The following is a 1,059,624-nucleotide window of genomic DNA, read 5'->3' as shown; positions in this document are numbered from 1 at the left end:
ACCTGTTCTGGCGTTGGCCATATAACCACCAAAATGGGTGATTTTGAGACAGAATCTACCTGTGTTAGTGCAACTTGACTTCTAGCTGTCAGTTCAGTCTCTATCTCATATATGGATAAATCCAGACATCTAGGAGTACAGTCATCTCAGATTGTATTTATTTATTTATTTTAACTGTTAGCTTGAGGCATGTACGGTCCTTGTGCCTGAGGCTGTGGCTGGTATCAATCATTGTTCTCCGTGAAAACTAAAGTTTGGGTGTTGCATGTTGCACACTCAAAACTGATGGCCACAGCTGACTGTTTTGGCCAGAGTACTGTGAAAAATAAGGAATATAGTTGTCCGTGGATACCTCTGTATATTTTTATCTATCAATGAGATGTTTCGATGGCTGGCCTGAAAACAACCCAAGTCCTACCAGCTTGAAAAGCTTATCCTTTTACTGAAGTGGCAGAAATGTTTGGGCAACAATTGCATTTCCCGAGCATGGTTCGGATGCCTGCAGCACATACTGAGTGTTATGCTGCTGCTGTGTGGCCGTGATAAGGCATTTAAAGTGCTTTTTCTTGGGAGTTCTTTTCAAAAATTAATTTCTTCAGTCAAATGTTCTCTTTATTTGCCTTCAGCTTCCCCCCCTTTCCTCCAGTAAGAAAACAGAAGTTGTCAGTAGACATTAGAATACAGCAAGGTTTAAATCAATCCAGGTTGATGTTGATTGTTTGCATGATGTTAGTTCTTAGAAGCCCTTCAGAGCTCAGTGGTGTTCTAGCACAGAGCAAAAATAGGTCCTAGCTAGCACTAACGGTTTTATCATCTAATTATAAAAAGAAACCAAGCTTCTTCTCATTTTCAGAAGTCCAAAGATATTTTTGTATTTCTATTCTGACTCCTTTATTTGTCAAAGCATGGATACCAGACTTGGAGACAGTATTCCAGTAACTGTCCTTCAAGCATCTTGCTGCTTCTTGAGACTATTCCCCGTGTACTTACATATGGGTATATATGGAGATATATATCCTCGTGTCCTGACGAATGGCTTTTCAGTACTTGTGGAGCAGTGAGCTGTGCTTATGATTGTGCATCGCACTTTCACCCTGTGTTTAGCTGACCTCTCAGCTTTGGCTGAATCACTGCTTTTCAGAATACAACCCCCCTCCTTATAAACGTGGCCAGCATTGCTGGTCCTTGGGTGTCTGATCTGAAGCTGAGATGTACTAAAACACATGTTGGTCAAATGAGTCCAGCTACCCAGCAGATCCAGGTGGCTTTGGATAACTGACATGCTAATCTTTATCATGCTCTCACAGAGCTGCCTCATCTGTGAACATTACTGGCTCTATTTCTCTGGGGTTTTTGTTAGATCTTTTGATAAGATATTAAATGATCTGGGTCAAAACCAGATCTGCATGGGGTCTTGCTAGAAACACTGCAGCTGGATGATGTCCTGTTTGCAGTCCCTACTGGAAACTCTCTGGTACATAAGTGGGCTCTGATCCTTTTAATACATGAGCATTGATTTTTCTGTTTTCTTCCAAGAGGGGGAAAGCGATAACAGTATCAATAGGATACCATTTTACACTGGCAGTATCTGCTGGAAAGGAAGTTTTTAAGATTAAGCTGGTGTGATGCAACTTGTGCAGGATACTTCAGTTGCTCTTAGGAGACAACTTTATGTAACAGATGAAAGGCAAAGGACTTCTTGGGTTTGGTATAGACTCAGTTATAAAAGAAAACTTAAGGTCTTAAGGAATGGTTTTGAAGATAACATCGCTAGCCAGTTCATTCAGCTTCACATGCAATTGCTGATATGTGAGTGACCTCTGGCTCTCCCATCCTGCCAAATTCAGATGATTGCAATACTGCCCACGTACTTAATTCCCTTGTATATATTTCTTGGTTGCTGAGACTACTTTGAGACCCAGGATGTTAACAGGGAGACCTTTGCTGTTATTTCAGGCTGCTCTGTGCACATGTAAGCTAGGCTGAATAAACCACGGATGACCTCTGATACAGTTTTATCCTTAGTCGTTTGCCCTCATTCCGCTACCAAGCTTACACACCACCAGAATCCCTAACCTGAAGTTTCTTTTTAGGGAAAAATGGTGGTGGAATAAGCCAAATGGTGATTTTATAGCACAACAGTTCTCCCACTGCTGCTCTCTCAGGGTACCCTCTAATTTGTCATCCTCAGAGCCTTTGCACCACTTGGCTCATCCTGTTCCGCACTGGACCAAAAGGAGGGTTTAGTGCAAGGCACCATGCATCTATCTCGAGAGGTATTTAGTCAGGGGTATTCCACAACAGCTATTTTGGGCTATTTCCCCACATAGAGAAGCTCTAGTGCTTATCTCGATGGAACGAAAACCAGGCCTGTTGTTCTAGATAAAATGCTTTCCCCTCCAACTGCCTGATGGCTTATCTCTGGTCTTGCAGCATCACTCGTAACCCTTCTCCTGACCCACTTAACTTTCTGCTTTTAGCAGAGCTCAGGTGGGGGCAGGGAGACTTGATTAATGAATAATATTCACTTTCTTTTAATGTGAAAAACTCTTCAATTGCTTCATGCTCACATAATTAGGAGAGAAATCTCTATTCTTAATCAGCTGATAAATTATCTATGGGCAGAGCTTTAAGAATGTTTCTGGTGCATTAGGTTCATAGAAATTATTGGGTTTCAAGCATTTTCAGGAATCTGCTAACAAAGAAAAGAATTCTAATAATATCATTTGACACTTGTCACCTTGTTTTCTTTGCCTGTTTAAAAACAAACCAAATCTGTGTTATCTCTTTTCCATATCCAAAGCAATTTCTATGAAATCAATATTTTAACAAGCATAGCAATCTACTAGTGCTTGCCTTTTGAGCTTTGAAATATAGATAAAGACTGAATATAGGTAGTCAATGCAGTGAGTGCATTGTCTCTTAAATTTCAGTTTCAGCCCAGTGACAGGTACAGCCAATGCAAGCTTGTTTGTTAATTTATTTGTAATTAAGCTGGTACTTTTAAGCCATTTCCTAGTGAATGATTGTCTATCAAAAAGTTTTTATCAGCTGGAGGTGACTGATGATAATTCAGGCAGTTTCTTGGAGAGCCACCACATGTGTAGTTAAACAGAATTCAGCCAGGTCTCCTTTTGGAATGTTAATTTTTGCGAATGCCTCCGTTCTACACAGCGTGGCAGGGACTGCTCAGAAAATGCTCCTCTCCCTGGATCTGTGTGCAAACAAATCCAGCAGTGTGATAGAGACAATCCTGTTCATCTGTTGCCACTGGATGGTCTGGCGAAACAAGGAAGCCTAAAAAATTCTGTTAGTTGTGAGTAAGATTATGAAACGTTGGGACTCCGGACCCTCGAGGGTAGACTGCTGGAGAGGAGGCCATGGACACTGCAGCTGAAGTCATGGTTATGAAGTGGGACTAACAGAAGGGTTTTCCCCTTCCTCCCCAAACCAGTTTAAGGAACTGGTTAGAGGGCTGCCAAGGTGCTGGTGACAAGATGCTTGGCTGACTTTAGTTTCAGCTCCAAGGAGAGGAAAGAAGGGGTGTAATCATGTGCACAGCCAACTTGTAAGGGTTGTCACCAGGTTCTGGTTTTGGGAAATGGCAAAACAAGCAAGCAAATACAGTTAATGAGTATCTTCACGTGGCGCACAGCTTTTCGCATTCTTGCATTTGTCGTCATTGCTTCCAGTGATCGTATGAAATGTCACCGTTACACCCACTGCTTCCCAAGGACAATTTCACCACGTCACCTTTGACTTTATTTTTTTTTTTCCATGCATTCATTCATAGGTGGAGAGGAAGAACGAAACTTGCTTTACTTAGCCAGTGTGGAGCTCTGATTTCACTGTGCTGGCATATTGAGTTGCAGTCATGTGTCACAGATCTTTTGCTTGTCACCTCCCGTGTTCTTACTATTCCCTGTCGCTGTAATTCATTGCTAATCACTCCACCCAGATGATACCCATAGTCTTCTACCCACAAGACACCACCTGATGCTTCATTCGGGGAGGATGAAGGGAGGGAAAAACAAAACCTGACAGTTGCGCTGTGAACCAGTATAATTAATATATCCCATATGTGACATTTAATTTAAACAGTATTAAAAATGAAGCTAGCTCTTTGGTCAGAGCGTTGCTTTTTCGGATATTGCAGTGTAATTTTGTGTATACAAGGGAGCAGAGAGAGGAAAGGAGTCAGATCCTCCTTTCTCGGTTTGTACGGGATCTAGCACTCCCAACTCTTGGTGGATGACGGGGCCAATTTGGCAGTGACACCATGCGAATCGTAGTTATATTAAAGTGTAACCATTTTCTCTGTTTCGTCTCCAAAGTCACTTTCGGTAGCTGCGCTCTGAGCCAGGCTGGAGTTTTCTGAATCACAGAACGGTTGAGGTTGGCAGGGACCTCCAAAGATCACCTGGTCCAACCCCTTCCTAGAACGGGTTCCCCAGGGCTGTGCCCAAGCTGGATTTTGAGTATCTCCAAGCATGGAGTCGCCGCAACCTCTCTGAGCAATCCGTGCCCCTGTTTGACCACCCTCACAGTTACAAATGTGTTTTTCTCGTGTGAAGCTCACGGCGGTGTTGGGAAACAGGATGCCCGCGTGGAGCAAGGCGGGGTGTTGCACGCGCCGGACGGATAAGATCAGGGCAGAGCTCCTTTTTCGGTTGGCACCAGTTGCTGGGCTCCGCTCCCTGCTCGCAGCACGCGTAGCGACAGGGAGCCGCCTTATCTACCAGCCCTGAGCAAGGAAGCCTCAAACCACGGCTGGGAACATTTTGAAACAGATTTTTGTCACCCCAGAGGAAGCACCATAAGGGGGAATAACATGCCCTTGTAGCTGTAAACCAGTGATGACAAGATAAAGGCACCCAACTCGTCCTTTGTACGTATCTAATAGTGCAACAGCAACGAATATTAATCCCTTTATTTCAGGGTGGGAGGAGACAGGGACATCTCTCTCTCTCAGCATTTCTCACTATTTTGTTTCCTAATGTATGTACGTGTACACCTATTTTTTAATGTGTATATAGATATATAGGAGGCGTGGGGGGTCTATATATGCATACAGAGAAGTGGGACGTGCTAAAATGGTGATCATTAGTATGGAGTTTGAGGAAACACAACTATGAAAAGTAAAAGAAAGATTCCTGTTGTGTTGTGTGGAGCATCTCAGGTACCACTCTGAGCCCAGAGGCACGGCACCGAAGGCTTTGCTGGACTTGTCTGACATGTGACCTCAAGCCAAATTCACAGAATTAAATTTTGACCAGAGCCAGTACTTTTCTCTGCTCGAAGGATGCCTTATGCTTGGAGTTCTAGAAAAATGCAGACAGTGGAAACTGCCCAGAGAAGGAAAAGTGTGGTTCAGGAAGGGCTCTTCAGAAGACAAGTTGGGTTGATCTGGCGATTGTCATCAGGTAATTGATAGCTGTCACTGCTGTCCTCGTTAAAATAATGGATCAAGTATCAAATCTCTGTGGAGAATTCAGGAAAGGGAAACCAGAAAATCAACCACAGGTGGAATGGGATCTTATAAAAAGCTGCAGTATTACAGATAAAAATGATTCATTTTATTTACTCCTAAATAAGCACCTGAATCGGTACGAATCAATACTAATGGAATCAATAAATGTATCTCAATTTAGTCTAGTTTAAACTGTTTCAAAAGGGAAACAAAGGTAAGCTCTCTGAAAGCATTTTAATACACCACTGTGTGAAATAATGCTGGCAGATAAATTCAGATTACCCTGGGTAAGGGTATTATAACATAGAATATAAACAGGCAGCAGAGATGTAAAAGCAAAGAAACTGTTAGTGCTGATTTCTTGGGAAGTGTTAAAAAAGGGTGACGTGAAAAGTGGTGGTGTTCCAGTCCTGGAAACAGCTAGTATTTGTATTGCTGCTGTTTGCCCAACGCTTCTGCAGCAATAAGGGAGAGCTCAGCCTCCAGCAATGCCAAATAATAATATTTTATTTAACCTTTTGAATTTTATCAATAAATTAGAAGTTTTTCTTCAAAACTTAGTCATCTCTGACACACCTGGCACCACTTCTGTTTTGAAAAAGGTGATATCATTTCCCAAATTGTAATGACTCCTGAATTCTTTGAAACCTCATTGCAGAGTACGTTAATCTGTTTTTTACAGTGATTTCTAATGTGAATTGGTGTCAGTGCATGTTTCTGCCCAGTTTGCAATGTGTGCCACCCAAAAAAAAGATGAAGTTAATGTGAAAGGCAACCAAAAGCTGGACTAATAAAAAGGTCAAATATGTTATTAAGCATTATAATTCTGAGAAGTCCCTGTTGTGCCGGAGATCGTAACAAGAAGAGGAAACAGCACAGCATGAGTGATCTCTCACGATAAAGATCTGGTGAGCAGAGAAGAGCGGAGGAAGTGGAGCACGTGTGATGATTCCTGTTACAGGACATGGCCCTCCTCCTCCTCCCTGTCAGGTGGTATGCTCAGGGCTTTGGCTGAAATACGGTGGAATTTGGTTAAACTCAGAAATAATTTTACCTTTTTGCTTAGTTCATCGAGCAGAATGGGAACCTTTGTTTGTGTAGCTACAGAAAGGCATCTGAGGCTGAAGTTGTCCGATCCCAGTAAAACATCCTCTTTTCCTCTGGCTCCCAGTGCACCTCGGACCTGACGTGGAAGGAGTCGGTGCCACATCTCTCCAGGATCGCTGTCACTGTACCATGACTCCTGTGTAACTCAGACACCTATTTTCTGAGACCTGGGATGGGACTACTAACACTGTCCCATTTTCTCACCAAACAGGTTGGTACCCAACTCTCAGGGCTGGTGACAAGTAGGGGTACAAACAACGATTCCATTTAAGCTCTTCTTGTGAAATACTTCTAAATTTTTAAAGCCTCTGTTTGTTATTGCAAGGCTTGAGCGGATTTGAGATATTTAGATGCATAATCTAAGGGATGAGCAGAAATTGGTTACATTACCTCAAATGTAAGGAAACAAATTATTCTTCCTCTCGCTCAGTATGATCTGCTGTGTACCTCCAGCATGGAGGCTTGTTTTTTGTGTCACTTCATGATTAGCCTCTGCTTTTACTCGCAGGCAAACCAGATGAACAAGGCGAGGGTGATAGAGGTCCACCGATGTCCATCTGTACCGTAGCTGTAGTTCATCCAGGGACATACAGATGCTGGGTCTCAGAGAATGGAGTGAGACAGTATGATCTCTGTGGGTACCATCCTCTTCAGATGCCCTGCCCCAGACTGGACCAGGGCTCGGCTCTGCAGGTGAGTGGATAGCTGAGTTTCCTCCTCCGGTGAGGACACCAACCAGATGAGAAGCAGGATGGCTTTCCCCGCGCCACCAGGCGTTGGGTTTGCCAGTGGGGTTTTGCAGCCCTGCTGAATTGCAAAGCAGCAGTGGGGGCACTGGTGTTACTGGGTTTTTTTTAGCCCAGATGTAGGCACAAGGACACAAGAAAGCAAATTGAGAGGAGGGAAACAGTCAGATGTGGCAAAGCTCACCAAACAGCCATGGGTGATTGATAGCTGAGAGTTGCTCAGGGCAGGCTGGGTGGGGTTTGCTAATTCACCCATGCATGCAATTTCACTGGGGGGTGAGAAGAGGCGATGCCATTGCCGTATGTCATCAAAGGCACTGGGGGAAGCAAGGAGCAGGGGGGAGGCGCCTGTTCTGTGCCCAGATTGGAGAGGAATGGCCTCATCTATTGCATTTGGAAAATGCTGGTATATGCACAGAGATGCAGGCACCAGCCAGGAACCTCTGTTGGTTTAGGGCAGTTTTTGACATGAATAAGGACATGCTAAAACTTGATTGACAAAAAAAAAAGGTGAAAAGAAGTTACTCCACCACCTTCCCTCCCCGCACAAGTTTTTATCTCTCTCCAATAAAAAGTTGGGAGCACAGAAATGTAGAGCTGCAATGGACTGTAGCAGACCAAAGCAGTCTAACACCACCACACAGAGACAAGAACAAGTTTAACTCTCATGGTAAAAAAAAAAAAAAAAAAAAAAATAAATCAGGATAGTGTTTATTCAAGCCTTTGTGCAGTCTGTCTGCAGGAGAGATTTACTGTGCAAAGGGGGACAAGGCACATCTTCATCTTCGCAGGTGGAGACAGTAAATCCTGGCAGTGTGTGGCTGATTTCCCCAGTGCTCTGAAGGGCGCAATGGTCCCGTGGCTTGTGTTTCCCCATTGCACCCCAGCAAATATTGCTGCTGCAGGGCAGGAGGGGTGAAGTCACCTGCCTGGCCCCTGGGAGAGGTTTGTATTAGGACCTGGATGCAAAGGCTTGGGATAACAGAAACGGGTACTTCCAGGAGCTGTCTTCCTAATTATTCAGCACTCATCAAAATAACTAGACAAATAATTTTGCAGATTGTATCAAAATTGTTTGTGCTTGGCTTGAACTGGTGCTTCACTCTGGAGGGACTGAAACATGCAGCGTTTTTAAAGGCCTAGACTTTTGAAAATGTTGACATAAGGGCTTTTTTTCATTTCTTCCTTCCCATTCACCACAGAAAGAAGAAAAAAATCTGAACAAAAGCCTAATTGATGCCTGTTGTTTTGCTTCCTTCCATGCTTTTATTTCTCCTTGTTGCTTGCTTACCTGGTGTTCTCTCTGCCTTTGGAGATGCCAGCAAAGAAACAAAAGGGGATAAAACTGGCGATGCAATATTTTCCAGATACATCTACCTTTCGCTGTGTGGAGATGACAAGGGAAAACTCAAATGCAACCCTGAGATGTTTCAGTTTCAGGCCTCCAAATACTATCCTAGCCCTAGAACAAAGCACAACACCCTCTCGCAAGCACTTCAGGACAGAAACTGTTCTGTTGTGTGTGTGGACAGCAAAGGAACGATCCTTTTCTGCTCATACTATGGGAACACCTTACATTACGCTGTCCTACCTGTCATGCAGCTGTTTTGAAGATCTATGTGATTTATCTTCTCAAAAAAAAAAAAAAAAAAGAAAAACAAACAAAACTTTCCAAAAACAAAGAGCTTTGTTTCACCTCCTTCAGAAACCTTTCTAGTGAGGGCTGGTTTTAGGTCAAGAACCTGCCTCTGGTTTCAGGTAGCAGCTTGTCAGGCAGGATTTTATTGTTTTGGGTTTTTGTTTTGTTTTTTTTTTCTTTTTTCTTTTTTTTTTCTTTTTTTTTGCCCCATGGATGAATGATTGGCCTAATTCAGGAATTCTAAAATGATTATTATTCTCTCTGGGCATGAGAAACACACCTGTAATTTCTCATGGAATATGCTTTGTGGCAGAAAAATCGCATTCCCTCCCGCGCTGATGCGTGAAATGTATCCTTATGTAAAGAGCAGCTTAGCTCATCTGTTTATTGCTCCATCAGACTCCAGCGGCCGTATGTAAATGCTTGGCGTGTTTGTTTGTGTGCCGGTGGTTAATGCTCATTAAGCGGAGCGACTAATAGCACTGCCTGGAGCCAAGCAAAGTGGAAGGCAGTTGCCGTATGAATTTCCCCAGCTTGATTTGGCAAGCACGGGCGGTGCTTCACCTGCAGCACCCCTGCTGCTCCTCTTGCCAGCGTTGGCTGGGCGAGCTTGTTCTAAAGCCCTGGATGGCTTTATAAAGGGCATCTCCCCGCCCAAAAGGCTCTGATGACCGGGGTGAGGGAGTGGTGTTGTGCGAGGGATAGTGATGGAGCCATCCCGACAGACCTGCTCTGCCTGGGTTTCCTCTGTTTTTCCATGCTGTGATTCCCTCTGCTGTCTGCTGCTCCTCCCAGGCATCCTCTGCTCCATTTTCTTTGAGCTTTGCTGGCTAATTTCTCCCCCAGCTGCTTCTTTTGCACTCAGGGGATTATCTGTGTGTGACAGCAAATGGGAAACTGAGGCATCTGGCTGTAGAGTGTGATGTGAAATATGTCAGCAGTGGTGTAGTGCTAAACTATGAGAAAATATCACCAGGCTGACAGGTCAGAGGAAGATCAGGGTGCTGATAACTCTCTGCTCTCTGCAGGCAGGAAAGATGGGCCAAGGCTGAAAATCTGGCATGGCATTGGGGGCAATATGGGTTTCCCCAACCTGCTTGCATCCCATACACTTAGAGAAAAGTTTCAATTAGGGAGAAAGATGGTTTTGTTCTAAAGTTTGATTCACAGGGATAAACAAGCCTTAGATACCCAGAACAGGTTTTTTCTCCCCCCAAAATTGTACCTTTGAAGTTGGGGTGTCCACTGAGCTGCCCCATATCTATCAATAGGCATGAGGATGGCTGCGATGAGGGGTGTCTGCAGAGGCAGTGCCCAGGGGAGGTGCCTTGTCGAAGGCTTCGGGTCCCAGCTCAGACAGCTATGAAATCACCTTGTCAGCTGCACTGGGGGGATGAAAGGCAGAGCAGACCCTGCAAGGGAGCTAACGTGTTAGGTGGTTATCTGGGAGCCGGGCTCCCGTGGGAGTCACTCATTTCAAATGTTAGCATCTTATTAGAGTCGTCTTGTTAAGACTTGGCAAGACGTGAAGAAGTCTCGTCTTGTGACAGGAGTGATTGCAGGTGTGTGTGGCGAAGGCTGGGGTCTGACTTCAGTCAGGCGTTTGAAGGTAAAAGGCGACGTGATGCTCCCTGCCGTGGCTGGAGGCTTCCCTAGGGATGCTGGGGGACACGACTGCTGAAAAGCCTGAGCAAGGGCTGGCAATAGGGTACTCTGTGTGTGTGGAGAGAGGGCTTGTGGCACTGTGCTTCGCTTTGAACCAAGGGAGAGCTTTTCTCCAAGATGCCTTGGGAGGAGAAGAGCTGAGGGGGTCTTCACTGAGGCTTTGGATGCTGAGCACAGGTAGATGTGGCAGGGAAGCTGGCAGTGCCCACTTCTGCCAGCCCGGGGGCTCTGGCCATGGCCATGCCGAAGAGGCCAGGCTTTGGTCCAGATGTGCCCAAAACCACGCCTCAGTAAATGTCACACTGTTTAAAAAAAAAAAAAAAAAAAAAAAAAAAAAGCACCAGTTGAAGAAAAGCTAATCAGTCTTGGTGAGTGTGATTGAAGATTCTGCCATATGTGGAGCATCTGGCTTCACATCTCTTGGGATAAAACCCATCACATTTTTCTCTTGTAGAAAGGGGAAGATCTCAAGTCCATCGAGAAGGACACTACTGGATGGTCAAAGAACGCACAAATAAGATCTGAAGGGAATTGTCCTCGATGCTTATGGTTAAGCAGGTGGTTGAAATGAAGAGTGTTAATACTAGGAAAAAACAGTGTCCTGATTTCAACTGGGATAGAGCTAATTTTTATTTTTCTTCCTTCTTAGTAGCTAGAATAGTGCTGTGTTTTGGATTCAGCATGGGATTTGATATGAGAAGAATGTTGATAATGTACTAATGTTTTTAGCTCTTGATAAAAAATCAAGGACTTTTGAACTTCCCATGCCCTGCTCGTGCTCAGGTGCACAAGAAGCTGGGGGGGAGCACAGCCAAAACAACAGACCCAAATTGGCCAGTGGGATATTCCGTATCATCTCACGTCATGCTCAGTGTACAGATAAGGGTGGAGTGAGAAGCTCGCTCCAGCTTCCAGGATTGTGGTTTCAAGATTCTCTTTTCTCAGGGATCACTAGCCAGGAAATGGGCTGAGATCGGTCAGCGGGTGGTGAGCAATCGCATTGCGTGTTACTTGTTTGTATTTTTTACTGTTAGTATATTGTTACTTTAATTTTATTTTATTTCAATAATTAAGGTGTTTTTATCTCAACCTATGAGTGTCCTTACCCTGACCCCTCCAACTCTCTCCCCTGTTCCCTGAGGCAGCGGAGGGTGCATGAGCGTCTGTGTGGTGTTTGGCTGCTGGCTGGGTTTAAACCACAACACCTAGGGAGTACTTAAAGCATCCATAGGGTATTTCTCTGACAAGCTGTGACTGGGATGTACAAAAGTGTCGAGGGAACTTGGGCACTAGAGTCTCATTCATTTTGTCTTACAGTTTTGGGCTTCTCAGCCTTCTGCAAACATTAACATAATTTGTTCGGATGGTGAGTCCTTATGTTCAGATTGTTATAGTCAGATAACTTTAAGTCTCACTGAGTGATGGTGGCTCCATAGTAGAAGTTACCTTTTCTCTTGGAATAGTTAATCTTGAGTGACAATTCCACTCTTTTCACTCTGCAGAAAAGATTCATCTGATCTTCAGACAGAGGTTGTAATTAGGTCTGATGTGTTTCATGAAAATACTTTAACCAGTGAGATACTGAATGAAAGCTTTTGCTTTTTGCTTTTTCCTTCTCCTTTTTCCTTTTTTGAAGGAGAATTGTCCTGTTCAAATTCTTAATCTGAAAGTTTGAAGTGCCACATTGAGGAGCGAATCTCGAGCATGATGAAATGCCAGGAATGCAATTATGGGAAGGTAAGATGAAAAGGTACCTCCATCCTCATCATTCCCTCACTGAAGATTTCCTAGTCCTCTTGTTAACCTGGGGCAACTGCCCCTTGGTGTGATAATCAAAATGATCTTGTCTTGAGACATGTGGCTCTTCCTACCCATTCATGACCCAGGGAACATCTCCATCTGCTCCATGCTCAGGTTTCTGCTAGGGGGACCAGCCTCTTTGGAGCTCTGGTAAGCCTCAGGGCTGCAGCCCTTCAGCCCCTGTCTCAAGATCTTGACCCAGTAAAGTCAGTGAAAGTGTAACTATGGCCTCTGAGAGCCTTTGGACTCACATTTATCTAGAAGCACATCCATAAGGATTGATGTGCTGAATGCAAACTATAATAGCACTCATTCTGGAATAAGAGTTGATTTATTTTAGCTTGACTTAATACATTTTCTTATTCTAGCTTAAGAGCATCCAGAAAAGCTCTTCTAGTCAGTTTTCAAGTGTCAACAAGCTGTTTTTCTTGGTCTCACAAACTCATCTTTGAAATGGGAATAACTTAGTCTCCCATATGGTGTTGAAAGCTACTTCATAGTGGAAATCTCCTGTATATTCATACAAAATTTTAGAGGAGCAGGTGGAAATTATCTGGCAATTAAAGTTAGTGCTATGGAGCTAGGATTTGGAATGACATAGTCAATCTATTCAAAGTTCACATCTCCCACTGTCAGCAGTTGGTTATGCGACTGTTCATCGTGCTGCTCCTGGGGGGGGGGCGGGGCGGGGCAGAGAAAATGCCCTTGAAGAGATGGCAAAAGATTTCAGCCGATTTCCGATAACTGTGTTTGAGCAGATAATTACATTTATCAGAAAGGAAATGGTTAAAAGCAGTTCTTTAGCGGTTCTGGCTCTGACATCGTTTTGCAGACTTATTGGGGTATTAACAAAGAAAAGTAGCTTTCTGTGAATGCAGGAAGTGGCGTCCAATAAAGTTTACAAAATTTCACAGAAAAACAGGCATTAAAAGGTCAAGATTCTCCTCAGCCATTCATGTCTAATTTTATTTTGAGCAATAGATTTCTCTACTCACTTAAAATACTCAGTTCTGAGCAATAATATAGGATGGTTGCCATCGTCCTGAAGGGGAAGTGTTCATCATCTTCTTGCAGCAGCAGCTAGAGGTGTATCAGCCACCATTTTTCAGAATTGCACGGTATTTTCGTGACTATTTGTAACCGATATTAAATCACCAGTGAAACCTTTTTTTCCATTGCAGAAATGGCAAACTTCAGGATTTATTTTTGTTTCTCTGGCTTTTTTCAGTTTATACTGAACTAATTATTCTCATAACTCCCTGAAAGGGTTTGCTCAGATTTTCCGAACTAATTTGACTGGAAGCCCCGATGAACTAGTTTGGCTCCACAATGCATGACTTGTAGGGAGGAATAAGCATGTATAGACACCTGGTTTGACTGGAAACTGGTTTACAATATTGTTTCAAATATATAAAAAAAATGAAGCACAGTGGTCTAGTGAGGGCCCATCAAGGGGCAGGAAGGTTTGCTACCTGTGTCTTGTAGGCACTGCTCCTGTTTAAATCTCTCTCTGATGATATGGTGAGGAGCATTGTGGCGTTGCCGTGAACACGCTGACATGCCATGCAGTGAGGATCCCAGAGAGCATCCCTCGGCAGTGTGGGTGCTCATCCACTCCTGACAAAACAGAAGAAAAGCTGTGTGGCTGGTGGGAATGCAGGAGGTCCCATGGGGTGACAGCATGTGCAGATGCAAACTGCACTGATGGAGAGAAGTGCTTCATGGTCACTGTGAGAGTTTTAAGAATCAGCTGGGGGATGTAATTTTAAATACATAAAACTGCAGAGTTGCTTCACCATGTGACTAGTAAAAATGGGTATGAGCGACCCGGGTGAGAGCAGTACCTTGGGCAGAAGATGCTCAGTTGGGATCCTGGACCTATTTGGGGCCTTGATGCTCAGAGGGAGCCGAGGGCCCTCTCCACCCCACTGCGGCCAGAAGGTGATTGGGGAATTCAGCCCTTGGTGTGAGTGGTCTTGGAAGAAGTGAGAGTTTAGCTGGCTTAAAATGAACCAATGAAGATTAAAAGGGAGCACGATCGATCTCAGCTGGAAGTTGGTATGTTTTAAATGTGGGATGGTTTTTTATTGCAACCTGTGTAAGAGTTTGCTAATGCCCCTGATTTATTATACAAGCTGAAAGAACTAGCTTTGCAGAGTGGGATAAGCTTGCATTTGACTTGGTTCCAGGTATGACAATTGCTAAGAGCCATCAAAACTGGGAAGAAAATAGCTGCCAACAGTCCTGTCTAACTTGGATGATCCTGAATTTCTACTTGCTCTGTCAAACCCTGCTCCCTTGTTCCTTTCTGATGGAGCTGAGGACAGAATTTCCCTTTGAGAGCAGCTTTTGTTCTTATCAGCATTAACTGTGCTTTCTCTGTAGGATATGAAGAACATTGGAAAGAAAACTTCCCTGACTTCCTCTGCTTCACCGGCAAGGGCAAGAAATGCTGGGCATTGGTCATAGAGGACACATTGGGTGGAAAGAGGTTTGACCTCTAAGGTTCAGAATATACCAGCAGCCAGCAGCAACACGTCTAAGATGATATTCAGGAAGGCATTTTCGGAGAGAAAGATTTGCCATTAGAAGTTGCTGAAGGAATTTTGTCTCCTGCTTCTGGCTACAGCAGCTGGAAATACCAGACCAACGCTTTTGTCTCCTTCTCCCTGAAAGGTACCACGGGAGGCCAGGTAAGACTTCACCAGTCCTTGGCAAGAAAATATTCTGTGCTGGGGAAATCGGTACATGTGGACTGGGTAGATGCTAGATGATGTGCAATATTATGCTATGGGCTTCTGGTCTGAAATAAAGGCAGAGCCTGAATGTTGGAGGTTTGCTGACAGTGAAAATGAATGTATTTTTGCAACTGTTTACGATGAGGATTATGTGCATGTTGTGCAGTCGCAATGTTTTGCTTTGCATGCTCACGTAGCACTGCAACTGGATTTTTATGGCATTTTTCCTCTTGCTCTGGGAGGAACACCTTCCCTGCCAGGTAAAGGACACTGTGTGTTCAGTTGACCAACTAGGTAAGGTGATATATAAAACGAGGATGAAAAATATGACATTATAACTGGAAAAATACAACCCTCAGGCATTTGGGCACTTCCACAGTCCTTTAACATACCTTGGAAACAAATGGTTAAAAGTTGGCTAAGAATATTTACCCCTAGCCACAGATTAATCAAAATGTCTTTTTTTATGCCTTTTTCCCCCATCAGACTGTTTAAACCTGCTAAGAAATTAGTTTAGACTATGAGTTTTCATGCATAATTTGAGCTGTAGACTTTTTTTTTTCTTCTAATAGGTAAAATAATTGTATTTTCAACAATGTCATAGATTCGAAGCTAGTCAGATGTGTAACTAGTGGTTATGAAATACGGAGGGATTTTCAGGTCATTCTTTGAGGGTAAAGATGCTGAAGAAAGCCACAATTTGGAGCACTTCAGTTCAAATACTTTCTCGGCTGCTCCTTTCGCTCTGTCCTGTGAATTTACATTCTTTGCCAGGATGCTGGGAATAAAGGCTGTCCTGAAGAAAAATAACTTTTAAGTAGTAAATAATACTGCGGTAAGAGCATGGGAGGGTGTGTGGCACATGTAAGCTGGAGCCCAACTTTATGGAAAGGCTTATTTTGAAACTCTGAACATGCAGTCCCTGGTTTTGAAGGAGAAGATGAAGGGGTTTTGCCTTGTTTGAGGGATTTGATTTTGAACTGAATAAGTTCATAAATAAGAATTTAATGGCCCATAGTGGTGGTGTCTGTCTTTCAGAAATCTATGCAGGTGTGTAACTCAGTACTTGTGTACCCAAAGACATTTCTCCATGTGTTTCTTCATGGACTAAGACTCCAAAATGCCATACTGAAGTGTAGTAATATTGCTTGGAGAAACTGAAGATAGCCTTGCCTTGAAATCCTATCTCCTCATTGCTAGATGTGTCTGAAGGCACGTGTAATAGCTGCTCTTATAGTCATAAACTATATAATTATATGCTATATATAGTTGCAAGACATAAGTAGATATAAGCTACTTGGATACCCTAAAAACTGTGGAGGTGGGAAGGATTAAATGTTTCAGGAGTGCTTGGGCAGAAATAGGAGCCCATGCTTAGGGACATGTCTCACCTGTTACACACAGATGTGCAGGAGGGGAAAAGTGGACTTGGAGAGACTCAAACCACGACACCCTCACCGGGTTTAAGGCAGGGAGCCTTGGGGAGCTACTGCTGTAGCTCTGGCCATAATGTCTAGCTCTGATTGTTGTCCACCCTTTTGCTGTTATTTGAAGTTTTGGGTCTGCTTTGGAGTGAATTTTTAACATTGGTGTAAGGGCTGCTCGTTTGTGTTTGTAAGGAGAGCAGCAGAGTGTTTGTTCATCAGCTGATGTCAAGTGGATCTCAGGGTGAAGAGGGAGAAGGACAAGATGTGTGAGCTTGGATGATGAACCCCTTTCAAGACAATTCTGCCTTGGCCAGCAGTTTCTGTTGCTTTACAGCCAGTGCTTAGTGTATGGATGAGGGGGATTTCTTCCCTTCTCACCCAGAAAAGAAATCTGTCATATCCACAGAAAAATCCATCAGTCCCAAGCTCCTTCCTCCTCCAAAAATCGTTGTGTTCCACTCTACCTGCCCCACAACAGGCACACAGCTCTGGTACTTCCCAGCCCCTTGCTCCTTTTTTCTCCATACCTTTCCAAGGAGCTTCAGATTTGGGATGCAGGTCTCTTTTCCTCTCCCCTCCTTTCCTTTGGTGGATTCATCCCAATCCAACCCTGGAGGCTGGGGTGGCACACCAAAGACGTCAGAGGGACGGTGAGCTCATGCCCCTGTAGCAAGGTGAGCCCAGACAGCATGGATCAAATGCAGCTGTCTGGCAAATCTGAGTTCTCCCCGGAGCGCCCCACTTTGCTGGCTTGCAGGGCGAAGGGGAGGGAGAGATGATAAATGAGTCACAAAAATGCTGTTCTCGGTGCACAGTAAGTGCCACAGGGCTCCAGAATACCTCTGAAAATGTAACTCCTTGGTACGTGCAAGCCATCTCTCCCAAGGCTGGGAGTAGCTCCCTTGCTCTCTGACAGTCCAAAAGCCGCCAGGGAAGACAGCGTAGTTGTAGTCACTATTTTATGACATGTCAGAAAAATGCTCGTGGGAAGAGACACACGGACTGTCCAGTCCTCTGTTCCAGCTTTTTGCCTGTTTACATCCTTAGAAACAGTCCAGACAGGGGTAGAATCCTCTTCTGAGCCTGTGGCAACAGGTTCACAAGCTTAGGTCCTTTGTGGAGCCTCTCAGATGCTTGTCATTGATCTTGAAGATGCAATTTGGCAGTAACTGAAAAGATTTTGGTTTTCCTGAGGTTAAAAGTCATGTTTTGTCAGCAGTGGCTTCAACCCTAAATTAAGGTGAGTTTGGTCTCGGTGGTGTCTGACACACAGCTTGACACTTACTGGATCTGAAACTAAGATGCCACCTTTGATCAAAACAAAATCCCCTTATATTAAGATATTATAGCTATGTTTTCTCCTGTAGGATGCTGAACAGAAGCTGCTATTTAAAGGTGTTTCAGTGGGAAACGTCTATGGATGCTGATGGAAGCTCTCTCTATTATCTGCCTATAGGATGCAGACATTCTTGTTCAGTTTCTAGACATTACATCTGTATCTTTAATTTAGAGACCGAGGTTTCTCTCAGGCTTTTTAGGCCTGTGACTCACATTGCTTGGAGATCATGGTGCAAATGCTATTTCTTTTTTTGCAAGATCAGCACAATCAGGCCATATGATCTGGCTGTGCTCTGGACTGAGTGGGCATAGTGTTCATCCCTGAATACTGCTCTCTCATGGCAGAAATTAAATAAGCTTATTTGCAGGTGACAGTCCATGTTACCTAAAGACCACAAGGTATGTGCAGCAGTGTGTGTCTGATATGGATCTAACGACGCTTTTAAGGAGAATTCCCCTGGGGGTTGCAGTTCACACTTGACATTACTTACTAATATTTATTTTCAATTGCAACGTGTCAGCTCAAAGAGGAGACTCATAATACGGAAAAAGTAAAATTCCTGTGAAGATGACACTGGATCTGACCCAGATTTCTGGCCAGAAACTGATCACTGTGAGGCAGCTACTCTGAAGTTCTTGCTCTCCAATTAGGGAGATGTCAGCAAGTGCACAGCTAAACAGCAGTTTGGTAAACATAGGGATGTTTTCATTAAACAGCATTGGGATACAAAATTATTTATACTGACCTTGTTTTCCAACTGTTCAGAGGCCCAAGGAGAAAGCTTGAGAATCCGTAAGAAGTAAGGCTCCTTCATTATACTGCTTCCCATCTGTTGGGTTAGTTTTTAGGATCTGTATTTATTCATGTCTCGGGGAGCAATGGGTATTTCGCAGGCGGGAAAACATATGAATGAAGCTTCATCAATGAAGGGTGTAAGAGCTCTTTCATGTATCATATGGACACGAACTTAATGACAGGTGAGTGGGTTGCTGGGATGCGAGCAAGCTTGCGTTAGTTCCGTGCTATATTGCAGAGCTTGTAACCTGTAACTGCTGTACCCAGAAGCACGGATGGATTTGGAGGGGTGTGAAGTGGGGCCTCGGGTTCACGTGCAAAGGAATCAAACCCTCTGGGTTACAAGAGGAAAGAGAGGTGAGCTAACCTCTCCCCTTGGTGGCTGCGATGATAATTTCCTAAAGACATCATATAAGGCTGCGATTCTCCAGAGTGGTTGAAACAGGCAGTGAGTAGTCTGATGGTATAGCAGTGAGACCAAAGCCCTAAGCCTGGAAAAAGGGTGTGATTTTCCCAAGACCTTAAGAAACTCATCATTTCCCCTTCAAGGGGATATGTTGCCCTTTTTTTTTTTTTTTTTTTCCAGTGCCCGGTGAAGCTTTCAGTGTGTTGAAGGAGCCAAGTCCCCACGAGCATCGGCAGGGCAAGAGGCCGTGAGGGGCAACCTAGGCTCCCCAGGTCTGGCACAGCGCTAAGCAGGGCTTCTTGTGAGGGGTGATGTGACTCCAGGCTTGACGAGCGAGTGCCTGGCTGTTCGTGTTTGCTTTAATGGAACTATTTATTACCTTCTGGAAAATGTAATTAAAAGTGAAATCACCCATTTGACATACGGTTTATTGGCCCCATCTCATTAAAGTCTGCCTGGGAGAGAAGTGCTGCAGCAAGCGCAGGTGGGATCCTGGTGAAATCCTACACCTGGAATGCCTTCCCAGGGCATGTGCAGACCGCGGGAAAGAAAGATGGAATAAAAATAAATAATACTTGCTGCAGGAAACAGGTGAAATGATTTCCTGTTACACCTAACATGCTTCTCCATTGCTGTCCCCAGTGAATAGAGGCAGGAGTGGGGCAGTGCTTCACACATGAGGTAATCCCCAAGCTGTACTCAGAGCTGGCAAACAAAAAATTAGTTTTTACCTTCCTTCTGCACTGCAGAGGCCCCACGTAGCTGTTTGCCTCTTGCCCTGCCGTTGATAGTCTTTTAGGCATAGTCTTGTGATTTCAGAAAGCTCGGTCAGTCCTTCGTAAATTGAAGGCAACGTCCCCGACACTTTTGCTCGGCGTTGGTGTTCGGCAGGTTAAAACCTGCCCAGAAGTCAGATGTGTCGATGCTGATTTTTCCCCGTGCAGGGACGGGGAGGCACGTCCCTCTGTGCATGGCTGGGGCGTGCGTAGGAATTGCAAAACCAGGCACCTTCCTCAGGAGAGGAGGCAGCTCTGGCAGTGGTTTAGGACCAGCTCTGAACATTGCAACAGCCATAGGTGCATGCTGTCTTTGCATCCTGAGTAAGCTGCCAGGCACTGAGTAGCACCAGGTCGTGTCCACTGAAATCTGGTTGCTGGAGGCTATGCTGCCATCACTGCCTGTGCTAGCTGGCTTAGAGTAAGGTAGCCTGTCTCCTCAAGATGCAGTGACCTCTATGTGCTGCAGTGTTGAGGATCTTGACCTCTTTTATTGAAGGGCCTTGAAATGAAGGTAATTCCTGAGTCCTTTAGAAATAGACTCATGTAAGTAAGGAAATGGCATCTTAAAAAAAAAACAAAACAAAACAAAACAAAAACAAAAAACCAAACCAAACAAAAAAACCTACAAACCCACATGCATCCCGTTCTGTAGCTTTTACTACTCAACCTGGACCACATTATATGAGTTTAAATGAGCACATGGTGTGGAGCCATGCCGAGGGATGTGGAGCCCATCTCCATCAGCCTTTTCCTCAACACCCTGTACATGGTGAGCCCAAACGCCGTGGTGTTTCTCTGGCAGTAGGGAAGCTGGTTGTAACATGTATCACTTGAACAAACTCATTTTTATTGCATTATTGCTCTCATGGGGTTTTTTTTGCTGCTCTGTTGCTTGATGTTTCACCTAACACCTGGCTTCAGGTAACTGATGGGGCACAGAGGATTTCTGCTCCTGTTGGGAAGCACGGGCCTTGCTCTGGTGGCTGCAGCTGCAGCTCCCAGCCCAGGCCCTGGCTCTGCTCCTCCCCAGCCCCTGTGCTGGCCCTCCCAGTGCCTCCCGAGGTGCACCTGGATCTCTTCTGGGCATGTAGGTGCAATCAAGGCATGTCCCTAAATCACTGTGCATGAGTGAAAACCTTGAGACAAGTAACCTTCCTTCGCCAGTTCATGAGTTTTGAGGCAGTGTTGGGATTCACTGAGGAGCAAGCGGTTTGTCAGCTCTTAAAAGCTAAGGGAGTTATTCCATTTGGTGTGTGTGCCCACCTCCTTAGAGGCAAAGCAGTTGTGACGTCTCATCCTCCAGTACCAAGCCTTTCCCATGGCTCCTTCCAGTTCTCAGTGGCCAGGTTGCTCTAGGCTAAAGCAAACCTTGGAAGGAGGTGCCTTCCCCAAGCCGACGAACGAAGGAGAGCTCTGCAAAGCTGCCGTGGCGAAGCGGGGAGAGCTTTCCTTCTGCTTGCCACAGAGCTGGGCTCGTTGGCACCCCCCGTTTATTAACCCTTGCTCTCACACCTGTTCTCGCTCTCGCACCTCCAGAGCTCCAGAGCCACTTCTTGCACCTCCCACAAGTGCACATGCTTTTGCTCCAAGAGCCTCCCTGGATTTCGGACCTGTGTGTGATCAGAATGAATTAGACTTGGCTGAGGCATGGGATTATTGCAGACCTGTCACTTCACAGTATGTTCCTGTTACAGCCCACACTCGTGTCTGCTAGTATTTTAAAGTAAACTTTAATTAGCATCTTCCGAAGAGTGTGAATAAATTGTTTTGTTGTTGTTTTAGGTTTGGTTTTGTTTTAAGGAAAAGAGTGTTTACTCACCAAGGACATGTTTCCAAACTCTTCATCCACTCTAGTCCTGGTTTTCTGATACCTTACAGTGCGTGTTACTGTGAAGCTCTGCATGGTGCTGTTGGCGGGAGCAAGGTTGCTCAGCAGTGGGGTAGGACGTACCGTGGAGGCACATGCAAGCGCTGCAGTATTTTTGGGCCGTGTTGGAGCAGTGCTGTCAGACTCTGGGTGGCCACGTGTCACCCATTTACTAGCAAACTATTTCAAGAGAGTCGCTCCAGGCTAAGTAGATCCGTGTCTGCCTCGGTTCACTGTAGCAGTTCCTTTGCCAATAGTCCGATGGGCATGGCTTGGGCTCAGTGCCCTCAAAGGTCTTAAATAGCTTCTGTCTAACAGTGCTGCCATCCAGCAACACTGGAGAGATCTCCTTTCTTGCAAATAACGTGTCAGAGATGCTCTTTGCAAGGGGTGTTGAGCATGTTTTCCAGCCTTCACTCAAGAAAGGGTGAATCAGGTGTCTGATGTGGTCTGGAGATCTGCTCACAGACAGCAAAGGGATGCAGAGGACGTTTTATACACGGCTGAAGAATTACTTTACTGCTGAAATTAAGTGTATGAATACTGTTTGAAGGTTTCTACCTGCCCAAACCATATACTAGACTGAATTTGTGAAAGTGGTGGAATAATGGATTGGAAAAGGATGAGCTACCTGTTCGCCCTCTTTAGGGGAAAGTGTTAAGGAAGGGCTGAGAAATCAGGTTGGGGCTGGGGTGTTACCTGCTAGCGCTGGCACAGAGTAGTGATCCCCACCCCATACCGTCTGTTTTAAAAGGTGGTGTGTGATGGGAGGAAGGTAAACCCACTGCCTGGAATACTGGAGGCAGGAAGAAGTAAACTAGCAGCTGGGGGAAAAGGCTAAATTTAAAGGCCTGGGTGGTAAGCAAAATTTTTCAGGGGAGAGAAGGTGTTGACTTGGATGAGCTGTGAGGACTCCATTGGCTTTTGCATTGCAAGGAAATGTACTTGAGCAAATGTGCTGGTATGAAGTATTCAGGCACATAGATTGATTCCTTTTAGTTTCACCCATGCATGGCTTCAGTTCCACCCATCTTGTTTAAACAAACATAGTTGGTGGGGATAAGGCAAGGAAAATCCTGTTCTCTGCTTGTGTTTGTTCTTCCCTCTGCTCCTCCAGCAGGGACACTTGAAACACAGATGGAGCTCAAGGCGTTAGGTTTTAACAGATCCAAATCAATTTGATGTGCCCTTAAAAAATCCCACAGTCATTTCCAGCGGCATCCGCAGAGCTGCTAACAGCCGAGCATGTGCCCAGTCACTTGCTGCTGCAGGTATTGGTTTTCTCATACTGAAAACCTTTCTTTTCCTGTCATGTGAAGGCTTCAAGTGTGGCTTTTTGGTGGCATCAACACAAGAGCATCTTCAGAAGCTACAAAGTGGTGTTATCCAGATTATCACCATGGGAGCAGCAGGACGGCGGAGACCAGGCTGTCATCTTGTGCTTATAAACCAGTTGTTCCCAGTTTCCTGGTGAGACCTTTGTCAGTGAGTGCCACATAAAAAGGCACAGAAAAAAAGGATAACATCTGGGAATCGAAACACCCAATTCTCTGACCCACCTGTAGTGGAAACGGGCTATCTGCACAGCTCAGCCCTCAGTCCCTTTCAGCAGTTCCCCAGAAGACACAACCCACTGCTCAAAGGATGGACCCTCTGCCTACTGGGAAACAGTGGAGAAGAGTTGGCCCGCATTGCTTCCTAATATGAGATGGGGGGGGATGCAAGAGAACTGGCAACCCGCTGGTGTGTGGCATTGAATTAATTTGCGTGAAAATACGTATCAGATGACTTGCAAAAATAACAGGAGGCTTCAAAATAGCTTGTGCTTTATTCCTCCCCCCAAGGTCTCATATGAGTGTTGGTGGAAATGGACTTCAGGAGGTCTGTAATCCAACCTCCCATCTGGAGCAGGACTGTCTCCAGCACCAGATCAGGTCAGATATGGCTTTGACTCCCCAAAGCTTGATCACTGCTGTGGATGGAGATGGTCACCCACCTTTCTGGGTGACTTGTTCCAGGTCTGTGCTTCCCTTCTAGTGCTTTTTTTTTTTTTTTTTCCCTTAATTTCCAATCTGAACCTTGTAAGACACAATATGTGGCCATTGCTCCTACATGCCATTATCAAGAAGAGTGACCCTGTCACAACTCCCCTTCAGATCCCGTGGGCAGGAGCTTGACTGTACAGGGTGACACCAATTTCCCTTTTTTATTGGTTTTGTGTTTGGGAATGACTCTTCATACTCCTTGATGTTGCTACTGGAGGATAAAGTGCTTTTCTGCAGCCATGACTTCCCCAGCGGGGGAAGAGCCGCACCAGATCCAAGCCCTATGAGAAGGGCTGGGAAAGTCCAACCCTTGGAAGTCCATAAGGCAAACTGTTTCTTTGAAGAAGAGTTCACTTTCATTCTTCCATGTCTTACTCTACTGAAATCAAAAAGAGATATAGAATCCAGTAGCTATTAGCATCGATTATCAGTATAAAGGATTATAAGGGACTGAGATCTGATCGGGAAGCTCCGATACAAGTTTCCAGTCTTCCCTATTATCTTCCCCTTCTTCTGACTCACCCAGTCTGGCTACCATGTGTTGCTCCATCCCGAGGGAAGCAGAGCTCTCAACACGCCACTCACCTCTCATGTGACCTCTCCAGTGCCACACCTTTGTTGGATGACAACAATAAAAACAGCACAGAGAATTCCCAAAAGGGTGAGGACTCCTTAATCCCTTCAGAAAACCAACCTGATACTTCGTGGGTGGGTCCCTGCTAGACTCAGAGTAAATTAACATCTCCTTCCTCATCCACAGCTCTCTGTCTTTCTGATCGCACTAAATGCAAGTGCCAATCCCATGCACCCATGGCCAGTCTGCCTCCTAGTTTGCAAAGGTAGTGCTTCACAGGGACAAGAGTCTTACTGTCTTAAAATCCCAGCCGTTTTCCCTTTCCGTAGTTCCACATATGGCTATCTATTAATGGGTCAAGTTGGCTGCCTAGCAGCCGGTGAGGCAGTCTCCTCATCACCACTGGCTTAGAGCGGTTGACAGTTTTGCTGCTTCTTCAGCGACCTCCCTCAGTGTTTCCCATAATTGTGTTTCTCTTTGGACTGAATCCTTCATCTGTTTATTTAGCATCTTTCTTCCATCCTGTATTTTGTACAGTCACATCACCATGGTATTGAGACTCCATGTGGTCAGCATTAGACCTAGTATTAGATTAGTATTATTATTAACCATTGAGATGCTGGAGAATTTGCCTCCATTTTCAGAGAAGAAGGCTTGAAGACATCAATCACCCAGGTTATGTGATAGATTGCCGATGAGACCAGACTCATGGACCCCATTCCTGCCTAGTCAGACCATCCTTTCTATTTGGTGCTTCAAGAAAGACGTTCTGTAGGGCAGACCCCAGCTCACAGTCCCTGTGTTAAGAAATCTTGAAGTTTTCCTGCCTTTCTGTGGATTTGTAAGTCTGATTTATCAAGCAAGAACTTAGCAAACCAACATCTTGTTCTGCAGCTTCACTGCAGGGATGATTCATATGGACTACTGATGGCATCTGGCACCAGGTTTTGGCTGCTTTTCTGGTAATAGTGAGCCCTTTGTGGATATCTGGTCATTAAATGATGAATTTTTGTTTGCTCTCACCTGAACTTAATTCAGACTCAGGTGCCACACATCTTCATTAATCCTCTTAGCCGTGATTTGGTTGCACCCTCTTACCTGAAAGAAAGGAATTTGATAATGCACCGATGAAATGAGCTGCAGCGATCTGACATTCAAACCCAGGCAAACAAAACTCTCTCGACTCGCTTGGAGACAAACCACATCAATTACACTGTCAGTTGTATTTACCTTGCACAGTCCTGAACCATCCCAAGGCTGAAACATGTGCTGTCAACGTCTGGGGCAGTGCCTCTGTGGTTAAGGATGTGCCCTGGTTGCTGGGATGGACCGGGGGCCACAGCACGCAGAGGTGCTGCCTCCGTGGGTTGAACGAGGCTGCAGAAACACTGAGGAGCAAAGTCTCCGACACACAAATGCCACAAAATCTGATTGGGTTCAGCAAAGTACATTTTGTAAGGTTGGGCTTCTTTAAACAAAACAAACATACAAGCGAAAAAAAAGAAAGAAGGAACCTGCTGGAAAGGAGGGGTTTCCTGAGTTCCTGCAACATTAGGCACTGCCTGCATTCCTGTGCCATGAGGACAGTGCAGTCCAGAAATGCTCACTTTGGTTTTCCCCTGGCCTTTCCTTCTTGCCTTATGTCCAGCAATTTGCACTGTACGGCAATGCTCTCCTCTCCAGCTCCTGGGGTTAGAATGGAAACTTTGCTCCTTACCGTAAACTGGGAATATCTTGCTGTATGTCCGTTCAGGGGAGCAGAGGGGAAGCACCCCACTCGAGCCCTGGCCTTGCAACACCCGTCGCTCTTGTCTCGTTTCCCAGCACTGCTGGTGCATCACTTCCCTGGGCTCGGGAACCTGCCATCGCAGCTCTCAAGAGCAGCTCTCCTCCCGAGGCCGATGAGCAGTGAATAAGGAGAGTATTGTTTTGCTGTCGTCTACCTCTGCACGTTCGGTGGGGAAAATTAAAACAGACACATGAGCGGATTAGGTGTCAGAAAACGTCTAATTATGGCTTATAAAATTACCGGCTCAGTGGCTTATGAATGGAAATGTGCAGGGGAACTGTGTATCAGTGTAGTCTCCAGCTTATCCCTGAAAGCCTCATCTCCAGGGAAAATGGAAAGGAGCAAACGCACCAGAGCAGTCCTTTATGGCTGTGGAAGATGGAGACAGTCCAAATCCCATCGTGTCTGGTTCCTTGGGAGCGGTGTGTGCCCTGTGTTTCAAAACAGCCTGTCTCTGGGAGGACAGCAAAAGCCATGCTGCTATTCATTTCGTGGATCCTCTCTGCCCACTCTCAGCTCCTCGGAGTGCTAACATGGTTTCTGTCGTGCTTTTTGCGGAACGGTGGGGATGGGTGCTGTTCTTCGCACCGCCGCAGTGCTTCGAGTCTGTGCCTACGTGCGCAGTGCTTCAGGAAATTCAGGCGGACGCCTTTACCCCTCCAAGTTTATGATTTGATGGCTTAATGGTTATGCTTTGGTTGCGGTTTAGTGACACATAATGATTCAGTATTTCTCAGTTTTAACAGTTTTCCATCAATTGCAGGGATGACAGCAAATAACATTTTGCTCTCAGTTTTGAGCATAGTAAGTTTTAATGTCTGTAGGCTGTATGACAAAGACTGTACCCGGAACTGTCTGCCAAGGCATGGCAAGGCAGAGGTGTGACTCCCCAGTACGCAATTACTTGCTTATCAAAAGTTATTGGGAGTTTTTGACGGACTTTGTGTGCATGCGAAATGCCTGTGCACAAATAGGAATTCACCAAGGCTTTTTCCAGCCGTCTCCTTAAACCTTTCAGAATAAGTGTTTCACTGAAACTCTGGTGCAGCAGGAAAAGTATGACAACTTTTTTTTTATACTTTTTTCAAGGTAACCAAAATCTGTCCTTTCATAGCATACAAGCTGCATTCTTAACGGTTGGAGAGCCTGTATCCCTCCCTCTCAGTAACTAATATCCCATCCCTGGTATGTTGTATCCATCTTCCTGACTGCTCAGAGCCAAGTGCTTCTTCAGACACTGAGGACCAAATCTTGGGTCAGCTCAGCTTGCTATCATATTGGTCATACGTGCAATAGATGTTCCTCTTAGTGACTCATGAAAATAGGTACGCCCTCAACTTCTTTCGGAGCATTTAAGTGGAATAACTCAAATGGAAAGGGAATACCTTATACCTTGCCTTGTGTGCTCATACTGGTCTTGCCAAAGCACTGGGGAAGACCCAGAGTTTTAGCCCTGCCTTAGAGATATCCTGGGCACAAGGTTGCATGGGGAGTTGTTCAAACTAGGTTATGTTTTACAGGAAACAGTATTTGGTCACTTTGTATTTTGAAATGGATTGCAAGGGATGCGTATGCCTGGACTACAAATCTCTATCCGTTTGCATATCTACCTGTGCAAACCTGATGAGTGTTTTACTCAGCTTTTTTCTATGCAATTTCCAATAATGCCTTAATTTTGTAACCAAGATTAAGTTCTTGAGAAAATCCCTGAGCTACTACAGTAGGTGCACAACCTGGACCTCTACCAACCCTTGCAGTAACGAGTCAGAAAATCTTAGTAACTTTGAGAGCAAAATTTTGTGCGAGTGGATGTATACAAGGCTCTCCAACAGAGCTGGTTGCCTGAACAGGTCACCACAATACCTGAGATGGCTGGGAATGCATGTACACAAGTAGCTCATAGGCTTGGACATGTCTGTCTTCTACTTTGTCTCCATGTTCATACAAATCTGTAGGTTTTCAGAAAGTTAATATGAAAGATTTGGCTGAATCTGTTGGAATCAGGACCTTTCCCTCAAGGAAAGGAAAGGTGCTCCTCCAGGGCAGGTGGGCAGGTGGGCAGGTGTTATATGCCGGCAAAGTGAAAAGCTATACTGCACCTGCCCAGGCTTTGCAGGCAGAACTGCACTGACCTGGCCACCCCGCCTTTAGGTGAGGGCATTGGAGCAAGTTGGGAACCCAGAGCTGGGGGGAGGCCTTTGGCAGGCGATGTTCTCAGCTCTGCTCAGCGTATTTGCTCAAGCTCAGCGCCTTCAGGTTGCACATGTCCCACCGAGGCACAAGCCGGCAGGTGGCTGCAGCTGTCATACCCACAGCTATACCCGCCCGTAGAAACGTGGTCTGAATACTGGGCGCCAGTCTGGGGGCGTGGAGGCCGTTTTTTGGACCAGTGACCCTAACCCAAGCAAATGTGCTGGTCCTAGCTGTAGCGACACTTCATGCGATGGTTTTGATGGAATGTCTCTGCCGTTCAACGTGCAGAGCGTGACCCGGAGAGCCCGTTTGCACACGTGGCCGTCAGTGCTACTTACGGTCAACACTGTGCAGCGCTTCACATCCTAAAGGAGGAGTCCTGACCACAACGTGGTGAACAGCAAAGTTCTCGTGGGGCTGAGATTTCACAGGACTCTCCCAGAAATACAGCTTGTCAGATTTATGGTGTAGCTTCCTCTTTTCCTTTGGTGCAAAGTTAGGGTTTTTTTTTTACTAAAAATTACCTTTTTCATATGCACATCTGCTTTCCACTCCAAATCTTGGTATTTATATATCATACTACTGACAACCAAGCTGTTCTGGCTGAAAACCAAAATATTTTTGTGCAAAATGGCATTAGCATGTCTCATGGGAATTTGGTTTTCAGTACCTTCTGCTTCCATTCTCCTTCCCGGGCCAAGTTTTGTTGCAACCTGCAGATCCCAGGATGTGTACAGACAGAGAGGACGTGTGTGCTAAACTAGGAGAGTCTTTAGCTTTCAAGGTCTTACAAATTTCAGTGGAAAAGCTTAGGCTACAAAACACAATGTGGAGTAAAAAAAAAAAAAAAAAAAAAAATCCTTAAGGGACAAAACTTGAAACACAGTGGCAGATTTTCAAGTCATGATATTTTACTGAAAAATATTTTTCTCCTGTGGAAAATTCTGATAAAACCAAAATTACCTATCAGCACTTCCTAGAGGAAAATGCTTTTTCCTCCAGTTTTCAATCTAGTCTACTCCTATAACAAGAAAAAAGTTTTGACTATATTTGGCTTATGTGGGATTTTAACAACCCAGCTGAATGTATCAAAAGCCTTCAGGATATTTCATAGAAAAATTCTCTTGAGTTTCATAATGTTTGTCCAGTGACCTGACATTCGGGAAAGTATTTTGATACCTGAAAAGTTTATTTGCAGAATTACCGAGTCAGATGTGTAGCTGGCTGAAATCAATCTAACTCCATTGACTTTAGTGCTACAGTGATTTACAGCACCAGTGAGTGCCGCTCGGTGATTTGAGCTTGCAGTTTGCCATGCGTACAGCCATCAAAACTGGGGGCTGCTCGATACGCCCAGCTTGTGCTGCTTTCATTTATTGATATGGGAAAAGTGGTAGAATGTGGCTGCAACTGTTTATACAAATGTGCTTGTTTCCATGAAGGGATAGGCTTTAAAAATTTTTTGTGTATTTTCTTTTCTTTTTTTTTTTTTTTTTTTTTTTTTTTTAATTTAATTATGCCCAAGGTAGTGGTTTTCTGGTATTAACTGTGTTTTGTAAATTATGGCACCTCTGCTGAAGTACTGAGAGCTGGGTGTATGCTAATCCCATCTGAGAAAAAATGATCTTTTTTCAGTTAAAAAGTTCCTCTTGGAGTCAGAAAGCAACGCATTCATCTACGCCAATCCATGGAAATCACTGGTTGTGTTTATACAGCAATTAAAGGGGGATTACAGCCGCAGTGGAGCTCGGCACCGGGAGCCTCAAAGCCACATTGTTCCTGGTAGCCGTCAACGCCAGCCTGGGGACAAGGCGGATCGTGAAAATGGGACAGGGTAGTTTCTGCCAGGGAGTGAGATTTAAAAAAAAAAAAAAAAAAGAAAATAACAAAAGCAAAGAAAAAAGGGTGGGGGAAGGAATGATAGTTATGTTTTCTTCCTCCAAAGGTGTTTACCATGGCCATCCTTGGTGCCGGGCAGTGAGGAAGGGAAATGCCTTTTCCACGTGCACCCTGGAAATCACCCTCTGGGGGACGTGTTGTGCAAGGTGCTGTGTGAGCACAGGGGCAGAGGCTGCCCTTGCCCTGACAGCACTGACTTGGGGTGAGGGACTGGGTTTGGAGGTGCCATCCTGAGGGCCAGTGCTCTTGCTCTGCTCAAAGGTCTCGTCAACCCTCGTGCCGGGGATGGGGTGGATCACGGGGGCGAACGCGGGTCTCCGTTTCAGCAGGATCCCTCGGGCTCAAGTGCAGTGGGACGGCCACCAGCAGAGCCGGATTCCTGCTCCCCATGGAAACAGCCTCCCGTAGCGCCCATCCCTGCCCAGACAGCCCTAATCCTCCCTCCGCGGTCACCCTGAGAATCCTCCCGGCTCTCTTATCGGCGAGGATCTCCCTTTGGCAAATATTTACGAGAGGCTGCTTTGCAGGGGGTGGCGGTGAGCCAAGGCGGGTGGCGGGGGCCCATGCCATGGAGGAGGTGCTGGCGGGGACAAGGTGGGGAGCACGGCGTGGCCGTGGGGTCCCTGCAGCATGTGGGGCCACCGCAACCCCCCGTCACCCTCCTGTGTAGGGGAGACCCGGCAGCGCTCCCTCGGGTTGCAGCATCCCAACCTTTGGTGCCAACAGGAAACCTTTAAAACAAGTGTCAGGGTGAGTCCCCCAGGAGAAGAAAATCTCTTGGTGACAGGGAGTGTGGTTGGAGGTGGGGAGATGTGTTTTTTGCCCAGAAAACAGCAAAAAGCTTTTCTTGTGGGTAGGGGAGGTTTCGGGAGGATGGGGAGAACTGCTCCATGCCAGGTACAAGTCCAAGTGCTGAGGAGCCACAGACTATTTCTGAGAGACAGCAGCTTTGGAGTTAAGCGTTCAGATACCTCTGTTCTCAGCACTCAATTTTTTTTTTCTTTTTTTTTTAAGACCCATCAGAAAACAAAATTCAGCATTTATCCTGCCTCACAGGCGATGGATGGAGGTTTGTCCAGAAAACATATCCTCTGGACATAGCAAGCAGCAGAAGAGACATCAGTCCCTCCCCCAAGGTAGGGTAAGAATTCAGGCCTGTGCATGGGTCACCCTGATGGTGGGTGTTTATTTCCACAAATAAATGTATTTTGACTTGGCAGTGGGGCAGGAGCGGTTTTGGCTGTGCTGCTGTGGAGGTTGCGAGCTGAAGTCCCCAGAGCGGAGCCAGCGTGTGGGCTGGACGAGCAGTGCCTGGTGGGGTTGTACAGCCCTGGTGTGAGAAGGACTCAGGTTGGTACAAAGGAGGGAAAGGGAAGGCTATCATGGAAACAGAGGAAGAGGATGCCTGGGTGCTAGGGATGAGGAGACGATGCACACACGGTGCCACCGAGTTTTGACACAGCACCTCAAAGGGCGGGACTGATAAGAGATGATCCCGGCAGCAGTGACTTGGAGAGACCAGTGAGAGTCAAAATGAGTCGCGAGGCGCTTCCTGCCCAGCCTCTCCGTCCACGGGAGGTGCGTGGTGGTGCAGATCAGGCCGCAGGTCCAACCCCCCCGCCCGGCCTCCATTTCTCGGAGTGCTCAGAAGTGCATAGCCAAGTTTGTAGCTGAAACTCGTAGCGAAACTGGTGCTCGTCCCACCCGTGGGGGCACGCGAGGCTTGGGCAATCTCTGCAAGGAACGTGGACATCTTTAAGGGAATTGAAAGAGAAAACACCACCACCACCACCAAAAAACCCACCCAAAACCAAACCAACCACCCAATCCCAAAAAACGGGCTTCGGGAAAGTAACAGCTCCTGGACCAAATTTTGGTCTGATCTTGGTCGTGGCCACGGATGCACCAAACCTGAGTGCCTCACTCCTAAAGATGACAGTACCTGACAGTCCATAAATACCCGTGCATATAGGTGTAAGCTCACTTTTACTTTCTCCTTCCTCTGCAGCATGCAGTCAGTTGTGCCTTACGAAGGAAAGGTGAATGTGAAAGCTGGAGAGGCTCTGTTACCCTGTTAACGGTATGTAAAATAAAATGAGGGCCTGCGCTGGAAGCAATAATCAGCCTGTGGGATAACATCCTTCTCCCTGGACGGGCAGCATCAAGAGCATCCATGGAAATGAGTTGACACTACATAGTACAGCACAGTAAGTAAATGATAATCTGGAGCCTTTTGCAGCATTTGTTGGCTTTTTACATCTCTCCGTATTGCCTTTTCTCACCATGTAAACTGACTGGTGGAAAAGCAGACGTGCCTTCACTTGTGCAACAACACAAGGGAAGGTCAAGGGCCACTGAGGTTTTGGGTTGGTTCTGAAGTCCCCTTGCACAGACATCCCATGTCCCTTGCTATAACAGAGCCATGCTGGTAAAAGAGGTAACGCTCACTGCCATAAACCCTGGCAAAGCAAAAAAATACATCTTCTACTTGAGTTGAGGCTCGAGGTTTGTGTCTTCTGCTGGAGGAGACACAGGCGGTGCCCAGCAGACTGCATGGCTTGCAGGGGCATCTAGTGGTGATCAAGGGATTGGGGCCTTGCAATGGGTTTCGTACCCTCCTCTGGTACCCCCTTGGATCAGCCCTCTCATCCTCAACAGGTCAGCCTCCCTCATTACATGAATACAGTCAACACCTGGAGGTCAGACATGTCGACAAAAACCTGATTTAGAAGATATCCCTCCCACCACTCCTTCCCAAAATACCCAGTTTGGGTAAGAAACAAAACTTTGCAGATGGCTTCAGTCCTCCTCCTGATGAATGTATGGAAATAGTGGTTAGTGGCCGTGGCACCCCTTCGTACATCACCGTGGCTTCCCCAAGCACACCAAGGAGCTGCAGTGAGGAAGCCTTGGGTCCAAACCTGCTACTACTCCAAAATTTTTGGTTGCATGATTTATTTAGCTCAGGCATGTCTCAGCTTACAAAGACCACAGAAATCACAGAATTGGGTGAGAGGAAGAAAAATGATCACGTGCCATTTTGCAAAGCCAAAATTTTTTAGCGTACTAGAGGTGTTCAGGACCAAACCTGCCACTGCCAGCAGGGAGATGCCCGGGGAGAGCGTGGCACAGCAGTGCCCGTGGCCATCCCCAGCTCCAGGGATGGGAAGGGGACAGGGAGGAGCTGGGGACACCATGGTGACACCGAGCACTGCATTTTCTTTAAATTTTCAGAGGACAATACCTGTGGCAAACACTCCCTGAAAGTAAGAGTGCAATATAGCGTGTTCAAGGCTGATAAACAAGGCTCTTTTGTAAGGACCCGTGACTCATGTATCCTGGATTTTATAGGAAAATGCACATAAAAGCAATTACTGGGGTGTGAATTATTTAATTTCTTAATGGCCTGACAGTTTTGACAGCTCTTAACTTGTTATCTATCACAAACTCTCTTGATCTCCCAACTTTAACATGACTTAATTATACTTTCATGTGAGTAAAAGGACAGACAATCTATAGTCTGGTTTCCATTCAGTCTAACGTATTTAAACAATAAGGGAAACTTTTCCTCCTAGCAGGGTAAAAAGGGTGATTTGGATGTCTAATGTGGTACATATATGTTAAAAAAAAAAAAAACGAAACAAAAACAACAAACAAAACAAAACACAAATAGTTGAGATTGTTCTTTGTAGGAACGGAGGGTGGATCGGTGCTGTTCCCCCCTGCCCTCCGGAGCTGCTGGGAAAGCCTTGTGCCCCTGGCCGTGACCCTGGCTGGGCTCTGCTCCGCCTGTTTGCTGGTGGAGGTTTGAGTTTGGAGTGCAGCTGCGGGAGCGATGGCCAGGCAGGGTCCCGTCAGGAAGGGGACTCCTGGGAAGGCGATGGGGACACAAGGGGGGTCCCTGAGGGGCTCAGCTCCCTGCTGGCCATGGCAGAGGTACAGGGGTCCCCACGTGTCCCAGGCTATAGGGAAGCTTCAGAGCTCACAGTAGTGACTCCAGTTCAGGGCAAATTTATTTTCACAGTGGGAGAAAAATGTCTTCTGGTGAGCCTGGTAGAGCTTTTGGCTTCTTACCTAATCCCAAACATGTGCAGGGTTCCTCAGTGTAACAGCAGTTGCTTCCCAACGTTATCACAAATCTAGCTAATTGCTCTCCATAGTTGAAAAATAAAAGAAAAAAAAATTTAATTCAGAATTCAAAAAAATAAGAAGTCATTTGATCACCACAGGCCTGCGTTATCGATGCCTTTGAGATGTGCCTCGCTGGGAGGGCAGTAAGCTGCACCAGAAGACGCTTTTCCTTTCCAAAACATGGGCTTGCCTTCCCGGTCCTGCCAATGCTCGGCAGCATCGTGCACCTCGGCCCCCACGGCCTGAGTTCCTCCTACCCAGCCCCTGCCCCGAGAGCAATGGCATTACAGGCCAGTTATGTTAAGGATTACAAAGAACTTGGAAGCTATAGTGATGGACATCATGTACACTGGAAGAGGTAAGATGTGAGCTGGGAATAAAGTGTAAATCAAAGTTAGGAAGGTTACACTAAAATTACAACAAAAGCCACAATGAACAACGTTATAAAATAAGTTTACTGTGTTCTTTCAGATCAATCATTTAAAAGTGAGGAGGGACCAGGGTTAGGGATGCTTGTACAACACATTTTTCTTCTCCTTGTGTATGTGTATGAAAACACATTCTTTAATGCCATCATCATATATTAATTTTTCCATATGACCTGATATGAACATCTCTTATAGTGTTGGAAAAGAACAGCATACATGACCAGAAGGCCTCTGGAGTTGCAGAGATATTAAATAGATCCCATACATCAGTTGTTTGTTGTTCTGTCTAGTGACAGGCTGCTGTTTATCTTATGATAAAATAGCATGTTAGGGAAATGCCTCTCTCAACTGCATTTCTATAGAAAATGTTTTTGTAGAGAGAAAATATAAGGAAAAGGTAAGATGAGAAAAGTAAAAAAAAAAAAAAAAGTAACTTGAGAAATTCAGGGGCAATAAATCACCACACCAGATGGTATTCATCTGTGAACGCTGTGCAGAGCTATCAATTTAAAAAATTGCACAGGAGCGTGCCATTAAAATGCAGACATAATATCTGCCCATTTTCACTGCCCATCTTTGCAGTGTCTGGGCAGGTAAGAGGTGACTTGGTTCCACCTGCTGACATCTCTAGGCCCCTTCAGAGCCCACCCAGCATCCCCACCGCAGCCTTGGAAAATTTGTCTCAGTGGATTATATGTCTATTTACTTACTAATTCTCTTAATTACAGTGAGGAAGTGCGACTAAATAAGTGTATTCTGAATAATATTTTAAAAATCCATGAGATATTGATTTACAATGATCCTTCTGCCAATTTATACTCCTGCAGAGAAAAACGCTTTGTGTTGAGCTCACATGCCTTTCATCCTAGGTTTTAGAGGGCTTTTGGAGGTGTTGGCCCCCTGTTTGAGAAGACAGCCTGCGATACACCTACACGTGGTGCTGAAGATCAGGAATGAAGTCCCATGTTGCCATCAATGTGTAATGCAGCGGAGGCTGCTCTTGTTGTCAAGAACACGCTACAGACCCATCCTGGTCACTCTGACTGGGGATTTTCAGGTAATTCCCATGGCTGGGGTACAACGGGTGAGAAGTAATATGTCTTAATCCAGTCTTGGGTGTGCAGTGCAGAGTATCATAAATGGGAAAGCATCCCTAGCTGGACGGTGGGAGTTGCCTGCTCTCCCAGAGAAAAATGTTACATAGGGACCAAGCTGTAAAACACTGGGAGGTTGCAATCAGCGTGTCAGCTGTAAGGAAGAAATCCCAGTTTTATCTAATTTGGGATTTTCAGCAATGCTTTGAAAGTGTCGGCAAAAGAATGGACGTAAGGGAATCCAGGAGAAGGTGCAGAAGAAGGTAACACACGGGTCATGAAGCTCGCATTGAGAGCTTGGGAAATTGCAGTCTGCAGAAACTGGGACTTCAGTGTTGTTAACTAAACCCCTTCATCTCTTGATTCCTATTTTCTCTCTTCCTTACCTTGCAGATCGCCGTGTGAGGAAAATTCGGTAAAAGACTGTGAAGTTATGGCAGGTACACAGTGGCATAAAACAAGGGAGTCTTTGCACTCGGCAACCGGTGATGTGGTTCTGCTGTCGTTTAAGATTTGGTAAAGAAAGGGAAAATAAAGGCTGGTTAGGAAGCCGCGGTTGCGGCAGCGTGCGGACGTTTCTGCTCCTTGCAATCGGAGCTCCCTGCCGAGCCGGCGACACAGCTTAATAAGTGGACCAAGAAATGGGGCCTTGGGGACCAGCTTTTGCCTGGCGGGGAGGAAGGAAGGAGCGGTGTGCGTGTGCAGGGGTGCAAGCTGAATTGGGTAGAGTCTCCTCATTGGCTTGTAATGGGGAAAATATTTCCCCTCTTTTAGATTAAAGTGGGAGATGCTGGCTTCCTGCCCTTTGAGTCCTGTTTAGAATATATTCAAAGTGTGGGTACTTTGTTTTTAAAAAAAAATACTTAATAAAGGAAAAAAAGTGTTGTTTCGTTTGCCTGTCCTAAAATGATGATTGATAAAGAAAAGAAAATTGATTTAAAGGCCACAGGAACAAATTGAGGGGTCAATTTTGACTTTAATTCCAACAATTAATTAAGGAACTCTTCTGGAGAGGTTTGTAAAATGAATATTGATCTCAAATCTCGGGCACTCTGCAGTCATGTCTCCGTCCTGGTTTATATCCTCCCATTTTGATTTATGGATTAGGTTTAGCAATAGTGGAGCTACGTAACAGGGCTGCTGAGCTGCCCAGTGTGAGCACTCATCCCGAGAGCAAAAGCTCATTGCTGTCATCTGTATGGCAGAGCTGGAATATTTTAACAGCGTGAACGGTGGATGTGTCACGTTTCGTGTGTACTTTGATGACCAGCAGTCACCTACTGCTGTCCTGCCCCAGCTCACCCTCCTGGCTTCCAGTAAATGTTCATCTGAGAAATATTTTTATCCCTAAAGCTGTGTAAAATGAACTAAATTCTGCATTATTGGGAGGGCAAGAATGCATTTGAGCCTGGGAGAAACAGAAATAGTTGATAGCTTTTATTTTAAAGAAAACTTGTCTGTGGAAGGACTGCCAAGGTTGCATCCATTTTTTTGAGTTGTTTTGGTCAGATGGGTTGGGATTTCTTCACGGTAGGGCTGGGGTCTGTCGCTACCAGGTATCTCTGATGGCTGAAGAAGTGGTGCTTGGGCTAGGCATGGGCATGGGCGGGCAGGAAGGCTCCTCCTAGTACCTGTTCCAGATGGGTTGGCTCCGTTTGGATGTCCTGTCCCATAGCATGGGCACTGCAAGTCTGGGCAGAAGTACAGCCTTCACTCCCTGAAGAGTGTGCCTTTTCTCCTCCCACCTCTATCTCATCCCATCCTGTGGTAACAAAAAGAAAAATCCTGAAATACTTACAGAAAACAAACAAAAAAAACCCCACACCTATTTCATAGGTGACATTTTCTCTTTTATTATCTTGTCTTTATTCCCTCTCTTATTCCTACTCCCTGTGAACACTTGTTTTAAGCCAACAGATTTCAGAGACATGGATTTGGGGTGAGGGACATAGGTCTGTTTTCTGTCAACCTCTGCTGGGCCATAAACAGAAAATTTTAGGAAAGGTTAATCTGAACAACTGTCCTTTGCACTTTACCAATTTCCCTTCTCCTTGCAGATGCCCTTTGTACTGACTACAAAGCCCAGACTTCTCCAGATGAGTGAGATGAGTTTGCCAGGAATATTACCTCTGCCTGGGAAAAGTTTGTTGATACAAAAACTGCCCCAACATTTGCAATCCTACGGCGAGTGATAACATCGCATGAATTTCTAGTGTCACCTGGACCTAAACCAAGTAGCATCAGACTTAACAGTTTTGCTGCATGTAGAAGCCTGGGAAGCAAATTACCAGCTTCAGAAAATATTCCTACCTGCTCAGTATAAATCACGTTCACTCTTCATGGGAGGATTAACAGGTGAGAGATATTTAGCATAACTTTAAAAGATTAGGTGTGAATTCTAGTCACAGCGTAGCATAAAAAGTGAAAATCAAGGTTTTAACATTGGGAATTACTGCATGGCTGAAGAAGTACTCCTGACTATGAAGTTCAGCTGATATTTAGTCTTATTGTTTTATTTACTACTGCATTTACAGCACACCCAGCTAGTTAGCCAACTACTTATAAAGCGTTTTTAATGTTTGGAGGCACTCAGTACAGCTATAAAATTATTTTTAAGGGCATGCAAACATAGTGTGTTAACAGCATTACACTCACTCTAGTTCCCTCTGGGAAAAAAAAAAAAACAAACAAACTAACCCCCATTTTCCGAGTACTCAATCGTCTCATCCTGAGTTTTGTAGATGGGCTATACAGCTCAAACTGGTTGACTTCCCGGCACTTGATGGGAACCACTTAAAAGGATAAACTCGAAGAGATCAATACCCCTTACATACTGTAAGTGATGTAGCACCAAGTACTCCAGGGCTGTTAAAAATTCTGCAATAAAGGACTGCTCGGAGATTAAACAAGAGGGGAAAAAACCCCACATGGTGGTTGTAGGGACTGAGTCCCATTTACATTGCACGGGGGATTTATCTGCATAGCTGGGGGCTGATGACAATCTTTCAGGCAGGTTTTGCTCTGGTTTTATTCCTGATTTATACGGGTAGCAACGAAAACAATATCAGACGGAGAGTCTGGGAGCAGGCAGAGATGAGAAGAGGTACTGGAGAGAGAGGCACCCGTGTGTGTGTTTATCCATTTATGAAAATGGGGAATCCAGAGGCAAACATGCTCAGCAGTCCCTCAGTGCAGATAATTGAAAGTGAGCGCTGAAAGCACGTGCTCCTGTTTCATGCTCCAAGGGTTAATAGTCTTCTGGGGCACTTAAGATGAAACTCCTTCGAGAGTCCACATGCTATCTCCTGCCTATCCCTCAACCATTACTTTGCTTTTCCTTTCAGTAAATTGTTATTTAGGATAGAGTGGTGTTTTTTTTCCCTGGCAAAACTAATGCTGGCTCACCCTTTGCATATTATATTCATCAAGAGGCTCTACAGCTTTCCCTAAGGATCTTTGCTGCTATTTTTCCTGGTAGTGTGGGGAGAGACTGGGAGTCCTGGGAGAACCATTAGTTCCTTTAGAAAGGATTGATATGGACCTGGCCTTCTTCCAGTCCCTCCACTGTAGAAATTGTAATTTATCATTAAAAAGCATACATTATTTTTATTAGCAGTTCAGCTACTTCATTCTCGGTTCCTTCAACTTTTCTGGACGGCTGCCATGGAAACCCAACTGATTTAGTATAATTTAGTGGTTGGGACTGAACAGGCACCTCTTTATCGCTATCTGTACATCTCCATCAGCTCTGGGCATGGCACAGAGCAACCCAGCCCCGACACCCGGTGCAGGAGGGACGGTAGAATCCGGCCAGGGAATAGAGAGCACATTCAGCGTCGGCTGCCGAAGTTGCTGGGCTGTGCAGCAATGGCAGCAAGCTGAGCTTGAACTGGAGGCAGATCCCAGCTTGACCTCTGCTTCAGGCCTTCCTTAGGTGCGTCGGGTTCCTGAACTGAAAGGAGTAAAGGCAAGAGACACCTCTCCTTCCACGGGCTGCAGTGCAAACATATTCATATATTCAGGCACGCATCAGGGCTGCTGAAAAATGTTACTCTGCATTAGTCATTTTGCTGTCACACCGAGGTGCATTCAGTGTCCCATGTCTAGCTGGCTCCCAGCCTTTCCTGTAAAGCTGACGTATAAGGCCAGGTCTTAAACTTGCTTCCCATTATCTAATCAACCCTTGCTTCTTTCCTCTGGGGCACTACTTGCTGTTCTATTAGCGTGGGAGTAGAAATAAGAACAGAGAGACTGAAGACTCATCAGCACCTTCTCTGTGAATCCTTCCTCTTCACTGACGTTAACAGATTTTTTTTCCCAGTTGCCCCAGACATTTTCCTCAACTCAGTAGAAGAATCTCCGCGGAAATATTGCAATAAAAGTAATGACTCTGTGCTGCCCTTGTTGCCTGTAGGAATGCTACATGTGCTATGCTAACAAATTTATAAGCCAGAGTAATGCAACAAGCCTGCTGCTACCTCACATCTGCATGCACCTATGGACAGGTAATATATAGCACACATAATGCTGCCTTACGTTAACAGCAGGATGGCCAAATAATACAAGACAGCAAACTTTCTCTCCTGAGATTATTTTGCTGGTGCAGACACCAAGACTGAGACATTTAAACGAGAAGATGCAGATCCCTGAGGCTGAACATAAAATATTTATATGAAGAGACCGTGGACCAATAAATTTCAGTTATAAATGTTTACAGCTGAAGGTAGTAATAAATAACCTTCCAAAAGCAATATTTCAATTTGCACTTATTGTACTTGTACTACACATTATATTTTCAGGAAACAATAATAATTATAGCAGGACATAGAATTAGCTCATGTTTAATGAATGATTACCCAGTTTAGTTGTGATCGTTATAACATCAGGACACAATTAAAACTGTGAAATGCTGCTTATTCTGGAGAGAGGGGGGACTGTTTCTCCATGGCTACCATTTATATGTCCAACCCATGCATAATCTGTTCATTAAATTGTGACAGAGGTTGGTACACTTTAATAAATTTGTCAGATGACTCCTAGTTCTTGAATTTCCAGTCATCTAACTTCGGCTGTGCCCGCTTCACATGATCTTTGGCAACAGAGAGTTAAAACCAGGAGAAAACTTACTCTTCAGTGAGCTTAATGGCCATCTCCTACTGATCTGCAAGAACCCAAGGTCACATCATCACCCATCATTGTCTTCCTTCCCTTCCTACACGTTCACTGTACCCAGCATGGCTGCTTTCTCCTCATTACTTAGGGCACTGCTGCTGCATTGTTCTTTATCTTGCGTATCTCTTGTAGGGCAAGGCATAGCTTTGGTTTGAGTTGTCATCTTGCAATTAAACTCTTGGGATGGGTTTGAAAGAGAAATACCTTATCTGGTGACACGGGTGTAAATGCTGTGTCAACGTCCGTGTCGGGTTGATCCAGCCTTGTCTGCTGCAAGTGGAACGGTTTATGCTGCATAAAAATGAGTCACTCTTGGCGCCAGGCAAGCACCTGCTAGTAAATTTGGTTGTCTATCTCACCTTCTGGTGACTACAGATGTCCTGCGGCAGGGACCAGGAAGCTCTTTCCAGAAGGGGAGAACTCTTGTGTTGTCTGTCTGGCACATCAACCTCAGCTAGGGAGGGAGATGGGAGATAATAGTTACAAATAAATCTATATTGACTTTACATGCAAGTTGGAGAACTCTTACGTGACCTGAACCTCTCACAGATGGGCTTCACCTTTCATTACGAACGGCAACTGTAGAAAACTGTTAAGCACAGTCCTTAGGCTCCTGAGGGCAATGCAGAGAGAGGGAGAGGCATCTACTAAGGACGATTTACTCCACCTTGTTGTAGGATGCCATGAGTCTTCTGCTAGGGAGGCTTATTGCTTGTTCTTGGCTGTAGACGGCTCTCTACAGCGGTCTCTGACTGATCAGCTTTCAGTAGCCAGACAGCTCTTCAGTGGCTAAATATGATGAGATGACATCCATCCTCTCTAATGTTTTTGATATCCTCTGAGTAAGTGTCTCCCGCCTAGTTGCACACTGTCATCATTTTTCCCTTCTTTTTTTTCTCAGTGTCTTTGTCTTTCCCCAGTACTCTGCGTCTGGCTGCCTTTACCTAGCCCACATGTCTCTGTGGAGAAAAGACTGACTTTGGCAGGAAATATGTTCTTAGCCTTTCCCAGAGAGGACGCGACTTACTGCAAGGATAGATGGGAGCTTAGACACACTGAAATACAGTGCATGGTGCCTCCGAAGCCCCACGTGTCTTGGCCAACCTGGTATTCAAGAGAACCCTGGGTAATGAAGATGCCTGTGGGCTGATGCTTTAGAAGTGAGGCACCTCTATAACTTCAAGGCATGAGTCTTTATAATAGCTCTGTGACTGTGTCGATTTAAAGATACAGGTGAAACAAGATCTGCAAGCACCAAGTAATGCACTGAACAAACTATCGTAGCTATCAGGGGAAAACAGAGAAGCCTCGGGTCACGCAAGCATGGAGTAGAAACAGCTTGCTAATAAAACCAGCAAATTTCAGTGCTAAATGCAAGCTAAGCATAGTTCCTCCAAGTCTAGGTAAGTATGCAGCAGGTTAGCAGTAAGCAAGTGTAGTGGGCACAAGCAGACGAGAGGAGTTATTGGTAGTGTGGCAGAGGGAATGACTTGGCATTCTTGGCTAACTTTTTACTGTTTTTTTCAGTTAATAAATGTTACATGTATTTCCCAGGCAACGTCTGGAGCCACTTGGTGGGTGTTGGACTGCTGCACTTGCTTCTGATGAAGTTTAGCATCGATGGGAAGCTGTTTGGAGGCTGGGAAGGAGCAGCACAGGAAACATGGTGAGGCAGTTAACTTTTCTTATGCTCTCCCTGGTCTAATACACTTGGTGAGTTGCCTTCTCTCTTTCTTTTCTTTTGTAGGACAGTACAAGAAGGCTGTCAATTTCTCCCTCATAGTCTGCATCTCCTCTAATAACTACCTGAGATAAATTTAGCCAGGAAGCCAAACCGGTTGTGTTGCTGTTTGGGGGGAAAGCAACCAATCTGCAAGCTTTGATCTTCTCTATGACGTTTGGAATGTGCAAGGGAACACAGAAAGGAGAAACAGGCAAATATGTGAATGCAGCTCTCCGTGACAGCTCCCCTTAGCAAGTGCTCCACCCAGGAGCCCCTCAGAGAGCTTTCAGCCGTATCTCAGGATTGGCCCTTAAATGGGCAGACGAAGACAGCAAAGGCAAGACTAAAAGTAAGGACAAGTCTTAAGGATGCACAGGGTTTCCCCGCTCCCCTCCACACTTTTGAAAAAGCTGCTGTAGAAGGTTGTGGCCCTCGTACCCAAAAAGGGTATTTCAGTCAAATAATTCCTGTTAATGAAAGCAGACAATGTATTTCCAAAAGCAGAAGGGTAGCTCTGCTGCAATCGGTGAACCGCTCTTGCTCTTAAAGCCAAGAGTGTGGTTGAATGCTTCAGTGCGTTGGGTCCTTGGTGTAGTTACGAGATGATGCACTCTGCACTTGCCCTCCCAAAATGCATCACTTTGGGCTCTCATTCAGCTGCTTTTTGGTAGCTTTGTGCAGGACAGCTAGAGAGATGGAAAAGTGGGCAAGAATTATGAACATATTAATACATATTAAGGTTCCCATTAATTATTGAATTACTAATGCAATTATTGAAGAATAATTATTAATATCTATAGCATCCAGATTGGTGATGATAGATTAACCATGATGACATAATTGAACAAATATTTTAGAAATAAAACATTTAACAAACAACATTTCCACCATTTTTCCATCTTCAGAAAAAAAATGTGAAGGGTTCATGAATATATGCAATCTTTTCTGATTTTAAAGCACGATTTTGTATATTTTATTTTTATTATGGATGGCTTTATTGTAGATTTTATCCTCAGGTTGTTTTCCAATGAATGTCTACACTCTAAGGCAGAAAGAAACCTACGGCAAAGTAAGATCATAGTAACAACACTATAAATCCGTGGTATAAGTACAGTAGTAAGTAAATGCATAATATGGCTCTATTTGTTTCTACTGATTTTTGTTTCTGAAGTCTCTAGCACAGTGATTGATGTATATGAAAACCATTTAGCACATATTAAACAGGGGAGTCAAAATATTATTTTAAAGTTTTCCAAGATATGTTGATCCAAATTTGTGTCAGAATCTCCTGAAAGGTTACGTTAGCCCATGTTTTGCAATATTCATTTTTCATTGCAAAAGTTCCTACATGACATTGCAGTAGACTCTAACATATATATGCGTACCAAAATGCAAAATTCCACAAGCAAAATTTCTGAAACAAAACAACAAGTGAAGTTTGAAGTTTTTGAGAAATGTCAGATTTGTAAAGGCTTGTTTGAGCTTCTTTGTCAAAAATGATTTGCTAATATTTTTATCCCCAAAAGGTTTATTCTATTGGAAAAAAAAATAAAAAGATTTTGAGGGAGATCCCTCCATCTGATCTTATGATAAGCCTATGCCTGCCAAATTTTTAAGGCTCATCTGTAGGAACTCTTTCAACAGATGTTTGCTGTGTGTGATATATTTTCTCTAAAGTATTTAACTGTGCTTCATAGGGAAAAAGGATTCTTTGACTTCATTCACAATAACATCATGTCAAAAATAGTCTCGAGATCTCATTATTTATATTACTGAAGTACTGAATGGCCTTGCCTGAGAACAGGCTGTTCGAGCATCAAATAGAGTACCAAATTATGGTGGGAGATGGTCTTTGCTCTGAAGAACTAACACTCGAGGTCAGCAAGACAGACAAGGCGAAGATGACGAATGGAGCAACCTAAAACTGCCGCACAGAAATGGTGGAACACAAGTGGCAAACCTAAGCCCTTTTCCAGATTATCCCCTCATTCTCTGCTTATTCATCTCTCCTCCCCATCATTCCTCTCTGACAGCCAGAATGGGCCTGGGACATGCTGCTGCTGACAAGGGGTAGAAAATTCCTGCTTTGGTGTTTATACTGAGAAATGAGCTTACTAGGGAAGCAGATCTAGAAATGCCCCAGGTTGTACCTTGTAACTCAGCTGAAGATGAGCTGATAGGGAGTGAGAATGACTAAATTTATTAATTCAGTGGGTGGACATTCCTGTCTTGCAAGCCACAATGACTGATCCATCATAAAAAGTTGGGCTATTAAATTGCTATTTAGCAATTATAAACTGAAACACCTCCTATGTTTCACCTCCTGAAACACATCTGAAATTATGTGTCTTTGCAAGGTGTGGGGGGGTCAAGCTGGCCCACCTGCTGGTATGATTGCTTTAGTTACTTCTTCGTAGGCATGGCTAGGGAGGTTGGTCCTTTAGGAGCCTTTAGGACCTTTCTGAAGCTCAGAAAGGAAGCTGGTTTACAGGTTAGTTTTATCTGAAGGTGTCTATTACAATTTATTTATTCTGGGGGAAAAAATTAACTGAAAATGTGCAGTTTTTCCAGAACATCAAAGTTTCTAATTTCTTCATTAGTGTCCTTTTCAGGGCACACTCCACGTGAGCGCTCTGGACTTCACTTTCTTCTGCTCTGAGTCACATCTCAGCTGTAATCTCTCTGCCATGAATTTGCTGCAGAATATGTAGAATTTGCAAACAATATTTCCTTGCCTAAAAGGCAAGGTGATGCTTCTTTAGCAGCTGCTGTTCTTTGAACTTATCCGAGGGCTTTGTTGGCAAGCGAGCTCTCTTCAGGGTTCTGCTTCCTCTGATATATCGGATGCTATTTCTTGGCATGAAGTCATTAGAGACAAGGCAATTTTACAGCGGAAGGCATGGGGGTGCTTGCTAATCACGGCCTTCTCCTTGCTTGAGTGCTGCACTTGCTGATTAACTCCTCCTTGCTGGAGGCAATTGTGTTTTCTGGGGTAAATCAGGTCACCGAGATCCGCATGCTTCCCGGCAGCTAATGCAATAAGCTGGAGCTACAGGAGACATCTCTCCAGGATGGCACTTGCTATGGGTAAATGTGGGTGCCCTGCGAGGTGGAGGCCGTCATTAACTGTCCACCTGGCAGAGTTAAGGGACGGGAGCTGGCCTGGCGGGGTGTTCATTTGCAAATAGGTGCTTATGCTCATCCAAGCCTGGAAAGGTAATGGCTGATATCTTCTCCGGAACGGGAGGCTTTGCCAGCAGAGTTTGTGCTCCACTTGAAGGGAGGTGATCTTTCACAACATCCCAACCACCCCCAGAGGGAAAGCAGAACCATGCAAGGCTGTCGCACGTCCCGCAGACAATGCCGGTGGTCCCCAAAACACTTGATGGTTTTAGAAACACCTCTGAATGAGCAGGATGGTGGCCTGAAGTCTTTTTACTGATGACTGCAGAGGTAAATGGAGAGTTTCATTGTGCGGAATATAAGGGAAGCCCAGATGTGACACACTAAGTGTCTGAAAAGCCTGACCTATTTAGCTCCCTCTGCAATTCAGGTCATTATGATCTTCCAAAATTGAAGCTTTTCTCACTTTGACATGCAGAGTTTGAAACTGCTGCTTGTCTATAGCCACAGGACCAGGACAGGTCTCTGCCATGGAAAGAGCTTGTTTTCTGTTAAGTATTTGTGTAGGGAGATGAGTTTCTCCAAAGAGACAGCGCCTCCCTTCCTCACCTTTGTCACCATAGCTGGAAGCCAAAATGGATTATTTCACTTTTTTCAAGTCTTAGGTTCCTGCAAAGAAGATTCAAGAAGAACTTCGCTTGGTGGGACTCCTCCAAAAGGCCTCACTTCAGGTTTTCCATGGAGAAGCTGCTGGTTTTATCCTGCTTCCCTGCTCTCCCAAAGGGCATCAATTCACACTGGGGTGTGGCAGATTGATGGAGCTGTCTTTTGAGATGTGCAGCTCCTCAAGGGCTGGTGCTCAAGCAGAGATGTGTGGTGAAACAGCAGTTTTCTCTGCCAGGAGGTATGGGGACAGAGGAAAAGGGTGGCAGTTACACAGGAGGTTTTCCTGCTTGTCCCTGTCCTTTTCCCAAAGTTAAAATCTAGCGTCCTCGCAGGAGGAGCAACGCAGGATGCGAGCAGTGCGTTAGCCCTTACTGGTGAAGTCACATCTGGAGAGGAGAGGAATCAGAGAGAAAACTGTTTTCCTGGAGAAAAAATGTCTTCCCGGCAAATGGCTTGGCCAGCCAGTGAGGATTACAAACCTCTTTGGGAATCCTTTCTTTATGGCTAGTGAGAAGGTGATATTGCTAGTGACAGCACAGAAAGATTGGCTGAAATAAAATAAAGAGGTTTCCATGGTGATCCCTTCATATTGCAGTAAATTTCATCTTGCAGTCAGCTGGGTTGTGTTTCTTCCCCCGGAGGAAGAGTCCTCGGCTCCCCCCGCGTTATTAGTTACTACTGGTGCTAACGAAATGCTGGCAGACCCCGAGCAAAGCCCGTGACATGGACATCTCTGCGATGGCCTCGTTAATTATCCCAAAGAGGTCAGACTGCCCAGACAGCCTGCAGGTGCTGTAGAAATAATCCTGCTTTCTGTTTTAAACTGTAAATAGATAAAGATTAGATATAAAGAGATAGCTGTGGCTAAAGATAACAGAGGAAAGAAGTAGGTTTCTTCCCATTTTACAGGTGGGGAAAGAACCATAGTCAAATAGAGTAACTGTCCCAAAACCAGAGCCCAGCTGCTGTTAGAGATGGGAATTGAACGTGTAATTTCCAAACTCCAGCACAGAAGATGCCTTTTCTCCCGAGGTTAATGCCGGAGAAGGCAACAACCTGCAGAGAGGCTGCTGGTGGGGAGGGGAAGCTCTTTGCCCCTGGGTGACCGATGAGATATCACCTACGGGAGCAGAGCAGAGGGAAGAGGCGAGGGGTCCTCCAAGGCTGTGTGCTGACGGGGGGTGAAAACTGTCCGATGAAAGAATGACCCTTCATTCTGGAAGACAAGGAAACCCCTCCAGCTGTCGAATGCAATTGCTCACGGGTTCCACGTAAGCGTGATCTCTCCTACGGTGCTGAAGAAACGAGCAGCCGCAAGACGTGTCTCGCTGTGGGTAGGCTCAGCGACGAGCTTCCCGGCTCCTTCCTGGGACAACGGCAACTTTCCATCTGCATCTGAATTCGAGAGTCACGAACGCAGTGCCAGTCAAGCTTTGCCGCCCAAAACATGCTTAATATGAAAAGCATTTCCCTAAGGTGTGTCATTGAATGCAAATTAATGCTGCCTTAAGATCATGGTAATTTATGCTAGCGAGCAAATCTCTTCTGCTTAATGCACTACACAACCAAAAAACTATTGACATACCCATGGCCACACTCAAACCTCTGTGTCTGTGGGACCGTTTATTTTATATTATATATGATTCAAATAATATGCTGGAGACTTGAGAAGCAAAGAGGGATGTGCAGGAGGAATGCTTTGATTACTGCTAACTGTAATGGCTCAGGTTATGCAGGGACTCTTGGGAGAGCAGAAGATACATGAGAGTGAACTGCTCCTAAATATCAAAATTGCTCAGGTCGGCTACCAGCTCCAGCTGGGAAGTCATCATGGAGAAGGATAAAATGAAGCCTCTGAAGGCCTTTTTCTTTTCCTCGTTTCCCCTAAAGTTAGTCTTTCTTCCAGAATTTGGGAAGGATGAGATTTGTTTCTCTCGAAGCCGTTGTGTTTAGCTTTAGCAAAATGCTGGATCGCACCCTCTGCTTTCCCAGTTGTAAATCTGCTACTACTGCACTGTCGGGAAGCTGGGAGCTGTGATTGCAGCCCCCAGGCTTGGAAAGCACCAGCCCAGCCAGCCAGGCAAACAGCCCGGTCCTCGTACTGTCTGCTAGCCGGGCTCAGCACGGCAGCTGCGGTGGCCACTGACAGTGGGGGTCCACTGGCCAACAAACCAGCTGGCTAGTCAGGCTGATGCAATTGGAGGTAATTGCGTGGTCTGTGCTGGGAGACGTTACACCCGGAGTCTTGGGATTAATGTGCTCAGGTTTGTTGAGCCCCAGCCACTCTTCAAGACAACCTTTCATCAAGCAGGGCATGTTTTGAGAGAACCTTTGACAGATGGAGCTGAGAGGGAGGGAGGGAGAGGGCATCAGAAACTGCTTGAACAATCAGAGCTTTTTGTTGGATTTTTTTCTTATTTTGCTATTTGGAGGAAAACTTTTGAGTCCACTGGCTGGAGGGCTGGATCCGTGCTCCACAAAGATGTCTTTTGGGAGGACCCAGGACAAATGGGAGCTTTGGTAGGGAAAGGAACTGGGATGAAGTTGACACTCTGAGCAGGAAAGTGATCCCGAGTGCTAATTTCCTGCCACTGTTGGTGTGAATTGGGGCTCAAGCCTCTAGTTTGCAGTAGAGCAGCTACAAAATCACGTTTGGCAGCGAACTTTTAACGTGCAGCCAGTGATGTTCAAATTATTATGTTAGGGGAAAGCTGTGATTCTTTCTGCAAAGAAAAGAGCTGTTAAAAAGAAAACAAACCACAGAAAACAGTGAGAGATCAAGACACATGCTGACTGACTCTGCAAGGAGAGCTTGAGAAAGTCTTGTGAGGCAAAAGAGAAAGACACAGGTTGGAGGCTGTGATTGTTATCCCAGTTCAGTGTTGTTCAGCTGCCGTGCCTCAGTGCCAGCCAGGCAATCTGCTTGGGGTGATTGCTGGCTTCTCCCCAGAAGTGGCACGTCTGTATTACCCGGGTAAATTTGCTTTGCAAATCTACCTTTGTGTCTTCAGATTAGCTTTATTTGCTCAAGGATTTTGGAGGTGATGTGGGAGAATATTCATGTTTCTATTAGTTAAAATTTCAGCTTCTTGTTAACATCATACCAGCATGTCATTCAAGGCAAGCACCTAAAGTGGGTATTTTGGGGATTTTAGAGATGCATTTTTTTTTTGCTTTGCTTTTAAATAGTTTCTCTTGAAGTTACTGGCTCCATCGTGGGTAAGTCTCGGTTGCACTCTCCGCTGTGAGTACAGCTCAGGTTGACCATTGCCTCCTGATTTTGCTAGGTGGGAGTGCTGCTTAGCAGCACAGCTGAAAAACCGCTGAGCCCGGTGCATACAGTAAAGTCGTCCAAGGACACACGTAAACATTAACTCTCAGCACCACCTGTGTAGGTGTGCTTTTGCTGTCTGGTGCTCTCTGCTCTGCTAGCACTGCTGATAGTGCACCTTTCATCTTCATGCGAGCACATCTCAGATGTGCATCCTTCTGCTCAGGACCCCACGATGAGATAAGAGTGCGGTATGTGATCTTCTGGCTGCGAAGGCCAAACAATCATGTCTTGCCACTTGCTATTCTGCGTAGCGCAACGTTAGTTTTGAGGGTGATGTGAGAAACAGAACCTGAACACTCATGCTCTCAAAGCTGGAGGGGAGGAAGTAGAGGTCCTGGGTCATCTTATTTAGTCACCTGCTTGTGCCAGGGGAGCCTTGTGATGCTCTCCTACCAGCCAGTTTTCTTCCTAGCAGAATGGTTTATCATAGGCTTCTTTATTTAAAGCAGTGAGGAAATCCTTTCAGCAGGAATTTTTGCCCCAGACCAGCCCTGCTCCACATCTGCTGCACATCCAAATTACTCAGGAAATCCTAATGACCTCAGCATTTTGCATCTTGTAAACAGGGGATTTTCAGGCAAAGACCACAGGCGCATTCAATGAAGAGTCAAAGGGTCTTCAAGGCATAGGAGACGGGGAAGGGAACCATTCATAGTAGGGTAAAATACAATGAAATTGTACAAAATTATGAGCTCTGATCTCAGAATTATCTTTTGCTACCTAGCAAAAAATCTTCAGCATTTCCACCAGCAATACTTCCTGGAGATAGGCTAGAGGAGTAGAGTTGAAGAACAAGAGATGAAAAGGAGTCAGCTATCGCCACAGAGGCAATACTGGACACCACGTAAATCTTCTTGGTACGCTTAGGTGAGGCCAGGAGGGTATCTCGTTGCCCTTCCTCAAGCTGCAAAGCAAGAGAGCTTTGCTTGATCTAACACCAGGCTGGCTGCCCGGCATCCCGGCGGACGTGGTGGCAGGGAAATGGGAGAGCTGCAGGAGAAGAGCATTAGCCAAAATGTGCTGCCCAGATGGCTCAGACCTCAAGATTACACTGAGTTTGGAAGCAACAGGGGCCTAAACAAGGTAAGCAAAGTAGCCTTGCCTGAACCTCTGCTGAGGTTCAAAGAATCCCAGAAGTATTTTCTGATGTCTCAGTCTTTGCCCTCACAGGCTCTGAAACCAGAGAGGGGCTGTATTACCCGCTCAGCTCTGCTGCAGGACTCTCTGCAGTTCACGGACACACAACTGCACACAGCCGGTGTAGGCATCCAGTCCCCAGACAGCATTAGCAGCATGCTCAGAAATTGCATTGAGGCAGGCAGCCTCCAACTCCAACAATGTGCCATCTGCAGGAATTTGTTACTCTTTATTAAAAAAAAAAAAAAAAAAAAAAAGGGGGGGGAATTTTTTTTACAATTCCCATTTGCTAAAAAAACATGCAAGCACCTCATTAACTCTGATGGTACAGTATTTTTGGCTAGCTGCATTGCTAAACATGTGTTAAGCTCTGATGAAGTGCAAGAAATTACCTTTGTAACAGCAGTGGTGCCTTCTGAATGCAGTTAGCGCCTCCCCAGTGCTGATAAGGTGCGAAAAATGATCTTCCCCATCTACAGTTGTGTCAACTGAATGCAATTAGCACCTCTACATGTGTTTAAAATCATGACCACAGGTTATACATTTCAGCAGCCTGCAATACATTAGCACTTAATCCCATCTTCCTGAATCGAGGAAAAAAATCGCTGCAAAACCAGTGCAATGAATACAGTTAAGTGCTATTAACATTCCATTAACTATTTTTAATGAAGTAAATCCAATCCCAGATTGGTGAACAATGGACTAGGGACTTTCTGTAGCTCACAGACAGTAGTTGCTTGTTATATAGACATGCATCAGAGGAAGATCTCTTTACTCCTGCTAGACCTTGTTTAAACAGCTCTGTTAAACTGAGGTGGCAAAGCCAGGCTTTTCCCTTCATTCTTAAGGCATAGGCATCTGGGATACTGCAGAGAATGTGGGATGCTCCTCCTAAAAATCCTGCCTTCTCTGAAAGGAAAAAAAAAGACAGAGAAAGAGGGAGAAAAAAGGCACAGTATGTATTCTTTTCCTTCAGTGCAAGTAGGTAAGTTCCAGTGTATTGATCATTTATTCCTCTCAGGCTGTTAATCTCTTCTCCAACTGCACTAAAAGAGATCCTGTCTATGTCTCTGTATGGAAGACTCTCCATGCCCAGATAATTATTGTCAGCAGTCTTCAAATTCCTCCTTTTCCTGCTGTTTTCCTTCCAAGTTTCACTGCCTAAAATTTACTAGATGGAGGACTAACATGACTCACACAAGAGCTTCAGTAATTTTTTTCATGCAAACAGTGTGCATACAGAATGGTCATTTTCAAATGTCAAATACTTACATTTTTCTTAAGAATGGTTGAAAGCTGTAAATAAGAAAGTAATGCGGACACACATCTCAATGGGATAGGAAAATACTTTCATCCCAAACACACCTTTACAATATATGTTGAACGAATTATGAGTCCAAGCCATCTTCTGTGCTGGGACTCATATGGCCCTCTTTGCACAGTTATACTTTTCAAAAAGTTTTGCTGAAATCACAAGCAGCACCCCACCAGAGCGTGCATCCTCACTCTGGGGCTTGAGCTGGAAGCTGGACACGACAGCAGCAGCTTCTGTATCTCACCTCTACTCATTTTTTAAATGCCAGCTATTGATTTCTCACTTTCAAGAGGTATCTGCAACAGCTGTGACTTTATTTTAATTTCCATTTTTTTCACTAAATTCGTAATTGAAAGGGACAGATCTCCCTCTGAGACAGTTGGCAGTGGAGAGGTTCTGCTGCTGGCAGCAGCCCCGTGCCAGGACAAGGCACTACGGAGACTAGATCTTGTTAGGGCAGAAGGAAACATTGTGCCCAACCCCTATATAACACAGGACATAAAGCTTGACTCAGTGATTCCTGCACAGAGCCAAATAACTTGTGGCCAAACTAGGGCATATCTTTGAGAAAGACACACTCAATCTTGCTGTAATTTATTCTTGACCATCCTTTATTTTCTCTGTATTTCCACAATGCACAGCACTCTGCACAGGACTAACTGCTCTGAGAAAGATTAACACCCGCAAAGAGCTCTCTCAGAGTGATATTGTCCTGATTCTGAACCTAAATCCAAACCCTATCCCAGATAATAGAAATGTCTACTGTGAATTTAGGTGTTCATGTTCTTTTCTTCTCAATGAAGCAAAGGTTGCTGCTGCAAGTGGGGGGGGGGGGGGGGGGGGGGCGCTCCTTCCTTTCCCCTTTCTCCCCTGAACATACGAGATTAAGTTATCATACAAGATTAACGTCCATCAAAAAAAGTCCTTCTCTCCCCGAGAAGCCTCCGAGGCAGCCGGGATGCGAATACCTGATGGTGCGTTCCTGGGATGCTGCTGTTGGCTTTCGCCTTGGCACAGCAGTGCAAAATGACCTCCACCTCTGTGTTCTTTTGAAAACTGCCCACAAAATTCCTTGTGCCAGCTGTAAAGGTTGCATTTTCACAAAGCGGTGGGCATGCACATTCTGCATATTGCCGTGAACACAATCTGTGTCCCTGGGGGCATCCAGGGCTGAACTTCTTGTACCATGATCCACTGACTTTCTGGTGCCCTTGGGGAAGGGTCACCATCTTTTTCCAGGTACAAAATATTGAGGTATTGTGATGTACAAGGCTTGAAGTGCTCCTTTTTGTAGTCTGGGCAAAACAAACCAAGCCAAACCAAAATGTTTTAAAGGTTAGTCTTCTACACCCACATCTTAAAGCACCATGAGAGTGTGGGATCTAACTCAGTCTTCTGGATCAGCAGTGTTAATCGAACAGGCCCTGAAGGTCGCTGAAGGCGGTAGGGTCGGTGGTTAGGTCTGGCTGGTGTCGGCTTTGCTCGCTGTGTGTCTCACCTTTTAGTGGGGCTTGTATGAGACCTTCGGGTCCCGGTGTGGAAATCAGACGTTGAGGAATCACACTTGTGCTTCTTTTATTAAATCGTGTTTTTTAGTGGTTCCCTTACTGCGTTGGGATAAATGCCTCTCCTCTATGTATATCCATATGTAGCGATACCCCACAGTGTCTCAACCCTATTTTTGACTGGCCTGGCATTGCTGAGAGCCGCGACATTAACCTGATGGGGCTTCTTTTCTCAGGGCAATTCCGTCTGGCTCCGGGCTCTGGGAGTCACACTGGCTGCCGCAGCGAGAGCTGCCGGGGAGGGGGGAAGCAGCATCCAAGCAAGATGAGCTTGCACCTTGTAGGCAACACGGTGCAAGGGTCACTGCTGGCTGAGGGTGAATCTGGGGGACAAAGTGGCTGTGCCACCCCCCCGGCTCTCTGAAGCCTCCCCGCCTCTCTGAAGGGCGATGGCAACGTTGCTCTCGACAAAGCAGCTCATGAAGAAATGAATCTGTTTTAAAGAGAAGTCCTAAAGCTGGAGGTGAGAAGAGGCAATTCAGAGTTATTAAGAATAAGTGGATTTGGGGCTGCGTGCCCAGCTGGGGCTAGCCGGCGCTGCGGCAGCCTCCCGCCTGGAGCCAGAGCCTTCGCGGCCCCGCACGGACGCAGCCGGGAGGATGCGGTGCTGACAGCCATCCATTCTGTAAATTAAATTTCACTCCCCTCGCTCAGTCCTCGGCTCGCAGCACTGCTCGCTTGCCAGAGGATTGCTGATCGTGCAGATTATTATGGGCCAGGTCCAAAAGCTGTGTGGTCAGCGAGAAAGGCTTCGGCAGCCCGGGGAGAGGTGAGCTCGGTGCTCCAGGAGTGGGATCCAGCTCACACGTTGTCTCCAGCTGTGGGCATGAGGGGTGGGATGGGACTGGGCACCTCCTTTGCTGCTGGTGGGCTGCAGGTCAGCACATCAACCATTGGATATTGTGAGATGCAGGAGCTGACCGTGGGCCTCCCGCTGCTGTGAGCGGGACAGGAGAGGCAGGATTTCCCCGGAGCCTGCCTTGCTTCCCCTTTTCTCCATCCCAGCCTGAAACCTCTCAACGAGGACTGAACTAACGGACCAAAGAGCCCAAACCATCTTGTTCAAAGCAGTGAGAGAGGACTGAAGTCAACTGCAGGGTTAAGCATCTCTCCTTGAGCCAGGGTGCAGATTGCTGTTACAATATCCTACCTCTGTGGGCTAAAGTCCCTGCATCTGGGAAGGGGAGAGGAAAATGTGAGCAGTTAACTGGAGCTGGGAGGTTACTGCTCTGTTGTCACGGTCTGAGGGGACCTTCTGGCCTCAGAAGCAGAAAATCCTCAAAAACAAAATCATGATCCTTGCTTGTGACTCCTGCTGAACTTTCCAATGATACACTGGGGAGAAACAGTCTGTCTGTTTAGGTTATTGCACAATGCAGATATTTATAAAACTGTATCTGTTTAAACAGAGGAATGTGCTTTTTCCCGATGAGGTCTCTGAAAAAAACAGCAGTATGTCACTTGACCTAGGCCTTTAACTGGAACTGTCTTGGCAATTTAATGAAATTAAATGGCTGGGCTATGGGGAGTTCATTAGTAAGTAATCCAAAGGCTAAAGCTCTGTGAGCTAGTTCAGCTCTCAAACGCCTATTTGTGTTTGCCAGATTCAGTAAAGCGAAACCCCTTAATAGGCGCTGGCAGTATTTGTAAAGTGTTCTCCTCTGATCTGGAGATGGTAACATACGTACTGGGGTGACTTCATGTTGCTACATGAGATTTTTTAAAAAGTACCCTGCACCTCCAGGATGGTCACAGGGTCCCCTGCGTTTCACTGGGCAGGCTCGGGCGGATTTGCAGAGGCGCTTCTGCCACTCCATGTCTCAAACCTCTTGCTTCTGGCAGAGCGAGTGAGGGAATCTCATTTCCTTTCAAAAAAGCTTTCAGAGATGGCTGCTGCTGCCAGCAGTGCAACACTGAGCCTGAGAGGGACTCTGGCTTTCTTGTCACGCTGGGCCATGGATGGGATTATGAGCTGTTTTATTTCGTGCCATTTGCCCAAGCAGAGGGACCAAGGATGTAAAGCGCCTCTAGAATTTTGGTGGGTTGTAAAAAAGGATGCTGAATTGCTGCTTATTTCCTTTGAGTGGGGATTTAGAGGAGTGAGAAGGGTAAGGATCTTCCTCCTGCTGCGTAAAGGATTTTCTGGAAACCCAGAAACCGAGGGAACATGGTAAAGTTTCACACTCTTTAATACACCAAGTATAAACAAGATTTACAAATAAGTGAGCTGCAGAACCACTAAAGGTTTGGCAAGGACTTCACTAAATGTTGCCTGAGATAGTCAAATGACTCCAATATACCTGAACCTTATTTTTTAAGGTAGCATGTAAAGACCAACCAAACCCTGTGCTGTCCCTTAGGTGTTGTCCACCATGAAAGCCTTTAGGGAAGACTCTGTATGCCACATCCTAGAAGTAGCATTTCATTTTTTAAAACCTCTTAGTGTGAATTTGGTAGAAGTCCAACGCTATCGTGTGGTCAGCCCTTGGGCTAGAGTTAAAGGGCTGTGGATTAGATCCACACAGGAAAATTTGCCTGGCCTGAGTTAAAGCCGGTGACATCCTAAGAGGAAATGGGGTTTTCTGTAAGTGAAATCCATTTGGTGGAAAAAATTCTTGCCGGGCTTTAGTGAAGCTTCTGCACAATTTCTTCCAAAAGTAAATAATACCATCTGCCAGGTGCTTCTTGCAAAGAAATTGAATATTGAAAAGTATGACTATTACAGAGGGAAAAACATTGATCTGAGTAATCGGATATCCCAAATATTGTCATATCTGCAGAGGTTTCAGCAGTGTAATTTTTGTTCTGGAGTGTGCAAAATGCCTCAGGAACCAAGTGGATTTTGAAAGGATGGTGATTGCCAAACGCGCAAGGGACCTGCAACTTTTTACTGGGGGTGCCTGAACCTGTCTCAATTTACCACACGGCACTGCATCCCCAAAAGAGCTTGCTCTAAATTGGGCATTGCCAAATGGAACTTCCGTGTCTTAAATTGACAGTATGGAAAAAGACTGAAGATTTTATCCAGAGGTGGGATGTGAAAAGTCTTGTGGCAGCTACAGCAGATTTAAGTTCTGCGGAAGCCCATGCAGCAATCCTGTCTTCTCTTTTACGAGCTCGGGCCAGCTGCTAACCTTTGCAGGCACCTCTTCTTCTCCTTCCAGGCTTTTGCTAGACTGGCTTGATGAAGTCCAGGGGCTGACAAAGAGCCAGAATTAGCCCCAGCTCTAAAAATCTCCATTCCCAGCATGGTGTTGGGAAGAGTGGTCATATGTCCCTCTCCATGGGTGCTGTACAAGTATGGGCTTCCATGCTGCAGCAATGAGGGGTGTGTATTTACTCCTAAACCCTTCTTTCCATATAAAACAGGATCCTGGCAGTCCTGTCCGAGCAGTCTTTCTGCACTTGCTATGCCTATCCAAGGCAGCCCTGCACTTGAGGACAAAGTCCAAACCCTGCCAGGACAAATTTCATGTGTGAGCCAGCCCATGTCTTAAGGCGCTGCTGCAAATCCTGCATGTCCGTGTCACGGGAGGAGACCCACGGGTACTTGCTCACACACTGGGATGAGTGGCTAAAGCAAAATGTGGGTACCTTTCTCCACGGCTGGTATTTTAGCAAGAGACCAGCATGGGTCAGGTCTGTAGCTTCGGCAATGTAGAGCGCGTTTTTTTTTGCTGGGTGCTGTGAGAAGCCTGCCCACAACTGTCACTGGAGGTGTGTGGTGCTGCCGAGGAAATGGCCTGGAGCACGCGAGTTTGGGTATGGATGGGGAAAGAGGTGTGTGTCGCTGTGAGGGAAGCGGGGATGGGCAGGAGGGACAAAAGCGGCACAGCAACGACATCTTGTGCTGCACAGCGACGGCTGCATGTGCTTGCTGGGGGAGCCGGGCGCTGCCGGCTGGGAAGCCCCTTGTCCCCCTGGAGCACTTGGCAGTGTCCTTGCTGGGAGGGCAAGAGCTCTGGGGCAGGGAAGGGAGAGCCAACAGGCAGGGAGGGGTGTTGTCCCCAGCATTTCGTGATGAGCTGAAGCCAAAGCAAGCCTTTGGCAACAGCAGAGAGGGGGTCGGAGCAAAAAGGTTACGAAGGAGTCCTGCTTACTGCATTCTCTTTCTTCTTTTAGTATGGCATTGCTGCAAAGCACTGAAATCTGTATTGAGTGCTCTGTGTAAACCTGCACTCATCTCATCTGCAGATATCTGCTGAAATAGGTACATCAGTAACATTGCATTTTCTTTTTGCAGGAAGCATGCAAGTGGAAATATTCTGGTTTGTACCTGAGAATCATTGTGGCTGAAGACCCACTTCTCAAGGTGCAGACCAGCGTTTCATCCCCAACAAGGGCAGTAGTACCCATCCCTTCCCACTTCGCTTGCCCCGTAGAGGAGCAGTGGCAAAAGTTGATCCAGACTTGCACCTCGGGACTCAAAAATCAAGTTTTCTAGTGAAAGAGAAGCAGCAAAGTCTGAGAGCAGGTTGAGTTGGTGCCTCACCATTGAAGAAGAACAGCCTCTTCTGCTGAAGAACAGCCTCTTCAAAGTGCCAGCCCAACCCACCAAGTGGACAATTCTGCTTCAGGCCCTTTAGTGGTAACCTGGGTTGAATTATGAACACCTTTATACTGAACTCATGCAACATCAGCAAGGTTTGGAACCGCGGTGGCTGATTTTCTTTTTGAGACTTTGTTCACGCCAGTGCTTCCTTACAGAGCTTGCAAGATGGAGGTCATGCTCTGAGGTGCCTCAGAAATGAAGGAAAGCCTTTGCAGGAAGCTCTGCAGCATCCAACTGCTGCACTTAAGGTAATCATAAGCAGAAACCAAAAGGCTGAGCTGAGCGCTCCTGCCTGACCTGCGTTGTTTTACGTCTCTGGGTAGGAATTTCAGAGGCACCTACAGCACGTAGCAGCAGAAGCGCTACTGAAAGTCAATGAGACTTTGTTCAGAACAGCCTAAGGTGCTTTTGAAAGACATGTCCTTTTGTGTGTTGCTTTAAAGACTTGTAAATTATAGTTAATTCCTTCGGCTTATGTGTATTAGTTGATAGAGCCCAGGATTACATTCCTGTCCTTAGGATTGTGCTGCTGTGGCCTCCTCCTAGACAGCCTGGATTGAAAGGTTGGCAGAGCTCGGGAGTGGCAGCTCCTGCCTTCAGCTGCATCAGAGAGCACAAATGTTGCTCTTGTCCCAGTGTCCCATTCCCCAGCCCGAAGGGACAGGTCTGCATAGCGCAGCTGGGACAGTGCTCTCCCACCACGAGAACTCAAACTCATCCACCACAAGTTGCTGGGGACAAAATAAAGCCAAATAAGCTGTGGTCATGCTCCAGGCCACCTCCAACTGAGAAACTGTGCCACTTGCAGGGCACCTCTGCAGGGAAAATGAGAGTGGCTGCAGTTTTGCATGGCTTGTAATGCTGACTTCTCTCTTTCATGTGGAAACAGAGGTCCCTGTTGCACTCCAACTGGAATTAATGCCAGCAAGGATTGTAACTAGGCCACCTGCCTGCAGATCATCATGCCATTACATGCGTGTGAGGGTTTTCTCATTGACTTTGATTTGGGATTTTTTTAGAGAGTATCAGTCCTTCCCAAGTTCTTCACAGATAATTGGGAAGGAGTACCTCCCAAAAATGAGATAAAAATCTGACAGGTTCCTACCTGACCTGTTATTCATTTTGGAGAAACATCTGAAATTGGCTGCAGGTGGTTAACCAGCTGCAAGGTTTTGTCTGCTTCATCATGGGGTTTTCCAACCTATTCTGATCAGAAACAGCTTGTTGCCACCAGTGAGCCTGGCCGAGGCTGTTGGCTTCAGACAGATTAAATAATCTTGTCCTACAGGTCAGACAGATAAAACGGTCTGCAGGAAATATTAGAAGACTGAGGGTAGGAGGTGTGGGGGTGATAACAGTCTTTTGCAGAAAAGTAATTGGTTTTGTCCGGAAACCAGTGTCACAGCTCAGAACATCGTAGGCAAGGTTTGATGTTTTCGTCTGGATGCTTGTGCAGCACCTGGACTGCGGGGCCACCAGATTCTTCAGTTTTCATTGTGGTGTTGGGCTTTGGTGCTGGACGACATCAGAAAGGAGGCACAGCTGTGTGTGTCCTCTCGGTCTGATGGGAAATTTAAGCTCTCAAAGGCAATTTGCAGTATTGTGACAGTGTGTCTCAGTTCTGCTGAAATTTCACAGAAAATCAGCCTAGCTAGCTCCGCAGACAGGTTCAAAATGAAGACCAAGGTTGTCCTCCCCGTGCGTACTGCTGTAAAATATAAATTCCAGGTTGTTTGCTGCTCTAAGTCTTCCTCCGCTGGACTGGAAAAGGTCTGTATAATTTAATTCATAATATCTAAGGGGGACCTCAGAGTAAATGGTGCTGAGCAAAAGACAAGGCCACGGCTGCAGACAGGGGCTCCTGTCTGCGCCTCACATTGCAGATCAGCTCTTCGAGATGACTATTGGGTTTTGCGGGACTTTCCCAGCGCAGTTGTCACAGCCCTGAAGGTGACATTGTGTAATGGAGCTGTATGTCACCACTGGCATCAGGCTGTGGTTTGGAAACTTTTTTGGAGGCTGCCTGACCTACTGCCTCGGCCGAAGCAGAGGGAGAGCAAAGGCCATGGCTGCTCCCTCCTCTCTTGGTTTTCAAAGAGGATGCTCACCTCAGAAGGTGGGCTGGGTAAAATCATACCGGGGACACGCAGTACGTCGGAGGTTAGCCGTGTCACCTTCTCTTTCTTAATCCCTGCAGACAGAAAGCCCAGCTGCTGCTGAATCAGGAAACGGTGATTCATAGTGGAAATGGCTCTTGCACCGAGAAGAAGCTGATACTGTGTCTTCATGGTGCCCACACTGAAGACTAAAACCTTTTCATTGAAATTGGGAAGGACAGTTGGATTGTTCTTAGTCATCTGCAATGCCTGTGTGGATGAGGGTGGAGGTGGGTGGCAGGTGTGATATATTTTTTTTTTTCAATTGTTTTTCTTTTTCCCTTGCGCCTACAAATCAAATTGTCCGCGGTGTTGTTGCTTGCAGCAGCTCAAGGACCACCAGCTCCTCTGAACAGCTCTCAGAGGTCCACAAGTGCTCAGGCTTGCTCTCAGGACTACAGGGGCAGCAGAAATAAATTAATGGAGACAGGAGAGCAACAAGTAAAGCTGTGAATCGGTCTCAGTGCACAGGGCGTTGTGGAACAAAACGGGGCTCAGCCGACCCTGGCACGCTTGTCAAGGAGGTGCCTGTCTGGGTGCAGTGGAAAAAACTTGCTGAGTGAAGTGCTCATGAACTATTTTAAGGCTGTGGCATTGTTCGTCTTACAAAGATAACTTAAGTGTGAAATCCCTTGTGGATTTTTAATCTCTTAAAATAGATCTGTAGGTGCTAGGTTTTCTGCTAATCAATGTACAAAATGGTGTCATAGTAACATATAACACGTCAGCTAATATCAGAGAGATTGTCCGTTAAGCTATGTCATTTGTGCAACATCTGGTGCTATGATTATTGTGAAACAGAGAGAAATCCTGTGTCCTTATGAAACCACTCAGTCATTCCCTGGGAAGACTTGAACACTTTGGCTGATTTCTGTCACATCTCTTGGTTTCTCCAGGCCTTATGAGAAGAGGTTGGGTGGAGCAGCGCTCCCCATGGCAGCTCCCCAGGAAGGGACGGGCTCCTGGTGCAGGTTCACCTTTTATTAGTTTCCAACAAATTCAGCAGCACACAAAAACAGAGAAGACTTCAGTCATTTTGCTGCTTGCGGAACTGACTCCTCATCTTGACTAGCAAACTATTTGTATAACTGTACAAGAAGAAAAACCCGCTGGAAAACTCTCTGTGCTGACTGCCGTCTATAAAAAGATCTTGACAACCTCTCCTGTGAAAAGCTCTCACACCTCCACTCTGCAGCACGCCTTTGATGCTTTAGCAAGTGGGTAGTCCTCAGGCTACTGAAGTGCCTTTCCTTTGTCTTCCTCACTGCTCAGCTCCTGCCCCACCCCCCCCCCCCCATGTCCCTCCCACATTGGGAGCCCTCACCTTTGGTGGTGCAGAAGCGAGGAGGTGCTTGGAGAGGCCCTTATTTTGCTCAGGTACCACAGGTTTGTCAGCTGCAATGACTATAGCCTGTAGATCATCAGATTTCTGGGGGAGGAAATAAGATATTTAGCACTGAAACTAAGCTTGGGCCAGATTCTTCATCCTTCTCTAGTCAAGGGTTCAAGAGCAATCCTTTCTCTGCTCCTCGGCTCCTATTTCATATTTGTCTGATGTAAGGGAAGCATCATCCTTTGGTGTAATGGGATCACAGAAAAACAATGAGGCATGAAATTATTTTCCTTCTTTCCCAGATCCCTTGTGGTAAATTAAGTAGTTTATCCATTTAAGTACAGGTGAATCACTGATGCCTGTGTAAGTCTACTCTTAATAAGGAGGGAGATTATCCAGGACAAACTTTCAGACCTCTTGTGTCTCTCTTGCTAATGGTGAAGTAATGTTCTTCACAAGTTATGTTATCGCTGAGATAATGGGGAAGCTGAGGAAGGAGCACAGCATCAGCTGCTCTCAGTGTGTGGGAACTGGATGGGGTGATATCCCCATGATTTAAGTATTACCCAGTTCTCTGTGCACAAAAGGAAGTTCCCGTTGAAAAGAAACTTGGGATTAGCATTGGATCAAGTTTTCTATGCAGGCAAACCTTGGAGCAGGTAGGCAGACAGCTTTCCCAGAGCTGGTAGGAATATCCAGGCAGCGGCAGAGCTGGAGCCCAGGGCAGGGTGTCCCTTCGGCTGGCTGTGCTCAGCAACCCTGCAGGGTGAGCTTCGCATCCATTAACCTCCCTGGTAAAATCTGAAACTACATGCACACCATAGCAAATGCAATCAAGTATAACTAATCCCGCGGAAGTTCAGGGCTCATCCTATTTTCCACTGAATTGTCTTTCAAAATGAGTTGGAAATACTGTTTGTTTGTTTGTTTTAGGCAGTGGATGTCAATTCTTTTTCAAAGGGTTTGAAGCGCGGTTAGAATTTTATTCCCATGGTTTGGGGATCAAGCCCTGAGAAGGCTGGACTGTGTGATAGGAAGAGTTAGTGATGGGAAACTTATTAGCAAGAAGAGCAAGGGTTGAGCCCCTCAGGCTGCCAAATGCAAGGTTGTCTAGTGCCAGCTGTAGGTGTGACTGATGTTTCTGACTGGTCAAGTATTAATGGGGTCCTAACAAAGATAACAGAAAATGACTGCGAGCAGTAGGCTGTCATGGAAGTAACGGTTCATGTTTTATTTCTGCAGCCAGAGCTCTCCTGGACCTCCATGGCTCAAATTGACTGTCCTGATGGCGCAGAAACGCTGCTGAAGGTAACGCTTCCCACCACAATGAAACAGGGCTTTAACCTCTAGAAACTAGATTTAGAGCTGATGTTATATATTCTCTCAAAGCCGCATGATTTGGGGGCCTCATGCTGGTAAATAAAGTTACTTATAAGTCACTGAGGCACCAGTGCATACGCACTTTACAGTGTCATCACCCAGTGCCGAAACCTCCCTCCTCCCCAGACCAAATTCAGAAGCTGCTATTAGTATTATGGCAAAGAAACCTTTCCAACACAACACCTATGTGTGTCCGCAGAGCTGGGGAAAGCCAGTTCTCGATGCCCACGTAGGATGCCAGCTCGGGGCTCCTGTGTGGGAAGGCTCAGGGCCTCCATGGGAAGCCTGCAGGTGAGTGGGTTCCCACAGTAGGGGAAAAAAGCCGAAATATGGTATTTCCATGGCTTATATCTGCTTCTGGCAAACCCACATTTCTCTGGGGAGAAGAGGTTGTATGGCACCCACCAAGCTCTGGTTGATGTGTGAAGCCTTGCACCACTCATAGCTCATGGAAGCTGGAGCTGTTTCCCTCCTCTTCCCCATCTCGGTGCTGTCTGCAGCATCGCTGCTCCTAAAGCAGATTCCATGGCTGCCGCGTGCACTTGGACCTCTAATCCTGGTAGCATTGCTTCTTCTTAGCAATTCATTTGCATTAAGATAATATTTGTTCAGGTTCCTGGGGCATGTTGGTCAAAATTGGTGTGTTCCTTTAGATGTGGCCTTTATAAAGCGCCTGTCTCCTAGCCTGGCTGGGGTTTGTGGGTGTCTCCAGGAAGATATTTGGACTAAAATGTTTCCAAAATCCCTTTAGTGGCTCTTAGGTTATCAAGACTACAAGCAAGGTTGGAGATGTAAGAGGTGTTGTGCAGGTACTGCTTTTGGCGGGTTTAAGGCAGTTTACCCTCCCTGTGGGAAGTTCACTTGGGCTCTGACCCAGTGTTTGGCAATGACCTCTGCAGGATTTGCAAATGTGAGGAAAGCCCTGACATCCCACAAGATCTTGTCTCATTTGTACGTGTCTCAGGGCACAGTCTTAGGAGATCTTTAGTTGCCTAATGCAGAATAGCTGCTGAAAGTTCAATGCTGGATTTCAGTGTTTCTTATCTTCCAGTTGATTCAACAAAGAGGTTTGTTTGCTAATTACTGTGGGTGAGGTGTGTTTCACAGCAGTGTGAACCTCCATTGTGCATCCTGCTGAATCCTGCTGCCCCACACACATCCAGCCTTAGAATAGTACAACTAATCTAAGGTGTGGCCAGCACGTGGGAGGGCAGGGATGGCATCCAGAGGGACCTTGAAAAGTTGGAGAGGTGGGCCTGTGGAATCTTCATGGAGTTCAACAAGGCCAAGGGCAAGGTCCTGCCCGTGGGCCGGGGCAATCCCCAGCACAAACCCAGGCTGGGCCCTCGAGGAGTGGCTGGAGAGCAGCCCCAAGGAGAGGGACTGGGGGGGCTGGTGGGGGGAAAACTGCCCGTGAGGCAGCCCCGTGCGCTCGCAGCCCAGAACCCACCCGTGCCCTGGGCTGCAGCCAGAGCAGGGGGGGCAGCAGGGCCAGGGAGGGGATTCTCCCCCTCTGCTCCGCTCTGGGGAGACCCCCCTGCAGTGCTGGGGCCAGCTCGGGGGTCCCCAACAGCAGAAGGACACGGAGCTGCTCGAGCGGGGCCAGAGGAGGCCACGAAGATGCTGGGGGGGCTGGAGCAGCTCCCCTGGGGGGCCGGGCTGAGAGAGTTGGGGGGGTTCAGCCTGGGGAAGAGAAGGCTCCGGGGAGCCCTTCGAGCGGCCTCCCAGGGCTTAAAGGGGATGACAAGAAGGATGGGGAGGGACTCTTTATTAGGGGGTGTGGTAATAGAGTGAAGGGTAGCAGTTTTAAATTGAAAGAGGGTGGATTTAGATTAGATATAAAGAAGAAATTCTTCCCTGTGCGGGTGGTGAGGCGCTGGCCCAGGGTGCCCAGAGCAGCTGTGGCTGCCCCCTCCCTGGAAGGGTTCAAGGCCAGGTTGGACGGGGCTGGGAGCCCCCTGGGCGGGGGGAAGGGGGCCCTGCCCGGGGCAGGGGGTTGAAACTGGATGATCTTTAAGGTCCCTTCCAACCCAAACCATTCTATATTTCTATGATAACTAAACCAGACTCCTTGCCTTTCCCACATATTGAGCAAAGCCGTAGTGCGCTCCATGCACTGAGCCAGGCAGAAATCCTCCCTTCTGTCAATACAGAAGTTACTCACATTTTTTGTCTTGCAAAAGGTTTCAAAGGTGGGAAGATAAAAATACTGCCCTACTTTATGAGAGAGCAAAAGGGACAAGGGGCACAAAAGGACTGTCAGATTTAGGAACTGAGTCTGAACCCACTGAATGCTCTTCAGTATTAACAGCATGTCCTGCTTCTGAGAGGTGATATCAATGAACACTCAGTTTAGAAAATTAGTTACAAAGCTATTGTCAACATGCTTGTTCAGGCAAATAAGTGGTGAGCCTATTTCTTAATCCTGTTTTCAGAAGCACTAATACAATATGAAAAAGCATCAGCTTCATGAAAACTTCAGCTTGAAATGTGATGTTAGTTTTCCTATGCCTTTCTGTTACCTTTCCTTTTTGGAAGCAAAATGGTTAAATACCGAGGTGAAGACATAAGTAAGGACTAGTATTCCAGTTTAGAGGAATAAGGCTGAACCAAAACTTTGTCAGAGTTAGAGCTTAATGCTGATATTAACATTTCTCCCCTTTGGTGACATGGATGCTGCTATAACAGCCTCATCTGCAGCTGAAATGCCCTCCAAGAGTATCATGCTCACAAGAAATAGAATGCTGAAATCACAGCCTTCTCAGGGGTCACCCGCTCCCTCTCTGCTAAAGTAAAATCAGTCAGATCAAACATCTACCAGAAATGGATCTGATGAAGGTTTCTCACCATCCCCAGCCACCTGGTATTTCTCACTTCTCATGGTCAGAAACATTCTTAATGTAAACTTAAACTTCTTGATACATCCCCCATTCACAAGCACCTTGGAGAAATAATTTCCTTCCTGTTGATAGCAGTCATGGAAGGGTTTTTATATTGCCTCCTCTTCAGACATAATCTTCCTTCTCCTGGGTCATGTTTTCTGGATGTCCACTCTTGCCTGTGCTCTTCTGAAGTCCATGCCTTTGCCTTAAAGTCAGTGCAGCGCTTACCCAAGGACTGCTTTGTTTCTTACTGATATTTAAGCTGCAATAATCCTGCAAGGGCTTTTTCTACCTGATATCAAAGACAAATTGTTCAAATTTTGATCCCGTTGTAAGGACCAGCCTACCAGCCTCTTTCACAAAAGCTGAAGTCAGCATGAGAGATTTAAGTTAAGCAGCATTTTTCCTGTTACCTAAGACATTTTTGCTTTGGACTTGGAGCAGAATTAGTTCCAGTTATCACTAAAATAATGTCATATTTCTGCCTAAGTTAGCACAAAATGTCTGATTAGTCCCCTAAAAACTCCAAAGTGTCTATAACTCATGGTCATAACTGACAGAGGATTCGGATCCAGCTCCGTAACAAACTGCGGTGGAAATCCTACCCCACTGCCTCTGACTGCTTTCAGATCATTCCCTGCATCTCTGATTTAATTTGATCTAACTATAGCTCTCTGGCAAATGACAATTCATAGTTAGGTGATTTTCAAAGTCTAATTGCTCCAGAGTTTTCTCAGTACTTCAGAATTTCTTAATTGTATTAGCCAAGGTGAGGATAATTGCTGCTTTCATATCCTTGAAACTTCTCATACAAAAGAGGCTTATGCAAGAAACTGCTCATTCTCTCCAGTAAATGATCTCTCTGTTATTAAGGAGTGTGTATTGGGGGACTGCTGGGAAGCATTCCACTGCACCATTATGTACTTGAACAAAACCTGAAACTTGCAGATACAAGACTAAATTATAGTCTGGGGCAATCATCAGAACACACTACTTTTTTTTTTTTTTCTTTTTTTCCTGGAGGTTGCTCTTTCAGAAGAAGAATAAGCCCCAACTCTACAAATAGCCTGGTATTTTGCATTTTGTGGATCTTCTGGATGGGGAAAATCTCTTATTTATAGGTCACTGGTGCTCTGACATTGCTCCTGGTCACAGATACTGATGTTGTCGTGTTTAAAACTACTTAGTCTGTGCCAGCCAGTGGCCTTATTCTTTGCTTTGTTCATGAAATCCTTGAGCAGGGACCATTTGTTCCCCTGGTTTGTATAGCTTTGGTATCTTGAGCAATATGGGGGGCTTCTAGACATCTGGGTATTGTAGCTGTGTGCTTGTGCATAAGGTGCAATAAAGCCACTCCAGCAGAGGATTAGATATAATGTTCTTCCTTAAGCTCCAGCAATTAAACATATGCATGCACAATAAAATGCCATGTATCACTTCTGAGGCTAGAACTACCATCTGAACAAAAAAAAAAAAAAAAAAGGATGGGAAGATGAACTATGTATTTTCTAACATGCCAATTCGATAGGCTGAATGTGGGAAGGAAGAATTCAGTGAGTCAAGTACTTAATCCAAGAAGCAAGTTCTACACAAATTGCTGATAAGGTAGACAGATTTCACAGCCTGTTCTGAGTAAAATACTACATTTCATGGTGCTTTACAGATGATGAGAAATCCTATTAAAATCCTGAAAAAATACGTATACAAGTTAAACATGGATATTTAAAATTATCTGTGTTTTTGGATGCAGGGTAAGAAGCAAAATGGGCATCTCTTAGGGATAACAGCAAGTGTCAGAGGTTTTACACAGGGTCCTTGGTAAGAAGTAATCTTATTATAGTTACAGGACCAGTTTCTCTTGCACCACATGAAATAATGCTCAGAAATAGTCTAAGTATTTATTTCAATTGCTAGACAAACTCAGAGGATAAATAAGATGGATACTTTAATGGTGTTTGAAGGACTGCACTTGGGTCACAACCACCCCATGCAACGCTACAGGCCTGGGGAGGAGTGGCTGGAAAGCTGCCCTGTGGAAAAGGACCTGGGGGGTGTTGATCAGCAGCCGGCTGAATATGAGCCGTCAGTGTGTCCAGGTGGCCAAGGCCAGTGGCATCCTGGCTGGTGTCAGCAATAGTGTGACCAGTAGGACTAGGGAAGTGATCGTCCCCCTGTACTTGGCACTGGTGAGGCCGCACCTCAAATACTGGGTTCAGTTTTGGGCCCCTCACTATGAGAAGGACGTTGAGGGGCTGGAGCGTGTCCAAAGGAGGGCAACGAAGCTGGTGAAGGGTTTGGAGAACAAGTCTTGTGAGGAGGAAATGCGTTGTTTATCCTGGAGAAAAGGAGGCTGAGAGAAAACCTCATTGCTCTCTACAACTACCTGAAAAGAGGTTGTAGTGAGGTGGGGGTCGGTCTCTTCTCCCAAGTAACAAGTGACAGGACAAGAGGACATAGCCTCAAGTTGCATCAAGGGAGGTTTAGATTAGATGTTAGGAAAAATTGAATTCACTGAAAGGGTTGTCAAGGATTGGAACAGGCTGCCCAGCAAAGTGGTGGAGTCACCATCCCTGGAGGTATTTAAAAGATGTGCAGACGTGGCACTTAGGGACATGGTTTAGTGGTGGACTTGGCAGTGCTAGGTTAATGGTTGGACTCGATCTTAAAGTTCTTTTCCAACCTAAACGATCCTATGTTTCTAAGAGTATCAAACTTTCAGGTAAGCTCTTTCCTGACTCCAGGGCTTTAAATCAAGGTGGGGTATGCCATCGTTTTGAGGCAGCTGAGCTCTAATTTAGGAGCTTTTTCCAGTTACTGTGACTGGCTGAAGTATGATGGTATGAGCTTTGCAGAGGTTTAAATGATTGCTTTTTAAAATCAGATGCTGTTGCTCTGACTGCCGAGCTACGCCGATGCAGCAGAGCAGGATGTGCTACCCACTGTATTCTCTGTCTGTCTGGGTGTGAAGCTGTTCCACACCCATTGGTACCTGCCTCGGCAGCCATACCTTTTGTGTCACACATTTTTGTTACAGGTACTTTTAAATCCTCCATCTGGATTCTGTCTCTTCAGGACTAGACGGGTCTCAAAGTAGCTTGAAAACTCGTGGTAGCAATGCAAAATTTCTCCAGATTAGGAACGAACTCACCCCAAGTGAACCTTGCTCTAAGAAAACGTCAGTGTAATTCCCCCCACTGTGTTGCTTGATTATGTTAGCTTTTAAAAGCACCTCCAGTGTTAGGGTTGCAATAGGATCTGGTTTCTGTGGACGAGAAGGATAGGTTCTGTACCAGAGTCCTCCTGGAGACACCCAGACCTCTGGTGACCAGGTGCTTTACTAACATCGTGCTCCAGGGGACTCCGCACTTTACCTCTCACAACATTAACCCGTATAATTGCAAACCTCCTGAATTTGTGGAGTACCAAATCTCCCCTGAGAGGAGCTCCTCGTGGTCACCACGAGACTTGGTGTTTGGAGAAACCCTTATATTCCTGGGAGTTAGTGGCACATAATGACCCCATGGATGATCTCTGCTCCTGAGGGACAGATGTTTATAGAGGCTACGGAAAACATTTTTGGTAATCTTCCTAGAGCTTTTTTTGATCACTGAGTGATGTCATGCAAGAAACTCTCCTCTAAGAGTGTGGCACGCTTTGGATGAGAGGACAAACATGGACCCAACCCAGCCGTGCTCCATTTCCTTGCTATAAACCAGTTACTGCTGAATTCCTGCATTAGTCTGTTTTAATTAGCTGTCAGTACTTACAGAAATGAGAAAATATTTCGAGGCATGAATCCTAGTGGTGTGACAAAGACCCTAGCAGATGAACTAGATGGCCCACTCTACCATCTAATTCATCTGGTTTCCCGCAGGCTCGTCCTGCACCTTGGTACCTCGGCATGCTTCAAAGTCCATCCAGGAGCTGTTGCTTTCCTGTGGCCTAATACGAAACCAATAGTCCGGAATAATTGGTCTTGGAGACTTAATGCCGACTTATTTACTGAACTTCAATAAGAGCCATCACTTCTTCATGACAGTTAAATACTGGGAGGTGCTAAAATGGTCATAAGTGACCTTCTCTAGTGAAGGATGACAAATGATTCGCTTGTGGGGGCTGTGTCAGTTATCAAACACCCAGAAATATTTGAGGGGAAAAATTGCCTCCAAACACAGATTAGTTTACTAAAAATAGCACCAGGAATGACTCTTATGTCAGATGGTGTGAAATGATGTAAAAAACAAAGCCTTTTTGAGAGCCTCTATTACAAGGGATGTATGGGATGCTGCTATAATAGTCATTTGTATGGTTGCCTGCCAGCAGGTCCATGTATTTGTTACCAGCAATGAATGTCCATGCTCTTGGAGGAAAAAATGTTTGTCCTCAGACTCTGACAAGATAGGTTATCCACTTCGGATGGAGGGAGAGCCTCTCAAAGGAAAATTATATTCCCCATTGCTCTCCCTGCTTCTGGAAGCTCTTCCCAGAGCATTGCATGACTGTGTTCCAAGTCAGCTAGGCTCCTGTGAGGTCTCACGGGGGCACATTGACTTTGGGAGCGGAAAGAGGACGTGAGGTTTTCAAATTGACTGTCAGGGTTGAGATGTGAAATTCTGGCTGAAACATAAAGAGGCAGGTAAGCTTACACGCATATCTTCTCAGAGGGAGGGAAATATAACCTGGAAGGACAAAGCGAAGCTTTCTGACAAGAACTAGAGCTGCTCAGGCATGGTGGTGGGGTGTGGAGGGGAGATGAAGGTGGCTTATCCCCAGCGTGTTGTGGTACTGGAGGAGCAGGAGAAGGGCAGTGGCCAGAGGGAGCCTTGGATACCAAAGGGTCAGTGCTTCCTCGCTGCTCTGCCGGCATGACTGCTCATCTGACCCATCTATGAGACCAGGAGTAATTTTTAATTAAAAAGACTTTTAAGAAGGGAGATCTTCCTCATTTTCTTTTCATAATTCTAAAGAACTAGAAAATCACCTTTGAAAATTAAAAGGAGTCTTGAAACAACTTTCAGGCATGAAACTGCTTGCCGTTCAGGTGTGAAACTATATGGCTACAGTGAGGAAGCATTTTTTGATTAATATTTTCAACTAAAAACTAGCTCAATGATGAGTGACAGGACAAAACACCATTATGAGGTTCCCAACTCTATAAATAAGCACTTAATAACATACCCATCAACATGGGGGGGGGGGGGGGAAGATGATAAAGGTTGGCATGAAGTAGCAGTAAACTGGCATGTGCCTTTTGGTATGGGAGCTGTTGCCATCATTATTTAATAGGAAACCTTAGGAACTGTTTTTGCTCTCAAGGCATGTGATGTGTGTCCTTATAAACATGCTCAAAAACATGTTTTAAGCTGTCTGTATGAAGTGAAAGAGGCAACTGTGGGAGAAACTGTAAATGCATTTTAGAAATCTTACTCTCATTTTCCAAGGGAGCTGAGTGCAAAGCAGGACTGGAGAAGATTCATGGCTGAGTCTAGGTCCCTGCGTGTGCTCAGGAGCAAAGGCTGGTAATGTTTGCTGACTCAGTAGCAATGCACAGTATTTATGGGGAACCCCCTTTATTGTGTATGGTTCTGGCAAACAAAACGGATGGGTTAATTTTCCTGGGACCAAGACCCTAAATTTTCTGTGACACTTCCCTGCAAGTTTTGAGAAATTTCTCAGGTGCAGTTACCTGTTGTAAAGATACTCCTGGCACCTCGCCAAGGGTGCTGAGAGCTGCTTATGTGGTTTAAGTAGGTTGCAGCTGCCTTCTCTTTCAGGCATTCAGTAAAGCCACGTGCACTCCTGCCAAAAGTGCTCCTGAGCCCTTTGCAGAACTGCTGGAGAGTTTCTGGAAGGCCAAAGCTGGGCTGACAGCCTTCCCACTGAAACTTTTTAGGCTGAAGAAACTGAGTTTGCAGCTAATCAACTGCCATTTCAGTGAATTATGTTCTCATGAGTTTCTTCTCTTTGCCTTTTCTTCTGAATAGCATTTTTCTTACTCTCCCAGAGGTACATTCTCTGCCCCATTAAATCTCCTGGAGTGCCATTCTCCCCAAGGTGAGGCAAGGAGACCACAGAAGCCCTGGTGGCATGTGTCCCTGGCTTCAGGAGACTTCACATGGTCCTTATTGCCCTGCCATGTAACAAGACGTGTAGCTGTGGCTCTTAGGGACATATTTTAGTGGTGGACTTGGTAGTGTTAGTTTAACGGTTGGACTCAATGGTGTTAAGGGTCTTTTCCAACCTAAATGATTCTGTGATTCTATGATGGAAGACCTTCTCTGGGTAAGAGAAGGAGAGCCCAGGACTCCTGACTGGGAACTGGTTGTAGGTGAAAGCGGTTTGGAAACGATCTAATGGGAAAGGTCATGTGTGGCTAAAAGGAGAAGGTGGGGTTCTTTGTTGTCTGTGTGAGTTGTAAGCTGGGGGACTTGGCTGTGCATCTTTTTTTGTTTGTGATCTAAGGCTTTCTGTCTCTTTGTATGTGATCCTTGAAACTAAGAAGAGTTACTTTCTGAAATGTGGGTCCTTCACCTTGTAAAACATTTCTGGGCTCCCATAGGGGTGCCTCCAGCGGAGGAGGATGAGCTGATATGGATCTGGATTTTCCTGGCAGCCTGCTCAGAAGGAAGAGGAAACATCTCCTTACCTGTTACAACGTCTTTCTTATGCTATGGGGATACAGGTTTCTCCTTTGTTTCTTGTGAGCCTCAAAGGTGGGCAGAAATAGTGTGTTGTGGCTTGATGCTGTTGGGGGGAGCAAGCCCATATCAGATCTTATAAAGACACGGTGGTGGGGCTTCCAGCAGGGCTGGGAGCTTGTGGCTAAGAGCACCTTGAGTGCCTCTTCGTAATGCTGTGATTTGTGGTGCGTTGCAATGCTTTCTGGAAGTGTTTAGATCACTTAATGGGCCCCTTATGGCATCGGAGGAGACAAGATTTGACATTCCTTAGTCAGTGCTTTGACGAGGAGAACATTTCTATTTAATTAATACTGCTCTACGATAATGGGTATGGGACTGTGGAAAGCTGAGTGGGGATGAGAACAATGTTGCCCAAGTCCAGCAATGCAGAAGGAAATTATTAGTTTAATGGGGCATGAAATTATGCATTCTGCTTTCTTCAAAGTTAATTGTAGTTCACAGTATAGTCTGCCATGGCTGACTAAACCCTGTCAGGGTTGCCCATGTAAGAAACCCAAAAACCATTTGCTTTCACTGTAGGACTCTGATGTGTAGCTCTGAGGACTGTTAGCAGATTAGAAAACACCAAAAGGGACCAAAGACCGCTCTCTGGAAAAGTTCACCTGGTTATTCTTTTATAATTTCTTTTCCTTCTTTATTGCTCTGGGTGGCAGGGCATTTGGAGGATTGTCAAGAATAGAGTGTTTTTATCAAAGCACATGGGTTTTCTGCAAGGGGCAGTCGCCACAGAATGGGTTTGTTGCACGTGCCTTGTGGTAGCTGTGTGGCAAGTGGGAGGAAATGCTCCCTGTTCAGCAGAAGAGTTACAGGTCCAGGTGGTAAATCCAGAAAATGTTGCAGTTGGTATCTGAAATTGCTAATACCTAAGACATGGGAAATTAGAAACCTCATGGCTTGCTCAGAGTTGATGGATGATAGTTGGTAGTAAATTGATGGATGACAATACGGTGCTCTAAGGAGTTGTTTTTAATTCTTTCGAGGGAGGAAAGCTAGGTGGCTGGGTTCCTGGGCTGCTTTGGGCACACAGAGGTGAGAATAGGACAAGGATATTGCTGGAAAAAATGAAAGACTTCTGTGACTACATCCTCATTTTGTCCCATTCAAATGATTGAAAATTTGTCCAGACCCAGAACTGCTTCAGAGTGAAACTGTCTATACCCAAGAAGTCTTAAAATGCAGGTGATTTCATTAATAATTGAAGGTCCAATAGTGGATGAGTGATTAAACAGTGAACAGAAATTCCCCCAGCTCACCCAGTCCAATCAATAGCAAAATCTTAGACACTTGCAGTAAATTTGTGACTGAATACAAAGCGAAAACAACTTTCCAAATACTGGCTTTTAGCTCAGCCTTGAAAGTTGTCCCATTCCCACCCCGTTTTAAGCCCATACCAGCCATTTCTGACTCGGTATCATTTACCTCTCAGTGGTGTCAGAGGAGGCCTCTTCAGCAGAAATGCGTAATGATGAGAATTTATTTCTCTTGCTATTGTGCAGATGGAAAATTGGCTGCTCATCCACTGTTAATTAGATGTGGCTATGTGGCAAGTGGCCCTTTTCTGAAGTGCCGCCATAAAGAGAGATGCTGTTGAATGTGATAGAGAGGGGGAGAACCCTTAAAGTTAAAATATAAACATAAAACTCTTGCAAATATGTGGCAGTTGGCTGAAATTACAGCTGTTAATGGTCTTATATGAAATGAATGAGAATCCATTGCTTAACCATCCCGTCAAGTCTCACAGTAATTGTTCTGGCATTGAAATCGATGACAAAACTGTCCCTGATTTCCCGGGGACCAGGCAAGAAGGCAAATACTTTCTATTTGTCAGAGACTTTTAACTGAATCGTGAGCAACACTTTAAAAGGTGGGAATAAAACCTGGGACCGACCTACATATGTTTTTACACAAGCATAACTTGAGTTGCGCAAAACAACACTGATTTCTACTTGCCTCTGATACGGAAGACTTACCAGCTTGTATTTCTTCTATGCCTTAGCAGTCTTCAAACTAGGAGACCTTTTTATGAACTATGTCTTTAGATGGTATTGGGATGGCTGAGGACTCCTTGATCAATGTTATCCAGTCCGAACTAGCCTGACTATAAGAAAAAGCTTATGATGGGTGAGCAGCCTGCAGTACGTGGATTAGTTCTGCATTGCCTGGTGGCAGTGGCTGCAAAAGCAAAGGTGCATGGCTGATGGCTTATTCATAAGACTTCAGAGGTTTGGGTGCTTTGCTTTAAAAAGTGAAAGGTTGACACAGTCACAGTTTTCCTTCAGCAGCACTTTATTCTGATCGTGCATTTTTTTGATGTTGGTGGGAGTTGCGGCCGTAGCAAGCCACACACTAGGTGCTGACAGGTGATTCCTGACACTGTTTAAAAATAAGCTCTCTGTGGATTGTTAAACTCTTGCAGTATCTGTCTGCTGGCTTTCCTTTCTCTCCCAGTAAGCTGACTTGACTTTTCAATGGAGACTGGATTTCACCAAAACAAATTGATGTTTTGTCCTGTGATATAATGTTATTTTATGGTCATTTGTTTGATTTATTGTTTCCAGCCAATACAACAGTAGAAATGTCAATTTATATCATCTTCCCTTCAGACCTATATTAATGGTGACCCTCTGAGCCATTGTTAAAGCGGCAGAACAAAAGGTGGCTGGGAGGGATCTCCAGTCACCTGCTGTGAGACTGGGGACATTGGGCATCGAAAGCCCCAATCCAGCATGCCTTCCCTCTATTACTTTGGAGAAACCACTTCATTGTGTCAAAAGCTTTTTAAGTCAAAAGCCGTGCTCCATGTTAAAAAGAAAGCAATTACTCTTTCCTTGCTTACACCCTATCCTGCTGGTCCTGGGTCTGCCAGGCGTATGCTTTCCTCCCTGAAAACCCCCTTCACTGAGCGTGAGTAATGGGTACCAATCTTCCTCAGCATGTGTAGGGATATAATGTAGCCTGGAGCAGTTAGATTTGCTTTGACTTATTCCTACCACACTTATTCAATGCCCGGATTCATCAAGCTGGAGGAACGCTAATGACTTTTCAGCATTTGAGATAGGATGCATCAGTAGTTGGTCACTGACAATTTCATTTTGGTTTTGCTTTTTTTCATATTCTTTAGGAAGTAGACCAGCAAATTGGAATTTTACACTTTTTTTTTTTCCCCTTTTGCCCATGCCTTGACTAAAAACATAGCACTGTACGTAAATGTAGCATTGTATTTGGCTGTATCTGAAGTGCAAAGGTCCTTGATAGATTCTTCTAGAGGGCAGCTTAGCCTTAGGCTTAATTTCAAATATGAGTATATCCCTGTCCTTTCAGTAAAGTTTTACAATTTTCCATACTTGCTTGGAATCTGTACAATCTTCGCAATGCTTCGTTTCTGAGTAGTAACATAACAAGATTAATATTGATCTTTCTGCAGCAAGGGTACTCCCCTGCCTTTCCCCCAAGGCCCGTAGGCTACTGTTGAGTGCAACTAGCACCACATACTTGAAATTCCATAGTAAGCTTAATCCATAGGTAGCCCAAAAAAAAAAAAAGGGGGGAGGTGTGTTGATTTGCTTATTTTGTCATCTTTACTCGATGGCACAAAATTTCTCATTCAGTCAACATATGCAAAGTGAGATAGAGAATACACATACTGATGGACAAAAGCTAACACAAAGCCTACCTTTAAAATATGCAGATGGTGTTCATCATCTTGTCGGTGTTTTTTTGTTTGCTAGTTGTTAGAGCTGCTTCATTTTTTTCTCACATATGAGTACTTGGAATGGTAAATGACAATCTGTTGTGGTCGTCTAGCACAGAGCACCTTTGATGGTCAAAGACGGAGTTGAGAGGTCACTTTCCTTCAGCCTTGTGTTGAGGGGAGTGGGAACAAAAAGGATTTAGGGAGCGGAACAGAAAGGTGATACAGCAGAGACAGGACCACCTGGAAGTCAAGGAGATCTGCTAGTTCCTGCAGTTATTGGTATCTCAGGAGGTTGCATGGGTTAATTTAAGCTGTATTTGTGCTGAAGTCCAGCCCCAGTCAAACCAATAGTCTGCATAGCAATTTGCTACAACCTTTGTTTCAGAAACACTTCTCTTCGAGGACTGAAAAATTTTATTTCAGGAGGACATAATTTTAACTGGTGTAGGTCAACCATGCATGGGACGTTCTGCAAGGAAACTGTAATTAAGTAGTAACCTCACAGTGAGTGTACATCAGTAGCCAACAGCTTCATTTTAATAAGATTTTTCAACTTTGGACTTAAAAAACATAATCCAAATATATATGGAGACGTCCTGCTTTTGGGAACCCGGGTACCATCTCTGATGCTGGCTAACCACAACGTGCTTAGCGGAAAATACGTGGCCATGAAAGTCCCCCTTGGGCCCTCACCATAAGGGAAGACCTTTTGGTAGATCCACATGCCGGCTCTGTGTGGCTCGTGGTTGCATGGGCTCCTGTTTTGGCTGTGAACAGGAGCTTACCACCAGCCTCAGATTCCTGCCTGAACTTCCAGAAAACTAGAGGTGGTGTTTCCTTTCACCAGGTTTGTATGCAGGCTGAGTCAGTAGCTGCGGGCAGCAGGGTTAATGCAGTCCCTCTCCTGCCTGTCACCACTATAAATCCTTGCCAACACCTTAGCCAGGTGAAGGTGGGACATGTGGGAGTCAGGGTATCAGGTGTGCTGATACATTAATTGAAAAGTAGAAGGAGTCATTAAATTCTGAGTTAACAGTGCGAGTTTGGTAATGCAGGAGTATTTTCTTTTGTGCCGAGCTAGAAGCAAAAGGCTTATTTAAGAGCTGTTTTCCTCCCCTACTTCCCCCAGATTTTTAAAATCCAAGTTCCTCTAAAAGTGCATTGCACAAACACTGTGTGTGCAAAGAGAAGGGGTGGGACTGTATTTTAAACCATGTAATGTATTGCTAATCTGATATTGAGATGATGATGGGATACGATATACCTGGGTTAAATTTTTCTTAATCACTTGATTTGAGAAATTTTTGGTTTTCTAATTCAGACCTAAATGAAAGGTGGCTGTCCTAGTTGCATAACCAAATGTTGAAAATACTAGCTTCTCTTAATGTTGTCGATGTGTTTGTGACCTGAGCTTAAACCATTTAAGATCTTAGTAAAATTACTTCTGACAAAATTATGAAACTAATCGGATAGCTTTTTAGCTATATAGAGTTATTTTTCCAGGTCAAACTTTGACAAATGTTATACAATGTAGAAAAAAGGTTTCAGAGAAATGGGTATGTTTTACCTTCCTTATATTAAAAGTACTTGGCTGAGTCTGTCAAGCAACTCTTACCAAATACAGATGTATTTTTTACTCCAGATAATATGGGCAGGTACCTTTTGGTGTCACGCATCTGTTTGACCCGTCTCCTTTTCTTTAAACTACTATTTCCATGCAGAGACAAACTGGGGAGAGGGGAAAGTATGACTTTCTTTTGGCAACCTTTTGACCACCTGTGAGGAGGAGAGGTTTGCTGCTGTTTGGCTGGGGCCTCAGTACTGAAGATGCTTTAGACTTTTATTTATTTATTTATTAGTAACTCTTCATTCACCATGACTGGAAATTTCTGTAAGTGTAAGTAAAACACTGACATCTAGTGCCTAAACCATAGCAGCCAAACATGCACCCAGACTCCAGCCTTGTGTCTTCTGTGCTGGACATGGACTGTCCAATAATATTATGAACTGGACAATATTATGGATATTATATAAATATTACGGCTTGCCTCTGAATCAGTGAAAAGAAGTTATTGGTTTGTGCACTTGATGTCACAATATGCAGCTGGAGGGTGGCTGGTGAGACTGGGTGGGAGATGAAGGTCTCTGTCTACTGGGATGCTGGAGTGGGGGGTGGTCAAACAGGAAAACTCAGCTTATGTGTTCTTTCCTACTGGTTTGAAAATATATCACCTTTGAAATTCCCCATGTTAAAATATAGCATTTTTAAACACAGGATAAAAAGGGGGAAAAAAAAAAAAGTTTGAGTGCCTTCCTTACTGATCCAGATGGAAGGGACTTGCAGGGTCGGGTTGTTCACTGGACCTGCTGAGGCAAAGCTGTGAACTGAAAAATGGCTGTAGTTCAGAAAATGGCCATTGAGAGCCAGGTCTGAGAGCTGGAAAACTGTCCTCTTACCTGGGGAGTGCCACTGAAGGGTCAGAAGTACTCTTCTCCCAGCACCTTGGGCAAGTCCTTACCATTACTGACCTGGTGTCTGTCATTGCCCATTGTGACAGTAAACAAAATACTGAGAGAAGTTGAAATTTTCGGAACAGCAGCAACTGATAATGCTCCATTTCTTACTCATTTCAATAGGTTGTTTCTTTTTTTTTTTTTTTAAAAAAAGCTGCACAGACGTCTCACTTCTGTTTCAGCTGAGTGTTTGCTGACCCCCAGGAGAGGATGCCTCGCAGTGTGCTGGTGACCCCCTGTGTCAGAGGCTTTTTCTGCAACACCACAAAATTCAAATTAGAATCCCCATGGAGGCCAGCACAGGGGAGGGATGTGAACCTGGAGTGCAGCATCGTAAGGCAGCATGTCTGTAAGGACGTGCAGTCTCGGGCCTCAAGAGTTGATCTTTTGACCTGGGTTATTGCATTGTGTCAGCTCAAAAGTTGGAACTGGTTGGAGTCAACTAGCTGGAAATAGCTGATGTCCGACAGAAAGACAAACTTGTTCCACTTTTGCAGTATTGTTCCTATATGCCAGTTGGTCAACACAGGACATGAAATTGGTCTGGTCTTGCCAACCAGCTCTCCCAGCCATCTCACCTATGGCTGAACACACCAGCCAAGAGAAGGCTTAGCTCTTTTCCCATGTGAATGCAAAAAAAGAGAAGAAACCTGCTTTGTTTTGCCCCTGGTATGTTACTAACTTGGCTCAAGCAGCTAGGAAAATAAGAGTCCTTTTGGAAACCAAAGGTACAACAGGGCTGGCAGGTGCTTCTCCCATAATAGCGCCCAACTGATTAAAAATCTGTTTTGGAAGTGTAGTCCAGAGTAGTTATTTTTTCATTATTGTCACCCCAGACATAGGAATGTTGCGATGCTGGTCCAGGTTTGCTGGTGGTCCTCAGGGTGACGGCAATGTAACAATGTTGGTATTTGTAGGTGCATATAAGCAGGGCCCGGTCCTGAGGCAGTTGAAGCATTTAGTATGTGGGAAAATGTTTGGAAGGTTTGCAAAATCTGGGGATTTCCTTAGTTGGTCTCATATCTGAGTGTCAGGTGAAGATGCGCAGAACACAGTCACAAAAGATTTAAGCCTTATCTTAAATTTGGAATTTGTTAATTTATATTTATTATTTCCAAGTGTAAAGATTAATACATCCATAATCATCTTGCTAGTTTCTAAACAAACAAATGATGTGTGCCGCTGGCCAGCCTGGGAAGACAGCACTCTTCCTTGGAGCTGAGGACCTTGCAGTCAGTCTCCATCCACTCCTTGCACAACTGTGTCAAGCCCCTCACAAGAAGCAGCTATCTCTTCTGGCCTGTATTATTCCTCTTGGAGGGCTGCTTCACAAAGAGATGTTTTTAATGGTTCTCTAACAAGTTTCAAAGTCCAAACTTAAACATATTCGTGGCTGTCTAGACTGACATGCTCTTGTGCTATTGCTAATCTTTCTTTTCTACAGGAGAAAGAATGAGAGGCTGAGCTAAATACCAGGTGATAGAAGTAACTCCTTAAAGTGATCTGTCTCACAAGGACATTCAGTTCCTTCCCATCTCCTCCAAAAACGGGTCTCCTGATCCCTTTCAGAGTAGCTTTTGCCTTTTCCATAGCAGCCTCGTGCTGATGGTCCAGAGGCAGCCTGTGGATCTCTGAGCTGGGGGTTTCCCCTCTTACTTGTTCCCAGCTGATGGACTTTGCTAGCAGCAGAGCCATTATTCACTGCAAAATGTTACTTAACATTTTATGCCTTTATTATTATACTGGTCCTTAGAAATTTTTATTTCCTTCTGTTTATGATGATCTGTATTACTGATGATTTCCAGCAAATGTTTCCAAAGAATCTCAAAGACCCACAGTGCTGGGGGTGAAAACTTTCAGGAATTAACAATCCTGGCAACAGGACTCCTCTCCCCAGCTTCGTTCCTGAAGCTGCCCTTCCCAAAAAACCCAAACACAATGCAACAAAACAAAAACAAACAAAGCTAAACAAACCAAGGCCCTTAAACTATAGTTATGCCCCTAGATTTGATCATTTTTTTCCCACTACAAATAAAGAAGCCTTTGCAAAGTCTGCTTATAATGCCTTTCTTGTCGAGCGGATCATTAAAATGCCTCGCTTTCCTGTTTCTTATGCTTTCTTATTTCTTTTTCTTTACCTTCATCATTTTATTGTTCTGAATGAGAGAGTCCTGTTGAGACAATTAATAGCAAGAGGGAGCTCACGGGCAGGGTCTCAGGTACTCTCTTAGAAATGGGTACAAGTTTGCCTTTTCCTTGAGAACCAGTTCCTCCTCCCACATGCTCTTTCCCTTGCAATAATCAGTAGTACATGCAATTGCATCCAAGGCTTAGGCACCGTGACCTTTTTCTGGCAGCCTGTGTGCAGATGTTTTAATAAACCAGGGCTGCCTACTGATTTTTAACTGCCATTTTTTATTTTTTTGTTAGAGTAATTTCAAGGCCATTGTGAAAACGGCAGAAGAAAACTCTGGTTTACTTTGGTAGCCCAGTCCTCTCATGCCCTTACACCGTTCCCCATTTTTCATGGTTAATGAGATTGGGGTTTTTTTAGTCATTCTACAAGGCAAATAGTGCAGACATGCACAGCTAAGTGCACCGTGGGAGAGCAAAAATGCAGTGGGGTTTGCAAGGTTATTTTTTGTAGGTCAGGCTTTAGTGGCTAGGCCACATGAAAACACAAGTTCTTCTGCCCCTTCAGGATCCCAGATTGTGAAAGAGTATTTGAAATTCCCATTCAGGTTGATAATATACCCACTTAAATGTCTTTAAAAACAAACAAAAAAACCCCAAACAAACAAAAAAATATTTGTCATGTATGTCCACATGCAGAAACCAGCAACGTGAATATTAATTCGTGTGTAATTTCTACGGGTGATACTGGTGTTTCCAGGTATGATAATGAACAAAGCCAGATTGCTTTTGTGTGGATACTTTCCTAAAAAATGTTTATCAGACTTCCCAGACACAACATGACGGAAGGCCCTCGCCTTGCTCGTGCTGTATGGTGCTGATGAGCTGGCAGAAGCAGAAAGGCAAGTCTATAGCATGGGCTAGGAGCCACATTGAGTGGGCTAATAAAAAAAGTGTATGTATACCAATAGTTGCTTAGGCTTATTTCCCCAGAGGAGGTAGCTAAGTCTTTAAAATCAGCTAGGAAACCAGCTCAACAGCCTGGAATAATTATAGGGCATTTCTTGCTCTTTTTATATAATCCGTTACGTATATCCTAGATTTGTCTTCCTATTTCTGCTGTTATATGTCATCTGCAGTTTCTAGTCTAAATAACTATATTTATGGCATTAGGCAACAGACAGGCTGTGCATCAGATGTGATTTGGTATCTGGGACCTAAGCTCAGGAGCAAGGATTTCTTTTGGTCTGCTATGAAAACCCCATTTTGTATTTATTTTGCATCTCTTGTTGTCTATATGAAATAGTGAATATGTTCTAGATACTTTTGTGTCATTCTGGCCACTAAAATATAGGAATTCTAGAACCTTTCTATGCCAGCCTGTCTTTTAGGAAACCTGAAATCACATCCGAGTTATTAAAATTTAATAACTAATTGGGGGAGGAGTAGTAATTACTTCCCATAACATCTTTCTCTATCAAGAATTTTGTGGTAACCCTTGATGTAAAATTATTCCACTGGCGTTATAAACTGCCATGTAATGTCTTATAATGTCACCTCGTACAACCACGGAGAAACCTTTATGTTATGACTTTGATTATATCTTCATAACCTACACCAAAAATTAAGATTAATATGATGAAAGTAGATAGCTAACTAGCATGTCGAGATGTCTTTTGAGCTGAGAAATATATATATATATTTTTAAATATATGTGTGAGAACATGAAATAAATTATCTAGCTTTTGTCTTGCCAGAAAAGGAGCCAAACTGAATTGTCTTCAACAGTGTTTTGCCAATTTTCTATCAATAGAAATGATGTCAGCAAATCTGAGATTCGCTTTAGGCTTCACTGTTGGTTCTTCAGTGGAGTTTTTTTGGTATGGTTGCTGGTGATTTTTTGTTGTTGTTGTTTCTTTAGATAGAAGAAGAAAATCCTGAAGTTGGGTTTGTCCTTCAGCTATCAGACGGATTGCCCCTAATTTAAAGTCTCCCTTCACCCTCCCTCCTTCCCCACCAAAATCCCCACAAGGACTGGAGAGGATGCAGAGGAGAAGAGCACCATGTGCTACAACCTCTCCAGGAGCTCCTCAGCATCTGATGTGTCTTGGATCTATGTCACACTACGACGGGACCGTTATTTATGTTTTATAGTAGCTAGTGCACTGACCTATGTGAATAAGACCTTTACAGGCCCCCATACAAACTTGTATAACACCAACACCTCTCCATTTCAGCCTGATTCCAGCAGGATGGGTTAACAGCTTTCCTCTGTGCTTGGTTCCACTTATCAGGCATGGTGGGACTTGCTAGAAGAGCCATCAAACCTCTGAAAGACTCGGAGTTTCCAGTTGATCCTAACTTTACAGAGCGCCAGCTCCCTTGCACCAGGGCATGGAGGTTTTTGTGAATGTTGTGGGCCTATAAGCAGATGTCTGAGCTTCTCCGAACAGTAGGTTTATTAAAAACTATCAGGAAGTCCTTGCAGGTCTCTTTCCCATGAGATCCCACCCCATGGGAAGTCATACTATCAGAAACAATGTTGGGAGTAAACAGTGCTTGTGGGCATCTGGGTCATCCGCCTCCAAAAGCAGATCGAGTTTTGATCTGGTGACTCTTCTTGTATGAAGGAGATGGAGGTACAGCAACGGTGAGCAAGTAGGCATCTGTGAATAGTGAATAGTATAGTCTCCTGGCACGTTTTCAGTGATCTGCAAAAGATCCTGCTCCCCAGCTGACCTTCAGCTGGCGAGGATCAGGCCCATCATTAATTTATTTTGGATGCATGAGAAGTGCAACTCCTTATCTAACTTCCTCAACTTCAGAGACTTAGGGCAAACAGAGCTAAAGTTGGAGCAAGGCTGGGCATCTTGTTTAACCCTGAAATACATTCCTGGGCTGATCCAGGGAAAGGCTTATCCTGTCAAATTCTTGTTTCTTCCCATGAAATATGTTGCTGTTGGAAAAGATGGGGTTTGTTGAAAAACACAGTGCAGGAATGTGTCAGATGTAATCAGCAGTGGAGAGAAGAATTTCAAACATGAAATCTTTATTCTTTATCTGTTCATTTTGATGATGAAATGCTTCGCTTGAACTTTCTTTAATTTAGCTTTGACTTCGTGTTTCTTTTTGTTTTAAACTTAAGTACAGGATGTTGCACTGAAGAATTCTTAAGGTGGGGAAATAGGATTGTCTGTATAAAATTTCAGCTTTATGAGAAAGAAATTACTTGATATTTTTGAATTAGACTATTTTGTGGACTTTTTTTTCCCCTTTGGGTCTTTGATTTATCCTTAGATGCTATATTCCTGGCATGGATAGTTAATTTCTGACTACTTCTGGACAACCACACCTGTATGGGTGCTGAATTGTTTTAAGGGCATCAATTCAAGTTCTTCAGATTCAAAGCAACTTCTTCTATCTCTAACTGTCAGCTACAGCCTGAATTTCCTTTTCTTTCTTTTTTTCTTTCTTTTTTTTTTTTTTTTTTTTTTTTAATAGCAGCAGTCATATTATCACAGCAAGGTGGTTTGCCTCACTGAAAAATCTCCTAGTGCCCATCAGCAGAGACAGGTTTCTGACACATGCGGTGGTTCTGCTGGTCATATTTCAAGTGACCCTTGTAATTGGTGAGCATCAACTGGCAGTGAAGTTTCAGCATTAAACTTTAACTTCTCTCATTTGGGGTCTTAACTGTGCTTTGAAATGTTTGATGGCTTGACTGACCTTTTTCTGGGTTAGCTGAAGACTGAGATTTGTCTGCCAGGAGAGAAGCTGCTGAGGAAACCTTGGAGCATAGCACTTTATTGGTTTCAATTAGACAGCGTGGTCTGCTGTCTCTCGGTTTAGAAAGGCCTCTGAGCTTTTTATGGGTTTTGAATGGAGCTGTAGGAAAAAGAAGACACTGGGAATGCCAAGGATTTTACAAAGAGTGGGCAATGAGTGTATGTTGAAGAGCTACTTACATTAAATGCAGGGACTGGATGCTGTAATCCCTTTTTTTGTACATCTAAAGCATTTTTAAAACTTCCTTTCCCTGTGGGAAATCTCCCAGGGGCGCAGTGATTTTGCCCTGCTAGTGGGAAATATCCAGCACTGCCACCTACCCCAGACCTCTTCCCTGCGGCCACGGGGATGGGTGCCCTGGCTCCCAGTGCTAGGCGAGGGCACCCCAGGTGGGGCTGGGTTAAGACCTTGGACAAAAAGCTTTACATTTTGCAAAAAAAGCCTTTCTTGTCCTAAAGCTGTTTCAGAGACCTGCAGTTTTCTCCTGAAGTAGCAAATTATTTTTTCTTTCTTTAGGTCTGATTCAGTGCTACGTAGAGGGACATATGATACATACGATGAATACAGATATTGCATGTGTAGACTTTTTCCTGACCCTACGAACGCTCTTGATTTCCACGCTGGCCTTATGGCTCTGTGCTGATGTTTGTTCTGCTGGTCACCGTGGAGCTCAGCACCAGCCCTGTGTCCCAAACCACCCGGTGGGGATGCGGCCCCTCTTCATTCTGTAATTAGTGTGAGAGCAGCGAGATGTCAGAAACCTTGCCTGGCCGTGTTTGTGCAGGAGGTGAAGGGCAGTATCAAACACTGAAGGGAAGCAGCGGGGGCAGGCAGCTAAACTCAACCTGAGGGATGATTTGAGGCAGCGTGACTAATGAGGGGGGCTCATTTGAGGGGGCTGCAGTGCCTGCATGTCACCCGGGGCCAGGAGACAAAAACGTCCCTTGGGATGTTGCTCTTCAAACCTCCGTTCTTCATGGCAGAAGGGAATTTGGTGCCCGAAAACAAATCCTCTGAAGTCCTGCAGTAAGGAGACCAGCTGCATCCCAGCCTGCAGGCAGTGCCCATGTTCCCACCGGACTTGAGAGCTCTCTCTCGTAAGCAGGACCCGCAGGCTCTGGATCAGACCCCAGGGCAGGAGGATAGCGTGAAGAGGAGGAGAAGGGCTGACTTCTTTCCATCCCTCAGGAGAAGGGGAAACCCCGGGGTGCTGGGGATGATGTTGGCAGCCAGGGATCTGGCACATTTTGGGAGAGATGATGAAATCACCTATTAACCTTGATGTGCATAATGCTGGCATCTTACCTGGGGCTCCCCAACAGTCTTACTCTGGGCGTAGCATCCCCATGCATTTAGAGGTCCCTTCCCTTTGGCTGATTCTTTATTAATTATTGGCCTCCTGCGATATTATTTGATCTTGTATTTATAATCCCGGAGCACTGCAAAAGAAATACTAAAATGAATACAGTCGATTACCGTACTTTCATCCTTCAGCGCATGGGGTTAACCCCAGCCACCGAATAATTGCACCTGCAAAATAGGTTTTATTGGAAGAAACAAGAGTGGGAGGACTCTGTAGCTGGCAGAGGTCAATATTGGTTGCCTCTGTAAAATTGTTTCAAGCCTCTTGGCTTGAGACTACATCATTAGCTTACGTTGGTGACTCATTTGTGAAATATGTATTCAGTAATGGACTTTATATTGTACATAGTTTAGTCTGTAATCTATTTACTTTCCATTGCCAGTGCATTTCACAGTAGTGCGTTGCAGCTGATACAGAACAAAACTCTGACCTGTGCGGAAACACCTTTTGACTTCTTCACTTGCCATTTATTTATTACTGGGAATAAGTCTGGGAGAGCTCTGTCTCTCAGCAAAACCCTGCCAGTTATTTCTCCTGCTCTGGCAGGCCTTGATCCTCAGCTCACTGGTGATGCTCCTTTGAGATCGTGGTTTAATCACTGTCCAGCCAGAGCCACGGCAGAGAAGGACAGCGATGGTGGCTGATGAGCGTGGAGCTGGAGACCACAAATCTGCAAGCAGAAGGCAAAAGTTGAGGCTCACAGCTTTTCAGTGAGTCTTGCAGATTGGGGAAAAAACTGGAGAGACTGAAACATTATTGTGGATGGCTTACTCTTAGGCTGTCAGCATCCAAGTACAGCTCGCACTGTAAAACCTGCCTGTTTTATTTCCAGCTCAGGAGTCTGAGCTGTGCAACAGAGATGGCTGTATGGTCAATTTTTAATAGCATCTTGCACCTTTTTTGGGGGGAGGGGGGATGGGGGTGGGGTGGAGGGGAAAAGGGGGGTGGCAAAAGTGCCTGAGGTGCCCAGGGAATTACTTGCTTGCGAAGTGAAGCCAGGAATTGCTTATACAGAGGAGAGCTGCAGGACTGGAGCTCAGGGGGGCACAGCTACCTGCTGGGGATGCAAGCTTTTGATTTCCAGCACATATAAACCGAAACCCCACCCCTTGGTATGGGCAGGATTGATATGCTTGGGCCAAAGCAATGTGCATGAGCTGGTGGGAATGAAACTGAGCAGAAGAGCAACCTCCCAGCCCTCCATGGCACAGCGTAATTAGGGTTTAGACCATGTGGTCACTGTGGAAGAGAGGCTGTATGGGGGGAGAAGAATGGGCAATGCCACGGGGGAGTCTTACCCCTTCCTGGTGCCAGGGTGAAGGGGTAGGGAGACCATACTGCATTTTTTTTCCCTCTATCCCATATGTGTCTGCTGCCCACACACCCTGAGCCATCCTTCAAGGGCCTGGGGCAGCACCCAGCTCGGCTTTCTAGGCATCCTCAGTGGCAAATCCTGCTGCCTGGTCACCCAGCGAGGACACCTGCTCCGGGCAAACATGTCCTTTACCTGGGCTTAGCGCCAGCTTGATGGCACCAAGGGAAGGTTTTCCACGTTAAGAAGGAAAACTGCCTCTTTTCAGTTTGCACAGCAAGGTCAAAGCAAGGAGAACGCGCGGCAGCAGCAGTCGACGCAGTGATGTGCGCTTTGGTGTTTCTGTTTTTTGGGGGGGGGGTGTAAGCCCGGGGCGAAGGCGGCACCGCTGGGTTCAGGGTGGAAGCAGGGTGTTGCACCACGCCAGGCACTGGCGGCTCGGTTCTCCCCTTGCTTTCACTGCCCCCCAGTTTCAGCCGTGGAGCTGGAATCCAAACCCACCCATCCCACCCCGGGGAGCAGAGGACGGACGCGGGTGGCTGGATCCCTGCAGCGCTCTGACCCCATATAAGACAGGGGTGCACCCCTCAGAGCTCCTAGGGCGATAGGGGGATAGGACCCCAGGATTTGGGGCTGGGGGTGCCTGTGTGCCCCCGCGTGTGTTGCCTTTCGGCAGCAGCGGGGCCGTGAGAGGGCAGTGTTGTATTGCGGGAGGAGGATGCTGCGGGAGCCGGGCGTGGGGGGGGCACTGCTTGCGGCATCCCCGACGGTCCCCAGGAGCATTTCCACTGTATTTTTGCCACGTCAAGCTGAAGTACTTTGCAACAGGGAGTAGTTCCAACAGAATCCCTGTTGCAAAATTAAATTTTCCGTTTAAAGGAATTTAAAGATGTAATTTTTTTTATTTTTTTTTTTTTTTCCCTTTTTGAACACTCCCGGAATCAGTGGCTCACAGGTGAGGAGGTGCCCCAGCCAAGATGCCCACGATGCCCCACCACATCCCAAGTGTTCCTGAGCTGACCGTCAGCCAAACCTCAGCATTGCAGCCACCTCCGCTGGGGTGACCCTCCGGCCATCAAGCCCTGGAGAAGTGGTTATGCCACAGATTTTCCTTGGTTTAAAAAGAATAAAAAGCCTCATCAGTGACAGCAATTAAAAAAAGGTGAGAGCGTGCCATGTCATTTTGCCTTGTGCAGTGCAAAGCTACCTGTTTCCCTAAGCTGATTTGTTTCATCTCATTTTTCAAATGCTAAGTGATTGCCAATTATCTTCTCTTGTTTGCTTTCCTTTCTTTTCCAGGAACCAAAAACTTTCGATAGGTGCAAACTATTGCACCTGAGCATGTGTGGTAATGAGCTGCCTTTACCTTTATCTGATACTGTAGGACAGATGAATCTATGCTACAGCAGAGCACTCGTAGATTATTACCTTTCTTTTGTGAAAATTTACTTATCAGAATCAATGGCATCTCAAGATAGGAAAAGGGGAGTTCAGGTACTTCACCTTTCTTTCACAAGGTCAAACAATGAGATGGTGATGATTTATCTTGTGCTATGGTAGTAGTGTCACCAGCTCATTTCTGATTCCCACTCTGTGTGACAGAGCGGGAAAGAAGAGCCACTCTGCACCTTGCAGTTGATGAAGGGATGTCTACCAAGGGGGGTGGAAGGACAGGTCTTGCCGAGGCAGACAGTATCATCATCTCTCTGTGATCCCACCGTGGGTGCTTAATGTTCAAGCCAACCACTTATTTCACTGCAGCTGTCTGCATTGTGGAGGCTTTCCTTAACATGTCAAAAACCTGAAGGACTAAACAGCCCCAGCAATGACTGAAACAGGAGTTATTCTTTATCTAAAACATACTCTGCTGTAGGCTACCCTTTCTGCAATGTTTGTCAGGCTAAGCAAAGTGGATGACCAACACAAGATGATTTTTTTTTTTTTTCCCCCTTGGGCTCCCTTAGGTTAAAGTTTTGAGAGGAGAGAGGATAAGGATTATCTCTGGGACTCAATCTTGCTTTTGGGTTGACTGATGCACTGCAGGCTCCCTTCGCACCCCCAGCTCCCCACAACCACAGGAGACGTATGCAAACCAGAAAACTAACCAGCAGCAGCCCCATGGTGTTTAAGATAATTCATCTACAAAGGCAGTGACATCTGTAACATCACCTTTCAGCGAGATGGCTCTCGTGCCCTGGAAAGCTAGAGGCATGGCCAGCCCTTGATGGCTCCCCAGGCCTTGCACCTGCAAGGGAGTTCAGCGCTGAGAGGTCATCAGGAAAAATGAGGTGAAGCCTCGTGAAGATCACGAAGCTGCTCAGAAAGAAGCCCCTTCCAGCACTGTTTTACAGCGGTCCACCTGGCTGGCAGGTGTGGCTTCTTTTACCTGGTCTCCAATGCAGAGAGGAGAGGAAGGCTTGGCCATTTTGATCTTTAATAAGTCTAGTAAATACTTAAGAAGGAAGCAGTCCACCTGTTCTGCATAGTCAAAAAAATATCCACCTCAAAACATGATGGAGGGAATATCTGTCTGTTTGTCTATACCAGTGATGCTAAACTGGCATTTCAGTGAGAGGAGCTTGACTCCAGACAGTTCTTCCAGGGTAGTTAGAAGAAACATGGTGGTATTAGAAACGATAGTTGCTTATGGCTTTGTGAAGCATGGAGATCAACAGAAGTGAATATATAACATTTCTCTTTATGCTTGAGCCTGCGAAGAGAGGATGGGTTAGTTTAATGACTTCATTTTTATTGAAATCCATCTTTGTTAGATACCTTGTGGTTTACAGTGACTAACACCCTTCCATAACACATCTCTCTATCAATAGAGACAACTGAGTTCACAGGGCAACGTTTTTCACCCACTTGTCAGCATGTCAAGCACCAACAAAACACAATCTCCTTCTGAATCCCACAGCTAATCAGTCACTTACTTAAACATCATGTGGTGTCAATAAGGGTATCAGAGATGGGTTGACATAGCCATGCTTCTCCAAGGGTCTCCATCTGTGGAGAGATGGAGATCTTCAGAGCATATACCAGAGAGGTGCCACCAGTTAAGAGGGAAACCCTTCTTGGCATTGGGATTTTTTTTTTTTCTTTCTGTTAACTATAGATATATTTTTTTAAAGTTTTTTTTTTGTTTGTTTGTTTGTTTTTTAAAAAAAAGCTAGCTGGCTATTAACAAGTTCGTATAATGTTGACAGCGGTGCTTTTCAGCATAGCGGGGGGCATAATCCACCTGATGTCCCACAGCAGAACAACCTTTCAATTCACCTCTCTTTTATACACGGCGGCAGCAAAGGTTCCCCCAGATGTTGCAAGTCTCGTGTTTGATTTCTGAGGGAGGTTTATTCATAATGAGGGAGGAAAAATTGATCAGCCAATCCACAGAAGGGAGAAAGCATGCTAGAGGTGAGTCACGAGAATTAAGATGGGTAGACAGATTTCTGCAACTCATATTTGTAAAAATCTGTGCCTGGTGACTGTGTTAAAGGTCTCATCATTTTAGCTGTGTTTCTCCAACCCACATAAATATTTCTGTCCATTGGAAAAGAAGGAAATTTCATTTTTCATAAAAGCTCTACAGTGGTCCCGTTATTAAAAACAGAGGGAAAAGATATATCGGCAAGTCAAAGCAGTTGCAGCCACATAGTTGTTTTCAATAATCCAGTGAGTCACTACATCCGAACAGCCTTTCATTTCTCCCTGTGGTTCAGACTAAATTGTTTATTAGAATTTTTGTGCATTATTTAAGATAAAAATAAAAAAAGAGGAAATGGTAGCACTTTAAAATAAAGACTACTTCAATAGAAATTCAGATTATTCAAATTTATTAAGTGTGTTGTATAAGGCAGTAACTACAGCTATTTTTTCTTAATACCACAAGATACTCACTGGCTTTTCCATCTCATTCATAGTCATAAATAAGCAGGCTGTTTACAAGACATTGCTACAGGGAGAAAAAATATTACAAAAAATATTACAAAAATGAAAACCTGATCCAGCCAATGGCTGGAATTGTAATGAAAGACCTAAGTGGAAGGTAAACACCATCTTAACGTAATTCTTTAAATGTAATTCTTGAAAAGTGATGCATAATAGCTGCAAAGGGGATCTGTATTTCAGATCTTCACCCATGTAGAGGCATGGAATAGAAGCACAGCTATACACATGTATGGCTATACACGTAGTTATAACACACATGAGAGCTGCCAGAACAGAGAAGCACAAATATTTGAGATATTTCACTATTTTTAAATCACAAAGATAGTGAACTTGCCTTTTTTTTTTTTTTTTTCCTTCAGGAAATTGGACAATTTTAAAAGAAAAGGAGGCTGACTGAAAGAGAGCTAGAGCTCTATGGGGATTTCTTGTGCCATTTCAAGGGAGGATTTGCTATGCTCTTCAACATATAAATATTGTTTGGGGCTTGTTTTGGTTTGTTTGTTTGTTTTTGGTTTGGTTTTTTTTTTTTAACTCAGATGCTTGCCAAGCAAATTGAACCTTACAAACATAATTATCCAGGGACTGTACATTTAATCTTAAGATCTGAGTCTTCATTAATTTAAACCTTAGGAGGGAAGCATGAAACCATTCCCTGCTCGTAGGGATGGATGCAATTTGCGGCAGGTTTTTACGGCAGAAGAGGGGAAAGTACTCAGATGAGGACAGCTCAGAAATACAGCACTGAAGCCAATAAGTGGTCAGGCATTTGTATCATGGACAGCGGGACAAGATCTGGACTCAAATCACCTCTTGCATGCTCAAAGCAGGCTGATTAGGAAATTAAGAAGGTGGTATGGGAGGGCTGGAAGGCTTGGTGGGTTGGAACAAGGGTTTTCCCTTTCTGTGAGGGTTACTCCAAATCAGTATGGGGTGTTTTGGGGTTGGGCTTCCCCCCCCCCCCGCCCCCATGGGTGACCTTCCAATAATGGCATTGTTAGTTTTGTCTGAAAAAAAAAAAGAAAATTTCTGAATTTGAATCATTTTTAGTTTATTGAGATAAAATAAACTGCTATTATTGAACTTGAAATAAATTTCTAAACTTGAGATTGGGGGGGTGGAGGGGAACCAGAGGGAGAAAAATTATTTCAACCAGGACCTTATATTTCCTTCTGCAAATGCTTCTACAAGCTGGGAAGTTGTGGACAATCAGGAAGGGTCTGTGATTTCTCCTATAACTTCCTTTTTGCTTTTTCAGTCATAAGAGGCATCAAGCAACATCTCTCTGAGGAACGTGCCAGACCCTCTGCACGCTGAATAAGGCTCAAAAAGCAGCAGAATTAATCCCCATGATTGTCCATGCCAAACCTGTTCTCCTGTTTGGTGTTGTCAGCATGATGGGACCTTTGTCATAAGTTGCAGTAGCATTTTTTTTTTTTCTCCTCACTGCCAAATATCCAGAGAATCAGTAACAGAGGTTAAAAGTAAATATTAAAATAAATTTTAAAATTAAATAACAAGATTTATGTAGTACTTAGTACTTGCTGAAAGCTTATTTTTCTAGTGCATGCTCTTGAAAAAAAAAAGGAGGAAACCGAGAAAAAGCAGTGCAAGAAGAGAGCATTCACCTCGCAAATGGCTGGATTCCAGGGGGGGGAAAAAAAAAAAAAAAGAGAATTAAAAAAGGGAAAATTTGGGCGGAGATTTGCACGGTTGCCTGCAGACAAGGCGACCCACTGGCCTGCTGCCTGCTCCCGGCCTGCCAGCGGAAGTTTTGCCCTTGCCTTGGCAGCGGCGCCCTGGAATCCTGCTCGGCTTTGTGCTGCGGTTCCCGGGGGCTCCGGCCGCGGGAGGGGGAAGCACCCGCGCGTGAGCCGCCTGCCGAGCGGCGCCCCGAGCCCCAGGTACCACCTCAGCAGCCATCGGCACAGCCCCACCGCCTCTGCCTTTGCCACTTGGACGGGGACAAGCGATTTCAGTCGTCAAATTTGTAACGGACCGGGTGTTCGATCCTCTTTTGGCGCAGCGCGCTAAGTTACCGGGTGCCTCCGCTCGCATCGGCAGCCTCGCGACTCCTACAGCTACATGGAAAATTAAGAACACCTAGAACTGTTTAACACAGGAACGACAATCTGAAAGGATGTGCCTGGTCATGCCTACAACTGAGCTTGGTGCCAGCCAGCGCTCAGCCGCTTTTAAGCAAACGGGCTGGTCCCCTGGAAGCCTCCGAACGCCTCGTCCCGCACACGTTAACAACCAAGCTTGAAAGAACGGTGACTTTTGGAAGCCGATTTTGATAACAAGGCTCTACTTGTAAGGTATTTGGAGCTAATAAAGCTGTCGCGGTCCTGGGAGCGCCCTTCTCCTCGAGCACAATGGGAAACTCTTCTTGGCGGGATTGCTATAGAAACAATGAATTATCGGGCAAATGGGACCATCCGGCAAATTGTGCCAGACCGGGGATGTGTGCAGATAACGCGGCGGCGTTAATTTTCTCTATTTCGCTTGAAGTAGAGCTCGCATTGCCTATAGAAATGTAAAGAGGCAGGTGAGCTGGAGTGTCTATTATTTATAGACACATTCTGTGCTGTATAAATGAATTTTTCAGAGGAAAACTTTGTACAAGAAAAGGCGTCAGAAACCGCTTCATAAATAATCGTGACTGGGAGCTTCAAACGTGCTTCAGGGAACGGGTGGATATCCTTTAGTCCCTCCCCCTTAAAAATTTCCAGGCGCAGCCCTGAACGTGGTGAAAACAGTGGGGTGCTTTGACCCTGGAGGAGAAATCTCAGCCCCATTACTGTCCGTCTGCAGCACCCGGTTTGCAAAATGCTGAACCGTAGCTCATACTGCCTTCAGTCGTCTTGCAAAATTCAGTCCCCCATGAGCAAATGCAGACGCTACTAGTATATTGATATGCTTGCATCGTATGGCTTGAGAAGTGATGTGTCGGGACCAGACTGAAGTACCACCCACCAACTACAAGAAGAAACTCATTTGGTGTCAAGTGGGTGACCTCTATATTGTCCTTGCTGCACTCTGTTCTACACCAGTGGGGAAGAGGCTCTTTTTTATTTTTAAAAAGAGGGAAGACATGAAACATGGCAGGAAATAATTGAAGACACGAAATATGGCAGGAAACGATTGAGCTGTGAGGAGTTGGTGGCAGATGTGAGACCCACCACCAGGATCATGAAGTAGGTAGGGGAGGGGTGGGGAAGCAGGATGAGTGAGAAATGTCTAGGCAAGAGGATGCTGTGCTTGGATGCCATAGATTGACTCTGGTAGGAGGGAAACACAAACACACCCAGCTTTTTGCATGCAGATGAGGGGAAAAAAAGGCCGCATCTTTTACTGGGGTGAGAAGCAGAGGGCTTTAGGAGAAGGAGCTGTGAAATTTAAGTGAGGCCCTTGAAAAGCCAAATTACCAAGGAAATTCATATATACAGGAGGATCACAAAAAAATAAAAACCAAAACAAAGAAAAAAAAAAACCCAATATGATGCCCTAATTCAGAGAGGACCTTGTAGAACTCTTTTCGGTCTCCTTAAATTGAGAATGTACTTAAATACTTTTGCTATGAATGAGACATAAATGCCACTAAAAACCAAGTGTGGTCTAAAATGCTTTCTTGAGATCCGTCCTTAGTTCCAGAAAATACAGTTACGAAGTCTGTGGTGCATTGGCTACCTATTACTTCTGAAATTTAATGCTTATAACATAGTTTTTCTATGATCTAATTGGCTGGTGTCCTTCAGGTTCCCAGAATACACTTCTTTGTGCTCCAGGGGAATTTTTATTACTCCCCAAACAATAATTCTGCACAAAAAAAAAAAAAAAATAAATACAAACTAGTGCATTGCACCACCCTACAATGGGCCCACTGTTGGTGCTGGATTAACTGGCCCCGGCGAATGGCTGAGCTCACATCTCGCAGCCTGCTTGGAGCTCCGCTCTGCTCTGCCTCTGGGGGGGTTACGATACCATCTCTGAAGCCCTGCAAACACAGCTGAGCTCCACACTGCTCCCATTGTAGGTCCCACTTCTCTGAACGTGGAGCTGGGGATCTCAGCCAAGCGGCAGAGCATCTTCTCTGCAGGAGGCGGGGATGCCCCCGTGCCACTCTTTTTGTCCCCGCAGACATTCACCGCCGGTATCCGCCAAGGCAAGGCACTTCCAAAGCGCCGCTCACGTGCGCGTGTAGATCCTGTATTTATTGTCCTGCTTGTCCGTGCACAAGGGGAAAGCCTGCACCTGTAAAAAACCCTCCACAATTAACTGTCTCGACATTGGTTTGAGGTGATCTAGTAGACAAGGGGGGGTACCCGAGTGAATATTTTTCTCACGCAACGTGTTTATATTTTCTTCAGGGCCGCTGGCAACTCTTTGCTGACCTGCTCGGGACGGAGATGCTCGCTTCCAGCTTCGTGGGCTCCGGCACGTGTTGCCTAATGACCAGGGCTTCTTGTTCAGCGTGGCTGACAAGGAGCGCCTCTGTCACCACGGCTGGCACACGCTTGCTTTGTTAAATGACAGAAGATGCTGCTGTGCAAGGCACAAGTTCTCCCACGCTTTCAGCTAAACAATTCACTACTGTGACATATATATTCTTCTCCAGCCCAGCGAACGGGAGGAACCTGGAGTTTGTTATACACGTGCCAGCTTGGCCAGCTCTGTCCCACTTGAGATGGCACGAAGCGGTGAAAACAAAGCGACGCATTGACCTCATGCCTGACCTGTACGATTCAGACCTACCCTGCGTGGCGTTTCGGGAGGTGATTCCCACTCTCAAACTGCCTGCTGAGGTTTAGCCTAGTGTGATAGTTTTTGCTCTGTTACATTCCAGCTTCTGCAACCCACCTGCCTCTGCACCATCCCAGGCGTAAGCAGATCCAGGGGTTTGGAAAGCACGCTCGTCCCTGCAAAATTCAGTATCTTTTGCAACTGAAATGCTCATCAGCGACTGGGAACATAACCAAAGAGTTGAGGGAGGAGAGGAGGAAACCACACTTGATCCCACGGAAACCACAAACCTGATTTCACACAGAAGGCAATTAGCCAGGCTCTCATTTGGTTAGGGTGGCTGCTCTGCTTTGTAAAATGCGACCTTTTAATGAGCTCGGGTTTACATCTGGGGCTTGGAGCCGAGTTTCTCCTAGTCTTCTGCACTGGCAAAGAGAAAGCACCGGTGATAAATTATCATCGGGATAGGGGAGCAGGGGTGAAGCAGCCATCGAAACCGGCTCCGCGCATGCCCAAGTCCCGCTCCCCCCGACGGGACGGCAGGCCCAGCCCCAGGCCATCGCGCTCAGCCGCCCTCCCCGAGCTGCCGGGACGCGGTGGCATCCTCGGACCCGCAACGCTGACTCAGGCAAACGGTCCCGTGCCCGCTCCCTGGCGCTGCTCTCTTCCAGATATTTCACAGTGAGATATAAAAATCCCTGAGTTAGGCGTTTGCGGCTGTACTCCCTGCAAGGGGAAGCAGTAAAAGGCTGATTTATGCTCTGAACTGCAAAAAGACTTTTATTGCTTCTATTTTTTTTTTAATGCAACTGTCTTGCCCTTCAATGTCTAATCCCTTTCTAACAGCCCCATGGAAGGGGCAGGGCTCTCCACGGGTTAAATGTGCTGTTTTTCAAGAGGATCAAGACGTTCGCCAGCTCCCCAAATCCCCGCTTGCCCTGACACGGGCACTCCTCCTCCTCTCAGAGAGGGAAGGAGGGCAGCAGCAAGCTGCCTGCTGCCGGCGTTGTCCAGCACGTTCTCCCAGCCCTCAGCTTTTGGGGGGTTTTGGAGGGTTATTCCGTCACGCGGAGTATCCTCTGTCCTTCTGGTTGTGTCTTACCCTGCTGAGAGAGTCATGGGAACTGCTGCTCCTTTGAGGGAGAAAAAAAAAAAACAACCCAGGCTGTTCTAACTGAAATGGGGATTTAGGAGTTTGACTCCAGGCATACACATTTAAAGATATTGCCCAATTATTTCTTCATTTTTATTAATTACCATTAGTCATTTATGGCCTCTTTTTAATTCAATCTCTCAAAAAAATATTACTTTAGAAGGAAAAAAAAAAAAGAGTCATTTCATGAACAATTAGTAAAAGCTACAGCTGCGCCGTAAAAGAGAAATACTTGGGGGGGGAAAGAAATGTTTCAAATCAACTGGGGCATGTGAGTTGTCAGATGGATGGAAAGCCAGCCGAGAGCCTAACGAAAGGGTGATGCTGGAAAGGGGTAATTCGGGCAGGGGCAGGTGTGCAGCGTGGCATCGCTGGGTTCATCGTCAGGCCTGCTGTTCATTACTGGCTTTATTAATGATTTGGAAGCAATGGGAAATGCCGTGTTAATTACCTCTGAAAACAACACTACATTAGGAAGACCTGAAACTGGCAGCGAGAGCAGAGGAGCGAGCAGCGAGAGAGGCAGGGAGGCTGTGGATGGGAGCAGGGGGCTGGGGGCTGCGGCAGCGGGATTTGATTTGATTCAGGCTCCCGGGGGCTTTTCTACGGTTTCCCCCCCGATAAAAGAGCACCGATAGCGTTTGCGGATGTGGAGGGGGCCCATGAGAGGTCAGATAGGAGGGGCTGGTTCGAGGCAGGTACCCACGGGGGGTCTTCCCGCCGCCCTCGGTGCAGGGATGGAGCCTTGCCTGCAGTATTGGCCATGCAGGGTCCAGGCAGAACAAAATCGATCGGCTCGGAGGGGCGGCTGATTCCTGAAGTCCTGCCTGCCTGGAGATTATACAGCAGAGTGTAATCTAGCGCGTTTAAAAGAGAACTGTAGTTCTGCAAAAGTTGACACATGGCTCTGCCTGCTGTGCACCCAAACTGAAGAAAGGGGGAGAAACAAGAATCCTAAATCCAGATAAATTTAGAAACTGTGTTTAATGATAATCTAGAGAAACCATACGGCAAAACCGAGGGAGCGAGCTGCCGCGAGCTGTCAGGAAGGAAACCCTCTGCCCACCGGATGCCACTGTTGCTCAACATTAAATCACACGGAGAAAACTCCTGTGGCAAGAAAATATTTGGTGCTTAAAGACACCCAGCGCTCCAGCCACCCAAACGCCGCCCCTTTCAGCAATGCACTTGCAACTTATTTGGTCACGGAGTTAAATCTTTTTGTGACTCGTCGTCCCGGAGGTAGGCGAAGGTGGCAAAGCCAAGGACAAAGGAATGCGTAAAATTTCACTTTTGCTGAGCGGGCCCTAAAAAGCCCAACCGGAGTTTTATTGTGCAGCTCCCTGGGCTGACAGTCGCCATTAACCATCGGCTAATACTGCAGAGTCAGAACAAACGCGGTGTCGCGGCCCTGCCTGTGCTATTAGAAGGCGTCCTTCGTCCCAGCAAAGACCTCGGGGTGAGAATATTTTGCATGAAAAGCCACCGGCATAAGAGCCAAGCCTCTCGGCTCTGCATTGCAGTCGGCGTGGCGCACGCCGTCCCTCCGCGCCACAAATAAACCTACAATTTCTCAGCTGGGTGCCTTTGGAAGCCACGCGCTAATACGCTTATATGGGAAGAGAGACCAGACAGGGTTCAAATAAAGAGCTCATGTAATAAATAAACATGAGGTCAGTACGGGAACAGCAATAATTGCTTTGTATGACAAGATTTGCATAGCAAACATTTGTGATTAATGTACAGCCAACGTTAGGTGAGGCGCCTTCGCTATCGTTGCTCCATCTGCACCTTCCAATCTTGAAGCTACGGCAGCTCCAGCCAGAGCAATTAGTCACTGTTTACTGAAAGGCAGATAGAGCAAAATTTTTCTAGTTCAATATTTGAGCGAGTTTCATCCCACAGCCTCCGCGTCGGATCCATTTCTGCAGCAGAAAGGGACGACGCTTTTTTTTTTTTTTTTTTTCTTCCCTGGGGGTGGCGAGGAGGGAACGATTTGTGTTGCTGCTAATCCCTCGGTGAGGGCAGGGGGTGGCTCCCCGCCTCTCCCGGGCAATGCTCTCACGGAAAAACCCCAGCGAGGGGCTGAAGACCCCCGCACCTCTCCGCTGATGTGCGCCGAGCTGTCGCGGGGCGCGAGGTGCAGCGCCGAGGGCAATAAAACCTCCTTCCTCAATGCCTCTTTCCTGCAGAGCCCAGCTAATTCTTTTCAGCCAAAACTTTTGGCTCTTTGGAGAAAGAGCTGTAGTCCGACGTGAAATACTGTCTTGATTTTTTTTTTTTTTATTTTTTAAAAATGAGTGAGCCTCTGGCTTTGCTGGAAGAGAGGTAGTTTGGCAGGAGGGTCTGGGGTTGATCCTCTGAAGTTGAGCTAATTCCTATGGGATCCTACAAGGTTGAGCTAATTCTTAGAGCTCCACCGGAGCCGGCTGGAGGGGAGACGCTCGCCGCTGCGCTCTTCCACTAAATTTGCTCAGGGGTGCCGGGGAAAGCCATCGGGTCGCTGGGCAGAGGAGCGCTCCGAGGGGCGATACATAACCCGGGGCTGAAAGGGGCGAGGAGAGCTCCTTCACAGGGGCCGGGCTTGTGGCGAGGGGGCAGCGAAAACTCCTGCCAGAGCCCACATTTCTGGGCAATAAAATGAAGAATTGAAGATGCTTCGACGTTCCGCTCCCACGCGCTCGCGGCGCAGGGCTGGGGCTGAGGCTTGGAGGATGCCGACCAAGCCTTCCAGAGCTATGAATGGCAGCTGCTGCCTCAAACCCGTGGCGAGGCATCAAGTTTGTCGGCCGCTGGCTCGTGGGGTGGCCAACGTTGGCTACTCCGTGGCCACTTCGGCGCCAAGCCCGCCCGCCGCGCTGAAGAGCGAGGCCCGAGGTGCCACCACCCGCGGCCCTGCCGCCTCCTCCGCCCCGGGGCCTTCCCGTCGCCCCACCTGAGCGCCGGGTTGCCCGCAGCCCCCCAAGTTTACCCAGGGGCGCGCTGCTGGCTGTCGCGCGTGGGGGCCCGGCGTGGCGCTTCGCTTTTTGCGCGGGGAGGCGCGGGGCTGCCAGCACCCACGGAGCATCCAGGGAGGGGTGGGGGCGTGCCGTGCCCCGTCCCCGTCTGGAGCAGGCGTGGAGCGGGGGGGAAGCCCCACGGCAGAGAGGGGCCCGAGCGTGACCCACGCAAGCGCCGGCTCTGCCTCTGCCATTTGCCGGGCGGGAGGGGGTGTTTGGGGGGGTGTCCCCTCCCCTCGGCCCCTGCGGGACGTGTCCCTGTGCCCCACGGGCCCTCCCCTCCCCGCCCGTGCACGGGGGGAGCGGGGAAGGGGGGGGGCGTGCGGGGTGTGGAAGTTCCCCGTGCGCGCTTCGCAGCCGCGCACCCGCTCGTGGTTCGTGGGAGCTCGCACACGCACACCTACCCCTAATTATTTTTTTTTTTTTGCACGACGAGGCGAGCGTGCACGCACCCCCCCCCACACACACTCTCCCCCCACCACGATTTTTCGGCGGGGAAAGCGAAAGCGCGCCCTAGCGCGCTCGCGGAGGCGCGCGGCAATACCCGGCTTTTTTTTTTTGTTTGTTTGGTTTTGGTTTTCCGTTTTTTTTTTTTTTTTTTGTGTGTTTTTTTGTTTTCTGTTTGCGCCGAAAAAAGTGGCACCGCGCGCGCACCTGCCCCCTCAGTTTTGCAAGAGGGGTGGGAGGGGGGAGGAGGAGGAGAGGGAGCGCGCGCGCGCGCTCGCGCCGGGTAGCCGCGCGGCCCCCGCCGCCTCGCGCGGCTCCGCAGGTGCGGAGTGAGGGGAGGGGGGCGGGGCGGCCCCGCGCGGCGCCGTCCCCCGCCCGCCGCCCGCCCCCTCGCTCCGTCCCGCCGCTCCTCCTCCCTCCTCTTCCTCCTCCTCCTCCTCCTCCTCCTCCTCCCGCTCCCTCAGCTCCGCGCCGCTCCGCGCCGCTCCGCTCCGCGCGGTGCTGGCGGCGCAGCGCCCCGCGGCCGGCAAGCGGCGGGCCGCCCCGTCGGCGCCGCGGCGCGCCCGCGGAGGGGCGGCGCTGGGGGCGGCGGCTCGGCGGCGGCAACTTTTGGGAGCCGGCGGCGGCGGCGGCGGCGGCGGCAGCGCGGAGGCTGCGCGGGGGATGGCGGCGGCGAGGCGGAGGCGCTGAGGCAGCGGCGGCGCGATGCCGGCGGCGGCCGGGGGGCTGCTGTGGTGGAGCTGCTGCGTGCTGGCGGCGGCGGCCGGGGCCCCGCGGGCCGCCGCGGCGGCGCAGGCAGGTGGGTGAGCGGCCCGGTCCGCGGTGAGGGGCGGAGGGTGGCGGAGCGGCAGCGCCCTCCCCGCCAACTTCTCCTCCGTCAGGCCGGGGGGGGGGGGGGGGGGGGGCTGCGGGTGTCGTGCGTGTATGTGTCCCCCAGCCCCTGCGCGGGGGGGGGGGGGCGGGAGTTAAGCGCGGGTCCCGCGGAGCCGGCGGCCGCGCACCTTCGGCGCGGCGACGCCCGCTGACTTCTTATTTATTCGTATTTATTTATGTGTTAGTGACGGGTAGAGGTGAGAGAGCGCGTTGCGGGCTGCGGCCCCTCGCGGAGAGCCGCCGCGGCCGCGCAGGTGCCGCTGCCGCCCCGACGGGGCTGCGCGCTCCGCAACTTCGCGCCGGGGCAGCTTTTGTTTCCCCCCTCGCGCCTATACATCGTATCTATAAGGTGTGTCTGAACGCCGCAACAGAAGCGCGGGGTCCGAGTGTGTTTGCGTGCGGGGCGGGGGGGCGTGTGTGTGTAAAGCGAGCAAGCGGCTTGGAAGTTAAAGCCAGCAAAGGAGCGCTTTCCTCCCGCAGGGTCTGCCCCGATTTTTTTTTAACTTTCTGGAGGGAAACTTGCAGCGTTGCTTGATTTTTTTTTTTTTTTTTTTTTTAATTTTTTTTTTTCCTTTGGCATCGGAGCAGCGATCTCTGCCGCTGTCGTACGGGGCAGTGCCGGTGTACTCGGCTGGGGCAGGCACCGGGATCGCCTCCTGCTGCATCACGCTTCTCGGGAGCCTTTGCTGTGAATAAAACATTAAAAGGAAATCTCTTCAATCTTTGTAACTTTTTTTTTTTTTTTATTCCCTCCCCGGTGATGCAAAATTTATGATGCTTGGGCGGTATTGATGCAACAGCTCCTCATTCTCACAATTCAGTTTATATTTTGGAGCTTTATGTAACTGAGATGATGATATGTTTGATGAGAAGTGCAAGAAGCGTGTCCCGGCTTTGCTTGCCTGGTTAGGCGTCTCAGGCAGTTTTCATCTTGGTGCACGGTTTACTTTTTCTGCGTGTGATTGTTTCCTAATCCTTGAAATCAGGAGGGGTGAAACGCTGGGCTGCTGCTGCCGCCTTGCTTTACGTTTTCTTTTCCTGCAGTTTGAGTTGGTAAATCCCAGCTGAAGGAGCATTGCATTCCTTGCTCCCCAGCCTCTGCTTTGCTGTACCTTTTTGCCTGCCTCCTGGTTTACACGCAGCCTCTCTCTTCCCCTGACTTGGTACTTTTCTCTCTCAGACTTTGCCTGTAGCCTGCCCCGATTTGGGGCAGCAGCCGTCCCCGCTGGTCTGCTCCCGCGCTCTCCAGCCCTCCTTCCCCACCGCTCGGACGTGGCTGTTGGAGTGGATGATCACAAAGATGCTCCCTTGCTGGATTTATAGCCCAGTGAAAATAAAAGGCATCGGTCCAGGGTCGCTTGCCTGCCTGCCTGCTGCCTCTGGGGAAGCCTCCTGGACCTGTGCTGCAGGAAAGCCTCTATGCTCTGCGCTGTGCAAAAAAGAAAATCTGTTTATTAAAATAACAGGGTTGGAGTGACGTTTCCTATTTGGAGGGGTTTGGGTGCTGCTGTGGGGAATAGCAGCTATTAATGATTGACTCTCGCTGCTTGGCACTTGCTGAAGTAGTGAGGGGGGCTGGACAGGTGAGCCTTGATTTGCAGGTATTTAGGACCCCTCAGAATTTGGTCTCTCTTGGATTTTTGGGCACCTTAGGATGAGGCTCTGGCTACCGCCTTCATTTCCAGTGCATCAAGGGAGATGACGATGCCTTCGCTCGTGCAAGCGAGCTGTTGGCCAAACTTTTGATTCCATTATCCCGTGTCTGTTGGTTAAAATGCAAATATGTGAATATGTTGGGGTTTTTTGATTTCTTCTGTCTCCATGCTCGGGCATATAATGTTTGCTGTGCACAGCTCAGCCAGGGTCACGTGAGCCAAACAGCCTGGGCTGTTACCTGGAAGCTGGCAAGTCTTTGTTCTGCTTGGAAATAGCTGATAAATTAACTCCTTTTTCTGATATATGGGGCTGTTGAGTTGTTAAATAATTACAGCCAAATTAACTTCGCGCTGTTTGGAGTATTCAACTGCTCTGAGAAATTAATTGTACCTCAAATATTTTTGCAGCTTTTTTTTTTTTTGTGTGTTTTGTTTTGTCAGTGAGGAACATGTTGGGGCTGATGTACGGGCAGGCTTTAGTTTCGTGTCGCTGCTCCTCTCTGGGCCATGTCAGATGGGACATGCCACATGCTTTTGGAGGGCTGCTGCAATGGAGAGGAGCTGCATCTCTCCTTGGCACCTCTCCCGTTTATTCCGCCGCGATGTCTATTTGATGGTTAAAATTAGGCTGAGCTCTGAGTGCCTTTGCAAAGGCACGATAAATATTGACTGGGAGTTTCAGCCTGTAGCTGCCATCAGATGACTCAGTCCCTGCAAAGGGGACGTCCCGCCTCAGCCCCTTTTACCGAAGGGGAGCGGGTGCTGTTACGGACCCTGCATCCCTCCTGGGAGGTCCCGCTCCCCCCACGTGTGTCTGGCTGCAGGGCTGTGGTGTGGGGAGGTCTCGGCGTGATAGCTGGGGCAAGCTGCCACTGTCCCTGCGTGTCCCCTGAGGGCACTGCAGGCCAGCGCTGCTGCAGGGCAGGGGGGGGCCTGGATCTGGCCTTGCTGTTTGGGGTGTCCCCAGGGAGCCTGGGGCAGCTTTGGCACCGGGCTGCACCGTGTGTGCACCCGCCGTGCCCGTTCTGGCACTGCAAAGTGCCCCAGTGACTTAGTTGTGACCTTTTTCTTTTTCTTTTTTTTTTTTTAAGATGGTAATTGATGTATATGTATATGGATTCTGGCACCAAGAGCTGCGCTTGTAATTAATGTGAAAACAGTAATAATAAGGACCTGCAATACATGCCTATGAGTAAACCAAATGAGACTTGGCATTAGCAGCTTGTGAAGGGAGAAGCCCTTCCCCTGAACCCGCACGGTGGCGAAGCGGGACGAGCGGCGGGGGCAGCCGCAGTGGTTCCCCCGCGAGCACGGCAGCGGAGGGCCCAGCACCCTGCGGGAGCGCCGGGCTGAGCGGCGGGGGCTGCTTGGCACTCCTGACCTTAATTTGTAATGCTGAGTTGTTCTGAAATGTGCCCTCGGATTTCTAGCAGGGAATTAGCCACAGCCCTTAATTTAACTAAACGTTTTCTTCTAGTTTTCGGGAGATATTAGAGTTATTTTTACTTAATTAAAAGAAAACAAAAAAAAAAAAATAAATTTAAGCTAACCACAGCAAGTTCGCTCGTGCTGAATGTGAAAGCGCAGGCTGTCACTGAGAGCGTGCACATGGTCAAAGGCTTTACAGAAAAAGATCTTTATGCATGTCGCTGCCAGAGCTGGTGAGCTGCTGGGGTGGGTGGGGAGCCTTTGCTATGGGGTGCGATGGGGTGCGTGGGGCGGCGTGCCCGCAGCCTTGCTGTGTGAGCATCTCTAGGTGGCAGCAGCCCCCAGGAGCTCCCAGGCAGCAGGACACGCAGCCGGGAGTTGGAGTTGTGGTTTCTCAGCCTCTGATCCCGCTGCTCAGCATCCCTCTGCACCCTTCACCTGGGCCGGGGAGCAGCTTTTTGGGTGCCTAGGGGGGAAAGCAGGGTCCCAGGACCCCTGTCCCCACCGCCCACGCCTTCGCTTGCAGGATAGGGGAGGTGTAAAAATGCGCTGGGAGAGTAACTCAGACACTGTGAAGTGCTTCAGATGAGCAGCTAAAGTAGCTCAGGTGACTTCAAGGAGGAGTTAAGGATAAATTAGTAATATTCAGAGGTGCTTAAAAGCAAGAGCAATTTTCTAGGTTTATATTCTAGAGGACTTGTTAAGCTAACTAGTAAGTCAGGACCAGACTGATGACTGGGTGCTAAAAGGTGACCAAGTTCCAAGTAGGAATGAAGTGTGCGCTCTTCATAGTTTAGGAACTGTTGTGACAAGCTAGGAAAGAGAAAAGAAGATACGCTGTCACTCGGCACCATCAACTCGGATCAGACGGTACTTCTAAAATACATACACTTGCTCAAAAGGATGGTGTAGCCCATAGGTTTCTTTTTTTTTTTTTTTTTTCTTTTCCTTTTTTTAAAATGTGCTTTCTGGTCCTCTCGAAATGCAGGTGCTTTGGCATCGTAACAAACGCTCTCCCGATTTCTTGAGGACAGTAAGGGTGAGCCGGTGCGCGGTGGTTGGTATAGGGCAATATGATGGCCCCCTGGAAGCTTCTGAACTTGCTTTGTGTCCTGCCTGTGCAGATGAGGGTTTGTTTAATGCTGTGACCATCCGTTTATGCTCTCCAGACTGCTTTCTGGTAGGCGATGGCAGCTCTGTAGGAACAGCTAAGCCGCGTCTGCCCCCGTGGACTCTGCCGCTCTCGGTGCGCCGAGGCAGCTGTGCTGGGAAAGGAGTGAGGGCTTGTTCCTGGGATTGAGTGTTTGCGGTGGCATGGGCGAAGGCAGGAGGGGGTGACTGTGGCTGGGCTGTTTCCCGTGTGTCCCACGTGTGCTGACAAGTCCTCAAGGTGGGCGACGGGCTCTTGTTTTCACTGACTTAAAGGTTTTCCTTTTGCAAACAAGCGCAGGCTGCTGGTGAATTTTATGTATGCCCACGTAGCGGAAGCTGAATTACCCCATGGGAATAGTGGAGCCTGCCAGAAAGATTCATCATTTCAGCAACTTTAGTTAATGTTTGTTTAGTGACTTCTCGCTGTAGACGAACAGTTTAAGCCATGCTCGGTGGCAGCTTCCTCATGATGAGCCATGCATCTGTGTGAAAAATGGTCTCATTTCTGCCCTGCCCGCTACCTCTGCTGGGCACACGGGCACATGCCAAGCCTCCTGAGGTCTTTGAGCAGCTGCTGCTATATATATACATCTCCTTTTATTTTTATTTTTTTTCCTTAGCCTGCCAGGAAAACTCATCCTTCTTCCTACTTTGCATGAAGGAGGATGCAAAGTCCAGGACAGATGAATGTTTGCTTGTGCATCAGTGATACCCGGGGGTCTGACACTGGCAGGTGTTTGGACAGCAAAGTCTGTAATTCAAACTAGGGGAGCACATACTAGCCACTCTGTAAACTTGTACTGTAAGAATACCAAGAATATAAATATGTACAAGGAATAGAAATTCATACTGTAAATGTATTGAGAAGAATTTGTTTTCCAGTGGTAGCTGTTTTTTGTTTTCATGCCTTAAGCCTGTGAAGTCTAGCTCCTGACAGAGGAGAGGTGGGAAAATAAAGGAAATAAATGGGAAAGTGAGCCCCAAACTGTTAGTGGATGCAGTTATTTTTCATATGTATAAAAAGTGATCAGTCATCATATACTGTTTCTGTAAAGTCCTTTTCAGGGATTCCTAAGACATCCTAATCTTGTGTTTGATTCCTCTTTCTCGTGATGTCTGTGCAGCTAGGCATACAGTAACTGAACGGGCATTTATAATTTGATCTTCCTTAATCTTTTCCTAACAAATCAGCATTGCGATGTGGGCTCTTGTCACATTGTGACATGACTCCTGTATCTCGTCACCAGCTGGTGTAGAGCTTACAGAAATACAGAGCTTTCAGAAGTCTTCCAAAAATCCGTTTGGGGGGGGCACTGGTGTGGGGGTCCCACCTGTAGCTGATGCCAGAGAGGGGTGAACCCTTCCTGCCCCGTGGTCATGGCTGGTTTCCAGCCCTGCCAGAGTGATGCTGATGCACCCTCGCCTCCAGCAGCAGTGACCCACTCCACCGAGTGCAGGGAGCCTGTTGTCTCCCTGCTGGTACGTGGGGTGGCACCTACCTGCCATAAACCTGGTGCCTTGGGTTTTGTGGTGTTTTGTTTTGTTTGTTTGTTTGTTTTGGTTTTTTTTTTGGTTGTGTTTTTTTTTTTTTTTGGTGGTTGTTTTTTTGTTTGGTTGGTTTTGTTTTGTTTTTTTTTTTTTTTTTTTTTCCCCCTGGAGGGTGCACCAAACCATCAGTGCAACCAGGAGAGTAAGAAAGCCAAGGCAATGGGGCCGGGCAGGACTTGGGGAGACACGGGCCCCGAGGCAGAGCTCAGCCCTGTGCTGGCTGTGGGGGCTGAGCTGCCCCATCCGAGGCCCTGCCCCCAGCATGACTGGGGAGGCTGCTGAGCTGTGGGACGTGCTGCTGACAGGTTTTAAATTCATCTGGGGAGGCTACTGTGGCACTGTGGGACATTATCTGACCCTTCGCCCACAGCTGCTTGACTAAACTGCCTAATAAATGTCTTAAGAGTTGTGATACTTCACATATCTTTTTTTTTTTTTCACCGCTCCCCTGAGTTTTGTGGCGCGACCCATGAAGGAGATGGGTCAAGTCAGAGGGAAGCTGGATTAAAAAAGCTTGCGTGCTGTAAAAATTAAACCCCTTCTGAACGAACTTGTGCTATAAGTTGGAAAAGCCCAAAGCTGCATGAAATGGTGACGCAGCCTTGGCTGCAGCAAGAGAGCACGCTCCTCATGTCTGGGGTTGGTGACAATACACTGGCTACAGCTCTGAAACCTGTCCCTGTCCTACTGATTTTTGGCACTGCTTGGTTCCCGCTGCTCCTCCGGGCCCCTCCAAATGGTGTGTCTGCACCTTCCTCATCTGTTTTCCCAAAAAAGCATCTCCCACGGGGCAGGCACCTCTTGCTTGTGCTTGCAGCGTGGTGAGGTGCCTGAGCAGATGCTGCAGGCCTGCTCGCACGCTTTATGTTTAAGCACGTGCTGAAATACCTCGGGGTGCAGAGCTGAATGTGCTGGGAAGAGATTTGTGGGGACATTTTGCTCACTTGAACCCCAGTGAGCTGCTGACGACCTTATCCCGTGGATGTAGCTGTGGCAGCGGGAGCTGGCACTGGCAGGATGGAGCCGTTTTGGTGCACGGACAGGAAGAAAAATCATCACACTTAACTTGATACACATCCTAATGTTCAAATTCCATTAATTGAAATTATGTTGAAATATTGAACATTTAAGCATAAAAGTTTATGTACCATGGTTAGTATGCTAATGGAATATTTTAGTAATCTTTTAAGGTTAGCATTGCTGCTAGATGCAGCGATAAGCATTTGTTCATAAGAGTTATTTTGCTTTAACCCCTTTTCCAAGAGTGTTCATATACTGATGATTGTTCATTGGCTGCACTGTGGCTGCCATCCAGCTATAATTTTAAGATTTTTTTTTTTTTTTTGATCCAGTCCACTATGAGAAGTTGAATTGTGGATATTTTTGCTCATTATCTTTGGCAGTAAAAATGTATATATCTAAATTTAAATTGCTGTTTGCTGAGGATATGTGATAGTATTTAGAATTCAGTATTATTTTATTATCTCTGAAAGGATAAAAAAAAGCTCACTTATTGCAAGAGATATTTCTGTAGCATTTAAAAATACCAGTGAAGTAGCTAACGTTTTCCAGTTGTTGTTGACTTCAAATTTAGCAACCATTGTCCCTGTTGATATATTTGATGCTCTAAAAATGTACTTGCCATTAAGTAGGAAGCTGAAGTGATTGGTAGGCGGATAATATTCTTTAGTAGATATTAATAATGCTCAGAGGACATACACACTGGAGCGTATGGAAAAAGCCATGGAATTGTGTAGGAAGGAGGTGAAAATAATGTAAATGTCTGCTTTATTTGAAAGCACCCTTTATTATTCTCTCTGTACGTACCGCAGCGATTGCTGCCCGAATTAGCACATCGTGAGCGGGAGAAACCGATACGCAAACAGAATGGTGTGCAGCTAATTTTGTTTAGCAAACTGAGATCTGATCCCTGCTATTTCACACCCTCTGCGAGCTGACTCAGTCGCTCGTCGCAGCGTCCCGGTGAAACGCCTGCGGACCCCATCCTGCCGGGGTGAGGCGGGAGTCGTTGCCCCCCTCCAGAGCCAGCGGAGCTCACGGGAGCACGGGAATTCATATCTCCTCAAGAGAAAACGGAGATTTTTCAAAACAAACGTAAAGCCATCGCAGCTTTTCCCTCGCCTTTTGTCTGATCCTTGAGCCGGAGGAGGGCTTTTGTGCCGGCGTTGATGTGACCCCAGTTGCTGCGAGTTTCTCCCCGGATTTCTCCATGGGGAGGATTTTCTCTTTGTCTCCCAGAGTTTTGAGCTGCTCTTAAAACCACGCGCGTTTGGGTCCTCTCGTACAACACATTTAAAACCGCTGCCAGCTCGCACAGCCGTGCAGCCCCGGTGTCACCCAGGGCTGTACTTCGTGCTGGGAAGATCACATTAGAAAAATCTAAAATTATTAGAGCCTATAAATAGCGGTGATAACTTTTACAGTATTTACATCGCCCTCGTGCTGCATAACGCAGTGAAGCCACAGGCTAGCTTTGCTTCTAGTGTTGCTTCACGTGTGGCTGTGAAACCTCATTATATCACGATATAAGAGGCAGCTGCTGCATTGATAGCACGGTGCCTGCAGCACGGGCAGGGGGGGATCTGGCTGGAGTCGCTAACAACTGTAGCGATGCTTTACATTTTCTGTGGCTCCGTCCAACTTCTCAGAAAGGAAGCAGTCAGGTCTGTGCTGATTCTTTCTGGCTGCCCAAGGGTTTCGGTGTGCAGCTTGAACCTTTAATAAAATAGCTTCTTGAAAAGCCTTTTATTAGCATTTACTTTCTCGTAGTAACTAAAGATTGGGGACAGAAAGAGAACAAGAGAACGCCCCCTTTTTTTTTTTTCTTCTTTTTTGGAAGATGTACAAATAGATTCACACAGTGTTATTGGCGGCAAATTTCTTCTTGATAATTTTATCCCAAGATCTTGGAGTCGTGAGAATCTCAGTCTTTGCATAAAGAATAAAAAGCATCTTTATCTGCTCAGCGTGCAGGGAAAAGTTAAAACTCCTGTAGTTTAAGAAGTGGGCGGGGGGGTGGGAAGTACAAGAATTGTTTTTATAAGCCATGGGTTTTAACTCATTTGTAAGATTTTATGCAGGGGTTGGTTGACTTCTGGTTTTGCAATGTCTGGCATATATTGCTGGTGACTTTGGAGATGGAAACATGGGTTTATTAAGACTCTTAATAGCTTTAGTCCAATTGCTGCCGTGACATGTGGGTAAGGCATTAAAATATATGAGTTATGCCTCATGCTACAATAGAGTAATTACTAGGTAGGTGTCCTTTGATACTGGAAAGTGATCTTGCCAAACTTTTGCTGTCAACTTGAATAATCACAGTCTTGCTGAAATAGAAATCTTGCTCCCATAGAAATGGGGAAGAAAAAAAGCATTGTGAATAGTGTCTTTCTCCAAGTAAAGGCCATACGAGGCTGTGTGATTTCTGTAGGTCCTGCCTGTTCCGGATGGATCCTGTCCAGTTGGGCAGAAAGCTTCTGTTCCAGACACTATCTACCCCAGGCTTTTCCTAGGTTAAAAGTGTCTGAATTGTTCTAGGTTATACAAGAATTGCTGTGATACTTGTTTCTATTTGGGTTTTGGGGTCTAGCAGACCCAGTTTTTTGCAGTGATGTGATAGAATGACATCAACTACATCAGTGTTTGCAAGAGCATCCTTTTTTGGCTCACTGATGACTGGTCCCTTCTTCCAAGGAGGGAGCTTTGGCTTTGGGTAGCCCCTGTCAGGTTTAGATTTGTTTGTGTTGCCTTCTGGGGCCAATTTAAGGTTTTTATTGTTTGTCCAGAGCCTTAATGATGCCAGTGTCTCCCCAGGGGCACAGATGATGTTTAAACACTTTACTGAGGCAGTGTTGCCTCAGGCTATTGGAGGTTGAGTGCTGGAGCAATGCCAGGCGAGGAGGAGGAGGGGTGTGCTGCTACCTGGATTGCTGTTCTTGGATTTGGATAGTGCTGATGTGAGCCAAAGCGCCAGGGTTTTTGGGGGATTCCAGCTAACTCTTGCATAACATGTCTGAGATCACTGAAGCTCATGTTAGTTATATTTCTTAAACCAGTTGTTCATTAAATGCTCTGAGAATTCATATGAATTGGAGCATGCACGTGTTTCTAGGAATTTCTGGAATAAAACCCCTGTTTATTTGGTGGCACAGGCTCAGAGGCTTATTTTGCCAGGTAAAATAAAGCTTTTCTTGGGAGTCAACGGTATGAAGTGCTGGAACAGCATAGCTTCTCAGATCACACAAGCCTGATTTAGTAATATTGAAAAGGGTGTACCTGGGTGCCAAGTGACCTAGGGCCGTAGTGGCATGGGGAGGTGTGATGGGAATAAACATAAGCAGCAGGTACCAAAGTACCAGGGGAGGCCGGAGAGAGGAGCAAGCACTACCTCAGATCCTCTCTGTGGTCTGAATATAGGTGTGATGGATGAAATACAGGCTTTGAGGGCATTGGAATTGCTTTCCCGCGGGTCTCTGCAAATGTATGCCTGGCTCAGGGACTGTGATACCAGGTCTTTCCTCTGACATGCATCCCGAGGGAGCTGGCAGTTACTACCTCAGCACTAGTCGTTTTTAACACTCCATTTCTTTCCCACCAACTTCGGGTTTCCAACAATATGATTACTTATGGATTTGTAAGTCAGAAATAGCTTGGTAATTGCTGTATTGCCTTGCCTGCAATAGCAACAAGCGTCTTAAATTTAATGCATCTTCCACACAGAAAATTGGTATTTGGCCAAAACTCGAGGACTCTGACAGTTAATCTTAAAGAGCTTTTGGTTGACGTATAAAATAGAGACTTGTGGATGACATTCGCAGGAAAATTGACAGTCTTCAGGGTTATTCCATAAAAGAAAAAGTACTCCTCACAATTGGCTGAAAATACTTGAGGATGATTAAGTTTACATGGAAACCTCTACTTAGAGGTCAGCAGTGCGAAGACCTGAGGCATTAACTGCTTGAGTTGCATGCGAAAAAAATGGCACCCCTTCATAATTCGAAGCTTGGATTTTGCCTGATGTTCAGGGTTTGTCTGATGAAACCACACTCATGAGCTGGTGACAAGCTTGCTGATAGTAGGTTTCTTTTAACGTGCTTTTTACTTTTATTTTCCTCTCTAGAATAGAACGTAAGCAGCAAGAATGCCCCAGAATAAATCCTCTTCCGAAAAAAATTACAATAAGGAACTTGCCAGTGTTCCTGATTAAGAGATCTGGCATGTTTGTACAGATATGTGTGCCTACATTTATTACGTATTTTGCTGTCAATTGCGATTTAAAGGCCTGGAAGTTTCAGCAAGGAATCTTCTGCCCCAGTTTGGCGGGCACGTGCTGCTTTACGCGAGGGTTACATGATACTGTTTTTTGGGTAAATACACATTTCATGTTTTGTCAGTATTTGTTTTTGAGTCAATATTTATTAAATACAGCACTTGTGTTCAACAGAAAATGTAGGACCGAATTTCAGAATTAGGCCCATGCAATTATGCAGTCAGGTAATCGCGCGTGTAATTACTTGTACAAATGGTCAGTTAGATGTGTAACTGTCCATTTGCATGCAAAATTAACCAGTTTTGCAAATTGAGCTTTGAATATTCATGGTAGAAAACACGGCTTCTTAGAGATGGCTGCCTTGTGTTGCGCCTTCCCCTTCCACTGGTGTCTTCCCTTTGTGAGCTTTGTGTGTTTTGTCTTTGCTGAAATGTCAGTAACAAGCTGCTGGAACGGAAGGAGAAAATTTCTTTTCCCCCTGAAACTTGATAAGTATAGGTACACTTTCAGTGGGTAAAAAATGATGAGTGTCTGATGAGAAATGCTTCCGAAATCCAGGTTGTGGCACAGTGGTTCCTGCTAGGGATAGTCCTGTCCCACACGGTCGCGGAACGCGATTCTTACATTACTCACATGATGGATTTCAATAAAGCTGCAGCCGAGGTTGGCGATGCTGTTGGTGTTACACATGAAGGCAAAGCCGTGAGGAGGAGTACGGTGGGTTGCCCATGTGCCAGAGGCTTACTCACTGAAAGCCAAAGGAGGAAAGAAAAAGATGTGATGCCGAGGAGCCATGTGACATACCCACCCTTGTACATGTCGGGGGCTAAGCCAGAAGCAGTGTTGGGCTCTCCTGTGTCAGCCTGGAGCGTTTGGGTTTTGCTTTTGCTGTGGCTTTGTGCTCTGGCTCCGTGACAGCTGTTGAAAGGACTGTGAAGGGTATGTCTCTGATACACCTGTGTGCATGTGTTAAATTTACAACCTACTAAAACGCACGCAACCTCATTGCTCTGGAATTTACTATTTTGAAAACATGTAATTGTTTGATTTCTGTATTTATATATATTTTTACACATGTGTATGCAGACACTTCAGAGTTTTGGTGTTTTTTTGTTTTGTTTTCATCTAGTGTTGCCAAAATATCTCTTTTCAATGAAAGGATTCAAAGCCATAGCTGAAGAATCTGTAGAAATACTTGCAATCACCACTGCAGTTAGTACAAGCTCTCCTTCGTCTGGCGTGGTCCCTGGGGGCTCATGCGAATAAGGTTTTTTGTCTCTCTGGCCCTTGCCACTCCATGTTTTAGGACAAGGAGAATTAATGTCATCTCCAAAAAAAAAAAAACCCCAACCAAAAAACCACACACAACCCTCCCCCCCCCAAAAAAAAAAACAACAACAACAACAAAAACAACCAAAAACCAACCAAACAAAAAAAAAACACCAAAAAAACCCCCACCAGAATAATGGTATGACTGGTTCGCGTGTGTAGGCTCTAACCCCCAGAGATCGATGGAGATCTGTTAAGAAAATTTGGCACTGCTACCAAAGAGGGAGTGCTTGTTTGTGCCTTTCTCTAAAGGCATGCGCTTACGCATCTCTCCAGGCTGGGATGAAGGAAATACTGTTATCCAAATCTTTCCCACCGAGCTGGAGACGTGTTCCCATCCAGGGCATCATCCGACTGCACCGTGCTTTGCTGCACAAATCTCCAGTGCATGTGCCTATTTTAGGGCTCAGCGTGGCAGTTTCTCATGCATGAGAAGGCAGATTTGTCAGAAACCTTTAGGACTGGTTTACTGGGACCCCAGAGTTTTGAATCTGTAAACGGGAGAGCAAAGCCTTTGGGCCTGACCTGGGGCAGTGAGGTGAGCACAGGTGAGGATCATACATTAAATACATTATATATATATATCTTTTTAATAAGTACTTCGGGTGGAGTTTTTCCTTGCAGTTTCAACATCATCTGTGGCAGGATGGGTGCTCCTGTGCAAAATGCCCATTGCCCCTGCGTAGGTGGGTTGGGAAGCAAAAGCAATTTCTCACGTGTACCTTCTCATTAAAACCCGTCCCTTTGAGCCCAAACCCCCTGACTTTCCCAGTGAACCAGCTCTCTTGAGTAGCTACCTGCACATCAGATCCGTGCTCTGTGCTTTCCAGTGTCGTGCTGTCCAGGTGTGGATGGAGCTGCCCTGTTGGTGCGCTTCCCGCCGTGGTGCGGCAGAGGGGCTGGCTGGCACTCGTGCGTGGTACCCCTGCTCCTGCCACTGCGGTGCTCCCTCCCAGCGAGGGATTTTCCACGGGGAGTCCACCCAGGGCGCCTGTGGGATGGATGCTTTCACTGGAGGGCGAAGCGGCACCCTGGTTTCACGCTGGGTTGTCTTCCCAAAGCGGTGGTACGCTGAGCCTGGGAGGGATTCAGCAGGAGCATAGTAAGGTCACTTTTTATTCCTGAGTGAGAGGTTTATGTCCTCTGCATATTGATTTCCCAGCTTGGGACACAGCAGAAAGGAGAGCAAATAAGAGTCCAAGTGTGTCGGGTGGCCTTGGCAATTGTACTGGAAGAGGGAGCTGAGGCTAACAAGCTGCCTTTCCCTCGCACGCTGCATTACCGCAGCTGCTATAGATAAGGTGGAAAGATCCAAGCCTAAAACTCCGAAATGACCAATGTTGTATTTTCATTTTGTTTATACCTGTGTGACATTTAATTAATTTTGGCTAGTGTTCATGGGAGGTTAAGGGGAGGAAGAACAGGGAGTTGCAGGTTTCTGTATGTAAAATCTGCGTCTTTCATGTCTTCTAGGCGTATGAGCCAGAGCTCGCAAAACTCTTCCTGACACCTTCCCAGTAGCTTTGATGAGGATTACACATCCATAGAGGGTGAAGGAGGTGGTGTCAGAAAAGCACAGTTTGTAGTTGAGCTGCAGCCAAAAACACAGGTGAAGGGTTGCCCCTGAAATGATATTTTAACGAGGCAGCTGGGAGCAATGTCGGAGCATGTGAGGCTTCTTGAGCTCTGTCTTGGCACACTTTGATAAACTAAAATTGCTTTGACTTTTTGAGGGATGCACAGGCAGTCCTTCCAAATTCTGGCACAGGTGACTGCATTTTCTTTATTCCTCTGTGTGGAGACCCATCAGCCTCCTGCCATTGGGGAGGATGAGACCTTGGTAGGGGGTTTGTGGGCAGGATCTGGTGGCCCCTTGGCAGTAGCTGTGGGGTTGGTGTATCTGGACTGCTCGGAGCATTGAGACGTTTCTGGAAATGCTTTTGTGGCTGGTCACCACCAGCTCACCTTTCAGCTGTTGGCCCCTTGAGGACTGGGAGACAGTTTTGAAGACTTGAAAGCTCTCCAAAGGCACGAATTTCTGGTCCATGTTCTCAGTTCAGGCTCATGCGATGGACAGCCTTTTGAGTAAAGGTATAAATCCATAAAGCATTTTGGGATAGGAAAGGATTAAAAAATGCGCTGCGTGAATTATAATACTAATTCTGTTCTCAGCAGAAGAGCTAATAGCTATCCTTGCTCCATAGCAACTGCTGTGCTCTGTTACAGATACTGCTGCGAGCAAACAGATGAAAGGGTTAAAGTGTGTTATCCATTGATAACTGATGTACAGGAGGAGCCAGGACCGCTCTGGTCCGAGTCATGTTTTGGTCCGGTGGGTGAGAGTTGGCTGCGTGACTTTGAAGCGCTGTGGGGTCTGTGGGTTGTCAGGCTCAACCCCACGGGGAGCTTGCAAAAGCCTTTTTGCATTCATGTTTGGGTCTCTCTGCCGCCTCCTGAGTTAGCGCTGCAACTTCCACAGCCTTCAGTACAGAATTGCTTATCTCTTAATCTGGCTGTGAAATAAAATATTAGAGGTGAATTAAAAGGTCTTTTTATTAAGGCAGTTCTGACTTACTGTTAGCGGCCTAAAAATAGGCTGTGGATATTCTTGATTTTTAGAGGCATTAGCCTACCTTTAAAAAACAAGTAAGGAATGTGGTATTTTATACACAGCTCTTGGCGCTGTATGAAAAAAAAAGACTACAAAGCACAGTGCGGGAAAATTGATTTATCATCAATTTATTGCTTGGAGCTCTAGGCAAACTCATCTCAAGACAGAACAGAGATCTATAAAATCTTTTCATCTGAAACTATGAATTAAATTGGGAGGAACTACTGATGAGAGATCAGAACCAACCCTTAAACCAGACAGTCTTTTGGGAATGGGTCTCCTGCTGCAGCAAGGGGAGTTGGAGGGATGATGCTGATTTACGCCAGCTGAGGAAGTGGAGCTTAATTTCTTATTATCCTATTTCTTTCCTCACTGGAAATCTGGTTTATGCAGGAGCAAGCCCTACAATACTCCCACTGCTTCCTCCCTGCCCCACCCCCCTCTTAATTTCAGTATAAATTTTCCTTTCTTCATCTGGGCACCTTGTTAATTTTTCAGTTTCTTTTCCCAACATGTACTCTTTTCTTTTGTGTGTGTGTATTCTTAAACCTCCCAATAACAGGGTAACTTGCCTGTTTCAGCAGGAAGCCTCTGAAAACAAGCTGATGTATCTCTGTTGTCAGATTGCTATATAAATAAATAAAAGGTGTTCATATATTCCCTTCAAAGAAGTCAGTGACACAGTGCTAAAGAACTCTCCCCCACTTTTTTTTTTTTTGCACTGGGCGCGGGGAAAGCTGTATTATGTCAGCGACCTGTAATAAATAGCACTGCAATGAGAAGTGACAGCCTCATTCACCTTGCATCCATGCAGAAATAAATAAGCTCTCTTCCCATGCCTTGGAAAAAAAAAAAAAAAAACAAAACAAAAAAAAAAAAAAAAAAAAAACAAACAAACCAACAAACCCAACCAAAAAAAAACCCGAAGGAGTAAGAAGGGAATTAAAGAAAAGAATTGACCTTGGCTTGCAGTCACTGCCATACTATCAGGGAACAGTCTACCAGCAAGAGACTGAAGTTTCTCTGGCTCTTCTTGCAGGCGGTGTATTGCCTGTGTTACTGCAAGCTATTCAGCCCTGAGCGCGTGAAGTATGGTCTGCGTCTTTCTCTTGCTGCCTGAAAGTGTAGTTAGCTGAACTCTTAATTGGTAAAAGGCAGGGGTTTAGAAGGCTTAAATATTTTAATGGAAAAAAAGGAAAGAATGAATGTTTTACACAATAATGAGGTGCAGTATAGTCAGACCGCTTCTCTGCAATCTGGTTTCTTTAATATGTCCTTGCTTTGTTACAATTTATTATGAAGTTAAGGTAATTTGGAGGTTTTCTTGCAAATTGAAATAGATACCAAGTTAAAGGGGAAAAAATGTAAAAAGCCTTTACGAGAGCTTGTGGAAGACAGTGATGGAAATGTACTTTTGTACACCTTCCTCTTTGTAACACTTTCTGTTAAGTCTGTGGATGGTTTTCTTTATTGCTTTCTTATCGAGGTATTTGATTTTTGAAGTTTGTAAGAGGCATTGGAAAAAAAGAAAATGTTACTTTGTTAGGATTATTCTGAGATGGTTTTGTATGAGCAGGTTCCTCCCCTTTCCCTGTGTGGACTCTCCATCTCTTTTTCTCTCTGCTGGGATAGCAAGAAAGTTTCTAGGCATTGGGAATGGGGAGACAGAAGGAGAAAAAACACTGGCACCATTGCTTTCACGTCTCCCCTTGGCTGCACAAGCTCTGCTGGCTTTGGGATCCTGCGGGTCTGGATCCAGCCCCGTGCTGACCCCCCTGCCCCTCTCCGTGGGGTGTCACGGGCACCCCACGCCCCCCCTTTTGGTAATTGGTAGTGGGAGCTGCTAAGCCCCCCATAACAGCCCAGCACTTGCTGTGGTATCCAGCAGGTCGGGATGACTAAACTCCTCCTTTGGTTTGCCTGGGAAAGGCGAATGGCAGCTGTCATATTGTTTTAGCATCAGGTTACTTCTGAGTGCAGTGCCGGTGTTATTTTTAGTGTGTGTGTGTGTGTATGTGTGTCTGCCTGTCTGTCGTCTATATATGACTGCACGGGTGTGTGCTGGAGACAGGGGAGAACAGCTCTTGCCTGCCAAAATAGGGTTTCCCCTGGCAAGGTGGAAGGATGCAACAGGAGGAGAGCAACAGGGGAGTGAAAACACGCAAACTAGTGGTTTTGGTTTGGTGTTTTTTTTTTTTTTTGTTTTGTTTTGTTTTTTTTTTTTTTTTATGAGCCTTTCAGGCAAGCTCCACTGGCTGATCATCATCATCAGCTGGGGTCATCCTGAAGTGAATACAGTTATTGGCCCTGCCCCTTGCTGAGCAGAGGAGGTGTCTGTGAAATTGCACTTGGTTATCTCCCCTAGCAGTGTGCCTGGTCCAGGCTCCTGGAGGCAAGAAAATGCTGGTTTTACAGTAGGAAAGCCTGGCTTCCCACTGCTGGGAAGGGCTCTGGTCCCCCACCAGCTTGTAAGAAGTGGTAGATATGTTCATCCCGTCAGCGGCTGCATCCCTCTGAAGTGCATCATTTTCACTTGGCGGTGACACCTCCCCAAAAACCGCCCAAAAACCTCTTTTGGGTTTTAGTGTGTGCTGCCCAGGCTTGTCTCTTCCCACCGGCGGGGAGCAGAGATGCTCCTCGGGGAGCAGTCGGCACCTTCCCAAATTTCAGCTGCACAAGGCGGCCTGGAGAAAAGCCAGGGAGTGGGGTGTGAGGCATGCTGGTGACACAGCCCAAGGGGTGCTTCGGGGCAGAAATGCAGGGGGGAAAACCCTGGGGGTTTTAATTAAGTCTCAATATGAGAAGAGTAGGACACTTAACCCTTTCCTCTTGTGCTCTCCCAGATCCAGGGGATGGGAAGATGTGCAGTAAAAGCAGTTTTCACCCTGCTTCTATTTCTTGGTGGAGTAAAATTTTCTTGCAGCAGTTTCTTCATTATGAATTTGTTTGATATTCAGTCTATAAGCAGTAAAAATAATGAAGCCATTTAGTATTCCTGGGGATGCCATGTGTACTTCTGAAAGTATTTTATTGTGCTTCAGTATTATTTAATGGATACTTACAATAAACCATTATCACTTAGGTTGCATCTCTTTTTTTCTTTCCACTGAGTGTTTTTCTTCTTGAACGCAGAGTACCATGCTGTTTTAGTTCATATGACACTTAAAACATCATGTGGGGGCAATTTCCAGAGAAAGAAGGATAAACACACGTATGTGCTGCTGGAGTGATGCTGTCCCATCTCCACAACGGGTTTGGGTGAGGAGATGCTTGTTGCTCTGTCCTGCCTTGGGGCCCGGGGGGAGGATGTTGCCCGTGTTGTGCTGGACGTACAGATGGGTGTTTGTCTGTCCTTGGCTTCGTAGATGGGTGTGGTGGGCAGCCTCTGGGCTAGATCTTCTCTTCTGCCTAGTTAGACCCACAGTACCTTTGGCATCGGTGGGGTTGGGGCAGAAGCACAAAGATTTGCAGCACTTGAGCAGATGCAATGCGCTTTGTAACCATCCAAAATCTACTTTCTAAAGGAACCTGGCTAAAAATGAGTAGAGGAGGTTCTTTACGTCTGCCCATTATTATTTTCTTCTATCCAGTCTTTTTGGCAGGTCAAACCACTTTTTGTTATCTAACCACGCTTTCCAGTGTTTCGTTGTTGAGCGTTTGTTAATTAGTACTTAATGACTGGGTTATGATGGAACTATGGAAGCCTTATCTGAAGGCAAAGCAATTGGCAAATGGTTTCATTATGATCAGAGCAACTCTAATGAATGTTAAATTAATTCATAATAATGTGACACTTAAAATCAAATGTTAAGCATATTGTGAATAATTACAGGTGCACTTTTGCCTTATCTGCTTTTAATATTACTACTTTTTACTAGGTATACTAGGGGGCCAGCTTTCCCATACCTATCTTTTTACTCTGATAATTCCAGACTTCTATAGCTGCAAATAGCTTAATTACCTATTTGTCTCTTTCACATTAATTAAATACATGAGCATGAAAGCTAGGAAGTTGATGTAAATATATATAATTTATTATGGAGATTCTGTAACTGCGGGTTGTTACATAAAAGTGACAGTGTAATTAATGAGGATGGTCTGTTGCTTACCATCTTTCATGGGAGAAAGAGGAGGGGAAAAATGTCAAACATGCCCACACTTACGATTAATACAATATCTGTGTGATAGTTATTACAGTTATTTGGGAACACAAAGTGATTTATTTTAAATAAAATTATATATCTGAATACTTAGATTTCATAAAAATTGCCTGAAATTAGTTGTGCATGCTAAACCCAGCTCTGAGTTGTCTTGCTTGTGTTTGTGGCTTTGCAACCATCTTTGTTGTATTGAACTATTTTTCTTGCTTACCTGGCACTTAAAATGGGAACTCTTTAAAAAAATTAAAATCACTGTCCTAACATCTGTGAGATGCAGTAGTGGCAGGTGGGAGGGTAGCAGGCACATCCTGATAAGGTGAGACAGGACAGTGTGTCCCCTCAGATGCTTTTCCTGTTTAAAAACACCCATTGCATCATGCTTCAGGATTCAAAGGTGTTTATTAATACTCACTCCAGAGCATCCAAAGCTCTTCAGTATTGTCCTTCCTCTGGTCCCAAAGTACTGACGATGAGGCTATTTGCCATGTAAAATATTTGATGGAGGTGTTGTGTCTGTGTTTCCCAGCATTGCTGCCTGGGACAGGGAGCCTGGAAGATGTTGCCGGAGACAGGGAGGGGGCAGGAAATTAAAAAATAAGTGGAATTTCAACATGAGTGGAATGAGCAAAGAGTTACCTAGGGCCTTAATAGGCGTTTGGTACAGTGCTTAGGTTTCAGTGCATTGTCATGGATCTCACACTTTGCTTTATTTACAGTTTGTGCCGGTATGCACTTTACGATTGAATTGGCCAGGGTGCTGGGGCACGCTGTCAGCTGTCGGAGCCTGTTGAAGGAGAGGTGTCCCGGTGTGATTTTGTCTGGCCCAGGAAAGTGATTTTGGGGCAGAAGGCACAGCCCTTGGGTTGTGCTGCTGTGTCACAGCTGTGCTCTGCCGAGAGCAGCGGGGTTGGGTTCTGCTCAGCCTGGCCTGTGCTTTTAAATCCCACCAAGAGCAAAAGGGTGTATTATTTTTTTCACTTTATTTTTAGAAATAAATAAATAAATAAATAAATAAAAGAATGTTAATTCTGTTGGTGGAAAACAGTGTTCAATAGTATTTAACTTGCACCATCTGATTTCTTTCTCCTCTGTGAGGTGTGCATTACTGTTGTTTTTGCAGAGGTGCAGTGGTGCTGCCTCCTGCTCCCATGGCTCTTCCCTTTGTGGGCTTTGGCAGCAAAACTTCGGCCAGGAAGGTGGTGGTGAAATCCCTTGAGTTACAGCTGCTGTGAGGCAGTGCCTTGGGGGGCTGTTTCTATTTTATCTTCTTTTTTCCCCCTCCTGCAAACAGTGGCATGGAAGCGAGAAGAAAGGCTTCCGTGGGCTGTGCCTCCAAAGGTCATATAACACTTTGTTTTCCCCGATGTGACACAGCGTGACAGAACAAAGTATTTATCTTGTGTACTTGTCAGCTTCGTTCTGCCGGCTCCGAAATGATGAAATACTACCGAATATGCTGCTGCTTGTTTCCTTTAGGGACTTGCACTGATTTGTTTAAAGTGTTGTCTGCACCCAGTAAATGCTTCATTTATTACATCTGACACCTGAAAATGTCTGAGGGAAATGTATCAAGGCATCGCACAAATATTACTTTATTTGCTGTTGTTTACCTATGTCCTATATAAATGCAGTACGTAATGATAAATTGTGTTTCCTGAGGGTACCATGTGTGTGTTTTGAACCACCACGGTGAGATTCCTGGAGATGTGCTCCATTTCCATCAGAAAAATGCATTTTGACTCTTGATGGGGTCAGCTTATCTGTTAATTATCGCGGTGAGTCACTAATGAGCTCTTGCCTCGGGAACTTCATATGGCCTCTCCTCAAACTTTTCCCCATTACTTGTTCTGATGCTTAAGCAAAAATATAAATAGATCTCTTGCAAAAGGGTTGTGGGGGAAAGTGAATGTTTGAGATGGTGATGTGACCCTCGTAATTATAATATTTGATGCAAAGGCTTTCAGATTTAACTCTCAGTACTGTGTTAGGCTTCGTGGGTGATTTTTTTTTTAATGTTTTTTTACATTAAGCACTTCTCCCGTTCTCCCTGAAGGATAATGGAGAATACATATTCCTCTCTCAGCAAAACAATCGCTGCAAAAATAATGAACATCAAAGAGATGGAGGGAAGCAGTTTGCCCACAGTACTAATTGCTAACGTTATCATGTGTCAAAGTAAAGAATTAAAATGTGACTCCAAGTTCCTAAAAGTGCCCTTGCTGTGAGTTTGATGGTCGTGTGTGGTTCAGGGAAGCAGCTTTGCTGCCTTTGGTCTTCTAATCCCCGACGGCTCTGTGGGCTAGCAGAGGCACAGGCAGTATTGGCACCTCCTGCAATTCACTGCTGAGGGCAAAAAGTACCTTTGGGCACTTTGAGGAGCCCCTCTGACTGCTTCTCCAGTGCCACAGCTTGACTTGGGCTTACAACACATGACACAGTGTGTCTGTGTTTTCCTGCATCCTGCTATATATTCATCTATACAGCACGCAAGACATGTATGTATCTGTGCAACACGCTGATGCTGTGTATCTGTATGGGAAGTGATCAGGTCTGTAATTTTGATGCTTTATGGTACTGTGAGAGCCCTGGCTCTGCAGCCGTATTACAGAGGTGGTGCATTCACTGAAAAAATACAAATCTAGAAGACAAATAAGTGTATCTGTAGGTTTTCCTTCCCCTGGGTAAATAAGCAGTGCTGGGGAAGGAAGGCCTTCGCTATATGATAGGAACTTGTAAATGGCAAATATATTGTGTGCTTTAATGTTGTTTTGTTTTACAGCTGTTGTTACAATTTTAATTAGTGAAATTAGTTTCCTTGCTTGAATAGCATCCTTGTTTTAATTTACTGTGGCATGTCTTCCACTTGGTGTGTGCAAGTTGGAGAGGAAGAAGGGCCCTGCTCCTCATCAGGTGCAGATTCTCACTGCGGCTCCAAACAGGGCGGCTGAACAGGGCATTGCAACGATGCTTGGGAGCTGGTCCAGGGGCCTGTGGTCCCAGGACTCCGGGTTTCCTGGCATCCCCCTGCGCCAGCTGCTTCTCCCCTGCTTTGGTTCCTACTCCTTTCTCTGTTTTCTTCTTATGGTAAGGCTTTTTGGATGCAAGGACAGTTTTTTGCAGGTGACTCTGCACAGTAACACCTGGATTTGGGCTTGTGGTGGGAGCATTAGGGAGACTATTACCATGATGGTAATATAAAGATAAATCTCATGCAGTTTTGAGGAGCTCAACTACTGTGTTGCCCGTATGCTGTGGTGAACAGTTTTTTGCTGCTGTTTACTGCTGGGCATTGAGATGTGTGTGTCCAAAGTGTTCCTGACTTGAGGTGCTCCTTGTCTGCACTTGCTTCTAGAGGCAGGATGTGAAAACCGGGGGTTTGACTGCTGGTTGCTGAAGTGGTCATGTTTCTACCCCAGATGGGGAGAATTTGACTTGAGTGGGAATTGTGAAGAGAAGCAGGTGATCGTCCTTGATCCAGGCTTGTGATCTGAGATAAAGCAGGGGTGGTATTTCTGTCCTGTTTTATATGAGCCAGCCAGCCAGAGCTTGTAAGAGCTCCTTAAATCACCTAAAGTTTGGTTAAGCACAGTGAATTAAGAAGTGACCCCAGGTGTGGGCCTCATTGTGTACAGGGCTGTACATCTCCTCCCTGGACAGGGCAGCCTGTGTCCCTGTGGGAGAGGTGAACACTTGCTGGAGTCAGTGAGAGTCATGGATGCTGCTCCCCTTAAATTGATAGTACTGGACAGGTTCATAACTGGTAAGCTACTGGCTTTATGCTCAAGAAATTTTGGCTGCATATGTATCTTAGTCCCTTGGAAGAGAATTCCTTTCCTCTCACAGGGAGAGCTTCAGCGAGGTGATGGAATGTCCCCTGCGTTAAGGCAAACTCCTTAAAATAAGTGGTGCCAGTCATTTCTATGTTAATATTTCACCGCAGCTAATTTAGCAAACAGATGGTGGTCCATATTATAGCATATGAGTGGGGCTTTTCCCTGGGCCAAATGATTACCTCCCCAGTTTTCAATTAGCAAAGCCTGCCAATTACCTGGAGTGGTTTTCCTTTTAATTATGCAGCTATTAGGGCAGGTAGGTAGCCAGCCTGAGGGGAGGAGGAGAGAGCTCAGTGGGGTGGGTGAATCCATATTAGGAAAACTCATAAAACCAAACCAAAAAGGAAAAGCCATATGAAGGGAAAGAGGAGGAGATGCACAACGGGGCAGTGCAATGCATGAGCCCTCTTTCTGCTGGTGTGAGCACTGATAAATAGCTTTAAAATGCCTGTTTGGCAGGTTGTGCCATGTAGGTGGCTGTAGTACAGAGGAAGGAAGGTGAGGTCTGGAAGCCGCTCTGGTTTGGCGGTCTGCTGCCTGTACGCTTATTTTTAGCTCAGCGGAGTTCAGGAGTTGAAGGAGACAGGCCAGGGAGGAAAGCTAGCCCCCAAGGAAATGGTGGGGTCCTGCTGACTCCCTGTGCCTGGGCAGATGTTAGCGGCAACACGCAGCCTTGGCTGATTTATGAAGTCTCTGGCTGTCATCTTGTTTCCAATCCCAGCTAATAACAGTCCAGGCAGTGGGAAAATATTTATTTCGTAATTATAGACATCTCATTTTCCCTTTGAACCCCACATTGAAATAATCAGATGTCCTCTTCATCTGAATTGTTTCTTCTAGCTTATCTTCCTTTGTGGATCAGTCTTCTATTGTTACTTTATTTTGACAAGACAGTTCATTTTCCCTCAGCTCTGCTGCTACCAAAACTTGTTCCCCTGTTGTCCTCGAGGTGGGGGGAAGGAGATGGAAGAGGCTTTGGGCTTGAATTAGCCAGTGATGAGGTTGGGTCTCCTTTGGGATGGAGAAATTAATGCAGCATCATGAAATATGAGGTCTGTCTTCACTTTGGGTGACTCTGATAATGAAAGAACGTAATTAATCATATTTGGCTCCGCAGAGGATGTGTAATCTGGGAAAAACACCTGCCCTAAAGGTGTCAGGAGTACGTGAGAGGAGCAACAAAATGGAAAGAGGAGCCGCAACAGCCCAGGCTACTTCTGTAGGAGTCTTCAGCAGTGCTTGGGGGACCCTTTAAAGACAGGATTTTGTTGCAAATGTCCCAAATCCTCAGCTTGTTCTTGTGCGCAGCCCTTCTGTGTGCATCCTCCTCAGTCTCCCTCAGCGGAGCAAAAACTGTTGCTTGGTGCAGTTTATGGCATATTAAAATCTAGAACTTTGTTGCTGAAGTGCAGGCTTGGGTTTGTGCTTTTGTTGGCTGCTGCGGCATGCACCATAGTGTTGCAAAATACAGGAGTCCCTCTAACTCTCCGCTGAGTCAAAAGCAGCTATTTTGCTTACTCAAGTAGCTGATTTAGCCCCCAAATAATTATCTCTTATTTATTAGCACGCTAAAATGCCTTTAATTAGGTTTTGGTGCAGTATCTTGAATCTTTTGACTTGAAAGTTTTCTCACTCATAATTTACAAGTGAGCTCTTTGGTGTGGTGTTACAGCTCCACAGATTATGTGTGGAGCTAATTAAGCAATAACGATTGAGGTGCAGGGTATTTCCTTGGGATTAATGACTGTCTGGGAGGAGTTGATGGCCCAAGGTGTAGCCAAGGGCCATTAACACCAGCCAACTATTAATTCTAAGAAAATGCCATGTGCCAAGGTCATTACTGCTATTAGAAGCTGAGGGCAATGAGGAGGTAGGTGTGGGGGGAGATGAAGTAACATGAGAAGTATATGGATTTCAAGAAAATGTAATATAGTTTTAATGGGTATCTGCATGACGTACCTGTTGATTAGCCAGTCTGCTTCTTCCTTCTATTCCTCACTGTTCTGTCCAAAGCTTAATGGCCAGGATCATGGCAAGCAGAGATGATGCTTTTCTCGTCTGGTGCCCTTTTTCTTAATGATGCCTCATATTTTGTCCACCTTAGAGGACACTTTATGCATATTACCGATGCCTTTTTGTTCCTTTTAGGAGAAGTCTTAAAATCCCAATCTAGTAGCAACCGAGAGCATTGGGGATATGATATCATGGCTCAGTGGGATGAGATGCAAAGTTGCCTGTATGAACAGGAGGGAGAAGAGTGGTGCTGTGGAAAACCCCACAGATTGGGCAAATGCTAATTCAGGATTAACCACAAATGGGGTGTCAAAGCACCTGTTTCTGTAGCAAAAGGACCATATTTCAAAGCTGAACTGTAGTTGCAATGTGGCACACCACATTTTGGGATTTTGGTGGATGGCTAACTTAACTGTTCCCCAAAGGCTGTAGGATAAAGATAAATCATCAGATAGTTGCTGCGTATATATATAAGTTAAAAGTTTAAGACACTTGTATTCTCACAGCTTGCACTGTCACAGTTGTTGCTAGACTTCAGTTACGCTCTTAGGATTTCTGGCAGAGAAAGAAACCTATATTGCATGGTTTTTTTCTTTAACTTAATATTCCCAATGTCAAAGCAGTAGAGCTTGTGGCTCTGTGAGGCTGTGGTCTGCCTGTGAGTCTTTTGTGCACTCTTCCCTTCCAGGTGAGACTCAGATATGAGTACTTGCCTTTTTCTCCCAGTCCCAATATATCACTGATCTCCAGCTGCTGACATATGGATTTATACTTTTGAAGGTTCAGAGTTGGAGGATTGGAATTTCCAAACCTGGTGATGTTGGAGGCAGTTTGGAGGAGCCTCTCCTTGAGCAGCGGATATCTCATGGGTGGAAGCATTTGACCATCTCAGCATGATGGTTTGTCTGAGTGGGTGATTGAAAAAATACATATATTGAAGATGAGGGCTGTAGGAAAGAAAACCCATCAGAGGAGTTACCTCAGCTGCTGAAGGAGGGAGATAGATATATTGGTATTGATGGTGTAAACAACTGATCACTCCCCTGGGCAAGCCGTGGACTTTGCTGGAGCAATGTACTTGCCACTGCTTTAAAATTAGGTCTGGGATGCCTTTCCCAATTGATTTTTCTCTTATTAGTCCTTGTGAAACCTGCCTTTTCCTATGTTTTCTTGTTTGGCTGGAGCTCAGGAGGAATGAATCTTTTAGAGGCAGGACTTTAAGGTGCCCTTTTTGAAGGGGGCCTAGTTGAGTTTATGGTGGGGTTCAGGAGGTCTTGGAGGGGTTGCAGATGTTGAGCATCCATCCTATAGCTGCGAGAGGCTCCCAGCAGCTCAGGTGGGCAGCGGTGCAAAAGCTGCCTTGGGAAACTCCCTGTTGCTGGCATCTTTCTGTAGTCTCTGCTCGTGTCCCTAGATCAGTGTGTCTGGTTGGTGAAATGGGTTTCTTTTTATTTTTTTTTTAATTTTTTTTTTAACTCATTTGTTCAGACGTTTAAGAAAAGTTTTGAAGAGTGAGGACAGACGCAATTGAAAAATGATGTTTTTCATAATTTTGTAATTTTCTTGCCCATCATTGTAGTCTTAATAATGATAAATAATCTGTTAAAAGCAATTATGGCCTGAATAATAATCCTATCTAATAAACAGAATGTACTGTGTAATTTTGGTTGTTTCCAGCCATCTGGCTCCAGTCTCCCTAATTGACTTAAAGTATAGTGACAATGTCAGCAACATACAGTGTTCAGCTCGGCTGAAATTCCTGAGCAGGCATTCCTTACAGAAATCCAGATTTATTTTTTTTTTTTAAGAAAAAATAAATCAATACATCAAAATTATTACTAGCTCTATTACAGCAGCACAGATCATGAATCCATCAGTGTTGTCTTCCACTGAGCTCAAAAAACCTTTATTTATAATGATTTGATTGTGTATGGTTTCATTATTTTTCTAGTGAAACTGCAACTGGAAGACTTTGAATGTATCCAAGTATCTAAATTCATGCTGGCACTTACTTCTGAAGCTGCCAGAATTCAAATGCTTTCAGTGTTGGCTGGGCTTAAGGCGTCTCTTAACACTCAAGCGCTCTCTTTGGTTGGTTGCTATTTGTGGTTTGGTTTTTTGATTTACGCACATCATTGCTAAAATTTTCGAGGTTTGCACTCAGTCTTTTAGACCCCTTGGTTTCGTTTGCCAAACTGGTGTGTCCATCTCCAGTTTGTCAGATGCAGTGGTTTGTCAGGTTGAAACTGGATATTTCTTTATACTTTCTGCAGAGGTGACTTTCTAATTTTCTAGCCAAAACCACAGTGTAGCGACTTTGTGGCTAGCCCCACTCAGTCTAGGTGCTTGCAGCCTGTTGTAATTACGGTGATGAAGCTGAAGTGCCAAACCCCAGTTTAACCTCCCTTCAAGAAGTGTTACTGGGAAAAGGGTTGTCTGCGTCTTTGCAGTGGGTGGGATTTTATTTTTTTGGATTTAATGTGGAAGGATTGAGTGGTGGGGAGGGATCAGCCTGTGCAGATGCAGAGCATAAAGCAAGGTGTAATGGTCCACATGAGAACTTACGACTTGGCTGCATCATATCATGGTCCTACTCATCCAGTAACCTGGCAGTGAGAGTGGACACTGCTTATTCTTTAGAAGATGTAAGAACATGACCTGCGTATAAAATTCTCCCCAGAAGACTCTACTATGCTCCCATAAATTTCTGGCTCAGACCCCTGAGCAGGAGGTGGAGCCCTGTGTTAAATTGTGCTCAATGGAGTTTTTTCAGCTGAGAATTTGTTTGCTTTTTTTCAACCCATGCAAACTTTGGTATCCACAGCACCTTTCAAGCAGGCATTTCGCATGCATGTGCTTTGTGTACGATTTGCCTGTGCTCCCCCTTGCTCTGATAGTTTAAGACCTTTTTGGGGGTCGGGTTGGAGACTTGTTGCAGTTTAGCTCATTGCTGCTAAAGCCTTGGTGTTTACATTGGCCATAAACTTGCCAGCATATAGTTGTCACTGTAGCTTGCATACTACACAAAATTTAGATTTTTCTACAACTCATACTGTGGTGGGTTGGTTTTGTTTGGTGTTTTTTTGGTTGTTTTTTTTTTTTTTTTGCAAAACGGTGACAAAGCTTTGGTGAATCCCTGTTGCTCACGAGCCAGACATTTTCATTGCCCTGTGCTCCTCTTTCATCTGACTCACGGCCGCCCTGTCAAGTGTTTGCTCGTGGGGAGGACACAGTTTATTGCGTGGATTTGCTTAAGGAAGCAAATAGCCTGGTTTGCCATTCCAGCCACTGATGTTTTCTACATAGTCTCTTAAACTTGATGATGCTATTTGGACAAGTTTTGATATTTATACACTGTTAGAAGGAACAATTTAAATGGCTTTAAGACATGGAAAGGTACAAATCGTACTTTCTGCTCGTAATTTTGTGGGATACTGGTGTGATAAAGCAGTGGTTAAAGGAATTTAGGTACTCCTACTGAATACATGGCGTACTGACTTATTTTCACCTGTGCTACTGTATATAATCATAGCTGCTCTCCAGTACTGGCCCCTGTCTCATGATGTGTATTATCACATAAGTCACCTCTTTGAGGGGTTGGATGTGTTGCAGGCTGTGAAGAGTTGGTAAGGAAGAAATGCAATTTCTGTGAGATCTGCTGAGGGTGCAAGGGTGAAGACTTGAAGTTCAGAGGGAGCTCTGCAGCCTGATCCACGTTTCTGGATGGTTATTTATGGATCTAGATTAATCGGTGACTCATCCCAAACTTAGCAGCCCTCAGAATGGGAGCGAAGAGCTGCTTCGGTTTAAGCAAAGCCATTGAGTCAAGGCCCCAAGTGTGGGATGTGTACCCAAATTTGGAATGAAAGTTACCTCATTTTGGGCTGAAGCATTAAGATGTTCCCTGGTAGATTTTTAAATACCCTGTGAGTGAACCTGTCTGTCCTGGTGTGCAAAGAAGGGTGGTCTCCATTAAAAGTATCTTCTGGGTTTTGTGGCTTTTCATTTATTTTTTTTTAATTTTTTTTTTTTTTTTAGCAAGCCCTACAAAAACAGTTCCCTGCTTGAGGAGCAGGCTTTATTGATATGTTTCTGATGAGTGTAAAACCAGAGATCTGCTGGGAATAAGCTATTAAAATAAATAAATTAAAAAAAAAAAAACAACCCAAAACTAAAACTATTTGCAGTATCGAGCACTCAGTCTGTGTCTTGTGGTGGCTGACAGGGAGATGTGAAAGCCCTTGGTTGGGTTGATTGCCTTCATGATATGCTCAATGTGAGTTAACTTGTTTTCTGTACCTTATACAATTTCATTTTGTAGTAGCAAATAAAGCTTAGATGTAGTAAATGTAATGTCTACTGCTGCTTGATTTTACAGGCCAGTGAATAAATGAACTTCCTCTGATATTCCATATCTTCTCCTAATCAACAGAAATGCCGCAGTGGGATTGCGTGCAAGTGACTGGGAATTACTTATCTCTAGCTCATCTCCCTAAAGTTGTTTTTCTCATGCACTTGCATGTTTGCAGTTTACCAAGAAAATAATTTTTGACATCAGATTTAGGATCAGTGATTTAAAGCTGAATCAGGGCACTCACCCACATGATTGTTGCATCGGGGTCTGTGATTCTGCAGTGCTGCAAAGTCAGAGGTGTTTGATATTTTAATCTAATGAAACTAAAAATGATCAAAAAATAATTAGGAATTTTCAATGTTGGAGGGTGAAAGAAGTAGCAACAACAGCTTTTTAGATGAGTCCTGATCATACACTACTTCTTACAAGTTTCAATTGTTTTCAAAACACATATTTAAAAAAAATAATGGTGTGGGAGGCATTTGAGAGGCAGAGATTACGAACATTTTGATGCATTACAAAACCAGTCATCCTCCAGGTGAGTGCTTTCTCCTTTGCTGTGTGAGGAGGTCTTGGAGCAGGGAGAGCCCCACACTTGCTTCCACCAAGTCCGCTGCAAAGTGGAGCGATGCCTAAAGTCAATAGAAGAGGGAATTGGAATGACTTAATTAGCACTGCCCATTTAATTTGGAAATAGATGCCCCATGGCAGTGCAGCAGCTTGGCCGGGGTTGCCCCTTGCCCACCTGGGTGAGTAGTGTGCCCAGCCTCGGCGAGTGGCTCAAATAGAAACCTTGGCATGTGGCTCCTCGCTGGAGCACAGAGCAGACACCATGCTGGGCACATCAGCGATGACAGGACTTGGGGAGGAACCTTTTGGGATTAGTGCTAAAAATAGTCAGGTAACTGAGTGCTTGAAGTCTCCTTTTTTTTTTTTTTTGTTTGTTTTTTTTTGTTTTTCCTCTGTGAGGCATGGCATGGAAAGAGACGAAGATGCCTCATCTGTTTGCTGTCCTCACAGCACAACCTGCCTGCTGAATAGCTGAGTGACAGGCAATCTGGCCTATCCATATGACCATATTGTTTTCCTCCCCTAATTAGCCTGGTCCTTACTGTGCTGATGAGGAAACAGATGCACTGAGCAGCAAATTACCTTCATCTTGCCTCTGAACAAAAAAGACATGGCACTTAATTGACTCATTTGATCTCCTGCAATTCAAAGCAAGTAAAGTGGAAATATTTAAAAGTGGCACTTCATTTTTGAAAAGGGGGAAGTATGTTGGGAGTCTACATACATGCATTTGTGTATGCCTATGGATTTAAAGTGTCCAATGTGAGGGTGATTGTGAGGCTTGCAGTGTTGCGATGTAATGCTTTTAAAGAGAGGCACAGAGCACAAGGAAAAATGAAGTAGTACCCTATTACTTCCTTTGTCAACAACAAAATATTTGCATATTTAACTGCACCAATGTTTCTTTACCATTCCTTGGCAGAAAATGTTCCTTTTCTGGCATGCTGCATGTACTGGCAGCTGAAATGGCTCACTCCTGCCTGGGCACTGGCTGTGCTGCAGGGCTTCTCTGCTGCCTGTGTTTCCTCTAGTTTATTTTTTCTCTGTTTATGTAAATAGATATATATATATTTCCCTGATAGTTTTTGTTTTGTTTTCTTTTGTTTCTAATACATCTGTGTGTATGTGTGTGTGTGTGTGTGTATATATATACACACATAAAATGTATATAGGTATGTTTTGGAAGGTGCTACTCAAGGGATTGAGGAGAGGTCCTAATAGCTGTGCATAGCTGCTGCCTGATGTGCACCTCAGCATTGGTGTGGGTGCTGTATCCTGCCACCTCCTTGCAGCTCTTGGGGTCACTGGGAAGCTCATGGCAAAGATGCACATTGCACCTTCCCGAAATTCTCATGTGGACAAAGAAGATGTATTTGGCACAATGCAGTCTAGCCTTAAAGGCTGAGAAGAAATTTGGCTTTTATTTTATAGCCTCTGTGTGTTTGTCTGCAGCTGCTTCTTGGGTCCCCAGGGTGCACGTCATCTGGTTGGGGTGCATGGTCACTCTCTGAATTCACCAGCTCATCATGGCCAGACTTCTTTCACTGTGTCTTAATCCTTCAAGAGGTGGTTTCTCCTGCAACTTTCTGCAGTGGATTCTCTGCAAAAAGAAAATTGTTTTCATACAGCCATCACGATAGCCATCCCCATCATTGGGACACTGCATCTTAGCAGGTCCTAGGGGATGCTTAAGGTGCAGATATTTCTTCTCCTGTTCCTCTGACCTAACTCGGCCTTCCCCACATATGATGTTCTGTCACATTGATTTGTTCCTCTGCTGTGCTTCAGTTAAAGCTGTCATCAGGTCTGCTTCCACTTCCATTTAACTTCTTTGGCATGTTTAAAAGTTAGCGTAAGTGCACGTACAGGGGCTGCTCAGAGATTTATGTGGTATTAGTACCCTGTTGCGTACTATCAGGACATAAATGAGGATTATTCATGCCAGCCTGCATTTGTCAGAGGATGAATATCTTTATTTTTGACACCTAACAATTTAGAGATACTAAACTTTCTCAATATATGACTAAAATTCCATATTTATGACTATAAGATGATCACTGAAATGTTTTCAGGCAGTACCAACTTCACAAAGCAGACTTTGCCCTACCTTGCATCTCTTTAGCTTTTTCCCCTTTTCCTAAGCATTCCACCTTCTGCATTTGTTATAATTACCTATTCAATAGATTGCTATGGCTGTTGGGGTGTTTTTTAAAGACCTTTTCCTGCTTGTTTCCCTGTTTCATTTTATTGTTTTCCTCTGGTTTATAAAGCGTAAGCCTGGAAGAAAGCTTTTGGACTGAAGTGGGGCCAGTTCAATCAGGAAAGCTCCTGAGCATGCACCAGCCCAAATGTGCTCTTCTAATTCACTAATCAAAGTTAAACCATGTTGTAAAGAAAGACGAGGACTGACATAATTAAAAGGGCTATTTTGGGTGCAATGTCTATTGCACACGCTAGATTTGGCATGATAAGAATCCCAACATGCCTGCTATCTTTGTTATTTTTTTTTTTATTTGTGAGGTAATGCGTACTTTTTCTAATAAAAATTAGGTATGCTTATTCCATTTTACATTCCAGGGGTAAAGAAGTGGGCTTGACTAGTAGAGTCAGAGTGTCTGTAATCATCATTCTTGCAGGTATGTTTTCCAAGCTATTTTTTCCTCTCATTGTACTATGCTGAATGTGTTATACCGGAACAAAGAAAGCAGAAACAAACAGTTGTTAAGTTACAGAAGGCAGAAACTACAAGGGCAAAGATGATACTTGTAAAAGAAAAATAATGGGAATATCACTAGTTACCGATACAGTAAGTGGCACCTTTTTACCTAGCACCATATTACTCTCGTCTATTTAATTATCTGTTGCTTTTAACATTGCATGTGCTGGAACAGAGATGAATAAATGAAAAATGCATCTGCCATTGAGTCAAACTGTTAGGCTTGTTATGGATTTTAAATGATTTGTTAGGTCAGTACTCTTGCAGTTTATAGTAGTAGCTATATATTCTTAATCAGAGACTGTTTGAAATGCGGTTGGTAGACTATATACCTGTGTGCTCGCCATGCTTCTTGTGAGAAAATCAAGATAACAGTCAATGAAAGTAAAACTCACCTTCTCTAGTATAGCTTATTTTAGATTTTTTTTTTTTTTTTTTAAAGTGGCTGTGCTGTGTAGAGCAGCTGAGGCTCAAGACCCCTGTTCTGGGGTGATGTATGTAGCAGCGGGGAGGCTGTGCATGCTCACCCTGCGGGGTGATGTGATGATGTCATGCCTGTATGATGGAATAGCTTCAACAGCAGGGTTGACCAACAAGTTCCTCAGTCCACTTGGTGTTGCGTGGTCTCAGGGCCATCCCACAGCCATGAGTATTTATGGATAAACATATGGCAAGTTGAAAATGCAGATGTTCCCTTCTAAAGCGGATGGGTTGGATTGTTTAGGTTTTCGGTGGATAGTTTGTGTGGTTGGTCTTCAGGTGTGATGGCAATGCTAACTTGAAAACCAGTGGCACAGTGTGGGCTGTGGGGCATGGGCAAGTCAATAACACACAAAAGTCACTGGAAGTGAAAAGGAGCTTCCTTGCCAATCCTGCATAAAGAAACGTATAAAGCTCCTACCAAATTTCATCTGAGATGATGTGCTCTTCTCAGCTGACATGGGACCCCAGCTGCCCTCTAAGTCAGAGCACGACTTTGAGTATTGCTCTGGGGCTGGTGCTGTTGGCAGTCAGGGCTCTTGTGCCCGGGAGGTGTTTTGCAGCGGGTCTGAATGAGGCTGCAGGTCTGGATTTTGTTGGTCAGAGAAAGTCTGGAAGGTGCTAGGGAGGTACAGAGGAAACCTGTGGCTCTGGGCATTGAGTGTTACCTGGAGGGTTTCATGAAGCCTGGGAGACTTGGAAACTTTATTTGTTCCTGTCTTTTTTAAGATTATAGTCACAATTTTTTTTTTGTTGCTTGTTTTCTTTTTTTTTTTTTTTTTTGCATGCTTTTGCAGCTTTGGCTGTCATTGCAACCAGAAATCCATCTTGCCAGTCCTGTCCAAGGTGGTACTTTGGAAATCTGCAAGGTCAGGGATGCGATTTTCAGACCAAAGGAGCCCTTGAACCTGTCTGGATCCTCAGTTCTTGGAAATCTGTTCTAATGCAAGCAAAACATCAGAGACCCTGGGGTGTTGCTGGAAGCAGGTGCTGGTGCACCTTGTCTGGCTGGGTCTGGAGCTGTGTGAGCAGGCAGGGCAAGCCTCCTGCGAGGCCTTGACAAAAAGACTGGGATCATCATGCTTGAGGTCGTCTTACATTTCTCTTTGCTGTACTTCTGCTCCTCAGCCCAGGATGGAGGAGTGCCCTGAGCGTTGAAGTGACTTTTTTGTTGAAAAGCACCCAGATGTGCATGTTCCCTCCATCAGGATGGATGACCAAAGGAAGGAGGTTAAGTAGTTGCTTAATAACATACCAAAATCATGAAAAAAAAGCATTAAGGGCAGGAAAAAAGCCATTAGTCTGAAAAAAAAGAATAGTAATATTGAAATGTGGCTGAAAGGATCAGCTTTTGGGCACAGTGGCAACCATCCTGGGACATCCAGGCATTACTTGAGGGTACATCATTGAGGAGATGTTTTGGTGCTCTCCTGCCTTAGGTTTTGAGTGCTGATAGACAAGTATTTTAATGTGTGCGTTACACCGCTGTGTTGGTCATCGCAGAGTGGGAAATTAATTGTTCCACTGCAGACAAGATCTGAATGCCGAGCGCCTTCCTCCTTCCCCCGCCTCTCCACTTTTCTGCTTTTAATATTTAGCCAAGGCAGCTGAGTTTAAATCTAAGTTTTCCCCATGTCTCTGCATACTTCATTGGGGGACTGTAATTCCATAAACCAGAATAGGCCTCAATTAATCACCTTCTGAACTCAGCAGTGCAGCTAATTGAGTGAAACTTGCTGGGAAAGACACAAAATAATTAGTTTGTGTCTGTTAAGTTGTCAATGTGTGGCTATTGTAACAGGGTTTCTCTCCCTCCCCCCCTTTTTTTCTTTCCATGACTACAGTTTACATATTATTTTTTTTTTTTAAGTATAACTAACAGGGAGAGCTCTAAAATATGTTTTCTTTTTGTGCTGAAAATGGCTAGTTGTCAACATAACAGGATTTCAGGAATTGAGAGATAAATACTGCACGTTTCATGGAGAACTTCCCAAATGCATTTCCAAAGTGATCTGAAGGTGTGTGGTTTCTCAAGCACTTACGGAGGTGATGGGGGGGATCTGGGTTACACTTTTGTCTTTCTTCTTGCCTGTTGGTGTGGGATTTTCCCTCTTCAAAAGGAAATCTGTTTTGTGTTTTCCCTCCTTTTTTTCTGCCAAACAGGAAAGTGATAAAGATGAGGTTTCATCCTGTTTGCAAAGTATTTTGAGACTTGTGGGTGAAAATCATCCTAACCCAAGTAGTATTTGTTACAAAATGTGATTTGAGGTATAAGCCTTGTGGTCTTTACTTGAGTAAAATGCCCTTGATTTGCTGGGAGCTGGACCCAGGCAAAAAATACGTGATGCTGTTTATGGCTCACGTTCCCTAATGTTTTATCCAATAGAAAAAAAAAATGTGGAAAACCTCTAAAATGTGTTTTTTTTTTTTTTTTTCTTGACTGAGTGGGAGCAGCAGGTACATACAGATCCTGTCCTGGTACTCAGTGCTGCAGGGGAAGATTTCAGTGGGCAAAGCACCCTAGCACATGCTAACTTTTGCACGTGAAATGTGTTCATCTGTATGAGTGGGGCTGTAAACACAATTTCAGAGGACTTCTCTTTGGAAAAGAAGGATTGAGGAGAGAGAGAGAGAGAGTTTTTTACTGGCTGGTAATTTATCCCATGCAAAGGGGATACCCTGTAGTTATTATCAATGCCTATAGTAGATTGCAGTGTTTGGAGTTTGCAATTTCGCAAGACTATGGCAAGAGATGGGTTTCTACCTGTGAGGTAGCAATGGGGTAAATCATCTCTCTTTGCAAGCCCGTGGGGTGCTCAGCTGGAGCTGGCTGCAGCCAGGGCCGCGCTGATGACTTTGGGCTCGCCTGGCATTTCTGCCTGTCCAACTTAAGTGCGTTCACTCATCATTAAATTTCTCTCCTCCTCTTTTTATGGAAAAGTAGATCTAGTTTAGGTGTCTATCGTAAACCTTTTGTGTGCACACCGGAAAGGTGAACGCATGATCCATCTTGTGGCTTGCAGTATGTGTTTGTGCTGTGCCGGATGCTCAGAGGTGGTGTGCCCCTGCAGGTTGTTAGCAGCATAATAGAGCAAATCTGTCAAGAAAGTAGTTATTTCATTAATTTTAAAATAGGTGCCTATCATATCATCTGGCTTCCTGCACGATTTCAGCGTTCACGGGTGATGCTGGTGCTGCTGAAGTGTCCCAGGCCCCACGCAGCCGGCACTGCAGCATGTTTGCTCGTTTGCCTCCCAGCATTTTGATCCCCTCCACCTTCTCTCAATAGCACTTTTCTTTGCAGCATGAAAGCTTTGCATAGTAAGGACCTCACAACACAAGAATGAGTGCTACTTCCTTTTCTTTCTTCCTTTTTTTCCCCCTCTCCCCGTTTTGCTCTCTGCATCCACAGTTCTTGCTCTCTGCTGCCAGGCCAGAAGCTCCTTTGTTCTGTCAATAGGGCTGGCCAAGCTGGGGGGCTGTAGCCCTCTTTTACCCATGACGGCTCACTAGGAATATGTGTGTGTTTGTGTGTATCTCTTTTTTTTTTTTTTTTTTTTTTTTTTCCCCTCCCATTAGCCTTTCAAAGTAATTAGCGTGGCTTTATGGCTGAAGTCGGTGAAGAGAGAAGTAGTGAAATCTGTCTGCACTGAAGTGCAGCAGAGGCTTTTATTAAGCTTATAATCGAGGAAAAAAAATCAAAATGAAAAAGGTAATGAATTGCAAACAGTGTCACAATTTACTACCTATTTCATTTATGCAGGACAGCGGGCTGCAGAGAGGTTGAACCCTGTCTCTTGTCATGCATCTTTAATCCTCAGCAATTTGGGGCTGCAAGGGAGGGGGGCTGCAGTTTGTGATCCCTTTGGACCCCCTCAACCTCCTCCAAACTTCTACTTCCTTTCCCAAACATTTATTTGCAAAACTTTCAGTTCAAACTGTTGTACAGAGAACTGTTTTCAAATTCTGTATGGAAAGCCCTGTGTTGTATTAAAATGTATGTTTAGGGAGAAAAATAAGGGCAGTGTGGTGAGACTGGACTTCTGGAAGAATTTCGGTAATTTTCTCCACGGCTGAGAACTTGTTCCTGTGCAAATGGCAGCATTTCCCATGTTGGTGCCCCTGGATTTGAAAATCAGTGTGATATCTAGTTGACTTTATGCTTAGGTAACTTTCTTGTAAAATACTTAATTTTTATTAGCTTTCTTATTAGACTCTTTTTTTTTTTTTTTCATGTAGAGTTTCGTGTAATAATAATTGGACATTAGTTGAATAAGTGTAAGTCAGCAGTTTTCAAAACTAAAGCACTTTTTTTTCTTTCCTTTTGACAGATGAGATGTTTTTTGGTAGAGGGACTTAGGTAATTTCTCCTGATCTGCTTTCAGTTGTCGTACCCCCAGAAAAGGACTCTCGGCAGGTACCCACTGCTCCCAGTAAATGCCCAAATTGCGTATGAGTGTCTGCCCTGTGGGGCTGGGCCTCATGTGGTGGGATGGGAGATGTGGTGCTGTGAGAAATGAGGCGCAGGGCTCCCTGGTGTGTCTCAGAAGGATTGTTTGCTGCTGAGGGAACATAGGGAACTGGGATGAGAGGTAGTGGATTGGATTCTAAAGGTGATGAGCACTCAGCTTGTGTGTTTTCATGGCCTTGAATAAATGAATGCTCACAAATCTGAAGTTAAACACCAGCTGTCACCTTCGTTCCCTGTAGTGTCCTGTTATGATCTCAGTTATTTCTTGAGCTGGTAAAATTTTTTTAATATTAATAACTTTCCCACTAAAAATATCTTGATTGGTTTAAGTCAAAGTTTTCTAAAAGAAAAGTACTCGTGTGTGTTTTTTTTTTTTTCCCCCTAACAGTTGAGTTTTCAGACTGCCTTAGCTCAATAACTGGAAACTGTTAATTTCCCCCCTTCTCAGTCAACTTCTTTGTATCTTTCTTTTTAAATGAAACTGAAATCAAATATCTTAGCATCCTGCAATGGACATCCAAATGTTTTCCAAAATTGGAAAGCAAGTGGAACTTGAAAGTAATCTGGAACTGGGAAGACACCTTTTCAAAAGTGAGAGGAAAGAAAAAAAAAAATGTGGACTTTCAAAAGGAAATTTTTTGTGAAAACCAAACTTTGGGAAAGGATCCTTTCTTCTTTCTCTGCTTTTTGTGCATGGTAATATTTGGCAAAAAATCCAAAATACGCTCTGGCTGGTTTGTGTTTGTCATTAAGGGAATAAATGAGCAGGATTGCATCCATGGCACCGCTGAAAAGTGTGGAGACTATTCTGCTGCTTGTGCCTCCCCAAGCACAAAAGGTGAGGTGGTGACTGTGCTTCTTCCTTCAAGGTAAATTGAGGCAATTTTGTTTTGGGGAGCAAAGTCTTGTCTTAAGTGGCTTTCCAGCAGACACAGCTATGGGAATACTGCTGGTGGCTCTCCTGGCCACATCCCGTCTGTGGTCTGCCTGAACCTGGTGCTGGTCCCGTGAAATCTGGGGTAAAAAGGTGAATATAGCTACATCAGAGCCTGCGATGAGTGAGGATAGCTAATGTAGTTTGTGGTTCAGATTATATATTTAATATATTATTTGGAGCTTAAATTTAATTGCTTCATAAATTGGATCAAACAACTGCAATTCTAACCCAGAATGACTTGTTGTGAGGTGTGTATTTAATAAGATTATTGAAATGCCACAACAGTAAAAATCCAGATTTCGTCAAGTGTGGACTTTCAGTATTTTTCTGTTTACCTTTTGCTTTAAAATCTCCTTGTTTGTTTATTATCCAGGGGCATGTCTCCATACAGACTGTATAGAGTTCTATATGATTTTCAGTGCCCCTCTTTTAAATTATAAATTTTACAAAATGACAGAAGTTATTACAGCACTAACTCCCTGCATAGTTAGAAAGTAAGTAAATAAATAAAAAGAAGTCTAACAACCCTCATCAGTCTGTAGGAGTTGGGATGAAAAGAGCTAACGATTGCTATCTAAGTGATAAATGGGTGAGCTTCTGAAAGGGCTTTGGCAACAGGAGAAGACAGATGAAGGCAAAATGGTTGCTGTCTGCCTGCCTTTCATTCTTTGAAGAATATTATGATTAAAGCATATTTAGCAATCTAGCTTCTAACTTGGGTCTAAATGATGTTTTGAATGAGATGGTGCAACAGTAATAAATTAGAGCAATTAGTGACTATGTATGGCTTTTTCATATACAAGCAGTGTGCCACAACCTCAGGTGAAGAGGGAGAACCTGAATTTGGAGTGTGAGATGAGCATGTATGTGATGGAAACCCATTTTGGAGTCTTTTCAGTTGATTGCTCCGTGGTCCTGCCCTCTGCAGTGGATGGACTTTGCATCATTGTTCCAGGGATTGGGATGCACAAGGTTAGGAGTAGCCCGTGTGGAGCACTGTTAAGGTAATGCTAGAAGGTGATTGAGAGAATTGGGATGGGGTTTAGGGAGTTGATTTTGGTAAAAATTTTATTCAGATCTGAGTGCATTGGATTTGCTGTGTTTATCCTGTTTTTGATAGTTCAGTTTGTGGCAATCCTTCTGGGGGTGAACACAACCCTCTTTAATGCCAAACCAACCCAGTTCAGTGAGCAATCAAAGACCAGGTTCTCCAAAGGCACCTTGTGAAGCTTTTCTGTGGTATGTAAGATGGTGCTTAGAGTTCATCATAAGCACTTTAATGTGGAAGGACGAGCTTAGATGTGTGTGAAAAGCTTTATAGGATTGGGCTGCAAGCAGGAGAGGGACATGCTTTTTCCTCTGTGCTTCTGGAAAGGTCGCTGACTTCATGGGGTCCTGCCCTTGCAGAAACTATAGCTCTTTCCTTTTTCAAATATAGCAGGAGCAGCATCTCTGGAAGAAGGAGGTCAGATAAGACGCCTTGGTGGTGTGTGGCATTTGGGTGGCACGCTGCCTGGTCCTGTCAGTACCAGTAAGGGGCATGGGGCTGTGCTTATCCTGGGGGTGAGTTGTACGCGGTCTCACCCACTTTGTCACCACTTTGGAAATGGCTTCTTACAGAGCGTGTTGCTGTTGCCTCCAGTTTGAGGTGTCACTAGTGCGTGGCCTTTACGGAGCTCATTTCCCAGCCTCTCCACTGCTGAAGATGTAAATGCCTGCAGTCTCACCATCATCCTTCAGCTTGTAAACTGTGCCCGTGCTTTTCTTTTCCCTTGCTCCCAGAGCCTATAAACGTTAACTCCTGGTAGAGACACAGGTGTGAAGTTTTTAAAGTGGTGAGAGTGTAACTCATTCACTTAAATATTTGCGGAAGGGTATGCAGAGGAGAGACCCGTGTGAATTCGTGCATCCATAGGAGCGAGAACTTGGAGCAGATTTTGTCTGGCTGTTTTTACCCAGATGTTGCAGTTTCTGAACATAGTACTTCTAAGCTTACTGACTGTGCTGCTTTTCTGAGCTGTGAGACTTGGAGCTGTAGGGGAGAAACTGCTGTACTCCTCTCCTTGTAATGTTGGGGTTGAAAAGAGCAAAACGAATTTGTCATATGGGGACAGCCAGGTCTCCTTCCCACTTTTGAACATATGGGGAGAGCGTATGCTAAATATGCCTTTTTTGTGCTACTGCTTAGCAGCTGCAGCAGAGAGAGAGACTTGGACCACATTGGTGTCAGAAAGAAGGATGTGAAGAAAAAGTAAGGGTGGTGTCATTGGAACAATAAATCTTACTGGAGAGGTACCTCCTGCTATCAGGAAGATAAAAGGCGTATATAAATAAGGTAGCCAATAAAGTTTTAACTAAGAAATGGAATACTAAATTAAAAATGCAAGTGCCAGCTCGATATAGTGTCAGCCTTCTGATAATGTCCCAGTCCCTTGAACTTTTAGTTGATTAATCAGTCTGCTGTGCTTTTCCTAAACAAGCAGTTACATACTGAAAGAATGAAGTATAGCGGGGTTTGATTCTGTACATCAGTTATTTAACTTTATGTTTATATAGTGATATGTAGGTTACAGTTCTATAAAAACACGGATAAGAGCGACCATAAGGGTTAATTAGTTGATAGCAGTTTCTTCAATTAGAGAAGCAGCTATGGAATTTAACAGAAGTGACTCATTTCCTTAGCTAAGCTGTAATGCTGCACTACTCTCCCGTCACAGTTCCCAATTTAGAAGTAGCTCGGTCTCACCAGATTGGCAATGATCTGCCGTCATGCTCAAAGTAGATATTTTGACGACTTTCAGAGGAAACAAAATAAACCAGAAAAAGTGCTGTATGGGGAGTTTTTAGTGTTACTGGTTGTTACTGTATAATTTGATACCCACTGTAACCTTGGATGATTCTCCTCTTGTTTCCTTAAATTTTGTCATGTACATTCATCAGACTTCTCTCAAAGCTGTTCACTGGCTTCTTGCCACTTGTGTGACCTGAGAGTAAAAAGGATGTGCCACCCCCCCGCCGAGGTTTGGATGCCTCTGCATTCACAAAAATTCAAAGTAGTAGAGAATGAAGTTTGTTATGTTGTTTGGAATTGTAAATCAGGAGCAAAAGGGCTTGTTTTTACCTTCTTTCAGATTTAACAGGGACTCAGCATTTTCTCCAGAACCCAGCCTGAGCCTTGTGCTTTTCTTGATGGTCTTCAAGCCCAGTTCTTAAGAAATAATGGAGAGGAAGCAAGTGTCTGTGTTCTTCACTAACTTCAGTGATAAAAGTGGTTGGCAGATGTGATCTCTGAACTGCTCACAAATTCATGCTGTGCTTTGAGGGGCTCAGCCTGCTTTGTCTGGTGTCACATCCCTGACTTACACGCAGGATGCACTGTCATATCTTTGTGATTTTGGGGGGGATTCATTAATAACAAAAATACATTAATTTTGTTATCAAAATGAACTCCTGCGAGTATGCAGTTGATCATCACATCAACTGAGTGCATTTACTAGCTAATCATAATTTTAGAGTTTAAGGAGTAAATTCCTGTTGTGGTTTGGGCCTGGTTGGCAGCCAACCACAATGCAGCAGCTCTCTCTCCCTTCCCCTCTGGCAATGAGAAGGGACAGAGAGCCAGGCTTGGGGTCCGAGGTAGGACTGCGGTGGGGAGAAAATTCCCCTTTATGGTCACAAGCAAAAGGCAGACTCGTTAGGGGAAGAAAAAAAGAACATACATTTATTACAGACACTAACAACACATAACAGAGTAGGACAGTGAGAAGCATTGCCACATCTTGAGAACACCTTCCCCCCACCCCTCCCTTCTTCCCGGGCTCAGCTCTGCTCCCGATATCTCTACCTCCTCCCCCAGCAGCACAGGGGCAGGGAATGGGGGGTGCAGTCAGCGCTGCCACTTCCCTTCATCTTCGGTGAGGGGAGTGTCTGGAACTTGTTCCTCCTGCTCCATCGTGGTCCCCCTCTCACAGGAGACAGTCCTCCACAAACTTTCTCTGACATGAGTCCCTCCCACAGGCCGCAGCGTTCCCCACACTGCTCCATCATGGGTCACAAACTTTCTCCGACTGGATTCCCTCCCACAGCTGCAGCCCTTCCCAAGCTGCTCCGGCGTGGGACTCCCCCGCATGCTGCAATCCTCCCAGCACTGAATTACAGCAGCGGGGCTACCTTTTCCCATGAGACCCCGGCCTTCTTCGGGCACAGAACCTTGATCAGCTGAGCAGGAGCAACAGGCCACAAATCAATGTCTGCTCCACCGTAGATCTTCGTGGGTGGCGGGGGGGGCCACCCTGCCATCTCACCACAGGATACAGGGGGGTCTCTGCTCCGGCACACCTCCCCCCTCCTTTCTTTCTCCGTTCTTCCACTGACCTTGGTGTTCACGCAGCTGTAGCAACTCCTCCTCACCAGTCCCACTGCTCCTCACCACGTCCCTTCTTAAATACGTTATCGCAGAGGCACAGCCGATTGGCTCAATTTCCCAAACAGAGGTGGAGCTGAAGTGGAGCTGGGGGAGCTTTGAGAAGCTTCTCCCAGGGGGCCGCCCCGATAGCCCCCTCCCCTGCCACCAAAAAACTCCACCACTCACTCAACCCAGAACAATTCCCTTTCTCCCCAGCTTTCTTGGAGAAAGGCCCAAGTCTGTCAGGACCTACATCTTTTGCATTAATATTCTGTAATGGATTGGCTCCTCTGTTTTCTTAACATTTCTCGCTACCCTATTTGAAATCACTGCAGACTGTGAAGACATTACATAGAAAAGGCATGAAACCTTCTGTTGGCATTTATTACACTGCGGTGTCCTAGAGTACGGGTGAGTTCTTCACCCTTCAACCAAGAAGATGAGTTCCCTGCCTGAAACTTGTTGTCTTTTAAACAAATTCATGTCTGAGAGGGATCACAAGGAGAGCGCAGGAAAGGGATAGTCAGTCTGATCAATAATGCAAGTAAAGCTCTGGGGAGAATCCCTGAGGCTGAAGACCATGAGATCTTGGCTGTTTTTTTGAGGGGCAGGTTGATGGGGACTAGCTGGAGAAGTGAGTGGGGGCAAGTGTGTAGATCTGAACATTGGTTAGGGGATGAAGAGGACTGTGCAACGAAAGGCTTTGATACTTGATTAGGTCTGGACAGCAAGAGGGGTAAGGTGATACTGGATGGAAGGAACTATAAGCATTGTTCAAAACCTATGGGTGGTTCAAAAAGTGTTGTTCAGATTAGGTCAAAGTTGTTGAAAATTCTTGAATAACCTGGTGCGTGTTTCTGGGTCAGAACCCACATTACCTTTCTGGTCCAACTGGTTGTATCTATGGATGAGTTTGCAATCCCATACTGTTTTTCTCCATAGCCAGTGATGTCCTCCTTGGCACTTCAGGCAGAGGCAGTGTCTCTGACCTCCCTGCCAGTGGTAGGAGCTTTGTTCTCTGTAGCCTTTTCAGGATCGAGGCCTTCAATGTGAGCAATTATCTACTTAAGGGGGATGTTGTGAGACTCTTAAATTAGAGGCATCTTATTAGCCACGCTTTGTATGCCAAGCGTTAGTCATAAAAAGATGCACCTTGCTGCTAAGACAGTGATTAATTTGCAAGCCAGTGAGTTGTTAGACTGTGCTAACAATTACCATATTTGATAAAGTCCACACTAGGATATCTGTTGCCTTAGGAGTTTATTTACAGTTCTTGATCTGTGGCAGGCAAAGAATTAATTGTATGACAACTAGTATATAATGTCTTGATGATCCTGTCACATTTAAAAAATAGGGTCCAAGCAGGAAACTTTGCCCATCTGTTTCTTATGCAGGGACCCAGCCCCGCTAACCCTTCCTGTTGAGAAGCTTAGCTTCCTACAGGATGTCATCAGCCAGATGTAAGTCTCTGCAGAAAACTTCCCTTTGGTGAAAATAAAATTAAGAAACCACAAAACTAGTGTTCTGCCCGGAAATGAAATGAAAATGTGACCTTTTAGTCTATAACTACATATATATACACATACTGTAACTGTATTTATATATGTAACTTCTAGTGTGTACAAGGAGCTTCAGTTTCTCCTGTTGGAGTTATTCCAGTTTGGCACCAAAGATGCTTGATTACATATGCAGAGAAAGAGCACAATTGACTTGATGGTCCAGTGGTCTGAGAGTTTTATGTTCCTCAAAACACAGGTTAAAAGGATTGTAGGTGATAGTGACAAAAGCGAAGGAGAAATAAGTCACTGCTTCAGCTCTCTTTCTGATCAGAAATACTGTCCTATAAAGTGACAATGAAATTCCCATTGCTATCTTTTTTGCAAACCAATATCCAGCAGGCCAAGAGCTGTTGCCCTTGCTGGGTCTTGGCATGAGCATTACAACTGATGTTAGCAGCTGTTCTTTGCAGCAGTGTTGCCCATGAAGATAAAAATAGATGTGCCCCCAAAACTCCATCCCTTCAGGAGACTTCTGACCTGAATCCTTGCTTATGTAAAGTTTTCATACCTTTACTTCCCTCCTTTCCAAACAGCTTTATTCATTCTGACTGGTGGTCAGGCCGTGTTTTAATAACTCACGAGCCGCTGTTGTCCCCGCAAAGTGGCAACGAGGACTTTGCACGTCAGGAACTTTTAGCATGGGCAGCGCACGAAAGGTCATTGTCCAACCGGTGTGATTTATGGGCCCTAGGCAGCTGGGCTGCTTCCCTCCTCCTCATTCCCTGCATACCTTTGTGCCCATGTCATCATTGGGCACACTGGCCCTCGTTCCCTCTGTTGTATTGCTACTATTTTTTTTTTTTCATGTCGAAATGAATGATGGTAACTGCCTCTGATAAACAAGTTTTGGGGAAAAAAAAGCGATGTGAACTCCGGTGACCCGGGAGAAGCATGGGGAATAATGCCACCCTTGTCCTGCTCTCCCTCTCGGGCATCCGCAGCTCGCCCGACCCCAGAAACCCGGCCCCGTCCCGGGGACGCGGGGCAGGCAGGAGGGCACGGCATGCCATGCCGGCCGGGGGCTTGCAAAGCCTGGCATGTCCTTTGGCATCCCAGCTGTGTGGCACTGGGGACAGCACGGCGTCCTCTGCACAGGTTTAGTAGCCACAGGGCTCAGAGGAGTCACTTTGGGGGTGTTTGGTTGGTTGGTTCCTGTTTTTGGGACAGTCCTGCAGACCAGCTGGTCTTAACGGGATGATTCATAGCCACTTAGTCTCTGTTGCCCTATCGATTCTGCAGTCATCATTAAGAGATCTCTATTATTTTTCCCTTTGGCTTTTGGTAAATTTTCTGCCTTCTGCCCCTTATAAAGCCAGTAGCAGATGACAAGAATGCTTTGAAATTTTATTGCAAGGACCACAGCTGGTATAAATAGATTTTACTTTGATGAAGTTGCTCTAATTTACATTACCTGAAGATCAAGCCTTCAATGTTTAACTCTGGTACTTCTGTTAAAAAGTAGCTCTCAGTGATAAATTCCCATTGATTAGAAGAGAGAAGAAAGGAAGTGAAAGAGACAACATCTTTCCACCTTTGACATTTTGTGGACAGAAAGGGTTTCTTTTTCCTGGTTTGAAGCTGCATCATTCCTTACTTCTTTAACGGGGTTACAATTTTTCTCTTCAACTCTATCTTAAATGTGAGAAGAAACAGAAAAGGAGCTGTGCTCGCCCTTGCAGGTAGCACCCTGAGAAAGCTTTCTGTCCTGTCCTCACCTGTAAAGACTGAGTTTTGATATATATATATATATATATATTGATATATATATATATATATTTTTTTTTTTTTTTTTTTTTTCCCCAGTGTATGGCTTTGGGAGTGTTGGCAGACCCATTCAGATGAGTGAGACTTTGTATGAGGCAGCTTCTCGGGAGGCATATCAAAATCAGCTCCTTAGTTTATAGTGGATAAGATGATAAATAGGATGGATTTTTAGTAGGTTAGTTGTAATTGAACAAGAAATACGTTTAACAAATGCAGATGATGGAAGAGAAAGGAATTAATGCATGAACACAGGTGGAAAGTGTTGTTATTGCAGAAATTCAAAGTGGTGTATCCTGTTGTGTGATGAGTCACACACAGAACAGTCTCCAACGGATGCTCCTCTGGCTTTAAGGTTAGCGCAAAAACACAACCACCAGACACTGCTATCTCGAGGTCCAAGGTACGCGGTTGGTACTATGGCACAAAGGATTGCTCAGATCACAGTGCTTTGGGGCTAACCATGAAAATGGTACAAACATATTTGCAAAGACGTCAGAGCACTTAGTTTTGCTTTAAATGCTACCGACTGAGTTCCTGATGAAACTCAGCATTTCACTTTGAAAGATTGATTTGCTAGGAAACTTTCCTAGTCAAAATGTTTTGAACACATCACCCTCTGGTCCTTCTTTCTGTGAAGACCTTGTTTTTCTCCAAGGAGGGCTGTATGGTCTGTGAGAAAACCAGGTGCCTGACACACCACTAAGACCTGTCACGAACTATTTGTGGAGGAACCAACAGTAAAATTGCCTGGAACAGGAAAGGAAAATGGAAAATTGGGTGGGAATTTTTTGTTGGTGACAAGATACAGAGAGGAGGTGAAAGAAGAGAAGACTGCTGTTACTACTAAGGCTTAGCAATAGTTAATTATTAGCAGTTAACAATTAGGGCTAATGTTATTGCTAATGAATGGCTGTTAAGTAACAAATAAAAATCTGAGCGTGAGCACTAATTTCTTCTTGCATCTCAACCCTCTGGAGGTGGTACAGGCTTTACACTGGTACACTGTGGACACCCAGAGTAGTTAAGGGAAAAAAGTTGGAGATAAAATTGGAGTTCAGACAGAAGAGACACCTTCAGAGAGAAGTGTCATATAGATTTTGGTATTAAAAAAAATTTAAGGTAATAAAGCTAGACACAGAAGTGAAAGAGAGGCTATAACCTCAGTGGCCATATGCTACAAAAAAAAACAAGCAGGAGGACGGTCAGTGTAGCGCAATATAAACTGCAAACCCTCTCCACTGGGCTTAGCAGGATTTAAAATAAATGGAAAGATAATAAACGGTGCAGCATATACAACAGAAAAGAAAAATACTCCAGTGTTGCTGAAGAGGTCAGCCAGTGTCTGCTTTAAAAGCTGTGATGAACAATCCCTCGTTTTCTGAAATGGTGATTCGGGGTCCTTGGTTCGTCCCAGGATGCAGTATAGAGTGTGTATGAACTGCAGGACTGAGGTGAGGGAGGAGGAGAGATGTAACATCCCTTAGCAATGACAGAAGGAGATGTTGATATTTTCCACGAGAGGGAAGCATTTTAAAGAAGAAAAGCCCATGGCTTGGGATCTGGGGTTTTACTGTTGCAAGCGGGAGTGCCTCAGTTTCCCCATCTGTAAAATTATACAGACTTCATGAAATGTCTTTTGAGATCCCCTCTATAAAAAGATGCAGTGAGTACTGAGGAGATACCTGACTGCACCTTGGAAATATTCAGGAGTTGAGCTAATGTCTGCTTGAAAGCATAACCCAAATTTCTCTACTGCTGCTGTGCCCGCAGAGAGGTTGTACCTTTCTGTTGGTTTTCCACAAGGGACATGACAGTGTTTGCAGCTTTAATGGGATTGTCCATTTGAGTAGGAAACGTAGGACTCTTACTCATGGGCCCTTTTTTCTCCTGTTTTTGCTTCGGTCCTCGATTGTTACATTGATATTTAATATTTGTCATAAGTTTATTTTAGCTCTGTCTCATTTCATGTACTTGTTACTTGCTCTGTTGCTGATTTGAAAAGCACTCCCAAAGTCATGGGGATTTTTCTGGCTTTGTACTGTTCTTTGAATTATGTGTTCTAGGAGATTTTCATGCATCACAGACTCTTTTTTTGGCTGTAAGTCAGAAAAATGTTCCTGGGGATGATGAGAGTTCACTTTTTCACCAATTTGCTTGTCTCCCAAGTGCAGCATAAAGTGTTTCTGTCGAGTAGTTGATTCCATCCTCCCACTTTCTTCTGGCTTAAAAAACCTGGCAAATTACCCAAAATTCACACCTACCTTGTCACATGTAGACAAGTTCTCTCCGGTGCCTGGTGCGAGCTGCCCTGTACTGTGTGACAGGCTGGTCTGCACTGAATCTGGGCGGGGGAATTGCCCAGGCTGGGAAGGACCCTGTGCATGGACCGGGCTCCAACATACTGGCATGATGCCACACTTGTGTGTGTGTGTATACAAGCAGTGGTTGTGTAGGGGTGTGTATGTACAAAGTAAGTGGCTGTGTGCATGTGCAGGTTTGTGGGATCCTGTGTAAAAGTCTGTCTAGAAACCTCTGTGATAGATACCTCCTAGACTTGATAGCACTGAAGATTCCTATCACCCTGACAGCCAGAGTGCTACTTTGGGATTTAGGGATTGCAGTATATTAAATAACAAATAATACTTAAGGGGTTTCCAGGTGTGCCAGGACAGGTCTGACATTGCAGTCTGTGGTCCATCTCTGGCCAGGGGCCTCCTGAAGGCACTTTTGGTTTCATTTGCTGCAGTTTTGGTTCATCTCTTCCCAGCTGCTCTTAACTAGAGGTTGGCGCACGCCCTGAAGCACAAGCATTTGTATTTCTTCCCAAGCTCTTAATCATCATTGGTCCCCTTTTAATTTGTGGATTATTCACATGTAGCAGAAAAGGCAAAATGTGTTGTATAAATTTTTCATGATTAATGGTTTTGTCCCAAGTTACTGCTGGTGAAGATGTGGACATAATGGCAGGGTGTTTTGTTTTCTTTTTTTTTTTTTTTTTTGGCTGACACATAAAAAAAGCAAGGGAAAGCCAAAACTTTTTTATTTAATAGAGAGTTCAAAATGTCTGTCTTTTTACTGCTGTTATTTTTAGGGATATAGAAGGAGCAGGTTGTAAATTGTCAGTAATTTAATTTTAATTAGTTCTAGTAAAAACTTTATTACTCTTTCCTATTCTCTTTCCATGAAAGCAATAGCAAGGCAAAAGCAAATGTTTGTGATCCTGAGTGCTGTAAGAAAATGCTGTTTTTTAGACCTCTTGATACAGCTTGTCAGCATCTACAAAATTCTGTGTGATCCCAAAAGCCTGCACTTTTGAAGTTCTCAGCTCTGCCCAGAAAAGCAGTGGCAAACGGTATCTGTGCCAGACAGTGGAGGAAGTGGGTTAAGGTTATTAAAGAATTTGTTGTTACGGTTATTTCAGTATGTGGGTTTTTATTTTGTTTCTTTTTTTGCCCCCCTCAAGAACCTTGTTACATGGAGATCAGCAATATCTGTTATCTGTAGGGCTTTGATGTTGTTCTTGTCAAAAAACGAAGGAAATGAAAAACCAAATCAACAAAACCCACAAAAAGAAAACCAAAAAAAAACCAACCCCAAAAAAACCCCAGCCCAAAGTAAGAGTAACCTCTGCCAGTCCCTTGCACACACACAGTTTTTTGGTGCTCTCCCACCTGCTGTAAGCTCCGTTGATGTAGGTGGGTGGGTGATTGCAAAGGCTTTGGGCAGTAGCTCAGCCACTTGCTTCTTTCTGTCTACTTCCACAAGGTCAGAATTGAAAATTATCCTTCATGGAACATGCTGCTTAAACCTTCCGCTGCTGTTTTATGCAGAAACTTATTTGGATATACTAAAAAACTAGGGTGCAAAGTCAGAAAGCAAATGATTTTTTTTAAGTTGCAGGATGCGGTGATCCATGTTGTTCAATGGACTGCCTCTGGGGAGCTCAGCTAGGCTGAGCTGGCCTTTCAAAACCCTCTCTGGTAAGGCCCTTCCAAGTGCTTGCCCCTTTTCTTGGAGTTTTGTGGCACTTACTGGATGCTGAAAATAGCTACTATTCCTGCCACCGCTGCCGAACCTCAGGGCAGAAACCAGGACCGTGCCCGGAAAGTTGATGGCAGGCAGCGTGGGTGCTGTTCCCAGGGGGAAGAGATAAACATGCAGTTTTAAATGACTTTTCTGAGCCTTCTGGTGGCCCTCAGCATTCCCTGCTCCATAGCCAGGATTTCCAGCTTGAGGTTTTTTGGGTTAGCCGGCGGATGCTGTCTGATGTTCTTGTGTAGCCGCCGGAAAGCTGCCAGGCTCGGTGGAAAAGTTGCTGCAAGGTCAGGATTTACCTCATTTGTCCCTGCTGTCCTTCATGGTGATGAAGTGTGCTGGTTAGCCAGCCCCGCTCAGTCCCCTTGCCCAGCCCCGGTGATGGGACGGACCCTCCCAAGGCCCCGAGGTGCTGCAAGTACTGGTGAGAAGGTGGTCTTGGCTGGTCATCCCAAAAGGGGTTCTGGAGTATGTCCCCGCTTGTCTTAATGATGCATGCTGGCACTCCTTCACTCATCTTGCATTAGTCTGACTCTCACTGAGTCTTTCTCGCTGAAGAGTTTGGCCAGGGCAGGTTTTGGTGCTGAAATAACGCGTAGTTCATGCCATTATTTGGATCCCTGTGATTGCTGGGGGCTCGGCATTGGAAGGATGGATGCTTTGCTTTTATTGTTCCTGCTGTTATTTACTTGTAGTGGTGATGCAGCAGGTCTCTCTCTCTTTCTCTCTGTCGTTGTTTGTCCCAGAAACTAATTTTTCATACAGCTCTTTTGGGGAAAACCTTTGAAGCTTTCTTGTCTGGCCCGATTTGCGGTGCCGCTGCCGCCAGCCTCCTGGGGCTCAGCCTTTACAAATGGCACCAAAAAACCCACACCCCCAGCAGACCGCTTGTGTTTAATGAACTTGGTTGCACAGCGTGAAAATGCAGCTCAGCGAGTGCAGTGATGGCTTTAGGAAAACAACAGGGGTAAAAAAAAAAAAAAAGTCCCTAATTGGTTTCTATCAGGTAATCTCTCAGTGAGACAACACAAGTGCTAATTACTGCTATTGGTGACAGGTAGAGTTATTGAAGCATAATGCTGCTTTCTGGTAAAAAAAAAAAAAAAAGACTATATTTACAAAAAATAAGTTATTTAACACTCAACAGGGTGCATCTCAGATAGGGTTGCAACGCACCTATTAAATTTTTAGTGCCAGATTATGATTCACAGCCAGAGTACAGAAGTTGCCGAGCAGCATAACCCAAGCAACAATTATTAATTAATCAGGTGCTAAAAGTGCCTAAAGAGAGCAGTAGGGAAATAAGAGCCTCCCTGGGATACAATATACTTTTTTCTTTTTTTTTTTTTTATTGCATATTAGTTGAAATGTGTATTATAATGTGACATCCCCTTAGCAGATATTGCATCCATTTTTCTTTCTACCCATATTAATAAACCCCTTGATGAATACACTCATTCTCCAGACTGCTCCCCAAAATGTTTTGCAATTGTAAGACCGTTTAACTTGGCAACTGTACATACAGAAAGGAAACTCTGGGAGATACTGTAAATTATTTTGACAGATTTGAAAATTCTGTTTATATCAATTAGTTGCTACAAATGCCAGGATGTTGTGATTTGTTGCCTCATTCTTCCTTACCGAAAGAGAATGTGTTAGATAATTTTTGAAGTTGGTAAAGAATGAAGAAAAACTTCTTGTAGGAAAAAACCATCGAGTATGTAGGTAGTTCTAGTTTTCTCCCAGGGTTATCCATTAAGTTTCCCTCTGGGGAGGGACTGGTGGGTCTCGGGGCATCCCGCAGAGCCCGGTGCTGTGTGTGCATCCCCTGGGAGGGGAGGGATGCCATTTCCCCCAGGGGCGATGGAGGTGTGGGGGAGCCACGCCAAGCCAGACCTGCCAGAGCTTCACAGACACATCGTGTTTTCAATGCCATCACTGACAGGGTTCCTCTCGCAAAAAGAAACCTGATTTGTAAAGGTTTCTAGTCTTACTTTGAGTGAGAAGTAAGGTAAGTGTTGGAGCTTATTAGCACATCTTGAATGGTCATTTTTAGTGTCACGCTGGTTCTGTTTAGCTCATCATTTTCAGCATAATTAGTTTGCTTTCTGGGAGCTCTAATGCATATGCATTGAAGAGTGGCTTGACCTCCTCTCAACTTAGTTTTCCTTTTTTTTTTAACAACTGAATCAAGAGTATATGTAGGAGGACAGGGGAAAACCAGGACACTGAGGGAAAAAGTCCTGTTCTTGAACAAAGCAGTATCTTTTCAAAGATAAATTAAATATAAACACCGCTAATAGCACCAGCGCTACTGAGGTGGAACACAGTGCTATTATCACTCTTGCTGGACATCTCTTGGGGAGTTTGTCTGTCCTGTCATCCCGGTTGCATGCACTGCCATTTCTCCTTGCTGGAAGGGATGTGCCTTGGGCAAACCGCCTTGCTGCAGTGCTAGCAGGGGACGGCCTCCCGGTCTTAGTTGGTGTTTGTGTTGGAGGAAGGCAGAAAATACTGAACTCACACTCCACGCAGTATCAGAAGATACTGTTTTCTGTTTTAGGGTTGACTTTTCGGTTTGGTTGCATTTTGGGTCTTCAGTTATCACTTGCATGTCCCTTGTCATTGTGTCCGTGCAGCTCTTTATGGGGCTGCTCCAGGAGCTTGGTGGGTGAACTAATACAGCTTAAAAATAATCCTTTTTTCCACGCCTTTTTTTGTCCACAGTTGTTGTAAGCAAGCAGCTCAGGGTAGGGAGGAATAACTCCTTAATTCAGCTTTGCCTTTAAATGTCTCCTGTCACGGAGCTGGAGACTTTTTTGCCCACCTTACCTCTTAAGACTGAATTTAGTGATTAATTCTTGCTTAAGCAAGGACTCCATGGTGTTTTTTCCTGGTACAAAGTCAGCATATGTAGTTGCTGCCCCCAGTGCTTCTTTCAGCCCATCAGCTGTACTCATCTGGTCTTCCAAAGGTATCATGTAGCTCATGGGTAGGGATTGGGACTGAACTGGAGATGGAGCAGAGCTGGGCACATCTGATGTGTAGTTGATGGTTTGTATGAGCCCCTCCTGATGCACAGGGCTTGTTGTGCTGCCGCCCTAAAGCTTCGTTGGGAAACTTTGGTCCATTGGTATATAAGACAACTTGGGAAGGCAAATGTGTAGCTTTTGTAGTGTAGTTTCTCGCATACTTTCTTGTGATAGGTGAAACTTAGTCGGGAAACCTCTCATCTTGAGCTGGAGGTGGGCTGGGTGGCACACTTGCTGTATTGTAATTTTTGGAGTCTTGACATGAAGTGGATGGCATTCAAAGCTGAGAAACTTTTGTGGCTCTTTGATACCTGGCTTTTCTGCGTGGGGGTCCTGGGGAATGGCAATGTGATCAATGGTCATATCTTTACTATCCAGCTGTCATTCTTGCTTTTCATTTGCAAATGAAGATGCAAGTAACCTGCTTTTCAACATATGGCCCATTAGCTACCTCCTCCTATTCAGATGGTAATGTCGTGGACCATTGGTGATTTAGTGCTCTGACTTGTATGGAAAATAACAGATTGTTTACGATGGTAATTACACTCATTTCCATATCAATTGGTCCGGCTAGGCCAGTGCTTTAAAATAAAAAAATTATGGCAGGACAGTACTTATCCAAACCGGTTAATGGAAAAGCATTGTGTTTATCTTGGGTACTACTTTGAATTGTTGGGGAACCAGACAAAGGGAGAAAAGGCAGTTACAGATGAATCATGTGTATAAGGAGTGAAGACTTAGGGTGAGTTACAGAGTCCCAGGAGGCACAATGGCTGTGAGGAATTTGATGAGGCTGAAAAAAAGAATGACTTTGAAGGCTTAGTCAGAAAATACTGTTCTAGATCACTAGCAGATAAAAGTCAGTAGGGGACTCTGGGGATCTATATATTTTTAATATGAACAGGGGTTCTGGCCTCTTGACTTCCCTAGAGTGGCAATGATTCATACCAGCCGAGTATCTAAACAACTTGCATGAATTATTTGTATTGTAGCTATACCAGGAGCAGCTGAGATTCTCCTGCTGTGTTTGGTAGTAAGCAAGAGTGTGTCATCAAAACAGAAATAGCTTTTTTTTTTTTTTTTTTTTAAAGGGTGAATGATAGATGGTTTATGCCAACTGCAGGAGTTCTGGACCTGAAGTGGCCAGTGGTTAGGTGGCTTGCGAAGATCGCACTTGATGCTGCTATCTGAGCTGATGTTGTGAGCACAGAGGTTGTCAGAGTAGATGCTTCAGAGAGGTCAATATCAGCTGTCAGTTGACAGCATTAGTCCATCCGACCCTTTCCCTTGATCTCCTTGACATGTGGAATTAGTAAAGGTGTTGAGCCCGTGAGTTAGATGTGTATCAGAATGGCAGCGACTGCAGGGCATAGTCTGCACCAAGACTGCTGTTGAATATAAATGGTTGGACTGCACACTGCCATATAATGTACTGCTCATGAGACTGGTTGGTTTGTTGGTTGGTTTTTGCGGGTTTTCTCTTCTGACCGAGTTAAACGCATGGCAGGTTTCAGCCCAAGCACTGCTCTCAGGTGGACATTGAGTGTCCCAGTAGGAAAGGGCAACTGGAAAGAGTGTGAATGGGAACAGCAAGAATGATGGGGAGCCTGGGTGAAGGCTTGCAGAGAAGATAGAAGGTGGACCTGGTGACAGCTTTGAGATGGCAGGTTGCTGCAGGGAGGAGGAGATATCCACATCAAGCAGGATAAAGAGATGCGGCCTGAAGCAGTATCAAGGGACCATCAAGTTAGATGTTAGGAAATATATTCTATTGGAAGGAGTAGTGATATGTGGGAGATCTTATGTTACTTAGGTTCTTCAGGTATTTTACATTAAACTTTTAGGCACTACTGGTCCTCCTTTGTAGCGTGGGGTGGTTGAAGTAGACATTGTCTTGGTGTCCCTTCCAGGTCTATTTTAAATTATTCTATGTGTTGTTGTTATTTTGGGCTTAGAAAGGAATAACACCCAGAAATGTGAAGGTTTATCTTTAGAGAAAGTTGTGGGAACAGAGAGGTTTTCAGGATGTTGGTGTTGCAATTGCACTGTATTATACAGAAATCCAAATGCTTCTGGCAGATAAGAAGAGGTGAAGCATCAGACTGGAGGCGTGAGCTGGTAACACAAAGAAAGGGATCCCAACATTAGCAGTAATGAAAGAGGAGTAGAGTGAGGGAGTGACACGTGTCCTGGGTTTTCTCTGAGCAAACAGCCCTGCGGAGCTTTGCAGCACTTTGTTCATGGGACACCATGTGCTTGCTTGTGCAAGAGCTGCTGAGCAGGAAACTACTCACGTCTCAGTCAGTGAAGCTGGTAGTGGTGCAGGAGAATTCACGATTATTTAAAAGCGATCAGTTGCAAATGAAATAAAGAAGCAAACGGTGGCAAAATGGGCACTCCCCAAGCCAAACGTGCAACTCAAAGCATTCGACCAGAGGTAATGGGCAGACCTACTGCTTGGCAGAAAATGGAGATTGGTAAGTTACAAGAGAGACAGGTTGGTGCTGCGACGTTCTAGTACATTTAGTTTCCCAAAGATCCCAGGACCGTCTTTATTACGGCTTAATATTTGTTCAATACTTTTTATGCAAAATGTAGAAATTGCATATGTATATTCCAGATGTGATGGGCGCATTATATTTTGAAATTAAAATGATCTAGAAGAGAAATAACACAGAACAAATAGGTATTACAGGACAACTATAACACTTATTGTAACATGCTGTGCAGAGATTTCTCCTTTTCTTCCCCATTTGGCTTCACAGCCGCTTTTGGGAATGGAAGACAAAGGCTCAGACTGAATATTACTGTGAATGGAATGAAGACACTTTGTTATTAAAAAACCCAGTAGAGTACGACTCAAATATCAATAAACATTTGTCCTGTGGTATAACGACACAGGGGGTTTACTTTTGAAGACCTGTGTAGAAATGCTGCTTGGCATTGCAAACGCAGGAGCAGGTTTTACTTTGTTAAGCTCTCCAAGATGAGCAGCATCCATCAGCAGTTTTTCTGTAGTAGAACATCTTGTCATTTGTGGAGGTCAGCAGAGACATAGCTCAAGGTACAAAAGTGCATAACACACTTTTTTGGGACATTAACGCATTTCACTTTTGGACAATACCTCTTGAGGAGCTGTCATCTCTGACCTGAAAGGTGTTAGACTGAGGGAGTTGTGTAAAACTGATCTTTGTAGCCAGCCTAGTTTGTGGTAAAGGTTGAGGTGGTCAGGGCAGCAGGGTTACTCCAAAGGTGATGTGATGCATTGTAGCTTCTCTGTCTCTTTTATCTCCTCTCAGACAGCTGAATTTGAAGGATGTTGTTAGGGAAGTAGGAGAATTGGGAAAGGGCTTCATATGTAAAAGGTTCCATTAACTACAGCTAATTAGGTAAACATCCAACCTGCACATGCTGCTACTGCCTTATGCCATAAATTTGAGGTCTCAAACAGAGGGGGGGGAAGGAAATGCATTCCTTAAAATGAGTTGCTGAACAAATACAATACTTACTAATCAGAAAGAGCTGGGATAGATGATTAATTATTCTAAGAAATATTTTTTCCACCCATTAGTATACTGGCTTTAGTAGAAAAAAGGCAGACAAAGATTTGGTTCTAGGAACATTTGGATGGCACTCTCTGTTGTAGGCAGCATGGTGGAGAGAGATTAATTACCTATTGCACCAAAAAACAAAAGGCAAATTGCACCATTTATTGAAAATTAAGATAAGTGATGAAAAAGACCAAAATGAAAGCATGAACAGCTACAGACTGCTGTACAAAGCTGGTCATAACTTACAGCATGAAGATGCACTAAGGTGTCTCACCTAGGATTTGCTCTGACAGCTTTCACTTTACCCTTATCCCTGTCTCAACTCTGCTACTAAAAGCTTTTGGGTAGTTACTGCTAAACTTATCTTGCCTTTCTAGGAAAAGCCTTTAGCTGCAGCTCCTTGTAAAATGCAGCCCATTATAAATAACTGAAGGATATGACATTTCAAGCAACCTGTTGCCCTGAATGTCTGTGTTCTTGAGACACGCAGGTTATATGGTCGAAAATGTGCAATAACAGAGTGGAAAACATCTGCATCTTAATGGGAAAACACAGTCCATGTATATAAAACCTATGTATTCTATTCTCTTCTCTCACCTCATTCACACAGGAGCAGCCTGGCAGTAAGGACTCAATCTTTTACGTGCATTTTCCCTGCCGTCTTCTGCAGTAGCCAAAGGCAATGGTCTGCAAAGACACCTCAGTTTCAGCGTAGGTGATCAGGGATCAGGCACACAAGAGAGGAACCCCATGGAGCTTGTTACGGGCTGACTTGCCTGTTTCTGTGCATGTTTAGTAGGATTTTGTTAGGAAGACCTTCAAAAAGTGTCTTTAATATAAATTATTAACTTTTGCTTTTGTAACCCTTCTGCAGACAGTAGGAATGCCGCTGTTGTGTGTTCAGTCCCGTCAGATACTCAAGAAGAGATTGACTCAGGTTTAATGATCGTTAAGTTGTCATCGTGTTGGATGTGTCTTTGTGCTTGCAGGGGTTAGTGTCCTGGGGGGAGGCTGGACGCGTGCCGTCGGGCATATGTGGGCAGGTTCCTGGACTCGGAGGCATGACAGTGAGCAGGGCCATTCACAATTTGTGCATCCGCCTTTCCAGAGCGATAAAAGAAAGAAGGCAGGGAGGTACACTTGGAGTTACTTTGAGTCTAGATAACCTTTAAGCCACAAATGCAGAGCTCCCAACGCAGTCGGCAGCTCTTTGTGTCTCTGAGTAAGTCCCTTCGGCATTATCGTGTGAGAATTACAACTTTTTAAAATTTTCTTGTTAGGGCAAGCAATGTTATGTTTTTCTCCTTCAGCCTTCCTTTCCCTGCAGGAAAAAATAATCTGCAATACAATCTTATCGTGACTATTCCAAGCACTGTGTGGACCAAAGGAACCTGAAACAAATCCAGCTTATCATTTGTGGTTCAAAGTCAGAAAAGTGCAGAATGCCAATACGCCGATTTTTATCTTGTCCATTAACGAAACTGGGAAATGCTCCTAGAAAGCGATGGCTGGAGAAAACTGCTTAGGAGTTGCATTTATCCAGACTTTGCAATTTCAGTTCAGGTGCTAATACTAGGGTGAGTTGTTGGGCCCTTTGCCTTTGGACACAAGTTTGTGCTTGCCCAGAGATGGAAAACAGTGTGGTAATAAGTTTAGCAGGATATTTTTAAGCCCATTGCACACTGCATTCTACAGGTGTTTTCCTAGCATTACATGGGTTTGTATCTGTCAACATAACAGCTAATATTAAGGTTGCTGACCACATCTGAGAGGCAGTAAATTGGAAAAAACAAATATTCAACAGAAAATATTCCCTTCTCTTCTATTGAAACCCCTCCCCAACACATACTTTCCTATTTTTTGGGTTTTCCATGTCAGACCTTTTAGTGCCTTTGGTTTAGGACTTGTTATGTTCTCTTTCTAGGAACCAAGCATTTTCAACAATTCTTTTTTTTCTCTATTTTGTTATGAGACTTCTTTTCCAGGATGAAAGGCTTGATGGAAATTTTCTTTTCAATGAAGTAGCTATATTTTATGGTAAATTAATACCTGCTGAACATTCCTTGTAGGTATTTATATAATCTCTATCAACAAAGGATTTTGGCTATTTTTTGTGCGTTGAGTTTTGTGCACGTAGATATTTCTGCTCTGGGATTAAAGTAGGTATGTGAAACTTCCTGTGAGGTTAAGTTTTAAGAGGGATGTTACTTTGGCAGAAGGTCCATCAGGAGTCTGACCCTCATCAGATGGTTTTGCTCAGAAAGGTTGTCTGTGTTCAGGCAGAGACAGGGGTCACTCTCAGCTTGCAGAGCCTCCTTCATGCCATAGCTTCTTGCCTTTTTTTTTTTTTTTTTTCCTCCCCCCCCCCCTTTTAAACTTATTTTTTCTAAAATGGAACAAAACAGGCGTGTGGCAGAATTGGCTGAGCATTGGGAAGGTTTGCCTGCATAGGGTGGCCACATGGACAGAAAAACCTGCTTTGTAGCCGTTTGCAGTGGCATCACAGCATCCCTGGGCATCAGCGTAGACCCATTCAATATGCTTCTTGCTTCTCAGCCTTATAAAGTCATTCGAAAAAAAAGTGAAAAATGCTGTACTGATTTCTAGTGACTTTACTCTGCGGGAACCAATTTGGAAGCATTTGAGTGCACATTTGCAGGAGGATCCGAGTACAAGTGCCGCAAGGTCTCCAGCAGTACATTTCCTTTTAAATAATGTAATTGGAGCCCTGAAATTTCTTTAAGCACTTTATTTTAGAAATAGCTGAGGTTTTGGAATGAAGTCATATAAAGTTATGGCGGCATTTCACAATTTTAGGAGACTTTTAGCCTGCCAAATTGGAGCCGTGGTATCGGTATGCACGGAGCCTCTTCCTCCGTGAGGCAGCAATCATGCCGCCAAACTGTGGGCTCTAAATCACAGCTATTGGCTAGAGCTGCAGAAAATGAGAATACAGGTTTTTATGACCTTTTGCGAACAGTACTATGAACCTGTCACTTGTAAAGTTTTACAAAACATCCCCTTAAGGAAGGGAGTTGTGTTGGTGACATTTTATGTGAGCAGATATCATTAGCGAACTTGGCTGCTGGTGGCTCGGGGAAAGCTCTCACCATGTTTGACGTGGAACTGAATTTCACAGATACTGTTGGCATTTTCCTCCTCATATCTTCCTCTCCTTATTACGTATGTAGGAGCGCAGGAAAGCAGGGTATGAGGAGCTGGATGCTTGTTCTTATCCCACCCTGGAAGTTACCACTTTGATTGTTTTATGGGTATTACCTTTTTTTTGATGGAAAACTATTACTTGCTAATCACTCCTCCTGACTTGGGCATGTCACCCAGTGCTGCAGGCTGAAACTCATGCTTGGGACTAGAACTGACATCAGCTCCCTGGGAATACCAGCACCAAAGAATGTCTTCATGTCATTGGGTAAACACAAAGCAAAAACTTCATATTCAGCTGTCGTTTATGTTTCTTGGAATAATTTAAGGTCTTCATAAATTGTCAGACCTCCCGTGAAACCAAGGTTTTGTTGGCAGAAAACAAATGAATCAAATGCATCAGTCATATCCTTTCGGTTGGGCTTCATGGGGAGAGGAACAGCAAGTAAATGCAGTGAAGACCCAGGCTCACGCGTGAGCTCCCTCCTGCAGGTGTATTTGTATCCAGAGGGAATTTCTTTTTCTCTAGGATGGGAAAGCCAAAAATCAAATCTGAGAAAGAATCAGCAGCTGAAATATGTTTTTAATAAAGCAAAAAAGCAAAGATACCCGCTCAACTCAAAGGATCATTTTGACTCTATCTTTTTGTTTTGTAAATGCATTTAGGTCTCTAATGACTTTACAATCCTGTGTGCTGCTATAAATCTGTCTCCTCAATGTACTCTACTAGCAGGCTTTGTTTTCCTGCTGTGCTATAACATTTGGCAAACATTTTGCTGTTATGCATTCCCCAGAGTTCCTATTCCAGTAACAAGTAGGGGAGCATTTTGTTTCAGAGCAGTATTGTGGTTTTAGGTCAGATCCTTCTAGCACCCTCGCTAATGGCATGCCGGTTTGGATCACCTTCGAGCAGATGTCCTAAATTTCCTTTGCAGGAAACATAGTCTGGTGCTCCACTTGAGGTGTGCAAATGCACTCCTTGAGAGGCCAAAGAGTTTGAACCAGTCCTGCAGGCACCTCTGGTCCACACGTGGAGTCAGGCTGATGGACTCATGGACCACCCTGAACACTCCCCTTAAAATTTTAAACAGTTGTGGACCAACTGCTCCTCCTGTTGCATCAGATTACTTGCATATGTGGGCATAACATCTGCTGTCCAGGTTAGTCTTCCCAATTTCTGATTGCTGTGCTTGCCTGCCGCACTGTATGTATGGCACAGTAAAAAGAAGGGGGGTGGGGGGTGGGAAAAAAAAAAAAGCCCAGCATGTGTCATGCCTCATCTCCATTTTACAAGGTAAAAGCAACTCCCCGTATGGGCTGTTCACATTTCTAGGTATTATTATGAAGATAAATATAGCAAAGAATTGGGCAAGATTTTAGCTGGAAGATCCTCCTCTCTCTTACACATGGCATCGGGCCAACGAGCTGTCAAAGGGCAATGAAACATATCAACATTTCATAACCAAAACTCTTCAGAACTTTTGTTCCAGGAAAATAATTAGAGTAATTTGACATTGCTGTCTTCATCTAGGATATACGCCCTGTGTCTGGCTGGCTGGCCGGCTGCAGCACTGGAATTTGAGAGCACTAGATTTATGATCCAGTTTATACATCCTCGTAGTGTTTATATATGGGGAGATTTAAGCCATGTGGTTTAATTTTTTTTATTGGTAAAAATTTCTGGTGGCACGATGGAGGCAGTGGAGTTTGAATTACACTTGATGTCTTTAAGAGTAGCTAGGAAGGTGCCTCACCACATGATAATATTTCTGAAGCATTTTATTTCATGTCAGTGTTGTGGTTGATACTGTGTGGATTTCCTTTCCTTTGTACACAGCATTTGCTTTGGTGGCCAAAGAAAAATGATAGGAATATATTTCTATAGTACAAATGACTTCAGGAACTTGTAAAGCCTTTTCAAAACGAAGAAAAATGTACTTGACTCTGACCCTCCATCTCTTCAAGAAAAATACCAAACCTTTTTCTGTATATGTCAGAGTTTGAATGCTAAGATACTTGTCCCTCGAGGGTCAGAAGCCTCTCAACTTGTAATCAGAATGATGTTTTTCTGGCTTTGTAAAGGCTAAAAAGTCCCCCTTTCTAGTTTTTGGTGAGTTCCAGCATGCATCTTCTGTGTTTTCCAAACTGAGGGCAGGTTCCCTGGGAAAATGTTGTTTAAAATGAGCAAACCAGCTAGCAAAATTTTGGTGATGTGTGGAGGATCATGTCAAGGTGTTGGTGGAAATGTCAGAAGGGTATGTTAAGTACAGTCTATGTTCTTCACTTGTGTGGTATGACTGTGAGCTCCCATGGTACAGTCTGGTAGGATTAACTTGGATGACTTGTCTCAAATGAGATATATTTTACTTCATAGTCTAAAACTCTGACTCTGAAACCCATCAGAAAGGCTCCCTCTGCGGGCAAGATCAACTCTCCTGAGGCCAAGCCAACCTTGTGCTTTAAGATACCTATTTTGGCATGGGATCAGGCACCCCCATAAGGTGCTGATACGGAGGAGCCCACCTGATTCGTTTAGAACAGACGCACAAGTTCTGGATGCTGGGTGTTGGGTGAGGAAGGGTCCTGTTACCTGGGGATGTTTGGGAGTGGGAGTGACCCAACACTTTTCAGAGACTTTTCTGAGTCGGATTTACTTTTTTTTTTTTTTTTTTTTTTTTTTGTTTGTTTTGTTTTGTTCTTTTTTTTTTTAAATCTAGGAGCTCCCAATGTTGGCCCAAGCCCTCTCCTACACCTCTATTTATTTCATCAGAATTTAGCCCCCATCAAGTTTTATTCTCTAGTGCCCTTGCTTAAGTCATTCATGCATTAACTTGACTTCTCCTTCAACATAAATTTCATGTCCAGCTGTCGAGGCCGGGAGGGGAAGGAGTACAGTGCACTCATTTAAAATGACCAAATGCCCTTGGGCTGGGGTTTTTTGATCCTGGCCTGGTGCTGGGCAGCATTGCAGGAAGGAATCGTCTGTCCTTTCGCATGAGGCTGCAGTCTCATTGCTGGTTTGGGGAACCCGTTGGGATGTGCCTTCAGATACCTGGTCTGGCTGCCCACGGCCCAAAGTACATCTGGTGCAGGACACTACCTGGAGAGCGTTGCACTGTTTCACTCTGTTTAGACTCTTAAAAAGCTCTTTAGATCCTTTGTTTTCCCTTACTTATTTCTTCCTTCTAGTAGCCTATATTTTCAGTGCTTGTTGAATACAGAACACTGCTAGTTTTCCTGACTCAAACCACTAGTCGGTTATGTTTATTCCAAAAATAAGTAGTGTATAAAGTTTAGGATCTAGGACTGGCAAAGGAATGTTGTTTCTGCTCTGCGAGATATCTTTAGATGTTAAACAAGGCTTCACAGTTGGAAAGGAAATGCAGTATTTTAAAATGTACAGAATAGCTAGGATTTGAAAAAAAAAATTGAAATAACGATTGGGTATGTATAAACAGAATTCTGTTGAGTAGAATAAATAGAAATATAATTCAATTAATATATGTCTAAATAAAATGACGAAGTTGAAACAAAGCTACTCTGCTCTTGCTTGAACAGACATGTTTTGACAGTATTGAAATGAACAAGCAGAAACCATTATCTTGGAATTTTACCCATTACGGTTTTTGCTGAAAATCAGATATTCCACTGAAATGCTCCTATTTTGGTGAAGGTAGATTTTGTAGTGTATACAATACTTGTTGAAAAAAAAAATCAGAAACACTAGTGGAATTTTAACCATTTTTGGCATGTTAAAGTTCTGCCATAGGTATAATAAAACGGTGCTGGATAACTGGTGAGTCTCTGCTGTTGTAAAACATGATACACAATTATCATTATACCATTAGTATCTTCTCAGGTAGCAACAACTGTTGGACCTAAATTAAGATTTGGCCAAATCTTTGTGTTTTGGAGACATCTGGATAAGGATCAAGATTCTCACCTGTCTAATAATGCCCTTAACTGCAGAAGAAGTTTAAGTGTGTTGTTAAGTCCAACCTTTTCTCAGTAAAGAACCTAACGAGATGTATAAAGTCTGCCTTAGTTACCTCAAGATGCGGTAGTTTCTTTGTGAGGTTTGGCTTAGCTCCCTAAAGATGAGATAGTTGGCAGGGTTCTCAGGAGCACTTGCTCTAGGTGTGGCTGCATCTCTGGATACGTGGTTGTTTTTAAAACCTAGTCCTTGTAAATGGAAGAAGAGACACTATTGACTCTCACTGCTATTAGACATATTTTACTTTAGATCTGAACTTTGTTTGATCCAAAGGTCATACTTGATTCTGAAAACAATTTTTTGAACTGAAAAAAGCAGATTGTATTTTAAATTTCCCAGCCCAGCCGATACTGGCGCATCCTTGCCCAGGAGAGTTTGGTACTGGGTGAGTTTTGGGAAGGGGCAGTAGTTAGTGACGTGTTTCAGCTCGCCTTTCCCATCAGTTCTGGAAACAAAAGGGTTTCTGAGCTCTGGTGGCTAAGCCTGGAAATAATCCGACTGACAGTTCCTCCGTGAGCTGCCAGTGGGAAACCTTGCTATGCAAATACGATGGGTTTTTTCTCTTCCTTTTAAGCTTGACTTTCATGGGATCAATTAATGATAGTGAATTAGAAAACTGGTTGTTTTACAAAGTCAATAAAGGGTGCCAGCATTGAATGATTTTTTTACAAACCTCTCATTACTGGGCTGAGCAAACAACACAGCTTCCAGTCCTGATGTTCATTGGCAGCAGGGACCCATGGATAACCCAGTATCTTTTCACCTAATGTGAAAGAGGTGTAAATAAAACATTGGGAACGTACAAAATAATGCAGGTAGAGAGAGTTTGATTAACCCAGCTCAAGGCAGCTTTTGAATGGAATATAATAAAATAAAGCTCTGATTGCATTCAATGCTATTTGCCTTTCATGGCCACTCTTTTAGGGAAAGAGCAGTTGGAGGACTGTACTCATGCTCCGTTCACGCTGCTGATTTCCATGGGATCACCACCTATGCATGTTAATTGTGTATGCCAATTCATACAGGTTCTGCTTTACTCATTAGCAGCAAATACTAGTAATAAGTGCATGCTGGTGGTGCAGTCCAGGAGATGACACATCCATTGCCTCTTGCAAATCGTTGCAAGGTAGGGTGCCAGTGTCTGACATAGAGTGAATCTATCCAGGGAAAGGTGTGACTCTCCTGGGAGAAAAGCTCTTTATCATCTCAGAAATTTATTGCCTGCTAGTGCTTTCTCTGCTGTGTGATTTGAGGTCTGGAGGGGGAGCAGTTGGTGGTCAAGCTGTGCTTGGTCAAGGCCCTCCACTGATCTTGCGGGGCTTTTCTCTTGTAAAAACAGTGAGGCCGTAGTAAGTGGGAGACTGATACCCTTTATCTTGGAGAGGGTGGGTGTGCGCCGGCGTAAAGTGTCCTTAAGGGGATCTTACCTGTGCATTTTCATACTGCAACCTTTAAATTATGCTCCTGCAATTGTATTAAATATACCCATCTCTAAAGCCCTTTATTAGCTTTCCTTGAGCGTGCTGCTATGGAGCCGGGTGATACAGACCTGCTTTCTGTCAGCACAAAGGCATCTGTAACTGTGAGGTGAGTGTGGCATTAATACCTGCAATACATCTTCAGAGCAGTGCTCTCTTCCCTCATTCAGGAGATTTGCTGATGTTGGAGTTGAGATTTATCCCGATTAGTAGAAGAAAAGGTCCTGGTGGCTGTTTTACATGAAAAGCAGTGTTTCAAGGCTACTTTTGAAATCTTTAGGTCTTGATAGTCTTACCTCTTCCTAAATAGTACCAATAGTGCTACATATTTGAAACTGCAGCATAAAAAAACTACAGTTGTAACATCAACTTGATCAGTAGAGAAAACCCACCATGCAAGCAGTCAGAGAACTGAAGGTTTTTTTGCAGTCCCAATCATTATGCCTTCCAGTTGGCATCCCTCCACAGCCCTCTGGGGATTGAATTCCTATTTTGTTTAGTTTAATAGATACATAATCCTGTGCACCTTGTCACTTACTCTTTGCATGCTGGATAGTGATGTGCTTTTGATATATATGAAAATGCTTAAGTAAAAAGAAAAAAGGTCTCTATATATAGGCATTAATTTCTATCAGATCCTCACAGTTTGAACCAATTTGTTCCTGAAGAGGCACGCATTTGTTTGCTTTGCTTAGGCACTGGCGAGATGCTTTGGTATTTGTCATTAATAGCAAAGGAAAGTACTTGGTTTAACTGTTTGGGGAAAAAAGGCAGAGTGGAGGATGAAGGTCCAAGAGCACTTGCCAAATTTCTTTCAACCAAATCAGCTGCTAGTGTGTACTGTGAATGAAGAAAATTGAGAACGGCAGCTAAGGCTTCACTAATGCAATCCTATTTGGGGCTGCAAACAAAGGCTTTGGCCTCTGTTCACACTGTCCAGCCTTCCCATTGTGGATTGAAAGCTAAAATGATTGCAGGATTCTGTTTGACCAAGAAAGTACCAAGGGAGTGAGACAGAAGCAGAAACGCTGGCCAGGTGTTGCTGAAAGGACATTTTGTTTGATGATGGAAAAAAGAAAAGCTCTGTCTTCAGCCACAAGTGTAATTTATAAGAAGACTGAACAAAATCCTTCAGGATTTCAGTAGGTGATGGTGTCCATCCAATGCCACAGGCATGCTGGGCTGTTAAATAATCCCCAGCCTTGATGGCCTCGGGAGTTATTAGCCATTGTCAAAACTTGCCTCCAGCCCTGTCTCCCAGGGGCATCTTTTTCCCATTAGCAGTTACTCATATGAAGAGCTCTTGGGTCTTGGCCAGTATTAGCCCTTCGTTTTCTCTTTTGTTGGATGCCCAAGGAAAGGCTCTCCAAGAGGGGTCTTTCGTTGCTGTATTCACAAGCCACTTTTGGCTGATTTGCTTGGAAGTACGCACACAAAGTAAGCAAGCCCATCTGTTCCCTTAAAGGAAGTGGTAGTAAAATCAGCTGCTGCAGCAAAGATGAGATAAAATGAACTGGCGGTCTGCGGCATGCAGGTATGAGCACATACCTGCAAACATGCCCGTGCAGCCTCCCAGTGATGGTCATACCATCCCCAAATCTGCTGAGATAGTAGGTCAGGCTTTAACCCCTTGGGGAAAGAAGTAGAAATAATTTCCTGGGCATACCCCGAAGCCAGACAGGCTGTACCATGTGTGTCCAAGACGGGGTACTCACATGTTCATTAACATTAGAAGTGCTCTGGCAACAGGGCTGGACTCAGTTCTGGTGTTGGGTCTCAAACAGCAGTGTGGCTGACCTGAAACAATGGAGGAGTTGGTTTTAGTGAAACGTACAGTTTTTAAGTGCTTTCCTACCCTCGCTTTTTTTTTTTTAACAAGGGTAAGGAAGTCAGAAAAATCTGGAAACGTTTTAGAATATTGCTCATGAAAACTGTTTTAAGAGGCTTATGATGGTAAATGCAAAAGCAATTAATAGGAGGAATGTGTGTTGGGTCCTCCTTCTAGCCAAAGCCTAAAATTGTCAAATGTAGCGGCACTTAAAATATTAAAGCCAGCTTTCTCTTTTTTTCTTTAACCTTTCAACAAGTTTTACATAGTCCACTATGGTCATATTTGCTGGGTGTCTTTTAATTCTGTGTATATGAGGTACTGGGGAGGTACAGGTGGTCTATACTTTGCTGTTCCATTATTAATGTTGAGAAAGTGGTTTTCTTATCTAATGACAACAAACTGCTACTTGAGCAGCATTTAAGTGACAGGGTCATCCCCGCTTGCAGAGGAGGTGAGCAGTCAGCCTGTCTGCAGTTGTCTCCTTACTTCAGGAGATCCTTCTCCTGGAGATGCTTCAGGAGATCAGCCCCAACACAGGTTGGGATCCTGTGTTGGGGCTGATGTTCCTGGGCTGTGTGATGAACTCTGTGGCATGGCTGGGTATTAGCTAGCATGGTGTCTCCTTCAACAGGAAGAGTTGGGAAAGAATAATTTCCCTCTAGGCTGTGAGGGAGTTCCTAGTAGTAAGTACAAGTTATTAATAGAAGATACCCTGGCTGCAAGCGAGTAGTGAAAATCCATCTGCATATTTAACGATACAGCATTATGTTCATAAAAGATGAAACATCTTCTCTTTCTGGCTTTTTGCCGTAAAACACACCGTTTGCGTGGGCTTTCCACAGTGCTGTGCTCCAGCTTCACAACTGCTGCGGATGCCTCCAGCACGTTGGAGGGACCCCTATTGCATTTCTGCAAAAACATCAAGGGAAACAGTTTCGGTTTTGTGGGAGAACTGACTGTCAGCTCAAGTGGTCAGACAAAATACTTGAAAATAGAACACTTTTTAGCTCAAAAGTATCAGTGCGGGTGTCCCAAGCTCATCCAGGCCGCTCGTCCACTGTGGTCTATCTCTAGAAGACACCAATGAGGCATTGCAGCCCTGTGTCAGAATCTCAACAGCTGGGTTTTGGGGTGTTTTCATTCTTTTTTTTTTTTTTTTTTTTTTTTTAAGAAAACTGGCATTTTCCAGTGGGAAAGCATACTTTTTTTTTTTTTTTCCCCCTCCAGAATGTTTTCCTTTTAAAATCAAAACAGAAGCAAAATGAAATCTGTTTTGACAGGAGGGGAGGGGGGAGGGTGGGAAGTATTGGCTGACTGTATGCATGCTATTTTTGGTGTAATTCGTGGAAGATGAGTTTCTGGGAGTCTCCTTAGAATCCTTGTGCCTCACAGGAGACTCTCTGGAAGAAGAGGAAGTGGGTGGCAGACCCTGCACACCCTTTCAGGGTGAAGGCAGTGGATAGAGAGATGAAACCAAGAACGAACGCTCTTGGGTCTTTGCTCGAGAAGGAGGGAGGAGCAGTGGTGAAGGCCTTTTCAAGACCTATCTGAACACTTTCTGAGGAAAAGAGGCAAGACTTTACTTCAAATTGAGTAGTCAGGGGGTGCTTTTTTAGCAATTGTTGGGTTTTTTTTTAAATTTCTTGGAATTTTTAAGAACTAAAAATGTAAAAAGTTTCAAACTTATATTGTCTTGTTCTTTTTCTTCAACTTTTCCCATTCTTCGTTTTCCCAGACATAAGATGAAGAAAGAAATGTTAATTTTGAGAAGCATTTGAAAACCCCAAAATAAAGCAGTATTTGATTTTTCCATGTAGAAAACCGCAGAAGATTCTCTTTAACTGCCCCTTTATTTTCCAAGATATGATTGCAAAAAACTACTCAGTATTTCTTAGCGTGCCTTCCCTCCCCTCCTCTCCCCCCCTCCAAAAAAAAAGTCATACTTCTCACAATATTACTGTGTTTAGGAATAGAACAGATCTTCTCATTGCATTAAATGTTTCCTGATGGGTCTTGGAAATGAGATGTTTGCTTAACTATACCACACTTACTTCATTTGCTAATTGCTTGTGTTTTTTCCTGTATGACTGAAGATCTAGGTTTTAAATAGTTGGTAAATAAACACACGCACGCGCACACGCACATAGACACTAGCATGCCAATCTGCTTTCTACACACTTGCCTTTTTAATGCTTTTTTTTTGTTGTTTGAAAAATCATGTAAGCATAATAGGGATAATTAGCTTTGACTGTGAGCAAATCTGGCAGTAAAACACATTAGCTACAGCTTTAAATCAACATCTCAGCCTGCAGCCTTGACTTAACTCATAGTCCTGGTAAAATCTAATTAAAACTGAAATGATCATCTAGGCATTTGATTTTAATTGCATGTGTGTGTGTATGTGTGTTTGGATATTTGGCCTGTATAGCTGATTTTGTTGAAGTAGCTGGATTTGAGTGCTGCTTTGAACCTTATTCTATAATCACAGTGAAATGGCACAAAAACTTAACAGAGACATGGCTATTAAGTTCAAAGCCTACTAATGGTGTTTTGAAAAAATACTCCTATAGGTAGCATGTCTGAGTTGCATTATTAGATGCCTAAAGAATATTAGTTATGCATTGGCTTAGACTTGCAGAAATCAGGAGTATTATTTTTAAGTCCACATTCCTAGAGCAAGAAAAATATGCCAGAAACTGGAGCTGAAATGTACAATAACAGAGCCTCAGCTTTCCCCTACCCTTGAAAGAAGAGCTCTGGGTTGACTTCAGCCATGAAAAGACATTTGTGATGCAGATTAAATCTGTTCACATGGGGAATTTGCAGGGAATTACAAATGCGTGTTGAATTCATGCTCTGACTTACTCGGCACTAATTTCACCTTGTAGGCCAGCCCTCCATCTCGGTAAAAGCCGATGGGGGCCAGGTGCCAGATCTGCTTGTGCCATTTGGAAAACCTTGCTGGGCATCTGCTGGCACCCCCCTGTATTTGATGCCTTTGGAAACACAACCTTAGGTGCTCGCCTCCTGTAAATGTGTGTGCTGCCACTGATTTATTCTGACTGGGAATGTGACCTCAAGTCTCTAATAATAAACACCAAGAGAACAAATAAAACCAATGTAAGATGTCTTGTGTATTTTCAGAAGAACAGAGTTGAACGCTTCTCACGCAAGCCGAGAACCTTGGAGATATCCTGGGGTGTTTCTGGACACCCTGAAAACAGTGTAGGCTTATACAGCCCCTATGGTTGGGATTTATGCAAAATGCAGCTTAAAACTGAAGGCAAGGACATAGCTACTTTGGACCAACATCACTGGATTTAAGTGAGGCTAATGTTGTCATGTGTTATTCCCACTTTATTTCCGAGTGCCACCCAAAATGAGCAGAAAAGCTAGGAAGTTTCCATGTGCTTGGAAAACGCAGTGATGTGGAATTTTAATATGTGGTACCTACAACTGGGTGGGTGCACCCAGCTGTACAAGGTGACAGAGTCGAGGCAGTGCTGCAAAATGCAAAAAACCCCTTGACTTAAATGGCCATGATGATAGAAGAAGAGTTTAAGCTCAGACCAATGGAAGGGTACACATCTGACTTGTTTGCAAATTCTGGATGATAGTAGTTTATAGGCGTGTTGCAGCCTCTCTGGCGCAGGCAGTGGTTTCAGATGCAACTGTGGTCAGGGTGGGCAGAGCATTTGGAAAAGGCAAGAGCCCTGGGCTCTGCTCCCTGCTGTGCAGGGGTTGTGCTGTGGTAGCAAACCTAACACTGAATGCAGGGTGGCTTTTCTGTGGTGTGTTGTGGTTTTTGTGGGTTTTTGTTTGTTATTTTATTCAATTTGTTGTTCATCTGGAGTAATTGCTACCAGCCAGAGTTTATTTTGCATTCAGGGCTGCTGTGCCCTCTGCCTCATGCTCGTTCAGCAGTGCTGATCCCTGTCCTGGTCCCCTTGCTGCCAGTGTTAGTGGCCTTGTTGAGCTCGTAGCGTTGTTTTAGAAGTTTATCAGACATGAGTAGCGCATTGCCCTTCTTAGCTGAGAGTGTCTGGGCTTTTGCGTCTCACTGACTTCAGGGTGGGCTCCAACCAAGATGATCCAGCTTCAGGTCTGGTGGGTGCAGGACCATGCCATTGACCTATTTGGCCAAGCCAAATGGGTTTGGCCTCTTGCTCCGAGATGTAGTGTTGAGCTTGGACCGTGGGCCTCCCCTCCCTTGACCGGAGGGAGGGAAGCTCGGCCTAAATTAAGTACTGAGTTGCAACAGGGTATGGGGTATGACAGTCTCAGCTGTGGAGTCAGTTTGCCCTGCTGCAGAACAGGCGTTTCAAGAGGGGCGTTGACAGTCATGGGGAGAGTGTTTGCTTTTAGAGTTAATTTACCAGAGCAAACTGTTTTGAAGCGTTTCAGCTGATGGTGCAGGGCATTCCCCAAAGAAACAGTAACTCCTTGCCTAAAGCCAGCTTCAGCATGAATGCTGATGATTAATGCCTGGAGATCCCAGTGGTCTTGGAAGCAATATAGTTAAGTAAAAGGCAATGGGTTGGATAAAAGGTCTTAAATCAGACTAATGTTGGCAAATGTCACTTGAAAGAGAGGGATTTTGGAAGGAAAAAAAAAAGAAAAAAATGGAGAGTAATTTAAGAATAAATTCAAAGGAGGGAAAGCAGACATTCCCACAAACTAATAAAATCTCTGCAAATGAGAAAATGAGATGGCTCAGATTGAAATTTAATCACAGAAAGGATTTTATTGTAAGAATGAGAATTATAATTACCACTCAAAAAAGGAGAGGTTTTTCTGCCTCTCAGCCAGCACATGGCCGCTGGAGCCCGGTGCTGAGCAGGAGGGATGGCATCAAGGAGGGAGGAAGGGCCACAGCAGTTGTCCTACCAGTAGTTAATATAGACTCTACCAAAAACTAAACCAGATTCATTTAGAGAGGCAGTTGTGAACATTTCCTGTTCAAGTACCATGAAAGCATTGCTCCAGCAGTGAGAATTTATCTTCCACAGCAGCGCAGCGCTGCCCGGGGATGCTCCCTGTGGGGTCTTCACGGTGCTCCTCTACCTGAGCTTGTACTGGGGCATGGCTTGGGGGGCACTTTGGGGAGTTGAAAACCCTTGTGGGGTTGTGCCACAACTGTAGTTACACTTCATGTTCCTTTAAGGCCACCCAAAAGGTCAATAAAAGCAGAAGTGAAGTAAAATAGAAACACAGAAGTATTTCAGTGGCCAGTATAAGCATACCAGCATGTGCACCTTCTATTGCCTTTTGAAAATTGGCAGGTATTGGTGTTTTTGCTTCAAGAAAAAAATCAGAAGAGGAATGATGATAAAAATCCCACCAGTTGTTTGTAGTTCAGCAGTATGAATCCTTTCAGGAGCAGGCTGACCATGCAGTTGGAGTTTTAGCTTTATTTAGAAACAATTACAGCCACTTTGGAGCTCAAAATATGTCTGTACCTTCTCTTTAACAAGTCAATATTTTTCTCTGCTATTCCCCTGCTGAACAGGTTTTTGTTTCCTTATTTTTGTTACAGATGCAATTCAGGCTGGGTTGGTCTGATTGATATGTTCTGTTTCTTTTCTCTTTTTATGGTATTGAGTTCCTGGAGTCTCCACTGACTTAATTAGAGTACTTTGGAAAATAAGTATCCTCAGCATTATTTTTCCTCCCTGTCCTAGTGAAAAGGGGAAAAAAAAAATACAATAGAAAAGCATATTTAAGCATACTTTAAAGGAAAAAAAAATCCAGGTAGTTTGTGTGTACAGTAGGGTGGGGAATGATACTGACAACGTTTAACAACTTCCCTTTTTAGTATTCTACCAACTGCAAGGATTTTAAAAGAAATTAAGATTAACGTAATATTTGTCAGCTTTTACCACATTTAAAATTGCTTCTGAAGTGCTCGGTTGGCAAAACTCACATTCTGCTTCCTTAATTTGGTTTCTTAATCATTATTTTACATCCACCTCTCCCCTGCTGAATTTTAGAAACGTTGGCTGCATCTCGAATGCTCTCGTGGCTGATCACACCAGGAGGAGGGCATGCATTTCAAGTGGCAGGAAGCGAGCGTTAGCATGTGGCCACACCAGCCACTGGACACTGTGTGAGATGGAAGGTGAATTATGATCGTTGCTGTCAAAATATACGTGGTCCCATGTCAGTGGGTGCTCAAAGTCTTTCCCTGAATGCAGTGGATCACTAGCGCATTGTTTGAAGAAGGTCCCATTAACCTTTAAAAAGGGAAGTTTAATGGGAATATATGTCTTTGTGTCAGCACTGGAGGAGTTAATGAGATTAGGTTAAAAAAATAAAAAATAAATAAAAAATTAAACCTCTTTATTTAGCCAGAATGTGCAGTGTAGACACAGCCTGTGCTATGTCTCGAGCTCTCCGTGCTGGCAGAGGCGTTTGGCTAGTGGGAATTAAGCAAAGAACTGTGCAAACATTGGGGAGCATCACTGAAGTTATTCAGCAATCATTTTTTTGCTACTTTAGGATTAATTTGTAAATTTGCTCTTTGATAATCATTTGTAAAATAACTATAACCCTGAAATATTTCAGGTCGTGGCAAGATAGTGGTTTAAACACGTTGAGCCTGATAAAATGAAAAGTCAATCAGAATAGAAATATGACTTCTGTGGTATTTTATATTCCTTTGAAAAGAATGGTTTCAGAGAATTAAAAAAGAGAATTGAGTCTGTGGCCTTTTACATTTTTGTCTAGTGCTGTTGCAGTCAGTGAACTGTACTTCTGTGAACTCTCTGAGAACATAAATACTTGATATTTTGTGGTTTTCTACAATATTTGGAAATACTGTTTTTTTTTTTAATTATCTCAACTGTTAAACAAAGAGCAGTGAAACATGCCTTTATGCTGTGTATTTTTACAGCAAAGTATTTAAACTGGCCCATTGAATAATTTCATGCTGCATTAAGTTCAGCAAGATCTTTTCATATGCATCATTTTTAGTGCTTCCTATATCTTTGGCCATAAGCTTTTTAATTACCATGTGAAGAAAAGTGAAATGAAATTTAATAAGAAATAATTTTTTTGGTTGTTGGTCTTCATCTGATGCAGTGTTTTTCAGATGATGGAGTCAACATCAGGTGGATATTTTGTTGGAAATCACTAGATCACCTTTAGAGTAACTCGGCCCTTTTCCTTCTAAAGTCTTCAAAAGCAGCTGCTGCGTGGAGAGGAGAGGTTTTATTAGGGCAGAAAGCTCACCCCCCGGAACCAGAAGAGCGCTTGTAATTCCTGGGGTTGTAGCAATTCGTTAAATCTCTAGGATTTGGGAATGAGCACCCCAACGGCACAGGGTTTGTCTCGCCTGCCTCGTCCTCGGTCTGGGGCTTGCACCCATAGCCCGGGCTGGGTTCCCTCTGCAGCAAGCAGTGCTTGTCTTATCCCACCATGTTTTTTGGCTTTCAAAGGCCTTTTCATCTTCGCTTTGTTTTTGACCAGACATTACGGTATCGAAATTATGGGCTTTGTCTAACAATTTTCCTCAAACCCAGCATGTCTGGGTTTTGAGGAATCGGCATTTTCAGCAAAGGAAAAAGAAAATGTTTTATCAAAAAAGATTCCTGGCTTGGTGTAATTTAGAGCTGCAGGCTAAAGCTGGGCAGTCCTGGGACACTTTCCTTGTAGGCTGTTTTTTAGACTAGACATTTACATAAATATTTAGAATTATATTTCTAATGCTGATGTTCCTGCAGCCTTTATGAATACAAATAACCTTATCATAAATTCAACAAAAGGGAAACAAAAATATGGAAGCTGATGAGCCTGCTGTATGTTTTAGAGAGAAAAAGGAGAATAAAAGGTCGACTGAAGACTCTGTTTTCCTCTAGCACTGAGCTGCACATCTCTTTATGCCCATTTTCATGGCTCTCCCAGTGCCTGCAGGTGAAAGCCCCTTCCCTGGGAGCTGCTGCCTAATGGGCAAAGGAGAGATCCCCTGAGGTTTACGTACACATGTTTTAATGTAGGATTAGTGCTCTGGCTTTGTACTTTGCCATCAAATAGCTTCCACCCCTTTGTAAAGATCTCTAACTTGATAGTGATCCACTTTTAAATTATTTTTTTTTAATGTATCCACTTTTAAATAGTAGTAATTTGAATGATTATCTGTTTTTATTAGTTTATCCAGTGTTTTAAATCGGCCCTGCAGTACTGAGATTTACGTCTGTATCACTGATAAACACTACCTGTTTGTTAAGCCAAGCAAGTGTTATATCTGGAAAGCCTTTTGTTTTTGTGAATTTTGGTGTTACAGATCAGATGTACTTTTGAGATCCAAATTTAACTTTGATCTTGAATTTGCAAAGACTTATTGTGGCCCTTGATCCTGCACAGCGTCTGACGTGTCCTAGGAACACATCTGTGAGGATGGGTCCTTTTCAAAGCCAAAAGTATGGTGTAGGTGAGGAGACCTCACCGGGTCTATCAGTGTTCCGTAGGAATGGACCTAAGCTTTTGCAGAATGTCACAGTTGAAGATGCACGCAGATGGCTCCTCTGTTGCCTAATGGTATTTTTAATTGGATGATAGCAAAGGGCTCTCATTTTAGCAGTGGATTTGCTAACTGCTGAGGGTTGTGGTGAAGCTGATGAAGAAATTGGATCAGAAAAAGCCAAATCCTCCCCAGGCTGAAATTGATGCTGGTTTGGTGTTAAATCCAGATGCGAGTTGCTGAGCCTAGAAAGATTAATTGAAAACTATGAATTGAAAACTAGGATCTTTGCATTGCTTTACATTTTCTTTGGGTTCTGTGAAAGCATTTTGTCAGGCACCCTGACCAAAAGGCTTGTGGGCTCTGAGGGGTACATGCATTCGTTTTGGCCCTCACTGTGCTCTGGGGCTTCACCCAATCCTAGAGGTCTGTAGGTGCTGCTCCAATACTGTCCCCTTCTTACCCTCCAATGCATATTATAGAGGAACTTTTGGCACCAATCATGGTTTGTTTTCCATGCTGAACATGAAAAATGCAGGGGAAAAAAGCCCAGCTGGGTGCAACTTGGAAGTTTGAGCTTGGAGGTCATCCCCTGCAATGTGGGAAAGGAAAACTGAACTGTGACTGCAGCTGTGGGATTGGAGACAGGTTATCCAGAGTGTTCACTTTGGGTTTCGGAGGTTCCCTTTTGCATGGCTCAAAGGTCCACGGGCTCTGTATGTGCCCCAGGAATGTAAATCTTCACTGCTGGCTTTGCCTCCAGATACTTAATGCAGTGTCTGGTTATAGACTTGTTCGGGATGGACAGACATTGTTTTCTTCTATTTTAGTGGGGTGTTTTGTTGGTTTTGTTGTTGTTTGTTTGTTTGGGTGTGTTTTTTTTTTTTTATTCCAGGTCAAGTAGGTGGAATATTCCTCATTTTCTTTTATTATAAGGTAAACACATTTACCATGATATATCTTCTCCAATTTCTGTTAGGACTGCACTTCAAAACTATAGCCTATTTTTAGCTGAAAATCCTTAGAGAAGGTCTAAGAAGCCAGAAAATGCTTTAGTGAGAAAGTGATATGTTCAAATAAACCTTACAGAGATAGTGCTCACCCAGCAGATGAAAATATTAAGTCTGAGGATTGTTAGGCAGAAGAGTATCTCCGAATCTCTCGTTTCTTTCTACCTAAGGTAACCTGATTATCACTGTAATATCTTTTGCTCTGTCAGTTTGAAAAGACAGTATCATGTGTCATTCTGTAGGAAAAACCAAAACCTCCAAATATTCATAGACAAAAGCAAATATTCCTTATTTGAGCTTTAGCTTAAAAATGAGAATAATATTCATATAGCCAGAAGCATATTTTATATATATTTTTAAGGTACATACACATATATATAAATATATAACAGAAGGCACTGCTTCTTTGGAGAAAATACATCGTGCAAGGTTTAAGCTCTGTGTGGTTTTCTGTGGGAGATATCTGTGCTGTTGGGCCATTGCCTATGAAATGCTTTATCTTCTTAGTAGAGATCTTCTGCAAAGGGGCGCTGACGCCGCCTGAGCGCGTCTAAGCACGTGTGTGCCGACACATATATTTATCTTCCAGAAGTGGACTTTGACCCATGCGTAGGACTGAACCGTTGAAAGGCACTCGGGAAAGATGAGATATTTTGCTCCACCAGCTAAGATGCTTATGCAAATAACGTTTAGTCGGGTTAGGTAATAAATGAGAGGAATCCAATTACTTTTGGATTGTTGGTTCTGCCTGAGAAAACTACCCATAAGTCAGCAGTAGCCTATATGATGTGATAACTTATTTAGCAGAGAGAACCCACTGAACGGGTTGGGCTAACTTAAGTATTTCTATCCTCAAGATGACAGAGATCAGCACTGAGTGCCTCTCCCGTAACCACGCGGTGCGTTAGCTGGATGGCAGATGCATGCATACGCACAGGTTATTGTCCTCTGTGAGCATCCCTGAGTGCTGGATACTGTTTTTGGGGTCTGTCGAGGCGTTGGGTTCTGGCTGTGCTGAGCAGCCCCGGCGGGGACGAGGATGCCCAATTCGGGACGGCGGGTTTTTGGCCGACGTCGGTACAGCTGCCGCCCTCGCTGGCGGGGAGGGAGGACACCTGCGTGCCCCTCTGAATGAAGGCAGCCTTCGCTCGGGGAGGGAGGCCGCCGAGGTTACCACAACAGCGCGGCCCCGCGCGGAAGCGCGAAGAAAAGGCCGCTGCTTTCTGCCACGCACGCTCGGTCGCATACTAAGGAAGCAGAGAGCGGGGAATAATAAAAGGCACTGGCTCGGTGGCCGGCTTCGCTGCTATTCAGAGCTTGCCCGAATTAGCAAGGCTGGTGTAATCCATTCTGCACACCACAGTAATACGGGAATGTTTGAAACACAGGGGGGGAAATCCTGGCCCCTTTACGTTCGTGGGAGCTTTTTCCAGTGAGATCGGTGGAGCTTTCAGCTCTTACATTTAGCGTTTAGTAGAAGAGTATTTCCTCAGCATCTGAAAGTGATTTTGCTGAATCAAGAGAATAGCGTTTTGTTTGTTTGTTTAACTATGCGTGGTAAAATAAATAGTGATTCTTTTTTTTTTTTTTACAGTCAGGAGCAAAATTGGGATGGTTTCTTCTTGGTCTGTCACAGCAGTTACAGCTGGTATAAGCTTCTCTGAACGATGTCTGTCAGAGGGAGCTGGAGCATTGGGGAAAGGCTTCGAAAATCAGCAAGGGCTCCCCTCTGCTGTCTCCTGCCACCACTTTCCACCGGCCTGAGGAGCCTCCTCCCGTCAGCAAAGTTTCAGTGGCAGAACTCTGCTGATGTCCAGAAGCGATTTGAACGGCAGCTCCCATGGCCATGTTCAGCCCGGGTGGTTGCAGCTCTCCACTCTTCTGCGTTGGCCACAAATTCATGCTTGCAGTCTCAGGACACACAAGTGAAGTCTGCTAGCTGTGGCCATCTCTCGCTAATGCTGGCTGAACCTGCTTTAGCAGGCTGATGCAGGGACACTTCCCATTAGATGTTTAGAAGTAAGAATTCAGCGTGAGTGATGTCTAGTGATTTCCTAGTAATTTCTTCAAATGCTTAATAGACGTGTCCCTAAATGTCATCTTTGTCTCAGCCATAAGACTTTCAAGCTATGACAACAGGTTCAGGATAAAAGAGTGATGTATATAGAAGTTTTTATTTCTTTTTGTAAGAAAAAATTTATATGTGTTTGCCTTCTGCTTTGTTCCATGCATTTCCCCCCCAGAGCAACTGGACCTGCAAGTAAACCACTAGACCTCCAAGACAGACCTTTTTAAGTGTTACCTTTTTTTCAAGTCATGCCTATTTTTTCTTAGCATTGACTCAACAGAGCAAAAGCATAGAGAGACCGATAATAATCATAATTAAACAAAACCTAACTTACAGGAGCTTAAAAACCAAAGGATACTGTTCCCCAGGGGACAAGGGATTATAACTAGTTCTGTTTTGGCTTGGTATCTGGTGTCTCTGGAGGTCTCTGTAGGCTGCAGATAATAATGTCACAAATTTTGCTGGCAGGTGTTGATCTCTCAAGACAGAAAGCAAGCTCTCTCAGCCCACCTTTGAGCCTCTGTACTCCAGAAAATGGCTTTCAGCAACACTCTGGCCAAGCTTTCCCTCTTCATTCAAGCCTGAGCTTCACAGTAAACAGCCTGCCTAGATTTCTGGATGACTTACTTGAGGGAATCAAATGGGGGGGGGGAAAATTTTAAAAATAAAATTAAAAAAAAAAAAATACATTTTTCTTTGACCTGGCTGTGTTTTTTACCTTGCTTAGCTGTATAGCACTTTCACAGGACATTCCAATGAATTAATTCTTCTGTTCTAATGGCATGCATGAATGTGTAAAGGTGTTCGCCAATTTGTCATGACATGCACCAGAGTCACATGTGTTTTCTGAAGGAATCCTCCCTGCTTGGGAGAGTTTCTTTCTCTCTAGTTCTTACCTCTAGTCCACAGGATTTGGGAGTTGGCTGTCCTTTGTGTCTGCCCCAAGGCGTACTCATTCCTGGAGTAAATGTGATGTGTTACTTCTGGTCTCAGTTTGCTTAAAGGGAAAAAAAAAAAAAAAAAGTTTTTTTGCTCAATATGGTGGCACTTCAGCCAAATATGTGCAATGCAATCTGTAATGAATTATAAATGAATCAATAATGTGCTATAAATTTAATATTCAAAAATATCCTATCACATCACACTACCTTCATTTTCTCCTTTATTTCCTAGGCCTAGGCGGACTGGTAAGACTGGCAGATGCAGTGTGTGAAAGAGGTAGTTTTCGATTTGAATGGGTACAGCTTGAATTCCTTCGTGAAGAACTATCTTCCTCATTTTAAGCTGTCAAAACAGCAGTAGTTTGGGGCTGCAGTTAGCTCAAGCACTCTGTGATGCAGAGAGTAGCCTTGTTATTGAAGTCATGGCCATTTGGGCTGTGTGTTCTCCCTGGACTGCCCGTGGGTCTCCAGCTGGGGATCACCTCCATCCTCCCTCCCCTCTAGTCTTGCACCAGTGAGTCGGTCAGCTTAGGTTGGATGGGACCACAGGATGTTACCTGGTTCAACCCTGGCCCGAAGTGGGGCTGACATGGACTTTGCATCAAGTTGCTCAGGGCTCTGCTGATCACTGGGTTACTCTGTGATGAAGGCAGACCTGGGGGTGTGTCCAGGTCAAAATAACTCATCAGTAAACCATAATATGACCATTATCACTGTGTTGTTGTGCTGGATAGTTTCCTGATAAAAATCAGTCTGCTTTCTATGCTCCCTAATAACTGATTGATGGATTTAGGGTTGTTGGCCAAGCTGTGCAGTGGGGACCATTGGGGTTGGTCCCAGACCATGCATTGGTGGTGTTACTAAGCAAAGACACATCACCAGCTCCAATGTAGCTCACCAAGGGCATGCTCAGGTAGTGAAACGTTTACAGTGTCTATTTGTGCAGATAAAAACTATCTGAAGACAGAAATCCAGTACTGCTAGCTCTAGTCTCTGATGTAATATTGCAGCGATCAGTATTGGGCTTTCCTAACAGTCTGAGCTGAACTGCTGATCGTGTCCTTTCTAAATTCTCCATAGTTAGGTCTTGTGTTTACCTAAACAATTCGGCTTCTTTTTAGTGTATTGTAAGCACTATCATTAGCTCCTGTGCTTTGCTAAGGAAAATGGAGTAAAGCACTGTGTTATCTTTTCTACTTTGTTTTTTTAATATAATTAAGTCCAGCTTGGGTGAAAGGCTGAGTCTGAGGTTCAGGCTTTTCCCAAGGAAATGGGAAGGTCAGAAACGGAATATTGGTGTTTTGTTTTTTTTTTTTTTTTTTTTTTTTTGTCATGCAAGTTCATAGCTGCCATAATTTTCAAGATGTGGAAGTTTTCAGGACTTGTGCCATGTAATTCGGGAGCAGGATAAGGAAGCTCTTTTTAAGGGATGTCAGGCTAACATTGATTTTGCTTGCAAGACTGCATTGTAAGAGCCTGTTGTGGAGTGGAGCTGTCCTGGTAATGCTCCAGATCAGACTATACCTCTGTTTCCATGACCGTTTTCTTCCCATGAACAACACTGGATTGATTAAATCATTGTCATAATTAATTAAAACCATGCTTTTTTGGTGTAGTTGCTGAATTCCAGTCTGACGTTTCCACAGATCCTACTCAGTTACCTCGTAAGGATTAAACCTCATGTAATTACCCATTTTGTTACTGCTGCAAGTGTCTTAATCTTACCATCATGCGTCATCCACAAGATTTGCTTTCTGTTCTTGAGAATCCCAGAAGTTCACGTTTTTTATGTTATGTTAGGTGCAGTCATTCTCGACCTTAAATTTCCATGTCTGTATGAACCCTGTGCCTCAGTGGTTTTTAATGCAGGGAAGGTAATTTAGAACAATCCTACTGTCAGAAGGCTTTGAGGTGATACTCCAGATCAAGATCAGGAAACAGCTGGGTGTAACAGGTATTGATGATTCAAAGGAATCTGCCAACAAAGACATTTTGGTGCTGTTAATGCCAGAGGAGCTCTGTATGGGACTTTGTGGGATTCTTGGTGACTTCAAGGCAATTTACATTCTGGAGTAAATAGGTTTTGCTGCTTGAAATGAGTGGCAGGTGCTCAACGTTCTGTTTTGTAAGGAAGCAAACTTAGGTACATGGAAACTGTTAGATACGTGGGGAGGGTGCTGTAGGGATGTTCAGGATGGTGAAGAAAATGGAGGAGGAGCGGGGAAGGAAAAGATAAACTGATGCAGACTTAAAATTTTTTGTATTATTTTCTTCATACAGTTTTTAGAGTTCTTGACAGACGTGTGTGCAGCCATGAAATCGGCAGACCGGCAGCTTTGAACTGTGCAGTGGACGCACAAAGAATATTGATTCATCCAGGCTTTCACTAACCTTGGTAATAAAATACTATAGAGTCCAGAATTTCAAATGGACAAACTGTTCTTCAACCTTTTCTGCAGTGTACTAATCACAAACTGGCTTTTCTTCAACAAAAGGCATCAGGACTTCTTTTTCCAGCAACCTTTTTTATTAAAGAGCTATGAATGTAGTAGAAATCTTCTTTTGTTGTGGCCAGGCTTGAGGTCCTTTCTATGCCCTTATTCTGTCTAGTGCTGTTTATTTGGTTACTGGGGTCCTAGGAGGGTGATTCTAAGAAAAGAAAGAAGAAAAGTCTGGAACACTAATGTAGCTTGTTACCTTTCTTCTCCATAATAGTAGCTATTATGTGACTTTGCTATCATTTAGATTAGATTTTCTTATATATAGAAGAAAGAGTTGTTTTCATTAATTTCCTCCAAGAAGAGACGAGCATCGTCACAGGACATTTTTGCGAGGTTTATTTATGCTCTGACACTGCACCTCACAGATGCAGTGATATTGCGAGAAAGCAGTTTTTTCCTGAAGTGGTGTAGGAATTCCCCTCTTCAAGGTTTTAGGCTGGTAGCCCATGCTTTCTCATGCAAGGCGTGCTCTCTGCTTTGGATCAAGTGGTGCAAAAAGAGGTAACTGAATAGACTTGTTTAGGTCAAAAATGTTCTACAGTTCCACACAGCTTTTCATTATCAACTGAAGGAATTGTGTTTTTTACAGCAGAAGCACACATAAACTGTGATTTGTTCTGTTTCTCTGCTTCAAATGAGTATTTGGTAAATACATTGGGTAAACTTTTAGTTGGTTGCCAGCTTTGTGGTCGGAGGTTTTATCCAGGGCAGCAGGATGTACGTCAGTGTCAGAAAGGGATTGGGAAGAGGAAGTGAATGCAGTGGTGGTGGGTAACGTTTGCAAAATGTCTTGCAGGAAGGTCGTTTCACCTGCCGCTGCCGCCAGCGATGCTTACCAAGTCATGCATTTCTCTCAGAGAACTTGTTTTGGGGTGGTCGGTGTGCCATGTCTGCAACGCTTTGTTGAGTTTCTCTCCTCCTTGGGTTGAATTTGGATAGGGGAAACAAGCCTTGTATTCTGGACAGCCTACACGCAGCAGGGTGGCTGCGTGGTGACGGTGTGTGCCTTCGCCTCTGCAGCAGAATTGGCCAAGCCTCTTCGCAGGCATCGTGTTTTCGGAGCGCTGAGCCCCTCTCCTTGGATTTGCATGCCAGATGTTTCCCATTCAAGCCGTATTGGTTTCCGTTACCACCGTGAAAATTGACTTGAGGTGGAAATGAATATTGAAGTTATATTGTTTACTTTTGCATAGATTAGTGTCATTTTCTCTTAAATACCCTGACATTTTGGACAAGTGTAGTTTAATAAAAAAATAACAGTAGCAGTTCTAAGTTATCGTTTCTGAGCTTGGGGAAGAGCTTTTTGGGTGGCTTTCACACGTGTGGCTCCAGGAGTGGCGTGCTGCCATCGAGTCAGAAATCCGAATGTCCTCAGAGGGTCGGGCAGGGGCTGGCAGGAGCGAGCAGGGCGAGCTGTGGGCATCCCGGGGTGCCTTTCTCCTCCCTGCTCCCGTGGCCGCCCCAGGCAGGGAAGGCAAGTGGAGAGTGTGGAGAGCAAGCAGAGGGCACAGCTTTGCGGGGAGTCGTCATTCATGGGAGCCTAGTGCTGGTACACAAGAGTTAAATCGAACTATGTAAAATCCTTAATATAGTACTAGATGTTCTCTTTAGGAATCATGAAGCATGTAACGTCCTTATGTTCTCCAAAGGGTTTATTTGGCAGCCTGTTAGCATTTCACTGTGACATGACTGAAGGGGGAATAACCAAAATAACAAGGAGGGGCAAAGAAGGCAGCCCTCACCAAATTAGAATAACAGCTTTGTAGCATAGTACCTTTGAACCTGTGACTTCTCTTTCATTTCCCTGGATGGGTAGCAGGGCTTAATGCCCTTGAAGACAACATTATGCCGGTCAGATTGTGATTGGGACTCTGCTAATTTTGCTTAAGGCTGCCAGTCGCTGCTGGATCTCTGTCTGTGGATCAGCCAGTCCATGTAATCCAAGGCAGTGTTTGCTCATTCACTTTGGTTTTCTGCAATTTTCCAGATTTTAGGCTGAGAAGCATCTTTGCAGCTAACCATGGGCAGCATGAAGTTGCAAGGTAAATATTTCAGACAGCGAGAAGGAGATGTATGCTGTAGGTAAAAATTGCTGCTTACAAGCAAGAAAATAAAAGAAAGAGGGTGAACTAAGCAAAGGACTAGGGTATTCAAATAGCTGGTGGATTAATAGGGCACAGTGCATGCCTTTGGGTCTTCACTCTCTTGATTTAAAAAACAGAAGAGCTTCCAGCTCATCTGTGATATTAGTTTTTATACAGATACCTTTAATCCTATAGTTTCCATTTTCAGAGCAAACAAAGACGTATTTATTTTTCTTATAAGCCTTTTTCCTATCCTCCATGCAGTATTTTTGAAGCTAATGACCTAGATAGACGGAAACCAGAGGAAAGCAGGAGTAGGCTTGTTGAAGGCAGCTCTGAGCCGTGGGCTGGGTATACCCCCCTCCCACCACCAGCAGGGGAGCATTCCTGCCCGGCCCCTGTGGAGGGGTGCTGAGCACCAGTGTAGTCCCCACATCTCTGGACCAGGAGTCACTGGCATGTGGGCTACCCGGGACTGTGGGTACTTGGGGACATTTATTTATCTATTTATTTTCCTAAAGAAGTGACTGTTTTGCTATCGCTGTTGCAGATTTCCATGTGCTTAATGGAAACAGCAAACCCGCGGCCGTTCCCAGCAGGTGAGCATCTCACCAGTTTGGAGTTGTCCCTCCCAGCGCGTTGGGCCTTTTTCTCATTAGCTGCTAGGTGGTAAATGTCCTGGAGTGCCTGTGGGGTCCCCTCTGTTTGGGAAAGGGTTTGGTTTACACAAAACCAGGATAGGATGCAATGCCGTGAAAGTGATGCTAATGTTATGAAAAGATGGTACGTGTTTTCTAGAGGAAATCCAGAAAGAAGAGTGGCTGTAGGAAGCTGTGGGAACCATGGCAAACTTTTCAGTGTTTCCCACCCCTCAATCCTCCTGCTGTTCTCTTTTTATATTAATTGTTTTTTCTTGCTCTCAGTTCATCATGTTTTGTACTGGGACAACTTTTTTCTCTTCCCTAGTTCCTACCTTTTCCTCTCCCTTGCCAGAAGCAGCACCGTTAGATAAGGGATTGCAGAACTGGCAGTTTCATGCAAAACATGGGGAAGGATGCCACCCCTTTCTTGTAAGCCTTTTCCATGTCATCTTTGATTTTCAAAGTCTGCATCCTTTTATGTTTGCTTTTTCTTAACATCCTTAAAATTAATGCAATGATTCAGTGTCTGTGTGCCTAAATATATATATATTTAAGTGTGTGTGCATTTCTTTACGTATAAATATAAGCGTACATTTAATCTGCCCAGTCAAAATGGTTTTCCAACACATTTGTTGCTGAAGAGATGCTCTCAGTATCGGTCGGTTTGGCTGTTACTGGCTTTCTGTGGATGATGTTAACATGAATATTTAAAGAGTAATGAAGATCTGATTGCTCTGGTGTAATCGAATGTAACGCAGCAGAATCCCAAAGCTTTGACTTGCCTGGGGAGTGCCACCTACCACTAAAACCACGTGCAGTTGAGTTCACTCCTTTAAATGAAGGAATCTGCTATGTGACTTTGCTGGCAGATGGCGAAGGATCTTGGGCTGTTTCAAGGGGGACGTGTACTCAGATTAACCTCTGTCATTTGAAATGCTGCCTAGCAATGGAGCGTAGGCAGTATTTATAATAAAAGATTAAAGCAGTACTGTAAAATATTAAAAAAAGTGAAAGGTAATACAAGAGATGAGTTGTAAGAGTCTGAACTTTGCAATATTTAGGAACTCGATACATATTAAGCATTTACTTGTGTGACTCCAGAATGTCTACTTTTAAAACCTTTAGAAAATATATTTATACAAATAATGCAATTACCCCCTGTGCTTGCATTTATAATGCAGAGATACTCCAACTGTTGTTAATCAAAACTGATGATGTGGGTGGAGGAAGGAATATCAGTGGCCCTGCAGGTGCTGGTGACTCAGGTGTGGTTCCTTATTCATGAATCTCCAGGAGCTTCACCAGGAAGAAGAAATATCATTGTCCTCAGCCCATGGCTCCTCTCCGCAGGGAGGAGTCAGAGAAGGGGAGCTATTCCATGCTGCTCCCCGGTGTGGGCCGTGCTCTGTGTACTGGGGCATTGCATCCATGCAGCAAGAGTTTGTTTTCTCTAAGTATTGCATCTGTCTTCAACGGTAATAACTGCTGGGAGGCATTAGCCTTGGGTTTGGGTTTGCCTCTTTTTTTAATTCCTGCATGTTATGTACCGTACGTGTGTGTATATATATTATATACACCTGTTGTTCCAGACAGAGATCTCACTGATTCATCACTGGAAAAAAACACATGCGACTGTAATCTCTGCAAATACTTAGGTTTGCAATAATAATGTTTATAGCATAATAATTAACCAGCCCCTTCCCCCCAACCCAATTATTTTATACAGTGCCTCAGGTGATTTAATCAGTGGCCTTTCTAGCAGGTCTGTCCTTTTTTAAATTAATGGATTTCCAGCAGGATCAGATTTTCTTTCCGACTCTTTATTGCTGGTTTCTGTAGAGATGATTTAATCGCTGTAAAACTGGTCTTCATACTTGCCATTCTTGATTATATTGCTACTTAACAAGCTGTATTAAATGCGTGAAAAAATCAAATCAGAAAATTGAGCACTAGACAGTAACAAGAGAAACCTTTTTTTTCTTCAGTACTGTTGCCTCTGATAGGAAGTGTGTGTAATCAAGTTATTTTTGAATTATCTTCAAGCTGGGAGAAAAAGAAAATTTAGGATAATAGATGAATTGAAAGTAACTACACATCAATGGCACTAAAAATGATGGTCCATAACTTTATCTTGTATAGCTCAGTCCGTGCCTTCTCAGCTTTTTGCTATGGATGCAACAGGACCTTATTCGTCTGCTACAGCGTGAAGGTTTAAAGGTAGTTTGAATGAAGTTAACACTGTGGAAGGGGACTGTCCTTCTTGCTCTGACCTCAACAAATCTTCCCCAGAAAGAGCAATTTTGGGCGCTGCACAGCAGATCTGACCCATGATGGGCATGTGGGCTGATGGGCAGCTGCTGGTGCAAGTTTTGGGTGGTTTCATGGCCCTAAAAAATTACTATAACACAGAACAACTCTGGCATGTAGCTACAGTAGTGTTCTCCAGGGAGGGGAGCCCTCCCAAATCACAGCATATCCCTGAGAATGTAAATCAGGTGCCCCCGAGGGCCAGAAACATACGTGGAGCTTCAGCCTGATGTGTCTGAAGGCACCACTGAAGCTCTTGGGGCTTGTGCAGTACATGGTCAGGGCTGGAGAACTACAGCTTCTTTGGGCAGCGGGGTCTGAGCTGCTAAATACAAATAGTCCTCTCCTCTACTGTGGTCCTTCTTGTCATCCCCGCTTGCTTTTCTGCAAGGGAAGAGGCATTGCATGGGGGTCGGGTGCTTGGGATGTGTCCTGACCTGGAAGGGACAGTGCAGAAAGACCAAGGCTTACGTGGCAGGTAGGATGCAGGTGTATGGGAGAAGATGGACAGTGCGGTGCAGAAGTGTCTTTTTCTGAGCAGGAATGCAAGTGGCACCACTGGGACATAATAACTTGCTCTCAAGGAAAGTTTCTTTCTAATGTCCATCATTTAATGGTTGGCTTACGCCCTTGAAGTGAGATGTCTTATATCTGTAATACAGCCACGGTAATTTCATTCTAAAAGTACCCTATTTTATTAAGAACGAGCCATGAAGGCAAATATCAAATCTCCAGGTGGAAACTTGTGCTGGCAGGAGAGGATGAGAAGTTGACATTAAGCGAGGCCGGGCCGGGGTGTCTCCTCCGTCCAGGGGCACAGTGTGGCACGGACCATTTGTCACAGCAGGAATATAAATTTGTTTTCTATTACTGACATGTATTTGTCCTTTCCTTTATTGCAGCAATAATTTCTTCAAAATACCCTTAAAAAAAGAAAAAAGGAGGTGTTGAGAACATGAAAGTTTGATCTTAATTTTGTCCTAACCTTTACGAAATCGTTTAAATTACTTCTGCAAGTAACACCAGCAGCCTTGTCACCCTGAACAGCAATGGCCTGTCAAGCAGCTTGTGAAAGGGGTGGGCTCTCCACCTTGTCACAGTCCTTAAAGCAGGAAATGTTGGGTGCATTTAAACGACAAGAAAAGGTGATGCAGTGTGGTAGAGAAGCACAGAAACATTAAACCAGTCTTGCTAAACTGGAGGTTGGTCTCTGCCACCACGTTGGTTTTGTTTGTTTGTTTGTTTTTCCCCACTCATAAATTTTTATGCTGCTGTATAAAACACTGAGATGCTTCTGTGTGATGATGTGGCATCAAATTATCAGAGAAAGTGGAGGAAGGAAGGTGTTTTACATCAGAGATAAATAAATGTTTTTCTGAGAGGTTTATGGCAAAGCTGTGTGCCTGGCAGCATGCTGGCACCCAGGACAGAGCTGTAGGTAGGAGGCTGGGATTTAGGCCGCTTGTGATGGCCGTTTTATGAAGCCCATGAAACTATCCCCCTGGAGTGGTTGGGCATGTTTTAAGCAAAGTGAGAGCAACTACAGAAGGTACGGAAATTGCCCAGCTGCTCACAGGGTCTCGCTGAAGGGAAGAGGAAAATGCCTTTTTGTTTCTGATCCCTTCTGAAGGAGGTGGAAGTGTTTTTCATGGGCCAGGTCACCACTGAGATGATTTTATCCCAGCGCACCCAGAGGATGTTTTTTCTTTTGCCAACTAATCAGAGATTATTAAATTGGCGGTGGTGGAAGGGCACAAGAATAAGGTTGTTATTTTTTTGGAGTCAACTCCCTTCAGTAAAACCATGCCTTTTAAAATAAGGTAAAATATTTACATACTCTCTTGCACCCAATTGGTAGGTCCTATACATCTGCCACAGTGATCCACTGGGGAGCCTCCTGCAGTGTTTGTTTGGCGTTGCATCTGTTATACATGGTGGGGAAGGTGAGGGAGGAGGTGGGGTGCTGTCTTGTGTTGGCAAATTAGGTGTCTTATTTATGTTTTCTGAAGCTATATTGGTGTGAGGCTGATAGTTGCTGAACTGCCCCAGGAGGACTGACCTCTCCCTGCCTTCCTAGTGATGTGTCCTGGCTGTATAGTCTGCTCCCAGCCTTGCATTTGTGGTCTTGGCTCTGCTTCCACCATGGAAAAAGCCACAGAATGCTTCTGCCCCCTGTTAAATGGCTACACCATATTTTGCTGTAATAAATTGGGGTGATGCACTGGTGCTGGAGGAGCTGATTCAGCTGGCTTTGCAGAAAAAAAAAAAAAATTGGTTTTGTTGGTTGTTTTATTTTCTTATTTTTTGAAGGGAAAAACAAAATAGAAATCTCAAGGGAGAATGTGCATTTGTTCATCAGTCTCTTTAGTTCCTCCCTGCAGTGTTTCTTTCCCCCCACCTCCACAAAAGCGGGCTGTCCCAGCCTGCGAGGATGCTGAGGGAGGCTGCTTTAGTAGCAGGAGAGGCTTGAGACAGAAATGTGTGGCTTTGTTTTTAATAGGTAAAAGTAAGAGCTCTACTTCGGAACACCTGGGAAAGAGCATTTTGTGCATTAGTTAAAAATGTTGGGCAAAATGCCTTGTACCAGGGAATAGGGCAGAGGGAGTGGTGCCGAGAATGGATTTGCTGGGGATACGGCAGCTCCAGCTCAGGCATGGGTTTCTCAGACCTCCTTCAAGATGCTCCGTGGTATTTCTTTGACTCCTTTGCTTTAGAGTCTGGCTGCATGGCTTAACTGCTTTAAGTGTTTTCTGTATAAAGAGCCAAGCTCTGCGTGGTGCTCTTGTCATTAAAAGCAAGTCACCAGCAATTCTGGCAGCAGCATGAACCGGTGGCTTCCCCTTTTTTGTTTGTCATCGTTCATCTTCACCTGCTTGCCTTCAAAATAAAGGGCTCAGAGTTACCTTCTGAGCTGTTACTGCTGGTTGACTGAAAGGTGTTGTGTATGGGCATGCAGACACAGGCCACCATGCTGAAGGAGGGGTGAAAATACGTATATGCTCACACGGCTTCAGGATTCATCAGCATAGAAATTGCAGCGATATTGTTGGTAGATGGACAATATTTGGAAGCTTTTAAGCACTGTGGTGTTCACCAAGTAAAAAGCTGCATCATGATTGGCACATAGAAACTGGCAGGCTGTAGGCTGTGATTAAAAATACATTTATTTCTGCATAAAATGTCCCTGGTGTTGATGCTTGACTATTTCTCTTGCTTAACTTTTTAACCAGGGAAGGTCATAAATAAGTTATTCAAACTGAGGTGCAAAGTGAAGGGAGTGGGCAGAGTAGAGATTTAGAGGTGGACTTCTTCAGCCTGGTGACTTGCTCTTGAGTTTTCTGCTGTGGTCCTCATGTTGTACTGAAGTGTATAAAGGTGGGACTCAGTGGTATGTGCCAAGTGGTGTTTAGTCGTTTTTCCCTGTCTTGTAATTGAATGTTTGTTTGCATCAGCCACCTATAAAGGTGTGGGGATGAACCCGTGCAGGTGTCTCCAAGAAAATGGCTGCTCAGGAGAGTGTCTGCAGTGGGCGCAGGGGACAGGGCTCCTTCCCCATCTCACCTGGGAGAGCCATCTCCCCAGGGCTTTCCTGGGGTCAAGAGCTGTGAGGGGGGAGCAGGAGGAGGTTGGGCTCCGCCATGGTGCTTTTGCCAAAAGCCAGAATTGGCCCCAAATGTGGGAAGATGCAAAGTCCAGCCACCTCTTCCAGGAAAGCCGGCTCATCTGTCTGCAGGGAATGGCGGGGGCCAAATTAATCTCTAACAGGAGTAGGCACAACTCATTGCTGGTATCAATCACTTATTTATGGCGGTGACAGCTTTAAGCCTGAGTTCCTGAGTTCATTTAAACACCACTCAAGTCGATGACATGTTTTGAAATACAGCGAGGAACACATTCATAGAAGAAGAAATCCATAGAGGGTTATTAAATGCGGAGAAACAACCTGTGGCTCAGGAGGTCCCTCACCATGAGCTGCTGGGGACCAGGGGAAGATTCTGAGAAATAGAGAGATGAATGTTGGTACCTGTTCCAAACGCATCCCTGGTGGACCTTCATCATCTTGAGAATCAAAGCCAGCCGAGGTTTTTCACGTGCCCTTTCGCTGCCTTTCGTGCTGGTTTTGGAGCTGCCTGTTCCCCAGACTCACCCCTACGCCCCTGAGGTTTCCCAACACAAATCAAGGGAGTGTTTACAGCAGCTGAAGCTCTTAAGTGCCTTGTCTCAGAGACTGATGAGGATAATTAAAGCAGAGCTTTCCACCCCTCTGCTCTTCTTCCCTGAATTGCTGGGAAGTGGGGAACAGGGTTTTGCCAGCCAACAGGAACCTGGAAATCCATGTTCAGCGATTTGGTGTGTATTATTTCTTTGGCTTGTTAGCACATCCTCACTGCTGGGTGCAGGTACCTAGCTTGTGAAAACCTCCAGGTAGGGGAGAGAATTGCCTGACAATTGTAGGTTGTATTTTTTTCCTTCTGTGCTGAAAAAAAAGTGCATCATTATGTGATGTAATTTAATCAACATAAACTCCCTGTGTGTTGAATTATGAAATGATGGGGAAGGGTAGTAGGACATTATCTTTTAGGGTAATAAATAAATAAACAATGAGCCAACTGGTTTCTCCTGTGCTACAATTATGGATGAAATAGCACAAAACAGCATCCAGCTAAAAAGACAGACGCAGAGATCATGGCTGGTAATCACAGTGACACCAGGATGAGTTTTTCTAAAAGTGCTGTGAAATTGTGCAGTAAATTACGTTACACGAGCTGTATTATTCCCTGGTTTAGTAAATACGCCTCCTGACAGGAGGCCCCAGCGAGGCAGTTGCAGATAGCTTCACCGCTGTGCCGGAGCCGGGGCTCGATGCGGCTCCGGCAGTTTGGGAGCGAAGTGATCTGGGAGATGCTGCCGAGGGCTCGTGCGCTCCCACAGCTCCTGTTGTCCTCTTTTCTGTCTTTTCCTTTTGTCATCTCTTCCGTTGGGCTCCACTCTTCTCTCTTCACAGCTTGTTCAAAGTCTGGTTCTGTTCTCTGGTCCTGTGTCACCTGTTTCTGCGGGTCCATCAGCAACTGTTTCGTGGCCCATGCATGGAGGATGTCCACTCTCTGATCCCTTCATCTGCCCGTGGCATAGGCTGATCCCTGCTCAAAACCCTATGGTACTAGTGGTGCTTGGTGCAGGCAACATGTTTTTACCATGACTGTTCTGGGCAGGAGACTGGAGACACTGCTTCTGGCTGTGGCTGAAGCTAGATCCTAGGACTTGGCTTCATTTTTTAACTTGGGAAGTGTGGAATAACTATTGAAGAAACTGAACTAAGGCCATCAGGGTCTGACCTTTGGATAAAAATAAGACAATTTGTTCTGAAAGCAATAATGCAATAAGAGCATCCAAAAAATCAGCTCATGCGTGAAGCCACAGAGTACATCAGGTGGAAGCGGCTTCCTTAGCCTCCAGTACCTGTATCCATTACTCAAGTTAGCACTTAGTGGAAGAGGGGCTCTTCCCCCCGCTGTGCTCAGCAGCTCCTTGCTCCTACTGGGAGGGGATAAGCGAACAATCATCTGTCTGAACTCGTTATATGCTGTCGTGTGGGTAATCACAGCTGCACATCGCCTCCCTGGCAGTAGGTGCTCTCCAGGAGCTGAGGGATGGTATTACAATATCTTCAAGTGGTTTAATGATAGCATAAAGAATGTGATCAATATTCAGTTGACTTAAAATTTCAGTATTCAGTTGTAGTGTTGATTACAGGTAGCAGCTTTCTTCCCTGCAGTAGCTGTTAGCATCATTGACCATGGCATCATCTTGGTAGAGCACTGAAATCTTGGGCTGAGGTTTGCTGTCCAAATCCCGTTTTTGCTGAGACACCCCCATAAGCAATGAAAATAAATGTACTGATATGTTGACTTGGAAATTTCTTTAGTAAAGAGGTATTTAATAAGCACCTACCAGTGTAAACAAATTGAATTCCTTGAGTCACAGCTGGAGTTGCAAATTCTTCTCCCTTGATTATCAAGGAATATATTCTGCATGGAAGAGTTCACAGCTTACAAAGACATCTGGTTGCTGAATAATATAATTAAAGTAAATACAGCGTAACAGGGACCTACTCCCATGTTCCTAATGAGCAGAAAGTAGGTTTTGGGTGAGGGAAATGCATTAATTGGTCAAAGGAAGGAAGAAGGAAAGAGCGAAGAAAAGCTATGGGGGAAAATGAGCAGAGGAGAGTGCAAGAGAGAGGAGATGAGGTGAGTCTGTGACACGATGCCCAGAGGCTGTTTGCTGCCAGAAGCAGGTGGTGGTGGTGGTGGGACTGTGATAATAGCAGTAGATCCAGGTGGTCCCTCAAAACTGTTACAGCACTGTCGAGTGTGGCACCTAGGTGTGTTGCTCAAAGTTTATGGGCTCTTTTTCCTCCCTAAGTGATTGTACAAAGGGTGTTTTTCTTCCTAAGTGATTGGCTTTTACCTTGTACTGTTTTAATAATTGTTGTCTAATGCCAGGGGAAGAAGGTGCCCTCTTTGCTCCATAACAAAACCAATGTGACATTCAGGAGGGTGTTCCTGTAGGGTCTCATCCACGGGGCTTGGCTCTGTGAGGATCCCTGCCCTGCTGCGTGATGGGTGTTGATTTTGCCCTCTGAGCTTTGCTCTGTCGGCAGCTGCAGTGTTTACAGCGGGATCCTTTTCCTTCTGTAAGTCCATCTCATCTGAGCAATCATTTTGAAGATGTACTTAGAGGTGGCTACTTTTTGACGTTGTTAAAGTTGCACACTGTTCAACCATAAGGGTAAATCTGTACTTTTCCAGAAAGTTTTGGGGGAATCGTCAGGCCAAGGATATTCTCCCTGGTCCATTGTAGAGCTGGGTTATTTTGGCAGAAATATGTATTTGAGAGATCCTGTCAGGGCAGATTAACCTTAGGATAATTTTTCAGGCATGGTTTGGAGAACCTCTGCTGAGATAATAAACCCCACGTCTGCATTTGTTAGCCTTGTGCTGCCCCTTCAGTCTTCATTGTCTCTAATGTTGTACCCAGTAGGAATTAAAGACAGGGGTAACTTACCTTGCTCAGGCATTGGCATGTCTCTTAAGGTTCTGCTGTGGTTTGAGCTCAGAGGGCAACTGAGCACCACACAGCTGCTTGTTCCTCCCTTCCCTCACAGCGAGGAGAAGGGAAAAATAAGCCAGGCTTGGGGTTCGAGATAGAACAGGGAGGGATATATCACCCATTACAGTCAGAGGCAAAAGGCAGACTCTACAGGGGAAGAAAAGAACATAAATTTGTTACAGGCACTAACAACAACACTTAACAGACAGAGTAGGACAGTGAGAAGCATTGCCACATCTTGAGAACGCCTTCCTCCCACCCCTTCCTTCTTCCTGGGTTCAGTTTTGCTCTCGATATCTCTACCTCCTCCCCCAGTGGTGCAGGGGCAGGGAATGGGGGGTGCAGTCAGTGCTGCTGCTTCTTCAATAGTTGGTGGGGGGAGCTTCTGGGACTTTCTCCCCCTGCTCCAGTGTGGTCCCCCTCTCACAGGAGACAGTCTTCCACAAATTTTCTCCAACCTGAGTCGATCCCATGGGCTGCAGCCCTTTCCGAGCTGCTCTGGCATGGGACACCCCCCCATGTTGCAATCCTCCCAGCTCTGAACTACAACAGCGAGGGCTGTTTCTTCCCATGGGGTACCGGCTGTGTTTGGGCACAGCCACCTGAATGGGTCATGTGGGGCTCCTCACAGGCCATAAATCAGTGTCTGCTCCACCACAGACTTTCATGGGTGATGGGGGGGGGCCGCCCTGCCGTCTCACCACAGGATACAGGGGAGTGTCTGCTCTGCCACACCTTCCCCCTCCTTTCTTCCTCGGTTCCTCCGCTGACCTTGGTGTTCACACAGATGTCACAGTTCTTCCTCACAAGTCCAACTCCTCCTCCCAGATCCCTTCTTAAATACATTATTGCAGAGGCACAGCTGATCAGCTTGGCCTTGGTGCAGATGTAGGGCTGACTTAGTGCCGGAGGAGCTTTGAGAAGCTTCTCACAGGGGCCACTGTCTACCACTCCCCTGCTACCCAAAACACCCACCACTCACTCAAACCCAGGGCAGGTTCCCGGAACAGACAGCACTTGCTGTTTGTGTGAGCTCGCTGCTGAAGGATGATGCATCACGTTGGTTTGGAGAGGTGGACCACGGAGAGGCTGCCACTCAGGGTGCCAGGGGAGGTGTAGCACAGGGAGGAATCACTTGTCCATTTCTTCTACCATCCACAAACAGTTTACAGTGGATGCGGATTGGTCCTATTCCTTTCCTAGCTGCATCTCCCACAAAGCGTTCTGCAACTGTGTTATTACTGACCTCTTCGTGAGAAACCATCGTGGGGTTTAAGTGATCTACCAACTGGGAGGAGAAGTTGGGCAAGACAATACTGCCAGAACAAGGACTCTGGTTTAATGGAAACCAGGCAATAACTACCTTTACCTTTTATACATTACTACATGAACCTTTCATCTACTCTGCTCTAAGGACGATTTTTCCCATCTAATACCCTGCTACTAAATGAATTTTCAATGCAACCTAAGATAATATATTTCTTTACTTACCTTGTTTTATGATATTATAATTTTTGTATGTCTGGTTGCATGCAGTGATCTGCTGGTGCACAGGCATTGCATTGACATATGGGTTCCCCACAGCAGCAGTGTGCAGGAGTGCAATATCACATACAGAAATCTTTATAGTAAAACTCTCCTGCAAACTTCTAATATGAAAGGCAAAATGACCCAGAACAAAAACCCCAAACATCCAACTAACTATTATCCAAAACATTTCATAGAGGATGATGTTTTGAGTTTTGTCTGCTGTTCTTGAGTTGGTATGAGATGGAAAAATTCATCAAGTGATGCATTTTTCTCCTATACATATGTGGTTTTGTACACAAGAGCAAGCTGCTCAGACAGATGCAGGAGGACCAGGCAGAGTGGGGCAGGAGCAGGCAGAGGTATCGGTGTTTACCTTACGAACACAATAACCACAGTGCCCAGTATCATCCTTGTATTCTCGGGTGCCTTGGGCCTTGCTGCTGTGTAGCACTGGTTCCTGAGAGGAGCAAACCCAAGAAATTGAAGCTTTTCTTACATATCTTTGACTGCACAGACCGCATACTGAGTAAATTCTCTATTAGTGTGCTCCTCCATTGCAACCTTTGTGCGAGGAACTGATTTATTTGCTGGTTAAACATGCAGAGCAGTAGCATATGTGAAAGCATATGCAAGAAATGTAAAGTGTATGTTTTCCATTGTTTTTTTTTTTTTGTTTTTTTTTTTGTTTTTTTGTTTGTTTGTTTGTTTTGGTTTTGCTTCTTTTTTTTAATGGGGTTAGTTGCCCTCGGAGAACACTTGTTTACATGGTAGAGCAGCATGGGGAAAACAATTTGCCTTTGCTAAAGATGAATTTGTTTTTTTGTGGTGTTCATACCTGAGTCATAGAGGGGTGGATATTCAGTACACTGCCCCCAAAAACTACCTGTGTGAAGTCAACTGTCTGCTGCAGAGGAGGATTTGGATGGTGCCTCCAGGCTCCCTATGCCTTTTGAACAAAACTCAGAGTAAAGGGCAATACAACAGAGAAGAAATGTCAAGCAGTGGTGCGTTTTGAGCCTGAGGATGGCACGTGGAGGGAATTTCCAGCTGCAGCGGTGCTGGGAGGGGCAGAAGAGACACTTTGCAAATCCCCAAGCAAGGAGCTCTCTGAGCCCCCCGGCTCTACACAAGCCCCACTTTATTAAGCAGGCAGCCTTGAAAGCCATCTACACTTACTGTAGGTATTGGGTTTGTGGTATTAGATGGCCTTTTTTTGGTTTAGTTACTTTTTCTTTCTGTGTGTGTGTTACAGAAATGGTGGAGATGGTTCAGAGTGGTGCAGGCAAGGTGGGTGCCTAACAGGGAGAGAAGCCAGCAGTGGTGGCTGTGTGTGTCCAGGCAGTGTTAGCAATGCTTTCTCTCATCTCCGCAGGATTTTCCAGGGCTCTTCAAAAGGCGAAATTTGGGAAAAAGTGACACAGCAGCAGTTTAAGGACCGCTGGAGGTTTTTAGTGGCGTAGAGCTTTGCTGTGAAGTGACGTATAGAGACAAACACTGGCCCTGGAGCCAGTCTAAATTTATCACTGTGTCACAATAGATAGTTAAATTTAAATGTGTGTCCAGTACTTGCCATTTCAGTAGGTTGCAATCAGCTTGAATTGATATTACCTGAATAAATCAGAGAACTGAATAGCACATCCATTTCCTATACAACAGAGCAGTGCACATTATCCGAGCGTGAAAGGAGTTGATGCAGAGGCTCTGCCTGGTGTTATTGTAACCACAGCTCAAACTGCAGTATAAAAGAACAAATTTTGGTATATTGTGGACTCCTCCAAAATGAAAAGTTCTAGTCACTGAAGTGTCCAAGCTGGTAAATTACTGTGATTGCTTGTATAGAGATCACATAATCTGTTGGATGGCTACTGAGCAGCTGTATGTACCATCATCTGCCCAGGCTGGCCCCATTTACATGACTATGGACAGGGCATTCTTCATAGTAATTAAAAATGTCAACCAATTTGATGCGGCTGCATTTGGTCTTGGGACAGGTCAGCCTTGGGCAACACCCAGCGGTTATGCCTCCCTGTGGTACATATGTATTTTTTCCTAGGGAAGTTTTTTCTTCTTGCTATTCCAGGTCTTATCTGGAGTGTGTTTTTGAAGTGGATTTCCTGACGGTCCCCACCTACTATCCTTGGGTTCATGCTGTGGAACTGCCTTGGGGTGTCTGTGCTGAACTTCTTTGGGGTGAAACTCCACTGGATGATGTGCTCCAAATCTCTGTTAAGGCTCTCTGGTTGCTCACAAGCGTTTAGTCCATGGGACCAGGTTGGACGTAGTCTGCATTAAAATTCCCCAAATGGGTGTGCTATGGGTGTTGGCTCCTGGGTGCTGCTTTGTTTCATTCTGCAGGTGCACTGGCATTGCTGAGCTGCGTTAACTAGCATAGGCTCTGGGGGAGGTGCCTGGAGCTGGATGGTGTATGTGCACCCCAGGACATGTCATGTGTCCAGTGTGGGGAAAGGAGTGACTCTGGTTGTCTCTGCTTTTTCTGCACCAGGATATTTCCATCCATTGTGGTGTAAGAGTGTCAGATGAGGGAGGAGGTCTCCTTCCATGTTGTCTCTTCACTCTGGACAGCCTTTAATTGCATACTGTCCTCTCTGCTCATTGCTACTTTCCTACAAGATACTGAGAAAAACTCTGGACTATATCCACCTGATTTGATTTTGTTTGGGGAAAACAAACTGCTTCCCATCTTACAGCTCCATCAGCTTTGTGAAGTCCTTTTTGCTTGAGTTTGTGGGTTTTCTTAGACATGTAGGTAGATAATCTTATCTCTGCTTTCCTCTTCTCTTTCAACCCACCATGAATCTTCTGTTGCTGTTGTGCCTCATTTGTTTCTTCCTCTGATTCTCCTCATTAAATAAATTGAGGCCAGAATATTCTGTCATATGAACGCTAAATTAATATATTGCAGCCCAAACTTCAAAAAAGGAGAAAGAATTTAATTACAGCGATCCACATCCTCATTCCACTATGGTCAGTGATAAAATGGCTATTGACTTAATTGGGAACAAGGCACTGCTCCCCCTAATTTCATGTTGCTTCTTTGTTATCATTAATAAATTGACTTTCCCAATTTGTATGGTGAGCAGTTGTTCTGGTTGGCCAAAAGCTTCCCTCTTTGTTGGTATAATGGTTAGGGAGTTTTCATGGCTGTAGGCCAGCAACCTCCTTGATTGAGCTAGTACAGGGAAGTACCACCTCCATCGGGGGAAATCAAAAGAAGCTCTGCAATATGAGATAGGAAATAACATACCAAGTGGGTATAAAATGCATTCATTTGGCTCTGACATTTTTTTGTTTAAGTTCTGAAGAGAAAGCCATATGGAGATTATCTTTCTGTTTTATATATTGAAATACAGGAGCTTGGGGGCAGAATTGTAAATGATGCAGTTATGAGTTTACTCTGCACTCATAGGTATGTTCCCTTATCTTGTTATATGGCTGCTTCTAGGAATCAAATATTTAAGTTTACATTGCGCTACTTTTGATGGCTGGAAGCCTTCGTTTTTTCAGATGACGCTATACATCAGGTTTACACTTCTCCTGGTAGTTTAAAGGAAAGGGAGAACATGCTCTCATGACTCTCAACAAGACCTTAAAACTCTCTGGCACTCTCTTTTCCTGGAGGACAAGATATATTCTGATTATCTACAAGTGTATGTTTTTCAGTGACTGCAATTTCTGGTGCTGTCTGGAAAGCAAGGCTACTTATTTTGATAGAGAGAGGGTTTCCTTCGTTCTTGACTTCAGTAGAAAAAAAGAAAAGAGGGCTTCAGTTCTGTTTTCCTCTTCAGCATATACAGTGTCATTATACAGTAAACATGTTATTCCCTTTTTCTCCTGAAACACCCTTTCCTTTCAGTCACTGGATGTTGTGGAAGCGTTTCTGGCAAGATAGTATCTTTGTTCTGCAAACAACAATGAACTAGAGGCAACGCTGAGGCCAGATTTGAAACATTTCATTGAAAAAAGGAAAGGGCAAACTTTATACTTGTTATATCAGTTCAGGAGTCATGATCAAAGCACATCACAGACTGGATTTTTGTTTGTTTTTCTATCATGCATCCTGGCTTTGCTATGTTCCCGTGATCTGATGGAGTAGGAACGAAGAGCGAGTTGTGTATCTGCCAGGCTTTTGCTGGAACAGTATCTTGCCGGGGGAAATGCTGTGTCCCCACAGAAAGCGGTGCCCACTGAACTGCTGCAGAAGAGGGGATTTGCCGACTGAGAGGGGGTTATTTTGTGGAGGAAGAGCAACGAGCTGCAGCCGCAGGTGCCTGTGTTGCCCCACTGCTTCAGGTGATGTGGCAGCCCTGCCCGAGTCCGGCCCCCGCCCCACCGTCCACTGCATTTACTCCCGGGGTGCGTGGATGCGGAATCAGGGCCATGTTGCACACGCTGATCTGAACCTGCTGTAGTTTCCCCAAGGCTGCGTCCCACCCTGAGCTAAGACGTATGGCATCCTTCAGTCAGGGGCCACAGAAAGTCACCTCTGTCCTGGCAGAACTGCCCTGCAAAACACGCGTGTCTGTGGTACCGGCAGAAGACGGGCGCTTGTGTGCACCTCCTGGGCTTCCTCTGCGGCGTCACGAGCTGGCTGATGTCTTCGTGGCCTATTTGTCACCCTGAGACTAAACCAAAGGAGCGAGAGGAAATTAATAAATGTTAATATATGCTAGTTTAATTGAGAAGCGCTGTTTTCATCAACTGCTGTTTGAAGAACAGACTTAAGTATGTTTGTAAGCTCAAACAAATGTTGGCTTTTTAAAGCTGTTGCACAAATACAGGAATCTTGCTGCCTTTAAAGAGGTTTAGAGTTGTGAACTGTTCAGAACCCAAAATCTAAGGGTGAGTAATGTAGCTGGGATTCAGTAAAGCCTATTAAAGATAATTATTTTCTACTTGGCAGCTTAAGCCAAGTCAGCCTTCAAATCCTGACTCATGCACCTTATTTTGTGGGTAGCTCGAGCACCCAGCCTTCTATGTTACTTGGAACAAGCAGAAGTGATCTTGATCCCATTGCTGTGAATATGTTTTTCCTGCAGATCTTGAAAAGGCTTCACCTCTGGTTTGAGGAGCAGGAAGAGCTTGTTCTGCGTGCTGCTGAGGGAGTCTGGCTGTTCCTGCTGCTCTCCTCACCATCCCCAACACAGAGCAGTGCTGGGGCAATGATCATCGCATGGAGGAATGTGATCTCTGAAAGCAAAACTGAGAGATACGTTTACAAATATTTGAGAAAAGTACTGCTTTCCCAGGGAAGCAGGCTGAGATGTCCTTGCGTCCTGAAGCTCAAGTGACAACATCCGCATTAGAAACGTTTTAAGAATTATTTTTAGGTGAAATCAAGGTTGTTTCTTTAAATTAATTACATTTGAAAGGTAAAGTGCAACACAATGTAAAAGTTGTAAACCGGAGCAGCTTTTCAAGAAAGTCTGAAGGCTGTGCACCTGCTTTTAAATGTAGTCATGGTTACTTGGCTCCTGTCTTACTGAAAAGTTTATGCCTAATCCACCAGGTAGGTAGGAAAGACAAGACCTATTTAGTACAACGAGCAGCTGGAAAACCTTGAACAAGCGTGCTTTCGGAAGGGATGCATATTAATAAATAACCATGACTTCAGCAGGTGAGCTCACGCACAGCAATATGTATGCCGAGCATCGCTGCCTCTTTCTCTGCATGCAAACCCCAAATAGGGTTGTTTTTCAGAGACGTGGTGCTCGAGGTATGGGAATTAGAGCGTCCTTGAGTTCAAAGTGAAATCCCCGCTTGAAAGCGGGATATGAGGGTCCTTGTGTTCTGGTTAATTAATTCTTGTGATTTCCTATGGAAATGGCCCTTTCATAATTTCATCGGTAGCAAAATTGAAACGTGGTCCCTACTCGATAGCAAGAACAATAAGCTCATTGTGATATGCCATATCACACTAACTTTTCTTAAATATAACCCCAGATTCAGATCTGTAATATTAGGCATAGCATGCCGATTATGCTCTCTGAGACCTTTGCAAACCATTTTTCTCCAGTTGAGGCAAAACCTGGAAAAACAGACCGTCCTGTATCTCTGATCTCCCAGGGAGAGGGGACAAGCATCCCTTGTCCTAGCGCAAGGATGCTCGGGGCAATGCATATATTTGTATAGCGCTTTCCACCCTCCTCCCTGCCTTAACCAGGGTTTATTTTAACCTACTCGGGGTTCAATAGCAAGCAAAAACCTTTTGCGACTGAAGCGCAGCATTGAGCCGCCGGCGCCGGCTCTGTGTTTGGACTGACACGGGCTCTGTCTGCGCACAGACCGCTATTGATTTGGCCGGTACAGATGCCGATTCACGGGGAAGGGGCTGGCTAACAGCGCCCGTGGCTGTGGATTGTGCGGCAGTGCCCGGGGTTGATATCCTTCCCCTTGGGAAAAATGGGCCACTTCAAAGGCGTTTGTGTATCAAACCCCAGCTGAGGGGCAGGGAAACAGAAACCTGCGTTATGGGGGCTTTTCTGTTTTAAAAAGTGTGCAAGAAGGGGGGTTTGTGACTCTGGGCGGATTAATTTCAAGTTGTGGTTTTTTCCCCCCCCCCCTTCATACTAGTGCATTTAGCAAAGTTAAACAAAAAAGGCAAGAAGCTGCTGGATGTGGTCCCGCTGTGTGAGATATTTCAGGCAGCCCTGGTTGTGTCCAAGAGTAGCTGCGAAAATCTAAACTGGGCAAAGCATCCACTGTATGCAGAGTCTAAGGACATCTCCTGAGGGTAGTAATTTTCAAGTAAATAATCTGATGTAGTTTTTTATTTTAATCACAAACAGCATTGGGAAACTTTAGAAGATATATCACCCTCATTTCTTGAGGTGCTTTTACAGAAAAACTAGGAGGTGGAGAAGCAATCAGACGTGCATGAAATCATAACTTTTCTTTCTTTGGTTGCATATTTATGTTAAGTAAATATTCTTTATGCATAAGGCTCTTACGACCAAAAGAAAATCTTTATGAAAGAAGATGGCAGAAATATTTCAGATGGTCTTCTAAAGTTTGTAGATAACTCAAAGCCGCAGTGCTCTGGTATTAATTCTGGTGTAAGAAGAGGTAAATCAGAGTTTGGGAACAGTTTCTCTAAATGCATGGGGAGGGTCTCATTTCACTGCCTGAGGGTCATGGGAAATGGAGAGGAGCCGCTATCTTAGGAAGATTTTGACCAGGATTCTATCAGTAGGAAAGATGCAGAGGACCAGCTCTGGAAGGCAGGGGAGGTGGGATTTACGTTGATCACTGCACACAGCATTCAAGGCCAGAGGATAAGAGAGTAAGCGCTGGTATAAATTAAGCAAACAGGGTGGTGTGGAGCCTTGAACAAAGCAGTGATTAAAATTAGGAGGCGTTGTTCCCATCTAGAGCAGCCCAGAGAGCCTGCGTGGTCTCCTGGGCAGGGGTGGTGGTTAGAGGGGACATTTGGGAGGAAGAGTGAGGAGGGAGGCAGCACTCTGGGGAGGGCTTTCAGGAAAGCAGAGCAATGTGCGGTATTGGGGGGGCTGGGGACAAGAGAAGTGAGCTTTAGGACTATAAAGCTTGATGACTACTAACAGCTGCCTGCTACAAGTGCTCTGCAGAGAGCTGTGGTGGTTATTTTCCCACTCTGTTTTTTATTTGTCTTTCCAGAAACAGGAAGGCAATGCCCAAAGTCTAATGCAAAATAAAACAGAGCAGTTCTTGATCATGCCACACCGTCAAGTGGAAAAATGTGGTAACTGGGACTCCAGTTTAAAGCACATCCTGAGCCAAACCAAAGAGGAGCCTGGCTCCAGGTCGTGTGGCGGAGCCCTCAGGGTTGCCTTCAGGAGGGGACCTGAGTGAGATCTGCTCAGCAAGGACAGTTGATCAGAAAAAGTGATTTTTTTTTTGTAGACTTTAGAGTGGCTGTGCTGTATTGAATGTGTCTTAAGTGTTTGAAGTTCAGCTGCTTGTTAGGGCGATGGGCAGGGTCCTGTGTCCTTTCCTTACCAGAATTGCTGGGGCTCATATAAGATTAACTATGCTGGTGTCACACCTAGGTGAAGAAAAACTGGCTGATCCAAATACTAGATTCTTTTAGAAATGTTGGTAGGAAAAAATTCCTGTATTTTTTTTCCTTCTTCCAGCACCGAATTAGTCAGGGTGCCTGGGAAATAAAACTGAGTCACAGTGTTTACTCCCCGTGAAAAGCAATGCTCGTGTTTTCCCTTCCCTGAGGTTAGGCTTTTGCAAAGGCCAACGCGTTACCGTTACTCGCTCCTTCCGCAGCTCCCGGCCCCCGAGTGCACCGGCGGCAACGGCCGGGGGGAGGTGGGGGCTGGCCACCCATCGCCCCACGGCTGAGCCCACCGGCAGCGGAGTGGGGAAATAATGATGGGAAGAGAAACTACTGGCTGTGAAGGCTGTGGTTCGGCTTTGAGATGCATGCTTTATTTACCGATTTTGGTATATAAGTAGTCAGAAACAGCAGGAGAAGCAATACTCTCTTCTGAAAAGATCGAGGCACCTGGGGCTGGGGATCCAGCTGTGCTCCGGGAGAGGCTTCCCAGCAGTCAAGCCCAGCCCAGTGCAGCGTGGTCACCCACTGCGTGGGCTTCTCTGAAGAGCAGCGACACGTCCCCCTTGGCACCGCAATACTGCTCTGAAGTCCAAGACCTTGCTCAGACATGAAGAATTGGTTTGTAAGTTGGTAGGTGCCAGCAACATCTGGCGCGTTGTGCTACATTGATGCTCAGAGTGAGGGGTGGCATCAGAACCGGGCCAAAAATAGGAATTTGTTTTTTTGAAGGCCTTCTCTGAAAGGCAAGTGGTGCAGTTACCAAAAGCAAAGTTGGAATAAGGGCTCAGTGCCCCAACAGGGTCTTGGATGGCTTGTGGAGCTGTGATTTCACAAAAAGTTCTGCACTCACCGGTTCCTGGAGAGGAACAGGGTGCTGTGCATGGGCAGGCTTCCTGCCACCATGGGTATTTGTACTCAAGGCATGCGCTTTTCTCTCAGCCATCTTCCTTTGTTCCCCACGTTAAATTAGGACCATCCTGTCTGCAGCACATCTTGCCCTCTCATGTTGTGCAGTGTTACTTTAGTCTCTGGAGAAATTCAAGGGAACAAAATGCTGTATTTTTCATGGATTATCCCTTTTTTTTTTTTTGGCAAGCTACCTTGCGTGGATGCTGAATCCTAAGCAGTGTTGGTGGGTGAGGTGGGTATTCCCTAGAAGCTGACGTTTTTAGTGTTGCTCCTATTCTGAGCACCCAAATGCACAGAAGAACAATGAAGCCCAAACACATTATGCAACCGCTGACCTTGATCAGGTTCAAAATGATCTTAAACGTTAAACAGTAGCAAGCGTTACTTTTATTGTGGGAAGTATTTTACGCTGCATTCAAGCATGATTGCTGTAGTCTGGGGTCCGGGTTTGACTTTATTATGCTTCAAGTCTTTTAAGTTAATTTATCAAAATGACATACAGCTCTGGGGGCAGCTCCATGGTATATGATTGACTAAATAATACTCTGGATTTCTGAAAGGCTTTTAGAGTTCACTGCTTTCACACCAGGTGTATTTGTTGTTCTAATGCAGGTCACTTCCTCTCATAGTCGCGCCATCCTCCAAGCAGAGCCTAGTACGAACAGTTCCTAATGACATAAATTGGATTGCAGGGTCAAGCAGTGATGTCTGAAAGGCTTTTTTTCTTATCCAAATGCTGTTGAGACAGTTGTTTTGTTTCCTTTTGACACACACATCCATTTTCAGATGCGATTAACAGATTAAATGACAAATTTTGGTAAGAGGTTTGGAGGTAGCTGTCGTTTTGCAGAGTGGCTGCAGGCACAGTAATATCGTTCTCACTTGAGAAAATTCACCTGTTGCTTTCAGTAGAAAATGAAATAACTTTTTAGACCTCTTAAGTATTACCCATGGCACAGAAATTTTAATTGTTGTCAGTTTCTGTCTACTAATGAAAGAGCATGAAATTTGAGTGTCCCGTTATAAATGTATTTGTGTTTCAGAACAGCGCTGAAGAGGAAAGGTTGAAGGGGAGTAGCAGCCTGGGCAGTGCTGTTTGGGACAGCGAAGTGAGGGCACTAACATCGTTGCAGGATGGGGCTTGCTGTTGTTTCTTCCCAGGGAATGTTGGCATCTCTAGTTCATTAAGTTCCAAAATAGGATTTTAGGCAGAAATTCCAGTTTCTGACAAGTTATTTGTCTTTATACCTAAGACAAGACGTATTGTGTTATGGAATCTGACAGGAATTTATTCTCCTTCCCCAGTGGTCTGTGGTTGTTACTGTACTTTGCTAAGTGATGATATGCTTGTATGCAGGGATTTCTTTCTTCCAAAACCTCTTTTCTAATACTTTTTTCTAGCAGCCCGCCTCAAAAGAGAATAGTTCCATTGTGAATGTGCCAAGGGCTAGGTAAGGAACAAAGGGATTAGAAACTCAGAGAAGAGGCATCTCAGGAACAGAGTAGATTAGATTGGGGGAAAAAAAGGTGGAGAACAGGCTCAGAGGTGCGAAGGAGAAGTGGAGTTGCCTGAGCCACAGTTTCCTTTTTTCTCTGAAGTAAAATTCACAGCCCTGCTTAGATCCCGTCACGTGTTACGTGCTCTACCAGCAGACAGTGCGCTGCAAGCGTTGGCCACGTACCGTCGGAGGTCGACACAACTTGATGACGGGGCGAACAGCTGTATTGCTGTAACAATTTCTATTTCAGAGAAGATAATGAAGCGTTTGTGAAGGCTCGAGAACAAGGTTGAGAGGAGAAGCTGTTCACACCAGGCGATATGCTGAACAATAAAGGAGCTTGGGCTATAGTAACATGCTGCTTTCAAACCTTACCCAGAGCTGAAATGAGGTGCTGAGAGTGCTTGGCACTAGGACATGATCGTTTCAGTCTGGAGGTCTCTGATCATATGCAAGGTAACTTGGAAGTGGGACAAGGTGATGAGATATCATCCCTGCCTGAGTGAGTACGTCCTGTGTTTTGTAACCTCAGCACGCATACAAAGCCAGAATTGCTATCACTTGTGAACAAATACACATCCTATAAGCAACAGAAAAATATAAGCTCAGTAGGAATTGTGGGAGTAGCTCCTGAAGATCGTGCATGAAGATTAAGCTGGCTCCAGCTGACATTGATAGGAGTGGTATAGTAATTCTTTTCATCCCTTCTCATAATTGCAGATGCTTTTTGAGATATCTTGATGAATATTTTTGCAAACCTCCTGAGGGTGACATCTGCTCCTAGTAGGAGGCTCTGAAATTGTAGGTTTCCTTTACTGCCACTGTGCAGTCTGTAAGGTCTGCTAAATCTTCCTTGCTTAGTTGAAAATGGAAAGTTGATTAGCTCAGCGAGTACAGAGAGTGTGGGACTGGTGATGTAATCGAAGAAGCCATACATTGTGTCAATCACAAATGCCTCCGACCGCTTTTCAGGTCAACTTTTCAATGTCCGTGCCTGCCATAAGTCTGAAAAATCAGTGCCCTGTGACATGCTCCACTCAGGCTCCTTTGGCATTTGCACTGCCTGCAACTGCTGTAGTAGATTAGAGCGTATGGTACTCAACCGGGGAGCGGGGCTAATCTGACAATAAATGTGTATTTTAAGCGTAGCTGCTGCATTGCATTAATGTTGTTTATCTTGCGATGGTAGCTCTACAGTGGCACATGACATGACCGATATTAATGATGTGGGAAAGACAGGGCTTTTTAAGGGGCCATGCTGGTGCAAAGTCGTGTGTGGTATAATTAGAGCGGTGTCTGGTCTGCTGATAAAATAAAGGCAGCTAATTGCCAACATTTTCATTTTCTTAGTCTCTCTTGCTCATCAAAGACTCGGCTCAGCTTGGTGAACATATTCCTTTCAGGATAAGGTAACTTGTGTGAAAGCATTTGCAAGATTAATTTCCACTTACTCTCAAGGGAGTTGGGGAAGTTAAAACAACCATGTACGCTTCCATTATTTTTTTCGAGCATACTTGCCCACTGGGGCTGTTTCTAAGATGCAGAAGCAGTAGGTAATGTAACTGTGTAAACAGAAAAATTTTCAAACTGTCAAAATATAGATGCAGAAGTTGCATCACGGAGGGAGGAGGGCAAGCCGAGCGGTGGCTGTGGGGCCTCCGGGGGATCGGTGCCGTGCGTTGCTGACACGGCGCCGGCACGCGGAGCGGGACAGGCGGCGGCTCTTGCACCGTGGGGGCCGGGAGATGCGGTGCCAGATCAGGGGAGTGATGCTGAGATGCAGCGACGGCCACCTCGCATTGACACCCCCTAGGCAGGCTTGACCTCTGGTTTTCCAGAGAAAATAACGTACGGCGCACCACCGCCGAAAAGCTGCCAAGCTGCAGCGACGGCAGGTGCAGATAAGGAGTCTGGGTGAATGAAGCCTCTGTTTTTTATGAAAAAACCATGCAGCGTGTCGAATAAAGCCAGCCTCTTCCCACATACAAGGCCCATTCGGAACTTTTCAGCTATCATTTATTTAGACAGGAAGTATATTCTCCTTTTACAGTAATTTATTGACCTATTTATAAAGGTCGCTACTTAAATTTGTTGGAGTGGGAAGACTGAGAAATGGAGACAAACAAGTAGCTAGCTGAAAAGCCAGCCCTTCTGGCATGAACCATGGTCCGTACCGTTTTCTAAACAGCAACGTTAGTGACGAGTCGGTTATTTCTGTTTTTCTTTCAGCTTATTGGAAGCCACGTGGTTCCTGTGCCACTACACGTACTCTGAGATTCCTGAATCCTCTGCTACTTAATAAAAATTTTGAAGTCAGTTAATGTTTTAATAGGGAGGAATTTTAAGCTTGGATTTAAAATCTGTTTAGAAGCATAAATTTAGTAGGCTAAGAAATAATGATTATATATAGAAGAGTACCATGATATGGAACTTCCTGAGTTTGTAAAGTCAATCCATTTCTGTGGAAATAACCTGGCATTGTTAGTGTCTTCCTCAAAGACTGATGCCAAGGTTCTGTTATTCAGTAGATATTTTTCTGTGATTAAAAAAAAAAAAAATTAGAATATAGGATTTTTGCCAGTCTGTATCACATTTAAGTCTCTTAAATCCCCTGTGTACCCTGTATCTCTCTTAGGCAGAATACCAGAGGCTTGGGGGAAAGTGCTAAACCCATGAAGCTGACGCATAAGGTAATATGGCCATAGGCTTCACCCTGATCTCTAATAGCAAGAGACTGCCTTTGCTACCAAGGTTTACAGTTTAATATCGCTTCCGAGATGTGCTGTCATTAAGCATGACTTTGGAACTAAATCCTGTGTCTTGTTTTATCTTCAGGACACTTTGAGGGCTTACAGTGTTTATAGGCTGGAAACCAGAAGTTTCATGGCATCACAGAGATTGCAGTTACTACAGTGCATTAATTCTCATGCTCTCTCAGCTGTAGTGAGATGAGACAGACCTCTTTCACTTCTACCGCACTACTACTGTATACTAGAAACACCAGAAAAACTGAATAGAGCCTACTCAGGATTAGTAAACATGGGGAAAATTATACTGCTTTTAGTTGATGCTGCTTAATTTGTTTCTGGGGGATGTGGAGTTCCTCCCAGCTTTCTATGTTATGTAATGGTGCCATGTAAATTGATGTTGTTGGCTTTTTGGGTTATCTTTCAGACCTTGTTCTTCAATCTTGGGAGACAATTTTCTTCATAAGGTCCTATGTTTTACCTATTGTAGGCTCTGCTGACACACTGGATATGTCAAAGAAAATAAGAAGGGTCGTAAGAGTATTATGGAGCAGTGTTTTCTGTCTCTGTGGAGCGCACATTATAAATCTCTCATCCTGTTCTATCTCTTTGATTGCAAGAAGAGTAATTGTAAGGATCAAGTCATTTAGGAGGGAAAACCAGGTTTGAAATTGTGAAGACAACTTGCTAGGAGGTGAAAGAGGGACAAAAGTTTAACTGCCTTTAAGGTGGAGCTTAGCCTTCAGCCCACTGTGGATTGAGGACTTTCTTCATGGGGGGCAGCAGCTGCAGCTAATGGCACCCCTCACCCTTCCTCTGCCCTGGAGAAGCTGTGCTTCTCCATCCAGGGTGGGCTCTGTACTCCTGGGTCTAAGTAAAAATTAAAGTGCAGTCTGCCCTTACAATCCCAACATAACTGAATAGGAGCACAGGGGCTAGAAATGTCCACTTCAGCAGATATCTGCTTGAAGAGACTTAACACACAGAGGGTATAAATTACATAAAAAGTGTTTGTTGCTAAACTGTGATAAACTTAGCTATAGGGAAGCAGCTGGTCCTTTACTGTCTGTGAATTTATTTGTGTTTCTCTAAAGCTCTAGCCAGACAGTGGCACATTTATAATTTTTTAAAATTAGATGAAGGGTAGAAAGAGCCATGTTAGATTTGAGATGTGAGGTTTTCCAGTGGGATTGCTTCAAAGTCATACAGCTAAGGTTACCCATCTACAGAAAGCCCTTCTCCTTCCTTTCATTCTGTGTTTGGATGCCTCAATTTCCGTGGGAAAGGGCAGTGTAAACGAGTGAGCCATGCAGAGCAGCTCTGCAACTTCCAGAAAAATGGTTAAGCCTGGAAGTGGAGATGCCAATTTAAAAACTATTGCTGATTCCCTTTCATGGACCAGTGGTGGCCATGGCCACCGGCACTCAGTAATTGCTAGGCTTAACCATAGCTGCAAGCCTTCTGCCAAGTCTCCCATCAGACCGCTCATATAAGTATGCAGAAACATTCTTCACTCCAGAAACAGACATTTTGGTTCAACAGAACCTAATTCCATTCAGTTTGATACTGAACTCATGATGTTTTATTAGAATTTGTATATTTAAAGTCAGTGTATTTTCTCTTCACATGTTCTGTAAGCCACAGATTTTTTCAGTGTTCACACGTGACGACCTGGTAGAGGCCTTTGGTTGTGGCTGTTAGAAAGAAAACATACTTTCAGAGGCATCTAAATATCTTCCAATAATTAAAATGTGAGCTGAGAAGTCTAGTGTTGTTACAGGCAGAGGAGCAAGGTGCAAGCCAAGTGGTTGCCCAGATGGTGAAGGCAGCAGCGGGTGAGCTGGGAACTGTTCCTGCCTGCCTTGAGACACGAGCTGTTGCTGTGGCCATGCTTAAATTTCTTCCTTCCCTGACAACTGTGGGACAATAGTATGAGCTGGATATTTTCCACTAAGATAATCAGAAGTGAAATGGTTTATAAGATTATAATTTAAAATACTATCAGTAGGTTGGATTTGATGTGCCTGTGTATGCACTGTGTCGTCTTAAGCTGCCTGTAGATCTGAGAAAGATGCCATACTCCTATGTGATAACTGTCTCACCTCTGGCTTTTCATCCTTTTTCTATTTCTGCTATAATGATAATATACTATAGACAGTTAGTGTCCACTTTGTTACTATGATTTTTCCCTTTATTGTTAGGTGGAGAGCTGACTAGCACAAATACATATTTGATGCAAACCTCCTGGAGTAGGACTGAAGAAACTGCAGAATGTTCATGAAGAGATACAAGGCTAATGTGAGGAAGAGGCAGCATGTTGGCTATTGGAGTCATGTGTGTCTGAAACCCACTCTGAGTATTTAAGGGCACATCTTCAGTATGCTGCTAGCGAGGTCTTGAAAATTCTCTGTTTATTCTGAATCCAAGATCTGTGTTCACGCATCCCATAGACCTGCTAATGCCTCTCTGAAGGCAAATAAGAGGCCAGCATTGGTGTCTATAAAGTGCTGTGTGTGGGTGGGGTTTGGCTGGTATTTCTGAAGTGGGTGGCTGTTGTGGGGCTAGAAATTCAAGCAAGAGCAGGGCTAAGCAAACAGACTGCTCTGACTTATCCTGAGTAGTCAATGGGATGCATTCTCTATGCCCAGCTCCCTTTTGCAGCCAGTTCAGCTTCCTTGTGTAAGGGAAAAGGCTGGAGAAGCAGTGTGTTTGTCACAGTGGTGATGGGCCCTTTAGGAGGGTTGGTAATCAAATACACCTGCAGCAGGGCAAAGCCCTGGTCTCATCTCAGCTGGGGGCAATTTTTTAATTTGTTTGTGGGGCTGGAGAGCACGTAAGTCAGCCCAGTTGTACCTGGAGGTCTTAGTTCTCAGGTTGGGGACAGGCCAGAAGGTGCTCCCTAAAAGCATGGGAAGACTTCACTAACTTGTGTTCTTTGAAGCAAAGGAAAAATTGTCCTGGAAAACAGGGAAGGGTGAAATGGGAATCAGACTTGCTTGGATTGGAGGTAAGTCCCAGTAGCTGTGGAGTAGAGAGCTCTATGGGCAATTTAGGAGATAGTTGCAAACCTGAGAAAGAGTTGGTTTGTTTTTTAACTTGCATGGTCTTGGACTATATGTGTTTCATGGTATGGTTACAGAAAACTTGCCTGTGATCTGGAGTATAATTCATGAGTGGTGAAACTGGGGGCAGTGGTAGAAATGAAAGCAGGGATTAGGGAATCCTGTTGTTGGTCTCTAGCTTTGCTATCTATCAGCAATTAAATAGAAAGCAAAATGCAGCAGATGAAAACAACTTGCCTTAAAGTACGCAATTGGTGTACACAACTTCATGAACAGGTTTTTTTCTCTTTCTGAACTGGCCCCTGCATTAAACTTTTCTGAGATCCCTCATTGGCACTCGGTTTGAAGTCTCAAGGCTCAAGTAATTTTTTTCTGCAGTAAGAAATGGCAGGTGATGCAGTAACCTTCAAAACATATGAGTAACACCAGTTCTTTGTCAGAAAGCCATATAGCTGAAACGGCTTGGCTAAACTACCTGAAGTCAGAGTGCAGACAAAATGCAGTTGGTCACAACTCAAGTTTTATAGGTGTGTAAAAAGAATGGAGCGCTCTCTGATGGGTTTTAAAGGCTGGTGAAATGAGTTACTGACAACTTGTCTTGGACTACAAAGCCAAGTCTGGAAAATATCTCTGGAAAGGGTGAGTCTGTATTGGAATTCATTTGCGTTTTGACCAGCTGTGAATGAACATGTACTCAGCTGTGTATGGGGAAGTGTGATATAGAAAAGGTCATCCTGAAGGCGTTGTAAAGGAGAATGAGCTAGGTTTTGACTTGAAAATTGAAGGTTTCCATTTTATGAGTCAGTGTTTGCCTTTTTCTTTGAAGAAAATTTGGGCTGTAGTGGTAAAAGTGTGTTTATAGTTGGAAAAATCTGAGATGTCACCTGATTGGGAGCAAAAGGATGTCTGGTTTAGTTCTCAGTTCTTGCAAACCATTGTATCATATAATTCCTTCTGTAAAACGTGTCATGCCCTGCCTTAGAGTGCTAGGTTGTAATTTTTTCTTTTGCTCTTGCTCTGGGAGGACAGTTCTGGGATTCGTGGGATGTTACAAAACCTTTATTGTCAACCTGAGTCTACTCTGCCCATGTTACTCTGTTTTGGTGCCAGCATTGTATTAAACAAGTTCTGTTTTTTTTTTGTTTGGGTTTTTTTTGTTTGTTTTGTGGAAATATATTCTATCTCCTTGGTAATGTATGTGTAGTAAACAACTAAATGCCCTGTTAACCTTTATTTTCTGAGTCTAAATAAGTTCAGTTTCTGAGTCTGCCCTCTGAAGGTGGGCTCCCTGGTTACTGTGTGTGCCTGCCTCTCAGCCTCTTTCTGTTTGAAATCATCTGTACAGAGGAAGTTCCTGTGGCTTTCTCATCAGGCACTAATGCAGATCTTTCTCCGTTTCTGGAGAGACCCTGCTTGTGATACCGCCTGGCTGTCGTGTAGTGTTTTCATGAAAAAACCCAACTGCTGCTTCTTTACTTCTCCCTGGTTTGGTCTTTGGTTTTTCAGTGTGCTCTCCTGTGCTGCAAACTTATTCCTCAATTCAGTTTCTCATTTCCCGGGTAGTTTTTTTTACTACATTTTGGTGCCAGATATATTTTTCTGGTGTAAAATCTGCACATAAGTACCTGCAAGTCTCAAACTGTCCATATTGCCCCTCTGCTATTATATCCTTACTCCTGCTGTCTGAGCTTCAGCATTGTTCCCAACAACTTCTCTAGTCTTTGTACCATTTTATGACAATCCGCAAGGTATACTTCATGCATCATTTCTGCCAGACATTTACTGGGTGTGCATCCTGTAGATCCTGTGTACTTCTATGTTTGTTGTAATTCACAAATGTTTTCTCAAAACTATAGTATTTTTTTTTCCCTGTAGTGCTTGCTTATCTTCAGAGAGAAATTGAACAAAATCCTCAAATCTCCTTCCCTAATGAAGTGTCCTGTTGTTTTGCACTCTGAAAAATCCCAAACTTCTTGGGTTTAAACTCTTTTCTTCTTGCTCTCCTGTTCCACCACTTTAGCTCATCTCTGTAGTATAGCAGAGCTCAGAGGCAGGAGGATACCTTTGTTCTTTAGAGCTGTGCTACTCTTGGTGTATAGCCATCTCCTGAACACATCAGCAATCTACAACCAGACAGCACAGTCTTCAAGCAGAAAAAACCCGACCATACAGCAACATGGTAGTGTTCATCTGCACCAAAGGAATACGAAATGGGGAAGGGACAAGTCCCAAGCAAACTCTCTTGGTGATTTTGTTGTTCTCTGCTTCTTAACTTCTCAGCACGGATAATTGTCTTTTTGCGTTCCTGTCTGAAAGCCAACAAAACCACATTGATAGCTTCAGTTTTCTGTTTGAGAGCGAGCCCCTCCATGCCTAAGAGGAGCCTTAAAAATCTTAGCAGGTACCATCCTCAAGACGTATATGGCTATATGTCTGAGTTAATTTCAAAGTGTCTTCCATAATCCAGATAATAATCTACTATTCACAATTAGATGTAGTTCCAATTTGTTGAATGCTCAAGCAATTATTTTCTTTGGTAATTGAGTTCCCCATAGAATTCCAGTGTTCTGATCTCCTGCTCTGAAAACTAAGCATATTAATTTGAAAAGCTACATGAATGCCTGGCCAGGATAATGGCAGCAGAATAATTGCAAGGAAATCTCTTACAGCAGGCTTATTTTCATCTAATAAAGCTTTCCCTGATGGTTATGCTGCATGCCGTGAATATGATACAAGCTCTACAGTGTGCATGTGTGTGCTTGCATGTGCTGCTCAGTTGAATTTTAACATTGAGGTATCTTCCTTATATTTTTTAATAAGTTTTTAAAGATCTGTTTCTCAAACATTTACCATTCTAATCTTTTCATGATGAATGATGGGTGAGAAAGGGAAAGGAGCTGAGAAGTGACACCTTCTGCCTGCAGGATTTAAGCCTGTATAGTATGCATTTACACACATTGTAATAAAAGTTGCATTTCAGTCTCCAAATGAAGTTGAGATTGTCTTCTACTAGATGTAGGGTAAATGCTTAGTAAGGGATCAGAAGCCTTTACAAAGAGTTTATAGCTCAGCAGAGCAACAAAGGAGAGGAGAAAACAGATGTAGGGAGGCATGAAGCTACCCCCAGTGTCACACAGCAGGCTGCTGGCAGAGCCTCAGCTGTCTGAGTCTGTGCTGTTGGCGTTTGATAACTGTGAGTATAAGCCTTGATCCATCATGGCAGTGATCATACTGTCTGGTTTACAGTAAGTGTCTGGTTTGACTAGGTAATTCCATTTTAGTTCACCAGTTTAAGTTGATATCAGAAACCTTTTTTTCTCCTAGAGGGTTGCCTGCGAGGAGTATCTGTGTATGTTCAGACCAAGCAGCAGATGCCATTGTCATGTGAGATATGTCTAGAGAATGGTCTTCGAACCTTGAGCGCTACCTTATTAATTAGCACTGTTGAGTTCTGGGCCTGCAGTTGGTGAATGATTGGCTTGCTGCATTTCACACTGCTGGAATTACTCTCTATTTTCATTTTTTTGGGGTTATTGTTCCTTGGTTGTTTCACCTACTGTAGTCTTCTGTGAATTGGATGTTTAAATAACAAGTTACAGAAGATGTGAAGTGAGGTAATTAGCAGGGGTCCCTGGGAGGGAGATGGAGTTGGTGCTTGTCTTGCATTTCTAGCTAGGATCTTTTTTCTATCGTAACAGGGTCAAGGGGCATAGTCTTCTGCTTTCGGAAGAGCTGGGTGGCCAACTCCCATTGAAGTTGATTGCATTACATGACTCTCTATCTCTTGAGATCCCAAATGCATTTTGGGCCCATTTTCCTTTTATGTATGTTTTGTTAGTGTGACGGACTTAATGAGACCCAAGGATGCAATAGAAGTCAAATGACTTGAATCAACACAAGAGAAAAGGCGTCAGAAATATGGCCCACAGTGGAGCTGAAGTACTGTAGGGGATACACAGCTAGTTCTGAATGAAAGATCTGTCTTTTTCAGACTTGCTGCACCTCCCACTTTCCACAAAAAAAAAGCACAATCTATAGATGAATGCCTCCATAAATATTCTGTGTATGTCAACAGTTATGTAGCACTGTGATGTTAGATTTTTGTTATTTACAAGTAGCTGCTGTAGAGGTTTTGCACAGTAATCTAGTAGCTGGAGCGTTTCGTACAGAACTTTTACTTCCTGGCAATCGGATGACTGATGCTTCAGGTGTCAGATTTTCAAAGGAAAACTGGACATGCAAAACCCTGTTCAGGACCTCTGCTTTGCTCTGCCACTGACATTGATCAACTGAAACTATTTCAGAAAAGAGTCTTATTTTCAGAGTAAAAATTATAAGCAGCATCAGAGAAAGATCTTCCTTACCACTCTCCCCAGCACCTAGAGCATGGGCAGGCAGATCCCTGGACTGACCAGAAGTCTATACAATCGAGTATTTTGGTTGGAAAGGACCTACAGTTATCATCTAGTCAAACTGCCTGACCGCTTCAGGGCTAACCAAAAGTTAAAGCATGTTATTAAGGGCATTGCCATTTTTCTGTGGAAAATGCTGTCTGTAGTTCCTAGGATAGAGGAGGCTGGATTTGGCTCCCCATTTCTCGAGTCTTTGCATAAAGCATAACAGTGCTTTGCCCTGTCACACAAAACAGCTTTCTTCAAATGCCGTTATGTTTGCCTTTGTTCTGCTATGGTACTTTACTCATGCAGTGATGCGTGTTCACCTTGAGCTATGTTTGTAGTGACATAGAGACTGGTCATGTGTGTTTGCTGTGCAAAATCCCACTTTATCAACATTAAAACAAATGGGGATGTCAGGCTGTGCAGCTGAAAGGGGTCAATTTCCCCCCAGGATATGCTGGAATAGAGGGTGTCTCTGTCACTAATTCAGGTACAAATTTGACTGTATGCGATGACAAAGATATGCCTTTATACCTAATGCTGTTGCCTGATGCTCCCATCTAGATATCATGGTGTACTGTCATGCGGCAGGACCAGAGGCTGAAATCAAAGGACAAATAATCTTTGTCAGATATGAATAAATAAACCCAAGGAAAATACAGTGTACGTACCTAGCCACAACTTTGTGATTACATTTCCACTTGCTGGGTTGCCTTAATGTGATGTAATGATGAGAGGCTGGATATTGAGGCAGTTTTCTTCTGCAGTGAAGTCACTTTCAGTTTCTGCATCACCTCCCTTCCACCAATCATAAATGTCCTTGACAAAATCACATTTATTATATATACAAAAAACAACCCATCCCTGGCTTGCTTATTTTCTGTTTCCTGCCTCACTTTCTTGGATGGTAGAACAAACTCCCCATGTCTGATTGTCTGCGCAGGTATGTGTATAGAGGTGGAATCATAAATATTTACCTAATATTGAAGGTAGCATTTTATGTAAAGCAGAGGGTGAGCTGCAAAAGCTAAGCTGCTGGTTTTGCCAGTGGATTTTCCCTGGGTCTTTCTATTAGCAATGCTGCTGTTTTTCTTGGTAAGTTCCACATCTTTTCCCTGTAGGTATATTTGATGCATTGCTACCAATATTTGCAAAATGGTTTTGTGGGGGGATTTACAGGTTTTTTTTTTAGTGGAATCTTTATTTTGATGGACAGTAGCATCACTTGCTTTACAGAAGGCTTTGAAGATGATGGTGATCTTGAGGTCTCTTCAGTTTCCTTGTGCCCTCTCCCTCTTGCCGGCCCAGCTTGGGAAGGGTATATTTTGCTGAAACCCCCAGGGACCTTCCCCTCCAACAGCGGGAGGCATCTGAGGCAGCTGGCTCTGCTCCTTCCCCGCAGCCACCTTCCTCGTCCTACAGCAGGAGACATCTGGGCTGCTTGGCTGCTCTCCTCCACGCTGGCTGCTGACCTGACCCTGGGCCACCAACCCATTGCCCACGGTAGCACCCCACAGCTTCCCTACCCTTCCCACTCCTCGGTCACTGCTTCTTTGAGGATTAACCTTTTGGATGGTTTAATTCTGTTTCTGCGTGGACTGCAGTAACATGCATGTGTGTGCAACGTGTCTACCTGTACATGTGTTTTTTGACTCAGGCTGGTGGTTTTAAGTTTGGTGGTACTGGTCTCAAAGCCCATGTGTGGAGCTGTTCTCTGAGTGTAGCCCTCGTGTTGAAATGGGAGTTGGCATCCTATTTGGAGGAACTGGCTTTGATTTTTATGTGGTGGACTCCTGTGACTCTGTCCCCAAATTAATGGAGGAATGAAAGGTTTGCACATTCTGGATTTGTAGACTCAGAGGTCATGGTAGGTTAAGAAGAATTTACATTCTTTCAATTCTATCTCTAATGCGTTGGTCCCCAGGGAGTAGATGAACTGTGTCCTTAGGGCTGTCAGCAGCATTCTTGAAGAGAAAAAAATCCTTTGTCTTGTTCTTAGAAGCTAGATAAAGCTTGTCATGTAGGAAGGGGCATGACTGAGGCAGGGATGGAAAAGAACAAATTGCATGTGCTGAAATAAAGGGACTAACAAGATGAATCAGGCCAGCCAAGGATTCCTTGATGTTGTCCATGGTTGTGTCATACCTCTGCATAAAACACTTGAACCTAGTGAGGGACTGTGGAGTTCAGCTGGGTGTTTGGCTTCTTTGTTTGTTCGTTTTCTTGTGGTGTTTTTTGGGGGGTTGGCGGGGGAGTTGGGTGGCTTTTTTTTTTTGTACGCTAGTGTGATTTTTACAGCAAACACCAGAAACTGAATTTGTACCCTACACCAACAGAATATATTTGTTAATATATTTTGGCATTCAGAAGTAATCTGTGTCAAGTATTGAATATTTGCTTTCCACTCCACTGGCAAGTCCAAGGAAACGGCAGGATATTGGAGAAGCATTGATTTCTATGTATGCCATTAGAAGTGCATTATAAAGCTTGGCACATGGTTTGTCTTAATCCATCTTTTCATATCGTTTAGAGAAGAGAGATGAGTGGTGTCAAATCACCAAGTGCCTCTTCTGTTCACAGCTCCCGCATCTGAATGCAGGAGTGTCCGGGCATAACTGTTCTTCCAAACTCAGATTGGTGATCAAAAGCAAAATGAGCCACCGTCTTTCCAGCCATCTGCCAACTTTGGCAACTGCTGAGGTGAGGGATGGCCATCGAGACGTATCTTCCCTTACTTCTTGTATGACAGGATTGTCATCTAGCTTCTTAATGATGGGTAGATGTTGATTTAGCTGACTGTTCATGTTCTATATTCTAACAGTAAGCACTATAAGCGTGAGAGAAAGAAATATGGCAGTGAGACTGAAGGACAGAGAGGAGTGGGGTTTGGGAAGGGATGTTCATTACTCCTAAAAATTCACTTGTTTTGCTTTGGCTAAATAAGGTTTAGTGGGATAAATGTTACAGGATTTAAGGAGATAAATCCTGGGAGCTGCACTGTTCCTTATGGTGCTGCCTAGAGTAAGGTGCACAAACTTAACCCTGCTCAGTTTTCTGAGGTAACTCAGGTGGTTTTAAAATCAGGTTAATTTCAGATTTGTTGTTTTTGCTTGTATTAAAAGTTTTTCCGCTTCCTGCTTTGTGTTTTACAACCTGTTCCTTAGAGGTCTGATGCTTTCAGTCATGTCTGTCTTGTATTAATTTCTTGTGTATTATTTTTTTCTAGCTGGAAGAGGTATCACATGTCATTTCTGCCAGAGTTCATTTGCATCATCTAAGACAACTAGCATTCACACTGGAGTTGCCTTCTCACTGTGCCAAGTACCTAAATCAGTGAGATCCTGTATTGACAACACTCTTAGCTGTGATGTGTACTGACAATAAAAAGATGACCTTTGCATATAAGTGTGTGTAGAAGCACACACTTAATGTATGTATATGTGTGTATATATATATCTAGGATAAATTAAATGATGATTTTAAAAAACAAAACAAAACACAAAACCCCCCTAAAATTTGTCATGAGCCTTGCAAGAGATCTAGGCAGCTCTAATTATAAAGAGATGATAAGCTGTCCCTAATTAGTCTTGTGGCCAGATGACATGGTAACCTTAATTTTTAACACTCCTTGACTCTGGAGATCCACAGCAGTTGTAATTCAGAGTAAATGCAAAGACACAGGGCTTTTGTCTCAGTATATAAGGTTAGAGATAGGAATTTCTAGAATGCCACAGTTAAAGAAAAGGCATATTCAAACTGTTAGTAGGTTGAAAAATAAAAAAGCCTGGAGCTATATAACCTGCTAAACATCAACAGCTGCTTTCAAGCCAAAAAGAACAATATCCTGCTCTTCAGAAAGAAGCCAAGCTGGAATGCTAAATGAAAAATGAATTTTGAGGGGTAATTTTTAGAAATAAAACACGTGGGCCTGAATTCTTTCCTGATACTTAAAAATTATCCTATCTTTGTAAGGATAAGCTAGTTGCTTAGTTCCTGTCCATCAGCTGACACTACATACTCCAAGCAGGCAATTTCTTTCAGTGCTTTATTGACAAACCAGTTTTATCCAAATGCCGGGGGCAGTGTGGGTGCAATTCTGAGAGAGTGATGGGGAACTTGCTCACAATCACTGGGGACTTGAGGATAAATTCACCTGAAATCTTCTTTCAGCATGAGGGAGAGTTACCATGCAGTTTGTGTACACAGAGTAGGAAAAATCTAATGATAAAAGAAAGCATGAAGTAGGAATTGGAATAAGTATTTGCTTGATGCAAATATGCAAGCATTGAATCTGGTGAAAGGGCAACTTTGGAGAGCCTGAATGTTTGTCATAGCAAAAGGCCAGCCAGCTGATTTCCATCAAGAGAGGTGGTGGTGGTGGTGGTGTCTGAGTCATGTTTTCCTCAAAAGTTGAGGTGTGGTGAAAGTTATTTAAGTGCAGTAGTTTGCTGAGCAAGGCTGTGAGCGTAGTGTTAGTCAACAACTTCTGCTTATTTAAAAAATTGTCATAACAGTAAAAATAGGAATTCAAGATCTGAACTAGAGAAGTTGAATAATAAAATATATATAGAAGTCTCAGGGGACCTTGCATCTCTTGTGGAAGCTGAGACCGGCTGGTCTGTGCATGTTCAGAGTTGATTTTGTTGCTGACTGGTGGTACATTAACAGGGTTAATGCTACGTCCCAGTGCTGGGTCTGAGTACAGACCTGAGCTCAGTTTAGCTCCAGGACCTGTGATTGACTTAGTCAGGGGCTCCCTTCATGGAGAAAATGGCATTTGCGTTGGTCTTATGCCCCAGTATCTATTTAAATGTTCTTGACTGAGTAATAATTATAGCTCCAGTGATGGCGATGGATCACAGTCTTTTCTGTGTTATACCTGATCAGCTTTACAATGTATAGAGTCATATATTTGCACTGCATTGTTTTATGTATGTGTGTGTCTTGCTTTTCTATAGGGCTTGGGCAGCTGTTTTTGTGAATGTGTGCAAAAATACAGCAGGAGGCATTTAAAAAAAAAAAAAAAAGGTAGTGAATTTGGGCTCTAGAAACTGGAAGTTCAGAGATGACACAGCCTTTTTCAGAAAAGTGTGTTTCTCTGAAGCCACCCAAAATAACTAGACACTGTAAATCTTGTTATTAATCTTGAAAGCTGTGAAACATAAACATCTCATGGAGAATTACTGCCTCTTAACTCCCTCTAAGACTGCATTATTAGCTGAATAGTCTCATTTTGCTAGACTTTCAACCTTGTCTACATATAATTCATGATGGATTAATTTAACAAGTTTTAAAATGTCCAGAGTAGAACAGGAGTTGCGATCCTGACTGTGAACAAGCTTTATTCATATTTGCTCTGCTTCCCTTTGTGGCAGTTTACAGTACCTCCAGCAAGTGGCCACCTGTAAAAGCCAGCAGTGTGCTTGTATAGATTAGCTAGGTGTTATGTGACTGTCTCCCTGTTGGCAAAGTGTATAATTTGTGCTATATACTCATCTCGCGCAGGCCCAGGGCATCAGATCTAGAGCTCATCTCTCCCAGTTAGCAGCTCACTTACACAGTTGCCTGAAGACAGGGGTGGCCTTGATAGTTTCTTTTGTCCTTGAAATATTCTGTGTTTTTGTGCACGTGTGATTTGTTCTGTCGTTCTCCTTGGTGGAAAGCAGCTGTCTTTTCATGTGCAGAAAGCAATCAGATAGGTGAACAGAGAAGGAAAAACAGGGTGTGGTGGCATGGAGATGAAGAAACACTCAAATGGAATCATTCTACAGTGCTCCCATCAGGGAAATTTAATTTCTGGCAGTTCTTTTTTTGCATTGACTCCAGCTACTATCTGAGGCCTGTTTCCACTAAGAAGGTAGTTTTTGTGACAGTGGGTCCTTCAATATCAGGCCTATTCTTTTTCTCAAATGCTTGTTTTCTCATTGGCATGCATGGCTGGGTCCTGTGACAGAGCTGGAAGCCTGCAAGAACACCTCCAGCCATAAGTACCCCCTCAAAAACCTGCAAGAAATTAACTCAGATTTTCTGTCTAACTTCGATCATTAATTAATTGTATCTCTGCCCCCATTACACAATTAGAAATATTGCCAGTGTCCAAATGTGCGATTGCTACATCTGTTAGGAAAGTGAAGAAACAAAAGAATTAATGTTGATGATAATTTATACTGACACACCAAGGATGGGCAAAACACTCAGGGCACTGAAGACCAGGCTGGAGATTTCAGCTGAACATTTGGAACAATCTAATGATGTGGGCAGATTTGGACATAGTTTCTTCCCTCTTCTCCTTTTGTTTTTCCTTTACCTCCTGCCACCCAGTGACCCAAAAGTCTTTTAAAGTACACTAGTGTACTGTTCACACATCAACACTGGAAAATACTCCAGGGCTTTGCAGGGAAGTTTTTCAAATAGAAATTTATTGTTTTCTTTAGAATTTTGAAGGACCTTACGAGGTCTTTCTGTATACAGTACTGTGCCTTTTGGGTTAGACCAGTGGTTCCGCCAGCCCAGTCTTCTGCCTTTCTGTATGGCAAACTGATCACCTCACATGACTCCAGGTTATTGAGGCGAGATTGCCCTTTGTAGGAGTGATGCTCATTCTTTCCCAACAAGCTCTTACTGATCTGTGTGACCAGGGGTTTTATTCTTCATAGTAAACTCTACCATCTTAGCAGGGTTGGAAATTGGACTTGATGATCTCCAGCTCCCTTTACCCCTGCTGGGGCCATTTTGAGGCCTTCTCCTCAGGAAGCATTTTCGGCTCAATGTTGAGGGAGAGGGTTGAATCCTCTAGCAGTGCCTGGCTCGCAGGTGACAGTTGTGTTTTCTGGTGTACACCTGGGCAGTCCCTGCAGCTGCTCACTGCTGCCTCAGTGATAACCACCAAAAGATCTGTATACAATCAAGGCAGGCCAGGACCCTCCACTGGTGTTGGGAGCATTTGTGGAGATTTCCGTATCTCCTTCAGGTATGTCCTTTTTCTTCTGTTTTTTCCTTTGAAATGGCAGCTTGGGAAACTGGGATCCCAGGGAGGAAATGGCGGCCATGCTCCGGCCGAGTCCCCTGGTGCCTCAGGGATGGGCTTCTCTGAAGGGCTCAGCAGGGACATGGGCTGCACAAAATGTCACCCTGCAGCCCTCTCCTGCTGGGGAGACCATCACTGTGGCTGTGTGCTGGTGTCCCCCAAAGGGTCCTGGAAGATTTGGGGCTTTTTTGAGGCATTTTTGCCCCAAGGGCATGACACTGAGGAAAACAGGGAGGCCGTGGGCGGCCTCTGGGCTGGGGCAGCTCTTGGGGGCCTGGGTTTACAGCAGATAAAGCTGGAGCCCTGTAACAAAACCATGCGTATTTATCTACTGGGGGAAGAAACTGTTTGAATCCAGCCTGGAGAGCATGTATGGGGCAAATTTAAAAAGTACATACATAAAAAAGCCAAAACGTTTGGTGAAAAGATACTGTGTTTCCATGTAACTCTTCCTATTGCTGCAGGAAACATGAGGGGCATGCAGAGCAGAAGTCACAGTGTCTCTGAAATTTCAGGGAAGCTCTAATGAAGCATCGCCAGCTCTTTAGTGCAATGATTGTCAGAAAAAAATTCAAATGTGGCAGGTCTCGCATGTCAGTAGCTCAACAAATGCTACTGTAAACATGTCCCAGACAAAACTGCGTAATTAATGCTGCTTAACACGGTAGTGTTTGGATAAATGCAAATGCAAGTTGAAAAAAGTATTAAAATAATGTCGTTATTAATGCATTTGGTTAATAGCAGGGCGTGGTAATTCCTGAGATTTCTACTGAGTTATGTTCATACGCAGTTGATGTGAAAAGGGATGGTGTGGGTTGTTTTGCTGTGCTGCCCCCTTGCATTCTTTTAAAATATTTGGTAACCCGAGGAAGGATTTGTTTAGACTGTAGAGAGCAGGTGCCTGGTTTTTCACCACAGGCAGAGCATTTTGCTACCCTCCCACCGACAGTGGCTTGTGGCGTTGTGCCGGGCTGTGTGTGTGTTGTCCCTAATGCCACCATCTCTGCCGTGTCTGTGGAGTTTGCCGGGCGCCGGCGGGGGAACCAGCCTGTGGCGCTGCCTGTGCCCCGTTGCCTTTGTCTTAATGAGGTGCTTTCTGTTTTCAACCTGGGAGAGGGGGGAAATCTTGATGATTAAAGACGCTGTGCTTTCATTTTGATTTCTCATTTCTCCTTATCAATAACTTCTCACAATGCTGAGGCGATATGTACTCCCTATGAAAAATTAATAGCTACAGGCTTCTTGTTACTGAGACAGCCTTCTGATGCCCTGACAAGGGAACAACATACCAGCTAGCAGGCAGTGGAGCTGCAAGTCAAGATCAAGGTATTCCTCTTGATATAGATGATGATGGCTGGCTGTCTCACCCTCTTTTTACTTTAATTAGCACATCAGTGCCACACGTGCTTTTAAAACTAGAATACAACTTTATATCCAATAGCAGTGTCATGGATCCTTTGTGAGTTAGTTTGTGCATCAAATCCTTTTCTTGCTCCTTTAGTGGGTTTAATTAGGTTGGACCTTCTAAGGAGCCGGTCTAATATCAGGAGATGAGGGAGGTTTTGTCAGCATGCTGGCCTCTGCAGAATGTGCTGGGCTGTAATTCAGGACATGCTGAAGACTGTCGCAAGCTTTCTGTTGATTTCAGTAGGTCCAGGGTGTTTTCTAACCTGTCAGTATAAACTAGTATGCGAACTCGTTGCTGTTAAAATGGACACATGGTTTTTGATCATGTCATGTTCTTTGCCACGGTATATACCAATATACATACTAAGTCAACCATGTCATATCTTGTAAATCAGTGATACAGCACTGTCTGCTCTAACCATGAATTAGTGCTACATTGACTTGGCTATAGTATTTGCTGTATAGGTGAATTTGTTACATGCATAGCTGAAATTAAGCTCGTTGGAGTAGACTGAGTTGTGATAGCTTTCTTGTTTCCTTCCTTTTCTCAGTTTTTCCTGAAAAATCTGTAGTTATATGCTGAAATAAATGGGAATACTGACATTAAAGAATACTTGTTTTCTCAAGGTCTACTAGATCAAAGCTTATGGGGCCCTCTTTTTCCTTTGAAACTGAGTCTGAGATTGATCCATAACGTATGTTGCCTATCATTGGAACAAAGATGGGTATTTTTAGTCAGAAAAATCGTGGTCCTTAAAAATGTTCATAATTTTACATGGAATACCTCTGATTTTGGTGTTGCAAAGTTCAGTTGCTTCATCAGTAAGTTGATGGCTGAAATGCAACTGGGGGAAGGTAGGCACATCTCTCTAGGTTTTAAAGGATTAAGAAAATATTTTTCCTTTCATTGATGCTTGTTTCCTTGTTCCCATGGTGATGGCTATTAGTTGGATGGACCAGCTTTGAAGTTGTAAGTAACATTAGTCAAGTTGTGTGCTATATGCTGCAAGATAGCGTAGTTTAGCTAGAGGTTTTCAAATGTATCTGCAGTTTTTGGGTGATCAGCTGGAGCCATTGTAAAGAGATTTTATTTGCAGGGTCCTAGATACTGTGCAGATTTCCTAAAAGGAAGTGCTTTTAAAGCTTCTTTAAAATCAGATCTTTCAAATTTGCCTATTTTAGGTTTTATACGTGATGTCAGCTTGCAAGCAGACATATTTGAAGTGCGATGTTTCGGTTGTTTTGGCAGTGTTTTATTTAGTTATTTAATTTTTTTATCCTCTTGTAAAAAGGCAGTTTTTCAGGGAAGTTAGTCAAAAGGAGGAATTATTTAGGGTGTTTTGCACATCTATCACTGTATGTGCTGCCAGACAAAGCAGCTGTTTTAGAAAGGGAGCATTTTATTAACTTCGAACAGATCTATAATCTGTCAAACACAAATGACTTAACTTTGTTGCTGGAGAGTCTGTCAGGAACAGCAACTCGGTGACTGAGACGGACTAGCTAGATCTGTTCAGAGCAGTACTTGCTATTGAAAGGGTAAGGAAATATTTAGGTATTGCTTAACTACATAAATAGTGATACTTATCTTGAAATACTGGCGTACATATGTTCAAATTTAGAATGGCAGCAGTCTTCACGTTCTGGTGTATCTGCGCCCCTCCTGCTCTAAAACTGCCTGGAAGGTGGAAGAGCCACAAAATATTTTTCCTAGTTTTTAGAGTCTGATACAAGAGTCCTGCTTTCCTAAGGGGAAAAGTAATGGCATAGCTTTTTAGTTTGTCTGGACTCAGATGAAATGTTGACTTGCTTAACGTATGTTTGTTTATTTTTTTATTTATTTTGTACATAAAGCAAGCAGTTAACTATAAACCTGTTACCCCATAACTGCAGCTGGCATTTTCAGTGCAGCAGAAGCAGGGATAAGCCAGCCGTTTAGGAAATATTCTTTGCATACTGGAAAGAAACCCCCCCTGCAGTGTTACACGCAGGCAGGTACACACACATCCCCACAAACACTGTCTTAGCTCTGCACTGGCAGGAGGCAAGGCTGTGATGGATGGTTGCCTTGCTAAAGAAGTCAGTCGTGGATGCCCCTCATCCATTTCATTATTTAATTATACATTGGTCTGAATGCCGGGCAGTAAAACTGCATTTTCACCCATAGCTGATTTCCATTTAGTCTGTCATGTTAATAGTGAAATAAATTGCTCTAATTGCCTGCAAACTTCATCAAATTCATATTTCTTCCTTTTTCTTTTTTATTGAATATTTATTAAACTTCATGTCATGTCTTGCTTGGCTGGTAAAAGCTGTCCAGTCTCTGCATAACATTATGCTTTAAAATACAGGGTGTCACATTTTCCCTCTTCCTCTTGAATTTTAATTTAGATTGTGAAGTTTTGCATTTGTGTTCCTATTAATCATGCCACTTGAAGAAAGAAGAACGAGTTTGCAAAGCATCCTTGTCTCTATGTAGGCTACAGTTCTGATTGAGCCTCTTGTTTAAAGGAAGACGACCTGTCAGGGCTAAGTCTGAGGCTGATGTGAGTGGTGCTGGCAGAGGGGTCTGTTCTTGGTGTGCATGCACTGGGAGCAAGAGGCTGTTTTCAGAAGACCAGAGTCAGTTTGAATTTATGAAATGCTTATCCCTTTTGAGCTGTGTGTGTGTTCATGTACTTTTCAACTGCAGACAAGTGCATGCATGGCTCAAGTGACGCCTGGGGAAGAAAGGAGCAATGGAGTTTGCTGTCCTCCAGGAACTTCAAAGAGAAGTGATGCAAGCCTGAATCCATTCTGGATATACTGTTTAATACTTGGGATTGGGCAAAAAGGAGATTGCCATTTAACTGTCCTTGACAAAATCAGAGTGATGCTACCATTGCTACAAGTAAATACTAGTCATAGGTATTGTTGTTAGTGTTTGCCATTCTGCTTTTCCTATATCTTATAATATTTAGGTTTTTTTGAGAATCTTTGCTCTTGGATTTGTTTATCTACATGGCAATCTCTGCTGCCACCTTCTTTTCTTTTTGTTTTTTTGAAAGTAATTTCTGGACTTCGCTTTCATGGGAAAAATGTAATAGAAGTGGAAATGAAAGGCTCTAAAACCATATGGCAAAGAAATTTATGAAAGGACTAAACTAATATTTTCAGCAGCTTTTTTTTTTCTTTCCCCCTCTAATATCATCATTTTAGGATCAATTTGATGTTTTATTTATTGTTGAACAGCTTGACTCTTTGTGTAGTAAGTGTATTTGTAAGACTGTGACTTTAGATAGTACCATAATTATCGCGTGATACCAAGCAATGTGCACACTTGTTCCAAAGATTTAGGAATTCAGACAGGGCCAGATATTGAGGGGCAATTTTAGGTACCGTAATTCCAATTAAATATTTGCTTGAGGGGGAAGGTAAAGCATCTAAGCTCTCATGAGAGTGAAGAAGAGGATGTTGGAGTGGTTAGAGCATCATTTGACTGCTTTGTTAAACTACTTTTGGTTTTTAGCAACTCCACAATTTTTCCTTCTTCTGTTCTGGAAAGGTGCCTCTCTCTCTTGAGGATGAGAGCACTTCTCTGCTTCATAGGTCTTTGACAGTGAGTGTTCACCAGCTCCTCTTTCATGCACTGATCTTCTTGTGGCAGCCGGGGTTGGGGTCCAGTGCCCCAGATGGCATCTGTCAGCTTTGTTAGCACTTCTGGCCAGGTGGGTATCCACATGGGGAGATCTTGCTTCCTCTGCTTGCCCTCATAGAAGGTCTTGGAGCAGTTGTAAGCACAGTTGCGTTTTTATGCTCTATTCATTAGATAAATTTTTGTGTCCAAATAGGTGTTTAGATTGCTATATTTTGCTTCCTTTGTCAGCTCTTTCACTTCTAAAACTCACAGGAGGTAAAATTCAGCCTGCTCAGACTCAGAAGGAGGCAGATTCATGCCAAGTGCTGACTCTTCCAACTGCTTGCAATTTTAAGATGCCGTATGCCCTCTTCCTTTTTCCTCCTCTGCCATTTAACCATTGAAACCACGTCCTTAAAAATTGGAATTAACTACGTCTTTCTTTATTTTTTCTGTTTGTTGACTGGTTGGTTTTCCTCTCCCCAAGTTTCTAACCACACAGATGTATTATTCTTCATGGATATAATCAAAATATGGTATTTGTACATAAACAAGATGCTGAGTTGAGAATACATCTTAAATTAAAAAAATAAAACATAAAGAAATTAACCAGACAATTGATCAACCCAAGTAGCAAATGTGCTGAAGAGGGTTTATCTCTGTGTGAAAGGCTTTTGTCAAAACACCAGTGGAATTGTATATAATAATTTTGTGCGTCATTCATAGTCAGTGGTGGTGTTACAATGACATAGACTTGCTGAAAGAGTCCTAACCCATTTAATTAAAAAAAAAAAAAAAATAGTAAAGTTAAAAGTGTGATTTGTATTCCAACCGAAGAGATGAATGTGTAAGTACTTATCAACAGGCACAGCTTTCATGTTTATTCATCCAAGAACTACAAGCACATATTTTAGCATCTGAATGATTATAAATATGTTTACTAGCTATCAAAATCAGAGCTATTTAATTTGAGAATACCAATTCATATTCAGATGTCTTTTTGCTTTTCACTACTAGTGTTAGTTATCCTGTTCAGCATTCATAGTTCTGGCATACATAGCTTTTTGCTCACAACATACTGAGATGTAACTGAGAACCGGTGTCAGAGAGGTTAAGGGACATGGTTATATGTTTTGATTACTCTTGCGTCAATGTGTCTTGTCAGAAAAATTGGATGGAGACATTATGAATATATGCAGTGTTACCCACCATATGAGAAAGGCAGCATTTTTCAATTTTTCTTGTTTCAAGTACTGTACTTGTCCAATAAAAATATGAAGTACAAAGTCAAATAAATAAGCCTGACTCATTTAAAAGTTATTGACTTCTGCCTTGAAATAGCAGTCTCCAAAACATACCTGTTGTAGCTGGAACAAAGCTGCTGCTGACTGTGATGTAAGAACCCACTGGGGCACACTTGCACAATGCTACATTCATTTCCTATGTTGTCTTGCCCAACATCACAAAATGTTCATTTTCTGCATCTCCTTTTTTTTTTTTTTTTTTTTTTAAATATCTGATAAGATGTCTTTCCCAAAAGCTCATCCAACTGGAATTTATCTCAGCAAAATCAGCAGTCCACCAAGGTTTGCTGGAGTCAATGAAAAGGAAGGAGCAGACAGGGAGGTCAGACCAGCACTCCTGGGCTCTGGGTCAGGTCGTTACAGGCTTTGAGCGTAGCCTGTGCTGTGGTAGCCAGCCTGCTGAAAACAGGGTAGGAAACCCCTTCCTCATTGCATGAATGGGTTTTGCTGTAAGACTTGGTAATTACCTAAACTCTCTTTTCAGAAGTTAGATTCTAAACTGTGTATGTGGAAAGGTCTGTTTGGAGTATAATTCCATCCTTCCCTCCTGTCTCAGTCTTGTCTGATTTCTCTTTCCTAAGACCTGTAACAGATTATTCTGAATTGTACATGAGTGTAATAATACTGTTTAGCATCTCACTTTCTCCCAAGCCTTGGGCTTGCTTCTCAAACCAAAGAACAAATCGCACTCTGATGATTGCACACTGATTTGAACATCACTTTTCATTTCAGCAGTTCTGTGCTGGCATCTGAGCCAGAAGGTCTTGTCAGTTCCTGCCTCTTCGGTGCTGATTTTTCGAGTTTTTGGGGCCTGGTGAAGTTTTTAAGAATTTGTGCAAGTGTTTTTGATGTCTACCATGGGCTACCCTTTCTCTATTGAAGGATAGCTGGAAAACAAGCTCTTCCTGAGATTTCATCAGACTGAAGGGTCACTCAAAATGGTTTACTAGCCTGCAGCTTCAGTTTAAAAAAAAAAGAAAGAAAAAAAAACCAAAACAAAAACAAAACCAACAAACTGAAACAAAACAAAACAAAAAAAAAAACCCAAACAAACAACAAAGCAACTATGAAGACCTGCTGATGTTTTACCGATGTCCTTGATGACTTAAAAAATAATTTATACGCAGCGCTTTTTGTTCAGACTTTTCTGCCTGTTCTGAAGTTTTACTTTGTCCTTGTTTATTTACGTGGGAGCATTTTGGTGCCGGGTGGTGCGTTCATTATTTTCTGTATGCTTCCTCTGGTAGCGTTCTACTAGCGAAATATGGCAAAGCAGTTTTTCTGCATTTCTACCTGCTTTTTGCTGTTCTTCCTTTCCTTTACTGGTTGTCTTTTCCAAATCTTTGAGTTTTTTTTTTTTGTTTGTTTGTTTTTTGTTGTTTGTTTGTTTGTTTTTTTTTGTTTGTTTGTTTGTTTTCTTTTTCTCCCCAATGACTGATTCTCCTCTTGAAATCTTCCTTTGCCAGTAATGCAGACAGTTAACTCTGCTGTGGGCTGCAGATGGGGGCAGAGTTCTCCATACTAGTGTTGGGTCTCACTTGAATCCTCAAAGCAGGGATTCAGATGAAATTAAAGTTTTCCTGCATTGATGTTCAAGCTGGAATTACCTTTAATTTTTCCAAACTCATTTCTGTTTCTTGCAGGTCTTAGAGATTTCTGTAGTGCCACATGGTTTCCCACTGTACAGCCACTCAAAAGGACAGTTGGGGGTGGAGTAGAATAATGGGAGTATTTTCCTATCATATAGTGAAAATCCTGTAGTTCGGTATTTTTTTCTTCCTCACAAGTTTGTTTTTTCCTGCCGAGGTCCTGCGTTAATAATTTTTTCAGTGTGTAATATCTTTTCTCATAAGATTTTTCCCTCCCCCCCATCCCTGGCTTGCATAGACTCTGTTTTTGTATTTTGTGTGATGCCAGCAGTGGCTGCAGGCAAATACTATTAATTTGAAATCAAGGCATACTGTGCAAAGGCGAGGGGAAGGGATTTTTCCAATATGTTTGTTTTAGGAAAAAAAATAGGGTTGTCTCAGGAAGTGTTATTATCACGCATTTGTTTTACAGACTTGTTGGGGTTCACATTTTGAAGTGCTGTGTGGTTAACAGATGGCTGTTAGGGCTGAACGTCCAAAAGCACTTGACGTCCCGCAGCTCCTGTCGGGAACAACTGTGGTCATGGGGGGTGACCCCTGCTGTGCTAGGCAGGAAGATCACCAGGGCTTTCTGTTGTTACCTTGGGTATGGGGTATGTAAACCTCCTGGTGTAACATCTGTCTAGTGATGTTTGGGGAGGTGGTTGATTTGGTGTAAAACTCCACATGGGTAAATCATTTAAATAGCTGCAACTGCAGTGATGGTGTACATCTACTGGAGTTTAAAGAAATGAGATTTGTCCGTTATAATTCTCACTAACTGCTATAATTTTGATACACCGAGTAGTATCCAAATCCAGTAATTACTGAAGAAGCCTCCAGGTGAGAGGAGGGCTTACTGTGGGGAGGGAAACCTTCAATGTGGTGATGAATTTAATTCCCAGTAATTGTTGTTTTGCCAACAAAACTTTCAGCATGTTTTGCAAGTTCCAACTGTCCTTTAAAATCATCTTCAAACTATAATAGTACAGTGTTTCAGTGGTGATTTCCCAGAAAGGTATCTGTTTTCATGGTCCTGGCTGCCAGTTAACAGGAAAATTGCCCATAATGTTGGGGTTTAACTTCTTCCTCAGGTGAGCCTGGTAGTTTGAGCTAGTTAGTAGTTCTGAACTGTGCAAATACTCCCAAATACTACAACACCCAAATATGGAGACATCTTCAAAGTATCTTCTTTATTTGTTTTTTAGGCAGAGGATTCTCGGCACTTTCTGAAGATTGTTTCTTTTTCTCTCTGTGGGTTAAAGTACCAAAACTGGTTTCTACTATAGGAAAAAATAATTTTCTTTGATATTGCCACTTGAAAGGAAAGTTACAGTATTGAGCTTTATTTATTCCCCACTTCATTTACTTTTTTAAGATGCAAAATATGGGAGGAAAGTATCCAGCATTTGTAGAGAGATACTTGTGTTCTTCTGCCAGATACAGAGGCGTGAAAGAGAGCATTATGCATAACAAGATATTCTCAGGAGATCTGTTTAGCGGAAGGGCACAGTGTTAGATGTAATTTGTTTACTGACAGTGTTTCCAACAATGGTGCAATGGACCAGGAAACATCACTAGCGTAATGAGTCCTTTCCTTTTTTAAAGTGATTATGTTTGAACAGTGCAAATTAACCTGCTTTTTGAGGCTGCAGCTTAGGTGAAACAATTTGCTGATGTAAAGGCATCCCCCGGCTTGCTCCAGCAGCTGATGTAGAAGATGCAGAGTCCATGCATGCTTAGGAGAAAAGCTGTTATCTGTAAATCAAATGTGAGTAGCAACCAGGCTGATCTAATCTAGCAGCTACTGTAGTTAAATTGTGAGGCTAAAAACAAACGCGTTATACTGTGTATAAGGAAACTACTGTAAATAAAGTTAGCTCAACTGGAAGAGCAGCATACTTCCTGGGGGAAGAAAAAGAATTACTGCAAATACTGTGTGATCTCTTCATGCAACAGAAATGTCTGTCAGCTATCCCTGCTCATTTGTACCTGGAGTCCGGGGTTTCTACAGCCTGCTGTTCATCCTTGTGGCTTACCACAGTGATCAGGCACAGATATTATTGGGGATGTTATCTCTGAATAGTGCAATGTTGTTACTGCTGCGTCTCAAACACCGTTTCACATAGCCGGCAATAATGAGAGGTGATTTGAGCTTCCCAGAGAAATCGCTCAGTGTCTTGCAGAGGGCATGCAGTAAGTGAACGTGCAGCATGTTTTAGGCAGATGCTAATGTTTATTTGTGCTTGACAAAAACAGAGGTGCACATTATGGCATTTCTAGCCAACTCTGATTGTGAACTGTCTGTAAAAGGCCTCTTTCTTTTTACGTGGTAGGTTTTTTGTTGGCAGCGAATGCAAGAACCATGTGCTCATCTGAAAATTAACTCGAAAGCAGTATTTGGCAGTCCAGCATAAGAAGTTGTATGGGAGATTTCCATATGCCCTGCTGAGAGTTAAGCTCAAGTATCAGTGGGAACTCGGTGTCCAGCTACCATTTGTCTCTTCTTTTAAAAGAAGTCTTTCCCTAGAAACAGTGCTTAATAATATATGAATCTAACTTTCTTTTATCTGGTCCACTAAAGATTCCTCTGAAGGAGCTGTCCAGTTTGTCCTCTTAACGAATCCTTACAAAATGATTTGGGTGTATAGTTTTGATTTCCTTAAATATTGGACTTGGGCTTGAATGATTAAAACCACTTGAGTCTCCTGATGGAGCTGTGTAACTCAGCCTTTCAGCACAGTGTTTTGTTAGAAACTACTGTACCTGCTGGTTATAAAGCCAAGAAGTACCATTCAGAGTAATGCAAACACCTCTCTGGGATTATTGACTATCCTCCAGTGAGACTTGCTAACCTGAAATGATCATCTGTTTCAGAAAAACACACCTGCTTTAATGACTTTCAGTATCTCCTGCTTAGCTCTTTTGGTGACTGTTTCCATTTCAGTGACTAACACCATCGATAACTGTAATCAGAATTCTTTCTAATGCCATCCTCTGATATAACTAGTAATGCTAGTATTTTTGTTTTCTGTTGTTAAATGTATTTTCTATATAAAAATTATATGTGTATATATTTCTTTCCAAAGTAGAACAAAGCTACCCAGGGTTAAGCACTACAGCTTCTGCGTAGGTATTAGAAAAGCCAAATATTAACACACCTTTTTTTCTTCCTCTTAACTGAGTTACCCAGGAAAAACTGGGAAGCACACGTTAACCTCACTTGAGTGAGCCTTTGAAAAGTTTTCAGCTTCAGGCTGAACCCAGTTTCTTTCATCCCCTGGCATACAGAAGATGGCAACCTTTGGAGTATTCCATGACACTTAATTCTCAATTAAGAACTTCGTGGTTTTCCTGTTTGCCAGAAGATGACGTTACCACAGATTTCCCTGTGTTTAGCCTAGGGGCTAGCTAGGTAATACCAAACAGCATCATAATGTTAGTTCTGTGGAGTGAATTTTGGCAGTAGTTGTTGTAAACTCATCCCTCATCCTGTTCTTCTGATTTTCTTCTTTTTTGCAACTTCAATATTAGCTGACAGAGAACTAGGAATTAAACCTGTGAGAAAGACACAGGAAGCTGGCAGAATAAGCACACGGGAAAATAGAAAGATGGAATAAAAGTGCATGTTTAGCAGTTTGCTACTAAGTCCAGCAACCTATTGTGATTCTGATGTGAATAGATCAAGCACAGGCATAAAGAATAAAATTAAAGAAAAATACTATGATGTTTCCATCAGTAGTTAACAGATCTTTATTTTTTTGTGTTCATGTCTCTTACTATGAATTTCCCTCGGTCTTACCTTTTGATAAGAAAATCTTCTAACAGCTAGATGTTTAATGAATTTCCTACCCTTACTCTCAAGTCTGTGACATACAGCTTCCCCTCTCCCGCCCCACTCCATGGCACTGCAGTGTAGAAATGACTATTAAAAAATCCTCAGGAAAAGCTAGCTCACTTAGAAATAACTTATTTATTCTGGGGAAGAGAGTTTCACAGAGGCTTTCAAGTGCTGTTTTGTTCACACATAGACAGGGGAGGTCAACAGTGAATTACAAATGCAGTGGATATCTGGAAAATTACCTTTGCTTCTTTTCCTAGTGGTGATGATTTAGTGGCTTTTGAAAAGCACCAGTTAAGTGTAATAATGATTTTGTCTTCGTGTCTTGCAATACAAGTACTCCAAAATGTTCCCTGATGTTGGTGTAATAATTCCCAGGGAAAAAAATCTCTGTTCAGACTTGTCCGTTTAATACACAGGTGAATGCAGATGCAGTTGAGCTGGAAAGGGGCTTTGAAGGAATCTTCCGTTTCATGTTTTTTCTTCTCACTGAAATGATAAAAAGTAAATGTATGGATTTGTAGTAAAAAATTGAGATTTCCGTATGAAAGTTGTCCCTCCAGAGGTTTTCTCCCCCCCAACTCCACCCTCTTGCTTCATGAAACCCTGACACTCAGCAGCTGTTTGAATGTGCTTGTGCAGTTTCTCTGCCTGTGAGTGGCAGAGCACCTCCCTGATGGTTCCGAATCTTCTTTGTTATAAATGTGAGGGGCTTTTCCCTCTGCTCAGGCAATAGAGGCTCTGGTCTGTGGCCATATAGTTCCTAGAAACAACATGATTGGAATCATCAGATGTATACTGTACCTGAAGGTTTGATTTTTTAATTTTTTTTTTAAGGCACTTGCATGTTATATTTATTTTGATGTATGCTAAATTGCTTCTCTCAAGAGATATTGAAGCTTCTACCAATTACTGATGCCAGTTCTCTTTAGCAGTACTTCATGACATAGAACATAAATGTGGTATCTTGTAGTAATCTGCAGTAGAGTTGTTTAGTTTCCAGGGGTCTAAAGAAAGTGTGTTTCTTTGAGTTTGATCACTTCCACTTCTGTGTGCATCGAGACAAGGAGGATTAGGGAACCATTACAAATTATGTGAAACACTTTCTTGCTATTAAAAGCAAGACTTTAAGCAGTACTGCATACTTACTTTTGAACTACTTTGTGTTGTTTCTTTATGGAAGAGATGACATTGTACTGTCTATCAGCAAATAAAAAAAAGAAAAAAAGAACTAAAAAAAAGAAAGAACAAATTAACTAACCAGTCGGATATTCAGTACTTCCAAGTTGAGGATGGGTGATTTTGGTCCTATATTCTATGGCATTGTCCGTTGCAAGGACAGTGCTGTAAGACGTGGTTCATTCCAGATGTAAATGTCATTTGGTTGTACCTGGCATTTGAAAAGGTAGCAATATCTTGTTTATCTGCCCCAGTCAGTAGCTGTTTATTAGGAGGCTGTCTCATAGAAACAGAATTTAGTTTTTGGTCTTCCCTTCTTTTTGTTTGCATTGACAACTTGAAGTGAATCCAGAGGTACAGCATTTATCTGTTCTAAAGGATCTGTGCATCCTATTACAGATTACACCAATTACATACTAAGAGTTGAGTGGAAGATGGTGATCACACACCATAACATGGCAATGACAGATGTGTGCAAACCCACATCTGATTTCAGAGACTGGGTTTTGTTGGGAGGCTGCTGTGAAGGGAGAGCTGTTTCTGCTTGCTGTGCTCTTAGTCCTCCATAGGCATCTGCTTCAGCTGTGGTCAGAGTCCAGGCAAAGGCCAGCAGGCCCTTTCTTCTGACTTAGTACAGAGGCTGCTGTGCAATGACAATTTCAGTAAGTGGTGATGTTGCTTGACCTCTGCTGTCACTGCTTTCTCAGCTGTACCGCAGGGTTTTCTAATATGCACGTTGACCTTCACAGGTTAAGGACTGGTAAGGCTTTGGCAGAAGAATGTGGTGGAATATGTGAAACTCTGCTTACCTGAGTTTTACAGTCATCCAGGAGCTGAGTCCGGCCAACCCAGGCTCAAGGCCCTGATTATAGGACTGACAGCTGTTCCACCAAAATATCAGTTGTGAAAAGATGAGATGGGTGTCTTTGCCTCTGATTCTAACTAGAAAGATGGAAAAATACTCAACCCAGTCTCCCAGGATAAGGAAAGTATAATAATGAAATCTACAATAATTTGTACTGTCATGGATGCTTCTTTCTTCCTTTGTCCCAAGTAGTTAAAATGGGACTGTTGAATGCTTTCCTGGATGGCAGTAAGCCATGGACCTGTCACTTGGGGAGCTGTTCAGGCTGCTTTGGTGCTTTAAGTTTGTAGCTAATGACCTCCGTAGTGGTCACACCACCAAATGTCACACCCAAAAGGCTGGAAGTCAATGAAGCATCCGGACCGCTCAGTGTATCAGCATTTAATTGACAGTGTGCAAGACCTGCTTGTGATTTATAGCCCGATAAAGGGACACACTTTTTATGTTCTGCCAACACAATTGGCAGAATATTTTAGGCACAGATGGCACATTAGCCTTGGACAGCTGGTTCCCTCTCTGCTGTCACATCCTGGGACCATCTAACCAATACTGTCACACACGACCCAGTTCACTGGGTAACTGAGAGGGGTTCTCACGCGTGGCTTTGTGTCAGCCTGAAGGCACATGAAAATCAATCTACTAAAAGATTGCCTCTAAGAGGCTTCCAAGACTTAGCACCCTACTATGCCCTTCTGGCTGTTCAGTTGCTGACCGCTCTCTTTTAGCTGCATGAGTGTAGCCAAAGAGTTTCTTCCTAGTTGTGCCATGTGCACATGTGCAGCCTGCAGAGTGTGGTTCTCTCCTTGTACTGTCCTTTACTTTGCATCTGTACCAATGTGGACTTAAGAAGAAAAGGCAAGAGGCAAAACACACCTACATAGCATGAATTTCTTTAAAGCTAGAGAATGAGTAGGGATCATTGGAAAGTGTCTATTTTAAAAGGTTTATCTTTAATACTTAGCAGAAAAAACCTCAAGAATACATGTTAGAGAGACAGTATATAGTGACAGTATAAATTATATGTAGATGATAGCAAGGATAAAAGAACAGAACATGAACTAGAACTTCAAATGCTTTTGGAAAGCAAAAAAACCCCAAACGTTTTCTGGAAAGGTCTGAGGTGGAAAACTGAAAACTATGTTTGGTGGATTAAGCACATTTTTCACATCAGAAACTTAGTATTTCAAGGTATGATCCCAATAAAAATACAACAGTTTTATTTTTCCAAAGCACAGGAAATATGAGGTCCATAATTTCTTACAGTTGTATCAGAGCTTCACTGACTTTGCAGCAAACAAACTGCTGTGCAGAAAGTCTTTGCGATGTGTTTTGGGTTACAACATCAGATACAGAGTCTAAGAAGTGGTGATGGGATTAGGACCAGCTTTCATTGATGCCAGGCAACTAGACCAGAAAGACTGGAGTTTTGTGTTTGTATTTAAGGTCATAATTTAAATAAGTTAGAATACAGTTTGTCATAAAATAATGGTCTCTGGTTGTGGAGAAGTAACCAACCCAGGGGGGATATGTTGGCACTGAGAGGGGGGAAGAACCCACTTGTCTTATCTCCAGTCTCTTCGGTGAGCAAAGCTTCACTATCTGCTTCTGGAGAGCAGCTTGCTTGGTCTTGGAGCCAAGAACATGTGGGTGTCTGTATGCCACACAACGCTCACCATATTCAAGGGATGACAGAGGAGGGTGTCCTGTTCCCAATCCCATGTAGCAGGATTTCAGTTAACTGAAGCTCCAAACTATTTAGGTGTTACTTCTAAAGTTTTTGTGCTATTTTTTGAGGTTAATGATAACAAAAGGTAGACTGAAGAGCCATTCCAGTTCAGTTATTTTCCAAACTGGGACTTCAGAGAAGGGCTTTGATTTGGATGTTTCCTACAATATTATCTGCTGTTTTCATGAGGGTTTACTCCCAAAGGTGAGAATCAACTTGGGATGGATAGTGGTTTAGTGGAGAAAACTCCTGCCTGAATATACTGAACGTGAGTTCTTCATTTAACATGATATGGAAGCATGTAGCAGTAGTTCAACTCTGTTTTAAGTGAAATCAGCATTAAAATTCCTATCTACAGCAGGGGGGAGCAGATTCAGGACATCTCTCTGAGCTGTATTGCATGTTATGTGCCTCTGTAGAACTGCTATAGAAGTTGCAGATTTTAATTGTTATGGAGTCTTGAGTATTTCCATGTGGGATGTATAGAGATGGGTTTGACCATGGCATCGTATTTCATTTGCACTCGAATCACCTGCACAGAGCTGCAGGTAAGATATAAAAACAGTTTTTAAATATGCTTTTAGAGGCATTGAAATATATTTCTTTGTAAGATTTCCAGTATACAACTTACTTGTCTGACCAGCTGTCTCTTAAGAATAACATTTTTTTAAAGCTGTGTCAGGGTTAGGTAGCCTTTTCAAAACTTTGTGCTGTTCTAGCATAATGAAGTACATCATGCTGATTTAGTATCCCAAAGGATTTGGTAATCTGTAGCTAACAAATTAATGCTAATCAACAGTCTGTTTGGACATTAACGATTGATTAGCATTGGGATTGACATTGATGTACTTCTGAGTCCTGGTATTTCATTTAACAGATGATGACCTTTGTGCAGCAGAGTATGAGAAGATTCTGTAGTGTCAGTAAAGTGGGGAGAGTTGTCAGCCCCAGGTAGGAGTTAGTAAATACTCGGTTGTTCCCAAGCTGAGCATAGGGGCTGGGGGGGTGGTAGGTGTGTGTTTGAGTCTCCTGGGAATCCTGAAAGTGAAATGACCTTCCCTCCCATTTGTGTTTGTGTGTTTGGTTTTGTTTTGTTTTGTTTTTTTTTTTTGTTTTTTTTTTTTTTTTTTTTTTTTTTTTTTATTTCACTCTTGCCTGCTTCCCACAGTATAAACAGTAGGGAAATGCTGATCAGCTAGATCCATCAAATGTGAGCTGTAATTTCAAGTCTCAGGCCATTATCCAAAATTAAAGCATATGTGGCAAAGAAATTAGCAGTCTGCCACAGAAATGCAGGTTTGTACCGTACACCTGGAGGTGTTATCTGCCTTTTGTGTTCTCTGATTCAAAATTAGGCAATGGATACCCTGTAATAAATGTGGACATGGATGCAAAACATCCTTTGGAGATTGCTTACTTATTTCTAACACTGAAATGAAATATTTTATCTATATTGGAAACTGTATGTTCCATTCAGTTTAATTACGTAATGGTACTTTTCATTGCATGCAAGCCATAGACAAAATCATTAGCAAATGGGTACACTTCTCCTGTATACTTACTGGTATGGTAGTTACTGTGTCATCTCATATTATCATCCTTTCAGGTCATTTAAGTGGTGGCAGAGATCATGATGTCTCTTGGCTGAAGCTTTTATTCAGAAAGGAGTTGTGCTTCTTAATGAAGGTTGACAAGAAACATGTATCTAAGTGATGTATGTGAAAATACCAAAGTCTTAAATACTTGCCTTTGTGGCTTTTTGAGCACACGTGGATGAGTAATAGAATTTCCATTAAATGTCCAAGGAAAATTTTACCGAATTTTAAGAGTGGGTTTTTTTCTGAGGCCATTCCATTCTGAAGTTAATTAATCCTTTTATCTTACCTTTTCCTTAAATATAGCAGCTTCAAAATGAAAACCAAAAATACTAAAAAAACCAACAAACCAACAATTAGTAGGAAAAAATACTGTAAAGCTTCAGTATCTAGAAACTTAAAAATCATTTACATGAAACATATTGACAATTTTATAGTTCCTTCTTTTTTTTTTCCCTCAGAGAAGCTGTTCAATTAATTCAACTTGAAATTGTGCTTTTCAGCTTATTTATGGTGCAGCTAATTGGAACTTTTTTGTTTATTTCAGTGGACAGAGTAAAATTGTTTTTATTATACTTTGTAATTTTAATTGACTTGCATTGGACAGGTTTTGTTGTTGTTTGATTTTTTTTTTTAAATGGGACAGAATTGCAAAGGAAAATCCCCTGTGCTTTCTTTGGGACCAAACTGAATTTCTTAGTACCTTGAACTTGTTAGTTATATATGCGAGTATTTTTATCTCTAGCTGCTTCTGAGTTTTGATTTAGAGGTTTTGCTACAGTGTGAGTGTCAGCTGATGAAACCAGTTCTCCCAGGTTACTCTGGAAGGAATACCATTGCTGCTTGGGCTTTGCAGTTGCTAGGCAAGACTTTATATGAAATTGGTGTAGTTCTGTTAAATTAACTGACCTGTCCCTGCAGAGGATTTTATTAAACCTAATACTATAGAAAAATAATTTTCTGTGCTTTCTGCTCTCTATCTGTGGAGTAGCAGCTTCGTAGCATGTGCTCCTCACCTCAGCCAAGGTTCTGCTCTATTCGGTATGCTGTGCAGTATACAGTGCCTTACTGTTGACCAAGGAGTGCTTGAGACTTGAGGTTGCTGCTGACATCCAGCACTGATCACCTGTATGATACTAAAAAGCAGCACTCGTTTACTTACTGTGTTGGGTTTGTGTGTGGTGGGCTTTTTGTTAATGGGGGAGGGGGCTACAGCGGTGGTCCCTGTGAGAAGCTTCTTGAAACTCCCCCATCTCCAAGTCAGACCTGCCTCTGGGCAGAGCCAAGCCAATCAGCAATGGCGGCTGTGCCTCTGTGAGAATGGATTTAAGAAGGGGAACCTGGGAGGAGTTGTTGGAGTTGTGAGGAAGACACCTGTCTGAACACTGAGGTCAGTGGGAGAAAGGAGGATGAGGAGTGAGGGGAAGGTGCACTGGTGCAGAGACCCCCCTGCCTCCCGTGGCGAGAGGGCCGGGCTGTCCCCCTGCAGCCATGGAGGTCACTGGTGGAGCAGATGCCGACCTGCCGCCCACGGAGGAGCCCGTGCTGGAGCAGGTGGCTGTGCCCGAAGAAGGCCGGGACTCTGTGGGAAGCCCGTGCTTGGAGCAGTTTGGCGCTGGGAGGACTGCAGCACGGGGGAGGGACCCACTCTGGAGCAGACTGGGAAGAGCTGCAGCCCGTGGGAAGGTCTCGTGTCAGAGAAAGTTCATGGAGGACGGTGTCCCGTGAGAGGGACACCACTCTGGAGCAGGGGAAGAGTGTGAGGAGTCCTCCCCTGAGGAGGAAGGAGCGGTGGGACTGACCGACACCGGCCCGTCTTCTGCTCCCTGTGCCACTGTGGGGGGAGGAGGGAGAGAAATCGAGAGCAGAGCTGAGCCCAGGAAGAAGGGAGGGGTGAGGGGAAAGTGTTTTTAAGATGTGGTAATGCTTCTCACTGTCCTACTCTGTTTAATTGTTGGTGGTGTTTTAATTAAATTGATGTTCTTTTTCCTCCCTTAAGGAGTCTGGTTTTTGCCTGTGACCGTTAAGAGTGTGTCATCCCTCCCTGTCATTATCTCAATTCCTGAGCCTTTTGCTTTATTTTCTCTTTCCATTCCTGAGGGGAAAGCCGGAGAGTGAGTGGCTGCATGGAGCTCAGTTGCCCCCTGGGCTCCAACCACAACACTTCCTCAGTGCAGTTTTAGGCTGCCGACACCATGTGCATGTTGATACAGCAGCCAAGCTCAGGGCTTTGCCAGGAAGAACCTTTGCACTGTCCAGAAAAGGACTCCATGTCACCTTTCTGCCCAAGGCCAACATGGTGAGGACTGACACGATGGCTGGAGGCTGTGCAGGTTGTGGACTCTGGCACACTGCAAAATATTGCTGCTGTTTTGGCCTCTAACAGAGGAAATGGGCATGACCAGGTTAGGCCTAGCATTTTGGGAATGTTCTGGGTTGCCTTCTTAATAGAGTGGGGAACACTTCCCTTCCTGAGGAAGAAGTTGACAAGAGTTGGCTCCAGCTGAGCTCTTAAGATTTTTGGCAGAACAGAAATTGTTTTGAATGAAAGTTTGCTCCAGGTGAAACTTCAAAACCATATTGATCACCTCCATGAGTTTCATGCAGACTTTCTTTCCTTGTGCTATGGTAGTTAGCTTAGGAAAGAAAGTGATGTGTCAGGGTTTGTTTTGTTACAGTTGGGCAGGTTACCCAAGTATTTTTTGGAAAAAAAAAAAGTAGTAAAATCCAGAGTAGATACAGAACAACTTGTAATGACAACTTTAAATCACTGCTCTAATTAGTGAGCACTCCCTGGGGACTCATTAGAATTATGAAAGCATTATTGTCGGTTATGCAGCAATTGGAACATGCTGAGTTTGGGGCAGTTCAACAATACTACCTTGGAGAGAAGAGTTTTGCGGACTTTAAGAAATTTCGGTAGTTTGGGGGAATGCACAAATTGCACTGTACTAGAAATCCTTTATGAATTGGGCCTTATGTTTGCTCTTGTAAGTAAGGAGGGTTTTTGAGTTTATATGCCACAGTCTAATAGGTACATAGTGACTGCTTAATGGGATTTACATTCATTCAAACAAAATTAGGTTTGTAAAAGACAGTGTAACATGCTGTAATGTAAATGGGACTGACGGCAGAATTAAATGTTTGTGGAAACAGGGCAGCAGATCTATCAAGAGCTAATTAGAGAGTTCAGAGACAGACTTGGGAGTAAACAGTACCAACAGAGAAGGAGGGCAAGAAAGAGAGAAAATGGAGTCTTTGTGCTGTGATGAAAAGAAGTTATACACAAGGTTATTTAAATTGGAAGGTCTGATGGAGCCTATCCCGTGAGAAGGACTTAGTCTTATCCGAACCTGTTGATTAACACAAGTTGAATAGCAACTTTGATAACCCCTTTTTATGTGTGCATAGTTCCTCTTTGTTGCAGTTTGCTATTCATGGTATCTTCCTCTGATAGACTTTTTCATCACAATATAACGTTTCCATTTGCTGTTCAGCCCTTCTCTCAGACACCAGTTTAAAACCAGACTTTGGCCATAGTATTTCCAGCAGTGGGAGGAAGCCTAGAGAGCAGCAGCAAGGAAGACAGAAAGGTTTAGGTCTTTCCTGTTCCCCGCAGGCCTGTGTACATAGGAGGAAGGCACCCCTGCGGTGAGCGATCAGGTGAAAATGATGCCTTTGGCACAAGGGCAGAGTAAAAGATCCTGTTTGCCTGTCGTGCAATCAGCTATGGTATCTTTGGCATTAATGCTACATTTGGCACAACTGCTGCCTTTTGTAGGCTCCTGTTGTCACATGAAAGAAGCAATATCTGTTTGAATAAAAAGCTGCATATGTTTAGTTGATAAAGGGTCAGTCTCTAGATTCAGTGGGAATGGGGTTTGATTAAAAATAGTTTATTATAAAGAAGCATGCAACATCATTAACAGATTAATTGCTGAGGTATTTAATTTTTGTTTAGTCTTGCTAACTTCTTCAAACCTAGTTTAAGAAATTATCTGGAATTAAGAAATTCTGGATAAGAAATAACGTGGTAACTTTGTTGTGATTTTACATTTATAGAAGGCCACTTCAGGGCAGGCCACGGCATTTCAGTTGTTACCATCTTTGGCAAATCCCGATTTGTGATTTTGTTGCTTTGCTTTCTTTGTGCTGGAAATAGATAGGCCTTGCTGAATTTTGCTGGTGGCTATTGCACAATGAATGTTTATACATGGAGAGGATCAGCAAAACCCTTCTGCTTTTTGGGTTTTATTTAAAATGGGAGAATTGTCTTCTCTCTTGATAGCAGAGCTAGGATTGTAAGCACGTAAGCGTTGGGACCAGAAGCTGTGCTGGTTTATCTGACAAACTGTCACCGTTCAGAGGGAGCCATAAAGACCTGTTATGAGGGGTTGGTGAAGCAGGAAGAAGGGAGTGCTGTGTCTCAGGGCTTTTCCCTGAAATCTGAGCACAGATTTCTCTCTGAAACCAAATCCACTGACTCTGAAAGCCAGATCAGATAGGATCAGGGTTCTCTGAGCGTGTGAAACATCTGACAATGTAACTATAGTTTCAACAGAAATACACTGTAGAGTTGTCTCTTGTTTGCTCGGAGCTGCTGATTCTAGTAGGTAGTATTATTTTTTTCCCCTCAGGGAGTGTTATTTGATGAAAAACATCAGGGTTTGTGCCAGGAAGATGGAGCCCATGCTGGGTCCTGGAGCTGTGGGATAGGGAAAATGCCCCTCTGACTGCAGCCGTGGCTCAGGCTGGGGCTCCCAGGTTCTGCTGAGGGTGAGCTCAGTGCAGGTCATCCCTACAGGAATACTCCCAACAAATCCTCCTGCATTTCTTCCCTTTACCCTTTAAAGAGGTGGGAAGAAATCAGAGGACAACACACTTCGGTCCCAGAGGAGCCAGGCTTTCACCCAGCTACCAAACTGTACTGATTTGAAGTAGGCACTTCAGCGTCTTTTAGATGTCAGCTAGACCCCTCAGCTGTCAGGTTTCCTGGCAAGGATGACTATGTGTACTGCTCTCTTCCCCTCTGAAGATTTCAAAACATTTCTGTTTTGATGGAGAATAAAACTAAAGGGTGGAGGACAGTGGGAAGAAGAGAGAAACTAGGGGCCAATCCCAACCACCATAAGCTGATGTGCCTCATCTCCCTCTGTAGTCACTGGGAATGACAGGTTCCCCAAAAGACGATCTGGAGCAGAGCCCTAGCTTTGTAGAGTCTTGGTAGTGGATTTTTCTTCTCCCCCCTACTCCCAACATCTCAATACCACTTTTGCATTGGTAAGAATACAGACTGGGATATGACATGCCCCATAATGAACTGGTCCGTAGGAGGTGATTTTTTTTTGTTATTGTTGTTTGGGTATTTTGTTGTTGTTGTTTTTTTTTTTTTTTTTTTGGGGGGGGGTGTGTGTTTAAGTAACTTAGTGGTTTTGTTGTGATGCTGAAAATCCATGCTACTTAGAGTTTCAAGTTACACAAAATCTTACTACCTCTCCTTTCCCTGGAGTAATACTGCTGCAAGGCTCAAAATTCTGTGTTTATTTCATCTGTGCTAAAGGCATTCCCCAGAAAAAGTAACTTGGCTTGGGTGTGGTAGTTACCCATCAGAACTGGATTAAGTTGTTCTTTTTTCTGGCTTAATGTTCTGACAAGTATGGGTCCAAGGTAGTTTCTTTGACTTTACTGCATCAGCGCAGCATCCTTGCGTTTGAAAAGATCTGTGGGCAAGTATTGACTTCCATGTTCATTTGATTACAGTTTAAAAATGAAAGGTCTGCATTTCAGCACTAGACAAAAGCACAGGGATATTTCTGATCCCCTCTCCTTGGTGTCTGATGGAAAGAGAAAGGTGAGTTTGTGCGTTTCAGAGAAGCTTTGATGGGCCTACGTTTTTATTATGAAGCAGCTGGGATGCGGACTCTGGTGACTGAGGGGAAGATACTAGTGGAGAGAGGAGGTCTCTGGGGTGTGGTGGCTGCGTGCTCACTTTTCCCAAGTCCTCAGACAGTATCCTCTGAAGAAACACTATTTGGGGAAGGATGCCCATGCTCCAATGGGCATGAAGAAAGAATCTGCTGGTAAGAAGCAGTAACTGTGGTGAATCTGACAGATCTCTTACTGTAATAATAATAGATTATAAAAGTGGACAACATTAGTCGTGCAGCGTAAATTTCTCAGAAGCCCTAGCATATCGTATTACTTTGCTAGTAACTATCATCAAGCTTGTGATTGCAGGATAAAAATCACACACCTTTTAACCTTGTTTTAGTCCTAGTGTAGAGCCTTTGATAAATTTTCTTGTTTCTTGAGTTTCAGCTGAAGAATGCAGAGCAGCAACTCAAAATGTCTGACGTTATTTTGCTACAATTACATTTTCTACAACAACAAATAGATCTCCTATTGTTTGCTGGAAAAATGTGGGTAAAAATATTAGTGCTTAAGAAATATGGCTTGGTGGTTTTCATTTCTGTTTTATAGGAAGAGTCAGAGTTGTCCAATGACAGTTTCTTAGAAGAAATGACTGTCTCTGTATTTGGTGCAATGAATACTTTGGCTTGCTTGCCCTCTGCTAGCATTGCAATGTTGACGTAGGATCGGTTGCTCCATGCTGTGACCAAACAAAAGCATGCATGTTGCAGACCTCACGAATGCTTCAGACCAGACATGAAGAGCAACTCCTGCTCTTTATACTTAAGCTTTTTAACATGTGTTGTTATTTATGAATGCCTTGTCTGAAAGGCTTTACTTAAACAGTCCTCTCTGACATCTGAAAATGCACTAGCCAAAATGGAGAACGGTGTTTTTGCAGACTTCTGGCTTTCAGAACCCAACTTTAAAGTTCTGTTTTACTTGGTAAGAAAAAAGTTTGGCCTAGATCCCTTCGGATGTTTTACAGATTGTTTTCTCTAAAAACATAATGTCTACTCTTTGTCTTGCTCTGGATGGACACCCTTCAGGACTGAAGTAACCTCTGGTTTAGTTCACTCTGTGAAATGGAAAGATAGGTACTGTTTTGGCAGGGATGTGCTTTGAGATCTTGGGTCTAGCTTTGCATATAGTTGGGGTCTGCAGTCACAGTCACTGGCTATTGCACTCTCCCTGGGACTCTCAAGTTGTTTTATTACAATGCTTTGAGGTTTTATATGGATTTTTTTCTGTAGGAAGTAAATATTTGTTCTAAAGTTACATCCTCTTCAGGTTTTTGTACTTTTAGAACATCATTAAAGACATGAAATCATCATACATTTTTTATTAATTTTGTGCGGTTACATACACTATATAATTTTAATGCAGAGACATTTTTCTAACATGAGGTCACTATTTTATGGACAAATTTAATTGTATTTCATCATAGGAGAATTTTAAAAAGTGGGAGTGAACTCCTGCATGTAAAAATCTGCCGGTTTGAAAAATCTGCCCGCTTTGAGTTTCGATTTCACAAGGTTGCGCTGTGCCGAATGCTTGGGTTGCTCCACTGTCATATTCTGTGGTGTTCTAGTAATACAAAATTGTACTGATTGATTATAGTTGCCAGATGTGACTACTGCACAGGCGTAGTCTTGTTTAAAATTGCAGGTGTAAGCAGATTTTAGTCCATGGCTTCTCATCTCCCTCCTAGCTTGTTTCTTGTCCGCCCCCTCCCACCTAGCATCCTTGCCTTCTCCCTCACGTGATAAATAACACTGTCTTATCAAGGTCAGTCAGAAAGGCCCTTTTTACATATCTCATAAATTTTAGCCAGGTGCCACCGATGTGAGATTAATGTAATGGCACTACAGCAAGCACTCAGGCTTGTCTTAATTATGCTAAGGTTGCCGGTTCACCGTTTCTCTTCATCTGTCTCCCGCTTTAGGGAACACTAAACACTATGTCATTAGATTGTCTGTTCCACAACATTGGCCCTTTGCATTTACAAAGTCATCAGATGGCTTATGACCTAGCTTTTCTAAGAAATTAAATTAAATAAATAGTGAAAACAAAAAATTAAGCAGAAAAGGAGCCAGCCCGGGGACAAGGGCAGAACGGAAGAGCTGAGAGGGCTGGGGAAAGAAAGGGTTGGGGTAGCTCTTCAGTGCTGTAGGCTTTGAGGGAGCAGGGTTTGCTGGCAGAACTGTAATTTTGGGGATGCTCCGCAGGGCATGGCTGTCAGGTGCTTCCTTTTAATGGTATAAATGCACATGCCTTCGTATGTGTCATAGGGTCTGCAAGGGAAGGGCTGCAAGCTTGGGGTTTTTCTCCCCTGTTTTTTGAAATTTATTTATTTATTTTATTTTGCAATTGGAAGTTAAAAACTCCCTACTGCAGAGTCAGTGTTTGGGGGATCTGTTGACAAGGGGCTTCTGTGAGTTCCCTGAGGCTCAAACCAGCCTTGAGTGTTTCTTCCTTTGGCTCTGGGAAGGGCAGAGAGGATAACAGAGTCCCGTGGCAGTGTGCCAGTGATAGCTTTATGCCCTGCCAAGGTAAAGCTCCTATTGGAGCAGGGAACGGTTCCTTCCTACATCTAGGAGATTATGAGAAGTGTTTCTTGGACATTTGTTTCTTTCCATCTGCAGACTCGGTTTAGCAGCCTGGTAAAGGCTGACCTTGATTTTTATTTTATTTATTTTGTGCTTTATGGCCCCATTGAAAGAGACTTTTGTTTCTTGTCAGAGCATCCTCTGCTGGCTTTCCAGGGAGGAGAATTTCAACATAATCATATACGACTAACTGATGCAGCATTTTTAATTTCTATCTAGTGATAAAAATAAGTGCCTCCAAAGGGACTGAACAAGGCTTGTGTCAGAGCAGTTGGCCTTGTTGACTGTACTGAGAGTGGGGGGGGAGTCTCAAACTTTACTGTGAGCAAGGAGAAACTGGGTATCTTGTAGAGTTTGGTAGCAGCCACCTGAAATGTGCTAAGGTGGTTCACTCTTACTTTCTCCAGCAGTACATGAAAATTAATGTGGGTACTGCAGATGAGACAAGTTTATCTGTTGGTTGCGTGCTCTGACTACCAGTCAGGTCTTAACAATTTCTGCAACCAGGGCTAAATTGGAGGATTGTGCTCCCTCCCTCTACTTCTTAGTATTTTTTATAAGAAGGTTTTAAAAATAAAAGAACAAGTATTCTTCATAGAGGAGGGCATTATGTGAGGCACAGAAAGCCAGCCAGAACAAAGCAGTCATGCTCTGAGTAACACACAGGGCCCACTCTCTTCCAAGCCCACTAAGCAAAAGACAAAGGGCCCGATGAAGAGGTAGTAAGAGTAATTGAATTTTTTCCAGTGTCATACATAGAGCTGCTGACTTAGGGCACCCATGTGCTTGTGGTGCTGGCCAAAATGCTCCGCAGTGAAGAGAGAGTCTGTGGCTGAGGCTGAAATGGGAGAGAGCGTGGAAACATGGTGTACTAGTGGGGGCTTCTCCCCTGTTGATGCTACTGCTGTGAGAAGGTGGTCCTGTCCCAACATCATCTCTTCTGGCAGGGTTTCCTGAGCTACCCCTGCTACCATCATACCACAGGCATCATGGGGCTTGCTGGGGTCTGGGCATCCCTGCCTTGATTTCCCTGCTGCTGGTAATTAATGCGACTGCCATGCATAGCGTGGGGTGTTTTCCTACTAGGAGGGAAAGCGGAGGTGGTGCATGTATGACCTCTTAAAAATCAAGTGCAAAACTTCAGTTTTTCAAAAGGTAGCAAAGCTAATCTATTTAGTCTGAAACTAAAATTGCTAAAGGCTTTCCCATATAGACTGTGAATTGCTTACTGGTTACTCTGTCAACTCTTGGTGGCTCCAAGGCACAGATCAGGTATTGGTCACTGGCATTTGAGCTTTGGGTCAAGAAGGTAGGCATGGATGTTATCAGTTATCAGTAACATGGGAACTACTGCTGTCATTTTATTGACATAAAACAAAGATAAATTTTTTTAAGTTCTGCTTAGCCAATAGACTTCCTATAGTAGACTGCCCAAGGAACACTTATTTTTTAACCCATAAATATTATTTTTAATTCAACTGGAGTGTGCATGTAGGCAAATTAATTGAAAGTGTTTTGAAAATAGTATCATCTTTGTTCAGGTTCAGTCTCCTGCCAGTGTAATTCCAGTGAAGCCTCATGTGTGCAGTAGAGTTGACTAGTTGCTCCCAGACATGATAACGGGAAATGCAGTATCTAGTAATGATCAGTGCTGTCATATTATCACAGCATTATAGTGAAAATGGCTCCTGTCACCACAGTGGGAATCACATCTGTGACTTCCTCTAAAATGTCGATGAGATAAACATGGCTATGACAAATCCAGCCCTAATGGCACATTTCAGAGCATGGAAAGTCTTGTGATATCATCTGGTCTTAGCAGGAAAAGATTTATTTTAAGAAGTGATTTATTAAGGTGAAATTAATAGCACCTAAATAGCTTGAATTTCAGCTTTGTTTCGTTTGTCTGCTAGATGAGAAATGCTACTTTCCTGTTTCTGTGAGTTTTTTCATTGCAAAAACATTTAGAGACGGGTTTAGATGACTGTATTCTGGTAAGTGTTCTCACAGACCCCTGTGCCTGACTACCAGAAATTTGGACTGGGTATATTGTTCTTGTCATAACTCCTGACTACTGCAAGGACTGTTGTTAAGCACGTGAACATCTGTCCTGATGGCCCTTGGAGGAAGACTGAAGTAAAACCATCTACTTCATTGTCTGACCTGGCGATAGTTCTCAGAAGTAAAAGGATGGGGGGGAGGGGGGGAGGAAAAAAGCTAGGAAAAGCAGTTGTAAAATGAAAGGGAAATAGTGCAGTGCCTTGTTTTGGTAAAAGCGGAAATGTTTAAAAATCAGTGTAAACGCAGTGTGGACAGATGTGCTTTATTTTCACTGAAAATTTTCTGTCTTGTGGGGGTTCTGTGTTTACCCAACTAATTTACTGCTTTGATTGAGTGCGGTAATTGCGTGCTTTAAAGAAGAAAATTGCTTAATTTAAACTAAAATTTTATCTCAGTGTCAAAAAGCTTGTGAGCAAACGGAGAGAGTGTGGCTCTTTTCTGCCTACCACCTAGTTCCTGTGTTGACTGGGTCTTTCAGAGCTCCTTACCATTACAAACGGGAACTTCTCTCCTTGCTACCCAAAACCCCCAGTGATAAAGTCAACCTCTTTTCTGGTGCCACATCTTTGTTTCAAAAGAGAGACTGGGAGAAGATGTTGAAGAAGCTGCTTGCATGCCAGCTGCAGTCCACGGTGCCTTTTTTGGCTCTTGGAGTGAAAGACATGCCAAGCTTAAGTGTTTCAAGGAAAAGGGGTGGGGGGGAAGGAGGGAAGTTGATAGGCCACCAGCTCTGAGTCTTTTGAGCCACGAGATGATTTTGAAAATGCTTTGTTCACTTGGAGGGTGTTAGAGTTAAAAAATGAAAATTGCTTTTGCAGCAAAGTGCACCATAAGGTCTGCAGGGACTGATTAGCACAGTGGCTCTGCATGTCCTATATAGTAAATGCTGCTTCAGTGGTTACTGTAAGATAGGATATGAAGGTGAGAGAAGTTAAGAGTTGCTCGAGCCCCTGTGGTTCGCAGTTATCATTATATTAAAAGATAGTGGAGTTCTGGTTTTACTTAATTGTCAAAGACAGCGATCGATCAATTGGACAGTTTAATGCAGAGGGTTTTTTTGAAGAGCTTGTAACTTTGTGACGCATTTTTGTGCAGCTATGAAATACGAAGCTTTATTTTCCCTTGATAAAAAGTATTTAGTCAAAACTGTCTGGATGATGGCCTGCTTTGATCCTTGCTGTACATGGGTGTAGAAGGAAGGACAGTGGGTAATTTTGAGCAGGCTGAAGATGAGCAGAAGCAGCAGGGTTCTAGATGTGGATGGAAGATGCTGCATCAGTTAGGGCTTGGAATGGCACTGCATAGTCTTCAGAGGCTGGTTTAATTCACCCTGATACTAAGAGCGAGCCCTCAGCCCCTTCTCTCCACCACCCCCCCCACCCCCCCCCCCCCGGGTGCCTTTTTTTTTAGAGTGTTGATTGGTTTAAAGCTGCCTCAAGCACACCTTTGACTTGGATGGCAATTTTGCACTCAGCCAGAAGCTTAGTTTATGTATTTTCTGTGAACAGTTTGTCATCTTTTTTGGTAACACAAATCTGATTTCACTTGTGATTGTAAAGGAAGAGCTATATAAGATATACCTATAAGAAGAAAAATCTGCTTTGAAGTACTTGGTATTTGGTTGAGGCTGGGAAATACAGGAGAACCTTTAATTGGCTAGAGAGCAAAGTGCTGGAATGGTTTCCTGTTAGTGCTGGGAAAAGGAGTCATGGCAGGTTTCTGTGTGAGGCAGATTGTGTAGTCTGATGAGCTGCCACGACAGGGACTTGCCCAGAGGACTCGGGGGCCTTCAGTCCTATTTGAACCACCTATTCACAGCTAGGAAGGTCGCTTTTGATTTTGTGTGAGTTATGTAAATGCAAATTATTTTTTGGTGCAAGGTACCCAAGGCTCAGATGTTTCAGATGGCCTCACAAGCTTCTTCAACATCGTCTTCTCACATCCCTGAGCTGAGGTGCAAGCACAGAAGGCTTGAGCAGGCACAGTGAGGAACAGGAACCAAATCTTGGACGTAACATGCAGTCTATGGCCCGCAGAGCCTCTGAGAGATGTCACTTCAGGAGAAGTGCTTGGTTAGGCACTCTGGATGCCAGAGACATTTGTGTCCATCCGCTTTTGACTGCAGGCTGGCAGATGAAAAGTGGACTTCTGTGCGTGCATCGAGGTCGCGTACATCTGAGAAAACTGAGCAGCTGTGGATCATTTCCCTGAGCAGCCCTGGGTTAGGACAAAGCCTGTTTGTGGAAGAGGAAAATGAATCCTATAAATGTGTTTGATATTATTATCAGAGAGGGCATCAGAACTTCCATGCAGAAGAGGAAGAGATCGTGGCTGGGTGTGCTATCTTAATTGTAGCGCTTCCTGGCTTGACTTTAGTAAAATGTCTTTTTCAGTAGGGGTTGTCTATTAATGCATGCATAGAAACAAAGACATGAATAATATTAAGCAAATATATCTGTTTATGCATCTGAAAAATTGCTTATTTACACTCAGTGTATGTGTGGTGGGCGGTGTTTATGGGCTGTTTCTTGCAGATTTTACTGGTATAGAGGCAAACAGTCTCCGCTCAGGAATACATTTTCTTGAATTTTCCAGGTCACAAAACAGTGACCCCATATATGTTAAAAATAACAAAAATCTGTACAGGGTAAAATGATGGTATAACTAAAATGATGTCTGGAGCATGCTGAAGTTGGTAAATTGCCAGCAAAAGAGGCTCATCCCCTTTCAATTTTCTTCCTCTTGTGTTTTAGTGGGCTTACATAGTGGGTGCCTATTCCACCAAGCTAATGAGTCCAGTTGCTGCTTCCTTGGCAAAGTCCCTGGTTTGTGCTTACTTGGCCATATGTGTGTCAAAAGTAAAGCTTGGCATTAAATGCTTAAGGTTTTGCTATCATGGACTTGGTGTGGAGGATTTATAAGGTGACTATCTTCTTGGAAAGACAGATGTTTGTTTCCTTTTGATTTTAGTAAGACTGAATGAAAAGCTGCAGAAAAGTTCTTGTCTGGGACTGGAGTTAGTAAAAGCAGCTGATCTTGGTACTGAGTTCTTGCTGATTTATCTGGGCTAAATAATTGCATCTTATTTTCAAGAGTTTGCATTTGCCTGCAAATGCAGAAAAGGGAGTTACTTCATTTAAAAGCACCATTTGTTTTAAACTATATATAGAGAGCCTTCTTTGTTGCTCACTCCTTTAATCAGGCAACTTTTTTTAAATCTTATTTTGACATTTGTGTTGGAATTAACGTGATTGGCAGCAGAATCCAATAAATGAGAATTTCAGAGATGTTTCTGTGCCGCTAAATGAACCTTTGCCTCCAGTTTGACTTGGCAGCACTTGTAGAGTTCTGCATCAGCTGGATTTTATTGTGTGGGGAGATGGATAATCAAAAAGGGAATCGCACGTGCCTGCAAATTAAACATTTTGTTCAGAGTGCTTGCTTGCTGTTGAACAGCAGTGTAATGTCAGGGAGAGAAGGCGGGGGTACACAAGCCCGGTGCGCCGTGTGCTAAATGCCTCGTCGTACAAAAGCACAATGGCAAATGTTGAACAATGCAGTTGTGTCAAAACAAATCAGATCATGAGCAGCACCGGCTTGCTTTGCTTTGCTTTATTTGCAGGGAAGTCTTTCTCATCCCTGCCTCGTGATTAATGCTGCTGATAAGTGCAGGGGGAGTTACTGTATACAGCTAATTCGTGCTTTAATACCTGTTTGAATATTAATTTCGTAGCAGGGGTGTTTTTGACATTTAGCCCTTTGCAAGCCTTCTAGAAGAAGTCATGGTACTGCTACACAAATACTGCAATATATTTAATTGGGCCAGTATATGCTTTTTTCTGCCTGTTGCATTCAGAAGGCATTGCAATGCATAGAGAAGAGATGCATGCAGAAGTGGACATGACCTCTCTCGTGCTGGGCCAGGGGCTTCAAAATCAATGGGTCACAATCTACTTCTTGTATATAGAGGCAGTCCTACTGAAGCGTGCAATCCTAATTTGTCTGAATATTGATAGCATGTTGGCAGAAGTCCTCCTTCTCCTTTCACTCCCCTACCTCCATGGACCTATTGATCTTTTTGTTGTGATTCTGTAATTTATAGACATTGGTCTCATCATTAAAGAAAATTATCTGCTGAGCAAGCTGATATTCGGTGTATGTTTTTAATACTGTGAGGGAGTGGAAGCAACATAAAGCTGCAGCATTTCTCAGTTGTGTGCGATGGGACATGGCGTGAGCCCTGTAGCTACCAAGTTGTTTTTGATGTGTGGAAAATATTGGGCTCTTTGTGAGGATGAGTGTAGTCAGCCTGTGCATGTGTGTGGGAGTCAGGCACTTGATTCCTGTTTGTTTTCATTATTAATAATAATAAAAAAAAAGACAGGTGGTGTTAATGCAAAGCAATATAACTCAGTACTGCTGTTCATATCTGGTGTATGGACAAGCTTCACCTGGTGTTCACTGCTTGCATGTGTGTCTGATGTTCCCTGGATGCCTCTTTGCTCCCAGGGGTACTGAGCTGGGCTTCTCTCAGGGACAAAAGTGGGGTTCAGCAGCAGCTCCCCCCCCAAAGGGAACGGCACTTGCCCTGCTGCAGCTCTGCACACACACTGCTTATTTGCCGAGTGCTCCACTTAACTGCAGAGAGGCTGATGCTATTAAAACACGAGCTCTGTCAGGGGCTGGCGTTAGCAAATACCGCAGGAGGGTTGTCGGGAGCGCCGACGTGGTGTGGGATTTCTGGGGGAAGTTTGTGGCTATTTCTGAAGAGCACGTCAGAATATTCTGTAGTTCAGCTTTGTCTACGTTCCTCACCACAGCTGCTCTTGTAGAAAGAATTACATGTTTTAAGGTAGTTTAAAAATTTTGGATGTTGTTTTCTGTCAGTTCTGCTTCTTAGTAAAATGGCTAATTATAGTAAAATCAGTGAAATAACAAAATGATTGCAATACTATGGCTCCATAAAAAGCTCCAGGGTTTAAGAAATTCTAATAACTTCGGAGGTATTTGTCTGAGTCACAATTCCTGAAAACAAACAATATTTAAATTTTATGAAAGGACTCCAGGCCTCCTTGCTGCTGTCATATTTGGAACGTTGTGTTCCAGTAAAATGTCCATAGCTGCTGTTGCAGCCTCCTTCGGGACAGGGCCAGAATGGATGATTCACTCTTTTGGTGGTTTAAGCTGGCAGCAGTCCGTCTGTAACCAGAATTTTTTGCTTTATTTCTGGAAGGCAGTACTACTTTTCCTAAAGATACAACCTTTGCAATTACCTCCCAGAATAACTCTGTGCTTTGCTGTGACAGGTAGAGCTGGAAACAGTAATGTATTTTCCGTCAAACTTCTGGTCTAGAAGATGGAGGGGGGCAGACCTTTGCGTGCTGGAAACTGGTACCACCATCCTTGTTTTGGGGCAGGATGAGGAGCTTTGTGCTGTTGAAGTAAATGAGGGTTTGGATGTGGAGTGGAGGAAGTGCTTTGAGGCAATGGCTGGTCGAGACCTGTATGGTCTCACCTCCTGTTAAATGTAAGATAGTGTGGCACCTGCACCGCTTCTGCTGTTGGGTGCCTCAAGAGGTGCTGCAGGGATAAAAGTGCTTGGCTGCAAGGTGCTGCCCAGGCCCTCTTGCTCTTCATGTGGATATACTGCCTTCCTGGGGGCATCCCTGCTAGGAGGAAAGCAATGTGAGATGTATTAATATGGTTGCTCCTGTAGCATTCACTGAACAGTTTGAAGCAGGGATGATGAATCAATAAATCACGCCACGATGGTTTTTTGCATTATTCTGTTTGTTGAGCGGATGGAGGATATGTAATGGAACAAATACACCCCACAAACCTTATTAAAAGAGCATTAGGGTTGTGGTGGTGAGAATTTGGAAAGTATTTGAAGGAATTGCATTGACCACAGAGCTTTGATTTTTGCCTTCTTTGAAATGCAGTGTGAGGTGGTCTTCAACTGCATGGTTCTTTTCTCCTGCAAAACTTCTTTCTTGGGCAGGCTCTGATTCAGCAAAGCAGTTAAAGTTGTTGGCAGACCCACTGACTAGACATCAGTGTATGTGTGTGTCTACTTAAACAAGTACACGGACAGCCTGGTGACACACAGCCTGCTTGCACAGGGTCTGTGATGGAGAACATGGTTATAAGGGTTGAGGTTCCTCATTTATTTACATGTGTCATTTATATACACTCATACATTCTTCAATCACATACTTTGAAATAATCATTCTTAATCCTTTACCAAGCCCAGAGTGAGTATAGTATGCATCTTCTGAGTGTTACCAGGAAGGCTTGATCAGGTTATCTGGGAGCTGTTTTTCATGGGGGTTTTGCTTGTCACTTTGCCATGATGAGCACTCTTCACTGTGGGTAAAGCAAAATAAAATAACAAAACACATGCCATGGCTTACTTTCAATAGTACTGTTTCATTAAATATATATGTGTATATATATATCCCAGAACTATTCTACCCAATGTTTTAATCATGAATGAGGCAAGTGGACTGAACACCATTTTTCTTACTGCATTTTTTGTTTAAACTTGAAACAAAAGCATAAATGGCAAGCCACAAAACGTAAACTGAGGCTGTGTCTTACTGTGTATCCAAATGAGCAAAAAAACCCAAGGAAAGCCATAGGTTTGAAATCTGGATTTTCCAAATCATAAATAATGTATTTAGTCTGGTTATTCTGACCAGGAGTTTCAGCTGTAGTGGGCATGCTGGGCAGAGCTGATGGGCAGAACTGAACAGATTAGACACATAAATGACATGAGCTGAAAAGAGGATTTCATCTTTTCGGGGGGGGGGAAGATCCTTCATCAAATGTGTAAAATTTCTTTAATAACTAGACCTGGCAGGGAAATGCATGGAGTTCCAGCAGTGATAATCGGTGCTTCAACTCACTAGAACAACCAGTGAACCAAAAGATTTGCATTTACCTAATTCTTTCAGGACTTGAACAAGTGAATGTCATTGCCTTCATGCCAAATAAGGGCACGTACAGAGAAAAAACAGAAGAATGGCTGGGTTATGTCTATAATTACTTCTTTCATGATTTAGAGACTGCTTTCTACAGCTCGCTGAGTGCATCCAGCTCACTGTCCCACTGCGGACAGGGATCAGCCCTGGATCCTCTTGGCTACTTGCCAGCAGCCAGTGTTTAGCCCAAGTCCCCTTTCTCACACTACATTAGCCCAAAATGCACATAAGCACGTACTTATCTCTTGCATCCACCACATCCAGTGGCATCCAGCTGAACTGGTATTTATAGATCGGGGCTTTGAATTGCTCGCTCTGAGCTTGTGCTCATTTTTAATATGCAGACATTTGCAGAAATTAGTCAAGATGGGCAGACCTGTCCTCTGAGGTCCCTCTGGCTGGCTGCTGCAGTTTAACGTAGGGAAACGGCGGTCCCCACCATCCCAGGGTGGGCCACTGCCTCTACTCCTGGGGGTGCAGGCAGAGGGTGACTTTCTCGGTTGAACACCCTGTTGTGTCCTCTTTTGTGTTTGGATACAGGATTTAGGAGGTGATGTGTCACTGGTCACAAGTTCTTTCCACCCGAATGTGTGCTTTGCTGGAACATGCAAATCCCAAATATGTGCAAGTCGTACCTACTTGCTATGTGTTTTCAGCTGTGGCTACTGGTTTTATTGATCTCCCTTTTAATGAAAGCTGTCTGAGAGCCTCTTGCATCTGTAGCCCTGTCACTGAGAGGAGGCTGCTGGAAGAAACAAGGTCGAGCGTGCCTGATTTTCAAGGCTGACCATGCTACAGCCCCGGTGCAAGGCACAGCCAACTTTCCTCTCCACTCTGTCAAAACACACTCTGAGAGTCCTCAGCATGAAGGTTTGTACTTTAGAAATGAGGAACTGTGGCTGAAGTAATTATTCACTCTCTCTGCTGCTGCTGGGATTGGGGGCCTTAAGGAAGAGTGATCAGTGAGGAGGTCTGAGCTTTTATATGAGGAGTAGGAGGTAAAAGGACTCTTGAAGGGGGGCTAAGCTGAGCTGTAGTTGGGATATTAATACTAGTAACTTGACTTGGGAAGCAAGGAGGAGTACAGTTTCCCTCCAGCCCTTGCAGATGCTGCAAGGCTGTTTGCTGTAAGAGGGTAGACTAGACCTCAGATTTAAAGGCAATTTAGAGCTTCATTGGCTTGTAAGATAAAACGGTGATTTGAGTTTATTTCATTCCTCCCATGACTAAGGGGCGGTGAGCCAGTGCAAAGGAAATATGAACTACCTTAACCCAACCACAGCCTTTACCCAAAGCTTGAAGGCAAGCCAGGCCTTTGCTGTGTCTAAGAAGAATATCTTTCTTCAGTTGCAGTGGGGGGTAAAGCCTGTGTGATAGGAAGTTTTAACTTGCATCAGAAAGCATGGGTTGGGATGGCTCAAGGGGGAATTGGAGGTTTGCAGGAAAGAGTTTGTTCCAGACTTGAAATACAATTGTAGGAGCAGGAGGATGGGGTGAAGGTGCGGGTGCAAAATTGCAGATACTTTGAAAAAGTGTTGTTGTACTATACTTGATGTTTCCCTCACTGTGGAGTTGGGAGAACTTGTTTTCTTTCATTATTGTGGTGTTGCTGTATTTATTTTTTTTCTTTCTGAGGGCAAATAAAAGTAAACTTCAGCTGTGGCTCCAGAAATCCTGGGTTGCTGAATCAATAGCATCTCTGCTGTCCTAAAAATATGAGCAGCTAGATTTTTTAAGAAGTGAGATGTTCAAAAGCCAGGCAGTCCTGCATTTCTTGGAGCTGATCAACAGGGACTCGGAGCAGCACGCAGTCACACTTAATTAGACAGCCTGGGGCTAGGATGGCTAAATGCTGCCTCTGCTGATCCTGAGCATGGTGGATATGAACCTCAGCAGAAGTCTCGTCTGCTTTTCTCCAGCCTGGTTATGGCACAGAAGGGGGTGGTTGTCAATGTCGCAGGGCTGCTTCTTGTGAGCTGGCTTGCAAGATTCCGTATCAGCTCTTCTTCTGTACCAGAGATGTAATGACTTGGGACTTTGTTTGACACCAGGTTGATCTTATGTGGTAGATTAACCTGGATTTGAGGACTGGAGTCATTGGATCTCGACAGTGCTGTGTAACCTTCGCTTTTGTTACTTGTGGATGCTTGTGTTTTAGGTCATTTATCTTGATAATGAGTTCTGTTTCACACATCTTCCACGAGCACAAATGTGGAAACAAATACCATTAGAGAAGGAGGAGGATTTGGAGTCTGAAGTCTCCAACAGATAAATAGGGTTTTTACCTCTGGCAGTACATGGAGGCCTTTCATTTCAATACCTAGCAAGCAGCTGTTGTCCTTGCCACCAGGAGGAGATGCGTCTCGTCCTTCTGCTCTTTCAGACGATACCAGATGTCCATCGCTAGCCCAAAGGCTGTGAAATATGTGAGAACGGTAGATCTGGTCTTTACAAAAGCTCATCTGTTGTGAGTGGTGCCCGAGTTGGGGACTCAAGCGGAGTCATGGTCATCTTTTTCCTCCAGTTACAGCCTCAGTTGATAGTTTAAAGTAATGTAGGCGTTGCCCGCTTTTTTTTTTTTATTTTTTGAATGCTTAGAGCATTTTAGAAACCTGAGCCCGAAAAAGAACTCTTCTGTGTAAAATGGTTTAGCCTATACCCAGAAAATGCTGCAAATTGAAAGGCCTGAGCTTTTTTGCAAAATGAGGCAGATTGCTGCTGAGCATCTCCAGAGGACAGCTGTTCTTCCTGGTTTTCAGAGAAATTTTGTTGAGGGGGAGAGAGTGACAAGAAGGGCTGGAAAAAAGTCCTTGTTTACTTGTGGTACGTGCTTTCCTTTTCTCTTTCAAAAGCTGCACTAAAGCTCACAGGAGGACGGGAGCTGCTAGGATGAGCCTTTGCAGGAGCCAGTCACGGCTGCCAGCCCCTCTCCCAGGAGTCAGGGCGGAATTTGGCCCCTCGGAGGTTTTTCCCTGGGAGAATGCTTGGATTGGGGCTCCCATGCGGCTGTGTGAAACGCTTCTGCCCGCACCAGGCCCTGAGATGGGTTTCTAGGAGTCTTGGATTGTTATTCTGCATTTATGTGCTCTTTGAAGCAGTCATTCATTTATTTATTTTTATTGCAAAAGACTTCTGTTGTGTTGTCTCTGATGGGCTCTATCACGGGTTTTGGTGGTAATGCCTGATTTTTTCAAGGGATTTTTTCAAGAGACTAATCCCTTCATATCAATGTCTTGCTTACAGACCATTAGTCCCATAGTTAGACTTAAAGCTCTCTGGGGAAGGACTTACATATATTTAAGTGTGTGTGTGTGTTTGTATGGGGTGTACCTCACATAAGAGCCACAATCTGTCATTGAGTGTGTAGCTATTACTGTAATGGAAAAAAACGGGTCCCTTTCTCCACTTGCATGAGCGAAGACCTGTGTGACCAGGAAGTTATGCAAGCGGGACTTGATCTTGCATCTTGGGCATCAAGTGCCCTATCCTTGGCTTGTGTAAATATTCCACTTTACAGTGGGTCAAGAGACCATTGCTGGCTGGGATTGGCTGAGGATTGGCCCTGGCACTTGCTTACAGCATTCAGCTGGTTTCAGTTTGGAAGCTGGTGGGGCAGATGTAGTATTTTGGGAAAGCTACAGAGCCTTTCTGGATCTTAGTTACCCAAAGGAGAACAAACAAGCAGGCCTGTACTATGCCGGAGGGGATGGTACAGCAGTGCTTTAAGAGCGGAGCTGTTGAGCTGCTGTGGGAACGGAGGCTTAGGAGCATTGTGAAGTTGGGTGGATCCTGTGCAAAAGTTGCTCTGTGAACTGGCTGGTCGTGCAGCTGCTAGAAATACTAGAGATGTGCGCAATTCAGAGATCCATTTATTGTGGATGTGTCATCACCCTGAACGCACTAGGTTATCAAAGAAAACTGGGACTTTTTATGAGGAAATATGCTCGTGATTTATCATTTTATTTTATTGACACTATACATGTTTTTAGCACTCAGGTTCCCTTTCTGCCGTTGTGCTGGTTGGGGTTTGCCAAGAGTTTCTTCTCCAAGTAGGATGTCAGGGTCCTGGAGATCCTTGGGTATAGGAAGCTTTGCTCTTCACTGTGTAAGCAATTTGGCCAAGCTAGTTTTCCTTATGCTTTTTGTGATCGTCTAGGCACCAACTTGGAGGAAGGTAAAAAAAATAATTACACTTTATAAGCACAGAACCGTGAACATAAAAGTCAAAGCACTGACACCCTTCGTAGTTTCAAGCTGAGGCTCCTGTGGTTTTTTTTTTAGAAAACAAAACAAAACAAAACAAAAAAACCTCAAAACAGCACACTGTCAGTGGAGGTTTACTATATATCCTGAAAGAATTTCCAGGGTTTAAGCATAGCTATTAGCTGCCTCCTTTTAAACGAGCCATTTCAGGGTGATAATCTCTCCCTATCAGATCATGATTTTGAGCAATTGCTATCTGTGATATTATTAGCTTTAACCTTTCCTCTCTAAGCTCATTAAGATGGAGAAAACATACACTGGGGAAACCACACAGTCCTCATCTTTCAGTGACAAGTCCTTCCTCTTCACCAAGAAAAACAGCTTAAACAATTTAACAGTCAATAGTATGTTGTGGTTTCTTCTGTGAGAGCACCACGGAATAAATGAGATTGTGGATTCAAGAGAAGTCGTTGTCACATGTCACACAGCGGTGTCCTCGGCTGGCTCCAATAGTGTCACCTGCAGGCTTTGGCTGGGGCTGTTGATCCTTCAGCAGAGAGAACTGAGCCAGCAAAACCTGGCAGAGCTGAGCAGGTGAGGGAGAATACAGCAAGGAGGAGCAAGATGCTTATTGTGCTGCTGAAAGGGTGATTTTTAAGAAAAAAACCACAGAGGGCTTTTGTTTCTCTAGTGCCGTGATCTCTGCAGGCAGATCCAGCGCTGCTGTCTGCATTTCACCCTGATCTGTACAATGTTGATCTAGATGTTTAATGAGTGGATTGGTGTGAAATCAGGCTTCAGGCTCCTAGACAGTGGCTTAGTAAATACAATAAGCAGCCGCTTTTCTTGCCTGGAGGGGTTGTTATGAATTTTTTATCACTGATTTTTTATGACATGCCATTCTGACAGCATTTGGATTTGCAGAAAGAAAAAAAACAACCCACCCCTCACTTTCCCAAGAAATGTGCCTTTCAAAGGCTTACACACTGCAACAACTACCACCTAATTGTTGGTGGGTAAGCCCCTTGCGTGATTATGCACACGGAGGAGACAGACACTTGAAAAAATCATCTCGATATTTACTCTGACAGGCAGATAGAGTGATACTCTGAGGAGCTGCTTGCGAGCCTGGGGACAGGCATAACCTGCTGAAGCCCACGTCAGTCTTTTAACTCCTTCTGTTGGCTGATAGCTGGATTTTTAGCAGTGGTGCTTTTGCCACCCATGTTACTTAATGATGCTCAAAGTACTTCCTGGTCTGCAGGTGGACTGATCCGGTCTGATGGCCCCATTGACATGGTTTCAAAACTATTGTCTTGGTCTCTTGTAAAGACTAAAAACCCACCAGAAAAATAAAGTTAAAAGCCACCCCTTAGAGATAGCTCTGCACAATCAGGGGGTGAAGCCTTTTTGGGAGGAGAGCTGAAGGGAGTGGAGGCAACCCTGTTCTCCAACTTTTATGACTAGATTGCTTGTGCTACAGGGACACATAGTGCCAAGGGCTGTGCAAATACAACTTTGGAGCACTTGCGTGCTCGGTAAACAAATAGGAAAGGCAGAGCAGGGAGAGGGGGAAGAGGGTGCCCTGGTCACCGGAGCAGGGTGGTGGGGGACATGGAGACCCTGTGCCAGCATGTGTGGGAAGGGGCTGAGGGGGCTGCCCTGCTAGCAGCTGTGAGCTTGCAACCTCCCTCCTCCCACGGGATGTTGGTGAGGCTTAGCAGGCTCCAAACATATTCAGATATGTGCCAGGCTGCCGTGGTCCCAGCGTGCTCCTCAGCATTTATCATAAGTGGGTGTAAAATGCTGAAATCTCCCTTTGCCTGGGCTTAAGCAGCTGCCTGAAAGAACAAAGCAATGGGGAGACAGGTATGTAGCTCAGGAACACCTGTACCCAGCTATACAAGCAAAACCTCCTTATTCTCTGCTGCTTGGTGCTGGTAAGCTGGGGCTGCGGGACAGGTGTGGGGCTGGGGCTGCTCCTGACTGTTGCAGGAGAGCACCGTCTGCTGCAACACACACAAACTGGAGAGATGTTGGCCTGCTATTAAAAATAGGTAATGGGCCGTGACGTCCACCAAATGAGGTCTTGTGATAGTCACAACAAATACGCTACTTCAGGCAGATGAACATAATTCTGTCAGTGGGATTAAAAGGAAATGCTGCAAAATTACACAGATAGTTTTCAAGAAGTCGTAAAAAGTTAATTGAAATGTTTTTTTTTGTTTGTTTTTTTTTTTTTTTTGGTTGGTTGTTTTTTTTTTTTTTTTTTGTTTTGTTTTGTTGTTTTGTTTTTTATTATTAGTTGTGTGCTGTGTTGCCACAGAGCACTGGGTGTGTGGATTAAAAGCCTGTCTGGATTTTTAGGGAGGTGAGGTGAAGTGCAAAGACTTTGATGGGACCTGCTAGAAAGATCTCAGGGGAGGTTTTTTTCCTTGCCCTGTCCTGCAGCTTTGCATCTGCCCAAAAGGAGGATGCGCCTGTTTATACCTTACAGCAAGGCCAGCTGAGAGGGAGAGGCACGAGCATACCTCACTGGTGGACTTGGGGATGGGGCAGGCACGGCTGCTAGGGTGCTCTGGGCAGTGAAGGGAAAAATCCATTTTAAATTGTGTTCCTTTGATTCCTGCCCAGCCGGTGCCATTTTGCTTGTGCTGAGGAGCTGGCCAAGTACACAGGCTCCCCTGGCAGCTTGTGCAGAAGGCGGCGGGGTCCAGTTTGCCCAGCAGTCTGACTATGAAAAATTAGAGTAGTCTGAGGAAACCTCGGGTGCATATGGGCTTCCTCATCCGAGTGCTTCAGCTCCAGCCCTTCCAGCTGAGCTGCAGGCCCTGGCTTTCAGCCTTCACGGCCAATTTGGTTCCTTGAAAATTGAGTGTGTGTCACATCTACAGCACAGATTTCAACAGAGTAAGCGCGCGACTTCCATTGCAAGGGTTTCCTTCTGACAAGGTGTGCTTGCTGCAGGGGTCTGTGCTAGAAATCAAATAAATACTCACTGCTCCTTGCAGAGCAGGAATCCGAAAGCTCGTGGCTGGGTTTTTTCTTCATTGCAGATCCAAGCTCTGAAAATGGCTACTGATGGTTGGGAACGACTGCACAGCTTGTCTGTAGCGTCTGCATACCTGCCAGCTTAGCAAGTCAAGGGTGGGTTTGGGGAATCTGATAAGATAAATGCACAGAATTTGAAATATGATTTATTATCCGTTTTAAAAATAACATGCAAACACCCTAATGGAGATGTGAGCTCCTTATGCAGGAGGAGATGATCTCCATCCTGAACACGTTGAGGACTAGTCAGATAGCAAACCACAAAGCAGAGGCACAGGGTCCAGGTAATTTGCCTAACATAGCAGACAGAATTTGCCCTCAGTATTTGGGTGTCTGATGCATGGTTGGAGTTTTTTGGTCCTGGGTAACCCCGCAAATGCTCACACGGTGCTTGGTGCCTCATAGCTGTGCTGAGGGGACAGGGCTGTTATTGCAGAGGTTGCCAATGTCCTGTGGACTGTCCTGCCCTTCCCCTTCCACCCCATGTGTGCGGCTCAGGGGTTCAGTGTCTCTGAGACAAGTGCCAAATTTGTGTTCTTTTCCTCGCTGTGGTTAGCAGAGGCCCAAAATGGGAAGACTCCTGACTCTTGCAGAAAGAGCAAGGAACAAACTTTTTCTGCTGAATAGCCAGCGCTGGCATCTGTGTGTGGTGGGTTGACCTTGGCTGGACACCAGGTGCCCATTGAGCTGCTCTAGCACTCCCTTTCTCGTCAGGATGGCGGGGGAGAGGAGAAAATAAGGTGGAAAAAAACTCGTAGGTCAAGATAAAGGCAGTTTAATAAAGCAAAAGCAAAGGCCATTCATGGAAACAAAGGAAAACAAAAGATTTATTCTTTACTTCATATCAGTGGGTGTTGTCTTCCTGGCAAGTAGGGCTTCAGTATGCATAGATGTTACTCTGGAAGAAAAACATTGTCATAACAAATATCCCCCCATCCTCCTTTCTCTTAGCTTTTATTGCTGAGAAGATGCCATATGGTATGGAAGATCCCTTTGGTCAGTTTGGATCAGCGGTCGTAGTTATGTCCCCTCCCAAGGTCTTGCCCACCCCAAGCCCCGTGTTGAGGGGGTAATGTTGGAGAGACAGCCTTGATGCTGTGTGAGTGCTGCTCAGCAGTAGCCAAAACACTGGTGTGTTACCAACATTTTTCTGGCTACCTTTACATGGCACAGCACTGCACTGGGGGAGGGCTGCGTGGGGAAAATTAACTCCATCTCAGCCAGACCCAATACACTGAAATGCAGCTCTTGGTTTTATGAAAGCAGTTAATGAGTTGACTGTAAAGCAGGGAAGTTGAGAGAGCAGCAGCATGGGAACAAGCTATGTATGGTGAGGTTTAGATGAAGGGAGGATGCCAGAATTTATCGCCTGTGCTTGCTGGGCGGCAAAACTGTGCTATGAACCTCGCCATCTGTGTTGGCACCTCCTGGGTGGGTAGGGAGGCACTGCAGCGATGTCCTCTCAGTGCAAGTGGGGCAGGCTGATGCCATGGGTTTTGGCATAAACACCTTTGCCTCAGGCCTATGACCACGAGCTGAGGTGGTTCAGACCCGCAGCATGGTCCGGATGGGACCCGTGGACCAGCGCGCAGCCGGCCCCTCTGTCTCAGCCAGTGTAAGGGTGCAAATAGAGACCAAACCCAAGTGCCTTAAGAGGGTAAACAAATACAGAATGCGGTTGACAGAAGTGGGCAACCTCCCCCTAAGTGTCTCTCTAAGTGTCAAAATCTGAGCCAGGGCAAAAATACTGTTTCTGCTGAGGATAAGTTACCAAGGAGGATGGGCTCTGTCTCAGTTCAAGCGGGCTGTCAAGACCACTGCTAACATGCTCCCAGGTTCATCACCATGAATGCAGTGCCATGGGAAAGCTCAGGCCAGTCAATGAAATATCTCCCTCCACGGAGCCACATCTTTATTTACTGTTTTATGGGGACCTTGTGTGTGGTGATTTTCTGCAGTCTGTGAGTCACCTTTCTGCGGGAGGGATTTTTAGCTTTAAAGACCTGGGTGGGGAAATAGGTTTCAAAGTATTCCAAAATGTTACACGGTTCAGCTCCTATGGTGTCAGAGAGTTAATTTCTTCATGTAATCCTCACCTGACATTGCTTTGCTTGTTGCATATCATGGGAAATGCTGAACAGATTTTGATGGGATTTGTTTGGCTCTGCTATGTGGCTAGTAGGATCAGATTTTAGCGGTTTTATCTCGGAATGCATCATTTTCTCTCGAGGGAAATAAGTGATCTGCTTACCTTCCCTGCTTTTTTCACATTTGACACATGCTCCCACTGTGGCAAAGATACCCTGAACTCTTTTAATCATGCTCCTTTGGAGATGGTGATAAAAAATCTGCTCTCTGAAGACATTTCCTCAGCCTGTGGGCTAATTGGGGCCACTGGTGATTTGAAGTAAGCATCCTTGTAAATGAGCCCCTGACTAGGTTTTGCATTTCTGTCTGACTAGTCTGTCCTTACATTTTAGGGATTTTGATCATCGGGGCCTAGTCTAAGGCACTAGATCTTAGTCATAGCTGTGCTTAAAGCAACTGTTTTTGTCTCTCTAAAGCAAACTCTTCTAATTGTAAGCAGGTAAGGAAGATTAACACTAGTTAGTAATTTATCTCTTGCTCTTTAATATGCTTGTAGCCCCATGGGGCCACGCACTGACTCCAGTGCCTCAGAGGAGGCAAACAGCTGGACGAACAAGGCAGCTGGAGGGCTCAAGTGGGCCTTAGGTGAGAAATAAATCCTTGCCCTCTGTTCAGATATTTGTTCAGGCTTCCCTCTGGCTTGGTAGCTTCGAAATCTCTTGCTCCAGCAGCCCCACAGCAGTTCTGCTGGAAACTTGAAATCTACAGTCAAGCACCAGGCAGAACTGTACCGTTTTGTCAGAAATTCGTCCTTGAACGTTTCCTGCATCTGTGATGTACCTGGGGGATGAGTTTCAGATTTCCCATTGTAATTTTGTCAAATTTACTTTATGTGAACTGCTTTGAGACTAAAATGGAAGATGTGGCATTGTCAGACAGCTTGCTTTGTGATTTGGGCTTGTTCCAACCTCAGCCAGTAAGGGAAAACATAGCATGAAAACACCTTGAGTTAAGCACATGAAAATGTGGGATTGAACCACCTCCACTGTGAAGTGGTGTCATGTCACATACTGTGGCTCACAGGGCCACTGGAAGATTTTCTCAGACTAGGTCTATGCTGTGCAGCCCTTCATAAGCAGAACGCAATGCAAGAGAAGAGTTCTCACCAGAAATCTTGGGAACTTCACTGAATAAATGGCCTAATTAAGACTGAAGAGGACTTTAGTGCTCTGAAACACTTGTGAAGTGCTTAGCTGAGTAGGAATAGACGGAAAGAAAACCTAAGTTTTTTCCTCCTTTTCTTTCTCACACAGACACTGGCAAAATCAGTGGTTTCATCTTTGCAGAGATTCAGGTGCCATTGCGCAATCACCATCAACACTTCAAATGAAAAATTGCCACATTTAATAGGGGCTTTTTAAACAGAGCAGTTGGCAGCTACCTGCTTAGTTTGAATCATTTTATTAGTAGAAATTAGCTTTTTTTTTCTTTCAGTTTCTTCCATTATTGCGTTATGGGTTTATGCACAACCTCCTATACGTTCTTGTGTACTTAAGATACAGAATCTGTCTTGATTCTTGACAACTTGACCAATTAGTTGTAATTTGTTGGCAAAGAGAATGCAACTTTCCTATTTTCCTGGCGATAACTTAGCTTACTGACTTCTGTAATAGTACACAGAAGCTGCATCCCTCAGAAGTAAGGACTGTCTGGAGACTCCTCATCACTCTGATACCCAATGGTGTGCCAGTTTTCAGTGCTTTAGTTGCGTAGAGTAAGAGCAGCTGCAGTGGGTCATACCAAAGAATCCATCTACCCTTTCTGCTCATCTCCAAAATACTTAGAAGAGGGTATGTGGACCAGGGAAGCCAACACCCCATGTCCTGGAGGACAGAATGTGTTGGGTCGCTCAAAATGGTGTTAAGTCCCTGAAAGGCAAATGCAGTGCTGGCAGTGTCATGCTGCTGCTGCTCAGAGTGGGTTTGAACTGGTGGGTTTCTGCAGCCAATTCTACAAACGCAAGAAGCCAACGCTGTTAATTTAGGAGAAGACCCTGCTCCTGTTACAGTTTTCCTTCACATTTCCAAATCATGTTGGTGCTGTTTTTTAAATTTTTTTTATTTTTTTAAATTTATTGATGCTTAGAGTACTTAAACTTTACTACCCTCTTTTTCAATGATTGTAATCTTTTCTGCTTTCTACCATACAGCCTCAGCCTCTTGCATAGCAAGAGCTGAGCTGTGAGAGCGCTTGAACAGTTGCCAGGAAAGTTGAGTGACGGTCAAAAGCTGCATAGAAGAAATTATTATGGATGCTGGGTATTTCATTCCACTGTTTTCAGCTCTGGCTGATCCTGTGTTTTGCCGTGGTTTTTGAGATGACCCTATTCTAGCTAAGCTGTAATGGGGCGGTGATAGAGAGCCTGCAGAACTGCAAATGGGAACTTAAACAGCTCAGATGGGCTAATGTGTATTGAAGGAAGAACAGCCAACCAGTAGCAATTATCTTGAAGCAGCAATTAAGTTGTCTTGGTTCACTGTTGTGGGCCAGTGCTTTTTCAGATGTCAGAACAGGAGATGGGCAGCCACAACCTCAGGTTGTGTCACTGTGATCATTTTTCCTCCCTTCGTGCTGTCAACTTCTATTTCAGGCTGTGTCATGTTCAAGCAGGCAGGATGCCTCGTAAAAATCCTTGCCCACGTGCCTCGTTAGCCTCCTTTACAGCTTGTGATTTTTTTTTTTTTTTTTTTTTGGATTGCATCTTCTTAATTCATCCTGTAGCATAAGACATCATTGGGTCACTTGGCCATCTTTCTCTGATGCTTTCCTAGGCAATCTGCTGCCGTAAAGTGCTCTGGGCTTTGCCTCCATTGCTGAACAACATGTTTAGCTCTTTGCCTGTTTTGTTCCTTATCACAGTTGATATTTTTAGGACGTACAAGTTATTGCTTCATCTTCTGCTGTGGGTGATGAAGCCCTCCGCAGGGTGAGCGGCAGAGGAACATGGCTGGCACCGATGTAGCATCCTTGCTACTGCTCTTGCCCTGACTAATGTTACTGCAGGGAATGTGCATGTGGTTGCTTTACCCTTCGTAGCTATGGTTGCTTCTCCTTTTAAAACAAATACAGGCTTTGCCTGCATTGGAGAATGTGCACCAATTACAGCTAATGGTGCGCAATTAGTTTGAATCCAGCAGAAGCTCGGCTGTCACAAATTGCAGTTCAACTTTTTCTTCCCTCTTTCTGCTGTCGGCAGCTGTAATTGGGTCAGATGCCGCAGCGCGGAGGGGCATCCCGCGCGGCAAAGCCCCCGCGCCGCTGTCCGAACGCGGCTGTGGCTGCCGAGCCCGGCCGGGGCTGGGACTGCCTGCTCTGCTGCCCAGGCGGACCCGGTGTGAACTGGTGTTACCACAACCCAAGAAGCGGGAGGGAGGGGACGGAGCACCTGGGCCGGTGTTTTTTATTTGCTCTTTCCATTGTGTGAGGTGGCATGGACGATGAGGAGAGGGCACCCGCCTTGTTTGCTGCTGTGCTTCTATGTAATTAGAGTCCATCCCTGTTCTGAAAAGTTTATGGTTTTACATAGGTTAAGTGGGAGAGAAGCACAAATTGTTTCAATTTTTCCTGATGGGGGAACTATGAGATGCAGCAGTGTTTGACCTGCCCACATCACATTGCTGACATTTGGCACAGCTGAGTATTTTGAGCACAGATTTCTTGAATGTCAGGCTAGTGCCCTATAAACACAGGTTGCCTTTTGTTGTTTGCTGGACACAACTGTATGGGAGAAGCAATAAAGCGGCTCTGTAGGCAGGGCACTGAGGAATGCTTGCTCAATTTACATATGAAAACATTTATCCTAATACTCGGAGCTTGCATAGCTACCACTGAGGGGTTTCCATGGGCCTGAAGTCTGGCAGAAAAAGGGTCACACCACCCTCTTCAAATGAACTGCTTTAATTTTAATTAAGTCCACTAACTCCTCAGTAGTTGCAAGCTCCCAAATTTCTTAATTACCTACTGTGCAGCTGAAGCTCAATTGTAATTTAGAGCTTGGAGATTTTTTTTCCTTTCCTTTTAATCGTAAACAGCAGCAGAGAAGGAGCGTGTACTGCAGTAGATGCACTGGCAGTGACAGATGAGCCAGTGCAGAGAGACACAGAATAACATGGCAGGTTGGCTGTGGTTTTTAGCTGTCTAGGAACGAAGCAGAAGACTGCTGCCCATACACCATCTGGATGAGACAGCGAGAGGTGGCGAGCTTCACGTGAGCGCAGGAAGAGGAGGGTGCTTTTCACTTGTTGGAGATCAGAACTGACACTTCGATGTGTTCAGGGTGCCATCTACCCTGTCTAAATATTTATTTCTTGTGCTGTGCTCAGTCTAATGCAATCAGACTACAGTGTGGAGGGCTGCCATATCCTTTTAGTTCTGAATTTGTCTTGCAGTAACAGGCTCTACTGCCCCCAACCTACGCATGAATATTGCAAGCAAGAAGAAAAGTTGGAGCACCAGCTCATGTTACAGCACCTCACACGTTGCCTGTCTTCTTTCCATCGATTAGATCCGACAGAGCTTGCTGTATGGGCCACCTTAGGGTTTGTCGTGCAGAGCTAGACAGACACTAACCATGGTGTGTGCGAGCTTGATTCACTTGATATTAGTAGGAAGATAAATTAGCTAATATTTTCTTCTGAAATATAAAAATGTAAATTGACTTCTACTGATATTAATTTGTTTTAATATTTCTGCTGAAAATTGAATGATAATGCACTCTGCATATTTTCTGTATATTCCCACTAGTTGAACAATAACGTACTGTGACAAAACTGGTCCGAGCTATCTCTCTGATAAGCAGAAACGCGCTCAGTTTGAGCATGCTAACCTGAAGTTGAATTACCCATTGCGCATGCACTCCTCCACCCATGCACACACTGTCCTTTGAGGGTAGGCTGGCTTGGAATAATTTAGGGATTTTTTTTTTTTTTTTTTTTTTTAAATTACTTGTGTCCCTTGGGCCTGGGTGAGATATGGAGTTGGATTTGTTGAGCCTAACACACCCACTGATGCCTATTATCATCAGTCCTATGGTACCTGTCATCTTGGTCTGCAAAGACCTCTGTAATAGACTTGCACAGAATGGGTTACATAAACACGTATGGAATAAGGAAGGTAAACTGTTTTACTGGGAAGAAGAGTGCTTGTTCTGCTCAGCTCAAGCATGATTGTGATAGTTAGGTTTGGTCCCTTTGTCTTCCAGACTTTTTTTTTTTTTTAATAGGATGGTTAACTTGAACTCACCACCTTGTTAAGTCTGTAGTCCAGACTAAAATGGTTTCAAATAAATAGCATGGAGAACAATTTTTCAAGCTTCTCAGTGTGGAAGAGCTAAATCATTGAGTGATGCGCTTGTAGCATGTGGAGAAGCTGAACAGCAGTTAAGGAGTGGCTTGACCCCATGCAAGAAGTGCACTGTTGAAACAAGATTTTTCCCTGCTCCTACCAGCTGATATAGGTAGTTGCAGAGATTTGGAGCATCCTTGGGCAAATCTTGGTTTTGAATGTGGGGAGTCTCAAAAGGCTAAAACAAGCTTCTGCTGCCTATTAGATGCTGTAGGGTGGCCCCGATGCTTGCTGAGTGCTGGTGAATGTGACACCAGACACATAGGAGACCTTCAGTGACAGGGGGAGGAGGCCAGGCAAGATGTCTGAGAGTATCTGAAATGTCCCCACGTGCTGATACTTGTGCACCTGGGTATCACCTGAACTTCCTAAGCCACATGGTCTCTGTGTCCTCACAGAGCCGCTTGGTTGCACCCATATGCCTTGGGTGGACGGAGGAGCCCCCGGGGGCTCCCTGCCAGAGGGCTCTATGGAGGAGGAGTGGTTGTACAGTGCTTTCCCCTTGGCTTTGTTTTCCCGTATGCCAACTGTAAATGCCACAGGACAGAGGGATCTTCCTGCATGCAGGCGTGTGCCTACAAAATGGCTTGCTGCTGCTGGCACCCTGTGACCAGGATCCAGCCCCACTCTGCTGGCCTGATGGTCGCTATGTGGCAGAAATTCTGTGTCTTCCCCCCTCCCCCTGGAGCAGGACTGGGCTCTACTGTGAAAGCCTAGAAATTACACTGAAACTGGGAAAGTATTCTGGCTTCTTTTTTTTTTTTTTTAAGTAAAAATTACCTCAATTTGGTTTTATAGCCCATCCTTATGATCTGTCGCAGGTGTTTGATTCAATAAATTCAAAGAAACAATGATGGAGAAGAGAGTCTCCAGTTTTATAAAGGAATTACAAGAGTAATCCCTGAAAAAAATTGTTTGCATATGTGCATGTGTAAATAAATTTTCATAATCATGTATAATTTATATGGGGCTCCATACGTTCACTGTGGGATTTATAATATTTAGTTATTAAATGTGTTGAACATCCTTTAAGTTGTGCTTACAACTTAATGCCGGATAAGTAAATATGCTTATGATTTAAAGGCACCATCATCTGAAGAAGAGCTGGTGAGCTCAGCAGAGAGGAGAGGGGATGTTGGCTGTGAACTCGGTGTGTATTTTGTTAAGCTGGATGTGTCCATGAGTGATGACAGATGAGGGGCACTGGATGAAAGATTGTCTCTCTTCAGCACTGTGGTCTTACAGCCAACCACTCCCAGGAACCCTTTTTTAAGATGGCATGGGGTGTTTTTGTTTTTAATATTGGAGAATAACCTCTTTACAATAGCAGTGTAGAGGTCGGTGCCCACCGTCAGGTAAGGGCAGGTTCCTGGAGGGGCTTAGACTCGGAGGCTTATCTGCTGGAGCACAGCAGGGGGGACAGGCTTGACAAGCTGTGAGGGTACCTTGCTTCCTTGTCCTCCGTTGAGAGTGAGGATAAGAGATGGTGGAAGCAGTAGTAATACTTAATTAAAAGATATACTTTTGTCTCCTGTGTATATTTGCCACTGTGTATAATGTAATTAGCATTACTTTAGAGATGCATGGAAAAAGACCTTGTCCTTTGGGAACTTGGTAAGCAGTTAAAGAACTTTGTGTGCAATCCTACCTCCCTTTATTTTTATGTAGTAGCTAAATGGAAAACAAATGCTGAAGCAGAGCAGGAAAACTCGTTAGGTTGTATAGCACCAGTCCATACAAAGTGGGTTGTATTTGTCTGTGTTGGGGTGGGACAGTCTGTATTCCTCTCCCCACAGCAGCTGTCTTGGACGATCTTTTGGCCGTGCCAAATCTCATGAGCATGGTGCCAAGGCATATCCTGGAGTCACCTGTGTGCTGCTGTGTCCTGCCTTGCCAGTGGCTCTGGGACCACAGGGTGAGATGCCCCAGCTCTTCCACTCATCAGGAGATGGTGGAGGAAACTTGCTGAATGCTCTGCCTGATCTTTCACAGATGAACTGAGACACAAGATGGGGTTGCACGAGAAGTGAGGGAGACTTGTATGCTGCTGTTGTATGGTCCTTAGGCTCTCACTGTGGTTTCAACCTTCAGATGTATAGGCGGACCAAATATACCACACTGATAGACAAGGTCTTCTGCACAGTCTTTACAGCTGCAAATTTATTTTACATACTTTTTGAGAAGCTTGTGCCGTTGCTTATGTCTTACAGAAGCCCTGATTTCCCCAGCAAATAAAACCCTCACGTTCATAGGGTTTGTTACTGGAGCCTTTTATGTAACTCTTCCTGAAATGATGTTCAGTTTAATTGCAGATATTTTACCATTCTAACATCTTTGTATTATCTTTGCTTAGTTTAGCTCTCGGAGGTTGTTTGTAATTCTTCACTCTGTTTGCATGAGAGGTATTAAAAAAAAAAACCAATGTTATTTCTAGCTCTGCATGAGATCTTCTTGATGAAATCATACCAGCTTGAGACAATTACCACAAATAATTTCCAAGAATACTTGCCCTAAAATATAAACTTAACTTTCTGCTTATTGTTGGCAATGTTTTTTACAAACTGAGATTGGCTATTTAAGGCTGCCAATTATGTTTTTATACTTTGTAATCAGGCACTGAGACTGTACGTACAGTACGATTTTATTATCCTTAAGTGGCATTTTATTTAAATGAAAGCATGAGAGGAGCAAGGTTGTGAGTCCTTCAGGTGATGGGGACAAAGAATTTGGGAGTCACTTCATCCTTACTACTTTGCGAGGGGGTGCTGTGGTGAAAAACAACAACAACAAAAAACAGTCCAGAAAACCCTGTCCTTTCTGACAAAGGAAACTTAAGAAGATATGGTCCCATAGCAAGAAACCTTCTTTAAGTTATTTCTCAGCTACACCTGGTGCTGCTGTGTTGCCCCGTTAGTGCTGTGGATGCTTTGTCCCTTTGGCGTGGGATGGGTGAAACGTGGGCCCTCCGATGGCAGCGCTTGTGCTGGGCTACAGGAGTGCTGGTGGGCTGGCATGAAGGATTAACGCTGCTTATCGCATGCCACGTAGCAAAGCTGCTTTTGTTTCTGTTAGTTGACTTCTCTTCAAAAACTTAATTCCATGTACAAATGGACATTTTTCAGATTTTCATTAAAATACAAATTAAGTTCCTGAACAGAAGCAAAAATTTGGGGGAGGTGGTTTTGGAGCAAAATTGTAGGGATTTTACTGGAAAATGTTAATATACTTTTCCTCTTTAATCAAGATATCGTAGGGCTGTAGGGGTGGGGTGAGGGATAAGAAGTAGAAAGTGTGAGAAGGGCTTTCCATTAAACCCACTCTCCAGAGAAACACAGGACATCACAGAACGAGGCTACTATTGACAGACAGTGTGGGGTTTCACCCATTAAACCTGTCCAGTCAGGTGAGAAACGAGTATTAGCAGAGAACTTAAGGGATGAGTCACTGCTTTTTGCAGAGGTCAGACGTGAAGGGCTGTTTCCTCTGATACAGTAAAAATTGGAAGATAACGGAGGGCTGCGCCGGCCAGGCGCTCGGGTGCTTCCCTGCATGCTCAGAGGATCAGCAAACAGCCAAATAATGCTGCACTGTGCTCTTTCATGGGTTTCTGGCGGGGAATCAGCGTCTTGGAGAGTTCATGGCTTTAATCTCAATAGCATTTTGTTATCATTTCCCCAGTGGCTGGCGTATGCTTTTATTTTTAGATAATGGGTGCTGGTGGGGCTGTTTTTCCCACCACTCCCTTCCCTCAGGAAAACCTTTCCGCTTGTCAAAACTGCCATTAAAAACAGGGTTGACTGTTTCCCACGAAAGGGAATTTGCCCTGAGCAGTTATTGATGAGTGAAGCCATCATTGGAAATGTAGGATTTTAGGAAGGATGCTGATGAAAGTCATGGAGATCGGGAGAAATATTCACTTACCAGAGTTGGTCGAGTGGCTTTGCTGGATGCCGGGGAATCTGGCTCCTGCGAAAGGCAGTCAGTGCTGGTCCTGCCATCGCAGGAGCAGAGCTGGCACTGTCACTTCACAATCAGAAGAGCTCCTAACTGAGGAAGGGTTTGGGTGCTGTGATAATAAAGTTTCTGTAACTTTAAACAACCATGAAGCAGAAAGACTGCTTTTTTATTTTAAATTTATTTCTAAGATACCACATGTGAGCTTTTTTTAACTGTGCAAAACTGTGTAAACTGGTGCTCTGTCATCCCAAAGCATCAGGTCTGATACTCAGATGCTGTCTTATCTGCAAATTCCCCTAACTCCAGCTGGAGTTTTATTTCCTCTTAAAATGAATATAGTGATGTTTTGCATTCCTAAAACCCAAACTCCAGGAACTGTGTGATTTATGAGAACTTCAGCTTTGATAAAAAGAAAAGCAGAGAGAAACAGAAAAATGTAAACATGAAATATATAAAACAAGCCAAGGAAAACTCCAGCTTTTATTTTTATGTGTATATGTCTGTGTGCATGTGTGTATAACAGAAATAGTGAAGAAGTCCATTCCATGGTTTTTGGATGCTGATGTGGTCAAATTAAAAGAGTAACAAGGTCACGTATAAAATGTAGTGCAACTATTCACTGAAAAAGATGTATTTACATTAGAAAATATATTCTGTTATATGTCTACAGATATTTTACTGAGTACAACTGCAGGACAGAAGTTCTTTTCCTCTCCCAAATAAAGTGTAAAGATGCAACGGGGTGTCCTTAAAACAATTCCTTTGTGAAGAACAACTAACTGAATTTACTGCAGAAAAAGCATTACATACTGTCAGAAATATGGCAGACCTCTAGACACGTGCTTTTGGTTACTGAGGTAATTGAGAAAATTAAAGGATGATCCTGTTTGGCCTGAAACACCTGGTTGTGCGTTGGGCTGGGTGCCTCATGCAGCCTTCTTGGAAGTCACTGGGAGGGAAGGTGCTGGGGGTCCTACAGGGCTGGACTCTAAATGCACATTTTCTTCTGTGGTGTTTTCAGTCGAGTTGTTCTGTTTGGAACTGGAGGATCAGTTAACAAGTAATTTATTAACTGAACAGTTTTCTCCACTTTTAAAAGCTAGCTCTATGCCTATGCACGTCTGGCTCCTGACAGCTCCGAGGCATTTGTGCGTCTTTAAACACGTGAGTAGCTCCCAGAAATCAAGGACATTGCTCACGTGCTTTGCGTGTTTACAGGACTGAGACCTTGAAGAAAACCTGGTCTAATTAAGAAACAGGTATCTGAGGCTGCCGTTTCTGTAGGCGATCCTATTGTATTGAGTAGTGACTTTATATGAATGTTATTGCAGGATGAGGCTCTAAAAAGAAGGAGGAAACAGTCAGACTGGTGTGCTCAAAAGTAGCATTTGATTTGGGGTGACTCCAATGTGTGGACTCCCACCTTGGAGCTCCCCTGAGCGTACTATGAACTAAGTTTTAAGCCTCTTTAACATCTATCATCCTAAGGACTGCAAGTCAGTAACTGTTTCTGGAAACGGTGGCTAAAAAATAAGACATTGTAAAGAAAAAGAAAGAAAGGAATGTCAGGAAGAAAGAGAGCAAAACCTAGCAGGAGAAAATAGTTTCAGACGGAGATTGAAGTAAGTGATGGACAGTTTTTCCTGTTTTTATACAAGCTCTTCATCAGTGTAATAATGCGGTTAGTGTGGCATGGCCTTTAGCTGGAGTGGCCTGGCAGGGAGCCACTGAATCTCACTTGATTTTGCTTTTTTGACAGTGCAGTGTCAAAGGACATGGTAGCTCATTGCTGTAAATCTCACTGCTATTTACCCCGCACCACCATGTGTTGGTCTTCAGGCAGAACTCAGCTTTCATAAGCAGGTTTTTTTATATACTGACCAATAATCCATACGGTCTTAGCACGCTGTCTTCCATCTCTAATCAACATCAAAAGAAGGTCCCAGTGTGATGAATAGGGAGTTTTCCTTCTGCCGCTGTGGTTAGGAGCGTAGCAGTGGGGAAGCAGAGCACAGTTCAAAGATCTGCGTTACTGAAATTGCCTTGTAATGCTTTATTCATATCTTCGATACTGCCTGGCAGAAGGCAAATTTATTCGTTCTACTGCCTGGCTGTGATAGTGTAAGTCCTAGAGTAAGATAAGTAGTTTGTAGAGATGCTGTTAAAGCCTTCACCTGTAGTTTTGGGGCTGCAGAATGACACAAATGCCACTGGAGGGGCCCTTTGGCGGTCATCCAGCTCCAGGGGAAGCCCCTAGCACTGGCGGGGGTTCCTTATGCTGGTTCAAGGAGCATCGCTGCATCCAGGGCTGGCGTCCTTCTTCCTATTGGGAAGATAGATGTGAGCAGCGGGTTACCTCTTCTCCAGGAGCACAGGGAGCCCCACAGACAGCTCGGTGTCCCCGATAGCCCTCCAGCCTTTTTCTGCAGGGCCACGGCTCCGCTGGTCACTGCATGGTGTTAGTCTGCAGTGCCAGGCAGAAATTGGCCCTTTTTCTTATCAGACCCCACTAGGTTTCTGATGGGCTCTATCCTCAGGTTTATCAGGGTCCCTCTAGTCTTGGCTTCTAGCTGTTTCTTAGGTTTTGAACCCCTGTGATGTAATGTCACCTGGAGATTTGTGGAGGACATACTAAGTGTTGGCACACATGTTGCTGATGATGGCCCCAATATTGACCCAATTTTCTCCTTGTCCTTCCCTGCTTGCAAATAGATACCGGGAGGATGGGCTGCCAGGGGACTTGCCCTGGGCCCTTCCTTCCCTAAGTGTGGGGGCAACATCAGCCCCTCCCCAGATGTCAGTGACTTGTTCTGATTACCAGTTTTTCACAGACGATTTTCAAATTTTCAGTTTTACGGGTTTGGATTTAGTCTGTTTTTTTTTTGTTGTTGGGTGATGCGGTGCATACACAGAGGATATATTACAAGCTGTAAGGTTTTATGGTGTATCAGGAATGGAAGCAAGCAGATCTAGCTGTTGGCAGCAAGTATTAAAAATGAAGCAGGTTTAGAGAGGATTATTTCTGTCTTTTCATTTGGAGAAATAATCTCCATTTAGAAGTTAGTTACTAATATGCCCCATGACTATATGTTCATCTTTACCCCTAATAATGGCTTTTATCATTAATACACATAAATTTTCACTTAATGTTCTAATCCAATCAGCAGCAAATCTCCCTGTTTAAATTAAAGGTACTGAGCATAACAGGGACTTTCTGAAATTTTGCTGTTAACTAAGATGGCTGGAACACAGTGGATTGAGTTTAACTTTTGCAATACTATCTGATCCAGCAGAAATCACCTTTTACTGTATAATTTGTCTTTTCATATGTACAGTGTTGACATGTGGAATGAAATATTGGAATACTCTGTGCAAACACAGGGGCTGAGGTGAGGAAACTCATAGATCATGGATTTGTTGAGTATGGGGGAGGTACTGATGGAGGGGCAATGGGTAGCAGGGCTTTCTAGGCAGAAAAAGCAGACCATGGTCAAGCCAGAGACCTCTGGAAAGGAGAGTGCTCTCTTGCCCTTGATTTGGCTTATCTTGCACTTGCAAACGTGTCCTTGGATTATCTGTGTACTCACCATGAACTGCTCTTGAACCTCAGGGTCTTTTACAAGAAGTACTGGAAAATTGGCTGCTTGCTTGATTGGCACAAGGGTTATGGAAGCGGTGTTCCTTCTGGTGCAGCCCAGCCAGCATCTCCCTCCTCAGCTGGCAGGGCCAGGCTGGAGAGAGCTTGTGGTTTGTAAACCTGCAGGAGGGTCCTTGGCTGGATGAGGAGGTTTTGGTGTAAACAGAGATTTTGGTGGGTATTCCTCCTCTCAATTTGATATCAGTGAAGTAGTGAGTTGGTTTCTCCCCAGCATTATAGTTTTCAGCAAGTCATTAAAATAAACTCAGGATTCACTTATCGACAAAACATCCTGAAACTGCATTTCTTTTTCCTCTGTTGTCTGCCACTCTGGCATTTTTGATGTTTGAATCTTGAAGCGCAGCTGGCAGAAGAGACAAAGCTCAGGTGCCCACCCAGCTGGGAAGCTGAGGAGATCCCTGGGAGCAGAGCCTGTCGCACGTGATGAAGTGATATTGCCGCTCCTCACGGTTTCCAGCAGTTCAGACATCATGTGCCTTCAGGACCCATGTAATGATTCACAGTCTCAATTGTGGTTCATTAACTGGTGATAGAGGAGAGGAATAAATGCCATTCAAAGAAATGTCTCCTTTTATTAAGGTCTGACCTTCCCATCCATGAATTAAGCTGAGGGGGACCCATGCAGGGCCGGGTACAAAGCTATTTCCTCACCGCTTTGCCCACTGGGCACAGAAACATTGCTGGCATGGGGCATGCATGGTAGCAAACCCGCTAGCCCGTGGTAAAGTGCAGGAGGTCATGATTTCCCGAAGGGTGGCACTTAAAACTCTGGGTTGGAAGTGAAAGGAAAGAGCCCAGTGCTTTGCTTTCAATCCATCTAGCGCGTAGCATGCGGGGGGAACCCTCCAGCACCGCTGCTTTGTTAATGGGCTTGCATCTTATTCAAGGTCACGTGCAGGTGGGCTATCCATCACTGCCACCTCTCATTACACCTCTCGGGCCAGCAGTGTGCTTGCCACGGTCGTTGCCTCTCCCACCGCTGCGGTTTAATTGGCCCCTCCGAGCTACTTGCTAGGACCCTGGCAGGCCAGTAATATCTGACTGCTGATTTTGCCTTTTCTTTTCCTTATTATTCCTTCGGCAGAGGCTAACACTTGGGTCTCTGTTCTCCCCAATTTTTATGCCCTCTTGTGCTAAGCTAGCAATTTAAGGTCATTTTATTTTTATTTATACCTATAGCATTGGCTTTATCAAGTTGCTGTCCATTGTCACCAACTAAAGACTTGGGTAGAAGTGTCGTTGCTCAGATGTTACAGGAGCCTAACGCAGTATTAGCTGCACAGGGTAAGTAACTGGATGTCCCATTTACTTCTTGCATACAGGGTGTGCTTTAAAGCCTCTGGTGCCTAAAGGGTGCACCGAGTTGCAAAGCCAGTACCAGACCTTGCTCCTAAGTACCTGATTCACAGGCTCTGTGGTTCAGACAGTGTATACATGCTAGGACATAAATGAGAAGACTTCATGAGCCCAAAGTGAGAATCATTGGGGTATCCAGCTGTACAGAAAGGTCATCAAAGAGGTGCTTTGGGGAGCTTGTCCTACCAAAAGGTCTTCCTGCAGCTCCTGTTGAGCACCCTGTGCCTGGAGGAGTGTAGGGATTGGGGGTCTCTGTTCATACAGAGTAACTCAGATTATCTTGAGAACGAAAAAGAAAACTATATTCCCCACTAATCCAGGAAAGCCTAAAGGCGTTTGCCGAAATGTTTATAGTGCCACAGGAGCTTGGAGCAGAGATTAGAATTAGGGATTTATCAGGTCACATAACACGATTCTCCTTTTAAATTGCTTGTGCCGTGCTGATGCCTTTTAGTTTATAGTGTTCAAAGAAGTCCTTAAACCTGCCTTACGGTGAGAGACTGTGACTTGCAAATAGGCAAGCTGGGCTAAAGTCATATGGACTCGTGCTATTTTACACAATGGGGCCAAAATTGCACACAGTTAGAGTGTTTAGAAGGTAAAAATAAACCCATTGGATATTTGGATAAACCTGTAGCTGTTCAAAATGTTGATGGCTTGATTATTTGCCTTTGTCTAGTTAAATGCTGAGGTTTTTTAATCTTTTGCTACCAAATGACTGATCTCCAAGAGATTTACAGTAAAAAAAAAAAATACATATTTAATTTGGAAAAAGTCTTGCAGGGAGGAATGTATTTTTGCTGGTTTGCACAATAAAAGGGCAAACCACTTTTCATTCCTGCCTTTTTTTTTTTTTTTTTTTTTTTTTTTAACTGGAAAAGGCAGCTTTCAAAGACAGAAAATTGTCATTTTGCCATGAAAGGCTGTTTTTGCTGACACAATTGGTAGTTTAGCTCAGCTTTGATTTCCTATTCTAAATATGTTCGAAGATTATAGGGTACATCCCAAGAAATATTCAGCTTTTTTTTTCCTTCTGAATTGCTTAAAAATTAAGAGAATGATTATGAACATGGCATAAGTCTATGCAAGATGTACTTTTTTTTTTTCCTCTCCTTGACATTCAGTGTATGCACTCTTGGGATGATATTTTATTACATGACATTGATTCCAAGAAGATATTTTAAGTACGTTAGGAATGAATTGAAAAATAAATGTAAGGCCAGAGTCTCCACTGGTGTAAATCAATGTCACTCTGTTGAAGTCAGTAAAGCCATGCTAGTTTATCGCAGCTGGAGATGTGCCCTATTGGTTATTTTTTCCATTTGTCCATAGGGCAGAGCTGGTTTTGCCACCATAGGTGAGATTGGTCTGTATTTGAGAAAAAGAAGAGAGGCTCAATAGTTTAAAATTGTAAGGGAACTCAAAAAGCAGTTTAAAAGCTTACCTCTCCAATGTAGGCAGAGACAAGGGCTACACTAAGGAGCAGCTGCTTTTACCCCTTACCCCATGTGCCTCTGAACTAATAATGATTGTTTGTAAGAAATCAAGATACCATCTAATGAATTGCATTACTGGGTATTTCCTCAGTGGTTTCCCAGCAGTATGGAAGTTTTACCTAGTGTCGTGGTTTGGGCCTGGTCGGCAGCCAACCACAATGCAGCAGCTCTCTCTCCCTTCCCCTCTGGCAATGAGAAGGGACAGAGAGCCAGGCCTGGGGTTCGAGATAGGACTGGGATGGGGAAAAAATCACCCTTTATGGTCACCAGCAAAAGTCAGACTCGTTAGGGGAAGAAAAAAAGAACATACATTTATTATAGACACTAACAACACATAACAGAGTAGGACAGTGAGAAGCATTGCCACATCTTGAGAACACCTTCCCCCCACCCCTCCCTTCTTCCTGGGCTCAGCTCTGCTCCCGATATCTCTACCTCGTCCCCCAGTGGCGCAGGGACAGGGAATGGGGGGTGCAGTCAGCGCTGCCGCTTCTTCCATCTTCGGTGGGGGGAGTGTCTGGAACTTCTTCCCCCTGCTCCATTGTGGTCCCCCTCTCACAGGAGACAGTCCTCCACAAACTTTCTCCGACATGAGTTCCTCCCACGGGCCGCAGCGTTCCCCACACTGCTCCGTCATGGGTCACTAACTTCCTCTGACTGGATTCCCTCCCACGGCTGCAGCCCTTCCCGAGCTGCTCCGGCGTGGGACTCCCCTGCATGCTGCAATCCTCCCAGCGCTGAGTTACAGCAGCGGGGCTACCTTTTCCCACGAGATCCCGGCCTTCTTCGGGCACAGCACCTTGACAACCAGGCGGAAGCCACAGGCCATAAATCAGTGTCTGCTCCACTGTAGATGGAGTGGCGGGGGGGGCCGCCCTGCCGTCTCCCCACAGGATACAGGGGGGTCTCTGCTCCAGCACACCTCCCCCCTCCTTTCTTCCTCCGTTCCTCCACTGACCTTGGTGTTCATGCAGCTGCAGAAACTCCTCCTCACAAGTCCGACTGCCCATCACCACGTCCCTTCTTACATACGTTATTGCAGAGGCACAGCTGATTGGCTCAGTTTCCAAACAGAAGTGGAGCTGACTTGGAGCTGGGGGAGCTTCGAGAAGCTTCTCCCAGGGGGCTGCCCCGATAGCCCCCTCCCCTGCCACCAAAAAAACTCCACCACTCAACCCAGGACACCTAGCCACGGAAAAAGTGACCCATGTCTAATTCAACTGGCCATCCTCTGGGGAGAGGCGATTGGTTTGGGACTGTGCCTCTCCTGCTGTACCCAGTCTTGGATGTGTGAAGGAAGTGGCCAAGTCAAGCGTTTTTAGAGGATTTAAACACCCACTGTCTCTTCTGCAAGTGGTACTGTTCATTCCATGCCTTGCCAGCCAGGTGCCTCTGATTTGTCTTCCCTGATGTGGATGGTCTCTGCTGCTGCTGTCCCCTGCCCTGGTCAGCCCTTTTCCCTGCGGCCGTAGTGCTCCTGGTTTCGCAGCCCTCGGGGATGGAGCCCATCTCCAGTGAGGAATGGGGCAACCATGGTGTGAACTGACCCTCTCAATAGCTGCTTTCAGATTGTGGTACATCTTTCCAGTGGGGATAGGTTGTGCTGCACAGCATGGCCAGAACTGTTTTTTTAAAATTGAAAATGTGTTGCTGATGTGTCAGTGACCTCTCTGGTCTCCCTCCTCCCAGTTTTTAATGACCTATGCCAGAAAATGGCTGTGGTGCTAAATTTGTTTGTTTGTTTGTTTGTTTTTCAGTGAGTCAGTCATAAGAATTATTTTTACAGATGCAAAGCCTATTTTTCCTAAATCTCATTTGTGCAAACAATGAATCCATTTTAGTATCTCCACCATCACCCTTTCAAAGGAAGAAAAAGAGGCATGCATCCATCAAGGGGGGTGGGAGCCTGAGCGATTGGATTCGCTTTTATAACAGGAAATGTGGAGTGGTTGTAGAGTCAAGATAGGGGTACTGCCCCATCCAAAATACGTCTTTCACTGTGGCATTAAATTAACCCTGAGGTTTGACAAGTTCATTACACGCAGCTGTTTACAGCAGCTTTTTATGAGAGAATTTTTATTCCGGGAGAAATCTATAGTTGTACCATTTTTACAGGCAAGCAACCCCTCGTGGTTAGAGTTCGCTTTCTTTTGCCTAGTTATTGATGGCAAATGCTTGCAAAATGTGATACAGATCGAAAAGTCCAAAAATACGGCTTTTGTGTCTATGGAGTCAGTATTGCAAATGTCATGTTTGCATATTTTGAAATTAAAAATCAATACACCATTACGTATCGAGAAAGAATATTTCACAGCATCTGTTGTTAAAAAGGTTATGGATTTCCTCATTAGCATCTTACTTGTAATAGAGCTGAATGAGAAGGAGCGGGGCTCTTGGCAGGCGGACGCGGCGGCTGGGGGCTGCACCGCTGCTCCCGGTTCAGCACGCTGCCAAGCCCGGCGGTTGGAAACCGCACCGCTCCGCTTTTGGGAAATCAGTCACGCTCCAAGTTGGTGCCTTGTGTATTTCTTCTGTAAGGCCAAATCTGAACTGCTTATTCTTCCCGTACAATATGTGTCAGGTAAAGGATTAATTATTTTCTTGTAAGTAGCTATTGATGCAGATCTTCCAGGACAAAGCTAGAGAGGGATGAATCTCAAATCTGTTTCCAAAAAATTAAGTAGTATAGACTGGGAATTAAAATGATAAAACTTAAAGCCTCTTCCTTTGTTATTTCTTCTTTTTTTTTTTTTTTTTTTTTTTTTTTTTTTCTTTTCCTTCCTTGTCTTTGTTTAACCAGTCAAGGCAACTTAGTCATAACAACCTATTTTGCTTTCACAGAGCTTCCCTGTTATGTTGCTACATAGACATGGTACAAATCTGAATCCTACTTACAGCTGTTCAGTGCTTATGGATGCATGGGCATATTTTTATTAAGATCAAACATAAACACCGGTTTAAGTGAAAGAAAGCAAGAAATAAGTGCTTATTGGGGAATGAATTATTCTTCTTAAGTCAAAGTCAGTGATGATGTATTGACGTAAGAATTTCCTTATTGTTACAAGAATAAATTGTTTTGGTAGGTAGCACATAAGATTTATGGTATGGTTCACCTATTCATGTCTTTGATTTGAAGACACAAATTTTGTGAATGATGTGCTGGTAAACAGAACTCACTGGCCATAAGTTTCCTGTTGAATGAATGTGACTAAGTCACCGTCTGGGATATAAGCAAACAGTGCTCTTCATTCATCGTCAGATCTCCTTATGGGCCACCAGCTCCAAGTGATCTCATTTTTGTTCACTTTGAAGTTTTTGGAGTGAGCCAATACGTAAAGATATCTGTAGGCTAAGTGTTGGATTAGGTAAGCCGTTGGACAGATAAGTGTGTAGCACAGCATCTGTTAAAACTGATCTGGGGTCACAGTCTGAGCGAGCTTTCTTTCCAACCACTACATATCCTATCGGACTCTACCAATTTTAAGAACTTTTCCAGGACCAATCTCACTCTTTTTATCTCTGTAGGAGAGTGTTCTGGAGACGCTCTGTGACTTGTTAAAGGAGAGAAAGTGAAAAGCAATTAAGTAAAATATTAGGTAGTATTTTGTGCAACACCCAGGCTTGCAGGTTGCTTTTCCAGTGTTACAGTAAGCTCTGGGAGGGCTCCAGGTCGCCAACGTGAGAGCTCGAAGGTGCTGATGAGTGGGATGGGGGGAAGAGTTTTGCTCAGAGTTGCCATTGCCCAATTATCTGTATTATTACAGCAGTTTGTCAGGGTTCAAGACTGTGATGGGCTGGATCCTGAACAAATGCTTCATGAAAGCACTGTCCCTTCCTAAAGAGCTCAAGCCAGGCAATTAACTCCCAGATTTCATAAGAAATGGTGGCCTAAACAGCAGGGTGAAGTATATTCAGGTGGCCAGCTGTCTCGTAAGCACTATTGCACTGGTAGATTTTCGTGTCTTTTATTTCTGAAATTATTTGATGAGTCCTGTAAAAAAAATGTAGGAGTTTGAGCAGTTCATGTTCCTCAGAGATGTGTCACCTTGGCCTGGGGTAGTTTTGCCCTATTTGTTGGGTTTGGCCACTACTTTTCTCCTTGGTCTTTGTGCTATGGAGATATGTCAGCAGGCCAAAGGAGTGGGAGAATCTGCCCTGTCCTTTGGAGACTGTGATGACAGTGAAACTGCATCTTTGGGCTGTACCATAATCATTATACCTTTTCAGGGGAGCAAGAAAAGTGGAGATAAGTGATGGTACACCTGTCTAAATCATATGCTTCCTTATCAAGCAGTTTCAACCAATAAACTCCTAAACTCAGCTGTGATTAGTTATCTGTGTGACTGTGCTTCTGAAAGATTAAAAATTGCATTATACAAAGACCCCAAGCATGTAAATATTCTACCAGTTTTTAAAAATATACATTGTCAAAGAAGCTAAGTGGAGAAGGTGAATTATTGCTTTTTCTCTGGAAGAAAACAAAAAACATGGTCACACAAATGGTTTTGTCAACACAGAATACTCTAAAGTAAGAGAGTTTGGTAAAATGCAAATGACCATTACTCAAAATGCTGTTGCAAAGGTAAAATGACTGCATGTGTTTGGATAGATGGTTGCAGAGTAAAGATCTATTGTGTACTAAGTCGTGTAGCAATAAAGATAGGCAGATAAATGTGGGTCAGCAGACAAGATAAGACAGGCTATATAATGGTGAGCCACTGTTTGAGAGAATATATAAATCCGTAAGAACCTTTGCAACAGATGAAGTGAAAACTTACAGCACAACTGTTTTTCACACAACACCAGAGCAAATCTTTTTTTTATTAACTGAGTTGAACTTTAAAATTATGTTATGACCAAAAATCAATAAAGAGAAACTGATTTAAGTTCATCCAAGTGTGAAGGGGTTTATTACCAGTGCTACATCATTCTAATGATGTACTCTTAAAAATTTGTTTTTGTGATATATTACATCTATTATTGCTAAAAGGATAAAACTGCAAAGCAACAGTGGACATTAATAAATCAATTTAAAGAAAAATGGGCAGGTAGCCAGGGGAAAACAAAATCCAATTTGCAGTTTTTAAACGTCATGCAATTGTAATATATGCAAATGGCACCCGCAACATGGCTGTGGGTTTTCAGTTGCTAATGGGATTCTCTCCTGGTGCTTGTTTTGTTTTGTTTGGCATTGGATAATCCTCCTTGGTAACTGCACTCTGACAGTACACCGATAAGTAATATTTCTAAAGCTAATTTTCTCACTTAACCTTCTAGATAGATCCGCACTATAAAAACAGCCCATAGGGCTTTGTTGATCGGGTTGCATGAAGCATTTCTTGGAGTTGTTAAAACACAAAACATCTGTCTTCCTGTCTCTGTTTCCATCTAAATTTACTGTCCTGGTTTTCGAGCGTGTGCCATGCGGAGAGGCGCTGAATTGGTGCTGTCTTTCTGCTTATTAATACAAGAGTTAAAGTAGCAACCTATGCTGGCCTTTGAACTATATTTAGGCAAATGTTTCCGAAAACGTTCCAGAAAATTTGCTTCTTCTCTTCACCTAGCTGTAATCAAATTAAATTCAGCAGTGAAGGAAATTTTTTGCAAAGCAAACTTTGAATTTCTACCGGGAAGCATTCATTGCCATGTCTCCTAATGCTGTCTGCTTGCGGACTGTATTCTTCACAGAATTACATGAGATCCCTCTTTCGCTGTGACCTTTCTTATTCTAATGGCACCTGACAGTGAAGAATGCTAGGATTTTTAAAGGAGCCTTGGAATTTAATTGGACATCCACCCCTTTAAAGCTCTTTTAGCAAGCCAGGCTTATTTATTTTTATTAATATGCTCACAACTCTGGGAGAGGGTGATGCAGCTGAAACCAACCTGCATACATAATTACAAAGAATTTGCAAAATTCAGAGATTAAAATAAGGCAGTGGTGAATAAATACGCTTTTGTCAGCCCCGCTCTAGAAACTCTTCAATCTGCATTAAGTCCAGGGGCTTCTTCATTAGTGTGGAGAAGCAGTGCTCTGACAGTGGCAGCATCAAGCTCCATGTTCATTGTTTCCTACCGATTATGGTACCAAATGTGACCGGGTCCAGGAGGGGAGGAGGGAGGTTTGTACTTTGAAGTGTCCGGGTTTAACCTCCAGCTGTTGGGCATCACCTAGAGAAGAGATGCTTTGTGCTGAGATGCCTGCTATGTGTGCCCTCAGGGGTGGGTCTGGCTTGTTCTCCTGTGGATGTGCTGACCCTGTAGAATGGGCAAGGATGAAAAGTTGGAAAATATATTTGCCTTTCTTTAATGCACAGACTGCAGAGGGCTGGAGCACAGGTCTGTTGAGGATAGATATCTTGGTATTTGTTATTTGCTCAGTGTTGAGCAATATTGTGAGAGGACTTAATGAAATTAAACTTAGGAGAGTTTTGTTTTGTTTTGATTTTTTTTGTTATATAAATAGGGGGCTACAGTTGCATGTAGTGCCTAAGGAATATGTATTCAAATTACTTTCTGTTGTGTTGTCCAAATGCTTCCTATAAGCTCAGGGAAATCTGAATGCAATGTAGATGCTTTTGGAAGTCATTTTTAAGCACCAAATAGGGCTGGGATCTTTCTCTTACTTTTGCTTATTAGATTAAAACCCTAAGTAATCTCGAGCTTGTTAGCAACCACTTTCATTTCTTGTACTGTTTTTTAATTTCTTATAATCTTGTATATAACTAATGTAAAGTGAATACTTTGGGAGCAATCAAGTTATATACTCAGGAATTGGATCAAGTGACAATTTTAGGACAGCCAATGTCTCAGACTACAACAAAGTGCGCATCACCTTCAGAGAGCTGGAAGGTAAACGCAAGCCAGCAGTCAACGGAGACAAGGCAAAGCTATTGCAGAGGGATCACTACAGTGATACTTGAGCACACGTCTTTATTAATATTGAAATGTCAATGGTATTTTTAGCCCAGCATTTATTACTCCTTTGAGCAGGGTGCCTAAATGAATCCAAATGTCTTGATAGATGTCTTTCCTTGGTGCCTGCCCCAGAATAGTTGAAAACCAAACAATAATTACAATCACTTCTATACAGGCAAGAGAATGATAATCTTGGATCTTGCAATTTTCTTCTGTCTTTAGCTATCATGCAAGTCTGTCATTCTTGCAAGTTTTAATTTCTGGCATCTGCTTGGCAGGAGTAAATTAGCTTAATTGCTGTAAGATTTTTCAGAAAGTCTTCCAAGCGTTACTCCAGCAGAAAAAATGTGTTTGCCTCTCCAGAAAGAGAATCAGTGCTAGTACGTGTCCCAGAATGTGTTACATCCACTTACTAACAATTTCATTGCTAAGCTCACAGTCAGAGCACTGGTAAAGCATGGCGCTGGAGAGTGGTGGCAAAGTTAATGAGAAGAACTCTGTGAGTAGTGATTTCTGTTATGAAATCACCGGACGTGTTGCAGTTGATTAAAACGTGATGATGCTAGAGGTGATGTTAGTACTAGCTCTCTAGCTGTGTTTTCTATTGAGAGATGTCCAGTGAAGTGTTAGACCTCTGCTTGCTGGCAAGGGTGACCGATAGTCTTTCCCAAACCTTTGCAGTGTTGAAGCTTGTCAGGGACCCACTAATGAGAACACAGCAAAGAGCATGCTAAATGTGTCCCTGTCGGAAGAGGCAAACACCCACCTATCTACAGGAAATTACCAAGAAATTGGGAGTGAAACATTTAATAACTTTACACAGGCTTGGGGGGATTCTTGTTGCCATGTCAATTCAAATTACTAACATGGATGGTGGTTTCAGAAAAAGGATGCCAAGACCCCAAATTTTTGGCATGGTCTCAGGCAGAGAATAATTGAGGGAGTAAGATGAAGGAACGTTGCCACATGTGAGACTACTGCTGTGCTGCCATCGTTACCTGCTGTGGGGGATTTAACAAGACAAAGATGGTAAAACACAAGCCTAATATAAATCTTCTTTTTTTTTTTTTTTTTTTTTTTACACTTGAAAGGAAATATAGATGTAAAAGAGCAGGGGGGAGTAATTTTATTTAATTTGCAGTTTCTGTTTACCTGTTCCTGTGGCTGAATTGTTTATCTACAAGAGATTCATTTGTTACTTTTTTTTTTATGATGGAAACCACTTGGTTGTGGTGAGAGACTATTTATCAAAGTATAATTGAAATAAATACTGTGTTATTCAGTAGCATGGACAGGATTCCAGTATTTTGATTATTTCTCAGAATCTAGAGTTTCAGAAAAACACAGTTGAGCTGGGGAGATGAGTATTTGTGACATCTCACCTAAAGCTCAACCTTCACATCATTCCCATGCACCCATGGTCATGTACTGCATGGGTTTGCAACTTTCATTTAGCGTTTTGTAAATACTGGCAGTTGAACCAATGTCCTGAGGATGTGTTTTATGCATTGGTTGAGCTTTTCCACCCTTGTGCATTTCTTTGGGGCGTTGTTTTTTAATGTCTGTTTTTGCATAGCAGATGTGGTGCTGGTTGTCGAACTGCAGTTGCAACTGTAAGTCACCAGAGAGCAAAACGTTTTCTGTCCCTCTCTTGATCCATAAGATTTTCAACTTCTTCTGAGAGCTGTGCTTGAAGTCTTCATTTCAGTGAAAAAAAGGCAACATTCCTGTTGTCTCGAATGAGGCCACATTTCGTGCTGTCTTTCAAAGACCCAGAGCTTCCAGCAAATGTCAAGTGATTTTTGGCTGTGTTTGAGAATCTGTTAGGTTACAGTCCTTATTTCATCAGTCCTTCCTCTATAAGCAGTGCCTCTAAAATTAACGGTAAAAGCGAAGTATCTAAAATGGTGAGATAATTACCTCGAGCAAGCAAGAATGAGAGCTGCTCTGCATTATGTAGGACTGTTTCTTGATAAAGACTTGTCTTTTTCTGTGTTTGTTTCTGCAAGGGCATATTGAGTGAGAATTAGATGGAGCCAGTTTGGCTGGATTTATATTGGCAGGAGATAAATACTGTAGATGAGAAACATGTTTGTCTGGGCCAGAAACCTGCTGTTGCACAGAACAGTCCAACAATATTCACCGACATCCAGTTTTCTTGGCATAAATTGGTGCAGTCCCTTCTTCCAAGGTACCTTCCACTTCTTGTGGTAATTTAGCATGTTTGCCTGATGATAGCTATTTAGTGCTAACAGACCCTTAAGTTCTGAAAGGACATGTCATCTTGTACTTGAGAGATCAGAAAAACTGCACGTCATCCCTCTGAGCCATATAGCTTTCTTGTGTCTCTCTGTTACAAACTCTCATAAGCCCTTCGAAAGCTCCTCAAACTCAAGTGTAGTTAATGTCTTTATCTGTCATTCTGTTTAAGCTTTAATACTTCATGGAGACATCAGACTTTCCACAAAACTTTTCAGAAGTAAATGTGCTTTCATAACCTGAATAAGAGTCTGGGATAGAAGGGACCAGAGTTGCGGTTACTGGCTTGCCTGATTTGGCAGCTTTTAATGGAGTTTTTCTTCCCTGGGACTACACATCTTGTCATTTCTGTAAGAAGCTCCCAGGAGTCCAACCTGTGATGTTTTAAACGAAATGTTTGGTCTTCGGTGTGTAACGGTTTTTGTTCAAGTAAATCTGATCAGCCCTAATCAGAAGCGTCTACAAGTGGGTAGTTCTTCTCCCAGCATTGTTGTGCAGTGGCTTATTGGTGGGAATGGAGGAAATGAGGAGAGGTGTGTGTACAGTGCCCTGGGGAGGCACAGGTTGGAAGCAGTGGGCTCTGGACCTTTGGTAGGAAGCCCCTACCACCCGAGCAGCCCTTCAGCTCTGGCCTCCGGACTGCCCTGTGCTTTCTGGAGTCCCACAGATGAAAGCTACCTGCTGTATTTAATGCAAGTGCACAAAAGCTCCATTATTGGAATGGCTAGAAATGGAATTTTTAAATACCAAATAGCAGCACCTGCTGTTGTTCATCCTGACACCATCTCTCACCTCCTGCCCTCACCCCTCTCCAGTTTTATATCCCAATAAAGCAGCTGCACGTCTTACAGTCTCTGGCTGCTGCTACCGGAGGTTTATTAAGGTCTTTTAAAGAATTTATTGTTACTTTTTTAATGACCTTTCCCAGTTGATTGTTGATTAATTTCCAGGCTTGCAAACTGGGAGGATGAGAACTGGCACTGTGTTTTCTGCCTTGCTGCTACTCCAGGCCCAGCATTGCAGGAATCGTTTCGGTGTCTAACATACCATGTCTGTCACCATTTTCCATCTAATTTTTCTTCTCTTTGTATTGGGCAGCCAATGCCAGTGTGTAATACGATGTTACTTACCTCTTTTCATCTTCAAATTGTAATACGTTAGAACATCTTTTATTGGATGGATGCAGGGAAAGAGTTATTTATCCTTGGGAAGAAGTGTACCTTCACATTTAATCCCTGGTCCTTGAGTTCAGCAGCTCTTTAACTGTGCTAAGTCTGAATGTCACACTTAGCAAGGTAACACCTCAAGAATGTTATTTTTAAAAAAACAAAACAAAAAAAAAAAAACCAAAACAAAACCCCGAACTGGCAAGGATTTCACAGTTGGTTGCTTTTGGCCAAAGTTGGTTGACATAGGTGATGTTGTTTTCACAGAAAAGAAGTAGTGGAAAAAGGCAAAACAAAAGGCAAAGTCTTCAATAACCTGTGAAGTCTCATGTGGGATCTATGTGGGAGTTTTCTTGTTTTTCTGTGATTTGAAAAAGGCAGAAATTATGTTTGTGTTTTTTTTTTTTTTTTTAAGCTGGTACTATATGGCAGGAAACCAAATACCATTCTGCCTTGATCTCAAGGCCGAGTGATGCACTGGCACTGAGCCAGACCCAGTCCTGCCAAAATAACCTGGCTGGGACACCAAAGGCAAGGCCCGCAGCGTATCTGAAAACAAGGACTAGCTTGGAGTCAGGATGATGAAACGATGAGGACTATGTGATTGCAAGCATCTTGGCAATGATTTACAGTTCCTATGTCATCTGTGCTCTTATATGTTGCTATTACTCTGGTTTTCTTCTGAATTTTTGACTAAGTGGTTGTGGAGACTGAGGTGGACTTGGCAAGGAGGACTGGGGAAATTAATGTCTGACCAGACACAGTGCAGACAGATTTAGCAAACTGCAAGTCTGGGAGCAGAAGACCTCCTAGGAAAAGTTTTGTCCAGCCTTTTCAACTGCTTCTGATGATATATCTCTTGCAACTTTACCCTGGCTTGGATGGCAAACTGACTTTGGTTTAGTGACCCTGAATAAGTCTTTATACACTAAGCTCTCGGTTGCCAAAGTGGCATCGCAGCATAGGAACCACATGATGGAGGTTTGTGTGCCTTATCTAATGAGGTCCGTGGGTGACAGCCAATTAAAGCCACAAGCCTGGGGAAATAAAAATATAATGGCTACCTGCAAACAACATCTTCAGTTCAGTTAAAATTTTCTAAGATAATCAGTGTTTATTAAAAAAAGACATAGGTAGCTGGCCCTAAGGCCTTAGGATTGTGCCAGTGTGTGCTGTATGATATCCACAGTACTTCTCTGTGGCTTTGTTGGGGCAACGGGAAACAATATATGCTGTTGAGGTATATTAAAAAAATCTTCTTGGTTATATTATTTTCATCAGATCTACTTAGAAACATATAAAATGGGGCAATAACTATCCTTTGGTCCTGATTAACTATCATCAGTCTTGGAAAAATACGTGGTAGACATCTGTGCGGGTTTCTGCAGATCAGTGAGATCATTTGATCCTGAATTACAAACTCTGAAGGAAAACAGCGATCAAATGCTATGCCATTTATTGATCAAGTACGTTCACTAGTCCTGGAATATAAAAAGCAAGGAAGAAATGTAGAAATTCTGGGGTTTATCTGTTAGGATGTGTTTGACACTGGCCGTGTGACTCATTCATGCTTGGGTGAACCCAAGGCAGATCCAGTTCCATGCTGGTAGCATCTGACATGATGCCAAACTTTCCCCTCTTGAGAGAGAAAAGCTGTGGTATTTTAGGAAAAGTGCATGTTTATGGCTTAGTGCCTTCCATTTTTGCCATGGAGATCACTGGTAGAAGGTCTCTCTAGAGCTGTCCCGTGATTACATCAGAACGCTCACTACATTTGCTGAATCCCACAGTGGAGTTGAAGGGAGTCTTGACTATTGCTGGTTTTGGTATAGGTTGTCATAACCTTTATGTAATTTTAAATGTGCCTTTGTATTTTTGTCAGCAGTGTAAGAATATGCATCTGTCAAAAAATCTGTCAAAAAATCCCATTAATGTGAGTATTGCTCCTTTCCAGTTTGTTTTAATAGAAGGCACTGCCAACAAGCTCTTTACTTTTCTGTTTCCGTGATTTAGTTAAAATAGAAGAGTTAGCATAGTAACTAAATTAGTTATGGTCAATTTATCTGATATCACAACAAGGTCTGCAGTGCTGCAGCTGCTCTGCAGCAAGAACACTAGGAAATTTTGTTGGTGTGTGTTTTGCAGTGCATTTCCTAACATCAATATATTTATTTCTCATTTTCATTATGAAATTACTGAAATCTGAATGTTATGTGCAATAATAGATCCTGTCTTGCTTCAGAGCTTAGCAAAAAAGAGAAGGAAGTCAGCCTGAAAAACTTGGTCCAAACTACTTTTTTGTTCTTGAGAAGTTTGGTTGAAGGACTTTTCAAAACATGACCAGAATCAAAATGAATAGTATCAACCTCTGTGCTGAATGACTGTCTCCTGTGTCTTCCAGAGTTATTCTGGTATTGTTCTCAGGTATGATTTTGTATACTGTAAAGGGGAAAAACAACACACTCCATTGATTTTTATCATTTTAAGGTAATTTGACATAGTAGGAGCTGCATGTTGATTAGCTGACGATAAAGAGGGGAATTAATCAACAGACATTAGGTACTTAAACATTATGAAAAGTGAAGAGAGAACTTGTGGAGGAAAGTCAAGAGTCCTCTCTTCTGTCCTTTGTTTTGTTTTAATTCTGGCTTAATTTAGTTGGTTATTTCAGGGTAAAACAAACATTGTAGATGGAATGAGATTGGATTAAAAACATACAACCCTGAAAATTTATTTGGCACGTATCACAGAAAAATATTCCTCTTAACACCAAGCATACCCAAGCAATTAGTATTTACTATCAACATGGAGCTCTGATTTTTCGGTTAATTTAATGCCAGAAGGCAGGTAGGTTTTGTCCATTTCTGCATTTGTATTCACTGGAACAGCACTGAGTGGCACAGAAGATACCCTGTTGGACAGTCACTCGTGTAAACGGAGAGCTGGTAACCTCTGCTACCTTTTAGTTCGAGCTCCCAGGAATTCAGCGAGGAAACACTCCTGGCAGAATATTGTGAATGAAAAGAAACGCGCTAGCTCAAAGTAAAGGTGACGTTGTGTGAAAGCACCGATGTGTTCATCGGCTGCGGCGGTGTTGCGGAGAGCAGGGACCATGCTGTTGTTAGGGGCTGGTGCTGGGGAGGAGGCGATGCGGTGCTGTGCCTCAGCTCTGCTGTTGCCCCTAAGACCAGCTGATCCAGCTGCAGAGCTGCAGGGCATTTCGTGCTCAACTGCTTGATGCTGTAAAGTGAGTATCTGTCCAGACTCCTTATTTACTACAGGTGTATGAGGTTTATGTGACTCATGTTTTTGAGGCACTTTGAAACGGTAATCTACTGTTGCTGCATGTGTAATATATGGTTTTATGAAGTGCTGTTCAGTTTGCCATTTACTCAGTCTCAAGGGAAAATAATGGTATTTTAGATATTCAGACACTTTGGGGGCTGGTCCCTGCTTTCTTCAAAGCCTCTTGAAAAAATAGAGCAAGATACAGCAATCAGCTAGCGGGGAGCAGGCAGGAGGAGGGAGGTAATTTTGATTTTTTTTTTTTTTTGTATTTTGTTTTTTGTTTTTGTTTTTTTTTATAAGAAACCAGTGATTTAACATAACCTAGAATCACAGAACCTGAAAACAGATCGAGCAATCTTTTATTGGCTTAGTTATTCCCCATTTGTTGCATTCTTTAGCTGTGCATTTATATGAAGATCTTGAATTGAGAAATTCGGTTGGGCTGACGCTTTTCAGTGATGTCACTCAAAAGGGAGAAAACCAGTAAGTTTGAAATGCTTTAATGCACAACAGGTGTCAGTGTAGGAATTTGCACTGTGGATGATGACACCACTGAGGATGGTTGGAACTGCTGGGGAGAGTCCCATTGGTTTTGGTGGCTTCTTGATTTCTCATGTGATTTGCGTATGGAAACCTAGCGTAAGTGAAATGTAGTCCTCCTTTTATTCCTTAGCCATTTGGTGCTGTGGCAAGTCTTTAAAATATCGTGATGGAAAACAAACACAGGAGTGCTGAAGAGGATCCCCGTCTCTTGTTTGTGCTGCTTTGTTTTCAGAGGTTTCCAAGCACATCGATGTTCCTATAGGAGAGATACTATATACATGTAATTTGAGGAAGACTCAAGGACAAAAAGTACTTCCTCTTTCACACAGAAATAGTCTGAAAACTTGGAGAAATTCTGTCTGATGGGACCTGCTGTGGAGCCATCCAGGTGTGTGGTGGCTGCACGGGAGGGAGGGTGAGGTGCTGGAGCCTGGTGCGTGTCCTGCCCTCAGGAAAGGCTGGAGGGACGCCGGGACAGACAGATTGCGTTTCATTAAGTCCTTAATTGGTGCTGCTTCGTGACATGGACATGGACTTGTCTCAAAGGAAGGTTGGGGACTTGCTGAAGAGTAGGTAAGGGGAGAGGAGCGGCTCTAGGTATCCAGGCTTGGCTGAGTCATACTAGCAGCACATTTTCCCCTCTTTTCTCAAGGAGGGACCGATGGACCAGGGGAGTTGTAACCATGTGAGCATTTATTGCCTGTTTCGGTTGGTTTCATGTTTCCATGACAACATACCCTGTGTGGTTTGAGATCCACAGTGAAACGGTACCTGTTGTGTCTGTGAGGGGCGAGGCAAAAAATAGGTTTTGTGAGCTAGTAAAGAATAAGTTAGCTTCAGGCACAATTGGTTTTTAAGCTAGATTTACGTGATAGGCATATAGCTTATATGGTGGCAGGTACCCGGGGAGTAACTGAAGCATGCTATGTTTGGATCTTAGTTCAAGTGACACCATGAGGGGAAGTGCAGACTAAAATAATCTCGTTTAACTGATTTTAGTAGTGAAATAATGGAAGTGCTATTTTTAATGCAGATTATGAAGCAAATTGTGATGATTTAGGGCTACAAATGCAGCGCTTCTAGTGGAAGAGGGTAACATTTCGATGCAGCTAGTGTAGAGGAAATGGACACGACTCTTTGGGGCTATGCCTTCATTTTCCAACTGGTTGTCTACCTTTCCCTGCTGTTACTGATCAGTGCGTTAAAGGTACCACTGTTTAAGCTGAAAACCTCAGCACACAGCACTGAGTTCAGATTGAACAGCTACTCAGCAGCCCTTAATTCACTTAAACAAGAGCTCAATTTTCAGTTATTGGGCGAGGCACCTCAAGACCTGCTTCTGCGAGGGGCTGGGACCTCCCTCTGATGTGTTTGGTGATGGATGTCAGCTCCCTGCAAGTGCCAGGAGGTCATCTCCCCAGTGAGCTTCTCTGGTCCCATTTCTGGCCGACTTGCTTTGTTTCTCCATTCTGAAGGATTGTGGAGTTTGGGTGTAAGGTCCTTTGCCTGTCATTGTTCCGCATTCCCAAATACCAAGCTGGCAGAGCGGTTGTTCCCCGAAACGTTAATCCCTAAATTCCTCCTATACCACAAAGTCTGAAGCAATTACAATCTTCTCTCCTCCTCTGTTAATTTGGAAGCAGACGTAGCAGTCTCAAAGGACCATCCTTTTAATTTCCCTTTCACGTGTAGCAATTAGCTGGGGGTTGTTGCTGGCTGAAACAATGAGCACGCTCAACAGATTGGTGTGTTAAGTACAGAGGGAAAGTTGTAGGGCTCTAATGGGCCAATGTGGCATGTTGTCAGCCAGGACTTGACACAAATGCTATACTGTCAGGTAAGGGATGCCTGGGGAAGCCCTACCCCTTGGGCACATGCTGGTGGAATCCTGTTTTAATCAGTTTTTATGGGAAAAGTTTGTTTTGTTTTGTTTTGTTTTGTTTTGTTTTTTCCCCTCCTCCTTGTCCTCACAATGTATCTAATATCAATCCCAGATTGCCTCAGGGAGACAAGTGTGTCTTTTTTCAGGGCTGTATGAAGAATTCATATGGTGTAAGTATTTTTTGCATTGACTACTAGGTTTTTCATCTTAAAATGTACATCTATAGTTTCTTTAACTTCTTTAAGTCTTTATCACTTGGCAGGGATATAAAAAGTTAATAACAGATTTATAATTTTATTAGCATTTATGCTGCAAACGCAAGAGAGTTCCCCAACCCAAGTTTAATACATCCTTAAAGTCCTTTTTATTAGCTTGTTAATTCCCAGCAGTACCATTTTATGGCAATGTGTATTACATTTTTTTTCTAGAGGAGAAGCGGTGGTTTAGATCCAGATGGTGAAAACATGGGGGATGTTTTCTTTCGTTAGGGTTTTTTTTTTACAGAGGGAGGGGGGAATTCTTAATTTTTACTTCCCCAAAAGCAACTGCTTTATCATAGAATTGCAAGTACCTTTGACAAATAAAGGTGACAGCCCAAGGTGACAAGGATTGGGCACCTAGGGATGTCCTTTTTGGCAGAGAAATGCAACTGAGCACTAGGCAGGCTTGAACACTACATGCACAATGGGAATGACTGACAAAAAGCCTCTTGGCGACCGAAACCTACACATTCTCATCTGTTTTCTGTCAGACTTGGCCACATTCATACATGGGTTGGGTGGGTTTTTCTTTTTTTCATCGGTCTGTCTGTCAGAGATGAGGTCCCTTACAGATATATTTATTTTGACAAATGCCCTTTATGTCAACACTATATTTGGACTGACTTCAACTTCTCCACATCCTAAGGATGGGGAATTATTTTTAAAATAAATCTAATTTTCTCATTGCATTGGTGAACTGAAAGTTAAGTTACTTTGGGGGAGGAACTGTAGGATTATGACTGTGTTACTTTTATTGTTTGTTCATATAATGGATGATATGGTGTAAATTAAAGGTGTATGGTAACTGTTGCAGTCTATATAAGCTCTTTCCATTGCTTGTATAGTCATCCATCCGTGCTTCCATGTGAGAGTGACAGTATTTGTGGTTATTGTTCTGTTTTGCACATAGCGGGAGCTGGCAGCAGATTTGTGGAGTAAAATAGATTTCAAACATTTTCCATATCACTAATTGTAATTTCCAAGGCTTCCTCTGTGACAGAGTGTACAAAAGGGAGCTTTAATAAAAACTATCATTAGCCTTGTGAATCAATATGGTTTAGGAAACACAAAACAACTTCAGTTGTTTAAAAATAGGAAGTGCCAGAGGGGGGTTCCCACCTCCCTGCTGAAAGCAAATCACAGGATTGATCTGTCTGCAGTGTAACTGCAAAATTTGCAGAAAACAGGTGAGCTAGCTGGGAATATAAATAGAGCCGCTCTGCAGGCTGGTACCAGTGTCATTCTTAGCCCCTCTGGGCAAGCCATGATGGGTCTTCCATAAATGAGGCTGCTTGCTTTTGGGGGAGTAGGGAGGGAGTTAATGCCAGCCATTGGATGCGCCTCTCAGTGTAGGGTGGTTGTTTTTCTCTTAATGTTTCCTTTTCATCTCATCTCTCTCCCACTCTCACATCAGAACTGTTTCTCAGGTAAGTCACAGGCCAATTTCAAGAAATCCACCCATGAATACAGCACAAGTCACGAGAAGAGAGAGACCCCCAACTGAAATGACACCAGTAGCCTAGCCTTAGGTTAAGGAAAATGCTGAGGCAAAAAAGAGGATGGATGACCACCTGAATGTTTAAAATACATGTAATAGTCATATGGGGCTAAGTAAAATGTTCCCCAGGTAATTTGCTTTGGGGTTTCTGAAGTAATCTCTGAGTGTCATCTCTACTCTTCAAGGTTAGACTTTTACATCCTGCAATGCTACGTTTCCCCTTGTCTCCTTGCAAACCTGCCTCCAAAATGCCTGTAAGGTTCAGTGTGTCAGCCAGCATATTCTCAACACTTTACTTCAATATGCGAAAGAGTTTAGAAATTTGGTGTTATTTTGAAGCATGACTATTCATCTGTGGCAAAGCAGCGGAAGGCCTAAGGGAATCGTCCTGCGAACCTGTGTGTGATATCCAGATATACACTTTACTGTTTATATTTGTGGCGTGCACTCTTTATGCATGGTGAGGTAAGAGCCTTCTTAAGAGCGCAGCTACGTCATCCGCTGGGCTTTTCAGGGATTAAGGTCTGTAGACTTTCTGGTATTTACTAATGAGAAATTTATGAAGGCAAGCGCTTAGTCCTCCACTGTTGACTCTGTATTGTATTACATTCCTTCCCAGCCCACGGGGATAGTTTTCAGGAAAAATGCATTGGGGACAGGATGACAGTAGCACTGATTATGCTGCTTGAAATCCTCTTGTGAGAATCAGTGTGGCCAGCTCTAGGTGTCTGAAGAAATTTGCATCACCTTGGTGGCACTGGGCTCCAGTATTTTCTTGATGGTAACCCACTGGAAGCAAAGTTTCTCTCCTAAGTGTCATGTTACTTCTAGGCAAGGAGGAATTTTTGACTGTTTGACTTGTTCTATTTCTATATCAGCATGCCAGTCCTGAATCTGCAACTTATTTTAACTGGTATTTTAGCTTGCCAGTAGAATCCTAAATTAAAACGTCAGGGTGATGAAAGCCATCTTTGTCTTGACCGGGAAAGAAACTGCAGCATCCCAGGACTAAAACAGAAAATTTCTGTGGGCTGAGCACATGTCTGAGAGAGTTTATTTAACTGCAGCAGTGGCCAGGCCTCTGAAGGCAGGATTCCTCCCAGTCTGGTAATGCACGTCAAACCCAGTGCATTAAATCAGCTTATGGGGAAACTGTCCTTATTCAACTGCAAGTCCAACTTTGAAAGTTCTGCTTGAAGGATTCTAATTAGTGGCTTGCAGTGAGTATGAAATCAATTGCAAATTACTATAAAACCCTGATAAACTCGTTAAAGCAACCAAACATACATGGTATTCATGTCCCCGTGCAGATCAGCTCAGGTGGTACTCGGTAGCCCGGGATGCAAGGGAAGGCTGACCTCGGCTGGCGCTGCGCCGGGCTGGTGCGTTCCCAGCAGGACAACCTCCCTCCAGCCGAGCCCGGCTCCTCCCTACAAATGATTTTTGTAAATTGATGAGGGAAATAAAACTACTAAGATGAACGGTGATGCTGTAGCATCACAGCTGGGCTTCATGGTTTGAATTTATCCCTTCCAAGGAAGAACTGCAAACTAAATAAACCTATATTTAGGAAGTAGGAAGGGTGACTTCAATTAAGTTTTAAAAAACACTGAAATATAATTTTGCTTAAGTACTATGATAGTGTGCTAGGCTCCCCCTCTCATCAGTGGATACCTCTAAGCAAGATTTTATCCCAACTGAAACAATCATTTGAAGTTGAATTACCCCGTTTCTGCAGCACACTCTCTCCCAGACTATAGGCAAAACTTACTAGTGGCATTGTGTGTTGCATATTTGGATGGCTAGAAATGCACAGGAAGAATCCCGCTCTTACTATTATTAAGATCTCTGATTGTATTCTTGCATTTTAAGAATCACTAGCCTAAAGATACACAAGCAAGCATGACAGTTTAATCCATAATTAACCTCTTTACTGAAGGCTTTATATAGATTATAATAATACATTATGGGGTTTCTGTAGTTTCTCAAGGCATGCTTAAATATCGTAATCTCCTGTTTATATATTCAGTGAACTCATTGGCATTTGTGCAATAGAGAATACCTGAAGGAAATGGTCTTATATTGCAATTTACTGTCATTCACTGGAAGAAGCTGCCAGGGTTTACATCCGAAGAAGAATCTTACACAACTGTTTCTTTAAATCTCCCTTCCTCTTCCCTTTTTTTTTTTTTTTTTCCCCAAATCTGTGTTCAGTCCATGCTGTCAGCACATTTCTAAATACTATGGTATGGTATTTCAAGACAAAAATTCAGACTTCTCTGAGTCTCTGAAAGCTCTGCAGATAAGTTTTGCGTGCCATTAGGAAAGATACTGTAGATCAGGTAGGACTTAAATAAATATCGGTGGTGTCCCAAAGATTTGGACCTTTGATAATACTTGATGTAAGGACATCTCATCAAGAAGATCTAGTTTTCATGGAGTTCTTTTGAAATAGGAAATGCTTACTGTTCATCTTTCTAACTTTCCCTTTGGTAGTGAAGGGCAATATAATAAGCTTTTTCTTAAAATTTTTTCCTTTCTTTTTCTAAATGTTTCCCCTTTCTTTACTTTGCAGAACAGCAGAAACATGACAAAACCAGCCCTGTATTTTAGACCTTTTTTAATGCCTCTGCAGTTACAGTCTAACAGAAAGAAGCAAGATATTTCTTGTACACCTTTACTTTCCACAGTAAACTAGGTGGGGGGAAAAAAACCCCTAAACTGGAAGCATTTAATTACAGTTCTTAATTTGAGTATAAATGCATGCAGTCTTATTTAAAATGAAAACAAAGGCTGGATTTTTAAAGATGACAAGTTTTAATAATGGCATCTGAACTGCAAACGTGTGAACTGGTACTTTCTGCGTTTGTCCTGTGATCAAATATGGCACCTGAGATGTACAGCTGTTTTTCATGGGGCATAATACTAAGAGCATCTGGGGATCTGGACCTAAATGTGTGCCTAGTTTAAAGCACATTGTAAGTCACTTTGAAGTTGGTGGAATTGCTCATGTGCTTTAATGTAAGCACACACTACAACACCTTGCTGTCTTGAGAGGTCAACATACTGAGTCCGAAAGCTGCCCTTCTTTATAGTTACGTTGGGGTAGCTAAATTTTCCATTTCTCTTGAGCTGCCTCTGTTTCTAGCACGTGTGATGCAAAAATACAGTGTTGCAGAGAGGAAATAATAGCCAAAATTAAATCTTTAAAAGCATCTCTGCAGCTGGGAGGGTGGCAGATATTCCTATTGGCACGCTGATTATTGTAGCAGAGCACTGGAAGAGACAGGCGGTCCTAATATTATCAACGATGGCAGAGCATTATCTGAAATATTCAAAGAACAGCTGTGGTGTTTTGGCTATTGCAATCTTGATTGTGTCAGCATAGATAGATTTCTTTCTGTTTTTCCCGGAGAACATAATAGTCAAATGAAACCTGGCTAACTACAGCCTTGGGGCTGAGTCGGTGTACTTTATCTGAGATGTGATTGCAATTTTTGACAGGAAGACTAATGCGTGCTTTATTGTTGCGTATTTAAATTTGATTTGGGGATAGAGTGAGAGAGAACATTTTATTAAAAAGGGAAGGATATAACTTCTTAAAATATTTCCCGTTGCTCCTCAGGCAGGCTCTGGAAGAGAAGACAGGGAGATCCGGGCAGTGCTTTTTGTATGAGGGGGTTTGGGCACCACAGAAATGCTTCTGTGGGAATGCCGATCCAATATAGACTTTGATTAAGCAAGGCCATTTAAGTAAGGGCTTAAATCCATCCTGGTTCAGCAATTCAATCAAGGTGTGAAGTTAAGCACTAGATAAATTACACCTGTATTTTGTATCAGTGAAGTTTAAAATCATGGTGTTGCTCTGCCCAAGCAGCTTGGAGCACGGTGTTAAGGGTATTTGCAATGCTGATCTCTTGCACGTGAGGTTTGTGGCACTGGTTTGCTGTGTTCAGTGACAGCTGTGGTGAAAACCCCTTTGAGCTCCCAGTTGCTGAACACACCTGCCCTCCTTCATTAGCAAAGGGAGTGTAAGATGCTCTTGGTTGCAACAGGTTGCTGTGACACAGTTTCCTTCTGACTCTGCCTCATCTCTGGCAAAGTGTAGTTTTGTGTCTCCTCCATGTAGAATAAGGATGTAGTTGAGTCATGTAGAGTCTTTTAAAAGTCTTATTTGTCACAGACGTGAGTAGGGGGAGAATATTCCTCCTGTAGAGCCTGGGAGATCCAAGACATCTGATGTTGCCACCGTCCAACCTAGTAACCAGAGCTGAGCTTCTGAATCAGCAGAGAAAACCCATGGGGGTTTTGGGAAGTACATTTTTGAATTTGCTTGTCATTCTTTTCTTCTGGATAACATCTGGCTTCAGAGAGAAGAAAGGGGTTCAGGTCTTTATATTCAGAAATAAGCACTTTACATCAAGGTTACATATATGAGGTATGCAGTGTGTAGGGACAGTGCCCCATAAACAGCTTGGGATCCTTCCAGAACAGGATTTTTAAATTGTGATCTATCACCTTAGGACCCTATGTACTTCTTGTGAAGACATCCATAAAACACAAGGAAGGAAAAAGGTTTGCTGTTAAGAGACATAAATTTTCTATATGTGGTTGTAAGCTGTGAAGTTTCTGGTGCCCACAAACTGAGAAAGATTAAACTTGCTTTTTTGGCAGCTCTGTCTTATATTGCAAGCCCTTGTGAGAGCCTTGGGTATGAAAATAATAATATTTTGTTGTTGTTGTTATGATAATGATGAAAGAACGGGCAAAGTGTTGCCAGCTTAATTTTGTTTGTATATGGTTGGGAGTAGGCTGTCTTTCCCTTGGAGACACATATGTACAGGGATTGAACATAATGGCACCAGCCAAAATCACGGGAGCATTTTTATTTTTAGGTATGTGAAACTCATGTAGGTCTAGTAAAAATAAAATAGAAATCCTGTGTGACTTGACAAGATGGGAGCCGGTGTGAATCATTGTTGAGCCAGATGTGTGACATCAAAGTAAATGGAGTTTCAGCAATTTACAGCTTGGTTCAAGTGCCAGTTGATACCCTCAGATCTGTAAGAAGCACTGTCGTTCCTTCAGCTTGGTAATAACTGCAGGAGCACAGGTGGCTCGGCTGCTCTTTTTCTGGGCTTAGAGTCCTAGCGTTCATCATGAAGAGGAGTTGTGAACTTTTTTGTTTTTTTTTTTAAGTGAAAAGGTGGATGGGTGTGGGCAGGAGGGGAATGGAAGCACCTTCTACTGTACGTGCCATTTGTTTTTCACTTTCCAGGATTTTCTCAGCCCTTAAGGCAGGGTGACCTTTAGCAGCTTCGAAATGAAGGAGTGTTGAATGATTTTTCATTTTATGAGATATATAATACAGAGGGCTAATAAATATAATACTCAGATGGGCAGAGAGCTCATCTGGGTGTAAGGCAAGTGAAGAGCACGTTCCCACTTGAGAGCTGCTCTGTGGAGAGCGTGGGGGGAGCCAGGGGTTGAGGGAGGTAATGTAAAACTGAGTTTCACTGCTGCAGATTGTAAGGAGCGGAGAAATGACTGTTGTTACCCTGCAGGTTGTTCCTGCCTGTGCCATGTGGTCCTCTGTCCCACCCGGCCCTACTCCGCAGGAGAGCGGTTACCTCCTGGTGAGGTCCTGCCGCTGCAGGCGGAGCGAGGGCAGGAACGGCCGTGCGAACCGTGGTGAACAGTAGCATAAGCCTGATGGCAAACTGCAAACAGAGCAATGTTTGTGAGCGTATTCGGAATGAAAGGTGAGATCTGCTCCAACTCCCTGCAAATTTGTATGTTCATTATTTCACCCATCGTAAAACCCTGCAATTCCTCTGTAGATCCTCCTGGATTTAGATTTACGTTTCCTGGGCATGAACTGTAGGATTTTTCACTTAAAAAAAAATACCAGCAGTAGAGCTTCATGGATAATGAAGAGGGATTCAGCTGCTCTGAAGTCGCAGGGGAGTCCTGTGGGTGTTCAGCCTTAGGTTAGCTTTCTGGAGCCTGGCTGGAAACTGTCACACTTGTTAGAGCTGGAGACACCAGAGAGGTACCACCTGATGGGTCTAGGAATGAGACATTACAATCTAAGTATTAGAACTATTTAGTCACTAATCTTTTAGGGGATTATCAGTAGATAAATACTAAGGTTAGTACTGCAGATGGGAAAAGGGATATCCCAGATAGAATGTGCTTGTAGATATAACGGGATGGAAACAAAAACTGTCTCCATTCTGCATGAAATCTTGGTGCTGAGCTGGGTCTGACTTATCTCCACATCCATTGACTTTGAGCTCCCTATCTCCTCTCCATTTCGTTGCCTTGCAGTTGCCAGCTTCTGGCAAAGCCTGGTGAAGTTGCTGGGATTTTTTTTTCCCCCAAATTCTAAGTGCCTTATAAACCAAACTGGGGTCTGATGTAACTTCTGTAAAACCTGGGTTTTCTGAAGATGGGGTAAATGCTCTCCCTAAATATCTATTTTCTTGCCTGTTGTTTGAAAGCCTGCTGTTTTGGGCTGCTTTTTTTCAGAAATGGTTATGGATTTTTTTGATGCTTAGGCTGTTGCGCTTGACATGATGTGGCATAATTCTCAGTAAAAGTCTAGCACCACGAAACCTTCTCTGTAGGCTGCTCCCTGCATTAAGCGTTTCTCTTCCATAATAGTAATTAATGAATAGCACAACATTAAATTAGTTTTAGGCTTATTAGCAGAGCTGGTCAAATGCAGAAACATTTAAAGGTGTTATCATCATCCGAGAATCAAATTTACAACTGTAAATTGAACTTGCCTTGTCTTTGGAGTTGCGTGTGATCTATTAATTCCCTTCAAGTCGCTTGCGCAGCGTTTCCTGCTCCTGAAGTTGGTAGCTGCCCGCCAGCGGGGCCAGTGGCTGGTCAGCTGCCCTTTGGTGTTGTTGGGCTGTGTGAACCTGCTTTCTGTTTTTATTTTTCCTCTAGTGCACTCGCTGCATTTCAGAAATATGCCGTACTGTTACAGGGCCATGCTTACTGTGAGGGTTGGGTTTGGATGTCCCCGTTTCGGATGCCAAATACATGTGTGTGACAAGCCAGGAGTGTTGCAAAACCTAGCAGTGAGCTGTGTGTTTTTATCAAGCCCTAAAATCGATGGATGATGCTGTCCCGCCTGGAGAGGCAGGTTCAGCATGAATAGCATAGAAGACGGAGTCTACCCTTTGAGAAGTATACAAAGAAAAACACCAGGAAAATCTTTGTGGTGGTTTCTCCCCCCCCCCCCCCTTCCTTTCTTCCCCACTGTGGGAGCCTTCAGGCTCTCGAATGATTGTTGGCTCTAATTGGAAATTGAGTCCCTTGCTTTTAAAATCTTTTCATAAGGCTCTCTCCTACTTCATTAAATCATTAAATGAGTTTAGCAGGTATTAGTTTTGAGCTTTATTAATTGTGACTTGTTTTTCATTATGAGATAATTGTCAGTCACGAAACATAACTGCTGTAATGTATCTGAGCAGACAAAAGTTTCCAGGAGGCAGGGAGAGAGGAAATACAGAAAGGTCGCTTGTATAAAAACTTCTTTAAATAAATCCTTGCTGGAGGTATTTAAGGATTCCTGGGAGGTACCTTGCTTGGGATGTAAAACTAGCAGCTTAAAAGCTTCACTAAAGCATCAGGACCTCTGGCAGGATTTTGGTGAAGATCATGATGTCTTTATGGTTTGGATTGACTGTGAATGTAATCATTCCTGCCCTCAATGGGAAATATTCCTAATTTCCAAGCTTGCTTGGTTAGGGTGATTTACAAGCATGGCACAGCTATAGAGCTTCTCTAATGCTCAGTGTATACTGTGGGCTGCAGAGGGAGATTCAGTTAACTTGGAGACCTGGGGCTGCTTGCAGCCAAAATTACTCTTTGTTTTCACAGGCTATACAAATTCTGTTTTCCATGGGTTCCTCAAAGTGCCCCCTGTGTCGAGGGGCACACCAAGGTGTACGAGTGTAGCACATCACGGGCTCGGGAGCTCACCGGTCCCCGCAGTGGTGGTGGTAGAAGCGAGACTGGTGCTGAAGAGCGTGGGGCTGGCCTGGCCTGTGTTGACAGGAGTGGTGCAATTTATCTTGAGCTATTTCCAGGGACTTCTGGGAAACAAACTATGCATCATTTTAAAGACGCTTCTATGAAACAATTAGACTGCATTAAATTATTTTTACTTCAGTGTGAAGCGCTTCCTTGGCATAGACAGACCTTGATGCACAACTCCAGGGAATGGAGAACAAATCCAAGCTGCAAGCCCAGTTTGGAACTAATGCCTGGTAAATACATTTTAAAGTTTTTTGGAGTCTCAGTTATTAATCTAAACGTAATTGATCCTTCCACTCGGAAGAAATTACAGTTGTAACACCAACATTTGCAAGCAGTAGTGAGTGATACTAGTAGCCTCTGAACACCCATTCTTTACTGAAAATAGATTTGCCATTGCCAAGCGATAAGATAAAATCTTTTCTGCAGATGATGGCTTCTGGAATATAGAAAAAAAAATAGTTTCTGAGAATAAAAGATATGTGGTCTTTTAAGGGTTGTGTCTTAGAAACCACACTGCTGCTATGATTTCAGTAGCCTGGTATTTCATCTGTTGTTTAATGGGCTAACAGAGTAAAATATCACCCTGTAATGATTCTTGAATGTGTGTGGGTTTCTTTATAGCCTTTCATGGAGACGCAGGCTTCAATTTTGTCCTGAAGAAGCTCCTAATATAAATGGGTAATAGATCAGTAAATCAGATAAGACCTGCCGGTGGGGGGTAGAGGGATGGAGCTGAGGCGAGAGCAGCGCGGAGGAGAGGAGGCCAGGGGCTGTGAGTGGTGGCAGCCGTGTCTCGCCGGGGCCCCGCAGCCCCGCTGCTGCTCTCCGCTTTCTCCTCCCTCACCGGCACTGGGAGCCTGTCAGCCGGTGGGCGAGGGGGAGCTTGCTGACTTTCAGGTGAGGCTGGAGGAAACAAATGCATCATCTCTAAACTCAGTAACTCAAACTCATATTTTAAGGCACTCATGGCGGGGATTGACCTGGTAAACTCTTTATCTTCTGTTCTTTACTGTATTAATGGAAGTGGTTCATCCAGGTACTGCTACTGCGGATATATTCAGATCTAAAAGCCATTATTATAGAGCAGATTTCAGAATTGGAGCCTAATCCTGTGTGTGGCAGGACCTTTCTGTAAAACATCTAGCACGTTGTGTTAGAATAGATACAAAATCAAAGAATTTCCCTGTGATAGCTATTATTAATATGGAGATTAGGGGGGATAGTAAGCTAAAAGCTAGGCACGAGCTCCTGTGAAGAAAGCTAGCATCATATTTGGTGTTATGAACAGAGTATCTCATGAAGGGATGTGAAGTCACCTCTTGGCTGTAGCATCGTGTCCGGTTTCGGGCAGACTGAAAGAAGAAAGGGAAGAAGGATTAAAAGCTTGGTGTAGAAGAGACCTGGGGGGGAGGGAGGTGGCTAGTGTCTTGTATGAAGGGATGCTGCAGAGAAGGACTTTGAATGAGTCATGGTCTTAAATAGCAGCAAGGACAGACGTTAGGTATTAGGAGGAAACTTCCTAACACTGAGGATGATGAAGTATTGCAATAGATTAACTGGAGAGATTGTGGGATCTTCATCACTGGGAGATGTCACGAACAGAAATGGTTTAAATAGGGTTATGTGTTTGTCTTGGAGATACAGGATGTCTGTGTTGGAAAGCTGTAGAGGGTAAAGGTGGATTTGGTCCATCTATACTTGGCCTGAGCAACATATGAGTTAGAAAAGACTGCCTCTCACTCAGGCACAGTCCTCAGTAACCGTTTTAAAGTTTTTTAAAAGTCACCGCAGGTTAATAAAATAATTTTGAGATTTTTCTAATGTAGCTGTTGATTATTTTTTGGAGACATGATTTGATTCTCATTCGTCTAGTTGGTCACACAAGTGGAGTTTACTAGATTAGGTATTTGTAAATAAATTTTGTAATCTGTACTCATTCTTAAGCAGATGCAGTTTCTTCTTTTTAAAGCTGATATATATCTTTTGCTTACAACCTCAGGAAGAGAAATGGATAGTCTCCTGTGTGTAGTTGGAAAGCTTCTACCACACATTTTGATTCACTGCACTCAGTGGAGTTTGCGATTGTGGCAAAGCCAAACAGCTCTTTTATGGAGTCAATGGAAATGTTTTTAGGACTTTTTTCATCTAGCATCTTCCTAGGCAAAGTTGTCGTTTCCCTCTCTGCTTACAAACTGCACCAGAAGCTAAATCTTACATGCTGGAGTTAATCAAAAGGCTGGACCTGATGGAGTTGCTGTCAATGTCTTCAGCTCTCCCTAAAGGATTAAAACAGATTTAACTTAGCAGAGAGAGGAAAAAGGGCAAATACGGTGTTAGGGTTATTGTCAGGAAGATCTGTGCACCTTGGCAGACTGATTTGTTTATAATCACGCTTGAAGAGAGCAAAATGAGAGATCTGGCTGCAACGCTAAAGCCGTTAGAAAGGAACATTGTTGTAACGAGCGCAGGTTGGCATGGAGAGCTCTCCCTTCCAGTCTCTCCGTGCAACAACTGTGAGGGATCCCCCCAAAATATGGCCGCTTCTGGCGGGCTGTCAAATCCAAAATGAAACACCTGGGTACAAGATAAATTCATGGATATGAGTGCTAGCTGGTTGTCTGTGGTACTGACCACCTGCCAGGCTTTATGAACTTGCATTTATTTGTTTGCATGTATATTTATTTTACTATATTTTTGTATTTTGTTTTGGGTTTTGTTGTTTTGTTTTTTTTTTTTTCCCCCAAGTCATCTGTAGTAAGCGTCAAGCAGTGTATGAAAATATTGTTTGTGCACAAGGTGTCATGGTAGGGAATGGGAGCTGTATTTACTCTTTACATGTCTTTAATCTGGACCCTTCTGTTAGTGTTTTAGGTAAGCACCTGTGGCAATTTTGGACTTTGCAGCTTGTTTTGGGTTTTTTTTTTTTTTTGGACTCCTAAGAAGTCTTAAAACCCTTCCCTCCAGAGGTACTTGGCTAACATGGGTGCCACTCCTTGACACAAAGGGAAGGATTCAAGGTCAAACTTGATGGTGCTACCTCATTTTCTGATAGTTCCATTAGCATTCACATCTGAGACTCTATTGTGTTTCAGTACTTACCTCCCTGCAGAAATATATAGGCTCTCCATGACGATAGGATTCCTTATGTACCGCTTTCGGTGAAATCTGTTTATCTTCGCAGTTGGCCAAGAATAAATAAAACAGCCTTATGGTTCCCGTGAGTATGCACTATATGCCTCAATTATTGGTGCATTATATTAGTAGCAGATGCTACATTCCCCCATATAAAAAGGAAGAAGATTTCTGAACACTAAAACCAAATTTTTTGCTTATACACCGTAATTATCACCATTCCTTCATTTCAAAGGCATCTGTCTGATGTACCCTAATTGTGATGTGTCGTATTACCATTTGTGTTACATTTTGTTCCTGAAAATAACAGTGACAGAGCTGGTTAAGCTTGCAGGAAGGTTTCTGCTCAGTTCAGGTGCCTTGAACCTTGCTATAGCATTTTCCTTTTTGCTTGAATTGTTTCAAGCATTTCTTCAAGGCAAGTCAAATAGCCGATTTGCCCTCAGGAGAGCTGGTGTGGATGCAGACCTACTGGCTTAGGGCAGTGTGGTTTGTGCTTTTTGGGAGCTGCCCAGGGCAGCGGGCTGGACAGACATACAGCTCTGGCATCTTCAGACATCGGCTGATTTCCTTTTACTTCTCTTAAATACGGTACCACAGTGCATTTTGTCTCTCTGAAGAGCTTTGTTCAAGTGAGCCTATGGACTTACTTGTTTTCAAACTGCTCAATAGAAAGATTACAGTACTTGGGGGTGCAAAAAAAGAAAGTGAGATTGAGATGGACGTTTTTGCTGACACTAGATACCTCCTGTATGCTATGATATAAGATAAAATAGACAGTTTTCAGTAATCTTACCAGGCTCTCCCCCTCAAGGGATGTGAAAATCTCTTATTTCACCTTGGCTTGCTTCTGGGTTTGAGGTCCCAGCTCCAGGGCTGTGTTACTCCTCATCTCTTGTAAAGCCAAACTGAGAACTGCTGTGCAGCTTCGCCTGCCTTTTGTTGTAGGCAGGATGACAGTAACACCAAGAAAAAGGTATTTCAGCTGTCTCAGATTCTTGCACCTGTCTAGCCTCAGTAGACTTTTCCTTGACATCTTCTGGCCTCTAGGAGATCAGCCCTTCCTGATTTTTCAGGGTTCATCCGCATCCTGTATGAACTCATGATTTCACCCAAGTTGCCTTTTGCAGCTAGAACCTTACTGGAATAGGCTGGCATTTTTCTCCCCCTTTAATACACAACTGCATCCTCTTCTGTGTGTCTCCCTGCATGAGAGCTGATGTGACAGGGGCAGCTTTGCAGGGGGACAGGCGGAGAACGGGGGCTTGAGCGTGTGAGTGGCCTCAGCCCCTCCCAAAATCGCCCCGTAAATGTTGTTTCCCTGAAAAACCTCTTGTGAGTCATCTTCAGAGATGTGTTTCACTCCAATTCCCTGCCCTACCTGCAGTGTTCAATCAGAGCGGCTGCAGCAGGAGGCTGTCTAATAGCAGACCTTTCCAGAGACAGGCGGTTAATGGGAACAGTAGCAGGCCCTGAGGTGTGTTTATACAGTCGGTCTCGCTTCCTCTGCTCCTGTGATATATTAACTACTTCGGAAGTTTCCCAGCTGTTTCAGGGGATAAATAATGGCAGTGGGAGCCCATATTTAACCTTCACTGTTGAGGCTGCGTACTTTGTAGTTGTCGTCTTTTATCTCCCTGGCTATCTGGGAAAGACTTCAGATGCCTTTCTGCTCTCTGGGCTGCGCTGTTCGCCCTGTCCGCCAGCTGCCGTGTGCGTGGGAAGGCACGGCCACTCGTGTCCGCGTTGGGCAGAGCCCAGCCTTCATCCTCTGCCTTCACAGATGTGCTGCAGGCTGGAGGCCGGCTCCCCTCAGCAGCGGTCAGGGAGCTCCCAGAGGCTCTCCCAGCAATGCCTTTGTGTCCCTTGTCTCTGAGTTACTTGCTCAGATGTAGCCTGTCCCTCGTTTTTTGTTGTGTGTTTGTTTTCCTCTAGTTGATCCTGTAGCAGAGATTGCCATGCTGAGCGTTCAGCTGGGGTTGCTGCAGAGAGGTGAGGGGTGTTGATGTGCACCACCGGTGCAAAGCGCGTGACACCTTTTGACCTTAGCTGCTGTGTCTGATCTGCAGTAATGAGTCATCTTTATGAAATCCAGTGATTAGAGAAGCAGGAGAAAGTTCATTTTACACTGGTGAGAAGTCAGCTTGGAAAAGCCATGTAGGTTGGGGTGGGGAAGAACAAGCAGCTTCGTCTTCACATTTACAGAAGGAAAAGGAGAATTAGTTTGGTTACTGTTCCTCTTAGTGTTATATGCTGTGGTACATTAAAGAACACTGATCGAGAGAATTGATGTCACAGGTGCTATACAAATAAGGTAAAGATAGTGCAAGTCCTCGAGATCTTGCGGCATAGCAGTTATGACAACAAGAAGTAAATAGCGGCAAATAAGATGGAAACAGAAGGTGGCAGGATTGTAGCAGAGACATGTGGGCATATATGTTCATTTTAACAGTGGACTCGGTGGCCTCAGGTAGTTGTATGGCCATATAACAAACTATATCCAGTACTCATCTTAGTCTTTAGTAGCATGTGAGAGTACACAGAAAATTTTAAATTCTATTAGGGAGGATTATGTGGCTGGGCAGAGGGAAAAGCTCTGTGACCACCCAGGGCCTGCTTTTCTGATTCTGTGGTGAAGTTTCCCAAGAGTTATTTTGTCGCGAAATTCCTTGGTTTTGCTTGTCTTGCTGCTTCCTGTGTACTTCTCTGCCCACTGAAACAGCCTCTTAAACCTTAGTGCTGTGTACCTCTATCTCCCTCATTTCACCAGGGTACGAGTTTAAGGAGCCATAGGCTGACACTCATACTCTTATAAAAGTATGCTTGAACTTTAGGATCACTCAGAAGATACAGCAGTCTTGCACTTTAGTTTTTGTCTGAATCTAAATTTCCAAGTGGAAAGGCTTTGCTCGCAGCGGTTCAAGGATACTCACCTTTGTTACGTTCACAAAATGAAAATACATGGTGTTCCAGAAACAATTGACTTCTGTCCTTGATACAGAGATGAGCGAGATATTATTTCCTCACATCTCTGACTTGGAGGCTATAGCATTATTGTTACTGACTGTAAATGATATCCTTGACTATAAACAGTAGTGGAGTGGTTTGTTTTAAAGTATTAGGTTTGGAAGATGTGCTGTTTATTCAAAACTAGCATTGAAACCCTGAATCTGTCAATTCAGTATGGCCATCTTCCAGCTAGATGTAGCCTCTTGCTTAATGAAGTTATGGGACAAGCAGTGGGAGCTGTCATTTAATAGGAAATAACATGATGCAAACTGATAGTAGAAAGTTTTTATGCATTTTATATTCTCCTTGCTCTCAGTCCATCTTCCCTTAGACTCTAAGCAGTATTCTGGTAAGGGCAGCTCATCACTGACTGACTTGTGGTTGAAGGTATACGACCTGATTTGACAAAACGCTTCCATGTGGTTGGCTTTAGGCATTGCTCTGTTCCTAGTGAATTCAATTGTCTTGTAGAAGTACTAAATGAAAAAGATCTTTTCTTCCTCAATTGGGAACAGGGAAAAAAAAAAAAAAAAAAAAAAAAGGCGTGTTTTCAGTTTGGGAGCAAGTCTTGAAAAACTTACTACCTTACTGGAGCATATTTGGTGTCCAGTCTTCCTTTAAAGCCAAAAAATTAACACTGGCATCGGCAGTGTCTTCCAGTCATTTTGGTAACCTTGTCTGAGGAATCAGTCAGTCACAGTTGTCTGTTCTTTTCCTTATCACATCCCTTCCTAAACAGGTGAAAGTTGGCAGATGCCATTACATCTCTCTTTGAGATGTTGTTGGTTTTATTTGACTCCAGAGGGACTGCAGTGGAGGATACCTGTTCTGCTCATGAGTAATGCTCAGAAGCCATTTAAAACCCTTGGAAACCGGATTGCCAAACAGGTAGCCCCCGCTGATGCCTGCAAAGCTGCCGCCGCTGCATCCTCCCTGCTGCGCCTGGCGATAAGGCACAGCTTGAATCTTAAATGCCACTGGGAGGATGATCAATCTCAATCCAGCCCCATCCTTCTTTTCTCACCCAGACAACTTTTACTGAGGAAGAGAAGACAACATAAAAGCAGCGGCTTTAGGGCGTGGGAATCTTGAAGGTGGTGGAGTTAAAAATCAATCACGACCAACAACAAAGGACCCGCAACTTAATCTCAGGGAACATTACTGCTGTGGGATCCCAAAAGCAAGTGAGAAAACATAAATGCAGACACAAGCAAAGATGAAAATTTTTGTGTTCTTCATATTATTATCCTCAGTGGAGGAAAAACTGCTTATTCTATGCACTCACCAGACAAACTGAAGTTAAAATAAGATAGAGGGGATCCTAGTTATCTGATGTTTGTGACAATGCTATGCATATGATATACATCGGGGAATTCACATAACACAAAATAAAATCTAACATTAATCCCCAAGAAATGTCTTGCAGACCTGAACGCTGCTTGCTATGTATTTTAATCAGGGAGGGGTTTTTTTGAATTGTATACATTGGATTTTTTTTTTGTTTGTTTTGTTTTTTCGCTAGTTTCAGCAAATGGAATGTTTTTAGGCATTTACCTAATTCTGTCTCCTTCCTAAAATGGAGTAAGACTTAATATTTTAAGGTTTGGGATTTTTTAATTTTGGGAAAGTATTGACCCCCAAATTCTTTCAAAATTCTCCTTCCTTTTGCTGAGATTTTCCATCACATTTGGAAAATGCATGCACCTGTATGATTCTTCAAGGTCTGACACTCTGAGGCAGATATTTTAAATGCAGGATCTAAAAATCCATATTTTGGCCTGCTTTCTGTCAAAATGTATTTTCAGATAAACCATGCTTCAATTTATTGGATGCAGCTTTTTGCCCTACCTACCAGAAATCCAGACAGTGATTAAATCCCTGACTACTCCTTAAGTACTCAAAGAAAGGCTTGGAGGTTTTAAAATTGGGTGTGGATTTGTACAGGGAGGTTCATTTAGTTGATGGTGTTTAAAATAAGGAAAGAAACCCTGTTGCTCTTACTGATTGCCAGGCCACTGAATGAAAGGCTCCAAAAACATTAACAAAAACGCTTTTATTTCAGACTTGGTGGTGGCTTACACCGTCCTGACCTTAAAGATATGTTGCCATGTTGCTTATTTTCTTATCAGGTATTCCTTTGCTGGCTTTTATTTTCCTTCTTGGTTTGGCAGATCCTACATCTTTGATTATGTGGTGTTGAGAATCCCATGTCTGTCCCTCTGAACTGTGTGCCAGATGATGATTTCTGGATCTGTGAGTCTCTTCTTTGCAGTAGCTTTCTCCTTCCTCTAGTTTTTTGGAGACCTCTTGAATTCAGGGCACTTGAAACTGAGGTTTCACTGAGGTCGTTCCAGGAGCAGAGGTGGATTTGAGCACTTGAGGGACAAGTATGAGCCTTGTGGGGAAAGGGCTTGAACTCAGCACAGCATTTGGTCCCAGGTGAGATGCTGTCTTCTCACATACATCCCTGATCAGACAGCGATTCTGCACTGACACGCAGCATAAAGTCACAGTAATCTGCAGCCAGATATGTGAAGTCTGAAGGCAAAATATAATCACGAGGTATTCTTACACCCAGAAGACACATAAAATGAAAAAAAAAAAAAAAAAAAAATGTTACCAGAGGTGATTTCCCCTAAACTACAGACTGTTTTACAATCAGGTGAGCCTAGCGATAACAATGATCTGATGGAAGAGAAAGAGAAAATGTCAGAGTTTTCAATTAAAGTTCTTTCTTATTAAATGCAATGGCCTGCAAAACATGGAAATCTCTCTTTCTGTCTGCTTTTACACCAGAGCAAAGGCTTAATGTCTGCTTGTACTCCAGGTCTGCTCTTTGCAAGGTGATTTATCTGTGTCGAGTTTCTTGCTTGTCTATAAAATCAGGAGCTCGGCTGAGTAAATTAGAACTGAATGAAAAGTTTTTAGTCTGGGGACCAACAAGATAAATCCATCATACAAAATGAATCTGAATTTTTGCCAGGTAGTGTTGCTCAGTATTCTTTCACATTATTTCTTACAAGACTTTATAAGAATTGTAACAATTTCTCCCAGCTGGGAAAAAAAGAGATTTTCTGAAGTTCATACATTCACTTTTTTTTAAGACCAGCTGAACCTTTACAAATAATGGCATTAACTCCAGATCTAGAAATAGGTTCTTTTCGGCTGTTCTGTGAGCTGTCAGTTGCAGAGGTTTTATTTCAGGATGATTAAAAAGTACATGTGCTTTCCCCCTGCGCACATGCTTTACATCTATTGCATTGTATCTCACATCAAACACTGAAATGCGTTTGGAGGATTTCACAGTACAAATGCAAGACACAACTTTTGTTGTCAGTTTAATTCCGAATTTAAAAAAAAAAAAAAAATAAATTCCTGAAGTCGGGGCTTGAAAAGGTATTCAAATACAATGATTCATTTGATCTGCTCTGATTTCTTCTGCAATGACGGAACATATTAGGAAACCCTCTGCGACTTTGCCTTTTTATGGTTGAGAATTTCATTGATTTGTGCAATTACAAGGTTCGAAAAATGTGACGAGTGTTTGCACACAACGCAGTAACAGCCTATGAGAGCGGGAGAGGGAGGGAGATGGTATTCCACCAAATCAATCCTTTCAGTCACAGTTCACTCCTATTAACTGAGTCTTGAACACTTGCAATTGAATATGTGCTTCTGTAATTTGCTGAATTGGTGCCTTGGAGCTTGCTCCTGCCATCACTAAAATAACCCCAGCGCGGTATTTTAATTCCCCTCCCAAGGAAGGGGGTTGCAGGCAGAGTGCTCCCAGCCGGCGGCACTGCGTCGGTCGGATGTGCTGGGCCAGTTGCTGTTGTTTAACAGATTTCTCTTCCCTTGCTGGAGTGGTTTTGGCTCGATGTGAGAGGAGATGGGGGCTTTTAGGAGATGTGTGAGCAAACACAGTGGCCTTGCGGATGAGGACTGTGCGGAGGATGCAGATGAACCTGGCACTGGGGCGTCCCTGGGGGAGGAAAGGCAGAAGGAAAGGCGAGAGGCGAGAAGGCCAGACAAGAAAGGAGATGCCTTGCCACAAAAAACCTTGAGGGCAAGGACCAGGCAACTACTCTGGTGAAGAGCTCTCTCCCTGGAGTGCTGCGCTCAGTATTGCCATGTAGCAACAGCATGAACCCTGGGCACCGTTTGAATATATAACCAGGTAATCCAGGCCCATTGGTGGAAATTATCTGCTGAACTGCAATTAGAAAAAAAACAACCTTGCAAGGTCTTCACATCCTCTGTGAATAATTTGGCTTTTGGTGGTGTTCTCTGCGAGGTGGTACGGTAAGCACAACAGCAGAAAGGAAATCAAAAAGGCAGGGCAATCTTCAAGGGTGCGCATACAACCCTGATGCTTTAATGAAGCAAAAGTAATCTGTCTTTAAGAGAAAGATTTCATTCATTCAGTGGTATTGGACTGGAATTTGTTGATATCTAATATCTTGTGTGCTGAGAATAGCTAGTAAAGGAGTTGCAGCCCCAGCCTTTTTCCAGATAGGGTTTTGGTGGTGGTTCTGGGGCTCAAGTACATTTCCACAAGGAGAAGAAAGAGTGAGACCAGAAGTAATTCAATCAGTGTTCTTAAAAATCTGAGAGGCCAGGTTTTTTGACGTTAATATCAAATTAGTGCCTTATAGTAAATGGCAGAAGAAACTCACAGATGTGCTGTGAATCATGAAGCAAGATCTTTCCCCTGGAAAAGTGCGTGTTTGTAGTCAGGCGGGCTCAGTGGTGTCTGAGAGCTGTTTGTTGGGAGCAAGTTTTATGGACCAGGATGAGAATAAGGGTGGTCCAGTGGCTACAACGCGGGCATCAGGCAATTCTGACTTTCAGTCTTTGACTTCTCTGCTGCATATTCCTGCTACATTCAAGACTGAGATGTGTAAGTGCTGTTCTAAGTCAGAGATGTAGTTAGTAGTTTTGCTGTTTTGATAACAAAAGGCAGGTGCCAAAGGAGATGAGTTGCAAACTGTACAACCTTCCATTGTCCTTTACAGCCACACTTCATGTTTGTTTTCCTGAAAGCATTTTGTGATTCTCCTGACTGGTGTCCCAGAATTAGGGAGGATAGTTATGGAGTCAAAAAAAAAAAAAAGGGAAGGAGCAAGAGGTGTAAGTGGAAGAAAACTAGGAAAGGGAGGAGCTGCCCAGGTGGGATTTCCGACTGCATAAACTCTGTTTTACCTTGATGCATTCAGCTTTTGCTACCGGGCTGTGTGCGTGACTAAAGCATGCGAAAATCCCTGTGCTGACAACACCACAGAAGGGGAAGAGGTTTCGGAAAGATGCATCAATCTGACAGCAGGGGGGTATGCACTGACATCCCAGGTGGGCAGCACTGTTGGTAAACAGGATGCAGAGAAGATAAAAAGTAATTTTGGCACCGTCATTTCCACTTCTCCCATTAAAAAAAAAAAATCATGAGCAAGATTTGCTTTGAAATAAAAAGCAAGCAGCTGTATAATATTACTACAAAGTACCTAAAGGAAGGATCATGATAGAATCAAACTGCCACAGAGAAAAGCAGTTATAGCTCTGGAAAAATAATCTTTGTGCTTTTCCTACTCAAATACAGGTATGTGGAGGAACATCACAGCATGGGAATGAGGTGATACTTGTCATTTGTGTGACAGAGACAAATTAGAATCCAGCCATCTCAGGGTGGGAACGATTTTCGTGAAAATTAATGACTTGATTAGAAGGAGAAATGAAGCTTCTTCAAGGGGACATGCAAATAAAGGAGGAATCACTAAAACTGTCACCTGATGTAAAACGAACATTACACAAAGAAAGATCGGTGGGATATTGTACAAAGACAAATTTGATGTGATGTTAATCATATAGTGCTAGCGGGAGCAAAGGGGAGAGGAAAGATTCAGCACAGGACGTGTCTGACTTAGGGAGGTGTCTTCTGCTCAAGCAGGGGATGAGTATCCCGGGCCCAGGCGACCTGGGTGCATCCTCTGCACCCCTGGGCTGGTGTGCCACTTTCGGGTGGGTTTGCCAAACCCTGTGTTTTTCTGGCTGGTGCTTCTCACTATCTCCAAGCCTGGTGGAAGAGATTTGCCTCCTGTCATCTAGAGGCAAGGGTAATAGAGAACCGCTGATTTCAGCAAGTTCTTGTAGTTCCCCGATGGCAGGTTTGCAGAGGGTGATGGGGTCTGTATTGCGTCATTTCTGCAACCTTTCAGGAGGAGTAGGGCCACCGTGTTTCAAATGACAAACTGTTGTCTTCTCTGTTGGGAAGAAGCACATCAAGCTGAAACATGAGTAAGTGTTAAACCTGATTTTGAACATAGGTTTGTTGCGTTAAGAACCAAATCTACAGTGGCAATTAGTTTCAGGTTCAAGCCCAACCTTACCTTCCTGGAGAAGGAGCATGTTTGAGGACAAGCAAGGCGGCTAAACCAAAAGCAATTATTTCCTTCAGCAGGAACTTTACCTGCATTAATGACTACATACATGCAAGCAGTATGTTTGCAGGAGGCCTTGGGTTGAGTTTGATGGGTGCTTGAGAGGTTTTCTTAAGTTTTCTCAAAGTTCAAATGATCTGTAAGGTATATTTTTCTTCTACTGTCTCCTTTCTTTGGGTGTGGAGAGCCACAGACCTTTCAACCTGATGCAGGTAACACAGTAGGATCCAAAGCTGTTTAACAAATAGCATTTTTTTCTCATCCAGCACTGAAAATGGGAAGGAGACTGGTCCTCAACCAGTTCTCTTGATGGTGTATTTTGTCAAACTGAAGTTTGATGGGAATTTGTCATGGCAAAACAAGGCATCTTGCAGAGACTGAACAAAAAATAAAAAAACTAGTGCCGTGCTCTTGTTGGGTGTGACCAAAGGAGGAGCTGGAGGTAAGCTGGTGAGTTCATGACATGGTTATCTCTACTTCCTTGGCTGCTGAGTATTAGGTAGCGCCAGCGGTGTTGAGCCAGCTGCCTGCTCTCAGGATGGTGTTGCTGGGGACAAGTAGGATGGATTTGTACTGCTGGGAGGGCATATTTTTGGCCCATCTTATCTGCAGGCTCTGGCAGAAGCCCTGGAACAGTTTTCATACATGAAGACACATTTTTACAACAATATGGCTTAGAATTTTTTTAAGTTAAAAGGAAAGTGTGTGTTACTGAGCATATGATAGCTTTCCCCCAGGAGGTGTAGTGCTCTGCTGAGGTAGAAATTGTTGCATGGCTTTGGGGTGGGAGCCTCCCACTTTCATTTCCAATTTTAGCCCACGTGTTCTTGGTCTACCTAATGTAGAAGATTCCATTTTTACTGTTGGTAAGGAGCCTAAAACACTTGGGTTTCTAGCTGCATCACACCCTGTATCACAACAACCTCCAAACATATTCCCTCCTGGCCAGGCATTGCCACCTGGAATTCCCTCTGCCTGCAAGATGGCTACAGCGTGTTCTCTTTTGGCATAAAATACACGTACTTTGCTAGTCTGTACAGGACATTTATTTCCTTGAGATCCAGGCGATGGCTCCATGCAAAGCTGTGAGAAGCCTTGTGAAAAAACAGTCTAAGCATGTGTGTGCAGTTTTTACGCCAAGTTTCCCAGGCATACCTGGAGCTCCCTAGTTTGCCTTGTACAAATGCTGTTTGTGCACTCACATTTAGCATGCAAAGTGGATGTGTATTTCTAAGCTTTTTCATGCGTTCAAAACTTGATCCTGTAGGGTCGCTTTATCCTTTTTTTGTTTGTTTGTTTATTTTTAATAAGACAAAGCCAGCCCTTGCTGTCCCTCCAGGAGCCAGGAAATACTCTCTGTTAATAGCAGGGACCGCTCATTTTCCAGCTAAGAATTTCCCCTGGTTCTCCCACAAAAAGCTTTGAAGCCTCCACCTTTTTTCTCTTGTTTGAAAGCAGTCGCTGGGACTGTCTTCATATTCCCCGTGTATATTTAAACATAAATTGCATCTGACTGCGGTGACACTAATTAAGGCGGAGGCACTCAGATGCAGCCCCCCTTGCGGGGAGCGTGGCCAATAAACCTGCCGTGACTGGCAGGTGTTTCGACCGCTTTAGACAACTGCAGTTTCATAAAGTGTCCTTCCCCTTCTCCTCGATGAGGAGGGGACCGCCAGGCCCCCCTCCCGGGGCAGCTAATGCCAGCCAGGGACTGGTGGGTTTGGGGACTGGGGGGCTGGTGCCTCAGACCTGCTGGCATCTTGCCCCATCAGGGGTCTTTTCAAGCTAGTCGCCTCCCCTTTGCTGGAAACCGTGATTTTATTCCCCTCCCTTCTAAAATATGAAAATATCCCAGTGATAGGCTCCTGAGGTGTTTGACCAAATATTATTAAAACTCTGCAAGGGCTAATAATCCTGGAAGTAGCACGACGCCTTCCTGCGACATTGAAATCATATAGTAATTTTACAGTACATTTGAATTTCGGCGTCGCTCAGCCGCTCAGTTTCCATTAACTTTGCCTGGAATTTCTTGTGTCCGTGCACACAAGCAAAAGTGTCAAGTTTCTCCTTCATGCTTCAGAACGCTGCCTGAATCACAATTGTGCTGCGGCTAATTGTTATTAATTAAGCTGTTCCTAGCAGTCCTAGCTGGGTTGCGCTTTTTTTTTGTGTGTTGTTGTAATAAAAAGCGAATGCATTTAGTAAGCGCAGTATTAAGGAGGGAAAAAAAGGGAGCTTTGCTCCTGGGAACTTCTTTGCACCCTGCGAGATGGCTTTGGGGTGGGTGTGGTGTTTTTAAGGACGGGGCCACCGTATCGGCAAGCGGTGCAGAGCCAGGCTCGTTACCATCGAATTGGATTCACTGACCTTCGCTGCCATTTACCCGTCACAGGCAGGCAGCTTCAAGGACATTTTGCAATGGATAAATTTGCCCTGAGCCGCTCGGGCCGCGCGTGCTCCTGCATCACTTAAGCACACGGCCGCGGCCGAAGTCCCCCGGCACAAGGTTTGGCTGGGATCACATGCCGGGCACCCTGTGCCCCCCGCCGGGGCTCCCCCCTCCCGCCTCCCTCCTGTTTCCCAGCCTCAAATGAACTGGATCATCGAGGGGAGAAAAGAGGAAGGTATTAATGAAACGGGGACCCCAGGAGCAGCCTCCTTGCAGATGGCTTGCATGGGGAAAATTGCTTCTCGGCCTTTTCTTTTTAATGAGGCTGCTAATAACATGCCTGTTGCTTTCTGCTCGGTGACGAGGAGCGAGGCGCCTGTCATTCATCTGCCTTTTTCGGTGTTTGTTTATGAAAATAAAATCAGGTGGGGAGGTCTTCGGGCAGAAAACACTGTCATCTTCTTGTGAGAGGCAGGAATATGAAGCTGCTTTTGGTTTGTGGAAACGTGTCATCTATGTTTTCAAAAAAAGCAACCAGCCATCTGCTGTGTCTCTTCCTTTTGTCCCCCTTGCCTTGGCTTAAGAACCAGAAAACAGATTATTTTGGCACATCATTGGGACATGTTATTTCAGCAGTGAGCTGATGGTTACTGTTTGCAGGATAAAGGTGCGCGTAAGTGTCCTTTTAAGAGGTCAGGAATAGTCTTGGGGATTTTCTCGGTTGAAAAGGATGAGGGAATGACTTGTGCACGGACCTAAGAAAAAAGCCCAAGGGTAGAGGCTGGTGGTTGCTCCAGATTGCTCACCAGTAGCCTTGCTGGAACAAGCAGCATGGAAAGGGAATCCCATGGAGAAGCATCACAGGTGATTTGGGAGGATGTCTTCTGTACCATGCTCAGTCTCGGAGAGATTTTCTACTGCCATCCTCTCCATGTGCTACTGGCTGAAGCTTTAATCTGTTCACGGGTCCTCCCAGTGCTGCCACTGCTGTTCCCGGGACAGCTCCTGTGTTGTACAAGGCATTGCCTTTCCTCCATTCCAATAAATCCCTTGGCATTTTGCTGTTACATGTCCATTCTTCTGCTGGTAGCGTTTGTGGAAAAATGACAGATGGCAGCCTGAACTGGGGCCTGGGAAGTCAGTGAAAGTCTTTATGGCCATTTGTGGGGTTAAACCCCTCGCCCTGCTCTTCCAGAGTCTCTTATGACTTCCTCCCAGGACTGCCGTATTTGCTATAGCTTCTTGATCCTCAGGGGAGGTCTGGCTGTTGGATTTGGGCAGTACGTTCCCCAGGTGAGGTTTGTGGCCGTTCCATAGTGCTGTCTTTTCGCTAAAGCAGGTTGCTTTGCGGTGTCTGCAGAGGACACGTGGCTGGCCACCCTGGGGTCGGCATCTCTCTTTTTGCAGGTAAACCGAGAACCAGTCCTTTGCGGTTTCTGTATTTCAGTGAAAAAGGGACAAGAAAATAGCCACCCGGGCTCCAAAAAGACCGTATTTTACACGTATATATGTATGTGTGTATATATGTGGGAATAGCTACGTGGCGTGCTCCTCTGTTCTGCATAGCGTTGGCAGCAGGGGGAAACCCCTGGGATCGCGGTGTTCTGACCGCTTTGTGTGATGGTGTGAGCACAGGCACGTGTTTTGCTCTCTTTGCTTCCTCCTGCCTTCCCCGATTCCCCGCCAAGGGTGTGCAGTTTTGCCTGAATCTGCAGTTATTAAGAGAGGCAAGCTCCTGTACTGCTTACACTAGTGATAAACCAGTCCTGCTGCTGCCGAGTGGAGGATTCAAAACTAATGGTGCTTCTGCTCCAGGGATTTACCATTTGGAAGATACTTTATTGCTATCTTGTGACATTTTCCTGTACTTTTATGCTCATTTATATAACTGTTTTCTTAGATTTATGGCAGGTTTTCTTCATGTATAACAGTGCCATAAATTGTGCAGTCCTACTTTCAATGGTTATGAATTTGAGATATTCAGTAAACTGTGGGATGGGGGGAAGGGGCGGAAGCCTTTTGAAGAGGCTTTTGATCACAACCCCAAACAAAATAAACTGTTCTCTCAACACAAATCTGAAGCGAGCATCAAAATAAGTTGGTATAGTCCATGTCTTGACTAGCCAGCTGGTTGTGGGATATTTTTTAGTGCAAAATGTAAGTTACTTGTGTGTAATAAAAGGATGCATGAGGCCAAGCCCATGCAGGGGTGGCATTTGTGTGGTAATGCCCAGGAACTCTGTTACCCAAGGTCTGCGGAGGTTTCCAGAGGAGCAGCAAATTAATGTTCTTCTTTCCATAAACCTTCCTCTTTCTTTTCTCTTCATAAACCTGCTTTTTTGCATGTTGTTATTTTTTAAGGCCCTCAAGCAAGCTCAGATTTCCAAAGAGTGTTCATCAGCCATTGGAGATCCAAAGCCTATCAAAGCCACTGGTCAGGCCAGTGAAATAAAGACCTTGGGTTTTGATTTTGCTGGCATCTTTGTAGGAGAATAGAAACAGCTCATTTGAAAATTGCTTTCTGAGTTCAGCTGTCAGAGAAGCTTTCTGTTGACCTTAACAAATTGATACTGTCACAATCAATGGACAGAAGTTTAAGGACAGACTCTGGGGCAGGGGGACAGGAATTAACTCAAACGTTTATAAAATATATATGAAGTGCATTTTAAAAACCCCAACAGAAAGAACAGACAGCATTAGCAGGAAGAATATTTGGACAAACTGATCTATAAAGAATTAGTAATACATGATTTTGGAAAGTATGGTTACTTAGAATTTACCTTTTGGGATCATTTCTGAAAGTGCCTGAAACAAAAGAACAAATAAATATGCCTTAGGTTGGGCAAGGAAAACAATTAGAGATTTTGAAGTGGCTTTGCTAGATTTGGTTGGAGGGGGAAGTGCATTTGAGGGAGCAGTTTCACAGCCACTCAGGCTCCCCCCATTCCCTCTTGCAGCCTTGGAAAGTGAACCATTTGCAAAGGCTTGGTAGGAATTGCATGAAGAGAGGCAAGTCACTGTGATTTCAGCCACCGGCTTGCTAATTTTTAAAGAATCAGTGAGACGAACTGAGCAGCTCATCAAACGCAGACATGCAGTCCTCACCTCCCAGGTAAAATAGACAGAAGCTTCATCACTGCATGCGTTTGCCCTGGATATACTGCTCATGTACAATGAGGTTATCAAATGCAAGTCCTGCCTCTGCCCCCTTTGTGCAGATTTAATAGCAGCTTATGCCAGCAGCCTTAGTGAGGTTGAAAAGTAGCCCCTTTCTTAACAACAGAAAGAACCTCAGTGGTAGGGGTATGGTTTTATACAGCATGACCAGACTCAGAAATGGCCACTGTGCTGCTCTTCACCAGAGCTGAAGTCTTCTATGGCCTTGGAAGAATTTATTGGGTGCTCAGCCTTTTATTTAGCTTTTTATTTTTATTATGTTTAATTTAAATTGTGCAATCCAGGGCTTGGTTCAAAACGTGTGGGGTTGAGAATGTGGCAGTTCAGTGTTCACTTGCCCCTCCGCTCCCGAGCGTGCCTGGCGGCAATGACATCCATGCTCAGCAACCTATAGGAAGCTGTTTGTGTGAAATGTGTGTGAAGGATGACAGATGAAGGGTTGTCTGTGTCAGAAGATACGAGCTTAAGACTAGGCTGTATGTTTTTATACGTAGCGTATAAAAGTAAAAAATGTTTTTGCATAGACTTTAGTTACTGAAAGTTTGTTTTTCCTGCCTGTAAGCTGGTATCTGAAAGCACTTGCTTTAATAACATATGGGTTGTATTACTTAGTTTAGCCATGGGCAATTAGAAAAATACAACCACGGGTTTAAAGAAGGCTTGTGTAAGAGAGCACTTCTGATTAATTGATGAACTTAATGGATCCACAGACCCCAGACGTGGTCCCTGTTCCCAGGTCCAGCGTGTTTTGGCTCCAAAGCACGGTGTCCACCCGTGGGCCCGGCCGGGCTTGGCGCAGCCCCTGCCTCTCCCTGCCACTGCAGCACCAGCCCCCTCATCTGCAGTACCTCTGAGTGCAAATCATTACCATTTCAGCTGTCTTACACGAGCTGAATTCTCCTGTCTGCTTGACAAGGTTTTCGTGTTGCTTGAGAACCTGTTATTTTCATCAATGAAAAATAAACTGCATGCACTTTCAGCTTAATAGACCTACTCCTGTTGGCTAAAATAGGGTAGTTTCTTTTAATCACCTTCTCCTGCATTGCACAGTCATCTTGAAGCACTTGAGCAAAGCAGCTCAAAATGTTGGGTTTGCTCTTGCCTGGTTGGTGGGGACAGCCAAGCCCTGGCCTGGCCATCTCAGGTGCTCCGCATGAGACGTTGGTTTTCTTTAATTCCTAGATGTTTTCTCAGGGACTTTTTGTTTAAGCTCCTCTGCAGTTTTGTCTTCCAGGGTTGGCAGAATTTGGGGAGGTTGTTCTCTCCAAAGCAATCCATTCCTTTTTGTTTAAATTCCATAGGTATTTGGGTTATGTGATAATTGCTAATGTAATGCAAAGAAAATTTCTGTGGGAGATCTTGGGGAAATACCTTTTTTTCTATGTCGCAAGTGGCTGGTGCTTACCCTGTAACGACGTGGCAGCTGCTGTGTGCTTTGGTGGGGACTAATTACCTGCAGTTACATTAGCAGATATAAAAGCACCTGTCCCACCTACCCTGCCTGAGCTCTATCTTTTACATGAATGGTGCTTAAATACTAGTAAGTAGGATCTGAGGGCTTGTGAGCCTTTTGCCAAGTGTATTTTAAATATTGTACAGGCAGCGAAGACTGCAGTCCCGTTCCCATCGCAGCGGCTGCCAGCGCTCCCGCTGGATTTCTCGGGCTCAGAATCAGGCAGAAGCTGAATGAATGCGCTCCCTGGTGCACGCACAGACTCGGTGTGTTTGTACGATGTTAATTAAAATGCATTTAAGTTGAGTGAATGCTTGCGGTATTCAGGGGCCCTCTGGGGAAGGAGAAAAAAAAAAAATAAATAAAGGCAGGCAGACGGGTGAAGGCCCCTGGCTGTCGTGTCGTGGAGCTACATGAAGTCCCTCCCGGTGGAGTGGCGGGAGGTGCTGGGGAAGGTGGCTGCTGCCGCAGCACCATGGCAATGCTCTGTGCGAGCTGAGCACCCCTGGGCCCCCAGGAGAGCACGGCAGGGAGAAGGAGCCCTTCGTGTCCCCAGCAAAGCAGCCTTTGAGCTGGGAAATGATTTCGGGCCAACCTCGCAGCAGATGTTATTGGCATCCCTCACTAAATTGATTTGTGTAGAAGGCACGTGTACAAAAACCCCGTCCAAGTGCCTGGCTCCCCCTGCTCCCACCTGTGTGTGTGTTCACCTGGTGCTTGTGGATTGTACTCTTATCATCTTTCCGCCGCTCCCTCCTCTGGCACTGGAAAAGCAACCTAAACCCTTCCTGCTGCTGAGACCTGTAGAGATTTTCAGCACTTGGCCCTGGCTGGGAGCCAGGATACACTGTGATGCAGTGATGGAGGAAAACAAGTTGTGTCAGCCATTGCTGCTTTGATGGAGTGGGACTTGGGAAGGGAGAGGGTTGGAAAGCAGGGAGAGCAATATTTGCAAACTTTTAGGCCTTAAGCTTGGCACTTGCTCTGTGTTTAGCTGCCCAAGAACACGTGGCCTTGTATTACAGTCATTTATCTGCAGATTTAATGATCTTGGAAGGCATTGGTGGTATACTTTGGTATACTGTAGGGAAGGATTTTCGTTCTTGCCATATACGTTAGATTCACAAGCCTAAGTTTGGATGTTGCACTCAAGTGGCCAAACTGGGGACTAGTGCAGGAATAGGCGATCTGTAATGGTCTTCACCATCAACAGGGAGAGCGATTCCCCTCCATGATGGTTCAGAGCAACAGCAACATTTGCATGGACTAACTTGTACTCTAGACACTCTGGTATTTAATTTTCTCAGGGAGGAAACGTAGGTCAGTTGGAAAAGGGGTGCTGGTGATATTCTTGATCATATCGGGAGACTCAGTGAGGAGCTCAAACTGGAAACCGGGTAAAAAAGAAAAGTCCTGCCAGTGCACAGAAATTGGAGGGCAGAGGAGACCAGTGTTATATTTCAGAGCTCTTTGAAAACCTTTTCCCTGTCTCAAAATGAGGCCTTACCTGAACTAAGCCACGTGCTGGAAGCAGAGAGCACTCAGATCATTCTTGGATCATGTCTATTTCTATTAATTGCTTGTTTAGGTTATGTACTTAATTGGGAAGTAAATTGCAAATGCTGAAGACATTTCAATAAAATAAGTTATTTTTTGCATCCTGCATCCAGTAATAAAATCCCACTTGTTCTAAGCTACCGTGCTGTATAAGTGGCTGTAAAGGAAGTCTTTAATTTTAAATGCTTTTCTGTCTCAACTTGGGTGACAGTGATTTGCCAGTTTGACCATGAGAGCCAGCAAGCACCACCTCGGATCTGACCCGATAGGGGTGGTGGTGAGCAGCGTGGGGCCACGTGTCACCCCCGTGTCACCTCTGTCCCCCGGGTTCCCTGCCAGCTTTGGAGGCTTATCTGCTGCCTCCTCGTCAGAGCGAGTGCTTCCAGATTCACAGCAAGACCTCAAGGAGAGCCAGATGATAGAGCAGATGGCAGATGACTAATTTGGCAAAGTTAGATGAGTGGAAATTGTTTGCTTTAATTGCTTGTCAAGTCCAGTACCTACATTATAGTTAAGAAGGAACTATTTACCCTCAAAATAGAACAAAATGAGGAAAGAAAGTGTGTGTGTGCACGCGTGTGCATGTCTGTGAAGAGTAGGGAGAAAAAGTGAAGGAGAAGTACCCAGAGAAAATAATTTGGTACAAAGGCCTGGGGCAAGGAAGAACCATTGGTAAAGCTTCTTATATTAATTTTTGCTTTTTTTAGTGGTAGCTGTGTGATACAGGTCCTGCAAGTACATTTTTCCCATTTTGTCTTTTCCAATTGCTGTAACATAATATGTACATGATGAAATTGAAGAGAAACAGTGCTGGAAATATTGGCATAAAGCAAGCAGATGACAGTGACTTGACATGGTCAGCACAGTCAATTATCCTTGAAGTGCTGCAGTATAAATCTAGTCAGCATTTTGATGCCTTTTCTTAATTGGTATGAACAGGAATGCTGCATTGGTAAAATATGCTGCGTAGCATCCACCAAACAGATTTTGGAGATCTCAGTGCAAGGAGAGGGTATCATCAGCTCAGGAAAGTGTTATCTCATATAACTAATTCTTCTTGATGAAGTTACAATCACTGTCAGTCATTACTGTGCCTATTTGCGTGCCTGTTCATAAAATTGGGAAAGAACTTCCTTTTGTAGGTGGCATCTGATCAACCTCTACTGGAGGTGGGACCACCCTGATAACACATCCCTGCAACTTTTCTGGAAGTGCTTGGAAGCCTTTACAATGCATACGAAATGATATTTGGGAGATTAGTGAGCAAATTTTGGGGAATTAATGCTTTTGGTCCTTGGTGCTGTCAACCCAGGGACCTCTTCTCTGTGCAAAGAGAATAAAGGCTGTAGAAGTATTTCAGAGTGTCCTTTTAGCATTGCAGATTAAAGTCTGGATGAAAATGATAGTTATTTTTTTGTTTGGCTTCATTTAGCAGTTGTAGAGAGCTTAACCTGGAAATCAGAGTAAATAGCAGCACTCCAAGGCTTGTGTTTCTGGGCCATTTGCACTTTCGCATGCAGATAGAAGGTGTTAAAGCCGCGATGGTGTAGCTCACAGCCGCCGTGGGCCAGCCTGTACCGTGTCACCTCATCCCGATGACACCCTGACAGACTGAACGGCGGCTGGATGGCAATGCTGAGCTTCTCCTCTGATGGCCGTGCGGCTGTCCAGGGCGGCATGGCAGTCCGATTGGTTGCATGCAACTGGATTCAAATGGGATGATAATTTTCTAGTGTAGGGCAGACTTCACGGAAGGAAAACACTTGTGCCAGCTGAGCTTTTAATTAGGAGTACAGAGAAAATTATGCTGTCCTTCATTACAGTCTCTCACCTAGGGAAAGCAAGCCTCTAATTTTAAAACATACTATAAAACCACTGGGTTTACAGGAAAACGGCTGGTGACCTCAAGGGGAGTATTTTACCTTCTCCGAGGAGACATCTGCAAGACTGTAAGTGCAGGCGGTCCCTCCCTTCGTTAGGACGTGCATAATTGCAAGAAAATGCAGGGCTTTTGCAGCTGATTCAAGGAGAGCTGTAAAATAATAATGGAAGGATTAAAAGTGTGTTTATCCCTTCTTCTGTGTGCGCACGTGACAGGGTGCCCAGGCTGTGGCTGAGAGCACAGAGCATAATGAAGTGAATGGGGACTGCTGCGGCATTGCTAGTAATTAGTTGTTACTTCAGGGATTTGAGTATTTCCCCCATCTGGGGGTCTTAACAAATTGCCGGGAGTGTTTGCAATTATTAATAAACAGTTAAGTTAGCTGCCTTTCAAGAAACCCTCATGACGGTGCTGTCTGTAAAAACACAGCTAATTAAGTAAATAAGTGGGAAGTATGGGAAAAGAGTGTGTTAGAGATGCTGACTGTTGTTGGGCTTGTCCTGTCTGGGATGAAGGAATGCCTGTGATTCTCTTTTCATAAACACGCTCCTGGAACCACTGACTCTGAGAGCTTAAGCCTCCTCTTGCTTTTTCCCCCCCCCCTTCACAAGCCGATTGACAGAAGGAGGTTGTGCTGCATTCTGGCAGGGGCTGGTGTGGGGCGAACACGCTGTTCCCCTAACGACCTTGCCAAAGAGGTAGTAATAGAGGTATTATGATTCAAAAGAATATATCCAGGTGGTCGAGATAACTCCCTTGGAGCTTGCAATGAGGTTGCCTCATGGCTGTTTGCCTGAACCTGCTTTGGGAGAGGAGTGAGACACTGGTATTTCAGGTGGGGGGTGACCCTGCCAGAGATGGTGGGATTCACTCTTCCCGAGTAACTCGAACTGTAGGCAAATCCAGAGAGGGGTTGAATAAGAAATTAAGCAAGTTTTTCCGAAAGTTAGTTGAGCTGGGAGCATTATAAAATCTGTTAGTATTGCAAGAAACAGAACTAGATGGAGTGAAATGTAGTTTCTTAATTTAATGTGTATATTTATCATCAACAGAGCAGAGCAAATTAATGGCCTAAAAAGCAGAAGCTAAAGGACATTTTTAAATGCCTCCATTATTTGCTACCTTTGAGTGAGCATCCGAATGATTTGGTGTTGTTATGAAAAAAATGTCAATGGGAAATTAATTTCCAAGTCATGTGCATGAATATTGATGAAAAAAGTAAATTCAATTCAATACAGACAACTATTACTGCTGTAATTGGGGCCATTAGGAGTTGAAACTGTCACTTCAGGTAGCTGGTAATAAGTAAACAGTTGAACGTGAAGCGGGACTGTTGTGTGAGTAATGGCTGAAACCTACCTTTGGGATGGCCAAGCAGTGCTCTGCCCCAGCACCCACTCTAAATCACCCACGCTTGGGGTGTAGGTAAGAAGCAGCCACGGGCTGGCAGCCTGACCGATCCCTGTCACCGCTGGTTTGGGGCTTCCCGCCTGGAAAAGTCACATCCTTCAGCTTCAGGAGAGCATCGGTGGTGGGTGTCTCTGGGCACGTGCCCGTTGCACGCTCTGCCAGCTTTGTTGACAGAATATGGGAAGAGAGGGAATGGCCACGTGCGTGTTGGTGGAGAGGTGAGTTTGAGAGCTGTGTGGCACGCTGGTAACCTGGTACAGGCTGTCATCAACAGCTCGCTGGGGTTTCCGTCGGGGGAAAAAGTGTCAGGGATGTCAGATTTTCCTGGGCATGTATTGGAACGGCGCTGAAGGGTTTCCCTCGTTGAGATGGCTCTGTAAGGCCTCCTGAGCAGGTCAGGAGCATATGTGCTCAGAGATGCTCAGCAGTGAGAGAAGCTGCAGACTGGAGGCACGTCTTAAAAGCTGCTACTTTTCTGACCTCTGTTAGAGGCAGGGGAATTAGTATTTTTTTATTAACCAGGAGAGGTTCTGCTGCAGGGACTGCTTTTAACACGCAATCTTTATTTTCTTGCTGCTCATTCGTGTCTGGGGCTATATAAAATAACGTGTCTAACAATATACAACAAAGTGCTTTGAAGAGAGTTTATGAAATACAGATTATGGTCGTTGTGCATGGTGTGACAAGGAAATACACTTTGTTGTGCTTATGTTTATGCCTATCTATGGCTGGAGCATCCCTGAAAATATGTATTATTTTGGCACTTAATTTTAAAGAGCTGTTACAGCACATAGAAGCCTGTTGCTGTTCTGAGAGATGAGCAGGAGGGTGAGAGGAGTATGTTTGTGCTCTGTGTCGAGCTTGGGGACAGAGGGACTGGAGATCCCACCCGACCCCTGCTCAGCTCCCACTTCACAACACGGTTACTTTAGTGCTTTTTCACTATTTTGGCAAACGATTTTTTGCCCTGGAACAGCTGGGAATTGCCTCCTGTGGCTCAAAATGGGAGGATAAAACTTGTTAACTACCAGTTCATAGCCTGCTTTCTGGTCTGTGTCCCTCCCAGGCTTGGCTCCCTAGTTTGTGTGGGCAAGCAAGAGCACCTTTGTAATTGTACGTGGCAGCAGCATATCTTTTTCATGGCAGGAATGGTTTTTTACCCTATTAGTTTGTATTTTGCCTTAAAAAAACACCAACAGCATAACTAATCTCTCTGCTTTAAAGGACTCCCTGTGGAGGGTGAAGGTACTGTCCCAGCTCTGTCCTCTTGCAAGTGATGATTGATCTAATCTGTTTTTCTTAAATACTTTCATAGTTTTCTCTTTTTTTGAATCTGGCATAATTATTAGGTGCATCAAAAGTATATGTCCAAAACCCCTGCTGTAAAGCTGAGATGCAGAGAGATTAATGGTTTATTGTAATAATGGATTATTCAGGATCCATGGTTATGCCCACATTCGCTTGGGGACTTGAACTCATTCTGCAGGTCCAGGTGTTCTCCCGTTCCAAGTACTGTTTCTGCATCAGCTGCGCTGCTGGTTGGGTACCTATGGCCTGAAAACCTGCACTCCAACACCCCCTGATAGATGCAGGATGCTCTCACTTTCGGTATACGACTTGATTTGAGGTAATCTATAACCAGTTTCTTTGTTTTGTTGAGGGGAGATGACCTGTCAGGACACTACAGAGCTACAAAAGCCGAGCCAGGCCATGCAGTGGTTGGGAAGATGGATGCTGGGCAGTGACTTTCCTTGGTTTCCCAAATTCTGTGGCAGAGCAGGCTGGGAGGAGCCGCTTTTTGCGGCCCTTTTGCCATGTATTGAGCAGGCAGCAGAGGCTCAGGTGTGAGCTGGAACAAGATGTTTTATGTAACAAATGGGCAGATTTATTTTTTTAAGACGGAAATTAAGTGCTTGGACTTACTATGAGATAAATTTAAATGATCAACATGATTTCTTTTAAATATGCCTTTCAGGTTTTATTCATCCAAAATAATTGTTTTCCATAGCAATATCAAAAACTAGGAGTAGTTACTGCAATGGTTTGGTTGTACAAAATTAATCAAAGAAAACCTGCAGCCCCGGCTTACATCTGGGCTGGCTTTGCCCCCATTGAATGCTCTTGCAAGAGCAGGCTCCAGGTGTTCTGCCTCCTTACAGCAACAAATGGCTAAATTAGCTTTCGGGAAACGTTTAATGGGTGTGCAACATGAAATATCAGTGTTGCAGCATGTAGGTTTATTAGCTGAGCTGCTGGAATTGTTTTCTGAGCTACGTTGATCCTTAGCACTGATTGTGAAATGGAACAGAAATTATTTATTAGTCCTCAGGAGCCTTAAGACAGAATAATACTTACTGGGCTGGAAACACAGTCAATCTTGTTGTTATAGATGCTGCTGTGTTTAAGGAAGAAGCAAACAAACTGATTTTGTAATGGGTAGCAAACATTTTTAGAAGCCTTCTGACAGGGACAGGCGTGCATCTCCCTGAAGGGTGGAGGTGCTTGTAGGGCAGATCTTGAGATTGTTCTGAATAAAACTCTAAATATGAGTTAGGACAGGGCTTTGTGTTTGAAAAAGAAAGATGTGCCGTCCCCTAGCAGCAGTGGTTAACCCTCTGAGGTGTTCCCAGTCCATCAGAGCTACGCCAGGTTCCAGCGGGACCATGTGTTTCTACCTTGGGAATCCCCAAAAATGGCTATTAAAAATACTATAACTAAAATCTTGTTTACCACTTAGAGAAAAACATATCTAAAGTTTTACAAGTTTCAAAATGGGAATATTTGTGCTTTAAATTAAGCCTTGAAATGAGGTCACAGTTTTTATTTTAAAACCTGAGCAAACAAACCCGTTTTGTTTTTCTGCAACACTGTTTAATGAATATATGTCAAATATTGAAAGTATTTAAACTGAGCGAGGACTTTCAAATTTTACTTTTTCCAGGGCAAAGAAATAAATTAAAAAATTACATCCTTTACGAAATTTCTTTTGCTACCTAGACCAAATGTGTATTTGGAAAAGCAGTACTATAGAGTGCCTTTTGAGTGTTGGTCCAGGCTCTTTGGCCTCTGGAAACATAAAACCCGAAAATGATCTGATAAAACCTTCAATGGCTTGCAATGAAACCAGCCCTTGCTGTCCCTCCCCAGTGGGGAGTTACGGTTCAGGAGGAACACATTTCTGCTGCCTTTTTTAGGGCAGAGGGAGCTTCCTTGGGAGAAAACTTTGAGCAGTTTGTGGGTTTCTGGCTGCCTCCCGAAGCCCGTTGCCAAGAGGCTGCTTGAAGCTCGAGTTGTCCTGGCACGAGAGCAGATTGCTCTGCAGCAGAGAGACCGCAGCAGAAAACAGAGATGAGAATTGTTCCCGTTTCTATTAAAAAAAGGGAGGGGGGGAGATGTAGTAAGCAAACAGTAAATAATAGTAGTACTCAAAAACCTAATTACTTTTGATATTTATAAAAAGGACCTGCATCATTCAAAAGAGCATATTTTAGCCAATTTTACTGATTATGCTTCCAGTAATGGAGAGTTTTGTTTGTATTGATCAAATCCAGGAGTGGGAATGGCTCCAGAAATGCTATTCTGGTCTGGCTGATGTTTTTCATAATATAATGCCCATTTCAAAAGTTTGGATATATTCAGATTAATTTGCTTGCAGATAAGAACAACCCGTAAGCTGTTGGTAAAGAGGAAAAGTAAGCGCATGCCAAAAAAAAAAAAAAAAAAAAGCCCAGCGTCACACCTCACACTTGACGATTTAGGTAGCACTGCTGCCCTGGCAGGCTCAGAGCTGCCTGAAAAACTGCTGTTGTAAAGTGCTGCTTCTGTGTTTCTTTCCCGCATTCATTTTTGTCATTGCTTGATGCATGGCGAGGTAATAGACTGAGCTGAGCTGTGATTCTGCAGTAGCTTTGAACCAGACTTCAAAATTTAGAACAAAGTAGTATGATATTAAAGGGCGTCTTCTGAAAACTAACTGTATTAGGATGGTATTTCCTAACTCATCTGACACATCTCCACTGTATGTTCAGTCTGGTGACTTGTGGAAAGGCGATGTATTTTTTGTCTTTCTCCTATCTAATTGTGTAAAGCTGGGAAGAGCAGGGGTCTCAAGGAAAGTGGTGAGGCAAACAATGTCAGGTATAAAAATGTTGGTCAGGTTGCTCTTGGCTTGTCTGACAGCCCGTTCTGAGCATCAGCTGCACTGGGAAGACGTTGGACTGCTCAGGTCAGCTTGGATGCAACGGTCCCTCCAGCCTTGCGTCCCTTAGTCTGTGATGGGCACACCTCTGTTCAGTGGCCGTTTCTGTCTTTGGCAGAACTAGTAGGGACTTGGCTGAGGTGTGTGTTTGGCCCTTTAGGTGCTGGGGTCAACTAGTTCTGCATTTTCCCTGCGTTTCTGCGTTTTCAGCCTTTTTTTGCATTTGGTAGTAAATACCAGCACTTCATCCTGTTTGGTGAGATACAATTAAATTGTTGAGATGGTCATGGACCATATCTGTACCTTTCTATCTGTACTGCTAATATTTGAGTAACTTGTGCTGGGCTTTTTTTTTTTTTTTTTTTGAAGGACCCAATCCTGTTTATAATTCAGGATTTATGTTACAATTACCTTGTATCCCCGTACACAAACTTAATTTCCTTCTCTGCTCCTATGCCTCTCTTCCATGCTCATCCTGATTGTTTGCCCTGTGGTTTCTTGCAGTGTGTGCCGGCACAGAGAACAAGCTGAGCTCCCTCTCTGACCTGGAGCAGCAGTATCGGGCCCTGCGCAAGTACTATGAGAACTGTGAGGTAGTTATGGGCAACCTGGAAATCACCAGCATTGAGCACAACCGAGACCTCTCCTTCCTGCGGGTAAGCAATCTTCTTTTTCTTTCCCTCCACCTTCTCTGTTTAGGGGAGTAGCTATGGATGCTGGGCTGGCCAAGGGCAGGTCTCTTTCCCACCAGCTCCACTGCAATATGAAAGGATAACAAAATGTCACAGATGCACAGAGAACAAGAGCAATGTCACTGCTGTGACGGGTGCTCTGAGTATGCGTCGTTTAGATTTATCCAGCGCTCGGGGGAGAAAGCCACGTCACTATGCAGAAAAATTACACCTTGCAGGTCTCTGTCACTGTGTGTTGCCAGCAGGTATGGAGCAGGTGAGGTAGGCTTTAGGAAGGTCAGAGAATCGTGCAGGTGAGCACTGGAGGCTCGGAGAAGCTGATCCTAACAAAATACTATATACGGACTGATAGATAGACTAAGCAACGGAAGAGCTTTGGGGCAATGGTTGTGGTGCATTTAAGAAAAAGGGAAAAAAAGGCCATTGCTGAATGAACGTAAACCCTTTTTCGTGTGCAGTACTGGAGGTACGAGCCCAATTGAACCTCTAGCATCCAGGAGAGAAGTCTCTGCTAGATGAAGGCTGTCCTGCCACTGTGGAGCCTGGGGTGTGAGCCTCCTCAGCCCTGCTTACATATTGAGAAAATACCATGCTTTTGGGTTTGTGAAGGAACATTTCGGCGTGGTTTGTATGTTCCCTGTTAACATGCTAGCAACCACAAGGAGGGGAAAGGTGAATAGTGAATTAAAAGAATTGAAGTCCATCATTATTGGGTGCTCCAAAACTAATTGTGTTTGAGGAAATATCCCAGTAAAGAAGTGATCCAGTGCACGCAGGTGGATGTCTGAAGATGCTGCAGACGATGTGGCTGCAACATGGAAGAAACTGGTATGTAGGTGTGAGGGCTACGGTAGGAAAGGCAGCCCGTGGCAGTGTGGTTGCAGGCTGTGCTGGTCATACGCTCCAACAGAAGTCAAGCCATGACATGGATAAGGGTTTACACTGCACGTATCGTATGGCATCACTTGAGTATACTTATGCAAAATGCTAATGTCATGTTTCAAGATGCGTGTCTGTGTGTAACTGGCACTTTCATAAAAAGCACGTAGGGGGAGCGGTGAAGTTTAAATCCGGCAGCAGGAAGAGGGCGGCGGGAGTCAGCCCAGCAGGTTGTGTTACACTCAGTTGTTTGGTCTGCTGGGTCTCGGGTGAACCTGGTGCTCAATTTCAGTTTGTGAAAATGTGAACTTTCCATTTTGAGTTCTAACAAAGGCAAAGCAGATTCTCCAAGAGCGTGTTTAGCTTTGCTTCATGTTAAATTTGTTGGGGATTTCACAGGATTTCCACTCTATATGTTGGCCTATATTTACTCAAAGTGTACACCAGGCTGCTAAAAGATCTGCAAGCAAAATTCAGCTACCAAATACGTCTGGAGTAAAGTTTGGGGTGCTAATTGCACTCAGACTAACAGGTTGCCTGTTAATTTGAGTGACGAATGCCTAGGAAGTGAATGCTATCTATACATTTCACAGTTGTGACAGGTGGGGAAAGCACATATGCTTGTGCTGTGAAACATATAGCCTTGGTGCAGCTGGACTAACATTTCCCACCGCGTTAGACAGGCGGCAGATAGATACCTCCTGCGCGGGCAGGGTCCCTGCACCGATTCGGGCATCGCGGGAGTTTCAGGTGCCTCCTGGAGCCCCTGGCTGGGCCATCGTCAACGGCTCGAATTCATCACGGACGCTTCTCCCGCTTTGGCTTTCCTTTCTTCTTCTGCCCGCCGGTAGGTAGGAAAAACAAATTGTTGGGAAATTAGGGGATTAACGTTCCTTGTGGAGAGCTGCTATAAGCAGAATAACATGTTGGTGGAAAGTGAGCAGTAAAATCAGTAAATGAGAGGAGGAAAGAAGGGCCCTGTGTAGTAAATGAAGGTGGTTCTGTCTTTTTGGTGACAGTGTTGCTTTTTTATTGGTTTTATTACTTCTCTTACCTGAGACTGCCCTCTCGCACATGTCTCGGCAAAAAGCAGAATTTGAGACAAAATCCAGCAAACTGGAAGTCTAGTTAATATGATAAATTGTAGTCATTAAAGTGGAAAACCAGACAGAGGAGAACATGTTCTTGGTGAGGCAAATAAATAAATAAATGTTGGCATATTTACGCTGATAATTCGACATTCATTAGTTAGGCAGTATTACTTGCTTTATCATTTAAAAAATGGTTTTAATAGCCAAATGAACGTGGCAGATGGGAGATAACTGAAAGAAAGGCAATTTGTCTCAGACTTAAATATGGTGAACTCGTCATGCAAGATGATGCTCCTCCAGCCTGCTCCAATTTTCCTTAGTCTCTGTTGCAATTTTTGCCCTCTTTCTCCACCAAACGGGCTGCAGGTAGGCAGCTGACGTACCCCTGAGTTATCTGCCCGTCTGGCTGATGGGTGCCATGGCTTTGTGTGCCGCCTGCCTGTCTTCTTGTTAGTGCTTAGCTTAGCGGGGCAGCCTCTCACTCCAGAACAGAGGGAAGACCTAGTGAGCTAGGCAGGCTGAGCCTTTTTATCATGCAATAATAAACTAATACCATAAATGAATTGAAGTGAAAACCCCCCATAATTTTATTTATCCTGCAGAGGAACATTAAAAGATCAGCATCCCATCTCTCATATTTATTTAGACATTTATTCCCCAAGTAGATTTGCTTTATATCTATGAGTTAGCTCCCTGGATATCTGCTGATTAAGACTAAAAAGGGCTGCCTATCACCTGAACTAAATGCTCAACCACTTAAACTTCCAGGCCTGCGAGTGAGTGTGTAGCTTTGAGGTCATGAGGAGCTTCATTCATCAAGTCAGGGATTGCATATACTAGTGGGTTTTGCCTCGCTTTTCCTATGTCTGCAGAACAGGACTAGCAATCTGCTGGCATAGTTGTATGTATTTTATTTTTCCTTCTGGTTGTGTTATAGTCTTGGCATTGCTTGCCTGTGGGTGGCCAAAACAAGGGTGAGCAATTGAAATGTGAAGTTGTCCTCTGCGTGTGCTACCCTGCAGCTCCATCAGCTCTAGTTCCTGCTGCTTGGTGCTTCCCCGCCCCGCGAGTCCTGGCAGAGGAAAGGAGCGCTCGGTAGCAGGAAAAAAATGCATCTAAGCCTGAGTGCCGGGAAAGGCAAGATGTTTCTGACTGTGGGCTGGTGCCGGTGTTCTTTGTTATTCTTTTGAGGCTCAGCCTACCCACAGAAAACATACGCTGGGGTATTTCAGTCTTTGGAGTCCCACCACCACAAGCTTCGGCAATGGAATGAGGCTTAGGTTAACGCACGGCATTGCTGCTGGAGCAGCACCTCCCTGTTGTGGCCAAGGCACGCTCTCCACCGTCACGGGCTGCAGTAGGGAAAGGCATCGAATGTTTCCAAGAGCATGATTGAACTGGACAGGACAAATAATTGGGTGGAAAACAGGCCCCCAGAGCTCCCTTGTTTCTGTCGCACGTCCAGGCTCACCCAGCAAGCCGGCAGTGACGGTGGGAAGAGGTCGGGCTCCGTGTCCCACTGCTCTTCAACCCACTGGCATCCTCCAACTAATTGCGTGGGTCAGGATTTTGTGCTAGGACTTGCTCCGTGGAACTAGAGAAGCCGGTTGAGCTGGCACGTGTCCTGAGTCTCATCAAGGCTAGAGCACAGATTTATTTCCCTGAGTTGGATTTCAGAAAAAAAATCTTGAGAGAAGCTCAGATTGCGCAGCGGTTCATATTGCAAACAGCTGATTTCAGGAATGGGAACCTAGTTTAGTTTCACTTGGCAAAGCTGACGGTTTGTGTCATGGACAGTTCTTATTTCTTAATAGCATCTCTGTATTCAATTTTCAAAATAAAATATACAATTGGTATACCACAAAACAATCTTCTGCAAGCACTCTTGTTCTCTTAAACACATTTGGTAAAGGAGAGTTTTCTTTGACTAATCCCCAGGCTTTTAGCAATTCACAGTCAGTAAATTATCTTCTTGTGCCTGGATTTTATTTAACCAATTCAGATTATTTATTTTTGAGGACATGACCAAAGTTCTGTACTGTTCCCTGCAATAACTCTCTGAAATGATTATGAAACTTATTTCTAACCCCAATCAACAGCCTTCGGAAATGATCTACTACCGCTTTATAGATTCTTTTCTTCATTTACCTCTGTAGTGCTGCTGTCACACCCTCAGCCACAGCTATGTTGGCAGCTATCTGCGTGCCATTTAACAGGGTGGGTGTTTCACGGAGGGCAGATTTCAGGCCACTGCAGTTCCTGCGAAGATGTACAGCCCCATCTCCCCTTTGTCAGCGTACATAACTGCGCGCTCGGCGAAAACCTGCGCCAGCCCGTACTTACTACTTTCCTTATAATTTGTGGTGGATGGAATTTGGGGGTTCAGGTTTTATATGTATTTGCTTCTGGTTGTGTTAGAGCCTCGGAGGAGGTCTGGGTCGGACAGACCCCTGTGAAGGGAGAGGGCTGTCAGAGCGGCCGCGGGAAGAGTTGGTAGCAAACCGTGCTGCCCAGTCCCATGGCATTCAGAACTGCTTCTTGGTCTTTTATAACAAAAGCTTTTTGGTCTTTTATAGCAAAACGAGTCTAAGCAGACCCTTCTGAAAACTCCAGTGGCAGAGCTCAGTGGAAATGTGGGCGTGGAGAGAGCCTGCAGTCTGAACAGCCGTGTCGGGAAGGGGAACACAGAGAGAGACAGGAGGGTATTGCCTTGTCTGGTTTGCTTGGCAGATCACTGTGATGATATGTATGGCTTCTGAAGGCCTGGCAGCACAGCCCTGCATCTTCTTCTGCAGCGAAATGGTTTCTTAAATCCCAGTTGACAGGCTTCAGTAAGGTCCCAGCTCAGCAGAAAGGGAGCAGGCTGTGGAGTAGTGCCTGTCAGAAGCCCCCCCGAAGGAGAGGCTGCAGGGTGGCGATGCCTGTGTGCAGGGGGGTTTTCTGCAGAAGTGCTTGGAAAGTGTTGCAGTCTGACCCTACACCAGCATAGGGATTTGGGGGGGGGGGGGGGAGTGTGTGTGTCGGGGGTTTGTTGGGCAAAGCTGCCCTGTAACATTTGTTCCTCAGTGAGTTGCATCAGGAGAGCCTCACCAGCATGTGTTGTCCTTGGCTGGCAAGAGGCAAAGTGGTCTCTGGGTAATTACAGACCTGGAAATCCAATACATTTATGTATTTATTTGTAGTTGTCCTGTCCCGTTGTCCCCTGCCCCCCAGCCCTGCCCCGGACTTTACCCGTTAGAAAACAAAGCACATGGAGCCGAATGGTGTGCCTGCAGCGGTATGAGGGACAGGACTGTGCCTGCCACACAAATCCAGGTGGAAAGAGGCCACCTCCAACTTGATGCATAAACCTGGCTAGGGTGTCCACAGCAATAAAAGCAACTGCTGTTCTGGGTAGGTTACAAGAGGCCAGCAGCATGCCAGGCCTTGCTGCTGGTGTTGACAAAATGTTTTATGCTGGCTGCGATGGGCCGCCAGTTGTGTTGGATGAACCCGAGCCGTGTTTAAAGTGAGTTTGACCCCAAACTCAGAGAGTGGAGTGGGAGCAGAGGCTAACTGCAAAAAGCGTGTGTGATACAGCTCTCCTCAAGGACAGCTGCTTCTGCCATTTCCCATTTCTTTTGCAGAAACAGTAGCTTAAAATAATGCCAGTGGTTTAAACTAGTCTCAAGATGGCCAGGGAGTGTTGACTGCCAAGCTGAGGAACAGCACGGATTTGTGAGGTCTTCCAAACCTGTCCTGTGTTGAGAAGCAGGCAGTGAAATGGGAGGCCCATGCCGTGGCCGCGGTGAGTAGCTGAGTGCCAGGCACTGTTACGGTGACGGGTGTTCACATGACCCTCATCTCTTGATGTGTGGGACAGCACCTGACTGGTTGGTGGTAGCTCCTGCTGTTGAAGACAAATATCAGATGGCACATAGTCCCTAACATAATCTCACCATGCTCCATCCCAACCCCAGCACTCCCAGAGCCTCCCAGCTGGTAGGTAAAAGGCATCCAATCCCTTCAGGCGTAGATGCGCTTAGAGGTGTTGCGTTATTTTTGTGCTTCAGTTGCTTTCCCCCTTTGCAATACGCTGATAGGAGAGCATCCACGTCTCTGCAGCGTTGCTCCCTTGTGCTGTCCCAGTCAGGTGTCTGTCATGCAGGTATGTCCTTGTAGCTCCACAGGCTGCCCTTTACCAGCCTCTGTGCCTGCCTTCCTCGGATGACCAGAAACCCCTTTTCAACAGCACGTCTGGTTTCAACCCATTTTTGGGAGACAGAGGTCATGGTGCTGCTCAGTTTGTACCCCTGCCGAGCCCACTTTGCTGTAAACTTCTAGCTGCTGCTGGTGCCTCTCCTTGGCAAGATACCACGCAGCAGCGCAAGGACCCTTCCCCCCCCCACCCGTTCCTTCCCCACAAAAAGCTGCCTGCCTGGCTGCCAACCCCTCATCTGCCTCACCTCCCTCCCTCCTGGCCTTTCTGCCCAGGTTTCCCCCCTGTGCCCGGCCGTGCTTCCCTACTCGGGGGCGCAAACAACGCGGAGCCGCCCTGTGCCTGCCGTGCTGCCCCTGCTCCCTCCCACCACCCCGGCGCGGGGTGACCCCCAGCCCTCTCCCCACCTTGTCCTCGCCCTGCCCGAGTGGCCTCGCTTGCCATGCGGCTATTTCTGTCCCGATCTTGCAATGCCTTTTTTTTAAACGTTATTTACAAACCCAGCAGCTTCAGCTCTCCAAGGAGCTAATGCTTTTGCTAGTTCCCCACAGCCAGTTTTTGACTCGGGTTTTATAACTCCTCCCAGCTCTACTCTTTTATTTTTATAGCTGTCCTGCAACAAGCAGAATAACTGAGCTAGGAGGCTCCTTTCTCTTCCATACGCAACACCAACCTCCTCTCCCTCTAATAAAGTGAAAAACCCACTTGCACAACCTCTCTTTTCCCTCTCGTCCTTTCCAAAGCAGCCTGGATCAGCTCTGGGATGGAGTTTGGGCTTTGCTTTCGGCTGAGAAAAACTTAAGGACTCTGCAAGCTGATACTCTTCTGCTTGAATTAAATTTTTAATTAAATTAAATTAATCCTCGAGCTGGGTTTGCCAAGCTGTAACCAAATATATGTACATTAGCTATTGCCCCATTAATTTAGCAATTATCTTTGGTGGCTTCATATGAAAGACGTAGTTTGAAATAACCACTTGTGTTTAGGAGGAGAGACATGTGCTGGGCTCCTGTTTTGGCACGGGGATAGATTGTAAAGCTGCCCTTTGCCTCTGTGTGTGCTGGGTGCTGTGTGACCTCCCTGAAAGCGTGGGGTTTTTTTTTTTGGAGGGTTGTAATGGAGAAGGGCTGCAGATGATGCCCTTTTCCAGGGGAGCCTGGGCCTTCTGGGGATGTTACCGGGCTGCTCCTCACATCCCGTCTGCTGCGGGGCTGGCTCTCAGGAGCACTGCCAAAACCTCTGGAGACACGAGCAGCCGTGTTCCCTTGTGCCCACATCCCTGTGATTGATTTGCTGTATAAAACACGCGCTGTCATCTGTGTGGAGCAACTAGCAGGTGGTGTCAACAGGCCCTCGACCGACATGTGCGCGTACGTACAGGTAGTTCGGAGAGGCTCCCTCACCGGGACTCTGGGAGGACGTGGGGATGGATCCCCACCTGGGGCTTTGTTCCTCCCTTTGTTGTGTTGGCAGCATCCAATAGCTTCCCCAGCTCTCCTGCAACCGCTGCCTGCATCCCCTTCAGTTGAAGGGAGCACCCTTCAGTGGTGTCACACGTGGAGATGAGAGGTAAAGATTTGAAGCACAAGATGATTAAGGAGTCTCTTCAAATTGTCTTTTAGTATTTCCCTTTCAGCTCCCATCGTATGGGAGGCACGCCACCTCCAGCCACCTGGGAAGCCTGTCTGATTCATGTGCATGGCAGCGGTAGCAGCTCTGGAGCAGGAGAAAGATAAAAGAAACCTGATCTAAATTATTCAGAGTAACCCAGACCCATGCACATGCCCGAGATCAGTAATATCCTTTTTGCTTGCTATCCCACTTTTGCAGTTGCAGCGAAGCCGCCCTTTGTTAGGGAGAGCAGAGTGCTGGGGAGGTGATGTGGGGAGGCTCCCGAATGCCCAGGGACTGCACCGGCGGTCCTTGAGATGTGAGGCAGGAGTCTGTTCTCCTCGCTGGTCCTGCTGAACCTCACGAGCCTCTCTGGCAGCTTTTGGGTGCTGCAGGGGTGCCCGCAGGCCCAGGTAGGCATGGGAGGTACGGTGTGGGAGCGCTCCTGTTTGTGATGGGCTGCCAGCCACAGCTGCAAGTGATGTGTGCCATTCGACAGCAGTGCCACCCCCTTCCCAGCTCCATTGCTGGGACATGACGAATTGCAAGAGGCCCCAGCATTAAAAATATGCTCAGGATGTGGGGTTCACCACTCGAGGTGGAGAGCTTTCCAGGTTTGGCAGAGGTGATGCGGTAGATGGGTGCCGGCTGGCGGCGGTTCAGCCTGGGTAGCGCGTGGAGCGTGTTGGTGGTAGGGGAAAACATTTGGAGGAGCTGGCAAAGTCTGCCATCACCCCGGGAATGTCACGGACAGGTCTGGGGGCTCTTTGCTTGAACTGTTGAGTAATCTGAGAAATGGATGTGTCCCTGGACTTTGGTCGTGTAGCATCAGTGATAGCCAGGAAGACCTTTCTCCTCCTCCTCTCTAACACAGATATTGTTCCCTTCGTAACAGCCCGCTACACGGTGCTGTATCTGGGGGTACGTGGTGACCCCAGCCCTTTCCTTCATGATCAACATGTGCTGGTGGAAGCACATTACTCCTTGGGCGATACCTGCTGGGGATGTTTGAGGTGCAGGTAGCCCTCCTTCCCCATGCCGACCCGGGGCAGCCCCAGGGCCAGGCCTGTCACCTCGCTGCTCCGCTCTGTGACCCGCCTTCGCCTGTCCCTGGCCAGCCAAGTGTCTGGCAAACTGGTGGTGAGTTCCAGGTGGTCCTGGCGCCCTGAATCTTAGCCAGGAAATTACAGATCAGAAGTCAAATTCTTAACGTGAACAAAAGCAACTGCTGAGATGCATGGCCCTGTCTAGGCTTGGGGTTCGTTTATTTGTTTGCTTGGGTTTTTTTTGTTTTGTTTTGTTTTGTTAAATACAGACTATTCGTTTATTTCTTATCCTCTGGTTTAATGTCTCATCAGACTCTTCCTTCTGTCCACCCACAAAGGGGTCTGATGCTGTTAGCTCCTGCGTGTCTGTAAAATACGAGTGGCTAAACCAGAGCCCAGAAGCTGCTGTGATGGGTACTAAAAAGACGGTGGTAGTGGAAGGGAGGACATTATTAAAAATAAAACAGTGCAAACCTTCTTAATTAGGTGTTGTTTCTCTTAGAAGCTGATCTTTCCTCGAGGCACATGAAACCAATTATGTACTCCCTTTCAACCACCTTATGCTGTTAATGATCTTACTCTTGTAAATGTAAACCTCTCCCCTACTGATGCAATTGGAAATGCTGGCCTGATTCAAGCTGGACTAAAACAAACAATGGAGTAAAGTTAAACTGACAGGAAAAAAAAAAAAACTAGTTGCAAATGCTTTAAAATTATAAATGGATTTATTAGGTTATAAAACAAATGAGTAATTTTCTTCCAGCCACAGAAGGAAAGGTTATTTGGTGTAAATGGTGAGCGTAATGAGTTTTTAAGCCTAGTCTTAATCCTAGCTAGGAGATGGCATAAACTCCGCCATTTCACGCTGTTCACTGACAAGCTTTGCTCAGATGTCATTAGGGATTATTTATTCTCCTCTTTGTCCACCAGCCCTCTCAAATCTTTCTGTGGAACAGAGATTGAAGTCAGGAGGCACAGACGAGGTATACATATGTAATTGTGGTATAGCAGCCTGTGCCAAGTGTGGAAGTATTTTATACTTTACTTTGAGTGACATTTTTCTGTTTTCCTGAGCATTTAGGCAATATGTTGCCAATTTTTCCTCTAGCCCTCCCAACCTCCAATCCCATTTTACTACCGAAGAAAATGATATTAAACAGACTGACTGTCAGAGAGCTGAATAATCTTGCATTGTAAGACACTGACTCAGAGTCCTGGATCAATGGGCTTGAATTGCTGTTAAAAGCTGTATGAAAGGGAAAGCAAAGTCTTTTGCTGTAAGCTGTGTCAAGAGGTGGAGGAGCAGAGGGACGGATGGAGGCTTAGCCAACAGTTTTTGTGCTAAACTGGATCAATTTTAAAGGTTTCTTCTGTAGATGCCTGCCGGAGGGCTTTTATAGTTCAGAAATGTCAGCACAATTGGGCAGATTGCAGCATTCAGCAGCAGCATTGCTCCCTCCCCAAAGCTGGTCTGAGCACTTGGGCCGTCTAATTGCGGCCCTACGCGTGTCGCGCAGGTGTCCTGCGCCGGTGCCCGGGGAGACGCTGGCCCTCCTGAGCGTCCGCCTCAAAACCAGCACGTCAGGGGAGCGTTACGAGGATGTGTCCTGGCGAGAGCTGCTCGTTGCGTGGGGCCGGGCTGAGGAGCCAGGGAGACTGGAGCTGGCCGGGGAGGGGTCGTGGATGTGTCTTTCTGGGATGGAGGCTGGCTTTGCCCAACCCGAGGGGATGTCTCGGTTAACTGCACGCGGTGTGTGTTGCTGTACAGTGCAAGCTGGCTCTGAGGGCTGAACCCTGTGGGGTATGAAATCAGGTACCACTGACTTCTCAGGTGAGATGTCCCCGCTGTCAAACATCATCACAGAGAGGTGGAATCGGGAGGTTTTGGTTTAAGTGGCGAGGACCCAGTTCTGGGCAGTTACTTCTGCAGGTGGTGAAGTGCAACAGGTCTCACTGGCTTCTAGCGCTCATGTTTGAAATTAAGTAGGAGGATAATAGCGTCTGCATGTTGCATTGAATAGCATGTAGTGTTTCTTTTCCCCCTTTGGTGGTCGTTAGTCCTACCAGAGAGGAAGAATGAAGTCCTCTACGGTACTCTGTGAACATGATAAACTTGAAAATGTCAAAAACCAATGTAGAAATATCATGCTGATTTTGACAAACCTGCGCTATTTTGTCCAGGAAAAATAATAGTGATAGCTTATTGTTGGTCACTGGAGAGATAAGTTATACCAAAAAACATTTCATAAGAGAGTTTATGCTCATGCTTTAAGAAAACGTTAATGACCCCAAGATGGAGACTAGACCCTCAAAGTAAGTGCCAGTCAGTTTGAATAGGATGGAAGTGATGTAGCCAGGTGGTGCAGGGGTTTGAATGGTGGCCAGAGCCCAATGTCACCATTCATGCTGATTTCAGATGTTTTTGGGACTGATTCAGGTCCTAAAGTGCCAGCAAAGAAGCTGTAAAACATGATAAAATATTTTATAATTCTGGATGATCATGGTGATGGTGGAAGTATCTGCTGCTTGCTGCCCGGGACAACCTGTCAAACACCAACAAGGAGACTCATCGACACCTGTGGCTACCTGCAGGTATATTGCTGCCTCCAAACGAGGAAGCTTGAGATGTGGAACATCAGTGCTTTAGAATCCTTTTCATACCAGCATTGATGGTTTATATGTAGAAGGACCCCTCCTGCTTTGAATTTGGAAGGGAGCTTCTGAAACCTCCCCCCCCAGCTCTGTACTCACTGGCTTCCCCTCCGGAAAGGGCCGAAGGGCAGAGGAGAATGAAAGGGACAGTGAGGCACATGTCGTATTGCTGCTGTAAATCAAAAGCAACAACCCCGTGTAATACATACCTCAGGAATAATAATGACAGTTCATCCTTCAAAAGTATAGTGCAGAGTGAAGGCCTAAGAAAGGAAAATCCATAATGAGTATCAGGGAATTAATGGCTGTCTGTGCAAAAGCATGGGGTAAGCTCTTCAGGAAGCGGATGACGTTACTGGATTCCTTTCAAAGCCACTGAGTGATCAGCCAGAAGAAAATGTACCTGTTGTAAGGAGCTGTCTTGCTTTGATATGGGTGTGGAAAACCTGACCTAATAGGTTTTACAAATTGCTGTCATTTTTAAAACACTATTTTAAATTTTTTTGGACTCCGGTGAGTTTTTGGGTAAAAGAAAGAAGAATGGAAGTGCACTCTGCAGGTGGGTTCCCCTCCTGCTCTCTGAGCCAGCGAGCTCGATGCAGAACGTCCCTGCTGCTGTGGTGGCCGGTCTCTGCAGCCTGGCTACGTGAACATGTTTATGCTTCATCTGCTGCGCAACTGCAGTTCTCTTGAGGTTGTCTGGAAAAGGCTCTTGTAGTTGAAAGCGCAAAAGATGATTAAGGAAAAAGAAAAGGCACCTGCAAAGCTGTGCGCTCCCTGCATTTCTGTCCCATTCGTGTGTTGTTCTCGTGAGCAGGTGGTACCTTGCCTTATCTTGCCTAAAAGAGGGAAACCTATTAAAACCAGCCGTTGCAGGAATCCCTATGGAGGGGCACCCCAGAAAGGGATGGAGCGAGTTCTCAATAATTGTCAGAGATGTGTGAGCAGAGAGAAATAAGAGGAAAATATTTGCGTGTATTTATGCTGTGTTAAAACCACTGTAGAGAGCAGAGACAGCCGCAGAGCTTACACCTAAAACGTTTTGCTGGAGTTCGTTGCAGTCACAGTTGTCTGGCTGGTGCCTGGGTATCTGCCTCCTCTGCCGATTTGTTTCCTGAAAACGCTGATATTTGTAATTGAGGCCGGGTGAGGTCCATCAATTTAGCAAACCGTGAGCTGATCCCAGCCATGCTGTCAATTAGCTCTGGTGCCTGGCATCTGCGTGGCCGGAGGTTCCGGCGGCGGTGCCCAGTAATGGTGGCGGATGCTGAAACACGCTCCCTTGTCAGCTCATCATTTCGGTGCCAAAGTAATCATTTGATCTCAGCAGAACAGCTGGTTTTAAACTACAGATTATCCACTACTTCATCTCCTCACTTAGTTGTGGAGCTGATTTGTTTCAGCTATAGATCAATTATACTCCCAAAACAACACTCAGTTCATTCGTATCATGTGAAATGAAGATAAAACGGGTTGAGGCGCTAACGATAAATCTTCCATTACAAACCCTCTGTCCCTGCACATAAATACCCATCACCGGGGACTGAGTATTCATTCATTCCTGGAGCGAGTCGTGCTCATTTCATTAGGATACAATGAATTATTTTAGCAGAATAATGCACATATAAGAAAAAAATGCGTTTAAAAGGGCATTTATTTCTTGCACTGCCTATAAGTGTCCCTGGTCGGGTGACACCAAAATCACTCAAACTGATCAAATGTAATATCAAATACGTATGGTTAGAGCCTGTCAGTAAGCACTGTGCGCAAGGAAATCCAGTCGTTGCCAAGCAAGTGTTCTCGTGCGATCTTTTCCTTGACGTTATTATGGCCTTTTGAGCAAAAATTTCTCCATTACTGGCCAGTGAAATTGAGAAATTTTGCTTCATTTACAATGAAGACCCCTCACCTGGCAAATTGATTCAGCGCATGCTCAGCCAACGCACGCCTAGACTACGCTGATGAAGCGGCAAAGTCCCCAAATCATGAAATAATGGCATCACTGCAGGTGTTCCTAGTAGGCGAGCCAGCGTTTCCTGAGGCGAGGTAGGTCCAGCACATTTAAATCCATACCAACATCAATATGTTTGCATCCTTCGCAGCAGCCCTGCCGTTGCCTGCTTTGGGATCGATTCAGCCGTGTGCCGGTGGACGTGCGGCTGAGCAGCGTAGGGCTAAATAGAGATGGAAGCGTTCAAAAACCAAATTTTGGTAAAATGTTAAAACACCATTTTGCTTTGGCTCTGTAATCCTGGTCTTTGACCAAAATGTGTTGGTTTTATTTAACAGAAGAGGTAATTAATAAGCATGCGTTTCCCCTAACGGGTTGCAGTGGGGCAGGTGCCACGTGCCAGTTACCATCAGAAAGTTCCCCAGTTCTTCCTGCCACAAGCATTCAGCCCCATATGCTCGTCGTGTTCTCTGGTGTTCCTGAGACAGCGTGAAATGCTTATTCAGTGCCAATGGGAAGTACTGGGCTGATAGCATTTAACTCAATATTATGATTTCAGAATGCAGAGGTTTAAAGCGTGTGGTTCCTGGTGAGAGCGGGTGCTTTTCTGCGCACCCAGCTCTGTGTGCTTTTGGTCACCTTTTCCTTTTCCAGCTTTCGTTAGAAACGTGCTTCTTGGAAAAACGGTGTGTGAGGAAACCCAAGGGTGCTGTTGGGAACAAAGCGATGCGTGGGGCATGGAGGGGGTCTGCCTGCTATGGCCCCCCCCCCCCTCCCCCCCCGAGTTGCGTCCTGCAGCAGCACAGGCACCCGTGCCCCAAGGGCTGGATGGACAGCGAATGGCTTGAGGCAGGGAAGATCGCCCTCCATCCACCTGTTTTGCTTCTGGTTTCGTGTTTTTTATATTGTTTCTTGTTCTTGTTAGATTTCCATCACAGTGACGTGAGATACCCGATTTGTGCAGTAGAGATCCTGCCATGGATCCGTTGCCAGTGCTCGCATGCTTTTGAGCACTGGGGAGGAGTAAACTGCCTACCAAGTATATTTGTTTTCTGAAAAAGGATTTTTCAGGTATCATTTAAAGCAACCTGTGCTAGAAAGTTTTCTGTCACTCCTTAGGCAGCGCGGTGAGAGAGGACAACACTGTAAGGGTGGTTTCTTACAGCCCTGTGTTGAGAGGTGTGGGGCAGATGTTTCCCTGAGACCTTACAGCACTCATTAGTCCTGGGGCTGGTGTCTTCAGCTTGATTGGCCTGATGATATGAATGCAGAAAGATTAGCACTGAATGGAAACCATTTCAGATAAGGTAATCTGTTCACACTTGCACAAACACGTCTGAGCCAGCTAAGCCCACAGCCAGAAGTTATAAAATTCCTATTTATTTAAATGACTTCGAATAGAGTTCACACACTCCCTGAGATTTCAGTTTAAAAAGACATCATTTTGATTGCGTTTCTGCACCTCAGGTCCTCCAGTAAAAGGTCACCTTCCTCCAAAAGTACTTTCAGATTGTGAGATGTAGTCCCGTTTTTTGGTTTTGCTCCTTTTACAGTTTCAGCTGTTCGCTAAAGCCCTTGCTGAACTGCTGTACCTGAAGTGTTGGGTTTTAACTCTGACCTCTGGGAGGAAATTACATATCTTTATATGTCTAATAAGGGCTGAAATTTTGTTAGGTGAAGCAACTGGCAGTTTTACAACATCTGCAGCCCGTAACTATCCCTGCAACCGTGAGGAGCCCAAACCCGACAGCTCCTTAAACAATATTAAATTTACTTTTTTTCTTTCCCGTGAAATTTTAATGCTGCATCATGCCATGAATTCTTAGCGGATGCAAGTATTTATCAGATCTGCTGCAGACAGCGTCCACCGGGTGCTAATTTGCCAGAAGGACAAATCCCGTTGTTGTGTCTGATTAGCAGGGACTTCTCAGAAGCAAAATAAGGAGGCCTTCATCTTGGGTTTCAGGAGAGCTCCCAGTAAAGGCTCCTCTTGTTTCCTTAAATAAACGTCTTCAGCTCCATCCTCCAGAGGCATCTCGGAGTGCCCCTCTGGGGCTCTCACGAAACAAAAAGGGCTCTTGTCTGATAGCACTTTTAAAAAGCAGTGATTTCTCTTAGCCTTCTCTTAACTGTCGGGTAATCGGCCATCATCTCGCTCAATACAAGCCTTTGGTTTTGTTTGTTTATTTTTTAATTGAGCTAAATACCTCTTCTGCTTTCCCGCTGCCTCTGATCTCTGCTGGAGAGAGCAAATCTTTGCAGCCTGGAACATCACACGTTTCTCTGATGGCTTTTGGTTCCCATATGCTCTGGTTCAGTAACAGTTTTGGCTGATCGCTGTGACAGCAAAACACCTTTTTTATTTAAGCTACAGCTTTCTAGAAATATGTCTTTGGGCTTAATCAACGTATAACCTTCAGCAGTTCTTTGAAACCTGGGATCTAAAAGCCATGAATGTCAGAAACACTTTACGGCTTGTGGGAGTCTTTAGCACTTCTGACAGATAAAAGTGGAGGAGGAAGCCATCAAAAAATACACCAAATACCGGCTGGAGCGGGATTTTTGCTGGTAGCTGACAGTTGGGTCCCTGCAATGGAAAGGACAGGCTACCGAAAGAAGAACTTATGACTAAGAAACCAGAGGGTAATGTAGCGCTGAGCGTAAGGCGGTGAGCAGCTGGTTGGGTTTATGCAGTATATGCTGCGCAGGCTGTCGGTGTGCGCTGAGCTGAGGCACCCTTTGCTGGCAGAAACAGTCCTCTGCTGAGGGGTCTTTCGGACGAGAGAGCTGTCGGTTTACTGTAGGAATAGTAGCGGAGTTGTTATTTTTAAGAAGAGAAGAAAATTAGACTAAATTACAGTAAAATGTCAGCAACTGCTGAAAATAGAGGAGAAGCAACAGTGTCTCTGGCATTTTTGCAGCCACGCAAGCACACGCAGCAGGAATAGTTCCAGTGTGCAATTTCCATCAGCTTCAATTACTACCTTCGCCTGTTTTTAAATATTTAAAGTTTAATGTTTAATTTTGGATGATGCTGCATAACAAGAATCAAAATACGAGAATTCACATTAAAGCTTCGGTTGCAGCAAGCGCGTATCAATAATGCAAGCGGGACGGGACTGAATGGCCACGGTCTTCCAGGAAATCTTTTCCATTTCTCTTGTGTTCCCTGTCTAGACAAGATTTATTAAACAATCCTCTGAAGGGATTGTCCTTCTCCGCTACCTTTTATTATTGGTGGGAGCCAATTTGAGTCTCTCTCTGTTGTGCGAGGGGCCAGTTCCCTCGTGTGATTGATGAGCCGGATGGGAAGTGATTAGACTTTTACAAGCCCACTCTGCTTGGAACAATACTACCAGGAAAAAAAAAGGCTATTCTTCAAATTTCAGATTCATTGCCTATTATTTTTGAACTTCAGTTTCTCTTTCCTCCTCTTTGACATATCCTCATTTTTCTGGCTTACTTTGCAAGATAAGTAAGGAGAGAGAGTGGAAGACCTGCATGGTGTAGCCGATAGAGGTAACTGTAGGAGGAGAAGCTGCCAGCTGTTGTGGGCAGTCTTGCTTTTTTTCTTTATTGTTGTTATTTTTTATGAAGACCAATTGTGATTTGCTCTTGATAGACTTCCCCAGAGGTCTGCCTTCTTCAAAGAGAGGCAATAAACTGGGCAAGCTGTGGAACAAGCCTGGTAGGAGGAAAAGTAGGACGGGTAGGACATATGTGCTGTTTCCCTAATTAGAAAGGGGAACAAACCGCAATCCCTTACATTGGGGCTGTCAGTGTGAAACCCCGTTGCCCTCTGCCAAAGAGCATTTCCTGGGTCGCTCCGTGGTTTGCATGTGATGATGGCTGAGCAGAGACTTTTCTTCCAGGATTGTCAGCAAACCTGATGTCTGACTATATGTAAACAAGCAGCTTTGCTCCTGCATGTGATTGGGGTCTGGGAAGTCTTTTTAGAGGCAAAAATCCAGGTCTCCCCATCTTGTTCTTGCTCACACCCAAGCCACCCATTCGACTTTAGCACATGGTTGTTTCATCTCGCGTTAAGACCTCTGCTCCTTCTCTTCTGGGTGCCTGGCAGAGATTTTCATCCTGGAAGTATAAGGTGGTGCATAATCAACCTTGCCTCTAAGATTCCTAATTTAATTCTTCTTGTTTCTATTCAGAGGTTTCCACCTATTTTTTTTTTTTTTTTCAAAGTCTTCCTCAGGGGGCCTCTCAAATTTATTCACTGGAGCAATGGCAAATTGAAACCAGACGGCTGTTTTCCTTTAGCATCTCTGAGGACCCCTGATGCAGGCTGAAATATATATACTATATAGCAACCAGCTATTAAAGTGAACAGGGGAATCCTATTCCCCTGGTAAAAGTCAAATGAATTATGCCATTTTAGCTTTAAAACTGAGCTCTTTATACACACACCAGAGCCTCAGGGGACTGTCCCCTGTCAGGGCTGTTAGCTGAAAGTCATCACTGAGGCCAAAACGAGGTGATACCCAGTCCAGCACCTTTGGGGAAAAACATGCTGGAGGGATGAGCGTGGGTACTTCTGCTCATGGCTTTGTGGCAACTCTGTGATGTGAATTAATCTTGTTAAACTGGAGGGGAGCTTGAGGCGTGGGTGCTTTTTTGGTGGCAGAAAGGTTGTTTCATCAGTATTTGTCCTGCTATAGATAATAAAGCTTTTGCAATAAGGAAAAAAAGGTAATGGATGATGTTTTACGAATGAGAGACCAAATAGTGGCAGCAGTCACCTGGGTGAAGGAGGTAGGAAAGGAGGATTTGTTACCAAGAGAAGCAAACTTCTGTAAAAGCCAGAGCTGTGCAAATAATTGATACTTCAGCTGGGTGACTGAACTGGGAAAGAGTTAGGAAAGTCATTTGGGGTTGGCCCAAGTGAGATACCTTTTTCTCTTTTTTTTTTCTCTCCTCAAAAGAAAAATACTAGAAAATGTTGCTTTGTAACAATTGAAAATCTTCTGTTTAGGTCAAAGTTCTTAATTTGCTTTCAAGAATACTTTCTGAAAATCTACGAAGCAATGAATACCTTGATCTTTAAAGTGAGTTTTTTCTTCCCCTTCCCAGGCAGAGCTTTTTGCCACATTCAAGATTAATATTCAATTTACTTTGGTCAACCAAAATTTGATTTTATTTTTTTTCCCTCCATGCTGATCTGTTTATACGTTGAAAACTTTCTCCAACCTAATAAGGATAGATTTTTTTTTCATGGCATTTCATCAAATCTGCCTTCTCTTCTCTGATTTACAATTTGATGGAAACAAGTTATTCGTAAAAATACAGGTCAGTTTTTGTTGTCCTAAAATGAGCTCTTGCCTCCATAAGAAATACTATAAATGAAACAAAACGAAGATCACAGATGTTGTAATAAAATTAGTAAATCTGTGTATCATTGAACTTAATTGAAATGATTGTAAATGGTGCTGTTACATTGTTTAATTATGTACAATTAACCCAGGAACTGCTAAGTCCCTGCTGGAGCCTTTTCTCTTAGATTTACAATAGGTCATGGCAGAGTATTTTTCTCATTACTGTCATGGAGGCACTAACTGAACAGGATCCGATCTCCCACATTGACTAATTTTATCCATATAAGTATAATTTATTTATGGACAAATAGTTCTTTGCCATTTTTAACTGGAGCTTGGAGCAGGCATAGAAGAGATGGTGGAATTTATAGTTCATTAAAGCATTTTCCATCAAGTGTCATCTGTGAAAACTGTTTTGGGCATATAAAGCAGGAACAAGATAAATGCAGTTTTGGTAAGTCTTGAAAATACTTTTCTTCTGGCCTACAACTAGCCAGCATGGCAAGGCTCTGGGGAGTTGTGCAAAAGAAGTCAGCAATGTTAGGGGTTTTTTTTTACATACATACTTATATTCATTGAGACTCCTTTGCCAGAAAACCTGGGAAATGCCATTCTTTGGTTTTGCTTTCAGAAGGTTTTATGGTTTCTCTCGGAGAGCTGCGGAAATGCTGGGAGCTGCAGAGAGGTGTTGCTTTGCTGGGTGAGCGTGCGGGCGGGAGGGTGTGAGGGGCGTCTGGCCCTTGCGAGGCTGAACTGACACCGTGAAGTCGCCCACGCGGGAAGGGTGGCAGCAAACATGGGAGGTTTCCAACCTTGAAATCCCCTAAATGCCAGAGAAGAATCCAGTCCTTGCAAAGACTGGCGTACTGATCTGGTGGATCCAAGGATTTTGCCTTGTTAAGTGTTTCAGAGCATTTGGGGGTTTCTTCATATTGATCATCCAAGCTAAACCCGCTCAATAATATGATAAATAATTTATTTGCTGACAGTTTTCCCAGCCTGCTCTGTATGCACCTCACATAGGTACGATGTGAAGGCTGAATGTGTGCTTCCTGGAGGTGAGCATCGCAGACAGGGAGGGCAGCAAGAAACAAGCACAAAGTTTGGCTGAAGCCTTTCCTGCGAGCTCGGCTGGCTCAGGCCTGTGCCGAGGAGAGGAGGATGGATCTGCTGCGGAGCCTGGAGAAAGCTCCGGGTGTCGGGGAGACCGGTTAGGGTAAGGGGTACACGCACGGTGCTGTACAGGGGGCCCAGCTTGTGCCTGGCCATAGCAGCTCTCTGTTACGTTTGAGCTTGAATGAGGTGAGTCTTCAGGTTCTAGAAAAGGCCAAACCACTCGACGTCTTTCTCTGCCCGTCTGTAACTGCAAACTCGGCACAATTTAACGTGTCCATGCTGTACCTATGGAGCTCGATGGGTACAAGGTGCAACTGTCTCGTCTCTTTGGACCGGGAGGTCCCTTTGCCTTAGCTCCTTTGTACACCCTCCACTGTGCTTCTAAAACTGGGCATTGCATCAGGTGGGGTAACAGCACAACAGAACTCACGCCAGTGGTTCCTGGCAGGCACGGTACCTGTGGACGTACTGGAGCTGTCTCAGCAAACACTGCCAGGCACGTGCAAGTTTATTCAAAACTGTTTCCATCAGCAGAGGAGTAAATTATTTATGATTTAATTTTCCTCTCTGTTTGGAGAACATTTATCAAATCAATCAGAGAATTCATTAGGTAATTATTATTTTTTCATTATTTGCCTAAGCCTTGGTGTATTTACCCCACACAAATAAAAAAGCCACTAGTAAATGGGATCAGGAGCTTGAAATATCCCATTTTCCTCCCTGTAGCGCAGAGGAGGAACCTGGGACTAGCTCTGTAGTGTGACAGCTAGAAATGAAGTGATATATAAGAAGTGGCGGGATGCTGTCGGGTGTCATTTGTCATCCGTGGCCTGAACGAGATCGCCTCTGCTCTGTGCTGGTGGATGGCCAGAGATGATTTGCGCCCCATTTCACGTGTGTGCAAGTGAGGCACCAAGAAGTTATAAGTCAACACATATGGAAGGCCTCGAGCAGCTGCGACCCCCCGGCTTAATCCTGTTTCACAGGGTCCCCGGTGTCTTTGGTAGCGTCCTGTCCCACATGGCATCAGGTCTCACCTCCACCATCTTCTGGTGGTGCTTGTGGTTGGAGCTTCCCAGGGCAATACCAGCCACCATTCCCCTGCTCTTTCATCAAGAGGATGCTTGTTTGTTTTTTTTTTTTTTTTTTTCGTTCAGACTGGCTCATCGGGTGGTTTTGCCAAGGACAGCCCGGTGGTGGGTGGCCTGGCTGGCCACTGGGCTTGGGGATGAGGAGCAGCGGGGACGGTGCTACTCCTGCACCACATCTGCCAGGCTGGCTGTGCCTCCATGCTTTCAGATCCCATGGTTTCTGTGGTTTGGGATTCCCCGCTCCCTGACCTGGAGTGGCAAGGAGAAAATGTGTTCCTGCAGGGTGAGGTTCTCTCGGGTGCACAGGCAGCTTCCCCAGTGAATAGGGGAAATCAAAACATGATACTTCCTATTTCCCGGCATGGGGCAGCACCTGGGCCAGACCCTGTGGTTGGATGAGAGTGGGTGAGGATGGAGGGGACGGGGAGACTGCAGCAACACACGCTGCATCATGTCAACTTCAACTGCTGTGCAAAAAGCAGGAGGTCCAAACGTGCTCCAAGAGCATCCCAAGGTGGGGGGCCAGGGTGGGTTTGGGTTTCAGAGTCTTTTCCAAGACGCTGACCCGTGCAGGCTGAGGGGATTGCTGGGAAGATGACGCTGCAGCTGCCAGCATGGTGCCTGTACCCCACCTCGCCTACTTTATGGGGTTTATTTTCAAGTAAATGTTGGGTTTCATTCTTACCAGTTGCTTGCAGTGTCCGAGGCATCCCTGCCGCAAAGTTAATGAGGAAGCTTTGTGGTGTGTTTTTTTTCCAGGTGACCCAGCTATTCTGAAAAGTAGTAAGGGCCGCTGTACAAAAATGTATAATGTATAATTAATGCAATAATTGTATAATTTTATTCCCCTTTTCATCAGAGATGCTTTACACAGTGCACGTATTAAATATGACTATGGTGCTGTTTCCCAAGACAACTGCTGGAAATGAGTTAGGAAGACCTCAATAGGCTATTCCACTTAAACATTTTCTTTACAAAATAAATACAGGCTGTCTTGTGAATAAGAATGAGATTAGCTGAAGTCCTTAATTAGTATGACTTTTTAAAAGGAAGCTGTAAATGGAATAACTCACTACATATGGCATATTAATTTTTTTTTACTGTGAAATAGTTTTCATTTTTTATAATTTACTCTCTGTTGCTGTTAAAAGCCTTTCGTAAGTTCAGAACTTCTTTCTTGGTGAGTCCCTTCTGTCCCTTTCTAGCTTGTTTCTTTTGCTCCCCTGTCATCCATCGTCCTGCTCCCGGGTTTTGGACAGGCACGATATTATAACTGTGCCCAAACAAATCTCTGTCTCCCTCCAGCCTTGTCCCTCTCAGAGTTTTCTATCGCCTTAGGGTTCAGCTCGGTGACCAGAGCTCAGTGTCCAAGGCAGCCAGCTTTGACCTGGAGTAATCCAATAAATTAGACAACGATCCCAGGGCTGGAGGTCTCTGAAGCAAGGAGAGCTCGGTGCTGCCACTGATTTTCTCTTAGTGTGTGAGCATCGCCGGTGCGTGCCCTATCATAGCATCTCTTGTCCTAAGTCCTGACAGCGATCTGCAAAACTGAAATCCTGAAATAGGGTACAGAAAAGCTCATGGGTCCTTTGCGTTGGCCTGTTGGCCTTGTGTTTGTTTGTTTTCCTTATGTAGTTCAGTTTGGGAATTGTTAAAATACATGTTGTAGGATGATTAAAATGATCCTTTATGACAGACCGAAGGGGTTAATCTCAAGTTAAAAAAGAATACTTTTGAGAGGTTGTTTCAGAAAGAAACAGAAAATTAGATGGTTTAGACTCATAGCTTTTCCCTAAAGCTTGGAGCAATTTGTTTAAACATTGATTTTAACATTTATTTTTCTACTGGATTTTTTTTTCCAGTGGCTTAATTTCCATTCCTTGTCTGGTGTGCCTGTTAATTTTGCACGCTATCACAAGCCTAATTCTTCTCTGTTTCAAATGAATATCATATAAATTAATTGCCATATGATTACCATGTAATTACATTGTGACTCATGACAGTTTTAGACAAAGTATCATAGCTACATTTTAAGAAATGATAAATGTTTGACTAATGTGTCAGAAAAATGTAAATATATTGTGATTATTGTGGCACTCTTAAACACATTAATTCTCTCCCTAGTTTCTGTAAGCTGTCAGTCATGCTGTGGCAAAGAGCAGTCAATCTGAGCACCTAAATTTATCTGTGTTTAGGCAACGTTTAGCATTTGGGAAGGTTTTTGCACCAAGGGCCAGGGAGGAGGTAGGTGGCCTGAGTTGCACCGCAGGATCTTGTGTGACGCTCTTGAGACCTGTATCTTCCACGTAAGCTGCTTACTAAATAAGTTGATCCTGTTACACACCTCTAGCTACCTTTTGCTGTATTTCACAGCACATGCACGATTTTATTCCAGCTCAGCCCTGGGGGCTATCAGTTAGTTTTCACTATTTGGGGGCTCTCCTAGCCTGCCTTGTGTGCTTGCCGGAGCATCTCCGCTGCCCAGGACCTCGACGCCGGCCACGGGACTGAACGTGGTTGTTGCCATTAGTGCTCTCAGCTGTTTCGTCTCTGTGTCTTTCCCTGCCTCCCGCTCTCTCCTGTTCTCCAGAGCTGCAGAAAAATCTAGTTAATTAGCATTTAAGCATGCTCCTTCGTCTATGGTGGGGCACTGATTGGAAACTAAGCCCAGCATTTCACCTGAGGCGCAGGGCCCTGGGGAAGCCCTGCGGGCGGGTGGGCGGTGGGAAGGCGAGTTGCTGCTGCGGGGTGTTGGGGTGGGAAGGGATGCAGCAATCCACAGCTGTGGCTGTGGAGGGGAGTGGATGCTGTGAGCAATCCAGCTGCTGATGCTCTCAAAGGCTTGGCTGGGACGAAGCTTTGGCCGCCCAGCGCTGATGGTCTTTTCTGACACTGATCTGTGGGAAAGAGACCTGCTCTGTTAACGGTCAAGAGGTGAAGTTCCATCCTCCGTTGAAAATTAGGAGTGTTTTTCACCATATTCACTAAGTAGCTCTTCAGTAAGTCTTATGGTCAATGGAGAAAGGGGCAAACCTTTATAACAGCTGCTGTGAGGTGTCAGACAGACTCCTGTTGATGGTAAAAACATGTTTAGCATGGAATTGCTTAAAATATCATCTTTAGTTTCAATTGCTCTGAGCTCTGTAAAGGTATTAGGAAACATAACAGCCGTGCCAGGGAAGTCACTGAAAGCCAGATAATGGATGTTTGGTTTAAATTATGAATGCCATCACCACTGATCTTGTCTTATCACTTAGAGTGAAGTGTCCTTAGCAAGACAGCAAGATTACAAAAGAGCACTTTGCTGTTTTTCAGCGTTCTTCCGTGCTTGTATGTCACCACCATACAAGACAGTCGGGGTAAAGTGCAGTTATCTAGACCTGCAGTGATGCAGAGAGCTTTTTGTCTGTGCAGGTGCCAGCACACCGGTGCAGGGATTGGGGCTGGGACACCGTCCCCTTATCTCGTCCCCCTCTGCATGCCGGCAGCTGCTGCTCTGCGCTTGCTCCTGCCTTTGCAGCATGCCCCTATGCTACTCGAGGGGCTCTCCAAGGATTTAGAAGGATTTCCCAAGCAATTTCAGAGTTGGACAGATCTGGTTATAAGACCCCCTCCTCTGCATTTGATACTCTGCTCTAGGGATTTATTTTTTGTCTGGATTAGCAGGCCAGTTGCTGATGCTTTCCCAACCAAATGAAGCAGCCATCACTTGCAGTGATTCGCTCTACTGAGCCAATGGGACAATGTCCCCTGCCCATTTAAGGTCCTGGCAGAAGACTAGTAGAAGTTGACAGCAAATAAACAGGCAAATCCAGAAAAAAAAAAAACAACAACAACAACAAAAAAACCAACAAAATAAAAACAAAACAAAACAAAAAAAGGTAAGATGTGGAGTTTGTGAGAAGGGAAAGGGCAAGGGAGGTATTTCTAGTGCATTTATAGGCTGGAAATGATCAGCCCTGTGACTTAGGGTCCCCCTCCTTGATGCTGAGTGTCAACCAAGTCACTCATCTACCTCTGATGAGCTTTAAAAAGGAGAGGCTGTAGCTAGCCAGGCTGTAGGCATTTCCGAGCCACCCCTTTACAGCTATCCAGCTGAAAACCATTGTCTCCATGCCCTATAAACCCACCTCTAGAGAAACTGTTTCCAATCTGTAGCCACAGTAAAAATATAATCAAGTTGCCCTAGTTCTGGCAGGTGTGAACTTCAAAAGCCTGCACAGAGTTTGTTTAAATATTAACAGAGTCAAACATGGGCAGTTTCTTTCCCCTTCCTCCTTGCTCTCCTTTTATTAACTGAGAAAAGTGGGGAAGAAAATAAATTGAAAGACTTAGTTAATGCAACATGTGACATTAGAAATTGCCTTAATAATGAAATGCATGATTAGACCAATTAGAGAGGTAGGGTGGAAATTCTGTGTGTGTAGTTAATGCATGCTTAGCATACACAGCCCTTAAAGAAAGAGCCGATAATCATCAAGGAGTCAAGAGAAGAATTGTGTGTTTCAGTGGCTCCAAAACTCTGGTTTGATGGCCTTCTCTGTGGCCAAAGCCAGGCCACCTTTGTCCTCCTGATTTTGATTTGCACTAAGATTACTAGTTCTCTCCTTTCTTACATTGTTCTCATTGTAAATCTAGCATTTCATCTTTTTCTCTTCCCTTGCATTTCTCCTTGCTGCTTCTCCTCTGCTCCTTCCCCAGAGAACTGGCAGCGTAGCCTTCAAACACCATCACAGGTTGGTCTTGCAATTAAAATCCCAGTTTGCTTTCCAGAGGCGTGGTAGCTTTGCTCAAACATAGCACAGCAAGCTGCCAGGTGAAGTCAGGACTGGGGGCAGCCCCTCAGCTGCTGTGGGTGAGCACAGCTCCCTGGTTTTCCCAAAAGCGCACAGATTTACCGCGGCTGATCATCTGCGGGCTCCACTCCTCCCAGGTTCATGACAAGTGGTAATTTAGATCATCTTTGCTGCGTGATACTTAATGGGCAAAAGCTCTACTTGCAATCCATTACTCTTCCTCGGCCACCATTCCCACGTTGAAATCTTTATACTCACAGATATTTTTAAGATGTATGGTAATGCATGATTTCTGGCATTAGTGCCAAGTGTCTTGAAGAGATTTCATTTAGATAAATTATCAGCTAGATATGAATAAGTAAGGAGGAATAAATCACAGAAAATCAGCTGTTTCAGCCAAATGGGTATTTTCATATCTATGATATAGTCCAGAAGGAAAATTCTGCTTTGTTGTTTTTTTTTTGTTTTTTTTTTTTTTTTTTTTAACTGAACAAGGCAGTGCTAAGGCATAGTAAAAGACATAGGCCCAACGGTGTGTTTAAATACAGTTTTGTGGGCTAAGTTTTAAATTCTTTTTTTATCTATACCTTTGAGAAAAGACATTGCTGTTTCAGTGAGTAGATTGAAAATGAGCTTTTTCGAACGATTGCCAGTCTTTTCTGCTAAATGTGGTGTATGGCTTTGGGAAAGTTTAGACCATATCCTGTGGTTGATGCCACGGATATGTGATCACAACCATATGTGCCTGAGGTATGTACAGCAATTGTTTGCCTGGAAAAGCAATATTCAGAGACTATTTATGTGCTTGTAGAGTATATGCACGTGAATCCTGCTGGAATGCAGTGTATTTGTCCCATCCATGTAGGATCACCCATTTCAGCAAATCATTCCTTCAGTCATCGCATACCAAAAACTTGAGAACTGCTGATCTGCACCTTGGAGAGTTTTATCCTTCCCATCCTGCTGCACTGAACGTGTTTGATGCCGCTGGTCACTGTGGATAACCCCAGGGAGGGGCTCCTCCGTTTTTCCTTGAACAGTCTTCCCTTTCTTCACCTCATTTTTTTCCTAAATCCAGACCACGTGCTCAGAGTCCCTTTCCTGGGGTGTTGTGCCCATAGCTCTTTCCCCAGGAGGCTGTTGCCATTCCAGTTAACTTTTGGTGTGTTCTTCCATGAAGTAGTGAATTAGGGATTTTTTTAAACTTCTGTTGTTGTTAGGAAATGTTGGTCCTGCCCAGTCAGCATCTTTCACAGAAATCTGTCAGTATGGGCTTGGGATTTTGTGCAAGTCTAAACTTAAAACTCATTTTTTTGATCTCCGAGCAGCTGAAAAATAGAAACGCTGCTTTCCAGCCAAGTCTATTCACATTACCTTATATGAACACAGTAGCACTAACATCATGGTAAATGATGTTAAGATGCAAGAACAGGCTATGAAAATTAATTCAGTGAGGTATGCTGGGTAGCTTTGTTTTAATGTTGCTATTAGCGTGCATGATGTGAAATACACCTATTTCTCACTGTAGGCAAGACTCAAAAGTGGATGGCGAAGGAGGAGGGAAAAGTTAAAATCTAGAACAGTTTTTAACATAGCCCTTTGTATTAAATTTGAGTGTTCAGCGTGTGCAGCTGTACATTTTTTTACATTGTTCCTTAAGACAACATGTTTTCTAGACTGCAATTTCTCAGTGTAGTATATTTCTTACTGGTTGGTCCCTGCTTCTGTGCGAGTTTTGTTGCTCCCCCCACAGTGTGATTAAGCTGATGGTCATAGCAAAGTTTTACTTACAGAGCTCTTCTTTGTCCCCAGGAAGGCATGAGCATTATCTTTGTAACAAGCCCCAGTCTGAGGGCAGAGGCAACATTTCTACTGTGCTTCTCGTGGGGATAGTTCAGCCTTTCAGATATTGCCCATCACTTTGCAATACCAGGCACTGTCAGTTCTCTCTTCTGTTTTCTACTAGTGCATTTTCAATTACAGGTCCATGTTGGTATATCCTACTTGAGGGCTGTTCTTTAGGTTGATGGGGGTTATGCATAAGCAGGTGTAAATGAAGATGCTGTATAGAGTAATAGGATATTCAAGGGCTTCATTTTAGGAGTACGGTGGCGAATGAAAGAAGGGTTACAGAACAGAATAGACCTGTGAGTCAGCTTAGCCACAAGAAAATACTTGACACAACAGGAAAGTAGGGAATTAAAAGTAACGTGCTTATCTCAAGTACAGTACTTTCTGTGCAAGAGCTAGCAGTTGTTTAAATAGAGTGAATTTAAATTATACTGCCATTTGGCACAATAGTACTTAGTCTAATTTTATCAATTACAGTATAAACCTGTCAGGAAGAATGCTGATTAGGAGCACACTGTTTGGCTAGGGAGTGACGTGGCAGGTTCAAATAGGTGCTAAGTGCCTGGTTATTAGCTTTATTAAGTGGAATGTTTTGCATATAACGTTGCCCAAAGGCTTCCAGGTTTAAAGCAAGCGGGTCAGTGTGTGTGCACGTCTGTGCATCCACGCACACACCCAGCTTGCTCCAGGTGATCTGGGTAAAGGGAGGAATTCAAGTCTGGAGGTGTCAGAAAAAAGGTGGCTCCCACTGCTGTAGTTTCGCTTTCGTGTCTCCGATGTGATGTAATCCCTGCTGCGCTGTGATGCAATTCTTGCAGTACGCTTGCTCTTCCTCTCTGGACTTCGGTTTTCCCGCCGTGCCTGGGCAGTGTCGACGCACACTAGAGCGAGTACTCAATATTGCTGCTCTTCCCAATCTTAGCCATTGGCCAAAGTTCTGTCTAGCAGTATTTGTGTCTAAGAAGAGAGTTGGATTTTGAAGACAGGTATTTTTAAGGCTTGTTTTCCCAGCTACACTGATCTGTATGGGAATCGCTGAGGATTTAGGCAGCCCTGTTGTGGTGCGCTTTGGTGCGCGCCGGTTTAGGACATGTCCTCCCCCAGCTGCCCGTCCCACCGGCAGAGCCCCCTCAGCCTCAGGATGTAGCTACTCGGCTTTGTTGGCCAAGGTTTGAGTGAATGCCCACCTCCCTTGGCAGCGCAAGTGAAGAGCCCGCGTTCTCCACCTGGGATGTGTCTGGGTTGCAAGCGCTGGCCCCTTGTCACCTACTGCTGCCGCCGCTGCTGCAGGGCCGTGGCACAGACGGGCTGGCTGGACACGTCCAAAGCCTCAAGCAGACGCAGCGAGACTCAGGAGGGACCATCTGTCACTGCCCAAAGCCCTTTTCCTCTGAACGCAGAAGGCATTTCAAAAATCAGAGGAGGTAATTGCTTTAGTTACTCTTCCAAGCTTCAACCCAGCAGTCACTGCTCAGCCCAGCGCGTGCTGTCCTTGCATGGGGCCGGGCTTTCTCCAGTTACAGGGGCTCTTGCCTTGTATTTCTGCTTCTTCCTCAGTTTCTCTGGGGGTCTTTGGCTTCCCACGCAGATGCTGTCCCTCACCGCGCCAGCAGACCTTCCCCCCACGCAGCAGAGACATGGACGTGCCTTTTATTTTAGTGGCATCTGCCACGCTCCGGTCACTGGCCCCAGTTGCTTTTCCCGTTTATCCCAAAGGAGGGGCAGCGTCTGTCCCCACTGGTTTTAGCATTTAATGTCTCCAGGCCTCCTGCCTCCCCCGTGGCGGGAGCTGGAAGGTACGGCGTTGGCCGAGGCACACTGCCACGCATTAAGTGGTGGAGATGGAAAGAAATACCTGGCAGCTGCCTCTTTCTCCAGCTCTCTGCACAACCTCATAGACTGAATGGGCAATGACTCCCTTTGCCTTGGAAAATAGCAGTCTGACACGCTGGTGAGGCCTTGATGTTCTGATGGAAATCATGCTAGGTGCTTAGCATAGATGTATGTGTCAAGATGGTTGAGATTTTTTCTTCTTTTTTTTTTTTTTTTTCTGTAAAGGATGAGATTTCTGCTTAAAAATAATAGTACTATGGGAAGTGCTGACGTGCTGTGAAAAAAATTCCCTTTGCGTGGCAGGTCTGAGGAATCCCCTCTTTTCCCATGTTGGTAACTGGAAAGAGTTATGCATGAAGAGGTAAACAGGGTCCCTGTCAACAATTTAGCTTACTTCTACTCCTCAGTTACAGCTTTACAAGAAAAGGCCTTTTCAAAATTGCTTTTGTTTTTTTGTTTTTTTTTTTTCAGGATAGAGCATGTGAATATGTGTGTGTCATCCGTGAAAGCTAGATTAATTTACCTAATCTTGGAATGAGTCTGGTGTGGCACTCTCTAGCTTGACCACTGCCCTTGTCAAAGCAATGGTGCCATGACCAAGAAACCCAACCAGCAGCTTACAGTCTTTCCAGCTAAAGGAAGGAGTTGCAGCCAGGACATAAAAGGAGGAAGGATTGGCACAGGGATGCGTTTCATTTTTGCCACTCGCCACACCTGGTGTACTTGCCATCCACGCAGCTGAAGCGCTGCTTACCCCGCTCTTCCCTGAGCCTCTCTGTGTGGAGTGCTCTCTCTTGCCTTACTGACCCTAAATGGAGTCACTAAATTATAGCGGGGTTTAAACTCGGCGTTATTAGCCCATTCTTGTCCTTGATTTGGCTCATGTGTGCCCCTGGAGACCTTCGTCACAGGTAGTGGAGTTGCTGGAGCGTGGTTCGGTTGGCCCCGGCAGCGCTCCAGGCTACACCCATCGTCTGGGGCTATCGGTTTTCTGGAGCTATAGGGCAAGAGAGGGCCCCACTGAGATCTTCCAGTGCACAGAAACCTTGAAACCCGGCTCTCTAGTACTGTATCTGTGCGTGCCTTAATTAATGAGTACCACCTGGCTGGCTGTGGGGGCCCCAGCCAGATCTGGTGCAGCTATTGTTTCCAGGGTGAAACACACAAAAAGCCAAAAACTTACTATTTTATCAAAATCCTTTTAGTATGAATCACAAAAATTGAGTGTTTCCTAATTTTATTTGGGTGTCTAACCACTCCAATCCCAGTACTAGCAATATTGACTGTGTCCAATCTAAATAATTTCTAGAACCACAAAAATACAGATCCTGATTTGATTTGGATGTATTACAACCCCTATCCTAATCCCAATACTGGACGTACAAGCTCTGTCCAAACTAAATGATTTATAGAATTTCAGTAAATACGTGTAGGTGCAAAAGGCCAGATCTGCTGCCAGTATAAATTAGCTGAGCTCAACTGATGCCAATGGTGCTGTGCAAGGTTTTATCTGCTAAGCAGCTGGTTTCTTGAAGTTGGGACCCCACGAACTTAACCTTCAGTATGATTTCAGAGGGCGCATAGTCCCTGTGCATCTGTGAGTACTGACAGGCTGCGCCCGAGTTTTTCCCATGTTATGTCAAAAGGTTAAGTAAATACAGAGGCACACTTAAGCTTGCAACCTGTGTATTTGAAGAGACCGTTCTTGAAACTACCACCAACTTCACCAGGAGCAAAATCCTCAGCTTTGTGAAATTCAGTGGAAAATTGGCTTCAAGGAGCATTAACTCAGGTTCTCGGTGAATGTCTGTCTTCTTTATTAAGAGCAGGGAAAGAAAAAAAAAAAAAAAAAAAAAAAAAGGAAAAAAAGAGGACCTTTAGATACTAAAGTCAGTTTTTTATTTTCTCTACAAGTTTGAACTTGCCTACTACCTGGAGTATTTTACTATTTTATTTATTGCTACTGAGGCAGAACTAGATTTAGTCTTAATACTAGGCTCCAGATGGTTTTTAGAAGGTGATCACATTTACAGACCTGAGATTTGTGCATGGCTGCTTCCCCCTCCATGCCTTACAGCTAAACCCCGCTCTCTCAGATGCGTGCTCCTGGAAATGCTTTATGGCATTTCACAGTTCCTGTAAAGGAAAAGATCTTTTTCTGCAAAGCCTGTGGCATGATTTTTGTTTCCACCAGGCTTCCCCCTGCCAGTGTGAGATGGCAGCGTAATTTTTCCCAGCACCCGGGCATGCGTGCGTGTCTCGGTGGCACGGGGGGCGACAGCCAGCTCTGCAGCCTGGTCTGACTTTGCCCCGGGGGTCTTTGGAAAGGTGAATTTTTTTCATCCAGTCCTCCAAAGTCCAGTGGGGCCACAGAATCTCCCAAGCTGCCAGCAGGGGCTGAGACACCCCGAATAGCAGGCGTTGTATGCTGTACCCAAAAGGCAGCTCAGCTGGGGATTGGAAATGGGGAGTGATGCTTTTAGATCATTTGGTTTGTGCTTTATCAAATGATTCTGAAGTACGTGATCTTAAGATGAGACTTTTTGCTTCTCCAGATCAGTTCAGTGTCAGAGGATCATGTAAAAATGCAAAGGACTCTCTTGTTCCCTCCTTGGAGCCTGGAGCCCCTGTGTGGGTGCCTGCTGCTTCTCCCATGGTGCGGGAGAGCTGGGGTCAGGAGCTCCCTTGTCTGCTCTAAATCCTATTTAGCTTGATACTGCGTGTGATAATTTTATTTTAAACACCATAGTACAGCAGTGGGTTATTCTGTAAGAGGGCCGTGTTATGCAGCCTGTGGCTTTCTCTTCCCTGTTTGCTTTTTCTTTGCAGAGACAAGCTATAAACCTAGCTTTTTACACTACACGTAATACAGGAGCATCCGTGAAGGCAGGATCTGCCTTTCCAATGCCATCTCTCTGTTCCTGTAACCCATCCTGCAAAGGTGTGCATATCCTGTTTTTCATTAGCAACTAGAAAAATCTAGTTTTAGCAAAATGTATGCAGAAGCTGTTTGCTTGAAGAGAGGTTTAGACTACCACAACTTGACTGAGTGTGGATACCAATGATGAAGAGTGTAAGGAAGCACATGTTTCGTTGTTTCTTTGTGTGTTTGGTTTTCAGCTTACTTGTGTTAAGCTTTTCAGTTTTTGCATCTGCTATATTATTTTGCTTTCATTTTTTAAAGTGTTCTATGTACAACTAAAGCCACATGAGGATGATCTGTTTTCTCCTTTTTGTTTCTTTCTGAGGCAATAAGACATCTGGCTGCTACTAGTGTGAATTATCAAGTCGCATCCTTTTAACCCTCCTCATCATTTTATTTGCAAAGTGCTCACCCGCTGAGATACCGGGGGCCATGTGCAAACAGTTTAAAACAACATTGGGAAATAAACGGCATGGGCAAAAATGATGAGATGTTTTTTAAAGCTGAAAAGCTGTGAACGCTGCAAAAAAACATGTTGTTGGGGAGGAGGGAGAGAGAGGTCAGGTCAGTCCAGCATAGCTGCAGAGACTGAAGCTGACACTCCTTCCAAAAATTAAGCGTAAAACTCAGCTTTTTAGCAGCGGGTGGTGACCCCAGCGGGCACAGGGCTGTGCCTGTAAATCTTTTTCTGAATTTAGCCATACTATAGGAAAAAGTGTATCCCTGACCATTTGGGGAGTGGGACCCCACTCACTGCCAGCACTGCCGGGTGATGCTCACTGCAGGGGAAGACATTTGGGGGAGTGGGGAGACCTTTGCACGATGGTGTCGTGTCCGTCGGGGTTCAGGATGTACCCGCTCCAGCAGCGTGTGCCAGGGCATTCTCTCCAGAAGCTCTGCTAAAAATGAAACTGCTCTAATAAAGCCTGGCTGTCTGAGGTGCAAATGTCGCTCGTGCACAGTCCTTGGAGGATGTGCAAGGATCCTAAACAAATGAGCTGGCTGGCTGTGTTTGTGTGCCACATCTGCCAAATGGCTTTTTTTGGGGGAAAGAGTGCTGCCAAAAAAGCCCGAAACAACAATATGTTGCCAAGACGTTGAACTTTCTGTCCCAGCTCCAGCAGATAGAGATATCAAGAAAGAAACGACGCCGTGCTGGTCGCTGCCGGTTCGTGATGCTCCTGCTCTCCCTTACTCAGGTGTGAGGCAGCCCGAAGCTCCCTCGGGGCCAGCGTGGAGCTCGCCGGGGTGGCCACACGGGACCGTGGCTGCGCCCGAGCCGTGCCGTGACCCGGGGCTGCGGGGTGGATCAGAGGGCGGGAGGGCTTCGGCCCCCGTGCGCTTCTTTTCAGCTCTGTTTATTGTCTTGCAGCACTGCCTTGTGCTCTCACAGTAACTCCGCAAAGAGCTGTGTAGAAAATAAATAGGAGTTTTTATGGAAAGTAAGAAGGTGTTAAAACAAAGAACACATCCTTCATCTGTATGATGTAAAAATAACTTAAATGTCGGAGAGTTGCCAGTAGATGAAGAGAGACACCCAAAACTGATCACGGGTTTGAATGGCCACGAGAGCTGAGCCGACAGTCCCTCTGTCCAGGATTAACGCAGTTTATCCTGAGCACTGTGGGAAGCAGCAGCAGCGGAGAGGATAAATGTTGGTTCTCCTGGTGCTTTCCCATCTGACAAAGCCTTCAAAGTCTCACACCTCACCCAGAAGTGTTAGGACTAACACAGGGAGGAGGCGAACAAACTCCAACCCTTCATGTGAGCAGAGTGCTCGGGTGGAAACCTGTCGCTGCGTTGGAGGGCGAAGAGCTGGGGGAGCAGGGCTGGGCACGAGAAGGACCGAGGCAGACTTCGGGGGATGGATGCTGAGCACCATTGAGTGCATTGTTAGTAATGAGGTAGATGCAGGTGTTGCAGAGACAGGGAGCCTTCAGGAAACAATCCAAAAAAATCCCTTCATGCCAACCTTCCATCCTCTGGATGTTTATTCAGATGCCATACAGTTTTAGTGATCCTCCCCGGGACAAATTTAGTCAGGTCCTTCAGGGGTTTTTTTGGGTAGAGATGAAGGCAAGCAGAGGCTTGAGCACTTCAAGGGCTGGTGCCTACAGCAAATGAGGAATTTTGCCCAGTAACAGCTTGAGCATGAAGACGAGAAATTTGGCTTTGCTATGGGTAGATGGCAGAAGACTCAGTGGGTAGGTCTGAAATTGGGGAATTTAATCAACATAGCAAATGACAGGTCTGATTTTAAGCAGTTGTCATTCTCTTCAAATGGAAATGGAGGGTTTCTGGTGCTAAGAAAGATGGAGAAACCCCCTGTGGAAAGCTTGGTAGGTGGAGGGGGAAAGTTAGTGCTGCTGGAGGATTGACTGCTTCCGAAGCATCTGGGGTCCATCTGCGTCACCAGGGTCTGCTCTGTCATCGTACCAAGGCGCTTTGCTCATATTTCTGTGTTATTACATCGAAAGAACTGTTTGATTACAAAGTATTGATTGAAGAACAGCCACGACAGCAAAGCGTGGCTGACAGGAAGTGAGAAATAATCCCAGAGTGGAAACCAGGCAGCTCAGTGCCACCGAAAACTGATGCATCCGGTATTTCCACCAGTGCGGTGCTGTAGACATTTTACAAGCATATTAAAATGTTTTTAGCCAAGAGAGCAAGAGGGGAAAGGCTATATAATAACATACGAATTATTTGAACTGATTGGAAACCAAATGAGCATTTTCCAGCCACAAAAATCAAGTGAGGAGACAAAGCAAATGAGACCTACAAGGCAGGCTAACAATCAAGATAAGTGCTAGAGATAACAAAAGTCTACACAGCATTACTGTGTACTGCACAGTCTTTGTTAGGAGATTTCCTGCATGCCACGAGAATTTGCCGATGCTGCTGTCTAGATTGAGTCAGGTTTCTCCAATAGTTATGCTGAGCTTATTATCAATGTTTTTCAATAGGGTGTTTAAAAAAAAGTGCAAAAAGTCCTTCTGATTTTTTCCTTGAGGTATAAAGTAACATAAAAATGAGGATAAAAACAATAACAGTTGGGTTTTTTTGTTTTGTTCTTTCCATTTTCTCCCTATTAGCATAATCCCATGATGTGGCTTGAAGTGTTTTAAAGGAGCAATTAATGATTCATTTATTTTTTACACAAATATTTCTCTGGCAGTTTCATATTCTAGGCAGCTTTTGGAAAACAAAACCAGTTTGAACTCAAGAGGAAAGAAGTTTAAACTGTTTTAAACAAATTAGCTTCTCCTAGGACCTTAACTACTGTACTCTCTTGGAATTTTAAATTAAATTGTTTGAATAAAGTATATGAGGTCCTTTTTTAAAAATGGAGGGGAAAAAAAAAAAGCAACCTCTGAAGCAAACCAGAGAAAAAGAAGATAATAGCGCTTGGAAAGCAACCTCTTGGCAAAGAGGAACAAGAACAGTGGAATAATTTAATTGCTCATCAGCTAATTATACGGTATTATAATGTTAATGTGTCTTCATCATGACAATGTAATAGGTATAGATTGAAGCATATGAAAAAGAAAGTGTTGATGCAGTAATTATAACTAAGAGCAGAGCTGTTAGAGTAATTATAACGCTTCATCAGGTAATTAACGTATTGTTCAACTTGAGACAGAGAACAAAGAGTGAAGAAGTTAAATATTGAAGGACATGCCTTCCCCACTCCGGGGCCGTCTTCCTGCATTTGCCGCAGAAGGTGATACTCCGTATTGATACTGTTATTTTCTTATTTCCTCGTACATGTTTTATGGAGCGGGGGAAGGTTGGTGGGGTGCATGCAGCAAAGCAGACCGGCGGCGTGGCAATCGTTACGTTAAGCCGTTTACCCTAAAGACCCTCCCCGATCCTCCGTGTTAGCGGACGGGGAGCTGGGACTGAAGGGCAGCGGATGCTGCTGCAGAATAACCTCCGCTCAAAGACACCTCATCGGCACGGGCAGAACTGGTTCGCAGAGGTCTTGGAGCGAAACCACTGCCCGAGGTGCATTTGAGTTTCTCCTGTCTGCCCGTGCGCCTGCTTTTGGGGTGCTGGGGGGTGCTGAGGGCATCCCTGCAGGGGCACAAATGGAGATGCAAAGCTGGCGCCCGGCGCTTCTGCTGCTCCTATGCCCGCGTCTTGCTCCTGCGGCCCCCAGAGCCCTGGGGAAAAGCATTAGCCTGCCTCTTGCTACAAAGCTCCAGGGCTGGGAATTTTGCTTAATCCTGTCAAATCCCTCCCCTCTCCCCGTGCCCAGCAGCCTGGTTTCCAGCAGGGAAGGTGGTGGGCTGCCGCCTGGCACACCCCCTCCGCGATCCGCAAGGCTGCGGCCGCGGCTGGGGGGGAATTGGTGCCGCCGTACGGCTTAAGGACTAATCGGTGGTTTCGTATTGATGTGCCCCAGAGAGGGATGTGAGTTCCAGCCCACCAGTGCAATTTGACTTGGGCCGTGGTGAAAAGCTGCTCGCGATTAAGGAACGAGCGGTGCTTGAGGGGGGTTGATGCATCTGGGTTTGATTTTTCATTTGCTGGCGAAATGCAGAGTCTTGGTTTCAGCTTTGTACAAAACTAATGAGGAAGCCCTTGTATCTTGGGTAGCAAGCTATGGCAACACAAACGTTACTTCTAAATATCCAGGTTTGTTTCTATTCTCCCTCCAAAGCAACAGAGTAGGAGCTTCTCCCTGTCTCCCACATCCTAAAGGAGTGCTTTAAGTTGAGAGACCTGTGCTGTAAACGTGTGGGTGCGCTTCACCATGAACATACACTTTCAGATGTGTTTATACTAACCTTGTATGATCTTATTCCCATCTCGATGTGCAAATTTTGGCACATCAGTACTTTCTGTTAAGGTATCTCCCACTCATGTCTATGCCTAAACCATGGCACATGCTAATAGCACGGGGTGGGTTTGTCCCCCATCCTTGGTCTGTTGGGACACCCTCGGCACCAACGCCTTCTGGAAAACTACAGTCTGCATGCCTCCCTGGAGAGCTGATGATATTGTTGACAGCATTTTTTTTATTTTTGTCATAACTTCCCTCCTTCACCTCAGGATAGTTTTCTGTTGAAACTCAAACTACCTCACACTGTTTGTCATCATCCACAGCATAATTTCTGATTAAATTAGGTCAATGGTGGGACTGCTTTGGTCAGTTCACTTAGTAATGTGCAGATTTGCACTTCAGTTTTATGCCTTACTACATTTTATTTAAGTGTTGCATCCCTTTGCAGGCTTTACAGTCATAAAGTACTGAGTGTTTGGTCAGTAAGAAACAAATGAAATGGTAAAATGTTATTTTAAGACAAATAATGTCACACAGCAGAAAGGAAGGTGTGCTTCTGGTGAAAGATGTGGAAATAGATACTGTTTGGTAACAGAAAGGTGGGATCAATGTAAGCAAGTGAGGTTTGAATGAGCTGAGCTGTGAGGAGCTTGGCTGCAAAGCTGGCCAGTGCAGGGCACTTGCTGGCTGCAAACCCGGAACCTATTTGGGTGAGATGAAGTCACTTAAGTGCAGTAAAGAGAGGGCTGAAGGGAAATAAGATTGCTGGTGGGGAAGGAAGAAACACAAAAGAGTAAAAAGAGGTACAATGGCTAAAAGGACAGATAGGTAAGGGTGAGTGAACTGAGCGTATGTTAAAAAAAATGTGAGTATCAGAGAGCAGAGGCTTTGGAGCAGGCTTCTGGTCATAATGAGGAGTGGAGTTTCGGGATGGAGGTTGTTAAATTTATAAGGGGGATTACGTACTATAATGTCAGCAAGAGGAAGCTACTCCTCGTCCTGCCTTCAAGGGATTTTTATTAATTCCACCTTGATTGGGAACAACATAAATGCACCATGCAGACAATGTTTTTTTTTGGTTTTTTTTTTTTTGATGGGGCAAGAGAGAGGAGCTGGAGTTCTTGCAGCTGCAGTGACTGTGATGTGCGGGTGTGTTAAACTCACTCTGCCTTGGGAGCAAAGTAAATAAATGTGATTAAAATCTCTTATATCTTTATCTGAAATTCCATCGTTTAGGACCTTGATTCATTGTTGTTTAATAACATAGTGTATACTAAATTCACCTATTAGCAGCATGCTGCGTTTCAGTGAATATATACTAACCTAGCGCAGCGTGTTTTCTCACTGAGTGATTCAGCATGGCTGAGTGGAGTTTGTTGCCCTCAAAACTGAATGAAAATCAGATGCCTATGTCTTTTGAATATCTGTGAAAAAATCAACCCTAAAATACAGTAAAAATGACACATTCTATATGCAACAAATTATAGACAAAATGAAAAAAAGCTATCGCATTAAAAAAAAGATTTTAAAACACTTCAATATTTTTCTAGAATGTATTTGCCTTGGTCTGCAGAAGAAACATTTTATTGAGCAGAATGATGTATTCTTTTGGCTGGCCCTTTTCTCTTACGAGATAGAAGTATGGGAAGTTTGTTCGCTGATAAAAAGTGCATTTCTCTGTCTCGTAAGGATTTACTTGCATTTCCATGAGCACCTCTGTTTCACAGAAGATGTGGTTTTTTAACAAGTCTGTCTGTTTAGGCTTCAGTGTGTAATATTGATAGTGCTCTGGAAAAGTTCCTTTAAGTGAAAGAGGAAGGCTTAGCCTGTGAGCGTGCAGGAATGACAGGCGGCCACAGGGTCTCTTCTCTTTTGCTGGATTGCAAGCCGACGCTGGGCGGGTAGCTCAGGACCAACCCAGTGCGCTGTTTCCAAGCGGGACAATCCCGTTCTCCGGTCAGGATGGGGCCCCTCGAGAGCTGCCGCTGTTCATCTCAGCTGGAGGCTCTGCGCTTAGCCTGGGGGTCCCAAAATCCCACCGGGGTGAAGCTGGCTGCCACGTTGCAGCCGCTTCAGCCGATATGAGCGTTCTTATTAATCCACCCAGAGTCACTTCTCAAAACTTGAGTGGATTCTTTCTGGAGGGTTCAACTTGTTTATATTTAAAAAATTTCATCATTCATTTCTTTACCTCTGCGTTTCTGGTTTGGGGCCAGACCTAGCAATGGGAAAGGGGAAAGGATAATAGGAGGGGTTGTTGGCAGGTCGTTCCTTGCAGGCAGCAGCGGGAGCAGCATGGAGAGGTGGCTGTCGAGGGAGCCCGTGGGGCTGGGGTGGGCAGCGGGGCCCTTCCCATGGGCAAAGCTCCTTCTCGTCCCTGATGGCGAGCAGAGCTCCGTGCCGCAGGCCTGCAGGGGTTGTGTTCACACCTTCAGAAGATTTGCTGTTATACTTGAGAACGCTCTGGTCGCCTTTTCAGCTGTGGGGGTCCTTACTGAGATCCTTTTCTAAACACATGAATTTAATGGTACCTTAGAGTGACAAGAGCCACAGTTAACTGGGCATTGGAATTCATTTTTTATGTCCATTTATCGGGTTTAAATTTGGTGGCTTTCGCCTCTTTTCAGTGACATTTTTATGTTTGGAGGGAGGCTGAACAGAGTTTTGCAATCCGTCTCCTCCCCACCACTTAGTCATGAGACTATTTTTATCGTTTCTCCTCATCCTTTCAGTGGTCACCCTTTTATTGCGCCTTTCCTTATTTTGGCTTTGCTCTTTGTAGTTGTGAACACCATGTCCTACATGGACCCCAACTGCCTATACACGCAGCGGGTTACAGCATCTCCCTGGTATTCACTCTCCCATGAATCCTCCTAATATTTTACGTTCTTTTCTGATTGCTAGTGCATTTAAATTTGGGGTTATACCTTTCAGCAGAGGCAGGACTGACCTGTTCAGAAGTACTTGACTGCCATTTGCAAAAGGGAATTAAACCCCCCGGTCAGATACGGAGGCGGATGGGAAGCCGTGCCCGTCTCCTCTGTCGGTATCCGTGCTGTGCCCCCTTCGCGGCTCCGCGCCGGAGGCCGTGCAGGGCAGCCTGGGCCGCCCGGTATTGCAGACGCTGCAAACTTCTAGGCCTTGATCTGGAGTCGTAATGAAAATCTTTGGGGTTTTTGCCCATCATGGCTGCACTCGCAGAGATTTTCTGTGCGGGTAACAGTGATCAAAACGTTTTCTTTTTCCTTGTACTGCTGCGTTCCAGCCGTTTTCCCTCCCCGTTGATCCATACATGGAGTTCAAAAGCTCAGCCAGGGAGTTTTTGTGTTCAGGCCGAAACACAAACACATTGGTGGGCCTTATTTCCCTCTAAAGAGAATTCATTCTGCTATTGACACCAAAGCAAGCCAGGCTGAGACTATGCCTCGCTGAATTAAAAACCAAAAAGCAATTAGAGGAGCCCCTTTGGAAAATGTCATCCAGCACAACCACGGCCTAATATTCGTGTCCTCATCCTCAGCACCGTACACCTTTTTAATTTCTTTTCTTTTCTTGCAAATCATCCATTCAAATTGCCCGAGAGTAGAAAACAGAGTTATTGACTGTCTTTTCGTGAGCTGTCATGAAGCAGTAAATAGAAGCAAAAGACAAATGTAGGCACATCCAGGGAAAGAAAAATCATAATTAATATTTCAGTGGAATAAAGTGTCTCTATAAGGATAAGAGTGGAATTAAAAGGAGAAAGAGATATTAGCTTGACATTTATCAGTGTTTTAGCTAGATTATGTATATATTCACATAAATCTATACTGTGGTTGTGCCTAGTGTGCATGTTTGACTAATAGGGAGCATGAAGGCAATGTAGAAATGAAGCCTTTGAATGAATTCGTAAAGAGTTTCAATCAGTTGTCAGAGATGGGGATGAATCTTGGATGTCAAAGTTGCAGGAGTCATGGACTTGCATTTTCTTATGGTGGAGACACTGTAAGCTCTTGCAAACTGAGCGCTTAATGCCATGCTATTAAAATGTTATAAATGTGACGTGTTAAATATATGTATATGGCTGTATCACAATGCAATAGGTAGCTCTGGTCCTCTGATAAAGGGTTGTTCTTTGCAGAAAAGGGTTGGGCATTTCTATCAATAACAAAAGTATCTGCACTTATGGTAGGCTAAGCTGAAGAAGAGAGGTCAGCCTTGAGCACGCAGGTTAAAGTAAGTATTTCCCTCGGAGAAACCAGGATAGCTGGGCCTGTTTTGGACAGGGGAGTGCGCAGAAGCTGCAGGCGATCATCACGACATGCCTCACCCCTTCCTCCTGCTGCAGCACCGCCCTGTGTGGTTGCCCATCTGGGTTTTGGAGGTGGACACCATGGCAGACGTTCAGCAGAGGACACGCGATGCTGGTCCTGTACGTGGGGCAGCCTTTGCCCAGGATGGTGCCTCTGAAGAAGGGCAGAGCATCCTGTCCTGTACACCTCAGCATGCAGGCTTGCCATGTGTGATCCCACCAACCAATGGGGAGTATTTCAGAGATCCTCACTGTAGAAGTGACCATGGTAGCCCACAGTCAGACCTACCCATGTTTCTCTCAGTATTTCTGGAAAGAAGTATCCTGGAAGCTGCGGATTCCCATGCAGAGCTTGAGGTCTGCGAGGTGAGGGGGCACAGAACAAACTCAAAAGCTGAAACATCTGCCCTCTAATTTATATAGATCATTTGAAAGTGTAGGCCTGAGGCCAAGAACAGATAAATTGCTCAGGCACTATTTAATAAGTTACAGCTATTGTGTGTCTACTAATAATTGTGGGGTTTTTTGCGAGATACATGTCTTGCACAAATACAATTACTGTATTTTACAGTAGTCAATGCAAATCAGACATTTCCATATTGCATAACAACTTGGTAGCTGATTAGCACCAAATTCAATTTGTGTTAATAAGCCTAAGGCAAAATTAGCTTGATACAGTATCATTTAGCAGTATTTAGACATGAAAGACAAGTTGTTTGGTTTTGCTTTACTTAGGTTTACCATCATAAAATAGTAAGTTGATCCAGAGTGTTAACCTAAAAGATTTTTCTATCTGGGAAGGATGGTTGTTGGCAGGTAGACCAGAGGTGTGGATGTTGGCATTACAGAAGGTGTGACAGTCAGAAACTTACACCTCTGATCTTACAGGAAAGAGTTCAAATAACAATAATATGAGAATAGCAATAGAATATTTCTCAGGAGTCCAAGCAGCATTTCAAGCCCATGTCACAACTCAAGAATACCTTTCTAAATGCCAACAGCAGTTGCCTTTGATGGTGAGCGGGTTTAGGGACTTAAAGCTTAATGTGATTTAGAAAATATTGTTGAAGTGTAACCCACAACACAGAGTTGCTACAAGGAACACTTTTCTGCTTTTAACACTAGCCAGATCCTGCCTTTATTTATACCTGTGAAATCCCATTGATGCAGGACATCATCGTTTTGTTCTGCAAAGTCAACTGTTCTCAGCAGGACTAGCCGTAGCTGAACTTGTGTCCACTAATACTGTGTGAAATGGTTTTAAAATGGGTAATATTAATCCCTTTAGTGGCAATTTTCATATGCAAATCAGTTAGGAGTGCACATATCCCTTGGCTGTTTGTGAAACCTCAAGGCACTGAAGCACTCCCGTAAGGTTATTTTTCATTTTCCCATTGAACTGCCCTTCCTGTCTCTTCCCAGTTGACTGCTGCGCCAGGACTGGTATTTTCCCTAAATCCAATGGAGGATAAGTGCATTTTACTTGAGCTGAGTCTTTGCTTGGCTTTCGGGAGCTTGAAGGACAAATTTTTCATCGTGCTTCTCTATTTATATATGCACTTCATTGAATATAACACACTGTTACCCCCCTGTAAACTGTAAAATGGCCCAAACTATGTTTTTTTCCTGAGCACACTGCTCTGTTTTTGTAGATATCTGCTGATTTACACTAGCTGAGGATCCAGCCTGGACCTTCTTCCAGTCAGATGGGTGTGAGGCTGCCTGCAGGACCTTGATTGTCAGTAAAAAGCCGATGTTAGCAATTTTCATCAGGCAGCATGGAAATTAATTAGCCCAATTTTATGGAAATTAGCTCATTATAAATAATTTTAGCTGGCCCATTCACAAAGCACTTTTCACATTAGGGAGAAAAAAAAAAAAAAAGGAAAAAGCAAAGCTCTATGAATTGGATACCGAAAAAACTCTTTCTCCCCTCTTTCTAAAAACAAATGCATTTCAGCAGCTGTGCCATTTGCAGCGGAGGGGCGGCACCCACAGATTGAGCCTCTAGACTTCGCTTTCCCACTCAGCGCCTAAAAGAGCAACAGTGAGTGATTTGTTCGGCTGGGTATTGTTTGGGGCTGCAGATGTCCTTGCACAGCCTGAGTCTGCACATTCTGCTGTTGCTACCTTTGGGCTTGGCTGAAGGAGGAGGAGATGGGGAGAGTGGAGATGGTCACCTCTGGAGTCATCTCGCTGGAGATACTGGACCTCTGGCTAATGAGAAATAAAATAGTTCAGTCGCAAATATGTAATTACAGGGGTCAGAGCAGATGCAGGTGCTGGGGGAGCTCTGCCATCTCCTCTCCCTTAGACTTCTGAGGCTGTAAGGTCTCGCATTGCAGAGCGGGCAGGGTATGTGAGTGCTGAGGGATCTCATGTTTTGGTGTCTGTCACAGCCCCAGAATGTCCCACGTTTCAGCTGGGCCCTGTGAAATTCCACAGTCAAGGGCAGATAACCCCGAGGCTGCTGTGTTTTGATCCCCATCTTTTCTAAGGATTGCTTGGTTCTGAAGAGGATCTAGCACAACCTCTATCTCCCATTTCAGTTTTTGGTCCCTTCGGTGCTCTTGCCAAAGGGGGTTTTTAATAGCATCTGTCTTAAGACTACTCATGAAATACACAGGTCATTCAAGGGAAGGAACACTTTCATCCCGTGCTCGACCTTAGCATTGTTACTTCCTTTGGGAGTTTTCAGGATTTCCTTATCTTCAAGATGTCTAGAAGTTTGCCTGTGGCTCATCGTTTTCCTCTTGACTTACAGAGCATCTCTGTCCAGCAATCAGTTTTATCCCAACTGGAGAGAACTGGAGAGTGTCCCAGTTGAAAAATGTTTTTTCCTTCCCAAAGTGTTATCTCTCAGCCCCAGTTGCATTCTTTTCTCAGATCTCTGTTTTTTGGACTCTGGTCTTCTCTCCCTTTGGAAAATGGGATTCTTGAAACCCTTGGAAAGGACCTGGGTAAAAACCCATCGTTTTATTTAGGTCATGATGTGTCCTGTGTCCCCAGTGAGCCAAATGTGCTCAGGTGCTGCAGTTCTTCAGCCACCAACACCGCCGTTCATGTACACAGCCAAGTCTACAGGGACGGATCAGAGCATCATGTCTTAGGAGATTTATTCCCTTACACTTTTTGTATATCTCTTCCTCTGGGTCTCTCCCTGGCAATAGTTAGTGCCCAGCTGGAGCACCTACAGGATTTTCTTTCCTCATAGCCCCTTATTAGGTGTCTAGCATTGCTAGTTTCACAGATGGGCGACTAACACCGAAGACAGATAGGGAGCAGAGCACCCCGAAAGGCTCTTGGGCCAGTGGAATTTGGGGTGCAGGAGAGGAACCACCTGCCTGAATGAGGAATGTGAGCAGTTTGCAGGGCATCCCCGCGGACATCAGGAGGGGATGAAACATTTTCATGTATGTTAAAATCTCTCCTGCCGCCTCCCCTTCTCCCCCAAATATTTGCAAAAGTCTTGAAAAACCTGTGTGTTTTGCAACAGGGATTCATTCAAATGCCACTCGAGCTGATGGGAGAAGGGCATAGGTGTGGGAGGTCTGGATAAATAACCTCTGTGAAAATTTTATGGAGGGGCCTATCGTTCTGCTGCGATGAGGCAGTGTATTTGAGATAGCAAGTGCCTGGGCAGTCCTGGCTCCTTCCTCTACCAAGAGAAACCGTTGTGCTATTGAAAAGGAATTATGCCACAGAAGATGATGCTGGTTTGTTTTCAAACATGAACTTTAAATAAATTGAAGGTGAAGGGATGTTTTGGAGGTGAGAAAAATCTTTCTGGCACATGACAAGATCAGAATTATTACTCCTCCACAATTTGCTTAAGCAGCTACTATAAACAGCTACTAATCAGGCTCCCTTGGCATTTTGAGATATCTGTGGATTGATTTTAATTAGATTGGCACTTCTTTGTTAATTCTATAATGTTTGTTTACTTATAAGGTAGAGTATTTGGGTGCTGTGATGCTGTTTGTTTAACTTCTTTAGTTAAATTCCAATTAGTAGTCTCTGAGGCATGTTGTTCTCTCTGCTAGTGGGGTTTTGCAAGAAATATAGCATGGACTGATTTTTTTGGCACCCCAACTGCAATTTTTTTCAGAAGTACCTTAGGCACCTGCACGGAATTTACCAACTTCACCAAATGAAACACAGTAAAAACACAGACACGAAAAAATGTGAGTGTTTGGGTGTCTCACAAGGTAATTTTTTTGGTGGCTATTCCAGAGCAACAGGTTTATATCCTAATAAAATATCAAAGGAATAAAAAAAAAAAAATGCAAGCTGTTTCAGACCTGTTAATCCCTGGTATTTAGTTTTATCGGCAGGGCCCCAGTACAGCTTGTTGTGAGCACCCATCTGCTGCTGGAGCCACTGCGGGCGGGCTGTAGACCTTAGCAAGCAATTTTGGTGTTCTATTCCAGACTGAGGAAGGGTTTAGGTCTGGGTCAACAATGAATATGCTCAACCCACACAAACCGAATTGAGTCTTTTAAGGTTGGAAGTTGGTTTTTTGCTTTCCCTTTTTTCTTTCTTTGGTGTGAAATTGTTTCTCTGCAATATCATCTGATTATCTCTGATCTGCACCTTTTCTATTATGCTTTTTGTTGATCTACCTTGTTTTGAGTTTGTTTTTTGTGGTTATTATGGGTTTTAGCCTACTTTCCACAGGTTGTTGGAGCTATTTCTATGCTGAACGCATTTCTATCTGATTACCTCAGGGTACCCCTGATGTGATCCTGATGAACAGTAGGTAGGGGGCTTGTACATTGAAAAATTAATTTTACCACCACCACCCCCCCCCCAAAATGGAGAGTGTTCTCTATGAGAAGGCTATTCGATGATTAAAAGACATTTGTGCTCTACTCCCTCTATAAATTTGGGCTTGGGAAACGAGACAGGGCATGTTGTTTCACTGATGTAATTGGGCTATGTATAATGGCATGCGCAGCATCCTACATGCAACCAGGGTGGATTTGTTTAAGCCAACTAAGAAAACAAAATCTGGAGTAAAGGCTCGACCAGAGAGAAGTTGGTTGCTGTTGCAGTGGATGTGGTAACACAGCAGTATCTGTGAAGGATCCCGAATTCCCTTAGGCCCAGACCAGATGCCTCCCAAGGCACAGCAGGGTCAGAAAGGGCTGCCAAAACGGAACGGGGTGTCTGCTGGGATACCCGAGGGTCTAAGTCTCACCTCAGGGCTGATGCGTGGTCAGGGATAAGTTTGCAAGAGGGAATAAGCTGAGACCTCTAGTGACGGTGTTGCTCAGGATGAGCTGGCGAGGGGCTGCAGCCAGAAGTCCCCCACAAGCCCCATACATTTTGGATTAGGGTTAGGCAAGGACAGTGCTGACACTTGGGACGATGGGATCCATCCCAGCCAACACTGCATAACCAGCCCTCTGGCTCTTTCTAGTGTTTATTTGCCTCCAGCTCAAGGCACCGACAGAGCACATATGCTGGAACCAAGTGCGGCACTGTGAAGTTATCCATGTTTTTCTCCCAGCACCTTTGTGCAGTTATTTTAAATCTTCTTTGGGTTTCAGTCTTTCATCTGGCATTTCTGCCTTTCATCCTAGAGCATCTCATCTCTTCTTGATCTCAAATCTGATGACAAAAACAAAACAAACTTTCTTTTGCTGCAACAAGTATTTAATTCAAAGGCTATTTGAAGACTGAGAGAAGAAATCTCACTTTTTGCTGAACAAGCTGGTCCAAACAGCCAAAGAAGACTTGATGTTTTCGGTTTGAAAATTTTATTCTAATAAGTGAGATAATTCTCTTTGGGAGAATTTGGATTCTTGATGTTGTAAAAAAAAGCACAACGTAATACCTTGGGTCTATAAGTATTTGTATGATGATAGTCCACAGTGCCTCACCTGAGTATCATTACAGGAAACCTCCTTTTGGAAGAGGGAGTTCTGCTCTGCAGTGTTTCAGTCCAAACAGTCCAGGGAGTTGGAGAGCTTAGGGAACAGTGAGAGAAAAACCTGAGATGTGCAGAAGACCTGGCAGGGGATGTCTGAATGTCCAGGCTGATGCTCTGCTGGCCACACCAAATGGTCCTTGGTGTAGGAGTCATGAACTTGTAGTATCGGGGAAGAAAGAGGGCTTACTTATTTAGTCTTTTATTTCGTTGTTAATTTTTATTAGACGTGAGCATGTGTATGTGAGTGGTAGGAGGGGAAGGTCAGCAAATACTGGGAGAGGACTGACCAAGAAGTGTGTGGATAAGGTCAGCGTGAGGATGGCAGCACTATGGTTGCAAACGGATAGTATGAGGGACCCGTCCGTCTTTAGGGATAGGATGGACAGGTACATCTCCACCGAGATACCTTGGTGGGTGCCTGGCTTAAAATGTCAACATTTAGAAGTGGTGTTGCTTGTGGTTTCTGTATTATGTGCAAAGCAGCAGCTAAGCCCCCTGTCATGGGGGTGCTGCTTTTCCAGGTGCCTTTGCTTCCACTTTCTTCTTTCCAGTGGCAAACTGACTGCGTGTCCCTCTGCAGCCTTTGCGCTGAGCCACTGACATGGTATTAGCATGAAAATCCAGTGCACTGTATTCTCCCTTAGAATTCGTTGGCATATGATGCCCACCACCTTTAATGCTAACAGTACATACCTCTCCAGTGAAGGGCCAGTACCTGAGCCACGTACTTCGTGTTTCATGTGGGCTGAGCTCTCCAACGTGTTCATGTTAGCTGTCAACTCCTCATTAGATACGCAAAATCCTGCAAAGCCTCACAGTGCTTTGCTCCCATAAACTTCAGCTCCTGACTTCAGTGATTTCTGAGCCTCTTTCTTTGTGAAATCCCCGTAACGGTTTTTCTGTGTTTCTATAGCTGAGTTGGAGGCGAGTCCCTTGTCTTGACATGAGCAATGCCTGCGGTCCCTGATTTACAGGCTAAACTGATTACTCAGCAGTATTAAGTAAAAAATGAAGAAAAGAGGGGTTTCACAGCAGCTGCATTGCATGATGGCTAACAGCAGAGAGGGTTAGCAGGTGTACCTGGGTGTGGGACATATATACTTCCTCCTACAGGAAGAGATTACCTTAAAGACAGTTGTAATAGTCTGACTTAAAGCTCTAAATGCAATTAAATCCCGAGTTAAGTCTGAAAAATTTGACCTGACATTCTGCCTTTGACTCATCCATTTCTGTGTTTCACTATTACAGCGAATACGCTGTAATGGATCACACACTCCGAAGAGTCTGCTGCAATAGCCAGGGTAAATTAGGGACAGCACATCAGGCTGGCTTTTCAGTCTCAACCATCAATTTCATTTTTGCAATGTGCGCTAATGTCTGACAGCTGAATATGTATTTAATGAGATTTTAAAAACAACAGAGTTTTGATCTGTTAGAACAACATGCCATGTGAGAAGGTGCCTGTGCTGCTGCATAGCTGAATGCTTTAGGAAAATTAACTGACTTGAACGCTAAATAAGGCTGAAAACCACCTTGTCAGCAGGAGAGATGCTGTCCGCTCTGCCCCAACGCATTGTCTCTGCTGAAGGTGGGACCCCAGCCTTTTCTAAAGGCTCAGAAATGTTTAATTAACTTTATTCTTCCCACTACTTTTCATTTTATTATGCTGTGTAACCTGCCAGCCCTTCCATCCAGATGTCCTTCAGATGCTGCTTCCCACCTGTCTGGTGGGAGAGGGGCTCTTGATGAAAGCCCAGAAACCTGCGGTCTGGCCTTAATTCCCATCTCCCTTGATCACTCGCCACTGGCAGAGCAATTCCCTCCGCACAGGCAAGTGTGAGCATGTTCTCCCCCGCTGATGGTGATTTTCAGTATCATCCCTGGGCTTTTCCTCTGCTTCTCACAGGAGATTGCTGCATTTCGTGGTTTTCTCACATCTTTAAGTTTGGCTATCAGCTGCCCAAGAGAGGGACTTTCTCCTTGGGTCGATATTGTTCCCAGCTGCTATGGCAGTGCAGGTAATAAATAGCATCCAGGAGAAATACAACATATAGCAATAGGCTGAAGTGGAGGGTTGCTTTTTTCATCTGCACCTGTCAAAAATACCAGGTAGAGTAAAAAGTATCAGGAGTACCAGAAATACATCAAAGATTGCTTGTGAAGAGCTTCTGCTGCAGCCCATCAGACACAAGAGGCCAGGGTAATTCAGGTAAGCATCTGAAACACAGGGATTTTTCTGAACTTCGAACCTCTCTGCGGCTTACCTGTTATTCATATGAATCGGCCAACATCAGGTTTCAGTAGAGTAAATTTATCCCTGGTATAAGAGCAGTAGCTCACAGCTGTTTCTTTAAACCTATTGTTAGCCCCGTATGCTGGAGACTTGCAATTATTTTCAAAATCTGGAAATATCTTAATTATTAGCATCCTCCTCTGTGGAAAAGCATGATAAAGTTGGCCATAGAGCAGCTGAAATGCAGTGTCTGGTTTATCAGTTTCAATAAATATTTAGAGGTGCCGGAATAAAGGAGGGTGCAGAAGTGAGGTGATGTGGTGTTACTCCATCCCATTTCGTGGTTATGATAAGGGCTAGTGTGGCTGTAATCCAGGCTGCTTTCACCTGGGAAAATGTGGTAGCATTGGAGCCATCCGGGGGAATATCTCTATTAATTTCCATTGTGCCTTTAGATCTCTTTCCCTTTTCCATGCCTCTGCCTGTGACCGAGCCAGTTTAAATCCATTTAGCTTCAGTAACAGGCTGGTACCTAAACAGGCAACTGCATCCAGCCTGCTGCAATTTTTTAAAGTCTCACCAGTCAGTGTTTTTTGGGAAAACGGTCGATAGAAGCAATGGTGAGCTTCGAGGTACCTGAATTGTGCGGCAGTAATTGCAAGCAAATGGTAAATTGTCTTGCCCTTCACCTGAAGCGCTGCCACCTTGGGTAACTCCCTGTATTTCTCTTCTTGGACCGTGCATCCTTATTCACTCTGCGGAGGCTGGGGGTGAGGTCTGAGCTCTTCTGCTTGCAGCCACTTGCCAAAACGCCACCCTGGCCCCTACAGACGAGTGTGACAAGGGGGATTTCTCTTGCTTTATAAAATGTTCCTTTGCTGGGGTTGCGTCTCACAAAACAGTGTAAAGCAGTAGTCTAGTAATTGCAGAGAAAGTGTAATTTAAAAGTTTGTGTTTTCCACAAGCAGAGTAGGGATGTGTAGAAAAATAGTGAGGAAGCACTGTAGTGGTGTCTTGTAATGAGATGATCATCTTTTTCTTTCAAGCACTTCTGTCCTTGCCTGGGTGGGTAAGAAGTATTTATCAAAAGCAGGAAGTTTGATGATTTTCTTAGATCCTGTGAGAGGACAGAAGTAATCACAGAAGAAGGGTCAGATTAAGCAAGTGCAACGCCTCTGTTTATAGAGGATGCACTTTGATGCTGGGCAGTTGGGAAAAAATACCGCAGGGTTTCATACTGCAGGCAGCACTTTCCAATCTTGCTGGTTTTCATTTGATACAAAATGTTTTCCACAGTCCTCAGCTAAATGGTAGGGAAAAGCTTTCTAACTTTTCCCAGGTACAGGTTTGCCAGAGGCAGCTGGTGGGGTAGAAGGCAGCGCCGTCAACCGCAGTGTGGCTCCAAAATAGCTCAGTTCATGTGCTTCAAGGCTGATCAAGTGATCTTGATTTTAATGACCAAGATAAAAACAAGGACTATCCACCTGGTTGTTTTTTTTTCCTTCAGTTGTTTTCAATTAAACTTCCTTTTTTTCTAAAAACAAAACAAAGGTTCTTATAAGACTCCCTTTTGGTTCAGATTTTGGTTTTGTTAAGAAAATACTTCATTTCACTTTTACTTGAAGGCCTTCACAATTTATAGTTTTATGTGTTGTTTCTAAAAACTGGCATTTCTTGGCCAGATGTGTTTCTGGCAGTGTGTCTGTTTTTCTCCGGTTGAATATTTCTCTTGCCCTTTTTAAACCTCATCCTGTCAATCACTGACATTTGCCAGTGATTGCGTTTTGAAAGTAGAATAAATTACTGTTTGTTTTTTGTTGCTTTTTCAGGAAATTACTCCAAACAAAGTGTATTTCTGTTAGGTTCTCCAGTTGCACTTTTTTTTTCAGACAGTATCCTGTGAGCAGGCACCGTGTAGGTTAGAAGAACTGGTGAGTTGGGTTTTGTTAGGAAGCACCTTGAATCAGACTTCAGAAATGAAACTTCCTGTGGATGCTGAAATTTTTAACTCTTCCTTCTTTCTATTTTCTTGTCAAAAGTGGAGCCCAGGGTATGGGGAGGGAGCAGCCTTCATTTGAAAAAAAATAAGTTTTCTGTCATTTTTAGCACGCGCATCCTCCGTGTTTCCTGGTTAACTGTAGGAGCTGGAAGCCCTGTAAATGATCAGATAACCTGCCCCGAGCTGCACCTGCGCCGTGGGAGGGTGACAACGTTTTGGCTGTTGGCACAGCCACTCTGAAAGCATGGTGCACAGAGACATGAGGCAATTTTTTCACACAGTGGGGGGTGTGACTTTCCACGAGTCCTTCTGAAATGACAATGTTAGAAATCGTAATTCCCTGAAAGACGACAGGCTAGCAAGCAACAGGGATCCCAGCCATTACCTCGGTACAAAGTCACACCACCTGAACTCAAGCCTGCCTTTCGACATATAAAAAAGCAACCGTGTGAGGATTTAATAAGCTTTAACTGAATTTTTTAGACTATATGACTTTATTTGCGCTTTCTTCACTGTGTTTTCTTATGCAAGCCTTCGTAGTACAAAAAAGTTTCTTTGTAGATGCTGACAGTGTATCTCTGTGTCAGATCCATAGAAAATTCTGTTACGGGGTTTAGGAATAGGTTAGAAATGTGTCTGCTGAAGATAGGGGCACTGAAGAAGTCTCCAAAGAGTCTCTCTTTGAAGTTCTCTGTCCCTGTAGGTGTGATGAGATCTCTGAAGTATAAAACAGCAGGACAGATTAGAGCTTGTGTCAACTGCAGTGATCAGAGGAGGGATTTCAGGGAAATCAGTTTGTATCTGCAAAGTCCAAGTCCCCACCCTCAAAAAAGCCCCAACCAAACCCTGAAACAACGTGTAAAGCAAAAAACTGACTGCTCAAATCTCCACAGATTTTTAAAGCCATGAAAATGGAAAGAAAAAAAACTTTGTCCAGTGATTTTTATTTTGTTTTTAGGGTGTCCTAGATTTCCAAGGCAGGAAGAATTTTCCCAGAGAGTAATAAAGATGTTTATTCAAAACCCCTGTTTAGCTATGGACAAAATATTTAACTGATGGGCTTTTTTTTAAACTAGTTCACATTTCTCTAATCCTTCCATCAATGTTTGTATCAAGTCTGTTGATGATTTTGTTGTAGAGGGTCCTGTGACAGCTGCTTTTGCCATGAACCATAAGAAAGAGGGTGAAGGGTACCAGCAGTAGCAAATTCAGATGCCTGCATGATGTTCCTGGGTTGGGAGGTTGCATTCCTTCAGGGATGGATTCTGACCAACTCTGTTAGATTGTGTCGGGCAGTTTGAATATCCTTCAAAATAACCCATTTCTGGGGGGATTTTCTAATATATTTTATTTTCTTGTGATTTTTTTTGTCCACTGCTACTTTAATTTACTCTCTAATCAATTTGTATCCTTAGAATTCATGGGTTTACTCAAAAATCTTACTCTAGTGGACACTAACAGTGCAAAAGCTGCATTTCACTATGGGTGGGGGGGATAAATCAGCCTATGACAAAGCGAGCTATAGATTAAATCTCTTTTTAGTCTTCTTTTAATTACTTCTTCTTTGTGCATTAGATCTCTAAAATCCCTATGAAAAAAAATAAAATAAAAAATAAGAACTTACTGAGCCACCAGCAAATATTTGCACAATGTGCTTTACTGTGCAAGTGGTTTACATGTCATTTCTTGCACGGTCTCAAAAGACTGCTCTGGTCAGTGCAAACCTAGTCCAGGCAGCCCTGCTTCATGAGGGCCAAGCCAAATGTCAGCTCAGACACAGATCTTCTCCCTGGAGTTCGTGGTAGCAGCTGGTCTTTTATGGGCTTGGCTTGTCGGAGCCACCAGACCAGCAATGCCTTGGAGACTGGAGCAGTCAATTTTGCTTCTTCCAGCTTTCTGCAAATTTGGCAAAACAAGTCATCAGAAGGCTGTGGGGACTTGCCCTTGGCTGAAAACTGTGGGACTACTGGAGAGGGCATGGGCTGTGTCAGCCTGTGCTCTCCTGTGGGGTCAATCCTCCTGACCCGTGGGCTTGGTCAGGCGCTTCGGGGCAGCCGGCTCTGTAAAGAGAGAGTGGTGCTACTGGTCGTTAGTGGGTTGCAAACACCAGCTGAACCTGTTGGGGTTTTTATTCTTGTTTCTCATTCTCTGGGTGAAGGTGTGTGACTGCGTGGTCCGCACGGGAGTTTTATGTTCTGAAAAGCCGCCTCGTTTCCCCTTTATCATCACTACTGTCTTTGCTGGGTTTTGCAGTGCGAAAATAAGAGTTAATATTTCTAGGCAGAGGAAGTTTTCATAGGGCTTACGCAGGTACATCTTGTGCGTGTCCTCCACCATGTCCCATCTTCACCGGCCTCTGCCTGGCTGGCTTTAGTGACAATTTAGAGCTCATCATAAGCAGCGGCTGTCGACTCCTCAGTAGCCTTGGCTGATGATACGGTGTTTTAGGAAAAGATTTCGGTGTCACTGACTTTATTTCCCTTTGCCCAGGCAGGTAGTTCAGGTAGCTTTGTGTTTGGGCTAAAACTCCTCAAATTGTGTTGAGTTTTCATGTACTCTGTAAGATTCATTTGAACCTGTTCGCTCGTGGAAGCACGAGAGCTGCCTTTTGTATTTGTGCTCTGAGCAGAGCAAATACTGAGCAAGTCTCCAAGAGGCCCACAGGAGATATTTTAGCCATGCCAGAACCATAGCAAAGTTGGACAAATGGCAGAGAAGGGAAGGCCAGGCCTTCCTAATTGGAGCAAAAGCCACACCTCTCAGGAAGATCCTGAAACGTGAGATTATTTACCTCTGTATTCTGTCAGTTACAAGTGATACACCAAGGTGAAAAGAAGACATCTGGTCATTAGGGTATTCAGTCAGGGTTTAAACATGGGCATAACTACAGGCTTTCAGGTCAGTCCCTTCAGAGATTAATGGGAAGAGAGACTTTTTGCCCTTGTTTCACTCGTGTAAAAAAAAAAAAATGAGACCTAGAGAAAGTATATGACTTTGAATGATCTCGGGATATAGCTCTGACTGTCAATGTTCATTTTTATACGCTTGTAGTAAGTTAACAAGGCTATGAGCAAAATAAAATGCAATTACCCATGTTCGTTTTGCAAACTAATGAAGAATTTGGGAGGCTGTGAGAAGTGGCAGTGAATCATGCAGAGACATTTGTGATCAAAATCAAATCTGCTCTTTTCCAAAGAAAAGTGCCTCCAGACTTTAAGGCAAGACCCAAGGCAAGGATACATGGTGCGGTGTCAGCTACAGTTAGGCTGATTGCAGTGAGTCTAGGTCAGGACTCTTTATATGTGATGATAAATCAATACAGATGAACCCAGCTCTTGCTCTTGGGTTATTTGTTGGCTGGAGCTAATTTTTGGCACTTGGAGGGAATTTAGTACTGAAGTGACTCCCATTGTTCAGGAAAGCATACACTTTCCCTAAAACTGTTACAGGGGAGTTGGCTGCTCCTGATGTTGGGATGCTCCTGATGCTGCAAAGTTTCATAAGGTATGTCCTGGGAAAGTCGTTTGCCTTCCGTTTTGGTGTTCATGTTCGAGTGGATCTCTTGCTGCACTGAGATAACCTTCAAGTAGCTTGAGTTTGAAGCATGAAGAATATAACACTTAGCACGGATGATGCTCTCGAATCACTCCAAAGAGATTTGGGCTTGTGGAGCCTTTGGATATTTTTAAAAAGGGTGTGACAAGCTGAAATTTCTCCAGTAGGATTTCATGGCTTGAGGAAAGACCACATCTATCAAAAGCTTCACAGGACTTGGCTTAGTTGTTGGGTCTTATATTCAAAGCTTTTTTTCTGATCAACTTTGGCTTTGAATCCATGCCAGCCTCATAAATCTGGTTGTTGGTGGTTCTTCCTTCTCCTTCCCCAAGTAGTTAAAAATAAAGAAAAAATGCAAAGACTTTAAAGCTGTGCTATAATGATAGGAGTAAACAGTCTTTGCATACTTAATATCAAAACATTTAAGACAGCTTTCTTTTCCCATAGATCAAAAAATAGCTAGAAAGGAAATTTATCGAACAAATGTAGTGCCTTGAAATATTTCAGAGAACCTGCAGGCAGTGAACACTTCCCCAGTCTGTGCTGGTGACCCTTACAGTGCCTGAAGGAAATTATAGTGTTGAGAGGCAGGTCGGGGCATTTATGAAAAGCTGTGAGTTTAAGTGTTAGGCTCTACTGGTTTAAATTGTTAGCACTGTGTTCTTACTCGGAGATGGACCCTATCCCTGAGAAATTGGGAATGCACAGTGTGGAGCCATGATAGGCGTTTATACTACTACTCAAAAATAACATTTTACTTCTGACAAGATACAGTACTTTGTTACATGCTTATTTTTGTAGAGAATATGTTCTCTAGAGCAAGAAACCTTAATGTTTTAACCTTCCCGCTACAAATTACTGACCTTTGTGAGGCTTCTTGAAAGGCTACATGACATCCCTGCTGTGGCCCAGGAGACGGTGGAAAGTCCTGCTTTGTAAGGCTCCAGGCTGTAATACAGGCTTGAGCATACATGTCCAAAAATGGAAAAAAGAGAATTGAGGAAGGGTTTTTCCTGGGTCGCAGTTCTTCTGGGGGTAGGAAGAGCTTTCCTGTTGGAGCATGTCAGCTGGCCTGCACAGCCATCAGCTCCCTCGTGTTACCGGGACAAACTCCACAGGTAAAGCACAGGACTGGCGGAGCTCTCAGGTTTTGAGCTTCTACACTTCTGCAAGGGTTCGTTAATTTGGTCCCAAATGTTTTCTGTCCACGTAAGAGTTATATCAGGTGGAACTAAGGCTTCTGCATGAATTAGATGTAGTTTAGAAAGCAGAGACGCACTAGATCATGTAGATCACCAGGAACTTGTCTAACACATTTCAATGTCTCAAACACCGTTTTTGCATGTTGTTATCTTTTCTGCATGTATTTGTCGCTGTGTTACTATTTCCTATCACTGATCATACCTGGAGTCTGTGCCATAGATGCATCAACCATTCATTCCAGCCTGGACTCTGTGGCAGTCCATCCAGCAAAACATTTTGACATCTGTTTAACTCAGAGCATGTGGGTAAATGTCTTTGGCTTGTAGACTTGAGTACATGACTCACTATGCTAAATAAAGGTGCACGTAAGTGCTTGCTTATTTAAAATGATCATTTTCTAATAGTCTGAGGTTTCTGCTCCTGATGTGGTTAGCAAATTGCTGATGGCCAATTTAATATTCTTCATCCACTTCTGGTATTTATAAGAATTTGCCATCTACTGTATTTTGGACAAATACTTCCCGTACCATCAGTTGGCAGTGAACTACTCTGAGGGATATTTCACTTTTTTTTTGATGGTAAGGTGTGTTAAATCACACCAATCTTTGCTACCATCTACATATGTCATTCTTAATAAGTTCTGTTCTCTCTCCGAGTGATGGGAACTATTTTTTAAAATGGTTTTCATGAATTGCTAAAGACAAATAATCTTTATTGTATTAATCATCGAATGGAGGTTTGTGTATACTAAAACTCATCTAATGTGAAGTATGCAAATATTTTTTTTTGGCATTGTTCAAATAATTTTAAATATTGATTCAATAAATTAAGGTGAATCAAACTCACGGTTATGATTCACAAAATTGTATGCAAACCTCTCATTACATATTTCAACTGTGTCCACTGTGATCAGCAACCAGACTTAGGCTGGAAAGCAGAAATCACAAAGCCGAGTTGGAAATTGATTTCCCGAGCGCTCTGATACAAAGTGATCAGCTTCTCTTGTGCCGTGCTGTTTCTGCAGCTCCTCTTCCGTGTCCTGTGAATCTGACGTTGCTCATGAGTTTATCGGAATTACTGACTATACCTTGAGCGTGACTTCTATATGCACGTGGGTTTTATGTGGCTGTGCAGGTTGGCTGCCATGTCAACATGCTGGTGTATTGACGTGGCATGTGAAAAGCCTGCTTATTCAAGGAATCCAGTATGGATGTGACACAGGTTTTGCAAAGCAAGGTCTGGGTGCACAGTTCAGTGATCAGACACCAGACTTGGGCTGGCAAGCAAGGTCAGGGTGTGTGAAGGGCGAAAGCCTCAGGGTGTTTTTCTGAGATCAGCCTCATGGGGTTTCCCAGGTGCTTGCAAGGGATTTGGCAGGAAAATGGGATGGCTGGGGCTGGCCACAGTACAGCGGGGGCAGGACTTGGTGCAGCTCTTGGAGCGGGCTCAAGGGAGCTGCCAGGGCTGGGGAAGCTCCTGCAGGGAAGGTGCTGCGGGGCCACGAGGGCTGAGCGGGATTTATGTGGGGTCGGTGGTTTAGGGAAGGGTTTTGGGGTGTCCCATGTGGGAGAAATGGACCAGGGCTGTGCCAAGGCAGTGCACATAAAAATATACTAACTTTTATATATAATTTATTTAATATGATTTATATATGATTTATATTTATATATTTTTCAATATAATATGGATTACATGTTTTCGGTATATATTTCAGTATGTGTATTTTCAGTATATTATCTATAAAGACACTGAATTATTCCTGTAGAGAGCTTTGAAACACAAGCACTCACAACCATGGCTAGCCTGGCATGGGCACCGTCACCACTGTCAGTGTTTTCACAGGTTGATTAATCTTTTAATTGAGCCTCAAAGGTGAAATTCAGTAGCTTTTCAGATTGTTCTTAGAATTTCAGCGACTTTCCAGAGCCTGTAAATGTAGATTTAAATACCTGACATCATCTACTGCATTACAGATCCTGTCTTGTAGATGGACCCATGTGGGCAGGGAAGAGGAGTCCAAGAGAGGTTAGCTACAAGCTTGTTATTTTCCCCCAAAGAGAGCTGCCGTAACTAAATCTGCCAAACTTTCTCTGTAAATCAATCTATTAAACTCTGTATTGAAGGGTGACATAAATAAATGACTGGCATTCACTTATTGCTGCCTGGTAATATTGAATCTAAATCTTAACATTCAAAGGGTGAATAAATTACAGACGTGTGGATTTTATGTTGTTTCCAGCTTGCTGGTAGCAATCCCATCGCCTTGCACAGCTGTTCTGCCTTCGTCTTATTCTACCAACAGTGACATCCAGTGCCTTGGCTCATTATATTCCCTTCAATCTCTTTCTCCCTCCAGCTCTTTTTAATTATTTCAATCTATTTCGACTAGTCTTGTGCAAAACTTCATCTTCCTCATGTACTTGCCTCCTTCAAGATGTGCTACCCCCCTGCCAGCATGTGGTACTGGTTTAGGAATATCCACATGGCCCTTGTCCAGGGCTCCCTGATGACTTTGAGAGCCTTCATGAAGAAGGATGGTGGAGTAAGACTCAGTAACAGTAATTATGTCTGTATTAGGTACTTACGCATTTTTGGTGAGTTATCTGTTGATCGGGAAGCTGTGTGAAGGGAGGAGAACAGAACATCTGTGTAATTGTCATGGTTCCTTTTTTAATGACATTTCTGTTTGATGGAAGGCGTCTAAAATCTGTTCATTTCCCGTGATCTCATTAAAGACTGATTTGAAAAGCTGAAAAAGGAAAGATGTGCTTTGGGTCAGTCTAACTACAGTTAAAAAACTTCTGGTTGTTGAACTGGCCAGAAGTTTCGTTCAGGTCAGTTCATCAGTAGCTTGTGTTTCTGTATGTTTAGCAGTCAGGGTGGAGAAAGGGAGGTAAAGAGAATTATTCTTTCTCCTGACATAATAAGGCCTTGATAATTCTTGCGTGAAGCAGATTTTATTTATCTCCTTGAGCATTTAATAGATTTTCTTTTATAACTAAGGTAGAGGTACTTTCTCATCTTGTCACAACTCATTCTGACTGCCATCACCTTGGTGTTGATTTTCACTAGCTGCAGGGTCATTTGAGACCAAAAGGCTTCTTTCTTTCAATTCGCAGGTCATTCAGTCTTGGCAGGGTTATTTTGTTGTTTGTTTTTTTTTTTTTTTATTTTAAGTATGCATTGCCGAAAGATTTTGGGTAATGAGCTATTGAAGACCAGCAGAAGAATTCTCCACTAACAGCAGCAATGTAAACTTCAAGGCTGAATGCAGCATTGATATTTCTGCCCTATTGGAAAATTCTGCTCTTTCAACATTTATGGTAATCCTGATTTGGAATGACAAGTTGAAATATCCAGAAATTTGGCAGAATTAAATGCCCACGTAGAAATGCATTGGCAATGACAAAGCAAATTGTGTTGTGAGGTGTGATGGTACCAGCTGCACCACAGTGTTGTCTGAGTTGCAAGTTCAGCTTAAAAATCAGCAAAGCTATAAATCATAAGTGCCATTGAAGCAGCATGTTGGCAAGTTGATGATGAACTGAGCTGGACCAGGGTATTCCAGTCAGGTCATCAGAAAGATTTCAGTCTGAGGTCAACCAAAACATTCTTTTTTTTCCTCCAGGATTTCCAAAATAAGTGCAAAAAAAAAAAAAAAAAAAAAAAAAAAAACAGAAAATAAATATTATCAGTTGAATAAAAAGATAGAAGGAGGAGAAAGAAGCACTGCCAGGAATCTAGGCTTGGGTCAGTAGAACGTTTTTGGCTCAAAGCTTGAAATCCATCTCCCTTGCCTTTCCTTTCTTAAGGAAATCTGTAAGTGTCATTTCTAGGCTAAACAGCCGTGACATGGTTGCTGCATTTTCAGGGTACGAGGCTTCTATCATTCATGTCCTGTTTTACATAATCTGTAACAAAGCAGGGATAGATTTTATTCATCCTTATTGTTCAGAGGAATGTTTAGGAGGGACTCAAAACTGAGCAGGAACAAGTAAGAAGCAGAAGGTGAAATCGTCGTTTGTTCCCCTGTCAAAACAACAAGAGATGCACAGTGCCAGGCTCTAGGGCTTTTGTACGTGCTCCAAAGAGAGTCGATAGAAGCGATGGAAAAATATGAAACTTCTGGAACAAAAAGTAATGGATTTTCTATGAGACTGCCCGCTTTCATGGTGTTTTAATTAAAATGTGCCCAAAATTCTGGGTTATGCCTATCCAAAATGGCAAGCAACCACCCACTGGAGGAGAAGATTAAATTCCAGACCATCTATGGAACCTGAAGGTGTACAAGTCCGTGGGACCTGATGAGATGCATCTTTGGATGCTGAGGGAACTGGCGGGTGAAGGGATGTCGTGGTTTAAACCCAGCCAGCAGCCAAACCCCACACAGCTGCTCGCTCATCCTCCCCCACCCCCAGGAATGGAGGAGAGAGTTGGAAGGGTCAGGGTAAGGAGACTTGTAGGTTGAGATGAAACAATTTAATAATTGAAATAAAATAATAATGATAATAATAATAGTAGTAGTAGAAAACACAAACGAGTAACATGCAATGTGATTGCTCACCACCCACTGACTGATCTCAGCCCGTTCTCAGCTAGTGATCCCAGAGAAGAGAGAATCCTGAAACCACAATCCTGGAAGGCAGAGAAGGCTTCCCGATCCACCCTTATCTATACACAGAGCATGACGTGAGATGGCATGGAATATCCCACTGGCTGATTTAGGTCCGTTGTTTTGGCCATGCTCCCCCTCAGCTGCTTGTGCATCTGCACATGAGCAGGACATGGGAAGCTGAAAAGTCCTTGATTCTTAGGAACAGTCAAAAACGTTAGTACATTATCAACATTCTTCTCATATCAAATCCCATACTGATTCCAAAACACAGCACAATTCTAGCTACTAAGAAGGAAGGAAAAAAAATAAAAAATTCTCTCTATCCTAGCCAAAACCAGGACAAGTGGCTCAGCCACTATTCATCATATTTGAGAAGTTGTGGCAATCTGGTGAAGCTCTCACTGACTGGAAAAAAGGGAAACATAACCCTCATTTTTAAAAAGGGGTTAGAAGAAAGACCGGAGGAACTACAAGCCAGTCACCTCTGTGCCCAACAAGATCATGGAGCGGATCCTCCTGGAAACTATGCTGGGGCACATGGAAAATAAGGAGGTGATTGGTGACAGCAATGTGGCTTCACGAAGGGCAAATTGTGCCTGACAGATCTGGTGGCTGCCTACAACGGGGTTACAGTGTTGGTAGATAAGGGAAGAGCAACTGACATCATCTACCTGGACTTGTGCAAAGCATTTGACACTGTCCCACATGACATCCTTGTCTCTAAATTGGAGAGACATGGATTTGACAGATGGACCACTCGGTGGATAAGGAATTGGCTGATGGTCGCACTCAAAGAGTTGTGGTCAACGGCTCCATGTCCAAGAGGAGAGCAGTGACGAGGGGCGTTCCTCAGGGGTCGGCGTTGGGCCCGGCGCTGTTCAACATCTTTGTCGGTGACACGGACAGTGGGATCGAGGGCACCCTCAGCAAGTTCACCGACGGCACCCAGCTGTGGGGTGGGGGACAGGCGGGAGGGCAGGGATGGCATCCAGAGGGACCTGGGCAGGCTGGAGAGGGGGGCCCGGGCAAACCTCATGGAGTTCAGCAAGGCCAAGGGCAAGGTCCTGCCCGTGGGCCGGGGCAATCCCCAGCACAAACCCAGGCTGGGCCCTCGAGGAGTGGCTGGAGAGCAGCCCCAAGGAGAGGGACTGGGGGGGTTGGTGGGGGGAAAACTGCCCGTGAGGCAGCCCCGTGCGCTCATTTATCAGGAGGTGTAGGGATAGGATGATGGGTAGTGGTTTTAAACTGAAAGAGGGTAGATTTAGATTAGATTATAAGGCAGAAATTCTTCCCTGTGCGGGGGGTGAGGCGCTGGCCCAGGGTGCCCAGAGCAGCTGTGGCTGCCCCCTCCCTGGAAGGGTTCAAGGCCAGGTTGGACGGGGCTGGGGGAAGGGGGCCCTGCCCGGGGCAGGGGGGTTGGAACTAGGTGATCTTTAAGGTCCCTTCCAACCCAAACCAGTCTGTGATTCTATGATCACAGACAAAGTCCTCCAAGGCAGCTATTCTGCAGATAGCAAGTGGTTTTCTGGAGGAGACAACCTTTTAAAAATATCTGTATATCTGAGGGAGGTGGCACCAGCTGCTGAACACTGGACTTAAACATAAACAGGTTTTGAGAAAAGCAGTCAAAAAGGGAATTTACAAGTTCTGTGGAAAGAATTGAGCTGGTATGAAAAGCAATTCCCAGAGCAATTATAGTTCACCTTTGGGGTGTCAGAACTTCACAATATTAGAGAAAGACAGCTCTAGACCTAGGCAACATATAGAACTGTGACTGCATTGAAAATGAAACAGTGGCAACTTGAAAACAAATTTTTAGAATATATGAAAATGTATAATAAAAAATGCTTAGTAAGGTAGAAGAACAGTTAAAAGGAAAATGTTTGTACATAAATCTTTCTGATGGCCTAACCAGAGGAGCTAAATTTGGTGGTTAATTTGCTTTGCTTTTAGATAACTTGCTTCATCATACACTGCCAGATCAGTGATTTGTCAGTGGGTCAGATTTGGATGCTGTCGGTAAGGGGATCACAGCCTTGCCACTGATCTCTCTAAATAAGTGGCTGCTGTTTGGAGACCAGCTGCGTTTATTCTCCATCCTTCACATTCGTAGCCTGATGAAGCCTCTGTGGCAGCGTCTTCTCTTGCACCGTGGTAAGACAATTCCTGCCAACTGAGAGATGGAGTTAAATTCCTTCCACCAATGGCTGCAGAGGTCAAGGACTGTTTTGCACCTTTAGGTTACCTTCTTCAGTGTGTTGCTAGCTTTGGAAGTTTTTATGGTGCAGTGTGAAGGGGTACCTAGGTGGCAGTTCCTTGGTGTTTTTCAGTAGTCTAGAAGATTGCTTAGGATGCATGGTTATAGGTAGCAGGGACTATGAAATCTGTTCTGCTCCACTTCACATCTATGAGCAGCAAAATCTCTCTCGGCCACTGCCTCAGAAAGAGATTTTCAAATGAAAAACTGACAATCCTCAAGCGCCTGCTGCGCCGGGGTCTGGTCCCTGTGTTTGACACTGTATTAAGAAGTGCCGTGCACTTCTAAAGCAATTTTCTTACCCAGCGTTCGTAGGCTGTCTTTGCACCCGGGTCAGTGCTTCACAGCCTGCAGGACTGCGAGCACTGACAAAATGCCTTTCTGAAGGTTATTCGCGTTGGGCATCGCACAGTGTGCAGGCATGTCTCCTCCTGCTCTGCTCGCCTGCCGTTACAGATCCATGGGATGTGCAGCTCCTCATTTCAGGAGGAGTTAGGCTCTTGAGTTCAATTGGAAGCCAAAGGTTATTTGAATTATAATTGGGGAGTTTGCTTCGAAAATAAGACCTAAGCCCCCAGGTAATTTTAGGCCCATAGGAAGAAGCAAGCATTTAACATGAGTTTGCACTGTATTAGCTCTCTTTGGAAAAATCCTTGTGTGCTTCACAGGGATGGCGTGCTTGATCTAAGGCTTATACTGCCAAAAGTCATAAGGCTTATATATGCCAAAGCAAAGGGCCAGGAGAGAGAAAGGTGGTGGGAATGGGGGAAAAAAATCCTTAATTTCATAGCGTGAGTACGATGCTCTCGGTAGGTAAATGATTATAGTTTGAGAGAGCTTAATTAAAATGCAGTGTCTTAGCATTTCCCATGCAATGCCTTCACAAAACACCTTGCCATTTCTTCGAGAGAGGTTGGGTAACTTGCCTGGTGATCACTTGATAGCGATACAGTTATTATTTGGGGCCAATGAAGGGGTGCTCAGAGTACCAAAGAGTGTTCAGAGAGGCACTGGGATGAGGGAAAGTGATGAACGTCCTCTGTGGACACCTGGATAAAGAGACATTGCTGTTTTACCTCTCCTGCCCTAAGGGCATGGCTTTTGAGAGGTAAAGAATGACAGCTGGTGGAAAAATTACATATGTTAATTGCACAAAAATGAATTAATTGCTATTAATTATTTTATCACAAAATCAATTAGTATTGTACTGCAAGTCATTTTAATTAAAGTAGTCGATAAAAATCAGATAAACTGTAGACACAGCAAAATTATGGCAAAACTCCAAAGATAGTTTCTAATAAGAAATGAAGCCCCAAACAGTTCAACACCGAGATTGAATTAGCTGTCATTTTTATTAAAAAATAAGAGCCCATGGCAAAAACATGAAAGCAGAAGCTTCTTTGCAAAGGAGAAGAAAGCTTTTGGTGTTCATGAATGAAGTTGAAAAAGACAGTAGTAGCTAGGGGTTTTACTGTATCTACTTATATCTGAGATGATTTTCACCTTAATTAAAAAAAAAAAAAAAAAAAAAAGGAAGCAAAATTACTGTTTTCCAATGTTTAGGTTATTGTACATAAAGGGATGCTTTACAGGGCCTTGATCTTGAATATTTCATCGTGCCCTTAAACAAAAACATGCTGTCTTTATATTCTGCGCTGCCAGTTAAACAAACTCAGAGTATTTTTGGTCGTAATCTTGGAGTAATCAGGCTTCTAAGGGGAAGAAAGAAAATCAAGAAAGTTCAGTTTTGTTGAACTTTTTCTGTAGCAATGTGGTGTGGAAAAATTCAGGGCCGGATCTGGTGGTGGCATAACTCAAGTGCTGCTCTGTTGGTATTTCTGCCCTGCCCGCCATCTGACAGACACAGCCATCCGCTGAAAGAGGCTTCTGCAAATTTAGGGGTGCCAATCTTTCAGAATTGGATAATGGTGAGAACAAAAACTGGAGAACATCAGAGGCATAATTAATGCGCTGCCTGTGCTTTTGAATCATTATGTGTGGTATGTGGGTGGGTGGAAGTTTGCATTAGAAAGGAAGATGTTGTACTGCTGTCTAGAAAAGGATGCGTATGTCTGGTGTGTGGCAGAAACATGCAGGTGTTTTGGATGCTGCTATTTTATTATCGAATGATTTGCTCGCTGATTAATGATGGCAGCAAGGAGAAATGGATACAGGCCTTCCAGAGTGCGGGTGGTTTTTGTGGGGAGATGCGAGAACGCTGTAATGTGTGCGCCTAATAGAGCCACATGAAAGAACATTTCTGTTCTGACAAAAACAAGGCTGCAAAAGAAAAGTTATCTGGACTGAATTTTTCGAACTCCTGAGCAGAATTTAATGTTTGGGACTTCATTGACTAATGCACAAAGCAATTTGAGTAATAAAAACCTAGTTTTTGTCGAGCAAGAAAACAAGAGGCATTGATGGAAAAGCTAATTTATTTACTCTTTTATGGAGAGAACATGCTTTGCCCAAGTTCAGAACTGACTGTGCGGCTATTGATGAGTATTCCTGCGAGTATAATGGCTAATGAAAGCACTGACGCTCTCCCCATGTCTCTCTTTTGAGACTTTAAAGTGCAGCTTCTGTGCACGGCTATAAAGGAAGGGCTCACAAGTGTTCAGTAAGCACTTGTCAGTGTTGCCATATAGCAAAAACTTGCATTTTTCAAGTCTTCAGTGCTATAAAGAGCTTGTTTCAAAGCACAAAATGATGGCAGTGGCTGGAAGGCATTTGTCCCGCCTGTCCCCATCCGTCCCTTGTCCTGCCCTCTCTTACAGTGCTCCCCACACCTGCTGCAGCTGTGGCCTCTCCGGCAGGATCCGTGATCCACCTCTTAGGGGCAAAGGCAAATTGGCTCATTTGTCATGTAGCTGACAGAATCGAGTAATTGCTGTAATTTACCATGACCTGCGTCTCACTGGCAATTCTGATACCATCACAAGTTTATGAGTCCCTATTTGAAGTCTCGGTCCTGATGTGCAATTTAGGAGCCCTTAGATTCATAATTCCTGATTTGAGGCCCTTGTAAAATTTAGTTATGACCAGTTTAACACCCACGTGTGGAATTACCAGGTAAGTTGTGTACTCCAGCTGACTAAAGTCCATCTTCCTCCCTTAAGAGCTGTGCCCATAACCTGGTTACAGCGGGCTGGTTGCCTGAGCACAGTAGTGGTTTGTGTAACTAGCAGTGTAAAATCAGAGTATAAATAGTGAATTTTGCTGAAGCTTGATTGAGGATCTGTGGTTTCAGTCTTCTCTGCCACAAGTCTGCACTGAGGTTTGACACTGCATCTTTTGTGCAAAGCCATTAAATGGAAGATGAGGGATCTTTTGCTTAAGAGGAGGGAAATGCTGTTTCGTAGATGGAAGGAGAGAAGGGAAGGAGCTGAGATTGGGGTAATTTAGTGTCTGTGTTCTCCCTCCCTGCCCTAACAAATGAAGATTTGAATCCTCACCTAATCCCCTCTATCCACCTTCCCTTAGACTCGCTCCGTCACATCCGTGAGCTCTTGTTGCTTATAAAGCTTAAGAAGTTCTATACGTGACAAGGGATATCGTAGTCTACATTAAAAGGTATTGGCATCCTACAAAGACAGAGAGGTCTTTGAGTAAAAATCTTAAAATGCCAGCAAATCCTCTCTCTGAAATCAGTGGGTGATTTCCCTCAAAAGACTTTAGGCTGTCGTCCCGTAAAACTGATCTCCCCCTGCGCAAACTCCTACGGCTGCGTACAGAAAATGAATGCCAGCTAAACAGTATTCACATACACATACAAGTATTCTGAAATGACACTGCTGCCTACAGTCTAAACTATGTTAATCCCACAGACGTTTTTGGTGGAACTGTATCACACTAACCCTTGATGAATTTGTGCAGACCTCTGCAATAGGCTGCCCACACAGGAAAGCCACACTCATGTTTACTGTGGGGAAAGTCTGTCCGGACTCCTACACGCCGTGCAGCGCCGGGCAGCTCGCTGCACTGAAGGGATTGAAGGAAAAGCTGTGTGAACATACCAGTGTAAAACAAACCGGTATAATTTTAATACAGTGTATCTGTTGACCTCTTAAAATTGCAACATGAGCTAAGGGGCTTGAATTTTAGTGTTGGGCCTTAAAACCAATAGCAGAGCTATGTTATTTTCAGTGCCTTTCTAATTCCACAGCTGTGATAAAAAGACCAAAGCAAATCTCACCTGCCCACGTCCCTGTCCCTTTTCCACTGCCAGGTGGAAAAGCGTGTACCAAGCAGCGGCCGCTGTACCACAGTCTTCCTCGTGTACAGCATGGACGTTGCATGTAGACACCGGCAGTAGGCATAAGGTGATGATATGTGCCTTCTTCCTTGCCCATCCTCCTGAGACCAGCTGCAAGGCTGTTAATAAGCAGGTTAGTTTGGACTCAGCCTTGCGTATCACTTCAGTCTGTCGCTTCATTGCCACCCCTCAGCTGAGATGGGAGAACACCACATTTTACTCGTTGCTTATCTGGGTTGTTTTCATGCCACCTACCCAGAAGTGGGAAAACTCTGTGTCTCAGTACTTTGAGATCTGCAGTTTCTGAAAAAAAAAAAAAAAAAAAAAAAAAAAAAGCCTTTTCAAAGAAATATATGTTTAAAGCTTTCTCATTTTGTTTTACACTTCACATCATGTTGTTATTGATGTCTTGTTCAATCATGTCGTGTAGCTTAATGTAAGAGGACAAGTGCAGAAAGGTGCTCATTGTGTAGGTAGAAAAACCGAAGAGATAGAGTTCTCTCCAACATATGGCTGGGCTTTAATCATAGATTTTTATTTTTTTTTTTTTAAATGCTTCACTTTTTTCAGAGGTTGGTCTGTCTGCAGGAAAGTGACATTTCTGTGAGAGATGCAATCCAGTAGGCATGAACAACAAAAATAAAATACAGAGCAAATCAAGTCAGCCCTGTTTGTGCTCTTGAGCAAACACGCTCAGCCTTGAAAATCACCAAGTCCTATCCCCAGTGTGGGTGACAGCAGGCTGCTACAGAAGAGTCAGGATCCTGCTTGGCATGTACTGAAGCATCCCCTTATCCAAGGGTCTTGGGTGTTACACAAAATTTTTGTGTTAAAGAGAGGAAACAGGCAGAGATTAAATGTTTTGACTGACCGCTTGGTGAAGGTGGGGCTATAAAGTACCACTTCAGCTTCCTGACTTTCAGGCATTTGCTCATTAGACTGTCTCCAGAATGTATGTCTGAACCAGTCTCTTCTGAAAGGAAGACTGTCCTTGTCCTTGATTGATTTTTCATGAGCTTTGTGCAGACGGTGATTCATGTCAAAAGCATGAGCACATCTGTTTACTAGAGGCCTGTATGTATTTCCCAGAAGGATGTTTTTCTTATCTGTTTCCACAGTTTTGTCAGAACTTGCTTTTATCCATGGAAATGTTTGTTCAAAACATGGAAAGTTCTTGGGAGAAAGCAATCGGTACATAACATTTATTTTCATTATTATCAGAGCTTTATACATCATGACTTTGAGAGCCTTTATCATAGTTTTCTGCACTAAATTGAATTAGGATTGAGAGAAGCAACCTAGGAAAGAGCTACAGGTGCTGCACATCATCACAGGGGTGTTAGTGAAATGGTGGCCAGAGGTTGTCCTCGGAGCAGGATGTCTCCCATTGCTTTATGTCTCTTGAAAATAATGCTGGGTTTAAGCATGGGGCCACAGGCAATGCTGCAAAGATATGAGGTGACATGCTGGCTATTCCTTGATTTTGGGAGGAGGAGTGTGACACTGGGTCCATCCCAAGGTAGGCACTCTTTGGACCTGCTTCTTGCTCTAGGATTTAGCCACTGGTTTTGGTGTGTGGGGGTCAAATGTTGGCTCTGAGAAAAAGCAGTGCTCCTATAAGTTCTCTGGATCCTAGGGTTTGCATGTGTTGCTATGACTTACAGAAATGCTGATGCCAGAGTACCTAGCACAAGATCACAGTGAACCCCAATGCACCAGCATTCACTAGTGTTTCTGTAGTATCTTGACGTATGGTCATTGGCTCTTAACGGTCACCGGCTGCAGGACGTTTCTGTTGAGGGTATCCTGATTTTGAAAATAAGACAAATAGTCCCCTGTGTTCTGACTTCTCACATGGCTTTCAGCGTGGTGGTTCAGCAGGCTGCCTGGTAGGGCTTGCTAACCATTTAATGGAGGCTTCTGATAGAGCTACCCAGCAAAACGGCCCCGTATCGCATGTTGTTGCCTATGCAGGTGTGGAAACCTTTAAGGAAACCTCCTGTTGGATCTGTTAGTCCAGGGGCCAAACGCTGTCCCCCACCATGTGCTTGAAAACAGTCTGAGAGCAGCAACAAGAGCTGAAAGCCACCTCTGATTTGTGGTGGTCGAGCCCGCCAGCCTCAGGAGCTGCATTTATGAAGTACTTCCTATTGAAGGGGAAAGAAGCTGGAGAGTTATTTTCTAAGAATAAAAATTCCTTTATGTTTTTTTGAAAAACTAGTTTACACTTTGCACAAATGATCGCTTAGCATCTGGCAGGCTGGGTTTTTGCCATGTGTGGCAGAGGATACAGTTTGTGTAGTTGCAAGCAATCTACTCAAAAAGCTTTTGTTTAGTCCTGGAGCCCAGGAACTTGTTAATTTTGAGCAGTCATTTTCCACATTTAGCCCATTAGAGACTCTATTTTTGGTGACCTAGTTTGAGCTCTTTAAAAAATAATCAAGCAGCATTTTTCAGATCTGATTTGTAATGGGACTGTGGATTGGTTTTGCAACTTGAAATGAAAGTTGGAGGGGGTAGAAACTGCTTTTTGAATGCCTGGTCCTTCAGAGCTAACATTTGCAATTGATTTTAGAAGGCCTCTAGGAAGGTTAATTTGGCAGACTATGGCTTGGCTTCAGCACTTCAAGGGTTATTGTTTGATGTGCTGCTGGGAACATAATAAAGTAGTTAGGTTTAAATAATAGTTTCTACGCGATAACCTCGAGGAGTGCTACCAAGTATTACTGGGCGTGATCCAAACATTGTTAAAGCCTGTGGATTCGCTGGCTCCCCAGTGCGTATGACGGGGTTTGGATTAGAGCGCGAGCAGTCGGGGCACGCGCCAGAATGGCTTGCCTTGGGTTACACACCGACTCCGCTGCGGCAGAGCTGGGTTTAGGGCTTGGACCCAAAGATCCTGTTTCCCCGCTCTAGCTCGTCGGTGGGAATTGGTGCCACACAGGAGAACTACTGGCCTCTGGCCACTTGTGACTGCCGGGGGCTGGGGGGAAATGGGGGGGCCTGGGTGGTGACAGACCTTTACTTTTTGTAAGAGGGGAAGGGTGCTTGCAGCTGGGAGGTGCCCAGCCCCGAGTGCCAGCTTGTTTGCATGGGCAGTTGTGAAAAATGCCAGCAAAATTAAAGCAAAGAAAAATACCTGAAAATAAAATTGCTGATTCTAAATTTATGTATTTGAATTGGTTTTGCATTTTGTGTCAACGTAAAATTACATTCCTAAATATCACGTGGCCTGGAGTGGCATTGCAATGAAAGCATACTATTGTTAGTTACTTGTCCTTCATTTTCTCTGGATAACCCCTTCCCACGCTGTGGCCAGCAAGCTGCTTTGCTTGGGGATCACACCCCAGCTTCAGGCTCCCTTCTGGGACCAGAGAGAGCAGCCTACCAAAGCTGATATTGCAAGGAGAAGCAGAGAGTGATCCTCTGGATCCCCAAGAAGAATCTGTGGTATTTTTAAGGATCTGCAAATTTAGAGATTATATCTGCCAATTCAGTAGGAAGGGAGAAGACAGCCCACTCCTTAGGAGACACAGAGGTTGTTGAGGTAACTGTGGGATAAATGTGCAACCATCGTGTGTCGTGGATGTGTGCACCTCCTGGCCATGGTCCTTGGAAGCTCCTTCTGAGGGGCACATGGAGAGAGAGAAACAGAGCTGAAACATGCAGAATTACAGCAAAAATTCAGAGCAGCTGTGATACTCTAGCTAGGCCCAGCCAAACCCTCCTTTTGGGGAGGTCAAAACTGGTCCTTCATCCCTCTTGATCCCTGCTTGAAGCCCAGCGTGTGTGGGGCTGACCCGCAGAGCATGACTCTGCTTCAGATTGGAGTTTCTTACTGTTGGATGCTCTGTGCTTCTGTTTTCTCAGTGTAAATACTCTTCCAGGGGCTGGCACTTGGCAAAGATGATCATACAATTCAACTGAGATCAGATTGTTATGTGATTAAAAATGTTTGGCCTATTAGAAATATAAGACTCCTATATTTAATTTATATTTGATTAAAAAAAAAAAAAAAAAAGGAAATTAGTAATTTACCAGATTCCATTGCCATTTTTATGTTTCTTTAGCTAAAAAGTATCTTGATCCAGCAAATGAGATATGGCAAATGTTCTAAATACTGTTTAATTTATTTTTTTACTGAAAAAATATGTAAATGCCTGAGAAATTATACTTTGAAAAGTGGCTACTGCAAATTAACAGCATTTCACATGGATCTTACTTTGCATTTTTAATACACATAATGCGTGTCCCAAATTACATGATTTGCATTATAAACAAGAACAGCTCCTGTGTCGCTGCTGCTGTCCAACAGTTGAATAACAAGGCTTTTCTTTCCAAACTGTATAAATACATATTTACCCAAATGATGCAATTTAGGGCTCTTTTGTTTACGTTTTTCTGGTCAGTCAATCATGCTGGCATCTTTTATAGTTAATGCTTTTTAAATATATCCAAGTAAATCTAGAATTTGAGCAAAGGAAGTGCCAGACTGGAAGTAATCACTTCGTTACTGCACTGACATTTTGGCTCCAGAGTTCGGGCCTTCTCTGTCTCTGCCCTTGACTTGTTGGGTTACCGTGCGGGGCCGTCTTCGGCCGTGGTGGTTTTACCTCTCCCCGCTGGGCCGGCGGCATTAAGCGCCGGCGTGGGGACACCCTGGTTCTGTGGGCCAGTCCTGTCCCCGGCTTCGTTCTGCAGGCAGGCACACATTTCATCAGGACCCAGGAAACTGAAAGTGTCTGGCCACTGTCCCTTCACCACTCCAGACTGTGCTTAAGGCAGGGGCCTGTCACCTTCAGAGTCTTCTTCCTTCTGGTCCTTCTTCTGTCTGAAGCACCTGGAGAAAGAGTTGGATGACCTCCATCATGTAATCTTGTCACCGTCAACACTGTCAACTGTTTAAAGCCCAGACTCAGGTCATCCACACCTGTTTTGGGTAGTTTACCGGGATTGCTGATCCTCATTGTCCAAGGAGATTCTGTTTACGGGTTTAATATTCCTGCATCATTAGTGTGGTGTCCCCACTGCTTGGATTTCATTCCAAGCTGGAGGTCAAAATCATAAATGATTTTGAGTCAACTCACTCCAGTATGTGTTGGCTTCTGGCTTGAATATGAGAAGAGGGAATATAAATGGGTGGATAAACTTGCTATTTCTTTAGTTCTGTCTCCCTTACCCAGTCCCTTTACAGATAGGTTTCTGAAGCATTCAAGGGTTGTGTGTACTTGTTACACAATTGCCTTCCCTTTTAACTTCCATTGTCTGGTTTCAATTAAATTAGTCAGTCAGGTAGGGTTTCCAGTGATGGCATGTTCCAGCAATGACTGGAAAAATAATCGGAGGGTAGATGGCAGGGACCCAAGGCAGTGCCCTCCGCACAGGGATTCTCTGCAGTTCCAGCTTCACCACACTATTAGTCTCGAGAAAATTGCCCCCAGGAAGCATTAAGGAAAACCAGCAGCTCTGTTTTCTGCTGCTCACGAACCTGCTTCTCTCCCTCGCCTCTGGCTCCTGAGCAGAGCCCTGCAGCCTCCCGAGCTCTCATTATCTATCCTTGTGCCACTCATGGAAGAGATTAGTTATGACAGATGAGGTGAGTTAAGTGAGCAGGACAGTTTAGATATCTCTCACTTAAATGAAACAAACCACAGAGAAGGTGTTGAACTGACCACATCCCCCAGCCCCAAACCCCCTGCGCTGCTGGGGGGAGGAGTCAGAGAAACTGTGAGCAAAGCTGAGCCTGGGAAGAAGGGGGAGGGATGGGGGGAAGGTGTTTTCAAGATGTGGTTGTGTTTCTCATTGTCCTACTCTGATTGGTAAATTAGTGTTGGTGGTGGTGTTCAAATTAAGTTGATGTTCTTTTTTACTTCCCCAATGGAATTTGTCTTTTGCTTGTGACCACAATGGATGAATCATCTCTCCCTGTCCTTGTCTCAATCAGAAGCCTTTTGTTTTATTTTCTCTTCCCCATCCCTGAGGGGCGAGGAGTGAGCGAGCGGCTGCGTGGTATTCAGTTGCCCTCTGGGCTCAAACCAGGACAGGCAGGTAGGAATTGTATGTTATGTCATAGGACCTAATAAACAGGTATAGTATCTTCTGAAATTGGGAACCTGCAAGTTTAGGAGTTGCCTGAATCTGAGAGCACTTAGGAGCTGAGTGAAGCTGTGTCTGTAGTGACGGCATCACTGTTTGCCGCAGTGTTGCTTTCTGCTTTGCTTCATGTAGATTTTGTGATTTTGTACCTGCCTAGCAAGTAGATGGTAAATGCTGTTAGTAATTTCATGTTTCTGGCTCCTAAGGCAGCCTGTCCTCGTGGTTATCACCGGACACTAACAGACTGTGGGGTGTTAGGTGAGACTTGCAAGCCCAGCCATGGGCAGCCCTGATCCTAACTGTGAAGCTGCTAGGGCTGTGTTAGAGCCAATGTTGTGGCTCTGCCTGCAGGTTGTGAACTACTGTTCACTTACAAACAGGTTTTGGGAGGAAGCGAAATGGCCCATGCCACAAAACTGGCCATGGCTGAAATGCCTAGCACCTGAGGCTTTTCAGATAAAAGAAATATGATTATGATAAATGATCAAAGCAACAGCACTTTGTGCTTTTTGAATAATATCTAGCCAAGTGAAAAAAATCCAGTAAAAGCCTGTGGTTAGGTGGCTGTGCAGGACCTGTGCCAGCACCAGCCAGTGTCAAACACAGCCCCTTCAGCTCATGAAGGATTGGGGATGAGAGCTGGTCAACACGTTAGCTGCTCGGGGAATTGTTTCCCGTGCAGGAGCCGCAGATGGCAGGAGCTCTGGCACAGCACCCGCTTAGTGCCGGTGCTTCAGGGGGGCTGGTGGAAAGCAGCTGGTTTGTGGGGGCAAGCAGCAGCCTTTTTCTTCCATTAAGAGGCTTGAGTGCTCCCCAAAAGGAAGCCAGTGCAATCCTCCTTTGGGTTTGCCAGGAGCTGCCACTCTGAGACTCGGGAGAGTTAAAGGTGGTAGGAAGGGAGCTGTCGCGGCTGCGGCAGTGGGAAGCGAGAGGTGTGCTGGGCAATCTCTCGCCTGGAGATTGACAGGGTAGCTGCCGACTTCAAGGGGCGTTCACCATGGACACAGCAGAGGATCGAAGCAGGTTTTCCAGCACTATTCCCCTGCTGATCTGCCTGTATGATGCAAAACGAGCAGATTCTCCGCTCACTGTCAGTAAGCACCAGGGGATTTTTTGAGAAACAGAAGCTGTGCGCTGCTTCTAATCAGCATTTTCACAGCGTCCTATTTATTGTGATGATCTCAGTGCAGCGTTGCAGACTGGAGGGATCTTGCTCCCAGGCCTCTGTCTCCATTTGCTACTTTGATATTGCATTGGCGTGACCTCCTCCTTCCCTTGTGCCCCACTCCCTGAACCACGTTTCGCGCCTTGCAGTAGTTACAGACATCTAGTAAAAGGCTGCGTACTGCATTTCATGCATATGCTAATGGCTGTGTCCTTCCAGAATGTGTAATTAAATCCATAGCTACCAAAGTGGAACCACGCCGTGGAGTTGCCACTAGTTATGTCACTATTTTCAGGACAGCAGGAACTGTTCAAAGTCTCTTATACTTTGTCCCCCGCCTGCATCTGTGACATAGCAAGCGGAAGCTTATCTCTGCTGAGTGATACGCAGGAGAAGTACAAAGGAGCAGAGCTGTCTCAGTAGCAACACATGTGCACCTCAGAAGTCATCTCTGAGATGAGGAGAGGGCGGGAATAGCAGCAGCAGGATACTGAGAAATTGGGAATTGAAAACACATAACATAAATAGGTTTTTTGCCAGCTGAAGACCCAGCAGGATGATGATAAAGTGCACAATGTTTATTGATATCTGAATGACTATTTGTTGCCAAAAAATGCATTTTAGAACTTAGCATAAACTCAGTTATCTGATTCTAGCACGGCTTAGTATTTATTAGGAAATATATGGCTTTTTTATAGCCATTGTTCACCTTAGGGAGGAAATAAAAAAAGGGAGAAAACCATTTTATTTTAATAGCACTGACTTCCTAATCTAAGCACTCTGTACTAGCAGCTTGGTTGCAGAGTGGAAAGAAATGGTGGGTATTACCATTTATCCTTTGTTATGGAACACTATCACCTCTCTCTATCTCCATCAGCAGAGCCAGTCAATAATTTACTGCAGCGGACACTGAGGGATATCAGCTCCCATGCCGCTCCACTTCAGGTAGTTTGTCATCATGAGCTTTCAAGAAGTTAAATAAGTTGGTTAAGAGGGAAGATTTGTCATGTCAGCATTTTTGCCCACCTAGAAGGCAGCGCTCTTTCCCTCGCTCTTTATCCTACCCCCCTGTCTTTATTGTACTGAGTTTTCTTCTGCACTTAAGTAGCTTTGATAAAGAGTAACTTGCTTAGCTTGCCTCAGAAATAGCAAGTGTTATCTATATGGAAATTTAAATGATGTTGATTAGCCAAGTGTTGTGGTTTGAGGAGAAAAGTTCAGTCAGAACGTGAAGAGCAGGAAGAATATTTGGCTGCCCCATGCACAGTCAGCCCTTCAGCAGCTGCCAGAGATTCCCACTACTGCTTGGAAAAGCAGGACCTTGGGAAGGCGGTCAGGAACTGTAAAAGATGAAGACGCGTGCCTGGCGTAGCACTGTCCTTCTAGAGTGTGTGTTTGCACTTGCTAAACTGGCAGTTTCCACATTCTGTAGTTTGTCTCCAAAAATCCATAAACACGCGGAATAGTGTAAGCACAGGGAGCCAAGGAGCAGAGACCAGTTTAGCACCCCAGTCGTCTACCACAGTCACCTGATTCCTCATGATTAGGATATTTAGAAAGCTGAATGCTGTGCATTAAGTTCTAGAGCTAGTCAGAACTGTAGCTAGACTCTGAACAAACCTTCAAGGCAGAGCTTGTGGTTCTGCTAATTTAGGAACATCTTCACCCATTGCAAAACTTTATCATCCATCCTGATCTGCTTCTGGTGGAGCCTGTTTGGTTATGACCCACCACAATGCATCACGCTATGCTGTGATTAATTTTTAGTTTTCAGAGAGTAAGAGAATAAATACTTCTGCTCCCACACTAGGTAAGTCAGATACTGGAGGTGGGAGGCTTGGAATGCTCCATGTCTTAAGCCAGGGCTGCCATCTGGACTTATTTAAGGGTTACGCCAAGAATTTCTTCATAACAAAGCAGGAAACATGACAAGACAAGAAAGAACTAAACCCAAATGTCTGCAGCATGGCAGTCTTCTGAGACATTGGTCTGCAAAAGATGAGCCAGCCAGAGTTTTGCATGAAGCATAGCTTCAGAGAGAGGTATCAGGAACGTTTTACCTAACGATGCTCTTCTGACTAGATCATTTTCTCTTCAAAATGCTGTTAGGTTGGAAAGGATGATGGAGTCTGACATGCTGACATCACCCGGGGAGGACATCCTGAGGCAGAAAAAAAGACATTTCCATCTGTGTTATGACAGCAGCAGCTGTGTGTGGTTTTGTACTTCACAGAGCAGGGACAGGCCGATGACTTGCATGGTTTGGAGCACATTCTTGAAGGCAGAATTCAGAAAGCATTTAGGCACATGCTTTAGCTTATGGAGCGAGGCTATTTTTCCAGTCCATGCCCACACATATGTGCCTCTGCCTCCATCCCAAAGTGCTGGAGTTTCAGTTCCAGTCTTCTCTTAGTGAAAGCTCAGCTGAAGTCCTCTTGCTGTAGCTGGCCTTAGCATGGTTCTTTGTCCTCCTGCCTGAACCAAGACCAAGCCTCTGCTGAGGAAGATGGATGTCACTGAGGGGGGGAGCTGGCTACAGCTGTGGTAAGCACATCAAGGCCTCTGGGGACATGAAAGGGAGTTCCCGATCTTGTGCTGCAGTTCAGGAGCTCACTGGATCAGTCCTTAGCCAGTTTGCTTTTCTGAAAGGAAAATACTTCCTTCTACTTGGCCCATCACGTAATTGCTAATATTGAAATACACTTTCAGTGTTGTCACTACAGTTGAAATTAATCCCAGCACAACTTTCCTAGAAGGGAAATACCTGCTGTGAGGAAATGTGCAAGCAGGCAAACCTCTTTGCCCAGCCACCCGCTCTGTAGCCCTCCCCTTCGTGGGCACACATACGTGTGCATGGCAGTCCCATTGCTGGCTCTAACCAGTCCCCTTCCTCGGGTGTCCTGCAGTGCTGAAAGTGATGGCTTGCTGGTGAAGGAAAGAGAGGGGGAATATTTTCAGTTCCATGAAAGGACACAGCGTGAATATAATTAATTAAAACTCTTGGGAGTTCCTTTGAAGCAGCCTGTGATTAAACATAATGATTTCTTGTGGAACAATTAGGTAAATTTGGCCTTGGGCATCTCCCCTCACTTCTTGGAACTCTAAGGGGGAAGATGATGAAATTCTGGTCTAGAGCGATGCTTTTTTAGAGTTCTGTCTGTTTTAATTGATTCAGCTTTAGTTATAAATCTTACCAAGAACAGCCAAAGCAAAGGACACGTTAATTTGTAAGTGTCCTGTGAGTTAACTTCGGCAGAAAAGGAAAATGCAGTTTGCCTTGTTCTTGGAAACACCAGAATGTTAAATGCCATGAGAATGAGCCTCCAGTGCCTTTCAGATCCTGGTCTCGCATCTGTATCTTCAGTCTAATTTGTCGTGAGGGTGGCAAAGGCTGTGATAGTGAAGTTTCTCCGGCAGGTGTTATCCCTTAGGCCATGATGCTATTTTGAGAGCCAGGGGTCAGTTCTTTGTTCCCTGAAGTTTGCTGTAAGTCTGGTCACTTGGGTTACTGGAGTCCCATCTAGCAATTTGTACTGTTTTTTATCATGTTCTGGTGAGGCAAAGCCATTGGAGTGCTAGGGCTATAATTATCTCTGTAGATAGGGAGTGCGTGATGATTTTTAGGTGCTGGTGAGACAGATTAGTCTTTGCACTCCATGTGAGCCCAGTGTGAATTGTTGGAAAAGCCATTGAACCTTCAATGGAAATGGCAGGACTGCTGGGATTTGTAGTACAGGATGTGCAGACATTATCAACAGGTCTGTTTTAATGAGTAATTTGAAAGAAATGTTTATATGGAACAGCCAGTTTTTAGCTCTTCATTAAACTGTAAGCATTTACTTGAAAAGATCATGCTTTTTTTCACAGACCATTCCCTTTTCTGGAAAGCTTATAGCAGAAATGGGAAAGAGAGGGATGAAAAGATGGCATTTTTATGAAGGCAAAGGAAAATTTGCTAAATCCTCTCTTGGGGAACAGAGAAGCAGAGGGATGAACTACTGAGCTGGTGGAAGGGAATAGAGAGCTTCTAAAAGAAGAGGAGACTAGAAGCGCTGAGCTTGGCTTGTTTAGTGTAGCAAAACAAAACCTCAAATGGTGTATTAATTGCTGTCAATACCTGGGAGCAGTTTTAACTATAGGACAGTGCCAGCACACAAGCAAATGTCAAGTAAAATAAAAACCCTTTGCTTTTGAGAAGGTGTCGGCAGGCCCTTCTTTCTCAAGTTCTGGTTCAACAGAAGCCAAAGCCCAAAGCTCTTGCAATGACAGACCTTTAAGATTCACACCAAGTGTAATTAAGGTCTGCGAGGGTTATATCCTGGACAGAACTTTTCCCTTGGTTTGTAACGCTTTAATTTACTATCAAATATTCAAGGACTGGCAGGGTCAAATAGGGATAGGAAGGTACTCTAACAGACATTGGCGAAGTAGGATGCTAAAGTATTCAGCTGAAAGGTCAGCCATCCATGGAAACCCGTTAGGAAAAATACTGTAAATATCTTGCTGCATCTGTGCGTCAGAGAGCTAAACATGAGCCACTTCTGCCTCTGGTGTGTAGGACTTGCAGAGTACATAGTGCAACCTGTGCAAACTCACACACACACACAATATTTTAAAAGAGCGGACAACCAGAAGGGCCAGCATTTGGTTCACTATATAGTTATGTATATAATATTTTCAGAATGTTGAAGCATGTGAGGTGCAGCTGCATGTAACAAGTCTGTCATATCTCATGGCCTTAAGGGACAGAAAAGACTGGCTTTGAGACCTCCTAGAAATATCTGTGTAAGGTTGTTGCATGACCAAATGATGTTTTGGGGCATGCCCTGGCCAATTAAGGCCATGATTTAAAGCCTATGAAATTATGTTTATCGCCTTCAAAGGACTGGGACTTACACTATCCAACTTAATGCTCACGAAACAAATTAATTCAGTAAATGCAATTATTGAATAAATTCAGTGAAACTGAATGGATTTATTTATTCAATAAGGTGTTTCTGAGGCCTGAAGGGTGTGTTTGGTGCATCTGGTGGGACTTGGGAAGAGCAGGTCAGGAGGCAAGGGCCAACACAGCCCTTGGCCAGTGGGACCATGCAAGCAAGTTACTGAAATTCAGAGCAGCTGTGAACAATGAACCATTAGAAATCAAAGTGTCTCTTCTGCCTAGGACCATGTAAGAAAAGAGGGAGGAGAAAAATAATTGGGCAAACACGCTGTTGAGCAATATGGAAAGGATAGTTGTCTGGCTTCAATATCTGGACACGTGCTGTAGTTTAGGAAATAGCATGTGTAGATACAGGGGGAATGGCACTGAGTATATGGACTATATGCTTCATCTCTAGGAGTAAAATACCCCTGATCTGCCATCTTCTGTTTTCCCAGTTGGCTTTCAAAAGCACTGGTTGCTACAAGTAGAAGAGAATTGGGTAAAAAATAAAAAAATAAAAGTCCTTTGGAGCCAGAAATGCCTGCAACTGTAACCTGATATTATATCTGCTGATTCAGCCTTAAAAGTCAGGCTGGGTGCTGTGAGAATGAGAACTGGTTGTGCTCAACTGAAAAAGAACTGTCATTTAAGCCAGGATTTTTCTATTTCACAGCATCATGCAGTTCAGTGAGGAAACTACTCAAGGATTGCATTTTTAGACACCCAAAATATCTAAAGACAATAAACTCTGCAGGAATACAAATACACAGACTTTTTAAAAAGCATATATGTATATCTGTAAATATGTATAAAAGCTATATAGAGATATATATACACACACGTATGCTAGGCAGAAGATCCGAAATTTCTGAAAACTCCGGAGTGGCAAAACTTAATTCTGCAAAATCCTCAGGCACTTTTTAGAGCTAAATTAATACTGGTATAATTAAAATGGTAATAGTATTTGTAAAAAAAAAAAAAAAGGAAAAATAATATTTAAATAATTAATTTTCCTATTGGTTATATGGAGGGAGCTTAGGTTTAGCAATTATATGCTAAGTAAAAGCAGCCTCCCCTGTAATGATTTCATGATAATCTGACCTTTGATGGTCCTAGCTCACAGCAGCTGGTACTTTCTATATAGTTTACAGACTGTAAAGTAATTAATATCTATGAAATACCACTGCTGGCCTTCTGATGTAGTTGGGTCCTTGAGCATTCCCTTTTCTCACTCTCTTGAGTGAGATCTTTTCTTTCCTTGTGTCCCTGAATACTGAATGACGGACACGTTTTCAGGGCTACTACCAAGCCAACAGCCAACTGCCAACGTTGGGCAGAGAAGGGCCCTGTTGGAAGAGAAATCTCTGCTGGGTATGCTAAAGCCTGGTCTTGAATGACTACTCAGCCTCCTGCATCCCCTTTCCGAGGGAGGATACGTCCCCAGTGTGGTCAGTGAGGTTAAGGAGGCAGTAATGGACAAATTGAGTCCGCTCAGCCCAAACTTTGCAGTTTCTGTGGGTTCCGGACACAGCCTGGCTCACTGGGATGCAGCGCTCAGCGTCTCAGGGTTACAGGTGGATCGTGAGTTTTTGGGGTCTGGCTGCTGGACTGCTCCTGCCGAAGGGCACATTCCAGCTGAGGGATGTAGTGGTGAGCACCCTCTGTTTAGCAGTTCAGAAGACATACTTCAAAATCTGCCATGCTTAATTTTATTTAATATTAAGCACATTAATAGCTCTTGAAAAGCTGTCTTTCAAGGAAAGGTAATAAGGGTATTAATAAAAACAGGTGAAGTGAGAGGCCCTTTTTTAGCTTCCTGCATTATTTTATCCTTGTCAATCAGCTGGGAACTCCTTTGAGATTATTCCTGTATAGTTAATAACATTGTTTCTGTGATGACTTTTAATGACTGAACCTTTCTTCCATCCTTAGCTGTGACAATAACCACTCTGCTTTTTCTCATTCAACAAGCTATTGTGTGTGGTTCAGTACATTAAAGAACATTATTAAATATAGAGGTTTCCTCTAATTAAGCCATTGGCAAAAGATTGCTTGTCCAATCATTTGCTGGTGATAAGCACTGAGAGAAATTATATCTTGTACAGAGTATTACACTTTTCCTGCCATGCTTCCCCTAAAAAAAGAACAAAATGGTAGAAAAATAAAGCAGTAAGATTGCAAACTCAAGCACTCAGACATTAGATAATGCCAGAATGACAGCTGCCTGAATCTGCCTTGCATTAGGAAACACACATACTGTCATTCTCTACTTCTGGTCACGACCAGTTCCCCTTTTCTCTCTAATCGTTTGCCCCGTGTCCCATCTTTTCCTTTAATAAAATTACCTTTTCTATTGGACTCTTAATGCTTTTTTTTTTTTTCTTTTTTTTTTTTTTTTTTAATCAAGAGCGAACCACTTTTTCTAGTCTTGTTCCTGGAGACGAAAGAAATAATTTTATGCAGAACTTTTCCACCACCACCACACCCCCACCTCACCTACAATTCAAACAAAAAAAAAGATGATGTTTGTGTACCTTGAGGGAACCACCATTTGTTCATTGTTTCAATAATTGCATATAGGAACAATGGTATATTTAAGGTGTCTGGTTGTTCTGGACATGATTAAAAAAGCTCCCATCTCCTGTAAGATTGTGTGTCTTGCTCAGTTCAGGAACCACACAGAAAGTGTTGTGAGTGGGAGAAGTTTTTAACATGCCCCCTTGAAGAAAAGTAGTGTAATTAATGCAGAGAAAAATCTTACGGTTAGTTCAGTCACAGCAGATTAGAGGTTGTTTTCCTGGTTGGTGGCACACTGCATAATCTCAAAATCCTGAGTTTATGTGTCTTTCCTAAAGAATACCTCTGAATTTGAAAATCAGATGCATTTACTAATTGCTCACATCTTATAAATTATGGATCTATCTATCCTTGAAGGAGACTCTCAACAATCTATTAAAGCCTGAATAACAGAGCTATTCTCCAGCTTTTTGATAAACAAAACAAAAACACAGCTTTAAAAACAACAAGAAGCCTCTTCAGTTTTTATCTTAATGGAAATAAACCTAATCAAAAGCCAGTGATTAATGAATCTCCCAAGGGTTTCTATTCTTGAAGAGATTAGAGTTACAAAGGCTGAAATAGTTTCAATAGGTAGGTGTGTTGTTGAGCTCAGATGATATATTTGTATATGCTCAGCTAGAAATAAGAGTGGCTAAAATCCAGTATTTGGATGAAGATTCTCCTCTTCAGTGAAACCAGACAAACAGTCAACAACTCCTCCAATATTCACTAATTTATGTGTTCAAAAATGTCCTACGGTGCCAATAAAGTCTGTTGCTCACAGGAACTAGATTTAAAATACTCCTTAAAGAGCAGTTGTTGCACATATGAAACAAAATGGAAGTATGTTTTTAAGAAAGTATTTTCTTGGGAAAGGAAAGCAAAGCTCTCAAAAAGTAAGCTTAACTGCTTTTTTGGTATTGGACAGCCAGCTATTTGCTTCTTGCAAACAACCAAAATTCTGACTGAGAATGTTTAGCTGAGATTTGGCAAGGGTAACACATTTTCACTATGTGTAGTCAGATCCTGCCTCCAGAAATAGAAACAACCTTTTGCTTTCAGGAGTGGCCTGACACCTTCACCTGCAGTTTGAATAGAAAAATATAGGAGTTCTGTTGTTCAGCTCCACCTCTGTACCAGATCTCTGGGATTCTGCATCGCTCCAAGGAGCGGGAATCGTGCCAACCAAGGGTTCCCATTGCTTTCACAGTAGATGGTAGAGAAATTTTAATAAGCACATTTAATTTATCTGGCTAACTATAGATTCTCCTGTAATTCATACCAACTAACCTGGCTGTGTGCTAGAAAAAGGGAAATCACACTGTCTGATGTACAAAGCCTGTCACTCATCATATATTAAATGAATAAATAAAACCTCCTTGTACTGTTAAAAGCCCACAAAACATTCCTAGGATCTTCACAGGCAGCTTGCTTACAGTGGTGTGTAATTCTGGATGCCCTGTCACAGACTCCACTGCATTCGTCATGTGTATTCTTCCATTTGACTTCTGGTCAGACACTTGACCTCTCATAACCACTGTTGGAAAGACATCCTTTTTCACCTCTCCTTTTTTGTTCCCCGTATAAAACATCATGCACTTGCTCTCTCAGCCTGCATGTAGACTGGAGGAGCTGGGAGTGCTGCTCAGCTGTGAGAGACAGTGAGCACCGGTCCTGCTTCTCCTCCTCCTCTTCCATTTTCTTTCTGTGCGAAGGACCCTTCGGCATGGGTGGTCTCCCTGACATGCTTTAACCTGTTTCGTGATTCGGAGGAACAAGTAAGCAGCCTCCCAAGACTTCGTTCAGCTTAGACACAAGCAAAAACATCACGGGGATTTAGAATATCACAAGTAGGAACAACGAGGAACTGAATGTTTTTTTCTCCTTTGTTGGTGATATCTTGCTTTTCCAAAATAAATACATCAACTTAGTTCAGTCGACTGACATCTCAGGATGCCTGTGGCAGTGCAGTCAGCACTTTGTGTAAATACGACTGTGAAGCATTGTGCAGTGAAGGTAAAAACTGGGGTCAAGGCTCCTTGCATTGTTAGGAAAGCACCTCTGCTCCGAGGACTATACCATCTAACTTCAAAAAAGAAATGTCAAAGCTGATAGTGGACACAGACATCCCAATGCAGTGCTCACACTGCAGGCCTGCACTGCCTCTCTAAAGCCATTTCAGCCACCAGTTTGATAAGACAGCCCTTGCTTTGTCTTTCCTGGTGAAAGCATCCCGAGACCCTTGAACGTGTTCACAGCTTCTCACCGGCTAAGGCTGTCTGAGGGAAATTGGTGAAAGGGGTTGTGTTTTCCCATGGTTATTACTTTCTTAAAATCCTTCCAGAGTGTTGATATTATTTGCTTTATGAAGTAGCAGTTTGTGCAATTTTATGTTGCCTGGAAAGAAATGATTTACTTCATTGAAGCTCCCAAAAGCAGAGAAAGCAAAAGGCATCAATTTATCCAGGTGAAAATTCTGTAACTGGGCAACTATAAGCTCATGTGATTTGAGTTTCTGCAAAATGTAGCTCCTACTAAACATCCCAAATGGTAAAACATTTTGTAACAGCATAATGCTCTCATTCTAGTCTTTCTGATCTAATTTATGACTAAGTTTTCCCTTGGGAGATGATACAATAAACTCCCTTGGAAACCACTCCACAAATATGTTGAAGGACAATCAGGTATTACAGATATAATGTCAGAATTCTTATTGACTTGCTAAATACATAGTCATCCATAGCTTTCCTGAGAACAGAAAGATGTTAGCTGTGAAGATTAGGTTGTTAGAGTGAAAACTTTCTCTAGGAGATAACACAAACAACTTAGGATTTATTGTGTGCACTGGGGTAGCCTCTGTGCCTGAAAGTCAGATACTTCCTAAGCAGATGCACAATACGGAGGAATTATGTTTTAGACAGAAAACATTGGGAAGACACTCAGATATTGACGTAAGCATGATCATTTTCTCTGTTCAGATGATATTTTTTAACTGAAAAGCATGCATGGACACATGGCGCAAGCTGACACCTGAGCTTAAGTGTAACTCAGCAAGTCAACAGGAAGAATACTTGGATACGTCTTTAGAACCTGTACTTCAAATTTGAAAGCAAAAAGGGGTTTTTTTTGGTCCTGTTATTTACCTATTATTTCCATTTGATGTTCCCAACACAACATTATTTTATTATTCTCTTTATTACTATTTTGTTTATTTTATTTTTTCACATCACACATTGTTTTCCCAGCAGTGCTTTTTAAAATGAGTCAAGATACACGTTTCAAAGGCTCCCCATCTTTTTGTCCGTCACCATCACTTATGTGTTATTTATGGGTCTTCCTTTCCAAACACCAGATTTGGGCATTGATCTCCAGTTTAATGGATTCTAGACTGACATTTGTTTTGCCTCCAAGCCCTCCCTTGACTCTTCTGTAATGTATATTAGCTCAGACTCAGCCTAACTTACCTCATGTATGCAACCCTGTGATTCCTACATCAAACTCAGTAAATAACTAGCTACACAGCTAATTCTCCTATTTTAACGTATGAAAAGTCTCACTCTTGGACTAATGAAATATCAAAGACCAACCATTCAGAAAACAAAGCTTTAGTTCGGCAACACCCAAGGTGAGTTCTACAAATTATGTGGCAAAATCGTCACTTACAGATTTCCAAAGGCATTAACAGAAGATGCATCTAACTGACTGCTACTTTAAATTAGAGGAAATCGAATGCTGTGTTCAATCCATTGATCTTCTGTGCAGGACATTATTAATATTTTGTAAGCATACTACCAAAGAAGACTAGATGTCTGTGAAGACAAGAGTATGATATAAAGTTTCTACCAGCTGTTTTAAATAACTGAATCACAGTTTGATTCTGCAGCCATGCTGCAGTGCAAGACTCCTCAGGTACAGCTCTTAACAAAATTACATCTAATCTCTTCCTCTGCCTATAATACATCTTAAAGTAAACTGAAAGGCTACTGAAAGTTCCTCTTTTTTTGGTAACAAGTTTGAATCTAAACTGCAACTTTAGTGTTATGGACAATAAATTCTCTGCAGCTGCCAAGGCAACTCTAGTTACGATACACCACTTGCTTCCGGATCAGGCACCAGAAAAGTGTTTTTCACAATCCACATTGAGATATTGATAAGCGTGCTCAAACTTGAGGGATTTTTATTGAAGCTTGTACAGCGTGTCTGAAAAAATGCTGGTGCTCAGAAGGGCCTAACATCACAATTTCACAAGTGTTGACATAATCGAAGGATGCACAGCGTGGAAGGAGGCAAGACGTGAGCTTGTTGTGGAACAAAATTCCTTACGTGCGTGCTCTGTGTTAGCTTTGATGTCGCTAAATGGAATGTCCTCTTATACGTGAGAAATGTCAGTATGTACCACGTATTTTTCATGGTTATGGATGGGGCTTTGAGAGAAGCTGGCAACAGCCATGCGCCTGAATCCCATAAATACGTCTCCTGAACTCTTTTGAAAAATCTCAGTTTATCATTCCATTAAAAATTCATAACCTTCAGTGACTGATGCATGGAACAGCTAATTGTGCTCCATACATTGCAATAGGCTAGCTATTTCCACATTTTGGATATTAGCATTTCCCTTGGAGTTAGCATTGCAAGTGCTGTAGGTGCTTAGAGACTGCTTTGTGGTTATTCAATAAACGCTAATTTTTTTAGTTACGGCAGTGAAAGATGTATTGCATTGCATGGGTGAAAATGTATGAACAAACAGTAAAAATTAATTGATGGTGGTTTAGGTTACCAGCACGCTCACCAACATGTCCGACTGGGTTTTGTGAAGGTGGATATCATGATTGCCCTAAGAACTTGTTTAAAGTTAAGCAAGTGTTGTCTTTGCTGTATTGTGTTTTTTCCTCATAATGCAAACAGGAAACAAATTCGGCCAGCTGGATGTTGCACAGTTCTAACCAGATATAATTGCATATCTTTTAATTGATCAAAAAGCAAAATGTGAAATACTCTGCTTAAGTCAACTTGAGGTGTGAAAAGCTTCTGAAGGAGATGACGTGGTGGTGACTGTTCATGTTATTTTAATCATGGCTTTGCTGTGGCACGTTAAACTTTGTTTAGGTGGAAAAAAGGACGATGTGCTTAGGAAATATTTTCCCCTTTGTATCACTTAGAAATCTGACTTTCTTAGGATTTAATGTAACATGACAAAGCACACAGTTCATGTTGGAGGGTCAGCCTAGCTCCTTGGATCAGAGTCAGCAGACGTCTGTTATCTGCTGGCAGCTGAACCGAGTGAGGAGCCTTGCTGCTGCCTTGTGAAATGGATAGCCCCTGAAAATAGAAATTACTGTATTTGCAACAGATGGGATGAAAAGTGTCCACTTGGCTTATTGCCTGTGTATAGCTAATTTAAAGTTCTTTGCGCTTTCTGTTTCCCTCCTTGAGGCGGAAGAAGAAACCCCTTCCCTGTGGAAACCCTTGTGCCTCCCCGGGCTTCTCCCAGCAGCTGACGTGCTTTATACCCCCAGGGGTGGCACCCTGGCTTTCCCTGGGGACCAAAGCACCCCTGTCTCACTGCAAACGAGTGCCGGAAAAGCAAAAGCTTTTGTCTTTGTCTCTTGAGTGAATATGCTGAATATATATTCTTTATGTCTTTTTTTTTTTTTTTTTTAATGTTCGTGAATTAAACACACTCATTCTTCAGGTGATCCTCATCTCCTGTGCTTGCGTTTATTGGCATTTTCAAGATGAGATCAAAGCAGACTCAAAATGTACTTAGCTTTTATGGAAAAGGAGAAGATTAACCTAAAAGATAATTAATTATTTGGGGTCCCAAAATCATGAGTTGGCCCCTGTAGCAGGTTGCTGTTGCTCCGACTCCCGTGCTGGGGACACGTGGCTGATCAGAGGAGGCAGCGAGGGCTTTACCAGATCAGGTTCAACAACTGGATAAATAATGCGTCTGCAGCTGAAATAAAACCCCACAAATATAGCTCTCTTCGGTGCCTTAGCCACAGCAAACCTTCCCCGATAGATGTTAAGAAGACTTGGTAGTGTTTATGAGAAACATCAGCTTCCCTAATCATTCATTGATCTGTTGTTCTGGGCAGAATGATCAAGTTTTAGCTGTTATTTTGCTCTGTTTCACTCGGATTCATTTGACTCGAGCTGAGGAACGATTTAAGATGGCAAGGAGCAATCTTGCCTTTTACTCCCAGCTGACAGGATAATTCTGGCTTTGCTGTTGGGAACTAAAGATACTTTACCTGTTCTCAGCTAATATTAGTTGCAATTAAAGGAATAGGTTGTCTGGAGCTCATTTTTACAGTTCATCTGAAAAAGCACCTTGGAAAATAACCTTTTTATTTTTGGTGACATTTTGGCACCCCGTTTCTCTGTTCACCCTGCGCACGCCCACCTGAACCCTCCGAAGCAGCTGCCCCAGCACGGCTGATGGAAGCAGTGGCCGCCATGTTGTGTCGTTCGCCCCCTGAGGCGCAGCGGCCGCCATGTTGTGGCAGCTGCCCCCTGAGGCACAGTGGCCGCCATGTTTTGTCGTTCGCCCCCTGAGGCACAGTGGCCACCATGTTGTGGCAGCTGCCCCCTGAGGCACAGTGGCCGCCATGTTTTGTCGTTCGCCCCCTGAGGCACAGTGGCCACCATGTTGTGGCAGCTACACCCTGAGGTGCAGCGGCCGCCATGTTGTGTCATTTGCCCCCTGAGGTGCAGCGGCCGCCATGTTGTGGCAGCTGCCCCCTGAGGCACAGTGGCCGCCATGTTGTGGCAGCTGCCCCCTGAGGCGCAGCGGCCGCCATGTTTTGTCGTTCGCCCCCTGAGGCACAGTGGCCACCATGTTGTGGCAGCTGCCCCCTGAGGTGCAGCGGCCGCCATGTTGTGGCAGCTGCCCCCTGAGGCACAGCGGCCGCCATGTTGTGGCAGCTGCCCCCTGAGGCACAGTGGCCACCATGTTGTGGCAGCTACACCTTGAGGTGCGGAGGCCACCATGTTGTGTCGTTTGCCCCCTGAGGCGCAGCGGCCGCCATGTTTTCTCCTTCGGCCCCTGAGGCACAGTGGCCGCCATGTTGTGGCAGCTGCCCCCTGAGGCGCAGCGGCCACCATGTTGTGGCAGCTACACCTTGAGGTGCGGTGGCCGCCATGTTTTGTCGTTCGCCCCCTGAGTCGCAGCGGCCGCCATGTTGTGGCAGCTGCCCCCTGAGGTGCAGCGGCCGCCATGTTGTGGCAGCTGCCCCCTGAGGCTCAGTGGCTGCCATGTTGTGGCAGCTGCCCCCTGAGGTGCAGCGGACGCCATGTTGTGGCAGCTGCCCCCTGAGGCACAGTGGCCGCCATGTTGTGGCAGCTACACCTTGAGGTGCGGAGGCCACCATGTTGTGTCGTTTGCCCCCTGAGGCACAGAGGCCGCCATGTTGTGGCAGCTGCCCCCTGAGGCACAGTGGCCACCATGTTGTGGCAGCTGCCCCCTGAGGCTCAGTGGCCGCCATGTTGTGGCAGCTGCCCCCTGAGGCACAGCGGCCGCCATGTTGTGGCAGCTGCCCCCTGAGGTGCAGCGGACGCCATGTTGTGGCAGCTGCCCCCTGAGGCACAGTGGCCGCCATGTTGTGGCAGCTACACCTTGAGGTGCGGAGGCCACCATGTTGTGTTGTTTGCCCCCTGAGGCACAGTGGCCGCCATGTTGTGGCAGCTGCCCCCTGAGGCACAGCGGCCGCCATGTTGTGGCAGCTGCCCCCTGAGGTGCAGCGGACGCCATGTTGTGGCAGCTGCCCCCTGAGGCACAGTGGCCGCCATGTTGTGGCAGCTGCCCCCTGAGGCACAGTGGCCGCCATGTTGTGGCAGCTGCCCCCTGAGGCACAGTGGCCGCCATGTTGTGGCAGCTGCCCCCTGAGGCGCAGCGGCCGCCATGTTTTGTCGTTCGCCCCCTGAGGCACAGTGGCCACCATGTTGTGGCAGCTGCCCCCTGAGGCACAGTGACCGCCATGTTGTGTCGTTTGCCCCCTGAGGTGCAGCGGCCGCCATGTTGTGGCAGCTGCCCCCTGAGGCACAGAGGCCGCCATGTTGTGGCAGCTGCCCCCTGAGGCGCAGCGGCCGCCATGTTGTGGCAGCTGCCCCCTGAGGCACAGTGGCCGCCATGTTGTGGCAGCTACACCTTGAGGTGCGGAGGCCACCATGTTGTGTCGTTTGCCCCCTGAGGCGCAGCGGCCGCCATGTTTTGTCGTTCGGCCCCTGAGGCACAGTGGCCGCCATGTTGTGGCAGCTGCCCCCTGAGGCGCAGCGGCCACCATGTTGTGGCAGCTGCCCCCTGAGGCGCAGCGGCCACCATGTTGTGGCAGCTATACCCTGAGGTTCGGAGGCCGCCATGTTGTGTCGTTCGCCCCCTGAGGTGCAGCGGCCGCCATGTTGTGGCAGCTACACCTTGAGGTGCGGAGGCCACCATGTTGTGTCGTTTGCCCCCTGAGGCGCAGCGGCCGCCATGTTTTGTCGTTCGGCCCCTGAGGCACAGTGGCCGCCATGTTGTGGCAGCTGCCCCCTGAGGCGCAGCGGCCACCATGTTGTGGCAGCTGCCCCCTGAGGCGCAGCGGCCACCATGTTGTGGCAGCTATACCCTGAGGTTCGGAGGCCGCCATGTTGTGTCGTTCGCCCCCTGAGGTGCAGCGGCCGCCATGTTGTGGCAGCTACACCCTGAGGTGCGGAGGCCACCATGTTGTGTCATTTGCCCCCTGAGGTGCAGCGGCCGCCATGTTGTGGCAGCTGCCCCCTGAGGCGCATCAGCCGCCATGTTGTGGCAGCTGCCCCCTGAGGCGCAGCGGCTGCCATGTTGTGGCAGCTGCCCCCTGAGGTGCGGTGGCTGCCATGTTTTGTCGTTCGCCCCCTGAGTCGCAGCGGCCGCCATGTTGTGGCAGCTGCCCCCTGAGGTGCAGCGGCCGCCATGTTGTGGCAGCTGCCCCCTGAGGCACAGTGGCCGCCATGTTGTGTCGTTTGCCCCCTGAGGTGCAGCGGCCGCCATGTTGTGGCAGCTGCCCCCTGAGGCACAGAGGCCGCCATGTTGTGGCAGCTGCCCCCTGAGGCGCAGCGGCCGCCATGTTGTGGCAGCTGCCCCCTGAGGCACAGTGGCCGCCATGTTGTGGCAGCTACACCTTGAGGTGCGGAGGCCACCATGTTGTGTCGTTTGCCCCCTGAGGCGCAGCGGCCGCCATGTTTTGTCGTTCGGCCCCTGAGGCACAGTGGCCGCCATGTTGTGGCAGCTACACCCTGAGGTGCAGCGGCCGCCATGTTGTGTCATTTGCCCCCTGAGGTGCAGCGGCCGCCATGTTGTGGCAGCTGCCCCCTGAGGCACAGTGGCCGCCATGTTGTGGCAGCTGCCCCCTGAGGCGCAGCGGCCGCCATGTTTTGTCGTTCGCCCCCTGAGGCACAGTGGCCACCATGTTGTGGCAGCTGCCCCCTGAGGTGCAGCGGCCGCCATGTGGTGGCAGCTGCCCCCTGAGGCACAGCGGCCGCCATGTTGTGGCAGCTGCCCCCTGAGGCACAGTGGCCACCATGTTGTGGCAGCTACACCTTGAGGTGCGGAGGCCACCATGTTGTGTCGTTTGCCCCCTGAGGCGCAGCGGCCGCCATGTTTTCTCCTTCGGCCCCTGAGGCACAGTGGCCGCCATGTTGTGGCAGCTGCCCCCTGAGGCGCAGCGGCCACCATGTTGTGGCAGCTACACCTTGAGGTGCGGTGGCCGCCATGTTTTGTCGTTCGCCCCCTGAGTCGCAGCGGCCGCCATGTTGTGGCAGCTGCCCCCTGAGGTGCAGCGGCCGCCATGTTGTGGCAGCTGCCCCCTGAGGCTCAGTGGCTGCCATGTTGTGGCAGCTGCCCCCTGAGGTGCAGCGGACGCCATGTTGTGGCAGCTGCCCCCTGAGGCACAGTGGCCGCCATGTTGTGGCAGCTACACCTTGAGGTGCGGAGGCCACCATGTTGTGTCGTTTGCCCCCTGAGGCACAGAGGCCGCCATGTTGTGGCAGCTGCCCCCTGAGGCACAGTGGCCACCATGTTGTGGCAGCTGCCCCCTGAGGCTCAGTGGCCGCCATGTTGTGGCAGCTGCCCCCTGAGGCACAGCGGCCGCCATGTTGTGGCAGCTGCCCCCTGAGGTGCAGCGGACGCCATGTTGTGGCAGCTGCCCCCTGAGGCACAGTGGCCGCCATGTTGTGGCAGCTACACCTTGAGGTGCGGAGGCCACCATGTTGTGTTGTTTGCCCCCTGAGGCACAGTGGCCGCCATGTTGTGGCAGCTGCCCCCTGAGGCACAGCGGCCGCCATGTTGTGGCAGCTGCCCCCTGAGGTGCAGCGGACGCCATGTTGTGGCAGCTGCCCCCTGAGGCACAGTGGCCGCCATGTTGTGGCAGCTGCCCCCTGAGGCACAGTGGCCGCCATGTTGTGGCAGCTGCCTCCTGAGGCACAGTGGCCGCCATGTTGTGGCAGCTGCCCCCTGAGGCGCAGCGGCCGCCATGTTTTGTCGTTCGCCCCCTGAGGCACAGTGGCCACCATGTTGTGGCAGCTGCCCCCTGAGGCACAGTGACCGCCATGTTGTGTCGTTTGCCCCCTGAGGTGCAGCGGCCGCCATGTTGTGGCAGCTGCCCCCTGAGGCACAGAGGCCGCCATGTTGTGGCAGCTGCCCCCTGAGGCGCAGCGGCCGCCATGTTGTGGCAGCTGCCCCCTGAGGCACAGTGGCCGCCATGTTGTGGCAGCTACACCTTGAGGTGCGGAGGCCACCATGTTGTGTCGTTTGCCCCCTGAGGCGCAGCGGCCGCCATGTTTTGTCGTTCGGCCCCTGAGGCACAGTGGCCGCCATGTTGTGGCAGCTGCCCCCTGAGGCGCAGCGGCCACCATGTTGTGGCAGCTGCCCCCTGAGGCGCAGCGGCCACCATGTTGTGGCAGCTATACCCTGAGGTTCGGAGGCCGCCATGTTGTGTCGTTCGCCCCCTGAGGTGCAGCGGCCGCCATGTTGTGGCAGCTACACCTTGAGGTGCGGAGGCCACCATGTTGTGTCGTTTGCCCCCTGAGGCGCAGCGGCCGCCATGTTTTGTCGTTCGGCCCCTGAGGCACAGTGGCCGCCATGTTGTGGCAGCTGCCCCCTGAGGCGCAGCGGCCACCATGTTGTGGCAGCTGCCCCCTGAGGCGCAGCGGCCACCATGTTGTGGCAGCTATACCCTGAGGTTCGGAGGCCGCCATGTTGTGTCGTTCGCCCCCTGAGGTGCAGCGGCCGCCATGTTGTGGCAGCTACACCCTGAGGTGCGGAGGCCACCATGTTGTGTCATTTGCCCCCTGAGGTGCAGCGGCCGCCATGTTGTGGCAGCTGCCCCCTGAGGCGCATCAGCCGCCATGTTGTGGCAGCTGCCCCCTGAGGCGCAGCGGCTGCCATGTTGTGGCAGCTGCCCCCTGAGGTGCGGTGGCTGCCATGTTTTGTCGTTCGCCCCCTGAGTCGCAGCGGCCGCCATGTTGTGGCAGCTGCCCCCTGAGGTGCAGCGGCCGCCATGTTGTGGCAGCTGCCCCCTGAGGCACAGTGGCCGCCATGTTGTGGCAGCTGCCCCCTGAGGCGCAGCGGCCGCCATGTTTTGTCGTTCGCCCCCTGAGGCACAGTGGCCACCATGTTGTGGCAGCTGCCCCCTGAGGCACAGCGGCCGCCATGTTGTGGCAGCTGCCCCCTGAGGCACAGTGGCCACCATGTTGTGGCAGCTACACCTTGAGGTGCGGAGGCCACCATGTTGTGTCGTTTGCCCCCTGAGGCGCAGCGGCCGCCATGTTTTCTCCTTCGGCCCCTGAGGCACAGTGGCCGCCATGTTGTGGCAGCTGCCCCCTGAGGCGCAGCGGCCACCATGTTGTGGCAGCTACACCTTGAGGTGCGGTGGCCGCCATGTTTTGTCGTTCACCCCCTGAGTCGCAGCGGCCGCCATGTTGTGGCAGCTGCCCCCTGAGGTGCAGCGGCCGCCATGTTGTGGCAGCTGCCCCCTGAGGCTCAGTGGCTGCCATGTTGTGGCAGCTACACCTTGAGGTGCGGAGGCCACCATGTTGTGTCGTTTGCCCCCTGAGGCACAGAGGCCGCCATGTTGTGGCAGCTGCCCCCTGAGGCACAGTGGCCACCATGTTGTGGCAGCTGCCCCCTGAGGCTCAGTGGCCGCCATGTTGTGGCAGCTGCCCCCTGAGGCACAGCGGCCGCCATGTTGTGGCAGCTGCCCCCTGAGGTGCAGCGGACGCCATGTTGTGGCAGCTGCCCCCTGAGGCACAGTGGCCGCCATGTTGTGGCAGCTACACCTTGAGGTGCGGAGGCCACCATGTTGTGTTGTTTGCCCCCTGAGGCACAGTGGCCGCCATGTTGTGGCAGCTGCCCCCTGAGGCACAGCGGCCGCCATGTTGTGGCAGCTGCCCCCTGAGGTGCAGCGGACGCCATGTTGTGGCAGCTGCCCCCTGAGGCACAGTGGCCGCCATGTTGTGGCAGCTGCCCCCTGAGGCACAGTGGCCGCCATGTTGTGGCAGCTGCCCCCTGAGGCGCAGCGGCCGCCATGTTTTGTCGTTCGCCCCCTGAGGCACAGTGGCCACCATGTTGTGGCAGCTGCCCCCTGAGGCACAGTGACCGCCATGTTGTGTCGTTTGCCCCCTGAGGTGCAGCGGCCGCCATGTTGTGGCAGCTGCCCCCTGAGGCACAGAGGCCGCCATGTTGTGGCAGCTGCCCCCTGAGGCGCAGCGGCCGCCATGTTGTGGCAGCTGCCCCCTGAGGCACAGTGGCCGCCATGTTGTGGCAGCTACACCTTGAGGTGCGGAGGCCACCATGTTGTGTCGTTTGCCCCCTGAGGCGCAGCGGCCGCCATGTTTTGTCGTTCGGCCCCTGAGGCACAGTGGCCGCCATGTTGTGGCAGCTGCCCCCTGAGGCGCAGCGGCCACCATGTTGTGGCAGCTGCCCCCTGAGGCGCAGCGGCCACCATGTTGTGGCAGCTATACCCTGAGGTTCGGAGGCCGCCATGTTGTGTCGTTCGCCCCCTGAGGTGCAGCGGCCGCCATGTTGTGGCAGCTACACCTTGAGGTGCGGAGGCCACCATGTTGTGTCGTTTGCCCCCTGAGGCGCAGCGGCCGCCATGTTTTGTCGTTCGGCCCCTGAGGCACAGTGGCCGCCATGTTGTGGCAGCTGCCCCCTGAGGCGCAGCGGCCACCATGTTGTGGCAGCTGCCCCCTGAGGCGCAGCGGCCACCATGTTGTGGCAGCTATACCCTGAGGTTCGGAGGCCGCCATGTTGTGTCGTTCGCCCCCTGAGGTGCAGCGGCCGCCATGTTGTGGCAGCTACACCCTGAGGTGCGGAGGCCACCATGTTGTGTCATTTGCCCCCTGAGGTGCAGCGGCCGCCATGTTGTGGCAGCTGCCCCCTGAGGCGCATCAGCCGCCATGTTGTGGCAGCTGCCCCCTGAGGCGCAGCGGCTGCCATGTTGTGGCAGCTGCCCCCTGAGGTGCGGTGGCTGCCATGTTGTGTCGTTCGCCCCCTGAGGCGCAGCGGCCACCATGTTGTGGCAGCTGCCCCCTGAGACACGACAGCCGCTATTTTGTGGCAGCAGCCCCTGAGGTGTGGTGGCTGCCCGGGATGGGGCAACGCCTGGAGGCACCAGATGTTTCAATACATTCAGCCTTGACTGGATCCATTGTCATCGAAGGTAACATGTTTTTAGGTTTAAAAACAAAAAAATTGGCTATGATGGGCATAGTAGAGGCTTTTAGGAGACTGATAGGCAGTCGTGCCTGGTTTTGGGTGCTGGGCAGCACTGTGCCTTAGGTCCAGCAAGCTGTGGAGAACAAGTACTCATTGTCATGTCTGAAAATGTAGATGAGGAGCTTTTCTGTGGTAAATATATCAGACTTGAGTCCTGTGTGTTGATGTGTCTTTAAAGCAGCTCAGGAGGTTTTAGATTTTCCAGGACCTTTTTCCTCCCTGCCTCCCCCCATTTGTTTACTGCTGGAAGCATGCCCTTTCTTATTTCAGGATCTGATACCTAACAGGCTCAATCATAGGACCAGAGACCTTTGGCCCTTGAATCCTCAGAGGTGTCTCCTCATCTGCTTTCGAATGGCAGGCATCAGCTCAGAGGGCTCAGTGAACAGTGTCCCCTGGCCCTTTGCAACAGGGAGCCTGTGGGTGTTCAGCCTTTTCCTCATTCAAATCCATATGCTCATTCCCGCTGCTGTACCGAAGTTTGAGGAGCCAAAATGCATTTACTGAAGCAGCAGTGCTATGGGAGCTTGAGCCTGTTGCTGCCACACTCAGTGTCTTCTTCACATAACAGGTCATATCTCAGGAGCTAGAAAGGTGACAAGGAAAGGCAAGATCATGCTGGTCAGTCAAAATAATATGATAATGGGTTTAGGGGGGTATCCCACAAAATCACAGTGGTCAGCAATGAGGATTGGAGGTTGCCAGAGTTCAATTGGTGTTCTTCATCAGAAACTTTTAGCTATAAATCTGTTGGTGATTAATCTGTCCTCTTTAGGTTCCAGTTGTAGATGATGAAAACAAAATGCAGTTATTTGCATCCTTGTCTCCTTTTTCTCTTTCTTGAGGGGCAGACTCATGAGAAATGTATTTTTGCAAGGACCTCTGGCCTTAGCAGGGGAATCAAACTACCAGTGCTGTGAGTCACTCCACCTTCTTAGTGAAACACAGATTAATGCTGAAGCAAAACCAGCTCAAATAGAGCACTAGGATACCTGAGTTCAGGATACCTGAACAGGAAATAGTTCAGCCTTGTTTACAAAGGATGAGAGGTTCAAGTCATACCTAAACTTGGCATGAGTTGCAGAGGAGGTGATCAGGCTGGCTGATCCCGTCTGGTGTGAGGATTTGTGAGTCTGCATGGAAGCCAACAGGCGTCTTTACTGTGACTCCAACTGGGCTTGGAGTGAGCCAAGCAGGCAGGTGTCCATTTTCAGTAAGAATCATGTCAAAACTTGCAGTGACTGGCAAAGTGACAGCATTGGCCAGGATTGGCCAAAACCTGAGCTCCCTGCTGCACTCCCAGGACGTTTTTCTAAGCTGGACCAGTCAGGAAACATACCATCCTGCAAAATATGTTATTGTTCTGCCTTTTTCATTCAAATTTGAATTAAAAAATAAAACCCCAAATTAATATACCAGAACATTAGATTTGGTCAGTCAGGTTTCTATGTTCTAGTAAATTAGAAACCTTTTGATTTATTTTCATAATCTTTTTTGCAAGGGTTAACATGGCAGTTTCTCCAGCAGATAAATAGATGTTGCAATATGGTGGAAGCCATGGGACTGGATAAGGACACTCTGGCTTGTCAAAATACTTGCCATAATTTGTCATTTCAGTTGGATAAACCAACCAACCAAAGTACAGTGCTTCTAGGGTAGTTCACAGTTATCAACAACAAAACTTTGTCCTTTTATCCTCTTAGGCTTTTTTTGGGAGTTATTTTGTTTGTTTGTTTTTTATTAAAACTTTGGAATGAAGATTTCCTGCTGAGTTTGAGCATGTGTGTCATTTCAGTGCCATGCTGAATTAGGGCCCTTTCAGGTAGACTTGCTGTTCAGCAGTAAATAAGACATAAACTAAAAATAGAAAACATGGTTATAAGTGACAAAAATTGGCAGGGAGGACTTGGTCAGATGCAGTTTTGGAACTGCTTTTAATTTTTTTCAACTCAATTTGGAGTTAAACATCCCTTTAAATTAATTAGAGCAATCATAATATCCCTAGGATATCAGTGGAGAAATTGAAACCATGAGTATAATTTTCATATTTCCTAAATTCTGAAGAGAAGCTAAAAAAAAACAGCTTAAGGAAATTTTTGCATACGATGAAAAACAGATTCCTGACCAGACTGGCTAAGCTGAAATGTCTGAAAGCAAAGAGCTCTCATGAAAGTGCTGGAAAGCTTCTAATTGTAATGGGATCAGTGTCCCAGGGTATAATGTAGCTCTACATTTAATATTGAGCTACTGAACCATACTTTTCAACCTAGCTTAACTCACTGGGTGCTCATCAAAGTCCTGTAATGACACTGTGCTCTGTTTAGATGCCAAGCAAGTCTTGAAATAGCTCCACAGCTTTTTCAGCAGCTTCAGCTGAGCACAGACATCTGACTTCAGAAGGATGACTAGTGCCTAGTTTGTGATATATAAATCCTTCCCTAGGTATACTGCCACACTTGTTAATAATCTTACGAACTTTTATAAACCTAATTAAAAGGTTCTTGCACACTTACGTATGAAATCATGGCAAGCAGCACTGAAACGGGCAAAAGCCCGTTGTTTGTGCTGCAAATCCATGCTGCCTTTCTTTATTAATGATACATACACAACACATGTAATTAGATGCCTGCTATTGTTTGCCTGTTTGTTTTTATTACGATATTGACTGGAGTCCCCATCATGTTACTTATAGTCTCTGCATGTTACTCTAAGCAGAATTTTCCTTTCTGTGTATGGTTCCCTTTGCCAAAGGGAAGAAAAAAGTGCATACATCCACTTAAGCACACAAGTAGTTATATCAATTTCTGTCCATTAAATATACATACACACATAAATATAGATGTGTACAGTGGTTGCAGGCTGTTTCAGGCATAGATTTAGGTGAGATTTGAAAACTGTATTTGAAAGGTCCTGTTTCTGGGGGCACCTCTGGACAGGAGCATCCCTCAGCCTGCATGAAGTCCTTCTGAGGATTGTGGGGCTCTGTGAGTGTTGAAACAACACATCTCAAAGGCTTTTGAAGATTTCTAGGCCATTTATTTAAATTTCTTAGAATGAACTTTGTTTTGTAAAAGAGCATACCTTTAAATCTTTTTTTTTTTTTTCTTTCAAAAAAGTCTTATTTCTGTTAATCTTCTGGACTTTGAAAAACTGTTTCTAGTTATTGGGGCTTTAGATATTTTTTGTCTTCACAACCCAGGCAATCAGTTCCTGAGTATGAGCAGGGTGGTTATTGAGTAGTTCGTCTAAAGCAAACAAAGATTTTAGCCAACCCAAAGATGCAGCAATCATTTTGCTAAAGGTTTTGATCAAAGTCTAGGTTATATAGCATGTATGGTTCCAGCACTTCGAAATGAAACTTGAAGTTGAATCTTTGCAAATGTTCAGTGATTGATTTAATTTAGAAGTACAAAAGTGGGTGTTAATACATACGTGCTTTGTCTTTATTTATTCTTCCAAAATTATCCCTCCATTTCAACCATATGTTCCTGTTCAATGGTGAGCTCTTCCAGAGGGGTGTCTCTTACACCATGTTGTGTCCTTTCAGTCTCACCCTGAAATACCCTGTACAACAGCAAGTTACTTGCAGACAGGCAGTCTTACCTGAACTGTGGCATTGCCCCAGTGGATTCTGCTCATGTCCCGCAGAGGCCTTTGACCTGTTCTCTGCTTTGAGTTCTGCAGTCATCCTTTTGTCCATCTTCAATACTTCACTGTGGATATCTGCTCAAGTTTAATAAAACTGAGAAGAATGGCAACCTATTTGTTTTCTACTTTTCAAACATGTATCTCTAATAAACTCAGTTAAATTGAAACAAAATGTGCTTTAAATCAGTAAGTTGAAACAGAATTTGTCTTCTGAAGTTGCTTTTTTTTCCTTAATCTCATCTTTCCATCATCTCATACTTAAGGAATCCACTGTATGAGAAATTTAGAACAATTAAAAATGGACTGTCCTAATGTGTTTGTTTCATTTTTGCCTTTCAGTCCATCCGAGAAGTCACAGGCTATGTTTTGGTGGCTTTGAATCAGTTTGAATACCTGCCATTGGAGAACCTGCGCATCATTCGTGGGACCAAGCTCTATGAAGAGCGATATGCTCTGGCGATATTTCTTAACTACAGAAAGGATGGTAACTTTGGACTCAGGGAACTTGGCTTGAAGAACTTGACAGGTAAGTGCAACTTGCAAATGTGATGGATTAGTCACAAGAAAAAAAACCCCAAGCTTGTTGAGTCAGTGCCCTCAGTCACTTGCATTCTGCAAATAACAGAGGTACCACTGTTGCAGGTTAAACTTCTAGAATAATGTAGCAATGTTATGCTTAGGTCAAGAAAGATCTTCTTTGTATTTGTTAAAGCCAACAGCATCCCTAATCAGAAGAACGAGTAGATAGCCTTCTTTGAGCAAGGACATCCTGGAGCAATTAGACCTTGAAGAGGGTACATTGCCAACTTGGCAAGCAAACTCAAGGTCCCTGTATCCTTAGCTGAACTACCCTAATAGTAAAAATCACGCCTACAGATCAAGAAGACCCTTGTTCAGGTGAAGACCCTTCCCCTGAGCATGTGTAATAGTAGAAGTATTGTGTCACTGGTATTATAATTGTATGTAAATTACTACCCAATCATCATAGAGAGGATGAACTTGGCAAATTACTAACCCTGCAGGTTTTGTGTATAAATATAGCACTGAAAGCCTTGTTTGGTGTGCTGGCTTTGTGGAATTGCCACCTAGCACCCACCTCTGCACAGACATGAAATAAAAGAAGTACTTCAACCCTGTGTGTACTGGCTTGCATACCGGGTGAAAGAACCCTTCTTTTGGGATAATACCACGAGAGCCTGGCATTGTACTTTTTGGGGCTCACAACTGTACGTTCTTAATACTAATGAAAGGCTGTGTATGAAAGTCATGCCAGGAGAGTATTTGAAACAGAAATCGGTGTTGAAAGACTAGATGAACTTTTTTCTTAATTTTGACATCATAAGCACGTTGGTTTCCTTGTGATCCTGGGTTATTGCGCGTGTGCTGCTTCAGGTGTTACGTATTTCCTGCCAGGTTAGCTTAGCTTTGGCATCCCATGTGCCTCTGCTCTTGCTGCTGTGTCACCATTGCTGCCGCACTGTGGGGTGGGAGGGAGAGACTGTATCTTTGGTGTATTTAATTTTAGAACTTCCTTTTCTAAGCAAAAATAGTACATTATACATAGTGAGAAAAGTGCTTATTTTCTTGAGACAAAAATGTAAGCCAAGCCTGTGGTTTTATGTTCATCTGTAAATTCAGGGTTGGATCATGATGTGGGGGTAGATCAACGTTTGATTTCTCCCAGATGAGACTCTACAGTCAGTGGCTTGGGAGATTAAAAATTGTATAAATATCACTGGACTGTAATTTAATAAAGTGCAAGCAGTGGCAAACTCTTTTTAGGGAGTTCACTGGAAGTATTTTATTAATACCTGGTTCCTCATCAGCTATGATTGTTTCTACCCTAAGCTTTGGTGATTGTGAAATGACCTTATTTCTGCTAGTGGCTAAATGCTGACTGAAAATCATTGACCTGAACTGGATGTGGAGTTTGTACCTGAGTACAAGGTGGGAGCCTTCTGAACTATATTTAGGCACCCTTCACTGATTTCTTTGTGTCTAAGTATTCAGAATGGCACACAAGTGCTTGCAGTTCCCTGTTGTTCAAGCCTCGCTGGGCTGTACAGCCAGGCTCTCAAAAACAGGAGGGAAAAGGAAGCTTGAAATACTTTACAAAATAAAACAGTTTTGGCAGACACTTTCTGCTTAGGCTCTTTCTCTTGGTCACATTTTTAACCATTTTCTTTACTGAGACCATCATGCTGATATCAGGGTGCTTCCCAAGGTCTCTAAATCCTGGCCATCTAATACTTTTCTCTCTCCCACTGTGCTAATCCAATTTCCTCCTCTTCTGTTCCCATATTTCTTCCCATCTTTCCGATTTAGGGTGTTCATTGTGACTGTCTAGGCCTTCACACAATACAGAGCCATAGCATCAGGTAATAATAATATCATCTGTTTCTTCATATACTTTTTCTTGTCTTTGGATCTCCAAATGTTTTGTAAAAGACATTAGGCTGGGTGAAACTGAGACAGAAAGTTGATGTGAGGCCAAGGCCAGAGAAGGACTGGAACTCTTTCCTCATGGGTCTGAGACTGCTATTCTGCCAGGAAGTGAGGGTTGTATTTTCAGTGCTTGTTTAGCCATGGCTTTGCTGCTCAGTAAGGTAAAAAAGCTTATCTTGTAGGTTCCGGCTCAAGATTTTCTTCCTGAATCATCTGGCCAGCACCAATAGGTGGTTTGTCTGACTCCAGAGGTTCTGCCTGGAAGCCGCTTTTACATAATAGGCACAGCACCAAAACTGCCCAGCAGATAGCTTGACTTTCTTTTTAAATGTCATAAGAAAACCTGCCTTAGCTCAGCCTCCGAATCTTTCCTAACATGAGATCATCACAGCCACTTCATCTGATTTAGGTGTTTACAAAGGCCTGTGATGGGATTATTTGGCTCAAAATGTATTGTTGTCTCTTGGAAGAAAAGTGCCCTAATAACACTAGCTTGTCTCCACTGAGCACTTAAAATAGCTTCTGGGTGCTGAATATGAGCCAGTGTGTGCTTCAAAATACTCTTAATATTTTCTAGATAGCACATGCCTGGGCCTCGCGAGTCTCTTCAGCAGCTGTTCTTTGACCGTTTTGTGTGCTGGTTAAGATGCACCTGGCTATTTTAACCCACAACCTGCTTCTTGTTGCATATGCTCTTCCTGAAGCATATTAATACTTAATTTATTTTCATAACACATCCTTAGCATTAGTAGCTGCATAAAAATAACTGGTGGATGTGGGAGTTGGTGATGTTGCAAGGCTGTGATAGATCAGCTGTGTCTGAACCTATCCTGTGTCTACCAACTGTTCCATATTCACATCAGAAATAACCAGTGATTTGTTATTAAATTTAAGAGGAAGCGGCCCCTGTGAGCTGGCATCCTTCAAACTTCTACTCCACTGCAGATTTTAAGAGATTGGCTTTGAATGGTGCATCTCTTCCACTTAAGTAAAATATAAACATGACTCCTGCCTTGCATATGAAGAACTGTCTTTCCAGGGCTTATGCCTTGTTCACAGAAGTTTGGGAAGTTCTGTTCTTATTTGTGCAATGTCTCGATGATGGAATCCTGAGGGTATTTCTGCCCAGTACTGCACAATATACAAATACTAACTCTATTCTCTGTGTTAAATAAATGAGGAAGCTGCTCTCCCCTGCAGATTATCCTCATACTTAATCAGAGACAGGGTTTCAGCCTCCTGTGCATTATTTTCAGTGAGTTGTTAGCAGCTGTGTTTTTATTGCCAGATATGTCTATCAGGTTTTCATATTTAAATGTAACTTTAAATGCTTGAATTTCCTCCCTTATACTATAAAAAAGTGACAGCTATGAAGGCAGTAAGTTTTATCTCACATAGAAAACGTGATCCAATTCTCACTCATGATGTCTGTCAACCTGAAAGGGAGTTTTGTTTGTGTAGCGCAGGCCAGGACTATGTCCTAAAATTCATGTGACACTTGCAAAAACTCTTACCTATAAAAATCCTCATCTCACTTGTTATAAAAACTTAGTCAATGGTTCCACATAAATGTCAAAACCAAACAGACATTGAACTAATTAAGTGGCTGCTGCCATCTCAGCTGGATTCATCTCATCTTGCAGATTCAGCTGCCAAGTAGCCTTAAAGTAAAATGGAAGGTTTGACATACTGAACACATTACTCAGCCTGAGATTAGCAGAATAACCGATGCTGAGGGAGAAGGTATGCCACCTTCTTCCGTTCATTGCCTGGGAGCTAGTGCAAATCATTCCTGTCTTCCCCAGGTAGCTAGGCAGTCAACCTTAACTTATCCAATGAAAGGGCATAATCATTGTTCACACTTTGAGTACTCCAAATATAGAGAATACCTGATGGCTGCATTTCATTACAGCATTTATCTTTGTGAGTGGGGAAAGAGGGATAACTCACAAGTGCCAAAACCACTTATGAAGTATCCCATATTTTCTTCTGAGTGAAGATGAATAGGAGAGATCTACAGCAAATGATGTATCTTTGACTGAGCAGTGATAACCTCATCTCCCTTGTTGGCCTTGGGGACAGAGGTTCCCTTGCATGTGCCTGTGCAACCCTGGAATTCCTTTAATATATTAGATGAAAATGGATTTAGCAGTGATTACTTCAGTAACACAAAAAAGTAGCAGAATCTGTAGTTTCTTATTTGCTTGTTTTGCAGGAGTACAGATAAATGATAAATTAAGATAACTGAAGTTCAAGTGACATCTATATGGTAGCTGAAAGGATTTGGTCAGTGATAGCCAAAGAAAGAAAATCTAATTTGATGGTCAGGAGAATCATAGGAAAAGGACCATCTTCACTGGGTGTGCAAAGGGATCCATTGCAAATTTCCCCTTCTACAGACTTTTATCATAGGCTTTAATTTTTAAAGTTTTGATTGAATTTATTTTTAATTGTCTGTAAAACAAAATTTTAAGTTCTGTGATAACTTCTGTAACATTTTTGGTATTTTTTTTCCCCCCACAAGAAATCAAAAATGTTAATGGGTGCTTTTGGGGGGGTAAGAATTGCATCTCTTACAAAAAAGGTTGCATTTCAGCCCTTCAACGAGTTTCCTGGTTTGTTTGTTTGTTTAATTTTTTTACAAGGACTGCTCATTTACTATAATTACATTGCAGCTCGATCAGGTTGGAGGGAAGGGCATGGGAAGAGTCGATTTCTCTTTCAGTTTTGTTCACTGTGCACATTTTGGACCTACAGCTCTTTTGGAAATCTTATTTAGATACCCGCTCAGGACCTGAGCTCCTTCAGCCCTCTGTGGCTGCATATAAACCATTTTTGCAGCAAGGATTAAGGCCTCCCCCTTTTTACTGCCTTGCTCACAAAGCCCTTAGCCTGTGTCAGTGGGCCACACACGCGCTGCACAAGCCCCTGCTGAGTTCACGGCGTTCGGAGATGCGAATGCCTGTGTGTGACACCCAGGCTGAGTGGATGAGACCGGGGTATGCTGATCGTGGCATATTTCTTAATCGCTGAGGTTTCATACTAGTGGGGTGAGCTGGGAAGAAAGCAATATGTAACTTGCCTCAGGCTTCCTGTGCAACAGGTGGGCAAGGCATCACATCTCTAACCTCAGAGAGGTGTTGCTAGGATACATGGAGGAATGAGGAATTTGTTTAAAAAATCCCTTTGGTACCTTGTGTGTGCAGGGCTGCTGCAGGAGTTCTCTGCCCTGTAGAAGGAGCTGCAGTGGCACTGTAACTGCCCAGGAGTGCTCCTCTCCCTACACCCTCAGAGCTGCACCGACCTCAGAGGCATTTGTATCCCTGCACATCTTTGCTGACTGCTAGTGGGTAGGAGAAAAGGGAGGAACACCTCGAGCATGGCTGTGCTTCCCATGGGAAAGGAGGGTTCTTCTGTGTGATGGCACGGACCTCGGGGGCACGGTGCAGGACCTGCCACAGGTTCCCCTTGCTCACCTCGCCCTGACAGAAAAAAGGGTCAATGCTTGTGGCTGCCCCCAGGCTCATAAGTGCAAGTGTGCCTGCTAGCCCATGTCTGTCTCCTCTCCCTCAGGACACTGTTAGATTGTCTCCTGAAAAAAAAAACAAAACAAAACAAAACAAACTTGCCCCACTCCAGCTACTGCTCTCCCCAGACACTGTAGGTGTGATTTGATAGCCAGGAGAGTCCGGAGACCAATCTCTGCTGGCAGTCGGTACGCAGCCACCCTGTGCTGAGCACGGGGGCAGTTACCAGCGCGGATTCGGGCTGCTCCCTGCCAGTTGGCTGCAGTGCCTGGGAACGCTTCCAGGTGCTCCTCAGCTTATGGCCCCCAGGAATCCCGGATAAGGGGCCTGCAGGATGAGAAGAAACTGCCTCCAGCTAGCAGAAAATTGCTCACAAGTGTCATCAAGGCAAATAGGAAAAATTGTATATGGCCAGAAATAAATACTGATTTTGAGCCCCATGAGATTTAGATTCATGAGATTATTATGTTCAATAAGAAGGGTGGGACATTGTTTTTTAAATTTCAGTAGAGCTAGAATTTTGCACAATCTCTCTGAAGGATCTGGATATGCTTTTTATCATGCTAAACAGTATCACTGTCTGGGATTCTTTGCAACTTGTTGATCAACAATTTATGCTTAGTTTTCTTTATTTCAAAGCACTTTACTGTTTTCAGTTCTGTCTCTAGAGTTAGAAATGTGAGATGTTTAGAATGATTATGGCAGGGAATTAAAAAGCTCTTCATAATAATGATATATTGGTAAATGTTTTTAACTGGAAATTCAAAGGATTCCACTGAAAGTTCTTAGCTGGTGTCCCCCTGTCCCCCACTATTTTCACATAAACCATGAAATGTATACAGTGTATTGCAAATGGTCTAAAACAGTTTATTGAAATTAATACACAGAACGTTTGACCTGTCTCCTATGTCATGCAGCAGGATAACTTCATGGTGTGCAGCTTCTCCTGCAACAAAACAGGGCTTAAAATCATGGGGAAGAGAAACTAGGCCAAATCCGTAGCTGGTGTAAATTGGCTTACTTGCTTTGACTTCATAATGAACTGAAAGTTAAATTGTCCTTTACTTTCTTCAGTGGATAATTTAATTCATGCTTTAATTTATAAGTTAACTAGTGCCTAACTCGCACTTAAAGCCCTTTTAAGGATGCTGTGTTCAGGGTGTTCTGTCAGGATTAATACCAGCAAATGATAGCTGACTCAAGGCATGTCTATACCATGCAGCAGGGCTCTGTACAGGGATCCTTGAGCTAGCATCAGGCCTAGCTAGCTTTAGGAATAGTGTTGCCCCACCACTCGGGTCCTGTGCTTGAGCTAGATAACCCGGCAAGGTGGACACAGCAGATCGCTCCCGTCTAACTGTGGTCCCTGCAAACAGAAGCATGTTGTCCTGGGCTCTCAGAGTTTTAACTATATGACTGCAGTGTAAAGAAGGGTAGTGAACTGGAAGGAGGGATTGGGGTCTGGAGTAGGTAGAAGAGCTACTTCCTAGCCCTGTGGTATCCTGTGCCTCTTTCTGTTGTGAATCACCATTTCTACAACAGAGCCAGTAATGCCTGCGTACTTGAATTAGACTAATTTAGAGAGTTTGGTATGAAAATGCTACTCAGGGAGGATCTGGCATGATGTGGAACTCAGCTTTCAACACTGACAAATGTTAGTTTAAATGTCATTATAAAATAGATCCAGGTATGCTGCCATTGTCACCTGATAATGCCATGTGAAAGAATAATGCCATTCATTCACCTTTTCCTGGCAGTTTCTCCTTTTCACCTCTCTGCAGTAGTTCTCTCTATCTGTGCATTTTTCAATTACGAGTAAGAAATTCTCCATGTTCTGGAGGTGTGAAACACCCTTTAGCTTTTTAGAAATATGGTCAATCAAGATAAATCCAGTAATACGGAAGCCTTCTAGTAATAGAGTAGTTTTGTCTGACTTCAGTGACTCGAGAGCTTTAGCAGCACAAGGATTTCTCTGGCCATGTGCTTCGCAGGGAGTTAAACATCTGAACAGTGTAATCCCTCCATTTCAATCACATGGGTCAGGAACAGGTGGCATTTCAAAACATCCAACTTTGGCAGACATATCTGTCTTGAGCTACTCTATAACTTAAGTAAAATGCAATAAGCATTAGAGTTGGGAAGAAATTATACAGTTTATAGTGACAGCACTGCTGAAAAAATATATCTGAGCTCCCCACCTGCTTGGAAAGGAAAGAAATAAATTGTTGTACTCCACAGCCCAAGCCAAGTTCTGGTCTTGAGTAGGCATTTTAGAAGTTAAAATCCTTGCTACTCTACTAGTGTATCTTCTTCAGTTCAGTTGAATGAAAGAAGGGTTATTTTCAGTGTTTTGTTTTGTTTTTTTATCGTTCTCTCTACAATCTTCTGAATTCATTGATTTTCTTATTTCCTTCTGACAGGCTACAGCTGACAAGGAATTAGGTGCTTTTGTAAAATAATTAAAGTCTTGTGTTACATGGGAAATGTGTAACCTATCACCACTCTCTAGCAAAAGGCAGATTCCTCAACAAGATAGTTCAGTTGCCACGGGGTGCTGGGCTCTGTCTGTCGGCCTGCTGCAGGGATGTGATCTGTGAACCACTGGTGGGGCAGAGGGACCAGCCTCCAGCAGTGTGGGGCTGCTGATGGCAAAGGCTCAAAATGGTGTGAAACTAGGGATCAGGTGTCAAGTTTAGTGCCTTTACTTAAGGCTCAGCAAAAGTATTTCAGTGGCTTTGCAGCCACATGCCTGATAGACATGTACTTGCATATATGCTTACAGACCTGAATTTAAACCCAAATGCAAGAGTGAGCTCTCTTTTCTAGCTCTTCTTGCCCAACCTGTAGGAGTGAGGAGTTGGCAAGGACACCATTTGTTGCAAACACAAAAGTCCCACTGAGTTCACAGAAGGTTGAATCAGACCCCTGTGTTTACATGGTGGAAATAACTGGTGTTCCTAGGATATTTTCATGCCTGTTCATTTTCATGTCATTTGCTGCTGAGGGAAATTCCCTAGAAATTCTGTATGGAGGGACTGGAGAAGCAATGAACCGAAAACTGTTTCATTTATTACATCTAGCTCCAAGGTAGCCCCTGCAGACAGAGGAAGCGGAGAAGCCCTCCCAGACACTCTGTGCAAGGGCAGGACTCTCACGCAGCCTTCACTGCCAGCAGGCTGACAGAGGCAAGTGCTCCCACCTTCCACTTGGCCAGCTCCATCCCAGGCTGCTTGTTCCTTGCCCGCACAGAAACCTGGCCAGCACTGGGACAGGTCTCACCAAAACCAACATGGGGCAGTTTTAACTTGGATGGGTCCGCAGCAGCCTTGGGATGTGTGGCAGTGCAGGGCCAGGAGTGAGCAGCAGTTCATTAGGAGTTTATCTGAAAGAGAGTTTGATCACACAAGCTTTGTATGTTGGAATATGAAAGGGAAATGCTGCAGTTATGAGGATGCATTGTGTGTTAGTCTATGAAAGAAGCTGTTCCAACAGATTGAACCTGTCTGCAGTGCAATGCTGACAAGTCCTGCTTGCAGTTTCCAGGGTGGGGAAAACTCTTTTGTTAGCTTACTCACATGAGCAGAGCTTCTGAATTTGCACACAGATAATATAATTTCCTGATGAGGAGCAATGAGCATACCATCAGGAGCTTTCCTTATGTCTCTGGGAGAAGTAAAAGGGACTGACAATTACAGTTGTCTCCAGAGACCCTTCCTGGCCTGTCCCATTTGCTACCCACACCCTGCCCCACACGAGTGGATGTGACAACAGGGATGCGTTCAAGGGCAGCAACTCTGGGCAGCCAGGCGTGCTGTGATTGTGTGTGTGCTTTGTAAACACTGAAACACTCAGCCACCTGCCCTGCATCTCTGCAAAGCCATTGAGACAAATGCAGAGGTGGGCAGGAAGAGGTAACTTTGAGGGGAACGTAGAAATGCTGATGTGTAGAAGAAGGGAATCATGGTGTGAACAGAGGTAAGAAAGTGGGGAACACCCGAGTATGTGCCCGACAATCTCAGGACTCACCTGAATTGGAACTGCACTACGGATGAAGGAGCAGACAGGCTGCGCAGGAGTGCGTCTGATACAGAACTGCTGGAGTTATGTGGGACTCGAGACTCCCTGGTCGGTCCCACCTATCTTCTTTGAAAGAGCCGCTTTCCATATAAAATGAACTTTGATTGGTCTGAAGTGACAGCGCGAGGTAATCAGAGCGGGAGGCAGGTGATGCCCGTGGATGCATGCAGAGCTGTCTGTGGACTGTAGGAGCCTTTTGTGCATCTCCAGGAACGTGCCTGCAGGGGTGGAGTGGGGGAACAAAGGTATCAGATGAGGAGAACACGCTGGAGGCCTTTTTCTTTGATGTTTGGAGATCGATCAAGGGGCTGTCTTACTGTCTTCTCTGAAACCCCTTTGCTTTGCTTTTTTTTCTTCTTCTCCCTTCTCCCTCCCCCCCTCCCCACAGCTTGGTGAAACTTTCACAGATGTGCTTTCATTTCTTTAAGGCTTAGAAGCAAGAGGGCGGCCATCTGGCCAATCATGGTACCACACGGTGCTCATGCTGGAGTCCCCCCTGGAGCTGGCTTCTGCCCATCAGAAATAGGAGAGCCACGTGCTTTCAGTTTTAAACCACAGGTACTCCTGGTGTGGGGACACAGAAGGAAAGGGCAGCATCAAAGACGTCTCTCTCTACTGTGCTGGACAGAGGAGATTGTGGTGTTGTTTTTTGGGGTTGTGTTGCTGTTTTTTAACTGGTCAGCTGGGCATGCGTTCAGATTGATGCTGAAGGCTATGAAAAGTCTGAGAGCTGGTTCCATCAAGGTGTAGGGGCTGTAGAGTCAGCTTCGAAAATGGCTCTGGGGCATGGGTAGCGTGAGGGCAGGATGCAGAGGTTGAGTTTACACGGAGAGGTTCAAGATGTTCTTGCCAAGACTATTGTGCAGGGTAAAAGAAGCTCATCTGCTTCAATCTCCTGTATGTTAACTTCAGTTAGAGTTAGCAGCAGATTTTTTTGAGAGCTTTTTTAAAATTGAACCCTGTCTGACAGGGAAGCTTTCTGTGAGAAAAAAGTCGTTTAAAAAAAAAGGGAAAAAGTGCTGAAATTGTCAGGTACCATCTTTCATTTAAAATTTATGGCTTATGATATTCAACAGATTTTCATGCTTTCTTCTATAAATTAACTCACGTTTTCAACCAAAGAAATTAAAATAATTTGCATTAATTGAACAATAATAATTGAATCTGATTTAGAGTCAATTTCCTTTTCCATCCTATTTCATCCGACTGGAGTATCTGGTCTTGGCTTGTTTACCTGGTCTATGAAATGAAAGGTTTTAAAAAAACCTTAAAAAGGGGTGAAAAGTTTTTTTTCTGCTCATATTTCATCCCAATATCAATCATAAGATACTTTCTTTGTAATAAGAGCATGTCCAATGGAAAACAGATAAACAGAGCAAGTTGTAAATGAATCAGCTCAGCTGCTGGTTGTGGTGCAGGTCTGTCAACATGGTTTGACATGAGCTACCTGCTTCCTGGAAGGGTGAATTCTCATTTTTTGGGAGCTGCTTGCTGCCATGATTGAACTTAACCCAATATACTAGTTTCAGACTACTGTGGATGTCCGTAGAGCAGGCAGCAATTACTTCTGAGGTTACACTGGATGTGTAGCCCTAACTTGTGTGCATCTCTGCTAATTTTTAAGCAATATAACAGACTCCAGCTCCCCGTATGTCTCTGGTTCTGGAGTGGAGAATTAAATGCAGGAGCACAACGTGTCTTGAAGTGGTGCCCTTGGTTTACTGTTGTTGCAATTTCTTTTATAAAAGCATGCTGGTTCCATTTTTTTAAGCCAAAGCAATGTCAAATAAGTGCAGCTGAACTAGTGGCAGACTTTGCAGCAAGCATTAGTTTATGACTGAGTTCCTTCCCTGGCTTAAGATCCCAGTCCACATCCTACTGCAATTACTCTTTCTTTAGTAGCTTTGAGAAGCGAAGTGGATGTGTACCGCAGGAGATGGGTTTCTCATCTCTAGTGGGGTTAACTGAGTTTTATTTCCATGAAATAGTAATGATTATCTTCCCCTAATGCTTGAATTCTTTCCAAGCCTCAGCCAGTTAAAGATCCATTATTCTGAGCACAGTGTTGCAAACACTAACAAAAAATGAAATGCAGAAGAGGGGCAAACAATAATAAAAATATTAATATTAGTATTGATATTACTACTACTACTACTACTACTACTACTACTACTACTACTAATAATAATAATAATAATAATAATAATAATAATAATAATAATAATAATAATAATAATAATAATGTTGTAATGCAGAAATGGGTAAGATAAATACATGGAGAATAAAGGCAAAGCTCCCTGTCCCATGTGTGGTCAAAGCTGAGGTGGACACAGCTGAATGTGTCCTAGGCTGTGTGAGAAAAGGCTGTGTAAGAAGCCCACAGGGGATAATAAAAGATTTTCCCTCTTGTTGAGTAGGTAGTTATAAGGTATGTTCTGGGAGAGTCGGACAATGACCAGCGTTGGCAGGAGATCCATAGTCTGGCATATCCATAGCGTTGGTGCTCTTTGCCAGCATCACTGGGAGCGAGCAGGAATCGCATTTTGTTCTGAGATGGTGATACTGTGCTCCCTAATTTTTATTTATTTTTTTTTCCCCCAAGAAGCAAGCAAATTGCTGGCTGTTTTCACAGACCAAAGTGCTGTTTGTTTATTTCTTTAATAGGAGGCGTATGCTACTCTTCAGTTAGATGTCAAAGCCCTGCTACCAAGCGTTGCCCCCGGGCTGGTGTTTGCTCCCAGTAACATGCAGGCACAGCCAGCCAGTTTGTACCAGCGCTGGTGGCTCAGGCTGGCGGCATGGCCATCCGAGCCCCACCTCGGAGGCTGTGTTTGGGAAGCAGCAAAGGCAGACAAAGGTGGAAGGGCTTATTGTTCTGAAATGCTCCAAGTGAAAAATTAACTGGGAGGGTTGGGACTTTAGTATCTGTTTTTTTTTTTTTGTTTTGTTTTGTTTTTTTTTTTCTTTTCCTATGCAGGGTGTGTAGGAGTTCTGAAATGATGCTGCTGTGACTGCATGGCTGTGTTTTTCTTCAGTCCTGCTGAGTTAAATATTGCTTGTGGTAGCCGTGCTTCTGGCGGTCACACTTAAGTGCTGATACAGGCCGGTTCCAGGTGTGCGCTGTAGTGCTGCTGTCAGGTGAAGGTGACAGTTGCGAAATGCTTCAGCAACATCTGGACTCAGAGGCTCTTCTGCTTTAGAGAGTGCTAATCTTTAAGTGAGACTTGATGTCTTAAAAGGAGGCACCAAGCTAAAATATGCATAGGGTAAGGTTGTGAGGGCAGCATCCTCCTCTGTGTGTGTCAGAAGAAAAGCTGAGAGGGATATTTTAAAGCCTGTGACTGCGTAACGGCTTAATCCCCTGGGATGTATGTACAGTTGGCCCCACACGAGCCTGCCAGATCTCACTACAGGCCCCATTCCATCCAGGAGCAAGACTTCTAGATGTTCAGAGCTGAGTGGTTTTGATTTAACATTCAGCTTCCCAAATAAAGATAATAGTTTTGCTAGTTGAGAGATTTATTGATATCTTAACATGGCCTTAGTTTTAGCCTTTTATTCCTCCCTTTCTAAAAAAAATTTCTTACCACAAACCAGCCTTGAAGTTTGGAAAAGTAATCAAAGCTCTGCTGAGCAAATTTGAGTATACCGATAGGTTGAATAAGCTCTGACCTCTGCTGACCTCATTCTGCTCCATTTCCACTTCAGGCTGGTAGCAGTGTCTGGAAGTAAACATGAATCTGTTAATTTAGCCTGTGGTATAAATAGAAAAAACATACAATTGCAATCACTGTTTTGTCAGTGGGCCTGTCCAACCTTACTGCTTTGCTTCTGTGGAGGAAGCAGCGGTGCTGCCTGTGTGCTTCTCTGCTCAGGGGACTTTCCATCGCCCAGGGTTTGGGTGGGGCAGATCACTGGTTGCTTGTTGCAGCAGGAGGGCCAAATGGGGCACCTGCTTCCCAGGCATATATCCTCCAACATCCTCGTTTCATAACTTGTCTTATTTCTTGCATCCTTCTCTGCTGACAGCTGCCCTCCATCTTATTTTTCTTTGGGTGCTTCCAGAAAGAGATAAAGCTTGTCTATATGGGGACAGGTTGTGACAGGTTACCTTACTGTGCCAGTCCTAGGAATGAAACTAAGGGACATGGAAATAATGTCCTGTCGCTGAGAAAAGGAGGGCTGGAAGAGACTACCTTCAGTCTGGTTGAGTTCAGATAAGCATTACAGAGCATGTAATCCTTTTACAACCTTCTCAAGGGCCAAACATGAATTTATGGAGTGGAGTAGGGAGCTGGGCAAATGGAGTGCAGCTTCCTTCCCGCTTTCCCCTGGGATGGTGAGTTTGTGTGCTGCGTGGCATGCTGGCAGCTGCGTGGCTGCAGAGGCAGTTCGAGTCAGGGTTGTGTCGCCTGGCAAGGACCAGCTTACAAGCAGGTAGAGGGCTGGTTGCTTATGCCTTACAGGGCCATTTCAAGACTCTTTTGTGCCTGTCTGTTGGTATCCAAACCCAATCTGAGGTCTTTCCATGAGAAGCATGAGAAAGCTGCCTTGTTACTTCTGACTCAGCACAGGCATCACCTTGAAGACGGAAGCTGTGCTGCTTGCAGCATCTCAGGGGTTACTGGAGGAGGTCACTGTCTCTCTCTTAGCATTAGCATGTGACTGGTGTTTCCATGCTTTGGCACTGCCTGACGGTGGTTTCACTGACCCAGCAAGGGTAGGGAGGTTTATGATATGAGGTTCTTGCAGCCGGTTTCACATCCCTCTTCTGTGGGATGTGATGCAAAGACTCGGGGTAGCCTGCTCAGAGATACAAGGGTTGCTTTCCTCTGTGCTTTCTTATGTGGGTAATTAGTGTCGTAATCTAAGGTTTAAGGATAGCCAACAAAGAAACCTTACTTGGGTTTAACTAAAATTGCTCCTTAACATGACTTGTTAAATTGAAACAAACCCCACATGAATGTTCTTTTAAATCCACTTACAAATGCCTTGTATTGATTTAGCGTACTTCAGTAACTCAGATGAGCTAAATTGATGTCTGTGCACTGTTAAGTGCATTCCTTGGGATTTCATACCTGCTGAACTGCCTTGACTTCAAAACTGATTTTAGTTAGACCAGTGCAAGCCTTGTGTGAAGAACAGGCCTTTCTTATTGGCTTGACCAAGAGCTGGCAGGGTCTTTTTATCTCAGTCACCAAGAGCTAATCTTAAGTGCCCAAACTAACACTTGTGAGCAAAACTGTGTTCCAGTGACAGCATGGAAAGGAGTTGAACCCTAACCCATCATCTTCCTGAGTTGGCCACTGGGCCTGCTGCGAGAGCCATGCTTTCCCTTTAATCCCCTGTGAAGATAGGATGTAGAAGATGACTGCAGGTGTGCTAGTTACCACAGGTTCATGAGTTGCCTGTTCATAAATTATCACTCAACAGTTGAGTTGTGATAACAGGTGATGTATAAGTTCTTCATGCCCTAAATGGATTATAGGGATGTGTTTTGCCTTATTTTTACATAGGATTACTGGAACTGTTACCAGGGTTTAGATGGTGGGACAATGTTAAATGGCAGCAGCACAATCTCCTGAAACTACTCTCAATAAACATTGAACCTTCTCTTACCTGTTGAGAAAAGCATATCTGCATAGGCATTTCTAAATTAGGGGCTGTGTTAATTTGTTTTAAGTAATGAGTGTGTAAGTAAATGTAGACTGTATTAAATGTTAATGTATAGACCTGAGCTACTTTTTTTCTAGAACACGAGGGTCATCAGCTTACAGAGGACTCGTCAGTAAGCAGCAGTTCCCAGTCATGGCTCAGAAACTCCTAAAAGAGTGCAAAAAATAACCCCTGCTTTTAAATAGCTCAGTGTGATTAAGACAGGAGGCTACCAGTGGTCCCAGAGAGGTGGTGAAAGCAAACACAGGGAGACAGAGCGACTTCTTACAGGGACCATCAATTCTGCACATCCATAGCTACCTAGGCAGCCAAGTTTCACTTCTGTGTGAGGCAAAGAAGGTTTGAGGGAAAGGATTTGAAAGAGGTCAATGAGATAACTTGCTGGATGTCCACATCTTTGAGATACAGCACAGAAGAAAGAACAAAAGGTGTTTGAAAATGTATCTTGTGTTTGATGAAAGGTGGCATGACGGGTTTATTGAAGGTGAGAGAAGATATAAATAGTGTATGAGAGAATGATAGGCTCTGGAAGATCCTGAAAGTGAATAAAAGTAGCTTTTATTTGATGTGATGAGGAAGCATGAAACAGGGGGAGAAGAAGAAGGCATATTTAGAGTGGTGAGCTAGAGAAGTAGTCACACAATGGAGTTTGGAAGGAAATGGAGAAGGGCAAAATTGATTCTTAAAGGAGAGGTGCTGTTGTCAAGACATGAGAACAGCCTGGACTGGAGCTCTAGATTCAGTGATAGACAAAAAAGCCTGTGCTAGAAAGAGAGAAGAGAGGTGGTGTCAGTTGTGTCACACATATTGAGACTCTGGAGAAAGGTAGTCTAGATCATGGGGGCTGTCGGCAGCACCATCTACAGTGGCCGGGGCTGAAGGAGTGAGGGGAGAGTGCGCGCAGGAGAGGAGATGCAGGGTTTGTTCTCTGCAGCAAACATTTGTGGAGTACCTAGCCCAGCGCTTGAAGTGTGTTGTCTAGCTCTAATCTGCAATCACGATCTCCAGGTGTATCTCCCCATGCTGTGTACCTCCTGGGAAGTTTTCCTCAGGAACTGTGGGTGCTGAGTGGTTGAGGAGGATTGTCCAGCCACATCTGCTATCAGTCTGTACTTTCTTATGTCAGCAAACTGTCATGGTCATGGATTTCACCACAAAACAAATACTGGCTTTTATAGCACAGACCCATTTCTGATGAGAGACATGTATCCCAGAAGGGAGAGTTTCAATAAATGCACAAGGAACCTGCAGCAGTTGAAGTTTACATTGTGTTTTTCTTGCTATCCCACTTGGTGTATTATCTAAAGAGATCTGTGAGTGAGGTGGTAAAACAGGGCTTTTTTAATTATACATCACACAGCAAAATGATAAGGCAAACAAAGCAGGCAAACAAATAACACCGGCGTGAGCCACTTCAAAATAATAATGTAACAAGAACAATAGGGGAGTAATTCACAGCTCTGGAAGAAGCTTTTGCAGTTCAGAGGGGGTGAGATAGCAAGCAGCTATTGACTGTTTTCCTTTCATGATTTCCACCTGTCTTCCATATGATTGGGAAGTATATTACCTGAATCCTTGGGAGAGGTTTTTGCACTACTGATTTAAGTCTTGTTCTGAAAGTAACTATCCTCATAGAAACTGAAATGCAGGTATGAAATGCATACAGGGAATGAAAGGAGACTAACAACTAATTTAAATATGTTTTAAATTCTTTATAATTTTGTTATAAGTAGATGTACAGGGACAGCTCTGTCATTTCCCTGGCCCCTTTGGGCTGCTCAGGCACCTCAGAGTGGGGTGAACTGGCAGCTGCCCAGCACAAGGGAGTTGGTTCCCTTTGGGGTTGTGCACCTTCCGCCAGCTCCAGGGCCAGGAGAGAGAGGAAAGATTGATGTGAGTTGGTGTGTTGGTTTTGTGTGTGTGTGTGTGTGGTGGGGGGTTTTGGTAGGAGGGGCGGGGAGAGTGGGGCAGGCTACAGGGGTGGTCCCTGTGAGCAGCTTCTTGAAGCTCCCCCAGCTCCAAGTTGGACCCATCTCTGGCCAAGGCCAAGCCAATCAGTGACAGCGGCTCCACCTCTGTGAGAACATATTTAAGAAGGGGAACCTAGGGGGAGGAGTTGGAGTTGTGAGGAGGACACCTATGCAAACGCTGAGATCAGTGGGAGAAAAGGAGGAGGGGGGTAGGTGCACTGGAGCAGAGACCCCCTGCAGCCTGTGAGAGGGCAGGACTGTCCCCTGCAGTCCAGGGAGTTCCACAGTGCAGCATATGCCACCTGCAGCCCGTGGAGGAGCCCACTCAGGAGCAAGTGGCTGTGCCCAAAGAAGGCCAGGACTCTGTGGGAAGAAGCAGCCCCCACTGTTGTAGTTCAGTGCAGGGAGGGCTGCGACATGTGGGAGGGACCCACGCTGGAGCAGCGTGGGAAGAGCTGCAGCCTGTGGGAGGGTCTCGTGTCAGAGAAAGTTCATGGAGGACTGTGTCCTGTGAGAGGGACACCACTCTGGAGCAGGGGAAGAGTGTGAGGAGTCCTCCCCTGAGGAGGAAGGAGCAGTGGGGCTGACTGACACCTGCCCATCTTCTGCTCTCTGTGGGCAGGAGGTAGAGAAATCGAGAGCAGAGCTGAGCCCGGGGAAGAAGGGAGGGGGGGCAGGGAAGGTGTTTTTAAGATGTGGTAATGCTTCTCACTGTCCTACTCTGTTAAGTGGTATTGTTGTTGGTGTTTGAATTTCAGTTTTATTGTTCTTTTACTTCCCCAAATCAGTCTGTCTTTTGCCCATGACCATAATGGGCGAGTTGTCTCTCCCTGTCCTTGTCCTGATTCCTGAGCGTTTGGTTGTATTTTCTCCTCCCCATCCCTGAGGGGGATGGACTGAGCGAGTGGCTGTGTGGAGCTCGGTTGCCCCCGGGCTCAGACCAGGACAGCTGGCAGTGAGCACTTAGCAGAATGGCCAAATGTTAGTCCAGCATCACGCAGGTTTTATCCAAAGTGAGGTTTACAAGTGCGTGTGTTTGACAAAGGTATTGCTAACACATGAAGCATTTAGTGTACACAACACAGGTGCTGTTTCAGAAAGAACCAGGCCAGGTGGAAGTTGAAAGTGGCAACTTCAATGTGTGAAGAATTTAGTAATTCTGGGGCCTAATGGTAGGTGGTTGTATGCTCTGCCTTCTCTGCACAAGCGCTGAGCGAATGTCTGCACTGCGGAAGCCAGGGATTTAAACCCAAGCTAGCTGCCTGGCTCAGCTGCTCTTGGCAGTGGAACAGGGGAACCCAGCACAGGCCTCAGAGGCTTCCCCAGATACTAAGTAAACTTTTGGGCTGCAGGCCAAAAACGACCTCCATGCTACCCAAGTCACACTGTTCACAGTACAAGATCTATGTGGTCTGAAGCCAGCCTAGAGCATCTACTTGATATACTGTGACTGCAATACAGACATAACCTTTAAATGAGAAAAGACATTTTGAAAGTCTAATCCATTTCCAAGTTACGTAGCAATTCACAGCTGATCTGCAGTCCAAACTGGGGAAGGAAAGCAAGCTCTCACAAGCTTGTCTGTTGTCCTTTCGGCCTCAAGGTGAATGAAGAACTAGAGGAATCAACCTACAGTTAAACTTCTTCACCTTTGATTCTATCATCTTTCTTACGAAAGGAACGTTCCTGACTGGGTTTTTGAGTGTGTGAAGGCACACATTCCTTGTTGGTTTTGTAACAGACGAAAGAGGATTGACTGCAAGACAAAGCTGTCCCAGGCTAGGGTGTGTAGGGCTAAGCTGTGCTATTTGCCTTGTATATCTTCATGCCATTTGCGAGACTAAAGAGCATTCCTATGTCTCTGTCTTTGAAAAGCTGAAATTTTTTTAATACATAAAAGATTGACAGCATTTATTTGTTACACTTACAGAGTTTGGTTTGATTCTGTTAAGTGTTAGAGAGGTTTGGAGAAAAAAATTCCACTTCTCTAAATCTGCTCCAAACACAGATAGAAACAAATTTAATCAGTGTAATAAAGAGGATGGGAAGAAGAAAGTTTTCGGGTTTGTTACTTCTCTACATGTGTCCATCTGTCCATCCTTTCAGCTTACCAGTGTTTTCTTCTACTTTATTGCTAATGTGACAGTATTTTAAAATATCAAAAGCCAAAGACCCAAAATAATAAGCCCTGTTTTCAAAAGGTGGCAGGGGACACATATTTAAAAATAGAGAAGCATCTAACTCAAATTAGTAGGAGTTAGCCATCTAAATACCTTTTAAAATGGTATGCACTCTAGGAACACAAGTCCAGTTTGGAAAGGGTGGGTCAAACAATCCTGAAGTCTCAGGTTTCTGTGCTATGCTGAAAAAGAGATTGAACATCTTAAATTACATAGACAGGTTTGAGAAAGTCAGTTTGAGGATTCTTAAAATCCTAGGTGCTCAAGTTTTGTGACGGCCTGAGAATTTCAGCTTCCATTTAAAAGCAAATAAATCCATTTCCAGCCATCACAAATGTGGAGCAAAAATGAAAAATATGAATCCTGAATTCTCAGAAGCTAGGATACACATATAAAAAAATAACATTGATTATTTTTAACATCTCAGCATTTTTTAGTCATGACTTCTTGGGGGCTGACTGAGATCCTGGAATGCTGGGCGCTGGTTATCCCACATTTGTAAAAATAGCACATCTAGCAAAGGCAAAAAAGTTGAAGGACTTTCCACTCCACCTTTTATTGTGTACTTGCAGGGTAGAGTAATGCAGCACACTTTTGCTTTACTTTTAGGGGGTCTGGGTACTTATTAGAAATTGCACAAGTTGTTTCTATTTCTGTGAATATATTGTATCTGATGAAACTTTCTGTTGGTGGCCACTTTACAGCCAGCACTATCTGTTTATTACAGGCCATGTACAGAAATGGAGTCATAAACAACCTCTTACTTTGGCAAAACCAGAACACTAATCACTTTTGTATTAGCTCCAATAAATCCTGAAAAAGTAAATGTTGTGGATTAAAAAGTTAATAATGTGCTAATCCTTTCTGTGGTCACTGACCATTTTAAGCTGTTCCATCTCTCATGCCTGAAGGATAAATCCTCTGGCTCTTGATGAAAGGGTAGATAGTGAAGTATGTATGCACGTACAAACCCTGGACTTGTTATCAACAAACACATTTTTCTCACTACTGCAGATAATTTTTGATCCACTTTTACCTTCAACCCGAGATCTCACTTTTCTTCCCCCACCCCATCCCCTGGTCTTCTGTCACTGGGACTCCTTCATGGCACACTGATGAACAGATGACCTTCCTCAGCTCCTGTCTGGTGATAGGGGTTCTGAGCACTTCTGGCAGAAACTCTCTCATATACTGGAAAAAAAAATGTGAAATTCCTATGGGGCAAATAGACTGGTAGACTTGAAGCAGCCACATAAAAGTCACTCATTTTATAGAATAAGTGGATCAAAAAATTGACAACAGAATGTTACAGACATACTCTGAGACCTATTGAAGTCACGGGAGAGGTTCTTCAGCCTTAAATAGCCTTTGGATCAGGCCTTGCTGGGGTGGGCTGTCCCCTCTGGGAATGGAGTGACCCTACTCTGGAGACAGGAGACAGGGAGAGAGGGTAGCAATACAGCTGAAGACATCGAGGTGATGCAGGCAGTTTTCAAACTTTCTCCCTCCTTTCCGAATAAATCAGTCACAACTTGAAAGCACTTCTGACTTTAGGAAACTCAGTAGCTGGTTGTAGAAGTTTCAGTTGCATGTGCCAAACTGAGACATGAAGGTAAAAACATTCTTCAGATCAATTTCTACTACTAATCTCCAATAAATATTTTAACAGTTGTATCAAACAAAGTTACAGCAAGTGCCAGCATGGTCTGTAAGCTGCAAGTTACAAGACTGTTCACATTATACAGCGGTCAACACAATTCTGATTTTTCATGTTTGGCACTGGAAGCGGTATTTTCCCTTTGCAAAGTGAATATTATTCTTCACACAGAAACGCAGGAACTGCATGGTGCGTGGAACAAGCAGTTGATTAAAGATTAGAACAGTAATGAATGTATTAAAGCGGAATGTACTTGGATAATTGATTAATTGGTGCAGTCCAAGGTAGTTGCAGAGCATTACATTCATTCTCTGTTAAATCAATCTCTGTCTTCTGTCCAAGCCTTGTGAGTGAGGGCAGAAAGGCATGAACAACTTATTAAAGTCACCCAGATTGGTTCTACTGGAACAGGAGGAGCTGGTCAGTGCCCAGGATCCCATTTGCATCCTGTTGCTTGTGCTGGATCTCATGCTTGCATTTCAGCAGTATCGCGGAATTGCAGGCAGGTAGATCATGTAACTAGTAGTGCTCTTACTTTCCCATAGCCCACTTTCGTATTCTTAAAACCGTGATCTCATGCAGAAAGAAATGGCACAATGACATTTTAATTAATGTGTTCGTCCAAGGGAATATATGATTACTGTGAGAAACTGCAGTCTGGGATAGGAACCATACATTTCTTAGCAACACAAGAATGCCACAAAGGGACTCCCTTGCTGCAATTAAAAATTGCATAGCAACTGAAAGCCACAGACTCATTGCTCTGGAGTAGCACCAGAGCAACAAGCTTTGTAAAGCAACACCATGCTCAGGACTAGATACTGAGGACCAGAGAGATCAAGATGGGATAGGATGGGCTTCCTAAAGAGCCTACTTTATGAAGAGCTTGTTTCCTAATTTTAATAACTGTTTGACTGTTTGTAAGGAATGGTGTTTTAGCTCCTTTCAGGGCCCAGTGGAAGAAGAGTGTACAAGAAGGTCAGTGAACTGATGGAGCACATAAAATGGATGGCAGACTTTGTGCCTTTCTGGAGTTTTCTTTCAGGCTTTTCAAGGTCCATGCTGTCTTCTGTTTTTCTGTTGCTGTTCCACTTCTGCTCCCATCTGGTGATTGACACTGAGTCAAATAGATCAAACCTCATTGTATGTGCAGGTACAGTGTGTGTTTAGAGGATGTTAAGGTAGTTACTAGCCACTCACTGACTTTGATCTTTCAAATGTTCTAGAGAGGTGGGAAAGCCCTTCTGGGAGCACTCCTCCTCTGATATTCTTCTGACTGCTGTGAAGAACTTCAGCTCTTTGTGCCATCACTCTCCTTGGTGACTTTGTCCCAAATGGACGTTTCAGACGTCAAATCTGTTTATCCTTCTCGCAGTTTGTTGAAAACAGTGAGTGAATCTTTGTGGAGCATTTAACAAACACAAGGTGGAGGAAGGGGAACCCTTTGATTTGTAAGCAGGGCATAAACCCATCCCCAGAGTAGCATACTATTCTTTTGTATTGCTATTTCAACAGGCTGTGGGCCTAGGGTTTAAATAAGTTCTGAGAGTGAGGCACTGACATAAAATAGTAATTTCCCAAATATTTGGAGAAGCATGTGTATAAACATTTGCAGAAAAAGGGCCTAGAGTGTTTTGTTTGTTTCTAAACCCTACAAGCATGCAGTTGTTTCTGTCTTTTATTTTGATGCCTAAACATGACCTTTTCAGAGGCTTCCTTTCAGTTGCTACTTTAAAAATGGATTATGTCTTGATTTCTACTTCTTACACAACCTAAAGCTCTACCAAAACCCCGTAACATTAAACAGTGACTACTGTTAGCATCCAAAAATTACGGCTTAATTTCCCACCATGAATATTCAGAGTTGAGAGCCCATAACACTGTAATATGATAAACACCGAGGCTGCGGGCTGCCGCATTCACTTGCATAGGAACCATTTATTATCAGCAAACATGGTTTTGACAACCACTTTGCGGCAACACTGCTCTATATCAAATATCAACAGAATTAGCATGCTTTTTCATGTTAATTACTGTAGTGCACCGTGCTGTGTGATGGCCAGGGAATGCAACGAGGAGGTCTGAGCTTTGCCAGTCACTTGCAATGTAGAATTCAGCTAATGTGAGTTTATTAGCTCTGAGAAACAGCATTTAATGAGCTGCTAACCTCACAATAGGCCTGCTTTCCAAATGGTTGACAGGGCTTGCCAACTCATGAGTAATGTATGAGAGAGAAGGAGGACATGACAATAGGTGTCTGGTATTTGTTAAGTGGGCCTGCCGAAGACACAGGTGGCAAAGTGGGTGACCCTTTGGTAATCTCTTAGAAATAGAAATAAAAAGCATATTCCACTGACTGGCTCTTGGGAAATTATGTTTACAGCACTATTAACTAAATGTATGGGAAGGAAATATAAATATGCTTTGTTTCTAAGCTCTGTTTTTTTCATTAGTCTTTGAAAACTTTATGAAGGCGCTGTTCATTAATAGCACCATAAAAACATGGGTGTTTCCGTGGGTGGATACTCTTCTGTGATATAGGGATAATTGTAAATTAATAAATCAGCTACTCATGTTGTTATTGAATGTAACTGGAAAAGAAAAATCCTTCATGGTCTGCTCTTCCTCATTAGTATGGTATAAATATGCTTAATAGCATCACTGTAAAGCATCGATTTCAAGACTACTTGGTTAGAACATTCAGGGTAAACTGCTCTTTTTCAGTGCTGCTGTTAATTTGATTTGTTCCTATAATGTGGCTGCTAGTTTTGACTGACATACCTATTTCACCAATCTCTTAATTGATTGTTGTATTTGTTATTTTAATCAGGACTCCAAGCTGCACTGAAAAATGAAAAGGAGGCCATTTCATAGAGGCAGAGAGTCAAATCTTTTATCTCTAGTTTCTTTGAGTAACTGTCTTCAACAGTCTCTCAGATACTGCAACGCTGATTGGCGAGAACAATTTACCACTAAGGCATAATAAGGCAAAATGTAATAAAATGTCACAAGGCACTGCTCATTTGCAGTTGTTTGGCTAAAAAATAGGTTTCATAAAACTTAGGTGAACTTCAACATCACCTGAACACATTGCTTCCTAGATTTATGGCTCAATAAGCCTGCATATATGCTCATAGCCACTTCAGAGTACTATGACAATTCATCTCACCTGCAGTCAAAAATTGTGCAGAGGGTTGCAATCAGATGTGTCAGGGAGCATTTTCCAGGCAGCAGACACTGGTCCGAGGCTCCAGAGATGTGGCTGATGTTGTGGGTACAGGCACCCCAAAAAGCTTTGGCAAATCGCACCTCTTTATTGTCTCTTATGCTGTCCATCCTTTTTCAGCCAGTAGAATAAATTTAGCCTAAAAGTTACTAAAAGCAATTTTCCTGTGAGGTACCTAAAACAAAGGGGGTACCAGGCTTGTGTGGGCAAGTATTTAATGGCAGTGGTATGTACTCCTGAATTCATGTTGCCAGGCTTATTCCTACAAACACGTTAAGTGGCACCCAGCTACAACAGTTTCCTCCAACATATGCAGCAGTATACAGAATCTTCCTCAATTACCAAAGCAGTGTGAAGAAAATAAATATGGCCCTACCAAAGGGATTACACATTCACAAATGGCTCAAAACTAGTTTAATCCAATGCTGTCCTATGGGCAGCCTAATCTATTTTGATGCTGGTATCTCAGAGTATGGATTTATCTTCAAAAGAGGGACAAAAGTAGCATCCCTACTCAAATAGTCTGCTCAGATTACTGCTGTGGAAATTATTTCCTGCATGTCACCAGCACTATTGCTGAGCAGTATGCTTCAACCCAGAATAGCACAGAAGTTGCACAGAGGAAATTGCACGGAAGAGACATGCACAGACAAGCAAGTCTCTTGCTTGTGTTGCACTTCCAGACACCTGTAGCACTGTCCTTACTGTTGGCAGAAAGATACTTTTTTCTTCTCTCCTCTGCTCTGAAAAGGCAGTTTCTCCCTCCTGTCCGCTCGTGAGCTCCTGGAGTGGGATGTTGTCCTGCCTGTGGCAGGAGGAAGGTGGTGGCAGTCCCTGATCCTGTTTCCAGGAAAGGGACTGAGTAGCTGAGCCCCATCGCAATATTTCATTATCATTACTGATTACAGAATTCATCTTCAGGAGGAGCTTGCTTTTCAACTTGCTTTCAGGCGGTATAAGGCAGACTCCTTGCATGTTTCTGGCCTGGCATTGCATGGATATTGAGAATGGAGGAGGCATTCTGTGGTCAGAGATGGACGCGATTCTCTTCTGATACTGTCTTTAGACAGACACACTTCTACACTGTTTCTGTGTTTAGTGTAGTAAAGCTGTGTCTGGTTGCCCACAGCATTTGTGTGTTCAGAGGACTTCCCTATTTTCAAGATTCCATGCATCTATTACCTTAATCTTCCCCCTGCTTTGTACAGTGTTCTTTATGTTCCTACAGTCTTTGGGACTGTAAAGTCCCACAGTTAGTGTTCTGGCATATATATAAACTCATTAATTTACAGGTTGCTGTGATTACATTTGCTTTTCTTCAGAGAAACTAGTTTGAGCTGGGTTAGTTTTTGTGTCATGAACTCACTCACTGGCCAGCAAGTCTCACCTGTGAATGACCCGAATCTAGTTTGAACTTCCTTCCATTAGACCTAGGCTGGGCTGGTTGCACCAGCACTGCCGTGACCACTGCTCTCCACACACACCTTGCCCTCTGTTTCTTTGTTCATGGCAAGACTGAAACAGGATGACGTCTGAGATAAAACCAAAACAAAATGAAATTAATTGATTTTTTCCATTGACTTTGGATGAGACCTTTCATCATTAGTCTATTATATATTTTAATTTCATAAATTGTTTTACATTTCCCATGACAAAAGAATGATTTAAAATGAAAACGAGGGATTTCCTTATACAAATCACATCCCTTAGTGCTTTGTTCCATTAAAATAGTGCATTATTACAGTGTGAATCAAATAAGAAAAACATTTGTCCCAAAGAAAGTTTTGTGTTTATATGCCTACACACACAGTTTAAAGCCATCGGTTTTTCTTCAAATTTTTTTTTTCTTAATGATTATACTTAAATTGAAAAACTTAAATATGTATTAAAAGCATACATGTGTTTTACATGCAGTATTTTACCTTTTCTGTATATGGGGTCTCTGAAAGCCTTAGGTATATGAAATGTAAAATAAAGTCATGCTCAGAAAGGGTGTACACCTGTTTTTCTGTTTCCAAAGCTAAAGTGCCTTACAACTAGCCAGTATCCCCCTTGCTTTTTGTTGAAATTATTGCTGCTAGTCTTTTAATTATTCCTCTTGCGAGGAAGCTGCTTGCCCCTGGTTTCTGGGTTCCATGTGGAGCTGGGGGGAGCTGATGGGTGGGATGCATCTGGGAATGCGTGTGGCACCCGCACTGTGCCCCTGCCAGCCACCCCACATGCCATGAAGCTGTGCCTCCCTTAGTGTTGGGCAGGACTAAATTTCTAAACCCCCTAGTTCAAAAAGGCCTTTCTAAAATCTGATCATAGGAAGGGAAGCGTTTCTTTGAGACTATTCCTGGAAAGGTATTTTAAATAGTCCCTCGGTGTACAGTTCCATTATATTTAATGTGAAGAGCCAGAAGAGCAGAGATGGAGTGTTGGCTTGCAGATGCAGGCTCGGGTGGCTCGCAGAACAAGCTGAAGGGAGTTGGGTTTAACTCTTTAGTCAAGTGGCATCATGTGAGCCTAACAAGAATTTCGGGAGCGTGGGGCTGGGACACACTTCTTCTTAGTTCCCACCTTGCGCGGCTGCACTTGTGTGTGTAACTGTACACAGGGCACAGCTCAGCTGTAAATGTGATCCGAATGCTCGACACTGAGCTCGGAAGTTAAAGTTTTCAGAACAGTGACCAGTGTAACTTGGATAAGCTTTTAAATTATTGGAGATAGAGTTGCATAAGGCTCTATGATCATTTTAATTTCAGTAGGAGAGGGATTTATTGAACAGGTGGAAACTTTTCCTCATTTCTTAAGTACCTAGTGAAGGGCACTATGTCTATACCTGTGTAAGACCATCTACAGAGTCTGTGCTCTGGTTTGATTATATCACCTTAAATTCATACCTTAAACGATGCTAGCACTATGTGCATATACAAGCCCTTAGTCAGGATGCTGCCCTTGCTAAATACGCTGTGGTGCAGCTCCACTAAGTGTTAGTTTTCAAGAGAGATAAAGCCTTTTGCTTGTAAAGAGGGATTACAAAACAAATGGTGTTAAAGCCACAGCTTAAATGAGCTGCAAAGTAAAATACCCGGTGAATGGAAGTTCCTGTGGGCTTCAAACACAGGGATGTTTTCCTGCTGTTTTTGTAGGTTTATAAATACTTGAAGGGTGAGTGGTGGACCACTGCAATCGGTGTTACTGTGGCTTGTAATAAGTTGGGGATTTGATTCTAGGACTCGGATGCTGGGATAGTTATTTGGGTGCAGACTCAGGGTTAGGTGGGGTGAGGAACTCCTGAAGTAATGTCACGTGAAGATGTCCTGATCCCTTCATTCCTTTATGGGATCTGCTAAATAATTGCCTTTTTGATCTAGGAATAGCAATTACAACTTGCTGCTGGTCAGGGAAAGGTTAAGCCTTCCTTCAGGGCTATTTTTAAATGTGCCAACAACTGTCTTCAGTGTTTGTAATCTGTCCAGAAATAGATACCACTTAACAAGAACGCTAGGCAAAGAGAAGTGTCTTTTTCAGGAATTCCCACTCTTCACAGGCATTTTGTTTTCGAGATCACTTTCAGCCCAAGGACACTTGTGGCTGCTGGCGGTCAGGTTGGTGACCTGGGCCCTGCTGGAGCGGGAGCCGCAGGCGAGAGCAGCACCTTCTGGAGTGCAGGCTGAACCACAGCGGCTCGGGACGGGCTGGCGTGCAAAAACCCACTCTCACAAAAGCCAAGGGCTGCTCTGAGATCAGGAGGGGGAGTTCCCCCGAGGCTAACCGGAGCGAAGCCAGTGTGGTCGTGCTGTGTGGACATCCCTGCCACCGTGAAGCACGCATCTTGCTCATAGTCTGTGTCTGTATCTTATCGCATATGACATGATAAGCCCAATCACTTATCAGGCAATTCCAGTGTGAACAGCAGTTTCGTACTTCATTGACAGGTCCTGTTAAATTCAAAACAGCGAAGCCAAACTCTTGTGTGAGGGAGAGGGGAAAATACCTCCACAGCTGTACGACTTCCACACCTTTCTCACCTGCTTCAAGCAGTTCATTCTTTGAGAGTTTGATGACGTTTGCAAAAATGCATCTGCCTTTCCTATTCCTCATCACATATATTGAGTTATTCTTTATATGGTGTATCGAGTGCTGCTACACTATGTACAAATATCAAAAGCAGACTCTGGGTAATGCACAAGGTCAGCAAACACTTGGTTCCCTTGGTCACTGCCTGTGATAGGAGATGCATCTGCTCACAGCTAGCTGTGTACCACGGTGGGAAGAGCCAGACTTCTTGTCTTCAGTATCCCTGTATCAGTATGCCTGTATGCCCAGGCAGTTGACCTCTGGACCTCTACTTTTAAGCAAGCCAGAGACCTATATATATATGCATGCAAGGCTGGATTAGGTATGTTTTTGAATCTGGAAGTGGCATCAGCTGCCTTTGTAAAACCATGTAAGTACAGGAAGGTGCTTGAGTATAAGAGTGCAGTGGAACTGAAGGACCTGTTTGTACACTCACCATGCAGGCAGCCTGGTAGGTTTTCAGGCTTGAAACTATAAAAAGCTAAGGAACCGTTACATGGGTCCCCAGGTAGAAAATGAACCTGAATATTAGAGGTGCTCTCTTGGCTCACTGAATCCATTGTACATTTTGCCTTACTTGAGCAGGATTGAGCCCTTTAAGGTGTTATTTTCCTCAGACATAGGAAGCTGGCAAATTTTTATTTTAAAATAGAATAGAAAACAACTCAGTGTATGCAAGAAGTTGTCAGTTGCCAGAGACATTTCTGGCATACCGGCAAGAAGTAGTACTTTTAGCAGGAATTGAAAACATGTTTTTCTCTGCCAGGGGTGGAAGATTATAGCTGGCTGTGATTTCTGTGTCTGATAGTTCTGAGCTGTGAAGGGAACAGTTCATTCTCAGCCAGCTCTGATATCTGAGAAACCTGGGATCTGGTTTTAGAATATCCCTGAAAGCTTAATTTGCAACACCAAAGTTACAACACCTTGTGAGCAGTTGAGCAGATACAGCCAGACCTGAAATACATGGATCATGGTGCACACTAGCTTTTAGCTGCACTGTTCTTGGCAGGAAGGGAAAGAAATTGCTTAGCAAAAACCAGTGACTCGCTTTTGGTTAACCAAACACATATGTATATAATAGTAATTTAATAATGAGTTTGTGACAGCATATTTTTCCTTTATGTTGCCTGTCAGCATTCATTCCAGTGTTTCTTAAATCACTAGATACTTAATACAAGTGGAAAGACTGACTTAAATTAACTGGGCTTCAAAACAAAGTTACAGAAACTGCCAGGGACTGATAAGACATCTATGAAACTTAATACACTTCTGCATCAAGGCCCTGTTTAAGAAGAACAAAATACACAACCCTGTCACTGTTCTGTTGAGGGCAGAGATGTCAACCTCTGCTCCACAGGTGTGTAATAAGGATACAGGTGGCTGGCTGCATGTTGAAAAAGTACAGGAAAAGAGAAATGGAGATGAAGTAGTTAAAATTCTAATCATGTTAGTAGAAAGCTATAAATTAGGTAATGATTTACTTTTCTCACCTTCTCTGTTTTATAATTTAATAAAAAGAATAGTTTGGGGAGGGGGGAAAGTTGAAGAGAGGAGGAAAATGTCACTGTGGAAAATGAGGGACCTGATTTTACCACCCGTCTTGTCACTGCGAAGGGATATTTCCCCACATAAGCTATGTGTGTGTGGCTAGGGACAATGTGGTAGAGCTAAGGCTAAGCTGAAGCTTGAGAGATGGTGTTCGCTCTGTCCTTTTGTGCATCTGGGGAAATGGGCAGGCAAACTGGTGGTTATTCTGTGTTGCTTCGCTGCAGTTCCCCTCGGCACTGTAGTTAAGCATATAGCAAGGAAATGGGATGCACATGAAAGTTTCATGGGATTTTCCTACCATGTGGATTAGTAGATTTAGCAGATTCAACGTTGAAGGAGTTGTGTAAGTACAAAGTTGTGCTTGGTCACCATAATGTAAGCATTCCTATTTGCATTGCCTTGAGAGACTACATCTAGATAACTTGGGGTGAATTGCTTTTGACAGCCATATGTAACTCAATTTCCACTTACAATGATGCATAGAAACTTTGGAAGTGATCTGTGACACCTCCTCTGGGACAGATCAAGTATTGATGCTTGGCTGAGGAAGACCACCTATTGCATAGTGCTGCAGGTACCAGAAAGTATGTGATGAGTGGGCTAAGTATTGTTCCCACTGGAAGTCAGGATATATTCTGCTTACACAAAAAAGTTTTAGCAAAATAGGAAGATTGTTTGTGATGAAAAACTAGCACCCCAAAGCTGCTGGTTATTAAAGGGAGTGCAGTTCAACTTTATTTGTTGGCTCCAGCCAAAGCGCTAAAAAGAACAGGAGGAATAAGTTGAGATGAAAAAATTACTTTTGTTAGGTCAATATGCTACACTACTTGTTTTTAATTAGGCCATGACAGTGAGTCTCCGCCTGTCTTGCACTGATCATATATTCAAAGATCATCCAGAATATGCTAATGTAAGGCTTTTAGTATCCTTTTAGGGATACATTTAGCATATTAAAAGCATACTCTGAGCATTAGCAAGACATACTGTACTGGTGGTTCAGAGTCAGCCAGACCTGGAGTTTGCTTAGGCCACGGTATGCTCTGTGTCCTGTAAATTATTACTGTGTATATTTTTAAAATTGAAAGCAGGTCACTGTTTTCTTTACTAATTAAGACTGGAAGCTTATTCCGCTGTGCCCATCTGCTTTAATGTGCTGCTCAATAAAATCTCTATTCTTAACTGATTTATTCAAAACATGTAGATGCTTCTTACATTCCATCAAGGCAATCATGACTAAGTAATCATAAATGGGTGAGTTTATCATTTAGCCACTGTTAGTCATAATTTGGACTTCATAGAATTTCAAGCCAAAGGGAATCACGATGTCCAGTGGTCTTTAGTTTCTGGGTGTGGAGCCTCTCCCAACGATTAAGACCAACCATTCAGGACTGCAGCAGACTGGGGGATCCTCATTCATTCTTCCTCTTTCACTGAAAGTAAGCAAACATTTTCCCTTCTCTCTTGAGTGAGTGGCATTCCCCTTGGACTTTTCTGGCTGCAACAAGAACTCCCGCCCTCTTTCCATCCTGCTTCACTGCTGACCTAGAACAGTCCACCTTTGGATGAGCGATGGCTAACTGAAAACCTGTCTGAAACCTGGAGGAACCTTTGAAAGGATCTCCAGGGAGTGAGAATTATGATATGTAAACAGGAAATATTTCATATCAGAAATGGTAACACATTTTGTACAAGTAGATCTCATTGCATTTTATTAACATGTTTCCTATGCCCCTGCTCCTGGGGTACATATTGTGGAGTTGTCTATGAGACCTGGTCTGAAAAGAGTAGAGGTACAAGCTTTTGTTATCCACTGGCTTCCAGTCCAGATTAGCAAACAGTGACTTTAGTTTTCCAGAGGAGTTAGGAAATTAATGAGAAGAGGTGCAGAAAAAGAAATTTCTCCCCTTAGAGAAGTAGTTGGCCGCCCATGTCACCATGTTGTGATGGTGGTTGTGTGGTGGCAGCAGATGTGTAACCAAGCCCCATGTGCTTCTGCTCCCAACACTGTTGTTGCTTTTCATTCCTCTTGTGCTACTGGACCTTAAGGAGCAGCTGTGACTTCCTGTCCTCTGGAAGGGCTTTGGGCTTCTTTGAAGATGTGCGTTTCCTTCCCCTTGTGCTTCTGCGACATAGTGCGGAAGACTGCTGCAGGGTTGTTCCAACGCCCTTGCTTGTTCACACCTCTGAAGGAGTGTTTCAAGAGCCAACTCAGAACAGGGCACCAAAAACTGCAGGCATTTTATAGAATTAAGTAATTTCAAAATTAACATAGCAATTTGCATAAATTACTGTGTAATCACTTTAGTATTTTTTCAGGCTCCCCAAGGCAGTGTTTTAAGGCATGTTACAGAGTGAAAGTGGAATGAAACAAATGAATGTTCATGCACGTAGGGAAGGATTTTCTAGAGCAATCAATGTCGGTGGTGTACTGGTAGGATTTTGCTTCACTGTAATCATTGGTGCAAATCTCACTAGATCCCTGCTGAAAACCTTCCCCATAGAGTATGGGGATGTATGGGTGCTGGCCCCAGCGAGTCCTGCTCTAGGAAAGAGTTTGCTTCTAGGAGTAGGCTCATAGACTTCCCCATTATTAATTGCATTTTTATTTAAAATTTCAGTTAGAGAACTAAGCCCCATTTGACCCCACAGTTTCCAAAGATCATTATGAGTTCTGAAAAGGGTATGTCATTATGTAGTTACATGTCCTGTGTGAAAGAGCTCAGAAAATGTCCATTGGTTCCTACATACTGGCAATGGCCTGTCTGCCTTTTGAAGGTAGACTTCCGTGAAGGAGCTTTGCCTAAGCTCTGGAGGATGCAAGTGGCTCTCTTGTTTGCTGGGCTGGCTGGTAACTTTTCCCGTTCAGAGCACATGCAGTGTTTCTTGCCTGAATTCCTGTAGCTTTGCTTGTCATGTCCAGGATATATTTGTCTGCTAGAATGAAGAGCCTTTTCCAGTGTCTGTTCCCTGTGTTGGTATGTTTGGATTGTGTTAAGATTAGTGCTTAGCTCTATTTCAGAAAAGAAAATAGCTGGAGATTCAGAAGCCTTTCACTATAAATAATGATTTCTAATCATTATGGCTCATATCTGAACCTTATTCAGTTCATCTTTATTCCAGTTTTGTCACCAAAACTGGACACAATGCTCCATGGTCCTGCTGGTGCCAAACACAGCACCCACTCATTAGCCATTTTGGCCAAAGCCCTGACCCTGGAGAGCCTTGCCTTGGGCTCCTGTGTTGAGACCCTGGCTTCCTGCAGCCCCCTCTGAGCCCAGAGCCCCACTCCTTCACATGTTGACAGTTCTGGCATTATTAAAGTTGTTCATTGAACCATCTTACAGGTTTTAATGTGTGATGGAGTGTTGGTTGTCCAGGTGTTCAGCACTTTGCAGCCCTGTAGTTAATGTTCTACTTTGATTAGGAAAAAGCTTAATGTAACTTTGTCAGAAGGACAGAGAATTACTTGTTCATGTCTCTTTGCGCTTGGTTAGTGTCGTGTTTGTCTGCCATCTTGTTTAAACTGTTTTTTCTTTTTGGTGTGACTCAAAAAATGGATCTTGAGCACTGTAAAAAAGTTCCTGTATGTAAATTTGTTTTGGACTGATTATGCTGTGAATCACAGGAGTTATTGAAGATGATCAAAGTCATACTAAGCATTAGAAAATATTATGACAATTATTTCTGTATTTCATGTGTCAGTCTTACTGTCCTTCTAGCTGTCTCTTTTTCAATCTGTACATTTTCATAATGGTTTCACCACTCTGTCACTAAAGATTCAGCTTTTTTAGTGAACCATCAAAGAATCAGTTATTGACTTTTTGTCTTGGCAGAACAAGTGCTTACCTTTCAGCTTCTTTTCTGTGTAACAAATCTACTTCATTTTTCCTTTGCTAGGCTTAAAAAGAGTACAGTTTGGTAGGGTCCACTGTGCTATAAATTAATTCCAGGCTGAAACTGAGAACACTTTCAACAGGAAAGAAATTATAACGGTATAAGAATAAGAGATATGCATCTGTATATGCACTTTTCTTTTTTTTTTCTTTTTTTTTTTTTTCTTTTTTTTTTCTTTTTTTTTTTTAAGAATTAAGGCAGGCATAAATTGTCTCAGCATCACATGTTTATTTCAGTTGCAGTTTCAATAGAACTTTCTGTAAAATAAACTTCATATGCACTCAGGCATGCACATGTACACAAATGCACATGGCATGTACTGTTACGTAAACTTACAAAACTCCTACTTTAAGATTAAAAGTAACCAATGTAAAAGTGTGAAATGCATTTCCCTTGCTTATTTTTTCACAAAAGGAATTGGTGCTAGTATCATTGTGGACCAAACACTGATGATCTGTTTTATACTGATGATATTTTGCAATGTGAGGATTTGATAGATCTTAAGGAAAACAAAGTGCTAGTATGTTTTCTTTAGTGATTAGTAGATCTGATTTGAAACCATTGTCATCTGAATTAATTCTTAAACAGAGGTAGTGTGTAGTTTATTTTTGAACAAAGGCCCATACAATTTAGGGTATTCCAAAGTAGATGGAGCTCAAAAAAATAAACCATGAAAATATCCATAGGAAAGCCACAGAAATAATCAAAGTTAGGTAAGGAGTTTTCTATGAAATAAGTTTTTGTTCACAACAGGAGAAGAGAGCATCCTGGGGAGGAAGCTCATTAAAATCATATGCATATAAAGAAAGAGGAGAGTGTCGAAGCATTTCTGTACATGCTTGTTAGGATTCACGTGAACAACTCCGTTTCATAAAAAGCGTTGGGTTGGGTTTGTGTGTGGTGGCGTTTTTGGTAGTGGGGTGAGGGGACTACAGGGGTGACCCCTGTGAGAAGCTTCTCAAAGCTTCCCTGGCTCCAAGTCAGCTTCCATCTCTGGCCCAGGGCTGGCCAATTAGTGACAGTGGCTGCACCTCTGTGATAATGGATTTAAGAAGAGGAACCTGAGAGGGGGTTGGGACTTGTGAGGAGGAGTTGTGAGGACACCTGTGTGAACCCTGGAGTCAGTGGAAGAAAGGAGGAGGAGGAAGGGGCAGAGGTGCACTGGTGCAGAGACCCCCCTGCATCCTGTGGCGAGAGGGCCGGGCTGTCCCCCTGCAGCCATGGAGATCACTGGTGGAGCAGATGCCGACCTGCCGCCCACGGAGGAGCCTGTGCTGGAGCAGGTGGCTGTGCCCGAAGAAGGCCGGGACTCTGTGGGAAGCCCGTGCTTGGAGCAGTTTGGCGCTGGGAGGACTGCAGCACGGGGGAGGGACCCACGCTGGAGCAGACTGGGAAGAGCTGCAGCCCGTGGGAAGGTCTCGTGTCAGAGAAAGTTCATGGAGGACGGTGTCCCGTGAGAGGGACACCACTCTGGAGCAGGGGAAGAGTGTGAGGAGTCCTCCCCTGAGGAGGAAGGAGCGGTGGGACTGACCGACACCGGCCCGTCTTCTGCTCCCTGTGCCACTGTGGGGGGAGGAGGGAGAGAAATCGAGAGCAGAGCTGAGCCCAGGAAGAAGGGAGGGGTGAGGGGAAAGTGTTTTTAAGATGTGGTAATGCTTCTCACTGTCCTACTCTATTTGCTTGGAAAATTAAGTGGAGGTGATGTTTAAATGAAATCAATGTTCTTTTACTTCATCAGATGAATAGTGTGTTTTGCCCATGACCATAATGAGTGAGTCACCCCTCCCTGTGTTTGGCTAGATTCTACAGCCTTTTGTTGTATTTTCTCCTCCCCATCTCTGAGGGGGAAAGGGTGGGCGAGTGGCTGTGTGGTGCTCAGTTGCCCCCTGGGTACAAACCACAACAGTGTTTATATATACCCTGGTCCAAATCCTGCCAGGGGGAGCATGTATCTCCTGCAGATTCCACGTTGTGTGTAGCATTGCTACAATGTACATCTATTTGTAAGGAAACATTAAATATCTTCCTTCTTTGTGCTGCTTCATCCACTTGCTCTAGTTCTTTGTGCAGATCACACTTGTTAATTGGTTAGTTGCCACGACATTTCTGTGAGCAGACCTTAAAAATACTGTTTGCTGCTTCTCTTGTTTGGGTTACTTTTAAATCTCAGATACTAACTATTGGCAAAATTTATATTTTAACCTCAAAAGAAATAAGATTTAGCTAATTAAGCAATCATATTTTTTCTTTTATCTCTGAAAGAGTTACTGGTTTGGGCAGCATTGGATTCACTGTGAGGTTTGCATATTGGTGAGGTAGCTCCACTGTTGGTGATTTGTGCCCAGGAAGTTTTGCTCAAATCCTCCCAGCAACTCTCCATTAATGTCTACAGGCACTTTCATTCTCCTTCCACACAAAATAGAGAAAGTGGGGGAAAATGAGGGAAGTAATTAAAACAAGAAGACATAGGAAGAAACAGACCTCATCATCAAAGCTTTAGTTTATACAGTTCTTTAATTTAAAGCTGGTGCTTGCGAAGGTATAACACCAAGGTAATTAAACTTATTTTGTAGTTTGGTCACTTTGCCTGTTATCTTGCTGATTTGGGTGGTATTTTATTAATGATCTCTCAAGAGGAAACTACTGTAGCTGGGAAATTAAATGAAATATTAATAACAACCAAAGCAATCCCACTTTGGAAAAGCCTGACCTGAATGTGGTCTGCACTTACTGTGCTCTGTGAGCAGAAACGTCAGCGCAGAGCATGTGTGCCCCACAGTGCTGTGAGCGTGCTGAGCACGACGTCCCCGGGGGTACTCTTCTGGGTTAGCAAATAGGGATCCACAGGTAAAGCAGAGCCAGGTGTGGGCAGCAGAGCCAGATCTACAGACCTGCTGAGCTGAAAATGGACTTAAAAGAGCACAGCAGGCAAGATTAAACCTAATTGAACAAAATCTTTGTGGAGGTCTGGAGGAAGAGAAGAAAGGGACAGAGCTGTAAACATGATTCGAAGAGGCAGGACTGTCAGAGAAGCCCATCTTGGTCCTGAGAGGACAGAAGTACCCAAGTTCAGCGGATTCCCCTTCAAGCATTATCCCTGATTTTTTTTTTAAAATCCATCCCCTAGAGCTGTGCAGGTGAACAGTTGCTGTTCCACAGTAAGTGCCAAATCCCCCTCTCCTAGGTGTGTTTATCGCCGTACGTCTTTGACTTTGGCCTCTTAGGGTAGGTTGAGGTGAAAGTTGTGTCTTGAGTGTGTTTTCCTTTGGTAACATTCATTTGTTTGACCTGGTTATGATAAATACATGTTAAGAAACTTTACTGGAGACTGGAGTAATCTTGAGGCAAATGTGTAATATAGTAACAGTTAAAATAGCCCAAACAAGGTTCATGAAACCTGATAGTTAAAATTTTTGCTAGACCTCTGGCAAAACAAGGTTTTTGGAGTCATTTAACCTTATTAGCTCTCTGAGTGTTTACATACCTCCACACACATAGAACACGAACTGTTTAACAGCATTCAGAGGATGGCCCAGATTTTTGAAGAATAACAAGTTACTTCCAATTCCTCTGAACCCTTCCCATCTTTCCCTGAGTGTGCAGCATTTTCTTAGTTTAGAATCTTTTTGATCATTTAGGAAATTAACATTGCAGCAGCTTCTGAAGGGATGTGCTCATCAAGGAAACAAATTCAGATAACAAAAAGGCACAGTTGTTAGTTGTCTCTATCGTTATAGGAAAAAAAGACCCTGCAAGCTTATCAGAGCCTTCATAGTTGCTGGCTCCCAGATATCACCTTCCGCTCTCTTCTTCCCCCCTCCCCTTCCAGCAGCTCTGCGAGCAACACCACCATGAAGATGTTTCTCTACTGTATGTTGGTATGTGATAGGAAACGTGACGTGGGTCATTACAAAGCCATCTTGGGTTCCCTCATGGTAAAACTGTGCTTCCAGCCAGACGCCTGTAGATGACAGTCTGTGGAAAGGAGAGGTCAGAGAGGGAATGAATGTGCATGTTCTGGAGAGTTTTCCTATGCTGAATGGGGTGGGTGGGTGGCTAATTAGGTAGAAACATGAAAGGAATCATGCAGCCTAATACATTTTCCTTAGGAGAGCTGGGGTCAGACCTTATTTTTGACTTGGATAAATTGTCTCTACTGTCTTTACTTTGTTTCCCCATCTGTAAAGTAACATGGTGGTACTCCTCTTTGGATTTTCCTTTTCTTTTTCTTGTGCCCACATAATTTTGGGGACAAGGGATTTCTCTTCCTCACAATTCTTACAATGGCTGAAGCCTTGGGTTGCTGTGTAATTAGAAATAGCCACAAGGTTGAGTTGTTGGGGTTTTCCCAGTTTTGAATATGAAGTCAGAAGACAAAGGCAAGGGATGTATTTGTGCAGGTACTTATGCACACACACCCATTGACATAGTGAGTGAAGCTGATGAAAAATAAGCCATTGCCAATACTGCCTCTTAATGTGTCTTACACCCAAGTGCACACAGCAGCATTATTGACTGGTGATGTGGAAATGTTCTTTCAAACTAGGCATTCATAATTAAACTGAGATCAAATACTCAGCTTTTACTCCAGTGCTAATGATGTGGAATATCTTCCTTTTCTTGTATTATTTTTTCATGTTTGTGTGTGTGCGCGCGTGTGTGTGTATTTTTGCAGCAAGCTGGAAATGATATTTTTAGTCAAGAGGACTAATTAATAATTCAGTCATGAATAATGATGAAAGTAGCTGATTAAAATGTATGTCTAGCTTCAAAAGGAATAATCTTTAGAAGTTATAAGTGTTTATAAAGTCCATCTCACCCTCTGTCTTCTCTTCCCAGCCTCTGTGCAACAGCTGTTGTTATTCCCATTCACAGGTAGCAGGTAATAATTATATTAGAGAATATGATCCAGAGTAATAAAGCCTAGTTTTCTGAGGAGGTGGGCAGCTCCCACTGAGTTAGCCCAGTTGGTGCTCAGCTACCCTAGGCATGGTAGGAAGCCTGACTCCAATGCAACATGGAGGTTCAAAGATGGAGCGCCGCAGCTCCGGTGATGGTGTGGTGTGTGTGCAGCACAGAAATCAGAAATGCACATGGGCATTAAAAGGGTTCCCAGTCAGAGCTCCCGCAACAAAAGGGCTTACCTAAAGGTGACCTCTGTTTATGACAGTCATCCTGCCAGTGTTTTCAGCTGTTGCTGAGAGCACTCGGGATGGCACAGGGCAGGGAGCATTCAGGTGCCATGGTGGTGACATGTCAGCATTGTGATTCCTTAAGAGGAGTAGCTCTTCTCTTTGGTGCTCTGTGACCATCCAAGTATCATATTGAATGTCCCTGACCAGCAAGCAGGCCTGCAAATGACCCACTGCAGTTATTAGAGGTGGAGATGTGAGGGAATTCAGCTGCAAAACCTTCCTTTAGCCTTGTGTCTCTTGGTTTAGTGGGACTGTGTTGGATTGTATCTTACCTACGAGTTCCTCAGCATCTGTTTTTCTCTCATTTAATCTTCCTTTGGAAGAAAAAAAAACCTGAAAACACAACACAAGGAGAAAGACTAAAAAGAGAAGAGGGATGAAAGTCTTTCATGAATGTAGTGTGTGTAAAACCACCTGCAGGGGCAGATTTGTCATGGTACATTTTTGCAAAAATCATTAGCTTGTCATGGCAAAATGGAAAAAGTAATAAAACAGCAGTAAAAACAAGTTAAATTCTGAGCCTGGAGGATCAGCTCGTCTAAAATAAATGACACTTTTTTTAGGGGTCAGCTCTTACTTTCTCCAATCCTGTGTGACCATCGCCCTTTTCCTTTTAGCTTAGCCCTTTTCCAGGCCTCAATGTTTCTGCAGTATTTTGTATTTGACATGTTGAAGAACACTCATTATTACCCTTTCCCCTCTGGATGATCTTTTTTTTTTTCATTCTAGTGATGTAGTGGTTGCAGTACATAAAATTATAGCTAATTTCACTGGCCTGGTCCTTTTTGCTACTCTCAGTTTATATCCTCAGCTCGAAAGTACTTGAAAAAGTTACAAGTTTTTAGGCAAAAGAGCATTTGCTTGTTAGACTGCTGAGGCCTCTCCTGTTGTATCATGTCTTCCTGAACTGTGAGTCCTTATTTTTTGTTAGTGCAGATATGCTTATTACTCCTTGTGAAACAAAGTCGCATTACATGCACAGTTGGCAATGTTCAACTCCTAATAACTCATCTGTGTTTGCATTCTGAACTAAATGACCTGAAAAATTGTAGGTTAAAATGGAAGGGAGGAGGAAGGGGGGTAGACACATTAGAGAGAAGAGAGGTTCAGGAATGCATTTAGAACTGAGAAATCTTAATTTTCCAGCCCATCTAAAACTGGAAAGTCATTGAAAGTGTAGGACTAGGTGTTCATCTGGTGCAAATAGACATGGTTCACTGATTATAAGGGAGCTATGCAAATTTATATCTGCTGAGGATGCAGCCCACAGTTTTAAAAAAGGCATTTAGAGACCACAGGGATAGCAAGAGAGCTGTTTATTTGTCAGTAGCTGTGCCAGGTTCACCCCAGGTCAGCAATGAACAGACGGTCAGTGCTCTGTGGCGGTGCCTGCATCTTTGCTGCCCCGTTCAGCTGAGCAGCCCCATTAGCACTGGCTCCTGCAGGAAGCCGCTGCCGATGTTACTCCGTTTCCAGGCTGACAGGTAGCCAACTGCTGCTGCAAACTACACCTTTTTTGGTAATCTCAGTTGGAAGAACCAGACGAGTCACCCCTCAGGGTGCTGCAGGTAGGACAGAGGCAACGTGGAGATAGCAGTGGCATCGGTGTCACCTGCTCTATGCTCTTTCCTGCTCCTCGACTGGTCCCTTACATGCTTCATCCAGGCTGGGACTCATTCCTTCCTGCAACTCATTGGAAAACATACAGAAAAAGTGGCATTGAATAGTACTGCAAGCATTTAGCTGGAGTAGCACTACCTTAGCTAGTGCCATTAGGAGTTACAGTTGCTCTTGTTTATTAATTGGTGCTTTTTTTTTAAATAATATTAACATTTCTGTTGGTGAGATAGCAGTGAGCAGGCAGTGTGATATAATGGCAAGGTTGGTAACAAACTCAGGAGCCCACGGACATTTACACACACAAAATCTATCTGCCCCCTTTAAAAACAAGTATGTTTCTTTTTTTTCTTTTTTTTTTTTTTTTTTTTTTAATTTAAGCCCCAGGGGTGAAGCTCCAGCATGTCCTCTTGCAAGTGTCGGTTCCACATCCCTTGAAATTCAATTGCAAAGCTCCCCTTTGCTGCTGAAGGATTAAATTTTACCTCTGCATTTCTGTATGTAGACCCTCTGATGCAGTGACATCTTTTCTGTGCATTGCATACTGTGTGTGATGTGACAGTCTGGGTGGTATTTGAAAATAGATTGCGGTTTTAACGTCTTGGGGCCCTGTAGTGTATTAAAAAAGCTATTGGAAGGTCTCGGGAACAACGCTGGGCTTTGAGGGTTTGTTAGTTGATGTAAAGCAGTGTTCTTTGAACAAGTGGCCTTTTCCTTGTGGTTCCACCACACAGTGGCACTGTCCTGATAACACAGGGCAAGATGAACTCTCTTTGTCTTCAGGCTGAGGAGACTTGAGCTCACCAGGGACCAGAGAGCTGATCAGGAGGTGGTGGCATACACATGCACAGGTATATTTTAAAATGCTGAGGTGACATTACTGTGGAAGATGCCCTTTAGCACTGAGGGTGGGAATAAATTTGATTCAGGACCCTGAAATTCTGAAGCAGACCCTTAACTGACAAAAACAGCACTTTACTAAAAGCAGCAGACTAATGTTTGACATCCATGTTGGCCATTGTTTTTCTGTTCCTAGCCTGATCATTTCAATTCTCTTCTTTCAGTTATCAGGCCTGGCTTCAGTCCGCAGCAACCTCCTGCCCATCTCCTACTCTTTAAGCTTAGCTAATCTTAGCCCTCTGCCAATTTTCCAGTAAAGATAGTATTTCTTCAGTCTCCAACTCAGCTCTGTTTTGGCTTTAGCACCTCCTGCCCTGTTGGTTAGGCATATGGACTTCTATTTTCATCTCTTCTTGGTCTCACTAATGAAACAGTCTCGGTTGCTGTAATAGTCCAGTGGTCAGATGTAATTCTGATATGTGTCAGTCCAACAGCTTTCTTAGTTAAAACCATAACCTTCAATATATTGCAGTTTTTCTTACTGTGAGAAATAAAGCACTTGGGGGCGTACCAAAAGAAAGCATGCCCTTATGGCTTAGAGTGTTTAAAGCAAAACTGAAGCATGCTTTGTATCAAATTAGCTTCTACGTTTCTCCTTCAATCACACTGTCAGATTTTTCTTTTATTACCTTGAATCAATTTTCCCTCCCTTCTCAACTTCTCTACCCTTTTCATTTTCACAGCTTTGCTTCTGTTCAAGCTTCTATTCAGTGGTGATCCTTAGGTGGCCATAATCTGGAAAATGCTGCTATTGCTTGGCATTCTTTTAATTATTAATATTTCAGTTGTTAGTATTCAATAGTAACTCCTTATGCAAAGTTTGTATCATCCTAAAGAGCCACAGCTTTAGCAGGGTCCAAAGCACTAAAGGATTCTTCTGAGAAAATAAAATTTTATTGTATTTACTGTCAATAAACTTGTAAGATATAATTGTATCAGCAAGGGGGCAGAAAAGCAGAAAATTGCAGACTAAGATGTGTGAAGACCTTACAGAATAGAAGGGTTAGTTAATTATTTACCTTAGATGAGTAGGATGGTGTAAAATCCACAGATAACAGTAATTGGGATGACTCATTCTGTGTTTGCCTTGTTAACACTTAAAAACAATAATTTTTTTTAATCAAAAATTGGACACAAATAAACTAGTTCAGTTAGTTTCATGTAAGAGATAGAAGACCAAAAGCGATGAGCTCAGCTGTTTCTTCCAAGGAGGATGCGTGTTTATCTCTGCTCCAGATTTAATGGATGTGATTCAGGTCTTACTCGGACCGCCTGTAAATCAGAACTGTCCCCGGCCATCTCAGTAGATGTAAAGCAGGAGGTGAGGCCTTGCCTGGTCACTGTAAAGCGATCAGCAACCTGCCAAACGATCAGGAGGTAATTTGGGTAATTGAGGAAAAAAGCGTGATATCCGTCAAGTCACGGAGACTCTGGGAAAAGATGTGAGGCTTTTGTCCACTGTGATAAATCCACCAGCTGTAGATTCTTATTATCTGCAAAGGCTGCGTTTGTCAAGATCGTGACGTACAGCAACAATCGGTCTGTGGCTCCACATTTGCTACAATGAGGATCCAAATTGTTTTTTGACAAATCTTTAGGAAGGCTGCCAGAAGCCTTCTGGCGCACCCTAGCAAACGGTTTATGGTTCCGCACAAATATACAAACTCCTGACAGAGGTTAAATGTACTACATTAGCAATTGTATTCTATTTTATCATATGACAGGAAGAGAGATGTTGTGATGAATTAGTAATTTGCTTGAGAGTAGTTTGAAAATATTGCAAACTTGACAGATGGTAAAGAGATAGCTTAGCAACGTTGCATTATTCCTATTGTATTTTAATTTTTAACACCTTGGCTCGTTACATATTAAAAACAAAAGCAATATATCAATACTTGGCATGGCTTTTTGTTGCAGATTTGTCAAATACAGTTTCTCACCTGGGGAATCCTTACCTTCATTTCCATACTAGAAATCACGATACTGTCTTTCCAGAACTAACAGTGAATGCAAGCAGGGCATCTTATCTCCTCTGATTTCAAAGTGCCATAAGAACCCGACTACTGCTTGGTTTCTTTATATTCCACATAGTAGCTCAAATGAAAACATAGAAGGTGGCACATGAAGCCGGTTTTTCTGAAAATGGGCTATGAGACAAGACTTTCCCTGCATGTTTTGATGTGGAAGGCTTTGAAGGTATGCTAGTGAAACACAGAGTCACATAACCATGTGTTTTCATGCAGGATCACACCACAGAAGAGTACCAAGTATTCAGGTCTCCTTGCAAACAGCCTTAAGGTGATGAAAGAAGGAATTCTGAGATATCAAACTGGCCCCAGTACCACCAAGGACAGAATTGAGGCTGAGGTGCTGCTCTCAGCAGCCCATGGGCTGGCCAGGAGTCCTGGTGCAAGTAAGGGACATTTCAGGGCAACTTAGTTCCTTCGAGGAAAGTCAGCTGCCACTGGCTCGCTCTTGATCTCTTCTGCCCACTTCTAACAGCCTAGTGCCTAAACCAAGGAGGGGAGAGAGGGCCAGATCTTGTTAAACTGTATCCCAGTGCTGTTTCGTTCAAGGCTTTCTCACTTTCTGGGACTTCTCACCTACCTCTACAGTGCAGCTTCTAACATCACAGGCAGAAAAGGGACCTGAGAGGGGATGGTCCAGCCCCCACAACCACCAGTGAACTGCCTTTGAACTTCATTCACAGGTTTGGAGCTGGATGAGACTCCTGGCGGTTTCCCATTCCTAAAGCTAACAGTTTCTGTAAGCTATGTCATGCCTATCACACTATATTTCAAGATCTGTCATTGATCTTTTTCCTGTTCTTTTCACTTAGTCTTGGTTTTGCCAAAGGAAAAATTTTCATTCCACCCATGTCAGTTTTTGTTCTCTTTTTTATTTCTTTCCTCTTTCCATCATATAAGGCAATGCTAGTAGTCCTTTCCACGTAAAAAATAAATCCAAAAAAGGAAAAGAAAGCATGTTTTGGCACTCTGTGTTATGCAAACATATTCTTCAGAACAAGCATATTTTTTATCCATTAAGGAAGAGAATTAACTTTCTTTTACACTGTGACTTGCAAGCTGCTGTGGGATGGTAGAAGTTTTCAGATATGGTAAAATCATCCATGTGTAAAACCAGACTGTTAAATGTTCCAGACAAGATAGCTTTTCAAATCCCTGATGTGGAGACTAGTAAACCAGTCATTCTGTGACCACTGGTTGTTTGGCTGAAGAAAAAAAAAAATATATCAACCTGTTGCCTTAAAGGAACATTGTGTCACGGAGATGTTGCAATTCCCCATGCCAGGGCCTGTCAGTGCCCGAGGTCTGATTAAGATGAAGATATTCTGTACAATTTGAACTGCAGCTGCTTACCAAGAGGTCAAAATAAATAAAAGCCCCAGCACTGGTGGGAATTTCTGAAGCTGCTGAGCTGTTATCTCAGAATCATCGTGGCTCAGAGGAACTGCTGCACTGCCTGAAGCTGTGGCACCTCAGGCTTGGACCTTGTCAGTGCCCGAGTGCAGTGAGCTGAAGCGTGGTCAGCACGCAGGGACCTGCCAGGAAATGCCAGGCGCTGCGGGGCGCTGGATGAGGATCGCTCGCAATGACAGCAGTAAGACAGGACAGCCTCTGTTCTATCTCCATCCTGGTTGCCTGAAGCTGTCAAGGAAAGGTGGCTTAGCTGAGCCTTGCGGCAAGTGGTGACAAGCCAGTGTTGTGGTTTCTGTGCCCCATCGTCCTTTCGAAGTGCTTGTTGGTGGAAGGGGAGGAAGATTTTAGGGGCCTGGAGGGAAGGATGTGAACTCGGTGTTGTCTGGACAGTCAGAAAACCCCCGTGAGCTGTGATAGGAAAAAGGAAAGGGTTTGTTCTAGGGTGTGTGTATTTGATGGGCTCCAGGGAAAAAGGGAGATTTCTTATCATTTGTATTGTGCAAATGCCTTATCTTCTGAGAGGCTGTGATGATAGGTGTGTCTGTTTGTGATGGGAGACGGTACTCTGAAGGTGTTTTGGGGTAATGGGGTGGCGTTATATGGTTTCCGGAGAAGAATGGCCCCATACCATTTTCTGCTTGGTGTTTCAGCGAAGGAGTGCTAGAGAATTAATCAGACTTGACTCCTTAGGAGGAGATCTGCTTACACTGCTAACTGCAGGTTGGCTGAAGTTATGTCTGCAGTCTTTTACAGGTCAGTATGCGTTTGCTTTGCTCATGCCTACAGCTGTGAGCTGTCTCTCTTCAGTAACATGTGCATCAGAATATATTAGCTCAAGTCTAGCACGGTGCTAAAGCAGCTATATAGGTTTTAGGGGACTCGGAGCATAGTTAAAGCTTGCTCATCTGCATCAGAGGAGTACCTACTCAGAAAAGTACGTAAACTAGCTCGCAATCAGCCAGTTTAGCTACCAAGCTCAGCCTAGCTGTTTCAACATAGTAAATTAGCCTATTTGAAATGTCTGCATGTGTGAGGGCTTGCCAGCTCCCAGCGTCTGGTGAGCTAGTTCCTTCACCACCAGCCCTGGGGAGAAAAGGACATTTCAGAGTTACATTCAAGGACCATGTAATATTTTCTGATGCTGTGTAACAGAGAGAAAGAATTTGGTCTGTGCTACACAGCTCTGCAGAGAGATGAGACAGGCGTTTGGGGGGGATTTCAGTTATGTTTTGTTGAGTGTCTTTGAGAGGCTCAGTGGGCTACAAGATAAGGCTTTGCATTGTACATCCAAAGACTGTGGCTCTGGCTGCTGTGTTGCCACTGCTGCTCTGCCCCACTCTGCGATGCCCTTTAGCGCCTCAGTGCCTTTGTTTACCTGCCTTGTCCATCTTCTGTACAAGCTGCTCAGGGCAGAGACTGTTATGCATAACTCTACGTGTGGGAATCAGGCCTTTGTGGAATGCAGATGAGCTGATTTTGTACTATTATTGATAATAAACATCACAACATAGCAACAAATGGATTTTTTTAATCATTTCATCGTCTTCGCCTGCTATTGGATGGGATTATTCTATCTGCTAGCCTTTAAAGCTATGGTACTAATTTGCTTTATTGCTTAAAACCGTGAATTTCCCTGAGGCTGTTCCAGAAATCACTTGCTTTGTTACCAAAGGATCAACAATTCAATGAAGACATCTGTGTTTTTTTTACCCAAAGCTATTCTAAGAAAAGAGTATTGAGATGTGTATAAAGAACAACTGCTGAAGTAGTTCAAAAAGTGCTGCTGCTCCTCTAACAAGCTGTTCACAGTGCTGTGCAACAGTTGTACCGTCCCAAAAATGCTCACTCATCCCTAGAATGTTGTCTGTTGTTCCAAGCACCTCATACAACTCCTTGCACGGAGCCTTAAGATCTGTATTTCGTTCTGTTTTGCACTACAGACTGAGCAGACCCAAGAAAATTGTGCAGAGGGAGGTTTCCAGTGGAAGTACCGGGACAGTTGTTCAATTTAGTGATGGCCCATGTGAGCAGACAGACTAATGCTCTCTGTAACTCTCCTCTTCATAGGTTTTCATCACACAGATGAGAAAGACTAACACCACAAGCCTGAAACAGGGAATAATAAATACATCTGTAGACAGCTGGCTGATTCGTGGAACTCTCTGCTGCAATACCTGCTGCAGTCAGGAGTGTGGCAGTCTTGAGTAGTGGGGGCAGCTGTTGGTGCAGGTAATACCAGGTTTCACCATTATAGTGCCCTTCAGAGCATGAAACTGCTGCAGCTCCCCACTGGTAGGAATGCGTTTTCATTAAAAATAGACGCTTCTTTGAAACACAGTGTAGCAACAGAAGAAGGAAGGACATAGAAGAAAACCTAGTCAGAGCTGGGTTGACTGCTTTTGTGCTCGTGTACTTCTCATGCTTTATGACGAAGTTTTTGCATTTACTTGCATTTGACCTTCTAAGAGTGCGCCTTTGACTCTGAAGCTAGGTTGTTTTCCAGATACAGCTGCAGGAGCTGTGTTTTGGGTACAAGTTGTAATTCCTGCCTTTAGATTTATGTTAGTAGAGTTCTTCTGACATGAAGTACTATCCTGGGTTCACTGAAGGCATGTTGTAATTAGTTCATTTGTTTGACATGATGCTTTTAAACTAACTTCTATGATAGCTCCAGTCTGCAATTGTCACCTGCTCAGGTCTGCACTGGTTACGTTGCTCCTCCTTTTGTTCTCTCTTATTTTTATGATTTAATTGGAATTCAGCAATGACCCTGACGGAAATGAAGAGAAAGATTCAGGCAGGAGAAAGCAAGGTATGTGGAAATGAAGCACAATATAAAGGAAGTTTTTGTAAATTGGATGCCACAGAAGGTGAAATCTAAGCAAGTTATTTTTCCGGGGAACATCTGATTTCATTCTTCATCCGCTTGCTATACTTAACGAGTACGATTGTCATTAACCTGAGGCTATTTTGCACGGCCCATTTTGTCTATCGTAATACCTCTGAGTGGTGTAAACTTGCCTGCTGGGGAAATGAGACTGTTAGAAAACCAGCATTCAAGAGCATGGCAGAATCACCCTTCCCGCTTGGACTTTGTGGCAGGAACAGCTTGTTGGGTCAGGACTATCCTGCATCTCATGCAGTGATTTTTTCTGGCAGTGAATTAAGCTTACATGTCTGCTGCTTTTTTGGGTTTAAGAGCATTTTCCAGTTTTCAGGGTCTGAGGATGACTGCAGGAGTGGAGGGCAGTGAGCAACGGAGCTGTGGTGTATGTGAAAGCTGACCTTGTGCACGTTTAGATCTCACTGAAATGTGTGAAGTGGGCCTGAAGTGCTGCCCAATTGCCTGCTGCGGTCACTGCAGAAACACCTACTTAAGGGGTCAGGAAAGTGGAGCGTCTGACCTCTTGATGGACCTTGATTGCCTTCTTATTGATGTTACTGTAAATCAGCAGAGGAGGAAATGGCACAGGCAAAGGTAAAATGAAGCAAAAGAAACTTAGTGCATCTTGTGGAGTTATGCAGGTGAACAGCTAAAGCTGCAGTGTAGGAAACATGCATATTAAAAGCATTAGTATTATCTGTCTCCATGAGACAGACAGTATAGCAAATTAGGTACGGGTGCATCACCTCTCACTGAACTCCGACAAACATTTCCCCTTGCCTTGTCTCTGCCAACGAGTGTGTTCTTTTGGCCTTTTGTTCTGGTTTATGAGACAGGCCTGAAGCCCTGTTACAGGGGTTTCCATGATGTGAATCCTTGCGTTTGGGGCGTTAGCTGTTCCAGGGCATCTTTATCTCCCCTAACAAGTTAATGAAGATTTGCAATTGGTCATGCTATAGGGGCAATCCTGCAACCTAATCCAAGAGCCCTAATGGGGTACTCATGTTTCTGACAGCCTATTTTACATATGCTTTTCAGAAGTCTGTAACCACCTTCAGTTAAATTCATAGAATATTTTAATTTTTTAATTTTAAAAATTAACAATTTTTGCAAGGCAATTTTTTAGAAGTAATAAGTACTCTACTGTGTCTATAAATCAGGAATAACCCTTTCCATGTGTGACAGTAATAATCTAGCAGCTGAAAAAAAAGTTAAAATTTTCATCATAGGGGAAAGAAGTCAGACTCAGAGCTATTGGTTTTAGCTAATATTGTTTTATGCCTACTAGGAACCAGTTTATCAAAGAACTCTTTCCATATTTAACAGATTTTATATATGTTATATTTATAAACATGCAGGAATATATATATTTAATACTTTTTTTCTGCATTTCGCTTATACTGCTACTGATCACTAATGCATCTGTGTTGGAAAGAAAGCGTTCTGCATCTTCTCTATGTATGATTTCAGCTATGAAAAGAGAAAAGCATCTTTATTATGCTCCTTGCAGAGATACTTGCTTGGAGACCTAAGTTCTTTTTCTAATTCGGTGTCTTTGCATCAAACAAACAAAAGGGAAAAAAAAAAAAAGAAAAACAGAAGAGGATTACAGAACAGCAGTAGTTTCTTTAACTGGAAGCAACGTCCTAATTGTTCCATCTGGTTACGTTGACACCTTTTTATATTTTACTGCTCATTTGGAAATGAGAGTCACGATTTCCTTGTGCAGAACACTCTCATCCTTCTTGACAGAAAAGCTGACAAGTAAGCCCAGATCCCCCGGGGTCTTCGGGGCAGCTCTGTGCAGAGCTAGCTCCTGTGTGTCCCTTCCCTGCAGCCGGAGGAGAAACGTGCCCGGGAACAGAGTGACACAGTGTCCCCACCAAAAGTGTCAGTATGATCAAATCAAAATTTTATGTCGATTGGGGTTGATTTTGATGGATTTCCCTCATGTAATTGAGGGAATTTAATTGTTGTCAACAAGAATTTTAAATGAAATTTTAAATTTTAAATGCCACCCAAAATGACCTTTGGTTTTGAATAAATAGTTATAGCAGATGAAATGGAAATGCCAGTAATCTTAATTCAGGTTAACAAAACACTTACTTGGTATCTTTTTTTTTTTTTTTTTTCCAAAATTGGTCTTCCAATTGACACAAAACCTTTAATCACATGAATGATGTATTTTTGGGAAATCTCTCAAATCTTCAGAAATCTCTATCCCAGTATTCCCAGTTGGTAGTGAGTTACACTGGACAGCCCAGGAATAGAAGTGCAGGCTGTCTTAACTGGAAGAGGGTATGTCACTGTGCATCTGAAAAGTTGAAAATACAACTCTGCAGCTTTTTGAAGGACCTTTTAGGACGCTGATACTCTGTACCTCAAAAATCACAGTGGGAGCACTGCTGGTCAGTGGCTTGTACAAGGAATGGAAACAGATTGGTGAGGTGTGCTCACATGCAACTATTTCACAACAATCCCACTCCGTTCCGTGGTGCCAAGCTGAGATATTACAGACACTAGTTTGTGACAGCTGTCAGTCAAACTCAGATGAATGTCAGCTGGTAAAATCCCATTGTACTTTGCTGCATGTAGCAGTACTGAATTTTGGCCAGCTGTCATAAAAGACAGCAAACTTCAGGCATCTAACAGCACCACAGCTTAATTTTGTGAAGAAACAGTTGGAAGGCAGTGTGCGGAGCTACCAAGGCTCAGCAGGTTATTGCCGCAGGCGTCTGTTCCACTGCACAACTCTAGTTGTAATGGACTTCTTAATGTATATGCAGGGGGGACCCCTCTCCTATTTTGCTTGATGTTGTCCAAGCCAGTCATAAAAACACTAACCCAGTCTGTCTAGAAGCACTAAAGAGACTGATACAATGTTAATTAGATTAATTTCTGAGCCCTAATTTGCAGATTATCCAAATCATTAAGCCAGTGTCATCCCTGGCCTTTTCTGATTGTGCACAGCAAGCTATAGTGCTTGAACCTCTGTGTCAACGCACTGAGCATGGTAAGAGCTGCTGAATGTCTGTCAGCTAACATCTGAGAAGTGGTAGAGACAGGCTTCTTAAACCACCACCCAGAAACCAAGATCCACCTGCTCCTTGTAGCAGAAAGGTAGTGCAAGGCGACCTGTGTGCTCTTATGGAAAACCAGCCTTTTACTTGCAAGCTTTTGGTTGTGCTTGAACGCTGAGGAACTCAACTGCAGGAGAGGAAGGCAACTGCACGCGCAGCAGGTTGGGGCTGGCTGTTCTGGAGGCTCTGCGGGAAGCTGGTGGTGACAGCCTGCTGGGCATCTGTCCATGCTTCAGTTTTACCTCTCAGTGGGAAGAGAAAGGTTTTGGGTGTTTGTTGGGTTGTAGAATCCGATAAAAGCAAAGCGTTTCTGGTAGGATGAATGGGGATACGGGGAAGGGCAGGAGAGGGAGTGAAGGGGGACGTGTTACTGCCCCTTCCCCAAAACAGCTGATAGCTCAGTGGCCCAGGTCATGGTCTGAATGTGGGGCCACCTCACTCCTTGCTCTATCCCAGAAGAGAGAGCCAAATTCCTCCACACCCAAGGCAGAGCACGAACTCAGTGCTTGTGAAGGAGTTGGCTGAATAGGATGAGTCCCTCCCCAGGAATTCCCTCCTGAGTCTGAAATGTGGTTTTTCTGAAAGACTTGGTTGAAGTTGCGTTTTCACAAAAAGTTTTGCTTTAAACAGGTTGGCATTTCCCCAAGAAAAACCCGTTGGGTTGGAAAATTTCCAAATAGCTCTGGTGGAAAAAAATGTGATTAGATTTCAGAACTCCTTTAAAACTGCAAGATGGGGGGAAATGCTCACAGAGAGGTGCAAGCAGACACATGGATTTGCTTTGAAAATGGAGTTAAAGAAGGAACTCATTTGACAACTACTTATTAAAGCCATAACTGTAGAATCTCAGATTCTGAAATTAGCCTCCCTGCTTCAGTAGAAATGTCTTTTCTCACTGTCTTATTTGTCTCTTTTTTATGTCTGCACTGGTGCGGTCTTGTGCAGGAGTTTCTAACCAGCCCCTCCAATTCCCCCCCCCCCCCCCTTTTTTTTTTTTTTTGGTATATGTTTTGGGCAAAGAGGACTTTAGCCTAGGGATCAGATGATTTACAGAGTGGAAAAATATTGCTTTATAATAAAAGGAGGATATTGAATAAAACCCAGATTTAATACCCAACCTAACAGAACACCCTGATGAATGTAATTGCATTTTAAGCATTCTGATTGAATTTTTGATCCATATTGCATTTGTTTTGCTTGTGAATCTTTTATGAAAAAAAAAAAAAAGTGTCTGGAGATTAAAGGATTACTGAGTTCTTAAGAAGCCCAGGCAGCTGCTAAAGCATCTGAATGTTCTTGCCTAAATTTGGTGGGAAAGCTATATTAATCTTGTCTATTCTAGCAAACGATATGTCTTAAGCCAAAATAGCCCAGGGGAGGGGGGACAATAGAGAAGGGATGTAAGGGACAATTGCTTCTACAGGTGAACAAACTGCAGGGTATTAGCAAGAGCTGGAACGAAACAGTGCTGTAATTGAAAAAATAGAATTCATCTGAAATTATTATGGGGGAGGATGAGGTTTTTCTTTTTTTCTCTCTCTTACTTTTCTGATGAGGTGTAAAGAGCAAGCAGTAACTTGCATACACTCAGATCGTGAGAGTCAGTCATTTCTGTTCTGCCTTAGTGATGAGGAGTGTGGACAACGTGCTGGAGCCTTTAATTCCTAAAAATAAGGTTCCTGCAGGAGATGTGGAGACAGCAACTGTTTTTGCAAAAGAGGTTTCAGCACCGGAGGTAGAACTCCAACAACCGCATTGAGCGCAGAGAGTAAGTGATGGATTTAGCCAGGGGAAGTGATCAGTCATTTAGGGTCAGGGTGTGCCTTTAGGCAAGACAGAGGGCAAGTGGCTCCACTTTATATATGGACACACACAGCTATGGGGAGCTGTGGAACTCTGGTACTGACTGGAAACTCATTGTCTATTTGTGCAAAACTGTTTATTATTAGGTCCAAATGACCATTGTATGTGCATGTAAAAAAGTAGCAAGCAAACTTCTTAAAGTTGACAGAACACAGAAGCAAAGTCATCATCTGTCAAGGACAGAAAAAAACCTACCAAGCACTGCAAAATCAAGGGAGGCCGTTCAGGCTTTACCAGGCTCTCCCAAATCTGTAGCATGATTTACCAAACACTGTCCGCCTCTCGAAATCTTCTCCTAGCTGAACAAAACCTCAAAGCAAATCTTAAGAAATTACTTCCAGTATGATCAGGGTATATGATAAGCAAAAGGCAAATTCAAGAGTGCTAATGGGGAATGGCTTTTGGCTAGTGTGTTTTGATCTGTGTGAGCACAAGCTGATGCGGCTGAAATGTGTTACAAAATAAAGTGGTAATTGTTTTGTTGGTCTGAAATGATACAAACAATATTTATTTCCAGTGTTCCAAAACTGTAAATATAGTATTTTATAGGTAGCAGCACTTTAAAGTATGCTTAGCATAATTTCTGTGCTAGTCAAAGCTTCACAAACCATTAAAAGTGAGAACAGAACTAAAGAGCTGAACAACAAAAGCAACATTGGAAAAAAATGCCTAGGGAAAGAACTTTTAATTTCTTCTATCTAGTGCGTTTGATTAGACACACAACATGGGGTTGAAGGGGAGCCTTTTCTCCAAGTCTAGAGTAGATGGATGAGGTTTGCTGGTATTTCTAAACACCAGCCTTACCAAATCCATTGCAGTCAGGTAAATCCCCCCAGAACACTGCAAAGTTCCGAGTGGTTTTGTTCAGAACAAAGAAAGAAGCCCCTTAGAGATGGGAGTGCAGGCAGAAATCTGCATTAGAAACACTGCAAGGGGAAAATTGATGCCTGCATGAAACCTTTGGCTTGGTACAAAACCAGGCTGGAGTGAAGCATTTTTCATCTTCTGCCCCATTCAAGTTAGGCATAACCCCTAAGCAGAGCTGCAGTCATGTCTGTTCCTCCCTTTTTTTCTTAAAAATCCTGTGAGGTGTTTAGAGTTGGATTGAAATTTGGGCTTTTTGTGCATAATGGAAACATCTGAAGTAGTCATTCGATATGCACTTGACTTTGGTTATTTTATATCCCTACGCTATGTTGTTTGGTCTCGTTTGTCGTTTTGTGGCAGCAGAAGCAGCAAGGTAGCTATACCCAGAAAAAAGGGACGGCTTTGGTTGTGACTGGAATCCTAAATGCTGTAATTGTGTGATGGTCTTGGTTTCTGTGGACTTTCCAAGCCAAGTGCAAGAATTTAAAATGGATTTCTCTGTGTGTGCTTAGTCTTGAACCAAGCTGAGCCTGTGATGTGAATGTGTTTCAGATATCGTTATATCTAACCAGATATCCTCTGGTGATCCACATTGATAAAGTGCTCTAGCACTTCATTTCTTTTATCTATATACAGCAGAAAGTGGTAGATGCCTTTGAAACTCTTCACACCAAACCCTCTATCAAATGAAAGAGATAAAGAGGCCTGGCTTGATCCACCAGTCTCATCTGCAGCAGTTCTATCCTGCCTTAAGAGCTGCCATCTTCTCTAATCCCATTTCTGCCATCTCAGCCTTGTGGAGCAGCCGTTTTTGGCCCCATTTGGATATGCAGGGGGATCCAGTTCAGCAGCACTCTGGGTGCATTTGTGGTCTTCTTTTTTGAGGTGGTTGATGGATGCAAGCAATCAGCTCATAAAACTTTGGGCTTCACAAACAAAGGACATTTTTTTGTGTGATCTGAGTGGAACAAATGCCATGCCATCAAAGCAGTGGTAGCGCTCAGAGAAGCCCTCATTCTAGCCTCCTGCACCAGTCTTTCTGTGACCAAATGGAGCAAAGTTGTTGTTTTGTTGTTTGTTTGGTTTTGGTTTTTTTTTTTTGTTTTTTGTTTGTTTGGGGTTTTTTTGTTGTTTTTTTTTGTTTTTTTTTTTTTTTTTAATGGTAGCTTCTATCATTACTTTTTTTTTTTTTTTTTTTTTTTTTCCCCTCATTATACATTCTCCTTCCAACACAGGGGTGAAACTGTCTGGTTTTTGCTGACCAGCATGCAAAGATAGGGCAGTATGAAGTCAAAGCTCTACAAATCATTGAGAATGCAGTTGTGGACAGCCATGGTCCTCTGTTAGACTCTAATAATTAATATTTGGATTTGCTTGTGTCTGTGATTGCTTTGCTTATGATGATAATGCTTATGGAGATGGAGCTTAGCATCTTTTTTTTTTTGTTAGAAGAAAAAGATCCTTAAGCCCCATGTATTTAAATGAACTCGTGTAATTCATAAGAGCTAAAGGATGAAAAAATACAGGATCATAATTATTTTTGCCCAGAAAAAAATACATTAATCCTACTGTCTCTTCATTGCTAGCGGCAGTCACAAAAGCAAATCACTGAGGTCCTTCAGCAATAATTTTCTAGCGAGCTTTTTGCACTTTCTTGACCTCTTCTCTGCTCTGCTGCGATGGGAAAGAAAGGGCAAAAATGGAAGATAACGGAGAGTGTTGCTCCATGCTGGGAAGTAAGTATGTGTGAACCAAGCTGTCATTGTCATGCTCAGAGCAAAGCCAGATTAGTGAACCCCCCTGCTTCCTTGGGCTGAGGAGCCAGCCTGCTCTTCAACTTCACTCTGTTTGCAGCAGTTGCATGTAGCAAACAAAATCAGCTAATCGCCTAATTCTGATGGGTCAGGTAATTTTGCTTTTGAAAGAGTCAATTCCCTCAGTGACAATTTGCTGGTAATAAGCAATTTACAGTATATAGTGGTCAAATGTTAGACTTGAACTGTTTTTCTGTTCAAAATAATACCACAGATCCTAGTGCAGGTATTAATGCTGTGTGAAATAATCATTAATAGGTTCAGAATGCACAGCTGGCACTGTGACATATACTAAAAATTAGGATTTGCCCAGGCTAATGTTCTAATGTTAAACTTTTTCTAAATATAATTAGATGTTTGTGTTAAACTAACAAGTAAACCCGGTGTATAATTTGGAGTCACAGATCATTGAAGTCAGTGAATGCATTTTATTAATTTCTTATGGAAACTTGAAGGTCATGGGGAACAGCATGGGAAAGGCGACCAAATAATGCAGTTTTAAAACAGTGTCATATATACTCACATCAAAGTTTGCTGTAAGAGAACTGTGAAGTTGGGTCTCAAAATACTTTCTGAAAACAATCTCCCCCTACTTGTTGCCTGGACCTTGTGATTTTATGCAAGTATAAAAAGGGGATGTGGTCGTAGCAGTGAAGCCCAGGAGGCAGTTGTGGGGCTCAAGTAACGATGCTTAGCTGTTGGATTAGAAGAAAGAGCAGGCTTTGTGGTGCAGAAGGAACAAAGCAATTAATATCTCAAAGGCTCAGAACCTAGGCAAGAAACAGAGTCTGTCTTCAATGAAAAGACAAAAAAGAACAAAGCCAAACCCTTCGAATTTTTGAACCGTTCATGAGAGTCTGGGGGCTTTTTTACACTGAAGAGTTAAGCTTGGCCTTGCTAACCCTATTAATGGATATTGTTGCTCCCTGGGTTTATCTTGTTTAGCAGGAAGGGAAGAAATTAAGCAGGCCAGAGAAGAAACTCTGTGGGAGAAGGGAAGGGAGCTATGCTCTCGCTGGGAAGGGAGAAGGTAGCAGTGCCTATCAGTTCTCTAGAGATTTGATGCCTACCCTCAAATGTAGTGTGAAATCTTCAAAACATCAACTTTGCAAAACGGCCTTTCTCCAACTTGCCTTCTCCTCAGCTATGGCCCTATTTGTCCTTCTCATGTCTTTTTATGTCACAAATTATATTACAGTTAGAGTGAAAAGAAGGAAGAACATTAATTACTGGGAAATAATAAATGTCCAGGAATCAGAGTGTTTTAAGAGTCCCTGTCACGGTTTTACAGGAAACTGGTTTCTTTTTTAAAGCCTTTGTTGCTTCTATGGATTAATCAGACATCTTACTCATATGCAGATTCCTTTTACTTCTATGATAACTTGCTTCAATACAGAATATGCTCATAAAACCTCCACAAGTAACATATTTTGGTACTAAATGTAATTCACTTTACAGGAAGGATAAAAACCTGCTTCAGGGAGAAGAGGTCTTGGAGCTGAGCCCACATTTTCAGAGGGGCTAGCCTTGAACCCTAAAAGGGTTCATTGTGAACTGTTGAAAAGCAATTACATCTGGGTAGAAATTCCTGTATGATTTGCTTCAATTACTATGCCTGATTTGTATTGTGATATTGCTGTATACTGTGGGCTGCGGCCCCATTTACCTTAAGCTTGTTTATTTAAAGGAATGGTTGCAAATGTGTGACTTTCAAAATTGTTACACCTGGAATATCAGCTGTTAATCATTCAGGATTGAAGCCAGGTTCACAGAAGATTTCCTTTCTTGTTTAAGCATGTAAATAACAGCTATTCTTTTCAGAAACATTCAGCAAACCTCTGCTGTCCTGAAACAGAAAATATGTCTTTTCAAATAGCTTAACACATTGACCTATTTTATGCTTCTGTTTTTACTAAGTACTTTCATTTTTGTAGGTCTGAGTTAACATTCCTCAAAGTAGTTTGGTTTTCCAAGAGCAGTAGTTATTTTCCCCACTAAAAACTGGGCCCTTTCTCTGTACTTCAACTTTACCCCCTTCTGTTATCATTTATCACTCCTGAAAATCTTGGACCAATGGCATAAGCAAGAACTCTTTTGAAACCTTGGCTCTAATTATGGGTATTAAACAATTGCCTTAAGCTCTTCTGATCACAGAAGAGTGTAAAGAAAACAAATTAACCAGACAAATAATTAATTTAAATTTGAATAAAGTTCAGGGAAGAAAAAGACATTATTGCTGGTGGCTTTGAAAAGTCCTTCTATGTAATGTGCTCGTAACAGTCCCCTTTCTGGTTGGAGGCTGAACCTTCCTGACTGTTGGTTGTGCTGAATAAGGTGTTGCACCTGGTGCGTGTAATAGTAAGACATATGAATTGCATACTGTAATTAACACCCTCCTTGAACATACTGCTTGTCTATTGGCTGTGCAGAGGTACTGGCAGGATTGGATGGTGTTATAGTTGATAGTTGCCAAAAAGTCATTTGAAGGTCTTCACACAATGTGGAAGAAAAGCTACCTTAGCTGTACATACATTAGTTCCTTTGGTTGTTCAGTTTGTTACTTGCAAGTGCTGACAACTCCAGATAGAACAAAAAGGAATGTGCCACCTGATTTTGCCAGTCAGATTTGTACTCCTTTATTTATAGATGGCATGATTCAATAAATTTTGATCTTTTGGTGGGTGAGGTTTCATTCATTGGAAACACTGTTTTGCTTCACTTTAAGCTTAGGAGGATAGGAAGCTAGATGCTTCCCAAGAACATCTTTCTCTAGTTTGCTTATGAGAATATTAGGCAGGACAACCTTATGTTCTATCTCAAGTAGAAAAATGTATATTCTCTAAGAAGATGCTCATGTTTTCTAAAGTTTTGGCCTTCTGAAATGAGCCAGTAGCTCCAAAGGTGAACACCTCTGCGATGTCTTGTGCACTCCTGCCAGGCTGTCTGGTGAGAGGCAGTGCTCCGGGCACAGCAGCTCTTCCCACAGGTGCTTACAGAGAATAGAAATGCTTCAATCAAGACTGTAGAAAGGAGCACATTGGTAGAGTGGCTGATCTGGAATCAGCGCTTGTCGTCTCCCACAGAGCAGCCATCCTAATTGAGGTGGTGAGCATGATTTGACAGACCTAATGCTCCTCCAAATGGGCACAGGCTTGGATCTATGTGAAAAAGGCAAGCTTCGGGTGCTAGGAGGCATCTGCACGAGCAGGGACACGTCAAGCTGACGCCAGGCTTTTCCAGAGGGCTTGTGTTGAGAGCCTTGAGACACCTCTTGCTGCTGCTAGCACAGATCCAGACTGCAGCAGCCAGGGCAACATGAACCCACCTAATTTTTTCCTATCAAGGGACATGTTGGCTTCTTCCCCAGAGTAAGTGCTTTTGTCCTAAAGACTTTTTGAAAACACAGTTAGGAAACACAAGATGAGAACATCACAAGGCCATCATGTATACCAGAAAATCAAGATGCTGGCTCTGCATTAAAAATGGTATGGTTAGCTTTGTAAACACAGGAAAGCCAGGCTGTTACTTTGTTTAGATCTTGTAAGAAAAGTGGACCATTTTGGTGTGTATGCTACAATGCTGCTCTACTATCTGGGTCTAACTATTAGAAGAAAATGTATGTAGTTTAAAATATTAGGTCTCTGAAATTCCTACTTTTGCAGAGAGTTTGCTTACTTCAATGATGAATTATAGTTATCAGTACTGCATTCCTTTAGGGGAATAAAAAAAAAAAAGTATTTCCCCACTTTAGACCCCATGAGGCCCCAGCAGTGCTGAGAGGACATTGTGCTCTGCTGTCTGAAGCAGGTCTCTACATTTACACTATCCTTTTCCAGTACATCCTGGTTGACAAACACTCACAAATAACAGTGTTGGAATTGTGGTTCTCCAGTCTTCCAGCAGGTGTCTGTATGCTGTGTCCCTTTGCCTTGCTGACATTGAACTTGATCTCCTGAACTCTCTCATTTGGTAGCTCTTCATGCTGTGATACATCCTGAGATGTGTTTCCACAGACACTATGAGTAGCTGTATTGCCCTTGAACCCAGGCCACACCCCTCCCGAGATTCACTAACTACATAAATTCAGTTGCATGGCCCAGTACATTGGGCTTGGAGCAGAATCCACCACAGTGTGGACAAAGATTAAACTCAGAGGGTTATGCTGAACAGTCAGGGAGGAGAGGTGGGCAGTTTTCATTTGGAAGGGTCAGAGTAGTTTAAGAAAAAAACAGCCCATTCCAAGAGCCATGGATTTTTCCCAGCATTGAATCCTATGTATGAAAAGTGTCTTTTGTCAACAGCAGGTTAAGGAAACAGAGTACTTGGGGAGCTGCTGAACAATGAAAAAACTGAAAGCAAGTGATGCAGACCCACCATTAGCTAGTGTTTGATTCCTGAGGTGTTTCTGTGCTCTGCCAGTCCCGTCTGAAATGATTTATTTCCATAGAACCCAATTACTCTATTTTTTTTCATCCTCAGACCAGTAATTTCAAGGACTGTGGCATCACGGCCCTGTTTTGGGAAGCAGAGTGACCATTGCTTCTAGCCAGGTGCTGGTGAAGTTTTTTCCTCTGAACTTGTGGAGCTGTGCTGGATGGGATGGTGTAGGAGAGCCTTGCTGGAGAAGTGCCTGTCCTGGATCAGCAGAGTGCTTCCCGAGCCTGCAGCATTTGCTGTCTTGCCTTACTCAGTTCTGACTGCAATGCTGAAGTATGTTTATCTGATGACCAGGCTTAATTGTAGAGGCTTTTTCCTTTTAAGGGGCACCCTCTGAATCTTACTAACATAATCAGAGATGGGAAAGACAAAGTTCCTGGCTGTGCAGCCTCCAGCTCTTCTGAACATCCAGACCAGCTTATCAGCGCTGGAGCGAGAGCCACAGGTCTCGTATGGCATGTCCAGCATATTTCACATACACTCCTAGTATGGATCTGGTAAGGAATTAGAAGAGAAGAGAAATAGTGGGATTTTTCATTTAGAAGGGACTTTGCTTCCCCTTATATCTCATAACTTCTCCTTACTATGTAATAGCATTTGTAAATACAGTGAATGCTACCAGAGCAGTGCAGAGATTCCTGCAGCACTAAGCTTTTACTAATGCAGCAGGTATTGTACTGAGCTAAAGCAAAGAGGCTGTGGTGGCTTCACTTTTGGGTTTTAAATAAAAAATTTCCACTGTTCTCCATTGTTTTTGTTTTGGTGTTTTGTTTTTTTTTTTTTTTTTTACTTTTATTTTTCTGTTTGTGATTATTCTTGATTTTCTGAAAAAGCAGCAGAGGATTTTGTCTATACATCATCAAAGTTGAAATTATCAAAACACTTAGATTTAATAACAGGTTGGCAAGACAATAATGTTATAAATAACACACATATTATATGAACAATTTTTGTCTCTTAGGCAAATTCTCTTATCCTACCTGTCTGAAAATAATTTCTATATTTCCAATTCTGTTTTAGCCCACTGATTGCAAGCTTATCAGTTTTTATTTGAAGATTACATCAATATAGGACTTTTCTTCCCTTTTTTTCTTTTATAGACATGGAAATAATATTAATAAAAACATTTTAGATTTACACTGGTAGGAGTGTTGGTTCATTCCTTCTGTGAGAACTTGGAAAAAAAAGACAGAAACATTAATTTCAAACTCTATCCTCTAGGCTAGCTACAGAATATTGTCTTCGATTAAAGAAGAAAAAGTTTTGAAATTCCCAAGGGAAGTCTCTGTATTTGTTGGACTGAATCATTGAAGTGGGATATCAGTGATCATTCTTTAAGAAAAAAAAAACAGCAAAGAGCTCAAAACCTTCAACTAAATAAAAAAACTGTTAAATGTAAAAAAGAGTAGGGAATACTATAAACACGATAGTCCTAATTTAAACCCAACTTTACAAAAGTAATATTTTCTTGTGTATTTTTATTTAATTACCTCTCGCTCCAGTAAATAGTCCTGCATTTCTCCACTTCTTGTACAAACATCTTCAGAAACCAAATGCTTATACATATATTGGATTGCAGCCTGCTTTGAGGTGGAAAGGAGGCTTTGAGAAAAACTGTGAATCTCTGGGTGTCTACTTGGTGCAGGAAGTTAAGGGGGATATTGCTTCTTAACTGAAAGTGCAAGAGGTACATTATTTCTCATTTTTGGTATTGGGAAAGAGCTAGCTCATGATGCTTTATAGTAACTTTTTTTCTGAAAGGTGATGACTGCTTTTTCTCCTTTGATATTTAAAATTTGATAAACCCTTTCCTGAGGGTAAATATGCATTTAGTTTCTAAAATACCTTGCTGTTACACTTTTCATAGGCTGTGAACACAGACAAGTAATCAACTTATTAAAAAAAAAAAAAAAAACCAACAGTGATTTTCCTGTAATAGCAGTTAGCTTTAATCAAAAGTTCGTAACATTAAAGTTACATTAAAAGCAATCACGTTTGCCTTCACAGAACAATATGGGTATGAATAAACCAGTTTCTTAGGGAACTGAAGAAAGTAAGATCCCTCATGGGGCAAGGAGCCAAGGTGCATATTAGTTGCTTAGCCAGTGGGCAAACTTGCAAGTTAATAAGGCCACTTAATAATTCTGTTTTAGTGCTGAACCTCTGTTGCACTTGTGGGAGCACCAAGGTCTCAAGACACTGTGGTACTAAGCCCCGGCACTCTGAGGAATATACAGCATGGAAGATGAAAGATCTTCCCCAGAGCCACTGTGACATGCACTTTCAGAATGGGAACAATAAATAATTAGTAGGTGGTTCTTATATAGATAGCGAAGTGCTTCATAAAGAACAGGAGACAGATCTTGTTCCCCCCACCCATCGCACACACAGTTAAGCATATTTCTTCTTCCAGCTGCTCAGTAGCCTGTGGAACAGCCTTTCCACAGCCAGAATGTAAAGGAGCGCTTTATGATTTGAGGTTAAGATAATGTTCTTTGTTCTTCTGGCCCCAGGGAGCAGTCTTATGGATCTGACAAAGGGTTTAAAATGGGAGCCTTCCAGACAAGGAGGTTGGTCCCTGCTTCTCTGAATAAGCAGCTGTTATTTTTTTATGTACTGGTTTTGGCTGACGTAGGATCTTGTAGTTGTTAATGTCTGTAGCTTTATAGCATTCTCAGGAATCAGAGACTTGCTGCTGTCTCTGTTGTACTCATGGAGACCAGGATGAGGATGGCTTACCCAAGGGTACAGAAAATTTTGTCGTTTAGCAAGAAAATTACACATGGATCTTCTGTGTCCCAGCACTTGCTCCAGCCACCAACACATTCTGCTCTTAGAATTACAGCTCTTCTCTCCTATTGTAGCATGATGTCCAAAGTTGTTAAACTACAAGATGTGTAGGAAAGTAGATTTAAACAAAAAATTAAAATCAGAAGAGACCTAGGTTTCTGTAAGTGAAATGCCTGCTGGGTTTTAACTCAGGAGATGGAATTCTCTTTATTGGAAAGAGCAGAGAGGGTTTGGCTTTAGTACACAAAGCCCAGGAACACAGGAAACACACATCTGTTTGCCCTGTGCTCCATTATATACTTTGTGCCGTACTTTTTCAAAGGCAAGTTAGTTGAACTGGATCATGTAGAGCAATAGTTAAGAAGTAAACAGAATAGCGTGTGCAGGTTCTGGTCTTACCATTTCAAGAAGGCTGTTGTAGAATTACAGTAGAAACAGAGAAAGGTGGCTAAAACAATCAGGTGCATGAAGTAGCTGTTTTGTAAGGACCATCAAAAAAGTCTGAGACTTCACTTTGGAGAGTTGAAGGCTGGGGGGGGAATATGGTTGTGGTTTGCAAAATCAGGAAGGTGATGGATAAGTTGGATGTAGATACTAGAGCAAGAGGTGCTCGGTGAAATAAGTAGGAGATTGATTTGCAAAACATAAAATAAATAATTTCTTTGCACAGGAGGTGCTGAACAACCAGGACTCACTGCCATGCGAAGGCTGGGGAGACAGGCACTGCCAGTGGGCTCAAGAGGGTTTGGGCAAGCTCATGGAGGACAGGTCCGTAAATGGCTAGGTAGGGACCTGACATCCCCAAAACAACAGCTGTGGGTGCTGGGGGATGCTGGAGGAGAAGCCAGGCTACCTCCTCCCCCTAAGCACCAGCCCTTTTGCCATGCAGAGACAGACCAGGCTGGCTGAACCACTGGTCTGTCCCAGCAGGACATTTCTGGTACTCAATAGATGTGTTGGCCACCTCTCAGATGTGCCCGATTCACATTTAGTGTTTCAAATACATGCACCACTTTCCATTGCATTGTCTTTGTGAGGTTATTTGTTTTACACTGGGAAGGAGACAAAAGCTGCTTATGAATTCAAAAAGTTTTTTGATTTTCTGTGTAGATAATTATTCATTCCAGAATTAATCCTGGAAGCATGTTACCCATTAACCTGCTTTGGCAGAAATGTTGCAGTTACCCAGGCAGGGAGCAGGAGGTACTATTTCCAAGTCTCTCAGGTAACATCAACTGCAGCTCTTGTTCTTTTAGTAAAAATGGAGGTGAGTTTAGTGATAGTGAGAACAAGTTACTCTGTGAGTTATTAGGGCCAAAAAGGCATCATCACATTAGAAACTTTTCTTAGGTGCCCTGACAGCTATTTTTGCTTCTCTCCTCGCTTTGGGGATAATGAAGACACGTAGTAGTGTTCTGAAAACGGTGTCTCCTTAAAGACTTGAAACCTTGCTGCGTGAAATTGTTGTGTATTATCTGAAATGAGTGGCTTGGAATTTATCCAGCGTGAACATGCCAAACTTTCCAAAGATGTGAAAGTTTCAGGCAAGTATCATGAGCAACACCTTGGAAATAAGAATTTATCACACAGTGCTGTCATCCCTTGTCTTAAAGACCTTGGGAAGCCCTTGCATGACCTTTCTTGTGAAGGTGGTGAGGAAAACATTTCTTGGCTTTTTACGCATTTCTGATCAAAATGGTAGTGTGGAAAAGTAGTTGACTATCTTATTATATGTTCTATTTCAGTCATCTATGCTAGTTTTGTGCATCTGCTAATATCTCGTTCATCATCATATTCTCTTGTCAAGATTTCAAGGCAGGAGGGAGCTTTCTGACAGCACAACCTTACTATTGCCTGAGGAAGCATATTTTTAGTTTCCCAAGATAATATATGTTTTCTTTTTAGATTCTGCATATTTTGAGATAAGATCTTAATTAGAATTAGTTCTGAACATGATAGAAATGTAAAACCTGTTCATTTCAGATTTCATACACTCCATTATTTTGCAAGGTATTTTGAGTACTGAAAACTAGTGACAAAGAGCAGAAAATACTCTTCTAATTAAATAATATACTTAATACTTTACAGTAGCCCATTTTAGCAGTTATCTCATTTTTTTCAGTCTCAGCTGGGAACATGTTCTTCTGTGTTTCGTTACACCCTAGAGAATGTTTTTAGCCTAACTGATGGAAGGACACATCTTTTCAGGGCTTGTCCTGTGGACTGTTTCAGTTCACGAAACATGTCTAAGTGAGACCTTGGCAAAGCTGCAACTGAACTGTGTTCAGTGACAATACGTGCCTCTATCAGAACTAGAATGGTTTTGTAGAGGAGGCTGTTTCAGCAGAAGTTACTTTAGGGATTTCCTGACCCTCCCAAGACAGTTCTGACGATGCACTATTTCAGCTTTTCATTTTAAAAATATGTTTTACTTTGAATATTTTCCTTTGTAATATATATTAAATTTTTCTAAGGGCAAATCAAAAGGAAATATTTACATTTGCTGAAATGAAATGCTTCGAGTAATCTGAGAAAGAGATCTTTTTGCCAGAGGAATTTAAATTTTTGACTTTCAGCTTAAAAGACAATGAAGTCAGACTTCAGAATTACAAATCCCCTAAAAACATGTCTTGCAGTCTTCACATAACATAGTTACAAAACCATTTGCCATGTTTTCTCTCTGTAGCAGCTCTACAGCTGGATTATTTTCTAATCTAAAACAACATGTCTTCACTTACTGATTTGGGAAAGTAGGCCAGATAATACTAATGATTTAATCCCAAATGAAAATACCACTCATAGATTTATCTCCATCCTGCAGCAATTCAGTCCTGTGTGGTGGAGATATTTCACTGGCCAAACTAGTTAGTGCGGAAAACAATATTGGGCAAATAGAATTAACATAGCTGTTTTGGCACTCTGGATGCAGCAGGATTTGTCAGAAGAGCTTGTAAATACATACTAATGATAAAAATCTCCCATTCCTTTGGGGCTCTGGTCCTCATGATGCACCACTAAAGTTTGCTGGGTCTTTGGCCAAGCCAATATCTCCTAATGCTTTCAAATCAGGTGAGCTGTATGTAATTACACAGTGTTGGTAGTAGTGAAACTAATAGAATACCCATATTTCTTGCTGGGATGGCCAGTGTGGATGTTCTGGAAATGTCATCAATAAAATTCCTGCACTAGTTTATTGCTTTGGCCAGATTTTCTGAGACGTTTGTGTAAATATCTCTGTTTTCTGTTCCCATGTTGCAAGATCCAGCAGTCAGTGTTGACCTGTGCCTGGTTGTGTAGATGTCTGTTCCTTCACTACAGCTTTACTGTTTTCACTGTAAAGCACCCAGAAAATTATGTTGATTTCTTTGTATTGCAGTAGTACTCAGAGATGTACCACATACTGAATGTTGGGCAATTGCTGAGCAATCTCTGGTGAGTCCCCAGCTAATAATAAAACACCAGTTATCAGCTAGGTTTATTTTAGAATTAGGCTGTCCACTACAAATTTGCAAAACTTACTTTACAATTTACCACACGTGGATAAGCCCAAAAAGAACAATACATATTTTTAGTGTTTTTTCATCATACCTGTTTTACACTGCTCTCCATCTATCAGATTTTTCACTGTTTTGGTCTGGTATTTCTGATAGAGGATCTGGACCTTTGTGCTTCTGGCTAAGCATATAACCACCTGGATATAGGTATGATTATACTTTTTTATCAGCTTCTTTTGCTTTTCTGTTGTTTGTGTAAGCATTTTTATTTGCCTCCACCATTTCTTTGTTTAGGAGAGACATTCTGTTCTATGAGAGTTTCACATTTCCTACATCCTTTTTTTTTCTTCTCGGTGTTATAACTGATTTCAGGAATTAATCATCTCAAGGTGGCTTGTCATCAGAGTGATCTGTTGGATTTGAATCTTCTGTGATACAACATAGAAAAAGGTAATGAGGAGTTCATCCCAAATGTGCTCCCTTCTGCCATGAGAAGTGAGTGCACAAACTGCATAGTAATGGTAAAGTCTCCCCTTCCATTGGTGTCTGGGGAGACCTTGAACGAACCATCAGATGCAAGCCCATGCCTCCTAATGTATTGCAGGATTCTGCTAAATTCCACAGACATCCAATAAAAGCATTTTCATATTACCAGGCCTTTGACTTTTACCACAACCTCTCCTACCCACTTGCCTAGAGAAAGCTACAGCGAGGCACAGTGCACACAATACGTGGCATTCTCAAGGGATGCTCATCAGGTTTTTTTGCCTCTTGAGAGGCTGAAACTCTGACACTCTGCACAGACCCTTTCTACCAGCGAGCTCAATGCACCTTAGGTTTCACCTTGTTCTTCTTAAACTCTGCAGAGGCAGAGACTACAATGGTACAGCTTTCACTCTGGTTGGTCCAGGGACTTTTTAGAGCTGAAACATCCAGCACTAAAATTAGGTATTTGTGATTACTTGACAGGAGCAATCTCTCTGCTGGTTTATTTCTGACACCATGTCATCAAAGCTCTTCTGAAACAATATGCACTCATGTGGGAACAGCAGCGTGTTCTCAGTACATGGGCAATGCTTCTAGTCCTGACATGCTGTGGTTTTTGTTCTGGCTTATTATAAGAAACTACAAAGGAAGCAAGCCTGCCATTACAGAAATGGGGTGGCAGCAGGGAATATTAGAAAATGCTTCATGTTGGTAGAACTTTTCCAACACAAAAGGAATCCAGATTTGGAAGGCCTTCAATTTTGCATGAAATACTGTGGAGGGCTATGAATGCTGCAGCACTGAAAGCTTAGCTTGTTTCCTTGCTTACATTCATAAATAAAAAGTCCAGACACAAGGAATGAACTGTAAATAGAAGTACCCAAATAAACTGGGCACAGAAAAATTTTGGTAGGAAAATTTTTCCAATAATAAAGCCTGCTAGGCCACAATACAGATTTCAGAAGTATCAAAAAGTCTTTGTCCTGATTTACTGGAAGCTAGCCTGGAGAGAGCCTTTGGGAACAGACTATTAGGGGTATTTTGCAAATGGCAGCATGGTGCAAACTCCAACTTTAAATGGGCTTTCTGTGCAACCCTGCCTGTGAAGCCTGTGCGCATCCAAAGCAGGAACTTTTCATGTTCAGCCACGATGAATGGTTAACATTTGTTCTCCAGAAAAGTGCTTTTATGAACCATTAGGTTGACACTTTCTTTGCGTAGCCCATTCGATTGTAAAAAAAAAAAAAAAAAAAAAAAAACAGAAATCAAAAGCACTGTTCCAAGCACAGTGTATTGTAAAAAGTAAATGTGTTCAGCACTGCCTCTGATGTGACCAGGTATGGTGTAATGCAGTTCTAAGGCAGAGTCCACTTCCAGAACGAATGCAGAGAATATCCAGTATGAAAGCTGCTTTATTACAAGTATCTCTAAAGGGCACTTGGAATTTATCCTGACGGAGCATCTTTTTTCTGAGTGGTGACTTGTGAGCTATAACATAGAAGGGCGAGTACATTGAAAGGCAAAAATATGTGCTTAAAGGGCAAAGCAAAAGATGTAAGGCTGAATTTGCAAGTGCTGTAAATCAGCGTGGCTCCACAGACTGAAATGTGATCCTCAGCCGTGCTAAGGCCCCAGCTCTGATAAAGTAAGGGCACACAGGTCCTCCTGGTTTCAAAGATGCTCTGATTAAAGCTGCATGTTGATGGCCTCCAGTGGGCCAGGTGGTAGCCAAATCCTAGCAAGCCCCAACAGTTGTCTCCACAACCCTTTTATCTGGTGATAACCCTTGGTGGGAGTATGGGAAGGTGAAGAGTAGGGCTGCCCTGGGAGTGTTACACCACACAAGGAATCCCCGTGAAAGAGGAATCTGGTACGAGATGATAACCCTCACTAGAACAGCTCTGGCAGCCAGAAGTGTTTAAGGGCGGCCTAGACACAGAGCAGAAGGTCTTAAAATAACTCTCTGGGCTTTGCAAGCCAAAATTCATTGCTTCCTGGCCTCATGTTGTCAAGACCACAAAGTGCCAACTGTAACTGAAATGCAAAAGCAGCCCTTGAGTTTTGGAGGAAAAGTCAATCTGTTATTAATATTTAGCTAACTCTAATTTCTCTGATGGTACCAGCTCTGAGGCATACGGGGAGTGAGGAGGTGACAGGGGTCTTTGTTCATTTTTATTTAAACTTAATTTTACGTTGGAAAGTGTCACTTTTGAAGAAACTTAATACCCCATGACCCTCAGAGGGATAGAAGGCTCAGTTAGAATCAGTAATATCAAGAGAGGAAATTGAGAATGCAGTATCACATCTTCCAAGAGGCAAAGCAGTGAGACCAGATGGCTTCAACTCATTCTTACAAGTACTTACACGAACATCTGGTTCCTTGAATGCATCAGCTGTTTCACCTCTTTCTGAGCTGCAGTAAGTTACTAGTTTCTTGTGTTGCTACCTCTCTTGTGCGTGGTCCTAAAGAAAGGCTAAGATCAGTGTGGAAACCATAACTGCTTATGCCTGTGATTAATCAAGAAATTAAATCTTACAAGTAACAATCAGCTTTATTTACTTCAGTCAACTGTAATGTTAGGAAGATGCTGTACATCACCTATTGATAAAACTTGCCAAGAGGAGCCTCATTTTGATGAGGAGATGGGTTCCTGACTATACACACACCCGTGTTCTTGGCACTTCTGGCATTTCAGGAGGCTATTTGAATTGCTTCTGAGTATAAAATTCAATCTGAATTTCAGAGGGAGAAGGGAAATCATGTGTGGAAACTACTCTTTGAAGATTTTGAGTTTTTTCTCATGATCTTCTGATCTTACAGCTTTAGCTTCTTTCATTGTTCATCGGTGTGTACTATGAAAAGAATGCTGAAAGAGCTGGTAGCATTGTAAATTGCCTTGCAGTGGTTCTTATCACCAAAAGCTTGTTCTTTGTGGCCTTTGCACCAGAAATATCATGGTCAGATTGCTGCTAGCTTTGATTTATGGACTAGAAACCTCACAGGTCTGCCAAAGCCAGTATTAAGCAAAAAGTCTTACAGTGTTGGATACTGTATTTGTAGCTTTCCTGTTTTGCATGTACTGTCTTTGGTGGTAACTTGGAATGGGGTTCAGATCTCCCTGGGCTGACGTTTTGCTAAGTGAGTGTGTATAAGGGAGAAAGAGAAAATAGGATGTTTTATGGTTTTTGAGTTTTTCTGTTTGCTTCATGTGCTGGGTTTGTATGGTGGGGGGGGTTGGTAGCAGGGAGGAGCCTATGGCAGTGGTCCCCATGAGAAGCTTCTCAAAGCTCCCCCGGCTCCAAGTCGGCCCCACCTCTGGCCAAGGCTGAGCCAATCAGCGATGGTGGCTGCACCTCTGTGAGAACTTATTTAAGAAGGGGAACCTGGTAGGGGGTTGGGATTTGTGAGAAGGAGTTGCAAGGAGGGCACGTATGCGAACACTGAGGTCAGTGAAAGGAAGGAGGACGAGGGGGTAGGTGCATTGGTGCAGAGAGCCATCCCCGTATCCCATGGTGAGACAGCAGGGCCACCCCCCCTGCTACTCTTGGAGGTCACCAGTAGAGCAGAGGAACGCCTGTGGCGTAGCCCACACCAGGTACAGGTGGCTGTGCCTGAAAGAGGCCAGGAGCCTGAGGGGAGAAGCAGCCCCTGCTGTTGTAATTTGGTGCTGGGAGAACTGTAACACACGTGGGTGACCCACACCAGAGCAGCTTGGGAATGGCTGCATCCCATGGGAAGGACTCATGTTGGAGAAAGTTTGTGGAGGACTGTGTCCTGTGAGAGAGGGACCGCGTGGAGCAAGGGAAAGAGTGTGAGGAGTGCCCCCTCCAAGTTGTGGAGGAAGGAGCGGTGGGACTAACCGTAACCCCCATCCCCTGCCCCCTGTGCTGCTGTGGGGGGAGGAAGTAGAGAGATGGGGAGCAATGCTGAGCTGGGGAAGGAGGGAGTGGGGGGAAGGTGTTTGTAAGATGTGGTAAAGCTACTCACTGGCCCATTCTGTCTGTTAAGTGGTGGTGGTGTTAGTGTTTGAATTAAATTGATGTTCTGTTTCTTCCCCTAATGAGTCTGTCTTTTGCCCATGACCATAATGGGTGAGTCACTCCTGCCTGTCCTTATCTCCATTCCAGAGCCTTTTGCTTTATTTTCTCCTTCCCATTCCTGAGGGAGAAGGGGTGAGTGAATGACATCCTGGTGCTCAGTTGACCTCTGGGCTCAAACCAGAACCAGGACACTTTATTACCTGAAAACCTCAGGACATAAATAAGTAGGGTACAGTGTTTTATCCAGAAGACTGCAGAAAGTAGGAATCAATGGGAGCTTAATTCTGGAACCGCATCTGAGAGACACGTGAGGAGAGGCAGCAGCGCTTGCATGGTGAGCTGAAAGTACGCTGTGTTACCAGCAGGGAAGAAGAAACTGGGTCTTTCATTATTGACTGTATTATTGACTCTACCATCTGGGATGTGTTTCAGGAACTACAGATTTTATCTCAGCTTTTTAAAGCTAACACTCTGCGTCCATTGAAGAAAAGGCAGCTTCCACAAAACATGGAGCCTGCACACAGTAGTGTTTCTGCACAAGCTGGTAGATCTGAGTGCCTCAGTAATTCAGGTCCGGGCTCTCACTGCTGTAAACGTACGGAGTGGAGGGAGGTTTTGAGCAACGTGGCAAAGCCAGTTGGGTGCCAGGGCTCTTAGTTGGTCTCTGGCAGCAGACTGATGGCAAGAGAAGCAGCAAATTAGATCAAATAGCTCCTGTGATTCTGTTGTGTATCCGTATATTTATGGCAGATGTGATCCAAATGGATCCTTCCTGTTACAGTGTGTTGATCGTGTAATCTTCCTGGGTTATGGGAAGGGGAGGTATTAGAGTTTGAATCCTTTGGGTTTCCCCTGTTTACATAACAGATGTGGAGTATTTCAGAGCTCTGAGTGCCTGCATAACAACTGCCTTTTTCTCTCCCTCTGTCTTTTTTAGTAGATGCATGTTGCTGTTTATGCTTGTGGATATAAATAAAGTGTAATAATTTAAAGGCTTAGGTGTCATAGTTCATTTACATATTTGATAAAAGGCATGGGTTTGCATCCTTTGAACAGTATACTTTTAGCAGGGCTTACGAAGTTTTGGATGGTTTTTTTGAGCAGTGGTATTTACTCTCTGAATATAGTGGAGCAGAAGGTTATTAATACAACCAGGAACTGATCCAGCAATTTATGAAGGTAGCAACACTGGCATGTATAAGTGCATTTCATCTAGTCCTTTTGTTACAGCAATAGTGACATCTTAAGCTGGAGAGGTTTTGGCGGAGGTTCCCAAGCACTAGGTGTTTCTTCATTTTGTTGTTATTTCTCCATTTGTTTTTAATGACAACCTCTGGCACGGTGACAGATGCCTTCCATTTGCTACTCCAGAGAGCAGGCATGCCCCTCGAGAGCTTGGCAAGACAAGAAAGTGGATCTGTGACAGGTGCTAGAGCAAAGGACATCATATCTATACCAAGGTTATCTCTATAATATGAATCCCTTATAGAAGTAAAGCTTTGGAAAAGACCATTTGCCTGTGTTTACCAAAGATGGGCCTTTAGAGCCCGTGCCTCGGGCTGCTGTCCTAAATAAACTAGTACTTGTGTCTTCTCATGTCATTTTACATCTTCAACAACTTTTAAATTAGATCAAATCCATTTATCTTTTTTTACTTCCTTAGATTTTTTAGAAGAAAGATTTTTCATTCCTCTCAGACAGCTGAGTTGGAAATGGACTTTTGAAGGATGATAGTCCTGCTAGTGATGGAGAAATATGAAGTGTCAGGGTCTGGTGATATATCTTCCAGTTAGTCCTGCTTTCTCTGTGGGAAGCTGGCAAAAGGCCAATTGCAGTAAGCCTGAAATATTCCCCAACAAGAGCCTGCGGTTCCACTGAAACTTCCCATCCCTGAGAAGAGGCACCATGCTAGTGCGTCACCAGACGTGGTTTAAAATCTGTCATAAATGAAAATACTGCGTGCTTTCATGGATTTGTGGATGTGCTAAGTGATCAGAAACATTCGAGAACAGAATTTGAAGTCACTGAGAAAAGGGGACGGTTTCCAGAGAGCTCATTTTGATATATAAATCCATCAGTTCATTTCCGATTGGCACTAGATCTGAGTGGTTCTGAAATTCTGGTCTGCTGACTGATTGCCCCTAAATAGTCAGCAACAGCTTTTAGGGAGAGGCAACTGAAATTTTCTGTAGGTTTCACATCCTATAAACTTGCAAACTCTCTGGGATCTATCATCAAGTTGGCATTTTAACAGCTATGTGCATAAAGAGATGAACGTCCCTATAAAATGAACCACATTTAGTAAACATACTGAGGCACAACCAAAATCAAAACAAATCAACTCTTTTGTTGTGTAATGACATGCTACCTAGACCCTTTCTAGGCTTTTCTCCTTGATTATAGGTGTTATCTGCTTCATTAATTTAAGTACTGTTATTGTATCAATCAAGTACTTTGCCAATTTCTAATTGCCAGGCTGGGAGCTGAGTCACTAAGTTATCTTGGCTAAGAAACAGTTATGAATGACAGTTATTTGGGTATTAATTGGTTTTCCTAAAGACCTTGATTATTTTAAAATTGACTTGAGTTTCTTGTATTTTTGTTTGCTTTGGTGCATTTTCTTAATCTTTAAATGGGTCACCTCATTTATTGGCCTTCAAGTCCATTTTGTACTAATAAGTAACATATAATATATACAAGCACTGATACATTGCAGCAAATAAAAACTTCAGTGGTGGTAGAAATATATTCAAGTTACCCAGGATTATTTTATATTTGTTTCACATTAAAACACTATAAAGAACATTTGAAATGGTAAGAGGGCGTGTTCCTCAGCTGTGCAAATAGGTGTGAGACCCACTGGATGGAGAATACATAAGGATCTGTGCTTGATGTAACTGCGGCTTGGAATAGTTTCCAGCCAGGCTGATGCTCTGTTGGTGTATCACTGTAAAATGTTTTTTGTTTGTTTGTTTGCTTTAACATGATTTTATCTTTCAGTCAAAACAACACAATAGATATTTTTGCTGATCAGGCTTAGCTAGAAGGTGCTGATAAAACCATTGCCATGGAGTTAAATCTGGTTGTAATTTGAAGGGCAGGGTGGCTGGTCATGCTGATCATGGCATTCATTTCTGGTCCTTGGTGGAGTGATTGAAACTCCCATATGCCAGAATAGGCAGTGAGAGACATTTCAGGCCATCCACGTTGATTTTTCTGGTTTAAAGTGTTCTGCAAGCTCTTTTTTGTGGTTCTTTGTGATGATCTGATTTTCTCTTGAGCAGGAATTTACTTGCGCAAACAAGCACAGCAAATAAATGAAAACATTTAGGAGCTACAGCAAAGCATGTTTGTAGTTTTTGAGAAATCTCACTTGCATGGAGAGTGGAGAAACTGTAAGCCTAAAAGTTAATTCTTCATGTGAGAGAACGAGTAAGGTTCATGACAAGTTACCACTGTTTAGTGCCACACAAAAGCCATACTCAGTCCAAAATATTTACTGTAATAATTTGTATAATTAGGCCAGGCTTTGGATTTTACTGTTGTTAGTACAATACCACTTAAGAACACTGAATGTATTTTATTTAGAAAGGCGCTGACACATACACAGGGGTTTTTAGCAATTCATTGAGTCGTAAGCACAAGGTTAATTACACAATGAATCAACAAACAGAAGCTTCTCAAGTTGGTATATCCTTCTGCAAATATATGGCAAGGTCAAAAGTTAAAGACTGCTCTCTCTTTCTAATGTATTTTTCAAGCAGTGAGAGGAGAGCACAGAAGTAGTGAATCTTAACATCCCGTCCAGTTTCTGCCGTACCTCCTGTCTAGCCCAGCAGGCTCTTCAAAAGAGCCTGGTGATATATTCATCCCGCACAAGCGCTCATCGTACCCCTTAGCAACGGGAAGCACATGAAAGCTCTCAGGGCAGGTTTGCACTATTTCTCTTCAGGGTTTCTTTTTAGTTCAGTGTCTTGCTTGCTCAGGCAAAGAGCATTGGTTATTTAATGAACAGCTCAAAATTATTGGAAAAAATTCTGAGGAAAATAACAGCATGGTTTTGGTATCCCATATGTACAGAGTGCTATCTGCTCCAACTTCTCTGTATCCGGGATACTTGCAGTGAATTAATTTTTGAGATAGGTATTACTGGAATAATAATAATACAGGGAGAACCTCCAAGGAAAAAGACCTCATCCTTGAAGTTGCCTGAATGAAATACAGCTCATATTTTGTGTAATAATGACACATGCTACTGATAAGCAAAACTTTCCTACATCAGTGGGATGTTGTTTTATCATTTTCTGATAGGCACAGTCAATTTGTGTATCCCTGTTCATAGCTGATTGATAGCCTACTATAACAGCTATACCAAGGGAAATGCTTTTGCCTATGGTGGATTCTTCTTTATTGGGTTTTTAAGTTACAAATTTAATAAATCTCAGTTTTAATTAACAAAGTAAATATGAAACTGAATTATGGTTTTAAAGGGAAAATGTATAGGAGCTTCATGATTGAACAAAAGATCTGAATTTTTTTTTTCAGCCTTGAGACATATTTAGTCTTCTGTTTGTTCTTGTCTGACAGGAAACATTTCATATACTAGGAAAGGTTAATTATTCCTGAAAAGGAATCAAAGTCACTGAAGAAAAAAATTCACACATTAGTAATTTGTAGGTGTTTTTTTCATCATCATCAGGTGATTTCTCCTGTGTATTTGATGTGTGGCTATATTCTCCTTCTGTCGTATTGTAAATGAGTGCAGTGAGGACATTTATGTTTTTTTACTTAGCTGAGATTTCTTTAAGACCCCTCTGGGTACCTATGTGCCATATGGTAGGTTTAATTTATTGTATGGGTGCTACTGTGGCCTGCTGGCACTGCATCTTGAAGGATGCGAGTTCAAGTCTCAACAGGGCACACAGAGTTAGGTACTGGTAGGACCTGCCAGGACTTCTGATTTCTGTCTGCTCTGCCAGAGAGGTAAAATAGAGGATTTGTCTCCTGAGTAAGATGCAGTTACCAGTACATGGTGTGGTAGAGGGAGAGTGGGCAGCATCCAGGAGAGTTAAGCCTGCTGCAGCGTTCATGTCGAGTACAGCACACACTGTACTTGGTAGAAGCAGCTGGTAATTTAGCGGTTGCATCTCTGTGTCAGATTTAGGCAAATGTAAACAAAAAGTTCGGGTTCAAACTTGTTTGGACTTAAATCACCTCCTTCATAACTCAGAAGCAGGTGAAGAAGGGCAAGTACAAGGGAGGCATCAGCACCTGTGGCAGTGGCTGTTGGGTCCTGATGATGCTGACATTGTACTTAGAGCTGCTCAGAGCTATATTTTGCATCCCAGACCGGTAAATGTGTGAATCCAGAGATCTCAGAGTGCCTGCTGGAGCCCTGAGTACTTTGTCCCTCTTGTGACAAGTGCTGGCAGGCAGTCAAGGACATTTTCTCCTCTGTTCACATTACAGGAAGGGGCAAGGCTTGAGCTAGCTCAGGCTGAGCTGACATTCACGCAGGTGGAGTGCTTTACAGGGCTTGAGGAGGGAGAGGAGCCCGAGCTGAGCTTGCTTATCTGAATTCTTGCTCTCGCCCAACTCTGCCTTCCCTGATGGTCCAGCCTACCCCCTCAGAGACAGTCTCACACAAGGCAAATTCATAGGAGAGATGGATGCGATGGAGATGATGCTCTTCCCCTCTTGCACATCCTCAGCTGGGGTCTGTGCTAGGCCTGAGCACTGGGCCTCATCATAAAAAACATCCTTCCTCTTGTAAAACCACAGAGGAGGAATATTGCTTGTTGTTTAAAAAAATTCCTTCTTCTGTTTTTAGCAATCTGAGGCTCTCCTGGAAAGCACCTGGCAGCTTGTGAGTGACAAATGACCAAACATCTTAAAAACTGTAGGCCAGAGTTGGCAACACACATGCACCCTGTGCAGTGCCCCAGGGGGAGTTTTGTTGAACCATTGAGCAGTATTAAGTTAGAAGAGTGTGGAGGCTGGAGGCTGACACAGTCAATAGTGGGAAACCTTTGCTTGCAAAAAACAAAGTGCCTTAAAAAAACCCAAAAAAAACCCCAAACCTCTTTTCAAAATGCACACGTACCAGAAGTGCCATTTCCAGAGATCTCTCAGACATGCCTCAGTGCATGGTACTTCTTGCTCTGGTATATCATCAGTTTTTCATATATGTTAGATGTTTTAGGAATTTCCCCTCTTTCTGTGTGAAAGGAGATGGTTTTCTTTATGTGGAAGCTGTGATTTGTGCTAATGGTACTTCCTGGAAGGCCAAGGTCGAATTTTCTACTGTGCATCGTGGAGTGCTTTTTACCTCCTTCCTCCCCTCCTGGGTGAGCCTGGAGGCAGAGGGGCTGGAGGCAGCCCCGCAGGCGGCTGCACGATGGGTCTGCGCCGTCTGGCCTCTCGGTGGGGATGGCCAGTGATGCTGCACCACCATTTGGCACCCCAGGCTCGGCTCCCGGTGGGATTTCTGCACAGGTGCTTGTGTCTGCCGAGACGGTGGGTGCTCAGGGCATTGTTTGATTGTCCCTTGGTAGTGATAGGCAGATGCTTCCATCTGACACATGGGTCATTCACAGGACCCTTGTCTAAGAATTTAATTATAAAATGGTGTGAAACAGGGAAAGGCAAGATCCTTGTGTATGTTAAAAAATAAAAGACAGTGATTAACAGGCTTAAAACCCTGGAACAAATTTTGTTCACACCACAGCACTCGGCCTAATTTTCCTTACCCATCCCTTCCCTGCAAAGCACTCGGTGGTTACCTGCTTCCACTCAGTCCTTGCCTGACATGCTCTGCAGCACCAGGATTGCCCAAATTACCGTGGGGCTCCTCTCCCTGCAGGAGTGGGAATCTTCATCCAAGCTTATGACAGGAAAATGACAGCTTTTAATAGGCTAGGTGAGACATCAGTGATGGTGTTTAACAAACTGCCTCTCTTCTCTGTGGGTGAGAGCACTAGGCTTTTGCTGTCTTATGCAGCTCGGAGAAGAGGCAGAAATGGGCAGGGTGACACAGGGTGTTTTGTCAGCGGGTGCCATGTGCTCCACCAGCAGAAGCTGTGGTGGGGCAGGGGGAGGAAGGCTCCTTCCCTGCAGCACTCTGGGACTGACGTGGCCCTGGCTGAGAGCCCCCAGTGCGTGTGCCCGGGTGCTTTTGGAGGGCAGGGTGTTGCAGGCAGGGAGGCTGTGAGCGAGCCCCAAAGCCAGGAGGAGACCCTGGAGGAGAGCAGGGAGCTGGCATACAGAGAGATGTGGGATGGGAAGGAGGAGATTTTCCCAGGAACATAGGGACGCTCAAGGACGCAGCTGGTTGTAGCCACCAAAGTTTGTCAGACCTATAGAGATGGAGTGAAAGAGGAGGCCTTCATTAGGAGACAGCCTCTAACGAGTTGTGGGAAGGATGGTTCGAGAGCCCTGTGTCTGTGGAATCAGTTGCTCTGAGCACCCGCCCGGGCACCCAGCACACAAGGAGCTGTGTCTGGGAGACTGGCTAGTAAATTTGACAGGCTTTTAATTTTCTTTATTTTCATTTAAACATTTACATCACATCTCATTACCTTCTCTTGGCTGTAATTAGAAATCCTGTGGAATTAAGAACTGTTAAATTCACTGAGATTTCAGCTTTGGGAATTTGCCCAGAGGCACACGCTTACAGGCCTTCACAAGGCTTGACTTTCCTGGAGTCATCTCCCCCTCTCCTCCTTCATTCAGGCCTTTGTACAAAGGAATCATCTCTTCAATTTTGCTAATTAATTGCTCTTGCCAACCAACAGATGTCTTGTAGCCTTTGAAGACCAGGAGTAGCCAGGTATATAACTTCTGCAGCCTTACACTGACTGCCTATGCAATTTGAGAAAGAACTTCTGAAGCTCAAGAGAAAGACAAGCTATTAAAGCCAAATAAGGACTTACAGTAACTCAGAAGAATATGTTTTCCCCTTGGATGAATCTTCTCATGCCTTTACCAACATTTATTCAGTTCTGGGGCACAGCACTCAGTGGACTGAGAAAGAAAATATAATTCAGGATATCTCTTACGATTACTTATTTATAAATTGTATCCAAGAGGTATCAACCTTAGAAGGCAGTGGTAAGAAAAGCTGCAAAGCTAAGCACGGGCAATGCAGGGTTTGAGATTCAGGCTTGAACCCTACCCAGCCGAGCCCTGAAGCCAGGAGAACAGCTGCTTTGTTTTGCCTTCAGCGACTGTTCACAGCCCGTGGTCTGTCCATGTGCACCCTCTCTTGCATAGGGTTATTTGGGAAGTGCTTTGGCAAAAAAATTACTGACTTGTTCTTAATGCTAAGGATAGCAGTTAGTACTGCAGAATTGGTGGGTCTGGGCACTCATTCTTCCATCCTGTTGTCTACATTATTAAAAATGATCTCACTGAAATAAATATCATCAATCAGTGCCAGCTGCAGTTTAGCTAGAGTGTAGACAAGGACAAACTGTGCGCTTTTGCTGCCTGCAGACAGAAGCTGTTTGGACTAGTTTAACTGCAGAGTGGTGAAGTGCTGGAAGCAAACCGATCCTTTTTCCAGGAAGAAAGTGTATTCTGCTATCAAATATGACAAGGAAGGCAACCCTGTTCCTGCCAAGGTTGCATGGATACAGAACAGAAACGAGTTAGAAAAGGGACTGTCCGCCATGTGACAAGCCACTACTGGGAGCAGAGTATGTCCTGTGTTAATGGAGGTGTAGATCTCACTGCAGTTTTACTTCCATGTCACTCCAGGCCACAGTGTCACTCTTGACCTACTGCATCGTAACTGAGAGCAGCTCAGGTTCGATGCAATTCATCTGCTGGGAAAGCAAAGAGGTGTGTTGGGAGAATGTTTGCAACCGTGTTGGTTACAATCAAAATATTGATGGAAAGAGAGAAGAGCATGTTTTCATTGTGGCTTTTAAAAAGCTCAATGTGTAGGATGAGGCGTTTTTAAAATTAGGATTGGTGGGAGATGAGAGGGGCTCCTATTTAAGAGCGGGCAGAATAACTGGGGAACACTTGAGAGAGATGGTAGTTGTAAAAAAGTGAATGAATGATCTCCTGTGCTTAGGACTTTGTCACCCATTCCTTCAGCTCCCACTATCCAAAGTGGTTACTTTGGCATGAATTCACATGTGCTTATTTGCTTCACCTAAGCAACTGGTTTGAGGTTAATAGTTTAAGGAAAATTGACCTGAATTCTGGATTTTTTTTTTATGTAACAGCCATATATTATTTGTTGCCACTGTTCCACTACTACCTTGTAATAGATGCACAGAAAACATACATAATTGAGGTCGAAAAGGATGTGGTCAGTCATGATGATCACAGAAGGCACACGAGTTTCAGGGAGGGGGAGCAGTTAGCAGGAACACGTCAGCTATGTTTCTGCAGGGTCGGCGGCTCAGCATCATGGACAGGTTCCCTGACATCCTGTCAGATTTGAAACCTGAGTTAAGTGTGCATGCAAAAGCAAGAAGCAGACTGACGGTGACCTCTTAGCAATTATAGCAGTTAAAGGGGAAAAAATATGAGTTGGAATACTTGAGGTTCAGACCTTATCAAACTCATTAACTTACAAAGAAGGCTTTACTAATTGCTGTTATTATCAGGCATGTTCCTCAGTTTAGAGGCCTTCGTTTGGCTATCTGGCTGTCCCCAGCCACAGCACTGGGAGGGCAAACGCAATTCAAGGTCCTTTCAACTCATAGGAGCCAAAGACAAGTCACTTCACAGTCCTCTGTGCAGGGGGAGGATTTTCAGCATGTCATTCGCACAGTTTCAGTACAAGAGAGACGGGAAAAGGCAGAGGCACTTCCCACCTCAGACAAATTTCAATTAAAATTCCTCTTCGAAGAGTCGACACCGTATCTCAGGAGAGGTTAACAATGTGGCATAGAAATGTGAGAGCATACTTGAACAGATCCCATATAGAAATTTTAAGCTCAGCGGACACAGACTCCTCTTTCGAGCCCAGAGAAAGATTAGTTAGGTTATGCAATTGCTGGAGCTGGCATAAAACCAGCTGCATGCCAATTACCAGCCCGTATGCAAATGCTTGTACTGAAATGCAGGATGCAGCTGGACGTGGATCTGGGCACCCTTCCAGGATTATTCCAAGCCACATTATGACAGTTTTGAAAGAGAAGGGCTCTATGGAGCCAGTAATTTTTTACAGCCTTTCAGAAAATGGAGGAAATTACCACTACATCCAGATCTTAACTCTTTTTTTTTGAAGGGAGAAGGAATTTCTGCATGTTGATGCCAATCAGGATGTACTTGAGGCACTTATGCTCCAAGACAGAAGGCCATCAGTCAGTTTGCCAAGTGCACAGCCTGAGTGCCAGATGTGCTTGGGATAGAAAGCAGGCTTCTTGAATTTGTCAGTGGTTGTACAAAAAGAATTAAAAAATATACCACCAGATAATGCCAGAGTTGAAGCTCCTGGGGATGCTGCAGGGAAATCCTGATGCATCCAGATGCCCCTGGCCCTGCTGAGGTGTCTGTCCCTGCTGCTGCTTGACTTCCATGTAAAAAGTCTGTTTGGAAGAACTGCAGCAGCAATGGGAGACAAACTGTCAGGCAACATTTACTCGCAAGATGTCTCTTATAAAGAGCTGATGCCAGGAGAAGAGAGACACAGTAGTCTCACAGTTACATATCTCAGCAGATGGAAAAGATAAATTGAGAGCTGCCACCAGCAGACATGAAACATTACAGGTCTGATCAAAATATTATATAGCAAATGTCCTGACAAGGAGAGGCATTTAAAATGCTTGTGTCTGTCTTGGCAACACAGAAATGTATCAGTCAAAGTATGTAGCCTCCTGGGTGGAGAAATTATATGAACATCCTATGAGGAGAGAACTTCCTAAAAAGTTTAGGGGAAAAAATAAAAATAAGTACTTCCAGTGCTATTTTTCAAATTTAGCCCACATAGATGATATGAAATGTAAGGTAGCCTTCAGTGGAGAGCAGTTTTCCTTAGGCTCAGTGGACCTTGTACCTACTAGGTGGCTCTGAGCACCAGCTTCCACTGGCCTGGAATAGGACACTCTCTCCACTGCTGTCCCATGTTTCTTCAAACTTTCTTGAATGTTTGGCTGCCTGCCCTTGAGGTCAGGAAAGGAGGGAGGTGGGATGAGGCTCTGTTGGAGAGGTGGGACAGTAAGGTTTAGGTCCCAGTATCGTACATCAGGACTCTGAACTAGCAGAATAACTGGTCATAGGTAAAGGAGGATGGCTGAAGGATCAGTCTGCAATCTTACTCCCATGAAGCCTTGACTGGTTGTTCTCTGTAGAGTTTGTGGGTGAATCTGCAGCCAATGGAAATGTCCTGGAGGCACTGGGAAACTCTGCTGGAAGCCACTCATGTTGTTGTAGGGCTGGCAAATAATTATATTGACCCTCAGGAGCAGAAACCATTCATCTGGAGAAAGGCTTCAATCACATCAAAAGCTCTGGAGAAGTTACGAGGAAAAAAAGAATGTGAAACCATCCTGGTGAGCCAGGAGGGATGGCTTGGTTGTGTGTTGTTGCTGCACCTTTGCAGAGGCTGGTCAGCATGACAGATAAGGAGTTGTTGCAGCTGTAGGGCATGGGTAGCATTTCAAGAGGGCAGAAGTGGTGACGTTGAGGTCTGTTCAGTCTTCGCTGAATTAACTTGGAGGATACCTGACACAGAAAGCGGGGACTGTGTCATGAAAGGCTGCAAGGCAAGCTCTGATGCAGCTGCTCTGGGTTATTACACCAGATTATGTCCCACAGGATGCTCACTGTTAAAGATGACCAGCCAGCAGAAATGGATTACAGTACTGGAGTATCTGTCAGAGCCCCCAGGCTTTCTGGAGCCGGCTGGGACACCGGGGGGACTTTGTTTGCCCTGTTGGTGGCACATCATCTGCCCTTTGGCACCTTCTGGCTCTCTGCCAACCAATAAGAACAGGGAAGAAGAGAGATGATTTATTTCGGATTTGGCAGGTTTTAACTTTTGAATGATGCCCACAGCTGTGCTTCCTTGCTGAAATCCATGCTCAGAGGTATGGTTTTTGGAACAACTGAAAGGTAAGCACTGGCAAGTAATGTTGTGTTAGCAGAGGAAGAGGCACATACCAGCGCAATGAAGAAACAGTTCACCTCTTCCTGAACACGAGGTCGCTGCTAACTGGGACCCAGGTATCCCCATCAGGTAGTGCTGTGCTACCTGAATGTTAAGTCATGGCTGCTGTGAATGAAATGACTGCTCATTTCTGACTTTTGGCGTATTGCTGCTCTTACTGAGCTCAAGAGTGTGCCTTCTGGGGTGAGCTAGTGATGTGTCATGCTCTCCATAGACTGTAATTTTGAACTCATCAGTGATTCATTACAGTGACTTAAATGAATGCAATTTTCTTTTTCCTAGCAAAGATCAAAAGATCGAAGGGCAACTGTTCTTTCGTACTGAAAGCTGTAATGGTTCTTAGTCCAGATGTCCCCTTTGCATGAAGTGGGAGACAGCGATGGTGACATAGGTTCTGCATTTCAAATGCTGTAGCACTTCTTTATACACGCACGTGACATGCTTTTAAATATATGTTGTCTTCCAGTTGTGTGTTTTGCATCACCAAATGCTTATCAGTAGAAAAAAGTTTAAAATGAAGTATGCTTTTATAAAAATTGAGAAAATGAGTTGCTTATGGAGTGTTGTAGGTACTGTGGTAGTAGATGATTAATAAATGTAGATGGCCAAAATAATATAGGTCAGAAGGGATATCTGGAGGTCATCTGGTCCAGTCCCCTGCTCAGATCAGGACTAACTTCAGGCGTGGATCAGGTGGTTCGTTGTTTATTAAAATCTCTAAAGTTGGAGATAGCACCAGTTCTTTGGTCAGTCTGCTTCTGTGCTTAACCACTCTTGCTGTGAATATTTTGTCTGGCGTCTAATCAGTGTTTCCCATCTTGCAGCTTGTGCCCATTGCCTCTTGTCCTTAAGCTGTGCACTTCATAGAAGAGTCTGACTCTGTGTCCCCTTATAGCCCTCCTTTAAGTAGAGACAGTCTGCAGTTAGGTGTCCCCCCTCAGTCATCTCTTCTTCAGGCTAGACAAGCACAGGTCCTCTCACCTCCCCTCATGTGACAAGTCCTCCAGCCTCTAACCACCACAGTGGTCCTTCCCTGGTCTCTCCCGTGGTCTGGCAACAGCTGTGTTGCAGTGGGGGGCCCAAAATGGACCCGGTGCTTCAGATGCACTTTCACAAGTGCCCGGCAGACGGGCATCATCACCTCCCTCACCTGCTGGCTCTGCTTCTGCAGCCCACTGCCTGGTCGCCCTTCATCCGTGCGTGGGGGCACTGCTGACTCATGTCCATCTTGCCACCCGCAAGGCCCGCCGGGCCCTTTCCTGCCTCTCTCTCTGATTTCAAGAAACCCACAGGAAGCCACACGGATTGCTACAGTATTATGTCTTCTATTTGTTAATCTACCTGTCATCCCCACAAAATTATATTAAAACAGTAAATCAAGCACTTGGCTACTAACATGAGGATCAGAATTTGACTGGACAAAGAAATGAGGCAATTAGCATCTCCTTCTGAAAATTAATATCCCTGTAACAAAGTCAACATATTACATGAAAGCTCCTCACCTTCAAAGTCAACAGGGTCAAATGGCTTTCAAAAGCTGGTGATGAGAAAACAAGCAAACAAATTAGGTGGGTAACATGGCAAACAGCTACTGCTGCTTCTGCAGTTAACATCTGCAAAGGAAATGCTGGAGCTAAGGCTGGTCATACAGCTTTATGTCTATCCTGTTGTTAATTATCATCAAGGATATGTGATACTGATGGCAGGTGTATGGTTAATGAAAGTACTTATGGTTGGAACCAGTATATCTCTTTATTCTTTCTCGTCAAAGGAGAGCAGTTATTATAGGAGCAGGAAGCTTCCTCTAGAATGGAGGGGAAGGAGATGATTAAATGTAAAACTGGGCCTAAGCACTTCTGGGAATCAAGACCCAGGTGGGCAAAAGCTACTGTGATCATTGCAAGATGGGTTAAACCGAGCAGCCACTAGGACAAATGAATCTAGCTAGATTGTGGAGAGAGACCACGTCCTCTTGCACAAACCAAGTGTGTTGAGTAAAAAAAAAAATATACTTAAAAGCAGGATTGTTTCTTGTGAAAAGATGCACATCTTAAATTGAGTTTATGCCCAACTGTTCCCTTTCAGATGGGTGAAGGGTCTTTGTGTTACTTGTCTGATTCAGCTTTTTCTACTCTCTCCTATAGTAGTTTGGATTACTTTCTCCATGCACTGAAGACTTTGGGGCCATGTGGCCACATTTTATGTGCCCAGTGGTCTCAGTAACTGCTCAGGGTGCAAGGTATATGGGGGCCATTATCCTGACACAGATTTGCACACAGACTTTCACTTCCCCAAGAATAAGGTGGTCATGGAACACAAATTGTAACTCTGGCATGTTTACTGCAAAGGGCTGGGATGATTTCAAGTGTTGTTTTCTTTAACAAAGTAACCAACTAAATGATTTGTGTTTTAATTTTAATAAGGCTATGAGAGGGAATAATTCAGGGCATGCATGGACAGAGGAATAATCCAAGTATATACAAATACCTTCTTTGAGTAGGTTTAACATGGCTGAACAGCCATAACAGATATTTCCACTAAAGAAAGAGTTGACCAGAGCCTGTTGTCCTTTAATGAAGTAGCTAAATGACTCGCAAGGATCCTGTGAGCCCATCCTCACATGTATTTCAGGTGAAGTGGGGGAAAGGGTACCCCATCAAACTCAGTGAAAGGTAATCAAATGACTCCATTGTTATTTAAGCAGCAAAATGGGTAGCTAGATTTGGAAGATTTATGCTCAGGTGCTGCAATCCAGTGTTCTTAGTTATTGAGCAGTTTGGAAGTAACAGACCCACAGGCTGCACATAATACTGATTGCTTTTGATAGAAATAAAGAGTATCTTGCTGTTATCATCAAGCCTTGAAACTGACTTCCAGCTAATGACCCAAATAATCCTTACTTGAAATTGTATAATTGAGATCGAAGGCTGGCTGGGGCTTCTAGCTGGTACACAGATTCCACATCCATGAGCTTTTGAGTATGGTCATTGAGCTGAAATGGAGAAGGTTAAAACTCTCATTTTCATTACCAAGCTCCCCCCATCTCCCAATACAAATGTGACATTTCAATTTTACACAGTCCAACTCTTCTTAAATCATCTGTATAAAAACTTCAGATCTTGATTGATGATGGATGAGCTATTGTCTCCTAAAGCACCCAGTTCTCATTACCCTTTAAGACATAGCCTATTAATGATGGACCTCAAGTGCTTTCCCAGTGGGTCATCAGCAATTAACTGTGCTAAGAGATCAAAAGACTTGGTTTGGCATGAAATTTCCAGGCCAAAGCCATTTTCGGATAATGCATTGAGCATCTTGGGTGAAATATAACAGTGTTTTGAGAGTGGTACAGTATCTGACAACAGATTCCCATCACCTGGGTGATGGTGGTGAAGATGCAGCACTGACAGCATGCGAATATGCTTTAGTTCTAATGGAGGCTAACCTTGGAAATTAAAGTATCATCAACATGCATTATATACTACTTATGTGCAGAGTATACCTCTATATGGTGTACTGTAAAAGACAGCTGTTTCCTTAGCAGACAGTCAGCTTGGAAGGTGTAAGATACCTTCTGTTTAGCTTTTGAAGTGGTTACAGTGGACATGCCAAACAGTTTCTCCTGATTAACTCCTTCCCCTTTCTCTGCCCACTTCAGAACTAGTTCTTTTCCCTCTCGCTGTGCATTCTTCCAGTTCATTGTGCCAGTTGGCTTTATAGTGCCAGAGAAGAGCTTTTAATTTGCAAACCTGAACAGCAATAGCAATTTTATAACCAATTTTATAATGATTTTAAAACCAGATTCTAATGCTAGATAGGTGCCTACAGCCCTCACTGCATATCAACACACAAGTTACTTGCACTTCAGGATGTGTCGCAGAATGTGAACATGTTTTGCTAATTTAATCCATGTTAGAAAAAAATACATATTTCAGAAATAATAGATAACAGACCGTGAGGGATTACACTGTACACAAGAAAAAGTCAGCTGGAGAAAATGCCCTTTTAACAGATGGATGAAGAAGAATTCTTTCCATCTCCAGTCTGAACAGATAGCACTCTTGCAGAGCTAGTGTTCCTTTGCCTTATTTACAGTGAGTTTAAGCTTCTGGTGGCTGCTGACACAGTTTCATTGACTTCAGTCAAACTCGTTCTGTTAGAACAGATGCTATGAATTTACCACCTTTTTGAACTTAGCAGACTAAGTATAAATTGTGTGTAATGTACCTATCTGTGCTCTGTGGTGCTTGTATAGACCTTGATCAAGTAAGATACCTGACAGACCTGTATGCTTCCATTTCTCCTGTTAGTATTGTAAGTATTATATGGTAGGTAACCAAAGTTATGTGGTAATGGTTCTGCTTCGTCACTGGGCTAATGGAAGCAAGAAAATAGCAGGTATAACGGATAATACATTTCTGATTTAGCTTCCTGAATAAATAACCATTTAATAGAATTTTAATAATATGCAGGTATAAGTTCCCTACAATCATTTGGCAACAATAAGCAAAATAATGACAGAAGTCAGTGGCGAGTGCACTTGCTGATTTATTTTCATATAACTTTAGTTACAGAATTATACTGCTTTTAAGCCAGTAAAGTAGCTCTAATAAGGAAGATTATAAGATTTTGCATTCACTTCAGAATCAAGCAGCAAAATACCTTGGAACTACTTCTTTGCTCAGAACACCAGCTGCAGCCCTGCTGCCAAAATGGGAGATCTTGGTACTCTTAAGGGTGGCCACCAGTACCTTACAGCAACGCCTCCAAAATTGTCCGACACCTTTAGGAACTCTTTTCCCAGTGAAAGTTAGTGGGACTTGTGCTTCAAAACCTCCTTTTGTAATTCTCTATCCCTGAGCAGTGTAGAAGTCCAAGGGTAATGTTTGCTGCCAGCGTGGTGCAGTAGGTATTTCAGTCAGCAGTTGATAGAGCTGAGTGCTCTGCCTCCCGTACCAGGCAGAAGTGTTGTATTTAGACCAACAATTCTCCAATGTCACGAAAAATTGTTTTGGAAGACAAAAATATTCTCCCCAAAATGGCATTTAAAATACATTCCACTGTGAGCAGTCCTTTTTAGCACTTCTTTGGCAGCAACTAGCTTCTTTATTTGCAGTAGAAATCACAGAATTCCCTAGGGGACTTGTCATTCTCTTTCCTGCTCCAGCTTCGGAGAGAGTTGAGCAAAGAGGGACCTCAGGTGTTGCATGCAGGACAAGAAACCTCTTTCTGCCTGGTTTCCTTTGCTAGCTCGTCTGCATAGGCAGAGATGCCTGCCTCACTCCTCCTGTCTATTGTTTATCTCTCACTTTCAGTGCTGTAAATTAAAATGAGATGATGACTTTATGATGATGAGTTCATTATACAGTAACTCTATTGTATATTGATTACACTTGTGCTTCATTTGCTTAACATGGAACAGGGTTTATTAGTTCTTTCCAGGCATTGTTCTTGCTAAGAGAGGGCAGAGAAGTGCAAAACTCATTTGAGTTTAAGACAGTGAAGCCAATGCATCTGTGCTGATTTACACATGGGGAGGACTCAGCATGAAGGAAAGTAGGACAGCAGGTTGGAACGGGAAGGTAGAAAGGAAATGAATCTGAATCCCACAGAGCAGGAAGAGTCAAAACCAAGTACTTCAAAGATTGTACTAAACTTTGAACTCAGGGTTATTTAATATCTGTAAAAGCCCATCTGATATTATTACACAGGTTTGTTAGCGCCTCACCGCATAAATAGACCTGTAAACTTTAATCCTTTCACCTGTGAAAAATGGTACAGTGCAGGGAAAATAAAGATACTGCATCATGGTTTTAGGGAAGGGCAGCAGGAAAAATGCTTTATTACTCAGTGATGAAGGAAGTCAGAGCATTTTCCATGTTTGCTTTTAGAAAATTACAGGGAAAGCTGTCAGTTTTCCTTACAGTACAGAAGGGACATTTTCTCGTTACTTTCATGCTGAAAAAAGGCTTTCTCCACAAATTGAAAATATCAGAATTATTTTTAGAGTGAGGTGCTGCCTGCTATACAAGAATGCATCAAATTTCCTATCAGAAAAGAAAATTTGTTAGGTATTGTCCTGAGTGAATGCTCTACAAACCAGAAATTATGCCAGTGGCAGGTGTTCAAATGTACCGATAGTGACACTATTTGGAATTGTGTGCAAGTGTTTAAAAAGCTATGAATGTGGATTTTATAGTTATTCATGTCTTGTTATTTTTAATCTACATTTGGGCCATAATGAATTAGGTAATCCTGTATAGCTGGAACAACTGAGAGGAGTCATCACTCGTCATGTTTTCAAGTGGTCTTCTAAGTCCCACTGTTTCCCCAGATCAGAATTGCTAACAGACGCTGTATGGGTTTTTTCAGGGATCATAAGAATATCATACAGACACGTCATTGCCATATCTCTAATCTGGACTCTTCTCTGTATAAGATTATTATTATTATTATTATTGTTTTCATTTTTAAGCCACTTTTCAATGAAAAGCCAAGCTTTTAAGCTGAAGGTTTCTAAGAAATAGTTATACTATGAACTGATTAATAAGGTGGAAAGATGTATTTACAGATGATCCTTTAATACGTTATTTTCTTGGGGGCTACCTCCCCTACATACTGTGGCCTGTAAACACTGAAATTTTGTAACAAATACACGGTAATTCCTTCCTTGTTATTTGTCAACATTAGCATTCCCACTATAGCTTTGAAAGGTTTTCTTGGGAGATGAGGACTATTGGAGAACCTTAATCATTGCTGCCATAGTCAAGATTTAATGTCTCTGAGAAGTGTGACGCTCCTGACTGTATAGCACCACTTCATGTCATTTTAAGGTGCCATTAGCAACTAACCTTCAACATTTCTTTGCTGAGGCTTGAATCTCTGACACTAAGCGATGCAGGAGGTTTTAGCTGTATAGCTCCTGTTAACTTTAATGAAAGTCAGATGGATTGTCCTCTGCTTTAGAAATATGAGAGCCAGGTTAAGTAGAGAAATTGTGAATCCAAACAAGAGTTTAGAGGGTAAAAAAACCAAGTTGTTGCTCCAGAGGAAACCCTGGTGCTACAACCAGCAGCTGTAAGATCATTTTCATGTTGAGATTTGACAAATCAAGTCTCTAGAGACAGAGTAACAAGCTATTTTTTGAAACAAACTGATATAAACATGAAAATAAAATAAAAAAAAAATAAAACCCCAACTTTCATCTGCTCAGAAACCATCTCCCTTCAACACAAAGCTTCCAGCAAGGCATGTCAGTGGTAGTTTTGGATCATAGTATTTGAGATTTGGATCACAGATACTGAGTACTTGAGTATTCTGGATCATGGTATTACAGCAGCACAGTCTGACCAGAAAACATACTTTTCGAGACATCAGGATGACTGGACCCTTCTCATGTAGTGTGGTCTCAGGAAATTCCTACCCCAGTGGAGCACATTAGTTGATTGTATGTTTTAAGTGCTCATACATATTAATGAAACACAGCATAGTGTGGTTAATTGCTTGCATTTTTAAAGTCAGTTAAATCTTGAAGGTTATTTTACCCACAAATAACAGTACTGTTCCATACATGGTTACGCTGAAACAACAGGTAAACCCAGTAACTCATCTAGCAGCTGTGTGGCTGTCTTCATCAGGTTTCTTCTGCATATAAATAAATGCTTCTTGTTTACAAATACTGTAAGCCATTTGCCCTCCAGTTTGCAGAGTAGTGAGATTACAGTGAGAATTTTTTGCATTTAAATTTCATGCCCTCTCTCTCCAGTACACAAAGCAGCGATAGATTTGATCAGCTGTATGTCTAAAGTCTTAACAAGTATGTTCTCTTGTTCTTTTATGCAGAAATACTGAATGGAGGGGTGTATGTTGGCCAGAACAAATTTCTTTGCTTCGCAGACACCATTCATTGGCAGGACATCGTCCGTAACCCCTGGGCCTCCAACTTCACTTTGGTTCCAACGAATGGCAGCTCAGGATGTAAGTACCAGGTTTATTCTGAGCCTTGTCATCCACTCAGTATGAAACAATATAAATATGACCACAAGTTTTCCCTGATCCCCTGTTACCCTGTAAATTTTCCCTGCATTCTTCACTGCATGCTTCAGAGTTTGTATGCTGCTTGTAGGAACACTTAAACTAATTTTAAAACCACTGTCTGTAGAGAGTATTTGTGAACATCATACATTTTCTGAATTTTCTCTCGTCTGTGTTTTCTTTTCTGCATATTCTTTTTTCTTCCTATTTATTGCTAAAGCCAGTGTGCTGCCGTGGAAGCACAGACATTATTGTTTGCTCTGCATTTGTTCCTGCTGCTCAGGCTGGTCCTTGAGTCAAAATGGTCGGTCTGTGGAATCATAATTTGCTGCTGGTGTAATTATGGTATGAGCTCATGGATATTCTGACTTTAGATGAGAAATGAACCTCAAAAGTAATAGTTATCCTGTTGCCTTGTGTGTGTCTGCAGAGAAAGAGAGAATTTGCAGAGGATGGGGTGCACAATATAGCCAATGTTTGTCTGTTTTTTATATGTTCTCTGTATTTAATGTTCTCACTTTCAAACTTGGAGTATCTATGTACTCTGATTAATTTGTTTGATCCATTTCTCTTATCTCTCTTCCCTGGAGTTATTTACCTTCAGTAGTGTTTTGATGATTCTCGCAGCAATAATGAATTCTAGTGAACGGTGGTGACAGTGATACAAAGTGTTTAGGTAAAATATTTCATAATATAGTAAAGTGCATTCAAAATTAATAACTTGTTATTAAACACTACTCTTAAGACGTATCAACATTGAAATTCAGGTACAGGTCGGGAAGAAGTTTATGTCTGATGTCAGAATTGACACCACAGCAGACATACTGTTCTGAGCATTCCGGCTATAGGGACATTCTGGATTGCTTACCATATCCTAAGGTGTCCCCCAAGGATATATAAATGACTGACTCTTTAGCTTTTGCTACAACCAAGAAACGACTTCAGTTCTTCAGTTGTATCTTAGGAATTCATAAAAAAAAGGAGAAATCAGACTCTGGGTAAAAGCCAATTGATGAGTCCCTGTAATTTCATAAGGAACAACTTGTTTTTAATCAAGTGCTTTGTGGTATAATAAATTTTGTATAAGGCTGGCTTGCTTATTTATCTCACCTGCTACCCTCAAAAGCAGAGCACAACTACTTGAGATACGACTTCCTCCGGGAGCCTGCCAAACTCCACTGCTCCATGATCTTCCAACTCTGGAGCTGAGGCTCCTCTCTTCTGCCTTCTGGCTGGAAGCCTGACATAGTTCTAATGCAGCCAGCTATCTTATTTGCATATTAAAAAACCTCATCACTGGTGATGATCAGTTCTAAGAAGAGCTGATAAAAACTTTGAAGGTTAGGGAATGCCTGCACCCATTTATGAGCCATTACTTCAACAAGAGAAAGGCTTGGTTGTTACTCTGTTTTGTTCTGTTCTTGCATTTTCTTTTAAGGTTTGGCAGTTCTTCAAGACAAATGTTTCTGCCACACCAAGGTAATAAGCCCCTTTAAAAAAGCAACCGACATCAATAGTATCTTTTGGAGCTTGCGGAAGTTTTACTGGTGACTCCAGAGGAATCAGAACAAGATCAGTGTTGAGTAGTTTTGGAATCACACCCTGAAAGTAATAAAGGCAAATATTAGGTCCCACAGCAAGATCAAAGAATGTATGTACCTAAGTCCAGTTTTCTTAAAACATTTTTGCATTCCTTTAGAATTGTTTTAAAACATAGAGAAGGAACAATTTGTGCTTTGCCATTTGTGCTTGATAAACCTGAAAAACAACATCATTTCAATGATGATTGAGAGCTAGGTACCAAGGCAGCTTCATTAAGATAGTCACCCAAATTTTGCTTTATTTTTCCTTAATTGAAATGGAGCAGAGTGCAGTTGGGCTGTATTTAATTTAATAAACATAAGTCCCCTTCTACAGGAAGCTGAATTCCATCTCAATACTGTTCATGAGTCCTGTGAAATTTGATTGAAATAGCTAATCCAAACCATTTCTGTCTTCGCAACTTGCATAGGTGAAAATCTAAACCCCATTATACAGAAAGCTAACAAATGGGTAAAATGGTTTAACAGGGGTATTAACGCTGTGGAAAACAAAGAATTCAGGTACAGAAGTCACTATTTAACATAGCTCTGTGTGTGTGTGCACGTGTTATGCACACGCGGGGGGTGGGGGTGTGTGTATGTGTATATATATATATATATATATATAAAGCCTTCAAATGAAATCACCTATATGTTAAACCTTATTACTACCTGTCAAGAGGTAGGAGAAAGGGAATGTGCTACACTGGTGGTTTACAAAAGAATTAAGACAAATTATTTGTACTGGTGCAGAAAGGACTTGGAGAAATGAATACTGAATTATAACCCTAGAATGGAAATCAGTATAGAGTATCATTAAATAAGGTATATGCTTCTCAAATTTGGCTCACATGTCACTTTTCATAATCTGCTAGTCAGTGTGGGTGCTTGCTGGGCCCAGCTTTGCTATTTTTCCACTGCTGTAAATGATGCTCAGTGTAATACAAAGTCTTTGGTACTTTTCTGCATAGACTGTGACTCATGTTTTTTTGGATCTAGCATATCTATATATTTACTGTTTATTTTGCATGACTGTATTAAATTGGCTGAAGTCTCAGGTGTCTCCTATCAAATGTAAATCTTGGCTAAGTCCATTGGAACTGAGTGAGTACACGTTGCTTGGCATTACTGAGAATATCCTAAGGGCAAGAAATGTCAAGGAAAGCCCTCTGTGACTTTCCATGTCAGAATATCTTGAAAAGAGTGAGTGGGGTTTACTGCTTATCTAAAAACTTTTACAGGAGAGGTAGGAGGTCTGTCAGAGAGGCTGCATCAATCTGGGAATGTTAACCATTGAAACCTTTTGTGTCAAACTCAACAAAGTCCGTACTAGTAGTAACTTAGAAAAGTCTGGGTGAATGTGTGATCATGTAAGACTTAGTTAAGTAAATGCATTGGCCTGTGCGCCGTGTTTAGCCATGACTGGCAGGACTGGAGGGTAGCTTATGTCCCAGGAATTGTTAGGGCTGTTTCGCTGTGACCACCTTGGTAGTGCTCCCTGGCAGAGAGTATTTCAGGGACAAAAGGCTGTGAACTGCCATGAGTGTCAGAATCAGATACTTCACCATTCCAGCAGGTCCTAAAGCCTAGAGCACAGTTTGGTGTTTGGGCATTGCTCGCAGACATCAAATCCCCCACAAGGTATCTGCATGTCTGAAAGAACAAGGGCCCACGTTCAGAGAAGAGCCCAACGCTTGCCTGGCTTTTGCCGATGCCAGAGTGGACTCCAGCAGGTCGATACAAAGGCGCTGCCGTACCGGGAGCCCCTGCGCATCAGCCTGTGTGTGCGCTCAGGGCTCAGCCCTGCTCCTTGTTCATCTTCCCCCGCAAGGGAGCTGACACTGTGAGCTGCCCATGCCGCTCTCTTCCCCAGCCAGACAGAAGAGCTGATAATGGTCCCACTTCAGGGATAATTTCACTTGCAACCCTCCCTGCTGCTCCGAGGCAATCAGCAGAGGAGGAAGACAAAAGGGCGGAGTGAAATGAAGATGCTTTGAAATAAAATCAGTCCCCTGCCTCTGTGCTTGTTTCATACCTTGGATTTGCCAACTCTGGCAATCCCCTTCATTTACATCAGTGCTAGACAGAAGAGAATATGGCAAATAACTCTGGGAATAAAGCTTTTCTGATTCCCTTCTTCGCAGGCTTTCATTGTCAAATCACTGTTAAGAAGCCAGTTGAAAAGGCCATGGTGTCTTAACCACTATGATAGAAATACTGCAGACATATGAATCCTAAGTGCTGCTTCTCCTTTTTTCTTTTTCTTTAACCTGAAATGCATTCTATCCATTGCTTCATGTTCTGATCAAATGCATGCAGAAAAGCTCATGTTAGAGGCCTTTGAATTACACGGTCTTACTGTTAAGATGAATACAGGCGGTGGCTGCTGGTGCAGAGCTCAGCGTGTACTGATGAAATGTAATAAACATATGTTGTACCAGGGACCATACATACTTCAACTCTCCGAGGACAGATACCTCTGTGCCTGGCATTTTGACTCGTACGTTGAAATAATGCTAGTATTTACTGTTTGCAGAGCCTTCTCATACTGGTATCTTAGAGCTGAAGCTTTTACAATTAATTGTAACTTGAAATCAGCCTTCTCTTTCATTTACCTGGTATCAACACTATCAGCCTGGGGTATTTAGTCTGGACACCCTGTAGTGGGAATCTCAAAAGTGCTTAATTGTCGAAGGAACAAAATTTTCCCTGTAGGTATATGTTACTGAATTTCTTTCTGCAATGCTGAAAGTCTGTTCTCTCTCCTCCCAAAAATAAGCCATGAATTCAACAATTAGCCAAAGCACACTAAAGCCACACTTTGCAAGAGCATATTCCCCTGTTACCACAACTACTTGTTGGATTTAGTCCCTTAACTAAAGAGCTGGAGCTCTGCCCTTCAGAGCTAGAAATCTGAGGTGCAGTTCCCAGTGACAGTGCAACAAATAAAGCAGGAAATAAGGATTAGACTTCTTGCCTAAAATGCCTCTAGATTGGTAGACAACTCCTCTCTGACAAGCTTCAGGGAAATTCCAGTGAAAACCTGACTGCTTTGATCTGTGTCCTCAGTGTTCTCCTTGGTTTTGTTGTTAGCAGGAACTGGACTAGCCCTCTTTGTGCCAGGTGAGCTCTTTTGCAGGATTTGACAACAACTGCAGTATAAAATGAGACTTTTCAGTGGAGTTTTACTTGGAGATTTTGTTTCACAGAGAAGCATGAAGGCTTTGAATTACTACATTGAGGTTGCTTGCATAGCTAATAGCATAGGTTCAAGTAAATCAATAATGCATTTAAAAATACTGAAACTATATGGATGCGATTTCGTGATGGAACTGATAACTGGGTAATAAAGATTTAAAAATTACTTTCCATTTTTAACTTTTAAAAAAATGCTGCTTTTCAAAAAATGACTCCAGAAAAATGCAGGACTGCATGTTGATGTGTGCCCAGAGTTGTGAAAACTGAACTCTGTGAAAAATAAGTCTATTTTAAAGTATTCTCCTGAACAGAAATTTTTGCTCAGACTCTGAAGTGCAGTGAGATCTGTCAAAAAATTTCCTTTGACTTGGTCTGGCTTTTTGACTGAGTTCCTGTCAGCTGTGAAAAAAGCTGGAATTTTTGGCAAGACATTTTTTCAAGCAGAGCTTCAGTTACTTGCTATTCATAACATAGTACTCCTCTGTCATTGCTTTGTATCTAATTGCTCCTGGTAATGTAAGAACAGCCAAGTTCTGAGCAGTGCAGAAGTTCTTATACATTGTTGCATGATATATAGGGAGAAAAGGCTTGATCTTCAGCTGTGTACCTGTGATTCAGTAAATCTCATGATGTATTCAAGGGAAACACTGCTTTAAAATGTCTTCCCTCTTTTTTACCTATTGATTCCTAGATTTTTCAAGAGCAAAAAAAGCCTTGAAATGTTAGTAGCTCTGATTTCCTGTATGTGGAGGTCCTGAAGTACCATCTTGCCTGGTGTTGAGCTCAGTAACTTTGCTAACCACAGCATATCTTCCAGCCCAGCTTTGAGTTTCAGAAGCAGCCCCGGCCCCGGCGTGGCTGGAGCTCTCGCAGCCACTGGATGGATGAGCGTGGGGCTTCGGTCCTCTGCACACTCCCCTGGCACTTGTCTGGAGCTTTGCAGGAGCGCCACCGTCCCTTAAGAAGCTGGTCACTTCCCTAATATTAAAAGAAATAATACTAGCTGCCTCTGTTTCTAATTTGAGCAGTTTTAAATTGCAGATGTTGTTGCATCTTATACCTTTTCCAGCTAGCTCAAAGAGCTCTCTTTACACCAGCATTTTCTCCCTGCAGAAATGGCATGTACTGTGTAATCAGCTCACCTCCTGATCTTTATTTCATAAGATAAACAGGTAGAGGGTCTCTCATCGCTCACAGTGAGGAGTTTCTTTCCAGCTCCAGAATAATTTTAGTTGATCGTCCACGTAAAATACCTGTATTTTTTAATGTGCTTTTAGAAGGCAGAAACCAAAGTGTGTATAGCATTTTACTACTGATTTAACCAATATCCTGTAGAAGTAAAAATTGTATCACTTCTGTTTCAGCGTCACATGAAGAACCTGGTATTCAGACAGTTCTAACTGAACAGTTCTGTGTGTTTTAGAGACTCCCTGATTTCCAGAAAATGTAGCCTATTTGCTTTGCTTTATTCTGAAATATGCAATCTTATGTTTGGCTGTATAGAAGACATTTGGTGTGAGTGACTCCAGCTTACGCGCCAGCCTGGCGCTCTCTCTAATTCTGGCTGCTCCTCACTGTCATTTGCTGGGATTTCAGTCTCCCTGTCATCTGTATGTTTTATTGCCTGGGTTTTTAAAATAATTTCTAAACCTTTGGCTAGAATATTAAAGAGCATCAGTCCTGCAACGATCCCTGGGGAACCACACCCCAATTGTATTATAATTGCTCATTTCCAGCTACTTTTGGAGAGCCCCCAATTAGCTGGCTCTTTATGCATTTTTCATGTGTTTTATTAATATTGAAACATAGAGACAAATCTAATTAAATGTTTACCATTTAGCCAGTTCCTTGCATTTTAATTAAAGGAACAGAAAATGGACTAGCCAGCTGCACGGTTGCTCACGAAGTCAGAGCTCTGTTCTCCTGGTGCAGACAATCCAGGCTGTGATTGAGCTTACCTGGGTGCAGATGTGTTTGGAAGCATTATATCTCAGTTTGACATTCTAGTCTCTGTATAGTATGTATTTGGTTGATGTGAGTCAGTGCTGGCTCCAAATATTTTTTTTGTTTTTTTCCTTTCTTTATTTTTTCTGTTACACTGTCTCTGTGAGTTTGCTTTGTTTAGGTTAACCTGCTACTTCATAGGCCTTGGTAACTGCAAGTTTTCCACATGCTGGCAAGAGGAGTAACATGGTTCACAGTTTCTAAAAAGATACTTCTTTAAAATACTGCAGAAATGGGAACAATTTGGTAGAAACTTAGCTTAGTAGAAATGCATCTTTATGTCAGACTAGTTTAAGGCCAAAACCTCCTTACATTTTCTTAAATTTGTATGGGAGACAATCAACCACGTGCATACATGTACATCCTTTTCAGCATCCACAGCATATTCTTGTAGTGTGTTTCACAAAAAGCATAACTAGATATTTGCATGGAATTTTATATAAGTCATAAGCTCTGTTCTCCATTGGGTGTTAACAGTCTGTGTTTGCAGTTGCTGGCGAGGGATGTAGGTGAATTTGTGTGCGGCCATTTGTTGCAGCTACAGAATGAGCCCTGACAGGTAGCCAGCCCACTGATTTAATGTTCAGTAGTGACCTTGTAATTCTTTACAGAGCACAGTAACTCATTTTTTGTACCAGTAGTTGCAATATTAGAAAAGGATCACTTTCATACCTGGTGACTTATCTGTCAATTTATACTCAGGTCAAACCACTGGGTATTTAATTCTGAAGTGGGTATGTGATAGTTACGAAAAATAGGGGGTCCTCAGGTCCTTACAATCTCTCCCAAAAGTCCCAACCTTCCACTAGTTCTCAGTTATGCTGTGACTAAATTGTATAAAATGGTACACATGTGCACACCAGTTTCTAGCTGGACCATCCAAAACACTCTTGTGCAGGACCAGGCCTGCTACCACTGGGAGCCACACTGGTGAAGTGGGGAGTGAAGTGGATCAGAGTGGGAGGGAGGATGCAGTCCTTTCCCTCGGGCGTAAAAGTGCCATTGGTTAGTAAAGTTTTAGGAGAGCTGAATGCAGTGTAGATATAAGTACAAGGAAAGCTTTCCTTTAGAACAGTGGATGTTCCTGTAACGGGAGACAATTATGTGTAGATAATGAATACATGTTGTCATGGTTTAACCCCAGCCGGCAACTCAGCCCCCCACAGCCCCTCCCTCACTCCCCCTCAGTGGGATGGGGAAGAGAATCCAAAGGGTCAAGGTGAAAAAACTCCTGGGTTGAGATAAAGACGGTTGAACGGGTAAAGCAGAAGCTGCGCACACAATCAGAGCAAAGCAAGGGGTTCACTCCCCACTGCCCAGGGGCAGGCGGGGGCTCAGCCATCCCCAGGGCAGCCGGGCTCCCTCACGGGTAACCGTGACTTGGGCAGGCAAACGGCATCGCTCCGAACGTCCCCCCTTCCTCCTCCCTCCCCCAGCTCTAGATGCTGAGCATGACCCCACAGGGGCTGGGAGATCCCTGGGGTCAGTTGGGGTCAGCTGTCCCGGCTCTCTCAACCCCCCAAAAAACCTTGTGCCCCCCCCAGCCACTCGCTGCCGGGTTGAGAGGCAGAAAAGGCCTTGGCTGTGTGTAAGCGCTGCTCAGCCACAACTGAAACATCCCTGCTTATCAACAGTGCTTCCAGCACAAACCCAAACCATGGCCTCATACCAGCTACTATGGAAAAAATTAACTCTATCCCAGCCAGAACCAGCTAAATCAAATCCCCAGCCCTCAAGTACCAAGACACAGGTGAGATAACCGCATTTAGTCCAGTTACTGCTGAAAGATACTGTGTGCTTTTTCAAAGCACAAGGATTTTGCTCTACAGAAGGCCAGAGTAACAGCAGTATATTTATGTATGCTAGCGAAAAGAAAAGAGGGAAGTGACTAATTCATGCTTAAAGCCAACTTTCAGAATAGCTGGTGTATCATTTCTGGTGTACATCTAAATTGGAAACTACCTACGGAGAAAATGGCATTCTAGAAAGTATACCCTGAAGACATTTGCTATTGCAGTGTTTGTTAAATTATAACCTTTCATTGAGGTTATTACTTGAAGTTCAATTAACATTTTAAATGTATGTTTGGAGACCAGCGAATGGGGCCTCCACAGACAGGTGGTCTCCATACAGAATATGTTCCCTGCAGCCAGTGTCACCATGGCAAAGGCAGGAGGAGAAGCTGTTCTTTTCGATAAAAAGCCACAAATAACTAAACCATTTTGTGAAAGCTCCTTCCGTATGGAACACACTTCAAGGGCTTGCAGCATTGCATTTTAGCAACAGTTACGGTTTCATGGATATCTCAGTTGGAAAGAAAATTTATATCAGAGCTGAATATAGACAGCCAGAAAGTCCCACAACTGCCTTTTGTTTAGCATATGTGGAGGTTGCTTTTCCTACCATTAAGGAATCTCTAGCCAGGACAATTTATTTATTTACCTGAAATTGAAAGACAAATATAATAACAGAAGACGTTTATTTTAAAGAATAGTCTTTTCCAACCATATGTAACTGAAGATGGAGGAATACATGAAATCCAGTGATACAATGAAGTTGTTCTGCATTCGTATGGCAAGCTGAACTGCTTGAAGTTGCCTGTAATGTTTTTCCTCAACCCAGAACAGTGTGTTTTGAATAAAGGGAATCAGTTTAGTTTCCTAATAAATACCTTCAGCCAGCATTTTCAGAAGGGATTTGTCAATTGGTGAATGCCCTTGAAACAGATTTGAAAGGCAGGCAGACGTGGCATTTAATGGAAATACAATGCCTCTAACAGTTGAGTTTGCTGAATAAAAAGTAAGTAACAAACACAAGTATACCTAGCTAATACAAATAAATAACGCCGTGAGGGACAGAACTCCTTAGTCTGCCAGAGCCTAATCCAGGGACCTAGCAAGGGAACTGTTACAAGGTGGGGGATCTTTAGGAGTTGTGAACACAGAAAGGGAGGCACTGAGAAAGCCAGCATTAACAGTTTCTGAAGAACCTCTGATACGGGCATCTCTTTGCAGTGAAAAATATATTTTTCAAAAAGATAAACAAAAAGTATCCAGTCCCCAAACCAACTCCCTCCCTGCCCAAGTGCTGACCTGTTTTACTGAGTATTTTCCTTCTTTCTTACAGCAGCTACAGGGTGAAAGTCACTCACCAAGTGGCACAGGTTACCATGCTGATGTATAAAAATATTACAAAGTGGCACTAGTTCGATAGCTACAGAACTTAAGTAGTGCACCACATAGTAGCGTGTGGCAACTGTTGGTAAATGCTTATCTTTTAATGGCAACCTGTGTGTGTATAATGTATTACTGTGTACCACCTGTTTATAAACAGATTGGCGTTTAAGCAGTCTATTGCACAAGGGAGAGACTTTAGGTTTAAATGAAAGCATCCCTTTCCATTATAAGCAGCTTACTTTATCAAAACCACCAGTGTCTCCTGAAAGTAGGAAATAGACCCCAAATAGTCTGAATATTTAAAATATTCTAATTGAATGGTAATTGGCAGATTTGTAGTGAGTGGCTGGGTGGGTGGAATTGGTCTTTCACGGCAAGCTCCAGCTGCTCTAGCTAGCTGCCTCTGTAGAGCTGCTTAGGGAAAGAGGAAGAAAAGAAGGACTATAAAATCAGCCACTTAGTTGCACCCCTTGGTTCTTGAAGCTGCTGTGTGCCTCCCACCCTCCTGGAGTTGTCTGTTGTTAGATCTGCAAGACGCGTGTCCCAGCCACCAGCTCGGAGCGGGCTTGCTCGAGGACGGCGGGGGTGCAGTGTTGGGGCGATCCAGCCACTGTTGGGATGGGCTTCTCCCAACAGACTGCGATGTTGTTTGCATAAAACACAAACCCACCCCAAGCCTTTACTGCTATCATAGCTGCATTTTTTGTAAAGGATTTTGATACACATGCGTGTTTTGGCAGAAATTCTCAGAACTGTCACCTGTCCTGCTTTTGTGGACAGGCTGGCTAAAGAGCTCTGGCCACTGATCTGCTCAAACTCAGAGCTCTTTCGGGGGCTTCTCTCTGATCCCTTCACACCTCCTTGCAGGAAAGAGGAGGACAGTGCTGTGGCTTCAAATGAAGCTGAGTGACTAGAATGGGAAGTTTCTGTCTGCTAAGCAACAGACAAGATGACAGAAGTATCAAAGCAAAAAAGAAGATTGTATCTTATGCTTCTGCGGTCCCTCACACTTTTGTCCTTGTGTGTTGGATCTCCACATTCATATCTCCTTGGGCTAGTGTTCAAAGGAGCCGTCACATCTCAAAATCTTTCTGGTCCTTTTGTAGGAACTTGTAATTTACTTTCAAAAACTCATAGAAGCCACCATCAGTGAAGTGTTCTGGCATAGGGGAAACATTGGGAATATTTGCAGAATAACATACTTAATTCAGGGGTTTCAAGTAGTTTTATACAAATTGCTACATACAAAAACAACTTCATACTGAATTCATTGTATTACACCTACAAGGTAATCACAGAATGTCCAAAGCATCACCTCTGTGCAGATCACTGATAGCTGAAGATTATCCAGGAAATTGCAGTCTGAAATTTGTTTGTACGATTATTTTCATTGAATATTTGTGTATAGCAAACGCTGAATCTAAATATCAGAGTATATGCCCAAGCATTGTTTTCTAACAGAGAAAGGGCTTCTGTTGTCTACGTATCATTTTGTAATAATAAGTTTTGTTTCAAATAGCCAGAGACAGGTTTTGAATAAGCAATTACATTTGAATAACCATATTATTATACTTATCCGAAGTTTGTTTAAAACCAAACTCCAGATTTCATGGGAATGGGAAGTTCCTTTTTAGTATTTCTGTCTAGTTGAGTCAAAATTCACTTAAAACTTTAGCACACCTAACTGCGTGCAGCCAGACTCTAGGAATATTACATGGCATCAAGAAAAACTAAAATTAATTTTAAAAGCTACTTCAATTTTGACTTCTCATTTCCTTTCTTTGGCGTTATTGCTTTGTTTAAAAAATGAAAACCATATACACCTCTGTTCGAACTTTTACTCCTTTGGCAGCATTACAGGAACATTATTACAGGACATTATTTTGACTTATGTGGTGTTGACTGACTTGATCTGTTTGAGGGGTGGAGGAATTGATACTAAACAAGCACAAGAACACCCCTAGATTTGGCACTTACTTTTCAGTGTGTCTTTGAGTCTGTTGAGAACCTCCTTTGAAAAATCACCTCTAACAGTGTCCAAAAAAGAAACTCGTATCTGCATCCTTCAGTCCCCAGCCAAGATTATGCATTGGGCAATAAGTCTGCTGCTGCACCAAAGGACAGGTCTAATTGCTGAGCTCAGTAAAGTTGCTGCTGCTTGGCTTGCTTGTGTTTTTTAATTTCATGTGTTGTTACACCACAAACAGAAGCACCTGTTGCTGTGAGCCAGAATAAAAAGCACCTGGGCTGAGAGCTAATGGGCAGTTCCTGAGGGCAAGGAAGGGTGAGTGGTTTGCAGGGTTAGGCATCATAATGGCTGCTTCTTAGAGATGAAATGCATGCGCTTTTGGACACCCCTGTGCAGAGGAGGGAGCCTATTAAAATAGTACCTGCCAGGAGCAAACTGGGGGAAATGCTGAAATTAATATAAAGTCATAGAAGATGTTGGAATTTTATGGTCTCTGTCTGCTGGGAATCTGCAGTGCTGACTTGCCGGTTGCCTTCCCCTCACAGACCTGTCTTCTGCTCATGCTCAAATTTCTTTAGTAAGAAGGACTTCTCTCCTCTTTTATGAAATACCTTAGCAGCTTAGGAGTTCCCCAGGATGTAGGGGAGCAGGGTTTAGTTTCCTACCTTGCCTGAATGCATTCAAATCTGTACCTCCTATCTCCCACCTCCCGGTAGAAACTGCCCAGATTGATCTGAGTTTTGTATTCCTTCTGTTGAAATTCTGAGTATTAAGTAGTCATCAGGTAAGACACAGAAATACTCCTAGGGGCATGGATTGATATGTAGATGTACCCCTTCTCCAGTGATCATAACCACTGAGCTGTGGGGCTAAAGCCCAAGAGTGGTTGCGTGCTGTGTCCAGCTCTCTCCCTTCAGGGCCAGTGAGCCCACGTGTTGCTGGGAGAGCTGCCATCGATCGGCAGGGATGGCTGCCTGCTCTGTGCTCTCCCCATCCAAAGACCAGCCTGCAGACTGTTTCTTGGGTTGCTGTCCTGGGAGGCGAGAGCCTTCATCACAGTAAGCAAAGGGGAAAGAGGGATGTATAACCCCACATCCTAATTGAGTGTTAATGTCTACAGATGGTGGAACATCACCATCTCCTTCAGCGCAGAGGAAAGGGAAAATAAGAGCTACGCCTGTGTTTTGAAGGGGCCTGGGTAGGTTGCGATCTGTGTGCTTTGAGGATGGTCCGTATGAGGGAGGGTGTTTCATTTTGACCCCTCTTAGACAGGGAGCAAGCTGCTCTGCTGTTCAGGAACGGAGGTCCTGCTGCAAGTGTGTGAAGATAGGCAGTCATCTGTGGCTTACTGGAGGGGAATATATTTTTTTAACAATAATGGTTACAAGGAAGGACTCCTGAGGGCTTGTTGTTCTTGATGAGCCTGCCAAGCAGCAGGTATGACTTGACCTATTCTTTTAGACTTGCAGCTGTGTCTTCCCATTTGCTCAGGATCCTTGTGTGTGTATGTGTTCAGAAAGGCATTTGATGCTGATTGGAACTAATTCTCCACCACCATGGGGGGTATTCACTTACATTGCTCTGTGCTAACAGCTATAAGCAGTGATAATTAATAGCTCCTAATTGCTTAATCAGTGTAAAGTTTTAAACTATGTCATATCTAAAGGTTTTTATGTTGTGTGGATGACTAAACCCTCAATTAATGCATCGAGTCATACAGCCTTAGCAGTGCTGTCTGTTCCAGGCAGAGAAAAATAACCAGTGTCTTTATTACCCTCTTCAGGTCCCTTTCTGTAGTTGTTACTGTGGCCTGAAGACATTTTTCTGTAGCAGCTGAAGTAACATTACAGTGAACTTCCTATCAGCTCAGAGATGTCAGCGATAGATATGAATCCACCGGACTGAGCCCGTTTGGTGCTGCTGACATGATCTTCTTGACTTTCCATTTATTCCTTTACCTCTGGTGGCCAGTCTCTCTTAAAATCAAAACTGTCTGCCACCAGCATATCTAGCAATTCTCTTTAATTCTGCAGTTCTCAACAGATCCCTGTGTGCACACAAGGGTTGTCTCCATCCCACATTACTCAAGAAAATGCATCCCCCGTTGGTATTCATTTTTTTGTTTTCTTCGGTGCTAGTTCAGTTTTATCTCTATTCCCTCTCTCGGCTCTCCCTCGCACTGTCCCCGTATCTCTCCCTGTGTCTGTCTTTCAAGGCGTATCTCTTGGATTGTTTTCACTTCCCAGACCTATTTCCTATGCCAGTTTCTTTTCAGTCTGTGTCTCTTCTTATCTACTGAGAAAGATGAGGGGAGGATAGAGGTGTTGAATGGCAGAGCTGGAAGTCCCTATGGGAAGCGATCGTTAGCGGGGGTTTGCTTCCACTGTTATTGAGCCCCGGTGGTTCCCCTAGGCTGATGCACACACCTGGCAGTGAGGGGGTGAGCGCTGGGAGGCTTTGACTTATGGATGGTGGTAGCATCCAGAAAAGGGGCTGTGCTTTTCCTCACTGTAAGTCTTCATCATTGATGAACACTATGTGATTTTTCACTGTAAAGAGATCCTGTTAATATTTGTGCATGGAGGCTTCGCAGCAGAAGCGACCGTACAGATACCGTACAGAAAGGTCAGTTAAAGTATTGCCATTTACCACAATAAAAGTAACAATATCAGTGCAGGTACAGCTTGTTAAAGAAAAGCTTGAATTTTATGGGAATAATCCCATGTTGGAAAACTATTTGGTGATACATCCTGAGGAGAACTCATCTGACATCAGTGAAAGCAACATAGTTTGATAGCAGTAGAGGAATTGACCCATAGATTTCTGTATCCCATAATGCTTCTACAGAGAGGAAACAAGCACTAGCTATTTCTGTAAGACGCTTTCTTGTTTTACTCTCTTGCGACATGTGTTTCTCCTGCCATAAAAAAAGGAAATCCTGAAAAGTGTGAGTCTCTGTTAGGTAATTAACTTTCAAATCAGTAGAAGATATCTGAAGGCTAGCACAGGGCTGGTAGAAAATGCAAAATGATTTTTACTTAACAAAGAAGTGTGAATGAATGAATGTGTGACAATAGGAATAGTCAGACAAGGACACAGAAAGCATTACAGCCTGATAAAGGCGGAACAATCCATCACAACAATAGTATCTTTAATTCTTGTTAATACCGTGCTGTAGTGTTTGAATTATATTTTGATTTTTTTATCTCTTCATACATAAAACTAAGGAGCTTTAGCTGCCTAGAAAAACAGCATGCAAGCGTATTTAAACGTCCTGTTCCATCTAAGCAATGGAAAGAAGAGACTGAGGCTCTTACCACAGAGTATACCTGGAACTTCTTGGGCCTTAGGGCTAGTTATGTCTAAAAATATCTGTATGGCATCTCTAACATTTTTGCAGGAATGAATTTTTAGGTGAAGGATGAGTTTATAAATAGCTTACAGAATTTAATAAACGGTTTATAGGTGTTTTGATAGTTAATTATTTTAGATTGTTAGATAAGTAAAAAGGCTGCTTATAACCATGGCTTGTAACCATCAAAGCCACATTATTTTGGCTGCGTTTATTCACACTTCAGTATCAGTATGTTGCAGATATGCTAACATTTGGTAATGATTTATTAACCTGATAGAAACCATCTGTAAACGCAAGCTTTGTGCAGAGCGAGACCATTGCTTCTCTTATTTCTGCTTTCCTTCTCCTACTGAGAGAGGTCTGCTCGAGGCAGCTGGCAGAACTGATGGGGAAGAAGCAGTGTTTCTTCTGTGTACTACACTGAGCTTAGAGCTAAGAGGAGGACTTCATTTTTCTTGTCTTGTCAGTAACTTAATCCTTGGTGGTATTACTGTTCCTGAAATAATCATGTCAGTGTGGAGCCTAAGGAAAGCCCTTCTCAATTTTCAGGAAAGCACAAGGATGAAGTAACCTTGGGCTTTCCCAAGCAAGTCAGCAAATGTTTTCTGCTGGTGACTTTCCCTGGCTGGGAGAGCAGAAACATCTCCTGCAAATAAAACTCTATCCTGGAAATTAAAACAATGATGTGCTGCACCAGAGTCCACAGTGAAGATCTGCTGTGGTAGTACTGGCCAAGGGAAGTCAAGCTCAGGAGATGAGCCATTGGTTTTCTGCGTAGAATTTGCCAAAGCAAAATTAATTCTCATGTTCCAGTGGGAATCTGTCCTTTCTAAACTTAGATTTCCTAACAAACCCTGTAAAAATTAGATAAGCCTCCTTTTAACTCCTTCCTTCTTCCTCTGCAATCTAATGAACAAAATGTCAGTGGGTGTGCAAAACAAGGCCACTCTTCATAAGCAGAAACATACTCTAGCATCACAGCTGTAATGGGGCAGGAGACTTTTCCAGGTTCTTCCTTTCCTTATCTCACTTAGAAAAGAAAAATGGTTTTTCTTATGTGTCTTCACTAATATGCAAGAATTAATTGAATGGGCGAGGTAGTGCTTACAAGGTAAAGACCTGCAGAATTTTTTTTTTTTTTGTCAAATTCCATCTAATTCTTTAATTACTCTTTGATTGTAATAAGAATGTATGTGATGAGTTGTTACAAATGGGCTGTTTTACTGCCGCTGAGTGTTCCTAGGTCCCACCTATTGCCACCGGGACTTTAGGACACTCAGTGTCTTTTGATGCCAAGGACCAGGGGAGGAAATCATAGGAGGGAGTTCTACCTCCACTCTCTGCTGCTTCAAAACAGAAGGAAGAACGTGCCTACAGTTTCATGGTTTGCCATTTCTTCATTAGTTATTTCTTTTAGCCCTTACTGCTGTATGTTGGAGGGGTTTAGCATATTTTAGAGACACGAGGAATAACAGGAGTAATTTATTTTATGCCACAAATTGTTTGATAATTTTTTCTCAACTCTTTTGGCTCACTACAATCTAAAAATCCTAAGAAATATATACAGAAAGATCTGTGAGAAGCAGTATAATTATTTCAGGGACCTTGTCAGTCTTAGGACCAATAGATTTATTATCGTTTAAGCCTGACATACAAATCTAATCATGAGACCTGTTCCTCACATGAATGCTCCTTATGCACTTACTACTTATGTTGACTTCCATGGCACTATACTTGTGTTAGATTTACAGAGCTGATCTTTAATGGGTAGCGATCTGTCCTTATTACAGTGGGGGAAAACTGAGTTATGTGACAGCAGAATCCGGACCAGTTCATACTGAAAGCAAAGAAAGTTATTTTTCTTTTTATACAAACAAACCAATATAGACACACTATTTGGAGGGAGGGTTTGGTTTTGTTTTGTTTTGTTTTTAGTTCTCAGTATATTTGACCTTCAAAAGGACATGTAACAGTACAATTCAGAGGTGTGCTGCCTACAAGTTCTGCTCCTTGTTGTGTTTGTGCAGCTGAGAAAAGTGAAAACAATAAAACAGACACTCTGAGTTCCCAATGAGAAAAAAGGAAACCGGCAGCCTTTTCTTGCTTTGTTGTTAAATATCTCTATTTAAATGCAAATGATCATCTGACACCGCCAAAGTCATGTACAAGGAAGCAGGCATACAAGTTTAAAAATTTTTTAAAATGATTTTTGAAGAAGCTGGATTGCTTTTATTTCCAGGAGAAGTAAAGGTGGCTGAATACATTTTTGGTTGTGTACCGAGGATCAGCTCAGCACCTAGGAGTTTCAAATATGAAGATTTCTGTTTGAAGTCTAGCTTTTGCAGAAGAGTGGGCAGACTCTCTAGTTAGAGATCTCTTGGAGGATGTCTGAAGCTTCTTCTGTTATCTCACTGCCCATATTGCAGTGGAGGCCCCAGTGCATACATTATATTTTGGAAGGGGCTAGAATCCAGGGACAGGAAGGGGAAGAAGCAGCTGAACTGTTGCCTTATTCTGCCTCGGGAATATGTGGTTACAAGTGATCCGTGCGGTGCTTTATACTGCATCTAGCTCCAAGGCTTCTGGCTTCCTCCCTAAGCTCCAGACCCCTTAAGCTAGACAGGCATGAGATTTGACCACAAGGAAGGATTGGGCATAGAATAGAGTCTTGCAAGAGGAGGCTCTGTTGGCCATGGTTGTTGTTCCTCCCGAGCTGCCCCAAGCAAGGATGCTCTGGCTCAGGTGAGGACCAAGCAAAGCAAGTGGTGGAAAGGTTGTCTGAATGTGCATCCAGGGCCATACCCTTTCTCCTTCCCACTTCCTCTGTTGGCCAGGGATCACCAGTTTATAAAACCCACTTCCTGGGGATCTTTTTTATTCAGCTGACTGAGCACCAAAATCAACAAACCAACTATATCTTATTGAGCCCTCTCTGTTAAATTTCTTCCTTTAATTTGTTGTTTACCTCACCTTCTTTTCAAACTTCTATTCTTGTAAATCAATATGGATGTATTTGCTTTCTGCACAGGGTTCCAGTAGTCTCTTAATAATCATAATAATCATTATTACTGATTAAAGTTGCATTATTCATGCCAGATGGAGTCCCCTCCCTGTCAGTCAGAATGAGTTTGCATTATGTAGTTATAGTACATTTGTGATCTAAATAAACAGATGGCAGAATGTGACAGCAAATGATGTGCTGGTGATGTCAGCAACAACGCTAACCAAGTACAATTGCTTTAAATGAACATGAATGCAACAAGGAGCTGGTGGTTTTAACAAGGTAGTTGGCATCCAGTGTGGTAATTACCATACAGCACCATCAATAACACCATGAATGCGGTGCGAGCGCTGAGGGAAGAACGCTAGCTTTGAAGAAGTAGTGGCAGAAAGTCCAACTTTACAAGACTGCTACAGTGGGTTTGCTCAGCTGTACAGTGTCTCATACGTATAAGCACACCACTAGCAGAGGAGCGGTGTTTTCTCTTGGGGCGAGCCAACCTTAGCCGAGAGACATTTTGCATTTTCTCCAACGCCATCTCCCATCAGGGTGTGTGGGAAGTATTTGGTTTAGTGTAATGGAGCAGTGTTATCAGCAGCTGCTGTTAATACAGGATTGAAAGGTAGACTTCTGGATCAGGTTCAAAGGGGAGATTTTCTTAATAGAATCTCAGCAGTATTCAGTGATGGATAAAAGTTTAATCAAAGACGAGGTTAGGTTCCTGTGGTCAAAAGAGCAGCAATAAGTACTGTGCACAATGTTTACGTCGGGTTTCTCAGTTCATCCCTTCAGGTCTGGCTGGGTCTAAAGGACTTGGCTGCCTACACCTCAGGCACTGCCACACCTGGGTTTTGGCAGGGGCTCAGGGTGCAGTAGGGCAGGATCTCCAGCTGTGCTCTGGGAGCATTCGGCATTCAGGAGGGAGAAGCACTGAGCAGGAGGGTGACGGCTCTGGCCACGTCAGGATGGGAGCTGTACCCAGGACTGGTGTGGGACTGTCCGAGTGTTTTCTCGAATAATGTAAAATGCATCCAGAGGAGAATGTGCCAGTTCCTCTGCCTGTTTTCTGTTTCCTCACACAGTGGTCAGCATTTAGCCATGAAACGGAAGACGTGAACTCAACTCCCTATTCAGTCCAAGGGCGTTTCAGTCACCAATTACTAGGTAGTTTATAAAAGCTACCATTGCTAACTCTTCCTCTTCCATCTGTATTTTACAATGAAAGCACCTGCAGTTCCTTTTCTCAAGGGACTAAACCTGACAGCATGTGGAATAATGTAGAACATCACCTCTAGGTTTTGAAGGAACATGAGGTTCCTTCAGAAGCACAACCCCAGGCAACTTGAGAGCCAGCAACCAGAAAAGGAAAGGTCCTGTGAGCTTAACTGTTGCTGGGGTTAAGTGGTTGCACAGGGCACATTTCCTTCAGCATGCCATTGGACATGAAGACTATGCAAGCTTTTGGGGGAGAGGGATGGCTTTTAATCCAAGTCATTGACTGTGTCACCCCACTGTTCAGATGAAATTGGACATGAGATAGAAAGACACGTATCCTCTCTAGCACAGCCATCTCTTCTCCTGTGGAGAAGATGTAGGGAGCAATAGGAGTAGCACTGGGTGATGAAATTGCCGATCAGTCCTCCAGACTTGTTAGTCTTTTTTTGTTTTAAATTGTCCCAATCATTATACATAGCAGAGAGATATTTAGGATATAAAGCACTTGGATAAGTAGTCATATTTCATATATGTTTGGCGCCAATTCTGGCTATTTATCTGGGCCTTTTTTACAGGCAGTGTGTTTCAACCTTGGTAAAGCATAAAAGCCCTCCAAAGACAAGATGGACCCTCCTCTTCAGAAGCAGCTGGATGTTGAAGAAATGGAAGGAAGCCACATTTCTAATGTCTCTCTCTTTCTGTCTGTGCTGCAGGTGGTCGATGCCACAAATCCTGCACAGGCCGATGCTGGGGACCCACAGAGAATCACTGCCAGACCTGTAAGTATGCGAGACTCGGAGAAACAGTGGACTAAAGAATTATGGAACAGGGGTACTATTTCTTTTTAACTGTGAAGGGATACTACAAATTCCGGTTTTAGTATAATTCTAAAATGCTTGAATTTTTTTCTGTATGTTTTTACCAAGAGATGATCTGCTTTTTTTCTGCCCATGTGAATTTATGTTTTTCTTTCCTCCCTGCTGCTTTCTAAAAATGCTTAAGATAACTTGAATTTTCAGTTCTTGGCAGCAACATGGAGCATGGCTTCTGAAAATATTGATGGTTATTTTGGAATACACTGAAATTAATACTGCAGGAATAGAAAAAACTACAAGGTATATTTGGAGATCTTTAATGATGGCCTGATGCTGCAAAGTTCCTAATGCCAAAATACTCTTTTAATTTCAGTGGGAGCCTGTGAATATTATCCTGCAGAATTGTTCTCTTTGTAATAACTTCAGAATGTATTTGAGTTGTACTGGAAGAAAGAATAATATTTTTTGTGAAGGAATTAGTAAGTGAAGTGTTTTTCACAGTCTGTCTGTCCTCTTGAATTTAGAGAGCATTAATATGAATAAAAAAGGGACTATATTGAGAGAGTTTCTTCTGTGTGTGCTCTCAGCTCCTTCATGTAGGCACTAAAGAGCTAGAAGTGCCATCACAATATTAGCAAATATAAAAGAGGAGAAAATTGAGAGCTGTCTTTTCCTACAAGTTTTTTTCTTTTTACCCCCTTACGGGAATAGAGCTATCCTCTACATTTCTTTTCTTTGAAATTTAGGAGGGTAGAAGTTGGTTGCATTTACTGGAGTCACTCTTCCTGGGCAATGAACTGGTTGCTGATATCTCCCCCAGAGGGCACTGCTCTAACCTGTGCTTGTTTCCTTGGCTGAGTTGTAGATAGGAGGAAGGGATTGTGATAAATTAACCACTATCAACTGAGCACACCAACTAACTCTCTCAGCTGATGATAGCCCAATGTCATCTGTCTTTATGGTTGGGAATATTACGAACAGTGCAACAATGCCTTTTTTTTTTTTTTTTTTGACTACTTGGAGCAAGAGATAAGAGGACGTTAGAAATGGCAGACAGGCTGACATGAACATTTTATGGCTGAGCCCAAGCAGGAGATCGAAGGCAACCTCCTGTCGGTGGCGAAGCAAGGGGCACAGGCGATGGAGCTGCACACCTGCAGAGACTCTGCACTGCACCAGGCACTGCTTTTTGGTCAGGAGTATCAGCTGATGTTTACACCAATGCTGATGACAGTTACAGCTCTGCTAAAGTTAACATGTTCTTATATTACTGTTTCATATTGAGCTTTATCTGTTGGTATGATTAAAAGGGCTTTAGGACAGGTTGTAGGAATAACTGTATAATGAACCAAGTACAGTGATGTTAAGCAGATTCTTCTGTATCTGAAGTGAGCTAGTACATCTCTCTTCTTTGCTGGCAGTCTTGAAGAAAGCCCCAAAGGAGTCAGTGCTTAGAAAGCCTCCTTACAATAAGGTTATGTGCTGAAGTAGATCATGGAAAGGGACTTAAACCCTAGCTGACCGAATTATTTTATATCATGGTTAGGTTAGAAACAATTAATGCTTGTTCTTCCTCTGTCCTAATGAGAGGCCTGTTTGTTAAAACTAGTAACTTTGTAAGAACCTGGGGTAATTCATCCAAACTTGAATAGACTTATTCAGGCCTTATGTGGTTATCTTATCCAAGAACACTGTAAAACCTTGGTAGTTATATTATGTAAGAAATGATATGATCCTAGTTCAAGCCTCAGCTCCAGCAAGCAGAGACTTCAGCCTTACGTAAAGTCAGAAAGTCCAGCTGGACTCTGTGTGGCTCCAGAAGTCCATGTGGCAGGATCAGCTCCCATGGTCTCAACCTCTACAAAGCACTGCTCTCAGATAAGTGAGCTGATTTGTTGGATTAATGTAGTAACACCAGAGAGAGCAAAACTTATCTGAAGTGTTGTGAAGTCAGAAGCTTAGCAGAGCTGCACGGTAGGTTTGCTCCAGGATTGACAGCTATCTCTCTCTTCACGGTGACTGCCCTCTCAAATCCAAACACTGGGGACAGGCCAAAGGCACAACTGTGGATTTAAAATAATAAACTATGGAGAGACATATGCCATCTAAGTTCCAGGGAGATACACAGATCACACATTTCTAATTTGAAATAGCTACTCTACAACCTTTTACCTTCAAGCACACTGCAGCCTCTGGTTGTCAGGGACAGGAGTTAATTTTATATCATATACTTCCTCTTTGCCTTCCTGACCTCACTGCACCTTGGTCAAACATCAGGATTTGAGGAAAAGACTGAATATTAGGCTGGCAGTGGCCATTTCTTCATTGCACTTCTCAAAATGAGTTATTCTGCTGCAGATGTTTCAAGCAAAGAATATGAGTATAGACTCAAAACATAAAAATACAAGTGGGGCTATTCTTTTGCTGCCTTCATTTCTGACTTTAAAAAACATGCTTGGCTTTCAAGTTCATAAATGTTATTTTTATATCTAAGGTGGAGATAGGACAAATGGTATCACAGAGTGTATACCTTAACCTAGTCACCTTGGGGATGCACATCTTTCCAAAGTGTGTAGAAAAACAATTCAGCAGCACTACATCCCAGCGTCAAACTATTTTGTTCCTAGAAACAACTCAGAGGCATGTCTGCATTTTAATTTCTTTTTTTTTTTTTTTTTTTTATGTAGTCACCGAAGCAAAAAATTCTAATGACCTACCCTCCCAATATAAGATTTAAATTATTTTCCTGGAAAAGGATAAAAACTAAAGATCTTAATCTGTGTCTTTCATTTCAAATTACATATGGAAAAAATCAAAATCCCTTTATTTTTTGCATGTGTATCATCTACCTAGCTGCTTCTTATGTTGCCTTTCAGCAGTGTCTCTCTGTATTTCTAACTCTATCAAACACCACCTGCATCTAACTCTGTCCTAATGTTTCTCTAAATGTGACAAGAAAATTTATGTATTTAAGAAGACAATTAATAGGAAATTTAAATAAGTTGTTCTGTTAGGAGGTAGAGACAATGTAATTTCAGGGTACTGTTTTCTGAAGTTAAAAATCAATTTTTCTTTTATAATTAAAGTATAAGTAAATATTAATTTTGAACATTTAAAAGCTAGATGGTATTCTTTGTTTCAGTGTCAGGAAAGGCTAATGTGGGAATACTTTAAAGACAAATCTATTTTTCAAAGAGTACTGGGCACCTACTAAATAGAATGTAAACAGATTTAAAAAAGCAAAAGAACAAACGCTTTTGGAAGTTACTAATCAAATTTGAAAATCTATGGTTAGGTTGTTACTGTTTTTGCTGTTGATGTCTGTAAAGAGTTTTGGGTTCTTTTTTTTTACTTTTAGTATGAAAAGAAACTGAAACTTTTAAAAATTGAATACATTATTAAACTCACAGATTATGTACTTCATCCTAGAGGAATGTAACTGAAACAAAAGAGAAAAATCTAAATTAAAGTATAGGCCCAAATAAGGGAATGCAAAATGGGCAAATAGCCTTTAAATCAGACCTGAAACATAAACATTCAGCAAATGTGAAATGCTCCATGACTGTGTACGTGTAGAGGAGTTTGGCCTGAGCATAATTGTATTTATACAGTCTTTGTGCAGCTGATGTTGCTGAGAAAAAGAAGGTGCCGATGCAGTAAGTACCCAATTAGAGCAGCAAAAGGCAAGTGGGAGCCTGGTGGGGGAGACAGAAAGAGCTGAACCAGCAGCTTAGATCAATCAGGGTAACCCAGCATTTTTGCTTGGAGCCAGCATCTTTAATTAAAATCCTTGTATTTCTCTAATAACTTTGCATGTTCATAAGACTTTTTCATTGATTTCAGTTACTTCCCATTTTTTCCTTCATAGATTTATAGTGCCTTGACATAATTAAAGATTAAGGGAAACAGTAAGAGAGACTGATTAATTGCACACATATATGAAGTGCCCATTGCACCCTGTCCCCAATGCACCTTATTGCTATATCACAGTAAAATACTAGTAGAGATTGACAGTCAGCGTTCTGCACTCCCCTAGAAACCAGCCCCAATGCATGGCACAGTTTTTCAAGACTTTGGTGTTTGCCACTGTCCTTTGCTGTCCTGGCCCTGACTGTGACAGTTCTGTGCAGCCAAATCCTCAGATTTCTTGAGATTCCACAAAAGATCAGTAGGCATCGGGGTGGGTAGTTGTGCAGACCCTCAAAAAGTCTGTTTTGAAACTTGGGGCCTCAGCTGTGATTAATGAGGGCTCTCCTCACAGCTATGTTGTGTGAAGTAACAAGTATCTAGCGTGTAAAATTCCCCTGGGGTATCAGCCCAGAACTCCTGGATCTCACATGTTTGTCTGCGCTGCAAGAAGTATGTGATGTGAGGGCTCCCGATCACCCCTCCACCAGCTCCCCTGTGAACAGTGTCCACACTAGGTAGCAGGAGGATGAGGCTGGTGTTACTCCACTCTTCTCTCAGCTTTCAGCAGGATTGCTCTCGGTTGATGCTGCCAGTTCACAGCTGCTGCCCAGTTCCCTACCATCTGTCCCCACTTTCTTCTTGGCACCATCTTGAGCCATGTGTCTCCTCTAGGAGCCAGCCCCCAGTGATCTCAGCCTGAACATATAGTTTGATATCTTGGGTAGTACTCTACTTTACATTTCACTCTTTCAGATGTGTCTTGAGTCACAGCTATAAAATCAATTGATTGCATTTGGAGGAAAGTTTGGGGGTAAAAAGCTTGCTATGTTTTTAAACCAGTGCAGCTATGTACATTTTCTGCAGGTTAACCTCATGATAATAATTGCAGGAAGCTGAACTGTTGAGTTACATTTATTGGAATCTGAACAATCAGATTGCTTTGTGACTTCAAATAATGCATAGTATTGCCTATGCTTTGGGGAAAACCCTTCATTGCAAACTGTCTTGAATATGAGTCCTTAAAAAGATTCAGAGGCCACTAAGCTCTTTTCTATCTTGGTGTGTGGTGCCACTGAAGATATCAGACAGGTCCTCCTCAGAGCTGGCACATCAATAGCAGTTAGAATGCGAATAGAGCATGCAATGAACCAGAAGATAAATAGGGTGTGTTGTGGCCTTTTCCTAGAATGAAATGTTGGCATTTCTGTTGGTGGTGTTTGCCTTCCCAGTAAAACAAACAATTAGGGAAGAACAATGACAAACCTTTGCGGTAATTGTAAATTCTGCAAACCACATTGTAACTTCATAGTCTTCAGGAAAACTCAAAATGTTCCGTATCCTGAGGAACATGGTAGAGATCCTCATTAAATTGGTGCCTAATCATAAGAAGATGATGCTTTTTGATGGCACCACGTTTAAGTATTGTGCTGAAAAGGGGGCCATATCCCTCCAGGTCAACCCTGGTGCAGGGGGTGCTCTTGGGTTTTTAAAGAAGGAAACATACTCTGGAATAAATTGTTGTAGTCTCTTAAAAAGTTAGGGAATTTAATGTAACTTTATACATTGCACAAGCCTTACAGTGGGGCTCTAGAGGATGGTGAAAAATTTAGATAATTTTGTCCTAGTCTAATAGTGTGAAAACTGCTGAAAAGATGTCAGTAAATTGCTTAAATCCATTGCTGTTGTTGAGCTCGTTCCCCACCGCTGTTTAAGCTACACAGCCTAGGGAAGAAGTATTATCTGTAGCTCAGCTTGAAAGAAGTGTATAATCCTGCAAATACAGATCTTGGCTCGCTAAAAGTAGTAGCTCGTGAGCTGACAAGAAGACCGTGCCTTTTCTAATGATGCCAGTGGGTGGTCAGTGGGGTTTGTGGTCACAAACTGCAGGCACAGGACAGGCAGGTCCCTCCTCCCCTCGAGGCAGGGGATTCACCTCCTCAGGGCTTGTTTTTGGGGAGGCAGCAGTGGAGGATTCCCAGTACCTTTTGCAGCTGATGATATGGGACATACTGCTGGGCCTTGGCCTCTTTGCCCTTTTTAAAGTCTGCCAGGAAATCTCCTCCACGGGGAGGCAATGATTGTACAGTCACGGTGGACATCTTGACCCACTCCCAACAACGTCCGGCACTGAGGTAAATACATTATAACTGAGCTAATTAGGTGGCTTTTACTAATTGTCTACACTGAGGTGCTTTCACCAAAACTTCCCAGGTTAAAGCAAAACGTTAACTTGCTGTGGAGCAGCAGCGAGGAATGCTTTTTAACAGCATCCTGCTGGTGAACGACCATGGTGTGCTATCATGTCCTCTTCTCTTTTCCTGTGGTAACACCATTGATTGTATCTGCCTGAAATTTGGCTCCTTGGCTCTCTGCTTCTAGAGCAATTAAAAAAAAAAGTAAAAATTAAAAAAAAAAAAAAAAAAAAAAGGAAGAAAAGAGAAAAAGGAAATATGCTGCTGTTGTGCTGTAACTGTGATAGGTGCTGGTGAGGGGAACCCGAACACCACCTTCTGCCTGTGGAACCTTCTAGAAAGGGGCACTGAGTGTGCTCAGTGGGGAGCGGCAGCCATTTTAGTTCCCCCTCATCTGCCGCCATGCAGAGCGGTTCGGTGCCTGGCCTCGGGGCCTGCCTGGCCGCTGGCAGCGGTAACGCCGGCCAGAGGGCCAGAATGTGGTGACAGAAGAGAGGTAGTTTTAAAAGTGAGGTAAACATAGTCGTGAATGGTCGCTGTGTAAAAGGGAGGCAGAGTGTTTGGATGGTGCCCCCTTGGCTCAGGAGACAGCTCCTTGTTTGAGGGGTGACACAGGTAAACACAGAGGATTTGGGTTGTGGGACAGGATGAAATGAATGTCCGCTGCTTCTCTGCCTCTCCACTGATGGTGGAGGGGGAGCCTCTGGCAAATCAGGTCCTCTGGCAAGTTAGGGTAAATGTGGGCCTTGCCTCCCTTTAAGGTCAAAGCAAATAGTGCCCAGTCCAGTCTAAATCAAGGCACTATGGACCAATTTCTGAACTGGCAAAAAGCAATGTTCAGTCACTGACTAAATGAGGTCTTCATTCATTTTTGTGAGATGAGACTCTGTCCCTCTCAGCTAATGGTGTGGTGGTGGCATACTGCAACATGTGTGTTTTGCTTAATATATGCCACTGTTTTATGTCTCTGTCCTAATGTTTATCAATACGCTTAGCTTAAATAAACAAATCCTGTTTCTCTAGCAGTGTTGACAGCAAGTGCATTTACAGAAATTTCCCTTATTTCCCAAATTAGATTGCATAAAGCAGGAAAGTGTTTTCTGTCAGGGGGTTTGCCTCTGGTATCAGCAAGAAGGAGTTACTCTATAAGTTCATCACTTTATTCCATAGATTATAAATCATGACTTCTCTTTGGTTATTTGCATTTTTATGTCTTTAATACATAGTGTGTATATCAAGAAGCTTTGGCATTACCTTAAGTATTTCCAGCAAGTAGTGGAGAGAATTTGGATTGGAAAGTACTTATAAAGGAATTACCAACACATTAAATAGTAGAATAGAACAGCAAGTTGGAATTTTGTGTTCTCTGACTTCCTGAAAACTGTTTTCCATAGAGAAATAATTAAATGCTTTTAACAAAATAAATGGTATAGGTTAATTTCAGAAGTGTAACATCCCTGCTTTAATCAAAAGACAGATGACAGCACAGCTTCTTGGCATTCTGTAGGCAGTGGCTGGTATAGTCCTGTGGATAATATTAACTTATTTTTCCATAAAATAAAGATAGAAGCTATAGCCGAGTGAGGGGAAGGTGCTCCACTTGTTGACAATTCTTTGCACAAGACTAAGCTCAGAGGTACAGTAGTGTGGTACCACTTAAATCACTGTGCTTTCCAATTGGTAGAATATAGTTGTTTCCCTGTGAATGAAGGCTGAATTGTGTTATTTAGAAAAGGTAAGTGGTGTTTCCAAATGAGTTCCAATCTGCAGGTTGTATTCTGTTCTGTTACCTCATTGCCTATTTGTCAAATCACTTGTCATCAGGAACAGTATTTGGCTCTGAGATTGCTGGCCTCACTCTGAATTTCACTCATTTACTCAGTATTGCTGTTCTTTGTGGGGAGAAACTCACATGGGAATGGTAGGCGCTTCTGTTATTTTGTGGGGGTTTTTTTCATATCCTTCTATCAGCTGTTTACAAAAACTGATAATTATAAAATAATATTCCACCTGATTTTCCACATGTAAGAGCAAATACTTTAAAAATTCTTCCTCCACAGTCCTCGAGCAACATACATGTTCCTAAAGAGGTTATTGTGAAGGTATTCTGGAGGATATGAGTGGCCAGTACCACTGAAGCAATTACGTTAAGACTTGAGGGTTTTTTCAGTATGCTGTTTGGTTTGTTGTTTTCCTCAGTGTGCAGTTGAAGAGGTCTCTCTTTAGTTCAGATTCTGACATGATAATTTTTCCTACCTCCTCCTAGTAACGAAGACGGTGTGTGCAGAGCAGTGTGATGGACGGTGCTATGGGCCCTACGTCAGCGACTGCTGCCACCGGGAATGCGCTGGAGGCTGTTCCGGACCTAAAGACACTGATTGCTTTGTATGTATGAGACTTCTCATTTTTCTCCTTCCTGGCAGTCACACTGCAAATTCTTAATGCTTTAATCCATTAAATTCACAGTTTTGTCCCATTTAATGTATTGCATTCACACTCCCAGATTTAGACTGCAAATTTTAGCATTTAATATTTTTCACATTATATTAACAGCACTTATCTACTTAATATTACACATTAACAGATTTACGAGATTTGTAAATACAGATTGGGAACCATTAATATGCTAATCTCTGTGATTTTTATCTTTTGCTTTTCTAAAATTACCTTTTAGAGGTGATAGGGAATTTTTGGAAGTATTTATCATTACATTTGAGCATGGCTTTTATTACTGCTCTGTGTGCTTTTTATTTGAAAGTCAAGGATACAATTTAGTTTCTCTGTGAAGGGTGTTCCCTACTACTGCCAGACTTGATTTAAATTCAGCTTTTTTACTGGGCATGCTTCTTAGTGGAGATGGAAGGAAAGTGGTTTCCAAAATACTCCACCTCAAATACATGCTGCTACGTGTGCCAAAGATCAAAAGAGGGAAAGGCTAACTTCTTCCTTAAAAAAAATAGACAAACAGAACATACAGGCCTTTAGACAAAGCTGTCTTGTTTGTAGTCCGTTATTTCTAATAAAGTGTAAGCAGCTTCAGAACCCAACACTGATCTCAAAAATTGTGTAGCTTATAACACTGGATTGCAGAGACAAGTTTTGCTAAAGTTTTCAGGGAAGCAAACCTAGGCCTAAAGAAGCCTAGAACTAGAACATGCACAGAGAAGTGGATTTTCAGAGGTACTCAAGTGATTGAAGAGACAAATATCTGTGAAGTTGGGTAGGCTCCTTTTAAAATGTGTCAGACAGGATTGGGAGGAGGGGTCTTATGGTATGGAAACTCGCAGGTGTTTTGTTAGTGTAGGCAACTGGATCATAGTGAACTGGCAAAAATTAATCTTTCCCTGTCTGGACCTTAAACTTGCTCACTATTCAGATATCATTTGCCAGTGGTAGGTGGTATGCTTCAGAAACACATTCTAAATGCTGTTCTTTTTGCTGCTGCTGAAGTGCAGTGATGGCCTAACAACTGCTAACAGGTTTTACTAAAGCTGTTCTTTGTGGCTGGGGCTTTGCATGAATAGATATATTCGGCACACATGGCACGCCTGATCCCACGCTCACTGGAAGTTCTGTGTTGGCTTTGGACTAGAGAGATGGGGAAATAACAATTTCCCGTGTCATGTACAATCCAAATGGATAAAGGAAAGAGGAAAAATGCAGTTATTGTTCCTATGTGACTGTTGAGGAACATCCTCAAAGCTGATGTGTTGATGTCCATTTTCAAAGGTTAAAGACAAGTTAATTGCAACATAAGTTCTGTAATACTGTAGCCTGAAAGAAAATGAGTTAGACTTTCTGAATTGTGGCAGTTATGGAAATATGTGTGCTAAAAATCAACTAACGTGTTTGTTTTTATCCAGCAGAGAAGCACCCAGGGCTTTATTCTTATTCGCTCCTAGCCCCAGAGCAATGTAAAAGAAATTCAGCAGGGGTCTGGCAATTTTCAGGACTAGTCATTACTTGCTTAGTACACACTGGGTGAAAAGTGTAACCCTGTAGGCTATAGACAACTGTGCTTAGCTTTCAGCTGAGATACAGAATGTTGGTTTTTTCCTGTGTATTTTCCTGTGCTTTCATTCACAAATTAGCAGCATTTAGCACCAAAGGCTAGAAGTTTGCATATATTATCGAAGCAATTACAAATGTATACAAAGCATTATAGTTATAAATCAAAAGTTCCCAAATCTTCTAGATGAGCTTTTCTTGAGAAGTGCCATCTCTCTGAATTTTGGGTGCTTTACTTTATGGATTTGCTAAATGGTTATCAGACGATTGTCATGTACATGGTACAGTACCTCTTAAGTCAACAGTGGATGTAAAAAAATGTGTTGATGAAACAAACTAAATTAGTATTTATTAATAAGAAAAAGTACAGTTACGAAGCATTACAAATCCTTTAGTGTATTATGGCAGCTTGCAACAGCATCCTGTTGTAAATATGGTTTTGATATTTCTAGATAAAATTCATCCATCCTTCTCCATATGCTGCCATGCAATCATTTACATACTCAGTTCTAAAAGCAAGACAATAATCATCATCAGACATAATTGCAAACAAATATGCTAAAACAAAGTTTTAGAGATGTTCTTATCTTGCATTCAAAGCCAGACTGGATCTAAGACTTGAAATGCATAGGAGGGCCTGGTTGAGTACCCAGTGGAATCAGAAAAGTGGCACAACCCTATTCATGGGGTGGACTTCCCATCCAGCTCTTAGTAAAGAAGTAACTGACGGTATTTGTCTTTGTAAGAGGAAAAAAAAAATAAAATAAATCTGGTTCTATGAAAAACTGACAGTTTTTGTAATAGGCACTTTAAAGAACCAGAAAAGACAGGATCAGCAGTTTGGCTTAGCTCAAGCTCCATATAGGACTATGGCTTCATCCTGGAACTCCCTGCTTGTCCCTTTCAGCAGCAGATTTTGTCCTTCTCCCTTGATTACATTACTAGCCTTTCCCTTGTGAAATCTTCTGACATGACAAGGAACCCCCCTCAGTTCTGCTGGTCCTGGTCTCAGTGGAGATAAGGACTGTTTGTAAAAGCAGCAGAACAGCAGCATCTTTTTCACCTTTCTCAGCCCTCCAGGGGAGGAAATGTGACACACGTCTTGGTATACTTGTTGACTCTTTAAGGATTCAAAACCATCTACATTTTTTACAACCTGGAAAAGAACCAGCAGAAGGATTCATCTCTAGACTAAAGTTTCTAAAGCAACCTGGCTTCTGGACGACAGGTTAGTGGGGAAGCAGAATCCAGTAGCAGTGGTTGCTTAAACTACTAGAAAGATCCAAGCCAGGCTACAACTTTCATATTCATATAGAATTTGATATTTATGATATGCTTTGTGAATATTACCTCAACGGGTTTTTTCTAAGCTGTGGTTAAAACCACAGACACGATGTGTGGTGACAAGGAATGCAAAAATCGGTGGGGCTTTCCTATTACTAATTATCAGCTTCTCATGGTCAATTATTTTCCCTGCATACCATTACTTTCTTTATCCACACACTTGCCTCTTCATTTGTCAGGGCCCTGTCCTCTGTCAGCTGTGGGTGGCTGAGCTTGAATGCTAAGTGATACAAAGTCCTATTTTCTTTTCTCAGTGTGTGAAGCAACTGACCTTGTTAAACTTGACACTTAGGGAAATGACCCCCTCCTGTGCTAACTCAAAAGAAGTTCTTATCCCTCTTGCTTTCTAATTGAGAATTTCAGTTTTCAGCTGGACGATGGACTCATGCTGTAAGAAATCTAAAGGTTGGACCTCTGAAAAAGTCATTAGCATTTGTTTAGACTGACTATGATAAATAGCTGTTCACTCTTGGCAGTTTTAAAATGTCCTATGGAGTTGTGAATTAGTTGATTGCTAGTAGTAACAATAGTTACGAAACAAATTACAGTGTTGTTGTGTTTCTGTAGGAAGTGCTGTAACAGTCAACTGTGTTCATATTAAGGGGGCTCAGTGAGCCCTTTTCTAGAAGTCATGTATTTGCCAAGATCCTAGCAAGGAATCTGAGTAACCAAAGTGAAGGTTAGAAAACTATATATCACATTCCTCACTGTTGCAGCAAGTCTGAATAATCAAGGCTGTATTTTAAACTAAAAAAAAAAAAAACAAACAAACAAAAAAAAAAAAAAAAACAACCACAAAAAACCCCAACAGAAACAACAGCAGCTCTATGATTAAATCTAATATTTTTTTTCTCCCTTGTTTTGCAGGCCTGTATGAATTTCAATGATAGTGGTGCGTGTGTCACGCAGTGTCCCCAGACTTTTGTATACAATCCTACCACCTTCCAACTGGAGCATAATCACAATGCCAAGTACACCTATGGGGCTTTTTGCGTCAAAAAGTGCCCACGTAAGTGCTGTGTTAGCTGCCTTTTGCTGCGGTGATGGAAAGTTTGAGTTGCATTTCAGGAGTCTTAAAAAACAATGAGAGAATGAGCGCTAAGTGCATAGTGCAGTGTCTCAAATCACTCCATGTGTGCTTGCAGCCTGCAATAACTCAGTCGTGTTAACTAAAGGCAGTGACATTCTGAGTTGCTGACACTTCCCAAGTGTCCTATACTATAGTGATTTTCTTAAAGAAAGGCAGTTCACTAGGTTTCTGTTTTCCTGACCACTGCTTGTTACGTTCCTGCTTTATATCAGCATTTGTAACTTTCAAAACGAACTGTTAAAACAGTTAGTGGGATTGTAAAAGGGTATAAATTTCTGTTTCAGAAAAACAAAAGTCCATCACCAGTACTACCTGGCACCAAATGGTTTCATGATACTGCTGCACTTTTCTTAACCTGGAATAATGATGGTTTGACAGATAGTAACGATAATTATTTTCTGAGCTGTTCTGTCCCAATGAGGAAAAATCATGCAATACTGACAACAATACATTATTAAAACTCCAGAGCAAAATTAGAGGGGAAAAGGGAGTTAAAAAAAGAGTAGTCCCATGCATGCAAAAAACATACCAAACAGATGATGACAAGTGACAGAAAAACTCAGAAGGTCATTACTTACATTGCCTTTGAGACTGTTGTTTTAGTTAGACAGAAAAATAAGGGAGACAGTATTCTTGCTCTCCCTTTCATTCCCACCAAGATTTACAGTTGTGCATTAATTATTTGATCCATAAATTGCATATAAGAAGAATGGCTATTTATAATAAATGAAACCATAATTCAACCCAACCCAAAATCCAAATTTTGAGTCTCTGTGGAGAAGTTCAGATTGACAGTAGGCTGAGGCTATGACTGTCAAGGCTTAATTCTGTCTGTAATAGAGCGGTGGGGTTTTTTAGGCAAGATTTTTTTTTTTTTTATGAAACTGGTATACTGTGCACTACTTAAGGGATGTGACTCTTTGTCCAAATACTTCACTGAACTTTTTTCCCTTTTTTTTTTTTTCCTTTCTTGACAGTATTAAGCTCTCACTTAGGTAGGATCAGTCTATATCCCCTTTGGCAGTTGTTTTACAAGGCAAAACTGACACATTTGTCATTGTCTTCTGCAGTGCTTTATCGCAGATGTATATGTGTGTATATGAAAGAGACAGGGCAGAGCATCTTGTTTTATTTCTTTCCAATTAATGTAGCTTTTTTTACTACAAATAATGATAAAAACAAATTGGGGGAGGAAGGGGAATCAGGCCTGACAATTCATGGTTTTTCATAGGTCTCCGAAAACGTGCCTAATTTTCTTGCTTACACACTTTGGAAAACACTGAACATTAAATGTTAATGCCAATGTGAAATTACTGAGGTAATGAATAATATGTATTGACACAGAGTCCAAAACCATGTCCCAGTATTATTTAGTCCAGTGGTTCACTTTCTGGCAATATTTTCTTTTTCTCTCCAGACAACTTTGTGGTAGATTCCAGCTCTTGTGTCCGTGCATGTCCGAGCTCCAAGATGGAGATTGAAGAAAATGGTATTAAGATGTGCAAGCCCTGCACTGACATTTGTCCTAAAGGTAGGCAGTAGTTTAGTATAAGTTTTCTTGAATGTAGTCTGTGCTGTAGTAGAGCAGAGCAGGGTGTTATTTTGGCATGAAATGCTCTTGATGAGTATGTTGTAGAATATTAATAGCCTTTGGATACCCACAGAACTTTGAGCTATGTAGGCTGTGTGTGAAATACATACAATAGGATGAAAATGTATTAAGTTGTAATGGTAATTTAACCAAACCAATTACTTTTGATTAGATCAAGATGAAGGGGATTTCTCTGTTGGTTTTAGAGAAATTTGAAAGAATTCTATCTTATGTTATTTTAATGACAAGTATTTCCTGGAGGCATTTTAGAGCTGTCCTTTTGTCATTCCAAAGGGGGCCATACTAAAGCCTTCAATGTATGATATGTCTCATACATGTTAACACAGTGTTAGGCTTCTATTTATTTCCTCTGTTTTTGTTTGGTTTTGTTTTTGTTTTTTTTTTAAATGCCTTTGTTTACCCAGAATCTTCCACCTCTTTTCTAAGCATCTAAAACATAGACTAGAAGTTTTTCAGTGATAATGCTGTTGGGAAGACTGAAATCTATAGGTTACTTTGCTGCCCCAAGCTCCACTACGGACACTTTCTGCTCCCCACTTGAAGATCTCAGGAGCAAAGCACCATCAGTTTTCCCACGTGGGCCTATGCCCCTATTCAGTCCTAAGGGAAGCCATATCTGGAAGGGAATTCAGAAGAATTATTTGTATGTCCTTTCTAAAAGACCTTATGGCATGTGAATGGTTAAGTTCACAAATCCACCAGAGCAAAGGGGACCTCTTGAGCTAGCAGTGTTAGAACCCCTCAGTTTCTTCAGCGAGTAGCGCACAAATAAATGACATGGCCACCAGGCTCGGCTGAACTAGTTATCAACTGTTTACAGCTGGCTTGAGTGAGATTTAGTGTGGCTCATACTCGCCTTTAGATCCAGTGTGAAATACCTTAACCTGTGTGCCGCGATATCCTTCTGCGGCATATTGCTTGTTTTAAATTGGCACGTGCTTCTTCTTTGGGAATATGGATAATGTAATGGGTGCCATTTTAACACCTCTCTGCTGCTTTATCTCTGCAAGAAATGAAGACTTGTGTTGAGAAGGCCAACATGCTCTGATTCAGTCATTGTTTTTCCTAGTTCTTTACACAAACTCCTTGTTTTGGCAGCATGTGATGGCATTGGAACAGGGAGTTTAGTGTCAGCTCAGACGGTGGATTCCAGCAACATTGACAAGTTCATAAACTGTACCAAGATCAATGGCAACCTTATCTTCCTTGTTACAGGGATTCATGGGTAAGTGATGAAATGTTAAGATGTTATGTCATGGTGTCAGCTGAAACAAATCGTGCCCACCTCTTAATGATGGCCGCAGGCTTCTTTTACGGAATAGCAGATCCAGGATAAATTAGTTTTCTGCCTTCCATTATGAAGGAAACTGTTACCTTGATTCTTGCGATTCAGCCTCTAGGAAAACAAAAGATGAACCAGACTGCACTATAAAGAGGAAAGGCCATGGTCATCTGTGGTTACTTCATGAAATCCTCGCTACTGGCTTACAATAATGGTTGATTAGAGAATAGAAGGGAGAAATGGAACTTACCTTCCATCAGTTTGTTTTAAATGTCATATGACCAGCAGTCTAATGTGCAGAATATGCAGAGAGAGTGCCTCACCTAGCATAAATTGTCATAGCCTAGGTGGCTGTCACTGCATATACATGCAGAGAAGCTGCCCTCTTATCAATCAGTTTTGAAGTATATATTCAAGTTTCAGTTAGAGAGATACACAGATCTTTAAAGACTGCTTTATCTTAGGATTTGGAGGTGAAATTGAGCAACCTCATGTTTATGAGGCAAGGGGTTTCCTTTTTTAATAGTAATGCATTTTAAAAGTAAAGTTCTGTGTTTCTGTTAGGTAGTCAAAACTTGTTACCTAGTTCTCTGAGAGCCCCAGCTTGTTAAAATTAAGTGTATATGATGCTTCTCTGGTCCACTGGGCTTTATGTTAAGGTTCAAAAAATCATTTTGTTGCTGCTAACCTGGAGTTGCCTCCAGGGTGGTTAGAAATGACCCCATCAGTGAGGCACCACAGACCCTTGTGAGGCCTAGGTGATTACCTGCATGTTCCAATTCCCAGAATGTTGTCTCTTGGAAAGCAGAAGGAGGAGAGGTGGAAATGCCTGGTCTGCATTTACTGGGGATGTTTCCTACCCTCACAAAATACCATAATACGGCATCACAGAAGGATTTTTAAAGGTTTTTTGTTTGGGTTAGGCTTCTACTTGGCTTCTTAAATCACTGGAATGTCTTTACTCCTTTAAAATTAGGGGTGGGGAAAGGTATTTACTAAATGATGGTACTCTCAAAATCAAGGTCAGCTTCCTCTTTTTAAACTGTAGGTATCTAACTTCTAGATTTTAATGTTTGGTGGAGTTATTTATTTTTTCATCCTTACTTGGCAAGGATCTGTGTTTTTTGATGTTCACTGTTCAACATCTAAAAAGTATACCCTTTTAATGCCATGTGTCAGGAACTGTTGGCATGCTCTTCGTTTTGTTTTGCTTATAGCTTGTCACTCATTTCGGTAGCAATTTTGTTAGTCCTGATAGTACAGTATCACAACTGTACCATTTGAGCTTGCATTCCTGGGAAAAAAACTGAAAATTCATCTTTCCTTTACAGACATCACCCATGCTTGTTTAGAATCCCTTAATTTTTCATGAGCATAAATATTTGCTAAAACATTAATGATTTGAACGTTAAAGATGGTAAGCGCCATTATTTTCCTTTAAAGTGACTTGGGAGATGTTAAGACACAGGTTTTGCAGGAACAACAGTCTGAAGAAATTAGAAACGTTCTGAAAAAATCTGGAACATATGCTGCATAAAAGCAAAGTCTTGATGTCCTGAATATGGCTTTCTGCCTGGTATAGCTTTGAGAACCTCGTCTTTTTTTATTCAGAGTATCACATTTTGTCCTTTTAATCTTTCAGGGACCCATATCACACAATTGCTGCAATCAATCCAGAGAAATTAAATATCTTCCAAACAGTGAGAGAGATAACAGGTAACACACTTCTGATTTCCTATAATCTGAACTTCTCACTCCGTGTTTATAGTTGTCATTTGTTGGGTTTTCTGAAGAACACAGTGTTTATTTCTTTAAACTCATCACGCTGTAAATTTCATAAAAGTTTAATATACAACAATTTCAGTATCAGTTGATACTCACAAGTGTATTGTCCTTTGCTCATGAGTATGGAATGTTCATTGTGTTCAGGGCAGACAAGCATCAGAAGACTGAGACCTTGCTGTTGAGTGGGCAAGGGTCTTGGTCTTTACTTGAAAGCATTTGAAATACGCCTTGTCAAAAAGCAGACAATGCAATCTGGTTTTGCAGCTACTTCTCATGTTCTAACAGCAGATGCTGCTGCAAATTAGTTTATGTAATTCAAAGGCAAATGTATAATGTGTGGGCATGTGGGGAGGTAGTCCCTCCCGTCTTTTGTGACTTTTCAGTGGGGTCATATAGCTAGAACTCAGTACTTTTTTTCTTGTGTCTTCCTTCTTGTTTCACCATTTGGGGGCAGGGAAGATGATACTGCAGCTTTGAGTTCTTGATTGATTGCTGATTATGTATAGATAGAATCTTTTTACTTTTTTTTTTTTTTGCATTTCCCTATTTCATACACAGAAAAAAAATCTTTGGACGCTATAGCTTGATTGTAGCTGGGTGGAAGTCAGCGAGTATTTGATATTTGAAGAGAGTTCTCTCCCATGTACTTCACCTCTCAAAAGTTGTGTATTTCAGCAAGCCAGTAGCATTAAAAAATGAAAGCAAGCTCTGAATCTCTCCTTAATTAATGTCAAAGATAATCTGGCATCTGGGTGTCTGTAATTTGCCATTCTTAAGCATACTGACTAATTGACAGTCTCAGCTCTACTGCTTAAGTGGAATTACCCCTATGCTTGAGGATACACTGCATTTCAGTCCAGTACTGAATCAAAATCATAGGGAATTGCACTCCATAGAGGTCTGTGTAGCACAGAATAAGTAGTTCCACATAATTGTGCAGGGAATGCTCTTTGATAATCAACAGTCCTCACAAACACTCTCAGAAACGAATGCAAGTTCTTTGTTTTAGGAAAGCCTTGTCATCTTTTAATGAATCATGACGGATCTCTCAACTTGTGTCCTAAGTATCTAGCACATTTTAAAACAGAATGTTCTTAATTCAGGAAAGTCTTCATTGTTTCTGCTGCTGCTGTTTAGAAGAGGCTGAGCAGCCTTGCAAGTTTCCAGCCTGTGTTTAGGTTCACCCTCACTGTGGCTGTTGAAAGTGTATGTTACGCTGCTGTGACGAGTCCTCCTTTGCTTTCTTGGAGGAGACAGTGGTGAGCCACCTGATGAATTCAAAGATGTTAGCCTGTAGCATTCATTACCTATTTCTTTCTTTTTCTCAAATCAGCACTGCTTTTCATTTATAGGCTAAGCCTGTCCTAACTCATATATGTAATAAAGCAATCTTTACAGCTGAAATCATTGACATTCATGTGCTTGCCTTTTTCTCCTTCAGGGTATTTGAATATACAGTCATGGCCTGAGAATATGACAGATTTCAGGGTGTTTTCTAACTTGGTTACTATTGGTGGAAGAGCTCTTTATAGGTAAGGTACTTCCTCTGTTGGTGGAATTGGTTTTTATTAGTATTCAATAATTCTTTGTTCAGTAGCACAGAATGCAACATCATTTGGGAAGGGCATCATTAAATGATATATTTTTCTCTGTTACCAAGGTACTCCTTAGCAGTATCTTTGCTAATCAGTTGTTTATAATGAGTAATGCCTTTTGAACATATTGATTATAAAAAAAAAAAAAAAAAAAAAAGAATGTCTTGGTTCATTGCTGTAGCTATTAACTCATTGTCCAGAAGGTACATTTTATGGTTTAAAATACCTTGTGAATGTGAAACATAACTTAAAAGACATTAATAGTAGAATTTAGCCCTATTATCGGGAAGTTTATGTGGTTGCAACTGGAAGTACAGGCTCATGTGCCCAAAGAACAGTGTAGTCTTAAAAAGTGGTAGAAGATGAATACATGGAAGAACACGGAAATCGCTGAAGTACCTTGCAGATGGGGTGTACATTATCTCTGCAGTGCCATTTTTACCAGAGATATTTCTGTATGAAAACTCATGGAGGAATTGGCTTGAAGAGAATGTGGTGAGAAGTAATGGGGGAAGCACAAGAAGGTACCTGAGTGATATATACAACAACCCCTGGCTCCCCATTGCGGAAATGTAGTAAATCAGTCATGGGATTCTGCTGGCATCTTAAACAGGAATCCAAGCAGAATATGAATAGCAGTGAAACCTTGAGATTGAATTACAACCCAGCATTCTGTTTGGAGGCAGACATTTGTATTTGGAACAGATGGAAAACAATTATAGTCATTAAAATACAGTAACTTAAAGGATGCCCAGAAACTGGATATTGTCTTCACTAATCTTCAGTCATAAATATGTGCAGTCATTTCCATGTTACACAGACAATCATTTACCTTTGATGAAGAAAGGTGATAACTACATATTACAACAAAAGAACAGTGAAATGTAGAAAAATGGGCTGGAAATATTTCCTTGAAAATAACAAAAATATTAATTTGATGCCTGACAGAAGATGTTAATACATTTTGCATGACTTTGTCAGTTTCTTCTTAGCATATAAACTATCAGAGTATTAATTCTGTTGCAAAAAAAATCTGGATTCTATTCAGTTTTCTCAACAGCACTTTATCTCAAAAAATATGTTAATGGATGAACTGGAACTAGTTAAGGAGTTCTGCTGGCCCGCTTGGCCTAGCATTGCGAGCATCACAGCTTGTGGTATCACAATTTTTACAGGACTTGTAATTTTCTAGGCAGTGGAACTGGATGTTGGCTCATAAAATATTTGTGTTACCGCAAAATAAAAGTTTTCTGATGAAATTTCAGTTTTGCTAGAAAGATTATCTTGACATTAGGAACTAATTCTAGTGGTGAATTCCTAACCAGCTCTAATAAGTTCTGCCATATGGAGCTAATTCCTAGTCTCTCTTACTTTTGTTTTCATCACAGTGGCCTTTCCTTACTCATCCTAAAGCAACAAGGCATTACTTCTCTGCAGTTTCAATCCTTGAAGCAAATCAGTGCTGGCAACATCTACATAACAGACAACAGCAATTTGTGCTACTACCACACTGTCAACTGGACCAGCCTCTTCAGCACACCCAGTCAAAAGACGGTGATTCATCGAAATAAAAAGGCAGAGAACTGCAGTAAGTACTGCTGTTCAGTGCAGATCTTCCTGTCTGTGTCTGACTCACCTGGGGGGAAAAGGATACAACTGCTGACAGGATACAGTGCAGTGAGCAGGCCAGAAACTCGGCTGATGTCTCTTGGTGCTCCATGGACATCAGTGGAGCTGTGATCATTTACAGAATCTTAAGGATCTGGCCCAGTCTGCCTCTGAGCAGATTTCTAGGCAAATGAGATATTTTAAGGTCTGAATAAATGAAAGGAAGAAGAGAGAGAGTGCTACTTCCTTACCATGATGTGAACTTTCCAGATTAGAAATCCAGTTTCACAAATAAGAATTCTGAAGGCCGTAAATGTGGAATGAATGTAAGACTCCACATGAAAGGCACTGACTTTAAGAATGTGAAAACTACAGCCCTTTCCTTGTGGAGTAAGATTAGCATCTTTTGCTTCCATTACGTTGCTTCACCAAAGTGGCCCTGTCTTAATCTAGAAAAGTTACTTTTGGGACTTTTATGTAGCAGATGAAATAATTTGGTTATACAGAAACCAGGCAGCAAATTGCATTAATACAGTCGTCTTCTAGCAGCATTACAGTTCATTTTAAGCATCTGTTAGACTGCTAGCAAGAGAGGAGGTTCATTAAATTGCTGTATGTTTAAGTGATATTTCTGGGTTTTGACCATACAGAAATGTTTGCTTTGTTTTTTTTTCAGGCTGTGGTCCTGCTTTTAACTTATTCTTTTACTTATTATTTTTCCCTTCTTTTTCTTTCCCTTCCCTTTGAAGTACTATCCTGCTGTGCTTTGGGAGAGTTTGTGGCTGTCCTTATCACTGTAGTATGAGTGTACCTTCCAGTGTTAGGTGAAACAGAACTATACATTTATCACTGCTGCTCGGTTATTTTTCTAATCTCTGCCATGTAAGAGCTACATGAAGTGGAGAGTCTTGTTTGGTAGGTCTCTGCATGGTTTTGTCGTTTTAGGGTTTATTATTATTAGGCTATTTCTCTACATAGAAGTTCAAAAATAGAAGGTTAAAGAAATGTCTCCTTCTGTAGATGTAGATAGTTTAATTGTGATCATGCCTGAGGGTGTAAAGGGAAAGGGTGGTTTGGTTTCTTACCCTGCAGCAGACTGCTGTCCACTTTCAAACTGCAGCATACTTTATCCTTTGACATAAACTTATGTTATGTGGGACAGAAGGATGTGTTGAACAAAACTTTACCTGGTAGAAGTTTTTGTGTATGTTTGCAAAAGATGTCCTTGGCATCAGCTGTGAAACTACGGATTAGACCCTTACATTTGGTAGAACATTTTGTAGGGAGGTAATACAGAAGGTGAAGGAGATATGCAGTGTCTGATGCTACTTCGGCGGTGAGGAAGTGCACAAGGGTGTCCTGTATGTTGAACAGCATCCCAATTTCTCTACCTCCTCCCCCTCAGCAGTACAGTGGGGTAGGACAAGGCGGGTTGCAGTCAATTCCTCACACATTGTTTCTGCCGCTCCTTCCTCCTCAGGGGAGGACTCCTCACACTCTTCTCCTGCTCCAGAGTGGTGTCCCTCTCACGGGACACCGTCCTCCATGAACTTTCTCTGACACGAGACCTTCCCACGGGCTGCAGCTCTTCCCAGTCTGCTCCAGCGTGGGTCCCTCCCCCGTGCTGCAGTCCTCCCAGCGCCAAACTGCTCCAAGCACGGGCTTCCCACAGAGTCCCGGCCTTCTTCGGGCACAGCCACCTGCTCCAGCACGGGCTCCTCCGTGGGTGGCAGGTCGGCATCTGCTCCACCAGTGACCTCCATGGCTGCAGGGGGACAGCCCGGCCCTCTCGCCACAGGATGCAGGGGGGTCTCTGCACCAGTGCACCTCTGCCCCTTCCTCCTCCTCCTTTCTTCCACTGACCTCAGTGTTCATATAGGTGTGCTCCTTGCAACTCCTCCTCACAACTCCCACTCCTCTGGCTCCCCCTCTTAAATCCATTCTCACAGAGGCACAGCCACCATTGCTGTTTGGCTTGGCCTTGGCCAGAAGTGAGTCTGACTTGGAGCCAGGGGAGCTTTGAGAAGCTTCTCACAGGGATCACCACTGTAGCCCCCTCCTCCCCTACAAAAAACCCCACCAACACACAAACCCAACACGATACTTTATGCTTCTGATACCCTCAGTTACTTCATATCTCTGTTTCTGCCACTTCTTAACAATGTTAAAATTGTTACAAAATATTTCACCACCTTTGAGATGGCTTTTCCAAATGCTGGTTAAAAGCCTAGGGCGGACTCCACTTGTTTGTAGGATGATGAAAATACAGGAGCGAAAAAATAGGTGTGTTTTTTGTCTTTAAAAAATTCCATAAACCCCACAATGCTCCACTGCTTTGTGTTGTCTTTCTAACATTGTCCCATGTGGGGCCAGAGAAGGGTGGGTACCTGGGAGGAATGCAACCTCTCTCTTATCCACCTTTCCTGTACAAATCCAGGGATAGAAATGTCAGTGTCCAAGTTTGTGTACACAGGGAACATTAAAGAACGTGGCACCTGTGAGACTGAGCACCATGGAAAGGGCAGCAATATGTGACCATCAGCGAGAGACTTCTAACTGTGTAGATCTTAAATGACGGCTAGGCTTGGGCACAGGTTACAGGAGAAGACTTGAGGGCAAGGGACAAGCTGAGGCTTCAACAGCTGCTGCACCTTTAGCACAGTCTGATGGTGTCTCCCAAGGTTCTTTAAGGGTTCAGATGGCAAATGGGCATCTTCAAACTGATAAGCCAAATAGAAATTAATTAGAGAGCATTTATCTAAAAGGCAGTGCATGAATCTCTCATCTTATGTAGACTTTTAATTGTCTACTACTATAAATTGTAATGTTAAACACTGTTTGTGCATAAAATTTACTTCATTATGAACATTATTAATGCAGAATGAATGACTATAAAGTTATTCGATAGGGAACGTGCTCTGGTAGTTAGATTTTACCATTGCTCCATGCTGCCTTTTTTTCCCAGCACGTTTTGTTTTTTTTTTTTTCTGTGGAACAGCCAGAGGTGACTCATGTTAAATATGAGTGCACAAAAAATAAAGGTAGAAAAATGTTCTTTTATACAAAGTTATTTAAATAATTCCTTTCAGCTTTAGTGGCACCTGCCGTGTACAGTGAAACCTTTCCAGGCAAAGGTTGTTACAAATGTGATTGTTATGAATTATGTCAATTAAGCCACCAATTAACAACTTGAATAAATGATTGCAATCATTATCAGACATGATGCAAAGCTAATTGAAGTCCGCAGGAGTTTTTCTATTGAGTTCACGGAGCTTTGGATCAGGCCCATAAGTGGATAGCCAAATAACAATAATTTTTCTTTTTTTACATAGCTAATGTTCTTGTGTTCTATCTAGGCTGGGGAAAAACATTGAACTTTTCTGCTTCTAACCTGTGTGACCCCATTAATAAAGAATGAACAGTTGTTCTAAAACTCCCAATGGAAATGAATTCCTGTCAAAAGCATTTTTGTTCTTTCCTTCCACATATGGCCTTGTGATATGCTGGAGCTTCAAAACATTCTCAGCCCATGGAAATGCCAAATAATGTGTCTAAAATTGAAACATTTCTTTAGCTATCCCTATTATTAAAGAAGAGGAAGAAGGCAAATGTAATGGGGTTTTATAAGTTGTCAAAAAAACCCCACTCCCTTCTTGCCAAGATTCATTTATGAAAACATTTCGATGACTTAGAAATAAGCAGAAGGAAATATTGAATTATTTTTTTCATTTGCTTTTTTCATAGACTACAGGCACTGTGTTGGCTAGATTTCAATAGGGTAATCATGATTTTCTTTACAGAAAAGCTCTCTTTTTATTTGTATAAGGTTACTCGTATATGTTCTGAGCTATCTTGTAATAGTGTCACTTGCTATTTGAAGGGATATTTTAGTGCAACACTATGTGTGTGTAAAGTTCTGATCCCAGAGTAGTCTGACAGCTGTGAACAGCAAAAAGAAAGGAAATCACTAGTAATAAAAGCACAATTTCAAGTTACAAAAAAAGGTGAGAAAGCAAATAGGAAACTGCCTTTCAATTACAAGAGTGTGTAAAACAAAATCAGAATTACTAATATTCTTAATATTTGAAAATGAGAACAAAGGAACCTCCAAAGCTGGTTTTTTTTTTTTTAATTGCATGACAAGCACTTAAAGTGAGTCATTGACTAGAAAATAAAACTATTCGTTTAAAGTTTGCTTAATTAGAACTGTGATAGTTCCTGGGTTTGGGTTCTTTCCTTTTTTTTAGTTGCTGATACAGTCTAAGCCTGAAGCTCTCTGTTAATCCCAGGTGCCCCTGTGGGAAGCAACATGAGGCAGGACTTGTATATTTAGTCAGTGTCTGTCACACACCACCATGAGACTGAATGAGATCAAGGGGGATTGGCAGACCAGGCATAAAGTGCTGCAATCTGCTCTGACGGAGCCCTCAAGTGTGCTTTGAATCTGAAGGCATAATTGGGGTTCCCCTGAAATGACCCACCATATCACCCAGAACTTGTTTCTGGGTGCTCCTGCAGGCAATAAACATGAAATAGGTCAAAACTGGCCTTTAACACCGAGTCAGCATGCCTTCTGAACTGTACTGCACAAAGCCAGCATTAGACTGAGATATACATGAAATGTCTAAAAGTGGGTAAAAAAAAGGAAACTGTGTGGGCTACACATGTACCATTGGGTAATGCAAAGCTTTTGCCTAGTTCCTTTCATTTCTGTGAAGTTCAGTCAGTGGCAGCATAGTGGAACTTCTGACATCTGGTAGTTGTTATAAAAGTGTCACTATGCTTAAAAAAAGTTAGGGTTAGGACAGTAATGAAAAGCTGAATTTTTTGTCCTTGCTCATACTGGCTTTGTGTGGTGTGGTTCCTCTGACTGCAGCAGAATGACTCTTGATTTACAGCAGAGCTCAGGGAAGGAGAACAAGGCATCTCTACAAAATGGCATGCTAAATAGCTGAAGTCTCTTTTGCTGTGCTGGATTCTGTGATAATTAATACACTTTAAAGGAAATTAAATGACCATCTGGAATTACTCCTAAATTTAATTATTTTATGTTTGGCTGTACCTGATTTGGTTTTGAGACAAAAGAGCATCAGAAAGATACTTCTGAACAACTTCTGAATATTGTCATCAAGAAAGTATATGTGATACAAAAAAAAAAAAAAAAAAAAAAAAAGTAAAAAAAAAAATATACATATTCAAGCATTCCAGCCTTCATAAGACATGAGTGTGCAGACTTTTCATGTCCAGGGTTATTTGTGGTATTGTATTGAATAAGATAGTGCTCATCTACCAGCTGAATTACATACATTGTACAGCAGAGCCGTGCAGGGTCAGCAATGGAGCTGTGCAGGTAGGAAGCATGCTGATGAATCTCTTGTTCTCTGATTGGTTCCTATGCTGCCTGTAAAGGCGAAATGCCCTTTTTGGGCACTGAATTATGAAAATATTCTAGGCAGAAAACCAAACAAGTAGATGAGGATCTGCCATTCTCAATCTAAATGGAGCAAAATGTCCTATTGCAGGAAGAAAGGAAATATGGAAGAAGATCGTTCCTCTTCCCTGCTCACTGTGTGGGCTAAGAGAGAGAAACCATGCATATAATTGTTGCGTATTTGTTCTAAGAAGTGCTTTCTAGTAAATTCCACGGTCAGAAAGCAGGGTGATGGTGACAGGACAGGTAGTGTATGTCAAAAGAAAGCTCCCTGCCAGTGTGACATGAACTTTCTGCATGTCAGAAGGCAAAAGGAGGTACTGGAATTGCCTTGTAGGAAATAGAAGAGGACATAGGCTGGGCATGCTGTATAGATCAGAAGGATGTGTTTGACAAGTATGGTGCCAACGTCAACCAATGCTACATGATGAAAAGTGGCGATTAGAGAGCGGTTAAGGAGAGAGTCGCTGTATGAAGCAGTGTGCTCTCCTGTACAGCAGCTGCGATGACAGATATTCAGTGGTTCAAACGTGGGACATTATATACATCCTAGCACAGAATGACCAGTTTTAAAACTTGCTGTGGAGAGCAGAAAACATCTTTCTGCTGACTCTTTCATGATTTAGATGGGCCTTGTGCTTCTCAGGAAATAAAACTCAGTACCCTCTTTAATTGTTAGGGTAGATTATTAAGGACAGTACCTAAATGCACTGTTCCAGCCTTGACAGTGGAAACAAAGCCATTAGGTATCATGAAATTAAAATAGGGTGCTTTTTTTCCCCAGTCACCCAGCTACACTGGTGTACTGAAAGAATTGTAGAAAAATAGTGTACAAAGATCTGCCTTTTTGTTTGATATAAAGCTGCCAGAGGGCTTTTTGCATTTTGCAAAAAGATTTTCTGTTGATTTTGCTATTGCCTCTCTCTAAATGTGTGCTGGGCATATGCAGTTGCTGTTTAATACATGTGTTCAGTGTGTTTGTGTTTGTTCCCCACTGGACATCTTCACTGGAGAGGAGGTGGTAGAATTCTACCAGCAAACCCACTTTTAATTTATTATTTGATACTTCCTTCAAGTTGTTTCCAGTGGTTTAAAAAGCAAATAAGTGTTTATATATTTGCCATCTCTGATATTTCAGATCTTTGCTGGTTTTAATCTACTCAGTCTAGTACGTAATCCATTTGCGTAAAACATTTAATCGTGCAAGAGTGAATTCAGATTAAGAGATCTGCCTTTTCACACGCCAGGGTTTGGCTGAAACTATGCAACTAGACTTTCTTCAGATGCTGGAGAGATAATGTGTGTTTCCTTTTGCCTTTTGCTTATTTTCTCCATCTGTCGCAATCATCTAGATATTTATGTAGAGCAGGATTTATATAAAATAAAAATACAGAATTAATTATGCTGCTTGAAACAACCTTTCCCTCTCACCCTTTGCTAATAGTTTATTTTATGTGGGTTTTGGAGTTTTAATATAAAGGCTCTTTGGCTCTTCAGGTGCTTTTGCAATAAACTATTAAAAAATCATAGTTAATCATGACTTTCCTTCATCTTCTCCCCAACAATCTGTAAATTTTATTTCAGGGAGTCCTCAATTCAGCGGTAGTGTTTTATATTTTAGTCTAATAGCCCTTCTGTGGATTTTGAAAATTGATTTTTCAAAACCTTTACATTTTTGGCATTTACCATGTCCTGTGTCAGGGAATTCTGCAGCTTGATCTATACTTTCTGTGAAGAAAAATCTCACTTTTGAACCCTATTGGGTTCCTGTCTCTTTGAATGCCCATGAGGGACTTAGAAGCAGCAATGAAGAATTGTTTCATGCTTACTTACCACCTTCTTGTCATTCAGGATTTTATAGACCTTTACCATGTCCTTTCTCACCTATATCTAAGGCTACTTTTCTGTTTATTCCTGGTATAAAAGCTCTTCTCTAATTTTGGTCATCCTTGCAGCACTGTCTTAAACCTTTTTCTCACTGTACTATATCCTTTCTGAAAGGAACAGATCAGAAGTGTGTATAGTATTCAAACTGTGTTTCTGTAGTGGTTTGATGATAATTTTCTGCTTTTTCTCTATTCTGTTTCTAGAAAATCCGAATGTTCAGTTTACTTTTCTGAGTATGGTGGAATGCTGGATGAAATGTTCTTTGGATTTCAGAGAACTATGTGAATTAATTATAGTATCTTCCCTCTCTCTGCAGCTGCTGATGGAATGGTGTGTAATGAGTTATGCTCAAGTGATGGCTGTTGGGGGCCAGGGCCAGATCAGTGTCTCTCCTGCAAGCGCTTCATCAGGGGAAGGACCTGCATAGACTCTTGTAACCTGTATGATGGGTAAGATATTTCCCTTGCACTTTTCCCTGAAGTTGCTGATTACTTTAATGAGTAAGTTATTTTGGTTTTACATTAATCAATATCTGGCTCCATTGCCAATATTACTGATTTTGAGTGAAATGTATTGTGGGATAAGTTTTAAGGATTTCTGAATCTTGTGTAGAAGGCTTTACCCACTACTCTGCTGACTAAAGTTTTCATGCAGCATCAAAAGTTTGTTGCACCTTTGGCATTGCTAATGATGCGAGCAATTGGATTTAGGTAAAGACTTATGAAAAAATCCCAATGAATATTGACACCCTTATTCAGAAACACATGCAGTTATGTTCTCTCAGACGAGTTATATTTAGGCATGTGATAAAGAAGATCTCTGAATAAGGACCCTAAAGTAGGAAAACTCACTCTCTTTTTTCATAATGCACTGTGTATGTGTATACACAAATACAAAGACTAAAACCAACATGAGTTCTTCCCCCCTTTTCCTTCTGCTGTTCATGCATGTGAACCATCTTTTTTGGCGGATGAGTGGGGGGAATATCAACATATGCCACAGCCAAGGTGTCTGAATCTGCCTTAGGACAGAAAGATAGAGCTGAGCTTGTTTATATTAGCTGCAGCAGCAGAAATTAATAATTAGGCTGTGGAGGGAAACAGGTGGAATTTCCCTTCGTATGTAACAATATAACAAGGTCCCCCACACCTCTCTTAAAGTCAAGATTAAAAAAACCTAAATTATTTGAATTATCTTTTTCAGCTCAAACTACTAATTGGAAATAAGATCACTGTATGATTTTGTCCTCTTTCTTTTCCTGCCTTGGATGCCAATTCATGTAATTGTTAAGGAAAGAGTATTGACTGAATCCTATATATACACGAAAATATTCTAAACTCTTCTATCTGGAGCATGCATGCAAAAAAAAAAATCTTGTCAGAGGAGAGTGTTATATGCTTAAAAGGTCCTCTTCTCTCCTCCTCACTCTCCCTGCCCCACCCTCCCCCCCCCAAAAAAAAAAAAAAAAAAAAAAAAGAAAAGAAAAGTTGCAGACCACTGTTTTGTGTTCATATGCACTGGAATGTATTGGACCACATTTGGTGGCTTGCTGCCATGCAGCCTATCGCAGTAAGATCACAAGGAGGCTCTCATGACCAGCCCTCATGTCAGGATGTTCTAATCTGTATTGATTAGTGAATGGTATTTGCACTTTCCACAGGCTCAGTTCCTTCCTAAATATGTGAAATGATTAGTGACGTGGGCTTGGGGAGAAGTTTTTTGTTTGTGTGAGAGCTCTTCAGGATAAGGTCACATGTGTGTCACTTCTAGTCATCAACAGGAAAGATCCATCTCCAAAGCCAAAGAAGGGTGAGCTCACTTGCAGTAAATTGAGATTTTCCTCAGCTGTGTTGTTGCAATAGATACTAACTACACTGTAGAGGAGTGGAGGGTGAGCATCAATAAACTAAGCAGAGAGGCCTTCATCCTTTGTCTGGAATATTACTAGAGCCCACTAATATGAGTGTGCAGCATATCTTTAACTGGTTAATACAACAAGATGAGATTCATCTGCAAAGCTAGGTCTCCACTCTGAGCTAGTGAGATAGATTCTGTCTGTGGTTAGTGGGAGAGAAACGACCTGTTCAGATGTTATTTCATCTCCACCTAGAAAAGGGTGGGATGAATTGTGTTGAGAGGGTGCTGGAGGTTTTCTGAGGGGCAACTGGCAGCTGAAATAAGACACCTGGTCTTTAAAGGGAAAAATCCCACCTACTGTTACTACTTTTTTTTTTTCCCCCTTATAAGTGGTTGATAAAAAAAAAAAAAATCACTTAGGTGATAGTTTCCTGTTGATACATGAAATGAATGAGCAAAAGGATTTGTTTTGACATTTTATAGATTCAGACCTCAGTCTAGAACTGTCATTGATGAAAAAGTTACAAGCCTTTTAGAGAAGGGGCTTTAAAACGAGTGTTTGTAGAGACATAACTAAAACAAGAGCAGATCTGTGATCCATGTTCTTTCTAATCCTTTCCTACCTGATAGTGACGTCTCACATGTAACAAGTGGCTTCCCAAATTTGAGCCATGAGTGGCAATTCCACAGATAAAAGCAAGAAATCAGTTACCTTGTCCCATTAATGAGGTCCTTATTTCTTAAGGAAAGAGGGGAAAAAAACACTAGAGTTTTATACTGGTAAACAAGATGTCTTCTGCTTTACCTGCCTGTGAATGAGGTTGCTGATGGGGGCCAGTTTTCAGCTGGTGTGAAGCAGCACATTAGCAGAAGTGATCTCAGCTGGCAGCCTGCCAACCGTAGTGAAGCTGTAATTATTTCCACCAGGTGAAGAGCCAGCCATTTTGTCTCAGTTTTAGTCGTGCTTTTGCTTTCTCCTAACGTGCCTGCAAAATATTTTCCTAGGGAATTTCGAGAATTTGCAAATGGTTCTGTTTGTGTGGAGTGTGATCCCCAGTGTGAAAAGATGGAAGAAAACATGATCACGTGCTATGGGCCGGTAAGAACAAAATTCAGTATATTATGGGCTAGCTTGTTCAAGTGGGCTAAAAGATGGACATTTTCTGCTTGCAGACTTTAAAGCAGCTATTGAAATTTAATGTTAACAAAAGCAGAAAATATGTATATTCTTCATGTAGGGAAAGAATTCTCTTCATGTTAAATTGGTGCTGGGAATAAACTTCCTTGGATTAGTCTCCTTAAGAAAGTTGTTTAAAAAGTTTTCCTTTTCTGAGTTGTCTTAATGCCTTAGTGGTACAGATGCACAAAATTTTTAAATGACAGATATCATGCAGTTGTGATTTGAGTGCTCTCTTTTATCGCTGTTTTCATTCTTTATATTCAGTTCTGGCCTGTTCTACTACAACTTCATGTAACTTTTTTTTCCACAAAGAAGTGTAGGCATTTTTCTCAATCTCTCAGTTAGCTTGAACAATATGTTGTTTGGGTTTTTTAGCTTAGGTTAGCCTTTTAGATTGCTTTGATAGAGAATTTTTTTCATGCATCATAAATGAATGTTAACTGCAGCTGTCACCTTTATAATGGCCAGTGAGTCTTCTTTCAGAGATTATTGCTGTCTTGTGAGATAGAAGTTGTCTCTTTTTGTTTTTCTATACGTTGCCAAGATTAAAAGTTGCAAGTATCCTGGACAATGAGGAGCTGTACTTTAGGCACTTCATCATTAACCCAGTCCTCATTTCTGTGACTTACCTACTGAATGGGAAAAAAAGGCATCATCATTTTTGTTGCAATGCTATGTTTTCTGCAATACAACTGTAAAGCAAGAAGCTATAATGTTTCAAGTGTTAAACCCATGAGGGAAATTTGGATTTGTAGCAGGAGTCATAAACATAAAATCCTAGAGCAATGCCCAACTTGAACACCAGATTTGTTTATATACGAGGTTATCATCCCAGCTTTAAAATTCTACTTTTACATTGTCCAAGAGCCTTGGTTTGTAGTTCATAACAGTCTAGTCTACGTATATATTAAGAAGAAGGAGACCTTGTAGTTATTCAGTATTGTTGTAGTCAGGTACCAGAGGGAGAATGCACTGTGGAAAGTAATTCTGGAGAGCAGAGGCAGGGAATCCCTCTGAAGGGCCATTGCAGTTGCTTTGAAAATGTGGTTCAGTATTGAACAATGTTGTGGGAAATTTCTCAGAGTGAAAGTGGGCACGAAGCCCATTGTGTTAAACACACCAATAATATTGAGAAACCTGCTTAGAAGCTGAAATTTAGACTTTATACTCTACAGAATAAGTTTCTGGCCAAAAGCACCAGGATTTACACGTCTGCTGCTCCTTAACAGAGATTAGAACCATACAGCTAATTCACTGTTCATTGGGAAATAAATGCTACTGCAGTTATTGCTGAGTGTGCTGTCAATCTAGGACCTGCAATTCTAGTGCAGCAGGAGAAGACAGAGTAACTTAAATAAACTGTGTTTCTTTTTTCCATGCTTCCCAGGGACCTGACCACTGCACAAAGTGTTTCCATTTTAAGGATGGTCCAAATTGTGTGGAAAAATGTCCTGATGGCTTGCAGGGGGCCAATAGTTTCATTTTCAAATACGCTGATGAGGATCGTGAGTGCCATCCATGTCATCCAAACTGCACCCAAGGGTAAGTGCAAATTCTGTGAAGTGAGCCATCCTATTTACTGTTCATAGCACATGATGATTTACATACAGTTTGTCTTGGTAAAGCACTTGTCCCATTCCTGAAAACAGAGTGTGTGCAGCAGTAATGTAACCTTTCATTTTCAGGTGTCTCATTACATTCAGGTTCTAGTTATGAGCGTCCAGCAGCTTATCAGAAAAAAGCTTACACCCCTTTTGCAAACCATAGAGAACAACTTTTCACAGCAGTGCTCTTAGCTTTCCTTCTAGCTACCGCTGGTTTGTAGCAAATGCTGCCATTGACACTTAAGTGTAGGCCTGTAAAATTACTTTATTTTTAGTATTTGCTCGTTGACAGAATTTGCATCTCTGATCCTTTGTATTGTTGAACTAACCTGGCAGCACTACTGTGAGATGAAGGTGTTACTGCTCTCTTTTTCATATGGAGACTGATGCAAAGAGTTTTTCTGAAACCAGACTTTGCACAGGAGTCTGAATCTGAGCATCAATTTCTCAAGTTCTAAATGCCCAAAATCACTTGTTACATTTGGAAGTATTCAGACCATGTATCTGAGCCAGAATTAAGAATTTATTCAACAAAATAATAGTAGTCACATACATAACTATTGTTTTGCATGGGCCACATAAGTTATAAATGTCTTCTCAATGAGGCAGTTGGTGGTGTCCAGCATACCAAGAAGGGGAGATGCAGCCAGAGGTAAAGAGAAAACTTCAGCCAGTGAAATAATCTTCAACAAGAGGCTCTTATTGTTTAGCAGCCAAAATTAAACCAGTAAATTATTCAGTGTAATCTTGATGTCAACAGCTGTTGCTATTCAAAATGAGACCTTTTGCTGGTTTTGCAAATCTAATTACAATAGAGCCATTAGGGAAATGAAAGTGAGATCGCAAAGACACAGCCAGGATCTGTTATAGATTTGTCTTCCCCTCAGACCCTTTAAATCAGTTACGCAATAAGAAAAATGCTGCTACTGTGGAAGAAGAGTGTAAGAAGAAATAATATGAAAAGACGAGCTCACTTCAGGAGCTCTGGTCCTGGCTTTAATAGATGGTGGAAGTGCCAATTCAGATTGATTCTGACAAGCCCAGCTATAGATGATAGATTTAGGATGCCCTGCCTAAGGACTGCCTTGCAGTCTGCCGGCCTTTCAGAAGACCAGGATGTGACACTTCTTCCCATTCCCTCCTCTTTTCTGGGAAACTCCTCTAACTGTTACTAATCTTCCTGGCACAGCTGTGTTTCACCTAGACCAGGAAGGAAGCAGAATGTTTTTCATGCTTTTCCACTTCTTCATGTGCATCAGTATTTTGCAAGTGGTGGTTTGATTTCATCTCCCTGAATAGAATGGAATCAAGAACGGAGGCTTTTATGCCTTGTGATGAAAATCTGACATTCTTGTTCATAAACAAATAGGAAGGGCATTAGGCAGTTGCAACTGAACTTGCATTGGCAACTCTTGATGACACAGGGTTCTTTTATGCTGAGTTATGTTGTCATTTGATCCTTGAACTTTCACTTTTTATTTTCTGCAGCTGATTAGGTGAAAGGTCTCATTTAGCATTGTGTGCCAATCCCCAGAGAAATGACAAAATACCATTAGTAAAAGGGCCAAAGGTCTCACACAGGTTACAAACACAAAGGTGTGGTAATCTCCCAGATGAGGAGCTATCCCATTGCCATGAGTCAAATACTACTCCTCATAGAAATTCTCATCCTCTTATTAAAGAGTTTGTGTCTCTGTTCTTAGGTATTTTGTTACCCCTCATAAAAACAATACCTTACCACCCCCCAAATCTGAGTAAGCATGGGTATTCTTTTCTGGTGTTCATAAAGACTTTATGGCATGTAATTATGTTAATGAAACTGTTAATGATGGCCCCAGACGTTTGGGGTTTATGGGTTGTCCATCTTCTTGCCAGTGTTGTCAGTGGCTGAATATGCCCACAGAGAGAAGGGAAATCATTTGCTCTCTCTCCTTTTCTCCTTTAATACTGAATTATCTAGTTTTATACCCTTTCTTTAGAAATTAATATTTAAATTCCCCTCAGTCAAGATTCTTCATTGAAATGGGTTATGGAGGGAACACATCTTGATATTTGGCTCACGACTGGATGATACAGAGAAACCATAATGCTACTTCATCTAGCATGTCTGTTCTTCTCTCTGTCAGGCCAATTGCTGGTATAAAACTGATGCCCTCACAATACAGCTTGGATACTCGTCAAAAAGTGTTGAGCTGCTGCAGAGTAGTGCTCCCAGTGTGGTATTACTTCATTCCTGCAGTGCTGCTCTCTTTGAATCAAGCTGCTTGCTAAAATGGGTTGTTAGTTCTCATGCACTGTTTCCAGTCATCCCTACCTGTTGTCACCAAGGAAGATATCTGTCCCACGTCTGTTTCCTGTGAGCATTTTGCCACAATTTTATCATGGCACTTGCAGATGATTGCTTTACACCCTAGAGCGTGAGATTTGATAACACCGTTTTCCTCCCTTATTCAAGGATAATGACTGCTTCTGTTAATAGATGTGTAATTATCCAGCCCTGTTAATGATCTTACGTTGAATAAGAGAACTATAAAGGAGTGACTTCCTTGGATACAACAACTGTGCTTTTGGCCTTGCATCCCCATGATAAATATCAGCTACTTGAAGCCAGTTTGGAGCAGATCTGAGGCATGTGGGACAGCTATCCCATTTAGTTCAAGAGAGTCAGAAAGCAGTTGGCACCTGTTCTTGCAGTGCTAGCCAAAATGGAACGCTTTCACAGAAATAAAATACTAATTATATAATAGCATTTGATGGTCTCATTCCTCACTGGGCAAGACACAAATGGGAGATCTTACTGGACACCTCCTGTCATCACAGAAAGGCATTTTCTCACACAGCTTTTTGAAGGAAGTGTATTACTCCTCACCAAAACTTTATTTTTGTTCTAAGCCAAGACCAGAGAAGTCATAGGAGCCTTATCAACACGTGTGTGGTCCAGAAGAGTTTTAAAGGTGGAAGTACTGTATTGCCCCTAAAGATTAGGTGTTTTTTTAAGAAGGCATTATGAGTTCCAGATGAAACAGTAGTGCAAATTCAATGGCAAACAAAGCTGATTAAGAAACTGCTACTATTTTGTAGATGCAAAATTTCTTCCAACCCATTGCCCCAGTTGAGTTTTCTTACTGTCATCATCAGTATGCACTTCCTTTTAACTAAGTAACACCCTGGTTTTGAGTTGTCTGGCTTTATCCATGGCAGTAGTTGGGTGACCTAGTCACTGCCACAACTAAGGTTTTCTCCTGTCCAGAGTTAATCTATTCATGCCAGTGTATAATTAGTTTTGTTTACAATGACAAAGATGTTTGAGAATTTATCTGTCTAGAAGTGGCTCTACTGATCCACATCTGTGAACAGTTAAGATCCCACCTTTCAATCTTAAGGAAAATTAATGGAAGACAGTGTTTGTGACAGAGGGGAAAAAGGATTGTTTCAGGAAAAAATAGTTGTTGCCCTAATTTTCAAAACTTTTAACTCATCATTTTATTTGAGGATCATAGAATCACAGAATGGTTTCGGTTGGAAGGGACCTTAAAGATCATTTAGTTCCAACCCCCCTGCCATGGGCAGGGACACCTTCCACTGGACCAGGTTGCTCAAAGTCCCGTCCAACCTGGCCTTGAACCCTTCCAGGGAGGGGGCAGGCACAGCTGCTCTGGACAACCTTCTCCTGCATCTTACCACCCGTACAGGAAATAATTTCTTCCTTATAATCTAATGTAAATCTACCCTCTTTCAGTTTAAAACTGCTACCTCTTATAAATAGTCCCTCCTTACCTGTCCTGTCCCCACTTTAAGCCCTGGGAGGCCGCTCAAAGGTCTCCCCGGAGCCTTCTCTTCCTCAGGCTGAACCCCCCCAACTCTCTCAGCCTGGCCTCACAGGGGAGCTGCTCCAGCCCCCCACATCTCAGTGGCCTCCTTTAGATCCACTCAAGCAGGTCCATGTCCTTTTGATGTTGGGGGCCCCAGAGCTGGGCATAGCACTGCAGGGGGGGTCTCATGAGAGCAGAGTAGAGGGGGAGAATCCCCTCCCTGGCCCTGCTGCCCCCCCTGCTCTGGCTGCAGCCCAGGGCACGGGTGGGTTCTGGGCTGCGAGCGCACGGGGCTGCCTCACGGGCAGTTTTCCCCCCACCAACCCCCCCAGTCCCTCTCCTTGGGGCTGCTCTCCAGCCACTCCTCGAGGGCCCAGCCTGGGTTTGTGCTGGGGATTGCCCCGGCCCACGGGCAGGACCTTGCCCTTGGCCTTGTTGAACTCCATGAGGTTTGCCCGGGCCCCCCTCTCCAGCCTGCCCAGGTCCCTCTGGGTGCCATCCCTGCCCTCCCGCCTGTCCCCCACCCCACAGCTGGGTGCCGTCGGTGAACTTGCTGAGGGTGCCCTCGATCCCACTGTCTGTGTCACTGACAAAGATGTTGAACAGCGCCGGGCCCAACACCGACCCCTGAGGAACGCCCCTCGTCACTGCTCTCCTCTTGGACATGGAGCTGTTGACCACAACTCTTTGAGTGCGACCATCCAGCCAATTCCTTATCCACCGAGTGGTCTGTCTGTCAAATCCATGTCTCTCCAATTTAGAGACAAGGATGTCATGTGGGACACTGTCAGCTGCTTTGCACAAGTCCAGGTAGATGATGTCAGTTGCTCTTCCCTTATCTACCAACGCTGTAACCCCATTGTAGGCAGCCACCAGATGTTTCAGGCACTATTTGCCCTTACTGAAGCCACGTTGGCTGCCACCAATCACCTCCCTATTTTCCATGTGCCTCAGTATAGATTCGAGGAGTATCTTCTCTGTGATCTGACTGGGCACAGAGGTGAGACTGGCTGGCCTGTAGCTCCCTGGGGGTTCCTTTTTTCCCTCTTCAGAAATGGGGGTTATGTTTTCCCTTTTCCAGTCAGCAGGAACTTCACCGGACTGCCATGACTTCTCACATGTGAAGGATAATGGCTGAGCCACTTCATCTGCCAATTCCCACAGATGCATCTCATCAGCTCCCATGGACTTGTGCACCCTCAGGTTCCGTAGATGGTCTTTAACCTGATCTCATACAGTGGGTGGTTCTTCATTCTCCCAGTCCCTACCTTTGCCTTCTTTGTCTTAGGCAGTGTGGCTGGAGCCCTTGCTGGTGAAGGTTGAGACAAAGAAGTCACTGAGTACCCCAGCCTTTTCCATATCCGGGTAACCAGGTCTCCCGTTTCCTTCTGGAGAGGACCCACATTTTCCTGACTATTCCTGTTATCAACAACATACCTACAGAAGCTTTTCTTGTTGCCCTTGATGAACCTGGCCACATTGAATTCTAAGAGGGCATTAGCTTTCCTAACCTGATCCCTGGCTGCTCAGACAGTTTCTCTATTCCTCCTAGGCTATTTGTCCTTGTTTCCACCCTCTGCAGGGCTACCTTTTTATGTTTGAGTTTGTCCAGGAGCTCCTTGTTCATCCTTGCAGCCTTTTGGCATTTTTACCTGACTTCCTCTTTGTTGGGATGCATCACTCCTGAGCTTGGAGAAAGGTGATCCTTAAGTATCAACCAGCTTTCTTGGGCCCCTCTTCCCTCCAGGACTTTATTCCATGTTACCCTGCCAAGCAGATCTGTGAAGAGGCCAAAGTCTGTTCTCCTGAAGACTGGGGTAGGGAGCTCGCTGTGCACCCTCCTCGCTGCTCGGAGGATCTCGATCTCACCCATTTCATGGTCAGTGCTGCCAAGGCTGCCCTTGAGCTTCACCTTCCCCATCAGCCCCTCCTTGTTGGTAAGAACAAAGTCCAGCATAAAACCTCTCCCTGTTGGGTCCTCTGTCACTTGGAGAAGGAAGTTATTATCCGTGCTTTCCAGGAACCTTCTGGATTGCTTATGCCCTGCTGTGTTGTCCCTCCACCACGTGTTGGCATGGTTGAAGTCTTCCATGAGGACCAGGGCTTGTGGATGTGAGGCTGCTCCTATCCATCCAGAGAGGGCCTCATTCGCTTGGTCTTCCTGGTCAGGTGACCTGGAGCAGACCCCAACTAGAATGCCACCTGTCCCTGCCTTCCATTTAATCCTGATCTATAAGTTCTCAGTTGGCTCCTCATCTACTCCCAGGAAGAGCTGCATGCACTCCAACTGGTCACTGTCGTAGAGAGTGACCCCCTCTCCTCATTTCCCCTGCCTGGGCTGGGGCAGGATGATTCTTTGTAAAGCTAGAATAAGCTCCATGTGTAATTTTCTGTATAAGCTCTATTGGACTGTTGTAAGGTACTGAATATATCATTAAGAAATTGGCATGTATCAGTTAACCAGTTCATTTTACAGAGCAAACTTGGAAATGAAAATATCGTCCAGACTCCAAGCAGAAGAAGGAACCCTGGGGGTGAATAGAGTACCAGTGTGATGTATGACTGTGTCACGCTTGTACTTACATATGTCAAAAAGCCTGAAACCAAGGAAGTTACTTAGAGAGGAAAAATAACTGACGATTTGGTGGTGCAAAATAGCTTGTTAATAGATATTGCCATTACTCACACAGTATTGTACTTTACTACGTGTAATCAGAACAGCCAGTCAGAGAGTAGGAAACTGTTCAGCATGACTAGGAGTAATGGAAATTGCACCTGGACAGTGTTTTCTGTTTGGGGCTGGGAAATCCACTGAAGACGATTACAGGTTTAAATAAAAATCAGTGGTATTTCAACCTGGAGTGGGTGAGGTCCAAACAGCTCTCTCTTCTTGAATTCAAGTCCTATTCTCCAAAAGTCTGAGAGAATAAATGTACAGATGTGAAATGACTCAGAGACAATAGGCTGCTGGTTATCTGAACAAGTAATGGGCTCTCAGACCTCTAATTTGAAGAGGGCCTTCTTTTTATTTATAGCAAGAGTCTGAGCTCAGCTTCTCTTGACATGCTAGGAAATGGAAGATCTGAACAACGTTTTTTCAGCTTCCTTTATTACTGAACTGTTTTTCTACAAATTGCTGAGAATGCCATGAAAGGAAGAAATGTTGGATATGTTTGAGACTGGTTAGAATTCATACAGTCTTGAATTCTTAACTCCTGAAGCCCAGGACAGCTGAAATTTAAAAAAAACACCCATCAAGAGTTCTCTGTATTAAAATTTTGAACTATGCCTAAATCTACCCTTTCAATTTATGTTATCTGGCCACTTGGGTATTTAATGAATCCTTTTAATGTCTGCACATTTTCTGAAGGAAACTATTATTGAGGAAATCCTTACAACCTGTGTTTACATGTCACAGTTTTTATGTAAAAATAAAAATTCAAGTAAACAAACAAGAAGTAAAGTTCGTTATCATTCTGCTCTCCCTGATGGGCAGGTAAGGGGAAACTGAATTCACTGAATGTATTTTACAATGGCAGAGTGATAGTCAGTTTAAATGCAGCAAACGCTGATGAGTAGCAAGTGATGGTGAAGTGGAAAGATGATTTCATGGGAACATTTCAGCATTTGAGCTCTTTCAAATTTTTGACATGCATATACCTCTATCAAAGCCAAACTGGAAGTAGGAGACTTTGAAAAGAGTTTGGGATCATACCTTAAATTTAAAATGCCTCAACAGAAGTGAGTTTCAGTATACTGATGTGTCAGATCACCTGCTCCTGTAGTAGATGTACAGCCAAAGAGCCTCTTAATAAAATGGCTCTGAGATCTTGTTAAGGAGTTGAAATAAGTGGTTTGGTTTCATTAAAATGCTGATAGCTGGATACTCCCCATGGCTACAGAGGGACTGGCTGGGCATTCAGCACTAAGGACAGTCAGGTTGTCTCAACCCCTAAAAGCTTAACTTTATGTATCTGTCTCTGAGAATCCTGACTGCTGTGTAAATGTGTAAGTGCCTTGCTATGTGAATGCAGAGGACCTAGGGCACCACATACTGTTCTTCATGAGGGCAAGGAAAATCCACGCATATCCATGTTTTGCAAACAGACTCTTTCCCATGGTTGTGCTTCAGTGGTGCTACATAAAGTGATTCCCTGCGTTTCCATTGCCTTTGGTGAGCACCTGCTGATTTTGCCGGTGGAAGACTTTTGGTAGCATCTAAGAAAAGCAGAATAAAATGCCTGAATCAGCAGACACTTCTTTGCTCTGTTTTTTGGTGTTAGAAGTTCATCCTTGAGCTTCTCTGATGCTAGTATAGTCAGCTTCCAAAATATTTCTGCAGTTGCCCTAGCGAGGAGCTTAGAACAGAATGAACAATTGCATCAATTACAGAAAGAAAAAAAAGGTGTGTATAGTGCTCCTGGAGGTTTCATCTTGCAAATGAACAGTTGTTGTGCAGTAATCACTGGTTTGATGATTCAGACAACATCCAGAAAAAGCAACTCCATTGTCAGGACTCCCACATAGGCAGGTGAAACCTGCCTTAAGTGTTGTTTGAGCCAAGATTTGTCCAACCTTGGAGTGCTGTTTATGTTGCTATTATTGTTCCATTGCAAGCTTGGTTTTGTCACAAGCTGTAATTTTGGGGTGACTCGGGACTCTCTTGAGAATTATAATTAAGAATGTGGCACAAAGAAGTGATTCCTGCTTCTTGGATCTGTAAATAACACATTTCTCTCTTTCTCTCCCTATTTTCAATTTGGATTTGCTGCAGGTGCATAGGGCCCCGTATTGAGGACTGCATCGGCCTGATGGATAGGTACTTGCTGAGTGATCGTTCCCTGTGTGTCTTCCATCCTCCACGTGTGGACAAGGGCGCATGCGTGTGCATGTCCTTGTGAATGGCAAATGACATCTTTTGTTCTGTAATTGCCTGCAGGTGTAGAGGTCCCGCTAGTCATGACTGCATTTACTATCCATGGACACGACAGTCCACTTTACCACAACATGCTAGGTAACATCCACCACTTTTCCATTTTTGTACACAGGGTCCTTCCCTGGTTATCACAGGAATGTTATACTATCCAGTTTGTTCAAAAATGCAAATTACTGGGAGAATATAATTTGTCCCTAAGTAAGATACGCCTCTGAGCATCCAAATTTACATTTCTGTTTGAAAGCCAATTAAATATCTTACTCATTTAGGCTGATTAGAAAATGCCTTTTTTAGATTTATTTTTAGGTTAAATCAATGAGTCAATTCTGAAATTTTCTGCAGAAACACATGTTTCTTCATTAAATTTAACTACAAGTAAACATGGTGCAAACTCTGGTTAAATTGGATGTTGGGGGGTTTTTTTTTGCCTTTTTTTTTTTTTTGTTTGTTTGTTAAGACAGATCTTAAGAGCAAATGAATTTATTTCTTCCATGCTGCTTCTCTGGAAAAAACTAAATGTTTCAACAAAACTGAATTTCTTCCTTAATTCACAGAACGCTATTATTTAATTTTCTTTTAATTTCCTGCTTAAAAAATATAATAATCATAACCTTGCAGCAATTTTATTTTTCAGTAATGGCGATCGAAACAAATTAATGTAGGAAGACTCCAAAAGCATTCCGGTTATACACAGCATTCTTTTTCATGAAAGCTCTTCATTGTCATTGAGTTTGTTTATTTTTAAATTCAAACTGGTTAGTATGACTTCCAGGCTTTGGGATTACTGTCCTGAGCTAAGACTGGATGAAAATTATATCATTTCAATCAACTTCACCTCATGAAGGATTTTACTTTGTTTTTTTTTCTTGTCTTTAAAATGGTTTTAAAGTTGCCTTTCCTTCCTAGTCGTGTACCTAATAGGAAAATTGCTGTTTCTAGCCATTGAGGGAGAACATGTTTAGACTTGAAAAACAGTACTCTATAAATGCTATCAAATGGTATACTTGCTTAATTAAATCAATATCAGTTCTGACGTAATTCATGGAACAATGAATAAGCAACAGAAGAAGACTGAGTTTTTCAATATTTCAATATTTTGTTTTAATCTTTCTGATCTGGGATATCCAGTTTGAGATACTTCTGTAGGGGACTCATTTTCAGCTCTACGCATCCAAACTGAGTTGCTCCAAACAAGCAATCAGTTTTAAAGGTCTCCGTTTTGTCAACTTTACTCAAAGCACAAATACAGAAAATATATTATTATTTGCATAAGTTTAAGGGACTTACCAAGCGTCAGGGAATGAAGGCCATGCTGAAGTTCTTTGCTTTAGTAACCAATTTAAAAATTATATGTATCTCATCAATTGGATTTTTAACTGGTTTTTGAGGGAACATTAAGGGCTTTATGCTAAGAAGATAACTTGTTGGCTGTAGTGTAACTCATGCAGCGTTACAGGCTGCTCACTCTGGCTTCCTCTGTTAGCCCAAAAGCCAGTCAGACCTTGCTCACTGTTTAATTCAAGTGATCTAACTCCAGAACTTATATTTGCATTGAAAACGTTTGGGTAGTACTAAAGTCTCTGGAGGTACTGTCAGATGCCCACTAAATTTGATGGAAAGGCTTCTGTTAATCACAGTGGATGCTAGATTAGGCACTATATTTAAAAGTGGAATTAAAGGAGTGGGACCTTGAACATGATGACACAACACTAAAGAAAGTGTTGTTGAGTAGGGTGCTGGGCTAAGCCATGTGTTAGCAGGCAATGCTTATTTTGTTTTTTTTTTTTTTATCTTGTGTAAATCATAAGCTTTATCTCCTTGAAGGTACTGTTAAGGTAGTAAAGCAAATTATCAAGGGGAGTTGTAATTAAAGGAGCTGTTTTACTCTGCTCAAGTGAATAATTGCCTGTTCCATTCAATCTGAGGAAGGAAGACCCTCAAATGTTTCCTTCAGATCTGATGGATTGTTGTTTTTTGTTCCAACTTTGCTGAATTTATTTTGGGAGAATTACTGCACTGTGCTTAAATGTCACTATGTATGTATTCTTTCAGTTTCAAGCCAAAGGAGGAAATTTCATATCTTTATCAGATTAATGAAATTGTGCTTTTTGTGTGTGTGAAAATGTTTGTGGTTTTTGTGGGGTTTTTTGGTTTTTTTTTGTTTTTTTTTTTTGTTTCGGCTAAAAATGGGCAAAACTGCACTGGCAAAGTGATACTTTTTATTATGCTAGAGGTGTAAAACAAAAATATATGCTTTACTTTAGAACCTTCTTCATGCCCCTTTAACAATTGCATGCCCTCCGTAGATTTACAGACTGTAAAAAAATTAATAATCAGTTTTATTCTTATGCACTGATTTGATTTTTTTTTCCATTGATGTGAATTAACAGTGAGTTGAAGAGCAGGGTTCTCTGTTCAGTCAGCTGAAAGTAAGGCCAGGGCTTCTAACCACAAACAATGAGATATTTCTCATCTTCACCTGTTTCCATTTTCATACCGGTGTTGCTTGCTTTCCAGTTTTGCAGTTTGCAAATTGGTTTTGCCATGATCCATTGACTTGAAGGCTTTCGTAGGAGTAGGGTAGAACAGCAAAGGAATTCTTACTGTTGTGTTTAATAAATCAGAATTGCGTCACATGGCATGTTTTACAGATGACCAGTGAAACTTCAGATTTTTTGCTTATGTTTTGTCCCTTACATTTTGTGGAAAAAAATCCTTGCTTTTGGCATTGCATGTCTTTCTGTTTGGATGCTTGGGTTTTTTAAAACCTTCATCTTTGATAGAGTTCTATCCAAAAGGATGCAAGAAACCCTTTTCCTGTTTCCAGCTCAGTGCCACATATAAGGGCTATTTTAGCCCTTTTCCTCTAGACTACTTGATAGATTTTTCAAATGACTGTTAGGTTACTTGGTGGATCTCATGTGCCTTTTTTTCCCCTGTGAAGACCCACATTTATTTTCAATGTGTTGAATTTATCCTCACAGAGGCTTTCACTGTATTCATAACTGCCAGGAAAATTTCAAACTTTAAAGGAGTTAGAAGTCACAGGGGAAATGAGTGCCTCCTCTGCTTGTGGTTAGTTGCAAATTCTGGTTATTGTCATTTTAGGTTTTGAGTTACTATTGTTGAAATCATACGGCCGGGGAATCCTTTCCTCACGTTTGTGACACACATTCTGTCTGTATTTATGCTGCGTTTAATTCATAGCATCCCTATCAGTGTTGTCTCATTGTAATTCGTGTCATTCACTGCATCAGTTTGCGGAGCAGACTGTCTGGCTGACCTCTTCAGGCTGCTCAGATGACACAGGGGCCCGAAGGTGTGGGACAGGCCAGCAGAGGCTTCCCCTTGCAAGGTAGAGTTCTTAGCTGGCATGTAACTAATGCCACTGCTTCTTTGTCTTCCTTTCTGTCTCCTTCCCTGCTGTGCTGAGAATCTCTGCCCAGGGAACAGAGAGGAGAGAAGAGCCTTGTGTCCTGGCTTTTCTCAGCTGCTTATAACTCTTCCTGTTGTTCTGTGCCTTTTGGAGGTGGGGGGGCAGTAAGTACTAGCTCATTACTGTAAGGTTTCGGTTTGGGTTCCCCCTTCTATATCAGCCTTTCCTAGAAATCGGTGAGGATAGGAAGCAGGTAGAGGCTGGAATTTCCTGGGGTGCCCAAAGGAGTTAGCTGTCCTCCTTTCCCACCCCTTACTAGAATAATGCTCCTCCTTTCGATACCTTCTGACAATTGTAGTCAGTGATTTCTTTGGGTAGAACAGCATGCTTGTTAGGAGCTCTGAAACTAGGAGTGAAAGGAGCAGTATGCCTGCTTCAAAGATTTGGATAACCATTGCTGAAAAGAATGATTGAAAAACTGTAAAAACAATTCTCTGCCATCCATTAAGAAAAGTACTCTAGGCAGTCACGAAAGGTTGGTTCCTCTACACTCCCCTGCTCCCAAGCCTGCCAGAAAAGTTTGGCTCACTCATTTATTGAAGCTAGGCTGCGGACAAAGTTTTTACTTAAAGTATGAATTTTAAATATGTTCATACTTCCTATGATTCGTTCATCTTAATACTAAGAGAGAAGAGATCCTCAAAGGAGGAGTGAAGTTTCTGTTTTCCAGTGCATGAGAGACTGCAAATCTGAAGATGTGATCAGAAGCATGTGGTGGATATGATAGGAAAGAGCTAGCACACTGACATTATTGGCTTGAATAAGCTGATGTCTGTCTCTATATATGCCCTAAGAAAATTTCATTCACATTTCCCTTTTAACTAACAGAAACTAATTAGCCAGGACCACTGTTGTCAAGTGGTTACATAAAATGACGTGTAGATGTTAACTCAAATTACAATCCTAATGCTAGCTTTATAACAACAAAGGACGTCCTCTCAACAAATTATCACTTCCTAAACAAAAAAAAAGCTGGGTTTATATACTATGTGTGTGTACAGAGCTAATTAACAGTAAACCCTATATAATGCAGGCAAATCCTTTCATAGCTGTTTTGTACCCCTGCACAGTATGACTTCAATAGAATTTCACAGCATCTCTGAGTAGATGATGGGGAAGGGAAACCACCTCTAATAAACTGCTTATGCTCATTGCTTTTATGGTGCTCTGTTCCATTGCTTGGAGGAAAGTGTTCCATATGCTCTGTATTTTTATAGAATAATTATAGTCATTCTGGAGGGGAAGAGGAAGAGAATCTGTATAAAATAAGAGGAAAAATAGGATCGGTGAGTACAAACTAAGCTACATTACTTGATTGGTAAAAGATGCTACTCTTGAGAGACTTTTAATATGAAGCTTTCTGATGCTGTATCAGAACAGAGCAGTTGAAGAAATAGATTTATTTTTATTTTTTAAGAATCAAGACTAGAAAAAAAGGCAGTTTCTAGTCCTGCCTCTCTGGGTTGGACAGAGCTTACACTTGATCTGTCTAGGACAGACTGATAGAGAAACCCCTGTTCTGTGTGAGAACTTGCTGCTGCTGAACCAGTTCTCAAACAGATCTTTGCTATGGGCACTTCTGTTACCACAACATTTCACTGCCTGGAGTCTTAGGAGGAATACATTTTGAGTACCCTTGTGACATGAATGAAAGTCACTGCAGTGATTTCTTGAGCTCCCCCACTTTTTAGCACTCTCACTTGGTAAGACTTGTCTACTTAGAAAGGGTCTAGGTGGGTTTTCCTTCTTTTCTGCTGTACATATCTGACCACAGAAAGCAAAAGCTATCATTGTCTTAACACTTCTGTTCTATAACATGTTCAGAAAGATTTGTCTGGGATCTATGGAGGTTTCTACTTCATCTGCTATACTCATCAGGGTTGACTGGTGTGGTCTCATAGTATGCAAGGATTTGGTAGGTTCTGCTACTACAGGGAGAAATAAACTGTTAAGGTTGGAAGACTGAAAGAACTAGAAGCAATTGTCATGCAAGTGCTTTTTAAAACCTGTTCTGTGGCTCCAGTAGTTTGAGGATCCTGTTGAGAGTGCACAGGATAGAATAAGGCCAGAAATCTCATGTTTCTAGTAGTTTGTTATACAAAGAGTAGAATATGAGTGAAATACTCTTGCAGTATATCAAGGTTGTTGATACTCATAGATCAAGTTTCTTATCAGCTATGCTCATTTGATGGGTTTGGGTAATTTTCATGATTGCACAGTGGTACATGACAAAGAGTTTGCACCATGGTGTTGTAGAAGTCGCCTTTGCAGGTCTTCTTGTGCATATAGGTGTGACAGTCCTTATTGTCACATTCGGTATGTACCAGCCCTTGTGCCTTCTTCAGCTGCTGAGCTCTGAAGAACCATTAGTGCAGCGCCCAGCCTTACAAAGCAAGCATGCAAGTTTCTTGCAGAAATGTGCAGGGACTTGTGTTTGGTCTGCTTAGCACACAAGGTAAGATCATGAATTTCGTAGTACCTCTGTTATCGCTGAGCTTCATGCCAAGTGTTCATTAAGTCCTACCCCTCTGTGGCTTGAGTACAAGGTCCAGCTTGGTAAGCTGTCTGCGTATGTTCAGCCCCACCATAGCAGCAAGCTTCTCAGTTTTATAAAGTATCATGGAAAATTTACAGAATTCAATAAACACACAGTATTTACCAAGCATTGGAGTTTTGTCAGGTCATAACCAACTTCCTTTGTAGAGACTTCTCAATGAAAGTTTTTGCTTTGCTACCACAGGTTACAAAATAAATTTTCAAATGCATTTAAAACAAGGAAATTCTTTGTTCAAAAAACTGACTAAATTATTTTTACTGAAACTATGAGCAGAAAAAATAAGAAATAATTAAGCCAAATATCATAGGTCACTACTGAAAGACAAGAAGCATTAGGAAATTCCAAATTGGAAATGGTTTGTTAGAATGGAAAACAACACACAGCCTTGTTGCAGAGGTCACTGTTTTTATTTCTCATCAGGCTACATAAGCTTTGTGTTGTGTGTCTGTACTGGTTTGGCTACACAAATAATATATGATGCAGAAATAAAATTGTGCCATGAAGAAGTGACCTTATTATAGAGCAATGGTATATATCTCACCACTCTTCAATGGGTTTCTTTTATGGATTGAAATGAGGATTTAATTTAGATTTAATATTGTTATAAATTAATTATCTATTATTAAAAATACATTTGTAGAGCTTTAGAAATATGTAAGATGTAGAGTTGTTTAAATCTCAGTGAATGGTTTCTTAATAATTCATTAATATTTAACATATAATAAATCAGAACTAAAGCTTTCTTACTTCCAATCTACCTGTGTATTGCAGAACTTGTCACTTTCATATTTAGACAATTTATATGACAAATGTATTTGAGTTTAGAGTCCATCCAAGACTTAATTCTCTGCATTCTGGCTTACTCAGCATGACCTGTCAGGTGATACAGGAGCTGCAATTCTTGCATAAAATAGGAAGCTCTTGGTTGGGGTTCTTTAGAACAGTACGTTGGTAGTGGTGTGCTTGTTCTGTACACATGTATACAGTCAAGTCTACTTAATTAGATCTCTTCAGATTGAAGATACTGTGTCAAGCCATGTAATCTACTGCAGGTAGGGACTGCATATGGGTTTGGGATAGATTTACTCCTTTCTGATACCTATAAAGTAATCTTATTGTTCCTCCCTTCCTTTCTTGGAAGATACTTTGGTGGAGCTGTATCTTTGGTACCGTGAAGTTTTAGAAAGCATGGTACCTAGATCTTGGTTTTATTTGTATGTAACCTTTGAAAATGAAGTTTTCTTTAGGGATGACAGTACTTTTGTCAAAAAACTTCATGCTTTTTTCCAATGAGATGTAAATTTTTAATGACACCATCTTCACGCAGAGGTGAGCAAGCTCTTTTGCGGACATATTGGCTGTTTAATCAATAGAATATAATGCAGATAATAATTTCTGTAGTTATCTGAGATTGAGCAAATGGTCAAACAGGCAAAGAAAGATTGTGGGATAATGTGAAAAACAGGTGCTGGCTCATTCTGATTGAGCTTCTCATTGGCAGAGAGTTGGGAGGAGCTTACTGTGTATTTGTCTGTTCTGGTACATCTCTCAACAGAGCTGGTAATGCCTTACCCTGAAGAGTTGGGGCATTTACAGACAAATTTGAGAAAAACTACAACCATGTCATCAGGACAAAGTGCCAAACTTCTGTTAAATGTGGTCCAGTCATGATGTAATCTCTGATTTGTAAGTTATATTAAGTCTCTCTTGCAGTACCCGCAGGAAAATTGAAATGCAATCAGCCTTTTAAGTAAGTGTGAACTGTTTCCTCAAATAATTTGTCTTAGACTGCAGGTACCCTGCCTGTGATATAGTCTGTCCGTTAGAAACACAGGCCATCAAAGCAATACACCAAGGTGTTACTTGTCTCTTAAAATGATCACTTGGATTTTCATTACATGTTCTTATTTTACTCACTGTTCCATTTTAACTCATAGCTGTCTGCTTGTAGTAAAGCTAATGATGTTTAGATAGTCACTGAAATTAAGTAGCACAGATATTAGAAGGCACAGAAGCTGTAAAGCAGCATAACGTGAGTGACAAGAAGAGGTGACAGTGTGTCAGTATTGCTGAGTATAGTAATACAGGTCATGCTGAAGAGAAGAGAAGAGATTGCGATCCCTACTTTTGGCATTATAGCATGTTAATCTGCAAATTAATCTAAAAATAATGCAGGGAGCATGGACCATGATATAAGGATCCCATAGGCTGGTTCGTTAGAAGAAAAGAAACAGTGATGACCTGGTAGACTGGAGGGAAGAGGACTAATTATAGCTGGGCAATTCACCAAACTGGTCTCTAAGTTCCCAGTAGGCTTGACTCAGCCATCGGGGTATTTTCAGTTCATTTCAGTGGGCTCTGTATCAGTGGGCATCACTTTGTTTGATTGAATAACCTTCCTTAAAGAAAATGTGTACTTTTCAGAAATAAATGACCTGTTTCCCTTCCCTGAATGGTCTGATGTAGGGAAAAAAAAATAGTAAAAAGTATTCCTGCATTAAAAATGGACCACTGGTTGTTAATATGCGTAGTCTCAATCACAGTAAGCATAATAGACAAAGAACAGATAGAAGAGATAATATTCTAGCTTTAAAATAGTCCTAGCTCCTGTAGATAAGTTTTTCCCTCCCTCGCGGCAGCATAATCCTCTGCATGTAAATGACTTGGATGCAGGCTAAGTTCAGCGCTGTCTCAGAACTTCAGCTTTGCGTGAACTCTCTCTGCTTTGATTTCCTGGATCAACCAGTGAATGAGGCTCCAAATACCAAACTTTGGGATGTTTGAGTTATCTCTTAATCAATGGATTTCCAAAATAAGGAAGCTCTTTCCCTTTCCAGGAAACTTCCAGTGAGAAAAAGGCAATTACTAAGAAAGCAAGGCAAAACCTATAGCTGTAGCAGTATGTTTGCGTGTATTCTCTCTAGTTGACTTCTTCAACCTTTTTGTGCTCTTCTCACTAAAATACTTCAAATACATATTTTTTTTGAAGCGGGATGAGAGGAAATCCTGCTCTCCCTTATGGTAGAGCTCAGAAAAAAAGATGTCTGAGCCTTCTCTCACTTTGTTTTCTTGAGCCCTAATGAGTTTCAGAAGCTGTGAGACCTTAAAAGGCACAAAACGTCAGCAGGATCCGCTGTCTGCCAGAGGCTGTTACTTACGTATGGGGGTTTTGGCGGTGGAGGCAGAGAAAGAGTTTGTAGCTGAAAGAGGAAAAAGACATTTTTAAGCTGGATCACTATTTCCCTGGATTCTTGGCCTGCTCTGTTCTGGGAGTTCAGCAGCTATTGGAAGAAAAGTATTTTTAACATTTGGAACATGCATAGATAAGGCGGTATCTGTAATAAATTCTGGACTGTTCTATCATGCTGAAATTTGGGAGAAGGAAGAGCTGTTTTACTAAAATACCACTTGCCTTTATGTGGGCCTTACTGTACTGCAAAATAATCATAATAAAACAGCTGTTGTAAAGTCTAGGTTACTCTGAGCAGTATCCTCACCATGGACGCAAGCTGTTTTCCTAATCAAGTCACATCTGTGACTATCAAGATGATAGGAGGTTGCTGTGTACATAGGCGCAAAAAAAAATATCATCAGTTGAGCTGAGAATAGAAGATGAGGATAATATTCACAAAGACTGGTTTCCCGTGGCTCACTTTACAGCCAGTGAAGTGAAATAGATTCCTTTGGGTGGCTGTGGATACAGAGGAGAGGAGTGAAGGTGGGTGGGTTTAGAGCTTCTAAGCTGAACTTTTCTTTTCTGAATGGCCTCTAGGGAAATGCTGGCAGTGGGATGATGACTAGAATTAAGAGGAGTTGCAAGATACACCAGAGTTTCTCTCTGCTCTGCTTGGCAATTTAAGAACTACTGGGAGATGACTGATAAGTTACGGACAGAGAAGAATTTTTGGGCATATTATCGTATAGGAGATGATCCTGTATAAGCCTTGTGTCAGAAGGAGCATCTCAATTTTATGTGAATTGTTTCCCCATAATCAAATGGGATTTTCTAATGATTGATATAATTTGTGTAGGACATTTAGACAGAATGCTATCCTTGAAAAATAACAGTGATAAATCCAAAAGTAGCATCAGCCATACTAAGAAATAAATTCCTTATACCCTGCTCCTTTTCTACCTTGGATTTTCCTCAATATTTATGAACACTGGCTGCATTTATTCCCTGCTATGCTCCACAAAGATAAATTCTTCATATTTAGAACTCAGATTGAGGAGTGGCTAAAATGTATGTCGAAGTTAACAGCATCATGGCCATTACTAGTATTCTAATAAATGTCTCAAATGCTATATTTATATATACGTTTATACCAGTGCAGAATTAAGTGCTACTGTGTTGAAGTGTTACTATTTTGATTTAAACTTTAAATGAAACATTTTTAACCATGTGCGTGTGTATGTGCGTATATATATGTATGAATGTATGTAATAAATGCACGGGATAGGGGTGCATATTTCCAAACACATTCTACAAATCTTCCATGTACTCTAAGTTTAATCTCAAACATAGGTCCAAAAGGTGCTTTAATGCCACCACATATTAAAAAACCTCAGCTGAAACCCATGTAAGTTCTACATTTATCACAAAACAAATGATTGGATATGACAAGAAACTTGAAGATTTGGAACATAGGGCAACAATTCTGTTCTCATCAGTTTATCATGTCCTATTTTGTTTTGATGGCTTTCTCCCCCCCTCCTCTGCCTGTGTCGAGTGCTGAACCTTAGTCTGACTGCTCACTCATGTGAAGAGGCTTGTTCACCTTGGTGACATGGCTCATGGGAGCGTAGACGCAGAGCTGGACCAGCAGTGGTCTGACAGAAGTTAGGGCTCTCTTTAATGTACAGAATCTGTTCTCACAAAGGCGAAATGTAAAGTCGTAAAGGCTTCAGGAGGAGGAAATCCAGGACAGAATCTCAGGCTTTATCCCCAGTCCTTGAAGGTTCTCTACAGGGAAATACTCCTGGAGCTTGTGAAAGCAAACACTCGCTGCCCCCTATGATTCAAAGCTGGATCAGGTTAAGAGTCCAGTGTTCACAGTCACTTAGACAAAAAATCTGCTCTGTGCTCCTTAAATCTTCTGAACAATTATTCTATGGAAGGACCAGCATTCCAAAAAATGATCCAAAGGGGCAGGTATAAAAACAGAGATCGGTGCATTTTCAAAAGAAGGATGGTGATCTGTGAAATAAGTAAAAGTGAAGGGCATGGGGTAAGAGAAACCTTCCTCTTGCTGTTCTGTAAAGGCAGGCAAACCACTGGTGCAGTCCCACAGGCAAGATTTTGATTAGTTGTTTATGGGGTTGGATATTTTGTATGTTGAATAGCTCTATTTCAGCAAACACTTAACTGTAACTTACAAGCACTTTCCACCATTGGAATTTGGAAAGCATTTTAAAAAAGCAGCATAAGGAAGAGCACAGCATTCAATCATGTTTCCTCTTGTTGATTATTTAAAATACTGCTGAGCATTTTTTTCTGCTCTCTATTTTTCATGGTTTGATTTATCACCCAGCAGAAGTGATTTTCCCTCCATGTCCTGTACCAAATACTGGCTACCAAAAATTTTAGAGAACCAAGTAATGAATGTCTAATTTATGATGAATACATATCCTTAGAGATCTGATTGTTTTTCCAAACTCTGGACCATATACCTACCTACATAATTGTTTGTTAACTGTAAAGAAAAAATGGCATGCATTAGACTGAATCAAGCTGCCACCCAAAATGTTAATGAATTCCTATTAATATTGACTGCAGTGTTCCCTCATCTGTACAATCACTGATGGAGCAAAGCTGAGGGCAGGTTGTAATAATTTCTGAGCCATTTAGGCTCAAGTTCAGCCTTCTGCTTGGGAGGTTGTACAGGCTGTAGGGTGAAGGTAATTGGCCTGCCCATGTCTGCTAGAATACATAATGGAAACCAAAGTGTAGCAATGAAGAAAATGTTATAAAAATCTTCCCTGAATGCCTACTGCAGAGTGAAGGAATGTTCCTGCTTGGTTTCAGTGGCCAATTTTATGTTAGGATTTGTATTCTCTTTATGATCCAGCTCCCACTGAAGGTTTTGGCTACCCACTGATGTAATATGGGCACTACCTTGTATTTCTCCAGCTCCTCAAGTCTGCATCAGACTGTGCTGTTCTGTGGTACTTATGAATCTGACAGTTAATGAATAGAAAGCAGTGCCACCAAAGTAGTCTCTCAGCATATAATGTCATAGAGGAAAATGCACTTTAGTTTTCTACTTGAGAAAAGCATGTTTTCTTATTAATAATTTCATGTACACAGACATAATCATAGAGCCAGTTGACTGCAAGTGCTTGCAGAGGAGCAGGCTGAGTTTATTCCTTCTAACAGGAATGCTTTATGCAGAGAGAAACTCTTTGAGCTTATGTTGATGGTTTTAGTTTCAGAGCAGTCCATCAGCGCCCATGGTCATTACAGGTCTAGTTTTCTTTAAATAAAGCAAAATATTACTCTTCCCAAAGAAAATGGGAAATATGACAAGTTTATAAAGAGGGTTGTTCTTTAACTTGATGAACTGGCTTCACCTGTGCGTCTAATCTAGTGGATTTAACTGGCTTTCTGTCACAGATAAATCAATCTACATTATATGGGACCTGACTTGGCATATTTTACAAGGAACATTAATCTGTTTACTTAAAGAACAAACCTCAAAATAAAGTCACTGTACAAGTTCTTAACAATAGCATTTCTTTTTTATGTTGTAGCAGAAGAGAAAAGTCTCAGCCTAAAAACACCAGGATGCAAGAGATGTCAGATGGGCTTTTCACTTTAGTAAGGAGAGAAGCCCGTGAAAAGCCTTCATGTTGATATTGTAATCCCAGAGACTTCAGCATTTATTCCCAATCAGCTGTATTAGCAGGGAGATAAAATTGAGAGTTCTTAGTAATTTATGGTGACAAACCTATCAGAAATGTGGCTATTCTCCTAAATTATGCCATTCAGACTTAAAACTAGTTTTAAAGAAATCCATTGTGCACTGTGTGTGCTTTAATTATAGTAAAGATGTCATAAATTTATAATCAATGCATATTAATGTCTAGAATCCTAGGTTATATTAATGTTCAAAGCTATACTTAAATTTTTTTTTCTTTGTCCTCATTTATTTTGCTGAGTGAAATAGGGAATCCTACCTTTAAAAAAAAAAAAACAAGGCATGAGTAAGACACACTTGTACAATTGAAAGAATGCGCATAATATATTTTTTTGTTTTGTTTTCAGTAAGCACTCTGATAACAAAAATATGTGGAAACCTTCAGTTAATGATGTCACTGTATGTTAAACATTTTGAAGTATCCTAACAGCACAGTTGCTCTCAACAGCACATCTTGGTTAGTGGTATACTAGAGGAGGAAAAAGTGTATGCTGTCAATTAGAGACTGCAAGTTTCTGTCTGCATGTTTTTCTCATTTGGCAAAGCCGGTGAAGAAACTTCGAGTATACAAATAAGTTGATTATACTGATCTAGAAATGTTCTTATATACGTGCTTGAGGAAGTCTTCAGTATAGGAACCAGTGTGGATAAGGAAAAAGCAATTTTGTCTATAGATACCTGTTTGTCAGGATTAGCCTTGTCCAAAATGAAAACTGTGATGTTTAACTGCTGAATGGACATAGCCGTAGGCTGCACTGTTGTGGTCATTTTGCATATTGAAAAGTTGTGGCTAGAACTGCGTGCCACTTGTCAGTACAATGGAATGAAGTTTGCCCACATCTGGATTAAATACGGCATTGGTAGTAATTGTGATATCAGCTGTGAGTTAAAATTTGTGTTTACACACAATAAAATTTCCTAATCTGTAAATAAATGGTGACATATGCCAATGTTCAAACACCCTCAGATTAGGTGACGAAAGGGGAAGGGGAGCCTTGTTCGTGAAAAAGAAAAATATAAAGCAATGCATGTCTTAATGTGAATAAGATTAGATAATTTCTTCCCAGCAGGAAGCTGAGGAGCACTGTTTTTGTGAGCACTAGGCACACTGGAAGTTGTGGTTGTAGAGCTCTGCCAGGGGAGTGCTGCACAGCAGAGAGTAAAGCTACTAAAACATACACTAATTTGCTTCCCAGTCTGGTTGTTTATCTTGTATATTTTAAATACTAAGATTATTGTTCCAGGATTAGCAGAATCCATTAGATCTCTAAAAGTGCAGCTTCGAAGTCGGCTGAACTCCCCACTGATGGAAGGGATAAGGAATGCAGGACTCGTCCATCAGGAAAAAGTAATGACCTGATAATGAAAATTTACAAGAAGCGACTACTTAGCAAATATTCAAGGTTGTAATGAATCCTGTTTGGATATATAGATAAAATGTAAAGGAGGGCAAAGTGGAGACAGGAACTTAAAGCCCTCTTAACAGCTCGGCTTCAAAGCTCAATTTATTTACATATCATATTAGGTGGGTTAGTGCCAAAGATAGAAAAATAGGTGTTCTTTCTCTGCTTTACTCCATGGACCACAATTCTATTTCCTTTTCCCCTTCTTCTGCACTCTCCAGTCACAAGTATGAGACTGTGTGCTCATCTAAATCAGTAATTAGGTTTTAATACCTGGTCTCAAAGCACTGTGGGAATTGCAGATGTTTTGATGTTTTGGAGTGGATGGAATGATGCGAACCCCCCTGTTGAGCATCCTTGTCCATCTTGCAATACTAACTTAGAACCTTTTGTCCCGATTTTGATGTGTGGTAGTGGGTGTTACGTGCTTCTAAATAGGAAAAAACAGTACACGTTTAAAGAGAAATATATATTATTCATTTCTCCTAAGGGAATACTAGAATCTTACTTTCAAGTTTTAGCCACGGATACACAGTTTCTAGTTTAAAAGGCAGGCTTTTTCACATGTTGTGATTTTTTTCCCTCCCACTGCCTCCTCCGCTGCCACCTTTTCCAATCATTAATTGGGTATTCTGTCCTCAGCCAAGGGAGGGATGGGGGATAGCAAATACATTATGTGAGGTTGATTTATGATTCAGGGCCATATTTCTTGGACTGCTAAGTCTATTTTGATGAGCACAGAAGTCCAGAAACACCTAGCAGAGATTGTTTTCATCCTCTGGGGTAGATTTTCAGTGTGTAAAGGAAAGTAGTGGCTGTATCAGGAGTTTTCTGTTGCTGGGTTTGTGGTGGAGCTGAAAGAAATATGAGCTAAGATTGACTTTTGGCCGTCCATTATTTACGCTGGACGGACAGGACTGAAACTGAACTACTGCTCTTTGCTTGACTTTATCCTTTCTGAGACCTAGCAGAGACATGAGGCCTCCATGCTTTTAAAAATCACTTTAAAAGAATGGAGGGTTTTCATAGTGAAATTTTTGTCTCTGCATCAACATTGCTTCTGTTAACTTTCATGGAATTAGTTTTAAGTGGGCAGTAGTCTGAGGTGGGCAAATGTAGCAAATTGCATTCACAGGGGTGGTTGTGGGACAGTAGTGTAACAAAAATGTAAGTGGATTAAGCCCTTAATACCACTAGAGATAAGGAGATTTGCGTGTCCAGCTGTATGTGAAGCTGAACTGTTGGTTAGGTGCATATGCAAAAAAATGATTGGATTAAAAAAAACAAAATGGGAGAAAGGTTTCATGTTTTCAGCGGCATGTCTGATCAGCGCCACCTTGCAGGGATCCGTGTTAAGAATTATGTAAAAGAAAGGTAAACAACACGTTAATGAAATTCACCAGGGTTTTAAATATAAGCCACTGCAAACATGAAAATAGTAGAGAAATTATACAGGAGATTTGAAGATGTTAGCAGAATAGCTAGAAAAGCAAACTCAGCCTAATGAACCTAAGTAAAAATAGCCCAAATGAGGTAGGTGACACCCAGAAAACTGGGTTTAGAAAACAACAGTGAAGTGCACTGACGATACCAGAAACTACTGAAGGCAGTGGCTTATCATTTGGTAGTGTAGCAGATAAAATACATGACTGTTGACTTTGGGGCTTAGCTCAGTCGCTGAGTGAGGAGAAGCTGCATGGTGTACTATCACATCCATTTAGGTCTGTGATGTTTGTTTCTGTCATGATTTTTATGCAAGGATAGTGGACTTAGGAGTGAAGGCAACTGATCACTATTTGAGTTGAAAATAGAACTTTTTCTGTATTTCAGTTATTTGTTTTTGCCTCGCATGCTATATTATTCCATTTATGCTCCCTTTTTAAGCTTTCTTGATAGTGTGTTTAGATGGTGTCTCCTGAAAATTCAGATATAATATGCAATTACAGAATATTTCACGTTAATAACTAAGTGCTTGTTTGGTGAAGTTTTTGAAAATGACTTGCTTTTTTTCAAATCACTACTAAAAATTATGAGGACTTTCTTTTAAAGTCAGTGAGAGTTGACATGATGGATCATAAACGTTCATTTTGAACCCCTGTACTCGATAGCAATAAAAGGGCTGGAAGGAATGTGCAACATCACTAGTTTTTATGTCTCCTTTGGAACCATTTCCTTATTATGGTCTGTCATGTAAATATCATTTGGGCCATTTTTAGTGTACATAGTACCATAAAACTCTAATTATTTATTTTGACAGCTGTTATGATAGTTATTAATATGTACTTTAAAGCCAAGAGATCTCCTGCCTGTTTCGTCAGTCTGTGGTTTGGTGGTGGTTGTTAAAAATTGTGATTGTTTATACCACATTAAAAAAAGAAAAAATTCCTCTGCTTAAGTACATTAGTACTATCTCTACATAAGTCTTTTGATGTCTGGTGTTTTTCATAATTGCCTGTTAAAGAGTTTCTTGCATCAGCATCATAGAAAGCACATGCAAATGAAGAGGAGCGTTGTTTTGAGTGGATATGCCAGGTCCTTTAATCTGAGCTCTGCAATCAAAACGGGCAGAGTAATCAATGGGATTAGAAATGGCCATACGTCTTAAGGCCAAACTAAATGAAGGAGGAATGTCTCTGTCTGAGGAGTAGGTGGTACTGGACTTGTATTTCCCAAGCATCGTAATCCATTTCGCAGCCAGACAATGTTCAGCTTCCTTTATTTACAGGCTTTATGGTTTCCGGCGTAAGGTTTTTGAACTGTAATAGGCCTCACAGTGTTGTTTAATGTAAATGTGTTTTCCCTGGGTAAACATGATAGTGGTGCTGTAATAACTAGATGTGGGAGTATGAGGCTTTGTGTCCATTAACAACATGAAGTGAGTAACACAATAGGATTGGATCTGGAGGATGTAATCGGTAATGGTCCCAGCGTCTAGGCTGTGTTTGCTGCAAGGAATTTTTCTTTGCTTTAGCTCTGGACTGATCCTGTGGATCTTAATGCCAGTTAGAGGTTAGAGCACCTTAGGTGCACTCCAGAAACATATCTTCTGGTTTTGTATCTGACATGAATCCAGGTTGTGTGCTTTGAGACCTCTCTGAAGCAAACTGCAGTGACAAGGGGCAGTTAGGACAGTTTAGAGATGGGCTTCGAAATGGTACTCGGTGGTAGTGTAGACACACCTTAATAAACCAGAGCAGGTTAGATGACACTGCTTCCCACTGCTCTGCTTTGTGGTAGGATAGAAAAAGAATAAGAAATGGTCAGATAAATCAATTTACTATTTCTTTGGGAGGCTCCTTTAAACGTTCAATATCTGTGTGGTACGTTTTTATTAATAGGCCGTAATGTATCTTTTGTCATCATTCAGACATAACCAAGGAAGGCTGTTAAAGCATAGCAGTGGTATTTCCCCAGTCTTGACAATAGTTAACCTATTTCCTGTAGTTACCAGGCACTGGATTTGGCACCACTTATACTCTGCAGTTGTTAGGCTGTCTCTTTTTACCCATCTTTTCAGCTAGTGTCCAGCCACTGTTGGAGGGATGTTAAATGCTGTGAGAGTGTTTATATTGGCAAGTTGTTGGTATGCTATGAAAATGCCTAATTTAAGGTTTTGGTTTGCAGGCTGCTACCCACCCTTTAGAGACAAAGCAGGGAGAGAGGTAAGGAAAACTGAGTCAGAGCACCTATTGCTTTGACTTTCTCTTCAGAGGGATCCTGCTTCTCTCCACTGGATGTGTAGGCAATCTCCAAATGTGGGTGCCTAGGTCAAACAGAGTGACTCTCTGATACAGTCTTTTTGCTTTGTGCTTGTATAGTAACTACCGTGATGCTGGCCTACTGTATCTTATCACTACGGAAAAACAAATTAGTAATAGTAGCTCGTGCTGCTCAAGAGCCCAGAAAGTTGAAAGTAGTTATAGGAGTAGTGGGGGGAGAACAGGTCTTGTGCAAAAGCTGAACCTTGCTTGGCATTCTTCACAGGAATTTTGTGGCTCCAGCACACCAGTCTTTTGCTCTGGGATGTGGATGTGCTGAAAAGCCACAGCAAAACCAAACGGGTGCAACAATAACCCCTGACCAAAATGTATGTGTGTAATAGTAGTGAACCAGGAACTCCAAGAGGGTGGATTGTTCTAGTCATGAATTACATTGTTCAAATATTATAAATTCCCTCTACTTGAGGAAAGTGTACAAATATGATGCCTCCAGATTTGTCTATGAAACACCATGTTTGAAGTTGCCTCTCACTTCCTCCGTACTCAGGAAGGCACATCATATTGGTAGTTTGGAAATTTCTCATTAGTTTATTTTCCCTAAATGCACAAGCCTATGGGTTAATCTAGATGGATTAGAGTAAGTAGAGTTAAAGCTCTTGCAGGAAAAACTACAGTCCTCATTTTGCCATTGCAGTTTTGTGTTTGCCATCAAAGTGCATGGTCTGTCTCCTTGTCCACACGACTCCTCACATGTGCATGGCAGTTTGGGAAAAAAAAAAAAAAAAAGTAGAATTGGTATATTGATTAAAAACAAGAAAAGTCATGCCATATGTTAATGTGTTTCCTCTGACTTCTCATTTGGACTGACTTAGAAATTCTGGTCATAAGGCAGTTAATAAGCTTTCCAAGTGATTGTGTTTTATGTACCCAACCATCCTTTGGTCTCTCATGCTACCTAAAAATTAAGTCTCTGATTCTGATTGCTAGAACCCCTCTGATTGCTGCGGGAGTTATTGGTGGCCTCTTCATCGTCGTCATTGTGGGCCTGACATTTGCCGTGTATGTTCGACGCAAAAGCATTAAAAAGAAGAGAGCATTGCGAAGATTCCTGGAGACTGAGGTGAGAGTGTGCTTCTTCTTGCAGAATATTTGAAAAGGTATGCAGAGCTGTTCTGATTTCATATTAAAGATGTTCAGGTCTTCAGTTACCAGAGAGACCTGTAGAAATCCTTTTGCTAACTTCTGCAGGACTAAACTGATGGAATGAGTGAAGCTATTTCAAGATGCTAATTTTTTGTATATATATATAGATAGATTCATGGCTTCTGAAGAGCAAAAAAGATCCACGTGATCACAAAGTCATGTTCACCAGATTTTTGAACTTACATGCTGCTCTCAACTGAGCTTCTGTCCCAGTTCATCAGTATATTTAGCATCTCTTACACTTAAATACTACAGGTTTTCATCCAGTGCATACTGAGGTCAGCTTTTAAGACTGAAGTAAGTTCCTTCATCAAGCCCTGATGCAAACTTAAGCTCATCAGGAATTCTTAAATGCAGAGACTGTCACTTACTGTTGCTCCCAGTGCCTACAATGCCTTTGTGGTTCAGATTTTGTCAAAGCCTATAGTCACGAACAATAATAAAAATGTATTTTATTAAGCCGAGATACTTTCCAGAGCTGGACCAAATGAAGTCCACAGTTCTACTGGCAAAAATATGTAGTGGAGCTATAGGAAAGAGTGCTCTGCCTGCTCCATCCTGCTCTTTCAAGTGCTGGTAGTGGAGGTGGCAATCTAGGAAGTATATTGAAACATAATATTAAGTGGTTATCTGTCAGCTACCACAAAGGTGATTACTACCATCTCCTCAGTTCTATACTTGAGACACTTTGCAAGTGATGATATTTTTGAATTAGAGTCCCCATTTGTAAGATAATAAAGCTTGTGAATACTGTTAGCTAGTGATTCTTTGTTAACAGTACTGTTTCCTGTTCTGTTCCAAGGGTCCTGCTCCCACTCATCTCCACTGTAGAGCCTGGGAGCAAATGATTTATGCGTCCCCAGTCTGTTTGCCTAAGTATCTTTAAGCTTGGCTAGAATCTGTGTTGCTTATTGAATACTGTTCAGCTGCATAGAAGGCTTACCAGTACTCAGCGCCTTTAGATATGTAAATCTTGCCATTGTATCAACCTCTACTTAAGCATAAATTATTTTAAGCAGGTAGTTTTCATTGCATTTGGGAAGTATTGCCTTTGAAGTCCAGTTCTCAGTCTCCATTTGGTCAGATAAAAGCTGTGGCTGACAGTAGTTCCTGAGGGACCAAGGCCTGCTGTTGAACATGTGGGAAAGCTGTTGTCTTGGCTTAGAAATTGAAGATTAAATCAGGAGCATCCTGAGATAAACACACAAGCAACTATAGCTTCAGCTAAAGTCTCTGTTTCTAGGTGGAGATTGTAACAGACCTTTCTGTAGATCATTCTCGATAAAACTCTACGAGCAATTTTTTAGACCCCTACAGCACTTCTCCCTGCCGTACCTGTATTGCTGGACTGTGACACAGAACCTGTTTTCACCCTTCACAAACTGAAAATGCAGAAGTGTACCCCAGTCTGTCTACTTTTCTTTTACAGTAAACCATCTTTCTTTCATGGTGTAAGTACTGGACATCTGAAGTGGAAAGGAGGAAAGAGAAATCACTCTAAAAAAAGGACAGCTCTCAGATTATTTCTGTGATAGCCTGACTTGTTGCTCTTTGGCTTTGTTAGGTTTTCTTACCCCAATAATTTCCAGATACCAATATTTTTACCTGAACAAAACTAATTAGTCTGGTCAACTGATTAAGTAGATCGTGATGCTCAAAGAGCCAGAGAAGTAGTTCTCAGACTGCAGAGCATGATGCATTTAGCCTTGTAAACAGGCAATTTTGAAATTCTGCAGTGGTTTCAAACCCATTCGAGTAGGAGCAGTCCTGAATTATTTTCTTCGTCCTGTAAAGGAACAGACTATTTTTCATTGTTTAGAGTATTGTCCTTTTCATATATTTTTAATTTATTTTTTAAGAAGCATTGTTTTTCTGGCAGAGACAGTATAACATTTTGATCTGAGAGCATTTTTAACTGAATGTGCCATTGTGGCTCATTTACAGTTTCTTGGGACATCTTGAGCAAATTGTTTAATTATGCCTTTTTTTCAGCAAATTACTGGCTGTTATAAATTAGTGGTCTGCTATAAGATGTTTCCTCCTTAAAGCTGTCCTCCTGTGTGGTATAACAGAAGTTCAGAAAAAACAGTCCCTTCCCCCCAAAAAGACCATGAGCATGATGAGCCATTAAGTGAGGGCTATTAAAAAGAAATATGGCCAACTTAAAAGACACAAAAATGGGCAAAAAATAGTATGTGGTGCACTGATAATAAATGCTGTATTTCTGTCATGTAGAACATATTTATACTGCCTCCATTAGCAAAAGTCCTTGGGTGTGTTATTGTGACACCAGTTCAATTTCTAGTTCATAATTCCATCATGCAATTCCTGGTGAAAATTATTATGTATTGAGTGAAGATTTTCTTTATTGGGTCTCTTGGTTTCGTAGCATTGTTCATTTGCTTTTGAAGGTGAGAAATCTCTCCACAAGTTGGCAGGTCAACAGACACCACCACTGTCTTATTCTATTACCCATCTGATGGGTCTTCACATTTTCGAATATTTAAGATTGTTGGATTTTCCTTCACAGCTTGTGGAACCCTTGACTCCAAGTGGCACAGCACCCAACCAAGCACAGCTTCGTATTCTGAAGGAAACTGAGCTGAAACGAGTCAAGGTTCTTGGCTCTGGAGCCTTTGGAACTGTATACAAGGTGAGAGTCTTCACTGTGCAGCAGTGAGCTCCCGCAGTTAATTTTTGAACAGTCAAGTTCTGCATTGCATCACAGCACCCTTTACCATGGATGGATTCATGAGCCCTGTGTATCTGGGAAACTCAGGATAGTGGAATTGTGTGGGAGGAGCACATCTTCAGGCTCAAATGTTGACTTCAGTTTTAATCAGACGTGCAGATATTATTTCTTGGTGAGAAAAGGAGTGTCAGCCACAATCATTCTTGCATGTGAGAGGACTACACAAGCTGGGCTGTCTTGATAGTAAAATGCTGTATCAAATTTTGTTATTCTGTTCTTACATAATTGCATTACAGTACACTTTTGGAAAGCTAGATAATAATTTTGAATATGCTTAGACAATAATAAAGTGATAAAAATGGGTACTATGAGGTTGCCAAGAACACCGCAATAAGAAAGGAGTATGGAAAAGTAGCCCAAGACACACACACAGTTTGTGAATTTTAATTTTAAAGTTTACTTTTTAGCTATCTAAGCTTTTAATTCTCAGATATCAATTAATGAGAGAAATAGCCCCTATATGATTCACTCTAAATACATTGTCCTCAGGGCGTCCTGTTCCTGCATGATGGTATGACCTGGTGATAATCAGTTTTGACAGTTGCCTGACAGCTTCAGTGAGTTTAGCATCAGAATCCAGACAGAAAATCCAGGGTTTTGTTCCATTTTATCAGAATTGATAGTGGAAGAAGTATGTGCATCGTTGACGTGCTGACATTACTCTCTAGAAATTCCATTGTGGACAGGAAAATCAAGGGGACCTGGTGAAGACATTCACTGATACAAAATCTTTCAAATTGCATAAGGGTTTGCTTTTGGTGTAAGCAGTAGTTTTCTGGGATTTTTATTATTTCATAGCTTTGTGTATTCTCAGTTCTGAGGTTCATAACTGATCTGCATACTGTGATAGAATGCATCAAAAAGAACTGTAAATCTGAAGTTTTTATGATTGTTGTCACTGTCTTCTGACACTTTTTCTTCTTTTTCTAGGGTATTTGGGTCCCTGAGGGAGAAACTGTAAAGATCCCTGTGGCCATTAAGATCCTTAATGAGACCACTGGTCCGAAAGCCAACGTGGAGTTCATGGATGTAAGAGATGATCAATGTCTTGGAGTTTTTCCAGGGGTGAGGGGGGTGTCTTTCTGTCATCCACAGAGATTGTGAAGAGGAATTTATGCCAGTTTTCTTTCCTTATATTTAAATAATAGATAGAAGGCTTGTACACAGGGCCAATATTGTGCTGATCCTCAGTGTCATCCTACAATATCATGTCCCCAGAAAAACTCAGCTGCTGAAATTTTGTGTGTAGGCCATTCCCTTCCTTCCCTTAGTCTTTGACAAGCTGTCTCAATATTCATGCATATCCATAGCATTCTCTATTGCATCAATGTACAAACAAACAAGGTTACACCTCAGCTGCAGGTAGGTCGGTGCTGCTTCTCTGAAGCTGTAGAGCTAGGCAGATCTGTATGAAGCAGCGCTCTGCCCTGTTTAGCTTACTGCACTAGTAAATTCCATTCCAGAACAGTATGTACCCGGGCTACCAGAGTGATGCTGGGGCCATGGTAATGAAGGGCTGGGTTTTTCACTGTGCAGATGTCATGGACCTGAAGATGCTTGAAATTGTCTTATAAATGGTCTTCCATCAGTGGAAGGCTGTGAAACTCCTCTGTCTCTTGTGCCAGACAGTTTGTCTTTCCATGGCAGAGAAGCTAGAGACGAGAGAGAGGAGGAGTTGCAGGGGAGCATCTTGCCATGTATGCGAGTCTCTGCTGGTGCAGAACTTGCTGGAACAGAAATTTAGCCTTAGCTCTCTTCTGCTTCAGTGTTCCTGAGAACTAAGCACTGAGAGTCTGGGAGCTATCAGCCAGCAGCAAAGCGTGTCAGGGAGGGAAAAAAAGAAACTGCTGGATTTTAAAAGCCCATTTTGCTTTACTAATATGAAGTATTGTTATGAAGAGGTCAAGATTATAATTTTCATGAATGTTCTATGTTCACAGAGACTGTGCACTCAGTTTTTAGCTCCATGTCAGGATCAAGCCTCATTGACACTGTGAATGTGTATGTCCTGTTCAGTGACAACTTTTTAACAAACCATAGAAATTTACACTTTTAGTTTATCATTAATAAGACTGTAAACCACAAGGAGAATGTGCTCCCATTATATAGTCTCTTCTTCCATCTAGCAATGAATAGATAGATAGTTATGGATTTAGTTATTTCAGAAAAATTACCACATGTGAATTCTTAGGCAATTGAATGAAGGCTGTATAGGTGAAGGTATTTCCTGTGCTTTTTACAGAGCACTGCACATGTATGTTGATGACCTTCAATAATCATTGTGCACAAATTTTTAAAAAAAAAGGCATTTTGACCCTGTTCAAAATGAATGAATTGTGGTAAAGGGATGAAGAAGCTTAGATGTTTGCCTAATGGACAAAATAATGTTATTCAGCACCCTTTAGAAGCGAACGTGCAGGGAATGCAAGGGCGTTGAATGCGACTTGCGCTCCATGGCCGATGGCAGTGGTCAGTGATGTAGATTCCAGCCTCAAGATGAGGGAGTTGTTATCACTGTACGAAAGTCAGTGAAACTGAGCGACTTGCACCAGCTGAGGATCTGACCCCATCTCTGATAGAGAAATGATAGTAATATCTCCTTCTCTGATATTGATTAACCCTGAAGCACTCTATAGAGAAAATGTAAGGTCCTTGTTAAAAGACAAAGTTACTTGTCTGAGGTTTCATAGCTCAGGTTGATGAGCTGACAATTCACTGGACCACATTTCCCTCCACTGTATGTGTCGTAACATCTGAGAAATGGCTCAGAAATTATGAAGGTTTTTTTTGGAAACACTCGAGATTTTACCTATATAAGGTACAGCCACACTAGGAAAGGTTTCTCTTTAAATTAACAGTTTCTAATGAGTGTCTGACCCAGTAGTAACAAGATGAGAGAAAAGTTAAAGTTAATAATAGAGGTTAATAATAACCTAAAGGTTATTCTTAATAAAAAAGAATTGGACTTCATCACTAGTTGATATAAGTGACAATAAGGAGAAACATTTTCTATCAGTGCTGCATTTGATACATGTACAGTGGTCTGTAACATCCTTTGTTGTACTGCATTGATGAAGAAGAAGATTTAATTTCATTCCTTCGAAATAATTGCTTATGTAATCATCCTCACCTCCTAACCCAGTCATTTATTTCCTGAAACAAGCCACGTTTTTAAAGAGAATGACCTAGGCATTGATTATGGTTTTAATGGAACTGCTTCTATCTGTCCTAGAAAGTACATAGTTTTAAACTTTTTAAAATTTTAAGCTAATATAAGGAGATAACTTGAATATCTTTCACTGAAGAGTAAGATAGTAGAAAAATGTGTTTCACTCATTCTCACCCCAAGGCTTTGGTCAGTATAACTATCCTGATAAACCTTGATTCTGTATACTGGTGTTAGTTTATGAGGAAAATTTAAGTGTACATATGAAAGCAAAATGCATCAGTTGTGATTTCAGTAAAAAGAGTATTATGAATAGTCATTGGTTAAAAGCAGTTGTATCAGATTTTTTGAAGTTATATAGGTGGTTAAGTTCCATTATGAATATAGTGAGGGTTAACTCTTAAGTAAGTGTCTGACATGTTAGCTATGAATGGGAAGAGGAGGTTAGTGGGAAGGAGTGTCATTATATGAGTCACACCTTTGACTTTAATTTGTTGTACTTGTCAAGTACAGGTCTGCTTTTGTCAGCAATTACTTCTTAGTCGATTGTGTATGTCCTTGTACTTGCAAGTAAAACTTGCCATTCTTTTTAGAGAGGCTCTGGAAAATGTAAAGCCTCTTGGAAACTGCAGTTTGTATACAGAGAGAGATTACTTGGGACACTTCAGCGTCTACAGAAATAGCTGATATAGATATTAGTGGCATTGTCCATAGGCTCTGGTCAAAACTGCTAATGTTGGCAGAATGTAAGTCTAAAAGTGCTCTGCGAACTGAAATTTTGCTAAATGTTACGCTAAAAGAGTAAAGAACAACAATTTGGCTACTGGGCTGTCATTTCAGCACCTTGAACACTCACTAATGGATCTCTAATGACTATAATGATATAATGCATGATGTTAGCACCTGTTATGGCCAAACACCTCCTACCCTCCTCCCATCAGGGGATGATGAATTGGCCATCATCAAAAAGTACATCCCCTATTCAGAATTTTTCTTTGGGGAGTTGCAGCAGAGTCTATTTTCTGGGCTTTCTCCACACATTCCCAGCTAGCGCTTTTTTCTTTTACCCTACTCCCTGCTTTCTTACATGGCTTTCATCACTGCAGTAGTCCATCCTTGTCTGTTACAACAGTGCAAGCTGAAGTCTACGAAGTAACCCATACCACCTTCTCCAGGGCAGAAGCAGAATGTACATGTAGACTTTTATGGATTCGCTTTCACCCTGCAGAGGTTACTGTTTTGTAAAATGCAGGTTTACCTTTTTTCCACCTATTTCTGAATATGCATTATCTCTGGAATAACTTCACAATCTAAAGAATTTCCCCTCAGGTGTTGAAAGCTTTAGGTGCTTAAGTTGTGGGGCGTAGTTTCTTCTCCCTGCTTGGCTGGTCATACCTCATTGTCCCCAGAGGGTGCTGGAATTTGAATTCAGAGTGCAGATGTCCTTGCTACTGGTCTACCTGCCAGCACATCTGGGAGGGGAGCCACCAGTGGGCACAGAAGGTATCAGGAGGGAAGGATATCCTGCTCCTTACCCTAAGACTGGTAACAGAATATATGAGGGTCCTGAGTTTTAGGGAGGGAAGAGAGACTTGTTATGAGGAAAAAAGGCAGATATGTACCTAAGAAGCTACTTGATAGTAGAACCGGGACTTATAATTTCACATGTGAAAACAATTTCCCCTTCTCAGCCTCAAATTATTTGACTGTTATGATTGTCTGATAAGTCAAGTAGCCATTGGCCTGATCAGATGGTTTAACATCAAACCAGATGCTTGACTGATAATGTATTACATTCCAAAATCGTGCTGCAGTTGGAAAGCATAACAAACCACCTTTGAGGCTAAAAATATATATCCTTAAGCTAACGTGTCATGGGAAAACAGGCAATTGATGAGGGCCTTTCCTCTCTAGTCCTCTAAGCTTGGTGTTTTCAGGAAGTAATCCTGTGAGCTGTGATTCTGTCCAGGGTTTTGATCCACTTACAAGTTTAATCTATCCTCTCTGAACTTAAATGCTCCATTATCTGTTAGAAAATAATTAGAGGCTGCAAGCACAAGTCTGCATACACAGAGTTCCTTGGGAGTCCCTGAGCTCATTGAGATGAAGACAGTTTGACTGATGGTGGTCAGCTGATACTGGGCCAGAAGCTAATAATAGAAGGCAGTGCTGCTTAGCTAGGTGAGAAAGTTAACTTGGGAAAAATTAAACTGAAGGGTTTGGGATTTATGGTTGGAAATAAATTTCCCATTCTCATTTGTTTCCTGGTAAGAGAGCTTCAGAGGCAGTTGGTTTCTTTTATGGTTTTATAATTAAGATCTAGGGGGCTTCTTGACTTAGCCTGGACTTACTGTAGTTCCCTGCTGTCTCTAGGAGCAGCTTCAGTGTGCAGGAGAGCATTTGTCAAGGGAAGTGAAAAGGTAATAAGTGACAATGACCTCCACCAGGCATGCAGCAAACAAATTAAAGCTGCATATAGGGGGCTGATGCCCACATCCTTTATTTATGCCTGGCCTAATTAACTAAATTAATAAAGCAGTCAGTTGTCCTGTACTGCAAAAAGAAAGAAAAACATTTCCTAAATTATAAGCCTGTCTTATAATAAAGAGAAGTCCCCAAGACATATCAAACTTAGCTTTGGCTCAGAAGTTTCAAGAGGAAAAAAAATCACGTAGCTGACTAGCAAAAGATAATTTTATCTCCTGTTCAGCTGAAAACCTGCAGAGATCTGGATAGGTCTAGGTTCTTTGCTTCGTTTCTTTCTTTGTGGACATGCTCAGTGATATACGGTTTCTCAGTTGACACGGATGCATTTACACTGAGTCTCCTTGTAAGATCCTGCCTTACACGACTAAGTAGGTGACTGGAGAAGTATTTTTGTCTGTCCCTTGAATTCTTTTTAATTCCTTGTATACATCTCATACTACTTAGCCAAGTGTTTGATCTGGATCTTCAACAGTCCATGTAGATGCTTCTGAAAGTCTGAAAAGACATTGCTACTAACAGTAGTTGAAGAGTACATCCAGGCACCCCAGTCATTCCACTGGCTGCATGGCTGCTTGGGAAATGCAACTGAGTTAATATTGAACCTCAGTTTAAAGGGCAGCTTCAGGATCAAGTGAAATCTTTTCTGGCAGCAGCAAGACATTTTTTCTTGTCCTCTTCTGCTGTCATTTATGTAAACATCCTCCTTTCCAACTGGCATAGGGGGTCTCTGTAAGAATAGATGATAATGAACAGCAGTGTTGCTGCACTACCTGGCAGTGTGCTTCAGCTGCAATACAAGCAGGTTTTCACTCCATCTTGTTAAGTTGCTGGGGGTGGTGGGGCAAGAGGTGACCTAACTCATCTGATCGTCGACTCCTTTTTGTGCAGTCTCCCCTTTTCCTCCCATTTACACTCACTTTAAGTATAACCATTTAGGAGGGGGAACTGTTTGCTTGTCAGTTCTAGGCACAGAAGCTCGCTGTGATTGCAATTACAATTTTCAGCTTGTCCAAAGATGCCAGAAATCAAGCTGTCCTTGAGAACTCTGCATACAGTGCATGAGCCCCAAGAGTGATCAGCCTCTGCAGAAGCTGGAAATCTGATCACTACTGAAGGTTAACTGCTTTTAGTCAGCTAAAGATTCACTGTTGCGAGGCCACATTTCTGTTATTTCCATCTTAAGTAATAATTTTGTCTTTAAATGTTTATATCCTCCAGTAATTTTTCCTTCCATAGTATGTGAGGGTAAAATGTGTGTGTGTGTGCAGGATGCTGTTAATTTTCCATATGCAAGAGCATGTGGCTGTATGGAGAAGGTATATACAGAGAATGGATGAAGTATAAGCACAGACAGACAAGCCAGGCTGTTTGGAAACAGTTCTGCTGGCGTAACACACTGACTGGAAAATGCAGTGAGGGAAAGAGAGTTTGCCTGCTGCTGGTGATGGGGAAACCTGAGCCGTGTTGAAATCAGTGGGAGTTGTGAACTTGTGAGTGAATTCAGCAGGGCTGGGACTTCACCTCTGCAGTTGTCCTTCCAAGAAATCTGCCACAGGTTTAAGGGAGAATCACCTGCTTTAGTGAGTGACTGACGTTACGGGTTATTCCTAAATGAGCTAGGAAGTATACTCAGAAGGTTCTTGTTGATGGCAATGTCAGAACTTATTTAAAATTTGTATTGCATTACGACTTGGAAACCCTGCAACCAACCAGCCAACCTCAGATGGCTAAATTATGAGTGGGGAGAAGATCAAAAAAGGAGTGTTAGTTTATTTTCTGGGAAACATAACTGCATTGATTGAAACTTTAAAAATTTTAATCGTATTCAAGAAGTAGTTTTGACTGTATACAATGTGTGTGTGAAGGAAACATTCTGAACTGATGTCTTGTACAATGATATCTTTTTAAGGTACGAGGTACACCAATAACATGGATGATACTTGTTGCTGTGGAGTGTACATTTGAGCTTGGTTACTGAAACATGAAGTCAGTTATTTGCTTACCTCTATGTGTTATTGGTATGAAGTCGGGATCCCATAGTTGCCACTGTTTTATCAGGACATGGTAGCAGAGAGCCTTTTTGAAAAAGTGTTCAGAAATTGAACAGGCAAAGGATAGGAATATTAAAAAAAAAAAAAAGACACAGAAGTGGTGCTATAAGTATCAGAAGTGGACCACAGTAGTTTAATTAGGAGACTTAATCAGAAGTTCTTGGGATTTGTATTTCCATGGTGAGTTTTCTGTTGCTTGCAGTACCGTGGGTCTCTAGTTCTTGGCATTGTGCTCTATGTTGCCACCCTTTACTATATGTTAGATCTGGACCTGAGCCAGAATGCTTTTCTCCAGCTTCATATTTTCCAAGAACTTACATACTTTCTACCTGGATGTGGGCTTTTAGGAGAGCAATCTTATGCACTTCAGAAAAATTTCTACTGGATACGGTTAAGGCCATGAGTTTTGAAGACTTGCCTCCCAGTGTGACCGTGCCTGCAGGTGATAGTCTTTTCATCTGCCCAACCAGTGGATGGGATGGTGTGATTTAATGCAGAGGGGAAGATATTATTTGTAGGCTATAGCTGATAGACTTGTAATTACACACACAATGAACAGCCTTCCTTAAGTATCAGCAGAATGACTGGAAACACTGGAATTCTTTGCAGAGTCTTTCTGGCATTCAGATGCAAACTGCAGAAATAAAACTAACAAACCATGGTAAAATATATTATTAGATTATTAAATAATGCTTGATATGTTATGAGAAGTTGACACAGCCAGTTTTAAAGCAGACTTTGGCACTGAGAACTGGGCAACTAATGCTGACTTACCACTAAAAAAACTCAAAAGCCTGTATTTAAGAAACTTCTATTGCTTTCCATTTTTTCTTTGTGCCTCCAGCTCACATTAGCAATCTAAAATAGGCACACGTTAATGTTAAGTTCCTAAAGGGCAATGTGGATGCCAAAATGTTGCCACACTGATAAAAAATGCAGGTTTTTATGGGACCTCTGTTAATAAAAAAGAGGTAGTTTCCACAGACTTGACTGTAATGCATCCCAAACAAGCCATCACTAGTTCGAGGTTAACAGTGAATCTAATGAGGTTTGAGGGAAAGGCTGAAGAAGAAAGGTCTTGATATTTAAGTCAGAGGAGCTGGCTGTAAAACCGTATGTATATGCTGGCTAAACGTTTCTGAAGTACACTTGTCTGTGATTTAGTTCAGTGCCAGATGGGTAGGCTATTACATATCAGATTTTTCATGAAAGCAGGCTGATGGGGCTTGTGTGTGAGCTCCAGCACATGCTGCAACTCACAGATCAGCAACAATGCAGAAGGTGAGCAAGGGCATAGTGCCCTGGAGGATCAATGCATTATATTTGTCATACTTGGTTTTATACTGCCAAAGTGCCAAGTCAACTTAAACGTAAGGGAGAACAAGGTTTTTAGTGTTATAGTGAGGAAAATAAAATCTAAGACCATTTTATACATACAAATACTCACACTGTGTCCATTTATAATAGAAATTTAAGGGTACAGAAGCACAGGCTTATAGGAGCTGAACTTGAAGTATCGCTGCCAAAATACATTTTGTCTGCTAAGAAACTGTAGTTTGGAGTACTTCTCCCTTAGTGCTTTGTTGCAGATAACGCTTCAAAAATTAAGTGTATTCCATGTCTCAGTGCGGATCCAGACTCCTCAGATACATCAGCAACTGTCAAAGACTTACAAAAATGATATAATTACAATCTGTTCCTATTAATATTCTACATATTATTTACAAGTGATCGTCAACTGTCCCTATTGCTGCTTGTCACATAGTTTTAATGGAAGAAATAAGGGAAATCTGGTATATGAGTGGCTTACTGATAATCTTTGTAATATTTTGCCAATAACTTTTAGACTTCGGTGCAATAACTAGGATAAACAGAGATAAAGCTGAGGTCACGATGTGGCTGGCAGTCCACAGAGCAGTAATTGCTGGTTTGAAATGCTTGGCCTTCAATACTGAAACTGTAGTTCCAAAAATAAACAAGATTTTGCAGAGCAGTGTTTTCCATATTAACTTGGTGTTGCTTCTGATTGTAATATAGGGCATCTCTTGGATCTATTAAGATTAGAAAACTTTTGTGCTGTGAAAACATGGTGACCTTGTCCCTGCCCTGAAAGGCTTTCAATCAAGATAGACATGGCAGATAAAGGGTAGAGGAATTATTATTATTATACCCATTTATAGATGGGACTCTTAATTGCAACACAGATCTCATAACTTCTAAGCAAATATATTATTACTAATTATATTCTGGTTTTAAATTGGCTTGGAATGATTACTTAAAAAAGCAGACAGTATATGAGGCTTGTGTTCAGACAAAGCTGTTTTATCTAATGACCCACTGAGAATGTGTCTAAAACGTTCTTTTCAAACATCTCTTATCAGTCAGGTCTTGCCCTAAAGTCAGGTATTTTTAAAAAGCTGGATGACACTTGTTGTAAGGCAAATTGTGTATTAGCAACAGAAGCGAGAATAGGTACTCTTACCTCTTAGTTACTTATAAGGGGATTGCAATTGTATCCTGAAAGTTTCTACTTTATATAGGATATCAGGTTTTTAATTGCATAAACAAATACACATTGTACAAAATACAATCAGACAGGCTTCAGATAGACCAGGGCCTGTTGTTATCCTAATGCTTTACATGACAAATTATATAAAAATATTTAAGAAAATACAGTTATGTAGATTTTTCAGCTATGTTGACAAATTGCTGCTGTGCTGCATTAGCTCAAGACAAGCTTCAAAGACATTCAGTGACTGACTTACATAGGTAAATCCTGCAATATGGAGCAACATTGATGCATAGGTAGGAAATGGGTGAGGTACAGTCAAATAACAGTTTACCAAATGGAAGACCTCAATAAAGTTGAGGCATGTGGAACAGGGACTTAGCTACAAGCGGTTCCCCAGGCTTTGATTTACTGAGTGGAGGTAATGTCAGTGGATAGGCAACCCCCAGGTTGAATCCATTTGGAAACATTCTCTGGTGTTGAGGCTACTTTTACTGCCTAGGCAGTGCCCTTTGGTGGAGTTCAGTGGGATGATTTGTACATGCATATAATAGCAGAATTTATCTCTTTGTATGTTGTCTGAAGCCAATCAAATAGGTTTTTTTAAAAAAGAAATATTGTTGGTTTAGGTCAGTGGCACGAGTCACCTGCTAAAAGTCCTCTGAGAAGTTATTTTAGTAATGAAAGTTTTTGGAGGAGATTTGGAAAGAAATGGTGTTTGAAATGGGGAAAGAAAGCAAGCTTCCCTGGTGAAATGTTTTGTTGGCAAAATAATGAAAAAAGATTTCTTGGTACAATGTATTAACTTGGTGTGACTACAAGGAAGAGTTTCTGCTGAAGCTTTTCAGTGGGAAATAAATTCCAGTGAAATCCTCAGCTAGAAGATGTTTTAAAAATACGTTAGTGATTGAAATACCTGTTTTGTCATTTTCTGAATGAACTCTGGTGGGTTTCTGTTTTGACGTCATTTGTTGTTTCAAAAGTCAGACTATGTTTATTAGGCAGGAATGATGCCAAATCCAAATTGGAATAATAAACATTTTTCCCAAGTGATTAAGTTGTGGACAGCAGGGAGGAGTGGAAGAACTGGGGAATTTTTTCTTTAGCTGAGTAAAGGATGGGAAACATTTTCCAGTGCTAGGTGTTTTCTGAGGATCTGAATGCTGTGTCCTGTTCCCATCTGATTTTAAGTAGAGTGGGAAGATGCTTCTGGTCCCTCTGTGACTAATCTATCAGGTGAGAGTACAAGTTATGTTCTTGACAGTGCTGTCATTCAGATGAGAACATAGATCTAAGTGAAACTCTGGGCTACCAAATGTTATTGATGTTGATGTTTATGTGACAGCTTGGCAAGCTCTCAAAGTATCCCAGAGCTCCAGAAAGTGTTCTTACACCATGCTGTGTCACCATATAAATGTTTCTAGCTCAATTAAAACTTGCAGATCAGCCCTCTGTTCTGCAGTTGAGCTGGTGCTGAAAAAGTGAGTGGCACTCACTGCTCCATGTGGACATAGTGTCACAAGGATAGAGCATTTTCTTATCATGTAATATCCTTACGTAGGATAACATGCCATCTAAACGTGACATCTTGATCTACCCCTTCTCAGTGAACCTCCAAAACCTCTTCTCAGTGAACATTCCTGTGAGGCCTCCAGTGATGTGCAACAGTCTGCTGTGGCTTTGGCATTTCACTGGCACAGAAGTCTGCTGAGGATAACCAAAGAACTGGCAAGCTTGGTGTCGTTTTGAGCTTCACGGGGTGCCCCTCAGAGGCATAACGTATTCTTTGATCCCAGTAAGATGTCATACCATGGTGGTGTAGGTCTTTAAAAATGACTTTTTAAAAATGGAAATGTAAATGCATGAAACAAGGAATAGGTAGGATGGATTAATTATATGTAGCTCTATTTCTCTTTTATAAAAGCCATCTCAGATAGGTAACTGTGTTGGTTGGAAAGGATGATGGTGTAACAGCTATGGTTAACTTCCTGCTTTTTATTAGATGTTAAGCCCTTGATTATGGAGCTTCGCAGTAAGATGCAAAATAGGTGCTAGCTGTCAAAACTCTCAGCAGTGTGGATGCAGTTACTGCTTTATAATCAGGGTGCAAACTGTCTGGGCATCAGATCTGAACACAATAAAACATTTGTGGAAAACCCCATCTTCCCTCCTCGCCCTGGCCCCACTCCAGTGAGCTCGCCCTGCGGCTCGCTGCTGCCTGGGCAGCGTGGGCTGGCCGGAGCCGGCTGTGCTCCATGCAGGGAACCCCCCAGCCCCTTCCCACAGGGGCCTCCCCTGCAGCCCCAGCTCCGCCACGCTCACCCAGTGCTCCCAGTGTTGCCTCTTCTAGGAGTGACCTAAGGCCGGGCCATATCTGTCCGGCAGCAGGGCCAGGGACCGCATCGCCGGGCGCGGGAGGACACGGCCAGGATGGAGGTTTTGCCGTGGCAGGTGAAGCGCAGGGCAGAGCCCGGCCTCGCAGCAGTTGGGCAAGGCGATGCAGTGCAGAGTGGATGAGAGGTGTAGGAATTTTGGTGGTGGCAGTGATTTTCTTCCAAGCAGTTTTTTTTAAGAGGTTTTTAATTTTGTCTTTAGGAGAACAGTAGGTCAACAAGACAGTAAAAGAAAGAACAAAGAAAGTAGAGAAGAAAAAAGTAGAGGAGAAACTGTAGAAACTTAGGAGAAAATAGCAGGCAAAGTAACACTGAACGGAAGAAAGCACTGTAACACAAGAAATGTGTGGCAGCTCTTGATGACTTTGTGACTCACTGATGCCAGCTTAGTCAAAAAAAAAGTAAAAATCTAACTGTGAACCAAACAGCCCAATGAAACCTTTTTTGTTTAAATATCATCATCCCTTTGCAATACTTGAGTCCTGAGTGTGATGCTCTTATGCAACGGAATACAGATGAGGGAAACACAGAAATTAGTCTATTTTGAATTCTCAGTTGTGAGAGATGAAATACCTGGGTTGTGGGCAAAATGTATCTTTGATTAAAACAACTCTTAATGTTGATAGTACACTTGATGAAATCAGGTTTCAATCTGATGCTATTCCTTTAAATTGATCCTGAAGGAGGAAGGAGCTTTGAGTGTGTGATTATAAAGTCAAGCTTTTCAGTGATACCAGAAAATTTTAAAGCAATGCCCTGAGACTTTTCAGAAAGGAGTGAGAACTTGATAGATTTTTTTTTTTATTCTCTGTCACTCATTCTTGAGACCTTGCCATCGCTCATCTTCAATCAAAAACCAGAGTAATAATTCCTTCCTCCTGAAAGGAATCTGCCACTAAGGCTGAAAATGTTTATAAGATGGTCAGTGTTAAGGTCTGTTCACCCCACTGTTTGAATAATACTGAAATCATTGCTTTTTTAGACTGCACGTTTAAAACTTCAAACCTTTTTGCTAGTTGCATCAAAATAGTAAGAAATAAATCACTTTTGACAGACTATTCTGAAATAATGATCCGTGTCACAAACAGTAAGTAAAACATTTGTCAGAATGATACCATATTTTTACAAAGACGTGTGCACGCTCTTAAACCACTTAAGCCCAATCTGCAAGGTGGGATGGCCAGCCTGAAACCCACTGTTACTTCTCTTGGCAGCTTTCAATGGAAACATTTCTGGTTGTTGAGGCCCTGAACTCTTGGTGATTTCTTAAAATGGTCTAGATTTTGCTTTCTGTGCACCAGAATCAATGTTTTTGGGCAAGGTTCACAGGAAGGCAGGTGGGAGTTGTCCCCTAACTGGATGTTTGATGGAAACTCTTCACTTGCCTTGTACACTAGAGGTCTGTTCCTTTAGACTTGAGATTCCTCCTCAGCTGTCTAACACAGACTCTGATGAATTGGGAGACATAATTGGTACAAAGTCAGCGGGGAGAAGTAAGAAGCATATGGTGTGTGGGTTCTACAAAATGTATCTCCTACACTTTCAAACATTTAAGCATGTGCTTAACTCTAAGACCTTGAGCCCTGTTGGATTCAGCATGGTTGCCCATGATCTCAGTGTTAGTGGGACAGGGATCACAATACTGCCTTTTTTCTTTTCTTTTTTTTTTTCTTTTTAATTTACTTTATGTCGCTACAAAAGATACAGTGAGCCAGATTTGCTTCTGTAAGCATATGAAAGTGCCTATTCCTGCATGAATAGGACCTACCACTTCTCTAAGGTGGGCATGGAATACTTGCCTCAGGAGTCTGTAAGCTTCACCTTTGAGAAGCAGAGCTTTCAAATCCCTGAATTGTGCTAGTTTCAAGTAAGTGTTTGGAGGAAAGTGGGGCATCTCTCCCATGCATTTGAACCACATGGGGCAGTCGCATGCATTTGAATTCAGTGTCAGGAATGCAGGCTGTGCCTCTGCAGTGTTGAGTCAGTAAGACTGTATACCCTCTCTGCTGTGTGCAAGTGCTGTGACAAGCAAAGGAGTCTCAGAGGGTATGCCTGCTCTGGGAAATGCAGCACACTGAAAGATGCATGCTACCTCCAGAAAAGGCTGTGCACCCATTTGTCAGTGCTGCCTCCGGAGACCAGCTCTGCTTTGGACAGTGGAGAGCACATTGCTCTGGTGATGTACCACACCTTGCTTGTCGCCAGGCTGCAGCCTGGGACACTGGCCAGGCGCCAGCTTCTCCTGACGGCACTAGCTTGGTCCGAGACAAGTAAGAAGTACTTGCTAGATCCTTTTTCCATCACATTTCTGCATGATAGACCACAGTGTGTGGTCCCTGCTGTGGAATTTTATTTTCTTTTGGTTTTCATTCTTAGTTTTTTTCCTATAAAGTTTGGGGTATAGTGGCACACATGGCAGATGGATTTCCAGAACTTTCTGTAGGAATAAAGTAATGTCACCATTTAATGGTGCAGCACGGTTGTACTTCAGTCTAAGTATGCAGTAACTCCACTCCGTACCCAGTGGATCTCTGGTCAAGGTCTTCATTGGAAACTGAACTAAAAAAAGCTCAAATGTCTTACGTCCAAAAGAGATAAAAGTCCAAAACCACCCAGTCATAGCCTGTAGTCTCTTTAATTATAAGAGTTTCTCCTGGCTCTGAGAAACACATGTTAACAAGGCTCGTACTGTTAACTTCTCTTTATATAGCTTTCTTAAAATGGCTTCCTAAAGCAAAACAAGCATGGGGGGGAGTTTCAAGGAGTCAGTGGTTAGTGCAAAACTCTAGCTGACAGCTCATTAGACTGTCTTAATAACAGGGCTGTGATTTAGCAACAAATAACTGTTGCTGTGCCAGCCAAACTCAGCATTTCCCCAGAGAAAAAGCAATTGATCGTGTGAGCGTGCATACAGGGTTTGGACCTGAATGTGCACTGTTAAACTTCTGTGCAACAACCATCAATGAACCTCTACCTACTGTAAGTATTTGTCTTTATGCTTGGAGTATGGATGTGGATGTATAGAAAGATTTTACTTTTTTTTTTTTTTAAATACCTTTCTTCATTTGCTCCTGAGTCCTGCTTCTCCAGTGAGATGTTGAGAGAATTTGTTGTATGCAACCTAGGTGTCACCGTCTCTCGGGAGGGTAGAGTGACAGAAACCTGTTTCATCACAGGACACGGGATATGCTACCATACTCACATAAGCCAAGTTAAAGCATGTGGCTCAGTCCTGCAGCAGTAACCTCAGGGTTGAATCTGCCCTTGCAGGATTCAGGTGTTGTTCACTTATATAATACACAGCAGTAAAACTGGTTATAGGAGCTGTTGCCAAGTCCCAAGTAAGACTTTTGCCTGAAAGTGCCCCATTAAATGTGTCTGCTCCTAATGACTATCAAACGGTTCCTGGAAGAACAGCTGAGGCAGTTTATGCTGTTACTGTCCTCCCTCTGTTTGCTACTGTCCCACTGTGGGACTCTGATATCCTCTGTTGGTCCCTATAGCCGCATCTCTCATTTCATTTTCAGAAATGGCTTAGACATTTCAACAGAAGCTTTCCAGAGGGTATCTGCCCGAGTGGTGAAAAATTGCAGCCCAAGGGTTGAAAGTGTAGCAATTCTGTAAAGCAACTGAAAGCAGCATCTTGTATAGGAAATAGAGGGGGAATATAACAATGGGTATCACTGTCATATGATAAATGTGTGCATTTATGTTGTTGAATATATATGTTTTGCTGTCTTTCAGCTTATGTAATTGTGCAGACTGCATAGGCTAAGTTGGCTATAACCTAAAAAATCTGTAAGACCTAGCAGACAAAAGAAAGGCATTGAAAATATGTTGGACTGTAATTGGATCTGCTCCGAAGCAGGTCAGACGTGCATTCCAGACAGGTGTTTGCCCTAGCCATTAGGAGCATCGTAAAGTTAATGTAAAAAGCGGTGTATTCACTGTAGTATCTTGTGTTACCACAGCACAGCTTGTGCTTTCAGAAAAATGCACAGCACAGTATGCAGTCAGCTTTTAAGTACATTTATTTACTCAACAATGATTTGGAAAAACAGGTGGATTGTTCTTTTCTGGCTTGTTTTGTCTGAGGACATTTTCTGGCAAGAACAGTTAGAAACAGAAGGTTAGGAAACCAAAGATTTTTTTAAGACTTTGCCCCTGCTTACTGAACTTTTTATCCAGGTGCATATGTTCATCTGGCTTAACTGGAGCAGTAAAATTTACCCTGGGCTTGCTGAATTGGGGCAGCAGATCTGCGATACTTCTCTGGAGCAGGGAGCATGTTTCTCCTGCACTGGCTCTGGAGGATAGCACGGGTACGTGGAGCACTGAAAGGGGCATTGGCTGCCTGTGGGCAAGCCTCTCCCCGTGCTCTGTGCGGTATGGGCACTGGCCCTCAGGAAGCTCATGTTAAAGAGCAAGCCTTCAGAAGGAGTATCTTTTCCCCTCTGCCAGATGTTTAAATCTGATATAAGGAGATAACCAATATTGCTTCAGATGCTGATTCTCTTGTTAGGTGAAGTCTTCAGCAGCAGGACGAGGTTATCGAGTGCTGCATTAGAAGGTGCTGGGATTCACCACGGGGTACAGGACTCTTAATGACACAACCTGGTAACATGTTTCAGTGCCTCCATAAGCAGCTGAGGGAAGGTCTCTTGACTGTTCAGAATGTTCAGATTTCCTTTAGAGCATGGTTTTGAACTCAGCGGGGTGATGGCTCACTGTCAGCTCTGTCCGGTTCCAGGACCCCAGGGGACTCAGGAGTTGCCCATATGCCAACTCCAGCATCTCAGGAACAGTCTGGCCAGGGATGCTTGGCCACGTACTGAACTGCTGTCCTGATTAACGAGGACATGTGCTAGAAGAGAGTTGTGTCCTGGACCACTCTGGGTAGAGAATAAATTTTCAACTTGGACATAAGTACAGTATTAGTTTATTGCCAGTGGCTTATGCACCTTGCTGAGTCCACTGGTTTACAAACTAAATGGTTAGAGAAACAAAACCAGTAACAAAGGATGCTCTTCAGAGACCAGCATGCTGGCTAATACTTATGTTCAGTTGTCAGTTGTAATTGTTAGCAATAACACATCAAAGGAGGAAAAGGGGAAATTAAATACCATCTTATAAGATGTGCTGTAGGTGTCAGAGCACTCTTTCTTCTCACAGTCTTGAGAATTTTTTTTAGTTCCGCACCATGGAAGGCTGAAATGAAAATCCTGCTTTAGTTAGATTTTGAGTTACTTTTGAGAAGCACCAGTCAAATTAAAGGCATTTCAAACATAACTGCAGAGTATGGATAGATCAGGAAACAGTTTTAGGTGGGATTTTCAAAGCAGTCTCAGGAATGCAGATGATTTAAGTGACCTGTGAGGAGTGAGTGGCTAGTTCCCTTCATCTGCGTTGACAGGTGCTTTTAGCCTGGATGTAACTATGTGTTTTATCATTACAATAGCGGCCAGCTCTTGTGACTTAAATAAGCTCTACCTGTCTAGGCACATTGTGGCAGTCTCATGGCAGGTGCTCTGAGGGGTGCTTCTGGCCTCTGGCTGTGCGTTAGCAAGTGCACCTCCCCAGACCCCAACTGCCACAGCTGTGCTGACAGAAGCCAGTCATAGGTCTGGTGACGCCTCACAGGGACCCACGAACCCGCCCTTCTTCTTGGGTATGCTGTTGTGTTACTAAATGAACGTGACAGACAGATCAGTGTAAAACATTAAAATAACATTTATGTCATTGTTGAATACAGTTGTTTAATATAGGGTTGTGTATATAAATCACAGGAGATGAGCTTAATGTGGCGATAATTCAACCACATTCAAAAGGGGCAGAAGAGAGGAATGATCAATGTGACATGATTTCTTGATACAAAGTATCTGAGAAGTACAATACTGAGTTGAACAGGGAAGGCTCAATTAAAGTCACTTGCTATTCTGTCTGTGACCAGGCTGGGGGGGGACACAACAATGGTCCTGTCAAAGCTACCTGCAGGATTAGCTGACTTCTGCATCAAGGTCTTTCTTTACCAGCCTTCCCCTTGGGTATGCTAACATTGTAAGCACTGCTGTAAATAGAATATACGTACACAGCCTGGGTTTTAAGTAACTCGTTTGCGATCTTGTAGTACCCTAGCTTCAGCTGGCCAGGGCTCACCATAGACTGCAAAATACATCTTAGAGGTAAGGGCCAGCTGGGCTCCACGGCTGCTACCTGTGTCAAAGCAGGCTGGCTTATAGCTGTCCTGTGTATGCCTGCCACACACTGCTGTGGTAGTTAATACCTGAGCAGTGACAGTAGCATAAACAAACTCCGGGAAGAGATTAGGTTTAACTGGAGAGTTACTCTTGTGATATGACTTCTTGCTCCTGCAGATAGATGGAAGAGGGTGCCTGATGTCCAACAGGAACCTTCAAAACTGTCATCACTTCTGTAATTTGTCAGATGCTACTGGGAGCACATGATATTATAATGACTCTGATTCCTGTAGGAAAGATAAAGTACCATATCTTCATAATTTCTCTCCCCTTCTCCCCTTTTTTATTTCAACCTTCAAAGGATTTTTTTCAGGAGAGAAAGGTAAAGTGATCTGGGGTTTAGCTCCCACTTGTGCTCTAAGCTTCCTGTGTGACTGTGGATATCAGGTTGTGCTTTTCTGTACCTCAGTTTCCTCTCCATTAATTTAGAATAGGCACAGTTTTAGAATTATTTGTGTAATTGTGCCAATTTAGTGTAGAGGCAAGATCTGCAGATGTAAGGCTACCAAAAGATATATGGGAAATGGCAGAGGTTGGTTTTGAAAGATCTCAGTGCCCAACAGCCAAGTCTGTGAGTTTAGGTGCCTTACCTGATTAAATATTTTAGAACATTTAATTGGGAACCAGGCTGCAGGGTGCCTAAGTGCCATGGAGATTGTAGCCCTAGGGTCCTTTGTGTCCAAACAGATTTTAAAATGGGGACTTATATTACTTATTTGCTGAACAGATTTTTAAAATGCTACTAAGTCGTAATGTTTCTGTTGTTGTTGTTTGTCTGCTTTGTCTAATTAGGCTCTAGCAGAACAATTGCAATCTCTTTTACTTTGTTTGTGCTGTGCCGGATAGACATAACCCTGAATTTAGTTCTCCTGTAGATGCAAATTCAATAAAAATAACAATAGTTGTACTAATGAGAATAACTATGTGAAGCCAGGATTCGTGCTAAATTAGTATCCATTAGTGACTTAGATCTATAATGAAGGTTTCCCTGCTCTCTGTTGTGTGTCTCAATTCATTACAGAGCAGTCCATAATATTTTATTAACAACATTTTTATTTTTTTCTGGAACCGTTGCCCAAAACTATTGGAAGAATATGTGCTTTCCCGTAACATCAGAATGAGACAAATGGCACTGCTTGCTTTTATTACTGTACAGAAGCGTCTTTCCTTTGGACTCAGATAGACTAGTAAATGGCAAGTAGCTGGAAACTAATGGAACACATGCTTCAAATCTTTCCATCTGGTCCCTTGGTGAGCAAAAATAATATATTGTCTATGTTCTAATCAGTCCTTATTATAAAGAAAGGTACTCGCACTCTAACTTCCTACAGAAACTCTTGCCTTTACTCAGAGAGGGAACGGGCAATAAGGATTATTGCCTGATGCACCTGCAGGAGAAAAATGAATGGGGTAAAAAGAAAAAATGAGGCAGAGTAATTTTGCACTCTGAAACTGGATAATGCACCTGTCAACAGGTATTTATTCTGGTGGCCTTCAGTGACATTTTCTAGTGACAGCAGAAGAAAGGCTAAAAATTGTTTCATGGAGACGCCATACATACAAGTTCAGTGAGCAAGAACTGTATCAATCTGAATGTGAGGAAAACTACTTAAGACCCCTTTTCTAATTTGTTGCATTGGAATCTTCCTCAGAGCTCCTCCTCCAGACATCTCATCAAAAAGCCCTTATTTATTCCTTTATTTATTTTATTTATTTACATACATTTAGGAAGAAAAAGGAAGAAGATACTCCCCCCAATGGAGGCCATCTGCTCTTTTCTTACTGGGGGGGAAAAAACCCCTACAATTAGTGTCTTGTTCATCTTTTCGTTTTAACAAAAAAAGAGAGGGAAAGAAAGAGAGAGAACTATTATGCAAATACTCTGCAATTTGGTTTCAAATATTCTTTGTACTATGATGAGCAATTTCCTTTAATACAAACTCAGCCTACTTGCCAGGACTTTTTTTTTTTGCCTTAATATAGGGAAGGAAAAAAAAAAAATCTTTTATGAGTTGGGGGGTATGCTGTGTTCCTCTGATGCCAACTTTTCCTCATCCTTTTTTTCCTTGGCACTATTACAGCTGTTATTCTTTAAGTTGTCAGAAAGATGTCATACAGGTTTTTTGAGAAAGAAGGAGAACCAAAATAGCTTTCCAGAGCTGTAGTTTCATCTCACTTTTCATTGTTCCATTGCCATGATGAAGTGGTCTTGAAATGGAGGACTCGGCTTAGTGAATGAGAGAGGAAAGCTTTCTCGCTGCTCGTTTTGAATGGCAGTTGCTTGTGATGGCAGCATTACCTCTAAGAACAGACACGTAGGTTTTTTATAAAGAGCTCCCGTGCTACTTGTCAGTGGTATGAACTTCAGGGCTGAATAGCACAGCCAAGTCGTCCTCAGTACTGCACAACCTATCTTGCTAGATGAAAATCTCTGAAAACTTATCATCTGGAAAAGAAAAAGTGTAGAAGAAATAAAGGAATATTATTTCCTGTTTACTGTGTGGGAAGCTGAAACATGGGAAAAAAATGAAGTAACTCGTCCAAGATCTATTAGGAGAGGACTTCGGAAGAATCAGAAGCTGAGCAAAGAGGCTCAGGTTTAGAAAGCTGCTGCATTGTGTAGTGGTCTACTTGTGGCAACGTCAGGAGACAGGTAGGGCTGCTGCTGCAGCTGGGCTACCACTGTACCACCCCGAGCACCAGTCTAGGCTGTCGCTGTGCAGCAGTCGTAGAGGCGGCAGCGTGGTCATATCCTAATGGCTTAACAAATCTGCTGACTTTCAGTAGGACTTACAGGCATCTAACACATTTGAAAAGTCCCCACTAAACCTCCTGATTCTTAATCCTTTGTAGGTTGAACTCTGGGAAAGCTTCAGTCGACAAAGAAGTGTTACATACTTAAGCCTATAGCAAGTAAGCATAAAATCTCTGATCTAGTAAGGCTTTTCAGCACAGCTTAATCAAATATATTGCCAAATGAAGCCTAGCTGTCCATGTCACAATACACAAGTGGCATAACTTGCATAAAAAAAAGCTGATGCCCAATGGATTGACCACAAGTTGGAAAATATATTCAAAAAAACAAAAAAGACCAGTGAGACCTTTAAGCAAAGTGAAGTGTGTCGCACTTACATCTTTGCTTCTGAGGTTGTAACAGTCCAAGGAATATAAGGCATTGCAGAATTTCTGATCTGAGCCTTCACTGGATCTGTTCAGATAGTCTGGACTGTTACTTGGGGCTCATTACATCAAGCATACATTACACCAGACTAGATTTTGCCTAGGTATGCCTAGCAATGGATAGACAACACAGGAATTCATGGTACTTAGGGAACACTGATCCCTTTTAGATGCTCTGTGAGAAATGAGAAATCTTCTATGCATAGAGTCTTTAAGCACACTGGAGTAACTGGGTCACATTTATTGTTACAGGAAGCTCTCATCATGGCCAGCATGGACCACCCACACCTGGTGAGACTCCTGGGTGTCTGCTTGAGCCCGACCATTCAACTAGTCACTCAGCTGATGCCTCATGGCTGCCTGCTGGATTATGTTCATGAACATAAGGATAATATTGGCTCCCAGCTTCTGCTAAACTGGTGTGTCCAAATAGCTAAGGTATGTAGTTCTTGCTGTTCTTTTTTCTGTCGTTTTCATAACTAACTGAAAAATACAACATACAAAAAAAAAAGGTAAAAAAATATATTGTTTGGGTGTTCTGGTTTTTGTCTGTGGGCTTTTTTCAGGCATGTTTTTTTTTTTCAAGAAAGCTGAGTAGTTCTTGAAATGCACACTGGTTTGGCTGCGTACAGTATTATAGGCTTCGTACAGTATTATAGTTTACTTGTTAATGTGTAAACCAAAGTGTTTTTCTTGACTGTTTTTCCAGCTTTGTGTTACCGGGGGTCCTTCAGGGGGAAAGAAAAAGGTGGGGGAAGAAGCCCCCGTGTGACATCTGGGGCTGAGTACAGAATGATTTTGCAGCCTCTTCTACTGTTCACTATTCATAGATACTGATTTAACCTGATTGGAGTTTTCAGCCTTTCTGAATCTGCATTGCCAGTTAAAATCTGATATGCCATCAATTGTCTGCCCCCACACTGCCAAGAAGATAAATATTCACTTCATGTCACTCCTTTGGGAACCACCACGGTTCTGCTGTGTTTAAGACCTATCACAACAGCTGAGGCTGGAGGGTAATATTGCTCGTCTCTGCAGAATGGGAAATCTCAGGGGCTGGATCCTGCTTTGCTTGCTGTGGCGCAATGCTCTCTGCCTTCCTGTGGGGTTTTAGGAGCAAGAGTGAAGCCGTTATCGTTCATATACAGACTGCACTTCAGCTGAGATGGAACACAGTACAGGTCATAAATGCAGCCCTAATGTAATCCTCGTGCAATGTTTTACCTGTGTTTTCAGGTATGTTCAGGTATTCAGTGTTGTGCTAAGAACAAGTTACTGGTAACCAGTTGCAAAGAGTAACAAGATCTGGGAGTGTAGAGGGGCCACAGATTTTATCCATTTTAAAGGCTCTTTTGTGCAACCAGAGTTGTGGAGAACGGCGTTACTACGAATGAGTATCTGGAACCCCCTTTTTATTTATTTAGAAGTTATTTAAAGTTTTAGATAGATTATTTTGGTGAAAATGCTTGTGACATACAAATGTGTGCCACAGACTGCTCTCTTGTATTAAATCTGGAGCCTTAAGTGAATTTGCTACATCTATTACACAATCTTAATTCAAGTTGTAATGTTAAGCTTTTAGCACTGGAGAGAAACCTGGAGACTCAGCAGTTGTTTTGCTGGAGTGAATTGCAGCCATCGAGTAAACATTCACTTATTTTAAAAACTTAAACGCAAAATATTTTCTTACAAAAGTAAGAACATTGAGAAACTCAGCTAGACCTGAATTTTTGTACAAGGAGAGGAGGAATTTGAGGTTCATCATCAATAGGGACTATCTTCTTTCCAGGATCAGATCATTTGTCAAACCTGCCTGAAGGTGACAGTAGATGACCAGAATGCTGGGCAGGGGCATTGATCCATAGGTGGAGGGAATCCCAAACCCACATTCTGATGTTGCAGTGTTTTGTTGGTGTGTTAATATCTGCAATTCTGCTGTGCTGTGGAGGTAAAGCAGCCAGAGTTGCATGGAATATTGGAACGCATTGATGGGGGTTGCCTGTATCTGGAGATTTGCAAACGTTTATTTAGGGCTGTTATCAGACCGAGGAAGGTGGGGGAGAAAATACATGTTCCTGTTTGAGTCTTTTCTCTCAACACAACCTCCTTCCCATCTGTTCTCCACTCTCTTGATTGATAGTGGTTGTTATTATTTATTACAAAACGTTTACACAGTGGCATACGTGAAAAGATAATCCACCTTTATTTTCAGTTTATGCATACAGATGGCCATTGACTCATTGAACTAATAGCTGTACTTGCTTTGCTGTGGACTTCATGTGGGCAGCTGATTTAGTGAAGCAAATAGCCTGATGCATAGTCGAGGCTTACAGAGCTGATAGATCTGTGGGAGGGTCTGTGAAAGGCAGGTCATGGTTTTCCCATGGTGATTCTGACCAAAGTGAAATGGGTTCTAAACTGATTTCCATTGCAAATGGTTTCAGCATAACATAGGGATTGGATTTAGGTACACTCATTTGAAAATCATTGCCTGCCATTTTTCTTGATCACCGTGTGATGTGGGAGGAGAAGATGAAGTATTACAGATATATGAGTTCTGAGATGGTGGGTAACAAAGCAGTGCAAAGAAGTGGTATCATATGCGTAATATTAACTGATGAAGTGTCAAGAAGAGAAAGAGAGTTTCTTTATAACAGAAAGTGGCCTATTATTGAGGGAAAGTTTAGTGACGTTTAGTCAGTTTATTGAAGTTTAATTAAATTAATCTTCTTCTGCATCACAATAATCTTGAGGTTAATTTTGCCTTGGCCTCACATTATATCATGAAGCTCATCCACTTGGCTACCCATAAAGGGGACAGCAGCAAGTGACTGTTTGGTTGAAAGAAATGCACTAGTTGGTATATACGGCTGGCCTGTTAACTCTGGGCCATCGCACTTTGTCTGGATTATTTTCTCCTCTGTTTCTCTATGTGTCTCCTTCCCTTCTCTTATTTTTACCGCAGTCGTTGGTACAGGGCTTGGAGAGAATCAGTGCACACCTGACAGGGAGTTCTGCGTTTTGCAGCTTTTGCATGCGTATCAGTGGTGTGTAGTAGGGGATGGCTTGTTGTAGCTGAGAAGGTCACCGCAAGTACTGACTACGTGCGTACTGACGTAGTGCAATCCTATTGCGGAAGTGGACTCCAAAGAATAAAAATATACCATTACCTCTTTGTTTTTTTCTTGTCTTTAGAGACCTTGAATAACAGTTGTCTGTTGAAAATATTCCCTGTCAGGTTGCATCTATGCATAAAGATACGTGTCTTAATTATTATATAGGAAGCTAACAGTGAAGAGAGGAAAGAGGTAGGGACAAATGAGGCTGTGCACACCACATAATGTGTAAGAGTAATGCAGATGTTGCACAGTTTTCTGCATTGCATTGTGCTTTCTGATAGGGTACAGAAATGCCTATTCCCTTGCTTATCTCTCAGACTGTAACATCGATTGGGGCGAGGAAACATACACAAGAAAGTATTTTAGAACTGGTAGGAAGAATAATCTTTGAGATCACCAGACAAGGAGTCCCTTTATTCCAAAAAGTGGAATAAACATGCTAGTCCCCTGCTAGCAGCAGGGGAGTAGTAATACTTGTTTTCCACTCATCTGTCACATTTAACAGTGACTAGGAATCAGTCTGCAGCCTGCAAATAGGAAGGATTCAATTTGCCTACAAATAGACTGGTCTCCAGAGGAATGAACGCAGAAGGTGGCTATTGCGTCGAGCACAAGTTGCCATTTGCTGCGGGAAGGGTCTGTGTATCCCACATACCTGTGTCCACTGTGCTCACATTTCAGGCTCTGCCATATGGCTTGAGAATGTCTCTCCACGTCTTGCTTTTCTAGGCTTTTGGGAATGATTGGTTGTGTCATTCTGAAAGCTACCAAAAACGTGAATAGCAATGTAATAAGAGGCAAAAATGATCAGCGACCTTCCAGTCCTATTCCCTGCTGCCTGAAGCAGCTTCTGGTGTCTTTTGTTAGATACCTCTTCCTGCCCTCACCTTCCCTCTTTTTACGGTGAGAATTTTCCCCGAACAAGAAGAGGACTGAAGAAATTGGAAATGCCTCAATTCTGAAGTTCAGGCTGATTTTTACGAATCGTTTAAAATCAAGTTGCTGCTGCAATACCGTTCCTCCCTACTGCGCTTTTCTCCATCTGCCAATGTGCAGGCATTTATTTATCGAAGTCATTGCTTCAGAGTTCACTTGTTCTGCCAGCCTGTTCATTTCCATATGTCTCTGCTTCTGTACAACTAGATGCAAAAACTAGTTAAGCGCTATGCCTGGTTGCCAACCTGCATATGGCTCTGGAGATCATTTCTGAAGGTTGACAATAGGGCAGTTATTAAGTATTATCTACTGCCAATTGAAAAAAGCTTGGATGCTTTTTCTTTTTGCTTATACAGATTGTGTTGAATTTATTCCGACTGTTATATCATTGTAGGGTAATTGTGTTCTCCTTCCAGAAGCTTTAGCTTCTTATTTTATGGATGAAAGTTATAAAAATAGAGTAGCCCCCAAGCGTTCTGCATAAAACATGGTTGTTAGACAGCAGCTGTGTCTAAGGGGGTTTTTCCTTTCTGCTTTGCAGATACACAAGGCATCTCCCTGTATCTCACTTCTATGTGTACTGTATTGCTTAGGGACTGAATGTTTAACCTTTTAGCTCTGAGTTCAGCTCAGCAATTTTATGTGAAGTTTGATGTCCAGTAAAGCAGTAAACTATGCTCACGTATCAAGATACTTCCCAGAATGGGAGCAAGAGTGACAGGCTTGGTGACCTTAGGGTACAGAAGGATCAAATAATGCTTTGTGGATGTCCATAGTGTTGGCTACTTGAGAAACGGATTGAGAATCAAATTCTAGGCATGAGCTTAGAAGTGAATTCTCAGTAGGTGAATTATGTCCTTGTCAGCCAGTCCATGATATGGATGTTAATCAAGAGGATTTAACCCTAACAAAAAAAAAGGTATGGTATGCATTGATATTTCAATGTGCTTGATATAATTTCTCACGGTAAGGGCTGCCTAAACACACTCCCTGGCAACTCGGAGGTGCGGAAGTTAGGACGTTCTTATGGAAATGCATTCAAGAAGGGAAGAAACATCTTACGGTTTCTAGTCAGAGTTGGTTACGCTCTGCCACTAGTTGAGGTTAACTAAAAGGCACCTGTATCTGAGGCCATATGTTCTCACTGTTACTCTAGGAGAAAAATTAGCCTGAGTCCTGTTGGAATTATTACTGTGGGCCTTTGTGCTATGCTAGGCTCACCCTCTGTCTCTCTCAAGGGCATACAGAAATGCAGTTTTGCTTCTATAACGTTGCATACAACACTTGCTAAAACCTACGTAGAAGTTCAGCCCAGGCAGCCCCATCTACTGTTTTACTGTTTTTTTCTGGTTCAGTTACGGTTTCATTCCGCTGCTGTTGATTCGCATTACATCTCCACCAGTTTTGCTGAGCAGTGTTCGAATGCAGAGGAACTTTTACTGCCCCAAAGAAGACAAGGCAGAGGAAGAGTGAGAAAGGAAGCAGTCTTCCTAAAACAAAGCAGCTTGCCTACGATCACCTAGCCTGTGGAGGAAAGCTCATCTCTCCTGGGTCTTAGCCGGTGCCCCATTCTGTTCTGCCCTGTATCCCCCAGGGCTGCCAGACGTGTGTTTTTTTGCGTTCTGAACAATACTAATTCATTCACAACCCCTCAGAATACTAATGAGGTAAAGCAGAAGTAGGTTGATACAGTGGAAAGTCATGAAAGGAAAATCAAGTACTTCAGGGGATTACTTTTTATACCTTTTCAATGTAAAATAATTCTCAAATTACCTTAACTAAAGCCCTGCACGGCATCAGTTACCCAGGTATGCAGGAAAACAATGTTTGAAAACTCTCCAGGAAACAAAAAAGAGAGAGGAACTCGGATCGAATTTTAATGAAACAGATGCATGTCTTCAGGTCGTTTGAGTATTATTCCATCACACTTGCAGTCCTTGCTCACTCTAAGGATTCCCTGCCAGCAGTGCAGATCTGCAGCTGGGAGTGTCCTGGAGCCATCAAACCCAAGGTGCTTGCAAAGCCTCCTTACGGCTTCTTTCTGCCGCCTTGTTCTCGCTCCCTTTTAGCTGGTTCATATGACAGGGCTCAGTGCCCTTCTGCAGTTCTCTTGGCAAAAAGGAGGGCATGTCCTCTGCCTGCTCCTGCAGTCTCTCTCCATGCCAGGCTTTTCAGAAAGCCCTATTTTATTACTGCCAGGGCAGTGCTTCTCAACTGGATGTAAATGCACAGGCTATGTGAGATTCAAAGGATCTGTGTTGATTTATGCAACTGAGAAGCTGACCCAGAAGCTGGTACATCTCTCACTTCACATCCTAAATTAAATGGGTTTCAGCCTGCGCTCCTCATGTCTGGAGTGAGAGAGGCTCTGAGCAGGGAAGGCCGGAGGCAAGTGCGGTCCCCTTGGCTGCACTGTGAGGTGGGAAGCCTCTCTCCTCCATCAAGACTTGATGGATTAGGAATGACTTGTTAAAGACAGGTTTTGTTATTCTGCTACAGATGGGATGAGAGAGAAGCTGTGTGAAGTGGGAGGAATTGGGGGTGACTGGACAGGCTGGGAAGAGGTGGAGGATAGTGGCTGTGGTTCAAGGTCTTTCTTTTTCATTAAACTAGCCTAACCTACAGCTCAGTGACTATTCCATCATGGAGTGAACAAAGGAGCTTAATGACAGTCATCTATCAGCTGTCCACATTTTAAGCTTCAAGATGTCTCTATTCCCAGAGCTCCTTGCCATGACAAGGCTAATTGTATAATTATAATGCTATACCAACCCCTCCTGACGTGCTCACACTGGCAAGGACCAGGGCTAAGGGCTGTGATAATTATCACTGCAAGCAAGTACATTAGCATAAATGTAGTTTACTAATGGGGCTACTCTATTAGGAAGTGCAGCGTATAGAAGAGTAGGATCTAAACCAAGAGCTATGAAATTAAAGCCATATTGAAACAAGGATTTAATTGTGTGTGGAGGAGCAAAATCAAAATAGGTGGGGAAAGTATCATTTTATTCTCCAGAATCCGTCTGTGCAGTTTGCTTTTCTTATTCCTATTCATCATCACTATTTTATTCACAAAGCTTGGAAATCCACAGGTGGCAGTTATAAATGAAGGACCCTTTTTCTGGCATCGCCGGAGAGCTCTCACAGAATGAGGGTATGCCATCAAGTCTCAGAGGGGAATTACCCCACTTTGCCCATACCCAGGTACTGTTTTGGTGCCCTGCTGGACAGCTTCTTGGGTTATAAAGGTTCATATGAGAAGCTCTTGCACCAAAAATCAGGTGGATCTTGCAGAATTCTGCATCCTAGCTTTTAACTTTTAAGTAGTAGAAGGGGACAGATTTCTTTTGGGCTGTGGTTAACTGGACTTTCTTGGGCTTTTGTGAGACACTGAAGACATTTCTTTTGATCCTCTCAGATATTAAGGTATTTTTTTTCCATCCAAGGCAAGGCAGGGAATAAATGTTAGGACTTTAGCCATCGTGTCTGATCTGCCATGGTCAGATCAACATGGGCACACAGAATGTAGCCTATTGCTAGTATATTGAGACATAGGACCGGGGCCTGGTGACTCTTTCCTTGACTGTTTCTTGCTGTGGCTCAAAATAATTCTCCAAATAAATCAGGGAATTGAATCCTATTAAAAATTATGTCACCATCTCTGTGCTTTGCGTGTTTCCTTGGCAGGTACAGTATTCCATATTTTCCTGCATAGTTGTGTACCTATTTATGGAGACTTCCATGCAGCTTCCCAGCCCTTCCTTCACCTATCATTCCACCTGGAGTATTGAACTGGTCTAGTAACTTCTTTATCTTTTCTACCAAACCCAGTTGTTCACAGGAGTCACTTTCTATGAAAAGCATTAAAATGAAGAAACGCACAATAAAATTCACCAACTTAAATGTGAAACAAGTTTTTTTCCTTTCTTTCTTTCTCCTTTCATCTCATGCTGACTGTCCATTCACAAAATTCACACTCTTTCTTTCTCTGTAATTTTGTCCTTTGCCTTTTCTACTTCTGTCTTTCCTGTACTTTTACAGTGTTTTGTGTTGACCTCTGTTACCTGATGCTCTTCCTTCAGCGTTGTCATTTCTCCTTCATTCTCATGCTCTGGCTGCTTGGCTCCCTCTAGCTCGTGCCCATTCAATGCTCTGAAAGAGAGCAGGAGCATCATGTCTGCCACCCACCAGAGTTTTTATGTTGTGTCTCATTACAGGGTTTGGAGAGGACCTCAATTTCCTCATTTCTGTCATAATAACACATTTGGTTTTGAGGGTTTTAATACCGGCTAACTGATGACTGCATGAACCTTGTGTGCTGTTCTAGTTTGTCGGGGAGGGATGTTTGAATCTGGAAGATTGCATCAGAACCACAAGAATGAAAATGTAAGATTGGCTTTCTATAAAAATTATAGAGATATCTTTCTTCCAGCTTTGTGTTCTGACCTCTGATTCTCCAAGGCTCTTCTGCATGCTATAATAACCTCAATATGAGAGTCTTTGAGTTGTTTATGGTCTTTAGCGTGTGTGTATTTGGCCATTAGCTCCAGAGCTGGGTGGAATGACTCAACCTTTGAAGGTGACTATCTCTCTCCACTGACTATGCTGTCTAGAAGACAAGCGTAGGCTAACCTTGTAGCTTTCTGACAGCTTAATTTACAGATGAATAAACGTGAAGGGTGCGGGTGATGACAAGGACACACAGGGAATCTGGGACAAAGCAGGTACTGGAGAACTAAGCTAAGGTCAGAACTACTAACACAGCTGTGGTTGGATTTCTTTTCTGCACAGTATGGTACTTACTGTGTTAGAGAGCTGTACCCTTCTGTACCGCATAAGGTCCTGCGAGCAGGGCTGTTAACTTGCTTTCAGCTTGTCGGTGACCGGGAGAGGCTTATAGTGAGTAGTAATCATTCCTTCTCCAGTCTTAATCTGACAAGTCCTGGATTATGTAGGCTTCCTCTTCCCTCCCCCCCCCCAAAAAACAGTGTTCCCAAAAACAATTCCATGGTTCATGGTTGATAGGAAAAAAAAGCGAAGAGGAAGATTTTTCAGTCAATTACAAATCACATCAGCCTTTGCAAAGGAAGAGAAATGAGTAATTTATTTCAGAGAGATACGCAATTTGTTGTTTTGTTAAATGAAAGGTGCACTTAGCACTGACATTTTTAGGGTCTCTGATATTGGGGACCAGACAACCACAGGCTACAAAAGCCCTGGAGGATGGCTTTGCCTGAACATACCAGCATTCTCTTCAAGTACGCTGAGCGGCACTGGGGGGGAAAAAAAAAAAAAATTAGATTTTTCCTAGCAGTCCCCAACAGACTGGCTTGGAAAAGCATTATTGAAAACCACTCCTAAATCAAATTCAAGATATTATAGGAGCACCTACTAGGGTCTGTCAGGATTTCCATTATAAGCCCATATTTTTCAGGTTTATAACTCAACCATAAAATTCTGCTCTGGACTGTGACTTGGCATAAAATGTTTCAGCCCAAAGCATTTTTTTTTATTATTATTATTCAAGAAATATATGTATTTGGCTATTTTTAAGTTGCTGGAGTTCAGAAACAAAAGCTGGATTTCTTTCTATATATACCTATAAATTAAAATGCTTTTTCCTCTAGTGAATGCCTGCCTTTCAACACTGTATTTTATAACATAATTTATCCTGCTTGAATAACTACAAAAAATGGATGGCCAAGGCATCGGTGTTTAAAGTTAGGATCCCTCGCATTTTTACAGAGTACCACAGTATGCACATGCCCCACAAAAGCCTGCTCCCAAAGCCACGTTAAGAGTCTTCAGGAAACTCTGCAAGGCCGCTTGCAAAAGGTTCTGGGGCTCTAAAGGATGTGCCCATATCTGAGCAGAGCTTAGCTTTCATGATTAGCTAGATCTCCAAGTTCTCCTGTGCAATCCAATGCTCAGGCATAAATCCAGTAACCTTTTGTACAAGAAAAAAGATCTGGCCTGTTGAGAAGGAAAGGAGGTGCTCAGCAGAAGCTGTTCCAAATGAGGGCTGTGGTCAGTAAGTTTGAAATCAAAACTAGCAGATGTCTATTAGCAGAAGAGCTACCAACCATGCGCCTAATCCAGATGTATCTTAAAAAAGCCAAAACTGCCCACTCCCCATGGATAACTGCTTCTCTGTCCAAGTGGGAGCCAGGAGTAGCAGTGGACTGAAGCCTGTTGTCTCCTTGTCCTAGCGTGACTTGCTGTATCAGGGGCCCGTGAAAAAACTACAAAAACAGTGTCCACTTGATACCCTTTTAGGAAACCTTGCAGAGCTATGTCTCAAGCCATAAATGAGACCTGAAGATTGCACCTTACATCCTGGTACTTTGTTGGTACATCCTAAAGTAGAATTTTACAGAAACACTGGAATGGGATACGTGACAGAAAATCTACTGAAACTGAGTACCCCTGAGACGCAGCAATGAATACACCTGCAGCAGTGAACAGCAGTCAGTTAAACAGCTCCTCAATAAACTGGGGATAGAAGGGCAGCATAGCTGAAAGAATACGCTTCCTGGGGATGCTATGTAATTCTCTGTGTGTGCTCCTGTGCGATGCAGAAGACCAAGGTGAGTCTGCTTAATGAAATGGGAGAGGGGAGAGGGCAGTTCCAAGAGGCTGCTGGCACTGTTTCAGGTGCCATGCCAGCCCTCAAACCCACAGGGTCATCTGGCAGTCAGGTGTCATTAGTCAACACTCGCCCGCTTTCCCATATCCCATCTGTTTCTGTCCAGCCTGTTTGTGCAAATTAGCTCTCAGTATGCAGCAGTTCTCACTGTGGTTTGGTTTTCTTTCTTCATCCTGTGACCTTCCTGCTTCTGTAAACTTCACCCTTGTCTGTGGGCTAGAGTAATATCCTCACTGCTTCTATTTTTAATTACTAACTGTCTGTGTTAGCAAACAAACAGAGGGGATCATATCCCACACAGTGCATGACTTAAAACTGAAGTCCTGCCAACACATTAGTATCTTACGATTAGAGGGGAAATAGGATTGGGTTATGTATCCCATGAAGAATACTGAGAATTAAAAGAATGCATTGCCCTGAACTGAAGCAGTTCTGAACACTTCTGATTTTTCCAAGTGAAGACATTTTCCCAAGGCCTTTGGATTTATGCTACCTATTAAAAAAAAAAAAAACCCAACAAATTATTTTGAAAAAAAAAATATAGCTAACATTCATAAACTTTTTTTTTTTCAAAATGGTATTTTGTCAGGTTGTTTCACACACATAATCAGTCTGTTGTAGAGAAGGTAACTTTATTTTTCAAAAAAAAAATTTGACCAACCTTTCCTAGGAACTTGTGTATATAACAAAAATGCTATACCATAATACAATTTGGTTTTGTGTTTAGGCTCAACTTGCGTTACTTGCATCATGAATTCTTTTACATAGGGACTTTCCTACAGCAATGTCTCCCATGTCAGCATTCGGTAATCTAATCCAAATCGCATGATAGCCTGGTATAGTAGATGGGGAGAGAGAAATTACATGTAAGCTACCAGAAGGGGACCTGAAAAGGCAGAAAGTACATGAATTTCCATATGTTTGGGAGTGGAGATAGTTTAAGAGTGAGGTGTCAGTGAAGGAGGAGTTTGACATTGTGAGTAGACTGGAACAGTGCAGTGCAACACTGTGGAAGATAGGTGACTGATTTTAAGTTAAGGTTTTTGGAGGTAGCACAAACAAAAACATGCTGCCATGCTTTCCTGATTCATGGGAATCACTGTGTCAACTTAGACTGCCGGCATGCGTGGTGTAGCACACAGAACTATCTTGGTGGTGCCCCCTGAGAGCGGGTGACGCTGGGATCCCTGCGTATCACCTTTACATGCACCACTGGTTCTCTTGGTGAGATACCTTCATGTAGAGTCCTGTTCTGTGTGTGCTGGCATGCTGCTGCCTATATATGTGTGTGTGATAAGTCATACACGAACTTTGCAGGTCTGTGATGTGAAGCCATTGGGATTTGGCCACAGTCATTTCTGAGTGTTGTACTTAAAGCAGCTTAACTTGGAGTCATCTCACCCTGTGCTTTCCTTTATCATCGTTGCACTCCCCTGTCATGCTTGGGCGCTCTCACAGTGGTAATGTCTTCCCACCTAGCAGCCCTAATACGCATCTGCTAAGCGGGGGAATATCATTGTCCTACTAGATGAGGAATTGCAGAGTCAAAAGACCAAGTGATGTGTCAGGACTCTGAGGTTGGAGCAGATGTCTTATTTTCCAAAATGTAGGGCTCGTTTCCTAACCTTTGAACAACCTTTTCCTTCTACAAGGCATAAATGCTATTTACATACACAAGAGGAATAGAGGATTTGGTGTTTCTGAATTGGAAGGAATAGATGACTCTTTTCACAATTGTTCTTTTTTTTCTCTTTTTTGCACCTTTGAAGAGTTAAATACAAACTTTGGAGTCCCACATAAGGATAAGTCGAAAGTATAGCCGCCAGGTCACTTTCAGCAGAGACAGGATGTGTTTTTATCACGATATGAAGCTGACTATATACCTCCTCTGGATAACAGTGAAAGGTGTCCACTTGTACCTAAAAAGTGAAATCAAGTTGCAACAGGTGTGGCGGTTTGGGGGCATGCAAAGTTCATCATAGGAGAAGAGATCAAATGTTTGGGTGTGCTTAGTTTAGCTAAATGAAGCTTTGTATGCCGAGTGTTAGCTATAAATTTAGCATGGTTAAATACCCAAGAGGAAAACAAGTATGTAAGGTAAAGGACAACACTGGCATGAGAATGAATGAGTCTTAACTGGCTATGAATAAATTTAGAGTGGAGATTAGAAGGTGGTTATTAGCCACTATAAGTGGTAAGGTTCTCAAACATTCTAGTGGAAATAATGGAGACAAAATAATGAATGACTTTTAAGATGGAGCTTGGTATGTTTATGAAACAGATTTGAATGGAATGGTGCGGTTGCTTTCAAGGGGCAGAATTTGATGACACGATTGCTTTTAGTTCCCTGTTTCAAAGCTGAGTGACAGGGCAAGAATAAACAATGAAAGGAAGGATTCCCACTCTTTGCTGGGAGACAGCCCAGGTCTGAAGTTTGGAGCTTCTGCAGATAGAGATGGAGTTGCATTTTGCACTCTGGATTGTTTCTTGTTGTTCTGTTTCTTACTCACCTTACTCATTCTTAATTCAAATTAAATCAGGTTCTGATTCCATTAGTTGAACTGAATAATGCATTACTCTGAGTTTTCATTGAAATCAGCAAGCCTATTCATGCAATGATGATGCTATTCTTGTGAGTAAACATAGCAGAATCAATCTCACGTGTGTTCAGCCTGCTTCACCCTAAGAAAAAAAAATGAAGTTTTCACTTCAGCTCTCTCTTTTTCTCTTGCCTTTGCCTAGGGCTTGCTATCAGTAATTCATGGTATGTGTACAGTAGGTGGAAAACACACATAATGGAATTATTTAATGAAGACTTTATTACATTTAAACTTAAGTGTTCTAGTTTGTGTTGGAGATTAATGACCCACAACATTTCTTTTCCAAAACTGGCGGTTCAGGGAAAAGATGAAATAACTGTCTTTGATTTTGTCTACATTTTAAAAAATACTTCATTATGGTTCAGAGCTCACCCACCTGGACAATTTTTCATTGAAGAGGGAATTTATTTCATGTTCTCTGAGTCTTTCTCTATCTATCTTGTCTTCCAACTCTTTTTGTTTCTCACGAGATGTTCAGACCTACATGTCTTTTTGGACTACCAGTATTCAAAGAATAATGTCTCATGTTTTGTCTGCCACAGTTCTTGCATCCCTCCCATTAGTCATTAATTCTTTTCTACTCTGCCTCTTACAAGTACAGCTTGTTACCTCCGCCCCTGTAATCTTTCCAATTTTGGTCTTACTTGACTTTCTCTCCCATATACTGTTGTGTCTTTTTAAGACTAAAATCTTAACAATGGTGTTATGCTCTGTGCAGCATCTTGTATCTTGAATTGTAAGGCTAATAATAATTCTTTTTTTGTATCTCATTTTAAAACCATGAATGTCAGAAAGAAAGGAAATTTCATCATAGAAACAGTAGAAAAACTTTATTTTGACAGCTCTATATTGGTGCTATGTTATGGGTTTTTTTTTGCTTTGCCTCCCAAACTGAGGTAAGCATAGATTTATGGCGCCTTTTTTTTTTTTTTTTTTTTTCCCCATGGAAAATTGCAAAGGCATTTGTAGTGGTCACTGTGATAAACACAGCAAAACAACCCACTTCTTCGAATCCAGTCCTGTGCTTCTGAAGCAGATCTTAACAGTTGAAAAGATATTTCAGATCCCTTAGTCCCTTACACTGCCTTGGTCTTGCTACTTGATGGTGCTGCCAAGGGGCTAGATTCAGACATTTATATGGATCATGTCTGGGCCGCTGATGTGTGTTTTATTCAATAGCATCCCAGGCAGTTGAGCAATGCACGAGCTGTTACTGTACATCAGGGATGCTCTCCCTTTTCTGGCCAGCAAGTCCCTGAGGTGATCAGAGCCAAACGGCTCTGGCTGCCCAGCCCTCTCCTCCCTGCTCCCCATCAGTGCTCCCAGCAGCAGCGGTGTTGCTCACAGCCCTGTGTGCTCTTAGAGCTGGAGGTTTCAGTTCATGGCAACCCTTACACAGGATTATGTTTCTGTGCAAGGTGGGACATTCAAAATTCCTAAACCTGAAGGGGTTTACATTTTGTTTTGGGTTGGGTTTAAGTGGTCAGTGTTTTTCTTTGCATTTGTCTTCCCTGCTGTTCTGAGCAGGCTCTTAGCTGGGACAAATTGGCTTTGAAGTTAATGGAGCTACACTGAGTGGTGCTACCTGAAGGGCTGGGATTCAGGGTTTTTTCCATGCATGTTAGTTAACTGAGCTACTTTTTCTTTAAATCTGTTTCCTATAAACCTAAATAGAAGAAAAAAAAAAAAAGCAGAAGGGTGTTGAGGAACAGGAAGGAATGTTCAGTACTTATGCATTAAGCAAGGGCTTATTTAGGAGCACATTCCAACTTGAATCAGAGATTTGTGACAGATTAAGAAGCTTTTTCTTATGAACTTCAGTTATAAACCAGGCATCGTGAGATCGTCAGCTCACTTAAGGTCTTCTTCTTTACGAAGTTGATCACTAAAGAGCAAGAGTGCATTTATTCAAAAACTGCTAAGTTTTGTTACTTTAATTTCATTCATCAGAGCTTCCTTTCATTATACTGTTACTCAAATCACAGACTCCATTTTAGTGTGTTAGTTAAATCATATTCATTTCTTTTCAGTCTTTACCTACCTTTAAATCACTTCTTAGTGTAGTCTTTCTTGTTGCATTTTGACTAACCTTGAGGCGACAGTTTTTGGATTTTTTTTTTTTTTGTCTTCATGGAAAACTGTTGTAATACAGTCCTTCAGAAGCAAACTGAGGAAGATGTTCCGCTACCCATTAATAGCCTGCCTTGGCATCGTCAGACCCTTCCCTTCACACTAGAGAAGTGTTGCTTGGGTTTTAATCTCTGTGTAAATCCCAGCCCCACCAGCACTCACAACTCCTTGTTGTTGCCTTCTAAAGAGACAGGATTTTACTTGGGAGTGGTTACCTTTCATACTCAGATCTGGTTCCTTTCCCATCTCACATCCTTGCTTTCCTCCCCTTTGTCAAAATTTCAGGGTAAAATACATCTTTGACATAGTCACAGCCTTTTTCAACATGCTGTAGTCCCTTAGCCCCCAACTGTCATGCTTATTAGGTAGAGACTCAGGATTCACTTTGTTAGGGTAAGGCTTGAAACTGCTCCTCTGTGACTGAAAAGACTGACTTCTGTTTAGAACTGGTGTTCTTCAGGGACCATGACAGAGTTAAGTGATGGTCAGGCAGTAATTTCATGAAATACACTTACTTTAGGATTAAACTGCAGAAAATTAGAATAAATAAGCAATCTGTAAAGCAGGCAAGCTTTTGACCCTTTGTCTAATGAAGTCCTACAGAACACCCAGTTTCTGTGTTCTCTGTCCTTTACAAATGAATTAGAGAGGCTTCCTCTACAGAATAGCATCATGTCTAAGATTTGGGGTGCTTTTTAAGTAGATTGTGGTTTTGTCCAGTTCACCTGGTGATTTGTGTTTTTGTGAAAATCTCAAGCGTGGTTTGCATATTGTTTGACATTCTTTGGAGCTGGTTTCAATTTGACTTCCAGTCTTTACCTTGGCGGCTGCATGAATGGGTTTAAAGAACTGATGAAAAACATATGAGGAAGCTCCTTTCACCTGACAGAGCTGGCCAGTTACCAGAATTTCAACATTTGAATACTGAGCAAGATTATACTTTCAAAAAGAGGCTGCAAAACTTCACTTGGCATATTTCATCTTAAAATAAGCAGGTTCATTTAAAATACATTTATCTTGCATTTTTACTTTATTTCCTGGAAGGTATACTATGGTATGTCAAGTGTATCATATGATAATATACCTGATTCTGACATAATATAATTATATTATTTTATCTATATATTATATGATAATAATCAAATATAATTGAAAAACTTGTGAAGATACTTTTGATTAGCGCCTATCTCATTGCAACACAAATGAGATGCTTTTAACAAAGAAATGAGGTGTTGCAGTTTTCTTTTAGTAGCTGCTTTTCATGCTTGTTAATATTGTAAAATTTTATAAAAAAGCAATTTATACTTCCACTATGTATTTTATCATGATACAGTGTCACGTTGTGATCACAGGAGTAGATGTGTCAAAACAGTATAAAATAATACACAGTTGTATGAGGAAAGGGAGAGAAATAAAAAGAAAAATTTAAAAGCTCTTAACTGTATGAAGGATTATTATCAGGATTTTACCAATTATGTAACATGTGCTAGAATAGTTGTAATAATTACATCAAAAGCTACTTGGAGAAAAAAAACAACCTGCATCTGTGTTCTGGGGGAGGCTGAAGCCCTCACAGGCTGTGCAGGCTGATGCTTTGCAGAGCTAGCTCATCTCCAAGTCCTAGAAGACCCAAAATCCTGCACTTCTGTGCACATGCAGACTGTGCACAGTTGCACCATGCCCCAAGTTGGTTGACACATTCAGGATGTGTCAAACCAATGGTCTTGATGATCTGCGCATGCACAGATTATGCCCAATTCATGTCAGACACATAGGATTAACCACATAGGTTCTCCAGAGCACACTTGCCTATATTTTTGTCCTGGAAATCCTGATGGGCACGTGGCAGTCCGAGTGTATTAGAATACTTGCAGAAGATTCCAGGGACTAATTTGATGTATCTTATATTTATATCCTCATACAACTTTCTAATTAGCTGTACGTATCAATCTGTGGGGGGTTTTTCTGGTGCATTCATTTACCTTTTTCTTTTCCTTTTCAAGTGAGTGTACATGCACATTTCTGCAGCGGCAGCAAAGTGTTAGGCCTCTTGGTATTTTGCCCAGCAAACAAAGAAAGAAATTATACATGACATTCTTGAATTTATTTTCTTGGTAAGGTCCAACATTCTGTTGCTTGAGATGATGTGTATATCTAAACTGGAAATCTGCAAAATGAGAAGCAGAAAAGCAGGTGCATTGCAGCAAATTTTGCATAAATGCCAAGTGTATGCCTCCTGTTTATGCAGTGTAGGAATTATGCTAAAGAAGCATGGATAGTGGCTTGCAACTGAGGAGTCAGCCACGTGAAGTCATCTGGCACTTACAATAAAGATAACCTCAGACCATTTTTTTATTTCATAGTCAGTTTGTGTGCAGAACCTGTCAGGAGATGCTTTCTAGTTTCTCATCATTTTCATGAATTATAATCTTTCACTCCATCCAGGCTGCATGCAGTGAGAAGAGATACAACTTTTAATCTTGAATGTTTGCCCCAGAACAAATTACAGTGAAGAAAAGATCAGTTACATTTTAAAGCAATAGATGACAAAATGCCATTAATTTTTAAGCAAAAACCTACTCCAGACAGTTGCTAGCCTTCTTTCTTCAGTGGTCCCTGCACCCAGTTTGAGTTCAGAAAGCAACAATTCAAATGGGAGTCCCTGTTTTTATGGTAAAAGACAAGATGCGAGATTAGTAAGGGCTGGATTCTATTCCTGACCATTTCATAGAATTATTTTTTTTTTTTTGTAAGTGATGTTTTTGACACATCAGTTAAACTCTTTTCAGCAAATGGGCTTGCTGCCCTTAATGAAATAAAGCATTTAGAGGTCCTCTAATGAGAGGCACTGTACAAGTACCAAGTCTTGCTGCTTGACTGCTTCAAATTGAGAGAATTTCATAACATCATGTGCCAGACCTGTCACAGGTTTGTTTACTTATGTTAACTTGAAGATATATGCAATAGTTAGATCGCAATTTTCAGACAAAGCATTAACCTTTGTGGTTACCTGAAAGTATGTGAATCAGGGTATCGTAATCAATTTCTCTCTGCTGGCTGGCATTCAGTAACCAACCAGCTGTTACAGCTCTCTTCACTCGCACAACAGTGTGATTATGTGAGGTCCCTTTTAGGTAAACTTTCTAGATGAAGGTGGTTTACGTTAACCAGTTTTACTGTGCATTCTCAGTGGGTTGTAGCACGCACATGCAATGTTTTATCAAATCAGAGCTGACAGGCGGTAAGTCTGAGATGTGATAATATCTGTCTAAATAAATGTGGAATATGCATAAAAGCCAGGATAAAATCTTTGTGTTGAATATGCCACATAGCTAGTTTTCTCAAGTTACATGGACATACTTTTATTTCCATCTCAACCATTTTTAAAAATCTCATTATCTCTCTATTCCCAGCAGGAACATTGCTTGGCAAAGTCAAAAGTGTTTGAGCCAGTTAAAATACTCACAAATACTGTGAGTAGGAATGATTAGGAACACAGATATGTATCTGTGGAGTTGCACCATTTAATTTATATCTTCTGCTTTCCAGATGCAGTTGACACAGATGACAACGCATCATTTATGGCCTATTGTTGCTTTATGAAGCCAAAGAAACATACTTACCAGAAATCGATAGCAGAGACTCATAGGCATTCTGCTTTACAATTGATAATCTAATCTTTCACTGCCCTGAAGAGAGACAGCTAACGGGTATTTTGAGCCCAACAGCAAATTGGAGATTGTTAGGAACAGCAGGTATTATAGATTCAGCAGATCTGTAACACACTACTTTTTCTAAAGTTGCTAATAGTACAGGTTCAATAACGGAAAACACATCTCTGTGTAGGTGTCTTCTGTACAGTCTCTAAAACAGAATCGCTGGCTTATTGCCAAGTACTTTTTGTGATTCTTTAGGAAGAAAGAAAAAAGGCAAGCAAAAACCCAAAGGAAAGACAGACCTTCATTTCAAACATCAGCAATCTCCACAAGAGTCACACTTTCTGTTATTCCATATAATGAGTCTGGTAATCCAACTTCAAGGCTGCTGATGTATCATATGGAGCTGGATGGCACTTCTCTTCATTCTAGTTAGCTGTCAGAAGAAAACTTAATCTGAGCATTTATGCATCCAAAACTTTTCCCATTCTAGGAAGCAGATTTTCCTGGCCAGCTACAATCTTTAGAAGGTGTCTGGGCTTAAGTATGGTGATCTAATAGCAGGACTGGAATATAAGAGCCCAGGTGAAAGTTATTTAATTGAATCTGTATCTATATACTGACATCTGTCTACAGAGCACATTCCTTTTTTCATCCATCACCTTGCTGATGCTCATTTACCTTGGCATTTGGAAAGGCTTCTTCTCAGATAACATCACAATTAAAGAATGAATTCTGAAATTGAACTAGCCTTAGTGGAAACTGGTAAAAGGCATATAAGACCATTTCATTTATTAGTACAGCATGCCATTTAAAAGAAAAGTTATAGATGGCTTTCCAAAGCTTGCCATTTCTAATTAGGTTCGGTGTGATTCAGATTTCAGTCTCTTGGCTTGCATTGTCATAGAAACTTGAACTGAAATTACAGCCCCGTAATACCCCCACAGGGACTAATTTATCTTTTCTGCAGTTACTGGCTATATTGATATTGCCTAAGAGCATCGTAATTAGCCTTTGGCATGTGTAGGTGGAGCTAGTGAGTTAGTGACACTTCTCTAACACAATTGTTGGAATTTCAAGAAAATTTTAGTGCCAAAATAGCTTAGACTTTTGTACGAATTTCAGTCTGGATAACAGAAAATGTGGCATTCTGACCTTAAATGTTGCTCTGTCGTCTTGGTACCACTGGTTGTTTCAGTCCTTAGTTTTATTTTGAGCAAACTTTGGTAGAAATAACATGATGGCAAGTGAGAGTGGTGTTTTTCATAGAAATAGTTCTTAAGTTCATAGAAACAGCCCACTAGGTATTCAGCCACTTATTGGGGATCTGCTTGGTAGCGATTGATCAGAACATACAAAATTCTCAGTGCTGTAGCCTTGTCTGTCTTCATGGAGAAATGCAGGACTGTCTTCATGTGAAAGCTGTTGTGTGCCATGACCAGATTTCCCTGTGAGTGAAGAAGGACAACCAGAGGCTGGTTTATGGCTTGAGCTCAATGTAAGTTAAAGTAGTAATTGCAATTGGTCAACTCACAGCTCCAGTGAAAGTCCTTCTCATAGCTAGAGAGAGATGTGTGATCTCTTGTATCTTCAGAGATGTTGTTTTTTTTTTTTTTATTCTTTTACTCATTGCATATGAAGAAATTAATTGTTCAGAAAACACAATGTTTTCAAATTACCAGTTTGTTTTAGAAATACTTGGAGAAGTAAAATCAGCCCTAGTGGTAGTCTTAATTGAAAAAGAGGTTGGACTAGGTGACCTCTAGAGGTCCCTTCTAACTAACATTTCTACATCTGTTCACAGCTCTTTGTAGAGAACATGTGGGCTGGTGTAAGTTTCTCAGTTGTGTAATCGCCTTGTTCTAAGCCCAAAGCCTTTCCAGTCACAAATGAAATAAGATTCTGTCCAGGTTTTTTTTTTTTTTAGTGTTAATGCCCTTGTAGATACTGACTTGTGGCAGGCATTACCCCTTACTTCTATTATAAATATAGTCTTCTAATCAGTCATTTCAGGTAAGTAAAAACAGGTAAAAAAGTGCAGTTCCAGACTGAGTAATTCTGACTGCTTAGTAAAGGGCAGGCAAATACTTCTGTGAGGAGCACCATTCGAAATACACATTATTGTAGCTACAAAATGAAGTATAAAAAGTATTCCTGTACTTTCATGCCTTACTTTGGCTCTGCGTACTGAACTACTAATCTTTCTTCACCTCTATCTGACAGCAAGCACAAGTCTCAAGATGAAAATTAGGAAAACAGCAAACGAGGAACAGTGAAAAATCTAAGGGCTGAATATACAAATTTTCATAGGAAATGTGATTTCCTTGGTAGAAGTTTGAATTCCAAGGTCCAGCTCATACTACCTCTACTCGTGCAGGTTGAACTAAGTGCTGTCCATCTTAAGAAGTCATAATGTAGCTCTCAGTGATTTTGCCCTAATGTCAAGTAGGGGTGCAATGGCTAGAAATCTTTAGCAAGTTTGCCATCGTTCAATTTTTGCAAAACACAGCGTCAGCTCCCAAAAAAGATGCCCTCGTGTTTCTCTTCTGCTTCAACTGCCCCCTCCATTCAGTGTACAACCTCTCAAGCACTAATGGGCCGTACAAAAAATAACCCCCTTCTCTCTACTTTCTGTGTTGTGGTTACAGATCCCTCCTACACTGTGTACAATAGGCAGCACAGCATTGGAAAGGGAAGATAAAGAATACTTGAGTGTTGCAAAGAGCCAGGTAATGACAGGTCACAAGCCCAACCAGACGAACCTGGAAGAGCCAATGGTCGTAAACAGATTTTACTGAAATCTCCTAACTAATAACTAATAGGATCTCTAAGGTAGGAAATTCGGTCAGCTGGAGTGTCCAAAGCATCAGTAAATTCTCTGCTTTCTCAATTGTCCTTTGCCTAAGCTTGATGAAGAGTACATACATACATTCATTTCAGTTTTAGAAATTCTTCCTCATGTATTTGCCCACCCTTCTCCCACAGTTAATTAAAAACCACAATTCACAACTACTCAGTAAGTCAGAGAAGCATTTACCGACTTCCAGAGCATCCTATGGTGCTGGCCAGAGACTCCAGCTGAAAGGTGACACTTTGGAAGCAGCTAAAGCAGTGGTATGTTTGGACACTGAGACAGTTTTGAATTTGTATTCCTGATTAGAAGGGAGCCTTCTGGGTAGAACTGAGCACAGTATTCAGAGTGTATAACCTATTAGATTAATGAGGGCCTTTCTTCCCTCGCTTTGTGAATTAAGAAAAATAAGCGAATTCTGTCTGCCTGTCATGTTTTCATTGATGCTGTACCGCTCCACCTCCAGATGCAGAGAAAGCCTGCAAGCTCCTCATTGCACCGGCAGCTCCTTTGGGTGTGTGCGTTTTAGAATACCCATTCCCAGGGCTGTGCCTGTGCGTTTGGGGTGGCTCCTCTGCTCTCTGCAAAGCCCCTGCATCAGGAATAGCTTGGTTGCTGGAAATTGTGCTGGAATTTTCATCCAGCACCGGGCTGGGCATAAATGTCAGTTGGTAGATGTAGTTCACGCTGCGGCTATGAAGGCTATTCTACTACTAATACTTCAACAGTAGTTGTTGCTTTTGGTTTTCCTAGATTCTTTAGACACCTGAGGGTTTATAGTAAGGTAGCATACATTAGATCATCCTTATCAATCTTCAGTGTGCTTTGTCAGTCAATCCAGCAATGGCTGGTGCAGACAAATCCACAAAATAACCATTTTCCAGTTAATCTTATTCACCCCACTCTTGTAAACATATCTGAGCAGAGGGAAGAATCCATCCTGTCATTTGCATTTATTGTGTGAGTTTTAATTTACTTTCTTATGGTATTCAGGTCACCAAAATACCCTGTTATGTTTCTTGTTCTATTTTCCTTCGTATAAAAATAAATGTCAGGATGATCATTTGAATAATCTTTTTTTTCCTGAAAGGGTAGGTACTTTCTTTTCTGTTGTCTCCTGTGTGCCTTCTTTCTGTTTAATGTAACCTTTCATAGATTAAAAAGGCAATGATGTTAATAGAATTGCATAATTGTCAACAGATAATGTTCTCCCAGTGAAATATAGCTATTGAGGCTTAGCTGAAGCATTTATAGCAAACAAGCATAAAGTAACAAAACAAAGATGTTTATTTTCAAAGTGACACATCTTTGCTATCATTGGCATCTAAATCCTCAGATACATCATTCAGCCTCTGCAGGACTGGGACTCCAATGTTCCCAGTGCAGCACTTATTACTGGTAGGTGCGATGATTTCCATCAAGTGCAGGAAGGCTTAGCCCTGGTCATGACTAGAAAGAAGCAGAAATTTCAGAATTCAGACCAAGATCCAGCCTTTCCCAGAGATCCAAGGATGTCTGCGGGGTTGATTCTAGTGGCTACCTTTTATCTTAATTCTATACCAGTCTTCTCTTGTGCCAATGCAATTACACGGGGGGGGAAAAGATAAAATGGGAGTAACTGGGCTCACATCTCATCACTGCAAAAAAATCTATCTGGGGCACACACTGAAAGGTTAGATAGCAAAGGCAGTGAGAATGGCAACCAGTGACTGCCAACTTAATTTCTGAATGTTAAGTACCGAGTGGTAGTGGACGATGAAAGTAAATTATACAGTATATGAAAAAATTTTTTTCTTAATGGATATTGGTAGCGACAGTGGAAAGGTCTGTTTAGAACTGAGCAGAGGACTAACAGCATGGAACAGTGTGGTCTATAAGAAGAGGAAACAAGAAGATAAAAGCTGTACATTTCTGGAGAGCCAGGGAACCTGCGTGTTCTTTTCAGAAATAATGAAAAATAGCAAAGTATTATCTTTCAGAATGCTTTTAACTGCAAACCTAGGTTTCTCCTTTCTGGAGCAAAATATAGCTGAGTATCTAGTTGACAGACAATGCAAGTTAATGCCCTTGGGCAAGCAACAATTTCAAGTATAAAAGTATATATTTTATATAAAGATACCTTTAATATTGCAGAAATATCTAAATCTCAGAAAAACTGCATTTCCTGTTGGCAGTTTCAAGAGTAAAATAATGAAATAAACTGTAAGGTGGTTAATGGGCTTCTTGTGTCTTCTGTGGTCATGTTTGAGACCAATTGCCCAAATGACATTAAGAAATTTGAGTCAGAAATAGGTGGACAGTAGCAGAGAGCAGTGTGCAGGACTGTCCCCATCTCATGGTACTCTGAGCCCAGTAGCTGACTGAAGGTCAGTAGAAGCTCTGCTCTTCCCTCAGGCACCTCTAAATCAGGTAGCTGAAAAATGAGTTTTGACTTTGGGTGTGATTGAGGAAAGGGCCTTAAGCAAGTGCTCAAACTTTAAGCATGTGTTTCATGTGTCCCTTTCATATACCGCAAAGTTTACCTGCACTGGAGACTCTCCTGACTGACTGGTGCTTGGAGCAAATGCTCCTTGCAAACAGATGTGCCAGCTGTGGTCTGAGCCAAACACATGCTGGTAGTTTGACATGAGGAGGATGCCTACCTCTGGAAGAGTAACGCAGAGATGCCGTAACCGGGGGTTATTAAACTGTGACATGCTTTCAGGGAAGAGTTTTTGATTTGGATTTTGATTTAAAATTCTTTCTCTAATACAAGATACTTTTTAAAAGTAATAAAGCTGATCCTTTATTCAGCTGTGCTCATGCTGTAAGTGTAAGTATAATCACCTTCCTGTCAGGAGGGTTAGATTTGGGTCTGTGGAAAGGCTTTGTGCTCTCATGAAAATGGTAGGATGAATGTGCGATATATTCAACATTCACTGAACTTTCTTAGTTTTGTTCCATACTTTTGCTGTTAAGAAGTGAGTTCTGGATGTGGTGCCACTGCTTTATAGTGCTTATGTTGCAATAGCAAGCTGCATTGATACTCCTACTAAAGGGACTCGGCTGTATTTTTCAGTGGAAACTCTTAACATCCAGAACTACATGCAGTCCTTTGAAAAGATTCAATAGGAATAGCATTGTGGTGTTTAAAGTAGATGGCAAATCCTGTACCCGTGTCTCTGGAAGAGGAGAAAAGGGAATTTGGCAATGTATTTCAGCAGCCCAGCAGTGCTGTTCAGAAGTTGCAGCTGCTGAAAGGTGGGGGAGTGAGAGAGTGGGGGGGTGGCCAAAGACTGTCCAGTGGTACAGGGCAGTTACTAACACGCTAGTGTTGTCTTAAAAGTGTCTAGTGTGTTCCAGTAAATACAAACCATGTCAAATGCAAGTCTCCAACTGCACTAGAGAAGGATGGTTGTGCGTATAATAGAAGGGACAATGTTAAGTGCAAGGGTTGTCCCCCCCAACTTATGGAGGATTTTAAATTTCAGACAAAGCCTAACAATAATAATACGAGGTTGCATGAAGGTTAATATTGTTTAGGCAGATGGTGAATTGCAGATTCAACCTGTTGTCACAATAATGAATGAATTTGAAAAGACGTTCATGTGGCAAATGGGAGCAAAATGAAACAAAATGCACACATGCATGCACACATAAATTTAGTATTGCTGGCTATGATGACTCATATATGCACATATATATACATACTTTTTTAAGGATTCTGTATTGACCCATTGCCACAAATCAATATGAGAAGCAGGACTATAGATTCTAAAGAATGCAGTGTTAATCCTGATCTGCCATAATTTTGCCTGACAGCAATGACAGAAGCATTTGATCTGAGTCAGGCAGAATTTTATAGCCCTATTAAATGTAATTTCCACTCCCCTCCACCATGTGCATTTTTTACCCTTCTCTCTTTTTTTCTCCTTTTTACAGCATCATTACAAAGTAGCCCACAAAATAAGTCTGTTTTACTGGGGCCTGAGTTTCTCCATTGCTTTGAAGCTCAGTGGTTCTTTGCTCCTTGGGAGCCATCTTAGAAAATGGAGTGGCTTTACAGAAAGATGGGAATGAAGATGTATCTTCCCATTCAGTCAGATTTTAGTCAAAATAGGACGGAGTCAGAGCTTTACATTTTATTGTAAAACCCTCTGAAAATATGTGAGCGAATTCCCACTAGGTGCAAATCCTCTGGAGTCAGAGTGTCTATGGGGATTTGTTCAAGCTAAATAAAAATAATATGGGAGGTTAGCCATACCGATGGCGTTAGATCATTTTGCTTATCATGAAGAATACTGCTTTTGAAAACAATTCCTGATCGGGCGTACTTGATAAGTATTTATCTGAATTATCTGGGCTGGTTGTCAGCACCTGACTCAGGACATGATACACAAGAATTCTTGGTGAGATTTTTCACTTTTGATCTTGATAATCCAAGATAAAATGGTCATCCTTTTGTCATACTTGGATGTTTTTAGATTAAGATCAGAGGTCTATTGAAGTCAGTGACAGAACAACTGAGATCAACATAAATGGGCAGAAGGGGACATAACCCACTGCTTCAGAATTTATACTGTACATGAAATCAAAAGGGGATTTAGGATCCTTGCAGCTTTTTCAGGCTGTATCAGTTAAATATGTCCCTGTCATACCTATATTTTTCTGCAACTTTTACTCAAAAGACTCAGGGACGTCATTACTGAATGTTACAGGAATCATGTAGAAAACGGCCTCTGTATTTATACAAACCCACCAACCCGTAGCTGAAGAAAAATGTCATTTGCTGTAGATAGAGGCAAGTAAAAGATATAGAGGAAACCAAAACTCTTAATACAGCCTTTTCAGGGATTGCAACTCTATCAAGCAAGGTTGTGTGTCTACTGCAGAGGTAAATCTCCATTTGGACTTCTAACAGGTTTTAATCTCTTTTTACTATTCTTGAAATAGTTCAATGTCAAATTTAAAAATACTTAGCTCTTCTTCTAAAAGCCATTAAAAAAGCCCCACTTTTTTCTACCCCTTCTTTCTGAATCTGCCCATGAGGAGTTGTCATTTTCCATCACTTCCATTTTCTCCAAACTGTGTATTCAGCTCTTTTTAAATATTCATTTTGCCATTATATTTTTAACCTCACTGTGATTATTTTTTGCCTGGTTACCTACCTGATTGGTTTCAGCTGTATCCTGGGAGGGAATGCCAGACTAAACCAGCAGTGTCACTAGATAAGGTCTTGAAATTGGGAAGCTAGATACAGCTAACAGGGACCCATCAGGCTCCTTTGGAGAATGACAGCTATCATAATCAGCAGATGCTGGAAAATATTTTTTTTTGTCTTTTTTTTTTAATTTTCCCCTCATCCCTTCAACATGGCATCAGCATTCTGTATGTAATCGTGCTTGCAGAAAAAACTGCTCAGAATCTCAGAACACACTAATCAATGCTGTATTTCTGCCTAGAGCTTTCCAGAATAAAACATGTGAGTAGTAGTGACTGTGTGCTGGAGAACCCCAAGTTAGGAACCTGGGATTTTTGTGCTGTGTAACACAGAACCCAAAAGACACCTTTTTCATAAATGTTTCTCATCTCATCCTTTCCATTTTATCAGAGAAACAGGCTGGAATAAACAGAAATAGCATATTGTAGCATTTAAAATCTCAGCTGTCTACTTTTCAACTGCAAATATTTACCTCCAGTACAATCCAAATGTGCAGTGAATTGGAGAATCAAAGGTATGTTAGCTGTGTAGACACAACTGCTTAATTTCAGAGAGCAGAGTAAACAACCTGGAATGAAATTTTGGGGAAGGAAAAAAGTATTCAAATTGATCAGCCTCATTAGCAGACTGTTGCAATAACCCTTTTTCTCTGAAATCCTTGCTTGTGTAATTAATCACAGCTTTTGTAAGGGGATTTCTGGTATTTATACAGGTACAGCTGTGATGAGCAAGATACCTTTCAGCTCTCATGCATTTCCAGTGGTACACATCTCGTAGGCAGGGAGAGGAAGAATGGCAGAGATGTTTCTAGCTTCTTCAGTGACTCCTGACAGTGTCCTTTGCATTGCTCTCTGATGGTACACACTGCTTTGCTCCCCAGCAGTATGGAGTTCTCTGAAAAATCTTAATTAGAAAACTACAGGTCATAACCTTTAAGGTCAATTTTCTGTATACATTTTCAGGCATGGTGTCAATTAACAGGGTCAGTCGTTTATGGCTGACTGACAAAGATTATGGTACAAAGGTCACCTAGTGAAAGATGACGTGAGTCTCGCCCAGTGGTGGAAAAATAGCAATTGTCTTGTTTTCATTGGCCTGGAAGTATTGATCTTTTTCCTAGGTAACATGGCTGCACACCACTGCATGAATGCTGCTCTTTATTTGGAGTTGGAGCTGAAAGAGCAACCCTGCATGGACTTCCCTGGCCCTTGGATGAGGGCTGTCACACTGCCTCTTTCACCAGATCATTCAGGGTTTGTCAGATCCGTAAGTTCCTGTAAAAGCCGTCCTCTTTGGGGACTTGCCTTTGTTAGATTTTGCCCATCTTGTGCCAGACGCTTGAAATTTAAGTACTCTTTTTAGTAGGGATGCCCAATGCAGATCTGGTTTCACGTGGTAGTGCAGACTTTGGGAGTGCATGCACTTGCTTCTAAATCTAGCTTTGTTTTGGCTCAACTGACAGCGCTTTATTTGGGCTGGTGTGTAGGAAAAGGAAGAATGAGCACATTTAGCTTAGAGTTCATTGTCACGCATTTTTACTCCCCACCAAAATAAAGAGAAGAGAGAGAGAGAGAACAGGGCTGTTATGGAGATTATCATCATTCTTTTGAGACGCGATGGTATTTTCCCAAGGAGGCAATGACATTTCTTAATTACTCTCTTCATGGGTAGCCATGTGTAGAGATTACCAGAGGCTCAGCAGTGCATTGTTCTGCTGAAGCCTTGGAGAATGATAATGCTGACAGTACAACACTCTGCTGTCCAACACTCTTCTCCTTTTTCTTGCTCTTCATTACACCAGCTAATTACCTCTACTACTGGTGGCCGTGCAGCATTGCTTATCCCGCATAACCCCAGCAGCCCTCCACTGCCAGTGTAATTTACAGTAATAGCATAATGCTCTCTCTGACTGCTCGAGCTCGGCCCACGTGGAACTAAAAGGCACCGTTGTTTTTTTATCAAGCTCGGCTGCCAGATCAACAGCATTCGAGTGAGTGACAACCTGCGCTCTTAACTGGGAAAAATACACGATCATCAGTTAATACTGGTGACTCTTTGAATCTGGAGTGTAACAAAAAGATATCTTCAAGGAATTCTGTTTCTGTCTGTGACTTAAAATATATATGTACGTGTGGGTTCATTTCTGCTCTCAGATGTTGTTCTCCATGTAGTAGAGTGAGAATAAGCAATTTTTTTCAACTTCCCACTACCTTAGCTTCATTTCCTAGCAGAAAAGTTTGAAAGTGCTACTACAATGGGGATGTTACAGATATGTTGGTTTGTTGGGTTTTTTTGCAGTTATGTATATATTTTTCTCTCTAAAGCAGTTAAGTGCACAGGTATGTTTTTGCCATATAAATAATGTATACATATATACTATATAATAGAAAGGTACTGGGCAACTAATTTCTCTTTGTATTTTTTATAAGCTCACATCCCTCCCTCGCTGTACCACAGATACATATATCTGTGCCTGTGTTTAGTAGAGGATGAAAATAAATCCTACTGCTGTCTAGCAATATATTCATATTTTGACTCCATTGACAGCACACAGTGATGGTATCATGTGATATTAAACTTTCAGTTGATAAGAAGTCTGAACGCTGGTATCAGGACTGCATGAAATATGGTTCATTCTAGGTGTATAACATAAAAACTGAAAATAGATTTACACTGAGCCCTGGTCTTAACAGCTTGGTGGTTGCAGACATAGAACCAGGGTCTTAAGAGTTTGGCAGTTGTAGCATTCTCCATCAGAGTCATTCAGACACTATAATAATAGAAGAATAATTTTGAATATGTAAAAAAGTAAGTCTTCCTTCTTGGTTTAAATAAACTTAAGCCAGAGTGATTTTGTAACAAACAAAATATACATACTATATAAATACTCATGCTTACGTAACAAGGTGTACTTCTATATATACTTACAAATGAAATATAAATGAGAAAAATTGTTTATTGAACATATTCGCTGCTTAAAACCATGTTTAAGTAGCCTGTGATCCGTTTCAGAAGGCAATCGTGTAAATCTGCGGTGCAGAAATTTGCTTTGCAATTAAGTCAGCAGTCTCTGTCCTGTCATTCTTAAAGACACGAATGGCCTCTCCCCCTCCACTCTACAGTCCAGGACATACCCCCCTTTCCTAGCATCTTGTATTCACAAGCTAATCAGACATATTAATAAACATAGGCAGATAAAGCAAAACATATTTGATTTTTTCAGGGTGTCCTGCCACATGGGGACACAGTTTTGCAGCCCTGTCAGTGACTGACGGAAGTTCAGCGCTGTGGAAAACCCAGCCCTTCCCTTCAGTAAGTGGTACAATAGATGCAAATTGCATCCTTTGTTGCCATCAAAACTCCTATGATTCCCGAAGAGTTGTGACTCAATTCAGACCAACTTTGACCAGAAATGTCTCTGTCTTGTTTGAGCTTCATCCTCATAAATCCTGTTGGAATTTGGCTTGTTAGATGCAGTCAGGTCCAACATGGCTGATAAAGGCAGCTGATGACAGAGTCTCTTTGAATCATCTGGGTCCTGCTGGAGTAAGAAGTGACATACAAGCCCTCTCACATTTCCCTTCTCAAAACCTGGACCATGTGGTGTATGAGTTCCTGAAGCAAAACTCAATTCTGCTTCATTCTTGTTTACCATAATACATCTCTGCCCTTTTCCTAAAAACAGGAGTAAGGATTATTCATTTGACCTCCAAAGAGACAATCACCTGAAATAGATTTTAACCAGAACATTGACATGTGAGCAATCCAGAGTAGCTGAAATGGCTGGGGATTTCTTTGCTTTCTGTCTGCTATTAAGAACCTTCTGTAAGAATGGAAAGCCAGCAGATTTGTCTGGCTCCCCATCGTGCCTAGCCGGTGCTCACTGGCAGTGGTCGGAGAGCATCCGTTTGTTCCTGACCTCTCTTGCCAAATTTGAATGTGTCATGGCTGGTTCTCCGTGACAGCACGTCCCCTTTCTCAGCCTTTTTGTTACTGGCCTAGAGACTGTGACTCCGAATTCTAAAATAAGGTTGTTCTGTTGTTTGGTCCTTTTAAGATACAGCTTTCTCACAGGAACTTTACCCCACTTATCTACTTTGTAGGTTTAGTAATGAATGATCATTCAGAGATGTAACTTTTAAAGCATTTTGTAAAAACTCTTCTCTGTAGAGAGTGGCGTATCTAATAGAAGAAAGACCTGGGAATAAGTCATTACTGGACTTGGCAATTGTGGTGTTAGACAGTTAACTGCCCTTACACTTGCTTGAGGCTCTAATAAGCAAACTCGGTGGTAATGAGTGATTTCATGGGGACTATTGCTTGATTCTAAAACATGGAAGCTATGTAAGCAGCTATCCTGTTCATTACAAAGTCAAATGTGTTTTGGCATTTAAAATGGTCAGAGGTGACTGAAATTTAAGTGTTTCATTTAAATCAAAAATGCTGTATGTAGCAAGATGAAGAAACACTGAATGGTTGAAACAAGGGATTCATCTTGGACAGTGTTTATTTGGTGCCTGGGCTTTTTTAGTGTGCTGATTTGTTCTGTTTGTTTTGTTTTGTTTTTTAATCTGATGGCCATGAGGAGAACAGTAAAGTCGAGCAGGAAGAGAATATCCCTATTCCCTAATGTAAAAACTTGAAGCAATACATCTGTCTGAAGAGAAATTTTAATACACTGCCACTGAGTAAAGTGTTGGAGGAAATAAAAAAAAAAACAAACAAACAAAAAAAAAAAACAGAGGAAGAAGTTTACAGTCCAATTTATAATTGAAGTCCCCTGAAAATAGTATAAGCCTTTTGTTGAATACTGTTGAGTTGGTGAGTGTTCTGTGAAAGCAGATAGTTATTAAAAAGGAAATTACAGTCTAAATCAAAACCTAAGATCACATTATTTATTTATTTACTTTCTGTAGAGGCAGTTTTTCAGAATGTACAGAGGGGTTTTCCATAAAGCTGCTCTTTTCATCAGCCTAAGTGCAGCAATGAAGCTTTGGGAACGCTTATATGTGTGTCTGTGTGTGCATGCCTGAGTATGGAGGAGCAGGGCAGGGAGAGTCACATCATGGCATATACAGTGGTGCAGGTTCCCATAATTACAGGAGGGTGTCAGAAAATGTTACTCACATCAGGCTTTATAGCTCTCTTGCCTCTGTATAGTTAATGGAGAAAGGCCGTAAGAATACAGAAAACAGGCATGCTCTGAGCAGTCCTTTGAAAGAGCTTGTCTCTGCTGGCCTTGCAGAGGCCAAAGAGAGAGAAACCACCCTAAGACACTGTTGTCATTTGTGAGTGACCTGCAAAGTCAAGGGAAGGCAGAGAACTGTGTGGTGGAGGTGAGGAATAAGCCAACATCTCCACATGGTGGGAATGTTACTCAACATGGCCAAAACACTCCTGTATGGAAGAGGTGGGCTGGTTGGATGCTGTGGATGTGAGAAGAGGATGAGCATATCACAACTCCTGTGATCAGTTTGGGGGATGCTGAGGGTGAGTTCACTTGACCGTGGGGGATGGTGACACCGCAGAAGTGTTGTCTTTATCAGAATGTTGTCATCACCATGGGCATGTTCTCGCATGCAGAGCACCCTGGGGAGCAACTGTTCTAGAGGAGTGTCCTCTTGCACTGAGTTCCAGTGGCAAAACTGGTTCTGGCCAGTGGAAGTTAAATTAGTATGCAGGTTTATGTTTAAAAGGAATAACTCATATCTTTCCAATGCACTGTTCTTTCTTAGTTTGCATTCTGATTGCTTAGTTTTGCTATAGTTCATGCATTATTTAATTATCTCCCGGAAAAGGAAACAACAATGTGGTAGAACAGCAGAGCAGAAAAGGAAACGTGGCACATTAGGAAAACGGAGCAGAGCAAGAACGGACATGTGAATGGAAAGTGTAGAGTTTACTTTCATGATGTGCAGTAAAAAGCATGTGCTAGGTCACCTACCTCAGTTAGGTCTTTCAGGCTGAGCAAAGAGTGAAAATTACCAATCCCTCCCCTATTCCAACTTATTCATCAGTGCTGCTAAAGCTCTCTTTAATGGGGATAAAAGGGTCTCACTCAGCACTTGGAAAAGTGAACCTCTGCATCCTTTCTCTTTCTCAAGCATTTCTTTACCAGCTTAAACTCTCAATGAATAAAAGGACCCCTCCTCTTGCTATCTTTAAAGACTTTTGATAGATAAACCTCACGAGAAGGAGCCTGGGATGAGAAGGTGCTAGGGCTTTGGCAGCCCATGTCAGCAGGGTCAGTGTGGCTGTCCTGCAGTGCAGCCCCTGGGGTTGGAAGGGAAGCAGAGACCTGGCTGTAATCTTTCTGTCTCTTTTTAAAAGATGCCAGCGTGGCCTATTAGTGTCACATGTGTTATACTCGAGTAGTACATTGCCTTTCCTCAAATTACAGCATGAAAATACCTATTAATTTTGTCAGAATTATCAAAATCCTCATATATATACTACTCAGCACAGGCATGAGGCTATAAAATTGTTCTTTTTTCTGTTGGTATTTCTATTCTTTTTTTTATTGTTGTACAGTGACTGATCTGAATTGAGGTATACTGGACACAAAGGAATGCCAATGAGATACTTTCCTTTAAAAATATGCAAGCCAGCAGCATCTCCATTTGATGCTGACTTCTTAGACTTCTTATTGTCATAACCACCTTTCCTAAGGAATTGACACACCTTAAAGGAAAGTACAACTACTTTGCAATGCAATAAGGGAGGTCACATGTCAGAGCAGTTACAACCCAGAGTCACATCTGTGAATATTATAGAAGGAATGAGATATGTGTTCCTTTTCTTTCTCTTTCTGTCTTGGGTTGGTGCTCTCCGGGTCTGTGCATATATACATGTGTGTGTAGTAATGTACAGCTCTATGTTTATTAATTCCCTAGTATGTGGAGGTGGTATGACTACCCTGCAAAACTAGCCCTTTCCTGCATTACTGTCAGAAAGGAGCATGAAGATTGCAAACCTATTCCTGTTCTGCACTTTTCACAGTAGCGTACCACTGGTAATAAAGAATGCTTTATCGAAGTAGGAGTGATCTGACATCGGCATTACGGTGGCAGTTGTCCTTTGCAGTCTCTTTTGTTGAGCCTTCATCCTGTTAAATCGTAAATGATGTGATGATGTAACAGGATAACTTCTACTACAGGCAGCAAACATACAACTGACAGTGTCAACTTTTGGCTTGCTATCTCTTTAGCTTGCCATGTGTCCAACCCTCAACTCTTCAGCAGGTTTACTCTGGATTTTCAGAGTAAATAGCCTTGAGGGGCAGGACATCTATTTTAAATACAGATGAGAGAGAGCTTGAACTTGCTGAGAGTGGACCTCACCGTAGTAGTGGTATAGATTCAGTAAGAGAAGTCACATAGTGTTGTTAGGGGTTGGTTGCTCATTATAGGTGGTGGTGAATTTGCAGTAAATGGTGAAGCACTGGTACGTTGTCTCATACAATGATCACGGTGAGTTATTAGCTACCAGTGGGTCACCACTCCTCTGGCATCTGACATTGAGTTGCACACTTTCCAAGTTGCCACTAGCCATGTTTTTGGGATTGCATCACCTGCTGGGAGATTGTGAAAAGTCTGTGTTCCTCTGGAGCCTTTTTGGGCTGGCATCAGCAGGAGCAAAATAAAGGATTGATTGTGTTTGCTGTGTTCAGTTGTGTGAAGTGCATGTGTCTGGGATGGTTCCAAGAGGAATGCAAGAGATCAGTTACATGGATACCAATTAAAGTGGAATTAGACAAACTGAATGGAGCATTAGAGCAGCTATATTTGTTCCTTTTTTGGGGTTGGGTTTTGTTGTGTTTTTTTTTTTTTTTATATTTAATGAGGCCTAATATACTTAGCCAGCCTGGTGCACAAGACCTTCAGCTAAAACTGTCACCAGTTAATGAGGCTTTTCCAGTGTGTTTAACCTAAGGCATAAAAGAAGAGGACAGATATGTCAGTTTTCCTTGATTTGACTGAATATTCTCAGGATTCATGAGTAAGACACTTTGAGTGCAAGCTGGGTTTTTTTTAATGCAATATAATTTAATGCCTTTTTGCAGTGCATTTATGGCAAACAGAATCTTGACTTTTCAGTTCCCCCTCCCCACGAGGATGTCTCCCCCGAGCAAAGCTCCCCGGGAGGGAAAGCCCGTGCCTCTGTGTGTGTGTGCATTTGCACAGGCAGAAGGGCACACGTGAGTCTTGGCAGACAGCCTGGCTGCTCCTTCCCTGCAGCTGCGGGAGGGAATTTACCTTCCAGCTCTCTTCAGTCTCATTACATGCGGGATCAGGTCTCTGCCGTTCCAGACTTCTGCACAGCGGCTTCAGCGGGGTCCTCAGGAGAGCTGTCAGCTTTCTCATATCTGCCAGTCTGGTTGACAATGCAGTACATGAAGTTATGAAGCATAGAGCTCTGCTACCTTAAGGGTTGGGGATTATTTTCCTATTTCCTCTTCTGTTTTGGTTTTTGTGAGGGAGCATGTTTAGCAGGTTCTTCCTTTTCATTATTTTTCTTCTATTTTTTGCCAGAAGAAATATTTTATAGAGGAGAACAGCCTTTTTCTTATTTGCTTGCAGGTTCTAAATTACCTAAGGCTTAGAAAATCAAATTGGTTTTAGTAATAAATCCCCTGGTGCATTATCTGTTATTTGCAATATTTCATGTATACAAGCTATTCATCTGATTCTTTTTTATAAATTTCATTTTTAATCAGCCAGTCAATATCATTGACCTTCCTAGTCATTTACTGTATAATGGTAACTTCTTACAGGATACTTTTTTTATCCATGAATAACGTAGACACCCCTTCTGTCCAACAAATAACCATAAAAGCAGACATCCATATACTCTTTCACACCTAGGAAGATGCTACTGCTGGCAAACAGGCACCTGACATTGTTATTTGGGGAGTGCTTTCTGCATTTCATATGATAACGCCTACTAGCACAATACTCCTTATTGTCAGAATAACCTTATTATTTGAACATCTTCTCCCTGCTCCATATCATGGCAGGAATCCCACGCATAACAGGGCATTCTCTGATCCTGTTGTGTTTTTTTTTTTTTTTCCTATTCTCACAGGCAAACATTTGATCTTTACTTCTAAAGCTTAATGTTTTTCAGCAATACTGTTTTTTATTCCTGTCATTCTTGATTTTTACTTCTGAATTTTGTCCTCTGGGAGGTCCGTGTATGTTCCCGTGTATGTTTGTTATTTGCTGCATATTTTATATGTGCAACTAAATAGAATTAATAGTCATTTTTCTCTCTTTGGCAAGTCTCTTGTCTGCTGTGCACCACTTCAGTTGCTAATAGACATTTGTGTAGGTAATGAAAACTCTTGAGTAGGCAAGTCATTCTGTGGGGTGTTTACAAAGTTCAGGGGCATGCGATTAGAGTATAATAATTAAGAAGAGAGGGGAAAAGGAAATGCTGAAATGAAGGTCCTGTTTCATACTAACTCTTTGCAGAACTGGCTAATTCGGTTACTCAGATTTGTAGAAACAAAACTGAGAAGCTCTTCCAGGTTAGTCAGCTGTCCAGGGAGCCTGTTGATTGAGCATCTTCTCCCTAGGAAATGAACAAACATACCTGATACCATTTGACCAGTCCAGTATTTAAATGCATTACAGCATTTTTGCAGAAAGTTTATATAGGGGTATATCAGCCAAAAAAGCAATGTCTTCTACCCCAAAGCATAATTGTGATAATGGTCTGATTATCTCAGCCTCTCCTTTTCCCAATTCTGCAAATAGAGGGATTTTGTAAGTGGAAACATAACAAAACTTAAGTTGATCAAAAATACAAGGTGAAATGAAGGCCTGGTCAAGGAGATAATTAGTTATACCCCAGAAGCTGCAGGGACCCAGTGGAGGAGCAGGTGAAAGGCAAATCTGGTAGCAGTCATGGAGTTACTGTACACTGACTCTAACCTCAGACTCAGCTGAGCTGAGTTTATGAAGTCGAGGAAGCTACAGACACAGTTTCCCTTCTCTTAAGCACTGAATGAGTTTGTTCAGAAGACCTCGGAGTTTCATTACAGCTGCACATGAAGTGCAGGGCGTAAAACCATTCATGTTATTGAAAGCAGGTATTTTTCAACTAACGTGTTTGATCTGCTTAACTCCTTGTAGTGCTGTGAGGCACCTTTTTTACCTATCATAAAAAGACTGCTGACCCTTGACTCCTGCTAAGTGAAGGCCATTGTGTGGAACAATGCCACTAACTTAAAAGGGAAAGCAATTCTGTGTAAAGACTTTATAAAATCTTTCTTAAGGGCTGCTAAGCTCGCCTTGCTGTGAAACATTGGGGCTTTTTTTTTATTCATTAAAAGATTGGAAGAAACCCACACACACTTTTGCAATCACCCATCCTCTTGCTTACGACTCAACCTTACAGCTTTCAGTCTTTAGCCAAATGTCATGAAAAACACCTTTGTACAGGTCAGTACTTCTGCAGGCCAGGGTTTCCAAGAAAGGGGGATTGACTGTTACTATCTGAAGCTGGATGTGTAAACAGTGAAAGCTGAAATAGTAATTACAGAATCTTCATTTGTCACTGCTTTTTGGAGGTCCCCATTGCTTTTCAGTATTTTTTTTTAAGAATATTCATACTTCAAAGAAGTGTCCTTCCTCAGAGGCAGAAAGCTGAAGTGCACTGCAAAGTTCACATTTTCTTGGAGTAGGCCATCATTTGACCAGTCCAGTAACTCTCTAACAGGTTATCTCTGCAAAGTATTTAATTACTGATTGCTGATTTAAATGTAACATTTGTGTTCATTTTTGATAGTAGCATGCACCGGCATACTACATATATGAGGAAAGCGGGCACTTGGTTTATAAGTTGATACTTCTAGAGGTTCACATGTTGACTGTCAGTCCTTTAAGCAGCTATTGTTTATCTGCAGTTTCTTCACTTGCAATAACCTGGGCTCTGCAGTAATTGTCTTTTTGTAACTCAAGTAACTTCAAAGTCAGCTTGCTGTTGCAGCCTCAGGATGATGTCTTGTTTTAATGGCAGATGGTGGGTAAAAGCAGAATACTGGGGCTGGCTTCAGCATAAAGAAGCCTGCTTGATTCCTCGTCCACGATAGCTCTCAGCCTCCTTGTTTTGCAGCCAGGATGGCTTTTTGTGGTACTTGTGATACTTCAGGGGAAATGTCCATAATGGCTCAAATTACAAAGAGAAAGCGGGGGCAGGAGGGAGGGAAATAGGTTCTATCTTCTTTTAAATCACCTAATACACGTGGAAAAAACAGATAGCTTGGCAGATGAGAAGAATCCCTCTTCAGGAGTCTTCTGCAGACAGACAGCACCATGCCACACTGATTTGCACTGGCTGCGTGGGACAAATACGCACAGCTAGGCCCAGAAATAAGGGCCTGTTTTTTTCCCTGCTGTAAGTTAGTCACACATGAAGGAAACTTAGAGGGCCATGCCCTGTGTTTTTCATTTTTTGTCCCCCTGCCCGGGGTTTGAGTGAGTGGTGGGGTTTTTGGTGGCAGGGGAGGGGGCTACAGCAGTGGCCCCCCGTGAGAAGCCTCTCGAAGCTCCCCCAGCCTCAAGTCAGCCCCACCTCTGCACCAAGGCCGAGCCAATTAGCGATGGTGGCTGTGCCTCTGTGATAGTGTATTTAAGAAGGGGAACCTGGGAGGGGGGTTGAGACTTGTGAAGAGCACTTGTGACATCTACGTGAACACTGAGGTCAGTGGAAGAAAGAAGGAGAAGGGGAGGAGGTGTGCCAGAGCAGAGTCACCCCACCCCACCATATCCCATGGTGAGATGGCAGGGCTGCCCCACACCACCCATGGAGGGCTGCAGTGGAGCAGATGCTGACATAATGTTTTTGGGGTGACCGCACGCTGTCTCAGGTGTCTGAGTCCAAAGGAGGCCAGAATCCTGTGGGAATAAGCAGCCCCCACTGCTGTAGTTTGGCACTGAGAGGAACTGCAGCATGTGGGGGTGTCCCACACCAGAGCAGCTCAGGAAATGCTGCAACCCATGGGAGGGCTCAAGTTGGAGAAAGTTTGTAGAGGACTGTCTCTCGTGAGAGGGGTACCATGCTTGAACAGGGGGGGGAATGCCAGGGAAAAGTAAGACTAACTGTACTTTGGCATGTATTCCTATGGCAGAGTGAGTGAAAAGCCAGAGGGTTTGGAATTGCTATTGAGCTTTAATATTCATCCTGTCTAGTGGTACAAGAGTATCTGTGATTCTGGTTGGGGATCTCTGGCTGTCGGTCCAGTTCAGATACCTTCTCCAGCATTGGATTCCCTGTCAGCAAAGATCTTACAGGAGAATGCAATACAGGACGAAAAGGAAATGGCCAGGTCTGTGGGCAGCATTATATAGAGTTTATTATTTCTGGTTTTGTGGCAAATGAAGAATTTCATAATGCAAAAAGATGAAAACCCCCATTCCCATCATAAAAATTTGCCACGGATACTGAAATTGAATACATGGAAGAGACTGTATATTATTTCCATGCTAACCTCTTACAAGATGACAAATTCCTCAGAGCCAGCTCTGTCTGAAACCTCTTGTAAATCTGAAAAGTCAGTCTTGCATTGATCCTTTATTAGCCTTGATCTTGCCTTCTCCTGAAACAATGTGGTAGGATTTACCATCTTTTGAATGTGTCTGCAGCTATGTTCATGTAACTATTGTGTTGATTGTTTTAAGGGAGGAGACTAAGCTCCCTATCCTTCAGAAGACAGATAGCCCTGCTGTTGATTTGATGTTGTTAAGGTTGTGCTGCATCAACAGCAGATAATAGTGTCCTGCAAGCACAGAATGTCTTCAGACAGTGATAATAGCACAAGATTGGGAACACTGTTTCTGATTAATTTACGGACTTTCTGTCTCACCTTTTGCAGGCCTCCTAATCCCTCCTCTGTTTCACATTCCCCTCTGTGCAGTGCCAGTGGAGGTCTTTACCTACTTGATGTATAAGCATAATGAAAGTGATTCTTTAGGTGTTTTTTTTCATGTTCTCTGAACTCCTTTGTGGAAGACAAGATAGGAGTATAGTATTGCTACCAAATGAAATAATCTGCTGTGTATTTTAAAACTAGATATATTTGAAGACTCATCGCAAAACAAAATTTGCCTCCGTGCACACAGGGAAAAAACAAATGGCTAAAGCTTAATCCCTAGTTCATTCAGATTGCCCCTCACTGTTGGTATGGCGCGTGGATCAGGCTTAAAATGAGCATTTCTCTCTCCCTCTGTCACTCTCTGCTAATCCACTTGGTATTTCATACAGGGACTTCTAGTGGTAACCAATGTCTGGCTGGCAAGTTGGCTTTAAAGAGAGAGAAAAGTAAGTTCCAGTCCCAATTTTGTGTAATGCCAGAAATGTCAAGTGTGCTGTGAGCATTCACATTGCTGAGGTCCTGGGGAGACACAGTGCTATAGTTACCTTAAAGGTGCAAGTGGTTTAGGAGTGAGTGAATGTTAGCAGTATGGTATTTTTAAATAAGTATTTTCCTCCTATTATTTTTGGTCAGAAATGAGAAAAAAATAGTCAGGAGCAATTTTTCTCTTTGGAGCTTAACGCTGTCAGTTGGGTTTGTGTTGATTCAAGTGCTCTTCCTCAGTGACCTTCATCTCCTCATGCCTGTGAGATGTGAAAGATGCTGTTGACACAAGTTAAGGCTCAAGCTCCCTCAGCTCATATCCCAGACAGCACTTTAACGTGGCATGTTTGATGCTGCGTATTTCTGTCTCACTGACAAAGTGGCAGTGAAAGTTATTGCATTCATCTGGGAAAGGGAATGGAGCAGAATGAAAGCCACAGCAAACAACACCATGTTCCCTTTATTCCTTGTCCTCGATCCCCACCGTACCACCTCTGAATGCAGGTGGCAAACCAGAGAGATCTGTGCACTTAAGGCAATGCTTAGAAATGCACTCCACAAAATACAAGGCCTAATATTAAATCAGCAGGTGCGCACTGTGAAAACATTCCCAGGTCTTTGCTGGCTGAAGTGATGGCTTCTGCATTTCTACTAAGAAATCAGCTGATACACACTGAAATGATTGCAAGATAGTACTAGAGGTGTAGTACTAACCCTCCTCAGTCATGCTTGTCTTACTATGCTTTCCTCAAGTGCATTACGCCATCACAGAAATCTGGAGGAAAGAGAAAACAGCCTGTGTTGCTCCACGCACGTATCAGGGCCACTGTGGATCTCCATAACACCTTTGTTGCCAAATCAGTGTGAACTAAGGCACTGAGGTTTGAAAAGGCAGTATTAGGAAAAGTTCAGGATAGGTGGGTATTAATTTTTAAAATTGCAGTTTTGGGTCTTTCTACTGTCTGGTTAAAAGTAGGTCTGCCTCATGCAGTGGCCATTCTGTGCCGTGGTCCATTGTAGGTTTGGATTCACAGCCCTTTGCCTTGTGCAGAGGTATCCGACAGACAATTTCCATCAAGCAGCATAGATACCTTGTCACTTCTCTATTAATAAAAGTGTGAGCTTACCTGCACGTTTTCTGCAGATTTTTATTCCATCCTTTCCTATTTCTGAGGCCCTCAGTACTCCTATCTCCATATTAAAGACGTACAAGCAGTGTTACGGAGGAATGTGGTGATCCCTTGTACTACTGCCACTTGCAGAGCATGGAGGGGAGCATCTGTGGTGTTGCTGTAGGTGGTAGCAGACATGTAGTACCCGGAGCAGTTGCTCTGCTCCTTGACCCGCCAGCCACAGCAGCCAAGGCGGGGGTGGTGGGGGACACGGTCCCCTTCGGCTGTGCTTGTGCTGCCTGGAGAGGTCACTGCCCCTGGAGTTGTCACTGCACGGCTTGTGCTGGTTTCAGTCTAAACCAATTAAACTGGCCGGAACAGTTTAGAAAGATGATGGTTACTGTTCCTCTGACCTGAGAAAAATTATTGAGTGTTTGTGTGAGTCATCCAGGTGTAACAAGTCGCTGAAGGAAGGCTGGAGCGGAGCCAGGAGGGGAGTGTGTGGAAAGACCCAGAGCTGATAAGGAGGGGAACGTGTCCCATTCCTGGTGCAGATGAGTAGCAGGATGCCTCTCTGCCAGACTGGGAGAATAATTAAGACAGCATGCTGTGCTCTCAGTTTGCAAAGCTAAGAACAGTTGCCTGGAGCTCACTGATTCTCTACAGCTGATTTCCTTTGGCCCCTAATCTGTGTTAGCATTACCTGTTACTGCTCCTCTGTTTTCACTCCACAAATTCTGCAAGTGAAGTATAAAGCCCATTTAAGTTTCGTGCCCTGAAGAATATGTCATATTGTTGTCTTTTTATAGGGTGAAATAGATCTGTCAAATAAGAGTTAGCAAAGGGCCAGGTTCTCTGTTTTGACTCTGCTTGGAATTTATTTTAGCAGAACAAGCTGAGCATCACCTGCTCTGAAAGGGGGGATGTAAAGAAAGACTTTTGGAAGGAAGACTGAGGTTACTACAACCAGGGGCAGGGGAGGGAAGGAGGAGGACATCTCTGTTTTGGGGTGATATGTGGAAATAAAGACCGCAGAAGGAGAGGGCCGCTGGAATAGCTTGGCCCGCTGGAAAGCTTCCGAGCTCCTGGGTGCTGCCATCTACTGTAGAAACGGACCCTGGCTGAGCTGCGGCAGCAGTTCCTCCCTTCCCAGCACGGGCACTGCAAATCTGAATGTGCATTTTTTTGTGTGTGCCATCTAAATAACTGCTCTGTTGGGTGAAGTACTGAAATAATTTCCCAGGCCAGCTGGTAGGAAATCATGGTTATAAGTCTATCAGGGAATTACAGTTTAATCGCAGTCTATAGTAGAAAGACTGCTCTACAGTTTAGTATTTTACATGAAAGCCTGCTATTGAAAAAATGTTACCCCTCACTTCAATAGATCTTTGCCGCCAACTGCAAGCAGTTTCAGCTCTGTTTAGCTGGCAGAGTTCATTGTTGACAGACTAAGAACTGGAATTAAAATGTGTGACAGTGCATTAAGGAAACACACTAAAGGGGATTTAAAATACAGTCAAAGAGGGGCAGACAGAGGGGCGGGAGAGAGGAGATCAGCCAAGCAGCTGAATGGCTGGCTGGGGTGTGGGGGTGGCAGTGGCAGGGAAGAGGTGAAGGGATCACACTTTTTTCCCTTTGGAAAAATGTTTTATAAGCAGCTAGCAAACATTGATGGCATTCTTCTGCCAGCCAGCCAGCAAGTAACTTAAGCAAAGGAAGGGGACAGAGCTGCTTGGGTGGGTCTCACAAACCTTGTGAGAACTAGCAGATCTTTTTGTTTGCTTAATAGCTAAAGTGATTACTTCTGCCACTCATCCTAAGAAAGCTAACAGGGCTCCTGAGGACCCCTCCACACTAAATAGTGGCAATTACCATGGTCCCAATCAGAACCGGGGCAAGGGGAGAAGAGGGGGTTGTTTGAGAAGAATAAGTAAACTCTGGTCCCTTACCTTTCCTGCTGGCTTATTCGGCCTTTAAACTCTCCGTTTCGATGTTCATTTGTGAGTGACAGCTCAGAACCAGAAGAAAAAAAAAAAAAAAAAGCAACCCCCATCCCTCCCCAAAACCAAACCAAACCAAACCATGAAATGGAAATGGGAAGTATTTGTCAGGAGGTACTTGCAGCAGTTGCATCTATCATCAGACAGGTACTTGGTGCCTTGTTCAGAGGCACGTGCAGGCTGTTCCTGAAGCAGTGCAACACCCATATCCTACCAGGGGCTCCAGTTTGCTTGTTTTACACATAGTCCCGCACCACGTGAATGGGTGTCCTTGGCTGAAATGGACAGTGTTGCATTTTAAATGTTTGTGATAGTCCCTAGTCTGGTGTATCTTCACAACAGCTGTGTGCTACTGTTAGAAAAGGGAAGGAGTTCCTGTACAGTCCAGTAGACAGCCACAAGGGAAGCCAGTATTCTTCATGCTGCTGAAAATTGGTCATGAACTCTGAGATGCTAAATACAAAATAAGAAGGAAAAAACTACTTTACAGCAGAAATATAAAAAGAAAGTATACATATTTTTCTAACTGATGTACCTTAGTAAATATAGTTATGGAAGGCTTTCTTTGCTAATGTTCTCTGTGACTGAACTGTGCGCTGTTTGTAACTATGTCTTTAAAAAAAAAAATCCTTTTCTATTGGTACCTCAGGCTTCACTGTTTCTGAAGTAGTCTCTTTTAAGTTTTGTTCCATGCCAGCTTTCCCAGACACTGCTTATTTGTGAACAGCCTCACTAGATTTTGTGAAACAGGGTGCCCACGGAGAGAGGTGAGCAGCTGTTTGAAATATAGGCAGGCAGGCAGAGACAGCTCAAGGCCAGAACAGGTTTTTTAAAAAAGAAATTACTTCTCACCAAGTGTGGTGGTCTTGCTGTACAAACTCTTGCTGCTTCTGTAGTATGTCTCTATACTAACTCTATCATCCATTTCCCATGAAAAGTAATGTCCGGAAATCAGTCTGAGCTGTGGAATTTTGTTTTCTGTCCAGTACGGGATGGATTTGGTTCCATGATCTCAGTTGGTCTTATATCCATGCTGGAAATGCAACCATGTGTCTTCTGTCTGAGTCTTGGGTCTGATCAGCCTCTTGATCATAGAATAACTATGGGGAATTGGGATCAGGAAGAACAGTAATCCCCTAACCAAAGGTGGTCATCCCTAGCAGAGCTCCTGTTTCTGTAGAAAAATTTTTTTTGTTAGAAAACATCCATTTTATGACCTGATTTCTCAAGTCCTTGCTAGCAGATCCATCTGCAGTTCTACCAGGCTAAATTCTTATCCTGCCCAACACTTCCTACCAGCCTCTGTGTAGACCGTAGCCCTTCGGTCCTTGCCAGACCTTGCCATACTGCTCAGAGTTGCCTGGGGCCTTATTGGAAATATTAAGTAAAATTTAGGCCAAGAGGTGCTTCTTCATGCATCATCTTCAGTCTGTTAGTGATCTCCAATTGGGCTTTATGTAGAAGCAGATGTGGCTTGAGGTATAATCTGGCTCCATCTTGTGAAGCCAAAGAAGTTCCTGTGCTGCCACTGCAGTAACTGGCAGGTGTGATCTGTATCTGGAGCTCTTGTACCTGTCCAGTGGGGATTTAAAGTTTCTCAATGCCCATGTTCCTTAAGTGTTTGCCAAAGGAGTAGAGACAGAGTACAGACAGTCCAAGTGCAATTTAGATAGCTAGCAAAGATGCCAAAAGTAGTGAAGATGTTTGTTTCCTTACACAGCAATTCCCATTAATGGTTTTGGTCACTGGTGATACAGTCAAGCTTGATGATGATTTTTATAAGGGGTAAAGCCCCAAGGTAAAATCTGCTGTGGACTTGACAGCAAATATCCAGCAGAAATGAAGAATGTGAGGATTTTTTTATTTTCAGATATTGATCTGTCAAAGCTGAACTTGATAATTATGCAGTGTCTGAAGGTCATTGTGAAGGTACGTTATGCTTTTTCTCAGCCGCTCTCTTAGCTTTTTCACTTCACTCATTAATCCAAAGGCCATGGGAGTTGAAAAGTCTTTTCATTGATGTCAGGTTAGGTTCTCAAGGGATTTTCTGTATTACAGTAAATATTTCATATTTGCTTTTTGTGTGTGTATGTATATATATACATGAGAATAATTACTCAGTGAGTTATTGGGCATGGTCACTGTTGCTCAGATACTACTGCTAGAATCAGTTGATCGACAGAGATACATGCAAGAAGCTTTTACCTTTCTGTCATCCGAAGGAGATTCTACTACATCTAATAGTATGCCTGCTAGATCATTCAGTAGTTGAACTGAATATAATGTAACAAGGACATGAACAAATAAAATGTCCTGGTACAAGCAGTTGTTAGTTGTAGAAAGTAATTAATTTTGGTGGATAGTAGAAGAAAATTTTATTTCTTTTAACAAAAAAATCTGTTTCTCTAGTCATGGTTTTGCTCTAATTTGTGATTTGATTTTGCTTGAATTTATTATTAGCACGAATGCCAGGTGTTCTTGTCCTCTTTGCTTCTATTGGTATTCTTTTAAAATAGTCATGAGTAAGCAGGAAATTTTGACCATTAATAAGATCTGTAGAGTTTCTTATCTATTTGTCTAATCACACCTATTTCCTGTTACTGGAGGACTTAGTGGTTGGAAGCTAATGAATTTGAGTCGGGTGTAACTCTCAGCCAGAAAATTTCTGGGATTAGGAATGGACAGAAAAATCCTTTCAGTTTGCATCTTTATCTTCTGGGCTTGCTTGTTAATTAGGGTCATTCATGTTAACTCTTCCAAAATTCGAAAAGAGGCCAGTATTTATTGAAATCTTAACCTGGAGGAATTGTTAGACTTCAGTATAGCATTATCTTTTATATTTATTTTTTTCCCTCACATTAGCTTCTTTTAGCTAATTCTCACCACTTTGAAACGTGAAATATCACAGTGTTTATGCCACTTACTCTCAGCATAATAAAAAAAAAGTCCAGTTTTTCACATGTGGATACATACGTATAGTGCATTCATCTACATCACCTTAGCTTCCTGAATTTCCTTGTTTGCAAACTGCTTGTCTCTGAGGTGCCACATATATATATACTGAACTTCAAATATTCCATCCTGGAAATGTGGACATGCAGTTTCCCTGTTGTTTCACTTGTCCATGCTTCAGTTTGAGATCCAAAAGCCCTGGGCTCAAAATAGTCCTAATTAAACGTGTTCATACCTTCGAAAATTCCATCCATCTTAGATATGTAGTTTATCTGTATGATTATAGATGTTGTCTGCAAGCAGTGGGTTTATTGATTCAGCTTCTGTTGTGAAAGTAGCTCAAGAAACTAGCCCAAACTAGAAATGAGTCCAAGTTCAGATCTTCATCAAAACTTTCCCCACACTGAAGAGCTGTTTGGAATTAGAATCCCAGTTCATGCTCGTTATAGAAATAGGTCTTTTCTACACCATTTGGAGATGACATATCCCTGAACTTTGTTAAATTAAGATATGGGGATGTGGTTTAAACTCGTTGTTAGGACAGTTTTAAGGACTGCATTCTTCTCCAGGCAGATGTGATGCAGTTAATTTCAGTGAGTTTAGAGCAGCATAAGAATGGCTTGGCAGAATGAAAAATCAAATTCCTACCAAATAAAATGTGTTATTTACCAGAATCTTACTTTAGCAACTGACTTATCTGGTTTGTACTTTATAGTTTTGCATTAAGATTGTATTTACAGTGTCCTTATGTCTTGACATAGTCTTGCATAGAGAATTTTTTTCTTTCTCATAATTAAAACAGTAGGAATTAATGACGGACTGGGGAGGCTTGCTGTTTCTGCAGTAATGAACTGAACTGCTTTGAGTAGGTAAGAAAAAAATGTTAATACAGTGATTATTTTGGTCTGAACCAAGTCCTGTCATGAAAGGTAAAAGTATTAAAGTTGCATTAGACATATCAAAAAAATGCAACCCAGAATAGTAAACACATTGTAACTGTGTAAGTAGATAAGCTTTGCTTCTAATGCTTGACTATAATTACAAGAGAAAATACTATAATTTCATTGAAAATGGCAAACATTAAATATGACCTTACCTGAGGTCCTTTGCAAACTGAGGGCACTGCCCTTGTAAATTTATGGTCTTCTGTCTCCCTTCCCATTTTTGTCTGCTTCTCTTTTCACTTAGGAACTTTTGGATAAAAGTTACAATCTCTTCTGCTGGCTTTACTGAACCACATCTCTCTAGCCAAATCAGTTCTTGCTAAAACAGTGAACTCTCCCCGCTCCTTTCATTTGCCAGTTCTTTAGCTCTCACTATTTCCAAAGGGACCGTTGCACCTCGCAGCATAAGCAGGCCGAGGGCTGCCTGCAGTAGAAAATACAGCAGTGTGACAGAATCCAGGGGAGTCTCAGTGCCCAGGGTAGGAGAGTCAGCGAGGCTGGGGGAAAGGGCCTAGGATTGCCCTGCTCATGTCATGGGAACAGGGAACAGCAGCTCACTGTGAAGACTGGGTTTGCATTGGAGAAATCCCATAAATTTTGGCAGCTCAGGCTGTTTGTATTCAACTGTTTGTCCCTTTTGTCTCTGAAAAATATTCTTGTCCCCTCTCCCAAGAACAGTGTCTCTTGTGTCATGGTGCCTTGGAAGTACAGGAGCTTGCAAAGATTAACCACCAGTTATTACTGACTTACACAATCAGCCAAAAATTGAGACCCGTTATCCTGCTTTCATGAGCATAGCAGAGAGGTAATGTGTTCAAGTTCTTCCTTAATGAATTTTAGTTAATTTAGGAATATGTGGAAAAGCCCTCCTTCCCTGGAGACAGCCCCTGATTTCCCTCTGCCTGAATTCAATGCAGAAACCATCATTTTCAGGTTTTCCTTCAGGTTCTGCTAAAAGTCTTGTTCTAACTTTCTCTGTCCTTCTTTCTGCATGTCATCCTGTAGCATCCCTTAGTCTCATGCAGACATCCAATTGGCGTTCAGGCAGTTCTTTCTCCATGGCTGTTTTTTGACCCTGCAGCAGGCATCTGAGCTTCCTGGCTGGGCTCCTGAGGGTGGCCTCTCTTGCTTCAGCCATCTAATTCATTCAGCAGACTGAATCCCATCTCACACTCATACTGAATGAGAACTTTTTTTCACTCCCACCTGTTTCTCTGTTGTTTCACACAACTCCTGGGATGATACTACCCATTTTCCTTTGCTGCTGTTAACTCTCTCATAAGAAATGTGCAAAACCAACTTCCTTCTTAAAATTCATACAGCATGATGTTTCCAAACATTTGGTGTTTGCTAAGTCAGCTGCTTATTGCGATTTACCTGTTCTTTGCTCAACACATACCAAGACTCTGCTGTTTGGGTGTTGAAAATGTAAACACATATATTGGTATTGGCTTGGGATTGTATTTTTGTTGGGAGGAGAAGGCTGCCTAATACTGTGGGTCTAGGAGATATAAATTATAAATTGATAGTATGAATACTGCAGTATAAATTATAATAGATTTAAAAGATGAACTAAACTTTTAGACCTTTGAGAGTCAGTTGTTTGGGGAATGTCTTTCGCTATCCAAGTCTTCTTGCATATCCACACTCTTGTCATCGGTTGTGTTGTAAATCACCATTCCCCAGGATATTCTGAAAACTCCAGCTCCAGTCAGACTCTGTGAGATTTTCTACTTTCATTTAAAGCAAAATCAAAGAATGGATGAGTCTGCAAATGGGATTGAAGTAGACCCTAATGTTTCAGAGGCCAAAGAAGAAAAAAGGACAGAACCCTCTAAGAATTTTTAGTTTTAGAATTCTGTAAGTAAACATCGTTTTTTCTAGAGACTCTGGCCTTTATTTTTTAGTGTCTGTTATGTTGGCTGTAATTCCACTGCGTAGTGAGACATGAAATTTGTCCGTATGATATGTGTATTAGTGAACCTTCTAGATTATCGAGGGATTTACTTCTCTGATGGCCTGGCTGCTGGGGAAACACAGCATTGCTGCACTTGCAGGAAAGATCAGAAAGATATCCCTCGCACAACAAACTTGGATGCTGCCTAAGCTTGCTGGCCTAGATGTGCCAGGGAGCTGGGGGTCCAGTTTGTGATACAAAGATGCTCCGGTACAGTCTTTCTCCTGAACAACAGCTCACAGTTCAGATGAAGCAGATAGTATTTATCAGAGCTATGTGAGGTTTGCCATCCATAAAATATGGCCCAAAGTGTATTTATATAGTGTTCAGGCTTTTCCCCCCCTCAGGACAGGGCTGGATATTTATTTTAAATGTCCTTTAAAAAATGGACAGGAAGCTGTTTTCCTTTAAAAGAAAGGAATGTGTAAGGACTTGAGTTTTCTTAAAACTTTTTGGACTTAGCCTGGTTTTCTATGAAAATTAGCCTCGGTGCAATCCCTGTGTCTCTCTTCAGTTTTCCTTGCAATAACTTTTCAAAATGTTGGTTGAATTTATTCAGATTTGACAGGGGAGAAAAGGTCTCAAAGATATTATCTTTGTATGAGTTTCATAAAAATAGGCATCTAGATAGATGAGACTGTGATTAGTACTCCCGCTAAAAGAAAAAGAAGGCACTTTAGGCTCAACCACATTATTAAACAACTCGGAGTCCATGTGGGAGACTGCCATAGAAAACCTGCCTTCAGGCTGTCTTGGAGAGTCTTGCCTGCACCTGTGTCCATTTCTTTTGCCACCCAGATTGCTCAGCATCCCAGTGGTAACAGCAGCAAAGTAAAATGAACCCATGTCCTTTTTCCTGGATGTATCTGTACTAGGATTTCCTCTTTGCTAGAGCAGGATAACAGTGCATCTGCAGCATCATCAGGATACATCAGGACCTTTAGAGAGAGCTCAGTGTTGGCAAACTACCTGATTTCCTCAAAACTAGCTGATCTCACACCCTCTGAAGTTTAGAAGGGGCTTTCAGTTGGTATTGGAAGAGGTTTCAAGGTCCCTGAAGAGGAGTAAATTAGTCTGTGTTAAGCTTCATGAAGCCTTTCTGTGGTCTGGGGATGTCATCATTGCTACAAGGTAAGCTCTACAGGTCATAGCCCCACTGCAGACTGGAAGAGAGGGCAGAAATGTGCAATTCAGTGGAAACCTGTGACCAACAAGCAGGACTGTGCAGTGGGGCACCGTAGAGGGCTTACCAGCTTGGTCCAGATGCAGTGTCCTGGCTTGCTGCCATGGCATTTCCAGGTTGAAAAGACCTGGGCTCTCAATAGCTACGTGCAATGTCAGGCTAAAATAGTCGCAGTGCATCCAGCCTTGGCCTTTGCAATGTGCAGGCACCTTAAGCTTTCCTTAACTGCACATCCCACCCTGTGCTTCCAGCCTCAGAGTTAGTGAGGGGAAACTGTGCTTGGTTGTGTCTTTCCCAATCCTGAACACCACCTGTTCATAGGGTAGACCACCACACAAAGGACCATAGCTACTGTAAGTTTGAGGCCAGGCAGTCTTCAGCCCCTCATGGACTAAGTTGGGTAAGGCTGTGTCACAGAAATTTCCATGTGGAAGACAAAACTTTCAGTAGTTTTCCTGAAGAGAGGTTCTCTCTGACCCCATTATCAGCATCTCTATAGCTGCCCTTTAGTGTCATTTAGCAACTCAAGGGAAAGAGTGTTCTGTGTCCCATGGATAGTTGTGTGCTGGGCTGCAGCTCCCCAGATCAGGTGTACCAAGCCCCAGTTTTAGTCTAGATAAGTGTATGTAAATAGGGCTGCATTTTTTCCTTCAGCAGAACTTCATGAAATTTGTGATCAATGAGGCCCCCTGGAGCTCTTTAGAAAAGCAGTTTTATGAGCAGTAGAGCTGCCGAGAGCTGGTTGCCTATGATTTATGTCTAGTGATTAGGTTATCTGGAATTTAATATGTTCCTAGTGCTACTTAAAGTATCCTCAATAATGTCTCTCTCTTACATGGAGTCTCTAGTGCCCAAGAAAGACTGCGATCACAATAGCAGGAAAATTATTACAGCCTTTCTTCTCTTCTTGCCTACCTGTTTTCAGGAAACTCATAAGAATGCAAAACTTTTCGGACAAGCGTAATGCCAAATTGGGCTGAAAACAATCAAAAGCATCAAAAATTACTAGAGAAGGACAGATAGAAAGATAAATATGCACACATCATGATTGCACCAGCCTAATTTCTTAGGGAGCCAAGTTAAACATACATTAAACGGAAAAAAAAAAAAAAAAAAAGGGGGAGAGTAAAAAAAAAGAAAATATGAATGAAAACAGAGAATGGTCACTTTGGAGTTCTGGCTGTAGGAAGGAATTGTAGCTGCTGCATCCCATCCCAACCCACTGGCATGACCCTTAGCAGATGCAGTATAAATTTTGAGAAGCCTTTGGTACCATTCATTCTTATGTGCTTGGCTAGAAATTTATAACTTAATTCTAATATTTCTAAAATCTGTGTTTGAAGCTGCACACGACCTGTGCTGTGTGTGCCACTGTGCTAAAAGTAATTTTCATAGCAGCACAATTTAGAGGAATCGTGCAAGTTTCCTTGCATGCATCTCCTGCATATACAATCGCCAAGTTTGTATATGGGTGTGTTATGTTCTAGTAATAATGTCATGGGCAAGAAGCCACTTGATAGGTATCCATATGTCATCCCAGGTATCCTCAATTATGTCAGTGTCTCTAGAAAAGAAGTTCTTTCCATTACAGTCCATACCACCTGGCAACAGTGCAGCATTTTTTTATGCTTTCCTCAGTGACAGCTTGATTCTCCTTGCCATGCTCCTAAAAAACCCTTACTGGAAAGACCTTTTCAAAAGTATTTCTGTGTGGGGGTCATGTTGTGCCTTTGCCTATGTTTTAATCAGTGTGTTTCAGTCAAGATACAGAAACATTTTAAGCCTGGTGCCAGTTAGTTTTAATTGAAGAGGACAAAAAAAAACCCAGCGTGATTGGGTCCTTGGGGAGATGGTGAGTTTCTACAGCTGAGCCTTTGAAATATCTAGGCAGTTTAAAAGAGAGAAGTAAATAACTGCGAATGAAGCAGCCAAGAGATGGAGGCATGGCTGAGAAATTTCAGCCAAGAGACATGTGGAAACTCTGCTCAGAGATTTCTCATGTTTGGATCTGATCCAAATGAACCAAAAACAACAGGAGACTTTTCTACTCGCTGCAGTGATTTTACTGTTAGCAGACCCTTTCTTTCATGGATCTTCTCATTTCAATACTAAGAAAAAGAAGGTTTATGTGTCTGTATGGCAATTTGACAAAACCAGTTGTGGCTATGTGGCAAAATGGCAGTGCTGGAACAATAGTCCAAGCATGGACATGCTGCTGCAGAACCACAGGAGGAACAGGGACAACTTCGTAGGCAGGGTGTTAGCAGCCAGTCCCCAGAAGGTCTTGGTCACAGGTTAGAGGATGAAGTTGTTTGCTGTTAAAAGGTCTTTGGCTGCTCCAGGCAATGCCTCACGTAGACTCTGTAGCCAGGACTAGTAGTTTGTCACTGTAAATCACAGAAAAATTCATGGCTGTGATTTTGAGTGAGAGGCAAAAAGGCACGGGTTCATAGCTGGGGAGAAATGTCGTGAGTCTTCGCAAAGAAGACTTGGGGTTTTAGAAGAGCCCAAGGGTATTAGGTTTCCTATGCTTCCCTGGAAGATTACTTTGCCAATGATTAAAAGCCGTTTCAACCTCCTTTGCAGGTTCCAGCTGGGTGCTGTGCAGTGGTAGCAGCACTGACCCAAGGCTTGAGCCTGTCTCAATTGTAATTAATGGAAAAACTCCCTTTAAGTTTAGTGACTCAGGAATTGAATCTTAAGTCATTTGAAATGTTACTATCAGTGGAAATACACCTGCCCCGATTCCTCTTTGTTCTACTCAGGTCACCTGTTTCAGCTGAGCAGCTCTCAAAATTTCCAATATATTCACCCACCCACATCCTCAAATCTTGAGATGTCAAAGTCATGAGTCTTTTTCTTTCTTTTCGAATAAATCATGGCATCCATGGCTCCAGAGACAGCTTGACAAAAATGTAGCTGTAACTGAAATATTTGCTGTAGCTGGGAAGTGTACAGAAATCAATTAAAACCACCAGTTCTCACTTGCTGAGAAGTTTCTCAGATTTGGGAACTGAAACCTCCAGAACTGGGATTCACCTTAAAAGTTAATGGCCTTTGAAAGCTTGAGCCAAACCACATTTAGGTATTTCTGGAATCTAAGCAAAAAGAAGAATCAGTTTTGTTTTGAGGACATAATGAAGGTTTCTTTTTAGGCATTTACAAGTTCAGAAGTAGTTTCTCCTGTGTGTAGGATTGTGGTCCCTTGGTAAAACTGAAGAACCACTTTGCAGGACAAGTGAGCCGATGTATAGCACAAAATATTATTGCAGTCAGTGCTCCGTAATTATCTCAGTCCATATACCTAATGGGTAGAATTATGCTTTATTTTGTGTGTGACAAAGTAATGTGAGGACTTGTCTCAACTTGCCTTGGATGCATTATCCCCACATCTCCATGGAGTTGGTGTAACTGTCTAGCTAGGGCTAAGCTGAGGTACAGAGGAGCAGGGAAGGGGACGGATCATGCACCCCAATGCAGTGGGCAGTGCTCAGCTGTCACTTACTTTGCCAGTGCAGAGTCACTGGCTGTTATTTCCATAGGCTCAGGAAGCGTATGGACCCTTCATATATCATTGGGTAAATTATCTGTGTTATAAACATCCTCCTCAGCATCATGAAGTGAAAAGAAAAAAGTGACAGGCTGTATTTAATGATTAACCCCCCACACACACACTAAAGGCTATTCAGTCTGAATGCACGTAACTAGCGGGGCACGGTGGCAGTTTGACTCACACTCTGTGGGCTCTCACTGTCAATACAGCGATGCTCTGAACCATTAATAATCATGTGACGTTTTAGCTGGGGGGAAATATGTGTCTCTTGAAACCACATTTCTGTCTTCCGCCCACTCTAGCATTCATCTGGATTTATTGAATAAGGTTAATGGATTATTTAGCAGGTTTCTCCAGCCATTATCAGCTAGCACACTCTGTTTATGTGGCTGGCCTCTCCTGTTCTGTCAGCTGTCATAAGCTTCTCAATTAGAAAAGGGAAAAAAAAAAAAAGTATGAAATAGGTAACTATGGTTACCTGTGATGTGGGTTTTTAAGAAGTGCTCAGAAACCTAGTGGCAACAGAGTTTGAAAGTTCAAAGCTTTAATTTATTCAAGAACTCTCTTGAATCAGAGTATCAAAAGCATTTAGAATAAATTCAGAACATTTTCTTTTGTAGAACAATATTGCAGTGCTAAGCAAAGCCATCATACAAACCGCCTGATTGCTCTGCTCACGTGAGAAGAAAATAGGAGCACGAGAGGGTAAATATGCCCTTGTTCCACTTTTCTCCTGCAGAGCCCAGTGGCCCTTGCAGTGGAATAGTTTGCAAAAGCGGTGGTTTCTAGGAGAAGCAGTGCTTCCATTGCCCTTTTATATTCCTATTTACATCGGAATGATGATTTTAAAAGCGGTCATACAAAGCCCTGGAGCTGTGTGTGCTTTAGGGACATCTTTCAAGTAAAGGTGCCTACCTCAGAAATTCAGCCCCAGTCATGCTGTCTGCTGAGGAAAAGAAAAAAAAAAGAAAAAATCAGCCATGCTTAATTTAATGAGAAAACATGATAATGCTAAAAGCTTTTAATGAGACCAAAAATGCCCTATGAAACTTGTGTCTTGAGGTCAAAAACTTCCACTCTCAAGTGTTTCAGGGGGATGAGTACGTGTTTGCCTTTTGCAAAGCAGGGAGCTGCTGTGTGCTTTTGTAGGATTTTCATCTGAACACACAAGATAGTAGCCACCACAGTGTTCCCTGTATGCTCAGTGGACACTGCCCAAGAGAAGGGGAGAATAAGAAGTTCAGCTGTCCAAAAATATTGTCTTATCTGAACCAGCCAAGTACACAAGAGTACAGGCAAGACCTGTTTTGTCACATATTTTGTTACCGTCACATGCAACATAAGGTGAATACTGGAAAACCTCACACCCAGTGCATGACATACCAGTTCATCAGTGCACTGCCAGTGGAAAGTTATTATCTGCTACTGGGTCAGTACTCATTTCCCAAGAAAGCTGTCTGGAAAATGTGGGGTTTTAACTAAGGGAAGATAGGTGTTGCTTTGGACTGAGAATTGCTGAGGCCTAGGAGCAGTCCCTGCCTCTGTCCCAACACCAATGATCTTGAGCAAGTAATTTCATCTTTCTCCTAAAGCACAGTTTTGTTTACTAAATGTTTTATTTATTTGGTATATTACTATGTTTATTAACATAGAGTGGGTTGGTTTTTATGAGAACCTTATCTCCTAGAAGCAGGGGAAAGCTCTTGCTGTGGATATGTGCTGTTCTTAGCTCAGCAGGGGCCCTGACCTGGGCTGGCAGCTCTAGGTGTAGTATCAGCTGCTCTATATTTTGTGCATTGCGTGCTAACACTACTGGGCTGTGGTGGGGTAGTAGGGATGGGGGTTCTGACTGACAGACACCAGCAACAAACATGTCTTTCTCCAGCCCCTGCCCAACTGCTTCTAAACCCAGGCAAATTCAATCTTTCATGGTAATTAAGCATTCATGACGTTGCACAGTGCAGTCTTCAGGTTGTTGGAGAAGGCGGCAGGTTACTGAATTTGTCAGTTATTGCTGAATCCCAAGAGTGACCTCCAGGAGTTGCAAAGTGCATTTACCCTTCTGTTAAATGCTTGCTGGATCCGATCTTTATGCTGGTGATTTTGCTTTGTGGTAAGACCATTTTCTAGAAAGCCAGCACAGTAACTCTGAAGCCTCTAAATGCTTACCCCTAGTCCTCCTGTTTAACCAAGTTGAAACAAAGAACATATAATTTATTAACAGTGCATAAAGTTGAGAATATTACAGTTCAGTCAGATGCAGGGCATATTCACGAAAGGTCACAGATCTTCGGTATTGTTTGAAGTGCTGGAGAATTTCTAATGTGCTTGCGCTGTGGCTGCATTTGTTCTGAAACTGAGGGAAGGCTGTGCTTGTATCTGTTAATCTGGAGGTTCCTTATTAATAGGCTGCACACTTCATTGATTTTTAATTAATTTCTGAAGAGACACAGAGGATAAGTGCTGCAGCCCACAGACATCTCTGTACTTATTGCAGTCCACATCTCTATTGATCGCCTGCCTAAGGAGCAGAAGTAATCCATTTTAAATACACTTTCTTGTAGAGAGTGAATGCACTACACAATATACTCTCCCAATTGTAATTGTATTGGCAAGAGGTCAGTTGCTGGGCTGGGGGAAAGGTAGACTGTTGTTCAGTATGCTGCTGGCCTTCCGAGCACAGGCTTTTCTGTAGGCTTCGTTTCAAGAAAGCCAAGTTTTTTCCCTCATGGGCAGTTTATAACTAAAGAGTATTAAGGAAGCACTGGTCACAGCTCCACTGTTAAAGTCGCACTGGGAGCTCCTTTATAGGACACATTTAGGCTGCCTGCCTCTTCAGAGGAAGGAGCTGCAGCTAGTCTAACTGTAGCAATTAATCTCAGAGAGAACAGCATTCAAAAAGCCCTTTCAAATCATTAATGCACTGATACCTCTCTCTTTGGTTGCCACTTTGAAAAGCATCAAACACTTTCCAGGAGTATGTGATCCACTGGGAGCTGAAACCTGAAGTCTCTGAGCACTCCCCAAATCAGAAGGGAGGTTTGTTCTTCCTGCTGGCATGTGCAGCACAGGTTATGCTTTTGAAACAGTAATTCACAGTCTTTGTCACAAGGACCCTGTTCCTGCCAGCCCCTTAACTGTAGTTACTTTGCAATGAGTGTTTATTGCCCAGCAAGGAGTTTTGCAGTAATAAGTTTGTTATTTAGGCAGTTAGTTCTTATTTAAAGAGCTTCTTTTACGGAAAAAGGTGTTGACAACATGTAGCTGCAGTTGCAGCCAAAACAGTGCTAAGTACTTCTGTGCTTCCTGGACAAATGTGAGTTGTGTTAGCATTAGTGGACACGGCAAGCGTTAAATTCTGACTCGCGGAGCTCTGGTCCTGTGGTACATCTGAGGAAGGACGTCCCTGCCGTGGAACAGAAATCTGCATCTGAACAGTCAGTCTTTTTCTTATGCAGGGACCATCAGTAATTTTCTACCTTGCTTTTTTCTCTTCCTACGTGGGGCAGTGCACCCAAAGTCTCTTGAAAACACCTGACTGGTTTGTGTGTTCACCTTCAGAAGCCCTTGTGAGCAGATACTGCAGAGCTAGCAGGGAGGCATCAGATGCTTTATTGAAGCAGTGGGAGTGACCCTTTACTCACAAGTCCCTGACTTTATTAAGTTTTTCCTATTACAGCTCTCAGTCCTGTTCAGTAATTTGAGGGTCAGAAACTCTCCTGGTGTGTCTCTGCTGCAGTGTGTATTTGTGCACCGCATCTACGTTGGCCTAGTGAGGGTATGAGAGGAGCCACAAAGCTGTATCCAGTTTACTGTGTCCTTACTGGTGCTTATTGTAACACAGCTACAAGCTACAATTTCTGTTGCCTTTTTGGGCAGCAGTAACATAAACTGAGCTGTGATTTCCTTCAGAGATTAGAGGAGAGCATCCCTGTCCTTTTGAGCACTTTGGGAATAGGGAGAAGGTACTGCAGGAGACTAATGTAGCCTGTGTCCACACAGCCCAGGAGGTTGGGACACCTGGCCCAAGTGGTAACACAGCCAATATGACCCAGTTTGCCCACTGGAGGCACTAAAGCTGATGTAGGAGAGCACCTTGCACCCAGCTGTCTTAAGGAAGCACTGTGGCAATAGTCTTGAGTGAATTGCAAAATGGATATCAGATGCAACTCTACAGCTCACTTCCTTGGGTGTCATGCATAGAAATTAACTTTTTTTTTTTCTCCTGTGCTATGTAGCACCTGCACTGATGTGACTAGGTGGGACCACGGACCAGAACTTGGAGGCACATGCAGTATGGGCTGTATTGAAATACCTGATTTGCATCTCATTGCTTATTCTTCTTAATATATTTATGTAACATCTTTCATCAGAAGAACATGAAGTGCTTCACAGTCTCTTTATGTTCAGCACCACCTAATCTAGATACCTGCATAATTTCAGGGAGCCAGGGAGACAACTCATACTTTTTGCAAGAGTTCAGACAAACGACATGTTTGATGATGACAGTGGAACAAATTCCCCTTCTGGTGATGCCTGGGGAACTTCAACACCCACTTAGGATAGATAGCTTGATTGTAAGGACCCCACAACCTCAGAATTGTGAACCAGTCAGTTCAGCGGTGACCCATTTATCTCTGCTTTGAAGGGGTGAGAAGACACTCCTGAGATTTTAATTTAGGATTGCAGTGGGTCTGGGCCCATCAAAATGTCTGCTCAGTCCGGTCAATTAAGTCTTGAAATGTCATAAGCTCATGAACTTTCTTCTCCTCTCATTTCTTTCTACTCTTTCTCCCTTTATGAATCACCTGTCATTTTGAAGTAGCCTGCATTTTGCCTGTAATTCTCATCTAAACTTTTGCCTCATAGCCTCTTTCCCTTCCCTTTTGCTTCCTGACTTTGTTTTGACCTGTTACGCTTTAGCGTCTTTTTTATTTTGTGTTTTGGGCCGTAGCTCAGCAATGCAGTAAATCAGGCTTTAGGACTCCTATTACTGGAACAAATCTGCTGCAGCAGCCACATGATGCAGAGCAATGATCTGGTGTAGACTTTTTTTTCCCATACTTGTTTTTTTGATGGGTAACTGGCATGTTTATACTGCCACAGGTAGTGTGTGTCCTCCTGTGGTTGGTATGAAGCCAGCTCATCTCAATTTTGTGCTTCAGTTGAGTCAGCCAATGTGCGATCACACTCCCGTGTGTGAGCAGACAGAATTTGTACTTCTGGATGATCCATAAGTGCAGAGATGTAAGACTAACCTGTGTGCTAAACATCAACACTAACTCTTCTCACAGCAGAAATAGCTTGAGTTAACCCGTCCAGAAGTTGTATTTGCACTGGTTATCTTTCCATAGGGCTAGTAATCCAGCTCCACTGAGATCCTGCCTCTTAAGTCAAGTACAGATAGTCTTGGGCTTGCTCGTGTATACTCTGAACAGTTTAGTCTAAAACCGTTTAGCAATGTCACAGCAGGACTGTGAGGAGAGAGATATATTGGCAGGCATGAATACACAGTGTCCACGCTGCTCGTGTCACATCAGCTCAGAGTGCAGGTCTAGCAAAGTTTCAGTTGTATGGTCCTGGTCAGGCGGGCAGGTCCAAAGTGGGCATAGGAAAATCCAGCTGGTTATATCAGCTTTATATCCCAAGGCTGTGTCTAAAGACAAACCAGCTTGAGAGAAAAGCACTTTTACCCCAGGATACAGCCTGCCACGTGTGCATAGCACATTGCTTCAAACTTAAGTAAACTGTAGTGAAGAGAAACCTGGAAAGAGATAGAGAGCTTAGTCAAGGGAACAGGAGATGGGAAGAAGAGATATATTACTATCACGTAAGCTTTCTTTGTCTACCCTTTACCAAAAAGAGAGGGGTATCAACTTACCCCATATAAATGGGAAGTAATTGAATTCCTAAATATCTGTGGTTATACAGGATGCAGGAAAGGGCCTCTCTTACCACCTTTAATGGATTTGGCAGAACTCTGGACATTTTCAGAAATCCTTGGCAGCTAACCTGGTGAAGGTGTGCATAGCATGAGGTGCGAGTCCCCAGCTCAGTCTGGCAGCTTTGGACTGATATAGCATCCTTTGCTTTCCCTGGGCTGTGTGGCTGACCTCCAGTCCCAGCTCCCAAGCAGACCTACATAACAAATCACACCTCTGCAGCTGAGTCAGTGTATTTCAGAGCAGTGTCAGTTTTTCCCTCCCACAGCTATCTCTGGAGTAACAGCTACTTAGATGATTCTGGTTGCTACTGACAACAAAGGGCACCACGTTTTCCTTGAAAGCTTATTTAGCCCCTGGTAAAATTACACTTTTTCCATGAGGTAAGCGGGGAAAAGATGATCATTTCAAGCTTTCTGTAGCGATTCCAGTTATTAAGCTAGCCTCAAGTTATTAGGATGAAAAGAGGGCAGTCTCCAAGGCTGGAGATAAATGTCCATGAGATTTGAGTTCGACTTGAAATTTTCTACCTTCACGTACCTGTTTGATGAATCTACCGTGTGTGCTTGGCTTTGGTGAGTGGAAGTTATTATCGAAGAAAGGCAGGCTGCTCTTCATTTCTGGAAGGGATAAGATCAACATTCCCTCTATTTAGGGAGATAATATTGTTTATTATAGAAAACAGCAAAAAGTCACATTGAAAAAAAGTGCTTATAGTACATCTACCGTCTGCTGGTATTACTGAAGTTCTTGGGGCGGGTGAAGGTCTTTATGCTTATTTTTTTAATTTGAATTGTCTTGCAAAATGATGTCCTGCATCATGCAAAGACATATGTATATATATTTAAACTTTAGTTAGTGATTCAACACACTTCAGTACATCTCTGGTAATTATCTCAAAGGGACTTTGCATTTAATGACTTACGTACCTGCTTGAATTCGGTCCTGAGTAATGAATACCTTTTTTTCTGGAAATGAGGTACAGGCACATAATGGAAGGAGCTTTCGGACAAGTCTCATGCGATTCAAAGAGCTGGACATTCCCTGAACAGCTGCCACATTTGGAATGAATCCAGAAGCATCCACAGCAGGATGGGACTCTAAAAAGTCCAGAAAACTGAAGGAAAGCAAATAACATCATCTGAAACAGTCTGTGCTTGTAGATCTTACACTCGAGCTGTACAAATGGAGGCTGTGCTCAAAAACTGCCCTCAGGAACTGGGAGACAAATGACAGCAGCAGAAAGTAACACTGGTCATGAAGTAAGAAAACAGGAAATTATGACCATGTCTTAAAGGCAGGAGATCTCAGGAGACAAACCCATAACTTTCCAGAAAAGCTTTATTTTGCTTTAAAAAAAATAATCCCTTTATTCTTTTATTTCTACTGCCAACCCGCCTTTGACAATACTCCTCCGTAGACGTCTGCAGCACTAGAAGTCCTAATACTGAACCTAATTTGATACTTTCTACTGCCGTTCAGCACTTGGAAAGATCAGAAAGCTGTCCCAACTTACTGACTTCTCCCATGGATACTTTGACAAAAAGTCTCCTTTCCACTATCCCGCTTCAGTTTGTTGCCAGCACATGTTCTCTTATTGTCAGGTCTGTCATTTTTCTTGCGAAAAGATCATGAGCAAACCTGACCGTACCTGAAATGACTGTACCAAATCTGTCTATCCACAGTCCCAGAGACTTCACAAACACTCCATAAAAAAATAATGGGAAAGACTTTCTTCTTTTATAGCTCTTAATGACTGACTTTTAGTCTATTTGACAATTTCATTTTTGTTCTGTTATTTCTAGCCAGCTCTGATGGGTAGAGAGCAAGATTCACCCCAGCTAGTAAAACTGCTGATTTCCACCCCCCCCCCACCCCCCCCCTAGTTATTGCATAGAAAATTATCAAGGCTGAGAAATGACAGGCAGGAAATTCTTACTGGAGTAAAACTGCTGGTGACCATTTACATCCTTCCTGTCCACCTCCCTTCTTTGAACAAAGCCATCTTGGCTTATTAACAAGCCTGTGCTACTCCTCAGTTTCCCTGCTGCTGTTACAAGCCTTGTGTGAAATGTATAAACACTCATGCAGGCCAGGTTAGTAACTGTGTAGGCAAGGATAAAGGATCTTTAACACTAATAGAAGTCCTGGCAAGGGCATTTGTGTCTGCTTCTGAAAGGAGAATTTACATTTTCACACCTGCATCATCACATGAGTAGAAGGGACCTAGGCTACAGGCAGTTTTACTGCTCTCTACATCTAAGTAAAGATCCACACAACACTGGTTTTGTCGTCGTGTGTGACCCTGGTACTGGGTAAGGATAAGGGGCACAGTTGTGAAAGATAAAAGGGTATTCCTTGCTCATGCTGAAGTTCCAAAGGGACTTACTCAACTTATCTGTGTTATAGTGGCTGTTTGACTTCTTAATAGCATTAGGTGCTGATTCAGAGAGTGATTTTACGTTAAGGCATCCTAGCAGTAATTGCATTTCGAATGATATTCTCTGTGAGGAGACCTCTATTGTGACTGTGATGAGGAAGTAGCAGTGACAAGTGGGTCATGGCTGATTCTTGTGTTTGTGTGAGATGAATCTGGGCTCAGAGATAATGGGACAACTGATCCATAATGGCTTAATGTTGAACTTTTCCCTCTCCATGGTTTCAGCATAAAAGTCCCACCCTATTGCGGAAGTTCTAACATACATACTAAAGCATGGGGTTTCTTGTTATCTGGATGTTTTATACTTTGATAATTTTAGGGGATCTGTATAGCTCTGATTTGGAGAAGTCCTGAAGGGCGCTTCATTTCCCCAGCTTCGCAGATCACAGCACAAGTGACACAGCATATAGTGCCTTTTGGATCAGGCTCGAAAGTGTCATTTTTACAAACAGATCTCTTTCCTTTGTCAGGGTCTAGGGTCACTTGTAGTTTTGTCTTGTAATCCTCATAAAATGTCCTCTTGGTATCTGATCATGGGCTTGTTTGGGTGGTGGTGGCACCAGCTGTGTAACACAGAGAGTAACTTTTTGTTGTCGTACTTCTGTGCCATGTAAAAAGATGAGATGCACATAGAGCACTTTTCCTGCCAGATTCAAAAATGCCTTCAGATTACAATTTTTGGCATAGTATATGTTTAGACTGTATTGCTGCAGCGAATACTGTAGAATTCCCATTTTTAAATTGTTTTCACTATGTCTGTATAATCTCATTTATTGAAAATATATACATATCTGTACCTTTTCTCTTATACTTCTGCCATTCACCTTTGAAACTTGTTGATAGAGTATCAGGAAAATCAAACTTGTTTACGGTGGGTATTCCTAAGAGGATTTACATTTCTGCAGGTCATGGACCTGCAGAGGATTTTGTAGCTGTCAACCCTACATGGGTTGTTTTTAGCTTTGCAGATAACACAGGTGGGAAAAAGCCCGGAGAAGCTTGTTTGACAGAGGTGAAGTAAACTGTAAGTACAGTGATACACAGACAGCTACTTCTGCCCTCTTTCTGCATAGAAGAGAAAACCGGCTGTAGTAGTGGTTAGGAGCAGTATTTAGGTTGATGAGTACACATCTTTCTAGTTCATAGGAGCGTGAGGTTGAGTAAAAGATAATCTTACTAAGATGATATTAAATAACAGCACAAGACTGAAATAAATTAAAACGAATTAGAATAAACAGTGAAACATCTTAAAGTGTTAGCCTACATGTTTAAAAAATGCTTGGAAATTAAATATGTAGAGAAGGTAAAATAAGATCAAGGAAGCACGGTCAAGGGTTTGATTGTTTCACTCTTTCAGTGAAGGATGTTTCTGGACACCTTACCATCCATTCCTGCCATCATTAGCTAAAGACAGGAGGCTAAAGCCTTGGTACAGGTTGTCTGTTTTGATTTTAACGAGACAGAAATTATATTTATTCATTTCTGCTAAAAGAAATCTGCAATATCTTCATATCATTTCAGTGCTGATAGGTGCAAATTAATCTATTAGAAATGACAATTTTATTTGGGCCTAATATATTCTGATGCCAACAGAATTCTCTCATCAGATTCTTTGTGTTCCTGTGGCCTCATCATATTCTGCCCAGAAAGATCTATTTTCAGGTTTGGACCTTGCTTTTCTTCCCCCCTTATTCTGAGGGGAATTTTGACCACGTAAGTATATTGGAAGCTATCTCAAATCTATGATGTTTTAGAAGTATTTCTGCTCATTTTAAAAATTTGAGATATTTCCTAAACTAAGTAGAAGGGAAACGTAAGCAGCACCTTGAGACTTTTTGTTCAGGGAGGGGGCTCTGTTGCAGTGAAAAATGGAAGACTGAAGAGAGGTGCTTCATCCCATGGAAGGTGGAGGAAGTGACTGCAGGAGAGAAGTATTTGGGGAAAGCACCAGGGCGCCTGTCTGTTTGCACATGACTGCGATCCTGGCTTCAGGGGCAGTGCTTTCAGGAACTACAAAGAAGCAGTGTAATTTTAGATGTGTGAGGAATGACTATGTGATATATCTTAGGGCACCCCGGAGCCACCCTTACGATTAGATTCACTGTCTGTAAGAGCAGCAAGGCTGGACGCGTGACTGTGGGCCAGAGGCTGCTCCGCAGAGCGTGCCGAGCCCTGCAGCCCGCCGCAGCACGGGCACTGGGCTCTCTCAGCAGCTTTCTGAGGCACATCCAGACAGGCTGGTTGACACCACCTGCAGACATCTCAGCAAAACCCCCAGGTGAAAGGGAGGAACATGAGCCTGGGAGATGGTTGTAGTTCATCTGCTTCCCAGAATACTTTTTATAAGCAATATTGACACTGCCTCGAAGCCCTTTCTGGTTACTGTTCAGTAACCAGAGATGTGAAGCAGGACGTACACAAATTCCCAATCTGTCTGAATTTTACTGGGCTACTGTTGCGGTTAAGTTTCCTCTTATTACACAGTGTCATTGCTATTGACTGTGGTGTATTTTTCTGGTTGGATTGCTTCAGATGGTAATTCTTGTGCTAAATCACGGCGCCCTTGGTTTCATGGTGTGTTTGTTGTGTGACTCACAATCATTTGACCTATGAGATTTATTAGTTCTTTTTCTGCAGGTTTTAATTTGATGTCAAAAACCATTATGCTTTCAAAGACTTACAGTTCTGATGTTCAACAGCCAAAAGAATTGATTTGCAACTGGCAAAGGGGCGTTTGCATCAACTAGCAGTGCTTTTACAAAATAATTCCATTTGCTTTTTGCCAGAGAGTCCCCGTGTCCCCTTTCAAACCACCTTAATGTTGACTGCAACAAAGCCCGCCACATTAAAACCAGAATAGTGTTTGTGCCAAATGTTCTCCCACATATTTTCAGACCTTTTAGTGGTGTTTGCACTGAAATTCTTCACCTGAAAGCCACAGCAGTTCAGAGCTCCACTTGATACTTTTTGTAAAGATACCCACTGTCTGTCAAAAAAGAGCTACATTCTGGCCCAGTGACTGAGAGTGGTGGCTCACCCACATGCATTGTCCTCCTGGTATGTATGGGAATACGTATGTGTGAGCTTCTTATGCTGTGAAAGCGAATAAAATCTGACCCGTGACACTGAGTAATCTGGCTATTTTAATCACTACCTGTGACTGTCTGAATTATCATCTGTATTACGGGATAATATGATCTCTTCAGTATTCAGCAATGACTTTTTTAAAATTACCATATATATTATACAGAGCCAATATATTAAGAGATACCTTAAGGGTAATTATCAAGTGTGTAATTTCATCTGTAGGTTCTTACAATGATGGTTAATGTCATAAATGCCTTTTAATGAAATTATAGTCTTGTAACCCTGCCTGACTATCCTTTGTGTGTCATATAATTAATAAGACCAAGCTTTGGTGTTCATCTCAGTGTCACAAAGCATCATGTAAACTTCCATACTGATGGTAGATGGTTAGTCTCTCATCAGTGTAAGAATAAGGTTGAGGCCAGGTAGCTTGAATATATGTTACCTTATCTTTAAAGGCAGCTGAATGAGCTTGTTAACAAAAGTACTTCTAACAGAATATATATGCTCATAAAAAAAAAAAAAAAAAAAAAAAAAAAGGCCAATGATCTAGTGTCTTGTTATAATACTACATGCAAAATTTTGAGGGAGTGGAAAGGCAGGTGGGTTGCAGCACTTGGACTAAAGAATTGTTTTCCTTATAATCCACCTAGGATGGTGAAAATTTGTGTCGAACTTAAAAGCATTTGGAGATGGGTAAGAGGCTTCATCTTGAATCAAAGACACTTGTCTGGAACATGGAAGAGCTGAGATTGTTTCCCAGTCTGGCCTAATTTCTGTAGGACTCTGCCTAAATTGATTATTTTTCATGGTCTTCAGATTCCCTGTCTGAAAAATAAAGGTTGTAGTAGTTCTTTTCTTTGTTGTTTTTTTTTTTTTTTTGCCTTTGGCAATTACCATAGAATCCTACAGAATCGTTCACACTGGAAGGAACCTAAGGTCATCTAATCCCACCTCCTATTCAGAGTAAGGGCAATGTTCAACTTCTGCCCTCTAGGCCATTTTCTTATTGTGAACACTAATAAGGGAACCAGAAATTTTGCATGTCATGAGTGAAAAGTGGTTCTAAAAAATCATGTGATACTCATTAAGATTATTTTACTATTCTTTGTCCTTCAGGGAATGATGTACCTGGAAGAGAGGAGACTTGTCCACCGAGACTTGGCAGCCCGTAATGTCTTGGTGAAATCACCAAACCACGTGAAGATCACTGATTTCGGCTTGGCCAGGCTTTTGGAAGGGGATGAAAAGGAATATAATGCTGATGGAGGGAAGGTGAGTACTGAACATGTCTGGAAGTAAACATATCACACTGTGACAAACCTCTTGATGTTACTCTGTAGGGCAGCGTATCCCTACAGGACTATTATTATGTAAGAAAGTCTGTCAGTGACATAGCAAAGCCCTGTCTTCTAGAACTGTGTTGTGACAGCACACATAAAAACTGCTCATTTTTTGCTCAGTGAGCTTCTCCAGGTCCCGAAATATAATTGAACAGTTTTCACACTCAGAGTTGGGTTTTGTTCGTATGCTCCATTTTGTGGCTTGTTTTGAAGACTTCTGAAGTCAGTTGATTGAGGGACAGATGTTCTAGGGCATTCCTGCCAAGCCCCTTTCTCTGGTCAGGATGGACCTCAATAACTTTCAATCCTGTTTTCTGAGACAAGTGATCTTCCAGAAATCAAAAAGGGAGGGCACAGCACATTTTTGTATTTGTAGCATAGGAGTGTTTACATATGCTCAGCAAAGAGCTACCTCTTCTGTCGCACTGGAAGAGACTGCATATGCTATTTCTTGCATCCAAGTCTCAAATACCATGCTGAATATCCCAGCCAGTAAAAACCTAGCTTGGGGATAATTTTGAAACCAGACATTTTCCCCTATTACTTTTCAGCATACTGCACAACATCTTTATAGCGCCTCACCTCATTTCTAGTGCCTTCAGATTAATGCATTATAAAATTCAGAAGGCTGTAGAGGCTGTAGGTACATACTGCTGCCGGATGCTAAACATCTTGAAATTCCACATCTCAACCTGTCACAAAATCCCAAGGGATTCTGCCTCTCCTGTCATTCCTTTTCCTGAATGTTCAGTTTACTTTTTGTCTACTTGCTCTCTGTGTTTTTCTGAGCTCACTTATGCCCTTGTCTGGGACAAACAGCTGCTGCCAGTGTGTGCTTTTCTCCTGGATGGGCTCCTGCCTTACTTGTGTGGCTGCTGCCCTTGGCAACTGTTGCGTGGATTACATCGGCATTTCAGTCCATGAGGTGAAGAGCTTGAAAAGAGTCACCGTTGTTTTCCTATTTCCCCAGTAAAGAGACCTCCTGGCAGGGAAGGTGGACTTTTGGCAGTTTTCCCTGATTCCTTCAGTTCTCTAAATCCTCTCTTCAGTAACCCCTCTGCCTCTTCCCTCCATCAGCCAGCGAATGACAGAAAATGATCTGGTCCTTGCAAACCAGCTGTTCCCTGGCAGCTGTTAGATGGTGTCTTGGACTTATGAGGCCAATCACACTGCTGGGAGTTCTGGAGCAGGATTTACACATCAGATGTGTCATTCCTCACTTCCAGAGAAGCATCCTGTGAAACCGAGAACATATTTGCAATTTAAAGTTGTATTGAGAGCATGCTGAGACAGATTCATACTGGATAAAAGGAAAAACTTTGTCCCCATGAGGATGTTCAGGCAGTTGATCAGGTTGCCCAGGAAGGTGGTGTAGTTTCCATCCTTGGAGATTTTCAAGTCCAGACTGGATAAAGCCCTGAATAACACGGTCTTATCTGATAACTGAAGCTGCTTTGAGCCTGAGGTTGGCCTAGAGTCCTCCTGAGGTCCCTCCCATCCTGAGTGATCCCATGATGAGCAACGCAGCTTTGCTACTTCAGCAATTGTTCAAGTTTGGACCCAATCGTATTTAATGGGAATGAGAGCGATACACTTCTGCAGAGTTAGTGGAGGAGGATGAACTGTCTTTATGAGTGCTAAGCCAACCTTTATTAGAGAGTTCTATTTTTGCCATAACTGTATAGGTCATGTTCATTAGTCAACTTCATGGAAGGTATTTTCATAATGGTTTGAATGAAGACGCATCCTCTGCTTTTACACCCACCATCTGTTCAGATTTTGCATGCAGTTACGTATCTCTCTGGTTTATTCCAGTACATCTTCCATGGTTCCAATTTAGAGGCAACCCATACAAGCCCATGCCAGGTAAAAATCTGTTTTTAATGTCTGTCCATTAGAAATTAATGGACTGCAAGACTGTGCCTCACAGGCCCAGCTCAGGAATAGGAAACACTGTGAATCTCATTTTAACACAGGCTCAAGAGAGTGAACCCTTATGCCAAACCTAGGTTTGTGTTTGCCTACACAGCCTTTTCTGTCAGAAGAGATGAGCTCCCGGCAAGGGCGATTCACAGCCAAAGTGTAACTTGGGACTTTTGACTTGCTTTCAGGAGCAACTTTTCTCACTGCAGTACTGATGCAGGGAACTAGGAACGCTAAGTTCCTAACGAATAATAGGAGTTCAAAATGAAGCACTGTAAATTCTCCCCATTGCTGTTTACTGTGATGATGATGATGTGGACTGTGAAGTCTTATGGACACTGCCTTATTAACTAGCTTCATTAGAGAGCAATCGAGATAGCGGTGTCTGGTTTTGCAAACTGTTGAGGCAAAAGAGCTTCTGTATTCGACCTTCTCTGCCGCACTTCAGATTTAGGGGGTTTAGTTGTAATTTTTGCATTGGTTCCATCTTTACACAGGTATGATGAAAAAATGAGTTGTTCTGCTACATCTGAATCGGTAAAATTTGCATGGTATGAGAAGTCCTGCAGATAACTGGTTTGTATTTCTGACCTACATGTGTTTTATGGGGCAAAGCCCCATTCTAGAGGGCAGGAACAACCATTTCCTCTGCTGGATAGGGCTGATTTTTTTAAGCTTGCAGTTGAAAAACAAAACCGGGAGGAAACTGATGTCTACATGCAGGATCTCTCTGTATTGTTTTAATATTATATATCTAAGGTTATATTTCTCTTGTGTTTCCCTAGATGCCAATTAAGTGGATGGCTCTGGAGTGCATACACTACAGGAAATTTACCCATCAGAGTGATGTTTGGAGCTACGGTAAATCTTCATGTGATTAGTTTAAAAATTTGTCTCTTGTAAAGCATTAAACCAATTTGTGCTACTATGTTAAAGATACCCGCTTTTCCTAAAGGAGTTAATTTCAGTGGGTTTTGCTCTTCCTTATTTTTTCTTTCTTCTTTTTTCTTTTCCTCCTTCTCCTTCTCTTTTTCTCTTTCTGTTTATTTTTTTTTTCTTTTTTCTTGTTTTGGTTTTTTTTTTTTTTTTGTTTGTTTGTTTGTTGTTGGTTTTGTTTGGTTCTGGTATTTTTTTGATGTGTAACTCTACACAGCAATTGTTACTTGTCTCCTGCATTACTTCCTTGCTCACTAAAATACATTATCGTGATGTTCCTCCTAAGATGACTGCCGTAAGGTCTAGACTGGTAGCAGTTTGGCTGATTATTATGACAGAAGAAGGCCTCTTTCAGCTTGGCCACAGATTCATAAAAATACAGCTGCAGGTCATAAGTTTCAGCAGTCCTTTGAAAATCTCAACTCTAAAAGCCATGAATGTCAAAAAACATTTTCAGGCTTATGGGGCTTTCTGTACCTAAAGTCAGATAAAAGGGAATTTGTCATAATACAGAACAAATACAGCAAGAGAAAATGGAGAAAGAGACGAGCTCTCCATCCTAACTAAAACAAGCATCCATTTAATTTCACAGATGACTTGTGAGTTGGTTAGGTCAGCTCGTGTGGACTCCACACACACCAAAAAAAAGTCACATTTGAGAGATGAGATGTTCATTTACTCTTGTTAATTCTGTTGTCTAGACAAGCTACTGCGCCACATCTGCTGAGCAGTCTGCCTTTTTATCTAGAATAGCTATTACTAATAAAATCATGTGTACCTCTGTAAGTGGAATTTTTCAGCAGTTTCTGGGACTGTGGACTCCTATTTGCATTTCCTGTTGCCATATCATTTTGAAACAAAAAGGTGTACAATTCTATTCATTACTCACTTTTACCTGTGGGTAGCAGCAAAAGACACTGTTTGCTGTGACTGGTTAGCTGCCCTCTTCTATTCAGCTGAGAAAAATATACGAAAATTAAATTGATCATGTAAAGCTTCTCTTTCTCCTCAAATTCTGTATGTCCCATATCACTTATGGAAAAAATACGCCTCCATTTATGAAATTAATGTTAAGTACAGGAAGCCCAGAATATCTGTCATCAGAAAGGACAAGACCAAAAACAATTGGCAAGTTACAGTCACTGAACATCAGCAAAGAGGTGATGAGGATGAAATAAATATGTGTTTTATACACATGGTAATTTTGCTCATCACCTTTCACATTAGCATGACAGCTGGCAAAATATGGTTAGTGATCTCAAGGCATGTTTAAAATGACCTTTGCAATAAATATAAAAGTTAAACTGGTATGAAAGCAGCATTTTCAATATTTAAAATTTTGTTAGGGGATTAATTCTGTTACTTGTGATACCGATGCCAAAACAAATCCTATGGTTATTCAAAAAGATAATCTTGGTTTTGAAGCACAGCACTATCATAACTCAAATCCATAAGGTGATTTAAGGAAAAAAGTAATACAAGTGGATGTGAATGACTTACAAGGCAAAGACATAATGTTACTCAAGCTGTACCTTTGTGGGAAATTGATGCTCTAAGTTAGGGAACATCTGCGTTTTTTTCCTCCTTAAAATAATAGAGTACATCAGCTATTCATTTTCCCTTTTGATATGATAAAAGAGTACAATGCATTCTTTTGTTATTGCATCCATTTACTTTACTACCATTTATTTGTCTTAGACCTTTCTCTTGTTCCTCAGATCTATCATGCTGCTTCTTACACCAATAAAAATGAACGAAGTTGCTTTTGAAGATTAACACAAAGTGCTGTTTCACCATTTTCTGGAGCTTTTTAAATGGCAGACCAAACTTTGTTTTTACAGGCACTAGTAATGAAGAAAAGAGTGCAGTCCGGAACTGGGCCAGAATACTGCACTATACAAAATTGTGAAGAAATCTGACTAGTATGACCTCAAATATTAACACTCTTTTCTTCTGTCTAGGAGTCACTATCTGGGAGCTTATGACCTTCGGTGGGAAGCCGTACGATGGAATCCCAACTCGAGAGATCCCCGACCTCTTGGAGAAGGGAGAGCGGTTGCCCCAACCTCCGATCTGCACTATTGATGTTTATATGGTGATGGTGAAGTGTAAGTAATTGTCGCTTTTAGTGCAGGAGGGACACTGTTTTAGAACATTTGCACCTATAGTCTCTGACAGTGCTGGGTAACAGAGCAGGCTGCTTCAAAACAAAAGCTTCCCAAGATACTGTAAATTCCATTTAAATACACTATGCACATGTTTTGCAATTGCAAAAGATAGGAATTTAGCCATGAAGGGTTGAGTTAGCTCAGCTTCTTATTACTGTCAGATGGTATCTCATATTCTTGCTGTGAAGTCAAAATTGTATGATTGTTATTGTAAACCCTTGTCATTTCCATGACAATTGATTTTGATGTTAAAAAAGATAGTATTAAACATAATTACGGTACATGGATACTCAGCCAGTGAAGGTTGTAAGGAGAAATGCTGGTTCCAGATATGGAGGAAATAAAGCATGAATGTTTTATTGTTAGTAATAAGAATGATGATTTCAATAGTAATAATAAAAAGTAAAATTAAATTAATACAAGAAGTACTGTAGAGAGGATAATTCTTTATCATTCTTAGTTCAGTATGGTAATTTATGAATATTTTTTACTTTAAGAAAAAAGGAAAACAATCTGCACATGATTCCTTGCTACCCTTTTATCTCCAAGATACCCACACTAGTGACAGTATCCTCCAAGGCTATGCTTCTAATTTAAAAAGAATTAGGAACATCTCTCTGGTATTTCTGGCTTAATTTGAGTGAGATTAACATGCACACATCTCATCCATCTTATATAGTCCTTTCTCTTTCGCTTTGTACACAAAAACACTGAAAGAAAGAAAATAAAACTAGAAGAGGTAAATGACATGTCTTCTGAAAACAGTTGTACTGTGCGTGCAGGTATGGAAATTGTCTGAATAGTGCAAGGGGGGGTTCATGTTGGTTAAGTGCAAAAATGTTCCATCTGATTGGATGAGTATGAGGCGAATCCCAGTGGACAGAAGGAGGTGCTAGTAGATGGTGTAATCTGGAAGATGGAAAGTTACAGCTAGACGTACAGACTTAGTCCTGTAATGTTCCTGTGAAATTCTTTATAAGCTATGGTAGCTTTGTTTTTCCTGTGTGGTCACTTCTTCAGTTAAGCGTCACGGAGGAGATAAGGCCCTCTTCATTTAGCCTCCCTGGCAAATGAGAACATGTTCTTGGGAAGCTGCTGATAGGATCTTCCATTAGAAAAAGCTGACACTGAGATAAAGTAGTTGCTGGTGGTGACTGCCTATACTACTTGCTTGTTTTGCAGAAAGCATTAGCAAGGATTGAGAATTGTTGTTCCTAATGAATGTCTCTTGGAGATGAAGGACAAAAGAATCAGTCTTACTAAATTAAAATAGCATCTAATGCCTTTTGTGAGGTGTGTGTTAATGATGCAGACCCGTGAATGCAGATTTACCTGAAAGGTGGATGCGAGGTCAGTCGTCCTGCAGATCCGCTGAACAGCTCCTTTTAATCTAAGTCACTGTGGAACAGTAGGTCGGTTAAAGTAAAATTGCATTTAGTAGTAACTTTGTAATAAACCCACTAGACTCAGACGAGATCAGATTCATTATATTAGAGGTTGGACACATCCATAGTAAAAGACAGTCAGAGCTGACATCTAAATGGGCAAGATAGATACAGAAAATTGCAAGGCATTGTTGCTGTCTCTGTTTTGTGGATGGGGAACAGGAGCTCAGAGCAAATTAAGAAGAAATCCGTGAAGTGTGAACAATCTAGTCTTCTCTGGCCAAGACCAGATGTTTTCCATTTTAGATGCTTCATAGAGTTCTAGCTTTCCATTCTTCTGGGCTCTTTATTGCAACTTTTCTTTAGGCCGGAGCAATCAAGGGCTTCAAACTTGTACATTTTTAAAAACTGAATGATTTCTTCCCTTGACAATTACCTGTTTTCTTTCTCATCTTTCATCTGTCCCCAGGCTGGATGATTGATGCTGACAGTCGGCCGAAATTCAAGGAGCTGGCTGCTGAATTCTCTAGAATGGCTCGAGACCCTCAGAGATACCTAGTAATTCAGGTAAGCAACTCTGCAACATCAGGGAAGAAAAAAAAATTCTGTCTGCCAAACCTGACTGTTAAGGGGCTGCCTTTGAATCTCTTAAGTTCAAGGTGCTCTTGAACTTAGAGCAAACAATGGCCACAGTACTATGCAAGAATGAAGTAGGATGGCCAGTGTCAGTATCTCAAAAATAATAATAATGAAATAATCTGAAGTTCAGTTACTAAGCTTGTATTGATGAGCACATATACAAGGTCTGGCTTTGCAAGCTGCTCAGTACTTCGCATTCTCTCATCAAACTGGGGACAAGATTTGTCCATCAGTGGACCTACTTTAGACTAAGTACTTGCTTGGTTCTGCAGTTGCTTAGGCTGAATCTCAGATGATTATTCTGAAGAGACTCTTCCATGTAGTGCTGGTATTGTAAGAAAGTTTCTTTTCATAGCCTAAATGTAAAAGTTTCTCAGAAGACAGGGAGTTGTGCCACATTGGTACCTCTCATGATGGAGAAGAACTTCGCTCTGTGTCCTCCTTAAGCTGTGTAGGCTCTGTAGTGCTTGGCAGTCCCTGCAGTAGACCCACACCAGAATGATTCATCACCTGAAACTACATTGTGGCAGCAGGATAATACCAGTATAGCCATATCTGTTGACTGCATCTTGCTCGAGCTGTGTATGCCCTGAGTACAGGCTTACGTGGAAATTTTTGTGCTTTCACTCCAACATTCTGCAGAAGCCTGGAGTTGTGTATGTGTTTATTACAACTCAGACTTAAGCCACAGGAAACGAATCTGACTATTTGGTAAGGTCCTTAGATGGTCCCACTGTGTGAGCAGTTCAAATGAAAATGAAAGATTAAAAGAAGGTGATATTGAAACGACAGAGACCAAAGCATGGAATTAGCTTGATCCAAGTAATGATATTCTCGTGCTATATCTCATGCCATATCTACTCCACATTATGGAGTACAGGGCAGAGGTATATCCAGCTGGTCCTTAGCTTCACAGTGATTCCTAGCTTAAGAGCCTCCAGAAGTACAGTCACTACCCCTTTATGTCTCCTGATTTCTTCTGGGTCTAGCGCTAGTCTCACCGTATGGTGTTTTATTTCACTGTGTAGACATGCTAGCCTACTCATGGTGTGTGAATGTGTGCTACTCTCCTTCAGCTCGAGAAGAAGTAAAATATATGTGAAAAGGAGAATACTGGGCAAGAGGATTTGTGGTGCTGAATGTGGAATTTCCCATGCGGTTTTCCCCATTGTGTTAAATTGTAAATTCAGCTGATACAGATGATTCTGGAAAAATCAGTCAGTTTAAATTACTTCATTAGATAGGACATGTTTCCCTATTCCAAATACCTCTTCCCTCCCTTTCTCTCCCCTGCCCTTCCCTGTCCTGTTGTGTAGTCTGGTGGGTATTTCATTCTGTGAGGCTTCTTCTCCAATGATCCCTGTAGACAATATAGGCCATCTGCTTCTTGAGGAGAAACCTGGGTAACTCCATTGCACTGCTGTCTCTGCTATTATGACTCCCCATTCCCCCCAGAATCAAGAATGACACTCTTGCTGTTGAGCTTTTAAACTGGTCTGTACGTACCCTGCAGCACAGCTATCATGCCCCACTGGATTCCACACATGGCATAATAATTCTTTCAGAGCAGGAGGCCATTCTTTAGCCATGCAGTTAAGTTTAGCATCATTTTTAGGGGCTATTAGGTGTTTGGGGCATGGGCTGCCTTTTGTGATGCTTTGTGTCACCAAGAAAAGCACAGCCCTGATTTCCCTCTCCAGCTTGTAGATGCTATTTCAATAAAAATACATATCATTGTTGCTGTTGTTCCCTGGTTTGATTTTTATTGCTTTCAGCTCTGTTACATTCTGTAGAACTTTCCATGTGGATGAGGGGGAAATTTAGCCCCTAAGTCCCTAAAAATATAAAGCAAATACCCAGACAGAGCGGTTTCCATGTTAATTTTCCCCACCATGTGAGCCTAAATAGCTGAGATATTTCACAAAATACATCAGGCCTTCACAGAACTTAGGTCAGAAACTGAGCTTGTATGGGAAAAAGAGAGAAGAAAGGATAAAAGCTCTATCACAGGAATGCCAAAAAATTACTTTGCTTGATTTATGCAGTTACTCCCTTTCTGTCATCATATTCCCAGTAAAAAAATCAAAACAAATTATGTGGATGTGGTGCTTTAGAACAAACAAAGCAGCATGTGTGGTCCCTGCAGCCTGGCTGCCAGGGCATGAAGAAGGCTGAAGTTCCCTGTTTGGGAAATTAATCCATCTTTTGACTGTTTTCCTCTCTCAATGCAATCTGTTTAGGGAGATGATCGTATGAAGCTCCCAAGCCCAAATGACAGCAAGTTCTTCCAAAACCTTCTTGATGAGGAAGACCTGGAAGATATGATGGATGCTGAAGAGTATCTTGTCCCTCAAGCCTTCAACATCCCTCCTCCCATCTACACCTCCAGGACAAGAATTGATTCCAACAGGGTAAGAGCAAGCTCTGACAGAAAATACTGGTTATTGTAAAAGCACAGGTGGAGATTTAAGTACACTAATCAAACACAGGCCAGAGTTGCCTTGGGAATTACAAGCTCCCATTGTAAGGAGAGTGACTATAAAAATGTTGTCATTGGGTTCCCTGTTCATTGTGCCTCAGTGAATTCTAAATTAATAGCTCAGCCGTGAGTGAACAAAGGCTCGACTTGAACTGCCTGTCCTGAAAGCACAGCTGAGGCTTCTGAAGTCAAGCAGTGTTGTTTCTCAGTTGTGTACCAGCCTGGCCAGGAAGTGCATAGCTCTGATTCTCCCATCCCTGCAATCCTGTTGTCTGGACAGGGTTGGCACTGATGTAACTGAGGGCAGCTGGAATATATAGATAATGCTGCTTTTGTGTCTGGAGCCAGATTTCAGACCCAGCCGCTTTTCCTGTTTATGTGATGATTTCGTGGCCCTTCTTCACAAGCATGTGGTTTTGCTGACCACATCATAGGTTTTAGCATGTTGATCTTCATAACATCCCTGTCAGGGGAGGAAATGCTGTTCACTTTACAGGGGGAGCCAAGGCACAGGGAGTGTTCGGATGGAATTCAGCTGACATAACTCCAACCAACAAACGGATAGGGATATAATCTAAAGTCTTAATCTAGACTTCATTTCATGTAATTGGAGAAGAGTGGGTGCGTCCAGCTGGTGATTATTGCTGCCTGCCCTGGACATTTACAGTAGGATAAGTTACTTTCTGGAGGTGCCTTTTTCTATCCACTGACTACTGACAGCTCCAGAGCAGTCTTAGAGCTGGTGCATGAGCTCTGGTGAATTTGGATCCTGTCCTAAATTCCTCAGGCTCAGTGCCACAGGAGCCCTGCTGCAGGTGGGGACCTGAGTTCAGGTTTCCAGAATTCCTTGTCACTTCTGAGCTCCCTGCCTGCAGCTCTGACTTCTGTTTGTTCCTGCGCTTGGCTCCGTCCTTTTAACAGTTCAGGTGCCACCTCTTCTCACAAAACTAAGACGTGGTGAAATGCATTACTAATGTGAGGACTTTCACACAAGCATCAGATGTATTTAGTAATTAGGGCCTTGTTTGTTTGTTTTCTCCCCGTGCTCCTTTTAGTAGAAAGTCACGTTGTAAAGACTAAGTGAAGTCTGACTGAAACATTGGCATTTATTCCTCCTGCTTTAGAAACCATTTGGACATTTGTCCTTAGCCAAGGTAGTTCCAAATTCATACCCTGGTCTGAATTGATTGCACCATGTGAGGCAGGCAAGAGGTAAGCAAAGGAGCTAGGGCATAGAAACTAGGTCAGTACTCATGCTCTCACCATATACTGCATGAAGTTCCTTTACCTCTCCTGAGTAAATCATTGCTTTTCTGGAATAAAGAAGACAAAATCTGATCTTAAATAATATCCAGTCAATTCATAAGGAAATTGATACTGTTTTTAATGGCAAGGAGACTACAGAGGTCTTTGGAAGAGGCCGGCTTGTAGTCCCACTGGCTAAGCTGGATTCATGTAGCATTTCTCCTGCATCACTGAAAGGCAGTGAAGGGGGAATGATGCATGATTTAGCAATAAGCAAGAAACTTCCTGTTTATGGCAACAAGAGTTAATTTCTAATGTTGATGCTGATCTGAAATAAGTCAGTTTTACTCCTAGCTGTCTCTGGAGAGGTTCTGTTTACTGAGAAAAGAAGGAACAATAGTTACCTTGGAAAGGTGCTCCTTGTCACACTGATGTGTAAAGCACTGTAGCTTAGTTTTACACTGAAGTGCTACCATTTACACCAGCATAGTGTTGAGAGAGCAGAGTCAGATCCATAAGGTTTGCTATATTCATCTAACTCCCATATTTGTTGGAAACACTAGAGCATGTAAAGGAGAAAGGATTAGTAGGAAGATGTACTTGCTTTTTCAACAGTTCCTTTCGCCCTCTGTCTTCAGTGCCAGCCAAGCAGAGTCCACTAGAGCAGAGGGAATTAATTTCAACAAAAATCCTAGAGTAAATATACTGAAAGAGTTATTTCAAATGTGCTGTTTGGACAGCCAATATGCTCCCTGGGATATTCACAAAAAGCAAACATGGGCTGCTATTATTATTATTATTATTATTATTATTATTACATGAAAATTCAAGTATCTTTCTCACAGCCTTTGCCCAGCTTTAAACCACACTGTTGCAGCTGCTTGCACGTATGTGATCCCCTTGAAGTCAGCAGTGCTGTAGAAAGAGACCCCCGTCCCTTTTTTTTTTGCCACAGAGAGGCTCCATTGCATTCTTGATGTGACATCTCCTCTCTGCAGCTCACAATTTCCCATCTTGGTTTGAGACTGTGATCTTGTACCACTAAAGTCAGTGGGAGCTTTGCTTTGCAATTCAATTTAATGACAGTATCAAGACTGTATCCTTCTTTCGGTGACTCCTACTGCTGGGAATTTTTCTCTGGCATCATACAACAACCTAACACTTAAAAAATCTGAAATTACCCTTCGTCAAAAGTTTTCAGATTCTGAGCCAAATTTTCTGACCCAGGTAGCCTCAGAGAAGGCAGCTGGGGGATAGAAAACTTGCACCCAGCTCTATATTTTTGCATCCCTTCCATCTTCATATTGTTTATTGTAGGAGTGTCTTTATGGAGGGGTCCTTTTTCAGGCCAAAAGGAGATGGGCAAAGAAGTTGCCATTGAACAGCCAGCTGATTTATAATAGCACTTGCTGGTATCATTGGAGACTGACTCCTTCCCCGAAACAGGATTACCAGGAGAATTTTGACAATTGTCCAGTGTCTCAGATTAGCTTCGGTCTCAGCTTTGTTTGCTACCCATTCTGCATCTCCTAAACGTACTGTTCGTACTGCCATATGGGCAAGTACATCTAGATTGCAGGAAGGCCACAGCACCTTGTTGCTGAGAGGCTTGGGGCCAAGCTGAAAGCCCCATAGCATTTTATCATTCCTGAGTTCCTTTGCAGAGCGTTTTTTTTCTGGATGTAGTACATTTGTTTCCTCTCTGGGCAGAAAGGTACATACTTGTCTGTTGTTTTTCTGAAGTACTCAGGGTCTTGGTACATTAACTATTCTCCCAGTGAAGATTCGTGTTGATTTAAAACAAAATACACAGTAGCTCCTTTAAGGTAATAGTGCATCTGCTGTGCATAGTTCAGTACAGATGGATGTCATCTACAAGAATCACACAGAATTGAAATGCTGTCAGAGCTCTCTATCTGCAGTTGTCTGATTTTGTTTTTGTGTTTCCTTTGGATAATTTGTGATTTATGCTTGTTTGGTGTAGTGAATATTAATATTACATAAACTCATTATGGTGCTGCTACAGCCATGGATGCCAAATGAATTGATACAGCTTAGGTAGTTTGTGTTCACTGTGTCTGGCAAATTAAATTTTATGGGGAGATTGCCAGGCAATTTGGTGAAGTAAAACACACAGACAAGAGCTACATGATCTTCATGTCATTTTCAGAGATCAGAAGCATGAAAGATAATGTATTTCCTGTCTTAGTTGTTCTGATTTTAGTGAAGTGGTTATGTGATGGCAGAGTATTGTGCTCCTTCTCTGGGTGTGTTGTCCCAACAGCTTTAGTTGAGTGTTCCAGCAGCACAGCTCTACTGGGGACAAAATTTGCAGGAAGAAAGCAGGGAGATCGTGAGCCTCCTTGTGCTTAGGCTTTGAAGTCAGGGAATTAAGGAAGAACAAGAGTATTTACTTTCTAAGGAAAACTCTGAAGTTTCTCTAGGGTGATCTCAGTCCTAAAACCTTGCAGCCTGTTGCCTGGGAAAGGCACCGCTGGATGAGGTTTGCATAAAACCTGCTTTCTCCCTCCCATGTGAAGAAAAAAGCTATTTGGATATGAAGTAATAGTACAGAGCTGCGGCCTACAGAAAGAAGACTGGAAAGAGGGAAACCTTCCGGGGAGTTTCCATCTCCCCGGGAAGTGCCCCAACCTTCTTCCTCCAGGGATTACTGAGATTTATGAAGCTGCGAGGCTCAGACACAGCTTCAGCATTTCCATCACACCCACACTGGCTTCATACTAGCACCTCTTTGGGACCTACACTGCCAGGAGCAGAAGCCTGCACACGCTCTAGCCCCTGTTATGAAGTCCAGACCGAGACTGATGCAGTTTTTAAATAAAAATTAGCATCCTAAGCTAAATAGAATTCTTTCATTTCATCTGAAACTCTTCAGTGGAAATTTCAGCTCTTCGGCTTTTTCCAGCTTTTATTTCTCGTTGGCTAGAGGTATTCTAGAAATACAGAGTTTGAGAAGCTCTGTGCTTCTGAGAGATAAGCTGAATCCTCGGCAGTGTTTCCATGAGCACAGGACCCCAGCTAGTGCTCAAGTGTCCTACATTCACAGCCATTAGATGATTCATTCAGGTATTTGTAACGAGTACTGTTCTGTGTGCACAGAGATAATACTAATACAGAAAGCACTCGGTGTACCCCATGATGCTTTTAGCTCTAAATCTTTGGCTAATTCCTGCTGAAAACTGTCTATACTGTTTATTACTTGATGATACTGTCCCTGTAATTTTATTCCATTCTCTGTATATCATGGAAGCACCTGCCAACCCTGCAATTAAATATCAAGCTATTTTTTTTTTCACAGATGTCTAATTCATCTGTCTAGGGAGACTATTCTGCTTGGCTGAAGCAGACTGGTACACCAAAATCCACTTCCCTGAGTAGTGTTTGGTATGCCATTGCAGCAGGCCTGGTGTGGCATTAGGTCTGGTAGTGTTTCATGGGTAAACATCTGTATATACCTGTGTATAAAATTATTACTCCAGAGAGAAACCATGTAAGAACCTATCTTTATGATTAATTTGTTCTGGTGTCTAAATTTGAAAGGTAGCCGTTTTCAAATCACAAGGTTACAAAGGAGATGGTGGTTAGTGATTTTCGGAAGTGTTTCACATCAGTATGGCATATGGTGTCTTTCCTTCCAAAGCTTATCATGGACAATAGGCAATATTCACCCAGTGGGATCACTACCCGAATTAAGTGATTTTAATTCAATTTTTAATTAATAGGGCTGAATTTGTTAGGCGCCTGCAGTGTTTCAGTGGTAGAAGATCATATCTGAGGTCTAATAGGACCTCCTTTACATACTGAAATGCAGGAGACGTGGAAGATGGGGGACTGTAAGCACCACTGTCTTCGGCTACAGCTCTAAGGAGGGTTTTGGAGAGCAGTCAGAATTTGGAGGGGCGCTTCCCGGTGTGTCAGCACAGCTGAGCTAGTATGAGAGGTGCTGTCATTGCAGGTGGCGAGAGCTAGCGGCTGGTTATAGCATCCTTTCTTCTTGGCAGAGAAGGTGGCAGGAGGGAGTCATGATTTGCCCATGATTCTCCTTGCGTCCAGGGCTTTAGTAGCAATCGGTGCCTTCCTGGATCCCTTTTCTTTTTCTGTAAGAAAAGGCAGTTAGCTGTTCCTGCCCAAGATCTCAAGCTAATTTATTTCTTCAGGTGCGTCCTGGCCACGTGGGGCTGGTGGCAGTAAAACTACTTCATCCTAAAGTCAATAGATAATTTGTGTGAAGAGATACCAAGGTCAGATGGGGCCCTTGCAAGCATTTTGTCAAATCTTCTGGCATAACATAGGCCAGAGTCTCTTTGTCTCTTAATTTCTACATCAAGAGCAGAAATTCTGTTTGAGGTGGAGTTTGTCTTTTAGAAAGATTGTCTTGATTGTATCAGGTGGGATGGCAAATACATCACAGTATAGAAAAGTCTCACTAGACAGTTAATGCTGACTCTTTAGCAGGGATTGGATCCACCATGCACCCTTTTTTGTGCTAGAGTAAGGAGCTGCTGGTTATCAGAAATCTCTTCTGCTTAAGAGGCTGAGTAGGGAAGAACAATTTGCACATGTTTGTTGTTAAGGAAGCACAACACTGATGTCTCCTTTTTATTTGGTTGGTTTGTGGTGTTTGCCATCCCTCTGCTTCTGCAGTATCTTCCCCAAAACAATATGACCAAGTTGATGCTTATTACTGCAGTCTGTCAGGTTGTGGACTTTCTAATTTATTTCTATCCCATTTCTTTAATTCCTTCTACTTAAAAGGTGATCAAAAACTTTCTGAAAATCTTAGTAGTCTTTGGGGTTTTCTGCCTTTCTGCTAGACACTGTCACTTCCTTATGCAAGTGTTTCAGTGAAATCTCCATTGCCATAACAGATGAACTTGTAAATTAAGTAGACGTAGTATCAAAACATTCATAATGATTCAGAAAATTACACTGACACAACTCTGTATTAGCTCTCTTGCTTCTTGAAAAAATGCTTGATTAGCTAGGAAAGGTTGTATGAATCCATTCTATATGTTTTTCATTAAATACTACAGTTTTTGTTATTTTCCTAGCAGAGTCTAGGCAACAGCGTACCAGGTACTGCGGTTGCTGCCATCAAACCTTTAGGTTAATTCTGGGAGTCCCACCAAGATCTCCTTCAAGATCTCAAATTCCCATTTTCTTCTTCCCTAACTTTTAATGACATCCTGGTGGCAGGAGGCTTCTGTCTGTCCTGCTCTGTCTTTTACATTAAGCAGTTCTCAGTAGCTGTTAGGCTTTTGTTGGTGTCTAGTCAACCATCACAAATATTTTATCTACTGTAATGTTTTTGGGGGGGAGGGGGAATTTTTCTGTGTCTATTTCTAGTCTTTATTCGAAATGTAGATAGCACAAGGCCATCTTTGTCCCTGAAAAGCAGGAGATGAACTCAGACTAATACTAGTCAGCCTAATTTCATTGCCCAGGGTGAATGAAGTAGTAAGAATAAACATTCAAAAATAGACTGTAAAATACATTAGATGAAAAATTATTTCAGTCCTAATAATTTACTTGAAGAAGAAAAGCTTCTCACAAATGATGTATATTTAGAATATGAGCATTTAAATACTTTTTTAAAACGTGCCAAGTTTTCCAGAGGAGAAAGGAAAAAAATTCATGTGGAGGACTCAAACAGAATAGATGATGCCTGGCTCTTCACAGCGAGTTCTTTCAAAGTGCTTTAGTTTCTTGCTTTGCAACCAGGCCAGCTGAAATCAGTGGTATTTCTCAAGGAGTAAGCCCTTCTCAGCCTGAATAGATTATCAGGACCAACTTGTCAAATTACCTTACGGTTTTGCAGGTCAAGTGCCTTGAAACAGGAATTTTTTAATGTGTTAGCTGTTGTCTGTCACATTCAGGCATATAGATTTAGAGTCAGACTTTGCAAAAGTATTGGATGACATTTTGGTTTCTACAAATCTAATATATATTTAATAACAAATCACCACCTCACAGTACCTCCTGGTGAGACCTACTGCAAGTTAAGAGTTAGTGGAATCGGTAGAAGACACTGTAGCTGTATATTGCTTCAAATCTTGATGCGTGACATGTAAATTTATTGAGCTTTAATATAAACTGGTTTAAAATCAGGCAGCATCTGCCTAATCCATGAATAGCTGCTGGCTGTGTTAACAGTCAAGAGAGCTCGCAGCTGATCCATTTTCTTTTTTCTCCTGAAAAGAAAAAAAGTCAATAGATATAAAGAGAGTAAGTAATAAATATTTCTACACTGCACTGATGAGGCATTCTTGGAAAACAGCAAGCTAAACAACTCTACATAATTCAGTAGATGGAAAAGTGGACTAAGAGTCAGGAAATAATTATGAGAGCTGGGAGAAAATTTTCCTTCAGTGACTAGATTTGAAGCAGAAATTGTTAGTGAAAAATATCCGTTTCTGAGGATTCGTATTTGTGATTATCTAAAAATAAGAAAAGCACCTTGAAAATACAAGAGGCTGTGATTTGGAAGTGCACCTGGCAGGGCTCCAAGGAGCTGTTTAAACGCCTGTCTGCCCGCGACGGTTGGGGCTCACGAGCCGCAGAGTGCCGGCCACAGTAGCCCACGGCAAGGGGACTCCTGCGATAATGCTTCGAGCATAAGGTGGCAGGAGGACTCTGGAGCATCCTGTGCCAAATACTGTACTTTCTAAGCATACATGCGATGGGGATGAATGCCAGCACAGCTTAAAATTCCCTTTGTTAGCCAGAGTAAAGAGTCTGTCTTTCTTGTTAATGCTGCGGTAGGGGAGGGAAAAAAAATTCTCAGAGCTATAAAAAGACTCTCCAAAAGATGCGGTGGGGAGAAGGGGGAGGAGGCACAGATGAAGTTTAGATTTAGAATGTTAAAAAATGATTATTTTATCCAAATCAGCTGGATGGTTATTTCTTTTAGTGTATTATTGCCACCAGAACCTCAGCCCTGCTCTAAATCAACTCAGCATTTCATCAAGAAGCCTATTCTTTGCTGTAAGAGACCAAGAGTGCACAATTATGGGTTTCTTTTCCCCCTTGCATAATAAAATTGGGAGATTATCATCAAGTTTCTATTCAGATTTTAGGAAGGCTTTTTTATTTTATTTTTAAAACCCATCTTTGTCTGTAAGAGCTCCCTGTTCAGGCCAGCATGCTGTAATGATTACTGCTGTAAAGGCTTCAGTGGAGATGTGCTCTATTTCATTCTCAATGAGGGTTGATGGCATTTTGAGAGGCTCAGAATATCCTTTGATTACTGTATAAAACAGACTGGGGAAGATGGCAGTGCAGCGTGTGACATAGGAGGGGGCTGCTGCTCCGAGTATTGCTCATCAACTTTCTTTTGTGCCTTTTTTTTTTTTCCTTTTTGTCTGCCATGTCGCAATCACAAATCATGACCATGTTGTGGTTTTGGTCCCATTCCCCATCCTTTCCCTGTTTTGGGATTTGAAGCTTGAGGTTTGCACAGAAAAGGAGCTGTGGCTGCTCCTGTGTTTTGGACAGATGCTGCAGCATATGAGCAGGAGCAGCGCCTTGACCCTTCTCTCCCACAGGGAATTGTTAGAGTAGCTAGGAAATGGTATGTTGTCTCTTCCAGACTATGGGGAATTGGCCTGGTGTTAGAAGGTGCCATTTACTGTAAAATGTCTTGGAGAGTGTGTTAAAAAAGGAGTGACTGAAAGCTAGTCATGGGTGACAGGAAGGATACAGGAGTGAAAGAGATTGAAAGGGAAAGATAGACACATGCAAGCTGTCTCTCTTCCCGCTCTCCTGTCTGTTTGACATTCACAGTGCATTAATACAAAATAATCGGGAAAAAGAATTCATGCATCTTCATTCTTGTGTCCTGCTTAGATTAAATTACATATTGTGCCAGCTGAAGTCTGTTTGCCAACCGTTCTGAAGGTTGCAAGGACAAAGGCTTCTGAGGTCTGGAGGACAGGGGAGGTTTCCAGGGAGAGTTTTTGTTGCCATGTAGCAGGAGAATGCTTTTATTCCCAGTCCAGGTATAGGAGATGAATCTGTGGAAAAGTGTTTTGCTTAGGCTTCCCTGTCAGTGTGCCTGGATACTGAGTTTCGTGGCCACATCGTGCATCTCTTTTTTCATTGGTCTTGCAATCTTTGACTCCTCTACTTGGTGAAGTGTTAGAATGAAAATGTATGATGTATGTCTGGTATTTTCCAGTAACAGCACAGGAAATATCCTGTGTAATATTTATGTATGTTGTTTCCTATACCATTATGCCAAGATTGTTAGGCATATTTTGTTTCTGATATATGCTATTTACTGTTCACAGTCCAGACTAAATTACTCCTGGAAGGCTGTATTCAGATTTGGGCATCTTGCTGCATATGAACTGTTCTAAAAGAGTTTCTAAGTCTGAAAGCAGACAGTTGTTAGGAGAAAAAATTGTGCAAGAGAAAGTTTAAATGACTTACCTGAAGCTATGAAGTAAGTCAGTACTGACCTGGACCTGGGTCACCAGTGAAACGTCCATACTGATTTTGAACAAGTTCAGGGAGGTCTTAAACCCACCATACTGCCAGGACATGATCTGGCACAGCCAGGTGATACAGCAGCCCCTGTGAACTGGGTTAGGGCTCAGGCTGCCTGCAGATCTTGCCTCTCTTCTGACAAACAGTGACCAGGAAAAACTTAGGTGCGGAAAAATCCTTACATGCAGAAAAGACTTATTCCTTGTTTCTTTTTTTGTTTTTTTGTTTGTTTGTTTGTTTGTTTGTTTGTTTTTCTCTCTCTCACTGATCTAAACTGAGTATTTTGTGTCTTGATTGTGGAAGCAGAGACTGGATCAAATGCTTTAGCTAACACAGGATGGTGCTTACATTCTTTTCTATACTTGTGTATCAACATTCAAGTTAAAAAGTTTGCACCCGTTGTGAGAAAGGGCAATGCTAGAAAAGGGATTGGGACTTCATCACTTCCAATAACGATTCATCGATCCCCAATGGAACTTTATGGCCACTGAACTAAGGGCATTGTAAATTATTGCAGAGCTACTGTCCACAGCCTGAATATACTAGTTCTACCTTTTTTGTTGTTGTTGAGTAATAGGCTCCCCTTTCTTCTCACTGGCAAAATGTATGTCCTGTCTTGCTGCATTGTCAGGTGGGCCACGTTGCTGTTTGTGTTCCTGAAATAGGTGGTGTAAGAGACACACACACCCCCCCAACCAGTTTCAGAGGATGTACACCTCCAGCATGCTGTGATTGTTTTTCTGCGTGCTGAAGTGATGCAGGGTGCCAAAAATGACCTGTACCTAATGCCGAGCCATGACACTTGACAGTGGTGCTAATGGGAATTTTTCCTCATAGTCCTAGAGGAAAGTGCCCAGCGGGGAATGAAGTTTTCTTAAGTAGGGTCAGGAGCCCAGGCTGAACAGAAGAAAGAGCATGAGGAGTGCCAGACTTGTGTCAGGTGCTGTGAGCTGTAGGGATGGATATGCTTTAACTGTAATGGCCGTGGGGGGTGTCTAATTTTTTCTTTTTAAATATGGCCCTGCTCTGAGCCGGGGCTAGGACCAGAAATCTCCAGAGGTCTGCAAAGCCTTCTAGCTATTACTATACAAACAGCATTTCATTTCTATTTAACGTTACACAGTGATCTCTTGGTACATGCTTTTTCTTTCCTTTGATTTTCGTCTCAGATGTGTTTGCTGGGGGCTCTCTGAAGCAGGGCAGAGTAAGCTGTTAGTTCTGTGGTCAGAGGGAAGCAGGACTGCTCGTGAGCAGAGGTGGCTGCTCTCTTGGGGTGGTCTTTCCTATTTGAATTTCAGTTCGGATCAGTTGTAAATACCAGGCTGCTCCCTTGAAATGTAGCTGGCGTTTGCTCAGGGCTGGTGGGACAGCTCGGTGTTGTGTGCACTGCCTGCAGCCCCACCAGAGCATCCCGAATGTATTATTCGGATCTATTTGCATAAATCCGCTGTCCTTCTTCCTAGAGAAATGCTGAAATCTTGGTGCTTGCAGCAAGATCTGCTCAGCCTAGTATGTTAGGAGGCTGTGAATGACCCGAGCCTGCCTGCTGACTTGGTTTCAAATCAGGTAAATAGTTTCTAGGGGAAGGAGGAAAGTGAGTTATCTGTGGGAGCACACAGCCCAGGACTGAAGTGGGACAAAGAAGTGTTGCAGAGCTTGATCAAAACAGATAACCACTGAGTTGCCTGAAGCATAGACCATGAGATGCCCCTGAACAGGACATGTGAGGAACATGCCAGTGAGAAGGTGGGAGGGCTTTACTCCTGCTTTATGGTTTGGTGCTTTTTGCGTACGAGAACAGAAGGAGAGTAAAAGGGAATTGAGTTTTCACGTGGATAGGAGCAGTATCTGAGTGGGTTCAGACGTGTGTGTCTGTGTGTACACTGATGTTGGAAGAGCCTTGCCTTTAGTAAAGACAAATCTTTCAGTCCCATGAGCTTAGCAGGTTGCTTAAGACGAAGGAACAGTAACAACTATGCAACCCTATCAAATGTGTGTGCACGTCTCGGTGGGTGACAAGAAAGACCGGCTCTGCACCAGCGAAGGTGCTGTTGGGAGACTGTGCTAGCAAGCAAAGCATGGGGGTACCAGATCCTACTGTAAAATAGTTTTATTTATTTTCTATTTGGTGACAGTCATGTGCCACCCATAGTCCCACAGCAACATCCCATCACCGGGTACCTTCAGCATTTTTTCCGCCAGAAATCTGCTGTGGGTGCGGCTTTGAAGGCAGCTGTGGTCACCATAGGGCTGATGTGAGATGAGCTGTAGTGCAGGCAGGGGGAGGACCACAGCTCTGGGTGCCATACTGCAGGCACGACGCTAGACTCAAATGAAAAGAGACAAGGCAGAGGCATATTCACACAACTACATAAATATGAGCAGCAGGACCCGGTGAGGCTTTGATTTCATTACAGTTTAACATGCAGACAGAAAATATTATATCCCTGCTATAAAAGAGGAGATACTTACCTTTGGGAGATTTTAGAAGCAAGGAATTGGAAAATGAAATTAATGAATAGAAAGCAATAACACAGGCCAATATTCACAAAAGTGTTATTTACCTCTCTCTTATCAAGGCTCATTTTACACAAACGTTAGCAGTTATAATAGCTGATATGCGACTGGTACTTAATACCAAAGGTCCTCTAAAAAGGCTTTAGGGACATTTGCTTGTTTTTTATCTTTTCTCCCTGATGGCATGTTTGTGCCTAAATTTCAATCATGTGGTATAAAGAATGAAATTTCAGGCATTTCTAGTTAGGGCTGCTCATGGGCAGTTAAAAGGCTGGGCTCCTTCTGGAGGATGCTGAGGAGTTTAAATGTCAATGGATTTGTGCACTCCAGAGCTGATGAGTGTAATGTAATGGATATTACACTATCAGAAGGGGGTGATTACTCATTTATTATTTTTTTTTTTAATATGCAAGTTGAGACTTTTTAAGTTGGCTTATGTAGTGAGGTCTTTGAGCAACCAGCCTCTGTCCATCTCAACAACCTAGAGATCTCAGTCATTCAGGTCACGATTTCAGGTTCAGAACTCCAGAACCTTAGATGATCTCAGTAAAGCAACATCAGCTCTTTTTTTTTCAAGATAGTATTTAAGATGCGAAAACAACACCAAAAAAAATAATCAACAAAGTAAATTGGAATACACATATAAATCAAGCTATTTAAGTTTTACTTGGTAAGGTCCAAATGTATTTTTTGGTCCCAGTGGGATTCATGGCCTGACCAATAAGAGTTGGCTGGGGCTTTCAGCAGTTATCTTGGAAGTTTACAAAATGACAACATCACTTTGCAATTAGCAGGCAATTTAAAGACATTTAAACAATTACATCACATTTTCAGCCCCACTAATTGGCACCACAGCTGTTTTCTTTGCCTCCTTTTTTTGGAACAGTGGCCACAGGGTATCAAACCATGGTGAAAAACAGTAAAGAATTTAAAAAGTGTGCAGACACTCATGGTTTGGTGAAGAGCCAAGCTGTAAGGTTCTGTGTTAAGGGTGTTGCAAGACAGCTACATTTAGTACAGAGTTAAAGGGGAGGCATGAAGTAAATACCAATTCTGTGATCTTAGTTGGCAGGTCACTGACTGGGAAGGGTCTTGTCAGCAAAAATAGCAATAAATGCATTAATGCTAATCCACTCTCTCCTGACGTCTTTGGGGCAGGGCTATTCTGAGAGGGCCTGTTATTATGTTGTTAGAGTTGCATAGTATGTGTTTAAGTGTTAGAGTCAAGGCCAAGAAGATCTAAAGATAGGATGGTGGGTTTAGCTTTTTGTGAAGAGGGTGGAGCAAAGCATGCCCACCGATAGATAGTGTAGCCATACTAGAACTGCGGGGTTTTAAGTTGCTATTCATCTAAACATTTGCTGACAGAGGAGCATAGCCCTGGGTACTGAAGTTAAGCCTGCTGGCAAAGTATTTCCTTTTCTAAGTTACCTTTAAGAGATCACTGTGGGCTGTGAACCAGAAGTAGTTTGAGACCGCTCTCCCCCTACTCATCCAGAGTCAATGAACCACAAGTTGAAACTCATGGGAGCACCTCTGTGAAAACAGAAAGATGTAGATTAAAGGTGTGTAGCGTTGTACCAAATAGAACAGGAGTGGTTACAGCACTTTAGTGCATGTGAAAGGTGGGTAGCAGCGAACTCCGATCCCCTGCCCGTAATCCTGCCAGCCAGCCCTGGGACCTGTGCACGGAGCCCTCGGAGCTCCCGCTGGCTGCACAAAGCTCAGCTCAGCCAGTCGTGCCAAGGGAGGACCGGTGGCTGCTCGGCTGCCTCTGCGCCACCCAAGCCAGGCCTGCCCTCGGCCATTCAGTTCAAGAGCGATTCGAGTTCAGCTCCAGCACCTAGAGAAGCTGGTGTTTCGGTGCTTTCAGACTATCTTTCGTTCTTGTGCCTCCTTATTTCTCCCTGTCACGTTTTGGTCTTTCTTGCTACCAACCTTCCTACTCAGCCGTTGGTCACATGCCAACCTTTTCTCCCTCCCTGCACCTCACAGTCTCTCTCACTTGCCATTGCCCTCTGTTCCTTTTCAAGCCACCGTTCCCTGGCTCCTGACCACCCCTGCTGCCAGCTCTTCCAGCATCACTTTCCTTGCAAGCCTCTCGACAAATCTGCAGTCTGCTCAGACTGCCGTTTCCTCCTCCTCCTCCCCCAGGCACAGGCACTGGCAGGGGATTCGCTGAGGCCATGGGATAGATCCTCTCCTGTGTTTCCTTCCAGCACCTAGTTTCTCTGAGGAAAAACAACTACAGAGAGAGTCCTGCCAATGGAGAGCCTTGCCAATGGACGGTGCAGATAGACAATTCAGCTAACAATTTTCCTGCGCTTTTGTAATTTGCAACCTGGAGGCTTTTTTAGGTCATAACTCATAACTTGGCTAAATATGGATGAATTTTCATGGGGATGGACAAAATCTCTAATGATGGCTCATCACATTTACACCTCAAATACGTGGGGTAGATCTGAGTAACAAAGTGGCTGCAGGGTTATTTCAAACAGAAATAAATGGGTATATTTTTGATTACCGGAAAAGGGTCTTCAGACAGACAGCATGCACTGTAAAAAAGTTTATATTTGTAAAGTTTTTCCTGATGCAGGTATTTTGCTTAAACACAAAACATTCCTTTATAAAGTAGATATTTGATAGTGACTGTCATCTCCATCGTGATGTTTTGGCAAGAAGTTTGTAAGGGAAAGCTTGACTGTACAACGATGTGAGGATGCGTGTTGTCTTCTCTTTTAGTTTTGGTAGGTTTCTTGGTGTTAATATGTTTTTGAAACAGATTTTGATGGATGAGATACTTTCTAAATTAGAGTGTTCTTGGGGTGATTAGACTTCTTTCCAGAGGCGGTGGGGTCTTCCTTCTAATTTATCTCAAGTTCAGACTTTCTTTTTTCAAACACTGACTTTTTCTCAGCCCACAACTTGGAGATACGGGAAGTTTTTGAAACAAAATGGGAAACAAAGCAGCTATGAAGAACTGATCTTGTAGTCTCAAAAATAACATTTTGGCAATAGAAAACCACATGAAAAATAAAGGGTTCTTTGTTTTATTTTTCTTTTCCTCCGAAAATCAGCATTTCCTCAATGAAAAACAGGCTGGTTTTGAGTACCACTAATAGATATAAATGCAGCTGCTGTGCTGCTGATGTTACAGCAGTTCAGGGTTCCCAGGGCAGTGTGAGAACTTTCTGGAAACCAGTATCAACATGAAGGTTCTGCACAGATACTCCAGAGTTCTCGGTAAAACCCCTTAGCCTGTGATACAGAGGTAACATTAGAAGGGTGGTGTATGTTGAGAGCAGGACTGTGGCACATTGGAGTCTTGATATCCAGGAGCTGCTGTGCTATTTGGGTTTACCAAAGCTCAGGGGCTGTTTTTCCTGTGACGCTTAAGCTAGCTGTGACAGCCTAATGACAGCCCTGCACCCTCCTGCTCTCCCGGGTATTCCTCTCCTGCTTTGTCCCTGGGAAAGGAAGCCTTGGCCTGGAGCTAGACGCCTTCTGCACTTCTCCTGCCCTGTATTTCCTCTGAAGTTGAGTGCACTGTCTGTCATTCTTGCTGTCCAATCTGCCTGTCCAAACATTTGAGGCGAGACATTTGCAGGATACACAGCTCACAGCAGGTGTAACGTGGCACTTGCCCTTACCCGGCAGGAGAACTCAGTAGCCCTCCCTGAGACTGCTGAGGCACACAGCCCGTTGATGTTGGTGAGACGTTTGCCACGCCTGAATTCTTTGAATTTTGGATTCAGTTAGAAAATCTAACTGATGTGCATGTTTCTCCCCACTAGCTCATACAGCTCATGTGACTTGTTTCATTCATGTGACCGCTTATTATGTATCCATCATTCCATTTTTCTTTCCTATTAGAGTGAAATTGGACACAGCCCTCCTCCTGCCTACACCCCTATGTCAGGAGTAAGTATTTCACATTCAACCTTCATCCTTTAGGTTTTCCTCCTTTCTTCACTACGTATTTTCTGTTTCAAACCCCTTTTTTCCCTGCATAAATGGCCCAAAACCCAACAGTGAATGAATTGTGCCTATAAGCAATCAAATAGTCAAGATCTCTACGCTCAGCCTGGATCCATGTGCGAGCTTTATGGACCCACACCCAAAATCCTGCCAACTGCCAACTTTTCTTGAAAAAGCGTTTAGGTAACAGGCTTGGATGAATCTGTACATTTTTCCTTCCTATTTATAGGTCATGATGTCGAAATTTCCTTGCACGCCCTTGCTGTCAAGCAAAATGGTAGGTTGAGTCGAGCCACTGAGTTGAGGTACCAATACAAACAGAGTTCACCAGCCTGAAGTGCACTACCCGATGGAATTACATAGTGTTTGGGTGACCGTGTGGTTGTCACTGCAGGACACCCTAAAAGTAGCCCTCCCCCACCCCGAAATAAACACAGTTCAGAGATGTTACGTCCTCTATTCCCAGTCCCCTTTGCAAAAGGAGATTTCCCTAACGTGAGGTTTAAGGGTTTTGTTCAGAAATGCAGGGAGATTGCCAAAGCGGACATACCGTGTTTGTGTCTTACAGCTGTGTGTATCCAACCTCCACCTGTCTAGGGAGGAGACAAGCTTTCCTGCCCCATTCCTAGCCCTGTTTCCAGCCCTGAGCAGCCAGCTTGCTTCCCCGCTCCCCTCGCTTCCCCGATGGTGCCTCCCTGGGAGGGGAAGCTGGCTCAGCACCGCTGGGCAGACGGATGCTTTGCCAGTCCACAGCAGAGCCTGCGCTGCTGCTGATCCCGCAGCGCCGGGAACGCAGTAGTCTGCAGGATGGGCAAGGCTTCACCTGCCCGGTGAAATGCATCACTGAGCAAACGTGGCAGGAAGGGCACAGGAGCCACAGAGATGACTTGTTGTTGAATCTTCTCCCTTCGGAGCCTCCTTTCTCATGCTGCCTTTTCTTTTCCAACAGAACCAGTTTGTGTATAGAGATGGTGGCTACGCTGCAGAAGTGCCGATGCCGTACAGAGCTCCTGGCTGCATAATACCAGAAGCCCCAGTTGCTCAAGGGGCCACGGCAGAGATCTTTGAAGATACTTGCTGTAATGGCACACTACGGAAACAAGCGGCAACCCTGGCAAAAGAGGACAGCAGCACCCAGAGGTACAGCGCTGATCCCACGGTCTTCATACCCGAGCGGGTCGTCCGGGGAGAGCTGGATGAGGACGGGTACATGACGCCGATGCGAGACAAACCTAAAACAGGTAAAAAATTGCCTTTCCAGAGAAGCCCCCGGTCTAGTCTGACTGCATTTCTCTCTTTTTCTACATCGGCAGCTGTTCACCAAAAATGGCTTTATTGAGTAACCCAGCAAGCTTGAAACATTCTGACTAGGTTAATATTTCTTTACATGGGGATTCGTTTTTCTTTGCTTAATTTTCTACTTAGAAAAATCTGTCAAGTTTGGTAATTCCCCCTTTTCTTTGTGAGAAATAAGGAGAGGAATGAAAAAAAAGCCAAACCCCCTTCTTATCCAAACACAAATCTTCAGTTATTTTCAAGAAAAGGATCTGTCTTTGGCCAGCTGTAGTCTCCACTTTGCTTTGTTTATTGATCTTCTTTATCTTCATGGCATTGTGCTTGGTAAATGTCATGTTGAACATATCACAGAACCGATACACGCAGTTGACATTTCATACCCAAGAGAAGTTTAGGATTGAAAGAACAAGATGTGCTTCAGAGACACCATCACTGCAAGGTGAAGTTTGCCTAGATCTGTGCCAGCTCAGAGTGCTACACTTCACAGTTTGCCGTCATTCGTTTCTTCCTTTTTAAATAGTGACAACAGTCATTCAGTTCTAAGGGGATGTGTCATTAGTCATTTGCTTTCAAACCTTTGCCTTTGCTTTGAAGAAATTAATTAATGCAAATGTAAATGCCAAGTAACTACTGTGTTTGCTAAGAATTTGGAAGCCACTTACCCTTTGTGTTACATGGTGGGAATGGAGGGAGCCCTGGGGCATGACCCACAGCAGTAGCAATCGTGGGAGCGCACTCGTGCTCCTGCACGTCGGCAACCCCCCTTGCAGTAAGGGATTTGATGCTGTGAGTTGGCTTCAGTGTGAGCCCACACCTACATTCATGGACAGGTTCACCCCGGGGGTTTCCTCAGAGTGCTGCAGAAACCTAGCCCTTCAGAGGGGCTGCCTGAGCCCTCGGGGCCGCAGTAGCAGCAGCTCAGGAGAAAGCACCTCCTTCCCTTCTCCCTGGGCACAGACACAGGGATGTCACCGTGTGGCCGCAATGCTGCGTGCTCTCTGTCAGCTGTGGGGTTCAAATGAAAGCACTGCTTGGCTGTCATCCCTAAATAAAACATGTTCCCACTGTGCTTTTGGTACGGGCGCATGTGCCTGTTCAGCTCGCTTCAGCGAAGTTCTAGCTCCGCGTTCAGAGGTACTCGCTAAGTCCTGAACTTTTGCATTGAATAGTTTTGGCCCCATCCTGGATAAAAACAGAGCTGAAGCGAAGACTACAGCCACCCTCTTAAAACAGCCAGGGGCCTGTTTCCTTGCCGGCAGGGCTCTGTGTGGAGGTGTCTCTGGAGACCGTGACCAGAGCCGTGCCACTGGAAGCGGCACAGGCAGGCTGAGAGGCCCTGCCCTTCGCTAGCGGCGCTGGCTTGGGGACCCTGTTTTGTGAGGAACCTCCAGGCCGTGAGATGAAAGGCAGAACTAATACTGGAAGTGGGTTTGATCTGATGATTTGCAGCCTTGAGTGAACTGGTAGCTTTTGACAGATCTTGCTGCAGGGGTCCCACCCCCAGTCACTCTTGCCCCCGGCTCATCTCCAAGCCATTCCCTTTGCAGCCCAGTCGCAGTGTCAGCGACCCCCCCCCACCACCCACCCAGGCTGACTGGCTTTCTGTTTCACCGCGAGACCTCGCTATACCCAGAGCAAGGCAGGACGTGACTCTCAACAAATCCATTGCTCCATGGCTCAGTCGCCTGTGTGTGACCATGAGAGACACCTTACTCTGCATGCATTTGTAACCCAGGACAGCCAATCCCTTTACGTTTCTCTTCCCTCCCCATCTCCTGTCTAGCTCTCCATGCAAACTCCGTATGCCTTAAAAACTTTCTGCGATTCAGCTACAATTTTTTGTGGTGTTAATCCACAGAAAATGATTAGAATCAACTGTAGCCTGTTCCAAGTCCTTCTTTTGGAGATGATGTTAGGCTCTCTTATACCCTTCCCAGGGCTCATTTGAATCATTTTTTTCATCATGCTTTGAGGCCCTCTGTCCTTCAGGGATGGAAGGTTTTTAATCAGGCCAATTGTTCTGTTAGAAGTGAAGCTGTCTTAGAACTTAGCCCTTGGGGATGGGTTTTGTGCAGAGAGGCTTGACTAAGATTTCTGTAGAGCTTTCTGGATCGAAAGATGGCAGAGCAGAGGGTTTGGCAGAGATGTCCAAGGTTGCACAGGGTCAGCAGCAGAGGCAGGGGTCGCGCGGCGTGTTTGGGTCTGTAGATCATACACCGAGAGGGAGTCCAGGATCAAGCAACGCACACGGGCTATGGCTCAGCAAGAGCTGTGGTTGAGTTTGCCCATATGTTTGATGAGTCGCTTCATCTTCTTTTTAACCCATATTGTCTGTTTAGGTTGTAAATTCTTCACTGTTAGCAAGGGTGTGTTCAACGTAGTCAGCACCTGATCTCATTTGGAATTCTAGGAATGGCTGGGGTGGAGGACGCACAAGTCCAAGTACTGCTTCTGGTATGGCCTAGTAGTAATGCACTCACGATGGATTACGTCCTCTCTGTGCTGATTCTTTTTTTATCTTCCCTTAGATTACCTAAACCCGGTGGAAGAGAACCCATTTGTTTCCCGACGAAAGAACGGAGATCTCCAAGCCGTGGACAACCCAGAGTATCACAACGCTCCAAACGGGCAGCCCAAAGCAGAGGATGAGTACGTGAACGAGCCATTGTACCTCAACACTTTTGCAAACACCTTGGAAAATGCTGAGTACCTGAAGAACAATTTGCCGGAGAAAGCCAAGAAGGCCTTTGACAACCCGGACTACTGGAACCACAGCTTGCCCCCACGAAGCACCCTCCAGCACCCGGACTACCTGCAAGAATACAGCACAAAATACTTTTACAAACAGAATGGACGGATCCGGCCCATTGTGGCAGAGAATCCTGAATACCTCTCCGAGTTCTCCCTGAAGCCTGGCACTGTGCTGCCCCCGCCGCCCTACAGACACCGAAATACAGTGGTGTAGTGACCATGGTCTTACAGAAGTGGAAAGGCAACCCCTTCTAGCTGCCTCACTCTTTCTCTCTCGCTCTCCTTTTCCCTCTCTCCCCTCCCTCTCTCCCTTTCTCCCCTGAGCTTCCTCTTCTTGCCAGTTCACTCATTTTTGATACTTCCAAGTGAAAGGATGTCTTGGAGTCAATAGCAGATTGGGTTGGGAACCTGGAAGGAAGGAAGGAAAGAGACTGGAAGAAGGTGTGTACAACCTGGCATTTTTCACTTTCCGCAGATCTGGAGGGTCGGACGGTCAGAGAAGCCAGACAGTACCAGTACAGGCCAGTGCTGTGTTGCCTGCTGTTGTAGTTCTCGGTGGCTCAGCCCAGACGCTGCAGGGAAAGCCAGAGATAGGCTGGTTCTTTCAGCAGGAACTGATGAGAGTCTGTACAGCATTCCTGGAAATCTCAATGCAGTTTCCATTGGGGGGAAAAAGGACAATTTTTATATCATGTGTGATAGCATAGTAATTGAGATTGAGAATCCAATTTCTTTCTCTAACACTTTCTATCCCAGCAACTGAAAATGGCTAACCTGGCTTCTCATAATCATCCAGCTCTTCATCGTGGCTTTCCAAGAAATGATGATGTGAACTCTACTATATGGCTAAACCCTTTTTCTGAGCCACACCTTGATTTTGTGCCAATTCCTAACCACAGAGACTCCCGTTCAGATCTGGTACCCGACACGACCATTTTTGTATGTGTGCCAACATGACAAACACTTTAAACGCGAAAACCCTTTCAGAAGAGAGCAACAAAACCATGCCTCCAACACGTTCTTTTTGAAACTAAAAGGCCAAGAAACCAAGATTTGTATGCAAAAGGCTTTGCTTCCCTGTTTTATACCTGCTGACTATAAATACATAAAAAGCCCTAAGCAAATTCTTCCCTCTTTTTTCTTCTTTGTGATCACGAAGGGAGTCGGGGATGCTGTCAGGCAACACTGAGGACAAGATGGAGAACTGGAGAGTTTGATATGGGTCGTGAAGTCTGCTGGTGTTCTGTGGGGTGGTGGTGGGAAGGGTCCTTTAAACTGGAAGACAGACACTGGACTGGAGAAAACGCACATAGCGGTTCACTGGAAAGTTAGTTTGCACTTAAGCTCCGATTTTATTTGAACTGTTTTCTGGATTTTGAATGAAGCAATATGGAAGTGACCAGCAAAATACAAAATAATAATTTTAAATTAAAAAAAAAAAAAAAAAAAAAAAAAAAAAAAAGAATTCTATGTAAGGGATGACTGTGGAAATGCCAAAATGAAGCAAATCAAGTCTTTGGAACAATGTCTACCAGTTCTGAGGGGCCATTGCATTGACTGCTTCAGAGAATACAGTGACAGAGCAACCAGCTCTTACTGCTGCCGCGTGAAGGACAGCAGAGCAAGCCTTGAAAGGGATCGGAGGAGACAAATGTCTTGCTCTGGCTTGCAGCAGTATGGAATATTTTTTCTAAAAGGAGGATTACTCTGGCACAGAAGGTGGCGCATACGAGGTTTGAGAAGTCAAAATGTGCATGACTCACAGAGCTTTCTGTCAAAAATGTAAATAAGTATGAGTCAGTCTCCTTGCACTTAGTTCTGCTTTCATGAACCTCAATTTTTAGGTAGACACTCCCACCCCACCCCCCAGCCTGTTCCTCTTTGGAAATACCTTTCAGCCAGAGTTCTGGACGTTTTTAGCAACCTGAGGCGGATGGAGCTGGGAAGGGAGGCGTAAGGGCCAGAGACACTCCTGACACGCCGAGACCCGTGTGTGTAAGAGCATTTGTGTACCTAGTTCCCACCGAAAATCTTAAGGAACTATGAAGTACCTTTGAAGATCTGCCTATGTTTCTGTCCATCGAGGCTCTTAAAGGGGAAGAAAATACCTGATGGGCGGCAGTCTTAGGTGGTACAACAGTATCTCAGTTTATGCGCTTCAGTACTGTTAAAGTCGAGATCTTTGGGGTGACCTAACCTGGCAAGGAAACCAGCAACAACCAGTGGTCTGGAAATGGCATCAAGCTCCCCCAGAATCCCCCCGTCTGAACAGCTTGCCACCTTGAACAGTAGGGAAGCAGAGGAAGAAGTAAGAAACAAGCAATAGTTACCCAGCTCTTGGTGGTTGAGGGTCGGCTTGACAAAGGTATGAAGAGATTTCAAACCTGGGTTGGTGATTACACCTGTAGATGGGAAACAAATTGTGTATGATCACGAGGTCAAGGTCTGTTCAGCCAACAGCTTGTTTCTGCATCAGGTGTGTTGAGGCCAGTGCGAACCAGCTGCGGGGTGGATATTAACCTTGTAAACAGAGTACGTAGCTGAAGAGTCTGAAAAGAGCAAGACAAGTACAGGCCTTTGAAGCAACAAAAAGGAGATGTTGGGTCAGGGGGTACCGAGGTGGTGGCAGAACAAAATGACCGGCAGACCGCTGCCGTGGGGTGGACGGTTACAGACACGTCAGGCGTCCGAGGGGCCTGGCCTCTTCCCGCTGCCCTCCCGCAACGCCCCGGGGTCTTGGCAGGGGCTGGGGGCGCGGCGGGCTGGCACGAGGTCCTGGAGCCGCCGCGCCAGGGAAGGTTTGCCGGCGGTCGTGCTCACAGGGTGTCATCTGAAGCCCGGGCAAAGGTCTGCCGGGTTGGGACGCAACTGCCGAGCTGCCCGGAGACAGAGACCGGCACAGGAGCCTGGATGTCCTGCTCCAGCGCAGCAGCAGCAGCAGCTCGGGTTGCGTGGGTGGGTGGAGAAAGGGGTGGATTTGTCCCTGAACGGGTCTTGTAACAGAGTAACTCCTAATGGAGAAAAAAGGAAAAGAAAATCCTGGTACAGCCTAGGCGTTTGAGTTGAAGGAGGTGCACTCAAAGGCTGCTGGGGCAGAAGCATGCACACCCCCAGACCCCGGGTGGGGTGGTGCTGGGATGTAGCTGCTCGCAGGAGGTGAGGCCTGTTTGTTTCTCTGGTAATTCAGTAGTACCGGTGTTGGAAACAAGCCCATCAAATAATCACAATGTAAATAATTGTGTTTTTTAACAATTTAACATTTTCTTTCTTACAAAACTTGAATTATTTATTCATTTTCATTGTTGACTGTGGGTGTGATATACTCTAGTAAGTAGTGTGGAGATGCAGAGGTTCCTTGAAGTGAGGCAGCGCGAAGGCCAGGGCAGAAGCCGCCGGGCTCCACGACGCAGCCGTGCCAGCTGTGCCGCGAGTAGCAGAGGGCAAACAGGGTTCCTGAACACCATAATGCGTGAGGATAGGAAACTCAACAGGCTGCAGCTTCACCAGTGGGCTCTTTTTTTTTGTCGTTTTTGAAACTGAGCTGGGGGTTGGAGCCGCCGTTGCCAGCAGCAGCCCCCGCCTCTCCCGCTGGGCCGGCCCCGCCGCTGCCTTCGCCCCGGTTGGGACGGCGGCGCTGCGGACACGGGCCCTGGGCTTGCGCGCTTCCTCAGGCACAGCCATGCCTCTCAGCTACTGCGGCAGATTTTTGTGTTACTGACAAATTTTAGCCATGGTTAAAGGAAAAAAAAAAAAAAAAAAAAAAAGAGGCAGAGCTGCTTGGCTGCCTTAATCTGATCAGCGGAAATCCCTGGCTGGCCCTAACTCCCACATTTGCCTTAGTGAGTGTAGCTGCTGGCTCGGTGAAAGAAGTTGGGCAAATGTACGTGGTAAAGTCATGGCAAATGTTCTACTGTATTAAGTTGTAAAGATGAGGGTCAGTTTTTTTAAGGAGTAATTACAGGCTTTGAGGAAAAACAGATACTCGGGCACACAAAATGCATTTTGTCAGCACAGATCAGTAGGTGAGAGCATCAGCCAGAAGTATTTTATCTGGGTATAATTAATTTGCTAGTTCTACAATGGTATCTGTACACAGCACTGTCAGGTTTTATGGATTTTATAATGTGGTCTCCCTATTTGTAAATGTTTTCCTTTCCCTTATCGTAGCCTGCATGACGGAAGAGCAGTGACTAACTTTTCAAGAACAGATACCCGAGTGTGTATCAGCCCTTGTCCAGGGCACAAAGCAACTTGCTAAATGAAAGAGAACAACAGCTTATTTTTTCCTGTCCTCTTTCAGCGATAATTGTCTTAGATGTTGTTATCTACCTGGGGGTTATTTCAGACAGGTGTAGATGCTGGGTCTGATTGACTTGCTGTAACATAATTGACTGAAACCAACTACTTTTAAGCTTCCTCCTTCAGCTCTTCTCAAATTGTTCCTTTTCTGCAAAATAGCCAGGAGGGATCTCACGTGGCCGTTTGCTCGCATGTAGCGGAGTGTTTACAGCTTGCTTTCAAACAGGTCGTCTCTCACAGGTAGCGAGCGGTGGAAGCAAATCCGAGCGACTATCAGCAGTAGGAGCCACCGTGCGGGGCTGCTTCAGGGACCTTAAGCTCAGCCCTGAAATCCTGTCCTGTGTACAAAGAAACGTGGTGTCACCCGTGGTTGTACCACTTATTTAGTAGAAAACGCATTTCTTGACTGCAGGAACTGTACGCAGTGGTCTCACTCCGGTGATTTCCTGCGTTAGTGGGGCAGTGCCTGTCCCTTCGTGGCGCAGAGCTGCGAGCCCAGCGCGGGCGTGGGAAGGGCGCTGGCCCCCTGCGTGTGCCGCCGCTCCCGTAGCCCGGGGAGGGAGCTCTAGGGGAGCGTCCCCCGGCCTCAGCCACCACCGGCCCCGAAGCAAAGGAAAAGGCAACCCTGAGAGACCAGCGTGGCCCTGACTCTCTGTGGATCCATTCTTCCCATAGCTATGGAGCGAGCTGGGCGCTGCGGGTGAAAAGCACTAGCTGTGAGGTAAGTCAGCCTAGAAATGCAGCTCGGGGTTGGGGTTTTTTTGAGGATAGATCTGTATGAGAAACTCAGATTTCAAAGAAAAAGTTATTTATTTTTCCCCCTGGAGTGTCTGTGTTAGGTGTCCTGCATCATGGAGGCAGCTAAAGGAATGGAGGGACGGTTTGGGCTCCTTTATTTATACCACCCGGGAGATGAGGAGTCTTTGGCACAAGTCAGGATTAGGCTGTTGGTCACGTAGCTCCCCGGGGTAACTGGAGAACTCCGGGCGAGCCGTGCGCGCCCCAGGCAGGCGTTACAGCAAGGGTAGCACCCACGGCAGCACCCGTGGGCCCCCGCAGGCTCTGTGTGCCGACCCTTCCGGGGGAGGGAATGGGAGGAGCACAAGTGCCCCAGGGACAGAGGGCGGGGCCGTGGCTCGCTCGTTGGCTTTGCACAAGCGCCGTATCGGGGCTTCCACCCCCCCTTTGCCAGCGACATTTCGGAACGTTGAGCTCAGGTGGGTGTTGACCTGCTCTGGAGGCTTTGGGGGAGACTGGTGGAACAGAGGCTTTAGTGTGAACCAGGGCCGGACCTCGGGTTATCAGGCGCCTCTTTGGCTCTTGAAGAGCACCTCAAAGGGGACAGTATCACTTTGAGTTCCCTTCGGCAAAGGTTTGCGGCAGCTGGGGTCTGCCTCTGGGTTTGGACACCGCAGGGCACCTTTTGGGGGGAGCTTGTGGGTGCTGGGGTCTGCGCCGACGAGCCAGGGAAAAGTGCGAGGGGGAAACCGGAGAACGTTGCCGCCGTTAGGAGACAAGAGGAGTCAGAGCTGCTTTTTTTTTTTTTTTTTTTTTCCTTTTTTATTATTTAAGAGCGTGCTTTGTGGACCTTGGTAGAGAGGGGCTTTAAGGGGCGATTTGTAAGGTGTTACGCAGCGCGAGTAATTACGTCCCAGTTCTCCCCACCCCAAAAGCCATGAACTCGTGCTCCAGCCGTGTGGTGGATGAGACCCCCGGGTCCCACACGGCACCCTCGTGGAGCCCTGCCCGGCCTTCGAGCCCTCTTAGGGAGAAAACACTGTATTGTCCATAGCACTCCGAAGACTAAACCCTTTTGGGATAACCACAGTAATAAACTGTGAATGGTATTTTATAAGTGTAGATATGTATGCCATTCTTTTGAGGTAAGGTACTATGACATATGTAGCATAAACTGGTACTGCTGTTAAATGGGTCGATTATTAACTGAGCAGCTGTGTAAGGGGTAGCTAACTTTGAATGCACTAAACCACTGTTCCTTTGAAAACGGGGACTGACGGTAGTTGCTGGGGACTTGTCTTTTTATGGTGGGGTATGTTAAGAGAAAAATGCAGGTCACTGAAAACACGTAATTTTTTACAGCATTTTAATGTCGGAAAACGGTATGCATTCGATACATTATTCACAATGGTTTTGATCCCTTTTTTTGCCCAGTTTATTGTAAAATTTCCCCAACATCGTTAGCTGGAATTTCTAAAGAGGCAGCAGCCCTGACATAGGGAGGGGAAACGGAGGGGAGAAAGAAATCTCTTTCGGAAAACAGAGATAGCCAAACTGTATTCCCTGAACTGGCGGTCTTGACCTATCGATTTTTCCTTTTCTGATGAGGCTCAGATTCCCAGGCCCGGAGGGTGACACTACTGTCCCCTCAAAATCAGAGGCCGAGCCCCATCGGGGAGGCGACGCAGGGACAGGGGCGAGCTGCTGCGAGACGCCCCGTGCGCGGCGCGGGGCTGGGCCAGAGCAGCAGGGCGGGGAGGGTCTGGGGTTTAGCCAATTCTCCGTGTTCTCAAAGTGCAGAGAGACAAAACAACAATACTTCTGCCTTACGAAGTACCTTCAGGAGAAAAGAAGCATCAGCATGTTGGGGAAGACGCTCATTTCTTGCAAAGTGATGCATTCAGAGTTAGCTGCCTTTCTGAAAACAAAAAGTAAAAAAAAAAAAAAAAATACAAAAACTACTGTATGTTACTTTGAAAATGTGAATAGTATTTTTATAGCTTGTTAAAGACACAGCTAGTTGCATTTGTAAATAAGGATAATGTTGCTTTTATTTTCCTTGTGGACACCATTATTTGGAACATAATTGTCCTTAGGGTTGATTTGTATATAGGTAATTTGCTTGTGATTTAAGCCGCTCCTCCCCTTTTCTTTCTCTCCCTTCCCACCCTCTGGTTTTGGTTAGAAGTACCATTTTTGGCATTCTGTGTGATTCTGTGTTTTAGCACTATTGTGGTGTGTTCAGACTTTCTGCACTTGCTTACACAGTAGGGTATGCCAATTGTGTGTGGCGTAATGTTACTTTAACCTTTTGTTTCTCATATTTTAGCTATCGAGAATTATGCACTGTTAAAATACTTACTGACCTGGGTTAATATTACGTACATATTTTAGCATAATTTCCCTTCTTTTCATGGTTTCTCGTTCTTTCTTTTTTTCCTTCCCTCCCCTTTCGTCTTGTTTGGAGGCTGGGGAGAACCCTGTGGATCTTTCCTTCCTGTGGTTATATTTTCCACACCTCTGTGCTGTCCTGATTTTCTCCTCATGCTCCTCGGGGTAGAGCTGTATCTGTTAGTTACGGCAAATGTGGACTGTGGCCCACCTTGCATCAACCCACGGTCATCCCAGCTGAAGAATTTGAAAAGTGTTCTGCCTTTTTGTTATACGAATCTGTCAGAAATCTATTTTTAATTTAATATAAATGAAATTAAATAAAATCTGAAGGAAAGTGGGTGTGTGAGTGGTATTTCTGTGCAGGGGTGTGTACACACACACGTACACAGACACACAGACTAGACAGACAGACACACAGAGACAGACACACACACAGACAGACACAGAGACAGAGACAGAAACAGAAACACAGAGATGGACACACAGACAGAGACACACACAGAGACAGACAGATGGACACACACAGATGGACACAGACAGACAGACACACAACAGAGACACACAGATGGACACAGCCAGCCAGCCACAAAAACAGACACACAGAGACAGACAGACACAAACACAGAGATGGACACACAGACAGAAACAGAAACACAGAGATGGATACACAGACAGAAACACAGACACACACAGACAGACAGATGGACACACACAGATGGACACAGAGAGACAGACACACAAACAGAGACAGACAGATGGACACAGCCAGCCACAAACACAGACACGCAGACATAGAGACAGACAGACACAAACACAGAGATGGACACACAGACAGACACAGAGAGACAGAAACAGAAACACAGAGATGGACACAGAAATACAGACAGACAGAGACAGACAGACACACACGGAGACAGACAGATGGACACAGACAGACAGCCACAAACACAGACACACAGAGATGGACACACAGACACAGACAGAAACACAGACACACACAGAGACAGACAGATGGACACAGCCAGCCACAGACACACAGAGACAGAGACAGATGGACACACACAGAGACAGACACACACGGAGACAGACGGATGGACACAGCCAGCCAGCCACAGACATGCAGAGATAGAGACACACAGAGACAAACACAGAGATGGACACACAGACAGACAGACACCCACAGACAGACAGACGGACACACGCAGATGGACACAGAGAGACAGACACACAACAGAGACAGACGGACACACACAAACAGAGACAGACAGATGGACACAGCCAGCCACAAACACAGACACGCAGACATAGAGACAGACACACAGAGACAGACAGACACAAACACAGAGATGGACACACAGACACAGACAGGCACAGAGAGACAGAAACACAGAGATGGACACACAGACACACACACATGCTAACACAGACACAGAACAGAGACAGACGGACACACATGCACAGAGAGAGAGACACACAGACACGCACAGAGACAGATGGACACACACAAACACACTCTGATACAGACAGACACAGAGAGACACGCACACAGACAGAGGGACAGAGACACTGCGAGAGACAGACCCGCACAGGCAGACACGCAGAGACAGACACACACACAGGGGCCCAGGAAGACAGACACACAGACAGACGCCCACAGAGACAGACACACACACCCGGCCCAGTGCCCCCGTCACCCCGCAGCGGCCGAGCTCCCCCCCCCAGCGCACACCCCAAACTGCCGCGGGGCTCCCTGCCCCCCCCCCCCCCCGGCTGACCGCGGCACCCGCGCTCCCCAGCGCGTGCACACCGAGCCAGGAGCGGGAAAGGTCGTTCGGCTGTTTGAGGCGCATTTGAACACCCCCAGTGCCCCCGGAGTGCGACCGTCTGTTTGTTTCACAAGTGGCCGCAACGTTCTGCACGCGGCAGCGTGGAAGGGCCGCTGCACCCACCCAGCCAGGGCTCCTGCGCCCGGGGCTCCAGCGCCCGCCCGCTTCCCCGTGGCACCAGGGAGGCCGCCAGGCGCACAGGCTGCTCCCAACAGCACCGCTTGCTGAAGAAGGGGTTGGGTTTTACATTATTATTACAACTGTAGGTGTTATAAACTGTATTTTTCCGGGGGGGGGGAGGGGAAGCGTGGGGTCGTTAGCTAACTGGAGTGCTGTGGGAAGCCCCCCCTTTTCCGGCCGCCTTCGTACCCCCAGGCCCCTTCCAGGGCCGGCCCACGCGTGGGGGCACCCACACCCCAAAAGGCCACAGCTCTTGTCACACAGCATGGGGGGAAATGGGGTCTGAGGCAAAGCCAGAGATTCAATAGAAAAACTAGTGATGTGGTCACAGTAGAACTTCAGAAGAAATACAGCCCGAAGACACGAGTAATACAAGAGAGATGAGTGTTACTAAATAACCCTCGCCCCCTTCACTCCTTCCTCAAGTTGGTCTTGCTTACCTAATAAAAAAATTAAAAAGGAGCGCTTAATCAACCAACTAATTTCCAATGAAACACTACTAATGGAAAGCCCTCTGCCACTGAGTCAGCAAAGCTTCGCAAACCACAGCAAAGCTACACAACCCATATGCTGACTGTAAAGCTTCTAAAGGGGGCCAGCGGCCCGCCCATTTAAAACAAACACCAGTTCCCCACACACATATTAAGGAACTTATCAAGGAAAAAAACAACAGCAGATAAAAAAATCAGCTTTTAAAAAAATGGCCGTGGCTGAGCGTTTCCTGTATCACTGCTCAAAGTGGCCCAGCAAATATTCTGGCAATCCCTGCCAGAAGATAGAAAAAGTCAAAACAGAAAGGTAAAGCCCAGCAAAGGAGCGTCCCTTGGGCTGCTTCGCGCCGCCTGTAATCCATTGCACAACTCCCGTCCCCGCCGGGATCACACCGCACGGGCAGCTCCGGGCTGGGCAAAGTGTGAGCGCGGCCCGCCTCCACCCAGCCTGGGCGGGGATGGCTGGAAATAAAATTAAAAAAAAAAAAAAAAAAAAAGAAGTCAAACCCAAAAGGCCGGGACGTGCAATGGTAAGAGTGAGCTGGGAGCGGTGCTGCCAGCGGGGGGGGGGGGGGGGGGGGGGGGGGTGTCTTACCTGATAAGGTGAGGTCGTTGCTTGAGCCCTTTGTAGTGGCAAGTCCTGTCACCGCATGGGAAGGCGGGGGCTGAACCGCGTCCTCCTGAGACATTTAAGACTGTTTCACTAAATGCGTGTGCCAGCTGAAATGCTGGGAGCGCTTTGGCTTAAGTCAACAGTGGCTTGATCCTTTTGAAAATGCGGGGGGGTATAGGGGTAGGGGTTTCTTTTTTTTTGATGTTTGGGTTTGGGGTATGCGGAGCCTGGGGGGGGAAGGGAGGCTGTGTGATTATTATTTTTTTAAGCTCCCTACACAGGACCCCCCAGGCAGATTCCTGGGGACACTGGCATGTTGGTGCCAAACCCCACCGCGTTCCCTGCACCCTCCCCGCCGGGGTAACCTGCTGTTCTCCTGTGGGCATGGCTTGTTCCTTTCCAGGGAAAAAAACTGATTTTGAAGGTTGGCCAGAAAGGAGGCAAAAACATCCCACAGCCCCGGCCTTCGCTCCTCAATCCCCTGGGGGGGACCGCTGGCTGTGAAGCCTGAGCCCTCTCCAGCCCCCAAGGAGACGCCCCGGCCCGTGGGCCACCATGTAACACCCAGAACGTCTCAGCAGCCAGAGAGAAAAATGACACAGGAGATGGGGGTTATGATGTGCTGGGAGACAAGAGAGAGAAAGACAAATTGTGTGGGCAGTCATGAACGTCTGTGAGAGCACTTTGCTTCTGGAAGAGCCGCTGAGTCCACAGGGAGCCTCCACATCCTCCAAGAGATGCTGCTGCTGGAAACAGGCAGCTGGGTGAAGTCCTTTGGCACACCTGAAAAAAAGAAAAAAAAAAAAAGATTAATTTATTTTACTTAAAAAACTGTTTCCGTGCTGTCTGCGACCCTCCATTCAAACCCCTCTTGCCCTTCACTTTTGCCAGGCAGTAGCACACACCCGAGCAGGGCACCGCTGGGTTTAACCCTGACCGTTAAAGCCCTGCCAAAGTTCTTGCTGAAGGGGCCAGCCAGCCCCTCCCACAGGGACACCCACTCTGTGGGTGTTGCTCACCTCTCCAGAAGGAACAGCTGACAAACAGCCAGAACAGCGGCAAACGCCTCCTTCCCTTACCAGAAAAAAAAAACAAACAACCAAACCAAACCAAACCACCCGCAGAAGTGGGTGTTTCTGTTGCTACACCACCCACAGCAGCAGATGCTGGAGGCACCGGCGTGGCTGCGGAGGCAGCCGGACAGCAGTGGGCTGCAGAAGTCCAAGAGATGTCAAGTGCACACTAATCATGACCTGTGAACACAGGCCTACTTTTTTTCCACATATATGGAAAAAAAAAAAGTTAAAACAAAACCCGAAACAATGAACACCAACATCAAGTCAAGACATGTAGCAGGATGGTCTCAGCAAAGCCCAGCTGCTGCCCTGTCTCTGCCACACTCCACTCCCCCGTCATGGGCCAACAGTGAAATAAGAGTTTAACACAGCCGCCGAGCCCCCAGCCCTTCTCATCCCCCTCTCCACCACGCTTAATCAAGGCCACGCCACTGAGAGACAACATTTGGGAAGCAGAAAAGGGACCATTTAATTTTGCATAAATGGTATAAAACTGGTTCTGCCAAAGCTGTGTTTGTCCCTGTGATAAATCCCCACCCCCCCACCCTCAGCTTCTTTCCCACCAAGAAAAGCCTTTACCATTATTATGCAGAGAAAACCTGTATGAATTGCTTCCTGCAAAGCACCAGCAAGTCAACAAGATTATAGGAACAAGGGAACGAGTCATGGTTTCCTTTCATCCATCCCCACAATATTCTGCTTTTGTCCCCATCCTACAGGGCACGTGTTGCCGTGCCCCGTGTGAGGGCCTTGCGCAGAGCTGAACAGAGGAATTACAACAAAGGAAACCTTTTGTTCTCACAGTATAGAAATGGTCCTGTTTTTTCAGATCTTTGTACCAAAGTGTGCTCTTGACAAGGCAGGGACAGGGACTGGGGAGGGGATGAGCACAGGGGAGGGCGGGAGGGATGAAGAAAACAGCTGTGCCGCATGAAAAGCAGCCTAATCTCTGTTGTGACTTGCTGCTTTGGCACCTGGGTCTGTCTCTGTTCTCTGCCTCCCTCCCCCTGCCCCCGGCCGGGCAGGCCCCAACTGCTCAAACACCCCGTCGGTCAGCAGCCACCAGCCCTGTGCACCCTTGGCTCTGGGGAGCACAGAGCAGCACCCGGGGATGGAAGGGGCCTGCCCTTCGCTCCTCCAGCTTCCCACAGATGAGTTGCTTCTTTCTTCTGTTCCCTCCTAACAGAGCTGGTGGCACGTTTGGGCTCCCCAGGCGACAGCTGTGCTGGATGCCCCATCCCTGCTTCCTGTGTCACAGGAGTTGTGGCACCCCCGAATCCTGCCAAACCAAGGAAAACAAACTGCAGCTGATGAAGACGTACTTAATATGACCAAACGCAATATAACTTAATGTGAACAGCAACATCAGCCTTACCCAAAGGCCACCCCACCTGCACCGTTGTCTGCAAAACGTCATTTACAAATGTGCTGCCCCAACAGCCCGGAGAAACCCAGCAGAAACCCCCAGCCTGCCCCCGCCAGGGTGCTGCCTCGCTGCTGCAGGCTTGCAGGAAGGTAAGTTTGGATGTTTGAAGACATGCTGAGCGTGCCACGGCCACCCAGCAGCAGGGTGAGTCACTTTGCTGAGCGAGGTGTTTTGGGAGGGCCTGAGCACGTGGCCGCACACGGACACTAGCCCACGAGCCCAGCCTCTGCCACAACGCTGCCATGCCGGGCAACGTGGCCCCTACGACTGGAGGAGAGAGCAGGGCAGCAGGAAAGGAGAAATATTTCCTTGTCTGAATTTGCTGATTTGCTAAAATTGAGAGTGTTTGACAAGGGTGGTGATGGCTTCCAACCAGGAGCCCGGAGTTGTGGCAGGAACTGGGGACCACAAAGCCTCCCAGGACCCAGCAGCGGTGATATTAGCCAGGCTTAGACACGAAATGTTTGCGTATCTGGGGCAGACAGATTGCATGTCCTGCCGTTAGATGCATTGTCTTAGCTGGAAGAGAGAAACGAGGGAAGAACTTGCTTTCTCTACCGTTTTATCTGCTCTGTGCAGGATTGCCAGATTATGCAGAAATACCACGCAGCAGACAGTGAAATGTTTGCATTGCGTTTGCATTGTTTACAGAGAAGAGTGAAACACGCTCATTTTGACTGAATGTATTTATAACTGCGAGGGAGAAAACGATCATGCTTGGAAGGTAGGAGTAACGACTGAGTAATTTTCCAGTGCTGGTCCACGGCAGGGTTACCGTGGCCTGAGCTGGCCCCCAGGTCCTCAGGGGCAGCAGGAGAACTAGAAGCTAACCCAGCAAGCCCTGGCTTGCCCACACCATCGCGCCCGGCGGGCGCGGGGCCGGCAGGCAGGTCGCCGCGTCACACCGACCGGTACGGGGACAGAGGCCTTAAGGCAGCTTTGGCGAGCGCCAGGCTGTGGGTGCTGGTGGGGCCGGGAGCGATGGGCCCCGGGGGCTGGGGGAGACCTCGGGCGTCGGGCCAAGCGCTGCTGCCCCCCGCTCCTCGCAGCCCTGGGCTCTCCAGCTATTTTGAGCCCAGTGGTGATTCTATACCAGTGCCGGTGGAGTCCTCCAGCGCTCGTGGCCGTGTGAGAAGGAAAAATAATTCGGTCTCAGTAACTTTACAGTTCCTGCACCGTAAAAGGCTGTTTCCTTTGGTTCTGTAAGCCCTAACCAGGGGCAAAGCAGCCGAAATCCGTGAGCAAAGGGTTTCATTCTTCTGATGGGTTTTGCAGCCAAACAAATTTGCAAAGAAGTTTGCAGGTGGCTTACAGCTGCGCGCTCGCAACGTAAATCAATCCAGGCAGGAGCTGTTTGCTTTGCAGCGCCGAGGCTGAAACACCGGAGGCTGCAATACCCTGGCCTCTACCCCTCCCTCAGCCAGGGCAGGAACACCTCCTGAACCGTGGCGACACGCACCAGTCTGTCCTCAGCAAAACCCCACTGCTCCGCGGCACCCACGCCCACGCAGCAGGCGAGGTCCAAGAGCGTTCCAGAGCTCTGCCCCGGTGGTGCCCGGGGAGGCCCCCTCCCCGCGGGGGGACGCTGGAGCATCAGCTGTGCCCGGGGTGGGGACGGGGCTGCGGCACAAGCCCCGCGGCCCGGCCAGCCCCACCGCGCGCCGCAGGGCTCGGCGGGCCTCGCTGGGAGCACGGGGATCTGAGCTCTGCCTCTGGGATCTCCTGGGAAATTTAATTTTTCCCTTCTTACTACGTCTGTTATCCCGTCACCCCTAGCTAAACGCGTGAGGGAGAAGGAGACTGCTTTCTTGTGGGCAGAAAGGGTCTCAAAGCATCCAACCACCAAACGCAGGAGAGAGGATGGAGATAATAACCTCCTAATCAATTCGTTTGATCGTATTTTCTGTTTCATTGGAATCCACGTACTGTTCTGGGTCTCTGTTGGTAAATGGGGTAAAAACCCATCGAGCTTTAATGGCATGGAAGAACTTCACAAGGTAGCTCTCGGAGACTGCAATAGTTAAAATAAGTGAGACTCCAAATTTAACAGGGCTCAGAATAGCGAACCACTCAGATGTGGGTACCTTTGTGCAGGGAAGCAGCTTCATTTCAGTCAAATATAGTGGAGAAACAATGGAGCATGTTTCCTGTCACATTAGAAATATTCTATAGCTTTTAATAAAGACAAAAAGTGGAGGAGTATGTGAATATTTTAGAAGCTATTGTTCAAACATCATAAGTTTCAAATGGTACCTACAGTAACTTGGGACTAATTTTGAGGAGTAACATCCATAACAAAATGGATGGGCTATGTCTCCTACTGCTCCTTACAACTTGGAGAGCAGAGGGAAAATTTGGAGGTCTCTGATGGCACAACGGGCTCAGCCATCCCAGGCTTCAGTGCCTTCCTGAATAACAGAGTTAACGTGCTTTTGACCTCATCAGCAGATCAAGGACCGGAGGGATTTTGGATTAAAATCACGAGGCAGGCGAAAGATGGGAGGAGATGCCTTGCCCAAGCCTCCCTGGCAAGCCAGTGCCAGAGCCAACAAATAAATCCCAACCTTCTGATTCCCAGGGCAGGGTCCCCGCCGAGCAGGCGAGCGCCCTGGGTTGCAGCAGGACGCGCCCCTGCAACCCCCCGGGGCTTTGCTTGCTGCCTGCACAGGAGAGGGGGGGGCAGAGGAATGTCACTCGTGTCCTACAACCCTCAGCAACCCAGCACAGATCGCTTCAACTCATGGAAGCTGGTGACAGCATTAATATTCAAAGATCTGCCAGGAGACCGTGAAAGGGTGAGAAATGGGTTTTCTATTCTGCTTAAGAAGGTATTCCAGCATAAAGGAAGAGAAACAAAGCAAAATTCAGACCTCTTCACATAACATCCTATTGTGCTTACATTCCCTACTGTCAGACCTGATAGCTGGGCAAGAACAGATGTGAGATTGCCCTGAATTTCATTATTTTTTAACTCACTCAAGAGTGGAGGTACCGTGTTGGTTTTCACGCCGTTCTGCCAAAACCTGCCTGCCGTGCCATGCTCCTTGGCAAACCTGCAGCCAGAGCCCAGAAGGCTGCACCGGGACGACAGACAGCAAACCCAGCCACCACTGTGCCTCCGGGGCTGCCCCAGTGGGAGAAATTTGCCGGTCTTGTCCCCAGGCAGCCCACCCCAGCTCTCCCACTCCCCTGGGCGGCAGCAGTCGCCCTCATCGCCCTCCGGGCAGGTTCCCACCCTGTCCCTGCCCTCGCTGGCGTGCTGGGCACTGCAGGAAACCCTCGGCACGTGCTGGTTTTCTCTCCTGGGAAGCTCCCAAGTGAACCAACCCACAGGCCAGACTAGGAACAAGCCCGAGCAGGTCGCGCTGAAGCAGGTCAGCAGCTGGGACAGAGGTTGCTTCCCCATTTCCCAGGCCATGCTGTCCCTCCCCCCTGCAGAGCTGCCCTGCCCCTATGCTGTTAAGAGAGGGCTGAGACCTCATCGGGGTCACCCCAGCAGGGTTTTGTTGTATCCTAGGCTTTGGAGAAAACTGGGAGGTGCTAATACCAGTCCTGTCACATCAGATGGGGAGAAGGGAGGAGCTCACTGCCACAGCCCCTCTGCAAGTCCAGCTGGAGAGCAGAGAGGATTGCTCTCTCGAGGAAAAGAAATCGTTTGTTCTTCATCGGTACCGCTAATGACAACAGAAACTTTAGATTTATTCTTACCTTCCTCTGGGTGTAGGCAGCCTTCTGGAACCACCTGAGCAGACAGCTCTTCTCGTGGTTGTCACCGGCACAAGCTTCACCGTGTCTGCAAAACACATCATTGCAAACTCATTTCCTCCCCTGCCTCATTTGTGGCAGGAGGCTGGGATTGCTGCCAAGGACTGGCACAGGGGCCTCTGAGGACACTGCCCACCCAGCACAGCTAGAGGCTTTTCTTCAAATACCAAGTAATGCATTTTTCAAGAGGAGCGGTGTATGGGACATTACCCCAAACGAGAATTTCTGCAAGGCGCAGTGCCTTGCGCGCTGGAGGACCTCCAGATCGAGCTGGAATGAAATCCCTCCCCAGCTGAAAAGCACAAGTGCTTGGACTCGCTCGGCGACAGTGGAGGTGACTGTGGCTGCCCAGGGAGGAAGAGGAATGACTTTGCGGGGCTCCTGGACGTCCCTCTGCCTGGATGCACCACCCAGCTCAGAGACTGCACCAAATTCATCCTCCCTTTGGGAGGCTTCTATGCCTGTGTGGTCCCACCGTGCCCATATGGGTCCCTCAATCAACAGCTACATTTCCTCTAAAATAAACCCAGAATCACCTTGGCAGGACACTTCTCTGCCATGAGGTCAACAAAGAGTCCTCCAGATGGGCAAAAGAGGGAGAGTCTCAGTCCTAACTTCCATATGGTCCTAGACATGTTTTGACCAGAAAACACTAATTGTTGAACAGAAAAAACCAACCAACCAAACAAACAAAAAAAAAAAACGTGCCTACTGGGAAGCAAAGGGCCACCTATTAAATTCATTATTTCTCTCCACGGACATAATCCAGGACACCAGAAGTAAAAGCCTGTGACATTTATGTCAGAAAAAAAGCAGAGGAGTCTGTGTCCTCTGTGCCCCAAACTACCCAGCCTGAAAAAGAGAGAGAAATGACTTTTCAACTTATTTAATAATGCAAAACCTGAGCAAGGGGTGCGTTGTGCAGAATCCAGAAAAAGAGATTGCAGAGAGTCAAATTTGCTGATAATACACTACTTGCAAAACAAGCTTCTGCTATTCCCCTCTTGACACAGCGTCTGTTGCCTACCAGGGCAATCATATCCAAGTGTAATTGTCTAACAATTGTTCCGCACTGAGAAAATAGTTCTGATTACAGACATTAACACGTTTAGGCATTAAGCTTCCTCACTGTAATTACCCTTGAGCTTAGTCTCACAAATGAATTAATGTGCTGATCGCTTGGACTAATAGAACCAGCAAAAGGGTGATGAATTGCTTCCAAATCAGATAAAATCAAGCGTGACATCATTTAATTAATTTCAGGGCTTGGGGGGAGGAGAAAGATGGTCAGCATGATGCTGAAAAGAAACGTTTCTTCCTTAGTGATTTCTTTGGAGCCAGAAGTACACAAACAGGAGAGGATGGGGCTGGGGAAAGGGAAGGTGCACATCAGGTGAGAAGGGGGTTGCTGGAGACGGGGCTGCGTAATTTCTGTGTCTGGGGATGCAGCCCCGGGTGGCTGCGGCTGCGTGACCGATTCGGTGCAGCTGACGTGGGTGCAACGGATGGATTTCTCCTGGGTATGACCAGGCGCACTGCTCACCTCGCTCTGATTTCGAGTCATTCTCCGAGCAGCGAGGCCCATGCCTAACCCCTGCTCCTCCCCCAGGCAGAGAGCCCGCTCCTGGCCTTCCCCAGGGTCACAGTTCCTCCACAGGAGCTGAGTTCTTGAGGGCAGAGGTGCCAAACCCCCTCTCCTCTGTCATGTTTCCTGGCAAGGGGTCATTTGCCAGGCTGTCGGCGCAAGGCTGCAGTCAGACAAGAGCTGGGCTGGCCTTTGCCACTGCGAGCAGATATACTGTTACCCTCCTTGACTTCTCCTGCCCTGTGAAGGGCCTCCCAAACTTTTTTTTTTAGAAAGGAACAAAAGGGGTGGATGGAAAGGGCTTGGCAGGGCTCTGGGCTGCTGCTGCTAAGTACAGACTCTCTCAAATTAAAGTTTCCCCTCGGGTGGCTGCCCAACTGTAAAATAAAACAGCATCGCACAAGGAGCTTGTACCTGACGGGGTTACATGCAGAGCTTTCTTTTTGCAGCCCAGCAGATAACAATCCATCACCAATTCCAGATTTTGCATCACACGGCTATCCTACACAAAGAGCCGCCAAGAGAGAAGGTCTGATAAATCAAAGGTTTCCATTACAGCTTGCATCGAGAACTGGCTTCTGCAATTTGAAAGCAGACAGCTTCTCGCATACACATATGGGGATACACACTTTACAGATACATAAACTCCTGGTCTCATGCCACTTTAAACATACGTTAGCAGCACGTACACACAGACATATACATGCACACAGTCACATATTTGTTTCCTGTAGATAAACAGGTGCTCGTCTCTCCTAGGTGTACATACCTGTATAACCATATGTAACATAAAATGCACGTGCATGGATGCACACAAAGGATATTCTAACAGAATGTATAACCATATGCCTGATCTCATGTCATTGGAATGACAAGGAGTTTTGTCACTGCTGATTTCAGCAGGAGCTGCATAGGGCCCACAATATTTTGCTGCATGTTTTGATCTATATTTTATTTAGCTGATATTTTGAAGCAGTGGGGGGAAGACCTATGAAGGCTAAATTTGAAGATACAAAGCTTTTCATTCTCAAAAGTGCCCCTTTGATAGCAAAGGCAAAGGAAACAGGAACACAGTTCCCCTCCGTTACTGGGAATAACTGTGGATTCTCCCTGCGACAAGACTGTTCCTTGGGCCTTGCCAGAGCCCAGAGCTCCAGCAACCCAATATCAACACCTTTTGGCAGCATTTGACATTGTCTTGGATATACTACTGGAAACTATGCTGAGGCACCCGGAAAATAAGGAGGTGATTGGTGGCAGCCAACGTGGCTTCAGTAAGGGCAAGTCATGCCTGACACATCTGGTGGCCGCCTACAACGGGGTTACAGCGTTGGCAGATAAGGGAAGAGCGACTGACATCATCTACCTGGACTTGTGCAAAGCAGCTGACAGCGTCCCACATGACATCCTTGTCTCTACATTGGAGAGACGTGGATTTGACAGACAGACGACTCAGTGGATAAGGAATTGGCTGGATGGTCACACTCAAAGAGTTGTGGTCAACAGCTCCATGTCCAAGAGGAGAGCAGTGACGAGGGGCGTTCCTCAGGGGTCGGTGTTGGGCCCGGCGCTGTTCAACATCTTTGTCGGTGACACGGACAGTGGGATCGAGGGCACCCTCAGCAAGTTCACCGACGGCACCCAGCTGTGTGGTGGGGGACAGGCGGGAGGGCAGGGATGGCATCCCGAGGGACCTGGGCAGGCTGGAGAGGGGGGCCCGGGCAAACCTCCTGGAGTTCAACAAGGCCAAGGGCAAGGTCCTGCCCGTGGGCCGGGGCAATCCCCAGCACAAACCCAGGCTGGGCCCTCGAGGAGTGGCTGGAGAGCAGCCCCAAGGAGAGGGACTGGGGGGGTTGGTGGGGGGAAAACTGCCCGTGAGGCAGCACCGTGTGCTCGCAGCCCAGAACCCACCCGTGCCCTGGGCTGCAGCCAGAGCAGGGGGGGCAGCAGGGCCAGGGAGGGGATTCTCCCCCTCTGCTCCGCTCTGGGGAGACCCCCCTGCAGTGCTGGGGCCAGCTCGGGGGCCCCCAACAGCAGAAGGACCCGGAGCTGCTCGAGCGGGGCCAGAGGAGGCCACGGAGATGCTGGGGGGGCTGGAGCAGCTCCCCTGGGGGGCCGGGCTGAGAGAGTTGGGGGGGTTCAGCCTGGGGAAGAGAAGGGTCTGGGGAGACCTTCGAGCGGCCTCCCAGGGCTTAAAGGGGACCGACAAGAAGGATGGGGAGGGACTCTATCGGGGGTGTAGAGAAAGGAGAGGAAGGGAGAGGGAGAGGGAAGACAGAGGGAAGATTTAAATTAGCTATAAGGCAGGAATTCTTCCCTGTGCGGGGGGTGAGGCGCTGGCCCAGGGTGCCCAGAGCAGCTGTGGCTGCCCCCTCCCTGGAAGGGTTCAAGGCCAGGTTGGACGGGGCTGGGAGCACCCTGGGCTGGGGGAAGGGGGCCCTGCCCGGGGCAGGGGTTTGAAACTAGATGGTCTTTAAGGTCCCTTCCAACCCAAACCAGTCTGTGATTCTATGATTTTAATTCATTCAGTCGCCCTGGGGACAGTGCAACTTATGACTCCATTCGTTTGATGCAGCCTTACAATAAATCCAGTTAGTGGAGCGGAGCGTGCAGGTGACAGTCATTGTGATATAAAGTAGATTCCTTATTTCCAGAACCTGATCTTGCAGGGCATCAGGCATCTCCTGAGATGCTGATAGCTCTATTTGCTCTATTCTGTAAATGACAACCAGTAAACAACAGCAAAGAGCACCAGCAGCCAGGCACTAACTTTCACGCGTGCAACAAGTTTGATGGTCCTGAATTTCCTTTCCCAGTGGTGATCTAGCCATATCACTGCAGTCTCACCACTGGCACCTTCACAAGCAGTCAGAAGAGAAGCTGGTCCTGAAGATGACCCGTCTGTCCCTGCTTTGTCCATCCAACTTATCTCAGAGGCACCGGCTCTGGCTTTTCTGAGCTGCAAGTCAAGCTCTGCCCTGCTTTACTCCTAAGAGTAAAGAGTAGCTCATCACACTTGCTTTTCTTCCATGCTAATGAACACATGGTGCATATGCTACGGCCCAGTTTCTTTTAAAAACCAAAACCAAACACACACTAGATTCAAATGGTGCCAGATGTTCAAATTAACTGGTGCCGACGCCTTTTGGAAATCTGGCCACACACTGCTGGAGATCCAGCTCGGCACTGGTGGGAAAATCAGCTTTAGGGCTGTAGAGGGACAGATGGGGGAAGCAGCAAAGTGGTCTGGTGGTTGAAAACTGATTGTTAAGGGTAACTAAACTTCCAGCACAGCCCTTCTGTCAGCCACATCTTGAAAGTCAGGTGGGATGAACTTAGAGCTCAGTCACAGCGGGGTTTATGCATCTGAGCACCCTAGGGGATCTGGGGCTTTTTCTGTACTTCACTTCTTCAGGTATAAAGAAGGAGTAATAAAATAATTCCCTGATCTCTGAGGGATGCTCTGTGTGGAAAGGTTTATGAAACGCTCATGACCTCTGCTATGGGGAGGGTGCCCTCGTAAGCATCTTGTGGGGGCTTCTTGGCAGCATGAGAATGTCATGGTACTCTGCAAGTGCAAGAAAGGGATTTGCTTCTACAGTATGACATTTGCCAAATAATTAAGGTGAAGAGCAATGTGCTATAATCACTTTGAGTATTAAACACACACAGTAAAAATAAATGTTTAAAAGACGTGGGGTTTTTTTATGAGTATAGGACATGTTGCTTTGCACATTACTGTAAGAATCCCTGCTGCTACTGATCATAAGCTTCAACTCAAACTGTGTAATTATTACCAGGGACTTTCTTCTTCCATTATGTATTAGCTTCACCTAAGAGATTCAGAAAGAAAAGGATCTGAGCTTTCCTAATGTAACAGTTGTCTAGAGGATTTGCTGTGCAAGTTTCTTCTTTTACTTCTGTCATAATTTAGCATAGTCTGAGAGATTAAAACAGATAAATAAAGATGCATTATTCACTTATTGCCCAGTATCTTAGAGATCTGCATTAAACTCATGAACTACAGGGAGAGACAGAAAATCATATTATGCTTCACGTATCTTTTTCTCTTTCCACAGGACTCCTTTAATAACTTCCCACCCTGCAAGTAAGGTTTCGGAAAGCAGCCTCCTCTGACCTCTGCTGTCATCCTCCAGCCCACAAATACTGAACAGGAGGCATCACAAAACATGCAACGGGAGCAAAACCAGCCAGTGCCTTGCAGCAGGGGCACTCCTTTCGTGTATCCAGAGGGTGTTATTTTATTTACGTTATTTTTTTTTAACTCAGCCCAAAGCCCACAAGATTGCAGGTGGGGTGTTTCCTGCCCTTCCTTGTTTCAGGAATATAAAACCAAAATCGGTAGTGACCTTTGAGGCCCTGGTCCTGACCCCAAACCAAAACACCACCTAGATTGCTACTGAAACTAGCTCCCCAAGACAAAACCTATTGGAAACGCAGGCTTCGGCACCACCACCAAACACAATAGCTGCGGTGGGTGAGGTGCTGGACCTAGCATGAAAGAAATACATGACTTGGACCTACTCTTTGGCTCAGATCATGTGGGAGGGTGGTAATCTGGATTGCTATTTAATTTGGACCTGGAGTCATCCAGCTCTAGACTCGGGGATTGCGTGCAAGCCCTGCCTTAGTAAGTCTAGGAGGAAATGCCCCCAAAGCACAAGAAAGCCCCCGGGGCTGGAGTCACTCTGAAGGCAAGGTCCTATCCTTGCAAACGTTAAACACAGTGTTCACATTTTTGCGTGCAGTACGTTAATATTCATGTATTTGTATGCTGCCAGCCTTGGGAGCAAGTAAATGTCCTCTAACTGCAATTTCAGCCTGGTCAAGGTAACCGACCTTTTTCATTAAGTGCTTCCAAATTTCCAATCTATCCACGGATGTGAGAAATCGGTGCTAATTACAGGCCTGTCGGCAGGCCAAAAGTGTAGAGGGGAGATAAGGGGGTTTCTGAGCATTATTTAAAGGCACAGCATTAACATCAACAGGGTTTTTGGCTTGCACGAACACCGTGTCCTGGTCTCTGTTAGTCGGTAAGGTTATTTAAAAACAGGGCCAAAAATCTGGGAGGGCTTGAGGTATTGGGACCTGCCATTGACTCAGATGGCCAAGGTGAAGCGACGCGGCTGTGCTCAGCAGCAGCAGAGCCACCCTCTCTGTGGCTCCCTCTGATTTTTGTCCCAGTCCATTCTGCACGCTGAACATCTGGTACCCTTGTGTATGGTATAATAACATCCTAAACTACGTATGAGCAACACTTACAAAGAGTGCTTAAAACATAATGGCTTATTAATAGAACACATATCATTTGAGAAGTGATACGAGCTCTTTCCTTTTATATCCTTTCTAATAAAGCACATTCTGAAACTCACTGACCTTTATTCTTTTTTTTTTTTTTTTTTTTTTTTTTTTTAAAGTTCCCTGGCATTATGTAGAAAAACCCCATCACTGTGAAGTGGAATATAATGCAGTTTATTACCACTAACAAGGGAATGGCCCATAACTCTAAAGAGACAAAGCCTCAAGTGAGCTATGAAGGTCATTTTCTAGCATCCAGAAAGAAAATGTAATACTGACTGTGTCATGCTTCCCATTTCAGAGACAATGTGGGCTGCTTTCAGTTTTATTGTAATAAATAGTAAAAATGAAGGTTTTTTCTTTCAGATGACATTTCACACAATCAGTCCTCACCACTTTGGAGGGAATGAAGGTATCTGTCTGGATTTTCCAGTGTTATTTATACTCCTCCGGATTTGATGGTTGGTTTGCTCACGAATCTTTAGGAGACACAGTAGGATGCAGTGATTGCATACCCAGCCACTGCTTCTCCCTGCTGGGAATACTCAAACATCTCAGTGGGTAAAGGCTCAAACAGCAAACTCACAGATTTGATCACTACCCGGGTTACATCCAGAGCTCTCCAATAATGTACTGTTTCAGTTTTTGGAAATCTGGCTTTTCTGTGATCCCCCATCCCTGCTTCATGCAGCTATGAACCTTAGAGCAATGTTAAAAGATGGCAACACTGCACTAAAGCCAATGTGGCATCAACAGGTCACCAGAGTGACCAGGGTGTAGATTATATACTGGACAAATGTACAAGGACTGAAGAAGATGGTTTAAGCCTTAGGCCATGAATGAAAATAAACATCAATCTCCTTTTCCAGCTGTTACTATATCAGAGGCAGGCCACAGCCCTGCTGTAGCAAGTAGTGGGAAAAAGCATTGATGCTGCTCTCTGAAAACATAGCTTTTCTTTTTGGAACAAACACATTTGTGCACTGCTGCAGCTCTCGGGTCAGAGGTAACTGGGGTGTAACTGGGATGAGATACGTTTTTCCATGTCCCCATTCCCTGGTCCACCTCTCCACAACCACCACACAGCCTGGAGATAGGGAGATGTGTTGCACCTTCCTCCTCCTCTGACTCAGGCCTGAGAGTTTGTTATTTTGGCCTTGCTAAGGTTTTGTGCTCTACAGCTACAGTAATTTGCAACATTTTCCTTGAGTTTCAAAAGGAATGTCTTCCTTGGGTGAGATGATGCAGTAAAGTAAAACCTAGTGTTTTCCCTCACTGATATCACCACCTTCTCTTCCAGCTACAAATGCTGTCATATAAAACGGTGTCAGAAAGTGTTGCAGCATTATCAGCAGCTACTCTCTGTTTTCAGAATTATGACAATGAAACACTGTTGATTGAGAAGATCCTGGTCTCCCTGCTGGGGGCAGGAAAAAAAGGGGCACATGAAGTCATCGGTGGCCACGTTAGGCTTGAAAGAGAAAAGTACACAACAAATGCTGAAACACATGCTGGGTCCAAACGGAAGAGCGAGCTGACCGAGTAAGCAAGCAAGCAGTGAGCTCTGCCCACACGCACAAGGGAGCCTGCAGGAAAGCGGCACTGAACATACTGTGTATTCACAGCTAAATAACTCTCCTAGGCTCTGATCCTGCTGCTAATGCACCAGGAAATTAGTACTCTTTTGACATACGTTTCTGGTAAATTGTCTTAACCCCACTTAAGTCAACAGAAGGATGCTGATGCAGACGGGTAAAGGATTTGACCCTATCTGTTTGCTTTGGATATTACCCAAATAGCTGAAGACTTATCACTAACTAGTTCATCACTAACTGATGAACATTTAACAGCTTTGCCAAACACTGCAATTTGTCTTTCCTATTTGAAGTGTCAAATGTCACCTTAGCAATGCATAAACAACAAAACCCAGGGAGCGCCCTCAAGACTGATATTTAATGAGGCAAAGAACACGTTGGATTTTGTGAACCCCAATCCTGAATTTTGATGCCATCCTTCAAGACAAGCTTGGCACATACACCCATACACCGTTCTATTCAACCAGTTGTACAAGTATAACCTGGGCTTTATCCCCAAGGGAGAGGTGAGAGATGAACCACGCTGTCCAGTCCAAGACAAGAAAGATATTTTGGAAGAACCAGTCCCTGTATGGCAGTAAACATGGCCAGTTCTACAAGCCACGGAGTGTGTGCTAGGACTAACACCATCACCAGCTAGCTTGAAGAAGCTAGCACAGAAACTGTGGTGGATCAGCACTTCTGTGCTTTCCCAGAAGACCTGATCCAGTGAATTGGGGTTTCAGCTAACCCTGCTTGTGTGAGGGCTGGTAAGAGGCAGGACACAGCTCCAGCCTCCAAACGACACCCCCGGCACATCCCAGCTTGCCAGCCCTGAGCCGCACTGCAGCGTTATTTGGCTGAGTGTAGCTGAGGAGAATAATGCTGCCAGCGGTGGCAATTACTCAGAGGTTTGGACAAAAGCTAGTCCCACTGAAGGCAGTGGCAGCGTACTCAAGAAATGCAAGCACTAGAAAGCTCTGCCAGACCCAAAATCTTGGCCATACTTTCCCTGTTTGGCCACATCTCTCACCCAGGCTGTGCTGGGCCCAGGCAGGCCTGAAGAGTGACAAGAGGAAATGCTGGAAAAACTGTTTTAGCTTTGTAAATAACGAGCAACACTGTCACTGGGTGAAAAACGGCGATTGTGTGCCTGGTGTATGTAGATCCTCTTTCCTTTCAGAAGGCCACTACGTCTTCCTAGGTTGTCGCCAGGTTTCACAGCTCTGTGCTAATCTAGGCTGCGGTCCCAGTGTGCAGCAATTTAATACAGAAAAAGTGCATTTTTTTTTTTCTTATAAAAATGTTGCTAATTATGGGCCCTAACCTGCCACCGCTCCGAGACAGACTCAGGAAATATTTCCAGCACAAAGTAACAACACTAACACTAACTTTATTGACTTGCCAAAGGTAAATATCTTGTGTTTAATTTTATATGGGGATATATAATAATTTTTTATACTTATTCTATACTCACACCTCTATCTGCATGAAGTATTGATCCAGTACTAAAAATCTGTTCTTTTTCTCTCAATTCTCCTTCTTCCTTAGTCAGGACCTGAACTGATGGCCTTTGGAAATAATGGGAAGTTTTAGCTACAAGTTATAAGGGAAAAGGCAACAGTTATCATCCCTGCTTCACACACAGCTAGCCTTACCAATGTTCTCTGCCTGACTGGTTCATCCCCTTGGTACTTTTCCTTTTAATTCCTTTAAATTACTGCCTAGCAACCCTGCAAATTGTTTGATGCCAAGTTCCTCCCTTTCCTCCTAGGGAAGTCAGCAGGATTTTCACTGGTACAGCTCTCAAAGGAGAGCAGAATTGGGACTATCACACTAAGCTCCTCAGTTCCTGACAGGTTGTTAGCACGTTCCCTTAGTGCGAAGGAAGAAGTCAAATAAATCCAGACAGTATCTGTATTTGCCTTTCTGTACACCTATTCTGTTTGCAGAGTTAAGAGCAATTAAGCTTTGTCATCACCCTTTTCAACTGACCACCCTCCAATTTCCACAGATTAAATGTGAGCTGCACATATGGGAGGAGTGGGGAATCCATCTCCCCTTGCTGGCCCCGCGGCAGCCCAGTTCCTGGCACCATCCTGACCATCTCCGGACTGCCTGCTGCAGGGCACCCTGGCACCCTGCACCAGCCTCCAAAGGCGCTGGGACGCAGCAGCTCAGGTCTGTGTGGCACAGGACGGGGTGACCGTGCACAGCAAGACAGGCATAAGCTCTCCGGCTTGACCTTCAGTAATACAACACTTCCCCTAAGACTTTGCCTAAGACATCTGCAGCTATCTTATATTAATTTTCTGCACAACTGTTATTTCTTTTTAACTGTATCTCTTTGGAAGTTCTGCAGCCATGCGGGATTCTGCAGCCAAATATAGACTTTACTGTGTCATCAAGGGAAACGTCTCTCATCCAAACAGTGAAAGAGATCTGGTGTTTTACATCAAAGAAGGAAAGCAAACACTAAAACATTCAGAAAATGCCCAAGCGGGTGCAGAGAGCAGGCAAGTGCGGAAGTGAGAGGAGACATGGGCAGACGAGCAGGGAGACTGAAAGATGGTGTCGGAAGGGTGCCCACCACTGGGACTTACTGCCCCTGACAAAGCAGGACTGAAACACCGAGTGCTGTGATCTCCTCTGCTTGCCATCACACCCCGCTGCTCTCCTTGAGCAACCCCAGAAGCTGCTGCAGGGGCTCTGGGCAGCTTTTCTGCCCTGCCGGCAATATCGGGAAGGTTATATTTGGCAGTTGAGGGTTTGGGTTTTTTTCTTCTTTCTCCCTAGGTCTTCAGAAACCATCTGTGAGACATAGAGCAGCTATTATTCAAACACGTAACGGCACCCCATTTTCATGTTAGCTATCTGAGAGTGGTGCCCCAGTGCTGTAAATCTGGCTTTATTTACTTACACATGGCATTTCCATGACTACTACCATCCTGAACCACCCAAATCCGTCAGTCTAATGGAGATATATGGACCGTAAAAACATGCACCGGAAAACTACTGGCAGGTTGTACAAAATGATCAGATTTAATCAGCTGATAAATTATTCACTCCGATAGAGAGTCAAACATACTATTTGAGTCTATTTATGGATGTCTGATTAGTGAAAGTAATTTTCCATTGGTTTATTATGTTTGCTAATACATTAGGAAAACCATGTTGTGATAATGGTTTTACTTAAGTAATTTTGTTGTATGAGCATATACCAGAAAGCCCGTTCCACCCAAGGCCAGGGACACGTTCCAGTGGGCATCAGTTAGTTACACACCACTGTGCTATTTCCAAGGGCTTCTGCAAAGAGCAAAGTTGCCAACAGAGTGGGAATGTCATTTAAGGGAAGCCATTAGACTGCCAGGCTCCCTAAGTGGCACGGCACTATTTTCAGACACAGCTGCCATTGTGACAAAGTGCAGGAAGAGGGCTGGGCTGGGCTGGCTGCTCCCGAGACCTTGATGGATGCCTCTGGTGGGGGACGCAGCAGTAAATTGCATCACATTGTTGAGTATTTGTGCAGTAGCACAAGGATGCAAGATGTAGTACCGGCACCTAATGCAGCAGGTTGCCAAATCAAGCTGCTGAGGCTACAGGCAGACCTCGGAGTCAAAGGGGACTATTACAGACTGTTAAGTCTAACCTCCCATACGAGAGTGGCCTGAGCATTTCATCCCACTGGCTTGCACTGAGGTAATCTTTAAACAATTGCATGCAGATATAAAAAAGTAGCAGCCGCAGGCAGCATAATGGAGAAAATCCTTGACTCCATCGCTTCACCTTCTAAAGCTCCAGGCCCACCATTTGTCTAGAAGTAAGGCTTGCACCCCAGAAGGCCCCAGATAATTTTTTCTGGCTTTGGTGGGGGTTCAAAGGTGTGCAGCAGCACGTGTCACATCTGCAAAGCTCCAGGTACTCTGCCCTGGGCAGCGACGCATTTTTAGAAAAGACCAGGCAGGAAAGAAGCCAGAACTGAAAAAGAGCTGGATGGCACAGGCCTGCTGGCCAGGTCCGCTGCCAAGCTGATCCCGGTGCATGATTTTGCAGAATGGTATTGGGTGGGGCACTCTCAGTATTCATCTAATAACCCGTGTCTAAAGGCCAACTGCATCAGAGTCCCCTGTCACCAGCCTAAATCTTCCCTGCCCTCACAACCTCTTGGCCATGGCACGGAGGCCCTGGCTCCAGCCCCCACATAGCACTGCCCTTTTATTTTACACAAGGTGTTGATCTCCCTTTCCTGCAGCCCATGGAAAGCACTGGCTGCTGAAACTGCAAGAACTGCACTTGGAAGCAGCAGGTAATTATAAATGAGAGCAACTGGAGTAAGCAGAAGATGAGCAGCCTGAGCTGAGCCCGCGCCTAGGTCAGTCTCACGGCAGTTACTTCACAGGGCAGGTTGAAGTTCTGCTAAACAGGCAATGCAGAGTCTACCCATTTTTCATCTCTCTGCCAGGAGAGTCAAGCAGGTGAACCCATCCAAATTTGAAGCTCGTAGTGGCACCGGAGTACAGAAGAGCCCTGTGCAAGGCTGGGCTGAGACTCAAGCAGGGGAAGGCAGTGAGGTCCCCGTCCCAGGGCCAGCTGGAAGCACTGTCACAACAGGGACTCAAACGCTCTCCAATTCCTAGTCAGCTTTTGGCATTGTTTCCTTTTTAGCAGTTTTCCACTTCTCTCTCTATTCTTTAGCTTTTGCAAGTGTGCTAAAGCAGACGGATCCAGCTGTGCCACCATCAGGGACGGGGCTGCATAGCTGCCCTGTCACCCACGGGACAGATGTGGCTGGCAGTGCTTCAGGTTGACACAGCTCCCCTTTCCCAGCTATACCACTGCTATGGGGCTGTGCTTCAGTTTTAGTAATTGTGAAAGGTGCAAGACTGACAGTCACCTTTTTCGGACCCTCAGGGGAACCCGTGCTCCCACACACCCTTCATCTACCAGGAACCAACCTGCGAAAGGCGAGAGGTAGCTCAGTGCCCATGTGAGAAACGCAGGCAAAAGCACGTGTACAGCCCTCTGGTTAATGGCGGGGGAGCTTCACGCTCACCAGCACACTGGCTCCAGCAACCACTTCCAGCTGAAAAGAGCCCGGGGTCCCCAGAAACGTGATTTCCTTGCTGCCACGCTGCCCTCTCAGACACAGGTCAGGTCCAAGTCCCTCTCTCAACATCATGCAAATGACATTAAAGGAAGGAGGAGGCAGGGGGAGTGAGGAGGCAGGGGGGAAACTTTTGTTAAGACTGCGGAAATTTTTGGTAAAATGAAAACAAATTGCTCTAAGTAAACCATTTGTCACAGTCTGATTACTCTGCTGCCACTCTGGGAACACCAATTTGTCATGCTAGATCAGGATAACAGCAGGCTGACTGTACGAAGTGGCACGCTGCCTTCTGGCTTTTTTGCTTGCAACCGGTGAGGGCAGCGGGGATCTCCCGCAGCTGCTTCCCGGTCCCCCATCCCTTCTGACTGCACGGGCACACACTGGGGTCCCTGCAGCCAGCGTCACACTGCCGACAGCCCCCCGCTTCCCAGCAAGCGCCTCCATCTCCTGGTACTGCAACTCCACCTGAGACCTGCCAAATATGCTGCTTTTACCTATTTATCCCAGCATGTCTACCTAGGCCACAAGGAGTGCACAGCAGGGATTACTTCTTGCACTAGTCGTCGGCATAATACTGCCCTAAACTGAATTTTGGCACCTAAGTGTCCTGGCAATACACACCTATTGATCATCATTTCTCTTACTTTAAAAGCCCACGTCTCCTGTTTGCTACGCCTTCAGGAACGCTGCAGATGGGCCTGCAGCACTTGCTGGCCCGGTCCCCATCTATGTCTCCCTCTCCTTGGTGACACCTGAAGAGGTTCAACAGTTCGTAGGTGGAGCAATTAAAATAAAAGAAACAAACACAGAGAAAACAAAAAAAAATGCCCTGAGATTCATAATTAAAGGGTTGCTTAAAGAAGGAGGGATAATGCAAGGGAGCAAGAAGCAAAGATTAGCCAAAATGCAGAAAGCACAGGAAAATAGCAGAAAAAAATCCCGAGTCCAAGAATTAATACCCTTAGCTTCACTGTCCATAGCTAATAAACAATTATTGGAGTCTCCCCTGCTTGTGTCTCTCTGGAATTATGCAGCAGTTTGTAATGCTAAAACAAAACAATTAACTCCAGTCCAAATAAAAATATCTTTCAGCCAACAAAAGGAAAAAACCCTCAAAATGTCATTTTGGGTAAAATGCTCCATTCAGTCCAACACAAAATCCTTCATCTCATTTTCAGATTATCGATCTTTTTTCTAAACCTCTTTTCCTCTTGCATTGGTAGGTCAATATTTAAATAAAGAAATGCCTTTTTGAAAGGAAAGCAAAACAATGAACAAGCTTTGTCTGCAAACCACTGGAATAAACTAGCTGAGCATTTCCTATTTCCGTATCATTAATAAATAAAAAGGGGAAAATCAGAAAGATTTTAAATTTCAGAACTTCTCCTTTCCCATTTTGGGGCTATTAGGGTTTGCTGGATCCCACTGAACCAGTAAATTATGTCAGTTCTCTTCCATTTTATGATATATTCACTATTTGTCAAGAGATTTTCCCACTGCTGCTCCAGGCAGCCTCTGGCCAGCAGCAGGCAGGACTGCCTGGACCTGCCACTCGCCAGCACCTTTCTCGCCAACAGCTGATGCACAGTCCTAGTCCAATTCCTTCTTTAAAGGCCACAAAAGCTGGGAGAAAGAGGTGAGGAGGGATGCTATGAATACATCACCTCATCAGAACAGCAGAAATCAAATCTTCCTTTAAAAGCATTAGAGTCCTCAGTGAAAGAACTATGGTGTTAAAAACAAAAAAAAACCAAAACAAAACAACAACAAAAAAACCCCACAAAACAGTATTTTAAGGGCATGAGAATATTTCATGCCAAGAAAAGGCAGAATGTCAGGATGTTCCCAAAATTATATAAATGCCTCCTCGATCTCATTCCCAGCACCCAGAGTCCCCAGGAACGGCACTGAGCCTGTAACCACAGCAATCTGCTCTGCCACGCAGGTCTCCACGATGCTGAGCCGTCAGGTAGCATGAGATGAAGCCTTTAACGGAAATGTACTCAACACAGAGACTGGTGGCACTGGTTACAGTGGAAAATGCCACTGCTGGCCATTCTAAGCATTTTTTCCCTCTGCTTCTAAAAACTGTAATGTACTTTCAATATTAACAATTTCTGTTTTAACTGAAGGGCAAGGCTTTTAAAAATAACATTTCCCTGGGAAAAAAAATGAGCGCTGTCAACCACAGCCAGCAACCTCTCATACAAAGAAATGCTCCCTGTGCCAAGCACAGTGTTGCTATTGATGCTTGTATGGCACTGCATCCCACCTTGATGCTCTCAGTCTGTATGGAAACAGCTTGACAAGTAACAGAAAACAAAACAGTGACTGAAGCTCCCAAAGAAGCAAGCCGGGTTCTGGGCTGGTTGTTGTTACCTGTCCTAGTGAGGGTAAAACCATGTTGTGCACGCAGAGATCACACCTCTGAGGCACAAACAGAACTGAAGTTTTTAGTATTATTTTTCCTCCTGTTCTTTGGCATGGTTGACCAGGACAAGGGCACGTCAGATTGGGTATCTCAAGATACCCGAACTCTTCACTGGCCTGCCTTGTGGACGCTGTACCGAGCTGAGGAGGTCTAGAGGGAGATAAGGCTGTTGGGGCAGCACCAAACCACGACTGGGGCTTGCTGCAGAGCAGCGTGCTGCAGCACCTGGCATCTCCCCGGCCCCGGGCTTAGACGGCACAACAGCTAACTGCACAAACAGGCACACAAAGCAAGAGTGCCCAGAGCTGTACCCGAAATGTTCAGCTAGACTCTGCTAAGGGAGCCCAGGAGGACCAGGAACATTACACTGACTATTAAGCACAAGGTGGGAAGTCTGAGGCTGAACAGAGAGCAGAGATGAGGCAGCACTCCCTCAGAGACACCGTGATGTTCTGGGGCTTTCATGTCAGAGTAGTTTTTGTAACACACATATATATATACAAGTGAGATACAAAGCTAACTAGACATACAACAGGGCTCTGCCGTAGCAAGACTACAGCTGATAGTCTTGTACAGCATGTGATACCTGCTGTACCATTTTGGATTCAAGGCAGGGAATATGGACATAGTACATTTATCTAAAGGCTTCCAGGGGCTCCAAACATTAGCATTATCTTTAGTAAGGATGGCAGTAATATTTAAAAATTTTAACTTGTCCTAGGACAAACCTGACAGCAGCTCTACAGTGTAAGCAATTCTCTCCCCCAAGTGCATGGGGGGTGGGACGGGGAACCAGCAGAACTCAGCCCGTTTTTCTGCTTCAGAACGACCCCGAGGCGCAATTCAGGATTTATACATCTGACATCCCCCCCAGTTTTAAAGGCATGATAGAGTCCACTCTGATTTATCCAGAGGGAAACATGACATCCTAAAGAATAGCGCAAGAAAACCTTCAGCTACTCTTGAAAGTTGAACAGAGCAGTAGCTGTGGCTTTGTTTTGTTGCTATCTAAGTAGTATGGTCATCACCATGTGTAGAACAAAATACTGACAGAGCAGCAAATAGGTACTGGGACTTGTCTTCCTGATAACTGAACACAGTGCCATGGGGCTACACCACACTACTCACTCATGATGCAAAAAACTATCATCACCACGCTTTGACATTGCCATAAAGATACCCATTTGCACGTCATCTCACCTTGTGGTATTCCACGAGGGTTTCTCAGATCAGCAGTTAAACATGGGCAGAGTAGGGCTGCACAGTCCTTTGGGCTGCTCTTGTTCACTGAGGATTTCTTTCATAGCCCCTTGAGCATTAAGCTTAGATAAGTGATGGCTAAGCAAGAGACCAATCCCTCCCTGGTTTCACAGCTGAGCAAAGACACTTGCTCCTTGATGCCGGGATTCAGGAGCCCCTGGTTTGTATTGAGAGAGCTGTGTTTCCCCCCCATGCTGACAGCAGGAATGAAGGTGAATTTGAAAAGCTAGACAACAACCTCTTGTGCTACATTATTTGTTTTAAAAGAGTGGACATGTCACTCCTTGTATATTTGAAAAACATTTAGCAAAAAGGGACAGATCTGTAGGTATGAGTTCCAACTAAATATCATATAGCGGTAATAATAATAAAGTATTGCATTATTTATTATGGCAATTGTATAAATTAAACGCATGGTGTTTCAGTGCATGGGCAAACAACCTCTGGGACCACTTCTAAGGAATCCCACAAGAAGTAAGAAAGGAAAGAAAGGGCATATGTGTTCTATAGCAGTCAACACACTTGTCATTCCCAAATGGGTCTACATTGTGTATTAGATACAATTTTCAACGCTCAGCAAGAAGTAAACCCCTACTGACTTAGGCATTGATATTACTGACTGCAAGGCAGTAACACCTACAAAGGAGATCATAATTTCCTACATCTTAATAGTTTTCTTAATCCATTTCTATAAAGCTTTAAGTAGCCACTTCTCAGTCACAGGGATGAACATGAGTGGTTACTGCAGCTGAGAGAAAAAGTTTTATGGGAAGGAAGTTAGCTGATTATCAATGGTCCTTTCAGTCCTAATAAGCCGGCAAGAACTGGTTTCCTCTTCCCATCTCAGGGTGAGTTCCAGAAGACCACACATTCAAACCAACACAAGTGAAATGCTGGCACAACCAAGAGAGTAAATCACAGCACTGAGAGGTCAAACTACAAAGGGGATTTCTTTTCCTCCGTGGAGACCATTAGCTATATCATGTTAGTCGCCAGCCTAGGTCATCAATTCACCTTCATCATATTAGTCACATGCATCTGTCAACAGCTGAGCACAGCTCTTGCGGTGAACACACTGCAGGGTAATTGAGAGAGAAGTGCTCATAATTCAAAAGGCGCGTTCAGTATGTTCAGGCTCTCTAGTTCAAAGAGCATAGAGACTTTCCTCTTTACTGTGGCCCTGCAAATTTCAACTGATCTGAAACCAACTTGCATTTTCTGAATGTTGCTGCTGAGTCTGAACTTCAGTGAAAAATCCATTTGCTAGAAATGAAAGTTGCCAATTAAAATCAGTCTGTTTATGTTGCTTTGGGGAGCTGAGGGGGGGAGAGAGAGAGAGAGAAAAGAAAAGCCAAATAACTCATTAAGTGATCTATATTGTGCCAGTACAGTTGGCAATTATAATTATCCTAATAAGACTTTCCCACTTATATAAGCCCTTCCATTCAGGGATCTCAAAACACTTTGCAACCATTAATGATGTTAGCTTCATAACATTCTTGACCTCGTTTACAGGGGAGGGAATTGAGGAAAAGAGAGAAAACACCACCATTTTCTCTAACAGATAGCTTTCATTTTCTAACTGCCTGTAAAGTTTATGCCTGAAACCAAATCACACTTAAAAATCAGGGTCAGTTCTGAGCTCTTGAGCCAGTAGTAGTCCTTCAGTCACGGTGCAAGTGCAAAAAAAAAAAAAAAAAACAAACCCTAAAAACATTAGTGAGAATTGCGTGAGTAGGGAAGGCCTATCTGCAAACCTTGCAAAGAGCCTCAGGTCACTGAAATTTGTCATCCTGGAAATGTGGCAGACTCAAGGAGAGAGCTTCTGCTTCAGATCCTCACACAAAACCATCCCTCCCCCTACCTCAAACGGTACTCACATGTGGGATGGGCATCATCCGTGTCCACTTCTCAAAATCCACAGCTCTTGGTTTTGGCTCCTTCTCCGGAAGGAAAAATTAAACAGAAGCAACATGAAATCCTGGGAAAAGAAAAAAAAAAAAAAAAACTGGAATGAATAGTTGGACACATTGCATGTATGCACCTAGGAGAAAGCAGGACTTGAGCAGCAGCCACCATGGATTTCTCAAGAACAAATTGTGCCAAACCAAAATAATTTTTTTTCCTGTGAGAGGGTGATAGGTTTTGTAGGTAGAAGAACAGCAGCAGATGTCACATATCCTGACTTCAGACATTATTTTTTATAGCAGTCTCACAGCTGAATAAGGAAACAAGGGAATTTCACATTGCAGGGAGAATGCAAAAGTACTTGGATAGCAGTCATCAATGTTTCAGCATCAAAACAGCAGCATGGACCCATACGTTCCACGGGGAGCTGCCCTGGGTCTAAGACTATTCAACACTTCCACTAATGATCTGGGTGATAAAACAGAGAGCGTGCATATTAAGTCTGCAGATGATGCCAATCAAGGAACAGCAACACATCCTTTGGAGAACAGATCTGGAATTGAAAATTATTTGAGAAATGAGAGCTCTAGCTCCAACTTCCAGAATGCTCTTTAACAGGACTGAGGGCTCATTTTGCCTGGGAGATACATGAAACAATCTTCCTATTCTCTTCAGCAGGGAGAAGGCCTTGGTGAAGCACCACATTTGGGCTCTGCGTTTCTAGAAATTAAGATGTTATCTGGGAAGAGTTTAGACTGGAGCACTGAACAGGATCAGATGTCCCGAAAACAAAATTTATGTGTAAAGGATTGCAAGAACTTGAGTAATTTACCCTAAAAGGGTAAAACTGAGACAGGACTCAGTAACAGCCTTCAGCTATGGTAAAAATTCTGTTGTCTAATTCTGTGATGGATAGGATAAGGCCTTTCAAAGGTGGGTTCAGAATGGACGCAAGAGGCTCTTGCATTGGACTAACAAGGTAACTATTAACACAACAACCCATTCCCCGCTGAGCTCCCTGGGGAGAGTCTAAGTTTTCCTCCATGGACTATACAGGACACCTTGTCAGATTAGCCTTTTTAAGCTAAAGTTGGCCTTTAGAAATAATTCACCTGTGTTATATCAGTAAGACCATTGGGGTTGATGTCAGAGGAAAAAAAGCCATCAGGCTTGTGCAGTAATTTGGGACCAGAAGAAGTTCAAAAAGAAGGGAGAATTGCAGCTTCCATATGGGAGATGGAAGGAGAATCCAGACAACAGAGAGCAGGGGGATGGGGTCAGTTGTTATATGCCAGAAATCTCAAATCCATAATGTGCCATGTTTGCTAACTGTTGTTTTATTTAAAACCAGTTGCCAGGCACGTCACAGGAAGCTGGGCACCTGTTGAGTGCACTGGGGACAGGGACACAAAGATGACACAAATAGCAAAACGAGCTGTCCTGTCCAGTCAGTGTGCAAAGCCCCAGGAACAGAACTGCTACCATCCCGCATTGCAAACTGCTGCACTCCTTTCTGCTGTGCCATGGAAGAAGCTGAGGCAGGGCATGGCTTAGTCCTTCCATCACCATTAATTTGAAGTCTACAAAAATGCGTTTACATTGGCAGCCCAAAGTTTAGAGCTTAACAGAATAGGGATGTTACTTTTAAGGCAGGGATGAGCTTGTTTGGGTTTCTAAAACTTTCTTCTGCAAAAGTAAAATAATTTTATCAATGCGAGGCACTCATGAATCTGCTAGAGAGAAGGCCCATCCCACAAATTCTCCTTTGCATGGCTCTTCTTCACCCAGTAACAGTCTTTGAAAAATGAAATTAACTTTCTTGCTTACATCGTTGGAATTCACATCACAACCAGATAGCCAAATAATGTTAGTACTCATTTTAATTCTGAAAAGCATAGAAAAAAGGGGAAATTTTCTCATTATTAATGGAAGAAAAAACCTATTTAGCATATCTAAATGAAAAGTGTAAGATCTATAACCCGTACAATAGCAATCATGAAAAAGCTACAAGATGGGATTATTCTCTCAGGGCCTTTATCAAGGTAGTTATCATAAGTTAAATGTGAAATCCACCCAGAAATCACTCAGAGAATTCAGTATTCACATACTTCTCTACTGTAAATAATCCCCCACGCAACAGTAAAAGTTTTCTGGTTACGACTCCATAATTCAGGTTGTGTCAGCAATTAGAACTCGGAGTTATAGCAGTGTGCTACATTTTTTTAAGAGTTAGAGGAAGCTGTGGATTGCAGGCAGCCAGGCTGCTGCCTGATTTGCCAGTGAGGCTGCAGTAGAGGACAGCACAGAAAGGGAGCGGCAGCACTGGCCTCCTGGACTGACGGACACCCGGGGAAGGGGACGTGGACCACTCACACTCACGCTTAGTGCCTCCTCAGCTGCAGGAGGTTCCTACTGACCTCAAATGAAATAAAGGCATGAAGCTGCTTCCCACATGGAAAACACTGCTGTACACTTCAGGAGAATTAAAATTAAGACTTCCTCATGCAAGTTTAAAAGTAGCGAAGTCTGTCCCACAGTAACACCTCTGTCAGAGGGAGATAGGTAGCATCAGGTATTTTATTATTTCTGTTTCAAAAGTTCTCCTAATTAGGTATTACAAAGTGTTTTTCATTGTGGAGAAGCCATTTTAATTACTCCTAACACACACTGGGGGGAATTACTGCTGTGCAGAGAGCAGGTTGGCATTCTCCTGCTTCATACCCACGAAAGGAGAAGAACAATGTGCCATGTTGCTAAAAATACGTTGTGATATTTATCAGCTGGTCTTTTAGAAATAAGAGATGGCCCTCATGAGGTCCATTGAACTCCATACTTCAAAACAAGCCCCTTCCTCTATTTAGCTCTTGCAGTGCTGGCTTGTGCTGATGGTAAATCAGTATCTTCAGGAAGCAGCATGCAGCACAAGAAGGAACAGCAGCAAATTTTCATTCATTCTCTGTCTTGTACTCATAGCAATTTTGCCATGCTCCAGGACTCTGGGTCTCTGAAGGGAACATGCTGGGGAATAAAGTGAGCAACTGTATATGATCTAAAATTTGTCTGACCCCTCCATGTCCAGCACTAATCTGTATTTCTTAAGAGACGAATTTTGAAGGCGACATATTTTTGTGCGCCCAAATTTTAATCAATCTGGCCATTTTGAAGTCATAGAAGTGGAGAAAAAGCACTTTTAAGATGTACTTTGAAAATCATATGAAAGGTAGGCCTCCACAAAGACAAGTTCAAGCCTTCTCTCAATGGAGCCAGAGGTAAAACCCAGTAAATAAGAATATCTGAATAGGAACAGACTTGAGCGCTAACTCCAAAGGTGGCACCATATACAGGGACTGTCCTTCAGAGTTTGTTCATCGCATTAGCAGACAACACAACACGAGTGTAGTAGGAGAGATGCAGTGATACCCTTGGACAGGTTTGTGGGGTGCTGGCAATGCAGAACACCTGTAAGGTTCAGCTTTGGTCTACAGGACAAACTGAAGTTGTTTCAATCATTTAATGCCATAAATTTACCAAAGGAAGCGGAAGAGTGGAAAATGGAAGAGAGAGTGTCGGGCAGATTACACATGTCTATTTTCTGAAGTCTGACACCAGAAGTCTGCATTAAATAAATGTTTCTTTCTATATTCATTAACACAATTGCTATTTTCATCACAAAAATGACATGAATTTGTTACTACTGCACAGTGTCTGTATATATTCTCATGAAGTGATTTTATGCATTGTTACTTGTAACTAAATTAGCAATAACAGGTAGATGAAATCCCAGAACTTGTTACAATAACCCTGTTTGGAGTAAATGCTGATATCCTTCTCTAAAGATATTCTTGGATGTAGTGAGGCCGAACTCCTTCTCCAACCATGTTTGTGGTTGTCATTAATTAGACGCTTCTACAGGACCAGAGGTGGCCGAAGCCAGAAGGGACAAGGGTTCAGGCGGAAGCTAGCCAGGTAAAATATGTGTTGCATAGTTTACTTTAAGTCTGTTTAGCCTGTTGTCTTGGGAAACATAAACTTTGGTAAGAAAGCCACAACTAAAACCTAAAAGCTTAAGCAAATCTTTCTGGTCTCTATCCAAACACTCAGGGAGAACATTCCAGTTACCAGCAATTCCTTAACCTAGCACACAAAGACATAAAAAGACCAATGGCCAGGAGATAAGGCTGCATAAATTCAGGCCACATTAAATAGTATTTTCTTACAATAGTGAGGAGTAATTAACCACTGAAACAATTGGCCTAGGGACTTGATATAGGCACCTGATGTCTTTAAAACTAGGCAGGACATCTGCCTTTTAAAAGTTCTGTGGTAACTCAAAAAAGGTTATCAGCTTAACACAGGAATAAGCACAGGACAAAATATTGTGGGTTGTTTTATTCATGACATCAGTCTAAACCCACAGGGCACCATTGTTACGAGCTGTAATGTATGAGACTGTATGAAGTTCTTTGGTTCTCCTGCAACTGGTCCTCCTCTAGCAACATATTAAATGTGTTGAATATTTATTTAAAAGGTCTCAGATTTTCTGAAAAAAAACAAACCGTCCCCATTGCATATCCACAGCTGATTTTACAAACCACAAGGCCAGGTCCCCAGCTAGAATAAATAAATCAGTGCAGTTCCACTGCAGCGAGTGGAGTTTGATCAGTTGTCATGAGATAAAAAATCTGAGTACCTTATCACAGGCACCTATATATTTACCAGTTTTCCCACATTACTCACCTAAATCTCCCCTTGATTTCCATCTAAGACTAATGGCTGTGAACAGACATCTCTGCATCTTCAGCACTGTGTTCTGGATTTTCTCTAGCATTTCCTTGATAATTCTGTTTATTCAAATTTTGTCATGTGTACACCTTGTTTTCAGCATGCTTTGTCAGTGCTTAAAGGGAATAATCACACCTAGAGCTAATCAGCAAATAAATAGACTCAGTGAGGTTATGGCAACAGGATAAAAAGGATTAGCACTTCAGGAGGACAGAACGAATACAGATGGGCACTCAATGGGCAGGTTTCGCTATCAGGCCAAGAGTACCATGTTAATCAGGGACAGGGGAGCTGTTAATGCTTTTGTTTCTAACCAGAGATCTTCAGGAAAATACAACACTGCATAGTGGAAACAATGTTTATAAATATTTATCAACAAGTGAATTCAATAGGAATGATGACAATATTGTTTTAAGATTTTATTCTCCTTTGCTAAAGGGCTGTAGACCACACTGTAATGTGTGCAACGTGCAATGCATACACTGCATGCAGTCATGGAATAATCCATGTGGGAAATGCGCCCCTGGGAACAGTCTTGCACCTCTGTAACGATCCCCCTTTGGTAGTGACAGCCTGCAGTTAGTTCCCTCATACCCAAAGCCCTCTCTCCTCCAGGCTGAACAAGCCTGTCCCCCCACTTCTCTAGTTTGTGTGCTCCTGCCACCAAACACCTTCATGGTCCTCCACTGGACTCACTCCAGCTTGTCAGCATCTCTCTTGCAGCCTCCAAACCAGACATGCTCCAATATGGACCAATCCCCAATGGTACCTGCAAAGGAGGGCTGCAATGAAAAGTATCAAACACCCAACTACTGTCTTTTGACATCCTCACGATCTTTCACTGCTAATGGTCCAAACCAAAACTCACCAGTCCAATCCAACAAAAGCTGAGAAATTAAAATAATTTCTGTCAGTCCTAATCAATTGCTATCTACGTTTTCAAGCCTTATGGCCCATCTTTCTACCTGCCAAATAAAGGAAATAGTTTTTGCCACATGCCGAAGGATTGAACATACAGAATTTATGGGCTCAAGGGAGAAAGTGTATGACAGTTCAAAATGCTTTTAAAAGTTTTCTAGCATGTCCCCCATACTGAAACGAGACGGGTTTCAGCCTGTCAGTGCCCAAGCTATAGGAGAAGGATGTGGCCATGCTCTTTGAGAAGTGTGTCCAAAGCCTTGTGTTGCCTTTTGCAACTGCCACTCACAGTATCAATACAGAGCTTGTCACTTCCACGTGGGAAGGTATAGGTTGGGATAGGCTTGATAACAGAAAGTCATAAATCCTTTCTTATACTAAAAAAGGGCTTCAGCAAAAGTGAATTAGGTTCAAAGGAGTGAATTGTTAACTCCTCTTCCCTTTAAAGGAAGATTGATTCATTTGGCTACAGGGAAGTAGTGGGGTTGTTCACCCAAAGAATCCAACAGAACTACTTTGTTACATGCCAGACATTTGGACTTATTCAGAGATATCTGTCATTCCGCAGTGTCAGCACAGGGAAGAGGGATTCTCTAAGTGCCATGCCTTCACCTCGTGCCAGAGAGGAGACTCCCTTGGCAAATGTGCTTTCCCCTTTAATTTCGCAACTGATCCAGGGATGTGAAAAAACACTCTATGGGAAGAAAACCTGAGGCTCTGAAGGGGTCTTTAAACTAATGGAGAAAGGCAGAACAACTATCTGGAGTTTGAAACAGCAATTTCAAACTGCAAACAGACACATCTTTAGAAGTGATGTATTTGCTATAAGAAACAACTGACATAAGCACTCGTCCTTCTATTTTTTAATGTTTTCCAATTAATAACCATCATCTTGTAAAACACATGGTAGCACAACACTGAGCTCATTACAGAGCCACAGCTTTCCTATAGCCTGACTGGCTTTTAATTACAGAGGAAGGATTCGCTCCACTTCTATCCAGATGTTCTCAAAGTTGACTACTTCACTGGTGGTAGGACAAGAAGTAGGAGGAATATCCTTACATCTGCAGATTTCCACGCAGAAACCAAAACAATTAGTAGAAATGTTACAAAATGAATGCATTTCTTCATACTTCATGGGAAAGAGAGGGAACAAGAAAGAGAAAATAAGCACTTCTGGTGCACTAAGTGATCATTTATCTTTGTTCCCTAGTAGGCTTTGTGAATGCAATTGCTCTACTGAACTTGGCACATTGCCTGTAACATTTGAGGACTTTGCTGCCTTAGCAAAGTGTCTCTCCTGAATTCATTCCATTCACAGGTTGTTGCCAAAAAGAGGAGACTGTCCTTTATCTTTGTCATCTAAGGAACCTCACAGAGTAATAGGTGCAGAGCCCCCAGCCTTTGAAAAAAGCTTTTATAACTAACTTCCGCCCTCCACTTCGGAAATACCATAGTTGCAACACATTTTGATACTGTCATAATGGTATTTGCATCTAGTTTTTAAATTAAAAAAAAAAATATATTGTTTGGGCCATTGTCTTTGCTTGATGTCCTAATAAAACTTGAAAACTTAATGCATGGACTGGTACTGATATCACGTTAAGGCATGGCTAACAGCATTACTGGAGTCCAAGTCTCTCATTGTGCAAAGGAGAAAAAAATCCCAGACTCACTTCCCCTTCTCCACCACATACATAATTCAGGGCATAGTATTCTGTGACAATACACTCAGATTTGTGTGCTTCATCTCCCTCTGCTTCCCCTGTGCTGATGGCTGCCACAAGTAACTGAACATACTTCTTACCCCTATTATTCTTTTCAAGCTCAACTCATCTATATCACAAGAACCACGTGGAGAAAGGCTTCAACTGTGCCTCCTGTTCCTGCCTGGCAAAAAGGGCTTGACCATGTTTTGCCTTGGAAAAACATTCCCTGCACAGCCCAGCTCCTCTGCACGGATGGCAAAACAGCCTTCCCTCCTGTCACTCTGCTATACACTGACTTTTTTTGATTTTCCCAGCCAATCTTGGGGAGATAGCTTCTCATCAGAAGGAAACAGTACTGAGAGAAGATGGCTGGTTTATTGTTCAAAGACCTCTGTAAGCTCAGCCCTTATTCTCAGCTGGCATGAACAGTTATAACTGAAGTCAAGAGAGCTGCCATTATTTACATCAGCTGGACTCTAAGCCACTAATATCTGAATTCCTCCCTATTGTCCAAGCTACATAGACCCAGAGAGAAGAAAAATATTATTATTCTCAGTATACATCAAAATTATTTATCTTCCCAGCACAATCTCCTCCCTCACCTGGGAAGTAGTTGGGTATTTAAACTTCACTGAAAGCAGCAGAGGAGGCCTGGGCTCATTTGCTGGCTCTCTGGGACAAACCACTTTCCCTTGTTGCAGAGTGAATTCTTCCCTCATGAAACGGGGATGCTCCCGGCACCGTGATGCACACGGCAGCTTCCAGCTGAAAATGCTGAAGAAATTCCAGGCATCATTACTACTGCTGTTCCTACTAATAACAGTCCAGTCCACTGTACCCTGCCCGTTCTTTGGCTGCTGTGTTTAACCCAGCACATGGATTCATCAGGTCAGACACATCTGGAGGATGGTACATGCTACTGGATGTCTCTTTTATACATAAAACTAAAAATAAAAGCAGATCTACTGCATTCATTTTAAAATATTTTAAGCTTATTCCTAGACACTAAAGAGACATACTCCCTTCAGTTTAAATTAATGAGAGGAGTGGGTACTAGCTGAAGATTAAGAAATGTAGGAAAGGCTGTGATGTTGCAAAATAGACTAACTATTGCTGTTTATCGAAGTATTTGGCAAATTACACTTGATAAGAAAGTATGTGCTTTAGTCAAGGCTACTTTGCATAGGCAGATGGGTTTTGTTTCATTATCCTAAGCCACTGTCTTTCAAAACTTTTGCTAGTTTTCTTTTTATTTTAATTGTTTGTAGGTAAGTTAGTTGGAGTCATTTGGAGAAAGGCACTTTAAAGGAATCTCAGTAAGGGAATGAAAAAGGTTATTTCTTTCTTCTTACACTTTTAAGCCATGCTTTGGCAGAGGACCACGGGACACTCATGGCGCTGTTTTGTAGTCAGAAGAATGCAGGTAAAATACGACCCTCTGAAGAGCACCAAAATACTGCATATCTGAGCCAGCTGTGACAATATTTCCACAGGACTGTGATAGGTGTAGAAAGAACTGTACAGGTCACAAATGAAGACCATATACTGATCTTTTAGAAGGAAAAATTTATCCCCGTCTTTGTACTACGGTCCAGAGGTCACACTAAAGAAATCCTGTCTGGATTCAGATGGTAAAATCATAGAATCACAGACTGGTTTGGGTTGGAAGGGACCTTAAAGACCATCTAGTTCCAAACCCCTGTCACAGGCAGGGCCCCCTTCCCCCAGCCCAGGGTGCTCCCAGCCCCGTCCAACCTGGCCTTGAACCCTTCCAGGGAGGGGGCAGCCACAGCTGCTCTGGGCACCCTGGGCCAGCGCCTCACCACCCGCACAGGGAAGAATTTCTTCCTTACATCTAATCTAAATCTACCCTCTTTCAGTTTAAAACTGTTACCCCTCACTCTATTAACACACCCCCCCCGATAAAGAGTCCCTCCCCATCCTTTTTGTCAGTCCCCGTTAAGCCCTGGGAGGCCGCTCAAAGGTCTCTCCAGAGCCTTCTCTTCTCCAGGCTGAACCCCCCCAACTCTCTCAGCCCGGCCTCCCAGGGGAGCTGCTCCAGCCCCCCAGCATCTCCGTGGCCTCCTCTGGCCCCGCTCGAGCAGCTCCGTGTCCTTCTGCTGTTGGGGGCCCCCGAGCTGGCCCCAGCACTGCAGGGGGGTCTCCCCAGAGTGGAGCAGAGGGGGAGAATCCCCTCCCTGGCCCTGCTGCCCCCCCTGCTCTGGCTGCAGCCCAGGGCACGGGTGGGTTCTGGGCTGCGAGCGCACGGGGCTGCCTCACGGGCAGTTTTCCCCCCACCAGCCCCCCCAGTCCCTCTCCTTGGGGCTGCTCTCCAGCCACTCCTCGAGGGCCCAGCCTGGGTTTGTGCTGGGGATTGCCCCGGCCCACGGGCAGGACCTTGCCCTTGGCCTTGTTGAACTCCATGAGGTTTGCCCGGGCCCCCCTCTCCAGCCTGCCCAGGTCCCTCGGGATGCCATCCCTGCCCTCCCGCCTGTCCCCCACCCCACAGCTGGGTGCCGTCGGTGAACTTGCTGAGGGTGCCCTCGATCCCACTGTCCGTGTCACCGACAAAGATGTTGAACAGCGCCGGGCCCAACGCCGACCCCTGAGGAATGCCACAACGCAAATGAAATGCATGCCAAAGATAGTCCCCTTAGGCTGCTATTTTACTGTAAACCAAACTTAATAGATTAAAGAACTGTAACTGAGATGAGGACAAGCTTGCCCATATAACTTCTGGGAACTGAAGGGCCTCTGGACATGGTTATGGAGCCATGTAAGCATCCACTCATTTCAGTTGCACTTTGCATTAAACCCCTATGCTCCTCCAGACTGGCTTGCTTTGGAGGTCACCTTAAAATAAGACACAAAACACTGCATTTGAAAATGTTTTGGTGTCCCTTGTCACTGTGGTAATTTTAATGGGATCACCTGTTGTGCAGTTAGCACTTCCTTCGGCTCTCTGCTAACCCAATGCGATAGATAGCACAACTCCAAAATACAAGTGGTATGACAAGTTTTCAAAATTGCCTAAATACATAGCTAGCCCACTGTCTGTTTATTGCACCATGTCAAGATTCATCTCTCCATGAGACAGAATTTCCCCCCTCAAAAAAGGAAAAGCAGAACAAACACTAATACTCAAAAAAAAAACCCAGAATAACACACACACACAATGAAGAAAAATATCCTTTCCCAGCACTTTCTGTTACAGCTGAGGTACCTGTGTAGCTCAGATACAGGATTTGGAGAAATGGCTTGTGAAGACAGGAGCTTTGGCACAGGAGGACATGGGAATATTTCCCCTCCTGGCCTCCAGCTGCCAGTCATCCTGCTGTGCAGCCTGACTTCATGAGGGAGCTGATCAGGGGATTTATTTGACTGAACATCACCCTCTTCTCCCACCCCATCAAAGCGGGCTGCAGGTGGTGGGGCAGACACACAGTTATTGTCAGAAACCCAGTTATTGCCTTTGAGCCAGAGTGAGCCTCAGGATCCAACACCCAGTTGCCTCAAGAGAGGATTTTTCATGAATTCATGACCTTGCCTCATAACCTTCTCCCAGATTCCTTCAGTGGGAAGCATGCACACCTCCAAAGCAGGCAGGTAATACCAACTCCAGTGTCGATCCCAGTTATACTGATATAAACAAACAGGAACAGTGCTGAAGCTCTGCTGGAACTGCAGCTTTTCTGCGTGCAAATGAAGAGCTCATCTCCCAAGCGGAGCCATGTAGGAGATAGTTGTTTACAAGGCGGTAAAATCCCACCTGAGATCTTTTTGGCTATTTTGCGAGCTCCAAGCTAGATACAAATGTGAGAATACAACTATAAAGCATATATGTATATTAAAACACAGACATATATAAAACACCTGTAAACTTCTGGCTGTATTTTGTAATATCAATAATTCAGACTGATAACACCTCGTTGCCTTCTTAAATTCAGCCATCTGCCTGCACCCACCATGTCTCAGGCTTCAACATCCAGCTTGCGTAGGCAAGAAAAAAGCCTTGAACCTTTCTGTCTGCTTCATTTCCACCCCAAACCACTAGAAGGCACAGTACCCCAAAGAATAACCTCAAACCATCAGTGTCAACCGCCAGGATGCAAGACCATCCAAGGGGGATTCAGTGGGTGCAATGTGCAGAAGGGTGGCTGATCTCTCACCTTGGATCAGGCACTGGGAGTTCAGCATGTCATGACTGTTCATGTCATGTGCCTGCAAAGGAGCTGCATGGGAAAGACTTCTTCCACTCCTTCCTTCTCAAGATAATTGCTAAAATCTTACTTGAAACACCAAAAGACACAACTGACTGGATTGGGCATCAAATGCACTAATACAGTATTGTGCATTTGTGACCACACCCTGACATAGGGATCAACATCAAGAGAAGATCAGCAGCATTTCAATGTCCATATCGCTGCCCACGTATAAAGAGAATCAGGAAACTTATCTTCAGTCAGCAATTAAATTAATCTTCAGAGCAGCGAGGAACTATATTCCCTTTAACCTCAATGCAGTCAGCTACACCAAGAATGTTTTCTACCATATATGCACTGTCCAAATATTCCTGCTCTCTATCTTTCCCTCGTGGATGACACTTTTTCCCCCTAAATTAATTAGCTTTCATTGGAAAAATCAATATTTCTCTCAACAAGAAAAAAAAAAAAAAAAAGAGCTAAAAATGTATACAGTGCAAAAAATACAGTACAAATCTATTGAATAGCCTAAAGATAATGATATGTCCAGAGACTTTGCCTTTTAAAAGCCCTTCAATGTAATCTTGAAAATTGCTTTACTGAGTTAATAAAAAGAGAACCACTGAAAAGACACAAAGATACATACTTGTTAAGCTCTTTTCTCCATTTTTCCTAATTGCTGAAGGTTAAAGTTATGTCTTATTTGCCAATAAAAGATTTTCTAGGATTCTTCAGGTACACATCACAGAGCAGTTGCCAAATGAGACATCTTTGAAATAGACTGGATGTAAGCGTAACTAAAATGTTTAGTATTATATGTAAGTACTAGCTACCAGTAATTCAGAAACATCTAAAACAGTTATCCATCCAGATATAAAAAATATTTACCCCTCTGCAAAGACAGACTAAGATGGTATATGCTGAAACAGGACATAGAATGTCTAACAAACCAGAGACTCATCTACGTCTGTCCTGAAGAAGGCACAGAGCGAAAAGACAAACTGGATGCAGGGTGGGAAGCAACACAGGTGAAGTGTCCCTGAGTGCCCTGCACTAGGGACAGCAGACAGCTTTGCTAAGGGAAAGCTCCCTTTGGAGTTTACCAGCCCACGGGGCACAGAGCAGGGCTGCTGGGTCATTGTCCTCCAGGCTTATCTTCTGCCCCAGAAAGCACTTCTCTTGTAAGAGACTTCCACTCAGAAAAGCACAAGGTGCTTTCGAGATCTGTGGAGAAAGTAAAAGCATAAATGTCTTTTCTTTCATCATTGTTCCAGCCCTTCAGGGCCTTAAAGGAGGGACTTGATTTCATACAGGTATGATTTTACAAACCCTGGCCAGTCTCAAAAGCAAAATAACACCGATCAATATTATCCAAAATAACATCCAACCTCCAAAGAAAACCAACTGCATAAACTACACAAAATCAGAGACACATTTATCTGCCTTGCTTATGCATTGTTGGAACAGTCCTTGCAAATTCCCACTAAAATGCATAAAAACAGAGGAAGGGCATGTTGTTGTATTAAAGACTGCAGATGTATTCAGTACTTGTTGTAATACCCAAGTGATCTACACAGTAGGGCTATCTCTAACAGGAATTTCCCAGAATAATATGAAAGGAGGCAGAATTCCTAGTTTGCACTGGGGCGAGAAGCACACTTCAGGACAGACTAGGTGTTTCCCCCTGGCACTGAAAGTCCGACCCTGCCTGACACAACCACTGCTGGTCTCCAGAAGGAGCCCATTACCTTCTGCACAACCTAGGCTGTCTCATGAAGCAGGAAGCAGAAATGCAGGTATTTTGGCATGTGATTTCCAACTGTGGAGGATTAAGAGGCTCCATGGGACATAGTGTCACCACCCTTTGCCCTGGCAGGAGAGAGCACTGAGCCAGGCAGATCCCAGCCCTGGGCTTTGGCAGCAGCATGCTGCCACCAAGGGCTCTTTCAGACACAGCATTTACGTTTGATGTTATTTTGTCTCTCAACTCCTTACTCAGATGTTCCCCCCTTGGAGATACTTTTGCAGTACTATTTGACCCTTGTCAGCTGATGTAGTACAGCATATTTGTCAGGTTGTTGCTGGCAGGCTAGTCCACTGCCTAGCTCCATCCTTTAGAGCTTCTCTGACCTCCAAGGGATGATGAGAACTGTGCTGATAGCTTTCCAACTCAGACTGTACATTTCTGGGCAGGCCACATGCCTGTACTGCACTGTTTAGGGCTGCCAATCTCATACACGCCACATCTGTCTCTGCTATTTTCTGTCTCCGAGGGATTTATTCTTCCCCTTCACTGGTGCAGTGGCCCCTCTGAATGAGTCTGTATATGCTTTAATTTATGCAAAACTCAATCATCAACTTGGCTCTGGGGAGTCTTTTCCAAATGGGAAACTGTTGTCATTTCCTTCAGAAACAGGGCATAACATTACCTTTACAATGCTTTTTTTGAAATGACAAGCTGCGGTGCTACCAAGCTCCAGCAGCTCCCATTAAAAATGACTACCATTTCCGAGAGCTCCAGGTATGACAGTCCTTGTCCCCAGATCACCCTGCCCATCTTCACTGTAGTTCTTGCAACCTCCCCAGGCTGACAAATCTGCTGCTGCTTGGCACTGTTATTTTTTTATGATCTCATTTCACTCCAGCACACCTTGCTGCTACTCTACTACAATCACAGAGGTTAGGACAGGGGTAAACTTAGGGGTTTTGTTGGATTTGTTTATTGATGTGCTTTTTGAAATCTACTGCCAACGTGGAAGTTTTACTACCTCTAAGCTTTTAAGCGGAAATGTGATGGCAACACAGCTTGCAAGGTCTCGCAGAATCCTTGCATAAATGGGATAAGATTTACTGAGCCACACTGCCCACGTTAATAACCAATTCATAATCTAATAAGAGTCCTAATAACAAACAACCCCTGTGTCCAGCCATGCCATGACCCCAACACATTTGCATATTTCTGTTCTCTGGCCTTCACCTCTGGTACAAGCCAGAGCATCTTCTTTGTAACTCTTGAGAACATCTCCATCCACAAAATTTTTGGATGCTTTGTGCTCCTGCTTGACTTCAGCACACTGCCAAGGTCGACAGGGCACGCAGAGCTCGCCTGCTTGTATGTCACTTCAGGACTCCTCAACAGCAGTGCAATCCCCTCCAGACAGTTTTAAGAAAGACACAGGGCAAACATGTTTAATCTGATACCCGTGTCTCATTTAGAGAATAAGAGTTGGAATTTTGGGGAGAAGAGATCATTCTCTGGGCCAGTGTTTCTTGTTCCCCATGTGCCTTATCTGCCTGGCCCACAGAGATGCCAGGAAATCTCAAGCACAGTGCCTTTCCTGGGAGGCAGATCAGCCTGTTTTAACTTTTGCTTTTTCTCTCAAAAGTAATCTGCCTCAGTTAGACGGATGGCCCCAGCAAACTGCAGTGTGATTATAAGACTTGCACAAAATCTCTGCATTCCCTTAATCCATTCTGCTATGAAATATCACAAAATACTCAAGCATATATTCAATAGAATGTTTTGGGAGGAGCTTTCTTCCAAATTTCCTACCAAGTCAAGAAGCAGTAGGAGACCAGAGTTTTGCTTTCTTCTTTCTAGAACCTTAATCTTGCACTAATTCTAAACCTGCGTGGCTGATATTTACTTCAAACTAAACAAATGATGTTCGCCCTGTGAACCATGGTCCTCACCATAACTTGGTGGAACATTCAGCAATCAACAGAAAAATTAAGTCCTCCCTGCTCCTTGTCTGAAACTCTAATGTTAATCATAAAAACCAGTGTAAAATGTATTGCTCAGAGCTGAATCAAAACTACTTGTTTCTTCCAATATGATTCTTCTCCCAGCCGTACGTCTTTCCTTAATATTCGCTTTTCAAAATGTTACAGAATAATACATGTAACCTAAATTCTGAGGAAAACAGCACTTGGGTAACTATTACGTACAAAAACCAAAGATCACGGTCTCATTAAAAATTGGTCCCTCCTGTGGGCCAAACAAAGTTTCAGTGGAAAACCATTCTCCTAATTGCTGCTTCTCTGAAAACTGATCCCTAGTGTGAATTTTGACCATAATGTACCAGCATGAATAGCATCTATATACAAAATAGACTATATACCCAATTCCATAAAGTATTGTTTCACATTCTAACATCAGGGTAAAGAAAACAGAAGAAAAATGTACTCTTCATGACATCACCTTTCTGAAACCCTAACCTGACACGTAGGAAACTTAATGAAAGCAATCCAGAGTCTACACCAATACTAATACAAAGCCAGGCACTCCCACAGACATGTTCCCCCTTTCTAAATCTATAGACCATGAAAGAATTTGAGAGCACCTGCTACACTCAGAGCTCCCCTTCTAAGACCATAAATCTAACACTAGCAAAACAAACAAAACCTCAGCCAGCTTTTGCCCCACTAGGACTGTGAAACCATTCCCACATCCATCCCTATGCTGACAGGAGGCCCTTCTCTCCTCTCTCTGTCAAGGCAAATCAGCGTTTGCTCCTAGAAACCATCTTGCTCCAAATCCAGCAGAATCAGAAGAAAACAGCTCTCCTGATCCTTCCCTTTGGAAACCCCTGCCCTACAACAGAGCTCATATAAAACCACTCCTACCCAGCTCCCTGGGCACAGCAGAAGCTGTGGAGGCTCACCCTCCTGAGTGATTTCTTCCAGAAAGCCATACTTGAGTTGTCCCTGCGATTGCTGGTGGGGCAGAAAACCATGCCCAGCTAAGCAGTCTGTGCATTGAGACTACTCTGAGACTGCTTGCTCCTACCAAACACCATTCTTCTTACTAATCCCAAGGGCCATAAAATAATGAGTAGGAAACTGCACACCTCATTGCTTTCTTTCTAAATCCTTGGCAAAAAACAACTCATCCAGGTAAGGAGTGTCTACACAAAAAAAAAAAAAAAAAAAAAGAAAAGATATAAATGCATTTGCTTCTACAAGGACTGTTCTTCCTCTGAACAGTACCATGCATGGATGAAAACTGCTTTGCACATCATTTTCTTCTAAAACCCTTGTTTCTAATTACCTAGAAAACCATATCCACAATAGTAATATCTGTATTTAAACCAATGGAAAATTATTTGATCTTATTTGGCCATAAAAGAATATACAGAAAACAATCTCATCTGCTTTCATTCTAACCACAACCACAGGAAAAACTGTATCTGGGTTGACAGTGCCCCTACAAAATCATAAAAGAAGTCATTCACTTCCATAAGATGTTGTTTCTCGTGTTATCTTTACAGCAGGTAAACTCATCACCACAAACACTCCCTCTCTGTGTTTGCATTTCTGGAGGGGTAACTCTACCCTTCATCCTTACCTTCAACTACACTATGGTAACCAATCTCTGAATCAATAGCAAGAAAAATTTTCCAGAAAAATGGTCTTTTTCATTGCAATTCTGAAGATTAAACGCATACTTATAAATATATATTTATATATGTTTGAAATATATGTATGTATAATTCCATATGAACATATGTACAGACATATATACGAATATGGAAAAAAGCCATTCTTTCAGAAATCCTATCCCTAACCCTTAACACTAGGTAAATGAAGCCTAAGTGAACAGTGCTATATGAGAATTTACTTTGTGAAAAGCCATTTTCTCTCACAAATGCCATTTCCCAGCTTAGCTTTTAGGGTCACAAAAAAATTATTCAAAATTTTTCATCCAATTACTTTATTTCAAAAACCCTAGCCTTACCACGACAGGCACATGGGAAACTGATGTCTTCTCTAACCCTAGAAAATGCCTGTCTCTCCTCATTGCTCTGTGTGCCATGACACATTCAGAAGAAAACTACTCTGTTCGCTCCTTCCCTTCTGAAATCCTAAATTTACCATGCCTAATCTGAAGTATCTTCATGATCTATTTTCCATTGCAACTCTAATATTGAAAGATTTCCCCTTACACAGATTCATCCATATTTTAGGTTGCTGAACTGATATGACAGAGTGGGAACTTTTTTTCTGAAACCCAGCTTGAGTGGAGAGTAAACTATGCCAGCCAAGTGCTACCTCCACCAAAAGTGTCCCAAAGCTACTCCTTTCATCCTTTTCTGAATATTCTTCATACTTTCTCATGTCCTGGCAATGATTAAGATGAAACACCTATTAGCACTGCTTTATATTTCTAAACCTTCAAAATTAATATAATTACAGTTTCTGCTGGTATGTTAAACATGAGCCAACCATCTAATCTGACTCTTGCCCAGTGCAATTTGGCTCAGAGATACCAGATGAAAACTGGAAACTCACACCCAGTATTTGCCATTAGGAAGAGACAGATAACAGGCCCTCCTAGGAAAACACATATACATGCACTTGGGAAATTTTAAACAGTCAAAATTATTGGAGGCTTTGGAAGTGCTAGAAATAATGTTTCTGTTAAAAGAGGTCTTTCTTCGATTTATGTACTGTATGTGAGATTAAGAAAATTTGGTTTTCCACATTAGTTTTAAGGCCTTTGTGAATGTAAAAACATGGGAATATGTGTTGCACGTAAGTAATTTATGCTATTCAAATTTCCTGGCAACTCCTAAAAATGGCTTTAATAATCAAGATTTCTTTATTTGCTTGGGGTTTTTTTATCTTCTCCAGCGAGGGCTGAAAGGCCCTGAGAGATCTCATTCTCTGTTCTCTTTCTCCCAATTAATTAGATTTTTTTAAAAAAACAGAAAAACAAAAACCCAAACCCTAGCTCTTCACAAAATTTTTTCATTTTCTTCAGGACTACAATCTGGTTGCAATCACTCTTCCATGCTCTGTGAATCAGGTCTCATGTGTGTCTGAGGAACTTGTTTGCATATGCACAGTAATTTTCAAAGGTAAGAGGATCCTATCCCACCCTGGCAAATCCTGTTTGCCAGTCTCAGATATGAGCAAATCTTATGCTAAAATCTTAAAAAAAATTTGCAGGCTAGTGAAGAAAACAGGTGAGAGTTCCCATATAGCTGAATAAGAGCCTATTTTATTAAGAGTCTCTGTCTTGTGCTTAGATTTTTGAAGTCTAAGGAGAAAAGGGCTCTATCCTGAGCTTTTCTCATGGTTTACAGCTCCTGGATGACTATGAGAAGGGGTCAACTGCAATCTCTTTTCTGTAGTGGGAAACAGTGCTACACTCTTTCTCCTTTACCCAGATGTTTATGCTCATTGTGTTTGTAGGAATATAATGTTTTGTGGATTTTGAACCCTTGGGAAACATTGAAACTGAACAACTTCAAAAGTTATCAGGGAAAGGATAACAGATCATGCCGTGCAGAGAGACATTTTATAGAAGTCAGTCTAGACAGCAGGAAGACATTTGCTATGGATTCATGTAAAACTTGGAAGCAGAGTTAAGAGAGTCTACTTTCAATACCCTCCCCGAATCCTTTGGAAATCTGGATCTAGATGTTCAAAGCTGGGCCCAGCTCCCTAACAGAAAGCCCCAAACCACGGATCTTACCAATCACAAATGTAGGAAAGTCAAATTTACACTTGAGACCTCTTCTCTGTTTAGGAAAGGTTGCTTTTCTTTTTTTGTATGCTGCTTCACTGAAGCTTGATGGAAACCGGACACGAAACAGTTACACTTAACTGAAGACTAAGCAAAAAGGCAAGCCAGTGTATTGACTATATAGTCAATTTATATCTGAATATTAAATGTTTTCCCTCTTTAGCCCTCCTATTTTCACATGGGTTTTGCCAGGGGGCATTGTATATTGGATATTCAGATACATTTCAATTCCATAATGGTTTGTAGTTGAAGTCATGCATAAAAGGATGGAAAACATAGCATGCTTTACTGAAATAAGACCTGTGAGCACTGAAGAGTTATTTTTAATATTCCCAACACATGAAGCCTATGCTACAAGGCCTTTATGTAACTCTTCTTTGTTTAGTACCACCTCCATCAGAACATAAGTGTTTGTAGCCCTCTGAAAGCAGCTCTCTTGCAAAAGCATAAGCTACCTTGAACACATTATGAAATCTGAAGAAACTTTCCAGTTGTTTAAAGAAAGAACCAGGTGATTTGATGTCATTTGAAACAAATTAAAGAAATGCCTCAATGTAAATTATTTCTTTTTATCAGAATTTCACTTCTTCAGCTCCTCATCGATAAGTTGCTTGGCTTTCATTACAGCTGCCTATGCTGGTATGTTATTATCTGAGACTGGTAGACCTTGTTAGACACACAGTATGGCTCGTTTTATTTTTCCTTATATTAGCAGGTACATAGAAACCATTCCTTTAACTTAGTTAATGCAACATAACAAATACTAAGCAGGTTTTTTTAGGGAGGGGTGTGTAACATAAAAAGACTTAATCTAAGATAGGGAACCTGCTTGTTTGGTGCTGTGTACCATGGGTCTTAGGAGATGCCAGTATTGGTGAACTCCTGGTCTGTGGAGCTTCTGGGGAGCCTAAAGCCACTCCGGGATGGGCTGTGCAAACTGTTTTGCAGAGACCAAATTAATTCTCATAACCTGGTTCAATCTGATAAATTGAACATTTAAAGTTACGATGCAATCTGGTAACTTTTCGCTGCCCATCACCCTCTATACACAAGGCAAAGGCAGGAGTGCCCACATATAGATGAGGAAATGAGACATAAAAACATTTCATCCAAGAAACAGAGGTGTAGCAAAGAGAAGCACTTTGGGCAGCATTAACTTACCTATTACTTTCAAGCTCTTTATGAGGGCTGGCTTTACACCCACTGCAATTTACACCAAATACCTCACAACATTAGCTTATGTATGAACTATTGCCACAGGAGGTGTTCAGCACTACCCCAGCTCTGCTCTTGTGACAGCTGATGGACTTTGCCATTGACAGCAATCACCTCTGCTGACTCCTTTGGAAACTCTCCTTTTCAATGACAGATAAAGACTCCCTTGGCTGACAGTCTCCAGATCAGATTACCACAGAGGGAATTTCACAATCACACTAGATTCCCATTTTTTTTTTCCTCCTTATTCTGGCTAAGAATTCAATTTTCTTTTATATGAAAAAATATTGCCAGCATATCTTTCTCATCTAAGCGGAAGGTAACTTCACTTAGATTGGCTTTGCTAGAAGCCCTTCTCCTAAAAACAGTGCTCTTTGCAATGAACTTTGCAGCTTCTTTTTAAGTTGCAGGATGCCCTCCATTTTCACTGGCTTGTCATGATTAGACTTTAATACTGCTGACTGATTTCCTCTGTGATTTTTTTTTTTGTGCCAGTCAATAAAGCGACAATTTTATTAAAACAGTTCTTGGATGTAATGTTATTCACAGGTCTGCATCAACTTCTATGGCTGCACTCTCAAAATTACCCACTTCAGCAATACCTATTAATTTCCCATGAAGTTTAAGAGTTCTCCATGTGTTATGCCCCGAACCTGAAGCCACATCACATTGCTTTTCTTAGCAGCTTCTACTCCAGTTCATCTCAAAATTCAAACAAAATGTTTCTTGAGATGTATTTTACTTTTCTGCTATTTCATGTTGGGGATATGGACAGGCAGCATTTTTTTTTTTTTTGAGGTGGTGTTCACTTACAAGTAGAGTCAGGCTTACTTATGAGATTCAGGCAGTACAAGGAAATCTTTTCCTGAGACTGATCTGAATTTTGATTCTCTAATAAAAGCTGGAACAGGAGACAAAATTGGTTTGATTTGATTTACAGTCTCTGAACCATGCTGCAAATGTAGTCCTCCTTTTCTGCTCTCAAACTAGTTCAAATTTATTCCTGTGTGTTATTTATGCAGATACATTTACTGAATAGTTTATCAAGTGATTTTCAGATTGTACTTGCTGCTTGGAGTTATTTTACATAAATTGATGACCAACTACTGTTTTTTTAACCTGTTTAGTATACATGCTGCAAGGAGGAAGATCACCTCAAACACACTGTATTATTTCTGCTCCATCAGGGCCTCATAGAAGACATTGTACTGTCAGAAGAAGAATGAAGAGCAAACACTGAAATCCCAGAAAGATAATTCTTAATAATAATCAAGGAGTCATAGCTGAGTTTGTGAAACTTGCCTCAGTTATCCAGGCAGAGCAGATTTTATATTATGAGAGAAGAAAGAAGACTGAGATCAAAATCTGGAGTAACAGTGCTACGCACTGTAAAGGAGCAGCCTGTTCCTCTGAATAATTCAGCATCTTGGTCTGCAAAATGCTAGATGTGAAAATGCGGACATGTAGGACAACTTGATTTCTGAAGGTGGGCCCTGAGTACCAGGGCAGGCCAAGCCTCTCTCAGCATCATCCACGGCTATACCCACAGTCATGATGGCTTGGCAGTAAAGCACTGCTAAAATTCGAAAGGTGCCTGGCACCAGCCAGCCCTGGGATCGAGACAGGGCAGAGGCCACTTTACAGAACACTTCCAACCCCAAGACTGTCCATAGAGAGCTCCTGACAGGAACAGCACAAGCCTTCTGAAAGCTATTAACCTAAGGACGCTATTTTAATTACTCAAATTTTAAGAAATACAGAAGGCAAAATACTACAGAGGTGACTAAAAATACCAGCTTATGACCCTGAAATATACAGTAAGGAACATTACCATAATAAGCTCTGAGGAGATACAATGAAAACTATTACAGCTCCAGGAAAGACACATAAAGATGAGCATAACAATTACCCGCCTGACAGAGAAATAGGAAGAAAGGTACATAATTTAGAGTACTGCTGTTACTGGTTTTAAGACAGATATGTAAGGAAGAGTATTGCAGTTACCTAGTTCTGGCAGAGATATAATGGCAATCATTAGTTATCTAGCTATAAGGAGGACATGTAATGTGTAGTATTATTGTTACCTGTCCCCAAAAGAGAGCAAGAAAGAGGGGGAGAGAGATATGATGAGAAACCTGGACTGTTACCCAGCTCTGGAAGGCAGAAATTATGGAAAGATTTGCTGCTGCCCATAGCTGTGCTATACGGCTACTAATTCATGGAGGGGAGAATAGAAAGCAGTCTGAGTTATACCGTGGTTATCTGGTACAAGGCCAGATTTCCAGCTGGATGCAGCTAATAAAACTTGCTCGTGTTTGCTGCAGCTACGTCAACTTTGGGTTTATGGAGAAGGAGAGAATAAGGGAGTAGGGGGCCGCCCTGTGAGACACAAGCACCACAGACCTCCTAGAGCCGACATGGACCATACAAGGTGTCCTAGGGTGACTGATCCCCGCCATGGACCCCCACTTGCCTCCCCAGCCACAGCAAGGTCCAAGCAGGCATCATTTCTCCATGCACTCTCAGGAGCAGACAGGAAGCCCTGGGCAAGAGCGAAGGTCATGAGAAAGGGATGGAAAAAAAGCAGGGCTGTAAAGGATGGAAGCATGGCTTTTGAGAGCCCTGGGATACAGGATGTAGAAATGCAAGATATTTACACTTCTGCAGAGAAAAAGATGCTTGGAGCTTTCTGTAGCCTTCACTGTCCATCTCTCCCCTGGGTGAACGGTGTCTGCCTATCCATCCTACCTTCAGACCAAAGAGACAACTGGGATAAAATTTTTTTTTTTTTTTTTTTTAAAAAAAAAACTGGGGGCAGAAGAGAGTAATCGTATACTGAAAAAAAGGTTGGTCAGTTAACCAAGACTGCAGGAATGAGGGAAAACTATGAACTTTGTCATAAGAAAAAGTCATGGCACCGGTACTTAGTGGCCTACCGCTCCATTTTCTACAGCACTCCTCCATGTTGTCCTCACACTCAGGCTTTGAATTTCTTTTCCTAGGGCATAATACTGGTCCAGTGAAGTCTGCTTCATTTTAGCTCGCTCATTTTTCAGTCAGGCCCATGATTAAATTCTAGGTCAAGGAATGTAGGATAAACTCCAGTGTGATAGAAATTAATCCTTTTATTCCTGTTTTGACCACTATTTTCTATCCATCAGGTGGAAAGATGTGACGTTCAGGTGAAATAATTGAATCTTATGGTGATTAATTTGTAATATTACAAGAAGAAAGACACCCCAGAAATCCTACTGTTCTTCTCAAACTGCACGGCTGATCTAGCAAACCACTTCTATACCACCAGACACGCTAGGGAGGCAGAGGGAGAAAAATGTGGGCAAAGAAAGCAAAGCAAGGAACAGAGCACTTGTCTACTTAACCTGCATTCGGAATAATTCCACCCCTTCTTCCAATAGCATAACGTCCTCCAAAGCAGCAAAATGCACTACACAGCACCCTGAGACTTCCAGGCAGAAGCTGGCAGCCTACAAACATCCTCCAGCAGTGCTGCTGCCCTCTCCTCCAGTAATACCCCTTTCCATTTACACCCTGTGTTAATAAATGGTGCCATTATCACCAGGGTGTGACTGTTCATTAGCAGAACAAAGACCAGAGCCCTAAATTTGATCCCGGTGTATTCGTACGTGGATATGTGGTCTTTGAACCTCCCACTGCCGGAAAAGGCACCTGTGTTCCTTCCTCCAAGGGGGGAAGAACTGGCTCAAATTAAGGCCGTAAATTGCTTCTGTACCTCCAACATGGACACACTTCAGTGAGCAGGGGGAAAATTCCTCGTGTTGAGAGCCATTTGCTTCTCTTTGAGGACAGCTGGATGCAAGAAATCAAGTTAATTTGTAAATTACCTAAATTTTCACTCAAAACTCCAGAGGTAAAAAGGATCAGTTGTTTTTTTTTTTGTTGTTTTTTTTTTTTTTTTAATACATTTTTCTGTGAATCCTAAAATTGACCTGAACTGGAAAGGATGACTTTCTGAAACAGGATCTGCCCATGTGAAGTCTTTGACAACAACCTCTCCCGGGGACATTTGAGAGTTAGAGACCTTGAGAAATGCAGATCCACAAACACCCATCTTGAACACTAAATTCCTGCCCTTAATGTTATTATACACTCTTTGCCAGGAAGACCAGAGTCTCTGGCTTAAATCATATCTAAGGCTGCTTCCCTCACCCACATTTTGTGGGTCCCCCATTATTATTACCAGCACTTTGAGGGTGTTAAAGTGGATCTAAGTAACTTCAAAGGGCGTTTTACTCCCCTGGGTTGATGTAAACAGACGTTAGAAACAGTGAGAAGCAACTCCAGTAAAGCTGTTCACTTGGTGCAAGCAAAGTGGCAGGATCCAGCCATCATTTATTAATAAATAATAAATAGATACGGTAAATATCTACTTTGACTATTACATGAAAAGGTACAATATGCAGAACTGAACATCTCCTGATTCCTACTGGAAATACCATGCTGTTCTTTCACTGACTGTTTTGCCTAACTCTGAATATTAATTAAAAAAATAATAATTCTGTTACCTCTCTCATCTTTCCACAGACTTTGTTTTTTCTCATTCAAGTTTGCTTTCTAATTTTTCCTCTTTTGCTGCTCATTTCTTTTTAACCAGTATACTTGGCTAGATGATAGGATTTCTGGTCTGCAGAATATTTGGATATGTCAACATTTGTTTTCTTTCCAATACAGACTGACAACAAATACATTCAATCTCTTTCACTTTTATATTTATGTATGCATTCTACAAAATATACATGGCCATTACTGGCATGTTTTAGTGCAATAAAATGATGCATTATTTAAATAATCCTCTTTAAAACAATTTTGGGCAGCTACTACTAAAATATTTCAATCATCACTAAATTTCAATTCTCTGCTGAGAGCTGAAAGTAAAAATACATCAGTTCTATTATGTTGTGACACAAAATAACATAAAATTATCCAACAAACATGCAAGAAAAATTCAAGACAAATTTCCAAGCTTTATAGTTCTGCTCACAAACTTCCTTCACAAAAAGCTCTGTAAAACTCTACTTGCAAAATTTTTCAATTTAAAACAGCTTGAATACAGCCAAAAGCCAAGCCCATGCTCAGCTTGCAGTACACAAATACTCTTACTACTGTCAACATAAGCTATGTAATATTACCTGCTTCGTTGTTTTTCTGGAGTGATATCTTTGACTCCAGAATATCGTATCAAGACCAGAAACAAGGGGCATCATCTACCTCCCCACATCCTCCTCCAGGTAAGAGGAAAAAAAACCAAACACACACACTCATTTCGGTGCCTGTCACCTTGCAGCCCAGCCCTCATATTAACATTCACTTTAAGTTTCTACACATGGGTCCTGCAGGAACACAAGGAAGTCCTGACACTTAATTGGGAATGAAATCATGGGTTTCTGTTCACTTATGTTCATACTTTTTTGAGCTCAGTGGCTTGAGAGGCTGCAAAAGGTTTTATTGTTTCCCCCTAACCATTTCTCCACTTCTTTGGCACCAAAAAGTCATAAGAAGTTAGTTCAGTGCAAAAGGTTTGGCTGTGAGAAAAGAAGAATCTCTCCAGTTTCTTTCCAGTTGTCTCCAGCAAGAGCCTCACTGCCCTGTATTGCAGTTATCTGCTCACTCATACATATGGTGGAGGGAGAAAAAAAAGAGGGGACCCTGAACGATCTTGTACAATTAAGGGAAAAAAAACCCTTTCAGGCACTTTTTACAGCTTTGAAATATAAGAACGGCCTTAGCTTTGGAGGCAACTGAATTAATTAATACATAAATGTTCCTTTTGCATCTTTGTTTTCATTTATTTCCTGCTTGATACCACCAATAGCAATACTGAAAACTAGTGCATGACAAAACAATCAAATGAGATATTTGGCGCAATGACTAATTTGTACTCTGTAAATCTCCCCTACAAATTCTATTAACTGTTCTTCCTGCTTTGCTGATGCTTTTTTTTCCTTGAGAACACAGTAGGTCCTACAGCCCAAGAAAATTTTCGGTTTCCCTCCTCTCCCCTGTGACTGTCATGCCTTAAGCCCCAGCACCACCCACATGGGCAGACCCAGCAAGGAAGGCAAAGAGTATATTGTTTTGCAGTTTTCCTAAGGGTGCCAGCTACTACTTAGTAAAGCCTATTGCAGAGCACACAAAAGGAGGAGGTCAGAGGAAGATTTTGGATCTATGACTCGAAAACATGAAAGGCAATAAACTTGTTTTCAGCTTCCTTTCCTTTGAAAGAGGCATGACCAGAAGAGATATATATTCACAATCTTTGCTTTTGACCCAGACAAGAATAGGGAGATAATGAGACACAGCACCATTCATCACACAGATAGATAGCCTGGTGTGCAGCAGGTTTTGAGGCAGGGGGCCTGAGCCCAGGGAGGCTGGGCAAGGAACTCCAGGTGAAACAAATCCCACACAACAGTTATGACGTGGAGAGTAACTCAGGAACAGCACTAATCTTCCCTTTGAAAAGCCTTTGAAATCACTTGAAAGAAAGCAACAAAAACTCCTGAAAAAAAAAAGAAAAAAAAAAGCTACGTGACTTTTTACACCCCACAGTTCCTTCAGTGTGGGTTCAACTATCAGTTTAATTACTTCTGCTTCCAACTTTTTTTTTTTCATTTTTATATTGGCTGCACTGGAAATTCAGGCAGATTATGAATGCTTCCCTCAGTGAGCTACCTGAATGAAGATTCAAATAATAATACCTCAAACCTGTGAACATTTCACTGCTAGCCTCATCACAGAGCGCATTCAGCACTCTAACATCTTACATTGCTATTTACTTAAAACCAGAATGCTTTAGATTTCAGCTGTATTTTTTGTAGAAGACATTCAAAGAGAAAGATAGGAATGAAGTCAAGGTGTAAATTCGAGAATGAACCCCCATGTAAATTCAACACACCTTCATGCACAATAAATCAAGTTCTGTCGTGCCAAGGGCTAATGAAGATCTGATGATGACAGACTGAGTTTCCGCTCTTGCCCAAAAGGAGAGGGGGGTGACTCCTGACAGCCCCAGTCCATGCAGGGTGAGGATGGACAAACTGTGACATGCTTCCCACCTCCGCCTGGCCAGGCAGACCTGCACGCTGGCACAACCTGCGTGGCACAGTGAGCTGTGCTGAGCTGTGCCCACAGCGCGGTGCGAGGCCGGGGCAGCGCTGCTGCAGAGCTTTCCCACCCGCTGACAGTCACTTCCAGCAGAGCAAGGAAAGGAACCCTCTAGGGAACGGCGTGCCGCTTTTCTGTGCGCTTCAGATCTAACTCACCCCTATCCTCTAGGTGAAAATGTTGAAGGAGAAAACATGTTCACAACAAAACAGAAGGGACTGGCTCTTTTTTCTAATTCTGTGTTACTTTTTTTAAAACAAAACAAACCACTCTGACTGACTCAGCAGCAACACAGAACTTCTGGGTGGGCAAGGAGACTATTCCACCTTATAGCAATTATTTCAAACAAAAAAGTCCAGGCTTTTTCTAGTCTCTGTTAGGGATTGAGATAAAATTCTGGGGGAAGTGACACAGTTTTCCTTGTTTCCTTAATTTAGCTCCCTCTGCAGCAGCCCCTGTCAGCAGCTGTGGTGGTGTGACAAAGAGGATGTACCCCAGATTTCAGCCCACTGTGCTCCCATGCAACAGGAGCACCTATGTATGGACAGAGAGAGCCCAAGGTGGTGTACAGCTGCCCCTCTGAAACCGGTGACATTACAGAGAGGCTGGGGATTGACCACTGTGAAACCAGGAGGCATGTGGGTAGAGCTTTTGTCATGGGGAAGGGTAAAGAGGAGGACTGTGCCAGACACTCCTGCAGACAGTCACCAGTGGGGAGAACAAAGAAAGGGTGGGAAGGGGATAAAGTGTGGGACCAGCCCAGGTTAAGGGCCCCTCCGCAGGCTGGGCAGGTACCAGGGTCTCGACTAGGAGGGACTGGGTATTCTCACCCCTGAACTTTGCCCATCAGATGGGCAGAAGAACTTGTATAGAGGGGCACTTTGTCCATCCCATGTAAATGTTCATCACAACTAAAACCACAGCTTCTACAGAGAAGCTGTCAGTTAATATTATGCTGTTAGTCACAATCAAGCTCTAGAAAAGGCAGGCACTTCTAATCAACCCACTCTTTGGTGCCACCAGCATCAGAGGACTCCCAGAGGCAAAAGATGTGGGCAGGCTGTCCCTGGTTTCATCATACTACAGAGTTCATGGCTTATACAATGCTGGCACTGGCTCTGTGATATCAGTCCTCACAGAAAGCCCATTACCTACTTGTTCTTCCTTGTAGAGAGCTATAGGTTGTGTTATCATCTTAGCATCTCTTGGAAATGGCCAGTTCTTCAAATTTCTGCTTCAAGCATGTCGCTGTCTTCTCATCAGGTTTTGCCCATGAATATTTCAAAGGCTCATATATGAGATCAAGTAACTTGCAGTTAAATTGGATAGGATAGCATAACAAAAACACCATATTTCATTAAGTAACATAAGGTACAAATGCAACACATCTCACCTAAAAAATCAGTTTGATTTTCTAATCCCTTTTAACCCTTTAAAATACACCATACCCCAAAGCATTCTTTCATTCCTTGCACGCACATGCTGCACTAAAACAAGAACTGAAGGCCCCTTTCACAGAACATTATCTGAGAAGCAGCTTGCTGCAGGCATCTTTTCCTTGAACCACCCTGTTCTGCTAACTAGAGTCATCCGGAGTGGAAAAAAACAAAGCAAGACGTATATGGCTATAATATGAGAAGACTGGAGCACCTCCCTGATGAAGCCAGGCTGAGAGAGTTGGGGGGGTTCAACATGGAGAAGAGAAGGCTCTGGGGAGACCTTAGAGTGGTCTTCCAGTGCTTAAAGGGGGGACAGGAAAGATGGGGAGGGACTCTTGATCAAGGGGTGTAGGGATAGGATGAGGGGGAATGGGTTTAAACTGAAAGAGGACAGATTTAGATTAGCTATAAGGAAGAAATTCTTCCCTGTGCGGGTGGTGAGGCGCTGGCCCAGGGTGCCCAGAGGAGCTGTGGCTGCCCCCTCCCTGGAAGGGTTCAAGGCCAGGTTGGATGGGGCTGGGAGCACCCTGGGCTGGGGGAAGGGGGCCCTGCCCGGGGCAGGGGGTTGGAACTGGATGGTCTTTAAGGTCCCTTCCAACCCAAACCAGTCTGTGATTCTAAAACTTTTTATTGTCTGTGCATCTTTACATCCTGAAGAACTCTGCTGTAGTACATGGATAGCAACTATCACACAGTCACAGAATGCTCAAACAGTCCCTTAATAAATGGTTTAGGAAGAGGTAATACATGCTTAATAGATGTTTTAATAAATGCTTAATCTATTGTTATATACCAGGAGATTGCTTTAAACTGTTTAATTCTCAGTGCTGTTGAACAGAGGACAAGAGGGAACACTGTATTAGAATTACTGATTTTCAGTGGCAATTTTACACCCCCCACCAGCTTGCTCACCACAGTCAGTGTCTCCCCAGCCAATATATGTTGTCTCTGGAAGCTCAAAGGAACACTGAAATCCTGATACATCTCCTAAATGCTACTCCTAGTAGTCCTGAGGGTGCAATTCTTGTTATATATATAAAAAGCAGAGCATTAGCCTTGGACTTATTTGCACTACCATTTTACTTGATCTAAGTAGTCCCTTATTACTCTATTATGTCGCCAGTTTTGTCCATCATTCACCCTGAGAGATCTGCAGGACAGACTGTATTACTGAAAACAAAAATACTCACTCCCTGATATTTGGCCTTCATTTAACTCTATTCATTCTGAAGTTGCCTGATAAAGAAATGGGTACCTTGCATGCCACACAAATTCAAACCCAAGGTGTATCCTTAGTTTGAAAAGCCAATGCCATTGTTTGTATGGGTCATTTTCCACTAACTACATGGGCAATTCCAGGCTGACTGGCAGGGTATGCAGCAAGGCACCCATCAGAATGAGGCAAGCACAGGGAGAGGATTGCAGAAAAAGATTTTACCTCTGCTGAGTATACAGCGTGGACTATATACTTGAACATCTCACAAATCCCTTTCACAATTAAAATTACTGGTCACCTTTTCATCTCCCTCCTTAGCACTTGTAAAATTTCACATCGTAGCTGAACTTTTCTGCTTCATGCTCCTGCCACTTTTTTGCAATCTCCTCCTGTCCTGCCTGATGATGTGGTATGAATTCATCACAGAGGAAGAAGTTTGGGCTAAAGAAGCTGTTTAGCTGTGCCAGCACAGGTTCAGTACAAGCCAGTTTGCTTTGTGGAGAAGCTCTAAGCATAACCACCTCTCGTGTTTTAAAATTTAATTCCAGCTTGCAACAAATTATGGTCTTTTGTGCAGGAGCTACCCTTTCCCTGATCCCAGCTAACGAACTTAATCTGTTCCTTGCTGCTAGTATCTGGAGGTCTGACTGTCTGTAATGCATTTATTTTTGAAGTGCTCCACAGAGGTGGGAGCAGGGCTATCTTACAGAGAAGAGTAGGGTTATAGAATACCCAAATCACTGCTGCTTGCATATCTTCAGCTATTTGGATCCTCATGACCTGCCCCAGGTCAAACAAGAGGTTTGTGCTTGCGGGAAGAATATAATCTGGTCACCCGAGTCAGGCTGTAATACCCAAACCATTAATGGTCTGTTATCATCTTAGTCCAGGCTTTCCAGTCTTAGTCTTTGAACTCCTCAGGGCAGAGATTCCTCCTATGTCAGGAAAGCATTTTAGCTTCTCCCACAAACAAATACCATGTTCGTAAAACAGCTGTACTGCTAGTGCACAGAGAATCAGAGACAGAGAAAGGCTTAGAGATGAGTTTGGCAAGTAACACAGGCCTGAAAGGGGAAAGGAAATGGGCTGAAAAATATGAAGGACTTGAGAACTGTGGAGGAAGTCACACTGGTTCCTAAGAAATTTCACATTATTTGGGTATTTAGAAACAAAGCAGTTCAGAAGCACATTGTCAGTCAAATAACATTAGTTCAAAGGCAAGATTCTCATTTTCCATGCCAACATATACAACACATTTCATTAGCAAGACTCCTCAGTTTTCAGTATAGGCATTCAAAGCTGCCAACAAGAGTCTGTCTCCCACTCTCACAGTTCCCTTTAAAATGAACAGAATATGGCCATCTGAGCCCACAATGGGCTTTGAGCCTCTACACATTGAGAAAACCACACTTGCCTCTGAGGCAGCACCTCACAGACCCCCAGAGAAATGATTTCCCAGTCTTAAAGCAAATGAGGACCTTTGCAGCAGCTCTAGTCTCCAGCAATTAGCGCAGTGGACATCCGCTCTGACGTGCAAGGGAAAAGGACAGCTCTGGCAGCAGATGGGACAAGCTGAGGCACTGATGCAGCCCAAGGGAACGAGCTCCCTGGGAGGACTGCCTGCATCTCAGTTCCTCGGTTAGCATGTTTGCAGGAGCTCACAGGAAGAGCTGGATTATATTTTGTCACAGCTTGGTCAGGAGTGTGAGCTGGATTGCCATGGACAAAGGACAGATGGAGAGCAAAGGAGTCTTCCTCAAATACCACCTCTCTAATGAAGAGACCTAGCCACTGGGTTGCTTTTAGAATTGCAATAGTGTTATCACCACAGAATAGGCAAATAAACAAAAGACAGAGACATATTATTCCAAATTATCTTATGTATAAGAAATGAAATTCAGATGTTCTAGAAAGGATTATGCAAATCCTGGCAATTTTCATGTCAACATCCAGCATTTCACTAGACACCTTTAGTCAGCATAACATCCTTAAAACAAATCCATACATGGGACAAAATTGATTTTTCCCTTGACTGTCTGTCATTTGCACTTTGTCAGTGACTCATGCTATATGAGAATCTGCACCAGAATTTTTATATTGCAGCACCAAACATGACCACCAGTTCACAATTAGCCCTGACCACACCCCCCCGATTTGGACTCGAGACTCCACTGCCCTGAGCAGCGAGTTGTGGCAGAGGGAACAGCAGTGGTTCAGAAGCACGACATGTGTTACAGATAACTGCTTCTTGGCTCTTTGGCTCTTCAAAGAGCAGGGCAGAAGGGGGCTTCTCAAATGTGGATCATGTCATTTTGCCCAAAGTTCCCCATTGAAGACACAGAAGTCAAACTAAACCAAGCTCCAACATGGAGGCAACATGCACAGCCCTATGCAGCAACCACGTCAGAGATGTTTGGGGTCAGTATTTGCTGCCTCCAGCCTCGTAATTTTTGTTCAGGCAGCCTGAGCTTCCCTATCTCTTACCAAAAGAGCACATTGGGCCAGCACCACTTGCTGATGTAAAGAAGAAAACCAGTGGTATACTGGTCTGATTGGACCTTCTACCTGGAACAAGAAGGGAACAACCATCCTAAAGCAAGCATGTTTATCCTAAAGCAAGAATGTTTATACTGCTAGAACTCTGCCCATGGAATTTTTAGTATTACAAGCATCAGGCTAAGAACTTTGTGGCACTTTCCTGCAGACAGGCCTCTAAGCCAAAGCAATACGCTTCCTAAAAACTCTGGTAGGAACTCTGTCTACCTTCACCCAGGTCAAGTTCAGCTTTCAATGTGTTTCAAAACAGGATTTGAACACATAAATCTGTACAAACTACAAGAATCATTGTAAAACAGCATGGAATTGAATGGGATTGATCTGAGGAAGTCTGGGAGCTCATCTAGACTGCACCCCATAATGCTCTGTTCCAAGCTGCAGTTAATACTGTTATGCCAGGGCTTTTTTATTATTGACCAACTCTATAAAACACTATTTCAAGGGAGCTTGGTACACATTGTAAGTAGGTCAGTTTGTAGTCCCAAGCCTGCAGCCCCTTGTTTTCAGCTGAGAAGAAATATTTTTCTCACATGCAGTAACACTGGAAGTGATGTTTTTCAACTTCTAGGAAGTGAAATCAGGGGTAGGAACAGGTTACTTCTAAGGCGGCCACAAAAATCAGCTGCTAGGTTGTAATCCTCAGGGAACACATCAGAAACCTGGCCAATTTTCTAAATGCAGAAAAAAAATCAATTTTCAATATTTCAGTTTTCTAAAGTAGAATATAAGTCTCAAACCCTGATGCTTTTGCTACAGCTGGGATTAATGACTGCCATTCTCTGCCGTGCAGCCGCCTTCTAGCACCCCCTAAGCTCCCCATCCCCTCCCAAAGCCTGGTACTCCCAGGGAGAAGGAGAACGATGGTGTCCCTCACACACAGTCCCTAATTCCCAGCTAGTGCAGCATGTTTGGCCTGGGAAAGGGCTTTTGAACCACACAATACCTTGTATCCCAGCAGACTGGGAGATACCATTTATAGTTAAGGCACTTCTGACCTTAACATTCTGACCTTGCATTAACAAACAAATTAGCAAATCTGCCAACAAACAATGCACCTGCAAGGTTTAACCATCCTACAGAGCCCTCTGCCCCAGGACCCAAGGAAGGACCACTGTCGCAGTTCGAGCTCAGAGGGCAACTGAGCACCACACAGCCACTCACTCACCCCTTCCCCCCCAGCACTGAGAAGAAGAAAATAAAGTGAAAGACTCGGAATCGAGATAAGGAGAGAGAGGCATAAATCACCTATTACGGTCACGGGCGAAAGGCAGACTTGTTAGGGGAAGAAGAAAAGAACATAAATTTATACAGACACTTAACAACACCACCACCACCACTTAACAGAGTGGGACAGTGAGAAGTAAACATCTTGAAAATACCTTCCCCCCACCCCTCCCTTCTTCCCAGGCTCAGCTCTGCTCCTGATTTCTCTACCTCCTCCCCCCAGCGGCACAGGGGGGCAAGGAATGGGGGGGTGCAGTGGACAGGGAATGGGGGTGCAGTCAGTGCTGCCATTTATTTCATCTCCAGGGTGAGGGGAGGAACTTCTGGCGTTCTCCCCCTGCTCCAGCGTGGTCCTCCTCTCACAGGGGACAGTCCTACACAAACTTTCTCTGACATGAGTCCCTCCCACGGGCTGCAGCCCTTCCCGAGCTGCTCCAGCATGGGACACCCCTGCATGCTGCAATCCTCCCAGCACTGAACTACAACAGTGAAAGCTGCCTCTTCCCACAGGGTCCCAGCCTCCTGCTCCAGTGTGGGCTCCTGACAGGCCGCAGGTCAGCATCTGCTCCACTGGTGACCTCCATGTGTGGCGGAGGGGCTTCAGGGGAGCTCTGCACCGGCACACCTGCACCCCCTGCACAACCACTCATCTGTCACTAGTGGGGCTGGATGCTGCTGCCTGGGATGCGCTGGCAGGCCACCACCCTCTCCCAGCTCCTATACACATAGGCACAGCACACATCACCTCTGCTCTGCCTTCCTCTAGGCACCTGCCCAGTCCCTGGCAGAGCCCACCCTCTGTTAAATTTGTCTACTATACATTCAGACATGCAATTTCCATCAGAAAGAGATTCAAGCCCTGTGCATCAAAACTGCTGTGCCTGTGATGAATGTTAAGTGTAGGATTAAGCCTGATTACTTGTACAGGATGGGTTGCTAAACAAGGAGGGGCCAGGACTACTTAACTGACCTGAAGCCATGCACATGTTGATGTTTAAGCTCCACCAAAGTGTTCTGCACACAGCTTTTAGCATAGAACTGTCCACCAAACAATTCAGAGATGGCCTTTGCCCAAAGAGCTGTACAGCTGGAGAGAAATACGGAAGGGGAGAAAGTTACAGCAAAAACCCCCTTACCCGATACAGAAAGCAGAGTTATCTCCATCGTTATTTTGCTGTAACCAGCACACACCGTGGGGTTGGGAAGCCAGCACAAACCTGCGAGTGACGCGCTAATTGATAAGAGAGTTCTCACTGCACACCAGCAGATGCAGAGCTTATTGCTTCTGCCACATCAAGCCCGTGCTGCCCTCGATAGGATTTCTAAGACAAAATCCTCATTTTTGATGTCTGTTATTATCATTCAACAGATCAGATGACAGAGGAATGAAGAATACTAAACATCACTAGATAAAGCAATCAAGAAAATACACAGAGGGAACAGGACAGACTGATAGCGAGCTTTCTAGCCAGTCAGGTTACAGTTAAAGATCAGGCAATTGTCGCCATTTTTCTTTCTTCTGGTAATGCACAGGGAGAGGAAAATTGGTTGGCAGTGCTTCTTGAAGAGGACCACAATACCAACAGCATTAATGCCCTCTGGCTGCTCCCTTTTCAGGGACAGCACTTCGGCAGGACAGGACCCACTACAGCTTCAGCCCTCTGCCCTGCTGGGGTAGCCAGAGGCTCTGCACAGAGATTTAGCTCCTCCTTTTTACGAGGACTCGCCTAAACCTGCTCAGTTCTCTTGTTTCATCTGGCACAAATTGATTAGCTTTGGTCAAATAAGCTATCCCAGTATTTACAAATTACTACAGCATGCAGTGGAAGTAAAGCACATCAATCAGAAAGCCAGTGAGTTCACAAGAGAAGACAGAATCTTCATGAATCCTTTTATTTTTACAACTTTTCAGTAATAAACCCTTCCTGCTTGGCTTACAGTCTATGCCTAGTATTGTATATGCAGCCAATAGAAATGCAAACCGCATTGGAAATGGTCTCATTTGCTTCAGACTGTCATAACATTGTACACTTCTTTTCAAGCTTGATACCATGAAGAAAGCCTACAAGAGTCTGTAAAGGCCATTTTCTCAGCTGCATGCTTTCTGCAGACAGTGATTTTTTTTCCTCCGGACTGAGAAGTCTGTTACAATCCAACAGGCTCTGAACAAATTCAGACTCAATTTTCCACAGGTGCAGCTCTGCTACAGAAAGCAAAGCAGAGGGCATTCAGCTCATGGTGCAGAGTTGGCTTCCCAGCTCTGTAGCAGGAAGGAGCCCATGAGGACAAAGTATAGGTACTAATGGAGAAGCTTACTATTTCTCCCCTATTCTTCATTTGCTCAACGACTGCATCTTTTACAGTGCCTAAAGACTTTATTTATTGTATCTTTTTTTAAAGGTTGGGATGAAGGACTACCACTGTTGCTGAAGTATCAACATAAGGGCCTTAAACGAAATTGCAGCAGGAAAGAAAGACTGTGGCAACCAGCGCTTGTAGGAACAGGTCATCCCTGTGAACATTAGTAACACAATTACTATGATAGCATGACTAATAATCATCAGTGATTTGTAGAAACACCCAAAGACTTTTTTCTTCTTAAGAAAAAGGCAAAGGCAAAAGTGATTTTGAAACACACATTCAGTGGGGGATCCCTCTCTAAAGGATTCATGAATGACTAAGGGACTCTGCAGACAAGCAAGCCCTGTGGGAGACAACAACAAGCACACTGGCAGACAATGTTATGGATGGGTTTAGGAACACAGCAACTACTGATTAAAATGTCGTGGCCCTTCCCACTGTCATTACTGATAGCCCTCAGAGATCTTTATAAGAAGTACCTGCGTTCTCCCTCACAAAGTGTCACATAGGCAGAAACAAATCAACTTTTGATGTGTTGCAAGACCCCGGTTAGCCCATATTGGGCCAGACTACATGCCTGCAGGCTTTGATGAATAGGATTTATTCTACTGAATAGTTTAAACATCACCAATCATTTATCTACCATGTGCCAGATCAGCTTTTTTATTCTTTTCCCTTAATCACTTAGAGAGATGTGAAGTTTGCACTTCACAATGGTTTAGAGTTTTGCAGCAAAATGGTGTTTGAGAGGTGTATTTGTGAAGGCTGTATTCAAAAATCAGATGCTTATGACTGTCATTACATTTGCTCTGTCCATCTCTTTGGAGATGTCAAATTTTTAATAACATTTCAGCATGCATCCTACTCCAGTAACAGACTTAAACCATTCAGACAACTAGATGGTGATGACAGAATTTAGTGAGTGGAAAGCTGTATTAATTTTGCAAGCCACAAAACAGAGAACTGATATATGCAGATTCTGAACTGGTATTATTCTGAGCAACAATGCACAAGAGCCTTAAACTGTATTGATCAGCAGTTGCTGAGTCTGGATAATCAGTGACTGTAATACCACTGCAATTTGGAGTTGCTTAAAGTGACAAAAACATAACTGAGAATTTTACTACTTTGCCTTTTTTTCAGATATTTTGAGACCTTCACTTAAGAAGCTTTTGAACAGTTAAAGATTTTTAAGTAGTAAAACTGAGAGGACAGACGGAGAGCACTTTTTGAAAATTTAGACCCTTGATGCTTACTCTATTGCAGCAATCATAAGTAGGGAACCAACACAAATTTCTTAGGAAAACTGTAGGCCTGAATGTCCTAAAATACTCAAAATTTTGCTTTTAAGTCATATCTGAGTTTATAGGCTAAGCCTTATCTCAATTTAAGCCAGTTTCATACTTTTTTTTTTATTACCAGTACTGTTTTTTTTTCCAGCTAGCAGCGGACATGGTTCCCAGAACAGGGATACAGCAGAGCAGCCTCCACGCAGACACAAAGGTGCCACATGACTACATCAACCCACATTTTCAACCACATGCAAACAAATCTTTCTCTGAAGAAAATTCAGCCCACACCAGTTCTTGGCATTCCTGGGATAACTTCATCTTAAAAAGAAACTACAGCCAGAACAGCAAGTGCACCTGCTGCTCACAGAGGCTCCACTCTCGCAGAGCTGTAACCCAAAGTCAACAACGCAGCACATCTTCTCAAGAGTCACAGCTTGCTCACACACTCAAAAAAAACCCAAATTTAAAAACAAAGTAAAAACATCAGTTGGTGACATACAGCCAGACAGCATCAATCCTCCTATACAACACAGTACAAGTGTTTGGAAGCTGCTGGACATCTTGGCTTTCTGCTTGATGAATTAATTTATTTTCTTTCCAAAAAGTAGCTTAGCATACAAGAGGATAGTCTGAGTGAGTAAGAGTGGGGAGATGTTGCTGTAGTTCAGGAGGACTCTCCCAAAGGAAAGTGCTAGCTGGGGTTAGAGACCAGATCCCAGACACCTTCCACCCATTCTGTCCAGCCCCAAACCACACCTCACAAAACTCTCTCGCACTAAATTACTGTCAGACCTTTACTCATTTTTACACTTGCAGGCACTGTACTTTTTTTCCCCAGTAACAATTTACTTCCCAGATGGATGCAGCATCACTCAAATTCTACAGCCTGTAGCCAGCAAAAAGGGCGTTGGACCACAGTCCCCCACTCATGACTTTCCGCAGAGTCACATTTCCAACATACCCCCCAGATCTGATCCCAGAGGGTGGCAGCCCAGACAGGTACTTTCAGTCTGCTCCAGTCCAGCTGACATAATCTCTCATTTTTTGTCCCTATAACCTCTGAGCCAGCAGGACCTGAAGCTCAGCTTAGCTCTAAGTATTTCAAAGCCACTGAATTGAAAGAAAATAATTTGTCACTTTAATCAGTTGATCTCACTGGTAAATCAGAGACCAGAGCTAAAAGCTTTCAGACCCAGAGAGTGGGATTGCACAATGGAGCCCAAACATCAATTAGGATCTCCGTGAGTTGTCACTGAGCCCTCAATTTTTATGTCTGTTCCCAACATTATGGATCCTGCTACTTTGGAAAATTCCAAATATGCCTACAGGTAACGTCATGATTTTTGAGCTTTCAGTCCCACATGGGACAAATGGCTGATTCAGATAGCCGTTCAATCTCACTCACTTCCAAAGCTTTTCTGCAAGATGTTAAATTGCTAACCTCCATTTTACCAGTGATACTGGTCTTTGATTCACAAATGCGAGGAGGAATAAAATCAGACAAGATTTTAATAAAAACACACACTACTGAGTCAGATCTAGGGATGAGAAACTAATAAGTGCTTTCCTCTATCTGTACTACACTGTGTCCTGTACGTGTTACTCTGAGATACTCGCCTCCTTCTCTTTCATCTTTTTATGTGCACTGAATTCCTGTTCTCCGCTGTTTTTTTCATCCCATAAAGCAGATTATTTGCTTTTGTAATAGTTTTAATGTCACAAGAAAGGTATAGAAAGTGAGGTTATTAATCTCCATGTGAAATGTAACCACTAATGATAGCTTCCCTTCACTAAGCCCGCCCATTACCTCTGCTTGGACTCTGCATCAGCAACTGCTCCCCAAGGGACAGCCCAACTGTTTACCATTCTTATTACATAACAGTCCCACTCTTGCTTATTTATCTTTTAAAAACTATTAAGTTAGCATTCATAAGAGCACTGGAAGCTGAAGTGTTCTCATTAGCTACATTTTGCCGAGGAAAGTGTAAGTATGTGTTAGTAGAGCAATATTTTCTATAGTTTTAATCTCCATGGACTACCTTTCTACCACAAAATTTTAAAGGGCTCTGTTCATACAGGTTTCTAAACATGACCACTTATGTTAAATACTCTGTGACAAAACACCTTATAAATTAGATCGTACGGTCTGTTTTTTTCTTTTCTTATATGTTTGAATATGCCTTGGAAAACATTTCAAGGATTGCTTTTATGACACTTTATAACTAAATACATTAATTAGAATAGGAATTGAAATGAAAACATAGAACATCCATAGAATCTTTAAGAAATTCAATACACTTTCTCATTGTCCTTTGTAATCACAAAATAATGCAGATCCCTCGAATTCCCATGCAGTGCTAATTCCCTGAAATGCATTCACAACTCTTCATGAACAACTGAACTTTTTTTCAGCGGGTGTTGGTGCAAGTTCTTGTCTTGTCTTCCCTATTACTGATCATTTTTGCAATCTATTTCCCTTTTTAGAACACCTGCCATGAATCTCTGAAAACAATTAATGAAGTTAACACATATTCAGTGCCAGGTTTGTTCACTGAGAGGTAATGGGAGACATCCTAACTCCTCAGGAAAATCTGCAAATATTCATCAAGTATATCATGCCTCAAGGGCAGCCTGGCACCAGCCCATCTCTGCTGGGCACAGACAATCCCTCACAGGCCAGTGCAGGGACTGCTCCAGCAGCACCAGTTCTGCCCAGCCTCTCGCCATGCTCCTGCAAGGGGAAAGAGCACTCATCATCTGCATCTCTTTTCCACCCTCTGTGGGCAGCAGGCAATAGGAAATGCTGTGGAGTATTTGCAGGAGTTCAAGAAAGCTTTCACGTTATTAAAAAAACCTCAACCAATCAACCAAAAAACCCAACAAACCAAGCATGGAGATCTTAAAGACTTTCTGAAAAGGCACAGTTTTTAAAGAGGCCTCTTTAAAAACAGATAATTGGATGCTATTAAAGTTACATCCCATGACTTAAAAGGGCCTCAAAATCTGATTAACACTGCGAGAATTAATTTCCATGATGTAAAAGCAAGATTGCCTACCTGCAAAGGGAACCAACTCTCTTTTAAACAATAGAACAGATGCAACAAAGAGGGTGCAACTCTTGTGCCCCTTTCCCAGATCACCAACAGAGGTTTGGGGGAAGCGTCACGTCGACCCCCTCCCCAAGCCTGGGTTACACAGGGATGTCTTCTTGCAGCAGAAAGCTAGAAGAAGCTGCTCTTTAGCTAATGCTACCCGGTGGCAATACTGGCTGATTTTTATAAAGAACTGGCCTTTGGAGCTTAGTGCAATTGGGGCCAAATTGTACAGCAGAGGTGAGGGAAATGCAAGTATTGAACTGCACGGGACTGGGAAGAAGGCAGGAGTAAAGAGAAGAGACAGCGTCACAAAGCCTAAGGCATTCCTGATTTTAAAGGTCTGAGAGAACCTGTACATCCGTTACCCTGGGTGAAAAGCATTAAACAGACTTCTGAATTTTCATTGGCCACAGTATTGTACAAAAATAACCGTAAGTGCATCCTTGCTGTTGCCCTCTGCCTCATGTTTAGGTAACAGTCCCCAAACCATAATCCGTGCCACTCTGAATCAAGTTAATACGGCAGAGAGCGAAAGTGTGGAGAGCTAGGTCATGCCCCCAGCTGCTGTGAGTTGACGTGCTCTGCTGAGGTCAGGCGTCCTTACCAAGCCCTACAGGACCAAAATCTGGCCTGTAATCCTTTATCTTTATTAATATATACTGCTACTGCCACAGCTGTTAGAAACGCTGGTGATGGAGCGGGCCCGCAGAGCGCTAGCGGCTGTGAAAACAGCCTCGCTGCCTCAGAGGAGATGTGTGTGCTGTAAGCTTGGGAGACCAAAGCACCGGGAGAAAGCGGGGACTCGCTACAGGTCCGTGGAAACAGGGGGAGGGTGGGTGCCAGTGGGTGCTCGGGCCTGCGCCCTTGTTAAACAAGGTGAGATGTCCCGTCAGGTGCAACAAAGACACAGTGCGGTGCTGTGCAGAAAAGGTGTGATCCACACTCAAACAGTCATTACAGGTTCTGGCATGACTATGCCCTGACCTGAAAGCATACCTAAACACATTGTAAATTTGAGAAGAAAAAAAAAAAAATTAAAGAAGTAGATCAATTATGATAAATTCTAGATAGAGCCTCAGACATCTGTTTTTTTCCCCCACCTCCTCTGTCTGCTCTATTTAGTAGGAAACAACAACAACAAAAAAAAGAGGTGAATGAAACCAAGTTTGATCACATTGAGACAGCAGCATGCCATGAAGAGTGGCTCGTGGGAAAGAAGGTTGAAAAAATGGTTTGATGTTTAAGTTCCAGCACCACCTGCTATCAGTGACAAGAAATAGGATGTTATTTTTATGAATGTGATGTCAAACATTGGCTTTTTCTCACCTCAAACATCAAAGAAAGAAGAGTTACAGCATTCAGTTTGCTAGATCACAATCTAAAAACTCATGTTCAGAAATATTTACATCACTTTTGTTCAGTTTACTAGTGAAGACACGTTGTTTCTAGTGTCTCTTTTATAGGGTCATCCAAGTTTAAGAAAATCAAATGTTTCTTTTTTCCATCGTTTCACACATTGGCCATAATAAGAACAAACAATGAGAAACAATGACTTCTTGCTGGCAGAGGATTTGCATTTAAGTTCTCCATGTGGACACAAGCAGCAACTGGAAACATATTAGTGCCTGATAATTTCTGATTTTGATTTTTCTTTTCTCTTTAAATAAAAAAAAAGAAAAAAAAAAGTCACCAAAGCAAAGGACACACGATGACAAGATCCCAGAGAAGAAGAGTAAAAACTGGCCCTGCAGTTTTGGCAGATGCAGCCACTAGAAAAGACACACTGGCAACATTCAAAGTGAAGGGTGAGATTCTTCCCTGGATAGAGCAGTGCATGCTTAGCAGAGGTCTCTTCACATCTGCCGGATGCTTTTCCTCTCTCGTGAACCAGGCTACACAGTCCAAGACTTGCTCAGCTCTTGCCAGAAGACTGATCACCAAGGGATTTCTTTCAGTGATCATGCGACACACATCCAGAGGCAAGCTTTTGTCCATGAAACCTGAATAGCAGTCGCTCAATTCCCCACACGTTGGCTGTGTCTGATCCAGCTTCTTAATACGTCCCCAAGTGCTGTTTCTGAAGCTGAACAAAGCCAAGTTCTGCATGCTGTATCTCTTGAGTGCAATTCTGGGGTTCAATTTCCCTGGAAAACCTCCTGGAACGCATGAAGGAATTGCTGGAACAGGCCATCAGAGACTACAGCTGCTAAAGGAACATGTCAGATCCAACTTGTAACAATACCTTGCAGAATGCAGTGAACAATGGATGATTTCAAGCAAGTCAGACATTTTCTTTAAAATCTTCAGTCTCTAAAATACCAAAAGGAATTGACTAAGTCTTTTCATGTATCATGCATTTCTGGACAGACAGTTTGGGTCAGTTTTTAAGACTGAGCTTCTTGCTGATGTCATTCTATAGGAGTTGATATGTAATGCCTATATCCAAAACCAAGTTTGAATGACCTTTAAAATTCATTCGTATTAGTGCCATCTAAACTACAAGTCATGTCTAGTACTGACAAGGGTAAGCAGCTTTGCTCTAGGAAAAGTGGAAAGTGCATGCTCAGGTCTCACTTTGGGATTCAGACTGACTCCAAAATGAAGGTCTGTAAAATAACTTCTACTCAAGCCCGTTCACTGCATATCATACATGCCACTATATATAAGTGGGTGGGGTCATATATTCACAAAGTTATTGTGTTATGGGTTACTGTATTTTCCATCCTATGCTGTCTTGAAGCATCTTCAACAGCTGTTTGCAGAAGATGATCCTAGGGTGACGCTCACTCTTTCTTTAGCTGTTTTTTTCTGCAATTTGATAGCAACACTGTGAAGGACACCAATTTAGCTATCCCTTGGACCAGAGCTTAACTATGGAGCAGCCTCCAGAGAGGAGGAAAAAAAAAACATCCAGGAAAGGAGGGGAAAGACAAACCAATTAACTTTCAAGTCATAATATTAATAGGATCTTGATGGAGTCACTTTTCCTGGTCCCTGGGACACACCAGGGATGGATTACGTTTGCTACTGTCATGCCCCAGTCCCGCGACTTTAAGTCTCTCTGACAGTAAGAAGGGCAGATAGGGACAGATAGACAAGGCAGAAGCAACAGAGAGGATGTAAATGGACTTCCCCACAAAACTCCAGCAGAATTAGAGCAAGGACCTTTTGTACAGAAAGCAGTGAGAAGAGATAGAGAACATCCTAATTTTCCTGTCTTGCAAGGGCCACAGGAGGGGGGGAGGGGGGAAGCAGAGGGTGATTCACTGGAGCAGCATGGCAGCAGGATTCCCTACAGCTGAGGAGGAAGGCAGCAATGGGGCTGTGAGAAGGACATCTCAGAAGTCCCTTAATATAAGCAGTGACAGGAAAATCCTTCATGAGTGATTGAAAGAAAAACCTCAGCTCTGAAGGACACAGAAACAGCTAGAAAAGGACAGTCTTATTAAGAGGTAAAATATGCATATTCAACAAAAAAAAATCGGTAACAGGGTTACTCCACTTACCACAGCCTCAAGGCTATAGTTACTTAAGTACACAGAATTTACCAAGATTATTTCATTGATACAGTACTTGATCAGTAATTCAATTACCATGCACAACCTACATCAAACAGCTACACTTTCAGAAGATATCTTTGGCATACTTCCCAAAAGTGAACCTTCATGCATCTTTCATATAGCCAATATAATTAAATTTACGTGTACATGTAGCAGAACAAGCACTTTAAGTAATAGGACATAATCCTAACAGCAGTTTTCCTTTTTTAAAAAAGAAGGAGAAAAAAGGACTCCACTCCATGACCAAAAAAAAAAAAAAAAGAAAAGCATGGAAGGGTGTAAAGAGAGAAGAAAATATAGGAGTGAGAATATACCATGCACAGATAGTAATGAGGACTTGTCCAAAGCCTCCAATGGAGTGTGGATATACTTACACTACACTGGAATAAGTTTTTCTAGCCCACCAACAAGTGTTGTGAGAATCAAACATCCTGTGTCCCCCTGTGACTCTCTCAGGGTCCCTGTAGATCTGTAAAGTGGCTCTGCTCTGAAGCCTGGCTCTGCATTGCCTCATCCTCCCCTGGTCCCAGGCTTGCTCCAGCCCTGCACATGCTTTGACAGGACTCCTATGGACAACATCCAAATCATGTGAAAAGGGAAAAGGGAGCACAAACATGCAGAATCAAGGTTCCAGTTACCAATTCCTTCCTCATAATGTCAGTCCAGCATATTTGAAAATTACTATGTTTTACATTTTTAATGGAGTTAAATTCTGGCAAGGAAACCATTTGATTTCCACCTAGCTGTAGGGAACAATGATTTATTTGATGCATATTTTATTTTAGCAACACTGCATTTAGACAGTTAGAATTTACTGAGAATATCCTCCTTCAAATTCCTCCCACCTACATCATATAATCTTTACTACCAGGCCTTAGTCCACCAATCTGTGGACCTGAAAGGGATTTCACTACTTTCATCCAATGAACTAAATCTTCTCTTTCTTTTTCTTCAGAGTTTATTTTCTTTATTTTTTTCCCCCCTTATAGGGCAAAGGGTGAGCTGAAGGTTCATAATAGTGAAAATCTGCATGTAACACTAATAACAACCCTTAGTTTTAATGGCCACACTTGATAAAAATTTATAAGGGCTAAAGTGCTCATAAATTTTACAACCTACTACACATTTGCAGATTTATATACATAGAAAGGACCCAGTCATCTGCACAGCTGAAGCAGTTTCAGAAGTACAGTCCCCATTAATTAGATGACTTGTTCAATATTGCACGTATCTATAGGAGATATCTACAGTCATATTTGTTTCCAAATAATTACATGCAGTAACATAGTCATGGAGCTGAACCATTAAGGCATCTTTTCCTCTGTCTTGCTTGCATGAGTCTCTTCACTAAATACAGTGAGGGAAAAAGAACTCAGCTACAAGTAAGGATTGTGGTGATCTTCCATGCTGAGAGATAATGGCACTTTCACGTGGATGACACATCTGTTCTGCTCTCTGCCAAAAAAGCTTGCAGAGGCACCCACTTCCTTTGCTTCCTTCCCTAAACCACAACTATCTGAAGAGGAAGAATCAACAGTTACACTAGGACTTTTAAACTATCTATTTAATTCCATCATCTTGCAGTAACCTGCCCCAAAGCTACTGCTAGTCAAAGAATACGTGGTTATCAGGGGAACAGACTAGATACACTCCCCTTTCTGGTTTTATTTTGCAGAGATCTTTGACAATATTAAACTTAGCATTTTGGAGTCACACTTCAGTGTATGCCCATTCCATGTTCTCCTCCAGGCAAATCTATTATGGGCTGTAAAGGCAACAGTGCAAGTCTTTGAAACACCAGACCCAAGGAGCACCACCATGACTTAAAACAAATGCTGATGGAGCCAGTACGCACCAGCTTCTCCAGAGCAAAGTAAAAGAAATTCTGCAGAAAAAACTTCTGCAAGGAAATTTTCTTCCTTATAATGGAACCTTCTTCCTTTGCAAAATTGTCTTAGTAGCCTGAACCATGAAGGTTGTCCATCCAAAATCTCCCTGTGTCCTCCCGTTTTCACTACTAAATATTTTGTTACTCAATACAAAAATCTAATTCTTCTCTTCATCTTGCTATGTGCTTGCTAGCCAAGATATCTGATGGCCCTGAGTTCTGCCAGGTAACACTGAGACAGCATCCCTAGTCAGCAAATTTAAACACTCCACTTTTCCTTATTCTCTAGGCAAAATGCTTTGTGTGCCTGCGTACCAGGCAAAGTGCTTTGTGTACCAGGGACATGAAGGAGATATTGCTGGGAAGAGCAAGGATTCCAAATTCCCCAAACCTCATAACTGCTATTAAGCTAAACAAGTAAGAGAATACCTTTATGTATCTATATTGCTCATCTGTAGGATAGGTATAATTTTTCCTTAATAGCTATAATCCTACTGACTATTCCTAGTCTGCTCTTGAGTCTTCCCAGTCTACAATAAAGACTCTTGGGTGACTAATATGGCCTTGGCATGCAATATTTACATGTCTAGAACAATTTGTGAGAGAATTATTGAAAAATTTATTTCACCTTATATTCTGCCTTCCCTATTAAAACCCTGCTTTCAGGGGATTTTTGTCCCCAAGATTTTAAGCTCCGTGGTGCTCCATTATTATTCTAGCTACTAGAAATGCAATAATCAGTTCATTAGCAGGGTTCACAAGGATGACCCCAACATCACCTTTGCTTTCTATTTTGCAAGGGCATGGTTTAAACTGTGTGCATCTTGCCTCCTAAGAAGCCCAGAGACACTGTATGAAATCCAGCAGATGAAATAGTGCAGTGGTAAGACTTGAACCTTCTTTCAAATTCACAGGGTAAGAGCTAAGTCAGTGGCCCAAACTCCCAAAGCATTTTGGGCAGAATGATGATCAGACCTGGAAGACGTGGGTAACATGCTCATTTAAGCTGGTGATGTGTGGGGCTAAACTGCCTTTAAGTTTTTTTGGTATTGGAGAGAACCAATTACAGGCCCAAGAGGCTGTATGGTCCAGTGGGCAGAACACTGCGATGAGGAGATGATCTGCATTTAATTCCTTTTGCTGCTGTCTATGCAGCCTATACTTTTCTCAGGGCAGGCCCCATCTCTCACGGTACATTTGTGTACAGTCCAGTACCAAGAGGCAGCAGTCTCAGTTGGCAATACACATGCACAGTGAACTATGCTGGATCCCACAGTACCTTGGAGTGAATGTAAACCAAAACTTTCAAAACCACCTTGGTTTCTGTATTTCTCATTGGACATCTCTTAAAACGAAGTGACTTCAGGAAGCACAAAGCACCCAAAAGCGGCAAATCGGACATTTGAGCCCATCTCTCAACAGGCACATGAAATGGACTCAACCCATCATTACTGATCATAAGAGCACAAGGAGATCCAGTACACGGTTCCCTCCAAGCCAAGAAAAAGCAAGGTGTGTTATTTGCATTCTACTGTAGTCCTCCAGCTTGGTCTGCAGTGTGGTGTCACACATGCTTGTGACAGTAAACCTGAGCAAAGAGCTCACTGCAGTAGAGGTGATGGAAACAGAGTGGGAGCCAGCAGAAATTCTCCAGGTCAATATGGTCCCTGTACGCTCTGAATTATGCAATTGAAGCCCTATTTCTTCTTCAGCAAGTGAAATCTATGACATGGCAGGAGGAGCCTGACCACAAACAGATAAATGAGAGGACACACAAGTCTGGCATTGATAACTGTACCTGCCAAACTCACACTACAACAACAAAATACTGCCTCTGCTCTTGCAAGCTGCTGGTAATGCAATTGGTGGCACCTGATAAGAAGTCCCAGACACATGAGCTCATAGCTCACCTCCTGGTCAATGTTACCTTGTGTCCCTTAGAGTGTCAGCACACTTTTCAAGGAAATCAACCCCATCACTTGCAAAAAGGAAGGAAAGCATCTCTCTCCTGATGTATTTTTAAAGGGTTTACTACAATGTGGCTCAGATTCCATTCAAAATGTCTAGCTGATACTTAATTTCAGGCTCCCTCCATGAGCTCACTCCCTATGGCAGCTGTTCCACATGGATTTGCATCACAGTGTCAAGTTTTCTGTTTCACTCCAGCTTATACCTGGCTGAAAAGGGTCACAGGGCAGGAAAACTTTGCTCAGCAGCCCTCCCAGCAGGGCCACGCTCCCAAGCTGACAGTGCAAAGCCCTCTCCTCTCCAAGAGCACATGCCCAGCTCTCACATGAATGGGGCATCCATGCTCCTTATCACACCTCTCAGCTCGAGGACTCACCAGCACCCAGGGAAGCACTACTTCTGCACAAACAATAGATAACCACTCAATCATTCCCTGTTAACAAGCCAAGAACAAAGACTTACAGAACCTGGGCTGTCTTCTCCTGCTGGGCCCTGCATCTCTGCATCATGTACCACACTGGGACTCAGGACCTCTGTTGTACCCCAGGAGGAAAAAAGGAAAAGTTTACCAAGTGCCAGCCCCACCTGAGCATCCATGTGCTGGAATCAGCCTTTGACAACAGGCTGCAGAGAGACAGCCATGCCAAGCACAAGACAGCCGCCCAGCTGCACTGCTTGATGACCTTTCCAGATAAGTCAGGTATGACAATTTGTACTATTAGCCACGTAGCACTGAACATATGCTTCACAGGCTGCACTGAGCCCCACTGTGCTCTATAATCTCTCCATTTTTGATAGTGCAAACCTCAGCAGCTAGATGCTAGCTAGCTAATGGTTTGCACATTATGCCCAGAGTTGTTGCTGTGACAGTACCTGTCTCTGGGACTGTTAACTGGGTGGTCAGATTCCCAGTGATGTGAATATGCTTCAGCAAAACCTTAAAGCAAGAAGAGGCTGCTCTGTAAGATGCTCAGCAAAGGATGTAGCCTTACCTTAATATTCTTCCCAGCTACCAACTCTTTAGCAGTTGCTCCTTTGCTGCAGGAGCAGAAAAAAAAGTGAGTCACCTTATTTCCTGCAAGGTACACACAGGTTACTGCAGTTTAGCGGCTGCAAGGCTGCTCACTCAGCACCATAACCACATCTGGAGGCCAAGGACAGTGCTGGCAGCCATATGACTTTATACTTCCAGCTTTTGCCAAGAAATAACTGCTTCTACAATAAGGGAGAAGCAGGTAAGATGTGGTTGTAATTCAGTGAGAGTCCCGCAAGCCAAGCTGGCAGCATGATCACACTGCAGTTGTATTTACCACCGAAGGCAAGGGAGCTAGGCAATAAAATCAACCACAGCTCAAAAGCCAATTTCCTTGCATTTAAAAATAAATACTGAAGGCTAAATTAGTGATGAGCAGGAACTTAAATAAGTGGGGTTTTTTTCCCTAGGTTGGATTCAATACCACATGGTTTGTTTGCAGGTATTTAAACTAACGATCATTCAAAGAACAGCTTCCCGGGGCATCCCATTGCGATGCAGCGCGGTGCCTGCGAGGCTGTCCCGCTGGCTGCAGCTGCGTGCCTCCGCTGAGCCCACCACCACATTAGCAGTCCCACGTGTGCCGAGATTTGCATAAAAGGAGCAGTTATCAGCAATTATGGCTTGCCAAGGCAAAATTCTTCAAGGCCGCTTTACAACTAGTGACAGATGTACCATTCCCAAGTTTAAGCTGTAATTTATTCTTAGACTGGGCAGAAACATAAGGAAAACACACTGTGCATTTTGCAAAGCCGCTCATTTAGGCATCTGAAAAATAATTAAAAAAAAGGGGAAGGAGGGAAGATGAATAGGGACTAAAGGAAAGAATAAACTTCAGGCACAGAGCCAGAATTTAGTATTCAGCAAGAGCGACAAATATCCAGCCTGATTTGCTCCTCAACAGGTCAACTTTTACCTTTTGTTTACACTAGAAGATAGCAGCACCCCATGTTTCCCAGCTGTCCTGTTTCTTCAGGGTTTAATCACAGGTAATAATCATAGTGTGCAGGCCTTAATCCAGCTGCATTATAATTATCAGACCAAACGCCTATAAGGAAAAGGGAAAGGGATTGTAGCAAAGAGCAAACCCATTCTCACCTAGTACATGAAGCAGCACCAGAACCTCTCTTCCCAAGCTTCCCCTGTTCCTGCCATAAACCCAGCCCTAGAGGGAAGCACAGGCTGAAGAGCCACCACACTCTGCAGGATGCTTCGGTGGCTCTGAGTGCCAGGACATCCAGGACCCTGTGAAAGCCCCTCATGCCTTGCCTGCAATTCCAGCTCTTCTCAGTATCATTCTAGCTCAGTATGCAAGAGCCTGTGGCAGAAAAGTTGAGTGAACTGGGACAGAAATTTCTGAGGCAGCTGTTGCATGTGGTAATCATAGGATAATTCAGGATGGATGGGACCTCAGGAGCTCTCCAGTCCAAGCCTTCCTGCTCAAAGCAGGGTCAGCAAAGACATATGACAAGGCTGCTCAGAGCTTTAGGATGTGTAATGCCAGATCAGCATCTCCATTCTGCATGCTTTCCAGAAAGCAATTTGCACTCTTTCCTCACAAGAGAAACAAAGCTGGGATAAGGAGCTTTCACTCATCTGTTCTCTTCAGATAAATGCAGACCCTTGGAGGCTGCCCAGCTACTCACAGTCTGAAATCAAAAATCTCAGGTCATGCACCCATAGATCCTCCGAGCCTAAGCTCCTCCTGCTCTGCAGAACATCCTTTCTGTTCCCTGCGTGGATTCGGGTTTGAATATTCCTGCTTTCAGGAGGGGTTCCAGATGCAGAAGTGGCATGGCCACTGCTCAATCCAATGAGCTGATCTGGAACAACCATCCCACCAGAAGATGACAACCAGGTGCATGTGGCAGGAATTAGCATACTCATCCCACCACAGGCAGGTGGCACTTACAACTCATAGCACATGTTAGAAAGTTTAGTTCAACCCACCTGCAATGTTAACAAGTAAATCAAAGACAAACTGAAGCAAGATGACAGACCCCTTCTACAGCAGGATTACAGTGCTGGTGGATAAGGGAAGCGCAACTGATATCGTTTACCTGGACTTGTGCAAAGCAGCTGACAGTGTCCCACACAACATCCTTATCTCTAAATTAGAGAGACATGGATTTGACAGACAGACGACTCAGTGGATAAGGAATTGGCTGGATGGTCACACTCAAAGAGTTGTGGTCAACAGCTCCATGTCCAAGAGGAGAGCAGTGACGAGGGGCGTTCCTCAGGGGTCGGTGTTGGGCCCGGCGCTGTTCAACATCTTTGTCGGTGACACGGACAGTGGGATCGAGGGCACCCTCAGCAAGTTCACCGACGGCACCCAGCTGTGTGGTGGGGGACAGGCGGGAGGGCAGGGATGGCATCCAGAGGGACCTGGGCAGGCTGGAGAGGGGGGCCCGGGCAAACCTCATGGAGTTCAGCAAGGCCAAGGGCAAGGCCCTGCCCGTGGGCCGGGGCAATCCCCAGCACAAACCCAGGCTGGGCCCTCGAGGAGTGGCTGGAGAGCAGCCCCAAGGAGAGGGACTGGGGGGGTTGGTGGGGGGAAAACTGCCCGTGAGGCAGCCCCGTGCGCTCGCAGCCCAGAACCCACCCGTGCCCTGGGCTGCAGCCAGAGCAGGGGGGGCAGCAGGGCCAGGGAGGGGATTCTCCCCCTCTGCTCCGCTCTGGGGAGACCCCCCTGCAGTGCTGGGGCCAGCTCGGGGGCCCCCAACAGCAGAAGGACACGGAGCTGCTCGAGCGGGGCCAGAGGAGGCCACGGAGATGCTGGGGGGGCTGGAGCAGCTCCCCTGGGGGGCCGGGCTGAGAGAGTTGGGGGGGTTCAGCCTGGAGAAGAGAAGGGGCCGGGGAGCCCTTAGAGCAGCCTCCCAGGGCTTAAAGGGGATGACAAGAAGGATGGGGAGGGACTCTTTATCAGGGGGGGGGGTGTTAATAGAGTGAGGGGTAACAGTTTTAAACTGAAAGAGGGTGGATTTAGATTAGATGTAAGGAAGAAATTCTTCCCTGTGCGGGTGGTGAGGTGCTGGCCCAGGGTGCCCAGAGCAGCTGTGGCTGCCCCCTCCCTGGAAGGGTTCAAGGCCAGGTTGGACGGGGCTGGGAGCACCCTGGGCTGGGGGAAGGGGGCCCTGCCTGTGACAGGGGTTTGGAACTAGATGGTCTTTAAGGTCCCTTCCAACCCAAACCAGTCTGTGATTCTATGAATCTGGACACCTTCCTGATATCTTTAAAATTTAACCAATATTTGTTCAGGACCTTCTCTGGGGAATCAGAAACCATTCTGATCTGATGACATAGAATGATAAGTGAGATGGGTTCACTGGTTTCTGCAGGCTTTGGACATCTATAATTCAAAAAGCCACTGCATATTTCAAATTGTTTTCCTATTTGATATAGCACAAGTGAAATGATCTGAAGCTGCGAGCAACTGTCCTTTTCCCAGTCCTAGCTGATTCAAAAGGAACTTCAGCACCATAGGTGCTTTGCTGAAAGCTGACTCAAGCATATTCTGTGTACGAGCTCCAGATCACAGTAAATATAATTATTAGTACTGCAACATCATATGCCTAAAGGTCACAGACCACCAGCTCTAAGCCTAATTTTACTTGCCTCCCATCCGTTCTGCATTTGAACAGGACGGCTCCCCTGCCTGCGCTGTGCAAACATAAGAAGCATGCACAAATGCAAATTCACAGAGCAATAAAGTGTCCTCCGGGGCAGACAGCTGCAGCGTTTTCAAACACTGACTTAGCACTGTAGTCCTGGGCCGGGGAGGCATGGGCTGTCACTTGGTGCGAGTGAAACCTGCACTCATCCGTCACTGCTAGTGGATAGAAAAGGATGGCACATGCTCAAAGAGTTTTGAGGTTTGGGGTTTTCTCCCTGTTAAAATCAACAGGTCTCTCCACCACGTACAAACTTTATTCCCTAAGCACCTCATCAAGCCTAGTCTAACTTTGCACAGCACAGCAGAAAGCCACATGCTGGATGCCACAGCCACCACCACCCAAACTGCTCAGGAAAAGGTTTTCAGAATTTTTTAGTACATACAGATCAAAGCAGCCTTCTCAATGCCTTGTTTCCAAATACAGGTGAACAGACTTGGCTAAAATAATAGTAATTTTAGAATTCCAGCCTACAGCTGTGTTTGTAGAGAAGATCAACCCAAGCAATTAAAATCTGACAAAATTATCACCAACTAAAAACAACCTTGCAATTTCCAGGAAACCACAATAAAGAAAGCACTATCTGACACATCTATTGTAATTCACACACAACTGTTCACCGTGTTCTTCACACATGGGATAAATACTGAAGCTATTTTTGCTTGCATAGGTTTTGTTACCCACTCACCTAACTGTGACTGTCTTATTTTGCAAGGAAAACGAGACAACAATTCCCTTACAGGCAAGATCCTATGAAGCTCAATATATGTAACATGTAAATTCATTTTTCCCTGACACAAGTAGTTCTGTACCTTTACAAGAGGACAAACCATCCTTAAATCTTAGGCACTTAGAGTACCAAAGAAAGGAGAAGAGCTATGAAGTGGGCAAGTACCTCTCCCCACGGGGCAGCAGGAGGCAATCCTCCTCACTCCACAGCAACTTCTCAACATGCAGCCCGGCACCTCCAGCACCCCAGATTATGCAGCTTCTTAATCTTTCCTCTTCCCCATTGCAAGGATTTTTCTTGCTGTCTTTCTCTGCACCCTTCATAAAAAGCAAGGAGCCAAGTACCTAATGAATTTCCTGTGGTCCTGATCCTCTCTTACAGGGCCAAGCCCTTCACAGGATCAAAGATGTTTATCTTGTCTCTGCAAGTAGGAGGCAGGAGTCCTGGGAATCAGCTGTGGGACTAAGAGGTCACTTCTGATGTGGAGGTTTTCTCCAGGGGGATGGCTCTGCATCCTCCTCTCATTCACTGCACAATCAGATCCTACTGAAATAAATTTGTTTTTTCCCTGCTCTTATACATTCCCTGCCTATGTGCTGAGAGCAGACACTAGTGACTGGAAACAGGCATATCTAACAAAGCTTTCAGAGTCACCTGTCCTCCTCCTGTGTTTATACTACCTGCAGTTTTCCCACTAAGACTTATGTTTTCAAATTTCACCTCACTTTCCATCCTGTATTATTAGGGCCTTCTACTCATTTATGCTAAGACAGTAAATACATCATTAAATTATATGGAAGCATAGCCACCTTGCTAGGATGAGAAACAAAAGTGATGATTTGAAAATATTTTGTTACTTATATAAATATATACACATGTGACTTTATATATACAATATGCGAATTGTACACAGATGGTAGATTCGTGGATTGCTATATTGTGAAACCACTGTGAACTGCTTTAAGCAATGAACAGGTAACGCCAGACTTTGAAGTCACTGCTTACAAGACTATATTCAAGGCAGGCCACAGGACATGAACAATTTCTGTATCTGTAACACCCAGAAAGATATGCATGGCTCCACTTTCCAGCTTTACATCATCTAAAAGAGTATTTATTGGTCCTTCAGAAAGAGGAGACAGCCAAGAGACTAACAACAGAAAATTGATAAACAAAAGATGCAGCAAAGGATGATGTGTTTTCAGTGAAGGTTTGGAGAGAGAAGAATAGTAGCTGGGACTCTTACAACAAACATATTCCAACAGATGATGATCCAGTTTTGGTCCAGTAAAACCAGGGAGGTAGGGACATACTCAATCACTGAGGTTGAGGCAAGGCATTTAGAAGAGCTACATTTCTGGTATCCATTTGCAACCATCTCTGTCTTGAAGTTCTTGCTTTCCACATGATGAATTACACATTGCAGTATCATCTTCTGCTTAATTACATACACTGGGCTCAAAGAAGGAAAGTATCCAGTAAGGAAAAGTCAGCTAACTTCAAACATACCATAAAAATAGGAAAGTTGGATTATCTGTTGAGTTAGAAAACTGGTCAACTAGAAAAAGTGACTGGTGAGTTGGGGGGTTATTTTGAGGTAACTGCTAATCATTCCTCCTGCAATGATTAGGTATTTATTTGGGACACTGAGAAGAAACGAGATTTCATTCCCAAACCAGTAATTACTCATCTCTGAAACTCCTGGGCATTATTTTTGTGTGTTAGTTTTTTTCCCCTCTCGGTCCTTTTAAAGTGTTGCAGAAATGCAACAAAAAACCAGCTCATTCTCAACCTGTGTAGCTTAATCCTCATTAATCTTTCTGTATCTATAGCTTGTAAAGTGACAATAGAGAGTTTGTACCTCAGTGAACACGACACTGCTTCTGACTTCAGAGTCCTTCAACCACCCTCACAGGCAGAAACAAAACCCCTAAAGTCAAGCATCTGCTACAGTAAGGGTGTTTACAGTCCAATGGACCTATTTCCATCCAGGACAAACACAAGTAGGTTTGGAAGACTCTGGATGCGAGCTGCTGAATTTTTGCTAGGCACACTCCTCTGGCAAAGCAGAAGCAAACAGAAATGGCTACTAGGCTGGTTGATCCTAATCAGCAGATACCTGCTGCCAACTCTGCACCAAAGGAGGAGAAAAACATCTCTCCGATTTACTGCCACAGCTAGGAGGGCTTGAGAGGCTTGAACGTGACAACTGAAAATCTGTGTGGTGCAGTGCAGGAAGGGTCACCTCCTGTCAATGCCACAGACCCCCATGTTTCTTCTGTGGTGGGTTGGCCTTGGCCAGCTTCCAGACACCACCCACTTACTCTCTCATTCACCCTCCTCAAACAGGATATAATATAGGGTATAAAATAAGATGAAAAAGCTCATGGATCAAGATAAAGACAGGGAGATCCCCTTACCAATTACTGCCATGGACAAAACAGACTGGACATGGTAAAATTAATTGCAAATTAGAACAGATTTGGAGCATGAGAAACAAAAGAAAAACTAAAATAACACCTTCACCTTCCCCTCCCCCCTCACTTCCTAGGTTCAACCTCACTCCTTCACTCCCAACTCCTCTACCTCCTTTCTGGGATGAGGAATGGGGGGTTGAGGTCAGCAATGTCGCTGCTTCCTCCTCACACCTTCCCCCTGCTCCACTGTGGTCCTCTCCATGGCCCGCAGGTTGTACCTGCTCCACCGTGGTCTTCTCCACAGGCTGCAGGTGGCACCTGCTCTGGTACCTGGAGCACTTCCTTGCCCTCCTCCTTCTCTGACCCTGGTGTTCCTCACTTCACCCCGCCCCTCATTTCTCTGCCTGCATGTCTTTTTTGCCCTTTCTTCAACATCTTTTCCTCAAGACAGCACCAGCAACACTGACAGGCTCAGCTGTGCCCCAGTTGGGTGTGCTGAAGCCAGCTGGAACCGGTTGCATTCTGCAGTCCTGCCCACCCCTCAGAGGCCACCAGCAGCCCCACACCTCAGCACAGCTCAGCAATGTGTCACTGCACCACCGCTCCAAGGAACAAGGCTGGTGCCAAGCTGCTCCCGGAGAGGACAGAGGAGAGTCCTCAAAGAAGCCAGTGGTGACATAAGGTTGTAATGAAAGTTCAGTGCTTTGCCCAAAGTCTCCAGTAAAGAAACGGGAAGGAGGATGAGAAGCTGACAACTGCTCATTACCAATTAGGGAAAGAGCTCATTTAAACCTTCAGAAGTCCAACAAAGTGTTTCAGCAAAACTTCTGAAGCTGCCAGTTACACATCTCTCCCTTAAAAAAGGATGAACAGTGTGAGTGGATTTTCAACAAGTTCCCTAAAATAATTTCCCCCCCTACCCCCTAACTTTGACCAAGTCTAATGATGAAAAATGGGCTGCAATTGATTGAGGAAAAATGTAGGATAAACACCAGGAAAACCTTCCTGCAACTAACATTTTACAGGGCTGTGGCAGTTCCTCTTGAAGGGAGCAGGAAAAGCCCTGCTTTGTATTTTAAACACTACAGAAAAAAAAATACTTGTCTGCAATAGAAAAAAATCAAGCCAGCTCAGACTGGCACCATTTCAAAATCCTCCCAGTGACACACAGACAAATTCCCAGTGCCAATCTCCATTCTGAAGCCAGAAACCATACTGAGTTACATCCCCACCTTGTCCCAGTTTCACCCAACAGAATAGCTTGCTTTTTCCCCACCGTATGTGTGCAAATGCATGCTCAGATACTATTAAAATGACTCCTTTCCTGAAAAAAAGGATTTGTGGATTCACTCTGGGTTTTTTTTTGACTCCTGCCAGAATTCTGGATCTCTTGCCAAGCCTCTGTTACACTGTTAATACAGACTTTGCTTACTGACTTTGGTACAAGTAAGAAGGAATGAATTTGTGATTCTAAGCTCCAAATATCAAGCTGCTGGACTGCTGTGCTTTGTAATAAAGTGATCTAATACTTGTCACCTTTTCCAAACCATAGTTACCATGAAAACCTACCTTCTGTGTCCTGTAAAGTCTCTAACATGGTATATTTGCTATTTGTAAAAAGGAAAACAAAACAAAAAAGAGCCCTGGATAAATAAGGGGTTTCCTGTCACATCCCACCCTCTGCCATCTAAGCAGCTCCTTGTGGTGGTTTATAGTAACCAGTATCAGAGACATAATGTGGATTTCCTTAATTAACGAGCATGTCACACCCCCAGCCGTTCAAGTGCCCTCAGTACTTCTGCACTCTGGACCAAACTTAAACAGTCTTAACCAAGCCAGCTGCCAGGACTTGTGCCTTGATGGCTGTAATCCCAGGAGCAGCTCCCGTGCAAATGGCTTGGAGGAGCAGCCCGGGGTAGTTTCCCAGCCAAGAGCGGGGCTGCCAAGCTCCCTCCTCCCCGTGCCCCAGCAGTCCACATCGAGAGCGTTGAGCGTGCCCCAGTCTGCAGGGCTGCACTGCACCCTGACACCTTGGAGCCAGGGGACATCCTCACACTGACAGGCACACATATATCAAGGCAACCTGATCTCTATCTCAAGGTGGCAAACTCAGGCTAGGGGTACTGAGCTCTCTGATGCTGGCTAAAAGATCCCAACCTGAGCACAGGTTTCTGCATATGATATTTAGTTGATGGACAAGTCTGGTGCTAAACACACACAAGACTGAAAAAGTTAATTTATCACATGAGAATTTTTCAGAAGACACCTTATTCTTTAAAATACTATCCATAGCCAGTATGTGCACACCTGACCATAAGCACTGGTGCGTGGATCCCAACAAGAGGTGGGATAAGGGCTGAATACCATAGAAGGGAGTGACAGACCATAGCTTCAAAACAGGCTATGAATTTGGAAAGAGTTACACAATGTGTGTTCTTGTTTTCTTCCAGGAGAATTCTACCCAAAGAAAGCTCACTGTGAGAATGCATGCCTGACAACACCAATAATCTTTGATGTCACATGTTAACGTTCCTGTGAAAGTTATGAGGCAGTTTCCAAATTTCACACTTAATCCTGGTGTCTGCTGTTGCTGAACAATTCAGCCTTCTGTCAACAGCTGTCTTTGCTCCTGTCACTGAATGGCTCAAATTCGGCACAGCAAAGCCATTATTTATAGCACAGCACGCTTTCGCGACAGCCTCTTCACATTCCTTTTGATAAACAATCGCAAGTAGAGTATGGAGAGAAGAGGTGATCAGTGCTTGTACACACATCCACAGTATGCTGGGAACCACGTCTAGCAGGTTGGGGCTCTTTGGGCTGGTATAAAGTGCAAGATTCCCAGGAAAATCTTCCAACCTCTGATTTCACACCAGTTAATTTGGCAGCGCAGGAAAATGTTGAATGCCCCCCCTTCTGCCCGAGGATGTGCACTGCCCAAGGTGTAAACATCATCTTGGAAATGATCATCACCTGGAATGTGGCCCAAAAGACCAACTGCATTACACTGGCAGTTTCCCTTCCACCTCACCTGATTGCTCTTTAGAAAGGTGAGAAGGGAGAGGAGCAACATATCTCATGCAGCAACTGCAAAGCTGCTGGGATTTCTCAGAAGGTATCCCCAAAGCCCAGGTTAAACAATCATATGTGGCACAAGATGCCCATCAAATTAATCAATTTTAAATAAAAAGATGTGCTCCTTTACGTTGTTTGGGCACTTCAGTAACTGGAGCACGGGAGAGAGTTCAGGAGCAGTAAGGACCTGGATGTATATGAGGAAGAGCCACTGTTTGTGCTATGTGCAGCCAAATAAAGGAAAACACCAAGCTGGAAGGAGAGATCTTTCCCTGTGGACTAAGGGACCCCTGCAATTCAGATGTGTGAACTATCCTATTTTATCATGATCTGTTCTTTTAAGATTTTTGTATTCTCCAAGTTGCAAATTAATGGGACAAGATGCCACTACACGTCACTGTATTGGAAAATAATGTTGGCAGGTGTAATCTCAAGAGCTTTCTTGATTTTAAGGAAAAAGTAGCTTTGGTTATAGTCCAGGAGAACGATGTAGGTGTACAGGAAACTCATCGATAGCTTACTAGCCCCATTCAAGCAGGCTTCTTTCACTAATCCATCACACTGCCTTTCCTTGGCAGTGCATGATAACGAAGAGCTGCAAAAGCCTTCTCTGGCTGAGAAACCAATGAAGCTCTCCGGGCAGAGGATGAGTGCTCATCCAGCAGTAACCCTGATCCTTGCTCCAGGGGGTCAGGCTGGTCCCTCCACCCAGCTGACTGCAAGGACATCTTTGGCAGAGGGAAGGCAAGTAACATCTTTCTTTTCTAATTGAACAGGACAGCTGATTGATCACAAGGGTTTGTTAGAGAGGCTGTAACAGTGAAAGTGCACATTTTTGTCACTCAGGGATACTCGGTGCTTAATTGTGTTGCTTAAAGGGACAAGCCATTAATCCTCAGGGTGTCTGTCCCTTGCACAGACATTTCTGAATTGGGCTTTCCTAGTTTTCACAGCAAAATGGCAGAGCTGGCTTCAATCAGTGCAAAATCCCAGGATGACTCTGGGGATCTTTGCAGGCCAACCCTCGGTTTGGGACCCTTCCTTCTCGTGCCGTCTGTAACAAAAGGTGGTGATTTCAATTTCTTTAGAAAGTTATGGTTCCCACTGTACCAGCCATCACCCATAGCCTTTCAAGTTAAAGCAAAGGATGGAAAAAAGTGAGCAATGCTGGGCCTTTCTAAAATATTCTCAGCTATACCAGGCCACTGAATCTTAAATTCACATATACAACATCAAAGAGCATGTTATTTTATGTCAGGCACATCTCAAAATACACAGCAAGCATTCTTCTTCCAGTTATGAAAAATAACCCCCCCAAGCCCAAATCTCAGTGCATATATATGTACTTCAAGCCTCTGGAATAATCTCACATTTTATGAGTCATATGCCATCAACTCTCATGAGTCAACCCTATTGTTTCTAAGATTTATTCTTATGCTTTTTAATTAGGCTACAAAAAGAGAACACTGCTACTGCTGCTGCTGCCCCTTTAGCTGACATAATTGAGCCCTCTGCCAAAAAAGAAAGGTAGGATTTGTCTTTGGTCATTAAGAATGAAATTTGTTCCCAAAACGGGTACAGTGGGGCCACAATCAGGCTAAAGGGAAGCTTGAAAAAGTTACTTGCTTTAGTAAGAGTTTAATATGATACATCTCTAGCACCCTAGTTGCAAGGTATGTACCCTCTACCCACTCTTTTCAGACACAGACCAGCTGGTGATGGGCCTCTTGTCTTGTGCTGAGCAGTTCAGAGAAGGAATCAGCTGCTTTGGGATGGGCACCATGAATGTTTAATGGAGAGATGTCCTTGTCAGCCACATAGTTCCAGATAAGTGAGAGATGAAAAGCAAGGCTGCAGGAGAGTATGAGGTGACAAGAAGATGACTTAGAAGCAGCAAAACGAGCAAGTGCAACACAGAAACTTCCTGGACGTGCACAAGGGCTCCAGCACGTTGACGAATGAGGATTCAGCAACCCTGCTCTGAAGCCCAGGTTGTCCCCAAGACCTGCCATTGCCCATCCACAGGGCCTCTCATAAGCAGGCTGCCCTCACCCTAGGTTCAGGCTATCTACAAATCTAGTATGTCTGTGCAGCAAACCAGCTCAGGTTTTTTCCAAGAAGGAAATCTTGCCCCTTTTTCCCTGCCCTGTGCTCCCTCAGCAGGGCACTCAGACCATCTCTTCGGCCTGTTGTCACTTCCGCAAGGACCGTGGGCCACGTCTTTAAGCAAATATGCTTGGGGCGGGTACTGTGAACTTCTCTACAACCAGACATCCCTCTGGGAATACCAGAAAAAATTGCTTCAGAGGCTGAAAAGCTCTCCAGTACAGATGTAAAATAGCCACCTGCATAGACTATGAAGTATACAAATATTTTATTTTATTTTCATTTGAATTACGGGAGCCCCACCGCACTCTGATTGATTTCCTGCATTTGACTAATGAGATAGCACCAAACAAGTGCTGCTCTGAGTCATGCATCTTTCCCTTTTTATATATTAGCTACCTGTCAGATTACAGTGACAGCTCCATTAGTTTGGGATTCTGTTGGACAAAACAAGAGCAAATGCCTTGAACAGCAGAAACCTCCAGTGGCCTGCATGCAGCGAGAGTGATCTAACCATCCTTTATAGCGCTTTACTTCACACAAAGCTGTAAACCATGTACATCTTGATTCTTTTTGATACGGGTGGAATAACTGCTAGTTATGTTCCTCATATTAAAATACCACCCAGCTTTTCCAGAAACCATTTCTGCAGTTTACTCTCAAAAGAGTCCTGTGTGACCTTTGCAGACAAACCTTACTAAGAATCTCTAGTCATTCATGCACTTAGTTATTAGGGCTTTGAATGAAGTTGATAGTAATTTATATACTGAGAAGGACTGCTACATCATCTCAGCATACTAAAATGACACTTAAAGTTTCCCCTAGCAAGTGAGATGTAATGTAGGCCAAGTGATTTCAGAAATGGTTGTGCTGGAGCCAGCAACAGGAGTAACTACATTGGCAAAGAAAATGCACATAGGCAAAAGAGAGCAGGGTTTACCCTTTCTAGTGGCTCAGATTTTGGGTTTATTATATGGTATGACATTATATGTTTAATAGCAGGTATTCCCTTCTCTCCTCCTTATAGCACAACGTACAAACTTTTATTTTTTTCCAAGTGTCCTGCCTTTGCCTGCATTAAAATCCCACTCTCCTCTCCCTGGCCCTGAAGAGTTATTAGGCTGCAAAATCAGTTTTATGAATAGGTGTAACTTTGAATGCCTACACTGCAGACTTGACCTCAGGGTAAAATGGAAATGCAGTGTGATCTGCTGGGAAGTATGCAGATATGCAAGTCAGTGAGCACTGAAGAGGTATGTGAAACACAGAGGTGACTAAAGCCTTTTTTTTGTCTTTTTTTTTGGTGGTGGTGGGGTTTTTTTGTTTGTTTTGTTTTGTTTTGTTTTTTTACCAGACCATTTTAAAAACGTGGTCTCCCAGCTTTACATTCCTGGCACACTGGTCAGATTTACAGACACTCCACACTACAGGTACTGCATCCTTTTGAAAATCCTGGCTTTCCAGAGGTCCCTAAGTGCTAGCACTGCAGTTTTTCATTACCTGGAAAATTTATGCATGCAGCCCTTGTGAGTGCCTTATGAACCCACGTTAATGTAACGTCTGCAATGTGCAACCTTTTTATTTCCAGGTTGAGATTTCCGCAAGACACATCATTTGTGTGTTACAGATTAGCATGTCATGGTCCTCAGTTGCTGCCTAATTCTCCCCAGGTTTCCCAGCACCCTCTCTCCAGCACGGTCCCTCTTGAGCTTCACTGCCCCTGGCCTGGGACCAGCTAACACCACTGCGGTTCTGCTGAGTGCACAGGGATCGTGGTATTGACAATCAGAACTTGGCTCCTGGAGGAGTAACAGATGCACTGAGCTCCCAGTGGCCTGGGAAGCAGCAACATATGCTGCAGTCATTAGTGACTGTTGAGCAACAAGGGAGTCTGACACGTCTGATTTGCTTTACCTTCTGCAATAAGAGCAATTGTGGCTCTTTGCAGGACACAGCACAATGTGCTCAACCAAAAAATCATGAATAAATGGTATAATCAAACTGCAAAACCCCCACTGCTGCTCCTGCTCAGACCCACAGACCACTTGTTCACACCAGAAAGCAAAAGGCAAAAGCCAGTAGGGAAACATTTTGGAAGCACTGTAAAAAATACACATAATAAAGAGCAACGGACACTCAAGCCCAAACAGGGTTGTCGCCTGCTGACGTGAGGCCAGTTGCTCTTTGTGTCCAACGTTAGCTGGAAGGCCCCACCATCAGCCGAGCTCCTGCCAGCGCTGCTGCCATGTGTGCCATGTCTGAGCAGCCTTAAACCCTCAGGTACAGCACTATGTTTCTCTGAAAGGTCACATTCTGCAAAAGATTGTGAAAACGGCATCTTGCATAGTGCTCCTGACATAAATGTTCCCTTGCAGAAAATAGAGATGATTATGGCCTTGTAAATGACAAACCTCATTAGGAGAAACAACTTTTGTGCCTTTAACCTCGCCTCTCCAGACCCAGTGTACCTCTCCTTAACCTCAATGCTCTGGCAGTGACTAGAACATTTAGAGAAAACACAGCTGAAAAGGGACTGTTCTTCTTTCCTTTTGGCTTTACTGAAAATGAGCAGAACTGAAAGCCAGGGTCCTTTAAACAGTATAAATGAACTTGGAGATTAGTTGGTTGTTTCCTCCTGAATGAACATGGAAACATATTAGAGGGCTGAACTTTCATACTGTCATATTTCTTCATAGTTTTATTTTGTATTTTTCCTATCCTCCATTGACTTTAACCCTCTTAGAAGCACAAAGGAGGAGAGAGAAAAGGAAAAAAAAATTATGTGCAATTTTTATGACACATTTAATGAGTGGGTATTGCTTTTTTTTCTTGTTCCTTTCCAGACATGTAATGCTAAGCAGACTGCTCCGAAAGTATAACGATATTTTCTGAATAAAACACACTTTTTTTTTGCATTATGTTTCCAGGTCTACCCAAGCAATGCTCAGAGCTGGCACCCCAGATGCCATCTTCAAAACTGAGCCCCTGGAATACTTGCAATCACACTGTACCTGCAAAAATATGAAAAAATATAAATGGCAAAAGAAAATCAAGCCATCAGTGGGCTTCAGATGAACCCGACTGTGCTTAAAATCAAGGTTTAGGTGAAATTTCCATCTTGTATGGGCACGTGGCTCACGGTGTACCCCCTTAATTAGTGTCTGTCCAGAAGGAGAAGGTGGTTTGTGTGGTCAAGAAGACTCAAATCTATTCCTGGTCTCCGAGAGGTGTTTCCCCACAGGACTTCAAACTAATGAGTTTGTTTCATTATGCCTCAGCTCCCAGCTGGCATGATCTGAATACAACACATCCTCTCTCTGCTCATCTGCCACATCTATTTGTGATACAATTCTTCAAGGTAGGAAGGCCACTGCATCCCACGTGTGCTTGTACCATACCAAGTAGAACTGGAATTGACACTCACAGTGGGAGGCTTTGAATCCCTGCTAGAAACAATATTGACGGCTTTCCAGCCCCCATGTTTTGCATTTCTACATTAGTTAATTCCTTGTAATGCTCTCAACGTGAACGTGATATCCAGACCATGTCTCATCCCAGCTTGAATGGGACACCATTCCCTGCCAGGCACTTGGTTTGTGACATTCGGACTCTGACAACAAAGGTACACAGCTCTGGGTGTTTGTGTACACACGTACACACGCACCCACCCTTATACGTTTTTATCAGTGTTCAACAGAGGATCATTTGGCTTTGCACTCCTCATCGACAAACAATTAGCACCTAAGTTCATTTTGTAGACAAAAGGATTTTGTATTCATTTTGTTGACAAACTACTTGAAGCCATGGAGGAAACCCTGTTTGACAGTCCTGGCACATACTTGATTCTGTGGAGAAAATGCATTCAGCTAACTGTCCAATCAGTTATGTAGACAAAATGAATTTCATCATAATTCTGTCAACAAAATGCTAACTTGCTTAAATTATTCTCTCAACAAAATAAATTAACTTAAAATCCTTTTGTCCACAAAATAGATTTAAGTGTTTAGTGAAGTCTTGTAAATACTATAGTCTGTTAGCTTAGCGTGTGCAATTCAAACATATGGCTTAGCTGAGTCAGCAGTTCTTGTCTTATCAGACAGGGTTGGTCTTGATTCTTTCAGCTTTTCCCTTCTCTGTACGGTCACAGCCTGATAAGACGACCAGTCAGCTGGTATGCAACATATAAGGAAGTCAACCAGGACCATGCAAGATAGTATTTTCCCTGGTTTTATTTAATCACTAGCAACTGGCAGGAAGAGTTTGACATAAGTGCAGCAAGCCTAAACAAATTAGTCTGTTCCTCAGAAGAGGAGCTTCCTCCTTAGATCTGAAATTTGACATGGAGTTTCCATGACAAACCTTCAGGTAAAATAGCAATTTACTGAAGGACTACACCTTCATACCTCTTTGTATTGAGAGCATGAGAATGTAATTACCGTGCTTTTAGATATTAGGTGTCTAAAGTCCATTATACCTATGGAAAATTTCCTTCTTCCTTTTCTGTGTGGCTTCAAATTCAAGTTTAAATTCACATATCCACATCTTGCTCAGAAATGCCAGAACCTAATGCTGAAAGAATTGAAAGCAATCAGGGCACAGGTACTGCTACAGGGAGCAAAGTGCACAAAATTCTGCTCAAGCCAGCGTAAGTGCAAAAGGAAGTGCACCAGAATCAATGGCAACTGCCTGCCTGAGTTCATGGTAACATTAATAAGGATGTTTCTGGCGTGTCTTCATGGCACCAGCCAGTGCAAGGGAATTCAAATGGTCTCTCTCCCATCTCATCTCCCCCCTGACACACATACAAGTCCCACTCCAGCCTGCAGAAAAATCAGGGGTGACACACCCTGCAGCTCAAGTCAAAATGTTCACATTCATTTGGACTCGCCTCCGGAGAGCAAAATTCCCCTAGATAAGGCTGTTCAGCAGGTTTTTACAAGTTCCTTCCCTGGGCTTTACCAAGCACTGCCTGCCCTGTTGTTCTACTGCATTTTAATAATTAAGGAACAGAGAGATAATCATGCCTGTATCTTTAATGATGTCAGTCAAGGAATTTGGCAAGCCGGGGAAAATGAAACTCTTCAATCTGCTTTTGCAATATTCTTCCACTAGTATAAACAGGTTTTTTGTCCTCTTTTAGGGGGTTATTGTGGTTACAATGGAGTTAATTTCCAGGTGTGTGGAAAGTGTACAGTAACACAAGAAAAATACCATATTAATATTTAATATAACACTTTTTATGAGCATGAAAAGAATAAAACCCATTCAAATGCAAATGCAGCCTACAAGGATGGATAAAGTTTTATGTTTTTTCCAGTAACATCTTCATTTTGCTAAAGACTGACTTAGTCTTAAGCAAGCTAAGAGCGCCTGTGTGTGTGCAGTTCCAGACACTGAAAAGTCTGCCTCTGGCCAAAGTCCTACTCAGTATTTGAGACACTTCTGCAATACCGTCTTGTTACAGCACTCATTGAAATACAGTGGGTTTATTAATCCCTTCAGAACCACATGTTGTAGCCCCAAAGGGATGAATCCTGCTGCAGTGTCTAGCCTGCAGTATGAGACTTTAACAGAGCAGCCAAAACTGTGGGATTGTTCCCTATAGCTCTTGTGGGCAACATTTTTTTTTTTTCTTTCTGTGACACGCTCTGAATATACCAAGTATAATAAATGGCCTAGCCTGGGATTTTCAATGAAATATCTACGTGCTAGATACCCAGCTGCTTCTGAATTTCAGTAGATCTGGGTCTCTAAGCACCACAGAGGTCTTTTGACATCTCCAGCCTAAAAGAACGCATTTTGCCAACTACATTTCAAGCACAGCATAATAGTAACCAACTGGGGAAACTTGTATATAGCCCACAAATATTTACAAATAACTTTAGAAAATAAACATAAGCATCAGCCTAGCTGAAGATTCCCTGGCAATCAGTAGCATAGGTTTGGGGAGTGTGTGGCAGGGAAATGAGGTATGCTTTAACTGGTGTCACTTCTACCTATCATGGAATCAACTCTTGATCCACCCCGTCTTGCAGAGCACAGCATTGGCCAAGGGCGTGCCACCGAATCAGCCTAAACAATTTTCAATCTAGTTCAGATAGATTTCTTATTTTGTAATGGCTCTGCCACTGTGCATGTCACTACCTTGTCTTCCAAATGGATCCAGATAGAGTAACACATTAGAGTGGAAAAAGCAACCTTGCAGCAAAGGCTGGGCATCATGATAGTGGAGTTCAACACCCAAATGCAGCATATACATTTGGAGTTACTTTGAGCAGGTTGTGTCACCAGGTTCATTTCACTTCATGACAGGCTTCAATCTTTTGCTAACACTGCTCCCTCAAGGGTTTGACAACAGGTTTTTTTTCCTCCTACTCCAGCCTGGATTATGTTAGACCCTTGACTCCTTTGGTCTTACTCAAATATAAGCAAAACCTAAGACTATGGACTAGTGAAAGACTCTAAGGCATGTAGTGTTGCTGTCCTGGGGGTCACCCCTTGGGCACCTCTCACCAGGACAGCCTGCAGGGGATCCAGCACTTCTCTGACTCTGCACCAGTCCTTGCTGAAGCACGTGATGGCAGTGAAGTGGTCAAGGACCTTGGCTTGCCTTAGCCTGTGCTCAGACTTGGGCAACGCTCCACACCCAGACCTTAAGTAAACAGTTACCTGAGTCAAAAACATGTCTGCAAGGGAGATGTGGGATAGCGATAGCTCAGACATGGAGAGTGAGCAACCATTGGGAAAGCAAGTCAACAGGGATGTAGAAAGCTGGAAGGCATATGGGGTTTATTTGTTTGTTCTTTAACTCAGGTATCTCAAACTCTCCAACACCTTAACTTGGGAATTCCCCTTTGTGAAGGAGAACTTCAGAGGACATAAATAAATGGAAATTTATATGGAAATAAACATCCAAATATACACGGGGAAGGGAGGGGAGTGAAAGAAGTGATTCATTATTATGGCTTACATATCATTATGCATTCATAAATTCCAAGGTAATATATTTTTCTTCATTGCATGGATAATAAATCATCATTCGATTACAAAAGGGGAGTACCTGGATGGAACAGCAGCCTTTCTGAAAAATACGCCTGGCAGATGAATGACAGGAAAATTTATGGAGAATTCAGTTGCCTGGCTGTCCTGCCTCCAGGAGAGAAGACTGTGCCAATATCTAAACCTTTCCTGACAATTCACAGAGCAGACACTGTCCTTGATGGAGTGAGGTTTTTAGACCTCCCTTGGCTTGATTTTCATTACCCCTCCTTTGGCAGCCTGCAGAATGTCTAATAGCAGTGCAAAAGGGTTAGAAAAGAGCCATCCAAGCTGCTACTGAGCCTGTGCTAGCAGGCCTGTCTCCAGGATCTATGAAAAATACACTGCTGTGCTCCCCACTTAGCTGGAGTTGTCCAATCAATCAAAGAGATCCTTCAAGGGTCACTGGTATTTGTAAAAGCAAAGAGTTTTCAAGAACAAAAAATGACCATCCGGTCTAACAACTGCTTGTTGTTTTCTAGTTTATCTTCATTTCATCTCCCAGCCTTTTTTTTTTTTTTTCTAGACCAACTCTTAATTTCTTTCCCCCTCTATAAACAAAGCTATTCGGCTCTTCTTCTCAGTTGGTGCCTTTGAGTCATTCTTCGTTTTTCTACCATTAGACTCACAGCAATGGCTAAATCTGAAAATCTAGTCACCCAGGAAAAACGTCCCAAGAGAGGGGGTGGGAAGCTGAAACAAAAGGTATGGCAGAAGACTGCCATGAGCAGAGTAGATCCTTGCTGCAATAAGGTCAGGCAACTGCGAGTCAAACATTGGCTTTTCTTTCCACACGCGCTTCTGAAAGGAAATTGCTGTCTCCTTTTCGGAGCAGCCAAAGGGAACCAAGATCCCACCAAGTCTGGGGTCCCACTTTGACAAAGGGTAATTTCCCCCTTGCAGAGCTCGATGCCTCTGGTGGAAGATCATCACTGAGCATTTATTCGAATGGGAGCAAGCCTTGGAAGCCTTGGTCGGTTTTAATCTCGGAATTGTCTGTTGTAAATTGGAGGACAAATTACATCTCTGCACTACGCTTTGTGTTTTTGCACTGCTCAGCTGCCAAAAAACACACACACACAGTCTGACTCAGAAGAGGCCTTTTTCTCTAGAAGGGCCAACTAAGATCATCAGGGGAAGGGACTGAACATATGGGCTAGGATCTCTGTCAGCTAAGATTAGACACCTACCTCTGAACTAGACATGGAGAGCCTCCCTTCACAGGTGGCAGAGAGAAGCAGTGCATCCCACCTCCTCCTAAAGCAGACATCTGAAACAGATCAGATGAATCATGCTCTAGAAATGCCGATTTCTTAGAAGTGATTATAAAGAAAGTCTGGATGAGCAGCTCATCTGCTGTCATCTGAAGTAGAAGAATTTGGATGCATTACTTGGAAAGCAGAAAGAGGCTTTATTTCCTGCTGGTTTCCAGTTTTGGGTGGCACTACAGAGAGAACAAAACCAGTGTGGTGTCCTGAATTTCTGTATGGGAGGTGTTTTATCTCCTACTCTCAGTGCCCAGATTTCAAGAGCTGCACAAGATACAGTGCTGTGAAAAATCAAACTCAAGCTTCCTTCCAAATTGCATTCCTACTGGGTGCTAGCCAGCGCTATCCATCCAAAACATTAAAGACCCCCAAAGGCACCCTACACAAAGGAATTTGAGATGTTTTTCAGGGGAACCTTCCAAGAATACCAGCAGTTGTAAAATACAGTTTGTCATTTGTTAAAAGGGAAGATATTTGGGCAATAAATGCAATAGAGTAACTCCATCAGTAACATGAGCACAATGCTCTGATGGTTCACATTAGTTTTGGAAAAATCTCAGTCTTCTAGTCTTGCTGCCATATGGAGAGATGCTCTCCAGGGCCCATTTTATTCACCAACTCTTGCATTACTTGCCCCAAAAGTTTAACAGCCATAATTACACTGGGACATGAGAGAATGATACAGATTTATGCCAGCTGAAAAATCTCTTATCAAGCCCCTCTTCACTGAGATGCATTTGGTGTTCTTGAATTCCCTGGATTGTTTGCACCAGTGAGACGACCAGGGGTGGGAAGACAAATGGGGTCTTAGCCTTTACCACTCTGTACCACGTACAGACCTTAAAATCTGCATTCCCTAGGTGCCAAACAGCATTTTACATCCAAATTGTCCCTCCTGCAATTGCACATAGCTCAAGGATATATATTTCCCATGCCCTCATCCCCAGATGAAATCTCTCCTGTGGAATAAACAAACCTTTTACACATCTCTCCATAACCGTATCATTTGACAGGATTAGGATGTGAGTGTGTTTCACACCTGATGCAGAAAAGCATCTGCTTTGAATTTTCACCCAGCCATGATTTGTCAGTGGATAGAAATCTCATCTCTGAAGCCCTGGGGCCTCAGCTAAACACAGTAATGTAACAGATTTTATTAGCAGTTTCAGAAAGGTAATCTAACACTAGATTAGCATTAAATGGTCCAGCAAAGTAGATACATGAAGGCATCTGTAAACTCCAGTGCCCTTGATAGCAAGAATATCTGTTTTTTAGGCAAAGAGAATGTATTTTAGTTAGAAGCTTTGAGGCACTGATTTGCTTTGTATACAAACTACCGAGTGATTAATGTCCTGGTGAGCTCTTTTCCTCATCAAAGCTGAAATGACTCGAAATATCATCTGACTTGCTAATAGATGACTAGATAAAGCTAAATTGTAAAATGATCACTGTGCTTTGGTCTCTTGCTGAATACATAGATGCCCTAATATAAGAAATGTGATCAGGAAATAATCTGCTACTAAGAAGGCAATCCGAATCCCCTTCAGGGAACAGGCTGCAAGAGTACAGCAGTGAGGATGATATATTAGCATTTCAAGAAGAGCCTGAAATCAGTACAGAGGATGCCACTGAGGAATAGCTAAAATTGCTTTATCTTTATCTGTTAATATTTCTGGGAAAATTGCAATATTGGGAAATTGCAGAAAGACCAAACACCTTTCTTATATTGGATTGTTATCTGCAACTGTGCTGGACCTATTCAGAGACCTCAGCATGTGATATTCTCCAATTGAAATTAAGAATTTCAGTCTAGGATAGGGATCCGTTGCCAGTGCTACTGAGAAGTTTTAGGGTAAAGAGAGACACCAAGGTCAGTATTTTTAGAAGCAGACAGGACATGTGAGTGACCCAGCAGAGAATCCTTACAGTGGCAGAATGAATTTAGTAAAGATGGGGCTTCCATCACTTGCCTGTCATCTCTTTGAGGGATCGAATATCCTCAGAAACTTTGTCAACAAAATGTCCAAAGTTGGTTTTTGGTTGTTTTTTTCTAAATGTGTGATATATATCCTTAATGTGTTATCTCATAAGTTTTCTCCATGAAAACAGACCAACAATTACAAATACCTGCATTTGTATTTCATAACAATGAGGAGTTGTAAGGACTTTATATATAGGATAACATACTGCATAATAGAGAATTTTAGGATAGTAAACAAAAGAGCTTAAGCAACTTTCTAATGAGCTTGAATGATTTATAGCTTCTCAGGCTCTTGAGACCTATTTGAAACTCCGATGACTTTCTGCTGTAGGCACAGTTAATAAAACTTGAATTTCTAATCTTGGGTTTTCCTCAAATGGAAGTTTTAACTAATCAAAACATCCAGTAGATACACCAAAGCAAGTACTATTGAGTGCTCCAAATACCTGCATAATAACAGACAGGCAAAAGTAACAGAAAGCAATATGAAAAATGCATCAAAAGCATGTACCAAACTGTTCTCATTTCACTTCTAAGTGAAAGATATGTTCTAGTCATCTGGCATATGAATAAGTCTCTTGGATGTCATACAAGAAAGGAAATGATCAAATAGACCCATACACTTTTAAGCGGAAACAAACATTAAGGAAGAATTACGTTGGGGGAAAAAAATGAAAGGTTGCCAATACGTTTTAAAGTTATTTGCTGTGTTTTCTATCACGGTGCTGCCTTATGTCCGAGTGCAAACCGCCAAGTGAACTATGGCCTATGCACATGGTGAGATAGGGTCTCTGGAACAGGTTCACAGTTGAACAGACAAGACAGAGGACGACTTCACGTGGAGCTACTGACCCACTTGTGAGCACCACCAGGGAATGGGCATTGGTAGAGCACCAGCCTGGTGCTTCTCCAGCCTGCCTACACCCCATGCTCGGCTCTCAGCATCTGCTTCAAGCACACTGTCCACACATACAGGCAAAGCATCCAGCACAGCACTGCATCCCATTTAAACAATTATTTTCTAACTTACAATGGACCTGGGGCCTTGCCAAAGCTCTTCTATACAAAATCACTGCTTAAAAATCTCCCGACATCCTACCTTATTGCATATGCAATAGTTCTCCTTCGCTCTCGTATTGTACATACCTCTTTCTACACAAACAATGATTTATTATTTTAGCAATAGAAAGCTGAAATAATAGGCCAATGAAAATAGCTAAAATTGTAGCCACTTTGCCTAGCAATTATACATGTGACAGTTTCATTTATCTGCAAGTCCAGCAGCTTAATTTACATCCCCGCTTAATGGTTAATTGTGGAAGTGCACTTTACTGCAACAACAGCAGGGGAGAGTGAAGGCTGGATCAAGTATCTTGAAAGAGAAAGCCCCTTCTAATAAATACCTCTGCAATTAATTACGCAACCAAAACAGCCAGCAGCAAGCAAGAACAATGAAGAGAGGGAAAACATTGCAGTATTTACATGTGGAAGTTAAACGTCAGTCTGTTAAGATGTAACAATGCAGATGATGTACAAAGTATATTGTCATCCAGCTCCTACTCTGACATCAACAGGAGGTATGAGAATGCAGCTCACATTATGTAATAACAGTATCTGCATTTAAATATTTTTAAGCTGGCTGAAATTTGCTGAAATATCCAGGGGGAGAGTTGGCATTTGTTATTTTTATTTGTACTTTGGGTTATGCTCCATACAGTTCAACTGGGTTTTAAAGTTTTTTCTCTTTAGTTGTAAGGATAGAAAAATTGCTTAAAACAAAACAAAAAAAACCCAACCCCCCAAAGCAAGCAAACAAACAGGACAACCCCCACAGATAGAAACCAAGTCAATATTCACAGGAATTTAGGTGAAGGAGATTTAAAACAACAATTACTATGAGAAGACTGATGAAAATTAATCAGAAGAGATTGCAGCACTGTTTCTGCATCAGGAGAGCAGAATTTTTCAATGTCTATAATAAAATGATGATTTACAACCTTGCAGTGAAGAAAATTTACACACTGACCAAAACTTTGGTAAGGTTTAGATCAGGTCAGGGATTTCCTGATCACATTTTGTCAGAAAATGTTGACTCATTGAAATTGTCTGTTATTTACCACTAAAAGTTTGAACAATGTTTATTGTTGTCTGGATTACTCAGGTCCTGAATGAAATATCTGGTGAAAACCAGAGAAGTACAGAGCAAAAGCAGCAGCTAAAGCACTTGCCTGCTATGTAAGAGACCAAGATTCTGAGCCTGGGCTGACCCAGACAGGTAGGAAAGTCGAATTTCACCGTGTGACATTCAGGCAAAAGACACTGATCGCATGACCGCTGTGGTGTCTTGCTCAGGGTTTAAGTGAAAAATCACGATGTTCAGCTTGCTCTCTGCATGCAGAATTGGAGGTTTTCCAAAATCTTATTAAGTCACAAAGACTGAAAAAACAGCCCCCTTGTGTGGTGGTCTTGTGCAGGGCTGGCCCAAAAGCCACCAAAGGCAATGGCAGATTTACTTTTCCAGTAACTTCAGCAAGTCAAAGGTGGTGTGGTGGGGGGTGTCTCCATTTATTTATTTAAAAATGAACAGCCATGGTTCCCATTTCAGGTGTGCATCTAATACCAAGCAATAGCTTCTTGTATGGTTTCTTTGATCATAGATACCTCATGTGCCATGGCTCCTAAAACACAAGGTAGTGCTGAGATGTGCTTCAAACAAGCCAAGGGCAATAGCCAGAGTGTTTGCAGCACAAAGGTGACATCTTTTAGAGTGTGGATGATGAACCACATGTTTAAAACAAGTGTTGCAAATGTTTGCCCTGTTATTTTACTGACCCTTGGATCCTACATAACAACAAATAGCATGTGTTTCTGCATGCATGGAGGTGGCTATGGCTCCCCTTCCTCAACTAGGATTTATACATATGGTAGCATGTGATGTTGCATGAAGATATCAGGTTCATTCTCATCACACCAGCAATTCATGAAGAACTGATGAAACCTGTTTCTCACTAGTGGTGCCTGTCTGTAGCCCATGTTTCAACTGAGGGGACTCTGAGAAACTTGGGGAGTAGGCTGAAGGAAACCACACAAAGTTCAGCAAGGAGAAGTACAGTCTTGGGCAGCTGGGGTGAAATAATCTCATGCATCATCACCACTGGCTGAGTAGTTGCCCTGCTGAAAAGCAGCTGGGGTTGTGGCACACACAAAGTTGCCTGTGAGACAGTGGTGGGCTCTCATCATAAGCAAGGCAAACTGCCTACTGGGATGCCCAAGAAGATCCTGGCTAGGTGGCGGAGGGAAACAGTAATCATCCTCTACATGGTGCCTCTGCTGGCAAGGCTGCAATTGTGATGCTGTGCCCAGTTTTGGATCTCCAGAAACTAGAGAAAGCAGGGAAAGGCAACCAGGGATAAGGGTTCAGGGTACAAGACCTACAAAGAGAGTTTGCGGGAACTGAGCTTGTTCAGCCTGACAAAAAGGAGCCTAGAGCTACTTGAAAGGAGTTATGATGACAGCAGAGCCAAACTCTTCCTGGTAGTGGCAGATAGCAAAAGATGGGATGGTGGCCACAAGATGTAGCTTAGGAAGTAAAGACTGGAGAGTAGAAAAAGTTGTTTCACCAAGACAGCAGTGCAGCCCTGAAATAGATACCTGGAGAGGTGGTGGAAAGTGCATTCCGAGAGATTTCCAAGTGTTGGCTGAAGAAAGTCAGGGCTAGCTTGGTCTAGTGTTCAAGCAAGAAGCTGGACTAGAGACATGCAGAGAGCTCCCCCAGCCAACACTCCTGTCATTCTGAGACCTCTTGTTTTTTTCATGAGACTTTAAGAGTCAAATACTGCGAAGAAATTGTATGCTGAAACTAAATCATCTGAGAGAGCAAGAAACATGTTTAAGTTATTTCATGAATATGAAATTCTCTGATGCAATCTAGACAGCTGATAGCTTCTGGGGCTAATCAGACTTTACATATTACTGAGAGACAATTTTAAGGAGACAGAAAAAGGGTCTTAGAGTGGCCTGGCACAACCAAACAGCAGCAGCAATGACTCTCTCTACCAGAAAGCCCAGCAGCCATTTCTGAAGAGGAGAAATATTTGGCCATGACACTGGACATGGGTCAGCACAAATACCCATCTGGAAGTTGCGGCACAAAATTAGAACCACCTCTTCTTGGGAAGAGACACAACAGAAGCAGAATTTTTTTTTTTTTATTTCATGATCCGAAACTCATGGGTCTTCCAGTGTTACTCATGCTATTCTGACTCTGTACTGTCCAAGGATAACTGTTACTAGACACTATACATGCTTTTCTGAAAGACTCACAATCACTCAAGATATACTGTAATTACTGTACCTGTACAAAAGATATAATTTTCTATCTTACAAGAAGAATGTTCCACGTTGAGATAAACATTTACAGAAAAGGATTGAAATCAGAGGGCCCAAATCCTCTCTCAAGACTGTGTTTGGCAGACATCATGTGAGATACGATCATTGAGAACAGAATTACCGGAGGAATTTTGTCAACCAACTGGAAATGAATTCCATATGAAATAATTCTAATTAGCTGTTTTAATGGCAAAACATTAAACATTTGGGGGGGAGCTGGGTATTTAAAAACAAAAATGATAATTTATTTAGTCTATATAGACTTGCTCAGCTGTAAATCACTGATGCATCAGATAATACTTTGCATTTTATCTTGAAAAATCACACTAAGTAGAAAATACCATTTTTTGTGTTATCAGGAGTGGCAGAGGCAGCTGGCTCGCTTTTTCTAATCCTTACTAATATAACTGCATAATCACTTCACTGAGCACTGAACCTCAGCTCTGAGGGCTCTGTCTTCTGTTGTTAGTTTCTAAAAGTACAGGGAAGATCCTCCCCAAGTGGGATTTGCATCACTAATTATTATGGAATAATTAGGAACAGCAGATGCCAACTTTTGAACTCACTGAGCCTGGTAAAATTCCCAGGGGCTAAGAGTTTTGAAAAGGTTGAAATTTTACTTTTCATTTGTGTGGGAGTTGGATTGCTGTCACTAAGAACCATGTGATAGTATCAGGATTACAGTGACCCACCACTGTAACTAGAGTTACACTGACCCATCTAAATACTCAGAGTTAATGCATCTCTTCGAGTGATTTTTTAGACAGGGTCTATAATTTAGTATTTTAATGGAGACTACCCATGAGTCAATAATAGGGTTTTCACAGCATTATAAATTACACAGAATTCTTCTAAAATATACAGCAAATTTTTGAGAGAGATTTTTTTTTTTTCCAGTGTAGTTAGACAGTAACAGAAGGATTTTAGAAAGAACAAGACCCTTTTATAAGTTAAGGAAGACTTGCCTGCAGTGTGTTTTGCTATACTTGGTAATGTTATACTACATTAAATATGCCTTAAAAATGAGAATTGCTTTTAAAGATTTAAATAGTTGCCTTGGAATATTTAATTAAAGAAGAATTTCTAGGCTCAGGTGAAAAATCTAAGTCAATGTTGGTTCCGCTACCAGCCATTGACTAAGCCCCACCTGTCTATGGCACGGGCAGAGAACAACATGCTTTCCTCTGATATAGCTCAACTTGAGCTGGAAAATATTAAGAAAAAACAAGAATTGAGATTCTTTATGCTCAATTATTTGCTCAAGTTTCCGTTTCCTGAAAAAGAGGAGGCAGAAGTGTCACTGAACTCACAACAACCCCATGAGGGACAACCGGTGCCTATGCCACTGCCAGCAGCCACAGGCACACACTAGGCACCAATGTACATGTTAGCAAGACTTTCACAGAGACATTTTCTGAAGTTGGCTGCCAACTGGCCACTTGGATAAAGGTGTTTAATGAATGTGAGAAGGGACCAGGCTCAGGATAGATCTCAGACTCTGTGCAGCTTTGGGGCCAATACTTAAAAGCAGCTCCAGAAAGTCCAAATCAGTTGTTGGGGCCGGCAGAGATCACCAATACTTATGTGAAGGGAGGATCATTATGATTAAGACTGAATTCCAGTTTGTGTAAAGTGCTCCCTGGTGGCAAAACATTCAACAAAACTATTAAAAAAAAAAAAAAAAAGAGTACATTGACCTGAAACCTGGTGAGACCGCTCTATCCTTCAGCAGTAAAACTGTTTATGAAAGTTCATGGAAAAGTAATATAACAAAGCGCAGGAGGAGGTTGCTCTGGGGGGTGTTCACTCAGCCTGAAGATGCTTTTCCTTAGGCTACTTTCATGGTCAGTGGACAGAAATTAGCTTATTTCTGAAAGTGAATCACAGCCCCAAATTCCCTTCTGAAGGATACGCTCTCTACAAATTCACTAACAGCCTAAAGAGAAGGTCTTCTAAACCAGTCACCATGCAGCTGTAAAAGAGGGCCAAACATCTGTGCACTTGCAATGAAGCCACAGACACTCTGAAATCAATTTGTCATTGATTAAAAGGGGACTTGTGCCTCTGGGATGTCTGGATCAATAAGTCTTGACTCCCACTGCTCTACGGTTGCTGCCAGGCTGCATCGTTTAGCTCTTCAGGTTACTAGGCTTTAACAAATTAATATTATGGCTTCTTTGTAATAATTACAGAGCAATTATGAAACTAACAGCAAAATCTATACCAGGCCAACCTCAGTCCTGTCTGGGAAACAAACTCCTACAAGCCCCATCCTAATAGTACCTGGGGAACTCCAAACATTTTCAACTCTACCCCTAACCTACCAGCCCATGCTGCTCCCAGCCTTATTTTTACCCTTACCCACAACACACCTATGTCTTTAACACATCCTTTCTCCCCATAGTCCCACCTAAGCATCTGCCTCAACATCCTCATCTTTTACCTGGCCAGGGTCTCACTTCTGGCCCCAAACATAGCAGGCAGGGTGCTGACCCTACCTTGCTCTCTGGGCTTTGTTTGTTGCAGAGACCTAAATAAAAAAACTGTATTTTGCAGAAACACCTCATTTCAATGCCTAACCACCATTTATTGGGTGAGGTAAGCCATGCGTGTGATCACAATCAAGTCAAATAACAGAGTCTGTGAAACTAATTTAAATTATCAGGATCAAATGCCATAATTCCTACTTTAAAACATACAATTTCTGCCTAGTTTTTATATGCAATTAATCTATGAACAAATGACAATCACCTAAACACTCATGTTTTTATCACTCTCTTTAAAGTAGTATTTAGACATTTGTGCACCTCAAAAGAGTTTTCAGTGCCATCTCTAAATCACAAGCTCAGATTAAAATGATATGGTTCTAGCTGCTTCTGTATTCCCCCCTGTGCAGAGGCTGTAGGAACAATTGGTTTTCTGGTTCAGCTGCTGAACCAAGAAATAAAGAGTAAAAATAAATAAATAAAAAAAATAAACAAACAGTCCTGGATCAAACTTTATTTATTTTTTTCTCTGCAGAACGAAATCCCCTCACCAAATCATTTCACTTGACATTCCATTTGCTCTGAAATGAAATGTTTTGTTCCATGTGCTTGTGTGAAAAGGAAAGGAAATACTAACTTTAATAAAATTGATCAGGGAAACCTTCTGCCTGATTTAAGGCCAGGAGCCTGCCCTTCATGCAAGTGTTTCACCTCTGTGTGGATGACGGCATGCTTCTGCTGGAGAGGGTCTATTCCACCACCTACAGCCACTACGCTGCTCAGTGCAATGGAAAAAGTCATGGAGAGAGGACATGAGAAAGAGTCCCTGCAGTGGCAAATGGGACACTTAGCTAGAAACTTGTGCACCAACTGCAGCGAATGTCCACTGATTTACTGAAGAAACAACGCCAGAGAGACAGGCTGAGGACACATTGCCCTAGGAAAATAAATACTTCTGGTAGTGACAGCAAAAGGAGAATTTAAGCCAAGCTAGAAACCACCTGAGACTTGCTAAGGCTGAGTCAATATACTGACTTCTAAACTTCACAGCACGATATTTATTCCAGAAGTTTGTGCATCTAGTTCAAAGAAAATCAAACTCAACTTCAGGGTGGCTGAAACTGCACTTAACATTTGCCCCAAACTATGTCTGCCTATCAAACACTCAGTCACAAGCTATCAAGAGAAAGAGCTGCTTCTTGGGGAAACTTAATCCTGCTGAAAATCAGTAGCAAAAAACCCATGAGCCTAAACCATGTTTAAGGAATGTGAAAACACAGGCATGTGTAGCCACCACCCTGTAAATGGAAGTGGTCTTGGGAGATGTGACCATCCAGGCAAGCTGCCACCAGCTCCCTGTGAAGCTCATGTTTCCCAGGAAGTTTTAGTCACAGTTCTGCTACTGGTGTTATAGTGACCTCAGCCCTCAGCTGTAACCACACAAATTTGACATTGGTTTTCCTTGGTGTAGGAAAAAATAAAAAAAATTTAAAAAACCAAACCAAACCAAACCAAACAAACAAAAAACCACAAAAACCAAAAACAACTTAAGAATTGCCATCATGCCAAACACCAGTTAATGCCTGCTTTTTCTTCTGGTCTCTTCTACTACCCTATTGCTAGCCACTTTTTCACTGCCTGAGATATACACATTTCAGTGCAGGGACAGACCTCAGTTTATCAAACTGTATTATGATTTATGAGTTGTTCTCTTACAGGGAAGGTTGCTCTTTATAGTAGCTGAACACATACAAAGTGATCACAGTTAACAGTCAGTGGTCCTGATGGCCACAAATTTAATGCCGCCTCTCCAAAAAGTTTTAAAACTTCAGCTCCTAGACTCACAGGATTAGAAAATTACATTTTCATTAAAAAGTAGTTTCCATCATCCATGATGATGAAGGAAAACCTAGAAATGTAATTATCCCATATCCCAAGAACCCATTCTTCCACCAAAAGGCAATGAAACTAGCATCAAGTTATATCTTTAAATGCTCACGGCACTCACCAGCTAATGACCTCTGCCGCACTTGCAGCGGAGAACACAACATCACTGCTCTGGAATCTCTCTTAGCAGCCAGTAAAACAGAGTCCTCTTAATCTCCTGATCAGTCAAACCCCTCACATGGGGAAAGTTGTATGAATTCCCAAAGTCCACATGCAAAGCTCAGAAAAATCAGGAATTTAAAGTTGGTTGTTTTTTTTTTTTTAATTTCTTCTTCTGCATAAGCACTCATTTCAGAAGCTCTGCTGCAATTTCCACTGTTTGCACCAGCAGCTGAAGATAACCTTTTGATAACATTTGCAACTCACACACTAATGTACCATCCATCTCTCATTATATCTCCTCATTGCATGTTTTCCTATTCACAACAATTATTCAGATTATTCTGTCTTGTTTTACCAGCTCTCCTTGTGCATATAAACAAACTGAAGAAATTAGCAATGCAGAATTCAGAGAGGTGTTTTGAAACTCTTATCTCAGCCTCCTCCAGGCAGAGTTTCCTTTTCCCCCACCCCCCAGATTTGTCTACCATTAAGAGTGTCTTACGGCATTATGCAGTGTATAAAGGTGCACAGAAGAACCATAAGCACTGCCTTTATTTTCCATTGTTACTGTCCCTTCAGTAGTGAGAATTTAGAGGACATGCCCAGCCAATTCCTGACATGCTGACAATTTTACAATTGTTCACCTAAACTGCACAATAGCACAAGGGGCTTTAACTTTGTGCAATATGAAGATCACTTTATTATATTTTTTCATAATGTGCTTTCAAAACCTGATCTTTCCTGGATACTGACACTTCAGTGATAATTTTGTGGTCCAGTATATTTCCAGATAAATGATTTAGAAAAGTTCATTTTTGATTAAAAAAAAAAAAGGTATCAGAAAAACACTGGTTACAATTCCTCTCTCTAGACAGCATTTAGGTCAACAAGAAAAATTGCTCTGGCATCTTGGGAGTCAGTATTTAAATTCCTATTCACTGTAAATGGCATAAGATGAGTAAAAAGTTATTACATATACATGAAATTCAGAATGACATGAATGAATTTAGAAATACCAAATTATTTACTAATATATAATATAAATAACCATTAAGCCATATCAAGCAATACACATGAAAAGAAAGTGAAACAAACCAACCCCATTAAGTCAATACGTTTCACAGAAAGTTTGGTTTGCTTCATAAAGTGGGCTCCTCCTGAAGCATTTGAAATGAAACTCAAGCCAGTGCCACAAAACCTCAAGAGCGAAGGGCAAATATCAGACCTCTCCCTGTGTTAAATTCCGCACATCTCTGGTAATTTCCACATCCAAACTAAAATGGAACCACCTTTTTTCACTCGAGAGCATTTGTAACACCATAAGAACGAAGCAGCCTCTGTTCTCAGCTCGCTACCTTCTGACTTCTTTTCTGGCCCTAAGGAGGATTTTAGAAGCCCCAGTTCAGCAATGAACTTCAGAGGAGTGACCAAACTCCAACCATTGCATCACTCAAGCCAGGCCCCATCTTCTGGCACCTCCCAAACCCCTTTAATCCGAAACTGATCCTATCACGAACTCGTGCACAGAGGCTTTGCTGAAACGCGTCAGGATGAACACCAGATTTGATGCGGGCTTGTGTGTGTGTGAGCCTGTACCTGCTTCGGTCGAGCAGACAAACCCCATGGACGACACGATCACCGAGACGCGCCCCTGCACTCAAGGGAGGAGAATGCTCCTACAAGAGCGAGCAGCAACCTCGTCCAGGCCATCAAACTCTCCCAGGCTGGAAGCAAAGCAGCAGTTAAAAAAAGCAGCTTGAATGCCTCCTTTTGTCTCATCCCACCAAAGCTGTAAAACATTCTTGAAGTGTCCTGTTGTTTGGGATTGCCAGGTATAACAGGAACAAACCTGGAAAGTGGAGAGATCTGGTCACCTTCCCCTGCAGCTGCTCCATTCCCCCCATTTCACAGGAACCTGGGAATTTCCCTGTCATCAGAGAGGGAAAATGAGCAAAAAGAAGGGTTCTGACCACTTACCACTCTTTCAGATAGAGTTCAATGCAGAAAACCCATCTGAATAAACATAATGGCATAGGATGAACTAATACTAATGCTTATTTATTACATTCATGTCTCTCCTCCCTTTCTGATAGGTCCATAAGCCTGATAATCGATACACTCATTAAATAGCTGTGCATCTGACCCAAATACAATATTGTTTTGCCAATTGACGGGGTTAACACAAAGGACACAGACACCAAGCTAAAGAAATACGATGATTTTACTTTAGTTCAAAGCAGCAGAAAGAATAAGCAAGGTAATGCACCTAGTCATTACTACATAAAGCTGGCTATAGGGATTAAGAAAGATCCATCACCAATTGCCCTCCTACTTTACCATCACCCAGACCCGTGCATCAGCTGGGGAGCCCTGTCACAGCGAAGGGTCAGAGAGCCTTTCCCAGAAATTGGGAAGTCCCACGCAGGGCGTCCGCTCGTAGGTGAGGTCTGCGTCTGTGCTGTGAGAGGGCCCGGCTTTTATACAGTTTAACAAACAAGTCTAAACAAAACGCACAGGAGATATCTGGTAGATTGATATGCCTCACTGAGGCATGTCCGGATCTGGCCAGGATCCGGGCATGTCTGAGGAGTTTCTGTTTTTCTTTACATTTGGGATTTATAGTTACTTCCTATCGTTTACTTATAGTTCCTAGGGATCGTTCCCAGGGTTGCATTTTCATGCTGATAAGATGCTGGTTGCTTCAGTCTGCTGATAAGATGCTGGTTGCTGGTCGGGGAATTCACTCAGAAGTCAACTTTGGTTTGAGGCCTATTGTTTGGGCCTTTTCTGTTTCAAATATACAAATAAAACATATATACGATAAAACCTAAATCATCATAGAGTTCTGACAGATGATGAAGACCTAGGCTGTAAAATGATTCCACCCCTCTCCATCTCCCAGAATCCCACACATTGATATCCATTAGCCCTTGGGAACGTTACCAGACAAGAGCAGAGTGAAAAGTTGTACAACAAAAAACCCAGCATCTTGCTCAATATTTCCAGTGAAAATCGTTGGTAGAAAATAATAAAATGTATAACTGTAGTGCGAATTTACAGACCTGGATATGTTCTTTTATAGAAAATGATAGTTACAGATGGAAAGATAAATATCTCTCCAGATCCCAAACCAAAAACATTATTAGTTTTATTCCCACAAGATCGATACCAATCAAGCACTGTAGCCAACCAGGAACAGTTGATAATAATCAGGAGGTGCTAGATTCAATTCTGCTTTAGTGACAGCTGGTAACTTAGTAACTTCAAAATGCAAGGGGTTTTTTTTGTTTTGCTTTTTTTTTTTTTTTTTTTTTAAATCTAATTTCTAGAGAGGAATATAATAGGAAGTTGTTTGTAAGTCAAGATTTTAAGCAGATATAAAAACAGAGCATGGCCCCAGTTACCCTTCAAAGGATATTTTTGCTTGGGTTTAGCTCAGAGACAGGAGAAAAAGCCTGTGTCTATGCCAGTATTATCAGCATCTTCTTACCATTTGCTGACATCCAAAATTTATCCCAAACCAGGAATATCCCAAAGCATTAAAATGAAACTACTCCAAGGCAGGCATGTTTCTGCAGATATGACACGGACCACTGTGGGGCAATCCTTCCCTCAAATGAGCTGCCCAAAGCCTGCCAGGGACTGGTTTGTTGGGCAGAGTCCTGTTGCCTTGACTGCAGCTACGCCTGTTTGCACTTGCTGTGGAGTCCCTGTGGATCACCCCAAGCCTCAAAGCTACAGCATTTCTCATGTAGTGCTTTAGAGGTCTGCATTAGAAATTTCACATGAGCACAGCATGAAATGGCCTTTGCACGCCAACACCCACATCTACCATTCCTTGGAGGAAGTCTCCCTCACATTGCAAGGAGGCCTTGGCTGCTGGTGTCTGTCTGCTCACCAAAAGTTGGTTTGTTTTTTTGTTTTTTTTTTTTTTTTGCTGAACTTGCTGAGAAACTTCTCTTTGCACTCTGAGTCTTTTGACAACTCAGTTTACTGTCACGAAACCTGGCTACTGCCTCTGTGCAGTAGCTGTAATAGGAAGCAAGCATGGCAGGAGGGCTACAAGCTGTTGCAGTACCAGACTCCTCAATACTGAGTATTTTTGAATGCCCCAGAAATAAAGAAAGGACAATGAGGAGGCAGTGGAAAGCTGAGAATTTTGTGGTTGCTGTTCCCACACTGATTTTCTACAAATTTACATGTACACGTTGAGCATAGGAAAGAGAAGACCTGGACCTGGGTCATGTACAAATAAAGATGCAATGAGTAAGATTAATGTCAGGAGAGGAGCAGAACTAAAGACACCAGGACCCCGAAATACATATTTTCCACATGCTCATGTTTCTGAACGTCTTTCACCCATTAAACTCCCCCAGTGACTGTATTCCAATGTTCAGAAATTCTCAAAAATAATACCACAGAATTATTTGAAAGCTTTTCAGAAAAAGCCCTAAGTAACTAAAAAGTATTCCAGTTCTTGACCCCACACAACTGTAGGTAATGTTCAATGATTATTACCATTACTTAAAATTTTCCCACTGTATAATGATGTCCTGGTTTGGCTATTAGCTCTGTCAGACTATCCCCATTCAGACTGAAGTCTTCTGAGAGGTGTTGTACAAGGCAGCCTTTTTGTTTGAAGAAAGAAAGGGGATTTCAGTTTTAATGGTTTAGCTATTTTCAAAATTAAGTGGGGTGGGGGTAGGAGGGGAAACTGTTTTAAGGATTAAAAAATAATAGTAATTATTCTGGAGATGGTTCCTTTCCCTGCAGAAAATTCTGTCATCACCATATCAAAGAACACAGATTCGATATCCTGCAAACAGCCACTGTGGCAGGGACACACAGCTTACCACCCACCTAAATTTGGCAAAGATATATGAAGTCTTTGAAATAAAGCACAGTTATTTAAGAGCAACCTAACTTCCAATTCCTGATCAACTCTAATAAAAAAACCCCAAATGGCTACATAAGAGATCCATATCCAACAGAATTTTTAAAAATAATTTGATGCTACTAATACTGTAAAATGAATGATGGTATTGCTAATTAATCTGATCGTGAAGATCTGAGGTACAGCTTAATTTGCTAAAGCCTGTGTACTCTGGGGCACCAAAGCCAGGAACCCAGAGTATGTATGCTCCCTCGACCAGTCCTCACATTGTTGCAAAACATAGTAATAAGAATGTGAAATCTGTCTTGCTGTACAATCAAGCCAACTACATTCAGACCAAAATATGATTTCTGGGTTTACACCTGACTGCCTTCTAGATTTTGAAACATTCATTGGCTTTCAGGCTTTTCTTCAGAGCCCAGAGATTTAGTTTCCTTTTGTTCCCAACCTGAGGTTTGAACACTGATTACTTGTCTCGGGGATCTGGGATGCACAGAAAAAAAAAACTCAAAGCTAACATCACATGTATGAATGTACAAAACCACTCTAAAAATACATTTAGAAATCAAGAAAATTATCGATGCATCAAAACCATAAATTTTGCCATACATGCTGCAGATTAAACTTCTCAACATAAAAGCCAGCTCAGTCAAGTTTGTTGGCAGCAGAGACACAAAACTTCCCTTTCAAATACTTCAAGTGAAGACCGCTAACAGAGCCCAAGGAGATGGTGCATTTCAAACATCCATTCCTCGCCTGGCAGCTAGACACAAAAATACCTCGGCATGCGTGGGCAGCAGCTCTTCACCTGCAATCACAAAATGGAGTTCCCTACAAATGGCTGCAGCACCATCACCCTGAAAGCAGCTTGTCCAGAACTGGTAACATGCATACATGATTAGTCATATCGGCGATGAAGCAAAGCAGAATTCGGGCGTTTCCATGAAGAAGAAATATAAGCAGTGAAATCAGAGATTTGATACGTCTGGGCAGCATTACTTCCTACTCGCTCGACAAAGTGAACCACTTATGAGGCATGAAATACCTGACTGACCTTGAAGCAAGCTAGCTGAGGATTTATGCACAGGGAGCAACCGAGAGCACCTTGCCATGGCTGAATTTTATTTTGACTCCTGGGACATATGGCAGATCTCTCACATACAATAGCTGCTGCCTCTGTTAAACACTGCAACAGCAAACAAATTGTTTCGCCCGCCATGAAATCCCAGAGAGAGCAATCATAGAAAATAGACCTCCATTTGCTTGTCAGCAATTTGCAGTGTCAGCAGGTTTCAAAGAAGTCACGGTCTCTCTGTGCTGCAGATGGTGTAGAACAGAAGACAATGTAAAAATGGGCTGGAAGAAGGGAGAAGAGTCCCAGAAGGTGTGTGGCCACCCCTGGAGAACCAGCCACTGCTGGCTACAGGCAAGAGGTTCCCATGGGCTGTGCAGGCACCCCAGAAAACAAGCATCTCACATCAGTCGCGATGCAGTGGGCAGGGTGCAGCCACGGGGCGACTGGGGAGCTGCAAGCATGAGGCCTGTAGTGCTCCATCTTTGCGTAATGGGGAAGGAATGTCCCCAGCACCTCGCAAGCCTTCAGGCAAAGCTGTGGGAACTGAACCGCACGTTCAAACAAAGGGACTGCAGCAGTAAGAAAGAGGCAACAACACCACCGTCAGGAGATGCATCACTACCACTATGTCCTTGATGTTGCCATTTCTTTGCAAGGAGGGCATTTCTGCCCCAGGAGGGGGGGATCTTCCAGGAAACACTGATGACAAAAAAAGGTCCCTTCCCCCAGTACCTTCTAGCAGGGTCTTCCTAGGAAGAGGCAATTAACTCTGAAGCCAGTTCGGTACCTAATTGGCACAGGGAAACATCATGGGGAGGAAAAAATAGTTGTACAGAGAAGTTGTTGAAAACCCTTTGAAGATAAACCTCAAAAAGAACAGAAAACCAGAAAACAAAACCACCTGAAGAGGAGTAAGGGGAAAGGTTCCTAGCAATTTCCATGTTATTTTTCATTGTTAACCCAAACATCCCACAGCCAGAACTTTTGAACTATTTATTCCAGCTGCAAGTAGAGCTGTTCTGACTGAAGATTACACGGAGCCCACCACAGGGACGTGCAACGGGCACTCAATAGCCCAGTAAGGCAGTGCCATCTGCAGGTCTCTGAAAACACTTGAGCCTGTTGTTTTTCGAAAGCCAGTTAAGCCGCTGTTCCTGCGCTGGAGGAGCACTCCCCCCATAAAGAACGAGGGCTGCCCAACAATCAGACCAGGTCACATCTTCTGAAGGAAATTAGGACAAATAAAAGATCTTTCAGCAACAAAAACAAGAAAAGAGAGATGTCACTACACAAGGAGCATTACACCTTTCAAAGCACTGAAGCAAGGGTAATGAGTTCATTTTGATCTCAGATCATCTTGTAAGTCACATCATCATTAGGGAAGGGAGGACATAGCAACTGCATAGGGAAAAAAAAAGGGAAATATCTCCAACTGTTGTAGCAGCAAGGACCTGGAACAGCCTCCCAAGGAGGGTCACAAAATCAATCTCATCTCCAGGAAAAGGTACTGCAAAACACAGAGCTTGTATTAACAAAAATCTTTACTTGTTGACTCACAATATCTCACGAGTCCTCTATTCATGTACATTCAATGTTCACTTTGCAGAACAGATTTGGGAGGAGGCATTTCCTGGAAGGTGGAGACTTCCTAACCATGCAGTGTTCGTATTGGAAAACAACTGGCACTGAGGACTCCCACCCCACCAGAATGAGTAAAATGGTGCATGGAGGAATCATTTACTGATACTTTTCTTTTCCTGCAGTAATACTTTGAACAGTTTGTCTTCCACCAGCCTTTTGTACCAACTTAATTACCAAACAGTTGTTCACCCCGCAGTGTGTTTAGAGCCAGCCCCAAAAGAATGGATTTTCTGTTTCTTTCCCAATTTAACATAAAAATAGAAATGGAGAAAAACATATCTGCTGCCATGTTGCTACCAGGAAAAAAAAAAAAAATTCTCATTCTGTATTCTCCAGTTCACTGTCCTGTTCAATTTTGCATTTCAGCTTTTTGTCGCTCTTCAGGGAATGTCTGAGATTCAGAGATCTTGGAATAGTGAATCAGGGTAGGGAACAATTTCAGTACACAAATTCACCCAGCTGAGAGCAGTGCCGAGATTGCAGATAGAGCCAGAAGGCTGGAACAATCAACGTTCCCCAACTGCAAGGACTTGAAAAAGACCTCTCTATTAATTGTAGATAAGTACATTATGCTCAGCACCACACTGGGCTGTCCACCAGCCAGATTACTAAATAACTGATAAGATAATGCACCTCGAACCTCTTGTCATTCCGAGTTCTGCCCATTCATAAAAGCCAGTACAGCATTTTTTTTTTTTTTTAAACTACCTTTGTACAAAGCAGTTTACTGTTAACTGAAGTGAAGAACAGGGGCTAAGCTGAAAGCCAGCAATGAAACGGGTCTATTGCTGTGTGGCAACAACCCACGGTAACACCAGCTTATTAATTCTGGCCTGCAAAGCTCTTTGAAGTTGCAGAAAACCATTGCCTGAAAATGCTATTATTTTATTGAAATCAGCATCTGTTGTTTTCAGTGTGATCTATTCATTGTCACAAAACAGCATCCGAGCATCCCTGCTGCCTGTTTATGAGAGAATCACCGCCCCCATGTTAACATTTGTTTACTCCCAATGCCAGAGCAACTGCGGCAGCAGGCAGCGAGAGGTCAATACCCTGCCATAACATTTCATCCCCTTCCCGTTGACTCATGCTAGGAGGTGCAAATTACAGCTCCCAGTCCTTGCTGGCCCCACACACCGGCTTGACTAAATGCAGCCTTCTGGAAGCAAATTTTGGTGGGCTGGGAACAGCAAGCTCGACACGCCTTGCTGCATATGCATCTTGCTTATCTCCACGGGCAATTAATAGGATCTCTCTTGAGTGATGGGTTTTTGATGGGCTGGGAGGACAGGCTCCTGAACACTGCACAGTAACTGAGATTTAATTACAGGGCCAGACTGCCACTTTCACAGCACTGGCACTCAGGTGGAAGATTGGGGGCAGGAGGAAGGTGGGTGCCAGACAGCTGCCTGGGCTCCCGCTGTCCCTTCCCACCACCCCACTGAAATGTGCGCTTCCTCTCCCACGCTGCAGTCCCGCTCACCTGCCCAACAGGAAAGAAAACAACACATAGGCCATTCACCCCTCTGTTGGCTTTTTCTGAAAGGCTGATAAGCCATGAAAGCACCCAGGGAGGCTGCTGGGAACCTTCTCATTCAGCATCTTTGGGAATCAGCCCCAGGCGGACACACAACTGTGGTGCCTCCGCATACAGCGGTACCAGACTCCTGCTGTTCCCATGGGAGCTGAGAGGAGCTGCAATATTTTGGGCCAGGAGTGGTCTCAGCTGTGCCTCTCTCCAAGCACAAGCCCATGGCTCCCGAATCCTACCACCTCTTCCTCTGTCTCAACAGAGAACAAGGAGGTGACCTCTGCTTACAGTCCGGGGATTCAGCAATATGTGCTAAGCTTCAGCTCAAGCCTGAGCATGTTCTCCCTATCCAGGAAGAAGTCTAACATGGAAGTAAGGGTTGTTTTCCCACGTGGCTGAGAACCAGCCATAGCCCCATTTACCTGTTCTCGTTTTTAATTACCTTTCCAGCAGCAAAGTGTACATGCTGCCCGAGGTCACTCCAGCCCATCATCCCCTGAGAAGCACGTGAAACATGAATGACTCAAGCCTTCTGGTGAGAGAAAAACATCCAGGCCATCCATAAGTAATGGCTGTTCATTACAAATTTCAGTCTGTCAATGCCTAAGACCTCATGCCACAGAGGTCCACGAACAGCCAGCAAGCATGAGAGAGAGAAACAACCTGGCTGGAATTCAATTTTCACGGGTTGAGTAAGGTTGGCAATGAGAAGTTAAAGGTACTGAAAGTTTTCTAGTGGCTCTTTCTGTATTTGTTAAAAATACAATTTAAAAAAAAAAAAGAAAAAAAAAAAAGAAAAAAAATTAATGTGGAATGGAAGAAACAAAAACCCAGAGCTCTGTGTTAAATCGCAAATATTTACCATCAGCAAGAGACATCTCCATGCTGATCACACTAGCAGTGGCCATCACATTATCACAGCAAAACATCAGAATTATTATTATTGCTTTATTTAATTATCTTATTACTGCAGATGCAGAGGGAAATCTTAATACTCTACTGCCCAAAAAAAGAAATTGGTTTTGTGACGAGATCACACACATTCTGCTGTGTAAGAATATAGGAGATTATAAAAAGAGGGCAGGTTGGTGGGAAGGCAAAGAGGAAGAAGAAGGTGGAACTAAATTAGAATGAGTTTATAGTATATTAATTAATGTCATAAAATTGTTTTGGAGCTATAATATCTCCTCTTATTAAGAGTCCACAGTATTACTATTTCATCCAGCCTCAAGCAGTCCCTGCTGAAAGGGAAAACGGCTGGTAAATGAAAAAAAGGCAAAGGCAAAGAAACCCCACACGACACTAGATGTGAGTGTAGGAAAAACAAACAGGAAACGTCTTTGGACTCATGCACAGCAACAAAGGAGCTGGAAGGAAAGCAGACGTGGCATCACATGAACACTGAGGCATCTAATCTACTCAGCCATGTTTCATAACCCTGCTATGAGTGTGCTCCATAAGCGTGACACTTCCGTAGGCATGTGGATGCATCACATGAGAAATGACAGATGAAACACTCCATTTAATAAAACTACGCACATTCCCACAGAACTGTGAATATAAGAAACAGAAACTAAGATGACCCCATATGAAACCTGTTTTTTCCCTTCTGATATACGAAGCTCTGGGCATATATATTCCTAACACTCACAGGTCCCAAGCGCTGTACACACACGTGTGCATGTAGGCATCAGCCAGTCAATACACAGGACGCCACACACCAGCAAGAAATGATGCAGTGTTTTCAACTGGTCAGTGAACTCAACAACGTTGCTGTTGTGGTGAGTGGTTCCCCAAAGCCTGGTGGCTGTGCAAATGTGTTCACCCGGGCACTTGCCCCATGCAGCAGGGTAGAAGATCAGAAAAGGCAGAAGATTACCGTATATCAGGAGGGGCATTGCTGAGTGCCCTCTGTGTGAGGGGGGAGCCATTGACCCCATGCTACTGTTTCAAGCAGCTCTGCAGTCAATACCATCTGTCCCTAGGGCTATCGAGAAAGAAAGGAACAAAGAAAATCCCAGAATTTGGCCCTGAACAGTAATGTATTAAAAAAATAAATAGATTATTTTGACACGGGTCCTATAACCTAGCTATAGATAAAAGGCTTGATTCTGTTTCTAGTTTCACAAGAGTGAACCAGACTAATGCTTTTACCATCCATGGAGTAACAAGAGTGTTAAGCTCATGAACGTGAATACAGGATACAATCCAGAGTCCACAGGAGTTTTATCAAAGGAAGAAGAAAGGCCGGGGAGCGGGGGGGAACACAACAAAGTTGTATACACACTTTGAAGATGTTATGTGAAAGTTAAAGAAAATTCATGAGACAAAGTTGAGACAAAGTCATACTGTAGACAGAGAGAGAGGGTCAACCGATGTACTGTAATAGCCCCTGCATCAGAATGCCTCCCATGCACTTCAAGAGAGTAGTCTGCCTGAAATCCCCTTAGCTTACTAGACTAGGAAGAAAATCATCACAGTGCTGAGATCTGTACAAGGGATGGACCAAGTGCCAGGATCTGAAACATTCCTCCTTCAAACACCATGCCATGCTGAAGAGCTACGTCCTCTCTGGTGAGCAAGTCCCTCCATTCCTCCCCACCTCTTTGAGCCGGCGGCTGGACTGGTACCTGAAACACCTGCCATGGCGAGGCAGGCAAAAACACAGCACAGACAAGGACACCAGCCACACAGAGAAACTAAACATAGATAAAGAAAGGCCAAGAGTAGCAGTTGACCTGAAAAATGGTGCTTTCTCCTGTTAAATGGAGGACTGGAGATACCAGGCACAAGCGGTCTTGCTACCCTCAGCATCCATCCTTAGACAGCCCTGCTAAGTTCATAACATGTATCATTGCAGACCTCAGCTGTTATCTTCCCCAGCAGCTCAAAAAGCATTTTAAGCACCTGAATTTTACCTGTACTGAGTTTCCTAACAGTAGGTCTGGTCACCCGTAACCACCTCAGAGTGGCTTCTCTCACATGAAGCCACATTATTATTACATGGACAGCTGAACCGGTTGGGTCACGTGAAGTGCCAATAACTTCTGCTGATTCCTCAAAACAGACCCATGAACATGACACAAACAGTTGTTTCTTCCTTAAAGAAAACATGACCTGAGCTTTTCACATCCTCTCCCTATTGCCTACACAGAGCAGACCTGAGACTGCTGAGCTGCTCAACACCCAGCGTAAGACAACTCCTTTCCCACAAACTTTTAAAATGACCTTCACTGATCCTCAGAGCTGCCCTTCCCCCTTGCTCGCGCTCTTTGGGCCCCCAGCAGGCTGGCAGAGCTTGTAGCTAGCTTTTTCTTCCTTGAGACACACCACCCTTGGAAAAAACACGAGTTGAGTCCTCAGTCATGCTGCCTCTCCAGGGCAAGAACAACTTCAGAGACTAATGATATCACCGCCCATTGCTCCAAAATTACCCATATATCGCGTATGAAGCTTTAGATAAACGTAGTCAAAAACCTTTAAAAATATCTTACTTTAAAACCAGGAAGTGCGTAGGCTTTTAGAGGGACACAGAGCATTGCAGAAGACATCTGTGAACCATTTTCAGCCTTCTCCCATACAAGTTTGCATTAGCTTTGAAGTAACACCTGCATCTCAGAGGTCTTCCTTACCCAAGCTGCAGGGCTGCCCAATGCCAGCTGGTTTGCTGCTGTCTGCTCCTGCAGCCACCAGCCTTCCCACACCCTCTCGCAAGCCCCTGGCAACACCCAGGATACAATCTCACCCTGACAGTGGCAGAGAGCAGCTATTATTTTGCAAACGGAGCTGTGGGATTCAACCCTCTGCTTATTCAGCCAAGTCTCCCATTCATGGCTTTGTCGAGCTTATTGATTTCATTGTATTCATAGACTAAAGCTGACATTTCCTTATCAAAGTGGACTAAACACCTGCTTTAGTTCAGCCCACATATATATTCCCAAGAAATAAACACAGTGACCCAGTAGAATCAGAAGTATCTTAGTCATCAACTACCCAATTTTTGCTACACCTCACACTTCAGAATCACTTTGGACCACTTCATCGCCCAAGGTTTGGGATTTTTTAAAAAAATAAATTTCATATATTTACATGTTTGACATACCAAAGTGAAAAAAAAAAATTTTGACATGAAAAAATGAAATAACATGACTCACAACAGACACCAGATGTAGTCCTGTCATTCTGGTGCACTAGGGTAAATGCACCAACAGCTGTACAGACTCTCATCATCCATATTTATGTCAGCAATATCCAGACTGAATGGAGCATATGCAGTTTTCAAGCTGACATTTTCAGCCAGGTCCTCCCAGCTGCATTTAGCTGGATCCCGAGTTAAGTGTCAGACAGTGCATAGGAAGCTCACTCTTCTGAAGGTGTGCAAACACTGAGGCAAGATTACAAGCTTCTAAATGACTTAGAGTTGCACATGTTATGGGCTCATTCCTATCTCTCAAAATGCTTGGGAAGCCCTCTCCCCCTGCCTGACAGTTTACCGGATCAAAACCTCCTTTTGCAAACACTAACACACCTAAGTAAATTTACTTTCAGGACTAGCTCTTATAAAGCCAATGATGCACTCAAATTCCCAGCAGTGCTCTCATTCGCAGGATCAGAAGCTTTGAGATACTTTTAATTTTATAACGGGGGTGTGGGGTGGAGAGTGGTGGTGGTGTAGAAAAAGAACAGTGATTTCCATGAAGCTGCTTATCTTAGCATCAGGCCTGGAATTTCACACTGAAACAGAAAAACCTGTACAAGATGCAAGGTCAAAAGCCGACCCTCGCTGCTTGTCTATGACTTGCTGAAATCACCAGGCACCCAAGCATGCAAGCCTTGAACGTTTATGCAGAGATGCAATCATGTATGAGAGGACAACAACGTGTATCTTTCCACCTTTTGTCCAGATGACTGACCAGGTCCCAGAGGAGAGTCTCCAGTCAACACCGATAACAGCAGCTTAAGATGCAAAACTTATTCTTATTCTGTAGACTCCTGTCATTAACTCAACAGTGCTGAGAGTTAAAAGTCTCATCGCCAGCACATACTGCATCCAGTGCAAAGGAGTATCCTGCAACACCTAATTTTCCAGAAACGTGTAAGTTTGAGGCCTCTGCTGACGATAGCAAAACAATCATGAACCCGTGTCAGCCGAGTCCATCCAGTCTATTCCAATCGGAGCATTTCTGAGTTCAGAAAGACAAGTGGTGGGGAATAACTTTACTATCTATCATCTCCATGAAGCAACATTTCTCGAAAGACCTGCTTTATCTGACCCCATTGGAAAGCTTTTTATTTTTGCAGGATCTGAATACCACTGGAGAATCAACAAGTAATAAAACAGCCCATGCCAGATCCTCAACTGGTGGACATTAGCTGGGAGAGGAAGTGGTCTGATTTACATTAGGAATGTTGAGTCCAGTATGCTGAGGCAATTCAGACTATGCTTCTTGATGAGTAAATGGTCATCATTTATGAAAATTAATAAAGGTTAAATTAAAAATAAACAGAACTGAATGCCATCAGGGTTTTCCATGCCTCTTCACTTGCAAACAAGAAAACAAATTGTATTCCAAGGTCCACCTCATTCTAGCCAGCATCTGCTAATCAGAAACCCTCCAACAAATTGGCAACACTGTTTTGCTCACAGAAAAGAGGACATATGAACGTGCTTTGCTTTGCCTTGCAATCAGCCTTCTGCTGCTGCATCCAGCAAAAGCAGGGAAAAAAAAAGAATACAAATCCACAGCACCACTTCACTAGCAAGCTCTTGGCAAAAGTCATCAGAGCTGCTTGGGCTACTGATCAACTTGCCATCTGGCCAAGCAACAGGAGCTATGAAACTATGCAGCGAGAAGGTGCTAGTAGACATTTTCAAATGCATACCCAAATTTTCAAAGTTTGTATCCTCTTGTTTGCATAAACAGCTACTTCTCTCACTTTCTTCCCACTCCTGTTAGTAAATTGGGCCCTTGCACATCGGTAGAACCCCCACGGCTATCCTTATAAATCTTCCAAGGCATGAGGAGAGGGCAGGGCCATGTCCATACACAATGTAGGAAATCTCCCTTTGCGTGAACATCATAGGAAATCTGGGAAGTTATAGATTTAATAAGCATCAGAGGCCAACACAGATGTTAGAGGCCATTAATCCTGGTGACACAACAGGAATACTCTCCAGGCCTGAAGCCCTGGCACAGGAAACTTAACCCCCACTGCTAACGATGGTGGTCCTTGACAGCGTAGGGACTGACAACATAGTCTAGAGAAAATGCAAAAAATTACGCATGGCTCTTAAATCATTTAATCTACTTGAAATCCCACCCATGATCCAACATTGTTTAGCTGTCTTTAAACATCAAACTCTCTAGGATCTAAGCATGTTACCTCTTCCGTGCCTGCAGGCAGTTTGTGCCCCAGGGCAGGGAAGCAGCAGCGCCCGGGCAGCAGCAGCAGCCCCACACTGTATAAGCAGACAGACAATTCAGTGGGTGCTTTCTCACCCTCAGCTGCGTGGCATCTCCATGTCCTACAAACGGCTCGCAGACCCACTTTCTTTCTTTGCTATGACATTTATCTGTTTCACCTTCAGAGCTTGCAGCTAATGAGTAGTGCCACTCCATCATTTTTATAGAGGCACCCTCCTGTGGGCCATTAAAATCACCCAGTGGAAGTCTCTCAACAGCTTCCAGTCAGGTCTGAAACCACCACAGATGTCTGAAGACATGATACTTGATTCTAGACTCATTCACACTGGATTTACTTTATTTAAATTAAATTTACTGACTTTGATGAAGTGTTGCTCCAGATTCACATGGAGAACGAAGTGAGGCTGGCTCTGCGTGGCTTTTCACACAGCGATTCACACTGAGTGAGTCTACTTAACTATGAAAACATCTATTTAAAATGACTGATTTCCATGACAAATTTAAAGCTGTTCATTTTAACACATCCAGGCTGAAAAATCAACTGCTTTAGCCATAACAGCAGAAGCCTCTAAGAGCCACACTTTCTTTAGCATTGAAATAGCAGAAGGCTAGGAAAAAGCCTCATCAGTGATAGGCTGTCTCTGTTACGATGCGAGTGAATGAAATTAAGGACTTTTCTCTGGAAAGCTTTGGACTCTATGACAGACCATAAGCAACGTCCCTCATCTTCTGCAGCTGCAGTGTCCCCTCAGAATTAAGGTGCTGCTGAAGAATTCAGCAAGTTGGACTGCAAATGTCAGATGCTCAGCTGACATGAATCAGCACAGCTCTGCTGACTTTCATGGAAGTGCAGGGATCTACCCCAGGTGAAAATCTTGATGGAAGAGATGTTTTTATGCATTACAAAGAAAGGTTCCCAGAAAGCACACCGTCAGCTGGCTAAAAGCAAATTTGCTCTACTGAAGTCACTGCCAGACATCTCAGAAGCTGATGGCAAAACTGACAGGTTCTGACATGGATGTGTTCTGAGCCCAGCATGCTCTGCTTTCGGAAATGAGTTTTGTTTGTGACCACCTATTGCTGAGTGGCAGTTTGTAATTTACTTCTTCCACCAAGCGTCTGGGGATGGTAGGACAACAGCAGTAGAGGAGTAAATAAACACATGTGCAAGTTTATCTGATTGGTATATTTGAGAAGAGAGCAAGTGTACTGCAATGAGAAGACGAAACCTGTGTTTACCCAAGCTTGCTCCTGGTGACTCCTCAGTTTCTGGAGGCTCCCTTCAGCTTGCCTGTCCCAGTACCTGGCCATGGCACGGTGTCATCGACAGCCACCGGACCTCAGCCCAGTCCCTAGGTCACCCTCTCCTCACCTGCATCTGGTAACAAGGCGGCAGAACCAGAGGAGATGCATTTAAGCTCCCATATTGTTTTACGGCCCCAAAGGTAAATTCAAACCAATGGCATAATTTCCAGAAGATAACATCTTTCTCGTTAAAGAATCTTGCTTTAAAATATCACTATAAAGTAGCAGTGTTTGGCTGGGAATTTTGTGCAGCCAGCTAGCAGAACCTGATATTTAAATAGTGGGTGGCTCGGGACTTTCCAAAAATCAGCCCTTTTGAACATGTCAAACTGAGCACCCTGAATTGAAAGCACTTAATGGTATCAGCCACTTTAAAATGCTGGCCCTTGATTATGAAGGAATACAGCTGTACAAGAAGAGACAGAAGCTCCTCACGGGAATGATTTGATCTTCAGATTAAAAAGGCAAGAGCCCAGGAATATTTACTTATTTGGCTTCTAAACAAAGGGGTTTTTTTTAAAAAAAGGAGGCCGTGGCTAGCAGCAGTAAGGAATAAACTTATCATTAGTGGGCTATACCAGATTCTTTATCTAAAAATAGTCTGTTCAACAGCTTTTGAAAAAAACACCATCATGTTTAATTGAGATGCCACAGTATATGCAGGAGAACAAACAGGAATATTATATTTCTCCTCTGCAATAGCTGTATTTCACTTGCTAATTGCTGAATCTGATCTAGGTCTAAACACACTATACAATATTGGAACTAATGGGCTAAGTTAAGCACAGAATGTGAGGACATGAAGGGGTTTCTGCTCTCCTGCTCTTTTCTGGAAATATCTCAATAAAAAATGAAATCAGCATCAGTTAATATTAATTTACACAATTAAAGAGGGTAAAAGGTAACAGGCACAGAAGATGACCAAAACGAGAACCTTAACAAGAGTGTATGGCAAAGCTTTAGTAAATCTAGGTCTCTACCAATAAAACAAAAATAAACAAACCTCTCATTTTCCTTCCCAGTGCTACTCCAGTGGAGAGAAACACAGATGATCTCCAACTCTTACAGGTGAAAATTGCTGCAAGAGCTGGTTATTTCTATGTTAAAGTAATTTGTAAATGATGACTTCATTTGTGGGCACAGAGGTTGGTGTTGTAAAGTAAATAAAAATGCTCTTTAACTGCATCTTTCTGAAGGCATCAATACTTTGCAACATCAATGTCTCTTTCGTTCAAGAAAAACTGCAGGTCATGTTTCAGCTGAGCAGTCCTTTGCTGACATTTCCCAGCTGAAGGCTCTAATGGACAGAAAGTGGATGGAATTTTCATATATTTGTTGTTGAAGTGAGCTTTTGTATAGAGGACTTCAAGATGTCACATAAATATTGCAAGATTTTATTGATTTGGAGAATAGAAACTATACAGGCAAGGAGCAAGGAAAGTCCCTTTACACTAATAAAGCCTGGTATTGTTTCTCAGCTGGATTAAAGCGGAGTCACTTAAAAGAGAAGCGATTTCATTCTTTATGACCTTACTGCTAAAAACAGCTTAAAGAAATTATCTATTTTGTTGTGCATCCACACCAGCTTGAATCTCTAGCAAATATACCTCTTAACGTGCACTCAGTATTACTCTGTATCCCCCAGCTAGTGGTGTGTCTGCCAGGCACATCTCTGTGGCTCTGAAAAGAGCCACTGGCTAACGCACCCTCTTAGAGTCGGGAGATTCTCCGTGCTCATTTCTGGTACAGTGGCCATTTCCTAACCTTTATTTTTCCACTAGCCCAGTGACTTCCTAACTAACAGTCTTCCATGGACACTTAACTATTTTCTGTCGGGCTGTGCTAGCAAAAAAGGGCATAACGAGTTGACAGACTACTAGCTTTACTAGAGGAACTTCCTACAAGGATCGGTCTCCTTTATCCCTGCCCTTGAGGTTTCCCATGAAAGACGGCAGCGTGGCCTGTAACAAGCGTACTTCAGCTGTGGCAGCATTTCCCAGCTCTGCTAATTGAATTAATCTCCTGTTACAAACATCTAGAACAGCTTCACCAGAGCATTTGCATTCTCAGTAAGACCTGCAGCATCTTCAGATTTCTGGAGCTTATGTGATTTCATAGGTTTCCTCTGGGTGTCTTGGATTATCATGCTTTATCATGAATAAGGAAGAAACCTATTTTCTTTTGTCACAGCCATCCCTGTTGTTAGAAGTTAAAGTAGAGGGTGAGAGGAGATGGAGGAAGGGGATATATGGGAATATAAATACTTGAGAAACATCCCCAATATATTTGTGCTATTACTGAGCTTCAGGAATGTCATCTGTGTAAATGCTTTTATAACACTCCTAAAGAAACTAGATTTATCATTTTCTGCAGCACTACAGCTCTGCTAAAACTATCCTGCTATACACCATATCAGGTGAAGCACTGTCTACAGGAGAGCAGATAGGAACATCCCACAACAACAAAGCATATCATAAACATGTGTAGAACTGCTTTGTCGAGTGGAAAAAAATGACCGAAATGGGGTTTAAAATGCAAGGATGATTTTTGGCACAGCACCGAGCTGGCACATCTCCCAGTTCTGTTCAATCTGGTTCTTTATTAGGCTGTGGATATATTGTAATTAGCGATTATATAAGATACTATCTGGTTAAATCCCCCAGCCCCTGTTTTATGTATTTGCTACATCTTGATGTTTCTCCTGCCCAAATGAACATCCTTTCGGGGGCACCTGAGCAGGACTGACAACCAGCTTCTGGCTCAGACACCTGGGATCAATTCTCTGCACCATCCCTTATCTCCTAGATGTGCTCAGACTCCCCTCGCTCAGTTGCCTCCACTGCCCAAGAGGCCTTAACAGCACTGCAGCACCAGCCCCAACTTTGGTGGGGACCAGTGAAGCCTAGTTAAACACCAAATTTCTTTGTCAAATTGGATGCAAAGTAAAAAAGAAAGCAAATCTTTTCTGCCTGCTCCTACAAAGATTTCACCATGGAGAAAGATCTTACCAGGAAATGCTAATGAAAATTTGAAGACCTCTACAAAGTATCACCATCCATAGCAAGGGATAGTTGGAGGCTAAAATAAATTATGCTCTAGAAGTCATGCAATTTTTCAAAAATTCTCCAGGATCAAGATGTGCTAAAACAAACTATTTGGAAGAATATAGACCCTTGCATATTAGCGACTCCACCACTTACGGATGTACCATATAACATTCCCCACCAGGTAATATACACTGTGAGATTCACCAGTCAGGTAAAGTCCAAGAGAGGACAAAGCTTCAAACCATGTTGCTGAGCCCCTGTAGCCACTGGTACCTATAGTACAGCTATTAGCACTCTCAGCTTGGGGCAGGGCTTTGCTTTTTCTTGTGAGGAAGAGATGCCAAGCCTGTTCAAGCCTGAGCTCACAAAAATAAATCAAGGGAAAAAAAAAAATCAGAATAAAACTAACAAACAAATGCCTACCTAGCCGGGCAAATTGTAGACCAAATACATTTTTAAGATGCTGTCAGAATTTCAGGGTCAAGGTGTACCTTTTTGCAATTTAGGAGGCATATGCTTCGCAACCATTAAAGCAGAGACAGGCACGCAGTCTCTGAAAGTTAACCATTCTGGGGGTTACCACTGTTTATTAAAAACACACCCCGTTGCAAATTCTTCCTGTTACCACTTGCTGGGTGTGGCAGTACCAGACAATGGGCAAGGCATTTTGGATAATTACCAATGCAGAGGCCTTGCACCCCTGTTATCTTTTCAGTGTTTTAATACAATTGACATCTAATGAACTTATGCATGACCTTCACAGGTAGCACTCCAAGAATGCCTTTCGGTCTCGTTCACATCATATACCACATTTAAACAAACATGCCAAAAGAATTATAATTACAATATTGCAGTACAGTGTTTTCAAAAATAGCCAGATTTACTATTCTGTTCTGAGGACACGTGCAGAGAAATGAGCTAACTATACACCCGCCCATCTGAACGCTGACTACAGAGTTTATTCATCCCGGTTGCAAAAATCATAAATAGAACAGGAAGGTGAATCAGAGGGTACAGTTTTATGGCTATAATTTTGCTTCTCTCTTCAGATCAGATGGCTGAGCTGGAAGAATTAAAGCCCATCAGACATCACACCACATTTGTGTGCCCAAAATGTTCAGCAAGGATAAATATTTGGTTCGCCATTGGTATTAAAGGCAGATTTTGTAGGCTACTGTTTCGTATGCATACAAACATGCTAAGGAGCCGGTTTGAAGAACAAATCTTAGTTTGAATCAGGAATTCTTTAAGTGCTTAGCTGTATAGCTTAAAAAATTTATTTCCCTAGAGTTGCTTTTAACTAGCTGGGGCATTTAACTTAACAACTCCAAGATCGCTTTCACCTGAATCTGAAAAAAAAAATGTTGAGAGTATGAGAAAGAATCAGTAGTTTTGCTCTGTGATTCACTCAAGAAATGGCACACAGGAAAATCAGATTCACCAGTAGGCTGCGATTGCCAGTTACCTGACAGTGGGTTTATTACCAGACATGGCAATTTACAGACACAATCTGACATTTTGAAATGCCTGTTCTCATACTGCTGTAAATTCCTCACTGCAACTTACATTACATTTAGGAAACAATTCAGAAAGGTCTAAAAATCAACCTGACTCCAGCTGCTTCAATGTCCCTTAAATCAAGACTATTTCACGTTAAGCAAAGAGCCAATGAATCTGAAGAGCTGGTATTTTGAGAAGGAGCCGTTTCTCTTAAGCCCCACAGAAAGGCAGGAGGCTACAGGCCTGCCTTCCTGCTCTCAGTTCCTCCAGCTCTCTACATGGAAACCACACGCAAATCTCAGTCACCCTGAAAGTACCAGGGGTGAAGTCTCAGCATCAGTGCTAACAGCCTCACTAACTGCAGCAGAGCAGAATGTCACACCAAGCAATGTGAGCAGAGTACAAATCTAACGAAGGGGCAATGAAGTCCTTCCCCCCTCCCTCCACACTTGGATCTTGGGATCAGTAACAAAAAGCTGCTGCTCTCCCAGCTCCTGTGAGAGAACAAAGACCTTCCTCACTGGGCATAATCCTGCATCACAGAAAGACTAGCTCCTGATCTGGAAGCACTGCTGCATTGAGGTGGTGCTTCTGGACCCTGCTCAAGGATTTCTGAAACCTGTTAAGTGACACTAACCACCAGTGCCAATGTGTAAGGTTGCAGTCTTGGTCTTCGTGAAGTCAATGACAAACTCTTGCAGACCTGAGTGGGGAAATAAGAAGTCTGTCTGCTGCAGATTGCCAAGGCATTGGTAGTCCATGGGAAGGGGGCCAATAGCCAGATATGTCTTGGTGGAAGAACCCAAGTATACCACTATCTGGGGGTAAAAAAGAGGCTGGGGATTCATGATTGAGTCTTTACCTTCTATTGCATTACTTTGTCATTTTATGAAATATTATTTGCATTATATTCATAGTTTACTAACATACTAATAGTATCCTATTGCATTCACCTCCATTGTCTGGTAATTGCTTCCAAAGGACTCCCAGGAATTGGTACAAGAAGTGGTAAGCTAAGATTTCTTCATTTCATGGTTTTGGATCATGACATTACATTGCTTTGTCCTCTCGTGAGCAAGAAGAGTGGAGGACTGTGTTGCCCTCCACTTCTCTGAAACCACATCTCAGTTGAGACAGTGGTAAGACTCAGCTCTTCGCTTGCACAGAGTCCAACAAAACAAGGGCCTGATGCTTGGGAGCTCCACAGTTACCATCTAGTGGTTGTATTTCATTAGGAGCTTTATGAGAGTCAGCATCACTTACCTCATCTGGCATAAGGAAATAAAACACTAACCATAAAAGGAACATCTACTGCACCCAGCACCTGACTTAGCTCTCACTGCAAGGCACCTCCTGGTCGACTCTGGGAAAGCAGGAGGCAGAGGAGCTCCCCAGGCTTGAGGAGAAGCTGAAGGACTCCTCTGAGCCTTGGGCAATCTTAGACATGCAGTTCTAACTCTACTGCAGGCTCCTGTCAAGCTCGAGGTGATCATTATATATCTCTGCATCTCTGTTTCCCCTCTATAAAACCATGAGAGCATTTCCCTCCTCCCATGCACTTTCTGCCTCACCTACTTTATGACTGTGGTTCCTCAGAAAAAGGGCACCCCTTTCTGCGGCATTTGTAGCGCCACTGAATCCAAATTGTGACTGGTCGCCTAGGTGATACTTTAAACCAAGTATCAATAGAAATTTTTCATAAATAATTGACTGAAACACACCCCGCTCCACCCCAGGTACCAGGAAAGTGCTGCAGCTATCCCCCAGAGCACCCCAGAAAATCCAGAGAAGATGAAATAATCAGAGCAGAAGACAACAATTGTTTCAAAGTAAACGCTAAAATGACAAAATTTGAGTTCCTGCCTTGCACATTTTTCTAAAAGATCATGTATGAAGATCTGCAATGCAAAAAAAACCCCATGCGCAAAGTCCCAGGACTACAAATTATAAAGCACTTCCTTCTTTTCTTTTTTTCCCTTCATCCTAAAAAAAAAAAGGGGATTTGAACACAAGTTCTTTGCAACTGAGGTCAGTGCATAAAACACTGCTCTCTGCCGCAGACCCAAGAGTCCCCTGCAAGAAGATCCTAGAAATAAATATGCCTCTGCAAAACTCTCCAGCTTTGATAAAATAACATTTTGACTGAATTGTTATTTCACCCACAGTGTTCTCACTAACTCTATTCCAGCTACAATTAAGTTAAAAAACATTACATCTCCAATCCTTTCTCCTGTTCTGTAACCATCGTAAAGAATTTAAAAAAAGACCCAGCCTTTTTTGTTCTTTTGTAAAACACTATTAAGTCTGCATTCTCACTTTGTGGTACAGTTAGAAGCAATTTTATTAAAGTATTTATGATTATGAAGGACATAATGTGAAAATGATCCATCTCTCCTTTTTCTACGGATTCATAATACAAGAACAAGAGTTCAAGCAATGAAATTACCAGCGTGCCAGTGTCAAACAATTGAAAGATGCCACTTTACACAGCACGCGGGCACCTTATAGAATTTCCTATTGCAAGATGTCTAAATGTCAGATGGGGCTGAATGGAAATGCAATTGCATAGCACAGTTATGAATGGTATGAATGCTGCACAAGCATGAAGATGCCATTCCTGCAGCAAGATACTCATGATGTTTCTTCCTGATCGTGAAAGCAGAAGATGGACCTGCACCCCCCATCCATTCCTACAGCAGAAGGTCCATCGTGCTGTAATTAAAAAATTACCCAAGCCTAAGGTGACATTATTTCATGCATGCGCAATTTTCCTGTTTATCGTTTCTGAGATGCAAAATTGGACTTGTTTGGCCTGAATCCAGCGTTCCCATCTTCAACTGCTAATTATACTAGATATTACTGATAGCACTACTGCTACTCTGTACAGCAAACTGCATACCACTAGGTAATGAGGAATGAATGTGCAATCAAATCTGGAAGACAGGGTGTTTTGCAAGCCTTTAAATCTCAATATATTCCACAAACATAGAAGCAAATTCACAATCAGAAATTCAAGGCATAATCTAAGGCACCGTTCCCTCAACTTTCACATGAAAGTAGATGCTCTCATTCCCCAGGTACACCTCTGGGGCCTCAGATAAGGAAGGCGAGGCCAGGCTGGCATCTGAATGACAGACATTGAAGAAGTGGTTGCACACCCACTGTATTACAGTGGGGGTCACAGGCAGAAGCTGGATGCGGCAGAAAATGGCATGCTGCTTCAACGGTTAATGCACCCAACTCAGCCAGTATCGAATCAATGTTTCTAAGCATTTTTTAAGTTATTGGAGTACTTTGCGTTCCCTGAAATGCAGAAATGAGAAATGATCTACTTGATTTCCTCTTTTACATTTGATTCCAAAGGATGTAATTTACTTCCTTTGGAAATGGCTGTGAGGAGTGTTAAAGAGGCTCAAAACTTCAGGACAGAAGCCACAGCACCATCTGGTATGTGAAATGAGGGACGACAGCCCCTCCGGATAGCAGCTGCAATGAAATGAAGAATCATTATGGTTGCTACAGTTCTTTACATTTCCTTCTCTACTGCTGATTGCTAAGAGCCCCCCTGAAGACAAGGTGATGAGCTCTGATGAAAGTTTTCATCATGCCCTCTAAAACGGGGCATGTGTTTCACTATGGGGTGGGGAGCTTTATGGTATACATTGACAAGACTCGTAAGGACAAACATGTATAAGAAAACAGAGGTGAAACTCCAAAAGCAAGAATCTCTCCAGTTTGATTAGTATCTGATAGAAACTAGGAGAACAAATGCAACATGATTTCCATCTGATCTAGATCACTACCACACCAAGCTTTCTTCACTTTTTTAAAGTAATGTATCCAGCTTCCATGCCACACTAGATTTTTTTAGGAATCTGCACTCTGGAGAAAGACCATAATGAATTCATGCAGCAAACCAATGGGCTTACCTTTTGCAGGGAAGGAAAAAAAAAAAAATTTAAAAAAAAAAAAAAAATCACAAGCCTAGCATCATGATGTTTGCATGATCATGCTTTGCTTTCGATGCTTGTCATTTTGCTTTCATTGCATTGTTTTTTGTTAACATGTATTTATGCACACTAAAGATTACATAAAAGTCACTCGGCAAAGATAACACACAGTAGGATTTGGAAGGGTGAAATCAAATAATCCCATCAGCTTTGCATTTAGAACCCAGCTAGAAAAAGGGACACGATCTACAACATCCTTTCTTGTTTACCTAGTGTAATTGCTTTTGAGATTTCTTGCAAGTGGATTTGCTGAGAAACATTGCTTTCTCTCCAGTAAGGTCAGCTTTCATCCCAATACACAAAGTTCTGTGACCAGAGACAGTAAGGGAGATAGAAAAAGGTAACCTGAAAGGCCAATGCCTTGGCTATTTCTTTCCCTGTACAAAACAAAACCCAAGTTTCTGATCATATTTATAAATTACGACCAACATTTTGCAGAATAAATGCAAAACTGTGGACTACAGGCTCACAAAGCTCATAATTACAATAAACATTAAAATTGAAGTGTTATCACTGAAAGTAGTTGTCAAATGTAAATCATCAAAATGTAAAACTTAACAAGCAGCAGAAAGCAAATTATTGTGAATAACTCATTTTACATCTACTTTTCTAAACAACAACATAAAAAGAAATACTATCACAGAACATTTTGGAAGTGAGAGAAGTGGTGTTACTGGTGTTTGCAAACATCCGGATTCCGACTTGCCCTAGTGCCACTGACAGATCAGAGTGAAAATAGAACATGTGAGATTTGTTTAGTTTTTTGATGAAGGCAGTTGGGGGAATGAGAACACCAACAGTTCACGCTTCCCCAGAGTATTGGGTTTGTGTGGCGAGGTTTCGGTAGCGGGGGAGGCTAGGGGAGGGCTGCTGTGGGTAGCTGGTAAAAGCTCCCCCCATGTCCGATGGAGCCAATGCCAGCCAGCTCCGAGATGCACCCGCTGCTGGCCGAGGCTGAGCCCGTCAGCAACAGAGGGAGCGCCTCTGGGATAACATATTTAAGGGGGGGGGGGGGGGGGGGAAAGTTACTGCACAACAGCAATTACAGCCTCAGAGAGAGGTGAGAATATGCGAGAGAAACAACTCCGCATCCCCCAAGGTCACTGAAGAAGGAGGGGGAGGAGGTGCTCCGGGCCCTGGAGCAGAGTTTCCCCAGCAGCCGGTGGTGAAGACTGCGGTGAGGCAGGCTGTGCCCCTGTGCCCATGGAGGTCCACGGTGAAGCAGATCTCCACCTGCAGCCCAGGGAGGACCCCACACCAGAGCAGGGGGCTGCCCAAAGGAGGCTGTGACCCCGTGGGAAGCCCACGCTGGAGCAGGCTCCTGGCAGGACCCATGGATGCAGGAGCCCACGCTGGGGCAGGTTTGCTGGCGGGACTTGGGACCCCATGGGGGACCCACGCTGGGGCAGTCTGTTCCTGAAGGATGCACCCCGTGGGGGGGACCCACGCTGGAGCAGTTCGTGAAGAGCTGCAGCCCATGGGAAAGACTCATGTTGGAGAAGTTCATGGAGGACTGTCTCCAGTGGGAGGGACCCATGCCTGAGCAGGGGAAGGGTGTGAGGAGTCCTCCACCTGAGAGGAAGGAGCGGCAGAGACACGGGATGATGAACTGAACAGAATCCCCACCCCTCGTCCCCCTGCGCTGCTGGGGGCAGGGAAGAGATAGAGAAATCAGGAGCAAAGCTGAGCCTGGGAAGAGGCAGAGGTGTTTTTTAAGATTTTGGTTTATTTCTTATTATCCTACTCTGATTTGACTGGTAAATTGAATTATTTTTTTCCCAAGTCAATGCTGTTTTGCCTGTGACAGTAACTGGTGAGTGATCTCTCCCTGTCCTTATCTCGACCCATAAGCCTTTCATCATATTTTCTCTCCCCTGTCCAGTTGAGGAGAAGGAGTGATAGAGTGGTTTTGGTGGGCAACTGGTGTCCGGCCAGGGTCAACCCACCACACACAGAAATCACAAATCCTGATCCAAAGTCCTGCAGGATTATTTTCACAGACTTCAGCAGGGTTGGACTAAATCCTTACGCATGCTGTGGCTCCTGAGGTTGGAAGCACTTAAAGCTTACCCTGTTCACGTTTACCGATTTGCTCTGCAGGGAGATGATTTATTTATTGTCTCAAAATTCTTCTTCTGTTGTTTAATACAAGTAGTTTATCATTGTATTGAGAAGTTTACTGCAGGCAAGGGAGAAGGCCACAATGCCTTGCACTGGCTCATGAAACTCCTCTTTCTGATGCAGAGAAGGTGAGCTGGAGGAAGCCTTGTACTGATGACCTACAATTAGGCCTCAGGAGAGCAGGGCACAAGAGAAGAAAGAAAAATAAATAGGATAGGTGTCTTAAGAAGAAAATGACAAAGAGAAGCAGAGAAAAGAGAAGGTAGAAACCAATACTAAAGTCAATTCTAAATTACGTTAAATCATCCTTTCAAGAGTACTGAGTCTGGCAGCAATTTTGAGGTGATCATGATCAGAGGAGCAAGGAGCTTCTGAGCATTTATGCTAGGGCTGGCACAGAGACTGTCCTTCCTTTTTTATGTGACTGGCCAGTCCTTGGTGGGTTCATATGGCCAGGTTTGGCACTGCAAAGCCTCTTTGGCAAGATTCAGCTTCTGGCAACAAATCGTACTGATGTTCAGCAGTGTAACAAGTGATCCCCTCTTCTCCAGATAACTGCAGGGATTCCTCCATGGATTACATCCCGTGTCTACTAGATTATGGGTTTGGCTCAGGTGAAGATGCTCTTCATCTACATTGTTAAAGCAAACGAGAAGGTCCAGTGTAGTAGCAGTTGAAAACATGCTAAGTGCATTTTAAGGCTCTCCTGTCTGGTGAACAGCCAACTGAAACTGAATCACACAGGTATTTTCCAACAAGGCCACATCAGAAACCCACATATAAGCTACATCTGGCTATATCTTCCCAGAGAAAACTGCATTTGTTCTTCAGGCTACTGCCCCTCAGGATTGTTTCCAGGATTTTCAAATTACACAAGTAACTACATTCTTTTAAGTCTTTGCATCATCTTCCTAATTAAAACATCTCTCAGACTTATCAAAGCAGAGGTATTAGCATTCTGGACCAGCTACCTTTCATTCCCAACAATTCCCTGTGTACCCAGAGAGAAAGCCAGGGAAAGAGAAAGAAAAAGGAGAAAACAAACAAAAAGACAGAAAGACAGGCTCTATCTCTTATATCCAAATCAAATCTGTTTTAGCAGGTCTTTTCTAAGCTCCCCCTATCCTTACTGGCCATCACACTATTTTACAAAGCTGTCACCATATGCGAGATATTTGGCTTCAGGGAGAAAATGATCAAGATGAAAGAATTACTTACTCCACTTCTACCAACCTCGTGAATCATTCATGTTCCTTACATGAATCACAGCCAGCTGCAGTATCTGTCACATTCTGGATTTAAGCCATGTACAATGTAACATTTACCAATGATCATTCAAAATATTCTATTAACCCTCTTTCAAATACACACATTGTGTGTTGGCACACAGTACAGGAAAAAACAATTTATTGTACAGTTCAGCATCTTGCTAAAGTGCCATAGTTTTAGCTGAAAGCTATGCAGCCTTCTCTATAGGCAAGGAGCGACTTTGTTCATTATTTTTCAGAAGGTGTATCTAAGGATAAGACACTATTTTCCCCTGGACTTCAGTAACAGCAGGTTTTAGATTCTCAAATGAAACCTGCAATAAGTGGAAATCAGGAGTAAGGAAGCCTGTACCTATGATCAGACCAGCAGAATAAGCCTTACCAAGGATACTTACGTACCAATGAGCAGTTGTCAGCTATGCCAAATCTCATCTAAAGCTCACAAAAGTTGCTGGGAATGCTCTAAACTCACCTTACAAACTATTTAAACTCAGTTTAGCAGAATCTGGATGAAGTTCTTCTGTTGTGTAACAGGAAAGCCAGAATTCTCGAGTATGCCATGCACACCTCAGTATCCCCCTTTGAAAATCAGGTGTATATCCTCAGACCCACAAAATTCTCCAAACAAAAATCATCACCCAAAAGCAAACAGATATTGTTTCAAGGTTAACTAAGATGTTTCATAACTAAGTTGCTGCCACATTTACATGCCCCAGAAGGTCAGTTCTGCCCCGAGGCTTTTGTGTTGGTGGTGGACACGTCGCTCCTGCTAGCACAGGTCTCACCAAGGCAGAGTGAAGCCAGCACATATTCAGCTACCAAAACTTTTATTGCAGTAATGGGATTACAGTGAGCATTGGTTCAAAGATGAAATAAAGTGTTCGTTTAAAGCCATTAAAAATAGTTACTTGGCTGTCAGATTATTAATCGTCTGTCATAATATTCTTAGAGGTGATTATAAAAAGTATATTTCTGTGTAGTCAGAACGCCCTTCTGTCAGACACGGCAGTAAATGAAGAGCCAGCAATAGAAACGCTGCCACCGCACAGAAACACTGCCACCTCTTGTTGATCACCAGGCAGACAGCTGCCAGGCATACACTCAAACGTGGCAAGCAGGTTACCTGTTTTAAACCTTAATGACAGAGACATTCTCTAACCTGCATTTATCTTGCATTGGGTAAAGGTACACATTGTTCAGCTAATGCAGGATAACTCATTAAGCCACAATAACCTGCTTTTGAGCCTGAGCGCTGTCGAACCCAATCTCTTTTCTTTCAGGAGCATGATTTTGGTATTTCATTGATGTAACACCAGAGAAGTCAGCAGTTGCTCCCACTACCGGCAACACAAAAAAAGATTTAGTCCTGGGAGACCACAGAAAGATGCAATGTGAAATGCTACAAAGCCTAACACGTTTTCTTCACACAGAAGTTTTTGCTAAAGCTCCTGTAAAAACAGAGAGCAAAGCGGCATGTCCTGAGCTGGTGCCGGTGCCCCAGTGCCACTGAGCATGCAGACCCTATGCCCAGGCCTGCCTGCCAAAAAGCTTCACCCCCAGGCCCCACAGCCATGGGCAGGAAGAGGCTGGGTGGCAGCACCCACTGCAACTCTCTGGAGACTGTAAAATACAAATTCTAGTGAAAACTCCAGCATCTCACTCACTGGAAATGAATAATTTCTTTCATACTCTTTGTGAGTCAGTTAACAGCTTCTTTTCCCCCTGATTAATACCAATATGATTGTGATGAGGGCAAGAATACATTTTATGCCTGGGCTGGTTAATTTTCATGGTTATTTTGCAAGGCATCTTGGTCTGCTACTGAGGCATCCACATATTCATTACACTTCAGCAGCACATAATGAAGGCATAAATGAATACTGCAAATTTGGGGATCAGTTCAGTGGGAATAAGAAATTGTGTCAATGGAACAAGTGACCCGTTCCAAATTTCTGGTTATGATATATGGTAGAAAGTGTTAAAAAAAAAAAAAAAAAAAAAAAAGGGAATATTAAAGGACAACAGCTATCTTAAAATAGTATGTCCTTGAAATAGAGAATAAGAGAAAAACGTTCATTTAGTTCAGGTAAGACTTCTGCTCTATCAAACAAAGACTATGCTAAACCCCATCTCCCAAAAGTAAATTCAATCCAAATAACCACCACAGTTCCTGAAAGCCTGGGTATTTGTGGTGTATCTCCCCATGCCCCATCTTCACTGGAAGCAGCTATCAACACCTTATCACAGGCCATAAATTCACTGAGATTCTGGTTTCCAAACATTTCTGAACTGGCAAGCCTGATTCTTTGGCAAAATGGCTGGGTTAATATGCTGTTTTCTTTAGGAAGAGGACATCACCCCTCCACTTGCAAGGGGTGTTAGCAAACTGCTTCAAATAGGGCTCAGAAGGAATATCAAGTTTGCTAGTAGCAACAACCCAATGTCACACTTCACTGCTCGAGAAAGGAAACCACCAGAAATAGAAAAATTTTTACCTCCTCCAATGGCGTATTTTTTGTACCCTCAGCGGGTAGCTTGCTCACAGACCTCCATGAACTCTGGACTCTAACACAGCACATGAGAGAAACCCGCCACTTCTCACTTCTTCACAGCAGCCCCATCATGGCAGAGGTTGCCAGCTTCACTTCAGAAGAGCTTCTTTCCCCATCCTCTCACCTCAGAAAAGCCCCAAGAACTGCCTCACCCCACAGCCCCCCCCAACACCAGCAGGGCCAGGTGCCATTTTATGCCCTTTTCCACCTGGAAAGGGGGACCCATCTCCCCGGCCTCACACCATGCGGTGAGAAAATGGCCGCCAGCCTCAGGGCTCACTGACCTGCATGCTTGTGCTCTTCCAAGCCCAAATCCTGCGAGGATACGACGAGCCAGGTTGGGAGAGGCAGGAGGAAGGCAGAGGTCCTCAGGGTCTACGACTTGCAGGCACCCAGTGAAGGGATGGTGTTACGTAGGCAATCCCCACCGCTTGTGGATAACAGCAGACGTGTGCCAGGGACCCTTCCCACAGCACCCACACCTCCTGCCTGCCCGGGCAGGGGCTGCTCTGGGCAGCTGAGGGCTGGGTGAGGGGAGGGGCACACCTGAGCCCACTTGGGCAATCAGGCCCCGCACCTGCACCTGCTCCTGCACCAGCTCCATCCAAACCACCCCTTGCTCCTGCACTGCTCATGCCCCATCTTGTGCACTTGCATCACCTCCAGCTCCTGCCCACGCTCCAGAGTGTGCACCCAGAAATCCTGACTCCGTACAGTGAAATCCAAACAAAAGCCATCCTCAAGCTAGACAGCTAGAGACCACCAGTGACCCGTGTGTGCCGTGGGCCCGTGAGGTGCCTCTGCCCAGGGAGGAACCCACTCCCCAGCTGGCTGTCGCCTAAACAAGCCCACTCCGTGGCTTTCTCACAGCAGCTGGGGAGCTCCACTGGCAAGGCAGCTTGCTTGCTCATACAAAGGAAACACGAGGGCCTGAAATATGTGGATTTACAAAATTTCTCTTTTGTGTTTCTCTGCTTTCAGATTTTACCTCAGGAAGCACACTGTATGTTTCGTTACTCTATACTACAATTAACTTTGAAAAATGACAATTTTTTGTCATCTTGGCTGACATGCCTTAACCTCCTTATTACATATGTAATTCTTACCTCCCTCCTGCGCTGCCATTAACTTGACTGGCATTGCAGCAACCATGGGGAATCCTCAGCCTTTCCCTGGTCCTGCAAACAGCATCGGGGCTCTGACACAATCAGAGCTGCCATGCTGCAAACCGGCTCCAACAGCCCCTCCAAACTACCCTGACATGGGGGGCCCTTGGCGAAGGGACTGACTACGATGCCATTGCAAAACGGTGCTGCTCATTCCCTGCCTTGGAAAAAAAGAAAATTAAATGCTAATGAGCAGAAGCAGTGCCATTATTCCATACCTATGCTTTTAGTCAAACCGGTAATTAAGTGTCTCATGGAGGTCTGCTTACCTTCTCTTTGAACACACCCAACAAACCGGAGTTGGAATCTCTTCTGCACATCCATGATTTGAGGGATCAGGAAATGATTTCGCAGGTTGAAGCTAATGGAGGCCAAACCACTTATCTAACTGAAAAAGAATATTAAGATCTGTAAGCGGAAGGAGTTTGGGTTACTAACAAAATCTTTGTGCTGGTGGGATGGGGCATAATGACTTCCAGTGAAGTTGTTCTTGAAACCAAATTCAATTTAAAAATAATTTGCAGTTGATATATTTTTTTTAATACTAGGGTAGTCAACACTGGCAGAAACAATCCAGGCAAGTAATAGGTTATTTTTGTGTTCAAGTCAAAACTAAACAGTTTTATGGATTTATGTAGTTAAGCGCAAGTTATCAGGCTCCACACAGGCCTTAGTGGATGAAATTCAGTACCTGCGGTGTGCAGAGGGTAAGGGTAAACAGTCTCTGCTGGCTGCAAGAGCCGTGCACTGATACCACAGCAAGTTTGCTCACTAGCACCCCTCTAGAAAGCAGCTCCTGGTCAAATTAAACACCATTCCCATCACCTGGGGTCTCTGTGCTGGAGTGGGTGAAACAGGGCAGCGTTCTTGCAAAAATCCCATCTTGCTGTCATTTGACATTTCACTCCTCCTCCCCCTCTCCCACACTACCAAGGAGCATCAGGACCTCAGCTGTATGACGGGACTCAGCTGTGGTGTGTGGTTTCCCCACAGGCTGCACCCCGGTTAGGCAGCAGCGTGGCACCGCAGAACCAGATCCGCAGAGAGAAGCAGCCGGCACCCAGGACGCGGCAGCCCCGTCACGCGTGTTTTGCAGGGTGGTCACTCCGGCGTGGAGGAGGACCGACCCTCACGTGCTGCGGAGGGAGCACGTTAGCTGCTTTCCTGGAGCGCACCTCCCAGCCTGGCTTCCCCCAAATCCCGCTCGTGTGCTGCGAGGCAGCGTAGCGACGGGAGCTGAAGAGCCGGCAACCAGGAGATTCACTTCAAAAGTGCATTCCTGACCCCAGCTAAAATGCTCGTGGAGATGTACCCAGAAACACTTTCAAAGTGGAGATGAATTAGAACTGGTTGAATTAGTCTCTGTGAATAATTTAGTTGCTACATTTTGCATTAATTGTTGAATAATTTATTCACAAATACATTTTCTCCATTATTTAACCTCTGCTGCAAAGTAATGAATGCTATTTGGCAAATAATTTACTGTACAATATTTATATGAATACATTAATTCTGAATATATTTCCCTATTACTCCATTACTTCCAAGTTCACTGTCTGAGTGATCTCAGCATAGACAGCAGTCAGCCATCTTTTATAAGTCATTCCTATTACCTGGTCTGGTCTGGTTCATCCTAATTCAGATGTTGCAGTGCATATTCCAAAATATTTCAGCCTGTTCTGGGCACGTTCCCTCTGGATAAAGCCCAGATACCTCTTAGAATAAACACAGTGGTGTTTAAGCAGGTGCAGTCATGGGTAGCTGGACCAGGGGGAGCAGCAAACATGGGAAATATTCAGACAGATGTTTGGGGTTTTTTTCGGAAGAAATCTGTGAGCATCCAAAATTTCACTGAGATTTGACAGGGACTAAACATGTAATTCCAAAGCTTTTCCTGAAATCCTTTTTATCTCTGTAGTACAATGATTCAACCTGCTCTTTGTTTAAGCACCAGGGCAGCAGACTTTGCACAGTTAGAGTCACAGTCTAGAAGATGGACAAAACCCATGCTGCTTTACAGATATCTTGTTACTTGGGTATTTAGGATAAGCAGGTAGGAAACTGGCTGCAAGTATGTGCTTGAAACACATGTAATCAACATACACCTCAGAAACCTCTCTGAAAACAACCTTTGCTCTCTCTTCTTGGACATGAGCAACACACCAACACACAATCAAGAAACTGTGCTGGGTTCAACTCTGCCTTCAGGACAGCTACAGCAATAGAGAAGCAGCAAGGTACTGCTCTGCAAGTCCAAATACGATGAAAGAGCATTAAAATACCTAAACAGTAAATACTTGAAAGTGTATTTGGTTCACAGATTTATGGCAAACATATAAGACTTATTTTCTTCTAACCGTGCTCTGATGACTTTCGCTCCAGCAGTTCTCATAGACGAAAGCAACAGGTGAACACCAGCTACAGGAGCCCTGTGGCTAGAGGGCTCCACATGACTGTTTTGCTGCAATTCCCAGAACCAAGCAATGCGATAGCAAAGCCAGGGAGAAGTTCTGCAGGATTTTGTTACCCTTTACTTGCCACTTCTTAATGAAAAGTTGAAACATTATAAAAGCTTTACTGCTAAATTTGCTGAACCAAATTGACAGTTAAAGGCAAGAGTCCCCAGCTATTTTCAATCATACTTACAGCTGAATTTTTTTCTGGGGGAGGACAGTGTGTTTGACATAAATATTTAACAAAAAACATCCCTGTAAACATGAAGACTGTTAATTTTGAGCCTCTTCTACATTTAACCAAACAAACTGCTTGTTGGGCTGGCACTGGTGGACTTGTGATTTTCCATGTTCATAAATCAATCAACCATCTGGGACAAGGAACATAATCAAAGGGATTCACACTCTTCTAAGCCCCTTTTCAGCAGTGCTACGTGTGGATACTAGGGAGCTTATCCATGCTGCTACAACCTACTCAATGGCCTACTGTTCTCTGCTGGGGAAGGAAGCACAGGAAAATCCTCATACTCTGTAATTTAATACCACCATTGCAGGTTGAAACACCTCAGACTGCACCTCTGGGAAAGGGTATAAAGAAGAGACAGAGCACTGTGTACATTTGGGATGATTTCATCTCCTTCATCCAGAGAGTAAATGTTGACTGAGACAAGACCTTTATCCTGCAAGGATCATATATATTCTCTCCCTTTCTTGTACCTTTTCCATGCTGTGTCCTGAACAGAGAAAAACAATCGTTTTCTTCCCAGATTTTGAGCTTCTCTTGCCTGAATATGAATAGATACCTGCTTTCACACCATAGCCAACGCTGCTCAGGAACTGAAGGGCTCCCCCTGCAGAACAAAAATGAGCCCTTCGGGAGAATCTCCTTGTGGAGAAGGTTTGCTCATGTACTGTGTAGAGCCATGTAAGAGAAAGAGAGCCATAAAGCTGTCGACTGTCACTGCAGTTCATTCAAGATGCTTTCCTGCCCGCCCCACCCCGCATCCCCCCCTCGGGAATCCTTTCCAATTCCAGTAATAGTTCAGATAATTTATTCAAGTTCAGATGGAAAAGAAAAAATTATCTACCCCACACATAATCATTATAGATGGACTCAGTTGCAAGAGACGATTGCTAGCTTGCAGCCAACTCTGAACATAGACACAAGGCTAAAAACTTGGAGAGCCAGCTCCAATACCATCCATTATATGCACATGCAGTGCGTAATTAGATGGCAGATCTTGATCTTCACACAACAGGAGTCAGGCATATTTTTCATTTATTCTCCTTTCCACACATTGTTTTTCTAGTCTTTGTTACTTCAGTTTTAATTTATTGTGTCCCTTATTCCCTTTTAAATTTATCTTGTAATTTATTTGCAGATGGAGGAAGCTGAGGAGGGGTGGAGGGATTTTCTGCTGTTATTTTTGCACCTGCTTGCTTTCACCTACAGGGTGCTCCTTTTTCATGCTCATTCTCTCATGTCTCTGTCAATTATAGGCAGTTTTCTTCAAAATGTCATCTCTAAGTAGCTTCCCAAGGAGATGCTAGCTGCTTTTTCTTCCCTGAATTCCTCTCTTCCAAAGGCACCATTAATGGTATCCCATAGGACACCTTAGGATTACCTGAGGATGCTCTTCCCCAATACAGTCTATCTATTGCCATCTATTTTCTGGTTTTCTTATTCCCCAGGAAGTACTTTTTTCTGAATTGTAATACTCACATAAAGCTGCATTTGCTGGGAAATTTGCAACAGTGGCAAAGGCTACAAAAGAGGTGATACTTGCAAGAAATATAGATCTTGCGATACTCCAGTAAAAAGGGACACATTTCACTGACAGCGAATTAATTTCTTACAGTTGTTCAATTCCCTTTGCCCTCAGTCATGGCTACAAATGATGCACTGATCTCAGTTCTGGATCTGTGGACAGCTAATGAGTAGGAAGTCCTTAACTCAGGTTCTTGGCTGCATCATAAAATAGTCTTTTTCACAAACCAGGAATGACTGCAGAGGCATAAGTATTTTTTTGGCTGGGTTTTCTTGATCTGATAATGCTCACTCTCACAGCGACCACGATCATGGACAATGTAACATCATGCAACACTCCCACTGTAACCAGAAAATATGCAGATCTCCTTCTTTACCTGGCACAAGCAAATCCTGGGCTAGGACCTTCATTTAGTAAACAGTCAGAATTACTCAGCCCTCATTTTTTACTACTTAGGTCTTTTTCAGCTTTGTTTTTGAAGACACTGAGGACAAGCAGCCATCAGTCTCTCAAGCAGCTTCCTTCCTTCCTGGGAAGGTCAGGATGCCCTTGGTCCCGATTGGATTGACACAGGAGGCTTCACAGCACTCAGCATCTATTTCTCCTTCCCACATTTGTCTACATCTTTCCTTGTTCTCCCATAACTCTATCACCTGGGATGGTTTTGACAATTCTTTCCTACATACTCAATCTGATTTAGTTTCCTTATATTTCCCCAGGGACTTGAATTGCTGTTCATGCCCCATTTAGTTTCTTTTTAGAGAGAACACCACTCAAATGTAGTGTCCCCAGCCCCAGGAACAGGAAAAGGAGCATGGAGCAATTTCAAGGCTGCTCGATTTCTCCGACTCTTACTTTGCTCCCTTTCATACTTCTCTACAAGGAGGATCCCCCATTAGACCTACAGAATTTAGATAGAGCACCTATTTGATTTCTCTCATTTCATGCATTCTTTGCATTGTCTGCTTGAAAACAGCCCAGTCACAGCTTTAGTCCCCTTGTGCTCAATGAGATGTCACACACACAATCTCACCTTGCAAAAGGAAAAAGTAAAAAAAAAAAAAAAAAAAAAAAAAAAAAAAAAAAAAAACAGAAAAGGAAAAAAAGATAAAAAAGTCTTTGGGCAAGGAAAGAGCATCAAGTCCTACAAAAAAGCAGGATGTGTTTCTTAATCACCAACTGCTATCTGCAAGAGCAGTAGTTCCTTTGTACTCTTATGAATTACTTGTTTTATTTCCCTTTTTTCTGGTCACTAAATGCTCATCTGACAGAATAGCAATTCATTACCTTCAGGGAGGCAGGCACTACTCAAAGCAGTGGGAGCAAATGCTTTGCCCATCTCCAAAAGCACTGAGATAAGAAATGCACGTCTTCGAAGTCCCACTTGATTTTCAGGTATGTACAACTCGCCTTGTTCTGCAGTCTGGTCTTTTCCTCTCTACTTCTGCCTAGTCTGCTGTGTATCTTGCTTCAGTGATACAGCAAATATCTGAAACCCCATGTGATAGGGGGCATTAAAGAGGCTTATTTAGAAATGCTCACATTTTCCCAGGTGAAATTTCTGGGTCCAAGATGGAAAATATGGTGGAGCCTTATAATATATACCAAACCAGTAACTCTAGAATGTTCCCAATTAAGGCCAGTCCCCCACTGCTCTTCTGCGCTGCTCTGCCCAGCCATTGGTGTGAACAAGCTGGATTGGAGCATTTCAGAGAAGTACATGATTCTCTGAAAGGCAGGCTTTAGTAATGTAAACGCATGTAGGAGGATCTATGCTTCAGGCTGGCTCCTCTAAACAGAACAAATTTTAATTAATTTTTTTAAATACTGCCACAGGCTCCTCTTAAATTGATGAGAAGTGCATTCTACTCTCCTTTACAGAAAGGCATTGTATATTACACTTAAACTGATTAGGTAGGAAAAAAAAAAAAAAGCAACTGTGCTTCTAGGGGCTTTAAATATGTCCTTTTAAAGAGTGGTTAAACAGAACACTGTTCATATCAACCCACTTTAATATGAAATAAAGCACATTTAAACAGTCATTTTCAAATACCACACAAATATTATTGCAGCCTTGTTGTTATGAAAACACCTTACAGAGGAAAAGATTTCTGAGCAAAAAATGCCGTCACCAAATTGTAATTTACTGACTCTGAAAGTGTTAAAGAATTAGAGCAATAGAGATTTAAGATCATCCACCAAGGAAATGAGCCTTGAAATCTGTATCACAATGTATTTGGTTACAATTTCATTTCTGAGGGAAATTATATTAAAAAAAAAAAAATCACATAAATCTTTTCAAATAAGGAAAGATATACTGGGGAATCAGGATGGGATTATGTCTCCTGGCCATTACTTCCATTCAGAGGACTTTATTTTGCAAAGCAGATGAATAACCTTACCCACGTGAGCAATGAAAAGCCAATTCATCACTTGAAATCAATGGTCCCAGCTGACTTAACTGAGCCTTGAAAAGGTCCCATAGGGCTCGATTGTGATGGTGAAGGCTGCCTTGGTTACGATGTTTGGGCAAAGCAAGGATCAGAACCCCAGCCTCACTCTTTATCCATTTTACTATATTACATGTTTGTTTGCTAATGGAAGAAGGTGTCAACATAAAGGCTGACATTAATGAGAGGTGAAATTGTAACCCAGCTTTGTAGTTTGGATATTTGTCCCATGTAAACAAAACCTAACCTAACATTTAACTAATGACTCTGATACGATCTTCTCAAAGAGGTCAAGACCAGAAGCAAGTGGAAATGTTGAAGCGAAGATTAAAACTGAGATAAAGCTCTAAGTAACCATGAGTGTTTAGGAGAAGAATCCCACTATGTGGCCAAGCTGTATGTGTTGTAGAAGGACTGAAACTAAAAAGAGGTAAATTGTAATTTGTGTTAGATAATGTGCTTAAGTGATCAATAAGGAACTGGAATAGTTTGCTAAAGGATTTACAGGCATGCAAGAGAAGAAGAAGCATTTACAACTCTGTCATGCCAAAGAGAATCCTTCATTTTTTGCAAATGGCAGGACAGTGGCATTCAGAAGTATTTTGCCAGCTCTATTATTTGTTTCTTCTTGGTGGCCTCTGTCACCTGATATTGAGAAAACCAAGGCAAAGTTATATTTTGTTGCTGCTTTCATATTTTTTTCTTTGCTGTTAGCTTCTGACCCACAAGACCTAAGCCACTTTAGGGTACCTGGTGTCAACCAGGGAACTCCATGCTGCTAAGTGCTGAAAACCTGAACCCTTTTCTACACTCTCAGTCCCACCTAAGCTGTTACTAATTTCATCAGTGAACTTAGGCCAAGACTCTAAAAGCTACACACAGCACTGTTGACAGGTTAATACCATGGAGGCTATCAGATCATCCCATGAAGGATAATACCTGCTGTTCACAAGACATTTCTATTGCTATATACTTTATCCAGTGAAAAATGACTTATCAAACTTTATAATCTAGAGCCCAAAGACCAATAGGAAATTAAGAAAACAAGCAGCCATAACAAAAGTCTACCTTCCTGGAAAAGTGCGGCACTCGTTTCATGCTAACCAGCATATGGTGCACGAAATCTACCTGACCCTGCTCATTTGGTCAGACCTTCTGATCAGAGACCTACAGAACCAACTCCTACTTCTTAGAGAAGGATATTGATTAACTCATTACAGAAGCATCCCACCTTCTAAAAATCATGAAAATCTAGAACAGTTCAAGTCTCCTCACTAATGATTACAAGAGTTTTAATCACTTCCATTTTGAAATTCAAATTGGACAGAACACTTGAGCACCTATAATTATCTTTATGGAAGTGAAGATTTCCATTAGGCTAGGGCACTTTACATGTATCAGGCAGAGAAATTACAAGATTCAGGGATCAAAAACTGAAAATGCACAGGCTCTGATTCAAAATAAGATTCGCATTGCCAGTGATTAAGACAATTAACTACAGGAACACAGGAATGTGATGGATTCACCTCTGCTGTAAGTGAAGATTGGATGATTTTCCCAAGGGTCTGTTGTAGCTCACACAAGACAGGAGCCAAATAAGACTTATTAAATTATAGTTTTCACTTTGTGTTATACATGGTGCCCAAAAAATTGCAATGACTCCTCCTGCCTTTACCGTTAACAAAATCTGCAATTGTTATCATCAGCAGTCCGTGTTTAGATGCTTCATCATAGAATAAACTGTAAAGGAGGAAGTGATATTGTTAAACTCTAGAGCTCAGCTGAAAACACCAGTGCATGGTATTAGTTTTAAGATTAGGCTATAAAATTGTTATGTAAATATCATACTATCATTAATGATTTAAAAAGTAGCCAGGAGGACAGGAACCAAGTAACAAAAGGTATGAGCTGTAATTGTATCACTAGGCATCCTTTATGTCTCTAATAAAGTACTGGATTTTAGTTTCTGCTGAGAGGAGGAAAAGCTGATACTAGTCTGGTTGATGTTGTAGTACAAAGAAAGTAGAGAATCCTTATCTGCAGATAAAAGAGACATACGCTCTAATGAAGACATGCTTAAAAAAAAAGAACCCCCTCCCAGTCTAATAGCCTGAAGGCATCTTAACTAAAATGTCTGAGAATGAAAACGGATCTGTTTAATTAATGCTGAGCTCTAATCGTTAACAGCAATTACATAACAGAAACTATCTCAAGACAGGGATTCATGCACTAGGAAATTAGATACAGTAGAAAAAAAAACAATAATTAAAGAGCTGAGCGTATTTGCTTCTGGAACAGGGTCTGGTACATTTGTGCGTGTGTAAATGCAGGATTATATCCTTCAGCTGTGGCATGGATGAACCATCTGGGCTGGTGATCTATGTGATGTTGGACTTCCAACATGATCTGTGATGTTCACCGCCATGGTTTGCTTCTGTGCTCATGATGAAGCCCCTATTTCCCATGCTTTTCCTAAAACTGGTTTGACTTAACTGGTCACTGAGCCAGCATTTTGTGAGTAGCGTGAGCCATAGCATAAGGAGCAGCTGCTCACAATCTCTTCTGAAGCAGCAATGGGGAGGCATCAAATGAAGTCAGGAAGTAACAAGTTCAGAATCCATGAAGGGAGATACATACTTTGAAGGCTACAGATACTGCAATACACAGAGATTCCAAAACTGATGATGTATCAACACTGTGGATGCAATAGGAAATATAATACTTGGAAGTTGGAGCTTCAAATGTCAGAAAACAGCATGAAGACTGAGGAAGTAGGGAATGATTGCCTTGTTCCTGAGGTCTTACCCATTCCTGTTGCTGGATGCTGGCTATGGCTGCACACAGACACAGAGTTCTTTCAAGGCCATCCTTTTACTTGGAGATTTTGAGATTGGGCCTGACTTTTTTTCTTTTTCCTCTTTTTTTTTTTTTTTTTTTTTTTGTCACACCCCATTAGGGTTCATTATAATGCTTTCAAACAGCTGAGTAACACGGTTCCTTGGCGGATTCATGTATTTTCATGGCAAACGGCAAACACTGGGGCCATTTGCCTTGTCAGTGGCACACTTCCACCTTAATTACACCTCTAGCCCTTTGCCTTCTGCTGGTGCAAAGCTGAGAGATGCTCTTCAGATGGAAAAGGTGACCCCTGCCTCAACAGCTGCAGCGAGCTCCGCTCTCCTGGTAGGGCTGGAACTGCTGACTGCCTCCAGCTAAAAAAACCACATCTTTCCCTTGCACCGTAACAGATTAGGTATGATTACTGGGCTCCTGCAATCTTGGCTCCCTTAGCTCTTCTTACAAGAGCACGTCTGCCTGCTGGTACAGCAATCTTCACTTTAAAATATCTGCAGTGCTCCCTTGCTCTCCCCTTTGCTCCCAGCACCTTTGTTTACAGGTTCCGTTCTCCCTCCTTTAAGTCCAAGCCTAACAGAAAAGACTGAGCTATCCCAAAGCAAACAAACCAAATGGATCATTTTCTTGTCTGACTCGGATCTCTGCAATGTGCAAAGCTTACACCTCCTGCTGACTGGTGGCCCCCAGACATCAGACTTCAGCAGTGTCTCCAAGAGATATACTTGATGTTATCAAGAAACTGCTGAGCTGCTGTGGCTGATACACTACCCACAAAGCAGTCACTTCCACCCAGCCTAACACACCACCCTGGATTAGCTCGCTCACTCCCCTCACAGCTCTTAAAGATGCATACTCAATTTAGGTCATTTGGCCAGAATTGTTTGTCTCAGTTTACTATGCAAGGCAGAAGCCTTTCCTCTCCCTCCTGCTCTGGTTATATTTTCTCAACCTCCCTCCTTCCCCCCAGAAAAATCAGAGCAGAATTTTGCTCAGTCCATCTTCTCCCTTCTGTCTCCTGCTCCCCGTTCACAGCACAAAAGCCTTCCTTTGTCAGATTTGTTGGCCTGTGACTGACAAGCAATTACAATAAGTAATTTCATTTCAGTGGAAGATAATAAAACGTGATACCATAACTACCCACAGAGCCTCCAAAGTATTCATGTTCACTCTAATAACCTGGTGAGACGCTGTTAATCTTGACAGAGGCTGCCCAGCAGGTGCTGGGGAGCTGAATCTTCATATTCTTTCTCTGTTTGATGATCCTTCCACAGAGAAAGCTCCAAGCTGTTAAAATGCAATGGCCCTGCTCTATTTTTTAATTACATTTAGTTTATTAGAGGCACAATCAGATGCATAACTAATCCTGGAGCCTGCCCTACCTTACTGAAGGGGGAAAGGGAGGTCTGACTCACTTAGGCTCTCGCAATCTCAGATGCGTGGAGCGGTTCCCCTCTGGGAGACAGAGGCGTTGAAGGGGAATGTGCAGCAGAGGGAGAACTCTGTTGTTTTCAAAGGCAGATTATTTTTACTGATAATTCACTCCCTTGCCCAGGGACCCCTTCAACACAACTTGGTTTTGTTTTCAGATATTCCTCCTAAAGCCAAGATGTGCCAAGGAAAGATCGGTGCCGAATTGCCATTTAAAATTCTGTCTGTCTGTCCCCTCAGGACCAGAGTACAAGTCAACTGTGTAGGGGCGAAGGGACAGATGCACTTGGTGCCAAAGAATTACAGGCCTCCCCTTTAGAAAATCTGCATTTACCAACACTGCAGAAACAATATTAACTTTCTTTGAGATGCCGCCCCTGCGTGCATATTAGCACAAGAGGAGGAGTAGGGAGAAAACTGATGACAGTAGAGAGCAGAAGTTGCACCAGAAGCACATCAGTGTCCCAACAGTAAAATGGTGATGCTCGTACATCTTTGAAAGCCTGGGTATTTCTTGGAACATACATCGCCTTGGTGCACAAGTGATCTGTGGCCTCCCACTCCTGAGCAAGAAGAACCCCACCCTGCTGCCAGAGCAAAGTCAAAACCATCCCCTCAGCATCCTGCCAGCGCTGCAGAGGGGATGGTTAAACATCACACGACCTGCTGAGTCCAGAGGGGAGCTCATAACTGCGGCGTGGCAATCTGAGCTGTGGCCTCCACAGAGATGAACCTGACCTCCCTGAACTGTGCAGTGTGGGCAGCAGGGAGAGAGGGAGCAGGGTTCAGTTAGACAGGTTTATGCAGCATCAGTGGTACTTTTTTTGACAACCCTATTTTCAAAATTCCTGTAACCACAAACACACCATAATGGAGGTGAGAGGGCAGAGATCTCCCTTGGAGAGGGCTAGTTCAGGGACTGAAGTGTCAGGATGTGCCTTTTAAAGAGGAAAATCCAGAGTAGCTGCTCTCAGCCAAGGGCAAAAGAGCTAAAATGCCACTGCTAAAACTTCCATGTCGGCTTGGGAAACAAGAACCTAGCTGCAAGATAAACTGGAGGGCCATGCTGCTCCTCATTAAAATCTACCTGGCTGATGTTCAATAGTGTCTTGTTCTTGTTAAATCCACAAGTGTAATTAAATTGTCTTACAAGCACTTGAGAAGTAACTGAAATGCTTAGAAATGCTCTGAAAGAAATGACAACAATAACTGCTACGACAGTCTCCATCTTCCAAAGATAGCATGCAGATCTCTATCCACCAGCAGGTGGGTTCCAGGGCAAAACCTATGATATTAGCTCTTTAGAAACAAAGCTGTATATGGCCCAGATCTCACTCCTTCCCAAACTGACAGGTGGGAAGGGCATGAGCATCGTTTCAGTCTTCTGTTCTTCAACAAATATACATCCAGACGCTGTTGAATTTCAAGGAACTCAGTATTCATGGTGGAGAATGGTCCTCTGAAACACACTGCATGGACAACTCAGAGAGTTAATGCCTCTGCCCTCCTGCCATTTCTTTACAGCTAAATGAAGCTTTAGAAGAGAGGAGTAATATATATGTTGAAGATGGCTGAGGTGTGTTTTTCTCCAAACATTGTTCAAAGCAAAACTACAAGATGTTTCTGGTCTTGTGTGGAAGTCTACTTATGTTACATCCTTAAACATGCTTCCCTTTATTCCAGAGGGCCTTCTTGTGTTTGCATAGTGAAAATGGGAAAAAAAAAAAAAAAAAAAAAAAAAAAAGAAATTCTGTGTTTCTTTAATATTGAGAACATGGGAAATAAATAACTTTCCATCCTCCAAGAAGTGCAGTGATGTAAGAGCAAGCTAAGTGCAACTGACTTACCTGGGTTCAGAAGTATGGTTCAAACCAATAAGAGAGCCTCTTCCATAAAATAAAAAGGTCAAGAGTATAAAGATGTGATCTCGATGGGGAAGGGAGCCAAGAAAACAGTTCACTATTTAAATAGCTGATTAAACAAAATACAATTAGGGCTAGCTTGGCCCCTTTCCCAGAGTTCATAAACCCACACAAGGAACCTCCTCTGGGGGCAGTACAGCCTGACATGTGCCTTATTTAAAGCAGGCCACTTAAATAGCTGACCTTTTTTAGTGTCATCTTCTGCTTGTTCATACACCCAACATTTTATATTGTTGCCTGCCTGCTTTTGTTGTGTCTTCCCCACCTGTAGACATGGCAGGAGCCAAATTAAATAAACCAGAATTACAAAAGAATAAAAAGTTGCAGGAAACCCTTTGCTGCATTTTTATTTCCCAGGTGCCATTTGCTGAGCAACAGCCTTCCTCACGTGGCCGTAAAGGGCTGGGTGAGCCCAGCTCCTTCTAGTTTGAAAATCCCAAACTGTAAAAGACAAAGCAAGTGTTTTGAGGGAAGCACTGAACAGAGCTCATCTGGGTATTTGCCCTGTTCTCATCAAGCCCTCAAGGACACCAAAGACCCATTTTGCACAACTTCAGCAGCCTCATGTACTCTCTGCTGGACTGGTATCAGTATCCCGCTGCTCTGCTAAACCTGAGGAGCAGATTTTTAGCAGCAAATTAAACCACTTGGGCACAAGCCCACCCTAACCTGTTTCGCATCTTCCAGACAGGTGGCTTATATTATATTAGCCCATTACTCAGGTAAAGTTGGCTTTTCATGTCACTACTGACTATATGGACATGTGGTCCATATGGTATGGAGTACAGGGAATCCCTCCTTTAAAAAGAAAAATTCACATCAGAAAAGAACTTGCAGACTCATAACCACGAACACCAAGAGAAAGGGTAGTGGAAGACTGGGATGGAGAGGATGTAACTGCATTTCTCTGTCTAAAAAAACCCACTAAGGTCTGACTCAAAAAACTTGAAGTCAACAAATGTCTTCGTATTGCCAGCAGGAGGCTTTGGATCAGAATTTGATTTGGGAAGAAGGGGGAGAATTGCAGTTCTCGAGAGCTTTCATTGAAGTGAAACAATGACTGGAGCACAAGAGCTAGAGTTAATGAAAGGACAAATTATGATGCACTTCTCAGGGAGAAAGGTACACTTATCCCACACAACACATTCTGCAGGACTCACCTCCTTCCAGGTTGTTTGGATTCTTTTGCTTTATTCTGAATCTTGTTAAAGTTTTCAGGAGAACAATATAAATTCAGAAAATGATGCCCCAGTTATACACATGGAAAGTATGTCCATCCAGTAAGTCCAAAAGCTAGTCAAACATCACCTCCCGGTTATTTACAATGCTCCAAATATTAAAATATATATAATCATACTGATTTTATCCTGAATTGATACTCCACATATTCTGCACACATGGCTGTTTTTACACTCTTCAGAGGAACGTCAGTGTCAAACACTTTTGGAGGAACAAAGTGAGCACAGTCCTAAACAAACAGACCAATTCCAACACTGTCAAATGATGTTGATGGAGAGGAGTTTGTGGCTTCTGTATCAGAGACCCTGGGAAATGTCTCAGGAGTCTTTATTATCCCCATTACAGTAGGCAGCACAGATGGATCTGTGAGATGGAAGGCCGTGAACAAAATGAACATAAATATTGTGGAGCTGCCCAAGGTCAAGAAATAACTCACAGCAGCCTTACCAGGCCTGCTGGATTTACCATTTGTTTCTCCATCCCTCCTGTATGAAATTCCTTTAAATCGTATCTGTTGCATGTCAGGACCAGAATGCTCACAAGAAAAGTGACCCTCCTGGCAGGTAGTTTCGCATTCACTTAGTCTTCCTTTCAGAGAATTACAGACCCAAACTGGAAAGATGAGAAGAAAGCAACTTGGAGATTTCAACCCATTAGGTTAAAGGTAGAGTCAGATGTATGGAAACTCCGTTTCAGTGGCTAGCTGGGGAAACCTAGGGGTGCCTTAGGACCTGGGAGCAGGCAATGTCATTTGCCAAGCTTATTTGCAGCTCTATCCTTCTGCAATAAAAAGGTGGACTTCACCCTTCAGCACCAAGAGCACGGAGAAGAGCAGGACTGCCTCTCAGCTACAACCTTTTAGCTGCCTGCCCCGCTTCTCACCTTACAGAGCTGTCTCTACTAAAGACCCAACAAAGCCTGACCTTGCACACTGCATAGTCCCAGTGCTGATCTGCTCAGGAGGTTTAGCCACAGTGCTCAAGGCTGCTGGATGGAGATTATGTGACTCAGAAGGAAACTGTGCTCAAATAGGTGGACTCACCCCTGCCTGAGGGCATGGAAGTCACATCCTCCTGTCTGAGTAGCTCAGCACATCATGCTGTGATATCAATCTGCTTGCTCACCACCTCCCGAGATCAGAGACTCCGGACAAGAGCACCTGGCAAAAAAGGAATTAAGTAGTGCACAAAACCTAATTGATCAACTATTGAGAAGGATTAAACTCTTAAGGGATAAAAACATACATACTTTCATTGACATCAAGATGCTGGCACTGTATCATGTCTACAGCACCCTGAGTCTGCAACTGCATGGGCCCAGAGATACATTTTTACTGCACTGATGCTTTGCACAACCAGGAGGTTTGGCCAAGTCATGCTGAAGGCCTTGTTTCTTTCCATCCTACTAAATTAGCTCATGGGTTAAGAGGAAATCCTTCAGTTGTCCAAACACAAGGCACAAACCACGACAGTGTAGAAAACCAAAACAACAAACAACTACCTTGTCTCATGTTTTAGCCACCAGCCTGCCCATAACATATGAAATAATTATTTTGATTTACCAGCTGTGCCAGATATGAATTAATGATGACAAGGCTATTTTTCTGCTAATTCTCATACTCATTTAGACTCTTTCTCCTTCCCCTTTTGTCCACTTGGTTACTCTAACATGTTTTTCAAATGCATCATAATTAATAGCATTTTCTCTGTGATTGGCCTCTACTATGTTCCTACCAAATTCTTCTTTGCTGTCCACTCTCCCCTGTTACACGTTATAAGGGAAGGATTTTCTGGAAACCATTACGCAGAGTTTATAACCTAGGGACCCAAATGTTCTTAAGAACACTGACCTCCTCTAGGGTTTCAGGAGAGGAGACTCTGATTTCACTGAGGGACAGGGACTATCCTGAATCTGAACTGACCGAACTAGTCCATTCAGGACCATCCTGATTTTCCTGAATTTCTATGAACCCCTGCTCCAATAAGTTTAATTTGTCCTGCTACTCTGTGGCACTGGAGGGAAGGAAGCTGGTATTGGAATCATGAAAGAATCAACTAGCATTACCCACCTCTAGTTCAAGCCAAATCTTTGCCAGGCTCCTGCTCTTACTGCTGAGCAGTTACAGCTCTGCAATTTGGCCATCTTGGGAAGGACTGGCAGGTTACAAACCTGGACAAAATATCTGACATCAGTCTGAGCCAGTTTTCAGTGCCTGACACAGAAGGAAATAAAGACACATTGCTTCCACCTTCCTTCCTTGAGATGGAGGTAACCCCGTCTCCTTCTTTCTCCCCGCCCCAAGAAATGACCACATTTCCAAACCCCAGCAATGACAGACTGCAAAATGTAGATCCAGAACATTTTGCAAAATACCTCGGCTTACACATCAGCATAATGGTAATCCTCCTCTCAGGAAAAGATTCTGATAGCCCAGATCAATCTGTTCACAGAGGTGAAGAGAACTTCCTTTTAGCCCTTTAACAAAATTATCTCGGTCATCAGATCGGCAGTAGGAATTGGCTTGTGCTTAGCAAATTTGCAGAGTCTGCTTTTTTTTTTGCATGTGTGGTTTGCTTTAAACCTCACTTATATAACACTTATTTATCGCAGCCACACAGGCTAATTCATGTATATGTATTTAGTATAAAAGCATTTGAATTAATGTTCCCAGCTTGTTTACTTTGAAGGACTGAATGCCCCCTCAGGAAGACATATTTATCTTAAAGGAGGCCATTCTCTGATGAACACTGGTTCCTGCAATATTTATGGCATCTGAAGCTTTTTCTCTACTCTTGATCTTTTGAAAAGAGATCCCGAAGGAGGGTGACAAAGCTCAGAGAGTGGAGGAGGGAGAAAAAGTACAAGAGGGGTCCCTTTGCTCCGACTGCAACGTGAAAATGTAAACAGGAAGGTGATCAAGGACTGTGGTTGTTTCTAAATTAAGCATTTAAAATGTATATTAATGAATATGAGAGGAAAAAACCCATTAAGCCAACTTTATAGAGAATGCTAGGATGGCAAAAAAAAAAAAAAAAGAGCCACAGCTTTTCTCAGTTTTGCAGCTCAATTCTGTTAATTTAGGCCATATCAACTGTGATTTTGAGGCCAGCCAAAAGAACTGATGTCAGTGGAAACATCGGAAAGTAACCCTTTCACGGTCTAGCACTTGCCATCTTTCTAATTACTCCACATGGCCATATTTATTATTAAAAATAAAATATTAAATACTTTTCCAGCTTCCCCTTCAGAGCTGAGTTTGCACTCCATATGGGCTGAGAGAACGAGGAGTGCACACTTGCTATCCATGTGATGTTCTCCCTCCTCCTCTACCCTGAAGGGAAACCACCGTTCGTTGGTTGTTTTTTGTTTTCATGGCATAGTAAGGATCAGAAAAGGCAAAACACGAGCAGAAGGATCTTAGGGCTAGATTCAGTGCTCCAAAGTCTGAGTTGAAATATATCACTGATCCACTGTTTTGTCCATACTCATTCTCTCTAGCATTCTGCTTCCTCACCATAAACTGAGGTAATTACTTCTCCCTTCTATGTCTGGGCTAGCTGTAAATTTCCAGATGCAGGGTCAGACTTTTGGTACATATTTAGATCATGCCTAGCAAGTATGATCCTCGTTCTCAGCTAAAGCCATTTTACTGCACTACAGAGGATGGACAACACACACACAGATCCTGCCCAAACTCCACCAACTAGCTATTATTCCAATCCCTACCGATCCCTCAATGGGCAGGAATCAACCAATGTCTTCTGGGTCAGGTTCCTATAACAGGAGAAAGTGCTGCTGTCAACTGTGACTATATCCCAAATTCATGTCACACTGTTGGTGGCTATGAAGAAGCCGTAGAGCGGCGGCAGTTGGGAACAGCAGGCAGGAGAGACCACCACTCTCAGCCCACATGGACAAGGAGCAAAGGTCAAGACAATGAGCAAATGGTTTTGCTGCTGGGGTGGTGGTCCCCACTACATGGGGGACCTGCTTCCACGCTTTTAACTTGCTTTATCCCATGCCATATACAATCATAGGGTTAACCCACCTCATATATAAAAGTTATCTATGGATACAGATATGTATTTGTATATGCTGAGAAAGGACAGGTGGGCAGGGTATGCTGCACTGTTACCAGCCATTCCCTTCACATTCTGTTCCCACATGGGAAGTGGGAGTATGGATTATGAGTAGAAAAACATCTGTTTCTCCCACTTCTGGAGGATGTGCTATGATATTCTGCAAAACAGGTAATATGCAGAGTCATTTGCACTGCTCTGTTGAATGGATGAGGACTGTGAAGCTGCCAGCTTTGAGCTGTGCCTCCCCCATTCCCTCTCCTTTATTGAGAATTAATTTTGTCAGGAAAATCCCTGCTAACGGCAGAAACCAAGGCTGAGCTATGGCTGGGAAAAGATGAGGCCAGGGATCAGGGCTACATTGTAAAAGATGCAGTTTTCAATCAGAGGGCTTTGCTGCACCTGGCTAAAAAGAATTTGATGGAAGATTTGACCAAGGCAAATTATTAATAGGTGTAATGTGATGTGATGGAAAAAGCAAAGATTCAGGAAAAATAAAAATTATTTTAAAAGCATTACCTTCAAAACAGGTCTGGAAAGTTTGATTCCTCAAAAGTGACCTGCATCTGACCCTTGCAGGAACAGAGGATGAAGATGAGATGTCCAAAGATGACAACGAGGGGATGATAGAGGTTTCAAAGATCAAGTGCAGGACACAGAAGTCAATGATGGCACATAGGCTCTTGTTTGTACCTCCTCCACACAATACCAACGAGATGTATGTGCCTGCTATATTAAGATGAGCTACCACAGGAAAATTTCTCCCCATAGATTTACCCAGTGGAATTGATTGCCCCCAGGTATTCTGGTGGCCAAGAGCAAAATCTTTTAAAGAAGCTGTTACAAAACGCATTAGTCATTGCTCTGGGTGACTGAAGCCTGTATGCAGTCATAGTCTGTGTGCAATATATATCCTCAGCTACAAACCTCCTGGTGAGCCTTATTAAAAAATCCCTCTAATTAGGCAACCAGAGCTGTCAGTTGTCTCAGGCGTCCTGCGCTGACCTTTAGCTCTGCATTTCCACTGTTCCCGCCACCATCACCCCCACTGAGAGGGGGCTTTAACACCCGCACCCAAGTCCTCTGCCTGAAACGTCCCTCTCGGCTGGGCAAAACTATCTAGATCTCTGTGGCTCCAGATCAGGGATGAGTAGGAATGACCAGAAGCTGCAGGGGCAAAGCATGATGCCTGTCAAAGTCAGCACCGGCACTCTCCCTGATTTCGGCAGAGCTGGGATTTCTGCATTCATTTTGTTTCGATGTCAAGATGAGGAGGGGGGTTGCAATGTGCTGTCAAGATTTCTACCTGAAAAATTAAAATAACCAATTTCGGGTTAGCTTTTTGTTTAGTTACTTGTTCCAGCTTGTCAGGAAAGGGCCTCTTTCAGCTGCATAAGGCCCTTCCTTGGCTTAGTCACACGGAAGATAGAAGTCTGAGCTCTTCTCTCATCCAAATATTTGTTTTAAAGGGAAATCACAAAACTGAACCACAGCAGAGGCTCAACAGGAGAGGTGGGAAAAGTAGTGTTTACCAAGTAGTTCAGCATCGGAGAGATAAATGGACATTTGAGCTCATTTCACTACATAATGTTATTAGTTATATGAAATTAGACTGTCAAATACAGCTCTATAAAATGCAAGGAGAATGCAAGAGGGCAAGAAGGAGAATGAACACACAGGGGACAAATCACTGTCACTCACAAAGGAGTGCCTGGCAGACTAAGAATTAAGTTCACTCCTCAGGGCAAGCCATCCCCAGCTGTTATAAATACATTTTAATGCCCCTGTCAGCGTGCTGAAAGAAAGAGCCAGCCTTCCCCAACACAGCGCGTCAGGTGTTTTCTGTCATTCAGAGAGCTTGAAAGAGCCGCATTTAGATCGCAGTTTTGTCACTTCTCCCCCTAGCAGTGCTAAGGCAGCTCCTCTACCAGCGGGATGGAGCAGGCAGCGGTTCTGGAGCAGAGCCAGGCGCAGACAGGCTGCTGCCTGCTCCGGCCCGCGGGCAGCAGCGATGGCAGGACAGCGCGGTTGCCGCCCGCTGCTGCCACGCTCCACCTTGCGCCGCTAATGCAAACGGGGAGTTTGTTGGACTCCTCCAACCCCGCTCCGGGCTATATGGCAAAATCATCTTTTAACAGGCTGCGCGGATTTTCCTCCGGGGACTGACGTGGCAGGAGGACTCTGGCCACGCTTGGGTGGCTGGGGAGAGCGAGCCCCTCCGGCTGACGGCCAGCCTGCGGACCTCGCTCAAGCTCCCACCAGGAGCTGCTGCTTCCCGGTAGAGCCATTCCCAGGGGGGCGAGGTGAGGTCAAACCTCAAGCCCTGAGCAAAAAGCAATGATGTCCCCAGTCCCCCAGAGTATGGTGTTACCTCCTTTTTCCCATTAGTCCAGGTCCTGCTGCCTTCCCTAAGCTGCAGTTCAGCTACAAACAACTTTAGGGTGACTGTGAGCTAGACTGGAGTCAATTCTCTTTGCTACTGGTTTATTTTTCATTTCTGCAGAGCCCTGCAGCACTTTCTTCAGAAACAAATGCCAGGAGGGGACTTTTCCCCTTGCTGTCAGACAGCTGTGCAGTGTTACAGCTGCCAGCCCAAAACACCATCTCTAGTAAAATCAGAGCCAGTGTTGGGGCTCCTGCCAGGCTCCAAATTGGAGATTGGCTCTGTTTGAGATGAGCAGTTCTCAGAGACAGTCCCATCAACCCAAAAGGAGTGAAGTCACATCCCACCTTGTAAATGCACTTTTGGATTTCTGCTGCCCCTCACTTCCCTCTTGAACATGAGTTTGGCCCCAGCTAGACCATGATCTCTGGACAGGGAGGAAATATGAAGTGTTTAGCACACAGGAGACCAAGCACAGGGACAAAATAGGACATAGACATGAATAAGCAATCCAAATGGGAGACTCTGGGAGAGGAGCTCATTTCAAATAGAGAGCATTTTCATGAGAAGAATGGGCTACTGCAAGGCAGCCTGCAGCCAGCTGCCCATCCAAGGAGCCCGGCTTACAGGGCAAGACAAGCTTTGTTCTTTCCCTTTTGGCTCCAGTCTGTAATTTGTTCTCCTCCTGGCATCAGGCCAGTGGATGGCATGGCACACTCCTCCCTGTCCCCCCCAGCTATGTCAGTACAACAGCTTGCAAGGCTTTGCTCTAGCCAGAACAGTGAAACAAAACAAAAAAGCAAAATTAACAAGCCTTTGAAAGTCACTGAAACCCTTATCACTGCGCTATTATGCCCCACAATTACTTGGATAACAACAAGTGGAAGGTAGAAAACATCACTTTTACTGCCAGAGAAAGCCAGCAGTCAGCAGAAGGCACAGATTCAGAGGCACAGCCTATCCCTTGGCAGGCAGATGTTGCCGAGGTCCCACTAAGTCACTGCTGAGGATGATAAAAATTAACTTGCTGCTCTTTGCATTGCTACTTCTGCTGCTTTTTTGACGTGGATATCTGACCTTGGGTCTGGACTGGTACAAACTGGCATCACCTGCTTGAGACCAACAAAAAATATGGATGACCACACCAGCTACTGACCCAATCCAGAGCAATGCCCAGGGCCGAGGGATAGAGGCAGCCTTTTGAAACAGAAAGGCTTTGTTTCTATGATTTGTTTTATTCTCATTTTATTTCTAAATGGCTCTTGTTTGCCTGCAATTGCCTCAGCAATAGTTCACGTACAGTAACATGCCAACCTACCGCAAAACGACTCGTGAAGAGATATTTCATTCAGCTCAGCAGCCCTTAAAGGGAGGCGTCTGCTGACAGACGCGTGTGCTCATCACCCATTGATGCATGGGCCTGTCTGAGAGCAGACTTTGGTTCAGCGCGTACCCCCCGCAAGAGGGAGATTTTATCAGCATTACTGTTGCGGCAGTTCTTTAAAAACCAATGTGGGATCTCATATTTCTGGAAGCACATACATGCGATTTACAACCTTGCAGCCAGCAGCACCGCAACATAGATTACTTAATCCATCATGTCCTGGGAGGGGAAGGCAGTTGCTAAGGCATGGGGAGGTTTCAGCTGGGTGAGATCTGGTCATCATCTATAGAAGTAACAGCTTCAGAGAACACGCTCTGCTTTCTAAACTTCAGCTGAAAGCAAAATTGCACCCCCAAACCCGAGCCCCCATCCTCTCCCACCCTTCGATATACATGGCCAGACTTCCAGCAGAAATGCCACGCCAGTAATTCCACTTACAAACGTTCACAAGACGTAGAGGTAAGTAGCAAGTCTCAACAGTCGACCTTATCCTCCCAAGCTGGGACCAAACTACCATGCCACAAAAGAGAGACTTTCTTGTTCTCTACCATGTGCCATTTTACTGTCCTTATAATCAGGGTTTTTTCCAGTAGGTATTAAATAGTCATCACTGATGATGGCATAACAGCCTAAATCATTTCAAATTGCTTCTCCATTTGCTATGATTATTAACTAGTAGCACAATGAGAGGAAGAAAAGTGTTTTCTAGGCATATACTTTCTCTCTGAGAGACCTGGGCACAAGGCTGTATTAGGTCTTTCACAAGAACCCACTGATCTGATCAGAGGTGGTTGATTGCTAGATTGAAAAGTGAATGTCTGCTCTTTATTGGTGAGAGCTGGGGATGCTTATACGTGATTTCACTGAGTCAGGGTCTTCTGTCTAAGCTAAAATTGAGGCAGTGACACTTCTAAATCATCAACTTGACACAGAGCTCCATGCAAAGAATACCACATGAAAAATTAACATCAGGTTATACATCAGGTTAAGTTACTGTTTTCCAAACTCTGCACCCTGTGTTGATTTTATAGTTCAACTCCCAGTCCACAGACATGCAATTCTCTCCAGAAATTTCTATGGGGGCCTGCATGCAGAGGGTGCCAGGAGCACAAACACAGCTCTTTGAATGGCCATCAGTACAAAACGTTACGTATGTTCTTGCTCAGCACTTTAAAATCTTGCCCTTGCTTTCTGAGAGCTGGTTTCCCAGGGCTCCCACAACCTTCTTCATCACATGCAAAGTGACACCCCCTTCAAGACATCCAGCGCTCTGATTTTCTAATATATAACTTACCTCTGTCATATACAGCTGAAGAAAACTATCACACACCTCTCCCAGGGCTTCTAACAATAAGGTGGAGGCTTGTGCTAACATACTCCCAACCCCCAGTACCACAGAGCATCCGATGCAAAGAGGCCATATGAACTCTGCAAAGCAATTTGAGGGGGGGAATTAAAAACGCTTCGCTGCATTTGCAGCTTAGCAGATTGCATGAGTGAGATGTAGCGTTAATTAGGTTACATGTCCTTAGCAATGTGTTATCAACAGTAGTTCCACCCTCCCCCCAAATATTATCAAAATCTCAATATAATCAAAATCTTCTTCACTGAAGTAATCTGGCATCAGTGAAGGCTTGCTCAGTTACATTAGATCTTCAGCGATTCCCACTGAGGAGGGAGAAGGTGACTTTTCTCTTGGACACAGGATCACTTGCTCTGCCACATTTCCTGCCTTAAAAAAGTTCACTGGGATGGCAGAGACCAGAAACTCCAGGTTTCAGTGTGGAAATGTATGAGGAAGTGGAGGAAGGGAGAGAAATCATAATTAGCCTGACTCTGTCCTTATCTTTCAGCATATCAACACAGAGCTTAATGGAGTCCTAATGAACACGCTCTTGGGTACATGTACTTTTCCAGCAAGCTTTGCAGCTCTTGTACAAGACAGACAGCTCCATCTCCTGGGATATAGCTGAGTCCCTGGGCCATTAACAGAGTCCTTGAAAGGGCTCATTCTTTTTATTCTATTTTTTTCCCCAGTTTTGAAGAATCCACTGTGAAAGTATTCGGTGACTGTGTGGGAGTGGGGGGAAGGAGGATGTCTTGTTTTGCTTAATTTTAGACTGCAGCTCTTTGGAGATGGCTGACACAACACTGCCAACAACCAGCTCGCAGGCTGGGGACTTAGAAAGACCATAACCTGTTGGTTCCTTGCAAGGGATGCTAATGTTTGTCCCTGTATTTTCCACTCCTGAGGCCACTGTTAGGCAGCCAAATCACCATCCTTTCCACAGAGCAAGTCAGTGTTCCCAGCCAGCTGGCACTCGTGCTCCTGAGGAAGTGCCCCCTTTGGTCTCTGCTCAGACTGGGGCTCCTGGTGGGGTTTTCCATACAAAATCAGAAAAAAGGGACCTGGGCTTCCAAACTGGAAACCTCTGGGGCTTTGTATTTTTATCATTTATGCTGCAACACTGAAAGTCACTTGGTTCTGAGTCTGGGGACTGATGCATAAGACTCACAATAAAAACACAGGGCTCAGTAAGAAATGTTGACTGAAATCACGATAATAATTCAAAGGTGTAGGGCATAAAACTGTGAAAAGCAAAAAAATGTAAGAAAATACATTACAAGAGTTAATACCCAAAATTAATAACAAACTCTTGAAAATAAAACAGAATACGGTCTAAAAATACTCGCTGCAAGTACTTGTAATGAAATAATGACAAGATAAAACTGCAGCCAGTTTTATTAGAAAATATTATTGAGCTCTTATGAGGACAGTGTCTAGCGGCTTCAGCTAGGGCAGGACTCAGTTAAAAGAATGCACATTACACCTCAGGGTATATAAGTGTATATAAATTCCCTCTCCAGTCAATGTCTTTGAAGATACAGCAATGGCTTTGCCAAGGAAAGCCTGTTGTTCAGTCCTGCAGATGACCTGCTGACCAGGGCTGTACACTTTCTGTCATGCAAGTGTGACAGTTTGCATCAGCTCTGAAACAGAGCTCGTGGCTCCTGAAGCATCGACTGGTACTGCCTTGCAATACTAACAGAGCTAGGCTGCAGTGTGTCGGACCAGGCTGGTGGTTAATGGATGAGCAAAGGCATAATGCTGGAGGACATTAAAAGGCAAATCATAAAAAAAAATTACTTTATAGCTTTACAATAAAAATGGGCATATAAAAGAAGTTCAGAAGAGATTGCTGCTTTGTTCTAAACCAAGTCTGGAAATTAGCTAGAATTTATCAGACAGCTTTTGGATCAGAGATGCAGTAAATGCTGATGTAGTTGTTATAGCAGGTCTCTGAACCGTTGTTCAGAATAGAAAATATAAACTTATCTACAGTTTATCTTTTCCCTTGGTTTTTGGTTTTGGGTTTGGTTGTTGTTTTTTTTTTTTTTTTCATTGCCTTTCTCTTTGCTTCGAACAATTAAATGATGCTATAGATAGTGCCTGCTTGATTCAGGTACCCCACAACCGAAGTGGTGTTACTCTGAACTCTGCAGAAATAAGCCGCTGTGTTATATGCTGCAGAGTGCTCGTCAGCTCATGCCAACATGGGTCAGTGGCATACTTGGGTCGCAGGAATTGCCCTTAACCAGTCTTAACTATCTGGAGAAGGAAAGCAGGAGGTAAGAGGAAAGTGTGCAAATGTGCAAGAAAACAAATTTATCACTTTCCCCAGCAAGTAACTTATCATATATCTAACAGCAAACGACCTGCTTGCTTTTTTCTTATGCTGAAGTTACATCTTTTGTGGAATAGGAATTAATCTCTACCCACTTACTTAGCAATATTTTAAAAATATGAGCTCCTCTTTCTCATTTCAGAGCCAAAGCAGATAGAAAATAGAAGCTCCATGGTGAGATTTTTCCACAAGTTCTCATCACTGTCATCTCTCTGCTCTTGGTAGCAAAGCACCAACCTATCCCTCATCTATGCATGGCTGCTGCTGGTGTATGTCAGTGCCCTTGTCTGTGCAGCCCAGCAAGTGCAGGATGAGGAAAGGAAGGAGCATATCCATCTGTATAGCAAGGTGAAGAGCTATCTGGAAGGAACATTAATTTGGGCCAAGAAGACTGTTTCAGCTAATAGAGATTCCATAATGGCTTTTAATGCTCACACAGGAAGAGTCACCCTTTAATTTCAAGGGCCTGTCCAAGATGCTTCTTGGCAGTAAAGCGTGTGGAACTCACTCCAAGTAGGAGCATCCCCTTGCCAGGACTCAGACTGAGATTTCAGGGAACCAAAGTATGCTGAGACACCAGACCTTCACTCAGGAAGTCTGGCACACTGGGGCAGACCATGGGTATGTATTAGCCTCTGCTAACCCTAGTCTTTCTCATAAAGGTCACTATCCAGAAAAAGGTGACATTCCCCCCACACACTGGCCCTAGCCACATTGGCTAGGGGAGTAGAAGTAGGGAAGGAATAAAGCCATTCTGAGTCTGACATCAATCATCTTAAATCTTGAAGTGTGAGGTTTAATTACCCATGTCATTAGCTTAGCTTGTTTCAAAAGTAGTGTTTAACAGACACCATAAAAGACTATCATACAAGCTCATTATCTCCTGGCTAGTTGGAAAGAGAAGAGGATAATTTGGTAGAAATTAATAAACAAAGCAGAAAACAAGCCACAACACAATGATGACCTAGAAGCAAGCAGGTAAAGCCAAATGCAGTCCTGTGTTGTAAAAGGTGTTTCTGGAACAAATGTTTAAACACAGATAGTGGATTTCCTTTACTCCACTTTTAAATAAGGGAACTTGCATCAGTTTTTCAAAACAAGGATTCATGGATATTTGTAACATAGTGAAATATATCTCCAACAAGAAACCTCTGTGGGTGTGTTCATCCCAGGCGCTGTGTTTTGTGCTACCTTTAAATATGAAGAGAGGGGCTCCTTCACTCTCCTGACTTGCATAATCCATCAGTGCCTGCACAGCCCGGGGTCCCCGTGGGCTTTTACCACAGCTCATTTCCTATGGCACCAGTTAGCGCTTCAAATGCACTGCCAAGAATGAAAAATGAAAAAATAAATTGGATTTGCCGGGGGTCCTCATGCCAGAAAAAAGGAACAGGGAAGATAAAGGGAAGTGAAAACCATTACTGACCTTCCTCCATTGCCAGGACGCTTGCTGGGGGAGAAAGACACCAAGATGTCTCTTTTTATTTCCTTGGGAAGTAGGGAGTTAAGAGGGGAGACCGAGAACCCGTGCTGGTGCCAGAAACTATGTGGACAGGGGCTCCCTGCTACCAACGGATCGGGTCGGGTTGGATTAACCTCTGTGCTGCCTTGCCAATGCCCCAGATGTTTCCTTCCTGCAGAATCAAAGAACCACATGAGATGGAGTCAAATTAAATTACTGGGTGATTTCTGTGGCTTGCACAGACGGTCTGGGGGACAGGAATGAAACAGTCCCATGGAGTCCCCCAGATCTCAAACTGGTTGCGAGGCCGAAGGCAGCACAGGCCCAGCAGCCTGGATGGGGTGCCTGTGGCAAGAACCGGAGCCCCTGGAGCCCCGAGGGAGCAGGAAGGATTGAGAACACAAAGAGAAGAGGGGCAGACTCTCAGCAGGGCAAACCCACCCTGTTCCACCCTTTCAAAGGCCGTTTGCATCAGTTGACCAGCTATCCACAGAACCACCTACAAATGTGTCAAAGAATCCCCTTTGCTTTGTAAAGCTGCTTCTTCCCATGCCACAAAGGCACATATCCATTTCCACTCCCTCTCCTCTCCCAACCTCACCTCATAAAGTGTTTTTTAAATGCACCCCACAGTGACAAAAAAAACCCAAACAAAACCCCCCAAAAAAATAACCCAACCCCAAACCCCTTCCCTCTCTCCTCTGCTCCAAAGAGCAATTAAATCCCATTACCCATCAGCTGGTTCACTCAGGCACAATGGTCACTGTCAGCCTGTGAAACTGCCATCAAGCTATCATTGGCACTGAGCTGCTGTCGCTGAGCCACCAGCACTGCCCGGGGAACCCTCAGTCCCAGCTTTCCTTAATGTTCACTCCTCACTTGCACAGCCGTCTGCCGGGACGGGCACCGTTGTTTTCTTGCTGCAGATGGGAGCAAAGCACACACATACAAGCACTTAACGCCCAGGGGGATCCATGGGCTCACAATTACAGACCTATCTCCAGAAGCTAAAAACGCACCACAGCAAACAGTGAAGCACAAAAGTGAGGCTGCGAGCTGACAGAAGCAGGCTGCACACGTGGCAAAGCCATCAAACGTCCTGCTTTCCTTCTGCTTGAATTAGTGAAGCAGTTTTACCCCAACTTGGTTTGCAACTAGGTGTGGGGTAACATCTTGAATTCCCCCTGACTGTTCAGGCCTTTTGAAGGGTTTTGAGCATGCCCTGCAGTCATGTCATTTTTATTAGGCCCTAAAACACAGGCTGTTTCCATCTGCCAGTCACACAAATGAATCCCGAGACTTTAGCAGCATATCACCACGTCTCAGTTTTCCTAGTGGGAGCAAAGACTGCTTTGCAATAAAGACAAAATCCACCAGCACAACACATGTGACAGAAAATAATGAAAACTGGATCTTGATCAGCCAGGAAATTACCCAAAGGAAAAGGAGAGCTAAGGGTTTGGAGAAGAGTTCCCAGAAGACAAATCTCAGCCAATCTATTCATGCTATTGGGCTCAAAGGTGGCTTTGCTCTGAGCCACAAGCAAAAAGAATTCCAAAAAATACCTCGCTTTAGGAGTATATAAGAGGAAAGCAAAAAAGCCATCTGCAGCATGAAGTCTGTTCCACGTTGTTTGAGGCAAGTCCAGACATGATACAGGGCTATCTTAAAGGGTCAGGTCAGCTCACCCATGAGCATGTTAGAGGGTCATACCTAGGAAAGACTTCTTCCCTTCCCAGCTCAGCCTTTCCAATACAAAGTTGAAGTGTATTCCCTCTGCACTATTCTTTGGTCCCTATGTACGACTCAGTAAATAGCACAGTGAAGACAGACATCACTTCTGTAAAACCTGCAACCCTTAAGATGTACCAAATCATGTATCAAACAACAGTGACACCTTAAAATCACAAGTGACTTCTGAAAGTGTTGGTTTCTATTTTTGGAAGGCAATTCCTTCCCTTGAAGTATCTTGTTTAAAAAAATAAGTTTTTCCTCTCTTCTGTTGATACTTGTGACAGAATGATCAGAAGGTCTCAATTACTCTGTATTTGGTGTGCTAATCCCCGAGGAGATAACATCTTTCAGTCACTGTGAAACCAGGCACTTAATGAGATGATTGAAAATAGTAATCAGGCACTAGGTGAAATGCCTAACCTCTGGCTATTTGGGATTACTGACTCTAAACGACAAGTTGAATTATTTTTCTATTGCATTTATTCACAAATCCATACAAGCTTTTTATCATTACTTCACAAATACGTAAGCAATACGCTTCACTTCGCAGAACTGCACTTACTATCACAGCTGAGACCACAGGTCAACATGGCTGAGGCTGTAGATATCAAAACTGCAGGGAAGAGGGTGGATGGATTTGTGAATGCAGATATGGACACCTTACTCAGCAGATCTGTGCCTCCGGGTAAGGAATCTTTCCTTCCTTGAGTTTCTTCTTTGCGGTCAGTTCACGTGGTGGTGGTGAGTTCACAGACCAACGCCCACTACTGAACGAGAGCAACATTCCCATGTTTTTCACGCTGATGTTTTCTACACTGTGGAAGCAACTGCGACTGCAGCTACAGGGGAACAGCCAGTCTCTCCACACTCCCAAAGTGTCCTGGTTTCATGTAGGCAGAAAGCACTAAGTGCCCATCAGTAGAAGAGCTGTTGGCACTGCTGGAAGCAGATGGGAACCGAATCTAACAAGCATAGGTCCTGCAAGACAAGGACTCTCATCCAGAAGCTTTCACAGCACGTCAGTGGGAAAGAAAGGGAAAACCTAATGAAAAGCCTAAATCTGGTCTGCATGGTAGAAGATGCTCCTCCTATCTCCTTCCATGAGATATGACCAGAAAGGAACACAAGCAAGAAACTACATGGTCTCTAGGAGAAGTCTTGATGAGAAAAGACGAGCAAAGGAGTTGCCATCTCAAGCTGAGGAAAAGCAACTAGTGAGAGGCAAAGATCTGCCTTAATATTTTAATCTGTTTATGTCTACCCCCATCAGTCAAGACCTTCTGAGGATGTTGTTTTCCTAGGAAGACTCCACTTTTCAGACTAATAGCATAACAGAAAGCTCACGCTGCAATTCCTCACGTCACTCTTCCACAAAGCAGAGCATTGCCCGTTCATAGATAGGATATATATCACAGCTCCTGCACCTGAAGGGCCTACACCCTCCACACAGTCTGCCTTTTACAGAAGCAAGAACCACCATCAAGTATATAGGCACTGCATTTCAAGACATAAATAAGAACCTAAAGCAACCGGACCAATTTCCCCATTAAATGCATATTGCCACCATGAGGCTGAAATGAAGGCCTGGGTCTGAATGTATTGTTGACAGGAATCCATTTCCAGAGGCATCAATTATTTACGATTGCAATAAATCATTTACAAAGCGCTGTAAATTCCAAACAAGGTTGAACAAACACAAGGCTTCATCATCACCCGTTTCTCTTACAGCCAGAGCTGGGCTGGGAAGAGGTGCCTATCTTAAACAGGATTAATTGGAGGTATTGTCCTCAGTGTATTGTACTCTGAGTAAGGGGTAAACTTCATAAAATAAAGGGTAAATCAAGGTTAAACTTCATTCAGGCAGTCCCAGGGCTGCAGTGTTAACACCTGAAGCTGGTAATTTACAGCTGGCTTGGGGATGCCTGGAGAGGAGGTCCAGACATACCTCTTCTGCCATGGAGATCTGTGTGTACAGAAAAGGTTCTGATGCCTCTTGAGAAGATCAGGAAACACTCCATGCTATCTTCTGTATCTTCTGCCTGACCCTGGAGGATCACTGCGCTGACCTGTGGCTGTGCTCAGATCACCTGGGCAGGGACAGGCCTGACCAGTGGAAGTCTGTCCACCAATATTAGGACTCAGAATTTCTCATTACATCTTTTTATAAACAAACATCGGGACAGACCCTGGGACAGTGTCCTGTGAAGGTTTCACAAGGCCTGCATTAAGTAATCTGCTAAACAGGAGCGAGCTTCTACCCAGCGTAATGTGAACTGCACAATGAAATGCTGCAGCCAGCTGACAGGAGGTCAGATCCTGCTCACACTATTCAAGTGCTCCCCAGCTGAAGTCTGATCCAACTGGTGGGACCCAATGCTGTGAGCAGCCTTTGCAGACTTTGGGAGCTTCTACAGCTTGGCTGTTATCCTGCAAATTCTTCCTTACAAATATATAAATAAAGCAATAGATAGATGGCACTGACACAAGAGAGCAGCAAAATCAGTGTGCCTGTTTAAATCATTTGCTGTTTGGGATATATTTTGTCTGCCAGACTGTTACTTTGAGCCCTGTGGTTCACTTTCCCTTTTTTTTTTTTTTTTTCTGGACCAAAAACCTGCTACTGTATTCTCTGAGAATCTGAGTGCTGCTGACTCCTTTGTCTGAGCCAGCCACTATTAGTCATTTGGGTCTAATTTCTGCCAGGGTTTTGTTCACTGCAAGACCCACAGAGGGATTTAAAGCTTTGTAGCAAGCCACAAAGGCCTCATTGATCACCTAGCCAAACCCAGGGCTCTCTGTCAGCTATCCACATCAGCCCAGAGTGACTCAAGCAAGATGAAGGGTGTTGCTACACTGTGGTGGATCCAGCCTTGTGCCAGTGAGATTGGAGCCTGACCTCCAGGTTTGAGAGGCCATCTGGCCCAAGAAGGAGCCACGGGCTTGATTTCTCTTCACAGGGGCATCACTGGCAATGTAACAAAGAAGAATCAGACCGTTTGGAAGCAATGCAAGCTGTGATCCAATGTCACAGGACTTGGCATTGTCACTTAGACCACTGAGCCAGCAGTGATCTTCCCATACAGACTTACCTTGAAAACATCCCCAGTATGCTGGCAGCAATTTGGAAAGACAAGCTGATATATTCTGGACCATTGAGTATGCCATATATCATGTTTCTGTGCAATTTTAAGAATTACAGTATCAGCCAAATCTCTACAAAATATTAAAAATATAAAAGAATTTATAAATATTTCACATTAAAATTCACTGCTAAGAGTTTGCAAATTTCCTCCTGTAGTCTGATGAAGTCAATGTATGATTCATTTTGCACAGTTTTGGAGTACATTTATCTAGTTGTGTAACTTCCAAATTGCCCATGTGCTGTGGGCAGTAATGGTCTTCTTTGGGGTTCTTGTACCGCACGTAGCACAATACATTCCTGGCCCACAGCCTACCTGTTAGGCTCAGTCCTTGAGATTATTACAGATAATGAACCGCTGGGAAAGAAACATAAGGAAGAGCAATGGAAGAGCGGGCTCTCATGATGAACAAGGGCTACTGAAGACATCAAGAACTGATTCCCTTTCTCTCTCACTGCCTAATGGGAAACCTCTGCTATGTATTACTTCCATCCAGGCTGTCAGTCCATGACATACATATGGTCCCCTGGCAAAACAGGGAGCCTTGGGCTGTGCATCCAGTCTGAGTCAAGATGCTCCACCTTGTCAATGTGCTTCCAGCTAAAATGAGCAAGTTGTGCTCTCCTAGCACAGACAACATTCATTGTCTGCAAGGGGTCTGGAGTGTTCTCCACAAAGGGCAACAAATGATGTTATTCCCACTAGGAAAGGACAGAAGGATAATTAACTTTCTGTCTATATGATCCACATGAAGGGATTTGAAAGACATTTTGGGTTTCCCCCCCCTTTCTTTCAGTTCTGCTTGATCTGAGAGCATTTCGCCAGCAGGTTTCCTTACTAGGATATTTCTAAGCTGTGATACTTAGTTATTTGTGAAGGGAAAAAATGCACAGTTTGTCTTGCTTCCCTAAAACCAAAACAAATTCTAAATACATCAGTATTCCTCTAAGAGACACTTCACTTTCTGAATGTCCATAATTGCATGCATCTATATGTGCACATGTGCACATTCCTATGGCTATTCTTAGAATACATCTATATCACCTTTTTTAAGCAGATACAAGGCCACCGTGCCTACCCTAAAACCAGGCAAATGCCATTTACCTGTGCAAGAATAACACCAAACCTGTATTCTCATACCCATCACTGCCTGTGGGAAGGCACCATCCCAGCTCAGACTTTTCTGGCCCTCCTCCTTCAATTTTTTTTGCTGAGGCTAAAAGTTACAGAACTAAATAGCTGCACCTGCTTTGATATTTGGCTAATTATCACTGTCTTCTGGGTGACCTGAAATCACTTGGGTTGCAGCAGCAGCAGTCCTGGGAGTATTTCACCCCCTCTTTTGAAGCAGCAAAATCCAGCCCATTAATTCTGTCTAACTAACAATTTCAGACTCTCCACTTCAAATGTATTTAAACGGAGCAACATTTTTTTAGAAAGTAGTGTGAAAATATGGCCTTTGTATTGAGCATTCTGGCAGATGCCTAAACATGCAGGCACCTGAAAAGCTTGGTCAAAGTCCTTTAAAATCTGTCTCTGGTTTCCCAAACTGTTCAGTTCATCATCTACCCACAGGTCTTTGTCAAAGAACTACTCTTCACTGGCCTCACCTGGCACAGGATGGGGAGGTGGGGAAAGGTAATATTGACCTCCTGGCTCAGAGATGTGCAGCTCATTCAGCATCTGTGGCCTTGCTCCCCTTTCTCGGAGATCTGCCCATGTCACTGAGCTCAGGGAAGCCTGCACGAAAGCAGTAGCAAGGACATTCTTGCCCCTTTCCCTGCCAGGCTCAGGACAAGAGGTCAGACACACACAGTCACACAAATTATTCACACAGAGACCTTGAGAAAGGGAGGTAGGCTTTACCCAGCATGTGCGTTAGCTTTGGGGGTCAAAACTTGTAGAAGGTAGCTGCTAGCTGCACCACACTCAGTACCACTCCTCACTCCAGCTACCCTGGTGTCACAGGTGCATTTTGGGAACCCAGCACTTTTAAATAGCACAGAATTTAGCAGAATTTTGGCAATGCAAGCAACCAGTGTAACCCACTGTCAGTGTGTATGCCAGCCAACTGGTGGCACAGCTATTGGCTATTCCTTGTGATAACCTCTCACTTGTCCTCCAGCTCTCCTCTGCCCGGCATCCCCGGGTTGCATGCATCTGGAGCAGCTTAAATGGACCCCAGTCATATTAAAAGTGAACAATGCATACCTATGGCAAAAGTGAAACCATGCCCCATGCAATTATTTGCAGACAATGTTCCGTGAGGCAAGATTTTGGGTACACTTCCAGTTTGCAATCCTATCTAAACACAAACCTTGTAATTTTCCACAAACCATTTGGAATCAGGTCCCTTCAAGCTTGTGCAAAAGTCCAAAAGTATAGAAAAGTTACTCTATCAAACTTACTCAGTGGGAACCCCTACAGCAGAAAGAAGTAAACCAAAGCTCTTGCCCAGAGATTGGGAATTTTCCAATTCAGGCCTTTGTGGCTCCCACCCATCTGCACTAGTACAATAGTGGCGCCATGTCTGGCTCTGTGGCAAACTCAAATGCAATTGGCAGAAATGGGAAAAGATATATAATTGTGTTTCTCCGGGGAAAGTGGTCATTAGCAGGATATTATCTGGATAGTGGTTATATAAACTGTGGCTGAATGGGCTCTATTTACAATAAGAAAAATTGCCAGAAAGTGATCAGAACATATGCGATCTGATGAAAAGGCTGCACTTGAGCAACATGAAAAGCCAATAATCTGTGAGGAAGTAGCTGTTTGATAGCTAGGAATTTTAAGCAGGGATAGTGCTGGGGGAGGGACTTCAATTCTAATCAGACCATCAGTTTCAAAATTTCTCAGTAGCCCCAAACCTTGTCTGAAATTTGGAGCAACAGACAGAGAAGGCTGCTGCTGCAGCCAAGGGGGCAGATTCAGACCCGATTTATATTTTCTGCAAATCCTCAGTGTTTACAATAGCATGTTCCCTGCCCTTTGGTATGTAACCTTTTCACAGAGGCAAAGTCCTGTCCTCACATATTCACTATCAAGGAGATCATACACATCTGAAAGAAGGAATCTGTCCCATTACACCAGTTTCCCATTACACCAATGTCATTCATGACATCTCTATAATAACTTGTAACAGCCCCAAGACTCAGTCTCTCAATATCTCTTCTACACTTGCAGCCACAAAGCACTGGATCCGCCCCAGTCAAATCCCTCTTTCACATCTTGCTGAAAAGGATTGTGTGAATGACTGCAAGATATACACAGGAGCTTTTATCTTCAATACCTGCCTTCATGGCTCATATTCAAGAGCAGCACTGTTCCTTAAGACAATACTTTCTAGAAAAATGCATAACTTTTCAGCATTATCTTCGTGAATTTGCAAGCGTAGACTGGGGCATAAAAACTTGGTCTACCAGAGGAGCTTAATTTAGCTTGACAGGTTTGAGTCCTTACAGGGAGAATTTTGTAGGGATCTTAAGTAGCTCAGGGGACTCAGGTACATACTTGGGTTTCTGCTACTAGATCCTTCATGAGCTATAAACCACCAAACTTCCACAGGCATGCATTCATACAAGAGCACAACCTTATCTAGCCAGAATCAGTTCCCTATGAGTTTCTGCCATAATTTGTAACTAATGTAAGAACATAAAATGGCTGCATCTCCAGCTGTTTTCAGCTCATCACCTTCCAGCACTGCATGTGATTGCTGTGTATTTATAATGCAGTGGATTTCTTCCTCATAAACACGTTTCAAGTTCCCCTGAATACATATAAAACTGTGGTGACCGTCTGATTCCCACTCATTCTCTCTTTCCCACACAGGTTTTTATAGACTCCACCACAGGGAATCTGAACTTTCCAACTTATTCCTCCTATGAGAACTAAACTCTTGATCAGCCTTGTTGCATTTTCCTGAGCCTCTTTCCATTCTACTATATTCTTTATGAGATGCAGATAACAGAACAGCCTGCAGTATTCAAGGTGTGGGCCAGCCAGCTATTTGTACAGCAGCACCGAGAGTTGTCCCCTACTGCTCTCCCAATCCCGCCAGTATTTGGGGTTTCTTCTAAGCACTGGGCTGAAATTTTCATGAGACTTTCCATCGTAGCCCTAATCTCTCTCTTCACTGGTAACAGCCAACTCAAATCTTACCATTTTATGTAAGATGTTAGGTTTATTTTTTCTTAATGGCATTATGTAACATTGTGTTTTAGCTCACACTTTACTGCTCACTCACAAAGTTTCATGAAGATGCTCACAGGCTTCATCCACTACCCTGAATAACTCTGTACCATCAGAATAAAGATCCTCTAAAGAGAGATTTCTATCTTCCAAAGACAGATGTTTCAGATAGCAAGATGTGGAAGAGTTTCTTTCCCTCCACAAGATGTATAATTTTTAGATAGCAAAAATTAGGCAGGATGAATGACACCGTGGAGCTCTAGTCCTTGAATTCATGAAGGTAGGCATAATAAAGTTCTTGCAATCTCAAGCCCCTCTATGCAACCAGACAGAAAAGTGGGTCTGCAATTCCTGGCAGAACAGGATTACAATTGGAATATTGGAGTGGGATTCAAAAGGCACAAGCTTCAGTCTTTTATCTCTACAGGCTTTCCCTTCTTTTCCCTTGTTGTCAACAGTGCTGAGAACCACAGGACGCAGTACAGCATACTCTGCAGATACAGCTATTTACCTGACACCATCTCAGTGACTATGGAACTTCCACTTTTGCACCAAGTGTATATAGATTCTGGGGGTTTAGTCTCAATGTTTTCATGCTCTTAAATTTATATCTTAAATTTCAGGTCTGACAAACCTCTTCTCTGTAGATCACTAGCCATATGTCCCCTTCCCATATCACGATGGCCACCTGCAATTTTACACACAGCATATGGAGGGAGATAGAGTTGTATTTGTGTGAGTCTCATTCATTCAGCATGATTAGTCCTAGATCTTCCAGTGCAGATGTTAACACATATGGCCACTATCCTCATCATGCTCATCAAACAAGCAAGACCAACTTGTTCCTAACTTGAAGCTTTAGAGTACTTACAGACCTAACCCTAATTCCCCTGCTTGTTACTTTCCTTCTCTGTTCAGCTGTACAAATGAACACTGCACTCCCTGAACTGAAGAGAGAAGCACAAATATTGCTCATTAGGAAATGAGTACTCATCTGATTTGTGAAAATTGCCGACAGTTTTGCTGGATTCTTTCTTTTTTCTTTTTTTTTTAAAATGCATTCTTCTCTCAGAAAAAAAAAAAAAATCTTCCAACTGCCTGACAATTACATAAGATTGTACTTACTATTTACATAGTTGACCTTTAAGGAAAAGATGGCGTATCAATGATTCAGTAAAGTGTCTCCTTTCCTCTCAGAGTTAATGGTGAGCAATACCCAGTTGTGCAGCCGGCTGGAGGTTGGTTTTAGTAAGGTGACAGTGAGATGGTCCAGCTGTTCTGCTTTTCTGCATTGTTTGAAGATCTGATGCTAAATCACTGGGAACAAATGAAAATACTTTTATAAAGATGTTTGAAATTGTCTTTAATTTATCAGCTTTCAAAATAGTCCCTCTTTTTACAGACAGTCTTGCAGCACTCATGCTAAGAGTTCTGAGGGCTCTTCTGCTGCATTTGTAAAACCCATTTTCAAGACCACTTTTTGCAGTTTAATGAGAACAGCAATTTCTTTCCAAAATAAAAGAGTAGTCACATGCAATTTCTAAGATGTTGTCAAAACTAGATAAAAAAAGCCCTCACAACATAGAACATATCGATCAGCCATTTGAATGCTGCAGAAGCGTTCTGGTAAAAGTCTGCTTAGCATAATTACACTCTATGCAAACTTCCTCACCAGCTCAACCAGAAGTTGGGATGCTGTTTACCCTGTCTTTGCCAAGTGATGTCTGGTAGCATGGACCACATCTTTAACTGGATGACTACCTCATTGGTGCTACTTGTTTCATAGCAAAATACACAGAACACCTACTATGCCATTCATGAATGCATTACATTCCCATGGCAGCTGGTAGCCACTGCTTGCATCCTAAAATGTTAGGATATACATATCCTTGCTTCTTTTCCCAGATGCAAACAATGAAAAGAGAGTCACCTCAGGGAGAGAAGAGAAGCTACAAATCTATCTGATCCTTTCATATCTGAGGAAATAGTCCTCTGAGATCTCCATAACCCCAAAGAAATTAAAGTCTTCCAAGAGGATTCACCAGGCCTCAAGTCAGAAACTCCATCCCCATCATGGATATTCACAGATGTATTCTTACAGCGCTCTAACAGAACAGGGCATACCTGCTTTTTCCTCTTTATCAGGGAGGGAGTGATATAAAACGCAATGTTTGAATGGGATTAAGACTCCTAAAATGGCCATTGGTACAAAGCATGATTTACAAAAGCATGCAGCTAAGAAACTTCCGCTCATCTGCATCTTTACATACCTAATTTCCAAAAAAATTTCACCCCAGGTGGCTACTGCTCTGAACGCTGTCTGCTTTCTGCGGTCCTTTTCCCTTTTTAGCTGTTAGAACTGCAGGACCACCTTGGCTAAGACAGCAGCACCGAGCTGTTCATTTGCATGCATTGCTCACAACTTATACCTAAGCATCACATGGATGCACCGGGGCAAATCAGCAGCCCACAACAGGCCTGCAGAGTTAGCACTGAGGATGTGGCTTGCCTGCAGAATGCTTACGACTGGAGATTAGGCATAAAAAATAAAGAAACCAGCATGACCCTGGCAACTCAGGTTGTACTTGCAGGACTGCCAGCAAAGGGGGAGGTCAAGAAGGAAGCATAATGAAAGGAAATAATCAGTAAAACCTTTTTGCTTGTAAGGAGAGCACATTTTTGATTGTGTGACTGAAAAGCAATAAACAGAGAGCCAAAGACAATAAGCACAAAGGTGTCTTCACCGAGCTTCTTCCCAGATTAAATTTAATTTACCACTAGCTTGTCACTACTTTGACTATAGGCCTGTTACTATTGCTGTATCACAGCCCGAGATATAACACTGACAACACACAAGTACATCACAACCCCCCAACCAAGCGGCATTTCTGGGACGTGCACCACTATTACTGCCTGGTGGCACTCTAGAAAATGGCTCCAACCTGCCAGATGCCAGTCTTCTAGCAAGCATTAAGAAAGGGAAGTGGTACTGTAATTCCACACAAAGAAAACCATGGTAGAGCCTGGTGGTGTTAGAATGGGATTCAAAAAAACCCAAGTTTAATTCTCGACTTTGCAAGGGGCTTGTTTGATGAGATGGGATGGGGAGGCTGCCCAGGCCTTTTCATCCTTCCTGTGTGTCCACCACAGACACGAAGGGAAACCAGCAGTAGAAGAAGGGGATGCCGCTGGCTGGCCAGTCTGCTATCAGACCTCAGGGGCCTGAGATGCTCCAAGGAGATCCATGGATAAAGCACATGCATTTTCCTTGCAATCACAAACATCCGCAAATCAGCACTATCAATCTGCTTTGAACAAGCACAAATGACTTGACGAGGCCAGCACTGTAACAATTTAGAGTACCTGCTGCCAAGTTAGCTACTCACTGTCTGGCTATAAATTTTGACCTGACATATGCATATGCTATGTTTTCCAGCTTTCTGGCTTTCCATCCTTTGTTTTGTAATCCCAGAATGATTGCAATTAAGGAATACTATCTCATCAAAATGCCTATCAGCACACTAGCTTGTAAACACTTGTAATAAGTATGGCCAATAAAATACAGTTTATTAGCCAACCTTGTACAGTATTTTTACAGCCTTTTCCACTCATCATTGAGAAAAATAAATCCTTCACAGCTGTGCTGGAGCTGGCACTGCTGCCAGCTTCCCTTGGTCTCACCTGTAACGAGGTGAATAATTAAAGTCCTTATAGGAGCAGCAGGGTTTTTTATTGCCTGCCACAATCCCATCTACTGTTCTTCTGACTAACTCAGAGAGGAACTGTTACAAATGTTTCCAAAATAGATCAGCAACAAAACTTGCTTTTGTTGTGTTAAACGGTGGAAAAAATCAGAATCTCAGCTGCTTGACAGTCCTTGTTTTCTGTCCCAGGATGCCAAGGAATAATCTGGTGGCCCCTCAGAAGTCTGATGGATCAAAATCCCTGGATAGGAGTCTGGAAGAGCTGCCTGTGAATCATTGCAGTTAAAATAGTAACAAGCAAATAGCTGGAAGTAAGTGGGGTGGGGGAAAGCCTTCACTCCATAAAGTTCTCTGGAATCAATTAGTCTGGAGTGACGGTAGAAAAGGGATGATTTGTTTGGGGTTTATGGGAAGTAAAAACATTTTGCTTTTATTTATGCCATAACCTTGCTTGTTCTCAGCCACCAACCGGGCAAATGAACCACAAAATAGGAGCATTGTAAAAACCTTAAACCACTGATTCAAAAGAGAACATTTTACTTAGTGGAAAAACCATGCATAGTCTTCTTTAGCACAAGATGATGTTTTGTAGCAAAGCCTTTTTTTTTTCAAACGTACTTGGTGAAGTCAATTATTATGATATATGGAGTTACTTTCCATGAGATAAACATAAAACCAAATGCTTGGCAGTAAACATAAACCTCCCAAGTTTTCCTCCTTCTTCTGTCCTTTTATCTCTCTTTATTACCACATTCAGAAGTATAAATTGGTAATTTATTGAAAAATGAATGGTAGCATTTACTGAAGTGGCACTATTTGCTACACATTTTACTGTGAAGAAAGTCTGTTTTTTAGGAGCTTCCTTCTTTATGTTTTTTAACACAAGCATAAACAAAAATGATCCTGAAAAGAGGACTTAAATATTTTCCTGCTCTTATTTTTTTCTTTAAAAAAAAGAAACATTGAAATAAATCCACAAAAAGGAATAAGATTGCTTTGTGTGAATACTTTTCCCTGTCAGGCCCCAATGTGGCATACCAGCACTGCAGCCTGGAGGAGGTACCACAGATCAAGAGACATGTCCAGGGCACCTGGGAACCAGCCAGTAAAAAACCTCAACAGCTTCAGTCTGGGATCCTTGACCATAGTAACAAAAATCCCTGGGACCCCAGGTATGAATTCAGACTATTGAGCTGCTTAAGGCAGCAAAGTCATCAAAAGGATTACCCCTCATTAGCACCCAAACTGCTAGGTTACACTTATTAGGAGGCATATGTCCCCAGGAACAGCAGATCACTCCTTCGGATAACGCTAGCAGTTTGCACAGAAGGTGAGCTGCTGTTAGTGGCACAATTTAAATACCTGGGGAAAAAAATTAAAACCTTCCTCATGTTATAAAACAACCCATGCACTTAGGGGCCATCTGAGAAAACCACTGAGAAGCAGCTCTGATCAGACAGGCCAGATGAGCTGGTCGTTCTGCCTCCCGCACGTGTCAGAGGACAGTAATATAAATCATGGCATCCTAGAGGAGGAGCTCAAGTTTGTAATCCCCTCCAGCCGGGATCAAAGTGATATGTGGGGCTGCTAATACAAAATGCTGTAAATACATATTCTACCCTATGATCTTTCAGGCTCACTTCAGAGCACAACCTCCTGGTCTTCCTGAGGCTCTTCCTTATCCAAGCGCCTACAGATAGATGAGCTGCTGAACTGAGCAACTGAGGGCATCCGTTGCTGCCATTAACACATTTTAATGAAACCCATTTTATTAATATTTTCACATATTTAAAGTAATTCATCTGGACTCAAAACTGTCCGCATAAATTCTCTGTGACTACACTACTTACATTCTAATTCTCCCATTTCTGCAGAGCGAAATCACTCCTACCTTCTGCTATGTCCTGGAGCTGAATAGACAGTGATAACTTTCCATGGGGTAGATAATTAAATTAAATCCATTCAATTCCAGAAGTTCTCACAATTCAGAGGGAGCAAGTCTTTGTCTGCTAAACTCTCAAGGTTTCTAACAAAGGGCCTAATATAACTTTATATAACTTTATATAATTTGTATAATAACAAGTATATGAAAATTGTATAGGATTTTTCCGTAAGAGCAGCATCCTGCATTGAGAGAAAACATCTTATTATAAACGCATCCTCTGAAGCACTCTAACCCTCTAAAAATACAGCCTAAGAGTGAAGTCACACTGTATTAAGCACTGTAGTATTCTATTTTATACAGTTCTTATGCAATCCCATTAACCAGATGCCTTACACAGTGCCCCCTAAGGATTCAAGTGTCCTTTAAGTCACCCTCTCACCAGTGGAGAACCACACACAAGTGGAATTGGGGGTGGATTTGGATTAGGTTCTCTGCATAAGTGGATTTTATACAGCTGCCCATTGCTACAGGTTAATATCAGAGATGGAAGGCCAAACACCTCCACTGTGCGTGGCAGGGAAAGGCTGCAGGATTTGCATTTCAGAGTGACCCACAAAAAATCATGAGGAGTTGAGCCCCAGGAGCACTGCTGCTGAGCACAGCCCTTAGCCTGCAGCTTTTGGAAGATGTTACGATGGCTTAGAGACATTTGGACGTGAGGCTTGAGGCCTTGGCCTGGCCAGATAGTACCTAGGAGAACTAACACAGGATAAAAGCAAGTTCCTCTTCCAAATACCTTCTGACGCATATAGTTACTATGTGGGAAGGGAAGACAAACTCAAAAGGTGAGCTGTGAAAGGAAGGTCACGTAACATATGAAGACCAGGGGTTACACCTTGATCCCTTCCTGCTGGCTAGGAAGGCCCTTGGAGAAGACTGTTGTTAAAGGGGGTATGATACTACAAGTCCAATGGCCAGGAGGTTTTGCTTGGGCAAATCTCAACTGGCAAGGGATGTCTGTGGACAGCGAATGAGATGTGGCTGGTCTCCAACAGGCATACTCTAGCTCTTCAGGAAGTCTGTAGGATTTGCAAGTCCCACCCGGTATCCAAATCAAGCTTAATAAAAGTCACAGCTCTAAGGATTGGAAGGTCAGACTCAAGCCCAGCAAATTGGTGAGAAAAGAGTCTTAAATCAGCATAACAGCAACTAAGGACAGCTATGATTATTTATTGTAACACATGAGTAGATCTGTAATACATCCTCTCCTCTACACAAAATTAATTCTCAGATTATCACCAGAAAACCGTTTTAAAAAGAAGTCATATAGAGCACTCAGTCTTAATGCATGAGTTTCAAAAATCTAAACAATGTGGAAGTGGCTTTCTCCATCCTCTTCTCTGACAAACATAACGTTTCTGTTTAAACACTGGGAGAAGCCATTCTGTTTAGTTAATCCTGATCTGTTGAAGAAAATATAGTAAATCAACACCTGTCACTTTTTAGTAATTCCTTAGAGTGAACAGCCTTTGCAATGGATTTTCTCTGGCAAGAAACGTAACAGAAAGGGATTGTGGTAAATGAAGGAATTCTGTAGAAAAACCACTCCCAATTTAAAGCAGATAATGAGCACAAGAGCTAGTGTGGAAGCAATTAATTCTAATCACTTATGAGACAATAAAATTTAATTATGGGGTTTTTGAAAACGAAAAACCCAACAATTATTGTTAATAGGCTTTTCTTGATGGCAGATAGCGAACAGAATTTGTTGAGGCTGTTTTTCCTGCAGTTAATTTTAAAAAAAAAAAAAAAAATCAGCTTTTAGTTAAGGATGCCTAGGCTTACACTAATATACGAAACAGTGCTATTGCACTAAGTTTAGATCCCACAGGACAGAAATGCAATCTTTGAGGAACTCTTGGATATGCTTTTATATAATTGGCATTCTCCTCTCTGATGAGGTCTCAGATCTTTATTATCTGTTCAGAGGTATTTTAATCTCAGAACAACTGGATGTCTCCAGCTTCATTTCAGGTACATTCATGCTAGCAAGAACAGAAACTGCAAGTGGTTCTTTTGTCATGCCCTCATTTAGGTGCTGCGGGAGAGCTCTAGTTGGGGAGTAACAGCGGTGGTAACACAGACCACAGCACAACCAGGTGACTCCTGCTCTGTGCTGATGTGGCTGTGGCCCACATCCACTCTTCTCCTGCACCAGCTGCTGCTGTGATTTCAAACAGAAAATTAACTACTTCCCTTCCAGACCAGCAACACATCTCATCCAGCTTGAACTACAGGAGAAGAGCATGAGGATGGAGAAGGACCATCAGTTAAATTCTGGTATTTCTCATTTTGATGCTCTGCTCATATGCTTCTCTCCCAGCTAGCTACAGAGCATGACTTCTCTTGCACTTGAAATAGCTTCCAGCCCTTTCAAAGTATAACAACCTCTGAGGCTATCGTATCTACCAGAAATGAATTAAAAGCGTTTACTAACAAATGTGCTAACAAATCTGGAATTTGCCCAGTGACTTAAATGTCAATCCTTCTTCCCCTGTACTCTCTATCTTTGCCCTTTGAGGCCTGTGCCTAAGTGCCCTTAGGAGACTGTATTTTCTCCCTCTGGTTTGCACAGTGTTCGGATGGTGAATGGCATTACCATACTATATGCTACTGATGTCCATGATAACGTGGGCATCTGCCTCCCCCTCACCGCTACTACAGGACTTCTTTGCTTACCTGTGCCAAGCTCTAACAGCCATGTTTTGTTGTCCATATGAAAACTGCATAGCAGAGGCTCCCCATGAGATACTATTGCTGAGGCACCACGTGCTTGGATATCCCAATCAGATATAAATGATACAGCATTTCTGAGACCTTCAGTTCAGGATCAACAGTTCAGGCTAAGCTGCAAAATAGATAAATATTGGTACCTTTATAGCTGTTGGGAGAGCACTACAAAATATTTCAATGCTTATTTCAGGATATACTGAGAACTCAGAGCCACTGGCAGTAAGAACACATTACTTGCTTTCAGCTGGCCACATCAACGCATTCAGAATTTGACTAAAGGCTCAGGTTTGACCCTCAACAAAGGTTGCATTTGGACTGCTTCACCTCCACCATCCTGTCTCCCATGAATCATGAAAGGCAGTAAACACTTCAACCCATGCCCCATAATGCTTAGTCAGAACATAACCCACTTTGCTAAGAGTTGTTCCAAGTGCTTCTGTCATAAGGGGATGGATTGTAACGCCTCTCAAAGGCAGTGAATAGCAGAGGGCCATTTTAAGCTATAATGAGGTCTCATTACTACAAGAGATCTTGAAGGACAAGAGCTTGGCAGCATTTAGTAATGCTCAGGAAGTCAGAAAAAAGAACAAGATTGTCTAGAACTGGAAGAGCAAATGTTTTTCCTGAAAAGGCACCTGATTCTCTATGATGAGTATCTTGGGCAATCATTTACACCAGAGGCTAAAAGCAGTGTAAAATCAGTGCAGCAACATTATGCTGGCTTTGCACTAGTGTAAGCAACTCTGTAGAGACTGACAAAAAAACAACACATCCATGGAGTTTAAGAAACTTCATGGTATAGGAGTAAAAAATGAACCTTTAATAATAAGAAACTTTCCATGGGAGAATGAACTGTGCCAGAACTACAAACTCCTGGCACTCCTTGCAGCTCCCTGTAAAACAGCTGCACTTGCTACTCTTGGATCCTGTCTTAGATGATCCGGAGCATTCATCCAAGATTATGGTAATCCCAAAGCACTAGCATTACTCCCTAGCAATTATTCATCTTTTCCCCAAAGTACATTATCATAAAGCTTGAACATAATTTGCTACAAATGCTTTTGTCTGTCAGATTCATCTATACAAACTTCCCTGAGTTAAAAGAGTTTATCTCAACTGGTATTATCAGTCTGCAGAATTCAATATATTTTAATTACGAGGATGAGTGAGAGTTTAGCCTACCTAGTTAATGACAAAATATCATGTTCTCCATTTAATTAGGAAACATTAAAAGGTTCATATTTAAATTCCCTTCATTGTAAGGGCAAAACAAATGTTACAGCGCAACTAGATTATTCCCTATAAATTTCATTATGCAGTGTTAGACACTGAGATGCAGAAGGAAGAAAAACAGAGGCTTTGCGTACTATTTGGCAGCTGACTGTTGTAGCATAGCAGATTTCAGTGTCCTGCAGATGGCTATAGCAGTAGCATTCATATGCTTCATAAGGCACGGCAGCACCTCCTGTCCTTGCAGAGATGACGACACTAATTATGTCTGCTGAAAGCTTCCCAAGGTCCAGGGCTTCTCTGGCTACAATTTGGTGTTATAAACACTCCCCACAAAAGGAGGCAGAGTTGCTCTCTCCTTTTACCACCTCTTCCTGGCTGTTGCATGAGCCCACCCTCCTGCTAGTGGTTGTTTGCATCTGAGTGGGATACGGGCAGCAGGTGTGCATTGAGGCACTGGTATTCCACGTGCACTGCAGTTGTGGGGTTTAGTATTGTGCTAACTTCCAATCCCTTCCCTACTTTTATGGATCACTTTATAATAGAGAGGTGCTAAGCTCCCAGCCAGACTCCTAGATGCCTCTGATGCAAGCACAGAGAACCAAAGCACAAATGGGCTTTTTAAAACTTGAGAGTGCCAGATATACTTGGTACGTGGGGGAAGGAAAAGGAGATGCCTTACAGGCTGGTGGCAACAACCAGCCTGGGAAAACCCAGTGACCTGCAAGCCAAACAAGACTTATTTCTCTGCTCACTGCCAAGAGCTCTTGCAGGTCATGGAGTCTTTCCTACTTGGCTGCTACTTAGGACTTTCAGAAACCTGAGTTTGACTCTTTCAAATGGTCTCAGAGCAGAGAGGTTTCTTAAAGCTTTTCAGTGTTTTTTTTTCACTTATATAAAGCATATGATTTCATCTCACTGTGTTTTAAGATCTCTACCAGGAAAGCAGAAAGTGGTAGAAATAAATTGTCCTCGCTCTCTTACGTTCTTTTCTTCATGCTTTCAACATACTGAACTACCATTGCCTTTCTAGTAACCTCTGCAGGGGCTGCCTGAGCAATCTCCACGTGATTTAAATGGTGCTAACTGCAGAAGAGTAAATCTGGGAAGGTGATCAACTGGATAAAGAGCCTGACCTCAATATTCAGTAGTGCCTCCAGGGAAATCAAGCCTCCAGAGCTTCCCAGCACTTGGCACGCGTGGAGAGCTGTGGCTCCAGAGTGTGGCTCAGCAGTCTGACTACTAAGAAAAAAAAAATCTCTGTTACTAAAAATTAGGTCCCTTCATATTTCATCATGGCCCTTGCCACCTTTTCTTGTGCTTATCTCAAAAGTTGTGCTTTGTACTGTCTCTTATATCTTCATGTGTCTCTTTATCAGCCCCCTCTTAAGACAGTAAAAAAAGAATAAAATTATTTGACTGTGTGTAGATTAGCAAATTTCTTGCTTTGAATAGCATCCTCTTTCATCTGTCATTGTCACCCTCCCCAAGATTAATAAGAAAAATACATTTATAAGGCAGAGTTGAAAGCAGAGATGAGCTTGGTACAAAGGATACCAATGTTAACTTTTTTTTTTTTTTTTAAGATCTGCATTAATCCCAACAGCTGTGGATACTTAAAAATCTTTTCCTATAGTGTCCGCACTTTCATTACACAAAGAAGAATATCATATTGAGAAACCAATTCAGCCCATAGTCAGTGTTTGCACAAGGTAGACTGGGGGATTGTTTCTTGGCTCCTTCTGACCATGACAGGAGTTAGAGTTTCATCTTGCATCAGTCAGAGCAAAAAGAACTTTTTTTCTTCAAAAGGGGAAGGGAAGAAGACACCAAAAGCAGTTGGAGGAAAAGACAGCGCAGGGGACAGTGTATATTACGGACAGGTCTGATTAAGTGTGGAGGGACATTAGTGTCACCTGCTCCAGAGGAGTGGGGAAGGGACCAGTGTTTAGCACCAGCAGCAAACATAACACTACTGCTTAATTACAGAGTACTCAGTATATATTCAGCCCTGGTGTGTTTTTCAACTAAATTCCACTCCGATTGTATGAGAGTCTGTGGACATCAAAGAAGCTGTGGTTTAAGTACCTGCAGCTGCTGCAATAGGTAACAATGGGAATGTACAGATACATGTACATACAGATACACACACACTGTTAGCTATTTGGCAGGAGCACTGTTTAAGAAAGTTGAATTAAAAACAGTACAGGTTTTCCCATTTTCTGAGAACGGCAGCCCCTTCTTTGAAGCTCCCATCTCTTCGCTGTTTCTTAGCCCGCTGCTCTATCATCTGGCTCCTCACTTACGTTTCACACGTCCCTCCTGGGGGATCAGGGCTTCTCTTGTGTACATGCAGCTGAAGAGAAAGAGCATTTACTTTGTCCTGCTGCTCTTTTCCCACCACCTCCTCACCTCTGAGGCATACAGCAGCTCCAAATTAAATGATACATTCACTCTCAAACATAAGAATGATGGTATCCTAACAGACTAGTGTTCATCAGTGCTTAAAAAAAAAAAAAAAAAAAAAAAGAAAAAAAAGGTAATAAAAAAAGCAGGGTAGAATCCAGGCCACGTAGAATTTAAGAATGAGTAGGTGTCACAATCCAGGACATTTATTTAATTTTCAGCTCATGGGAGATGTGACAAAATAGAAGAGGAAGAACAAGAGTATACACATTTTTTAAGATGTCACTTTGTTCACTACTAGAGGTAAGAGCAGGGTGGGAGGATGTGAGATGGCACCAGTTGTTAATGGGATTTTTGCCACCAAAAAAAACATGTGCAGGATGCAGTTAGAGTGCTGCTTCATTAACCACTATTAGTCATCCATTTCACAACTGAATGGGGGAACACTTGATGGCTTCAGGCTCTTCTGGAGTTTTGTTTGTTTGATTTTTTCTTTGTTGTTTTGTTGGGGTTTTTTAATATCATCTCTTCTCTAAAAGCTCTCCCTATGCCCAGCAGGCAGCATTGTGTTCATCAAAAAAGTTGGTACTGAAGAAATGCCCATGACAAGAGCACTTGGGATGTCAAAGAGATCAGAAATAAAATCCACACCTAGTTCAAAATTTGGTCTTGGCAGTTAGCACCAATTGTTCAGAGTCCAGTGGTACCCAAAGGCATCACAGCCTCTGCTCACTCCTTTGCACTTTTCAATCACAACTCTCATCAGATTTTATATCCCTCATGAAATGTTTTAGCATTAATTTTAAAACCCTAGACTATCTACCCACCCTTATTCCCCCTCTACACTCAAAGCTTCTTGGGACACAAGAAGGGGACTTCAGAGCACATGGAAGAAGCAGCCTACGTTTGCCCATCTCCTCAACACAGCCCAAAGTGCATTACTTTCAGTGTTGATAGCTTCAGAAACAGTGCTTCTGGGTGGTACCCAGCTCCACCACCACATATCTAGCACCAGCTGGCAGTGGTATTGGGGGATACATAAGAGGTAGGTAACAACAGGCTAGCAGTGTCCTGGGTCCGGCGTCTCAGGCAGAGAGAACATGGCTAGAAGAAAATGCTCCATTTTAGCTTAGTCTAGCAAGTATCAGAGAAGTTGTCCAACTTTGAATCTTCCTGACTCCAGGGTGTGCTATGTACATCCTGCAACACAGGGGAGAAAAAGACAGATGCACATGTTCCTTAGCCAGTAAACGTTTAAAGGCAGGCACTATATATGCTGCAGGACGCAGAGCCATTGGTCATAGAGCTGCTGAAGGCTCTTGCCAAGCAAACAGCAAGTGATAACATGCCCCATGTGGCACAGTGGGTGTCTGCTCCGTGGAAAGCATGTGCAGGTGTTGCCAGAGCTGAAAAAGCAGCAGAGAAGGCTGGAGCGAAAGTGAAGGGGTTCATTTAATTGGGAGGGGTAAAGCACTACAACACTTTCACCTTGTTTTGAAAGGATTCAATTTTAATGCCCACAATCACGGCACAAAACGCTGGACAGCAACATACAGAAGTCTTTGGGGAGTTCTCCACTTTTGAAGCCAGACGCAAAGCTGAGACAGAGCCTTTAGGATACAGGGACAGCCACCTGAATTCAGAATGTTCAACCAGAATTTAAAAGAAAAATAAAAACAATAATAGCCTGAAGGACTAAGCAGAACTTGGAAGAAATTCTAGAACACACACATACAGCCTTCCTCTCCCACCAAATCTACAGGTTGAAGAAGATGATTCTTGGCCAGGGTTAAAAAGCAAACAAAAAGTAGGTGCATCATGCTGTCAAGCTGTTGCAGGAAATCGTGGTGAATTCACGTTCATCTGTCATTAAAGAGCTCCTCTGTGGTATCATCGGGGGGATCATCAGATGTTTAATTGTTACATAAAGTCATAAAATCCTCAGTGATCAGCAATGGAAACCTACGTGGCTTTCTGTGGGAGTTTGAGGCCAGGATCTGGTAGTCCAGCATGAGAACAGCTGGAAGTATGGACCCAAGGAAGGCATTTCTAAGGATGAGCAGGCGGCTTGGTTATGAAAAGAAGGAACAACCCCCATGTAGGATCACTCATAACTCCCTCCATCTCTGCTGTGGTGGTGTCTGAATCTACCCATCTAGTAAGTAATTAACATTTGATCCTATGTGGAAGTGGGGAGAAGATGGCTTTCCAATGAGCCTTCAGAAGTATTGTCTAGGAATTTGTGTGAGTTAGAAGAACAATCAGTGCAGATGTTATCAACTACATGGAAAGATGGTTAGGTGGGTGATCTGAGATCCCCTCTCTTTTGTGGTGCCAGAAGCAGTAAGATTGCAGGTTGGAGGTAGTTCTTCTATGCAGTGTTTCCATTGTCAGACTGTCTGTAGTGGAAGAGACTCTTGGAGTCCAATTTCCCAGAGTATTTGACAGCTTCAGCAAAAAGTTTTGTCACCTGTCAATATAAAGCAGAGGAAGACTGAGCATTGCAAAGCCTTCTGCAGAAGGCTGAATAGTAGAGCAGGCTCCACACTTTCTACCCTCACACCCTGAAACTACCCTCTGCAGGTCCAGCCCTTGAGTCCATCCAAGTCAATACCAATTTCAAGGTGACTGTGCCTGGGTGTTGGCTCCAGCCCTCTAGAGCCCGCCTGTCCAGCTGGAGAGATGCGGAGCTGCTGGGCTGCTTTGGCAAGACAGCTCTGTCCGCGGAGAGCTGTTGCTTCCCTCTATGGCCCAAGCCTTTATGAGAACACGGGGTTGTTTCCCTCTCTCATTCTCAGAGATTAAAACTCTTCAATCAAAAGGGTTCAATGAAATGCATCAAGCAGGTGTGGTTATAGATTTTGGACGGAGACCCCTGTTCTGGTTGTCAGTGTGTGTTTCGCTAGTAGGCAAAGGACGGGTCTTCAATTTCCCATTCCTGCTAATCATGTTTGGCATCATCCTATGAACTTACAGCTTGGCATTCTCTCTGTTCCCCACTCACTCCAATCACAGCAGAAGATTTTGCACAGCTGGACACCAGTTTAAGTCACTGGGTTTCATATCGGCGCCCACGGAAATCAATGGGGGAATTTGGCCGCTGTGCTTACTGAGAGCCAGATGAGGCTCTTCTGTGACAGTTGAAGCCACTTGCAAAGGAAGTCAAGGTACTGCTGGCAGCAGGAGTCCCACTTTGCATTACCAAATATCTCTTCCCCTATCAGTATGTGAAAGGGTCTGTCAGGAGCTACAAATGCATAATGACTGGCAACTGGGGACTACAACAAGACAGGCAGCAATTCCACTTGGATGGCACTTTGGAACTGGATTGCCCCAAGGATCATTCAAGAAAGCCCAGCAAGATCCTGCTGTAAGGCTTAAGGACTGTACTGGAAAAACATCCCACTAAAAAACTGTTCCCATGCGTAATTTAAACATGTTACAGACAATCCTGTGCAAGAAGTTTGCTCTGAAGTAAAAATGATACAGCAAAAACTTCAGCTGCGGTACAGGACTTAAATTTTTTTTGTTTTTACTTCTTTATTTTTTGTTGTTGTTTTACTTGGACCAATGTTATTTCTTACTGTAGCAAAAAGATAATACATTCAAACAATTGTGTTGCCATGATTTTCAGGCATACTATTATCTGTCAGAGATAACAAGGGTCCAAACACCGGAATTTAAGGTCATAAGTGCTTGAAAGCTCTGTAGGCTCTTGTGGCTAAGAGGAGAAAGAACAACATAGGAAGTACCTGGAAATTAGTGAGCAGAGCAATCCCACTGTCAATAGCCATCCTCCGGATCACATAATTGTCATGGACAAACTTGGTGTTGCTGTTAGGCAGGTTAATCACCAGATCTATTTTCCCCTCCCTTACCAGCCTGAAGGGACAACGCACAAGACAGTATCACAGTGTGTCTTGCTTAATGAAAATCCATGATGAATAGCACAGGCATGCAGGTAAAGAACACTGAAAATTTTCATTTGAGTTTAGTCTTGCATCTCAAGAAAGGAGGTTTGAGGGGTTAAGTCACTAAGCTGCCACTCAGGAATTTGGGTTTTATTTCTGTTCTACTCAGTGATGCAAAGCAATATTCAGCCTTCATACAGCTCAGCACAAGTCTGTTACAGGCATGACCGCCTGTCATTAAAGGCTAAATATTCAGATCCCATGTATTGTTGCATGAAAATGTAACATGGAACAATACATCCAAACCATATTTAATAGAACTGTTCAGTGAGATGATCATTACATAAGCTGAAAACTCCCTGCTGTGGCAATTCCAGACAGAATCAGATAAAAGAAAATTTTTTGATTGAATTCAAACTCCCATCAAGTCATTATCATTGATCTCAACAGGGCCAGCAATTTGCCCCTTGTATTTGCTGTCCTGGACATTAACACAAATTTGACAAGGCAAGTATTACTCTTACCTCTTGACCGGAGGGAGGCTTGGACTCCGGCTTTCCTGCAATGGCCATGCCACAGGATTTGCTGGGATACCATTCGCATTGAGCCAATCTGAGGTTGCTTCTGTGGCATAAAGCTGTTAAAGGAAAAAAAGGTTACTTACTGTGTGCTTCACAGTACCGAAACTTTTCGTTTAACTCATGTGGATCTGACCCAACCCCCAGCCTGGTTGTCAGAGCTGACTTGGGAGGGATTTCTTTCCCAACTTTCTGCTACCTGTGATTCACTGGTAGATGACAGCCAAGGAATGGTAGTAACTCATCCAGAAGCAGTTAAATGGCTTAGGAAAACCTAAATCCCTCTGACTTTCAACAGGGCTTAAGTTCAATCACTTACAAATGGTTTTTTGCCTTTTTTTTTTTGTCTAGCATTAAGTTTTGAAAGGGAGAACTGTAAACCCAGTAGTTACGCTAATGCTGCTGAGGAATAGTAATTAAATACTTAGTACTAAAAAGGTCTCACCAATCTTCTGGGGCTGTGTTGTTAGTTATCTTTCAGTAGGGATATGGATGCAAAATGATGCAGAAGAGTTACAAGAGGAGTGTAAACACCACAGATTTCATGTCTGCGGCTTGCAAATATCACTGAAGATGAAGCACTGTGAAGGCCTTCTCCATACAACATGCTTCCCCTTCCTCTTGTCATATGTGGCATCCTGCTGACATTTTTGTTTCTTAGAGAACTTAGAGGAATGTATAATGTGACATCAGGGCTGCAGGCTGATAGCAGAGGCAGGGTTGTTCTTGCCCTCCTGACAGTCCCATATGTTCAATTAAACAATCATGAAAACTTTTAGTTGGGTGATACCTGCTGACTTTATGGAACACTCGGCTAAAAATCCCTGTTGTGCTTCAAAAATATCATTTCTTTCTTTATCTCCAAATAAACTCCAACATTCTCCATTCCTGTACCAGGCTGAGTATACTTCAGATTTTGAAAACTCCCTACCTCTAAATAACTGAAACCACCTACCTTAAAACCCTCCTCACGCAGTAGTTCAGCTATGCTGAGGAATCTGGGGCGGAAGGACTTCTGAAAGGACATTTATTAGATACAGCATCAAAATGAGGATTTAGAAACAGTGTTTTGTTGGGCAACACGAAGCTCCTGCAGACTGTGCTAAGAGGCAAACACACCTTTGTGTGCTAAGAGTATATGTGTGTGCAGAAATGTCCGCATATGCAGTGTCAAGAAAACTGTCTGTATCGCGAACGCCAAGTCACTTCCAGCCAAGACAGATTTTGTTACAACGCCGGATTAAGTGTTGCCATACTAAGTTTGACTGCAACTACAGAAGATTTACTACTGCATGTTAAATGTTTGGGCACTTGCCTTTTCAAATACACCAACTACAGTCTCCTCTGCTCTTAATTATAGATCTTTTCAATCATTGCTCAAACATTTGGCCTTCTCTTCTGGCAGATAACGTATATGGACAGGCTTCAGGCTGCCTTTGGAGGCTCTGTTTGCAAATTCACAGGAAGAAGAGTCTATGTATACATGAGTTCATTTCTAACTCAAATGGGCATGTAGAAATGTAAAACATAAAACCACTCCGGAGACTGGGACACCCTATTCCCATGAGGACCTGAATGCCCAGGTACTCAGGGCACCTTTGAAAGACTCTCTCATAATGCACACCCAGGTCAAGCATAGTTTAGAAGTGAAGATAAGAGGACCTCCTGTAGACATCTACACTTGAACAAGCCATTTTAGAGCAACAGGTGAGTGAAAATTTGTTCCCAGCATAACTTTCTTCAGGATGTTGAAGGTACAGCAATGCAAAGATCAGATGCAATACACGCTCTTCTCCCTGCCAAGGCAGGCCAAACCTTGCTCTTAACCTTAGTCTGGTGTAGCCATTTGCAAGTAAGATTATTGCAAGTTCCCTTGTCCCTGCTAGAGCCACAGATAGCTTAAACTTTAAGGGTGAGAGAGCAATATTATAAAGAGTAAATGACTTCCTATGAAGAAAAGGAGTCAACAGGGGTTTTTTGAGCACTCTGGAGAGAACCTTATTCTGAAAGCCATCTCATTCTGTACACTAACTGGAAAATATAAATATACAATGTGACAGGGTTGGCAGCTTCCCAGTCAGAGAGAACGGTTCTGCCTTCTGGTCAGGGGGGTTGGCTTTCACAACAGTATTATAAACTTCTATCAAACATGTACTGAACACTTGTGACACATAAAACAGCCTCTCCATGAAAAGAAATTACAGCTGTCAGCTTGCATTGGAGCAGCCTCAGATTTACAAGCTGGCTGAAAGAACCTGTGTAAGAAACCATTAGTTACTAAAGGTGAAAAGTACAAGCAGATTTATTTAGTGGAAGATATTTATTGTAGGAGAATTGTATTCTTTTCCCTTTATCAGTAAAGTTCTATTTCTTATAATCTCACTCTCATGTTTGCTAGCATTCCTTGCTATTTGTAAAGGGCTACATCCACAGTTAATGCAATACAGCTACATCAGTTCTCACTAAGATCCAGCTCAAAACGAAGCCAGCTCATCTCCTGTGATAATCTTGAATTCTGTACCCAAATCCACTGTGGAGCATGCAAAAATTCTAGTACACAAGGAACCGAGGCAGAAGGTTACCTTGAAACAACAGACTTGGAGTGCTGGGATTTAAAAATAAAATACTCCATCAATGCCTTCCGCATCTCATGGTCACCAGCACAGATGTAAGACAGATGCACTCCATCCCAGAGATATCACTGAATAGCCCAATCAGGAAAGAAAATAAAATGAGCTTTTCAACTCCTCTTGCATAAGATATAAATTATTTAATGGCAGACTCAGGGTTTCAGCGTCATAGATTGCTCCGAATTGTGAAAAGAGGTCAGATTACCAGCTTGCATAAACTGGCAGAGATTCATTTGTCTAACAAGAAAGCCATACTCTGTTTCCCCTGGGAGAGCATCAGCCCTTTAAAATCCTGGGGAATCTCGACCTGTACAGTGTCAGAGTGCTCACAACGTTAGAACAATCAGGGCAGCTCGCAGTCGCAGCTGGCTGCCCAACCTGCCTTGTGCTGTCCCACAAATACCAAGGACTGCTCCCCTGTTTGACCTTGAGGATGATTACTTTGTTAGCAACGTTTCTGCCTGGCCGTAGTAGGATTACCACTGGAACTGCAACCTGTAAGTACACCAACATGAAAGCCCCTCAGCAAGGCTGTGTGCATTACCTGGGCATATTGGGACCGGTTTGGACTGCAGATAGCAGCACAGCCATTTGACTCTTGATTTGCAAAATATCCCAGAGTGGAACTTTTGCAAGAAAACTATGATCTCCCTCTCTACTATTGTTAACTACATCTATTTGACTTTCAGCTTCAAGAAGGCAGCCTCCTCTCACCTCAACACAATTAACAGCAATAGCATAAAGGTGCAGTATACCAAATAACCTAAATATGTTGAGCCTAGATACTTTTGAGGGAAGCAGAATTCAAGACCATTTTGCCTCTTATTTATCTCTCTGCGAGAGCTAGAAGTCCAGTCTAAAAATCAGAGCAAGCCACTAGTCCTGAAGCCTCCCAAAGTGGGGTATGTTTTGAGTTCACCATCCACTGCTGATGAAACATAGCATCTTCCCCAGAGACAACCAAGTGGGCTGGTGTATGTGCTCCTGACAAGAAGCAGCCCCGAGTGCACCAGAACAGTTGGCAGAAACCATCCTGCAGTTTGAAACCCAGGGCTCTGGGGAGGGACCTCAACCCCCTTGCACCCCTCACAGAAATGAGATTTAAACATTGTGATTGTGGAGAGGGGTGACCTGGCATCTGCCCTTCTGGGCCTGTATTTCCCCTCTGAGGATACACTGACAACCTTGCCAGTTTGAGGTAGGTGACCTCATGTTTGCGATTAAAACGAGAACAACGCTGCTGGTGTTCACAGCCCGCCTTATAAACTCAATCCTTGTGCTCCTTGCTCCTGCAGTGAGGGGCTCCCCTTTCCTCCAGCCTGTAATTCTCAGGGAAGACTACTCACAGCCTACACACCAGGTCTAGGTCAGCATTTCAACCTTTTCTTCTTACAAGGCTTTATTTCCCCTCTCTTTCAACATGGACCATTGAAAAGTAGGTAGGTGACAATCTCCTGGGTGGTGAGGGAGCAATATGTGGTTCTCAGCATTAACTTTACACTTCTTGTTTTGGAGGTTAATTATATAAGAAATATGCGGAGTTGACTAGAGAGCTTTAAGCGATTGATCTGTTGTTTTCAAGTTTCTTTTGCAAGAAAATGAACTGTAAACCACTCATTAAAAAGGACAGAATCTTGTTACTTTGAAAATGTTTGGGGGGGTTGAGCTTTCGGGGTTGTTTTATCTTTTTTTTTTTTTTTTTCCCCTTCTTTTTTTCCTTAAGACCTTTGTACAAAGAACATTTGGCTCAGTTTAACAGATACTGACACAGAACCTACATAAATGCTTTCTATAGCTAAAATTACTCTTTGCTGCCTGTTCCCTTTCAGCTGCTATCAGGAAAATAGGCTTAAATTTTAAACACTGGGCTCTCTCCTTTTTTCTTCTCCTGGATTTTCTTTTCCCCCTTTTTAAATGCTGTTTTAAAATCTGCAGTGATTAGATATACAGTAGACATACAGTACCAACCACCCAGAGTTTCATACTCAACTTTTAAACTTTACCTAGGTAGCAAGCAAAGACTTTTCTGCTAATTTGAGGTAAGTCAGAGCAACAGCTTCAATCCATAGATGTGTGTATATATGTGTATATTTAAGGACTAAGCAGTAAGCTGTGTTAGCAGAAGTCATGTTCCTTTCTGGCCACATTTCACACACTTCCTTCACATCCTCTGCTGTCAAAGACAGCCCAACATTTTTCACATCTCAGTTGTCTGACAGGAAAATTCATCTATTCTATTTTTTTTTGTTGTTGTTTTATTGGCTTTATGCAATCATGTAGGGCATAAGCTTATTACAAGCACAACAGGGAAACGGCAGGAGGCAATCACTTGTCTTTATGGGACCCAGAATGTTCTAGTTGCAGTGGAAATTTCTGAATTTTTTTGAGGAACATACATCTCAAAGTTTACAAGTGTATCTGACTTCAGCACCTCCTGCAGTTGGTAGTTATGATGTGATAAAGAACCAACACTTTTTGCTTTTCTGCCTAGCTACCCTTTCACCCTGAAATGCACATCCTCCTTACTGATACAGAACTGTGAAAGGTGCAGGGTTTTTCCCTAAGGCAAACCCATTGGGAACTCTCTCATGTAAAGGCTCTTTGCAGAAGCCATTGCACTGGAGAACATTCCCATAATGACACCATTTAAACTTTCTGTCACATATAGCAACTTTGAGGGATGCTGACAGCAAGAGATGAAACCCTAAAGTCCAACCTCTAGTCTGGTATGGAATCACTGGACCTGCAGAATGTATGTCTGAGAGGCAGCCCCTAAGAGGAGAGAGCTCTGGCAAGATACAGAAACCAGAAACATTCCTACACTCCTACACAAATGTAATATTGCTTCTTCCTTTCTGAGCTACTTACTGCACACTGAAAGGCACTGCACGGTAGGGAACAACACTGGCCACACACCATCATCGGACAGGGAAAGGAACAACGGCAGCCGTGCCTCTAGGCAGCCAGGAGAGCAGGCTGCAGGGTGAAGACTGTTGTCCTTTAATCCCTCACCCCACTGCACTCAAGTATATTCCCATCATGACTCCAATGAGGAGAGGAACATGACAGTGCCATAACTGGTGAAGGTCTCATTGCCTGAGTGTGTTACACCAATAACTAGCCCCACAACACCCTAACAGCATCATGTTTTCTACACTATCGGGTGATGCTACAGCTCTGCCTAGAATGAAAGACATGCATCTATGGGGAAAGCTCAGCGGGTCTAGATTTTCAGTATGGAAACAGTCTCACCGTTTTGGGGGGCTGGAGGGGAACTGGCGTAAAAAAGGAGATGTACAGGTGAAGGGAATTTATATATTAGGATTGGAATGTGGCATTCCCAAGGTTCCCACTTGGGAGCAGCCTCCAAGTTCTAGATGGGATGTTTCTCTGAAATGATCGTCTATGGGTTTTGTTCCCTGCAGGAAGGTGGCTTCTAACTCTGATCCCAAGCCTCTGCTTACAGCAATTCTGGGAGTTTGCCCCAAGCAAACTTTTGCCTCCCAGTAAAAACTATCGGGAGCCAGAGGGAAAAAAAACAGGCCAGCCCTGGGGAATCCAGTAAAGATCTCTCCATGGTGTTTGTTCCTCACTGTCTTACTGCACTTCAAGATGGACTACAGAGAAACACATTTAAGCCATAAAGAAACAGGAATGAAAACAAAGCAAGAGGTAGGGAGTTCCTCTCTGTCAGTCTTTTCTCAGATTTGATTTTTACGACTCACCTGGATTCCAATCAAAATTCCTTCCTTAGGAAACGTAAACCCTGTGGCAAGCATAGCCTTCTGGAAAGCAGAGTACACATCCTCCCCGAAGCATGCAACCTGGGACAAGGCACAAAGAAGGTGGCATGAGGGGGAAAAAAACCAAAAACATCCCACAAACATTGCTTTAAAAAGAAACAGGAATTATTTTTTTAAATAGGCCTTTTTTACTTCTTCACGCAGAATCAGGCTGCTTTTGCATGGAGCCTGCAGGCGGGGGTGGGGGGAATAAATCAGAAAATCATTGCAGACAAATCTCATAATTTTAATGAAGCAATAACGAAGGAATAAGCAACGCTTTAGTTTCAAACAGCACACCAAGGAGTAACAACAATTGATTCTGCTGAGTTATGGGAATGCTGTACACCGCCTCTGCTCCAATGTTTGTGAGTGCACTGCAAATTGTTTAACATTATATAATGCTTAAATACCAGTGAGTGTTCTGCATGCAGACATGTTTCTCTCTGTCTATGCTGCAAATTGGGGTAAGACAGCACTTGTGCTGTCATGTACTTCTGGCATTTCTTGTGAAGATAAACTATGGTATATAAAGATGCTTTTCCATTAAAAGTCCACAGATATATGAAATTCAAGTAAAATATTAGTATGTACTTAGGAAAACAGCAAAGCAATCATGCCAATTCATAATCATTTATGTTATATAAACAAAAAACTTGATAAAGAAAGCAATAAAAATCATTTAGCAGTTTTCCATCATTCAGAACTGACTGTGGAGCTCTGTTGCTTACAGACTCATATGGTAATGATCTTCTGAAAGAACTAAACTGTGTTCCATACCAAAACTGGAATTCTGATAACAAAATGAGGAACGCATGAGCTTTTGTGAAAGTTAAAAATGATTAAAAAAACCCAACCCTCACTTATTCTGGTCAACCCCACACTTGTTGAAAAATGGACAAAAGCATAAACTGTCACAGATTTTTCTCTTTGAAATAACAAAACTACACACATATACAGATGGGATAAAGGGGCTGATTGAGAATTGCTCTCCCATTTTCCTCTTAAGGTACTTCCCATCACACAGTGAGCCCTCACGTTCATGGTCTCACTGTTACCATGGTGAGCAGAAACCAGTATTTCATGTAAGAAGAACAAATGATGATTTGCCAGATCTTCTGAAGTAAAAAAAGAACAACCAACCAAACAAAAATCCTGCAAGGGAAGGGATTAAAAAAAAGTCATGACAACTAGTATCTCAGCTTTTCTCTAACAGCTCATGCTTGAGCTTCTGTTCTACAGTGTATCTGGCCGAGGGGTTACGTATGTCCTGGACTTTCTAGGGTGGTGGTATGGTCAAATCAGCCAAAATACTCAAACGGATCCCTAGCACTGTGTCTTCTGCTGTTGGGAAACCATGACTTCCAGCAAAATACATCTCTGCCAGATAGATGTGACAAATTCCAGCCCAAATCAAGCTGTGTATGTGAAAAATGTCTTTGAGGAATAATTGAGCATTTTACCTAAAGCAAGTTATTATCCTTACACTTCACTCATAAGACAGACTTTCATAACTGTCACATTTTATGGCATTTGTGAATATGGATCTTTCCAACTCATAAAAGTTAATAATCCCTCCTTTATGACCAAGGTAATCTCTAACTCCATATAAAGCTCAGAAAAATAATTCTGGCCCTTAGTTACATTTTTATTCCCCCTTTTTTTTTTTTTTTGGAGGGGGTGGGGGAATGGCGCCTGTGTAGTCAATTTTGTTCTGAAAATAAGGAAGTCGCAAAAGTCACTTGGCTTTTTCTGCCCATTAACTACACTGAAAGGAAATCTTCTGCAATACTAATTTTCCACACATTATGAAGAATAAAAATAAAGTGATTCTGGAAAGATGTAGGAGACCTAAGGCTGTTCTTACCTTGTATCTGGATATAGTGATTTTTCATACTAAAATGATAAGTCTTCCCTAATGAAAACTTCTCATGTAGACATACCCAAGGTCATATCAAATGGAGCAGCTCAGGCTCTGCCACCTGTCTAGCTACGGTAGAGCCGAGTTAAGCCTAACCTAATTGCCTCAGTATTTAATCACTTCCCAAGTGGGCTTTCTAGACCAGAATAAGTTTCTTGCTACCACAACTCTTCTAGAAATAACAGAGCGTACAAGTTTAAAGATAGCTTGGTTATATCTACGGAAGCTATTGACAACTCAGCAATAACTCGTAAACAAACTTTGTTCTAGATGAGCTAGCATCTCTTCAAATGATTAGATAGAAACCTGTACCCTTTGAGGGGTGAGGGCTCCCAGCAGTGCTGAGCCTACACAGGAAGGGGAACAGCTCTGTGCCTTTCTAGTGTGCCGTGTGTTCACCAGTGGCATTTCAGCAGCACCTCGCAGCCCTGCTGTAGAAAGAGTGGGTAAAGTAGCCCTGTCTCCCCCTCATCCTACCAACAGTCATTACTGAAGCCATCACATTTTATTCATTCTTTCTTGCCTTTTGCACCTTGGGACATGCCTTGGTGGTTACCAGGCAACAATAAAAATATCACCACACATATTTGTTGCTTTTAAGTAACTAGCATGTTCCAAGACCAAAGGCTCATGACCTGGAGTCCTGATATTGCTATTCTGGCTTGTGTTGATGGGGGGGATTTGAAAGCTGTAAGCTCCTGTCTGTCTAGAAGCAGGTGATTCATAAAACGGGCTGACATGCCGAGAAGCTCCCAAAACCTGACACCTCTCAGATAAACTCATTTCAGGCTGTCACACCAACCAGGTCCAACTCAGGGAGCTGACATGCAGGTAAAGAGGGACATCCAGTGGCTGAATAAACTGGGTTTTCCAGGATAGTGTGTTTTCACAGCTAAGAAAGATGTTTTCAATTTTCTGAAGAAGCTACAGATGCCATCATGATTCAGGCAGTAATAAGATCACTTTCAAAGATTCATGATGTTTAAAGGCAACTTGGTTTAGAAAAAAAAAAAAAAAAAAGAGCAAATCTAAAAGATACCTCCCCAGTAGAGGCCATTTCACATCGGAGTACAGGGTCAGCATCTCTCAGCCGGGACCAAGAAAACATTGGGGCCTGGTGAAAAAAGGAGGGGAGAGAAAGAGAATGAAAATCTAATGGATCATTTTTAAAAAAAAAATTCCATCCAGTTACACTTGGTAGTGACAGAAAGAGACATACATTAATTAATCCAAAAAAAGGCACTAGTCAAGGCTGATAAGCAAAGGAGTACTTGGCAAATGAGTTCCCCCAGCATCTTGATGACAGACTGGAACAAATAAACATGTATTTCACCACTAAATCATTCTTCTAACTCTTGCAGTCCTGCTCACATTCTGATGGCAGATTTCTAATCTGTGGTAGTTCACCATCATGCTTGTTTTTAGGACACATTTTAAACCAGAAAGGCTGTGAAGCATAAAATTCATGAAAGAAGGAGAGATACTATCTGAAGCTAGTCAGTTTTTCTGAGAAAACTGTTCTCCAACAGAAATTTTTCATTCATAGCAATCAAATCATTCCACAAGAACGCACTCTTTTGGTGTAAACAAGATGAAACTTTGCAAATTATTTTCATATTTTCACTCTTTCCCCCCCAAAATACACACCTATAATTTTTTTTAATCTTTTATATGGAAATATCAAAACCCCTGATAATTATCATTATCTGAGGACTTAGATCATCGTGGTCTCTGAGTTCTCTTGTCTAATTTGATGTTAAAAAAAAAAAGGAAGAGAAAGAAACTCTCTGTTAGAGAGCCAATGACCACATGTGGCAAACATGGAAGAAATTTTCTGATAAGGAATAACTTCCCATAGGGCTTCTCCACATCTTAAACTATTAATGGCAATTGCATAAAGACAGCATGCTTGCTGCGTAAAAAATAATCTATTCTTAAATCCAAAGACATAATTCTGTTCTTAGAAGTCTCTGAGAGTAATGCTGCAGACAAGACAGCTGCTGTTTCATGACACCTAACAATGACCAACTAAAATGTGACACCATAAATTCATTGCAAAATGTTTCTCAAAAAATGTCACATGTCTTTGTGACTTCTAGATCTGTTTTGCTGCTTGTACAAGTAAAGAGAAGATTTCTACAGTGGCCAACTCTACAGTCTCAAGCTGAGATACAACAGTCAAGGTGGATTATTTTTAATGAGCATATTGTCTTGAAAGGTAACAAGCAACAAAGCTGTCTACTAGCTCCCTAACTTTTGTCTGCCATGAACATGAAAATGCTACAGCAGGAACATACTCTGGTACTGCAAATAAATCCTATTTAAAACTTAGTCAGACATGCTCTAAGCAGGATTTAATCTTCGTCAGGTCATGATACTTGTGTCACTCTGCAAGCAAACATGGCAAATATTTCAGCCACTGAAGCTGAAACAGTGCGACTCCAAACCCACAAAGGAGCAGCTACATTGAGAAAGAAGAGAGTTTCATACTATCTTTTCAGAGCATTTAAGAACTGCTAGAGAAACAAAATCCCATTTCCATGCAAATATTCCTAGCAATAAAAACGTAAGAGGACAAAAAATATGATGCATGAATAACAAGAATCAGGTTTAACTGGAATATTTTTCAAAGGTTAGTATTTCCAAAGGTATTAGTAGGTTATTATATCTGACAAATCCACACAGAACACAAGCAGCATAAAAGGCTTTGTAGTGAAGTTTTCAAGAATATAGTTGTGTATTCCTCTCTATAGCCAGCATTCCCAGGAGAGACAAAACTCTTGACAATTTAGCTAACAACAGTGCAGAAGCCCCAGGTCTAAATAATAGGAACTTGTAAAAATAAATAAGACTAACACAAATAAAAAAGGTCTCGGATTAGAATTTCAGATAATGCCTATCTGTGGCATCAGAATAAAATGTAAAGCTACTCCTAGACTGACTGGCTTGCCAATAACATGAGCTGGCTTGGGCCACAGATTTGGCTTGCATTTTAATAATTCTGAACATTTTCTTAGTAGAAAGATGTTAGATGTTTTCCATTTCCTCAATTTTCACTTGATATGGAAGCTATTAAAGCTTGTAAGTTTCTGTATAAACAATTCTCATTATCTGTTTTATTTTCTGCACTGCTGTTCTAGATTTTTAAGATTAGCAGTTTCAATTATTTTTTTTTCTTCCACTAAGCATTCAAAAATATCTACAGTATATTTTTGTATCTTGGGTGCTATATAAACTTAGTAATTATGAAAAGTAAAATCTTGACCCCACTGAAATCAAAGGATCCAGGAATTTCAGCCCCATTTTAACAGATGGTACATATACAGGGGATTCCATGCATTCAACCGTCCATGTCCCAGATTCTGAAGGTAAAATCTGGGGGGCACTCAAAACATAGATTTGCACGTGTCCACAAATATATTAGATAGTATTATGAAATAGCCTGAACATCAGAGTTCAATTCTGCAAGTTCATATTTATTATGCAGTTCATAAACATGATTCAGAGTAGGTTAGAAGAAAGAAATAAAGGAAGATTGATTTTGTTAATAATCACTAGATAATTTTCCTTTTATTTTTCTCTAAAATTCCTAACATAGATTATTTTGACAGAAACTACAAAAGGTCAGTTTGGACTTTGGCCAATGAGTAAATTGTTCTCTGTGGGAATTAAAGTACTAATTGCCTATTAATGCGCTAGGTGCTGGCTCAGCTGCGGGGGTTTTTTGGTGTTCTTTTGGAAACCATACCTTAATCCCAACATATCTGGATGGAATAATGGGATGTTCCATTGTGGGGAGGGATGACTCATTAACCTCTTTTCCAATCATCACTTTCGTGGCCACATCAATGAAGTCCACACCCAGCGTCTTTGATACAAAAGGGAAGGAGCGTGAAGCCCGCAAGTTGCACTCTATCACCTGATGGGATTAAAAAGGAGAAATACCGGGGTCAGCCACTGTGCAGTGAAGAAATAGATTGATTCATATTTCTGGAAATCAGTCCTTATTCCTCTTGGCAGAGATGTTCTTCAGATTGCTAAATAAGAGACACAGAAATTATGTTCAGTATTACAAACAGTGATGAGGGATGGGTAGTGGCCAGCTTGCGATACAAGGAGCCTGTTCTGTAACTTTCATTTCTGTTGTCTGAAAATCAGAACTGAGAGCAATCCAGACTTCACTTCAGAAAATGTGTTGTTCTATACCCTAAGTTAATGTGCAAGAGGCATGGAAACATGCACAGGCATTAGGTACAACACCTTTAGAAGAGCACCTTTCCTTTTTCCATGGTAATAGCACTTCATGAATGCCTGGGCTACCCTTACCAACTTTCCTCATCTACATGCAGAAGTCACTCAGTGACCCAAGCAAGGGGAAAAAAAAAAAAACAAAGGAAGCTCCACATCCTGCTGAGAAGCACACCATGGAGTTCATTAGCAAAAGAGGAATTGCTGCAAAAAGGAAGGGGAGTGAAAGGGGGCAAGAATAGGTAAGGTAAGACAGAATGAAAAAGGGGGCTTTATCCAGAGAAAGGCAAGCACAGCTGAGGGGGGAAAGTAAGGAAGGAAAAACTCCATTCTGTCCCTCTGTGGAGTTTCTGAATAACTATGTGGGAAATAGAAGAAAGGTGAAGAATGGTAAGTACATTTATCTCAACTAATAGCCCAAACAGGATGTTTCACCAATAATGCACCCCTTCTATACCATGTCAGATTTTCTTTCCATTCACCACTTCCTCTGTCATACTCTGATCACATTCCTCTGACCTTCTTCCATTAGCAACAAAAAGCCAACTGTTACTCACAAAGGGTCAGACATCTGCTGTACTTCTGTTACTGATAGCTACTAGGACCGTGCTATTTGGATAACCACCTTAATGGCTTATATTAAAGGCTTAAACACTTAAATTTTCTGGCTTTCCAATGCCTTGGAAGGCTTATTTTAATGATCAAAATAGCTAAAGACGAGAGAGGATATCAGAGATCTAAAAGCAACGATATTCAGTTCATAGGATGAGGCGCAGGTCCCAGTGCTGTCCGTCATATTCGAAACTGGTCATTTGGGGAAGGACAGCAGCCCACAGTAAAACAAAGCTAGTGCTGGCAGACAGTGCAACCAGACTCACTTTGCCATCCCGGCGAAGGCAGGGGAGGATGCTGTCTCCCACATAGACAGGGAGAGCTGCGTGACCAGGGGTGACACATCATCACACAAGGCAGGACAGAAACCCACAGCTGCTACTGCCCCCGAGCTGCCACGGCAGGGACCGCCGGAACCACGCACCCAACTACCCAAAGCAGAGCCTGACCTCCTCCAGCAGCCACGAGAGCTCTTACCAGCACATCATTGCCTCGCACCAAGAACTGAATGTTGAATGGACCAGAAATGGCAAAGGCGTTTGCAATCTTTTTTGTAGCAGCTTTTACCTGTAAAAATAAAGTAAAAATATGTGGATATATAAGAAGTAAATAAATCCCACAAAATAGACAGCATGATGGCAATAAGTCACCTCACATGTGGATTCCTTTAATGTTGTATCTTTTTGTGGTAGCACATTTTTTCTTTATACCTTCATTTTGGCAACAGCATTATCTTTCAGACGCAAACATGTTTAATTTTCCTGGTAACCTAGAGCCTGAAGCAGCATTTGAGGGCAGAAGTAAAAATCAGCTTCACGTGTGTGTGTAAGAAAGCAGGGGAAAGGAGAAAGAGAATAAAAGCCTGCCCTGTCTGTAGCAACTCCTACACTGCGCACTGAAGCCTTTATACCTCTCCTGGTAAAACAGTGAATAATGATGTTTTGCCATTTGACATTAACTACTTGGTTTCACAAGTGTCCCGAAAGTCTTTCACCTACATGCCTGTCCCATCACAGATCAGTGGGAGGTGTCTCAACAGCTATACTCCAGAACAAACTGGGAAAAAACACTATGGTCTTATTTTCTAGGTTTGTCTAGAAATCATGTGCCATTTCAGTATCAGTGTTTCAATACCTTTGCTTCAGGAGATGACTATCTTCAAAAACAAGGCCACTGACATTCTTGTAAACAGAGCTGGAGCACAGGCCATTGCATTACAGCTCTTGCTAGCTTCCAAACAAACCCTTAACAGGATGGCATCATGGGGGATGGCACATTTCATTTAGAAAATGCATTCTGACAACTAACTGTATCACTAGGTTTCTTTTTGAAAGGGGAAAAAGTCAAGATGAAGTGAGGTTCATTCATCCCGATATCCTTTCTGGAAAAGCAGGCAGCTAGGAAGTCATATACCTGATTTAATCATTTATGGATTGTGGGAGAAAAGGAAGCAGAAAGTGAATCATGGCATATATATGAATTAGACAATCCTCTACTGCTGTGGAAGCTGGTTCTAAATTAATGAAACAAAAAAAAAAAAAACAATGGGTCTGAAAGTGTGTATACTACTGCTTAAATTAATGGGATACAGTTCAGATGACCCTATGTACAGTACAGCCAATCACAGAAGCACACTGACATCCTACACTTGCACATATCACACTGGCTTTTAAAAAACATTGGTGATTTGATTTCTCCACTGGTGAGTTCATTCTTCCAAGCACAGGGGGAAAGAAGACTCAAACTCTTACTTTCTTTTCTCTTTTCGGCATTAGTGCAACGCTTACCTTCTCCAAGGCTCCCTGGCTAATAGTCTGTGTGGGTAACATAAGGGTGGCATCTCCAGAGTGAACGCCTGCATCCTCCACATGCTCTGAAATAGCATGTGAAATAACCTGCAGACAGTAACAAGAAAGCAGTTAGTCACCTCACCCTCTCTCATGAATTGTGCCCCCATCTTCAGCACAGCACAGTCTCCTGAACACAACTGTATCCAGAAGAGGATACAGATGGGGGGGGGAAGAATTTCCCAAGATTTGGAGGAGAATAGGTCTGAAGCAAACACAAGGCATATGAACAAGGGGATCATGCTACTGTCTTTCATACTGTGGTTGAGCAAACTGTGAACGTGATAAAACCTACCAGTCTAGAGATCCTGAGGCTTCCTTCCTCTCTCTTACCACACACTGACTCAGAAGGTAAAAGCTAATTAGGCTATAAAACAGCTCTCTAAGTCCTTGCCACGAACACAAAAAGTTATCATTCCCCAACAGAAACAAGTATGGACTAACATAATTTGTACTTCCCCCTCCCGCTCCCATCCTTTTGTGGTGTTTTAATCACTGGGAAAAGCAAGCAGAGAAAATTCAGGCCTAAGGATTTAAATTTAATGAATTGTATCAAGGTATACCACCTTGATACTAAACAAATGATCTTGTCTGCCGGTTAAAAACGAAGATTGAAACCAGAATATTTCTGTTAAATGAGAAGTTTGTGACTTTTTTTTTTGTTGAGAACTGTCTTTGATTAGTAATGACTTGCAAGGTGGAGCTGTAATAATAAAACTCCTGTGGTAATATCATAAGACATGCTGATACAATTCTAATGAAAGTAATTTGTGAAGCCAGTGACTTGAAAATCCAGTAAAAATTATATTCTAAAGGATTCATTCACATGGTTAAACAATGCTCAGAAAAAATAACTATTTAGATGTATACAATAAAGTAAGTTGAGCTTTTCAAACACCATGTTTTTGAACCCAAGGTGAATTAATCTACTCTTGTTTCTCTACTCTTGCAAGTAAGAATCCATGGCTGTATAGTAAATCATACAAGACACATATTTTTGCAAATCTCCAATCCTGAACAAGTTTAATATTAAAGAAAAGCAAAGTTCTTACTCTTCCTGCCTTGGCTACAGCATCCATTTCCACCTCACGGGCATCTTCAATAAATTTAGTGAGTACCACAGGGTGATCCTGTCATCAAGACAAGATAAAAGAAGAAAGTTTTTATTTGAGAGTATTTGGGGACCATCTAAGTGCTCCACTATTCATCACTGGAAAACCTTTGGAAGCAAAATCCCACATGACCGATCTATTAATATCCTTATTTCCACAGATAAGTGAACTTTGCAAAGCAATAATGGGGGAAACTTGGTGTGATTTCCCCAAAGCCACTGAAGCAGTAGTTTGAGTCCTCCATAATGTCACCGCGACAGGGAAATCTGGGGCAAAACCACAAAGAGCTTTTAAGTGAGATCATGACAAAAAGAAGATAGTGGGACACGTGCATGGATCCAGTGACATCTGATCTTGTCTCCCAGAGACAGTCCTTACCTCCAAGATCCTTCCTTCCTCTGAGCCTCCAAGCCACCTCACTGGACATGCTGCTTCACAAAGTAATTGATTCACGGCATACTTCATGACTTTGTGTAGTGGTGGTTTGCTATTTTAAAGAGTCATATATTTTAAGCAACTGATCCATTCCTTTCTCATTTCTCTGCCTGGTTTCCTCAATCTCCCAGGGAGAAGTTGACACTAATTATAGCTGGCCAGGAACAAACTGTCCTTGACTCTCAATATGTTCCCTGGTATACATTGTTTTCCTTCCTCTTCTTCCTGCCTATCTCTGGAATGTTAGCACACACTTCCCACTCTCCTTTAATGCTTTCTCCTTCCAGCCACCTGCTCCAACAGACAGTTAAAAATCTAATCCGCATTCTTCCTGGCCAGCTTTATGTCTCAACATTTTACCTGTCCCATCCGCTATTAACTGCCTGTTATTTATTAGAGAATAAAATGGAATAAATGACAGTCTATGCATGCTCAAAAGGCTCCTCTTGAAAAAATATAAAGCAACTCCAAAAGTTACAAGACACAATTCCTTACATTTATCAGCACAAGGGTAAATTCACAGGCAAGGACAATGCCACAGCCTACACTGTTCCATAAATTTAGTGGCTTGTGTCCTGTAACGTTCTGTCTTGCTGCAGTTTTTCACCAGAAGATTTTATATGTGCATACAACCTTGTTTACTCCAATCTGTCTCAACTGACACAAGAAGTTTTGAACATTATTGACAACATAAATGACATAATGACACAACACCATAACAGCAAAGTAGCTAAAACAACAGAACAATACTGGTTCGGCACTTTAACTGGAGATGCCCTGTTGGATGGAGCAGAACTAGGTAAAGCTTTGTAACCAAAAAAACGAAGCCCGTGTCCCACAAAGATGCTCATGTTCAGTTGCATGCTCACAGCTAGTATTGCTAGTTTCTGTGGAGCCACTCACAGGCCACAAAGCCTTGACAAGACTAAAAGAACTTCCCTAATTTAGAAGCAGAATACAGTACTTTTGTTCTGGTTTGCTTTTTACTAGCTTAGCTTCGACTATACTATAACTTTTCTCAATAAAAAATACTGGATGAAGAAAGAAGTCTTCTCTTAGCAGTCTGATTACACTAGCAAAAATTTAGCATGTAAATCTAGTCTGAGTCTCTGCAGGATCAGGGCCAGAGTACCCGAAGACTCGCAGTGCGCAGCAAGTGTCAGTGCCTTGTTTGTATAGCAGAACTGGACATCATAAGGATCCCATGGGAACATCCACTCTTTCCTCTAGGAATACATCACATTTTGCCAAGACTCAACAACTTCAACTGCCAGCAGGGCCTCCTGTACCAGGGATGAGACCTCTCAGCAATGAAAAACAACATTGCCCAATTGAAGTCCGTCAAGCTGTGACAAGTTAAGCTGACCAAGGGTCACTTTCCTGGGCTTCAGCCTCCTCTGGGGTACCCATTGCCATCATAAAGCCTTCCCCTGGCGTGAGAAAGTGATCTGTCCCACGGAACGTGGCTTAAGGCTGCTGCCTGGTCTGCTTCTGTGAGTGTGTGGGGAAACACAAAGCAGAGCACTTAAGATGAAATACAGAGACAAGCTAGGTGCTCTGGGAGGCTGAGCACTGCTAAGAATCTGGTTTCTACCACAGGTTGACCCTGTAAGTCTTTTGAGAATTAGTTGTAGAAGTCCTTCTTATGGAAGTAACAGTGGTACTCTCCTGCTTTCAAAAATCCCTTCAAAGTTTTTCCAAGATGATAGTAAGTGGTCTGTTTGCTGCCACACTAACATATACTTCAGGATATGATTACTGTGCAAGGTTTTTCTCTTTTCATTCCTCCTTTTCTTGCTGAAAAACTAAAATTCCATCATTTGACTCATACACTTAAAAACCACATGGTTTTGTTCTTCAATCTGTAACCACGTAAGAAATCCCCCAAGTAAGCAGTAATACGTCTGGATTCCATAGTCAGTCGTGTTTTCAGAGAGTTGTTCTTTGACTTACTTAACTCCAAGATTCCTGTGATAGTGTATATGGTGCTACAGTACTGCTCTGAACAGCGACCATTCAAAAACAAAGGGGAAAAAACCCTCAGAAGAAAATAGACCAATAGGCAAAGCCAAACTCAGAGACTGTTGAAAGATCAGAGTTTGAATTTTGTATGTTCTTCTTTCAACCTCGATGATTTAACTTTCTCCTCCTCCCATATTCTCATTCTCCAAACATCCTTTGCACATCAACACTGATAGAAGGCATAGAAGAAATTCAGACTTTGAATTGTTTACTGTGTTCTGAAGCATTCATGTCTGGGAAATTGCTCACAGATTTTTCTTTACTAAATTTCAATGTACTAAACCTGATCTTTCTCTTCGCTAGAAAAGACACTTTAAAAATCCCCAAATTATCTCTTAAGAAACATTTAAAATGGAAACCAGAGTTTTTATCTTCTGCATTCCATACTCTGCAGATCAATAATCCCACTCGATTAGCAGTAAGTAGGCAGCAGTCCTGCTTTTATATCAGAGGAAAATGAAACTCAGTACATGGTTTGGAGAGTTAAATGTCATAGCAAAATCTTGCAAATGTTCCTACACTTAAAAGGGTGGGAAAAAAAAAAAAAAAAAAAAAAGTCATTGGTGAGAGATAAGATGCCAGAATGAAGTTTTAAGTTGTTCAAAGAAGCCAGGAAAAATAGTTCAGAAACTGAGTGAAAGGTGCTAGCAGTTGTACGCTGGTTGGCATAACGTGCTACTAGCAAGCTTGAATGGGGTAGGAAGGGTCCCAGCCCACCAGTTTACATCTATTTATATAATTAACTGGTCAGAAATGGATACCTGGGTACAACAGCTAACTGCTGCCCCTGCTCCATGCAGGCATCCCAGTGGTATCAGTAAGGATGCTTGCACAGTCTTGCACAGTCTGCCTGTTAGGGAACAAACTGAAGAGTCAATCTCTATTTTCACTGGCTCCTCTCCAAACAAGGAAGGGAAAGAGTGAAGAAGACACAATACAGAAACAGAGAGATGGAAAACACAGTAGAGGTGAAACAAATACAGCAAACACGAAAAAGCAGAAGCAGCACAAAGACTGGTACCTGAGACACTCTGGTGGCTTCTGCTAAGAACTTCTTCATTTCCTCTTCAGTGAATACTACGTTCATTGCAGACCCGCTGTGAGAATGGCAAAGAAAACAGCTCAGCTTCCCTCATGGCTCCAAGGGAGATATCAGAGTGTTAGACATCACAGCACAGGATTGACAACTACCTTTGTATGACAGACTAGCCAAGCAAGCTCCTGACTCAAGCCACTTGCTCCACTAGACTGAAAGAAAGGCAGAGCTGGTACATAATGACCCTCCGTTGTGCTTCTCAGGGAAGACAGGTGACCTCCAGAACTCTAATGAAGAATCAAATACAGAACTGTGGTTGTGTAGCCTTAGCATTGCTGCCAAATCCTCTTTCTGACCCAAGCCTTTGAAGCTCCCCCTAAGCTGGAGGAGATGGCTAGTCAGCCACACAGCTCCACTAAGGACCCAGGCTTTCACCATACATGCAGGTTAGCTGTAAGATCAGGACAAAACAGATCCTTTGCTCACTTTAGCCCAACTGCTCATCAGGGACAGATGAAGGGAGGAATGCACAGGCCACTGGTTCTGGTTGCAACAGTGCAAATGCAGATGAAAATGGGCTGTTCTTTGCTGGCCATTTCACTGTGCCCTTCCGCTAATGTCTCAGTCCTTAAAGGAGAGGCACAGCAGATACAGACACTGTATCTGAAAGCTACTTTGAAATGTAGCTGTCAGTAATATCAGAGATGGGGATCTGCAAGAACATGGCTTGACAGTCAAGGATTCAAGACCCCTTTAAAGACAAGAATCTTTTTAAAAAGATATTGCATTGTTCTTTTCTACCATTGATGCTCCACTTCCCCTTTGCTTTGGCAGACAAGCCCACAGAGGTTGTGGGGAAAAGTGGAGGAAGAATCTATCCCATGAAATCAGTGACTTTAGCCTAAGATAAATAGACGCAAGTACCTAGGTGATTACACTGACTGGACTACCTCTTCAGCTGATGTAAATCAATAGAGCTCGATTAAATCTCTGGACCTATGTCAGCAGCACCACTGAGGATGTGAGCTGGTCCACACACCGTATATAACTGGTGGGGAAATGCATTCAGTTTTTCAAGGCAACTGGCAAATATTAAAGGCTGTGTCTGTTCAAAGGATGAAGAAGTCTAGCTGTGGACCTGCTACTGTTCTGCAAATAGTGACCAGAGAGTGTGCTGTGCTAGGGCTTTTCACTTTATTTCATCAAGTTTTACATCCTCCAGTTTCATCTTTCTCTCTGAAGTCCCCCTAAATGGCACAAACACCCTTTTGCAAATACTTATATGGGAAGGGACTATGCTGAATTTAATAGGGATGGAAGTGTTCCCTAAAAATCTGGAGAATTACACATCAGGAGCAGTTTCTAACTTATCCTCCTGATCCGAGTTCTGTTTTTTAACTTTGCCTCTTAACCCCACTGCAAGCTTCAGAAATGGGATAGAAAAGTTATATTCCACAGTCTCTACTAAAGGATATTTCCCTGATAGTGGAATACACAAGAAATCCTTCTCCTTTTCTTCTTTTTAATTAAAAATTGTTTTTGTTTTTGTTTTTTTTTTTTCTCCCTGAAAATGAATATTGTGCCTCTTCATTTTGATATGTGCCTTTTTTTCATATGAAAAGGATCCTGTCTCCAATTTATTCTCACTTGTAAACTGTGCCTAGCAGACTGCCTCTCTGTGCCTAGTCACCCAGCTATGGAGAAACTCTGCGCAGAGAAAACGAATCATTCAAAACATGTGAGTTTGCTGTGTGTACACACTGGTATAACTTCTTCCAAAAGTCTAGCTGTTGGAAATGTGTGCAACTGTACAATGTCTCTTTAAAGAGAAGCATCTGCCACGGTGTAGGGACATAAAACATGCCTGTAAGCAGAGAAGCTTGGAAAATAAGAAGCTGAATTCAAAAGATATGCTGTCATTTTCTGAAAACAGATGCTAACCCCAGTAAATGGCCTCAGCATGTTACCCTTCTGTTCTTCCCAGTGGCAAACAATCTTCTGGCTTAATTGTACAGGTAGTAGTCTCAGGAACCTTAAAGAATATCCCAGATGGTTTGTAGTTTTGGCCTTGAGATATGAAAAAGGTATTGCAGCTAAACAGACATTCTAATGATGATGTTCTACCTTTGATCTCTGCCTGATGGACATAAGGGATCCATTGGTTTCCTTTATTGGTTTGAGGAGCTGTCCCACCTGTTAAGTTGGGCAGCTTTATGCCACGTGCACCTAGCATAGAATTTTCCATACGTCCCCTGAAAGTTCTCTCCCTTGTCTCAAAGAGGCTTTTGTAGTTCAAATCCCCAACTTGATGAGATCTGATGGTTCACCCTTACCTCAGAACATAGGAGGGCCTCAGCAAGCAGGGGTAACTCACAGAGTTTGCAAATTCAACTGCATCTCTCTGAAGAAAGGGAAGAAAAACAAGAATGAACAAGAAAATATTTTTAAATCGTACCAAAATTTCAATTCCAAGTGCATTTGCACTTTACTAGCTGTTAAGACTGAGGGGCGGGGGGGGAGGGGAAGTCAGGGATTACAGCCTGGGCTGTGCATGATACACGACTTCTTCGTTCCAGAGTTGTCATCTTCAGACCTTCCCCGTCCACAAAGCTTCACCAGGAAAAAAAGAGCAGTGCTGACACATCTCTATTCCTTTGCAACCTTTACCTGCTAGAACAGTTTCCAAGGCCAACAGGACAACTTAGAATAGCCTGACAGTGGTGCTAACTTCTGCTGGGTATATACCCCATGCTGCGTAAAGGTGAATTGAAGACACTTCCCTTCCAGTTTTCATCCCAGTGCCAGCGGTGCTATTGCATCGCTTTACAGGGACCAAAAAGTTCTTCAGCAGGAAAAAACTATCAAATGTCCTTGGACTTTTGAAATGTCTCAGTAAGTTGGTCCCCCTTGAGCAGATGCTCCTAACAACTGCCAGCTCCATCGTGTCCCAGGTGCACATCCCAACTTACCAGTGTGCTGACCGCCTTCCAGGGAGCCTGGGCCACGTGCAGCTCATCCAGAACAGCTGAGAATACGGAGCGATCTTCTGCCTGGTCAATCCGCAAAGGATTTGTGCCAAGGATCTTCACCCCACTCTGGTGCAGTGGCACTGCCAAGTTATTGGGAATCTGCCCGCCTACAGAAATAATGCAACCACTGCATCCCTGTTGGCAGACAGAAAGGGGCACAGTCATGCCCAAGTTAGCTTAATAATAAGAGCTGTCATAACTGGGAATCGAATATTTAGGTTACATCACTTTTCAGATTGCTATGAACAAAGACAGATCACAGTTGTGCTGATCCAGAGGCACCCAGGCTGCAAAGTGTGATTCAGATTGTGTAGCCTCTCTAAAACAGCAATATCCTCCTTGATATCACCCAAAAGACCAGCAGGAACTTGAGGTCAAATTCTGCAGGAAACCAAAGACATCTGCAGTGTTCACATGCCTTTTGACATCAAGCCAAGATTTTATAACTTCTGCTAGAACCACAGACTGTTGCCTTGTTAAGTGCTGCTGCTTTCCCAGTGAGGATAAGCACCGAGCTGACACAGGCTACCTTGCTTTGCAGAGGAAGGGCGCTGCGCTGTGAAAATGTGATGCCCCTCAACAAAACTCAAAACTCCACTCGGTGGGGTAAGGTGTCCCTCCTGCGTTCTCCTACACGTGTGAAGATGGGGACCATCCCTTCAACCAAGCTCACTCCCACCCCCTGCTGTGTCCTTTGGACTCAGTAGCATAAACAAACAAGATGTTTTAGGTCCCCTTTCTATCTCAGTCCAGCTCTTCCAAGAAAACAGCCTCTCCCATGCTCAGAGTCAGAGACTTCCAGAGCAGCAGACATTCATGCAAACTCTTTTTCACTATCAAGTTGCAAGGTAGTAACCTTCAGCAGAGAGGTAATAGGAAACAACTGGAATTTTACTAGGTTTTGGGGTTTTTTTTTTGTTTGTTTTCCTGTCAGCCCTGTTATTTGCTAAGCAAACAACCTTTCCTAGCCCCAGAAGCCTGTCTTTAAGGAGTGATCACTGCTTGACCCCTTGCTGGCCTGTATAAAGCTCAACAGCCCAACCCATCAAACAGCCTGTGATGGTGAATTACTCTGGATTGCGCTTAGCCCTTTATTTTAATTCATCCTCATTATTCCTGACTAGCTCCTCATTCCTGGTAGTGCTCAATAGCAACAAGTATTTCAGCCAAACTGTCATATATTCTCATGTCTACACAGGTTATTTGCAAGCACTACAATTCCAGAAGCAGATGAGGCAGGACAGGTGGCACAGCATCCTCAAGCTGCAATGGCATATTTCATGTCTGTCACAGGGCAACCACAACATTTTAAAGTGAGGACATAAATGGCAAATAACAAGAGACAGGTGAGCTTGCTTGCAAACACACATCCTTCTTCAGGTGCAAATATGAGCATCTTTTTTACATAGAACCCCTAATGCTTTCAAGTACAATCTAGTCTGGTGTGAAAATTTTCAACAGTAAAAAAAGGCCTTAGAGTACAACAATTACAAGGACATGAATTATGTTTAGATTATGTAATAATTGAGGATAATTAAATAACGGGCACTTCACTTCCAAATTAAAGCTGGTGAAACTTTGCCCAAAGGAGAATCAGGCCCGTGGTACAGCTACAGTGAAAGGCTCTTTTGAACCAAACGTGTTTTACACAGTTTTACCCACCTCTAACAAACGAGAAACATAAATCAAGTGATCCATGGTTTGGCTCTATCTTTTAGAGTATCAGTGTTCTTTTAACTAACAAGTGTGTTTTTTCTGAAGAAGGTTAGCCCTACTGGCCTTCCTGGAAGAAGAGCTTCTTAATGAGGGATTTAAAGGGATTTAGAGTGGCAAATCTGTAAGCTGAGAGCAAGAGGGACTAGAAGTGACTGAGAAAAAAACAGAAGATAAATGCTAGTACAAACCCTGCTCAACTTTAATGTAGTTAATTTCCTACCATAATAAAAATCCACTAAAAAAGTCTGGCATTTAAGCAGCACTTATTATCTCAAGGTCTACAAAATTATTTGATTAACATGATAATATACAGTGCTGGAGATAATTTTTTTTTTTTCCTTTTCACCATGCAGTCACTTATGGGATGACATGCTGCTGCCGGACAAAAGCAATCATCCAAAAGAGCTTAGGACAGGGAGTGAAAAATGCCTCATTAGTAGAGGCTGGAACAAGGACAGAGGCTGTTTTATGCCCACATGGGGTTGTCTCATGACATTGGAGCTTACTATCTCCAACTCAGAAGAAAAATCTGTTCCTCACTGCTTCCAGAACCATCCAAGATACAGTACTTCTCTCTAGTCCTTGGGCCCCTTATTATCCCAGGTGGATGAGAACCAGACAGTGAATAATCAAACCCCTTCTTGCAGCTTGGAATGGTTCCTGTTTGATAACAAGTCAACCTAGCTTTGCTGCTAGGGTCAACCAACATCTTAATCTATCCTCAGCATATTTGAAATGCGAATGTCCCGGCTAACAGCTTCTCTTCAGCTGTTACTTATTTCTTCCTTGAAAACAATTCTAGTCACTGAGCTTCTAAATTCCAAGCACAACCTACATCATAGTTGGGACGGCATTAGGGACTCCAGCCCCAAGGAGACAGAGGAGATGGCTTACTGAAGCAGATAGCGAAGAATCATACATATAATTTACTCAACAAGAACCATAAATTGATACCCAACTGCTGCTTGCTTCTTTCCTTTCAAATTCTGCTGTTATTTCCCACAGCATGCTCTCGCCCGAAGAGCCGCCCACTGCCCTGCTAGGGAACAGGGCTGATCCCCTGAGAAATGTGGGCAGGCAGAAATGGACTCCACTGCGTATCACTTTGTCATCCAGCCATGTTTTAATTATAAAGAAAATGAATAACATCATTGCTATTAGATATCTTTAAAATATAAGCTATATATAATCTAGTGAAAGAAGCCTAGAGAGAATTATTTTCCCCTTTATAACAAAAATCACTCTTTTTATTACTACTTTGCTTTTATGTCATTAGTAATAGAGTTGGGTTTTCTCTTTCCCCAAGTTTGAAAACAAATTAGACCATTAAAATTGTACCTAAGAGGCTCCTTTAGTTTTATGAATTGTTTCAGAATGATCCTAGAAACTGAAAAAGAATCAGAAGAGGCCCTCAAGCAGATATTAAAATAAAAAGGGAACATCTTCTCTTGAAACAAAAAGCCAATAAATCTGAGGGAAGGATTTTTTTTTTTTTTTTTAAATTATCATCCTCATAGAGTACTACCTAACTTTGCACATTCACAGTAAATTAAACTTCCCTCCAAAGCATGGCTCTGTTGGGCAGAGCTCAGTCTCTGGTGAGTCAGAGTAGCTATGAATGTTCACTGGAGAGGGAGAGGTAAAGGGGACATGAAGAAGAGGAGGGACAGCTGAGTATATCCCTGTGATATAACTGTGCAAAGCTTCGAGTAGCTCTTGGTAGGCAGGTTCCAGACCCCTCAGGCTTGTTGGTAAACCTCGCTCCTCAAGGGAGCCTAACTTGTCTAATCAGAAAAACTGAGACAAGTCAGGGCACCTATTTATTCAAGCTTAATAGTTGCCCAAGGTCTGCTGCTAATCCTAACAACTATTAGGGAGTTAATGTATCATCTCTACTGAGGGCAAAGGGTTGTGTCCATTGTTTGCTGACAGTTTTACCTATAGTTTGCAGATGATCGAGGCCTTTTGAGTATTTGCCACTGTTCATTGTACACTGGAACACTAGAGGAGGCTAATGAGCACGAAAGTTTAAAACATTGGTCTGAAATCATGGCACTATTCACGCTTTGTATATGAAGCTGGGAGAGATGGTTATCTGCAGGATTGGTGTGCGATCTCAGAATCAAATCCTGAATTTTTAACTTGATCATTTCCTTAGGGATTGACTTCCAACTGCATTTGCCTGAGGTAGAATTCTGTTAACAGGATATTAGCATTTGGCTCACTCATTTTTTTAAATAAATGACATATAGCAAATAATATATTTTAGGCTACACTCTGCTGGAGGTTTGGAGTCTGTCCCCAGGTCTGCCTATGTCCTTTCGCATGACTCTGCAAATTCTCTACTCCTCAGAGACTCAGTTTTCCTACTTGCAAATTAGGCATAATGGTACCATTTCTTTCTGTCACCATTTAATAAAAGTGTTCTAAAACAGCAGAGTAATTATTATTCATCTTAGGATTTATTAGAGAGCATGACCCTTGCTTTGGATGTTTAGGTTCAGATCCTGATGGCTTTAACACCTCCAGAGCAAACATCAAATTGGTTGTTTTCATACCCAAGTCAGGGTAGCAGAATCCTCTGCAAACTCCCAGCATCAATCTTCTCCCCCTTTTTTATTCCCACCACCTCAGCTCCTGCTGCCTCCTCCCTGCCCTCTCTCCTCTCATCATCACTTTTTGGCTTACTTCACAAGCAGGACAGGCTAAAAATACACCCAGAAGCCCAGAAGCATGCGCACAGCTGATGAGCACAGCTAGCTGAGCCGGTGAAATTGCCAGTGTCCTTCCCCTTCAGCTCAGGGTACCACAGGATGCTACTATTAGACCCCGAGATCTGCAGTGCCCCCCATCAAACTCACCAAGCCCTGCTGCGACAAGCAGGATAATGCAAGTTTTGATATGTATGCATTATTCTTTTCACATATTTTTCTTACCTAACTCGCTAATCACCAGCACTGTGTGTTTAAATGAGTACTTGCTCCCTCATCACCTATCTCTATGTTGTCTTTGGTCCTGCAGTAATTAGATGCTGTGTTTCATCAGTGTTATTTGTCTGACAAACCGTCACACCAATTTCCTCCACACCCCAAGTTCAGAAGTTCAGTTTTGCTTATGTAAACAAGAGTTCAATGCTTGTAGAGCCTCGCCTCGCGGATAATCCTAAAGCATTCAAAAAATCAGCCTTTTAGACTCCAGAGAGCCACCAGAGTATTTTGGCCTGTCCTAAATCTATGCTTTCCAGCAATTCTCCATTTTTATGAAAATTTAAAGAGGATGTAAAACAGCATGTAGAAATAGGAAAATATGAGTGAGCAATATGAAAATGGTCCTAGACTGTATTTTGCAAATGTTTTAAGATCAGGGCCTAGAGACTCTGACTTGAGTTCTGATGTGCTTCTCCTTGGTTCCAAATTTGTGAACGATCAAAACATAGATAGGTAACAAAGCCATTTTAGAAACTTGCACCCATTTGCAAGGGAGATGAGCTCAAATAGTCATACACTGGGAAAAAGAGCTAAGGAAAATTGTAAGTTTAACATGACCTGCAAAGTTGCTTCAGCAAGTTACACAGCCAACTCGCATTGAATTTCAAGAGAGATGAAGTTCCCGTAAATACCTTTGAAAGTGTCAGCCACAAATCCAAGATGAGTGTGTTACCTGCTAGGAATCAACATTTTCCATATTGGGACTGTTTACATTATATATCCTCCCATTACCAAAGCTGTCTGGGACTCTTCTCCACCTCTTCATATCGGCACTTTGAAAGCTTCCAATGGACAAGTGCAATGGCTGGGTCAGGAGCTGGAACGTGTTTTAGTTTGATGGCAGTTCCAATGCCCCTTGCTGCCCTGCGTGCCTGCATGCTGGACCACATCCACCACATTGCCACTGTATTGCAAGGGCAAGACTGCAAGTTCTTGAGCACACGTTAGCATTATACACATAACTTGTTCTACTGCTTCAGGGGAGTACTTGTGCTTAAAGTCAAGGATATGCTTAAGTGCTAAAGCTCAGCACCGCAAGGGCAGAACAATTTGTGCGACAAATGACTGTGCGGCAAATTAAATCTGCTTGTAAATATTGCACAATATGGCATCTTGCAAAATAATTTAATATTTATTTGGCATTCATTATTGAGCAGTCTGCTAGGAACATCAACGATGTGTAAAATGCAACACTGGGATCCAAACCAAACAGCTTTTGCTAGCAAGCTCTCCTCTCTCACCCTCAGCTGCTTCGCCAAAGCAAGCTAGTGACATGAATTTTGAAAAGTATGGTTTGCTTCATGGCTTTTTGTTGTGCTTCTGCTTTTCTTTACCTCATATTGGTAGATGTCCAGGATCCTTTCCAATGACAGCTCCTCAAAGTACAGTCTGTCACACTCATCAAAATCTGTGCTCACCGTCTCTGGGTTGCAATTCACTACGACGGTCTTGTTGCCAAGCTGACGCAGCGTGCGGATACTGGAGACAGCACACCAATCAAACTCCACGCTGCTGCCTGCCAGGAGACCGAAAAGTGGGCAAGAAAAGGAAGGATAAAGAGAAGAAAACATACACAGACATACTCAGTACTCAAGCTTTAAAAACAAACAAACAAAAAAAAAAAAACACAAAAAAAACCCCAGTATTGCCTCCTGTCAGCTCAGAACAAGAAATCTAATTGTCCTCCCTTGGAAACTAATCATTCACAAATGTGAGCCTCCAAGCACAAGAGGTAGGTTGGCTCAGCTGCTGAGGAGTGACAGGCCTCTAGAACATGTCTGTCATCCTGTGCTCATAAACACTCATGTCTGCTCTTCCTGCCCATCCAGCTAGTGCTGTCTCCCCACCAATGTGCTTTGAGATAAGCTTAAGAGGCAGAAGCTTAGAGGTGACCAAATTGAGTGCCATTATTATAAGACAGTGCTGTTTACTCCAGGAAACATGAAGCATTTGTATAGATGTGGTTTAAAAAAAAGAAAGCTGAAGTATTTTTTACCTTCCAAAAGAGCAGAGTGGGGCTAACCTAACGACAGAAAAATTACAACTTAGTGGGTTTGACCTTCCTGTGCGTTGACTCTAGAGAAGGCAAATCAGTAGAACAACACTTTTAGAGCCACTCTGTGATCCTTTTATCTTGGTTTAAAGGCCACAGCGACTACGGCAACACTGTGGGGCAAGCACATCCTATTGTCTTGAACCCTGAAGTAAGCTCTGTGGCCACCCCTAAAGAAAAGAGGCACAGCAGGAGTCAGCTGGTGCTCGGGTGAGCAGCAGGACTTGGTGCTTGGTTTGGGCAATGCTGCAGGACCTGGGAGCTGGGTAATGCTGCAGGCTTCAGGCAACGCTGGAGTCCTGACTTGTTCTAACAGCTACTGTCCCATAAATTTCTACATGGAAACATCTAAGAGGGGTACCCTAAACAGAGGATGATGCATATTTAAAACCATCATTAAATGGTGATGCTTACAGTCTAGAAGAAAACCTTGGCCTCATCATGATGCGTTCACAGTCATTACATGATCGTTAACCGCTAATATCATTATTTTTATATATAATTGTGTGACAAGATAAATTGGAAATTCAGGCTGTGCTTAATTGCTGCCTCTACCACCTAGTCACAAACAGATGCCTGTCACAGGTCACTCACTGACAGGCACACAATTTATTTCCCTACTTCAGTCCAACAGGAACCTCAGAACATTCCTAGGCCTCAGCTAAAATCCCACAGAAAAGAGAAGGAAATGAAATCTGAAACTGGATGCTTCCCAGAAGGGTCACCAGATGCTCGTTCACTTTTTGTATTCTACTTCCATTATGCAGGTATTCTTATACACTTAAGAAACCTCAACTTTAGGACACAATGGTCATCTGGAGTCCCCACCTGACTGCTTGAGATACAACCTGAGAAAGCAGCTGAACACTTGTAAGTATATTCCAGCCACATCCAGTAATGGCCATGTCCAAACAGTGGGAAAAGGAAAGACAGCAAAAAATTAGTAATACTAGTAATGACTGTTGTAACATAACCAGACACTGTTCCTTGGATGATAATTACTATATCAATACAAGCATGTTTCTGAACTCATTTCATGTGTCAATCATGTTAAATATACGTGCACACCTTCAAATTTACAGAGCACTCTGCTGGTCCACATAGTGGTGGAATATCTTATTCATATAGCTTTCAGGGCTGACTGTCACCCAAACAAACCCCCCTCCCAGGATAGGAGATACCCTCCTGGCAGCAGGAGAAGCAAGAATCACCTTGAATACCTGAGCAATACCCCCACGGAACACAGGTCTCTGCAGCTCAGGCTCTCAGTGAGCCAGAGGCCTTTAGGTGTTCATGAAAAGTACGTCAAAGCAAGCTCTGAAGTTCAAGAGTGTGTAACTGTAGCTGATTCACATGTTTCTATTTGGCATCTTGGTTAACAAGAACAAGAAAACTTCAAAAAAAGACACTTCAGTTTGGATCATTTTCTTTTTAAATACAGAAAATAAGCATGGCTTTTTAAATGACCTCACATTTCCCCCAAATAATTTTATTTCTTTGCAAGTGTCAACATATTCAAGATTTTCCTGTAATATACTTCAAAATATTTTCAAATAAAATTCATAAGGTAGGTCTTTTAATGTGAAACTCAGTTTTCAGAAAGGATATAAGAATCTTGCTTAGAAAAAAAAAAAAAAAGGCAATGTTACATGTTTAACTTCCATCCAAATCAGTTAGCCTTCTTTGACCTGTTCCTGTTTTGTAAATGTAAATCCACAGGGAACACTAAATTGATCCCACTGAATTATGATTATAATTCTGAAAGAATAGAGGAAAAGCATGCTGTTTACTTGCCTTCAAAGGATAACAAAAGAAAAAAAAAAATCAACTTGGCTATTGCACCTAGGAAAGAAAAAATCTTTTAGAGATGCAAGTAATGGTTTCCTTTAGCAGCCTTTATTTAGCTGCAACCTGTTCCAAAGATTGTCTTGATCTAATCAAAGCTAGAGAATAGGTAAAACCAAGATCAGGCCTGTATGCCTAATCTAAGCAATTAGGAGTTTTAGGTGAACAGTATGAAATGTATTCACATACAATCAATCAAATTATTAAACAACACTGCCAGTCTTTTTATGTTAATTTTTTGTAACCATGTTACACAGCATGTTGACTGGCAGAAGCGTTCACAAAAAATAAGCATAATCATGGAGTGTTCCTCCTGATTTCACTCATCTCAACATTCATACTGGAAGCTGAGTTCAAAAAGACACATCCTACAAACAGCAACAGGAGTGTAGCACGTGATCTGTACATCTAAGCAAAACAGATGGATGCAGTTTTAAATTTTAGCTTTCAAAAACCACCATCACTACTTGTGAGATGCAGAGCAAAAATATTTCTGAATAACAAGCAATTTTTTTCTTGTCAATAATTGCACACTTTTTGGAAAGATCCATGAAAAGAAAAAGTCAAAGTCATCATATACAGAATTCAGCAGTCTGTCTTCCCAATACTCATAGCCATGATCAAACTCTTATGCTGCATAATCATCTGAGTGGGCTGAAAAAACAGCATACAGAGAATTGCTTATACAAAAGCAGCTGAAGATATCAAAATATTTTCATAGTCACCTATACTTACAGTAGTAAAATGCATAGCATGTAACAACATAGTCATGAACTGGCACTAAACATTTAAGATAGGTGTGGGAGCAACAAACTTCTATACAAGGTATCAGGTTCTCAAGACCTTCACATGTTCAAAAAGTAAGATAAAAAAATTCCCTAAAACTTTGTGGAAATCACAACTAAGTGACAAGTGGAAAGTAATAAAATTCTGTTTTTTCCAGGGCATGAAATGAAGTCTCCAAGCAAGTGTAAAAGACAAACCTTGTGTTAGGAATTGATGTCCTGTGCACTGTGCTCTGGAGGGTTTTGTCACCATATGAGAAGAACAAATGAACCACAATAATATCCAAAGAAAGCTCAAGGGTGCAAGGAGAACAGAGGTGTTGTAAGAAAGATTTACCTATGTGATAAGGTCCACAGCCCAACACCATGACCCCACAGTCATCAAATTTTACATCGTGTTCCTGAGAAGGTAGGGAGAAAAGTCATTAGGCTCTGTACTCCACAGCACCTAACTTCATGCTTTTCAGAAGAAAATTACTGGTGCTCAGCCCATATCCAACAGTCTGATCCTTCAGGACTCAAGTCTGATCTCATTTACTGCAGTGTAAATCAAGTGCAACTCTACTGGAATTTGTGGTGCTGCACCCAAACCAAAGGAGACACAGCGCCTCCGATCTGGCTATTTGAGCAGCCTAAGCAGCTGTTAAGTTTCACACAAAAATAAAATGCTAAGATGAGATGAGTGAAACATGAATTCTACATTCCCAGCACGTGACCTGTGCACAGAGGATGCAAGTACAGGCAATGTAGGACAGGCTCACAACAGCACAGGGGCATTGACACTAAATGCACTGGATCAGTGTTTGAGCAAGAGAAAGTTCCAGACCTGCTGTAACGGGGTTATGTGTAACACCATCCAAAGTAATTGCCACAGAGACTGAGACGTCTGCAAGATCTCCAGAAATAACACAGCATAGGAGAAAGTGATCAAACTAGACAGCAATGAGACTGTTGTTTCTGAATGTGCCTACCTGCCCGTTGTACGTGATGTAGAGGTAATTAGTTACCGCTGGGTATTCTGCTGCCAGTGTGTCAATCTGTACGGGGAAGAAGAGGAGGGATTGTGACTTGGCCAGTGCAAGATCTTTCTTGCATGCAGGTGTTTTGGGGCTTTTCTTTTCCTTCTTTCCTTTTTTACTCATATTTCTGTCCTGTTATTTTCCCATCATGTCTTTCCTCAAAAGAAGGTGATCTGAACTGTCCTGTGCTGACCATGCAGCATATGCCTGGCCTTCCCCCCAGACTTTACAGTTTAGTCAACAGCAGGGTCTACCATCTCTTCCTAATCTGCACTTTTAGTTCTGCACCTCTTTGGTAAAACACTTTAACCATCCAGGAACTTTTTCCATCCATCCTTTCTTGCAGAGGTCCTCATTCTCTAGTTAGTTTAGCAGCATTAATTGCACAGATCTCCATTCCTCCAGGTCTCCTGTGCTCTTTAGCTGTGCCATCTGGGATCTTCACACTATACTCTTGATCCCACCTTACTCCCACGCTGAATACAGGCATGCACACAATATCACTCTGAGATCATGCCGAGTAGCAGCCAGCAGTGTAAGTGCTACATATTTATGCTACAATATAACTCGTGCTTTGATAATTAAATGGTACACAAAGCAAGAGTGATTTTCAGCCACTCCTTATATGTAGTTTTCAACAATTTGTTATGTAATTAGTCACCAGAGAACCCAAAAGAGTAATTTGCCTACTATGCTGCTCACAAACTATTTATATCAACTACTTATTACATGCTATACATGGTGCCTAGTCCATCTAGGTCATCAGTGATTACTGAAGTTCCCTGAATGAACAGCTGAAACATTTCTACACAGAATACTGAACAGAGAACAATATTAAAGCAGCCATGACATGAATTTTTACATGCTATACCATTTAAGAGTCTGTCCAATCTTCAAGTACTTTCAGGAATCCCCACTGGCTGTCCAAATCCTTGTGAATAATGAAGAAAGTGACCTTACGTCATTAGCACTATGTAAGTGTCTGCTGCTCATTACTGTTGCTAATGCTGCAACTTGTACTTCATGGCTCAAGAAGAAACATATGCTTTGAAGCCACAAACGCAGTCATAAGTAGAATGACCTTATTAAGGATACCTTGGCACACAAATCAATCCAGCACTGCCGTGCCATATGCAGCTGAAAGAATGCAGTGCAAGATCAGGCACATTTCCGTGGGCCAGGTGAGGACATAGAAGGAAAACAGCAGCTGGGAAACAGAAGGAGATTGGGCACCTGGAGTTGGGCCTGAGGATACAGATGGGCTCTTTCAGACATATTCAGTAGTTTGGGTTGAAGTTTTTTGCCCCTTTAAGGACAAAAAAAAAACAGCTGGTGGCAGTTTAATACCAACATACCTTAAATGAAGCATCGGAACACCTAGCAAAGCACTTGTGACACTGTCATGAATACTAGATGAGCTCATTACGCTGATGCTGTCACAATGAATAGCAAATGAATCCATAACAATAGCACACTTCAAATAAAGTATTACCCTGTAAAAAGTTACTACCAAGAGAAAAGACATATTACACTTTTCATGGTCACACCATAGCAGGCCAGAATTCTCAGCCTCTTCCTGAAGCCAGATAGCTGTGTTTCCCCTTAAGCGACACAGAATATGAACAAGAATATTCTGAGTCTCTCTTTTGGGATGTTCATGTAATTACATTGATGCCTGCAGTGCAGAAGTAACAGCTACGTGGGTGAAATTTATTCTCCTCTAATGTCAATGTCAAAACTCCCATGGATGTTAACAGAGCCAGGGGTTCCACTTCGTTTACCTCGGCTGTTTCTGAGGTCATGGAGCTCTCCTGCTCCTTGCACTCCTGGAAGCCCCCACCACAGTGATGTTTCCCACGTACCTGTTTCACCCAGGGCACTATATTCCTCCTCAGTCTCAGCTGGCGGCACTGGACTTCAGTCAGCCTCAGACACTTCCCAATCTGTTTGTCTGAGAACCCAATCTGTTTGGCTCTCCTCAGTGTCTCTTCTGGAACTGTTTCACTGGGATTAAATAAGAAAAAACACCTCTGCGTGAGGCTTTACAGCAATACTTAGAAAACACATGAATGCTTGTGTCTTCCATACTGCATAGAGTTGCTACAGAATCATGCACATAAAGGCAAGAAAAGGAAGGAGACATAGCTCATCTATGCAATCTTCATACATAAAAGATTTTTTCTGCACTGGATGCCCCCCACAAACAGCTATAAGGTAAAGCCTACAGGCAAACTGCTGATGCTAGGAAGTGAAACACTTTCTTTCCTTGCGTTTTTGAGACAGGAACGAGTGACTCATGATGAGATCCATCACCTCCCAGGCAGTGTTCTCCACCAGGCTAGCACAAGGTCAGCATATCCACAACAACTCTATGGTTATTTACCATTACAGCCTCCACAGAGGGCTGGCAGTGATTCCTTTCTTGGATCCAGTATTCCCACATCTCCATGACCAAACTTTAACTCAGTCTCTCCCTTACATTCCCCCTCTCAGGATGAATTGTAAAATATAGACCTCACCAGACTGGGCTGCATCAATAATTATGTATGTACTTGCATCTCCTGCCTCTCATTGCAGCTGCCCACTCCACACAAAGGTGTGAAATTCCTGAAGCGTTGGGATGAGCCATAATATGTCAGAGGCATAACTGTCCCCTGACCCTGCTGAGCTGGGGGACAACTTGCCTCAAAACACTACAATTTGTCCCAAATAAGTCCTTCTTTCAGTCGTTGAGGATGTTCTGCCTACCTTCAGAAATGGCCAGTCTTTCAAAAAAGCATCTGACTTCAGAGACATATGATAGAAATAGCCTTCAGAGGCTCACACACAAGGTAGGTTTTTCCTTCTGACAGTCTCAAGTATACTTGTTTCCATACCATTTGTGCTGTTTCTGGCATTATGAAAATGGGGAAAGGGGGATAGACGGGGTAAAGGAGGGGCACCTTTTTTGATTTCATACTAGCAGTCAGGGTCTCTCAATACTTCCATACATTCTTGTTCTGGTTTTGCTCTTCAGGAGTCCTAGTTTTTGCTGTTTATTTCAAATGCATTGCTTTTTCCAGCCATCTCTGCAAGATCAACAGTTTCTTGTCCATTTTGGTTTTGATTTTTTCATCTTCTCCATTGCCCTTTTATTCCCTCCGCTTTTTTTCTCTCCCACACTATCTTTGTTCCACTTTGTTTTGACTCCACCTATAGCCCTTATAGTTTCTGCCTGTCTTTGTTTCTAAGCTACCTTTTCTAAGCTTAGCTTTTGGAAAAACATAAAAAAAGCCTATGTATTTTTATCAGCACTTCTGCTTTTCATCTCCATTGCCAAGAGCATCCTTGCCTACCCGATAAATCAATATTTTATGAGCAAGCAAGCTCTGAATCAGGAAAAAGGAAATGATTAACAAACAAGCAATTTTCCTAAATCAGAGCTTTTGAATTATGTCCTTTGCTTGATGGTATTTTTAAATAAATAGCATTATGTTATTTGAGTAAGAGGAAAGGGGTAAGGCCGCTTTACTGGAATGTGTCAGGAAGCTGAAGCATGAAAGAGAGTCATTGGATTGGATTTTCCACTCTGGCTTAGGCACAGAGCAGCTCTGCTGCCCTCAGTGAAGTCAGGCTAGCGTAAAACAGGTGAGAGTCACCCAAGTGTCCAACCAGCTGTTCTGAGAGCAGAACTGAGGGCCAGAAACTTTTGGGTTTGGATCCCTGGGTAGATGGGTTTTCCTCTATGAATTCCCCAATGCCACCTCTCCTTCCCCTGCAGTGGGAGAACAGAGTGCTCCACCTGCCTACAATAGCACAGCAGACAGCTCGCAAGGATTTGCAGAAAGGAAACGCTCACTGCAACTGCGATCCTCCGCACTGTGCCCCAGCCTGGCACTACCCACCAGCCCGCTCTGCCCTCAGGGGACTCCGGGCAGGAGTACCACCTACACCCTCAAACCTTCTCCACAACCTGCCAACCACATCCAGCAGGTTTTGGCTTTAGTTCTGGGTGCAGAAAGGCTTCCCAAAATAAGACCCACTTTGCAGCACTGCAGTATGTCAAAGCCTGCAGTTCCCATGCACTAACGCCTCCACCACAAAACTCCTCTGCTTCTCCTCAGCCCTTTCTACTTTCTGATCTCAGCTCAGAGGCAGGACTTCTTGCATAAACCGTGAACGCCAGAACTGAAGGCATGGATGGGTGTTTCACGGGAGGAAACACAGCAAGCAAAATCTGCCAATTCTCTGGCAAAACAGATGCTAGCCATCACTGGCTATTAAGAAGAATGCAGCCACGTTAGATTTCTCTCCTCGATTCAGCATTCCCTAAGTATGAGTGAGCAGACCTGATGACCCCAAGAAAATGGGCCTGTTTCAGTGCAGTTTACCCCCTTGCTCTCCCTCCCTCCTGCCTTAGAAACACACATAGCTGGCTGTCATTTGATTGCTGACAGAGAAAGAAAATTGCCTTCATTTGCAGCCTGTTTCAATTCAGTTTTTTGTATCTCATTATAACAATATCATTCATCGTCACCCCACACCCCCCCCAGCAGGGTGGGTAGAAGAGAAGCAGTGATTATTTGGCGATATGATTCATTTACCTTGTGCTAACAGCTTAAATTAGGTTAGGACACTTACTAATCCATGCAAAAAGGTAGCCAGTTTTGTACAGGACAACCAGCGTGCAAGAGAAAAGCTGAGTACCTAAAGGGGAAATGAAACTGCATTTTTTACTCTGCTAGTCCCAATGTATGATCAAGAAAAGATAAGAGATGTAGCTTTCAATGTGGCTAATAAGAAAGATGTGGTGAGAACCTCTATTCAAGCAGCACCTAGACAGGAAGGGTTTTTCTCATTTCTCACTGCCATGGAGGCACCTTAATATGGAGGAAACGTACCCAGCCCACCACAAGGCAGTAAAAGTGAGAACTGACAACCCAGCCGTGGCGATGTAACAGTTTTGCCATTTAACACTGTCACAGAAAATCAGCAAGAGTCTAACACCCAGCAGTGCTGCCTTCCCAGCACCTGAAACCACAATCTGCCACGAGATGAGAAATTGCCAGAAGCCTCTGAGACGGCTCCCAGGGCTTTGGAGGCACAGCTCGAAGAGGGGGCAGACAGAGTAAGCCAGCAGAATTGCTCCACCACAACTGGATCAGAGAGCTTCAAACCCTCAGCACTGGTATGGAAATCAGGCTGCCTCTCTGCATGTACTGGACACACATCTTCATACCTGGACAGTGTCCATTTACCTATAAGGGTAATTTTTAGCAATTACATCTTAACTTTCGTGGAAAGAATATAACGAAACATGCAAACAGTATGGTAGGGTGGTGCTTATCTTACAGACAGCAAAACTGAGACATGAAGAGGTGATGATTTTTAAGATCCAACATTCCCACTGCCTTTGTTCAAAAACAGCCCTTCAGGCTTGCTGAAGACACTAAAGCTAGCAAGAGTGGAATCAGGCAGATCCCTCTGAACGCCTGAGTGCAAATAACCCTTCCAAGAGCTCACCAGAAATCCAGCAACTAAAAAGAGAAGAAAAAAATTCTCAGTTCTGGCTATTCCCAAATATGTGACCCAGTCCTACCTCACTGCCTCCCACTTTCCCCTGGATCATCACTTACTTTTCAAACACAGAGCAAAAAGTCTTCCAAAGATTAAACTCCCTCACTGGCTTATAATCACTTCTGAAACAAGGGAAGATTAAGTGGCTGTGATTCCAGACTCCTGTAATGCTTCTTTTTCCTAACATTCACCTTTGCAAAATGACAGTCAGAAGTTTTAGACCTTCAAAACCAGATGATTAGACTTTTGCACACTGCCATAATCATTTATTGGCTGTTCGCTTCCTTGAAAACCTGAAGTCCCCTGCACATTTTGCAGTTTATAAACAATACAAGCCTTCCCTGAACCTTGCTTGTGCCTCCATTTCAGCTTCCAGTGTTGATTTGTTGTTGCTTTTTGTCTAAAGTTCCACCCTATCCTCTTTGGAACTCCATCCACTCACTTTTTCAATAATAAACAATAAAAGGAAATGGAATAAATTCCCCTTAATGAGGAAATTTTCACCTGGCACAGAGGACCTGGGGAAATCTATTAACTGACTGGAGGAACACTGGCAGAATTGCAATTACCAGGAGAGCCTGATCGCTTCAGCACAGCCCTCTCTTCCACTTCACTGGCTTTAATCTGATCCACCAGTTTAGTAGTAATGCTAAATAAACGCGCCAGCAGAAAGCCCCAGCTTGATATGGGAAGAAGCACTCTTCTTCTTGTCTCCCAAATCAGGCTCTGCTTCATTTTAGGTACGTTGTCAAGTTTATGTCCATCTGCATATTACCAAGGCACATGTTAATGGGTCTCGATCAAAAGGATCAGGAAAGTTTTGTGAACTGAGGGCCAAAGCCTGAGCTGGGAGCATTTGGGACATAGCTATTGCATCTGTTAACATCTGCCACGTCAGCCCACAGGCTCAGCCCTGCAGGTCACATCTGGTTTATCTCAGCAGCTATTCATGTGGCTTGGACACACACGTAAGAGCTGAAAAGATGAGCACACTCTGGTCCAGCCCACCAATCTTGAGCTCAGCTCCTCCTAAATCTGGAGAGTGTGGATTTAAACCCAGACTACAGTTTCACTATGGCAAACAAAGTGGACCAACAGCAAGAAGTGCTGGAACCAAAATGCCTAATGCCTATTCCTGAGAGAGCTTTTCTCTTCTCAGTACCCATAAATCTGATGGGTTTCAAAACCCTACTTGATTTCAGGCTGGATTATGTACAAAAACATATTCTTCCTCTTTTCCTCACTGTCCCGCTCTGCTTCAAGGCTCCAAGTGGCTTCCTTGATTGCTCCTTATGTTTTACAAGATTTTGAACATGTTACAATTAAAATAATGAGGTTGGTGTATAAATTCTCTCCCTGCTCTTCTCAAGGAGACAGATTGTTACCGTTTTTCCCCTTCTAAGGAACTCATGAGATGACTGACAAAAAGCTGTCAAAGGAGTGTTTAGGGAAGCAGGAGCTGTAAACCAACAAATCTCACTCACTGAACAACTATCACTCCAGCTCTCTGCATCTTTAACATGCAGGTCCCTGGGCTAATAAATCTCACTGTGGACATCTTCATTTAAGTAACATGAACCTCACACTGTGCCCTAAGACCTAAATGACTCACACCTAGGATTAAACAGCAGCTCACATCAAAACACAGCCAAGAAATGGGTCATAGATGCTTCCTCAAAGCCTATTTTCTATCCCTGGTAAATGACAGCTTTGAAGTCTTTGCTGGGATGCCATGGTATGGACTCCCCTGCTTCTTGTGCTGTACATGCCAGTTACAGATGTTCCCCAATGGCTTTTAAAGGGCAACGCCTGTATATCCCGAGTATCAAGAAAAAAAAAAATTGTGTTTTTACAAATGTACAGAAGCTTTCAAAGAAAATACAGCTGTGAAATTATTACAAATGGCTCTATAAAACAAATATAAAGTATCTTATGTCAGATCCACACAAAGCACAAACAGTGCTGAATAGCTACTTATATTCTCCTTGTGTACTGAATTCCTAACTTGTTCCCGAGTCTTCCCTGCTGCACAGTTCACAAAGATGACAAAAGTAATCTTCCCCGTTAGTTAAAAGCGAGTACTACAAATATGTCAGTGACAGCTCCTCAAACAGTATAAATCAGTGCAGCTTCATTTAGTACCACTGGACCTGCTCTGCTTTATACCCACACAAGATCTGACTTCTGCTCTCCGACCTTTCCCAAGAGCATGCAAATCAGCAGAAACACTGCTTTTGGGAAGAGCAGGTGTGCAACAACCACTGCAGAAGAGCACGGGTTATTGATGGCCTGTCTGATCTTTCCTTCCTGCATTGTTTCCCAGGTCACCTGCTGGAGCTGGGTTTTAATTCCAGCACCTGTATTTCTGTGGCTACTCCACCAGAGTCATGTTTTGAAATCAAGTCATGCTTCCAGCAAGCAGCTTTCAAAGCACACCTTTCACAGACCCAAGGACACGGGCTTCGAAAAGGAATTTGCAATAAACAACTTCTTCCGTGGGCCACTGAGCAGAGCACCTAGCCACAAATGCTGGGCTGAAGTGGGTCTGCACCTTCCCAACTTTTTTTGCTTTCCCCTCTATTAACCTGTGTCTTTTTTAGGAATGACAAGAGCAATATTCAGGACCTCACTTACGCCTTTCAAGCAAACCAGAGGCCAGGAGGTGTTTTCACTGAATGCCCACAGAACAAGGACACATTCTCCAAAACAAAGCTCCAAAGTATAAAGTTATTAAAACATGACTGGTGCCATCATTTCCTACTGCTAGTAGCCTGGCTAGTTTGGTATCCACAAAAAGAAAGATCTGCTATTTTCATTACAGTTAATTTGAAGAGTTGAGATTTATGAAGGCAGAGTTCAGTTCCCTGCTCTGCCAGACTGTGTTTAATACTTTGGGCCAGCTTACCATCTCTATGCTTTGCTCCTCAACTGCAAGATGGGGGTTTCTCATGCTCCTCTTTTCTCCCTTGAATTCTATGTTACAGCCTTTTACCAATATTGAAACGTTCCTCTTTGGGGAATTTACTCGCACCTTTGCCTGTTGCAAGACGGCCCAATCTTCCCTGGGTCTTACTCAGAATTTCCCCAGCAGCGAACTTAACTCCTTTAACTCTCCCTTTTCCCCCATCCCTATGAGCTCCCAAGTAATGAAAAATACCGTCAATTGCAGGTTCAGATGCTACAGAGATGGCACAAGTCCTACTGATTTTCAACAAGGCTTTTGTCCCCACGTCACTTGGGCATAAGTGATGATTTCACCATAGCTGCCTACCTCGTTACCTATATTTAATGGTATTTGTCATACATATTCTCCTTGCATACAGCCACAGTTCTCAGGGATCACAAAAATCAGGAACAGATAAAAATAACCATTGCCACATGCAAACAAATCCTCACTGCAAATGATCAAAAAAACAGACGCAAATTCCAAAAGAGACTTTCCCTTGCACCCAGACCACCAGTGTCTTGAGTCGAATACATCCCAAATGTTACTTCCAAGTCTCTTAGCTGTGCTCTTGGGGATGATAGTGCTACTGGACCCTACTGCAAATCTGATTATCTCTGGGCTGGGTCCATAACCCCGGCCTTACAGTCACATCTTGCTCCTCACTGCCTCAGACAGCTAGACATGGTCTGTTCAAATTTCCATCTCCTTCACGAGCCGTCAGTGTGATGAACAGCCAGTGGGGTCACTCCAGGGCCCTTCCCCTCCATTTTCTCTCAAGGGACAGGTGAGGCCAAATCTAGGGAGAGAATTTCCTGATAACAGCATATCCTATTGCGCTGCCACTGCTCCATACACCATTTCCATTTGTGTGTATGCATATGTGGTTTGGGCATGTGTGTGGTGGGGAAAGTTATAGTTAAGATTACATTACTGAAGGTATGAAGGTAATCAGTCAAAAAAACAACATAAAAAATACAATATAAGTGTCCTCTTAAAAGGAAAAATATGTAGGTCACAGGAGAAACAGCAGAGGCATGTGTCTGACGTGTGTGATATTACTGGATGTTCTTGCAAGTACTCTCAAAACGGCTTTCTCTTCCCAATTCAACTCAGGCCATTTGCTTTCCTGCAGCTAAACCACATACCCTGAAACAACTCTTTCTCCATCTTAGAGGGCCCAGAGGCAGAGTCAAACGGAAATATTGCTACAGCATGACAAAAGCTATACAGTCTCAGCAGCACCAGGTCAAATCTTCTTTGGAAAGAAGTTCTCTGGGACAAAAGTAAATGGGTCAGAGGGTGCCATTCCCAGTCTCTACTGTCTCTGCAAATAGCTGGCCTTGCCTGTACACCACTGAGAACAGACAAACTTTTACAGGTCAGAAAGGTTCTTCCCCTCATAACATTACTCCATACAATCTTTCACACATGGAAACAGATTCCCTGCATAAATCAGTGAGGCCTTCTGCTCACCTCTGAATCGCTCCACAAGGCAGCATGCAGTACGTGAATGCTGCTTGCTGAACTGCTCACGAAGGCCTCCACACCTGCCTCTGTCACCCCTTCCCCATCTGTCTGTTATATCCACTTGTTCTAGTTCAAAATTTCCTCTCAGCGGGGACTATCTCCTTGCTACCAGTCTCTATAACAGCTCTGCAGGGCCCAAATCAAGACTCTTGGCAGAGATGTTACTCCAACTACATCCAAAACCTCACTGCAAAGAACCCCCAAACCAATCCAGAGACAAAAAGGGATGGATTCGACTGAACAGAGAGTGAGCTTGTAACCAGCAACAGTGGCTAGGAACAGGGCAACTACTTCTAGTTCTGGTAACTGTATTTCAACAACAGGAAAATTTAAAGTAATGACGGTGCCACAGCTCATTCTTTTGAATTGGAAACAATCCTGTAGCACAGGTAAAACTCATGCCAGGCATGTCAGGGACTGGAAACAGCCAGCTGCAGGAAGAGCACATGTGTGCCAAGTCTCATCTGCATCACTCAGTAATTAGCTTTCCGTTGGCTATTGCAGAGATGTGTTTCCTGATGTGGCTCACCAGTCTAGTCTCTTAGGTCAGGTCAGAAGTGTTTTTCCCTGGCTTTTTGCCTTTGTGCCAACGTGCCTTCAACATAATTCAGCCAGACAGTCCATCCCCTCCCTCCAGTGCGGGTTGTGAAGTAAGACAGTTTCCTTGGGAAGGTCTGAGTAAGGATAGCGGGGTGAAAATCTGCGCTGATAAGTCAATGAGACTAAGTTAATTTATAGCACCTGCAATCTGAGTTGAACTGCATGAATCCGCCTACAAGGGACACAACAGTGGTTGTGTGTGATACAAATGCAAGACTGGATACTGCAAGAGGGCTTTCTGTAGCAAGCCACCTATACGGTCTGCTGCCTAGTCACCAGAAGGATGAAAAACCATGTGGGATGATGGTACCAGCTACTGATCACATTACTAGTAGTATTATCGCCTGCCACCTACTGCAGAGAAAGGGAAGCAACCTCAGTGATATAGGACAGTTCAGTGTGATTAGTCTCTGGGCAGTGATGCTGGATTTATACCAGCTGAGGACAGGGCCAACCTCTGGGGTCCCAAGTGCCTCATTCCAGAGCATGCCACTCCAGCAGTGAAGAGATCAAGCTGATTCTGGATATATTGCTTTTCTTCCTGAGTAGCTGCACACACACACACACGCATATATATAAGGCACTTGAGACAAATGCAACATGACACAGATGTTAGAGGGCAAAAAACTGTGCAGCCCAACAATAGATCTCTGTAAATAATCAAGCTACTCCTCCTCTTCACCATCTCCTTCCACATTTATTTTTGTTTAGCTCCAGATCCAGTTTGTTCCGGGGGGGGCATGGGGGAGCAAGAGCTGCTCAATTAAAATCGTGCAGCTGGTCAAAGAAGCAGAAATCACAGCAGATGAACTACCCAGCACCTCAGCGACGTTCTGGCTCCGGTGCGCTCCCACTGCCATCATGTGGTGAAAGGTGGCTAGCACAACGAGTACCCGTGGCTGGCGGAGAAGCCGGCCAGCGTGCAGCCAATAACTCAGCAAGGAGGTTCTCCCAACCTCGTAAACCATGAAGGGAAAGCCCAAGTCAGCAAGAGGCTGGCACTGAAATACAGCCCGGCACTTTAATTTACTGCTATCTTTCCTACTTTGTTTTATATGGTCATTTTTCTTGAAGAAAGAAGATTTATATTTAAATATGTCTGGAATTATAGATGTTTAAAGTGCAGTACAAAAGCAACACATACTGCATGATCACAGTAAGGTAGAAAAGCCTAAAAATAAATTGGCCAGGCTGGAAAAAAATGCAGTGTATTTGACCCTCAGGTGTAGTAAGTCAGTACAAGTCCTGTGTCTGAAGGCTAATTCTGTCCCAGGTGCGTGAGTGCAGCCTGCTGTCACACGCTGCAGGCCATCCACATTCCAGGCCTTAGCCTCAGAGATACAGTGAGGATTTTCCAAAATAAACTGGAACTTCCATAATCCCTGAGAACAGCCAAGATGCCTAAGCACTCAAAGAAATTCTTTTACCAAAAAGAGCGTTCTCAGAAGTTTCCTCTGTCAGGGTGAGGCAGTGACCTGGGTTTTAAGATAACATTGCTTACTCCAAGCACCAAAATAAACTTCGCAGCGCTGACTACATCTGTGCCCAGGGCTTACCACAGGTTTCCCAGCAGAAGAATCTCCAGAAGGACCGGTGCGTCCTAGGACAAGGCTGTTGGTTTTTCTTACCTGTTCACTTCCTTCAGGATCTTCTCCATGTTCACAATGCTGCGCATCTTATACAGGAACCATTTGTCAATGGCTGTGAGTTTGTGAATGACATCCACGGGGACTTCGTTATCCAAGGCCTGCCAAAAACAAGACAGCACCAAACGGCCCCTTTAATACATGCTTCTCAAATACAGATTTAGTCTGCAAATAGGTAGCAGCAACTATGCAGCATAAAGATATAAAAAGTACTGTAGACTAAATGGGACAAATCGAAGTTTCATCCACCCCAGGATCCTGTCTCCCAGAGCAAAAGTAAACATGCCCCTCAAGCAGCGCAGGGAGGCACCAACCACTTCTACAGAGGCTTCGGTACCAAAAGCCAGCTTCTGTTTGAGCAAAAGAGATAATTTGCTTTCCACAGAGCCAGCAGCCAAACTTAAACTGATGGCAACAAAGCTTGGCAGCCACTGTGTATATGCCTTAGCTACCTACAGCAAGGCATTTTCAGCCTGCAGTGCCCCCTCCTCCACCTGCACCCCTACCACTCAAGCTGCTGAAATCTCACACCCACTGCCAACCTCCCAGCTGCAAATGTTAAACAGGAAGGTCCAGCTTCTCAGCTGTGGAGGAACTTTTTGCTTTGGAGCATAAATCTTGATTTGCCCTTGAAATACAAGGCTGAATCAAAACACAGAGCCTTGAAATACCCCTGAAGCAAGGAGAAGTCCAGCCCTGGGTGACACACTGCAGCTACAGCATAACTCAGGCTTCTCTCCCTGTATCTCAAGTTAATGTCAAGATCATTCAAAGTCCTCTGCATTATCTTGCTGGAACTATTTATTTTATTTTATTTTTATCAAACTATTTACAACCATGGGGTAAAAAAGGAACTCCATGGAGTTATTCAAATGATAATGTTTTACAGGACACTGCAGTATTAAAAAAAAAAAAAAAATCTCAGAGGAATATGCAGTTGTATCTTTACACATTGCAGATGCATCCTCTATCACCGACATTTGTTGGGTCTCACCAGTGGTGTACAGTTACAACTCTCCTGATAAAACAATTATAATCAACCATAACAATAACACTAACACGGTATCTTTGCGGAGCTGAAGTAATCAGGCTCATTAATTTGTTAACATGCTTAAAGGATTTTTTTGCAGGGCAGCATCGCTGGAACAAAGCCAGAGCAGTGCCACTGAAGAAAACTCCAGTATTAATCCGGGAACGAGTTTGGCCCACTGCACACTGGCATTACTCCTCCGAGTTATCAAGCTGCGGGCACAGTGTTGTACGGCCACTGCACGCCTCAGCACTGTGATGTGGAGACTTCACGCCGGCTGAGAGAAATGCACAGGTCGGCTCAGTGCTGTGCTCCAAGAAGGCACCACCCGCACAGACAAGGGATGGGTAACAGTTCTTAGCAGGCACTGCAAAATACTGACACAGCCTTCTACCTTTTCAAAAGGATTTCCAGGCAGCCCGCATCCCCCTCTCACAATTATTCTCTTGTCCTGAGAAGTAATAAGCTGCTGACTAGAACAGCCTGCTGGCTTACAAGCAGCGGTGAAAAAAATCTCTAATGCACATTTTGCTCCTTTAGAGTAACCAGTCACTTACACACGGAACTTTCAGCTAGTTTGGCACCCAACAGCCACTGCTCTTCCAAACGCCTGCAGAGAGAAGCCTGGGGCCATCACAGTGGTCCCTGAGCACTGGCAATAACAAGGCTGGGCTTCTCACACATTTCTGGGTATAATACTGGTATGAGGCAACTGGTAAGGGGTCCCTCCCATCCTGATTCCTTAGTGCTTGAAGGGTAAAGTCACACTGTCACATTAGTAGGACATGAGCAGGTCTTTCTTCTGCCCATCTATTTCCACAAAACGCGGGCAGACTTACATGCCTTGAGGATCTCCAACCTTCAGTCAATGGTCCCTGAGCCACACATACACACACAGGCAGCATGACCACATACACTTCATCTGCTTAGGACATTTTATTTAAAAGTCCTAAGCATCTTCAAGGGAAACTGGAAAAAACAAATGCCTTTCTCTCCTTAATCAGATGGAGGGCAGAGAAAAATAAACTGTCTTCACCCCTGTGGCATAAATCTGGAGAAAAGCAGAGAAGAACGAGTTTGTAGACAGCTCTTGCTCCCACTACACACTACACTGCAAGGGAAAATTGGGTTTCCAGGCAGAAAATCCCTGTAGGATTTGATCAGGAGCCCTGGACAGCACTCCAATGGCTTTATTCCATTCAAACCTACATGAAGGAGTATAGCCTAAACACACGGCGGAGGAAGGTGGAGGTGGCCACAGCAGGGCAGCGTGACTTCAGAGCCATGCTCACCTTCAAGAGCGTCCCATCCAGTAGACACTGGCCCCACACTGGGAAACCAAGAGGTTTATAGGACTGCCTTCACACCATGAGTCAGGGAGCAGGCCTGGTCTCCAGGCCAAGCTGTAGAGATCAGCAAGCTGCCTGTGCTGCCTCTAGGGCCAGCACCCTTGTTCCCTCAGTTCCAACCCTGCTCCTCACCAAAGAAAGTATTTAGCTGCTTGTGGACAGGAGCACAAGTGCAAACTAACATGTCTGTAGGGTGAACAACTAGGAGACCAGGGCCCTGGTGTGAAATAGAGCATGGATTGAATCCACGAGGTAAGTCTTCTGAGGCCACCCATACACAATTCCTAAGAAGGCCCAGAAAAGATCTGCTACAACCTGAGCAGCCCTGCTCATCAGGCAGTTAGACCCTTTCAGCACTTGGGCACTCTGGCCAAGGAAGTCTCATCTATTTCAGCCTTCCTCCTAGTGCTTCCTTTTACATTACAACATGGAGCCCCATTACAACAGCAATAGCTCTGAATGGCAGCTGAACTCCCTTCCCTTTCACCCGAACAGTTACCGTTTTCATCATCCAACAGAAAAAGGAGAGAGAAAAAGTAAAAAGCCTTGGAGAGTTGACTAGTGGGACTTGCGGGGGGAGGAGAAGACATACAACGAAACTCCATCCTGTTCCAAACAAAGCTAATGGCTAAGGGACACTAGCTGTTGGCTTTTAAATGTCAGCAAGCTGGAAAGGGATTTCCAGGCAGGCAGCCCCAGCTGCCAGAAGTACCTCTTACTGATATTGCTTGCCTCAGTTATTAATGGGGACGAATTAGTGCACTGTGTCAGAGGCAGCTCTTTATAAGGAGGGATTAAGACTTTGATCTCGCTTTTTTTGACAGCTCCCAGTGAAAATGCCACCAGCTGAGAACACCCAGAGTGTTCACTGTGGCCCAAACTCACCTTCATCTCCCCAGATCCCCTGTGTTAACATGGGGCTAAGATTAACCTTTCATAAAAGCTCTCTGAGCCACTCAGAGAGTCAAGAAGCAAGATTTTTCTCTCAGTCACAAGAGAAAGCTATAATAACGATCAAGCACAGCTGCTGAAGGCTGTTCTACACTTATGAAGACACGCACTTCCCCAGCTTGAAAAGTGAGAGTCAACAGCTGGACAAGCCACATATTTATAGAACATCTTGTGCTTTTCGTTTGGGCCATTTAAAAGAGGAACAGCTACGTGAAAACCTTTTTACAAATACAGCACAACCTAACCTCAGCTCCCCACACTCATGTGGGGGGATGTAATGAGATGTATCTACACATGAGCACAAAGAGCTTAAAGACTCCACCACACAAAGTCAGGGGCACAAAAAATAGTAACTGGGTGTTCCCTGTGAGGAATGTTTACAATCTTATAAAAAACACTACGGGTAAGCATGAGTTACAAAAGACAGCTGTCCCCTTCTCTTCATAGAGGATATGGACAGATGAACAAGTTAGCTGCAGCAAAACCGAAGTGTGAAATTGCACCTACCTTGTAAAGTAACTAACCCCACATTTACCATGTGGTACACACAGGCAAACACTGTGGAGCTGAAGGAAGAAATAATTTCACACATTATCTCCCCTTACAATAACACTGACCCTTACCCAGACAACTTGAAAGATGAAGCGATTTGCCCAGTGTGACAGGAGAGGGGTTAAAAGAATGCTAGGGGAAGTTACGCCTATTTCAAACAATAAGGGCTTTCCTGTTTGCTAAATTTAACATAGAGTTGGTTTTGGTTGGTTTTTTTTGGGTGGGGGGGGGGGTTTGTTTGTTTTTTTTTTAAGTTTCAAGCCCATACCAATGCAACAATTGCAAAAAGACAGTGCTCTCTCACAGACTGCAGCGTGCCATTCTTTATCATCCTTTGTCTCAGTTCTCAAGAGGATTTTCATTTTCTTCTTTCCTTCCTTCCTATAAATTCATGGTAATCTGCAAAACTGGCCAACTTTGACTGACACTTAGACTAGTGTAAATCAGGGCTGAACATTAGCCAATATTTAGCAAACAATTATATTATAGGAACAAGCAAAGTAGTCCAGGTCTCCACCAACACTCAGCTACAAACTGAAGTGACAAGACACAGGAATGCACCCACTGCTGCTGCTGAATGCAATGAGCATTGGATCAGTTTGTACCAAAAGGCAAGCACGTTACCTGAATACAGAAGATGCAGGAAAATACAGATATCAGAAGGAAAAATTGAAGTCATATACCCACCCAGCTATTATGTTCTGCAGAGGAAATTACATGCAGTAGAGAATAACTGTACTTCAGCAGCAAGAATTCTACACAAGGTGGTCCCAGTGTGCTTGACACAGGGAAGCAAGGGGGTCAAGAATCTGTCCCCTCAGCTGACCCAATCTGGTAGCTATAATTCAAGGGCTTTCTACTACCTTTTGTTACCTTGGCTATTGCATATATCCGAGTGCTGGATGGCTCAGAGAGTTCCTTTTGGAGATCTACAGTGTCTGGCCAGGGTTTATTCATGGGCAGATGTGAAGTGAAGCCATCTACAGATGGGTGGCACATTCTCAGGGCCTTTTGGAAGCTCTCTTCAAAAGTGTGTCCAATAGCCATGACCTGTAATGGAGAGCACTTCCACATTAGTTATGTGAGCTGCTGCGCAGCTATCCCCTGAATAACAGAAGAGTTGCAAACTTAAACCACAAAGGCAGACATACAGAAAGATTACATCCTTTGGACCTCCTCCTTAAGACAGTCCTGCTGGCTTTAAGACAGGCACAGTCCTGCTGGCTTTAAGACAGGCACAGTCCTGCTGGCTTTAAGACAGGCACAGCTGACTGAGCCTTGTGAGTCCCACTTCTAGGCCTGACTGCCAATATTATCAACAGGGAGTTCCAGACAAGTGACTGCTTTCTGCTCTCGTCTCCCCGTCTGTAAAACACAGGAAGCCACTGCTTCCCTCTGTAAACTGCTTTGAAGCACTTTAGTAGAGGGAAGCATTATGCAGCAGCATGGCTGTAGTAATATGGAAGGATATTTCTGTTTGACAACCTGTTAGAGATAGAAAGTCACAGTGGGAATTCTAAGGTTCAGAAGAAATGTGCTCTTCTTCCTTTAAATTGCATTTAGCAGTGACTCTCCCCTATCAGGGCTCTCTTAAAAGATTACTCCTCTTTGGCATAGCAGCACTGGGGTTTCCCTCCTTCAATTTGACATCACATTGAGTAAGAAAACAAGACTTTTTATGTGGAAATCTGTGAGGTAACAAAGGCCTTTCTCAAATTTCTACATTTTTATTTCCCAGTGCAGTGAAACCCTAACAACATAAAAATCTTCTCAAACACTGTGCTGGAAAATGTCAAAGAAAAAAATAACATGATTTTCTCTCTTCTCACAGCTCCAGGACCACTGCTCAGCACAACAGAGCTCAGGGAAAACGAGGCCAGGCCAGACTGTTTAATTAATAAAAATTCAGTACGTGCTGTGATCTGGCTTCAAGTTCAGGCCTAGGGAGGCGACTGTGCCGTATGAAAGAGACACAGCGGCAAGAAGCTCTTTGCTTCAAAGACACCCTCTCCTACCCACAGGTCCTGGAGACTCACCTTTTTGCTGAGTACCTCCACCAGCTGCAAACTACATCTCTTAAGATTCTCCAACCCTGTTTCAGTTCACCCCCCAGCAGTCACAGACCTGCACAGCTGGAGCAGAGACTCTTTCTATATCCCTCCCCTCCCTTTACACAGCATCCTGCCTTGAGAAGGACAGGGGGTTCACACAGTTCTACTTTTGTCATATATGATCACTGGAAGGACTTGATATTTCCTCCTGCAAATCTGCTACAGCTGATGGTGCACAAGGCAACAGTATTTAGGAAACCCAGCTCCACAGAACAGTCCAAAAACACCTAAGCAGAGAGGGTTAATATCAGTAAACATTAACTTGCTGAAAAAAAAAAAAAAAAAAAAAAAACAAACCAACAACAACAAAAAAAAAAACAACCCAAGCTAAACTCATTGCCATTAAAAGCCAAAACTGCCACTGGAAAATCAAGTTCTAATTAATTTTTCCAGCTGTGATGAAGGCTTTTTGTCTCAACAAGGTAGAATTGATGATAGGAAGGTCTTGTGTCAAATTAATTTAATAAAATAGCTACTTGAAAAGCATTAGGGAAAAAAGGCAGCTGAAAAAATAGACTATTATTTTGCTTTGGTAGCTGATATGTTATTAACTAATTAAGTGGGTAATTTACCCATTTTGCTTCATTTCTCTCCTCTTAAAACATGGTATGAAAATGCTGTTATTGTCCCAGACACCTTAAAATCGGGGTTTAAAAGACACACTGTCATGTCCAACATACAAGAGACTTAATCACCAAGAGAATTCAGAGATTACAGGTTGTGTTTGGATTTCAAGAGCAGAAGTAGGCTGAGATTTAGCATATGGTTTTAACAGAGAAGACAAATAACTGTGGGAACAACCAAGAGCTGTGGCTCACCAGCATCACTTAACATCATCTTAACAGACTACAACTCTTGAAGAAATACTCTAATTAACCAACACTACAGAACCCCAAACAAAAACTAACTCTGAGAGTCCTGTAGTGAGTGGTAAGAATGAAGTCAACCTCAGGTGATCCAAAGTGGTCTCTTCCCTTAGGAGTCAAACCATTTCTGAATCCACACTGCGATATCCAAGATTACACAGCCCTAACTCATTTCAGCTAATTATAGTACTGAATAAAAATCATTTGAGCTGAATAAATATTTTCAAATGCCATTAGGTCCCTGAAAGTAGATATTCTGAGGGTTTACAAGAAAGAGAAATTGCTTTCCCAAGTGGTAGAATGGAAGGGAAGTAGAGAGTCTTGCACTCACCTCTCCCACGCTCTTCATAGAACTTCCAATCCGGTTGGACGTATGCTGAAAACGGTCCAAATCCCAGCGGGGTATCTTGGTAACAACATAATCCAGGCTGGGCTCAAAGCAGGCAGAGGTTTTTCCTGTCACCACGTTCTTGATTTCTGGCAAGGGGATCCCCAAGGCAATTTTGGCAGCAATGAATGCTAATGGATACCTGCCATAGAGAAGAAGTAGAGGATAGTAGAGTGGAAAGCACTTTGCTTTTGCAAATCCCAGGAGTGGATCAAATTAAACAGATGAGGTGATTTCCCCTCCTCAACACAACAGAAGGTTACTTGTGTTCAAGCACAGCAGGGCCCATCCAGCTTCCTACCTTAACATATTGCAGAACTACCTACCTAGATCTGGGACTTGCTCTATTATCTGCAAGACCACCATTTTAACTATCTGTCACACCCACAGTGAAACCACATAAACAGATATGTTCTGCTGCAAATCTGTCATCCAAAAAGAAAACAATCAAACACCCACTGTCCAACATCATGGCTTATCTCCAGTCTGCTATGGCACTTCAACAACCACAAGAGTTGTTGAGAACTGCAAATTAGAGACTAATTCGTGCCTCTCAACAGCATCTGCAAAGTGCAATTAAGAAGCCAGTTTTTAAACAGCCTGCTCTGACCATCCTTATCTTGATTAGTTTATGATTAGCCAACAAAACAAAGGCAGCTAGCAATACCATTTGCATCAGTCTGATAGACAGCTCATTAATAACTGTGTCCTCCGGGTCCCAGAGATGATTTGCAGCCAACATATGGATACAGTGGATATGTTTTGTAAGGACAGCTATTAGGCTCCCCCACACACACCTCCTGGGAGTTTTTCCATTTGTAGTAACAGCACTGGCAGGCTGGAATGGACCTGGAGGGCTCACTAACCCCTTCTTCCATCGCCCAGCAGGACCAACTCTCCAAAGGTCAATCCTAGCAGGTGCTGACAAGAACTGTTCTTAGAAGCTTCCCATGCAGAAATCTACACCTTACTGACCTGACTGCTCCGGAGTTCTCCTTAACAGCCAACTTCAGTCTTCCTTGATGCAAATTAAGCCTGTGCCTCCTTGTCTTAACTGCATGGAGAGCAGATGCAGGAACTCTTCCTTGCAGATGTCACATATTTAAATAATACACTGATCCAAGTCCCTTATCATAGATCTCTTTCTGTTCTCTCTTCAGTTTTTATTCATTTGTTTGCTCTGTAGTATTTCGGGGGGTTTTAAATAATCTTACCCTGTTGCCTTGGAGGCCAAAGCTGAACTTCTCGAGAGTCTGGCATTAACTTCAATGACGTAGTACTCCAGGGATGTTGGATGTAGAGCAAACTGAATATTACACTCTCCCACAATGCCCAAATGTCGAACAACTTTGATGGCACGATCCCTCAGCATCTGAAATTCCTCATTAGTGAGCGTCTGGCTTGGAGCCACTACAACAGAATCTCCTGTTTGTCACAAGGTAGCAGAGAAGGAAAATGAGAAATAGCTCAATGGCAATAAATTCTAGCCACATGGTCACTTTCTTTGCTAACCCATCGCTAGTAATGGAGTTACCACAGTTGTTCATACCCATGGATGCAGAGTTGATGAAAAGCACAGATAGTTAGAAGCCCAGAGTTGGAGAGGCCGGGCAATCTCACAGAAAACAGGATCATAGGGGTAGGTTTAGCCTAACAATATTGGTTTTACACCCTAGCTGGCTGTACTCAAGACCTGAAGAGTATCTCTAGGGCCCACTTTGTCAATCACAAAACTATGTCAATAACAGCAGGCAGAAGGGGACTGCATAAAAAAGTTAGAGCCATTTCCAGTGAGCCACCCTGTGCCCAAGCCTACCTGTGTGGACTCCCATAGCATCGATGTTTTCCATATTGCAGACAGCAATACAGTTATCAGCAGCATCTCTCACAACTTCATACTCTATCTCCTTCCAGCCAACAACTGACTTTTCCACCAGAATTTGGTTAGTCATTGCAAATGCCTGGGAATATGTTAGGGAAAAATGAACAGTAAAAAAGAAAACCTGATTAGAACATGTTCCATATTTAAGACTTCTGTGGCTTATTTCCAGACATCCCAGACTAACATGAAAACTGAAAGATGAAGATAAGTGAAGTTCATAGCCCCGACGACAAGCACTTGATATTCCCTTTTAAAAAAAAAAAAAAAAAAAAAAAAAAATTGCATTAGCTTCATTTGAAAGGCACAGAAGATATTTATGTGATCTGATTGGAAAAAAAGACAGAGTATGTGAGCTTGCAATGGCATATAAATAACAAATGGGAGTATAAAAACATCTAAGGCTTCAATCATGCAACAGACACATGCTTTTGTTTGTTTATGTGGGCAGCCCCACAGACTTCAATAGAACTCTGCAGAAAGCTAAGTGACTGAGTGATGGGGAGTGTGGGTGCCAGAAAACACTATGTAGTTAATAGCACTAATAATGCTGCTTAACATTGGCATACTAACCAGAAGCAAAATACGTGATTTATTCTTAAACTAATCCTGAAAGTACTCCTCAGCGCAAGAGACAAAAATGAAAAATATAGTTTGTTGGTAAATGAGCATAATCTAAGTGAATAAATGGCCTTAATATTAGCAGATAAAAAACATTAATCAATTCTCGCTTAAAATCCTAGAAAGTAATGGGCATATTGTCAACCCATCCTTTAGCAAAGCTTCTTGTTTTAATGCTACCCATGAATCAGTCTTCAGTCTGGTCCCCTCTGTAGTTAGCTCAAGCTGTTATTCAAACATTGCCCTTAGCTCAGTTGCCAAATTTGTACACACAAAAAAACAAAACAAAAAACAAACAAACAAACAAACAACAACAACAAAAAAAAAAAAAAAAAAAAAAACAAAAAACAAACAGTAGTTGGAGGAGTGGCACTTCACACCCGGCCTAAGCAGGTACTGAATTTGTGGTAATGTGGTGGGAACACCTAACCACTCTTGTAAAACAATCTACACTTCTCCTGTGTTACTGTCTATTGCCTTTTCCCACTCAAAATGAGCAGACTCAGGAGACGAACTCAAAGCCAGATTACTTGAACTATCCATGCTATGAAACATCCATAGGTGTTCAGTTATCTGAATTATACACAATTCAGAGTCCAGGGTCTGAAAATCCAGTTCACAGAATTACTACAGATCATCTTTGTAACTGGAAACAATAGGGTTTCTGCTGGGCTGTGGAAATAAGCGCTCAAAGTTGATCTAATTCAACAAGACCCAAATTATTTTTCACTGTAAATTTTGAAATACTGATGCCAGACTGGGAGGTGCTGTTGACTCTCCTGAGGGACAGGAAGCTTTGCAGAGGGATCTAGATCAGTTGGAGCACTGGGCTCTGATTAATGGGATGAAATACAGAAAGTCAAAATGCCGGATTCTGCACTTAGGATGGAGTAATGCAGGGCCCAAGTATAAATTAGGAGGGCAGTGGCTGGAGAGCAGCCCTGCAGAAAGGGGTTTGGGGGTGCTGGTTAACAGCAGGCTCAATATGAGTCAGCAGTGTGCCCTGGCAGCCAAGAGGGCAAACCCCATCCTGGGGTGCATCAAACACAGTATAACCAGCTGGTCAGAAGAGGTGATCATCCTGTTGTATTCAGTGGTGGTGCAGGCACACCTGGAGTATTGTGCACAGTTCCGGGCCCCACAGTTTAAGAAGGATGTGAAGGTCCTTGAATGAATCCAGGAGGGCAACAGAGCTGGTGAGAGGGCTGGAAGGCATGTCCTGTGAGGAGCAGCGAAGGACTTTGGCCTTGTCTAGTTTGGAGAAAAGAAGGCTAAAGGACGACTTCATTGCTGTCTACAGCTTCCTGAGGAGGGAAAGGGGAGAGGGAGATGATGAGCTCTTCTCCCTGGGATCCAGTCACAGTACATGGGGGAATGGTTCAAAGCTGCACCAGGGAAGGTTCAGACTTGACATTGGGATAAACACTGGAACAGGCTTCCTAGAGAGGTGGCTGATGCCCCACGCCTGTCAGTATTTAAGAGGCATTTGGACAATGCCCTGAACTTTTGGTCAGCCCTGAAGTGGTCAGGCAGTTGGATTGGATGATTGTTGTAGGTCCCCTCCAATTGAAATAGTCCATTCTGTTCTACTCTATTCATTCTAAATGCTGAAGTTCTTTTAGCATAATTTTTGAGAAAATGAAAACTTTAACCTAGAAAGTGAAACAGAAACAGACTTTTAGTAGAAAAAAAAAAAAAAGTTTCAGAAACATGACAAATCTACTAAAAATACAAGCTGCCCCACTCCTAAAATTTTACAGATAATTAGGTGTTTATAAAGAACAGCTGCTATAGGTTTCAGGGAAAAACAGAGATGTTCAAAAAAAAAAATATCAAGAAATGTTAGAAATGTTGATCCAAACCAAGTTTCCCTACTGAAAAATGTTTTGATATAAACCTTTCAGACAGCTGCACTCCCAGGGTTTTGGGGTGAATTTCTACTTTCTCTAAACACAGACTATGCATGAGCTGGGGCAAGGGAAGTGTTTCCAACCTCAGCCATCAATCCATAAGATGGTGTTACTGCACCCACTGCCTCCTCCTGCATCTGTCAGTCCTGTCCTCTGAGCCCCCGTGCAACTGAGCCTGCCTGAGCAGATGTTTGTTTGGCACTAAGCACACTAGTGTCAAAGTCTGTTTGCATGACAGCAGTGTGGAAGAATACAAAAATGTCATTTTCATATACAGCTCTTCCTGGCATCAGCAGCATTTCCTTCTAGAGATATATGAAGGATTACGAGGTTCAGCAAATCAGGAAGAGACAAAACCAAGAATTTTAGACACCAACTGATAGAGATTTATTTCCTAAAATTCTGCATTTTTGCAAGGAAAAAAGTTTTTGTTTTCTTTTTCTGAATTATCTGTTTACTTTTCACTGCAAATTTATAAAAAAGAAACCCAGGTTTCCTACAGAAAAATAGCTGTTTCTTCATAGCCAGAGACAGCTGGTGGATGCCAAATTATGAAGTATCATCCCATCAAATCTCTACATGAGCTTTTGACCTAGCAAAAATACTGTCTTTAGACAGAAACACAGCAAAAGCCCAAGTGTCCCAGATCTACTGTTCCCGATGTTAAGTTATCACTCAGCATTTTGAATGTTTCAACTTCTTTGACATCTTTCATGTGCCATTTACTCCTGAAAGTATGTTTCTTTTCAGACCAAAATTGCTGAAACACTTGCTCAGATTATGACCTGTTTTTCAGTAATTTAACCGACATGTCTTTTAATCATTTTCATTACCCAAGTCAGTAGGAATTATGGAAATGGTATTAGAAGGAATGAGGATAACATTTTACAAATATATGAAAGGTATGGTATGTTCAATTCCAGTGTCTGTGACTATTAGAAGAATATCTAAGAAAATCAGACGTTCAGCTCTGTTTCCAGAGCTCGCAATTGCAGACATACCTTCGTACCAAGGTCCAGCAAACTTTCCTTATCAGAACATAAGCCTGACCCCAGACCACCAAGGGCATAAGCAGAACGTATCATGACTGGGTAGCTAATCTTTTCAGCTGCCTTCAGAGCATCTTCAATCTTAAAGGAGAGGGGAATACGTTTCAGAGATATGATAACAATTAAGATGAATAAAGTCTTCAACTCTGGTTACACAGCTAACTGGAAATCTCATCAGCAAGACACTAAGCTGTCTGAAGATAAAATGAAAAGAAAAAAAGTTGGCTTTGTAACATTGCTTTGTTCTGCCAAACAGCAGAAAACTGGAACACGGACTCAAGGAGGTGATTTCTGTCCTTAGTTATGTGTGTCCTTACCTGGTTTGTCTTCAGAGACTTTAGCATGAAATAACTGCTTCAACAGACATCCTAGTTTAAGACCTGTTTGGTTTCCTCCAAACTCAAACAGGCCTTCCCACTGAACCAATGTTTTGTTTGAACACTCCTGTCCTCAGGAAGGATTTCATTATTCTGATTCTGAGGACCTGAAATCCTAAGTCTAAATGGCTTGTGAAAGATTTTTCTAAAAAAAAAAAAAGTAGTCACTGACATGCTATGTATTTTTGTGCTGCAGCACAGAAGTCACCCCAACCTAATTTACTTTTGTCAATGGGTAAATTGGCTTAGGCTTTCCAAGTGCTTAATTGCATTTTCACTCATTTTAAATCATGGTGAACCAGCATCAATCACTGTGGAGTGCTGATGAAAGTGTACAAACTACAGTACCCACAGCAGTATTCAGCTTTCACTCAAAAAAACTAGAACTATTTTTTTAATAACTCAAATGGGCAACAGTAATAATAATCACATCTTCAAAATTATCTGATTTACCGATTCCACTGCAAAGCTAGGAGCAATCTTTTCATTTAGCTCAGTCAGTTTATCGGAAAAAAGCTTTCTATCCTCTGTAGCCATGATGGATTCAACTGATGTACCTAAAACCTTCACACCATACTCCTGCAGGACTCCTTGCTTGAAGAGTTCCACTCCTGCAGAGTAAACAAAGACTCAGTTTTAAGGACTGATGGTAGGCGAAGAAGAAAGTAGTCAAAAGATATCTAACTAGCTGACAACTTGTCTGGCCTCATCAACAGCTAATTTTACTGTTCTTTGTCAGTAGTAGAACTCAGAACCATAAAAGGAAAGCTTATGTCCTCAAATCTATGAAATCTCAAATTTTAGTAAAGTTACTGCTTGGCCATCATCTGCAACACAAAGCAAGGCAGTGCAGTTGGATACTGTTGCAAGAAGCTAAATGAAGCTAACTTTTCCTTTTGTTCTCTGCCTCAAGGTGGTCTGAATATCCTCAATCCAACTATGATAACTAAGACTTAAGCTGAAAAGCAGGATATATGATTTACTTTTAATTATCAAAACCAGCAATTAGATTTTATGTTCACGTCTTAGCAATTATTCACTCCCCTACGGTCAGTATCTCTGTCTGTATCCCTCAGTAACCCGGGCAATGTATCAGGCACACGGGTCTTGCATGTCTGCACAAATAAAGTCTGCTGAACATCTGGTAAAAACCATGTGCTAGCCTGCAAGGAGTGCCAAGGCCCCTGTGTGGTACTCACCACAGTTGAGAGCAGTCTGGCCACCCATGCCCAGAATTAATCCATCAGGACGCTCCGCCTTGATGACCTCTATGACAAACTGTGGAGTGATGGGGAGGAAGTAGACAGCATCAGCCTGCTTTAAGCCAGTCTCATTGGTCTGCACTGAAGCAATATTGGGATTCATGAGGACAATTTTGACATTTTCTTCCTGAAAAATGAAAATCTGCATTAAAACTAGGCATACGTGGAACAAGAGCTAACAGCAGCAGCAGCAAGGAGACACGGGGTTCAACAAGCCATTTACCAGCAGCAGCATTTAAAAAGCGTGGTTCCCTATGCACTCTTATATGGTACATACGTATGTACCATACGGGGTTTCTGGTATCTTGTACCAGGCTGAGCTAATGCATATTCTTTACTTTTGTGCCTCTGCCTGTCTATGAATCTTGAGGGAATGGAGATTCCCACCTGATTCAGAAATTTGGTTGAAATTGTTCAACACATTTAGGAGTTACATACAGGAGACAGGAACAAACTCCAGCATAATCATGTTTATCTTCTCTTGGAAGTCAGAGAAAAGGTGACAAAGCAAAAAAAAATTTGATCAAAACCCAGCCTTTTCTTGCCAAGCAGCAGGTCTTTGATCACAGCTATCCAGGTAGTTCTCAGATTTTTGTACCAACTAGTAACAGTACAAGAATACATTTTTTACTTTGACTTTCCATAAAGATGCTTTAATTTTCTTGGTGTTATCACTTTAAAAATCTTGTCCCATAACCTTTTTTATATGATATTGCACATACTAAATGACAAACTGCCTCTACATGCAAGAACAAGGTTAGTCAAAACTTCACACTGTTTTTTCTCTGTCACAGATAAGAAATTGAGATAGACTGATAATGAAGTTTATCTGTTTCCTGCTATACCAATGGGAGTTTTGCCACTCTTTGGCTACAGACAGAGATTCACTACAGTTTGCTCATTAATAGAAAAGTCTGGGTCAGAGCTGGGCATATCAACTCTCCTCACTCTTGAAATATTAGCGTGTAATGAGGAAGCCAACCAAGATTTGCTAATAATTATGAGACCAGGATGTGGCCAAACTTAAAAAAACCCACATCAACCACAAGCAAATAAAGAACAATGTGTTGCTCCTTTGTTAAGAAAAGGTGGACTGGGAAGTGCAAAGGCTGTGGCCTCATTTTACGGGAACTGATTTTAATCTCCATCAACTTCTTGTAAGGCAATAAACCTCTACAAACAAACAAACAACTTGCAAACAATGCTAATTATAGATGCAAAATACATTTTAAGAGAGAGATTTGCTATATGGAAGTTGCAGAGGTTAAGAAACAATGACAACTCTCATTAAAAACAGAAACTGTGATGGTATTAAAAAAAAAAAGAGTAAAAAGAAACAAGAAGGCTGGTAGACTAAGTCAGCCATTCCTCGAGCAAATATTATGGAAGTGTTGCTGGGACTAGTACAGAAATTGCTACTTTTCCTCAGTTCACTATAAGCATGAAAACACCATATGGTTTTCTGTGTTTATTTAAAATTTGTGATTGCTTGACTCATTGGTTTGGAGGAACAAATATATAGCTCACCTGGAGCAGTGGGATTCTCACTCAGAGCTCTGACTGCACAGTTCAGGTATTGGAAAACATCTCTTCCCCTTCCTTTGATAATTTAAAATACTGCCTTAAAGACTGGCTGTAAATTTCCTTTGACCTTTTTTCTCCACGAAAAGTTGGATTTTTTTCACTAAAGCACACTTTCCTTGGAAATGTGTGGAACAGGGAAGGGAAAAAAGAGGTAAAATCCTTATGGAAAATATTTCTAATTTAGACAAATGACCCCAAACTGGATAGTTTTCATGGTGGTGCTGAAGTAAAAGTGTAGATCTCTGATGAAAACATTCTTCTCTAATAAATGTATTCAGAAATTTATAACTATAATTCTGTTGTAATGAATGAGGAAGGGAGGGGTATATCACTTTCCAAAGAGCTGTAGTATCTGTACATCTCAGCCCCTTCTTCCCTACTTATCTAGGGCAAGGTGTCTTAAAGACCAGCTAGCAGTGATGAGAAAGATAATTAATCAGAGAATTAATGTCCACTGTGCTAAGAAAGACACGTTCTACTTATATCACATCCTCTAGCCCAATTGTTCAGGATGTTGGATTTTAATCCTCTTGCTGTTTGCCCTTGCAACCCTTTCCTTCAACTTCTGCCTCCTTGATTTTTTATAAGCACATAGCACTCTGCACAATGGCCAACCATCCTGATTGGAGACCTTTGTTACAATTTAATTAAAACAGTGACTTAATAATACTCCAGGAGAGCTCCATTCCTCTCTTTGTGTAATATCCACCTTTATTCAGACCAGTTGGGAGAATCCCTACAGCAAGTAATCCAAAAGGTTTTTCAGGTGATCACAAGCCAGTTTCTGTTGTTCACCGATGCTTCCAAGGCCTTATTCTTCAGAGGATGTTCCTGCCTTTGATGAATATTCTTGCAAATACAAATTCACTGACTGGAGAAGTCCCAGCTCTACAGAAGATAACTCTTTAAAAAGAGGCACCCGTTTAACTCTATAGGACTGAATATTAACAATAGCACCTTCTTATAATGAATTGGCATCCAACAGACTAGGAAGAACAGCAGTACATAGGAGAATGAATCAGAACATCCAGCAGTGAGAATCAATGTTGATTATTTATAACAAAAAAAAAAAAAAAATAAGTCTAAGGGGAAAGAAATCTCTTGTCTCCTGTTAACCATCCCTGTTCTCTCCCACCCATGCTCTGCAGCTTTCCCCTGGCAGCCACTGACCAACCATCTTCTCTCTCGCCTACAACTGTAAATCACTCTGCCAGGGGCAAGGTCAGGAAGTGCAGGTACTGCTGCTGGAATGGCTGATTAGCCTGCAGATCAGAGCAGCTGGCTGGTGGCCACAGGACAGGAAAGGGCACTGCAGGAGGGCAAGCTGAGGAGATTCATCATTAAAAAACCCACTGTCTTCCACAAACCAGAGCTGAGTTTGAAGGACAAGAGAGAAAAAAAAGGGAGAGAGATGCCTCCTTTCCAACTCAGGTCATTATCTGCACTCACCAGCTCTGGGATCCTCCACTCCTAACTTGTTCTTGTTTTCCTGATGACATGGCCAGTTTGAACTAGTAGCCAGCAATAACAATACAGGAGACAAACAAAGCATATACAATACAAGATGTGTTGTAACACCAGGATCAACCCACAGCAGCTCCAGATTATTTTTTTCCTTCCTTGGCTCCAGGGTCAGCACAGGATTAAAACAGCCCTGACATGAGAACAGCCTCAGAGCTGCTCACAGTCATCACCTCATCTGAAGGCAGCTGCTACATCTGCTCCAGATCTGTTAGACAGACCTCTACACGCTCTCCTCCTCCTTCACATGAGGTTAGACGTGAACGAAGAGGCCCAGGTAACAGTTACACTACCAGTAATAACCCCATCAGAGGAATACTGCTATCCTTCCACACCTTCTCCTAGCATGAGCTTTTCCCCTAGCACCCTTTCTAGATGCTTTGCACTTTTACAGTACAAACAGCCAGAGCAAATTAGACTCCAAAACCCATCATGTGAGTGGACTATGCAGGATGCTTCAGGCAAACATGCACGAGCACCATTTTAAATGCATGCATTTAAAATGCACGTACAGAAGTATTTTTTTTTGCTCCAGAATAATACAGTGCTTCAATCTTCAGAAAGGGAACATCAGAAACCAGGTAATAACCTTACTGGACAAAATTCATCCAAACCAATGACTTTTCATTCATTCCTTTCAAGACTATGAATTTATTCTGGAAACAAAACTTGGCATATATGACCTTTAAAAAGTTCATCCCATTTAAAATAAATACCATTTAGAAAAACTATGTTCATAAAAGGTTCAAAATCTTTTGTATAACAATCTTGACAGCAGCCAACTGTTCAGCTGTTGTTGTTTTTTGTCCACCTTGCAGTGTGGTGGCATCCCACAAAAGTCTCAGTAATTTCAGCTCAGATGTAGAGGACCATATTCTGACTCTTCATTTCCATTCAATCTGAGAAGCCTGGAGTGACCAGTCACACACCACAAAAAAACCCAAACAACTGCTTGAAGACTGCAATGGAAACCTTGAGAATGTCTCTCTTTGGAAGATAATTCTGAGTGGTTAATTCACATCACTCAACCAACAAGTTCACAAACATAAAATTACTACATTTCCCTACAGTCATTTATTCTCACCAGCTTCCCTGTCCCCAGTGATACATAGCTAGATCATCAGTTAGCTGTGAGAAGGGAAAGTAAATTACATGAGGTTAGTATTTTCAGAGTATCCTCTCACCTTCAGGGCTTTCACAGCCTGGGATCCAGAGTAATCAAATTCCCCTGCTTGACCGATCGACAGACCCCCAGATCCTAGAATGAGAACTTTGGAGACCTAGAAGAATCAAATAGTATGAAAAAAAAATCAGTCCTATCATAGAGGATGTTGAAAAACAAAACTTAAGTTCTAAAAAGAGAAGAAAAATCACCTCCAAAACCACTGCAGTTTTACTTCTAAGAGTATTTCTGGACTTCTCCCATATATCTCTGATTGGAGAAACATATGACTTATCCATAGGGCAATACAATAAACACATTAATTGTGTCAGGTGCTTGTAGACAACCATGCCTCACTTTGGCTGCCCACAAAGTCCAGCTGTCTCCTAAGATAGTGAAACTGTATGAAATTCAGCTCATGCTAGGAATTCCAGACTTATCTGCTAAGCAACAGAGCATCAACACTATGCTGCTGACACAAAATCTCATGACCAGATTATCCCAGGGCACCTCATATACTGCTGTGAGAGTACCTTTCTTGGGAGAACTAGAAAGAAAAATGCATGAAACATCAGATCCTAAAAAGTTCTCAAAGAAAAGGGAGTTAGTAACACCAGAGAGGCCTGCTGACTGAGACAGGCAGCTGACAGGCCTTTTGTAAGGGAAGCCTCCACTGACTTCCATAATCAGCTTCCTGTACCATTTTGTACCTCAGGTTCAGTAGGAATTAACAAGCTCCTAGCCTCACTAACAGGCATGAATAATGAGCATCTGTACACTGACCTCCACTCTGGAAGCTGTCACTCCAGCTTTGGGCAGGACCGAGGAAATTGTAGTGCCTTTCCCTCTCTTAACCAGTGAAATAAATGAGTCAAACAGGAACTAGGAAAAATAAACACATGTATTTAATCACCAAAGTGGAACTAAATAAATATGAAGCAAAGAAGGAAAAAACAGGCCATTTGTGAGCTCGAGCTATCAACTCTGCTCTGCCGCCTTCAAAAGGTAGATTTACACCATCAGAGAAGAAGGGATCATTATTTGAAATTTATTTAGCAACTCTGATATATCTGACAAAGCTGCATTCAAGGAAGTGAGGTAATACTAGGAAGCAAATACGCATCAATCATGTCTGGATGCTCTGCTTGTACACGGCTGGCAGTGTAATGAATGAACGTGCGTTAAAAGCTAAAATACAGAAGAGCATACACTTAACTAGCTCAATGGAACCATCTGGAATGGAGCCTGCTACAGAGCTGGGATCTGAACAGGTATATTTAAACATCTGTTGTGCTAAATCAGTATTATCCTTCCAGAGCAGATCCCAGGGCAGCTGTGAGAAAAGTGTTCCTCAGCCAGGCCAGGCAGGGGAGGCAGCATGACCACCGTAGGCATGTGGGGGGCAGCTACATGCAGTGGGACAGGCTTCCCACCTGACCCCCGCTTGCAGAGCTTCTGTCCACACGGCCCCCGAAGCTGGCTGCTGAGGATCACCTATGGAAGGAGTACGGTTGGGTCCTGCAAGCCTATCAGCATAGGCAGTATGTTATCAGCCCCAGCCCAGCAGTGGGAGCACAGACTCGGAACAGACACAGCTGAGGGCTGTTTTGAGTTCTCTGAGATTCACTAGTCAATCAGATTGCTATGAAACTTCTTGATATCAACATCATCAAATTAAGATTAAAATAAGCACTTCTACGTATTCTTGCCTCTTCCTCTCTCAAGAAATGCTAAACAGTTTATTTATGTTCAGACATGCCTCCTCTGCCTTCCATATCCCCTGTTGCTGCTTAGTCATACTCTGTGACTACGCAACCAGTTGTTATAGAATTTGTGCGAAGTCACAGATGGGGGATTAAAATTTCATTTCACTTAGGAGAACCAGAGTGGGGAAGTGTGAATCCATTTACATAACTCTACAGTAATTATAAAATTTGAAAGTGGAACTAAAATGTATTAGAAAGTTAATGATTTTATTACAAAGCATCTGGCTAGTATTTTTTTCTGTTAAGACAAAATCCTTTTCCTTCTGCAGTCACCATAGGTACAAGAGATTTGAGCCTGATCCTGCAAAGGCTTAAGCACTTCAGTAACTTCCAACACACAGATAATCCCACCAGGACTCCAAGCATACACATCATATGAATGGAATCATTGATCCAAAGCACATAGAAGTCAATAGACGCCTTGCTGCTGATTGTAATTAGTTGCAGATCAAGCTAAGCAGACACAAGCCTACGCATGACTGGGCCCTCTGTTAGGATCCTGACATTTCCAAAACCAAGATTTAGGGCCATCACTAACATAAAGACTTGCCCCTGTAGCCAATACATATTTACACTCCCCAGGCCATCTGAAAGGGAGCCCAGAGCAGCCCTCATACAATACCTCTGTGTCCCTTGGCCCAGGATTCGCGTCTGGGTAGAACTGGGCTGTGAAAATTGGTCTGGTTTCATGCATAATTCCCTGCAGGAATAAAAACAATTGTCTTAGATACCCCCTTGCAAGCAAGCAAGAGAACAGAAAGCCACACCTTATCCCTGTAAGCACTGAAGGCCAAAGGACTGGCATGTTTTTAGGGGCTGCCAAATTGACACCCATTTCACTCCCAGTCTTCAAACAATGTCATATCTGAGGAGTCATTAAGCCTCTTGCTCTTCTGCTAACACTCCAATGCCCGTATAGCCCCCTGAGCTGTGCCTGGGAGCACAGTGAAGAAGCAGCACAGTGAAAACATCACTTTCACTACAACAGCAGACACTACTAAGTTGTAAGCACTTAACAGAGCAGATACGCCAGTCTCCCTCCAGAGATAATTGTGGACCAGGCAGAGAAGAAGAACAGACACGGTAAGAAAAGATCGCCTTGGACAAGGCTGTTATGGAATGAGTGGTTTTACCAGCCTGATCTGGTTGGTTCTGTCACAGGAGAAATGGATTTTGGCCACGCTCTTGATTTCCATGATTCACTTTAAATATTGACACAGGGCCTAGCATATGATCTCTGCCCTGGGTTGCTTTCAGGGCTGTGATGAAGTGGGACCACTGCTCTGGACAAACAATAGCTACGAAGGACCTAAACTGAGCTTGGAGACAGTGCTCGTAGTTTCAGCTGGAGCCAGGAAAAATAGATTTCTCATTTGCGTGGCCTGATAGCACCGAGCAGCATGATCCACTGGGAGCCTACCCTGTAGCTGTCATTGCTCATGGCCTCCAATTCCAGATGGAGACAGAGATGTCCCTCAAGAGGAAATCCAAGAAAAAATAGTTCTGATACAACTCGCTTCCCTTAGGACTGGACAAAGGAGTCCCAACAGCACATAGAGCAACAGCGACATCCAGAGCTGCAGGGTGGGATGCTGGGATAGGACAGGGGTGATAGGTGAGATACTGACCACAGCTGATCCATTATGGTATGAGTTTCTGCCCTCAGAGTAGAGATGTCATCAGTCTGTCACATTTTCTCTGAATGCTCATGTTGCTTCTAGTTACATACAAATATGTTTAAAATATATTCACTCCATGGCTAGTCAGTATTTGGAAAACTATGTTGGCTCTGTCCAGCTGTGATGGGTCATGTCAGCCAGAATAATTTTTTTTTTCTTTTCCAGAGGAATGCAACAGACTGAATGTGAGAACCCATCCAACCCTGTTCCTGTTTGTGCATCCCATGCTAAAACAACATTGCTCCTTGTCCCTCTCCATCTATGAAGGTTTAAGAGACTGATGCTGCTTTGGGGCTCACAGAAATGGTCCTTTAGCTCACATAAAAGAACGTCATGCTTCTAGATCCGGACAACTCATGTCCAGTCTTATCAACTGGTTTATTAAAAGCACTACCACACTTCTGTCCAATCTTCAGCTAAAGCAAACATGAAAGGCCTGGGGATGAAAGAGTTCAGTTTGTCAACACAGCTCAAACAAACTCATTTCAAAAATTGAACCAAACAGCTGTGAATTTTTTGTATTAATGTCTTGCTTGGTAATATTTGTCTCTGTTTGGATATGTCTGTAAGGATAAAGAAAGCAGCAACTGACAAAAAAAACTTATTCTAAAACTATTAGCCAGAAATTACTGCTCCTTGATCCTGCAAAGTATAGCCAGGATATACCACAACAGCACTGTTCAATCTGCCAGACTTGATGTTGGGCATTTATACAAAACAATGAAGAGGCATATTCCCATGGGGGAAATTGTTCTTGAAAATACCTTCTTTTCCATTATTTTCTGATAAATAACAAGACTTCACTGACTTGCACAACACTGGGTCTAATGGACAAGATTTAAAATGGGCAATTACAAAGCCTGAGTTGTGCCTCGATGTCTGTCTGACTTTATCAAAACAGAGCTATGCAATATTGTTTTCCTTCCTATGCTTTCCCCTGTTCAGCTGTGAACCTCCAAAGGCCAGGCATTTAAAATGTTTTTTCCCTGCGTGGATGTCACTCGACACCAGACCTCTACCTTAGATCCTGTAAATTGTTCTCTGAAGGTAACTGCCTCTCTCCCTCATGACATTAGTCCTTGGAACTCTATTTACAATAACAGACCAAATTTGACTGCAATAATATTCCTTTTCTGTGCTGGGCAACACAACAAAACAGTGACATGAGCTAGCACACCTGTGGCACAAGCCCTAAGACAACAGTAACTGAGTGAGCACCATTCATGGCAGCAAAATCACAGAAGTCAATAGGGCAGCTGTTCAAGGGAAATCATAAGGTCACTATTGCAATCCTACACCTCAGGCTAGTATGGTGAACAGTGGTAATGGCTCACCCTCCTTTTGGCCTGTAAAGCAGGGCCCCGAGTAAAGTAGGTGGTCAGATCATCAAGTTTAGTCCTGATAACTAATTGTAATTTGGCAGCAAGCTTCCAGGAGGTGAGATAAAGTGAGAAAGAGTCTTTGCTCACTAGAAGCTGCTACGTGAAGGTATCTGGAATGCATGAGCTCACCTCATTTGTTTGATCGTTGGCATTCACAAAGAGAGGTTTCCAGCCAGGTGGTAGGGTAGAGCTGTCGATGGCATAACCATGGTTCTGAGCAGTGATGACAGCCTGTCCATTTACTGCATTTAGGACAGGCTGGTTCTGTCCTCTGAAAGAGAGAAGATCAGAGAACAAAGGATGGAAGTGCCAGATGTGTCCAAATGCCACAATTAGGAAGAGCTGATAACGGTGGGGCTATACACAGTAGTTCAATAGTAGCTGTTCAATACTGGCAGCCAATCTCAAAAGGATAAATCCTAGGAGACACTTTACTGTCCTTCACTTTGATGGGGATCAATTACAACAAATACTTTCAAAACACCCTCAAAGTAACACATGACATGGCAGTTTAAATTAAAGGCAAGGAGAATGGCTGGAATGAAGCAATGTTCCCGACATGCTAGCTCCTGTTAAAGCAGTTCAGAAGAAAAGCACTGCTGCTCTCTGGCCTTCTGCAGTGCTGAGCTGGTCTATCTGGGCCCTGGGAAGCAGAAACGCTGCCGCACCTGTTGGCCATCTGCATCTTGTAGGAAGTAGCTCCGGCTGCTATTCCAGTGATTAGATTCCCCATGCTAATTCCAAACAAGGGCTCCGAGCGATTGCTCTCCAGGACCTAAAATGAAAAGGTTTTCAAGAGTTAATGGAGTGTCTCTGTTCAGCAGTTCCAGCATAAACCATCCCAGTGTCCTCACAGCAGCCACACAGACTTGGGAAAAAGCTGAATGCAAGGGTGGCAACAGCCTATAAAGGAAAGTTTCCTCCTCTCCTCTGCTTCAGAGGGAAGTCTCAGAGCACAGCTTGATGTCTTCGTCTACTCAAGGTTAATAAGTAATGACACGCTGCATTACAGCCATTTAGTGTGCAACTTTATTTCAAATGGGAGCACTGTGAAATCAGGGCTGTTTTTTCATAAGGTCACGGAGGTCCTGAAAGAGCACAGGGTACTTTAAGGTGCCAGCAAGGTAATTGTGTTTACTATGTATTTTTCACCAAGGCCTGTATAGCCTTACTGTAACTACTGGTCTGGAGGCAATTCCCAGTGGGTCAAGGTGAGGAATATCCCAGGCAGCTGAAATGACTGAACAACATTTAGTCTGTAACATTTTAGTACAACCAACTGTTTTGATTCCAGGCACTTGAAAAAAAAATCAAATAAACAAGAATTATCGACCTATGGCTATTACACTGTACCTTTCTGACATTCTGAATCACCTCCTGGGCCTTCATGGGATCCCCTGGGCCTCCAGAAATTATGAGCCCATCATACTCCATGCTGGTGAAATCATGGTCCCATGGAACCAACTGCACTTCTGCACCTCGCTAGGAAAAAAACCAAGGGAACAAGAAGTAAGGGGTGGAGGGGAACAAATGAATTTGTGTCAGGAAGTTGTTCCCATGCTCTCATGTCCCAGAGACTGAGTTTGGATTTCAGTCATCCCTTTGCTAGGGACAATAATGAGGATTGTCTCAACTATCTGACCAGATTATTTTCACAAAACTTAGTATCTTTGAGCCACCTCAGTGTTTATCAAGTTTGATCTCTCTAGTGAATTTCAGACAAAACTTACTAATGGAATGCAAAGTAAGTATGTATGCACACATGTAAAATATGTTCGCTTTTACCTTGTGCATTCATCCCAACTGCTAAATTAGGGCTTCATAGCCTCATTCTGTGACATGCCAGAAATAGTCGTGCACATCAAAAATAGGACAAACATCCACATAAGCTAAAAAACTGAAACAGGGAAAACCTGTACACCTAGCGAATGAGAGGACACTGCCTTCATTCCTGTGTGGTTAGAGAAGTGAGGCCTGCTACATCACTGTGCTAACAACAGGAAAAGGTTTTCACAGAATCAAAGAATAACTTGGGATGAAGTGACCTCAGAAGGTCATCTGGTCCAATCCCTGCCCAAGGCAAAGGAAATTTCAAATTTAGAGCAGGTTGCTGAGGGCATTGGTCAGTTGAGTTTTTAATATCTTCAAGGACAGACATTCCACAGTTTCTCTGGGCCTGTTTCAGCCATTCATAACACTCATTGCATTTTTTTTTCCCCCCATTTATTTATTTTTTACAATGTTGGGTTGACCTTCCTTGGTTGTTATTTAGAGCATCTGTGCCTTGTCTTTTTAAAGCTCACCTTCTAGGAATTCTTCTCATGGCTGAGGGGCTGCTGCACAGGTCCTCTTTCTTATCCTCTCAATACAGTGTACCAAGTTCAGAAAACAACTGCCCGTCCATAAAAATCATCCTAAAAATGGCACCTCGCTTTAGGAGGGCAACTGCTACTAGAATGGATGTGTCCAGGTGGAAGGAAGGCTAGTGAGTACAGGTGAGGTTCTTAAGAAAGCAAAACAAGAGATGAAGGACATAAAGCACTGACGTACCTTTACTAGCAGACGGATAATGTTGTGCTTCAACCCACAGTCGACAGCTACAACTTTAATTGGATTCCCTCTGCCATAAACCTTGACTTCCTAGAAAGAGACAGACCATGCTGTAAATAACAGGTCACCCCCTGTCCCCAAAACACATGGAAGATGGGTAGCAGAATAACTTTTCACCAATGTACAGCAAGTGGTGCTTCACAATCAATTTACATGGAAATCTCTAGAAGTACTGCAGACATTAGCACTTCCTTCATTTTTTTGTGGAAGTTGAAGTTATAATGCTCTTTTATACACTGTTGATTACAGCAGTAACAGCAATTCCTAAGAAATCAGTTGTTTCCATAGCTAATGACAAACTTTTTTCCTGTGTTTCACCTCATTAGTAGTGAAGCAGCAAGACAGTTCTCAAAGATTATTGCAGTCCAAGAGAAATGCCAGATACACAGTGAGAGATTTTGGGCTGAAGTGAAGTCATCCTGCTGATGCCAGTGGAGCAAGGCTACCTCACACCAGCTACAGATTCAACTCATTAAACACCACCCTGGCCCTCCAGCCACAGTAAGACCAAAGCGCAGCACAGCTGGAGATATCCTATGAGTGACCTCTAAGTGCATCACAGCAGTATAGACCAGGCCAAGCGCACCACTGAGCGTGACCTATGTTCATATGGACCTAACAGTTTTACATAACAGACAACACTTCTTCTCCTCCTCCAGCTGCTGTTCCTTAATCAATTCCACAAAGTAAATTGTCACCTGTCCCAGATCTGGACCGTTATGCTTGGTACACCCACTTATCTATTGGCCACAACCAACATGGAAGAGAGTAAAGTCAAACCACCATATGTTATATGGACCTTGATACTGCAACATGCAGACATACTGACACTGTAGCACTGATGTAAGGTTTTTTATGGACAGCTTCTTTCTGAAGCCTGATGAATTATTTTACTTTTTACATGACTGCAGTTCGCACCAGGCTGGGATGTTATTTATCAACAAGCACATAAGGCAGCCTTCTTCCTTCTAAAAACAAACTCTGTGCTTACATTCAGTTATGCTCAGCTTCTGAAAGCTGATATTGATAAGTGTACTTTATCCAAAGTGGCTTTTCTCTTGTTCAATACACCACTGAAAAAAAAAAAACAACTTTTTTTTTTTTTTTTTTCACAGCTGGGATCCTTTATGAAAAGATACTAAAATCCATGCCCAATACGCCTGGTGTAGGGTCATGAACTGATTTTTTTCATAGGAGGATTATGATCTGTCAGAAAGAAAGATATCCCCTCTACAAGGAACTCAAGATGAAGTTCATTAGCAGAATATTACAATTCCTCCTTTTGTGTTATCCTAACTCAGTTCTTGTTTGAAATTTTACCTTCTCAAAGATTAAGATGAAGAAATTGTTAGGATGTAAGAGCATGTCCTATGTGAGGACAGCTCTGATCATCATCAGGAGCGATTTACTGCCATGTCAGGGGCAAGGATGGAAGAGATGAGAAACAAGAAGCCACCTCCCTTCACTACAAGGCTTCAAGCAGCAACACATGATCCACCAAGGATCCCTAATCCACCTTTGAGGACATGACTCAGAACAGAGCCAGTCATGTTACCACTGCGTTTGTGACTCCTGCTGTGTAATGCTGAAAGATTTTTATATCAGAAACATATCTTGTAGTTCAGACTACAGAATCAGATGGCAAAGTACCCCACACTCCCTCTTTGAGAATGAGTAGAATGGAAATCATATTGAAACTGAGTCTTGTTAGATCACTCAAGACTTCTGATATGAAGCTGTGCCTGACAAAAGATGACAATATTTTCAGTCACCAATATACAAGTGGCTTCTACTTCCACAGTCAATGGTGGAACTGTATCACTGCACAGGAATTGTATGAGTCTTCTACCTGTTGTCCTTCAGGCTTCTAGGACATGGGTTTCGAAAATCTCAAGAAGATTAAGGTGCTCAGTTATCATAGAAACTAACTTAGTGTCATGTGCCAGAGTCCCTTTAGAAAAACTAACCCTGCCTTTTTAAAAGGGCTTTTGGAGACCCCTAAATTCCTCACAACATCCATACTTAAAAATCTGAAAAACTTTATGAAGCAAAGACCTCCCTCAAAGGTTCTCCTTGGCTGTTCTAATGGCCAGAGGGAGTTGTGGGACAAAGATTCTTTGAGATACTTTAATTGCCTCACTCTCAAAACTCATCCCTGTCCAATTAATTAGGCTATGCTTTGTTACAACATTTTCTTCAGCAGCAAGACTGATTTTAGGTGTTGCTGTCTTCACAACCCTCCCCTCACTTCTCACACTTACTATTCCTCTGTACTGCAGAGCACTGACCTCTGCATGTGGCCAAGAGTCTGTCTAGACAGAAACCAGACTGGGAACTGGATGAGGGAACTGTTAATACATGTATTCCTTCTAAAGCCAGAGGATTTCCCTCATCTGTTCACTGCACAGCCTATAAAAACCTGTCCCAGTCTGAAAGGATGATGTGGGAAAGCTGCGAGTCAGCAGTCAAGGAGACTAGAAGCTCCTGCCAGCAACAGTGCTGAGAACAAAAAAAAAGTGTGTGTGGGGCTGTATGTGTGGATAGAGGTGACCTTTTAGCTTCAAGTGGCTAAATACCTCTCACCTGCTCTGGGACCCTGACCACCACATGCACCAAAATAAATCTCCGACAAACGTTCCTGCAAAATATTGTCAGTTTTCTACATTTCCTGCCCTGTATAGGCAGCATCAGCAAATAAAGTCTATACCACTAGCATCTAAGGAAGGCAGAGGGGAGAAAAAAATTTAAAAAAAACTTTTAAAATCACTCTTAATGTACAATTGATAAGTAGATTCCTGATCTTACTGTATCCTGATTTACATGAAAATAGCTGTTTGGCAACAGACACACTATCATGTCCAGTAATTACCAACACTGAACAGCTTACTTCATTTTCAGCTTTATTTGTGATGTTGCATTTTAAGCCTGTAAAATGAAGTTATAAACATAATGAGACCACCAAAGCTCCATTAATCTTATTATAACTCCCTTTTAGAAGCTATTTTCGGCATCTTTACAGTAATTCTATCTTAGTAATTGCAGAGTTCAGCATGAGCAACCTTACCTATTTCCAAGTTACTGCTCAAAATGGATTCACCTACATCTTGCAATCACAGATCACAGTTTCAATAAGCAATTGCCATCCTTCCATGTAGCAACAAGGTCCTGGCTCAAAATACAGTGGAGGCAGCATTGGCATGAGTTGGTGACATCCCCAAAGGTGAGATTTGTAAGGCAGCCTGTGTATTCTCATGGCATCCCAGGTAATAATCTGTGACTACTGTATATCCAAGCCTGGATGGAGACTGAACTTCAAATTCCCACTTGCTCACCAACCAGTCTGTTCAGCACTGCTCCTCATGCCACTAACATACCAGCTTCTGTGCAGAACAGTACACCAACAACTATTTGCAGAGCTCTTTCAGAGCCTCACTGATCTTGAAAGTGCTGAAAACATCATAGTAAGCATGTAATTTGTAAGAGGGACTCATACACTCAGTTCTCACTTCAGGCAATGGGATTAAGCACCCAAGGCACTCTTTATCCCACAGTTAAATCCCCAAAGGGTCCAGAATTTGAGCTGTTAGACCTTGCATTGGTAGAAGAAGAGTTACTATTTTTAGTATGGTCCTGGTTTGCTATGTCCTCATGATTTGTAATATTCTTCTCAGCTCGTGGTCAAACACAGTTTGCATGCCCAGCTAACAGTATAAACTTAGCTGCTGTTCTGTACATATCTATAGACAAAGCAACTAACACCAGTAACACTAGATCCGGGTGATTCCTAACTTGGTCTCTTTTTGAAATCTAGAAATACCTTCTGGAATTACCTCAACAAAATTATGCCTGAACACAGATGATCAGATGTTAATGTGAGCTTTTCTGAAATTTATTTAAGGAAAGCTACCATTCTTTTTATTAATTCTTCTTACGTTTGAAGATATACTAGGTCTAACTGTAGCCCAAATACTTCTCAAACCTGTCTTTGTAACACACAATCCTCTGATCAGAGTACTGTTCAGACTACATCCAGCTCAGCACAGCTCATTTTACATCTTCAGCACTGCACCTAAGGAGCCATGGGGATTCTACGAGGATGATGTTGAGATGACAGGCCTTCAAAAGTCTGGAAAGGTGTATGGCTTATAAAAGGTCCCCAAATTGTTTGTTTAGAAAGACTGAATGATCCCCAGAGCAAATGAGGAGCGGTTACTATCGGGAGTGTACAGTCCTGGGACCACAGAAGAACTTCTCACCTTTGTTGAAACTTCTGCAATTAAGTTTTGCTTATTTGGGTCTGCAAACTCCACGGGCTGACCTTCAAATTCAATCTTCCCAAGTACCGTGCCCTGTGGAAATACACCAGTAAACAACAAAGCATGAGCAAAGGAGAAGCTGTGAACACTGGGACAAGGTGCTGACAGGCACAGCAACTGGAACAGCTGTTTAGATATGGTTTCTTGGTGGCTTATAACCACTTCCAGCATCTTCAGAAGCTTGTGTACCTTCTTCAGTATCAAAAATCTGTTTAAAATCCTTCACTGAGACAGGCATTGTCACCTGTAAAATCTGTTAATAGGCAGTTTGGCGAGCTGTCTAGTGACAGTGAAATGGGTTGCCTTCCAACAGGATCAGAATTCAGATTCCTAAATAATTATTGTGTAAATGTGGGAGTAATCCACAGAGCAGTTTGAAGCTTTTTGGTTTTGGAAACCCCCTGTGAGGTCTTCTGCCACCTCCTGTGGATAGCTATAAAGGCAGCAGATCTGCTGTAAGGCAAAGCTATGTTAGGAAGCAGGTCAGCACAGCTGTTTTCTGAATAAACTGTTAAAAAAAAATAATCACCTCCATCAAGTTCTACTCTTTATTGCTGTTACCACCTGGCAGAAGCTAGGACACTCTTGCTCTGCCAGCAGCATATCCTTCTCCACCTTCTTCTCATTAAAGTTCTCAGTGGAAAAATCCCCATTTTGTCTTTTCCCCATTCCTGGAATAAATGGGATTATCCTAGGGTTAACCTTTACTCAGCATGGGGACAGGGTGTGCAATACAGAACTTTTCAAAGATGGGAGGGAAAAGTAAAATGGAGGAAGCCAATGTTTTGTTGTAACTTTTAATGTGTAACACTTTCACTATAAAACACACTAAACTCAGCTTGCCCTGTGGATATCACACTTGCATGCACACTGGGACTGCTCATTGGGTTCAGCCATTCTTCCATGAGATACTTCCATGGTTGGCCATACCTGAAGTAACCTTGCCTTTTTCCTAGGGCAGAGAAGAGCCAGCATCTTGCATTGCCATGCTCACTACTAAGGGTAAGTTTTAAAGAAGAAGTTTTGCTCTTAACTGTAGCTGACATCCTATCTCATCCTGAGTAGCACTTTACACCAAAAGCTATCCGGACTGCTTTGCATGGAGCAAAGCTGAAAAGGTCAGCATCATCTTAAGCAACTCAGGTTCTTGGGAAGCACAGGAATTGCTGAGTGCCACCATGCAGCTAGTCCCCTAAACACTGATGACAAGGCCCTAAAGCCCTTGCTCTCAAACAGGAATCCTGTGTCTTACCTTGCTTCCAGATTATTCAGACAGATGGTGACCTGCATTTACCTTTAGAGTCCAATTTAACAAGTCATTTCTACATTTATCAGAATGAAACCCTGTTCTTACCCCCAATTTATAAACAGGCATGGAGTGAAATATTAAGCTGGTTTTTTCAAGCTGAGAAGAGTGGGAGAAAAAGCTACATTGTGCATTATTTTAAAAAGCCATAAACCAATACAACTCAGAGTCCCAGTATAATGGGCATTACTGCCATACATTGCTAAGTTACAGACTAAACATTGAAAGTGTGTTTACTTCAGATGAAAGGAATACTGATCCATTAAACAGTATGTCTCAAGGAAGTAGAAAACATATTGTCATTTTCTATTGTACTAAACTGCACTTGTCCTCTGTCTATAAAAGAGCAGGACAACTCCCTGTCTTCTCATATGAATTTGTTTCTACAAATATTCCTCTCTCCAAGCTGGGTTGTTCATATTTTGCTCTGTGGAATGAAAGCGGGTGTGGGCTTGGACTGCAGATTGCAAATTGGTCACCTAAAGAAAAGAGCAACTTCAAATAATCCATTACAAAGAAGAGCCTCCAATGCGCATTTACATTAAGACTGGCTTTGATCGCTGCTGTAGCCAGTTTGAACATAACCTAATCCTGCTCATGTCCTTCAACTGTCAGCTCTTGGAAACCAGAGAAAAGTAATGACTATTTAAAAAAATAACAGGCTACAGTCAAAGAAAACCACCCTGAGCTAGGAATCCAGCTTAGGTTATTGTAGGCATTTATTTGTCTCTGAGGAATAGGAGAATTTCCACTGACCAAAGGTGGTATTGTCTGTGAACTAATACCCACAATATCTCACAGAGTTATTCCTCTCTCTGACTGTTACTATCTGAGGTAACATGTAGTTGACACTACTACCTGTTGTGTCCAACACACTAGTCGGACACAGCTACCTGAGGCCTTTCATTTACATCAGCTTGTGCTAGCTCACTTACATAGAACAGGGAACCCAGAGCAGAGCCAAGGAGAGGGGGCTCCCTGAGATCAGAGCATTGATTCAGCTGTACAGAAGACAAAGAGCATGGGGATCTGAGCAGCACCTGAGGTCAAGGCAGCCCAGAAGTAGCACTGCTACCCCAGGCTTGCTGCACTGTTAGGAAAAGGGCCCAGCAAAAGCAAGGTTAATGCAACTGGATCAAGGGAAGCAGATCATACCTTGTCACGAATTAATTTGGACAGCATTCTGGTATCAATCCCATACAGTGCAGGCACCTGCAGATAACAAGAGAAGGATAAATTAGAGAAGAAGCAGCTAAGACAGAGGAAGAGAACAGTCAGATCACTTTGCTGAGAAAAACATGTCCTTGTTTAAGGAGCTCTGGCTTTTAGCAGCACTATTACCAAGGCTGCCCCACTTCCAGTTCTTCCCTTTCCCACTCATAAGTAGCTTAGTTCTTCAAATCGAGTTTCTGCACTAAAAACCACAAAATCAAAAGCTCCTGTGGTAAGTATCTGTCTCATTTCTGAGCCTCATTTTGCCTTACTTATGAGCACCTAACCCTCCCAGCCACCACAAGTCAGTGGCAGCCTACTGACACATCCTCGACTCCCACATATTCAAGACAGTGGGATTCTGGCAGCTAACATCTCTTGAGGTTACGACCGTGGCAACCACTAGAAGCAGCACTACAGAAGCATTTGACAAGAGAATGGAATATAATCTAATGTGTACTGCTTTTATGGAGAACCAAACTTTCCCGCTTAATTAACATTCCTTCTGGACAGATCTTGGAAATACCATTGCACCCTGAAAAAGAAAGGGATGAAGAATCAGAGAAATAAGAAACACAGAATGAGAACAGTACAGACTGGTGAAGACATGTGAGAAGAGTGGTTACCAGCTCAAAGCCAGCAGTTCTTTGCCCTGTTCTCACACAGGTCTGTTTTCATAATGTAGTTACCCCGACTGCTCACCTGTTCTTCCTGCAACCACTCTCCCAGGCTCCTAGCAGCCTGCCAGTGGCTGTACTCATTGCTGTAATCCAGCACCAGTAAGCCTGAAACCTGCAGAGAGAAGAAACGTTCTTTTGCACTGAAGGATCACACAATATTTGCCTTGTACCTTCTGAGTTTTCACTACTCATCCACTGCAAACCATATCACAGACAAGACACGAGGCTAGGCAGACATGGTATGGCTGCTTTTATATAACAGAAAGATAGAAAATCTGAGTTTTCACAGAGGGTGTGCACAGAACAGGTACCTGGCAAACAGGTAAATAAACAAAGCATGAGCAAAGGAGAAGCTGTCTTCATGCTCTGTCATGACTGTACCCAGATGCTTTTACTTAGGAAATTCATAGAATAACGTGGCTTCCATGTAACCAAAGGTGCAAATTACATTGAACTGAGAAAACGCTTCTTGTTAGAAAGTGGAAATTTTAAAACAAGACGAAATGTTTTATTTTGATTCTTCTTTTTTTTTTTTTTTTTATGGTAGCTTTTCACTTTTAAGTGACATTTCATTTCAAAAGTCAGCTCCATTTTCCAGTGGTGCTAGATAGCTTATAAATGAGTCATTTCACCTCAGGACAGACAGAGCATTTCACTGGTTCTGCACTTACATGGCTTTGTTTCATTTTTCAATATTGCCACCACTGCATGGAAACAACCCTGCTCCTAGCCAATATCTCCTGTCACCACAGTATAAATACTGGTTCCTGCACTAGCACATACAGTCTTCTCCACACAACTGTCACCTCCCCTGTTTGTGGTAGTACAGGCATATAGAGAAAAGTCTCAGCACACAGAAACTTCTAATTCTCACTAGCATTCACAGAAACTTCTGTGTCATTCACAGAAACTTCTCATTCTCACTGGCATGATCTCTCTGTGGCAATCAATCCTGGGCAAACATAGATAAATATGAGGCAAAAAGGAATGTGGAAAAAAAAGCCATTCAGGACAGAAGTTCACAGGAACTGTAGCGTGTCTATCACTGATGGGGAATGCTCCACTTTCAGACAGCACATGGCTTGGTACAGAAAGCAAGATGGTTTATCTTTTGCTACCATTTCTCTCAAGGACAATATCTAAAAGAAGAAAAAGAAAGGCTGAGTATCTGATTCCTTCTAGCTTCTGTGAGGGTGCCAGTAAACTCTTGTGCACACACACACACACACACACAGACACACAGGCTGCTAGCACTACCCTTTGATCAGCTCTGTGCCTCCCACTGTTACCTTGATCCCATCAGACTCCAGAAACCTCCTGAGGCCCATTTCATCCAAAGCAGCTGTGTCAGGCACTCCACCATTCCCAACTATGGGGTTAGCCAGTGTAAGAATCTGCCCTTTGTAGCTGGGATCTGTCAAGGCTTCTGGGTATCTAGATGAAGAAGCAATAGACTAAAAGTACATTGGTCTGGATGTGAAAGGAAAACAAAAGAGCCAGTGAAAACAAGGCAGGTCTGAATTCTCATATGACAAAAAAAAAAAAACAGGAATGGTATTCATGTGAAAGCATTCTCCTTATAAAAGCAAACACATCTGTGAACATGCCCTGACTTTGCCATCTGTGATTAAACATTTGACACTGAGAACAAGAAAAGGCTTTGGCTTCTCAGGTTTCATTTAAGAAAAGCACAGGAGCTATTAACAAACTCAGACTCCTTGTGATTTACCATAAGGTAAACAACTACATGAAGTGTAGAGCAACCACAGAACTGCAGTAAGTCCACGGCATATCACTTGACCCACAGATGATAGCTTGGGCTTGGCCATTCCCTGGGCACACCACAGGGCCAGTGCTTCATCACTGCTGTGTCCTTCCCTCCATGCAGTGTAAGAACTTGCCCTTCTCAGTGGCAACAGAAAGCTCAGGCTGAAAAGCCAACAAACAACAGAGCTGTTTGCCCAGACTTGGTCCCTTCCCCAGTCTGAAGCTTGCAGATCTTGAGATGTTCAGGTCTGCAACTGCTCTTGCTGGGGGGGCAGCAGGTAGACAAATCTCTGCCTATCTTTTTGTCTGGGAATCAGTGAAGAATCCTTGTGATTCCTAACTACTACGCTGGGTTCTTCTCTCCCACCTGCTCTGTCAACAAACCCTGCCACAGTACCACTTCTGCAGCTTCTCCATGCAGAGGCCTCTCTTTTAGGCAGCCTCCAGGTTCCCATCCACAGGACACCATACATTTCACCTGACAAGACTCCTAAATTGGTTTGCACGTCTCTGAAGAAGGCAAGTTGAAGGCAATGCTTTGGGATTCAGCAGTCCACCCTGATCACAAGACCCCAAAGCTCATCCTCATATCTTTGGCTCAGGCAGAAGCCGCAGGAACAGTGACTTTGTTCAAGCACCTGCCTGAATACACTTCTCAGCAAGGACAGATCTAAAAGCATGGTGGAACATTCTGCAGTGGAGGATCAAACCTACTGTTTTGCAAAGTATCAGCTCTGGACCCAATAGATCCAGTCTCACTTTCAACCCCAAAGAGGGGAACGGGGTATACACAGTTCTATACGCTCCTATTCTTCAGGTTCAAACTAACAGGCAGCCCTTCACTTTCTTCCTTATACTGTAGCATACTGTTGCAGCAACCCACTAAATATTAGCTCTCTTTGAACCCAAATGCAGCTGTAATTTAGAAATAGATGAAGTTACCCACACAAATATTTAGCCAAATGCATAAAGACGTTTCAGGATGAATCTGCTCTATACAAAATATAATTTATTATTGTCATTATTGTTTAAACAATACATAATCGGCAACTCCAGCCATCTACCAGATATCAGCAAGTCACAAGAGACATTTTTATGGAGCATTGGACTTACTGCCAGAAGATTAACCGTCAAACATTGGGAAACTCTTCACAAAACCCAGAATGGTTGCAGGCAGATACAGACAACAGGGCACACAAGCCAGCTCTGAGAAATTACATGTCAAATAAACAATAGCCATGAAATATTTTCAGGTAAGTCTCACCTACTGTTCAAATATATACTTCCTGCTGCAGGTAAACAACCACACAAAGTACAGTGTGATCACAGAACTGCAGTAAGCGCATGGCATGTGCACATCTGGCATTGCTCTCTCCTTCCAAGTCAATTGGTTATGTTTATAGAAGACTCTTTGTTAATGACAAAGCTAATGCAATTAACCTTTGCACGTTATTTGTAATCAGCGAACAAGGACAGAGAGCCATTGGGTTTGGCTGGGGTACGAAGGCACATCCCTGCACTGAGACACGATGCCCTTTAAGCAGGCACAGTGCCTTGTGGAACACAGAGGAGCAGATGGGAACATGAGCTCCAAAGATGCTGCAAAGTCTGATCCTTGCTGTGCCTGCCCAAAGGCCTGCCTGATTTCAGAAAATTCCTGTCAATCAGTTCTCTTGCTAGAATATCATGGGAAACACACAGAGACTGGTTGAAGGCAAATGCATTTACTGAGCTGTTTCAAGCATGGGAACATTTTATGGGTTGTAATTCTTCTTTCTTAATTGGAAATCTTCCTTTTTGTTCGAATACCAAACAGATGGATGCAACACTAAGGCTTCGGTTTGGGGTTTTTTTGTGGTTTTTTTTTTGTTTTGTTTTTGTTTTTGTTTTGGTTTTGTTTGGTTTTGGTTTTTTGTTTTTTTTTTGTTTGTTTGTTTTTTGGTTTTTTGGGGTTTTTTTGAGCAAATATTTCTGAAAAGTTCATCTTCATTCTTTTCTAATAAAAATTCAGCAATTTCAATTAAAACAGTGCTCTCTGCCCTTTATTCCGGAGTAATATGACAACACTTCAGCCAGCTTTAGCTACTTCAAGCCTGAAAGCTGTACACCCGTAAAGTGCTTTGCCTCCCAGTTCTGTGACATGAATCAGAACGTGGGAGTCCAGATGATGAGACAAGGTGCAGAGCAGCACATTAATCACCCCAGTACAGAGCCCATGCTGACCCCACTCAGCATCTAGAAACACCCACTTCACAGAAAGCAGTGGTCTGAGGCTTGACAGGACCCATGGCAAAATCACCCCTGTACTAGCCTCTGGCTCCCCATGCTGACAAATTGCTACGTGCCCTGACAGTCTGTAAAAGGCCCTAACCCTGGGCACCTCCTTCATGCAGGCACTTAGCCTTTTACTGTGTCAATGAAAAAATGAAAAGAGGTAGTTGGGTTCCTCTGGATACATAAGGTCTTGATCTCTGTGCTCAGGAGAACTAGGCAGAGCTACAAGGTTTCTTTCACCGGACAGCAATTCTCCGACTGGTAGCAAATCTGTTACTTTTACGATCTGCAACAATGCTGCAAAATTTTATCTTCCTCTTCTCCAAAAAAATCAAGATCATGTTCCTGGAGAGTGCTCTAAAGATACAACCTAACAGTTTGAATGTTCCCTCCATGCCCATATGCTCCTTAGCACAGAAAAGATCTCTGTTTCACAGGTATGCTCTTCAAATCTCTAGAAAATAATCAAACACAGCTTCTGCTGCCACAGTAACATGTGGAGAGGAAATTAATCCATCAGGTCCTCCTTGACTTTTGTGATGTGACAAGATTTATTGCTCATAATCTATCACTGAGAAGAGAACTCTGGTGCCCTCCATCATTCTGATCTATATTAAACAGTTGCTTCTTGGCAGGTATATTAACACAGCCAGTAATTAGTGCTGTCAAAATACTTAAATAATTGCCTCCTAATGCAAAACTTTGCAAACAGATTCCCCTCCACAGCAATTTAACATTTTCACCGATGAGATCATTTAAAAATTCATCCTGTGAGTACTGGTTTCTCCAAAGGAGAGCAGAATTTGGGGAATGCAAGGCAGCTGGGCAAAGACAGCTATGAATGACTGCAGAAAAAACTCAAGCACCAACAACCTCAGAGCTGTCTTACCTCCGCAGGGACGTGTCCCTCTTCTAACCAAAAGCCTCATTCCTCTGGGCAGATTTTCTGTGCTTGAGCAGTTTAACAAAAGCAGTGGCAGCATTTGGCTTCCACCCTAATAGTCAGCCACTGGCTTCTACCACTCAAGAGGACTGAGAATTAGGCTAGGTTAGGCCTGAATCTGATCCTGCACTTCAGCTGGAAAGGGCACAGAGTTTAAATGCATCCTTAACTGTGGTATGAGCCAACAAATGTCATAAGGGAGGAGTCCCACAGGTGACCAAATTAGAAACCTCAGGGTTTAAAATTTTTGTACTTGGAAGCTAAGTTCCATTACTCAGAAGGCTGCAGATGCTTCAAGCCTCTGTATTTCATCAGGACACTGAAGGGAGAACAAAGATGGTTCCTCTGCTCTGACTCAGCAATGGTTGCATTTCAATGGGAAGTGATCAGATCCCTACATACCTCACTATCATGGTTAGTTATATCAGTCTTTAAAGTTGCTCATCACCACAAATGCTATGACACAAGAGGTCTGCCTGAAGTCTCTTTATTAACTCTCTCTCTTTCTGTATCTCTGGACTACAGTGTTTTCTTATACAGAACACTACGTGCTTGGATCAGGACCCCACGAACTTGGAAAAAACAGCTTTCACACTTTAACAAGCTCCCGCAGAAGTTCTGGTGTTTACATCTCATTTGCTTGTGCCTTACCCAGAAAGGCCAGTGTTGAATACGACTTCCCCTGCTGCGGAGGATGGATAGCCAAAAGAATAGCCCTTCATCTTCGTCCCATCTTCCAGCACCAAGTTCGCTGTCTGCGCCTAGAGAAAGGCACATGAAGAGACTCAAATACAGGAGGAAAAGGCTTGATGTTTATACAGGTAACACCTAGGACATCTGCCTTTCATGCCTCACATTGCAGTTATGCCTGCCCCTCTCCCACTCCCAGTTGCCAAGATACTTTCTCTTTTACTAGTCTCCTGATGCTCTTTTTCTTTCTAACATTTAGGAAACATTGTGCTCCTAATGAGGGCAAGGCAGCTGGCAAACCTCACCGCAAGCAGAGCATGTGCTGCTATTGCTGTGGGATCACCCTTCTATATCAATTTGCTCATTTCTTCCACCCATTATATCTTGCAATTAACCAATATCGTAACTCTGTAGGGAAAGGATCGCCTCTCTCCTCAATGTTTGCTCATGGCTTGCTGCTGAGTGCTGGCTCTCATCCAGCTGTGACCTTTGATAGGTGCTTAACTTCTGTTGCAACTGTACAGCTAAGCCGCTAAAAATAAGTGTATGCTTAGTTGGACTGGTGTCAAACAGCAAAATTCAAAATACTAGTCCATTCCACTGTAGGACACCAGAAGAGAGGAACTTGTGGATCAGATGGACACTCATGGTCTCAGTTACCTCAGGGATAGGTATAAATTGTCCTGGAAGAGGTAGATATGAAACAAGCAGCCTAGAGGAAAACTTCCCATAAAACCACACCCTTTTCCAAGAGCGTTTAGCAGAACTGAGTCCCACACTAACTGTGGGATCCCTTACAGGCTTAATCGCTATTTTACATCTGAGGAAAATGGGACAGAGGGAATGACTTTTACAGAAGTCATTCGGAGATTCAGTGGCACAGCTAGGTCTTTGCGCATACCAGACCAAACACACCTTCTTTTGCCTCATTTGGAAACTAAACCTTTCTTAGTCTGTCCAGAAATTGGATGGGAAACCACCTGGGAACTCCAGCTTCTACCAAAAATTAACAAATATATGCACAACAGAAATGACAGAATGAGTTGGAAGATTGCTTCCAACAGCAGGATCACTGATGACACGTGGGGGAAGAGGGAGAGTAAGCAAAGCTGGAAATAGATTTGCCAATGAATTTCTAAGTTTAAAAGAATTTGGACAATGAATCTTTTGAGCCCTGAGAAACTTCCACTTTTGGAATGCAAGCGCAGCTGCCTTCTGGGCACAGAGCTGCAGTGCAAAAATCCCCAATGGTCTGTGCCACAGGAGATGTGCCAAGCGTGTCCACCAGGCAGCAGCTCTCACCATGATTTAACTTCATATTGGCTTTTTTTACAGAACAATTCCTCTTAATGTTTTGTGGTTTTTTTTTTGTTTTTTTTTTTTTTTTAAGAAAAATCAGGATGAATTTGCTGTAGAAAGGAACAGGAGAGCTACTTTCCATTAGCCGTAAATCTGATGAACAATCACAGCAAGGAGAAATTTCATTCCCAGCATTGAACATTTTGTAACAATTGTGGCAAACATTCATCTAGAGCTTCTCTTCAGTTACAAACACTGCACAGATCAATTACTAATGTACTGCAAAATACACTAAAAATCAAACTGCACTGACAAGTAATTGAATTCTGTGCATCTGGGATGCTTTTAGCCTTTCATTTTTTCCTCATTAATGTCAAACGTCCAGTCATTCTCAAAAGGCTTAGCCAATATTTTCTGAACTTTCCCACACTATTGGATGGGATAGTCAGCAACACCAAAATCCCCTCCTTCCCCAGTTACAAATATAGTTTTTGTGGCTCAATCCCGCAAATTTAGCCCAAATAAAAGTTATAGTCAGCTCCCTAATCTCAGTAAGCCTCTCCTTACAGAAGGCTGCCACACACTCAAAGCTTTATGAAGCACAGGGGGGGCCAGGGTGCCTCAGACCGGGCTTTGGCCAGGACCTCTGCCCTTCCCAAAGCCTCCTGAAAACCCAGCCCGCACTGCTGACACGGGACAGGCTGCAGGAACCGGTTTCTCTCAGCCTTGGTTTCAGGAGACGGATCCCTTCCCCCAGGAGGTCAGGTATTTGAGTCCACCCAAATACCAACTCCAGTTCAAGCAAGTCCTACCACTAGTTGGTACAAGTTGGGGTCATCGGCTGAATCACAGGCCCAACTGCAAACACAGCCTAGGAGAATCCTTTGGGAAGCAAAGTCCACAATGGTGGAATGACCAGAAAAGTTAAGATTCATCTGACTCCCAAGGGCCAAAATCCAGAGCAATCACTGTGACATTTACAGCCTCACCCTCACTAGAGTGCTTTGCAGGAATCTGCATGTCTTTCCTCCCCCCACATACCACCTGCCTTTCTACACACCAGACCAGCACAGAGATAATTTCTGTTGAACAGAAGCCCCTGTTGTACTATCAGAGCCCCTACAGAGTGTTCAAGTAATACAGAAGAACGTCCCTGAACAATCATAACCTGCCTGCAAGTTCAGCTATAGCAAGGGATAGATGTTCAAATGTTTCCCTCTCTTACTTGATTTATTATTCTTAATTAAGTGGTTGGTTTGTTTGTTGAGCATTCTAGAAGCAATTATTCTTGCTTACATTTCCAGCGGAGGTGTTACCATATCCCTAAGCTGCCAGCCTACCCTGGCTTTTCAGTTTTGTTTTTAATGTGAAAAGTGATTTACAGGCTATAGAGAAGGCCAGTTGACACAGCCAAGGATTAGTTGGGAGAGATTTTCATTTCAAAAAAAAAAAAAAAAAGGCAAAAAATAAACAAAAACCCTAGAGCTTCCAAGGGGTCCGTTTGTCTTCACCCTTCTCAGAAGCATTCCCAGGTAGTCTCAGATAAATCTCTGTTGTAGTCTCAACTAAAATGTTTCTTCCACACACACCCCCAGTGCGAGATATCCCATTTGCAATCTGATTTCTCCTTCCTACATGCCAGTAGCTTTACCTTTAGCAGAGCTCCCTGTGCTCCAGAGAGGCTGCAGGGCTCTGGGAGACCTTTGAGGATGGAGATGGCTAATAGAAAGGATCATGCTGCTGCTGCTAGGTTTTGTGCATTTTGTCAAAGCAACCTGAAGAGTTAACCAGTTCAGGTCTCACTTCACTAAGCACTTCACACATGAAGTAAACAAAGCACTGTAGAAGTTAAACACAAAAAAAAAAAAAAAAAACAAAAAAAAACAAAAACCCACAAACCCATAAAACAGTAAGAAAGTAAAAAAACAGATTAACTTAGTTCCAGTTAGTTCCCTGCTCTAGCAGCCCTTCCCATCTACAGGATGGATGATAGAGATCTGCAAAATCTCAAAAGATTTGCAGTATAATTTGCTTTTGAAAGTGTGTCTGCTATAAACCCCTGTACTATAACAAAGTGAACAGGTAACTTTTCCTCTTTTCTACTTGCCTCAGAGAGTAACCAGTCAATGAAGTCAAGTTTTTCCCCTCCAAAGAAATCCTTCAGTTTACCTTGGCAAGGCCAAGCTGAACCCTGAACCCTGGGGTACTGGAGGACTACGAGTACGCTGAGTACCAAAGCCAGGATGGGCACTGATGTATGGCAGAGACACAGCTGGGATTCAATTTCAGTGCAAGACAGTTTATTTCCCTCTAGTAAGAAGATGATAAAACATCTCCTTTCTAAGGCAGGCCATGATTCCACACAGCACCACAGCCTCTGCCGTGTTTCTTGGCACACAAATCTAGCCGGCTATTTAACAGCCAACGTATCAGAAGAACAGAAGAATCTAAAAGCCACCAGAGTTTCTTCTATAGTAGAAGGCCAGTGCCATGACTGTGCTACATCCACTCTTTCAAGACCAAATAACCAGCAACAAAGGAGGAGTTTTCTCTTTGATAGAAAAATGTCTGTTCTTGTGAGTACTATGCCATCACAGGCTGGAAATCTATCTGGACATTGCTGACAGTCAAGACTTCCTTTGCCAACCCTTTTTTATACATGTAACTTTATGTTAGCATATTTGCTTCTGGCTAGAATTAAGCAAAGAAAGGGAAAGAATAAAGACTGAATCAAAATCCAGATCAGTGACTTGGGATACACCAAAGAAGATTCACACTTAGGCTAACTTTAGGGAGGAGCTTTGGAATAGTTCCTTTACCATCCAAGCCAAAAAGAAAGCTAAGCCAGAAACGCAACACAGGTACCATCACAGAAAAGTCACAGGTCCTACCACTTGAACTCTTCTTAAGGCTGTTCAAACAATGCCACAAATATTGTTTGTGACAAAAAACAAAGGAGAAGGGCGTACCAAGACAGATGAGGCACCTAGCAGAAGGCACTGGGCACCCAAGGAAACGAGCACCCCTTCTCTCCTCAACAGTAGCACCTCACTCAGTTCCCCCCCATCTCCAAGGGAACAGGTCCTGTTTTACCTCCCCCTCCACTTTCACCTCCAAAGGGAGAGGAGTGGAGTAGCTTGTGACTGATCTTTTACCTCCTCACCCATCTCTCTGCTTCCCATGCAGTCATTTTCTCAGTTACTTTCCACCTGCCTCAACATATATTTGAAGAGCCCTTTTACAGTAATCTGAAATAGTTTCTAAAGTCAGTATGCAAAATTTTTCCTGTTCTCCCTCTCATTTCTAACTATATTTTTAGCTTGTTCTTGGTAGTTTTTATAGCTCTCCCAATCCTCTCCTTACCGAGACAGCTATACTGTTACAAGCCACCTATTTATTGCTTGTACTACATCCCCATTTAACTACACAGGCCTCAGATGAGCATTAAATGATACGAGCTTCGAGCTATAGTCTCTCTGCCCATTTCTGAATTATAAAGACGCTTGATTACCCTGAAACCAGTGATACTAAGCATCCCTACAGAGAGCCCACAGGGGTCTCTGATTTGCTCTGTACCCCTCTTTCACTCGTGGATGCTCCATCTCTCCTTTAGAACTGAAGGGTGAGATGCAATAAGGAAATACGGACCTGTGAGTCCCCACATCTCAGACTGGTCACCTACAGTGGTGTTCCCCCACATAGGCTGGGCTTAACTGGACAGAAAACAGGCTTGGGAGAAGAATTATTCGGCACTCTACTAGAACTACCACCTCTCCCTCATGGTCTCTAATACTTTACTTAGCTTATACATAGGTTAGAAACATGTTTTCTTTGTATTTTGTTATGCTCCCTAAAATAGTCCACTGAGAAAAAGCAATAAAAGGCAACTAAACGCTCATTTAAGCCTGCAATAATGGGAGAATGGGATCATTACCTATACTGCCATTAGCCCACACACCTTAATTACTTTGAATTTCATTCTTTCTCCAAACTTCTTGCAAATATCCATTATCTCTAATGATAGCTGGAACACCAAACCCTGCCATAAGTCACTACTTGGTCACTTGTCTCACAACTACAGTTAGCTTCCACACACTGATGCAAAGCTATACAATAGGTTGGCTTTTTAGGGCCACTTATCCTTAAATTTTCCCTCAGGTCTGCTCCTTTACTGCTTGCATATGTATATTAGAGAGTCTCTTCCACCTCTGCTGCTGTGTGTCTTATGTAAAAAGGAGTATAAGCCTGTCACTGTCTTAAAGCAAAAGCCTCCGGCCAGGAAAAGTTCAAGTTTTTATATTCCAGATTCTGAATTCAAACAGAATCATGTGGCCACTGGCAAAAGTGGTGTTAAAAATCTGAGCTGAGACTTCAAAAGCCACAGGCTCCTAATCTATACTAGATATCAGCCTTTTTACTCTCCACGAGTGCTAGCATCCACTCTGACAGCACAAACTCATGTAGGTATTAAACTCAAATAATCAAGTCTAATAAGGAAACACCTTTCCCTAGTGTCAATGACAAGACAGAAGGTGTCACATAAGATATGTCAGAAAGAGACTTTTGGGGCTGGCGAACTAGCACCATACCTTGTGGTGAGCCAGCTAGTCAGAGTGCAGCTACAAATGCTCCACTAGACTCAGCACTTCAGTTGCACAGTAGGTCTTGGCCACCCTGCAATAAATCCCATCACACACCTTGAAACAGAAATGGGGCCCAATTCATTCCGACCCACCTCAGGTGTATTTGCAGTTACTGGGACTGAGGTTAAAATAGGTCCCAAGGATTTCACTTGGCATTGCTTTCTTAAAAGGTATTCATTCTCTTTGCCTTCAGCATTAATGTCACTGGCTTTAAGGAATCACTCCAGCTCTACCAGCACAGAATTAGGTAGATCCTAGAACAGCTGGTACTGTAACTCCATCAGAGTAGGGCAGTAGTCTTCCGTGAGTATGAAACCATAATTGGATGCCTCAGCATTATAAGATATGACCTTGCAGGTCTGTCACTGTGCAGTCCTTGAATGAGAGACAGAACATATACCTAACACCATCAATCTGTCATTTAAGATACCAAATCCAAACTTCAGATCCTAATCCATCAGTATAAGAATGCATCAGATCCAGCCTACTACAGGTGCCTACCAGAATTATACGGGGCTGTGTAAAGAAAGACTGTGTCTCATCAAAAGCTGAAGCAGCAATCCTAACCATGGGCACAGTGGAAGATGCCTTTTACTGCAGCAGACTTATAACCACTAACTAAAGTGTCTTTGAACTCGCTTCTCTGTGCATCACAAGGCTTCAACTACTGTATTCTACAGTGCATGGCAGAAATAACTGAACCAGCCCCCAAAAGCAAGAGAGGTATCAGAGGCAACAGAGAAAAGCAAGAATGACATTCCAGCAGAATTCTTCAGTGCTGTTTAGTTGGCTTGACAGTTTCTAAAACCCTGGTGAACTTGAGTGTACCTGCACAGGCTCCTGTTCTACAATACGTGGCATCAGCATACTGATGCTACAGGCCATCACCAGCAATAAACCAAGCAGCCAGGTATGAATCCTGGGCTCCTATTCCCTAGACACTGTGATATTTGTCAACAGCACCTCTTAGTGCATTCACAGCTTCCACTCATCCAGCAATACTAGCGGTAAAATTGTCTCCATTCTCCCCTGTTCCATTTCAATTTGAAGCACTACGCCCAAAGAGAAGAGATTGTTCAAACTGTCGCAATTTGCTTTGTCACACCAAGAGACACTTTCTAGCCCAGTGCTGAGATTTCAGAATGGAACAGTAGAACCTGGAACCTGCTCTGGAAGATGGGAGAGCCAGCACTGCCCCACCTGAGGGCTTTGACATAGTTTTAATGTGTGGTCGGTGTCAAACCAACATAGTTTCACCAGCCTGAGGAACAACCAAGGAACTTGCTCCTCATGTCAGAGCCCTAGTTCCTCTCCAAATGGTGCAACTGCGGAAACTGGTAACCATGATGGCTTTCTAATTCACAAGTAGGACTCCAGTTGTCATCACAAGGAGGAATATCTTCCTCCTAAAGCAGATCTGATTTCAGAGTCAGGATCAATCTGCTAGGAAGAAGATTACTGTGCTGTGTTTCAAGACAATGAACAAGGTAACAGTTCATGCCTGCTGTGCACTCTTGGGAAGGGGAAGACAAGTCCATTAGCAAGAACACTAGTCGCAACACAGCCTCTGTTTCTAAGTGCAGGTGAGAAAACTAAACTGAGAACTCAGATGCTGAAGGAAGGGATAAAAATAGCAATGCCTCTTTCCTCATTCAGTTTTTTGCTGCAGCCAATTTTTGTTTTAAAAGTAATAGGTCTGTTAACAGGAGCTCAGAGAACTCTTGAAACATCAGTGGCTGTGGGATGGGTGAGAGAAACCTCAGTCCCCAGTGGATAGAAATTATACTCTTCAGCCCCCTACCCCACCCTGCCAGGTAAGGCAGTATCTCATGGGTACCTTGCAGCCCCAGTCTCTAAGAACTCTTCCCCACCACTCGCTGAAACATCACTCTCCGGTTGCTAATTCTATTACACTGTTGTTTCAACAGGATACACGTGCAAGAGCACCTTTTCAGTGCAAAGCGCATGACGACAAAACACTGCCAGTGCTACAGAATTCACACAGAAAGTCCCATTTCACCACTGTACATCTGCCTGAGTCACACTAGCAAAGCTGGTCAAATGCAGCTCCTGTAACAAAGAGCAGAAGAAAGTCAGGGAAGTGAACTAAAGGGCTCCAGTCCCACTACATCAAGAGCTGATACACTGATGCATTCACAGAGAGTTGTCTACCTCTCCTATTAATCTCAGAGCCATCATGGTTTCCAATGCATTGAAAATGGATCCTCTGTGGATCCAACAGGATTAATCACATGCTTCAAGTGATGCATGTTTTTAAAAATCTAGTTGATTCATGCTCATATGGACTGAAATACCTGCTCTGTCAGCTATCAATCCTACAGAAAGGTGGGCGTTTCTAAAGAAAATACTATATAATAATTAACTGAAACCCTGAACTTCCACCTTTTGGTGCAATTTACCCTATAATTTCCATTTCAGACTACACAAAAAGAGTGTTTGCTTAGCTAATAAAACCATTTAGCAAAGCAAACCCCTTGCTTAGGGTTCAGACAAATCTCCTTTGGTTCAATTTTCTGTGTCTAGGTAAGCCCTGTTATCTGCAGCAAGCTATCTCTCAGCATGACAAACACATCTATTAAACCATAGTAGCCCAGTTACTGTTACCTTGATGCTCAACAACCTGGTACCTGTCCTCAAGAAACTCCAGTGATCAGCAGACACATTGCAAAACTCCAGACTGCCTTTCAAAGTCTTCACCACTTTGCAAGCTGTCAGAATTCTTGTCATCTTGAAAGTTGCCAATGGGTAACTAAAGTTTAAAAAAAAACAAGACAAAACAAAAATCTGCTTGTATGTATTTCTTCGAGGTTTGGTGCAGATAATATACTCTTGCAGATCACAGGGGAAGAGAACAGAGACACAGCAGGTGTGCTGGACTGACTGTACAGCGCTGCCCTACACCTTCCCATTTATTCTGCCATTAAAAGTCTGGTGCAGCCCCACCTCCTCCCGCCCCTCCTCGGAGGGGTGCTTGCTTAGACACCCTTGCAACACTTTTCTTCAGGTTGGTCTCTGAGCACTGCTGTGGGGGTTGAATCGCAGGCCAGACACCAGCTCTGCCTGCTGGAAGAGAGGAAGATCTGCTGGAGAAATCACACCTGCTGCAATGAAGAGAGTCCTCACACTCTGAAACAAACACTTTACATTTCAGTAAGAAACAAGGAACAGCAGTGCTTGTTCTCCTAACAGCACGTGGGCTACGCAAATTAAGAGAGCCTGTTCATAGTGTGCTTTTGAACGCTCTCCAATATTTGATCGGGGGTCCGCACATTAGCTAGTGGGACACCATGTGTCTGCTACAAGCAGTGAAGTGGGAAGACCAAATTTTATAGAAAGCCGTAGTCTTTTCATTCTGTGTTTGGAGAGTACACAGTCACCAGAAGTCCTAGCACAGGTCCCAAAGTGCTGCCCCTCCTCAAATAAATGAAAAGGACGTCACCAGGAAAAATAAATGGCTGCAATAGGAAAACATCTTTTGGTAAAATTTCAATGGACAACAGCTGAAATAAGGTGAAATGTTCCATATGCTATATCCTAACTGACCACAGACCTTTATGACTATCACATATTTCCTATAACTCTACACTATAGTCTTCAAAAAGAATTGTGTTCCTCATTAGCCAGATATGAAAATGCCTAATGGAGACAAAAGCTGTGGGAGAAGCATGCACATTATTACTCTTTAATAACTGAAACGGTGAGGCATCTTTTGAAACCCAGGTGATCAAAGCTTCAATCAGCTCAGAGTAAGAAGAGGAAAAAAAAAAGATATACAGACTTTTTTTTTTTTTTGCAGCTGGACTCATACTACTGTAAAGGATTCAGGTGACCTTTTCTAATCACTGACAGTAATAATTAGAACTTCTTTGTAAACAGGGGTTTAAGATTAGTCCTAATTGATGCCAGTATCAGATAAAAATATTTCCTGCACAGCTCATTACAGCACCAGGTTGAACAGTCATGCACATAATAAAAGACAGAGAAGAGAAGGCAATGGGTTTGGGTACTCTCTGTGATGTGGAGAACTTACTGGAGACTTGGATAAGAAACACATGGGAAAGGCCTGAATCCAGATGACTAGAAGAGACAGACCGGGTGTAGGGGAGCTCACTGCTTTCACATGAGTTTTACAAGTGTGCAGAGCTGGGAGAAACAAGCCAACAACACTCCCTGGTAACCTGAGTGCTGTTTAGGAAAGACATAACCATTTTCACTACCATAAGATACCTTACAATCAATCTGATTCATAGAAGGGGCTTGAGATACAAGGATTTTACTTTTTGCAAACAAAGGAAAAGAATCCTAGGAACTGGGAAATGTTTTTGTTGGCTATTCCTCTATTTGCTTGGTTCTAGCCTGTAGTGATCCAGGTTGGAGACACACGCAGGACAGGGGACATACAGAAAGCAAAGACATGCTTATAAGTGAATGGATTGCAAAAATCTATACCTTGTACTAGAAAGGTCATCTTAACATACAGTAACACATGTGCTCACACGTGCTGTTCAGAAGTCTGCTTTCTTCCAAAGTTACATCTCACATTATGTTAGCTTTACACTGTCACAAATATCATACATAGCATTTGAAAGGTTTTGAACACTACCTCCTTTGTTATGGCTATACCTGAAGGGCAAATTTTGCACTCCATTTTACTCTCTACCAACATGAGGAAGTTACTTTGGGCCCTGGGTATACATGTGCTTGAACCAGAACCAATCCACACTGGCAGTTTCAGCACCCTAACTGCTAATCCCTAACTACCCCCTTCCACCCTGTGAGTTGCAATGTGGCTGCACAATGGGGCAGATGGATCCAGCTAAAAACTAACCCTTTCCTTTCACCACGAGGCTGTTCATGAACACAGGGGCTCAGGAGTGAGGAGAAAAAGGACCATGCCTGTTGGCAGAAAAACATCTTTTGCCAGGTGAAAACAGCTGCATAACAACATCATGAACTGGATTCAGTTTGTCAGGGATCTGCAGTACACACAGAGTTCTAACGTGGCAGCTGTATATTAAGGATGAAATGCTATAGGGGGGAACAACAGGCAAAAACTACTTTCCTTCATCACCTCCACAGCAAGGATGCCCCATTGACAACTGCTGTAGATTTGACCCTGCTGTCTTCCCTTTTTTTCCATCCATTTTTTTTTATCAAAATTGATTAAGCCCACCTCAGACTTTCTGAGATTAGGAAGGCTATCTCTCCAGTGTAAGAACCACCTTCCTTTCAAAGCCTCCACCATGATGGAGGAACTTCTCTGCCAAAAACAGGAAAAAACATCCAAGCTATTTGTCTCACTGGCAATGTGCTAAAAAGAGGAGATGAGGTGATGAACTGTTGACTCTTTAAGGCCAGAAAATGTATCAGGTATTCCTGAGAGAAGCCTCAGTTTAGAAAAACCTGTCAACATACAGACAAGCCTTCTGCGGTTTGGACAGATCTTAATTATGTGCTTTGCTTAACATAAAGACTAGAAGTGGCAGAATCATTAAGAAACAGGGAATCAATAAAGAAAAGAAACCAACCACAGAAGAGTGGAAAAAGGAGAGCATAGGCCAGTGGTTTTATGGAGATGCAACCACACTGCCTGAGCTTAAAACTTGCCTGTCTGTACACTACTTGCAACTGTATCGTCCCTTTTGGGAAAGAAAGTTTGGGCAGGGGTCTGGAAAAAGGGCACATATCAGGCAAATCAGGAATGTAAAGCCATGAAGGCAGTAGATTTACTCAGACAAGAACAGCTCAAATACTGGGGGAGAAAGGTAGAACTATAACTTGGGCTTCCTTAACATGGTCTTAGACTTGGCATAGCTGTTTAAAAAAAGGCAGACTGCCTTTTGTTTCATATTAATTTACACTGCATCATACACAGATAGGGACTAGGACAAGGAGAGCAAACTGCTCATTAAAATGAGGAGCTTTTTTCTTACTGTTTACAAGTGAAAAACACCAGAAATTAAATTTCTCACACAGTCCCACTGTACCATAAAAATCAAACAAGATCAGTGGTCTGCGGCTTTGTGAATATCTTAACCCTGGGGATTTAAAGAAAGCTAAGTGCCTATGTTTTCAGAGGCTTAAAACAAACTGCTTGATTTTCAGAAGAGAAGTGCTCAGAGTACTTGAGGCCCTACTCAGGTGCCCCAGGACTGGCACCCCAACACGGAAGCTCCCAAAGCCGTTCCATCACAGCTGGGAGGCTCCGCTATAAGCAACCAAGCTATGCAGGATTCTTCATTTTCAACTTCTCTGTAAAAAGCACGAGATAGTTCCATTCTTACTTGAAAGACAAGATCAGGGCCAATTTGTGGGCATGTTGGCCCAGATTCATGTCAGTGCAAGTACCAAGTGACTGCCTCCACCTCAGCAAAGCTGCAGTGGCAAAAGTCTCCCCTGGATTGGGATCAGCGTAACAAGCATCCCACATTAATTGCTTGGACTCTCCTACTTGTAGCTGAGATGAGAGAAGTTTTTTCCCTGAGTGTCCTTCAGATGCTTTTAGAAATCTCTCCTGCCATCTGTCAGGTTGTGTCCAATTTCTGATTACCCTGTCTTGCCCCAGCTAAAACACATTTCAAAAATACTGAGTAGAAAAGCAGAATAGTTGAGGGTGCCAGCAAAACTGAAATTCTCTGCTGCCACATGGAACAAGACAAATACTCTCCTCCATCCCTAAAGCTAGCAGAAAAGCCCTCCGAGTGATTTGGAAACCCTGTCTTCCATTCCAAGGCAAGCTCCACTTGCTTCCCAGGGAGCTTATAGGAGGAGTTTTGGAAGTTCCATATGTTTTCTAATCAGGTGTTAGTTTACCAAGCAAAATCACAGTAGGTTTGAACTAGATAATGCTGCTAACAACTCTATCAAACCCCATTACCTCAGAGACCATAACTTTTTTTGCAGTATGTAGGGGGGGAATAAACTGAAGTTATCTTGTTCCCATGCAAATGAACTAACAGCATCCAGGCATCCCCTATCACCTGATCCTCTTGGATTGCTGCAGGAAAGAAAGCAAGCTCAGTTACACTTTCAGATCTGCTGCTTTGAGCCATCTCGGATCAAATGAAGCATTTCAGGCAAAACCCACAATGTTTAGAAAACATGGTAATTGTGATGCAAAGTGCAACAAGCCAAGAATTCCAAAATTAAGGCTGATCTTCACCTGACTATACAGAGAAAAACCGGAAAGAATAAGAATCAAGTGCAAGCCTTACCTCTCAGCTCTCCTGAATTCTGTTATTTAAGACACAGCCAGAACGTGTTTTTTTCCACACAGTTTGTTCTATTTTAGAGGAGGTCTGGGGAAAAGGGTATTTTAAATTTTAATGGAAGAGGTTCATAGCAGATCAAAATACAACCTTCAGATTCGGGTGCTGCATTTTGATTCACCCTTACCAATTCAGCTGATTGTGACAGGAATGATTGAATATAAACTCAGTTGATTTATTTTTTTAGATGGAAACAATTCCAAGTGACAAGGCAAGAAGAACAGGAACTAAAAATGGACTGCTCCTAGCTGCCCACTGTGTCCTAATAGGTGTGCTCTTGCTCGCAGCTTGTTTTCCATCCAACTCAGCACCTTCCTGAGATGCAAACTGTCCAGCCCTCTCAGGTCCCTAGTCCTTTCTACCCTCGAGACCCGGCTTTTTGCTCTCTGCTTCCTTCCACCATTTCTCTGCATGAGTAACATTCTCACAGCTCCTTGATGTGACTCTCCTGCCCACCACACTCCACGTGTCCTGAAAGCTGCTTTCCCTTGAGCAAGCTTCAGAGGAAAGAATTCACCCTCCCTGTCTGCAGGAGTTGTTTCCTCTATTACTACTCACAGGAACACACCAAAAAGTAAAAACGACCAAACCAATAGTTGCATCGTGTTTTGGGTGTTTTTTTGTTTGTTTGTTTGTTTTTTAATTTGCCTGTGTGGTAGGTGGCAGGTGCTTCTCTTTTAATTCCCTCAAAATCTCTGTGATCCTCCTTATTTGTCAACCAGTAACACATCAGCCTGACAGGGCAGCTGATGTCTTACTTTACAAATAGGCCTGCTGCCTTCACAGGGAACTATTCTCTGAAGTCACACAGAATTATTTTCTAAGCATGGCAGCATTCAACTATCAGATTTTAAATGCACAGTTTTACCCAACAGATTAAAATGTATCCAGGCAGCATGCTCTGCACTCATCTACAACTCCACTACATTGTTTCTTTATGCTGACCATTTTACTTTGCAGAGAGTTTCAGAAAATCTGCTCTTATTAGTTCCGATTGTCACTGAGAAAGGCCTTCCTGCTGAAGAAAAACAGCTATTGAATAACATGGTTGAGTAAAAATTGTTAGGGAGAACATCTGGAAAAACTTAACTCACAGGCGTCGTAATGATGGCAAGTTCATATCAGATCAGTTACATGATCAGATGTTTAATTATTTTTGGCCTTTTTATATCTTCACACTTATGAAAAAATAAATTTCTTTTCATCCTCTGTATCTACTAGTCAAAGACTCAGCTAAATATGGAGAGAATACACAGGCAGTTTTATCTGCTTCCCAAGACAAATCTGTAAAGATTTTATTGAAAGGTATAATTGGATTGTAGAAGTCAGCCTGAAAAGCAGAATTAATTATTGTCTTTCCACCCTTTTTCCTTTGTTTTCATATACTTTTCTACTTGATTCTTTTTCCTGCAAGGACAGATTCTGACTGCCATCTCTGCTAACCAGCACCTTGCACTAGAAATGACAAGACTCCTACTAAACCATAACTATTTCCTGCAGAAGGGAATAATCAATATGAAAACAGTACAAAATCTGTTTTTAACAGCACAATGAAATCTTATTCCCAATCCTGCAGTCCTTGCTCACAGAAAGCATGCACGTACCCAGAAAACATGGGTAAAGAAGAAGTCATAGATCTGAGCCCTGAGCCAACATAAATTAATTGGAAACACAACGTGCAAGTGTTCTTCGAATAAGATGTGCAAACCTCAGGTTGGTGAGGGCTTGAGATACAGGGCAAAATTCAGCCTGTTCTCCTTGTGGATCTTTGGCTGACAAAAGCCCTGTCTGAAGAAAACATGGATAAATTCATACTTTTGGATGGAAAACACAGTAATTATAACTTGAAACGTATCCTAATTCTGCCTGAATGTCACTTTTTGTTTGGGAGTCTAAACAAACAAAAAAGTGTAAGTAAATGTTTTAAGCAGAGTTGCTCAAAATCTGATTTTATGAAATACTGAAGGTAGTTATTTGAACTAGTGCAGAACTTTTTTTAAGAGAAATATATTTTTTCTCTTTGAAATTAAAATTTTCCTTCTGTTTTTTTGGTTTCAAAACACAAACCAAAAAGCAAATTTCAGTTAAAAAAATAAATGAAGACTTTCATTTTGTTATTTTAATTGAGATGTCAAACAGCATCAGAATCAAACTGAGATGCAGCTTCACTTTTCTTCAAAAATATTAGTTCAATCTAGCTGACAGCTAATAACTTAGTTCTGCAAGGTAAATACTTAGCTGTGGAAACAGACCCTCATGCTCAATGCACAGTTTTATAAAATGAAGGAAACATGCCTCAACACAACCAAAGTATCCAGGGGTGGCAGCAAATACAAAAGGGATTCAGGATACAAAAGTGTTAATGATTGATCAACAGGCCCTGTGATAGTTTCAGTTAATATCTTACATGATAGTTTTAAAAGCTAATAAGGATTTTTAATTTTGTAAAAATGAAAATACTATAACAAAATAATTGAAAATCTCAAACCAAGGTCATGAGAAAGACAGCTTTTAAAAAGAAAAAATGCAAATTTCTTGTTAATTCTGAATTTCCTAACTTGGCACCTCCCTTTGCCAAATTTTGTGTATAAGCAGTAATCAAGACAGCCTTTTGACCACTAAAGTTTATATAATGCTTAACATCAAGACTGTTATATATCTATTTCCAGGTTAGAGAAAATCAATTTTCAAGGAGATTAAACTTTTCTTTAAGGCTTGAGCAGCCCAGGGTACACTCATCTGCTGTCTGGGATACGGAGCCCATGCTTCACTGAAACTTGACAAAGATAAGGCTCTTATCTTCAGCAAGAGAAAAAGAATCAACGTCTTGAAAATGGGTCAAATTCCATTGCCACTGGGATTAGCAGCTCCTCTTAGATCAGCTGACTTGGAAGAAATAAGAGAAAACCTTTGCCATATCTGAAAGAGACTGACATGATTCCAAAAGGCCAATTTCAGAAAACCCTTAGTTAGCTAAAACTAAGTGCTGCCAGAAGAGGGTTGCCCGAGGGGTAATAATGACTACACAAAGTGCAGTTTGCTCCCAGTGCCGCGACTGAGCACCACACCTCAGACACGACTCTTCTCTTCATGTTGATGCAACCAAGGGAGACTGGCCCTGGGAGTGTCAGAGCTACCTGACAGGAGTCTGCAGTGTCTGACTTCAGCCCAGAGCTGAACTCTATTTACTGGAAGATGTTTGGAGGCAGCAAGATTTCTCATTCCCTGACATTTTCTAAGAAGACACTTTTACAAATGGGGGCCAGGATTAGGAGTTATCCCTTTCCCCTTGCGATTCCAGAGGCTCATACATTCCACTGGCTCGCTCCTGTGGCTCACTAAAAAGGCCAAACTGGCTTTACAAAATAAGAACAAATCAAAAGGGCTTCACAAACACTGTCTCCCCCGTGCTACACATTCTTTACACAGTTTAAAAATAACATGACCTTACAATGCCAGATTAGCTACATTTGCTCAAGATTCATGTTATGCTTGCTTCCTTCTGTGGCAGTCCTATCATGGGTGAATATTTGATAGGTTATCATACCCCAATGTGTTTGCTGTAGCAAAGGAAAACAAAATTGACTTGCGCCTGATTAGACTATAAATTAGGCTTTTATCTAGAATGAAAGCTACAACATAAACTGTCCCTGAGCTGCTAATTTAAGCATATAAAACTGCATATGTGCGTTCACACAGGAACATACTGTGCTCACTGGACAGTTTTGTCATTTTTCTTTGACTTGACAGTCCTTTTTCCCCGTAAAACATAACTTCACTGAAACCAAAACTTCTATGATCAAATTTCTTTCATTTTGACATGGGACAGACCATTTAGTCCAACCTCCTTGCTGGACATCTACAGAGGATCTTGGCCAGACCCATCACACCACCCTGTGGTCTGTGATCTCACATCTAAGACTAGGGAGACACAGAAGGGAAACAAGGGATTGAGTAGAGAGAGAAAGCATCCATCAGAAGAGATAAGCACCAGATCAGAAGAGCACATTATAGACATACATATTTCCTAGAACAACGGGCCCTTGCAGTTATGACTCACAGTAACTGCCATTGGTAGGACAGCTACCTGTTCTCTGGACTACAAAAAAACCCAAATAAAACAGGCTCATTGTTCCCAGCATGTTACTGGGTCAGGCCTAAAGCTAGGCTCATTTTGAGGAAAAAAGCAGCTTTACTGAAATAGTGGAACACATGATGAGTCCCAACGATTAGCTTACGAGCTAGTACCTTGAGTATTTAAGTATCATCTTCCAGCCTTATTCCACCAATCTTGTCCTGAGCACAATATACTCTACTAATAATATGCACTAACATTTCTTTTACTACAACAGATGTCATATCCAGGGACAGGACACATGGGAATGGCTCGAAGCTGCATCAGGGGAGGTTCAGACTTGACATTAGGAAGCATTTCTGTACCGAGAGGGCAAACACTGGAACAGGCTTCCTAGAGAGGTGGTTGATGCCCCAAGCCTGTCAGTGTTTAAGAGGCATTTGGACAATGCCCTTAATAACATGCATTAACTTTTGGTCAGCCCTGAAGTGGTCAGGCAGCTCAACTGGATGATCGTTGCAGGTCCCTTCCAACTGAAGTATTCTATATGAGAAGATACAGAAAGTTTTCTACAGAAAGCTTCTTCCCTAACTTCAAAAGAATAAAAGTGAATTACTCTTCCCTTTGGTATAAATATATTTATTCTTTGAAAATACCCAACATTTCTCTCCAGTCTAGTTTCTGACCCTTTAGCACCAGTCCGTGCAGTGCTAGATGTTCCTGGTTTTGGTGGGAGGGGGAGTTAACATTTCATAGGAGTTACTTAACATGGCCTTGGCCTCTCACCATATATACAGCATCCCTGATCAATCAGCATTTTCTTTGTTGCTTCATGCCTGGTGCTCCAGATTGGAAGGATTTGCAAAATTTGTTTGTCTGTTTTCTCTTCCTCACTGCTACCTCTTTTTTTTCTTTCTTCCTGTGGTTACCCCTGGGGGAAAACAAAACAAAACAAGATAAAAAGCTTTGGCTGTTGTACACTGGGCTATGCACTGAAGCATTTGCTTTAACTTACAGATAGATAGGCATTAGGCAGATACACACCCGAGGATGGAGATGTCTCTTTAAATAGCACAGCAAATTCTTGCTATATGGATCTGTAATGTCATTTAGCTGGGAAGGGGGAGAAGGGACATGATTCTCGCTGACTGAAAAACATTTTTAGGGCAGAAAAGCAAAGAGGTTTGAAGAAGTAATTGATGCTTTCAGATAAGTGTTCAGGACTTTAACCCCAGAACTCCAACACTGTCTATTCAGTGGGTATTTTTATAATAGCAAGGAAAATTTTATGAGTGAGTTAATTATAAGACTATATCACACTCCATGGGGATGAGAGACACTTGATAAAGTTTTATACCCAGCAATTCATAACACTGTACTTCAATAAATATAGCCCTTTATACTAGAGTATTCCATAGTAAAATCCCCAGAAATAGGCATTGCCCCCCAAAGATCAGTTGGCTTAAAGGGAGTCATTGCTTTGAGCGGGGGCTTTTATTGCACACATTAAAAGAGGGCACATAACCCTGGCAGACATGTTGGTGGGACCAGTGCTATATGCTTTGGGTGCAGTTAGGCTGCCCCTTCTCTGAAAGTATTCTGTATTGTAATATCCCTGTCACTCATTTCACTGACACCTACCCCCATGTTCAGCAGGGTTTAAATTAACCACCTGACAGGAAGAAATCAGTATATAACCAGAGGCACCAGGATCCTAGCTCTTTGTTCATTTGAAGAAGGCAGGATCTCAAATACTGAACCATTTTTTCTCATTCAGTTCCAGGAAAGACAAAGCAGATGATCACTGAGGAAAATTAGGGAGCCCCAGTTCACTCTGATAAGGCCAAGGTAACACAAGATGCTTTTCCTTCTTCCTCTAAGCATACAGACCTCACCCATGAGAGCACAGAAACTAACCACAGAGCTGGAGACACCAAAAAGGCCTGTCTGGCTAATGCTCCTCCAGCAGCCCTCTGAACTGGCTGGTATCAAGTTCCTTGCACAGCCATAGTTGGGACAGCGTCAACATCATACAGTACTATCAGAAAAAAAAAAAACAAAACATCTAGGGATTTGCTTGGCTTAGCCCCACAAGAGTCAAAGCTAGGGTCTGAATATATCAAATATATGGGAGGGAGGTGAGGGGATGGGTTATGCATACTTCAGCTAAGAGCTCTAAACACAGGTTTTAATGTTCAGATAATTAACTTCATGACTATGCTGTGGTTACAATATTATTATATTTTAGTAAAATCAGCAATCAAATTATAAAGAAGAGTAGTACAAAAGTAACTTACTCACTTTCCTGTACTGCACAAAGTAATTCAAGTAAGTTTTCCATCTTTATCCACTGCCATAAATAAAATAAAATCCATTATATTATTTCCGCTTCCTATGGATTCCATCATGCTACAATCCATTGTAACCAAAGCAATCAAACTATCACATTCAGTGCAGTGAAATCGCACTAGCCTGATCAAAATCCACAAAAGCTAAGTACAGCTGTAAAGTTTTCATTTCATTACTCTGATCACAAAGGTTTCAACAACAGCATGTGCTTTGGAGATCACAGCAAAGATGAGAAGTTGGCTTATATTGGCCTCATGGTCAAGAAGAGCTTCAGTTTGTCATTTCTGACTTGAAGGAGGAAATAAGGCTTGAAAAATACAGGCCCCTCAGAACTGGGAGCACTTCAATAGCAGGTATCCATACAGTGAGGCATCCAAGATCACTGGTTGTTATCCTCCATGGTAAGCTAACATGTTGTCTGTGAAACTCTGGTTCAAACCTAGCCCAGAGCTGTTCAAATATGGAACAAAAATACATTGAAGTGCTGCTTTGTCTAAACAACTGTGTATTCCTACATCCACTCCCTGTAATACAGGTTTCTTACGAGCATAATCTCCATCTCAGACAGCTGTCCAGAAATCAGATTCATCCCTTACTGCACAGGAGTCTCTCAGACTACAGAACAGAACCACCAAAGCTTACGCGTGAAAGCTGAAGCAAGTGAGGAGTTGACTATTTGAATCATTAGCATCTGAAGTGTCATAGCATGCCTGGTGCAGAAAAAAAACAAATGAGTTCTCTAAAACAGACTCCTAGGGGTGAGAAAGCTTATCAAGAGACAACTTTGTAAAGGAAGAATTCATTAGTGGTTCAAGCAATGCAGAAGGGCCACAGGTAACCGGGATACAACTTGCTGCTGTCTGAGCCTCACACACTCTGCCCCTGAGCAGCAAGAAGTCACAGAAACACAAAGCACTGTTTGAACTAAGCACATGGTATTTAGCAATCTTACAGTGGAAAGAATATATCAGCTGGTAGGCAGGATGCATAGAAACATTGCTAGGGACATCATCTGCAAAACAGTGTGTTACACAAGTGTTACCTCTTTCCTGTTCCAGTCAGGGAGTCAGTGAGTCATGCACTCTTGCAATCACATTTAACCTTTCCAGACAACCTAATTCTCTCTCTTCTTCCCTTCTGCCCCTAGCTATCCCCCTGCAGCTGCAGCACACTCAGGAGTGGGCTTTTAAGAATTTGGAAGCTGATTTTGGGCAGCATGGGTCTGATTTCCAGCATCAACAGCTGAAGAAATGGGTCTCAAGCCATGACTTTGGAAGAAACTCAAACTTTTTATTCTGATGATTCACATGAAGCTTTAACCTTCATCCATACAAGTTTCTGGCTTTGCCCTAGCCCTCTTCCTCTCCTGACCCTTACCACAAGACCTCACCCTGGCAAAATACACACTTCCCATCAGAGCTCTAACCCTAATATTTACCTGTGCAATCCAGCAGGTAAAACAGCAGTGCTAGTATGCTGTGAATGCTTCCAGTTTTCTGTTTACCACCATCCTCTCATTATCAGCTTCCTACAACAGATGGACTGTAATTTCATAGGCACGAGAAGATTCAATAACTGGGTGGGAGAGGCAGGAGGGGCTGCTGCTTCAGTAGCAAGAACCTGGAGGAAAAAAAAAATATCCAGAAGATTTTGGAAGAAACATGGACATGCATGTTTAAACACCAGCCCAGTATCAGCTATGAACACAGCTGCAGCTAGGGCATTTCCAACTGCCTTCTGCTGCCAATTCTGCCTTTTTTCCAGGTAAACAGGTTCCATGAGATGCAGCTAAAGACATGATAAATCTCTGTTTCAAGCTTCTGTTGGGACAGCACCTATTTGGATAACATCAGCCACAGCGCTGTCTAGTAAAGGTCCCTAACAGCATTTCCATCCATTCTGCCAGTCAGCTAATATATACTCTCTCCCAATTTGCAAATGATCATGAGGGGAACCGAGATGAATTTCATCCTTTCATTGTTTGCATCCCCCTGGAAAAGTCACGATGCAGCCCTTTTTAGTCTACTCCAAAGGGCAAATAAATAATAACTAAAAATCATCCAAGCAAAATAAGGAATGAGAAATTCTTTATGCTTTGACAGTAATCAGCTTTCAAACTCACCACACTGAAAATGCTGTGGTGTTATGCACACCTTTTTCCCACCCTCCAATAAAATAATACATATGGGACACTTCCATCATATTGCTCCAAGGCTGAAGAATATATAAACACTAAAGCCACACCGATGTCATTTAGCTTAACACTACGCAGTCCTTCACAGGCAAACCTGTGGTTGTTTTGCCTGCTTTCATAATCCATCCAACACAAGACAAGCCCATAACAGAAGCTCATGAACTTCATGGCTTGAGCACAGGACTGCTGCTGACCAAATGAAGGAATTTCTGGTTTCGCACTTGTTTCTTCTCCTGCCTCTTAGACAGGCCTGTCTCCAAGGGCCCTATCAATGTATCTTTGGTCATTCAAACTGGAAGCAACATCAACTACCTAGCCAAGTGAGCACATGATAGTCTGCAGAGTGGCAGACATTTTAAGTGCCAAATACCCGCAGCCACCTAAACCCAAAAGCCTTCTTTGGCTAGGATCCCTCCTTTTCCACGAGGTTTCTTGTTGTTTGCATTGTACGCTGTTTTGAAAACTCCTTGAAAGGAAAATTAGAAAATGACAAATTAGAAATGAGTTAACTGTGGAACAGAATCCTAGAGGAGTATCATCTTCAGTATAATACGCACACCTATACTCTGAACAATTCATTTCTTTTCATCTGCATCATAAGGGAAATCACAAGAAAATGAACTGAACTATTATTCTTGCAAGGTGGGAAGCCATGAGGTTGAGAATGTAGCGAGGAAACTGCCCCTTTCCTGTGAGTAACGTTACGAGTTGGCAAAATATTTTCAATCCTTAACGGCTAAGCTTTAAAAAGACCTTGTGAAAAACAAAATACATAAAAGACAAGGAGAGCAAGAAACTCTCTAGCACACAGCAAGCTCTGTCCCTGTGTTCCATGCAGCAACCCATCAAGAGATGTCACTCTCTGGTGAAGAAAGCGTGGTGCTGTCTCCTGGCACTGCTAGCACGGCTGGTGGCTGAGTAACAGGCAGCTGTGCTGGCCTTCTGCCAGCCAGGATCAGTCCTCCCTCCCAAAGCCTCAGCACAGCAGCTTGCTTTTTCAAAATACAAATTAAAAAAAAAAAAAAAAAAAGCATGCATAGCTATGGACACATCTGAGGTACGAAATAGCGTTCTCTAAGGTCAGGCACACATCCAAGCCTGCATTTCTGCAGTTTTAGCCAGGGGCAGCTCTTTCCCTGGGGACAGTGAAGTCCAACCTCAGCAGAGCTGTATGACAGTCACTTGGGAAAAGCCCTGCTGATGCATTTTCTTTTTGTGCTGTGCCTAAACCTCAGGGGTGCACACAGCAGCACCAAACGCAACACCACAGCTGAGGAAGGAGCTTCACTGCGCCTGCCTGTTGCGATACCCACCAGCTACAAAGATCCTTTACCACCATTTCTAGCATGCTTATGTTAATGACTGATTAATGCTTCAGTCCCTGTTCAGCCATAAAACTGTCAACGCAATTAAGCATGTGTCAGAAGGGACGATCTGACTGCCTCCATCCTCTACATTCAAGGTAACTCCAAGCCCAGCTTCACTCCAAGAAGCGCCCAGCTGCATTTGGGTCATACCAGACACTGGAAGTCTTTGCAAAGACCTGTTCCAAACATCTGAACCATAAGAAAAAGAGTTCAACACAAGCTCATAGTTTATGAGCCTCTGGAGTATTCAACAGGAGACTGAATTCTATAGGAAATTAGGTTGATTAGGTGGCATTACACATTAATGGGGGCAGGATTTACAGTAGTTTATTTAGAAGCTGTCTCGGGGCTTCTGTGCACTGGCACTGTTAATTACAGCTATTACTAGCACAGGGACTGTGTTAGGTGGTGCTAATGAATACCTGTCTCTTGTAGGTGTGTGACTCACTGACTCTACCTGCGGGAGGGAAGAGTGGCTGTAAAAGCATCTGTAAGCTACAGGAAGACTTCTAGGATACTGGTTGCGAGGAAACATTTTGGGCTGAAATTGAGCCACAGATTTTATCATAGCCAGTCTCTAAGCAGTAGGAGACTGACCCTGCACTGCTTGCTCTGACTTGCTTTGCATCCGAATGAGAATCTCTCCTTCCTCACCAGCTGTCTTCCCTTTTGGAACTGCAGTCTGAAAATGCTGGCCACAGCATTCATGAAACAGACTGATCTCTACCCAGTTTCCCTGAAGGAGATGAGAAGCTCTGAAGAAGTCCCTTGCAGAGCCAGTCACCACCTCTCGCTGGTGATGGGATGAACTACAGAAATACAAGTCAGCAACAAGCCTAGCAGGGGCCAGGAATCAAGGTGAGCGATCTCAATGGGGAATCCAGGAGGAGTGATTCTCAGACAGCTGCAGAGAGTAATGGGTGCTCTGATACCTGAAACCTACCAGAATATCAAACCTGGGATCTGACAGCACATATTTACTGACCAGGACAAACCTAGAAAAATCTGTTACCATAAAGGAGGACGTGGAAAATGAATATCAAGATACTGGCACAGGTGCCAAAGCATTTCTGGATCAGAACAGACCTTGCAATGCTGCCTGGGTGTCCCAGCTGCCAGTGGTAGAGACACTAAAGATTGAAGGTCCTTTAAAAACACCCAACAGTTTCAAAAAAAAACATCTGCTCACTCTGGCTAATGGCAGATGTCATTATAAGGGAGGGGTAAAATGTACCTTCATAGGGTACCAAATTAAACAACAGGGTCCTTTCAGTGCCCCTCAGAGTCCTCAGATCACCTGTAAAGCCTAATTTTATTTCATTGTCACAAAGACCCTGGTCACTGTCACCCCCAAAGTGCTCCCATAGCTAAGCAAACAAGTCAACAGTCATGCTTGTGCACTGCTCACCCTGTAGATGCGCAAAGGTGACCGCAGGGGCAGACAGATGTCAAACACAGAGTCTGGGTGCGCAACCAGCCGTACCCACATCATGTTTTCACTGGCGATCACGTCCAATCCTCCCGCCGAACATCATTAAGGATGCAAGTACCCTATGCAGAACTGCTTTAGTCATTACAGCAGAGCAAAAGAAGTCTGACTTGATGTCAGCCCTGTCCAGGGATCAAAGTGTATCAAAGTCTCAACAAACCCTACTGTCTTCTAGATGACCTCATCATCAAACCAGTGTGCTTAATCCAGCCCTCGGCAGTTTCCTGTCTGGTTTTCTTTGCTCCTGCCCACACATAGCCCTTACTGGTCTCCTCAATCAGGTCTGTTCTCCAACCCCTCTCTTTCAATTACTAAGAAAGGACGGATTCTCACTGCATTGGGGGTCGATATCTTATGATCCACAAAGAGAAGAAAATAGCAAAATGTCACAGGGGATTGCTACGTGCGTCTCTCCAAAGAGTTCTGGCCTGACGCACAGAACCACTGATCTCTGCTCATTACTCACGACAGAGAACAGCCACACACCCCGCGCCGAGCAGTGCGTAGCTGCTTTCCCCGTGTGCCGGGCAGAGCAGGCCTCCTCCAGCTTCTGCCTTGTGGGACAGGGGCATCTAGTGGCGGAGCCCCAAAAGAGCAGGGTAAAGCCGCAGCAACACAAGGTGCAGCTCCGCTGCAACTGGGCATCTGTCGGTAGCTTAAGTGGGATGCAGCTGCTGCCGACATTGAGACAGATCATTACAAAGCTGTTAGGCTGTTAGCTGCTCTACCCAGGCTAATATGTCATAAAGCAAATTATAAACACATAAGTATCCGGCATGTTGGCTCAGACAAAATCCTCCAATTCCACCTTTCGTGTCTGATGCTCGGGTAGTATACTAGCAAACACGTGCAGCAACACCCCCTAACACAGTCTCGTAACTCCCAGAAGTCAGTGGCTCAGGCACCTCCCATGCACAAGGACAGGGGTGTCTTTTCACTTGACAGCCTGTCACAGCTTAACTATACAAATAATCTCCTTCACCTTTGAATGCTGCTCCAGTCATTTCAGTTGATGTCTGCTAGCTTTGAAAGCCAGTGTGTCACCTTCCCCCGTTCTCATCTGTGACACTGTTCAAGGCTTTAAAGCCCTCTTTAGATGTCTCTTTTCCAGCCTGAATAGTCCTAGACTAGCTAATTAGTCCTTGAACATAAGCCATTCCACACAGTTGATGAGGTTTTTTTTGGCCGGATTAGTTCTATACCTTGTGCTCCTCCTAGTTCTGCTATCCTGCTTGAGATGAGATCAAAACTAAATGGTATGTGAGATGCAGGTGAGCCACAGACATACATAAACAGCACCCTTAGTTTTGCGCTCTTTTCCCTTCCTAGTAACAGTTGACTTCCTTTTGCCTGCTAGTGAGCACTGAGCTGGTGTTTTCACAGGACCACCCACTACATCTCTGAGATTTGAATGGGAATCATTAGCTCAAAGCCCACCACTGTATATGTATATAGAGTCAGGATTGGGTTTTGTCAAATACTTAGCTTAACATCTGGCCACAATAAAGGCAGGCTGTGCCCCATATATACTCTCAATGTAATCACCTAGCTTAGTTCAGCTTCTGTGACCAATACTCAGACTTTGATCTCTTCATAGAAGCTGCTGAAAGAAAAACAATCAATGACATCTGCAATCATGCTTACCATGAATTGAAAAAAAGAATCCAATAAAACAAGATGCTTTTTCCCTCTTCTGGATATCCTTCTAAAATGAAAAATTTTACAGTTATAATGCCATGATACAATACTTGCTTTACCTTCCAAAAACAAGTCTACTTAGCTTCAGAATGTCACTACGATTTTCAATCTCTTACTATAGGCTTGAGTTTTTAGTTACATCAAGTACAGCAAGCCATGGTTCTAATATTAAAAAATAGCAAAGTTTCTAGAATTATCACTCATCTCTACATAACATTACAGCTGAAACAACATTCAATATTCAAAATTGTTACTGTAAAAAAGGAAAAGGACACCTTTGATCTTTCATATGTCTTAGGACACTTTGGACATCGATCCTAAATATGTAGTATCTTTACCATGCTGCTGATGAATAAATAATATATAAGAGTAATAAATACAGCTGGGAAGATTCGCACTTTTGTTCTGTACTGTCTGAAGCTTGAATACAAAGAAGCCAACACAAAAAAGGAACAAAACAAAGCAGGCATGGGGAGATAAATGCCGCAACTTGGATCATACCTCTTAACTGCCCACAGAATTTTGTATTGCAAAGTAGTTCTGTGAATGCATAGAGGCAATTTTTCGGCAGGCAAAACCTTCCCCACTGCCCAAGTGCTTTGCCTGCACAGTTTTTCAGGATGTTCTCACACACAGTGAGGATGACCATGCTCTGTGGAGCACCTCCACACACAGCCTCCCAAATCCCCTTTTCTCTCTGACAAGGCTACGAAGGACACCTTATCCTTGCTCACTGCACTCCCTCACGTATAGCATGCAGTCACAAAGGCAGAACAAGCAACCCTCACATTTATTTTTATGGGATTACCATGTCAAGCCCATCTGGTCCACAGCATGGAGGCCACTGTCTGAGGTTGATCCGACCCTGAGAGGAGGCTATGGATGCCAAAGCACCATTTTGGAAAGGCCCCTTGCAAGTCCACATGTACATTGCCCAGCTTGGGTACCTGCTGACTGAAGATTAGCAGTAAATGAGATTACAAAATTGCTGAATACCTACAGCCAGCGAAGGATGGTGACTCCAGGAGGAGGCATCCCCTCTCAGGTAGATGTTTTGGTAAATTCTCAGGCAGGACACCAGGTAGTCTGCAGGCAGCTGTAACATCTGGCAGAGATGGGATTCACATTCTCACTGGAATGAGGAGGGAGCAGCCACCCAGGCATCCTGAGTTCTTCTTCAGGGAGGACTGTGAAATATCAATTTTAGCCACGTAACTACAAGACCCCCAGACATGCTACCAGTCCAGTAGGGACCACCAACAGCCAGCGTCCTTATGCTGATAAAATCTGGTAAGGATTTGTCTTTTAGACAATGCTGTGGAGCAGAAAATATGACACACTGTCCTTTACTCACAAGTAGAAAGATTCTGGGACATCTTTGAAACCACTGATTGTGAATCACTTCAGAAACAGATTTTTCTAGGGCTAACTGTGATGGGGCTGCCAGGAAGGCTGCTGGAGCCTGTATTCTCACTGTTTTCTCCATCCACTCTGATAGCTACTTCCACATAAAATTTGTCTCTAGATGTGTTCTAAACAGATCCACTTTAATCACTTTTTTTTTTTCCCAGTGATTCCAGCATCACCTTTTTCAGACAAAGTAAACAAACAGACTCAAATACAGCACGCGAGGACAACTTATCCCAATGAATGCTATCCTGTAGCCAAAGGTACACTGTATGTACATGGCTGCCTGCACAAGGGCACACCACCACAGGAGACTGCAGGGAGATCCCTGACACCAGAGCAGCACAACTGTGTGGCATTTGGGATGAAAAGCACTGCTCAGGTCTGTAAGTCATAGCAACCTACCCTACGTTCACGAGGAAGACGTGGCTCAACCAGCACAGGTGAGACGCAGCAGCTCATCAGAGGACAGCAAGGAAGAGCCCAAATCCTTCATCCAGGCCCAGCCCCAACCCGAGTGAGGAACTACTGCTGCTGGTGGGGAGCATGACTCACCACGTGCTCCTTGCACTGACCCTCTGCCACCACCTGGACACCACGTGCATGGGCCCACCAGCCCCACAGAGCCAACCATGTGGTGCCCACCCCCACAAGACCTCAAAATCTCCAGGGCCAGATGCAAGGGGCCCCAAATCCCACAGAGCCTTCAAGTCCCATAGGGCCAGCTGAACCAAACTGCACAGGGCTTCTAAACCCTACAGGGTGAGCCATGTGGGACACCTAAACCCCACAGGGCGAGCCACGTAGGACCCCTAAACCCCACAGGGCTCCTGAAATCACACAGAGCCAGCTGTAAGGGGCCCTAAATCACACAGAGCCAGCCACATAGGACCCCTAAACCCCACAGGACCAGCTACATAGGACCCCCACATGTCACAGAGCCACCTGCAATAGGCTCTAAACCACACAGGGCTCCCTAAACCCCACAGGGCCAGCTGCAATGTGCCCTAAATCCCACAGGGCCAGCCACATAGGACCCATAAACCCCACAGGACCAACCACATAGGACCCATAAACCCCACAGGACCAACCACATAGGACCCATAAACCCCACAGGGCCAGCTGCAATGTGCCCTAAATCCCACAGGGCTCCCTAAACCCCACAGGGCCAGCCACATAGGACCCATAAACCCCACAGGGCCAGCTGCAATGTGCCCTAAATCCCACAGGGCTCCCTAAACCCCACAGGGCCAGCCACATAGGACCCATAAACCCCACAGCACCAGCTGCAAGGGACCTTAAACCCCACAGGGCTCCCTAAACCCCATATTACCAGCCACAATGGGCTCTAAACCCCACATGACCAGCCACAAATGGCCCCTAAACCCCACAGGGCTCTCTAGGCCCCACAGGGTCAGCTACCAGGGCTCTCTAAGCCCCACAGCGCCAGCCGCAATGAGCCCTAAACCCCACAGGATTCCCTGAACTCCCTCAGGTCAACAACTAAAAGCTCCCTAAACCCCCAAAAGCGCCTTTAGACCCCACAGAGGCCCCATGACCGCGCGCTGCCGCCTCACGCGGCGCCTCGGCGGGACTGACACCGGCGGCGGGTCCCTTCCGGGGCGGGGCGGGGCGGGGGCGGAGCGGAGCGGCGGCACCACCACCACCGGCACCACCACCACCACCATGATGGCGCAGCGGGCGCTGCCTAATCCTTACGCGGACTACGACAAGTCCTTGGCCACCGGCTACTTCGACGCCGCCGGGAGGGTGAGTGGGATCGCGGTGAGGCGGCCGGGGCGGCAGCGGGCCCTGCCCGGGGGCGGCTGCAGCGGCGCGAAGGGGCCCGCTCCCGGCCCGGCCGCGAGGCCAAGCGCGGCAACCAGGAGCCCAGCCTGGTCCTGAGGTACCCAGGGGGTTCTGACAGAGACCTGCCAGGTTAAAAACCATTCGGTTCGCTAGCTGTGCACCCTCCAAGTACCCCCAGCTTACTAAAACCCCACCCGCCTGTCAGTGCTTCCTTAATGTTTGGTGGCTTTGTGTTGTGTGGTTTGGTTTTTTTTTTGTTTTTTTTTTTTTTTTTCCTTCCCTTCTCCACAGCTGACTCCTGAATTCACCCAGCGGCTGAATAACAAAATCAGGGAGTTGCTCCAGCAGATGGAGAGGGGCCTCAAGTCTGCCGACCCGGAGGACTGCACCACATACACCGGCTGGGCAGGTAAGGTGGCCGGTTGGATCAGAGCGGATGGAGCAGGAGCTCTCTGGAGTGGACTTCTGGGTCAGGCCGTGGCAGACCGTGGGGATTTTGTTGGCAGTTTGCATGATCCACAGTAGATCCCTGTCAAGAACAGCGCTCCTGTGTGTTTTAATTCATTAAAACAAGGGGCTGTCTTTCTTGGGACTCCCTGTTTTTTGGAGCAGGTTTCGAGGTGTAGAGGGAAGCTGCCCAGCATTGCAGGGCAGGATTGGGTCTTCTCTTGGTTAATAGTGCCAAACATAGGCAACAGGGAAAGCCACCACCTGCTTGAGAGCAAACATGGGAGCCTTCGAAGGGACTGGCTCCAAATCTGGCTGTGGTGGGGATGGTGATAAGTAAACCAGTACTCTGTGACACAGGCGGATGCACGCGGTAGGTATTTACCTGCAGGGAGTCCTTGCATATGGCAGCAGTGAGCTTATGGCCTGAGATAATATCCGTCTTTTCTGTTTGGGCTGAATTTTATCTTACGGCATTGTCTGATTGGCAGGTTGCTCCATTCCTGTTCCCCAGGTAGTGCCCCTCCACTTAGCCAGGGCTAGTTCTGCTCCAGTACCTGCTAGAAGGAGCAGAAATGCAAATGTGAGTATAACAAAGGATGGAAGCCTTCCTCACCCTAACTCTTGCTTGCCAAGCTTCCAGGAGCTTGTCTTTTTCCTGTTCTGCATTTTCAACCTGGTTTTTCTTTCTTGGGAGCATGCTCTACCTTCCCCTCCCTACTCTTACCCACTGGAGCCAGGGAGGACACACCTTTCTCTGCCACCTCATCCTTGGTTACAGCTGTGTGCTTTGTCAGCTTTCCTGCCTTCTGCATTGTACCAGGCTCTAAGGAGGGACCCTGGGGTAGTTGCAATTAATCTCATGCTTGCTGCAAGATTCTTGCAGCTTCTTTTTTTTTCTTTTTTTTTTTGGCAATACACTGCAATCCTAAATGGTAACTTTCTGCACTATAATCTGGGTGTGGCTGGCTTGTACTTGGATGTTACGGAATTTAATGCTAACAGTTTGCTTGGGATAATGGTGTTCATTGTGTTGGTGCTAAACTAACACTGCAGCCTAATGACAGCAATGCTAGAAATGCCTGCTTAAAAATTTTAGTATGGTAGACAGGCACTGAGAGTACTCCAGAGCAGTTCATAAGAAATGCTAGGATGCCAGTATTAAATTCCAGCGTGGGAGAACATTGATTTCATCAGTTGCTGCCTGGCAGCATGCTGCTGCTTTTGCTGCCTGTGAATTTATGCGTTTTTGTTCAGTGCTGGCTGATTTCACCTTGGGAGACAGGTACAGCCTTCCAATCTGTGTGACCCTGCTTTGAAGTCCCATCAGATGAAAAACACTCCATACGTAAAGATGGTCCTCAGTCATGAGGGTGATACTTGGTAGAGTCTACCTCTGGAGAGAATAATTCAGGAGGACAATTAGCTGATACTAGGAGTACTCTGAAAGTCAGCATGGAGAAGGTAACCACCTTTCCCCAGAGACCATATTCCCTTCCTTAGGACAGCCTTGAGGAGCTTCATGTTGGAACGTGACTACAGTTGTGAAACAGTGGTTGAGAGTTCTGGTAGGATTTCAGCTCGTTTTTATTTGGAAGGGAATTTCTCAAGAGGAATTCTTCTCTTCCTTACAGGGCTCATTCCTCATTGGGCTCACAACCTTCTCGCCTTGGCTGATAGGATTAGAAAAAAACCCATGGAGAGATTTCCTGCAGGTCACAGCCAGCAAAGTGAAGTTTGCAGATATTATTTGTCACCCTCCTTTCTTTTCTAATCCTAGCTATATTAATTTATTCAGTGCTGGTTTCCAGAGACAAAATTAATTGGGCCAAGAGAGCAGCTTTTTCCTGTAATTGCTTATGTAGGAAAGGCTTGTTGAGTATCTTCTCATGTAAATCATTGCCCAGCAGTCTGAAATCAACCCGCACTCTTGTGGCCGCTAATAAGAGAAATTTGAAATGTGGCTCTCAGCTCAAACTCTGCATGAAATGTAACATACTTGAGCGTATTACATTACACTCAGTGATATACAGCATATGCTGGCATTTTACTTTGGAGCCTGTTTCTTTCCCAACGCACTTGACAGAGCCCTGTTCCCCCAGCCTGCATTTGTGCCAGGGAAGCCACAGTTTCTTGGCACGTGAAGTCGGAGCAGAGAGAGGGAAGGACTTGTATTTTCAGCTCAGAGGCAGTGAAAACAAGCTTTGGGTCGAGATTATCCAGCGTACGGCTGAATGCCCTCAAAACAGGCTTGAATCGGCTTGTTACAGTTTCATTCAGTTCCCCATAGAGATCAGGGCCCCTTAGGCAATACCTGGTATGTGCCTGGGTATAGACCAGACTCGGCTGTTGTGTTCTGTTTTGTCTTTTAATCAGTTTAGCTAGACTGCTGTAAAAGCTTTTGCAGTCTTAATCTGTTTCACTGGTATCCGAGCGTTGTTGACGGCAAACTGCCGTAAGCTAATTCCGAATCGGCAGCAGTTCAAATCCTGGCAGACGTACAACTGCCTCATCCATTTTCAAATAGATTAGCATGAGGATGCCAAAGAGTATGTACATGTGTGTTGGTATTTCTCATAGTGCAAGAGGCCTGGCTCCAAAGACCACCTCGACTGGGAGCATAGATGATGGAAAGGGAGTGGGAGGAGACTGACTTCACTCCTGTCACCTCCTAGCTGACTGACTGCAGAAGCTAGGAAGCTCCCGAGTCCGGTGCCCACTGCACTGTTGTGTCCTTCCAAGATGATGAGGTGATCTGCAACCTGAAACGGTATAGAAGGGAGAGATTTCCCTTCCTCCACATTATGGAGGTGCCTTTGGAATTTGTTTCCCATGCAAGCATTCCCTTCTCTAGCAATGTCATTAGTCATGGCTTTGAGAGCTCCAGGGCCTCTGAAACAGAGGGGTGAGCCCAGCTGGCCTGCCCCACGCACAGTTTTTGGCTGGCCTGTTGGCGAGCGGAGACAGGGAGCAGAGCTGAGTTTCCTTTTGAAAGGACTCTTCAAAAGACACATCAGATGAAAGGAAAGCCACATCAGAATGGATAGAAATTCTGACCATACCAGTTCAGGAAAGCTTCTGGAAAAACACCTGTCATTCACTTTGGTACAGTATCTTAGGTTTAACCTCAGAACCCAGAGAACTTGCATCTCCTTAACAGAGAATTCTGTTCCGAAAAACAGAAATCCTCAGATAATCCCTACAGAATAAGAGGCAGCAAGGCTGCATGTGATGAGAAATTAGCGTGCCTTGTGTCATCCCCATAAGCCACATTCCTGCCAAATGCTTGGTGGGTAGTTTTTGTGTAATGTCTGTTCTTGGAGATAGTATTTGACTGGAGAAGGCTCAGAGCATGGGATGTAAATTTGAAGTTGGCCTTACTATCAGGGGGTTGAATCAGATCATCTCCACAGATCCATTCTAACCTAACCTGTTGTAGGATTCTGTGATTGGGTAATGGGTAGTTTTGGTTTGGGCTGGGCTGTTTATTTTTTGTTTGTTTGTTTGGGGTTGGTTTTTGTGGGTAAAGCTTCTTTTGTAAAAAGGTTTTGTTACCCAGGTTTTAAGGCTAGAGAAGCTGAGGCACCCCAAAAAATGCCCCACGTCCTTCATTGCACTAGGAAGGCAAGCTGCAAGCTGTAGTAAAATGTACTTGTGGCTCCCCAGACACCTCTGAAATTGGGATGATACAGCCCTCCAGAGAAGATGTTTCACTGTCGCATTCAGCATGGCTTTGGAATGCATTTATGAGTGCAAGATAACATCCCATGTGTCTGCACTAGAAAAGATGCTTATTATCCTTTGAGCTGGGAAGTAAAGCTATGCCACCCCCTCTGTAACTTGAAACCATGCCTGACTTACTAAAATGACACCAGGTTTCTCACTAGAAACCGTTGGGCTTCATCACTCTGTGCAGAGGTAGGTTTCCACTTCCCTCTCTGACATCCTGCTTTGAGGGTGCTGGCAAGCTTACTTCCCTGTGTCAGCACAAGATCTCCAAGCATCATTATTACTGTAGATGGCAGCTTTGGAACTCCTCCAAATTAGGTCAAGAAATGTCCTCTTGTGGCAACCTCGTGCCCTTTGTGAAAGGACCACACTGCAGCTCAGCTCCTGGTGGACAAAGAGGCATGTTCAGAACAGTCTAATGGGCATCCCTGCTGGTGCTGTCAGCAAGGGGACTGCAGTGGGGCTGACACCAAGCAGTGCTTCCTTTCACTTTTATCCACTCCTATTCAGCCTGAAGGGGAAACTTTGTCTCACTCTGGCTGTTCTCTCACCAGCAGAACTGGTTGCAATGGTAGTGCAATCCAACGTAACAAGTCTAAACTTGCAGGGAAGTTGAGGCACAGCTTTACATCTCTTTGATCAACGGAACGATCATATGGATGAGAGATTCTTTCAGCCTGCCACAAGGATTTAGCTCTTGAACAAGAACTTTTCTGGCATCTCCAGCGATGGCTGCTTTGTTGAAAGCAATGGTTGCTAAAGTCAGGGCCATCAGCAGTAGCCAACTGGTGCAGCTGGTGCAAACAATTCCATTTCTACTATGTAAATTTAAGTCTTCTCCTCTGCCCTGCTGAAAAGAAACCTCTAATGCAAGGCACCTCTCTGCATCTACAGCACTGCTCATCCAGGAAGGCAAGAGGAGAGAGATGATGTTTACTGTCCTACTGAAGACGTTAAATAAACAGGCTTTGTGAGAGACACGCAGAATTGATTTTTGCCTCCTGATTCCCTGCAGTGAGCAAGCATCTCGGGCATTAACACGCCAGGGTATTGGCTTCCTGCACACTCGAGATGACGGTTTCAGTCATCAGAGCCCTGCTAACGGGTGTGCTGTCAGCAGCACACGTGTTCACTGCTGTCCTGCACCATCAAGTGAAGTTATGCATTCTCCATCATGTGTGGCTATGCAACAGGTCTTAGGCTGCAAGGAACAAAAAACTTTGAAGTGTGGAAAAACTACAGCGAAGAAGATCCCATAGTGGCCAATAAACAGAACAAAGCCTATACATCTTTGGCAGTAGCAGGCCACAGGCAGCCACTGTGTGGCAGTTCTGCTGGAAACAACCAGGAGTCTCAGAGGGCACAAAAATAGGGCACGTTTCCAACTGGGACACTGAACACAGACCTGCAGGGCACACAGAATAGGAGCAGATCCACTGCTTACCTAGACCCATTTGACTGATGATGCCATGTTTGCATAGTGCTTAAAGCACACCAAGCAAACACCCAGTCGGTCAGCAACCCCCCCCTCCCCCCGGTCAGTACTGTTGGAGAGGGAGCGAGGCAGAGCTGTGGAACAGCTTCTGCAGAGCAACGCTGTGTAGCTGAGCCAGGTTCCTCAGGTGGAAACACTCTTTTCTCCAAACTGCACTGCCTCTGAAATATGCTGCCTACATCTTGGCACAACGGTCGGTATAAGATGTACTCCAGCCAGGTGACTTCATTTTGTATCCCTCTACGTACATCTGCAAACATTTCTTCTTTGTGCATGGGCCTGCCCTCCTCTGCTGGCCTTCCCTACTTTTGGGCTTGCAGATAGCAGAGCAAGCGGTGGGCTGAAGGCAGCACTGCACTGTGCCCTTCTGATTGGCTTGGGAGTACAAATTCCTTGAGGAATGAGTTGAGAAGACTGGGTTTAGGTTCAGTTTGTAAGGCCTTCAGGTTTTAAAGAAAAAGGAAAAATGAGTGACTTGGGGAAGCAGCTCATCCCTTCCATCCTTTAGTATAGGTCAAGGATTTTTTTGGAGTCTTTTCCAAAGATGCTTGGGCCTGGGAGAAGGGGGGATGAGAAATGTTTTAAAAGAGAAGAGGCAAAGAAGTCAGAGGAAAATAATGCTGAGGCATTTTCTTTCCAAGAATTCAATTCTAGCAGTGGTCTTAGTATGGTAGTTACGTACATAATGAAGGTGGTATGATGGCAGTGGGAATAGAAGCTACTTACAAAGCAAAAAGTTATATATTAAAGCAGATAAGTCAAGAGTGCAAGTTGTGCTCAGACAGATATCGGGCCTATTAAAGTCTAGAAGCTGTGCTAGGTGCTAAATAAATGAAGGAGAGTCACTTGACATTTGCTAGCTGGAAGAGGAGGGTTTCCCTTTAAAGAGGGGCTTCATAGCCACATCCTTACAGACTTGAGTGATGGCACTGTACATCTGAGCTCTCTCTGGAAATACTAACATTGAACTGCTTAGGGAGAGGACAAGGTTATTAGCTTCAGCAGGAAATGGAAATTTTCCCTTAATATACATTTGGAATTGAACTGTCTGTAACACAAAGCTTTGGAGATTACCCATGCAAAATGAGAAAACAATCGAAATTTAAAATTGTCCTCAGTATCATGGAAAGTAATTTTGCAGCATGTTTGCCCCCCTTCACCTTGCCACATCAAAATATGCGGAACTTGGCTCTATTAATTTAGGTTTAAAGGCAGGACCTGATTCTTCTTAGAAATGGTTACTGGTAAGGGGAGGAGTAAGCTTTTCTCAAAGTGCTGTAGGCCAGTAGCTTTCTTCAGTGCATGTTTGAGGATGCCTTCCAGATCAGAAGGATGATTCAAATGTGGCAGACCTTTCAGACACAGACTTGCTGAGGACTCCTCAACTAAAAGCTTCAAGAGCTGGATGAAGACAGGGCAGTCAGAGGCAAAGGACAGCAATTGATGTGACTTCTCAGTAGCACAATTGTTTCTGTAGTTGGCCAGCCCACTGAAAACATCCAGGGAGGACCATGCAGCCTTTTCCAGTGTTCCAGGTAGATGTTGCTGTTCCAGACAAGGGCTGATCTCCTGAATGATGTGATGCTGCAGAGGAGAGTCAAGTAGCCCTTTTCTTTTCTAGGGTGCACTAGTCCTTGGTGTAGGGCTTGGGACCTGCTCAGCAGCAGGAGATGATGGCCAGGGAGCTGTAACAATGTTGCTGGTGCTTCCCAGTGGGAGGGAATTTAAAAAAAAAAAAAAAAAAATCAAGCCAAGTGGGATGTCCTAAGGGTGCTGCTTCTCAGTGCTGATGACATGTCATTTTTTAAAATATCCAATCCAAGCCAAGTGACTCAACCCTTTATCTCCTGGCATGGGAAAAAATAATTGAGATAAGGTAACAACTCAGCACTGCTCTGCCACAAATAGCATCTCACCCAAAGATGATTTTTTGTTTTTGTTTTTTTTTTTTTCCCTTCACAGGTTAGCGACAGTCCCAGGTACAGATGGTAGATTTAGGTGGGTTTGTCTAGGCCTTATCTTTTGCTCCTCGCTATTAAAATTGTATCTAAACCCGTGTATCAGAAGCTCTGCTGTCCTCCAGGACCTCCTGGGTCAGACACTGCTGTTTGTCTTGACCTGCAGTCCAGTCATGTGCAGCATCAGGTACAAGGAGGTCACAAAGCAGGAAGAGAAGGTGTGGATGCTGCAGCTATGGGTTCTGCCCCTGGATGTGCCCGACAAGCCTGTCTAGAAGCTTATGCCCTAGATAAAGCTGAGGGCCAGGCTTTTAGGTTCGTTGAAACAACCAAGGTGCATAGTGTGAAGGGTAAACTTTTCTGGTGCACACAACCTTTATGTTCCTTCTGCAGGCATTGCTTTGCTGTATTTGCATCTGTATGACGTGTATGGAGACCCATCCTACCTTCAGGTGGCCCACGAGTACGTGAAGAAGAGCCTGAGCTGTCTGACAAGACGATCCATCACTTTCTTGTGTGGAGATGCCGGGCCCCTGGCAGTGGCTGCTGTCATCTACCACAAACTGCAGAACCAGAAGCAGTCAGAAGAATGCATCACGCGGTAAAACGCTTGGTTATGTCTTTGACCTAATGTTCCTCTTGATTATAGAGCTGGTCTGGGCTTCTACCGGGCACTGTCCACCAAGCCTGAATAGATTGTGTTGAAGTCTTATCTGAGAGATAATCCAGTAATTTAGCAAGGCAGTGCAAACCTGTCCTGGCCTGGGGAAAGGGCTATCTTAAGGACAAACACACTTATCTGGCAGCTTTCAGGCTGGGTGAGGAGCAAGGATATTGTTCAGCTGGTATTTCCATCTTAAAAATAATTCCAATAAACGCAGGGAGAAAAAAAAGTGCCCAAATTATTAAAAAAAAAAAAAAAAGGGGCAAAAAACAAACAGAAGGTGAGGTTTGGTATATTTTCAGAACCCTCAAATTTAGCTTTACAGCCATTTTGATGAAAAGGAGAAATGTGGTAGGATTATTAGATTAATTTTGTCAGTCACTTCCGCTTGCTATTTATTAGTTGACTTTGACTTAAACCTAAGATTGGCAACATCCCTTTCAACTGCTGAATGCAGCTGATTATGATTCATTTCTTTCTATTTCCTGCCTTTCCTCAACTGTTTTCAAATTTATTTTTGTTGGGTACTTAAGACAAGAAAAGGACAAACAAGCAGTCCTGCAGTCAGATCAGCATGTAGCAGAGGAAGGAAAAAAAAGTTAAGGAGACACAGTTGCAAGCTTTTCTTGCTTAAGGGAGGTCAGTGGTGGGAAGGTGAGAAACAGCCTTGTAAAGAGTTTCCATTTACACATGGTCAGCACAAAAGCAAGACAAAACCCCTGACACTTCAGAGCAACACTGAGTGCCCTTAAACAGCTATGAGCCAGTGATGCAGGATATCAATTTAAAAATCCATGGGTGGGAATCAGAGATGCCTGTATGGTTTGGACACCAAGTTCCCACTCCCTTAACTAAGAATAGCTTCTGCTTCATGTGGGTACAGTCTGACAGAACTCTCTTCTTTATTCTTAAAATAATCTGTGGTTAAGGTTTTACTTAATACTGTATCAGTGGTGAATCTCACTATGATTAATATATTTGCTAACGAAAAGGGAACTAATCTGTCAAACAGTACCGACCAGTTATGGTCAATGCATAAGCACCAAGTTGTGAAAAATCCCTAATTCATGTTTTCTTGCTGCAGCTTTCCCCTCCCCATATCCCTCCTGTTCTGTCTGTAGTTTTGTGGCAGAATGGAAACTCGTTATTAATTCTACACTGCCATCTAATGGCATAATAAAGGCAGGGCCTTGGAAATTGTTTTTGTCATACATCTGAGAGGAATTAAAAAGAAAAAGTTGGCTTTCTCGAAGGAACAGTTACACTGTCCTTCCTCTGCCACCAATTCCCAGAGCAGTTATCCTGACCATGCTACCTCTAAAAAGAGAGTATTTCTTTGAGAAATAGCTCCCTTAATGGAAACTCTTAAGCGGGTTTTGAGTATGCTGTTTAGTTATAGAGCAATTGCTAAGTTATGCAGTGCAAGTGCATTTCTATTGCAGCTGTGGAGAAGGAGGGCCTTTCTCCATTTTGTTCTGTCTTTCAAAGCACCTTATCTTTACAGAGCCAAGG

The 1,059,624-nt window shown here is 43.4% G+C and overlaps 3 protein-coding genes and 1 long non-coding RNA gene across 13 annotated transcripts in view; 2 read left to right on the top strand and 2 right to left on the bottom strand.

Moving 5' to 3' along the window:
• The first annotated feature begins 101,738 nt into the window (after positions 1-101,738).
• Positions 101,739-741,821, top strand: ERBB4 (erb-b2 receptor tyrosine kinase 4). Of its 8 annotated transcripts, none has more exons than XM_042783928.1 (29): positions 101,739-101,858; positions 340,600-340,751; positions 440,751-440,937; positions 531,554-531,688; positions 551,957-552,022; positions 560,426-560,544; positions 564,379-564,520; positions 566,019-566,132; positions 567,312-567,438; positions 569,138-569,211; positions 570,722-570,812; positions 572,264-572,463; positions 580,118-580,250; positions 582,664-582,757; positions 584,226-584,380; positions 593,194-593,268; positions 612,210-612,342; positions 614,956-615,078; positions 616,108-616,206; positions 637,473-637,658; positions 704,008-704,163; positions 706,940-707,015; positions 709,052-709,198; positions 711,113-711,210; positions 713,523-713,693; positions 729,905-729,952; positions 730,239-730,286; positions 730,959-731,250; positions 733,834-741,821. In XM_042783928.1, exons 1-29 carry the CDS (start codon positions 101,765-101,767, stop codon positions 734,268-734,270), a joined length of 3,972 nt encoding a protein of 1,323 aa, XP_042639862.1. In that variant the 5' UTR covers positions 101,739-101,764; the 3' UTR covers positions 734,271-741,821. The 8 variants fall into 8 exon arrangements, with proteins under 8 accessions (XP_042639862.1, XP_042639863.1, XP_042639865.1 ...); XM_042783929.1 differs by lacking the exon at positions 593,194-593,268 and adding an exon at positions 593,029-593,073; XM_042783935.1 differs by lacking the exon at positions 101,739-101,858 and adding an exon at positions 337,438-337,524.
• A 2,730-nt stretch (positions 741,822-744,551) lies between these two features.
• LOC116965503 lies at positions 744,552-770,093 on the bottom strand. Its single transcript, XR_004409411.2, has 3 exons — positions 770,021-770,093; positions 750,808-750,892; positions 744,552-745,380 (listed from the first exon to the last, which is right to left on the bottom strand). It is a non-coding gene; the product is annotated as an uncharacterized LOC116965503 (long non-coding RNA).
• A 162,460-nt stretch (positions 770,094-932,553) lies between these two features.
• CPS1 (carbamoyl-phosphate synthase 1) lies at positions 932,554-1,028,890 on the bottom strand. Its single transcript, XM_033009015.2, has 38 exons — positions 1,028,768-1,028,890; positions 1,020,162-1,020,271; positions 1,015,816-1,015,960; positions 1,014,549-1,014,638; positions 1,013,790-1,013,846; positions 1,011,269-1,011,361; positions 1,006,953-1,007,042; positions 1,005,756-1,005,884; positions 1,005,071-1,005,177; positions 1,004,532-1,004,673; positions 1,001,964-1,002,041; positions 1,000,359-1,000,457; positions 999,598-999,693; positions 995,246-995,435; positions 994,500-994,657; positions 993,622-993,750; positions 990,027-990,171; positions 989,425-989,635; positions 988,154-988,352; positions 985,719-985,895; positions 980,946-981,064; positions 970,550-970,691; positions 968,640-968,705; positions 968,006-968,069; positions 964,320-964,501; positions 958,223-958,417; positions 957,587-957,654; positions 955,239-955,314; positions 951,701-951,778; positions 950,589-950,696; positions 949,279-949,368; positions 947,690-947,860; positions 944,981-945,055; positions 941,964-942,062; positions 936,564-936,623; positions 935,555-935,667; positions 934,872-935,001; positions 932,554-933,589 (listed from the first exon to the last, which is right to left on the bottom strand). Exons 1-38 carry the CDS (start codon positions 1,028,888-1,028,890, stop codon positions 933,491-933,493), a joined length of 4,503 nt encoding a protein of 1,500 aa, XP_032864906.1. The 3' UTR covers positions 932,554-933,490.
• A 20,750-nt stretch (positions 1,028,891-1,049,640) lies between these two features.
• The window catches only part of LANCL1 (LanC like 1), a 19,163-nt gene continuing 9,179 nt past the window's right edge, over positions 1,049,641-1,059,624 (top strand). For 2 of the 3 annotated variants that reach the window (XR_006164543.1, XM_042784017.1), the window contains exons 1-3: positions 1,049,641-1,049,780; positions 1,050,111-1,050,228; positions 1,057,842-1,058,049. Coding sequence is in view for 2 of the 3 variants with exons in the window: in XM_042784017.1 (XP_042639951.1) it covers positions 1,049,697-1,049,780; positions 1,050,111-1,050,228; positions 1,057,842-1,058,049 (410 nt within the window). In the remaining variant the exon portion in view is untranslated. The remainder of the gene's footprint in view (positions 1,049,781-1,050,110; positions 1,050,229-1,057,841; positions 1,058,050-1,059,624) is intronic. The other variant, XM_042784018.1, reaches the window with a different exon arrangement.

Source organism: Tyto alba, unplaced genomic scaffold, assembly GCF_018691265.1.
Source record: "Tyto alba isolate M040663 unplaced genomic scaffold, T.alba_DEE_v4.0 Super-Scaffold_7, whole genome shotgun sequence".
NCBI lineage: Eukaryota > Metazoa > Chordata > Aves > Strigiformes > Tytonidae > Tyto > Tyto alba.
The sequence above is the reverse complement of the archived record's forward strand: the minus strand, read 5'-3'. Positions and strand labels throughout refer to the sequence as shown.

Excerpts from the sequence above, each read along its gene's own strand:
- ERBB4 (XM_042783928.1), top strand. The coding sequence starts at position 101,765 with ATGCCGGCGGCGGCCGGGGGGCTGCTGTGGTGGAGCTGCTGCGTGCTG. Across the intron at positions 552,023-560,425 it reads AGAGAATCACTGCCAGACCT|TAACGAAGACGGTGTGTGCA; the intron begins GTAAGTATGCGA and ends ACCTCCTCCTAG. Across the intron at positions 584,381-593,193 it reads CATCCAAACTGCACCCAAGG|GTGTAGAGGTCCCGCTAGTC; the intron begins GTAAGTGCAAAT and ends AATTGCCTGCAG.
- CPS1 (XM_033009015.2), bottom strand. The coding sequence starts at position 1,028,890 with ATGACAAGAATTCTGACAGCTTGCAAAGTGGTGAAGACTTTGAAAGGC. Across the intron at positions 985,896-988,153 it reads CTATGAAGAGCGTGGGAGAG|GTCATGGCTATTGGACACAC; the intron begins GTGAGTGCAAGA and ends TCTCCATTACAG. Across the intron at positions 951,779-955,238 it reads AAGCCACCAGAGTGTCTCAG|GATCACCCTGTGGTACTCAC; the intron begins GTACCAGTCTTT and ends TCTTGATGACAG.